Genomic DNA, 1,040,308 nt, shown 5'->3' on the forward strand with positions numbered 1-1,040,308 from the left:
AAACATGCTCTTATTGATTCCCACTTCCATCATAAACTTACCATGGTATCATCAAAACTTCTTTTTAGCGCATTTGACAGTAATTTTAATGTCGTCATCATCTCTGCAGCCCCCAGAAAGCCCATAGGGAACTAGCTCTACCGATACCGGGCATTTCGGCACCTAACTGATCTCCCCCCACCCCCAGAAAGTGATAGAAGGGAATAGTCCATATCTTTAAAGGCACACCAGTGGCCACCAAACACACCCACAAACTTGTGGCTGGCATTATTTGCCAGCCTTTTACAAACCCCAGCAAAATTTATCAATAATTTTTCACTTATTCGAACAGCCTCGCTAATGCGATCTGTAACAGAATGGTCGTCAGCGCGGGTAGCAGAGTGGTATCATCACTGCCCTCTCCATACTGGTGGGAAAGGCCTGGGTTCGAATTCCATCGATGACGGGAGGAACTTTAATCGGTTTTTTTCACTTCGTGGCTGAGTTACTCGGTCTCAGTCATAGATAGCAAAGTTTTTTCCCTAGAAAAACTGGGGTTTTTCGTCCAGCAAACAGACAAATCTATCATAGAACATATGCAATTTTTGCCGATGACAGCTTGAACTTCTCGAAAATCTGCTACCAATTCCTTATTCTTCAGGTAATTCTTCAGTGGGGCAAAGACAACTTAGTTGATTTCAATCTTTCTAAAACTCGGTCTTCTCTTATATCACGCAAAAAGGATACTTCTGCTCCTATGCTTATCTTTGGTAACACTCATATTTGGTAACTACATATCTAGGCAAAATGATATATCTCTTTTGGGGATTGCCCTGACTTCTAATCTCTCTTGGCACAAGCACATTACAAATATTGCTTCCTGTGCATCTAAAAAAACTTGGTTTTCTCTTTCGGTCTCGGCGTTACTTTTCTTCCAAACAGCTGCTCACTCTGTATAAATCGCAAATCCTCTCTGCCATGGAATATTGTTCCCACATCTGGGGTGGTGCCTCCAAAACCTCTCTCGCTGTCTCATAGACGTACTGTTTGTACTGCATGCGCCTCTTCTACAGATATTTCCATGGGCACTGTTCTTCAATTGGCTTCTATAATTCCTGCTCTCTCTTTCAAAACAGTCCGAACACGTGCAGTCACCAGCCAACGTCCATTTACTGTCCAACTTCAAACTCACAGAACCAACGAGGAAGTTGAAAAATCTTCCTCGTTTATTCATTCAACTGGCGTTTTCTGGAACAATCTTCCTTCATACATATTTCCTGAAAATTACAGTCTACAGAAGTTCAAGTCCAATATCAACAAATATCTCTTTCGTCTTCTCAACCACCACACCAAGCACGGTACTGAGTACTATAGGTTCTAACACCTCTCATGTTTGGGGTTTATAAAAAAAAAATAATAATAACAGACATAAGACAGCACAGCAGATAATATAATAGTTTGGTTTTTTATTTTGGAATGGAATGGGACCGTCCTACCCACACCTGGTGCAAATGGCCCGGGTTCGAATCCCGTATGACGCAAGGAACTTTTTGGGGTTTTTTCACTCCGTGGCTAAGTTAGTTGGTCTCAGGTGTAGATAGCAAGGTTTCCCCCCCAGAAACTGGGGTTTTTTCAGCAAAACAGGGAAATCAACCAGAGAACACGCAATTTACAGAAATATTACATAAACGTGTATATGTAAGAAATTATGGGTGACCCTAATATAATAATTTGAATTTAATTTGAATTGTACCGGAATGGAGAGGAAAATGGAAAATAACAATGGTTCCCAGCAATCAAAACAAACCAACGCCATTCAGATTTTAATGGACCAACTGGATGACCTGGAAGACAGCTGTTCTGGGGCCTGGTGTCTTCCTGATAAGAAAACCTGATTACACAGTCACTAAGCTTCCAAACTACTGTCTCCCTTGGGGCGCATGTGCCCACATAATTACACTGTTAGGAGAATATTATGCAGTCTCTCTACAGTCGAACGGGAGCTGACATCCTTCTGACCATGACCTACCTACATACCATTCGTACAGAGTTTCCAAATACAAGAATCATCATAGGTGCTGATGTTAACTGTCACTCACTGGTATGGTATAGTGAAACCCCGGAACGACGCGGTGCGGGGAACAGACAGCGCCTTGAGGAGTATCTTGCAAATAGCTCTATTCAAAACTAAACAAGCCAAAAAATCTCCCGACATTCTTTAGTACGATGGGGAGGCCACGATAGACATCACTCTGGCCACCAGATCTATCGCGGACGGCATCACCTCTTGGACTGTCACTGAAAACAACTACATCAGACCACAGAATAATTACTTTCCAGTAAATCGATCAATCGATCAATAGTCAGAAACAGAATACCCAAACAACTGGAGCACAGGTGTACTATTGAAAAGGTCAACTGACCCTTATTTACAGGAAAACTTACGGACGACTGCACATACACTGAAAAATCGAAGAATCAAGCCCAGACCAACACCAAGTTGAACTGGTGAAGCTCATCACAAAGGCTGCAGACAAATCCATAAAAAAGAAGAAACCATCTCCAGGAGTTGTACTCTGTTTGGTGTAGTCCCGAGCTGCAACAGCTAAGACAGACAGACAGCAAACGCCTGCTGTAAAAATTTCCAAGGCGCCAGACGTAGCTGGCCAGCTACAGAAGTCGAAGCGCTACGAGAGCAATATCGTACAGCAAGGAATCGATACACAGTCAAAATTCGAGAAAGAAATAAATGCACGTGGGAGCATCTAGTCTCCATGGCAGGAAATGAAGACCCCTGGGGAGTGGTCTATCGGGTGACCACTAACAAACTCCCAAGAGGAGAAGTCATCCCCACAACCAGGATACCACAAGGATAATATACAAAGACATGGCAAGGATCAATTAACAATATCCTAGACGCCATGTTTCCAGAACATCTGGATCCATCCAGCCCGGAGCAAACACAGCTTTGCCAACAAAATATCTCCTACATAACAACACGGAAGAGGAACCCTTCACAAGGAATGAGCTGCAGATTGCTGCTGCCAAGCTGGGCAAAAAGAAGTCCTCAAGAGATCTCTTAGAACCAGAGATTATTAAGAAGACAATTGAGACCATTCCAGAGGAAATATTAAACTATACAACAAATGCCTAAAAGAAGGATACTTCCCCCGCACTTGGAGGGTGGCAATGCTCTGAGTAATCTAAAAATATCCAACCAAGTGGAAGGACCTCCGGGGGTCCTACCGACCCATAGCACTCCTGACAGTACTTTGCCTGTTCAGCTTCCAGAGAGGACAAAAAAAAACAAAAACAAAAAAAAACACACCAAACTATTATATTTAGGTCACCCGAATAATTAAATTCATCTGCTGTGCTGTGTCTTATGTCTGTTAATTGCGTGTGCTGTATGGTCGATTTGTCTGTTTGCTGGACAAAAAAACCTCAGTTTCTGGGGGGAAAACCTTGCTATCTATGCCTGAAACCGACACCCCGGAAAGGACATTATTATAGGCCACCCGAATAATTAAATTCACCTGTCGTGCTCTGTGTGTGTGTGTGTGTGTGTGTGTGTTTATGTCTGTTAATTGCGTGTGTTCTATGGTCGCTTTTGTCGGTTTGTCTGTTTTGCTGGGCAAAACAGACAAACCGACCATAGAACACAGTTTTTCGCTCAGTTTCTGGGGAAAATCCTTGCTATCTACGCCTAAGACCGACTAACTCAACCACGGAGTGAAAAAAGCACATTAGTTCCTCGCGTGATCGACGGGATGCGAACTCAGGCCTTTTCCTCCCGGTGTGGGGAGAACGGTGACGATACCATTGTGCTATGCGCGCAGACACCCGGAAAGGACAAATCAAATTATTATATTAGGGCCACCCATTATTTCTAATATATATATCCATATTTGTATTTTGTCTGTAAATTGCGTGTGTTCTCTAGTCGATTTGCCTGTTTTGCTGCACGAAAAAAACTGCAGTTTCTGGGGGGAGGGAACCTTGCTATCTACGCCTGAGACCGATTAACTCAGCCATGGAGTGAAAAAAGCTCATTAAAATTCCTCGCGTCATCGACGGGATTCGAACTCGGGCCTTTTCCACTCAGTGTGGGGAGGACGGTGACGATACCACTGTGCTACCGCGCGAACACCTTGAGGTAAATAAAGTTTCAGTCAACCCCTTCCAACTTTAATCTGTAGATATCATTAATGAATATTGCATTTCATGCTTGTCTTTTTCATGCAGAAAACAACAGTATTAGATCTTCAAAAACAACTGTGTGAGACTAGATATTTACATAACTAGTGGGAGAAGTAAAGAAGGTAACCTTGAACTACAGTATAAACAAATTTTGAAAACTGTAGCATGAACGAAAAATTTTTCACTGTGAACAAAAAAAATTTGGGCAGGTTTCTTTTTTGTGGTTGGAGCGCGAGCACTGTTGAATTTTAATCGTGAATGGATAATTGTTCAATGTATGAAGTTCTGTATTTATATTAAGTTTCTCAAGCTCAGCTATCTTCACTTTTGGAAGTTAGAGCCCAGCTGTTCTTAGTAAATCGCAGTTTAAAAAATTTCAGCCCAACCAAATGCTACAGAGAAGTATGTTACTACTCTGTGGAAATGCGGTTAGATTTGTGAGAAGCGTATCTCTTAGTTCATCGTGTTTGATTTAGATATTGGTTGCTATGTGTTCTATTGACATTATTCCGTTAAGCATGTAATATAAGGATACTTAATTGTGCAGTAGAAGCATAGATTGAAGAGCACCGTAAAAATTCAAATTTACAAATGAATGATAACGGCTAATTCTGTTTTCATTTCTGAGTTCAAAATATGGCTTCTGAGAAAACCACAGCTGATGCGGGTGGCTGTGCGGAACAGACAACACAAGTTTCTTCCAAGAAGAATATTTTCAAAGAAGGTAATTTTTTTTTAATGTAACCAGTCCCTCGCATTTAATTAATTACAATTCGAAATTAATCGCATTAACCTCATTTCGCCTAAGATACCACACACGCAAGGAGACCGAGTTTGCCTGCTCTTTTGATAAAACCGCGGAAATCTGTTAGCTCATTCTCAGTGTTGTGTTGTTTTTCTGAGTTATAGAGGGATAGAGAATCAAGAATTTCCATTCGGTTTTGAGGCAAATGTGATATTAGGCTGAACTGCACGTTATTAGTACACCTTGTCACTAGTTGCGGGCATGGGAAAAATGTGGGATGGATTCAAGCAAAAGAAGTGTTTTTTTTTTTTTTTTTTTTGATTAGTCAAAAATGAGTCTGAAAAACCCAAGTGTGGGTTTTTCAAATAGACTCATTTTTGGCTAGTGAAAAAAGGTTAATTAGTTTATGCCAGTAATTCGGGACGAATTCAAGCTAAAGAAGCCACTTCCTCTTTATGTAATAGTAATAGAGGCATGTGATACAAGAAAGCAAGCATATGAGCTTATATGGCATCAGCCAAAAAAAAAAAAAATTCACACAACCATTCCCTCTAAAAGTTTGTCCAGTTGCTCCTTGAATTTCTTTAAGCTATCAACTTTCACAACAAAAAATGGAAGTTTGTTCCAGCAATTAACCATCTGCTGGCTAAAGGCAAATTTCCACACATCTATTCTACAGCTGTCCTTCCTCAATTTTAATTTATGCCCCCTTAGGTTCGTAATCTGAGCAAGCTGAACAATCCCATCAGAATTCAGCGTGCTCAACCCATTGAAGGCCTTATACATCTCAATCAGATCACCTTGCAGGTAATGTGATTGAGATTGTCTACCCATAATCTGGAGTATAATCCCACAATATTTTGAGCTATGGTTATGATAAATTCCTAAATTGGAAATTAGCGATCTGTATAAGTAAATCATATTCACAAAAAAAAATTCATAGCAACTTTTTTCTTAATGAAAAACATTTAACAGATTAATTTTTTCGTTACAAAGTAATCAAAGAATATGTATTTTACGTGAAAAAATTTCAGGATTGCCTTCACCATCTTTTCGTCTTCCTTCCTCCCTACTGATCTCTAGGCCAGAGATTTTCAAGTGGAGACAAAGGATAGTTGTTAAGTCAGTATGCGGAAATTTGTCTTTAGTAGTAATAATCACAAATGATGCAAGAAAGCAAGCTTATATAGCATTGGGGCAAATATCCATTTAATTTGTGTGGAATTGGGGAGTTTGAATAAATTTAAGGAAGATGATTGGACCAATTACTATTAACAAAATAAGCAAGTGTAGTGGGTAAAAGTTTTTTTTTTTATGCTGTTGAAGCTTTGCTTTCTTGAATCATTTTACCAATACTAATCTGCCCTGGTACTTCCAGTAGCAATCAGCCTGTGGTTCTTGTACTTCTGGGGGATATGCACAGTTATAGTGCTGTGTTATCCTATGGTACAGCTACACAAGGGCCATGATCTTATGGGGAGCCCAAAAGGAAAAAGTTGCTCAAGGACCCACATTTGTATTAATGCATCACTGACTACAATCATGATGTGCCAGTGGCATATCTTCAGGGGGATGGATTTTACATGAAAATTTCAGGATTTCTGTCACTACCTTTTAATGTCTTCCTCATCCCCTTCTTCCCTACTGATCCCCCCCCCAAGAGCTTGAGTAAATTGAATTAGAATGTGTTTTATGATATGAAGAATGGTAAGTATTATGTATGTAAGTTAACCCCAGTGATTCACACCTGGTGAGTATGGGCTTGGCACACCCAGGGTCCTGAGCTGGATATCATCATTCTTCTCTTTCTTGGTGATTCCCTTTTACTTGTATCTCTCTCTCACTTTTTTTTTTGGCTGGTGCAGCATAAGCCACAGGCTTCCTAGCACCATATAGCCAATAATAAAAATAATAACATAAAAAGCTTGTCAAACAAAAAAAAAAAACCAGCATAAATTCTAAGTTAAAGTTTAATTTTAATTTACTGTCAGTCGCATAAAATCATTTATCCTCTTCTACCACAGATTTAATTTCTTTTAAATTATATATATATGTGTGTATATAAAATACAGCAAAACTTCAATATTCTTAATGCAGTTATCAAAAATTTCAATTAAGTGAATATTTTATTCATGTTTATATTTTCCCCTAATTTCACTCAAAGAAATTAACACAGTTAATATTTATAAGAAACAAAATAAATTTTCACATGAATTTAATAAAATCATAATACCACTCAGTATAAAGCATTATGAATGAAATAAAGAGCAAATTTCGTCCATGTTACCATATGTTCTGATATTGACCGGGCTAGCCAGATGGGTAAAGTGCCTGCCTTTAAATCCCGCCTTGGGCTTGGATCAGAGTAAAATGCAAAAACTTTGGGAAGTGCATTATGGCCACAGAAGCCGATGAGCCAACAACTAACAAAAAAAAAAAAGATATTGACCACACTGCCATAGTGCATAAAAACTATTTATAAAATTCACTATTACATAAATTACTGCAAATAAAAAATTATGCAATAGTAGGGTTGTTGTTGTTATTTGGTTTTTAGGAGCATTAGCAACTAAGGCCATATTGCTCCGGGGATATGCGTTGGTCATTCCCTGACCTTTCCGCATCCTCCATATTTGGTGGTCACGGGCTCGAACCCCAGTCTAATCAAGAAGCGTGTGCTACACACTGCTGCTCCTGCCCACCTGGCTACAGAGATGCCCAATAGTAGGGTAGAATTTTTCTTAGCATGCTGTGTGCTTGTTAGTAGGAGAGACTACGACGGGGATGGGATACAAATAAATAGAAAAGGTGCAAGAATATTCACTGATGCTATTGAGGCAGTGTTAGTTGGGTTGGAAAATTGCTAGCTTTGACAGATACACAGACTAATAGATTAATAATAGCCACAGGCAGAGGTGAAAGTGATTCTTGCATTGCTTCTATTAGAATGAGCAGCAGCCTGCAAATCAAGGTGCTGGGGATTTCAAGGACTGCTGGGAGTCATGGAACAAGTAAATTCATGGTCTATGTTAGGGTAACTAAAATTAAGAACAGGTGAATGTATACTTGCATGTGCAGTAATGCTACGAGCATAGTAAATCAATTTGATGAATTTCAAGACATCAAATACAAACATTGTTGGAATATCAGAGACGTGGTGTCACTCAGATATAAGGAATGTAGAATTTGAATGTGGCTAGTATAATTGTCCCCAGGGGCTCACATCTGGTGAGTATGGGCTTGGCACACCCAGGGTCCTGAGCTGGATATCATCATTCTTCTCTTTCTTTGTGATTCCCTTTCTCTCTCTCTCTCTCTCTCTCTCTCTCTTGGGGTAACTCGGAAATTTCTTTTGGCTGGTGCAGCATAAGTCAGGCTTCCTTGCACTATGTGGCTAGTAATAATAATAATAATGTCTATAGAAAGCACAGACAGGTTAGGAGGGGAGTTCTGTCCTTAGTTAAAAAGCACAAAATCTAAGGTAGTGCATCCAGTTGACATGGGTGGCCAGTGCAATGTCGAGGCAGTTTGATGCAACATAAGTGCTAGGAAATCAAAACTGAGAGTGGCAACCCTAACGACTCTGATAAGTACAAGGAACAGCTGTACAGAGAAAGAGTGGGCCGGTAAATCTGAATATCTTAATCTGAATATCTTATAATGGAGGATTTTAACTCTCTCTAGATATTGACTGAATTTGTGGGTTAACATTAGCATTAGTAGTGGCATATGATGCAAGAAAGCAAGCTTATATGGCATCGGCCAAAAAAAAAACAATTTCACTTATCCATTCCCTCTAAAAGTTTGTCTAGTTCTTACTCAAATTTATTTAAGCTATCAACTTCCACAATGACAGACGTAAGTTGGTTCCAGAAATCAACCTGGCTAAAGACCAATTTCTCCACATCTATTCTGCATCCATCTTTCCTTAATTTGAATTTATGCCCCCCCCCCCCAAGTGTGTAATCTGAGCAAGGGGAAGAATCCCGTCACCATTGAACAAGTTCAGTGCTGATGGGATTCTGTTTTGAGATTTGTTTGAGCCTTCACAAATTTCATTAAAATATATATCATTTTAATGTAGTAGTAGTAGTGGCATGTGATGCAAGAAAGCAAATGTATGAGCTTATGCAGCATCAGCCAAAAAAAAAAAAAAAAGTGATTGAATTATTACTATATATTTATTAATATATAAGTTTGTGCAATGGCATCATATCTATACATAGCCAACTACTAAGTAGTTACCAAGTGGCATCATTTAAGTATATCTTATATTGTGAATACCTTCACGAGTTACCATGATATTGCACTACCTCAAATAAGTAATGCTTCACCAATGGAGAAGACTACTGTTACTTATTCTTGGCGGGTAACACCATCCAGACAGCACTGTTTCAGAGCTTATTGGCTCTTTGCCAGTGGGTTGGCACGTACCCTGGTTGCAATGATGACAACCCAGTTGCGAAGTATAACTCCACAGTATGAGAGATGCCTGAAGGCCACTTTGTAACTGCTTAGTAGTTGGCTGCATATAGACATTATGCTATTTCACAAACTTATACGTTAGTTAACTTCTTTGTAACCTGAGGCAATTGCCCTAAATGAATTATGTATATATTTATTATTATAGTCACAGCAGAATAATGAAAATACACGATATATTTCAATTGTTATTAAAATCCAGAAGAAATAAGAAAATGCATAAGAAAAGCATTGACAAAATGGTACAAAGTAAAAATTTATTAAATCATAGCCTGAAGTATGTGTTGCATTTCATGTGCTGTTGATTACTTAAGTACTACAAAATATGGAGATTACGTTGGTGAATATAAGGGGTGAAGTGAAAAACAATAATCTTATTTATATTATTAATTAATGGTAACAAGATAATTGATTATTTACCCTTTACTTCTATTTATCATAGAAAACAAAAAAATCCAATTATTTTCAGAAATAAAAATGTAACGTGACTGAAATGTGCACATCAACTAACTTATTTCAAAATAAAATAGACTGTTCTATTTCATCAAAACAAATTTTAATCAATTCTTTATTTTCCCTCCCTTATTCTTATTAGCAAAGGCACATGATGCAACAAAGCAAGCTTATATAGCATCAGCCAAAAAAAAAAAAAAAAAAAAATCCTTATTTCACCCATCCACTCACTCCAAATGTTTGTCAAGTTATGCCTTGAATCTATTTAAGCTATCAACTTCTACAACGACAGATGGAAGTTTGTTCCAGCAATCAACCACCGCTGGCTAAAGACAAACTTCCCCACATCTATCCTACAACTGTCTTTCCTCAATTTGATTTTATGCCCTCCCAGGTGATTATTCTGAGCAAGAGGAAGAATCCCATCCACATTGAGCATGCTCAAACAATTCAAGGCTTTATACACCTCAATCAGATCACCTCACAGATGCCTAGTCTCCAGACACTGTAATTTGCAAACTTAAGTCTTTCTTTGTACGAGCAACCCTTTGTTCCATTCACTAGTTTTGTTGCCCTTCTCTGTACTTGTTCCAACACTCTACATCCTTGTTAAAATGAGGCATCCAGACCTGTATACAGTACTCAAGGTGTGGCCTGACCAATGCCTTATACAAGGGGATAATCACCTCCTTATTCCTTCTAGAAAAATTCCTGTATATCATTTGACAAGACACCATGAGCTACTCTTGCAGACTGTCTGCGCTGCTCAGAAAACTTCATATCTGCCTGCACAATTGCCCCCAGGTCCTTTTCATTCTCTACCACTATCAGTGTGGTACCACAGAGTTGATATGTTACTCTGGGATTACTGCTTCCCAAATGTAGTACTTTACATTTGTCAATGTTAAACTTCATTTGCCACCTCTCAGCCCATCTGCTCAACTTTTCTAGATCCTGTTGCAGCAGTCTACTGTCATTAGTGTCATTATCAACCCTGCCAACCTTCATACCATCTGCAAACTTTGACATTAAGCCTGATATACCATCATCAATATCATTTAAAAATACAGAAAACAACAATGGACCCTACACAGAACCCTGAAGGACTCCACTAATAACATTAGTCCATGAAGAGCAGTGTCCATTGATAACCACTCTTTGTCTTCTTCCACTCAACCATCCCTTTATCCATAGCAGCCATTTGCCTCCAATGCCACACTGCTCCAATTTGTTTAGCAGTCTTTCATGTGCAACAGTTTCAAGGCTTCTCTAAGATCCAAATATATGATATCAAAGTTATTCTTTGCATCCAGTTCCTTTGTGACTACATTATAATATTCAATCAAATTAGTCAAACAATACTTCCCCTTAACAAACCCATGCCGTGTCCAAGCTATAACTGAAGTCTTGTCTAGATGATCCTGCAATGCTTCTTTAACTAGTGCTTCCATTAATTTTCCTGGAACAGAATTTAAACTAACAGGTCTGTAATTACCTGTTTCCCCCTTTGATCCTAATTTGTGGATTAAGGTCACATTTGCACATCTCCAGTCCATGGGTAACTCCCCTGAGTCCAGGGAAGCTCTCATAATTATGGCTAAGGGTTTGCTTACTTCCTTTGCCGCCTCCTTTAATATAACTGGATTTCATCCACCCCAGGTGTCTTTCTTGTGTTTACCTTCAACAATTTCTCCTCCACTTTACTGTCAGTTATTACAAGATTATCTAGCTTACTGCCAGAGTTGAATACACCTCTGGTATTCCCCTCCCTGAATAACTCCTCATGTGTGAATGTCAATGCAAATTATTCATTTAGTTTGTTAGCTACCTGAGCAGGATCATCAACAGTTTAACCATCGATATCAAGTGGACTGATCTGATTCATCCCCTTCCTTCTAGAGCTTACATAAGTAAAGAACTCTTTGCTGTTTTATTTTGCATCCTTTGCCAAAGATTTCTCGTAATCTGCCTTTGCCAGCCTAGCCTCCTTTGTAACTTGTTTACAGACTAGCTTATATTTATCATAGGCTTCTGTGTCACATGTTAATTTATATGTATCCCATGCATTTTTCTTCTCTGTCACATATCTAATTAGTTCATCTGACATCCATTTAGGCTTAAATCTTGAACAATATTTCTTTGTTGGTATGAAAAGCCTAGTAGCTTCCAAGATTAATTCTTTGAATGCTTCCCATTTTGAATTTGCTGTTTGTAACATCATCAGTTGGTTCCACCATATAGAATTTAAATACTGTCTCAGACCACTGTAGTCACCTTTACGAAAACAAAAACCCTTCCCTTTACCCTTGATGGTAGTTACCTCTTTGAGTAAATCCCACTTCAGCACACTGTGATCACTGCCACCTAGTGGTTCCTTTATCTGCAGATTCTTGATGCATGAAGAATCACTACTGATAATCAGATCAAGAGTATTACTCCTTCTAGTTGCTTCCTGAATATGTTGCTGTAGAAAACAATCATCCAATAAATTCACAAAAGCCTTGCTAGTGTGTGAGTGACCAACTCACAAATTCCAGTCAATATCCGAGAAATTAAAATTCCCCATTATATAAGACACTAATTTACTGGTCCACTCTATTTCTCTGCACAATTGCTCATTATAGTCATCAGATTAATTAGGCCTATCATACACACCTACCTAATTTTTCCTTTCCCAGTGCTTATGTTACACCAAACAGACTCAAACTTGCATTGTCCACCCACATCAATTGGAAGCACTTCCTTAGATTCTGTGTTTCTTAACTAACAGCATAACCCCTCCTCCTTTCCTGTCTTCTCTATCCTTTCTGTACACGTTGTACTCCTGAAATTCCAGTTCTGCACCGCTTATGTCTGTGTGACACAATGTCTCTGATATCCCAACAATATCTGCCTTTGATGTCTTGTCGAGCACTTCAAGCTCATCAAATTTATTAACTATACTCCTAGCATTGGTGAACATGCAAACATACATGTACCTGTTTCTACTCTTAGTTACCCTAACACAGCCCATGTATTTACTTGTTCCACAATGACTCCCAGCAGTCCTTGAAATTCACATTGCCTTGCTTTCCAGGCTGCTGCTCAATTGCATTTCAATAGAAGTAGTGCAAGAATCACTTTTACCTCTTCCAGCGGCTACTGTTAATCTATTAGTCCTTGTATTCCACCAAGCTAGCAGTTTTCTGACTCGCCTAACTCTGCCTTGATAGCATCAGCAAATATTCTTGCACCCTCTCTATTTAAGTGTATCCCATCCCTGTAGAAGCAGTTTCTCCTGTTAACAAGCACAGACCAGGCTGAGAAAAATTCTACCCCTTGACCCTTGCACAGTCTGTCCAGGGCCAAATTGATCAACAAGGCTCTCATCATATACTCCCTCCTATCGTGTCTGGGCAGAATTGCAGACACTTTCAAATTCAACCCTAACTCACGCCTTTTTTTCAGCATTGTCTTGTATTTGTTAAGTAATTCTGCTGGTCTTTTGATCTCTTGTCAACATTTAACAAGATTTGAAATTCTCCATTTTTGAAATTCTTTTGGTTTTAGAGTAAATGAAGATGGAACAATATAATGAAAGAGGCCTACGTGCTCTGGATTCATACTACGAAAATTTTTTTTTTATTTCTCAGAGCAAACTAAACTAAAATTACAATTAATTAGCTTTCGGCTGAGTGGACAGCCTTCTTCAGATGGAAAAATACTTTGAATTTCCAAGTATTTTTCTATAGATAGAAAATAGAAAAATCTTCTTCAGATAGAAAAATACTTTGAATTTCAAAGTATTTTTCTATCTGAAGAAGGCTGTCCACTCAGCCGAAAGCTAATTAATTGTAATTTTAGTTTAGTTTGCTCTGAGAAATAAAAAATAAAAATTTTCGTAGTATGGAACAATATGGCCTTAGTTGCTAATGCTCCTAAAAACCAAGTAACAAACAAACAGTAAATGAAGATGTAGAATTCAGTTCTGACTTCCTTGAAACCTGCAATGTTTTTGCCATCAAAACAGTGTTGTAAACTCTGGAATAAATGGTATTCCAATGGTGTAAGGCTGTCATTGTTGTTAGATTTTAGATGCATTAGCAACTAAAATCTAACAATAGGTAGGACTGGACTACCAGCGATCATAGATGTATCAGTTTCGAGATAAGAGATGAGAGGGTAGAATTTAATACAGGGTTTGAAAAGAGGTTTGCAGTGAGTTCTGCAAACTGGCAGTGTTTTGATGTAGAGATTACAAAAAAACAGAGATAATAGACAAGAAATAGATAGCTGCCTGCCTGGAGAAAGGGCTGAGAAAATAGTTAGTATTATATATGAAAGTTGCTGTAGCTAACCCTGGGGGGGCTCACATCTGGTGAGTATGTGCTTGGCACACCCAAGGTCCTGAGCGGGATATCATCATTCTTCCCTCTCTTGGTGATTCCTTTCTACTGCTGACACTTGTTTTCTCTCTCTCTCTCTCTCTCTCTCTCTCTCTCTCTCTCTCTCTCTCTCCCTCCCTCTCTCTCTCTCTAGTCAGGGTAAGTCAGAAATTTTTTTTTTTTTTTGGATGGTACAGCATAAGCCTCAGGCTTCCTTGCGCCATATGGCTAGTAATAATAATAATAATAAGAGGAGCACAAAATTAAAAAGGGTTGTTCCTTGGTGGAATGGGATATTAGCAGAAATGAGGAGGAGGAGAGCGAACAGGGCTAGGAGGAATTTTCAGAGGGTACAGAGAAGAGGAATAAGTGAACAAATGGAGGATTTAAAGAGGCGATACCAACAAATAAGACGGGAATATGTTGGTAGAATTCAAAAAGAGAAGAAAGAAGCATGGGAAAACTATGTAAAAGAGGAAATGAATAAGAATGTATGGGGGATTACCATACAAATTATTATTTGATAGAATGAAAGTTGATCAAGTTTATAGTACTATTAAAATAGAAAATCAGAGTACGAGGGACTGGGAGTCCTCCATGCGTGGTTTGCTCTCCTCATTGTTTCCTATAGATCAAATAAGTTTGGATAGTAAAGAACAAAGACAAATCAGGAAATTAAATGATGAATATGTGGGGGAGCAGGAAATTGAAAGTTTAATTACGGAGGAAGAATTGAAGATAGTATTGGAGAGACATAAGACAAAGAAAGTACCAGGCAGAGATGGCGCCTCCATAGCCAGGTGGGAAGGAGCAGCAGTGCGTAGCACACGCTTCTTGATTAGATCAGGGTTTGAGCCCGTCGCCACCAAATACGGAGGATGCGGAAAGGTCAGGGAATGACCACCGCATATCTTGGAGCAATATGGCCTTAGTTGCTAATGCTCCTAAAAACCAAATAACAAACAACAAACAAGGCAGAGATGGATTGCTACCCGATGTGATAAAAAAGTTTGGTTTGAAATTTGGAAAGGAACTGGGAGAGTTATACAGGGTGTCTCAAAAATAATGGTACAAATGTTTAGGGGAGGTAGGTAACATCTAAAGGAATGTGAATCGCATAGGAACCCACAACCGGAAACGTCACCGTAAGTCGGTACACTGCGCTGTTCATCAGTTCGCGAAAGGGAAAATTTCTGGTTTACTAAACCAAGCAGCAGTCGCCGCACGAAGAGCAGGCATTGATATACGAACTGTGAGCTGGCAGACATGCACCTAGTGTATGGATTAGCAGAGGGCCCACACGGTGTGCATCCCTATGTGGCACAACATTGCTTCACAATAAATGTGTGGGCAGGTATGGTCGGTGACTGCTTAGTCGGCCCATACCTGTTACCATCCTGCATGAACTCTGCTAAATACAGTCAGTCCTCGTATAACACGTGTTTACACTACACAAATTCGATCATACACGATTTATAAATAGGGCAACGATATCTTATATAACACGAACCGAATTCGCTTATGCACGATTCGCCTTTGTATTTACAAGAAATGGCAGTCGGACCGGAATCACTCCAACTGAACGCAACAAGATAGGAATGAAGAGAAGATTCTGATAATGTATTTGTTTTTTATATCAGTGAAGGGGAAACACATTTCACCATAATAACGTAAAAACCAACACAATTCCAGCTATCGGTATAATCGCAAATGCAATTAGATCGAGTTTACTACCAGATTCCACTAGCAGAAATGCAACTGGAAATTGTTTTTATTGTTTCATGTTAGTAACCCCTAGAAATTTACGTTAGTAAAATGTGAGGTGTTAATAGTGTATCTCTGCCTTTACGGTGTTGTTTATTCAGTTGCTACACGCGTGCAGCTTTGTTTATGTGTATCAAGTGTGCCTCCTCGTACAAGTTTATCAAGTTTGTTTATCAAGTGTGTAATTGTGCTTTTTTCCCTAAAAATGAGTAAAATACTTAAAAGGTGGGAAAAGGAAGCGTCCTGGTGAAGACACTGCAGATTCAGAGAGAAAAAGAAAAGCAATATCGATAAACAGAGGCGGACTGGATCAAAAATTCTTATCCGGGAAAATTTCTAGTGGCCTCATACTATGGTTTATGGCCAAAATCACAGCGGTCTCCGGCCCACCGTGGTTTCCCCAGTAAGGCTTATTGCCAGTCCGCTTCTGTCAATAGAGAAAAAATATGAAATTATGAAACGCTTTGAGCGAAATGAAAGACCATGTGGTATTGCATGTGCTACAGACCTAAATGAGGCAATGTCGAGAATTACAAAGAATGCAGAGAAAATAAAAACAACTATCATAGCAGGAACAACTCAAAGTGTAATTAAAATCCATTAGATTAAGACACAAAGAACTAGAAGAGATGGAACGGCTGTCGTCTGTTTGGATAGAAAATCAAACAAAAAACAAGTTTGCTTACGATAGAAGCAAAAGCATTAGCAATATTTTATTACGTAATAGTCATAATAAAATACTTATGTATTTTATTACGATTATTTATTGTGTTTGGTAATGTTTTGGTTACAAATGTGTGTTAAATCTTGGGTGGGCGGCACCTAACACTATTTTTCCCATAGGCCCTGTTGTTTATATTGCACGATTTTGCATTGCACGAGGGTTTCTAGGAACACAACTATCGTGCTATACGAGGACTGACTGTATCGGATCTTTCTTGAACAAGTTCTACCAGGGTTACTCGACGATGTTTCAGCAAATGTGAGATGCAACATTTGGTTTCAACATGACGGGGCGCCTGCCCATTATGGAAGGTGTATTTGTGACCATTTGAACAGGCGGTTTAGGCGTCGATGGATTGGCTGTGGTAGACCTATTGCCTGGTCCTCACGCTCACCTGGTTTATCGAGCCTTGATTTCTTTCTGTGGGGGGCCCTCAAATCTATTGTGTATGAATCGCCTGTGGAGATGGAAATGGATCTCGTGGCGAGCCTCGTCTGCGCTGCTGCTACTGTCAAAGAAACTCCAGGTGTGTTCGACTGTGTCCACCAATCCATGCTGTGTCAGTGTCATGCATGCATCACGTCTCATGGTGGAACTTTCGAGCATCTGTTGTAACATCATGAAATGTATCCATCTCGTACTCCATTGTTAATATTATGTCAAATAAATGTTTGCCACTAATTACTGTCTTGTGTCATTTTTGCTTCTTGTGCCTCTGCTACTACTTTTCTGTGACGTTTCCTGTTATGGGTTCCTATGCGATTCACATTCCATTAGATGTTGCCTACCTCCCCTAAACGTTTGTACCAATATTTTTGAGACACCCTGTATAATGTGTGCTTAAATGAGAAAATCTTTCCTAGTTGTTGGAAGGAGGCATACATTAAAATATTATTAAAGAATAGAGAAAAAGAGAGGACGGATCCTGGATCATATAGACCAGTGGCATTATTGCCAGTTATCACAAAAGTTTTTGAAAGAGTGTTGATGAATAGATTGGAGGGATATTACGAGAGTAGCGGAATGAGCAGCCCTAGGCAGTTTGGCTTTCGGAGGGGCAGATCTACTGAAGATGCTGTGATTAAAATGGCGTCATACGTACAAGAGACTTCAGAAAATTATGGCCTGGATATATTTCTTGACTTTAAGGGGGCATGTGATCATATGTGGTGGCCGAGCTTTCTAGCAAGAATGAGAAAAATGTAGCGTACTGGGCAGTTCTATGTAGTTTTAAAAGATTATTTTAAAGATAGGAAAGTTACAATTGTAACAAAATATGGGAAAGTTACTCAGGAAGTAACAAGAGGTGCTCCACAAGGTTCAATCATAGGTCCCTATAGTTGGAATATTGTATTGGATGAGCTACTGGTTCAGGAGTGGGTAGGATGTGAACTGGTAGCATATGCTGATTGTTTGTTAATAATGGTGGTGGGAAAGTCTAGAAAAGAATTGGAGGAGAGAATTAAGAGGGCTATGGGACAAGTGGAGAAATGGGCTGAGGCCCATAAAATGGAGATATCACTGAAAAAAACTCACATGGTTCTGCTCAAAGGGAAGCTCAGTGAAAGAAGGCCAACTGCAAAAATATTTGGTACGACGAGAGCATATGCCCCCTTGGTCAAGTACCTAGGAGTTTATGTGGATGAAAGGATGTCCTTTTTGCCTCACATGCAGAAATTAAGAGATAAAGTGAGGATGATTTATTTAAAAATTAGGAAAGTCACAAGGGTAGAATGGGGAGTGAAAAGTAAGCCCTTGGACTTCCTCTATAAATGTATATTTCTTCCGATTGTGACATATGCATGTGGGGCTTGGGGTCATAGAGTGATTAATAGCCACATTAAAAGAAGTCATATTTCAGCACAGAGATTTGCACTTCTGGCGGTGACACGGTCCTGCAGTACCGTTTCAAATGATGCTCTGCAAGTTATTGCAGGGAAGGACCCAGTGGATCTGATTATACTTAAAAGGACAATGGAATATGCAATTAAGAATAATAAGAGAATAGAACTTATGAGAATAAAATCTTGTAGAGAAGAGGGAAGAGAGTATGGAAGACACAATTTGAAAGTAGAAAAGAAAAGGTTGCAGCAAGATATAGATTGTATATGGCAGGAAAGATGGAACGGTTCTGCTAAGGGGCGTGTCACCTTTGCCTTTCTGCCTGGGGTGAAAACTATGAAAGAGATTTCATTTTGGTCTGGTCTAGGAATGTTCCAAACAGTGTTAATAACTGGACATAGGTTAAAGAAAAGACTGGTAGAGCTTGGTGTAGGAAAAAATCCAATGTGTATTTGTGGGATGGTAGAGGATACAGAGCATATTTTAGGGCAGTGTGTAAGATATGATATTATTATTATTATTATTATTATTAATAATAGCCATATGGTGCAAGGAAGCCTGAGGCTTTTGCTGCACCAGGAAAAAAAAAAAGTTCCCGAGTTACCCTGAGAGAGAGAGAGAGAGAGAGAGAGAGAGAGAGAGAGTCAAAAGTAGAAGGGAATCACCAAGAAAGAGAAGAATGATGATATCCAGCTCAGGACCCTGGGTTTGCCAAGCCCATACTTACCAGATGTGAGCCCCCGGAGTGATACCAAAGGATATGTTAATTAGGCAGATTGGCTCCGACTCATACACCTGGAGTGACTTGTTTAAGAATAGAGAATGGAATAAAACTTTTGCTGTGTTCACTAGAGAAGTAAACAGGATTTGATAATTGTAAAAATTTGTATATATGTAGATAGTTTTTTTTATGGAGTTGAGATTTAATTGGAATTTATTGATCTTATAGTTTATAGTTGTATAAAAAGGAATTGTTTAAAAAAAAAAGTATAAAATACAAAAATATATTGATGAATTTTAAATGTTTAGAGTTTTAATTTGGCTGGAACAAGAATCACAATTTATAGAAGTTTGCCTCTGAAGTTTAAAGTTTAATTGAGTTCTAGATAGTTGATATCTGCCTCTTCGGGGCAGGGGTGGTAACATCCTCAATGTTTGATTTATCATACGGAGGATATGATTAATGATCAAAAGACTAAAATTGATAGGATAGAGGAATATAGTGCAGATGAGCTTATTGCTCAGGAAGCGCAGGTACAAGTAGGTGTTAGGACAGTGATGATGATGTCTCCTGTGACCAAGTATATTTATGGCTATCCTTGTGTTGGAAAAATGTGTTGTTTATTCTCAAGTCGAATTGTTCACAAAGATTGCATAGTCTATTTCCGTTGTCGTTTCTCTCCAAATCTTCCAATAACTTTGCTATTTTGTTCAGTTCCTACTCTTGCATTGAAATCTCCCATTAGAAATATCTCTTTGTTCTTAGGGATTATTTCTATTAGTTCTCTCAGTCCTCCCAAAATTCATCCTTCAAGGTATCGGCGGTGTCATTAGTCAGGGCATATATTCCCAAAATACATATTTCTCTCCCATACACTGTCAGTTCCAATGAGATCAGTCTTTCATTAATAAATTGCCAGTTTTTGATGTTGTGTCTCAATTTCTTTTTAACATTAGCAATAGTTTACTTTAACTTTCTTCATTAAAGGTCTTATATCCTCATTCACCACTGCTTCAACTTGTTCACTCGTAGTATAGGCGCCTCCGTAGCCAGGTGGGAAGGAGCAGCAGTGCGTAGCACACACTTCTTGATTAGACCGGGGTTCGAGCCCGTCACCACCAAATACGGGGGATGCGGAAAGGTCAGGGACTGACCACCGCATATCCCGGAGCAATATGGCCTTAGTTTCTAATGCTCCTAAAAACCAAACAACAACAACAACTCGTAGTATATTTATCTGTATTCGCCTTAATGACGGGGCGCCTCCATAGCCAGGTGGGCAGGAGTGGCAGTGCGTAGCACACACTTCTTGATTAGACCGGGGTTCGAGCCTGTGACCACCAAATACGGAGGGTGCTGAAAGGTCAAGTGATGACCACCGCATATTCTCGGAGCAATATGACCTTAGTTGCTAATGCTCCTAAAAAAAAACCAAATAACAATAACCTTAATGAAGGCCACTATAGTTTCACCTCCCTTTTTAACTTCCTTCACTTTTTCTCTTCCCTTTTCTAATACAGAAGCATAACTTTCAAATTGTTGTTCTTGATCCTGAATTAACTGTCTCAGTCTTTTACTCTAGATACCATTACTTGATTTTCCACAAACAATCTAATTGCTCTATCTTCCAGTGTATCCCACATTGAAAGAATCTTGTTCATGGCAGCTCTAGTTACTTTATTTGCATTACAAAATAAATTTTTGGAGCCTAGTCCATACTTGTCTTATTTCCAAAAACTCCTCCCAAATATCTTTTCCTGTACCCATATGTTCACTATCTCCATTATCTATCTCTTCATCTTCTATTCTTACCTTTTCTGTGCCCTTCTTTCCTTATTCTCTTCTCCACCTTCCCCTTTTTCTTCACTTTCTATTCTCTCTAAACTACCAACTGCCATCTTTAACTGTTCTTGAAACCTCATCTCCTCCAACTCTTTGTCATCCATCGCCAGCAAATCCTCCTCAGATGAGGACTCCTCACTCCTTCTATGAGCCATAATAACTCAAACAATAAGATTTTAATACTAAGCAATCAAAAGTGCTGCATATGGGAAACAGTAACCCCAGAGCAACGTATCAACTCTGCGGTACTACACTGACAGTGGTGGAGAATGAAAAGGACCTGGGGGTAATTGTGCAGGCAGATATGAAGTTCTCTGAGCAGTGCAGACGAGCTGCAAGAGTAGCTCATGGTGTCTTGTCAATGATATACAGGAATTTTTCTAGCAGGGATAAGGAGGTGATTATTCCCTTGTATAAGGCAATGGTAAGGCCACATCTTGAGTACTGTATACAGGTCTGGAGGCCTCATTTCAAGAAGGATGTAGAGCTGCTGGAACGGGTACAGAGAAGGGCAACAAGATTAGTAAATGGAACAAAGGGTTGCTCTTACGAAGAAAGGCTTAAGTTTTGCAAATTACAGTCTGGAGACTAGGCACCGGCGAGGTGATCTGATAGAGGTGTATAAGGCTTTGAATGGTTTGAGCATGCTCACTGCCAATGGGATTCTTCATCTTTCTCAGAATAATCACCTCAGAGGGCATAAATTCAAATTGAGGAAGGACGGATGTCGGATAGATGTGCGGAAATTTGCCTTTGGCCAGCGGGTGGTTGGTTGGTGGAACCGACTTCCATCACAGGTTGTTGAAGTTGATAGCCTAAACAAATTTAAAGCTCAACTGGACAGGTATTTCGAACGAACGGAGGGGTGAAATGGGAGTGGGTTTTTTTTTTTTTTTTTGTTTTTTTTGGCTGATGCTGAATAAGCTTGCTTTCTTGCATCATATGCCTCTGCTAATGATAATGATAATGATAATGAAACTTAGCAATCTAAATATTTAGCTAGCTGGATTCGCTCCAGGACCGGAAATGCTCCTGTCCCAAAAAACAAACACTGATTACTAAATTCCTAAGCACTCGGGTGCGTGTATAGTAATTATTACTAGACCACACCTACAAAAATAATACAGTAAAACTTTTAAAATTCTACCAAAACACTGAAATTCACAACAGTCCAGACAATTGCAACTTGTCTACTATACTCAAAATGTTTATTCATACACACTTATAGTGTCCACTTATCCTTTTAATTCTCACTGTCCAAATCTAGTTCTGACTCCACTTCGCCGGCCAGGACTTGCCTGGCCACCCACCCCAGGCCATGTGGAGGCGGGAGTCTTGGCAATTGTATCTTACTGCTTCCTTGTAATTTTCTGCACTAAAAACAGTAAAAATATACAATAGTCCGTGCATATCTCTCACTAATAGCACTTTATAGCTCACAAGAATCACAATCCAATATACGCTTGCCCTGAGGCGATCACAGGAGACAAGACAAATTAAATCAGTTATAGATTACATTATTTCAAAACATTCAGGAGTTTATAGAGGAGCCGAATGTGGATCTGACCATTTTCTTGTTAAAACAATAAGGTGGAACTGGATTAAGAAAATGTGTGGACAACCAACAATGCCGGGAAGGAGAAATGCTACAAGTGGATCAATTAAACGTTGATCTACTCCAGGACGACAGCATTAGAAACACCCAGAGACTGGATGCTGCAATTAACAGAGAGATAAAAGGTAATACTAAAGAAAAAAACTGACTCGAGTAAATAATACAAGGGTCTTTGAGATAACAGAAGAGGAGAAAAAGCAGTATGTACAGGAACTTAAGAACAAGTTTGAGCTTCTGCAGACTGTTCAGGACAGAGATATTGACGAGGAATATTACAAAATCCTGAAAGTGATAAAGCCCAAGAAACCTACAGGGAAAAAGAAATCCAAAGAAGAACAAATTAGTCAGGAAACACTCGTTACGATGAACCGAAGGCGAAAAATGAAGAGCAAGTTAAACACTGACAAGGAAAAAATTAAGTATACTGAGTTATGCAAAGCCATTAGAAAGATACTCAGAGAGGACATAAGAAGATTTAACACAAGAAAAGTAGAACAAGCATTAAGGGAAAACAAAGGATTTAAATCAGCAGCCATGAGCAGTAATACAGAAAGACAAATGATACTGAAACTGAAGAATAGCTAGGGTGTACTTATAAACAGCAGAAGACTACTATAGAGAATTATACAAGGAGTGAGGGAATGATACCAGCAGTGGGGAAGATGGATTGCAAAGTAGCAACACATACGACATATCCGATATTCTTCCTGATGAGATAGAACATGCGTTGAAGAAAATTAAATCAGAAAACCCCAGGGGAAGATGAAGTTACTGTAGAGTTGTTAAAATTGGGAGGAAGAGACATAACACAAAAACTGGCAAGGCTCTTCACAAAGTGCATTAGAAAAGGTGTGACGCTTAAGCAGTGGAATAATGCAATCATAGTTTTGCTGCATAAGAAAGGAGATAAATCAGAAATTGGAAATTATAGACCAATTAGCTTGTTATCCCACATCTACAAGTTATTCACAAGGGTCATTACTAACAGATTAGAAAGAATACTTGATGAGAATCAACCGAAAGAGCAAGCTGGCTTTAGGACAGGATTCTCAACTATGGATCACCTTCACATAATATCACAACTAATGGAGAAAGCAAATGAATATAAAACACCATTATCCTGGCATTTGTGGATTGTGAAAAGGCATTTGACTCCATACAGCATAAGGCAATGTTTCGGGCACTGGAAAGATAAGGCATAGATACCCCACATATTATGATTTTGAAGAAAATATATGAGAGTGCTACTTCCTTTGTTAGACTAGACATAGACAGTAGAAAATTTAAAATCGAGAAAGGAGTTCGACAAGGAGACACAATATCTCCGAAGCTGTTTACTGCTGCCCTTGAGGAAGCTTTCAGAAGATTAGACTGATTGCAGAAGGGAGTCAATGTGAACGGAGAGTACCTAAACCATTTACGATTTGCAGATGACATTGTGGTCATAAGCCACGATCCTAAAGAATTAGAGGAAAATCTTAATCAGTTATGCACAGTTAGTAAGGATGTTGGACTAGAGATGAATATGACTAAAACAATAGTAATGATGAACAAGTATGCCACAGAAAGGGAAATAATGATTGAAGGAGCAGTAATTGAAAAGGTGGAGTCGTATACTTATCTAGGACAAGTTATTAGCTGTAATAATGATAAATGGCTGGAAGTCAAGAGAAGAATAAATTTTGGATGGATAGCATTCAGGAAATATAGTCACATACCGAAGAGCAATATCCCAGTTTGTCTGAAACATAAAATAATGAACCAATGTATACTCCACACTATGACTTATGGAAGTTCAACTTTGGCACTCACCAAAAGAATGGAAGAGAAGCTGAGAACTACACAGCAAAGAATGGAACAAATTATATTGGGAATTAGACTGTTAGATAAGAAGAGAAACACATGGATTAGGCAGCAAACTCAAGTAAAGGACATTCTTATCAAAACTAAAGAACTAAAATAGTCTTGGGGACACATAGCTCAAATACATGATGACCGATGGACTAAGAAAATAACAGAATGGTACCCAAGAGGAGCTAGAAGAAAACCTGGAAGACAACAGCAGAGATGGATAGATGAAATTCATGAGTTTGTGGGTAGTAAATGGATGGCCAGTGCTCAAAACAGAAGGAACTGGAAAGTTGCCGGAGAGGCCTTCATTCTGCAGTGGATTGAAAATGGATGATGATGATGACTAAAGAAATCTCCGAATATTTAAAAAATACTGTAAAAAAAAATAGCTCATGAAATCCTAGGCAAAAAGAAGAGCCAAGGACCAAAAAAGACCTGGATTACAAAGAAAGTAGATTGCTGTAGAGGAAAAGAAACTTGCATATCAGAATTGGCTGGGTTATAGGAATGATGCATATAGGAACATTTATGTTGAAAAGAAGAAAATAGCCAATCGGTTGGTAGTAGAAGCGAAGAATGGGAAAGGAAATGCGCAACTATTAATAGCAAATTGGGCTTCAAGCAATCAGCGGAATCGTGGAAGGTCCTTAAAGACTTGAGAAAACAGAATAAACACAACGCTAGTTTGCAATTAATACCTTTGAAAGACTGGACGGAGTACTATGAAGGACTTTTAAAAGAAGACCTTGAAGAGTTCAAGACAATGGAGAAAGTGGTGTTGAAGACTCGGGCTTAAAAGTTTCCGTTAGGGAAGTGGAACTTCTGCTAAAGGAAGGAAGGAATGGCAAATCACATGGACCTGGAGGAGTTTACATAGAACTTCTGAAATATGGAGGAAGAGGAGTGGCTGTTCTGATACAAAAACTGTTAAATAGTATACTGAGAGGAGAAGAAATACCGAAAGAAATGATAACAGGATATATTACATCAATTTATAAGAAGGGCGATTGGAAAAGCTGTTCAAATTATAGAGAGATATGCATCCTGAACCTGCTGTTAAAGATCCTTGGAAAATGGATCAGGAACCATTTAGAAGCCTGAATAGAGGTGTCAGAAGAACAGATCAACAGTACAACAGATCCTTGAAAAATGCCAATCAAAAAGAAAAAAAAATCTTTGATTTTCATTGACCTTGAAAAGGCATATGACAGTGTTCCAAGAAAACTTATGGGAAGCACTGAAAGAGGCAAATATTGATGGACAATTGATTAACATTATTAAGGCAATTTACAAGAATTAACTAGATGCAGAATTAAAGTGTGATCAGCTTTGTCACCTGAATTCCACACTTCAAAAGGTTTATTACAAGGTTGTTGCATGTCACCAACACTTTTCAGAATTTATATCGACATCTGCCTAAGATACTGGTCAAAAAAATTCAATAAAATGGGATTGCCAATTAATAAGAACACCTATATTCACAATTTGCTTTTTGCAGATGATCAGGTGGTGATAGCACAAGACTTAGAAGATGCAAAGTATGCATGTCGTCAATTGTTTGAGGAATATAAACAATGGGGTCTAAAAATCAATTTTAGCAAGACTGAAATGTTGTCTTCAGGGCCAGGAAACGTTCTAAATATTGCAGGTTTTAAAATCAAACAAGTCGATAAATTCAAATATTTGGGATCAATCTTACAAAGTGATGGATCATCCCAAGCAGAGATCAATAAGAGAATTGCAGACAGCAGAAAGGCTATCGGACATGTTAAACTCTGTTCTGTGGAGCAAAAATATCCTAAATAAAATAAAGAAACTTATATTTCAAACGATTGTACAAAGTCTTCTATTGTATGGAGCAGAAACCTGGACATTGAATAGATGAGCGGAAAACAAATTGCTCTCCACAGAAATGGATTTTTGGTGACGCTCAGCAGGAACTTCTAGAAGAGACAGAAAACGGAATGAAGACATAAGGTAAAAAATGGAAGTGAAAAAGACTATTATTGACACCATCAGAGAAAAGCATCTAACATGGTATGGACATGTAAAATGGATTCAAGAAAACAGATATCCAAAGGCTGTCCTGGAATGGATACCTCCTGGAAGAAGGAGAAGAGGATGACCTAGGAGGACATGGATGGATGGAGTATGGGAGTGCATGACAGCCTGAGGCGTAACTGACCAAGACACCCTGAACCACACTTTTTGGCGGGAAAAAATTCCTACTAAGAAATAACTTGTAGGCTGAGGAAACCTATTGTAAATGGAAATGCTCCTCTTGAAGAAGAAGATCTTGTTAGTGCAAGAAACAGACATTACTTATGGACAACTTGATAGCATGATTTCAATTTTAACACATTCCTCCTTATTCAACCACTCCCTTCCCCTTCCCTCTAAAGAAAGGTTCACTTTCACGTCAGTAATAAAATGCACAGAAAGATCACTGGGCCACCAAAAATATGGCACCAGACTGCCTTACTGGTAACTAGGGTTGTTATCTCTCATGGAATTAATGCACAATACGGCCTCCGTAGCCAAGTGGTCAGGAGCGGGAGTACAGTAGTACACGCTCCTTGAGTAGACCGGGGTTCAAGCCCCTGACTGCTGAATACGGTCGATCTGCCAACCCGCACTGGACCAGCGTGGCAGATTATGGTCCATTTCCCTCAGCGTGAATTGTTGAGGAGGCTTCCATCCTGCAGTGGGTTGATAATGGCTGCACTTTACTTTTTTACTTTTTTATGTATATCTCTTCTGGTAATAAATGAAAGCAGTGCAGAAATATATATACTTTTATTGGTTGTGGAAGTAAATTTGAGCTTTTCAATAGAGCTAGCTTATCACCTTGTAACATCTAATATACACTTCCCTACAGCTTATAAAGTAACCGCTCATGTGGGACTGAGTCAAATGGTTTGCTGAAATCCAAATAAACAATGTTGAAATTATTCCCTAGGTCCAGGCTCTTGAGTGTCCCTGTCAAAATAGCTAACCAGATTAGTTAAACATGATTTTTCCCTTTACAAAACCTTGCTTAGTATTCCTCAGAATTCCATTTCTATCTAAATGATCCTAAATTCCACCCTTGATCATTGTCTCCATGATTTTCCCTACTACTGAAGTTAGGCTAACCGGCCGTTAATTTCCCACTTTACTCTTAGAACCGCCTTTATGTATTGGAGATACATTGGCACTTTTCCAATCCAACGGAATCACTCCCGAGTACAGTGATGCTCTCATAATTAGCATCAGTGGTTCAATGCACTCACTTGCTGCCCCCTTTAAGATTATAGGGTTTATGCCATCAACCCCAGGAGCCTTACTGGCCTGTAGGCTTGAAAGTTTTTTCATTAAATAAACACTTGAAATTTCAGCATCATTAATTACATTGTTTTCAACTTTGCTCCCATAATTTCTCATTGACGTAAAGGGTTTTTCTTCTGTAAATTTTGATGCAAAGTAACTGTTGAGTTCATCTGCAACTTTAGATGGGGTATCTAATACTATCCCACGTCCATTACATAAGGGTCGAATCTGCTTTTTCCTTCTCTTCTTTGAATTTATATGTGAAGAATTCCTTATCCTCCTTCTTTGCTCTCTTTGCCAGCGATTTCTCATAATCTGCCTTTGCCAGCCTAATCTTTTCTTTCTGTGGCACTATTACAGATCAATTTGTAGCTATAGCTTTTTCCCTGCCATCTTTTTCTGCTCAAATAATCCAGCAGCTTTGTTATTCATCCATCTTGGAATCCTCCTCATGGAGTATTTTTTTAATGGTATATAAGCATTCAAGGCTTCTGTGATTAATGTTTTAAAGGTATACCATAATTCAATTGTATTTGCTCTTTGTGAGATGTCTACCCAGTTAGTAGAGGCCAGATAGCATCTTAAGCTGTCGTAATTTCCTTTCCTGAAATTATAACACATTTCTTTGCCTTTAACTACTGCTACCTCTCTCTTCATCGTCCACCATAGAACTCCATGATCACTTCCTAGTACTGGTTTCTGTCCGTTACCAGTAGCAGGAAGTGATCTGTCCAGGATCACTTCCTGCTACTGGTTTCTATTATGTCATCTGGTTCGTGGGTGATGATGAGGTCTAGAGCATTGATCTCCAAAGTTGGGTGCGTGCACCCCTAGGCGTATGCGAGATGATCCATGGGATGCGCGAGATAATCCGCAATAAATCAATATTTATTAATTATGAAAACTTTAGTTTATCAAAACTTAATTGAAAATAAAAATTATAAATAAATGTTTTTTTAATACTTCCATATGTGACTTTGTTTGATCATGCCGTCGGTTTTTTCCATGTCTGAAACGAAGCAGCCATGTGCTCACTTTGGTCTCGGAGTATATCCTCCATCCTTGTTTAACTTACTGAACAAATGTAGATCAAGAAAGGATGGAATGTGCTTGCGGCTGTGGCTGAGCTGTACCGCCACCATGAAATTTGTAGCTGTATTTGTCCGTAGGCAATCGTTACTTGCAGAACTGTGTTTATATTTTAAAAACACACCACAGTAAGAATCATGATGTACTTATTGCCAGAGCTGGGAAGCATTAAAATAATATTAAAAACTTTTTAGTAACTTAAATACTTTTTATTCTCAGTATCTTGTATTTAAAATGAAAGGTAATTTTGAAAAATATCTGATATCTCAAAAAAAAAGTATTTAAGGTACTTAAAAATTATTTTAAATACTTTGTATTTTAATTACTTTGAGAGTACTTATCTTATCTTAAATATTTAAAAAGTATCTAAACTACTTTAAATTATTTAGATACTTTCAAGTATTTAAATACTTTTTAAGTATTTAAAACACTTAAGTTTTTAAAATACCCGTGGAAAAAAGTTTTTGTATTTAGTATTTTAAAATATATTTGAAAAAAAAAAGTATCTTGTATTTAAAATACTTTTAATAAGTATCTTTCCCAGATCTGCTTATAACACGTTAATTCACTAATTAAATTTATTTCTTATTAGACACCACCACAAAATGGACAGCTGGCGTATTAAAATAGGTGCAAAGAAACCTCGAATTGATACTTCTGCAAACAACCAACAAGAACATAGGGAAACTGATATTTCTCCTAGTACGAGCACATCATCAACCACATTGCAAACTAAGAATGATGACAACCTAATTTTGAGTAAGAACCTTTCTAAGAAAATTTGAAATTATCCAGAAGACTTTTTAAATTTGGTTTTACATTTATCATCATCAACGATGAACGATGTCCCAAATGTGTATTCTGCCTTGAGATATTAGCTAATGATAGCATGAAACCATCACGATTGACAAGACATTTAAAAACTTAACACCCGGAGCATGAAGCCAAACCTGTAAAATTTTTTCAACGACATTTAAAGTCATACAATAATCAGACCATTTGCAAAACTTTACGAAAATTAATGACAAACGTTTGCAAGCATCTGTTGAGATTTCCGTTGAAAAGAAGTCAAACACCATTGGTGAAACCCTAATTCTGCCTGCTGCAGTAGGAATGATGGAAGTCATACACAGTAAAGAGTACGCTGACAAACTTAAGTCAATTTCGTTGTCGACAAATACTGTTGGAAAATGAATAGAAACCATTGCAGAAGATTTAAAGATGCAGATAATAGAACAAATAACTCTGTGTGGAAAATTTGCTCTGCAGTTGGATGAAAGTACAGAAGTAGCTAACATGTCTCAGCTTTTGGTATTTGTTAGATTCTATTTAGATAATGAAATACAAGAAGAACTGCTCTTTTGTGAGCCCCTCAAAGAAAGGCGTACTGGAGAAGATATATTTTCAACAGTGGACGATTTCTTCAATAAAAACAAAATTTTGTGGTAAAACTGTTTTTGAGTATTACTACCGATGGAGCAGCTGCTTTGACTGGAACAAAAAAAGGATTTAAGGGCAATGTTCTTGAAATAGCACCACACGTGAAATTCATTCATTGTCTCATCCATAGGCAAGCTATTGCAGCAAAGAAGTTGGAACCCAAAATACATAAAGTGCTGCAAGATGTGATTAATGTGGTTAATTTTATTAATAAAAGCCCTTGGAGTAATAGTTTTCAAAATACTTGGTAATGAGATGGGGAGTGACCATGAAAATCTTTTATATCACACAGAGGTGCATTGGTTATCATGCAGTAAAGTTCTCAAAAGAGTTGAACTCAAAGATGAGTTATGGATTTTTCTTTTAGAAAAAGGGAACGATTGCAAATTGGCAGATTTTTTTTTGTCACTTGAAGTGGTTTTCAGTAGTGTGTTACCTCATAGACATTTTCGTAAAAGTGAACACCTGTAATCTGTCTCTCCAAGGTAAAGGCGATGTTTTAAGGATGTGCGAGCAGGTAACTGCTTTTAGGAAAAAACTCGCATTCTGGAGAGAGCAGTTTGAAAAAGGTTGTTTGGAAATTTTTCCATCGTTAAGTGATTTTTCTGTTGAAAACAATTTGAATATATCACTAATAAAAACAACTATACTTGGGCACTTACAAAAATTGGAAACAGAATTCTTAAATTTGTTTGGAAATATGTCAAATGAAGAATATCAATGGGTTTTGAGTCCATTTTTTTAAACCGTAAAGATTCAACACCTGCCGATCACTGCCCAAGAATAGCTGAATGACAATAGGGAAGATTAATTTCATGAAAAATCATTGCATAATTTCTGGATGGGTTTGAAAAATGAGTATCCTGATTTGGTATTCAGAGTGAGTGATGCAGTCTTTCTATTTGGATCACCGTACCTATGTGAGGTGACTTTCTCTGTAATGACTATTATTAAAACTACATTTAGAAATGAACTTAACTTGGAACCAGATCTTCGAGTAGCTGTGTCCCAAAATATGAAATCAAGATATACAGCAATAATGAAAAATATTCAAGCATATTGTTCCCACTAAAAGTGCTGTTGATTTGATTTATACACTTGGTACTTTAATTTCAATTTCTGTTTTGTTTTGTATTTTTGAATCAAATTAGATTGTGATCTTTTCAAATTATATGTGATTCTAGATATAATGCATACCATGTAAATTATTTATAAATAAAACAAATTGTATTACATTACATTTACTACACTTGTTACATTAATGATTTCATATCATTTTCTACTTGAACTTCAATTTAATTTTGTTTTGTATTTTTTTCTTTGTGATCTTTTAAAAAAGTTTGGAAATCACTGGTCTAGAGTATTCTTTTCCCTAGTACTTTCCCTGACATGTTGATACAAATAGCAATCCTCTAGTTGATTTAAAAATTTTGTCCCCTATATGGAGTTTCCTTCCATTTGCCCAATCAATTAGAAGCAAATTAAAATCACCCATAATAAGACATTCATGCTTGCTTGCCCATTCCATTGCATGTAGAGGCTCTCATCATAATCTTCAGTTTGGTGTAACATAAGCACTGTGAAAGTAAAAATAAGAGTAGGAGAGTGTTATAAGCCTAATGAATTGAATGAGTACGATGAACAGTTGTACAGAGAAATAGTGAGCTAGTAAATCAGAATGCCTTATAATGGGGGATTTTTAACTTCCCAGGTATTGACTGGAACTTGTGGCTTGGTCACTCGCACGCTAGTAAGACTTTTGTGGATTTATTGGATGATTGTTTTCTGCAGCACCATGTTCAAGAGGCAACCAGAGAGGTTAATACTCTTGATCTGGTTATCAGCAGTGATCATTAATGTATTAAGAATTTGCAGATAAAGGAACCACTAGGTGGCAGTGATCACAGTGTACTGATGTGGAATTTACTTAAAGATATAATTACCATCAGGGGTAAAGGAAAGGGTTTTTGCTTCCGTGACTACAGTGGTCTCAAACAGTTTTCAAATGCTGTACAGTGGGATCAACTGATGATGTTACCAACAGCAAATTCTAAATGGGAAGCATTCAGGGAATTAATCGTGGAAGCTACAAAAAGGTTTCATACCTATTAACAAATATTGTTCAAGGTTTAGGCCTAAATGGTTGTCAAATGAACTAATGAGACTCGTGGCAGAGAAGAAAAATGCATGGGATGCATTTAAATTATCAGGCGACACAGAAGCCTCTGGCAGATATAAGCTAGTCTGTAATATCAAGTCACAAAGGAAGTTAGGCAGGTGAAGGCAAATTACGAGAAATCTTGGGCAAGGGATGCTAAGAAAAACAGCAAGGATTTCTTTACTTATATAAACTGTAAAAGGCAGGGGATGAATCTGATTGGTCCACTTGATATCGATGGCTCGACTGTTGATGATCTTGCTCAGATAGCAAACAAACTGAATGAGTATTTTGAATCTACATTCACACATGAGGAGTTATTAAGGATTGAAAATGACAGAAGGTTATCAAATTATAGCAGGGTGCTTAATGATTCTGAAATAACTGAGAGCAAAGTGGAGGAGAAATTATTGAAGTTAAACATAAGAAAGGCACCTGGGGTGGATGGGATCCCTCCAGTTATATTAAAGGAGGTAGCAAAGTAACTAAGTAAACCCTTAGCCATAATTATGAGAGCATCCTTGGACTCAGGGGAGGTCTCCATGGACTGGAGATGTGCAAATGTATCCCCAATTCACAAAATGGGATCGATGGGTGACACGAGTAATTACAGACCAGTTAGTTTAACTTCTGTTCCGGGTAAAATAATGGCGTCACTGGTTTAAGATGCATTGCCGGATCATCTAGACAAGACTGCAGCAATAATTCAGGCCCAGAATGGGTTTGTTAAGGGAAAGTCTTGTCTGACAAATTTGATTGGATATTATGATGTGGTTACAAAGGAACTGGATGTAAAAAATAATTTTGATATCATATACTTGGATTTCAGGAAAGCTTTTGACACTGTTGTGCATGGAAGACTACTGCACAAATTGGAGCTGAATGGTATCAAGGGTAAGTTGCTACAATGGATAAAAGGATGGTTGAGTGGGAGAAGACAGAGGGTGGTAATCAATGGGTGCTGCTCTTCTTGGACTAATGTTATTAGTGGAGTCCCACAGGGTTCGGTGTTAGGTCCACTGTTGTTTTGTATATTTATCAATGATATTGATGAAGGTATATCAGGCTTAATGTCGAAGTTTGCAGATGATACAAAGGTTGGCAGGGTTGTTAATGACAGTAATGGCAGTCTGCTACTGCAACAGGATCTAGATAATTTGGGCAGATGGGCTAAGAAGTGGCAACTGAAGTTTAATCTTGACAAATGCAAAGTACTGCATACGGGTAGAAATAACCCCAGAGAAACGTACCAACTGTGTGGTACTACACTTAAGGTGGTAGAAAATGAAAAAGACCTGGGAGTAATTGTGCAGTCAGATATGAAGTTTTCTAAGCAATGCAGACAGGCTGCCAGTGCAGGTCATGGGGTTTTGTCAATGATATATAGGAATTTTGCTAGCAGGGAGAAGGAGGTGATTGTCCCTCGGTATAAGGCAATGGTCAGGCCGCGCCTTGAGTACTGCGTACAGGTCTGGAGGCCTCATTTTAGGAAGGATGTAGATTTACTTGAGCGTGTACAGAGAAGGGCAACAAGAATCGTGAGGGGAATGAAGGGATACTCTTACCAAGAGAGAGGCTTAAGTTCTGCAAATTGCAGTGGTTGGAGACTAGACACCTGTGCAGTGATCTGATTGAGGTGTATAAGGGCTTGAATGGGTTGAGCACGCTGAATTCTGATGGGATCCTTCCACTTGTTCAGTTTACGAACCTAAGGGGGCACAAATTCAAATTAAGAAAAGACAGATGTAGAATAGATGTGCGGAAATTTGCCTTTAGCCAGCGGGTGGTTAATTGCTGGAACAAACGTCCATCTGTCGTGGAAGTTGACAGGTTAAATAAATTTAAGGAGGAACTGGACAGGCATTTGGAGGGAATGATGTGATTTTTTTTTTTTTTTTTGGCTGATGCTGCGTAAGCTCATACACTTGCTTTCTTGCATCACATGCCACTACTACTACTTCTACTACTATTGCTACTTGGGAAAAGGAGGTGATTGTCCCTTTCTATAAGGCAATGGTCAGGCCACGCTTTGAGTACTGCTTACAGGTCTGGAGGCCTCATTTTAGGAAGGATGTAGATTTGCTTGAGCATGTACAGAGAAGGGCAACAAGATTGTTGAGGAGAATGAAGGGATCCTCTTACCAAGAGAGCATTAGCATTAGTAGAGGCACATGATGCAAGAAAGCAAGCTTATTTAGCATCAGCCAAAAAAAAAAAAACAAACATCACTCCCATTTCACCCCTCCGTTTGTTCGAAATACCTGTCCAGCTGAGTCTTAAATTTGTTTAGGCTATCAAATTCTTCCAAAACATGGGATGGAATTCTGTTCCACCAACCAACTACCTGCTGGCTAAAGGCAAATTTCCGCACATCTGTCTTTCCTCGATTTGAATTTATGCCCTCTCAGGTGATTATTCTGAGCAAGAGGAAGATTGTCATCGGCATTGAGCATGCTGAAACCATTCAAGGCCTTATACACCTCTATCAGATCACCTCGCCGGTGCCTGGTCTCCAGACACTGTAATTTGCAAAACTTAAGCCTTTCTTCATAAGAGCAACCATTTGTTCCATTCACTAATCTTGTTGCCCTTCTCTGTACTCGTTCCAGCAGCTCTACATCCTTCTTGAAATGAGGCCTCCAGACCCATATACATTCTCAAGGTGTGGCCTTATACAAGGGAATAATCACTTCCTTATCCCTGCTAGAAAAATTCCTATATATCATTGACAAGACACCATGAGCTACTTTTGTAGCTTGTCTGCACTGCTCAGAGAACTTCATATCTGCCTGCACAATTACCCCCAGTTACTTTTCATTCTCTACCACTGTCAGTGTAGTACCACAGAGTTGATATGTTGCTCTGGGGGTTACTGTTTCCCATATGTAAAGTAGTACTTTACATTTGTCAATGTTAAACTTCATTTGCCACCTCTAAGCCTATCTACTCAACCTTTCCAGATGTAGATGACTTTCATCAACCTGTGAAATACCACCACTTTGCTTATTAGAGTCTTGAAGTGGTGAAACCCATGTTTAGTCTCTAGAGCAAAGTTTCCGGCATTTCCCTCTCCCCATACTTCTCCTTCAACCCATGCATGGTACTAAGTACTATAGGTTTTGATACCTTTCATGTTTGGAGTTTTCATAAAAAAAAAAAAAAAAGATACTGTTGCAGCAGCATAGCGTCAGTAGTGTTCTTAACAACCCTGCCAACCTTTGTATCGTCTGCAAACTTGGACATTAAGCTTGATATACCATCATCAATATCATTTATAAATACAGAAAACAACAATGGACCCAACACTGAACCGTGAGGAACTCCACTAATAACATTAGTCCACGTTGAGCAGTGTCCATTGATTACCACTCTCTGTCTTCTGCCACTCAACCATCCCTTTATCCATTAGCAGCAATTTGCCTCCAATGCCACACTGATCCAATTTGTGCAGCAATCTTCCATGTGCAACAGTATCAAAAGCCTTTCTAAGATCCAAATATATTATATCAAAGTTATTCCCTGCATCCAATTCTTTTGTGACTGCATCATAATATCCAATCAAATTGGTCAGGCAAGACTTTCCTTTAACAAAACCATGCTGTGTCTGAGTTATAACGGAAGCCTTGTCTAGATGGCCTTGTAGTGCTTCTTTAACCAGTGCCTCTATTAATTTTCCTGGAACAGAAATTAAACTCACAGGTCTATAATTAATTGTGTCATCCTTTGATCCTCCTTTGTGAATTGGGGTTACATTTGCACATCTCCAGTCTATGGGTACCTCCCCTGAGTCCAAAGAAGCTCTCTTAATTATGGCTAAGAGCTTACTCACTTTCTTTGCTGCCTCCTTTAATATAACTGGATAGATCCCATCCACCCCGGGTGCCTTTTTTATGTTTATCCTCAACAATTTCTCCTCCACTTTCCTCTCAATTATTACAAAATCTGTTTACTTCACCTACGGCATTCCCCTTTCTGAATAACTCCTCATGTGTGAATGTAGATACAAAATACTCGTTTAGTTTGTTAGCCACCTGAGCAGGATCCTCAACTGTTGAACCATCAGTATCCAGTGGACCAATCTGATCCATCCCTTTCCTTCTAGAGTTTTAATAGGTAAAGAACTCTTTTCTGTTTTTCTTTGCATCCTTTGCCAAGGATTTCTCATAATCTGCTTTTGCTTGCCTAATCTCCTTTGTGACTTGGTTAACGACAAGCTTATATCTATCATAAGTTTCCATATCACCCATTAATTTGTATGTATCCCATGCATTTTTGCCATATGTCTCATTAGTTTATCTGACATCCATTTGCTGAACGGCCTGGCAACCCAAAGGTCGCGGGTTCGATTCCCGCCTCGGGCTTGGATCAAAGTACTGCAAAAAAAACCTTGGGAGGTGCATTATGGCCACAGAAGCCTATGCGCCAACAACTACCAAAAAAAAAAAAAAAAAAAAAGACATCCATTTAGGCCTAAACCTTGAACAATATTTCTTAGTTGGTATGTAAAGCCTGGTAGCTTCCAAGATAAGTTCTTTGAATGCTTCCCATTTTGAATTTGCTGTTTGTAACATCAGTTGGTTGCACTGTATAGAATTTAAGTACTGTCTCAGACCATCGTAGTCGCCTTTACGAAAGCAAAAACCCTTCTCTTTACCCCCAATGGTAGTTACCTCTTTGAGTAAATCCCACTTCAGCACACTGTGATCACTGCCACCTAGTGGTTCCTTTATCTGCAGATTCTTAATGCATGAAGAATCACTACTGATAATCAGATCAAGAAAAAACTCCCTCTAGTTTCCTCCCGAACATGCTGATGTAGAAAACAATCATCCAATAAATCCACAAAAGCCTTGCTAGTGTGTGAGTGACCAACCCACAAATTCCAGTGAATATCTGGGAAATTTAAATCCCCCATTATAAGACTCTCTGATTTACTGGCCCACTCTATTTCCCTGTACAGTATCTTATTATACTCATCGGAGTCATTAGGCCTATAGCACACTCCTACTCTCAATTTTGATGTCCACATGCTTATGTCACACCAAACTGACTCGAGACTGATTGTTCCAGCAATTAACCACCCGCTGGCTAAAGGCAAACTTCCGCACATCTATTCTAAATCACTTTCCTCAATTTGAATTTATGTCCCCTTAAAAAAATGTTAACAACCTGGGGTGTAATTGCGCAGACAGATATGAAGTTCTGTGTGCAGTGCAGACATGCTGCCTGGACAGGTTATGGGTTTTTGTTAGTGATATACAGGAATTTTTTTAGCTGAGATATGGTGATCATTCCATTGTATAAGGCAGTAGTCAGACCACATGTTGAGTACTGTATACAGGTCTGAAAGCCTCATTTTAGGAAGGATGTAAAGCTGCTGAAATGAGTACAAAGAAGGGCAGCGAGATTTCAGAGGGAGGGAAAAAGGGGTGCTCTTGCCAAGAAAGGCTTCAGTTCTGGAAATTGCAGCATCTGGACACAGCGATGTGATCTGATAGAAGTGTTTAAGGTTTTGAATGGATTGAGCAAGCTTATTGCTAATGGGATTCTTCCTCTAGCTGAGACTACACAGATGAGAGGGCAGGAATTCAAATCGAGGAAGGACGGTTGCAGAATAGAAGGGCAGAAGTTTGTCTTTAGCCTTTGTCTTTAGTTGATGGTTGTTTGCTGGAACAAACATTCATCTGTTGTGGGGTGTTTATAGCTAAAATAAATCAGAGGAAGAACTAGAGAGGAGGAAAGAAATGAAAAGTTGAAATGGGAAGTGACTTTTTTTTTTTTTTTGTTGATGTTCTATAAGCTTTTTTTCTTGTATTACTTGCCAGTACTAGTGCTAATGTTACTCATGTACTTCCTCTTATTGTGTCTAGTTAGAATTGCTGACACTTTCGAATTTAACCCTAACTTGTGACTTTTTCTCAACATTGCTCTTTACTTTTTAAGTAAGTCCTCAGATCTACTCTTCATTAGCATCAGTAGAGGCAAATTTATGCAGCATCAGCCAAAAAAAAAAAAATAAAAAAATTACACATCCATTTCCTTTAAATGTTTGTCCAATTCCTATTTGGATTTATTTCAGTTATCAACTTCCACAACAACAGATGGAAGTTGGTTCTAGCAATCAAGCACCCACTGGTCAAAGGCAAACTTCCACACATCTATTCTACAACAATCTCTCCTCAATTTGAACTTATGCTGCTTCAGGTTCGTAATTTGAGCAAAAGGAAGAATCTCATCAGAATTGAGTCAGAAGCTTTCCTGAAATCCAAGTATAGGATATCAAAATTATTTTTGACATTCAGTTCCTTTGTGACCACATCTAGTATCCAATCAAATTGGTCAGACAAGACCTCCCTTTAACAAACCCATGCTGTGTTGTAACTATTACTGTAGTCTTGTCTAGATAATCCTGCAATGCTTCTTTAGCCAGTGACTCCATTATTTTCCCCGGAACACAAGTTAAACTAACAAGTCTATAATTACTTGTGTCACCTTTTAACCCCTTTTGTGAATTGGTGATACATTTGCACACCTCCAGTCAATGGGGACCTCCCATGAGTCCAATTAAACTCTCATAATTATGGCTAAGGGTTTGCTTACTTCCTTTGCTGCCTCTTTTAGTACAACTGGATAGATCCCGTCAACCCCAGGTGCCTTCCTAATGTTTAACTTCAACAATCTCTCCTCCACTTTGCTCTCAGTTATTACAAAATCGCTTAGCTCCCTGTTAGTATATTTGATAAATTTCTGGCATTCCTCTCATTGAATAACTCCTCATGTGAATGTAGATACAAAATACTCATTCAGTTTATCAACTATCTGAGCATGATCATCAATAGTCAACCCATCTATGTTAAGTGGCCCAATCTGATTCATCCTTTTCCTTCTAGAGTTTACATAAGTAAAGAACTCTTTGCTGTTTTTCTTTGCATCCTTTGCCAAGGATTTCTTGTAATCTGTCTTTGCTTGCCTAACCTCCTTTATGACTTTTTTTTTTTTTTTTTTTTTTTTTTGTTAGTTGTTGGTGCATCGGCTTCTGTGGCAATGCACTTCCCAAGGTTTTTGCACTACTCTGATCCAAGCCTGAGGAGGGATGCAAACCCGCAACTTTTGGGTTGCCAGGCAGGCACTTTACCCACCTGGCTAGCCCGGTCAGCACCCTTTATAACTTGTTTACAGACAAGCTTATATCTGCAATAGGCTTCTGTGTCATCCGATAATTTATATGCATCGATACATTTTTCTTCTCTGCCACGAACCTCATTAATTCATTTGACATCTATTTAGGCCTGAACCTTGAACAGTATTTGTTAGTTGGAATGAAAAGCCTAGTAGCCTCCAAGATTAAGTCCCTAAAGGTTTTCCATTTAGAATTCAATGTTGGTAACTTCGTCAGTTGATCCCACTGTACAGAATTTAAAAACTGTCTGATATTCTTGTAGTCACCTCTACGAAAGCAAAAGCACTTCCCTTTAGCCTTGATTGTAGTTACATTTTTAAGTAATTCCTATATCAGTACATTGTGATCACTCTCACCCAGTGGTTCCTTTTCTGAAATTTCTTAATGCATGAATAATCACTGCTGATAATCAGATCAAGAGTATTACTTCCTCTGGCTGGAGTGTCTCCATAGCCAGGTGGACGGAAGCAGCAGTGCATAGCACACGCGTTTTGATTAGACTGGAGTTCGAGCCCGTGACCACCAAATATGGAGGATGCGGAAAGGTCAGGGAATGACCACTGCATATCCCTGGAGCAATATGGCCTTAGTTGCTAATGCTCCTAAAAAACCAAATAACAACATCCTCTGGTTGCTGCTGTAGAAAAAAGTCATCCAATAAATCCAAAAAAATGTTGCTAGTGTGCGAGTGACCAATCCAAACGTTCCAGTCAATATCAGGAAAGTTAAAATCCCCCATTATAAGACATTCTAATTTACTGGCCCACTCTATATCTCTGAACAATTGCTGATTATACTCATCAGATTCATTACACCTATAACCCCCCTACTCTCATTTTTCCTTTCCCAGTGCTTATGTCACACCAAACAAACTCAACATTGCATTGTCCACTAACATTAATTGGATGCTCTTCCCTAGATTTTATGTGTTTCTTAACTAACAGCATAACCCCTCCTCCCTTCCTGTCCTATCTATCCTTTCTGTACATATTGTACTCCCCAAATTCGAATTCTGCAATGCTTATATCTGTGTGATACCACGTCTGTGATATCCAAACAGTACCGGGCTTTGATGTCTTGACTATCATTTCGAACTCATCAAATTTATTAACTATACTCCTAGCATTGGAGTACATGCAAGTATACATGCACCTGTTTCTACTCTTAGTTACCCTAACACCGTCCATATATTTATTTGTTCCACTATGACTCCCAGCAGTCCTGGAAATCTCCATTGCCTTGCTTTTCATGCTGCTGGTCATTCCAATAGAAGCATTGCAAGAATCACTTTTGCCTCTGCTTGCGGCCACTGTTAACCTTTTAGTCTGTGTATTTCCCCCACGCCCCGAAGCTAGCAGTTTTCCAACCCACCTAACACTGCCTCGATAGCATCAGCAAATATTCTTGCATCCTTTCTATTTAAGTGTACCCAGTGGTGAGTTGTAGTGGGCTCGCGAGAGTCCATTGTCATTTTTTTTTTGAGAATTTGCAAGCCCATTGTTGAAACGATTATTTATTTTACAAATGAAATTCTGAATTTAATTATTGAGTATCCAGAGCCAGAACTACGGTGGGTCGAGCAAGGTCCTATCCCCAGCATTTTAATGGCACAATCACTGTTATGTATTTTAAAATTGCTTCTTTGATTTAATTACAGTCACACCTCTGTTTAATGAACTTCTCTATAGCGAATTTTTTTTTGAATTCCCCTTGGTTTCTACAGAAGCATTTAAAATAATTTCCGTAGAATGACGGATTACGAGAGAAAACTTTGTATGCATTGTTCTCACCTCTGGCCTTTAGAATTAGAAAGAGGCGAATTAAGAGTGAAAGGGATTACATTTCCCAACGTTAATGGTGTCCGTAAAACCAATGGAGCCACATTCCGAGAAATCACACTAGTTAATGTGCTTTCCGTATCCAGTCAGAGGATTAAAACTATTCCCGACACGGATGATAGCCTTTAATCAACCAGTGTTGTGGTTTCCCCTTTACTCCGACAAGAAGTCATATGTTTTTCGGGGAAGTGAGTGATCCATGCCTTCCAGTATATTTCTCCAGTCTATGTTTACATGGTCACAGTAGCTGAATATCCGAGTGATTCCAATATTTTGCACAGTATTCAAAGAACTAGTGACAGTAGCGACGTCGAGGGGAGGGGGGGAAATGAGGCAACTTTGAGGTAAACTTTCCGAAGATAAAATGTTGGCAGATTTGGAAACCACGTCCGAAGCTTTCACTGTGAAGAAAATGTTCCAAAATATAATGGCATACAGGCAATAATAAAAAAAATAAAAAATACTGTATGCATTATATCATTAATCTCCAAAAAACCAATGCGAATTAAGGATCATATAAAGATCGGTCGTGTGTTCGGGCAACGATGGGCAGCTTGTAGCTTGCTGACGGCAATATGAGAAAACAAAAGAAAATATTTATTTTTTAATGCTAAATTCATGACAGAATACAGTTATTTCACAAACACTACATTACTGAAAGCAGTCACAGTTTAATTATATCAAAAACACATTAAAATTTGCAACAAATCATACAAATTATAATTAAACGTTTAAGTATTATAATAATCCTAATATACTTAAATAATTGTATCCAAAATTATTAAATAATCTTAATAATAATACTTAAGTAATAATATAAGGCTAAATCCATTATTTGGGTAACACTTTGTCCGTGCAGTGTGTGCTGTAGTAGAATGGATTGATTATACGGTTAAATATTGTGATTCGGTGAAGGCGATTATTGTGGAGGCGTTTTCTTTCTGATTGATTTGTGTCGTCGAAGGGGAGTCTTAGCTGAGGTAGAGTGTTCCCCCCCATCCAGCTGTTTTTAAATCGGTAAACGAGTTTGCGATTTAAAAACATCGTCAAGTGGGGGAAAACACCCTAGGCATATCAACTGAGCGGGGAAAGCAGTGAGTGGCACCTGTCAATCACTGATCTGGAGTTTTACCTACTTAAATAATCATATTATAATAATAACAAGGAAATGGGACATTTTTACCGGGGATATTTTTTCATTAAATCGTTCGGGGCACGATGGGCAGCTTGTAGCTTGCGGACGGCAATTGAGAGTTGGAGGGATTATTCCGCTTTGTGCAAACATTTTGAATCAGAAAGTTAAATATTCTAGATTATTTAACTTTGGATAAAAGTTATCGCAAATTTTCATAATTTCTGGAAGACAAGATACAATGGATTTATGATAAATAAAGTAAGAGATGTATACTTGCGATTGCAACGTATCTAAATGTCTGGAAAACAGCGTCGATTGAAATGCCGATCTTGTAGTTGAAACAACATACGTAGCTGCTTGGGGCACCTAACAATGGAATGTTACGAAAATGCGAGACGAAAAAATAATTTGTTCACAAATATTTGTATTGTTGCAGTCATATGACAAATACTTGTATTGTTGCAATCATACTTACTTCAGGAAGTATGATTGCATTAGTAGAGGCATATAATGCAAGAAAGCAAGCTTATTCAGCATATGATGTCATACTATTAAAAAATTCTAAAAAGTTAGAACTCGAGATACTATTGTATCCAGGTATTACGTAAAGGGAGGGCGCATGATGACCAGGCTCACTCGAGATATCATACTGGTCACGAAAAATGCACCACATGCTCTAATCATACTACTAGTGAGTGCTAGGTGCAGACTGCTAGTTTGAACGTGAGAAGCGCCTCTGTTGGAAGCCTGCCGCAGATGATGTCGCTTCTGGACGGCATCATGTCCCATTTTAGAAAGTTTAGCAAACATTTCACATTTTGCACATTTTTTGAGACTGTGATGCATTGGAGAATCGCCCCCTTCGTTTCTCCACCAAGTCACAGCATTCTCGCTAGTCTGTGATCGTTGCTTTGCAGCTCTAGTCTGTGTCATGATTTCCGTTTAAATACAGCTTAATTAACAATGGAATTTAATAAAATTAATAAATATTTTCGATTAAATGATAATGCTATACTAATCTAATAGATTCCTAATACAATGCTTCGTATTATGTTATCTAGTTTTACATTATAGTTTATGCTGTAAGTTCGAGATAAATACGTTGTGCTATTTCTTATTGATTACAATATGGCGGTCAAGGAATGACCACAGCATATCCCTGAGCAATATGGCTTTAGTTGCTAATGCTCCTAAAAACCAAATAACAAACAAACATAACACTATGGCAGCTAGTTCAACCATATTGGCGCCAACACTAGGAATCATAACTTCCAAAAATCAGTAGTTAAATTAATAAATAAGAAGCTAACGAACGCTACTAAACCGTAGCAATCCAGGGCCGAATTGATTGACAAGGCTCTCATCATATACTCCCTCCTATCGTGTCTGGGCAGAATTGCAGACACTTTCAAATTCAACCCTAATTCACGGCTTTTTTTCAATAGTGACCTGTACTTCTTAAATTATTCTGCCGGTCTCCTACTCTTAATAACATTAGTGTCAACGTGTACAACTATAACACCTTTTGTACCCTTAAAAGATGATATCTGCTCTACAACGTCATCAACCTTTACCCCTGGCAGACATATCCCGGTCGTGTTCCACCTATCCTTTTTACAAAGCATGTTCCCCGTTTCCCTGACAATAGAATCACCAACAACTACTAGTTCCTGTGGGACCAGCGCATTCTGCCTTGGGAGTTGCCGCTGTGTTGCATGATGACCAAGTGCAAGCTCTGGCATTGATGTGGGCAGCTGAGATCTTGATGGGCCCCTCAATTTAGATCCTTCGAGGGCATCCACCCTGTCCTTCCAGCTCTCATATAGGCCCATAGCAACACTGAATTGTCACCTGATTTCCTTACACTCCTTGCATTGCGCGCACACACACACACAAAGACATCCCCCATGGCAATATCATGTCCCGTACCCGATTGCTCCAGAAACATCATGCAAGCAGTGCATTTTAAAAGGCTGTGATTCAGAGGGGCAACTGCCCCCCTCAGTTCTCCTCTGAGCCACAGCACTCCCATTAACTTGAGCCTTTTGCTTTGCTGCTCTGGTCTGAGTCATGATTTCTATTTTATTTCAATAAAATTTCAATTTCAGTACAAAATTATAACCCTAAACTTGTATCCCAACACAGTTATAACGCTATATATATTTTTCAGTATCAAGTATTATCTACGAGTTCCATTTATATAACTTCAGTATCAAGTTATGTATTAATTAATTATGTTACGTTTGTAATCCAAGTCGTTATATGTATTTAGTTAAAAGTACAATTTAATTGACAACGAAGTTTAACAAAATTAATAGATTTTACTGATTAATTGACAATATTATATTATATACTATACTATACTAATGCTATCTAGTTTGGGATATAATGTATCGTATGACAAAGGTGGCAAGTTGCGAACGGCAAATCTACGGACACTTAAGTATTAATTAACTTCCAAATCTCGCTGTCTGAATTCAGAATAAACTAACGATCCTGACTAGGTCTATAAGCTACTAAGAAATAATTTGATGTAACAGTTGGTCAATAAAGCAGCTAAAAAACTTCTCATTCTGCGGAGCTGCAACTTGTAACACGTGGATTTGATACCCTTACCAATACTTTTATGCAATTACAAGGCCGAGTAAAGAATAAATAGACCAGATTAATCAGAAAATCACAAAATAATGCTATGCTACTAAATTTAAATCAAAAAGTTTTAGAAAAACAATTTCAAATCAATAAATAAGAAAATCCATTTAGCGGCTTTGAACACGTCTAGCTCCCTCTAGCCTTGTCAGCAGACTCTGTCATTACCTTTATCATCTGCAAACTTTGACATCAAGCTTGCTTGGAGCACGAGAGTTTCCTGTGCGGACGTGCCTTTCTGCCGCTACTGGAACAGAGAAGTTTTTTCTGATTTATATTCTGCTTTATTAGTTTAAATTGACATATTAACTTATTCTAGAGTAGCTTTATATTCCTATTTACGGTACTTAAAGTTAAAGTAACTTAGATAGAGATTTGTAGGTATTACTTAGTATCGGAAAGGGTATCAAATACACGAGTTTACCGTTCATAGACAGCCGCCATAGTTACGTGAAAATTAATCAGTAAATCTATTAATCTTGTCGAACTTCATTGGCAATTAAATTGTACTTTTAACTATACATATAACCACATAGGTTACGGAACATAAATAATTAGTAAAAATAAATAATTAATACATAACTTGATACGGAAGTTATATAAAGGGACTTCGTAGATAACACTCGTTACTGAAACGCGACACAGCATATCCGGAATTCGATAGCATTAGCTTTGTCTGGTATAGTGCATAATATAATATTGTCAATTAATCAGTAGATCTATTAATCTTGTTAAACTTCATTGTCAATTAAATTGTTCTTTTAACTATATATATATATAACGACTTAGAGTACAAACGTAACAAATAATTAATACATACTTGATACTCGTTCGTGAATTCCCGCCATTTTTACACAATAGCATAAGCTTAGTGTAGTATAGTGCATAATATAATATTGTCAATTATTCAGTAAATCTATTAATCTAGATAAACTTTATTGTCAATTAAATTGTATTTTTAACTCTATAAATATATATAACGACTTAATCGTAACAAATAATTAATACATAACTATAGTGGTACACGTGATACGGAAGTTGTATAAAGGGAACACTAGATACCGAAAAAAAAAAAAAAAAAAAAACAATATATATATCCATATATATATATATATATATATAATATAACTTAAGGATTTAATTTTTGTTTTAAATTTTATTGAATTACATTGGAATCATGACTCTAACCAGAGCAGCAAAGCAAAAGGCTCAAGCTAATGGGAGTGCTGTGGTTCAGGGGAGAACTGAGGGGGCCAGTTGCCCTCTGAATCACAGTCTATTAAAATGCACTGTTTGCTTGATGTTTGCGGAGCAGTTGGGTACGGGACATGATACTGCCAAGGGGGATGTCTTTGTGTGTGCACGATGTAAGGAGTGCAAGGAAATCAGGCGACAACTCAGCGTTGTTATGGGCCTTTATGAGAGCTTGAAGGACAGGGTGGATGCCCTCGAAGGAAATAAATTGAGGGGCCCATCAAGCTCTCAGCTGCCCACATCAACGCCAGAGCTTGCACTTGGTCATCAGGCAACACAGAAGCAGCCCCCTAGGCAGAATGCGCTGGTCCCACAGGAACTAGTAGTTGTTGGTGACTCTATTGTCAGGGAAACGGGGAACATGCTTTGTAAAAAGGATAGGTGGAATAGGACCAGGGTATGTCTGCCAGGGGCAAAGGTTGATGACATTGTAGAGCGGATATCATCTTTTAAGGGCACAAAAGGTGATATAGTTGTACACGTTGGCACGAATGATATTAAGAGTAGGAGACCGGCGGAATTACTTAGCAAGTACAGGTCACTGCTGAAAAAAAGCCGTGAATTAGGGTTGAACTTGAAAGTGTCTGCAATTCTGCCCAGACACGATAGGAGGGAGTATATGATGAGAGCCTTGTCGATCAATTCGGCCCTGGAGGGATTGTGCAAGGCTCAAGGGGTAGAATTTTTTTCAGCCTGGACTGTACTTGTTAACAGGAGAGATTGCTTCTACAGGGATGGGATACACTTAAATAGAAAGGGTGCAAGAATTTTTGCTGATGCTGTCGAGGCAGTGTTAGGTGGGTCGGAAAACTGCTAGTTGGGGGGGATACAAGGACTAATAGATTAACAGTAGCCACTGGCAGAGGTGGAAGTGATTCTTGCACTGCTTCTATTGAAATGAGCAGAAGTCTGAAAAACAAGATGCAGGATATTTCAGAGACTGCTGGTAGTCATTGCGTTACAAGTAAACACATGGGTTGTGTTAGGGTAGCTAAGAATAGACACAGGTGCATGTATACCTGCGTGTACACCAATGCTAGGAGTTTGGTAAATAAATTTGATGAATTTGAGGTATTGCTCAAAACATCAAAGGCAGATATTGTTGGGATATCAGAGACGTGGTGTCACACAGATATAAGTAATGCGGAACTGGAATTTGGGGAATACAATGTGTATAGAAAGGATAGACAGGACAGGAGGGGAGGAGGGGTTATGCTATTAATTAAGAAACACATAAAGTCCAAGGAAGTGAAGCCAGTCGACATCGATGGACAGGGCAGTGCCGAATCAGTTTGGTGTGACATAAGCATAGGGAAATCAAAATTGAGAGTAGGAGTGTGCTATAGGCCTAATGACTCTGATGAGTATAATAAGATATTGTACAGGGAAATAGAGTGGGCCAGTAAATCAGAGAGTCTTATAATGGGGGATTTTAATTTCCCAGATATTGACTGGAATTTGTGGGTTGGTCACTCGCACACTAGCAAGGCTTTTGTGGATTTATTGGATGATTGTTTTCTACACCAGCATGTTCGTGAGGCAACAAGAGGGAGCAATACTCTTGATCTGATTATCAGTAGTGACTCTTCATGCATTAAGAACCTGCAGATAAATGAACCACTAGGTGGCAGTGATCACAGTGTGTTGAAGTGGGATTTACTCAAGGAGGTAACTACCATCAGAGGTAAAGGGAAGGGTTTTTGTTTTCGTAAAGGCGACTATGATGGTCTGAGACAGTATTTAAATTCTATACAGTGGGACCAACTGATGATGTTACCAACAGCAAACTCAAAATGGGAAGCATTCAAGGAACTAATCTTGGAGGCTACCAGGCTTTACATACCAACTAAGAAATATTGTTCAAGGTTTAGGCCTAAATGGTTGTCAGATGAACTAATGAGACATGTGGCAGAGAAGAAAAATGCATGGGATACATATAAATTAATGGGTGACATGGAAGCCTATGATAGATATAAGTTGGTCTGTAACCAAGTCACAAAGGAGATTAGGCAGGCAAAGGCAGACTACGAAAAATCCTTGGCAAAGGATGCAAAGAAAAACAGAAAAGAGTTCTTTACATACTTGAACTCGAGAAGGAAAGGGATGAATCAGATTGGTCCACTGGATATTGATGGTTCAACAGTTGAGGATCCTGCTCAGGTGGCTAACAATCTAAACGAGTATTTTGCATCTACATTCACGCATGAGGAGTTATTCAGGAAGGAGAATGATGTAGGTAAAGTAAACATTGGCAGTGAGCTGGATGATTTTGTAATAACTGAGAGGAAAGTGGAGGAGAGATTGTTGAGGATAAACATAAAAAAGGCACCTGGGGTGGATGGGATCTATCCAGTTATATTAAAGGAGGCAGCAAAGGAAGTATGCAAACCCCTAGCCATAATTATGAGAGCTTCTTTGGACTCAGGGGAGGTACCCATAGACTGGAGATGTGCAAATGTAACCCCAATTCACAAAGGAGGATCAAAGGCTGACACAAGTAATTATAGACCTGTTAGTTTAACTTCTGTTCCAGGTAAATTAATGGAGGCACTGGTTAAAGAAGCACTGCAGGATCATCTAGACAAGAATTCAGTTATAGCTCAGACGCAGCATGGTTTTGTTAAGGGCAGGTCTTGCCTGACCAATTTGATTGGATACTATGATGTAGTCACAAAAGAACTGGATGCAGGGAATAACTTTGATATTATATATTTGGATCTTAGAAAGGCTTTTGATACTGTTGCACATGGAAGACTGCTGCACAAATTGGAGCAGTGTGGCATTGGAGGCAAATTGCTGCTATGGATAAGGGGATGGTTGAGTGGCAGAAGACAGAGAGTGGTAATCAATGGACACTGCTCAACGTGGACTAATGTTATTAGTGGAGTTCCTCAAGGTTCAGTGTTGGGTCCGTTGTTGTTTTCGGTGTTTATGAATGATATTGATGATGGGATATCAAGTTTAATGTCCAAGTTTGCAGATGATACAAAGGTTGGCAGGGTCGTCAAGGACACTACTGACGCTATGCTGCTGCAACAGGATCTGGAAAGGTTGAACAGATGGGCTGAGAGGTGGCAAATGAAGTTTAACATTGACAAATGTAAAGTACTGCATATGGGAAACAGTAACCCCAGAGCAACGTATCAACTCTGCGGTACCACACTGACAGTGGTGGAGAATGAAAAGGACCTGGGGGTAATTGTGCAGGGAGATATGAAGTTCTCTGAGCAGTGCAGACGAGCTGCAGGAGTAGCTCATGGTGTCTTGTCAATGATATACAGGAATTTTTCTAGCAGGGATAAGGAGGTGATTATTCCCTTGTATAAGGCAATGGTTAGGCCACACCTTGAGTACTGTATACAGGTCTGGAGGCCTCATTTCAAGAAGGATGTAGAGCTGCTGGAACGGGTACAGAGAAGGGCAACAAGATTAGTAAATGGAACAAAGGGTTGCTCTTACGAAGAAAGGCTTAAGTTTTGCAAATTACAGAGTCTGGAGACTAGGCACCGGCGAGGTGATCTGATAGAGGTGTATAAGGCTTTGAATGGTTTGAGCATGCTCAATGCCAATGGGATTCTTCATCTTTCTCAGAATAATCACCTCAGAGGGCATAAATTGAAATTGAGGAAGGACGGATGTCGGATAGATGTGCGGAAATTTGCCTTTGGCCAGCGGGTGGTTGGTTGGTGGAACCGACTTCCATCACTTGTTGTTGAAGTTGATAGCCTAAACAAATTTAAAGCTCAACTGGACAGGTATTTCGAACGAACGGAGGGGTGAAATGGGAGAGGGTTTTTTTTTTTTTTTTTTTGGCTGATGCTGAATAAGCTTGCTTTCTTGCATCGTATGCCTCTACTAATGCTAATGCTAATATTCATCAATATCATTGATAAATATATAAAACAAGAGTGGGCCCAATACCAAACCTCGAGGGACACCACTAATAACATTAGTCCACGTAGAGCAGTACCCATTTATTACCACTCTGTCTTTTCCTACTGAATCATCCTTTTATCCATTGTAGCAACTTGCTACAATGGATTAAAGTACAAATTGGAGCAGTATGGAATTAATGCTATATTGCTCCAATTTGTACAGTAGTCCTCCATGTGTAACTCCGTAGCCAGGTGGGCAGGAGCAGGAGTGCGTAGCACACGCTTCTTGATTAGACCGGGGTTCGAACCCGTGAGCCACCAAATATGGAGGATGCGGAAAGGTCAGGGAATGACTGTAGCCGGAGCAATATGGCCTTAGTTGCTAATGCTCCTAAAAACCAAATAACAACCATGTGCAACAGAATCAAAGGCTTTCCTGAAATCCAAGTATATGATATCAAAATTGTTTTTTGCATCCAGTTTCTTTGTGACCACATCATGGTATCCAATCAAATTGGTCAGACAAGCCAAACCAATGCTGTGTCTGAATTATTATTGCTTTCTTGTCTAGATGATCACAGTGCTTCTTTAACCTGTGACTTCATTATTTTCCTCTGGAACAGAAGTCTAGCTAACATGTCTGTAATTACTCAAGTCACCCTTTGTTCTCCCCTTTGTGAATTGGAGATACATTTGCATATCTACAGTCCATAGGGATTCCCCCCTCCCCCGGGTCCAAAGATGCTCTCATAATTATGGTTAAGGGTTTGCTTACTTCCTTTGCCACCTCCTTTAATATAACTGGATAGAAACCCATCTACCCCAGGTGCCTTTCTTATGTTTAACTTCAACAATTTCTCCTCCACATTGACAATTTCTCCTTAACATTGACAAATGTAAAGTACGGCATATGGGAAGCAGTAACGTGTCAACTGTGTGGTACTACTACACTGACAGTGGTAGAGAGTGAAAAGGACCGGGGGGTAATTGTGCAGGCAGATATAAAATTTTCTGAGCAGTGCAGACGGCCTGCAAGAGTAGCTCATTGTGTGTTGTCAGTGATATACAGGAATTTTTCTAGCAAGAATAAGGAGGTGACTCTCCCCTTGTATAAGGCAATGGTCAGGTCACACCTTGAGTACTGTATACAGATCTGGAGGCCTCATTTTAAGAAGGATGTAGAGCTGTTGGAGCGAGTACGGAGAAGGGCAATAAGATTAGTGAATGGAACAAAGGGTTGCTCTTATGAAGAAAGGCTTAAGTTTTGCAAATTACAGTGTCTGGAGACTAGGCACCTGCGGGGTGATCTGATTGAGGTGTATAAAGCCTTGAATGGTTTGAGCATTCTGAATGCTGATGGGATTCTTCCTCTTGCTCAGAATAATCGCCTGAGAGGACATAAATTCAAATTGAGGCAGGACAGTTTGTAGGATAGATATGTGGAAGTTTGCCTTTAGCCATTGGGTGGTTGATTGCCGGAACAAGTTTCCATCTGTCTTTGTAGAAGTTGATAGCTTAAACAGATTCAAGACTGAACTAGACAAACATTTGGAGCGAGGATGGGTGAAATGAGAAGTGTGTGTGTGTGTGTGTGTGTGTGTGTGTGTGTGTGTGTGTGTTTTGGCTGATGCTGTATAAGCTTGCTTTCCATGTGCCATTGCTAATGCTAAATTTATGCATCCCCGCCCTCCCCAGGTGCATAAGTTGAGAAGACGAAGAATTCCATCAGCATTGAGCTTGCTCAAACCATTCGAGGCCTTATGCAACTCAATCAGATCGCCTCGCGAGTGCCTAGTCTCCAGAAGCTGCAATTTGCAGAACTTGAGCCTTTCTTGTAACACTATGTTCCATTTGCCAATCTCCTTGCCCTTTTCTGCAATCCAGCAGCTCTACATCTTTCCTAAAATGAAGCCTCCAGACCTGTACACAAGGTGTGGCCTGAGAATTGCCTTAATCAAGGGGACAATCACCCCTTATCCCTGCTAGCAAAATTCCTGTATATCATTGACAAGACACCATGAGCTACTCTTACAGCCTCTCTGCATTGCTCTGAAATCTTCATATTTGACTGCACAATTACCCCCAGATACTTTTCATTCTCCACTAATCTGAGTGTAGTACTGCATTGTTGGTACATTACTCATTCATGCATTAAGAATCTGCAGATAAATGAACCACTAGGTGGCAGTGATCACAGTGTGCTGAAGTGGGATTTACTCAAAGAGGTAACTACCATTAGGGGTAAAGGGAAGGGTTATTGCTTCCGTAAAGGCGACTACGATGGACTGAGACAGTATTTAAATTCTATACAGTGGGACCAACTGATGATGTTACCAACAGCAGATTCAAAATGGGAAGCATTCAAAGAACTTATCTTGGAAGCTACTAGGCTTTACATACCAACTAAGAAATATTGTTCAAGGTTTAGGCCAAAATGGATATCAGATGAACTAATGAGTCATATGGCAGAGAAGAAAAATGCATGGGATACTTACAAATTAACACATGACACAGAAGCCTATGATAGATAAAAGTTGATATGCAACCAAGTTACAAAGGAGGTTAAGCAGGCGAAGGCAGATTACGAGAAATCCTTGGCAAGGTATGCAAAGAGTTCTTTACTTATGTAAACTCTAGAAGGAAGGGGATGAATCAGATTGGTCCACTTGATATTGATGGGTCAACTGTTGATGATCCTGCTCAGGTAGCTAACAAACTAAATGAATATTTTGCATCGACATTCACACATGAGGAGTTATTCAGCAAGGGGAATGCCAGAGGTGTATTCAACTCTAGCAGTAAGCTACAGAATCTTGAAATAACTGGGAGTAAAGTGGAGGAGAAACTGTTGAAGATAAACACAAGAAAGGCACCCGGGGTGGATAGGATCTATCCAGTTATATTAAAGGAGGCAGCAAAGGAAGTAAGCAAACCCTTAGCCATAATTATGAGTGCTTCCTTGGACTCAGGGGAGGTACCCATAGACTGGAAATGTGCAAATGTGACCCCAATTCACAAAGGAGGATCAAAGGCTGACACAAGTAATTATAGACCTGTGAGCTTAACTTCTGTTCCAGGAAAATTAATGGAGGCACTGGTTAAAGAAGCACTGCAGGATCATTTATACAAGACTTCTGTTATAGCTCAGACACAGCATGGTTTTGTTAAGGGGAAGTCTTGCCTGACCAACTTGATTGGATACTATGATGCAGTCACAAAAGAACTGGATGCAGGGAATAACTTTGATATTATATACTTGGATCTTAGAAAATCTTAGCACTTTACTCTTGATATTATATACTTGGATCTTAGAAAGGCTTTTGATACTGTTGCACATGAAAGACTGCTACACAAATTGGAGCAGTGTGACATTGGAGGCAAATTGCTGCTATGGATAAAGGGGTGGTTGAGGGGGAGAAGACAGAGAGTGGTAATCAATGGACACTGCTCATCGTGGACTAATGTTATTAGTGGAGTCCCTCAGGGCTCAGTGTTGGGTCCATTATTGTTTTCTGTATTTATAAATGATATTGATGATGGTATATCAAGCTTAATGTCCAAGTTTGCAGACGACACAAAGGTTGGCAGGGTTGTCAAGGACACTACTGACACTATGATGCTGCAACAGGATCTGGAAAGGTTGAGCAGATGGGCTGAGAGGTGGCAAATGAAGTTTAACATTGACAAATGTAAAGTACTACACATGGGAAACAGCAACCCCAGAGCAACGTATCAACTCTGTGGTACTACACTGACAGTGGTAGAGAATGAAAGGGACTTGGGGGTGGTTGTGCAGGCAGATATGAAGTTCTCTGAGCAGTGCAGACGGGCTGCAAGAGTAGCTCATGGAGTATTGTCAATGATATACAGGAATTTTTCCAGCAGGGATAAGGAGGTGATTATTCCATTGTATAAGGCGATGGTCAGGCCACACCTAGAGTACTGTATACAGGTCTGGAGGCCTCATTTCAAGAAGGATGTAGAGCTGCTTGAACGAGTACAGAGAAGGGCAACAAGATTAGTGAATGGAACAAAGGGGTGCTCTTACGAAGAAAGGCTTAAATTTTGCAAATTACAGTGTCTGGAGACTAGGCACCAGCGAGGTGATCTGATAGAGGTGTATAAAGCCTTGAATGGTTTAAGCATGCTGAATGCTGATGGGATTCTTCCTCTAGCTCAGAAAAATCACCTGAGAGGGCATAAATTCAAATTGAGGAAAGACAGATGTAGGATAGACGTGCGAAAATTTGCCTTTAGCCAGCGGGTGGTTGGTTGGTGGAACAGACTTCCATCCCTTGTCGTGGAAGTTGATAGCCTAAATAAGTTTAAGGCTCAGCTGGACAGGTATTTTGAACGAACAGAGGGGTGAAGTGGAAGTGGTTTTTTTTTTTTTTTTTTGGCTGATGCTGCATAAGCTTGCTTTCTTGCATCAAATGCCTCTACTAATGTGAATGCTAATACTCTGGGGTTACTGCTACCCATATGCAGCACTTTACTCTTGTCAATGCTAAACTTCAGTTGCCACATTTCAGCCCTTATGCTCAACTTTTCTAGATCCTGTTGCAGTAATGTACTGTCATTAGCAACTCTGCCAACCTTTGTATCATCTGCAAACTTCAACTTTAAGCCTGATATTCCTTCATCAACATCATTGATAAATATACAAAACAACAATGGGCTTAACACTGAACCTTGGCGGGATTCCATTATTAACATTAGGCCTCGAAGAGCAGTGTCCATTGATTACCACTGTGTTCTCCCCCCCCCCCCCCAACTATCCTTTTATCCATTGTAGCAGATTGCCCTCAATGCATACTTCTCCAATTTGTATAGTAGTCTTCCATGTGCAACAGTATCGAAAGCTTTCTTGTCATCCAACTAAGTGATATCAAAATTATTTTTTGCATCCAGTTTGTTTGTGAGCATGTCATAGTATACAATCAAATTTGTCAGTTAAGATTTCCCCTCAACAAATCCATGCTGTGTCTGAATTATTACTGCAGTCTTGTCTAGATGATCCTGCAGTGCTACCTTAACTGTGACTCCATTATTTTCCTGGAACAGGAGGTAAACTAACAGCTGTGTAATTACTCATGTCACCCTTTGATCCACTTTGCGAATTGGAAATACATTTGCACATCTCCAGCCCATGGGACTTGCCCTGAGTCCAAGGATGCTCTCATAATTATGGATAAGGGTTTGTTTACTTCCTTAGGAAGTGCATAATGCAGGTTGGTAACGTGTATAATAATCTGCATAATGCAGGTTATTGAGGTGTATAAAGCCTTGAATGGATTGAGCATGCTCAGTGCTGATGGGATTTTTCCTTTTGCTCAGAATAATCATCAGAATAATTCCTCTTGCTCAGAATAATCATAATCACCTGAGAGGGCATAAATTCAAATTGAGGAAAGACAGTTGTAGGATAGATGTGTGGAAATTTGCTTTTAGCCAGCAGGTATTGGTTGGTGGAACAGACTTCCATCCCTTGTTGTGGAAGTTGATAGCCTAAATAAATTTAAGGCTCAGCTGGATAGGTATTTCGAATGAACGGAGGGGTGAAATGGGAGTTTTTTTTTTGGGCTGATGCTGCATAATCTTGCTTTCTTGCATCGTATGCCTGTACTAATGCTATTTGATGTGCTCAAATTGTAATTTTTAATTCCGAAGAAAAATACCTATACCTAAAAAAGCTTATCTAAAAAAAAAAAATACTAATTCCTATACCTAAAAAAGCTTACTTATACCTAATCCTTAGAATGCAGAGCATATTCAATAGAAAGATATTACAAATTGAAGGAAGAATAAAAAATGTTAATGAGGTTTTAAGTGCATTGAGAGAAACTATGGAATTTAAAAAAGAAAGAATGCCAGCTAAATTTTTGTCATTGAATGTCAAATTAATTCTTGATCGGGATTGAATTTCTCAAAATATGAAAGCAAAATTTCTATTGTACTTGTTGCATTTATTTAAAAAACTGGACATTCTCTCTTGGCCATTTTGATACATTTAGCATTAGTAGAGGCATATGATGCAAGCTTATATAGCATCGGCCAAAAAAAAAAAAAAAATCCTTTCCGATTTCTCCTATCCATTCCCTCCAAATGTTTGTCTAGTTCTGCCTTTCTTTTATTTAAGTTGTTGACCTCCACTACAATAAATGGAAGTTTGTTCCAACTATCAACCACAGGCTGGCTAAAGGTAAATTTGAGCACATGTATTCTACAATTGTCTTTACTCAGTTTGAAATTATGTCCCCTCAGATGAGTAATCTGAACAAGAGGAAGAATCCCATCAGCATTGAGCTTGCTCAAAACAGTCAAGGCTTTATACACCTCAATTAGATCACCTTGCAGGTGCCTAGTTTACAGAAATTAAGTCTTTCTTGGGAGCCCAATCCCATTGCCGTACTCCGTACGTGTTCCAGAAGCTCAATATCTTTCCTTAAATGAGGCATCCAGACCTGTATGCAGTACTCAAGGTGTGGCCTAACCATTGCCTTATACAAGGCAATGGTTAGGCCACACCTAACAAAATTTCTGTATATTATTGACCCCACACCATTAGTAACTCTTGCAGCCTGTCCCACTGCTTAGAAAACTTCATATCTGACTGCGCAATTACCCCTAGCTCCGTTTCATTCTCCACTATCCTGAGTGTAGTGTCACCCAGTAGGTACGTTACTCCAGGGTTATTGCTACCCATATGCAGTAATTTACATTTGTCAATGTTAAACTTCAGTTGCGACCTTTCAGCCCAACTGTTCAACTTTTCCAGATCCTGTTGCAATAGTTTACTATTATTACTGTCATTAACAACCATGCCAACTAATTATCGTCTGCAAACTTAGACAATAATGTTGATAAATACAGAAATCGGCAATGGGTCCAACACTGAAACCTGTGGGACTCCACTAATATCAACTGTCCACGAAGTATACTGTTCACTGATTACCACTCTCTGTCTTCTCCCACTTAACCATCCTTTTATCCATTGTAGCAGCTTGCCCTTAATGCCATTCCACTCCAATTTGTATAGTAGTCTTGTGCTTCAGTAGCAAAAGCTTTCCTGAAATCCAAGTATATGGTATCAGAATTATTTTTTGCATCCAATTCCTTTGTGACCACACCATAGTATCCAATCAAATTTGACAGACAGGACTTCCCCTTAACAAAGACATGCTGTGTTTGAACTATAACTGCAGTCTTGTCTAGAAGATTCTGCATTGCTTCTTTAACCAGTGACTCCATTATTTTCCCTGAAACAGAAGTTAAACTAGCAGTTCTGTAATTACTCATTTCACTCTTTGATCCCGCTTTATGAACTGGAGACAATTGCACATCCCCAGTCCATGGGGACCTTCCCTGAGTTTAGGGAAACTTTCATAATTATGGATAAGGGTTTGCTGACTTCCTTTGCTGCTTCCTTTAATATAACTGGATAGTTCCCATCCACCCCAGGTGCCTTTCTTATGTTCAATTTCATCAATTTCTCTTGCATTTTGCTCTCAGTTATTTCAAAATCGTTTAGCTCCTTGCAGAGGTTGCTGAGTGTCTGGCTTCAACTTCTTACAGACTTCCTCATCTGTAAATGTAGTTGCGAAATACTCATTCAGTTTGTCAGCTACCTCAGCAGGTTCATCAACAATTGATCCATTGATGTCAAGTGGACCAATCTTATTCACCCTTTTCCTCCTAGAGTTTACATAAGTAAAGAAGTCTTTACTGTTTTTCTTTGCATCTTTTGCCAAAGATTTCTCGTAGTCTGCCTTTGCTTGCCTAATGCCTTTTATCTATATATCTATCATAGGCAGCTGTGTTTCCTGACAATTTATATACGTCCCATGCATTTTTCTTCTCTGCCACAAGTCTCATTACTTCATCTGATCTCCATTTAGGCCTAAACCTTGGTCAGCATTTCTTATTTGGTATAAAAAGCTTGGTAGCTTCCAGGATTACTTCCTTGAATACTTCCCATTTAGAATTTGCTGTTGGTAATGTCATCAGTTGGTCCCATTGTATAGAAATTAAAAACTGTCTCAGACCACTGTAGTCACCTTTACGAAAGCAAAAACCCTTCCCTTTAACCCTGATGGTAGTTTCATCTTTAAGTAAATCCAACATCAGAACACTGTGATCACTGGGAAGTTAAAGTTCCCCATTATAAGACAATCCGATTTACTAACCTACTATTTCTCAATAATTCTTTGTACTCATGACAGTCATTAGGCCTATAACACACTCCTACTCTCAACTTGGTTTTCCCAGTTCTTATGTCACACCAAAGTGGCTCAACACTGCTCTGTCCACCCACGTCAAATTGACACATGCAAAGTACTGCATATAGGTAGCAATAACTGAAGAGAAAAGTACCAACTGTGTGATACTACACTTAGGGAAGTGGAATGTGAAACGACCGGGGGTTACTTGTGCAATCGAAAATAAAGTCCGCTTAGTAGTGCAGAGGGGCTGCCAGGGCAGGTCATAGAGCCTTGTTAATGATATATAGGAATTTCTCTAGCAGGGACAAGGAGGTGATTATCCCATTATACCAGGCAATGGTCAGCCACACCTAATGTATCGTGTACAGGTCTCGAGGCCTCATTTTAGGAAGGATATAGAGTTGCTAGAATGAGTACAAAGCAGGGCAACAAGATTGGTGAAGAGAACAAAGGGGTGCTCTTACCAAGAAAAGCTTAAGTTCTGCAAATTTTAGCGCCTGTAGAGTAGGCACCTGCGAGGTGATCTGATCAAGGTGTATAAGGCCTTGAATGGCTTGAGCAAGCTGAATGCTGATGGAATTCTTTCTTTTGCTCAAATTAAGAACATGAGGGGGCATTGATTCTAATTGAGGAAAGACAGTTGTAGAATAGATGTGCGGAAATTTGCCTTTAGCTAGCGGGTATTTGTTGGTGGACAGTCTTCCATCTTTTGTTCTGGATGTCGATAGCCTAAATAAATTTAAGGCTGTTCTGGACAGGCATTTGGAATGAATGGAGGAGTGAAATGGGAGGGGTTTTATTTGGTTGATGCTGCATAAGCTTGCTTTCTTCCATCGTATGCCTCTACTAATGATAATGTCAACTGGATACACTTCCTTAGATTTTTTTATTGACTAACAGCATCACTCCTCCCTTCTATCCTGTATATTCTTCCTGTACACATTGTACTCCTCAAATTCCAATTCTGCATTCCTTATCTCTGTGTGACACCATGTCTTTGATATCCGAACAACATCAGCCTTTGATGTCTTCACTAGCAGCCCAAAATTTATCAAATTTATTTACTATACTGCTAGCATTGGTTACATGCAAATATACACACACCTGTTCTTACTTTTAGTTTCCCTAAACAACCCATGTATTTACTTGTTCTGTAATGACTCCCAGCGGTCCTTGAAATCCCCAGTTGCTTTCCAGGCTGCTACTCATTCCAATAGAAGCAGTGCAAGAATCTCTTTCACCTCTGTCTGTGGCTACTGTTAATTCACAGACTAATCTATTAGTCTGTGAATCCCCCAATATAGCAGATTTCTGACCAACCTAACACCGCCTTGATAGCATCAGCAAATATTCTTGTACCCTTTTTATTTAAGTGTATCCTATCCCTGTAGGGACAATCTCTCCTGTTAACAAGCACAGACCACACTGAGAAAAATTCTACTTTTAATATCATTTGCAAGAGTGGCAAATCTTGAAAGAACTTGCTTTTATTTAAAAGAAAAAAATCTGGATATAAATGATAATGAGTTTTTTAATCACTGGATCTCTCTAAAAAAATGATTGAAATAGAGCTCCAGTGCATTCTAGACAATTGGATGAAGAAGCCATGTCATCAAAAATGCTCAATGTTGCTTAAAAAATTGAATTTAAGGAGCAGTACACCAAATTACTGATGTTACTGTCCGGAACAAGGTAAATGTTGAATGTGATCACAGAATGGTAAGATGCACACGATATAGAGGTAAGAAAAGAAAGGAAAAAACTGACTCGAGTAAATAATACAAAGGTCTGTGAGATAACAGAAGAGGAGAAAAAGCAGTATGTACTGGAACTTAAGAACAAATTTGAGCTTCTGCAGACTGTTCAGGACCAAGATATCGACGAGGAATATTATAACTCTCTGAAAGTGATAAAGCCCAAGAAACCTATAGAAAAAAAGAAATCCAAAGAAAAAAAATTAGTCAAGAAACACTTGTCATGATGAACTGAAGATGACAAATGAAGAGGAAGAAAAACACTGATAAGGAGAAAATTGAGTATATTGAGTTATGCAAAGCCATTAGAAAGAGACTCAGAGAGGACATAAGAAAATTTAACACAAAAAAAATAGAACAAGCATTAATGGAAAGCAAAGTACTTAAATCAGCAGCCATTGGCAGTAACACAGAAAGACAAATCATACTGAAACTGAAGAATAGCAATGGTTTACTTATAAATAGCAGAGAAGGCATAATTCAAATAGCAGAAGACTACTATAGAGAACTATATAAGGAGCGAGGGAATGATGCCAGCAGTGGGGAAGATGGATTGCAAATTAGTTAGACATACGACATACCCGATATCCTTCCTGATGAGGTAGAATATAAGGCGCCTCCGTAGCCAGGTGGGAAGGAGCAGCAGTGCATAGCACACGCTTCTTGATTAGACTGGGGTTCGAGCCTGTCACCACCAAATATGGAGGATGCGGAAAGGTCAGGGAATGACCACCGCATATCCCGGAGCAATATGGCCTTAGTTGCTAATGCTCCTAAAAACCAAACAACAAAACAAATGAGGTAGAATAAGTGTTGAAGAAAATGAAGAATGCCCCAGGGGAAGATGAAGTTACTGTAGAGGTGTTAAAATTGGGAGGAAGAGACATAGCAAAAAAACTGGCGAGACTCTTCACAAAATGCAATAGAAAAGGTGTAATGCCTAAGGAGTGAAATAATGCAATCATAGTTTTGCTGCATAAGAAAGGAGATAAATCAGAAATTGGAAATTATAAGACCAATTAGCTTGTTATCCCACATCTACAAGTTGTTCACAAGGGTCATTACTAACAGATTAGAAAGAATACTTGATGAGAATCAACCAAAAGAGCAAGCTGGCTTTAGGACTGGATTCTCAACTATGTATCACCTTCACATAATATCACAGCTAATGGAGAAAGCAAATCAATATAAAATACCATTATGCCTGGCATTTGTGGATTATGAAAAGGCATTTGACTCCATACAGCATAAGGTAATGTTTCGGGCACTGGAAAGATAAGGCATAGATACCCCATATAATATGATTTTGAAGAAAATATATGAGAATGAACGCTACTTCCTTTATTATACTAGACAAAGACAATAGCAAATTTAAAATTGAGAAAGGAGTTCGACAAGGAGACACAATATCTCTGAAGTTGTTTACTGCTGCCCTTGAGGAAGCTTTCAGAAGATTAGACTAGTCGCTGAAAGGAGTCAATGTGAATGGAAAGTACCTAAACCATTTACGATTTGCAGATGACATTGTGGTCATAAACCACGATACCAAAGAATTAGAGGAAAATCTGAATCAGTTATGCTGAGTTAGTAAGAATTTTGGACTAAAGATGAATATGGCTAAAACAAAAGTAATGATGAACATGTATGCCACAGAAAGGGATATAATGATTGAAGGAGCAGTAATTGAAAAGGTGGAGTCATATACTTATCTGGGACAAGTCATTAGGTGTAATGATGATAAATGGTTGGAAATCAAGAGAAGAATAAATTTTGGATGGATAGCATTCAGGAAATATCCCAATTTGTCTGAAACATAAAATAATGAACCAATGTGTACTACTCACCATGACTTATGGAAGTGAAACTTGAGCACTCACCAAAAGAATGGAAGAGAAGCTGAGAACTACACAGCGAAGAATGGAACGAATTATATTGGGAATCAGACTGTTAGATAAGAAGAGAAACACATGGATTAGGCAGCAAACTCAAGTAAAAGACATTCTTATTAAAACTAAAGAACTGAAATGGTTTTGGGCAGGACACATAGCTCAAAGACATGATGACAGATGGACTAAGAGAATAACAGAATGGTACCCAAGAGGAGCTAGAAGAACATATATTTTTAATAATACACATATATATGTATATATACACACATATTATATATATATATATATATATATAAACACAGTAATACCCCAAAGTTACGCGATAGGTGGGTCCGACGAAAATTGCTTAAGTCGAATTCGCGTAAGTCGGGGTACAACTTTGCATATAAATACATATAAATTTTGTTTAATTGGGACCAAGGACTAACAAAAACACTAGTTTAGAAGAAAAATATTTAATAAAATTGCAGTTCTTTATGCACATTAATACAAAATATGTATTAAAAAAATAAATGAGTTACGTAGAAAAGTTATTTCGATGTCGATGGCTTCATAAAATCTAACAAATTGGTCTGACGACACAGCGCCTTCTTTTTTTCATGCAGAATTTCTTCGTAGCAAGCTAATAATTTTTTTATTCCTTGCTTTGTAGCTATAACACGTTCTTCGTTGGAGTCTGTTTTCTAAAATTTTTAAGTTCTTTTCAATTGAGCTGAGACCTTCTGTCAAGCTTGCAATTGTCATTTGCTTTTCTGGTGGAACTGGATCTGAAGTGTTGGATACTTCAGTGACGTTTTGCTCACGCATTTCTATGAGCTCATTCATTGTCACCTCCTGACTATGTGAATCCAACAGCTCATTGACATCATCACCATTGACTTCCAAATCTAATTGCCTGGCAAGATTAACAACTTCTATCACATGAGAGACATGATCAGTTTCTGGCGTTGTTTTCGTCTCGTTTTTGAAAAAAAAATGGACAAAGTTTCTTCCAGACACCATTCAATGTTTTTTTGTGAATTTCATCCCAAGATTCTTCAATGATATGGCATCTAAAACATTGAATTGTTACAGATATCTGATTATTTTGTCTCATAGCTTCATTCAGACGTGCAAACAAACGCCTTGTGTAGTAAGCCTTTAATGTTTCGATGACTCCCTGGTCCATCGGTTGAAGCAAGCTAGTTGTGTTTGGAGGCAAAAACACAACTTTCACACGTGGGTCGAAATTAATTAGGGTTGCAGGAGGGTGACCGGGTGCATTGTCAGTAAGAAGCATCACTTTAAATGGAATCTGTTTAGACTTGCAATAACATTTGACTTTGGGTATGAAGTGGTGATCAAACCAGTCCCCAAAAACCGAAGCTGTCACCCAAGCTTTATGATTTGACTTCCAAATCACTGGTAAGCTAATTTTAGATATATACCAAACGAAAAAAATCAAGAACCGCGTAACTCCGAGTTCACGTAAGTCGGGGTATTACTGTGTGTATATATATATATTATGTTTATAGAGGAACTCCTCGACTTACGTAAGGGTTACCTTCCATGGAACGCTGTGTAAGTCGGAATTTTCCTAATGCTTGTGCAGCACTCATGACTGTGCTCGCTGAATTGATTGAATCAAAAAATAAATTTTCAACGAACATGTAAATAGAATTATTTATTGTATTTATTAAATTTTTTATCTCATGTGCAGGGAAAATTACAAAAACATGCAATTTAAAAAATTTGAAAATTATAAAAGTTACAAAAAAGAAAGGAGACAGGCATAACATCAGGAAGTTTTACCTCTCGAGCATCGTTGCCAGAATCAACGTCTTCAGCTGATAAGTACGCTGCTGCGGAGGTTGAGGGTTTTAGAGATTTAGAAGGGGCCGGCTGCTCAACCTTACAAAAGAACATATTAATGGATGACTGGATGGTGTCTTTTTTCTTTTAATCGTAGATTTCTTTGCAGCAAGCATATCATTCACTCCTCTGTTAACTTTTAAGAATCGTTTCCTGTCAGGATCTATCTTCTCAAACCTTGCCATTGCTGATGCATTTTCACGAAATGCCATTGCTGTTTTTCAGGTGATGAAGCATCTCGGTTCCTCATTTGGTTCATCTTGATCTTCATCAGCATTTTCTTCTTTCCCTATTGCTGTCTGCAAGTCAATAAGTTCTTTGTTAGGCTTTACAGTCCTAACCTTTTCAATCTTATCTGTTACCTCTTCATATGATTTCTCCTTTTCAAATTCTTCAAAGCCTTTTATTTGTCATGGGCATATTTTCTTTCATGTGCCATACAAACAACTTTTAGTAATTTCCACCCAGGCCTTATTAATGTTTAAGATGGCGTTGTAAATATTGTAATATTTCCAAGTCTCTTAATGTAAAATTTTTCTCATTGTCTACTGGAGACAATGCCTGAGCAAATGTTGTGCATAAATAGTATGCTTTTAAATTTGAAATAACAACCTGATCCATAGGTTGGATGAGTGGGGTGAAGTCATGTTTGACAGTAGAAATATGAATCTCATGGTCAAATTGAAATCATCTAGATGCTTAGGATGTCCAGGAGCATTATCTAATAGAAGCAAAGTCTTGAAAGGAACATCATTGTCTTTACAATATTTTTCAACCTCTGGAATGAAGCAGCATTTAAACAAATCCTCAAAGAGAGAGATATTGTTATCCATGCTCTCTGGTTTGATTGGAAATGCATGGGTAGGGTGGCACGAGGATATCCAGAATGGTACAAAAGCAGTGGTTTTAATCTGTAATCTCCCATTACATTAGCACCAATCAAGAGCGTGGCCCTATCTTTTGATGACTTGAAACCTGGAATTATCTTTTCCAGTTTGGCAACGGATGTTCGATCTGGCATTTTTTTCCTATACAGAGCAGTCTCGTCAACGTTAAAAATTTCTGCTTGAAAAGCTAGCTGCCTTCATCAATAATTTTTTCCAACACATCACAAAATTTCTCTGCAGCTGCAGAATCGACACTGGTTACTTCACCACATACTTTAATGTTTTGGAAACCAGCGTGATGCTTGAGCCTATTAAACCACCTGTTACTTGCCAAAAACTTGGGTTGGGATTCGCCGTACTTATCCTTAATATATTTATAAATACTTGTTGCTTTTGCTTGAATGGTCATAAGACTCAGGGGCACTCGCTTCTGAATCTAATTTTCCATCCATATTATTAATAGCTGTTCCATCTTTGATATAGCATCTAAAGACTTTTGTGATCACTGTTGATCCTTTGACATGTTCTTTTATACGCGCACTGTCCTTTAAAATAGTATTTACTGTTGAAGCAGCAAGACCTAATTCTCTTGCAACGGATGACAAACTTTGTCCTGCTTCATACTTAATCATTTTCATCTTCATTTCTAAATCAATTTTGTTTTGTTTCCTGGCATTGCCACCACTTGCACTTTTCCTTTGTCGCCTTTTCTATTTAATACGTAAATAGGAATGAATAGAAGTTTCTGAAAATTTGTTTTTTATATTATCGAAGATTTCAGTGAAGGGGAACACATTTCCCTAATAGCGGTAACTGAAAAACGCGTTTTTCAGTTACCGCTATTAGGGTTAGTACTTGTTAGTAGGTGTGTCACAAAATTAAATAAATTACTTAAGGGTGCCGTTATTAAAAAAAGGTTGCAAACCACTGCATTAGATACTATCTTTCAGTTTCATTTGCATATTTTTTCAAAATTCATTTCAAATCTGGCACATTTTTGCAGCATATGAAAATGTACATATCTTTCCCACAGAGTGGCATCCTTCTTGACTGAATATCAATCACCTTTCATGTGGATATTTTTTCATTTTCCTTGTCTTTATTCTTTATTTGAATTCTTTTGTTTTTCCCATCTTTATTTATGCAAAGGCAATAACAAATCTTTCACAAACTGGTTGTGTTAGACTGTAGATATTAATTTAATATTATAAGAGAAAAGAAAGTAAACCTGATCTATATGCAGACACAGTTCGAAACTTCATAGCAATGTTGGCAGTATCATTTCCCATAGTCGTAACACAAATAGTTACAAAGATGGTTCCATAGCACCTGATATTTGCTGATGTTTAATTGTTCTGAGAAAAAGATAAAAAAAAAAAAACCCAAAAAACTGACAATTATTGCAGTAAAAGTTTGATTATATTTAGGAAGCTAGAAAAAATTTCAGATTTTTAATAATTAATGAAAGGGTAATGTGGGATCATTATTTTGGAGTGGCATCTGTCAGGGTCTGTGAGACTCGTGATTGGCTAATATTCAGTTACTTAATCTATTTAATTTTTATACTTAATATTCCTGAAAAATGGTTATTTTTATTTCTTTATTTCTTTGAAGGTGAAGCTACAACCAAATCAGAACCACCTCCTTTTGAGGTAAGTGGGATGCTATTCTAATATTAGGATAAAATACATAGGACAAATATGTTAAACCATTTAAAAATAATTCTTTTGCAAATAATTGTATAGTTGCCACTTGTTTTTTGGTGCCTGTGTGGTAAGGTGTTTCAATGTCTTAAATTTATTTATTATTTTTATTTTTTTTTTGTAGTTTGAAGTAAATTCTTCTGTTGTGACAATAGTGGTGTTGTTGAGCATTGAGCCACTGCTGATATGGTTCAAAAAGAAGATCAAGTATGATAATCCTTTAAGTTTTACATTTTTGCCAGTTATGGATGACAAAAATGGGTTCAGCCCAGTCTCCTTAAACAAAAGAACATGACACCTATTTCTCTGCCTTCTGTAAATCATGGGACAGATCTAGTGGGTAGTGTAGAGTGAGTGGATATGCTTACACTTTATCTTATTAATGCACTCATTAGTACCACACAGTAGACTCAATTATATATGAGTGGATACTGTGTGAGACTAAGTTTAGTTCAGCAGTACTACCTTATTCTCAGAAACCTCATCCTCCCCATCTTTGCTTTCTAATGACTGGTTTTAGTCATAATTCAGAAGTAGTCCTTCATGTTTATTGCTGTATGATTAATTTTAACTTTTTTTCTCTGAGTTCTTTTTTTCATTTCTTTTTTTTAATTTGCACCCATGTGCATCCACATGTTAAAATGGAAAACAGTTGTTTTTTTTTCTATTGAACAGAAACTTCAGCTGATCAATAAACATGAGAAAGATACTCAATTACATGGAACAAAAACAAAAGACTGCTTTGGCTGACAAGATCCTTCAAAATTTACATAGTACCATTTTCATGGAGGTAAACCAAGGAAAAAGTGAACCGTACATTTTATTTTTAAAAAAAATTATGTTTGTATTAAATTTCATGTCAAATATTCTCAGTCTGTAGTGTATTTTTATAGATTTGAACACTGTGTGTGTGTGTGTGTGTGTGTGTGTGTGTGTGTGTGTGTGTAAATAAATTTACATTTTGTCATATTTGTGAGCTGTAATTTTTTAGATTATTGAGTTTCACTTATCTGAAAAAAGTTATTTCCCAAGCATCAGATACTTGGGAGTCTACTGTGTATGTGTCCTGTATTACCTGTGGATGTTTAACTCTTTAATGAGCGCGTTCCCATCCAAAAAGTGCTACGGATGTCATTAATTTTAAATGAAAAATTATCTGCCAGAGTGACGCATGTCAATTTTGATATTTTTCAGTAATTGTATTTCTTAATGAAGTTTCGCCATAAAAAATAAAATAACACATTTTCTTTAACCTTAATTAATGCAATGAGTGTTTAAAGTTGATGTCTTTCAGTCCATCTTAGTTTGAAGAATACATTTTCACAAGGGACATTCTCCACAATTCTAGCAGAGTGAGCCTTAGTGGCATGTTCTTCTTCTTCCCATAGTAACAGTTGCGCCATTTACTAAGACAAAGAAGGGATATATGTTTCAATATATATATATATATATATATATATAAAAAAATAAAAAAAAAGGATTGTTTACAGTTGTGTTCATAATAGACTGAAAGTGTAGGCTAGTATCACAAAGTGAAAATTCTGAATTATTTTCTTGCTGATTTTAAGGTTTTAAAAAGGCAACAATTGATGTTTGCAGGTGAGAGAGCAATATTATGGGTACCTGCTAAAGAGTTCAAATTAATTTTGACTAATATTTACTTATTTCAGACAGTTTTTTTTTTCTTGTTTTTATATTGCTTTAAAGCATACTGTGTTTATTTATTTTTTTTATTGTTATGTACCGTGCTTGGGTTGGATGTTGAGAAGACGAAATAAGATATTTGTTGACATTGGACTTGAATTTCTGTAGACTGTAATTTTCAGGAAATACATATGAAGGAAGGTTGTTCCAGAAAACGGCAGTTGAATGAATAAATGAGGAAGATGAAAAGTTGGTTCTGTGGGTTTGAAGTTGGACAGTAAATGGATATTGGCTGGTGGCGGCACGTGTTCGGACTGTTTTGAAAGAGAGAGCAGGAATTATAGAAGCCAATTCAGAAGAACAATGCCCATGGAAGTATCTGTAGAAGAGGCATGCAGCAGAAACAGTACGTCTATGAGAAAGCGAGTGGAGAGACTCTGTTAGAGATGAATCATTAATTAACCTAACAGCCCTCTTCTGAATGGAATCAAGAAGCTTGAGAGAGATTTTGGGGGCACCACCCCAGATGTGGGAACAATATTCCATGGCAGGGCGGATTTCCGATTTATACAGAGTGAGCAGTTGTTTGAAAGAAAAGTAACGCCGAGAGCGAAAGAGAAAACCAAGTTTTTTAGATGCAGAGGAAGCAATATTTGTAATGTGCTTGTGCCAAGAGAGATTAGAAGTCAGGGTAATCCCCAAAAGAGATATATTATTTTGCCTAGAAATCGGAGTGTCACTAAAGATGAGCATATGAGCAGAAGAATCTTTTTGCGAGATATACGACAAGACTAAGTTTCAGAAGGGTTGAAATCAACTAAGTTGTCTCTGCCCTACTGGAGAATTACCTGAAGATCGGCATTTAAGGAATTGGTAGCAGATTTTCGAGAAGTTGAAGGTGATTGAGCAGGACAAGGTTTCTCAAAATGGAAAGCGGAATGCAATGTGCTATCATCGGCAAAGCTATGGATAGGATTGCCAGTCAATGGAAGAAGGTCATTAATATACAAGAGGAAAAGAGTGGGGGGAAAGAACTGAACCTTGGGGGACACCGGAATTAGTGGAGAAGTTAGAAGACAGAGAGCCATCTACCATTACCCTCAGTGAGCGATCAGAGAGAAAACTGGATAACCAATTACTAAAAACAGTTGGCAAACCATAAGATGGAAGCTTGTTTAGAAGACGTTTATGCCAAACACGATCAAAAGCCTTTGAGATGTCAAGAGCAACTACATGTGTTTCACCGAATCTTTCCATTGAATTAGTCCCTAACTGGATAACATAAGCCAGAATATCACCAGTGGATGTCCATCCACTGGTGATATTCTGACGGAATCCATACTGGCGATCGTTGATCAGACGGAAGGTTTCTAGGTAGTTTAAGAGTTGGCGGTTAATTGATTTCTCCATTACTTTAGAAAGAGTAGAAGTAATTGCAATGGGACGATAATTGGATTGGTGGGGATTTGTCACCCTTTTTAGGAACTGGCTGGATATGAGCAAATTTTCAAGCAGAAGGAAAAACACCTTTGGAATAAGAAAGTGAAAAAAGGCAGCAAAAAATAGGAGTAAGTTCAGGAGCACAGGTTTTGAGAACAAATGGAGAAATACCATCAGGACCTGGAGCTTTCTTAGAATCAAGATTCATCAATATCCTTCTGATATCCTTTTGACGGAAGACCACAGGAGGCATTGAATGGAGCGTGTTGGGAATGGTGGGAGGTGTTTTTACCAAGATCATTAATACATGAGTTGAAAGAAAAATGGGATGCTAGCAGGTCAGCTTTATCCTTGGCTGAAGTGACAGCAGAACCATCTGGTTTGGACAGAGGTGGGAGCAGAAATGGGCAAAAATTGCAGCCAGTAGCTTTGGCAAGAGACCAGAATGCTCGGCTACCATTAGGGCAAAAAGCAAGTTTTCTACTCCTAGCTTGTTCAAACTCTAGTTTGGACTGGTTAATAACTGCTTTACAATTGTTGCGAGCTTTGGTGTAGGCAGAAAATGAAACTGAAGAATTAGAAACAAGCCAATTATGATTTGCAACATTCTTCTCGTGAACAGCCTTAGCACATTTATTGGAAAACCAAGGTTTAGATAAAGGACGAGATTTTAAAGTGGAGTGTGAGATAAAGCATTCCATTCCTGCAAGAATAATTTCACTGACACGATCTGAGCAAACGTTGACATCAGAACTTTTGAAACAGTAATCCGACCAAGGAAAAGAAGAAAAGAAGTCTCGCAGGTCATCCCATTTTGCATTCTTGTAATGCTAAACAACACGAGGTTGGGAATAGCCATGAGATAAAGGTTCCATTGGAGAAGAGACAATCACCAAGTTGTGATCCGAAGTGCCTAAAGGATCTCTCACTTCGACCGTGTACTTAGAAGGGGTGTTTGTGAGAAAAAGATCAAGCGTATTGGCTGTATGATTAGGATTGTCCGGTATTCTTGTAGGTAAATGAACAATCTGTGCAATATTACAAATTAACATTTATTTTATGCTTTATGTTCAATAAATGCTTAGTAAGTTCATTAATAAATTAATTAATCTTTTGCTAAAGCCAAGGGATTACTGTGGTATAAGTCAATTACATTGTAACAGGTAGGTCAGTATACATTTTTGTCTTGATTGTGTTAATGCTAATTTTGGAAGAAAGCCAATATGTAAAATAATGCTTTTATAATCATGTTCAATTCTACGAAAATAATAATATCAAGGTTACCCATAATTAGCCAAGATGCTGGTAGACAGCAAATTCTGTTTTATTATAGTGACATGGAGAATTATTGGAACAACCCCTTATTCCCAATAAATTGTAACTATAAATGGCAAAATCATTTCATGGGATATATTCATAATAGTTTTATTTGTAAATTATAATAGGTTTTGACACAATAGTTACAAAGAAATTCTAAATACACTGCTTACTGGTACATGGTATAATGCCATTGCATACTGGGCCGTTTTAACGCATGGGTGCAGACGCCAGGGGCCTCGGCCTACTGGGAGCCTTACTTCATCATCATCATCAGCCATTTTCAATCCACTGCAGGATGAAGGCCTCTCCAGCAACTTTCCAGTTCCTTCTGTTTTGAGCACTGGCCATCCATTTACTACTCAAAAACTCATGAATTTCATCTATCCATCTAAGCCTTTGTCTTCCAGGTTTTCTTCTAGCTCCTCTTGGGTACCATTCTGTTATTTTCTTAGTCCATCTGTCATCATATCTTCGAGCTATGTGTCCTGCCCAAGACCATTTTAGTTCTTTAGTTTTGATAAGAATGTCCTTTACTGAGTTTGCTGCCTAATCCATGTGTTTCTCTTCTTATTTAACAGTCTGATTCCCAATATAATTCGTTCCATTCTTCGCTGTGTAGTTCTTAGCTTCTCTTCCATTCTTTTGGTGAGTGCCCAAGTTTCACTTCCATAAGTCATGGTGGGGAGTATACATTGGTTCATTATTTTACGTTTCAGACAAACTGGGATATTGCTCTTCAGTATGTGACTATATTTCCTGAATGCTATCCATCCAAAATTTATTATTTTCTTGACTTCCAGCCATTTATCATTATTACAGCTAATAACTTGTCCCAGATAAGTATATGACTCCACCATTTCAATTACTGCTCCTTCAATCATTATTTCCCTTTCCGTGGCATACTTGTTCATCATTACTTTTGTTTTAGCCATATTCATCTTTACTCCAAAATCCTTACTAACTGTGCATAACTAATTAAGATTTTCCTCTAATTCTTTGGGATCGTGGCTTATGACCACAATGTCATCTGCAAATCGTAAATGGTTTAGGTACTCTCTGTTCACACTGACTCCTTGCGACCAGTCTAATCTTCTGAAAGCTTCTTCAAGGGCAGCAGTAAACAGCTTCGGAGATATTGTGTCTCCTTGTTGAACTCCTTTCTCGATTTTAAATTTGCTTCTGTCTTTGTCTAGTCTAATAAAGGATGTAGCACTCTCATATATTTTCTTCAAAATCATATATATGAGTATCTATGCCTTGTCTTTCCAGTGCCCGAAACATTGCCTTATGCTGTATGGAGTCAAATGCCTTTTCATAATCCACAAATGCCAGGCATAATGGTGTTTTATATTCATTTGCTTTCTCCATTAGCTGTGATATTATGTGAAGGTGATCCATAGTTGAGAATCCTGTCCTACAGCCAGCTTGCTCTTTCGGTTGATTCTCATCAAGTATTCTTTCTAATCTGTTAGTAATGACCCTTGTGAACAACTTGTAGATGTAGGATAACAAGCTAATTGGTCTATAATTTCCAATTTCTGATTTATCTCCTTTCTTATGCAGCAAAACTATGATTGCATTATTCCACTGCTTAGGCATCACACCTTTTCTAATGCACTTTGTGAAGAGCCTCGCCAGTTTTTGTGTTATGTCTCTTCCTCCCAATTTTAACAACTCTACAGTAACTTCATCTTCCCCCGGGGCTTTCCGATTCTTCATTTTCTTCAATGCATGTTCTACCTCATCAGGAAGAATATCGGGTATGTCTTATGTGTTGCTACTTTGCAATCCATGTTCCCCACTGCTGGTATCATTCCCTCGCTCCTTGTATAATTCTCTATAGTAGTCTTCTGCTATTTGAATTATGCCTTCTCTGCTGTTTATAAGTACACCATCGCTATTCTTCAGTTTCAGTATCATTTGTCTTTCTGTATTACTGCTCATGGCTGCTGATTTAAATCCTTTCTTTTCCCTTAATGCTTGTTCTACTTTTCTTGTGTTAAATCTTCTTATGTCCTCTCTGAGTCTCTTTCTAATGGCTTTGCATAACTCAGTATACTCAATTTTCTCCCTGTCAGTGTTTTTCTTGCTCTTCATTTGTCGTCTTTGGTTCATCATGACAAGTGTTTCTTGACTAATTTTTTCTTCTTTGGATTTCTGTTTCCCTATAGGTTTCTTGGGCTTTATCACTTTCAGAAAGTTATAATATTCCTCGTCGATATCTTGGTCCTGAGCAGTCTGCAGAAGCTCAAACTTGTTCTTAAGTTCCAGTACATACTGCTTTTTCTCCTCCTCTGTTATTTCAAAGACCTTTGTATTATTTACTCGAGTCAGTTTTTTCCTTTCCTACATCTATATCAAGTGTACATCTTACCATTCTGTGATCACTTCCAACATTTACCTTATTCAGGACCGTAACATCATTCACAATATATATTCTGTTAGTGAGGATGAAGTCGATTTCATTAGTTGTTAATCCATTTGGACTCTTCCATGTCCACTTTCTGTTCACCCTTTTCTTGAAAAAAGTGTTCATTACTGACAGTCCTTGAGATTCTGCAAATTCCACAAGTCTTTCACCAATTCCAAAATTTTCTATAGTTCCTCTTTCTGCGCTGTTTTGCCTTTTTCCGACCTTAGCATTGAAGTCCCCCATAATAATAGTGTAGTGGGTTTTCTGCTCATCTAGAAGACTCAATTTCAGTGTACATTTCTTCAACCTCTTCATCATCATGGCTCGATGTTGGTGCATAAATCATTATAATCTTTAGCTTGTACCTCTTAGAAATCTTGAATATTAGTCTTGACACCCTTGGTGATGTACTTTTGAATTCCAAAATGTTGTTTTTTAAATTTTTATGGACCAGAAACCCAACTCCACCTTCACTCCTTTCACTGTTTCCATTGGTGTACAGCAGATTTCCACTTGATAAACTTATAAGCGATTCATTTCTTCTTCTTGTTTCAGCCAAACCAATGATATTCCAATTCACATTTTCTAATTCCTTTTCCAGCTCTAATATCCTGTCTTCACCGATGAGTGATCGTACGTTATAACAGGCCAAGTTCAATTTCCGTGCATGGCAGCCTGGTCGTACCCAGAGATTCTTAGCACCCTCTGCTTCCACTCTGATCCTCTCGCTGCCGTAAGAGGGAGAGTGAAGGCTGCTGGGGACTGAGGGCCATTTGTATTGTTGTGCTTTCATTGCTGGAGGGTTTGGTCTTTTCCTCTTCACGCTGACCAGGCGTCTTGAAGAGAACCACTCTACACGTTCGTTGCCACCTAAGTGACGTAACAGGGCTTACCATCGAGAAGGTGTGCATGAGTGGATTTTAGGGAGGCAGGCCAACCGGACTTCTCCTAAATCTTCTGTAATAGAGAGATATTGGATCCATCAGTGTTTTAGGCTGAGTGTCTGATAACACACAGGATACCTGTTCTCCTCTAAGCCCCCTTACTTGTTGATCTTAAATAATTTTTTAAAAGACCCTCTGTTCCATATGTTATGTTGTGATCGAAAGCACCGCAAACACGGAACAGAATGATATTCGAATGTTTTTGCCTTTCTTTAAATAGTTTAAAGTGCCGAAAATATTAATATTTAGTAAAAAAAATTAGCAAATTTAATTCTCGCTTATGATTATAAATTAATAATATGTATATAATTATATATTATATATATTATTAATATATATAAATATATTTAAATTTAAATAATGGCTTACAAGTTTTTGCCAAACTACTGGCTTATGTTTTATGTTGTTTTATTTTGAATTATCGGATATATATATATATATGTGTAATTATAATTATATAATATAATTATAATTTTTAAGTGTCCGCTATGCTCCGTGCAAAGCTTCTCGCATGGTGATGAAGCATAGTTTCCAGTAGCTCTTTTAATACATAGGTTTAGGAATGCGAATTTTCTTTAAATTTTAAAAACATAAGGATTCTTCCTTATGTTTTTAAAATTTACACTGTGCTATATTTTATATCATATGCATGTCATGATGTTACTGTAATAATGTTCAGTACTCTTATTTGTATTTGATTTATATGGAACATAAATTTGAATAGGTAAATTTCACATATTTTATATTCAAAATATTTGCATATATTTATATATTCAAAATATTTGTATATATTCATATATTTAAAGTATTTGCATATTAATTTATCATTTGATTTATTTTATTATATTTTATTGAGGTATTTTATTTACATATATATATAGTATGGTATATATATATAGTATATAATAATAAATAAAAGTAAAAAAATGAAGAATAAGAATGTAACAATGAAAATAGTTTTGCGGACTAGGGCCACTGATGGTTTGAAAGAATCTAATGACCATGATAAAAAAAAAAAAAAAAAAAAAAATATATATATATAGATATACTGTATATATAATCAAGAATAATGATATAGAGAAGCTATATGATATGGGAGGGGAAACTGAGTTTGAAATTAGATAAATCTGAATTACAATAACATAACTTATGGATCAGGGACACTGCTATAGCAGAATGTACCCTACAGCCATAATGTGTATATGTATATATAAAATATTTTAAGTATAAAATATTGTAGAACATGTTAAAGAGCTTTATGTATAGAATTAAATGTTTCTGCTGACTAATGAATATACCAGTATACACTGGGAGCAATATATGTTGTGAAAGAAGGGGGGGGGGAATGAACCGGAAAATAAAACTATAAGAATTGCACAAATTGAAAAATACCAAAAAAATTTTTTGAAAAAATGACCAAGGTGGAAATAACACATGACCTCTGATGATGACACAAAAATCATGAAAGACACGGCAATGTTATTTCCACCTTGGTCGTCTTTTCAAAAAACATTTTTTTTTTTTTTTTCAATTTGTGCAATTTATCGTTTTATTTCCTGGTTCATTCCCCCCCCCCTTCTTTCACAACATATATCGCTCCCAGTGTATACCGTATATTCATTAGTTTTAATTCTACATAAAGCTCTTTAACATGTTCTACCTACAATATTTTATACTTAAAATATTTTATATATACATACTGTATATATATATATATATATATATATATATATATATATATTAAATGTTATTTAAAGTCAAAGTAACAGTTGATGGAAAAATAACAATAAAAAACAAAAATGAATAAACAAAGTATGACAAATGCACCAAAATGTGCAAAGCAGCAGTAAAGGATGCAAAAGTATATAAGCATGTAAGTATAAATAAATCTGAAAAAAGTTTGTATAGATGGAGATGAGAATTACACAAATGTCATCAGATATGGGTGAGCAAATTTAGTTATAGGTCGAATAGAGAGATGGCAAAAATGCAAAGTCTAATGTCAGCAGAAGTAAATATTGATACATGGTTAGGTAATTCATCAGGGAACTACACCCAACTATGAATCAGGAACTGCGTAACTATACTTGTCCATAACAGTAGAAGAAATGTGAAATAAAGCCAAAAAGGAAAAAGAAAAAGATTAGCATATTTTTTACAGTATGAACAAGGAATATGCAGTTCCTGATACATTGTTGGGTGTAGTTCCCTGATGAATTACCTAACCATATATCAATATTTACTTCTGCTGACATTAGACTCAGCATTTTTGTCTTCCCTCTTCGACCTATAACTAAAGTTGCCCACCCATATCTGATGTCAGCTCCACCACATTTTATTTTTTTTTATTTTACTTTATTTTGTTTAACCATTTGTATTAATAATTTTACTTTACAGTTACTTTACCTCCAAATTGGCTTTGCAAATTCAACCCATAATTTTCTTAATTCATCGTAACTTTTAGGATATTAACATTCTTTTGCTTTTTTCATATCTACATTACTTCTTTTTTCTACTGTCCTTATCCTACCAGTCCTTGGCACTTTATGTAATTCTCACCTCCATCTATACAAACTTTTTTTTTTTCAGATTTATTTATACTTACATGCTTATTTATTTATATATATATATATATATATATATATTTATATGAGTAATATGGAAAGAAAGTTAATAAATTGTAACAAGCTGTAACTAATACTTATGGGCCAATGCAGTTGCTAGAGCAATTATGCATTATGACCATAATGTGTATAAAATATTTTGTATAATATTGAAGATAATAATATAGAAGGAAATTAAAGCAGACAATACCAAGCTGGATTTAAAGAAACGCAAGGGATATAAATATATATAAAAAAAATAAATAAAAAAAAATATATATATATATATATATTTTTGATTGCTTAAATGAATTAAATTTGATTGTTTTATTGATTGTTCTAATATTTTATCCCTTGCTACGTTAATGCCATTGCCGTTGGCAATTCGACAATTATACGTGCTTGATATATTTTAGTTTGATTGCTTAGATGAATTAAACTTTAGTGTCTATTTTCCATTGGGTATTAGGGTGTATCCTGAACAGGAGATTTTGTTAGCATTTCAAGTCTAACATATTCCTAGGGGTCTGTGGTGGCGTTCAAATTATATAATAAACAATAATAAAAAGTTAGTTCTAATACTAATTATCTAATTTTAATTAATGTTATTAATCAATACTAAACAATACTAAATAACATTCCCTTATCTGGTCATCTATCCGCTACTTCTTCAGGGGCTTTGAGCAGATCGATAGCCAGTTTTAAAGGAATGTCTCATAATTACCCGTTTCTGTTAACTCCTTATCAGTTTTGCCTTATTAGTGAGATTTTTTATCTCCTTTAGATTATTTAATTTATTAAATTTATTAAATAATGATATTTTTATGCTAATTTGTCTTTAAATTTTTGAATATTTTTAATACTTAATTTAGGAATTCAGCAAACTGGTATAGGAGAAACAAAGCCCAACGGGTAATTATCGGAATAAGAGAGTGGAGCTATACTTATCTGTCCGGTGGTGGTGGTGGTCCTTCAGTAAAAGAGGGGTTAGCTCTTGTTCACTGTTTGTTTCATTCTTGGTTTGGTTTTTATTGCGCAGTCACGTCTATTGTTGCTTGATATTGTTGTAAGGTGATATTTTAGTAAGTCTTCCGATAAGTGGGTTGGTTCCTACGTCAGCCGGGGTGCGGCCTGGGTGGGGGGTTTTTGTTTCCGTTTTTAAACTCCGTGGTGAACATTAATTTGAATAAAATGTGATATGTTTGTATTATATTTACAAGCGTTATTTATTGTTATTTACATAAGTTGGTTTGCTATCCCTTTGGACTGGGCCGGTATAGCTTTTCTAAGGCATAACAGCCCGTTTTGTCCTCGGGGATAGCTATTTACATATTTACAGCCTCCTGTAAAGTGAATTTTACCTTGCGAATGGTTACCCATAGATTAATTTTTTATTCTGACTTTGAAGGGTGGGTTAATATAGGAAACCGGATTATAGTGCGGTCAGAGGACGAGCCTCCTCTGAGCGTAAGAAATCCGGACCTTAATTTAGGTTTTGGTATTGCTTTGTGATTTAGATATTAGATTTTTGTTATTAATAAGTGTGGCCGCTTTTATGTGGTGTTTGCTGTAATTGTAGGGTATATTGTTTTTTGTGAGTGTTTTTATCAGTTTGTTAATTGCTTTTGTTGTGTTTTCTGCATTACTGCATACTTTTATTATTCTGGTCGTTTGGTTCCTAATTGTGTTTCCGTATATGTGTTTTGCAATGTTGCTATCCCAGTGGATGAGTTTTATAGCTGGGAATTTGAAGTGGTCTCTTTTGTCATAATGTTTAGTTTCGATTTTGTTATTTTTGATAGTAATCTGGCTGTCTAGGTAATATGCTTGTAATTTGCTGTTTTGGTTGGTACGTTCTATGCTGAGGTCGGTAGGGTATATTGCTTGGGCTAGTGTTTCAAAACCGTCGTGGTTGATGATTAGGACATCATCAATATATCTGAACATGTTAATTTCTTCTGTTATGTTATTTTCGAAGTGATGTAAATATAGGTTGGCAATCGCACTGGAGCAGCAAGATCCCATGGCTATTCCTCTGGTCTGTAAATAGATTCTGTTTCCCATCATTACATAGTTATTTTTGACGTTGAGATTGACTAAATCGTTCCAGTATTGTTTTTTACAGTTTAAACTAATTTGGTGGTTTTGACTATAATATATATATATATATATATATATATATATATATATATATATATATATATACACAAAACTTATCATTGTCTACCCACAATCTAGATGATTTCAACTGGGGCCAACCACCCAGACTGGAGGCAAAAAACAACAAGGAATTCTCTGTTTCTGTAATGATCGGGGGATGCTGGACACCCCTTATGGGAAGTCCAGCCTCCTGCATAATTGCAAACCTCTATCTATATTCTGCAGAAAGAACATTCCAAGATAACCTATTTATGTTCAGATGCATAGATGATCTATGTGCATTTAATTGTCTGCATTTCGTTCAGGATTACAGCAAATTATATCCAGAAGAACTTGTATTGGAAAAAACTAATAGTTCTGATACCATAGCAAATTACCTGGATCTTCATATAGAAATATTCCATAATAATATAGATGTAAATGTATATAATAAAAGAGATGCATTTAATTGCAATGTAGTCGGCTTTATAAACTGGAGATCTAATACAGTCCATTCCGGTAATTTGGGACACATCGGGACTAGTGCATTTTGGCCCGATTAAGCTGCTGCCCCAATTATCCGAAGTTTCACGTAAATAGTTAAAAATACAATGTACTCCCCCTTTTTTAAGATTGGTTCACTGTGCCTATATGAGAGCTTGAAGGACAGGGTGGATGCCCTCGAAGGATTAAAAGTGAGGGGCCCATCAAGCTCTCAGCTGCCCACACCAATGCCAGAGCTTGCACTTGGTCATCATGCAACACAGCGGCAGCCCCCAAGGCAGAATGCGCTGGTCCCAAAGGAACTAGTAGTTGTTGGTGACTCTATTGTCAGGGAAACGGGAAACATGCTTTGTAAAAAGGATAGGTGGAACAGGACCAGGGTATGTCTGCCAGGGGCAAAGGTTGATGACAATGTAGAGCGGATATTATCTTTTAAGGGCACAAAAGGTGATATAGTTGTACACGTTGGCACTAATGATATTAAGAGTAGGAGACCGGCGGAATTACTTAAGAAGTACAGGTCACTGTTGAAAAAAAGCCGTGAATTAGTCTTGAATTTGAAAGTGTCTGCAGTTCTGCCCAGACACGATAGGAGGGAGTATGTGACGAGAGCCCTGTCGATCAATTCGGCCCTGGGCCCTGGAAGGATTGTGCAAGGCTCAAGGGATAGAATTTTTTTCAGCCTGGTCTGTACTTGTTAACAGGAGAGATTGCTTCTACAGGGATGGGATATACTTAAATAGAAAGGGTGCAAGAATGTTTGCTGATGCTATCGAGGCAGTGTTAGGTGGGTCGGAAAACTGCTACATTGGGGGGATACAAGGACTAATAGATTAACAGTAGCCACTGGCAGAGGTGAAAGTGATTCTTGCACTGCTTCTATTGGAATGAGCCGCAGCCTGGAAAATAAGATGCAGGATATTTCAGAGACTGCTGGGAATCATTGGGGTACAAATAAACACATAGGTTGTGTTAGGGTAGCTAAGAAAAAGAACAGGTGCATGTATACTTGCGTGTACACCAATGCTAGGAGTTTAGTAAATAAATTTGATGAATTTGAGGTATTGCTCAAAACATCAAAGGCAGATATTGATGCAGAACTGGAATTTGGGGAGTACAATGTCTACAGAAAGGATAGACAGGGTAGGAAGGGAGGAGGGGTTGTGCTATTAGTTATGAAATACATAAAATCCAAGGAAGCGAAGCCGGTCGACATTGCTGGACAGTGCAGTGTCGAGTCAGTTTGGTATGACATAAGCATTGGGAGATCAAAATTGAGAGTAGGAGTGTGCTATAGGCCTAATGACTCTGATGAGTATAATAAGAAACTGTACAGGGATATAGTGGGCCAGTAAATCAGAGAGTCTTATAATTGGGGATTTTAATTTCCCAGATATTGACTGGAATTTGCGGGCTGGTCACTCACACACTAGCAAGGCTTTTGTGGATTTATTGGATGATTGTTTTTTCATCAGCATGTTCGGGAGGCAACTAGAGGGAGTAATACTCTTGATTTGATTATCAGTAGTGATTCTTCATGCATTAAGAATCTGCAGGTAAATGAACCACTAGGGGGCAGTGATCACAGTGTGCTGAAGTGGGATTTACTCAAAGAGGTAACTACCATTAGGGGTAAAGGGAAGGGTTATTGCTTTCGTAAAGGTCACTACGATGGACTGAGACAGTATTTAAATTCTATACAGTGGGACAAACTGATGATGCTACCAACAGCAAATTCAAAATGGGAAGCATTGAAATAACTTACCTTGGAAGCTACTAGGCTTTACATACCAACTAAGAAATGTTGTTCAAGGTTTAGGCCTAAGTGGATGTCAGATGAACTAATGAGACATATGGCAGAGAAGAAAAATGCATGGGGTACATACAAATTAACACGTGACACAGAAGCCTATGATAGATACAAGTTGATCTGTAACCAAGTTACAAAGGAGGTTAGGCAGATTACGAGAAATCTTCGGCAAGGGATGCAAAGAAAAAGAGCAAAGAGTTCTTTACTTATGTAAACTCTAGAAGGAAGGGGATCAATCAGATTGGTCCACTTGATATCGATGGGTCAACTGTTGATGATCCTGCTCAGGTAGCTAACAAACTGAATGAATATTTTGCATCGACATTCAAAAATAAGGAGTTATTCAGTGAGGGGAATGCTAGAGGTGTATTCAACTCTGGCAGTAAGCTAGAGAATCTTGTAATAACTGAGAGTAAAGTGGAGGAGAAATTGTTGAAGATAAACACAAGAAAGGCACCCGGGGTGGATGGGATCTATCCAGTTATATTAAAGGAGGCAGCAAAGGAAGTAAGCAAACCCTTAGCCATGATTATGAGAGCTTCCTTGGACAATGGGGAAGTACCCATGGACTGGAGATGTGCAAATGTGGCCACAATTCACAAAGGAGGATCAAAGGGTGACACATGTAATTATAGACCTGTTAGTTTAACTTCTGTTCCTGGAAAATTAATGGAGGCACTGGTTAAAGAAGCCCTGCAGGATCATCTAGACAAGACTTCTGTTATAGCTCAGACACAGCATGGTTTTTTTAAGGGGAAGTCTTGCCTGACCAACTTGATTGGATACTATGATGCAGTCACAAAAGAACTGGATGCAGGGAATAACTTTGATATTATATACTTGGATCTTAGAAAGGCTTTTGATACTGTTGCACATGGAAGACTGCTACACAAATTGGAGCAGTGTGACATTGGAGGCAAATTGCTGCTATGGATAAAGGGGTGGTTGAGGGGGAGAAGACAGAGAGTGGTAATCAATGGACACTGCTCATCGTGGACTAATGTTATTAGTGGAGTCCCTCAGGGCTCAGTGTTGGGTCCATTATTGTTTTCTGTATTTATAAATAATATTGATGATGGTATATCAAGCTTAATGTCCAAGTTTGCAGACGATACAAAGGTTGGCAGGGTTGTCAAGGACACTACTGACACTATGATGCTGCAACAGGATCTGGAAAGGTTGAGCAGATGGGCTGAGAGGTGGCAAATGAAGTTTAACATTGACAAATGTAAAGTACTACACATGGGAAACAGCAACCCCAGAGCAACGTATCAACTCTGTGGTACTACACTGACAGTGGTAGAGAATGAAAGGGACTTGGGGGTGGTTGTGCAGGCAGATATGAAGTTCTCTGAGCAGTGCAGACGGGCTGCAAGAGTAGCTCATGGAGTATTGTCAATGATATACAGGAATTTTTCCAGCAGGGATAAGGAGGTGATTATTCCATTGTATAAGGCAATGGTCAGGCCACACCTAGAGTACTGTATACAGGTCTGGAGGCCTCATTTCAAGAAGGATGTAGAGATGCTGGAATGAGTACAGAGAAGGGCAACAAGATTAGTGAATGGAACAAAGGGGCGCTCTTACGAAGAAAGGCTTAAGTTTTGCAAATTACAGTGTCTGGAGACTAGGCACCGGCGAAGGGATCTGATAGAGGTGTATAAAGCCTTGAATGGTTTCAGCATGCTCAATGCTGATGGGATTCTTCCTCTTGCTGAGAATTCAAATTGAGAAAAGACAGATGTAGGATAGACGTGAGGAAATTTGCCTTTAGCCAGTGGGTGGTTTGTTGGTGGAATAGACTTCCATCCCTTGTCGTGGAAGTTGATAGCCTAAACAAGTTTAAGGCTCAGCTGGACAAGTATTTCGAACGAACAGAGGGGTGAAGTGGAAGTGGTTATTTATTTATTTATTTGGTTTTTTTTTTTTTTTTTGGCTGATGCTTCATAAGCTTGCTTTCTTGCATCAAATGCCTCTACTAATGCTAATGCTAGTTGCAAATGCTCCTAAAAACCAAAAAAAAAAAAAAACAACAGCTAGCGTGTGAGTGACCAACCCAAAAATTCCAGTCAATATCCGGGAAATTAAAATCCCCCATTATAAGACTCTCTAATTTACTGGCCCACTCTATTTTCCTAAACAGTTTCTTATTATACTCATCAGAGTCATTAGGCCTATAACATAATCCCAATTTTGATCTCCCAGTGCTTATGTCACACCAAACTGACTCGACACTGCACTGTCCAGCGATGTCAACTGAATGCACTTTCTTGGATTTTGTGTTTCTTAACTAATAGCAGAACCACTGCTCCCTTCCTATTCTAATCTGTCCTTCCTGTACACATTGTACTCTCCAAATTCCAATTCTCCAAGGTCCTTATATCTGTGTGTCACCACGTCACCGATATCCCAACAATATCTGCCTTTGATGTTTTGACCAACACCTCAAATTCATCAAATTTATTTACCAAAGTCCTAGCATTCGTGTATGCGTAAGTATTCATGCACCTGTTCCTATTCTTTTACTGCAATGACTCCCAGCAGTCTCTGAAATACCCTGCATCTTGTTTTCCAGTCTACTGCTCATTCCAATAGAAGCAGTGCAAGAATCATTTTCACCTCTGCCAGTGGCTACTGTTAATCTGTTAGTCCTTGTATCTCCCAAGCTAGCAGTTTTCCAACCACCTAACACTGCCTCGATAGCATCAGCAAACATTCTTGCACCCTTTCTATTTAAGTGTATCCCATCCCTGTAGAAGCAGTCTCTCCTGTTAAGAAGTACAGACCAGGCTGAAAAAAATTCTACCCCTTGAGACTTGCACAATCTTTCCAGGGCCGAATTGATCGACAAGGCTCTCATAATATACTCCCTCCTATCGTGTAAGTAAGTGTATTTAGGGTCAAGCGGCACCACGGGTTCCCGCCCAACACCACATTGTTTACTTTGTGGTGTGTTACAGTACGCTGTAAATGCCAGAGATTTAAGTGTGCGGGTCTTGGATCGTTTAGTGTTGTGTACCATTGTTCTTCTGGTCATTTAGCTGCTGGACCCCTGTTGAGCCCCAACGTTGCCACATATGCCTTGTGGAGGCAGACTAGGAACCCAGTAGCTTATATATATATATTCTGGAAGGTCTTCCACCTAATTTCCTGAAATTTCAATGGCTAGGAACTAAAAAAAAAAACTGCTAGATTGGAGGCCAAAAGTCAATGGGCAAGGGTTAATTTGCACCGTTAAGGTTTGACATGTAGGGCGTATGCTAGGGTATAGGCAGAATGGGGGAGGGAGACTGAAGGCTGGAAGGAGGCATCAGAAGAATGGGTGTGATTGAGAAGATGCTCCCAGTTAGTGAGAGTGGGGCAGGTCCATGCTCCACCAGAAATAAAAGAGGGCGGCAAGGAGAGGGGAAGGAGTCTGGCTTCTCCCCCCCTGCCAGGAAAGGGGAATAAAGGTACCTAGCAAGGGAGCAGGGTACTGATCACCAAATAGCACATTTTTTTTTTTTTTTTTTAATTAAACCCTAAACACGAGAGGTATTAGAACCTATAGTACTTATCACCGTGCTTGGGTTGGAGGTTGAGAAGATATTTGTTGACATTGGACTTGAACTTCTGTAGACTGTAATTTTCAGGAAATACGTATGAAGGAATGGTGTTCCAGAAAATGGCAGTTGAATGAATAAACGATGAAGATGAAAAGTTGGTTCTGTGAGTTTGAAGTTGGACAGTAAATGGATGTTGGCTGGTGGCTGCACGTGTTCAGACTGTTTTGAAAGAGAGTGCGAAAATTATAAAGCCAATTCAGAAGAACAGTGCCCATGGAAGTATCTGTAGAAAAGGCATGCAGCAGAAACAGTACGTCGATGAGACAGCAAATGGAGAGAGAGACTCTGTTAGAGATGAATCATTAATTAACCTAACTGCCCTCTTCTGAATGGAATGAAGAAGCCTGAGAGAGGATTTGGGGGTACCACCCCAGATTTGGTAACAATATTCCACGGTAGGGCGAATTTGCGATTTATACATAGTGAGCAGATGTTTGGAAGAAAAGTAACGCCGGAATGAAATAGAAAACCCAAGTTTTTTAGATGCGGAGGAAGCAATATTTGTAATGTGCATGTGCCAAGAGAGATTAGAAGTCAGGGTTATCCCCAAAAGAGATATATCATTTTGCCTAGAAATCGGAGTGTCACCAAAGATAAGCATAGCAGCAGAAGAATCCTTTTTGTGCGATATAAGACAAGACTGAGTTTTAGAAGGATTGAAATCAACTAAGTTGTCTTTACCCCACTGGAGAATTACCTGAAGATTGGCATTTAAGGAATTGGTAGCAGATTTTCGAGAAGTTGAAGCTGATTGAGCAGGGCAAGGTTTCTCAAAATGGAAAGCAGAATGCAATGTGCTGTCATCAGCAAAACTATGGATAGGATTTCCAGTCAATGGAAGAAGGTCAATAATGTACAAGAAAAAAAGAGTGGGGGAAGAAACTGAACCTTGGGGGACACCGGCATTAGTGGAGAAGTTTGAAGACAGAGAGCCATCTACCATCACCCTGAGTGAGCGATCAGAGAGAAAACTGGATAACCAATTACAACAAACAGTTGGCAAACCATAAGATGGAAGCTTGTTTAGAAGACTTTTATGCCAAACACAATCGAAAGCCTTTGAAATGTCGAGAGCAACTACTTGTGTTTTGCTGAACCTTTCCATTGAATTGGTCCATAAATGGGTAACATAAGCCAGAATATCACCAGTGGATCGACACTGACGGAATCTATTCTTGCGATCGTTGATCAGACGGAAGGTTTCTAGGTAGTTTAAAAGTTGGCGGTTAATTGATTTCTCCATTACTTTAGAAGCCGACCGGGCTAGCCGAGTGGGTAAATGTACCTGCCCGGCAACCCAAAGGTCGCGGGTTCGATTCCCGCCTCGGGCTTGGATCAAAGTACTGCAAAAACCTTGGGAGGTGCAATATGGCCACAGAAGCCGATGCGCCAACAACTACCAAATCAAAAAAAAAAAAAAAAAAAAAAAATTACTTTAGAAAGAGTAGTAGTAATTGCAATGGGACGATAATTGGATGGGAGGGATTTGTCACCCTTTTTAGGATGAGCAAATTTCCAAGCAGAAGGTAAAACACCTTTGGAATAAGAAAGTGAAAAAAGGCGGCAAAGAATAGGAGTAAGTTCAGGAGCACAGGTTTTGAGAACAAGTGGAGAAATACCATCAGGATCTGGAACTTTCTTAGCATCAAGATTCGTCAAAACCCTTCTGACATACTTTTGACGGAAGACCACAGGAGGCATTGAATGGAGCGTGTTGGGAATGGTGGGAGGATCTTTACCAAGATCATGATCATTAATACATGAGTTGGAAGAAAAATGGGATGCTAGCAGGTCAGCTTTATCCTTGGCTGAAGTGACAACAGAACCATCTGGTTTGGACAGAGGTGGGAGCAGAGATGGGCAAAGGTTGCGGCCACTAGCTTTGGCAAGAGATCAGAATGCACTGCTACCATTAGGGCAAGAAGCAAGTTTTCTACTCTTAGCCTGTTCAAACTCGAGTTTGGACTGATTAATAACTGCTTTACAATTGTTGCGAGCTTTGGTGTAGGCAGAAAATGAAACTGAAGAATTAGAAACAAGCCAATTACAATATGCAGGATTCTTCTCTTGAACAGCCTTAACACATTTATTGGAAAATCAAGGTTAAGATAAAGGATGAGATTTTAAAGTGGAGTGTGGGATAAAGGTTTCCATTCCTGCAAGAATAATTTCACTGACATGATCTGAGCAGACATTGACATCAGAAATTTTGAAACAGTAATCCGACCAAGGAAAAGAAGGAAAGAGAAATTTTGGAGAAGAGAATCACCAAGTTGTGGTCTGAAATGCCTAAAGGACCTCTCACTTCGACCGTATACTTGGAAGAGTTGTTTGTGAGAAAAAGATCCAGCGTGCATTGGCTGTATTCTTGTAGGTAAATGAACAATATGTGCAAGGTCATTAGTAATTGCAAAAGCCCCAGCATCTCCCACCAGCTGGGTCGGTGTGACTAGAAAATGGAAGCCCGCTGGAGTTGTGAACATTAAAATCACCAAGGAAAATTACCTCACTGTTAGGAAAGTTTGATTGGACAAAGTCAAGTTGCAAAGAGAGGAAGTCAAAAAGCTCCAAGTGATTAGTTGAGTTTGGAGAATGGTAGAGACAACAGATGAATCTGACATAATGAGGTAGAGAGATTTTAAGCCAGCGAAGATCAAAGAGAGGAGATTCGAAATTGCCAAGTCTCTGACAAGGAATATCAGAATGGACATATGGACAACTACCACCTTTGAGGCGAAAGGAATCATACAGCGAATAATTTGGGCATCTGAGATGAGCAGTAGTTGAGGCAACTGATAATTGAGATTCTGTCAGAAAAAGTACATGGGGTTTGGCAGACTGCAAGTGGAAATGGACATCTTTGAGATTAGATTTGAGACCAATTATATTTGTGAAATGAATTAGGAAGTGTTTGGGAGGTTTAGATCTTTTTGCAGGTAAGTCTGCTCTATTAGTTTGACAATTCATGGTGTATTCAATATTAAGACAAATTTCATTGCTATATGAAGCAATGAAATTTTTGGATATGGCGTACACATGGTAAGAATATACCCAGATCCTTGACATAACGTGGCTTCGACAATACTCCCCGCTTACACACTACTCGGACTCCTTCCAGTCACTATCTGGCAGAGTAGAGGTAGCAAGATTATACACTAGCTGATTCGGAAGCCTCCTAGAGAGTTACCAATAGGTTACCAACAGTACTAACTAGCGGCTGGCCTGTGAAAACCGTTTTAGAGCTGTACCCTCGAAATGTAAGGAATAGTGGATCTTGCCTTGATGTTCATCATGACCTCAAAAGTCGTCAATCATACTGCATGATGGAAGAGATGGGGAAGGGTTGACTGGAACTTAGCTGTAGCGACTAAATATTGGTTCCACCATTTCAAGCCTCCAATAAGGAAAATGGTGGTATTGCACCGGTTGATGAGAGTCATATACCACCTAGTACTGCCTGGTAACACAGAGGGGCGGCATTCCTCCATGTGGTGCGGGTGCCACACCTCGACCCCTGCTTACGTTAGTTCACACCTGGGTAGTCACCCACCATGTACTTGTGCGTGGAGGTTATACCCGGGATTACTAACAGTCCCACCATTGTGAAGGTGCAAGCAGAGGATTTGGTTGCCACAGTCCATCCGGACTTCACCGAAATTGGGTCCACTTGACTTGAGTGTCACCCGCATATCAGTTCCATCAGCATTTTAGACTCCCAGGTAGCAAGTACAACTTGTCTGGCATATCTGAGAGAATGTCTGTGACAGCCTCAAGGACCAATATGTCGTGTGTTGGCAGCAAGGCTGCAGTTGGTCAAATCCGATCGTTTCTTTTAAGTCCGGTGACATCAATATCATGGTCTGGCCAAAGGTAGGATAGTGTCCTCTCCAGAAGGTCAGTCTGATCCCTTTCCACAGGTCAATCCCAGATAGTGGCCGGTATGATGGATCTCCAGTGATGCACGTGCAGCTGAGCTGCTATCAGAGTCATGTAGGAATCCAGTAGTTGGGTCAAGTTCAGTAAAGTTTTCCTTTTTAGGAGTTCAGCGTCCATTCCAAGTTGTAGTCTTGTCAAGGTTTTCAGTCTTTCTTTTCAGAGAGTATCCCATCCAGGTTGTTGATTGGGTTAAGTTTGGATTTCTTTGACGGTTTTGGGGTTTGAGGTTCAATATGGGTTGTAGGTATTGTCCAGAGCTGTAATCAGTCTTCGAAGAATGTCACATTCTGGTTAATGGTAATTTTCTGTTAGAGGAACAGTGGCATGGAGAGTTCAACTGGTTCCAGTCCCTTGCTAGTTTGTCAGCACGTATCGGGTTCCTCTTCTTTACCAAAGAGATCCTGGGCGTATTTTGTGAGCATTTTGTATTCATCTTGTGAGTCCAAAAGGTGATGCTCCTGGCCCTGTGGGATGTATGTTAATCTCGTGTAGAATAATCCCCACAGATCTTCGTACCTTGTACACTGATACATAAGATGTGACCAGCTCTCAAGATCTCCGCAGGTGCAGCGTGGGTCACCTAGGAGCCCTAGCATGGTGAACTTGTCATTGAAAGGCCCATGGCCCATTAGTAGAAAGGTGAGTGCCCGTCTGGGCTGAAGCCAAGCCGGTGATTTTTGGTAGACCTTGTCAACGTATGGTAAAAATTTCCTTGTGACCTCAACCTTGCTGGAGGCCATCCACCTGTTCTGCCATTCTTGTTGGAAGTGTTTTTGTAGTCACAGTTTCCATTTTGAGAAACCTTGCCCTGTTCAATCAGCTTCAACTTCTCGATAATCTGCTACCAATTCCTTAAATGCCAATATTCAGGTAATTCTCCAGTGGGGAAAAGACAACTTAGTTGATTTAAACCCTTCTAAAACTCAGTCTTCTCTTATATCTCGCTAAAAGGATCCTTCTGTTCCTATGCTTATCTTTAGTGACACTCCAATTTCTAGGCAAAATGATATCTCTTTTCGGGATTACCCTGACATCTAATCTCTCTCTTGGCACAAGAGAGATTAGAAGTCAGGGTAATCCCCAAAAGCACATTACAAATCAGGGTAATCCCCAAAGCACATTATAAATATTGCTTCCTCTGCATCTAAAAACTTGGTTTTCTCTTTCGCTCTAGGCGTTACTTTTCTTCCAAACAGCTGCTCACTCTGTATAAATCGCAAATCCGCTTTGCCATGGAATATTGTTCCCACAACTGGGGTGGTGTTCCCAAAACCTCTCTCAGGCTTCTTGATTCTATTCAGAAGAGGGCAGTTAGGTTAATTAATGATTCATCTCTAACAGAATCTCTCCACTCTCTGTCTCATAGACGTACTGTTTCTGCTGCATGCTTCTTCTACAGATACTTCCATGGGCACTGTTCTTCTGAATTGGCTTCTATAATTCTAGCTTTCTCTTTCAAAACAGTCCGAACATGTGCCCCCACCAGCCATCATCCATTTACTGTCCAACTTCAAACTCATAGAACCAACTTTTTATCTTTCTCATTTATTCATTCAACTGCTGTTTTCTGGAACAACCTTCCTTCATACATATTTCCTGAAATTACAGTCTACAGAAGTTCAAGTCCAATGTCAACAAATATCTTCTTTCGTCTTCTCAACCTCCAACCCAAACATAGTACTAAGTACTATAGGTTCTAATACCTCTCGTATTTGGGGTTTACATAAAAAAAATAAAGAAATTGCTCTTTCCGTTTGTCGATTTGATTGTATATCCTTGGAATGTGATAGGGATCCCTTTGGAGTAATAGTAAGAGTAGGCCAGTCGGGCTGCCTCCATGTCCAGTGGGAGGACACTGACTAGCACCTGGAGGGCCTCCATGCTGACTGTGTTGCAGGCTTGAGTCACTGTGAGTAAGATTGACCAATGGGATGATTCCAATGATCACCTACGCAGTGATCATTGGAATAAAAGTGGTCTTGTAATACAACGTCAGGTGAGCGCTGGAGTCTGCAGTCACTGTAAGGATTAAATCATCAGTGAAGGCCTGTGAGTGCACTTCCCCAAGATTAATGTGCAGGAACTCGTCGAAGACTATTTTCCAGAGCAGGGGGCCTAGGACAGATTCCTGCTGCATCCTTGGTGTACTGTTCTGGTGATTCAGTGGTATGGCATCACCACTTTCATAGCTCATTGTGGGAGGTAGGTTTTAATGCTGTTGTATAAGTTGACTGGGATTTTTGCTTGTCAGAGTCTGCCCAGGGCGATAGGCCACCAAAGGGAATTGTCGAACGCCCTGGCAATGTCCACTGCTATCACTAGGAAGTATTTTTTCTGACATTCCTCAACAGCAACCAGAAGGTTCCTCGTGGCATCCACAGTTGATAGTCCAGGCCTAAAGACAAACTGATTAGGTGATTCCAGGTTGGCAGCAGAGTAGTAGTAGCATTGAATCTGCTTGTGTAGTAGTCGCTCCAGTAGTTTGCTCATGACTGTGAGGAGGGCGATAGGCTGATATGAGTTTGGTAGTGTGGGTCCTTGCTGGGGGTTCTTGAGGATAAGTTTTACAGTCGCCATTTTTGGGGAAGTATCCCTCTTACAAGCATTGATTGTACAGCTTTAGTAGTAGGTTTGGAGCCAATTGGACAACTCGCTCAATAATCTCCAGCTCTAGTAGATCTTTGCCTGGGCATTTTTTGGACCGGATTTGTGCTGCAGCTTCTTGTAGTTCCTCTAATGTGAATGGTTTCTCCACAGCTTCCGTCTCATAGTTTTAATTTTGCTTGCATAGGGTTTGTTGCTTTTCTGTGTTTGGGGTAACTGCCTCCTTGAAGATGTTGTCCAAAATAATGTTAATGGTCTGCACCCGTGTAGTTGTAAATAGTCCTTGTGGGGTTCTGGTGGTTGTGAGAACTTCCTCCCTACGGAGTTTGCTGCTTTCCTGGCTTCCCTATACCTTTGTCTCAAGACTTCAACCTCATTCTTTGGCCGGTTCCTGTGTGCCTGCTGGAAATTCTTTCTTCGTTTTGTAACTTCCTCTCGGAGTGTCCGGATCTTCTGGATTCCACCAGGACACCACGCCACGGGTGGGATTTTTCTTCCTAATTGCCATCTGAGCTACATTGGTGATGAGTTCTATACCTGTTGTTTGGTGGTGATCTGGGTCTGATTCAGTCTCCTGTTCCTGTGGACCACCATATGTAGCTGCTTTCGATTGTTGTGCAAAGAGGTCCCAGTTTGCTTTAGCAGTTGCGAATCAATGTTGCAATTGTCTGATGATCGGTACTGTTGATAGCAGTTTTGTAATCCTGTAGGTGATTACCCAGTGGTCAGAGGTCATCCACGCATTTTCCACCTTCCAGCCAGTGCAGTTTTTGGGAGTGCATCCAGCACGTGCTGAAGGTAGTTAATTGCATATGTTATTTCCAAGTCTGGTCTGCAGTACAGGGAAACAACAAAGAAGGTGCCAATAGGAGATATTATGTGGGCATAAGCCACCCAGGGAGTGCAGAATTGAGTCACTTTAGAAGCTGTTAGATAAGGATTTTGGAGGAGTAGCGCTGCCCGAGGGATATCTTAATCTGCTTGTATGAGCTTGTAGGTTAGCGGGTAACCCCTGACAATTTTTGAATGTGCATATGGTTCTTGTAGGAGGAGGATGTCGGCTCCCTCCTCATCGGCCTTTACCTGGAGTTGGTCAGCCACTGCTCTGGCCTGCTGTGCATTATGTTGAAAGATTTTAATCTCAGTGGTGTTGTACTTTTTAGTTAATGTCGCCATAATCTGTTCTTTCTTGGTATATTCCTTTTACCCTTAGGTATGATTGAGTGATTGCTTTCCATTCTTGCTGACTTATAGTTTGCACAGATGGGTTCTTCATTTTTATTTGGGCAGTCTTTGTACTCATGCCCTCTCTCAGAGCAGTGGCCACAGGTTGCTGCCTGTTGTGCACAGGTATGGGTGATGTGGCCAAACCTACAACACCTAAAACACTTAGGAATGACCACGTATTCCCTGAATTGAATGCAGGTCCACTCAAAGTAGATTCTCGATTGAGTCTTCAGGCACTTTCCAGGCACTGGGGCAAATTCCACCACCCAGTTGGAGACATTTGCTTTCCTAAACTTTGTTATGTATCTAGGCTTAATGAGGTTTCGAGGTTCTTGATTTGGTAGGGTTTCTCTGAGATTCTTTTGATAGCTCTCTTCCATCAACTCCTGCGGATTTGCATCCTTGTTCAGATCGAAAATAATAGCCGTTGGCCCTCTTCTCCTGGGTGACTCATCAGTTAGGCCTAAGGTCGCGAATTTCGGGGTTTTTCATTATTCCTTGTATTTCCTCTTGTATTTCAGTTTGAATGGCAATTCCTGCTCTTCGCATTTTCCATATGGATTTAATTCTTGTTGTTCTAAAGTCATCTCTCATAGTGTCCATGACCTTATTCTTGAAATTCTTGTTAGTTGCTGCTTCCCCTTCCTTGGGGCTAAGAATGATCAGGTTTAGCGGTTTGAAGAGTGTTTTCTTCTTTGCTTGTGCTGGAATTTGTGCAGCAGGTGCATTTGCAGGTGTCCTGAGTGTGGCAGAGAAAGAGAGAGCGCTGTGACCATTGTTTCTCTCCCTCTCTCTTCCAAGTAGGCTTCTAATTTGGCCATTGCTTTTTCCGTTGCATGGTGCTCGGCCATTAATATAGCTTCGAGTTTAGACGATATGGACACAACGTCCCTTCTTACTGACATGGTGATTCTATTGTTATTATCCTTCATGATGTCTCCTAGTTTGGTGCGTGAAGGATCCAGGGTGGGAGAAAACCTCGCCTTTCTGGGTGAAATGTCAGCATCTGTTTGCTTACTGAGACTAACGACTTGCTTCCTGCGAGTCGTTAGGCTCAGTCTGGTTTCTCATTCAGATTTGGGGACGACCATCCACTTATATTTTTTCTTGGTGATTGGACTTGACCTCTGGTCCTCTCGGTCTTGTGTTATAGTGATGTCGGCTTTTCTGGGGACTGAGACAGGTTACACTGCTGTTGTGCAGTTTGTGTCTTATTGGTATGCATTTCACTCAGAGTTGCATCACCAAGATTATTCAGATGATCGGGCATTTTGCTATTTCCCTTTTTAAATCCGTTCAGAATACTACTTTGCGGTGAAAACTGCAGGTCTGAATAGTCCGTCGGCGAATATTTGAGCTGACTGCCACAGGTCACGTGGGGGGAGGGACTCCCAAGTGCAAAATGCCCCTAGAGAGAGAGAGAGAGAGAGAGAGAGATGAGGAAACTTTCCTCAAAGGTTTTCGAGGTCCGGGAATAAGATGGTGGTATTTACTTTCCAAACAGATTTGCAGGAGGAAAGTTGGCTCAACCCCATGGAAAGTCTATGAAGGAAGGGGAGGGGGCACCAAAAGCATGATCCAGGTATTGATATCAAGTTGGTCTTATTTGATGGAGAGGACTCCCTCTTTAAAGCAGTATAATTAGAATTCCTTTCCCCTACCTGGATCGGAATTTACAGAAGCCCATAAATTGCTCAATTTTCCCAGAGCATAATGCAAGTTCCGACCACGTAGTGCACAGTACCAAGGTAAAACATATTAAAAATATATAAAGGAGCCATATTATTGTTTTCTAGTTCCTAAGTGAGAAGTGTAATTGCCATACAATATCAATTCAGTTCTTATATAAGTCATAAGAGTACAGTTAAGCAAGTATTTCCTGTTGCGACGAGGTAAAAACCAATATGGCACGTAAAATGGTGTCGCTATTGTTGTGGCAGCGGAAGAAGAAGAAGGAATAGATGATTAGAATAGTACAAAAATACATGGTCATTATTATGGTAATTGCTATAAATAAACACTGCAAGGTTTCTAGTCTTTTCATCAGTTGTGCTTTGCCCTGCGAAGTCAACAGGGGACAAAACTATTTCTCAGGACGCTAAAGTCCAAGATTTTATATGAACATCATATACTTATGATGACTATTACATACAAAATTTTTAAAACACTTATATTCTTTAAAACAGGTATTTTTAGCTAAGAAGTCACCTGAATGTCCAGTGTCCTAAGGAGTTTCATCTAACATCGTTGGCAGGTGAAATTTCAATTCTACATACTTTATAACACTGATTTTCACAGAACTCACAAATGCGTGGCCGCACACTCATTATCCCACTATCTCCTCTCCTCTGAAATGCCATAGTGTGCTCCGACATATTCAGAAGCGCTGAGGACCCCAACAGCAAGGGAAACGCAACAGACAACAACAATGCACCAGAAGAGGAAGATGCTCCTACCAGCACCAAACCCTGGTGATACACCAAAGGAAATAAACAAGAAAAATTCCCACAAGCAAAGACCTCAAAGCAAAATTAATAAATATCATGAAGGAGGACCTGAAGCTAACACGAATAAAAGGGATGGGAAAGATGAGAGATGTAGGACTGGTAATAGAAACAGAGATCAGGCAAGAAATCCAGAGCATCATTGAAAGCCCCAAGATTGATGCCCTTGAATTAATGGCCCAGCTGCCCAAAAGGAAGGGACCAAACATATTAATTTATGACATTAGCCCAGAAATTAAGGCCACCAAGCTAGCCGAAGAACTTTACCACAGAAACCTCCAACATGAAATCCCGAACAAGGAGCCGCAAGAAGTGATAACACCAAAGTACAACATAAAGGCGAGAGGAGGCTTAAAAAACTGACTGGAGGGTGGAGGAAGCCTGGACCACCTCGGATCACAGAGTTATAACTTGCACAATGACAAGAGCAACAACAATCAACCAACTATGCCATAGATACGCAGTTGCCAAAGGGGACTGGCCACTATTCAAAGAACTATTGACCATAGCGATCAGCAGTAACCCACTAACCCTGAACCCACTGAATAGCCAAGACGAGTGTGGAACTTATCCCGGAGGCGTGGCAAGTCCTAAAGGACCAGAAAAGGGTCTACATAGAATAGGGAAGCTATCGTTTTCAAGAGTGGGTGGCAGTACCGAAATGCTTTAGATGCTGTAAGCTCGACCACTACAGCCACGTCTGTTACTGTCTGCGGACATTGCACTGAAAAGGGCCACGAATATAAAGAATGCCCAAACAAAGACAAGGAAGCCACATGTGCAAATTGTAAAACAATGAAACTCGAATATACACACACTCAGTCAGGGATCCTAACTGCCCAATCTATATAAAAGCGAAGAGCACCTACCAGAACAGAATTGATTATGGGTACAAAAATTAAGCAATATAACACAACCGTGATCAAAATAATACAAAAAAATGCTCAGCGAGCAAAAGCGGTGGCTAACCAGATTCGGATCAAGAGCCGTACGTCCATGCAAGGTGAGTGGTGGGCTACCCACTACAATATAAAGTGATCCACACAGAGGAAGACATCCTGTGGGCTGTGGTATTGGTCAGAAACAAGAATATTACTGCAACAAGGATAACACAACTATGCACTGCCTTGGGCACCTTGTGCCTAACTCATCACAGCACTGGGTTCTCTCTACTTGGTGGCTCTGTACAGTAGAGCAGGACAAGAAATAGAGATCGCCATCAACTACCTATGCTACCTACAGAACATCCTGCCAAACGAAAGAATCGTAATAGGAGCGGATGTAAACTGCCACTCCCCGCTATGGTACAGCGCTACAGATGATAGAAAAGGGACAACAACTTAAGAATTACCTGACAGAATCACAGGTAGCAGTCCTAAACCAGCCACACCAGCTACTGACATTCTGTAACACCCTCTGGGAGGCCACCATCAACATATCCTTAGCCACTAGGAACCTGGTGAACCACGTTGCTGACTGGAGGGTAGAGGAAGCCTGGACTACCTCGTATCACAGAGTTATAACTTGCAGAATAACAAGAACAATGACAAGAGCAACAACAATCAACCAACGATGCCATAGATACGCAGTTGCCAAAGCGGACTGGCCGCCATTCAAAGAACTACTGACCACAGCGATCAGCATTAACAACTAACCCTGAACCCACTGAACAGCCCGGACGAACTGCAAAAAGGTACTACGGAACTGATAACAACTATCATTAACCAAGCAATAAGAAAGAAACACCCCCCAACTGGGGGCAGTATCCTGGTGGACTCGAGAAATTGCCATGCTCCGGCGGCAAATGATAAAAGCAAGGAAGGACTTTCAGAAGGCCCGCAGATCATGGCCTTCAAATGAAGTCAAAGCCCTGAGACAGCGATATAGAGAGATAAGAAACCACTATACTAATGCCATTAAAAAGAGCAAAAGACATTCTTGTGAGCTCTTAGTATCCACAGAAGGAAATACCTCTGGGGCCTAGTCTATAAGGTAACCACCAACAAAATGCTCAGAGGAGAGGAGAGGTGAATGCCACCACTAAGACCCAGCAGGGAAACCTTACCACGACCTGGGAGCAGTTGATGGACAACATACTGGACACAATCTAGCAGAAACCAGCGATGCCAATACTACCAGCACAGAGCCAAATATGCGAGAGCAATGCTAGTTACACCAATCAGTGAATGGAGGCCCCCCCTTTATCATGGATGAGTTAAGTGCGGCGGCTAGTTGAGCAAAAAGCAAGAAATGCCCAGGTATCAACATGATTGAGCCTGAAATCTTAAAGAAAACTGTTGAATACGCACCGTACCTATTGCTCACAATATACAACAGATGCTTGGAAGGGGGCTACTTTTCAAAGGTATGGAAAATGGAAAACTTAAAACTAATTCCAGAAAGCCCAGATGCATATCGACCCATTGCACTGCTCTCAGTGGTAAGTATAGTATTTGAAAGATTACTTCACAGAAGAATAATTGCCTACTATGAAAAAGCTGGACTCCATGCCGCAAATCAGTATGGCTTCAAGCCAGGGACCTCGACAGTGGACGCACTGGGAAACCTACTCAGGATGGTACAATAATGTAGAAACAAGTACCTGCTTCTCATCTTGGTTGACTGCTGGGGTGCCAACAAACTATTCAAGGTCATGAAAAACTATTTATCACATTGAAGAGCAGAGATCAATGTAGAGTATCAAAAGATCACAAGAGAAGTGCACAGAGGCTCTCTGCAGGGGTCAGTGCTGGGACCACTCCTGTGGAACATGGTCTTAGATAAGTTCTTGGTGATGGATCTGGGACCCGTCGGGGCACAAGCATTTGCTGATGACCTGATATTGACCGTGGGAGCAGATTCCTGGCCCTAGTTGGAAACCCAAGCAAACCAGGTGCTGCAGCAAGCAACTCCAGCGATGGGTTGCAAAACACCACCTCAAAATTTATTTCACCCATAAAGACCTCTTCAATTCTGCTTAAAGGAACCCTGCAATTGCAACGATCGCTGCAAATCAAAATTGACAATGTCACCATCAAATTTGTAAACCAACTTAAGTACCTAGGCATAGTCCTGGACAACAACCTCTCATTCGAGCCGCACCTAAAATACATAAGGAAAAAAATCAGGAGCTATTTAGCATTGGTAGCCAGAGTTACTAGGAAAGATTGGTGACTCGAAAAAAGAACCTTAATGCTCCCAGCAATTATATACGCCTCAGCAATTTGGGTCCAAAAAACTGCATTGGCAGCGAATAGAAGAATCCTGGACATGATCCAAAGGACCATACTGTTAATTATGATTCTTGTATGCAGCACAGTTAGTGCCCCAGCACTGTAGGTACTCGCTGGAACGCTTCCTTTGGGCCTGGAGGTCGTTCGCATAGGTCTGCTATACTTGCTGTCCAGGGGAGTGGTGGCCACACATCTGGACTACACAACTGACCCAGCGAACAACCTAAAAACAGAGAAAACTAGACTACAGACCCACCTGCTAAACTTATGGATGGAGACCACCATGGGCGAAATAACCAGAAGATATCTACCAGACTTCCAGAAAATCTACCCAAAACAGCTGGCCTGGTACTTCCCAGGATACCACATGACATCTTTAATAACAGGACATGGACCCTACAATGAGAAGCTTCACAGATTCGAACTCACGGAGGACCCCAACTGTATGTGCGAGGAGACAGAAAGCTGCAATCACATAGTCTACGAGCGCCCACAATATGAAGACCTCAGAGGGGTACTTATAACAAAAATAAGATACCTACCAAAAGGATTGGAATCCTATTTCATAGATGCTGAGGATGAATGTAAAGCATTATCCTAGTTTGCACAAGACTTCTTCGTGAGAAGAAGGACATTAATCACCATCTACAATGACTGACATCACAGTACCACTGTTGAGACACCAGCCAGGACAATATAAGGCCTGAAACTAAAGATGAGGGACACAAGGACGGGCTTGCCTATGAGTGAAGAAACTTGAAAACAGAAATGCAGCAGTAGCTGCCAATAGCCATATGGCAATCTGAAGAGGGCACTCTAGCCCCCTTCACCTTTATACCTACATCCATGGAGAGGAGGGGGTTGCACATTTTCATCTTCTACCCTCCTCACCAACACTTATCTTCTACTTTGGTGGGACAAGGGCAAGGGCATGCCCCACTGAAAACTGGGGCTACCTACTCTATTGGCCCCTTATTTCTGTCTTTCTCCCCCAGTCTTATGCCTCTCCTCTCTCTATCTACCTACACGTTAGCGAAAGACCTACACACCAAAAACTTAACATGTCTAAATTACCTTACGCCCATAACTTGGCCTAGCAAAACCAAGCGATTCTACCCCTATGTCAACGCACATGTTTTTAATTTTATTATTATTATTTTTTTTTTTTAGCCGCCGAAATCTAATAATAATATTATTTTTTTTTTTTGTTCCTAGCAGCCGAAATCTCAGGAAATTAAGTGGCAGCAGGACCTGCCAGAGTGAAACTAAGACTACTGAGTTCCTGGTCTTCCTCCATGTGACGTAAGTGGGGCAATGTTGGGCCTCAGCAGGGTTGTTGTTGATATTTGGTTTTTAGGAGCATTAGCAACGAAGGCCATATTGCTCCGGGGATATGTGGTGATCATTCCCTGACATTTCCGCATCCTCCGTATTTGGTGGTCACGGGCTCGAACCCCAGTCTAATCAAGAAGCATGTGCTACTCACTGCTGCTCCTTCTCGCCTGGCTTTGGAGGCACCCCCCTCAGCAGAGGCCCAGTGGCTAAATGACCAGATAACAACGGTACACGACACCACACATGAACAACTCCCACACACTTTTAAATTTCTGGAAATTCCCAGCGAACTGGCTCACTCACAATGAAAGCAATGCTGAGATGGGGAAACCCCTGGTGCCGTATTAATCAACAAACTTTACACTTTATCTCCTCTCCTCCTATCATGTCTGGGCAGAATTGCAGACACTTTCAAATTTAACCCTAATTCACAGCTTTTTTTTTTTCAACAGTGACTTGTACTTATTAAGTAATTCTGCCGGTCTCCTACTCTTAATATCATTAGTGCCAACGTAGTAGTAGCAGCAGCAGTAGTAGTGGCATGCGATGATGATGCAAGAAAGCAAGTGTATGAGCTTATGCAGCATCAGCCAAAAAAAAAAAAAAAAAATCACACCACTCTGTCCAAATGCCTCTCCAGTTCCTCTTTAAGTTTATTTAACCTGTCAACTTCCACAACAACAGGTGGAAGTTTGTTCCAGTAATTAATCACCCGCTGGCTAATGGCAAATTTCTGCACATCTATTCTACCTCTGTCTTTTCTTAATTTGAATTTATGCCACCTTAGGTTCGTAATCTGAACAAGTGGAAGGATCCCATCCGAATTCAGCGTGCTCAACCCATTCAAGGCCTTATACACCTCAATCAGATCACCGCACAGGTGCCTAGTCTCCAGCCACTGCAATTTGCAGAACTTAAGCCTCCATTCCCCTCACCAATTTTGTTGCCCTTCTCTGTACTCACTCAAGGAAATCTACATCCTTCCTAAAATGAGGTCTCCAGACTTGATCAAATTTGTCAGACAAGACTTTCCTTTAACAAACCCATGCTGTGTCTGAATTATTGCTACAGTCTTGTCTAGATGATCCTGCAGTGCATCTTTAACCAGTGACTCCATTATTTTACCTGGAACGGAAGTTAAACTGTCACCCTTCACTCCCCCTTTGTGAATTGGGGATATATTTGGACATCTGCAGTCCGTGGGACCTCCCCTCAGTCCAAGGATGCTCTCATAATTATGGCTAAGGGTTTGCTTAGTTGCTTTGCTGCCTCCTTTAATATCTGGATAGATCCCATCCACCCCAGGTGCCTTTCTTATGTTTAACTTCAACAATTTCTCCTCCACTTTGTTCTCAGTTATTACAAAATCATTAAGCACCCTGCTACAATTTGATAACCTTCTGCCATTTTCATACCTTAATAACTTCTCATGTGTGAATGTAGATGCAAAATACTTATTCAGTTTTTTTGCTATCAGAGCAGGAACATCAACAGTCGAACCATCGATATCAAGTCGACCAATCAGATTCATCCACTTCCTTTTTGAGTTTATATAAGTAAAGAAATCCTTGCTGTTTTTCTTAGCATCCTTTGCCAAAAATTTCTCGTAATCTGCTTTCGCCTGCCTAATCTTCTTTGTGACCTGATTACAGACTAGCTTATATCTGCCATAGACTTCTGAGTCGCTTGATAATTTATATCCATGGCATGCACTTTTTTTTTCTGTCACGAGTCTCATTAGTTCATTTGATAACCATTTAGGCCTAAACCTTAAACAATATTTCTTAATAGGTATGAAACCTTTAGTAGCTTCCATGATTAATTCCTTGAATGCTTCCCACTTAGAATTTACTTTTGGTAACATCGTCAGTTGATCCCACTGTACAGAATTTAAAAACTGTCTGAGACCACTGTACTCACCTTTATGGAAGCAAAAACCCTTTCCTTTACCCCTGATGGTAATTATATCTTCAAGTAAATCCCACATCAGTACATTGTGATCACTGCCACCTAGTGGTTCCTTTATCTGCAAATTCTTAATATACGAATGATCACTGCTGATAAGCAGATCAAGAATTGCTTGATAAGCCTCTCGAACATGCTGCTGCAGAAAACAATCATCCAATAAATCCACAAAAATCTTACTAGTGTGTGAGTGACCAATCCACAAGTTCCAGTCAATATCTGGGAAGTTAAAATCCCCCATTATAAGACATTCTGATTTACTAGCGCACTCTATTTCTCTGTATAATTGTTCATTGTATTCATTCGAGTCATTAGGGCTACATACTCCTACTCTTATTTTTGCTTTCGCATGTCGTACCAAACTGACTCAACAGTGCACTGTTCATCTATATCAACAGGATGCACTTATTTTGATTTTATGTTTTTCTTAACACATGACACCTCCTCCCTTCCTATCCTGTCTATCTTTTCTGTACACATTGTACTCCCCAAATTCCAATTCTGCATTCATAATATTAGTGTGACACCACGTCTCTGATATCCCAACAATATCCGCCTTTCATGTCTTGACCAACACTTCAAATTCATCAAATTTATTTACTATACTTCTGGCATTGGTATACATGGAAGCATACATGCACCTATTCCTAGTTACCCTGACACATCCCATATACCCACCTGTTTCACAATGACTGCCATCAGTCCCCGAAACCCCAGCACCCCTCGTGGGGTTTGCCTGCGGCACTTTTAGCCTTTTAGTCTGTGAATCCCCCCCCCCCAAGCTAGCAGTTTTCTGACCCACCTAACACTGCCTCGATAGCATCAGCAAATATTCTTGCACCCTTTATATAAGTGTATCCCATCCCTGTAGAAGCAGTCTCTCCTGTTAACAAGCACAGACCACGCCGAAAAAAATTCTACCCCTTGAGCCTTGCACATTCCCTCCAGTGCCGAATTGATTGACAAGGCTCTCATCATGTACTCTCTCCTATCGTGTCTGCGCAGAATTGCAGACACTTTCAAATTTAACCCTAACTCACGACTTTTTTGCAACATTGACCTGTACTTGTTAAGTAAATCTGCATATCTCCTACTCTTAATGTCATTGGTGCCAACGTGTACAACAATATCACCTTTTGTGCCCTTAAAAGATGATATATGCTTTACAACGTCATCAACTTTTTTCCCTGGCAGACATACCCTGGTCCTGTTTCATCTAACCTAAAAAAAAATACTATATAATCCAGTGAACGTATTTAATAACACAATTAATACACAGCAGTAGCTTTCGAGCCTGACGAGCTTCTTTATCAACTAATAGATTGAAATTTGAATACAACTGATATAGTTATGTGTGCAGTGAGCTGAGAGTGAAGTCACGTTATTCAAGCTGGTTTCCTATTGTTGTCGCACGGACATGTGCTGTTTTACTCCAGCTTTTGTCGAGGTGTAGGATGGGGTGCATTCTCATGCCTTTTCAGCGGTTTATGGCTTTCCTTTTGTACTATGGACTCCAGTACACAAGGCCCTTTCGTGATAATACGTTCCCTTTACGGCCGCAATGTCTACAATGATTGTGTGCAGTTACAGAAGTCCTTTTCCATAGCTCACAACAGACAGCATCTACGCTTTGCACTTAGGTGCAAAAGCAAGCAGATAATCCCTAAAGGGTTCCGCTACCAAGCCCCATTCCACAACTCTCGTATGGAACATGCCTGTTTCAACTTCAGTCTACAAACATTAAAATTCTGGATAACCCATCTCCATAGTGAAATCAAGAGCGCTGACTACAACAAGTCCAGACTCTTACAACAACTGCAAGGTAAGATCTCGCCTATCATATTTACGATCCTCATACATACCATCTGTCATCGAGCTAATCAGATCTCTGATACCTACTGTTTACGCCAACAGCGCAAATTCATAAACTTAAGCAGGGAAGCTAACTGCTCAGGCGCCTCCGTAGCCAGGTGGGAAGGAGCAGCAGTGCGTAGCACCCGCTTCTTGATTAGACCAGGGTTCGAACCCGTCACCACCAAATACGGAAGATGTGGAAAGGTTAAGGAATGACCACCGCATATCCAGGAGTAATATGGCCTTAGTTGCTAATGCTCCTAAAAACCAAAATAACAACAACTAACTCCTCAAAGACGAGCATATGTTCAAATGACGCAACTTCCTTCGTCTTGAACCTAAGCAGCAAACAATCCACTGTTGTATCCACTGTTCAGTGGATACAACTATCCACTGAACAGTGGATAGTTGTTTGCTGCTTAGTTCTCCCCTGAGCCACAGCACTCCCATTAGCTTGGGCCTTTTGCTTTGTTGCTCTGGTCTGAGTTATGATTTCAATAAAATTTAAATTTCAGTACAAAATTATAACCCTAAACTTATATCTCAATGCACTTATAACACTGTATATGTATATATATATTTTTTTTTTTCAGTGTTGAGTATTATCTCCGAGTTTCGTTATATAACTTCCGTATCACGTTATTATTAATTAATAATGTTATGTTTGTAAAATCTAAGTCATTATATGTATTTAGTTAAAAAAGTACAATTTAATTGACAATGAAGTTTAACAAGATTATTAAATTTTACTTATTAATTGATAATATTATATACTATACTATACTGTACTAAGCTAATGCTATTTAGTACGGGATATAACGTATCGTATAACATTTCTTACTGTAATGTAAGATTTTTTAATTGTTTTCGTTTTAATTTTTGGAGAGTATCATATGGAAATGTTCTACGTATCATATTGAGGTAAACTTCTCTTATTCGTTTATAAATTCTGTACTAACTAAACGTAACACTGTAATCTGTTATTCAACACACTTTGTAATCTGATATTTTCGTTCACTGACATTTTTTGGGGGTTGTAAAGGGTAAAACAGTAAAAAAAAAAAGATAAGCGTCAATCAATAAACAAAGAACATGGCACACAGAAATTGCAACTAACATGATACACGATATGGAGTAAAAGGATTCTGAACAGAGTTTTATTTTACTGCTGTAGTTCATGTTTTAAAAGGAAACAGAAATTTTTAACAATTGAATTCGAAGATTGAGATTTTAAACAGACTTTGAAAGGGAGAAAATGGGTCTTCGTTAGCAAAATTTTGTGAGGCTGGGAAGTCAACAATAGCATACATTAAAAGCAACAAGGAAAAAATGTTCAAGTTTGCATCGAAACTTGATTCAGATCTTGCGAAACAAGAAAAAGAAACTATGAGAACGACTAATACGGAAGTTTGTTTCAAGCCCATTGTTGAAGATACCATTTATTTGTGGTTCACTCAGAGACAAAGTTTAGGAGAACCCATATCTGGACATTTGTTGTGTGAAAAGGCACTTGAATTTAACAACAAATTAGGTGGCCCCTCAGATTTTAAAGCCAGTGTTTTTATTTCTAAACTTACCAAACTTTTTTTTTTAGTCTCCAGAACAGTATTTTTGATAAGTTCAAAAATCCAAACAAATCAGAAGTCTGAACTATCCCCGGTCCCAGTTAGTTTGGATTATTGACACTCTACTGTAATGAATTACCCCTGAATACTTAAGCTATATGCATAACCTTCAAAAATCTAGAATTGTTGTGTTCCTGATTTATGAGGTTGTACTGTATTCTCATTATTTTCTTGAAGGCTTATAATTATGGCCCCGGATGCCAAGCTTTTTCCGTGGCCAAGCGACTTTCTGAGCTCTATAAAGCGATTCAAAGTGTTCTCCTTTAAAGGAATCACTCTTCTTTTAAGTTCCCTGTTAGTTTCTCTTAAGTTCTTAAAAAAAGCACTGTAGACTTCATCTTACAAGTTGTAAGTTAAGTCAGGAAAGAAAAGACAACTTTCCTTTTAATTTTATTAGAGTTACTAACCCAACTAACCTAACAACCGCTTGGCCACTCGTGGCATTACTCCTGCCTCCCCGTGGCGGGGCCGGTAACCTGAGTGGGAAAGCCAACCCTCAGGGCCAAAAGGAGTACAAAATGGACAAAGAAACCTTTCCCTCACTTGATCAGTTGAGATCACCTACTGATCAAGACCAACCCGATCATGACTCTTATCAAAATCAAAATAAAAGACAAAAAACAGATCTATGTCAACAAGATCACCCAGCCTTTCTCCTTATTCATTCTGTTTCAGATTCTCCTGTTAGCAAATTATCCCCATTTCTAATCCAGAAATGCTTGGAAAATGCTGCAGGATCACCGAAGATGGTAAAGCGATTACAGTCTGGAGATCTGCTGGTAGAGACAATGAAGCCAAAACACTCAGAATTTTTATTGAAACTGACTACTTTTGGAGGAATTCCCGTGAAAATAACGCCTCATGCCACTCTGAATACATCAAAAGGAGTTATAGCAGAGTGGGATCTGATTAACATCTCAGAGGATGAAATTGTACAAGAATTGACAGATCAAAAAGTAATACATGCAAAAAGAATATTAATCCGGAAAGATGGAGAATTAAAGCCAACAAGGAACATAATACTGACCTTTAGTACCCCAAACTTACCAACAATGGTTAAAGCAGGGTATCTGAATTGTCGTATACGTCCATATATACCGAATCTCATCAGGTGTTACAAATGCCAGAAATATGGACACTCCCAGGTAGCTTGCCGTGGCACTATGATTTGCCCAAACTGTGGTTCAACAGAACACACTCAAGCTGATTGTACCGTAACCTCCTTCACCTGTCCCAACTGCAAAGGTAACCATCCGGCATATTCAAAAAATTGTGAAATGTGGAAAGAAATACAAAAATACAAAACAGAAAACAAAGTAACGTATCAGGAAGCCAAAAAGCACATCATGCAGTTTATGCCAAAACGCACGTATGCACAAGCAACCAAACACAATCATTCTATTGCTACTCAAACTGACATTGCAGTCCCTCCAAACATTTCTTTTGCAGATTGGGCCAGGTCCGTGCTTAATGCTAAGCCACAACCTGCCAAACACAAGCAACTGGAACAAGCAATTAATACACCAATTTCAGTTCCTCCTAACGTGCCTGAAACTACAAAAAAAGCAGAAAAAATAGTACCTACAGATCATGCTCAGACCAAGAAACAGTTTCCTATACATATGGATGTTGACAACAAAACTGACCAAGAAGAAACTATATTAGAACTTCATGCAGAAGAACACATGGTTACAGAGAGACCGGTTTTCCCCAAAAAAGACAGAAATAAATCAGATCGTTATAAACAAACTGCTTCAAAAAAACAGACAGATCAAAACACAACTCCTAAAAGCAAGTAATGCAGCACATACTTCAATGGAATTGCAGAGGCATACGAGCCAATATTGATGATATATATGACCTGATTAATAAGTACAATCCAGTGAGTGTTTGTCTGCAAGAAACAAATTTAACACCACAGGTAACCCTCTCAATTAGAAACTTCACAATGTACAGAAAAGACAGGAATACTGCAAAATCCGCACATGGAGGAGTAGCAATACTAGCTAACTCTAAAATCCCAGTTCGACATATCTCTCTACAGACTGACTTAGAAGCTGTTGCTGTGCGTATTGCGCTTGGAATAACACTAACTCTTGTTTCAATATACCTCCCACCAAACAGACTTTTCATGCTTAAAGAACTAGAAAATCTTATAGCACAATTGCCAAAACCTTTCTGTCTTTTTGGAGATTTCAATGGGCATCACCCGTTGTGGGGATCTTCAAGCATGGATAAAAGAGGACATATGATAGAGACATTACTGAATCAACATCAGTTAAACTTGCTAAATACTGGCCATCACACTTATGTCCATCTACCCACAGGCTCCTCTTCAGCAATTGATCTGTCAATCTGTTCTCCCATACTGTTCCCCAGTATGGAGTGGTCAACCTTATATGATCCACACAACAGCGATCATTTTCCAATTATATGTAAAATTCAAACAAAACAATCCCACTCTCCAGATTACAGAGTAAAATGGAAATTCACAAAAGCGAACTGGACAAAATATTCATTCTGTATTAATTTTGATGATCAATTTATTAAAACCCAACCAATAGATAAAGTCACAGAGCACATCACCGCACAAATTTTGGCAGCAGCTTCTGAGGCAATTCCTCAATCCTCTGCAAACCAAAAAAGACATGCAAAACACTGGTGGAATGAGGCCTGTAAGAGTGCAAAACGAGAAAAAAATAAAGCTTGGAACCTATTTCGTAGATTTCCTACAACAGCCAACCTCATTTTATATAAAAAACAAAAGGCAAGGGCATGACAAATCAGGAAACAAGCCAAAAAAGAAGCGTGGATAACATTTGCCAGTACCATTACAAAGGACACCAGCAGTCGGCTAATATGGAAGAAAATCCAACAATTAAATAATAAGTACATTCCCTTCTCTGCTCCAATCTTGATTAAGAATGGACGAGAACTGTCCTCTCCAAAGGAAATAGGCAATTTCCTTGGGAGAGGACAGTCAGTCAAATATCATCAGCTTCTGCGTACGACAAATCTTTTCTGAAAATCAAAACTTGTGCAGAAAAATATAAATTAAATTTCAACACCAACCAATCCCTTCCTTATAATCAACCATTCATCCTAGCTGAACTTCAAGAAGCTCTAAACAGATCAGCAAACAGCTCAGCAGGACCGGACGGAATCTATTATATAATGCTTAAACACCTAAATAATGCAGCTTTAAGATTATTACTAGTATTCTACAACCGGATATTTCTTGAATGTGTTTATCCTTCCTCATGGCATCATTCTGTAATTCTTGCCTTTCCAAAACCAGGAAAGGATCAATCACTTCCACAAAACTACCGACCAATTTCCCTAACCAGCTGTTTGAGTAAAACACTAGAAAAAATGATACATAGGAGATTAAAATGGATACTAGAAAGCAAAATGCTACTAAATATCAACCAATATGGTTTCAGACAAAACAGATCCTGTTTGGACCTTATGGTAAGAGCCGAAACTAACATTCGGAATGCATATGTTAAAAATGAACATCTGGTAATGGTGAGTCTAGATATTGAAAAGGCATTCGATACCACATGGAGGTATGGCATTCTTCGAGAGCTATATACCCTAGGGTTGAGAGGACACATACCTCAATTCATCCAGAACTTTCTCAAGTGCAGAACCTTTCAAGTTCGTCACCAGAATGTACTTTCACAATATTTTATTCAAGAAGAAGGGGTGCCTCAAGGGTCCATACTTAGTCCTACCCTCTTCGCAATTAGACTAAATACCATGACGCAGAATATCCCCAAAACCGTAGAAATATATATGTATGCCGACGATCTTGCTATATCATGCCATTCACCAACCATTAACAGCATAGAGAGGCAGTTACAACTTACCATAAATAAGTTAGAGACATGGACTGTAGAAAATGGTTATCGCCTGTCAAAACAAAAGACAATTGCAGTTCATTTCTGTAAAAAGCGCAGATTACATCCAGAGCCTGAACTTAAGTTAAAAAACCAACCAATCCCTCTTGCCAGCAATATCCGCTTTTTAGGTTTAATATTAGATACTAAACTTAATTTTTCCATGCACATAACTTATCTCAGAACTCTCTGCTTGAAAAAACTCAATATACTCAGAGCCATCTCCGCCATGGCATGGGGTGCAGATAGATGCACTCTCCTGCATTTGTATCGTTCGCTCATCAGGTCTCGTCTAGATTATGGTTCAATAGTATATGACTCAGCTAGGAAAACTGTACTTACAAGACTGAATACAATACAGCACAGTGCTCTTCGCACTGCTCTTGGAGCTTTTCGAACATCTCCGGTCCAAAGTCTCTATATAGAGGCATACGAACCACCACTCCACCTCAGAAGGAAAATGTTACTCCTCACCTATGCAGCCAGGATTAAAAGTCTTCCAGATCATCCGAATCAACCGCTGCTTTTCAATCCTGAAAGGGTAACATTCTATAACAATAAACCCACTGAAAATAGACCAACTGGTATTAGACTACAAGATTTGATGCATTGCTGGAATGTTCATTTTGAAAACACGCTCAAAGAAACCAAAATATCTGATCCGTCTTGGTCCTCAAACCCACCTTACTGTGATACCTATTTCCAACAATGGGGAAAAAAGTCCATGGAAAGCTGTTACATCAAGAAATTGCACGAAGCACATGCCGCTAGCAATGCGCAGAGCTGCTTAATATATACTGATGGCTCAAAATCAGATGATGCCGTAGGTGCTGCAGCAGTCTTTCCCACATTTACAGTATCTGTATCTCTCCCGACTGAATGTAGCAGTTATACTGCAGAACTTTATGCAATCCACCTAGCTATATACAATATCAATATCTGTCTCAACACTAATAGTTTAATTTATACAGACTCTATGAGTGCGCTTTCCGCAATAAGTAACAATTTCTCAACCCCACATCCCATAATAAAAGAAATCCAGTCTCGTCTAAATCATTTGAGGAATGTGAATCATACCGTAAGTTTCTGTTGGATTCCAGGGCATGCTGGAATCACAGGTAACGAAACAGCAGACCAGGCAGCTAAGCACCCAAAGAGCAACGCACCTCCATCTTACCAAGTACCATATATAGATTTATTAAAACATATCAGACGTATCTATAGGGAACAATGGTTAAACATTTGGAAGACACAGACAAACAATAAATTATTTGAAATTAAACAAGAACCACAAATATGGAGCTCGAGCTTGAGGAAAAATAGGCATGAAGAAGTAATACTGGCAAGATTGCGCATAGGGCACACACACCTGACCCACTTGTTCCTGCTCATGGGCGATGACCCTCCTGTATGCATGCATTGTTCATCACAACTTACAGTTCGACATATTCTGTTAGATTGTTCGTATTACTCCCATATCAGAAATACTACCTTCCTTTCCCTGACACAAATGCAAGAACCTCTATCACTAACCCACCTATTGGGAAACAATGCCAATCTGAATGAGCTTTTCGCTTATCTCAAGCAAACTAGACTTTATGAATGTATCTAATAACAAATAAGGCAAACTCCGGTACCATTCCAAATATTTGAATAGGCACATTTTGGCCACAGTTGCCCTTGTGCCGAAAAACATCTACACCAACAACAACAACAGCTTATAATTATTTTAAGATGAATGTCCAGTAATATAGATTATCTAATAATTTGGCACAGCTGTGGTCCAGTGGATGGACTGCATCAGTGCCAAAACTTCTGTTGTATATATGCATATACTCACACATGTGCACAGACACGTGCCATTATAAAGTAGTGTTTTAAAAGTTGTGTCCCTATACTTTTCTCATATCCCAAAGGGTACATAGCCCCTTCATGGGCTTCAATACCTATTTAAGAAGAAAATGTATCCCTCAAATGTCATACTTGACTTCAGAATTTTGGACATTAGGAGCACAAAAAAGAGTAGGGTACATGGCTTGAAAATGTTCAGAAATTGTTATCAACTATACCTTTCATATTGTTTTTAGGAGGCTTCTATGACCTACTTTTCTTTTTCTAGGAATCTTCAGTGGAAGAGTTTTGCCAAAATAATGATTCTAAAACTTCAGCTACTACTTCTGATACACTTGGAATGTTAGGAGAAAAACGGAGAATGGATAAAGGACGTAAAATTGGACATAGGCGTGTTGACGATGAAGGCCAAATAACTTATAAAAAGGCAAGGATTATTGAAAACAGCTTGTTATTTCATTTTATTTATATGCATAATATTTCATGTACATTTTATATTGAAACTATAAATGTATTTAAATATACAGGTTGACCATCACTAATCCATCAACGTTGGGACCTGTGCGGTGCCAGATTAGTGAGTTTGCCGATTCACCGGTGGTTATTTTAGCACATACATTTTACCCAACAGCTAACCACCTCCTTCTACCTTTAACACATTGACTGCCAGGCAAGAAAAAATTCCCCAGGGTCCAAAAAATATGTAGGAAATAATTTGATTAGCAATTCTAAAATAAATATTGTAATGTCAATGTTGTCGTTTTTCGCTTAAAATATATAAAAAAAGTATTTTTTTATGTTACATGTATGTGGCCAACGTGGCCACATATGTTGGTTACTTTATTTCTTGAGAAGCCGTGTCGGCCACATACGTGTGATGCTATTATGGCATACATATGAAGGTCGTTTGTGATTAGTTTATTGCACGCGCGGTGAGTGCTGCAATAAAACTAATTACGATAAAATAAACTCTCAAACACCGCAATACATTTGTCAGTATTGTTAGAGATTTTGTGAAAACAAGTTTGTTAGCACGCTGTGTTATCCATCATATTGTGTTGTGTTTTTCCACAAGTTTGTATAAGTGTGTTGTAAAAAAAAATCTGAAAAGGCTAAGAGAAAATTACTAAGATAAGAGAAATTTCTGGAATTTACAATTAAGCAGAGTTAAACTTCTCACAGACACACCGCTATCGAGTTTTTTTCAGAAGTTCAACTTTATCTCTTACGGACAATGTATGATGCTCGCGTTTTACACCACGAGAGGCACTTCCTTTATGCATTGGAACCATGGCTGGGGCTAAATGTGAGCAGGTTATAATAATAAATGCAGAAAAACAAGTGGGAATGGCTTGCCAGTGTTTACGAGTTCGCACCAACAGTTGATGCTGCAACCAACCACCAAAACAGTAGCGGCAGGTCGGTGCACCAACCCGGGAAATTTGAAATTACGTTCGCGGAAATTATGTCCGAATTAGTGGTGGAACTGGATTACCAGCGGCCGGATTAGTGATGGTCGACCTGTACATGTATTTTTAATAATTATGTATTACATGTCTTTATAATGTAATTATTATTACATATAATAATATAATATATAATAATATTCAATAAATGATACATTTATGTATTTAAATAATACAGTGTATTAATTAAAATAATGTAGAAAGAAATTTTATTTTTTGGATTGTATAACTATTCCATTGACGTTTTTGAGAAGTTTAGGAAGAATTATTTTTACAATTTTTCTCATTCATGGTTAAAGTTATATGTTATGAATTCATTATTCAGACCAAGAAATAAAGGAACAAAATCATATCAAAGAGTTATATTAGGCTCAGGCTTAATTTATTATTTCTGATTGATTTCATTCCTAACTATACTGATAAAGATCTTTAATGGTGATACATTTTTGTAATTAGTTTGCCTTTTTATTAGCATAAGACCTGTGCATTAGGAGCAGGCCATTTTGCATGTTTTTGCACATATCACTTTTCATATACAGTCGATTCTGGTTATGTGGGACACATCAGGACTAGTGCATTTTGGCCGGATTAAGTAGCTGCCCCAATTATCTGAAGTTTTACGTAAAAAAAAGTTAAAAATACAGTGGATCCCCCCCTTTACAATTGGTTCACTGTACAATCAAATCACGTTACAATGGACTCACCATAGTAAAGTACCATTCACTATACGATGTGTAGTAAGCGCCGGTCATTGTGATCACGTTTGTGAATTGAATTTTAATTCTATTAAACAGCGATTCTAATTAGCAAAAATAGGAGGAATATTATCCACAGGCTATAAAAGTAAAGATATATTAATCACAAATTTACCCATTATTACCCCAATTAAAAAATTAAATGATACGTGAAAATTGGAAGAATATACGTGATAATCGGAATAATTAATACGTACTGTAATATGTACATACAAACTACTGTAGTTTACATTTCTGTTCAGTGACATTTGTGGGTGGGGGTTAAAATTTAAAACAGTAAAAAGATATGCAATCAATAACAAAGAACATGGCACACACACGAATTGCAAGTAACACGATACGCACAAGTGAGAACAGAGTAACAAGTTACGAAGCTTTAAAAATAGGAATGAAGAGAGAAGATTCTGAAAATTAATTTTTTTTATATGATTGAAGATTCCATGGAAGTGTAAACACATTTCACCATAATAACCCACATAATTCCAGCTGTCGGTATTATCGCAAATTCAATAAGATGGAGTTTATTATCCATTTATGATAGAGTGCACTAACAGAAAAGCCCAATAAACGGGTGACTGCTAATTGTTTTATTGTTTTATGGTTGTGACCTTCAGAAATCCGACCGAACCACGTGTTTTGGTCGGAGACATTCGATCGTAGTGTAATCTCTAGTGATGCTGTCTCCTGTCCCGATTAAACTGCATGTTGTCCCAATTAAGCGAAGTAAACCCTGTCTATTTTCTCGATTGGGTTCTGTTTTTTAAGATTTTTCCAATAAATGGCTGCCCCGATTAACCAGTGGCCCAAATAACAGGAATCCACTGCATTTGATATGTGTTTTAAATTTGATGCTGAAGCCTTTGCAGTTAATAATGACCGTGCATAACTTGTTCTTGTACTTACATGGCTTTTACTATCTTTACACCGATGCCTAGGACACATGGATACATATGTTGGAGATCTTTCATTTTTCAATTCATTTTCTTCTTTTTTGGTTTGATCTATTACTTTGCACATGGAGCGGGTAACTGCTGTTGAGCACAATTTTGGGTTATGGTTGAGAGTTTGTTTGCAGAAGTTGGTGGTCAGCTATATATCTTGAGGACCTGAAGTACATATCATTTCATTATTCCTATTTTTGTGCAGTGGAGGATGGGTCGAGCCATACTGGATGATGAGACTTATATCAGTAGGCTTTTGTGTACGGATACACAAAATATGTAGTACATTCAAAAAGTTCCTGGAATTCAACACTGATATTTAAATGGTTCTATGGCTGTAAAGTTTTGTGGGACATTGACCTTGGTGTGCACTCGTACCAAATGAGAACTGGCTCATGTGTCATAGCTAATTGATTACGGAATGTTGCAGTTTGATCAGCATCAAGTTCTTTAAACTTAGGAAAAGTACTACAGTGGTGCTGCAAGCATTATGGAGATGATGCTTTGAAGAAAACAGCAGTTTGAGTGGTTTAATAAGTTTAAAAATGGACAGGAAACACTAGAAGATGAACCTTGCAGTGGACACCCTTTGATGTCATGAAAATGTCATGAAAGTGAAGAAACTCATGCAAAATGATAGGTTAATGACTGTTGTTGAGATTGCTTATTTAGGGATGAAATTCATCCCTAAATAAGCAATTTGTTCCATGCTTGCTGTCAGATGGTCAGACAATTTTTTCCATGCTTGCTGTCAGATGATCAGATGGACTGTAGGAAAGCCATTGCAGGTGATTTGTTAAAAAAATCTATGCAGGTTCAAAGCTTCCTAGAAAAAGTGTCCAGTGGGGATGAGAGTTGAGTGTTCGCCTACGACCTTAGAGACTAAGGTGGACTCATCCAAAGGGCACACAAAAATGTTCCCATGGCTCAAGAAGTCTCATGCAATAAATTTCAATGGCAAAGTCATTCTGATAATTTTTTTTTTTGACAATGAAGGCATGGCGCACCGTGGATTTGTGACTGGGGGAGAAGAATTACCACTGCTTTCTCTGGTGTTGACATGTTGATGTGAGGTGAAGTTAACTTCGAAAATGGAAGAATAGCTGGATCCTGTACCATGATAATGCACCCATAATGGTGATTGCATTTCAGCAGTTTTTGGCTGTGAAAAGTATCACAGTCATTCAACATCCTCCGTGACCTTGCACCGTCTGACTTCTGGTTGTTCTTTAAACTGAAAATGGGGTTTTGGGGTTGTCATTTTGTTATATTGGATAACGTAAAAGAAAATGCTGAAGCAGCACCATGTATACTAAAAAACATGAACCCAGGTGTGTGCAGAAGAAGTTACTTTGAAGATGATTAGGTTAATAAGTCCATATGTTCACTTAATAAACTTTTATAGTAAATTTCCAGTAAATTTTATAGTAAACTTTTTGAATGTACCTAGTGCATGTATTTACATATAGTATTAATATTTTTATTAGCCATATGGTGCATGGAAGCCCAAAGGAGGCAGAAAAGGAAGTAAGCAAACCCTTAGCCATAATTATGAGAGCATCCTTGGACTCAGGGAAGGTCCCCACGGACTGCAGATGTACAAATGTATCCCCAATTCACAAAGGAGGATCGAAGGGTGACACAAGTAATTACAGACCAGTTAGTTAACTTCTGTTCCAGGTAAAATAATGGAGTCACTGATTAAAGATGCCTTGCAGGATCATCTAGACAAGACTGCAGCAATAATTCAGACACAGCATGATTTGTTAAGGGAAAGTCTTGTCTGACAAATCTGAGTGGATATTATGATGTGGATACAAAGGAACTGGATGCAAAAAATAATTTTGATATCTTATACTTGGATTTCAGGAAAGCTTTTGACACTGTTGTGCATGGAAGACTACTGTACAAATTGGAGTAGAATAGCATTAAGGGTAAGTTGCTACAATGGATAAAAGGATGGTTGAGTGAAAGAAGACAAGAGGGTGCTGCTTTTCGTGGACTAATGTTATTAGTGGAGTTCCACAGGGTTCAGTGTTGTTTTATGTATTTATCAATGATATTGATGAAGGTATATCAGGCTTAGTGCCGAAGTTTGCAGATGATACAAAGGTTGGCAGGTTTGTTAATAACAGTAATGGCAGTGTGCTACTGCAACAGGATTTAGAAAATTTTTTGGGCAGATGGGCTGAGAAGTGGCAACTGAAATTTAACATCGACAAATACAAAAATTAGCATTAGCATTAGTAGAGGCATATGATACAAGAAAGCAAGCTTATGCAGCATCAGCCAAAAAAAAAATAAAAATAAAAATAAAACCCACTTCCATTTCACCCCTCCGTTCGTTCGAAATAGCCGTCCAGCTGAGCCTTATATTTATTTAGGCTATCAACTTCCACAACAAAGGATGGAAGTCTGTTCCACCAACCAACTACCTGCTGGCTAAAGGCAAATTTCTGCACATTTTTCCTACATCTGTCTTTCCTCAACTGAATTTATGCCCTCTCAGGTGATTATTCTGAGTAAGAGGAAGAAAGAATCCCATCGGCATCAAGCATGCTTAAACCCATTCAAGGATTTATACACCTCTATCAGATCACCTCGCCGGTGCCTGATCTCCAGACACTGTAATTTGCAAAACTTAAGCCTTTCTTTGTAAGAGCAATCCTTTGTTCCACTCACTAATCTTGTTACCCTTCTCTGTACTCGTTCCAGCAGCTCTACATCCTTCTTGAAATGAGGCCTCCAGACCTGTATACAGTACTCAAGGTGTGGCTTGACCATTGCCTTATTCAAGGGAATAATCACCTTATCCCTGCTAGAAAAATTCCTGTAAATCATTGACAAGACTACTTGAGCTACTCTTGAGCTACTCTTGCACCCGTCTGCACTGCTCAGAGAACTTGATATCTGCCTGCACAATTACCCCCAGGTTTTTTTCATTCTCTACCACTGTCAGTGTAGTACCACAGAGTTGATACGTTGCTCTGGGTTTGCTGTTTCCCATATGTAGTACTTTACATTTGTCAATGTTAAACTTCATTTGCCACCTCTCAGCCCATCTGCTCAACCTTTCCAGATCCTCACAGCAGCAGCATAGCGTCAGTAGTGTTCTTAACAACCCTGCCAACCTTTGTATTGTCTGCAGACTTGGACATTAAGCTTGATATACCATGATCAGTATCATTTATAAATACTGAAAACAATAATGGACCCAACACTGAAACCTGAGGGACTCCACTAATAACATTATTCCACGATGAGCAGTGTCCATTGATTACCACTCTCTGTCTTCTCCCCCTCAACCATTCCTTTATCCATAGCAGCAATTTGCCTCCAATGCCACACTGCTCCAATTTGTGCAGCATTCTTCCATGTGCAACAGTATCAAAAGCCTTTCTAAGATCCAAATATATAATATCAAAGTTATTCCCTGTATCCAGTTCTTTGTGACTGCATCCTATTATTGTATCAAATTGGTCAGGCAAGACTTTCCCTTAACGAAACCATGCTGTGTCCGAGCTGTAACTGAACTCTTGTCTAGATGATCCTGTAGTGCTTCTTTAACCAGTGCCTCCATTAATTTTCCTGTAACAGAAGTTAAACTCACAGGGCTATAATTACTTGTGTCAGCCTTTGATCCTCCTTTGAGAATTGGGGTCACATTTGTACATCTGCAGTCTATGGGTACCTCCCCTGAGTGCAAAGAAGCTCTAATAATTATGGCTAAGGGTTTGCGTACTTTCTTTGCTGCCTCCTTCAATATAACTGGATAGATCCCATCCACCCCAGGTGCCTTTTTTATGTTTATCCTCAACAATTTCTCCTCCACTTTCCTCTCAGTTATTACAAAATCATCTAGCTCACTGCCAGAGTTTAATTCACTCCTGGCATTCCCTTTCCTGAATAACTCCTCATGTGTGAATGTAGATGCAAAATACTCGTTTAGTTTGTTAGCCACCTGAGCAGGATCCTCAACTATTGAACCATCAATATCCAGTGGACCAATCTGATTCATCCATTTCTTTCTAGAGTTTACATAGATAAAGAACGTTTTTCTGTTTTTCTTTGCGTCCTTTGTCAAGGATTTCTCATAATCTGCCTTTACCTGCCTAATCTCCTTTGTGACTTGTTTACAGAACAGCTTATATCTATCATAGGCTTCCATGTGACCCATTAATTTTTATATATCCCATGCATTTTTCTTCTCTGCCATATGTCTCATTAGTTCATCTGACACCCATTTAGGCCTAAACCTTGAACAATATTTCTTAGTTGGTATGTAAAGCCTGGTAGCCTCCAAGATTAGTTCCTTGAATGCTTCCCATTTTGAGTTTGCTGTTGGTAACATCATCAGTTGGTCCCACTGTATAGAATTTAAATACTATCTCAGACCATCATAGTCGCCTTTACGAAAACAAAAACCCTTCCCTTTACCCCTGATGGTAGTTAACTCTTTGAGTAAATCCCACTTCAGCACACTGTGATCACTGCCACCTAGTGGTTCCTTTATCTGGAGATTCTAAATTCATGAAGAATCACTACTGATAATCAGATCAAGAGTATTACTCCCTCTAGTTGCCTCCCGAACATACTGATGTAGAAAAAAATCATCCAATAAATCCACAAAAGCCTTTCTAGTGTGTGAGTGACCAACCACAAATTCCAGTTAATATCTGAGAAATTAAAATCCTACATTATAAGACTCTCTGATTTACTGGCCCACTCTATTTCCCTGTACTGTTTCTTATTATAATCATCAGAGTCATTAGGTCTATAGCACACTCCTACTCTCAATTTTGATCTCCCAATGCTTATGTCACACCAAACTGACTCGGCACTGCACTGTCCAGCGATGTTGACTATCTTCACTTCTTTGGATTTCGTGTGTTTCTTAACTAATAGCATAACCCCCTCCTCCCTTCCTATCCTGTCTATCCTTTCTGTACACATTGTACTCCCCAAATTCCAGTTCTGCATTCTTTATATCTGTGTGACACCACGTCTCTGATATCCCAACAATATCTGCCTTTGATGTTTTGAGCAATACCTCAAATTCATCAATTTTAGGCGCCTCCGTAGCCAGGTGGGCAGGAGCAACAGTGCGTAGCACACCCTTCTTGATCAGACCGGGGTTAGAGCCCGTAACCACCAAATACGGAGGATGTGGAAAGGCCAGGAAATGACCACCGCATATCCCCGGAGCAATATGGCCTTAGTTGCTAATGCTCTAAATAACAATAACAGCCATAACAACCATCATCAATTTTATTTACCAAACTCCTAGAATTGGTGTATACGCAAGTATTACATGCACCTGTTCCTGTTCTTAGCTACCCTAACACAACCCATGTGTTTACTTGTTCTGCAATGACTTCCAGCAGTCTCTGAAATATCCTGCATCTTGTTTTCCATGCTGCTGTTCATTCCAATAGAAGAAGCGCAAGAATCATTTTCACCTCTGCCAGTGGCTACTGTTAATCTGTTAGTCCTTGTATCCCCCCAAGGTGGCAGTTTTCGACCCACCTAACACTGCCTCGATAGCATCAGCAAATATTCTTGCACCCTTTCTATTTATGTGTATCCCATCCCTGTAGATGCAGTCTCTCCTGTTAATAAGTACAGACCAGGCTGAAAAAAATTCTACCCCTTGAGCCGTGCACAATCTTTCCACGGCCGAATTGATCGACAAGGCTCTCATCATATACTCCCTCCTATCGTGTCTGGGCTGAATTGCAGATACTTTCGAATTCAACCCTAATTCACGGCTTTTTTTCAACAGCTTTTCTACCCATACTGCATATGGGTAAAAGTAATCCGAGAGAAACGTACCAACTGTGTGGTACTACACTTAAGGTGGTTGGAAATGAAAAAGACCTGGGAGTAATTGTGCAGTCAAATATGAAGTTTTCTGAGCAATGCAGACAGGCTGCCAGGGAGGGTCTTGTCGTTTTGTCAATGATATATAGGAATTTTGCTAGCAGGGAAAAGGAGGTGATTGTCTCTCTGTATTGAGTACGCAGTACTCAAGGCGCCAGGTGACGCCTTGAGTACTGCGTACAGGTATGGAGGCCTCATTTAAGGAAGGATGTAGATTTATTTGAGCATGTAGAGAGAAGGGTAACAAGATTGGTGAGGGGAATGAAGGGATCCTCTTACCAAGAGAGGCTTAAGTTCTGCAAATTGCAGTGGCTGGAGACTAGACACCTACGAGGTGATCTGATTGAGGCATATAAGGTCTTGAATGGGTTGAGCATGCCGAATTCTGATGTGATTCTTCCACTTATTCAGATTACGAAACCTGAGGGTGCATAAATTGAAATTGAGGATAGACAGATGTAGAATAGATGTGCAGAAATTTGCCTTTAGCCAGTGGGTGGTTAATTGCTGGAAAAAACTTCCATCTGTCATTGTGGAAGTTGATAGGTTAAATAAATTTAAGGAGGAACTGGACAAACATTTAGAGGGAATTGTTTTATAAAAATTTTTTTTTTTTTTTTTTTGGCTGATGCTGCATAATCTCATACGCTTGCTTTCTTGCATCACATGCCACTATTACTACTACTAGCCAAAAATTTAATTAAAAAATAATAAATAAGTGAATAATAAAATAAAGTACACTGTCTGTTTGACTTCCTCCTCATGTTAGCATTATAAAAGACATATGATGTAAGAAAGCCAGCTTATACAGCATCAGCCAAAAAAAAAATAACAATAATAAAATAAAAAATTTCCATTTCATACAATTATTCATTCCAATAGATTTTTTAGTTCTTCCTTGATATTATTAAAGCTATCAACTTCCACAATGACTGATGAAAGTTTCTTTCAGTAATCAACTACCCTCTGGCCCAAGGTAAATTTCTGCACATATATTCTACAACTGTCTTTACTCAATTTATGTTTATGCCCCCTCAGGTTTGTAATCTGAGCAAGAGGAAGAATCCCATCGGCATTGAGCCTGCTTAATCCATTCAAGGCCTTATACACCTCAATCAGATCACCTCTCAGGTACCTGTCTCCAGATGCTGCAATTTACAGAACCCTAAGCCTTTCTTCGTAAGAGAACTCCCTTTGTTCCCTTCTCTGTACTCATTTTAGGGTGCCTCCGTAGCCAGGTGGGAAGGAGCAGCAGTGCGTAGCACACGCTTCTTGATTATACCGGGGTTCGAGCCTGTCACCACCAAATACGGAGGATGCGGAAAGGTCAGGGAATGACCACCGCATATCCCGGAGCAATATGGCCTTAGTTGCTAATGCTCCTAAAAACCAAATAACTAACTAACTAACTCATTTTAGAAGCTCTACATCCTTCCTAAAATGAGGCCTCCAGACCTGTAAGCAGTACTCAAGGTGTGGCCTGACCATTGTGTTAAACAAAGGGATTAAAAAAAAAAAGAAAAGGTAAACTGCAGCCATTATCAACCCACTGCAGGATGAAAGCCTCCTCAACAAGCCACGATGAGAAAAATGGACCAAAATCTGCCACGCTGGTAGAGTGCAGATTGGCAGATCGACCGTAATTAGCAGACAGCGTGTGCTACTGCACTCCCACTCCTGACCACTTGGCTACTGAGGCCGTTATACAAAGGAATAATCACCTCCTTGTCTCTGCCAGCAAAATTCCTGTAATATCATTGATAAGCTCTCATGACTTGCTCTGGCACCCTATGTGCTCTGCTCAGAAAACTTCGTATCTGACTGCTCAATAATCCCCAGGTCTTTTTCATTCTCCACTACTCTGAGTAGTGGAGAATGAAACATTTGGTACATTTCTGTGGAATTACTTCTACCTATATGCAGTACTTTGCATTTGTCAATGTTAAATGACAATTGTCACTTCTCAGCCCATCTGCCCAACTTTTCTAGATCCTGTTATAGCAACATGCAGTCCTTACTGCCATTAAGAACAACCCTGCCAACCTTTGTATCATCGGCAAATTTTGATAATAAGCATGATATACCTTCATCAATATCATTGATAAATATATAAACAGCGAGCCCAACACTGAACCCCGGGGGACTTCACTTATAACATTAGTATACAATGAGCAGTGTCCATTGATGAAGGACTTCTCCTACTCAACTATCCTTTTATCCATTCTAGCAACTTCCCTTAATGCCATTCTGCTCCAATTTTTACAGCAATCTTCCATGTTCAACAGTGTCAAGAGCTTTCCTAGAATCCAAGTGTGTGATATCAAAGTTATTTATTGCACCTATTCCCATGTAACCACGTCATAGTATTCATTCAGATTGGTCAGACAAGACTTCCCTTTAACAAACCTAAGCTGTGTCTGAATTGTTACTGCAGTCTTGTATAGATGATCCTGGAATGCTTTTTTCACCAGTGAATCCAATATTTTCCCTGGAACAGAAGTTAAACTAACAGGTCCTAATTACTCATGTCACCCTTTGATTCCCCTTTGTGAATTGAGGTTACATTTGCACAACTCAAGTCAGTGGGGATCTCACCTGAGTCCAAGGACATCCTCATAATTATGATTTTGGGTTTGCTAACTACTTTGCTGCCACCTGTAATATTACTGGATAGATCCCATCCACCCCAGGTGCCATTCTTATATTGATAAATTTTTATATACAGGGTGATTCAGGAGGAATAGTAAATATTTTGGGTGGTTATAGTATTGATTATTCTGAGTAAAAAAGTTCATATAAACATGTGTCCAATTCTCAATGGATATAGAGATACAGCTGTTTGAAACTGCTCCCTGAATCAGATGTTGCCAAGAAGCAATTACTGTATTTCCCCATGTATAAGACGCACCTTAATTTTTTGGCCCGAAATTTGAAAAAAAATGTATTACATAAAGTTATTGAACTCAAGTTTTATTCATCATAAAATTCATACAACTCATCACTGTCAAAACTCCCATCCATTAACTTGTCCTCATCTGTGTCTGATGACGAATCACTGTTTTCATATATTGCCTCGTTCTCAGTTCCATCTATGGCATTTGAAATGCCACACTTCTTAAATGACTTCACAATGATCTCAATCTTGATATTATCCCAGGATCTTTTCACCCAGGTACAAACTTCTCCCATAGTTGGTTTCTTTACTCTTCCTGCTGGTGTCAGATTGTCCCTAGAAGACTTCATCCATTGGTTCCATTCGTCTCTCCTGGCAGCTTTGAAGGGTTTGTTAATGCTGACATCAAGTGGTTGGAGCTGGGATGTCAAGCCTCCAGGTAGTTTGTTTTTTGCTCTGCAGCAATCTTCTTTGTATTTTATGTTATGTGTGCCCTGAACTGATCAAGCACCCATAGGGCAGGTGTGCGTAAGAGCCCACCTGGTCTCCTGCTCCAAACTTTCTCAAACCAGATCTTCATCCCATCCTGATCCATCCAATCCTTGTCATGAACGTGGGCAATCACTCCTCGAGGAATGTCTTCTTTTGGCATTGTTTTGCATTTGAAAATCAGCATAGGAGGCAGTTTGGTTCGGTCGGCACAACAAGCTAGAACAACTGTATAATGACTCTTTTCCATGTCCACTTGTCTTCACAGTTTCAGTTTTCACCCCCTTCTTATCAACAGTTCTGTTACTTGGGACATCAAATTGAAAGGGGACTTCATCCATATTTGCAATCTGTCCCAACTCAAACTGAAATGTCTTCCGACATTGAATGACAAAACGATGAAATTCAAGGACCTTCTCAAAATTCAAGGGAAATTCAAATTCATTCAAAGGAAATTCAAGGACAAGGCTAGTCTGGTGCGTGTACACATGCTTAGTCCATTCCGTTTCATGAACCTGAAGCACCAATTGGGTCCTCCTTTGAAATCAGTAACATCTTTTTCATCAGCAATTCTTCTTGCCTCATGCTGAACCATCTTTGTGGACACAGGAATTCCAGTTGCCCTTTGCTCCTCAGTCCATATGTTCAATTCCCTCTCTAAATCAGGCCATTTTGCTGACTTGCCTCTAATGGCCTTCTTCTGCCGTGGCGTTTTCAGTAGGGTTTCTTCTTCCTGTAGCCAGTCTCGGATTGTTTTCTCAGTTGGAGGAGGACCAAACTTATGTTCAGCAGCACGATTTCCATTCACTTTTGCAAACTGGATCACTTTTAACTTGAATTCAGCACTGTACGAAAATATTTTTTGAGCCATTTCTGGGTAGAACGTGGCAAAACATAACCTAATATACTGATAACAAGTGCAAAACAATGAGCGCAAAGACAACAAGCGTGAAAAAGCGGGAAATGCAAGTAAAAAAAATCTACAACCACTGTATAAGACGCACCCAGTTTTTAGACCCCAAATTTTTCGAAAAAAGGTGCGTCTTATACATGGGGAAATACAGTATATCATGACAGGTAGAAGTGTTGTTAAAAATGTCGCATGTCTTCAGACATGCTAAATATGCTGATATGGTGTTTGTCTACATTTTTTTTTGTGGTGGAATTGCTACAGCTGCTTGTAGAGAATACCATGGTTTCCTAACTGCAGAATACCGGATTCAGGAGCGTATACTAGTGTTTACACCAAACTGCACGAGACTGGTACAGATCCCAGCACTCATATTTCTTCTGAACATACAAATGAACAGAATGTGGATGAAATAAAACACATTCTTCAGTCAGTAGAATATAGTCCTACTTTTAACACACAAAGAATTTCTACGTGTATCGGTGTTCCACAGACAAGGGTATGGCGAACATTATGTGAGCACGTCTTGTATCCATTTTGCATACAGCACATGCAACACCTTCAACCAGGAGATGACACCAAGCGATTGGAATTTTGTCGGTGGGTAAATGCTAATCAGCGATTAATTCCATTAATAGTGTTTAGTGATGAAGCTACGTTCACCCATGATGGTATCAGCAATACCCATAACTCTCATAGGTGGTCAGGCGAAAATCCACATGCCACTGTAGCAACAAATTTTCAACATCACTTCTCTGTAAACGTGTGGTATGGTATCATCGACAATCATTTGATTGGGCCTGTTGTGTTTCAAAATCATCGTACAGGGCTCATTTACCTAGAATTTCTGCAAAATGAACTGACACTACTATTGGAGGATGTTCCCTTGGCTACAAGGATTGGTGTACTTTCAGCTTGATGGAATTTCAGTACATTATACCCATCTGGTGATACAATACCTAATTTGAACTTTCCCTGAATGATAGATTGGCTGCGGTGGTCCTGTTCAGTGGCTACCAAGGTCTCTAGACCTCATTCTGTTAGATTTTTGTTTGCGGGGATGGATGAAAAGTGCAGTATACAAATTTGCTTGCATTTTGGATACTGTTGCCCTAGTAGTAGTAGTAGTAGTAGTAGTAGTGGCACTTGATGCAAGAAAGCAAGTGTAGGAGCTTATGCAGCATCAGCCAAAAAAAAAAAAAAAAAAAATCACACCATACCCTCCAATTGCCTGTCCAGTTCCTCCTTAAATTTATTTAACCTATCAACTTCCACAACGACAGATGGAAGTTTGTTCCAGCAATTAACCACCCGCTGGCTAAAGGCAAATTTCCGCACATCTATTCTACATCTATCCTTTCTTAATTTGAACTTATGTCCCCGTAGGTTCGTATTCTGAACAAGTGGGAGGATCCCATCAGAATTCAGCGTGCTCAACCCATTCAAGGCCTTATAGACCTCAATCAGATCACCGCGCAGGTGCCTAGTCTCCAGCCACTGCAATTTGCAGAACTTAAGCCTCTCTTGGTAAGAGGATCCCTTCATTCCCCTCACCAATCGTGTTGCTCTTCTCTGTACACGCTCAAGCAAATCTACATCCTTCCTAAAATGAGGCCTCCAGACCTGTACACAGTACTCAAGGCGTGGCCTGACCATTGCCTTATACAGAGGGACAATCACCTCCTTTTCCCTGCTAGCAAAATTCCTATATATCATTGACAAAACCCCATGACCTGCCCTAGCAGCCTGTCTACATTGCTCAGAAAACTTCATATCTGACTGCACAATTACTCCCAGGTCTTTTTCATTTTCTACCACCTTAAGTGTAGTACCACACAGTTGGTACGTTTCTCTGGGGTTACTTCTACCCATATGCAATACTTTGCATTTGTCAAGGTTAAACTTCAGTTGCCACTTCTTAGCCCATCTGCCCAAATTATCTAGATCCTGTTGCAGTAGCACACTGCCATTACTGTCATTAACAACCCTGCCAACCTTCGTGTCATCTGCAAACTTCGACATTAAGCCTGATATACCTTCGTCAATATCATTGATAAATATACAAAACAACAGTGGACCCAACACCGAACCCTGTGGGACTCCACTAATAACATTAGTCCACGAAGAGCAGCACCCATTGATTACCACCCTCTGTCTTCTCCCACTTAACCATCCTTTTATCCATTGTAGCAACTTACCCTTAATACCATTCTGCTCCAATTTGTACAGTAGTCTTCCATGCGCAACAGTGTCAAAAGCTTTCCTGAAATCCAAGTATATGATATCAAAATTATTTTTTGCATCCAGTTCCTTTGTGACCACATCATAATAACCAATCAAATTTGTCAGACAAGACTTTCCCTTAACAAACCCATGCTGTGTCTGAATTATTGCTGCAGTCTTGTCTAGATGATCCTGCAATGCATCTTTAACCAGTGACTCCATTATTTTACCCGGAACAGAAGTTAAACTAACTGGTCTGTAATTATTCGTGTCACCCTTCGAACCTCCTTTGTGAATTGGGGATACATTTTCACATCTCCAGTCCGTGGGAACCTCCCCTGAATCCAAGGATGCTCTCATAATTATGGCTAAGGGTTTGCTTAGTTGCTTTGCCGCCTCCTTTAATATAACTGGATAGATCCCATCCGCCCCAGGTGCCTTTCTTATGTTTAACTTCAACAATTTCTCCTCCACTTTGCTCTCAGTTATTACAAAATCATTAAGCACACTGCTACAATTTGATAACCTTCTTCCATTTTCAAACTGTAATGATTCCTCACGTGTGAATGTAGATGCAAAATACTCATTCAGTTTGTTTGCTATCTGAGCAGGATCATCAACAGTCGAACCATCGATGTCAAGTGGACCAATCATATTCAGCCCCTTCCTTTTAGAGTTTATATAAGTAAAGAAATCCTTGCTGTTTTTCTTAGCATCTTTTGCCAAAGATTTCTCGTAATCCGCCTTTGCCTGCCGAACCTCCTTTGTGACCTGATTACAGACTAGCTTATATCTGCTACAGGCTTCTGCGTCGCCTGATAATTTATATGCATCCCATGCATTTTTCTTCTCTGTCACGAGTCTCATTAGTTCATTTGATAACCATTTAGGCCTAAACCTTGAACAATATTTCTTCATCGGTATGAAAAGTCTAGTAGCTTCCACGATTAATTCCTTGAATGCTTCCCACTTAGAATTTACTGTTTGTAACATCGTCAGTCGATCCCACTGTACAGAATTTAAAAACTGTCTGAGACCACTGTACTCCCCTTTACGGAAGCAAAAACCCTTTCCTTTACCCCTGACGGTAGTTACCTCTTTGAGTAAATCCCACTTCAGCACACTGTGATCACTGCCACCTAGTGGTTCCTTTATCTGCATAAAGGAACCACTTTATGCAGATAAAGGAATGCCAAGAGAACCTCAGAAGAACAAAACATTACATTACCACAGGAGTTGTAAAGTGCATTGAGGTTGGGCAGTGGGATTTTCCAACATTTATTGTGAACTATAAAAAATTTGTAAATTATTTGTCTTGTATCATTCAAAAAGTCACTAAATACAAACAATAAGTCATTTATCATTCTTTAATACCTCTCATAATGGCTTTGTGCACACCAGTTTGAAATGGCTGTATCTCCCCATCCATTGTTTGGAATTGGACACATGTTTACATGAACTTTTTTACTCGGAATAATCGCTACTATAACATTCCAAAATATTTATTATTCTCCTGAATCACCCTGTATTTATATATACAAAGGGTACTAGGAAAGTTTTGCAATACAGCTTTGTTTATTTAATTTTTTCAAAGTAATTTCCTCTACATTCAATACACCTCTCCATCCTCCGAAACCAATCTTTAAACCAGTTCTGCCAAGTTTCACTAGGGAGTAAAGCACACTCGTTGTCCCAAGCCCGTAGAAGGTCCTCATCACTGGAAAACCGCCTCCCTTTTAGCTTCATTTTCACATGCGGGAACAGTGCAAAGTCGCAGGGAGCAAGGTCTGACTGTAGGGAGGGTGCTCGAGAAGTTTCAGTCCTGTCGTGGTCAAATATTCGGTGCAGGCTTTGGCGCGGTGAGCTGGAGCATTTTCGTGATGGAGGTACCAGGTGTCCATTCTTGACTTTGGCCGCAGGTTCTTCATAGATCCAATGACTTTAGGCAGGCATTGTTCAGTATACCACTTAGCTGTGACTGTCTTCTGCGTGTCCAAAACGACACGTTCCACAATTCCACTCGATTTGAAAAATACAGCTATCATTTTCTTCTTTACAGATCGGGATTTTCTGACAATTACGGGTGTGTCGTCATCATCAAAGACCCAAACTTTGTTTTGAGCCTTGGTCGGCAGATCGTAATAGTACAGCCAAGTCTCGTCACCTGTCACGATGTTGTTCACATACCGAGATTGTCCCTTATCAAACTTTTTTAACATCTCCCGGCACCAAGTCACACGTCGTGTCATCTGCTCTTCAGTCAGTTGATGCGGCACCCAGAGAGAACAAAGTTTCTTCACGTGCAAATGATCTTGCAGAATCGAACGAATTGCTGGTGCATTTAGGCCCAAAGTATCCTCTATCTGTTGGTAGGTCACTCGCCTGTTTTCGTCAAGCATTTTCCTCACAGCAGTAACGTTTTCCTCCGTAACTGACGTTCGTGGCCTTCCCGGCCTCTCAGAATCCTCCAGAGTGAAATTTCCCCTTTGGAATTCTCTATACCACCTGAATATCGTTGTACGATGTGGACAATCATCATCTAGTGCAAGAGTCATTTCTTCTAAGCACTGGTCTATGGTTAAACCAAGCACGAAATTATACCGCAAAACTGTCCTTATCTCATTTCGTGACCACGATGCCATCGCAAGCACTTTACACTCTCACTACTAATGAATAACTGAGCCCATCGACTTGGCGCGGCGGCTACTATGCACGTATGAACATGTCTCAACATGAAGCAACAAGCAGCTTCCTGTGATTCATTGTTGCGTCATATTGCAAAACTTTCCTAGTACCCTTTGTACAAAGGGTACTAGGAAAGTACCCTTGCAAAACTTTCCTAGTACCCTTTGTACAAAGGGTACTAGGAAAGTTTTGCAATATGATGCAACAATGAATCACAGGAAGCTGGTTGTTGCTGCATGTTGAGACATGTTCATACGTGCATAGTAGCCGCCGCGCCAAGTCGATGGGCTCAGTTATTCATTAGTAGTGAGAGTGTAAAGTGCTTGCGATGGCATCGTGGTCACGAAATGAGATAAGGACAGTTTTGCGGTATAATTTCGTGCGTGGTTTAACCATAGACCAGTGCTTAGAAGAAATGACTCTTGCACTAGATGATGATTGTCCACATCGTACAACGATATTCAGGTGGTATAGAGAATTCCAAAGGGGAAATTTCACTCTGGAGGATTCTGAGAGGCCGGGAAGGCCACGAACGTCAGTTACGGAGGAAAACGTTACTGCTGTGAGGAAAATGCTTGACGAAAACAGGCGAGTGACCTACCAACAGATAGAGGATACTTTGGGCCTAAATGCACCAGCAATTCGTTCGATTCTGCAAGATCATTTGCACGTGAAGAAACTTTGTTCTCTCTGGGTGCCGCATCAACTGACTGAAGAGCAGATGACACGACGTGTGACTTGGTGCCGGGAGATGTTAAAAAAGTTTGATAAGGGACAATCTCGGTATGTGAACAACATCGTGACAGGTGACGAGACTTGGCTGTACTATTACGATCTGCCTACCAAGGCTCAAAACAAAAAGTTTGGGTCTTTGATGATGACGACACACCGGTAATTGTCAGAAAATCCCGATCTGTAAAGAAGAAAATGATAGCTGTATTTTTCAAATCGAGTGGAATTGTGGAACGTGTCGTTTTGGACACGCAGAAGACAGTCACAGCTAAGTGGTATACTGAACAATGCCTGCCTAAAGTCATTGGATCTATGAAGAACCTGCGGCCAAAGTCAAGAATGGACACCTGGTACCTCCATCACGAAAATGCTCCAGCTCACCGCGCCAAAGCCTGCACCGAATATTTGACCACGACAGGACTGAAACTTCTCGAGCACCCTCCCTACAGGCCAGACCTTGCTCCCTGCGACTTTGCACTGTTCCCGCATGTGAAAATGAAGCTAAAAGGGAGGCGGTTTTCCAGTGATGAGGACCTTCTACGGGCTTGGGACAACGAGTGTGCTTTACTCCCTAGTGAAACTTGGCAGAACTGGTTTAAAGATTGGTTTCGGAGGATGGAGAGGTGTATTGAATGTAGAGGAAATTACTTTGAAAAAATTAAATAAACAAAGCTGTATTGCAAAACTTTCCTAGTACCCTTTGTATAGCGTTATAACTGCATTGGGATATAGGTTTAGGGTTATATTTTGTATTGGAATTTTATTGAACTTGAATAGAAATCATGACTCAGACCAGCAAAGCAAAGCAAAAGGCTCAAACTAGGGGAAGTATTGCAAAACCTTCCTAGTACCCTTTGTATATATATATTTAAGGAAGCCATTTTTCATGATATGAATTAGACTTCATTGGGATCCTCCTTTATAACCAGTTTTTTCCTTCTCTCTCTGAGTGCATGGTTTAACTAGATTGATAAAAGACTGGCTCATTTACGTAAGGACCATGCAGTACTGTTGGGTTCCAGTATAGGAACTGTTATGTTCTCAGGTATTATTATTTCTTATCTTTTATAAATCAGAATATTCAGTTCTCCCTCAGCTCTGTCTGAAGTTTTATTTATTTTTGCTATACTCTGAATTTGCTTATTTGCATATACTTTAATTTTGCTTATTTTATTTATTTTCATCATATATATTTGGATTAAAAGGGATTTGGCAGAAGGCTTATTCCTGATGACTTAAAAGTTATGATGTTCACGTAGTTCATGTAGTACTTGTATATCGAATTTAATTAGTACATGAAATTTATTCTCACATTCACATCAAAATTGCTGTAATGTTTTCTTTTTACTTGTTTTCTAGACCTGATAAAAGGATTCCAATGTAGATCCAAAATTATATCTGTAAATAACAATGTTTAATACAGTAGGATTTCATATTTTCCTGAACACAGAGTACATGACCCTACTCATGCATGACTTATCCCTGATTGATACTTGTGTCTAACTTGTAGTTATAGTTTGGCTTTGTCTTATGATGTCAGTCTGCAGTGTGCGGAAGTGGAAGGACAGGAATAGAAAGCTTGATTTCATAGTGGATGCATAGTTGGCTTTTCATTCATACAAGTAAGGATTTTATACTAGATGATAATATCTGATTTTAGCCTTACCAGAGTCTTCCCTAGAGGTGCACACTTTATGACACAGACTTATCCTGATTATACTTTATTTATCATTTATGTTCATTCAGTTTGCACAAATTCTATGTGCATATACATGCATATATGGTTTACAGGAGTTTGCCCTCAGCACTTTTTAACTGACTGCCAGATCCATCAAGCCCAAGTAATGGCTGAATTCCTACAGTGGAGTTATCGTGGATTCTGAAAAATGCATAGTTTTACCTTAGAACAATAATTTTCTGTCAGCTGACCTAACTCACACATGCTTTGAGACCCTACTCTGTATTTAATGTTCTGGACATAGGGTTTCTGAACGTTATAAAGCCAATAAACAGATTGTTGCATGGAGTTAAATGAAATCATTAATTAAATAATTAATCTAATTTTAATGCTATTCTTATTACTTAGATAAATTTTGATTTTTATATATTCAAATATGAGCTATGTTCAAATTGTCTTTTTTGTTTTTTGTTAGCTGCAATTGGATTACATTCAAGATTTACAATAAAACTCCAAAAAAATCCTGTGCCCCCCACCCCAATAGTTAAAGCTCCTGCAACACCATGAATTCAATATATAGCACCTTTTACAAAATCAGGTGGCAGAACTGAATTAAAATGAGAGAAATGCTTTTATACTTGTAATTAAAAATTTTATAACTTTTTTTTTTTTTTTGAATATTGATATTTGTGTAGACACCATGCAAACTAGCTTTTACACAATATGTGTAAGAGCTAGTTTTCTAATTGAAATTTAATTTGGTTTTAATTAGATCCAAACCACACAGATTATGGGTTCTATACAACTAGGTATTGGATATGCTGTTGGTAGCCTGGCATCAAAACCAGAAAGAGATCTTCTTATGCAGGACTTTGCTATGGTAGAAACAACAGCATTTATCCGGTAAGAATCAGTATAATGCATAATATATATATTGAACTACATAAAATAACTATGCAACTAGGTGACTACATAAAATAACACGTGAAAATAACAGATTAATTAGTTTATTTGATCTCTAGAAACAGTTTCTTACACCCATTTGAAGGTGGTCATTCTTATCTCAACTTAACTCATCACACTTGGCATCAAAATCCCAATGCAAGTTCATTTGCATCATCAGAAAATTAAGTAATTTATCAGTTAAGTTTTAACTCTAAACCATATAATGATTTTTTTTCTCCAAACAAAATGGTTTATTCTTTTACAAGAAACAGTTTCTCATACTGAATTAAATCAACATGATTCATTCAATATGAGAATCATTCAATTTGAGAAACTTTGTTTCTTGTAAAAGAATAAAGAATAAATAAAATAATTATGTGTTGAAAACAAAATCTTTAAATCTTTAGACTTCAGACTATTTTGTTAATTATGCTTTGGGGCACATTATTTTCATAAAATTTTAAAAACTAATTCTTAAATTAAGGATTTCAAACTAATTTTAAATTTTAGTTAAAAGTACCCTTTAATTTAAATTAATTAAAGGTGCCTCTTCAGGATTTCATTCTAGTTTGCACGTGAGATGTATTTCTAAAGTAAACCCCTTGACGTGGGCACCTGTATGTGATGAGGGGACCTTCGAATGATGCTACTGGTTCTGCAGATTAGCATCACTGGGATCCAGTGACCACTGCCTAGGTTCCAGGCTAATATCCCAGGAATCCAGCATGTTTGCTCTGTGCTGCAACCTGTGGAAACTCAGAAAGGGGATCCTGGTAGTTGAAGGGCCCAGCTTCAACACACCACTTTGATCACTGCTTCGACAAGATGGGTGGTGCTGGATGGCTCAGCCAGGATCAATTGGCTATTGGGTTCGCCTGCAAGTGTCAATGCCATGCCCCTACTCTCTAGGTCCGAGGGACAGCATTCAGGGTGGTGGTGGTGGCAGCGTGGGTATTGTGTCTGAGTAGCTTTACCATCCCACTCCTGAGTGCATTTATTGATTGTTGGTTTGTTGGTTAGTGGGCATCACATTTGGGCTCTGTGGTGGGGGGGGGTCGCACGGGCACTGAACCAAGCTAAAAAATCTCATGAATCCTGATACTCTAAACTTTTCTTCTGGGACCCCCAACACTGTCCCTACCAGAAGCTAAAGGCAGTAAGGCAGACACCATCACTTCACCAAAGATACCCAGGACTGAAGCTATATCAGATCCAACACCTAGATATCTGATATTCCATTCCACCAGAGAGAAATCTATAGGGAAAATGTCTACCTTCTTCATTCATAAGTGCTTGGAAGAGTTGGCAAGCTCCCAAAATCTGTAAAACAGCTGCATTGTGGGAATATCCTTATAAGAAACTAAATGTGATTAGTACTCTGAACAGCTCCTCTGAGGTCTTTTTGGGGGAATGCCAATTATGGTAACAACCCATAAGATGCATAATTCTATGCAACTTGACTTTCTCCAGTTCAACTTTCCTAACAGTGAGGTAATTTTCCTTGGTGATTTTAATGTTCACAACTCCAGCTGGCTTCCATTTTCTAGCCACACCGACCCAGCAGGTCGAGAAACTGAGGCTTTTGCAATTACTAATGACCTAGCACAGATTGTTCATTTACCTACAAGAGTACCGGACAATCCTAATCATACAGCCAATACGCTTGATCTTTTTCTCACAAACAACCCTTCTAAGTACATGGTCGAAATGAGAGGTCCTTTAGGCACTTCAGATCACAACTTAGTGATTGTCTCTTCTCCAATGGAACCTTTATCTCATGGCTATTCCCAAACTCGTGTTGTTTGGCATTACAAGAATGCAAAATGGGATGACCTGCGAGACTTCTTTTCTTCTTTTCCTTGGTCGGATTACTGTTTCAAAACTTCTGATGTCAACGTTTGCTCAGATTGTGTCAGTGAAATTATTCTTGCAGGAATGGAATCCTTTATCCCACACTCCACTTTAAAATCTCGTCCTTTATCTAAACCTTGGTTTTCCAATAAATGTGCTAAGGCTGTTCAAGAGAAGAATGTTTCATATCGTAATTGGCTTGTTTCTAATTCTTCAGTCTCATTTTCTGCCTACACCAAGGCTCGCAACAATTGTAAAGCAGTTATTAATCAGTCCAAACTAGAGTTTGAACAGGCTAAGAGTAGAAAACTTGCTTCTTGCCCTAATGGTAGCCGAGCATTCTGTTCTCTTGCCAAAGCTATTGGCCGCAACTTTTGCCCATTTCTGCTCCCACCTCTGTCCAAACCAGATGGTTCTGTTGTCACTTCAGCCAAGGATAAAGCTGACCTGCTAGCATCCCATTTTTCTTCCAGCTCATGTATTAATGATCTTGGTAAAACACTTCCCACCATTCCCAACACGCTCCATTCAATGCCTCCTGTGGTCTTCCGTCCAAAGGATATCAGAAGGATTTTGATGCATCTTGATGCTAAGAAAGCTCTAGGTCCTGATGGTATTTCTCCACTTGTTCTCAAAAGCTGTGCTCCTGAACTTACTCCTATTCTTTGCCGCCTTTTTTTCACTTTCTTATTGCAAAGGTGTTTTTCCTTCTGCTTGGAAATTTGCTCATATCCAGCCAGTTCCTAAAAAGGATGACAAATCCCTCCCATCCAATTATCGTCCGATTGCAATTACTTCTACTCTTTCTAAAGTAATGGAGAAATCAATTAACCGCCAACTCTTAAACTACCTAGAAACCTTCCGTCTGATCAATGATCGCCAGTATGGATTCCCTCAGTATTGATCCACTGGTGATATTCTGGCTTATGTTACCCATTTATGGACTAATTCAATGGAAAAGTTCGGTGAAACGCAAGTAGTTGCTCTTGACATCTCAAAGGCTTTTGATCGTGTTTGGCATAAAGGTCTTCTAAGCAAGCTTCCATCTTATGGTTTGCCAACTGTTTTTAGTAATTGGTTATCCAGTTTTCTCTCTGATCGCTCACTGAGGGTGATGGTAGATGGCTCTCTGTCTTCTAACTTCTCCACTAATGCTGGTGTCACCAAAGGTTCAGTTCTTTCCCCCCACTCTTTTCCTCTTGTATATTAATGACCATCTTCCATTGACTGGCAATCCTATCCATAGTTTTGCCGATGATAGCACGTTGCATTCCGCTTTCCATTTTGAGAAACCTTGTCCTGCTCAATCAACTTCAACTTCTCGAAAATCTGCTACCAATTCCTTAAATGCCGATCTTCAGGTAATTCTCCAGTGGGGGACGAAGACAACTTAGTTGATTTCAACCCTTCTGAAACTTAGTCTTGTCTTATATCTCGCAAAAAGATTCTTCTGCTCATATGCTCATCTTTAGTGACACTCCGATTTCTAGGCAAAATGGTATATCTCTTTTGGGGATTACCCTGACTTCTAATCTCTCTTGGCACAAGCACATTACAAATATTGCTTCCTCTGCATCTAAAAAAACTTGGTTTTCTCTTTCGCTCTCGGCGTTACTTTTCTTCCAAACAGCTGCTCACTCTGTATAAATCCGCCCTGCCATGGAATATTGTTCCCATATCTGGGGTGGTGCCCCCAAAATCTCTCTCAGGCTTCTTGATTCCATTCAGAAGAGGGCAGTTAGGTTAATTAATGATTCATCTCTAACAGAGTCTCTCCACTCGCTTTCTCATAGGCGTACTGTTTCTGCTGCATGCCTCTTCTACAGATATTTCAATGGGCACTGTTCTTCTGAATTGGCTTCTATAATTCCCACTCTCTCTTTCAAAACAGTCTGAACACGTGCCGCCACCAGCCAACATCCATTTACTGTCCAACTTCAAACCCACAGAACCAACTTTTCATCTTCCTCATATATTCATTCAACTGCCGTTTTCTGGAACAACCTTTCTTCATACGTATTTCCTGAAAATTACAATCTACAGAAGTTCAAGTCCAATGCCAACAAATATCTTCTTTCGTCTTCTCAGCCTCCAACCCAAGCATGTTACTAAGTACTATAGGTTCTAATACCTCTCTTGTTTGGGGTTCACATAAAAAAAAAATGATAATAATTCATCCCGAGGTGTGATCTCTGAATGGGATCTATTTGAATTGTCTGAAGAGAAGATCTATTTAGAGCTGAAACCACATGGAGTGACTTCTATACGTAAGGATGGGAATCTAGTGCCAACTAGAAACCTCATCCTTATTTTTAATATGCCAATATCACCTAGTGAGATTAAACTGGTTATCTACACTGCACATTATATCTATATGTTCCAAATCTGTTAAGGTGCTTTAAGTGTCAGAAATATGGACATTCACAAATGGTCTGCCCTGGTGCACTTGCTGTGGTTCTAAGGACCATAAAATTACATCTTGCGAAGCCACAAAATCTGACTGCATTAATTGCCAAGACGGGCACCCTGCATACTCTTGAGCATGTCAGAGGTGGAAGGAAGAAAAAGAAATGCAAAGACTAAAGGCAGAGCTGGATATCTCATATCAGGAGGCTAGAAATGCAGTTAAGTCAGTAAATAGTAATAAGGCAACATATGCTGAAAAGGTTGCCAAGAAATAGTAGTAGTAGTGGCATGTGATGCAAGAAAGCAAGTGAATGAGCTTATGCAGAATCAGCCAAAAAAAATACACAACCATTCCCTCTAAATGTTTGTCCAGTTCCTCCTTAAATTTATTTAACTTATCAACTTCCACAACGACAGATGGAAATTTTTTCCAGCAATCGACCACCCGCTGGCTAAAGACAAATTTCCGCACATCTATTCTACATCTGTCTTTCCTTAATTTGAATTTATGCCCTCTTAGGTTCGTAATCTGAACAAGTGGAAGAATCTCATCAGAATTCAGTGTGCTCAACCCATTCAAGGCCTTTTTCAAAGTGTATACACCTCACCTTTTTCAAGGTGTATACACCTCACCTTTTTCAAGGTGTATTCAAGGTGTATACACCTCAATCAGATCACCGCACAGGTGCCTAGTCTCCAGCCATTGAAATTTGCAGAACTTAAGCCTCTTTTGGTAAGAGGATCCCTTCATTCCCCTCTCACAAATCTTGTTGCTCTTCTCTGTACATGCTCAAGCAAATCTACACCCTTCCTAAAATGAGGCCTCCAGACCTGTACGTAGTACTCAAGGCGTGGCCTGATCATTGCCTTATACAGAGGGACAATCACCACCTTTTCCCTGCTAGCAAAATTCCTATATATCATTGACAAAACCCCATGACCTGCTCTTGCAGCCTGTCTACATTGCTCAGGAAACCTCATATCTGACTGCACAATTACTTCCAGGTCTTTTTCATTTTCTACTGCCATTACTGTCATCAACATCCCTGCCAACCTTTGTATCATCTGCAAACTTCGACACTAAGCCTGATATACCTTCATCAATATCATTGATAAATATACAAAACAACAGTGGACCCAACACTGAACCCTGTGGGACTCCACTAATAACATTAGTCCATGAAGAGCAGCACCCATTGATTACCACCCTCTGTCTTCTCCCACTCAACCATCCTTTTATCCATTGTGGCAGTTTATCCTTAATACCATTTTGCTCCAATTTGTACTGTAGTCTTCCATGCGCAACGATGTCAAAAGTTTTCCTGAAATCCAAGTATATATCAAAATTATTTTTTACATCCAGTTCCTTTGTAACCACATTATAATAACCAATCAGATTTGTCAGACAAGACTTTCTCATAACAAACCCATGCTGTGTCTGAATTATTGCTGCAGTCTTGTCTAGATGATCCTGCAATGCATCTTTAACCAGTGACTCCAATATTTTACCCGGAACAGAAGTTAAACTAACTGGTCTGTAATTACTCGTGTCACCCTTCGATTCCCCCTTTGTGAATTGGGGATACATTTGCACATCTCCAGTCCGTGGGGACCTTCCCTGAGTCCAAGGATGCTCTCATAATTGTGGCTAAGGTTTGCTTATGTTTTATTGAGACTCAAACTGAAATGACTACTACTGAAAGAGTCATTTACGCCTATAGCCTGCTCAGAAAAACCAGCACAGAAAACTCAGTCAGCTGACACTGCATTATTGATACTTCCTTGTGTCCCAGGAGTACAAAAATTGAGTGGTAAGTAATGGAGCAGAAACCCCAACTGTCAACATCAGTACAAGAAAAAAAAATGGATGTTGAAACCAGGAGGTACCTGACGAAATAGTCTTGGAACTCTTTGCAGAGGAAGAAATGGACACAGGACACCGTCCGTACCACCTAGAAAAGATAAATCCAAGACTGAATAAAGTAAGCCCTCAGCACTTTTTAACTGACTGCCAGATCCATCAAGCCCAAGTAATGGCTGAATTCCTACAGTGGAGCCGACCGGGCTAGCCGAGTGGGTAAAGTACCTGCCCGGCAACCCAAAGGTCGCGGGTTCGATTCCCGCTTCGGGCTTGGATCAAAGTACTGCAAAAACCTTGGGAGGTGCAATATGGCCACAGAAGCCGATGCGCCAACAACTACCAAATCAAAAAAAAAAAAAAAAAAAAACCTACAGTGGAGTTATCATGGATTCCAAAAAAATGCAGAAGACATCAATGTACTTCTGCAAAAGCATGAACCAGCATGCTTTTGTTTACAGGAGACTTATCTAAAGGACTTATCTGATGACCCTCGCCATGCGTAATATTACCATTATTTGTAAGGAAAGAATTGCTGATATCCCAGTCACTATCCTCGTGAGCAACCAAACCCCGTTTCAGCCTTTGCAACTTACATCCAGCATAGAGGTTGTTGCAATTCACTGTATAATGGAGTTTTTATTGTTATGTTTGTTGTTGTTGTTGTTTGTTATTTGGTTTTTAGGAGCGTTAGCAACTAAGGCCATATTGCTCTGGGAATATGTGGTGGTCATTCCCTGACCTTTCCGCATCCTCCGTATTTGGTGGTGATGGGCTCGAACCCCGGTCTAATCAAGAAGTGTGTGCTACGCACTGCTGCTCCTTCCCACCTGGCTACAGAGCTGCCCTCCTGAGTTTTTATTAACAATATCTCTATTTATTTGCCAACTGGGACTGACACCCCCAGAAAGACCTTTGTGATCTTGTCATGCAGTTGCCTACCCCATTCTTGTGGGAGGCAATACTATCCCACAGCATGTTATGTCCATTAAAATCCCCAAAGGGATTTTAATGGACATAACATGCTGTGGGGTAGTGTTGGCATCAATGGAAGGGGACGAGTCATAGAGCATATACTCTCTGACAATGTCCTGTCCATTCTAAATCTGTGAACAAACACCATTTTCCACATGCCTACCTGTACATTTTCTGTCACTGATCTTTCTGTCGGCTCCCCTTCTCTTACCTGGGAATTGGAGGGAAAACCCCATATGGAAGTGTCCACTTCCCCACGATAACCTGTTTACATATTGGGAAACAACATCTTCCTTTTAGGTTATTGCAGTGGAAGGTTGATCAGCCATACTGGAATGCCTTTCAAGATCTGACAAATTTTGATATCACTGAAGTCAGTCATGAGCCTATGAATTATGCAGTCACGGACATCACAGAGAGCATGGTCCATGCAGCTGCAATTTCAACTCCGAAAACATCCACTTGATTTCCACCTTTTCCCAAACGCTTGTGGAATTCAGAATGCACAGCAGCATGAAAGGCACAAAATAAAGTTTGGAGGATATTCCGATGATATCCTACTATTGTCAACCTAATAGCCTTTAAATGTGCATGAACCAAAGCATGCTATATTTGCCATCAGAGTTACAAGGAATTGTTGATTCGTTTCATCATCTATTACCCTCATGACTAGCACAAAGGTGGTCTGGGTCAAAATCCGGAAAATGAAAAGAAAATACACAGCACAGGTCTCTCATCTGTCCTGGAATATAATGGATACACTATTGTAGACTCAACTGCAGTAGTTAAAGCGCTTGGGGAAACATTTTTCTGACATCTCAGCAACATCTTCTCCCCAGAGTTTCTGGTCCTTAAACACAAAGCTGAAAAATAGGCTCTCAATTTTACATCAAAAAGTATTCATCTATTTAATAAGCCATTTACCATCTATGAGCTAAAAACAGCTCTGATGCTTACCAAGGCTAGTGCTGTTCGGCTAGATGACATCCATTATGAAATGATTAAACACTTACCCCGAAATCCATGGACCGCTTGCTCTTCCTATACAACAGAATCTTCCTTGAAGAGCAATTTCTGGCCACCTGGCTAGAAATTGCTCTTCAAGGGATGTCACAACTGCGGTTACTTTGCTAAGCGAGGAAGGGATCCGAAATTTCTAAAAAAATTGTCCTATTGCTCTGACTAGCAGTTTGCACAAAATATTAAAGAGGATGGTCAATGCTTATTTTTTATGGTACTTAGAATCAAATGACCATCTCTCCCATCTTCAGTGCAGCTTCTGAAGGAACAGGTCCACTTTGGACCACTAATTAGACATCTATTCAAGATGGTTTCCTGAAAAGAGAGCACCTGGTGTCCATCTTCTTTGACATGGAAAAGCATATGACACAACTTGGAGATTTGGGATTTAAAAAAATCTTTATGGATTCTCGCTCTCTCTCTCTCTCTCTCTCTCTCTCTGTGTGTGTGTGTGTGTGTGTGCGTCCTTTAGCCAAGAAGAAGGAGTACCTCAAGGAGCTTAGTTAAGAAACACATAAAATCTAAGGAAGTGCATCCAGTTCACATGGGTGGACAGTGCAGTGTTGAGTCAGTTTGGTGTGACATACTTTGGGAACATCAAGTTGAGAGTAGGAATGTGTTATAGGCCTAATGACACTGATGACTACAATGAACAACTGTACAGAAAAATAGAGTGGGCCAGTAAATCAGATTATCTTATAATGGAGGATTTTAACTTTCAAGATATAGACTGGAACTTGTGTGTTGGACACTCCCCCATTACAAGGCATTCTGATATATTGGCCCACTGTATTTCTCTTTACACTTACTCATTATATTCATCAAATTCATTAGGTCTATAACACACATCTACTCTAATTTTTCCTTTTCCAGTGCTTATGTCACACCACATTGACGGCACCTCCGTAGCCAGGTGGGCAGGAGCAGCCAGTGTGTAGCACATGCTTCTTGATTAGACCCGGGTTCGAGCCTGTGACCACCAAATACGGAGGATGCGGAAAGGTCAGGTAATGACCACCGCATATCCCCGGAGCAATATGGCCTTAGTTGCTAATGCTCCTAAAAAAAAAAAAAAACAAATAACAACCACACTGACTCAATATTGCATTGTCCACCAATGTCAGTAGGATGCACTTCCTTAGATTTTGTGTTTCTTAACTAACAGCATAACACCTCCTCCCTTCCTGTCCTGTCTATCCTTCTGTATACATATTGTACTACCCATATTCCAGTTCTGCTTTGCTTATATCCCTGTGGCACCACGGATATCCCAAAAATATCCACTTTTGATATCTTGACTAGCACTTCAAATTCATCAAATTTAGTTACTATACTCCTAGCATTGTTGTAGATGCAAGTATATATATATACACAGTGCAACTTCTCTTAACGGACACCTCTCTTTAACGGACATCTCTCTTCAACGGACATTTTCAAATTCCCCAACTCACCTCCATTGGTTTTAACGTGTTTTCAGCTTCTGTCTAGTGGGCATTCTCTGTAACGGACGCTGACAGGCAATCTGCACTGTTTCGTTTAGATTAGCACTTAATTTGATCTCCCCATAACGGACTGCGGTAGAGCTCATGGCCCTTTTTCTAGGAACTTTTCTTCCACGTATTGCCTCAATTGTGTGTTTATTTTCTATTTCCGATTCTCTAAATTTTATCAAGGTTTACGTTGCGGTTCTAAACCCTTTTTCAAGAATTTTAAGGCACGTGTAAAACTTCTGATGAATTCGAATAAGTCTTCAACAACAGTAACAACAGTTTTCTCCTTTTGGTGAAGCATTACTTATTTGAAGTAGTGTAATATCATGGCAACTTGTTGCAGAAATATTCACAATATGAGTTATAACTTCAATGATACTGCCTTTGCAAAAATTTGCTAATTCGGAGCTTAGCTGTGTACTAATATGATGCATTTGCACTAACTTGTACGTAGTCTAATTCTCTTGCAGCCTGTGGCATAAGCCGTTAATGCATTTTAGTCTTAATTGATCTTATACATCACAGGCATCTCTCATATTGTGGAGTTATACTTAGTAACAGTTTTGCCCTCATTACCCACCTACCCACTCACCGAAGAAGGGTCAAATAGCCCTGAAACAGTGCCGTCTGGGTGGTGATATCTGCTGAGAATAAGCAACAACAGTCCTCTCCTTTTGGTGAAGCGTTACTTATTCGAAGTAGTGCAATATCATGCCAACTCGTTGTGAAGGTATTCACAATATGAGATATAACTTAAACGATACCACCTTTGCAAAAATTTGCTAATTCAGAGTTGAGCTGTGTACTAATATGATGCATTTGCACAAACTTGTATATAGTCTAATTCTCTTGTAGCCTGAGGCATAAGCCCTTAATTCAATTTAGTTTCAACAATGAAAATTAATAAGGTTAATAAATTTAATTGATTAATTTACTATACTATCCAGTACTATCCGATCAAACTAGACTATACAATACTATACATATACATATAAGTTGACAGTGGATAAGAAAGTCATATAACGTAACTCGGAGAAAACATTTGATACCGAAATACATATATATACAATACATATATATTTGTATAGCATTATAACTGCATTGGGATATAGGTTTAGGGTTATATTTTGTATTGGAATTTTATTGAACTTGAATAGAAATCATGACTCAGACCAGCAAAGCAAAGCAAAAGGCTCAAACTAGGGGAAGTGCTGTGGCTCAGGGGAGAACAGAACAAAGGGTTGCTCTTACGAAGAAAGGCTTAAATTTTGCAAATTAGTGTCTGGAGACTAGGCACCTGCGAGGTGATCTGATTGAGGTGCATAAAGCCTTGAATGGTTTGAGAATGCTCAATGCTGATGGGATTCTTCCTCTTGCTCATAACAGTCGCCTGAGAGGGCATAAATTCAAATTGAGGAAAGACGGTTGTAGGATAGATGTGCGAAGTTTGCCTTTAGCCAGCAGGTGGTTGATTGCTGGATCAAACTTCCATCTGTCGTTGTAGAAGTTGATAGCTTAAATAGATTCAAGGCAGAACTTGACAAACAATTTGGAGCGAGTGGATGGCTGAAATAAGGGTTTTTTTTTTTTTTTTTGCTGCTGATGCTATACTTGCTTTCTTGCATCATGTGCCTTGCTAATGCAGTGATAGGTATTCTGCTATACAGTTTGATGGCATACCAAAACTATCAAATTCGAGATATATGTTATCAAGTTATGCTATACTATAATGATCACAATGCTAAATTAGTTATATCCTTAGCCAAATACAAAAGATATATGTGCAAAAAGTGATTAAAAACCTTCAAACCTTCAAAGTATTTTTTTTGCTACAATTAAAACCATACAACTACGCTAATGAATACGCTATGATATTCCAGCCAAAACACCAATACGATAGCAGTAAGAGCAGTGAGTTGTAACTTACAAAGTCACTAGTTAAATTTTAAAAAAATGCTAACGAAAACTACTAAGACTATTTAATGAATTTATAGAACAGAAATTAATACGTTAACTGAACCCTTCAAATTAATACGTTTTATTAAACCCTTCAAAATACTTATTTATTGTAATTTAATAAATAAGTATTTTGAAGGGTTTACTGGTTATGCTACAATATTCCTGCCAAAAACATTGCTACGATAGCAGTAGGAGTAGCGAGTTTTAACTTACAAAATCAGGAAAGATTAATAATTTTAAAATAAATTTAAAAAATAAGCTAATGAATGTCAGAAGCCCATTTAATCTATTTGTGAAACACAAATTAATATGCTAATTAATCAAAAATATGATAAAATTTCAATGAAAACTTATTGGTTTTCAGCAGCTACAGAAGTACAAAAGTCTTCACCATGCGACACCTGCCAGCCAACTCAAACAGACACCAAACAATTTTATCCGACAATGACCGTGTGTCAGCAGGTTTTAAATTTTTACAAGCTATTAATATATACACACATATCTGAAATAGATAATTTACTTTTAAACTTATACTCCATTTTAGGATCGTTAGTCTAATGAAAGACCCTTATAATATTACTTGGTTGTCTGTCTGTCTGTCCATCCGTCTGTCAAAGCATTATATCTCTGGAATCACCCAACCTATTGACTTGAAATTTTTCATGGGTTTGTACATCATGTGGCCCAACATAATGCCATATTGATTGTTGTTGACAAAATTTTTTCTGAGAAATGGGGGAATAAAATGTGGGGGGGGAGAGGTGGACAAAAAATGGTTGATAATTTATGGATAAAATGTGGGGAATGGACAAAAAATGTTTGATAAAGGGGGAGATATGAAAAAAAATTGTGTCCCCCCTTTGTTTCCATCGCTAATGGAACTAAAAATTTAAAAATCACATTAGCTATGCCTTATTTGATACTTATCAAGGGAAAACTATTCCAATTTAAATCTATAATTTACTTTGTGTTAAAATTAAAAAAACAATTTTTTATTGCACTTTGATAGCTCGTTTCTTTGTATTAAGTAACTCTCCTTTTGGTGACAAAAAGGTTGTTAAATAGTTAGTTAATAATTCTATAAAGGTCATTTATAAATTTTGCAACAAGGAGTATTTTTTAAGAGTTTTCAAAGCTGGAGTTGTCCCGTTAAGGAGGTACTCAAAGAGCCAATGTTGTGGTGGGGAGGTGCCTGAACGGAGTCTTGCATGGCCCTCACCTCCCAGTCACTTCTCCCCCAAGACTTTAATCGCTTCTCCAGGAAAAAGTCGGAGCCGCTTCTCCCAGCCTTGTCATTCACAACAACCGGAAAGACTCAAATAGACAGATTTTGGTAACCTTTTTAAAGGTTACCAAAATCTGTCTTCATTGGAATTTTAATTTTTTCCTGGCATAGTAATTGTCAAAATCCCAGTCATTTTTGCACCAGTAAAAACCAAATCAAATTAAATCTAAAGTATTATGAATCATTAGTAAAGGCACATGATGCAAGAAAGAAAGCTTATATAGCATCAGCCAAAAAAAAAAACAAATCTTCTAATTTCACCCATCCACTTGCATCAAATGTTTGTCTAGTTCTGCTTTGAATCTATTTAAGCTATCAACTTCTACAATGTGACAGATGGAAGTTTGTTACAGCAATCAACCACAAACTTCCATACATCTATCTTACAACTGACTTTCCTCAATTTGAATTTATGCCCTCTCAGGCAAGAGGGCATAAATTCAAATTGAAGAAAGCTTCTGAGCAAGAGGAAGAATCCCATCAGCATTGAGCATTCTCAAACCATTCAAGGCTTTACATACCTCAATCAGATCACCTCGCAGGTGCCTAGTCTCCAGACACTGTAATTTACAAAACTTAAGCCTTTCTTTGTAAGTGCAACCCTTTGTTCCATTCACTAATCTTGTTTCCCTTCTCTGCACTCACTCCAGCAGTTCTACATCCTTCCTAAAATGAGTCCTCCAGACCTGTATACAGTACTCAAGGTGTGGCCCAACCATTGCCTTATCATCATCATGGGTTCCTTCAGTCTCTACGACTAATTGGTAGCACTGATGACTTTTCCCACATCTCTGTGTTTAGTGCCAGCTTCTTCAAGTCCGGTATGATCTTGTTGTTGTATCCCTTTGCAGTTGCTTTATGAAATTGTCTCTGGGTCTAGTTCCATTAATCTTTCCTTCTATAATCAGGCTTAACATTTCACTGTGTCTTAGGTTATGTCCGAACTACCTTCCTCTTCGCACCTTGATTAGGTTTTTCATTTTTCTTCTAGCTATTCTAAGACTTCTTCATTGGTCTTTTTTTCGGTCCAACTTATTTTATTGAATTCTCTCCAGCGTGGTGCTGGAGAGAATTCAATAAAATAAGTTGTGGTATCTCAAATGTTTCGATTTGAGATGTGGTATCTCAAATGTTTCAATTCTCTGTCCGTCTCGTTTGTTTATTGTCCAGGTTTCAGATGCATATAGGGCTGTGTTCCAAACATAGGATTTTAGAATTCTTTTCCTTATATGCTCATTCAAATACTTTGTTGTCAGAATTTTTTGTTTTTCCTTGAAAGCTTGTTTTGCTTGCCCAATTCTTGCTTTTATTTCATTGGCGCATCTTACATCTTGGCTCAGCATTTGTCCTAAATATTTAAATTTTGCTACTTGTTCAATGTTATTGTTTCCTATTTTGATGTTCATAGCTTTGGGATCCTTTGAGAATGTCATGCACTTCGTTTTATTCATTTTAATTTTCATATCAGAAGCCTCTGCTGTGTGGTTGATCAGCTTTAACATCTCGATCAGGTCACTCCTGGTTGCTACAATTGCTTGATCATCTGCAAATTTTATTGCTTTTATTTGTTCGCCATTTATGGCCACTCCTAAATTGCTGTTTCCAAGGGCGTCTGCCATCATTTCCTCCGCATAGAGGTTAAAAAAAGTAGGCAGCCTTGTCGTACTCCTTTTTCTATTTTTGTTTGGTCTGTTTCCAAGTTATCAATGTATACTATGGCTTTCTGGTCTTTGTACAATTTTTTTATTAAGTTTAGTATGTTTTTGTCCATTCCTATTTTTTCCAGGATTGAGAAGAGTTTTGGCCATTGTATTCTATCGAAGGCTTTCTCGTAATCAATGAAGCAGATGTAAAGATTTTTTCCTAGGTCAATAAATCTCTCTCCCATGAGCGTTAGGGCTGCGATGGCATCTCTTGTGCCCCTATCTTTCCTGAAACCAAATTGGTTGGGTGCTAAATATCTGTTAATTTTGTCACTGATTCTCTGTTTTATTATTTTTAGTAGTATTTTGGATACATGCGGGATAAGGCTGATAGTCCGGTGTTGGCTGCATTCCTTGGTATTGAGCTTTTTGAGGAATGGGATTATGACTGCTGTGCAATGATCTTCAGGCCATGAACCTTTTTTGTACATCTGGTTTGTTAAGGTGAAAATACATTCGTGTAGCTCATCACCACCCTCTTTAATGAGCTCAATGGGCAAGGAGTCAATTCCTGCTGCTTTTCCATTAGGCACTGCTTTTAGTGCCGCTTCAAATTCTTCTTTAGTTATTGGCAGGTCTTCCGTGTTGTCTTCTGAGGCACTCCTTTTGATTTCTATTTCTTGTTGGTGATCTTTTTGGTAGAGTTCGGTGATATATCCTCTCCATCTTGTTTTTATTTCTTCAGGTTCTGTCAAAAGTTGACCTTGTTTGTTGTTTATTGTGCTGGATCTTATTCCCTTCTTCCTTGTGAAGTGTCTAATTTCGTTGAAAGCTAGATCTGATCTGCCTTTTTTATCTACCTCTTGCTCCACCATGTTTCCCTTGCTTGCCTACACTCTCTTTGTAATTCATTCCTTAATTTTTTATATTTTGCAACACCTTCAGTATTGTTGGTTTTTCCATTTCCTTTTTTCCTCTACTTTTGCCCATATTTCTTGTGAGATCCAGGATTTCCTCGCTTCTGTTCCTTTGAAGCCTACAATTCTTGTTGTTGCTCTGGTGATAGTTTCTTTAATAAACTTCCATTTTTCTTCTACTGTTTTGTTTTCATTAATGTTTTTTTGTACCGCTTCACCTATTGTGTCTTTGAATTTTTGCTTTGCTTCTTCTTGTCTTAATAATTCTAAATTCCACTTCTTCCTGTTGCTCCTTTTCTGTAATGTTTTAAATTTTAGTCTGCTCTTTAACATTACAAGATTGTGATCACTATCTGCATCTGCACCTGGGTAAGCTATGGACTTTCTGACTTGATTTTGATATTTTTCTTTTACTAGAATATAATCGATCCAGGATTTCCTCGCTTCTCTTCCTTTGAAGCCTACAATTCCTGTTGTTGCTCTGGTGATGGTTTTTTTAATAAACTTCCATTTTTCTTCTACTGTTTTGTTTTCATTAAGGTTTTTTTGTACCGCTTCGCCTATTGTGTCTTTGAATTTTTGCTTTGCTTCTTCTTGTCTTAATAATTCTAAATTCCACTTTTTCCTGTTGCTCCTTTTCTGTAATGTTTTAAATTTTAGTCTGCTCTTTAACATTACAAGATTGTGATCACTATCTGCATATGCACCTGGGTAAGCTATGGACTTTCTGACTTGATTTCAATATTTTTCTTTTACTAGGATATAATCTAGCTGATATCTATTTGAGTCTCCTGGGCTCTTCCATGTATACCTTCTTCTTTTGGGAACTTGGTACCATGTATTTGTGATGATGAATTTCTCTTGTCTGCAGAAATCTACAAGGCGCTGCCCTCATTCATTTCCGTTTCCCAGTCCGTAATTTCTAGTGATCTTGTCTTCTCTTTCTTCTCCTACCGTCGCATTCCAATCTCCCATGATTACTACATTGAGGTTTGATGGTGTGTCTTTGAGTACTTCCTGCAGTTGTTCGTAGATGTCTTCTACTTCCTGTTCCTAATGGTTTGACGTTGGCATGTAGACTTGAACGATCAGCATCTCTGTTGGTACTGCTGCTATTCTTGCTGTTATTATTCTCGTATCTATGACTTGTATGTCTGTTATTTCTTTTCCGATTTTTCTTTCCATAATTAGTGCTACACCTCCTTGTCCGTTTGTGGTGCCAGAGTGAATTACTCTGAATCCATCACTCCAGAAGGCTCCTTCTTTCCATCTGACCTCGCTTAATCCTAAAATCTTTAGTTGGTAATGTCTCATTTCTTTTTTAATGCATTCCAGCTTTCCTGTCTGGAGCAGAGCTCTGATGTTGCATGTTCCAAGGTTCGTGTAAGAATTTCGTTGGTTGACAGCCTGAGAAGCCTTACATCTCCTAATGCCAGACACGACACCTGGTGCTTGGCTGACCAAGATCTCGTTGGAGTCACCCGCTGAAGAAATGTGTGGAAAATTCATGAGTGCTAAAATACAAGTCTTATACAAGGAGTTAATCACCTCTTTATCCCTGCTAGAAAAATTCCTGTATGTTCCCAACAAGACACCATGAGCTACTCTTTGCAGACCGTCTGCACTGCTCAGAAAACTTCATATCCTCCACCATTAACCCCAAGTCAGTCCTTTTCATTCTCTACCACTGTCAGTGTAGTATCACACAGTTGATATGTTACTCTAGGATTACTGCTTCCCATATGCAGTACTTTACATTTGTCAATGTTAAACTTCAGTCGCCACCTCTCAGCCCATCTGCTCAACTTTTCTAGATCCAGTTGCAGCAGCGTACTGTCATTAGTGTCATTAACAACCCTGCCAAACTTCGTATTATCTGCAAACTTGTACATTAAGCCTAATATACCATCATCAGTATCATTAATAAATACAGAACACAACAATGGACCCAACACTGAACCCTGGTGGATTCCCCTAATAACATTAGTCCAAGGAGCAGTATCTATTGATTACCACTCTCTGTCTTCTCCCACTCAACCATCCCTTTATGCATAGCAGCAATTTGCCTTCAATGCCACACTGCTTCAGTTTGAGCAGCAGTCTTCCATGAGTAACAGTATCAAAAGCCTTTCTAAGATCCTAATATATGATATCAAAATTATTCTTTGCATCCACTTCCTTTGTGACCACATCGTATTATCTAGTGAAATTGGTCAGACAAGACTTCCCCTTAACAAACCCATACTGTGTCCGAGCTATAACTGAAGTCTTGTCTAGATGATCCTGCAGTGCTTCTTTGACAATTGCCTCCATTAATTTCCTTGGAACATAAGTTAAACTAGCAGGTCTGTAATTACCTGTGTCTCCATTTGATCCTCCTTTGTGAATTGGGGTCACATTTGCAAATCTCCATTTCATGGGTACCTCCCCTGAGTCCAAGGAAGCTCTCATAATTATGGGTTTGCTTACTTCCTTTGCTGCCTCCTTTAATATAACTGGATAGATCCCATCAACCCCAGCTGCTTTTTGTTGTGTTTATCCTCAACTATTTCTCCTCCACTTTTCTCTCAGTTATTACAAAATCATCTAGCTTACTGACAGAGTTTAATTCATCTATGGCCTTTCCCTCTCTGAATAACTCTTCATGTGTGAATGTAGATGAAAAATACTCATTTAGTTTGTTAGTTACCTGAGCAGGATCATCAACATTTGAACCATTGATATCCAGTGGACCAATCTGATTCATCGCCTTCCTTCTAGAGTTTACATAAGTAAAGAACCCTTTTCTGTTTTTCTTTGCATTCTTTGCCAAAGATTTCTCACAATCTGCCTTTCGCTGCCTAACCTCCTTTGTGACTTGGTTACAAATACAAATACATGGAGACCTATGATAGATATAAGCTTATATCTATCATAGGTCTCCATGTCACCCATTAATTTTTATGTATCCCATGCATTTTTCTTCACTGCCACATGTCTCATTAGTTCATCTGACATCCATTTAGGCCTAAACCTTGAACAATATTTCCTAGTAGTTCCCAAGATAAATTCTTTGAATGCTTCCCATTTTGAATTTGCTGTTGGTAACTTCATCAGTTATTACCACCGTATAGAATTTAAATACTGTGTCAGACCTCTGTATTCACCTTTATGAAAGCAAAAATTTGAGTGTTGGCATTCGAGGTGAGCGGACGTGCTTCGTCAGGGCTCCTCAGTTAAGTGGATTGGATTACTGTTGATTAGTGCTTTTAAATACTTGATTTATTTAGATATTGTTATAATATTTTGTTATATGTTATCCTGTAACAGTTTGATTTTAATAATATTATAGATATAATTTTTTAAGGTTAATTTTCATTGATATTTAGCTAATTTTATAATGGTAGTTACGAGATCTGCTTTAAACACGTCACAAGGTGTCGTGAGTCTCATGGAAATAGCTGATGGCGATTTACGTGTGAATTATGATTTAATCCATTGCGGAACCTGTGGAATGTTTTCCAAGGTCGACCTGGTGACTAATCATAGCTCACCTGGGGATTCTTTTCTTTGTGATCGATGTAAGGAGTGCACCGATCTTAAATTACAATTTGGTGCACTGATGGAACAATTTGAGTCACTGAAAAAACTGGTGCTTGCCCTCGAGAATAATGCATCTGGGAGCTCGTCAGGGACTCAAGACTCCTGCAATCTACCAAGTGATGCACACCCGATTCGGGCCTCAAAACAGAAAAACCAAGTGCAAACTACTCTGGTTAAAAAGACATTGTTTTGTTAGGAGACTCCATTGTCAGGGAAACGGGGAATATTTTTTGTAATAAGGATAGGTGGAGTAGAACCAGGGTATGTCTGCTGGGAGCAACTATTAATGATGTCACCAACAGAATGTCAGATTTTAAGGGGGGAATAAAGAGAATATTATTATTCACGTGGGGACTAATGGCATTAAACGTACACAATCTGACGATTTGTTGGAAAAATACAGGACAATGCTGAGGAATTGCTGTGAGCTAGGCCACAATGTCTATGTGTCTGCAATTCTGCCCAGACACGATAGGAGGGATTGTATGTTAAAAGCCTTGTGGATTAACTCAAAACTAGAAGGACTCTGCAAAGCTTTAGGGGGAAATTTCTATCAGCATGGCCCACACTTGTAGGTAGAAGGAATTTGTTTTGTTGAGATGGGATACACTTAAACAAAGGTGGTGCAAAAGTTTTTGCCAGTATTATTGAGGTTACCTTAAAGGTTCAGGGAAACTGCATGTTGGGGGGGGGATGTGGGTAATACTGACACGCGTTTATCTGATAATATTGGTCAAAGTAACTCTTGCACATACCTCAAGAGTTGTTATCTGTTACCCCAACTGGACATATTATCTAGATGTTCTGGGGGCAGAAACGTTTCAAGTGAGCAGGTAGCTAATGCCAGGGAAGAGAGCCTAAAAAACTTCAAGGGTTGTGTTAGGGTTGTTAAATATACAAGAACAGTAAGTCTTAATTGTTTATATAGTAATGTTAGAAGTGTCGTCAATAAAATGAGCGAATTTGAACTGCTGGTTAAAACAAGTAACGCGGACATAATAGGGCTTACGGAGACGTGGTGCCACCCAGAAATTGGGGATGATGAGTTTCAGTACGGCTTGTATAATGTATTTAGGAAGGATAGGGTAGATAGAAGGGGTGGTGGGGTAACGCTTCTTATCAGCAGCAGCCTGAGGGCGACGATAGCTTTCCTGGATTCAGACGTTTCACATGCTAGTATAGACTCTGTATGGTGTGAGATAGTTGGAAACAAAGGTATAATGCGAGTAGGAGTAATCTACAGACCAAGTGATTGTGAAGATTATGACGAAAGCCTCTACATGCAAATGGAATGGGCAAGTAAGTGTCAATGTCTTATTATGGGTGATTTCAATTTACCTCTAATTGATTGGAGTAAATGGGAGGGAAATTCGACAAGGGGAACAAAATTTTTAAATCAACTAGATGACTGTTATTTGTATCAACATGTCAGGGAAAGTACTAAAGAAAAGAATATCCTAGACCTCATCATCACCCATGAATCAGATGACATAACAGGGCTGACAGTAGAGGAACCAGTAGCAGGAAGTGATCACGGAGTTCTACGGTGGATGATGATGAGAGAGGTAACAGTAGCAAAAGGCAAAGGAATGGGTTTTAATTTCAGAAAAGGAAATAACGATGCCTTAAGGTACACATGGCCTCTATTAACTGGGTAGATATCGCACAGAGAATGAATACATTTGATGTTGTATGCTTTTAAAACATTAATCACAGATGCCTTGAATGCGTATTTATCATTTAAAAAATACTCCACGAGGAGGGTTCCAAGTTGCCACATTACTTGAACAGAAAAAGGTGGCACGGAAAGGTTACAGAGCAATAAAAAGTACTGAAGCCTATAACAGCTACAAGATGATCTGTAATAGAGCCACAGAAAAGGTTCGACAGGCAAAGGCAGTTTATGAGAAATCACTAGCAAACAGAGCAAAAGGGGGGATAAGGAATTCTTCACATATATAAATGCCAAGAAGAGCAGGACAAACCAGATCAAACCTTTACTTAAGGGAAAGGGGATAGTATTAAATACATCAGCTGCCGTTGCAGATGAACTCAACAGTTATTTTGCATCAATATTTACAAATGAAAAACCTTTTGTGGCAATGGGAAATTGTTGGAGCGAAGTTGAAAAATATGTAATTAATGATATTGAAATTTCGCAAGATTATTTAATGAAAAAACTTTTGAGCCTACAGGCCAGTAAGGCTCCTGGAGTTGATGGAATATACCCTTTTAATCTTAAGGGAGGCGGCAAGTGAGTGCATTGAACCATTGAGGCTAATTATGCAAGCATCACTAGACTCTGGGGAGACTCTCTTGGATTGGAAAAGTGCCACTGTATCTCCCATACATAAGGGCGGCTCTAAGAGTGAAGTGGGAAATTATCGACCTGTCAGTCTGACTTCAGTTGTAGGGAAAATCATGAAGAATACTCAGCATGGTTTTGTGAAGGGAAAATCATGTTTAACAAATCTGGTTCGCTATTTTGAAAGTGTCACTCACGAGCTGGATTTAGGGAATAATTTCGACTTTGTTTATTTAGATTTCAGCAAAGCTTTTGACTCAGTCCCACATGAGCGGTTGCTTTATAAGCTGGAACAGGTTGAAATCACCAGGAAAATTCTTAGATGGATAGCAGGATGGCTTCAGGACAGGAGGCAGAGGGTTGTGATAAATGGCTATTCCTCAGATTGTGTTGACCCCCAGGGGCTCACATCTGGTGAGTATGGGCTTGGCACACCCAGGGTCCTGAGCTGGATATCATCATTCTTCTCTTTCTTGGTGATTCCTTTCTACTCTCTCTCTCTCTCTCTCTCTCTCTCTCTCTCTCTCTCTCTCTCTCTCTCTCTCTCTCTCTCTCTCAGGGTAACTCGGGAATTTTTTTTTTTTTTTTTGGCTGGTGCAGCATAAGCCTCAGGCTTCCTTGCACCCTATGGCTAATAATAATAATAATAATAATAATAATAATAATAATAAAAAGTGGGGTTCCCCAGGGATCAGTATTAGGACCACTGTTGTCTTTAATTTTCATAAACAATATCAATGAAGGGATAGAGGGTGTGATGTCTAAATTTGCAGATGATGTTAAAATTGGTAGAGTAGTTAATGATCACTGTCAAGCTGAGCTTCTTCAGAGAGACCTAGATAGACTTCAGGAATGGTCAGAAAAATGGCAGCTATGCTTTAATCCAACAAAGTGGATTAAACCTGGGTTTAATCCACTTTGTTGCATTACACCTGGGAAACAGTAATCCCAAAATAACTTATTCACTTGGTGGAGTTCAACTAAACCCAGTACTGGAGGAAAGGAACTTGGGTGTTATGATACAGTCAGACATGAAATTCTCTGAGCATTGTAAACAGGTTGCAAGGAAGGCCCATGGTTTTCTATTGATGATCTATCGAACTTTTGAAAGTAGAGATAGGGACATGATAATCCCATTATATAAGGTTTTTGTTAGACCACACTTGGAATACTGTGTTCAAGTATGGAGACCGCACCTAAAGAAAGACATTGAGCTTCTTGAAAGGGTGCAAAGACGGGTAACTCGCCTGGTGATATCGGCAAAAGGGCGTCCTTATGAAAAAAGACTTCGAATATGTGGGGTTGCAGAGTTAGGAAACTAGACACCTTAGAGGAGATTTGATTGAGGTGTTTAAGGCTATGAGAGGTGTGCCTCCGTAGCCAGGTGGGAAGGAGCAGCAGTGCGTAGCACACGCTTCTTGATTAGACCGGGGTTCGAGCCCATCACCACCAAATACGGAGGATGTGGAAAGGTCAGGGAATGACCACCGCATATCCTGGAGCAATATGGCCTTAGTTGCTAATGCTCCAAATAACAAACAAACAACAACAAACAACAACAGCTGTGAGAGGCATCAGTAAAATGGATGAGGATGAAATTTTCAAGATTATAAATGATGCTAGAACTAGGGGACATAAATTAAAGTTATGGGGGGGGGGGAAATGTTTAGATTATACTGCAGGAAGTTTTATTTTAGCCAGCGAGTTTTAAATTACTGGAATAAGTTGCCTACATGGGTGCTAGAGGCTGGTTTGGGGAAATTCAAAGGTCATCTGGATAGTACCTTCGGGTCAGGGAAGTGCATAGGATGATAGGTTTAATTTCCTTTTCTTTCATTTTTTATTATTTATTTATTTATTTATTATTGTTATTTTTTTTATCATTGTTTTATTCGGTTTTTTTTTTTTTTTTCTGGTGCAGCATAAGCCATAGGCTTTCTTGCACCATGTGGCCATTACTAATAGTAATACTAAAAACCCTTCCCTTTACTCCTGATGGCTGTTACCTCTTTGAGTAAATCCCACTAGTGGTTTTTATTTGAAGTACAGTGAATCAGGTCCCAAGACCTCCTGGACAGCCATGCCAGAAAATGTTTGAGCAGTTGAAATCTCGAGAAGGGTCTCCATACACTATGCGCCTCCGTAGCCAGGTGGGAAGGAGCAGCAGTGCGTAGCACACGCTTCTTGATTAGACCGGGGTTCGAGCCCGTCACCACCAAATACGGAGGATGCGGAAAGGTCAAGGGAATGCTACCGCATATTCCTGGAGCAATATGGCCTTAGTTGCTAATGCTCCTAAAAACCAAATAACAAACAAACAAACAATCCATACACTACTAATAGCAGTGAAAGCACGGTGACAACTAGATAGCTGGCAAGTTACTTGTACATGCACACATGCTTTGTGTGTTTAGTTGCTTGAACGTTTTCAGTAATATGATTTCATGCACTATAAAATATGATTTGTATGAAATTTTTGCAGAAATTTGGCGACACTCCACCCACAGAACTTTTCAAAACCCTAAAGGGTCTACATATGTGGTTAAGGAATGCTGACATAGCTCAAGATTTTTGCCTAGGATTCCTCTTTTAATGGTACCATTTTTTTTTTATTTACATTACTTCTAATGACAAATTTGTCATTTATAGTCAATTTTAACACTTTTGACCAGTACAAACTTGCTTCTGTACAAAATTATTATTTCTATGAGTAAGTGACCAGCGCAGTGCAGTACATACATTTTTTTAACTTCAACATTGATTACGTCATCTCATCACCGTTTATCAGATTATATATATACAGTAGAATCCGGATAAGAAGTTTTCCAAGGGACTGGAGGTTTAGAACATTTTACGTGGGAAAACTTCTTAGAAGGGAAATGACCTAAGGGTATGAAATATTAAATATACAAATGAAAATGGAAAGATACACATATATAAGTTCAAGATCATTTTTAAGTACTATTTAGGATTTTAAAAGCATTTTACTTTGCCCATGGGAAACATTTTTTAAACTGAGGATTTATAATCACTTAACATTCTGTTCATTAAACTCATTACCAAGTCGGAAGAATGAGCTCCTTTGGAGTTCCAACATACCTTAAAAAAAAGATCACAATAAGACAGAGCAACAATCCATTTCATTGATATCCAATTATGGATATCAATGAAATAAATTGCAATATGTCACTCCCATTATTTCAAAATGTTTCTACTAAAAAGGATTTAGTGCTGAAAGCCTCAGACTACAGAAAATTCGCTAATTGAACAAGTTAGTGCTAAGCATCATTTTATTTCTTAGTATATCACCGAAGTAGCTGAAATGGAATCATTTTTGTGATCTCTCATATTGTGAATGCCTTCAAAACAAGTTGCCCTCATATTGCATTACCTTGAATAAGCAGTCCTTCGAGAGTGGATTCTTGAATAGGCAACATTTTACCAGTGGATTCTCGGTGGATACCACCACCCCTGGGTGGTGGTATCCACCGAGGGGTGGTGTTATCTGCTGAGATTAAGTAACATTAGTCTTCTCCATTGCAAAGTGTTGATTATTAGAGGTAGTGCAATATCAGGGTAACTCCTTGTGAAGGCATTCACAATATGAGATACATGTACACTCAGAAAGGACAGAATTCATGGGATACTGATTCCTGGGCAACATGAAGCTGTCACCCCTCTCGCTAGTGGACAAACCCACCACTTGGCAGGTATCGGTACACTTCATTCACATAGATTGTAATTCAATGGGAATATGGATAAACGTCGTGAATTAACAGACTTTGAAAGAGGGATGATAGTGGGTACCAGACACATGGGTCACTCTATCAAGGAGGTGGTACAGAAATTCCACTATCCCCCATTCGACAGTATCAAGAATATGCCATTTCCAGAATAACATCTCATTGTGGACAGAGAAAGGTGGTGGATGAACTTGGCCGTTGATGTCTGTCTCACATTGTTTGAGCCAACTGGAGAGTGACAATGGCACAAATCACAGCCAGTTTCAATGAGGGAGGTGCCAGAAACGTCTCCACCATAACCTATTGCAGCTAATGATCGCCATCAGGCAATCATTAGCAGCAGTAGATTATGGGAGCCGCCGACCCACCAGAGTCTCATTGTTAATACCACAACACAACACTCTATACCTCAACTGGGTGAAAGAGCATCGGCACTGGACCTTGGATGATTTGAAACGGGTCTCCTGGTCCAATGAGTCCTGTTTCTAGTTATTTCGAGAGGACTGGACGGTGCCTATCTGGTGGAAACCGCACAAAGCTATGCACCAATCATGTCAACAAGGAACTGTTCGGGCAGGTGGATGGTCGGTAATGACACATGTTGGGACCTCTAGTACGTCTAGATGCATCTCTGAACTGTTCATGTTATGTGTCCATGCTTTCAGACCATCTGCATCCCTTCATGGTCATAGTGCATCCACAGGGCAATGGACTCTTCCAGCAGGACAATGCGCCTTCCCACAGAGCTGTGGTGACTAGAACATGGTTCAGAGAGCATCCTGCAGGTTTTACCACCATGGAATGGCCACCCCATTCACTGGACATTCAACTCTATGGAACATCTTTGGGATGCTGTGGAAAGATCAATTTGAGCTTTGGATCCTTCACCCTTGAATGCGACGGAATTATGGATAATGGTGCAGCAAGCATGGGTGGAAATACATGTGGAATGCCTTCATGAATTAGTGGATTCAATGCCTATCTGGGCAAAAGGGGGGGGCCTAACTGTTACTAAGTAGGTATTCCATGATTTCTGTCCACTCAGTGTATATCAAAAATGATGCCATTTCATCTACTTCGGTGATTTACTACAAACTAAAATTATGCTATGCAATAACTTGTTTAATTGCCAAAATGTTCATATTGTTTAATATTTTTCAATATTAAAAATAAAGAATTTGTATTTTTAAAAAAACATATTAAGTGGGAAAACGTCATTATAATAATACACTGTGTATTCCTTATCACAAGCTTTTTATGCTGGAAAACATTTTTACCTGGGAAACTTCTTATGCGAGAAAATAATACATTACAACATATAGATTTGAAATTGGGACTTAAGAAACCAAACCTAGTATAGGGGAAAACTTCTTGTGCGGGAAATTCTTCTCCGGGTTCTGCTGTATTTTTTATTTTTTCCATTTCAGGAATTATTCAGGCATTACCTTTATTGTTTCCATATATTGGAAAGAAGTAGTGATGGTAACCCTCGTATAACACAGTTATTTGGTTCCTACAAAATCTTGTGTAATACGAAACCGTTTTATACGGGTCTAAGAAGGGGGGTTACGTTCTGAAAGCTAACAAAAATACACCATGTTTTTTTTTATAACTATCGGAAAGTAAATTTTTATAATAGTAATAACTTAATATTTTAACTTTATTTTTTTATAGTAGGAACTTAAATAGTAATAACTGAACAAACATCTTTCCTTACAAACTGTGAAACATATGTCAGATAATGTACTTTCATTTAATTTTCTTCCTCTTCATCGCTGCTAAACACAGCCAAACAAGATTGTTTTCTCTGTTGCTGAATATCTTCACCTTCTGAATTTTCTTTCTTCTAGAAAGCATCTAGATTTCACGTACCTTCTGGTCTCTTCAAAAAATCAGTAATCTCGGTTTGTTTGCTTTTTCTTAATAGATCTTTGTAAATTTCATGGTATGGAGCTAAACATTTTTGAAGCTCCCTTTTGAACTTTGTGCTCCTTTCAGTCGAAGGATCTGCATTCAAAAAATATGATTCTAATTTCTCCGCTAACTTTATGCCTTCTCATATGCTTTTTAGTGTAAAATTTGGAACTTCAGAATTTTCTTCTGTGCTATCATCCTCTGAATTGAATTGGTTTACCTCCGATGTCATTTCCATCAAATCCGCTTTGCCAGCCTCTTTTTCTACCGTGAAAGTCTTCAGTAGTCATACCATCAAAACCTTCCCCTCCTACTGACTTAGCAAGTTCTACTATCACAGCAATTCTATTTTCCGCCAGTTCAACCATATTTCCCTAATGAACTGACTCTTGCCATGCATTTAATGTTGACGGTTTTACTTCTTTGAGCGATAAAGCTATGATTCCGATACAGTCCACAATTGAAAAATGTTTCAGTACCTCCATCACTTCAATAGATTCGGAATCAATTTTTTCCAAAATCCATTGTAACGATTTTCTGATCTAATGAGCTTTAAAGGTATATTATAATGCCTTGATCCAATGGTTGAATTAAAGAAGTTGTATTAGATGGTACGAACAACGTTTGGATGACTTAAACCTTTTGGATGGCCTGGCGTGTTATCCAATAGTAATAAAACTTTGAAATCTAGATTTTTCAGCTTTAAATACTTTTCCACATTTGGCACAAAACAATTTGGAAACCATTCTTTAAACAAATCGATGGTTACTCAAGATTTTTTATACTGGTAATGCATTTTTATTTACACCTTTCATTACACAAGGATTAGATCTATAAACCATCATAGGTTTTATTGTAATCTCCTAATGTTACTGCACAAATGTAATGTTACTGCACATAAGTAACGTTACACGATCTTTTGATGTCTTAAAACCTGGTACAGTTTTCTCTTTTTTTGAAATAAACGTTCTGTTGGGGAATTTTTTCCCACCAAAGGCCTGTCTCATCGGCATAGAAAACTTGTTGTGGTGTGTATCTGTGTTTTTCAATAATTTTTTGAAATTCCTCTGCATACTTCTTGGCAGTTTCATTATCAGCCGATGCACTTTCCCCTTGAATTCTTATGTTACATAACGAGAAGCAGTTTTTAAATCACTCAAACCAACCTTTACTGGCAACAAACTGTGGGTTAACAAAAGATTCTCCATTTTCTTTTAAATGGTTATAAGTTTTTAGTGCCTTTTGTTTAATTACATTTCCATCTAATGGGATCTCTGTTTTTTACTGCTATCGTCAATTCAAATGCTGAGTGCTTTTTCCATTTTCTCAATTATTGGTGTTTGGGGACAAGCTATCATATTTGCGGAAATGAAAGATCCTGTATCAACAGCAGTTCTGATTTTCTCTTCATTTTTCTTTATGGTCTGGATTGTTGCTTCATTTAAATTGCAACGTATGATACCTTCCCCCTTTTTTAAGACAATCCAAAATTTGTATCTTTGATTCTAAAGAAATAAAGTTTCTTTTGAGCGGTGCTTTTTTTGATTTCCATTGGACATAATTTAGGGCTAGAATTTAATTCACAACAAAGAACAAAGTTTAGTAATACATACTCAGAAAAATGAATAAACGATCAAATAAACATCAAAATAACCTTACAAAAACCTTAAAAGTCACAAACTGCACTCTTCAAAGTCACAAACTGCACTCTTCAAAGTCACAAACTGCACTCTTCAAAGTCACAATTTTTTATGCTCTCAAACAAGCACAGATCCTGACCTAGGGATCTCCTAAATAATACAGTGGACCCTCACTTTATGATTGGTTCACTGTAATCAAATCACTTTATGATGGACTATTCATAATAAAATACTGTTTTAAACGGTGTTTCTAATAAGTGAAAATAGGAGAAATATTATCCAGGCTATAAAAGTAAAGATATAAAGCACAAATTTAACTTTATTCCTTACCAATTAACAAAGTTAAAAGATACATGAAAATCGGAAGAATATTTTCCAGTTACCAAAATAAAAATAAATTTACGCTTACGTACATAGCTTAATTAATATGTTCTGTAATATGTATATACTAATTGATATTTCTGTTCACTGACTTTTTTTTTTTTTTTGGTTGTAAAATTTAAAACACTAAAAACGATAAGCAGTTAATAACAAAGAACAGGGCACACACAAGTTTCAAGTATGAGTAATGAGTTTCTGAAAATTATTTATGATTTTATATGATTGAATATTTGATGGAAGGGGAAATGCATTTCACCATAACAATGCGAAAACCCACAGAATTCCAGCTGTCGGTACTATAGCAAATGCAAGAAGATCGAGTTTACCACGTTTTTTATAATTGATTACACTAACAGAAAAGACTAATAAAATGGAAAGTGCAAATTGTTTTTATTGTTTTATGGTAGTGACTCCAGAAATGTGCTTTGGAAAAATATCACGAAGGCAATAACGACTAGCGAGTCAACAGTGAGGATTCACAAAATGGAATGGAAACGTTGAAATATTACATCCAACATAACAGAAGGGTTTTCCCACCACAAAAACGAAAAAATACCATGTTATGCGAGATTTCCCGCAATTCTTAAACTGTGTTAGAGCAAAACTTTGTTCTGTAAGTACCGTGTTGTGCGAGGATTGTCGCAATTCTCAAACCGTGTTGTAGAAGTACCATGTTATATGGGGGTTACCTGTATTTTAAAGGATGCAAGAAAGCAAACTTATTCTGCATCAGCTAGGAAAAAACAATTTTTTAAAAAAAATAAACAATGAAATTTTCCTTAATCATGGACTTATGTCTTCAACAATAATATTGCAGAAATATTCAGATGCTCAATGAAAAAGTTGTTGATATATGAAGAAAAACATCTGATGACAGATGTTTTTCTTTATTAAATTTATTAAAATAGCATGGATGACTAGAGAAGGAATGGATCATTGCATTTGGCAGTGATATGGCAGAGAAGAAAGCCATCTTGATAATGAATAATTGCTTTTCACAGCACTTAATTTTTTTGAAGGCAAACTATTTTTTATTTTTTTTTTGCTTAGTAACCCAACTTCCAATCTTTGGACACTGAATTAGGGTATCAGTTTTCAGTTTAATGCAATTATTACCATCTTACTGATCAGTTTCATTTGATTATACAGACTAGTAATGACCATATGACTGCCAAAAATTTGACTATTCAAGTGATGTCTAGGGATTATAGTCAGTTAAATCTGTGACTAGGACTGGAAATGGGCTGATACATGGATATATGCCATATACGAGGGTAATTCAAAAAATAAATTACACTTGACCATTGTAGCTCAAGAGACATTTATTGAGGTATCTAACATTATGCAATAGAAAGCATATACCTTGCCCTACTTTTCTGCATGGTCATTGAGTTGGTGTAAACACTTCTCAGAACATGTGACTAAACGTTCAGTTCCCTGATGATCGAAATCCACTCCTCGCAGCCACCATCGAACTGCTATTTGCACCTGCTTATCATTTGCAAATCATTTTTTCTCCTCCCTAGATGTTCTCTCAGCTTGCTGAGAGAACATCTAGGGAGGAGAAGATGTGATAGTCACAAGGCAGAAGATCGGGACTGTACGGGCAGAAGATCGGGAATGCCACACACCACAAAATGCATGCATTATGTGGTGTGTGGCATTGCCCTGAATGAGAATAACACCTTTGCTTAACTTTCCAGGCCTCTTGTTTATCATGGCTGTTCGCAAGACTGTAATGTTTGGCAATATGAGGCACCATTGATCGTTGGTGCAATTCCTTCACAGTCGAAAAACACAGTGGTCATGACCTTTCCTGCTGATGGTGCAACTTTGAATTTCTTCCGCACAGACGATGTTGTGTATCTCCATTTCATAGATTCTCTCTCTCTCTCTCTCTCTCTCTCTCTCTCTCTCTCTCTCTCTCTTTGCCGAAAGGGCTAGACGGGTGGGTAAAGTGCCTGCCTAGCAACGCAAAGGTCACGGGTTTGAATCCCGCCTTGGGCTTGGATAGAGTAGTGCAAAAAAAATCTTGGGAGGTGCATTATGGCCACAGAAGCCAATGCGCCAACAAAAAAAAAAAATAAATAAAATAAAAAATAGACGCTCTCTTCATTTCTGCGGTGAAATGGTGCACCCATGTTTCATCACCAGTGATGATGCAGCGTAAGAAGTCATGGTCTTCCACAGAATAGTGTTGAAGGAAGGCTAGAGAAGACAAAAAACCTTTGTGTTTGTCTGTTGGTGAACGAGGAACCCATCGTGCACACAATTTGCGATAGTCAAGATGTTCACGGATGATGGAATGAACACTGCCTATCGAAATATCCAACTCCTTTGCCATTTCTGTGACTGTCAGTCTTTGATTATTGTGAATTATTTCATCAACCTGCATCACATTGTCTGCTGCGGTCGACTTCGATGGCCTTCCTTTCGATCAGCATCCATCAGTTCTGTGCGACCACTTTCAAACTGCTGGCACCACTTCACTATGGCTGGATGCGACATAGCATTTTTCCCATACACCACTGTTATTTCATGATGAATTTCAGAACAATTCAGATGCTTTGCCCACAAAAATCTTACTGTTCCGCATACCTCGAACTTGGAGTAATATTTTAGCTGATGTCTGTTATGAATGCTTTCTCCTACACAACTGTTACTGCTACGTCAATGAAACATGCCTACCAGGGGGGGCGCACAATATGAACTCCATTCCATGCATGCACCACATGTGCATGCATGTGCATGCACACACACACACACACAAACCTAACTATCTGTAGTATGTACTAATACATTACTAAACATATATATTAGGACTTCTGTGGCTCTGTGAAAAACATGTATGTTACTCCAGGACCACAAAATGCTGCTACCACAAAAAGTGCACAAACCATTGTTGACTATTGTTTTGATAAATTTACTGCAATAAAGCATTTTCAGTGATGTTGTAAACCCTTCTGGTCTTGACCATTTCCAGAGAATAAGTGGAAGTTTACTTTTTATTGTTTTAAACAAGAACTCTAGTGGCAGCCGATTCCCTGATAGTTATTGACGGGAAACAAGTAATAATAGGTATACAGCAGTACTATTAATGATTCACAAATAAAGTGAACCTTTATATTTTTTTATGGGAGGTGGAGGAGATTATTATTATGGTAAAATAGCTAATGATTTTTCCTTCATTTTTGGTCTCATCTTTTCTAAAACTACAGAGACAGCTTCATTATTGTTAGAACAAAGCCAAGTGAAACCTGGAATCACTCTGGAAGCTGATGACTTCCACTTGTTTGGGTTAAAAGTAGAATAGTTCCTGAGGGGATATTGTAAAGCTCAGTTATCGTTGGTTGGCTATAGTCCAGATATGTGTGCTGTTTTTTAGCTGTGGGAATGTAATCAGAAATTATTTCATATAACACTTGTGAAAATGAGAATTTTGAAACTCATTACAAAGGAGTTTTAAAACAATCTTGAAAAACAGGCACTAAGTAGGAAGATGACGAAGTAAATGGAAATGGAATCATCCAGGCAGATTAATTATGATTGAATGCAACCGTCCTTCCACTTTTGCAGATAATTTTGTATCTAAAATGTGAAGACAGTCCCTGGAAAAGGAGACATGCTAAAACATTGGTTTCTCAAAATGTTTTTGCAAAAGAGGGAAATGTATCTGTTGGTATATAAAATATATATATATAGACAGGTGTATTTTATCAGTGTATTGGTAAATTACATTGTAATTACATTGTAATTACACTTGACCTGTCAAGTGTAATTACAATGGAAAAAATTGCGAATGCCAGTAAGATAAAAGCAGATTACCTGAAATTAAATGAAATTAAGATTAACATAAAAATAATAATGATAACAAAAATGCTGCCGAATGCAGTGGGTCCTAGGACTTTAACTACTTCTTCATAGGGTTGGTAGCCAAAACAGTAGGAGCCACCGTAATAAGCAGGGTCTCTGTTTCTGCTATGATGTATATGTTTCGTACATATACATCACAACATACCTAGGGTACTGCGTACAGGTCTGAAGACTTCATTTTAGGAAGAATGTAGAGTTGCTTGAGTGTGTACAGAGAAGGGAAACAAGATTGGTGGGGGGGAGGAATGAAAGGGTCCTCTTCTTACCAAAAAATGCTTAAGTTCTGCAAATTGCAGCGGCTGGGGACTACGCACCTGTGAGATGATCTGATTGACATGTATAAGCTCAGATTACGAACTTAAGGGTGCATAAATTCAAACTGAGGAAAGACAGCTGTAGAATAGATGTGTGGAAATTTGCCTTTAGCCAGTGGTTGGTTGATTGCTGGAACACACTTCCATCTGTCGTTGTAGAAGTTGATAGCTTAAATAAATTCAAGGACGAACTTTTAGAGGGAATAGATGTGTGAAATTTTTTTTTTTTTTTTTTTGGCTGATGCTATATAAGCTCATATGCTTGCATCACATGCTTGCATCAATATTACTATATTCTGTATGTTTAGGGTCAAATGGCACCAGGGGATCCCCCCGTCCCTGGGCCTCCGTAGCCAGGTGGGAAGGAGCAACAGTGCGTAACACACGCTTCTTGATTAGACCGGGGTTCGAGCCCGTCACCACCAAATACGGAGGATGCGGAAAGGTCAAGGAATGACCACCGCATATTCCCGGAGCAATATGGCCTTAGTTGCTAATGCTCCTAAAAACCAAATAACAAACATAACAATCCCCCATCTCCACATAAATACCATATGTATAAGTATTAATATTAGTTTATACAGCATCAGCCAAAAAAAAAAACCTTTCCCATCTGGTTACTCCAAATGTTTCTCTAGTTTAATCTAGACAAACATTTGGAGAAACAAACATTCATACTCATGTATGAATTGGGCATACATTTGCACATATCCCATCCATGGGACCTCTGGTGGCTCTAAGGATGCTCCCATAATTATGGTTAAGGGTTTGCTTACTTCTGCCTCCTTCAATATAACTAGATAGATTCCTTCTGCCCCAGGTACCTTTTTTATGTTTAACTTCAAAAATTTCTCCTCCACTTTGCTCTTAGTCATTACAAAATCACTTAGCTCCCTGTTAGAGTTTGATATACTTCTGGCATTCTGCTCCTTGAATAACTCCTCGTGTGTGAATGTAGATGCAAAATACTCATTTAGTTTATCAGCTACTTGAGGAGGATCTTCAATAATCGAACCAAAGTGGACCAATCTGATTCATCCCCTTCCTTCTCGAGTTTCATAAGAAAAGGACTCTTTGCTGTTTTTCTTTGCATCCTTTGCCAAGGATTTCTCTTAATTTGCCTTCGCTTGCCTAACCTCCTTTATGACTTGATTACAGACTACCTAATATCTGCTGTAGGCAGATATTAGGTAGTCTGTAGTCTATATTCTGTGTTGCCTGATAATTTATATGCATTCCATGCACTTCTCTTCTCTGTCCCAAGCTTCATTAATTGATGTGACATCCATTTAGGCTTGAACCTTAAACACTATTTCTTAGTTGGTATGAAAAGTGAAGTAGCTCCATGATCAAGTCCCTGAAGGCTTCCCATTTAGAATTCACCATTGGTAACATCATCAGTTGATCCCACTGTATAGAATTTAAGAAATCTCTGAGACCAAGGCGCCTCCGTAGCCAGGTGGGAAGGAGCTGCAGTGCGTAGCACACACTTCTTGATTAGACTGGGGTTCGAGCCCGTCACCACCAAATACGGAGGATGCGGAAAGGTCACGGAATGACCACCGCATATCCCGGAGCAATATGGCCTTGGTTGCTAATGCTCCTAAAAAACCAAATAACAAACAACAAACTCTGAGACCACTGTAGCCACTTTTATGAAAACAGAAACCCCTCCCTTAACCCCTGATGGTAGTTACATCTTTAAATAAATCCCACATTAGTACACCGTGAACACTGTCACCTAGTGGAACCTTATCTGAAAATTCTTAATGCACGAATAATCACTGCTGATTCCCCTGCACACTCAGCACTTCCCATTCAAGTATTTATTGTGAAGCATTCCATCACTGTGATCACTCACTGGATTACAAGTACTCCCTGTGATTCTATTTTTTTTTCTAAGCTTAACAAGCCCCCAACAGGCCACATAAATTTGCAGTGACTGAGGAAATTATTCTGAACACTGAAACACACTAATATCATTTCAAAAGGAAGCCTATCAAGAATGCTTCCAGAAGTTGTAGAAGAATTGGAATTAATAAGTTTATACAGTGTCAAGGCAACTGCTTCAAAGGAAATAAACTGAATAGCTGTTAAGCTTCTGCATTTATGAAATATTAATTCATCCCCTGAACTTTTTTATTACACCTTGTACTATGATGAAGTTCAGGCAGTTCCCACTTTATAGGTTCCCGGGTTTACGAGTTTTTTTTTTTTTTCAAGTATCAAATATCAACAAAATCGAAAATATGAACATTAATTGCAAAAAAATGAATGTTAAACATTCATAAATACCACATTTCTGACCACGCTTGTAGCTATACGATACAGTGTATCCCTGCTTTACGATATTAATCCATTCCATTCCACCCTGGCATGCACAAACACCAGCATGTGACTTCTCACTCAAGATTGCGACGAAGTCTAATACTCTATCTTCTGTCTACCTTCAGCTTTATTCACAACACCGTAAGAACATTCTGACTTCTTGCCAGTTTATACAGATGGCTCGAAGTCAGAATCATATGTGGGATCTGCTGCTGTTTTTCCAAATAATACCATATCAGAGCAAATACCCCTTGATTGCAGCATTTACACTGCAGAGCTGCATGCTGTAGAATTAGCTCTAGATCACATAAGAAAACACCGATACCAACGGTGTATTATACAAAGGGTACTAGGAAAGTTTTGCAATATGACGCAACAATGAATCACAGGAAGCTGCTTGTTGCTGCATGTTGAGACATGTTCATACGTGCATAGTAGCCGCCGCACCAAGTCGATGGGCTCAGTTATTCATTAGTAGTGAGAGTGTAAAGTGCTTGCGATGGCATCGTGGTCACGAAATGAGATAAGGACAGTTTTGCGGTATAATTTCGTGCGTGGTTTAACCATAGACCAGTGCTTAGAAGAAATGCCTCTTGCAGTAGATGATGATTGTCCACATCGTACAACGATATTCAGGTGGTATAGAGAATTCCAAAAGGGAAATTTCACTCTGGAGGATTCTGAGAGGCCGGGAAGGCCACGAATGTCAGTTACGGAGGAAAACGTTACTGCTGCGAGGAAAATGCTTGACGAAAACAGGCGAGTGACCTACCAACAGATAGAGGATACTTTGGGCCTAAATGCACCAGCAATTCGTTCGATTCTGCAAGATCATTTGCACGTGAAGAAACTTTGTTCTCTCTGGGTGCCGCATCAACTGACTGAAGAGCAGATGACACGACGTGTGACTTGGTGCCGGGAGATATTAAAAAAGTTTGATAAGGGACAATCTCGGTATGTGAACAACATCGTGACAGGTGACGAGACTTGGCTGTACTATTACGATCTGCCGACCAAGGCTCAAAACAAAGTTTGGGTCTTTGATGATGACGACACACCCGTAATTGTCAGAAAATCCCGATCTGTAAAGAAGAAAATGATAGCTGTATTTTTCAAATCGAGTGGAATTGTGGAACGTGTCGTTTTGTACACGCAGAAGACAGTCACAGCTAAGTGGTATACTGAACAATGCCTGCCTAAAGTCATTGGATCTATGAAGAACCTGTGGCCAAAGTCAAGAATGGACACCTGGTACCTCCATCACGATAATGCTGCAGCTCACCGCGCCAAAGCCTGCACCGAATATTTGACCACAACAGGACTGAAACTTCTCGAGCACCCTCCCTACAGGCCAGACCTTGCTCCCTGCGACTTTGCACTGTTCCCGCATGTGAAAATGAAGCTAAAAGGGAGGCGGTTTTCCAGTGATGAGGACCTTCTGCGGGCTTGGGACAACGAGTGTGCTTTACTCCCTAGTGAAACTTGGCAGAACTGGTTTAAAGATTGGTTTCGGAGGATGGAGAGGTGCATTGAATGTAGAGGAAATTACTTTGAAAAAATTAAATAAACAAAGCTGTATTGCAAAACTTTCCTAGTACCCTTTGTATATGCCGCTTCAGTGAGTGCACTAATCATCCAATCCTGTCCCAAATTCAGCAGATAATATACAGCCTCTATGCAAATGGATTCGATATCCGCTTCTGCTGAATCCCCAGTCACATCGGGATTAGAGGAAATGATTTGGCTGACATTGCAGCCAAATCGGCAGCTCTGACGGATAATCTTGACCTGTTAGTCCCCTATACAGACTACAGGCAAGTGATCTGTAATAACTTACAATCTCAGTGGCAAGATTCGTGGCATCACCTGATTACTACAAACAAACTATGTCGAATTAAGCCTGTGATCCATCCTTGGCGGTCCAGCTTACGCAGGGATCGCAAATAGGAAGTTGTTCTTGCTCGGCTCCGCATAGGTGTGCCTCCTATGTGCGAGCAATGCGATACCGTTTTATTCGTCCAACACATTTTATGCGATTGTACCAGTTTTAATAAATGCTCTTACCGCTTTTACCCATCTGACTGAGCCATATACACTCAGTCAGATTTTAAATGACAATGACAAAGTGTCAGCAGTTTTTAAATTTTTAAAATTGATCAATATGTATACACTCATATGAAATATACAATTTGCCTTTATCACTGTACTGATTTTATGTATTGATATGTCTGTATATATATATATGCTCCTTTAGACGAAGTAACCTTTTTAAAAGTAACCAGTCTTATCTATTTTGAATTTTAATCTTTCCATGGTGCACTGTGTTATAACCTTGCTGTTTTTGTGCCACAAAAAATCAAAAATCAAATCAAATCAAACTGTTCCATTCCATTATAACATGAAAATATCATAATGTGAACCCAATAACACATTGTTTTAGTAATTCGTTCCAAGACCTCGAAAGTTGAAATTTTTGCTATATAATTTTCTGAAAGGTCGTTTTTATAGTGTAAATTGTATTAGTTACCAATTGAAATCATTAAAATGCACTACACTTTCATTGTTATCATATGTTCTGTTATAAGAATCAATTTTGAATGCCTCTGTGAGTTTGTTTTTTGATTTTCTAAAACACATTTATGGTGGTGAACACCATAAAATTTGCACTTTCCGGTTTATTGGGCTTTTCTGTTAGTGCATCTAATTATAAATCGGTAGTAAACTCGATCTTATTGCATTTGCAATAATACCTATAACTGGAATTCTGTGGGTTTTTACGTTATTATGATGAAATGTATTTCCCCTTTACTGAAATCTTCAATCGTATAAAAAAAAAATTTTTTTTTTTAGAACCTTCTCTTCATTCGTTTTTTTTTTTTTTTAAGCTTTGTAAACTTGTTACTCCGTGCAAATCGTGTTAGTTGCAATATGTGCATTCCATTAAAAAATGCTTATGCATGCTATTGAAATTTATAAAGAAAAGAGAAGATTATCTTGGAAACAAATGCCTCTTGAAGCATTTCTGAAGAAGTCAACTCCTTGTGCAACAAACCAACGAGTGCCGAGCCAATAATGAGTGATCAATGAGCATGCATTTAGTCGATGATGATGAAGAATAAACATTCTTTAACATTTGTAAGTCGTAAATAATTTACTTATTATTATAATTTGCTTGATTTTACAGGCATGGTTTTCATTTCTTTGGATAAATCAATCATTATTTAAACAAACTAATTAGCTAACTAATTTCGTTGTTGAGAATGTAACCCCTGTTTTTAACATTAGCATTAGAAGAGGCATATGATGCAAGAAAGCAAGCTTATGCAGAATCAGCAAAAAAAAAAAAAAAAACCCTCCCATTTCACACCTCCATTCATTCCAAATGCCTGTCCAGCTCAGCCTTAAATTTATTTAGCCTATTAGCCTCCACAACAAAAGATGGAAGCCTGTTCCACCAATCAACTACTTGCTGGCTAAAGGCAAATTTCCGCACATCTATTCTATAACTATCTTTTTTTCTCAGTTTGAAACTGTGCCCCCTCAGGTTCTTAGAGGAAGAATCCCATCAGCATTCAGCTTGCTCAACCCATTCAAGGTCTTATACACCTCAATCAGATCTCCTCACAAGTGCCTACTCTCCAGCCGCTCTAATTTGCACAACTTAAGCCTGTCTTGGTAAGAACACCCCTTTGTTCCCCTCACCAATCTTGTTGCCCTTCTTTGTACTTGTTCTAGCAACTCTACATCCTTCCTAAAATGAGGCCTCCAGACCTTTCTTGGTGTGGCCTGACCATTGTATAACGGGATAATCACCTCCCTGTCCCTGCTAGCAAAATTCCTATATATCATTGACAAGACTCTATGACCTGCCCTAGCAGCTCGTCTGCACTGCTCAGCGAACTTCATATTTTACTGCACAGTTACCCCAGGTCTTATTCATTTTCCACTTCCCTGAGTGTTGTACCACAGAGTTGGTACATTTCTCTTCGGATATTGCTACCCATATGCAGTACTTTGCATTTGTCAATGTTAAACTTCAGTTGCCACTTCTCAGCCCATATTCCCAACTTATCTAAATCCAGTTGGAGTAGCATACTGTCTTTACTGTCATTAACAACCCTGCCAACCCTGCTTTGTATCATCTGCAAACTTGGACATTAAACCCAATATACCTTTATCAGTATCATTGATAAATATAAAAAACAACAATGGGCCCAACACTAAACCCTGGGGAACTCCACTAATAACATTTGTCCACTGATTACCACTCTCTGTCGTCTCCCACTCAGCCATCCCTTTATCCATTGTAGCAACTTACCCTTAATGCCATACCTTTCTAATTTGTACAGTAGTCTTTCATGTGCAACAGTATCAAAAGCTTTTCTGAAATCCAAGTATATGATATCAAAATTATTTTTGGCATTCAGTTCCTTTGTGACCACATCATAGTATCCATTCAAATTGGTCAGAGAAGACCTCCCTTTAACAAACACATCTGCTGTCTTAACTATTACTGTAGTCTTGTCTAGATGATCCTGCAATGCTTCTTTAACCAGCAATTCCATTATTTTCCCTGGAACACAAGTTAAACTAACAGGTCTATAGTTACTTGTGTCATCTTTTGATGAACCCCCTTTGTGAATTGGTGATACATTTGCACACCTCCAGTCCATGGGGATCTCACCTGAGTCTAAGGAAGCTCTCACAATTATGGCTAAGGGTTTGCTTACTGCCTTTGCTACCTCCTTTAATATAACCAGAGAGATCCCGTCCACCCCAGGTGCCTTCCTTATGTTTAACTTCAACAATTTCTCCTCCACTTTGCTCTCAGTTATTACAAAATCACTTAGCACCCTGTTAGCATTTGATAAACTTCTAGCACTCCCCTCATTGAATAACTCCTCATGTGTGAATGTAGATGCAAAATACTCATTCAGTTTATCAGCTACCTGAGCATGATCATCAATAGTCAACCCATCTATGTTAAGTGGTCCAATCTGATTCATTCCTTTAATTTTAGAGTTTACATAAGTAAAGAACTCTTTGCTGTTTTTCTTTGCATCCTTTGCCAAAGATTTCTCGTAATCTGAATTCACCTGCGTAACCTCCTTTGTGACTTGATTACAAGCTTATATCTGCCATAAGCTTCTGTGTCACTTGATAATTTATATGCATCCCATACATTTTTCTTCTCTGCCACAAGTCTCATTAATTCATCTGACATCCATTTAGGCCTAAATCTTGAACAGTATTGCATTGTCCACCAACATCATTTGGATGCACTTCCTTAGATTTTATGTGTTTCTTAACTAACAGCCCCTCCTCCCTTCCTGTACTGTCTGTACATATTGTACTCACCAGATTCCAATTCTGCAGTGCTTATATCATTGTGACACCGTATCTCTGATATCTCAACAATATCTGCCTTAACAATATCTGCCTTTGATGTCTTGACTAAAGCTTCAAGCTCATCAAATTTATTAACTTTACTCCTATCATTGGTGTACATGCAAGTATACATTCACCTGTTCCTACTCTTGGTAACCCATGTATTTACTTGTTTCACTATGACTCCCAACAGGCCTGAAAGTCTCCATTACCTTGCTTTCCAGGCTCATTCTAATAGAAGTAGAGCAAGAATCACTTTTGCCTCTGCCTGCTTCCACTGTTAACCTTTTAGTTTGTGTATCCCTCCAAGCTAGCAGTTCTCCTACCCACGTAACACTGCCTCTATAGCATCAGCAAATATTCTTGCACCCTTTATATTTAAGTGTACCCCATCTCTGTAGAAGCAGTCTCTCCTGTCAATAAGCACAGAATAGTCTGAAAAAAAGTTCTACACCCTTGAGCCTTGCACAATCTTGCACATTATGTATATGGGAAATAAATTTTCGAGCTTTGAGTGCACACTAAGAACAAATTAACTCGTAAAGTCGGGAACTACCTGTATTTGATTTAGTGGATCTTGTAGCAACCACTATTAAGATAAGAATCTTACAGTATTACCTAATAACTTTAAAAAATATTACATTAAATAAATTAACAAAATATTAGAGTAAATAAATTAACAAAATGTTATAGTAAATAAATTAACAAAATATTACCGCAATTAAGCAGATAACAAAAACTAACTACCACACTGTTCATTAAGAATTTAGCCATTATTGGAATTAAGCCTATATAATATTAATGAAAATATCAAAATTTTGGAAATTAAATTTACAAAATAATAGAAATTAAATTTACAAAATAATAGAAATTAAATATTTCAGCAATTAAAGAGATTAAGCCACTACCTAAATGCTAGATTATGGCAGGTAATGATCTGCCATAATCTAGAAGAATAGTGGGCTTGCACATTCACATCTGCTCACTTCTACTAGTGCCTCTGAATCTTAAATTTTTTTTAATAATTAATGTAAACATCAATATAAATTTACATAATGTTTTTGTAAACCATTGTTATTAAATTTTTTTTTTCTTTCAGTGATTTGCAGTATTTAAAATTGTCTTATAATCACTGCAGTTTTTTTTTTTAGATATTTATTTTTGATTTTTAGCGATGGTACTAATATGACTCCAGCTCATCATTATAGTGATTTCAAGTTCAAGGCTTATGCACCAGTTGCTTTTCGATATTTTAGAGATCTCTTTGGAATACAGCCTGATGATTTTCTTGTAAGTATGTGTTTTGTTAGAAACAATTCGTGTTTTTGAATATTAGAAATTTGAATTTTGTTAGAAACCATTTGTTATTTGAATAATGGTTTTAGCACTGCAGATATCAGTATTTTATTATTATCAGCCGTATGGTGCAAGGAAACCTGAAGCTTATGCTGCACCAGTCAAAAAAAAAACATTCCCAAGTTACTCTGAGAGAGAGAGAGAGAGAGAGAGAGAGAGAATTAGAAAGGAATCACCAAGGAAGAGAAGAATGATGATATCCAGCTCAGGCCCCTGGGTGTGCCAAGCCCATACTCACCAGATGAGAGCCCCTGTGGATTAATTATAATATTATGCTATGTGAATCATGGTTCAACACTCCATCTCAGTAGTAATGAACAGTTGGCACTCTTACAGAAATTGAAGTTTCTTTGAAACATATAAGTTACTTGCGCAAAACTGTATCCAGGTTTTCTATGTGAAGTTTGTCACATACTAATTAATAGTAGTAGAATTAGTGATAAAAATGGCAAGTGATGCAATAAAGCAAGCTTATATAGCATCAGCCGAAATAAAACAAAAAAAAAAAAAAAAACACAGTTTACCCATCCATACCCTCTAAGAATTTGTCTAGTGCTCCCTTGAAATTATTTAATCCATCCACTTCCACAATGACCGATGGAAGCCTGTTCCAACAATCAACCACCCGCAGGCTGAAGCCAAACCTTCGCACATCTATCCTGCAACAATCTTTCCTCAACTAGAATTTATGCCCCCTCGTGTAGTCTCAGCAAGATGAAGAATACCATCAACATTCAGCTTACTCGTCCACTCACGGCTTTAAATACCTCAGTCAGATATCCCTGCAAGTGTCTGGTCTTTAGATGCTGTGCTTTTTCTTTCAAAACTGAAGCCTTTCTAGGTAAGAGCACCCTTTTGTTCCCTTTGCTGATCTGGTTGCCCTTGTCTGCACCATTCCAGTGGATCTACATTCTTCCTAACGTGAGGACTCCAGAACCAGTGTTCTTCCCAGGACCTATCGAATGGGCGCACTGCTTGGTGAATTTAAATGACCGCCTTGCTAAAATTTAAGCGGTTCTAATGGTACTGTATGGTACTGCTCACTGATCTCGATCAATATTAATTTGAACATACTATGCGATTGAGATAAATGTGACAGGAGCATATAATGTTAAATTATGCAATTAATTTTTTTCTCTGGATCGCTTAAGTCACATTTATAAATAACAGAAAATTTTATAATATTGTGGAGTATTACACTTCCCTATCCGACTACTTCATACTGCCACCCATCTGGCAAAATTTTCTGGGGAGAACACTGCAGACCTGTAAACAGTATTCAAGATGTGGCCTGACCATGACTTTATAGCAAAGTTTCTGTATATCATTGACAAAACCCCATGAGCCGTCCTGCACTGCTCAGAGAATTTTACAGTATTACCTGTCTTACTGCACAATTACCCCCTGGTCTTTTTCATTCTCTACTGCCTTGAGTGTAGTAGAACACAGTTGATAAGTTACTCTGGGGTTATTGCTACCCATGTGCAGTACCTTGCATTTGTCAATGTTAAACTTCAACTGCCATTCCTCAGATCATCCAACCAATTTTTATAGATCTTGTAGCAGTAACTCACACTGATGACTGTTGTTAACTACTTTGTTAACCTTAGTATCATCTGCAAATTTAGACATTAAGCCTTATATACCTTCATGAATATCATTGATAAATATTGAAAACAACAATAGACCCAGCACTGAACACTGGGTAACTTCACTAATAACATTAGTGAAGAATGTTGAAGAGCAGTGCCCATTGATAACCACTCTCTGTCTTCTTCTGCTTAACCAGTCCTATATTCATAGGAGTAGCTTTCCCTTAATGTCGCATTGCTCCAGTTTATATATGCGTAACAGTATCAAAAGCCTTTCTGAAATCCAAGCATATGATATCAAAATTATTTTTTGCATCCAGTGACATGATGGTCACTGCATCATGGTAACCTATCAGTTTTGTTACATAAGACCATCCCTTCCCTTGAAAAATCTATGCTGTGATTGCAGTATAATTGTACGCCTGTCCAGATGGTCCTGCATTACTTCTTTAACCAGTGATTCCAAAATTCTCTAATGTACAAATTAGAGAATTTTCATCATTTGTGTACATAGCCAACTACATAAGTAGTTATAAATTGGTATCATTAAGTATATCTCATATTGTGAATATGAGATATACTTAATATACTCAAACGACTTGCCATGAATTGCTATTTACGTAACTTGAGGCTTTAGCACTAAACTGCATAGTGTAATCTAAATTACTCCACGCCATCAGGCATCTCTCATATTGTGGATTTGCAAGTGGGTTGTCATCATTGTAACACCAGGGTACCTGCCCATCCACTAATGAGGAGCCATTAAGCTCCGAAACGATGCCGTATGGGTGTTGGTATCCACTGAGAATAAGTAACAATAGTCTTCTCCTATGGTGAAGCGTTACTCATTCAAGGTAGTGCAATATCATGGCAACTCGTTGTGAGGGTATTCACAATATGAGATATACTTAATGATGCCAATTTATAACTACTTATGTAGTACAGAAATGATGCAAATGCGCGAACTTGTACATTAGTTAAACTATTTATGTAACCTGATGCTTTAGCCCTAAACTACATACCATTACAGTTCTGTAACTAGTCATGATGCCTTTTGATCCCCCTTTATGAATTGGGGATACATTTGCATTTCTCCAGCCCATAGGGACCTCTCTTGAATCCAAGAATGCTTTCATAATTATGGCTAAGGCTTTGCTTACCTCCTTTGTTGACTCCCTTAATATAATTGGATATATTCCATCCACCCCAGGTGCTGTTTTTATGTATATCCTCAACAATTTCTCCTACACTTCCCTTTCAGTTATCACAATGTCATTTAGCTGCTCGTTAGAATTTGATAAACTTCTGCCATCCCCTTTCCTAAAGAATTCAAAATACCTATTCAATTTGCATGTAACCTGAGCAGGGTCATCAACAGTTAAACTCACATACATCAAGTGGAACAATGTAATTCAACCCCTTCCTTCTACTCTTAATGTAAGCATAAATACCTTGGCTGTTTTTCTTTGCATTCTTTGCCAGAGACTTCTCATAATCAGCCCAAGCTTACCCAACCTCCTTTGTTACTTATATATATGTATTCCATGCACTTTTCTTCTCTGGCACGTCTCATTTCTTAGTCTGGCATTTCTTTAGCTCTAATAAGCCTTGAACAGTACTTCTTTGTTGGTATGAAAAAATTACTAGCTTCTTTGATTACTTCCTTGATTTTCTTCCCATTTTAAGTTTGCTGTTATTAACATGGTCCCACTGGACACAATTTAAAAATTGTCTGAGATCTATGTAGTCACCCTTACGAAAGCAAATGCCTTTAGCATTAGTAGAGGTATATGATGTAAGAAAGCAAGCTTATGCAGCATCAGCCAAAAAAAAAAAAAAAACTCTCTCATTTCACTTATCCACTTGCCCCAAATGTTTGTCTCGTTCTGCCTTGAATCTATTTAAGCTATCAACTTCTACAACGACAGATGGAAGCCTGTTCCAGCATTCAACCACCCTCTGCCAAATTTCCGCACACACATCTATCCTACAACAGTCTTTTCTCAATTTGAATTTATGTCCTCTCAGGTGATTATTCTGAGCAAGAGGAAGAAGCGCCTCCGTAGCCAGGTGGGCAGGAGCAGCAGTGCGTAGCACAGGCTTCTTGATTAGACCGGGGTTTGGTGGTCACGGGATTAGCCCGTGACCACCAAATACGGAGGATGCAGAAGGAACTGTCAGGAAATGACCACTGCATATCCCCGGAGCAATATAGCCTTAGTTGCTAATGCTCCTAAAAACCAAAAAACAACAACAAGAGGAAAACTCCCATCAGTATTGAGCATGCTCAAACCATTCATGGCCTTATACACCTCAATCAGATCACCTCGAAGGTGCCTAGACTCCAGAAACTGTAATTTGCAAAACTTAATCCTTTATTTGTAAGAGCACCCATTTGTTCCAGCAGCTCTACATCCTTCTTAAAATGAGGCCTCCAGAACTGTATACAGTACTCAAGGTATATCATTAACAAGACTGAATGAGCTATATTTGCAGACGGTCTGCACTGCTTAGAAAACTTCATATCTGACTGCACAATTCCCCACAGGTCCTTTTTGTTCTTTACCACCATCAGTGTAGTACCACATAGTTGATACCTTAATCTGCAGTTACTGTTTCCCATATGCAGTACTTTACGTTTGTCAATTTTAAACTTCAGTTGCCACCTCTCAGCCCATCTTCTCACCCTTTCTAGTTCCTGTTGCAGTAGAGTACTGTCATTAGTGTCATTCACAAACCTGCCAACCTTTGTATCGCTTGTAAACTTAGACATTAAGCCTGATATACCATCATCAATATCATTAATAAATACAAAAAACAACAGTGGACCCAACACTGAACCCTGGGGGACTCCACTAATAACATTAGTCCACAAAGAGTAGTGTCCATTGATTACCACTCTCTGTCTTCTCCCACTCAACCATCCCTGTATCCATAGCAGCAATTTGCCTTCAGTACAAATTGCTGGTCTACTTGATATCGATGGTTTGACTGTTGATGATCCTGTTCAGATAGCTAACAAACTGAATGATTATTTTACATCTAAATTCACACACGAGGAGTTATTAAGGGAGGAAAATGCCAGAAGTTTTATCAAACTGTAACAGGGTGCTTAATGATTTTGTAATAACTGAGAGCAAAGTGGAGGAGAAATTGTTGAAGTTAAACATAAGAAAGACTCCTGGGGTGGATGCGATCTATCCAGTTATATTAAAGAAGGCAACAAAGGAACTAAGTAGCCATAATTATGAGAGCATCCTTGGACTCAAGGAAAGTCCCCACGGACTGGAGATGTGCAAATATCCCCAATTCACAAAGGGGATCGAAGGGTGATGCGAGTAATTACAGACCAGTTAGTTTAACTTCTTTTCCAGGTAAAATAATGGAGTTACTAGTTAAAGATGCATCGCAGGATAATCTAGACAAGACTTCAGCAATAATTGACACAGCAGGGTTTGTTAAGGGAAGTGTTAGCTGACAAATTTGATTGGATACTATAGTGGTTTTCAGCCAGGGTGCCGCCACAACATTCCAGGGGTGCCATGTAATTTGAGTTTTAATTACTTATACTTTTTTTTTTATTATTTATATTTTTATTTCTTTATAAAAAGGTGTACAGTATATTTTTAATTTTGTGGTTATCTATAATTGATGTTTACTGAGTACCTCTATATAAAGAATAAAATTATATACTGTATATATATAATTTGTATTACGAAATGTAAATTTTATAATTATATTATTGTAATAACTATCATATAACATATTTTTTAATATATATATATATATATATATATATATATATATATATATTAGTCAATTTTATTTTTATTTAATGGTATCTATCTTTAAGGAGTTAGGTGTATAAGAACCAAACTAACAAGTTAGTAAAAGTAAACTAGCTTTAACCTGGAAGTCCTATATAAAATTATATTAATGAAAATGAAAATGAACTGAATTCAGACCCAACTCCCAAGCCAACCTGAAAAACACTTGCAAATCTATTTACATGGATCTTCTACAATTTGCCTTCAAAACCACCTATAAATTCAACACACCAGTAGAAGCCTTTCAAAATTGGAAAAATACTTCCACAGACATGTTTAAGCTTGTGAACTTAGGGTTATCATTTTGTACTGAAATTGAAATTTTATTGAAATTAAATCGAAATCATGACTCAAACCAGAGCAGCAAAGCAAAAGGCTCAAGCTAATGGGAGTGCTGTGGCTCAGGGAAGAACTGAGGGGGGCAATTGCCCTCTGAATCACAGCCTTTTAAAATACACTGCTTGCTTGATGTTTATGGAGTAATCGGATACGGGACATGACATTGCTATGGGGGATGTCTTTGTGTGTGTGCGCGATGTAAGGAGTGTAAGGAAATCAGGCGACAACTCAGCGTTGTTATGGGCCTATATGAGAGCTTGAAGGACAGGGTGGATGTCCTTGAAGGATCTAAATTAAAGGGACGCATCAAACTCTCAGCTGACCACATCAACGCCAGAGCTTGCACTTGGTCATCACGCAATACAGTGGCAACTCCAAGGCAGAATGCGCTAGTCCCGCAGGAACTAGTAGTTGTTGTTGACTCTATTGTCAGAGAAACGGGGAACATGGTATGTAAAAAGAATAGGTGGAACAGGACCAGGGTATGTCTGCCAGAGGCAAAGGTTGATGACGTTGTAGAGCGGATATCATCTTTTAAGGGCACAAAAGGTGATATAGTTGTGCACGTTGGCACTAATGATATTAAGAGTAGGAGACCGGCGAAATTACTTAACAAGTACAGGTCACTGTTGAACAAAAGCCGAGAATTAGGGTTGAATTTGAAAGTGTCTGCAATTCTGCTCAGACATGATAGGAGGGAGTATATGATGAGAGCCTTGTCGATCAATTCGGCCCTGGAAAGATTGTGCAAGGCTCAAGGGGTAGAATTTTTTTCAGCCTGATCTGTACTTTTTAACAGGAGAGACTACTTCTCCAGGGACAGGATACACTTAAATAGAAAGGATGCAAGAATATTTGCTGATGCTATCGAGGCAGTGTTAGGTGGGTCGGAAAACTGCTAGCTTGGGGGGAATAATAGATTAACAGTAGCCACTGCCAGAGGTGAAAGTGATTCTTGCACTGCTGCTATTGGAATGAGCAGAAGCCTGGAAAACAAGATGCAGGATATTTCAGAGACTGCTGGGAGTCATTGCGGTACAAGTAAACACAAGGGTTGTGTTAGGGTAGCTAAGAATAGGAACAGGTGCATGTATACTTGTGTGTACACCAATGCTAGGAGTTTTCTAAATAAATTTGATGAATTTGAGGTATTGCTCAAAGCATCAAAGGCAGATATTGTTGGGATATCAGAGACGTGGTGTCACACAGATATAAGGAATGCAGAACTGGAATTTGGGGAGTACAACATCTACAGAAAGGGTAGACAGGATAGGAAAGGAAGAGGAGTTATGCTATTAGTTAAGAAACATAAAATCCAAGGAAGTGAAGCCAGTTGACATCGCTGGACAGTGCAGTGTCGAGTCAGTTTGGTGTGACATAAGCATTGGGAGATCAAAATTGAGAGTAGGAGTGTGCTATAGGCTTAATGACTCTGATCAGTATAATAAGAAACTGTACAGGGAAATAGAGTGGGCCAGTAAATCAGAGAGTCTTATAATGGGGGATTTTAATTTCCCAGATATTGACTGGAATTTGTGGGTTGGTCACTCACACACTAGCAAGGCTTTTGTGGATTTATTGAATGATTGTTTTCTACATCAGCATGTTCGGGAGGCAACTAGAGGGAGTAATACTCTTGATCTGATTATCAGTAGCGATTCTTCATGCATTAAGAATCTGCAGATAAAGGAACGACTAGGTGGCAGTAATCACAGTGTGCTAAAGTGGGATTTACTCAAAGAGGTAATTACCATCAGGGGTAAAGGGAAGGGTTTTTGCTTTCGTAAAGGAAACTACGATGGTCTGAGACAGTATTTAAATTCTGTACAATGGGACCAACTGATGATGTTGCCAACAGCAAATTCAAAATGGGAAGCATTCAAAGAATTTATCCTGGAAGCTACTAGGCTTACATACCAACTAAGAAATATTGTTTGAGATTTAGGCTTAAATGGATGTCAGATGAACTAATGAGACATATGGCAGACATGAAAAATGCATGGGATACATATAAATTAATGGGTGACATGGAAGCCTGTGATAGATATAAGCTGGTCTGTAACTAAGTCAAAAAGTAGATTAGGCAGGCAAAGGCAGATTATGAGAAATCCTTGGCAAAGGATGCAAAGAAAAACAGAAAAGAGTTCTTTACCTATTTAAACTCAAGAAGGAAAGGGATGAATCAGATTGGTCCACTGGATATTGATGGTTCAACAGTTGAGTATGCTGCTCTGGCGGTTAAACGAGTATTTTGCATCTACATTCACACATGAGGGGTTATTCGGGAAGAGGAATGCCAGAGGTGAAGGCTCTGGCAGTGAGCTAGATGATTTTGTAATAACTGAGTGGAAAGTGGAGGAGAAATTGTTGAGGATAAACATAAAAAAGGCACCCGGGGTGGATGGGATCTGTCCAGTTATATTAAAGGAGGCAGCAACGGAAGTAAGCAAACCCTTAGCCAATATTATGAGAGCTTCTTTGGATTCAGGGAGGTACCCGTAGACTGGAGATGTGAATGTGAGCGCAATTCATAAAGGAGGATCAAAGGCTGAAACAAGTAATTATAGACCTGTAAGTTTAACTTCTGTTCCAGGAAAATTAATGGAGGAACTGCAGGATCATCTAGACAAGACTTCAGTTATAGCTCGGACTCAGCTTGGTTTTGTTAAGGGAAAGTCTTGCCTGACCAATTTGATTGGATACTATGATGCAGTCACAAAAGAGCTGGATGGGGAATAACTTTGATATTATAAATTTGGATCTTAGACAGGCTTTTGATACTGTTGCACATAGAAGACTGCTGCAAAAATTGGAGCAGTGTGGCATTGGAGGCAAATTGCTGCTATGGATAAAGGGATGGTTGAGTGGGAGAAGACAGAGAGTGGTAATCAATGGACACTGCTCGTCGTGGATTAATGTTATTAGTGGAGTTCCTCAGGGTTCAGTGTTGGGTCCATTGTTGTTTTCTGTATTTATAAATGATATTGATGATGGTACATCAAGCTTAGTGTCCAAGTTTGCAGATGATACAAAGGTTGGCAGGGTTGTTAAGGACGCTACTGATGCTATTCTGCTGTAACAGGATCTTGAAAGGTTGAGCAGATGGTCTGAGAGGTGGCAAATGAAATTTAACATTGACAAATGTAAAGTACTACGTATGCGAAACAGTAACCCCAGAGCAACATATCAACTCTGTGGTACTACACTGACAGTGATAGAGAATGAAAAGGACCTGTGGGTAATTGTGCAGGCAGATATGAAGTTCTCTGAGCAGTGCAGACGGGCTGCAATAGTAGCTCATGGTGTCTTGTCAAGGATATACAGGAATTTTTCTAGCAGGGCTAAGGAGGTGATTATTCCCTTGTATAAGGCAATGGTCAGGCCACACCTTGAGTACTGTATACAGGTCTGGAGTTCTCATTTCAAGAAGGATGTAGAGCTGCTGGAACGAGTACAGAAAAGGGCCACGAGATTAGTGAATGATACGAAGAAAGGCTTAAGTTTTGCAAATTTCAGTGTCTGGAGATTAGGTACCGGCGAGGTAATCTGATAGAGGTGTATAAAACCTTGAATGGTTTGAGCATGCTCAATGCCGACGGGATCCTTCCTCTTGCTCAGAATAATCACCTGAGAGGTCATAAATTCAGATTGTGGAAAGACAGATGTAGGATAGATGTGCAGAAATTTGTCATTAGCCAGCAGGTAGTTTGTTGGTGGAACAGATGTCCATCCCTTGTTGTGGAAGTTGATAGTCTAAATAAATTTAAGGCTCAGCTTTACAGGTATTCCAAACGGAGGGGTGAAATGGGAGTGGTTTTTTTTTTTTTTTTTTGCTGATGCCTAAGCTTGCTTTCTTGCATCATATGCCTCTACTAATGCTAATGCTAACTCCTCACCTAGCTGCATTACCAAAAAACTTATAGCCTTTCACAAAAAAATAAAATTAAAAATAGATAATAGAAGATATTCTTTTGTATATTGGATCCCCAAATTTCATAAAGTCCCAGTTGGAAAAAGGTTCATCACTTCTGGCAGAAACAGCTATATAAAACCATCCAGTAATTTAATGGAGGACAAACTAAATATTATAGCCAACCAACTCACTAATACTGAATTTATCTCTAATAACAGAAAATATTTATACTACATCAAAAACAAAAACTATAGAATCAGAAGTCAATGCTCTTACCATTTTGAAAACCTTTTCACCAGTATATCACACGACAATTTAAAAAAAGTTCTTTTACATTACTACGAAACTTATCAGAATATAATGGGATGTAATAAAAAGTATTGGAATGACATTATTAATCTTAGTGTCAAAAACAATTATGTACTTATGGGAGACAGCAACTACGTGCAGAGTAGGGGAGTGGCTATGGGGGCTAGTAGTTCTTGCTCCATAGCCAACCTTTACCTGCATTATTTCGAAAACAATATCAAAGAAGAAATTATATTCTACAGATATATTGATGATGTTCTGGTTATCAATTTGAACAATTTCGATATTATAGCCCCGGAAATTTATCTTGCAGATTTAACCATAGAACGCACTAACTCGGATAGCAACCTACAAGCTTGCTATCTCGACCGCCAAATCACCATCACCAGTGACAATGTTTACACTCGACATTATGATAAGAGAGATCATTTTAGCTTCCCAGCTATAAAACTTACCAACTGGGAGAGCCATTTGGCTAAACATATCCATGGCAACACTATTAGAAAATAGACAAACAGGTTAATACACATCTGCAATAATCTAGATAACATGATGGAAGCAATAAAAAACTGATAGATATTCTCATCAAGAATAATATACCTGCCAATTACAGCAGACATCATATTAAAGCGGCCATACTTGTGAACCTCAACCTACACCAATCCCAATACATTTATTGAAAATACACCGAACCAGTTTATAACTATAACATCAATAAATAGCCCATGTTTGCCTGGTTGTCTAAAAACCAGTGTCCTTCATCAAAGTAAGATAAAGATTATTGCTGAGAGTAATTTTGATTCCCGGGTTTATTGCGCTCAGAAGAGGCTCGTCATCTGTCCGCACTGTAATCCAGCTGACCAAAAATCCCCCCCCACAAAACTGACAATCTAATAACTGGTAATGTATCAATTTGTATCAAACTCCCAACAACAGAATAATCGCACCTAAGGTATTATTTTAAACACATAACGTTCATATCCCTTCATTTAATTACAAGCACAGTATAAAACCTAGAGACACAGGGTGAAAATTCACATTGAAACATTGAAGGAGGCTGTAAATATGTATATAGCTATCCCCTCGGACATACACGGGTCGATATGCCTTAGAAAAGCTATACCGGCCCTTGTCCAGGAGATAGCATTTCCTATATATTTACATTAACACACTTTTTCATTAACATACGTCTTGTATTTAATCATACTAACACTTATTGTACTTGTATAAACACATCATTTGATTTATGTAGGTTCCTTCCGCTATCAGAGGCAACCCCCCCCCCACTAACTCAAAGAAAAACCCTCTCAAGGCTATCAGAACATTTGCATTGACATAGGGCATATTGTCTACAGCAATTTCACCATCACGCCATAGTCAATGAAAAGCACGGCTGCGTAGTATCATTTAATCAGCACACATAAAACAACCAGAAGGCGGGAATTGGTTCCTTTTCAGTCTGAACAAGAAGGAAGTAAGAACCCATTCTCATTTAATTTGATACATATCCATTGGGCTTTGTGTCGCCTATCCCAGTTTGCTGATTCTGACACTATTTTTACAAAATTTAAATTTAACATGTATTTTACAAAATTTAAATTTAACACATATTATCTTTTCTCATTTATTAGCACTTCCCATTTAATTTCTATTAATTTCTATACAATCACCTAAAAATTAAAATCAGGCAAAACTGGAATGGGGACAACAGAAACAGGCAGGTATGAGACATTCTTTTAGTCTGGCTATCGGTCTGCTCAAAGCCCCCGAAGAAGTAGCATATTTTTTTATTTCCATTTAATTTTATATAGGCCTTTCAGGCTAAAGCTAGTTTACTTTTACTAACTTGTTGTTTGGTCCTTGTACACCTAATTCCCTACAGATAGATACCACTAAATAAAAATAAAATTGACTAATATAATTTCATGCACACATAATGCCTAATTGCCCTATGAGGCATAGCATTAACATTGCACACCTGACAGGTACCTATTATGGTGAACTTTACCAAATATCATTTTTATAGTCTTCAGTAAGAACACAATACACACACACACACACACACACACACACACACACACACACACACACACACACACACACACACACACACACACACACACACACACAGAATTGGATCTAACAGGCAGAAAACTGAGTAGGGGTGCCACAAAGTAAAATAAATTACTTAGGAGTGCGTTATTAAAAAAAAAGGTTGAAAACCTCTGGGATACTATGATGTAGTTACAAAGGAACTGGATGCAAAAAATAATTCTGATATCATATACTTGGATTTCAGGATAGCTTTTGACACTATTGTGCATGGAAGACTACTGTACAAATTGGAGCAGAATGGTATTAAGGGTAAGTTGCTACAAAGGATAAAAGGGTGGTTGAGTGGAAGACAAAGAGTTGCAATCAATGGATGCTGCTCTTCGTGGACTAATGTTATTAGTGGAGTCCCACAGGATTCAGTGTTGGACCCACTGTTGTTTTGTATATTTATCAATGATATTGATGAAGGTATATATCAGGCTTAGTGTCGAAGTTTGGAGATGATGCAAAGGTTGGCAGGGTCGTTAATGACAGTGTGCTGTTGCAACGGGATCTAGAAAATTTGGACAAATGAGCTGAGAAATGGCAACTGAAGTTTAACATTGACAAATGCAAAGTACTGCATATGGGTTGAAATAACCCCAGAGAAATGTACCAGTTGCATGCTACTAAGCTTAGGGTGGTAGAAAATGAAAAAATCCTGGGAGTAATTGTGCAGTCAGATATCAAGTTTTCCAATCAGTGCAGAAAGGCTGCCAGAGCAGGTCATGGGGTTTTCTCAATGATATACAGGAATTTTGCTAGCGGGGGAAAAGGAGGTGATTATCCCTTTGTAAAAGGCAATGGTCAGGCTAAGCCTTGAGTACTGTGTACAGGTCTGGAGTCCTCACTTTAGGAAGGATGTAGATTTGCTTGAGTATATACAGAGAAGTGCAACAAGATTGGTGAGGGGAATGAAGGGGTCCTCTCACCAAGAGAGGCTTAAGTTCTGCAAAATGCAGTGGCTGGAGACTAGGCACCTGCGAGGTGATCTGATTAAGGTGTATAAATCCTTGAATGGGTTGAGCATGCTGAATTCTAATGGGACTTCTTCTGCTTGCTCAGATTACAAACCTAAGGGGACATAAATTCAAATTGAGGAAAGGCAGCTATAGAATAGATGTGTGGAAATTTGAGGAACTGGACAAACTTTTAGAGGGAATGGTTGTGTGAATTTTTTTTTTTTTCCTTGCATTACATGCCTCTTACTATTATTACAGTCTGATTTACTGGCCCACTCTATTTCTTTGTACAGTTGTTTATTATACTCATCAGAGTCATTAGGCCTATAACACACTTCTACTCTCAATTTTGCTTTCCCACTGCTATGTCACACCAAGGGAAAGCCAAACTGACTCGACACTTCTCTGTCCACCCAAGTTGACCAAGTGTACTTATTTGGATTTTGTGTTTCTTAATTAATAGCATAACCCCCTCCTCCCTTCCTTTCCTGTCTATCCTTTCTGTACACATTATACTACCCAAATTCCATTTCTCCATTCCTTATATCTGTGTGACACCACGTCTCTGATATCCCAACAATTTCTGCCTTTGATGTTTTGACAAACACCTGAAATTCATCAATTTTATTTTCCAAACTCCTAGCATTGGTGTACACACAATTACACATGCACCTGTTCTTATTTCTAGCCACTTTTGGCATACGCTTCCAAAATAAGCTGGTCTCATCAGCATTAACCTCAGTCGCAGTAACATCCTTTAAAAGTTTTCAGATACAAAGAAGCAGCTTCCTTATCTGCACCCATTAATTTTAGATTGTGAAGACTGACATTTTTAAAAACCAACCCTTACTGGCCTGAAAGATGTCTGCATTGTATGGACCCACTTCTTTTTGTAAGTGATTAAAAATTTGCAGAGATTTGGCGTGAATAATATCTGAACTAAGAGGCTTTATCTTTTGATTAAGATCTTCTATGCAGAAAGAAAGTAATTTTTCAGTTTTTTCTATTAAGAGATTTCCTACTGTTGTAGTGTTTTTTTTTTTTGGAGCTAATGATGCAGAACAGATAACTGAACTTCTAATTTTCTCAGCATTTTCCCTAATTTGTCTAATGCTAGATTCATTATACTGTATTTCTTGCCGATTGTCACAACCTTTTTGCCATTTTCAATTTTCCCTCTAAATTTAAAAATTTTTTTGTTGTAGCTTTCTTCATTTTAAGCACTAATTAAACACACACACTTTATATAGACAAGACATTAAATCAGCAAAAGCAATGCTTACCATTAAAACACTTTACATTTCGTGAACCAGAAAAAGATTCTGTCTGAACAGCTAATGTAGGATAACTGATGAAGGGGGCTCCCGAATTAGGAATTTGTTTCAAAAATAACTGGACAAACACACCACCGTTTATTGCTATGTTTGGTTATAAGAATCAGTTTTGAATGCCTTTGTGATATTTTTTAAAGCACATTTTTGGAGGTCACGACCATGAAATTATAAAAACAATTTGCACTTTTCTGTTAGTGCAATCTAATTATAAATGGGTAGTAAACTTGATCTTAATACATTTGAAATAATACCAACAGCTGGAATTCTGTGGGATTTTACATTATTATGGTGAAAATGTGTTTCTCTTTCAGTGAAATCTTCAATTCTTCAATCATGTAAAAAAAAAAAAACATAAATAAATTTTCAAAATCTGCTCTTCATCCATATTTTTGAAACTTTGTAAACAAAAATCACGCAGGTAGCAAAACTCTCTGTGCAGTCTAAAATTTTGGTAGTAAATACCTGACTGCATACAGATTTAAAAAACAACATTTTGGAATTCAAAAGTACATCACCAAGAGTGTCAAGAATAATATCCAAGATTTCTAAGAAATACAAGCTAAAGGTTATAATGATTTATGCATCAACGTCGAGCCATGATGATGAAGAGGTTGAAGAAATGTACACCTAAATTGAGAGTCTTCTAGATGAGCAGAAAACCCACAACACTATTATTATGGGGGACTTCAGTGCTAAGGTTGGAAAAAGACAAAACAGCACAGAAAGGGGAACTATAGGAAATTTTGGAATTGGTGAAAGAAATGAAAGAGGTGAAAGACTTGTGGAATTTGCAGAATCTCAAAAATTGTCAGTAATGAACACTTTTTTCAAGAAAAGGATAAACAGAAAGTGGACATGGAAGAGTCCAAATGGATTAACAACTAATGAAATTTACTTCATCTTCACTAACAGAAGATATATTGTGAATGATGTTACTGTCCTGAATAAGGTAAATGTTGGAAGTGATCATAGAATGGTAAGATGCACACTTGATATAGATGTAGGAAAGGAAAGGAAAAAAATGACTCTAGTAAATAATACAAAGGTCTTTGAGATAACAGAAGAGGAGAAAAAGCAGTATGTACTGGAACTTAAGAACAAGTTTGAGCTTCTGCAGACTGCTGAGGACCAAGATATCGACGAGGAATATTACAACTTTCTGAAAGTGATAAAGCCCAAGAAACTTATAGGGAAAAAGAAATCCAAAGAAGAAAAAATTAGTCAAGAAACACTTGTTATGATGAACCGAAGGCGACAAATAAGGAGCAAGATAAACACTGACAAGGAGAAAATTGAGTATACTGAGTTATGCAAAGCCATTAGAAAGAGACTCAGAGAGGACATAAGAAGATTTAACACAAGAAAAGTAGAACAAGTATTAAGGGAAAACAAAGGACTTCAATCAGCAACCATGAGTAGTAATACAGAAAGACAAATGATACTGAAACTGAAGAATAGTGATGGTGTACTTATAAATAGCAGAGAAGGTATAATTCAAATAGCAGAAGACTACTATAGAGAATTATACAAGGAGCAGTGGGGAAGATGGATCGCAAATTAGCAACACATACGACATACCCGATATTCTTCCTGATAAGGTAGAACATGCATTGAAGAAAATGAAGAATCAGAAAGCCCCGGGGAAGATGAAGTTACTGTAGAGTTGTTAAAATTGGAAGATAGAGACATAACATAAAAACTGGCAAGGCTCTTCACAATGTGCATTAGAAAAGGAGTGATGCCTAAGCAGTGGAATAATGCAATCATAGTTTTGCTGCATAAGAAAGGAGATAAATCAGAAATTGGAAATTATAGGCCAATTAGCTTGTTATCCCACATGTATAAGTTGTTCACAAGGGTCATTACTAACAGATTAGAAAGAATACTTGATGAGAATCAACCGAAAGAGCAAGCTGGCTTTAGGACAGGATTCTCAACTATGGATTACCTTCACATAATATCACAGCTAATGGAGAAAGCAAATGAATATGAAACACCATTATAACTGGCATTTGTGGATTATGAAAAGGCATTTGACTCCATACAGCATAAGGCAATGTTTCAGGCACTGGAAAGACAAGGCATAGATACCCATATATTATGATTTTGAAGAAAATATATGAGAACGCCACCTCCTTTATTAGACTAGACAAAGATAGTAGGAAATTTAAAATCGAGAATGGAGTTCGACAAGGAGACACAATATCTCCATAGCTGTTTACTGCTACCTTTGAGGAAGTTTTCAGAAGATTAGACTGGTCACAGAAAGGAGTCAATGTGAATGGAGAGTACCTAAACCATTTACGCAGATGACATTGTGGTCATAAGCCACGATCCCAAAGATTCAGAGGAAAATCGTAATCAATTATGCACAATTTGTAAGGATTTTGGACTAAAGATGAATCTGGCTAAAACAAAAGTAATGATGAACAAGTATGCCACAGAAAGGGACATAATGATTGAAGGAGCAGTAATTAAAAAGGTGGAGTCATATACTTATCTGGGACAAGTTATTAGATGTAATAATGATAAATGGCTGGAAGTCAAGAGAAGAATAAATTTTGGATGGATAGCATTCAGGAAATATTGTCACATATTGAAGAGCAATATCCCAGTTTGTCTGAAATGTAAAATAATAAACCAATGTATACTCCCCACGATGACTTATTGAAGTGAAACTTGGGCACTCACCAAAAGAATGGAAGAGAAGCTGAGTACTACACAGCAAAGAATGGAACAAATTATATTGGGAATCAGTCTGTTAGATAAGAAGAGAAACATGTGGATTAGACAGCAAACTCAAGTAAAGGACATTCTTATCAAAACTAAAGAACTAAAATGGTCTTGGGCAGGACACCTAGCTCAAAGACATGATGACAGATGGACTAAGAAAATAACAGAATGGTACTCAAGAGGAGCTAGAAGAAAAATCTGGAAGACAACGGCGGAGATGGATAGATGAAATTCATGAGTTTGTGGGTAGTAAATGGATGGCCATTGCACAAAACAGGAGGAACTGGAAAGTTGCTGGAGAGGGCTTCATCCTGCAGTGGATTGAAAATGGCTGATGATGATGATGATCTGACTGCAAAATAGCAAAACCGTACAAATCGAAGGATGACCATATTAGTTAAGCTAATGGTTAAAAGCATATTTTTTTATGAAAATCTGTTTTGCTCCTGCTTTTTGGATCCACTCCTGTTTTTTGTGTGTTTTGGCCCAGCAATCTCATGTTTTTGTCCTACTTACAAATTTATCTTTAATTTTTTGAAAGTGAAAAGATGGCAGCTATGTGGATGATTATCTATATCAACTTTTTAGGGAAGGTACTAAGGATAAGAATATATTTTGTGCCTGTTCACCAACATGAGTCGGATAATATTGTAGGGTTTATAGTATACAAATCCTTAGTAGGGAGTGAACACGAAGTGCTAAGGTGGATGATGGCCATTGGGTCTTAGTTATTAAATATAAGGGCTGAGATTTTAATTTCAGGAAGTAGTCTGAGGAGCCACATGAACTTTATCAACTGGGAAAACAATGGGGACACGTGGTTGTGTTTTTGTTAGGGGTGGCTCCTAGAATGTGAATTCATCTTTGCCTCGTATCTCTGTGAAGGACAGTACCACTGTAAGAGAGCTTGAAATGTGAGTAGTATAGGTTAGTGTGTATTATGTGTGTTCTGTTGTGTTCTGGCCACTTGTCTACCCAGAAGCATCAATCACCTGGACAGATGATTCTGGGTACTCGTCCACATCACGGGAAGGTGGGTCAGTCACACTGGAGCATGTACTGTCTTGATACGAGACTCTGACCCACCTGGTGTTGCCTTACGGTAGGCCAGGTTTCTCTGGAGGCTCATTACAGAAAGGGGGAAAAAAAAAAAAATCCTATGTGCAAAAAAAGAGAGAGAGAGAGAGAGCTGGCCAGCACCAGTGACAGCCCAAGTCCCAGGTGCTGGAACAGCGCATGAGTAAAAAATAAATATATATATATATAATAATAATAAATAAAATTAAAAAATTAAAATAAAAATAAAAAAAATTAATCTTGCACCCCGGCTACAGTGAAGAGGCCTGCATGGGACAGAGTGAAATAAACAGAAAGTGGGCTAAGACTGCTTCCAGTTCCAGGGCAAGCCCCAGAACCAATGCAGAATGCGGGTTAGAGGGAAAAAAAAAAAAAATTTGCACTGAAGTAACGGTTGGTAGAAGTAGTGACTTTCATTTGGCAGTGGAATTGTTAATGATAGGGATTTCCATGTCGGTGATTGGCGATCAGTGTCCTCCTCCAGGAAAATACTCAGCTGTGAAGGTCTGGAAGGCTTCAGTTGATGCAGATCTACTGGAGGTGGGGGGGGGTAGGCTAGTTGGAAACCATCGAGGAAACCATCTCCAGAACAAGGAAAAATCTTGTTCTGGAGATGGTTTCTGATGTGGTAATGTACACACTCCAAAAGCAAGTGTTTCCAACTTTCACTTTGTCTGCAAAAGCAGTAAAGAATGTCAATGAGTCCCAGCGTATGCATGCAGTTTCTCATTTAGAAAACTGTCTGGTAATGAGAAAGGAAGATTCGAGGCTGAGGGAGAAACATTGGGTGTTCTTTTTAGTGGTTGCAAAGGTTACCTCCGGAAGAAAACTCCTAGTTACTATCCCTACAATTGAAGTATCCCATCTGGTCTGTCGTATATTGAAGAGATCATTGAAACAACGAGATTTCTCCCGCTTTACATCCGTAGTTAGAGTTCCGTATCCAGGATTGTTGGAGGAATACCTTTTTTTGTCGATAGCAGAGCCCCTTCCTTGTAGATTGCATAAAGGTCGAGAAGGAGGGTGCCTGCTATAACTTGGAGAGCTGCTATAGAAACTGTACGGCAGATTCGATGGGTCGCCAGTAACATAGCTCTTTGTGTAGAGTTTAGCTTTTCTTTCATCTTAATGATGGGTACTGTGTGAAACCAGGCCCCAGCAGTATAGGTTACTGTTGGGAGAAAGACAGCTTTATAATAAAGAAGGAGGGTTTGTTTTGAGAGTCTCCACTCACTTATTGAGATCCTTATAATAGTGGCAGAGAACTTTTTGGTTCTTAGAACTCAGATGCTGTAGATGGGGGAAGAAAGACAGGTGGTTGTCTATTACTACTCCCAGGATTTTGTCTGTTCTACGAAGGTTAGCTGGGTTCTATTGATTTTGACTTGGGGAGCCTTCATAAGTCAATTTGGTTTTTAAACACCATCAACTTAGTTTTGGCAAGATTATATCTATTCTTCTGACTATGGGTAATATAATTGTAACAATATCTTTCTATAAGTTTATACTCACTGTATATTTTCTGAAAAATAATTTTTTTTCAATAGTTTTCTGGATGAAAGCTTTAATTTGAGGGCAGTAGAGATAATAAAAGATAGTGAAAAAAAAAAAAACCTAATGGGAGGGTGGGGGGTATATTAAATGTTGTGATGAAGTGAACCATTATGAATTGTAAGGATGAATTGTTAATTAGAACAAAATAACTAATTAACTAAGTTAGTTATTTTGTATTTTATATCTTATTGATACAGTCTAAAATTACCAAAAATCAGCATGATTGACTCTATTACTAACAGATGTAGATATAAGTGTTTTCTTTCGTCCATGAATTCGTTTTCTTACATATCTTTTTTTTAAGAAAACATTAGATCAAAGTTTTCATGTTTTTCTGTGTAGGCTAGGCTTAGTAAAGCTGTTTCAAGTTGTGCATCAGTTATTTGGAAAGGGTTAAGATGTGAACATGAATATACCGTATTTCCCCATGTATAAGACGCACCTTTTTTCGAAAAATTTGGGGTCTAAAGACTGGGTGCGTCTTATACAGTGATTGTAGATTTTTTTTACTTGCATTTCCGCTTTTTCGCGCGTGTTGTCTTTGTGCTCATTGTTTCGCACTTGTTACCGGTATATTAGGTTACGTTTTGCCATGCTCAGCCCAGAAGTGACTCAGAAAATATTTTCGTACAGTGCTGAATTCAAGTTAAAAGTGATCCAGTTTGCAAAAGTGAATGGAAATCGCGCTGCTGAATGTAAGTTTGGTCCTCCTCCAACTGAGAAAACAATCCGAGACTGGCTACGGGAAGAAGAAACCCTACTGAAAACACCACGGCAGAAGAAGGCCATGAGAGGCAAGTCAGCAACATGGTCTGATTTAGAGAGGGAATTGAAGATATGGCTTGAGAAGCAAAGGGCAATTGGAATTCCTGTGTCCACAAAGATGGTTCAGCATGAGGCAAGAAGAATTGCTGATGAAAAAGAAGTTACTGATTTCAAAGGAGGACACAATTGATGCTTCAAGTTCATGAAACGGAATGGACTAAGCATGCGTACATGCACCAGACTTGCTCAAAAGATGCCTGAAAGATGCATTTTACTGTGTTCCAAGCCCGAGGCGGGAATCAAACATTCGACCTTTGGGTTGTCGGGCAGGCACTTTACCTACCTGGCTAGCCCGGTCCGCTAGGAACAGGTGCATGTATACTTGTGTGTACACCAGTGCTAAGAGTTTGGATAATAAATTTGATGAATTTGAGGTATTGCTCAAAGCATCAAAGGCGGATATTGTTGGGATATCAGAGACGTGGTGTCACACAAATATAAGGAATGCAGAACTGGAATTTGGGGAGTACAATGTGTACAGAAAGGATAGACAGGATAGGAAGGGAGGAGGGGTTATGCTATTAGTTAAGAAACACATAAAATCCAAGGAAGTGCAGTGTCGAGTCAGTTTGGTGTGACATAACCATTGGGAGATCAAAATTGAGAGTTGGAGTGTGCTATAGGCCTAATGACTCTGATGAGTATAATAAAAAACTGTACAGGGAAATAGTGGGCCAGCAAATCAGAGAGTCTTATAATAGGGGATTTTAATTTCCCAGATATTGAATGGAATTTGTGGGTTGGTCACTCACACACTAGCAAGGCTTTTGTGGATTTATTGGATGATTGTTTTCTACATCAGAATGTTCGGGAGGCAACTAGAGGGAGTAATACTCTTGATTTGATTATCAGTAGTGATTCTTCATGCATTAAGAATCAGCAGATAAAGGAACCACTAGGTGGCAGTGATCACAGTGTGCTGAAGTTGGATTTACACAAAGAGGTAACTACCATCAGGGGTAAAGGGAAGTGCTTTTGCTTTCGTAAAGGCGACTACGATGGACTGAGACAGTATTTAAATTCTATACAGTGGGACCAACTAATCATGTTACCAACAGCAAATTCAAAATGAGAAGCATTCAAAGAAATTATCTTGGAAGCTACTAGGCTTTACCAACTAAGAAATATTGTTCAAGGTTTAGGCCTAATTGGATGTCAGATGAACTAATGAGACATATGGCAGAGAAGAAAAACGCTTAGAATACATATAAATTAACATGTGACACAGAAGCCTATGATAGATATAAGTTGATCTGTAACTAAGTTACAAAGGAGGTTATGTGAACCCCAAAGACGAGAGGTATTAGAACCTGTAGTACTTAGTACCGTGCTTGGGTTGGAGATTGAGAAGACGAAAGAAGATATTTGTTGACATTGGACTTGAACTTCTGTAGATTGTAATTTTCAGGAAATACGTATGAAGGAAGGTTGTTCCAGAAAACGGCAGTTGAATGAATAAATGAGGAAGATGAAAAGTTGGTTCTGTGGGTTTGAAGTTGGACAGTAAATGGCTGGTGGCGGCACGTATTCGGACTGTTTTGAAAGAGAGAGCGGGAATTATAGAAGCTAATTCAGAAGAACAGTGCACATGGAAGTATCTGTAGAAGAGGCATGCAGCAGAAACAGTGCGTCTATGAGACAGCGAGTGGAGAGTCTCTGTTAGAGATGAATCATTAGTTAACCTAACTGCCCTCTTCTGAATGGAATCAAGAAGCCTGAGAGAGGTTTTGGGGGCACCACCACAGATGTGGGAACAATATTCCATGGCAGGGCGGATTTGCGATTTATACAGAGTGAGCAGCTGTTTGGAAGAAAAGTAACTCCGAGAGCGAAAGAGAAAACCAAGTTTTTTTAGATGCAGAGGAAGCAATTTTTGTAATGTGCTTGTGCCAAGAGAGATTAGAAGTCAGGGTAATCCCCAAAAGAGATATATCTTTTTGCCTAGAAATTGGAGTGTCACTAAAGATAAGCATAGGAGCAGAAGAATCCTTTTTGCGAGATATAAGACAAGACTGAGTTTTAGAAGGGTTGAAATCAACTAAGTTGTCTTTGCCCCACTGGAGAATTACCTGAAGATCGGCATTTAAGGAATTGGTAGCAGATTCTCGAGAAGTTGAAACTGATTGAGCAGGACAAGGTTTCTCAAAATGGAAAGTTGAATGCAATGTGCTATGATCAGCAAAACTATGGATAGGATTTCCAGTCAATGGAAGAAGGTCATTGATATACAAGAGGAAAAGAGTGGGGGAAAGAACTGAACCTTGGGGAACACCGCCATTAGTGGAGAAGTTAGAAGACAGAGAGCCATCAACCATCACCCTCAGTGAGCGATCAGAGAGAAAACTGGATAACCAATTACTAAAAACAGTTGGCAAACCATAAGATGGAAGCTTGTTTAGAAGACCTTTATGCCAAACACGATCAAAAGCCTTTGAGATGTCAAGAGCAACTACTTGTGTTTCACCGAACCTTTCCATTGAATTAGTCCATAAATGGGTAACATAAGCCAGAATATCACCAGTGGATCGACACTGACGGAATCCATACTGGTGATCGTTGATCAGACGGAAGGTTTCTAGGTAGTTGAAGAGTTGGCGGTTAATTGATTTCTCCATTACTTTAGAAAGAGTAGAAGTAATTGCAATGGGACGATAATTGGATGGGAGGGATTTGTCACCCTTTTTAGGAACTGGCTGGATATGAGCAAATTTCCAAGCAGAAGGAAAAACACCTTTGGAATAAGAAAGTGAAAAAAGGCGGCAAAGAATAGGAGTAAGTTCAGGAGCACAAGTTTTGAGAACAAGTGGAGAAATACCATCAGGACCTGGAGCTTTCTTAGCATCAAGATTCATCAAAATCCTTCTGATATCCTTTTGACGGAAGACCACAGGAGGCATTGAATGGAGCGTGTTAGGAATGGTGGGAGGTGTTTTACCAAGATCATTAATACATGAACTGGAAGAAAAATGGGATGCTAGCAGGTCAGCTTTATCCTTGGCTGAAGTGACAACAGAACCATCTGGTTTGGACAGAGGTGAGAGCAGAGATAGGCAAAAGTTGCGGCCAATAGCTTTGGCAAGAGACCAGAATGCTCGGCTTCCATTAGGGCAAGAAGCAAGTTTTCTACTCTTAGCCTGTTCAAACTCTAGTTTGGACTGATTAATAACTGCTTTACAATTGTTGCGAGCTTTGGTGTAGGTAGAAAATGAAACTGAAGAATTAGAAACAAGCCAATTACGATATGCAACATTCTTCTCTTGGACAGCCTTAGCACATTTATTGGAAAACCAAGGTTTAGATAAAGGACGAGATTTTAAAGTGGAGTGTGGGATAAAGGATTCCATTCCTGCAAGAATAATTTCACTGACACGATCTGAGCAAACATTGACATCAGAACTTTTGAAACAGTAATCCGACCAAGGAAAAGAAGAAAAGAAGTCTCGCAGGTCATCCCATTTTGCATTCTTGTAATGCCAAACAACACGAGTTTGGGAATAGCCATGAGATAAAGGTTCCATTGGAGAAGAGACAATCACCTAGTTGTGATCTGAAGTGCCTAAAGGAGCTCTCACTTCGACCGTGTACTTAGAAGGGTTGTTTTTGAGAAAAAGATCAAGCATATTGGCTGTATGATTAGGATTGTCTGGTATTCTTGTAGGTAAATGAACAATCTGTGCTAGGTCATTAGTAATTGCAAAAGCCTCAGTATCTCGAGCTGCTGGGTCGGTGTAACTAGAAAACGGAAGCCAGCTGGGGTTGTGAACATTAAAATCACCAAGGAAAATTACCTCACTGTTAGGAGAGTTGGACTGGAGAAAGTCAAGTTGCAACGAGAGGAAGTCAAAGAGCTCCAAGTGATTAGTCGAGTTGGGAGAACGGTAGAGACAACAGAAGAATTTGACACAATGAGGTAGAGAGATTTTAAGCCAGAGAAGATCAAAGAGAGGAGATTCCAAATTGCCAAGTCTCTGACAGGGAATATCAGAACGGACATATGCACAAGTACCACCTTTGAGGCGAAAGGAATCATACAGCGAATAATTTGGGCATCTGAGATAAGCAATAGTTGAATCAACCGATAACTGAAATTCTGTCAGAAAAAGTACATGAGGTTTGGCAGACTGCAAGTGTAAATGGACATCGTTGAGATTAAAATTGAGACCACGTATATTTGTGAAATGAATTAGGAAGTCCTTGGGAGGTTTAGATCTTTTCGCAGATAAGCTTGCTCTATTAGTTTGACAATTCATGGTGTATTCAATAGTAAGAAAAAGTGGGTGGGACATGCTGTATGAAGTAATGAAAATTTTGGATATGGCATGCATGTGGTAAGAATATACCCAGATCCTTGACATAACGTGGCCTCGACAATGCTCCCCGCATACACACTACTCGGACTCCCTCCAGTCACTATCTGGCAGAGTAGAGGTAGCAAGATTATACACTAGCTGATCCGGAAGCCTCCTAGAGAGTTACCAATAGGTCCGGTCTGGTGTGCTAACTAGCGGCCGGCCTGCGAAAACCGTTTTAGAGCTGTACCCTCAAAATGTAAGGAATATGGGATCTCGCCACGACGTTCATCATAACCTCAAAAGTCATCAATCATACTGCATGATGGAAGAGATAGTGAAGGGTTTACCGGAACTTAGCTCTAGAGACTAAACATGGGTTCCACCACTTCAAGCCTCCAATAAGCAGAGGTTAGGCAGGTGAAGGTAGATTACGGAAATCTTTGGCAAAGGATGCAAAGAAAAACAGCAAAGAGTTCTTTACTTATGTAAACTCTAGAAGGAAGGGGATGAATCACATTGGTTCGCTTGATATCGGTGGTTCGACTGTTGATGGTCCTGCTCAGGTAGCTGGCGGGCTGGGTGAATGTTTTGCATTGGCATTCACACGTAGGGAGTTGTTTGGCGAGGGGAATGCCAGAGGTGTATTCAACTCTGGCGGTAAGCTGGATGATCTTGTGGTGGCTGAGAGTAGGGTGGGGGAGGGGCTGGTGAGGGTAAGCACGGGGGGGCGCCTGGGGTAGATGGGATCTATTCAGTTGTGATGAGGGAGGCGGCGGAGGGCCCTTGGCCATAGTTGTTGGAGCTTCCTTGGACTTGGGGGGGGGTACCTGTGGACTGGGGGTGTGCGGGTGTGGCCCCAATTCGCAGAGGGGGATCGGGGGGCTGACGCAGGTAGTTGTAGACCTTTGGGTTTGGCCTCTGTTCCGGGAGGATTAGTGGAGGCACTGGTTGGGGAGGCACTGCGGGATCATCTGGATGGGACTTCAGTTGTGGCTCGGACACGGCATGTTTTTGTCGGGGGGGGGGAAGTCTTGCCTGACCAGATTGATTTGATATTGTGGTGCAGTCGGGGGGAGCTGGATGCAGGGAATAACTTTGATGTTGTATGCTTGGATCTTCCTTGCACTCGGGGGGGGGGGGGTACCCGTGGGCCCTTGGCCATAGTTGTGGGAGCTTCCTTGGACTCGGGGGGGTACCAGTGGACTGGGGGTGTGGCCCCAATTCGCAGAGGGGGATCGGGGGCTGACGCAGGTAGTTGTTGACCTTTGGGTTTGGCCTCTGTTCTGGGAGGATTAGTGGAGGCACTGGTTGGGGAGGCACTGCGGGATCATCTGGACGGGACTTCAGTTGTGGCTCGGACACGGCATGGTTTTGTCGGGGGGAAGTCTTGCCTGACCAGATTGATTTGATATTGTGGTGCGGTCGCGGGCGAGCTGGATGCAGGGAATAACTTTGATGTTGTATGCTTGGATCTTGGAGAGGCTTTTGATACTGTTGCGCGTGGGGGACTGCTGCACAAATTGGCGTGGTGTGACGTTGGAGGCGGGTTGCTGCTGTGGATGGGGGGGTGAAAGGGCAGGGAGTTGTAGCGGGTGGATGCTGCTCGTCGTGGACTGGTGTTGTTGGTGGAGTCCCTCAGGGTTCGGTTTTGGGTCCGTTGTTGTTTTTTGTATTTATGAATGATGTTGATGATGGTGTATCGGGCTTGATGTCCAGGTTTGCGGATGGTGCAGGGGTTGGCGGGGTTGTTGAGGGCACTACTGATGCTGTGCTGCTGCGGCAGAGTCTGGAAAGGTTGACCAGATGGGCTGAGGTGTGGCGGGTGAAGTTTAACATTGACAAATGTGGGGTGCTGCGTATGGGAAACAGCAGCACGGGAGCAACGTGTCGGCTGTGTGGTGCTGCACTGACAGTTGTGGAGAATGAAAGTGACCTGTGGATGGTTGTGCTGGCGGATGTGAAGTTCTCTGGGCAGTGCAGACGGGCTGCGGGAGTGGCTCATGGTTTCTTGTCGGTGATGTGCGGGAGTTTTTCTGGCGGGGATAAGGAGGTGATTGTTCCCTTGTGTGGGGCAATGGTGGGGCCACGCCTTGAGTGCTGTGTGCAGGTCTGGAGGCCTCATTTCGGGAGGGATGTTGAGCTGCTGGAATAAGTACGGAGAGGGGCGGCAGGATTGGTGGGTGGAGCGGGGGGATTTCTCTTGCGGGGAGGGGCTTATGTTTTGCGAGTTGCAGTGTCTGGAGGCTGGGCGCTGGCAGGGTTATCTGGTGGAGGTGTATAGGGCCTTGAATGGTTTGAGCATGCTCAGTGCTGATGGGATTCTTCCTCTTGCTCAGAATAATCGCCTGAGACGGCATGGATTGGGGTTGAGGAAGGGCGGATGTGGGATGGGTGTGTGGAGGGTTACTTTTGGCCGGCGGGTGGATGGTTTGTGGAGCGGACTTCCGTCCCTTGTTGTGGAGGTTGATAGCCTGAATGAATTTGGGCCTCAGCTGGACAGGTATTTCGAACGAACGGAGGGGTGAAGTGGAAGTGTATTTTTTTTTTTTTTTGGCTGATGCTGCGTAAGCTTGCTTTCTTGCATCATATACCTCTACTGATGCTAATGATGATGCTAATGAAAGATATGAGCAGAAGGTCCTTTAATTTCATTGTTTTGTCATTCAATGTCGGAAGACATTTCAGTTTGAGTTGGGACAGATTGCAAATATGGACAAAGTTCCCCTTCAATTTGATGTCCCAAGTAACAGAACTGTTGATAAGAAGGGGGGGGAAAACTGTAGACTCTGAAGACAAGTGGACATGAAAAAAGCCATTATACAGTTGTTCTAGCTTGTTCTACCGATGGAACCAAGCTGCCGCCTATGCTGATTTTCAAATGCAAAACAATGCCAAAAGAAGAAATTCCTCGAGGAGTGATTGTCCACGTTCATGACAAGGGTTGGATGGATCAGGATGGGTTGAAGATCTGGTTTAAGAAAGTTTGGAGCAGGAGACCAGGTGGGCTCTTACGCAAACCTGCCCTATTGGTGCTTGATCTGGTCAGGGCACACAACAAAAAATACAAAGAAGATTGCTGCAGAGCAAAAAACAAAACTTGCCGTCATACCTTGACATCCCAGCTCCAACCACTTGATGTCAGCATTAACAAACCCTTCAAAGCTGACATGAGAGATGAATGGAACCAATGGATGAAGTCTTCTGGGTACAATTTGACACCAGCAGGAAGAGTGAAGAAACCGACTATAGGAGAAGTTTGTACCTGGGTGAAAAGATCCTGGGATAATATCAAGATTGAGAGCATTGTCAAGTCATTTAAGAAGTGCGGCATTCCAAATGCCATAGATGGAACTGAGGACGAGGCAATATATGAAGACAGTGATTCTAACCAGACACAGATGAGGACAAGCTAATGGATGGGAGTTTTGACAGTGATGAGTTGTATGAATTTTATGATAATAAAACTTGAGTTCAATAACTTTATGTAATACATTTTTTTTTCAAATTTCGGGCCCCAAAATTAAGGTGTGTCTTATATGTGAGGAAATACGGTAATTGATAATTGGAGAATAACTGTTGAATAAAATTGTGAAGAAATTAATAATTTATTTTTATTTCAAGGAAATTACTTTACGTTCTATAACCACGTACAAGAAAGAGATGCAAATTAAGTGTTTCTGTTGTGCAGCACATTTATTCATGGGGTGTGCAGTATATATTTTTCAACATAATTTGTTTTTGTATGCAGAACAACCATTGGTACAGTTTAGCATTATTACTAATAGCATTTGTAAATTTCAGTGCTAATTGTAAGGATTTTAAAAATTATTCATGTTTTCTATTATTTTGATAGTTATCAATTTGCAATGAACCGTTGCGAGAATTAACAAATCCTGGAGCCAGTGGAAGTATATTTTATCTTTCAAATGATGATGAGTTCATAATAAAGACAGTCCAATATAAAGAGGCAGAATTTTTACAGAAGCTCCTTCCAGGTTATTATATGGTAAGAAATTTTTTTTACGAGCTAGCTTGTTCTTTGCTACAAGTTCATATTTCTTAAATAGAGCTTGGACTTGTTTATTATACTTTTAACTCTATTTTAAATGAATATTTACAGTATAAAAATTGTAAGTACATTTTGTATTGTCAGTATATCATCTGTCAGTTTATTCCTGTTTGACCTTGTATACTTCATTGCAGAGAAATTGCTTTCATAATTGTGTATTAAAATGATTGAAGCAAATTGACAGGCATAATGGATATACAGCAGAATGCTGGTTCCAATATGATTGGAACCAGCATTTGTTGGCGCTCATTGGGCAGGAGCAGCACTGTTTAGCACACGCTTCTTGATTAGACTGGGGTTCGAGCCTGTGACCATCAAATATGAAGGATGAGGAAAGGTCAGGGATTGACCACCGCATATCCCCGGAGCAATATAACCTTAGTTGCTAATGCTTCTAAAAACCAAATAACAACAACAACAACAACCAGCATTTGGTTTGTTAATCAAAAAAGGTAGTATTAATGTTGGTAAATGATGTAAGAAAGCAAGCTTATACAGCATCGGCCAAAAAAAAAAAAAAAAAAAAAAACCATTTCAACTATCCATCAGGTACAATAGTTTGTTCAGTTCTTCCTTGAATATTTTAAAGCTATCCATTTACACATCAGGCAGAAGATTGTTACAGCAGTCAACCACCCATTGGCTAAAAGCAAACTTCTGCACAAATTTCTGTGTGTGTGTGTGTGTGTGTGTGCGCGCGCGTGTGTGTGTGTGCGCGCGCGTGTGTGTGTGTGCGCGCGTGTGTGTGTGTAGTTTGAGCATGAGGAAGAATCCCATCAGAACTGAGTTTGCTTAATCCATTCAAAGCCTTTTTCAGCCTGGTCTGTGCTTGTTGACAGGAGAGACTGCTTGCACATGGATGGGCATACACTTAAATAGAAAGGGTGTAAGAATATTTGCTGATGCTATTGAGGCAGTGTTAGGTGTGTCGGAAAACTGCTAGCTTGTTTGGGGGGGATACACAGACTAAAAGGTTAAAAGTGGCTGCAGGCAGAGGCAAAAGTGATTCTTGCACTGCTTCTATTAGAATGAGCAGCAGCCTGGAAAGCAAGGCAATAGAGATTTCCAGGACTGCTGGTAGTCATAGTGGGACAAATAAATACATGGGCTGTGTTAGGGTAACTAAGAGTAGAAATAGGTGCATGTATACTTGCATGTACACCAATGCTAGGAGTATAGTTAATAAATTTGATGAGCTTGAAGTGCTTAGTCAAGACATCAAAGGCAGATATTGTTGGGATATCAGAGACTTTGTGTCACACAGACATAAGCAGTGCAGAATTGAAATGTGTGGAGTACAATGTGTACAGAAAGGATAGACAGGACAGGAAGGGAGGAGGGGTTATGCTGTTAGTTAAGAAACACATAAAATCTAAGGAAGTGCATCCAATCGATGGTGGTGGACAATGCAATGTCGAGTCTCTTTGGTGTGACATAAGTACAGAGAAAGGAAAAACGAGAGTAGGTGTGTGTTATAGGCCTAATGAATCTGATGAGTACAATGAACAATTGTGTAGAGAAAAATCTGAGAAAATGTTGACATCAGAAGTTTTGAAACAGTAATCCAACCAAGGAACAGAAGAAAAGAAATCATGCAGATTATCCCATTTTGAATTCTTGTGAAGCCAAACAACACAAGGTTGAGAAAATTGGAGAAGAGACTATCACCAAGTTGTGATCTGAGGTGCCTAGAGGAAACCTTGACCGTGTACTTAGAGGGGTTGTTTGTGAGAAAAAGATCAAGTGTGTTGGCTGAATTGTTAGGATTGTCCGGTGTTCTGGTAGGTAAATGAACAATCTTTAATTGTAAAAATCAGCATCTCGACAAGCTGGGTCTGTACGACTATAAAACAGAAGCCATCTGGAGTTGTGAACATTAAAATCTGTGGCAAATTACCGCACTGTTAGGAAAGTTGGACTGGAGAAAGTAAAGTTTCAAAGAGAGAGGAAGTCAAAGAGTTCCAAGTGATTAGTGTAGTTGGAGTTAGGAAAACAATAGAGGGAACAAATGAATTTGTTCATCTGGTGGAGAGATTATAAGCCAGAGAAATTCGAAAAGAGGAGATTCCAAATTACTAATTCTCTGAGAGGGAATATTAGATTTGACATATGCACAAGTACCACCTTTGACCTGACTTTGCCGAAATTAGGTCCACTTGACTTGGGTGTCACCCAAATATCAGTTTCATCAGCATTTTAGACATCCAAGTAGCAAGCACATCTTGGCATATCTGAGAGAATGACTGTGACACCCTCAAGGACCGCAAGGACTAGACAAACTATTGGAGGGAATGAGTTGGTAAAATGGGAGAATTTTGCAATAAGCTACTAAGGAAGTTAGGCAAGCTAAGGCAGATTACGAGAAGTTTTTCTCTAAGAATATGACATTGAGTAGAATTCTTTGCTTGCACTAGAAGGAAAGGTATGAACCATATTGGCCACTAGATATAAATGGCATAACTATACATGATGTTGTTCTGGTTGCTGACAAAATAAATGTTTTGCATCTACATTCATGCTTCCAAGTTTTTATGGATGTGGGTAACAGTAGTACAGCAAGTTGCAGTTGATAATAGCTGAAGGAATTTTGTGTTAACAGAGAATAAATTCTTGAATCCAAAAGTAAGTAAGGCATATATGGCTGATGGAATTGATCTGATTACATTAAATGAAGCAGAAAAAATGGTAAACACACCTGTGACCATAATTATGAGAGAATAATTGGGTTACCATAGCTAAGACAAGGATTCTTGGGTTGAGGCATACGGTGCAAGAAAGCAAGCTTATACAGCATTAGCCAAAAAAAAAAAAAAAAAAACCCTTTCCATTTCACCCATCTGGTCACTCCAAATGTTTATTTAGTTCAGTCTTAAATTTATTTAAGCTATTAACTTGCACAACAACAGGGAAAGTCTTGTCTGACAAATTTGATAGATATTATAATGTGGTTACAAAGGAACTGGATGCAAAAAATAATTTTGATATTTGGATTTCAGGAAAGCTTTTGACACTGTTGCTCATGGAAGACTATTGTACAAATTGGAGCAGAATGGTATTAAGGATAAGTTGCTACAATGGATAAAAGGATGGTTGAGTAGGAGAAGACAGAGGGTGGTAATTAATGGGTGCTCCTCTTCGTGGAATAATGTTATTAGTGGACTCCCACAGGGTTCAGTGTTGGGTCCACTGTTGTTTTGTATATTTATCAATGATATTGATGAAGGTATATCAGGCTTAGTGTCGAAGTTTGCAGATGATACAAAGGTTGGCAGGTTTGTTAATCAGTAATGGCAGTGAGCTACTGCAACAGGATCTAGATAATTTGGGCAGATGGGCTAAGAAATGGCAACTGAAGTTTAACCTTGACAAATGCAAAGTACTGCATATGGATAGAAGTAACCCCAGAGAAACGTACCAACTGTGTGGTACTATACTTAAGGTGGTAGAAAACGAAAAAGACCTGGGAGTAATTGTGCAGTCAGATATGCAGTTTTCTGAGCAATGCAGATAGGCTGCCAGGGCAGGTCATGGGGTTTTGTCAATGATATATAGGAATTTTGCTAGCAGGGAGAAGGAGGTGATTGTCCCTCTGTATAAGGCAAAGTCAGGTCGCACCTTGAGTACTGCGTACAGGTCTGGAAGCCTCATATTAGGAAGGAGTAGATTTACTTGAGCGTGTACAGAGAAGGGCAACAAGAATTGTGAGGGGAATGAAGGGATACTCTTATCAAGAGAGAGGCTGAAGTTCTGCAAATTGCAGTGGCTGGAGACTAGGCACCTGCGCGGTGATCTGATTGAGGTGTATAAGGCCTTGAATGGGTTGAGCACGCTGAATTCTGATGGGATCCTTCCACTTGTTCAGATTACGAACCTAAGGGGGCATAAATTCAAATTAAGAAAAGACAGATGTAGAATAGATGTGCGGAAATTTGCCTTTTGCCAGCGGGTGGTTAATTGCTGGAACAAACTTCCATCTGTCGTTGTGGAAGTTGATAGGTTAAATAAATTTAAGGAGGAACTGGACAGGCATTTGGAGGGAATGGTGTGACTTTTTTTTTTTTTTTTTTTTTTTTGGCTGATGCTGCATAAGCTCATACACTTGCTTTCTTGCATCACATGCCAATACTACTTTTCCAGCAATCAACTATGTGCTGGCTAAAGGAAACTTCCTCACATCTATTCTACAACTGTCTTTCCTCAATTTGAACCTATGCCCCCTCAGGTTCTTAATCTGAGCAAGCAGAAGTATCCTGTCAGCATTGAGCTTGCTCAAACCATTCAAGGCCCTATACACCTCAATCAGATCACCTTGCAGGTGCCTAGTCTCCAGATGCTGCAACTTGCGGAATATTTAAGCCTTTCTTCATAAGTGCACCCCTTTGTTCCTCTCACCAATCTTCTTGCTCTTCACTGTACTTGTTCTTGCAGCTCTACATCCTTCCTAAAATGATGCCTCCAGACCTGTATGCAGGACTCAAGGTGTGACTTCACCATTGCCTTATATAAGGGGATAATCACCTCCTTGTCTCTACTAGCAAAATTCTTATATATCATTGACAAAACTCCATGCCCTGCTATGGCAGCTCATCTGTATTGCTCAGAGAACTTCATATCTGAGTGCACAATTACCCCCATGTCTTTTTCATTCTCCACCTCCCTGAGTGTACTACACACAGTTATGTTTCTCTTGGATTACTGCTACCCATATGCAGTACTTTGCATTTTTGCTTTCCATTATTACAAAATTATTAAGCTCCCTGTTAGAGTTTAATAAGCTTCTGTCATCCACTTACCTATAGACGTCCACATATTTGAACGTAGATGCAAAATACTGATGTAGTTTGTCAGCTGAGGATCATCAGTTGAACCACCAACATGAAGTGGGCCAATCTGATTCATCCCCTTCCTTCTAGAGTTTATATAAGTAAAGAACTCTTTACCATTTTTCTTTGCATCCTTTGCCAAGGATTTTTTGTAATCAGCCTACACTTGCCTAACCTCCTTTGGGACTTGATTACAAACTAGCTTATGTCTACCATAGGCTTCTGTGGCTCCTGATAATTTATATGCATCCCAAGCCTGTTTCTGTTCCGAGATGATCCTCATTAGTTCATCTGACATCCATTTAGGTCTAAATCTTGAATGGCATTTCTTAGTTGATATGAAAAGCCTAGTAGCTTCCAAGATTAATTTCTTGAAGGCTTTCCATTTAGAATTTGCTGTGTTTAATTAGTTGATCCCAATGTATGGAATTTAAAAACTGGCTAAGACCACCAGGGGCATATTCTGGGGTGGGCAGAGAAGGCATATGTTCCCCTTAACCAAAAATTTGATATTAAAGAAACAGAATGGAGTGCAGAAGACGTTCTAAAAAAAAACTCAAAAGCCTGGTTGCCAGTCCCCCCCCCTTACGATGTTACCTGGACCTGGTTGCCATATTCCCCCCTTACAATGAAAGCTGGATACACCACTGGAGACCACTGTAGTCATCTTTATGAAAGCAAAAACCTTTCCCTTTACTCTTCATGGTAGTTACATCTCTAAGTATTTCCCACATTAGTACACTGTGATCACTGCCACTTAGTGGTTCCTTTATCTGCAAATTTTTAAAGCATGAATAATCTAATCACTGCTGATAATCAGATCAAGAGTATTACTCCCTCTGGTTGCCCCACAAATTTGGTGCTGTAGAAAACAATCTTCAAATAAATACACAGAAGTTTTTCTAGCATGCGAGTGACCAATCCACAAGTACCAGTCAATATCTGGTAAGTTAAAATCCCCCACTGCAAACATTCTGATTTACTTGCCTACTCTATTTCTCTGCACAGTTGTAGTACTCATTGGAGTCATTAGGCCTATAACAGGCTCCTACTTTCATTATCCCTTTCTAGGATTTATAAATAAATAAATTTTCTGTTTATACTCCGGCACGACAACCAAGTCAGTAGAGTTTACAATAAATCGTCAATACAAATATTTATCGTATTTAGTAGTCACGGGCTTGAACCCCGGTCCACTCAAGGAATGCGTGCTATGCACCCTCGCTCCTGACCACTGGGCTATGTCAGGCCTTACCACCAAACTGACTCAACATTGCACTGTCCACTCATGTCAACTGGATGCACTTCCTTAGATTTTATGTGTTTCTTATCTAACAGCATAACCCCTCCTCTCTTCCTGTCCTGTGTATCTTTTCTGTACAAATTGTACTCCCCAAATTCAAATTATGCACTGCTTATATTTGTGTGACACTGTCTCTGATATCCCAACAATATATGCCGTTGATGTCTTGAATATCATTTCAAATTCATCAAATTTATTTACTATACTTGCAGAATTGGTGTGCATGTATGTATACATTCACCTGTTCTTACTCTTAGTTACCTTAACCCAGCTACTTGCTGGGTTAGGGTAACTAAGCTGCAGCTACTATGCTGCTGCTCATTACAATGGAAACAGTTCAAGAATCACTTTTGCCTCTGCTTGCTACTGTTAATCTTTTTGTCCATGAATTCCTCCAAGCTAGCAGGATTCCAACCCTCCTAATGCTGCCTCAATAGCACTGCAAATATTTTTGCACCTCTTTCTGTTTAAGAGTTTCTCATCCCTGTAGAAGCAGCCTCCTGTTATCAATCACAGACCACGCTGAAAAAAATTCTACCCCATGAGCCTTGCACAATCTCTCCAGGGCTGAATTGATTGACAAGGCTGTCATCATATACTCCCTCCTATCATGTCTGGGCAGAACTGCAGACACTTTCAAATTTAACCCTAATTCACAACATTTTTTCAATATTGATATCCCAACAATATCTACCTTTGATGTTTAGACCAGCACCTCAAATTCATCAAATTTATTTACTCAACTCCTAGCAGCAGTATACAGCCACTCCCCGACTTACATAATACTCGACATTAGCATTATGCTAATGTCGAATATTAGTCGGGGAATTGCTGTGACATACGGAAATTCGACTTTATGTAAGTTTTTGCCGGCTGTGCAAAATTAAAGAATCATTGAAACGTATTTTGCGTCCCGTAGGAATAAATGGAGGTATCATGAAAATATTGTAATGTGAACCCAATAACACAGTTTTTTTTTGGTAATTTGTTCCAAGACCTTGGAAGTCAAAATTTTCACTATATAACTAAACTATTTATCTCTGTAAAAAAAGTCGTCTTTATAATGGAAATTGCAGTACATTTTCATCATTATCATATGTTCTGTTATAAGAATCAATTTTTGAACACCTTTGTGATATTTTCCTAAAACACATTTCTGGTGGTCACTACTATAAAATAATAAAAGCAATTTGCACTTGTGCGACTTTGCACTGTTCCCGCATGTGAAAATGAAGCTAAAAGGGAGGCGGTTTTCCAGTGATGAGGACCTTCTACGGGCTTGGGACAAGGAGTGTGCTTTACTCCCTAGTGAAACTTGGCAGAACTGGTTTAAAGATTGGTTTCGGAGGATGGAGAGGTGTATTGAATGTAGAGGAAATTACTTTGAAAAAATTAAATAAACAAAGCTGTATTGCAAAACTTTCCTAGTACCCTTTGTATATGTAGTCTCAATTATAATCTCAATGATGTCCATTTCCACTTGCAGTCTGCCAAACCTCATGTACTTTTTCCTGACAGAATCTCAGTTATTGGTTAATTCAACTACTGCTCATCTCAGTTGCCCAAATTATTCACTGTATGATTCCTTTTGCCTCAAAGGTGGTACTTGTGCATATGTCCTTTCCGATATTCCCTGCCAGAGAATTGGTAATTTGGAATTTCCTCTCTTTGATCTTCTCTAGCTTAAAATCTCTGTACCTCACTGTGCCAAATTCATACATTGTCTCTACCATTCTCCTAACTCCACTAATCACTTGGAGCTCTTTGACTTCCTCTCTTTGCAATTTGACTTTTTCCAGTCCAACTCTCCTAACAGTGAGGTAATTTTCCTTGGTGATTTTAATGTTCACAATTCCACCTGGCTTCTGTTTTCTAGTCACACTGACCCAACTGGTCGAGATGCTGAGGCTTTTGCAATTACTAATGACCTTGCACAGATTGTTCATTTACCTGTTCATTGTTCATTCATCTTAACCATACAGCCAATACGCGTGATCTTTTTCTCACAACCCTTCTAACTACACGGTTGTAGTGAGAGGTCCTTTAGGCACTTCAGATCACAACTTGGAGATTGTCTCTTCTCCAATGGAGCCTTTATCTCATGGCTATTCCCAACCTCATATTGTTTTGCCTTACAAGAATGCAAAATGGGATGACATTCAAGATTTCTTTTCTTCTTTTCCTTGGTCGGACTACTGTTTCAAAACTTCTGATGTCAACGTTTGCTCAGATCGTGTCAGTGAAATTATTCTGGTAGGAATGGAACCTTTATTCCACACTCCACTGTAAAATCTCATCCTTTATCTAAACTTTGGTTTTCCAATAAATGTATTAAGGCTGTTCAAGAGAAGAATGTTGCATATCGTAATTGGCTTGTTTCTAATTCTTCAGTTTCATTTTCTGCCTACACTAAATTGTAAAGCAGTAAAGCTCGCAACAATTGTAAAGCAGTCATTAATCAGTCCAAACTAGATTTTGAACAGGCTAAGAGTAGAAAACTTGCTTCTTGCCATAATGGTAGCCGTGCATTCTGGTCTCTTGCCAAAGCTATAGGCCGCAACTTTTGCCCATCTCTGCTACTACCTCTGTCAAAACCAACAGATGGTTCTGTCGTCACTTCAGTCAAGGATAAAGCTCACCCGCTAGCTTCCCATTTCTTTTCCAACTGATGTATTAATGATCTTGGTAAAACATCTTCCACCACTCCTAACACACTCCATTCAATGCCTCCTGTGGTCTTCCGCCAAAACGATGTCAGAAGGATTTTTACAAATCACGATGCTAAGAAAGCTCAAGGTCCCGATGGTATTTCTTCACTTGTTCTCAAAACCTCTGCTCCTGAACTTACTCGTGTTCTGTGCCGCCTTTTTTCACTTTCTTATTCCAAAGGTGTTTTTCCTTCTGCTTGGAAATTTGCTCAAATCCAGTCAGTTCCTAAAAAGAGTGACAAGTCCCTCCCATTGAATTATCATCCCATTGCAATTACTTCTACTCTTTCTAAAGTAATGGAGAAATCAATTAACCGCCAACTCTTAAACTACGTAGAAACCTTTCATCTGATCAAGATTGCCTTGATCAGATGAAAGATTGCCTTGATCAGATCACGATAGGAGGGAGTATATGATGAGAGCCTTGTCAATCAATTCGGCCCTGGAAAGATTGTGCAAGACTCAAGGGGTAGAATTTTTTTCAGCCATGACTGTACTTGTTAACAGGAGAGATTGCTTCTACAGGGATGGGATACACTTAAATAGAAAGGGTGCAAGAATATTTGCTGATGCTATCGAGGCAGTGTTAGGTGGGTCGGAAAACTGCTAGCTTGGGGAGAGACAAAGACCAATAGATTGACAGTAGCCACTGGCAGAGGTGAAAGAGATTCTTGCACTGCTTCTATTAGAATGAGCAGAAGCCTGAAAAACAAGATGCATGGTATTTCAGAGACTGCTGGGAGCCATTGCGGTACAAGTAAACACATGGGTTGTGTTAGGGTAGCTAAGAATAGAAACAGGTGCAGGTATACTTGCGTGTACACCAATGCTAGGAGTTTAGTAAATAAATTTGATGAATTTGAGGTATTGCTCAAAACATCAAAGGCAGATATTGTTGGGATATCAGAGACGTGGTGTCACACAGATATAAGGGATGCAGAAATGCAATTTGGGGAGTACAACGTCTACAGAAAGGATAGACAGGATAGGAAGGGGGGAGGGGTTATGCTATTAGTTAAGAAACACATAAAAACCAAGGAAGTGAAGCCAGTCGACATCGCTGGACAGTGCAGTGTTGAGTCAGTTTGGTGTGACATAAGCATTGGGAGATCAAAATTGAGAGTAGGAGTGTGCTATAGGCCTAATGACTCTGATGAGTATAATAAGGAACTGGACAGGGAAATAGAGTGGGCCAGTAAATCAGAGAGTCTTATAATGGGAGATTTTAATTTCCCAGATATTGACTGGAATTTGGGGGCTGGTTACTCACACACTAGCAGGGCTTTTGTGGATTTATTGGATGATTGTTTTCTACATCAGCATGTTAGGGAGGCAACTAGAGGGAGTAATACTCTTGATTTGATTATCAGCAGTGATTCTTCATGCATTAAGAATCTGCAGATAAATGAACCACTAGGTGGCAGTGATCACAGTGTGCTGAAGTGGGATTTACTGAAAGAGGTAACTACCATTAGGGGTAAAGGGAAGGGTTATTGCTTCCGTAAAGGCGACTACGATGGACTGAGACAGTATTTAAATTCTATACAGTGGGACCAACTGATGATGTTACCAACAGCAAATTCAAAATGGGAAGCATTCAAAGAACTTATCTTGGAAGCTACTAGGCTTTACATACCAACTAAGAAATATTGTTCAAGGTTTAGGCCAAAATGGATGTCAGATGAACTAATGAGGCATATGGCAGAGAAGAAAAATGCATGGGATACTTACAAATTGACACAGAAGCCTATGATAGATACAAGTTGATATGCAACCAAGTTACAAAGGAGGTTAGGCAGGCGAAGGCAGATTACGAGAAATCCTTGGCAAGGGATGCAAAGAAAAACAGCAAAGAGTTCTTTACTTATGTAAACTCTAGAAGGAAGGGGATGAATCAGATTGGTCCACTTGATATTGATGGGTCAACTGTTGATGATCCTGCTCAGGTAGCTAACAAACTAAATGAATATTTTGCATCGACATTCACACATGAGGAGTTATTCAGCAAGGGGAATGCCAGAGGTGTATTCAACTCTAGCAGTAAGCTACAGAATCTTGAAATAACTGGGAGTAAAGTGGAGGAGAAACTGTTGAAGATAAACACAAGAAAGGCACCCGGGGTGGATGGGATCTATCCAGTTATATTAAAGGAGGCAGCAAAGGAAGTAAGCAAACCGTTAGCCATAATTATGAGAGCTTCCTTGGACTCAGGGGAGGTACCCATAGACTGGAAATGTGCAAATGTGACCCCAATTCACAAAGGAGGATCAAAGGCTGACACAAGTAATTATAGACCTGTGAGCTTAACTTCTGTTCCAGGAAAATTAATGGAGGCACTGGTTAAAGAAGCACTGCAGGATCATTTAGACAAGACTTCAGTTATAGCTCAGACACAGCATGGTTTTGTTAAGGGGAAGTCTTGCCTGACCAACTTGATTGGATACTATGATGCAGTCACAAAAGAACTGGATGCAGGGAATAACTTTGATATTATATACTTGGATCTTAGAAAGGCTTTTGATACTGTTGCACATGGAAGACTGCTACACAAATTGGAGCAGTGTGACATTGGAGGCAAATTGCTGCTATGGATAAAGGGGTGGTTGAGGGGGAGAAGACAGAGAGTGGTAATCAATGGACACTGCTCATCGTGGACTAATGTTATTAGTGGAGTCCCTCAGGGCTCAGTGTTGGGTCCATTATTGTTTTCTGTATTTATAAATGATATTGATGATGGTATATCAAGCTTAATGTCCAAGTTTGCAGATGATACAAAGGTTGGCAGGGTTGTCAAGGACACTACTGACACTATGCTGCTGCAAAAGGATCTGGAAAGGTTGAGCAGATGGGCTGAGAGGTGGCAAATGAAGTTTAACATTGACAAATGTAAAGTACTACACATGGGAAAAAGCAACCCCAGAGCAACGTATCAACTCTGTGGTACTACACTGACAGTGGTAGAGAATGAAAGGGACTTGGGGGTGATTGTGCAGGCAGATATGAAGTTCTCTGAGCAGTGCAGACTGGCTGCAAGAGTAGCTCATGGAGTATTGTCAATGATATACAGGAATTTTTCCAGCAGGGATAAGGAGGTGATTATTCCATTGTATAAGGCAATGGTCAGACCACACCTAGAGTACTGTATACAGGTCTGGAGGCCTCATTTCAAGAAGGATGTAGAGCTGCTGGAACGAGTACAGAGAAGGGCAACAAGATTAGTGAATGGAACAAAGGGGTGCTCTTACGAAGAAAGGCTTAAGTTTTGCAAATTACAGTGTCTGGAGACTAGGCACCAGCGAGGTGATCTGATAGAGGTGTATAAAGCCTTGAATGGTTTAAGCATGCTCAATGCTGATGGGATTCTTCCTCTAGCTCAGAAAAATCACCTGAGAGGGCATAAATTCAAATTGAGGAAAGACAGATGTAGGATAGACGTGCGGAAATTTGCCTTTAGCCAGCGGGTGGTTGGTTGGTGAAACAGACTGCCATCCCTTGTGGTGGAGGTTGATAGCCTAAATAAGTTTAAGGCTCAGCTGGACAGGTATTTTGAACGAACAGAGGGGTGAAGTGGAAGGGGTTTTTTTTTTTTTTTTTTTTTTGGCTGATGCTGCATAAGCTTGCTTTCTTGCATCAAATGCCTCTACTAATGCTAATGCCTTTATGGAAGGTGGGCAGGAGCAGCAGTGCATAGCACACGCGTCTTGATTAGACGGGGGTTCAAGCTCCTGACCACCAAATACGGAGGATGTGGAAAGGTCAGGGAATGATCACCACATATCCCCGAAGCAATATGGCCCTAGTTGCTAATGCTCCTAAAAACCAAATAACAATAACAACAGCCAGTATGGATTCTGTCAGTGTCGATCCACTGGTGATATTCTGGCTTATGTTACCCATTTATGGACAAATTCAATGGAAAAGTTCGTTGAAACACAAGCAGTTGCTCTTGACACCTCAAAGGCTTTCAATCATGTTTGGTATAAAGGTCTTCTAAACAAGCTTCCATCTTATGGTTTGCCAACTGTTTTTTTTAATTGGTTATCCAGTGTTCTCTCTGATCACTCACCGAGGAGATGGCTCTCTGTCTTCTAACTTCTCCACTAATGCTGGTGTCCCCCAAGGTTCATTTCTGTCCCCCACTCTTTTCCTCTTGTATATTAAGGACCTTGTTCCATTGACTGGAAATCCTATCCATAGTTTTTCCGATGATAGCACATTGCATTCCACTTTCCATTTTGAGAAACTTTGCACTGCCCAATCAGCTTCAAGTCTACTGTCAAGTCAACTTTATGAAACCAAAAACCTTAATGATAGTTATATCTTTATGTAATTTCCACATCAGTACGTTGTGATCACTGTCATTCAGTGGTTCCTTTATCTGCAAATTCTTAATGCATGAATAATCACTGCTGATAATCAGATCAAGAGTATTACTCCCTCTGGTTGCCTCTTGAACATGTTGCTGTAGAAAACAGTTCATCCAATAAATTGACAAAAGTCTTGCTAGTGTGCGAGTGACCAACCCACAATAGTTCTAGTCAATATCTGGAAAGTTAAAATCCCCGATTATAAGACATTCTGATTTACTAGCCCACTCTATTTCTCTGCACAATTGCTCATTATACTCATCAGATTCATTAGGCCTAATGCACACCTACTCTCATTTTTCCTTTCTCTGTGCTTATTTCACACCAAACAGGCTGAACACTGTATTGTCCACCAACATCAGTTGGAGGCATTTCCTGAGATTTTGTGTTTCTTAACTAACAGGCTAACCCCTCCTCCCTTCCTGTCCTGTCTATTCTTTCTGTATACATTGTACTCTCCAAATTCCAATTCTGCATTGCTTCTATTGAAATGAGCAGCAGCCTGGAAAACAAGATACAGGATATTTCAGAGACTGCTGGGAGTAATCGCGGAACAAGTAAACACATGGGTTGTGTTAGGGCAGCTAAGAATAAGAACTGGTGCATGTATACTTGCATGTACACCAATGCTAGGAGTTTGGTAAATAAATTTTATGAATTTGAGGTATTGCTCAAAACATCAAAGGCAGATATTGTTGGGATATCAGAGATGTGTTGTCACACAGATATAAGGAATGCAGAACTGGAATTTGGGGAATACAATGTGTATAGAAGGGATAGACAGGACAGGAGAGGAGGAGGGGTTATGCTATTAGTTAAGAAACACAAAAAATCCAAGGAAGCGAAGCGAGTAGACATTGATGGACAGGGCAGTGTCGACTCAGTTTGGTGTGACATAAGCATAGGGAAATCAGAATTGAGAATAGGAGTGTGCTATAGGCCTAATGACTCTGATGAGTATAATAAGATACTGTACAGGGAAATAGAGTGGGACAGTAAATCAGAGAGTCTTATAATAGGCGATTTTAATTTCCCAGATATTGACTGGAATTTGTGGGTTGGTCACTCACACACACACTAGTCAGACTTTTGTGGATTTATTGGATGATTGTTTTCTACATCAGCATGGTCGGGAGGCAACTAGAGTATTGCTCCCTCTTGATCTGATTATCAGTAGTGATTCTACATGCATTAAGAATCTGCAGATACAGGAACCACTAGGTGGCAGTGATCACAGTGTGCTGAAGTGGGATTTACTCAAGGAGGTAACTACCATCAGAGGTAAAGGGAAGGGTTTTTGCTTTCGTAAAGGCGACTGTGATGGTCTGAGACAGTATTTAAATTCCATAAAGTGGGACCAACTGATGATGTGACCAACAGCAAATTCAAAATGGGAAGCATTCAAAGAACTAAACTTGGAAGCTACCAGGCTTTACGTAACAACTAAGAAATATTGTTCAAGATTCAGGCCTAAATGGACGTCAGATGAACTAATGAGACAGATGGCAGAGAAGAAAAATGCATGGGATACATACAATTTAATGGGTGACATGGAAGCCTGTGATAGATATAACCTGGTCTCGTAACCAAGTCTCAAAGGAGATTAGGCAGGCAAAGGCAGATTATGAGAAATCCTTGGCAAAGCATGCAAAAAAAAAACAAAACAGAAAAGAGTTCTTTACCTATTTAAACTCAAGAAGGAAAGGGATAAATCAGATTGGTCCTCTGGATATTGATGGTTCAACAGTTGAGGATTCTGCTCAGGTGGCTAACAAACTAAACGTGTGTTTTGCATCTACATTCACACATGAGGAGTTATTCAGGAAGAGGAATGTCATAGGTGAAGTAAACATTGGCAGTGAGCTAGATGATTTTGTAATAACTGAGAGGAAAGTGGAGGAGAAATTGTTGAGGATAAACATAAAAAAGGCACCTGTGGTGGATGGGATCAATCCAGTTATATTAAAGGAGGTAGCAAAGGAATGAAGCAAACCCCTAGTCATAATTATGAGAGCTTCTTTGGACTCAGGGGAGGTACCCATAGACTGGAGATATGCAAATGTAACCCCAATTCACAAAGGAGGATCAAAGGCTGACACAAGTAATTATAGACCTGTTAGTTTAACTTCTGTTCCAGGAAAATTAGTGGAGGCACTGGTTAAAGAAGCACTGGAGGATCATCTAGACAAGAATTCAGTTATAGCTCAGACACAGAATGGTTTTGTTAAGGGAAGGTCTTGCCTGACCAATTTGATTGGATACTATGATGTAGTCACAAAAGAACTGGATGCAGGGAATAACTTTGATATTATATATGTTGATCTTAGAAAGGCTTTTGATACTGTTGCACATGGAAGACTGCTGCACAAATTGGAGCAGTGTGACATTGGAGGCAAATTGATGCTATGGATAAAGGGATGGTTGAGTGGCAGAAGACAGAGAGTGGTAATCAGTGGACACTGCTCAACATGGACTAATGTTATTAGTGGAGTTCCTCAGGGTTCAGTGTTGGGTCCATTATTGTTTTCTGTATTTATAAATGATATTGATGATGGTATATCAAGCTTAATGTCTAAGTTTGCAAACTATACAAAAGTTGGCATTGTTGTCAAGGACACTACTGATGCTATGCTGCTTCTGCTACAACAGGATCTGGAAAGGCTGAGCAGATGGACTGAGAGGTGGCAAATGAAGTTTAACATTGACAAATGTAAAGTACTACTACACATGGGAAACAGTAACCCCAAAGCAACGTATCAACTCTGCGGTACTACACTGACAGTGGTAGAGAATGAAAAGTACCTGGAGGTAATTGTGCAGGGAGATATGAAGTTCTGTGAGCAGTGCAGATGAGCTGCAAGAGTAGCTCATGGTGTCTTGTCAATGATATACAGGAATTTTTCTAGCAGGGATAGGGAGGTGATTATTTCCTTGTATAAGGCAATCGTCAGGCTACACCTTGAGTACTGTATACAGGTCTGGAGGCCTCATTTCAAGAAGGATGTAGAGCTGCTGGAACGAGTACAGAGACGGGCAACAAGATTAGTGAATGGAACAAAGGGTTGCTCTTACGAAGAAAGGCTTAAGGTTTGCAAATTACAGTCTGGAGACTAGGCACCGGCGAGGTGATCCGATAGAGGTGTATAAGGCCTTGAATGGTTTGAGCATGCTCAATGCCGATGGGATTCTTCCTCTTTCACAGAATAATCACCTGAGAGGGCATAAATTCAAATTGAGGAAAGTCAGATGTAGGATAGATGTGGGAAATTTGTCTTTAGCCAGCGGGTAGTTGGTTGGTGGAACAGACTTCCATCACTTGTTGTTGAAGTCGATAGCCTAAACAAATTTAAGACTCTGCTGGACAGGTATTTTGAACGAATGGAGGGGTGAAATGGGAGTGGTGTGTTTTTTTTTTTTTTTTTGGCTAATGCTGAATAAGCTTGCTTTCTTGCATTATATGCCTCTACTAATGGTAATGCTATATCTGTGTGACACCACGTCTCTGATATCCCAACAATATCTGCCTTTGATGTCTTGGCTAGCATTTCAATCTCATCAAATTTGTTAACTATACTCCTAGCATTGGTGTACATGCTTGTATACCAATGCTAGGAGTATAGTTAGCTACCGTAACACAGCCCATGTATTTACTTGTTCCACTATGACTCCCAGCAGTCCTGAAAATCTCGATTACCTTGCTTTACAGGCTGCTGCTCATTCCAATAATAGATTTTTATATTAATATGCTTGTATAAACTACAGTACACTTAATATTAAACACAATTTATTTGTCTGTAATTTTAAAACCATACACTTTAAAATATTACTTGATCTCTGTAATTAAAAACATTACTATTTAATAATAAATGCAATTTCAATAGTCTTTATTTATGAATCTTAAAATTGATGTTTGTTTTAAAAATTGCACTTTGATATTTCTTAAGTTTCCCCTTAAAATACTCAGTGCATTAAAAGTCTGATTACTTGTCTCAGTTTCTTCAAAAAAAATTGACTTATGTGTCCATTGCTCCTTGAGTTTGTGAGATTATGGGCACTGATTTTGATTTCCTTTCACTTGTCATCATATCGTCATCATCTTTGTTGAACACGGCATCTACAATGTCACTCTCTGTAGGAAGACAACTAGTTAACAAGTTTTCATCGACTCGTACAGATTCATCGATGTTATCTGTATTAAAACCTACAATGTTGTTACATAGCAACCATTTGGATAATGGTAAGTTGTTTTCTTCATTTCCATTATCTTCATCTACAATTGAAATTTCATTTGAATTTAATTTTGATTTCTTGAAGCAATTCGATATGGTTGTCGAAGTAATGTTGTTCCATGCATTATTCAATAAATTTATAGCATCCAATATCGATATATAGGCTCGGCAAGTTTCTGTTCTCTTTGACTGATCAGATGTAAAACTAGAAATCTTTTTTAAAATCGTTTCAAACCCTTGATTACACCTACGTCCATTGGTTGTAAAATTGATGTCACATTGGGAAACAGAAATACCATGTTGGACAAATTTTGAATCTGGGGATGTGCAGGACAGTTAATAACTAACAATAAAATATTTTTCTTCTTTTTGAATAGCTCCTTATTCTAATATTTATGTATTGCTGAAAAATATCTGAAGTCATCCAAGCTTTCTTGTTTGCAGTGTGATCCACAGGAAGTTTCCTTACATTTTTGAAACACTGAGGTTTTAATGATTTTCTGATAACAATCTTTTTTTTTTATCAGTTCCTGTGATATTTGCACATACACACACTGTCAAGCGAGCTTTTGAATTTTTCCACCAACAAATTTTTCCCCTTTGAATTTAAATGTATTGTTAGGTGTCAAATTATAAAACAGTCCTGTTTCATTGGCATTGTAGATGTCTTCGTCATTGAAATCTTTCCTGATTTCTGCCCAAACATGGTCAATTCATTCATTTGCCATTCTTGGATCTGCAGATCAAGATTCAGCACTAATTTTTGCCTAAACAATATTACGTTGGTTTTTAAATCGATCCAGCCAACTGTTGTTACATACAAAATTGTCACGTACAAATTGTTTAGCAAAATTTTCGCTTGAGCCGTCAAGGTCGGACCATCTATTGAAAATCCAGCACTTTTTTGTGTAGTGAACCTTTGAAGTAACGCTTCATAAACATCTGTAAACTCTCACTTTCTAAATTTTTTTTTTTTTTCGGTTATGTTGTTTTCCAGTGCCGATATGTAAACATTTTTATTTTTCCGCAATGTCGATACACTTGAAGAGGACAAAGAAAACTTTTTACACACTTCAACATTTTTTGCACCACCTTCTAAGTCACGAATAATTTCCACTTTTTCCCGAATCGAGAGATACTTTCTTTTGTTAGTAGACATGTTTCTGAAAGAAGGGTTCGTTTCTAACTGATTTTATTTTAAGAATGATAAAGTTATCTGCATAGATCACTTTATCAGTTCTTAGATGTCCTGCAATGCATACAACGTTCTTAAAAGTCCTGAAATCCATTCAGCATTCTTAGAAGCCCCGAAATGCATACAAAGTTCTTAGAAGTCCCGTTTCCAAAATTCTTAGACGTGCCAAAATAAATTTATGGTTCAGTGAATAAAGACAATCTGTAAATATGGTAATGAGACAAGCGGAACGGCAATGCCCTATTGTATAGCCCTCATCCCCTGATGGACAAGGTCATAAACCCGCCGCTAATGCGATGCAGGTGGTCATAAAGCAAAGTCTCCCTTTTCATTTTCATCTATTCCAAGAATTGAGTTTTTTCAATTACCTGAGCAATTGAGAATGTTTTCATAGTTACCAAATTTGTTCGGTATATCTGTGTAGTATGCTTGTTATAACAGTGAGCAATTGTATGGGAATACGTGTAAATTAAAATCATTATGGCTTTTTGCTCGTTACAGCTGTGATCTCATTATTTCCGTGCTCGTTATAACCAAGTTCAACTGTAGATGCTTATTATGTAATGCGATGGTTAGGCCAAGTTGTGAGCAGCATACAGGTTTGGAATTATAATTTTTTAGATTTCATTTACAGTTTTCAAGTGAAACCTGAAGAACTTTTACCTGACCAAACTGAGATAAATGCTTTGGCCAGGTAATATAGAGGAACAAGTGATAAATATATACAACTTCAGTGATCGCACATACAACAAGGAATGTATGTTTGTTCTCTTGACTGTAACTCCTAATGAATAAGCATTTCCACTTTAGCAGAAAGGTTAAAAATTAACCTTTTTTTTTTTTTTTTTCAATAAAATGAAAAACTGTGTTTAATAGGTGCCATTCCTTTTAGAAGCACGAGTAAGATAAACTTATCTTGTTTGTCAGATAAAAGGTTTATTAATGTAGCCTAATTGTTAATATCATCAGCAGAATGATTGCAAAGTTCAAAGAAACAGTTGCTCAGTATGGATGGAAGCAATTCCAAATGTGAGATGAATTTACAATAGTGATGGAGCATGCATTCACAAATGTACTTTTGGCATTGCCTTTGATTTTGAGTGTTGGCATCATCATCATCAGCCGTTTCAATCCACTGAAAGGATGAAGGTCTCTCCAGCAACTTTCCAGTCCCTTCTGTTTTGTGCAATGGCCATCCATTTACTACTTATGAACTCTTGAATTTCATCTCTGTTATTGCCTTCCAGGTTTTCTTTTAACTTTTTCTGGATACCATTCACTTAGTGTATTTTGTGAAGTGTCTTGTAAGTTCTGTGTCCTGTTAGTTTAACTTCTGTTCCAGAGAAAAGCCTTCCAGGTTTTCTTTTAACTTTTTCTGGATACCATTCAGTTAGTGTATTTTGTGAAGTGTCTTGTAAGTTCCGTGTCCTGTTAGTTTAACTTCTGTTCCAGAGAAAACAACGGCTTCACCGGTTAAAGAAGCATTGCAGGATCATCTAGACAAGACTGCAGTAATAATTCAGACACAGCATGGGTTTGTTGGGGGAAAGTCTTGTCTGATTTGATTAGATACCATGATGTGGTCACAAAAGAACTGGATGCGATGAATAATTTTGATATCAGTCCTTGTATAACCCATGTTTACACAACATGAATTTGATCATACATAATTTATAAATAGGAGAACGATGTCACATATAACACAAACTGAATATGCTTATGCACATTTTGGCGTTGCGTTTACAAGAGATGGCAGCAGAATGCGGCGGAATCACAACAGCTGAATGCAACACTTACTGCATTGTTTACTCAGTTGTTACACGTACTCTGCTTTGTTATCAAACGTGCCTCCTAATTTTTGTTCTTTTTTTACTGTAATTATGTTTTATTTCCTAAAAATGAGTAAAGTACTTGAAACGGTGTGAAAAGGATGCATGCTGATGAAGATACTGGTTCAGAGAAAAAAAGAAAAGCGGCTAAGGTAAAGAAAACCAACACGAAAACCACGTCAAACCACAGGGAAACTTGCCAGACAAACTAGTTTACTGCTACCGCAGTTTCTTCCTGCATTCTCGTAAACAGATGGTGCGTGCTATCGGTAGTGGCAGTAGAAGTCAATAATGATATATTGATCAACATGTCGGCGTGAGATGAAATTAGCAAACCTTATTTCCTAACTTAACCTTTAAGGTTAAATTAGAAATAACGTAACCTAACTGCTGAGAACAATCAGAAAGAATGCAGAGAAAATAAAAACAACTGTTATAGTAGGAACAACTCAAAGTGTAACAAAATACATTAGATCAAGACACAAAGAATTGGAAGAGATGGAACTTCTGTTACCTGTTTGGATAGAAGATCAAACAAAGAAGAGATCAGGAACAAGTTTGCTTACGATAAAAGCAAAAAGCATTAGAAATATTTTATTACATAAAGATCGTAATAAAATACGTACGTACAGGTAGTTCCCGACTTTATGAGTTAATTTGTTCCTAGCAAGCATTGCATAAAGCGGGAATTTATTTTCCATAGATATAATGTTAAAAATAGGGGTACGTTCTGAACAAGGAAATTAGTTAGCTGATTAGTTTATGTTTAAACAATGATTGATTTATCCAAAGAATTGAAAACGTAGCCTGTAAAATCGAGCAAATTATAATAATAAAGACATTATTTATGAGTTAGGTGGGCAGGAGCAGCAGTGTGTAGCACATGCTTCTTGATTAGACCTGGGTTCAAGCCCTTGACCACCATATATGGAGGGTGTGGAAAGGTCATGGAATGACAACCGCAATATGGCCTTAGTTGCTAATGCTCCTAAAAACCAAATAACAAACAAACAAACATTTATGAGTTACAAATGTTAAAGTATGTTTATTCTTCGTCATCATCATCATCGTATAAATGCACACTCGTTGATCACTCTTTATTTGCTCGGCACTCATTGGTTTATTGGATTGTTGTCCAAGGAGTCGTCTTCCTCAGAAATGCTTTAAGAGGCATTTGTTTTCAAAGTAATCTTCTCTTTTCTTTATAAATATCATGATAGCATGCATAAGCATTTTTTAATGGCATGCACAAACTGCAACTAACACGATTTGCACGGAGTAACAAGTTTACGAAGCTTAAAAAAAAGGAATGAAGAGAAGATTCTGAAAATTTATTTATGTTTTTTTATACAATTGAGGATTTCAGTAAAGGGCAAACACATTTCACAATAATAACCTAAAAAACCACACATTTCCAGTTATCAGTATTTTTACAAATATAATAACTCGAGTTAACCGGAGGGTCATTATATGTTTATAATTGCTTGCAGTAACAGAAATGCCCAATAAACCGGAATGTGCAAATTGTTTTATTGTCTTATAGTTGTGACCTCCAGAATTGTGCTTTAGAAAAATAGCACATAGCCATTCAAAATTGGTTCTTATAACAGAACATATGATAACAATGAAAGTGTAATGCATTTTAATAATTTGAATTGGTAACTAATACAATTTACACTATAAAACAACCTTTTAGAGAGATAAATAGCTTAGTTATATGGCAAAAATTTCAATTTCCGAGATTGTTGAAGGAATTACCATATACAATGTGTATTGGGTTGATATTTTCATGATGTGATGGTGTCTCTAGAACAGATTAATATCGTCAACTGGGGTACGCTATATTGTATTGCTACGTGTGTGGTTTGAAATGCAGTATTTATGAATGTTCATCATTCATTGTTTTGCAATTAAGGTTCATATTTTTGATTTTATTGATACTTGATATTTGAAAAAAAAAAAAAAAAAAAAAAAAAACATACCTCATAAACCGTTAACAGCACAGATGCTTCTACAATGATGGGATACACTTAAATAGAAAGGATGCAAGACTATTTGCTGATACTATTGAGACAGTGTTAGGTGGGTCAGGGACCTGCTAGCTTGGGGGGAATACATGGACTAATAGATTAACAGTAGCTGCTGGCAGAGGTGAAAGATATTCTTACACTGCTTCTATTGGAATGAGCAGCAGCCTGGAAAACAAGATGCAGGGTATTTCAGAGACTGCTGGGAGTCATTGCAGTACAAGTAAACACATGGGTTGTGCTAGGGTAGTTAAGAATAGGAACAGGTGCATATATACTTGCATATTCACCAGTGCTAGGAGTTTGATAAATTTGAGGTGTTGGTCAAAACATCAAAGGCAGATATTGTTGGGATATCAGAGACGTGGTGTCACACAGATATAAGGATTGCAGAACGGGAATTTGGGGAGTACAATGTGTACAGGAAGGATGCACAGGATAGGAAGGGAGTAAGGATTATGTATTAGTTAAGAAACATAAAATCCCAAGAAAGTGCAGCCAGTTGACATTGCTGCACAGTGCAGTGTCGAGTGAGTTTGTTGTGACATAAGCACTGGGATATCAAAATTGAGAGTAGGGAATGTATTATAGGCGTAATGACTCTGATGAGTATAATAAAAAACTGTACAGGGAAATAGAGTGGGCCAGTAAATCAGTGAGCCTTATAATGGGGGATATTAATTTTCCGGATATTTGGAATTTGTGGGTTGGTCACTCACACACTAGCAAGGCTTTTGTGGATTTATTGGATGATTGTTTTCTACATCAGCATGTCCGGGAGGCAACTAGAGGGAGTAATACTCTTGATCTGATTATCAGTAGTGATTCTTCATGCATTAAGAATCTGCAGATAAAGGAACCACTAGGTGGCAGTGATCACAGTGTGCTGAAGTGGGATTTACTCAAAGAGGTAACTACCATCATTGGTAAAACGAAGGGTTTTTGCTTTTGTAAAGGCGACTACGGTGGTCTGAGACCGTATTTAAATTATATACGGTAGGACCAACTGATGATGTTACCAACAGAAAATTCAAAATCGGAAGCATTCAAAGAACTTATCTTGGAAGCTACTAGGCTTTACATACCAACTAAGAAATACTGTTCAAGCTTTAGGCTTAAATGGATGTCAGACGAACTAAGGAGACATGTTGCAGAGAAGAAAAATGCATGGGATACATATAAATTAATGAGTGACATGGAAGCCTATGATAGATATAAGCTGGTCTGTAACCAAGTCGCAAAGGAGATTAGGCACGTAAAGGCAGATTATGAGAAATCTTTGGCAAAGGATGCAAAGAAAAACAGCAAAGAGTTCTTTACCTATGTAAACTCTAGAGGGAAAGGGATGATTCAGATTGGCCCACTGGATATTGATGGTTCAACTTTTGGTGATCCTACTAAGTTGGCTAACAAATTAAATGAGTATTTTGAATCTACATTCACACATGAGGAGTTATTTAGTGAGGGGAATTGCAGAGGTCAATTAAACTGGCAGTAAGCTACATGATTTTGTAATAACTGAGAGTAAAATGGAGGAGAAATTGTTGAAGATAAACATAAAAAAAGGCACCCAGGGTGAATGGGATCTATCCAGTTTTATTAAAGGAGGCAGCAAAGGAAGTAAGCAAACCCTTACCATAATTTTTATTATTATTAATAGCCACATGGTGCAAGGAAGCCTGAGGCTTATGCTGCACCAGAAAAAAAAAAAGTTCCTGAGTTAACCTGAGAGAGAGAGAGAGAGAGAGAGAGAGAGAGAGAGAGAGAGAGAGAGAGAGAGAGTGTCAAAAGTAGAAGGGAATCACCAAAAAAAGAGAAAAATGATGATTTCCACCTCAAGACCCTGGGTGTTCCAAACCCATACTCACCAGATGTGAGCCCCTGTGGTTAATAGGAGGTGCACATGGACTGGAGATGTGCACATGGACCTGATCAATTTGATTGGATACTATGATGTGGTCACAAAGGAACTGGATTCAGGGAATAACTTTGATATCATATATTTGGATCTTAGAAAGGCTTTTGATACTGTTGCACATGGAAGACTGCTGAACTAATTGGAGCAGTGTGGCATTGGAGGCAAATTGCTGCTATGGATAAAGGGATGGTTGAGGGGGAGAAGACAGAAAGTGGTAATCAGTGGTCACTGCTCATCATGAATTAATGTTTTATTAGTGGAGTCCCTCAGGGTTCTGTGGCGCCTCCGTAGCCAGGTGAGCAGGAGCAGCAGTGCATAGCACACGCTTGTGCACCATGATCAGATCACTTCAATCAGATCACCTTGCTGGTGCCTAGTCTCCAGACACTGTAATTTGCAAAACTTAAGCCTTTCTTCGTAAGAGCACCCCTTTGTTCCATTCACCAATCTTGTTGCCCTTCTCTGTACTCGTTCCAGCTGCTCTACATCCTTCATGAAATGAGGCCTCCAGACCTGTATACAGTACTCTAGGTGTGGTCTGACCATTGCCTTATACAAGGGAATAATCACCTCCTTATCCCTGCTGGAAAAATTCCTGTATATCATTGACGATACTCCATGAGTTACTCTTGCAGCCCATCTGCACTGCTCAGAGAACTTCATATCTGCCTGCACAACCACCCCCAAGTCCCTTTCATTCTCTACCACTGTCAGTGTAGTACCACAGAGTTGATACGTTGCTCTGGGGTTGCTGTTTCCCATGTGTAGTAATTTACATTTGTCAATGTTAAACTTCATTTGCCACCTCTCAGCCCATCTGCTCAACCTTTCCAGATCCTGTTGCAGCAGCATAGTGTCAGTAGTGTCCTTGACAACCCTGCCAACCTTTGTATCGTCTGCAAACTTGGACATTAAGCTTGATATACCATCATCAATATCATTTATAAATACAGAAAACAATAATTGACCCAACAGTGAGCCCTGAGGGACTCCACTAATAACATTAGTCCACGATGAGCAGTCCATTGATTACCACTCTCTGTCTTCTCCCCCTCAACCACCCCTTTATCCATAGCAGCAATTTGCCTCCAATGTCACACTGCTCCAATTTGTGTAGCAGTCTTCCATGTGCAACAGTATCACAAGCCTTTCTAAGATCCAAGTATATAATATCAAAGTTATTCCCTGCATCCAGTTCTTTTGTGACTGCATCATAGTATCCAATCAAGTTGGTCAGGCAAGACTTCCCCTTAACAAAACCATGCTGTGTCTGAGCTATAACTGAAGTCTTGTCTAAATGATCCTGCAGTGCTTCTTTAACCAGTGCCTCCATTAATTTTCCTGGAACAGAAGTTAAGCTCACAGGTCTATAATTACTTGTGTCAGCCTTTGATCCTCCTTTGTGAATTGGGGTCACATTTGCACATTTCCAGTCTATGGGTACCACCCCTGAGTCCAAGGAAGCTCTCATAATTATGGCTAATGGTTTGCTTACTTCCTTTGCTGCCTCCTTCAATATAACTGGATAGATCCCATCCACCCCGGGTGCCTTTCTTGTGTTTATCTTCAACAATTTCTCCTCCACTTTACTCCCAGTTATTTCAAGATTCTGTAGCTTACTGCTAGAGTTAAATACACCTCTGGCATTCCCCTCGCTGAATAACTCCTCATGTGTGAATGTCGATGCAAAATATTCATTTAGTTTGTTAGCTACCTGAGCAGGATCATCAACAGTTGACCCATCGATATCAAGTGGACCAATCTGATTCATCCCCTTCCTTCTAGAGTTTACATAAGTAAAGAACTCTTCGCTGTTTTTCTTTGCATCCCTTGCCAAGGATTTCTCGTAATCTGCCTTCGCCTGCCTAACCTCCTTTGTAACTTGGTTGCATATCAACTTGTATCTATCATAGGCTTCTGTGTCAATTTGTAAGTATCCCATGCATTTTTCTTCTCTGCCATATGCCTCATTAGTTCATCTGACATCCATTTTGGCCTAAACCTTGAACAATATTTCTTAGTTGGTATGTAAAGCCTAGTAGCTTCCAAGATAAGTTCTTTGAATGCGTCCCATTTTGAATTTGCTGTTGGTAACATCATCAGTTGGTCCCACTGTATAGAATTTAAATACTGTCTCAGTCCATCGTAGTCGCCTTTACGGAAGCAATAACCCTTCCCTTTACCCCTAATGGTAGTTACCTCTTTCAGTAAATCCCACTTCAGCACACTGTGATCACTGCCACCTAGTGGTTCATTTATCTGCAGATTCTTAATGCATGAAGAATCACTGCTGATAATCAAATCAAGAGTATTACTCCCTCTAGTTGCCTCCCGAACATGCTGATGTAGAAAACAATCATCCAATAAATCCACAAAAGCCCTGCTAGTGTGTGAGTAACCAGCCCCCAAATTCCAGTCAATATCTGGGAAATTAAAATCTCCCATTATAAGACTCTCTGATTTACTGGCCCACTCTATTTCCCTGTCCAGTTCCTTATTATACTCATCAGAGTCATTAGGCCTATAGCACACTCCTACTCTCAATTTTGATCTCCCAATGCTTATGTCACACCAAACTGACTCAACAAACTCATAGGTGGAATAGGACCAGGGTATGTCTGCCAGGAGCAAAGGTTGATGACGTTGTAGAGCGGATATCATCTTTTAAGGGCACAAAAGGTGATATAGTTGTACACGTTGGCACTAATGATATTAAGAGTAGGAGACAGGCAGAATTACTTAACAAGTACATGTCACTGTTGAAAAAAAGCCGTGAATTAGGGTTGAATTGGAAAGAGTCTGCAATTCTGCCCAGACACGATAGGAGGGAGTATATGATGAGAGCCTTGTCGATCAATTCGGCCCTGGAGGGATTGTGCAAGGCTCAAGGGGTAGAATTTTTTTCAGCCTGGACTGTAATTGTTAACAGGAGAGATTGCTTCTACAGGGTTGGGATACACTTAAATAGAAAGGGTGCAAGAATTTTTGCTGATGCTGTCGAGGCAGAGTTAGGTGGGTCGGAAAACTGCTAGTTGGGGGGATACAAGGACTAATAGATTAACAGTAGCCACTGGCGGAGGTGGAAGTGATTCTTGCACTGCTTCTATTGAAATGAGCAGAAGCCTGAAAAACAAGATGCAGGATATTTCAGAGACTGCTGGGAGGCATTGCGGTACAAGTAAACACATGGGTTGTGTTAGGGTAGCCAAGAATAGAAACAGTTGCATGTATACCTGCATGTACACCAATGGTAGGAGTTTGGTAAATAAATTTGATGAATTTGAGGTATTGCTCAAAACATCAAAGGCAGATATTGTTTGGATATCAGAGACGTGGTGTAACACAGATATAAGGAATGCGGAACTGGAATTTGGGGAATACAATGTGTATAGAAATGATAGACAGGACAGGAGGGTATGAGGGGTTATGCTATTAGTTAAGAAACACATAAAGTCCAAGGAAGTGAAGCCAGTCGACATGGATGGACAGGGCAGTGTCGAGTCAGTTTGGTGTGACATAAGCATAGGGAAATCAAAATTGAGAGTAGGAGTGTGCTATAGGCCTAATGACTCTGATGAGTATAATAAGATATTGTACAGGGAAATAGAGTGGGCCAGTAAATCAGAGAGTCTTATAATGGGGGATTTTAATTTCCCAGATATTGACTGGAATTTGTAGGTTGGTCACTCGCACACTAGCAAGGCTTTTGTGGATTTATTGGATGATTGTCTTCTACATCAGCATGTTCGTGAGGCAACAAGAGGGAGCAATACTCTTGATCTGATTATCAGTAGTGATTCTTCATGCATTAAGAATCTGCAGATAAATGAACCACTAGGTGGCAGTGATCACAGTGTGTTGAAGTGGGATTTACTCAAGGAGGTATCTACCATCAGAGGAAAAGGGAAGGGTTTTTGTTTTCGTAAAGGCGACTATGATGGTCTGAGACAGTATTTAAATTCTATACAGTGGGACCAACTGATGATGTGACCAACAGCAAACTCAAAATGGGAAGCATTCAAGGAACTAATCTTGGAGGCTACCAGGCTTTACGTACCAACTAAGAAATATTGTTCAAGGTTTAGGCCTAAATGATTGTCAGATGAACTAATGAGACATGTGGCAGAGAAGAAAAATGCATGGGATACATACAAATTAATGGGTGACATGGAAGCCTATGATAGATATAAGTTGGTCTGTAACCAAGTCACAAAGGAGATTAGGCAGGCAAAGGCAGACTACGAAAAATCCTTGGCAAAGGATGCAAAGAAAAACAGAAAAGAGTTCTTTACCTATTTAAACTCAAGAAGGAAAGGGATGAATCAGATTGGTCCACTGGATATTGATGGTTTAACAGTTGAGGATCCTGCTCAGGTGGCTAACAATCTAAACGAGTATTTTGCATCTACATTCACGCATGAGGAGTTATTCAGGAAGGAGAATGATGTAGGCAAAGTAAACATTGGCAGGAGCTGGATGATTTTGTAATAACTGAGAGGAAAGTGGAGGAGAGATTGTTGAGGACAAACATAAAAAAGGCACCTGGGGTGGATGGGATCTATCCAGTTATATTAAAGGAGGCAGCAAAGGAAGTAAGCAAACCCCAAGCCATAATTATGAGAGCTTCTTTGGACTCAGGGGAGGTACCCATAGACTGGAGATGTGCAAATGTAACCCCAATTCACAAAGGAGGATCAAAGGCTGACACAAGTAATTATAGACCTGTTAGTTTAACTTCTGTTCCAGGTAAATTAATGGAGGCACTGGTTAAAGAAGCACTGCAGGATCATCTAGACAAGAATTCAGTTATAGCTCAGACACAGCATGGTTTTGTTAAGGGCAGGTCTTGCCTGACCAATTTGATTGGATACTATGATGTAGTCACAAAAGAACTGGATGCAGGGAATAACTTTGATATTATATATTTGGATCTTAGAAAGGCTTTTGATACTGTTGCACATGGAAGACTGCTGCACAAATTGGAGCAGTGTGGCATTGGAGGCAAATTGCTGCTATGGATAAGGGGATGGTTGAGTGGCAGAAGACAGAGAGTGGTAATCAATGGACACTGCTCAACGTGGACTAATGTTATTAGTGGAGTTCCTCAGGGTTCAGTGTTGGGTGCGTTGTTGTTTTCAGTGTTTATGAATGATATTGATGATGGGATATCAAGTTTAATGTCCAAGTTTGCAGATGATACAAAGGTTGGCAGGGTTGTTAAGGACACCACTGACGCTATGCTGCTGCAACAGGATCTGGAAAGGCTGAACAGATGGGCTGAGAGGTGGCAAATGAAGTTTAACATTGACAAATGTAAAGTATGGGAAACAGTAACTCCAGAGCAACGTATCAACTCTGCGGTACTACACTGACAGTGGTGGAGAATGAAAAGGACCTGGGGGTAATTGTGCAGGCAGATATGAAGTTCTCTGAGCAGTGCAGACGAGCTGCAAGAGTAGCTCATGGTATCTTGTCAATGATATACAGGAATTTTTCTAGCAGGGATAAGGAGGTGATTATTCCCTTGTATAAGGCAATGGTTAGGCCACATCTTGAGTACTGTATACAGGTCTGGAGGCCTCATTTCAAGAAGGATGTAGAGCTGCTGGAACGGGTACAGAGAAGGGCAACAAGATTAGTGAATGGAACAAAGGGTTGCTCTTACGAAGAAAGGCTTAAGTTTTGCAAATTACAGAGTCTGGAGACTAGGCACCAGCGAGGTGATCTGATAGAGGTGTATAATAAAACCTTGAATGGTTTGAGCATGCTCAATGCCAATGGGATTCTTACTCTTGCTCAGAATAAGCACCTGAGAGGGCATAAATTCAAATTGAGGAAAGACAGATGTGCGGAAATTTGCCTTTAGCCAGCGGGTAGTTGGTTGGTGGAACAGACTTCCATCCCTTGTTGTGGAAGTTGATAGCCTAAATAAATCTAAGGGTCAGCTGGACAGGTAATTTGAACAAACGGAGGCGTGAAATGGAAATGTGTTGGTTTTTTTTTTTTTTTTTTTTTTTGGCTCGTGCTGCATAAGCTTGCTTTCTTGCATCATATGCCTCTACTAATGCTATTGCTAATGCTAATTTTGCTAGTATTGACGAGGAGGTTATTATTCCTTTGTATAAGGCAGTGTTCATTCCATGCCTTGTGTGCTGCGTGCAGGTCTGGAGGCCTCATTTTAGGAAGGATATAGAGTTTCTAGAAGAAATACAGAGAAGTGCAACAAGATTGTTGAGGGAAACAAAGGGTTTACTTTATGAAGAAAGGCTTAAGTTCTGCAAATTTCAGCTTCTGGAAGTTAGACACCTGCGAGGCGATCTGATTGAGTTGTATAAGGCTTTGAATGGCGTGATCAATCGCAATGCTGATGGGATTTCTACTTTTGCTCAGAGTACACAATTGAAGAGCATAAATTAAAATTGAGAAGAGACAGTTGGAGAATAGGTATGTGTGGAAATTTGCCCTTAGCCAGCAGGTGGTTGACTGTTCGAAAAAATTATCCCCTCTCTTTTTGAAAGTTAGCTTAAATAAATTCAAGCAAGAACTGGACAAACCTTTGAGCAAATGGTTGCGTGACATGGTAATTTTTTTTTTTTTTGCTGATGCTGTATAAGTTTGCTTTCTTGAATCATGTGCTAATGTTTCTTTCACCTAGTTTTAAGAACTGTACAGTAACTTCAGCTTCATCTGGCATTTTGTTTCTTCATTTTCTTCAATGCATATTCTGCCTCCTCAGGAAGGATATCAGGTATGTTATATGTGTTGCTAATTTGTGATCCATCTTCTCCATTGCTGGCATCATTCCCTTCCTCCTTATATAATACTTTATAGTAGTCTTCTGCTATATGAATTATGACTTCTCTGCTATTTATAAGTATACCATCCCTATTCTTCAGATTTAGTATCACTTGTCTTTCTGTATTACTGCTCATGACTATTTAAATAAATAGTCATGAGCAGTAATAATGCTTGTTCTCCTTTTCTTGTGTTAAATCTTCTTATGTCTTCTCTGAGTCTCTTTCTAATTGCTTTGCATGACTCAGAATACTGAATTTTGTCCTTGTTATTGTTTATCTTTGAGGGGAGCAGGCATTCTGTGTGTTATCAGACACTCAGTCTAAAACACTGATGGACCCTGTATCTTTCTATTTCCGAAGATTTAGGAGAAGTCCGGTTGGCCTGCCTCCCTAAAATCACTCATGCACACCTTCTCGATAGTAAGTCATGTTACGTCACCTAGGTGGCAACGAATGTGTAGAGTGGTTACCTTCAAAACGCCTGGTCAGCATGAAGAGAAAAAGACCAAACCCTCTAGTACATGACAGCACGATGAAACAAATGGTCCTCAGTCCCGAGCAGCTTTCACTTCCCCTCTTATGGCAGCGAGACGATCAAAATGGAAGCAGAGGTGCTAAGAATCTCTGGGTACGACCAGGCTGCCATGCACTGAAACTGAACTTGGCCTGTTACAATGTAAGATCACTCATCGGTGAAGACAGGATATTAGAGCTGGAAATGGAATTAGAAAATGTGAATTGGAATATCATTGGTTTGTTTGAAACAAGCAACTATGTTTGCTAGCTAATTAGTATATTGATCTCACATTGTGGATGCAATTTGCTATGAGTTGCATTGGTATCATACTACTCTAAATAAAAAGCCCTGCTCCAATGGAGAAGTATATTGGTTTTTTATTTAAAGTGTATTAAATAAAGTACAATAAATTCTTTAAATAAAAAGCAATATATACACAGGAAAAGCTATGCCCATCTTGTTTTTTAGCTTTTGTAATAGTGAGGCTTTTGCTCTGAACTTAATTATAACTGATTTTTTGCAAAATCATATATGGTGATCACTGGCATGCAAATGCTTTGAACTAATTTCCCTAATGAGAGGAGTATTAATTATAACTTTCATGCAATGCATGACTCCTCAGTTACTTGAATTGACTCATAGTAATTCTGGATTTTAGGACTTACTGTAGAAAAGTGTTCCTTTGTTCCAAGTAACTCCTCAGTTACTTGAATTGACCCATAGTAATTCTGGATTTTAGGACTTACTGTAGAAAAGTGTTCCTTTGTTACACTGACATCTCATCATATTTGCAAGCTGGCAACACACCATAATGCCAACATCCATCCTGCCTTGTATGCTACTGTTGAAATTTTTAGTTATATTATGGACCAAGGGCAACACATTGAACAATTTCTTCTTCAATTCTGGAATTTTTTTAGCCTAATTATTATCTGCATTTTCATTTTATGTAGTTGAGATTGGAATGTCTCCCAAATTCAAATTCTTTCCATCACTTAGCTTTCTTCATGATGTGTCAGAGTAGGTGATTTTTGAAGCTAGTGTGTATATTTGTAGATTTCTTCAGATATCTTAGTGAAATCTAAAACTAAACACTTTTTTCATGTAATATCACACTGTTGTTTACCACACTAGATGAGGTAATATGGTTTTATTTATGATTTTGTTTTAGGATATAATTCTTATATATACTATTTTAACTTAAAATTTTTAATATAATTGTTTTTTTGCAGAATTTAAATCAGAACCCAAGGACACTCCTTCCAAAGTTCTTTGGTTTGTACTGTTATCAGGTATGAATTTTTGCTTTCATTGAAATTCTTTGCTTATGTAACAATTTTGTGATAGTTGTCTTTTATAGAAATTTTTTTTTCTTCCTCTTGCTGGTAGTGAAGTCCTCAGAAATCAGCATGGAAGGAAAAATGGTGATAATTTGTTAAGTGGAAATAGCCAAGTTCAAATCAGGATTTTTTGGGTTTATATAAATGTACTCATAGCTTCTAACTCCCTGGATTTATGGAGACTACGTTTTTGACTCGATTTAACAACTTTTCTGTTTTGCTGTCATAGTTTGTGACATAATTGTATCTCTGAAAAATAGCCTTTTCTTTTCACAAAAATAATTAAGTTAAAAAATCCTAGAAAAATAGTAAGTAATGAAAATTTTTAGAAATTGCATGCTTTTAAGTTTATAAGTCTGTGAAAAGTAATAGTAAAGATTTATTTTCAAAGAAAATAAATCTTTAGGATCACAATGCCTAACACACACATTGCCAATGGAATCTAGAAATAAAAGCCAAAATTATGTCAGTAGATTAGTCATCTTTGTTGTCAATCACAATATAAAAGACCATTGAGAGACAAGTACAATAGATGTCATGATGTAAAAACAGGTTGATAGATGACTGATCTGTAGTATGCCAAAACAGTTACTGCAATTTTTTAAGTGTTTTTTTACATATGGTAAAGAAAAAAAAAAAATGTTACTGCAGTGTTGTCAACATCATGCCAAGGTGTTTGTGCACTCATACAGTCTATTGAAGTGTTTAAAACTTCAAATATTTAATATGCTCATAGCAGAAGCTGTATCACTATGAATAAATTTGATAAAATTATAGATTCGATTTGATGGCAATAGTTGAAAGTCTGCTGCTTCCAAATAGAATTTGTATAGAGCAAGTAGCCAACTGAATTTTCAAAGTGTTAAGTTAAATATAACCTTATATAGAGAAACAGTTCATCATTCGATAGCACTATTCAGTGAACAAGTTTTTTGAAGAAAATTGAAATGAATTGATTGTACCAAAAAAAAAAATGTGTCTAGTACTTCTCAATATCATTGAAAACAAAGAAATAGATATTTTGCAATATCAATTCTGCCAATTTCATTGTGAGAATCTACCAGATGGTGTTATGGAAGAAAAAGGATTGGTTGGCACTACTTGGGGAAACTGACAAGTGCAGAATGGAGCTTGAAATGAAACAAATTATCTCAAATTATTCTTGGCATTTTCACAATTCCTTATAAGCAGTGCTGTACATGAGAGAGAGAGAGAGAGAGAGAGAGAGAGAGAGAGAGAGAGAGAGAGAGAGAGAGAGAATATACAGATCTTTTTCCCCTGCGGCTATTGACAGCCAAGTCTAAACAGCAATGCCATTGTTATAAACTGAACTTTGACATGGCATATCTGAAGAGAGTAAGATCTAGGGTAGCCTCTTTCTTGTAACAATCATAATCAGTCGATGTCTAACAGAAAAGCCGGAGATCCATAAAATAAAAATCCTAGGTAAACTAATCTTTGAAAGCATGCTGTTTTATATTAAAATAAATTAAATTTTATGGTTATATTTTAATATAAAATGTCTATGTTGTCAGTGAATTTTAATTTCTAGTGTAATGTGGACTTTAAAAAACCTCCTGCTTTTACGAAAAAAATTCATGTTTTCCCTCCTGTTTTTTCTGCTGCTGGCAGTTACTTGATCTCCAACTTTTCAAGATTTAAAAGTGGGCAGCTGTGTGTACTGAACTTAAATATTCTTTCAGAAGCATAGTGTGCAAGTATACGAAGAATTGAAAATTGGTGAAATAGGTGGTGCTCCTGGCTGCCAAATGCATTATTATGTTCTCCTGAATTTTATGTTGAAAGTGTGGCATTTAATAGAGTTATTTGATTTTCTTGGTAATCATCTTGTTGATGGAGTTGAATTGTGGTGGGGTTCAGTGTATTTTAACTCCCTATAGACATTAGCTTATTTTGAACGTTCTTTTTCGAATGTGCAGTTGATTGTTTGCCTATGCTACTGCATAACGTAAATACTTAAAATTTTATCTGGCTATAATTTAAAATCCTGATGCTTAGAGACTGGGGAACATTAATTAATGAGAGCAACCTTACTGTTCTGTGTGTCAGGGTTTGAATCTGAGGAAATATAATTAAACTTAAACGCTTAAAAAAAGTCATTTTTGGAGATTGCAGTGGCACTGCGTATCATGATTGAATTTTGATTAATAAGCATAAATGAATAAAGTGAGTGCTAACAAAGATATTGTGTCAGGGGAATATAACAAAACAAATAGGAAACCTACTGTTAAAATTCAAGAGCTCCCCAAGATCGAGCCTTTTGTAAGTAATGATGAGTTAAATACAGTGAATGGGCTTTTTAATGAACCTGTGGAAGACAGTGACGAGTTTTCAAATTCTGATAGTAACTATATGATATTTATGAAAGTATTAAAGCAAGGTAATAAGCTGAAGACTGAGGGGCCAAATTTGACAGTATTAAGCATCATGACCCTCCTTCTGTCGAACAATGCAGTGTTGATTGGGCTATGGCTGTTTCTGGCAGGGCCTTGGAATGTGACTTGGATGTCGACAGCTCTGCCTCCTCAAGAAGCAGAACCCCTGAGAATTATATTATGACAAGAAGTGATAAATGTGTTTTATTGTGATGGAGAGTTCTGTGGGCACTCCTCCTAGAAGTAGAGGTATTTAAGGATAATGGTGAAGAAATGAGACAAGTGAACAGGAATATCGAAACGGACTTAAACATTGACAGTAAATATATGAAAACAGTTGAGAATATTGACAATTTTAATAATTCTTTCAACATTGACACCAACAAACAGTATGCTTCACACACTTCTGGATATCAGTCGCAAGATTTACTGGAAAACGAAGTAGATTATGGACCAGATTTAATAGATTCACAGTTGTTTGATAGAGATAGACTGAGTAAGCAAAATAAGCAGAAACAAGTGCTTAACAATTTCCATAATGAAACAATCAATATTGTCATGACGTGTATGAGAAAAAAGTTAGAGGAATTTTTATTTGCTAAAGAACATGGAATCAATAATGATGCTATCTCTCAAATATTGGCTAGAAGGGGTTATCTGGAAAGTTTGGCCTTGAAATTGGGAATAGATAATGAACGTTTGAAAGAGAGAAATAGACGTTTAGAAGGGACACTAACTAAATACATTACGATAATTACAGGTTTGAGGTGTACTGGCAAGAAATACAGTGAGGTTGTTAAAAATGGTATTAAGGAAAATTGGAAGGATAACATAACTAATTATGACAGCTATGCAAAACAGAAAAATGGGCTTAGAAATAATGTTAGCACTAATAATGTACTTTTGATGAGGCCTAAGCATGATTCTAAACTTAAATCTAGCATGGATGTAGAAAAGGCAGTCTCTGAAATCATGGAAATCATTGCTTAAAAGGTACAAATTAGGAGAATGCGAAGACTACCTGACCAGGGTATTACGATTGAGACGGAGTCTAACAAGGAGCTTGAGGTTATTAGAACAAATGACCTCAGAAAGAAATTGAGATTAAATATCACTAAGCTTAAGAAACCTGGTTTAAAAATAATATTATATGATGTAATTAAGGGCATAAATAAAAAAAATCTACTTAATGAGTTATATGAAAGAAGCCTAATACATATGGGTCTATGCAGAGATGATGTCAGTGATGAGGCAAAAATATATTTTTCTAATGAAAACAAAAACAAAAATGGAATTAACTGAACCTTGAAAATATCCTGTAGAGTTAAAAAGTTTCTTGATAAACAAACATGGATCTTTATTTCATTGATGTCCTACAGGTTTTAGGAATTTCATTTGGTTACCATTTGTTATAATTGTCAGAGGGACAGGCACACTACTAAGACATGTAGAAGTGATAGGTCGGTGTGCCATCATTGTTTTGTGATGGGTTATAATTTTAAATTCTGTAAAAATAAAAACAAACCTCAGTGTTGTTCCAACTGTAGTGCAAAAAATAAGTCTGCTGCTCATTCAGTTAGAGATAAGAAGTGTCCAGAATACATATTTACACTGAAAGTTACTAAGGAAAGAACGTATTCTATGCTATAGAGTAATGAGCAATAGTACTCTTACCCATAGAAATAATATGTATGGTGAACTCAAGGTGCTCCAAATTAATGCACAGTGTGCAAGATCTGTAGCAGATGAACTGAGATTAGTTTTGAACGTGAAAGGATTGACATTGTGTTCAAGAACCTTATGTTTATAGGGGTCAGCTAACTGGGTATCCCAACTCTGTTAGAGTTGTCTTAAAGAAGTGTGACAAATTTCACAGTTATAATAAGTGCTGCTATACTAATTTTCAGCTCTGACCTGGTTGTGACCAGAATTGATTTCTTATGTACATCGCGTGCAGTCTGTGTTGGCATTGAAGCTAGTTGGGGACAATTGTTCATTTTATCTATGTACTGTCAGCCTGATGCAGACCTTCATTGCTCTCTTAGCTATTTGGTAGAGGCGTTATTCAGATTGAAAGGCAGAAAAGTGATTATCTGTCTGGATTCAAATGCTAAAAATCTTTTATGGCATTCTAGATTTATGGATGCTAGAGGCAGGTTATTGGAAGAGCTGATATCCTCATCTAAACTTGAGATCATTGATAAGCCTGGTAATGAACCGACATTTTGGACTACTAATGGTGAGTAACATAGATGTAGCGTTAGCTAATAGTACGGCCTTCAATTTCATATCTGATTGGCAAGTAAAACCACATTGGATTAACAGTGATCACAGAGTGATTGCTTTAAACTTAGGCTGTGCTAGTAGTAGATTTATTGAGCCTCATTTGTTACAACTTCGAAAATTTGCGATTAAGCACACTGACTGGGATAAGTTTGGCAGATTTGTTAGGGCAATTTTTGGTAAAATATCATTAGCTGAGTTGGATAGGATTAATGCATTTGATTTGGTTCAATTATTATAACAGAAGTTATTTGATGCCTCAAGGGACTCAATGAAAATAAAGCAAAGTAAATGTGCTCCAGTGCAATGGTGGTCTACTGATCTCGGGAGGGAGGTCAACATGTAAGAAGCACCAACGTCAGAAATTGTGGGATAATAAAGAATCTACAGCTAGGTTGAAACTGGGTATCAATTGATCAAAAGAAAATATACTTGTTTAATAGCTAAAAGGAAATTTGATGCATGGAAAAACTTAGTGCAAACAGCTGGTATTGAGGATCCATGGGGTATTGTGTATAAATTGTGTTTGCACAAATTAAGGCCATCTGAGGATGTGAAAAGTTCTATACATTGTGGAGACTCTGAAACTGTAGATTGGCTCAGCTGTATTAATGTTATACTTGATCACCTAGTCAGTGGATCTCATCATCATATGGATGAGGTGGAACATTCTGATAGTACTGATCGGTTAGATTGTATCCCAGAGCAACGTATCAACTCTGTAGTACTACACTGACAGTGGTATAGAATGAAAAGGACCTGGGGGTTATTTGTTATTTGGTTTTTAGGAGCATTAGCAACTAAGTCCATATTGCTCCGGGATATGCGGTGGTCATTCTCTGACCTATCCGCGTCCTCCGTATTTGATGGTGACGGGTTTGAACGCCGGTCTAATCAAGGAGCGTGTGCTACGCACTGCTGCTCCTTCCCACCTGGCTACAGAGGCGCCTGACCTGAGGGTAATTGTGCAGGCAGATATGAAGTTCTCTGAGCAGTGCAGACGGGCGGCAAGAGTAGCTAACGGTGTCTTGTCAATGATATACAGCAAATTTTCTAGCAGGGATAAGGAGGTGATTATTCCCTTGTATAAGGCAATGGTCAGGCCACAACTTGAGTACTGTATACAGGTCTGGAGGCCTCATTTCAAGAAGGATGTAGAGCTGCTGGAACGAGTACAGAGAAGGGCAACAAGATTAGTGAATGGAACAAAGGGGTGCTCTTACGAAGAAAGGCTTAAGATTTGCAAATTACAGTGTCTGGAGACTAGGCACCAGCGAGGTGATCTGATAGAGGTGTATAAAGCATTGAATGGTTTGAGCATGCTCAATGCTGATGGGATTCTTCCTCTTGCTCAGAATAATCACCTGAGAGGGCATAAATTCAAATTGAGGAAAGACAGATGTAGGATAGACGTGCGGAAATTTGCCTTTAGCCAACGGGTAGTTGGTTGGGGGAACAGACTTCCATCCCTTGTCGTGGAAGTTGATAGCCTAAATAAATTTAAGGCTCAGCTGGACAGGTATTTCGAATGAACGGAGGGTTGAAGTGGGGTTTTTTTTTTTTTTTTTTTGCCTGATGCTGCATAAGCTTGCTTTCTTGCATCATATGCCTCTACTAATGCTAATGCTATAGAATAGACTGCAAACCTATATATTTGAAATAATCTGCTCAATTTGTTCATCTACATTTTCAACGGAAAAACGGTTTACCAACAAACCATAGGTACCCCTATGCGCAGCCCAGCGAGCTGTATCATTGCCAATCTATACTTATACAGGAAATATCACTACCTCTGGATATCTGCATACTCAGATATATTGATAGCAAATTGTCCCAACTTCATACAAAACTTTGCCAATGTATACCTGATTAAGCTCATACTAGAAAAAAACAATGATAATAACAAGGCTGCTAACTGCTTGGATTTAAATATAGACCCTAACAACCCCTACCCCACTATCAATATATATAATAAGCATGATGCCTTTAACTTTAATATATTCAGCTTCACTGACATTTGCATATTTCCAAAAAAGCACATGCCAACATTATCTTATCACAAATCATCAGAATAGCCACGATATGCAATAACAAACAACTGATAGTGAGCAACATCATAAACCTTACAGCAAGCTTCTAAACAACCAGTTTCCCGAAGCGTACTTGTATTACTGCATCAAAAAAGCTCTCGTTATAATCAAATCATATAATATAATCAATTATAAAAAATTGATTAACTGTACTATTGATATCAATAATATCATGGCTAACTGATATTCTATAACTAGGCTTATACATGCATATGTATAGTCAATACTCCCAGCCTCTTTGGAATCTTATAAGCGTGGAAAACCTTTAACCCCAGATTGGCTATCAATGGGAGTATTCTTTTACCATTTATATATTATTTTACCATATATATATTGTTATTTTATTTTTTATCTTCATATACCATACATAAACACCTGAACTGTGTTCAGGGTCCTACTATAGGAACGGGTATAGCAACCTCGAACTGCCCTAGCACTCTCTTTTTGTCTACTTCAGTACTCTTTATGCTTTATTACTCCCTATATTTTTATTTCTCCTGAGCCATTAGTTTACCAAACACAATACACGAGCTGCTCCTTTTCTGCTTTAAAACACTTTCCTTGCCTATACAAGGTTCAGCGACTATTTACCGCTACTATGCTAGCCTATTATTCCTTTCTATCCTGGGACGCATTCCATCAAACGTTTAACCTTAAAAGGGTAACCCTACCACTAACCCTCTTTACAATCGTAACAAAATTGGTTTAATTAATTTACTAATTTGCGAGAAGTTGAAGCTGCTCAATCAGCTTCAACTTCTCGAATATCCGCTACCAGTTCCTTAAATGCCGATCTCCAGGTAATTTTCCAGTGGGGCAAAGACCACTTAATTGTTTTCAATCCTTCTAAAACTCAGTCTTGTCTTATATCTCACAAAAAGGATTCTTCCGCTCCTATGCTTATCTTTGGTGACACTTCAATTTCTAGGCAAAATGATATATCTCTTTTGAGGATTGCCCTGACTTCTAATCTCTCTTGGCACAAGCACATTACAAATACCGCTTCCTCTGCATCTAAAAAACTTGGTTTTCTCTTTCGCTCTCGGTATTACTTTTCTTCCAAACAGCTGTTCACTCTGTATAAATCGCAAATCCGCACTACCATGGAATGTTGTTCCCGCATCTGGGGCGTTGCTTGCAAACCTCTCTCACTTCTAGATTCCATTCAGAAGAGGGCAGTTAGGTTAATTAATGACTCCTCTCTAACAAAGTCTCTCCATCCGTTGTCTCCTAGACATACTGTTTCTGCTGTATGCCTTTTCTACAGATACTTCCATGGGCACTGTTCTTCTAAATTGGCTTCTGTAATTCCCACTCTCTCTTTCAAAACAGTCCGATCACATGCCGCCACCAGCCAGCATCCATTTACTGTCCAACTTCAAACTCACAGAACCATCTTTTCATCTTCCTTGTTTATTCATTCAACTGCTGTTTTCTGGAACAGCCTTCCTTCGTACGTATTTCCTGAAAATTACAGTCTACAGAAGTTCAAGTGTAATGTCAACAAATATCTTCCTTCATCTTCTGAACCTTCAACCCAAGCACGGTACTAAGTACTATAGGTTCTAATACCTCTTGTGTTTGGGGTTTTTATATATAAAAAAAAACCTTCACTAATTTAATTTTATTTTAATTAATTTATTTGAATACATCTCCAAACTGCAACCCAACCTAATTAATTAATGTGTGCAAATTTAAAATTTTGCTGATTTCTTACATCAGGGGTCGCCAGCTTATACCATATACCTTGCACACATTCAGTCTGAACATTTTATTTCTCCACAGCAGTACAGAATGCCATGACCCCAGTAAGGTATCCTATTTCTTGCTTACCATTCTTTTTATTCTTGTTATTCTTTTAATCTTTACTTCCAGCCTCTGTCGGGTCAGCCATGAAATATACGCGCACTTCATGATTAAAGTTAAAATTAAAATTAAATTTAAAAAATTATTTTAACTGACTTTACCTACCTTAAACAAACTTTGCCTACTTTTCACATGTACCACGTGCGGCATGTATTTCACGTCAGTAACAGAGGCTATACCCACTTATTGTCGTTTCCTCCTTTGATTTCGGCTGCTGGCCCTTGAAAAAGGCGCTGGGGTCACAGGATGAACAGCACTAAGTTATTCTTATTATTCCTTATTACTTCTCCTTTATCTTAGCTTCCTTCTTTGTTCAATGTGATAGCGATTTCTGTTCTGTTCACCCTTTATTCTCTGTAATTAGCGTTACTGTAACGTTAGCACATTGCCCTTCACAACTATTAACTTAATTATATATATATATATATATATATCTGATAATTAAAATAAATATGATATTTAAAATAAAAAACATCAGCCAGTAGTACGGCAAAAATACAGAGCGAAACGAAACGCAAAAAAATATAAAATAAACAAACAAACAAGGAAGGGAAAGTAGAGATAAGACAAAAAGGTAGTCGTAATCCCCTGTATAATTTAGTAATTAAACCCAATTAATAAAAACGATGTAAATTTAAAATAATGCCAATTATATATAATTTAGCGGTACCCCCCTCGAAGGTACCAGTTCCAAAAGACGTGAAATATCACCAAAAAGGTGGTTAAAGAAACTACAAAAACTAAAATATCAAAATAATAGACTGTCCATTATGCCCCATATCGACAGAGGACCACGAGGCCAATAATGGTCATGGAATCGCTGCATTTCAATCGTCATACAAATCATCGCAAAGGCGGAAATATCGAAGAACCGAACCACCCTTCCATTCTCCGATAGATCAACCAATGCAGAGGATTTGCATGCCGGTGGTCCTTATGCAGCGAGAAATAATCTATAGAACAGACAGCACTCTTGATCAGAGCCACACCACTGACATAATGCAAGCTTAACCAGCTTATATAATCTGGTTAAGTCTAAAAACAGTCTAAATACATCATACACCATCAGGCATCTCTCATATTGTGGAGTTATACTTCATAACTGTTTTTGCCATCATTGCATCACTTGGGTACCTACCCACTCACTGACGAAGGGCCAAATAGCCCTGAAACAGTGCTGTCTGGGTGGTGGTACCTATCTGAGAATAAGTAACACTAGTCTTCTCCTTAGGTGAAGCGTTACTTATTCGAAGTGGTGCAATATCATGGCAACTCGTTGTGAAGGTATTCACAATATGAGATATAACCTAAAACGATGCCACCTTAAAAATTTTCTGTTTATTCAGAAATGGCTGTGCATTATGATGCTAAGCACTTTATATACATAGTCTAAATTTATTCGCAGCTTGAGGCTCTAGCCCTAAATGCGCCTTAGTCTTATTATATATTACACCATACAATTACATTTGTAATGTTATTAACTTAGTTTTATAGGCTTAGTAAAATCACTTCTAATAGCAATTACCCTCCGGTGCAACTACAAATAGAAATATGAAACAGCGACCTGAAAACTGATACGAGATATTAATGCAGAAACTAATATGAAATATCAATGTGATTAACACTGGCAGTTGCAGCTAAATTGATTTAACTTTGACTTTGGTTTTAAGCAAATTTTGAAGCCAATTAAGAAATAATTTCACCTACTTTATCACATAAACAAAATGATAACTGCTCTGTTGTCTTTAAACCAAAAGATAAAAAAACCAATAAGTTTTAATTAATAAAATGTCTACTTAGCAGAGTTCAGATAATGGCACCTAAAACTTAGTACTCTGTTTATCCATTCCTGTCTAATAATTTGTCCAATCCTTATTTAACTTAATTCAAATTTAAAGAAGAATTTCTCGTTGAATTCAAAAGAATACAATGAGAAAGGTGCTGCAAAAAATTCTTTTGAATTGATTTAAATTCAAAAGAATTGAATACAGTGATTAAATTCTCTAGCTATAGTTTATGTTTCTATTGTACTCACCTCAATACGAAGGTGAGTACCGTAGAAACATAAGCTATGGCTAAAGAATTTAGTTGAAGAAATAACGATACTATGTCTTTAATAAAATTAATACAAGTGAATATGGCGTCTCCGTAGCCAGGTGGGAAGGAGCAGCAGTGCGTAGCACACGCTTTTTGATTAGACCGGGGTTCGAGCCCGTCACCACCAAATACCGAGGATGCAGAAAGGTCAGGGAATGACCACTGCATATCCCGGAGCAATATGGCCTTAGTTGCTAATGCTCCTAAAAACCAAATAACAAACATAACAAACAAACAAACAAGTGAATACAGTGCGTAATTCAGAAGAATAATTATTCATTCTATTCAAATATTGCATTCCCAATGTCCATGCATCATGTTTCTTGTTTATACGTATAATACCTGTATTTGATGAATTAATGCAGTACTTAAAATTGTTAAATTCATTTGCTGTGCATTAGTGATTAGTGCATAAGCAAGTATAATGGTAACTGTTTGTACTAATATATCCAATATATACAGGAACTCCCCAACTTACGTAATACTTGACTTTATGGAAATTTGACTTTACGTAAGTTTTAGTCGGCCGGTGCAAACTTAAAAAATCATGGAAATATTGTATTCTGAACCCAGTAACACTTTTTTTTTTTTTTTTTTGTAATTCGTTCCAAGTCTTGGAAGTTCAAAATTTCACTGTATTACTAAGCTATTTGTTTTCTTAAAGGTCATATTTATAATGGAAATCGCACTACCCTTTCATTGTTATCATATGTTCCCGTTATAAGAATCAATTTTGAATGCCTTTGTGATATTTTTCTAAATCACGTTTCTGGAGGTCACGATTTAAGCCACTTAAAAACAAAAATAATTTGCCCTATCCAGTGTATTGGGCTTTTTTGTTAATGCATCTAATTATAAACAGGTAGTAAACTTGAACTTATTGCATTTGCAATAATACCGATAACTGCAGTTGTGTGGGTTTTTATTCTATTATGGTGAAATGTGTTCAACTCCACTGAAATCTTCAATAAAAAAAAAAAAATTCAGAAACTTCTCTTAATTCCTATTTACATATTACAATGATGAAGGGAAAGTGCCCAACAAAAACTGCAAGTGGTGGTAGTGCCAGGAAACGAAAGAAAATTGATTTAGAGATGAAGATGAAAATGATTAAGTACGAAGCAGGACAAAGTTTGTCATCTATTGCAAGGGAATCAACAGTGATCACAAAACAGCGTTCAAGTGCTATATCGAAGATGAAACAGCTGTTAATAATATGGAATGGAAAATCAGATTCAGAAGTGAGTGCCCTTGAGTCTAATGAGCATTCAAGCAAAAGCAACTAGTATTTATAAAGATATTAAGGATAGGTACGGTGAACCCCAACCCAAGTTCGTGGCAAGCAACGAGTGGTTTAAAAGGTTCAAGTATCGCGCTGGTTTCCACAACATTAAAGTATGCGGTGAAGTCGCCAGTGTCGATTCTGCAGCTGCAGAGAACTTTTGTGATGCGTTGAAAAATTTATTGATGAAGGTGGCTATTCAATGCAGCAAATTTTTAACGTTGAGAGACTGGTCTGTATTGGAAAAAAAGGCTGGATCGAATATAATTGCCAAAGAAGAAAATACAATGTCAGGTTTCAAGGTGTCAAAAGATTGGGTCATGCTCTTGCTTGGGGCTAATGCTAATGCAGTGGGAGATTACAGATTAAAACCACTGCTGGAGTACCATTCTGGAAATCCTCATGCATTTAAGGGCATCAATAAAGCCACCGTACCAATGCTTCTCTGTTTGAGCCAGAGAACATGGATAATAATATATCTCTCTTTCTCTCTCTCTCTCTCTCTCTGAGGATTGGTTTTAATGCTGTTTCATTCCCGAGATTGAAAAGTGAAAAGTATTGTAAAGACAATGACGTTCCTTTCAAGATTTTGCTCCTATTTGATAATGCTCCTGGACATCCTACGCATCTAGATGATTTCAATTCGAACATGAGTAATATTTCTACCGCCAAACATGACTTCACTCATCCAACCTATGGATCAGGGTGTTATTTCGAATTTAAAAGCATACTATTTACGTACAACATGTGCTCAGGCATTGTCTGCAGTAGATGACGAGAAAAATTTTACGTTAAGAGACTTTTGGAAATCTTACAATATTTACCACACCACCTTAAATATTAATAAGGCAGAAATTACTGAAAGTTGTTTAAATGGCGTATGGAAGAAAATGTGCCCACGTCACGTAAAAGGCTTCAAAGCATTTGAAAAAGAAGAATTATATGAAGAGGTTACAGATAAGATTGTAAAGGTTACAGAGCTACTCCAGTTGGAGGTTGATGCCAAAGACATGGAGGAGTTAATAGAGGATGAAGAGAAGGAATTATCTAATGAAGAACTTATTGACTTGCAGGCAGTGATAGTGAAAGAAGAAAATGCTGAAGATGAACCAAATGTATCATCACCAGAGAGAGATGGCTATCGCGAGGTTTGAGTAAAACTTACTGACGTTATGCCTGTCTCCTCTCTCTCTCTCTTTTTTTGTAATTTTATAATTTTGAAATTATTTTAAATTGTACACTTTTGTAATTTTTCCTGCACATGAGATAAATAATCGAATAAATACAATAAATAATTCTGTTTACATATTCGTCGAACATTTCTTTTTTGATTCAATCAATTCAGCGAGCTGCAATTGCGAGTGCTGCACAAGCATGGAGGAAATTCCCTGACTTACGTAAAATCCAACTTAAGTAGCATTCCGTGGAATGCAACCCTTAAGTAAGTCGGGGAGTTCTTGTAATTAGTTGTCCCATAAGTATCTCCTCTCCCTCAGAAGACTGTAATCTATCCTTCATCTTGCTTTCTTGCTTCATCTTTGTACTGCGTATGGGAAGCAGTAACTCCAGACTAGCTTATCAACTGTGTGGTACTACACTGACAGTGGTAGAGAGTGAAAAGGATCTGGGGATAATTGTGCAGGCAGATATGAAGTTTTCTGAGCAGTGCAGACGGTCTGCAAGAGGAGCTCCTGGTGTCTTGTCAATGATATACAGGAATTTTTCTAGCAGGGATAAGGAGGTGATTATCCCCTTGTATAAGGCAATGGTCAGGCCACACCTTGTGTACTGTATACAGGTCTGGAGGCCTCATTTTAAGAAGGATATAGAGCTGTTGGAAACGAGTACAGAGAAGGGCAACAAGATTAGTGAATGGAATAAAGGGTTCATAAGTTTTGCAAATTACAGTGTCTGGAGACTAGGCACCTGCGAGGTGATCTGATTGATGTGTATGGTTTGAATGGTTTGACCATGCTCAATGCTGATGGGATTCTTCCTCTTGCTCAGAATAATTGCCTGAGAGGGCATAAATTCAAATTGAGGAAAGACAGTAGGATAGATGTGCGGAAGTTTGCCTTTAGCTAGCGGGAGGTTGATTGCTGGAACAAACTTCCATCTGTCGTAGAAGTTGATAGCTTAAACAGATTCAAGGCAGAACTAGACAAACATTTGGAGTGAGTGGATGGATGAAATGAGAAGGGGAGGATGTTTTTTTTTTTTTTTGACTGATGCTATATAAGCTTACTTTCTTGCATCATATGCTCTTGCTAATGCTTTCCAGGCTACTGCTTGTCTGAACAAAAGCACTGCAAGCATCAGATTTTCTTCTAATGACAGCTACCATTAAACTAACAATCTGTGTATCACCTTCTCCTCCCAAACTATCAATTTTCACACACTCCTAACACGACCTCAATAGCATCAACTTTTCTTGCACCTCTTCTGTTTAAGTGCATCCCATTCCTATGAAAAGAGCTCCTCTTGTTAACAAGTATGGGCCATGCTGACAAAATTTCTAATTCACGAGCTTATATATACTGTGTGTAGTTATAAATCAGTAATAAATATTACTATAATTACAGTAATATTACTGTATATACTATTAATTAATGAAATGCCTGATAAGTATTTTTTTTTTAAAGAACTTGTTATATTTTTAATTTTTCTATTTAGTGTGGCGGAAAGAATGTAAGGTTGGTTGTGATGAATAATTTGCTACCTTCTTCGATTAAAATACATCAGAAATATGATTTAAAAGGCTCAACATTCAAGCGGAAAGCTAGTAAATATGAAAGAACAAAAGAATGTCCAACTTTCAAAGATTTGGATTTTATGGATCATAATCCTGATGGAATTCTTTTGGAAGCAGAGACATACACTGCACTTGTGAAAACAATTCAGAGGGATTGCAGGGTAAGTGCTGGGAAGTAGGAGGTAGGTAATATTTATTAAAAAAGCAACTTCTGAGTGATATATTTCAAGAAAAAAACAAACAAAATAAATTGTTAAATGATAATCATCAAACTTGTAATAAAGAAGACTTCAGTTCTTTTTTTGGTTTTTTTTTGAATAAGGGTTATCAGCCTTCTAGTACAAGGAACCCCCTAACATGTTGCTCTCAAAGCTGTTCTGAGCAACTCACAAATTCATCTCACTCATTTATTGCTTAGGGTTTCTCCTAAAGGTACAGGTACTGTGTGTCTTCTAAACAGGGAGAGGTAAAAATCTGTAGCTTTCAGTAGAAAGAAATTAGTAAAATAATAAGAGGAGTCTACCTCAATATAGTGCGTAGAACCCTTCCGTATGATACCCTCCAGAAATTAAAACGGAAAAAACGAAAAAATCGGCAAACTTACCGGTACATTAGAGTAAAAAATAAATAATTAAATAATCAATTTAACACAATACAAATCAATTTAAAACAATTAAAATTAAATTAACGCAATTAAAAGAATCAAACGAAAATATTCAAAACGATTTTCCTTCCTGAAGCTGACAACGCTTTTCGACCGTATGTCATGATCACAGGAATGAAAATTACCGAATTGGGTTAAACCTGTTACTTAAATAGAGATTATTTGTCTTCGCGCATGCGCGTAAAGGTCCACGAATCGGAGATCAAATATGGCCGCCGAACATTAACAGAATTCTCGTGTAATTTAATTTCAACGGTTTCTGCAATTAATAGTCGCGTATAATTACGTTGAACGTTAAGTATTTTGGCTTCGTTAAATAAAAAAGTATGTTTTTCGTTAATGGCATGAAAGGCTAATTCTGACGCTGCTGAACGAGAAGCACGAACTGAGGCTTCATGTTGATTTACACGAATATTAAGAGAAAATCGGGTCGAACCCTGATAAGATGAGTCGCAATCACCGCAAGAAATGTTGTATACCAGATCATTAATTTGTGTTGCGAACGCTGAAAGAACCGAGCGATTGTTCAATATAGTGTGTAACTTACGTATTGGCCTAGCTACAATTTTAAATTCGGTATCTTTAAAGAATCTGTTAAGCTGTTTGTGCCACTGTTCAACATATGGGACAGAAATAAAGTATTTTTTGATGTTGTAATAAAGTATTTTTTCTAGAAATAAAGTATTTTTTGTTAATGTCAGAGATCTATCTCTCAACGATTGAGCAGATACATTTGACACCTTTTCGAACCCGCATCACATACTATGGGAGGTATTTAGATGATGTTCTAGTTATTACCGATAGTAATACTATCCAAGACATTTTACATTCGTTTAATAATATTCATTCTAGACTCAAATTTACATTGGAAAGGGAGGATACGGATACTAAGTCATTAAACTTTCTAAATTTCACGCTTACCCGGGACTCGAATAGAATACAATTTAGCATCTATCGAAAACCTACAAACACCGGTATGCTTCTACATTATAATAGCTATCACCCGTTCACCTACAAAAGATCGATTATCTTTAATCAATTTCTTAATGCCTATAAATATTCAACGACGGAATCTGCTTTGGACTCAGAAATACAAATATTAACTAGCAGATTCTTAAACAGGGGTTATTCCATTACCACAATAAACTGAATTAGGGTACAAGCTAAGGATAGGATACAAAATACTACACCAATCAACAATAGTAACATCAAAAAATACTTTATTTCTGTCCCATATGTTGAACAGTGGCACAAACAGCTTAACAGATTCTTTAAAGATACCGAATTTAAAATTGTAGCTAGGCCAATACGTAAGTTACACACTATATTGAACAATCGCTCGGTTCTTTCAGCGTTCGCAACACAAATTAATGATCTGGTATACAACATTTCTTGCGGTGATTGCGACTCGTCTTATCAGGGTTCGACCCGATTTTCTCTTAATATTCGTGTAAATCAACATGAAGCCTCAGTTCGTGCTTCTCGTTCAGCAGCGTCAGAATTAGCCTTTCATGCCATTAACGAAAAAACATACTTTTTTATTTAACGAAGCCAAAATACTTAACGTTCAACGTAATTATACGCGACTATTAATTGCAGAAACCGTTGAAATTAAATTACACGAGAATTCTGTTAATGTTCGGCGGCCATATTTGATCTCCGATTCGTGGACCTTTACGCGCATGCGCGAAGACAAATAATCTCTATTTAAGTAACAGGTTTAACCCGATTCGGTAATTTTCATTCCTGTGATCACGACATACGGTCGAAAAGCGTTGTCAGCTTCAGGAAGGAAAATTGTTTTGAATATTTTCGTTTGATTCTTTTAATTGCGTTAATTTAATTTTAATTGTTTTAAATTGATTTGTATTGTGTTAAATTGATTATTTAATTATTTATTTTTTACTCTAATGTACCGGTAAGTTTGCCGATTTTTTCGTTTTTTCCGTTTTAATTTCTGGAGGGTATCATACGGAAGGGTTCTACGCACTATATTGAGGTAGACTCCTCTTATTATTTTACTAATATTATTATCAACGTAGAACATATTGAGTAGCACAGCTCTGATTCATACTATCTAAGTAGAAAGAAATAGAGGTTTAAGTTGATGGGTCAAGTGTTGATGATCCTGCTCAGGTGGCTAACAAACTAAATGAATATTTTGCATCGACATTCATACATGAGGAGTTATTCAGCGAGGGGAATGCCAGAGGTGTATTCAACTCTAGCAGTAAGTTACAGAATCTTGAAATAACTGGGAGTAAAGTGGAGGAGAAACTGTTGAAGATAAACACAAGAAAGGCACCCGGGGTGGATGGGATCTATCCAGTTATATTAAAGGAGGCAGCAAAGGAAGTAAGCAAACCCTTAGCCATAATTATGAGAGCTTCCTTGGACTCAGGGGAGGTACCCATAGACTGGAAATGTGCAAATGTGACCCCAATTCACAAAGGAGGATCAAAGGCTGACACAAGTAATTATAGACCTGTGAGCTTGACTTCTGTTCCAGGAAAATTAATGGAGGCACTGGTTAAAGACGCACTGCAGGATCATTTAGACAAGACTTCAGTTATAGCTCAGACACAGCATGGTTTTGTTAAGGGGAAGTCTTGCCTGACCAACTTGATTGGATACTATGATGCAGTCACAAAAGAACTGGATGCAGGGAATAACTTTGATATTATATACTTGGATCTTAGAAAGGCTTTTGATACTGTTGCACATGGAAGACTGCTACACAAATTGGAGCAGTGTGACATTGGAGGCAAATTGCTGCTATGGATAAAGGGGTGGTTGAGGGGGAGAAGACAGAGAGTGGTAATCAATGGACACTGCTCATCGTGGACTGATGTTATTAGTGGAGTCCCTCAGGGCTCAGTGTTGGGTCCATTATTGTTTTCTGTATTTATAAATGATATTGATGATGGTATATCGGGATTAATGTCCAAGTTTGCAGACGATACAAAGGTTGGCAGGGTTGTCAAGGACACTACTGACACTATGCTTCTGCAACAGGATCTGGAAAGGTTGAGCAGATGGGCTGAGAGGTGGCAAATGAAGTTTAACATTGACAAATGTAAAGTACTACACATGGGAAACAGCAACCCCAGAGCAACGTATCAACTCTATGGTACAACACTGACAGTGGTAGAGAATGAAAGGGACTTGGGGGTGGTTGTGCAGGCAGATATGAAGTTCTCTGAGCAGTGCAGACGGGCTGCAAGAGTAGCTCATGGAGTATTGTCAATGATATACAGGAATTTTTCCAGCAGGGATAAGGAGGTGATTATTCCATTGTATAAGGCGATGGTCAGGCCACACCTAGAGTACTGTATACAGGTCTGGAGGCCTCATTTCAAGAAGGATGTAGAGCTGCTTGAACGAGTACAGAGAAGGGCAACAAGATTAGTGAATGGAACAAAGGGGTGCTCTTACGAAGAAAGGCTTAAGTTTTGCAAATTACAGTGTCTGGAGACTAGGCACCAGCGAGGTGATCTGATAGAGGTGTATAAAGCCTTGAATGGTTTAAGCATGCTCAATGCTGATGGGATTCTTCCTCTAGCTCAGAATAATCACCTGAGAGGGCATAAATTCAAATTGAGGAAAGACAGATGTAGGATAGACGTGCGGAAATTTGCCTTTAGCCAGCGGGTGGTTGGTTGGTGGAACAGACTTCCATCCCTTGTGGTGGAGGTTGATAGCCTAAATAAGTTTAAGGCTCAGCTGGACAGGTATTTTGAACGAACAGAGGGGTGAAGTGGAAGTGGTTTTTTTTTTTTTTTTTTTGGCTGATGCTGCATAAGCTTGCTTTCTTGCATCAAATGCCTCTACTAATACTAATGCTAATGCTAAGTTTAGGATACCGAGGAGAGGTTTAAGTTGAGGATAGTGTGCAGGCACTACTGGATAGAAATTTTGAGAGAGAGAGACCGAACTTTTAAAAAGTTCTAGAATGTTAAAGTTTTAGTATTTTCATAATCCATCTATGTGATTTGCTAGATGTTTTTAATTTTAAATTTGGTTCACAGTTGAAAATCTTATTGCCAACTGTGAACCAAAGTGAATCATTAGTGGTCCTTCCAGTCTTAATGGGGGACCACAAACCACTGGGTATCTCATATAAGTCACACAAGCGGGCATGCTGTAGCATCATTTTGTGTGGTATTCAATAATTGGAGAAATATGCGAGAATTAGCTTAAAATAGTCCTTATCATTCTGTTCTTTATTCTTCCAGTTTTGGGCAATAAATAATAATATTTAATAATGCCTGATAAATAATATCTTAACTAGTGATTGTAGTGACAAACCTCTAAAATAACAAGCTTGGTTAGCAGTTAATTAATGTTTAAAAATCTGAAAAAAATTCTACTTCCTAAGTATAGACAAATGTTTACCTTTGGAATTTTTGAAGTGTTTTTTTACAGTTTTTGCAATGTAATTGTGTGTGAGAACCTAGGGTAGCATAGGTTTCTACTTTTGTTGCAGTTATTTATCTAGCATTGGTGTGTGGATGATGCACTGTAATATTTCTTGCATGTTTCTTGCTAGCTTGTTTTGTTATCTTCCATCTAGCTTCATATATACAAGGATGGTTCAATAAAGAATCACCCTGACCTAGCAGCAGAGGTGCTAACCTGTTGATTCTTGGCACAGGTTTTAGTCCTTCTCTACATAGCCACCATGCAAATTTACACATTTCTCCCATCGATGGATGAGGCTATGGATACCGTTTTTATAGAAGTGGTGAGGTTAGTCTTTGAACTGTTGACTCTGTTGAACATGACTCTGTTGCAGAAATGAGTGTCTCGTTGTCTGGGAAGTGGGTCCCCCGAAGAAATGATTTGAGGGAAGGAAACAAGAAGAAGTCCGATGGTGCAAGATCGGGTGAGTAGGCTGGATGGTGCAGTATTTCATTCATATCCACAAGGTGGCCGTTTTGTTGTTGCAATTTCAAAAGTGTGAACTGGGGCATTGTCTTGAAGCATTCTCACACCTTTGGACATCATGCCACGCCTACATGCTTTGATTTTCTCCCGTAATTTTGTGAGTAAGTTGGCATAATAGGCACCTGTAATCAGTGATTATTACACCTTTCTCATCCAAAACACTGTCAGCAAGTCCTTTCCTGCTGACGCTTGGATCCTTGCCTTCTTGGGGGAATGGAGAACCACGATGTTGCCATTCCATGGACTGCTTTTTACTTTCAGGGTGGAAATGGTGTATCCAACTTTCATCCTGAGTGATTAGACAAGCAAAAAAAAAAGTCTTCCTCATTTTTTTTTGACACAGGGCTAACAACTCTTGTGATTTCTGTTGTTGATCAGCCTTCTGGAAACCAGTCAATAATCGGAGAATCCATCTTGCACTCAATTTCCGTAAATGGATTGGTCATTAAGGACTGTTTCAACAGAGCCCACACCAATCTTCACCTCTTGGGACATTCACCTCTTGGGACCTCTTGCTCAGATTACAAACCTGAAGGGGCATAGATTCAAACTGAGGATAGACAGTTGTAGAATAGATGTGCAGAAGTTTGCCTTTAGCCAGCGGGTAGTTGATTGCCGTTACAAACTTCCATCTGTTGTTTTGGAAGTTGATAGCTTAAATAAATTCAGTGCACAGCTTGTCAAACATTTGGAATGAATGGATCAGTGAAATGGGAAGGGTTTTTCTGGCTGATGCTGTATAATCTTGCTTTCTTGCATCATGTGCCTCTACTAATGCTAATTTGCTAGTAGAGATAAGGACATCATAATCCCATTATATAAGGCTATTGTTGGACCACACTTAGAATACTATGTTCAGATTTGGAGACCACACTGAAAGAAAGACATTGAGCTTTTTGAAATGGTCCAAAGACGGTAACTCGACTGATAAGATCAGCAAAAAGTGTCCATATGTTCAAAGCTTTTTATCATATATGCTCTATGTGGGTTGTAGAGGTTGGAAACTAATTACTTTAGTGTAAACTTGAATGAGTTGTTTAAAGTTGTGAGAGGCGTAAGTAAAATTAAAGAGAACGAAATTTTCATGGTTATAAATGATACTAGAACTAGGGGCCATAAATTAAAGTTGTGTGGGTGGATGTTTAGACTGGATTGCAGGAAGTTTTATTTTAGCCAGCGAGTTATAAATTACTGGAATAAGTTACTACTGGGTGACACTTTGGTCACCAAGAAATTCAAAGTTCAGCTGGATAGTTGCCTATGGTAGGAGGGAAATGCATAGGATGTCTATTTCCTTTTCTTTTATTAATTTTTTGTTTTTTAAAATTTTTACTTCTTCTCGTTTTTGCTGGTGAACCCTAAGCCATATGCTTCCTTGCACCATGTGGCCAATACTAAAACTATAACCATTGGTTTTTTTGGACAAAATCGCAAATGCTGAGGATTATCTAGACATCCTGGACCATCATCAGCCATTTTCAATCCACTGCAGGATGAAGGCGTCTCCAGCAACTTTCCAGTTCCTTCTGTTTTGAGCACTGGCCATCCATTTACTACTCACAAACACATGAATTTCATCTATCCATCTCCGCCTTTGTCTTCCAGGTTTTCTTCTAGCTCCTCTTGGATACCATTCTGTTATTTTCTTAGTCCATCTGTCATCATGTCTTCAAGCTATGTGTCCTGCCCAAGACCATTTTAGTTCTTTAGTTTTGATAAGAATGTCCTTTACTTGAGTTTGCTGCCTAATCCATGTGTTTCTCTTCTTATCTAACAGTCTGATTCCCAATATGATTCATTCCATTTTTTGCTGTGTAGTTCTCAGCTTCTCTTCCATTCTTTTGGTGAGTGCCCAAGTTTCACTTCCATAAGTCATGGTGGGGAGTATACATTGGTTCATTATTTTACGTTTCAGACAAATTGGGATATTGCTCTTCAGTATGTGACTATATTTCCTGAATGCTACCCATCCAAAATTTATTCTTCTCTTGACTTCCAGCCATTTATCATTATTACAGCTAATAACTTGTCCCAGATAAGTATATGACTCCACCTTTTCAATTACTGTTCCTTCAATCATTATTTCCGTTTCTGTGGCATACATGTTCATCATTACTTTTGTTTTAGCCATATTCATCTTTAGTCCAAAATCCTTACTAGCTGTGCATAACTGATTAAGATTTTCCTCCAATTCTTTGGGATTGTGGCTTATGACTACAATGTCACCTGCAAATTGTAAATAGTTTAGGTACTCTCCGTTCACATTGACTCCTTTCTGCGACCAGTCTAATCTTCTGAAAGCTTCCTCAAGGGCAGCAGTAAACAGCTTCAGAGATATTGTCTCCCCTTGTTGAACTCCTTTCTCAGTTTTAAATTTCCTACTGTCTTTGTCTAGTCTAATAAAGGAGGTAGCACTCTCATATATTTTCTTCAAAATCATAATATATGGGGTATCTATGCCTTGTCTTTGCAGTGCCCGAAACGTTGCCTTTTGCTGTATGGAGTCAAATGCCTTTTCATAATCCACAAATGCCAGGCATAATGGTGTTTTATATTCATTTGCTTTCTCCATTAGCTGTGATATTACGTGAAGGTGATCCATAGTTGAGAATCCTGTCCTAAAGCCAGCTTGCTCTTTCGGTTGATTCTCATCAAGTATTCTTTCTAATCTGTTAGTAATGACCCTTGTGAACAACTTGTAGATGTGGGATAACAAGCTAGTTGGTCTATAATTTCCAATTTCTGATTTATCTCCTTTCTTATGCAGCAAAACTATGATTGCATTATTCCACTGCTTAGGCGTCACACCTTTTCTAATGCACTTTGTGAAGAGCCTTGCCAGTTTTTGTGTTATGCCTCTTCCTCCCGATTTTAACAACTCTACAGTAACTTCATCTTCCCCCGGGGCTTTCTGATTCTTCATTTTCTTCAATGCATGTTCTAACTCATCAGGAAGAATATTGGCTATGTCGTATGTGTTGCTACTTTGCAATCCATCTTCCCCACTTCTGGCATCATTCCCGTGCTCCTTGTATAATTCTCTATAGTAGTCTTCTGCTATTTGAATTATGCCTTCTCTGCTGTTTATAAGTACACCATCGCTATTCTTCAGTGGTATCATTTGTCTTTCTGTATTACTGCTTATGGCTGCTGATTTAAATCCTTTGTTTTCCCTTAATGCTTGTTCTACTTTTCTTGTGTTAAATCTTCTTATGTCCTCTCTGAGTCTCTTTCTAATGGCTTTGCATAACTCAGTATACTCAATTTTCTCCCTGTCAGTGTTTTTCTTGCTTTTCATTTGTCATCTTCGGTTCATCATGACAGGTGTTTCTCGACTAATTTTTTCTTCTCTGGATTCCTTTTTCCCTATAGGTTTCTTGGGCTTTATCACTTTCAAAAAGTTGTAATATTCCTCATCGATATCTTGGTCCTGAGCAGTCTGCAGAAGCTCAAACTTGTTCTTAAGTTCCAGTACATACTGCTTTTTCTCCTCTTCTGTTATCTCAAAGACCTTTTTATTATTTACTCGAGTCAGTTTTTTCCTTTCCTTTTCTACATCTATATCAAGTGTACATCTTACCATTCTGTGATCACTTCCAACATTTATCTTATTCACGACGGTAACATCATTCACAATATATCTTCTGTTAGTGAGGATGAAGTCGATTTCATTAGTAGTTAATCCATTTGGACTCTTCCATGTCCACTTTCTGTTCACCCTTTTCTTGAAAAAATTGTTCATTACTGACAGTCCTTGAGATTCTGCAAATTCCACAAATCTTTCACCTCTTTCATTTCTTTCGCCAATTCCAAAATTTCCTATAGTTCCCCTTTCTGTGCTGTTTTGTCTTTTTCCAACCTTAGCATTGAAGTCTCCCATAATAATAGTATAGTGGGTTTTCTGCTCATCTAGAAGACTCTCAATTTCGGTGTACATTTTTTCAACCTCTTCATCATCATCATCATGGCTCGATGTTGGTGCATAAATCATTATAATTTTTAGCTTAAACCTCTTAGAAATCTTGAGTATTAGTCTTGACACCCTTGGTGATGTACTTTTGAATTCGAAAATGTGGTTTTTAAAATCTTTATGGACGAGAAACCCAACTCCACCTTCACTCCTTTTACTGTTTCCATTGGTGTACAGCAAATTTCCACTTGATAAACTTATAAGTGTTTAATTTCTTCTTCTTGTTTCAGCCAAACCAATGATATTCCAATTCACATTTTCTAATTTCTTTTCCAGCTCTAATATCCTGTCTTCACTGATGAGTGATCTTACGTTATAACAGGCCAAGTTCAGTTTCCGTGTATGGCAGCCTGGTCATACCCGGAGATTCTTAGCACCCTCTGCTTCCACTCTGATCCTCTCGCTGCCGTAAGAGGGAGAGTGAAAGCTGCTGGGGACTGAGGGCCATTTGTTTTGTCGTGCTGTCATATGCTGGAGGGTTTGGTCTTTTCCTCTTCACGCTGACCAGGCGTCTTGAACAGAACCACTCTACACATTCGTTGCCACCTAAGTGACGTAACAGGGCTTACCATCGAGAAGGTGTGCATGAGTGGATTTTAGGGAGGCAGGCCAACCGGACTTCTCCTAAATCTTCTGTAATAGAGAGATATTGGATCCATCAGTGTTTTAGGCTGAGTGTCTGATAACACACTGGATACCTGTTCCCCCTCTAAGCCCCTGGACCCTAGTGTGTTATCTACATTGTGGCAGCATATTGAGGAATGACTATACCTGTATCAGTAGAAGAACACTCCATACTGTTCCCTCTGTGATGTACTGGTTTCAGAACATAATTATTGAAAAGTTGGACTCACTAACCCGAAGCTCTGACTTCAATCTTATGGAGAACTTTTGGGATGAATTGGATCGTCAGGTACATGTGAGGAGAGGCTGCCCAAAGAAATAGAGCTGAATTGGTCACTGCTCTGAAGGCCAAATGTTAGAAAATATTAGAGTGCATTTACAGAGAACTGATGGAGAGTGCTCTTTGGAAGGTAGAGGCTATCATAAAGGCTAAAGATTTTAAAGCACATGTTATTAGTGCTCCTGCAAATAAGTTATTTTTAGATATGCAGGTATCTGGATATTAATGTGTGTGTGTGTGTGTGTGCGTGCGTGCGTGCACGCACGTGTGTGCCCGCGCGCGTGTGTGTGCGTGCACGTGTGTGTGTGTGTAGAGACAAATAGGTATGTAAGTGTATAGGTAATGGTGCTGACCACTACCTATACACTTAGTGGTCAGCACCACTACCATTTTTCTGCTATCGCTCCTTTTTTCTTCTACAACAAAGTTTAGAGTCTTTTCAGAACTACTTTGTTAGATCTTTGAAGAAAAAATGAAATGCTAAATTATACTAAAATTAAACCAAGTAATTCCAGTTAGAGAAAAATGGTGTCAACCCTCTTAAAAGTGCCACTCAGTGTATCCAATTATCAATAATTAGCTGCATAATTATTATTTTATTTTATATTTTTATTTTATTTCTAATTATATGTTTATTTCTAGGGTATAGCAAAGTAAACCAACACAGGTTATCTTAGTCTTTATAGGTTCTTTTGGCCTTATGGCCCGCTTAGTAATTTTATGTTAATGTTTTAACATACTTTGAGTACCTATATGGTACCAATTACACACTTACAGTAGTAATTACACTCTTAATTACAATAGTAATTAAGAGTATAATTACACTAATGTATACTCTTACAGTAATATACACTGATGAGCCAAAACATTATGACCAGCAAGTCGTTATGCAAATCGAAGCAGTTGCAGGTGAACTACGGCACGGGTCGGGACAAGGTATAAAAAACACCTGATACTGAGCTCCGTTAATGAGGTCTTGTTCTTCAGATGGGAAAGGCAGTGGACTTAAGCGAGTTTGACAAAGGCCAAATTGTAATCGCCAGATGACTGGGTCAGAGCATATCCGAAACGGCACAGCCGGTGGAGTGCTCACAGTCAGCCCTGGTTAGTACCTACCGAAAGTGATCCAAGGAGGGGGAACCCAGGAACCGCCGGCAAGGTGTTGGACAACCACGGCTCATCGTTGCTCAAAGTGAGCAAAGGCTCTTCCGGATGGTACGTTGCAACAGAAGGGCTACTGTGGTGCAGTTAGCCGGTAATTGGAATGCAGGGGACGGGAGTTATGTGTCACAACACAGTACTTTGAACCCTGCTGAAAATGGGGCTGCTTAGCTGCAGGCCGCTCAGAGTGTCCGTGCTGGCCATGGTTCACCAGCGACAGCACTTACAATGGGCATGCGAGCATCAAAACTGGACATTGAGTGATTGGAAGAAAGTCGTCTGGTCCGATGAATCACGTTTCCTGTTGCACCACGTGGACCCCCAGGTACGTATGCTTTGTTTACCTGGGAAAGTGATGCCGTCTGGATGCACCGTGGGACGAAAACAAGCCGGTGGCAGTGGTGTTATGCTTTGGGCAATGTTCTCCTGGAATACCCTGGGTCTATTTATCACTATGCTGGCCCCCTCTGTCATCTACCACCTACTTAAACATCAGACCCTCTAGCGGTGACCATTGGTCAGACGGCTGTAGTTCAAAGTGCTCTGTATTTGTTTAATCAAAGAAGTAGTTCAAAGTGTTACAACTGAACTTAAATTGTGTTCTTCGGATTCCTTAGGTGATGGTGAGTCCCCAGATATCTTAATATTGGTCTGGGTGCGAGGGTAGCCTGTGCAGACGTTGCTCCTTAAAGCTCTTCAGACAGAGAAGTTTTTCCTGATTTATTTTCTGCTTTATTAGTTTAAATTGTCATATTAACTTATTTTCTAGAGTAGCTTTATATTCCTAGTTACGATACTTAGTTTAAAGTTTAACTTAGCCAGAGATTTTGTAGATATTACTTAGTATCGGTAACGGTATCAAATCCACGTGTCACAAATTGAACGAGAAGTCTTTTTTTTTTTTAACCAAATTTAGTCGATTTATTAACCAATTGTTATATCAAATTATCTTCTATAAGTAGATTATAGACCTAGTCAGGATCCTTAGTTTATTCTAAATTGAGATAGCGAGATTTGGAAGCTAATCAATACTTACGAGTCCGTAGAAATACCGTTCGTGAATTCCCGCCATTTTTACACGATAGCATAAGCTTAGTGTAGTATAGTGCATAATATAATATTGTCAATTAATCAGTAAATCTATTAATCTTGATAAACTTTATTGTCAATTAAATTGTATTTTTAACTCTATATATATATAACGACTTAATCGTAACAAATAATTAATACATTACTATAGTGGTACACGTGATACGGAAGTTGTATAAAGGGAACTCGTAGAAAACACTAGATACCGAAAAAAATATATATATAACATAACTGTTTTGGGATATAACTTAAGGATTTAATTTTTGTTTTGAATTTTATTGAATTAAATCGGAATCATGACTCTGACCAGAGCAGCAAAGCAAAAGGCTCAAGCTAATGGGAGTGCTGTGGTTCAGGGGAGAACTGAGGGGGGCAGTTGCCCTCTGAATCACAGTCTATTAAAATGCACTGTTTGCTTGATGTTTGCGGAGCAGTCGGGTACGGGACATGATACTGCCAAGGGGGATGTCTTTGTGTGTGTACGATGTAAGGAGTGCAAGGAAATCAGGCGACAACTCAGCGTTGTTATGGGCCTTTATGAGAGCTTGAAGGACAGGGTGGATGCCCTCGAAGGAAATAAATTGAGGGGCCCATCAAGCTCTCAGCTGCCCACATCAACGCCAGAGCTTGCACTTGGTCATCAGGCCACACAGAAGCAGCCCCCTAGGCAGAATGCGCTGGTCCCACAGGAACTAGTAGTTGTTGGTGACTCTATTGTCAGGGAAACGGGGAACATACTTTGTAAAAAGGATAGGTGGAATAGGACCAGGGTATGTCTGCCAGGGGCAAAGGTTGATGACGTTGTAGAGCGGATATCATCTTTTAAGGGCACAAAAGGCGATATAGTTGTACACGTTGGCACCAATGATATTAAGAGTAGGAGACCGGCGGAATTACTTAGCAAGTACAGATCACTGTTGAAAAAAAGCCGTGAATTAGGGTTGAACTTGAAAGTGTCTGCAATTCTGCCCAGACACGATAGGAGGGAGTATATGATGAGAGCCTTGTCGATCAATTCGGCCCTGGAGGGATTGTGCAAGGCTCAAGGGGTAGAATTTTTTTCAGCCTGGTCTGTACTTGTTAACAGGAGAGATTGCTTCTACAGGGATGGGATACACTTAAATAGAAAGGGTGCAAGAATTTTTGCTGATGCTGTCGAGGCAGTGTTAGGTGGGTCGGAAAACTGCTAGTTGGGGGGGGATACAAGGACTAATAGATTAACAGTAGCCACTGGCAGAGGTGGAAGTGATTCTTGCACTGCTTCTATTGAAATGAGCAGAAGTCTGAAAAACAAGATGCAGGATATTTCAGAGACTGCTGGTAGTCATTGCGGTACAAGTAAACACATGGGTTGTGTTAGGGTAGCTAAGAATAGAAACAGGTGCATGTATACCTGCGTGTACACCAATGCTAGGAGTTTGGTAAATAAATTTGATGAATTTGAGGTATTGCTCAAAACATCAAAGGCAGATATTGTTGGGATATCAGAGACGTGGTGTCACACAGATATAAGTAATGCGGAACTGGAATTTGGGGAATACAATGTGTATAGAAAGGATAGACAGGACAGGAGGGGAGGAGGGGTTATGCTATTAATTAAGAAACACATAAAGTCCAAGGAAGTGAAGCCAGTCGACATGGATGGACAGGGCAGTGTCGAGTCAGTTTGGTGTGACATAAGCATAGGGAAATCAAATTTGAGAGTAGGAGTGTGTTATAGGCCTAATGACTCTGATGAGTATAATAATATATTGTACAGGGAAATAGAGTGGGCCAGTAAATCAGAGAGTCTTATAATGGGGGATTTTAATTTCCCAGATATTGACTGGAATTTGTGGGTTGGTCACTCGCACACTAGCAAGGCTTTTGTGGATTTATCGGATGATTGTTTTCTACATCAGCATGTTCGTGAGGCAACAAGAGGGAGCAATACTCTTGATCTGATTATCAGTAGTGATTCTTCATGCATTAAGAACCTGCAGATAAATGAACCACTAGGTGGCAGTGATCACAGTGTGTTGAAGTGGGATTTACTCAAGGAGGTAACTACCATCAGAGGTAAAGGGAAGGGTTTTTGTTTTCGTAAAGGCGACTATGATGGTCTGAGACAGTATTTAAATTCTGTGCAGTGGGACCAACTGATGATGTTACCAACAGCAAACTCAAAATGGGAACCATTCAAGGAACTAATCTTGGAGGCTACCAGGCTTTACATACCAACTAAGAAATATTGTTCAAGGTTTAGGCCTAAATGGTTGTCAGATGAACTAATGAGACATGTGGCAGAGAAATAAAATGCATGGGATACATACAAATTAATGGGTGACATGGAAGCCTATGATAGATATAAGTTGGTCTGTAACCAAGTCACAAAGGAGATTAGGCAGGCAAAGGCAGACTACGAAAAATCATTGGCAAAGGATGCAAAGAAAAACAGAAAAGAGTTCTTTACATACTTGAACTTGAGAAAGAAAGGGATGAATCAGATTGGTCCACTGGATATTGATGGTTCAACAGTTGAGGATCCTGCTCAGGTGGCTAACAATCTAAACGAGTATTTTGCATCTACATTCACGCATGAGGAGTTATTCAGGAAGGAGAATGATGTAGGTAAAGTAAACATTGGCAGTGAGCTGGATGATTTTGTAATAACTGAGAGGAAAGTGGAGGAGAGATTGTTGAGTATAAACATAAAAAAGGCACCTGGGGTGGATGGGATCTATCCAGTTATATTAAAGGAGGCAGCAAAGGAAGTATGCAAAGCCCTAGCCATAATTATGAGAGCTTCTTTGGACTCAGGGGAGGTACCCATAGACTGGAGATGTGCAAATGTAACCCCAATTCACAAAGGAGGATCAAAGGCTGACACAAGTAATTATAGACCTGTTAGTTTAACTTCTGTTCCAGGTAAATTAATGGAGGCACTGGTTAAAGAAGCACTGCAGGATCATCTAGACAAGAATTCCGTTATAGCTCAGACGCAGCATGGTTTTGTTAAGGGCAGGTCTTGCTTGACCAATTTGATTGGATACTATGATGTAGTCACAAAAGAACTGGATGCAGGGAATAACTTTGATATTATATATTTGGATCTTAGAAAGGCTTTCGATACTGTTGCACATGGAAGACTGCTGCACAAATTGGAGCAGTGTGGCATTGGAGGCAAATTGCTGCTATGGATAAGGGGATGGTTGAGTGGCAGAAGACAGAGAGTGGTAATCAATGGACACTGCTCAACGTGGACTAATGTTATTAGTGGAGTTCCTCAAGGTTCAGTGTTGGGTCCGTTGTTGTTTTCGGTGTTTATGAATGATATTGATGATGGGATATCAAGTTTAATGTCCAAGTTTGCAGATGATACAAAGGTTGGCAGGGTCGTTAAGGACACTACTGACGCTATGCTGCTGCAACAGGATCTGGAAAGGTTGAACAGATGGGCTGAGAGGTGGCAAATGAAGTTTAACATTGACAAATGTAAAGTACTACATATGGGATACAGTAACCCCAGAGCAACGTATCAACTCTGCGGTACTACACTGACAGTGGTGGAGAATGAAAAGGACCTGGGGGTAATTGTGCAGGCAGATATGAAGTTCTCTGAGCAGTGCAGACGAGCTGCAAGAGTAGCTCATGGTGTCTTGTCAATGATATACAGGAATTTTTCTAGCAGGGATAAGGAGGTGATTTTTCCCTTGTATAAGGCAATGGTTAGGCCACATCTTGAGTACTGTATACAGGTCTGGAGGCCTCATTTCAAGAAGGATGTAGAGCTGCTGGAACGGGTACAGAGAAGGGCAACAAGATTAGTGAATGGAACAAAGGGGTGCTCTTACGAAGAAAGGCTTAAGTTTTGCAAATTACAGAGTCTGGAGACTAGGCACCGGCGAGGTGATCTGATAGAGGTGTATAAAGCCTTGAATGGTTTAAGCATGCTCAATGCCAATGGGATTCTTCATCTTGCTCAGAATAATCACCTCAGAGGGCATAAATTGAAATTGAGGAAGGACGGATGTCGGATAGATGTGCGGAAATTTGCCTTTGGCCAGCGGGTGGTTGGTTGGTGGAACAGACTTCCATCACTTGTTGTTGAAGTTGATAGCCTAAACAAATTTAAAGCTCAACTGGACAGGTATTTCGAACGAACGGAGGGGTGAAATGGGAGTGGGTTTTTTTTTTTTTTTTTTTGGCTGATGCTGAATAAGCTTGCTTTCTTGCATCATATGCCTCTACTAATGCTAATGCTAATGCTAATTGCCAAACTTCTAAGGTGTTTTGAAATTATGACTATTTTTCAAATCCTTGCTGTTGTCGTGGTCACTCACGAACGCCAGCGTTGTAACACCATATAGGTTTGGCCATTGTGTATTACAGGATTCTTTTACTTTCGTCTATTGGTGATATATTCCTTGTAGTTGAATTTAGGTAATGAACATTGTTCCCTGAACTTTCAACTTGATGTCCGATTTTAAAATATATAATTTTTGAAATGTATAACTTAGCTATTTTGGAGTTATGATTCACTATGTTTTTGTTTACAAAAAATTCAGTTACCTGGTGGCAGCCATGCCCTCTTCCTTGAGTGTTGAGAACAAAGGCGTTTGTTTCCAGAGTGTGATCACGTGGCCAGTCACATGATCAGCCTGATTGGCTGGGGAAGACTCCTGCTTACTAACGGAACTCAGTGACGTTGCTCAAGTGAATAAAGTGTCTTTATATCTATAATATGCAAATGAGGAATGAATTATTAATGAGGATTATTAATTAATGATAGTATTAGGAAATTATGACGCAATAGCTACTCCATCCTTAATAACTTTTAGCTATAATCTGATTAATATGTCTAAAGTGTGTTGTGCATATTGCCTACTGTGACGTCACTCTGTACGTGGCATACGTTTACTAGTACGTGTGGACAAATAGTGCTCCCTAACTGATTTCCTTAGAACTACAAAATTCAGGAGCTTTGTTCCTCCTCCTGTAGACCTTTCAGAAGAAATCAAATTTACTCAGGAGCAACCCCTTACAGTTGCTTTATTATAACTTTATTGGTCTTTCACCCGAACCATACAACTCTTAGACATGGGCTGACGAGAATGCTGTAGCAGAAGATTCAGACCAAGTTGGCCTCCAGCCTCCCAAAGTCAACAAGTCCAAAAAAAAGAAACAGAAGTAAGAGGAGAGCAAAAACCAGGGCACTCCGGTCTCCTCAAACCATACTAGAATTTCTCAACAAAGTGCCTCTTGATGAATCTGACCCTGTGATCTCATCTAAGTTTCAATTTAACACCTCAACGCCAGTAGCAGATCGCCTAGCCCCTGTCCCTCCTACTCCTATTCTGCAACCTTCGCAGGCATGCTCTCACTACACTGGGAAATTACAAACCACTCTCTCTCCAACAACTATAAGTGCTTCTGCCTCCCAGGCAGCTTCAGGGCCCTCCCCCAATCTAGCCGAGAGTCCTAGCACAGTATCTGCAGCCAAACTATCAACTAATCTTCCTACCCCATCAGGGGCCCCTAAGACCTCTGCCAAACAACCAGAGGGACCACACACAGCATTAGATCAGACTGAGGCAGAAGGCCTCCCCAATGCAGAAAACTGTCACAGCAACTACACCTTCTGCATACCCTACAACTCACAAACCTATAGATGAAGACTCTCCAACCCATCAAATAATATCTGCTTTACATAGGAATCTTGTGACCTTTCTTAATCAAGATAGTAGTCGATTCACCAGACAAGTGGCAAGTTATGTCCAGCAACTGTGGGCTACCCTTGAATCTATTACCACTGCCCTCCTCATCGACAGCGAGAAACTAAAAACCTCCCATACATGCACTCAAATCACACCAACTTGCAGACACTGCTCTAGCAAAGGGCATGAATACAACAGCTGTCCAAAAAAGGAGCAAGAACCGGTTTGTGTGAATTGTAAATCCTCAAAGCTCGAACACACCCATTCCATCAGCGATCCAAAATGCCCAACGTACAACAAGATAAAGAGTTTATACCAAATAAGGACTGATTATGGCAATACAATTTAAGAAGTTCAATACAACCAAGCTGTTAATACTGCAACAAAACACAGACCATGCCAGAGCAGTGCCTGAACAACTCAGAAAAATAGCGGACGAGGAAAATGCCGACATCCTCTTGTCGCAGGAACCTTACACCCACTCCAAAAAAGTAAGGGGCTATCCAATAGCATATAAAATCATACAGGCTGAGAATGAGACCCCAAAAGCAGCCACCATCATCATCATCAGCCATTTTTAATCCACTGCAGGATGAAGGCCTCTCCAGCAACTTTCCAGTTCATTCTGTTTTGAGCACTGGCCATCCATTTACTTTTTTTTTTTTTTTTTATAAAAATCCCAAACACGAAAGGTATCAAAACCTATAGTACTTAGTACCGTGCATGGGTTGAAGGAGAAGTATGGGGAGAGGAGGATGCCGGAAACTTTGCTCTAGAGACTAAACATGGGTTTCACCACTTCAGGCCTCCAATAAGCAAAGTGGTGGTACCCACAAACTCATGAATTTCATCTATCCATCTCCGCCTTTGCCTTTGTCTTTCAGGATTTCTTCTAGCTCCTCTTGGGTACCATTCTGTTATTTTTTTTTAGTCCATCTGTCTTCATGTCTTCGAGCTATGTGTCCTGCCCAAGACCATTTTAGCTCTTTAGTTTTGATAAGAATGTCCTTTACTTGAGTTTGCTGCCTAATCCATGTGTTTCTCTTATCTAACAAGAGAGATTCCCAATATAATTCATTCCATTCTTCGCTGTGTAGTTCTCAGCTTCTCTCCATTCTTTTGGTGAGTGCCCAAGTTCACTTCCTTAAGTCATGGTGAGGATACATTGGTTCATTATTTTACGTTTCAGATAAACTGGGATATTGCTTTTCAGTATGTGACTATATTTCCTGAATGCTATCCATCCAAAATGTATTCTTCTCTTGACTTCCAGCCATTTATCATTATTACAGCTAATAGCTTGTCCCAAATAAGTATATGACTCCACCATTTCAATTACTGCTGCTTCAATCATTATTTTCCTTTCTGTGGCATACTTGTTCATCATTACTTTTGTTTTAGCCATATTCATCTTTAGTTGTAAATCCTTATTAACTGTGCATAACCGATTAAGATTTTCCTCTAATTCTTTGGGATCGTGGCTTATGACCACAATGTCATCTGCAAATCGTAAATGGTTTAGGTACTCTCCGTTCACATTGACTCCTGTCTGCGACCAGTCTAATCTTCTGAAAGCTTCCTCTAGGGCAGCAGTAAACAGCTTCGGAGATATTGTGTCTCCTTGTGTCTTTGTCTAGTCTAATAAAGGAGGTAGCACTCTCATATATTTTCTACAAAATCATAATATGTGGGGTATCTATGCCTTGTCTTTGCAGTGCCCGAAACATTGCCTTTTGCTGTATGGAGTCAAATGCCTTTTCATAATCCACAAATGCCAGGCATAATGGTGTTTTATATTCATTTGCTTTCTCCATTAGCTGTGATATTACGTGAAGGTGATCCATAGTTGAGAATCCTGTCCTAAAGCCAGCTTGCTCTTTCGGTTGATTCTCATCAAGTATTCTTTCTAATCTGTTAGTAATGACCCTTGTGAACAACTTGTAGATGTGGGATAACAAGCTAATTGGTCTATAATTTCCAATTTCTGATTTATCTCCTTTCTTATGCAGCAAAACTATGATTGCATTATTCCACTGCTTAGGCGTCACACCTTTTCTAATGCACTTTGTGAAGAGCCTTGCTAGTTTTTGTGTTATGCCTCTTCCTCCCAATTTTAACAACTCTACAGTAACTTCATCTTCACCCCCGAGGCTTTCTGATTCTTCATTTTCTTCAATGCATGTTCTACCTCATCAGGAAGAATATTGGGTATGTCGTATGTGTTGCTACTTTGCAATCCATCTTCCTCACTGCTGGCATCATTCCCCTGCTCCTTGTATAATTCTCTATAGTAGTCTTCTGCTATTTGAATTATGCCCTCTCTGCTGTTTATAAGATTGCTATTCTTTAGTTTCAGTATCATTTGTCTTTCTGTATTACTGCTCATGGCTGCTGATTGAAGTCCTTTGTTTTCCCTTAATGCTTGTTCTACTTTTCTTGTGTTAAATCTTCTGAGTCTCTTTCTGATGGCTTTGCATAACTCAGTATACTCAATTTTCTCCCTGCCAGTGTTTTTCTTGCTCTTCATTTGTCGTGTTCGGTTCATCATGACAAGTGTTTCTGGACTAATTTTTTCTTCTTTGGATTTCTTTTTCCATATAGGTTTCTTGGGCTTTATCAAGTTCAAAAAGTTGTAATATTCCTCGTTGATATCTTGGTCCTGAGCAGTCTGCAGAAGCTCAAACTTGTTCTTAAGTTCCAGTACATACTGCTTTTTCTCCTCTTCTGTAATTTCAAACACCTTTGTATTATTTACTTGAGTCAGTTTTTTTCTTTCCTACATCTATATCAAGTGTACATCTTACCATTCTGTGATCACTTCCAACATTTACCTTATTCATGACGGTAACATCATTCACAATATATCTTCTGTTAGTGAGGATGAAGTTGATTTCATTAGTTGTTAATCTATTTGGACTCTTCCATGTCCACTTTCTGTTCACCCTTTTCTTGAAAAAAAGTGTTCATTACTGACAATCCTTGAGATTCTGCAAATTCCACAAGTCTTTCACCTCTTTCATTTCTTTCACCAATTCCAAAATTTCCTATAGTTCTTCTTTCTGCGCTGTTTTGTCTTTTTCCAACCTTAGCATTGAAGACCTCCATAATAATAGTGTAGGGTTTTCTGCTCATCTAGAAGACCCAATTTTGGTGTACATTTCTTCAACCTCTTCATCATCATGGCTCGATGTTGATGCATAAATCATTATAACCTTTAGCTTGTATCTCTTAGAAATCTTGAGTATTAGTCTTGACACCCTGGGTGATGTGCTTTTGAATTCGAAAATGTTGTTTTTAAAATATTTATGGACGAGAAACCCAACTCCACCTTCACTCCTTTCACTGTTTCCATTGGTGTACAGCAGATTTCCACTTGATAAACTTATAAGTGATTCATTTCTTCTTCTTCTTTCAGCCAAACCAATGATATTCCAATTGACATTTTCTAATTCCTTTTCCAGCTCTAATATCCTGTCTTCACTGATGAGCGATCTTACGTTATAACAGGCCAAGTTCAGTTTCTGTGTATGGCAGCCTGGTCATGCCCAGAGACTCTTAGCACCCTCTGCTTCCACTCTGTTCCTCTCGCTGCCGTAAGAGGGAGAGTGAAAGCTGCTTGGGACTGAGGTCCATTTGTTTTGTCGTGCTGTCATATGCTGGAGGGTTTGGTCTTTTCCTCTTCACGCTGACCAGGCGTCTTGAAGAGAACCACTCTACACGTTCTTTGCCACCTAAGTGACGTAACAGGGCTTACCATCGAGAAGGTGTGTGTGAGTGGGTTTTAAGGAGGCAGGCCAACCGGACTTCTCCTAAATCTTCTGTAATAGAGAGATATTGGATCCATCAGTGTTTTAGGCTGAGTGTCTGATAACACACAGGATACCTGTTCCCCTCTAAGCTCCATAGTGATCCGCAATCCAGCCATTACTGCCACCCGTATCACACAACTCTGAGTAGGTTGGGCTGCTTGTGCCCATATAATATCACCCCTGGGATCCTTCTATGCAATTGCCTTGTATTGTAGGCTGGGGGAAGAAATAACATTTGCCACGAGAAGGTTGTGTTGGACACTCTCCCAGGCCAACGGATCTTGGTAGGGGCAGATGTAAACTGCCGCTCCCCGGCTTGGCACAGCCAAACACCTGACAGAAGGGGCACTGGAAATGGGCAGCGTCTCGAGGAGTTCCTGGCGAATTCTCCCTTGACAGTCCTAAACAGGCCTCATCTACATTTTGGAACACTCTGTGGGAGCCAACAATTGACATCACCCTTGCCACCGGAAACCTTGCAGGACACATCACTGGCTAGACAGTCTAAGACTCCTGGACCACGTCTGACCACTGAGTGATTACCTTCCAAATCAACCGATCTCTCTATAAAATACCAATAGCCAAACAGATGCTTATCCGCTTTGCAGTAAACAAAGCTGACTGGAGACTCTTTGTGGAACTGCTGACTCGAACCTTATGCCAACACCACATTGAAGCGGATCGATAAGAAGACCCAGATGACATCCAGAGAAATATTACCAAGACCATAATAGCGGCCAGTGAGGCTGCGATGAAGCGAAAATTGCCCACACCTGGTGCAGTCCCTTTGTGGACTCGGGACATCCAGAACCTCAGAAGAGAAGTCATAAAGGCAAGAAAACAATTCCAAAGGGCAAGACGTACCTGGCCGGAAGTGGAAGTAACAGCACTCAGACAAAGATACGCAGCAGTGAGAAACAGATACACTGAGTTAATACAAAAAACGTAAGCAGAAGGCCTGGGAGCAATTAGTCAGCACGACTGGAAAGCCGACCCCTGGGGGGGTGAACAAATTCACTACGAATAAGCTCCCCAGGGGTGAGGTCATGACCTCCACCCCGCACCCTGCAGGGAACATTGGCCACCACCTGGGAACAGTCTATCATCAACATCCTCAATGTGATTTTCCAAAAACCAGCACACCCGCAACTACCAGAAGAACTGCAGGTCTGCGATGGAAATGAAGCATATCACATAGACCAAATGGAGCCACCTTTTACCCTAGAAGAACTACAACAGGCAACGCAACAAATAAGGAATAAAAAATGCCCAGGCCCAGATCTTCTGGAGCCGGAGATTATTAAAAAAGTAGTAGACATCTCTCCACAGACTTTACTAAACCTCTTCAACACATGCCTGAAGACTGGAGTTTTTCCAACTGACTGGAAAATGGCCAACGTCAAATTAATTCTAAAAAATCCTATGAAGCCATTCGAACAACCCGAATCATACTGGCCAATTGCCCCGCTCCCTGTTGCTAGTAACCTCCTTGAAAAGATGCTTCGCAAGCGACTCCTGCACCACAATGAAGCTGCAAATCTCGTGATGCCCACACAGTTTGGGTTCAAACCTGGAACCTCAACAGTGGATGCTTTCAACAGCCTCCTTAGTTTGGCTGCTGCCTGTGATAGGAAGTACTTCTTGGTTATTTCGGTTGATTTTGCTGGGGTGTTCGACACCATCGTGGCCGAGCGCTTGGCCATACTGCGGAAGGCAAAAACACCCATCAACCTTTACAAAATAATGAAGTCATATTTATCCAAGAGAAAAATACAAGTAATGACTCCATACAAGAAACTGACCTGGCCTGTTTACAGGGGCTGCCCCCAGGGCTTGGTACTGGACCGCCCCTCTGGACTATGGTATTGGATGTTTCTGTCCTTCGACCTGGGGGAAGTCCACTCACAGGCATTTGCAGATGACCTGATGCTGACTGTTGCCGCAGACAACTGACTTCGATTGGAAACCCAGGCAAATCGAGCAATTCAAATTCTACAAGACTGGATGAAGGTCCATTTTCTTAAGATCTCACCGGGAAAAACCTACTCAATGCTACTGAAAGGAACATTAAATCTCCGTAGACCACCGCAAATTAAAGTAGAAAATACAACTATCAAACTACTCAGTGAGATGAAATATCTAGGAATCATATTGGACAGGAACCAATCTTTCAACCCACATTTGAAACATATCCGAGAGAAAATCAGGAGATATTTTGCCCTTGTCGCAAGAATAGCTAAAAGGGATTGGGGACTCAAGAGGCACACCTTGGGACTGTATTACAAAACGACATTTATACCAGCCATAACTTATGCGTCACCCATCTGGTTCTAGAAAGCACTACTGCAGTTAACAGACAGACACTAGATTCCATCCAGCAGACAATACTCTTCTCTATTACATGGGCCTGCTACACTGTGAGTACACATGCTCTGCAGGTTCTGGCGGGAGCACTCCCCCTTGACCTTGAGGTTGTGCGTTATGCCATGGTGCAGCATCTCGCAAAAGGGCTTCCCTGCACCTTCCTGGGCCACTCCATTGACCCTACAGGAAACCTGAAAAGAGAAAAAACAAAACTCACCACCCACCTGCAGCAAGTCTGGCAGGATAGGTGGTCAGAATCCACAAAAGGGGAAATAACGAGCAAATTTCTGCCTGATGTCGGAAGATTATACCCAAAAGCACCATCATGGTTTCACCCTGGACTATACACTACGTATCTTTTAACAGGTCATGGGGCCCTGAATGCCAAACTAAACAGTTTTAAATTAGTAAACGATCCCCGCTGTGTCTGTGGGCAAGTGGAGACATGGTCTCACATAATGTACAACTGTGAAAACTATGAGGATCTCCGCTGCCTCCTGATGACAAAGCTGGCTTACTTTCCTCGCGACAGGGAATCAAACCTGTTAGACTCGCAAGAGGAGTATAAGGAGTTGACAAAATTCGCCCAGGGACTCTTCACCCGAAGGAGGACACTTATTGCTATCTACATGGATCAAGAACAGGCACCACGACTAAACTAACCATCCTTGGACTCACGAAACTGGCTCTCACCCAGATACAAGACCTTCCTTTGGGACTTTATAGTTTTTTTTTTTTTTTTTTTTAAGACGCTCCCTTGCGTGACCCTTTGCCTCCACTCCCTGGGCGGGAGGGGGAGGGGACTTCTGGGCTCCTCCCCTCACTGCCCTTCTCTTCCCTCTGGTGGGACATGGGCCTGCTCCACTGATTTGGGGGTCTTCTTCTCTATGGACCCCTTATTTCTGTCTTTTCCCCCCAGCCTTCAGTCTCTCCACCCCTCTCTCTCTTTCTTTTAATTATAATTACTAGTGTCTGAACCATTGATAACTTAATAACATTTATCTGCATAAATAGTACTTCTTTTTGGCTGACCCATAACTATACGTTTTTTTTATTTATTTATTTTTATTTTATTTTATTTATTTATTTTTTTAATTTTATTTTTATTTTATTTATTTTTTTTTAAATTTTATTTTTATTTTATTTATTTATTTTTTTATTATTTTTATATATTTTTTTATTATTTTTATTTATTTATTTTTTTATTATTTTTATTTTTATTTTATTTTATTTATTTATTTTATTTTTTTTTTAAGGTCCTAGCCAGTGAAATCTCAGGAAATTAGGTGGCAGGACCTGCCAGAGTAAATAACTATAATAGTGGTGTACCTGGTCTGCCTCCACGAGGAAGAGTGTGGATAACGTTGGGTCCCATTAGGGGCCCATCGGCTAAATGACCAGAGGAACAACGGTACACGACACTACACATGTACAAAATCCATACACTTTTAAACCTCTGGCATTGACAGTGTTCTGTTTCACACCCACAATGTATAGCACGCGGAGATGGGGGAAACCCCTGGTGCCGTTTGACACTAAACACTACACTTTTGACACTACACTCCACTCTACCTAAACATCAGGGCCTACGGCGCATGCACATCAGTGTGACTGCTGCCTAATCTTGAGCTCCTCAAGTTTTCAGTGTTTAATGTATTTTTTTTTTTTTTAGCGAGTCTCAGTAATATTTTCGTATAGTGACTTCCTGAGTTATCCTGCATCCTTGGTGAAAATGAATACCATGAAACTTTAGGTAATTATTGTTTCTTGCCTGTACCGTATTCATATTTGCCGCCTTTGCTTGTCTCAATGCCCGGATGTTAACACCTTGGTTACTAGCCTTCACTGCTCGCCAACTCTTGCCCACTACTGTATCACAAGCTCAAGCAGTTGTATTGTGTTGGGAGTTATTTGCCAGTCGACCCCCTGTATTGCAGGACGTTTACAACTCCGACCTATTTACGCTCCCGCTCTAATTATGAGACTGCCTTCGGCAACAAGTCGGAAGAAACTTGGCAATCAAGCGTTTGGTTATTTGTTTGCTATATGCCTGGCAACCAAGTTTTGGAAATTGTCAGCTTTTTGCCTGGACAACACTCTCAACAGACCACTTTTACTTTGACTACTAATTGTAAACTTTCTCGCAATTTATACTGCGCTTCAAGCTGCTAAGTTGGCGAATTGGCATCAAGACGGTTTCTTTTGCCCTGCCTTCTCACTTTCATGATTACTGCCCACCTAGCAATACCCTTCATCCCCTTTTAAGCTCTTTTCCATAAACATTCTATGATGGAAGACGAACTCCACAAATACTGCTCTTACGGAAAAACAAATATCATCTTCGTGCTCATTGCCCCTGAAAACCCCCAGGAGAAAGTTGTTATGGTCTTCTAGCGGTGTTTTTTCGAATAACTGTTTCCCCCCCCACCTGTTTGTGGGGGACAGGCAAAATTTTCTTTAGTGCACAGAAATTCACCAAATTGGACTACGAACTTGTAGCGGGTGTCTTCCTGCACTAAAAATCAAGCCCTACTGAAGCAACACCCTTCTGACTCGGAAATCCAGACCTACTTCGATTATTCAAAATTATCCCAACATGGAGGGAAAAACAAATAAAACCCAAACCTCGTTGCAGCATACCAACAAGGATGACATTACGTTCATCGGGCTTGACGAGGGACTGGTGGATCCGGAGCCTCCTCCGCTAAAAGGAAAACCCGCTCACAGACTGACATGAGAGAATCACGAGATTCATGCCTCCCAACGGGATTCTACCGAAGAGAAACAAGAGGAACCACCACTGGATTCAACCTTGCCCAAGTGCACCGTCCCTGAGCAGAAATTAATCCTGCGAACTGCCCTTGAAAACTTATTCAAGAAGCAGAGCAGCAGAGTGACTACAGGACTAAGAGATGAAATAGTTTCCCTGTGGACCAAACTAGAAACAATTTTGGACGAAACGCACCTGGAAAATGAAAAAATAACTGCCAGGCTTGATGCCTATCTTGAAAGTGGGGACGCTGAGGACACAGCAACCCACCAACCAAACAGCAACTAAGGAACCTACCACTAAACGCAAGACCCTCTTGCCAACCCCACACCTAGTCATTGTAAGACTGACCTCCAAAGATGAAACCCACACCAGCAAAGAGGTAAAGAGCATAGTAGTAAACAACCTTACCGAAGACTTGAGCGGCAAAAATCAAATCGGTTCGCAAAACCCGAAATGTGGGTGTAATCATTGAAACCCAGACAAAGGCGGATGCAAACCTGATACTAAACAATCAAAAAATCCACACACTTGGATTAGAGGCCCTACCACCAAAAAGAAAGGGACCTAATGTAATTATATATACGACTTGGACAAGGACATAACCCTGACTGAGATCCAAACAGAGCTGTACATGAGAAACCTACAGCAAGACCATCCAGGTCTTGCTGTAGGTTGATGGTCTTGCTGCACCATTAACCATCGTTACTCCGAGATTTCAGACTAAAGCTAGAGCAGGAAATGCCACCAACTGGGTGGTAGAGCTCTCACCAGTGGCCTGTAAGACTATATGCCAGCAAAACAGTCTTTATCAACTGGGGCAGCCACCGCTTCAAGCAGTGCGCACCCGTCCCAAAATGCTTCTGGTGTTGTGAATTCGGGCATACTACCCTCACCTGCCCTCAGACTCAGCCCACCTGCGGCCATTGTACAGAGCTGGGACACGAGTTTAAAAACTGTCCATATAAGGACAAAGACCCTATCTGTGCTAATTGCAAGTTGGTAAAAATTGATTGCAAACACTCGATAAGGGATCCCCAACTGTCCCTCATACATCAAAGCAAAGAGCATGCACCAAACTAGAACTGATTATGGCGACTACAACTAAGAAATTCAGCGCACAGAGATGAAAATATTCCAGCATGCTGGCTGACCAGCTACGCCTTAAGGCCGACCAAGAGAGCGCTGATATCCTGCTACTTCAGGAATTGTATGCACATTCCAAACAAGTAAGGGGCTTCTATATAAATTAATCCAATCTGATGAGGATACTCCCTGGGCTGCGGTCCTGGTCCGAAATCCAGACATCACGGCAACGAAGATCACACAGCTGTGCACACCCTGGGCAGCCTGCGCCCATGTCATCACACCAATAGGAGCCTACATCATATCCCTCTACTCTGGACCGGGACAGGATATCACAACTGCCATAAATTACTTGCAACAGCTACTTGACATCCTACCAAACGAGCGGATCATTGTGGGGGCAGATGTGAACTGTCGGTCGCCTGCATGGCACAGCAAAATGGAGGGCAGAAGAGCAACACACAATGGTCAGCTACTTGAAGACTTCCTAGCCACCTCGCTGTTCATAATCCTTAACCAACCACACCATCTGCCCACCTTCTGCAACCTGCTTTGGGAAGCAGACATAGACATTACAATAGCCACAACCAATATGGCTGCGCACATCGACGGATGGACAGTCGAAAATTCCTGGACAACATCCGATCACCGGGTGATCACGTACCGAATCTCAAGAACGCTAACCAGAACCCCAATCACCAGATATCTCACCAACAGATTTGCAATCCACAAAGCGGACTGGAATCAGTTTGCGGATCATCTAGCCACAGCTATCAAAGCTAGACAACAGCAAATAGAGAAGGAAACTGATCCAGACATCCTGCACAGAACAGTGACTAACATAATCACAGAGTCCAGCAGTGCAACTATAAAGAAGAAGAGACTCTCCCCAGGAATGTCCCATGGTGGACCTGGGAGCTGCAGACCCTTAGGAAGGAGGTTGCAAATAGAAGGAAACAATTTCAAAGAGCCTGGAGGCCTTAAGACAACGCTATAGGGAGGCAAGAAATCTATACACAGACAAAATCCAAAAGAGTAAAAGAAAATCCTGGGAGTTGCTTGTCTCCACAGCTGGAAACGCGGATCCCTGGGGGGTTATATATACAAAGTAACTATGAACAAACTCCCCAGGGGAGAAGTCCTCATGACGACTCAAACTCCACAAGGCACTCTAACAACAACGTGGGAGGAATCAGTCAACAGCCTCCTATATGCAATACTGAAGGAACCAGCACAACCATCCAGTGAACAACTCAAGCTGTGCAAAGAAAATGAAGAAAACCTCACGGAACAGAGGGAACAACCATTTACAATGGAGGAACTCCAAGAAGCGGCTGCCCGGATTAGGTCCAAAAGATTCCCCTGAAGAGATATGCTTGAACCTGAAATCATAAAGAAGGTTGCTGACCTAGAACCCCAACGTCTCTTAAGGTTGTAAAATTGCTGCCTGGAGGCTGGCTACTTCCCTATGGAGTGGAGAACAGCAAATGTCAAATTAATTCTCAAAGCCCCAAGCAAAAATCTGACACTCCCAGAATCATATCGACCCATAGCGCTCCTAACAGTTTTAAGTAAGCTATATGAATGGCTCCTTCATAGACGGATACAATACTACTACTCCACTGCCAACCTTGAGGCAAAAAACCAAAAACCAATTCGGATTCAAGCCAGGTCACTCGACTGTCGATGCGATGAGAAACCTACTGATATCAGTGAATGATTGCCAACAGAAGTACTTGCTATTGCAGTGGATTTTGCCAGGGCGTTTGACTCACTATGGTGGCCGAGCGTCCTGGGCTGGCTCAGAATGGCACAGCTCCCAAGCAACCTTTATAATAATATCAAAAGCTACCTCTCACACCGAAAAATAGAAGTGAAAGTACCATACCAACAGATCAGCAGGAACATCCACAGGGGATGCCCCCAGGGTTCCGTGCTCGGACCACTGCTGTGGAATATAGTATTTGATGATTTTCTGAACACCGGCCTTGGGGAGGTGGTAACCCAAGCATTTGTGGATGATTTAATTCTCACTTTGACGGCAGATAATAGGGCACAACTTGAGACTAGAGCAAATCAAGCTCTGTATACTCTACAGTGGTGGGCTACGGAGAACTTTCTACAGATCTCGCCTGCCAAAACGACTTCCATGCTTAAGGGAACATTGGACATAAGGAGGCCACTGCAAATTAAAATAAATCGCGCTACAATTAAATTCGCCCAACAAATGAAATACCTCGGGATCATTTTTGACAGCAAGCTCACATTCCAACTGCATCTCAGGTAACTCAGGACCAAGATTAGGAACTACTCGGTCTTGATTGCGCGAGTCTCATGCAGGGACTGGGGGCTGAGTAAACAAACCACGTTGCTATACTACATGACTACTTTTCTCCCGGTGAGCACATACGGTGCACCAATATGATACCATAAAACCAGACTGACCACCAACAAAAGAATACTGGACTCGACACAATGAACAATATTGCTCAAAACCACCCGAGCCTGCAATACTGTGCGCTTCAGGTTCTTACTGGTTCCTTTCCACTGGATCTCAAAGTGGCCAGATGCGGACTAACATACTACGTATCAAAAGGAATCTCTGTGACCTACTCAGGCTTTACGATTGAACCCACAAACAATATAAAAATGGAAAAGGCTCGGCTCTTGGCACACTTAAAACAAGAATGGCAAAACAGGTGGACAGACTCAACCAAAGAGGAGGTGACACGACGTTTCATACCTGATGTAGACAGGGTTTTCCCGAAACTACCTGTATGGTTCCACCCAGGCCTATATGCCATCTACTTATTGACAGGTCACGGCCCCTTCAACGAGAAACTAACATCTCTGGGCCTCCTCCAAGACCCCAACTGTTCATGTGGCGAACTGAAAAGCTGGACCCACCTCATGCACGAATGTACAAACTAAGAGGACCTACGTGGAAATCTAATAACAAGATTGACCTACATGCCGTGAGGCCAGGAGTATCATCTCTTGGACACAAGCAAAGAATATAAGAACCTCACCAGATTTGCACAGGAACTCTTTGCCAGAAGAAGAACCTGTTCTGCGATCAGGAACTAAGAGCACAGTATGCCTTGTAGCAGACATTAAACTTCGACAACACCGGACTATGAGCAAATACACCAGCACCGAAACCCAAATTATCTGACCCTACCAACCTACTTGAATAGGATGCACACCACAGAAACGATGGGCTCACTGGATGGAAACGGCGCTGGACTGCCCTCCCTGATGATGGAAACAGGATCAACGGACCAGACCCATCCGGGATGCAAAAGAGACACTCAACGAGAGACTACCCTGGTCGGGTATATAACCCATAAATGTGACTGACCTCAACCTACCTGGATGAATGACATCGGGGCATTGGTTCCGACTGCTTCGTTGGACCCATATCTTTTTCCCCACCTTGAACAGCAGATTTGCTGCCAGTGCGCCAATTGGCGACCAAGCTGGGAACTCTTTCCTGGCTTTCTTTCCATTCCACTTCCCTGGCAGGGGGGAGGCACCTGTCCTCTTGTCTCCTCCCTTCCTTACCACCCCTATTTTTCCTTCTGGTGGGGCATGGGCATGCCCCACTGACGCCTATTGGGGTCGCCTTCCCTATTGACTCCATATTTCTGTCTGTCCGCCCCAGTCTTTAGTCTCCCTCTCCTACTCTATCTCTACACAAGTGATTGCCCTACACGTCCAAATTTAATCATGTCCTAATTACTGTTTGTCAATAGTTTCGGCCTTTCAAATCCTAGGGCTCTTACCCCCCCCCCACGCGAAAGATCAAAAATTTTTTTTAGGTCCTAGCCACTGAAATCTCAGGAAATTAGGTGGCAGGACCTGCCAGAGTAAATAATTATAATGCTGGTATAGCTGGCCTGCCTCCACGGGGCTGAATGTGAACAGCGTTGGGCCTCAGCAGGGGTCCAGCGGCTAAATGGCCAGAAGAACAACGGTACATAACACTATACATATACAATATCCACACACTTTTAAATCTCTGGCCTTTCTAGTGAACTGGCACACCTACAATGAAAGCAACACGGAGATGGGGGAAACCCCTGGTGCCACTTGACACTAAATACACTCTACCTAAACATCAGTGCTGACCAGGTACAACCTTTCGTGGCAACGGTCTGTGCCTCTGGCGGTGCTGCCTTTCAGCAGGATAATGCGGCATACCACACCACCCGGATTGTTCGAGAACATGAGGAAGACTTCCTGGTATTGCCCTGGCCTCTAAATTCCCTAGACATCAATCCCATCGAGCATCTGTGGTTCATGTTAGAACAGCAACTCCGATCTGCGGCATCTCAATCACAGATCCTACAGGAGTTAAAGGATCTGCTGGTTACGTGTTGGTACTAGATACCACAAGACACATTTAGAAATCTTGTAGGGTACGAGCTGTTTTGGCTGCACGTGGAGGAAGAACTTTGCTTATATATATATATATATATATATATATATAGTGAATGGGCATGAACTAACAAAACCGGAAATCAAAACTACTGAAAACCCAGCAGGTACATGAAAAATAATAAAATGAAAGGAGAAAGATAAAGAAAAGAAAAGAAAATAACTTACTGGAATACCAAAACAGGGCCTTGCTGGTATACTCATAGTGGAGAGAGAGAGACTCTGCACTGCCGAGGTAAGATACAGTACAGTACAGTGTTGTTTTTTTAGGAGCATTAGCAACTAAGACCATATTGCACCGGGAATATGCGGTGGTCATTCCATGTCCTTTCCGCATCCTCCGTATTTGGTGGTGACGGGCTCGAATCCCGGTCTAATCAAGAAGCGTGTGCTTTGCACTGCTGCTCCTTCCCACCTGGCTACGGAGGCGCCCTCCGAGGTAAGAAGCCAAATGATTAATGGTAGTCAACTCAAAGTATCTATGGTATGTCACAGTGACCCCAAGTGTTAGAAAAAGGAGATAGTAAGTTGGACAAAATTAAAATTAAGAGATTATATTGGGAGATCGGCATTAAACAAATGAAGTAGTATGTTCCAGGATAGAAGGGAAATGATAAGCCTTCAGAGTAGCAGTAAATAGTTGCTAAACTTTGTGTAAGGCGAGAAAAATATGTTATAATAGAAAAATAGCATCTCGACATCACATTTGGTAAACTAATGGCTCACGAGAAATAAAAACGTAGGGTAGTAGGACAGTGAAAAGTGTTTGGAAAAAGAGGGAAAATTAGGCGGACTCGGACAGTCCGGGGTTGCAATTCCCATTCCTGTATTAGGAGAAGGTAGTTCCGGGTACTACTACTATTAATTCCAATTACTCAATATGTCTGACTTACTGTATCCTTTTCTAACACCTGGGGTCGCTACAACTTACCATAAATACATTGAACGGTCTCACAGGAATTCTTTTGGCCTCTCACTGCCGCAACACAGTATCTCTCTCTCTCTGCACAGTCATTATACTGACATGATTCGGTTTTTTTGTTATTCCAGTAAGTTATTTTCTTTTCTTTATCTTCTCTCCCCTTCTGTTTCTCTTTTTTCTGCTTCCGTTGGGTCAGCCATAAAATAAGAGTTAGCATTACCCTTGCCTACCGCTACTTTTTGACATTACTTCTGCTTAATTCAAAATTCAATGTGGCTTCAATGTTTCAACCACGTGTGACGTATGTTTCATGTCAGAGACTTATATTTCGTGTCAGAGACTTATATTTCGTGTTAGAGGCCTTACTTCTTGCTGTCTTTTCTGTAGTTTCAACAGTTGACCCTTGATGAAGACATTGAAATCATGGGATCTGCAGCATTAAGTACATATTTTTATTTTTTGGATACCTTCCAGTTTTTTCATAGTTTCGATTTCTGGTTTTGTTAGCTCGTTCCCTTCCTCTCCTTCACTTTCTACTTACCTATATTCCATTATGGTTGTTGGGTTCTTTCTGCTATATATAGCAGTGTCCCCGGTCCATAAACCATCTAAATATCATTGTAACTTTTCTACAAGTTCATATTATTAATACATTATACATATACACAGTGCTTTTTTTGTAAAAAAAAATAGGTGCCAGTACTGATTCTTTACTATCAGAAAAATTAAAAGGATATGAAAAGTACAGTCGGTCCTCGTATAACACGTGTTTACATTACACGAATTCGATCATACACGATTTATAAATAGGGGAACGTTATCTTATATAACATGAACCGAATTTGCTTATGCACGATTCGCCTTTGTGTTTACAAGAAATGGCAGTCGAACGCGGAATCACCCCAACCGAACGCAACATGATAGGAATGAAGAAGATTCTGAAAATGTATTTATGTGTTTTATATTAGTGAAGGGGAAACACATTTCACCATAATAACGTAAAAACCAACACAATTCCAGCTATCGATATAATCGCAACTGCAATTAGATGGAGTTTACTACCAGTTTATAACAGATTCCACTAGCAGAAACAAAACTGGAAATTGTTTTTATTGTTTTATGGCAGTAACCCCCAGAAATGTGCTTTAGTAAAATGTGGGGTGTTAATAGTGTATCTCGGCCTTTACGGTGTTGTTTATTCAGTTGCTATACGCGCGCAGCTTTGTTTATGTTTAAGCGTGCCTCCTCGTTTTGTAATTGCACTTTATTCCCTAAAAATTAGTAAAATACTTAAAAGCTGTGAAAAGGAAGCGTCCTGGCGAAGACACTGCAGATTCAGAGAGAGAAAAAAAAAAGCAATATCGATAAACAGAGGCGGACTGAGTCAAAAATTCTTACCCGGGAAAATTTATAGTGGCTTCATATTACGGTTTATGGCCAAAATCACACTAGCCTCCAGCCCACCGGGGTTTCCCCGGTAAGGCTTATGGCCAGTCCACTTCTGTCGATAGAGAAAAAATATGAAATTGTGAAACGCTTTAAGCGAAATGAAAGACCATGTGATATTGCACGTGATACAGACCTAAATGAGGCAACGCCGAGAATTAGAAAGAATGCGGAGAAAATAAAACAACTTTCATAGCGGGAACACTCAAAGTGTAATTAAAATTCATTAGATTAAGACACAAGAATTGGAAGAGATGGAACGGCTGTCATCTGTTTTGATAGAAAATCAAACAAAAAAACAAGTTTGCTTACGATAGGAGCAAAAGCGTTAGCAATATTTTATTACGTAATAGTCTTAATTAAATACGTAAGTATTTTATTACGACTATTTTATTTAATATAATAAATTTTTTACGAATAAAATACGTATTTTATTCATAAAAAATACTTTTTTAGTATTAAAAAATACTAAAAATACTTTATTATATTATAATAAAAAAATATATTATATTTTTTATTACGTATTTTAATCGTTATAAAATACGTAAGTATTTTATAACGATTAAAATTACCCGATTATTTATTGTGTTTGGTAACGTTTTGCTTCCAAATGTGTGTTCAATCTTGGGTGTTCGGCACCTAACCCCACTTTTCCCATAGGGCCTGTTGTTTATATTGCACAATTTTGCATTGCCGATTGTTTCTAGGAACACAACTATCGTGCTATACGAGGACAGACTGTACTCTAAAATTTTTTTTTTTCTGATATTGTTACTTTAGTAGTAATGTTTTTAGAATGAGAACAACAAATTAAGTATATTAACACAGTTTGTTAAGCATAAATTTATTATTCAAGTATATAAAAAAATAAGTAAAATGTGAGTGAAATAAGTAAAAAAAATAATAACATAATCAGTTGAAAAAGAGATTCGTTAGTCTTGAAAGCTACTGCTACTTATTATATATTTTATTATATTATTTTAAACTGGGTTATCATTGTATGTATATATTTTTCTTAACCATGGACCCCAGTACACCAGGCCCATTCGTTACAACATAAGTAAAAATAATTTCATAATGAAGTTTTTGTAGAATATTCCAAATTTTCATTAAGTTTTCATTGGACACCCTATGCTGACTTCTTTGCTTCCGCTTTGTGTGTAGGTTGGTTGTGTAGATTGACATTTCCAAAACAGCCATGAATCGATATATTTTGCTGGATCGAAGCAGGTTAGCGGTGGGCCTACAGTTTTAAGAAACAGTAGTGAAGAAACTGTATTTGTCACCAACGAAGCACTGGTTGGGCTGGCGATCAGATTCGTTTGTGAAAATCCTTGTTCACATTCACTCGATGAAATTTGTATCATACTCAGAGCATTCATCAAATGTTTCAATTCTTTCGAAACCTTCTTATCAATTAGGTATCCCCGAAATCCACCAATTGCATTTAACTGTAACCTAATTGACAATTTTATAACTTCATTTTCACCAAATGCAAACAATTCATGTTTAGAAGAATTAATACCTTCATTGTCCTCATCTCCCTTTTCTCGTCATTGGTATTGTCACGTCATCGGTATTCTTTTCTCGTCATCGGTATTCTTAAATTTGAATTTTTTCTTTCTTTTTTTTTTTTTTTTGAAACTGTCCAAAATTACAGTGTCATTCGGATATTCAGGTACTGTGACCATGTAAACAGAGATAGGGAAAACTTATTGAAAAATGTGGATAACACTTCCGCGAAACAACAGATGATTATTTGTCGGGGTAAAAGAAAATCACTTTTCTAATTCTTGAATGGGGCGCTTACAGTTGATTCACAGAGGTGTCCAAGCCCACGAGCAAAGTGAACTAAAACATTTTAAATTTTGTTGTTAATTATCAAAAAAATTTTCTCATTAAATGTTTTGCTAAGTAAATGTAATTGTACTTAATAAAAGTTTCGAATATTTTCAATTTTACTTTTACATGCAACAAGATATGGAAAATGTTACACACTAAAGAAATCTAACTTTGAATTTTTTTGAATAATGTCACTGTACGGGAAAAGGTTGGACACCACTGCAGTAGAAGGTGGGCCAGAACCCATTGGGAATACACCTTTAACTGCTCACTCTTGACCAGCACGACTTCTCTATATGTGGGACAGGTGGTCGGATAGGTTTTAGCTGGAACCACTAAGTTGTAGAATGGTAATCCCTTTAGCTCTCTTAATTCGTGCAGCAGCACTAATTGCCTAAATTGCCTGAAGGCCAGAAATGCGAACAGTGTGTACCGAGTTAATTCTCTCCTAATTGAAAATTTTCTTCGCTCAATGGAAACTATTATACAGGGTGTTCGGAAAGTCGCCGTGCACTTTTCTAATCATATTTTTTTTATATATCATATTTTGATCCAAATATGTTCGGAAAGTCACTGTGCACTTTTCTAATCATATTTTGTTTATATTTCAGAGATTTTGATCCCGATATGGTTTTAACAACTGAAGAATGTGTATGGCTCGTGGAACATGTATTCCGAGAAGGTGGTAGATACACAGATGTGGTGCGACAGTGATTTGTCGATAAGTTTCGGGAAACAGGAGCAGTGGATGATGTCAAACGTTGTGGAAGGCCAGAAAAGCTATCGGAGGAGAAACTGTTGGATATTTCTGACAGTATGCTGCAGAGTCCATCAAAATCATTACGAAAGTTAGCTCAGCAGCATGATATTGGTCTTGGAACTGCTCATAAATCCATCAGAAAGAAATTAAAGCTCTTCCCATATACAAAATAATGGTGGTACATGAACTGAAAGCAACTGATCATGAAAAATGAATACGCTATTGCAGATGGTTTAACCGATTTATCGAGGAGAATACAGCTAATGTGCTGGATGTGACCTTTTTCACCGACGAAGCATGGTTCCATCTCTCGGGTTATGTCAAGTTGCAAATTTCAAGATTGTGGTCATCCGATAATCCTCACACTTTGCATGAAACACCCCTACATGATTTCAAGGTTGGTGTGTGGGTTGCGATTTCCAGACATTGGCCCTATTTTCTTTGTTGTTGGCCAAATTGTTGGCCCTATTTTCTTTATGAACACAATAAACAGCGAGCACTATTGTTTGGAGATTCTTCACACCTTCATCGGTCAGATGACAAGTGATGAAATCAATTACTCATGGTTTCAACAGGATGGTGCTACTGCCCACACATCTCACAGATCTATGCAGTTATTAAAGGAATGTTTTGGAGACCGCATTATTTCGACAGACATGTGGCCCCCACGCTTACCAGATCTAAATCCACCAGACTTTTATCTATGGGGAGCAGCAAAATCAGTGTATCGAGCTTGTCCGTGCACGCTGGATGACTTGAAAGCAGCGATAACAGCATTCATTCAGTCTATTTCAAGCGAGCACTGATAGCAGTGTTTAGAAACAAAATAAGAAGGATCCAAGCCTGTTTTGATGCTAAGGGGGGGGTCACTTTCAACATTGTTTATAATTGTCATTCATATTTACCTCCTATATTCTATATTGAAACACATTTGTTAATAAATATATAAGTGCACAGTGACTTTCTGAACACCCTATATATGTAACTTCCAAGGGTAATTCAAAATAATTCGTTATAAAAGAACTTCGTTAAAGAGAGGTCCGACTGAGTAATTTAGAATTATAAAAATGGTTATACAGTTTTATCTAGTAAATATCTTAACAATAGACAGTAAATAATGGAAATTTAATTAAATAATTTTAAGCTTATTTGAATAGTAGGTAAATATGTGAAAAAAATTTACGGAATATTACAAATTTCGAAGTGCATTGCATCCAAATGTCACACATCACTGTTAATAAAGGTGTCGATATGCCGTACTGTTGCGTACCATCCCAAAAAAAGCACTGTGTGTGTATATATATATATATATATATATATATATATATATATTTTGTATATATATATATATATTTTGTATACATATTGTGTGTTATAGTTATGTCATTGTCAGCTAATGGGAGGTGAAATTAGGACAGAAATAAACACTCCTGCCCTCGTTATTACACTAGTAGCGGGAGTGTGGAAAATTTTAGTTATAGGAAAGTAACCAGTACATAATTGAAAAATATAAAGTTAGTTCTCTGGCTGTCCGGGAGCGCAATTTCTCATCTGTGTTAGTAACAGCCTTGGACATGGTAGATATATTCATCCAGAAGTGGTTGTCTTTATATCTATATGCAACAAAATAATAATAGTTAATATTTGTATATATTCAATGCGTGTATAATATTTGACTTTTATCTTCATTTAGTTCATTATTTATTATTATATATATTTTTTCTCATGCATTATTGCATGTTTTCCAAATTACATTGGGTTAATCCTGGCATGTAAGAGGTCGCCACTGAAGCCCACAACAAAGGCTGCAATCTCAAATTTTTAACGTAACAAAGTAACTCAATCATTTTTTGGTTCAGTTGGCAACATGCCGCATGGTAAGTCCTTGCTGTGGCTTTAGTTTTTTGCTTTTATTTAACTGTTTTGCTATTTCACATATTTTAATTGTTTAATTAACTTTTAATTTACGATCCATAAATATAACATTGTCAGTAAATCAATTTTTTTTTTTTTTTTTCAATTAAAGTTAAGGTAACATAATGTAGATGCCAGAGTTACCATTTTTAAATTAACCCATAAAAAAATTAATTTCGTTTAAATAATTTTTTGGCTACAACACTAGGGTATATGTATGGGAAACTGTTGGAAAGCATATTTTGCTGAAATAGTGAAATGGTGTTTCATCCTGAACAGATATACATATATCAGCCAGTTACCTACAAGTTTAAGTTTAAAATTCTAGCAGCATATGTTTAAGAATATACAGTAATGTTAAAGTTGAATTATAATTATAAGATTGTGTTGCATGTAGATATACAGACAACCAGGATACATATATTTACCATGTCCAGGGCCGATTGGAAATTGTGCTCCCGGATAACCCGAACACCAACTTTATATTCCTCGATCATATGTTGTTTACTTTCGGACAACTAAAATTTTCCACACTCTGGGCTATTACTGTAATACGAGGGCAGGAGTGTCTATTTCTATCCTAATTACTTTCTTATTTTGCCTCCTGTTAGCTAAACAGCCAGACAGTGACTTATAACTATAATTATAATACACAGTATGTATACAAAATATAAACACCCACACACACACACACACACACACACACACACTTACATGTTAAATATATAACATATATGTACTTAAGTGGCGAGTAGTTTGCGCAAATTACAAAAGCAGTTATACAGAAACCTCTCAAATAATGCAAATAACACATATATATATATTATTATATGAATTATATACTATATTGATAATCATTAATATACAGAATTTATGAGCTAGTGCCATTACAGTGGCAATAGGCACATTACGTCCATAATGAATATATATGCTGTATTATTTTGTTTAATATATGTATTAGCTTATAGCTTATGAGGAAGATTATTGTAAAAGAATATTGTAGAAAAAGATTATTGTAGAAAAATATAAGGAGAATGTAGGCGAAGAATGTTACATGTATATAAAGGATAATATACAAAAACCTATCTATCAGCAATACTCCTCATAGCACTGATAATTGGTTACTGTTCCGTGTTACGTGAAACCATGCTGATTGAGGTATAATTATAATTGGTTTTCATTGAATGCGTACAAGAGAAACAGTCTATATACAAATTATAATAAATCTATAAACAATTTGCACTTGATAGCCAATTAAAAGGATTTGAAATAAAAGAATATTGCAAAAATTTTATTAATTAAAAGGTAACATCATGAGAGATGAGAAAAAGCTTTATTGTCTTGGTAGCATCGAATCCCATCTTGTAAAATTTGGCGTATCTTGATGCTACGTTCAACGTTTGGAGATCCGAATGTTGATGCTACGTTCAACATTCGGATTTCCATTCATAATCACCTCGCAGGCCATGTCAACTCCCTGAAAAACTTTCTCCAATTCTTCTGTTGAAAATTATTTTGATGCAACTTCAGTGTTATCCATGTCAGAATTGTTTTCCTCTTCTTCATATGCAGTTTGCTCATCAATTTCAACGAGAGTTGAATCATCGAAGTCATGTGAGTCAATGCAGTTATGTACATTGGCAGTGTCCAAAGTGACGCCTCCGTAGCCAGGTGGGAAGGAGCAGCAGTGCGTAGCACACGCTTCTTGATTAGACCAGGGTTCGAGCCTCACCACCAAATACGGAGGATGTGGAAAGGTCAGGGAATGACCGCATATTCCTGGAGCAATATGGCCTTAGTTGCTAATGCTCCTAAAAACCAAACAACAATAACAATAACAGTGTCCAAAGTTTCGAACCCCAAGTTTTTTCCGATCTTCACAATGTCTTCGGCAGTTGTCTGAACTTGCAATGCTAAACCAGGGAAATCATTTGCCAAATGGGGCAAAACATTGATAGGTGGAAATAACTTTTAATTTACGATCCATAAATATAACATAGTCAGTAAATCAAAATTTTTTTTTGTTTTTTTTCAATTAAAGTTAAGGTAACATAATGTAGATGCCAGAGTTACCTGTACATTTTTAAATTAACCATAAAAAAACTAATTTCGTTCAAATAATTTTTTGGCTACAACACTAGAGTATATGTATAGGAAACTGTTGAAACGTTATAGACTGTATATATGGACTATTTCAGCATATTTTGCTGAAATAGTGAAATGGTGTTTCACTAAAAACGTGTAGTAGATATTGGTGCATTGATAGATGGAACAGCCAGGGTATGTCTGCCAGGGGCAAAAGGTGATGCTGTTGTACACGGTGGAACTAATGACATTAACAGGAAGTGACCTGCAGATTTACTCAACAAGTACAGGTTGAAAAAAAAGTCGCAAATTAGGGTTGAATTTAAAAGTGTCTGCAATTCTGCCCAGACACGATAGGAGGGAGTATATGATGACAGCCTTGTTGATCAATTCAGCCCTGGAGAGATTGTGCAAAGACCAAGGGGTAGAATTTTTTTCAGACTGGTCTGTGTTTGTTGACAGGAGCGAGTGCTTCTACAGGGATGGGGTACACTTAAATAGAAAGGGTGCAAGAATATTTGGTGATACTATCGAGGCAGTGTTAGGTGGGTTGGAAAACTGCTAGCTTGGGAGGGATACACAGAATAAAACGTTAAGTGGCTGCAAGCAGAGGCAAAAGTGATTCTTGCACTGCTTCGATTAGAATAAGCAACAGCCTGGAAAGCAAGGTGATGGAGATTTCCAGCACAGTTGGGAGTCATAGTGGAACAAGTAAATACATGGGCTGTGTTAGTGTAACCAAGAATAGGAACAAGTGCTTGTATACTTCCATGTACACCAATGCTATGAGTAGAGTTAATAAATTTGATGAACTTGAAGTGCTAGTCAAGACATCAAAGTCAGATATTGTTGGGATATCAGAGACGTGGTGTCACAGCAGTGCAGAATTGGAATTTGAGGAGTACAATATGTACCGGAAGGATAGAAAGGACAGGAAGGGAGAAGGGGTTATGAAGGGGGTTAGTAATGACACACATAAAATCTAAGGAATTGCATCCAATTGATGTTGGTGGACAATACAGTGTTGAGTCTGTTTGGTGTAAAAATAAGCACTGGGAAAGGAAAAATGAGAGTAGGTGTGTGTTATAGGCCTAATGAATCCAATGAGAAAAATTGTTCAGAGAAATAGAGTGGGCCAGTAAATCAGAATGTCTTATAATGGAGGATTTTAACTTTCCAGATATTGACTGGAACTTGTGGGTTGGTCACTCACACACTAGCAAGACTTTTGTGGATTTACTGGATGAGAGTTTTCTACAGCAACATGTTTGAGAGACAACCAGAGGGAATAATACTCTTGATCTGATTATCAGCAGTGATTATTCATGTATTAAGAATTTGCAGATAAGAACAACTGGGTGACAGTGATCACAATGTACTGATGTGGGAATTACTTAAAGATGTAACTACCATCAAGGCTAAAGGGAAGGGCTTTTGCTTTCGTAAAGATGACTAAAGAGGTCTCGGACAGTTTTTAAATTCTGTGCAGAGTGGGATCAACTAATGATGATGTTACCAACATTAAATTCTAAAGGGAAACCTTCAGGGGCTTAATTATGGAGGCTACTAGGCTTTTCATTCCGACTAAGAGCTACTCTTTAAGGTTTAGGCTTAAATGGATGTCAGATGAATTAATAAGGCTTGTGGCAGAGAAGAAAAATGTATGGGATGCATATTAATATCAGGTGACACAGAAGCCTATGGCAGTTATAAACCAGTCTGTAAGCAAGTCACAAAGGAGGTTAGGCAGGTGAAGGCAGATTATGAGAAATCTTTGGCAAAGGATCCAAAGAAAAACAGCAAAGGATTCTTTACTTATGTAAACTCTAGAAGGAAAGGGATGAATCAGATTGGACCACTTAACACAGATGGGTTGACTATTGATGATTCATGCTCAGGTAGCTGATAAACTGAATGAGTATTTTGTATCTACATTCACACATGAGGATTCATTCAATGAGAGCAGTGCCAGAAGTTTATCAAACTCTAACAGGGAGCTAAGTGATTTTGTAATAACTGAGAGCAAAGTGGAGGAGAAATTGTTGAAGTTAAATGTAAGGAAGGCACCTGGGGTGGACAGGATCTATCCATTTATATTAAAGGAGGCTGTAAAGGAAGGAAGCAAACCCTTAGCCATAATTATGAGAGCTTCCTTGGACTCAGGGGAGGTCCCCATGGACTGGAGGTGTGCAGATGTATCACCAATTCACAAAGGGGATTCAAAAGGTGACACAAGCAACTACAGACCTAGTTTAACTTGTGTTCCGGGGAAAATAATGGAATTACTGGTTAAAGAAGCATTGCAGGATCATCTAGACAAGACTGCAGTAATAGTTAAGTCACAGCATGGGTTTGTTAAAGGGAGGTCTTGTCTGACCAATTTGATTGGATACTATGATGTGGTCACAAAGGAACTGAATGCCAAAAATAATTTTGATATCATATACTTGTATTTCAGGAAAGCTTTTGATACTGTTGCACATGAAAGACTGCTGAACAGATTGGAGAGGTATGGCATTAACTGTAAATTGCTACAATGGATGAAGGGATGGTTGAGGGGGAGATGACAGAGAGTGGTAAACAATGGACACTGCTCTTCGTGGACAAATGTTATTACTGAGGTTCCCCAGGGTTCGGTTTGTTCTTGTTTGTTATTTGGTTTTTAGGAGCATTAGCAACTAAGGCCATATTGCTCCGGGATATGCGGTGGTCATTCCCTGACCTTCCCGCATCCTCCGTATTTGGTGGTGACGGGCTCGAACCCCGGTCTAATCAAGAAGCGTGTGCTACGCACTGTTGCTCCTTCCCACCTGGCCACGGAGACGCCCCAGGGTTCGGTGTTGGTCCCATTGTTGCTTTGTATGTTTATCAATGATATTGATGAAGGTATATCTGGTTTAATGTCCAAGTTTGCAGATGATACGAAGGTTGCAGGTTGTTAAAGACAGTAAAGACAGTATGCTACTCCAACTGAATCTAGATAAGTTGGGAAAATGGGCTGAGAAGAGGCAACTGAAGTTTAACATTAACAAATGCAAAATACTGCATATGGGTAACAATAACCAAAGAGAAATGTACCAACTGTGTGGTACTACACTCAGTGAAGTGAAAACGATCTGGGGCGGTAATTGTGCAGTCAAATATGAAGTTCGCTGAGCAGTGTAGATGGGCTGCCAGGGTAGATCATGGAGTCTTGTCAATGATATATAGGAATTTTGCTAGCAGGGACAGGGAGGTGATTATCCCATTATATGAGGCAATGGTCAGGCCACACCTAGATTACTGTGTACAGGTCTGAAGGCCTCTTTTTAGGAAGGATGTTGAGTTTCTGGAACAAGTACAAAGAAGGGCAACAAGATTGGTGAGGGGAACAAAGGGGTGCTCTTACCAAGAAAGGCTTAAGTTCTGCAAATTGCAGTGTCTGGAGAGTAGGCACTTGCGAGGTGATCTGATTGAGGTGTATAAGGCCTTGAATGGGTTGAGCAACTGGATGCTGATGGGATTTTTCCCCTTGCTTAGACTAAGAACTCGAGGGGGTACAGTTTCAAATTGAGGAAAGATAGTTGTAGAATAGATGTGCGGAAATTTGCCTTTAGCCAGCGGATAGTAGATTGGTGGAACAGGCTTCCATCTTTTGTTGTGGAAGCTAATAGTATAAATAAATTTAAGGCTGAGCTGGACAGGCATTTGGAACGAATGGAGGAGTGAAATGGGAGGCTTTTTTTAATTTTTTTTTTGCTGATGCTGCATAAGCTTGCTTTCTTGCATCGTATGCCTCTATTAATGCTAATGCTAATTATAGTAGTTACACATAAGTAGCAATCATTAATTCATTATTATTATGAATTCAAACATGCTGCCAAACAGAATGCATGTTGTTGGCAGTGATTTCTAGCCAAAATGCAGATATATTTTTGATCGCTTTCGTGATGTTATAATTTTTCCAAAATGTTTGTAAAGATAATGATCACATTGTTGAAGCTTGAATCACTTGGGAAAAAGTTTGCCGCAGATAATATGTTTTGAATGTAGCAATTACACCTTGATCCATGTGTTGTAAGAGAGTCGTTGTGTTAGTGGAAGAAAGTATATTTTCATTGAGATCAAAAATTTCAGGTGGATGGCTTGGTGTAATGTTTAAAAGCAACAAAATTTTGAACTCCATCCCTTCATCTTTGCAGTAATGTCCATCTGTCGGACAAAAATAATTTGTGGATCCTTCTGTAAACAATTCTCTTGTAATCCATGCTTTCCTATTGGATCACCAAATTATGGGCAATGTGCTTTTTACGCAACCCTTTAGAGCTCTTGGGTTTTCTGCTCTGAACATGAGTAGAGGCTTCAATTTAAAATCCCAAGATGAGTTTCCACCCAACAAAAGTGTTAAATGATCTTTTGATGGAGGTTGGGCCTTTTCATTTTAAGCTAAAAAAAGTTCATGGGGACATTATTTTCCAGGATAATCCAGTTTTGTCGACGTTGAAAATATGTTCATTCTTGTAGCCACCTTCCTCAATGATGTCTTTCAATTCACTGGGAAATCTTGCAGCAGCGACTTTGTTTGCACTTGCACTTTCACCTAAGATGCGAACATTGTGAAGCCCAACACGGTTTTTAAATCAGAAAAACCAACCATGACTGGCTGTAAATATTTCTTGAGTCTCCTCCTCTTCATTTTCTTCTTTTTCCTTCAGCGTGTTATGAAGGCTAATGGCTTTCTCTTGATTGATGTTTTGATTCAAAGGAATTCTCTTTTGATTTCCATCTTCTATCCATATCAATAAAAGACGTTCCATATTAATCAATAGGAAACTTCTTTGCTTAGTTATCACTTTTGTCATGTAAGATGCTGTAGAAATTCCCTGCTCTTTATACTAATCCTTCTTTCGAATGATACTTCATTCATTCCATTTTCACGCGCGATTTTAGAATACTGGTGATGAAGTGCCATGAAGATGCCCCATCTTCATGGCACTTGATAATATTTAGCCCCAAGGGCTCACATCTGGTGAGTATGGGCTTGGCACACCCAGGGTCCTGAGCTAGATATCATCATTCTTCTCTTTCTTGATGATTCCTTCTCTCTCTCTCTCAGGGTAACTCGGAAATTTTTTTTTTTTTGGCTGGTGCAGCATAAGCTTCAGGCTTCCTTGCACCATATGGCTAATAATAATAATAATAATATCAAGTTTTCTCTCTAATGTAAGCCACCACTTTCATTACTCTTCCTTTTTTGACTCATTGTTTCATATTTAAAGTGGGTAAAAAATAAATTGTGAAATAAAAAGTTTGAAAAGCTATTACCTTGTCTCGTCAGAATGGAACACTGAACACTGTTGCTGCTGACTTCCCGAGGAGAGATATTGGCACATGTGCATGTGAGACAATATAGTTGGCACCACAGCATATTATGTATGCGTTCCTAGGCTACGACAATGCAGCATATATGTGGAGTATATGTCTAGGCTATTAGTGTAAATTTTCGACTTAAACTTAGTCATAAAGTTTATTGTTTCCTCTGAAAACTAGTAAATTTATTATGAGTTAAGATACAAAAATATAAACAAATAGGATCTTTTGGGGCGATGGAACATTATAGCCATAAAACAATAAACTTTATGACTATTATGAAACCCGATACCAAAGGCCTTGTCACAGACTTAAACTTAATTGAAAACCGTGTATAGTTAAACCCGTGCTTTTGAAGCTGTGCTAAGTGAGGTATTGCTGTATATACAGATTGGGTGACTTCATCCAGGGTTAACCTCCCAAATTGAAAGGAAAAACAATGATAAGGGTTATCTACCTGTATACAGGAACTCCCGACGTACGTAAGGGTTGCATTCCATGGAATGCTATGTAATTCGGAATTTCGCCCATGCTTATGCAGCACTCGCAACTGTGCTCTCTTAATTGATTGAATCAAAAAAGAAATGTTTGACGAACATGTAAATAGAATTATTTATTGTATTTATTCAATGTTATCTTCATGCGCAGTAAAAATTACAAAAGTGTGTAATTTAAAAAACTTAAAAATTATAAAATTACGAAAAAAAAGAGGAGACAGGTGCAGGGAAAATTACAAAAACATGCAATTTAAAAAATTTGAAAATTATAAAAGTTACAAAAAAGAAAGGAGACAGGCATAACATCAGTAAGTTTTACCTCACGAGCATGATTGCCAGAATCGACGTCTTCAGCTAATAAGTACGTCTCTGCGGTGGTTGACGGCTATGGAGATTTAGAAGGGGTCGGCTGCTCAACTTTATGAAAGAACATATTAATGGATGACTGGATGGTCGCTCTTTTTATCATAGATTTCTTTGTAGCAAGCAAGCAAGCATATCATTCACCTCTCTGTTAACTTTTAAGAATCGTTTGCTGACAGCAAACGATTCTTAAAAGTTAATCCATCTTCTCAAACCTCGCCATTGCCGATGCAATTTCTTGAAATGCCATTGCCATCTCTCTGCTGATGAAACGTCTCGGCTCCTCATTTGGTTCATCCTTAAGCTTTGTCAGCATTTTCTTCTTTCACTATCGCTGCCTGCAAGTCAATAAGTTCTTTGTTAGATAATTCCTTCTTTTCTTCCTCTATTAACTCCTCCACGTCTTTGGCATCAACCTCCAACTGAAGTAGCTCTGCAACCGTTACAATCTTATCTGCAAACTCTTCATGTGATTTGTTTTTCAAATCTTTTGAAGCCTTTTACGTGCTGCAGGCATATTTTCTTCCATGTGCCATTTAAACAACCTTTAGTAATTTCTGCCCAGGCCTTTTAATGTTTCAGATGGTGTGGTAAATATTGTAAGATTTCCAAAAGTCTCTTAATGTAAAATTTTTCTCATCGTCTACTGCAGACAATGCCTGAGCAAATGTTGTGCATAAATAGTATGCTTTTAAATTTGAAATAACACCCTGATCCATAGGTTGGATGAGGGAAGTCGTGTTTGGCGGTAGAAATATGACTGTCACGTTCGAATTGAAATCTAGATGCGTAGGATGTCCAGGAGCATTATATAATAGAAGCAAAATCTTGAAAGGAACATCGTTGTCTTTACAATAGCAGCATTTAAATCAATCCTCAAAGAGAGATATTGTTATCCATGCTCTCTGGTTCGATTAGAAATGCACGGGTAAGGTGGCTTTATTGATGCCCTTAAATGCACAGGAATTTTAAGAATGCTACACCAGCAGTGGCTTTAATCTGTAATCTCCTGCTGCATTAGCCCCAAGCAAGAGTGTGGCCTTATCTTTTGATGCCTTTAAACCTCGCATTGTATTTTCCTCTTTGGAAATGTATGTTTCATCCAGCATTTTTTTCCAATACAGAGCAATCTGGTCAATGTTAAAAATTTGCTGCGTTGAATAGCCGCCTTCATCAATATTTTTTTCCAACACATCACAAAATTTCTCTGCAGCTGCAGAATTGGCACTGGCAGCTTCATCACATACTTCAGCATTGTGGAAACCAGCACGATGCTTGAACCTATTAAATCACCCGTTTCTTGCCACGAACTTGGGTTGGGTTTTGGTGTACATATCCTTAATATCTTTATAAATACTTGTTACTTTTGCTTGAATGGTCATTAGACTCAGGGGCACTCGCTTATGAATCTGATTTTCAATCCTTATTATTAACAGCTCTTCAATCTTCGATATAGCACCTGAATGTTGTTTTGTGATCTCTGTCGATCTTAAGTGTGCTAATCCTTTGATAGTGCACATGTAGCGCACTGCCCTTTCAAATAGTATTACCTATTGAAGCAGCGAGACCTAATTCCTTTGCAATAGATTTTGTCCTGCTTCTTAATTAATCATCTTCATTTCTAAATCAATTTTGTTTCATTTCCTGGCACTACCACCACTTACACTTTCCATTGGTCCCTTTTCCTTCATCATTGTAATATGTAAATAGGAATTAAGAGAAGTTTCTGAAAATATGCTTTTTATATGATGGAAGATTTCATTGAAGGGGAACTCCTTTCACCATAATAATGTAAAAACACACAGAATTGCAGATATCAGTATTATGGCAAATGCAATAAGATCAAGTTTACTACCCATTTATAATTAAATGCACTAACAGAAAAACTGAATAAATCAGAAACTGTAAATTGTTATTAATTTTTTTTTTTTTTGGTTGTGACTTCCAGAAACATGCTTTAGAAAATATCACAAAGGCTTTCAAAATTGATTGGTATAATGGGAACATTATGATAACGATGAAAGGGTAGTGCAATTTCCATCATAAAAATGACCTTTTAGAGAGATAAACAGCTTAGTAATACAGTAAACCCCTGCAATTCGCGGTTTCACGTATTCGCGATCGCCGATTTAATATAAAATTAAACCTAAAAAATGTGAATTTTAAACCGCCGTGAACATTTTCCGCCATAAAAAAACATGGGCGTGGCTAAAATTATCTTTCCCGGTCAAAACAGCGCTCAGTGGGTGTGGGGAGAGGGGTGACAAAATCGCGAGCTTGGATGTTTCTCGCTAATCCTTGTTCAGTATGTGTTATGCGCTTGTCATGGAAGGTTTCGTCGTTTGCTTTTAATTTATATGCTTATAAATTGAATAAATTTATCAATTTATAAATTTATAAATTGATATGCTTACAAAAATGATAAATCTACCGTTTTGCAGTGTAAAACAGACTTTTTCGAGTGTGTTAACAGAAGAAAGTGACTTTATTGTAGACAGGTTCTTTCTAACCCCTACAAAAATATGGCTACGAATAACAAGAGAAATGTTAAAATATCAAAGAAGGTGATGACATTATCGAATAAAATTGAGTTATTAGATAAAATTTCTAATGGTGAAAGTGTCTCCTCAGTGGCAAAACATTATAAAATCAAAAGAAAAAATCCGCCGTAGTGTCCGTGAAAACGCGCTAATTGCTTCAAAAATTTGCTCTGTAACTCGTGATGTTAAATTAGAAAAAATGGAAAAGACTTTAAATCTGTGGATAGAAGACCGAACTCAAAATAAAATTCTGTTAAGTTCACTCATCATTCGTGAAAAGGCAAAACTCCTTTATCAACACTTTAGCGAAACTGGTGATAGCACTGGCGGGATAAGTTTTTTTGCTAGCAAAGGCACTGGTTTGAAAGATTTGTTTGAATTTTCTAATAAGTATTACATTTAATATTAAATTGTTTCTTATTTTCATTTCGATGCCATATGCTTGCATTTAACTATGTACTGTCTATGTACATAGTCACATTATGAAGGTAGATATAATACATACATAGACAAAATTTTAGACTAGTTTTTCTTATATATTTCATACTTTGGAACGGAACCCCTTTATTACTCTGGGAGCCATAACTCAGTATTCGCGTTTTCGGTATTCGCAACATTTCTCAGGAACGTAACCCCGCGAATAGCGGGGGTTTACTGTATAGCGAAATTTTCAACTTCCAAGGACTTGGAACAAATTACAAAAAAAACACCAACAATGTGTTATTGGGTTTACATTACGATATTTTCACGATACTTCCATTTTTTCCTACCGAATGCAAAATACGTTTCCGTGATTTTTTTTAAGTTTGCACTGGCCGGAAAAAACTAACGTAAAGTCGCATTTCCATAAGTTGAGTAGTATGTAAGTCCGGAAGTTCCTGTATTATCTTTTGTGTATATGTAACATATTTCACCTATGCATTCTCTATAGATTTATCTAGGTATGTCTTTTACGATAATCTTTCCCATAAAATAATACCTTTCCTTTCTATCTTAAGTATTGCATGACTTTAACAGAATAATGCGGGGTTTATATATATATATATATATATATATATAATTTTTTTTTTTTTTTTTATCAGTTATAAATCCGAATAAAACCAGAATCAGTTATGCACAACTGATTCTGGTTTGATGTTTATATAATAATAATAATATTATTATTGCTTATTTTATTTCTCCCTGACTAGGGGGGGATCCACCCATTGATGGGTATTGCTACCAAGTACACAGGGTGATTGTTATGTCTTGTGTTATTGTTGGTTGAGTAACTCTCTGACTATCTTACAGGTGTTCAGGATTGTGGCCTTCTTGAGTTCCTTGTAGGTGTTCTCTGGGAGACGTATTGCTACTAGGCTGTTATGCTGGGTCTTTGGCACCATACTGGTGGTTGACACGATGGTTGGGATGGTTGCTATTTGTTGCATATGCCACATCTCTTTGATCTCATGGGTTTTCTGGAGGATTCCAGTGTTGAGCACCACTATGTCAGTCAGATAGCCTTTTCCATCTTGTCGACAAGTGTTATGTCTGGTCTGTTGTGTGGGATTGTCTTGTCTGTTGTTATGGCATGGTCCCAGTACAGCTTGTGGGTTGGGATCTTTAGTACTGCCTGGGGTTCATACTTGTAGTACGGTACACTTTCTTTGATCAACTGGTGTTTCCATGCTAGTTTCCGATATATTATTGTTGCTACCTGATCGTGTTTATGAGTGTACTCAGTTCGAGTACACTCATAAACACTCATAAACTCATGATCACCTTGCACTCAGTAAGGTGATCACCCTGCATTCCATGGTGTTGTGTTGGATCGTTTCTGAGGCCAGGTGGCATTGTTGACATGTATCATCTGACACTGCGGGCATCCTTGACGATGCATTTTATATATAGTTTCTGGTGTTGATAACCTAGCCTTGGATGGCGAGCATGAATCCTTCAGTCTCGGAGAAGAACGTCACACTCGTGAGCCATGCATTGGAAACAATTTTATCTATATGGTCTTGATGGAGGTCATTGTAGTGTCTGCCCTGGTGTGTCTTTTTTGACTGACAATAGCTCAGAAAGAGCCAGTCAAAAGTCAGTCTGTGGGGAGACTGACAGTAGCTCTTTCTTAGCTATTGTCAGTCTCCCCACAGCTGATTTTGGGTTGTGTGGCTGTTGGTCATCATTGGCCTTATATTTCTCATGCTGTCCTTGTGCTCAGTGTTAGTCCAATCCATGATCCCAAAGGAGTATGTGAGCACTGGGACTGTTTAAGTGTTTATGGCTTTAACTGTGTTCCCTCCGTTCAGCTTTGCTTTCAGGAGGCTTCTGAGGCGCTGGTAGTATTTTTTGGTCAGGCAGGCCTTGATTTCCTTGTGCTGTAGCTGCTGAGCCTGCGTCATTCCCAGGTATTTGCAAGTCTCTCCCTCTGTCATGGCTTTGATCTCTTTAACAGTCTGCAGTTCATAGTTTCGCCGACTGATTTCCCCTGTTGCAATCCTGCATTATTATTATTTTAATTTTTATTTATTTATTTTTTTGATAAAATGGATTACAAACAGTGGCAGTATGAGTACCTATTGGAGAACTGTAAGGTGATATGTATATATAGATGCATATATATATATGTGTGTGTGTGTGTGTATATACAGGGTGAGTCAAATTTATATATACAGATTACTCTCGTATAACACGGTAGTTAAGTTCCTATAAAATCTCATGTAGTGTTATATGGGACTAAGAACCAGTACAAAATGGAGGAGTTTACTTTCCAAAAGCTAACAAAAATACATCATATATTTATAACTATCAGAAACTTAATTTTTATTAAAAATAGTAATAACCGAACAAACATCTTATAAACTGTGATACATATGTCAAATAATGTACATTAATTTAATTTTCTTTCTCTTCATCGCTGCACAATCAAAAGAGAACATTTTCTCTGTTGCAGAATATCTTCACCGTCTGCAGCATCTAGATTTTGCCTATCATTTGTTCTCTTTAAAAAATCATTAATCTGGGTTTGTTTGCTTTTGTTTGATAGAACTTTGTAAATTTCATGGTATCGAGCTAAGCATTTTTGAAGCTCCCTTTTGAAGTTTGTCTCCTTTTAATTGAAGGATTTCCATTCAAAAAATAATATTCTAATTGCTCAGCTAAGTTTGTCTTCCCGTATGCTTTTTAACATAAAATTTGGAACTTCAGAATTTTCATCCTCTGCATTGATTTGGTTTACCTCCGATGCCATTTCCTTCAAATTTGCTTCGCCAGCCTCTTTTTCTCCCAGTAATTCATTAACGTCTTCAGTAATATCATCAAAACCTTCCCTCCTACTGACTTAGGAAGTCCTACTTATTGCACCGATTCTGTTTTCTGTCAGTTTGACCATATTTCCTGAATGAACTGTCTCTGGCCATACATTTGTCCGACATGCTATTAATTTTGTGATTTTACTTCTTTCAGCAATAAAGCTGTGATTCTGATACAGTCCACAATTGAAAAATGTTTCCACGCCTCCATCACTTCAATAGATTCAGAATCAATTTTTTTCCAAAATCCATTGTAATGATTTTCTGATGTAATGAGTTTTAAAGGTAGATATAATTGCCTTGATCGAATGGCTTTGGATTTAATTAAAGATTTGTATTAGGTGATAGGAATATTACTTCATTAGCTGGCCTGGCACATTATCCAATAGTGATAAAACTTTGAAATCTAGATTTTTCTGCTTTAAATAATTTTTCACAGCTGGCACAAAACAATTTAGAAACCATTCCTTAAATAAATTTGCAGTTACCCAAGCTTTTTTATTTGCTTTCCAACATACCAGTAATGGTTTTTATTTACACCTTTCATTGCACTAGGATTAGAAGATCTGTAAACTAGCATAGGTTTTATCATGTAATCTCCTGATGCATTACTGCCTATAAGTGACATTACATGATCTTTTGATGCCTTGAAACCTGGTGCAGTTTCCTCTTTTTTGAAATAAACATTCTGTTGGACATTTTATTCCCCCAAAGACTTGTCTCAGTGGTATTGAAATTTGATATGGTGTGTATTCGTGCTCTTCAGTAATTTTTTGAAATTCATCTACATACTTCTTGACAGCTTCATTATTGGCCGATGAACTTTCCCCTTCAATTCATATGTTATGCAATGAGAAGTGGTTTTTAAATCACTCAAACCAATATTTACTGGCAACAAACTCTGGGTTAACCAGATGCTCCATTTCCTTTTAAATGGTTATAAATTTTTAGTGCCTTTTGTTTAATTACATTGCCATCTGATGGGATCTGTTTTTTACTGGTATTGTCAATTCAAATACTGAGTGCTTTTTCCATTTTCTCAATTATTGGTGCTCGGGGACGAGCTGTCATATTTGTGGAAATATAAGATCCTACAGCAACAGCATTTCTAATTTTCTGTTCATTTTTCTTTATGGTTCGAATTGTTGCTTCATTTAAATTTAAACTTCTTGCAATGTCTGATACCATTTCCCCTTTTTTAAGACTATCCAAAATTTGCATCTTTTTTTTTCTGGAGAAATAAAGTTTCTTTTGAGCAGTGCTTTTTTATTTAACTTAGTCATAATTTAGGTCTGAATTTTAATTCACAACAAAGAAAATTAATTCAATGTGGTTCTTAAGAAAAGTTTAGGAATACATAGCCCCAAAAAATTTATAAATGATCAAATAAAAACCAAAATAATCTTACAAAAACTTTAAAAGTCACAAACTGCATGCTTCTAAGTCACAATTTTTTATGGTCTCAAACAAGCACAAGAATAGCACAAGGATTTCCCAACAAAATAAAATATAGAGATTTCCCAATATTCTTTGCATAACGAGTAGTGAGGATTCACAAAAAAGAAAAAAAAATGTTGAAAAATTACATCCAACATAATAGCATGGTTTTCCCCGAACAAAAGTTCAAAAATACCGTGTTATGAGAGGTTTGCCACAATTTTCTAACCATGTTAGAGGGAACCATGTTATGTAAGTACCATGTTGTGAAAATATTGCTGCAATTTATCAATCATGTTAGAGAGAAACCGTGTTATACGGGGAGTTGCCTGTACTTTTTACAGACTTTTTATGCAAGCAATCCATAATTCGTGAATTGGATGACCGATTTGTATTATTCTGTTTTTCAGACTGGTTTTTGTTTTTACAGACTCAAAACCCATGGAAATGATGGAGAAAGTGAAATTATGTTTTGATAGCAGAAAGGCAATTCTATGATACTAGAGATTTGAAAATATCATAGCAGTTCAACATGCATGGGAAAGACAGAAGAATAAGGGTCATTTAACATTACCTGCATTTGTGATAAATTTTAGGAATATGGATCAATAACTGTGGGAAGAAAAGGACGTCCCAAGTATCGAAAACGTTGAAGCTGTCATGAATATATTTGAGCATTCCCCATAGTAGTCAACAGGACAGCACTCGTGAGAATTGGAAATGAGTCAATCGAATGTTATATGAATCTTAAAGGACAAATTGGAAGCCTTTTAGAACTCAATTACTGCATGCAGTAGAGGAAGATGATCCAGATCGACGAACACAATTTTGTGAATGGTATTGTCTTAAAAATGGTGGAATAGACACTTTAGAGGATGAAATTGTATGCACAGATGAACATTCAAACTAAATGGATATCTGAATCATCACTGTGTTTACTGGTCAGTTGAAAATCCCACCTCACTTTGCAGAAAGATGTTAATCTGCCAGGGACAACCGTGTGGATGGGAATCTTCTCCTTCAGGATTATTGGACCATACAGATTCATTGGCACTGTTGCTGGAGAGAGTTATCTTGAAACATTATGGAATTATACTGTATCAAATATCAGAAGTGTGCTTTCAGGTACAATGGTGTTTTTTCAACAGAATGGCACACCTCCACATTTTCATACTACTTTCTGTGAATATCTAGACAGGGAATTTCATAACTGATGGATAGGTTACAGGGATGTGCTTTTGAATACCCTTCAAGATCTCTAGACCTCAGTCGCTTAAATTTTTTGGCAAGAGGATGCTTGAAACATTAGCATTAGTAGAGACATTTGATGCAAGAAAGCAAGCTTATGCAGCATCAGCCAAAAAAAAAAAAAAAACCCACTTCCACTTCACCCTTCTGTTCGTTCAAAATACCTGTCCAGCTGAGCCTTAAACTTATTTAGGCTATCAACCTCCACCATAGAGAATGGTGGATCCAGGTGTTAGTTAATCCCTGGTGGCGAAATGGCCTGACATAATGCTCTTTTTTTCAGGCCTGTCTTGCAGACGTTCTGAGCTTTCTCAGGAGTAAAAGGTGGAGATGGGCTTGTGTCTAGGAGCCACCCTTCATATCAGGACACACACAATCAATGTACAGAAAGACTACAGTATATATAAGAGCATGTATATAAATCTGTATATAAATATTGTATATAAATTGATTAATATTGTATGTAAATTGATTAAGATAACTTGAGAATGTATATACAGTTGTGTGTTAATAAATAAATAAATAATAAATAATATCAACCTCCACCACAAGGGATGGAAGTCTGTTCCACCAACCAACCACCCGCTGGCTAAAGGCAAATTTCCGCACGTCTATCCTACATCTGTCTTTCCTCAATTTGAATTTATGCCCTCTCAGGTGATTTTCCTGAGCTAGAGGAAGAATCCCATCAGCATTGAGCATGCTTAAACCATTCAAGGCTTTATATACACCTCTATCAGATCACCTCGCTGGTGCCTAGTCTCCAGACACTGTAATTTGCAAAACTTAAGCCTTTCTTCGTAAGAGCACCCCTTTGTTCCATTCACTAATCTTGTTGCCCTTCTCTGTACTCGTTCCAGCAGCTCTACATCCTTCTTGAAATGAGGCCTCCAGACCTGTATACAGTACTCTAGGTGTGGCCTGACCATCGCCTTATATAATGGAATAATCACCTCCTTATCCCTGCTGGAAAAATTCCTGTATATCATTGATAATACTCCATGAGCTACTCTTGCAGCCCGTCTGCACTGCTCAGAGAACTTCATATCTGCCTGCACAACCACCCCCAAGTCCCTTTCATTCTCTACCACTGTCAGTGTAGTACCACAGAGTTGATACGTTGCTCTGGGGTTGCTGTTTCCCATGTGTACTTCTTTACATTTGTCAATGTTAAACTTCATTTGCCACCTCTCAGCCCATCTGCTCAACCTTTCCAGATCCTGTTGCAGCAGCATAGTGTCAGTGGTGTCCTTGACAACCCTGCCAACCTTTGTATCGTCTCCAAACTTGGACATTAAGCCCGATATACCATCATCAATATCATTTATAAATACAGAAAACAATAATGGACCCAACACTGAGCCCTGAGGGACTCCACTAATAACATCAGTCCACGATGAGCAGTGTCCATTGATTACCACTCTCTGTCTTCTCACCCTCAACCACCCCTTTATCCATAGCAGCAATTTGCCTCCAATGTCACACTGCTCCAATTTGTGTAGCAGTCTTCCATGTGCAACAGTATCAAAAGCCTTTCTAAGATCCAAGTATATAATATCAAAGTTATTCCCTGCATCCAGTTCTTTTGTGACTGCATCATAGTATCCAATCAAGTTGGTCAGGCAAGACTTCCCCTTAACAAAACCATGCTGTGTCTGAGCTATAACTGAAGTCTTGTCTAAATGATCCTGCAGTGCTTCTTTAACCAGTGCCTCCATTAATTTTCCTGGAACAGAAGTTAAGCTCACAGGTCTATAATTACTTGTGTCAGCCTTTGATCCTCCTTTGTGAATTGGGGTCACATTTGCACATTTCCAGTCTATGGGTACCTCCCCTGAGTCCAAGGAAGCTCTCATAATTATGGCTAAGGGTTTGCTTACTTCCTTTGCTGCCTCCTTTAATATAACTGGATAGATCCCATCCACCCCGGGTGCCTTTCTTGTGTTTATCTTCAACAGTTTCTCCTCCACTTTACTCCCAGTTATTTCAAGATTCTGTAGCTTACTGCTAGAGTTGAATACACCTCTGGCATTCCCCTCGCTGAATAACTCCTCATGTGTGAATGTCGATGCAAAATATTCATTTAGTTTGTTAGCTACCTGAGCAGGATCATCAACACTTGACCCATCAATATCAAGTGGACCAATCTGATTCATCCCCTTCCTTCTAGAGTTTACATAAGTAAAGAACTCTTTGCTGTTTTTCTTTGCATCCCTTGCCAAGGATTTCTCGTAATCTGCCTTCGCCTGCCTAACCTCCTTTGTAACTTGGTTGCATATCAACTTGTATCTATCATAGGCTTCTGTTTCATGTGTTAATTTGTATGTATCTCATGCATTTTTCTTCTCTGCCATATGCCTCATTAGTTCATCTGACATCCATTTTGGCCTAAACCTTGAACAATATTTCTTAGTTGGTATGTAAAGCCTAGTAGCTTCCAAGATAAGTTCTTTGAATTTTGAATTTGCTGTTGGTAACATCATCAGTTGGTCCCACTGTATAGAATTTAAATACTGTCTCAGTCCGTCGTAGTCGCCTTTACGGAAGCAATAACCCTTCCCTTTACCCCTAATGGTAGTTACCTCTTTGAGTAAATCCCACTTCAGCACACTGTGATCACTGCCACCTAGTGGTTCATTTATCTGCAGATTCTTAATGCATGAAGAATCACTGCTGATAATCAAATCAAGAATATTACTCCCTCTAGTTGCCTCCCAAACATGCTGATGTAGAAAACAATCATCCAATAAATCCACAAAAGCCCTGCTAGTGTGTGAGTAACCAGCCCCCAAATTCCAGTCAATATCTGGGAAATTAAAATCTCCCATTATAAGACACTCTGATTTACTGGCCCACTCTATTACCCTGTACAGTTCCTTATTATACTCATCAGAGTCATTAGGCCTATAGCACACTCCTACTCTCAATTTTGATCTCCCAATGTTTATGTCACACCAAACTGACTCCACACTGCACTGTCCAGCGATGTCGACTGGCTTCACTTCCTTGGTTTTTATGTGTTTCTTAACTAATAGCATAACCCCTCCCCCCTTCCTATCCTATCTATCCTTTCTGTAGACGTTGTACTCCCCAAATTGCAGTTCTGCATCCCTTATATCTGTGTGACACCACGTCTCTGATATCCCAACAATATCTGCCTTCGATGTTTTGAGCAATATCTCAAATTCATCAAATTTATTTACTAAACTCCTAGCATTGGTGTACACGCAAGTATACCTGCACCTGTTTCTATTCTTAGCTACCCTAACACAACCCATGTGTTTACTTGTACCGCAATGGCTCCCAGCAGTCTCTGAAATACCATGCATCTTGTTTTTCAGGCTTCTGCTCATTCTAATAGAAGCAGTGCAAGAATCTCTTTCACCTCTGCCAGTGGCTACTATCAATCTATTGGTCTTTGTCTCCCCCCAAGCTAGCGGTTTTCCGACCCACCTAATACTGCCTCGATAGCATCAGCAAATATTCTTGCACCCTTTCTATTTAAGTGTATCCCATCCCTGTAGAAGAAATCTCTCCTGTTAACAAGTACAGTCCAGGCTGAAAAAAATTCTACCCCTTGAGCCTTGCACAATCTTTCCAGGGCCGAATTGATCGACAAGGCTCTCATCATATACTCCTTCCTATCTGGGCAGAATTGCAGACACTTTCAAATTCAACCCTAATTCTCGGCTTTTGGAACATAAGGAATAGGCTCGAAAGTCAAAAACATGGGAGGATCTGTAGATGGCAGAAAAGTGCTGAATTTCAACTGACTTTTGCATTATTGTACGTTAGAGTGCCAAAAAAAAAAAAAGGTGTTGTTTATGCATGCATGCCAGAGAAGGACATTTTAAATATCTTAAATGAGTTTTTTCTTTTAAATAAAAGCTAAACATGTAGTTCAGCTCTTAGATAAGAAAGTGTTTAAATTTATCACATTCACAAAGTTACGGATTATTGAAGTGTACATATATACATAATTCTGACTCACCGTGTATATATATTGGACCCTCGCTTTATGATTGACTCGTTGTATGATCAAATCACTTTACAGTGGACTCTCCATAATAAAATACCATTCACGATATGTCGTAAAAGCCAGTCTGTGATCCCTTTTGCAAATTGAATTTTAAATCTATTAAATGGTGATTCTGATAAGCAAAAATAGGAGGAATATTATCCACAGGCTATAAAAGTAAAGTTATAATGCACAGATTTTCACGTAGATGTAAAATAGATATTTTACACCTACATTCACACATTAGGAATTCTTTAGGAATGGTGATATTAGAAGTTTATCAAACTGTGACAGGGAGATAATGATTTAACGATAACTGAGAGGAAAGTGAAGAGAAATTTTGAAATTAAACATAAAAAATGCACCTGGAGTGGATGGGATTTCTCCAGTTATATTAAGGGAGGCAGCAAACTCTTAGCCATAATATGAGAGCATCTCTGGATTCAGGGGATATCCCCATAGACTGGAGATATGCAAATGTTTCCAATTCATAAAGGGGGAATCAAAGGGTAACATGAGTAATTACAGATCTGTTAGCTTAACTTCTGTTTCAGGGAAAATAATGAAATCACTGGTTGAAGAAGTAATGCAGGACCATCTAGACAGGAGTGCAGATATACTTCAGTTGCAGCATGGGTTTGTTATGTTGAGATCTTTTTATTGACCAATTTTAATGGATACTATGATTCAATGACAAAGATCTGGATGCAAAAAAAATAATTTTGATATAATATACTTGGATTTCAGTACAGCATTGATGCTGTTACACGTAAAAGACCTCTGCATTAAGTGAAAGTTACTGCAATGAATAAAGGGATTGTTGAGTGGAAGAAGACAGAGTGGTTATCAATAGGCACTGCTTTTTGTAGTCTAATATTATTAGTGGAGTCCCAAGATTTCGGTGTTGGGTACATTGTTGTTTTCTGTATATAGCATTAATAGAGGAAATGAACGGATGGGTGGAATGGGAGTTTTTTTTAGCTGATGCAGCATAAGTTTGCTTTCTTGATCGTATGCCTCCACTAATGCTAATGCTAATATGGTGCAAGATTGTTGTTATTTGGTTTTTAGGAGCATTAGCAACTAGGGTCATATTGCTCAGGGGATATGCGGTGGTCATTCCGTGACCTTTCTGCATCCTCCGTATTTGGTCGTCACGGGCTCGAACCTCGGTCTAATCAAGAAGCATGTGCTACGCACTGCTGCTCCTGCCCACCTGGCTACGGAGGCACCTATGGTGCAAGAAAGAAAGCTTATACAGCATCACCAAAAGAAAAAAAAAAATCCATTCTCCCCATTCACTCCAAATTTTGTCTGTTTCTACCTTGAATTTATTTAAGCAGTCAACTTCCACAGTTAAAGTTTGTTCAAACATCGAAGTTTTTTCCAGCAATCAACCACCTGCTGCTTAAGGGCAAATTTCCGTACATCTATCCTACAAATGTATTTCCTCAATATGGATTTATGTCATGTCAGGTGAGTAATCTGGGTAAGGGAAAGAATCCCATCATCATTGAGCTTGCTCAAACCATTCAAGTTCTTATACACCTCACTCAGATCACCTCACACGTGACTAGTCTCAAGACACTGCAGTTTGCAGAATTTAGCATTTCTTCGTAAGAGCAACCCATTGTTCCATTCACCAATCTATTTGCCCTTCTCTGTACTCCTTCCGGCGGCTCTAGATCTTTCCTAAAATGAGGTCTGCAGACATGTATGCAGTACTCAAGGTGTGGCCTGACCATTGCCTTATACAAGCGGATAGTCATCTCCTTAACCCTGCTAGAAAAATTCTTATATTTCATTGACAAGATACCATGAGCTACTCTTGTAGCCTGTGTGTACTGCTCAGAAAACGTCATATCTGAATGCACAATTTCTCCGAGGTCTTTTTCATTTCCACTGCCCTGAGTACAGTATCAATAGTTGGTATGTTACTCTGCGGTTACTCCTATCCATATGCGGTATTTTACATTTGTCAATGTTAAACTTCAGTTGCCCATCTGTTCAAATTTCTTAGCTCCTGTTGTAGTAGTGTTCTGTCATTAACAAGTGCCAGTCTTCATATCATCTGCAAACATGGACATTAAGCCTGATATACCTTCATCAATGTCATTAATGAATACAGAAAACAATAGTGGGCCCAACACCGAACCCTCGGGGACTCCAATAATAATGTCAGTCCACAATGAGCAGTGTCCATTGATTTCCACTCTCTGTCTTCTCTCAACCATCCCTTTATCCATAGCAGATTTGACTTTGATATCATACTGCTGCACTTTGTACCATAGTGTTTCATGTGCAACAGTATTGAAAGCTTTCTTAAAATTCAGTATATGATATCAAAATTATTTTTTGCATCCAGTTGCTTTGTGACGACATCATAGTATCCAAACAATTTGGTCAGACATGACTTCTCTCAACAAACCCATGCTGTGGTTGAACTATAACTGAAGTCTTCTCTAGATGATCTTGTAGTGCTTCTTTGATCAGTGCTTTCATTAATTTCCCTATAACAGAAGTTAAACTAACAAGTTCTGTAATTACTCATGTCACCCTTTGATCCTCCTTTGTTAACTGGGGACACGTTTGCACATCTCCAGTCCGTAGGGACCTCTCCTGAGTCCAAGTTAGCTCTCATAATTATGGCTAAGGGTTTGCTTCCTTATATTTCATAAAGAAATATAAGCCTTTGCTTCCTCCTTTAATATAACTGGATAGATCCCATCCACCCCAGGTGCCTTTCTTATGTTCAAATTCAACAATTTCTCTTCCACTTTACTCTCAGTTATTACAAAATCATTTAGCTCCCTGCCAGAGTTTGATAAACATCTGGAATACCCCTCGCTGAATAACTCCTCATGTGTGACTGTAGATGCAAAATACTCATTCAGTTTGTCAACTACCTGAGCATAATTATCAACAGTCGAACCATCGATATCAAGTGGACTGATCTGATTCATCCCCTTCCTGCTAGCGTGTACATAAGTAAAGAACTCTTTGGTGTTTTTCTTTGCATTCCTTGCAAAAGATTTCTCATAATCTGCCTTTGCCTGCCTAATCTCCTTTTTGACTTAGTTACAGACCAGCTTTTATCTATCACAAGCTTCCATGTCACCCATTAATTTATATGTATCCCATGCATTTTTCTTCTCTGCCATATGTCTCATTAATTCTTCTCTGCCATATGTCTCATTAATGAAGGAATGACCACCGCACAGTAGGGGCCAGACGTGTTCAAAGCCGCTAAGTGGATTTTTCTTATTTATTGATTTGAAATTATTGTTTTTCTAAAACTTTGATTTATATTTAGTAGTATAGCATTATTTTGTGATTTTCTGATTAATTTGGTGTATTTATTCTTTACTCGGCCTTGCAATTGCATAAAAGTATCGGTAAGGGTATCCACGTGTTATAAGTCGCAACTCCCATGAACGAGAAGTTTTTTAGCCATATTTAGCCGCTTATTGAATATTTTTTACATCAAATTATTTTTTGTAAGTAGCTTATAGACCTAGCAAGGATTTTTAGTTTATTCTGAATTGAGACAGCGAGATTTGAAAGTTAATTAATACTTAAGTGTCCATAGATTTAACGTTCGTAACTTCCCGCCTTTGTTTTTGTCATACGATCGTTATATATCGAACCTAGATAGTGTTAGTATAGTATAGGTTATAATATTTTCAGGGTTCGGTAAAATCTATTAAACTTGTTGAACTTCGTTGGCATTTAAATTGTACTTTTAACTAAATACATATACCGACTTAGATTACAAACATAACATAATTAATTAATACATAACTGATACGGAAGTTATATAAAGGGAACTCGGAGATAATTAATACTTGACACTAAAAAATATATATCCCATTATAACTGTGTTGGGAGATAAGTTAGGGTTATAAACTGAAATTGAAATTTTATTTAAATTAAAAGAAATCATGACTCAGACCAGAGTAGCAAAACAAAAGGCTCAAGCTAATGGAAGTGATGTGGCTCAGAGGAGAACTGAGGGGGGGCAGTTGCCTTCTGAATCACAGCCTTCTAAAATGCACAGCTTGCATGATGTTTGTGCAGCATTCAGGTACGGGACATGATATTGCCATGGGGGATGTCTTTGTGTGTGCGCGATGCAAGGAGTGTATCGAAATCAGGTAACAACTCAGCGTTCTTATGGGCCTATATGAGAGCTTGAAGGACAGGGTGGATGCCCTCGAAGGAACTAAATTGAGGAGCCCATCAAGCTCTCAGCTGCCCACATCAACGCCAGAGCTTGCACTTGGTCGTCGCGCAACACAGCGGCAACCCCCAAGGCAGAATGCGCTGGTCCCAAAGGAACTAGTAGTTGTTGGTGACTCTATTGTCAGGGAAACGGGGAACATGCTTTGTAAAAAGGATAGGTGGAACAGGACCAGGGTATGTCTGCCAGGGGCAAAGGTTGATGACGTTGTAGAGCAGATATCATCTTTTAAGGGCACAAAAGGTGATATAGTTGTACACGTTGGCACTAATGATATCAAGAGTAGGAGACCGGCAGAATTGCTTAACAAATACAGGTCACTGTTGAAAAAAAGCTGTGAAATAGGTTTGAATTTGAAAGTGTCTGCAATTCTGCCCAGACACGATAGGAGGGAGTATATGATGAGAGCCTTGTCGATCAATTCGGCCCTGGAAAGATTGTGCAAGGCTCAAAGGGTAGAATTTTTTTCAGCCTGGACTGTACTTGTTAACAGGAGAGATTGCTTCTACAGGGATGGGGTACACTTAAATAGAAAGGGTGCAAGAACATTTGCTGATGCTATCGAGGCAGTGTTAGGTGGGTCGGAAAACTGCTAGCTTGGGGGGAGACAAAGATGAATAGATTAACAGTAGCCACTGGCAGAGGTGAAAGAGATTCTTGCACTGCTTCTATTAGAATGAGCAGAAGCCTGAAAAACAAGATGCAGGATATTTCAGAGACTGCCGGGAGACATTGCGGTACAAGTAAACACATGGGTTGTGTAAGGGTAGCTAAGAATAGAAATAGGTGCATGTATACTTGCGTGTACAATAATGCTAGTAGTTTAGTAAATAAATTTAATGAATTTGAGGTATTGCTCAAAACATCAAAGGCAGATATTGTTGGGATATCAGAGACGTGGTGTCACACAGATATAAGGAATGCTGAACCGGAATTTGGTGAGTACAACGTCTACAGAAAGGATAGACTGGATAGGAAGGGAGGAGGGGTTATGCTATTAGTTAAGAAATACATAAAATCCAAGGAAGTGAAGCCAGTGGACATCGCTGGACAGTGCAGTGTCGAGTCAGTTTGGTGTGACATAGGCATTGGGAGACAAAATTGAGAGTAGGAGTGTGCTATAGGCCTGATGACTCTGATGAGTATAATAAGAAACTGTACAGGGAAATAGAGTGGGCCAGTAAATCAGAGAGTCTTATAATGGGAGATTTTAATTTCCCAGATATTGACTGGAATTTGGGGCCTGGTCACTCACACACTAGCAAGGCTTTTGTGGATTTATTGGATGATTGTTTTCTACATCAGCATGTTCGGGAGGCAACTAGAGGGAGGAATACTCTTGATTTGATTATCAGCAGTGATTCTTCATGCATTAAGAATCTGCAGATAAATGAACCACTAGGTGGCAGTGATCACAGTGTGCTGAAGTGGGATTTACTCAAAGAGGTAACTACCATTAGGGGTAAAGGGAAGGGTTATTGCTTTCGTAAAGGCGACTACGATGGACTGAGACAGTATTTAAATTCTATACAGTGGGACCAACTGATGATGTTACCAACAGCAAATGCAAAATGGGAAGCATTCAAAGAACTTATCTTGGAAGCTACTAGGCTTTACATACCAAATAAGAAATTTTGTTCAAGGTTTAGGCCTAAATGGATGTCAGATGAACTGATGAGGCATATGGTACAGAAGAAACATGCATGGGATACATACAAATTAACACATGACACAGAAGCCTATGATAGATACAAGCTGATCTGCAACCAAGTTACAAAGGAGGTTAGGCAGGCGAAGGCAGATTACGAGAAATCTTTGGCAAGGGATGCGAAGAAAAACAGCAAAGAGTTCTTTACTTATGTAAACTCTAGAAGGAAGGGGAAGAATCAGATTTGTCCACTTGATATCGATGGGTCAACTGTTGATGATCGATATCAGGCAACAACTCGGCGTTCTTGTGGGCCTATATGAGAGCTTGAAGGACAGGGTGGATGCCCTCGAAGAAACTAAATTGAGGGGCCCATCAAGCTCTCAGCTGCCCACATCAACGCCAGAGCTTTCACTTGGGCATCGCGTGACACAGAGACAACCCCCAAGGCAGAATGCGCTGGTCCCGAAGGAACTAGTAGTTGTTGGTGACTGTATTGTCAGGGAAACGGGGAACATGCTTTGTAAAAAAGATAGGTGGAACAGGACCAGGGTATGTCTGCTAGGGGCAAAGGTTGATGACGTTGTAAAGCGAATATCATCTTTTAAGGGCACAAAAGGTGATATAGTTGTACACGTTGGCACTAATAATATTAAGAGTAGGAGACCGGTAGAATTACTTAACAAGTACAGGTCACTGTTGAACAAAAGCCGAGAATTAGGGTTGAATTTGAAAGTGTCTGCAATTCTGCCCAGACACGATAGGAGGGAGTATATGATGAGAGCCTTGTCGATCAATTCGGCCCTGGAAAGATTGTGCAAGGCTCAAGGGGTAGAATTTTTTTCAGCCTGTACTGTACTTGTTAACAGGAGAGATTGCTTCTACAGGGATGGGATACACTTAAATAGAAAGGGTGCAAGAATACTTGCTGATGCTATCGAGGCAGTGTTAGTTGGGTCGGAAAACTGCTAGCTTGGGGGGAGACAAAGACCAATAGATTGACAGTAGCCACTGGCAGAGGTGAAAGAGATTCTTGCACTGCTTCTATTAGAATGAGCAGAAGCCTGAAAATCAAGATGCATGGTATTTCAGAGACTGCTGGGAGCCATTGTGGTACACGTAAACACATGGGTTGTGTTAGGGTAGCTAAGAATAGAAACAGGTGCAGGTATACTTGCGTGTACACCAATGCTAGGAGTTTAGTAAATAAATTTGATGAATTTGAGGTATTGCTCAAAACATCAAAGGCAGATATTGTTGGGATATCAGAGACGTGGTGTCACACAGATATAAGGGATGCGGAACTGGAATTTGAGGAGTACAACGTCTACAGAAAGGATAGACAGGATAGGAAGGGGGGAGGGGTTATGCTATTAGTTAAGAAACACATAAAAACCAAGGAAGTGAAGCCAGTCGACATCGCTGGACAGTGCAGTGTTGAGTCAGTTTGGTGTGACATAAGCATTGGGAGATCAAAATTGAGAGTAGGAGTGTGCTATAGGCCTAATGACTCTGATGAGTATAATAAGGAACTGTACAGGGAAATTGAGTGGGCCAGTAAATCAGAGAGTCTTATAATGGGAGATTTTAATTTCCCAGATATTGACTGGAATTTGGGGGCTGGTTACTCACACACTAGCAGGGCTTTTGTGGATTTATTGGATGATTGTTTTCTACATCAGCATGTTCGGGAGGCAACTAGAGGGAGTAATACTCTTGATTTGATTATCAGCAGTGATTCTTCATGCATTAAGATTCTGCAGATAAATAAACCACTAGGTGGCAGTGATCACAGTGTGCTGAAGTGGGATTTACTGAAAGAGGTAACTACCATTATGGGTAAAGGGAAGGGTTATTGCTTCTGTAAAGGCGACTACGATGGACTGAGACAGTATTTAAATTCTATACAGTGGGACCAACTGATGATGTTACCAACAGCAAATTCAAAATGGGAAGCATTCAAAGAACTTATCTTGGAAGCTACTAGGCTTTACATACCAACTAAGAAATATTGTTTAAGGTTTAGGCCAAAATGGATGTCAGATGAACTAATGAGGCATATGGCAGAGAAGAAAAATGCATGGGATACTTACAAATTGAAACAGAAGCCTATGATAGATACAAGTTGATATGCAACCAAGTTACAAAGGAGGTTAGGCAGGCGAAGGCAGATTACGAGAAATCCTTGGCAAGGGATGCAAAGAAAAACAGCAAAGAGTTCTTTACTTATGTAAACTCTAGAAGGAAGGGGATGAATCAGATTGGTCCACTTGATATTGATGGGTCAACTGTTGATGATCCTGCTCAGGTAGCTAACAAACTAAATGAATATTTTGCATCGACATTCACACATGAGGAGTTATTCAGCAAGGGGAATGCCAGAGGTGTATTCAACTCTAGCAGTAAGCTACAGAATCTTGAAATAACTGGGAGTAAAGTGGAGGAGAAACTGTTGAAGATAAACACAAGAAAGGCACCCGGGGTGGATGGGATCTATCCAGTTATATTAAAGGAGGCAGCAAAGGAAGTAAGCAAACCCTTAGCCATAATTATGAGAGCTTCCTTGGACTCAGGGGAGGTAACCATAGACTGGAAATGTGCAAATGTGACCCCAATTCACAAAGGAGGATCAAAGGCTGACACAAGTAATTATAGACCTGTGAGCTTAACTTCTGTTCCAGGAAAATTAATGGAGGCACTGGTTAAAGAAGCACTGCAGGATCATTTAGACAAGACTTCAGTTATAGCTCAGACACAGCATGGTTTTGTTAAGGGGAAGTCTTGCCTGACCAACTTGATTGGATACTATGATGCAGTCACAAAAGAGCTGGATGCAGGAAATAACTTTGATATTATATACTTGGATCTTAGAAAGGCTTTTGATACTTTTGCACATGGAAGACTGCTACACAAATTGGAGCAGTGTGACATTGGAGGCAAATTGCTGCTATGGATAAAGGGGTGGTTGAGGGGGAGAAGACAGAGAGTGGTAATCAATGGACACTGCTCATCGTGGACTGATGTTATTAGTGGAGTCCCTCAGGGCTCAGTGTTGGGTCCATTGTTGTTTTCTGTATTTATAAATGATATTGATGATGGTATATCAAGCTTAATGTCCAAGTTTGCAGATGATACAAAGGTTGGCAGGGTTGTCAAGGACACTACTGACACTATGCTGCTGCAACAGGATCTGGAAAGGTTGAGCAGATGGGCTGAGAGGTGGCAAATGAAGTTTAACATTGACAAATGTAAAGTACTACACATGGGAAACAGCAACCCCAGAGCAACGTATCAACTCTGTGGTACTACACTGACAGTGGTAGAGAATGAAAGGGACTTGGGGGTGATTGTGCAGGCAGATATGAAGTTCTCTGAGCAGTGAAGACGGGCTGCAAGAGTAGCTCATGGAGTATTGTCAATGATATACAGGAATTTTTCCAGCAGGGATAAGGAGGTGATTATTCCATTGTATAAGGCAATGGTCAGGCCACGCCTAGAGTACTGTATACAGGTCTGGAGGCTTCATTTCAAGAAGGATGTAGAGCTGCTGGAACGAGTACAGAGAAGGGCAACAAGATTAGTGAATGGAACAAAGGGGTGCTCTTACGAAGAAAGGCTAAAGTTTTGCAAATTACAGTGTCTGGAGACTAGGCACCATCGAGGTGATCTGATAGAGGTGTATAAGGCCTTGAATGGTTTGAGCATGCTCAATGCTGATGGGATTCTTCCTCTAGCTCAGAAAAATCACCTGAGAGGGCATAAATTCAAATTGAGGAAAGACAGATGTAGGATAGACGTGCGGAAATTTGCCTTTAGCCAGCGGGTGGTTGGTGGAACAGACTGCCATCCCTTGTGGTGGAGGTTGATAGCCTAAATAAGTTTAAGGCTCAGCTGGACAGGTATTTTGAATGAACAGAGGGGTGAAGTGGGAGTGGTTTTTTTTTTTTTTTGGCTGATGCTGCATAAGCTTGTTTTCTTGCATCAAATGCCTCTACTAATGCTAATGATCCTGCTCAGGTAGCTAACAAATTAAATGAATATTTTGCATCGACATTCACACATGAGGAGTTATTCAGCGAGGGGAAACCCAGAGGTGTATTCAACTCTAGCAGTAAGCTAGAGAATCTTGTAATAACTGAGAGTAAAGTGGAGGAGAAATTGTTGAAGATAAACACAAGAAAGGCACCCGGGGTGGATGGGATCTGTCCAGTTATATTAAAGTTTTCGCTTCCATTTTCTAGTCACAGCGACCCAGCAGGTCAAGATGCTGAGGCTTTTGCAATTACTAATGACCTAGCACAGATTGTTCATTTACCTACAAGAATACCGGACAATCCTAATCATACAGCCAATACGCTTGATGTTTTTCTCACAAACAACCCTTCTAAGTACAAGGTTGAAGTGAGAGGTCCTTTAGGCACTTCAGATCACAATTTGGTGATTGTCTCTTCTCCAATGGAACCTTTATCTCATGGCTATTCCCAACCTCGTATTGTTTGGCATTACAAGAATGCAAAATCGGATGTCCCGCGAGTCTTCTTTTCTTCTTTTCCTTGGTCTGATTACTGTTTCAAAACTTCTGATGTAAACGTTTGCTCAGATCGTGTCAGTGAAATTATTCTTGCAGGAATGGAATCCTTTATCCCACACTCCACTTTAAAATCTCGTCCTTTATCTAAACCTTGGTTTTCCAATAAATGTGCTAAGGCTGTCCAAGAGAAGAATGTTGCATATCGTAATTGGCTTGTTTCTAATTCTTCAGTTTTATTTTCTGCCTACACCAAAGCTCGCAACAATTGTAAAGCAGTTATTAATCAGTCCAAACTAGAGTTTGAACAGGCTAAGAGTAGAAAATTTGCTTCTTGCCCTAATGGTAGCCGAGCATTCTGGTCTCTTGCCAAAGCTATTGGCCGCAACTTTTGCCCATCTCTGCTCCCACCTCTGTCCAAACCAGATGGTTCTGTTGTCACTTCAGCCAAGGATAAAGCTGACCTGCTAGCATCCCATTTTTCTTCGAGCTCATGTATTAATGATCTTGGTAAAACACCTCCCACCATTCCTAACACGCTCCATTCAATGCCTCCTGTGGTCTTCCGTAAAAAGGATATCAGAAGGATTTTGATGAATCTTGATGCTAAGAAAGCTCCAGGTCCTGATGGTATTTCTCCACTTTTTCTCAAAACCTGTGCTGCTGAACTTACTCCTATTCTTTGCCGCCTTTTTTCACTTTCTTATTCCAAATGTGTTTTTCCTTCTGCTTGGAAATTTGCTCATATCCAGCCAGTTCCTAAAAAGGGTGACAGATCCCTCCCATCCAATTATCGTCCCATTGTAATTACTTCTACTCTTTCTAAAGTAATGGAGAAATCAATTAACCGCCAACTCTTAAACTACCTAGAAACCTTCCGTCTGATCAACGATCGCCAATATGGATTCCGTCAGTGTCGATCCACTGGTGATATTCTGGCTTACGTTACCCATTTATGGACTAATTCAATGGAAAGGTTCGGTGAAACCCAAGTAGTTGCTCTTGACATCTCAAAGGCTTTTGATCGTGTTTGGTATAAAGGTCTTCTAAACAGGCTTCCATCTTGTGGTTTGCCAACTGTTTTTAGTAATTGGTTATCGTTTTCTCTCTGATCGCTCACTGAGGGTGATGGTAGATGGCTCTCTGTCTTCTAACTTCTCCACTAATGCCGGTGTCCCCCAAGGTTCAGTTCTTTCCCCCACTCTTTTCCTCTTGAATATCAATGACCTTCTTCCATTGACTGGAAATCCTATCCATAGTTTTGCCGATGATAGCACATTGCATTCAACTTTCCATTTTGAGAAACCTTGTCCAGCTCAATCAGCTTCAAGTTCTTGAAAATCTGCTGCCAATTCCTTAAATGCCGATCTTCAGGTAATTCTTCAGTGGGGCAAGAGACAACTTAGTTGATTTCAACCCTTCTAAAACTCAATCTTGTCTTATATCTCGCAAAAAGGATTCTTCTGCTCCTATGCTTATATTTAGTGACACTCCGATTTCTAGGCAAAACGATATATCTCTTTTGATGATTACCCTGACTTCTAATCTCTCTTGGCACAAGCACATTACAAATATTGCTTCCTCTGCATCTAAAAAACTTGGTTTTCTCTTTCGCTCTCAGCGTTACTTTTCTTCCAAACAGCTGCTCACTCTGTATAAATCGCAAATCCGCCCTGCCATGGAATATTGTTCCCACATCTGGGGTGGTGCCCCCAAAACCTCTCTCAGGCTTCTTGATTCCATTCAGAAGAGGGCAGTTAGGTTAATTAATGATTCATCTCTAACAGAGTCTCTCCACTCGCTTTCTCATAGACGCACTGTTTCTGCTGCATGCCTCTTCTACAGATACTTCCATGGGCACTGTTCTTCTGATTTGGCTTCTATAATTCCCGCTCTCTCATTCAAAACAGTCCGAACACGTGCTGACACCAGCCAACATCCATTTACTGTCCAACTTCAAACCCACAGAACCAACTTTTCATCTTCCTCATTTATTCATTCAACTGCCGTTTTCTGGAAAAACCTTCCTTCATACGTATTTCCTGAAAATTACAATCTACAGAAGTTCAAGTCCAATATCAACAAATATCTTCTTTCGTCTTCTCAACCTCCAACCCAAGCACGGTACTAAGTACTATAGGTTCTAATACCTCTCGTGTTTGGAGTTCTCACAAAAAAAAAAAAAAAAAAAAAGAGGAGGCAACAAAGGAAGTAAGCAAACCCTTAGCCATAATTATGAGCGCTTCCCTGGACTCAGGGGAGGTACCCACAGACTGGAGATGTGCAAATGTGACCGCAATTCACAAAGGAGGATCAAAGGCTGACACAAGTAATTATAGACCTGTGAGTTTAACTTCTGTTCCAGGAAAATTAATGGAGGCACTAGTTAAAGAAGCACTGCAGGATCATTTAGGCAAGACTTCAGTTATAGCTCGGACACAGCATGGTTTTGTTAAGGGGAAGTCTTGCCTGACCAATTTGATTGGATACTATGATGCAGTCACAAAGGTACTGGATGCAGGGAATAACTTTGATATTATATACTTGGATCTTAGAAAGGCTTTTGATACCGTTGCACATGGAAGACTGCTGCACAAATTGGAGCAGTGTGACATTGGAGGCAAACTGCTGCTGTGGATAAAGGGGTGGCTGAGGGGGAGAAGTCAGAGAGTGGTAATCAATGGACACTGCTCGTCGTGGACTAATGTTATTAGTGGAGTCCCTCAGGGCTCAGTGTTGGGTCCATTATTGTTTGCTGTATTCATAAATGATATTGATGATGGTATATCGGGATTAATGTCCAAGTTTGCAGACGATACAAAGGTAGGCAGGGTTGTCAAGGACACTACTGACACTATGCTGCCGCAACTGGATCTGGAAAGGTTGAGCAGATGTGCTGAGAGGTGGCAAATGAAGTTTAACATTGACAAATGTAAAGTACTACACATGGGAAACAGCAACCCCAGAGCAACATATCAACTCTGTGGTACTACACTGACAGTGGTAGAGAATGAAAGGGACCTGGGGGTGGTTGTGCAGGCAGATATGAAGTTTTCTGATCAGTGCAGACAGGCTTCAAGAGTAGCTCATGGTGTATTGTCAATGATATATAGGAATTTTTCTAGCAGGGATAAGGAGGTGATTATTCCCTTGTATAAGGCAATGGTCAGGCTACACCTTGAGTACTGTATACAGGTCTGGAGGCCTCATTTCAAGAAGGATGTAGAGCTGCTGGAACGAGTACAGAGAAGGGCAACAAGATTAGAAGATTAGTGAATAGAACAAAGGGGTGCTCTTACGAAGAAAGGCTTAAGTTTTCCAAATTACAGTGTCTGGAGACTAGGCACCAGCGAGGTGATCTGATAGAGGTGTATAAAGCCTTGAATGGTTTGAGCATGCTCAACGCTGATGGGATTCTCCCTCTCGCTCAGGATAATCACCTGAGAGGGCATAAATTCAAATTGAGGAAAGACAGATGTAGGATAGATGTGCGGAAATTTGCTTTTAGCCAGCGGGTGGTTGGTTGGTGGAACAGACTTCCATCCCTTGTCGTGGAAGTTGATAGTCTAAATAAGTTTAAGGCTCAGCTGGACAGGTATTTTGAACGAACAGAGGGGTGAACTGGAAGTGGTTTTTTTTTTTTTTTTTTTGGCTGATGCTGCATAAGCTTGCTTTCTTGCATCAAATGCCTCTACTAATGCTAATGCATCTGACATCCATTTAGGCCTAAACCTTGAACAATATTTCTTAGTTTGTATGAAAAACAGTAGCTTCCAAGATTAATTCCTTCAATGCTTCCCGTTTAGAATTTGCTGTTGGTAACATCATCAGTTGGTCCCACTGTATAGAATTTAAAACTTTCAGACCAGTGAAGTCACTTTACGAAAGCAAAAACCCTTCCCTTTACTCCTTGTGGTAGTTACACCTTTGAGTAAATCCCACATTAGCACATTTCAATGACTGCCACCTATTGGTTTTTTTATTTGTAGACTCAATGTATGAAGAATCACTGCTAAATGATATTGATGATGTTTTATCAGGCTTAATGTCTAAGTTTGCAGATGATATCAAGGTTTACAGGGTGTTTAATGACAGTAATGAAGGAATGCTGCTGCAAAAAAATCTAGAAAAATTAGGCAAATCAGCTAAGAAATGGTACTTAAAGTTTAACATTGAAAATTGCAAGGTACTGAATATGAGTAGCAGTAATCTTAGAGTAACGCATCAACTGTAAGGTGCTACACTCAGGGTAGCAGAATATGAAAAAGACTTGACGATAATTATGCAGTGTGATATGAAGTGCTCTGAGCAATGCTGCTAGGACCTGCTGCTCATGGGGCTTTTAAATGATTTGCAGGAATTTTTCTAGAAGGTCCGTAAGGTGGTAATTATCCCATTGTATAAGGAATTGGTCAGGCTAGATCTTGAGTACTGCGTGTGCAAAAAGGCCTGGAGGCCTCATTTTAGGAAAGATGTAGTGCTCCTGGAATGAGTACAGAGAAGGGCCGTGAAATTGGTGAGGGGGAAGAGAGGGTGCTCTTTCCAAGAAAGGCTTCGGTTTTTCTAATTGTTACATCTGGAGACTAGGTGACCTGATCGAGGCATTTAAGGCTTTAAATGGCTTGAGTAAACTCAGTGCTGATGGGATTCGTCCTCTTGCTCAGTCTATACACATGAAGGGGCATAAATTCAAATTGAGGAATAATGGTTGCAGAATAGATGTGCAGAAGTTTGCTTTTAGCCAATGGGCAGTTGACTGCTCGAACAAGCTTCCATCCATTGTTGAAAAAGGGCACAGTTAGAATAAAATAAAGGGAGAACTAGACAAACTATTGTCTTGTTATTTCTTGAAACAGGTATTTTTTTTATATTATTTTGACTGATGTTGTATAAGCTTGCTTTCCTGGAACATTTGCCACTATTAATACTAACACTAAAAATGTTCTGTAAAAAAATATGAAGGTTAAACTTCCATTTTAATAGTTTTCCCTCGCATTACACAAAAAAATCCTGTTTTAGACAATCAGTTTATTAATATACTAAATTTTAATTTAACACAGGAAGACAGAAATTTAGACATTAATAACTTTGTACAGAAATTTCAATGACAAGACTATCCTTATTCACCCATAAAATCCATTAAAAATAACATATGGGATTAGTACCAGTCCCTCTCCATGGAAACAAAAATCAAATTCACCATTTTTGAAAAAATATACATTATGTCTAACTTTCATATCTACATGGTTCAATATGTTAAATTCATTGTAGTGTAACCCCAATATTGCTGCTACATATTGAAATTAGGAAAAGTATTATCATTACTTTCTGATTTATTACATAGTGATATCATTTTAACCAAACTCAGTGTAGTTTGCCATATTGATTAATCTGACTCCGACTTCACATATCGAGTCATCTTGCTCTACCCTTAGTGATCACATGTATAATGATGTAAAGTCAATAGAAACTGGCTCATTGGGGGAGGCTTCTGAGCTTAATCAACTTACGTTATCCTTTAGTCACAATATCAGATTTAATAACGTCTCTGTCTTAGATTATCAGTCAAATTTTTGTAAACCTCTTATTTTTGAAACCTTGCAAATGAAAATCTGCCAACTCTTTATTGTCTCAGGCACATGAGACTACATTAAATTACAGGAGAAAGATATCCACAATTCTCATTAATCCTGCCTTGTTTTTAACGTTAAGTCTCAGATTATATCATATCAGCATGTACTCTCGGTAATCATATCATTCATGCTGGCCCCTTAAAAACAAAAATTACTAGTCCCACTTCGGTGTACTGTTTTTAAAAATTTTTAATGTGTTTTAGTTTGGGTACGTATCAGTGAAGTTTTTCCACACATGTTGTTATTGTTGATATTAGTGTTGCTTTCCCACTGTCATGTGTGCTAGTATGGTAGACAACAAGTTTTTTGTTGGTACACCTCTTACTAATATCAAGAGTATTGGTTTTAGATTATTTGTAACTCAGACATTAGGAAAGCTCCTGAAATTCCTTGAAATAAATAACAGGTAATTAATAACAGGCCTTGAATGGATTGAGCACACTGAATTCTGATGGGATCCTTCCACTTGTTCAGATTATGAACCTACGTAGGCCTTTATGAACCTAAGGGGGCATAAATTCAAATTAAGGAAAGACAGATGTAGAATAGATGTGCGGAAATTTGCCTTTTGCCAGCACGTGGTTAATTGCTAGAACAAACTTCCAACTGTCGTTGTGGAAGTTGATAGGTTAAATAAATTTAAGGAGGAACTGGACAGGCATTTGGAGGGAATGGTGTGATTTTTTTTTTTCCCACTAATGCTGCATAAGCTCATACACTCTTTCTTGCATCACATGCCACTACTACTACTACTAATTTCTACAGAATTAATATAAATAAAGTTAATTTTTTTTGGAAAAAAAGCAAGTCAGTTTGCGGTTAATATGACCTTTTCCTTTTAAAACAAACCACTTTAAATTCTTGGTTGTCACAGACATTCGGTCCTTGAGGTTGTCACAGACATTCTCTTAGATATGTCAGACAAGCTGTACTTGCTACCTGGGAGTTTAAATCGCTGATGGAACTGATATTTGGGTGACACTCAAGTCAAGTGGACCCAATTTCGGTGAAGTCCGGACTTTCTGTGACAGCCAAATCCTCTGCTTACACCTTCACGATGGAGGGACTGTTAGTAATCCTGGGTATAACCTCCATGCACAAGTACATGATGGGTGACCAACCAGGTGTGAACTAAAGTAAACAGGGGTCGAGGTGTGGCACCCACACCACATGGAGGAATGCCGCCCTTCTATGTTACCAGGCAGTACTAGGTGGTAGATGACTCCACCACTTTGCTTATTGGAGGCTTGAAGTGGTGGAACCCATGTTTAGTCTCTAGAGCTAAGTTCTGGTCAACCCTTTCCTATCGCTTCCTTCATGCAGTATGATTGATGACTATGATAAACATCGTGGTGAGATCCGATATTCCTTACATTTCGAAGGTACAGCTCTAAAATGGTGTTCGCAGGCCGGCCGCTAGTTAGTACACCGGACTGAACCTATTGGTAACTCTCTAGGAGGCTTCCGGTTCAGCTAGTGTATAATCTTGCTACCTCTACTCTGCCAGATAGTGACTGGAGGGAGTCTGAGTAGTGGGTGTGCGGGGGGGGGGAGCATTGTTGAGACCACGTTATATCAAGGATCTGGGTATATTCATACCATGTGTACATGATATCCAAAAATTTCATTGCTTCATACAGCATGTCCCACCCACTTTTTCTAACCATTGAATACATCATGAATTGTCAAACTAATAGAGCAAGCTTATCTGCAAAAAGATCTAAACCTCCCAAGCACTTCCTAATTCATTTCACAAATATACGTGGTCTCAATTCTAATCTCAACGATGTCCATTTCCACTTGCAGTCTGCCAAGCCCCATTAAGTAAGTAAGCTAGAGAATCTTGTAATAACTGAGAGTAAAGTGGAGGAGAAATTGTTAAAGATAAACACAAGAAAGGCACCTGGGGTGGATGGGATCTATCCAGTTATATTAAAGGAGGCAGCAACGGAAGTAAGCAAACCCTTAGCCATAATTATGAGAGCTTCCTTGAACTCAGGGGAGAGGTACCCATGGACTGTAGATGTGCAAATGTGACCACAATTCACAAAGGAGGATCAAAGGCTGACACAAGTAATTATAGACCTGTGAGTTTAACTTCTGTTTTCGGAACATTAATGGAGGCACTGGTTAAAGAAGCACTGCAGGATCATCTAGACAAGACTTCACTTATAGCTCGGACACAGCATGGTTTTGTTAAGGGTAAGTCTTGCCTGACCAATTTGATTGGATACTATGATGCAGTCACAAAAGAAGTGGATGCAGGGAATAACTTTGATATTATATACTTGGATCTTAGAAAGGCTTTTGATACTGATACACATGGAAGACTGCTGCACAAATTATAGCAGTGTGGCATTGGAGGCAAATTGCTGCAATGGATAAAGGGGTGGTTGAGGGGGAGAAGGCAGAGAGTGGTAATCAATGGACACTGCTCATCGTTGACTAATGTTATTAGTGGAGTGCCTCAGGTTTCAGTATTGGGTCCATTATTGTTTTCTGTATTTATAAATGACATTGATGATGGTATATCAAGCTTAATGTCCAAGTTTGCAGACGATACGAAGGTTGGCAGGGTTGTCAAGGACACTAGTGACACTATGCTGCTGCAGCAGGATCTGGAAAGATTGAGCAGATGAGTTGAGAGGTGGCAAATGAAGTTTAACATTGACAAATGTAAAGTACTACATATGGGAAACAGCAACCCCAGAGCAAAGTATCAACTCTGTGGTACTACACTGACAGTGGTAGAGAATGAAAGGGACCTGGGGATGGTTGTGCAGGCAGATATGAAGTTCTTTGAGCAGTGCAGACGGGCTGCAAGAGTAGCTCATGGTGTATTGTCAATGATATATAGGAATTTTTCTTGCAGGGATAAGGAGGTGATTATTCCCTTGTATAAGGCAATCGTTGGGCCACATCTCGAGAACTGTATACAGGCCTGGAGGCCTCATTTCAAGAAGGATGTAGAGCTGCTGGAACGAGTACAGAGAAGGGCAACAAGATTAGTGAATGGAACAAAGGGGTGCTCTTACGAAGAAAGGCTAAAGTTTTGCAAATTACAGTGTCTGGAGACTAGGCACCATCGAGGTGATCTGATAGAGGTGTATAAGGCCTTGAATGGTTTGAGCATGCTCAATGCTGATGGGATTCTTCCTCTAGCTCAGAAAAATCACCTGAGAGGGCATAAATTCAAATTGAGGAAAGACAGATGTAGGATAGACGTGCGGAAATTTGCCTTTAGCCAGCGGGTGGTTGGTGGAACAGACTGCCATCCCTTGTGGTGGAGGTTGATAGCCTAAATAAGTTTAAGGCTCAGCTGGACAGGTATTTTGAATGAACAGAGGGGTGAAGTGGGAGTGGTTTTTTTTTTTTTTTGGCTGATGCTGCATAAGCTTGTTTTCTTGCATCAAATGCCTCTACTAATGCTAATGATCCTGCTCAGGTAGCTAACAAATTAAATGAATATTTTGCATCGACATTCACACATGAGGAGTTATTCAGCGAGGGGAAACCCAGAGGTGTATTCAACTCTAGCAGTAAGCTAGAGAATCTTGTAATAACTGAGAGTAAAGTGGAGGAGAAATTGTTGAAGATAAACACAAGAAAGGCACCCGGGGTGGATGGGATCTGTCCAGTTATATTAAAGTTTTCGCTTCCATTTTCTAGTCACAGCGACCCAGCAGGTCAAGATGCTGAGGCTTTTGCAATTACTAATGACCTAGCACAGATTGTTCATTTACCTACAAGAATACCGGACAATCCTAATCATACAGCCAATACGCTTGATGTTTTTCTCACAAACAACCCTTCTAAGTACAAGGTTGAAGTGAGAGGTCCTTTAGGCACTTCAGATCACAATTTGGTGATTGTCTCTTCTCCAATGGAACCTTTATCTCATGGCTATTCCCAACCTCGTATTGTTTGGCATTACAAGAATGCAAAATCGGATGTCCCGCGAGTCTTCTTTTCTTCTTTTCCTTGGTCTGATTACTGTTTCAAAACTTCTGATGTAAACGTTTGCTCAGATCGTGTCAGTGAAATTATTCTTGCAGGAATGGAATCCTTTATCCCACACTCCACTTTAAAATCTCGTCCTTTATCTAAACCTTGGTTTTCCAATAAATGTGCTAAGGCTGTCCAAGAGAAGAATGTTGCATATCGTAATTGGCTTGTTTCTAATTCTTCAGTTTTATTTTCTGCCTACACCAAAGCTCGCAACAATTGTAAAGCAGTTATTAATCAGTCCAAACTAGAGTTTGAACAGGCTAAGAGTAGAAAATTTGCTTCTTGCCCTAATGGTAGCCGAGCATTCTGGTCTCTTGCCAAAGCTATTGGCCGCAACTTTTGCCCATCTCTGCTCCCACCTCTGTCCAAACCAGATGGTTCTGTTGTCACTTCAGCCAAGGATAAAGCTGACCTGCTAGCATCCCATTTTTCTTCGAGCTCATGTATTAATGATCTTGGTAAAACACCTCCCACCATTCCTAACACGCTCCATTCAATGCCTCCTGTGGTCTTCCGTAAAAAGGATATCAGAAGGATTTTGATGAATCTTGATGCTAAGAAAGCTCCAGGTCCTGATGGTATTTCTCCACTTTTTCTCAAAACCTGTGTTGCTGAACTTACTCCTATTCTTTGTCGCCTTTTTTCACTTTCTTATTCCAAATGTGTTTTTCCTTCTGCTTGGAAATTTGCTCATATCCAGCCAGTTCCTAAAAAGGGTGACAGATCCCTCCCATCCAATTATCGTCCCATTGTAATTACTTCTACTCTTTCTAAAGTAATGGAGAAATCAATTAACCGCCAACTCTTAAACTACCTAGAAACCTTCCGTCTGATCAACGATCGCCAATATGGATTCCGTCAGTGTCGATCCACTGGTGATATTCTGGCTTACGTTACCCATTTATGGACTAATTCAATGGAAAGGTTCGGTGAAACCCAAGTAGTTGCTCTTGACATCTCAAAGGCTTTTGATCGTGTTTGGTATAAAGGTCTTCTAAACAGGCTTCCATCTTGTGGTTTGCCAACTGTTTTTAGTAATTGGTTATCGTTTTCTCTCTGATCGCTCACTGAGGGTGATGGTAGATGGCTCTCTGTCTTCTAACTTCTCCACTAATGCCGGTGTCCCCCAAGGTTCAGTTCTTTCCCCCACTCTTTTCCTCTTGAATATCAATGACCTTCTTCCATTGACTGGAAATCCTATCCATAGTTTTGCCGATGATAGCACATTGCATTCAACTTTCCATTTTGAGAAACCTTGTCCAGCTCAATCAGCTTCAAGTTCTTGAAAATCTGCTGCCAATTCCTTAAATGCCGATCTTCAGGTAATTCTTCAGTGGGGCAGAGACAACTTAGTTGATTTCAACCCTTCTAAAACTGAATCTTGTCTTATATCTCGCAAAAAGGATTCTTCTGCTCCTATGCTTATATTTAGTGACACTCCGATTTCTAGGCAAAACGATATATCTCTTTTGATGATTACCCTGACTTCTAATCTCTCTTGGCACAAGCACATTACAAATATTGCTTCCTCTGCATCTAAAAAACTTGGTTTTCTCTTTCGCTCTCAGCGTTACTTTTCTTCCAAACAGCTGCTCACTCTGTATAAATCGCAAATCCGCCCTGCCATGGAATATTGTTCCCACATCTGGGGTGGTGCCCCCAAAACCTCTCTCAGGCTTCTTGATTCCATTCAGAAGAGGGCAGTTAGGTTAATTAATGATTCATCTCTAACAGAGTCTCTCCACTCGCTTTCTCATAGACGCACTGTTTCTGCTGCATGCCTCTTCTACAGATACTTCCATGGGCACTGTTCTTCTGATTTGGCTTCTATAATTCCCGCTCTCTCATTCAAAACAGTCTGAACACGTGCTGACACCAGCCAACATCCATTTACTGTCCAACTTCAAACCCACAGAACCAACTTTTCATCTTCCTCATTTATTCATTCAACTGCCGTTTTCTGGAAAAACCTTCCTTCATACGTATTTCCTGAAAATTACAATCTACAGAAGTTCAAGTCCAATATCAACAAATATCTTCTTTCGTCTTCTCAACCTCCAACCCAAGCACGGTACTAAGTACTATAGGTTCTAATACCTCTCGTGTTTGGAGTTCTCACAAAAAAAAAAAAAAAAAAAAAGAGGAGGCAACAAAGGAAGTAAGCAAACCCTTAGCCATAATTATGAGCGCTTCCCTGGACTCAGGGGAGGTACCCACAGACTGGAGATGTGCAAATGTGACCGCAATTCACAAAGGAGGATCAAAGGCTGACACAAGTAATTATAGACCTGTGAGTTTAACTTCTGTTCCAGGAAAATTAATGGAGGCACTAGTTAAAGAAGCACTGCAGGATCATTTAGGCAAGACTTCAGTTATAGCTCGGACACAGCATGGTTTTGTTAAGGGGAAGTCTTGCCTGACCAATTTGATTGGATACTATGATGCAGTCACAAAGGTACTGGATGCAGGGAATAACTTTGATATTATATACTTGGATCTTAGAAAGGCTTTTGATACCGTTGCACATGGAAGACTGCTGCACAAATTGGAGCAGTGTGACATTGGAGGCAAACTGCTGCTGTGGATAAAGGGGTGGCTGAGGGGGAGAAGTCAGAGAGTGGTAATCAATGGACACTGCTCGTCGTGGACTAATGTTATTAGTGGAGTCCCTCAGGGCTCAGTGTTGGGTCCATTATTGTTTGCTGTATTCATAAATGATATTGATGATGGTATATCGGGATTAATGTCCAAGTTTGCAGACGATACAAAGGTAGGCAGGGTTGTCAAGGACACTACTGACACTATGCTGCCGCAACTGGATCTGGAAAGGTTGAGCAGATGTGCTGAGAGGTGGCAAATGAAGTTTAACATTGACAAATGTAAAGTACTACACATGGGAAACAGCAACCCCAGAGCAACATATCAACTCTGTGGTACTACACTGACAGTGGTAGAGAATGAAAGGGACCTGGGGGTGGTTGTGCAGGCAGATATGAAGTTTTCTGATCAGTGCAGACAGGCTTCAAGAGTAGCTCATGGTGTATTGTCAATGATATATAGGAATTTTTCTAGCAGGGATAAGGAGGTGATTATTCCCTTGTATAAGGCAATGGTCAGGCTACACCTTGAGTACTGTATACAGGTCTGGAGGCCTCATTTCAAGAAGGATGTAGAGCTGCTGGAACGAGTACAGAGAAGGGCAACAAGATTAGAAGATTAGTGAATAGAACAAAGGGGTGCTCTTACGAAGAAAGGCTAAAGTTTTGCAAATTACAGTGTCTGGAGACTAGGCACCATCGAGGTGATCTGATAGAGGTGTATAAGGCCTTGAATGGTTTGAGCATGCTCAATGCTGATGGGATTCTTCCTCTTGCTCGGAATGATTACCTGAGAGGACATAAATTCAAATTGAGGAAAGACAGATGTAGGATAAACGTGCGGAAATTTGCCTTTAGCCAGCCGGTGGTTGGTTGGTGGAACAGACTTCCATCCCTTGTTGTGGAAGTTGATAGCCAAAATAAGTTTAAGGGTCAGCTGGACAGGTATTTTGAACAAACAGAGGGGTGAAGTGGAAGTGGTTATTTTTTATTTATTTTTTTTTTTTTCTTTTTCTTTTTCTTTTTTTTTTTTTTTTTTGGCTGATGGTTCATAAGCTTGCTTTCTTGCATGAAATGCCTCTACTAATGGTAATATACTTTTTCTGACAGAATCTCAGTTATCGGTTGATTCAACTACTGCTCATCTCAGTTGCCTAAATTGTTTGCTGTATGATTCCTTTCGTCTCAAAGGTAGTACTTGTGCATATGTCCGTTCCGATATTCCCTGTCAGAGACTTGATAATTTGGAATCACCTCTTTTCAATCTTCACTGGCTTAAAATCTCTCTACCTCATTGTGTCAAATTCATCTGTTGTCTCGACCATTCTTCCAACTCCACTAATCTCTAGGAGCTCTTTGACTTCCTCTCTTTGCAACTGGACATTCTCCAATCAAACTTTCCTAACAGTGAGGTAATTTTCCTTGGTGATTTTAATGTTCACAGCTCCAACTGGCTTCCATTTTCTAGTCACACCGACCCAGCTGGTCGAGATGTTGAGGCTTTTGTAATTACTAATGACCTTGCACAGATTGTTCATTTACCTCCAAGAATACTGGAAAATCCTAATCATACAGTCAATACGCTTGATCTTTTTCTCACAAACAACCCTTCTAAGTACACGGCTGAAGCGAGAGGTCCTTTAGCCACTTCAGATCAGAACTTGGTGATTGTCTCTTCTCCAATGGAACCTTTATCTCATGGCTTCACCGAACCTCGTGTTGTTTGGCATTACAAGAATGCAAAATCGGATGGCCTGCGAGACTTCTTTTCCTTGGTCGGATTACTGTTTCAAAACTTCTAATGTCAACGTTTGCTCAGATCGTGTCAGTGAAATTATTCTTGCAGGAATTGAATCCTTTTTCCGATACTCCACTTTAAAATCTCGTCCTTTATCTAAACCTTGGTTTTCCAATAAATGTGCTAAGGCTGTTCAAAGAAGAATGTTGCATATCGTAATTGGCTTGTTTCTAATTCTTCAGTTCCATTTTCTGCCTACACCAAAGCTCGCAACAATTGTAAAGCAGTTATTAATCAGTCCAAACTAGAGTTTGAACTGGCTAAGAGTAGAAAACTTGTTTCTTGCCCTAATGGTAGCTGAGCATTCTAGCTTCTTGCCAATGCTATTGGCCGCAAATTTTACCGATCTCTGCTCCTACCCCTGTCCAAACCAGATGGTTCTGTTGTCACTTCAGCCAAGGATAAAGCTGACCTGGTAGCATCCCATTTTTTTTCCAACTCATGTAATAATGATCTTGGTAAAACATCTCCCACCATTCCCAAGACGCTCCATTCAATGCCTCCTGTGGTCTTCCGTGAAAAGGATGTCAGAAGGATTTTGACGAATCTTGTTGCTAAGAAAGCTCCAGGTCCTGATGGTATTTCTCCACTTGTTCTCAAAACCTGTGCTCCTGAACTTACTCCTATTCTTTGCCGCCTTTTTTCACTTTCTTATTCCAAATGTGTTTTTCCTTCTGCTTGGAAATTTGCTCATATCCAGCCAGTTCCTAAAAAGGGTGAACTCTTATACTACCTAGAAACCTTCCATCTGATCAACGATCGCCAGTATGGATTCTGTTAGTGTCGATCTACTGGTGATATTTTGGCTTATGTTACCCATTTATGGACTAATTCAATGGAAAGGTTCAGTGAAACACAAGTAGTTGCTCTTGACCTCTCAAAGGCTTTTGATCATGTTTGGAATAAAGGTCTTCTAAACAAGCTTCCATCTTATGGTTTGCCAACTGTTTTTTGTAATTGGTTATCCAGTTTTCTCTCTGATCGCTCACTGAGGGTGATGGTAGATGGCTCTCTTGTCTTCTAACTTCTCCACTAATGCCGTGTCCCCCCAAGGTTCAGTTCTTTCCCCCACTCTTTTCCTCTTGTATATTAATGACCTTGTTCCATTGACTGGAAACCCTATCCGTTGTTTTGCCGATGATAGCACATTGCATTCCACTTTCGATTTTGAGAAACCTTACCCTGCTCAATCACCTTCAACCTCTCGAAAATCTGCTACCAATTCCTTAAATGCCGATCTTCAGGTAATTCTCCAGTGGGGCAAAGACAACTTAATTGATTTCAACCCTTCTGAAACTCAGTCTTGTCTTATATCTTCGAAAAAGATTCTTCTGCTCCTATGCTTATCTTTGTTGACACTCCGATTTCTAGGCAAAATGATATATCTCTTTTGGGGATTGCCCTGACTTCTAATCTCTCTTGGTGCAAGCACATTACAAATATTGCTTCCTCTGCATCTAAAAAACTTGGTTTTCTCTTTCGCTGTCAGCTTTACTTTTCTTCCAAACAGCTGCTCACCCTGTATAAATCGCAAATCTGCCCTGCCATTGAATATTGTTCCCACATCTGGGGTTGTTCCCCCAAAACCTCTCTCAGGCTTCTTGATTCCATTCAGAAGGGGGCAGTTAGGTTAATTAATGATTCATCTCTAAAAGAGTCTCTCCATTTGCTGTCTCATAGACATACTGTTTCTGCTGCATGCCTCTTCTACAGATACTTCAATGGGCACTGTTCTTCTGAATTGGCTTCTATAATTTCTGCTCTCTCTCTTTCAAAACAGTCCAAACACATGCTGCCACCAGACAACATCCATTTTCAGTCCAACTTCAAACTCACAGAACCAACTTTTCATCTTCCTCGTTTATTCATTCAACTGCCATTTTCTGGAACAACCTTCCTTCATACCTATTTCCTGAAAATTACAGTCTACAGAAGTTCAAGTCCGATGTCAACAAATATCTTCTTTCGTCTTCTTAACCTCCAACCCAAGCACGGTACTAAGTACTATAGGTTCTAAAACCTCTTGTGTTTGGTGTTTACATAAAAAAAAAAAAAACCTTTAAATTCAGAATGAAGGCAGTAAACATTGATATTATTAGTTAAATTTTCCTGTTTTTTTTTAATGTCTAGAATTATTACCAGAGATGGACATTTTGAATTTTTGGGTTACCTGAACAGCCAGCACTACTTAATAGGCTAACTATTTGATTGCCTAGGATACTAACATCTGGGAGTACTGTTAATTACCCAATCTGAGTAAGAAAATGAAACTGTATTTACTGAAGGAAAAAATGGCTAGGAGTGATGCCAGTGTTGAGGAATAAAACAATCTTTGATGAGGAAGAGCTCCTACACCAAAACATATAAGCTTGTTTGCACATTGTTTGTTCTTTGGTCAGTTTGCCTGTTTTCTGGATTTAAAATAATAATAAAAAAAAAAAAGTTTCAAGAGAAAAAACCTTGCTACTCTCACCCTACACTGAAGAACCCTGCCATATTTTCAGCATTATGGCATTTGATGGACTCAGCCGAATTCCAACAAGAACTTTATTGCCATAAAGTTCTTTGAACTATTATCAGGTTTCAAACCCAGAACTTTTCCACTTGGTTTGGATTTTTGATTTAATTTTGGTTTTTATGGTGCAAGTGTGATTAAGGCCATGATGAAGCACATAGTTTGGAAGGATAGTTATTATTACCACTGTGTTTACCAGCAATAGCAATAACGTCATGGACAATTTATATTTTCAGTTTGTAAATTTTAACCACAAAAGAGTTTGTCACTCATATTTCTGTAATGTATTGTCACTGGCTAATTTATATGTTGTGTGAGCTGAAAAATCCAGAATAATTCATAGTGGAAAAATACTACTGCATGCTTGAATCACCTATCTTCATCTTCAGTTGAATCAGTTGATAGAAACTCTTCCAATTTTGGAATGGAATAAAACCCCAGACCCCACTAAATGAGTGGAAGATGGCAATGTATTGTGCTAAGGAGAATTGAGGTCATACATATTCATCTTATAGTATAGTGCTATTTGGGGAAAAAATCCATACACACAAACTATAAATTCAAGTTAATAGTGTACGAATAAACTTCTAAATAATAGAATTGTAAAGTAAAATAAAATGTTATCTGCTATATATGGACTCAGATGATACTATATAATTTATGTAGATTGCATAACTGGAAAAATTGCAGCTGTCATTCACAATGAGGGAATGCATTCCTCCTTATCTCTTTCAACTTCCACTCCAATTTCAAATTCTAGACACACATTTTCTTCATTATATAATTGTTTTTTTTTCTTAATAGTGTAGACTCTATCGTCATATACTTCATATCTTCTTTATATCTTTGGACTTGATGCATCATGATCTAAGTTGCCCATTCACTATAAAAATTCAAATGAAATGTAATCTTTGTAAAAATAATTTTAATAAACAGTAAAAAATAAAAATGCAGATGATTTTATATGAATGACAGTATACAATAATTTTTAATTTAATGATGAATGCAACCCCTAAGTTAGGGTTCTTTTAATCTACAGTTTTTGAAAATTTTAGTGGTGGTCTTTCAGTTTTATCCATTACCAGAACAGGATCAATAGTTATGTCATCTATATCTAATGAACCAATTTTATTCATTTCTGGCCTTCCTTACCATAAAGAACTCTTTGCCAGTTTTCTTTGTATTTATAGTCAAAGACTTCTCATAATCTTCCTTATCCTGTCTAACCTTCTTTGTACTTACTGTATGTTTCTATGTTCTCATAATTTGTTAACAGGAGAAACTGCTTCTACAGGGATGGGATACACTTAAATAGAAAGGATGCAAGAATATTTGCTGATGCTGTCGAGGCAGTGTTAGGTGGGTCAGAAAACCCACCTAACTAGTCTCATCAGCTTCATCTGTTTATTTATGTCAATGTTGAACAGTATCTCTTATTTGGTATTTAAGCTTAATAGCTTCTACTGTTGCTTCCCTGAATGTTTCCCACATAGAATTTTCACATGGTAACATTCATCAGTCGGCCCCACCATATAGAATTTAAAAACTGTCTGAGACCACTATAGTCACCTTTATGAAAGCAAAAGCCATTTCCTTTACCCTTGATGGTAATTACATCTTTTAGTAAATCAGTCAATATACTGTGATCACTACCATCTAGTTGTTCTTTTATCTGTAGATTTTAATGTATGAAGAGTCACTGCTGATAATCAGATAAACAGTATTCTTTTCCTGCATTGCCTCTCTAACATGGTGGGGTAGAAATAAGTCATTCAGCAAATCAAGATCAGTTCTGCTACTGTGTGAGTGACTAGCCCACATGTTCCAGTCAATATCTGGAATGTGAAAGTTTCCCATTATATGACATTCCTTATGGCCCACTCTGTTTGTTTGTATCGCTTCATTATAGTCATCACAGTCATATGGCCTATAATGTACTCCTACCTCCATTTTTCTTTTTACATGCTTATTCCATATCAAGCTGATGCAATATTACACTGCTTACTTATGTCAACTGTTTGCATTGTCTTTGACCATAATGTGGTTCTTAACCAATATCATAACTCCCATCCTATGTATCTTTCTGTAAATTTAATGCTCTCCATATTCAAATTCCATATCCCCTATACCTGAATGGCAGCATGTGTTTTCAATATCCCTATAACATATACAGCTAGGCCTCGCATAACGTGAGTTAGATTAATGCGATTTTCAGTTAACGCTATTTGAAAAATTATACCACTTTTCACTTTACACAATGCAAATTTCCAGTTAACGTGATCTTTTTTTTTTTTATGCGATAGTTGAAAAAGATTTGAATTGCGCGTTAAGCTTACCACGAGTCGTACGGTCAATTAACAAACGTTTGCCTGCTGCCCACCTTGGTATGTTCCATCAACCATCGGAAGAAGACGTGTTACTTGTTTGTCTCCTGCTAATAAAGTCAATGCGCACTTGCATAATGAGCCAGATGAAAATGTTACCACGAAGGACATAACGGTAAAAGAATTAGATGAAATCCCTCGTATCGCATAGAATCTCAAACAAAAGGTTTGAGATTCTCTGCGATATTTATTTTGCCAGGGTCCAGAGAAGATTGTTGTCGGCTATCAGAAATTGATTGATGAAAAGAGAAAGTCAACACTGTTCAAATATTTCCGCAACAGTCATTTCTTCATTGTGTATTTTACATCAGAGGTTCCCAAACTTTGTCGGTTCACGGCGCCCTTAGTGTCTCAGTAATTTTTTCAAGGTGCACCCAGACCAAAAGAAATACCTAACAGTTCCGTTTAGTAGTTAGGCCCAAACAACTTTATAAGAAATGTTGAAACTGTGAACTACCTCGAGCTAATAGTTCGCGCGGTGTCCGACAGATGTTGAGTATCGCTGTGTTTCCCTCGAAAATTTAAAATATTCTGCAGCACACAGTTTGGGAACCGCTGTTTTATGCAATAAACATTTAATTCCATAATTATTTTTATTATTTTTTACATTATAATGTAATTTTTAAGCATTTGCTATTTTATTATTATTGTATACAGTTAAAAAGTTATTTAAAAGGTATTTTTAAAATTCTTTATGGACATTCCCGAAGGTCAAGGACCAATTATAATTTTTCCTACTGATTATTATATTCGATTAACGTGTTTCTGTTTTGCACGATGCACTTGTAGTACGAATTATTCGCATTAATTGAGGCCAGCCTGTACATTTATTGTACTAACCAATACTTCAAGTTCCTGAAATTTATATATGGTACTCCTGGCATTACTGTACATGCAAGTACATGTACAACAGCAGTGCCGAATTAAGGGGTGGGCTAGCAGGGCTCTTGCCCAGAGCACCATTCTTTAGGTACACCAAAAACAGAAGAACAATGAGGCAAGAAATATATATACTCTTAGTAAAAGGGCGCCGAAAAATCTTTTTTACCCAGGTCGCGGAAATACTGTGCTGTGCAAAAAGTCTGGCACTGTACACCTGTTTTGTTCCTAGGAATCGTAATACATTCCATGTAATTGTTTACCTTGTGGGGGCTGCCAGCAGACCTTGTAATTCCCACTACTTGTTTTTTGTTTCCCCCCTCTCTTGTCTACTGTCTGTCTGAAAGAAGCAGTATAAGAATAAATTTCACCTCTGACTATGGCTGCTTATAAAACTATTACTTTGTGTATCCCCCAGTCCAGCAGGTTACTAATCCACCAACACTGCCTCTATAGCATGAGCAAATATGCTTACATCCCTTCTATTTAAGGCCCCGAGTGCCAAGCGATTTATAGTGCAATTTTCTAGTGTTTCTCTAGGCTGAGTACTAGCTTTTTTCATAAACCCTCCTCTGCTCACAACGTTACTGCTGACCACTCACAACATTACTGATTCCCTCGCTAGCAACTTCACTCCTCCTTCACTGCTTTCTTCTTTTTCTTATCACTTGGTCGCTAGTTGGCACCGTCTTGCCACCACATACTGGGCCAGTAACCTGGGAGAAGGAAGCCCCTCTCCCAGGGCTAAAAGGAGCAACAATGGATTGTGACGAATATCCACCAATAGAGTCAACAGACTCTCAACATACTGACACCTGTAGGAGGAAACATGATCCTGAAGAGAATGAGAGCAGATTCTAGCAAATCAGAACCGCCAGCTTTTCTGATAATGCATTCATTATCGACTCAACCGGTAAGCAAATTGTCGCTCTTTGTCATTCAAAGATGTCTTGAAAATTCGGCAGGAACACCAAAAGTGGAAAAACAACTCCAGTCAGGAGATCTATTAATTGAAACTATGCAAGCAAGACACTCTGAACTGTTATTGAAACTGTCATCTATAAGCGGAATCCCAATCAAAGTTGCCGCATAATACACTGAACTCCTCAAAAGGAGTGATAAGTGAGTGGGATTTATTGAACGTCATCAAAGAGGAGATAGTTACAGAATTATAAGAACAAAAAGTAACACAAGCAAGGCAAATTATGATCTGGAAGGACGATAAACTAGTTCCCACAAAATATCATATTGACTTCAGTACACCAAATTTACCAAACTCAGTGAAAGCAGGCTATATACACTGCTGTGTCTGTGCGTATACAGGTGACCCCACTTAACGCTGATGATTTGTTCCTGAAAAATAGTGCTAAGTGAGCACCATATTCCCATAATGTAACATATGTATTTGTGAGTCGTGGCCTATGCCATAGGATATTTCCTAATCAGTAATAAACGATAGCAAAAAGACGCACAAATGTTGGTCAAAATATTTAATATTAAAAATTTGTACATATAAAATATTCTCCATTACATACGTATATAATTATGTGGTAAGTAACTACATTACGTATCAAAATTAAACTTAAAATCATCAATTTATTAATCTGATGGCCCTGGGCTACTGAGTTTTCTTAACTTTGGTCAATTTTGGGTTGTACTTTGGCTGTCTTCCTAGTGAACTAAAAGGGGTTTTACTTTAAAATCCCTGCAGTGTTACCACCCAACAATAAAGTCAACCAATCCTTCGCCGCTTTGAAGCCTAACATGTTTTTTTTTTTTTTTTTTGATACGAAACTTCTTTTAGGCATTCATTTCCAAAAAAGTCCTGTTTCATCTATGTTAAAAACTTGTTGAGAAGTTTAACACCACTCTTCAATCATTTTTAAAAGTTCTTTTTTGAAAGTTTCGGCTCCTTCTTGATCTGCTCATTCTGCTTCTCCCTGGATTTTAAATATATCTTACCATCTCTTACAGCTTTAAATGGTTCCTCATTTTATTTTTATTTTAAAGGTGAGCTTTTTCTTTAATAATATTTAACTTAACAGAATTGTGTGTTGGATATTATCTTCAATAAAATTATTTACAAGTCTCTCCATTTCAATTATAATAGCCAGCCTAGTTGCTTGCAGTGGAACAGCTACCTTTCCCACTGCTAAAATTAAATCTTTATTTTTTTATAATTGTTCTTATAGTGGAATCTGCCAGTCCTAAATTATTGCACACACTGTGGAATCTGCCAGTCCTAAATTATTCCTTGTCATTGAATGGAATTGATTTGCTTCAAAACCTATAATTTAATTTTCAAATTCAGTATTTTTCTTACCTTAGTAGGCTTTGTACCACGTCCAGACATTGTTCCTTTTTAATTCTTATCTGCCATTATTAATCTTTGAAAATGTAACTGCATTGTATTAATTATGATAGAATGTTCAAGTAATGGACGATGTCTAACACTGTACCGAGTGATGACTAGACTTCAGATAAATTCATATTACGCAAATATTACAAGCAATATACTTGATCATTTTTTAAAATGTTGACCTCGGAACTTCTTAACAAGTCACCATAGTGCAATTAAATTAGCGTGGGAGAAAATTTCACTGAACGTGGGAAAATTTTGCAAGTCAACGTGGGGAAATTTTGCTATTCATTTTCAAGCTATTGACTACATCAGATGAAACGTTTTCATTAAACATGCCAAAAATTCAATCTGTATGCTGGTAAAAGAGCATTATAGTGAGTTGTGACAGCGTTAGCATGATATATGGGTTATAATATAAAAACAGTGTTATAGCGAATCAGCATATAGCGAACCACGTTATAACAAGGGCCTGCTGTATTCCAAATCCCTTAAGATGTTTCAAATGCCAAAAATTCGGTCATTCTCAAACAACATGCAGAGGTGAAATTACAGATCCTAATTGTAGGTTGAAAGATCATGCTCATGGAGATTGCAATGCCAAATTTCCAGTGTCCAAATTGTAAGAGGGAACACCCAGCTTATTTAAAATCATGTGATCTGTGGAAAATGGAAAAAAAAGATACAAAAGTATAAGATTGAAAATAAGGTGTCATATCAAGAAGCAAGAAGGCAAGTCAAGGTAACTATGCCAAAATGCAGCTGTGCTTCTGCTACCCAAAACTGTCAAGCTGTTTCAACCCAAACGGAGGTGTCAGTCCCACCTAACACATCCATTGTAGAATGGGCACGATCTGTACTTTTGACAAATCAGCCAGATAACAAACCTGTTTCAGTCGACGAAATGAACAATACCCCACTCTCAGTTCCATCTAAAATTACATCAATTGATAAAGTACGAAGGAAACCACAAAGGCAATGTGCCACTGAATTGCCACAACCAAATTCAAGCAGCATGGACAACAAAGATAGAGATATGTACAATACCTTGTACAAAGACTTATATGTACAAGAAGAAACAGTCCTTGATTTTCATGCAGAAGGCAACATGGAGATCTGATGTTCACTTACTGGAACAAATGATATAGAAGAGAGTACAGATTATGGATGCACTATTTTTCCAAGAAAGGATAAGATCAAATATGATCGTCAAAAGCAAATTGCTCCTTCTCACAAGAAACAGACTGACTCTAAAACCAAGTAATGAAGCACATTATACAATGGAATTGCAGAGCTTTATGTAATACTGATGATATCTATGATTTGATCTTACGATATAACCTTGTAGCCATTTGCTTGCAAGAGACTTACTTAAATCCACAGGTAACTTATTCGATTAAACATTATACAGCCTACAGAAAAGATAGAAATTCTTCAAGCTATGCACACGGAGGCATTGCAATTCTAGTGGATTGCAAAATATCAACTTGAAACATTCCACTTCAGATTCACTTAAAAGCTGTAGCAGTACGTTTAGCAATGGGGCAAACAATAACCCTCGTATCATTATACCTTCCGCCCAACAATATCTACACATTGATAGAATTAGAAGATCTTATAAAACAAATACCATCTCCTTTTTGTCTTATTGGTGACTTCAATGCACATCATCCGCTATGGGGATGATGTGCATGGATAATAGAGGACACTTGATAGAAAAGATCCTAGACCAACTGAACCTAACATTGCTGAACACTGGTCATAACACCTACACTCAACTCTCCATGGCATCTATGTCAGCAACTGACTTATCTGTATGTTCCCCTCAGTTATTTCCTATTATAGATTGGACAGTTTTAAATGATCTGCACAACAGTGGTCATTTTCCAATTATATGCAGAATTCGAACCATGCAGACACCTTGCCCTGATCATCGGGTATTATGGAAATCCTTCAAAGCAGATTGGGAAAAGTATTCTGTCCATCTCCTTTGATAGTCAATTGATATGACTAGGGCTCATTGATGATTGCTTTCAAACACAAAAACCTTAAACGCTGGAGGAATGATGCTTGTACCATAGCAAAAAATGTAAAAAATTAAGCCTGGAATCTGTTCTGTAAGTTTCCAACCATCAGCAACCTAATTCAATTTAAAAGGCCTAAGGCAAAAGAACAACAAATCAGAACAAAAGCCAAAAAAAAAAAATCATGGATACGGTTCGCCTCCTCTCTCACAAAGGACACTAGCAATAAAATTATTTGAAAAAAAATTCGACAACTAAATGACAAATATTTACTGGTTTCTGCTCCAATTTTAACCGACAAGAAATATCTTCACCACAAGAAATAGCTAACGTGCTTGCAGAGACATTTCTCTGAAATGGCCGCCACTACGGCTTATGATGCTTCCTTTCTACAAATCACAGCCATAGCAGAAAAATACAGGGTGTTTATAAATGGTGGGAACACTTTCAGTAATTTATTGCACAAAGACTAGGACAGATATGTGTCATATACCTTGTGAAAGAGAAAATGTCAAAGTTTTTTTTACATGGCACCACTTCACAACGATGCAATGTGGGAACCACATGTGACATGGCAAATGTCCACACGGTAATAGAACTCTCACCATACCCTGTCCAGCATATCCTGTGTGACCGTAGTGGTAGCTTTTTCAATTCTCTGCTTTAGTTCTTGGACATCACGTGGCAAAGGTGGTCCATAAACATGATCCTTTTATGTAGCCCCACAAGAAGAAATCATTCTTTCAACTTTGTTGAAACCATCTTTCAACACAGCTATTAATCTGGTAGAGGCATGACAGGTAACACCAACTGGCGGTGAATGATGGAACTACACACCTCTGCAGTAACAACTGGGAGACTCATGTTTTTTCTTTCACATGGTATAAATAAGTAAATGGTATCTCTCTTACTCCATGTGCAGTAAATTATTGAAAGTGTTCCCACCATTTATAGACATAAGATAAATTTCCAAACTACCCAGTTTCTAGCTTACAATCAACCTTTTCGTCTTTTTGAACTCCAAACAGCATTAAACAGATCACCTAATAGTGCTGCTGGAGCTGATGGAATCTTTTATGTAATGCTAAAACATCTAAACAATATAGCTTTGAATTTGCTAATAACATTCTTTAATCAGATCTTTCTTGAAGGTACATATCCCTCTACCTGGCATCACTCCGTTATTTTAGCCTTTCCCAAACCAGGAAAGGATCAGTCACTCCCTCAAAATTACCGACCAGTCTCCCTCACCAGTTGTCTAGGTAAAACTCTAGAAAGAATGATATACAGATTACTCACCTGGGTACTTGAAACTCAAAAGCTGCTAAACAACAATCAGTTTGGTTTCCGACAAAATAGAACCACTTTGGATCTCATGGTGAAAGCAGAGACTAATATCCGAAATGCCTATTTGAAAAATGAACATCTTGTAATGGTAAGTTTGGATATTGAAAAGGCTTTTGACACAACCTGGAAGTATAGCATATTGCAAGAATTTTATTCCCTTGGATTGTGAGGATATTTGCCGAAATTTATTCAAAACTTTCTCCAAAACAGAACTTTTCAGGTCCATTATCAAACAGTACTTTCTCGTATCTATACCCAAGAAGGTGTCCCGCAAGGGTCAATACTTAGCACTACTCTTTTTCACTTAGGCTGAACACTATAATCCACAACATTCCCAATACTGTAGAACTATATACAGCAGGCCCCCGTTATAACGCGGTTCGCTTTACGCTGATTCGCTATAACGCTGTTCTTATATTATAACCCGTATCTGACTATAACGCTGTCACAGATCACTATAACGCTCTTTTACAGATTACATTTTTGACATGTTTAACGAAATCGTTTCATTTGATGGAGTCGATAGCTTGAAAATGAATAGCAAAACAGCATTAAAATGTTTCCCACGCTGACTTGAGCAATTTTCCCATGCTCTGTGAAATTTTCTCTCACGCTAATTTAAGTACAGTCACTTGTTACGTAGTTCCGAGATCAACATTTTAAAAAATGATCAAATATATTGCTTGTAATATTTGCGTTATATGCATTTATCCGAAGTCTAGTCATCACTCAGTACAGTATTAGACATCGTGCGTAACGGACAGTTTACTTGAACATTGTGTCATAATTAATTCAACCAACGCAGTTATATTTTCGAAGAGCTAATAATGACCGACAGGAATGAAAATGCAACAACGTCTGGGCGCAGTACGAAGACTATAAATGTAAGAAAAAGACTGAATTTGACAATTAAATTAGACGTTTTGAAGCGAATCGATTCCGGTCAACGACAAGCGGATGTGTGCCATAATTTAGGACTCGCAAATTTAACTGTAAGAACAATTATGAAAAAATAAAGAATTAATTTTGGCAGCGGGAAAGATAGCTGTTCCACTGCAAGCAACTAGGACTAGACCGGCTATTAGGATTGAAATGGAAAGACTTTTTTGAAGATAATATTCCAATGCAGAATTCAGTTAAGTTAAATATTAAAAAAAGAGAGAGAGAGAAAGAGATTAGCCAATACGATGATCTGAAGAAAACTCGCCTAAAAAAAAAAATGTGGAACCATTTAAAACTGGTAGAATAGATTTAAAATCCCGGGAGAAGTCGCTAGTGCAGATTAAGGAGCCGAAACTTTCAAAAAAGAACTTGTTAAAATTATTGAAGAGGGGTATTATGTGTTATACTTCTCAACAAGTTTTTAACATAGATGAAGCAGGACTTTTGTGGAAACGAATGCCTAAAAGAAGTTTCATATTGAAAGAACAAAAAACATGCCAAGTTTCAAAGCGGCGAAGGATCGGTTGACTTTATTGTTGGGTGGTAACGCTGCGGGCCATTTAAAATTAATACCCCTTTTAGTTTATTTGGAAGAGGGCCAAAGTTCAACTCAAAATCCACACATTTTTCATGATTAAATTCATCCATTAAATTAAATCAATTAAATTCATTATTTTAATTGGAATTTTGTTTACTTTTGAGACGCAAGTAGTTACCACATAATTATACGTACGTAATGCAGAATATTTTATATGTGCAAATATTTGAATATTAAATATTTTGATCGACATTTTTGCATCTTTTCATTACCGTTTATTATTGATTAGGAAATATCCTATGGCACCGACCGCAGCTCACAAATACATATGTTACCTTATGGGAAAGCGGCGCTCGCTTAGCGTGGATTCACTTAGCGCTCTGTTTTTCCGGAACGAATGATCAGCGTTAAGCGGGGGTCACCTGTATGTACGCCGATGGCCTAACTATATCTTGCAGTTCAAAAGATATTCATACTATTGAAAGACAGCTACAACTCTCCATAAATAAGCTAGAATTATGGACACTGCAGAATGGATATCCTATCTCAGAACAAAAAACAATTGCAATTCACTTCTGCAAAAAATGCAAGCTGCATCCAGAACCAGAACTTTGGCTAAAGAACCACCTGATACCTCTCACCAGTAATCTTTGTTTCCTAGGTTTAATGTTGGACACCAAACTTAACTTTGTTTCTAGATATACTCTAGATAGATAGATATTTGATAGATATACTCTTTTACATTTGTATCGTGCTCTTATTAGGTCTCACTTAGATTATGGAGCTATTGACTAACCAGATTGAATACCATCCAACACAGTGCCTTTGTACCGTGTTTAGTAGCCTTTAGAATATCCCCTATCCAGAGTCTGTATGTAGGGCATATGAACCTCCACTTCACGTTAGAAGGAAAATGCTGCTCCTTAATTATGCAGCCAAAATTCAAAGCTTTCCAGCCCATCCTGTTTGACCATTGCTTCTCAATCCTGAATGGACCATGTTCTACAACAGCAATGCTAATGAAAATAGACCCACTGGTATTCGATTGAAAGAATTGATACAAGCCTGGGACATAAATTTCAACAATATGCTTCAAGAGAATGATGTATCCGATCCACCCTGGTCTGTAAATCTCCCTCACTGTGATACCTATTATCAGCAATGGGGAAAGAAATCCCTGGCAGATGAAAGTATTAAACAACTACATAAAGGCCATGCCCTCAACAATGCTCAATGTTGTATAATATTTCACACAGATGGTGTGAAAACAGACTCTGCCGTTGGCGTGGCAGCTTTCTTTTCCTCTTTTACACTTTCTATATCACTACCAGTTGAATGTAGCAGTTACATTGCAGAATTGTATGCAATAAAATTAGCCCTGGAAAATATAAACACTTTCTACAATACTAGCAGTATAATATACACAGATTCCATGAGTGCAGTGTCTGCATTAGACAATAAATTTTCAATATTGCATCCTAACAAAAAAACAAATTTTTTCCTGCTTAAACTACCTACGAAGTAAGAATCATCCAGTGATATTTTTCTGGATCCCAGGGCATTCTGGTATCACAGGTAATAAGAGAGCAGACCAGGCAGCCAAACATCCAAACAGTACAATACCATCACATTATCAAGTACCTATATAGATTATTTGAAGCGCATTAAAAAAATCTATACATTTCAGTGGTCGGAAATCTGGAGGTCACAAACAAACAACAAATTGCTCGAAATCAAAGAGGAACCAGCACTGGAAATCTAGCTTCAGGAAAAACAGACAGGAAGAAGTTGTTCTAGTAAGATTACACAGAGGGCATACACATCCAACCCATATATATCTACTCAAGGAGGATGACTCACCTTGATGCACGCATTGTACATTACAACTTACTGTCAAGTGTATATTAGATTCTAAGCATTATTTCCATTTCAGAAAAAATACTTTCCTTTAACTGTCACAACTGAAAGAGCCTCTATCACTCACCCATATTATTGGAACAATGCGAATTTAAATGAACTATTTACCTTTCTTAAGCAAATATGGATTTACTCTGACAAATTTGACTGATTTCATTTATAAAAATATAACATAGGAATAGGCACATTTTGGTCCCAGTTGCTCTTGTGCCCAAACCCACCGATACCTTCTATTTGTATCCTAACTCTGTACATATAGTCTCTTCTGTTAATAGAATAACCAACAATAGTGGTTTTCTGTGGGACCAACATTTTCTATCTTTTTTGGGAATCCCACTGTAGTGTGTGATGCTGAGCATAGGCTCCAGTGTTATGATGGCTCCCATGTTTAATTCCTTCCAGTCAATCCCTATTCTTCAGACTCTGATATTTGCCCACTAGAACACTAATTTTTGCTTAATCTTTTCATGCTGTTTGCATTGAAAACACACAAAGGCCTTTGTGTGGCTGTATCATATTCTACTTTAGATGGCTTCAAAAACATGATGCAAACAGTTCATATGATGAAGCACCGATTCATAGGAGAATTGTGTTTGGCAGTTCTCTACTGGTTAAATGCATGCTGACTATTTTTAGCTCTTTGTTTTGATATTCCAGTATGAGGGCATAATTTAATTTAAATTAAAAATATAACATTAAACTAAGAAATAACTAAGTATATTTAATAATGATGTACTATTCCCAAATTATGTTATGTTATGTATAATAACAGATTGTTAGTTTTACATATCTCTGAAAACTAAAAGAAAGATTAGGTTAATAATTTTTCATCAAAATTAGATAAAAATTAATATACAATAGACTCTCGATTTTCTGGGATAGATGGTAAAAAAGAATTCCCGGTTAATCCAAAAATACAGTAAGCCTCCGACATACTTAAGATACATTCCATATCTTACGTAAGCCGAGTTATACGTAACTCTGGAATGACTAACAAAATATTGCTACTATATCCCTGATATGCCAAAATTACAAAAACCACATAATATCCTCAGAAGAATGAAGAAAAATAGTTATATATTTTTAATTAGTTCAATTAAAAAATTTATCTGGGGACAGAGGTGAGTGGCCAGAGTGGCACATAAGGAAGAAAACACACATGTTATTGTACTGTAAAAACTGATATGTACTCCGTAGCCCTGGTTATTATAGTTGACTTCATTGGTGCCGATCCCTTCACCGCTTCTCGTATTCTGTCTTTCTTCTTTATTGTGTTCACCGTTGCTACTGACAAATCTGAATTCCGCGCGATATTTGTTGATGTTTGGCCATTTTCATACATCCTTATTATTTTAATTTTCTGATCCAACTCTATCGCTTTCCTTTTCTTGGTAGATTTACTAGTACCACTGTCACTTATTTTCTTAGTTGGCACCATAATAAAAGTCAAAATTAAATTTTCTGAAAAGAACTTCACAGGGCGAAAACTCACTTATAACCTCACGTGAGCTCGCATTTTACTAAAGCACATTTCTGGAGGTCACTACCATAAAATAATAAAAAAACAATTTGCAGTTTCTGGTTTCTTGGCCTTTTCTGTTAATGCAATCTATTATAAACTCGATCTTATTGCATTTGCGATAATACCGAGAGCTGGAATTCTGGGTTTTTATGTTATTATGGTGAAATGTGTGTCCCCGTCACTGAAATCTTTAGTCATATAAATAATGTAACTTAAGTCTGAAGCTACATAAGTCGGGTACTGTATCGAAAAATGTTCAGCAACCTACGTAAAAAGTATGGCAATAGATAAAAAACTTACCGCTCATGGGTCCAATACGATGCTTCCCTTTATTTTTTATGATGTCGATATTAAATCTAATAGCTTCCCTTCATTTTTTACAGTGCCGCATATGGTTTGGTCACCAACGTTATAATGGTTCATTAGAGATTTAACAGATGCACCGTTTTCAAACTTTTGAATAATTTCAAGTTTCACAACTCTTGCATTTGCCCATCATTTTTGTGATTTCTAAGCAAAAAAAAAAAAAAAAAGTTACTATAAAAAAAAATTCCGACATTCCTGACATAAATAACGAAACAAAATTTGTCCTTTTGCTGTGCGACGAAACAAAATAATCAATGCAACACCCTAAAACAAACTAAATATTTGTTTTTTTTTTTTGGAGCAGTGAGTATGAAGACAGCGGGGGATGCAAGATAATAGGCGCACTAATCTCCCAATGATGACTTATAATGCCTCTTCTTATCCCTTATTTAAAACTTACAAAATATCTGTTTATACCTATTCTAGTTATTACTTGAATTTTATGATTTCTGGTTGATTTTTTTTTTTTTTTTTTAAATTTGAAGTCTTGAAGTGTCCTGGTTAATTCGATCCTGGTAAATCGAGAGTCTGCTGTATATATATTTTCATGATTTCAATCTGTAGTGAAATTAATTTAATAAAAATGATATGTGCATTAAAGATGAAATGTGATTAGATTATTTCATTTTTTATAGGTTTTAGAAAGTTTTAAAATCATGGATTACAGTTTATTGTTGGGAATTCATAATCTTGATCATGCAGTGAAGGAAACATTGGTAAATACTTCTGCCCCATAATTTCTCATGTAATTAATGTATATTTGCTGATTCAGGTGATTAAATAAAATATATCTTATTTTTTTGAATACCCTTTGCCCTTGAATAAGCTATTATCCCTTTTTTTAAGATATGAAAAAAGAAAAAAAATAATAATGTGAATTTATTTCTTGCCAGTGGCACAAGTTTTGATTTTTTTTCTGCCTCTTGAATTATTTTTAGTTTTTCACTAGCCATGAAAGATTGTAACCACATGTATTTAGCTTTTGTTTAGCACATATACAGTAATTTGTGCAGATTACATTTACTGGTAGAGAGCGCCAGACTTGGAAATAATCTTTATTTGTTCAAAATGGGCTAGGTGATTTCTTTCCTTGGTAAGAGATGGTGTTAAATGAAGGTGCCCTATTATTTTTCATTTCTACTAAGAGTAAAACAATATTGGTATTGTTATATTTACAGAACATTAGCCATATTTGCAAGGAAGTCTGAGACTTTTTCTGCATCAGGCAAAAAAAAAAAAATTTCTGAGTTACCACCCTGAGAGAGAGAGAAGGGAATCACCAAGGAAGAGAAGAATTATGATATCTAGCTCGGGACCCTGGGTGTGCCAAGCCCATACTCACCAGATGGAGCCCCTGGGGTTATATTTCTTGTTCTGTAAAATATCTGGAAATAGAAAGAAGGTTCATTTCCACAAAGACAGAATCTAACTTTTTATACAGCCCAACAGTCCAAGTCATGTTTTAATAAATATATTGGTATTATATTTATTAAAACATGATAAAAAAGTATATACAAAATACTTTTTAGAGTGCAGTCATATATGTTTTTAACTTCTGAATAAAAATGGAGAAGTTAAAAACTGTTAGTAAAATTACTGACGTTAATAAAAATGTAGCATTTTATTTTCTTGTCTGGCCTTAGGAGAAATCTTCAACTTCAGATTCAATTTGCAAATTATCTATGTATCCCAATTTATTGGATCTCCATTTTTAGAAAAGAAAAGAAAAAAAAAAGAAAGTTTTTCAAGAAAATTGTTGTTATTGTATAAACATTTGAGCTGTCAATGCATACTTTAGTACGTGGCTATAATATGTGATAGAGTATAATGTTCTTGCTTATATTCCAGCAAAACTGCAAGGTCAGAAGAATTTACAATAAATCACTAATACAATCATTAGTCTTGTTTAGCAGTCATGTGGACTTGAACCACGGTTCATCCAAGAGCATGTACTGCTGCATTCTTGCTCCTGACGACTTCTCAGGCATGAGAGTGTAATGTCATACATCTGATACCACTAGAACTTAACCTTCACTGGTTTTTTTTTTTAACCTAATACATATGACTCTCCAGTTGTAAAATGTGTAGATGATAAACTACTGCTATAGAAAGTATGCCATAATCCATCAAAGCAGTGTTGAGACTGGCACATTTATAGCATTCCTCTCTCTGTCTCTCTCTTCCCCTCCCCCTCCCCGCCTTCCTGGGAAACTTTCCTGAGCATTGCTTTTTCTAAGCAGTGAGAATAATTATGTTGGATGTTTCCAAATACATATAAGCATGTTATTTATGCTTATTGTTTCTGCATAATCATTTTTCATATGCTGTTACTCCTCCTTCCAAGACTAGGTACTCTTCATTCTTTTTTCCCTCCCCCAAATTGCCATATTAGCACTTGGATTTATGCATTTAATGATATTAAATGTGGCCATATTATTAAATATGACAAAGAAAATTAAATATGACAAAAGAAACTCTTTTGTAACTTATTGAAGCAACATTATAAATGTTTGCTGATCACAGTGAAACCCTTGCTATGATATGGTCGGACAGTTTTTGATAGATTTTTCTGTGATGTACCTCTCATTACTTTCTAGTAATCATGACTGACAGCTGTTATTATTCAAACTTTATTATTCAAATAAATTGAATAGTATTTTATTAACATTCTATGATGGGCAAGTGAGTTGTTATGATCCATCTGTACATATTGAGCACTTTTATTTCCTCTTATTTTTTGGTTCTTTTCACAAAAAAAAAAAATAAAGAAATAAGAATAATAAGGAAAAAAAATAGAATAAAAGTGAATAATGATATAAAAAAGTTTTGTTACTGAGAATTGACGGTGAATATTTAAATATAAACTTTATTTTTGATATATTAAATAATTATAATTATTTTATTATTATTATTATTATTATTATTATTAGCCATATGATGCAAGGAATATTTTAACAATAAATCAGCTCATACACCAACCATAAGAATAAGTATTTTACTGTAACTAAAATATGCATTTACTCCTATGTATTTTAGTTACAGTAAAATACTTATTCTTATGGTTGGTGTATGAGCTGATGTATTGTAAAATATGAATTTGCCCAACCTCAGAGGCCTTTTTCAGGATGGTGCAAGGAAGCCTGAGGCTTATGCTGCACCAGCCAAAAAAAAAAAAAAAAAAAAATATTCCGCATTACCCTGAGAGAGAGAGAGAGAGAGAGAGAGAGAGAGAGAGAGAGAGAGAGAGAGAGAGAGAGAGAGAGAGAGAGAGAGTAGAAGGGAATCACCAAGAAAGCAAGAAAGAGAAAAATGATGATATCCAGCCCGGTTTGCCAAGCCCATACTCACCAGATGTGAGCCCCCTGGGGTTAATGCTAAGATACCATCCAGATTTAATTTACTCAATCCATTTAAGATCTAAACATGTCAATTAAGTCTCCTTTCAGGTGCATAGTTTCCAAATGCTGCAGTTTGCAGAGCTGTAGTCTCTCATGGTAAGAGGAAAATTGTGTCCTTCAATAATCTTGTTCCTCTTCTCTGCATCCAAACCAGCAGATCTACGTTCTTCCTAAAATGAGGCTTTCAGACCTGTATGCAGTACTTGAGATGTGGCATAATGATTGCCTTAAACAATTGTGTAATTACCTCTATTCCTGCTAGCAAAATTGACAGAGCCTTGTGAGCTGTCCTTTTCTTTCTTCGCTAGCTCAAATAAGGTACAACCCAACTAGTATGTTGGGTTGTACCTTATTATTTGAGCATTAAATGCTTCCCATGTGCAGTACTTTGCATTTTTCAATGTTAAACCTCAATAGCACTTCTCAGCACATTTGGAAAATTTTTCTATGACTTTGCTGCAGCATCATTCATACCCTGATTTCTATCATTAACCACCTTGCCAACCAAGCTTTGACATTAAACTTGATATGACTTCATCAATATTGTTAATAAATATTGAAAATATTTATTAATTTATTAATAAAGGGCCCAATACTGAACCCTTACAGATTCTGCTAGTGTTAATCCATGAAGAGTAGTGTCCATTAATAACTACTCTCTGCCTTCTGCCACTCAACCATCCCTCTATACACAACAATAATTTGCCCTTAATGCCACATGCCTCAATTTTTATAGCAGTTTTTCGTGAGGAATAGTATCAAAAGCTTTGCTGAAATCTAAAGATATGTAAAAATTACTTTTCGCCTCCAGCCCTTTGTTACTATTGCATAGTAGCCAATCAGATTGGTCAGACAAGATATTCCTTAATGTATCCATGCTGTGATTGCCACTTAACTATATTCCTATTAAGATGATCCTGCATTACCTCCCCAATCAATGACTCCACCACCCTCCCTGTAACAAAAGTCAAGCTTACAGGCCTATAGTTAGTTACTTCTCTATTTGATCCCCTTTATGAATAGGAAGCCATTTCCACATCTCTAATCCACAGAAAACTCCTCTGAATTATGGATGTTCTCATAATATGGTAAAGAGGTAAAGGCTTTATCTCTTATCCCACCTCCTTCAATAAAACCTGACAAGTCCCATCAAATCCAGGTACCTTTTTTTTTTTTCATTTAGTCTCGACAACCTCTTTTACACTCATCTCTCAGCCATCACAAAATCACTCAGCTCTGTGCCAGAAATTGATAAATGTCTGGCAATCCCATCCATAAAACATCATCATTAACAGTTATACCATATGTATCAATTACATTTTCTACCATATGTATCAATTACATTTTCTAACATATGTATCAATTACATTTTCTACCATATGTTAATGGTGGAAAATGTAATTGATTCGTCCCTTTCTTTTTGGTGTTAACATAAATAAACAAGTCATTGGTACCTTTCTCCGTATTCCCCGCCAGAGACTTCTCACAATCTGCCTTATCATCACAGGGTATCGTGACTCACACGGAAATAGCCGATGGCGATTTATGGGTGAGTCATGATTTAATCCATTGTGGAACCTGTGGAATGTTTTCCAAGGTCGACCTGGTGACTAATCATAGCTCACCTGGGGATTCTTTTCTTTGTGATTGATGTAAGGAGTGCACCGATCTTAAATTACAATTTGGTGCACTGATGGAACAATTTGAGTCCCTGAAAAAATGAGTGCTTGCCCTCGAGAATAATGCATCTGGGAGCTCGTCAGGGACTCAAGGCTCCAGCAATCTACCAAGTGATGATACCCGATTCAGGACTCAAAACAGAAAAACCAAGTGCAAACTACTCTGGTTAAAAAGGGACATTGTGTTTTATTAAGAGACTCCATTGTCAGGGAAACGAGAATATTTTTTGTAATAAGGATAGGTGGAGTAGAACCAGAGTATGTCTGCCGGGAACAACTATTAATGATGTTACCAACAGATTGTCAGATTTTATGGGGGATAAAGAGAATATTATTATTCATGTGGGGACTAATGGCATTAAACGTACACGATCTGACGATTTGTTGGAAAAATTCAGGACCATGTTGAGGAAATGCCGCAAACTAGGCCACAGTGTCTATGTGTCTGCAATTCTGCCCAGACACGATAGGAGGGATTATATGTTAAAAGCCTTGTGAATTAACTCAAGACTTGAAGGACTCTACAAGGCCTTAGGGGGAAAATTTCTATCAGCATGGCCCACACTTGTAGGAAGAAGGAATTTGTTTTGTAGAGACGGGATACACTTAAACAAGGGTGGTGCAAAAGTTTTTGCCAGTATTATTGAGGATACCTTAAAGGTTCAGGGAAACTGCTAGTTAGGGGAGATGTGGGTAATATTGACACGCGTTTATCTGATAATATTGGTCAAAGTAACTCTTGCACATACCTCAAGAGTTCTTATCTGTTACCCCAACTGGACATATTATCTATATGTTCTGGGGGCAGAAATGTTTCAAGTGAGTGCATAGCTCACTTGAAACATTCCAGGGAAGAGAGCCTAAAAAACTTCAAGGGTTGTTGTTAGGGTTGTTAAATATACAAGAACAGTAAGTCTTAATTGTTTATATAGTAATGTTAGAAGTGTCGTCAATAAATTGAGCGAATTCTAACTGCTGGTTAAAACAAGTAATGCGGACATAATAGGGCTTACGGAGATGTGGTGCCACCCAGAAATTGGGGATGATGAGTTTCAGTACGGCTTGTATAATGTATTTAGGAAGGATATGGTAGATAGAAGGGGTGGTGGGGTAATGCTTCTTATCAGAAGCAGCCTGAGTGCGACAATAGCTCTCCCGGATTCAGACGTTTCACATGCTAGTATAGACTCTGTATGGTGTGAGATAGTTGGAAACAAAGGTATAATGCGAGTAGGAGTAATCTATAGACCATGTGATTGTGAAGATAATGACGAAAGCCTCTACATGCAAATGGAATGGGCAAGTAAGTGTCAATGTCTTATTATGGGTGATTTCAATTTGCCTCTAATTGATTGGAGTAAATGGGAAGGAAACTCGACATGGGGAACAAAACTTTTAAATCAACTAGATGACTGTTATTTGTATCAACATGTCAGGGAAAGTACTAGAGAAAACAATATCCTAGACCTCATCATCACCCATGAATCAGATGACATAACAGGGCTGACAGTAGAGGAACCAGTAGCAGGAAGTGATCATGGTGTTCTACGGTGGCTGATGATGAGAGAGGTAGCAGTAGTAAAAGGCAAAGGAATGGGTTTTAATTTCAGAAAAGGAAATTATGATGCCTTAAAGTACTACATGGCCTCTATTAACTAGGTAGATATTGCACAGAAAATGAGTACAATTGAACTGTGGTATGCTTTTAAAACATTAATCACAGATGCCTTGAATGCATATTTACCATTAAAAAAATATTCCACGAGGAGGGTTCCAAGTTGGATGAATAGTGAAGTTGTCACATTACTTGAGCAGAAAAAGGTGGCATGGAAAGGTTACAGAGCAATAAAAAGTACTGAAGCCTATAACAGCTACAAGATGATCTGTAATAGAGCCACAGAGACAAAGGCAGTTTATGAGAAATCACTAGGAAACAGAGCAAAGAGGGGGGGGGTAAGGAATTCTTCACGTATATAAATGCCAAGAAGAGCAGGACAAACCAGATCGGACCTTTACGTAAGGGAAAGTGGATAGTATTAAATACACCAGCTGCCGTTGCAGATGAACTCAACAGTTATTTTGCCTCGATATTTACAAATGAAACACTTTTTGTGGCAATGGGAAATTGTGGGAGCGAAGTTGAAAAATATGTAATTAATGATATTGAAATTTTGCAAGATTATCTAATGAAAAAACGTTCGAGCCTACAGGCCATTAAGGCTCCTGAAGTTGATGGAATATACCCTATAATCTTAAGGGAGGCGGAAAGTGAGTGCATTGAACCATTGAGGCTAATTATGCGAGCATCACTAGACTCTGGGGAGATTCCCTTGGATTGGAAAAGTGCCAATGTATCTCCCATACATAAGGGTGGCTCTAAGAGTGAAGTGGGAAATTATCGACCTGTCAGTCTGACTTTAGTGGTAGGGAAAATCATGGAGGCAATGATCAAGGGTGAATTTCAGGATCATTTGGATCGAATTGAAATTCTCAAGGATTCTCAGCATGGTTTTGTAAAGGGAAAATCATGTTTAACAAATCTGGTTCACTATTTTGAAAGGGTCACTCACGAGCTGGATTTAGGGAATAATTTCGACATTGTTTATTTAGATTTCAGCAAAACTTTTGACTCAGTCCGACATGAGCGGTTGCTTTATAAGCTGGAACCGGTTGGAATCACTGGGAAAATCCTTAGATGGATAGCAGGATGGCTTCAGGGCAGGAGGCAGAGGGTTGTGATAAATGGCTATTCCTCGGATTGGGTTGATGTAAGAAGTGGGGATCCCTAAGGATCAGTATTAGGACCACTGTTGGTGTTTTTAATTTTCATAAACGACATCGATGAAGGGATAGAGGGCGTGATGTCTAAATTTGCAGATGATGTTAAAATTGGCAGAGTAGTTAATGATCACTGTCAAGCTGAGCTTCTTCAGAGAGACCTAGATAGACTTCAGGAATGGTCAGAAAAATGGCAGCTATGCTTTAATCCAACAAAGTTTAAGGTATTACACCTGGGAAACAGTAATCCCAAAATAACTTATTCACTTGGTGGAGTTCAACTAAACCCAGTACTGGAGGAAATACTTGGGGGTTACAATACAGTCAGACATGAAATTCTCTGAGCATTGTAAACAGGTTGCAAGGAAGGCCCATGGTGTCCTATCGATGATCTATCGAACTTTTGCAAGTAGAGATAGGGACGTGATAATCCCATTATATAAGGCTTTTGTTAGACCACACTTGGTTGTTGTTATTTGTTGTTTAGGAGCATTAGCAACTAAGGCCTATTGCTCCGGGAATATGCAGTGGTCATTCCCTTACCTTTCTGCATCCTCTGTATTTGGTGGCGACGGGCTCGAACTACCACACTTGGAATGCTCTGTTCAAGTATGGAGACCACACCTAAAGAAAGACATCGAGCTTCTTGAAAGAGTGCAAAGATGGGTCACTCGCCTGGTGAGATCGGCAAAAGGGTGTCCTTATTAAGAAAGACTTTGAATATGTGTGTTGCAAAGTTTGGAAACTAGACACCTTAGAGGAGATTTGATTGAGGTGTTTAAGGCTCTGAGAGGCATCAGTAAAATGAATGAGGACGAAATTTTCAAGATTATAAATGATGCTAGAACTAGGGGATATAAATTCAAGTTACGGGAGGAAATGTTTAGATTGGACTGCAGGAAGTTTTATTTTAGCCAGCGAGTTATAAATTACTGGAATAAGTTGCCTACATGGGTGGTAGAGGCTGACAATTTGGGGAAATTCAAAGGTCATCTGGATAGTACCTTCGGGTCAGGGAAGTGCATAGGATGATAGGTTTAATTTTTTTTTTTTATCATTGTTTTATTTGGTTTTTTTTTTTTTTTTTTTTGGTTAGTGCAGCATAAGCCATAGGCTTTCTTGCACCATGCAGCCATTACTAAATACTAATACTAATTATCTTGCCTAACCCCCCTTCACAACCTGATTAAAAGCTAGCTTATAATTGTTGTAGGTTTCTGTATCCTTTGATAATTTATACACATTCCATGTATATTTCTTCTCTGTCACAGGTTTCATCAGTTCATTTAACATCCATTTAGGTGTAAGCTTTGAACAATCTCTCTTAGCACAAAAAGCCTAGTAGCTTCTACAATTAATTTCCTAACTGCTTTCCACTTCGAATACGCAGTTGGCAACATTATCAGTTTGCCCTGCTGAAAAGAATTTAAAAACCCTAAGACTATTGTAATCACCTTTATGAAAGCAAAATCCCACCCCATTTATCCTCACAGTAGTTGTATCTTTAAATCCCACATCAATAAACTGCAGTCACTGCCAACTAGTAGTTCTTTTATAATCTGCAAATTCTTAACACAAAGAGTCACTGCTGATAATCTGATCAAGAGTGCTTCTGTACTTTGTTGCCTCTCTAACATATTAAAGAAAGCAGTCTTCTGAAAAATTCAGAGGTTCTGCTATTGTGTGAGTGACCAGCCAACAAGTTCTAATCGATAGCTGGAAAGTTAAAATCCCCTATTATAAGGCACTCTAATTTACTGGCCCACTCTGTTTGTCTGTATAGCTCTTCATATTACCCATCACATTCATCTATGACATACCTCTACCCTCATTTTTCTCTTTCCAATCTCACTCAACATTACACTATTCACCTGGGTGCACTTCCTTACATTCCAGATGCTTCTTAACTAAGAGCATAACTTTCTTGCCCTCATGTCCTCTGTCCTTCCTGAAAATGTATTCTCCATGCCTTATATATTAGTAGCACCATAATCCTGATATTCTTATTATGTACATATTTCGTGACTTAACCAATACTTCAGATTTTTCAATTTATTTAATATGCTTCTAGCATTAGTGTACAATCAAGTATACGTGTACCTGTTTTTTCTCCCAGTAACCCAACACATCCCATGTGATTGCTTGTTCCATGAGGATCATCAGCTGGCCTTGAATTCCCCACACCATGTTTTCCTGGCTGCAGCATATCCCAGTAGTAACAGTATGTTCCAGTGGAACCAGCACAAGAATTAATTTCAGATCTGTCTATGGCTGCTGCAAAATTATTAGTGTATCTTTAAGCTAGCAGTTTTGCAATCCATCTAACACTGCATCAACAGCATTAGCAAATATTCTTGCACTCCTCCTATTTAAGTGTATCCCACCCATGCAAAAACAGTCTCTCCCGTTAAAAAGCACAGACAAAGCTGAAAAAAAAATTCTACCCCATGACCTTTGCATAGTCTCTTAATGGCCAAATTGATTGACAAGGCTCTCACTGTATACTCCCAACTGTTGTATCTGTGCAATATTGCAAACACTTTCAAATTTAATCCTAACTTATTAATTTTTCACAACATTTCTTTATACCTATTAAGTAAACCCTCAGATCTCCTATTCTTAATATCATTAGTGCCAATGTATGCATCAATATCATGTTTTGTTCCTTCTAATGCATCAGTATCGTGTTTTGTGCTCTCTAATGCCTTCTCTATAACATCATTAATTTCAGACGTATCCTGATCCTATTCCACCTATTTTTTTTTGTAAAGTATGTTTTACTGAGAATAGATTCACCAACAAGAGCTACCATCTGTGGGACCAGTGTTTTATGCGTTTAGGATTGCTGGTATGTTGTTTGATGCACGAGTGTAAGCTCTGGTGTTGAGGTGGACAGTTAAGAGCTTGATGAGTCCCCTATTTTAATTCCTTCAAGCTCTCATAAACATTAACCAAAAGGCTGAGTTTTACTTAATTTCCTCACACACTTGGCACAAAATATACAGAAAGACATCCCCTTTGAACAAACAGCAGATTTTATAGCACTCAAGATGTGGCCTAATCTATGCCTCAAACAACAGTATGATCACAAATTGCCCCTGTTGGAATAATTCCTGATATACAGGAATTTTTCTGCTATACATAGAAGGCTATCTGCACTGCTAAGAGGATTTTATGTCATACTGTATAATTGCTCCTAGGTCTTTTCCTTCTCCAGTACCATACCAATTGTGGCACCACACAATTAGTATGGTACTCTAGGGACACTCTTTCCATAACTAGTACCTTGAATTTTTCAATGTTAAACCATCCTTTTTGGGCCACCCTTTTCTTTTAAAGCAGAATGTATTCTACAAGGAATAGATTCAAATAAATATTGACGTGTCTTAAGAATATTGGACCATTCTTGGACCTATCCAAACCATTATTGATCCTACCCCATATATCACACATCATATGGAAAAGTGACACAACCCAAAAATTGTCAAATTCAAGTTAATATAATAGGAGGATGCACAAGCTTGATCTCTACATCCCAGAAAAACAACACATTTATAACTCCAATTTTGAGCCAGTAGAGTGCAGCTGTGTCGCTTTTCTACTAAGCAGGTATCGTCACTGGTAACAGTAGAAGAGTGACACATCAGAGGTGTAACAGACAAGACTGTATTTGTTACGCTGGTAAAATGACACTTTTTTAATTGTGACTGTCTTCTCAGGCAAGGTAAGTTTTTGTATTTTTAATAGTCATAACTCAAGAAGTGCCACTTTTCTCTTTCTAGGGAAAGTAAAAACTCCTCTCATTGATATTTCTTAACCTTACTTGTATGAGTTGTGTCACTTTTCTTGAATGAAGTCAGTCCTCAAGTAAATTTCCCAACAATTTTATTTTTAATTGTGCCACTTTTCTTGAACAAAGTAAGCCAATGTTTTTTTTTTTTTTTTTTTAAGTTCTGTCACACTTTTCTTGAATGAAGTCAGCCCATAAGTAAATTATCAACAGTTTTATTTTGAATCATACCACTTTTCTTAAACAAGTCAGCCTATAAAGTAAATCCTCAGTGGTTTATTTTGAGTTAAATATAAACCTTTCTATTATTTTGCTATTTCAGATTTATGATGACCTCAAGAGGAATACTTATGCTGAAAGTGGCATTGAAGGGAAATGACTGTAAACGTGAGAATCAATCTAGGGAAAAAGAAAACTTGAGCGAGATAAAAAAGGAAAAAAAAAAAAAAAAAATGTCAAAGCGAGATGATTAAGAGAAGGAACTGGAACAAACGATCATCAAGATTTGACAACTGAAAAACCAAAGTAAAAGAGTTGTTGAAGAAAGCTGAATACAGTCAAAGCGAAAAAAAGGTGAAGAAGATTAAGGAACCAGAATGTTTGATCAACAAGATTTAACGGCTGGGAAAGAAACTGAAGAAAAAGAGGTGGATAAGGAAAGGTGCATTCGGTCAAATGGAAAAGGAGATAAAAAAAAGAAGGAATCGGAATGAAGAATCAACAAGATTTAATAACAGAAGAAGAAAGTGGGGAAACATTAAGTGGAAGGGAAAAGGAATATTTTAAATAAAATAAATTTTCTGTTTATACTCTGGGACAACCAAGAAAATAACAAAAAAAAAAAAAAAAGGGTAAAAGAAAGCATAATCACTTGTTATGACCTTCAAGCAGTCTTGCCTTATTCTATTACAAATCGAAATCAAACAGCTACAATTTTACGGTTTCAGAACTTAAAAGTGATAAAGTGCAGTGTTTCTTCTGGCACAAGGGTGAAAGTAACCAGGGGCCACAGAAATAGACACTTGCATTTACAAATAATTAGAAGATACTGCCAGATCTTTCAACAGTACTGACCTTAAGTTTACCTTCAACTCAGATAACTGAAGTGGACAACAAAAGAATAAAATCACTATTGCCATGTACATGCATGCTGTATCCACACTGAGTATTAAGCCCTGTAATTAGGAACTCACAAGTTCCTAATTACAGGATGTAAACAAAATGAAGAGGATAACATTCATTCCGTGATAGAAAAATCCATAAAGAAAGCATTAGGAACTATTGTCGGAGACTATTATCAAGGAAACGAGGAATATATTGGGCAAAAAGGATAAGTGGGACAGGACCAAAATATGTCTGCTAGGGATTGATGATGTTGTAGAGCAGATATCTTTTAAGGGCACAAAAGTTGATATTGTTGTATACATCAGCATTAATGATATTAAGAGGAGGAGGAGACCAGGGGAATTACTTAACAAGTAAAGGTTAATGTTGAAAAAAAAACCGTGAGTTAGGGTTGAATTTGAAATGTCTGCAATTCTGCCCAGACAAGATAGAAGGGAGTATATGATGAAAGCTATGTCGATCAATTTGGCCCTGGAAAGATTGTGCAAAGCTCAAGGGGTAGATTTTTTTTCAGCCTAGTCTGTGCTTGTTAACAGGAGAGACTGCTTCTAGGAATACACTTAAATAGAAAGGGTGCAAGAATATTTGCTGATACTATCGAGGCAGAGTTAGGTGGGTCGGAAAACTGCTAGCTTGGGGGAACCATGGATTAATAGATTAACAGTAGTCGCTGGCAGAGGTGAAAGTGATTCTTGCACAGCTTCTACTGAAATGAGCAGAGCAGCAGCCTGGAAAACAAGGTGCAGGGTATTTCAGAGATTGCTGTGTGTCATCGCAGAACAAGTAAATACATTGGCTGTGTTAGGTTAGCTAAGAATAGGAACATGTGCATGTATACTTGCATGTACACCAATGCTAGGAGTTTGGTAAATAAATTTGATGAATTTAAGGTGTTGGTCAACACATCAAAGGCAGATATTGTTGGAGTAACAGAGATGGTGTCGCACAGATATAAGAAATGCAGAATTGGAATTTGGGGAGCACAATGTGTACAGGTTAGTTTATTATTTGGTTTTTAGGAGCATTAGCAGCTATGGCCATATTGCCCCGGGATACGCATGTGGAAAGGTCATTCACTGACCTTTCCACATGCTCCGTATTTGGTGGTGACGGGCTTGAACCCCAGTCTAATCAAGAAGTGCGTGCTACGCACTGCTGCTCCTTCCTACCTGGTTACGGACGCGCCCACAATGTATAGACAGGACAGGGAGGGAGGGAGGGAGGGAGAAGAGCTTATGCTATTAGTTAAGAAACACAGTCAGTCGACATGGCCGGACAGTGCCGTGTCAAGTCAGTTTAGTGTGATATAAGCACTGGGAAATCAGAATTGAGAGTAGGAGTGTGTTATAGGCCTAATGACTCTGATGAGTATAATAAACAACTGTACAGGGAAATAGAGTGGGCCAGTAAATCAGATTGTCTTATAATGGGGGAATTTAATATCCCAGATACTGACTGGAACTTGTAGGTTGGTCACACACAATGTGTACACCAGCAAGGCTTTTGTGGATTTATTGGATGATTGTTTTATACAGCAGCATGTTTGGGAGGCAACTAGAGGGAGTAATATTCTTGATCTGGTTATCAGTGGTGATTCTTCATGCATTAAGAATCTGCAGATAAAGGAACCACTAGGTGGCAGTGATCACATTGTGCTGATGTGGGATTTATTCAGAGGTAACTACTATCAGGGGTAAAGGGAAGGGTTTTTGCTTTCGTAAAGGTGACTATGGTCATCTGAGACAGTTTTAAATTCTATACAGTGGGACCAACTGATGATGTTACCAACAGCAAATTCTAAATTGAAAGCATTTAAAGAATTAATCTTGGAAGCTACTAGGCTGTTCATACCAACTAAGAAATATTAGGCCTAAATGAATGTCAGATGAGCTAATGAGACATTTGGCAGAGAAGAAAAATGCATGGGATACATATAAATTAACAGGTGATAGTGAAGGCTGTGGTAGATATAAGCTGGTCTGTAATCAAGTCACAAATGAAGTTAGGTAGACAAAGGCAGATTACAAGAAATATCTGGCAAAGGATGCAAAGAAAAACAGCAAATAGTTCTTTATTTATGTAAACTGAAGAAGGAAGGGGATGAATCAAATTGGTCCACTGGATATCGATGGTTCAACTGTGGATGATCCTGCTCATGTAGCTAAACAAACTGAATGAGTATTTTGCATCTATATTTACACAAGAGGTGTATCAAACTCTGGCAGTGAGCCAAATGATTCTGTAATAACCCAGAGCAAAGTGGAGGAGAAATTGTTGAAGATAAATATAAGGAAGATACCTGGGATGGATGAGATCCGTCCAGTTATATTAAAGGAGGCAGCAAAGGAAGTAAGCAAACCCTTACCCGTTATTATGAGAGCTTCCTTGCTGGAGATGCGTAAATGTTACCCCGATTCACAAAGGAGGATCGACAGGTGACACAAGCAATTACAGACCTGTCAGTTTAACTTCTGATCCGGGGAAAACAATGGAGGCACTAGTTAAAGAAACACTGAAGGATCATCCAGACAAGACTTCAGTTATAGTTCAGATACAGCATGGGTTTGTTAAGGGGAAGTCTTGTCTGACCAATCTGACTAGATACTATGATGTGATCACAGAGGAACTGGATGCAAAAAATAATTTTGATATCATATACTTGGATTTATCCAGTTTTTTTTGTTCCTTGCGTCACTGCATCATCTTTTTAGCATTACCACTAGTAACAAGTGTCTTGTCAATAGCAGCTATGCTATAAATTTTAACTTTATGAAGTTCTCACTGAACTGTTTGGTTAGAAACTGGATTGCTGAGACTCGAAGCAGTAGTAATGTCAGCTTCGATTTTGTTTTTTCATACTTGTTGAATACAGACGTCACTTTCAACACAGTTGCTCTGGACATTAAACAAATCGGCAGTTTTAAATCACTAATTCCCCTGCTAAATTAGGCCAACAATTTGACCTCTTTGGAATTCAGTCAGGTTAGTCATTTTCTTCCCATACCTTTTTATATCACCTCTAAATAAACATCAGCTTTTATTGTCTTTCCTTCAGTACTACCAGATTCAACTGAATTGAATACATAAAATGTAAGCTGCCCATCAATATATTCATTCTTACGTATACTGTAATGTTCAAGAAGCATTGGTAGCAGGGCCAGATTTACACATAAGCTAAACAAGCTACAGCTTAGGGCCTCGTATTACAAGGGACCTCGGTCCACCTTAAAAATTATTTTTTAATATTGTCACAGTGAACCGGTAAGAGCCTCATACGTGTTATAGCAAGTTTAAATCCGGCTCCGATTGGCAGTACATATGTTCCAGTCATGGGGGGGGGGGGTGTAATATGTAAAATAAAAATATGTAACAATATTTGTGCATTTATGCATATACAGGGTGTTTCAAAAATGATGGTCAATAATTTAAAGGTGAAAAGTACAAACTAAAATAAGCAAAAAAAGTCCCAATGAATGTAAGGCTGCAATCAAACCGTTTTCGAGATAATGCACATTTTCCGTTAAGATCCGCCACTGACTATGGGAGCACTAGTTTAGCAGAAAGCTGTGAATCCTTTGCTAAGGGTGGTTTTTATTAAACATAAGATAATACATTTTTAATTTTTGGTTTCAACACCACAGGATTTTGTAGATGTTACAAAAGGTGTTCAAAATGCTGTCCTTGCATCCGTATGCAACTTTGTAGTCTTCTCTGCATTGAGTTATGAGGCGCCTCCGTAGCCAGGTGGGAAGGAGCAGCAATGCGTAGCACAAGTCTAATCAAAGAGCTTCTTGATTAGACCGGGGTTCAAGCCCGTGACCACCAAATATGGAGGATGCGGAAAGGTCACGGAATGACCACCGCATATCCCGGAGCAATATCGCCTTAGTTGCTAATGCTCCTAAAAACCAAATAACAATACAACAACAATTGAGTTATGAATCCTCTCAGACGTTCCTGGGTCATTTCTGATTTGCTGAAAGGCTCCAACCCGACCCTGCAATTCTCCAACTGTGTTAATGTCAGAAGTGTACACCAAGCTTTTTTCATGACCCCAGATACAAAAATCCATAGGATTTAACTACTTTTCATTGCTGCAATGTCTTTCCATGTTGACATTAACGCATCAGTGGTGGATCCGAACTCTGCAGTTCACCTAGTCAGTGGTGGATCCCAACTAGAAATGTGCAATATCTCGAAAACGATTCACTTAAGGACCCATGTTTACTAGGCTTTTTTTTTGCATATTGTAGTCTGCACAGTTCATCTTTAAATTATTGACCATCACTTTTGAAACACCCTGTATATAAATATTAAATTAATTTATAAAAAAATAATTAAATATTTATATATATATTAAACAAATCTATTTAATATAATAATGTAAAGACACGTGATGCAAGAAAGCAAGCTTATATAGAATCCGGCAAAAAAAAAAAAAAAAACTTCTCATTTCACCCATCCGCTCACTCCAAATGTTTGTCTAGTTCTGCCTTGAATCTATTTAAGCTATCAACTTCTACAACAACAGATGGAAGTTGTTCCAGCAATGGAAGTTTGTTCCACCTGCTGGCTAAAGGCATACTACCACACATCTATCCCACAACTGTCTTTCCTCACTTTGAATTTATGCCCTCTGAGGCAATTATTCTGAGCAAGAGGAGGAATCCCATTGCACAATCTTTCCAGGGCCGAATTGATCGACAGGGCTCTCATCATATACTCCCTCCTATCGTGTCTGGGCAGAATAAGCTTGCACCTCATGATTAAAGCCAAATCAAATTTCAACAAAATATGCCAAAATGTATAGAATGAAGCCTCTCAAAACCTCATACTGTTGCAGATCAAATTGACACATCAAATTCCATCAAACATTTCAATTTCTGAATGGGCTAGATCACTTCTCTCACCTATTCAGTAATCCAAGAATCAGACGGGTGACAGAATGGATTTATTAGAAATGACCATTTCATCCCATCTCAATACGTTGACATTGAGAAAGCCTTTGACATCCTAAAGAATCTACTTTCTCTTGACCCAAGAGAGACCGCTTACTTCATCCAAAACTTCTTTCAGCATAGATCCTTTCAAGTTTGCTACTGGAAGGTTCTCTCTAAAACCTTTCTCCAAGAAGAAGGAATCCCACAAGGCTCTGTGCTCAGTGCCATGTTATTTGCAATTTGAGTAAATCATCCCCCAAATCATTCTGAAAACTGTGGATGTGTTCTTTTATGCTGACAATCATACAATTTCCTGACATTCCCAGAATATGAACCGCAGTGAGAAGCAACTACAGATCTCAGTTAACAGTATTGAACTGTGGTTGACTCAAAATGGTTATAGACTATCCAGCCAGAAACCTGCTGCCATTCAGTTCTGTAACAAGTGCAAGATGCATCCTGAACCTGAGCTTCTTTTAATAAATCAGTTTTTTCTAATAGTGAATAGTATTTGCTTTCTAGTTTGAATTTTTGATAAAAAATTAAACTTTGTAGAACATATCAAATACCTATGGATCAGAAAAAAAAAAATGATCCTACTCAGGGCAATTTTAGCTCTGAAATCATTACATATTATATAGATTCCTAAACTTACATAAAAGAAAGTGGAAGAGAAATTGTCAAAGCTAAAATTAAATAAGCCACGTATGATGAATTTATTCAGTTATATTAAAAGTAGCAGAAAAGATGTAAGCAAACTTTTAATCATAATTATGAAAGTATTCTTGGATTCAGTAAAGGTTTCCGCAGACTGAGGGATCTCAATATGATTATAGACCATAGTGGTAGTAGAGAATTTAAAAGTCCATGGGGTTAATTATACAGTCCAATGTGAATTTTCTCAGCTGTGCAGACAGACAGCTAGAACAGTTCTTCATTCAATAATATTAATGAATTTTACTAGCAGGGTCAAGGAGGTGAATATCCTGTTATATAAGGCATTTATTAGGATGCCAAGTGAATACTGCATGGATCTGGGAGCCTCAGAGGAAAAATGTGATTTTTTGGAATGGGTGCTGAGAGGAGGAAGAAGATAAGTAAGTTGCACCTAAAATGGGTACTGTTATCAAAAAATACTTTAATTCTGTAAATTGCAGCATCTGGAAATTAGGCACTTATGAGGATCGATTGAATTGTTTAAAGCATTAATTTGATTCAGCAAACTAATATCTTGTTGTCATCGTACTCATTCTTGCATGACATAAATTTAAATTGGAAAGTCATCGTACTCATTCTTGCGTGACATAAATTTAAATTGGAAAAGGATGTGTAAAAATTTGCTTTCAACGCTAAACAGAAATTGACTGTTGCAACAAACTTCCATCTGGTTACAGAAGTGGTTAGTTTAAATAAATTTAAAAAAAGATTTGACAAATTATTCAAGGAAATGGACAAGTGCAACAGGTATTTGTTTTTGGCTGATGCTGTATAAGTATACTTCTTGAATGATATGGCAGCTACCAATATCTCATTTATTGTTTTACATCTTTCTTATCCTCTTTTGTTGTCTTTTTTTTCAGCAAGGTTATTAAATGTAATTATGTAAGGTAGGCCCAATGTTGCCAAGTAGTTTGAGTAGAATTCACTCAAACACATGAACATGTGTTTGTGTTTGAGTGAATCATGGTCCATGGTTAGTCTACCCGATTGCTACATATGGTTAGGGATTGTTTTCATTGTCAAAATGAGTAATTATAAACGTCTCTGATCTGGTGGTTGTGTCAGAGTATAAACAGAACTTTTTTTTCTCTTTTTTTTTTTTAAAGTTTCTTAAAAATAAACTCTAATATTTAATATCCCTTAATTCATACACCTCATGGGCAGTGCAGTGCAGTGGTTACAATCTCTGACCTTCCTCACTGTATGGAAAAATCCTGGGTTTGAATTCCATGCAAACAGTAGGAATTTTTATGGACACTCTTGAATGTGACCATGTTTGTCAGTCTCAGGTGAGGCTTGTATGGTTCTCCAGAAGCTTTGGTTTTCATTCTGCAGGATAGGCACATGAACCACAGAATGTACACAATTTATACACCATAAACTGTTTCTTTCCTTTCTTTTATTTATTCTCATAAAATTTTTCCTTATTTCCATTCTTTTCTTTCCCATACTTTATAGCTGGATTTCATATTCTGAAAGTAAGAACAGCAAATTTTCTTCCTGTATGCAAGAGCAGTTCTTGTGATTTTCAGTTATTTTTGGAGCTGTTGCATGGTTGACCACAACTGATCTTTACTGTATGATGATTGTCTTGCCCAATTTTATTTGATAATACAAAGTCAAACATTTACCATCAGCATTTTGCATGCTCTCATGATTTACTTTGTGAGCATTATCCTTATTTTTTGTAAAAATTAAATCCCATTCAATGTTTCACTGATGAAATACATCATAATATAATCAGTTTTATTGCACTGTTTAGGTGGAAAAATACTCTGATTAAAATCTCCCTGATTTTTAATATTTATTGTGTCTGAAACCAAAAATTTTGTACATTATATTTTCTAGAAATGTATTTTGTTCCTGTTATTTTTATTTATATATTGTTTGTTTTAGCTAGTAACAGCTGTATTAATTTACCTGTTCATGAACAACAATATATTGCAGAACCAGAAAACAAAATCTATCAGTGAAAAGAAACCCCATGCTGTTAGTGAAGGTGATATTGCCAGTAAAGGAAATGGTGAGTAAATAAAATTTCATGTAAAATGCCTGTATAACAAACATACAGTAAAATGTCTGTATAACAAACACCAGAGTAATAATATATTGAGTGTAATGAAATTATTTCCTACCCTCTGCAAATTTAATATGTATTTATACATAAAGATATTTAATTTTAGTGAATATCACTGTAACAAAAATATATGTTTAGTGAAGAAAAATTCATCCTTCTTCAAACAAATATAACCATTATAATGAATTTGTAAAAAGAAAATCCTTAAACAATATGATGTACACTTCTTGATCTTTGGTCTGGGGATCTGCCAATGCTGAAATGATTTACTAACTGGGCAGTTGATTATCTGTTTAATGTTTACCATCCTGAAATAATTCAGGATGATTTTGGAAGTGGCAGGGCTTGTGCTAGCATTTGTGGCACCTGAGGCCAAATCTTGTTATGGCACCTAATTCATATCTTATCTTAACCTGCATATACATGCAGTAGCGCATCTAGCGCTGCCCGTGGCAAGTGCCTCACCAGCACACCCTTAGTGCCAGGGCCTGGGAAGTAGCAAGGGTTGCTCAGAGTTACTTATTTTGTGAAATGTGCTGATAGATGAAGTACCTGTGTTATTTAAATTATGTTATTTTTAGCTTTGAAGCTTTGTGTGAAGAAGTATCATTATTTATATCATATCATCAGACATTGCCTATTATGGTTCGATATATTTGAAAATAGATGAGACTGTAATTTCATGATAATGTTTTTCTTTTATCCAATAGTTTTAAATGGTTAATTTTTTTTTTTTTTTTGGTTAAAACTAAAAAGCATAAAAAAACACATTTTAAAATTTTTAATTAAAATTTATAAAATTGCATAAGTAATTATTTTTTTCTTTCATTATACCGTATTTTTCGGCTTATAAGATGCACTTTTTTCCCAAATAAATAACATAAAAAATCACCCTGCTTCTTAGAAGTGGAAAGTGTCGATACAATATATGTACAGAACTGAGAATTAATATATAACAGTTAACGGATAGTTAACTACTATATGTTAGTACACTTTTCAGTAATTACCAGGCTGTTGTTGGAGTAACAAGTGAATTCCAGTTATAGATTTAAGCCCTGATCAATGGTAGGCACATCAAGAAGGCAAAATTATACTATTGGATTTAAGCTAAAAATAGTACAATATGCCAAAGAACAGAGCAGCAGCATGAGAAGATGATTCATCAGTGGAGGAAGCAGGAAGTTTAATTACAAGAAGCTGATAAAACAAAGCACAGCCTTCATAAAATTCCACCTAAATGGCCAAATTTGGAAGAAAACGTGTGTAGTTGGAGAATGGAACTTAGAGACATGGGTATTGCAGTGACTAAAATGATAATAGTAAAGCACGGAAACGAGCAGCTGTTATTGGGATACACAACTTTAAAGGAACTGAATCTTGGTGTTATCGCTTCATGAAAAGAAACAGGTTTGGTTTACGCACAAGAATTAGAATAGCCCAGAGAATACAAACAGAAAATATTAGATTTCCATAAATTTGACCTTAATGTTAGAAAACGAAGAACTACGAACCTAGCCGAATCGGAAATATGGATGAAATTCCATCGACTTTTGATATGCCATCCAATAAAACCATAAATCTGAGAGGGCAAAAATCTAAAACTGTTAAAACCACTGGACATGAAAAGACACACTACACCGCTGTTTTACTTTATTGTGCTGATGGGACAAAACTTCCTCCAATGATAATTTTTAAAAGAAAAACTTTATCAAAAGATAAACTGCCAAATAGAATTCATGTACTTGTACAAGCGAAGGGATGGATGGATGAATGAAGAATGTATCAAGGGTTGGTTTGTAAAAGTTAGTCCAAGCATCCTGGTGGACTACTTCATAAAAATGCACTACTAGTATGGGATCAGTTTAGAGCACATAGGACTGAAAACATCAAACAACTGGCCAAAATGATGAATACAGAATTGGCAGTAATTCCAGGTGGCTTAACTTCCCAGTTACAGTTGTTAGATGTCAGCATCACTAAGCCATTCAAGAATAACATGCAGGAGCAATGGAATAAATGGATGATAGAGGGGAACATGATACGATGCCTGTGGGAAGGATGCAACATCCATCAATAGCACAAGTGTGTGAATGGGTGCTGTAGTCATGGCATGATGTTAAGACTGAAATTATGGTCAAGTCCTTTAAAAAATGTGGTATCAGTAATGCAGTGATAGAGTAATAAGGCATGATGTCATTAATAGAGTCTGTAATAGAGTGACAGTTGATACTAGTGAAGAGGATGATAATTATGATGATGTTGAGGATAATGATGATCAAGTCTGTAATGAATCTGAAGTTGAATAATACAACAATAATAAGAGTAATAATCCTTTTGGGATTTATTTTTATTGAATTTTAAATTTCCATTGTATTAACAAAAAATTTTTTTCAAAATTTACCATTCCAAAATTACGGTGTCTTCCAGTGTCTTATTAGCCAACAAATACGGTAATTGTTTTGTAATATGAATTTTGAAAAATGAATTATGCTGACATTTGTTATTATATTAACTAAATGATAAGCAATAAATATTATTTAGTCAAATTCAGCTGGGATGTTCATATTTAATTTGAGAAAATTTCATCTTATAAATATTCTGCTTTTCTGTGTTAAATGAGGAGAGGGGATTATTATTGTAATCTTACCATCCTTGAGTTTTTAGCATCTTCATATAGAAGAATTATCTGTTGGAATTGTGAGTAAAACATTGCTCGAAAGCATGATAGCTAGAGATTATTGTAGTTAAGCATGTTTAAAACATAAAAGAATTATAAATTATTTGCTTTAAATATGATTTAAAAGCAAGTAATTAAATATAATATGAAATAATGCCAGTTTGCTATTGCCATGTTATTAGACAAAATTTTAAAAATTTAGATGACTGAAAAGTTATAGTAATATCCTAATGAAAGCAGCCTGTTGAAAGCTGAAAAGCTGATTTTTAAGGACTTTGACTAATTTGTCTTATAATGGGGGATTTTAACTTCCCAGATATAGACTGGAACTTGTGGGTTGGTCACTCACACACTAGCAAGACTTTTGTGGATTTATTGGATGATTGTTTCCTACAGCAGCACGTTCGAGAGGCAACCAGAGGGAGTAATACTGTTGATTATCAGCAGTGATTCTTCATGCATTAAGAATCTGCAGTTGAAGGAACCAACTAGGTGGCAGTGATCACAGTGATGTGGGATTTACTTAAAGATGAAAGTGCCATCAGGGGTAAAGGGAAGGGTTTTTGCTTTTGCAAAGGTGACTACAGTGGTCTCAGAGATTTTTTATACAGTGGGACTAGCAGGGGCACGTTATGCCCTCATGGGGCCCAAGGCAAAATGGAATTTGGGGGCCCCATATAAAGAAAAAACTAATAAAGAACATTTTCAATATCATTTTATTGTGACAACAAAACAATTTATATGACATAAGAAAAATATCTAATCCAGCAGAATAATTCAGAAATAATACATACACTTAAACTAATAAGTATTTTTGGACTTTTCATGCTTTTTGTGCTGAGAAATTGTATACCAGTTCATTGTAATCAATCCTGTTTGTAATGTCATTCTCAATACAGATTATTGCCAGATTACTTAATTTTTCTTGTCCAAGTGAATTTCTAATATAATTCTTAACTCTTTTAAGTACAGAGAACGATCGTTCTGCTGATGCAGTTGAAACAGGAATTGACAAAAATATTTTTAAAATTATGTCACATTAGGAAAAGTTGATATTAGTCCTCCTTGAATTGCTTCATACATTAAAAAAGGTGAAGATAAATTTTCATTCTTTGCAAAATGTATAAAATGCGATAATTATTCTTTAAAAACATTAGCGTCAATGTTTTTTGAATAAATATTTATTAAATTAATAATACAGTTGTCATATTCTCTCAGCGATGTTTCTCTTTAAATTTAAATTTGTAAATATAGCAAAATAATTTTAAATATTTTGGTATGCCTCAACATGTCTGTTAATTTCTACTAGCAATTTATCTCAAATAACATTTAAACAATTTACAACAAATGCTTGTTTGCTTGTCAGCTGTATACCCCGATCTCTTTTTTTTCATTAAAGTGTAACTGTGTAGTTAGAAGTCTATGTAGACTTCTAACTTTATCGGATTTATAATCTTTATTGCCAGTTAATGCATAAACTTCGGCTTCTATAGCATCAAAAAATTCATTGTTACCTCAAATGTCTGATATATATAATGACAATGATTTTAAAAGATTTACAGCATGTTGTAAATTCGAATCTTTATTTTGAAGATTTTTATTTATGGAATTCAATCGCTGTAGAATTGAGAGCCATATGAAAAGAAAAAGAGTTGTTTCAAAATCTTCAAAGAAATTATACAGCTTTTTTGCTTCTAATTTTGTCAAAGGTTTTTGAATCATTAGAGAATGTAAATAAAGCTTCTTTTATGGCAAAAAAATTCATCTTAATGGCTAGAATTGTATCTGCCCTTGCGGACCATCTGGTATCGTTAATTCTTTTTTAATGTTTTATTTCTTTCTGAGTTTGTCTTTATTAAAATATCCTATCTTTTTTGTTGATGAAGAAAAAAATACAAATAAATTTTGAATAAAATCAAAAAAATGACTTGCTTTTGAACAGTTTACTGATTCTGATTCTGCAGATGAATTTCCATCTAAATTTAAGGTATGAGCTGCACATGGAATAAAAAATGCATTTTTACCATGGTTTTAATCTTCATTTGTAATCCGCTGTATGTACCCGACATATTTGCCACATTGTCGTAAGATTGGCTGCGACAGTTTTGAATATCTAGACCGGTGTTTCCCAACCTTTTTTTTACCATGCCCCACCTAAGTCTTTCTAAAATTCTGATGCCCCCTATGTAATGTTGGGAAACACCGATGTATGTATTTTTTATATTCAAAAATTGAATTATTCCCTAAATGAAGCCTAATTACAACTTGTTCAGGACACGAGACTTAGGTTTTAGGAAGAAATCATTAGGAAAAATTAAGAAAAAAATAGGAAGTAAATTTTCAAAACATATAATAGACATTGTGATATCCAGTTGATTTCTTTTCTTTAGTAACAAATCATTTATGGCACTAAATCCACATTCAGCTAAATATGAAGATGGAAACGGTAACAATAGCTCTCTTGCAAAGTTGGTTCAATTTGGGTATTTAATTTCTGTTTCATCACAAAGCCATGCCATCGCTTCTTTTATATTGAATAAAGTTTTAACTGACTCATCATTTTGCATTTCTGAGAATTCTTCTTGGTACTGTATTGATACAGCAGACAAATCCACTAACATTGGTTGCATCATCCAGGTTGGAAAATCAATTTGTTTTAAATCAAAAAAACCTTTCTTTTAAATCATCGGACAGAATTTTCAGATGATCAACAATAACAAATACAGCAGTATCAGTCACTTCACATTTTTGCAGACAACGAAACTCTTCAAATTTTTTTTAAAAATATATTTTTGACATAATTTAATAAATGTAATGAAACCAAATGTCTTCGCTTTTGCATCGACGAGAGTTTTATTTGTTCCTTGAAGTTGTTTATTTAATATATTTAGTTTTTCAAAGATATCGGCTAAATAACTCACAAATGCTTTACCATCGACCGTTAACAGATGCTTCATTTTAGGTTTGTCACTTAAAAAGTCACTAATAGTATCAAATAGTTCCATAAATCTTTTCAAGCAGTTCCCTTTCGAGAGCCACCTTACTTCAGTGTGAAGTAAAAGTCTCACATGGTCTTCATTTTGTTCTTCACAAAAAAGCTTGAAGAGACACAAGTTTTCCCTATGAATAACACAATGCACAAGAAACATTTCTGGATTCTCATCTTTCATAAATTTTAAGCAGCCATTTTTCTTGCCCATATCATATTAGCATTAGCATTAGTAGAGGCATTTGATGCAAGAAAGCAAGCTTATGCAGCATCAGCCAAAAAAAAAAAAAAAAAACCACTTCCACTTCACCTCTCTGTTCGTTCAAAATACCTGTCCAGCTGAGCCTTAAACTTATTTAGGCTATCAACCTCTACTACAAGGGATGGAAGTCTGTTCCACCAACCAACCACCCGCTGGCTAAAGGCAAATTTCCGCACGTCTATCCTACATCTGTCTTTCCTCAATTTGAATTAATGCCCTCTCAGGTGATTTTTCTGAGCTAGAGGAAGAATCCCATCAGCATTGAGCATGGTCAAACCATTCAAGGCTTTATACACCTCTATCAGATCACCTCGCTGGTGCCTAGTCTCCAGACACTGTAATTTGCAAAACTTAAGCCTTTCTTCTTAAGAGCACCCCTTTGGTCCATTCACTAATCTTATTGCCTTATACTTATTGCTCTGTACTCGTTCCAGCAGCTCTACATCCTTCTTGAAATGAGGCCTCCAGACCTGTATACAGTACTCTAGGTGTGGCCTGACCATTGCCTTATACAAGGGAATAATCACCTCCTTATCCCTGCTGGAAAAATTCCTGTATATCATTGACAATACTCCATGAGCTACTCTAGCAGCCCGTCTGCACTGATCAGAGAACTTCATATCTGCCTGCACAACCACCCCCAAGTCCCTTTCATTCTCTACCACTGTCAGTGTAGTACCACAGAGTTGATACGTTGCTCTGGGGTTGCTGTTTCCCATGTGTAGTACTTTACATTTGTCAATGTTAAACTTCATTTGCCACCTCTCAGCCCATCTGCTCAACTTTTCCAGATCCTGTTACAGCAGCATAGTGTCAGTAGTGTCCTTGACAACCCTGCCAACCTTTGTATCGTCTGCAAACTTGGACATTAAGCTTGATATACCATCATCAATATCATTTATAAATACAGAAAACAATAATGGACCCAACACTGAGCCCTGAGGGACTCAACTAATAACATTAGTCCACGATGAGCAGTGTCCATTGATTACCACTCTCTGTCTTCTGCCACTCAACCATCCCTTTATCCATAGCAGCAATTTGCCTCCAATGCCACACTGCTCCAATTTGTGTAGCAGTCTTCCATGTGCAACAGTATCAAAAGCCTTTCTAAGATCCAAGTATATAATATCAAAGCTATTCCCTGCATCCAGTTCTTTTGTGACTGCATCATAGTATCCAATCAAATTGGTCAGGCAAGACTTCCCCTTAACAAAACCATGCTGTGTCCGAGCTATAACTGAAGTCTTGTCTAAATGATACTGCAGTGCTTCTTTAACCAGTGCCTCCATTAATTTTCCTGGAACAGAAGTTAAGCTCACAGGTCTATAATTACTTGTGTCAGCCTTTGATCCTCCTTTGTGAATTGGGGTCACATTTGCACATTTCCAGTCTATGGGTACCTCCCTTGAGTCCAAGGAAGCCCTCATAATTATGGCTAAGGGTGTGCTTACTTCCTTTGCTGCCTCCTTTGATATAATTGGATAGATCCCATCCACCCCGGGTGCCTTTCTTGTGTTTATCTTCAAAAATTTCTCCTCCACTTTACTCCCACTTATTTCAAGATTCTGTTGCTTACTGCTAGAGTTGAATACACCTCTGGCATTCCCCTTGCTGAATAACTCCTCATGTGTGAATGTCGATGCAAAATATTCATTTAGTTTGTTAGCTACCTAAGCAGGATCATCAACAGTTGACCCAGCAATATCAAGTGGACCAATCTGATTCATCCCCTTCCTTCTAGAGTTTACATAAGTAAAGAACTCTTTGCTGTTTTTCTTTGCATCCCTTGCAAAGGATTTCTCGTAATCTACCTTCGCCTGCCTAACCTCCTTTGTAACTTGGTTGCATATCAACTTGTATCTATCATAGGCTTCTGTGTCATGTGTTAATTTGTAAGTATCCCATGCATTTTTCTTCTCTGCCATATGCCTCACTAGTTCATCTGATTACAGATGAACTAGTGAGGCATATGTCATTTAGACCTAAATGAAAAGTCATTTAGGCCTAAACCTTGAACAATATTTCTTAGTTGGTATGTAAAGCCTAGTAGCTTCCAAGATAAGTTCTTTGAATGCTTCCCATTTTGCATTTGCTGTTGGTAACATCATCAGTTGGTCCCACTGTATAGAATTTAAATTATTAGGAGCACCATCTGCAGCGCAAGATGTTATATTTTTCATTGATATATTATTGTCATCTAGGTAATTTTTTAGTTTATTATATATATCTTTGGAGGTAATGGTGCTCTCTAATGATTTACAGAATAACATTTCTTCAGAAAAATTACCTTCATCAGTATATCTTACATAAGTTATCAGTACGGCTTCACTGTCTCTCAAAGTTGTGTCATCCATTTGCACTGAGAATTTTCTTGTTTTCAGCTTTCCAACAAGTTGTATTTCAATATCTTGAAATATCAATTTCAAAAATAGAAATTTCAATATCAATATCTTCACTCATTTCATCTATTCTTCCGCTAACAGTATTGTTATTGAGTGGCTTAGCTTTCACGTCTTTGTCATCTTTTTCCAGAACTGTTTTAAGAAATTCTGATATTGATGGTTTGATTAAATTTTCTCCTATAGTATGATATTTCCCAGATTTACCAATGAGTAAAGAAATTTCATAACTAGCCTCAAGAGCACGATTGACAGTTGCCGTATAAGCAATAAACAGAGACTTTACCAACAATTCTTCTTTTGTACAAGTCAAGTCATAGTAGGCGGTTGTTTTAAACTCTAGACGAGCAATTTTTGAATTGCCCCCCTGAACAATCAAATTTCCCCCATGTGGGGTGTAGGACCCACGTTGGGAAACACCGATCTAGACCATACTCCATTAAGGTTCATATTATAATATTTTCTAAATAACTAGCATCGTGTTTTTCAACATGAATGAAAGATAAGAAACGCTCCTGTATTTGTTTTTTTATCTATGTATCTTATGATAAAAGTAAACTGATCTGCATTACTTACATCGGGAGTTGAGTTAACAATAAGTAAAAAATATTTAGCTTGTTTGATATCATTAATAATTGTATTTCTTACGTTTGTGGCCATTAAACCAACGAATTCGTCGCACATAGTATTTGAGAGATAATTTACATGTCTTTTACCATATTTGCTATAAGTTTCTAAATGAGTTTTTAAAAAGATATCAAATTCTGCTAAGTACTCTAAGCAACTCATAAAATTTCCTGTACATGAACTATCATTCCCTTGAAATCCCAATCTTAATGTAGCTAAAAGTTTCACAGTAGCAACAACGTTTTTTAAAACCTCACACCAATAGTTTGTTTGTTTTTCATACGGGACGGGATGCTTTTATCGACGGGACGACGGGATGCTTTTATCAACTCAGAATCAATTCTTCCTACACTTTTCGACTGCTTTACGTATACACGCATACATTCCTTATGTTCTTTAGACGCATCATGCCTTTTTAAAATATCATCAATATTCTTCCAATCACTTATTTCCGAAATATTCAATCCAGTAACTAATGCATTTGATTTGGTTGAAAACAATTTGCAAATAATACAGTATACCGATTTTGTTGTTTCTGAAAATATTGAGGATTCTCTTTTTTCTTGAGTAACGTTAGCTCTAGTTAAATAGAATTGTGATTTGTTTAGTTTTCTTGTAACTATTTTTCCCCCCTTAATTAAAATCTATAATCTATTTTTGAATTTTTTATGTTGCCTACATTTTGCGATTTTTCATGAAGGCAAAATTCAAGGAAGTCATTTGTGATTGGTTTTGGCTATACAGCAATGTCTTTACTATTAACCCCGGGGGGGGGGGACTCGCATCTGGTGAGTATGGGCTTAGCACACCCATGGTCCTGAACTGGATATCATCATTTCTCTCTCTCTCTCTCTCTCTCTCTCTCTCTCTTGGGGTAATTTGGAAATTTTTATTAGCTGGTGCAGCATAAGCCTCAGGCTTCCTTGTACTATATGGCTAATAATAATAAGCAGGATGCTCTTCACCGAAACTGAAGGATTCATGCTCGCCATCCAAGACCAGGTAATCAACACCAGGAACTATAGAAAATACATCGCCAAGGAGCTCGGAGTGTCCGATACCACCCAGCCTCAGAAACGATCCAACACATCACACTAGGATGCAATGTGATCACCCAGACTGGGTACACTCATAGACACAACCAGGTATCCAGGATAATACATCAGAAACTAGCAAGGAAATACCAGTTGATCGAAGAATTACGTCGAACGTTAAGTATTTTGGCCTCGTTAAATAAAAAGGTATGTTTTTCGTTAATGGCATGAAAGGCTAATTCTGACGCTGCTGAACGAGAAGCACGAACTGAGGCTTCGTGTTGATTTACACGAATATTAAGAGAAAACCGCGTCGAACCCTGGTAAGACGAGTCGCAATCACCGCAAGAAATGTTGTATACTAGATCATTAATTTGTGTTGCGAACGCGGAAAGAACCGAGCGATTGTTCAGTATAGTGTGTAACTTCCGTATAGGCCTAGCTATAATTTTAAATTCGGTATCTTTAAAGAATCTGTTAAGCTGTTTGTGCCACTGTCCAACATATGGGACAGAAATAAAGTATTTTTTGATATTACTATTGTTGATTGGTGTAGTATTTTTTATCCTATCCTTAGCTTGTACCCTAATTCGATTTATTGTGTTAATGGGATAACCCCTGTTCAAGAATCTGCTAGTTAATATTTGTATTTCTGAGTCCAAAGCAGAATCCGTCGTTGAATATTTATAGGCATTTAGAAATTGATTAAAGATAATCGATCTTTTGTAGGTAAACGGGTGGTAGCTATTATAATGTAGAAGCATACCGGTGTTTGTGGGTTTTCGATAGATGCTAAATTGTATTTTGTTCGAGTCCCGGGTAAGCGTGAAATTTAGAAAGTTTAATGACTTAGTATCCGTATCTTCCCTTTCCAATGTAAATTTGAATCTAGAATGAATATTATTAAACGAATGTAAAATGTCTTGGATAGTACTACTATCGGTAATAACTAGAACATCGTCTAAATACCTCCCATAGTATGTGATACGGGGACAAAAAGGTGTCAAATGTATCTGCTCAATCGTTGAAAGATAGATCTCTGACATTAAGCCACTCAGGCTCAAACCCATTGGTAATCCAAAAATTTGTTTGTACACCTTGTCTCGAAAGGTGATGTAGTTAGCCTCAACTAATAGTTTAATTAAGTGAAAAATTTCCTTAATAGGCAGCTTCGTATAATTAATCGGTGTCGAGTTTTTATTTAACATATCCCAAATAATATCTAATGTGTATTCAACGTTTACATTCGTATATAATGAGGTAACATCTAATGAGAATAAATTGTCATTGTCGCCGAGTCTACAGTCTTTAAGATTATTAAATAATGTATCGTAATTCTTAATCCCAAATTGTATAACCTGTCTAAAAGGTTTTATAATATTATATACATGTGTGGCTAAGGCTGAAAATGCCGAGTTCCTGTAGGAAACAATAGGTCGAATCGGAAATCCAGGCTTGTGTAATTTTACCTGACCAAAAAGTGCAGGAATATTGTATGTTCTGGACTTCAATTCCCTTCAACTGAATCATAGTAATGTAGTCGTTTTTACGATATGTGGTTAACGTTTTATTGTATTGATTTGTCAAATTGGTAAACAGTGTCGGGTCCACTTCACGATAAGTGGAGGTATCAGACACAACTGAATCTAACTTATTAATATAATCATGTTTATCTAGTATTACCACTGTATCTCCTTTATCTGCCCTCTGTATAATAATGTCCATATTTTCTCGAAGTTCTCGTAAAGCTGAACTGTCATGTGTATTCAATTTAGGAAGTCGCGTTTCTTTTATGTTATTCACTACTTGGTTAACTTGTTGAATAAATACATCTTTGCGAGAACGTCGAGAAAATATGGACATTATTATACAGAGGGCAGATAAAGGAGATACAGTGGTAATACTAGATAAACATGATTATATTAATAAGTTAGATTCAGTTGTGTCTGATACCTCCACTTATCGTGAAGTGGACCCGACACTGTTTACCAATTTGGTAAATCAATACAATAAAACGTTAACCACATGTCGTAAAAACGACTACATTACTATGATTCGGTTGAAGGAATTGAAGTCCAGAACATACAATATTCCTGCACTTTTTGGTCAGGTAAAATTACACAAGCCTGGATTTCCGATTCGACCTATTGTTTCCTACAGGAACTCGGCATTTTCAGCCTTAGCCACACATGTATATAATATTATAAAACCTTTTAGACAGGTTATACAATTTGGGATTAAGAATTACGATACATTATTTAATAATCTTAAAGACTGTAGACTCGGCGACAATGACAATTTATTCTCATTAGATGTTACCTCATTATATACGAATGTAAACGTTGAATACACATTAGATATTATTTGGGATATGTTAAATAAAAACTCGACACCGATTAATTATACGAAGCTGCCTATTAAGGAAATTTTTCACTTAATTAAACTATTAGTTGAGGCTAACTACATCACCTTTCGAGACAAGGTGTACAAACAAATTTTTGGATTACCAATGGGTTTGAGCCTGAGTGGCTTAATGTCAGAGATCTATCTTTCAACGATTGAGCAGATACATTTGACACCTTTTCGTCCCCGTATCACATACTATGGGAGGTATTTAGACGATGTTCTAGTTATTACCGATAGTAGTACTATCCAAGACATTTTACATTCGTTTAATAATATTCATTCTAGACTCAAATTTACATTGGAAAGGGAAGATACGGATACTAAGTCATTAAACTTTCTAAATTTCACGCTTACCCGGGACTCGAACAAAATACAATTTAGCATCTATCGAAAACCCACGAACACCGGTATGCTTCTACATTATAATAGCTACCACCCGTTTACCTACAAAAGATCGATTATCTTTAATCAATTTCTAAATGCCTATAAATATTCAACGACGGATTCTGCTTTGGACTCAGAAATACAAATATTAACTAGCAGATTCCTGAACAGGGGTTATCCCATTAACACAATAAATCGAATTAGGGTACAAGCTAAGGATAGGATAAAAAATACTACACCAATCAACAATAGTAATATCAAAAAATACTTTATTTCTGTCCCATATGTTGAACAGTGGCACAAACAGCTTAACAGATTCTTTAAAGATACCGAATTTAAAATTATAGCTAGGCCTATACGGAAGTTACACACTATACTGAACAATCGCTCGGTTCTTTCCGCGTTCGCCACACAAATTAATGATCTAGTATACAACATTTCTTGCGGTGATTGCGACTCGTCTTACCAGGGTTCGACGCAGTTTTCTCTTAATATTCGTGTAAATCAACACGAAGCCTCAGTTCGTGCTTCTCGTTCAGCAGCGTCAAAATTAGCCTTTCATGCCATTAACGAAAAACATACCTTTTTATTTAACGAGGCCAAAATACTTAACGTTCAACGTAATTATACGCGACTATTAATTGCAGAAACCGTTGAAATTAAATTACACGAGAATTCTGTTAATGTTCGGCGGCCATATTTGATCTCCGATGCGTGGACCTTTACGCGCATGCGCGAAGACATATAATCACTATTTAAGTTGCAGGTTTAGCCTGATTCGGTAATTTTCATTCCTGTGATCACGACAGTCGGTCGAAAAGCATTGTCAGCTTCAGGAAGGAAAATCGTCTTGAATATTTTCGTTAGATTCTTTTAATTGCGTTAATTTGAATTTTTATTATTTTGAATTGATTTTGAATTGTGTTAAATTGATTATTTAATTATTTATATTTTACTTTAATTATTTATATTTTACTTTAATGTACCGGTAAGTTGTCGATTTTTTCGTTTTTTCCGTTTTAATTTCTGGAGGGTATCATATGGAAGTGTTCCACGTACTATATTGAGGTAAACTCCTCTTATTAATTTACTAATATTATTATCAACGTAGAACATATTGAGTATTACAGCTCTGATTCATACTGTCTAAGTTATTCACCTAGGTGCCTCCGTAGCCAGGTGGGAAGGAGCAGCAGTGCGTAGATGGGGGGTTCGAGCAGTGGTGGGATTCAGCCGGTTCGCACCGGTTCGGCAGAACCGATACTTAATTTTTTGTTGAGTTCGGCGAACCGGTTGTTAAAATGGCACTCGTGATCAGGGTTCTCTCTAAAGTAGGCGCCTAGTATTCTGTTTTATTTAATCTGCATAGCCTATGCCATTTATTAATTCAGCAAGAAATTTTCGTTTAATATCGATAAAATGAAGAAAATGTATGTTCTGACTGATGTTTATCAATGGTATAAGCACAGTGCTTTGTTTATAAAAGTTTATGATATGACCACACGTGGACAGAACCAGTAAAAATATTCAAATGTATAGTCACATATCCGCTCCTATTCTATAATATATTAAAATAAAACATTTTTAAATTTTTTTGCAGTAGCCCTTAAAAGGATGAAAAGGCAACAGAGTTTGACAGATTTTTTTCAATAAGAAACCAAAATCAGAATTTGTTGTATTAGAATTGGCCTTAGATTCAGTTACATCACCAACAATTTTCATTGAACTAGTTGAATTGGAAAAACAAGATGCAGAGACAATATGTTCTTCAGTTATGGAAAGTTTAAATAATGTTGGGCTTACTAAGAACTACCTAGAAAAAAATTAAATAGGATTTTGCTCTGATGGTGCCAGTGTTATGCTTGGGAGAAAATCTGGAGTGAGCACTAGGATTGCAAAAGAGTTTCCAAACATAATAATATGGCACTGTTTAAATCATCGCCTCCGTCTTGTTTTAGATGATTTGATAAAGGAAATAAAGCAAGTAAATCATTTTAAAATATTTATTGATAAGATATATACTATTTTTCATCAGTCCAATAAGAACCAAATTGAACTTTCCAAAATATCCGAACAACTTGGAATTGAAATTATAAAGATTGGTAGAGTTTTGGGACCAAGATGGGCTGCCTGTAGTTTAAGGTCAACCCTAGCTGTGTGCCGCGCTTATCCAGCGCTATATCACTATTTTTATTCAAATAAAAAGTACTTAGGTATGGCTGCCTGTCTTGAAAATATATATTTTATAATTTGACATTGATGATTGATATTTTAAACGAAATTTCTCTTCTTTCAAATGTACTGCAAGCAAGAGATATAGACATAATAAAGGGTGAAAAACTCGTGATAAGATCTATTAAAGCATTTCAAATGCTTGTAAAGGAAAAGGGTCCATAGGAAAAAAAAGTTGATGAATTAATTACTTCAGAAACCTTCAAAAATATAAAATTTGTAGAAAATCTTCGATTTGTCGGGCTTCCTCAGGAAAGACTTTTAGAAAACATCATAACGAATTTGGAAAAAGACTAACGGATTGTGAACATTAAAAAGCAAGTTGTAGCCAGTTTCAAGATAGGAATAAATTACAATTTCTCAATTTTTTGGAGCCAGATTACCAGAATATTGAAGAAGTACTAGTTCCATGGAAAGCAGCTGAAGAACAATTGCTCGTATTTAATGACATTTTTAATTACCAAATTGATATTAATGATTATCGAGATTTCGTGGAAAATGTTTTAAAAAATTCCCAGAATTATGCAATTCCTGAAAGTGTTCAAAGAGCTAAAAATATTGTCAGAACAATTGCTGTAAGTTCAGCAGAAGCGGAAAGGGGTTTTTCAAAGATGATCATAATGTTCAGAGAAGAGAAGTCGCCTAACTCTTTCTAATATATCAAACACAATGACTATTAGTCTAATCGACCTGCCTCTAAAGGAATGGGATCCTACTCCTACAGTGAAAGGATGGTTAAGGATAAATCACTCAGCCGACGATGCTCGGATAAAAGCGAAGAAAATTGCAAGTGAGGACGCCAATCAAGAAGCAATATTGAAATATCCTAAATTTTTATTTATTGTTTTATTGTTTTTTGTCAGGTATTAATTAATAATTTTTCATTAATATTTTAAAACTCTTTCTTATAACATAATCTAGTTTTGTGGACCTCTTTTATTGTTCTTATTTAAGTATTAACTGCATGAAATAATAAACTACCTTTCGGTATATAGTTTTTTTATACTTAGAACGGTCATTAGGACAGCGAACCGGTTGTTAAATTATTTGAATCCCACCACTGGGTTCGAGCCCTTCACCACCAAATACGGAGGATGCGGAAAGGTCAGGGAATGACCACTGCATATCCCGGAGCAATATGGCCTTAGTTGCTAATGCTTCTAAAAACCAAATAACTAACTAACAATGTTATTCACCTAGCGGTACCCAACACTAGCAACCTACAGAAAATCCTTGAGGAAAAAATCAGCAAGTACACGAACCTAAGACGGGAGATCAAAGAGATGTGGCATATGCAACAAGTAGCGACCATCCCAATCATCACATCAACCACAGGTGTGGTGCCAAAGACCCCCACATAACAGCCTAGCAGCAATAGTTCTCCCAGCGAACACCTACAAGAAACTCCAGAAAGTTGCAGTCCTGAACACCTGTTGGATAGTCAGAGAGTTCCTCGACCAACAGTAACACCAGGTATAACAACAACTGCCCTGTGTACTTGGTAGCAATACCCATCATGAGGTGGAACCCTCAATCAGGGAGAAATAATATAAGAGTGATAATAATAATAATAATAATAATGATAATAATAATAATAATAATAATAATACAGGTCGACCATCACTAATCCGGCCACCTGTAATCCGGTTCCACCACTAATTCGTACATAATTTCTGCAAACGTAATATCAAATTTCCCAGGTTGGCACACCAACCTGCCACTACTGATTTGGTGGCATTGGTTGCAGCGTCAGCTGTTGGCGCTAAAACAATGGCAAACCATTCCCACTTCTTTTTTTGCATTTATTATTATAACCTGCTCACATTTAGCCCTAGCCATGGTTCCAATGCATAAAGGAAGTGCCTCTCGTGGTGGAAAGCGCAAACACCATACATTGTCCATAATAGATAAAGTTGAGCTTCTGATGCAACGGTGTGTCTGTGAGAAGTTTAACCCTGCTTTATTGTGAATTACAGCAGTTTCTCTCAGTTCCTCTTATTTTAGTAATTTTCTTTTAGCCATTCCTTTTTAGATTTTTTTTTTTTACAACACACTTGTACAAACTAGCGGAAAAGCACAACACAATATGATGGATAATACAGCGCCCTAACGAACTTTTTTTCACAAAAAAACTCTAACAATACTGACAAACTTATTGCAATGTTTGAGAGTTTATTTTATCGTAATTAGTTTTATTGCAGCGTTCGCCACTCGTGCAATAAATTAATCACAAATGACCTTCATATGTATGCCATAAAAGCATCACACGTACATGGCCGACATGGCTTCTCAAGAAATAAAGTAACCAACATGTGACCACGTTGGCCACATATATGCGACATGAAAAATACTTTTTTTTTTATATATATTTTAAGCGAAAAAATGACAACACTGACATTACAATATCTATTTTAGAATTACTAATCAAATTATTTGCTGAAAATTTTTTGGCCCCTGGGGAATTTTTTTCTTAAACTAGCTTGGCGGTCAACGTTTTAAAAGGTAGGAGGAGCTGGTTAGCTGTTGGGTAAACTGCATGGCTAAAATAACCACCGGTGATCTGGCAAACTCACTAATCCGGCACCCCACAGGTCCCAATTCTGCCAGATTAGTGATGGTCGACCTGTAATAACCTACTACAAGGAACTCCAGAAATTCGCAATCCTGAACACCTGTAGGATACTCAGAGAGTTCCTCGACCAACAGTAACACCAGACGTAACAACAACCACCCTGTGTACTTGGTAGCAGCAATATTCATCACGAGGTGGAAACCCCAATCAGGGAGAAATAATATCTTCTTCTTCAAGAGGAGTATTTCCATTTACAATGAGTTTCCTCAGCCTACATGTTATTTCTTGTTAGGAATTTTTTCCCGCCATAAAGTGCGGTTCAAGGTGTCTTGGTCAGTTTAGCCTTGGGCTGTCATGCACTCCCGTACTCCATCCATCCATGTCCTCCTAGGTCTTCCTCTTCTCCTTCTTCCAGGAGGTATCCATTCCAGGATACCCTTTGGATATCTGTTTTCTTGCATCCGTTTTACATGTCCATACCATGTTAGATGCTTTTCTCTGATGGTGTCAATAATAGTCTTTTTCACTTCCATTTTTTCCCTTATGTCTTCATTCCGTTTTCTGTCTCTTCTAGAAGTTCCTGCTGAGCATCTCCATAAATCCATTTCTGTGGAGAGCAAATTTGTTTTCCTCTTGCCTATTCAATGTCCAGGTTTCCGCTCCATACAATAGAAGACTTTGTACAATCGTTTGAAATATAAGCTTCTTTGTTTTATTTAGGATATTTTTGCTCCACAGAACAGAGTTTAGCATGCCAATAGCCTTTCTGCCATCTGTAATTCTCTTATTGATCTCTGCTTGGGATGATCCATCACTTTGTAAGATTGATCCCAAATATTTGAATTTATCGACTTGTTTGATTTTAAAACCTGCAATATTTAGAACGTTTCCTGGCCCTGAAGACAACATTTCAGTCTTGCTAAAATTGATTTTTAGACCATATTGTTTATATTCCTCAAACAATTGATGACATGCATACTTTGCATCTTCTAAGTCTTGTGCTATCACCACCTGATCGTCTGCAAAAAGTAAATTGTGAATATAGGTGTTCCTATTAATCGGCAATCCCATTTTATTACATTTTTTTGACCAGGATCTTAGGCAGATGTCGATATAAATTTTGAGAAGTGTTGTTGACATGCAACAACCTTGTAATAAGCCTTTTGAAGTGTGGAATTCAGGTGACAAAGCTGATCCCACTTTAATTCTCCATCTATTATTCCTGTAAATTGCCTTAATAATGTTAATCAATTGTCCATCAATATTTGCCTCTTTCAGTGCTTCCCATAAGAGTTTTCTTGGAACACTGTCATATGCCTTTTCAAGGTCAACGAAAATCATAAAGATTTTTTTTCCTTTTGATTGGCATTTTTCAAGGATCTGTCATACTGTTGAGATATGATCCATACATAACCTCCCAGCTGAAAAACCACTTTGTTCTGGAGGGAGTATATGATGAGAGCCTTGTCGATCAATTCGGCCCTGGAAAGATTGTGCAAGGCTCAAGGGGTAGAATTTTTTTCAGCCTGGACTGTACTTGTTAACAGGAGAGATTGCTTCTACAGATGGGGATACACTTAAATAGAAAGGGTGCAAGAATATTTGCTGATGCTATTGAGGCAGTGTTAGGTGGGTTGGAAAACTGCTAGCTTGGGGGGAGACAAAGACCAATAGATTGACAGAAGCCACTGGCAGAGGTGAAAGAGATTCTTGCACTGCTTCTATTAGAATGAGCAGAAGCCTGAAAAACAAGATGCATGGTATTTCAGAGACTGCTGGGAGCCATTGCGGTACAAGTAAACACATGGGTTGTGTTAGGGTAGCTAAGAATAGAAACAGGTGCAGGTATACTTGCGTGTACACCAATGCTAGGAGTTTAGTAAATAAATTTGATGAACTTGAGGTATTGCTCAAAACATCAAAGGCAGATATTGTTGGGATATCAGAGACGTGGTGTCACACAGATATAAGGTATGCAGAACTGCAATTTGGGGAGTACAACGTCTACAGAAAGGATAGACAGGTTAGGAAGGGGGGAGGGGTTATGCTATTAGTTAAGAAACACATAAAAACCAAGGAAGTGAAGCCAGTCGACATCGCTGGACAGTGCAGTGTGGAGTCAGTTTGGTGTGACATAAACATTGGGAGATCAAAATTGAGAGTAGGAGTGTGCTATAGGCCTAATGACTCTGATGAGTATAATAAGGAACTGTACAGGGAAATAGAGTGGGCCAGTAAATCAGAGTGTCTTATAATGGGAGATTTTAATTTCCCAGATATTGACTGGAATTTGGGGGCTGGTTACTCACACACTAGCAGGGCTTTTGTGGATTTATTGGATGATTGTTTTCTACATCAGCATGTTCGGGAGGCAACTAGAGGGAGTAATACTTTTGATTTGATTATCAGCAGTGATTCTTCATGCATTAAGAATCTGCAGATAAATGAACCACTAGGTGGCAGTGATCACAGTGTGCTGAAGTGGGATTTACTCAAAGAGGTAACTACCATTAGGGGTAAAGGGAAGGGTTATTGCTTCCGTAAAGGCGACTACGATGGACTGAGACAGTATTTAAATTCTATACAGTGGGACCAACTGATGATGTTACCAACAGCAAATTCAAAATGGGAAGCATTCAAAGAACTTATCTTGGAAGCTACTAGGCTTTACATACCAACTAAGAAATATTGTTCAATATTTAGGCCAAAATGGATGTCAGATGAACTAATGAGGCATATGGCAGAGAAGAAAAATGCATGGGATACATACAAATTAACACATGACACAGAAGCCTATGATAGATACAAGTTGATATGCAACCAAGTTACAAAGGAGGTTAGGCAGGCGAAGGCAGATTACGAGAAATCCTTGGCAAGGGATGCAAAGAAAAACAGCAAAGAGTTCTTTACTTATGTAAACTCTAGAAGGAACGGGATGAATCAGATTGGTCCACTTGATATTGATGGGTCAAGTGTTGATGATCATGCTCAGGTAGCTAACAAACTAAATGAATATTTTGCATCGACATTCACACATGAGGAGTTATTCAGCGAGGGGAATGCCAGAGGTGTATTCAACTCTAGCAGTAAGCTACAGAATCTTGAAATAACTGGGAGTAAAGTGGAGGAGAAACTGTTGAAGATAAACACAAGAAAGGCACCCGGGGTGGATGGGATCTATCCAGTTATAATAAAGGAGGCAGCAAAGGAAGTAAGCAAACCCTTAGCCATAATTATGAGAGCTTCCTTGGACTCAGGGGAGGTACTCAGACTGGAAATGTGCAAATGTGACACCAATTCACAAAGGAGGATCAAAGGCTGACACAAGTAATTATAGACCTGTGAGCTTAATTTCTGTTCCAGGAAAATTAATGGAGGCACTGGTTAAAGAAGCACTGCAGGATCATTTAGACAAGACTTCAGTTATAGCTCAGACACAGCATGGTTTTGTTAAGCGGAAGTCTTGCCTGACCAACTTGATTGGATACTATGATGCAGTCACAAAAGAACTGGATGCAGGGAATAACTTTGATATTATATACTTGGATCTTAGAAAGGCTTTTGATACTGTTGCACATGGAAGACTGCTACACAAATTGGAGCAGTGTGACATTGGAGGCAAATTGCTGCTATGGATAAAGGGGTGGTTTAGGGCGAGAAGACAGAGAGTGGTAATCAATGGACACTGCTCATCGTGGACTGATGTTATTAGTGGAGTCCCTCAGGGCTCAGTGTTGGGTCCATTATTGTTTTCTGCATTTATAAATGATATTGATGATGGTATATCGGGCTTAATGTCCAAGTTTGCAGACGATACAAAGGTTGGCAGGGTTGTCAAGGACACTACTGACACTATGCTGCTGCAACAGGATCTGGAAAGGTTGAGCAGATGGGCTGAGAGGTGGCAAATGAAGTTTAACATTGACAAATGTAAAGTACTACACATGGGAAACAGCAACCCCAGAGCAACGTATCAACTCTGTGGTACTACACTGACAGTGGTAGAGAATGAAAGGGACTTGGGGGGTGGTTGTGCAGGCAGATATGAAGTTCTCTGAGCAGTGCAGACGGGCTGCAAGAGTAGCTCATGGAGTATTGTCAATGATATACAGGAATTTTTCCAGCAGGGATAAGGAGATGATTATTCCATTGTATAAGGCGATGGTCAGGCCACACCTAGAGGCGCCTCCGTAGCCAGGTGGGAAGGAGCAGCAGCAGTGCGTAGCACACGCTTCTTGATTAGACCGGGGTTCGAGCCCGTCACCACCAAATACGGAGAATGTGGAAAGGTCAGGGAATGACCACCGCATATCCCGGAGCAATATGGCCTTAGTTGCTAATGCTCCTAAAAACCAAATAACAAACAAACAGGCCACACCTAGAGTACTGTATACAGGTCTGGAGGCCTCATTTCAAGAAGGATGTAGAGCTGCTGGAACGAGAGCGGTGTCATTAGTCGGGGCATATATTCCCAAAATACATATTTCTCTCCCATACATTTTCAGTTCCAGTGAGATCATTCTTTCATTAATAAATTGCCAGGTTTTGATGTTGTGTCTCAATTTCTTTTTAACAGCAATAGAAACTCCTGCTCTTGCTCTTTCACTCTTATCAACTCCACTCCAAAAATGGAAGTATTCTCCTATTATTTCCTCTCCACATCCCTTTTTATTTGTCTCTGATAACACGACGATGTCTAACTTGAATTTTTGCAGTTCATCCGAAAGAAAGTTTCTTTTAGTTGAAAGGCCTTGAATATTCCAGCATCCCAAAATCATAGTCCTTTTCCGTTTGCCGAGTTGTTTCTGAAAGTGCAGTCCATTTTCATTTTCACTTGTAGATCGTTTAGCATTTGTGTATTTTTTGCACTGAACGAGGAGGTAGCATGTTGCAGCAACCCCCAACCTGGACGGCCGGGGTATCTCTCTTAGTCTGGCCCCTACCCTTTGACCTGTCCGGCTTGGGAGGCTCTACCAGTAGCTAAGCTACCGCCGACTTAGTTCTCCAGGTCATCGGGACACGCAAGCTCCTCCACCGCGACAAGGTGGAGTTACCATCTGGGGAGAGAAATAATATAAGAGTAATAATAATAATAATATGTTTGATGGTCGATCGAATTCGGAGTATCATTAATAGCATTGGAGCGTGCTGTGGTTTTTCCATTATTGGTATTATCTTCCTGTGTTGATGCTGAAAGAGTTATCATCAGTAATGTCGTCTGGGGATAATGAAGAAGTAGAAGCTATGCCTGCACTGTTTTCTTCTGTTGTAATGATGCGGGCGCCATTTTGAGACTCTTCTCGATTTTTTATTGAAACAACTTGTTGTAATTAGTTTTGATGTTTTTTTTTAATTTTGCATCTCTAAATTTTAATTGTTTCCTTTTCTGCACAACACATTTGGAGATTCTTTTCATGGCCTTAAAAAAGTATGATATTTTTAGATTTATTTTTGTACACAATCAGTTTTTTTTATAATTAATTAATTAAATTTTTTAATAAAGTAATAGACAATGGAAACCCAATATAGCGCAACAACTGCATTATAGGAAGAACTGAAGAGTCGATTGATCCTACAGAATAAATACTACACTATCATAAACAATTGTCGACTAACATAACTGACCGACACATTAATATATCAAGTTATGTAAGCAGAGTTGCCAGACATGCCGATTTGAACGGGGAATTCCCGAACTATAGCAAATAAAATTAAAGAAATACATCTATTAAGTTTGTTTTTTAAGAAACAAAACGGAAGCTATGAGTTTATTGCTGTATATTGGGTATCTACTGTATTTGTTAATATAAAACAAAATAAATATGAATGTTCTAAAACAAAAAAAAAATACCTACGATATTTAAGTTAAAATCTTCTTGTTGACAAAGTTCAGCTCTCAGTGTTCTTCTGTCACTCAATATTTAATGTTCTTACACTCATTTTTTAAGATTTTTAAGAATTACACATTAAAATCCAAAACTCTTGAACTGTTCCACTGCACCCTCAGTTCTGCGTGGACATTCATTAGCATTAGTAGAGGCATTTGATGCAAGAAAGCAAGCTTATGCAGCATCAGCCAAAAAAAAAAAAAATAAATAAATAAAAAAATAACCACTTCCACTTCATCCCTCTGTTCATTCAAAATACCTGTCCAGCTGAGCCTTAAACATATTTAGGCTATCAACTTCCACGACAAGGGATGGAAGTCTATTCCACCAACCAACCACCCGCTGGCTAAAGGCAAATTTCCTCACGTCTATCCTACATCTGTCTTTTCTCAATTTGAATTTATGCCCTCTCAGGTGATTATTCTGAGCAAGAGGAAGAATCCCATCAGCATTGAGCATGCTCAAACCATTCAAGGCTTTATACACCTCTATCAGATCACCTCGCTGGTGCCTAGTCCCCAGACACTGTAATTTGCAAAACTTAAGCCTTTCTTCATAAGAGCACCCCTTTGTTCCATTCACTAATCTTGTTGCCCTTCTCTGTACTCGTTCCAGCATCTCTACATCCTTCTTGAAATGAGGCTTCCAGACCTGTATACAGTACTCAAGGTGTGGCCTGACCATTGCTTTATACAAGGGAATAATCACCTCCTTATCCCTGCTAGAAAAATTCCTATATATCATCGACAATACACCATGAGCTACACTTGCAGCCCGTCTGCACTGCTCAGAAAACTTCATATTTGCCTGCACAACCAGCCCCCAGGTCTCTTTCATTCTCTACCACTGTCAGTGTAGTACCACAGAGTTGATACATTGCTCTGAGGTTGCTGTTTCCCATATGTAGTACTTTACATTTGTCAATGTTAAACTTCATTTGCCACCTCTCAGCCCATCTGCTCAACCTTTCCAGATCCTGTTGCAGCAGCATAGTGTCAGTAGTGTCCTTGACAACACTGCCAACCTTCATATCATCTGCAAACTTGGACATTAAGCTGGATATACCATCATCAGTATCATTTATAAATACAGAAAACAATAATGGACCCAATACTGAACCCTGAGCAACTCCACTAATAACATTAGTCCACGATGAGCAGTATCCATTGATTACCACTCTCTGTCTTCTCCCCCTCAACCACCCCTTTATCTATAGCAGCAATTTGCCTCCAATGCCACATTGCTCCAATTTGAGCAGCAGTCTTCCATGTGCAACAGTATCAAAAGCCTTTCTAAGATCCAAGTACAGTGAAACTTCTCCTAACGGACATCTCTCGTTAACGGACGTCTCTCTACAACGGACATTTTCAAATTCCCCAACTCACCTCCATTATTTTTAACGTGTTTGCAGCTTCTGTCTAGTGGACATTCTCTGTAACAGACACGGACAGGCAATATGCACTGTTTTGTTTAGATTAGCACTTAATTTGATCTCCCCATAACGGACAGCGGGCGAGCTCATGGCCCTTTTTCTAGGAACGTTTCTTCCATGTATTGCCTCAATCGTGTGTTTATTTTCTATTTCTGATTCTCTGAATTTTATCAAGGTTTACGTCGCGGTTCTAAACCCTTTTTCAAGAATTTTAAGGCACGTGTAAAACTTCTGATGATTCGGTGTGTGCCGGGGGGGGGGGGATATGGTCGGCTTTCGTCTTTTCAGTTTCAGTTTTCAGTTTTGTTCAGTGTCGTGTGAAGTGCACAATGTCTTCTCGTAAACATTTAACTTTAAATGATAAAGTCAAACTCATTAATGCGTATGATTGGCAAAAAAATAGCGTTTGCAATCTCGCTGCAAAATTCAAAATCGGGAAGATGCAGGTAAGCGATATCCTAAAGAAAAAAAATGAACTGCTCAAACAATTTTGGCAACACGGAAATGATCACGTTCAAAAATCATTCCCGAAAACTGTTGGACTTAAAATTTGTCGTGCACATGCTAAAAAAATTCCCATTAATGGGCCTATTATTAGGGAAAAGGCTTTGGAGGTTGCGAAATCTATGGAAGTAAATGAGTTCAAAGCTTCTGTGGGATGGCTAGACAAGGTTCAAAACTCGGCATAAAATTTCTTGGAAAACCGTAAGTGGTGAAGGTGGATCTGTTGATACTGGGGTTGTAACAGAGTGGACCGTCAAATTGGAAGATTTATGTCATGATTTTGAAGCTAAGGATATTTACAACTGTGACGAAACAGGGTTGTTTTTTTTAAAGCTCTTCCTGAAAAAACAATGAGTTTAAAAAACGAAAAGTGCCAGGGCGGAAAAATTTCTAAGGAACACTTGACTGTACTATTGTGTACAAATATGCTGGGAGACTTTGAACAACCTCTTGTTATAGTAAACCCACAAAATCCACATTGTTTCAAGGGCATAAAGTTGAATCTTTTTGATGTTGACTGGAAGTCTAATAAAAAAGCGTGGATGACACAAGATATCATGAGCGAATGGATAAGTCAATTTAACCAAAACATGATTCGTCAAAACAGAAAAATTATTCTTTTCATGGATAATGCTGGATCTCACCCGCACATTGAATTGTCCAACATTCAAATCGTTTTTCTGCCACCAAACACATCTGCAGAGTGTCAGCCCTTGGATCAAAGGATAATAAAAAATTTTAAACTTCACTACAGAAAACGTGTTTTAAGACATCTCATTGCAAAGATGAACAATGTAACATGTGCGAGTGACCTTGCAAAGAAAATCAGCATCCTAGATGCGATTCAATGGATTTCCTCTTCAGTAAACGCAATTAGAAAACAAACTGTTGTGAACTGTTTTGTAAAGTCTGGCTTCTCAAACGTAAAAATTGAAGTTGTGAACAGCAATGTGGAGCACCAAGAAGAACAAGAATTTCAACATCTATTGATAATGTACGATACTTCCGCTACAAGTGACCCTGGCTACAAAGATATAGACCCGAACCTCACTACAGAAGATGGTGCTCTAGATATCAACGACATTATCATCGATATTTTTCAAGAAGTTCCTCATGAGGATGAAGAAATGGAAGGAGATCATTCTGTCGAAGAACATATTAACGACGAACCACCGATAAAAATAGAAGAAGCGCTCATACAAATCAATCATTTAAAAATGTTTTTCACCGCTGAAGAAGATACTGAAGGACTTTTGATGGTTTCTTCACTCCAAACAAATGTTAAAAACAAAATTATCAGCCGGAAGAAGGTGCAAAAGAAAATAAGTGATTACTGTATGCATTTTTCTTAAGATAAAGTCATAATATGCATAGCACAGTTGTATGTATATTATTTACAAAAATATTGTGCAAAATCTGTATATAATTTAATTTAATTTTACATTAAACGTTTAACGATTTTTCTTTATCTCTTGTGTATGTAATTGTATATTATTTACAAAAATATTGTTCAAAATCTGTATATATTTTAATTTAATTTTACATTCAACGTTTAACGATTTTTCTTTCTTTTTTTTTTTCTCTCCCTCAGACTTCTTGTTAGCTGACACTTCTCTCTAACGGACACATTTTCGTTCCGCATGGGTGTCCGTTAAAGGGAAGTTTCACTGTATATAATATCAAAGTTATTCCCTGCATCCAGTTCTTTTCTGACAGCATAATAGTATCCAATCAAATTGGTCAGGCAAGACTTCCCCTTAACAGAACCATGCTGTGTCTGAGCTATAACTGAAGTCTTGTCTAGATGATCCTGCAGTGCTTCTTTAACCAGTGCCTCCATTAATTTTCCAGGAACAGAAGTTAAACTAAGAGGTCTATAATTACTTGTGTCGCCCTTTGATCCTCCTTTGTGAATTGGGGTCACATTTGCACATCTCTAGTCCATAGGTACTTTCCCTGAGTCCAAGGAAGCTCTCATAATTATGGCTAAGGGTTTGCTTACTTCCTTTGCTGCCTCCTTTAATATAACTGGATAGATCCCATCCACCCCAGGTGCCTTTCTTGTGTTGATCTTCAACAATTTCTCCTCCACTTTACTCTCAGTTATTACAAGATTATCTAGCTTACTGCCAGAGTTGAATACACCTCTGGCATTCCCTTCCCTGAATAACTCCTAATGTGTGAAAGTCGATGCAAAATATTCATTTAGTTTGTTAGCTACCTGAGCAGGAACATCAACTGTTGACCCATCGATATCAAGTGGATCAATCTGATTCATCCCCTTCCTTCTAGATTTTACATAAGTAAAGAACTCTTTGCTGTTTTTCTTTGCATCCCTTGCCAAAGATTTCTCGTAATCGCCTTCGCCTGCCTAACCTCCTTTGTAACTTGGTTACAGATCAATTTTTATCTATCATAGGCTTCTGTGTCACGTGTTAATTTGTATGTATCCCATGCATTTTTATTCTCTGCCATATGTCTCATTAGTTCATCTGACATCCACTTAGGCCTAAACCTTGAACAATATTTCTTAGTTGGTATGTATAGCCTAGTAGCTTCCAAGATAAGTTCTTTGAATGCTTCCCATTTTGAATTTGCTGTTGGTTTGTTTGTTTGGTTTTTAGGAGCATTAGCAACTAAGGCCATATTGCTCCGGTAAATGGTGGTCATTCCCTGACCTTTCCGCATCTTCCGTATTTGGTGGTGACGGGCTCGAACCTGTTTCTAATCAAGAAGCGTGCGCTACGCACTGCTGCTCCTTCCCACCTGGCTACGGAGGCGCCTTGCTGTTGGTAACATCATCAGTTGGTCCCACTGTATAGAATTTAAATTCTGTCTTAGTCCATCGTAGTCGCCTTTACGAAAGCAATAACCCTTCCTTTTACCCCTAATGGTAGTTACCTCTTTGAGTAAATCCCATTTCAGCACACTGTGATCACTGCCACCTAGTGGTTCATTTATCTGCAGATTCTTAATGCATGAAGAATCACTGCTGATAATCAAATCAAGAGTATTACTCCCTGTAGTTGCCTCCCGAACATGCTGATGTAGAAAACAATCATCCAATAAATCCACAAAAGCCTTGCTAGTGTGTGAGTGACCAGCCCACAAATTCCAGTCAATATCTGGGAAATTAAAATCCCCCATTATAAGACTCTCTGATTTACTGGCCCACTCTATTTCCCTGTACAGTTTCTTATTATACTCATCACAGTCATTAGGCCTATAGCACACTCCTACTCTCAATTTTGATCTCCCATTGCTTATGTCACACCAATCTGACTCGACACTGCACTGTCCAGCAATGTCGACTGGCTTCACTTCCTTGGATTTTATGTGTTTCTTAACTAATAGCATAACCCCTCCTCTCTTCCTATCCTGTGTATCCTTTCTGTAGACATTGTACTCCCCAAATTCCAGTTCTCCATTCCTTATATCTGTGTGACACCACGTCTCTGAAATCCCCACAATATCTGCCTTTGATGTTTTGAGCAATACCTCAAATTCATCAAATTTATTTACTGAACTCCTAGCATTGGTGTACATGCAAGTATACATGCACCTGTTCTTTTTTTTAGCTACCCTAACACAACCTATGTGTTTATTTGTACCCCAATGATTCCCAGTCTCTGAAATATCCTGCATCTTATTTTCCAGGCTGTGGCTCATTCCAATACAAGCAGTGCAAGAATCACTTTCACCTCTGCTAGTGGCTACTGTTAATCTATTAGTTCTTGTATCCCCCCAATCTAGCAGTTTTCCGACCCACCTAACACTGCCTCGATGGCATCAGCAAACATTCTTGCACCTTTTCTATTTAAGTGTATCCCATCCCTGTAGAAGCAGTCTCTCCTGTTAACAAGTACAAACCAGGCTGAAAAAAATTCTACCCCTTGAGCCTTGCACAATCTTTCCAGGGCCTAATTGATCGACAGGGCTCTCATCATATACTCCCTCCTATGATTAAAAAAACCCAACTCAATCTCCCAAGCAGAATGGAAGCAACACTATTCCAAACTATGATATAATCCGGGCACCAGGAAATTGGAAGATGAATCTTTGATAACCAAAGATGAAGAAAATATAACAATGGAAGAACTAGAATTAATATTACAAAAATCAAAAACCCAAAAAAGCCCAGGCATAGACAGTTTGAATGTAGAACTATTTAAATATGGGGACACCTTACTAAAAAACACACTACTAAAATTATTTAACATCATATGGCATAAGCAACAAATACCCAAAGATTGGGAAACAGGAATAGGAATCAGTTTACCCAAAAAATTCTCCAGAAATAACCCTAACAACTGCAGAGGGATAACACTGCTGTCAACTGCTACAAAGCTATACTCTAATATACTAAAGAATAAACTTAATAAATACAGTGAACAGTTCTTAGAAGAAGAACAATGTGGGTTCAGAAAAGGGAGAAGCACAATAGATGCCATTTTCTCACTACAACAAATTTTGGAGAAAAGAAGAGAATTCAGTCTACCAACATTTCTGTGCTCTTCATTGATTATGAAAAAGCATATGACAGTGTAAACTGGGAAAAACTTTGGCAGATTCTATGTGAAGAAAATATCCCAATCCAACTCCGGAAAGCGATTCAAAGCCTATATAAAAATTCAAAAGTCTGTATAAAATATATAAATATATAACCAATAAAGGAGTGAAACAAGGATGTGGACTATCACTAAATTTATTTAATATCTACATCAATAAAATTCTTACGGAATGGAAACAAACAATTAACAATGGAATACAGTTGAACAACAGGAATAAAAATCTAAACTATATTATATGCTGATGATCAAGTTATAATTGCAAAATCTGAAGATGAACTACAGATAGCAGCAAATGAACTTAATAAAATAGGTAAAAAGTACGAGATGGAAATCTCCACCTCAAAAACAAAATCAATGGGATTATGTGGAAAAAACATACAAAGAGTCAAAATTGTTATTGATGATAAAATAATAGAACAAACATTTGACTTCACATATTTGGGAAATTTAATATCAAATGAAGGGAAAGACATCTACACTTAACTACAAAAATATAATAAAATGAATGGAATGATTAAACGCCACTTCGGAAAACAAATGACAACTGAAACAAAATTACGACTGCACAACATCACTTCAAAACCAGCCCTCTTCTACAGCTGTGAGATTTGTGTCATAAATAAGAAATATGCACACAAACTGGAAGCAGCAGAAATGAGATTTTTAAGACCATTATTAGGCTTTACAAGGCTAGACCATCAAAGAAATTTAGATATCCGCGAGAAATTAAAAGTAGATAACATAGTGAATGACATAAAATGGTATCAGGAAAAATGGATCAGCCACATAGAAAGAATGAACCCAAACCGGATTCCAAAATTAGCCTTTAACTGCAAACCTACAGGCAAGAGAGATGTTGGTCGACCAAGACAACAATGGCGAGATCAAGACCACCTGCAAGGAACAGGTCGTAAAAGACCTAAGCCGGACCAAGTTCATGATGATGAACTTATCAGGGATAAATAATTATGGAGGGGGAGTTGGTGGTTTACTAATGCCCATTGTATGACATTACGATAGAATGTTCATTGGAATGCGCACTGAAATAATTGAAAAAGATTTTTGCAGGTGAACGATTTTAAATTTACTAAGTTTATTACTATATTTAAATACCACTCATATACCATGTGAAATTAATAATGTAGTTTAGTAAACAATTGCCTAAACCACTATACATTAACGTGACGTTTAAGGCATCTTGCCGATACCCATCATCAGACCATTTGACAAGATGCCGAAAATGTCACCTTTAGGCTTAATAAAATACAGTCAGTCCTCGTATGGCACGATAGTAATGTTCCTGGAAATCCTCGTGCAATGCAAAATCTTGCAATATAAACAACAGGCCCTATGGGAAAAATAGGGTTAAGTGCCGGCCACCCAAGATTGAATACACATTTGTAATCAAAACATTACCAAACACAATAAATAATCCTAATAAAATACGACTATTACGTAATAAAATATTGCTAATGCTTTTGCTTCTATCATAAGCAAACTTGTTTTTTGTTTGATTTTCTATCCAAACAGATGACAGCTGTTCCATCTCTTCCAATTCTTTGTGTCTTAATCTTACGGATTTTAATTACACTTTGAGTTGTTCCTGCTATGAAAATTGTTTTTATTTTCTCTTCATTCTTTCTAATTCTTGGCGTTGCCTCATTTAGGCCTATAGCACGTGCAGTATCACATGGTCTTTCATTTTTCTCAAAGCGTTTCACAATTTCATATTTTTTTCTCTATCGACAGAGGCGGGCTGCCCTTAAGCCTTACCAGGAAAACCCCGGTGGGCCGGAGGCTGGTGTGATTTTGGCCATAAACGCTAGTATGAGGCCACTACAAATTTTCCCGGGTAGGAATTTTTGATCCAGTCCGCCTCTGTTTATCGATATTTGCTTTTCTTTTTCTCTCTGAATCTGTAGTGTCTTCACCAACGCTTCCTTTTAAGTATTTTACTCATTTTTAGGGAATAAAGCACAATTACAAAATTGAGGAGGCACGCTTGATACACATAAACAAAGCTGTGAACATGTAGCAACTGAATAAACAACACCGTAAAGGCAGAGACAATTCTATTAACACCTCACTAGCTCACATTTTACTAAAGCACATTTCTGGGAGTTACTACCATAAAACAATAAAAACAATTTCCAGTTGCGTTCTTGCTAGTGGAATCTGTTATAAACTTGATCTAATTGTATTTGCGATAATACCGATAGCTGGAATTGTGTGGGTTTTTATGTTATTATGGTGAAATGTGTTTCCCCTTCACTAATATAAAAAACATAAATACATTTTCAGAATCTTCTCTTCATTCCTATTGTGTTGTGTTCAGTTAGGGTGATTCTGCATCCGAATGCCATTTCTTGTAAACACAAAGGCGAATCATGCATAAGAGAATTCGATTCGTGTTATATACGATATTGTTTCCCTATTTATAAATTGTGTATGATCGAATTAGTGTAGTGTAAACACGTGTTATACGAGGACTGACTGTATATTAATTTCATGTGGTATGAGTGGTATTAAATATAGTAATAATCTTAATAAATTTAAAATTTAAATTCGATCGCAAAAATATTTTTCTCTTCCACTTTCAATTATTGTCATAGCTTGTGAGAAGCTTTAGCTGCATTTTGCTGTAAGTTCCAGATAAGCAGTCACCTGCGTTCTACGTGAGGACACCCTTCAGCATAAAGCTATCAGCGGCACTGGTTCCATACAAGGCAGTCTTTACTCTTTAAATTAACTCATCTATTTAAACAAGAACTAAACATAAAATTTCATCAAAATCGGTAAAACCATTTTTGAAGAAAATGTAGTTTTCAAATTAATCTTCAAGTTCATTGATCTTCAGGTAGAAAGTCAGTTTCCGATAAAAATCACTTAAAAATATTAGTGAAAAACAGCAATAAGTTTTTCAAACAGTGATTTTGGGGCTCCCCTCTGATTGGGGGGCCCTAGGCAGATGTCTTTATTGCCTATTGGGTAACGTGCCCCTGGGAACCAACTGACTATGGTCCCCAAGGGCACGTTATCCAACAGCAAAGTCTAAATGGGAAGCATTCAAGGAATTAATCATAGAAGCTGCTAGAGTTTTCATACCAACTAAGAAAGACTGTTGAAGGTTTAGGCCTAAATGGAAGTCAGATGACCTAATGAGGCTTGTGGCAGAGAAGAAAAATCCATGGGATGTATATAAATTATCAGAAGACACAGATGTCTATGGTAGATATAAGATAGTCTGTAATTTGCCAAAGAAATACGAGAAATCTTTGGCAAACATTGCGAAATTAGTAAAGACTTCTTTACTTATGTAAACTCTAGAAGGAAAGAGATGAATCAGATTGGTCCACTTTACATCAACAGTTCGATTGTTGATGAACCTGCTGAGGTATCTGACAAACTGAATGAGTATTTTGCATCTACATTTACACATGAGGAAGTCTGTAGGGAACCGAAGGTCAGAACCTTATCAAACTCTTGCAGGGAGCTAAATGATTTTGTAATAACTGAGAGTAAAGTGGAGGAGAAATTGTTGAAATTGAACATAAGTAAGGCACTTGGATGGATGAGATCTATCCAGTTATATATTGAAGGAAGCAGCAAAGGAAGTAACCAAGCCCTCAGCCATAATTATGAATGCTTCCTTGGACTCAGGGGAGGTCCCCATGGACTGGAGATGTGCAAATGTGTCCCCAGTTCACAAAGGGGGATCAAAGGGTGACACGAGTAATTACAGACCTGTCACAGACATAGGTTTCTTATTAGTAGTAGTACAGTAAGCGCAGCTTATAGTGATCATGTTTGCAAATTGAATTTTGATTCTAGCAAGCAAAAGATCGAGTTTCCTACCCATTTATAACAGATTGTACAAACAAAATGCCCAATAAACAAAACTGCAAATTGTTTTATTGTTTTATAGTTGTGACTGCTAGAATTCTGAAATTATAGCAGTCCTTCATAAATGTGATTTAGAAAAATATCACGAGACTACTGGATTTTCTCGGAAACCACAAGTAAATTTCAGATTAGTTTAGCTCCAGATTCGGTAAGAATAATATCGGCCCGAATATGTGCGACTTATTATTTTTTTCAATATTTTACATTAAAATGTGAACAAAATGAAAACGTGCAGTTTTAACATTGTAACAAAACAAGGAAATTATTAATAGAATTAGAAAAGGTGAAAATTTAGGAAATCTCTCCAAAGAGTTTGATGTGGGGACTTCAAAAATTTACGATATCAAGAAAAATTCCAATGCTATAACAGAATTTGTCTTTTATAGATAGTGAAGGAGGATCTAGCAGGAAAAAGACTATGATATTTTAGTCATATGACTAAAATATAAGACTATGAAAATGCCACTTTAGAGAGTGCACTTTATTTGTGGTTTCTTTAGAAGCAAAGTTTAGGTGAACTAGTGTCTGGCTCAATGTTGTGTGAAAAATCATTGGATTTTTATCAAAAATTAAGAAGTAATGATGATTTTAAGGCAAGCACAGGTGGTTGAAAAACTTTAAACTATGACACAGTATATGTGAATTAGATATTCAAGGTCAGAAACTTTCTGTAGTCAAATCGGCAATGGTGTCCTTGTAAGTTTGCTTCAGTTTGAGCAAATTACAAGAAAGAAAGCATTTATAATGTTGATGAGACAGGCTTATTATGGAAAGCATTACCGAGAAAAAACCCTAGCCACTAAAAGAAAAATGCCTGCACCAGGTTTTAAGATAAGAAAAGAGCGAGCTAAAATTGTTATGTGTACAAATGGTACTTGGGATGCATAGATTGCCCATACTCGTTATCGGTAATTCGAAAAAAACCGAGAGGTTTTAAAAATCTTTCAGATTTCCCTGTTTTGTATAAAAATCATAAAAAATGCTTTGATGGATGTTTCTGTTTTCCGAGATTGGTTTATAATATTTTTTTTCTTTAATTAAGTTAATTGTTTAATTTAATCGTAAAATGAGATTAACTTTATTTAACCTTACCTTATGTTCGATTATCTGGAAAATTTGTCTATCCAGAAGAGGTCTGGCATCAATTATTCTGGATAACTGACATTCTACTGTATTTGGATTTTAGGAAAGCTTTTGATACTGTGGCACACGGTACAAATTGGAGCAGTATGGCATTAAGGGCAAGTTGCTACAATGGATAAAAGGATGGTTGAGTGGGAGAAGACAGAGTGGTTGTCAATGGACACTGCTCTTTGTGGACTAATGTTATTGTTATTTGGTTTTTTTTTTAGGAGCATTAGCAACTAAGGCCATATTGCTCCGGGGATATGCAGTGGTCACGGGCTCGAACCCCAGTCTAATCAAGAAGCATGTGCTACGCACTGCTGCTCCTGCCTACCTGGCTACAGAGGCGGCAACTAATGTTATTAGTGGATTCCCCCAACTACTGGGAGTCACGAAATAAGTAAATACATGGGCTGTGTTAGAGTAACTGAGAGTAAGAACAGGTGCATGTATACTTGCATGTACACCAATGTTAGGATTATAGTAAATAAATTTGATGAATTTGAAGAGCTGCTTAAGACATCCAAAGTGGGATATTGTTAGCATATCAGAGCCGTTGTGTCACTCAGATATAAGGGATACAGAATTGGAATTTGGTGAATACAATGTGTACTGAAAGGATAGGAAGGGAAGGGGGGTTATGCTGTTAGTTAAAAAACACAAAATCTAAGGAAGTGCATCCAGTTGGCATAGATGGACAGTGTAATGTTGAGTCAGTCTGGTGTGAAATAAGCACTGGAAAGCAAAAATGAGGATAGGAGTTCGTTATAGGCCTAATGACTCTGATGAGTACAATGAACAATTATATAGAGAATGAGAGCAGACCAGTAAATCAGAGTGCCTTATAACAGGGGATTTTAACTTCCCAGATATAGACAGGACCTTGTGTGTTGATCACTCGCACACTAGCAAAGCTTTTTGGATTTATTGGATAATTGTTTTCTACAGCAGCATTTTAGAGAGGCAACAAGAGGGAGTAACACATTTGATCTGATTATCAGCAGTGATTCTTCAAGTATTAAGAATTTACAGATAAAGGAACCACTAGGTGGCAGTGATTGATCACAGTGTACTAATGTGGGATTTACTTAAAGATGTAATTATCATCAGGGGTAAAAGAATGGGTTTTTGCTTTTGTAAAGGAGACTAGTGGTCTCAGAGATTTTTTAAATTGTACACAGTGGGACCAACTGATGATGTTACCAACAGAAAATCTAAATGGGGAAGCATTGAAAGATGTAATTTTGGAAGCTACTAGGCTTTTCTTCCAGCTGAGAAATACTGCTTTAGGTTTAGGCCAAAATGGATGTCAGATGAACTAATGGCAGAGAACTAATGACTCATGGCCGAGAAGAAAAATGCAAGGGATGCACATAAATTGTCAGGCGACACAGAAGCCTATGGGAGATACAAGCTAGTCTGTAATCAAGTCACAAGGTGGTTAGGAAAGCAAAGGCAGATTATGAAAAATCTTTGGCAAAGGATGCAAAGAAAAACAGCAAATACTTCTTTATTTACGTAAACTCTAAAAGGAAGGGGATGAATCAGATTGGTCCAATTTTTAGTTATACTCATTTAGTTCGGCAGCTATCATTCTCAGATAGCTGCCGAACTAAATGACTATTTTGCATCTACATTCACACCTGAGGAGTTATTCAAGGAGGAGGGGGCCAGATGTTTATCAAACTCTAACAGGGAGTTAAAAGAATTTGTAATAACTAAAAGCAAAGTGGAGGAGAAATTGTTGAAGTTAAACATAAGAAAGGCACCTGGGGTAGATGGGATCTATCCAGTTATGTTAAAAGAGGTGGCAAAGGAAGTAAGCAAACCCTTAGCCCTAATTATGAGAGCATCCTTGGACACGGGGGAAATCCCCACAGACTGGAGATGTGCAAATGTATTTCCAATTCACAAAGGGGGTTCGAAGGGTGACACGAGTAATTACAGATCTTTTAGTTTGACTTGCGTTCCAGGGAAAATAGGCGTCTCCGTAGCCAGGTGGGAAGGAGCAGCAGTGCGTAGCACACGCTTCTTGATTAGACCGGGGTTCGAGCCCGTCACCACCAAATACTGAGGATGCGGAAAGGTCAGGGAATGACCACCGCATATCCCCGAGCAATATGGCCTTAGTTGCTAATGCTCCTAAAAAACCAAATAACAAACAAACTAACAAACAGGGAAAATAATGGAGTCACCGGTTAAAGAAGCATTGCAGGATCATCTAGACAAGACAGCAGTAATAATTCAGGCACAGAATAGGTTTATCAAGGGGAAGTCTTGTCTGACGAATTTGATTGGTTACTATGATGTGTTATTCACAAAGAAACTGGATGCAAAATATAATTTTGATATCATATACTTGGATTTCAGAAAAGCTTTTGATTCTGTTGCACGTGGAAGACTACTGCACAAATTGGAGCAGTATTGCTTGAAGGCCAAGTCTACAGTGGATAAAAGGATGGTTGAGTGTAAGAAGACAATGGATACTGACTGCTCTATGTGGACTAAGGTTGTTTGTGGTATCACTCAGGGTTTGGTGTTGGGCCCATTGTGGTTTTATTTATATATCCCTGATATTGATGAAGGTATATCAGGTTTAATATCCAAGTTTGCAGATGATACAAAGGTTGGCAGGGTTGTTAATTACAAGAATGATAGTATGCTGATGCAACAGGATCTGCAAAAGTTGGGTAGATTAGCTGAGAAGTGGCAATTGAATTTTAACATTGACAAATGCAAAGTACTGCATATGAGTAGCAGTAACCCTAGAGAAATGTACCAACTGGGTGATGTTACACTCAGGGTAGTGAAGAATGAAAGAGACCTGGGAATAATTGTGCAGTCGGATATGAAGTTTTCTGACAGTGCAAACAATCTGTCAGAGTAGGTCATGGTGTCTTGTCAATGATATACAGGAATTTTGCGAGCAGGGATAAGGAGGTGATTATCCTCTTGTATAAGGCAATGGTCAGGCCACACCTTGAGTACTGTGTACTGGTCTGGAAGTCTCATTTTAGGAAGGATGTAGAGTTGCTAGAATGAGTACAGAGAAGGGCAACAATACTGGTGAAGGAAACAAAGGGGTGCTCTTATGAAGAAAGGTTTAAGTTCTGCAAATTTCAGTTTCTGGAGACTAGGTTAATACACGTCAAGCACATCTGCGAAGCGATGTGCTTGAGGTGTATATGGCCTTGAATGGATTGAGCTGGCTCAATGCTGATGGCATTCTTCCTCTTGCTCAGATTCAAACCTGAGGGGGCATAGATTCAAACTGAAGAAGGACAGTCTAGAATGGATGTGCAGAAGTTTGCGTTTAGCCAGCAGGTACCTGAATGCTGGATCAAACTTCCATCTGTTGTGAATCAACTACCCGCTGGCTAATGGCAAACTTCCACACATCCAATCTATAACTGTCCTTCCTCAGTTTGAATCTATGCCCCCTCAGATTTTTAATCTGAGCAAGAGGAAGAATCCCATCAGTGTTGAGCCTGCTCAAACCATTCAAGACATTATAAACTTCAATCAGATCACTTCGCAGATGCCTAGTCTTTAGAAGCTGCAATTTGTAGGACTTAAGCCTTAGGGCCTATTGTTGTTTTGTATTTTTATCAGTTACATTGATGAAGGTATATGAGGGTTAGCATCTAATTTTGCAGACAATGTGAAAGCTTGCAGGGTTGTTAATGTCAGTAATGATAGTACACTACTGCAACAGGATCTGGAAAAGTTGAGCAGATTGGCATGAGAGGTGGCAACTGAAGTTTAACATTGACAAATGTTAAATGTAACATACTGCATATGGGTAGCAGTAACCCCAGAGTAACGTTCCAACTGGGTGGTACTATATTCAGGGTAGTGGAGAATGAAAAGGACATGGGGGTATTTGTGCAGTCAGACATGAAGTTTTCTTAGCATTGCAGACAGGCTGCATGAGTGGCTCATGGTGTTTTGTCAATGATATACAGGAATTTTGCTAGTAGGGATAAGGGGGTGATTATTATTTTATTATTATTATCATTAGCCATATGGTGCAAGGAAGCTTGAGGATTTTGCTGCACCATCCAAAAGAAAAAAATTCTGAGTTACCCTGAGAAGGAGAGAGAGAGAGAGAGAGAGAGAGAGAGAGAGAGAGAGAGAGAGAGAGAGAGAGTCAGTCAGAAATAGAAAGGAATCACCAAGAAAGAGGAATGATGATATCCAGCTCAGGACCCTGGGTGTGGCAAGCCCCATACTCACCAGATGTGAACCCCCAGTGGTTATTGTCCACAGGCTACATCTTGAGTACTATGTACAGGTCCGGAGGCCTCATTTTTGGAAAGATGTAGAGCTGCTGGGATGAGTACAGAGAAGGGCAACGAGATTGGTGAGCAGAACAAAGGGTTAGTGCTACCAAGAAAGGCTTAATTTCTGGATATTGCAGCTTCTGGAGACTAGGCCCCTGCAAGGAGATCTAATTTAGGTGTAATAAGGCCTTGAATGGATTGAGCAAGCTCAATGCTGATGGGATTCTACCTCTTGCTCAGATTACTCACCTGAGTGGACATACATTCAAATTTAGGAAAGTCAATTGTAGAATAGATGTGCAGAAATTTGCCTTTAGCCAGTGGGTGGTTGATAGTTGGAACTTCCATCTGTTGTAGTGGATGTCAGCAACTTAAATAAGCTCAAGGCAAACATTTTCAGCAAATTAAAGGGTGTAATGAAGAGTTTTTTCTTGGCTGATGCTATATAAGCTTGCTTTCTAACATCATATGCCTCTTCTAATGCTGATGCTAATTCAAATGAACTGCCTAATTTAAATGACATCGACCAGTCAGATTGCCACGATGAGCACATTGCTAGTCATAATTAATCACAACTGGCTAATCTGCTGACAAGGCTATCTGAATGCACATCTTTTTCAGGTGCCACTAAGTGGAGCTCTCTTTATTTCTTAAAATTATTATTTTTTTATATTTTTTGATTCAATGTAGTTATTATTTATGATTCTCTGATTAAATTAGGGAATGTGTTCATTATCTGGCCTTTGTTATTGTTTAAGGAACCACAGTTGACTTCTGCTGCTGCTGTTGTTGTTGTTATTTGGTTTTTAGGAGCATTAGCAACTAAGGCCATATTGCTCCGGGGATATGCGGTGGTCATTCCCTGACCTTTCCGCATCCTCCGTATTTGGTGGTCACGGGCTCGAACCCCAGTCTAATCAAGAAGCGTGTGTTATGCACTGCTGCTCCTGGCCACCTGGCTACAGAGGCACCCCGTTGACTTCTGCCACCATTGTTGTAGCAGTGATATGGGCAATACTTGGAGAGTTTTATATCAGTGAAATCAGCATCAGAGGAGGCCTATAAACTATAATTTTATAGCAATAAAAATATATCTTAATTACACGACTTTAACAAGTGGTACGTAACATAATCTGAAAGAACATTGTTTGTACTTCTGTTAAATAAGCGGGATTAGAATAACATTTTTTCTTTTCGATCTCTTAGTTTAGTGTGTTGTATTTAAATTAAATTTAGGCTAAAATCATGCCTCAGACTAGAGCAGTAAAACAAAAGGCTCAAAGTAGCTGGAATGATTTTTAATTATACTTAGTGGAATATTGACTTAATTGTTAGATTAAATTATTTTCTATAAGTAGCTTATAGACCTAGTCAAGCTCCCTGGTTTATTTTGAATTTACATAGCACGATCTTGAAAGTAATTAATACCTTGTGTCCGTAGATTTACCATTCATAACTTTCCGCCATTGTTGTACGATACGTGTACCCCGAACTAGATAGCATAAGGTTTAACGGAAAACTAGATAGCGAGTATAGTAGTATCAATTAATCAGTAAAATTTACTAATCTTATTAAATTTCATTGTCGATTAAATTGTACTTTTTTAACTAAATACATGTAATGACCTAGTTTATACAAACGTAACATTATAAATTAATACATATAACTTGACAGTAGATAAGAAAGTCATATAACATAACTCAGAGATAATATTCAATACTGAAATACATACATATATATATATAGTGTTTTAACTGCATTGGGATATTAGTTTAGTGTTATATTTTATATTGGAATTTTATTTGAACTTGAATAGAAATCATGACTCAGACCAGAGCAGCAAAGCAAAAAGGCTCAATATAATGGGAGTGTTGTGGCTCAGGGGAGAATGGAGGGGAGAAAAAGGCTGTGATTCAGAGGAGGGTTGTCCTCTGAATCACAGCCTTTTCAAATGCACTGCTTGTTTGATGTTTGTGGAGCAATCAGGAATGGGACATGATATTGCCAAGGGGAATGTCTTTGTATGTGCGCGATGTAAGGAGTGTGAGGAAATCATGCGCCAACTCAGCATTGTTATGGGTCTATATGAAAGCTTTAAGGACAGGGTGGATGCCTTCGAAGGATTTAAATTTAGGGGGTCATCAAGCTCTCAGTGCCCCCATCAGTACCAGAGCTTGCACTTGAACATCATGCAACACAGTGGCAACACCCAAGGCAGAATGCACTGGTCCCAAAGGAACTAGTTGTTGTTGGTGAATTTATTGTCAGGGAAACGGGGAACATATTGTGCATAAAGGATAGGTGGAACAGGACCAGGGTATGTCTGCCAGGGGCAAAGTTTGATGACATTGCATCAACCATTGATGGCAAAGGTTGATGATATTGTAGAGCAGATATCTTCTTTTAAGGGCACAAAACATGACCTTGTTATACACGTTGGCACTAATGATATTAAGAGTAGAAGACTGGCAGAATTACTTAAAAAGTATAGGTTAGTGTTGAAAAATATCCGTGAGTTAGGGTTGAATTTGAAAATGTCTGCAATTCTGTCCAGACGCAATAGGAGGGAGTGTATGATGGGAGCCTTGTCGATCAATTCAACCTTGGAGATTTTGCAAGGCTCAAGGGGTAGAATTTTTTTCAGCCTGGTCTGTACTTGTTAACGGGAGAGACTGCTTCTACAGGGATGGGATTACACTTAAATAGAAAGGGTGCAAGAATGTTTGCTGATGCTATCGAGGCAGTGTTAGGTGGGTCGGAAAACTGCTAGATTGGGGTGATACAAGGACTAATAGATTAACAGTAGCCACTGGCAGAGGTGAAAGTGATTCTTGCACTGCTTCTATTCAAATGCAATTAAGCAGCAGCCTGGAAAGTAAGGCAATGGGAATTTCCAGGACTGCTGGGAGTCATTGCGGAACAATTAACTACATGGGCTGTGTTAGGGTAACTAAGAGTAGAAATACGTGCATGTATACTTGCATGTACACCAATGCTAGAAGTATAGTTAATAAATTTGTTAAGCTTGAGGTGCTAGTCAAGACATCAAAGGCAGATATTGTTGGGATATCAGAGACGTGGTGTCACACAGACATAAGCAGTGCAGAATTGGAATTTGGGGAGTACAATGTGACAGAAAGGATAGACAGGACAGGAAGGATGGAGGGGTTATGCTGTTAGTTAACAAACACATAAAATCTAAGGAAGTGCATCCAATTGATTTTGGGGTGGAAAATGCAATGTTGAGTGTTTGGTGTGACCTAAGCACTGGGAAAGAAAAAAAATGAGAGTAGGTGTGTGTTATAGGCCAGGAATCTGATGAGTATAATGAGCAATTGTGCAGAGAAATAGAGCGGGCCAGTAAATTAGTGTCTTACAACCAGGGATTTTAATTTCCCTGAGATTCACTGGAATTTGTGGGTTGGTCCCTCACACAATAGCAAGGCTTTCGTGGATTTATTGGATGATTGTTTTCTATAGCAGCATGTTCGGGAGGCATATAGAGGGAGTAATACTCTTGATCTGAGTATCAGTATTGATTCTTCATGCATTACGAATCTGCAGATGAAGGGAACCACTAGGTGGCAGTGATCACAGTGTGCTGAAGTGGGATTTACTCAAAGAGGTAATTACAATCAGGGATAAAGGGAAGGCTTTTTGCTTTCGTAAAGGAGACTATGGTGGTCTGAGACAGTTTGAATGCTATATGGTGGGACCAACTGATGATGTTACCAACAGCAAATTGAAAATGGGAACCATTCAACGAAATAATCTTGGAAGCTACTAGGCTTTTCATACCAACTAAGAAATATTGTTCAAGACTTAGGCCTAAATGGATATCAGATGAACTAATTAGACATGTGGTAGAAAAGAAAAAATGCATGGGATACATATAAATTAACACTTGCACAGAAGCCTATGATAGATATAAGCTGGTCTGTAACCAAGTCACAAAGGAGATTAGGCAGGCAAAGGCAGATTATGAGAAATCTTTGGCAAAGAGAAACAGCAAAGAGTTTTTTAGTTATGTAAATTCCAGAAGGACGAGGATGCATCTAATTGATCCACTTGATATCGATGGTGTAACTGTTGATGATCAGGTAGCTAACAAACTAAACGAATATTTTGCATCTACATTCACACATAAGGAGTTATTCAGGGAGGGGAATGCCAGAGGTGTATTAATCTCTAGCAGTAAGATACATAATCTGAGATTAAAGTGGAGGAGAAATTGTTGAAGATAAACATAAGAAAGGCACCTGCGGGGGGGGGAGATGGAATCTATCCAGTTATATTAAAGGACGCAGCTGTTGTTGTTATTTGGTTTTTAGGAGCATTAGCAACTAAGGCCATATTGCTCCGTGGTTATGTGGTGGTCATTCCCTGACCTTTCCCCATCCTCCGCATTAGGTGGGCACAGACTCGAACCCCAGTCTAATCAAGATGCGTGTGCTACGTACTGCTGCTCCTGCCCATCTAGCTACAGAGGCACCAAAAAGGAGGCAGCAAAGGAAGTAAGCAAACCCTTAGCCATAATTATGAGAGCTTTCTTGAACTCAGGGGAGGTACCCATGCACTAGAAATGTCCAAATGTGACCCCAATCCATAAAGGAGGATCAAAGGGAGACACGGATAATTACAGACCTGCTAGTTTAACTTCTACTCCAGGGAAATTATTGGAGGCACTGGTTAAAGAAGCATTGAAATCTCATCTAGAATCATCTAGATGAGACTTCAGTTATAACTCGGACACAGCATGGGTTTGTTAAGGGGAAGTCTTGTCTGACCAATTTGATTGGATACTATGCTGTAGTCACAAAGGAACTGTATGCAAAGTATAATTTTGATATCATATATTTGGATCTTAGAAATGCTCTTGATACTGTTTCATGTGGAAGACTGCTGCACATATTGGAGCAGTGTGGCATTGGAAGCAAATTGCTGCTATGGATAAAGGGATGGTTGAGTGTGAGAAGACAGAGAGTGGAAATCAGTGGACACTGCTCTTCGTGGACTAATGTTATTAGTGGAGTCCCTCAGGGTTCATTGGGCCCATTGTTGTGTTCTGTATTCATTAATGATATTGATGATGGTATATCAGGCTTAATATTCCAATTTGCAGACGATATGTAGGTTGGCAGGGTTGTTAATGACACTAATGACAGTACACTGCTGCAACAGGATCTAGAAAAGTTGAGCAAATGGATTGAGAGGTGGCAACTAAAGTTTAACATTGACAAATGTAAAGTACTGCATATGGGAAGTAGTATCCCCAGAGTAATGTATCAACTTTGTGGTACTACCCTGACACTGGTAGAGAGTGAAAAGGCGCTGGGGTTAATTGTGGAGGCAGATATGAAGTTTTCTGAGCAGTGCAGATGGTCTACAAGAGTATCTCGTGGTGTCTTGTCAATGATATACAGGAATTGATTATCCCCTTGTATAGGGCAATGGTCAGACTACTCCTTGAGTACTGTATACAGGTCTGGAGGCCTCATTTTAAGAAGGATGTAGGGCTGTTGGAACTAATACAGAGAATGTCAAGAAGATTAATGAATGGAACAAAGGGTTGCTGAAGAAAGGTTTAAGTTTTGCAAATTGCAGTGTCTGGAGACTAGTCACCTTTGAGGTGATCTGATTGAGGTGTATAAAGCCATGAATGATTTGAGCATGCTCAATGCTGATGGTGTTCTTCCTCGTGCTCAGAGTAATTGCCTGAGAGGGCATAAATTCAAATTGAGGAAAGATAGTTGTAGGATAGATGTGCTGAAGTTTGCCCTTAGCCAGACAGCAGCACAGGGGAGGAGATTGAAGGTTATGCTCTTAGTTAAGAAGCACATAAAATCTGAGGCAGAGCATTTAGTGGATATGTGTGGTTAGTACAATGTTGAGTTAGTTTGGTTTTCCCCATGCTTATGTCACAACAAACTGTATGTAATAGTAGTGTGTTATAGGCCCAATGATTCTCATGAGTACAGTGAACAGCTGTACAGTGTAATAGAGTGGACCTGTAAATCAGAATGTTTTATAATGGAAGATTTTAATTTTACAGATATTACTTGGAACTTGTGAGTTGGTCACTCAGATACTCGCATGACTTTTGTAGATTTCTTTGGATGGCTGTTTTTCTAGAGCAGCATGTTAGAGAGGCAACACAAGGGAGTAATACTCTTGATCTGATTATCAGCAGCAACTCTTCTTGATTTAAAAACTGCAGATAAAAGACATACTAGGTGGCAGTGAACACAATGTATCGATGTGGGATTTGTTTAAAGACGTAACCTCTGTTAAGGGCAAGGAAGGACTTTTGCTTTCATAAAGGAGACTACAGCAGTCTCAGACAGTTTATAAAATATGTGCAGTGGAACCAACCGATGAAGTTACCAACAGCAAATTCTAAATGGAAACCTTTCAGGTATGTTTTTACAGAAGTTGCTAGGCTTTTTATGCGGTCTAAGAGATACAGTTCGAGTCATAGACTTAAATATTTGTCAGCTGAACTGATGAGACTTGCACCACAGATGTATGGGATAAGTAAATTATGAAGTGATACAGATGGCTACCCTAGATATAAACTATGCAATCCATTGGTAAAGGTGGTCAGGCAAGCTAAGGCAGGTTCCAAGAAGTCATTAGAAAAGAATACAATGAAAGGGAGCAGAGATTTCTTTACTTTTGTAAACAGAAGGAAGGGATTGAGTCACATTGGTCTACTAGATATAGAAGAATTAAGTGTTGATTCTGCTCAGATTTCTGACAAAATGAATGGGTATTTTGCAACTACATTCATAGATGAGGAATTTGTTAGAGAATATGGATTCCATAAATGAGTAAACTTCTTTTGGGGTTCTGAGTGATGTTGTGATAACTGAGAGGAAAGTGGAGGAGAAATTATTGAAGCTAAATGTTAAAAAAAAAAAAAAAGAAAAGACACCTCAGGTGTATGGGATCTATCCAGTTATATTAAAGGAGGCAGCAAACAGGTATGCAAACCTTTATCATGATTATGAGAGCATCCCTGGATTTTGGGGAAAGTTGGAAATATTTTCCCAATTCTCAATGGGGAACCAAAGAGGAACAAAAGTAATTACACACATTAGTTTGACTTCAGGGAAAATAGTGGAGTCGTTGGTTAAAGACGTAATGCGGGACCATCTTAACTGGAATGCAGATATATTGAAGTCACAGCATGAATTTAAGGGGCGATTTTGTCTGACCAATCTGACTGGATACTATGACACTGTAACTAAGGAACTAGACACAAAAAATAATTTTGACCTCATATGCTTATATTTCTGAAAAGCTTTTGGTACTGTCACACCTAAAAGACTGCTATACAGATTGGAGCAATGTCACATTAATCAAAAGTTGGTGCTATGGATAAAAGGATGGTTGAGTGGTAGAAGACAGGGTGGCTTTCAATGGTCACTGCTCTTATTGGTCAATTTTATTAGTGGAATTCCTCAGGTTTCAGTGCTGGGCTCAGTCTTGTTTTCTGTATTTTTTAATGATATTAATGAAGACATAGGAATAGATTTGCAGATGATACAATGGTTGGCAGGGTAGTTAAATTTGTCTAGATCTTGTTGCTACTGCAACAAGATCTAGACAAATAAGACAGATGGGCTGAGAAATGGAAATCGAAGTTTATTATTGATAAATGTCAGCTACTTCATATGGGAGGAGCAATCCTAGATTAACTTACCAGTCATGTGGTACCATTCAGTGCAGAGGAGAATGCAAAAGACTTGGGGTAATTGGGTCAGATAAGAAGTTCTCCGAGTAATGCAGACAAACTGCCAGCAGGTTAATGGAATTTTGTGAGCAGGGAGATAGGGAGATGATCATTACTTTGTATTAGGGTAATGGTTAGCCACATCATGAATACGGCATACAAGTCTGCACACAAGAAAAGAGCACCTCCCCTCCCACCATCAACAATCTTTTTGCTCTTCTTTACGCCCATTACCCATTCTACACCCAAAGAAAAACTAGATAAAATTGTTAGATATAACCACCATGGCAAGTCCTCAAATATGGCATCTAGCACACTGTGGGTGACCACCCAGGTGCGAACCAATGTAAGCAGGGGTCAAGGTGTGTGCCACCTAGGGCACACACCTTGACCGAGATTCTGGAATCCTGAATACCGTGATTCCGGTGATTTTTTTTCCGGTATTGATACAAAAATAACAGTTTTTTGGTACTAATTTAAAAAATAATTATCCACGATTTATTCACATAAGGGTTATAAAATCGACAACAATAAATCATTAATACTGCTGAATTTGCAAATGAGGGATTGTTATGCACAGTACAAATGCAACGGAAACCTGAAAATGTCATGCAACTGTGAGACATAAAATCTTACAAATATATTTCTTTTACTGAGTATAGTGTGTGTGTGTGTGTGTGTGTGTGTGTGTGTGTGTGTGTGTGAGAGAGAGAGAGAGAGAGAGAAAGTAAAGCACTTAAGGAATAACGAAAACATTATTAAAGAAATATTTCCATTAGTGGAAGTAGGCCTGGTAGTGCAATTAAGGAATATGGTGAACAGTGGCATGGCAAGTGTGGAAGGGCTAAAATTAAAAGCTTATGAACAATAGTTTAATCCCTCGATTACACTGCTACTTGAGGATCTGACACTTAGTGCATTTTGGGAAAGGTGTCGTAATGGAATAGTTCAAAAGGTATTGTGAACAGATGATCTAGAAGTAAAAGATGAAAGTGTTTTATTGTGTGGGAAAAATATTCTGTTTTTCCCCCCAAACGAAGAAGAGTGAGTTTAAAGAATAACACTGTGATTGGGTTAGGTTTAAATCAGATAGGGGGAGATACATAAATATGTGTAAACCCGAATGGAGTTTGCACATAAGCTTGTGTATAAAATAGTACAAGGGGCAATTCTAACTTGCAATCAATTCAATAAATAAATAAATGAGAAGGAACTAAATAAGGTGCTCGCACCAAAAGAGTGGGTTTGTGGTTATTGTTCGGAGGGTATGACGACTTCCAGTGGTAGTCTTTTGTTCAGTTTGGGTCCAGTTTTGGGAGTGTCCAGCAGTGAAGGATTCCGCCGGACATGGTCCTGTGCTAGAAGTTAATCCGGAAGTTGAATAACAAGCCAGTAAGTGCCCTGGCGTCTACTATTGCTGTGGTAATTTTTTTTTTTTTTTTTTATGAAAACCCCAAACACGAGAGGTATTAGAACCTATAGTACTTAGTACTGTGCTTGGGTTGGAGGTTCAGAAGACGTTGTTCTAGAAAACGGCAGTTGAATAAATAAACGAGTAAGATGAAAAGTTGGTTTTTTGATTTTGAAGTTGGACAGTAAATGGATGTTGGCTGGTGGCGGCATGTGTTCAGACTGTTTTGAAAGAGAGAGCAGGAATTATAGAAGCCAATTCAGAAGAACAGTGCCCATGGAAGTATCTGTAGAAAAGGCATGCAGCAGAAACAGTATGTCTATGAGACATTGAGTGTAGAGACTCTGTTAGAGAGGAGTCATTAATTAACCTAACTGCCATTTTCTGAATAGAATCTAGAAGCCTGAGAGAGGTTTTGGGGGCACCGTCCCAGTTGTAGGAACAATATTCCACGGTAGGCCAGATTTGCAATTTGTACAGAGTGAACAGCTGTTTGGAAGAAAAGTAATGATGAGAGCGAAAGAGAAAACCAACTTTTTTGGATGCAGAGGAAGCAATATTTTTAATGTGCTTGTGCCAAGAGAGATTAGAAGTCAGTGTAATCCCCAAAAGAGATATATCATTTTGCTTAGAAATTGGAGTGTCACCAAAGATGAGCAGAAGAATCCTTTTTGCGAGATATAAGACAAGACTGAGTTTTAGAAGGATTGAAAATCAACCAAGTTGTCTTTGCTCCACTGGAGAATTACGTGGAGATCGGCATTTAAAGAATTGGTAGTGGATATTTGAGAAGTTGAAGTTGATTGAACAGGAAAAGGTTTCTCAAAATGGAAAGTGGAATGCAATGCGCTATCATCGGCAAAACTATAGATAGGATTTCCAGTCAATGGAAGAGGGTCATTAATATACGAGAGGAAAAGAGTGGGGGAAGGGGAAAGAACTGAACCTTGGGGGACACCAGCATTAGTGGAGAAGTTAGAAGACAGAGAGCCATCTACCATCACCCTCACTGAATGGTCAGAGAGAAAACTGAAGAAAACAATTACAAAAAAAAAAAAAAAAACAGTTGGCAAACCATATGATGGAAGCTTGTTTAGAAGACCTTTAGGCCAAACATGATTGAAAGCCTTTCAGATGTCAAGAGCAACTGCTTGTGTTTCCCCAAACTTTTCCAGTGAATTTGTCCATAAATGGGTAACATAAGCCAGAATATCACCAGTGGATCGACACTGGTGATATCCATACTGGCGATCATTGATCAGGCGGACGGTTTCTAAGAGTCGGCGGTTAATTGATTTCTCCATTACTTTAGAAAGAGTAGAAGTAATTGCAATGGGAAGATGATTGGTTGGGAGGGATTTATCACCCTTTTTAGGAACTGGCTGGATATGAGCAAATTTCCAAGCAGTATGAAAAACACCTTTGGAAAAAGAAAGTGAAAAAGGCGGCAAAGAACAGGAGTAAGTTCAGGAGCTCAGGTTTGAGAACAAGTGGAGAAATACCATCAGGACCTGGAACTTTCTTAGCATCAAGATTCGTCAAAATCCTTCTGACATCCTTTTGACTGAAGACCACAGGAGGCATTAAATGGAGTGTGTTGGGAATGGTGGGAGGTGTTTTACCAAGATCATTGATGTAGGAATTGGAAAAAAAATGGGATGCTAGAAAGTCAGCTTTATCCTTGGCTGAAGTCACAACAGAACCATCTGGTTTTGACAGAGATGGGAGCAGAGATGGGTAAAAGTTGCGGCCAATAGCTTTGGCAAGAGACCAGAATGCTCGGCTACCATTAGGGCAAAAAAGAAGTTTTATACTCTAAGCCTGTTCAAAATCTAGTTTGGACTGATTAATAACTGCTTTACAATTGTTACGAGCTTTGGTGTAGGCAGAAAATGAATCTGAAAATTTGGAAACAAGCCAATTATGATATGCAATGTTCTTCTCTTGAACAGCCTTAGCACATTTATTGGAAAACCAAGGTTTAGATAAAGGACGAGATTTTAAAGTGGAGTGTGAAATAAAGGATTCCATTCCTACAAGAATAATTTCACTGATGTGATCTGAGAAAACGTTGACATCAAAAGTTTTGAAACAGCAATCCGACCAAGGAAAAGAAGAAAAGAAATCTCGAAGGTCATCCCATTTTGCATTCTTGTGATGCCAAACAATACGAGGTTGGGAATAGCCAAGAGACACGGTAGAGTTGGGAGAATGGTAAAGGCAACAGATGAATTTGACACAGTGAGGTAAAGAGATTTTAAGCCAGAGAAGATCAAAGAAAGAAGATTCCAAGATCAAAGAAAGAAGATTCCAAGATCAAAGAAAGAAGATTCCAAATTACCAATTCTCTGACAGGGAATACCGGAATGGAACGGATATACACCTAATTCTGTTTTTGCACGAACTTTTTTTACACGAATTTGGTTTAACACGAATTCAAAATAAATATTTCATTCTCTTTTTACGCGAGTCATTTTGATTTAACACGATTTCTATGAATTTTTTTTTTGCCTAAATTCTAAGAAATTTTTTTTTATTTGTGGCATATTAGTATCATTTCTATATTACACGCACCAAAAGATTGGATAACAGCTAGTGTATGCGTTTTGAAACGCGTGCTTTTGCTTACCAATGTGTACGTCTAGGTATCTATGAATCATCAACGTTTTTATTGAATTTGGTGCACATCTACGGTATTCGTGCATTGTACCTTCGGAAGACATGTAGTAGTAAGCTCTATTTCAAAGTGAAAGAATCTTTAGTGAAATTTGTGCACATATAAATTTATTAATTTTGCCGATAGTCAATAAATTGTAAGTTTACAAAATTTTCATACCTTTTTTTATTAATTATAACTGAGATATTTTTCGGTAGCCCTTATATAATGTCGAATAATTCGCCTATTACCAAAATGAAAAGGAAAGCGATTTCTTTGGAACTTAAAATTCAAATTTTAGATCGTCTTGCAACTGGACAAGTGGCTACGTCTCTAGGAAAGCATTTTGGTGTACATGAAGCTACCGTAAGAACTATTAAGAAAAATGAAGCTGCAATTAGGAAGTCGGTATGTTCTGGAACAAAAGTAAGTGTTAATTCATCATCATATACAAGAGATATTGTCAAGGAAAAAATGGAAAAGGCCCTGGTAATATGGATAGAAGATCAGTCACAAAAAAGAGTACCAGTAGATGGAAATGCCATCAAGCAAACAGCACTAAGAATTTACAGACAGATTAAAGAAAAGGAGCCAAGCACTTCATCTCAGTTAAACAGAAAGTATGAATTTTCTGCGAGTACAGGTTGGATGACAGGGTTTCTTAAAAGGAATGCTCTTCATAATATAAAAATTAAAGGTGAAACTGCATCTGCAGATGAATCGGCTGCTAAAGTATTCCCGCAGGAACTTGCAAAAATTATTGAAGATGGAGGATACACTCCTGATCAAGTGTGGAATGCAGATGAAACTGGTTTCTTCTGGAAACGAATGCCGAACAGAACGTATGTAGCCAAATCGCAGAAAACTGCTGGTGGTTTTAAGGTAGCTAAGGATCGTGTGACCTTATTATTTTCCTCCAACGCTTCAGGAGATCGTATGTTGAAACCACTGCTGGTAAATCGAGCCCTAAACCCACGTTCAATGAAAGGTGTAGATATCAATAAACTGCCTGTTCACTGGATGGCAAACAAGAAGGCCTGGGTGACCACTACTATTTTTACAGAATGGTTCAACAAATGTTTCGTCCCAGAAGTCAGACGTTATATGAATTTGAAAGGTCTCGAATTTAAAGTTCTTCTGATTCTTGACAATGCACCCGGCCATCCTGCCTTGGAACACCCAAACGTACAAATTTTATTTCTGCCACCTAATACTACATCTTTGGTACAACCGCTAGACCAAGGTATAACTGCGACAATTAAAACATACTACGTAAAACGAACATTCCAACACGTTTTGGACAAACTGAATGATGAAACACTAACAGTCATTGATGTGTGGAAGAAATTCTCAATTATGGATTATATCAATCAAGTTGGATTAGCGTTAACTGAATTAAAACCAGCAACTTTAAATGCGTGTTGGAAAGCGGTTTGGCCACAATGTGTAAAAAGCAAAGATCCCATCATCCCTAATACGACCGAATTTCCCAACATCATTACAATGGCACACAAAATTGGTGGAGAAGGATTCGATGATCTATCGTTTGAAGATATTGATGAATTGTTAACCGACAAAGCCCTAAGCGAAGATGAAATATTAGAGGTTGTCCTTGGGACTCCTTATCCCACAGAACGTAGTGATAATGAAGAAAATGATCCTGTTCTAAATGCAGATTTAATAAAAGAAGGTCTGGAACTGGCCAGAAAATTAGGTAATAATTTTGTCAAACATGACCCTAATGAGGAACGCGCTGGGAAGTTTCAACGTGAACTGAAGTTGTTGACAGCCTCTTACAGAGAATTATATAACGGCCTAACCAAAACACGAACACAACGATTAATAACTGAATTCGTTCGTAAAACCGGTGAAACATCAGCACCAGAGGAGACTCGTGCTGATTTTGCTGAAGAGATCACAGAAAGAATTTCATTAATAGAGGAAGAAGACGATGTCCACAACATTTCTAGTGATGGCAGTGATATTCCAGTCGTACGCAAACGTATGCGCCGTTTATTATCAGAAAGTGAAAATGAATAAAATCTTATGTGTAAAACAGATTTTTTTTGTTCATGAAGAATTTTTTTTCATTTCATATGCATACAAATTTATTTTAGTACATTTTAATTACATATTATTACATGTGTATTTTGTTGAAATAAAATAATAAGCTTAAAACGAATATTTTATGTGTTTTTTTTAATTATTTTTACTGATTTTTTTTAGATCCGGAACCAATCTTCTTTTCTTCCATAAATACAATGTCTTTTTTTACACGAATTTTTTTTTACACGTATTTTTCAGGAACGTATCTATCGTGTAAAAACAGAATTAGGTGTATGCACAAGTACCACCCTTGAGTCGAAAGGAATCATACATTGAATAACTTGGGCAACTGAGATGAGCAGTAGTTGAATTAACCGATAACTGAGATTCTGTCAGAAAAAGTACATGAAGGTTGGCAGACTGCAAGTGGAAATGGACATCGTTGAGATTAGAATTGAGACCACGTATATTTGTGAAATGATATAGGAAGTGTTTGTGAGGTTTAGATCTTTTCGCAGATGAGCTTACTCTATTAGTTTGACAAATAATCCGAAGGGCTCATTTCTGGTGAGTATGAGCTTGACACACACAGGGTGTTCTCAGCTGGATATCATCATTCTTCTCTTTCTTGGTGATTCCCTCCTACTACTGACACACTCTCTCTCTCAGGGTAACTCAAACTTTTTTCGGCTGTTGCAGCCTAAGCCTCAGGCTTCCTTGCACCATATCGCTAATAATAATAATAATAATAATAATTCATGGTGTATTCAATAGTAAGAAAAAGTGTGTGGGGGGCGGGGGACATGCTGTATGAAGTAATTAAATTTTTGTATATGGCATACACTTGGCAAGAATATACCCAGATCCTTGACATAATGTGGCCTCGATAATGCCCCCCTCCCATACACACTACTCGGACTCCCTCCAGTCACCATCTGGCAGAGGAGAGGTAGCAAGATTATACACTAGCTGATCAGAAAGTCTCCTAAAGAGTTACCAATAGGTTCGGTCCTGTGTACTAACTGGCATCCGGCCTGCGAACACCATTTTAGACCTGTACCCTCGAAATGTAAGGAAGACTGGATCTCGCCATGATGTTCGTCATAACCTCAAAAGTCATCAGTCATACTGCATGATGGAAGAGATGAGGAAGGGTTGATCGGAACTTAGCTCTGGAGACTAAACGTTGGGTTCCACCACTTCAAGCCTCCAATAAGCAAAGTGGTGGTATTGCACCGGTTGATGAGAGTCATCTACCACCTAGTATTGCCTGGTAACACAGAGGGGTGGTATTCCTCCATGTGGTGTGGACGCCACACCTCGATCCCTGCTTACCTTGGTGGTCACCCACAGTGTGCCTGTGCATGGAGGTTATTCCCAGGATTACTAACAGTCCCACCATCGTGACGGTGCAAGCAGAGGATTTGGCTGTCACAGACCCTCCAGATTTCGCCGAAATTGGGTCTGCTTGACTTGAATGTCACCCGAATATCAGTTCCATCAGCGTTTTAGACTCCTAGGTAGCCAATACAGCTTGTCTGAGAGAATGTCTGTGACATGCTCAAGGATCAAATATACAGCATTGGTATAGACAATTTATTAACATATTTAAGAACACTGTATTTCAGATTGTTGCTCAACCCACGACTAAGTTTCATGCCATCTTGAAACATAGAGTGTATGTAGTTCTTACCTTGGAAGCTCACAGTATTGTTTACAATATTTCTTGTGGTGGGTGCAGTTCTACTTGAACCAAAATTCACTTTTGGTAAGGATACAGCGGCATGTGGTATCAGATATGGCAGGTAGGATTGGTGCCTCTGAGCTAGAGTTTCATGCAATCACTGATGGACACGTGTTCCTTTTTAATGAATTGAAAGTTCTTAATAAACAGCGGGAATATTTTAAATTATTAATTGCTGAAACATTAGAAATGAGATTAAATGTTGACTCTATTAATATACGCAGACCTTATAATATTTCGGACTTGTGGATGCTTACGCGCATATAAATATGATACGCGCGTATATAAATAATCTCATGTCAGCTGTCATTAATTTTATATAAAATGGCGGGGGGAGGGGCTATCATTCACGAAACACTTTTTACATTTCTTGTGAACACGGTAACAAACCAAATAAGGTGGTCTCTTAAAAGAAGTTATAAAATGGTTTTAAAGTTTAATGTGTGTGTGTGAAATAATGGATATTTATTTGTTTCGTGGTTTTTATGTTTTTGCGACAAAATTTTTTCAGTTCTCATGGTGGCAATAATGTTGGTTCGTTTTTTGGAGGTTGGTGGCCACCATCTTTCCGTAATTCTTTCCAATTCGCATGGTGATATGAGAGTTGAAGGCATGATGATTTTAATTAATGGCTATTTTAATTTGATTTATTTATGACTATGCCCAGGGGATAGGTACATATTATAATCATTCACTATTGAGCATTGAGAGATTAACAGTCCTACTAAAAAGGTATGAGGTTTTCTCCTATAATTTAAGAGTATTTATCAATGAGATTGATGAAGGTTTATCAGGATTAATGTCTAAGTTTGCAGATGATACGAAGATTGGTAGGGTTGTTAATGACAGTAATGAAAGTACACTATGGCAACAGGATCTGGAAAAGTTGAACGGATGGGCTGAGAGTTGCCAACGGAAGTTTATCATTGACAAATGTAAAATACTTTATATGGGTAGCAGTAACTGCAGATAACATACCAACTGGGTGGTACTACACTCAGGGTATTGGAGAGTTTTCTGAGCAGTGCAGACAGGCTGCAAGTGTAGCTCAGGGTGTCTTGTCAATGATATACAAGAATTTTGTTAGCAGGGATAAGGAGGTAATTGTATATTGCAATGGTCAGGCTACACCTTGAGTACTGCATACAGGTCTGGAGGCCTCATTTTAGTAAGGGTGTAGAGCTGCTGGAACAAGTATAGAGAAGGGCAGCGATATTGGTGAGTGGAACAAAGGGTTGGTGTTACCAAGAGGAAGGCTTAATTTTTGCAAATTGCAACGTATGGAAACTAGGCACCTGAGGTGATCTAATTGAGGTGTATAAGGCCTTGAATTGTTTGACCAAGCTTAATGCTGATGGGATTCTTCCTCTTGCTCAGATTCCGCACCTGAGTGGGCATAAATTCAAATTGAGGAGAGATAGTTATAGAATAGATGTGTGCAAATTTGCCTTTAGCCTGCCGGTGGTTGTTTGCGGGAACAATCTTCAATCTGTCGTTGTGGAAGTTGGCAACTTAAATAAATTCAAGGTTGAACTAGACAAACTTTTGCAGTGAATGGATGGGTGAAACGGGAAGTTTTTTTTTTTTTCGGCTCTATTAATGCTAATTGAATAATTTTCATCTGCTATAATGAGAATTTTATGTGATATTTTCAGCCTTCTCAGTAGCCATTTGACTAAATTTAATAGGAAAAAAAGTCTCTCTCTCTTTTTTTTTCTCTTCTACAGGGCAGAGCTAAGACAATGAACTCAGCACTTGTGTGATGATGACACATTTTGTTAGATTCATTTTTGTTTTCTTTTTACAGTAAATGCTCAATTTCTATGTATATAAAATTGTGCGTTTACCAATTTTATGTCTTTTGTTTTTTGTATATTGCTTGAAGTTCTTCCTTCTAATGGCACTATTGCTTGTCAGTACAGGCAGTCCTCTACTTACGTACAACTCGCAGATATCTACAAAGCTGTAGATATCTGCGAGTTGCTATGTTCGGTTATAAAAATCAATTTTGAAATTTCGTGATATTTTTTTAAAGCAGATTTTTGGAGGTCACTACCATAAAACAATAAAAACAGTTAGGAGTTTCCGGTTTATTGGGCTTTCCTCTTAGTGCAATGTAATTATAAACAGGTAGTAAACTCGATCTTATTGCATTTGTGATGATACCGATGGGAGGAATTCTGTGGAATTTTACGTTATTACGGTGAAATGTGAAATCATTGAAATCTTCAATCATATAAAAAACATAAATAAATCTTCAGAATTCTTAAACGATCAGTATCCCTTCAGACAACGACATATCAACCTACTAACCATAACTTATTTTCTTGTATTTCTCCTTTCCTTCCTTATTGCATCCTGCATAATGAGCTCTTTAGTCTTACATATATTGAAAATTTTTTTACCTGCAGTTTTATACCAGAAGTCCTTGTTGTTTGTTCTAAATGTTCCTAGAACTATAGTAAACAACAAAAATAATGAACAGTGATGATCAGCCTCTGTATGTATTTTACATGTATATTGACATGTAAGATTTTCTTGAAAGATAATAATCCAAAGGCAAAAAAATGTATATATTTATATATCTAGAAAGCGCAGATGTTCTTTATGATCACATTTATCACTTTCTCTCTCTCTCTCCCACATAATTCTTGTTCTTGGATCAACAGCTGTTTTTCTCCTTAATAACAAGCTATAAATAAACAAAAAAAAATGGTCACCAGTTTATTTCTGCAAGGACTTGGATTTCAGCCTCATTTTTCTTAAAGGAAGAAATGATTTTCAGTTATTTTATTTACTTTCTTTCTCTTTGTAAAGATCCTGTTAACAAAAATGCATTTCTGTCCATGAATAGCTGATGAGAGATTTGTCAATCAGTTTGACCATGGAGATATTCTGCAAGGCTCACGAGGTAGAATTTTTCTCAGCATAGTATGTGCTTGTTTACAGGAGAGATTACTTCTACAGGGACGAGATACACTTAAACAGAAAGGGCACCAGAATATTTGCTGATGCTATTGAGGCAGTGTTAGATGGCTCAGAAAACTGCTAGCTTGGTGGTGGGGGGGAGACTAATAAATTAACAAACAGTAGCTGCAGGCAGAGGTGAAAGTGGTTCTTGCACTGCTGGGGATTTCAAGAACTGCTGAGAGGTGCAATCAGAGGATTTACTTGCATGGAACAAGTAAATACATGGGCTGTGTTAGGATGACTAAGAACTAGGTGCATGTATACTTGCACTTACACCATAGCAGTATAATAAATAAATTTGATGAATTTGAAGTACTGTTCAATACATCAAAGGCAGATATTGTTGGGATATCAGAAACGTGGTGTCACACAGATATAAGGAATACAGAATTGTAATTTGGGAAGTACAATGTTTACAGACAGGATAGGAAGAGAGGAGGGGTTATCCTGTTAGTTAAGAAACACGTAAAATCTAAGGAAGTGCATCCGGTTGACATGGGTGGACAGTGCAATGTTGAGTCAGTTTGGTGTTACATAAGCACTGGGAAACAAAAATGAGATTAGGAGTATGTTATAGGCCTAATGCCTTTGATTACACCCAACTGTACAGAGAAATAGTGTGCCAGTAAATCAGAATGTCTTATAATGGGGGATTTTAACTTCCTGGATATTGACTGAAACTTGTGGATTGGTCACTCACACACAAGCAGCACATTTTCTAGTAATTCCTAGTGGTGTAAAAGTCTAGCCTTCAGTGTGAGATTTATTGCAACCATATATTCTAGATATCATTAATAACTTGCTATGTAAGCTTTGTGTAATTTCAGTGTAACTTTTTCATCATCTATATAATCTCTTTTGGCAATTAAATACAATTGGTATTTTTTGCAGCAAAGTTTTTTCCAGTTGACCGTAATTTTTTTCCTCCTGCATATAACATGGAATCCATTTACCTTTGCTCCATGAAAGGACTTGTATATAAATAACATTGCTAAGACAATACATAGTTGCAATATTGCCATAGAAACTTTGGTCCTTGAGGCTGGTCTTAAGTGCGACAAGCTAGGGGCTTGCTACTTGTGAGTCTAAAACGCTGATAGAACTGATATTTAGGTGAAACTTGTGAGTCAAGTGCACTGAGTTTTGGTGAAGTCTTGTCATTCTGAGACAACCATATCCTCTGCTTGCACCTTCACAATGACAGGACTGTTAGCAACCCTCGTTATACCCCGATATTGTCTAACTTCTAAAACACTGCATTAGCATACTAGAGGTGACAACCCGAGTGTGAACCAACATAAGCAGACATCGAGGTGTGGTGTCTATATCTATACCACACAAAGAAATGCTGTCCATCTACATTTCAAGCCTCCAATAATTAAAATGGTGATTGCACTGGTTGATGAGAGATATCTAGCCAATATTAGATGACTCTAATCAACAAGTGCAATGATCACTTTGCTTATTGGAGACTTGAAGATTTGGTACATACTCAGAAAGAATGTGCAGTATCCATCATGCAGTATTATTGAAGTGGCGAAATCAATGTTTAGTCTCTAGAGCAAAGCTCTGGCAACCACTGTCTCTTCCACCCTATAGTATTATTTATGTCTTTTGAGATTATAATAGGCATCATCGTGAGATTCAATCTTCCTTACATGTCATAGGTACAGCCCTAAAATGGTGTTCACAGGCTAGCCACTAGATAGTCCACCAGGTGGAATCTATTCATAATTCTTTAGGAGGCATCTGGATCAGCTAGTTTATAATGAAGTTGTCTCTATTCTGCCAGATAATAACTGGAGTAAGTCTGAGCAGTGTGTATGTGGGGGCATTATCGAGGCCACACTATGTCAGCTAGCTGGGTATATTCTTCCTGTGTTGTATGCCATATCCAAAAATTTCATTATTTCCTATGTCATTCTGCCCTCCCCCAACACACTTTATCTACTCAATGAACCATGAAAAGCCAGACTAACAGAACAAACTTGTCTGTGAAAAGATCTAAACCATTCCTCAAGAAGAGTACTGATGTGGGAATTACTTAATGATGTAACTACCATCAAGGCTAAAGGGAAGGGCTTTTGCTTTCGCAAAGGTGGTGATTTACAGGTGTCGCAGAAATACTTTTCAAGGTTTAGACCTAAATGGATGTCAGATGAACTAATGAGGCTCGTGGCAGAGAAGAAAAATGTATGGGATGCATATAAAGTATCAGGTGACACAAAAGCCTATGGCAGATATAAATTAGTCTGTAATCAAGTCACAAAGGAGGTTAGGCAGATTACGAGAAATCCTTGGCAAAGGATGTAAAGAAAAACAGCAAAGAGTTCTTTACTTATGTAAACTCTAGAAGGAAAAGGATGAATCAGATTGGACCATTTAACACACACGGGTTGACAGGTAGCTGATAAACTGAATGAGTATTTTGCATTTACATTCATACATGAGGAGTTGTTCAATGAGGAGAGTGCCAGAAGTTTATCAAACTCTAACAGGGAGCTAAGTGATTTTGTAATAACTGAGAGTAAAGTGGAGGAGTGTTGAAATTAAACATAAAAAAGGCATCTGGGGTGGACAGGATCTACCCAGTTATATTAAACGAGCAGCAAAGAAAGTAAGCAAACCCTTAGCCATAATTATGAGAGCTTCCTTGGACTCAAGGGAGGTCGCCATGAACTGGAGGTGTGCAAATATATCGCCAATTCACAAAGGGGGTTAGCAGAGGCATATGATGCAAGAAAGCAAGCTTATGCAGTATCAGCCAAAAAAAAAAAAAAAAAAACCCCTTCCACTTCACCCCTCCGTTCGTTCGAAATACCTGTCCAGCTGAGCCTTAAATTTATTTAGACTATCAACTTCCAAAACAAGGGATGGAAGTCTGTTCCACCAACCAACTACCCGCTGGTTAAAGGCAAATTTCCGCACATCTATCATACATCTGTCTTTCCTCGGTTTGAATTTATGCCCTCTCAGGTGATTATTTTGAGCAAGAGGCAGTATCCCATCAGCATTGAGCATGCTCAAACCATTCAAGGCTTTGTACACCTCTATCAGATCACCTCGCCGGTGCCTAGTCTCCAGACACTGTAATTTGCAAAACTTAAGCCTTTCTTCATAAGAGTAACCCTTCGTTCCATTCACTAACCTTGTTGCCCTTCTCTGTACTCGTTCCAGCAGCTCTACATCCTTCTTGAAATGAGGCCTCCAGACCTGTATACAGTACTCAAGGTGCGGCCTCACCATTGCCTTATACAAGGGAATAATCACCTCCCTATCCCTGCTAGAAAAATTCCTGTATATAATTGATAAGACACCATGAGCTACTCTTGCAGCCCGTCTGCACTGCTCAGATAACTTCATATCTGCCTGCACAATTACCCCCAGGTCCTTTTCATTTTCTACCACTATCAGTGTAGTACCACAGAGTTGATACGTTGCTCTGGGGTTGCTGTTTCCCATATGTAGTACTTTACATTTATCAATGTTAAACTTCATTTGCAACCTCTCAGCCCATCTGCTCAACCTTTCCAGATCCTGTTGCAGTAGCACAGTGTCAGTAGTGTCCTTGGCAACCCTGCCAACCTTCGTATCGTCTGCAAACTTGGACATTAAGCTTGATATACCATCATCAATATTATTTATAAATACAGAAAACAACAATGAACCCAACACGGAACCCTGAGGGACTCCACTAATAACATTAGTCCATGATGAGCAGTGTCCATTAATTACCACTTTGTCTTCTGCCACTCAATCATCCCTTTATCCATTTGCCACCAATGCCACACTGCTCCAATTTGTGCAGCAATCTTCCATATGCAACAGTATCAAAAGCCGTTCTAAGATCCAAATATATAATATCAAAGTTATTCCCTGCATCCAATTCTTTTGTGACTACATCATAGTATCCAACCAAATTGGTCAGGCAAGACATTCCCTTAACAAAACCATGCTGTGTCTGAATTCTTGTCAAGATGATCCTGCAGTGCTTCTTTAACCAGTGCTTCCATTAATTTTCCTGGAACAGAAGTTAAACTCACAGGTCTATAATTACTTGTGTCAACCTTTGATCCTGCTTTGTGAATTGGGGTTACATTTGCACATCTCCAGTCTGTGGGTGCCTCCCCCAAGTCCAAGGAAGCTCTCATAATTATGGCTAACAGATTGCTTACTTCCTTTGCTGCCTCCTTTAATATAACTGGATAGATCCCATTCACCCCAGGTGCCTTTCTTGTATTTATCTTCGACAATTTCTCCTCCACTTTACTCTCAATTATTACAAGATCATCTAGCTCACTGCCAGTGTTTACTTCATCTATGGCATTCCCCTTCCTGAATAACTCCTCATGCTACCTGAGCAGGATCATGAACAGTTGAACCATCGATATCAAGTGGACCAATCTGATTCATCCCCTTTCTTCTAGCGTTTACATAAGTAAAGAACTCCTTGCTGTTTTTTTTTGCATCCCTTGCCGAAGATTTCTCGTAACCTGCCTTCGCCTGCCTAACCTCCTTTGTAACTTGGTTACAGATCAACTTATATCTATCATAGACCTCTGTGTCACATGTTAATTTATATGTATCCCATCCATTTTTCTTCTTTGCCATATGTCTCATTAGTTCATCTGACATCCATTTAGGCCTGAACCTTGAACAAAATTTCTTAGTTGGTATGTAATGCCTAGTAGCTTCCAAGATATGTTCTTTGAATGCTTCCCATTTTGAGTTTGCTGTTGGTAACATCATCAGTTGGTCCCACTTTATAGAATTTAAATACTGTCTCAGACCATCGTAGTCGCCTTTACGAAAGCAATAACTCTTCCCTTTACCCCTGATGGTAGTTACTTCATAGAGTAAATCCCACTTCAGCACACTGTGATCACTGCCACCTAGTGGTTCCTGTATCTGCAGATTCTTATTGCATGAAGAATCACTACTGATAATCAAATCAAGAGTATTGCTCCCTCTAGTTGCCTCCCGAACATGCTGATTTAGATAACAATCATCCAATAAATCCACAAAAGCCTTGCTAGTGTGTGAGTGATCAACCCACAAATTCCAGTCAATATCTGGGAAATTAAAATCCCCCATTATAAGACTCTCTGATTTACTGGCCCACTCTATTTCCCTGTACAGTTTCTTATTATACTCATCAGATTCATTAGGCCTATAGCACACTCCTACTCTCAATTTTGATCTCCCAATGCTTATGTCACACAAAACTGATTCGACACTGCACTGTCCAGCGCTGTCGACTGGCTGCACTTCCTTGGATTTTATGTGTTTCTTAACTAATAGCATAATCCCTCCTCCCTTCCTATCCTGTCTATCCTTTCTGTAGACGTTGTACTTCCCAAATTCCAGTTCTGCATTACTTATATCAGTGTGACACCGCGTCTCTGATATTCCAACAATATCCGCCTTTGATGCTTTGAGCAATACCTCAAATTCAAACTATAGACCTGTTAGTTTAACTTGTGTTCCAGAGAAAATAATGGAATCACTAGTTAAAGAAGCATTGCAGGATCATCTAGACAAGACTGCAATAATAGTTAAGACACAGCATGGGTTTGTTAAAGGGAGGTCTTGTCTGACCAAATGGATTGGATCCTATGATGTGGTCACAAAGGAACTGAATGGCAAAAATAATTTTGATATCATATACTTAGATTCCATGAAAGCTTTTGATACTTGCACATGGAAGACTGTTGTACAAATTGGGGAGGTATTGCATTAAGGGTAAGATGCTACAATGGATAAAGGGATGGTTGAGTGGGAGACGACAGAGAGTGTTAATCAATGGACACTGCTCTTCGTGGACAGATGTTATTAGTGGAGTTCCCCAGGGTTCGGTTTTGGCCCATTGTTGTTTTGTTTATTTATTAGTGATATTGATGAAGTTATATCAGATTTAATGTCCACGTTTGCAGATGAATACAAAGGTTGGCAGGATAGTTAAAGACAGTATGCTACTCCATCTAGATCTAGATAATTTGAGAAATGGGCTGAAAAGGGGCAGCCCGAGTTTAACATTGATAAATGCAAAGTTACATGTGGGTAGCATTAACCGAAGAGAAATGTACCAACTGTGTGGTACTGCGCTCAGGGAAGTGGAAAGTGAAAAAGACCTGGGGGTAATTGTGCAGTCAAAATATGAAGTTCGCTGAGCAGTGCAGATGGGGTGCAGGGCAGGTCATGGAGTCTTGTCAATGATATATAGGAATTTGGCTAGCAGGGACAGGGAGGTGATTATTCCATTATACAAGGCAGTGGTCAGGTCACACCTAGAGTACTGTGTACAGGTCTGGAGGCCTCATTTTAGGAAGGATGTAGAGTTGCTGGAATGAGTACAAAGAAGGGCAACAAGATTGGTGAGGGAAGAAAGGGGTGGTCTTACCAAGAAAGGCTTAAGTTTTGCAAATTACAGTGTCTGGAGACTAGGCACCTGCGAGGTGATCTGATTGAGGTGTATAAGGCCTTGAATCTGTTGAGCAAGCTGAATGCTGATGGGATTCTTCCTCTTGTTCAGATTAAGAACTTGAGGGGGGCATGGATTCAAATTGAGGAAAAACAGTTGTAGAATAGATATGTGGAAACTTGCCTTTAGCCAGCAGGTAGTTGATTAGTGGAAAAGACTTCAATCTTTTATTGTGGAAGTTGATAGCCTAAATAAATTTAAGGCTGAGCTGGACAGGATTTGGAACCACTGGAGAGGTGAAATGGAGAGGGTTTTTTTTTTTGGCTGATGCAGCATAAGCTTGCTTTCTTGCATTGTATGCTTCTGCTAATGCCAATGTTAAGATCTAAACACTTCCTCATTCATTTCACAAATATACATGGTCTCAGTTCCATACTCAATAATGTACATTTTCACTTATAGTCTGCCAAGCCCTACTTTATTTTTCTGATTGAATCCAGTAAACAACTGTAAAGATACTGATAGATTATCAGTTACTTAACTGTTGTTTACTGGATATCACAGTGAGCAGTTAAAGAGAAATCTGGATACCCCAATTAATTATGCACTGGGTGTTTCGCTTCGCTTCAAAGGTGGTACTTTTCAATATGCTCACTCTTATATTCTCTGTCTGAGACTTAGTCTGAAGGACAAAAAAAGGAATTTTTTTGTCCTTCTGTCTGAAGGACAAAAAAAGGAATCTCCTTTTTTTGACCTTCTATGTCTTAAGCTCTCTGTACCCATCTTATCAGATTCAATTCCTGCCTCTATCAATCTTCATATCTTCCAATTCCACTAATCACTTGGAAAAAAGGAAATCAAAGAGTTTCTTCCTTTCTTTGAAGCTCAGCTTTCTCCAATTGAACTTTCCTAACATTGAGGTAACTTTGATGATTTTAATATTCACAGTTCCAGCTGGCTTCAGTTTTCTAGTCACACAAAGCCAGCTCTTTGACATGTTGAGGCTCTTGCAATTATTGATCACTTCACACCAATTATTCTTTACCTACCAGAATACCAGGCAGTCTTAAATATGTGCAAAATTTATGATCTTTTGCTCTTAAACAATCCATCAAAGTACATAGTCAAGGTGAGCAGTCCTCTAGTAGTGCTCTTCAAGTGGCAACTTGGTGATAGTCTCTTCTCCAATAGAATAGTTATTAATCATTCTGAACTAGATTTTAAATGGGCTATAATCTACAAATTACTTCTTTCCAAATGGTAGTCGATGATCCTGGTCTCTTACCGAAGCTATTGGCCACAACTTTTTACCTATCTTTACTCCCACCTCTGTTAAAACTTGATAGTTCTGTTGCCTCCTCAGCTAAAGATAAAGCTGTCTTACTAGCATCATAGTTTTCTTTTAATCCTTGTATTGACAGCCTTGGTAAACTACATCCTGTTATTTTTCTCTACACACCACTCTATCCCTCCTGTGTCTTCCATTGAAAGGATAGAAGAATTTTGGACAATCTTGATGCCATGTCTTCATTTGTTCTCAAAAAACCTGAGCTCCTGTTCTGTGTTTGTCTTTTTACCCTTTTGTTTGCTGCTGATGTTTTTCCTTGTACTTGAGAGGGTGCTCGTATTCAGCCAGCTTTTAAAAAGGCAACATCTCTTCCCATCAAATTATTGTCCCTTTGCACTTGCTTCTATTCTTTTCGAAGTACTGGAGAAGTCCATTAACCACCAACTTTATGAAGTACCTCAACTTTTTGTCTAATCATGATCACCAGTATGGCTTCTTCAGTGTCAATCCACTGGTGATATAATGGCTTATGTTACCCATCTATGGACGTATTTAATGGAAACGTTTGGTGAAAATTAAAAAGTTTCTCTTGACATTTCTAAAGCTTTTGATCATGTTTGACATAAAGATCTTTTAAATAAGTTTCTACCTTATGGTTTGCTGACTGATTTTTGCAATTGGGTATCCAGTTTTTTCTCTGACCTCATTCTGCAGGCAATAGGTGTTGGCTCTCTGACTTCACGCCTTTACACTAATGCAGGTGTTGCATGATGTTTAGTACTTTCTCCCTCTGTTATTCCTCTTGTATTAATGACCTTCTGTTGACTAAAATTCTAACCATTGTTTTGCTGATGATAGTGTATCGCATTCCGACTTCCACTTTGAGAAACCTTGCCCTGCACAAAGTTTCATATTCTTGAATATTTCCCACCTCATTAAATTCTGATCTCCAGGTAATTCTGCAATGAGTAAAAGATAACCTAGTTCTTGTCAATCCATTTAAAACTCACTTCTGTCTTATACCTTGTAAAACGGTATAATAATGAAGTGTCTTATAGCGTTATCTGTCTTATACCTTGCAAAAAGAGGCTGCTCCTGTGCTTATCTTTGATGATGCTCACATTTCTAGACAAGATCACATATCTCTGTTACCCTGAGTTCTAATTTCTTCTGATATAAGCACATCCCACACATTGCTTCATGTGCATTCAAAAATCTGGGATTTTCTCTTTTGCTTTGTGCATTACTTTTCTTCTAAACAGCTGTTCACTCTGTACAAAACTCACATCTGCCATACCACAGAATGTCTCCCATATCTGATTTATGCCTCCAAAGCCTCTCTCAGGCTTCTTAGACTCCATTCAAAAGAAGGCAGTCAACTCAATTAAGAAGAAGAACTCTTTCTTGTGTATATAATTAGTGACCCATCTCCTAGGCCTAAATGGATGTCAGTGAACTAAGACTTCTGGCATAAGATAGGCTGTAATCAAGTCACAAAGGAAGTTAAGCAAGCAAAGGCAGATTACGAGAAATTTTTGGCAAAGGATTCAAAGAAAAACATCAAAGTCTACTTATGTAAACGTATAAGTAAGGGGATGAATCAGATTGGTCCACTTGATATCTATGGTTCAATGTTAATGATTCTGCTCAGGTAGCTGACGAACTGAATGAGTACTTTGCATCTACATTCACGCACGAGGAATTCTGTAGGGAAGTGGAGGCAGGAAGTTAAATTATTTTGTAATAACTAAGAGCAAAGTGGAGGAGAATTTGTTGAAATTGAACATAAGAAAGACAGTAGCAAAGAAAGTAAGCAAACCCTTAGCCATAATTATGAAAGCTTCCTTGGTCTCAGGGGAGGTCCCCATGGACTGGATATGTGCAAATGTGTCTCCAATTGATAAAGGGAGATCAAAAAGTGACATGAGTAGTTACAGACATGCTAGTTTAGCTTCTGTTCCAGGGAAAATAATGGAGTCACTGGTTAAAGAAGCGCTACAGGATCATCTAGACAAGACTGCAGTTATAGTTCAGACTCATTCTGTGTCTGAACTATAACTGCAGTCTCTTAAGAGGAAGTCTTGTCTGACAAATTTGATTGGATACTATGATGTGGTCACAAAGGAACTGGATGCAAAGGATAATTTTTATATCATATACTTAGATCTTAGGAAGGATTTTGTTGCACATGGAAGACAGCTGCACAAATTGGAGCAGTGTAGCATTGGAAGCAAATTGCTGCTATGGATAAAGGAATGGTTGAGTGGGAGAAGACAGAGTGGTAATCAATGGTTGCTGCTTTTCGTGGACTAATGTTATTAGTGGAATCCCCCAGGGTTCAGTGTTGGGTCCATTGTTGTTTTCTGTATTTATTAATGATATTACTTATGGAATCTCAGGCTTAATGTCTAAGGTTGCAGATCACATGTAGGTTGGCAGGGTTGTTAATGACACTAATGACAGTACACTACTGCAACAGGATCTAGAAAAGTTGAGCAGATGGGCTAAGAGCAACTGAAGTTTAACATTAACAAATGCAAAGTGCTGCCTATGGGTAGCAGTAACCCAAGAGTAACATACCAACTGTGCAGTACTACATTCAGGGTAGTGGAGAATGAAAAAGACCTGGGGATAATTGTGCAGTCAGGTATGAAGTTTTCTGACAGTGCAGACAGGCTGCAACAGTAGCTCATGGGGTCTTGTCAGTGATATATATGAATTTTGCTAGCAAGGATAAGGGGGGGGCACTTATCCTCTTGTACTAGGCAATGGTCAGGCCACACTTGAGTACTGCATACAGGTTTGGAGACACTATTTTAGGAAAGATGTAGAGCTGCTGGAACAAGTACAGAGAAGGGAAACATGATTAGCAAGTGGAACAAAAGGTTACTGTTACCAAGAAAAGGTTTAGGTTCTGCAAATTGCAGCATCTGGAGATTAGGCACTTGCAAGGTGATTTGATTTAGGTGTATAAGGCTTAAATGGTTTGAGCAAGCTCATTGCTGATGGGATGCTTCTTCCTCTTGCTCAGATTCTGCACCTGAAGGAGGGTATAAATTCAAATTGAGGAAAGACAGTTGTGGAATAGATGTGTGGAAATTTGCCTTTAGCCAGCGGGTGGTTGATTGCTGGAAGAATGTTCCATCTGTAGAACTTGTGAAGTTGACAGCTTAAATAAATTCAAGGCTGAACTAGAAAAAATTTAGAGTGAGTTGATGAAACGTGTGTTTTTTTTTTTTTGCTGATGCTATATAAGCTTGCTTTCTTGTACCATGTGTCTCTACTAATGCTAAATGCTGTCTCTCCACTCTCTGTTTCTATAGATACTTCCACTGACACCATTCTTCTGAATTGGCTTCTGTAATTCTCACTTTCTCTCTTTCTCTTCCTGACCAGTCCAAACACATACCACAACCCTGTCAGCATTCATGTATTGTCCAATTGCAAATTGACAAAATCAGTTCTTCTTCCTCATTTATCTCCTCAGCTTCTGTTTTCTGGAACAACCTTCCTTCACATGTATATTTTGAAAATGCTATCTATAGAGATTCAAGTCTAGTGTCAACAATCTTTCTCCTTCTGAACCATGACACTTCAACCCACACTCATCCAATGCTAAATCCTATAGGTATAATGTTTTACTTCTGATAATATTTAGTCTGTCTATCGGAATTCTGCATTTATTAATTATATAATCTCATTTTCTCTTACTAAATATGTTTTGTATTACAGTAAACTCTTGATTTAACGGACCCCGATATAATGGATTTCGGATTTAATGGACCGGACAAATAATAATACAGTAATGTATATATTAATCTTGACCATATTATTTTTTTTAGTTTAGGCAAAACTTCAGTGTTATTAAAAATTAATAATAATTACCTATTTCAATTATTGTTTTGATAATTACCTACTTTTATTTTTATAATCGAATTCAGGAAATTGTTTTTTGTTCATTCTGAAAATGTGTTCAAATAGGTGTTTTCCCAGATTACAGATCAGAGCAGGCAGTGACTTGCAAGCTGAACGTGAATCGGGACACTAAACTGCAGGTCTACGGACTCGCTTTGTTTCGGTCTCAGTTGCTTCAGGCTGTCGTGCGGTCAGGTTGTATACAGAGTGTTCTGTGATTTCTGAATTGACTTGATTTATTAAATAATTTTGCAATCCTTACAATTTAAAATGGCATCAAGTGATAGAGGAGTTTAAAGAAAGTGTATGAACTTAAATGTGGCTCAGAAATTAGAACTGAACTCTGTAAATCAAAGGCCAAATTGCAACATTTTATATTTACAACAGAATATTACATATTCTTTATTATAATTTAATAATTTTATATTGTACAGTACAGTACTGTATATTGTATTAAAGCTTTTTTTTTTTTTTTTTTTACATTAAAAATAATAAAAAAATGCCCCCTCCCCCAGATTACATTCGATTTAATGGACTTTCAGCATTAACGGACACCCCTTCTCCCCTATTAGTCCATTGAATCAAGGGTTTACTGTATATGAAAAAAATTACAAAATATCATTTTTCAATAAAATCATACTTTTTTTCTTAATTTATATTTATTTATTATATTTATTAAATTATTTATATTTATTAGATTATTATTTATATATTTATATTCATATATTTATTAGATTATTATTTATATATTTATATTCATATATATATATTAGATTATTATTTATATATTCATATATTTATTAGATTATTATTTATATATTTATTATTTTTAATTCTAGGTTCTCATTCACAAAATTCTGGAACATCATTTACAAATTTAACTCGAAGTAAATCTATTAACAGACAAAGGCTGGCAGCATTTTCAACAGCCATGGAATCAATACAGGCAGATGTAGAGCCAATTGACCAAGATGAAGATGTTCCGTTAGTTTGAACAATCTCTGTTACTTTAATCCTCTAACATATCATGTTTAATGTATGAAGTAGTGATATTAATGTATAACAAAGTGAATCAGGTCTTGAAACATAAAGGGTCTCATGAACTCAGGATGTCCCAAAATTTAATTAGTTATAGGGCAGCCATATCTGAATAGTTTTAATGTTTTTTTCAAACCTTTTAATAATGATTTTGTTGTTCTCCCTCAAACATAAAATATCCAAGTTGAAATATTAACAGTTGTTTTTTTCACAAAGTTTTTCATAACCAAAATGATCATGCCATATAATTTTCTTACCCAAATTTTATGCATTTGCATTTCAGCTTAATTAGAGATTGCTGCTTTAAATTTGGTATTCTGTTCATCATCTTACAGAATATAAAGTATTCATATATCTTTTTAAAAGTTTGTAACGTGAGTTAGTAATAGTAGTAGTAATGTCAGCATATGATGCAAGAAAGTAAACCCATAAGCTTATGTAGCATCAGCCAAAAAAAAAAAAAAAAAAAAAAATCATACATCCATTCCCTCGAATTTATTTAAGCTATCTTTTTCCACAACGACAGATGGAAGTTTGTCTCAACAATTAACCACCTGTTGGCCAAAGACAAATTTCTGCACATCTGTTCTACAACTGCCTTTCCTCAGGTTTCAATTTATGCCCCCTCAAGTTTATAATCTGAGAAAGGTGAAGAATCCCATCAGAATTCAGCATTCTTAACCCATTCAAGGCCATATACACCTCAATCAGATCACCTTGTAGGTGCCTAGTCTCCAGCTGCTGCAATATGCAGAACTTAAGCATTTCTTTGTAAGAAGAATACCCCTTCATTCCCCTCACCAATCTTGTTGCTCTTCTCTGTACATGCTCAAGCAACTCCATTGCATCCTTCCTAAAATGAGGCCTCCAGACCTATACACAGTACTCAAGACCAGACCATTGCCGTGCCTTATACAAAGGGATCATCACCTCCTTTTCTCTGATAGTAAAATTCCTGTATATCATTGACAATACCACATGACATGCTCTGGTAGCCTGTCTGCATTGCTCAGAAAACTTCATTCTGACTGCACAATTACTCCCGGATCTTTTTCATTTTCTACCACACAGTTGATATGTTTCTCTGGGGTTCCTTCTACATATATGCAGTACTTTGCATTTGTCAATGTTAAACTTCATTTGCCACTTCTCAGCCCATCTGCCCAAATTTTCTAGATCCTGTTGCAGTAGCACACTGCCATTGCTGTCATTAACAGCCCTATCAACCTTTGTATCATCTGCAGTCTTTGACATTAAGCCTCATATACCTTCATCACTATCATTGATAAATATACAAAACAACAGTGGGCCCAACACTGAAGCCTGGGGGACTCCACTAATAACATTAATCCATGAAGAGCAGGATTCATTGATTACCACTCTGTCTTCTCCCACTCAACCACCCTTTTATCCATTGTAGAAACTTTCCTTTAATACCACACTGCTCCAATTTGTACAGTAGTTGTCCATGCAGAACAGTGACAAAAGCTTTCGTGAAATCCAAGCATATGATATCAAAATTATTTTTTGCAACCAGTTCGTTTTTAATGACATCATAGTAGAGTTGATTTATGTTATTAACCAGAATTAGCTGTTTCACAAATAGGTTTTTGAACTTGATGCACACAACCAGAATGAATTTTTGTGAGGATTTGGAAGTATGCAAAAATTTAAAAGGTGTATACAAAGATTACTATAAAAAAAAATAATACATTTTTAAAAAATATTTTATAATCATAAACAAATTAAAAACTTTTTGTTTTTAACTTGCAGTAATGCCTTTTATATGTGTAAAGAATGCTACTGCAAAGAAGAAAAAAAAAATAATAAAAAAAACACTTATCCGTTAGGTGATGAAAGTGAACCATATACAGGTAACCCCCACTTAACGCTGATAATTTGTTCCAGAAAAACAGAGCGCTAAGTGAATCCACACTAAGCGAACGCCGCATTCCCATAAGGTAACATATGTATTTGTAAGTTGCAGTCGGTGCCATAGGATATTTTCTAATTAATAATAAACGGTAGTGAAAAGATGCACAAATGTCGGTCAAAATATTTTATATTCAAATATTTGTAAATATAAAATATTCTGCATTACATACATATATAATTATGTGGTAACTACGGGCGCCTCCGTAGCCAGGTGGGAAGGGGCAGCAGTGCGTAGCACACGCTTCTTGATTAGACCGGGGTTCGAGCCTGTCACCACCAAATACGGAGGATGCAGAAAGGTCAGGGAATGACCACTGCATATTCCCCGAGCAATATGGCCTTAGTTGCTAATGCTCCTAAAAACCAAACAAACAAACAACAAGTGGTAACTACTTACGTATCAAAATTAAACTTAAAATTCCAATTAAAATCATGAATTTAATTGATCTAAATAGATTTAATTTAATTGATGAATTTAATCATGATAAATGTGTCGATTTTGGGTTGAACTTTGGCCCTCTTCCAAATAAATGAAAAGGAGTATTAATTTTGAATCCCCCGCAGCATTACCACCCAACAATAAAGTCAACTGATCCTTCCTTGCTTTGAAACTTGGCATATTTTTTTCTTTCAGTATGAAACTTCTTTTAGGCATTTGTTTCCACAAAAGTCCTGCTCCATCTATGTTAAAAACTTGTTGAGAAGTATAACACATAATACCCCTCTTCAATAATTTTAACAAGTTATTTTTTGAAAGTTTCGGCTCCCTCATCTGCACTTGCAGTTTCTCCCTGGATTTTAAATGTATTCAACCAGCCCTTACCAGTTTTAAACGGTTCCACATTTTTTTTTTTTTTTTAGGTGAGTTTTCTTCAGATCATCATATTGGATGATCTCTCTCTCTTTTATAATATTTAATTTAACTGAATTCTGCATTGCGTATTATCTTCAATAAAATTAGTTAAAGTCTTTTCATTTCAATCCTAATAGTCGGCCTAGTCCTAGTTGCTTGCAGTGGAACAGCTATCTTTCCTGCTACTAAAATTAATTGTTTAGTTTTTTTATAATTGTTCTTACAGTTAAACTTGCAAGACCTAAATTATGGCACACATCCGCTTGTCATTGACCGGAATCGATTCTCTTAAAAACGTCAAATTTAATTTTCAAATTCAGTCTTTTTCTTGCATTTATAGTCTTTATACTGTGTCCAGACGTTGTTGCTTTTTCATTCTTATCGGCCATTATTAACTCTTCGAAAATGCATCTGCATTGGTTGCATTAATTACGATACAATGTTCAAGTAAACTGTCTGTTACGCACGATGTCTAATACTGTACTGAGTGATGACTAGACTTCGGATAAATGCATATAATGCAAATATTACAAGCAATATACTTGATAATTTTTTTAAAATGTTGATCTCGGAACTACGTAACAAGTCACTGTACTGCAATTAACTTAGCGTGCAAGAAAATTTCACTGCACGTGGGAAAATTTCTCAAGTTGGCATGGGAAACGTTTTAATGCTGTTTTGGTATTTATTTTCAAGCTGTCGACTCCATCAAATGAAACGATTTCCTTAAATATGCCAAAGATGCAATCTCTGAAAGAGCGTTATAGTGATCTGTGACAGCGGGTTATAATATAAGAACAGTGTTATAGCGAATCAGTGTAAAGCGAACCGCATTATAATGGGGGCCTGCTGTAGTATGTAATTCACTTTCCTCACCTTTTGTATATGAATTTAAATTTTTTTTAAATTTCGGCTTATGTAGACCACATTATATGACATGCTATTTTAAGGGTATGCCCTATTATGTTGATTTTTAAACAAAATGTTTATAAAAATGGCTACTTTTACTTGTAAACATAGTTGATACATGGCAGCACATTTATGTTGAGTTAGAAGAGAATTTGTAAAATAGACATAATCTATTAACTGCATTGAAGAAGTTATCTGGAATTTTTTTTTTAATGTATACAGGGTGATTCATAAAGATATGGCATAACTTCAGAAGCTGAAACATTTTTCAGTAAAAAAGGTCATATGAATATAGGATCAATTCTGATTAATTTGTGGAGTTATGTAATGTTCGTAGATTCTTAGCAGTGCACTGTAGTGAATCACACTGGTAACTCGTGCCTATGACCCTGATCAAATGTAGCCTGATGAAACACATGTAGTGTGCAGAGCAGTGTGTGCATAGTGTTGTTCCTTTGTGTTACATTGATACTATTTACATTTAATAGTGTTGCATATGCAATATAGTTTACGTTTATGGATTTTGTGGTGGAAATGCTGTTTCTGTTTTTTGCTGAATATGAGCAAGGTTTTCTGAATTGAAAAGTTGCTATCCAGATTTTCCAAACATTGCGAGACACCAGCTCACTTACCAGTGTTTCACATCTTGTGAGCTTGCAGTTCAGCAAGTTGTGGCTAAGCAAGAGAACATGATTTTGGTAATACAGCATAGTCCTTGCACTGAAGCCGGGGGGGGGGGGGGGATACAGGAATGTCTATGATGCAGCCACATATTTTAGTGCTCCGTGATATTTAGGATTTGTTTTGGATTAATTCTACAAAACTTCTCCAGAATGGTAAGTGTTGAAGAGAATCCCTTTGATTAATGAGGTAAGTGTGCTTTTGTTAGTTTTTGGGTTTTAACCTTTATGAAGAGTGTGTTTTAACCCTGTTTTATTTCTGGATCAGTACTTAATGGATCAGTACTTAGCATTCACCATAGCACTGATTTAGAGGATTGCAATCTTGTCCCCGATTGGCTCTTCAGCGGTGTAGTAATGCCACAGTGATGACATAATTTTAAGAATACTCAATAACCTGTTCTATTCCCTAATCAACCTATATGGGGGCTTTCTATCCCCAATTTTCTCCTAGTTTACTGAAAAACAGTGCAGTCTGGGAACCGGAAGTACTAAGAAACAAATAACATTCAATTCGTTTCGATGTCACCAATCCAAATATATTGAAAGAAAAGAAAAAAAAAAGTGATATTTAGAATTAGGACTAAAAAAATGTCAGACCCAGAGTTTGATAACACTGACCTCCAACCAGTGGTTGCAATTTAGAGAACCACTAGAAACAAAAACATAATTTAAATAAACAAAGAATCCCAGGAATATAACCCTGTCCTGGCTAGCAAAGAAAGGCCCAAGAAATCTATGAGGGTAGATACAGAGTCAATGGACCCCAAGGAAGAAGGAGAGGACAACACTACTAATTTAGACACCACTATAGACCAAGCCAAACAACTGACCAGACAACTCCAACAAAGTCCACAGCTATTCCTCTGGTCCAAGTTGTAGCAACTAGACTCCAGCTTGAAGAACTAATGGCTTCACATGAAAACAGTGGAAGCCTCCTCAACAATTCAGGTTGAGGGAAATGGATCATAATCTGCCAAGCTGGTCCAATGCGGGTTGGCAGATCAACCATATTTAGCAGTCAGGGGCTTGAACTCTGGTCTACTCAAAGACCGTGTCCTACTGCACTCCTGCTCTTGATCACTCTGCTTCAGAGGCCTTCTTTATATCAAGAATGATATTTTAAATGCAAAACTCAATGTTATGATAGAGGAGAACAGAGACAGAGAATCCCAGCAGACTGACTTATGCACAGGCACTTAAGGCATGGCCTGTTGAACTAAATCTGCCAAAGGGAAGAACCTAGAGTAAGTACGCCTCCACAAAGACAGGAACAAAACCTTATCATCCTTAGGCTAACCCATGAGACCAACTTGGACTCAAGTTAGGTGGTGAAAAATACCATCGTAACCAACTTACAACTTCATTTCAAAAATGTAGAAGTCAGAGCCTTGAGAAAAATCCAGAACACCAGAGTTGTTATTGGAACTGCAACAACCGACAGACACAAATGTTATTAGAAATCATCCTGAAGTAGTGAATCTTGGACTTCGTGTGGCAACCCCAAAAGTTAAAGGCTCCCCCTCCATAATTATTTATATCGAAAAAAAACCCATGTAAATGGACAAATTACTAGAACACGTACCTCAAAAATTTGTAGGAACCCCTCACCAGAGCGGAAACAGAAAATGAATTTGTACTAAAGCATTCGACTAAGGCCAGATCCCCGGTCCTTTGTAATATGATAGCAGACCTTTCTCCTAGTGTTTAGTAAATTTTAAGCAGCCATGATCATATATATATATGCAGGGTGGACTAGCCACTGCTTTAGGAAGCATTTCCCAATTACTAAATGCATCCACTGCCACAAGTTTGGACACACATTACTTCACATGTCTGTGTTGATAAAGACAGCACATGTGGGCACTGTGCTGTAAAAGGACAGTGCCCACATGTTAAATGCTAAATGTTAAAACTGAAATACCCAACTGAAATGCACTAACTGTAAATCCATGCACCTTGATATAAAATATTCAATTACGGACCTAAATGTCCTACACACTATCAAACAACATAGGCTCAAAATAAATTATGAACCAGTCCCATATTAGGACTAAAGAGTTTATGATATTGTTTATCGTTTACCACATTACAATGAAAAATGCCAACAGGGGAAATAATTAACACTACCATCACTGCTGACGGTGCTCTTGTCCATACTTGGGAAGACTCCATTAGTAATATTCTCAATGCCCTATTTCCTGAGGGTGATCAGTAGATGCTGTAGAAACATAATCCGTAGACACTGTAGAAAATAAGTAACTGTACAGGCTTAATCACCAGAATCATGCACTCTATGACTTAAGAATTAAAATGAAAAACATTAGCTCTGAAAAACATATATAAAGCAGTCTTTATTCTGGTTGCAACTTATAGGGCTTCAACCTGGTTCCATAGAACAGCAATAGCCAGAAACAAAAATAAAATAGACTCTTTGTAGAGAATAAGCCTGCTAGCCATCACTAGAGCCTGCCATACCATTGAGTACCCATTTGCAGGTTTGGTTGGTACTTTACCACTTGACTTGGAAATTTGTTACCTTGGATTATATTACCAGCTAAATAGAAGTGTTGCCACAGAACATCTAGGAACAACTTTAGACCTTTACACCTCTAGGAACATCACAGAACAACTTTAGACCTCACACAAGATGTAAAGAAAGGAAGGAAACAGGCACCACAGAACTACAATAAAAATGGCAGACAAGTTTCGGTGTAAAGAACTAAAGGGGCGATCACTAGGAAATTCCTCCCCTATGTGGACTTAACTTATCCTAAACCCCCACCCTGGTATTCCCAGTGATGAACTGGAACAGGTTTGCATTAACTGGTTTTAAAAAAAAAAATTGTAATCCATGAACCAGTTCTTTAGTAGAAATTTTTGTAATCCATGAAACGGTTCTTTAGAAATTTTTGTTTTTTTATGAAAATTAAGAAATTTTCATAAAAAGGCTGCAATACTCATTCAATTTTGTCCTTATGTGGGAATTGAGATGAACGTCTAGTTTATTATATTATCAGCAGGAGTCAGTTGTACATGTTTCATTCTTTGTGTTGATATGCACATGCGAGTCAATTGTCATTGCTGTTGAAATCCATACTTTTCTGAGAGAGAACATCTTTTTTCTTATATTAATTTGTCGAAGTTGTACTAGATTAACTGTTTTGCTGTACAATTCAATATGACCAGTAATAGTTGGTCTGTTTCTAGTAAAATTTGCATATGATATTTCAGAGTGTAATACTAACTTGACAGTTTTTGTAAGATTGAAGTTTTCAATTTAATATTATTTTCTTTATCATCACTAATCCTTTATCATCAGCATATAATATAGTTTGGATTTTATTCCTGTTGTTCAACTGTATTCCGTTGTAAATTGTTTGTTTCCATTCTTTAAGAATTTTATTGATGTAGATATTAAATAAATTTAGTGATAGTCCACATCCTTGTTTCACTCCTTTATTGGTTATATATTTATATATTTTATACAGACTTGAGTTTTTATATAGGATTTGAATCGCTTTCCGGAGTTGGATTGGGATATTTTCTTCACATAGAATCTGCCAAAGTTTTTCCTGGTTTACATTGTCATATGCTTTTTCATATTCAATGAAGAGCAGAAATGTTGGTAGATTGAATTCTCTTCTTTTCTCCAAAATTTGTTGTAGTGAGAAAATGGCATCTATTGTGCTTCTCCCTTTTCTGAACCCACATTGTTCTTCTTCTAAGAATTGTTCACTGTATTTATTAAGTTTATTCTTTAGTATATTAGAGTATAGCTTTGCAGCAGTTGACATCAGTGTTATCCCTCTGTAGTTGTTAGGGTTATTTCTGGAGCTTTTTTTGTGTAAATTGATTACCATTCCTGTTTCCCAATCTTTGGGTATTTGTTGCTTATGCCATATGATGTTAAATTATTTTAGTAGTGCGTTTTTTAGTAAGGTGTCCCCATATTTAAATAGTTCTACATTCAAATTGTCTATGCCTGGGCTTTTTTGGTTTTTTATTTTTGTAATATTAACTCTAGTTCTTCCATTGTTATATTTTTTTCATCTTTGGTTATCATAGATTCATCTTTCAATTTCCTGGTGCCTGGGTTATACCATAGTTTGGAATAGTGTTGCTTCCATTCTGCTTGGGAGATTGAGTTGGTTTTTATTTGATCATTTGTGTCTAGTTGTAATTTCTTAAAAATTTTAAAATCTCTTCTGTGTGGGCCTGTGATATCACGTTCTAAAGATTTAACAAATTTATCCCAGTCATCTCGTCGGATTCTTCTGGTTAGCTTTCTGACTTCTGCTCTAAGCTTTTTATATTTTATGTGTAGATGTAGGTCTTTAGTTTATAGGAACAGTTTATAGGGCTTTTTTTTCTCATTGATTGTTTGTTTCAATTCTTCATTCCAAGTTCTTAGCCAGTTTTTATTTTTTATAGGTTTATATCCAAGACTTTCTTCTGCAGCTCCCAGAATTGATTTTTTCATGTTTGATCAGATTTCCTCAACATTATCACTTTCATCTGATTTGAGTTGATCTTTCAATCGACTTTCATACAGAAATTTAGTGCTTTCGTCTTCCAACAAATGTATTTTTAATTTTTTAGTAGTTTTTGTTGGTATTTTCTTCTTTTTTTATTAAGATAATTTCTTTTTATTTTGAAATTGCTTTCTACTAGGTAGTGATCACTGTCAATTTCACTGCCTCTGAATACTCTAGTGTCTCTAATTTTGTCATTTAAATTTTCATTAATGATAATATAATCTATTATAGACTTTGTGTTTCTTGCTTCCCATGTGAATTTATGGATATTCTTTTGTCTGAAAAAAGTATTTGTAATTTTAAGTTTATTAAAAATGCAGAAGTCTATCAGGTATCTTTCATTATTGTTGACCATGGGTTTGCCTTCTGATCCTATACATTTGTCTACTGATTGAGCACCAATCAGTAGACAAATTAATTTAATACAACCCTTGCATTAAAATCTCCTGCTAGTATGAGATACTCATTTTTGTTAGTTTGGTCTATGATCTGTTGTAATTTGTCATAAAATTCTGTGGTTTCATCAGTGTTGCCTTCTACTGGTGTGTAGATGCCAATGATTGTTATTGTATAAGATAGAATTTTTAGTCTTAATTTCAATATTCTGGATGATATCCAAGAGTAGTCTAATATTTTGTTTTCCCATTCTTTCTTTATTATGACAGCAACTCCCGATGATGCCCACATTTCACTTGGGCATCACTTGATGCCCAAATTTCATTTCACTAACAATGCAACAGTTAGATTTAAATATAAATATTTCAATCAGAATTATCAGTATTTTATTGTATTGTATATAATACTTCAAAAAAAAAAAAAAAAAAAAAAAATAGTCTCTCCCGACTTATGTAAGAGTTGCGTTCCGTGGAACTCTACGTAAGTCGGAATTTCCCTAATGCTTTTGCATCACTTGGAAATTTGATTGAAGCAAAAAAAGAAGTAGAATTATAAAACATGTAAATAGAATTATTTATTCAATTTTTTTATCTTGTGCGCAGAAAAAATTACAAAAATTTCAAAATTATAAAATGACAAAAAGAGAGAGGAGACAGACATAAAATCAGCAAGTTTTACCTTTCGTGCATCATTGCCAGGATTAACTCTCCAGCTGATAAGCATACTGCTGCGGACATTGAGGGCTGTGGAGATTTAGAAGGTTTTTTCCCCAACACATCACAAAATTTCTCTGCAGCTACAGAATCAGCACTGGCAACTTCACTGCGTACTTTAATGTTTTGGAAACCAGCACGATGCTTGAACCTATTAAACCACCTGTTGCTTGCCATGAAATTAGCTTCTGGTTCGCCATACTTAATATCTTCATAAATACTTCTTGCTTTTGCTTGAATGGCCATTGGACACAGGGGCACTTGCTTCTGAATCTGATTTTCCATCCATATTATTAATAGCTTTTCCATCTTCGATATAGCATTTTTTGATTACTGTTGATCCTTTAATATATTATTTTATACACGCATTGTCCCTTAAAATAGTATTCACTATTGAAGCAGCAAGACCTAATTCCGTGCAATAGTGACAAACTTTCTCCTGCTTCTTACTTTTTATCATTTTCATCATCATTTCTAAATCAATTTTGTTTTGTTTCCTAGCACTGCCACCACTTGCACTTTCCATTGGTCCCTTTCCCTTCGTCATTGTAATAAATAAATAAATAGGAATGGAGAGAAGATTCTGAAAAATTGTTTGTTTTTTATAATTATTGAAGATATTAGTGGAGGGGAAAACAAGAATTCCAGTTATCAGAATTATCGCAAATGCAATAAGATCGAGTTTACTACCCGTTTATAATAGATTATGCTAACAGAAAAGCCCAATAAACCAGAAAGTGCAAATTGTTTTTATTGTTTTATGGTAAGTAACCTCCAGAAATGTGTTTTTGAAAAATATCACAAAGGCATTCAAAATTGATTCTTATAATGGAACATATGATAACGATGAAAGTGTAGCGCAATTTCCATTATAAAAATGACCTCTTAAAGAGATAAATAACTTAGTTATATAGCGAAAATTTCAATTTCTGAGGTCTTGGAACGAATTACCAAAAAAAACAATGTGTTAAATGGGTTCACAATACGATATTTTCACAATACCTCCATTTATTCCTATGGGATGCAAAATGTGTTTCCACAATTTTTTAAGTTTGCACTAGCCAGAAAAAACTTATGTAAAGTCGAATTGCCGTAAGTCAAGTATTATGTATGCTGCAGAAGCTGTATATAAAAAAAAAAAAAAAAAATTATACATATTCATAATATAATTTATAGATTTTTATTAAGTTTCTGTGCAGAAACAGGAAATTAGCAGTTTCTGGGTTCAGTAATCTTCTTCCTTGGATGAGAAATGCAGATGCAGAAAACTCTTTCACTTACTGCACTTGCACCGTTTGGCAGAGATGACAAGAATTAAATCCAGACAGTAAAAAAATGAAAATGCAGAGGATTTTGAATCCATATTTATAAGCTACTTAAATTAGACAGTAATTTTGAATTTACAATGATGAATGCAGTCCTAAGTTCCCACATCAACGCCAGAGCTTGCACTTGGTCATCAGGCAACACAGGGGCAGCCCCCTAGGCAGAATGCGCTGGTCCCGCAGGAACTAGTAGTTGTTGGTGACTCTATTGTCAGGGAAACGGGGAACATGCTTTGTAAAAAGGATAGGTGGAATAGGACCAGGGTATGTCTGCCAGGGGCAAAGGTTGATGACGTTGTAGAGCGGATATCATCTTTTAAGGGCACAAAAGGCGATATAGTTGTATTAAGATATTAAGAGTAGGAGACCGGCGGAATTACTTAGCAAGTACAGATCACTGTTGAAAAAAAGCCGTGAATTAGGGTTGAACTTGAAAGTGTCTGCAATTCTGCCCAGACACGATAGGAGGGAGTATATGATGAGAGCCTTGTCGATCAATTCGGCCCTGGAGGGATTGTGCAAGGCTCAAGGGGTAGAATTTTTTTCAGCCTGGACTGTACTTGTTAACAGGAGAGATTGCTTCTACAGGGATGGGATACACTTAAATAGAAAGGGTGCAAGAATTTTTGCTGATGCTGTCGAGGCAGTGTTAGGTGGGTCGGAAAACTGCTAGTTGGGGGGGATACAAGGACTAATAGATTAACAGTAGCCACTGGCAGAGGTGGAAGTGATTCTTGCACTGCTTCTATTCAAATGAGCAGAAGTCTGAAAAACAAGATGCAGGATATTTCAGAGACTGCTGGTAGTCATTGCGTTACAAGTAAACACATGGGTTGTGTTAGGGTAGCTAAGAATAGAAACAGGTGCATGTATACCTGCGTGTACACCAATGCTAGGAGTTTGGTAAATAAATTGGATGAATTTGAGGTATTGCTCAAAACATCAAAGGCAGATATTGTTGGGATATCAGAGACGTGGTGTCACACAGATATAAGTAATGCGGAACTGGAATTTGGGGAATACAATGTATATAGAAAGGATAGACAGGACAGGAGGGGAGGAGGGGTTATGCTATTAATTAAGAAACACATAAAGTCAAAGGAAGTGAAGCCAGTTGACATCGATGGACAGGGCAGTGTCGAGTCAGTTTGGTGTGACATAAGCATAGGGAAATCAAAATTGAGAGTAGGAGTGTGCTATAGGCCTAATGACTCTGATGAGTATAATAAGGAACTGTACAGGGAAATAGAGTGGGCCAGTAAATCAGAGAGTCTTATAATGGGGGATTTTAATTTCCCAGATATTGACTGGAATTTGTGGGTTGGTCACTCACACACTAGCAAGGCTTTTGTGGATTTATTGGATGATTGTTTTCTACATCAGCATGTTCGTGAGGCAACAAGAGGGAGCAATACTCTTGATCTGATTATCAGTAGTGATTCTTCATGCATTAAGAACCTGCAGATAAATGAACCACTAGGTGGCAGTGATCACAGTGTGTTGAAGTGGGATTTACTCAAGGAGGTATCTACCATCAGAGGTAAAGGGAAGGGTTTTTGTTTTCGTAAAGGCGACTATGAGGGTCTGAGACAGTATTTAAATTCTATACAGTGGGACCAACTGATGATGTTACCAACAGCAAACTCAAAATGGGAAGCATTCAAGGAACTAATCTTGGTGGCTACCAGGCTTTACATACCAACTAAGAAATATTGTTCAAGGTTTAGGCCTAAATGGTTGTCAGATGGACTAATGAGACATGTGGCAGAGAAGAAAAATGCATGGGATACATACAAATTAATGGGTGACATGGAAGCCTATGATAGATATAAGTTGGTCTGTAACCAAGTCACAAAGGAGATTAGGCAGGCAAAGGCAGACTACGAAAAATCCTTGGCAAAGGATGCAAAGAAAAACAGAAAGGAGTTCTTTACATACTTGAACTCGAGAAGGAAAGGGATGAATCAGATTGGTCCACTGGATATTGATGGTTCAACAGTTGAGGATCCTACTCAGGTGGCTAACAATCTAAACGAGTATTTTGCATCTACATTCACGCATGAGGAGTTATTCAGGAAGGAGAATGATGTAGGTAAAGTAAACATTGGCAGTGAGCTGGATGATTTTGTAATAACTGAGAGGAAAGTGGAGGAGAGATTGTTGAGGATAAACATAAAAAAGGCACCTGGGGTGGATGGGATCTATCCAGTTATATTAAAGGAGGCAGCAAAGGAAGTATGCAAACCCCTAGCCATAATTATGAGAGCTTCTTTGGACTCAGGGGAGGTACCCATAGACTGGAGATGTGCAAATGTAACCCCAATTCACAAAGGAGGATCAAAGGCTGACAGAAGTAATTATAGACCTGTTAGTTTAACTTCTGTTCCAGGTAAATTAATGGAGGCACTGGTTAAAGAAGCACTGCAGGATCATCTAGACAAGAATTCAGTTATAGCTCAGACGCAGCATGGTTTTGTTAAGGGCAGGTCTTGCCTGACCAATTTGATTGGATACTATGATGTAGTCACAAAAGAACTGGATGCAGGGAATAACTTTGATATTATATATTTGGATCTTAGAAAGGCTTTTGATACTGTTGCACATGGAAGACTGCTGCACAAATTGGAGCAGTGTGGCATTGGAGGCAAATTGCTGCTATGGATAAGGGGATGGTTGAGTGGCAGAAGACAGAGAGTGGTAATCAATGGACACTGCTCAACGTGGACTAATGTTATTAGTGGAGTTCCTCAAGGTTCAGTGTTGGGTCCATTGTTGTTTTCGGTGTTTATGAATGATATTGATGATGGGATATCAAGTTTAATGTCTAAGTTTGCAGATGATACAAAGGTTGGCAGGGTCGTTAAGGACACTACTGACGCTATGCTGCTGCAACAGGATCTGGAAAGGTTGAACAGATGGGCTGAGAGGTGGCAAATGAAGTTTAACATTGACAAATGTAAAGTACTACATATGGGTAACAGTAACCCCAGAGCAACGTATCAACTCTGCGGTACTACACTGACAGTGGTGGAGAATGAAAAGGACCTGGGGGTAATTGTGCAGGCAGATATGAAGTTCTCTGAGCAGTGCAGACGAGCTGCAAGAGTAGCTCATGGTGTCTTGTCAATGATATACAGGAATTTTTCTAGCAGGGATAAGGAGGTGATTATTCCCTTGTATAAGGCAATGGTTAGGCCACATCTTGAGTACTGTATACAGGTCTGGAGGCCTCATTTCAAGAAGGATGTAGAGCTGCTGGAACGGGTACAGAGAAGGGCAACGAGATTAGTAAATGGAACAAAGGGTTGCTCTTACGAAGAAAGGCTTAAGTTTTGCAAATTACAGAGTCTGGAGACTAGGCACCGGCGAGGTGATCTGATAGAGGTGTATAAGGCTTTGAATGGTTTGAGCATGCTCAATGTCAATGGGATTCTTCATCTTTCTCAGAATAATCGCCTCAGAGGGCATAAATTCAAATTGAGGAAGGACGGATGTCGGATAGATGTGTGGAAATTTGCCTTTGGCCAGCGGGTGGGTGGTTGGTTGGTGGAACCGACTTCCATTACTTGTTGTTGAAGTTGATAGCCTAAACAAATTTAAAGCTCAACTGGACAGGTATTTCGAACGAACGGAGGGATAAAATGGGAGAGGGTTTTTTTTTTTTTTTTTTTGGCTGATGCTGAATAAGCTTGCTTTCTTGCATCATATGCCTCTACTAATGCTAATGCTAAGTTAGTATTCTTTAAATCTGCAATTTTTGGGAAAATTTAGTTTTGTGCTGATGGATTTCATTTTTATTGTCCATTTTATTTCTAATTCCTCAAGCACCAAGTTCATAAAAAAAACAATATAATATAGCAACATAATAACAACAACAGTAACATCATATTAGTAGCCTTCCTGGGTAGCATAGTTGGTGTAATTGCCATCCCCCCCCCCCCCAAAACTTGGTAGAAAAGACCAGAGTTCAAAATCTGTCAATAATGAGAGGAATTTCTGTGGGTCTTTTTCACAATGTGGCTGAGTTAGTCAGTCTCAGGTTAGGGTAGCATGGTTTTTAGTCCAGCAAGTAGCAAATCGACTACAGAATATACAGTGTAATATGGCCTAAGTTTGCTGATGCAACTCTAAAACCCTACACCCACAAGTACATAATTAGAGATAATTCAGAAATCGAAAAAGGACATCTTGTGAGTCTCGTGTTTTGATCTTATTTTCACATCTGGCAAAGTGATATTAAGGTTGAGGATTAAAAAAATAATTTTAAATCTAGAAAGTTAATCATAGCATTATGAACATATACAATTTATGAAGATATTAGTAGTGGAGTATCTAGCTAATAAAACAGTTACTTTATAAGTTGATATATTAAATTATTTATATCCAAAAACTGGAACCACACACGACCTGTGAACTGCAGAATTTCTGAAGACCTAACCTGCACTGTAGGTAACCCATGGGTACCTGACCCGGTGCAGGATTTTGTGACTTGCTTACCTGAATTTGGCTAAACGATTATGACCACAATGGCTAGCCCCAGAGCTGAATCAGACCACGAATGGTGGGCCTCAGTTGTAGCTGATATGAGACTTCTGTATACTGCCCACCAAATTATGACTACACTCAGTAAGGGTACCTTCACCTTATTGGGAGGTGCCTCCGTAGCCAGGTGGGAAGGAGCAGCAGTGCGTAGCACATGCTTCTTGATTAGACTGGGGTTCGAGCCCGTCACCACCAAATACGGAGGATGCGGAAAGGTCAGGGAATGACCACTGCATATCCCGGAGCAATATGGCCTTAGTTGCTAATGCTCCTAAAAATCAAATAACAACAACAACAACCTTATTGGGTGTAGTCCCTTTATGAGACTAGGGCAACTTCTTCCCTGGCTTATGGTGAGGCACCAATCTAAATATGCACAACTGGGGCTACCTCTGATGCCAGGGAGTTGGAAGTATCCAGCACACTTGTTACGTGTTAAGTCCTTAATCAGTAATAAAGCACGTCCTCTGGTGATAGATTGGGAAGTTTGCCTGTAAGTAGCCCTTTCCCATATAGGATGTTTGTTTTTGATGCCATCCTTGGCATGGGATAGAGGTTTTGACCACAATGGCTAGCCCCAGAGCTAGCCCCAATTACCTTTGGGCCTTTGTTGCTGACATTGGCCAGCCATTCATGTGTTACCCCCAGTGCAGGATTGGCCACTATGATGACCTCACTATGCAGGCTACCTTACCCTGTATTCTTTTCTCTCTCTCCCTGTTGTGGGTGGACTGCCCTCACACAGGGAACTTCCGTCTTCATTTTCCTCCCACTTTCTTGTTCTTCTTCTTCCTCCACAGGGGGACACCTTCTTTCTCTGCCCCCCTCTCTTTACCTGCATTCTACTGCTCCCTTGCTCTATACTCCACTCACTCATTCCTTGAAATTATTATTATTTATTTATTTATTTTATTTTTTTCCATGGGCCACATCAGAAAGCTCAGCCAGAGATCATTCCTTACTGCCTGGCTCATTGCTATATGGTGAAGGATGGACAACAGGGAGACCTTGGTTCTCTAATGGCCCATGGCTAAGTTGCCAGAGGAACAACACACTAACTCACACAGACTCCCCTTAACACACCCACACTCTGGTATTTACAGAGACTGTACCCTCAATACAAGAGACACATACATGGAGTTGGGGGAGACTCCTGGAGCCACTGTATCAAATACACGTATTTGGTACAGCGTATACACGTATACATAATAAATATAGCTTTTTGGTTACTGTATATACTGTACTTTGTTCTTTTAGTGGCATATTGCATAGGTAAATTAAAATGGAGAAAAGTGAAAATTGAATAAAATCTGTCTTTAACTTCTTAAAGGAATTGCACATAATCTCAGGTGTTTTGTAGTATTTTCTGTACTACTGCTCCTTCAGTAACTGAATTGTTGTTTTTGTGACAACAATAGAAAAATACCATGAAATGTCTGAGAATTATCACTCATGTCAGTGAAATGTCTAAAATTTTTTTGAGAAATTAAAGACAAATATTACTCCATGCAGATTGAAGTGCTTAAATTTTCACCTTTATCCATATTGAAGTATCATTGCATTTGCACATTGCTAACAGTATTTATTTGTTACTTGAATGTTATGCTGCTATGCTGAAACAAATAAATCATAACATTTTCTAACAGTAAAATTTGCATTTTATATGATTTTTGTTTTCCTGATGAAAATGTTTCTTTGTTAAATTAGGAGTAGTTTCTGTAGAATTCATTTTATATTGTCAGGTAAATTTTTTTTTTCCTTCATTGTTCTGATGAATTTTTTTCTATTAGACCAGGTGGTATACCAGCTCGAAATTGTAAAGGAGAACGTCTACTCTTATTTATGGGAATAATTGATATTCTTCAAAGTTATCGATTAAAGAAAAAGTTGGAACATACATGGAAATCTGTGTTGCATGATGGAGTAAGTTCATCTTTTTCTTTTTATTAAAGATGTTAAATATTCTCCTGAATCCTTTTTTTTTTTTAATTTCTAAGCAGTAAAATTTTTTAATTAAATGAAAATATTTCAGTATAGTTTCAGAAAATATTTCTGGTTTTAACGTGTTTTCAGCTTCTGTCTAGCGGAATTTCTCTGTAACGGATGCAGACAGGCAATCTGCACTGTTTCATTTAGATTAGCACTTAATTTGATCTCCCCATAACGGACTGCGGGAGAGCTCATGGCCCTTTTTCTAGGAACTTTCTTCCACGTATTGCCTCAATCGTGTGTTTATTTTCTATTTCCGATTCTCTGAATTTTATCAAAGTTTACGTTGTGGTTGTAAACCCTTTTTCAAGAATTTTAAGGCACGTGTAAAACTTCTGATGAATTCGGTGTGTGCAGGGGGGGTGAATTTGGTCGGCCTTTCGTCTTTTGAGTTTTGTTCAGTGTCGTGTGAAGTGCACAATGTCTTCTCGTAAACATTTAACTTTAAAAGATAAAGTCAAACTCATTAATGCGTATGATCGGCAAAAAAATAGTGTTTGCAATCTCGCTGCAAAATTCAAAATCGGGAAGACGCAGGTAAGCGACATCCTGAAGGAAAAAAATTAACTGCTCAAGCAATTTTGGCAACACGGAAATGATCACGTTCAAAAATCATTCCCGAAAACTGTTGGACTTCAAATTGACAATGTTACCTATGAGTGGTTTTGTCACGCACGTGCTAAAAAAATTCCCATTAATGGGCCTATTATTAGGGAAAAGGCTTTGGAGGTTGCAAAATCTATGGGAGTAAATGAGTTCAAAGCTTCTGTGGGATGGCTAGACAAGTTCAAAACTCGGCATAAAATTTCTTGGAAAACCGTAAGTGGTGAAGGTGGATCTGTTGATACTGGGGTTGTAAACAGAGTGGACCGTCAAATTGGAAGAGTTATGTCGTGATTTTGAAGCTAAGGATATTTACAACTGTGATGAAACAGGGTTGTTTTTTAAAGCTCTTCCTGAAAAAACAATGAGTCTAAAAAACGAAAAGTGCCAGGGCGGAAAAATTTCTAAGGAACGCTTGACTATTGTGTACAAATATGCTGGGAGACTTTGAACAACCTCTTGTTATAGGAAAACCACAAAATCCTCGTTGTTTCAAGGGCATAAAGTTGAATCTTTTGAATGTTGACTGGAAGTCTAATAAAAAAGCGTGGATGACACGAGATATCATGAGCGAATGGATAAGTCACTTTAACCAAAACATGATTCGTCAAAACAGAAAAATTATTCTTTTCATGGATAATGCTGCATCTCACCCGCACATTGAATTGTCCAACATTCAAATCATTTTTCTGCCACCAAACACATCTGCAAAGTGTCAGCCCTTGGATCAAGGGATAATAAAAAATTTTAAACTTCACTACAGAAAATGTGTTTTAAGACATCTCATTGCAAACATGAACGATGTAATATGTGCGAGTGACCTTGCAAAGAAAATCAGCATCCTAGATGCGATTCAATGGATTTCCTCTTCAGTAAACGCAATTAGAAAACAAACTGTCGTGAACTGTTTTGTAAAGTCTGGCTTCTCAAACGCAAAAATTGAAGTTGTGAACAGCAATGTGGAGCACCAAGAAGAACAAGAATTTCAACATCTATTGATAATGTACGATACTTCAGCTCCAAGTGACCCTGGCTACAAAGATATAGACCCGAACCTCACTACAGAAGATGGTGCTCTAGATATCAACGACATTATCATCGATATTTTTCAAGAAGTTCCTCATGAGGATGAAGAAATGGAAGGAGATCATTCTGTCGAAGAACATATTAACGACGAACCACCGATGAAAATAGAAGAAGCTCTCATACAAATCAATCATTTAAAAATATTTTTCGCCGCTGAAGAAGATACTGAAGGACTTTCGATGGTTTCTTCACTCCAAACAAATGTTGAAAACAAAATTATCAGCCAGAAGAAGGTGCAGAAGAAAATAAGTGATTACTGTATGTATTTTTCTTAGGATAAAGTCATAATATGCATAGCACAATTGTATGTATAATATTGTGCAAAATCTGTATATAATTTAATTTAATTTTACATTAAACGTGTAACGATTTTTCTTTATCTCTTGTGTATGTAATTGTATATTATTTACAAAAATATTGTTCAAAATCTGTATATATTTTAATTTAATTTTACATTAAACGTTTAACGATTTTTCTTTCTTTCTTTTTTTTTTTCTCCCTCAGACTTCTTGTTAGCGGACACTTCTCTCTAACGGACAAATTTTCGTTCCCCATGGCTGTCCGTTAAAGGGAAGTTTCACTGTATATAGATATATTTTACTGCTACATGTTTAAATTCCAATTATTTTAGTTCTTAATCATTAAACTGAGCTCAAACTTAATTTTTTAATCTTTCAGAAATAAATATAACAGTTTCCATATATGTAAATATCTGAACACTGTGGAAACCTTGGGTCTCGTAGATAGCAAGTTTTTGGATTTTTCCATATTTTGGACAGTAAATGTAACCAAGCATCAGCTATCAAAATGTGTCAAAATCTGAGTACAGGTAAATAGAAAATGTGTCAGCAGCTTGACCACCTACTTTCTGCCAATTCCTCCATCTGATTAACTTCTGCTTAACTGATTTAACTTTCTTTTTTTTTATTTAGTATATTATTTTGTTGTTATGCATTTTGTTATCTCGTTGGGCCATTGGTAAACATTTGGGCATTATGGAGATACAAAGAGGTTACCTGCAAAATTACTTTAGTGATCTTTCATTTTAAAATACAATAAAATAACATGAGTTAAAAATAAACAGGATTGCAAATGCAGTAGACTCTCAATTTTCTGGGATAGATGGTAAAAAACAAATCCCGGATAATCGATTTCTCGGTTAATCCAAAAATACAGAACTCCTCAACATACGTAAATGTAAGATGTAACTTCTTACTTCGTCGAGTTTTACTTAACTTGGGAATGACTAATAACATATTGCAACTATATTATGATTGACAAATCTGAATTCAGCGCGATACTTGTTAATCTTTTGACCATTTTCATATATCCTTATTAGTTTAATTTTCTGATCCAAATCGATTGCTCTCCTTTTCTTGGTAGATTTACTAGTACCACAATCATGCTCTTAGTCGGGTGCCTCCGTAGCCAGGTGGGAAGGAGCAGCAGTGTGTAGCACACGCTTCTTGATTAGACTGGGATTCAAGCCCGTCACCACCAAATACGGAGGATGTGGAAAGGTCAGGGAATAACCACCGCATATTCCCGGAGCAATATGGCCTTAGTTGCTAATGCTCCTAAAAACCAAATAACAACAACAGTGCTCTTAGTCGGCATCATGATAACGGTCAAAATGAAATTTTCTGTAAAGAACTTCACAGGGTTAAGGTGAAAACTCACTGTTATCACTCTGTGCAAGCTCATATTTTACTAAAGCTCATTTCCTGAGGTCACTGCCATAAAACAATAAAAACAATTTGCACTTTCCGGGTTATTGGGCTTTACTGTTTGTGCATTTAATTATAAACGGGTAGTTTGTTTGTTTGTTATTTGGTTTTTAGGAGCATTAGCAACTAAGGCCATATTGCTCCGGGATATGCAGTGGTCATTCCCTAACCTTTCCGCATCCTCCGTATTTGGTGGTGACGGGCTCGAACCCCGGTCTAATCAAAATGGGTAGTTAACTCGATCTTATTGCATTTGCAAAAATACATATAGCTGGAATTCTGTGGGGTTTTACGTTATTATGGTGAAATGTGTGTCCCCTTCACTGAAATCTTCAGTCATATAAAAAAAAAAAAAAAAAAACATAAATTGTAAGAACCTTCTCTTCTTTCCTATTTTTTTGTTTGTGCAATTTGTGCATGCTGTGATCATCGTTATTGATTGCTTATTATTATTATTTATTTTATTTTTATTTTTTTTAAATTTTATAATCCTAAAAAAAAAATAGAGTGAAAAAAAATGTACGTAAATCTGTAGTTGCATAAGTCAGGGATTTACTGTATCAAAAAATATTCAGCAACCTACATAAAAAATTTGGCAATAGATAAAAAACGAAAAAACTTATTACCTACTACTCACATGTCAAATACACGCGAGTAGTAGGTATTTTTTGCAATGTCGATTTTAAATCTAATAGCTTCCTTTCCTTTTATTTTTAACGATGTTGCGTATGATTTGGTCACCAACATTATAATGGTTAATCAAAGCTTTAACGGATGCACCGTTTTCAAACCTTTGAATAATTTCAAGTGTTTCTTTAACTGAAGCGCAACTCTTTTGCGTTTAGCGATAATTTTCACGATTTTGAAACAAAAAAAAAATATTTACTGAAAAAAAAATTTCAACATCCTATTACGGCATACATATGAAGGTCGTTTGTGATTAGTTTATTGCACGCGCTGCAATAAAACTAATTATGATAAAATAAACTCTCAAACATCGCAATAAGTCTGTCAGTATTGTTAGAGATTTTGTGAAAACAAGTTCGTTAGAACGCTGTATTATCCATCATATTGTGTTATGTTTTTCCGCAAGTTTGTATCAGTGTGTTGTAAAAAAAAAAAAAATTAAATAATAAATAAATCTAAAAAGGAATGGCTAAAAGAAATTACTAAGATAAGAGGAACTGAGAGAAATTGCTGGAATTTACAATTAAGCGGAGTTAAACTTCTCACAGACACACCGCTGTAGAGTTTTTTCAGAAGTTCAACTTTATCTGTTATGGACAATGTACGGTGTTTGCGCTTTACACCACGAGAGGCACTTCCTTTATGCATTGGAACCATGGCTGGGGCTAAATGTCAGTAGGTTATAATAATAAATGCAGAAAAACAAGTGGGAATGGCGCCTCTGTAGCCAGGTGGGAAGGAGCAGCAGTGCGCAACACATGCTTCTTGATTAGACCGGGGTTCGAGCCCGTCACTACCAAATACGGAGGATGCGGAAAGGTCAAGGAATGACCACCGCATATCTCGGAGCAATATGGCCTTAGTTGCTAATGCTCCTAAAAACCAGCCAAACAACAAACAAGTGGGAATGGCTTGCCAGTGCTTACTAGTTCACGTCAACAGCTGATGCTGCAACCAAAACAGTAGCGGCAGGTCGGTGCGCTGACCTGGGAAATTTGAAATTACTTTCGCTGAAATTATGTCCGAATTAGCAGTGGAACCGGATTATTGATGGTTGACCTTTTTTTTTTTTTTTTTTTGGTAGTTGTTGGCACATCGGCTTCTGTGGCCACAATGCACCTCCCAAGGTTTTTGCAGTGCTTTGTTCCAAGCCCGAAGCAGAATTCAAACCCGTGGCCTTTGGGTTCCCAGGCAGGCACTTTACCCACCTGGCTAGCCCAGTCGGCTGGTCGACGAGTATTTGAATTTTATGATTTTTCGTTGATTTTTTTTTTTTTCTGGAGTCTTGAAGTGTCTCGCCAAATCGAGAGTCTGCTGTACTATAAATGATGTTTTTATCAAAGTCAAAAAAAGAATAAGCGTTCATATAGAAATGCTTTTAAATCTCCTCCCCAGTGATTAATGCACAATACTTTCCTTTAGTGGCACTGGAAAATTGTTCTTGATCACTGGAAACACCTTCAATTGCTTTAAAATGAATGCAAAAAAAAAAGAAAAAAAAGAAAACCCTACCCCACAGAAGAAAAACACATTATGGTACATTATATTTTTATTCACAGTATGCAACTTTATTCATAATCTCTTGACATATAATGTAGGTACCAAACCATTTTATATATTTTTAGCCAAGCCATTATATATTTGATCTGAAGATAGCCAATAAAACTTAAGATATGGGATAAGACAGTTGTTGGAGCTTTCCTATGTTTTGAATAATATGCATGCCTTGTAACATACTTCAGCCACCTGTGGTCTTGAATGTCGCTTAGACAGTTCAGGAATCAGGAATATTCTCCATAGTTGTGTTCAGACACTTTTAGTATAGCTGCATATTTACATGTTTTCTAGCCAAAATATTTAATGTCTGTACATTACATAATTAAGATAGGTAAAGGTAGCGAATGTGGCATCTAAACAGTTATAAAAAAAATTTGCTATGATTCCTGTGAGTTAGTCGCAATCATCATCATCAGCCATTTTCAATCCACTGCAGGATGAAGGCCTCTCCAGCAACTTTCCAGTTCCTTTTGTTTTCCATCCATTTACTACCCACAAACTCATGAATTTCATCTATCCATCTCCGCCTTTGTCTTCCAGGTTTTCTTCTAGCTCCTCTTGGGTACCATTCTGTTATTTTCTTAGTCCATCTGTCAACATGTCTTCGAGCTATGTGTACTGCCCAAAATCATTTTAGTTCTTTAATTTTGATACGAATGTCCTTTACTTGAGTTTGCTACCTAATCCATATGTTTCTCTTCTTATCTAACAGTCTGATTCCCAATATAATTCGTTCTATTCTTCGCTGTGTAATTATCAGCTTCTCTTCCATTCTTTTGGTGAGTGCCCAAGTTGAACTTCCATGTCATGGTGGGGAGTATACATTGGTTCATTATTTTACGTTTCAGACAAACTGGGATATTGCTCTTCAGTATGTGACTATATTTCCTGAATGCTATCCATCCAAAATTTATTCTTCTCTTGACTTCCAGCCATTTATCATTATTACATCTAATAACTTGTCCCAGATAAGTATATGACTCCACCTTTTCAATTACTGCTCCATCAATCATTATTTCCCTTTCCGTGGCATACTTGTTCATCATTACTTTTGTTTTAGCCATATTCATCTTTAGTCCAAAATCCTTACTAACTGTACAGAACTGATTAAGATTTTCCTCTAATTCTTTGTGATCGTGGCTTATGACCACAGTGTCATCTGCAAATCGTAAATGGTTTAGGTATTCACATTGACTCCCTTCTGCGACCAGTTTAATCTTCTGAAAGCTTCCTTAATGGCAGCAGTAAACAACTTTGGAGATATTGTGTCTCCTTGTCGAACTCCTTTCTCAATTTTAAATTTCCTACTGTCTTTGTCTAGTCTAATAAAAGAGGTAGCGTTCTCATATATTTTCTTCAAAATCATAATATATGGGTATCTATGCCTTGTCTTTCCAGTGCCTGAAACATTGCCTTATGCTGTATGGAGTCAAATGCCTTTTCATAATCCACAAATGCCAGTTATAATGGTGTTTTATATTCATTTGCTTTCTCCATTAGTTCTGATATTACGTGAAGGTGATCCATAGTTGAGAATCCTGTCCTAAAGCCATCTTGCTCTTTTGGTTGATTCTCATCAAGTATTCTTACTAATCTGTTAGTAATGACCCTTGTGAACAACTTGAAGATGTGGGATAACAAGCTAATTGGTCTATAATTTCCAATTTATGATTTATCTCCTTTCTTATGCAGCAAAACTATGATTGCATTATTCCACTGCTTAGGCATCACACCTTTTCTAATGCACTCTGTGAAGAGCCTTGCCAGTTTTTGTGTTATGTCTCTTTCTCCCAATTTTAACAACTCTACAGTAACTTCATCTTCCCCCAGGGTTTTCTGATTTCATTTTCTTCAAAGCATGTTCTATCTCATCAGGAAGAATATCGGATATGTCGTATGTGTTGCTACTTTGCAATCCATCTTCCCCACTGCTGGCATCATTCCCTCTCTCCTTGTATAATTCTCTATAGTAGTTTTCTGCTATTTGAATTATGCCTTCTCTGCTGTTTATAAGTACACACTCGCTATTCTTCAGTTTCAGTATCATTTGTCTTTCTGTATTACTGCTCATGGCTGCTGATTTAAATCCTTTGTTTTCCCTTAATTCTTGTTCTACTTTTCTTGTGTTAAATCTTCTTATGTCCTCTCTGAGTCTCTTTCTAATGGGCTTTACATAACTCAGTATACTCAAATTTTTTCCTTGTCAGTGTTTAACTTGCTCTTCATTTTTCACCTTCGCTTCATCATAACAAGTGTTTCTTGACTAATTTTTTCTTCTTTGGATTTCTGTTTCCCTATAGGTTTCTTGGCCTTTATCACTTTCAGAAAGTTGTAATATTCCTCGTCGATATCTTGGTCCTGAGCAGTCTGCAGAAGCTCAAACTTGTTCTTAAGTTTCAGTACATACTGCTTTTTCTCCTCCTCTGTTATCTCAAAGACCTTTGTATTATTTACTCGAGTCAGTTTTTTCCTTTCCTTTCCTACATCTATATCAAGTGTACATCTTACCATTCTGTGATCACTTCCAACATTTACCTCATTTAGGATGGTAACATCATTTACAATATATCTTCTGTTAGTGAGGATGAAGTCGATTTCATTAGTTGTTAATCCATTTGGACTCTTCCATGTCCACTTTCTGTTCATCCTTTTCTTGAAAAATGTGTTCATTATTGACAATCCTTCAGATTCTGCAAATTTCACAAGTCTTTCACCTCTTTCATTTCTTTCACCAATTCCAAAATTTCCTATAGTTCCCCTTTCTGTGCTATTTTCTCTTTTTCCAACCTTAGCATTGAAGTCCCACATAATAATAGCGTAGTGGGTTTTCTGCTCATCTAGAAGACTCTCAATTTCAGTATACATTTCTTCAACCTCTTCATCATCATGGCTCGATGTTGGTGCATAAATCATTTAACCTTTAGCTTGTACCTCTTAGAAATCTTGAGTATTAGTCTTGACACCCTTGGTGATGTACTTTTGAATTCCAAAATGTTGTTTTTTAAATTTTTATGGACCAGAAACCCAACTCCACCTTCACTCCTTTCACTGTTTCCATTGGTGTACAGCAGATTTCCACTTGATAAACTTATAAGTGATTCATTTCTTCTTCTTGTTTCAGCCAAACTGATGATGTTCCAGTTCTCATTTTCTAATTCCTTTTCCAGCTCTAATATCCTGTCTTCACCGATGAGTGATCTTACGTTATAACAGGCCAAGTTCAGTTTCCATGCATGGCAGCCTAGTCGTACCCAGAGATTCTTAGCACCCTCTGCTTCCACTTTGATCCTATCGCTGCCGTAAGAGGGGGAGTGAAAGCTGCTGGGGACTGAAGGCCATTTGTTTTGTTGTGCTGTTATATGCTGGAGGGTTTGGTCTTTTCCTCTTCACGCTGACCAGGCGTCCTGAAGAGAACCACTCTACACGTTCGTTGCCACCTAAGTGACATAACAGGGCTTACCATCGAGAAGGTGTGCATGAGTGGATTTTAGGGAGGCAGGCCAACCGGACTTCTCCTAAATCTTGTGTAATAGAGAGATGTTGGATCCGTTAGTGTTTTAGGCTGAGTGTCTGATAACACACAGGATACCTGTTCCCCTCTACAATCATAGCAACTAGTAAACTTTTTTCTTTGGTGTTTCTAGTTTTCTTATACATTGCAAATGATATGGGTAGTATAGATAATGTTTTATCTTTGAGACGCTTTCAGCAACTGTGAAGTCGCTAGCTGGTTCTGTATTGCTAACAAATATGTTCAATGCTAAAGCATTTGAGATGTCAGAATACTGAAACATATTTGTAGCACTAGGTCTTGGGTAATCATCCAAAAAATTTCCCAGATTTTTTAAGGTTACAATATCTTTTAAGGGCACAAAAGGTGATATAGTTGTACACGTTGGCACTAATAATATTAAGAGTAGGAGACCGGCAGAATTACTTAACAAGTACAGGTCACTGTTGAACAAAAGCCGAGAATTAGGGTTGAATTTGAAAGTGTCTGCAATTCTGCCCAGACACGATAGGAGGGAGTATATGATGAGAGCCTTGTCGATCAATTCGGCCCTGGAAAGATTGTGCAAGGCTCAAGGGGTAGAATTTTTTTCAGCCTGGACTGTACTTGTTAACAGGAGAGATTGCTTCTACAGGGATGGGATACACTTAAATAGAAAGGGTGCAAGAATATTTGCTGATGCTATCGAGTCAGTGTTAGGTGGGTCGGAAAACTGCTAGCTTTGGGGGAGACAAAGACCAATAGATTGACAGTAGCCACTGGCAGAGGTGAAAGAGATTCTTGCACTGCTTCTATTAGAATGAGCAGAAGCCTGAAAAACAAGATGCATGGTATTTCAGAGACTGCTGGGAGCCATTGCGGTACAAGTAAACACATGGGTTGTGTTAGGGTAGCCAAGAATAGAAACAGGTGCAGATATACTTGCGTGTACACCAATGCTAGGAGTTTAGTAAATAAATTTGATGAATTTGAGGTATTGCTCAAAACATCAAAGGCAGATATTGTTGGGATATCAGAGACGTGGTGTCACACAGATATAAGGAATGCAGAACTGAAATTTGGAGAGTACAACGTCTACAGAAAGGATAGACAGGATAGGAAGGGGGGAGGGGTTATGCTATTAGTTAAGAAACACATAAAAAAACCAAGGAAGTGAAGCCAGTCGACATCGCTGGACAGTGCAGTGTTGAGTCAGTTTGGTGTGACATAAGCATTGGGAGATCAAAATTGAGAGTAGGAGTGTGCTATAGGCCTAATGACTCTGATGAGTATAATAAGGAACTGTACAGGGAAATAGAGTGGGCCAGTAAATCAGAGAGTCTTATAATGGGAGATTTTAATTTCCCAGATATTGACTGGAATTTGGGGGCTGGTTACTCACACACTAGCAGAGCTTTTGTGGATTTATTGGATGATTGTTTTCTACATCAGCATGTTCGGGAGGCAACTAGAGGGAGTAATACTCTTGATTTGATTATCAGCAGTGATTCTTCATGCATTAAGAATCTGCAGATAAATGAACCACTAGGTGGCAGTGATCACAGTGTGCTGAAGTGGGATTTACTCAAAGAGGTAACTACCATTAGGGGTAAAGGGAAGGGTTATTGCTTCCGTAAAGGCGACTACGATGGACTGAGACAGTATTTAAATTCTATACAGTGGGACCAACTGATGATGTTACCAACAGCAAATTCAAAATGGGAAGCATTCAAAGAACTTATCTTGGAAGCTACTAGGCTTTACATACCAACGAAGAAATATTGTTCAAGGTTTAGGCCAAAATGGATGTCAGATGAACTAATGAGGCATATGGCAGAGAAGAAAAATGCATGGGATACTTACAAATTAACACATGACACAGAAGTCTATGATAGATACAAGTTGATATGCAACCAAGTTACAAAGGAGGTTAGGCAGGCGAAGGCAGATTACGAGAAATCCTTGGCAAGGGATGCAAAGAAAAACAGCAAAGAGTTCTTTACTTATGTAAACTCTAGAAGGAAGGGGATGAATCAGATTGGTCCACTTGATATTGATGGATCAACTGTTGATGATCCTGCTCAGGTAGCTAACAAACTAAATGAATATTTTGCATCGGCATTCACACGTGAGGAGTTATTCAGCGAGGGGAATGCCAGAGGTGTATTCAACTCTAGCAGTAAGCTACAGAATCTTGAAATAACTGGGAGTAAAGTGGAGGAGAAACTGTTGAAGATAAACACAAGGCACCCGGGGTGGATGGGATCTATCCAGTTATATTAAAGGAGGCAGCAAAGGAAGTAAGCAAACCCTTAGCCATAATTATGAGAGCTTCCTTGGACTCAGGGGAGGTACCCATAGACTGGAGATGTGCAAATGTGACCCCAATTCACAAAGGAGGATCAAAGGCTGACACAAGTAATTATAGACCTGTGAGCTTAACTTCTGTTCCAGGAAAATTAATGGAGGCACTGGTTAAAGAAGCACTGCAGAATCATTTAGACAAGACTTCAGTTATTGCTCGGACACAGCATGGTTTTGTTAAGGAGAAGTCTTGCCTGACCAATTTTATTGGGTACTATGATGCAGTCACAAAAGAACTGGATGCAGGAATAGCTTTGATATTATATACTTGGATCTTAGAAAGGCTTTTGATACTGTTGCACATGGAAGACTGCTACACAAATTGGAGCAGTGTGACATTGGAGGCAAGTTGCTGCTATGGATAAAGGGGTGGTTGAGGGGGAGAAGACAGAGAGTGGTAATCAATGGACACTGCTCAACGTGGACTAATGTTATTAGTGGAGTCCCTCAGGGCTCAGTGTTGGGTCCATTATTGTTTTCTGTATTTATAAATGATATTGATGATGGTATATCAAGCTTAATGTCCAAGTTTGCAGACGGTACAAAGGTTGGCAGGGTTGTCAAGGACACTACTGACTCTATGCTGCTGCAACAGGATCTGGAAAGGTTGAGCAGATGGGCTGAGAGGTGGCAAATGAAGTTTAACATTGACAAATGTAAAGTACTACACATGGGAAACAGCAACCCCAGAGCAACGTATCAACTCTGTGGTACTACACTGACAGTGGTAGAGAATGAAAGGGACTTGGGGGTGTTTGTGCAGGCAGATATGAAGTTCTCTGAGCAGTGCAGACGGGCTGCAAGAGTAGCTCATGGAGTATTGTCAATGATATACAGGAATTTTTCCAGCAGGGATAAGGAGGTGATTATTCCCTTGTATAAGGCAATGGTCAGGCCACACCTAGAGTACTGTATACAGGTCTGGAGGCCTCATTTCAAGAAGGATGTAGAGCTGCTGGAACGAGTACAGAGAAGGGCAACAAGATTAGTGAATGGAACAAAGGGGTGCTCTTACGAAGAAAGGCTTAAGTTTTGCAAATTACAGTGTCTGGAGACTAGGCACCAGCGAGGTGATCTGATAGAGGTGTATAAAGCCTTGAATGGTTTGAGCATGCTCAATGCTGATGGGATTCTTTCTCTAGCTCAGAGTAATCACCTGAGAGGGCATAAATTCAAATTGAGGAAAGACAGATGTAGGATAGACGTGCGGAAATTTGCCTTTAGCCAGTGGGTGGTTGGTTGGTGGAACAGACTTCCATCCCTTGTAGTGGAAGTTGATAGCCTAAATAAGTTTAAGGCTCAGCTGGACAGGTATTTTGAACGAACAGAGGGGGGAAGTGGGTTTTTTTTTTTTTTTTTGGCTGATGCTGCATAAGCTTGCTTTCTTGCATCAAATGCCTCTACTAATGCTAATTCAGAGCAGTAACTTGCCTCTATTTTCATATCGAAAACATCAAAACATTAAAATATAAGTAAATTGTATCAGAATTATTGTTTGGATCCAATTTCTTTGTGACAACCTGATGGTACTTAATCAGATGATTTTTACCTTATTTTAATATAATCAGCCCCAGCTGCCTTGTTTATCTTGAACTTCAACGATTTCTCTCTTATTGTCATTCAGAGACAACTGTTGTCATAAATTAGCCTTATCTTCATTCCCATTCAAATTATCTTGCATTATTCTTTAAATTTTGATTCCATATTTTTTTTGGCACATAACTTAAAATTACATGTGCTGCCTACTCAATTACCTTTTGAACTACCAATGTGATTACAAGAGTCATTTGTACCCCAATCTGTAATGATTTCTCCCTTAATCCACGGATACTCTCATTATTATAGATAAAAATTACCTCTTTGCTGCTTATTTTAACATAATCAGCTCCAGTTTGTTTATTTTTATCTTCAACAATTTTTATCTTAACTGTCTTTCAATGATCTTAAATTTATATTACTCCCTGTCAGTAATACATGGACTTCTGATGTCCTCATCTCTAATTGTTGCTTCACATGTAAACATAAATGCAAAACAATTTCTTTCGATATATTTATATCACTAGTACTTAATATCAATTGGATGTGAATAACATAAGTACTGGTTCTTTGCTTATTATGCACTCTCGTAGTGTTCACATAGGAAAAGAATTTTTTACTATTTTCTTTTGCACTATTGACCCAAGGATTCTAGTATTATTTCTCTCCGAGTAAGCAGATGACTACATGATGAATTCTGTGACTACAAACTAAGTTATAGATCTAGGATTCTCTCTCCTCTGGCAACTTACTATCATCCCATATATTTTTCTCTCAGTCACTAAGCTTATCTGTTCATATGACATCCATTTTGGTGTATACGTTGAATTTCTTACTTCTACCCGATGTTGTAAAAGTAGGAGGTTGAATAAATTTAACCCAGCAGAGTTATTACTATTTCTATTACTATTACTAATTATTACTAATTCTTATTACTAAGAATCATGACAGTAATGGTGCTGTGGGTCTAACAGACCCCAAATTTACTTTATTTCATCCAAAAGGTTTTTTTTTTGTATTATGCTTGGTATTGTGTATTGTGCAGCATGTATGCCAGTGCTGTTGATCTTTTATTAATGGATTGCAAACTTATTAAATGTAATTTTTTTTAAATAAAAAAAAAAATAAGTGTTAATTAAGTTTAAAAATTTTTTCACCTTTCATTTTCAATGTAGTGACTCTAATATTGAGTATTGCAGTTGTAATTATTTTAATATATTATATTATAATATAATTCTCTACATATTATAATATAATTATAATTGCTATTATCTTATTATAATTCTGTACAGTGGGACCAACTGATAATGTTACCAACAGAATATATTGGTAACATTATCAGTTAGTTTTATATCAGTATTGGTATAAAAGCCTAATGGAAGCTACTAGGCTTTTATACTGATTAAGAAATACCGTTCAAGATTTAGGCATGAATGGATATCAGATGAACTAATGAGACTCGTGGCAGGGATGCATATAAATTATCAGGTGACAGAGAAACCTATGATAGATATAAGCTAATCTGTAATCAAGTCACAAATGAGATTACGAGGAATTTTTGGCAAAGAATGCTAAGAAAAACAGCAATTACTTCTTTACTTATATAAACTCTAGAAAGAAGGGGATGAATAAGATTGGCCCATTTGATATCAATGGTTCGACTGTTGATCATCATGCCCAGATAGCTGACAAACTGAATGAGTATTTTGCATCTACATTCACACATGAGGAATTCCTTAGGGAATTGAAGGACAGAAGCTTATTAAACTCTAACAGGGAGTTTAATGATTTTTTAATAACTGAGAGCAAAATGGAGGAGAAATTGTTGAAGTTAAACATAAGAAAGGCACCTGGGGTGGATGGGATTTATCCAGTTATATTAAAGGAGGCGGCAAAGGAAGTAAGCAAACCCTTAGCCACTATCAGAGTCACAATTATAATTCTAACACTATGGTTACGGATTTCTTCACACTGGGAAATGTAATGTTTTGTGTGAGACTAGGTACATTGAGTGGACAGAAATCATGGGATACCTACCTTGTAATGCGAAGGCCCACCTTTTGCCCAGATAAGGACAGTCATACGGTGAGGCATTGAGTCAGCTAGTTCACAAAAGCGTTCCACAAGTATTTCCACCATGCTTGCTGCACCACTGTCCATAATCCCGTCGCATTCCTAGGTGAGGATCCAAAGCTTGAACGGGTCTTTCCACAGCATCCCAAAGATGCTCCACAGAGTTCATGTCTGGTGAACGGGGGGAGGCCATTCCATGGTGGTAAAATCTGTGGAATGCTCTTCAAACTATGTTCTAATCACCATGACTCTGTGGGGAAGCACATTGTCCTGCTGGAAGAGTCCATTTCTTGTGGTTGCTATGAACGGATGCAGATCGTCTGCAACGATGGACATGTAACTTGGATCATTCAGGGATGCATCTAGACGTACCTGAGGTCCCAACATGTGCCAGTTGAACACGCCCCAGACCATCACCAACCATTCGTCTTTATAGAGCTCTCATCAGGTCTCTCTTGCACTATGGCTCTCCAGTGTATGACTCTGCAAGGAAAAGTACTTTAGAGTGATTGAACACGATCCAGCACAGTGCTCTGAGAGTTTCTCTAGGGGCTTTCAGAACCTCCCCAGTTCACAGCCTTTACATTGATGCCCATGAACCTCCCTTATATCTTCGGAGAAAAACATTACTTTTGATGTATGCTGCAAAACTCTACAGTCTTTCCTCTCACCCTAGTTGGAGATGCCTGTACAATACCAAATGGGAGTCATTTTACAACAGTAAACCAAATGAAAATGGTCCTGCTGCACTTAGACTTAAAGAACTGACTCAAACATGGAATATACACCGAAGAGCCGAAACATTGTGACCACTACCTAATATAATGTTGGTCCTCCACATGCAGCCAAAACAGCTCGTACCCAGCGAGGCATGGACGCTACAAGATTTCTAAATGTGTCTTGTAATATCTGGTACCAACACATAACCAGCAGATCCTTTAACTCCTGTAAGGTCCGTGGTTGAGACGCTGTAGATTGGAGTTGCTGTTCCAACACAAACCACATATGCTTGATGGGATTGATGTCTGGGGAATTTGGAGGCCAGGGCAATACCTGGAAGTCTTCCTCATATACTGCGAACCAGTCTCGAATAGTCCAGGAAGTGTGGCATGGCGCATTATCCTGCTGAAAGACAGCCCCACCAGAGGGAAAGACTGTTGCCATGAAAGGGTGTACCTGGTCAGCAATGATGTTTAGGCAGGTGGTAGATGTCAGAGTGCCTGCCACATGGATGATTGGATCCAGAGTATCCCAGCAGAACATCGCCCAAAGCATGACACTGCCGCCACCGGCTTGTTTTCGTCCCACAGGAGAGGGGGATGCCGGAAACTTTGCTCTAGAGACTAAACATGGGTTTCACCACTTCAAGCCTCCAATAAGCAAAGTGGTGGTATTTCACATGTTGATGAAAGTCATCTACGACCTTTTTACCCATTTATGGACAAATTCAATGGAAAAGTTTGGACAAATACAAGCAGTTGCTCTTAACATCTCAAAGGCTTTCGATCGTGTTTGGCATAAAGGTCATAAAAGCTTCCATCTTATGGTTTTTCCACTGTTTTTTTTTAATTGGTTATCCAGTTTTCTCTCTGATCACTTGGTGATAGTAGATGGCTCTCTGTCTTCTAACTTCTCCACTAATGCTGGTGTCCCTCAAGTTTCAGATCTTTCCTCCACTCTTTTCCTCTTGTTTATTTATGACCCTCTTCCATTGACTGGAAATCCTATCCATAGTTTTGCTGATGATAGCACATTGCATTCCACTTTCCATTTTGAAAAACCTTGCCCTGCTCAATCAGCTTCAACTCCTCGAATATCCTCTACCAATTCCTTAAATGCCAATCTCCATGTAATTCTCCAGTGGGGTAAAGACAACTTAGTAGACTTCAATCCTTCTAAAACTCAGTCTTGTCTTATATCTCGCAAAAAAGGATTCTTCTGCTCCTATGCTTATCTTTGGTGACACTCCGATTTCTAGGCAAAATGATATATCTGTTTTGGGGATTACTCTGACTTCTAATCTCTCTCTTGGTGCAAGCATATTACAAATATTGCTTCCTTTGCATCTAAAAAACTTGGTTTTCTCTTTCGCTGTCGGCGTTGCTTTTCTTCCAAACAGCTGTTCACTCTGTACAAATCGCAAATCTGTCCAACCATGGAATATTGTTCCCACATCTGGGGCGGTGCCCCCAAAACCTCTCTCAGGCTGCTAGATTCCATTCAGAAGAGTGCAGTTAGGTTAATTAATGACTCCTCTCTAACAGAATCTCTCCACTCTGTCTCACAGACGTTCTGTTTCTGCTGCATGCCTTTTCTATAGATACTTCCATGGACACTGTTCTTCTGAATTGGCTTTTATAATTCCCGCTCTCTCTCTCTCTCTCTCTCTCTCTCTCTCAAAACAGTCTGAACACATGCTGCCACCAGTCAACATCCATTTAGTGTCCAACTTCAAACTCACAGAACCAACTTTTCATCTTCCTTGATTATTCATTCAACTGCTGCTTTCTGGAAAACCTTCCTTTATATGTATTTCCTGAAAATTACAGTCTACAGAAGTTCAAGTCTGATATCAACAAATATCTTCTTTCATCTTCTCAACCTCCAACCCAAGCACGGTACTAAGTACAGTCAGTCCTCGTATAACACGTGTTTACACTACGTGAATTCGATCATACACGATTTATAAATAGGGGAACGATATCTTATATAACACGAACCGAATTCGGTTATGCACGATTCGCCTTTGTGTTTACAAGAAATGGCAGTCGAACGCAGAATCACCCCAACTGAACGCAAGATGATAGGAATAAGGAGAAGATTCTGAAAATGTATTTGTTTTTTATATCAGTGAAGGGGAAACACATTTCATCATAATAACGTAAAAACCAACACAATTCCAGCTATCCGTATAATCGCAAATGCAATTAGATCGAGTTACTACCAGTTTATAACAGATTCCACTAGCAGAAACGCAACTGGAAATTGTTTTTATTGTTTTATGGTAGTAACCCCTAGAAATGTGCTTTAGTAAAATGTGAGATGTTAATCTCTGCCTTTACCGTGTTGTTACACGCGCTACAGTTGCTACACGCACGCAGCTTTGTTTATGCGTATCAAGTGTGACTCCTCGTTTTGTAATTGTACTTTATTCCCTAAAAACGAGTAAAATAGGTTTTTTTTATGGAAACCCCATACACGAAACGTATCAAAACCTATAGTACTTAGTACCGTGCATGGGTTGAAGGAGAAGTATGGGAGGGATGGGGTGCCGGAAACTTTGCTCTAGAGACTAAACATGGGTTTCACCACTTCAAGCCTCCAATAAGCAAAGTGGTGGTATTTCACCGGTTGATGAAAGTCATCTATTAAAAGGTGTGAAAAGGAAGCGTCCTGGTGCACATTCAGAGAGAAAAAGAAAAACAATACTGTATCGATAAACAGAGGCGGACTGGGTCAAAAATTCTTACCCGGGAAAATTTATAGTGGCCTCATACTATGGTTTATGGCCAAAATCACACCGGCCACCGGGGTTTCCCTGGTAAGGCTTACGGCCAGTGCGCCTCTGTCGATAGAGAAAAAATATGAAATTGTGAAACGCTTTGAGCGAAATGAAAGACCGTGTGATATTGCACGTGCTACAGGCCTAAATGAGGCAATGCCGAGAATTAGAAAGAATGCAGAGAAAATAAAAACAACTTTCATAGCAGGAACAACTCAAAGTGTAATTAAAATCCATTAGATTAAGACACAAAGAATTGGAAGAGATGGAATGGTTGTCATCTGTGTGGATAGAAAATCAAACAAAAAACAAGTTTGCTTACGATAGAAGCAAAAGCATTAGCAATATTTTATTACGTAATAGTCGTAATAAAATACATAAGTATTTTATTACGACTATTATGTACACATTTGTATATACGTAAGTATTTTATTACGATTATTTATTGTATTTGATAATGTTTTGGTTACAAATGTGTGTTCAGTCTTGGGTGGTCTGCACCTAACCATATTTATCCCACAGGGCCTGTTGTTTATATTGCACGATTTTGCATTGCACGAGGGTTTCTAGGAACACAACTATTGTGCTATACGAGGACTGACTGTACTATAGGTTCTAATTCCTCTGGTTTTTGGGGTGTTCATAAAAAAAAATAAATAAATCAGCAGATTTCCAAGCCAGTTATCTTACTGAGTTTACATATTGGAGACACTTGCTTTGCTAGTGCAACACAGGTCTGCCATTGCACATTTTTAACATCATGTATGTGGAGCAGTCAGACATAAGTTTACAAGATGTATAATTTTGAAATGATAGGACCCACACTTACAGTTGTTATGTTAGATGGATTTGTTAAGCATTGCTGGTAATGCTGTAAGTCAGCTAATCCACTATCTACCACTACCACTCAGTTGGATATGGCATCTCTGCTTGAACAATATTCCAAGAACAGTTTCTTTGCTCCAGTTTGTTCTTTGAATACAAGAAATGTGTTGACTGTAGAAAACTACTGGATGCCCATGGAAGTTTGCAGCAAAGATATTATTATTGGCAGAGCATAGTCAAAAGGTGTGCAGAATCATGATGAAAGAGTTAATATAGAGAACTGAGAAAGGAGCAGTTGTTCCATGACAGCAAGAGTTTAGATGGTATTTCACTTGTTGAAAATGCAGTTTGCTACAGAATATTAGTCTGAGTTGATTGCATCATCATCAGTCAAAAATTAATGTTTAACAAAATGTGTACACTTTGGTGCCTCAAGAATTATCAAAATACCAGAAGAAACTTCATCAGGCTTATGTGCTGTAATTTTTGAAAGGATGTTCTGTAGGTGGTCAAGGATTTCTCAAGCGCATCCCATTTCTTATCCCACAGGTGATAAGGAATGGGTTCATTACCATTCCAAAACAAAATATACCAGAATGGAATGTCAGCTCCCTGGTAACCACGATAAATAAATAATCAAGATTGTAAAGTCAGTTGTTAAAGTGATTGATATAGTGTTTTAGCACCACAGTGTAAATTTTCTACAAACAGGCATAGCCATCCATGGGTATGACTTGTTTAATACTGAAAAGTTCATGTGGCCTTTGTTTCTCCAGAAAGGTATTCTGCTACTACTTGACTGCATACAGCCACACTCAGTGGTGGGAACCGACACCTTTTGCAATGAAGCAAGAGATGGAGAATTGTCTGATCTGGTGCTTGGCAATTTTGTCTTTTTTTCTAGTGACAAAGCAGCATTTGGAGGCTATAAGTTTCTAAGTGATAATGATGTGAAAACAGCCACAAGACGATGGCTGGGTGAAAAGAACACAGACTTCTCTACACAGGTAATAGAAAAACTCAATCCATGGTATGGAATGAGTTTTTTTCTATTGGTGGTAATGGCCTTTACAGGGCATGTGTCAAAAATTAGTGGGACGACACTATAATTACCCTGCTGCTGTTGTTGTTGTTATTTGGTTTTTAGGAGCATTAGCAACTAAGGCCATATTGCTCCAGGGATATGCGGTGGTCATTCCCTGACCTTTCCGCATCCTCCATATTTGGTGGTCACGGGCTCGAACCCTGGTCTAATCAGGAAGCGTGTGCTAGGCACTGCTGCTCCTGCCCACCTGGCTACAGAGGTGCCAATTACCCTGCATTTCACATACTTGTAATAGATAACCTCAAACTATAGGTTTTGTAAAATTACTTTAGGACTGCCCTTCTATTTAAGTGTGTCAAATTGGGGTTTATAAGTATGCCCTTATGACATAATAGTGACAACTGAAAGAAAGAGTTCAAACACAGAGTTCCTACTGTTGCATTTTTTATTGGATTTACAAACTCATATTGTAGCCTTTCGCAAATTTATAAAGCTTTACCATTTTTAAAATAAAATATGGAATAATGAAATTTTTTGAGCTGTTATGTACTTTACTTAACATGTACTGCACATTACTTAACACATTTGCTGCCACCTATATTTGAGGGGCCCATGCAATGTGTCATAATTTTCTGAATGTTGAGAAATAACAACATTCTGAAAATTTGTAAATAATAGTTGAAAAATAGAAGTCTAAATTTATAGCTAAATGCTTACTTTTAGGGCAAGTGCTGTAAATCAGAACAAAACTCAATTATTGTATATACACTAATTGAGTATATACACTAACCTCAACACAAGCAAAAAACAAATAAAAAATATGTACCAAACTAATAAACAAAAACGAATTCTTAGAGCTAACAGCTCAGAGTTTAGTTTTTGTGCTGACAGAATCAAGTAGTTCATTTCATGTGCCTTTACTTTTTTTTCACTCATATTGACCTTAAGAGTGACCACATATGGCATGTTGGGTGATACTTATATGCCTCGATGCAGCAAATGTGTTAACATATGTTTTTGGCAAAATACATAAATGACAAAATCTGTTAGATAAAAGTTATTAATGTTTAGATTAGTTTGATTAATTTATTGTCCATGGGAATCTGTTTGCTGTTCTTTTCAGTCATTTCCAATTTTGAACGACCTTGCATCTATGTAGATGCAAAGAGTGTTAGTCATACAATTTGATGTGTAAAATGGAGTTGGGTTCCAGTTATAAGCATGAGCTAAAAAATACTATTACTACTTGTGTGAATGTTTATTTCTGTTTTAATTATATTGTATAAACCATTCTTTGTACATAACTCCAAAGCTGTTGGTGATTTTTTATAAGCAAAAATGTTCTTGTTTACTCATATACTTTAACTCATAATTATGGCTTCTCAGATGCAGTTCATCTCTATTATATTTTGTAATTATATTTCCTGCTCTGGTCACCATAGCAGGAAACACTTACCCTTGGGGTGTTGTATATCAGATCACTACAAATAAATTCCCCAGAGGAGAAGTCATTAACTCTACTATGACCTCACAAGGAACTATGACAACCACCTTGAACCAATCTATAATCAATATATCAGACGCTCTCTTTCCTAATGAGAACCAACCACTGACCTCATCCCAATTTGCAATAATCTAACAGAACAAGGAGTATAATACTGCACAAGTAGAGCAGTCCTTTACTGCTGACGAACTGTAGCAGGTCCTTGCCATAATGAAGGAGAGAAAATGTCCTGGTCCAGATCTCCTGGAACCTGAAATTGTCAAAAAAACTGTACAAACAAATTCGCCCATTTTCCTGGATTTATTTAATGTCTTAGCACAGGATCCTTTTCCACAGATTGGAAACTGGCAAATGTGAAACTTTTCTTCAAATAGGCCTCTGGGGTTGGGTATATTCATACTATGATTTTTTAGTGTTTCTCACCAACCATTGAAGTAAAAATGAAAGACGAAAACCAAATTCTTAAAATTTTTAATATTTACAATAAATTTATTTACAAACAAAACAAAATACCATATTACTGATGATAGTAATTTTAAAATAAGACAACTGTGATATACAGTAAATATACAAATACCGAATTTAAAATACTAACTGAAGCTTTCAAAGGCTTCTGCCTTCTTTCTCAACAGTGTACTTCTATTCTGCGGTGCATGATTAAATACCAGCAGGTTCACGGTGCGTCTCACGTAAACGTATACTGTTCCCGTTGGAACCGGAAGTGGCTCGGGAGCGTTTCAGGCAAACGTTCATCCCCTCCAGGGATTACTGCCTCAAAGAGGGAATGAATGCGTGTGCCCCCATCTCTATTTATATTATTCTCTATAGAACTAATTCGTAAGCTCTCAAGCCACTTGCGGTCCCAAAATCTATGCGCCCAATCGGTGATGACAGCTTCGTCTGGGGAGATTTGATGTTGCTTCTCCCAAAAATGTTCAGCTACAGCGGATTTACCATAGTCTGCATTTCTTATCGCATTTGTGTGCTCCCCCAGATGATCTTTGAGACGCCGTTTTGTTTCTCCCACATAACACTCCCCACACTCCGGGCATTTAATACTATATACGACCCCACTCATATTTTCATTTAAGACAGGGTCCTTCACCTGTGACACAATTGTGTGCAGCTTCCTGCCTGGGAGCTACACACAACGTGTCTGGTAATTCCTTAATATACGAGCTAAACGCTCGGATAGTAGGGAATGTATGCGGTGGCTATTGGCGTGAAGGACTCACTTCTACTCTGCCCTCCACTAATGTATTTCTCTATGATCCTCCGGGGGTAGCCACACTTCAAAAGATCCGCCATAACAAGTTCACACTCCATTTTTCTATCCTCTGAGGTACTACAATGGGATTTTGCCCTATCCACTAATGCTCTTACCACATTGTTCCTGTGATGATTAGTCTGAGCTGAGTTGTAGTGTGAGTATTGGCCTTTGCACATAGATTTTCTAAATACTTTTGTTTTCAAATGCTGGCCTTCCCTACAAATCAGCACATCCAGGAAAGGCAAAACCCCTCCTTCCTCTACCTCAGAGGTGAATTGTATGAACGGGGATTGTTTCCGCCCAAAGTGCCCATTGCAGAAATAGCTATGGGCATTGAGAGAGCGGCTAATAAGTTACCTGTGTGCATGGCCAATGAAATCCGTGTAAAAACAGCAGCTATTTTAAGTCAAGCCAAGAAAGTCCCCCCGAATCTTAATGCAAAGCAAAGATTAGCACTAGAAAGTCTTAAGCAGGACGATAATGTTGTGATCCTTCCAGCTGACAAAGGTAGAGCAACGGTGGTTTTGGATAAAGAGGCATATGTAAGTAAAGCATTAAATTTATTAAATGATCGTACAACCTATATGATTATCCATAAGAATCCATTGTCGAATCTGGAATGACAAGTTAATAAAATAGTGCAGGGTTGGATGAAATCCAATAAGATTTCAAAGGAGCGGTATTGGGCATTACATGCCACAGGAAGCCAGATACTGAGATTTTATGGTTTGCCAAAAATACATAAAGTGGGTGTGCCACTCAGACCAATAGTCTCGTTTATAGGTAGCCCCACGTATGCATTATCTGGTTTCCTAGCCAAACTACTGTCAACATTAGTTGGACTCTCTGAACATAGTATCAGAGATAGCAAAGAATTTGTACAATTCATAAGAGGACAATGTATAGAAGAAAACGAGGTTATGATATCCTTTGATGTGACATCGTTGTTTACCTGCATCCCAATTGACCATGGAATACATTGTGTGTACATGGCCTTAGAAAGAGACACCACCTTGAACAATAGGACGCAACTAAACTTAGAGGACATATGTAAAGGCATAGAGCTATGCCTTTCGAGCACTACTATGGTATTTAATAACACCACGTACAAGCAGGTTAACGGTGCAGCTATGGGCTCCCCCATCAGTGCCATCATAGCTAATTTAGCGATGGAGGAGCTCGAGTCTAGACTATTTAATACTACAGTTCTCCCTATGCGTCCGAGGAAAAGATATGTCGATGATACGTTTTCAGTTATTCGGAAAGGGAGTGAGGATGATAGGTTGAATTTTCTTAATAGCTTCTCCCCGTTCATACAATTCACCTCTGAGGTAGAGGAAGGAGGGGTTCTGCCGTTCCTGGATGTGGCTGATTTGTAGGGAAGGCCAGCATTTGAAAACAAAAGTATTTAGAAAATCTATGTGCAAAGGCCAATACTCACACTACAGCTCAGCTCAGACTAATCATCACAGGAACAGTGTGGTAAGAGCATTAGTGGATAGGGCAAAATCCCATTGTAGTACCTCAGAGGATAGAAAAATGGAGTATGAACGTGTTACGGCGGATCTTTTGAAGTGTGGCTACCACCAGAGGATCATAGAGAAATACATTAGTGGAGGGCAGAGTAGAAGTGAGTCCTTCACGCCAATAGCCACATGGTGCCTCCGTAGCCAGGTGGGAAGGAGCAGCCGTGCGTAGCACACGCTTCTTGATTAGACCGGGGTTCGAGCCCGTCACCACCAAATACGGAGGATGCGGAAAGGTCAGGGAATGACCACTGCATATCCCGGAGCAATATGGCCTTAGTTGCTAATGCTCCTAAAAACCAAATAAACAACAAACAACAGCCAATAGCCACCGCATACATTCCCTACTATCCGGGTTTATCCGAGCGTTTAGCTCGTATATTAAGGAATTAACAGACACGTTGTGTGCAGCTCCCAGGCAGGAAGCTGCACACAATTGTGTCACGGGTGAAGGACCCTGTCTTAAAAGAAAATATGAGTGGGGTTGTATATAGTATTAAATGCCCGGAGTGTGGGGAGTGTTATGTGGGAGAAACAAAACGGCGTCTCAAAGATCGTCTGGGGGAGCACACAAATGCGATAAGAAATGCAGACTATGGTAAATCCGCCGTAGCTGAACATTTTTGGGAGAAGCAACATCAAATCTTCCCAGACGAAGCTGTCATCACCGATTGGGCGCATAGATTTTGGGACCGCAAGTGGCTCGAGAGCTTACGAATTAGTTCTATAGAGAATAATATAAATAGAGATGGGGGCACACGCATTCATCCCCTCTTTGAGGCAGTAATCCTTGGAGGGGATGAACGTTTTTGCCTGAAACGCTCCCGAGCCACTTCCGGTTCCGATGGGAACAGTATACGTTTACATGAGACACACCGTGAACCTGCTGGTATTTAATCATGCACCGCAGAATAGAAGTACACTGTTGAGAAAGAAGGCAGAAGCCTTTGAAAGCTTCAGTTAGTATTTTAAATTCGGTATTTGTATATTTACTGTATATCACAGTTGTCTTATTTTAAAATTACTATCATCAGTAATATGGTATTTTGTTTTGTTTGTAAATAAATTTATTGTAAATATTAAAAATTTTAAGAATTTGGTTTTCGTCTTTCATTTTTACTTCAATGGTTGGTGAGAAACACTAAAAAATCATAAAATGTGAAACTTATTATCAAGAACCATAAAAAACCTCCGGAACAACCTAATTCATATTGCCCAATCACATTACTTACAACCTTAAGCTCTTGGAGCGACTCTTGTTAGTGAGAATCAGACAACACTATGAAAATGTGAACCTTCACTCTGACTACCAATTTGGATTCTGCCCTGGATGGTGCACTGAAGATGTCCTACATAGAATCACTACAGCAGCCACAACTACCATTGAAAAATACTATCTGGCAATCTCAGTCGACTTTGCTGGAGTCCTTGATATGCTCTGGTGGCCAAGTATCCTCTGACAAGCTCAAATACCAGGAAATTTTTACAACTGCACTAAGGCGTGCCTTACCAACAGGGAAATCTGCATAACCACCACCTACAGTATCATCACATGTCCTATTCACAGAGAATGTACACAGGGCTCTGTCTTAGGCCCCGTCCTGTGGAACATTGTCCTGGATGAACTCCTTATGATGAACTTAGGCGACGTCACCGTTTATGCTTTCGCTGATGATCTTATCCTCACGCTAACTGAAAACTCCAGAGCATCTCTCGAGACCAAGGCAAACTATACCCTAAGGATGCTCCAGGATTGGGCCACTCTCCACAAGTTGTAGCTCTCTCCTGCTAAAACCAAATTGATTCTACTTAAGGGAACCCTACAGACCACTCAACCACCACAGATCAAGCTAACAGGATGAACAATTCCTCTGGTCACGGAACTCAAATACTTGGGAATTACGTTAGACAGTAAACTGTCCTTTTATCCACACCTAGCATATCTACATACAAAAATCCGCAACTACACTGTAATTATTGCATGTGTGAGTAGGAGCGACTGGGGGCTAAAAAGACGCACCCTCTCTCTTCTCTATAAGTCTGTGTTCCTGCCCATAATTACTTATGGTGCCGGAACATGGTTTACCAGAGTCACCACTGTTAGAAACATACAGAAACTCGGAACCATCTAGCGCTGCATGTTATTCATGATGACAAGGGCCTGCCGCATAGTCAGCACTCCTGCTCTTCAGGTTTTGGCTGGTGTCCTGCCTTTGGACCTGAAGGTGATTCACCGTTGAATACACTATCGCCTATCAAAGGAATTCCAGCCACCATCCTTAACCACATGATCAATCTCACAAATGACACTCATATGGGAAAGCGAACCCTCTTCTCTATACTCACTCAAACTTGGCAGCAGAGATGGTCAGACACAAACAAAGGACCAATCACGAAGAAATTTATTCCCCAGTTCACTAGTTTCCCCAGAGCTCCCTTTTGGTTCTCTCCTGGTCTCCATGCTACATATCTTATTACCGGCATGGATCTATCAAACAGAAGCTGATCCTGATGGGTATTGAGCAGGACCCCTACTGCTCCTGTGGCCCTGAAGAGAACTGGGATCATATGGTTTATATGTGTCCTCACTACGAAGACTTAAGATGCCATTTAATTTCCAAAATACATGATCACCCACGAGACAGAGAATATCTGTACGTCACTGAGCAGGAATATTACCTAGCTTTTATCAAGTTTGCCCAGGACCTGTTTGCTGTAAGAAGATCACACCTTGCACATCCAACTGTCTTCTGACTTTCATCTTATCCTTCATCTCTAAAGGACACTCTCTTCTCTCTGTAAGTGGACAAGAACAGGACTGGATCGGCACCCCCTAACTGAACACAACCTTCATGGACATGGTACCCACGGTCTTGCCGCAACTCAACCAGACATGACTCCCTGCTAACCCTAATGTAGGGTTGGATTTGCTAACCCAGCTTTTTTAAAATTTTTTTTTATTATTATTATTTATTTTTTTTATTTTATTTTTTTAAATTTATTATTATTTTAATTATTTAATTATTATTATTTTTTTAAATAATAAAATTAATTATTATTAATTAATTTAACAGACATTCTTACAGATCCTTATAAATATTCAAGGTGCCAGCCATTACAACTCTGGATAAACTAGAATGAGTATACTAGAATAAGTGTAGTGAGTTTTTGAAGATGAATAAAATGTAAAATAACTGAAAGGCCAAATCTTTCAGTTAATATAGATTTGAAAGACCAAATTTTTTTGGTCTTTCAGTTATTTTGCATTTGATTTGTCTTCAGATTTTCTGCTTATTCTTCATATGTTTTTAAACACAAGATAAATGAAAAAAAAAAACAAATAAATTTGTATGTCAAACAAACAAAACTAGTTATCAACTTAAAGAAAAGAAAAATAAATATAAAAACTTTGTTAACTATGGAAACGTAAATAATCATTTATGTAAATTAAACATACTGGAAATGTATTGGATTCTTTGAAAAGTAGTTAATAAAAAATGCACAGCACAGCTTGCTGTTGTTGTAAACTTTATCTAACAAAATATAAATGAAGAACATGGCACGTGTTCTTCATTACTGATTGCTGCACAAGTGATACAAGTGCAATACAGAGTAACAAGTTTATGAAGATTAAAAAAATAGGATTGAAGAGAAGGTTCTGAAAATTTATTTTCAGAACCTTCTCTTCAATCCTATTCTCTTCAATTTTTATATGATTGAAGATTTCAGTGAAGGGCAAACACATTTCACCATACTGGCCCACAGAATTCCAGCTGTCGGTATTATAGCAAATGAAATAAGGCCCCAAGTTTACTACACATTTATAATAGATTGCACTGACAGAAAAGCCCAATAAACCAGAAACTGCAAATTGTTTTTGTTTTTTGGTAGTGACCTCTAGAAATGTGGTTTAGAAAATTATCATCTATTCCCTCAACCACCTCTCGATGAAGAGTTAATGGCTCACTATCAGTCATTGGTTTCAGCCACTCTCCTCAACACTCCTAGATTAGACTCATTTTTTTAAAGGACAATTTGGTTGTTTGGAACCAGAGTATATCTGCACTACATGAGTTTGATCATTTGTTTTAAATTATGTACTGTGCTTTAAAAATAATGATGAGAAGAATTGATTCTATTCCTTTCCAGATTTCCAGAACAAAAATATATGCACTACTTGAATTGCATTTACTATAAACTTACAGACACCTGTACTACCCTTAATTTCAATTCATTCATATAAAAACATCATCTTAAATTCCAAAATGACCTTAACCTTCTGATATCGCCTTTCCCTACCATCCAGGTGTAGGAAAGAAATAGGAAAGAATTAGCTGGAAACATCACATGAAGGTGTTTTATAGGGTAATACTAAATTTAAGCAAATTCTCATATGCTTTATTTCTCACCTGTACCCTGTTTGATAGCTAGCTAGAGATATTTTTTATTCAGTATCAGTTTAACAAGACTTATACTAGTCATTGTACAGAAAACCAGAATCCAAATTATAGGACCACACCAGAGATACTAGACTGGGAACATATATTGAGTCACCAGCAACAGTAGAGCCCTCAGAAGTCAACTTGTTTGATATTATATCAGCCAAGTTGACTTCTGAGCCATCCAGTCAGTTCAGTCCTCTGTGCAGACCTATGGGCAGTGTGGGGTATATTCTGTGTTCTGCCCTTTGAACTGAACAATGCTTCATTTAGTTGAACCTTGGATGTATTTAAAAGAAAAAAAAAAAACTTTGTACAGAAATAAACGATGGTCATCAGTCTAATTGTACCTTTTATTTAACTCTTTCTGTACCACTGAAGGAGGTCCTAGGAGAGAGAGAGGGGGGGGGGGGAGGAAGGAGGGAGCGAGGGTTTGTTTTTGTATGTTTCTTGTTTTTTTGCTTTTGGTTTCTAGTGAGAAAATTCATGCAGAGAAGTATTCTCTCATAGTTATCATAACCTGCATAGGAATGTCATTTGAATCCCATATTAAAAATAGTTTTTTTACTATCATATTGTTTAATATGATTGTGTCATTACTACATAGTTGAATTTTTTAGACAAACCAAAGTTTTGTACATTAGGCATTATTATAACATCTCATATTGTAAAATCCTTTACAATGAGTTGCTTTCCTCTTATACTTCACGCAATTAATCAGAGGATCAGAGGATCGTTAAACAAAGATCCAACTTGTATATGTCAAAAATGTTTGGCACCCTCCTGAACTGCTATCCATAAGTGACGCTTACCTCGCTAACAGAAGATCCCCATCAGAGTAGATAAGTAACAGAAGATCCCCATCAGAGGATCTTCTGTTACTTATTCTCAGCTGGGTACTATCACCACCACCCATATAACACTATTTCAAAACTATTTGACTTCTCATCAATCAGCAGGTAGGTGCCCAGAGGTATAAGAGCCAATGATTCAGTTATGACTTATTTACACAATATGAGAGAAGTTTTTGGACTAATAAAATTTTAAGGTTTAATGCAATTTGCATTTTTACTACATAGTTGAATTTTAAGACAAAACCAAAGTTTAAAGGTTAGGCATCTTTATTCTAACTTTCTTATAAATATAATTGAGAAGGCCTACACTCTCTGGATTCATTATTATTCATATATTTTACTGTGATGCAAAGCGGAATGGAGATAAAAGTAACAGGATGCAGTTAAAATAGGTTTAATCTCAAAATACACTTACAGTAATACAAAAGAGCTTTTGGGCAGTATGCTGCCCTTCATCGGTTTTTAACAGTTAATCTAAAAGTCTAGAAATTCAGAACCTATGTGCTTGCAATGGCAAGAAGATCACACCTTGCACATCCAACTGTCTTCTGACTTTCATCTTATCCTTCATCTCTAAAGGACACTCTCTTCTCTCTGTAAGTGGACAAGAACAGGACTGAATCGACACCCCCTAACTGAACACAACCTTCATGGACATGGTACCCACGGTCTTGCCGCAACTCAACCAGACATGACTCCCTGCTAACCCTCATGTAGGGTAGGATTTGCTAACCCAGCTTTTTTTAAAATTTTTTTATTATTATTATTTATTTTTTTTATTTTATTTTTTTTTAATTTATTATTATTTTAATTATTTAATTATTATTAATTTTTATTTTTTATCTCTATTTATTTTTTTACTTGGCCTCTGCCTAGGTAGCTCAGGCGACCCAGAGAATTATGGGCAGCCTGGCTACCTCCTAGTGGTGTGTGTGTGTGTGTGTGTGTGGGCAATGTAGAGTCCCCAGGGGCCCTGTGGTCAAATGCCAGGACACACAACAGAACATAACGCAATATGTCATATACAACACACAACACTTTTCTGGCATTTACAGTAGTACTGTATTTCTTCACAGCGTACATGCGGCACAGAAGTGGGTAACCACAGGTGGCACCTGACCCTAACACTATGCACTATAACCGTTTTGGCACTAGGGTCTTCTGAATAGGGAAATTTATTTTATAACCACCCGGTATATTTTACATAAATGTTATGGTTATCCATTTTTTGGATCACATCCTTTCATTATACTACATCTATGGGGAAATCACTCCCAATTTATGAACTTTTGCTTCGTGAAATTTCAGGACAAACGATGTTTATAAATTAGTGGGTTAGTGTACTGTGTTTGTAACTTAAGCTCATCCAGTAAAAATATTATTTCAGGATACAGTATCGGTACATAGACCCGGATTTTATGCCCAAAGATTTCAAGATTTTATGGGGAAAATTGTCTTCAGAAAGATTCCATCATGTAAGAAATGTTTCATTATTAAATTTTGAAGATTTCTTCGAAATGAGCTAATTTTTAATTATATAGCAGATTTAATAAATATCTAGGACAAAAGCCTGAAAAACACTGAGATTGATGCATTTGTAACAAACCTAGTTTTTGCTCACAGCTGCATACAAACCTGAAACTTTTGCTTGAATAACGTGTACTATAATGTTTATATAATAGATATAATCTCTCTCTTTTTCTCTCCCCACCCTACAAAATATGTGATGTATACAGACAAGTACACACATATGATGTTTGTGTTTTTTATTGCAGAACCATGAAATACTGACATACACACACAGATCTAATAGCATCTTCTTTTGTTTCAATATCTGCTTTTATTGTATAAATAAGTAAATTATTTTACTTATTATTATTATTTATTTTCAAGTAAATAGGTTATGATTCTTTATCTTTTGCAATTACTTGGAATGGCAAAAAAAATTTTCTTATGAAGACTGTTCCATGCTCTGCATATTCACCTTTGTTGATAAATATTTCATAATTAAAGGCCCGCCCCAGAATTATGAAATAATTCTGGGGCGGGCCTCAGCCACCAGACGGATTGCAGGTGGCGGATAGCGAATGGACCATAGTATGTGGGTTAGCTGTGAATAACCAAAAAGCATCCTGAACTGAGGCAGCAGAGATGAGAGTGTGCCAACTTCTACCTTGCAGGATGAGCTGTTGGATCAGCAAAGGCTGGGGGAAAGGTAATCACGATATCAAATCTCTGGTCCCTCAGGTTGAGGGTTGAGGCATCGGGCCAGCACCCCGGCACTTGGAAAAACAGTTTTACTGCTAAAAATACCATTATTGCAAGAAGCCGGATGGACTAAAAGGAAAATGACTTAAGCATGGAAAAAAGGATTATTTGTATTGGTATATGGAACATTCATGGAAGTTGACACAAGAGATAGTTACAGAAGCAAAAGAGATGCACCTTGATATTCTTGTCATGACCAAAACAAAGAAAAAGAGAAACAGGTTGGAAAATATTATTATTATTATTATTAGCCATATGGTGCAAAGAGGTCTGAGGCTTATGCTACACTAGCCAAAAATATAATTTCTGAGTTACCCAGAGAGAGAGAGAGAGAGAGAGAGAGAGAGAGAGAGAGAGAGAGAGAGAGAGGAGAAAACAAGAGTCAGAAGTAGAAGGGAATCACCAAGAAAGAGAAGAATGATGATATCCAGTTCAGAACCCTGTGTGTGCCAAGCCCATACTCACCAGATGTGAGTTCCTGGGGTTATATGCTCATTACTGGAGTGGGATTGAAAAATCAGATAGAGAGAGCTAAAGCAGGTGATGGTATTCTAGTGGGTAAGAGACGAGAAGGATTTTTTAAGGGCTATGATCAAATTAAAATAAGATGCATTAAAGTTATTTTCAACAGACATGGCCAGGAAATTGTTATGTTGGGTGTATATGCACCTGTAGATGATGCGCCTGATGCCGATAAGTTCTACCATATGCTTTATGAACAAATGGATTTGGTTAAGAAGAACGAACAAATAGTTTTGACAGAAGATCTAAATGAATGGGTTGGATCAAAAAGGAATGACAATGTAGTGGGTTGCTTTAGAGAAGAAACTGTGAATGACAACGGTGAGAGACTTATTGGTTTTTGTAAACAGTACCACCTGAAAATTCTTAACACCTTTTTTTCAAAACAAAAACATCCATAGATGTACATGGGAGTGACCATCACTCCAGCAGAAATCAATTATAGACTTTATAATTACTCACCAGAAGTCGGTATGGACAACAAAAGACTGCAGGGTAATGAGAGGTGCCAACTGTGGGTTGGAACTTACCTGCTGATTGCAGATATATTATTCAAATACTAGAATAAAGGACAAATGAGACCTAATACGGTCAGTAAAGACAATAGGATAGTTCAAGAAAATATTGCCAGTGTTTTTGAGGCACAATAGTTTTCGTAATAAGTTCAGACATCGTATCTGATTCCTGAGGACCTTGCCAGCTTAACATTTTTAAAGATTGACTTCTGACTTACGTTTTTAATCTTTTGCAGACTTATAAACAAGAAAAAATTTTTTTTAGAAAAGTTAATGAACCTGCATAAACGTTTTCTAGTTTTTACACATAGCTACATCAAATAATTCAAATTACATGTAATGTTAGGAATAAATAAAACCGATTTCAAAATGTGAAGAAAAGTGTATTTTATTTCAGAAGTACAAAAAAACTGAAAAAAAAAAAAAAAAAGACTAATTTTTATTTTTATTTTCAAAACATTTAGCATTAGCATTAGTAGAGGCATATGATGCAAGAAAGCAAGCTTATGCAGCATCAGCCAGAAAAACAAAAAAAAAAAAAACTTCCACTTCACCCTTCCGTTTGTTCGAAATACCTGTTCAGCTGAGCCTTAAATTTATTTAGGCTATCAACTTTCACAACAATGGATGGAAGTCTGTTCCACCAACCAACTACCCGCTGGCTAAAGGCAAATATCTGGACATCTATCCTACATCTGTCTTTCCTCAATTTGTGCCCTCTCAGGTGATTATTCTGAGGAAGAGGCAGAATCCCATTGGCATTGAGCATGCTCAAACCATTCAAGGCTTTATACACCTCTATCAGATCACCTCGCCGGTGCCTAGTCTCAAGACACTGTAATCTGCAAAACTGAAGCCTTTCTTTGTAAGAGCAACCCTTTGTTCCATTCACTAACCTTGTTGCCTATCTCTGTACTCGTTCCAGCAGCTCTACATCCTTTATGAAATGAGGCCTCCAGACCTGTATACAGTATTCAAGGTGTGGCCTGACCATTGCCTTCATCATCATCAGCCATTTTCAATCCACTGCAGGATGAAGGCCTCTCCAGCAACTTTCCAGTTCCTTCTGTTTTGAGCACTGGCCATCCATTTACTACTCAAAAACTCATGAATTTCATCTATCCATCTCCCCCTTTGTCTTCCAGGTTTTCTTCTAGCTCCTCTTGGGTACCATTCTGTTATTTTCTTAGTCCATCTGTCATCATGTCTTTGAGCTATGTGTCCTGCCCAAGACCATTTTAGTTCTTTAGTTTTGATAAGAATGTCCTTTACTTGAGTTTGCTGCCTAATCCATGTGTTTCTCTTCTTATCTAACAGTCTGATTCCCAATATAATTCGTTCCATTCTTCGCTGTGTAATTCTTAGCTTCTCTTCCATACTTTTGGTGAGTGCCCGAGTTTCACTTCCATAAGTCATGATGGGGAGTATACATTGATTCATTATTTTACGTTTCAGACAAACTGGGATATTGCTCTTCAGTATGTGACTATATTTCCTGAATGCTATCCATACAAAATTTACTTCCAGCCATTTATCATTATTACAGCTAATAACTTGTCCCAGATAAGTATGACTCCACCTTTTCAATTACTGCTCCTTCAATCATTATTTCCCTTTCCGTGGCATACTTGTTCATCATTACTTTTGTTTTAGCCATATTCATCTTTAGTCCAAAATTCTTACTAACTGTGCATAACTGATTAAGATTTTCCTCTAATTCTTTGGGATCATGGCTTATGACCACAATGTCATCTGCAAATCGTAAATGGTTTAGGTACTCTCCGTTCACATTGACTCCTTTCTGCGACCAGTCTAATCTTCTGAAAGCTTCCTCAAGGGCAGCAGTAAACAGCTTCGACGATATTGTGTCTCCTTGTCGAACTCCTTTCTCAATTTTAAATTTGCTACTGTCTTTGTCTAGTCTAATAAAGGATGTAGCACTCTCATATATTTTCTTCAAAATCATAATATATGGAGTATCTATGCCTTGTCTTTCCAGTGCCCGAAACATTGCCTTATGCTGTATGGAGTCAAATGCCTTTTCATAATCCACAAATGCCAGGCATAATGGTGTTTTATATTCATTTGCTTTCTCCATTAGCTGTGATATTACGTGAAGGTGATCCATAGTTGAGAATCCTGTCCTAAAGCCAGCTTGCTCTTTCGGTTGATTCTCATCAAGTATTCTTTCTAATCTGTTAGTAATGACCCTTGTGAACAACTTGTAGATATGGGATAACAAGCTAATTGGTCTATAATTTCCAATTTCTGATTTATCTCCTTTCTTATGCAGCAAAACTATGATTGCATTATTCCACTGCTTAGGCATCACACCTTTTCTAATGCACTTTGTGAAGAGCCTTGCCAGTTTTTGTGTTATATCTCTTCCTCCCAATTTTAACAACTCTACAGTAACTTCATCTTCCCCTGGGGCTTTCCGATTCTTCATTTTCTTCAATGCATGTTCTACCTCATCAGGAAGAATATCGGGTATGTCGTATGTGTTGCTACTTTGCAATCCATGTTCCCCACTGCTGGTATCATTCCCTCGCTCCTTGTATAATTCTCTATAGTAGTCTTCTGCTATTTGAATTATGCCTTCTCTGCTGTTTATAAGTACACCATTGCTATTCTTCAGTTTCAGTATCATTTGTCTTTCTGTATTACTGCTCATGGCTGCTAATTTAAATCCTTTGTTTTCCCTTAATGCTTGTTCTACTTTTCTTGTGTTAAATCTTCTTATGTCCCCTCTGAGTCTCTTTCTAATGGCTTTGCATAATTCAGTATACTCAATTTTCTCCCTGTCAGTGTTTTTCTTGCTGTTCATTTGTCGTCTTTGGTTCATCATGACAAGTGTTTCTTGACTAATTTTTTCTTCTTTGGATTTCTGTTTCCCTATAGGTTTCTTGGGCTTTATCACTTTCAGAAAGTTGTAATATTCCTCGTCGATATCTTGGTCCTGAGCAGTCTGCAGAAGCTCAAACTTGTTCTTAAGTTCCAGTACATACTGCTTTTTCTCCTCCTCTGTTATTTCAAAGACCTTTGTATTATTTACTCGAGTCAGTTTTTTCCTTTCCTTTCCTACATCTATATCAAGTGTACATCTTACCATTCTGTGATCACTTCCAACATTTACCTTATTCAGGACGGTAACATCATTCACAATATATCTTCTGTTAGTGAGGATGAAGTCGATTTCATTAGTTGTTAATCCATTTGGACTCTTCCATGTCCACTTTCTGTTCGCCCTTTTCTTGAAAAAAGTGTTCATTACTGACCACCATTGCCTTATACAAGGGAATAATCACCTCCTTATCCCTGCTAGAAAAATTCCTGTTTATCATTGATAAGACACCATGAGCTACTCTTGCAGCCCATCTGCACTGCTCAGAGAACTTCATATCTGCCTGCATAATTACCCCCAGGTCCTTTTCATTCTCTACCACTGTCAGTGTAGTACCACAGAGTTGATATGTTGCTCTGCCAATCTGCTCGACCTTTCCAGATCCTGTTGCAGCAGCATAGCGTCAGTAGTGTCCTTAACAACCCCTGCCAACTTTTGTATCGTCTGCAAACTTGGACATTAAGCTTGATATACCATCATCAGTATTATTTATAAATACAGAAAACAATAATGGACCCAACCTGAACCCTGAGGGACTCTACTGATAACATTAGTCCACAATGAGCAGTGTCCCTTGATTACCACCCTCTGGCTTCTTCCCCTCAACCACCCCTTTATCCATAGCAGCAATTTGCCTCCAATGCCACACTGCTCCAATTTGTGCAGCAGTCTTCCCTGTGCAACAGTATCAAAAGCCTTTCTAAGATCCAAGTATATAATGTCAAAGTTATTCCCTGCATCCAGTTCTTTTGTGACTGCATCATAGTATCCAGTCAGGTTGTTCAGGCAAGACTTTCCCTTAACAAAACCACGCTGTGTCCGAGCTATAACTGAAGTCTTGTCTAGATGATCCTGCAGTGCTTCTTTAACCAGTGTCTCCATTAATTTTCCTGGAACAGAAATTAAACTAACAGGTCTATAATTACTTGTCAGCCTTTGATCCTCCTTTGTGAATTGGGGTCACATTTGCACATCTCCAGTCTTTGGGTACCTCCCCTGAGTCCAAGGGGAGGTACTCATAATTATGGCTAAGGGTTTGCTTACTTCCTTTGCTGCCTCCTTTAATATAACTGGATAGATCCCATCCACCCCAGGTGCCTTTCTTGTGTTTACCTTCAACAATTTCTCCTCCACTTTACTCTCAGTTATTACAAGATTATCTAGCTTACTGCCAGAGTTGAATACACCTCTGGCATTCCCTTCGCTGAATAACTCCTAATGTGTGAATGTCGAAGCAAAATATTCATTTAGTTTGTTAGCTACCTGAGCAGGAACATCAACTGTTGAACCATCCATATCAAGTGGACCAATCTGATTCATCCCCTTCCTTCTAGAGTTTACATAAGTAAAGAACTCTTTGCTGTTTTTCTTTGCATCCCTTGCCAAAGATTTCTCGTAATCTGCCTTCGCCTGCCTAACTTCTTTTGTAACTTGGTTACAGATCAACTTGTGTCTATCATAGTCTTCTGTGTCACGTGTTGATCTGGAACCAAGTAAATCCCACTTCAGCATACTGTGAATACTGCCACCTAGTAGTTCCTCTATCTGCAGATTCTTAATGCATGAAGAATCACTATTGATAATCAAATCAAGAGTATTACTCCCTCTAGTTGCCTCCCGAACATGCTGATGTAGAAAACAATCATCCAGTAAATCCACAAAAGGCTTGCTAGTGTGTGAGTGACCAACCCACAAATTCTAGTCAATATCTGGAGGCTCGAAGTGGTGAAACCCATGTTTAGTCTCTAGAGCAAAGTTTCCAGCACCCCCCTCCCCCCATACTTCTCCTTCAACCCATGCAGAGTACTAAGTACAATAGGTTTTGATACCTTTCCTGTTTGGGGTTTTCATAAAAAAAAAAAAAAAAAAAAAAAAAATTAAAAATCCTCCATTATAAGACTCTCTCATATACTGGCCCACTCTATTTCCCTGTACAGTTTCTTATTATACTCATCAGAGTAATTAGGCCTATAGCACACCCCTACTCTCAATTTTGATCTCCCAGTGCTTATGTCACACCAAACGTACTCGACACTGCACTGTCTGGCGATGTCGACTGGCTTCACTTCTTGGGATTTTATGTGTTTCTTAACTAATAGCATAAACCCTCCTCCCTTCCTATCCTGTCTATCCTTTCTGTAGACATTGTACTCTCCAAATTCTAGTTCTGCATTCCTGTGTGACATCTGTGTCTGTGTGACACAGATGATTATATCTGTGTGACACCACGTCTCTGATATCCCAACAATATCTGCCTTTGATGCTTTGAGAAATACCTCAAATTTATTTACCAAACACCTAGCATTGGTGCACATGCAAGTATACATGCACCTGTTCTTTTTCTTAGCTACCCTAACACAACCCATGTGTTTACTTGTACCGCAATGATTCCCAGCAGTCTCTGAAATATCCTGCACCTTGTGTTCCAGGCTTCTGCTCATTCCAATTGAAGCAGTGCAAGAATCACTTTCACCTCTGCCAGTGGCTACTGTTAATCTATTAGTCCTTGTATCCCCCCCCAAGCTAGCAGTTTTCCCACCCATCTAACACTGGCTCGATAGCATCAGCAAATATTCTTGCACTCTTTATATTTAAGTGTATCCCATCCCTGTAGAAGCAATCCCTTCTGTTAATAAATAACAAAATTCCATACAGTATGGCTTCTCACACGATTTACATTCAGTATGAACTTTCTTGGCAGACAATTTTGGATTTTTTCCAACAATTTTTGGTTCTTCATAACATCTGTGACACCTTTTTCTGTGAATTTACCATGGGAAAGCCTCAAAATTTCTGACAGAAAATGCTGAAATGAGAATTGACTAGTGGATGTACTAGGGATTGTTTCCTTTTTGATTCCCATCAGCTCTTTATTGACTGCCTCTCTCACTTCTAAAAGAGACATTTTATTCTCTTGCTGCAATTCATTGAAAATTAGGAATGTATTCACAATTGCAGTCTGAAAACTAATTATATTGCAATATTTTTATACCATATCAGTGATTTTCTCATTGGTGACTAGTAACTTGAAAGTTGGTCTGATACATTAATCCCCTTTTTCGCCTTATTGTGTTCAGATATCATTTCTGGTTTTACTTGTTCATTTGTTCTTCCACACTCCTTCATTTCATCACCAAAACATGTTGTTAACATCAAAACATCTCTCTTATCATGCCACTTAGTGATCACAATATTATCTTTTTGCATCGTTATTTTTTCATCCCTACATAATTTCTTCTGGATTATTTCCTTAGGAACTCCCGATCTATTATTACGAGGTGTACCACACAACTCTGTATTATTTGATTTCAGGTAATTTGTAAGAGGTATGCTAATATAATAATTATCTGCAACTAGAAGTTGTGCTTCGTTTATTAGTCTGTCTAATAGCTTTATAACCACACATCTAGGTTTATCGATGCCTGGCAGGGTTACAGGGTTTGACCATTGTAAACATTGAAAGACCAAACATAACCATCTTTTGTACACAACTTGTATACTTTCAATCCATATTTGTTACTTTTTGTTATATTGCCTGAATAGAAGCCGACCTCTGAACAGCATCATAGATTCGTCGATAACAACAACATCCTTGGGAAAGTATAAATTACGTAAATTTGTAATTACTAGATCAATCAGGGGTTGAATTTTATACAATCGATTAGAATGTTTTGCTGTGTTATCTGCAAAATGCCAGCATCTTAGTAGTCTAGTAAAATTATTGTAAGTAATTCCAAAATTATGTAACAATGGATGATAGTACATAGGGTCTGTTTTCCAATAATTCTCCCACCTTGGATATGAAACAATACCTGAGAATAGAGTGAATCCCAAAAACTTGGGATTCACTCTATTCTCAGAAATCCTTGGCAAGGAATGCAAAGAAAAACAGCAAAGAGTTCTTTACTTATGTAAACTCTAGAAGGAAAGGGATGAATCAGATTGGTCCTCTTGATATTGATGGGTCAAGTGTTGATGATCCTGCTCAGGTAGCTAACAAACTAAATTAATATTTTGCATCGACATTCACACATGAGGAGTTATTCAGCGAGGGGAATGCCAGAGGTGTATTCAACTCTAGCAGTAAGTTACAGAATCTTGAAATAACTGGGAGTAAAGTGGAGGAGAAACTGTTGAAGATAAACACAAGAAAGGCACCCGGGGTGGATGGGATCTATCCAGTTATATTAAAGGAGGCAGCAAAGGAAGTAAGCAAACCCTTAGCCATAATTATGAGAGCTTCCTTGGACTCAGGGGAGGTACCCATAGACTGGAAATGTGCAAATGTGACCCCAATTCACAAAGGAGGATCAAAGGCTGACACAAGTAATTATAGACCTGTGAGCTTAACTTCTGTTCCAGGAAAATTAATGGAGGCACTGGTTAAAGAAGCACTGCAGGATCATTTAGACAAGACTTCAGTTATAGCTCAGACACAGCATGGTTTTGTTAAGGGGAAGTCTTGCCTGACCAACTTGATTGGATACTATGATGCAGTCACAAAAGAACTGGATGCAGGGAATAACTTTGATATTATATACTTGGATCTTAGAAAGGCTTTTGATACTGTTGCACATGGAAGACTGCTACACAAATTGGAGCAGTGTGACATTGGAGGCAAATTACTGCTATGGATAAAGGGGTGGTTGAGGGGGAGAAGACAGAGAGTGGTAATCAATGGACACTGCTCATCGTGGACTGATGTTATTAGTGGAGTCCCTCAGGGCTCAGTGTTGGGTCCATTATTGTTTTCTGTATTTATAAATGATATTGATGATGGTATATCAAGCTTAATGTCCAAGTTTGCAGACGATACAAAGGTTGGCAGGGTTGTCAAGGACACTACTGACACTATGCTGCTGCAACAGGATCTGGAAAGGTTGAGCAGATGGGCTGAGAGGTGGCAAATGAAGTTTAACATTGACAAATGTAAAGTACTACACATGGGAAACAGCAACCCCAGAGCAACGTATCAACTCTGTGGTACAACACTGACAGTGGTAGAGAATGAAAGGGACTTGGGGGTGGTTGTGCAGGCAGATATGAAGTTCTCTGAGCAGTGCAGACGGGCTGCAAGAGTAGCTCATGGAGTATTGTCAATGATATACAGGAATTTTTCCAGCAGGGATAAGGAGGTGATTATTCCATTGTATAAGGCGATGGTCAGGCCACACCTAGAGTACTGTATACAGGTCTGGAGGCCTCATTTCAAGAAGGATGTAGAGCTGCTGGAACGAGTACAGAGAAGGGCAACAAGATTAGTGAATGGAACAAAGGGGTGCTCTTACGAAGAACGGCTTAAGTTTTGCAAATTACAGTGTCTGGAGACTAGGCACCAGCGAGGTGATCTGATAGAGGTGTATAAAGCCTTGAATGGTTTAAGCATGCTCAATGCTGATGGGATTCTTCCTCTAGCTCAGAATAATCACCTGAGAGGGCATAAATTCAAATTGAGGAAAGACAGATGTAGGATAGACGTGCGGAAATTTGCCTTTAGCCAGCGGGTGATTGGTTGGTGGAACAGACTTCCATCCCTTGTGGTGGAGGTTGATAGCCTAAATAAGTTTAAGGCTCAGCTGGATAGGTATTTTGAACGAACGGAGGGGTGAAGTGGAAGTGTTTTTTTTTTTATTTGGCTGATGCTGCATAAGCTTGCTTTCTTGCATCAAATGCCTCTACTAATGCTAATGCTAACTTCTTAATTTCACTTTCATTAGTATCTTTCCATTATTTAATTCTTCCTTTTACTGTTTCTTGACTGTTCATAACCTGATGAGCATATAAATTTGTATGGTTCACCATACAAATGACATCTTCATTTATAAATTTATAATAAATGCAGGTTAGAGAAGCTTTACCATTTTCCATTATACTGTCAATATTTTGGATACTGGATGAACCTATGAAAGTTTCCTTCTGAGGTGGAGAAATGTTGCAAGTCCAATGACTTTTATTAACACTGGAGGAACCTTCTTCATGTTGCTCTGATGCATCACCTGCTGCATCCGTCAATTGTGTCAATATTTGTTGCATTTCATTTCCACTGTAAATATCAGACTCTGAAACAGTGTCTGGTATGTAATTGTCATTGCTATTGCTAGAAAATGGCTCATAGTCACTTTCCTCCAACATTCTTCGCAACTCCTCATCGCTAAATCCATGACCACCTATTTTCACACTAGAAAATAACTAATAACTTGAGATCGTGACTGAAACATTTCATTGTCAACAGTATAACCTGAAAAGTAATAAAATTGGCGGGTAGTTGTAAATGAATCATACGTGATTCATGGACGTGGAGGAGTAAATTTGTATTCACAAGTCCGGGCATCACATTTTTTACTATGATGCATAGTAAAAAAAAAAAAAAAAAAAAAAAACACATAAAATAACACTACATACAATATACAAAATAGCTATATGTGCATGCTTATGTTCACAGCTTAATTAATCTGATGGTTTCATATCTGGAATTCTGAGGTTACATAAATGTAATGTATGAGGACAGTGAATGTTAGCATTAGCATTAGTAGAGGCATTTGATGCAAGAAAGCAAGCTTATGCAGCATCAGCCAAAAAAAAAAAAAAAAAAAAAAAAACCACTCCCACTTCACCCCTCTGTTCATTCAAAATACCTGTCCAGCTGAGCCTTAAACTTATTTAGGCTATCAACTTCCACGACAAGGGATGGAAGTCTGTTCCACCAACCAACCACCCGCTGGCTAAAGGCAAATTTCCGCCTTTAGATGTGTTAAAGATCTTTATCAGAAAAGACTCCAGAACTACCTATCTCACATTGGAGAGATAGAAGAGGTGAATATCTTATATAATAGCATTAAAACCACCATACACAAGGCTGCTAATGAAGCACTAGGCCTAATTGATCATAAATATAAGCAACAGTATCCATGGAATGAGGAGGTAGCGAGTTTGGTGAAAGAAAAGAAAAGAGCCTAAATCAGGAAAATAGAGAAGAATACAAAAGGTGCAATAGAGCAATTAAAAGGAAAATTGCTGAATCCAAGGATGCAGCATGGAAGAAAAAAATGCCAAGAAATTGACAGTTCGTTAGGAGGAACACAGTCATCCAAAGCCTAGCGAAGCTTGAGAGCACTGAAACGAATGAATCTCGATTGAATAAGAACTTTACAGATATGCCAACGTGGGAAAATCATTATAATAACCTCCTAGGCAAAAGACGATCACAGTATCAGAGCATAATTACCCCTCCACCAGTAGATAATAGGGAGATAGAAATTACAAAACATCAAGTTCTTGACTGTGCAAAATTAATGAAGAACAAAAAATCTCCAGGCCCTGGGATCATAGCGATGGAACTAATTAAATATGGACCACCAAGTCTTTTCGATCTGATAACACAGCTGATTAACAGATGTATACAGCTAAGGAAAACTCCAAATGAATGGAAAGTAAGTTATATTTCATCCATATATAAAGAAGGAAATAAGCTGGATCCAAGGAACTACAGAGGCTTAAATGTTAATTGCACTATGTCCAGACTATACTCTAAAGTGCTTCAGTTAAAATTACGAGAGGAGGTAAAGGATAAGATAAGTGAAGAACAAAGTGGATTTAGGTCAGGTCACTCTTGTGTGGACAATCTGTTTGTTCTACAACAGCTGATGGAGAAAAGAAAAGCAAAGAATAAAGATACCTTCTTTGCCTTCATTGATTTAGAAAGGGCTTATGACTCCGTTCCGAGAAAGGAATTATGGAAAGCCCTTCAAAATATGTCAGTTTATCCAGAGCTTGTGGAACTGATTGGGGAATTGTACGATAACAATTTGGCATATATTGAAGTTGGGAATACTTTATCTAACCCAATCTATCCAACAAAGGGGTTGAGACATGGATGTAGCCTATCACCTTTATTATTTAATGTTTTCTTGGAATGTGCTTTACAAGAATGGAAAAGAAGCTGTTATGAAAAGGGATTACCAATTAATGAGAGATATCTTGGAAGTCTAAATTTTGCTGATGATCAGATTATCATTGCACAAGAAGCTTATGATTTAGAATACATGTTGAGAAAATTGCATCTTACATATGACCAATGGGGCCTCAATGTCAATTTTACTAAGACAGAATATCTAAGCACAGCGGAACATCCTGATGAATTGAAAGTTACACAGTCTATATATCTAAAACCTGTTGACTTTTTCAAATATCTTGGATGTAGATTAACTAAGGAAGGATTGGGAAAAGCGGAGGTTTATATGCAAATTCATCAAAGTAGGAAGATTCTTAGTGCCCTAATCTATATATGGTGGTCAACAATATCTCCCATAGAACTAAAAAACATATCGGACAGTCGTTAGTGGAATTGGTACTTTGCTATAGATGTGAGGTCTGGACACTGAAAGAGGGTGACAAAAAGAAGCTTAGAGCCCTAGAATGGACTACCTACATTGGAGTGCTAGGGTTTCTAGGCTAGACAGGATAACAAATGAGGAAATAAAAAGATGTATGCACGCAGATGAAGATATTATAGAATGAATAGAAAATAGGAGGTTGAGGTGGTTTGAACATCTGCTGTGCATTAACGAAGTGAGATGGCCTAAAATTATATATGAGTGGATACCACGAGGGAAGTGAAGGTGAGGACACCCTAGAAAAACATGGAAGGAAGGTGCACTCTCAGCCATGAGAAAGAGAAATTTGAAAGCTGAAGATGCCCATGTCTGGCAACTTTGGAAAATGGGAATGACAAGGTGGCGATCTGCTGCATCTGCTGCAAAGTCGAACATAGATATATAGAAAAAAATATATTATTTCAATAACAGTGCATATGCAAATGCACTGAAAAATATGCAGAAATGTACAAAAGGTCTCCATGGGAAGCCTCAGGAAGCTCTGTTGTTGAGCGAATGTGATTAATCATCACTGTAAAACTATTAAATTAAATATACTTTGGACAAGCCTAAAGATCATGACATGCAAAATCAATTACAACAAGTAACCAGGTTATGAATTGGCCAAAAACATGGAAACCAACTGTCACTCTTCATATGGCTGTTTCAATTAGGTTCTAATCAGTGAAGAGGTAGGTGAAACAGGAAAAAATAAGTGAACAGACATTCTTACAGATCCTCAAGGTGCCAGCCATTACAACTCTGGATAAACTAGAATGAGTATACTAGAATAAGTGTAGTGAGTTTTTGAAGATGAATAAAATGTAAAATAACTAAAAGGCCAAATCTTTCAGTTAATATAGATTTGAAAGACCAAATTTTTTTGGTCTTTCAGTTATTTTGCATTTGATTTGTCTTCAGATTTTCTGCTTATTCTTCATATGTTTTTAAACACAAGATAAATGAAAAAAAAAACAAATAAATTTGTATATCAAACAAACAAAACTAGTTATCAACTTAAAGAAAAGAAAAATAAATATAAAAACTTTGTTAACTATGGAAACGTAAATAATCATTTATGTAAATTAAACATACTGGAAATGTATTGGATTCTTTGAAAAGTAGTTAATAAAAAATGCACAGCACAGCTTGCTGTTGTTGTAAACTTTATCTAACAAAATATAAATGAAGAACATGGCACGTGTTCTTCATTACTGATTGCTGCACAAGTGATACAAGTGCAATACAGAGTAACAAGTTTATGAAGATTAAAAAAATAGGATTGAAGAGAAGGTTCTGAAAATTTATTTTCAGAACCTTCTCTTCAATCCTATTCTCTTCAATTTTTATATGATTGAAGATTTCAGTGAAGGGCAAACACATTTCACCATACTGGCCCACAGAATTCCAGCTGTCGGTATTATAGCAAATGAAATAAGGCCCCAAGTTTACTACACATTTATAATAGATTGCACTGACAGAAAAGCCCAATAAACCAGAAACTGCAAATTGTTTTTGTTTTTTGGTAGTGACCTCTAGAAATGTGGTTTAGAAAATTATCATCTATTCCCTCAACCACCTCTCGATAAAGAGTTAATGGCTCACTATCAGTCATTGGTTTCAGCCACTCTCCTCAACACTCCTAGATTAGACTCATTTTTTTAAAGGACAATTTGGTTGTTTGGAACCAGAGTATATCTGCACTACATGAGTTTGATCATTTGTTTTAAATTATGTGCTGTGCTTTAAAAATAATGATGAGAAGAATTGGTTCTATTCCTTTCCAGATTTCCAGAACAAAAATATATGCACTACTTGAATTGCATTTACTATAAACTTAGACACCTGTACTACCCTTAATTTCAATTCATTCATATAAAAACATCATCTTAAATTCCAAAATGACCTTAACCTTCTGATATCGCCTTTCCCTACCATCCAGGTGTAGGAAAGAAATAGGAAAGAATTAGCTGGAAACATCACATGAAGGTGTTTTATAGGGTAATACTAAATTTAAGCAAATTCTCATATGCTTTATTTCTCACCTGTACCCTGTTTGGTAGCTAGCTAGAGATATTTTTTATTCAGTATCAGTTTAACAAGACTTATACTAGTCATTGTACAGAAAACCAGAATCCAAATTATAGGACCACACCAGAGATACTAGACTGGGAACATATATTGAGTCACCAGCAACAGTAGAGCCCTCAGAAGTCAACTTGTTTGATATTATATCAGCCAAGTTGACTTCTGAGCCATCCAGTCAGTTCAGTCCTCTGTGCAGACCTATGGGCAGTGTGGGGTATATTCTGTGTTCTGCCCTTTGAACTGAACAATGCTTCATTTAGTTGAACCTTGGATGTATTTAAAAGAAAAAAAAAAAAACTTTGTACAGAAATAAACGATGGTCATCAGTCTAATTGTACCTTTTATTTAACTCTTTCTGTACCACTGAAGGAGGTCCTAGGAGAGAGAGGGGTGGGGGGGAGGAAGGAGGGAGCGAGGGTTTGTTTTTGTATGTTTCATGTTTTTTTGCTTTTGGTTTCTAGTGAGAAAATTCATGCAGAGAAGTATTCTCTCATAGTTATCATAACCTGCATAGGAATGTCATTTGAATCCCATATTAAAAATAGTTTTTTTACTATCATATTGTTTAATATGATTGTGTCATTACTACATAGTTGAATTTTTTAGACAAACCAAAGTTTTGTACATTAGGCATTATTATAACATCTCATATTGTAAAATCCTTTACAATTAGTTGCTTTCCTCTTATACTTCACGCAATTAATCAGAGGATCAGAGGATCGTTAAACAAAGATCCAACTTGTATATGTCAAAAATGTTTGGCACCCTCCTGAACTGCTATCCATAAGTGACGCTTACCTCGCTAACAGAAGATCCCCATCAGAGGAGATAAGTAACAGAAGATCCCCATCAGAGGATCTTCTGTTACTTATTCTCAGCTGGGTACTATCACCACCACCCATATAACACTATTTCAAAACTATTTGACTTCTCATCAATCGGCAGGTAGGTGCCCAGAGGTATAAGAGCCAATGATTCAGTTATGACTTATTTACACAATATGAGAGAAGTTTTTGGACTAATAAAATTTTAAGGTTTAATGCAATTTGCATTTTTACTACATAGTTGAATTTTAAGACAAAACCAAAGTTTAAAGGTTAGTTATCTTTATTCTAACTTTCTTATAAATATAATTGAAAAGGCCTACACTCTCTGGATTCATTATTATTCATATATTTTACTGTGATGCAAAGCGGAATGGAGATAAAAGTAACAGGATGCAGTTAAAATAGGTTTAATCTCAAAATACACTTACAGTAATACAAAAGAGCTTTTGGGCAGTATGCTGCCCTTCATCGGTTTTTAACAGTTAATCTAAAAGTCTAGAAATTCAGAACCTATGTGCTTGCAATGGCAGTCATGTATGGTGAACTGCGTGTAGCAACAATGTTAGAAGGCAAAGCTTGTGGCTGTGATGTATGGCAACATTGTGATTGCCAACGTTTGTCAGCCATAAGGATGGCTGCTTAAGTCAGAGCTGCCGCTAGTGGGTAGGCGAGGTAAGCATCGCTTATGGGTGGCAGTTCAGGAGGGCGCCAAACATTTTTGACATATACAAGTTGGATCTTTGTTTAACGAACTTCTTTATAGAGAAGTTTTATCCTCTTAGTCTGTTCAAAATCTAGTTTGGACTGATTAATAACTGCTTTACAATTGTTGCAAGCTTTGGTGTAGGCAGAAAATGAACCTGGAGATTTAGATACAAGCCAATTATGATATGCAACATTTTTCTCTTGAACGGTTACTTAGCACATTTATTGGAAAATCAAGGTTTAGATAAAGGATGAGATTTTAAGGTGGAGTGTGGAATAAAGGATTCCATCGCTAAAAGAATAATTTCTCTGACACGATCTGAGCAAATGTTGAAATCAAAAGAGTTTAAACAGTAATCCAACCAAGGAAATTACAAAAAAGAGATATATCACAGATCATCCCATTTTGCATTCTTGTAATGCCAAACAACACAAGGTTGAGAATGGCCATGGGAGAAAGGCTCCATTGGAAAAGTGTCCATCGCCAAGTTGTGATCTTCGGTGCCTTGAGGACAGCTCACTTCAAATATGTATTTGGAGGTTTATTTGTGAGAAAAAGATCAAGCACGTTGGCTGCATGGTTAGGATTGTTTGGTATTCTGGTAAGTAAATGAACAATCTGTGTGAGGTCATTAGTAATTGCAAAAGCATCAGCATCTCAATAACCTGGGTCTTTGTGACTAGAAATACAGAAGCCAGCTGGCTTCCATATTTGTGAACATTAAAATCACCAAGGAAAATTACCTCACTATTAGGAAGGTTTGACTGGAGAAAGTTTCAAAGAGAGGAAGTCGAAGAGTTTGAAGTGATCAGTGGAGTTTGGAGAATGATGGAGGGAACAGATGAGTTTGACAGAATGTGGTAGAGAGATTTTAAGTCAGAGAAGGTTGATAAGTGGAGATTCCAAATTGTCTTCGACAGGGAATAACAGAAAACACATATGCACAAGTACCATCTTTGAAGCGAAAGGAATCATACAGCAAATAATTCGGACAACTGAGATGAACAGTGGTTGAATCATCCGATAACTAGGATTCTATTAGGAAAAGTACATGGTATTTGGCAGACTGTAAGTGGAAAGGATGCTATTGAGATTATAACTGAGACCACGTATATTTGTGAAATGAACAAGGAAGTATTTGAGAGTTTAGATCTTTTCACAGATTGGTTTGACAATTCATGGTGTTTTCAGTAGTAAGTAAAGGTGGGGTGGAACATTCTGTATGAAGTAATGAAATTTTTGGCTGTGACATACACATGCTAAGAATATACCAAGTATCTGTAATAATACCGGCAATCAATACTACATGTAATCAATATTATATAATTATTATTATGTATGATATATTGTATTAATCAAATCATTGGTATTTTTATATTCTTTCAGCCTTTTATACCTTCCAATCTTACATCAACACTTTTCTCTTCTTTCTTCATTTTTAAAGTTTTGCATCTTGTAGATTGGATATTTCAAATTACTACTTAGCAAAACTTTTTTTTGTTACTGACCCTAGCAACAACCTTGAAGCTGTTTGTGCACAATCCAAAGTTTATGTATTAGAAGATGAAGTGCACAAGGAATAATTTCTTATGGGTTTAGGTAATTAACTATATAATATCGGCATAGATACACCATAGCTTACCCATAAATTTAAACTACATATGTAGTTCAAATTTATGGGTAAACTATGGTATATCTATCTACACCGATATTATATAGTTAATCCTACATTTCTGTATATTAAATAAAGTTACTTTCATCATCATCACCATTATTACTAATGGTGATGCAAATGTATATATACCTATATAAATATATACTATCATATACAGGGTGCAGAGAAACTCTATCAACAAACTTGAACAGGTGATAGATGGTACCAAATGAAACATTTTTTGTCAAGTAAACATATGTTGTAAATGAGTCGTAATAGCAGCATAAGCTATTAAAGGGTTGTAAAAATCAAAACAACACATTCATTAATTTAATGTTGTTTAATGCATACAAATCATTTGCTGTTGCACACAAAATGGAAAAAACAATTCATAAGAAGTGCTCAAACTGTTGACCATGATGTTCAATGCATAACTCACACCGATGCATCATTGAATGTTGTAGGCATTGGAAGTTCCTAGGATTGTCTTGTATCTCTGTGCTTGCTGCTACAATACATGTATCCCCAAAAGAAAAAGTCAAAACAAGTCAGATCAGGCGACCTTGCTGGCCAGGCTACAGGTCCACCTTGACCAATCCATCTGCCTGGAAAGGTTGTATGTAAGTGTGCACATACACAACTGTGAAAATGTGGTGGTGCGCCATCATGTTGGAACAACATTTGTGCTTGGACCATCAGAGGAACATCCTCCAACAACTCTGGAAGTGTTTGCTCTAGAAAACACAGAGTCATCCACCTAAAAGTTCAGGTAATATGTATGGTCCAACTAAAACGTTTCCCACAATGCCAGCCCATACATTGATGCTAAACCTGTGTTGGTAGCCATTTCAACCATTGCATGGGGATTATTCTCTGCCCACACATGACTGTTGAACAATCCCTCTTGGATGAAACATGGCTGATCAGTGTAAAGCACATTATTGGCAAAATCAGGCTGCAAGTTGATTTTCTGTAAAAATCAGTGGGAGAATTCGACGTGGTGGGCAAAGTCTGCAAGTTCTAGTGCATGTACTTTCTGGCATCGGAAAGGATGCAGTCTGGCTTTGTGCACCACATCCCACACCAAACAAGGCTGCACACTCAATCGGCGTGCAATGGCACTTGTGCTGGTAGAAGGAGTATTAGCGAAGATTGCAAAACTTGTTCCTCAAACCAGGGTGTCCTAGCAATGTATCGATGTCCAGTATTATGCATATTCATACCGAAAGAGCCACTATCCTGCAATCTTTGGTGTATTGCAGCAAATGTTGTGTGGTGAGGCAACCTTCTGTCTAGGAAGCGGTCTTGATAAATCCTGCAAGCCTCTCTTCCATTTCCATGTCTGTACCTGTACTGAACATAAAATGACATTACACGTTTATGCTATTAGCGGCAGATACACGCCACTCCGGGACCTCTCAACGCATGCATACATTAATGTTGATGGTAGTCGTACATTCGAGCACTGTGTTATGGATTGTTTTTTCTATTTTGTGTGCAACAGCAAATGATTTGTATGCATTCATCATCATCAGCCATTTTCAATCCACTGCAGGATGAACTTTCCAGTTCCTTTTGTTTTGAGCACTGGCCATCCATTTACTACCCACAAACTCATGAATTTCATCTATCCGTCTCCGCCTTTGTCTTCCAGGTTTTCTTCTAGCTCCTCTTGGGTACCATTCTGTTATTTTCTTAGTCCATTTGTCATCATGTCTTCGAGCTATGTGTCCTGCCCAAGACCATTTTAGTTCTTTAGTTTTGTTTACTTGAGTTTGCTGCCTAATCCATGTGTTTCTCTTCTTATCTAACAGTCTGATTCCCAATATAATTCGTTCCATTCTTCGCTGTATAGTTCTCAGCTTCTCTTCCATTCTTTTGGTGAGTGCCCAAGTTTTGCTTTCATAAGTCATGGTGGTGAGTATACATTGGTTCGTTATTTTACATTTCAGACAAACTGGGATATTGCTCTTCAGTATGTGACTATATTTCCTAAATGCCATCCATCCAAAATTTATTCTTCTCTTGACTTCCAGCCATTTATCATTATTACATCTAATAACTTGTCCCAGATAAGTATATGACTCCACCTTTTCAATTACTGCTCCTTCAATCATTATTTCCCTTTCTGTGGCATACTTGTTCATCATTACTTTTGTTTTAGCCATATTCATCTTTAGTCCAAAGTCCTTACTAACTGTACATAACTGATTAAGATTTTCCTCTAATTCTTTGGGATCGTGGCTTATGACCACAATGTCATCTGCAAATCGTAAATGGTTTAGGTACTCTCCATTCATATTGACTCCTTTCTGCAACCAGTCTTGGCGCATTATAGCCTTAGTCGCTAATGCGCCAATAAAACCCAACAACAAACAAACAAAGCGACCAGTCTAATCTTCTGAAAGCTTCCTCAAGGGCAGCAGTAAACAGCTTCGGAGATATTGTGTCTCCTTGTCGAACTCTTTTCTTGATTTTAAATTCTCTGCTGTCTTTGTCTAGTCTAATAAAGGAGGTAGCATTCTCATATATTTTCTTCAAAATCATAATATGTGGGGTATCTATGCCTTGTCTTTCCAGGCCTGAAACATTGCCTTATGCTGTGCGGAGTCAAATGCCTTTTCATAATCCCCAAATGCCAGACATAATGGTGTTTTATATTCATTTGCTTTCTCCATTAGCTGTGATATTACATGCACGTGATCCATACTTGAGAATCCTGTCCTAAAGCCAGCCTGCTCTTTTGGTTGAATCTCATTAAATATTCTTTCTAATCTGTTAGTAATGACCCTTGTGAACAATGTAGATGTGGGATAACAAGCTAATTGGTCTATAATTTCCAATTTCTGATTTATCTCCTTTCTTATGCAGCAAAACTATGATTGCATTATTCCACTGCTTAGGCGTCACACCTTTTCTAATGCACTTTGTGAAGAGCCTTGCCAGTTTTTGTGTTATGTATCTTCCTCCCAATTTTAACAATTCTACAGTAACTTCATCTTCTCCTGGGGCTTTCTGATTTCATTTTCTTCAATGCACGTTCTACCTCATTAGGAAAAATATTGGGTATGTCATATGTGTTGCTAATTTGCAATCTATCTTCCCCACTGCAGGCATCATTCCCTCGTTCCTTGTATAATTCTCTATAGTAGTCTTCTGCTATTTGAATTATACCTTCTTTGCTGTTTATAAGTACACCATCACTATTCTTCAGTTTCAGTATCATTTGTCGATCTGTATTACTGCTCATGGCTGCTGATTTAAATCCTTTGTTTTCCCTTAATGCTTGTTCTACTTTTCTTGTGTTAAATCTTCTTATGTCCTCTCTGAGTCTCTTTCTAATGGCTTTGCATAACTCAGTATACTCAATTTTTTCATTGTCAGTGTTTATCTTGCTCTTCATTTTTCGCCTTCGGTTCATCATAACAAGTGTTTCTTGACTAATTTCTTTTGGCGCCTCCGTAGCCAGGTGAGAAGGAGCAGCAGTGCGAAGCACACGCTTCTTGATTAGACTGGGGTTCGTGCTCGTCACCACCAAATACGGAGGATGCGGGAAGGTCAGGGAATGACCACCCAATATCCCGGAGCAATATGGCCTTAGTTGCTAATGCTCCTAAAAACCAAATAACAAACAAACAACTAATTTCTTTTTCCCTATAGGTTTCTTGGGCTTTATCACTTTCAGAAAGTTGTAATATTCCTTGTCGATATCTTGGTCCTGAGCAGTCTACAGAAGCTCAAACTTGTTCTTAAGTTCCAGAGAATAGAAAGACTTTTGTATTATTTACTCGAGTCAGTTTTTTCCTTTCCTATATCTATATCAAGATATAGGAAAGGAAATATATATCATCTATATCAAGTGTACATCTTACCATTCTGTGATCACTTCCAACATTTACCTTATTCAGGACGGTAACATTATTCACAATATATCTTCTGTTAGTGAGGATGAAGTCGATTTCATTAGTTGTTAATCCATTTGGACTCTTCCATGTCCACTTTCTGTTCACCCTTTTCTTTAAAAATGTGTTCATTACTGACAATCCTTGAGATTCTGCAAATTCCACAAGTCTTTCGCCTCTTTCATTTCTTTCACCAATTCCAAAATTTCCTATAGCTCTCCTTTCTGCGCTGTTTTGTCTTTTTCCAACCTTAGCATTGAAGTTCCCCCATAATAATAGTGTAATGGGTTTTCTGCTCATCTAGAAGACTCTCAATTTCGATGTATGCATTAAACGACATTAAATTACTGAATGAGTTGTTTGATTTTGAACCCTTTAATAGCTTCTGCTGCTATAACGACTCATTTACGACCTATGTTTACTTGACAAAAAATGTTTCATTTGGTACCCGCTATCACCTGTTCAAGTTTGTCAGTAGAGTTTCTCTGCATCCTGTATATATAGATGCATTTTTTAAATTCTTATGATATATAAAATTATTATTTACTGGGTTTTAGTGCTATTTTCTATCCTTTTTTCTTTTATATACATTGAAAGTACAGAATTCATGGGATACCTGGTTTATGGGCAACTCAATACTATCACCCCTCTTGCTTGGTGACGAACCCACAAGCAAGAGGGGCTTGGTTGGTATATAGGATTACTTCATTCACGTAGATGGTAATTCGATGTCAATATGAATGAATTCGATGGATGAATTCAATATGAATTTGATGTCATGTATTAACCAACTTTGAAAGAGGAATGATAGTGGGTGCCCAACACATGGTTCATTCTATTGTGGAGGTGGTACAGAAATTGCACTATCCCCATTCGACAGTATCAAGAGTGTATTTTGAATATTCCATTTCTGGAACAACATCTTATCGTGGAAAGCACTGTGGGCAGAGAAAGGTGGTGGATGAATGTGGCCATTGACGTCTTTCTCACATTTTGTCAGCCAACTTGAGAGCAACATGGCACAAATCACTGCCAACTTTAACGAGGGAGGAGCCAGAAACGTCTCCACCAAGACCATAAGGCGATCATTAGCCACAGTAGGTTACAGGAGCCGCCAACCCACCAGAGTCCTATTGCTAACATTGCCACGATACACGATTGTGTGCCTCAACTGAGCAAAAGAACATCAGCACTGGACCTTGAATGATTGGAGATGGGTCTCCTGGTCCGATGATTCCCAGTTATGCATTATAGCCATAGAAGCTGATGCGCCAGTAAAATATCCAATCCAAAGATTCCCAGTTATTTTGAGTTGATGGCAGGGTGCCTATCTGGCGGAAACCGCACAAAGCTATGCACCCATCATCAACAAGGAACTTGTTTGTTATTTGGTTTTTAGGAGCATTAGCAACTAAGGCCATATTGCTCCGGGAATATGCGGTGGTCATTCCCTGACCTTTCCGCATTCTCCGTATTTGGTGGTGACGGGCTCGAACCCCGGTCTAATCAAGAAGCATGCGCTACGCACTGCTGCTCCTTCCCACCTGGCTACAGAGGCGCAAGGAACTGTTGGTGGATGGTCGGTAATGGTCTGGTGCATGTTCAAATGGCACACAGAACCTCTGTTATGTCTAGATGCATCTCTGAATGGTCCAGGTTACATGTCCATCCTTGCAGACCATCTGCATTACTTCATGGTCATCATGCACCCATAGGACAATGGACTCTCCCAGCAGGATAATGCTAGAAGAGTTCATTAAATCTGGAGATTTATTATGTCAATACCAAAATCTAGTTTTTATGTAAAGATTCGGTATAACACAAGCAAATTACATTTTTATGTGATATGAAAATTAAGATATTTTCCATATTATATAAAAATTAGTACAACATTATATAAACTGCTCAATTAATGTACTGCCCTGGAGAAATGTATCATTTGTATTTTTTGAAGAGGACCTATGCAGTTTCGTAATAGTCATGGCATTGTTCTATTTTTTGATATTTACTAATATTTTTGATATTTTTTGATCACTTTATTATGTATTTGGCCTGTTATCTTATGTTGTTCTGTTTCCATTGTGCAAGTATAACTGATTTATTTTTTCATTAAACTTCTTTTCCATACTTTTGATATATCTGTGTCCCCGACATGTAGTGGACCTGCCCGAAATCAAAGGTCCCCATCGCAAGTTTCGAACCTTGGTGTCTAGTGTTATAGGTATGTATTTGTTTTTCTTTTTTAACTAAAATTTGCTAGTATACAGGATGGTTCACAAAGATATGGCATAACTTCGTGAGCTGATTTCTGAAGCAGTTTTAAGTAAAAAAGTTCATACAAACATAGGTTGGATTCTGAATAATAATGGAGTTAGTATTGTTTGTAGATTCTCATCAAAGCACCTTTGCAAATTGCACTCATAACTTGTGTGTCCTGACAATAAACACTGATTCAGTGGTAATGAGTGGTGTAGAATCCTCTGTGATCAGTTTATTAGTCTATTTATTTTTTACAGTCATCACCTTACTAGACAGGTCTACCTGCAATTTCTGCAGATTGAATTGTAACAAATGTTAGAAGATTTCTTTTGCTACTCAATGTAAAATGTACTTCTAAACATTGGGCAATGGATTGGTCACAGTGGTCCACAATATTGGTCACCTAGATCCTTTAGACTTTCGGCTTGGGGAGGGCAGATGAATGATCTTGTATACCACACAAAAGTGCAAACAAGAAATGCATTTACTCGATTCCATATTGAATGCTGTGACCCATATAGAAACCATGATGCATTTAGGTGAGAAAAGCACAATTCATGCACAAGCAGTGAAATGTATTGAAGTCAGAAGATTGTGTTTTTGAGAATTTACTCAAACCATAGATGCATCAGTATCTCTATAAATACAGACTGTAAACTTCTTAAATAAATAAATCAGCATTTTTACCAATTATGTTTATGTGTATGCTGTTATTTTCGTTTTATATATTCATATTTTTATCCATTTTATGATGCTCATAATTACTTTGTTTTTTTTTTAAGATTCAAATAGCCACAGCTCTCTAATCATTCAGAATCAGACCCCTGTTTATAAGCACTTTTTTAACTCAAAATTTTCTCAGAAATTAGCTTCTGAAATTATGCTATGTCTTCGTGAATTATTACGTATAATGACCTTCTGTACAACTATCTTTATGATTTGTATGAAAGAAAGAAATAGGGTAATCATTCTTTTAGTGAAGTGATGCACAGGTTGCATCACTTCACTAATAATGGGGAATAGTGAAAATCTGAACATTTCATCCAGTATAGATGTAGAGTGTAATCTGCCTTTAATTCTTAAAAGGACCACTAATTATTCTCAGATAGTTTGCAGTACTTCTTATAGTTATTCTAGTTATACAGAGTTTTTTCTTTAAATTAATTCTGCGCTTAGTTAACACTCTTACTTATTTATGCTCAACATCACTAAGTGATCAAGCATGAGAATGAAATTATGCATGTCGTTTTGACTGGTTTAAGGCTTCATGACTGATAAATATTTGGGATATTATTTTTATTATCAGATTAGTATAAGACAGAGCTACGATGCTCAATACGTTCTATGTTGTATTTCAATATTTGTAAAAGAATAAGAGGAATTTACCTCAATATGATACGTAGAACACTTCCTAATGACACTCTTCAGCAAATAAACAAAAATAAAATCAGTGCAAATTAATAGAATAATAAAATTAATTAAAAAAACAATTAAAAATAAGTTCAACGCAAATTTTGAAAAAAGACTTCCCTTCCTGAAGATGACAGGGCTTTTCGACTATGAATTGGCCTTTCATGCCGTTAACGAAAACCATACATTTTTATTCAATGGGTCCAAAATAATTAGTGTCCAACATAATTGTACTAGCCTATTAACTGCAGAAACCATTGAAATTAAATTACATGAGAATTCTATTAACATTCATCGGCCATATCTAATCTCTGATTTGGACATGCTTGTCTTTTGCAAGCATGTCCAAAAGACCACAATTTTTTTACGTGCATGCATGAAGACAAATAATCCCTCTATTTTAGATTCCAACTCATGCATACCATTTCCATTCCTGTGATCAAGACATATGGTCGAAAAGCTCTATCAGCTTCGGGAAGGGAAGTATTTTTTCAAAATTTGCCTTGAACTTGTTTTAATTGGTTAATTGTTTTTTAATTAATTTACATTAATTTTATTTTCGTTTATTTGCTGGAGAGTGTCATTAGGAAGTGCTACGTATCATACTGAGGTAAAATTTCTCTTATTCTTCTACAAATATTTCATTATCAGAATAATTAATTGTGAACTCCTCTCACTTAGTGGTGCTGGAGTATAAACAAGAACTTTTTTTTTTTATTTATTTATTTTTTTGTCTTTGTTATTAACATTTGCCTATGAATGTTAGACAATTAAACTGTAAAAATTTTTCTATTAAGTAAGCTTATTCTTACTTAATTAGGAAATAGATATTCTTTAATTTAGTCCTAATATAGTTGATTATGATGTAGCCGAGTGGTCAGGATAATGAGTGGCAGCATGTGCTCTTTGAATGGATGGGGTTCAAGCCCGTGACTGCTAAATGCAATTAATGTTTATATTGATATTTATTGTCAACTCCACTGACCTGGTGATCATGCCCGGAGTATAAACGAGAAAATTTTTTTATTATTATTTAACGTCATAATTTTTCTGAAACTTTTGAAAATTAAATCATGGATGCCTTTACTTTCATTATACTACAGTACTTTCAGTTTTTATAATTCACTTTTCAGCGGTTTCTTTGTATTGTATTCTAAACATGGAGATTTGGTAATGCAATATAGCAATCCCATTTAAAATGCTTTACCATTTAAATCACTTTTTTAAGATCCCAAAAAGGGGAAAAACCCAATTATAATCCTCATTCTTCTTGACTTTGGCTTAATGATGTATTCTAGGAATTATTTTGTTTATGGAGTGCAGTTTGCTTATATCACAGAAATCTTTTCTATTTTGAAATTTATTTATATTACATATAATTCAAGGCTTCGAATGTGGAAAGGCTGCTCTACAACTCGGGATCTATTTATCTTTGCATTTTTGCACTCTCTGCTCACTTTTTTTTTTTTAATTCAGTCACTTTCCTGCTAATTAGTGCACCAGCCTTTTTGCTTATGCACTAATTATAATCCTTGTTCCTCTTTTTTTTGTGTGTTTGCACATTCAACTAGTGCAACTTAAATCATTAGAGCCTAAAAAAAAGAAAAGAAAAAGCAAAAGTGAGAGTTATATTTGTTAAATTTAAATAAACTTCTTTTATTCTCCTTAGAAGTTGTAACAGACAATATAAACAAAGTTAAAAGTTTTACTACCTGGTTGTAACACTTTTTCTTTGTTAAATTTGACAGTTTTTCAATGTCTGAAGTTTTAATTTATGTGTTGCTACATTTAATACTTAATAAATAATTTTTTTTCACAGTAGTTGTTGAGAAAATATTAATAATAGTATTAATTAGTGAATTTAAAATTATTTCTCAAAAATGACAGTTTTTGCAAACATCATCAAGGAATATTCAGTAGATTAAAAAATGAAATTGATATACTTAATGGTAGGAAATCTTTCTGATTAGGTAACTTCAAAAACTCATTCTCTGGAGCAAAGGTTCTTCCGCTGTGGGGCACAAATCCCTGTGGGTTGGTGCACTTGGTTTTTTTTGGGGGGGGGATGCGTTTTGTGTGAGGCACTTTTTTGACAAACATGGGCAAACTTTTTTTTTTTTAAATCCTTTGCTTGGTTGACATAGTTTAACTAAATGTATTGAAATGTATATTAATGTACGTTTATTGTGTAGACAAGTAATAGTTACAGTGAAAAGAAAAGAAAGGTAGAATAATTATAAAAAAAAATACACCACATTTAAATAAATAAATACTTATATAAAAAATAATATTGTTGTATATCACACAATCCTGGTGTCTCCTCAAGTGTCAACCACCAGAATTGCACGACAAGACAACAGTATAGTGTTCTCACTTTCTAACTGTTTCAATATATATGTTTTTATATGTAAACATATTGCTTACTGGCTGTAATAGTGGCATAACTCAAAAATTGTAATTCTGAGATAATCAACGAGAAAATAGTAATTGATGAAATTTGGCTTTTAAAATTAGTTTCTTTAGAATTGAAGAAATTATGTGATTGTTGAAATATATTGTGATTCATCTCATCATATCCAGTGATATTCAAAATTAGGCTGACATGATCAACATTCCCTTATAGGTACCAAAAATTTTGAAAATTTAACCCTCCTTTTAAGTTGTACCACTATTGCATCAACAAACATGATTATGAAAAACCTTGAAAATTTCATATATTCGCACAACTAGCACAGTAAGGGAATAACATGCATACACTGCCTGATTGTTGGTAAGTTATTTCAAAGCAAAACTGCATTATGTATTTATATTTAATATTTTAGCCAGCAAATATTAATGCTATAATACTTTCTTTCTTTAATTATTACTTCTTTTTTCATTATTTCTGTATATTGTTATGTGTCATTTCAAAATACCTTGTACCCCCTTAAAATATTTCATAAATTTCATGTCCTCCTTCCAGAACAAGTGCAAATAAACAGAGCAGACAAAACTTAAGATTATTACTATATTAATTGCCACTCTTATACCACGCAAAATTAATAATATAGTTTATTAAGCTATTCACCTAAATTACTATACATTAGGGTATCTTACCGATACCCATCATCAGACCATGCTGTTTCAGAAACAAAAATAGAAAGGGTTACAAATTCGAATATAATTACCAATATCACCATTATAATTTCCATTACAATTACTAATATTATGATTTTTACAATTACAATTATGATTTGCAAATAGACAATTCGAAGTTTGGATTGTGTTATAATAGAACCAGATATTAAATTAGGTAAATACAAAGAGATTAAATTCTTACCTGCTGACAGATTCCTCTTGCCAGTGCTCCCAACCCTGGTGTCCAGAGTAGGAGAGCAAAGATCACCTCAGGAGTCCACTACACAAGAAACCCCGGAACTAGAATAGAAAACCTGGCACAATTCTATTGGCTATTGGAATTAATCCCTCACCTATAAATTAACTGCTGGCAGTGCCTGTTTGCCTGTATACACCTCAGGTGTCTGGGAGCATTGGCAAGGGGAGTCTATCAGTAGGTAAGAACACAATTTGTTTCTCGTGCACGATTAGGCTGGCCAAAAGCAATATTGAGATGCTATCCTTCTGCTATTGCTTTTTTTTTTTTTTTCTTAAGCAAAGATGAGTGTCTTTTCAACACTACTTTGATAGTCATTTATTCTCCCTTTGCTGGTACATCTGCCTCATTTGTTTAATTGCTTACTATCCTGTCACACAGGCATGGTTCACTTTGACAATTTCACATTCCGCTCCCCACACACACACACACACAAATTGGGATTACTTCAACCAATATAAATATACATATAACTATCAGCTTATTTCTTTGGTCTCCCATACAGCCTTACATTTGCTACACCCTGCTAATTTTACTGTATCTGGTCTGATCCTACAGTAAGCTGTCAAAATAACCTGACTTTATTCTTTCATCTTAAGTTTACTTTGTTTAAATTTCAAACTGGGCATTTGGCCTTCTTTCATACTTTCACTCTTGTTTTTTCCTTTGACAGAATTTATCAGTTTTATTTTGGCATTTTATTTTTATTTATATTTTTATTTTTGAATTATATTTTTTTTATTCCTTCCTTTTTGGTCTCTGTCAGGTTGGCTATGATGTATACGTTTCATACGTATACATCATTACAGAGACAGAGATCTTGCTTATTGCTGTGGCTCCTATGGTTTTGGCTGCTGATCCTTGGAAGATGTAGTTAAAGTCCTAGGACCCACAGCATTCGGTACCATTTTTATTATTTTTATGTTTTTTTTAAGGTAAGCTTAATTTCATTTAATTTCAGATAATTTCGCCTTGCAGACATTCTCAATTTATTCCTTTGTAATTACACTTGACAGGTCATCAACCCTACTCAATACACTGATCAAATACATTTGTCTATATTTCATTATTGTTGCTGAGTATTTCTGCTATAACTAGTAGTCTCCCGGATCCATAATCCGATTAAATAAATTAATAACTTTTTTGTTCTTTTTTAGACGTTCAGTTTTATCAACACATCCTTATTATTTTTATTTATATGTATGCACATATATATATAAAATATTTTGTATAATATATAATATTGAAGATAATAATATAGAAGTTAATTCAAGCTGACAATACCAAGCTGGATTTAAATAAACGCAAGGGATATAAATATATATATTAAAAAATAATAATAATAAATAAATATATATATATTATTTATCGGTCAAATATAGTACGTATTATATATTTAATCTTATTTTAATCATTAAATTACGTTCTCTGTCAGGTCAACGATGATTATTATATGCTTACATTTATATTTTATTTATATTTCTTACCTTTGATTCTAATATTTCTAAAGTTTTCTTAACTTTTATCATCGTTCGATTTATTTATATTCGATTTATATTTGACCTATACTGGTTTATATTTGGTTTAGATTTAAATTACCTAGCATATATTGATCATCACAGAAACAGAGAACCTCTTGTTGTTTTTTGCCTTCATTCTGGGGTGGTTGGCCCCAGTTGAAGTCATCTAGATTGTCGGTAAAAAAAAGCGATAATAATATATTTTTTTTTTTTTTTTGCATTTTCTTAGGTCCCTGATGGTATTATTATTGGATTGATTTACTTTTTCTAATAATTTTCTATTATCCTTAATATTCTATAGACATTATGGGTGTATTGCATGATTACTTGCAACTGCAGTGACCCATAAATATTAGTTATTGTCTTTTTAACTTTCTTTCTTTCCTTTTTTATCACTAATATAATTATATATATATATATATATATATATATACACACACACAAACACACACACACACATAAAACTTATCGTTGTCAACCAACAATCTAGATGACTTCAACTGGGGCCAACCACCCAGACTGAAGGTAAAAAAAAACAACAAGGAGTTTTCTGTTTCTGTAATGATCAATATCTGCTAAGATATATAAAAATTCCAAGATTAAGTAAATTAAGTAATTTGAATCTAAACCAATTAAAGATAGTTAATTTTTTTTAGAATCAAAAGAAAGATATTATAAATGTAAGCATATATTGATCATCGTTGACTCGACAGAGAGCGCAATTTAATAATGAAAATAAGAACAAATGCAAAGTATAAGGCATATCTATCCAGGACATAATGTAACAACTAGTCGTTATGAAATAATAATCCCTCTAGTGAGTTAATATATATATATATGTGGTGACCCCTATGTGATGGATATGGTAAAAATAAAAATTATTTATTTTTTATTTTTTTTAAAATAAAAATTAAAATTATAAAAAAATTAAAAATTTAACTATCTTTAATTGGTTTAGATTCAAATTACTTAATTTACTTAATCTCAGAATTTTTATATATCTTAGCAGATATTGATCATTACAGAAACAGAGAACTCCTTGCCATTTTTTGCCTTCAGTCTGGGTGGTTGGCCCCAGTTGAAGTCATCTAGATTGTGGGTAGACAACGATAAGTTTTATGTGTGTATATATATATATATATATATATATATATATATATTTTTTTTTTTTTTTTTTTTAATATATATTTATATCCCTTGCATTTCTTTAAATCCAAACAGCTCACTCCGTATAAATCGCAAATCCGCCCTGCCATGGAATATTGTTCCCACATCTGGGGTGGTGCCCTCAAAACCTCTCTCAGGCTTCTTGATTCCATTCAGAAGAGGGCAGTTAGGTTAATTAACGATTCATCTCTAACAGAGTCTCTCCACTCGCTTTCTCATAGATGTACTGTTTCTGCTGCATGCCTCTTCTACAGATACTTCCATGGGCACTGTTCTTCTGAATTGGCTTCTATAATTCCCGCTCTCTCTTTCAAAACAGTCCAAACATGTGCCGCCACCAGCCAACATCTATTTACTGTCCAACTTCAAACCCACAGAACCAACTTTTCATCTTCCTCATTTATTCATTCAACTGCCGTTTTCTGGAACAACCTTCCTTCATACGTATTTCCTGAAAATTACAATCTACAGAAGTTCAAGTCCAATGTCAACAAATATCTTCTTTCGTCTTCTCAACCTCCAACCCAAGCATAGTACTAAGTACTATAGGTTCTAATACCTCTCATGTTTGGGGTTCACATAAAAAAAAAATATATATATATATATATATATATATATATTTTGTTCATTGGCTGTAATAGTAGCACAACTAAAAATTCTTAATTGTTGAGTTACTACAACTAATGAAGTTTGGACAGTGGACTCTACATTTATGTAATAACAGTAATATTCAGTATTTCCTTGCAAGGTGGCACAAGTATCGTTATTCCATCTGAGTTTCTACTGCATCGAGAAGCATTAACAGTGGCACTTCTTCAGTGTGTCCCAAACTTTGGACTGAATGGAGTGCGGTCTGTGTGCAACGCTGATCTTTTTTAGCTGTGCCACTACTGGAGTGTAATGCAACCTTCTTGCTTATAACATCAGTTGGCATTATTTTAGTTGTACACAAATTGTACACAAAACTTATTAAAACCTTTGTATGCCTGGTGAACTTTCGAATCAAAACCATTATACACAAATTTTTTGTTGTATGTCATATGCAAAACGAAGGTGACTGTGCACACTCATTAACATAGACAAATATTAAAAGATCGCTAATGTCTAGTCCTGTATTCATCCCATCACAATATGTTACATTAAGTAGAACTGCCAGAAAGACAGAAAACCGTTTGAAGGTGATAGAGATGAGTCATTACAATTATTACAACCTCAAAGATTTGCCCAACAAACTTCTATGAAATTTAATGAAAATACTCATGAACTGTAGTTCATCTTTAAATATGTTGCTATCTTTAAAGTAGAAAAGCAGCATTTAGACTCTTTCTTTTTTAAAACATTATGCAAATAGGACAATTATAAATCAGTTAATAGTAAAGCTAGTAAAACAAGAAAATCTTTGGAGTCATTTGTAGATTTCGAATTAAAAAAAACCTACAATAGTTCTATTCCGATTTCTTAAAAAAAAGCAGTGACCTCCGCTGTTTACTGAACAATAATACAATTCCCAGATGTCATGCAGTTTTTATAAGTCTAAAATTTAATCCACAGAGCGATTAAATTTTAGCATTAGTAGAGGCATTTGATGCAAGAAAGCAAGCTTATGTAGCATCAGCCAAAAAAAAACCCCGTCCCATTTCGCCCATCCATTCACTCCAAATGTTTATCTAGTTCTGCCTTGAACTTATTTAAGTTGTTGACTTCTACTACAACAGATGGAAGTTTGTTCCAACTATCAACCACCTGCTGATAAGTTTCTGATAGCTGATAAATTTCTGCACAGCTGTTCTACAATTGTCTTTCCTCAATTTGAATTTATGTCCCCTCAGATGAGTAATCTGAGCAGGAGGAAGAATCTCATCATATTGAGCTTGTTCAAACAATTCAAGGCCTTATGCACCTCAATTAGATCACCATGCAGGAGCGAAGTCTCCATATGCTGCTATTTGCAGAACTCAACTCTTTCTAATAAGAGCAACCCTTTGTTCCCCGTCACCAATCTCATTGCTCTTCCCTGTACTCATTTCAGCTGTTCCTCATTCTTCCCAAAATGAGGTTTCAAGACCAGTATGCAGTACTAAAGGTGTGGCCTGATCATTTCCTTATACAAGGGGACGATCACCTCCTTATCTCTGCTAGCAAAATTCCTGTATATCATTCACAAGAAACCACGAGCTACTCTTGCAGCCTGTCTGCACTGCTCAGAAAACTTCATATCTGACTGCACAATTACCCCAGGTCCTTTTTGTTCTCCACTACCCTGAGTGTAGTACCACCGAGTTGCTTTGATACTCTGGGGTTACTACTACCCACATGTAGTACTTTACATTTGTCAATGTTAAACTTTAGTTGCCACCTCTCAGCCCATCTTTTTTTTTTTTTTTTTTTTCAAAACCCCATTGAGGAGAGGTATTAGAACCTATAATACTTAGTACCATGCTTTGGTTGGATGTTAAGAAGACGAAAGACAATATTTGTTGACATTAGACTTGAAATTCTGAAGACTGTAATTTTCAGGAAATACGAATTGAGGAAGGTTTTCCTCAATTTTACACATATCAACAATGCCACCTGGCCTCAGAAACAATCCAACTCATCACCGCAGGATGCAAGATGATCACCCAGGCAGAGTGATCATCTTGCATCCTGCTCTTAGACATGACCAGGTAGCTGGGATAATACACCAGAAGCTAGCAAGGAAATACCAGTTGATAAAAGAAATTGTACCATACTACAAGTACGAACTGGCCTCGGGTGCTAAGTGATTGTGACTGAGTGATTTCTGTGTGGTTTCACTGTGATTTTTTTTAGAAATTTTCTAAATTCCTTAATAGCAGCTCTTATATCAAAAGTACTGGTAGAGAGCAAAGAAGGAAAGTAACCTTTCTTTATTTTTCATATTTTATAAACTAATCCCTGCTAATTTTGCTTGGTCACACCAGGCACTGCTCCTGCCAGCCAACCCCCACCCATGGCGGGGTCGGTAACCTTGTCAGAAAAGTTCATTTGCCAAGGGGTAAAAGGAGCAAATATGGAACACAGTATCTTCAAATAGGCCTCTGGGGTTGGGTATATTCATACTAGGATTTTTAGCATTTCTCACCAACCATTGAAGTAAAAACGAAAACCAAAATCTTAAAAAGCTTTATATTTAAATTTACAATAAATTTTACAGTAGATCAAACAAAACAAAATAAGTGTGATTATACAAATAAAATGTTACTGATAATGAAATACTGAATTAAAATAAAACAAATGTAGTTTACAGTGAATGCACAAATAAAATTATAATAAAATACTGAATTAAAATACAATAAAATATACTAGATTAAAAGTGCAAAAATAACTGAAGCTTTCAAAGGCTTCTTTGAAATTCCTTCTTCCTCAACAGTGCACTTCTATTCTGTGGTGCCTCATTAAATACCAGCAGGTTCACAGTGCGTCTCACGCAAACGTGTACTGCTCCTGTACATGTTGGAACCGGAAGCGGCTCGGGAGCATTCCAGGCGAAAATTCATCCCCTCCAAGGATTACCACCTCAAAGAGGGGATGAATGCATGTACCCCTGTCTCTATTTATATTATTCTCAATAGAACTAATTCGCAGGCTCTCGAGCCAATTGCGGTCCCAAAAACTATCCGCCCGATCAGTGATGACTGCTTCGTCTGGGGAGATATGATGTTGCTTCTCCCAAAAATGTTCAGCTACGGCAGATTTACCATAATCCGCATTTCTTATCACGTTTTTGTGCTCCCCCTCTTGAGTATTATTTTTAAATAGATTTATCCAAATACTATAACCTAGGAAAGAAAATCACCTTTCTTTAATTCCTTTTTTATTTTTAGTTTATACTAACCTTTATTTCATCGTTTGGGTCACTAGGTGGCACTGCTCTTGCCTCCACGTGGCAGAGCTGGTAACCTGGGAGAAAAAGACAATCTCCTGAGGCCAAAAGGGAATCTCCTGAGGCCGTCATGAGAAAATCAATATCTGACTTATCAGGGCTGCCAGACACACACCAGACATCCAAAATGAAAGACAGTTCCAATGCAGGAACTGCCAAACATCAAAAAACTGAGACAGAAAATTATCCTATTCCTACTTTCTTAATTATCCACTCAACTGGTGCAAATGCAATTGGAAAACTCTCACCATTTAGAGTCCAAAAGGGATTAGAAAGTAGAGCTGGACCTCCCTAGTCTGTAAAAAGACTGAGGTTAGGAGACATCCTCATAGAGACTTCTAACGCTAAACATTCAGAGCGACTTTTGAGCATTAAACTCTTTGCAGAACTACCATTAACTATGACACTCCACAGATCACTGAATTCCTCCAAAGGAGTGATCTCAGACTGGGATTTACTAGATGTGTCTGATGAGGAAATGCTAGAGGAACTTAAAGAACAAGATGTTATTCAAGTGAAGAGAATCTCCACCAGTAAAGATGGCAATCTGACCCCTACACAAAATCTGATATTGACATTTAACACACCGCATCGTCCAACATCCATTAAGGCCGGATATCTGGTATGCAATGTCAGACCATATATTCCAAACCCGCTACAGTGTTTCCAATGTCAGAAGTACAGACATTCCCAGACAGCTTGTCAGGGAACCCCTACTTGTGCAAAGTGCGGTTCAGTACAGCATGACTGCGAAGCCTGTACCTCTCCTCACCAATATGTCCAAACTGTAAAAAGGACCACCCTGCCTATGCTAAAACATGTGAATGCTCGAAAAATGAAAAACTTATTCAGAAATATAAAACAAACAATAGTGTTTCCTATCAAGAGGCAAAGCGGATCATCTCACCACCAACCCATCTAAACAGACCTACGTATGCCAAAATTATAAAAAAATATCAGTCAACAGCAACGCAAACTGAATTATCAGTATGTCTAAAAGAGTCTTTCTCAAATTACATCAAAACCTTGTACAGTGCAACCCAAACTCAAGGAGTCAATACAGCAATATCCATACCACGTGAAAAACTACATTCCCCGGACCAAGAATGCAAAGAGAGACCAATCAAAACTCTCAAACATCAAGAAGAAATGGATATTAATGAAAAATGTGCAGAAGATGGTGTCCTAGAAATTTTTGTTGAAGAAGACATGGACACATGTAAGCCTTACTTTCCAAAAAAAGATAAAAACAAGTGCAACAATCAGAGAACTTCAACAACACAAAAATGTTCTCAAAGCCTAACAAGAATCAAATAATGAACAAAATAATTCAGTGGAATTGTTGTGGTTTCCGTGCCAATATTTATGATGTTTATGATTTTACTTCTAAATATATGCCAATATGTCTGAGCCTTCAAGAGATATATTTAAAACCTCAAGATACACCAAAACTGGCTCAGTATAATATCTTTAGAAAAAAAACAGAACCCATCAAAATACTGCACATGGTGGTGCAGCTGTTTTAGTCAACCCACACATTCCTTCCAAGCATATTTTTCTAAACTCTCCCCTTGAGGCAGCAGCAGTCTGTGTAGCTACTGATATACACATTACAATTTGCTCTTTGTACATTCCACCTAATTATAACTTTCGTAAAAATGATCTAGATAATCTCATAGCTCAACTCCCCACACTTTTCCTCATTCTGGGAGATTTAAATGGTCATCACACACTGTGGGACAACAACAACATTGACCAAAGAGGAAAACAAATTGAAAAATGTTTAAACAATAACAACCTTCTCCTTCTAAGTGATGGGTCATCTACAGGGCTTTCCAATAGTAACGCTCGATTTTTGTAACGCAATAAAACAAATTGTGAGAGTGATAGTGATCTATTTTTATTTTTATTATGAAGTATATGTGTTAACATTATGTTTTAAAAATTATATCAGATAAATGTCCGCCGCGGCTTTGTCTGGTTTGGTTAATCGTGAATACCCAATTGGTGATGACGTTATCGCATAAAAGTGGCTCAATTTCAGCAATAACGCGCCTAATGTTGGCCTTTAAGGCGGCAACCGTCCGTGGTTTGTTAGCATAGACTTTGGATTTTAGAAAGCCCCAGAGAAAAAAATCCAGTGGCGTTAGGTCACAGGATCTGGGCGGCCAATTAATGTCACCATTTCGCGATATAACGGAACCTTCAAATTTCTCATGCAATAGTGTTACTGTATCACGTGCCGTATGGCACGTAGCACCGTCTTGCTGAAACCAAATGTTTGTTAGATCGATTCCATCCACTGCAGGCCAAAAAAATCTCTTATCATAGCCCTGTATCGCTCACCGTTGACCGTAAGTGCGACTTCGTCTTCGTTTTCGAAAAAATACGGACCGATTATTCCGCCGGACCAAAGTGTACACCATACCGTAACTTTTTCGGAATGTAGTGGGACCTCATGAATCTCCCGTGGGTTTTCGTCGCTCCAAATTCGGCAATTTTGCTTGTTAACAAAGCCACTTAACCAGAAATGAGCCTCGTCACTAAACATTATTTTTCGCCCAAAATCAGGATCGACCTCCAACTGCTCTAGCGCCCAATCAGCGAATGCACGCCGCTGCGCATGATCGTTGGGCTTTAGTTGTTGGGTTAATTGCACTTTATAAGGGTGAAGCCCTAAGTCCTTATGCAGGATTCGCCAAGTTGTCGTCGAAGACAGGCCAAGTTCTTGAGCCCGACGCGGAATGGACTGTTGCGGATTCTCACGCACACTTTCCCGGACTGCAGCAATATTTTCAATGGATCTTGCATTTCGCTGACGTACAGGCACTTTCAGATTTGCCACAGACCCAGTTGCTTCGAATTTGTTTATTAAACGGCGAATTGTGGATTCTGAAGGACGTTCGTCGACACCATAAACTGCACGGAGTGCACGAAACGTTTGACGAATAGAACATTGGTTTTGATAATAATTTTTTACAATTTCGACTCGTTGCTCAGTCGTGTAACGCTCCATAATAAAATGCAGAGACTAACTGAATACGGCTACCAAAGATACCACCTGTGTGACTGTCGACTTCGTCATGCGCTGTTGCCAAACATCGAGCGTTACTATTGGAAAACCCTTTACATATGTTCACTTTCCTTCTGGAACTAATACTGCAATAGATTTGTCTATCTGTTCAGCAGCCCTATATCCTTCTCTAAAGTGGTCAATAAATAATGATCCACTTCATAGTAACCATTTTCCCATACTAATTGAATTACTGAATAAGCCTTCTTATTATCCTACTAAAATTCTGCAGTGGCTCACTGATAAAACAAATTGGCAGATGTATAAAAAACTAGCTAAATTTGACACGAAAATAATCAAAGAATCCCCACCTGATGAAGCAGTTGAATATGTCACAAAAAAAATATTACATGCAGCAGAAAAAACAATACCAAAATCCTCTTCAAAATTGCCGATACACCCAAAAATCTGGTGGAGTAATGAATATATAGTATAGTATATTGTGTTCGTGTCTAACGGCACCAGGGGTTTCCCCCATCTCTGCGTTGCTTTCATTGTAGGTGTACCAGCTCACTGGGAAGGCCAGAGATTTAAAAGTGTATGGATTTTGTAAGTGTAGTGTTGTGTATCGTTGTTCTTCTGGCCATTTAGCTGCTAGACCCCTGCTAGGGTCCAATGTTGTCCACTAGGTACCCAGCAATTTTAGGTTTTTCCCTCTGGCAGGTCCTGCCACCTAATTTCCTGAGATTTCAGTGGCAAGGAGTAGTTTAACTTCTGTTCCAGGTAAATTAATGGAGGCACTGGTTAAAGAAGCACTGCAGGATCATCTAGACAAGAATTCAGTTATAGCTCAGATGCAGCATGGTTTTGTTAAGGGCAGGTCTTGCCTGACCAATTTGATTGGATACTATGATGTAGTCACAAAAGAACTGGATGCGGGGAATAACTTTGATATTATATATTTGGATCTTAGAAAGGCTTTTGATACTGTTGCACATGGAAGACTGCTGCACAAATTGGAGCAGTGTGGCATTGGAGGCAAATTGCTGCTATGGATAAGGGGATGGTTGAGTGGCAGAAGACAGAGAGTGGTAATCAATGGACACTGCTCAACGTGGACTAATGTTATTAGTGGAGTTCCTCAAGGTTCAGTGTTGGGTCCATTGTTGTTTTCGGTGTTTATGAATGATATTGATGATGGGATATCAAGTTTAATGTCCAAGTTTGCGGATGATACAAAGGTTGGCAGGGTTGTTAAGGACACTACTGACGCTATGCTGCTGCAACAGGATCTGGAAAGATTGAACAGATAGGCTGAGAGGTGGCAAATGAAGTTTAACATTGACAAATGTAAAGTACTACATATGGGAAACAGTAACCCCAGAGCAACGTATCAACTCTGCGGTACTACACTGACAGTGGTGGAGAATGAAAAGGACCTGGGGGTAATTGTGCAGGCAGATATGAAGTTCTCTGAGCAGTGCAGACAAGCTGCAAGAGTAGCTCATGGTGTCTTGTCAATGATATACAGGAATTTTTCTACCAGGGATAAGGAGGTGATTATTCCCTTGTATAAAGCAATGGTTAGGCCACATCTTGAGTACTGTATACAGGTGTGGAGGCCTCATTTCAAGAAGGATGTAGAGCTGCTGAAACGGGTACAGAGAAGGGCAACAAGGTTAGTGAATGGAACAAAGGGTTGCTCTTACGAAGAAAGGCTTAAGTTTTGCAAATTACAGGAGACTAGGCACCGGCGAGGTGATCTGATAGAGGTGTATAAGGCTTTGAATGGTTTGAGCATGCTCAATGCCAATGGGATTCTTCATCTTGCTCAGAATAATCAGCTCAGAGGGCATAAATTCAAATTGAGGAAGGACGGATGTCGGATAGATGTGCAGAAATTTGCCTTTGGCCAGTGGGTGGTTGGTTGGTGGAACCGACTTCCATCACTTGTTGTTGAAGTTGATAGCCGAAACAAATTTAAAGCTCAACTGGACAGGTATTTCGAACGAACGGAGGGGTGAAATGGGAGTGGTGTGTGTTTTTTTTTTTTTTTTTTTTTGGCTGATGCGGAATAAGCTTGCTTTCTTGCATCATACGCCCCTACTAATGCTAAGGACCTATATAAAAAAAAAAAATAATAATAAAAAATAAATAAAAATAGTAATAATTTAATAGTATTGGGAAGTAGACACTGTAAGGTTAGGCCGAAAGGGGTTTTCGTATGCAGTTGGAATTTTGACAATTTTTAAAAATTTTGACATTGTATGGGGTGTTTTCTGGTGTTTAGGCAGAGTAGAGGGGAGACTTAAGACGGGGGGGGGAAAAGTCAGAAATATGGAGCCAATAGGGAAGGCGACCCCAGGTCAAATTTTTAAATTTAAATTTAGACTGTGTGGGGTTATGCTGTGAAAGTGAACAGATTAGGGGAGAGACTGAAGGCTGGGGGAGGAAATAGGAAGTAAGGGGTCACTAGAGGAGGTGACTCCTGTGGTCAGTGGGGCAGGCCCATGTCCCACCAGGAGGAAAAAGAGGGCGAGGAGAGGAAGAGACAGTGAAACCATCTCCTCCCCTTCCCAGGGAAGTGGAAAGAAAGTACTGTGCAAGAGAGCACATAGGATCTCCTGTGGCATTGGCAGCAGAGCTGCAATGAGGTCAAGTTCTTGGTAGTTCTTCTATTTAAGTTCTACTTCTTCTTAAGAGATGTCAACTTCTTGGGTTGTAGGTCATTCCTGGGACCTTTCCTGGGGCATTCCTGGGACAAGTCCCGTACTTGCAGTTCAGGTTGTTGAGGTTGCGCTTGCAGTCTGTCATCAAGTTTTTCGATTTTAATCTTCTTCCGTTTAAAGAGGAGAAATGCTGGTTGGTGATATGTTTTGTCTTTGCGTTGTCATGGTCAAGTGGCATTTCCTCTTTTCCTCAATGTATGGCAATTTGCACCCTTCTTCTCACGAAGAGGCCCTGGGAAAATCGTGACAATGCTTTATAATCTTCTTCCATTTCAAGGAGGAGAAATTCTTGTCCTCTTGGAAGATATCTCACTTTTGTAATTAGAATACATCTTAGGTCTTCGTAGATGGGACAGTCAAACATAAGATGGTTCCAGTCTTCTATTTCTCCACAAGTGCAATGTGGGTTGTCTGTGAGTCTGAAGCCAGCGAGCTTCGCATTGAAGGGGCCATGCCCTGTTATTAAGTACATTGTATGAAGTCCTGGGAAGAACCATGATGGTGATTTCGGGTATATTCTATTTGTCTATGGAAAAAACTTGCAGGTTATCTCTCCTTTGGTGGTACCAGCCCATCTGTTTTGCCACTCCTGTAGCAGGTGGTTCTGTAGCCGTCCGTTTTCTGCCTTCCTATTATTAGTGGGATCAGTTGTAAAATTCAGGAAGGTAACTGGGACTCCTTTGGAAAGGTAATAGAGCATACCAGTTCTAACGATTTCTAGGTCTAGTGGGAGTGTTCTTGCTGTTACTTGTAAGGCTGGAGTACTCACTGTACTGCAGGCGTGGGTTATGGTGCGGAGGATGGATCGCTGGGTAGAATCCAGTGTTCTTCTATTTACTACTAGCGTGGTCTTATTGTACCATATGGCCGAGGCATATGAGATTGCTGGGATGAAAACTGTCTTATAATAGAGTGCCAGTGTTCTCTTGTTGAGGCCCCAGTCTCTTTGTGAGACCCTGACCACCAGGGCCGAGTAGTTCCCGATCTTTGTTCTGATGTATTTAAGATGTGGCTGAAAGGATAGTTTGCTGTCTAGGAAAATACCTAAATATTTGAGCTGTGGCGCCAATTTTATTGTGCTCTCAGTTTTAATTTGGGGTGGTCTATGCAGGTTGAGAGAGAGAGAGCCTTTAAGGAGAATGGATGAGGTTTACACAGGTGATATCGTGAGAAAGTTCTTTGCTGACCAGGTTTGAAGCAGTCGAAGGGCATGGTTGGCCAGGGTCTCAAGCTGAGCTCTTGAGTTTGCCTCCACTGTAAATATGAGCTCGTCCGCAAAAGCCTGTGATTTGACCTCATGGACCATTGCAGTCCATCCTCAAGAACTCATCGAAGACAACGTTCCAGAGCAATGGGCCCAGCACAGACCCCTGCGGACAGCCTCTGTAGATCTGTTTTACTATCTTCTTGTATGAGGTATTGATCTCGACCTTTCTCTGTGATAGGTAATCTTTTATGGTGTTGAATAGATTTATTGGCATCCTGGCCTCCCTCAGCCTGCCGAGGACACTCGGCCACCAGAGTGAGTCAAACACCCTGGTGAAGTCGATGGAGATCAGAAGGAAGTATTTCCTGCTGCATTCCCTCGCTGCAATGAGCAGGTTTTTCAATGCATCTGACCTGGTTTGAACCCATATTGGTACACCACTGGTAGTCCTACTGCATCGTAGTGCTGGCAAATTCTTTTATTCAGTAATCTTTCGTATAGTTTATTCACCACTGATAGAAGTGCAATGGGTCTATACGAGTCTGGATTCTCTGGCTGTTTGGTTGGGTTCTTCAAAATTAACTTAATATTTTCTGTCTTCCATTCAGTTGGGTATTTTCCTGCTTTCATACAGCAGTTAAACAGATCCAGCAGAAGGTTTGGTGCATATTCAGCTACCTTTTTAACAATTTCCGGCTCGATTAGATCTAAGCCTGGACATTTCTTGGTTTTGATCTCTGAGACGGTTACCAGGAGCTTCTCCCGTGAGAAAGGGGGGACTCCTGTTGTGATGTGTCATAATTCTGGTTTTCCTGGCATAATTGGTGCTGTTCTTGTTGGATCGGTATAGCTGGGTCCTTGAAAATAACGCCGAGAATATTTTCCATTGATTGCTCCCAAGTTGTGGTGAGCACACCCTGTGCTGTCCGAGTGGATGTTAAAACTTCGCCTCTGGGGAGTTTGTTGATGGTGACTTTGTAAACCACCCCCCAGGGGTTAGCATTTCCTGCTGTGGAGACCAAGCCCTCCCATGATCTCTTTTTACTTTTCTTGATAGTTTCTGTATAACAATTCCTGACATCTCTGTAGTGCTGCCTAAGCACTTCAACTTCTGCAGCTGGCCAGGTCCTCCGTGCTCTTTGGAAGTCTTTCCTTCTTTTAATTACTTCTTTCCTTAGTTGCTGAATCTCAGGTGTCTACCAGGCAGTGGGTTTTTTTCTTTTTATAGCTGTTGCACTGGCGCTTGTAATAATTTCTTTTACCTTGCGTTGGCATGAGTCAGGATCACTGCATTGATTGAGGTGTATAAGGCCTTGAATGGGTTGAGCCCACTGAATTCTGAAGGGATCCTTCCACTTGTTCAGATTACGAACCTAAGGGGACACAATTTCAAATTAAGAAAGGACAGATGTAGATTAGATGTGCGGAAATTTGCCTTTAGCCAGCGGGTGGTTAATTGCTGGAACAAACTTCTATCTGTCGTAGAGGTTGATAGGTTGAATAAATTTAAGGAGGAACTGGACAGGCATTTGGAGGGAATGGTGTGATTTTTTTTTTTTTTTTGGCTGATTCTGCATAAGCTCATACACTTTCTTTCTTGCATCACATGCTACTACTACTACTATTGGTCCAACATCTGTTGGTTATTTTCTACCACTGCAGTCAAAGAGTTCCTGAAGAGCTCCCAGTCAGGCGCCTCCATAGCCAGGTGGGCAGGAGCAGCAGTGCGCAGCACACGCTTCTTGATTAGACCGGGGTTCGAGCCTGTAACCACCAAATATGGAGGATGGAAAGGTTAGAGAATGACCACCACACATCCCCGGAGCAATATGGCCTTAGTTGCTAATGCTCCTAAAAACCAAACAACAACAGCTCCTAGTCTGCTTTACTTATGGCAAATCTGTTATGGATTTGCTTGATTGGCAGTGTTCTTGTTAGAGTTCTGGTAATTTGAAAGGTTATTACACGGTCGGTCTGACGTTGTCCATGAGTCTTGCACCCTCCAGTTGGTTACGAACGGTGCAATATTTCCTGTAGCAAGAGAGACGTCAATCGTGGACTCCCAAAGGGTGTTGCAAAAGGTCGGGAGCTGGTATGCCTGATTAAGGACTGAGATCTGGAGCCAACAAGGAACTCTTCAAGAAGTTGACTGTTCCTGGTACCCCGTCTGTCCGGTGTTGTGCTAAACCAGGCTGGCGAGCGACAGTTTGCGTCTGCACCAATTATTATCTTTTGATTTGGTAGTACATCAAGGAGGTGTTGTAAGTAATTAATTGCAAAAGTGATTTCTTCTCCGAGCCTACAATATAGTGCAACAATGTAAAAGGTGCCCAAGGCTGTAATAATGTGGGCACAGGCAGCCCAAGCCATACAAAGTAGGCGCCTCCGTAGCCAGGTGGGAAGGAGCAGCAGTGCGTAGCACACGCTTCTTGATTAGACCGGGGTTCGAGCCCGTCACCACCAAATACGGAGGATGCGGAAAGGTCAGGGAATGACCACCGCATATTCCCGGAGCAATATGGCCTTAGTTGCTAATGCTCCTAAAAACCAAATAACAACATAACAACAGCCATACAAAGTTGTGTAATTCTGGTAGCAGTAATATGTTGGTTCTTGATTAGGATAGCTGCCCAGGGGATATCCACATCTGTCTGAATTATCTTGTAGGTCAGGGAATAACTCCTAACACTTTTTTGCGTTCACATATGGCTCTTGGAGTATGACAATATCAGAATTTTCCTCATCCGCTTTGGCACAGATTTGGTCGGCCACTGCTCTGGCCCTCTGCGCATTTAGTTGAAAGATCTTAATCATAGTAGTGTCAAACTTTTTAATACGTGTCCCCATAATTGATTCGTCCTTGGTATAAACTTCTGGCTTTTATGTAGGTTGGACACTTGGGATCCCTGATTGAATGGTTGTGGTCTATTCTCAGCGACTTGCAGTTTATGCAAACTGGCTCCTTGGCTTTGTTGGGGCAAGCATTGTAATCATGCTCTTTCTCAGAGCAGTGTCTGCAGGTGGGGGGTGGTTTGCATGCATGTGTGGGAGGTATGGCCGTATTTGCAGCACCTAAAGCATTTGGGCATGGCCACATGCTCCCGGAAGCAGTGGCTTCCCCATTCTATGTAGATCCTGACTTGATTCTTTATCACTTGCCGCCGGAGAGATCTCCACAATCCAGTTTGTACTTGTGCCATCCCTGGATTTAGTAGAGTATCTTGGCATTACTAGATTGCACGATTCTGTCTCAGGGAGTGTGTTTCACAAATTCCTCTGATATATTTCTTCTGCTAGGTATTGTGGTGAGATTTCTTTACTGACGTCAAAAATGGCTACGGACGGTCTCTTTCTTTTGGGTGGCCCAGCTTTGAGTCCAAGGGTTGCAATCTTGGGATTCTCAATGATGCTTTGCACTTCTTTTTCACTCTCTGTTTCTATTACCACTTCTCATCTTTCTAATTCCCTTAATTCTTGTTTGCTTTAAGTCCTCTTTCATGTTGGCTATTATCTTGTTTTTTTATGTCCTCACCAGTACAGGTTTCTTCTGTATCCTTTGGCGGAATATCACTATGTTTGGTGTTGGTAGAAGCAATTTCTTTGTGATTGGTGGAGTAACGAATGCCGGGCAGCCAAAAAAGAACAAAATAAAGCGTGGAATTCCTTTCGTTGCAGTCCAACCACAGAAAATCTTATCTCGTATAAACGTGCCAGAGCAAGAGCAAGGTATGTTAGACACTGTAATAAAAAGGCAACTTGGATCTGCTTTACTTCAACCATCAACCAAGACACCCCTACAAATAAAATTTGGAAAATAATCAGAAAAATGAATGGTAAACACCAGACGATTCCCGTTCCTATCATGGAATGGTGGGAACAGAATATTTCTGACGCTGCCCAAATTGGCAACATCTTAGGGGAAACTTTTGTCAAAGCATCAGCAACAGAAAGTTACACACTAGCTTTAAAACAAATATAGAAAAACAAAAATTAAACTTTTCGTCTAAAGCAAATGAACAATACAACCTATCTTTTGCTCTCCATGAACTGCACAGAGCTCTGTCAACATGAAGGTGCATTGCTGTAGGACCAGATAATATTCACTACTTGATGATACAGGAACTAAGTACTGAATCGTTGCTGTCACTTGTTGATCTGTTCAATAGACTTTACCTATAAGATACATTCCCTAAACAATGGCACCATGCTACAGTCCTTGCCTTCCTTAAACCAAGAAAAGACCCAACAAATCCTACTAGCTGTAGACCCATTGCCTTGACCAGTTGCCTCTGCAAAATTCTTGAAAAGATGATAAACCGTCGACTGATATAGTACCTAGAAAACTTTAATCTCCTACATTCTGCACAATATGGTATCCGAAAAAACAGATAAACACTAGATATACTAGTAAGACTTGAGAACTCCATCCGAAATGAATTCCTTAGAGCGGAACATCATGTCATGGTGTGTTTTGATATAAGTAAAGCTTATGATTCCACGTGGAAGTATGGAATACTCCACGAATTATACCACCACGGACTTCGGGGTCATCTCCCAATTTTCATTTAGAACTTCCTGTACAAACGCACATTTCAGGTTCGTTTTAAAACTTCATTATTCCAGATTTTCTTACAAGAAGAAGGAGTCCCCTAAGGCTCTGTACTCAGTGCTACACTTTTCATAATTGCAATAAACACCATTGCCGAACAGATTCCAAACACTATTGATACAGCACTATTTGTAGATGACCTTAGCATTTCGTGTCATGCGAAAAACATGAATACTGTTGAGAGACAATTGCAAGTGGCAATAAATAAGATCAGTTCATGGACACAAACTAATGGATTTCAACTCTGTCCACATAAAACGTGCATCCACTTTTGCCGCCAACGTAAACTTCACCCACATTCGGAACTACAACTGAATGGCCAACCAATAGCAGTTCATCCCAGCATATGGTTCTTAGGAATCACATTAGATCATAAACTTACCTTTTTAGTGCATATTAAAAAAATAAGAACATCCTCTCAACAAAAGCTAAATATCATCCGGGTTCTCTCAGCAACTAAATGGGGAGCTGATCAAGTTACTATGTTGCGATTATACAGAGCCTTAATAAGATCAAAGATTGACTATGGAGCACCAATGTATAGCTCTGCAAGACCTAGTGTCCTTTGCTGGCTTGACCCTACCCATCATAGTGCAATACGCATTGCCATAGGAGCATTTTGCAACTCTCCAATACACAGCCTGTATGCTGAAGCACATGAACCCCCATCTATCAATCAGACAACTTATATTACTCTATGCATATAAAATTAGATCTATGCCTGAACACCCAAACGGTGAGATACTTTTCATTCACCTGCACACCATGTTCTACTGAAACCGCCCTTCTGCTAACCGACCATTAGGTATGCAAATAAAATACCTTTCAGATGAACTTAATCTGTCTTTTAATAATATTGCAAATACACTTCCAATTTCCTGTGCTCCTTCGGACTTTACTTCATCTTCATGTGATTTATCCCTCCATCAATGGAATAAATCTACATTGCATAAAGAAAATTTATTACAGCTGTCTCATGCCATAGTGGATCAGTTCCCCAACTTCGTCGTAGTGCATACGGACAGATCAAAGAATGAAGCCCATGTTGGAATTGCCGCAGTTTTTCCAAACATCACAACCTAATAAATTATCATATGAGTTTAGTATATTTTTCTGCCGAACTAATGGCTATTCAGATTGCACTGAAGCATATAGAGTCCTCTGATATTGAAAATAGTATCATTTTTACAGATTCTTTAAGTGCACTTTAAGCCCTGAAAAACCCCATGAATATCACCTTAAAGGAAGTAACCTCTTCTTTGCATACTTTATTCAAACTCGGGAAAAACATACACCTGTGCTGGATCCCGGACATATGGGGATTCCAGAAACGAATTAGCTGACAGTGCTGCAAAATCGGCCATCTTACCACCCAACGACAATTGGAAAGTACCATATCAGGACTACAAAACAATAATCCAGAGAAAATACATGTACCAGTGGCAATTATCATGGAAAAATCAATATAGCAATAAACTTTGGAGTATCAAGCCAAAACTTGAGCGATGGCTTTCAAGCTTCAACTCAATTCAACAACAGGAGATAATATTAGCATGCCTACGAATAGGTCACACAAATATCACCCATAGTTATCTATTAAGAGGGGTTAACCCCCCCCCCCCCATGTCATCACTGCAATGCAGTACTTTCAGTAAAACATATCCTTGTTGAATGTCTAAAATATACAAGAGAACACCAAAATCTTTTTACTCCAGCCACAACACAAGACCCCCTTACACTTATTTCACTTTTAGGCAATAAAGCAAATGTCTCAAGCATTTTTACCTTTCTAAAAATGATTAATGTGTACCACCTCCTTTAACTAGTTAAAAACTAATTTGATGGTACTATTTTTTGTGATTATCACTGTCTAACAGGAAATAAAATTAATACTTACCATATGTATGGCGCACTATGGCCATAGGTGCCAATGCACCTAATAAATCTCTAAAACAACAACAACCAAGCAAGTAATATGCCTTTTATTATACCAGTGAAATCTCCTCCAGCAGTGATTGCTACTACTTCAAATAATCCTAGTTCGACTTCAAAAAAGGTTATTCAGGACACATCGATGGATGCAGAGTACTCATCGAAACAGGAAGATCTGATTCAGGAAATATTTGTAGAAGAAGAAGATATGGACTCTGGTCACCCTACCTTTCCAAAAAGAGACAAACCAAAGCCTGAACACCATAAGACAGCCACATCAAGTACAGCTTCTTCTAAATTCAAGTAATGCCTTATATTTTACAGTCGAATTGTAGAGGCTTTTGTGACAACATTGCCATTTGGTACTTAATTAGACGCTACTCTCCAGTTGGTTTCTGTCTGCAGGAAACCTATTTAGCTCCTCAAATGTCCGTTTCCGTAAAAAAACTACTCAATCTATTGAAGAAATCGGAATACATCAGATTCTTCTTGTGCTGGTGTAGCTATTTTGATTAACTCAAAGATCCCTGCTAGCAAAATCATTCTTCAAACCCAGATTGAAGCCGTTGCTATGAGTCTAATTACTCAGATTGCGTTTACACTAGTCTCAGTCTGTCTCCCACAAAATCATGCCCACTCTTATAATGATCTTGAAGAACTTTTAATATAGCTACCTTCCCTGTCTGCTTGCTAGGGGATTTCAATGACCACTACCCTTTATGGGGATCCTCTAAATTAGATAGACATGGCCGACTGATTGAAACTCTACTAGATAAACAAAACCCAACCATTCTTAATAGTGGTGTGCGCACACCCATATACAGTTACGTACTGGACAGACTTCTGCAATTGACCTCTTAATTTGTTCCCCAATACTGTTTGCAGTTATTCAGTGGACTCTGGTCCACTGAATAACTGGAAACAGTATCCTGCCCACGGGATCATCCATAGCAGACCACAGTGGTCTGCTATGGATGATCCCGTGGGCAGTGACCATTTTCCAATTGTTTGTAACCTGCTCACTACACAGCCACCATTAGACCAACCGTTCAGGAAATGGAAATTCTCTAAAACCATTTGTTCCAAATTTCAGTCAGCAGTCACTCTGGATAAAAAAATTATTCAACTACAGTCTATAGATAAAGTTACTGATTATATCACATTCTGTCTTTTTGTTGCAGCTAAATACTCAATTCCATTATGAAATCCCCCAGCCCGATGGCACTTCAACTACTGGTGGAACAAAGAGTGCACAAAAGCAAAGAAGGGAAAAAATAAAGCATTCAATTTATTCCGTCGATCTCCAACTACAGCTAATCTAATTACCTACAAGAAGCTAATGGTAAAAGCATGTTTCATTCAAAGTACAGTTGTGCCTCCGTATCTGCTGATTCGGTATCCGCTGATTCAGTTACCTGCGGTTAACCACAGAAAAAAAAAAAAAAAACTTAATATGTACTACTTGAGTGTCCAATACGATGCTTCCCTTTATTTTTTATGATGTCGATTTTAAATCGAATAGCTTCCCTTTGTCGCATATGATTTGGTGACCAACATTATAATGGTTCTTTAGAGATTTAATTAATGGATGCACTGTTTTCAAACTTTTGAATAATTTAAAGTTGAAATTACAAAATTTGAAAGCACAACTCTTGCGTTTGCTCATCATTTTCATGATTTTTAAACAAAAAAAATAGTTACTATGTATAAAAAAAAAATTCCGATATCCTTGACATAAATAACAAAACAAAATTTGTCCTTTTGCGGTGCGACGGAACACAATCGACACGAAGCACTAAAACAAACTAAACATTTGTTCTCTTTTTTTTTTTTTTTGTGTTTTGAGTGTCAGCGTGAAGACAGCAGGAGTTAGCATTAGTAGAGGCTTATGATGCAAGAAAGCAAGCTTATACAGCATCAGCCAAAGAAAGAAAAAGAAAAAAAAAAACACTTACATTTCACCCCTCCGTTCGTTCGAAATACCTGTCCAGCTGAGCCTTAAATTTATTTAGGCTATCAACTTCCACAACAAGGAATGGAAGTCTGTTCCACCAACCAACTACCTGCTGGCTAAAGGCAAATTTTCACACATCTATCCTACATCTGTCTTTCCTCAATTTGAATTTATTCCCTCTCATTCTGAGAAAGAGGAAGAATCCCATCGGATCACCTCGCCTGTGCCTAGTCTCCAGACACTGTAATTTGCAAAACTTAAGAGTTGCAAGATAATAGGTACACTAATCTCACAATGACGACTTGTAACGCCGGTTCTTGTCGTTTATTTACAACTTGAAATATCTGTTTATATCTATTCTAGTTATTACTTGAATTTTATGACTTCTGGTTGATTTTTTTTTTTCTTCTTCTTCAATTTGGAGTCTTGAAGTCTCCCAGTAAGTCGAGTCTGCTGTACTTTATTATTATTGTATTTAATGTTGGTAATGTCCTACTTTGTGTTTAATTTATCAATTAAACTTTATTATACATATGTATGTACAAGAAAATCATGTTATATATGGGATCAGCAGGTGTTCGCTTATATCCACGGTTTCAGTCATCCGCGGTAGGTCTTGTAACGTGTATCCTCCATGGATACGGGAGTCTTATCGTATTACATTATATTAAGGGAGGCGGCAAAGCAACTAAGCAAACCCTTAGTCATAATTATGAGAGCATCCTTGGACTCAGGGGAGGTCCCCACAGACTGGAGATGTGCAAATGTATCCCCAATTCACAAAGTGGGATCGAAGGGTGACACGAGTAATTACAGGCCAGTTAGTTTAACTTCTCTTCTGGTTAAAATAATGGAGTCACTGGTTAAAGATGCATTAAAGATGATGAAAGACTATTGTACAAATTGGAGCAGAATGGTATTAAGGGTAAGTTGCTACAATGGATAAAAGGATGGTTAAGTGGGAGAAGAAAGAGGGTGGTAATCAATGGGTGCTGCTCTTCGTGGACTAATGTTATTAGTGGAGTCCCACAGGGTTCGGTGTTGGTTACAACAGTTTTGTAAATATACAAAACTGTTGTTTTATATATTTATCAATGATATTGATGAAAGCATATCAGGCTTAATGTTGAAGTTTGCAGATGATACAAAGGTTGGCAGGGTTGTTAATGACAATAATGGCAGTGTGCTACTGCAACAGGATCTAGATAATTTGGGCAGATGGGCTAAGAAGTGGCAACTGAAGTTTAACCTTGACAAATGCAAAGTACTGCATATGGGTAGAAGTAACCCCAGAGAAACGTACCAACTGTGTGGTACTACACTTAAGGTGGTAGAAAATCAAAAAGACCTGGGAGTAATTGTACAGTCAGATATGAAGTTTTCTGAGCAATGCAGACAGGCTGCCAGGGCAGGTCATGGGGTATTGTCAATGATATATAGGAATTTTGCTAACAGGGAGAAGGAGGTGATTGTCCCTCTGTATAAGGCAATGGTCAGGCCACACCTTGAGTACTGTGTACAGGTCTGGAGGCCTCATTTTAGGAAGGATGTCGATTTACTTGAGCGTGTACAGAGAAGGGCAACAAGATTGGTGAGAGGAATGAAGGGATCATCTTACCAAGAGAGGCTTAAATTCTGCAAATTGCAGTGGCTGGAGACTAGGCACCTGCGCGGTGATCTGATTGAGATATATAAGGCCTTGAATGGGTTGAGCACGCCGAATTCTGATGGGATCCTTCCACTTGTTCAGATTACGAACCTAAGGGGGCATAAATTCAAATTAAGAAAAGACAGATGTAGAATAGATGTGCGGAAATTTGCCTTTAGCCAGTGGGTGGTTAATTCCTCTAACAAACTTCCATCTGTTGTTGTGGAAGTTGATAGGTTGAATAAATTTAAGGAGGAACTGGACAGTCATTTGGAGGGAATGGTGTGTTTTTTTTTTTTGTTTTTTTTTGGCTGATGCTGCATAAGCTCATACACTTGCTTTCTTGCATCAAATGCCGCTACTACTACATTCAATAATACAACTCATGACATCAACTTAAGTGAGTTGAGATAAACAGTACATAATAGGAAAAAAACATTTCTGAAATCAGAATTAAAAAAACAGCTATTAGTTTGTAAACATTGAAAATCATGCAGAGTGTATTATAAGCCAAAAAACAAATAAACTGTAACTTCTAACAAAATCTTATTAATCAGGTCTTGATTAATTGTACTCTTTGATTATCTGGTGATGTCATATCCCACAAAATAACTGTGCATGTATCTACCAAGAAATTTTGTTCATATTCTTGCCCTGGAAAGATTGTGCAAGGCTCAAGGGGTAGAATTTTTTTCAGCCTGGACTGTACTTGTTAACAGGAGAGATTGCTTCTACAGGGATGGGATACACTTAAATAGAAAGGGTGCAAGAATATTTGCTGATGCTATCGAGGCAGTGTTAGGTGGGTCGGAAAACTGCTAGCACGGGGGGAGACAAAGACCAATAGATTGACAGTAGCCACTGGCAGAGGTGAAAGAGATTCTTGCACTGCTTCTATTAGAATGAGCAGAAGCTTGAAAAACAAAATGCATGATATTTCAGAGACTGCTGGGAGCCATTGCGGTACAAGTAAACACATGGGTTGTGTTAGGGTAGCTAAGAATAGAAACAGGTGCAGGTATACTTGCGTGTACACCAGTGCTAGGAGTTTAGTAAATAAATTTGATGAATTTGAGGTATTGCTCAAAACATCAAAGGCAGATATTGTTGGGATATCAGAGGCGTGGTGTCACACAGATATAAGGGATGCAGAAATGCAATTTGGGGAGTACAACGTCTACAGAAAGGATAGACAGGATAGGAAGGGGGGAGGGCTTATGCTATTAGTTAAGAAACACATAAAAACCAAGGAAGTGGCCAGTCGACATCGCTGGACAGTGCAGTGTTGAGTCAGTTTGGTGTGACATAAGCATTGGGAGATCAAAATTGAGAGTAGGAGTGTGCTATAGGCCTAATGACTCTGATGAGTATAATAAGAAACTGTACAGGGAAATAGAGTGGGCCAGTAAATCAGAGAGTCTTATAATGGGAGATTTTAATTTCCCAGATATTGACTGGAATTTGGGGGCTGGTCACTCACACACTAGCAGGGCTTTTGTGGATTTATTGGATGATTGTTTTCTACATCAGCATGTTCGGGAGGCAACTAGAGGGAGTAATACTCTTGATTTGATTATCAGCAGTGATTCTTCATGCATTAAGAATCTGCAGATAAATGAACCACTAGGTGGCAGCGATCACAGTGTGCTGAAGTGGGATTTACTCAAAGAGGTAACTACCATTAGGGGTAAATGGAAGGGATATTGCTTCCGTAAAGGCGACTACGATGGACTGAGACAGTATTTAAATTCTATACAGTGGGACCAACTGATGATGTTACCAACAGCAAATTCAAAATGGGAAGCATTCAAAGAATTAATCTTGGAAGCTACTAGGCCTTACATACCAACTAAGAAATATTGTTCAAGGTTTAGGCCAAAATGGATGTCAGATGAACTAATGAGGCATATGGCAGAGAAGAAAAATGCATGGGATACTTACAAATTAACACATGACACAGAAGCCTATGAGAGATACAACTTGATATGCAACCAAGTTACAAAGGAGGTTAGGCAGGCGAAGGCAGATTACGAGAAATCCTTGGCAAGGGATGCAAAGAAAAACAGCTTAGAGTTCTTTACTTATGTAAACTCTAGAAGGAAGGGGATGAATCAGATTGGTCCACTTGATATTGATGAGTCAACTGTTGATGACCCTGCTCAGGTAGCTAACAAACTAAATGAATATTTTGCATTGACATTCACACATGAGGAGTTATTCAGCGAGGGGAATGCCAGAGGTGTATTCAACTCTAGCAGTAAGCTACAGAATCTTGAAATAACTGGGAGTAAAGTGGAGGAGAAACTGTTGAAGATAAACACAAGAAAGGCACCTGAGGTGGATGGGATCTATCCAGTTATATTAAAGGAGGCAGCAAAGGAAGTAAGCAGACCCTTAGCCATAATTATGAGGGCTTCCTTGGACTCAGGGGAGGTACCCATAGACTGGAAATGTGCAAATGTGACCCCAGTTCACAAAGGAGGATCAAAGGCTGACACAAGTAATTATAGATCTGTGAGCTTAACTTCTCTTCCAGGAAAATTAATGGAGGCACTGGTTAAAGAAGCACTGCAGGATCATTTAGACAAGACTTCAGTTATAGCTCGGACACAGCATGGTTTTGTGAAGGGGAATTCTTGCCTGACCAATTTGATTGGATATTATGATGCAGTCGCAAAAGAACTGGATGCAGGGAATAGCTTTGATATTATATACTTGGATCTTAGAAAGGCTTTTGATACTGTTGCACATGGAAGACTACTACACAAATTGGAGCAGTGTGACATTGGAGGCAAGTTGCTGCTATGGATAAAGGGGTGGTTGAGGGGGAGAAGACAGAGAGTGGTAATCAATGGGCACTGCTCATCGTGGACTAATGTTATTAGTGGAGTCCCTCAGGGCTCAGTGTTGGGTCCATTATTGTTTTCTGTATTTATAAATGATATTGATGATGGTATATCAAGCTTAATGTCCAAGTTTGCAGACGATACAAAGGTTGGCAGGGTTGTCAAGGACACTACTGACACTATGCTGCTGCAACAGGATCTGGAAAGGTTGAGCAGATGGGCTGAGAGGTGGCAAATGAAGTTTAACATTGACAAATGTAAAGTACTACACATGGGAAACAGCAACCCCAGAGCAACATATCAACTCTGTGGTACTACACTGACAGTGGTAGAGAATGAAAGGGACTTGGGGGTGGTTGTGCAGGCAGATATGAAGTTCTCTGAGCAGTGCAGATGGGCTGCAAGAGTAGCTCATGGAGTATTGTGAATGATATACAGGAATTTTTCCAGCAGGGATAAGGAGGTGATTATTCCCTTGTATAAGGCAATGGTCGGGCCACACCTAGAGTACTGTATACAGGTCTGGAGGCCTCATTTCAAGAAGGATGTAGAGCTGCTGGAACGAGTACAGAGAAGGGCAACAAGATTAGTGAATGGAACAAAGGGGTGCTCTTACGAAGAAAGGCTTAAGTTTTGAAAATTACAGTGTCTGGAGACTAGGCACCAGCGAGGTGATCTGATAGAGGTGTATAAAGCCTTGAATGGTTTAAGCATGCTCATTGCTGATGGGATTCTTCCTCTAGCTCAGAATAATCACCTGAGAGGGCATAAATTCAAATTGAGGAAAGACAGATGTAGGATAGACGTGCGGAAATTTGCCTTTAGCCAGCGGGTGGTTGGTTGGTGGAACAGACTTCCATCCCTTGTAGTGGAGGTTGATAGCCTAAATAAGTTTAAGGCTCAGCTGGACAGGTATTTTATAACGGGTATTTATAACGAACAGAGGGGTGAAGTGGAAGTGGGTTTTTTTTTTTTTTTTTTTTGGCTGATGCTGCATATGCTTGCTTTCCTGCATCAAATGCCTCTACTAATGCTAATGCTAATGTAAAATGACCTCTTGTGTACTGATATGACATTCATTTCATCTAAAGGAATAATCAAATGTCATTTGATATAGCTCTTTGCCAGTCTGTTTTCAAAAAAAAAAATTGTTTCCTACAAAATCAAACTGGAATTTTCTACAACCAAATCCCAGATTGTACAGAACTGGTTGTTCATTGCATAATGAACAACCTCTTATCTTATAATTGTGTTATCTGTCAGTGGTTAAAAATGATCTATTAAATATTGATTGCTGGAACAAACTTCCATCTGGAAGTTTGTTCCAGTTGTGGAAGTTGATAGCTTAAATAAATTCAAGGCAGAACTAGACAAACATTTGGAATGAATGGATCAGTGAAATGGGAAGAGTTTTTTTTTTTTTTTTTTTTTTAGCTGATCCTGTATAAGCTTGCTTTCTTGCATCATGTGCCTCTACTAATGCTAATGCTAAAAAATGCTAAAAGGCAAGCCAAGAAAGATTCTTGGACTCGGTTCACATCTACTGTCAATAGGAATACTGACTCCAGATTAATATGGAAGAATTAGGCAGCTTTCCTGGAAGTTTCCAATCATCCCTTCCCCAATTCTTTCCTGCAATGGGCAAAAACTCTCTGCTCCTCTAGATATAGCAAATGCCTGCATCAAACTACACTCCGAATTTCCAGAAAATTAAGATCGTCAATGAACAGAGACCCATCAACTTTCGAACCTCACTATCACTTCCGTATAATCAGCCTCTTCAATATTATGAACTTTTGCAGGCCGTCCGAACAACACAAAACAGTTCCGCTGGGCCAGATGGCATATATTATGTCATGCTGCAGCATCTCGATGACAAAAACTTACAACTGCTGCTAGTCTTCTTTAACCGGATCTTACTGGAAAATATTTATCCAACCTCTTGGCACCATGCCATAGGTTTGGCCTTTTTGAAACCTGGAAAAGATCTCTCCAGTCCTAATATTTACAGGCCAATCTCTCTGTCAAGTTGCCTTGGTAAAATTCATGAAATAATGATCCACAGTTGACTCGTTTGAATCATTGAAACTCAACATCTACTGAGTAATTGTCAACATGGCTTTTTGCAAAAACAGGTCCTCCTTAGATCTGATGATCAAAGCTGAATCTGAAATTTGCAATGCCTTTGTGAAAAATGGACACCTTGTTATGGTCTCCACAGATATAGAGAAGGCATTTTGGATATTAGAGAAGGCAAATTGGATATTACCTGGTAGTATGGCATTCTCAGTGACCTTCTTGATCTTAGTTTATGAGGCAACCTGCCTATATTTATTAGAAACTTTCTCCAGAGCCACTCTTTCCAGGTTCGATACCAAAACTCCTTTTCCTCTACATTCTTGCAGGAAGAAGGAGTACCACAGGTGTCAGCATTGAGTGCAACCTTATTTGCCCTTAGAATTGATTCCATTACAAAAGAACTCCCAAATACTGTGTGGGCATATCATTATGCTGATGACCTTTCTATTTCTTGCCATTCTCAGAACATGAGATCTGTTGAGCGGCAATTGCAGATGTCCCTCAGTAAAGTACAAAAGTGGGCTGAGCTCAATGGATATCGTCTTTCCCTTCAGAAAACAGTTGCGATCCACTTTTTCAATCAACGTAAACTGCATATAGACCCTGTACTTCGGATATCAAACTCCACCATTCCAATTGCCAAAAATATCAGATTCTTGGGATTGATCCTTGACAGCAAGTTAAACTTCTTTGCACACATTAAATTAATACATACTACCTGTCTGAAAAAGCTGAACATGCTAACGTTCTTTATTTGCCCTGTCTTGGGGAGCAGGTTGTACAACTTTGTTGCTCTTGTATAGAGCACTGATTAGATCCCGTTTGGATTATGCTGCCCCAGTTTATGATTCTACCTGAAAGAGTGTATTATGCTGGCCCGATCCTGTACAACACAATGCGCTGTGGGTTGCTCTTGGTGCTTATAGGACATCTCCAACCTATAGACCGGAGCAATATGACCTTAGTTGCTAATGCTCCTAAAAACCAAATAACAACAACCAACCTATAGTCTATATATTGATGCCCATGAGCCCCCTCTGTACCTCTGCAGAAAAATGTTACTACTAAAATATGCAGCCAAAATACAAAATTGTTCTGTGCACCCCATTCAGCCATACCTCTTTAATCTACCATTTTGCAGTCTCTATAGAAATAAACCAAGTAAAGTATGACCAGCAGGCCTACGGCCCCTTGAAATATCACAAAATTGGAATGTTCCTCTCTGCAATAGGCAGCAGATAAAGGATTATTTTCACTCACCCACCATGGACTCCCTTTCCTCAACCAACCTGTGATACTTATTTTCTCCAATGGCAAAAGAATCGTCTACCGACTCGGAATGTGCGACAACTCCTTGCTAGCCATGTTCAAAACTATTTCAACTTCTTACCAATATATATGGATGGTTCCAAATCTCATTTAATTGTTGGAACAGCAGTGGTGTTTTCCTCTGCTATCATGTATAAAGCCTTGAATGGTTTGAGCATGCTCAATGCTGATGGGATTCTTCCTCTTGCTCAGAATAATCACCTGAGAGGGCATAAATTCAAATTGAGGAAAGACAGTTGTAGGATAGATGTGCAAAAGTTCTTTTGTTGTGGATGTTGATAGCCTAAATAAATTTAAGGCTGAGCTGGACAGGTATTTAGAATGAACGGAGGGGTGAAACTGGAGTGTTTTTTTTTTTTTTGGCTGATGCTGCATAAGCATGCTTTCTTGCATTGTATGCCTCTACTAATGCTAATATCAACTTCTCTTCCACCTGAGTATAGCAACTTTTCAGCTGAACTATTTGTAATACATTTTTATCTCTAGAAATTTTGACTCTTCACCCATCTGCAAAATATTTAATTTATACCAACTCTCTCAGCTGAGTTAGAGCAATGCACAATCCCTCTCATAAGGATCACCCTGTTTTAAATCAAATCAGGAATTTGCTGTTGAAAATTGAAGACCTTCAGCAACTACCAAGTTTTGCTGGATTCCAGCGCATTCAGGCATTAAAGGAAATGAACTGGCTGATATTTCTGCTAAAAATCCATCAACCTCTGTCTTTATTCCAGCCTCTGATTATAATATCATAATTCAAACAGCATACCCTGCACAGTGTACAGAGCTATGGTATAACCAAACAAATAATAAACTTTTCCAGTTGAAACAGGACCCAAAATTTTTGCACTCAAGCATTGAGACAGTTTGGCGAGAAGAAGTGGTACTTGCACGGATTAGAATAGGGCATACTCATCTGATTCACTTCCATTTATTCACAGGCATTGATCCTCCTCAGTGTCCACACTGCTCTGAACATCTAACAGTCAAGCATATTTTGATTGACTGTTCACATTATGAACAAAATCAGATTGCAATATTTCATTCTCTGGCTAATCTCCGAGAACTGAGAATAGGAATGTATGAACAACTATGATTAGTTTCTGAGCTGAAATGAAATTGAACTGGCTTCATATTAATTATTTTTTAACATTCCTATGAATTGGTACACTATAGCCACAGCAGCTTGTGTGCCATTAAGCACCCACCCACCCACCCACACACACATGAATATGAACCAAAGGCAGTACTAGAGACCCCACCCACAAGATATATTTTGCATCTACATTCACACATGAGGAGTTATTCAGGTAGAGGAATGCCATAGATGAAGTAAACACTGGCAGTGAGCTAGATGATCTTGTAATAATTGAGAGTAAAGTGGAGGAGAAATTGTTGAAGATAAATACAAGAAAGGCACCTGGGGTGGATGGTATCTATCCAGCTGTATTAAAGGAGGCAGCAAAGGAAGTAAGCAAACCGTTAGCCATAATTATGAGAGCTTCTTTGGACTCGGGGGAGGTACCCACAGACTGGAGATGTGCAAATGTAACCCCAATTCTCAAAGGAGGATCAAAGGCTGACACAAGTAATTATAGACCTGTGAGTTTAACTTCTGTTCCAGAAAAATTAATGGAAGCACTGGTTAAAGAGGCACTGCAGGGATCATCTTGACAAGAATTCAGTTATAGCTCAGACACAGCATGGTTTTGTTAAGGGAAGGTCTTGCAAGACCAATTTGATTGGATACTATGGTGTAGTCACAAAAGAACTGGATGCAGGGAATAACTTTGATATTATATATTTGGATCTTAGAAAGGCTTTTGATACTGTTGCGCATGGAAGACTGCTGCACAAATTGGAGAAGTGTGGCATTGGAGGCAAATTGCTGCTATGGATAAAGGGATGGTTGAGTGGCAGAAGACAGAGAGTGGTAATCAATGGACACTGCTCAACGTGGACTAATGTTATTAGTGGAGTTCCTCAGGGTTCAGTGTTGGGTCCATTGTTGTTTTCTGTATTTATAAATGATATTGATGATGGTGTATCAGGCTTAATGTCCAAGTTTGCAGACGATACCAAGGTTGGCAGGGTGTTAAGGACACTACTGATACTATGCTGCTGCAACAGGATCTGGAAAGGTTGAGCAGATGGGCTGAGAGCTGGCAAATGAAGTTTAACATTGACAAATGTACTACATATGGGAAACAGCAACCCCAGAGCAACGTATCAACTCTGTGCTACTACACTGACAGTGGTAGAGAATGAAAAGGACTGGAGGTAATTGTGCAGGTAGATATGAAGTTCTCTGAGCAGTGCAGATGGGCTGCAAGAGTAGCTCATGGTGTCTTATCAATGATAAACAGGAATTTTTCTAGCAGGGATAGGGAGGTGATTATTCCCTTGTATAAGGCAATGGTCAGGCCACACCTTGAGTACTGTATACAGGTCTGGAGGCCTCATTTCAAGAAGGATGTAGAGCTGCTGGAATGAGTACAGAGAAGGGCAACAAGGTTAGTGAACGGAACGAAGGGTTGCTCTTACGAAGAAAGGCTTAAATTTTGCAAATTACAGTGTCTGGAGACTAGGCACCGGCGAGGTGATCTGATAGAGGTGTTGAATGGTTTGAGATGCTCAATGCTGATGGGATACTGCCTCTTGCTCAGAATAATCACCTGAGAGGGCATATATTCAAATTGAAGAAAGACAGATGTAGGATAGATGTGCGGAAATTTGCCTTTAGCCAGCGGGTAGTTGGTTGGTGGAACAGACTTCCATCCCTTGTTGTGGAAGTTGATAGCCTAAATAAATTTAAGGCTCAGCTGGACAGGTATTTTGAACGAACGGAGGGGTGAAGTGGAAGGTTTTTTTTTTGGCTGATGCTGCATAAGCTTGCTTTCTTGCATCATATGCCTCTGCTAATGCTAATATCCAGCACAACAAATCGGATTTAACCCTTGTCGACAGTCAGGAAAAGGCTACCTGTTTGATTGGCATAGCTGTACCGAACAGTAGCAAACTCTAGAAAAATCACGAGGAAAAGATCAGAAGGTACACAAACCTAAGACAGGAGTTTTTTTTTTTTTTTTTTTATTACTCCAAAACAGCCTAAGACTTACAGAGGAGGAAAATAACAATAATAGTACAGATACATTTACAATCAATATTTAAAGACTAAATGCACTTGGCGTAATTCCATATGGGTTTAAATTAACTATATAATATTGGTATAAGTACACCATAGTTAACGCATAAAATTAAATTACGTATGTAGTGTAATAGCATTTAAAGATTAAATGCACAAGGCATTTGGCATCTCTCATATTGTGGAATTAACTTTGGAACTGTGATGGCATGTTTGCATTACCAGGATACCTGCCCACCCACTGATGAAAGGCCAACAAGCTTTGAAACGGTGCAGTCTGTGTGGCTGTCCCACTGAGAATAAGTAACAGTAGTCTTCTCTACTAGAGAAGCATTACTCTAAGTAGTGCAATACCTGGTATCTCATTGTGAAGGTAGCCGCAATATGAGATATGACTAAAACGATGTCTTTACATTACATGCGTAGTTTAATTTTATGGGTTAGCTATGGTGTATCTACACCGATATTATATATTTACAATCAATAAATAAGTGGAATATAATGCAGCATATACAACAGAATATAATATATTACAAGAAGAGATTTCCATTTAGACAGACTGAATGATGAAAGAGATGTGTATTTCTAACAACACCTTTGTCTTTTAATTTTATTGTTTGATCATAATTTATAGTTAACTATAAAAGATTAGCATATTTTTAAAATTATTATTTTATTTATTATTTTTATTAATGTTTTTTTATATGTTAATTTATTAAATTATTTATTATTATTATTATTTTTTTTTCTATTCAAGAAAAAGAAATCCACATTAGATATCTACATTTTGATTTCAAAGTTAATACATAGAGCATACACAACAGAATATAATACATATTACAAGAAGAGATTTGCATTTAGACAGACTCAATGATGAAAGAGATTTGTATTTCTAACAACACCTTTGTGTTGTTAGAAATAACTTTAGACCAGGATATGAGTTAGGGATTATTTTTTTAGTTTTGATTATAGAACCTTGTTATTTCTCTTTTGATATTGATATCTTCAGCTAGAATATCAGTGTTAAATTCAGATCAAAGAGATGTGCCATATGCAACAAGTAACAACTATCCCGATAACTGTGTCAACTGCTGGTATGGTGCCAAAGACCCTACATAACAGTCTAGCAACAATAGGTCTCCCAAAGAACACCTGCAAAGAACTCCAGAAATTTACAGTCGTGAATACTTGTAGGATAGTCAGAGAGTTCCTCGACCAACAATAACACCAGACGTAACAACCACCCTGTGCACTTGGTAGCAAGTGCACAGGGTGGTTGATTTCCACCCTGTTTTGGTGGATCCACCAAATCAGGGAGGAATAATATAAGAACAACAAAAATAATAATAATTGTTTGTACTCCAGCATGAGCAGATGTCAGGTTTTACAGTTAATAATCATGACAGTAAATACAATTATTACTGCATTTAGTACAAAATGTATTTATTATCAAAAGGCCAGAAGAGTTTGTAACTAATCATCATGATAGTGAATACAATTGTTATTGTATTTAGTAGTTACATGAACTGAATTATGGTCGAGTGTAACTTCATATGCTATTGTACTTCCGCAGTAACCACTCATTTATGTCAGGCCTAAATAAATAAACTTTCTTGTTATACTGCAGAAATAAGTTTTGAGTTTATATTTTGTGTTTTTGATGTTTTCTTTTTTATTTATTTATTTTTTCTTTTTTATCATTGAAAACAAAATATAAAATATCACAACATTTTTAAATATTCAGATTTTTCATTAAAAAGTATTTCAATTCATTAATAAAAGGTCGAATATTGGTATACTCCAAACTGGATAAAAAAAAAAAAAAAATAGGCCTATCATCTTTAGGGCAGCATGAACATTTTTGTTACAGTTGGCAGTCCAAGTGCTGCTGAATTAATTTTTAAACCCACTGCTATTGTTTACAAAAACAAAAATAGCTAGTTAATTGATAAATCTTCAAGATAGAGATATCAATTAAATATATGTTATTCTGATGTTACACCCCCCCCCCCCCCTTGCAAAAATAATAAGTGGTTGAGGTGGGATATTAAGTTATAAGTTACATATGAAATTTAAATTTATTTATACCATGGACATCTTATATAATATTCTATTTCTCTGTTTGACCAGCTTTGAAGCACTCCCCTTCGAAGCGTAAAGGAGCCTCTGTACGCCACAAAACTTGTTTATCTAATGAAGCAGAAATGCAGAAACGGGATGTTTCGATTGTAAAATATCAAGCTGCTGAATGTGAACAATTTGAAGTCAAAACAGGTAATATTTTACTTTCAGTTTCTCTCATATAATATAGTGATTCTCAGCTGAAAATTCTGTAGTACTTCCAGCTGAGAATGGCATCCCTTTTCAAGTTTAATGGGTTTTAAGTTTAAAGTTTTCATTGTCAGTGTTGCAAATTGACAAAAGTTAAAATCACTAAGAGAATATTATCTATTATACATAAAAATAAGCATAATAAACCCATGAGTGCTGTCCCTTGTATCCTGCTTTAAATTGAAAAACTTGATATTCATTCAAGAATCATATAAAAACTTTATTTTTGTAATTACAGAGAGGGAGCTGTAAAATCTGTCATTTTACAATTTCGAATTCTAAAAAATTTGCCATATTTTCACTAATTCATTAAACTTTATAACTTACTGTGAATGCTCTTCCAAATTACAGCTATTTGACTGGTCATTTAGAACAGCTTTAGAAGAGCTGAAAGCAAAGAAAACATAGAAAATTCCCAGGACAGTTAAAAAAATGATTTCTCTTTTCCATAAACAGCTACTTGCTGATATGACAGATGACAGAATAAATCTGTCATCTGTCATGTCAGACAGATTTATAACAAGTGACAGATTTATTCTGTGATTTGTTATAAATGACAACCAAGGTGTTAGCAATATCAGTGGCAAATGATGCAAGAAAGCAAGCTTATACAGTATTTCACCAATTTCAGCTATTCATTCTCTCCAATAGTTTCTCTAGTTCTTTCTTTATTTAAGCCATCAACTTCCAGCAATCAACCACCCACCAGCTATGGGAAACCTTCTGCATATCTGTTTTGCAACTGTCCTTCCTCAATTTGAATTTGAATTTCAATTTGTGCACCCTCATGTGTGGTCTCAAGAAGAGGAAGAATTCCATCAAAATTGAGCTTGCTCAGTCCATTCAAAGCTTTAAACATATCAATCAGATGATCACTTTTCAGGTGCCTAGTCTCTAAATTCTGAGTTTGCCAAACTGAAGCCTTTCTTGGTAAGAGTACCGCCTTGTTTCTCTCACCAATCTCGTTGTCCTTCTCGGTACTCATTCTAGCAGCTCCACATCCTTCCTAAAATGAGGCCTCCAGACCTTTATCCAAGATGTGGCCTGACCATTGCCTTATACAATGGGTTAATCACCTCCTTATCCATGCTAGCAAAATTCCTGAATATCATTTAAAAAACCCCATGATCTTTTCTGGCAGCCTGTCTGCATTGCTCAGATAACTTAATATCAACTGCACAATTATCCCCAGGTCTTTTTCATTTTTGACTATCCTGAGTGTAGTACCACACATTTGGTACATTATCTGGGGTTACTGTTAGTGAGCAGTAACCCCAGAGTAATGAACCAAATGTGTGGTACTACTACCCATATGCAGTATTTTGTATTTATCAATGTTAAACTGGTATTGGAGCTAAGCATTTTTGAACTTTCTGCTCCTTTCAGTTGAAGGATCTGCATTAAAAAAAAAGAGCAATTAAGATTCTAATTGTTTGGCTAAGTTTATGCTTTTCAGTATAAATTTTAATATAAATTTTTGATATAAATTTTTTTTATGCTGTAAACACCTTGTTTTTAATTTTATTTATACTTAATTTATTTTATATAACATACACTGCATTGGGACTACCACGTCCATACTTTGTGTGAAGTTATACTGCTTTCACTTTTTGATCCCACTTGATTTATTCTTAAATTTCTTCTCTTCCACAGTTATGGACAAGCTTAGAAACACAGTCCTTGATGCACGATCAGGTGTAGTCCCCTGATGAAATACCTGATCATGTATCAATATTTATTTAGGCTAACAAAGGACCACAAAGCCAATCACCGAATTTCAATCATTAGACAAATCGCTGCAAAGGTGACCCGATCAAAAGATCAGTCAGCCATCTAATCCACAGATCGAACGGCCAATGCACAGGATTGATAACAGTGGTCCTTATGCAGTGAAATATCCTTTCTATACACATTGTACTCCCCATGTGTATAGAAAGGATAGACAGGACAGGAGGGGAGGAGGGGTTATGCTATTAGTTAAAAAACACATAAAATCCAAGGAAGTGAAGCCAGTCGACATTGATGGACAGGGCAGTGTCGAGTCAGTTTGGTGTGACATAAGCATAGGTAAATCAAAATTGAGAGTAGGAGTGTGCTATAGGCCTAATGACTCTGATGAGTATAATAAGATACTGTACAGGGAAATAGAATGGGCCAGTAAATCAGAGAGTCTTATAATGGGGGATTTTAATTTCCCAGATATTGACTGGAATTTGTGGGTTGGTCACTCACACACTAGCAAGGCTTTTGTGGATTTATTGGATGATTGTTTTCTACACCAGCATGTTCGGGAGGCAACTAGAGGGAGTAATACTCTTGATCTGATTATCAGTAGTGATTCTTCATGCATTAGGAATCTGCAGATAAGGGAACCACTGGGTGGCAGTGATCACAGTGTGCTGAAGTGGGATTTACTCAAGGAGGTAACTACCATCAGAGGTAAAGGGAAGGGTTTTTGCTTTCGTAAAGGCGACTATGATGGTCTGAGACAGTATTTAAATTCTATACAGTGGGACCAACTGATGATGTTACCAACAGCAAATTCAAAATGGGAAGCATTCAAGGAACTAATCTTGGAAGCTACCAGGCTTTACATACCAACCAAGAAATATTGTTCAAGGTTCAGGCATAAATGGTTGTCAGATGAACTAATGAGACATATGGCAGAGAAGAAAAATGCATGGGATACATACAAATTAATGGGTGACATGGAAGCCTATGATAGATATAAGTTGGTCTGTAACCAAGTCACAAAGGAGATTAGGCAGGCAAAGGCAGATTATGAGAAATCCTTGGCAAAGGATGCAAAGAAAAACAGAAAAGAGTTCTTTACCTATTTAAACTCAAGAAGGAAAGGGATGAATCAGATTGGTCCACTTGATGTTGATGGTTCAACAGTTGAGGATCCAGCTCAGGTGGCTAACAATCTAAATGAGTATTTTGCATCTACATTCACACATGAGGAGTTATTCAGGAAGGGGAATGTCGTAGGTAAAGTAAACGTTGGCAGTGAGCTAGATTATTTTCTAATAACTGAGAGGAAAGTGGAGGAGAAATTGTTGAGGATAAACATAAAAAAAAAAGGCACCCGGGGTGGATGGGATCTATCCAGTTATATTAAAGGAGGCAGCAAAGGAAGTAAGCAAACCCCTAGCCATAATTATGAGAGCTTCTTTGGACTCAGGGGAGGTACCCATGCACTGGAGATGTGCAAATGTAACCCCAATTCACAAAGGAGGATCAAAGGCTGACACAAGTAATTATAGACCTGTTAGTTTAACTTCGGTTCCAGGAAAATTAATGGAAGGACTGGTTAAAGAAGCACTGCAGGATCATCTGGACAAGAATTCAGTTATAGCTCAGACACAGCATAGTTTTGTTAAGGGCAGGTCTTGTCTGACCAATTTGATTGGATACTATGATGTAGTCACAAAAGAACTGGATGCAGGGAATAACTTTGATATTATATATTTGGATCTTAGAAAGGCTTTTGATACTGTTGCGTATGGAAGACTGCTGCACAAATTGGAGAAGTGTGGCATTGGAGGCAAATTGCTGCTATGGATAAAGGGATGGTTGAGTGGCAGAAGACAGAGAGTGGTAATCAATGGGCACTGCTCAACGTGGACTAATGTTATTAGTGGAGTTCCTCAGGGTTCAGTGTTGGGTCCATTGTTGTTTTCTGTATTTATAAATGATATTGATGATGGTGTATCAGGCTTAATGTCCAAGTTTGCAGACGATACCAAGGTTGGCAGGGTTGTTAAGGACACTACTGATACTATGCTGCTGCAACAGGATCTGGAAAGGTTGAGCAGATGGGCTGAGAGGTGGCAAATGAAGTTTAACATTGACAAATGTAAAGTACTACATATGGGAAACAGTAACCCCAGATCAACGTATCAACTCTGTGGTACTACGCTGACAGTGGTAGAGAATGAAAAGGACCTGGGGGTAATTGTGCAGGCAGATATGAAGTTCTCTGAGCAGTGCAGACGAGCTGCAAGAGTAGCTCATGGTGTCTTGTCAATGATATACAGGAATTTTTCTAGCAGGGACAGGGATGTGATTATTCCCTTGTATAAGGCATTGGTCAGGCCACGCCTTGAGTACTGTATACAGGTCTGGAGGCCTCATTTCAAGAAGGATGTAGAGCTGCTGGAACGGGTACAGAGAAGGGCAACAAGATTAGTGAATGGAACAAAGGGTTGCTCTTACGAAGAAAGGCTTAAGTTTTGCAAATTACAGTGTCTGGTGACTAGGCATCGGCGAGGTGATCTGATAGAGGTGTATAAGGCTTTGAATGGCTTGAGCATGCTCAATGCCGATGGGATTCTTCCTCTTGCTCAGAATAATCACCTGAGAGGGCATAAATTCAAATTGAGGAAGGACGGATGTCGGATAGATGTGCGGGCAGTTGGTTTGTGGAATAGACTCCCATCGCTTGTTGCTGAAGTTGATAGCCTAAACAAATTTAAGGCTCAGCTGGACAGGTATTTCGAACGATCGGAGGGGTGAAATGGGAGTAATGGTTGTTTTTTTTTTTTTTTTTTTGGCTGATGCTGAATAAGCTTGCTTTCTTGCATCATATGCCTCTACTAATGCTAATGCTAATATAAAAAATAGAACAGATACAGGCACTCCAAAGTAAGGCCACACCACTGACAAAATTTAAGCTTAACCAGATTTATCGCCAAATAATAAACTATAGAGGGTGGCACGACTGCAGCATTAGCAAATCAGCCTAATACTGCTATATGATATACATACATTTGAATAATGAACAGTAGTTGAAAACAAAATTATTAATAAAAAAATAAATTAAAATACAAATAATAATACAAATAAAAAAGGTAAAGCAAACATCAGAGGCTGCAAAATGCATATTCCTCACATGATACTTGAAATATAACTAAAATAAAATAAAACTAAAAAATAATAAAATTAAAATAAAACTCATGCCAGTAGCATGTCAAAAAAGTAGAGCAAAAATAGTCAAATTAAACATAATAATCAAAACAACAAGGAAAGAAGAGAAAAAAAGGTACCAAAACTAAAAATATTGTAGCAAAAACTCTAAGATAATTTACAAAATCTAAATAGAGAATAATCAATTAAATTTGGATATCAATTACATAGAAATATAACAGCGCCTTCCTCGATGGTGCCAAGTCCAAATTACGCGAAATATCACAATTAAAGATGTAAACTAACTATAGTAAAATAAAACCAAATTACCAAAAATAGACTTGCCATTATGCCGTATATCGATGGAGGACCACAAGGCCAATAATGGTCAGGAAATCACTGCTAAGGCAAATCAATCAAAAGATTAGTCGGCCATCCAATCCACAGATCCAACCGCCAATGCACCTGTTGAGGAGGGCGCCATTAAATTTCTATGTAATTGGCATCTAAATTTAATTGATTATTGTTATTTATTTAGTTGTTATTCTCCATTTAGATTTTCTAAATTTTCTTAGAGTTTCTGCTACAATATTTTTAGTCTTGATACCTTTTTTCTCTTCCCTCCCTGTTGTTTTGATTATTACATTTAATTTTACTATTTTCACTCTACTGTTTTGCCATGCTACTGGTATAAGGTATGTTCGTGTCAGACGGCACCTGGGATTTCTTCCATTGCCGTGTGTGTGCGCTGTATCAAGAATAGTATACTGTCAAGCCAGAGACTTGAAAGTGTGTGGGCCGTGTCAGGGCATTGTGATGTGTTGTGCCCATGTGATGTGATGTGTTGTGCCTGGTAGCTTATTGGCTGCCAGGTCCCTAGAGGGGCCCAATGTTGCCCATACCTCACCACATGGAGGCTAGCCGGGTGTGTCCAGTATCATAACAAATTGCTCTGGCAGGTCCTGCCACCTAGTTTCCTGGGATTTCAGTGGCTAAGACCTAAAAAAAAAATCGTGCATTTGACGTTAATGCTTAATGAGATTGCTGTTGGGAAATCTCTGGTTGGGGTTGAACACTAGAGAGACGTGTTAAAGGCCTAATAGGTGGGGCAAAATTTTGATGTTGTTAAATTTAGACGTGTGAGGCTATATGGTAGATGAATGATAATAGTGGTAGGGGGAGGCTGAAGACTGGGGAGTAGAAGTAAAAGTAAGGGGTCGATAGAAGAGATGACCCCCTGATAGGCAGTGTGGCATGCCCATGCTACACCAGTGGGAAGTTTGGATTGCAGGTGGGGGAATTGCCCAAAACTTACCTCCACCTGCCAGGGATAGGGGTTGGAAGCATGCTACTGGTATGAGTTTTATTTTAGTTTTATTATTTTTTAATTTTATTTCATTTTAGTTATATTTCAAGCATCATGTAAAGGAATATGCATTTTGCTGCACCTTGTTATTTGTATTATTATTTGTATTTTTATTATTTTTTTTATTAATGATTTCATTTTCAACTATTGTTCATTATTCAAATATATGTGTATCACATGGCAGTATTGGGTTCATTTGTTAATGCTGTGCCCATGCCACCCTCTATAGTTTCTTATTTGGCTATATAATCTGGTTAAGCTTACATTTTGTCAGTGATGTAGCCTTGCTTTGGAGTGCCTGTATCTGTTCTATTTTTTTTATTTTTTCACTGCATAATGCTTACCCAGTGTACTTTAACCCTAATCTCTGGACCACACTCACCTGATGAATTCATCATTCATCTTTGAGGATGCCTTTATCTACATCACCAAAACCTCTGTTAGTACAACTAATAGAGGTTTTGGGGAACCTTTGCGGGACGATTCTCCAACGCGTCACAGTCTAAAAAAATATGCAAAATGTAGCACGTTTATGTATCTCTTGAACAGGAAATGATATAACCATGGAGGATGTCTTTGTGTGTGTGTGTGTGTGTGTGTGTGTGTGCCAGGTGCAGGAAAGGTGAAGAAATTAGGTGCCAACTCAATGATCTGATGGGTGTCTATGTGAGCTTGAAGAGTCAGGTGGATGCCCTCAAAGGAATTAAAATGGAGGGCCCATCAAGTTCTCGGCTGCCCAACTCAATGCCAGAGCACACTCCTATGCACCAGGCAACACAGCGGCAACCTTCAGGGCAGAATGTGCTGGTCCCAAGGGAGCTAGTTATTGTTGGTGACTCAATTGTCAAGTCAACGGGAAATATATTGTGCCAAAAGGATAGGTGGAATAGGACTAGGGTATGTCTGCCAGGGGCAAAAGTTGATGATGTTGTAGAGAAGATATCATCTTTTAAGGACACCAAAGGTGATATCATTGTACGCGTTGGTACTAGTGACCTTAAGTGTAGGAGATCTGCGGATTTACTAAGCAAGTACAGGTCAATGCTGAAAAAAAGTCGCGAGTTAGGGTTAAATTTGAAAGTGTCTGCAATCTTGCCCAGACACGATAGGAAGTAGTATATGATGAGAGCCTTGTCAATCAATTCGGCCTGGGAGAGATTGTGTAGGGCTCATGGGATAGAATTTTTCTCAGCCTGGTCTGTGCTTGTTAACAGGAGAGACTGCTTCTACAGGGATGGGATACCCTTCAGTAGAAAGGGTGCCAAAATATTTGCTGATGCTATCGAGGCAGTGTTAGGTAGTTTGGAAAACTTAACTTGGGGGGAGGGGGGAATCGCACACTAATAGGTTAACAGTATCCACATACAGAGGTGGAAATGATTCTTGCACTGCTTCTATTGGAATGAGGAGCAGCCCTGAAAACCAGCTGCTGGGGATTTCAGGAACTGCTCGGGGTCATGAAACAAGTAAATACATGGGCTGTGTTCGAGTATTTGTTATTTGGTTTTTTTTTTTAGGAGCATTAGCAACTAAGGCCATATTGCTCCGGGAATATGTGGTGGTCATTCCCTGATCTTTTCGCATCCTCCGTATTTGGTGATTATGGGTTCGAACCCCGGTCTAATCAAGAAGCGTGTGCTACGCACTGCTGCTCCTTCCCACCTAGCTATGGAGGTGCCCGTGTTAGAGTAAGAACGATTGCACGTATACTTGCATGTACACCAATGCTAGGAGTATAGTAAACAAATTTGATAAATTTGAAGTACTGGTTAAGATATCCAAGGCAGATATTGTTGAGATATCAGACTTGGTGCTTCTCAGATATAAGGGATGCAGAATTGGAATTTGGGGAGTACAATGTGTACAGAAAGCATAGACAGGATAGGAAGGGAGGAGGGATTATGCTGTTAGTTAAAAAACATAAAATCTAAGGATCTGCATCCAGTTGACATAAATGGATAGTGCAATATTGAGTCAATTTGATGTGACATAAGCACTGGGAAAGCAAATATGAGGGTAGGAGTTGTTCTAGGTCTAATGACTCTAATGAACAATTATACAGAGAAATAGAGTGGACCAGTAAATCAGTGTCTTATAATGGGGGATTTTAACTTCCCAGATATAGACTGGAACTTGTGGGTTGGTCACATGCATACTAGCAAAGTTTTTGTGGATTTATTCGATGATTGTTTTCTACAGCAGCATGTTAGAGAGCAGCAAGAGACGGTAACACTCTTGATCTGATTATTAGCAGTGATTATTCATGAATTAAGAATTTACACATAAAGGAACCACTAGATAGCAGCAATCACAGTGTACTGATGTGGGATTTACTTAAAGATGTAACTACCATCAGGGGTAAATGGAAGGGTTTTTGCTTTCGAAAAGGCGACTACAGTGGTCTCAGAGATTTTTTAGGTTCTATACAGTGGGACCACCTGGTGATGTTACTAACAGCAAATTCTAAATGGGAAGCATTCAAGGAATTAATCATGGAAGCTACTAGGCTTTTTGTTCCAACTAAGAAATACTGCTCTAGGTTCAGGCCCAAATGGATGTCAGGTGAACTAATAAGACTTGTGGCACAGAAGAAAAATGCATGGGATGCACATAAATTGTAAGGCACAGAAGCCTATGGTAGATACAAGCTAGACTCTAATCAAGTTACAAATGAGGTTAGGCAAGCGAAGACTTCTTTACTTATATAAACTCATTATCATTAGCCATTTGGTGCAAGGAAGCCTGAGGCTTATGTTGCACCAGCCAAAAAAAATTCCCAAGTTACCCTGAGAGAGAGAGAGAGAGAGAGAGAGAGAGAGAGGAGTAGAAAGGAATCACCAAGAAAGAGAAGAATGATGATATCCAGCTCAGGACCCTGGGTGTGCCAAGCCCATACTCACCAGATGCGAGTCCCTGAGGTCTAAAAGGAAGGGGATGAGATTGGTCCACTTGATATTCTCAGATAGCTGCCGAACTAAATGAGTATTTTGCATTTATATTCACACATGAGGAGTTATTCAAGGAGGAAAGGGCAAGACACCCTACACAATTTACCAATTAATAACATCTGAATTTAAGCCGTGCTTACATAAACCTCTTTTGGCTTTTTATATTCTAGCGTTTACCCCCCCCCCCCCTTTTTTTCCTCCCACATGCCCTTGCCACTGAAATCTTCGGAAACTGGGCAGGGTCTGCCAAAGTACAAAAATCTGGGTACCTGACCTGCCTCCCTGGGGACAAGTGCGGTAACAGTGGGTCCCAACAGGGGCTCAACGGCTAAATGGTCAGAAGAACAATGGTATACAACACTACATATCCTTCCACTCCCCACACACTTTTTAAATCTCTGGCCTATACAGAGTTCTGTGCTACTTAAATAGAGTACACAATGCGGAGATGGGAGAAACCCCTATTGCTCTCAGACAACTAACACACTTTGCACAAGGGCCACCATTATTCAAATCCTCTGCATTGGCCATTCGATCTCTGGATCGATGGCTGACTGATCTTTCGATCACTGCAAAGGCAAACTTTGCAGCGATTTGTCTAATGATTGAAATGCAGTAATTCTCTGACTATTATTGGCCTTGTGACCTCCGTTGATATGGGGCATAATGGTCAGTCAATTTTTGTTAATTTGTTTTTATTTTATTATAGTCAGTTTACATCTTTAATTGTGATATTTCATATAATTTGGACTTGGCACTCATCGAGGAAGGCACTCTCCACTTAGATTTTCTAAATTATCTTAGAGAGTTTCTGCTACAATATTTTTAGTCTTGGTACCTTTTTTCTCTTCCCTCCCTGTTGTTTTGATTATTACTTTTAATTTGACTATTTTCACTCTACAGTTTTGCCATGCTACTGGCATGAATTTTATTTTAATTTTATTATTTTTTGGTTTTATTTCATTTTAGTTATATTTCAAGCATCATGTAGAGGAATATGCATTTTGCTGCTTCTGATATTTGCTTTACCTTTTTATTTGTATTATTATTTATAATATATTTTTTATTAATTTCATTTTTAACTATTGTTTGTTATTCAAATATATATATATATATATATATATATATATACAGGGTGTCTCAAAAATATTGGTACAAACGTTTAGTGGAGGTAGGTAACATCTAAAGGAATGCGAATCGCATAGGAACCCATAACTGGAAACGTCACGAGAAAGTAGTAGCAGAGGCACAAGAAGCAGAAATGACACAAGACAGTAATTAGTGGCAAACATTTATTTGACATAATATTAACAATGGAGTACGAGATGGATGCATTTCATGATGTTACAACAGATGCTCTAAGGTTCCACCATGAGATGCAATGCATGCGTGACACCGACGCAGCATGGATTGGCAGATACGGTAGAACACACCTGGAGTTTCTTTGACAGTAGCAGCAGCATAGACGAGTGTCGCCACGAGATCCATTTCCGTCTGCACAGGCGATTCATACACGGTAGATTTGAGGGCCCCCCCACAGATAGAAATCAAGGCTCGATAAATCAGGTGAGCGTGGGGGGGCAGGCAAACAGGTCCACCACAGCCAATCCATCGACGCCCAAAATGCCTGTTCAAATGATCACGAACACACCTTCCATAATGTGCAGGCGCCCCGTCATGTTGAAACCAAATGTTGTGTTCACATTTGCTGGAACATCATCAAGTAACTCTGGCAGAACTTGTTCAAGAAAGATCCAATATTCAGCGGAGTACATGTGGGATGGTAACAGGTATGGGCCGATTAAGCAGTCACCGACCATACCTGCCCACATATTTATTGCGAAGCGATGTTGTGCCGCATGGGGGCACACCGTGTGGGCCCTCTGCTAATCCATACACTAGATGCATGTTTGCCAGCTCACAGTTCGTATATCGATGCATGCTCTTCGTGCAGCGACTACTGCTTGAATGGGTAAACCAGAAATTTTCCATCTCGCGAACTGATGAACAGCAACGTGTACCGACTTACGGTGACGTTTCCAATTATGGGTTCCTATGCGATTCACATTCCTTTAGATGTTGCCTACCTCCCCTAAATGTTTATACCAATATTTTTGAGACACCCTGTATATTTATATAACGTGGGCCACTTGTCCACAAAGGTGATAATTACTCTGGCCACGTGTGTGCAATTCGAATATAAAAAAAGAATGTGCTAGTCATATGGCACGCCAAGTAAATGGTAAGAGAGAGTAAGCCAGTACAACATAAGTATAGTATGACAGGGATAAATAAAGATAAATGGTGTTGCAGAAGGAATTCTCTCCAAAAATAATTTAGAAAGAATGCCAAATAATATAAATTTACACAAATGTCAGTAAATTTAGTGGCTCCTCCTTAGTAGCTCCAGGTCCAATTGCATGAAAAATCAGTATAATGGAGATAAAAATTAGCCACAACAGTGTACCAACATTGGGAAACAAAAATAAATAAAATAGATCAACCATTGTGCTCTATCTCATCACAAGGCCAACAATGATGGCTCACTGCCTTTCAAGCATTAAGCAAATCAGTTCATTGCTAGCTAACAGTTACACTAATCAACTCACTGATGCAGCAGACTTGATTCTCTGATTTCGGGTAGCATAGGTTTAAAATTTCTTTCTATTCCTATTCTCATCATCAATGATATCATTATTTTCTTTATTTAATTTAAAATTACAATGCTCCATTTATAACTGGCCCTTAATGCAGTGAAAAATAATACTATAACAGATCAGAACACTTGCAAATTAACACCAAAACGACAGATACTATTAATTAACAAATAACGACAGCTCTATTAATACAGCATTTAGTAAATTCACTGACTACAAACTCAATATACTCCATGCATAAAGAAAATAATATTTGGCAGCAGACATGGCAGGATCAAACCAATAATAATCTTCTTATTATTGGTTTAATCCTAATCATAGTGACATAGTGTTTTTTTTTTTTTTTTTTTTTGTCTGGTGACACCAGGGGTTTCACCAGACAAAACTCCTCGTTTTTACTTTGCAGAATAACAGTTAAATAAGAGTACATTGAAAAAAATTGAATTGTAGATGGCAGTATTAGTGATATATTTGCATCTCACGTCACCTAACTATTAACATTAAAAAAAAAAAAAAAAAAAATTAAAAAAAGTAATAAATAAAATAATAAAGGAAAAATATAAAAATGAAGAATTATGATTTTCTTCAGTTTTTCTTTCCTTTATTATTTTCTGTATTTATTTAGTTAAGCTTGTTTTGTGTGTGTGTGTGTGTGTGTGTGTGTGTGTGTGTTTCACAGTTCTGAAATTGCATTTTGAGCCCTTCAGTCAAAATATACTGCCTCAACCCTTTAAAAAAAATGCCAAGTTGTCAAAACAAACTGGATTTGGGCATGTCGGAATGTGGTAATCAAGCTGCAAGAAAAGTTATAAGCTCTATTAATACAGCATTTAGTAAATTCACTGACTACAAACTCAATATACTCCATGCATAAAGAAAATAATATTTGGCAGCAGACATGGCAGGATCAAACCAATAATAATCTTCTTATTATTGGTTTAATCCTAATCATAGTGACATAGTGTTTTTTTTTTTTTTTTGTCTGGTGACACCAGGGGTTTCCCTCAACTCCTTGTTTTTACTTTGCAGAATACAACACTCTGTAGAAACCCAGGGTGTGTGTTTTGTAAGGTATTAGTGTGGATTGCATTGTCTTTTGACCACTTAGGCTGGTGGCCTGTGGAGAACCTCCAACACCCCCATTTCTGTCATTGCCCCAGGGAGGCGGACTAGGACACGTTATGAGAGGAATAGCTCTGACAGGGTGAGCCCAAGTGTAACCTAGGTGTCCAAGGAGAGCCCAGAGGGGGGGGGGAATTATTGGAAAGGAAATAAGGGGGAGATAGATAGAAGTGTGTTTGAAAGGAGATAATGGCAAGATTAGCATTAGTAGAGGCACACGATACAAGAAAGCAAGCTTATACAGCATCGGCCAAAAAAGAAAAAAAAAAAAAACCCATTCCCATTTCACTGATCCATTCATTCCAAATATTTGTCTAGTTCTGCCTTGAATTTATTTAAGCTATCAACTTCCACAACAACACATGGAAGTTTGTTCCAGCAATCAACTACCTGCTGGGTAAAGGCAAACTTCCGCACATCTGTTCTGCAACTGTCTTTCCTCGGTTTGAATCTATGCCATCTCAGGTTTGTAATCTGAGCAAGAGAAAGAATCCCATCAGCATTAAGCCTGCTCAATCCATTTAAGACCTTATACACCTCAATCAGATTGCCTCACAGGTGCCTGGTCTCCAGAAGCTGCAATTTGCAGAACTTAAGCCTTTCTTCATAATTGCATCCCTTTGTTCTCTTCACCAGTCCTGTTGCCCTTCTCTGTACTTGTTCTAGCAACTCTACATCCTTCCTAAAATGCGGCTTCAGGACCTGTATGTGGTACTCAAGGTGTGGCCTGACCATTGCCTTATGCAAGGGGATAATCACCTCCTTATCCCCGCTTGCAAAATTACTGTATATCATTGACAAGATCCCATAACCCACTCTGGCAGCCTGTCTGCACTGCTCAGAAAACTTCATATCTGACTGCACAGTTACCCCACTATGTGGTGTTACTACCCTGAGTGTAACACCACATAGTTGGTACATTTAAACTTCACTTGCCACTTCTCAGCCCATCCACCCAACTTTTCCAGATCATGTTGTAGCAGAATACTGTCATTACTGTTATTAGCAACCCTGCCAACCTTTGTATCATCTGCAAACTTTGACATTAAACTTGATATATCTTCATCAATATCATTGATAAATATACAAAACAAAAATGGACCCAACACTGACCCCTGAGAGACACCACTAATAATGTTAGTCCACGTAGAGCAGTATGTAGAGCTTGTAATTTGGTACAGATGTTCACCAAGATTAATACTAATCAATGAAACTTCAAATTAACAAACAGACAAGAGGTAGTAACGCTTGCCAGATTTCAAATGGTGTGTATGCACATGCACTCACCCTGCTCATGTGCATTTACTTCCTTGGTACAACGCTCCACTGTGTTCAGGCTGGTATATTTTGCTTACAGTCAACCATTTTACTCTTGACCACACTCATCATAAACAGAATGTCAATCAGAATTTCTTCTATTGTGGATAAGTAGATGCATGAGGGCAAGCAGGATATGTATGTGCACAATATGCATAGCTTCAGTTTGCACACAGTTGTAGCAATTTAAAGTAAACTGAAATTTGCAAGAGGATATAATATTTCTTCAATATTATGGATTACTTCACAATGAACTGACTTGTGCTAAAACTTTGAATAAACAACATATCTCTTGGAAGAAGTAAACATTTCCATTGCCCACCAGGCAGCATCTTTTTGGCAATAGTTAGTATTTAATACTGGCAAATGATGCAAGAAAACAAACAAAAAATAAATAAATAAACACTTCTAGCATCACACCATTCACTTTTGCCTCTGCCTGTAACTATTGTTAATCTGCAGAACAGCAGGTTAACAGTAATCTGTAGAACAGCATTCTATTAACTTTCAAACTGCCCTCCTACCATATAACAAATCTCTGCAATATTCACAACTCTTGCATTCCATTGGAACATCCCATAAGGGTGCTACCAGACCAGATGGGATCTATTATGTCATGCTGCATTGTTGAAGTTAAACATAAGAAAAGCACCTGGTGTGGATGGGATCTATCCAGTTATATTAAAAGAGACAACAAAGGAACTAGGCAAACCCTTAGCCATAATTATGAGAGCATCTTTGGCCTCAGGGAAAGTCCCCACATAATGAAGTTGTCCAAATATATTCCCAGTTCACAAAGGGGTATCGAAGGGTGACACAAGTAATTACAGACCAGTTGGTTTAACTTCTGTTCCGGGTAAAATAATGGAGTCACTGGTTAAAGATGCATAGTAGGATCATCTAGACAAGACTCCAGTAATAATTCAGACATAGCATGGGTTTGTTAAGGAAAGTCTTGTCTGACAAATTTGATTGGATACTATGATGTGGTTACAAAGGAACTGGATGCAAAATATAATTTTGATATCATATACTTGGATTTCAGGAAAGCTTTTGACACTGTTACACATGGAAGACTATTGTACAAATTGGAGCAGAATGGTATTAAGGGTAAGTTGCTACAATGGATAAAAGGATGGTTGAGTGGGAGAAGACAGAGGGTGGTAATCAATGGGTGCTGCTCTTTGTGGACTAATGTTATTAGTGGAGTTCCACAGGGTTCGGTGTTGGGTGCACTGTTATTTTGTATATTTATCAATGATATTGATGAAGGTATATCAGGCTTAATGTCGAAGTTTGCAGATGATACAAAGGTTGGCAGGGTTGTTAATGACAGTAATGGCAGTGTGCTACTGCAACAGGATCTAAATAATTTGGGCAGATGGGCTAAGTGGCAACTGAAGTTTAACCTTGACAAATACAAAGTACTGCATATGGGTAGAAGTAACCCCAGAGAAATGTACCAACTGTGTGGTACTACACTTAAGGTGGTAGAAAATGAAAAAGACCTGGGAGTAATTGTGCAGTCAGATATGAAGTTTTCTGAGCAATGCAGACAGGCTGCCAGGGCAGGTCATGGGGTTTTGTCAATGATATATAGGAATTTTGCTAGCAGGGAAAAGGAGGTGATTATCCCTCTGTATAAGGCAGTGGTCAGGAGTACTGCATACAGGTCTGGAGGCCTCATTTAAGAAGGATGTAGATTTGCTTGAGAGTGTACAGAGAAGGGCAACAAGTTTGGTAGGGGAATGGAGGGCTCCTCTTACCAAGAGAGGCTTAAGTTCTGCAAATTGCAGTGGCTGGAGACTAGACACCTGCGAGGTGATCTGATTGAGGTGTATAAATCCTCGAATGGATTGAGCACGCTGAATTCTGATGGTATTCTTCCGCTTGCTCAGTTTACGAACCTAAGGGGGCATAAATTCAAATTGAGGAAAGACAGTTATAGAATAGATGTTTGTTTGTTGTTTGGTTTTTAGGAGCATTAGCAACTAAGGCCATATTGCCCCAGGATATGCGGTGGTGATGGGCTCGAACCCCGGTCTAATCAAGAAGCGCGTGCTACGCATTGCTGCTCCTTCCCACCTGGCTACGGAGGCGCCTAGAATAGATGTGCGGAAATTCTTAATGACAAAGTTTTGTGCCTTCGTATTTTTCTAGAATATGTTTATCCTGGTTCTTGTCATCATTCTACTCTTTTGACGTTCCTAAAGCCTGGAAAAGATGCAACGAATCCCCATAGCTGTAGACTAATAATGTAATGGTTTTTTAATAGATATAGAGAAGGCTTTTGTAATGGTTTTTTAATAGATATTAGTAATGGTTTTTTAATAGATTTAGTAATGGTTTTTTAATAGATATAGAGAAGGCTTTTGAAACCACCTGGTGGCACAGCATACTTCGAGATTGAGACTTACCTTTATGCAGATGACCTTTCGATTATTGAACAACAGCTTCAGATATCACTTAATAAAATACAGCAGTGGGCCAACCTCAACACCTATCGACTCTCACAACAGAAAACAGTTGCAATCCATTTTTGTAGACAATGAAAACTTCATCCATATCCTGAACTTCAAATTTCCAATGTCTCCATCCCAGTCACTACTAACATCAGATATATAGGATTAATCCTTGACAATAAATTAAATTTCTTAGACTATATTAAAAATGTATGTACTTCCAGTATAAAAAAGTTAAAAATATACTCACAGCTTTATCTGCCCTTACATGGAGTGCAGAATACCCCTCCCTACTTCAGTTATACAGGGCATTAATCAGATCCCATCTTTATTATGGAGCTCCCATCTATGTTTCTGCCAAAAGAGTGCATTATGCTGTCTTGATCCACGTCAGCACAGTGCACTGAGGATTGCACTTGGTGCATTCAGAACACCGCCAGCACAGCCTTTATATTGATGCTCGTGAGCCCCACTATCTTTACGTAAGAAACCACTATTGCTGAAGCATGCTGTCAAGATACAAAGTTGTGCCTTGCATCCCATTTGGTCATACCTTTTCAATCCACCATTAGAAAATCTGTACAGAAATAAACCTAGCATAATAAAACCAGCTGGTCTTTGCCTTCTTGAAATAATGCTACCCGCATTATTTCAAGAAGAGGTAGCAACTTGTACTCAGCCACCATGGGTTCCACCTCCTATACCAACCTGCGACACTTACCTCTGTCAATGAGGAAAGAATATTTTGCAGGTATCAAAAATTAGACAACTTCATGCAGTTCATACTCAAAGGTATATTGATTTTTTGCAAATATACACAGATGTCTCTAAATCCAATTCAAACATTGGAGCAGCTGCAATGTTTTCGAATACAAATGTATCAGCATCCCTTCCATCGAATTCAGTATGTTTTCAGCTGAATTATTTGCAATTAAACTAGCTTTACAAAATCTCTATTCTGACCGTTCTTTAAAATCTGTAATTTACACTAATTCCCTCAGCTCATTCAAGGCTTTATGTAATTCCTCAGATAAAGTTCACCCTGTTATAAATGAAATTAGAAGAGTATTACTGCAGCTCGAAGAATGCCACCAACTGGTTACCTTCTGTTGGATTCCAGCACACTCTTGTATTTCAGGCAATGAACTGGCCAATAAAGTTGCAAAAAATCCAAGCACCTTAGATTTAACCAATATCCCTGTTCCAGCATTAGACTATGCACTAATCATTCATGCTGCATGAATGATTAGTGCATAGTCTAATGCTGGAATTGCCAGCACTCTGGCATTCTCAGACTAATAATAATAAACTCTCTCAGATTAAACAGGAATTGAAAATCTGGCACTCCAGTGTCCATACATCAAGGTGAGAAAAAGTAATCCTTTCAAGAACAAGAATAGGTCATACTCACCTGACCCACATTTATTTACTCACAGGAGAAGATCGACCACAGTGTCCACATTGTTGTATAAATCTGACTGTTAAGCATATTTGAGCCATGAAAGACCCTACAACAACAACAACAACGACAAAAGCAAATGTGATCCAGTAACGAGTTGCAGTACTTCACTGAATCCACTAATGGAAATTAATAGATTCATTGAAGGTTTTTCTTCCACCTGTGCATGTTAAATTTGTTCTAATGAAGAGTTTTGTGAAAGTAATGGGTAAAATGAATTCAAGAGGATTTAATTACTTATGAGAGAACTTTCCAAAGATCAGTGGCATGAACTTAAAAGTGGGAATATTTCTAGGGCCTGAAATCAAAGAGCTTCTGGGATGAAAGCTTTGAAAAATGCCACAATGTATCAGAACTTTCTCACTGTGGCATTGGTACTGGGTGCTTCTTTGTGATGAGTCACGTCTGATGGTAGCACTTGTGGTAGAATGACTTTCTCACAAAAATAGAAAACAATATTTTGTGAAACTTCCTCTGTTAACATACCAGTGAATGACTTTGAGGTCAGAATTTCTGATATATTGTGACATTTTAATAGAAAGGGTGCAAGAATATTTGCTGATGCTATCGAGGCAGAGTTAGGTGGGTCGGAAAGCTGCTAGCTTGGGGAGAATACATGGACTAATAGATTAACAGTAGCCGCCGGCAAAGGTGAAAGTGATTCTTGCACTGCTTCTATTGGAAAGAGCAGCAGCCTGGAAAACAAGATGCAGGAGATTTCAGACACTACTGATAGTCATTGTGGTACAAGTAAACACATGGGTTGAGATGGAGTAGCTAAGAATAGAAACAGGTGCATGTATACTTTCGTGTACACTGATGCTCGGATTTTGGTAAATAAATTTGATCGATTTGAGGTTTTGGTCAAAACATCAAATGCAGATATCGTTGGGATATCAGAGACGTGGTATCACACAGACATAAGCAGTGCAGAATTGGAATTTGGAGAGTACAATGTGTACAGAAAGGATAAACAGGACAGGGAGGGACGGGGGTTATGCTGGTAGTTAAGAAACACGTAAAATCTAAGGAAGTGCATCCAATTGATGTTGGTGGACAATGCAATGTTGAGTCTGTTTGATGTGACATAAGCACTGGGAAAGGAAAAATGAGAGTAGGTGTGTATTATAGGCCTAATGAATCTGATGAGTATACTGAGCAGTTGTGCAGAGAAATAGTGGGCCAGTAAATCAGAATGTCTTATAATGGTGGATTTTAACTTTCCAGATATTGATTGGAACTTGTGGGTTGGTCACTTGGACACTAGCAAATCTTTTATGGATTTATTGGATGATTGTTTTCTGCAGCAGCATGTTTGGGAGGCAACTAAAGGGAGTAATACTCTTGATCTGATTATCAGTAGTGATTCTTCATGCATTAAGAATCTGCAGATAAAGGAACTACTAGGTGGCAGTGATCACAGTCTGCTGAAGTGGGATTTACTCCAAGAGGTAACTACCATCGGGTAAAGAGAAGGGTTTTTGCTTTTGTAAAGGTGGCTACAGTGGTCTGAGACAGTATTTACTGATAATGTTACTAACAGCAAATTCAAAATGGGAAGCATTCAAAGAAATAATCTCGGAATCTACTAAGCTTTACATACCAACTAAGAAATATTGTTCAAGATTTAGGCGTAAATGGATTTCAGAAGAACTAATTAGACATGTGGCAGAGAAGAAAAATGCATGGGATATATATAAATTAACAGGTGACAGAAGTCTATGATAGATATAAGTTGGTCTGTAACCAAGTCACACCGGAGGTTAGGCAGGTAAAGGCAAATTACAAGAAATCTTTTAGCATTAGCATTAGTAGAGGCATTTGATGCAAGAAAGCAAGCTTATGCAGCATCAGCCAAAAAAAATAAAAATAAAATAAAATAAATAAATAAAAAATAATCACTTCCACTTCACCCCTCTGTTCGTTCGAAATACCTGTCCAGCTGAGCCTTAAACTTATTTAGGCTATCAACTTCCACGACAAGGGATGGAAGTCTATTCCACCAACCAACCACCCGCTGGCTAAAGGCAAATTTCCTCACATCTATCCTACATCTGTCTTTTCTCAATTTGAATTTATGCCCTCTCAGGTGATTATTCTGAGCAAGAGGAAGAATTCATTAGGCAAATTTAATATGCACAGTTGGAAGAAAAACCTTCACTGAATCCACTAATGGGAAATAATGCATGCAACTAGTTACTGGATCATATATACTTCTTTGAGATTAGTCATGTCTGATTTAGCAATCTGTGGTAGAATGATTTTCTCATAAGAATAGAAAAGAATGTTTAGTGAAACCTCCTGGTATTATTACTGTTAACATACCAATGACTTTGAGGTCACTCACAACTTTCTGCTACATTGTGGAATTTTTTTGGCAGAACGTTTTGTGGCAGGCTTTCAGATGTTTTTGTGGAAACTTCTTGCACAACCAGCTGTCTTCCCCATATAAAAAGATGGAATCTAAAACTGTCCGATGCATGTAAAGCAATGCTATGTTGTACGTCGCAGAAACCTAAATTCTCGCATTTGCATTTTGATCTACTTATTTTCCAAAACCTTGTCATGGTGAGTGTCATCAAGACATTAAGTCAGTGGAAAATCGGTACCAAGGTTTCTGGAAAATCTACTGTTGTTGTACAACATTTTAGACAAATTGTTCCAAAGGAAGCAATCCACGCAACATTTTTTAACACTATATATCTTTTTTTACAATAATGTACAACATTGTTTTAATTGTGTATAAAGCACATTGGTTTAAACTGTAAAAGTGATAAAAATGCTGATGTAACTACTCATTTTGTAGCAAAGTCATCTTAATTAATTTGTGCTAACATTATTAGCAGTTGTATTATGAAATTACACATGAAAAGAAAAAAAAAAAAAAAAAAGAATTTTTTTTTTAAATTTCAGTATTTAATTCAGTATTTAGCTTCTGTCCACATATTATTTTGGTTGTTTTTATATGGTATTACTTTATCCTTTTATGGTTTATATTTATCACAGGAACCCATCAAACAAAACATAACATTTGCCTATTGTCAGCTTGCATTTGAAGCTATGACTGGCCATTGGTTGTTTCAAGTAAGGTATCGGGGTGGGGGAGCACTGAAATATTATTTTACACTATAATTAGATTTTATTCCATTCCACTATGCAACTTCAGAAATACATATCAATTTGGAAAACATGTTCATGGCCAGAAGTGACTTTTTTTATAGTTATGGAAGGATAGGAAATAATGATAACGTATATATCCAGTAAAATCTAACTTTTATTATAAATACTTTAGAGCTTTCAAGGCTGAACTTGCCTCTTTATATAGGTGCCTCCGTAGCCAGGTGAGAAGGAGCAGCAGTGCGTAGCACACGCTTCTTGATTAGACCGGGGTTCGAGCCCATCACCACTAAATGCAGAGGATGTGGAAAGGTCAAGGAATGACCACCGCATATTCCCGGAGCAATATGGCCTTAGTTGCTAATGCTCCAAATAACAAACAAACAAACACCCTCTTTATATAGAGGCACGTTCAGCCTTGAAAGCTCCAAAGTATTTATAATTAAAGTTAGATTTTACTAGATATATATGTTATCATTATTTTCTATACTCTATAGATTCCAGTACACCAGGCCCATTTACTCTTATGGAAGGATGTTATGTGGTTGTTTTCCATTAAGATTATTACTATATTTAGTACCACTCACATGTTGTTCTTCGTCTTCTTCTTCTTCTTCTGTTAGCCTGTAGAATTCAACTGCTGAGCAAAAGCCTCCTCTCCAACTTTCTACATTCTTCTCAGTTCAGTGCCAGTCTTCCACGTGAGACCCATAAAGGATGTTAACCTGGTTTTCTGTCTTCACCTATATACCACATGAAATTAATAATATAGTTTATTAAGCAATCACCTAAACCACTATATATTAAGGTGACATTTCAGGCATCTTGCTGATACCCATCATCAGACCATGCTGTTGGGGGACAGAACAATAGAAAGAGTTGCAAATTTGACTATTGGGCCCATTATTTTCTATAACTATCAATGATATTGATGAAGGCATATCAAACTTAATGTCCAAGTTTGCAGATGATACAAAGGTTGGCATGGTAGTTAATGACAGTATACTACTGCAACAGGATCTAGAAAAGTTGCAGATAAGCTGAGAAATGGCAATTGAAGTTTAACATTGGTAAATGCAAAGTACTGCGTATGGGTAGCAGTAATCCCAGAGTAATGTACCAGCTGTGTAGTACTACACTTAGGGTAGTGGAAAATGAAAAAGACCTTGGGGTAATTGTGTAGTGAGATATGGAGTTTGCTGATCAGTATGAACAGGCTGCCAGGACAGCTCATGGGTTTTTGTCAATGATATATAGGAATTTTGCTAGCAGGGATAAGGAGGTGATTATCCCTTTGTATAAGCCAATGGTTAGGCCATATCTTGAGTACTGCATACAGGTCTGGAGGCCTCATTTTAGAAGAGATGTAGAGCTGCTGGAATGATTAAAGAGAATGGCAATGAGATTGATGAGGGGAACAAAGATGTGCTCTTACCAAGAAAGACTTCAGCTCTGCAAATTGCAACATCTTGAGACTTGGCAGCTGTGAGGTGATCTGCTTTTTAAGGCTTTTAAGTGTTTAAGGCTTTGAATGGATTGAGCAAGCTCAATACTGATGGGATTCTTCTTTTTCTTTGCTCAGACTACACACATGAGGGAGCACAAATTCAGATTGAGGAAGGACAGTTGCAAAATAAATTTGCTGCAGTTCACCTTTAGCCAGCAGATGGTTGATTGCTGGAATAAATTGCATATGTCATTGTGGAAGTGGTTAAATTCAACAAAGAACTAGACAAACTATTGGAGAGGATGAATAGGTGAAATGTTGTTGTTATTTTATTTATTTATTTTTTTTTTCTGATGCTGTATAAGCTTGCTTTCTTGCATAATTTGGCACTACTAATGTTAATGCTAAATAACCTTAAACCTCTTGGCCATTCTCACTGTAATAGTCCTGTTTTTCCAGGGCAGGCCTAACTTGAGTGTAAAAATCAAACCTTGGGGCTAAAAGAGTATAAAATGGACTTCACAACATTTCCACTAGTAGAGCCAACATGTGCTTATCTAGAAACCAAACAGAAATGTGAGGCAGTTGCTGGTTCTCCAATATGGTTAAAGTTCTTCAATCTGTGGATATTTTAAGATATTCAGAATAGTTATAAAAACAGATGATTTTTACTGGACTTCCTGTTATTGTTACTCCTCACTTTGCCCTAAACACTTCCATGAGAGTTATAATGGAGCGAGATTTATTAACTATCTCAGTCAAAGAAATATTATAAGAGCTTAGAGACCAAAATGCATTACGACCAGAAAAGATGGCAACCTTATTCCTAAATGGAGTACCGTGCCTGCACACTTGTATATAGCTTCTCTTAAAAAACTACAGAAAAGCTGCTAGTCAAACATGTCTTAGTTTCTCTGAAAGTTTTTATTGTTACATGGGCCATTTCAACATACTCTTCCACCAAGCCAGTTATTTCCTTAAACACATTTGACGAGAAAACATACCCTGATAACAAAACTGATATCAAGGAACTGACAAAACATAGCATGCAGTCACTAGAGGCAAAAAACAATCAGATTCCACCAGTTTGGAAACAGATGATCAAACAGATCAAAATGATACAATATTGATGCTCTGTGCAGTTGATTCAGATGATGGCTGCCCTGTCTTCCCAAAGAAAAACAAACAGAAACACTTACAGTTACTTCCTCTAAAATGCAGTCATATTAAACAACTAAAACCAAGTAATGCAGACATTTACAGTGGAATTGCTGAGAACATTATGTAGCAATCGAGACTAGCCAGAAGATTTAATTTAATGAAACAATTTTACCCTGTAAGGTTTTACCCTGTTAAGGCCTTCAAGAAAGTTACTCAGGTATCTCTAAAGTTTCTAAACTGCACCATTTATATATATATTACAGAAATACAGAACTACCTTCTTGTGGAGGAGTTGCTGTTCTGATTAGATGTAATAGCCATTCCAGACTTATGCCTCTTCAGACTACCTTAGAGGCAGGAGCAGTAAGTATTGTTATTGGAATCACTTTATATGCATTCCACCTCACTTTTATGTACAGGGTGTTTATAAATGGTGGGAACACTTTCAGTAATTTATTGCACAAAGACTAGGAGAGATATCAGTGTCATATACATACCTTGTGAAAGAGAAAATGTCAAAGTTTTTTTTACCTCACATCACTTCACAACGATTCAATGTGGGAATCACGTGTGACACATGCAAATGTCCACATGGTAATTGAACTCTTGACATTACCCTGTCCAGAAGAAAAATATATCCTGTGTGACTGTGGTGATAGCTTCTTCAGTTCTCTGCTTTAGTTCCTGGATGTCATGTGGCAAAGGTGGTACATGAACACTATCCTTTATGTAGCCCCACAAGAAGAAATCACACAGAGGTATGATTACTAACAGCACCACCCCTCCTCCCCTTCAATAGAAGGGGAGGAGGGGTGGTGCTGTTAGTTAAGAAACACATAAAATCTAAAGAAGTGCATCCAGTTTACATGGGCGGATAGTGCAGTGTAGAGTCAGTTTGGTGTGACATAAGAGGTAAGTCCGGTGATCTTAGCGGCCATTCCAAGAAACATTTGTCCCTTTCTCCAGCACATCCGATCCAGCGCTTGTGTATCTCGGTGTTAAGGTAGGCCCGAACGTCATTATGGAAGTGGGGAGAGGCCTTGTCTTGCTGGTAAATAAAGTCATCACAATCTTCCTGAACTTGAGGCATCAACCATTGCTGCAGCATATCGAGGTAAGATTGCCCAGTTACAGCGGTAGAAGTACGACAGGTAACGCCCAACTGGCAGTGAATGATGGAACTACATGCCTCTGCAGTAACAACTGGGAAACTTTCATGTTTTCTCTTTCACATGGTATAAATAAGTAAATGGTATCTCTCTCTTACTCCCTGTGCAATAAATTATTGAAAGTGTTCCCACCATTTATAGACACCCTGTGCATTCCACCTTGATCATACAATAGCTCAAATTAGACCTCCATTTTGTTGGGAGATCTGAATGGCTATCATTCATTAATGGAGATCCTCTTATATGGATATCATGGGTTGTTGCTCAATGATCAACTTATGCTGCTAAACACAAGATCACATACCCATATCCGTTTCCCAATAGGTATTACCTCTTCTCTGGACCTCTTAATATGCTTTCACTCTGTCTATCCGAGTATGGATTGGTCAATGCTCAGTGATCCACACAGCATTGATCATCACGTCCCTATTACTTATAAAATCCAAATGTGATTAATCTCTCACTTTGCATGGTGCATTACCTGGAACTTTTCTAAAGAAGATTGGAATAATTTCAAAACACTTATCCAATGTGATAATCAGATAATTTTGACAATGTCCATTGAAGATGTTACTGTGCAGTTGCACAGTAACATCTTCAATGGACATTCAATAGAAGGGGAGGAGGGGTGGTGCTGTTAGTTAAGAAACACATAAAATCTGAAGAAGTGCATCCAGTTTACATGGGCGGATAGTGCAGTGTTGAGTCAGTTTGGTGTGACATAAGCAGTGGGAAAGCGAAATTGAGAGTAGGAGTATGTTATAGGCCTAATGACCCTGATGAGTACAACAAACAGCTGTACAGAGAAATAGAGTGGGCCAGTAAATCAGATTGTTTTATAATGGGAGATTTTAAGTTCCCAAATATAGACTGGAACTTGTGGGTTGGTCACTCTCACACCACCAAGAACTTTGTGGATTTATTGCATAATTATTTTCTACAGCAGCATGTTCGAGAGGCAACCTGAGGGAGGAATACTCTTGATCTGATTACCAGCAGTGATTCTTCATGCATTAAGAATCTGCAGATAAAGGAACCACTAGGTGGCAGCTATCACATGTACTGATGTAGGATTTACTTACCATCAAGAGTAAAGGAAAGGGTGACTACAGTGGTCTCAGACAGTTTTTAAATTCTATGCAGTGGGGCCAATTGATGATGTTACCAACAGCGAATTCTAAATGGGGAGCATTTAAGGAAGTGATCTAGAAAGCAACTGAGCTTTTTGTTCCAATTAAGAAATACTGTTCAAGGTTTAGGCCCATATGGATGTCTGATGTACTAATGAGACTCATTGTAGAGAAGAAAATGCATGGTATACATATAAATTATCACATGACACAGAAGACTGTGGTAGATATAACTAGTCTGTAATCATTATGCAAGCGAAGGCAGATTATGAGAAATCTTTGGCAAAGGATGTAAAATGGAATAGTAAAGACGTCTTTACTTATGAAAATTCTAAAAGGAAGGGGTTGAATCACATTGGTCCACTTAATATTGATGGTTCCACTGTTGATGATCCTACTCAAGTAGCTGGCAAACTGAATGGGTAATTTGCATCTACATTCGCACATGAGGAGATATTTAGGAACAAGAATGAAAGAAGTTGATCAAACAATAATAGGATGGTAAATGATTTGGTAATAACTTAGAGGAAAGTGGGAGAGAAATTGTTAAACACTGTTAATTGTAGCATGTGCTACTGCACTCCCGCTTCTGACTACTCAGCTATGGAGGCTGGTTGGGTTAGGTGTATAAGGCCTTAATTGTTTAGAGCCTGCTCAGGGCTGATGGGATTCTTCTTCTTGCTCAGATTACGCACGAGGGGGCATAAATTCAAATTGAGGAAAGACATTTGCAGAATAGGTGTGTGGAAATTTGCATTTTGCCAGCTTGTAGTTGATTGCTGGAACAAACTTCCATCTGTCGTTGTGAAAGTTGATAGCTTAAATAAATTGAAGGAAGAACTAGAAAAACCTTATTTTTTATTTAGCTGATGTGTAAGCGTGCTTTCTTTCATCATGTGCTACTACTAATGCTAATGATGCAGTTGGAAAGGAACTGGATGCAAAAAATAATTTTGGTATCATATACTTGCATTTCAAGAACCCTTTCAATAGTATTGCACATAAGACTGCTGTACAGAATGGAGCAGTGTGGCATTAAGGCCAAGTTACTGCTATGTATAAAGGGATGGTTGAGTGGGAGAAGACAGAAAGTGGATATCATTGGACACTGCTCTTTGTGGACTAATTCTATTATTGAAGTACCCCAGGGTCTAGCATTGGGCTAATTGTTGTTTTCTGTATTTATTACTGATATTGATGGTGTCTGAGGTTTAATGTGTAAGTGTGCAGAAGATACAGGGGTTGGTAGGGTGGATAATGACAGTGAGCTACTCCAACAAGATCTAAAAAAATTTGGCACATGGGTTGAGAAATGGCAATTGAGGTTTAACATTAATGGATGCAAAATACTGCATATGGATAGCAGTAATCCCAGTGTTATGTACCAACTGTCTGGTACTACCCTCAGGTTAGTGGAAAATAAAAATGACTTCAGCTAATTGTGCAGTCAGATATGAAGTTTTCTAAGCACAGTGAATAGGCTTGGGCTGCAAGGACAAATCATGAGGTTTTGCCAATGATATATAGAAATTTTGCCAACTGGGTAAGGAAGTGATTATCCCATTGTAATAAAGCAGTGGTTAGGCCACATTTTGAATATTTCATCCTGGTTTGGGGGCCTCATTTTAGGAAGGATATAGAGCTGCTGGAATGAGTACAGAGAAGAGTTAAAAAATGTGCCCTTACCAAGAAAGACTTCAGTTCTGCAAATAGCAGTGACTGAAAACTAGGCACCTGCTGGGTGTTCTGATTGAGGTTTTTAAGGGGCTTTCAGGGAATTAATAGAGGAGGAATGATTGCAGAAGTTTGCCTTCAGCCATTAATTTCTAGAATTGCTGGAATAAGCTTCCATTGGTTGTGGAAATGGGTAGCTTGAATGGGGAGGGTTTTTTTTTTTTTTTTGGCTGATGCTGTAACTTTTTTTTTTTTTCATTGCATTATTTGCCACTACTAATACTAATTGTTATCAATCACTGTATATCAATACAGTCTTATTAATTATTGCAGAAACTGAAAGAAAATGCATTAACTGCCTCTTTATATGATAGAATGGTGCCTCTCTCTGCTGGATTAAGTGTCCTAAATGGGAAAGAAGCAGGGCTTGAGTACATCTCCATCTGCTCTATCTTTTAGTTGGATGAGAGCTGCTATTTCTTTTTCTGAAGCATCACATATAACAAAAAATGGACTGGCTGGTCTGGAATGGGTGTTGTAAATAATGCTTTTTTTAAGTCTCTTGAGTGCATCATCTTGTTCCCTGGACTAAAGGAAATTTTCTCCTTTTTGCATTAATCGAGTAATGGGTGAGAGGATCTCAGAATACTGTAATATGAAACGAACTTTATGTAATAATTTATCATTACATAAACTTGATGTTACAAGATGACCTAAATACATAATCTCAATCTTAAATAAACTGCATTTTGAGTTTGTTATGCTTACTCTTCTAAACACTTCTTTCTGACACATCTTAAGAATAAACAAAACCAAGTCACCTTGGAAACAAAAGACACGTTGACCAAGGAGTTTGCCCATTGCTCTTTTCATTAAAAATTGGAAGGATTGGGCATATTTCTTTGTTCCTTGAGCATACAAAAAGATGGAATTTTTGCCAATCCATGCTGAACATGAAAAACCATCCAGTTTGGGGGTAAAGGAGATCTGGTGGTACTCCAATTTAGATCATCTTTTAAAAAACTCTTAGCATCTCGAAGTATCATCATGCCTTCTGAAGAACTAAGAGGAAAGTTAATAGATAACGTGACTTTGTTGACTGTGCTTGATCCATGTGAATGTTGATGATGGCTCTGTTGCCGCCTTCTTAGTACTGGTTTAAGAGTTTAAAGAGCCTATCCTTATATTTTAAAGGAATGTTATACTGACATAATTACAAATAAACCTACATATACAGGTTTATTTGTAGTTACCTGTACTGAATGCTCAATGCTCACCTCCAAACTTCAAAGCTTCAAATTTCGAGAAAACTTCAGGAACGCCTTCATAGCCATGTATTTCTACCAAACACTCCAAAACCTAGTTTGTTGTGTTTTGGCAATAAATTGTCAAGTGTTTTCTTCAAGAGCCCCTGGAAATAGTTTTGTTCTTCTTGTTTTTTCTCACCCATTAGCGAGTAGTCATTCATCTAAAGGGTAAAGAGAGAAAGTGTTTTTCTTACTACTAACATCTTGTGTTATTTCCCACATTGAGTTCCAACAATAGTGTTAAAATCATAAATGGCTTTGGTGTTCACATGGAAGCTTATGATCTGAAATCAGTTGGGAAGATGTACTCGGAGAACTTCTCACTACAAGAATATTTTGTGTTTATATCAACTCCTAAAAGTGTATTATCCAACTTAACCATATTAAAAACATATACAGTGGATTCCGGTTATTTGGGCCACCGGTTAATCGGGGCAGCCGTTTATTTGGGGCAAATCTTAAAAAACAAAAACCAATCGAGAAAATAGCCAGGGTTTACTTCGCTTAATTGGGACAAAATGCCGTTTAATTGGGGCAGGAGACTTCAGCACTGGAGATTACCCTACGATTGTCTCCGACCGTACCAGGTAGTTCGGTCGGATTTTTGGAGGTCAGAACCATAAAACAATAAAAACAATTAGCAGTCACCTGTTTATTGGGCTTTTCTGTTAGTGAAAGTTATCATAAACGGACAGTAAACTCGATCTTATTGAATTTGCGATAATACCGGCAGCTGGAATTCTGTGGGTTATTATGGTAAAATGTGTTTACACTTCCATGAAATCTTCAATCATATAAAAAAAATAATTTTCAGAATCTTCTCTTCATTCCTATTTTTAAAGCTTCCTAATTTGTTACTCCGTTCTCACTTGCGCGTGTTGTGTTACGTGCAATTTGTGTGTGCCCTCTTCTTTGTTATTGATTGCTTATCTTTTTACTGTTTTAAATTTCAGCCCCCACCAACAAATGTCAGTGAAGAGAAATGTCAACTAGTTTAGTTAGTATGTACATTTTACAGTACGTATTAATTATCCCGATTATCACGTATATTCTTCCGATTTTCACGTATCATTTAATTTTTTAATTGGTAAGGTAATAAAGGGTAAATTTGTGCTTAATATATCTTTACTTTTATAGCCTGTGGATAATATTCCTCCTATTTTCGCTAATTAGAATCGCTGTTTAATAGAATTAAAATTCAATTCACAAACGTGATCATAATCACCGGCGCTTATTGCACATCGTATAGTGAACGGTACTTTACTATTTTGAGTTCGTCGTAACGTGATTTGATTGTACAGTGAACTAATTGTAAAAGGGGGGGGGGGTAAATTGTATTTTTAACTATTTAAGTGAAACTTCGGATAATTGGGGCAGCCGCTTAATCGGGCCAAAATGCACTAGTCCCGATGTGTCCCAAATAACCGGAATCGACTGTATTTAATTCCCAAATACAGATTTCAGCTTTATGAATGGAAAGTGTAATTTCTAACATACCCATCTTCAAAACCTGTAATTGATTCCTGAATACCGACTTCAGCTGTATGAGTGGAAACATGACATTCATTCTCTGCAGCAACACCAAAAGTCTGTAAATATAGATAAGAAAAGTATATCTCTGCTCCTATATTGATATGTATCCACATAATCGTTTAGTGACAAAAGTTGCAGTAGTAAGAGGGATATGTTGTGGTTCACTCACAGGCAAAATTACTTCCACTATTGTAACAGTTTGTTAAATCTCACTTGAATCAGTTAATTTAAGCTGTTGTCTACTTAGGACTGTGACTTTGGCCAGGTAAGGCTGGTCTTCCCTTGAAATAAATTCAGTTTAAATTACTTCCTCTCTCACTTCCATGCTAAATTAACTTCAGATACCAGTTATTAGATTATCCTTATAAGTTTAATTAACGTTTATATTTGTAGAAATAATTAGTTCACTCGATAATCAAATAAATAATTTATATTAAATGAGAAATACAGGTAAATATTCCATACAGTTATTAACAATATATTTAAGTTCAGATATTTGAATTTATTATTTTTTTTTTGTATCTCAGTACAAAAAAAAAAAAAAAAAAAAAAAAATGCTAAGAGTTCAGTTTTCAAGGACAATAGATAAGGGTGACAAGCACAGTCATTACACCTGTTTGCATTCAGTATGACTCAAAGACCATGAAAATTCTCAGTGCACAACATCTATAACAAAGTATCCAAACTCTAAAAAAGAATATGCTGCTTATTCAAGAGCATATCAAAAAAATGAAATCAAAGAAAGCAATACTAAAATATGAAGTTGAATATAACTCCTCCTGCCAAGAAGCAAAGAAAGCAGTATTATCAGTATCTCTGGTAAAATTATCCTACACACACCATTTTTGTCACAATCTGACCTTATAATTCCACAAAATAAATCCTTTTCTATGTATGCTGGCCTATGAGTGCTAGGTGAGTGACTATGTGATTCAAAATTAGTTACATGCACCTTCTTTTATAAATCAATTGATTTTATTGTTATAATCAGTTGTACTGAAGTTCATTAATTTGCAGTAATTTCATTTTGCTCTTTTAAGGCAAGGAAGTCAGGCATTCTGAATATGAGTTTTAAAAATGTTAAATAAAACTACTTTAATAATTTTCATAATATGTTTTTCAAAGAAAATTTAGTCTGATCTGGAATGCTGTAAACTCTTATACTTATTTCAGTTATTAATTTTAAGGAACTACAACAAAAGAAAGTGCTACACCAAGTGCTGAAATTCAAATAGAATCATCTGCTATAAGTACAGTACATATTCCGAAAAGAGAGCCCTCTGTAACAATTCAGACCTCTCAAGACATCTGGAAACCTTTTTTAAATGCTGAATGTGGTGTTAATCTTCGAAATGTTACAATGCAGTCTACAAGTTGTTTGGCCAAAACTTCTGCTGCAGCTTTAGATAAATCTGAAATAATCAGGTTACTATTTTTATTATTATTTTGCTAGTGTAATCAATATAATATTGTAAAACTTCCTGATTTAAGGAGTGTTTATTTAAATTTGATACCGCACTGTAAAGACTAAATTTTTAGGAGAAAAGCAAATTTACTGCATGTAGTGACTCTATCTCGGTGTTCACTTTATGGCAGGTACCCAAAAATGTAGATCAAATAAGATATTTTCTAGAACAAAGTTAAAATAAAAAAATATATATATATATTTTGTTAGTCATTATTTTGTTTAAAACCCACCAAATTTTAATCCCACCCCAAGCAATATACCAAAGCAGTCTCTCCTGTTAACAGGAGAGACTGCTTTTACAGGGATGGGATACACTTAAATAGAAAGGGTGCAAGAATATTTGCTGATGCTATCGAGGCAGTGTTAGGTGGGTCAGAAAACTGATAGCTTGGGGGGATACAAGGAATAATAGTTTAACAGTAGCCGTAGGCAGAGGTGAAGGTGATTCTTGCACAACTTCTATTAGAATAAGTAGCGACCTGGAGCGAGGGGTGTTGGGGGTTTCAGGGACAGATGGCAGTCATCCTGAAATAGGTGGGTATATGGGATGTGTTAGGGTAACTAGGAATAGGAGCATGTATGCTTGCATGTATACCAATGCTAGAAATATAGTAAATAAATTTGATGAATTTGAAGTGTTGGTCAAGACATCAAAGGTGAATATAGTTGGGATAACAGAGACCTGGTGTCACACAGATATAAGGAATGCAGAACTGGAATTTGGGGAGTACAGTGTGTACAGAAAGGATAGACAGGATTGGAAGGGAGGAGGTGTCATGCTGTTAATTAAGAAGAGCATAAAATCAAAAGAAGTGCATCCAGTTGATATAGATGAACAGTGCACTGTTGAGTCAGTTTGGTGTGACATAAGCACTGTGAAAGCAAAAATAAGACTAGGAGTGTGTTGTAGGCCTAATGACTCGAATGAGTACAATGAACAATTGTACAGAGAAATACAGTGGGCCAGTAAATCAGAATGTCTTATAATGAGGGATTTTAACTTCCCAGATATTGACTGGTACTTGTGGGTTGGTCACTCACCCACTAGTAAGACATTTGTGGATTTATTGGATGATTGTTTTCTGCAGCAGCATGTTTGAGAGGCAACCAGAGAGAGTAATACTCTTGATCTGGTTATCAGCAGTGATCATTCGTGCATTAAGAATTTGCAGATAAAGGAACCACTAGGTGGCAGTGATCACAGTGTACTGATGTGGGAATTACTTAAAGATTTAATTGCCATCAGGGATAAAGGAAAGGGTTTTTGCTTCCGTAAAGGTGAGTACAGTGGTCTCAGAAAGTTTTTAAATTCTGTACAGTGGGATCAACTGACGATGTTACCAACAGTACATTCTAAGTGGGAAGCATTCAAGGAATTAATCGTGGATGCTACTAAAAGTTTCATACCTATTAAGAAATATTGTTCAAGTTTTAGGCCTAAATGGTTATCTAATGAACTAATGAGAATCGTAACAGGGAAGAAAAATGCATGGGATGCATATAAATTATCAAGTGACTCAGAAGCCTATGGCAGATATAAGCTAGTCTGTAATCAGGTCACAAAGGAGGTTAGGCAGGCGAAGGCAGATTACGAGAAATCCTTGGCAAAAGATGCTAAGAAAAACAGCAAGGATTTCTTTACTTATATAAACTCTAAAAGGAACGGGATGAATCTGATTGGTCCACTTGACATCGATGGTTCGATTGTTGATGATCCCGCTCAGATAGCAAACAAACTGAATGAGTATTTTGCATCTACATTCACACATGAGGAATTATTAAGGTTTGAAAATGGCAGAAGCTTATCAAATTGTAGCAGGATACTTAATGATTTTGTAATAACTGAGGGCCAAGTGGAGGAGAAATTGTTGAAGTTAAACATAAGAAAAGCACCTGGGGTCGATGGGATTTATCCAGTTTTATTAAAGGAGGCGGCAAAGCAACTAAGCAAATCCTTAGCCATAATTATGAGAGCATCCTTGGACTCAGGGGAGGTTCCCACGGACTGGAGATGTGCAAATGTATCGCCAATTCACAAAGGGGGATCGAAGGGTGACAGACCAGTTAGTTTAACTTCTGTTCCGGGTAAAATAATGGAGTCACTGGTTAAAGATGCATTGCAGGATCATCTAGACAAGACTGCAGCAATAATTCAAATACAGCATGGGTTTGTTAAGGGAAAGTCTTGTCTGACAAATTTGATTGGTTATTATGATGTGGTTACAAAGGAACTGGATGCAAAAAATAACTTTGATATCATTTGGGTAGATGGGCTGAGAAGTGGCAACTGAAGTTTAACATTGGCAAATGCAAAGTACTGCATATGGGTAGAAGTAACCCCAGAGGAAGGTACCGTGTGCTACCTACACTTATGATGGTAGAAAATGAAAAAGACCTGGAAGTTATTGTGCAGTCAGATATGAAGTTTTCTGAGCAATGCAGACAGGCTGCAAGAGCAGGTGATGGGGTTTTGTCAATGATATACAGAAATTTTGCTAACAGGGAAAAGGAGGTGATTATCCTTTTGTAAGGCAGTGGTTAGGCCATGCCTTGAGTACTGCGTACAGGTCTGGATGCCTCATATTAGGAAGGAGTAGATTTATTTGAGCGTGTACAGAGAAGGGCAACAAGATTGGTGAGGGGAATGAAGGGATCCTCTTACCAAGAGAGGCTTAAGTTCTGTAAATTTCAGTGGTTGGAGACTAGGCACCTGCGCGGTGATCTGATTGAGGTGTATAAGGCCTTGAATGGGTTGAGCACGCTGAATTCTGATGGGATCCTTCCACTTGTTCAGATTATGAACCTAAGGGGGTATAAATTCAAATTAAGGAAAGACAGATGTAGAATAGATGTGCGGAAATTTACCTTTATAGCCAGCGGGTGGTTAATTGCTGAAACAAACTTCCATCTGCCGTTGTGGAAGTTGATAGATTGAATAAATTTAAGGAGGAACTGGACAGGCATTTGGAGGGAATGGTGTGATTTTTTTTTTTTTTTTTTTGGCTGATGCTGCATAAGCTCATACACTTGCTTTCTTTCATCACATGCCACTACTACTAATGAATGCACTCTAAAAAATGAACCATGCCACCTGAATGTCATTAGAAACTACAAGGTATAATTTAGAAGCCTGAACCAAACCCTGCCTTTAGCATTAGCATTAGTAGAGGCATTTGATGCAAGAAAGCAAGCTTATGCAGCATCAGCCCAAAAAAAAAAAAAAAAAAAAAAAAGTAACATAAATAAATAAAAATAACCACTTCCACTTCACCCCTCTGTTCGTTCGAAATACCTGTCCAGCTGAGCCTTAAACTTATTTAGGCTATCAACTTCCACGACAAGGGATGGAAGTCTGTTCCACCCACCAACCACCCGCTGGCTAAAGGCAAATTTCCGCACATCTATCCTACATCTGTCTTTCCTCAATTTGAATTTATGCCCTCTCAGGTGATTTTTCTGAGCTAGAGGAAGAATCCCATCAGCATTGAGCATGCTCAAACCATTCAAGGCTTTGTACACCTCTATCAGATCACCCCGCTGGTGCCTAGTTTCCAGACACTGTAATTTGCAAAACTTAAGCCTTTCTTCGTAAGAGAACCCCTTTGTCCCATTCACCAATCTAGTTGCCCTTCTCTGTACTCGTTCCAGCAGCTCTACATCCTTCCTGAAATGAGGCCTCCAGGCCTGTATACAGTACTCTAGGTGTGGCCTGACCATTGCCTTATACAAGGGAATAATCACCTCCTTATCCCTGCTAGAAAAATTCCTATATATCATTGACAATACACCATGAGCTACTCTTGCAGCTCGTCTGCACTGCTCAGAGAACTTCATATCTGCCGGCACCACCACCCCCAGGTCCCTTTCATTCTCTACCACTGTCAGTGTAGTACCACAGAGTTGATACGCTGCTCTGGGGTTGCTGTTTCCCATATGTAGTACTTTACATTTGTCAATGTTAAACTTCATTTGCCACCTCGAAGCCCATCTGCTCAACCTTTCCAAATCCTGTTGCAGCAGCATAGTGTCAGTAGTGTCCTTGACAACCCTGCCAACCTTCGTATCGTCTGCAAACTTGGACATTAAGCCTGATATACCATCATCAATATCATTTATAAATACAGAAAACAATAAAGGCCCCAATACTGAACCCTGAGGGACTCCACTAATAACATTAGTCCACGATGAGCAGTGTCCATTGATTACCACTCTCTGTCTTCTCCCCCTCAACCACCCCTTTATCCATAGCAGCAACTTGCCTCCAATGCCACACTGCTCCAATTTGTGCAGCAGTCTTCCATGTGCAACAGTATCAAAAGCCTTTCTAAGATCCAAGTATATAATATCAAAGTTATTCCCTGCATCCAGTTCTTTTGTGACTGCATCATAGTATCCAATCAAATTGGTCAGGCAAGACTTCCCCTTAACAAAACCATGCTGTGTCCTAGCTATAACTGAAGTCTTGTCTAGATGATCCTGCAGTGCTTCTTTCACCAGTGCCTCCATTAATTTTCCGGGAACAGAAGTTAAACTCACAGGTCTATAATTACTTGTGTCAGCCTTTGATCCCCCTTTGTGAATTGGGGTCACATTTGCACATCTCCAGTCAATGGGTACCTCCCCTGAGTCCAAGGAAGCTCTCATAATTATGGCTAAGGGTTTGCTTACCTCCTTTGCTGCCTCCTTTAATATAACTGGATAGATCCCATCCACCCCAGGTGCCTTTCTTGTGTTTATCTTCAACAATTTCTCCTCCACTTTGCTCTCAGTTATTACAAGATTCTCTAGCTTACTGCTAGAATTGAATACACCTCTGGCATTCCCCTCGCTGAATAACTCCTCATGTGTGAATGTCGATGCAAAATATTCATTTAGTTTGTTAGCTACCCGAGCAGGGTCATCAACAGTTGACCCATCGATCTCAAGTGGACCAATCTGATTCATCCCCTTCCTTCTAGAGTTTACATAAGTGAAGAACTCTTTGCTGTTTTTCTTCGCATCCCTTGCCAAGGATCTCTCGTAATCTGCCTTCGCCTGCTTAACCTCCTTTGTAACTTGGTTACAGATCAACTTGTATCTATCATAGGCGTCCGTGTCACGTGTTAATTTGTATGTATCCCATGCATTTTTCTTCTCTGCCATATGCCTCATTAGTTCATCTGACAACCATTTAGGCCTAAACCTTGAACAATATTTCTTAGTTGGTATGTAAAGCCTAGTAGCTTCCACGATAAGTTCTTTGAATGCTTCCCATTTTGAATTTGCTGTTGGCAATATCATCAGTTGATCCCACTGTATAGAATTTAAATACTGTCTCAGTCCATTGTAGTCGCCTTTACGAAAGCAATACCCCTTCCCTTTACCCCTAATGGTAGTTACCTCTTTGAGTAACTCCCACTTCAGCACACTGTGATCACTGCCACCAAGTGGTTCATTTATCTGCAGATTCTTAATGCATGAAGAATCACTACTGATAATCAAATCAAGAGTATTACTCCCTCTAGTTGCCTCCCGAACATGCTGATGTAGAAAACAATCATCCAATAAATCCACAAAAGCCTTGCTACTGTGTGAGTGACCAGCCCCCAAATTCCAGTCAATATCTGGGAAATTAAAATCCCCCATTATAAGACTCTCTGATTTACTGGCCCACTCTATTTCTCCGAACAGTTTCTTATTATACTCATCAGAGTCATTAGGCCTATAGCACACTCCTACTCTCAATTTTGATCTCCCAATGCTTATGTCACACCAAACTGACTCGACACTGCACTGTCCAGCGATGTCGACTGGCTTCACTTCCTTGGATTTTATGTGTTTTTTAACTAATAGCATAACCCCTCCTCCCTTCCTATCCTGTCTATCCTTTCTGTAGACATTGTACTCCCCAAATTCCAGTTCTGCATTTCTTATATCTGTGTGACACCACGTCTCTGAAATCCCCACAATATCTGCCTTTGATGTTTTGAGCAATACCTCAAATTCATCAAATTTATTTACTAAACTCCTAGCATTGGTGTACACACAAGTATACATGCACCTGTTTTTTTTCTTAGCTACCCTAACACAACCCATGTGTTTACTTGTACCCCAATGATTCCCAGCAGTCTCTGAAATATCCTGCATCTTATTTTCCAGGCTGCGGCTCATTCCAATAGAAGCAGTGCAAGAATCACTTTCACCTCTGCCAGTGGCTACTGTTAATCTATTAGTCCTTGTATCCCCCCAATCTAGCAGTTTTCCGACCCACCTAACATTGCCTCGATAGCGTCAGCAAACATTCTTGCACCCTTTCTATTTAAGTGTATCCCATCCCTGTAGAAGCAGTCTCTCCTGTTAACAAGTACAGACCAGGCTGAAAAAAATTCTACCCCTTGAGCCCTGCACAATCTTTCCAGGGCCGAATTGATTGACAGGGCTCTCATCATATACTCCCTCCTATCGCTCCTCCTGCCTTGTTTAAAATACATTGTTACTGACTAAACTGCAATTCATGATCCTGGCCGGGAGATCTATGTGAATTGCTCAGTATATTTCATATACTGAACAAAAACTAAAATATGAAAAAAGCCTTGTTTGTATACCATTTTAAAATAAAAAAATAAATGAAGAAAAGAAAATAAAGTGGAATAAAAAGAAAAATTCAACTTAAGAAGAATTTAGTCATTGTTTGAAACAAAATAAATCACTTAAAGCAATCATCGCCCTTGTGAAACTTAAGAAAATATCAAAATTACTGAAGTATGAGTTTAGAGGATATGATGGACAGTCATATCCTTTTTTTAGAAAGCCTCAGTTCTTGCTCTTACAACAAATATTAGCTGACAAACTAGTGGTAGCAGAAATTTTTACTTAATTAAAACAGATATCTATTATACATTATCAGAACTGTTCTTTAATGTATGTTTGTTCATGATATTGAGTTCAAGTTTTGCATCTGAAATTTTTTACATCATATTTACTGGATTTTGTTTTTTGTGCTGGAATGCCCCAGAACACTGTTCTGGAAGTTGCAAACATGTAAAAATAAAAATTTATATATTTAAGATGAATTTTTTATTTTTTTTTCATTATAAAATAAAAATTATTATTATTGATGTGTAAATGATACAGATATTTGGACCAACTGGACTGGCTTCTGTGCATGTGATATGGAAGAACATTGTAGTGATGCCACAATAAAATGAATTTCATGCATATAAATTATGCACCTACTCACAGTGGGTAACTATTTGTCCAATAGGAAGCTTCTCATTGGCCAGCTTCTACGATGTTTCAATGTCATGCATATTCATACAACCTGTACATGGAGAGTTTAAGAGCCAAACTGTATAGTCAGTAGGGAGGCATATCTTTGATACTGGTTAGTTCATTTATTCATTGTCACACTTTGCATTACGTGCAGTTGAAAATAAAATAGCCATTAAGTGTTATTTTATATTTGAATTTTGAATGCACTAGTGGATTTATTTAAATAAAGCTCTTAAGTTTCAGTTTTATTTAAATGTACTTTTGTAATATGAAAATAGCCAAAATTCCCTGGGGAGGGCCACCCTACTGTATGTGGAGGTATTGTAAATATTGTATTTAAATCCTAATGACTGCCACAGCATTTATTCTTAAAATTTATGTTTACAGAGGAAAACCTGCATGTATCATTCAGAAAGTCCTAACCAGGAATGAAGTTTATGATATTAGCTAAAATTTAATGAGTTAATTTTTATATGTGAAATTCTGTAATTGATGTGCTTATGCATCTCTCTGCCATCATCAACCTGGATGTTATATGCAAAATAACAGTTGGTTAATTAACATTTGTGTGTCTTCAGATACACATGATCAAAGGGTTCAGATATACATGATCAAATCCAGAAATAGGTGTTCTCTCTCTCTCTCTCTCTCTCTCTCTCTCTCTCCAACCAAAAAGGGCTTTGCTGATTAAAAAAAACTAACCACTGTGTGCAAAATTGAAACTTCATTTTTCACTTTTACATTATTCCTCTTTAATTTGATAACTAAATATCTTTGACAGTTTGACTTCATTAAAAAATATTTCAGAACATGTATTGATAAATTTTAGGATTTAATACTAATTTTAATATTTAAAAATTTAGTTCTGATTTTAATATTTAAAAAAGGTTCATATGTCACAACGTACTTTAAATCATACATGGCAGTAGGTTATGTTAAGTCAGCATGCAGTGGAATAAAATATAAGCACAGTAACTTGGCAGTTATTAATAACACTGCCAACCATAGTGAATGTATATCAGAAGAATTGTGTTTTCGGTGACCAGTAGATGTCACGTGGCTTTCACCTAGTGTGATGAGACCCTGCTAACAATCTTTTCTTCCTTTTAGGTATTAGCATTAATTGAGGCATATGATGCAAGAAAGCAAGCTTATACAGCATCAGCCAGGGGGAAAAAAAAATAATAATAACCTTCCCATTTCACATATCCGGATCCGGTCACTCCAAATGTTTGTCTAGTTTAGCCTTAAATTTATTTAAGTTATCAACTTCCACAACAACAGATGGAAGTCTGTTCCAGCAATCCACTACCCGCTGGCTAAAGGCAAACGCTGCACATCTATTCTACAACTGTCTTTCCTCAGTTTGAATCTATGCTCCCTCAGGTACTTAATCTGAGCAAGTGAAAGATCCCGTCAGCACTGAGCCTGCTCAAACCATTCAAGGCCTTATACACCTCGATCAGATCACCTCGCAGGTGCCTAGTCTCCAGATGCTGCAACTTGCAGAATTTAATGGCACCTCCATAGCCAAGTGGGCGGGAGCAGCAGTGTGTAGCACACGCTTCTTGATTAGACTAGGGTTCGAGCCCGTGACCACCAAATACAGAGGATGCGGAAAGATCAAGGAATGACCACCACATATCCCCGGAGTAATATGGCCTTAGTTGCTAATGCTCCTAAAAACCAAATAACAAACAAGCAGAACTTAAGCCTTTCTTCTTAAGCGCACCCCTTTGTTCCTGTCACCAATTGTTGCCTTTCTCTGTACTCGTTCTAGCAACTCTACATCCTTCCTAAAATGAGGCCTCCAGACATATACTCAAGGTGTGGCCTGACCATTATTTTATTCAAAGAAATAATCACCTCCTTGTCTCTGCTAGCAAAATTCCTATATATCATTGACAAAACTGAATGACCTGCTCTGGCAGCCCATCTACACTGCTCGGAGAACTTCATATCTGATTACACAATTATCCCCACATATTTTTCATTCTCCACCTCCCTGAGTGTAGTACCACACAGTTGGTATATTGCATATGGGTTACTGCTACCCATATGCAGTACTTTGCATTTGTCAATATTAAACTTCAGTTGCCACTACTCAGTCCATCTACCTAACTTTTCTAGATCCTGTTGCAGTAGCATACTGTTTTTACTATCATTAACAACCCTGCCAACCTTTGTATCATCTGCAGACTTGGACATTAAGCCTGATATACTTTCATCGACATTAGCATTAGTAGAGGCATATGATGCAAGAAAGCAAGCTTATGCAGAGCATCAGCCAAAAAAAAAAAAAAAAAACACACTTCCATTTCACCCCACCATTCGTTAGAAATACCTGTCCAGCTGAGTCTTAAATTTATTTAGGCTATCAACTTCCACGACAAGGGATGGAAGTCTGTTCCACCAACCAACTACCCGCTGGGTAAAGGCAAATTTCCGCACATCTATCCTACATCTGTCTTTCCTCAATCTAAATTTATGCCCTGTCGGGTGATTATTCTGAGCAAGAGGAAGAATCCCGTCAGCATTGAGCATGCTCAGACCATTCAAGGCTTTATACACCTCTATCAGATCACCTCGCCGGTGCCTAGTCTCCAGACACTGTAATTTGCAAAACTTAAGCCTTTCTTCGTAAGAGCAACCCTTTGTTCCATTCACTAATCTTGTTGCCCTTCTATGTACTCGTTCCAGCAGCTCTACATCTTTCTTGAAATGAGGCCTCCAGACCTGTATACAGTACTCAAGGTGTGGCCTGACCATTGCCTTATACAAGGGAATAATCACCTTCTTATCCCTGCTAGAAAAATTCCTGTATATCATTGACAAGACACCATGAGCTACTCTTGCAGCCCGTCTGCACTGTTCAGAGAACTTCATATCTCCCTGCACAATAAACCCCAGGTCCTTTTCATTCTCTACCACTGTCAATGTAGTACCACAGAGTTGATACTTTGCTCTGGGGTTGCTGTTTCCCATATGTAGTACTTTACATTTTTCAATGTTAAACTTCATTTGCCACCTCTCAGCCCATCTGTCAACCTTTCCAGATCCTGTTGCAGCAGCATAGCGTCAGTAGTGTCCTTAACAACCCTGCCAACCTTTGTATCATCTGCAAACTTGGACATTAAGCTTGATATACTGTCATCAATATCATTTATAAATACAGAAAACAATAATGGACCCAACACTGAACCCTGAGGGACTCCACTGGGGTGGATAGTTACCCATCCACCCCAGGTGCCTTTCTAAATAACATTAGTCCATGATGAGCAGTGTCCATTGATTACCACTCTCTGTCTTCTCCCACTCAACCATCCCTTAATCCATAGCAGCAATGTGCCTCCAATGCCACACTGCTCCAATTTGTGCAGCTGTATTCCATGTGCAACAGTATCAAAAGCCTTTCTAAGATCCAAATATATAATATCAAAGTATTCCCTGTATCCAGTTCTTTTGTGACTGCATCATAGTATCCAATCAAATTGATCAGGCAAGACTTTCCCTTAACAAAACCATGCTGTGTCCGAGCTATAACTGAAGTCTTGTCTAGGTGATCCTGCAGTGCTTCTTTAACCAGGTCCTCCATTAATTTTCCTGGAACAGAATTTAAACTCACAGCTCTATAATTACTTGTGTCAGCCTTTGATCCTCCTTTGTGAATTGGGGTCACATTTGCACATCTCCAGTCCATGGGTTACCTCCCCTGAGTCCAAGGAAGCTCTCATAATTCTGGCTAAGGGTGTGCTTACTTCCTTTGCTGTCTCCTTTAATATACCTGGATAGATCCCATCCACCCCAGGTGCCTTTCTTGTGTTTATCTTCAACAATTTCTCCTCCACTTTCCTCTCAGTTATTACAAGATTATCTAGCTTACTGCCAGAGTTGAATATGCCTTTGGCATTCCCCTTGCTGAATAACTCCTCATGTGTGAATGTTGATGCAAAATATTCATTTAGTTTGTTAGCTACCTGAGCAGGATCATCAACAGTTGAACCATCGATATCAAGTGGACCAATCTGATTCATCCCCTTCCTTCTAGAGTTTACATAAGTAAAGAACTTCTTGCATCATTAATAAATACACATCATAAATAGACATCATTAATAAATACACATCATAAATAGACATCATTAATAAATACACAAAACAACAATGGGCCCAGCACAAAACCCTGGGAGACTCCACTAATAACATTAGTCTACATAGAGCAGTGTCCATTTATTACCACTCTCTGCTGTCTCCCACTCAGCCATCGCTTTATCCATTGCAGCAACTTGCCCTTAATACCCATTGTACCGCTCCAATATGTACAGCAGTCTTTCTGGGGGCGGACTCCACTAATAACATTAGTCCACATAGAGCAATGTCCATTTATTACCCACTCTCTGCCGTCTCCCACTCAACCATCCCTTTATCCATTGCAGCAACTTGCCCTTAATGCTATACTGCTCCAATTTGTATAGCAGTCTTCCATGTGCAACAATATCAAAAGCTTTCCTGAAATCCAATTGCAAAGTGTATTTGGAAAGGCATGAAGTCCCCGTTGTTTTTTTCCATCACTTTGTATCATGTAACAGTTTGACTCCTACGAGATTTGAAATTTTCTGTTCGGGTCTTTTACAATTTGTTTGGTCAGACTAAATTTCATTGAAGTTGTATTCAACAGAAATCATGCATTTTTTTCTTTAATTTAATTTTATTTAGCCCTATATATAAATGGAAATATGTTTCAAATGTTGTATGTGTGCATTACTCAATAGGAAAGGTTGGATTGATGTACCATATTTTCTAGTTTCATAAGACTGCATCCCCAATTGCATTTCATAGTTCCCCCCAACCCACTGAATCAGTATATACAAGGTGTTTCATAACATGTGGGCTGGATACTTTAAATCATTGTTTTCAGGACCTGAAAACAATGAGAAAAGTTTATATAAACATTTTTCTGATTCTGAATGTCGAGGAGCTATGCCGTTTGAATTTTAAAAAATGGCTGTGACATTTTCAATGGTAGAAATTAATAAAGATATACAGTGCAGCTTCAATATAATGTGGGCATTGGGGAACAATTTTAACACATGTTGTGAGTGAAATATGTTACAGTTGAAAATAAAATTTACCCATTTTTGTTTTTTTTTAAATTTGTTCTAAGAAACACAAGCGGAATTTAGATTTACCACTATGTAATTACAGAGGTCAAAAGCAGCAACTTGCAAAAAATTATAATTATGAGAGCATCCTTAGATTCAGGAAAGGCCTCTATAAGATTGAAGATTTGAAAATCTCTCCTATTAAACAAATAGAAATCACAGGGAAAATGAGTAATAATAGACCTGAGTGGTCTGTTAAGCTTGACCTGAATGGTCAAGCTAATCTGGCAGTGGTAGTGTGGCACCTCACAGATGCCCCTTGAAAGTAACATTCCCAGATTAACTGTTACTCAATGATTAAATTTCTGAAAATTTTGCTGCCTTCCAAATTGGAGTCAAACTTTTACTGAAATAGTTTCTGAAGTTATTTTCTTATGATTTTCTTGAAGAATGCCATGGTACCACTACTGCATTTATGTTTGTTTCAGGCTGCTTGTTTACCTTTTCCACTAAACCAATAAACATCTACTGCCTTATCCTAGTTGTTTTGAAGGATTTGTTATTGTTTTCACAACATAAAGATGAGAATACAAGACCTTATTTTCTCTCAAACTGGCTAGTACTCTAATTTTTCTCATTTTAAAATGCACCAGATTTGAAATAAATTTTGAAATATGTGTGAAAATGGCAGTAATTAATTGCAACAAATGTACATAATATTTTTAAAAAATTCTTAATAATGTTTATATGAATATATAATTATAATATAAGTAGAAATAAATGCATATGCCATGGGCAGTTCAAAATTTCATACATTTAAGTCTTTTAAATTGCAAAATAGAAGAGTTTAAGAGAATAATATTTCTATTTTATGTCTAATATGATATTAGGAATTTTTCAACTTTTATATGCAAAATTTTTAAAAAAATACCAATATACTTTTCATAAATTAAAAAAAAAAAAATGGGTACCTCTCATTTCCCCCGGCCGCCTCCGTAGCCAGGTGGGAAGGAGCAGCAGCAGTGCGTAGCACACGCTTCTTGATTAGACCGGGGTTGGAGCCCGTCACCACCAAATAGGAAGGATGCGGAAAGGTCAGGGAATGACCACCGCATATCCCGGAGCAATATGGCCTTAGCTGCTAATGCTCCTAAATAACAAACAACATCATTTCCCCCACCACCACTTTTGCTACAAATTGGAGTACCACTGGATTAAAGAAATATGCAGGAAATATTGTTCAAGGTTTAGGCCTAAATGGATATCCGATGAACTAATGAGACATAGGGCGGAAAAGAAAAATTCATTGAATACATATAAATTAATCGGTAATAAGCTGGTCTGTAACCAAGTCACAAATTAGATTAGGCAGGCAAAGGCAGATTATGAGAAATCTTTGGCAAGGGACGCAAAGAAAAACAGCAAAGAGTTCTTTGCCTATGTAAACTCTAGAAGGAAAGGAATGAATCAGATTGGTCCACTGGATATTGATGGTTCAGCTGTTGATGATCCTGCTCAGGTGGCTAACAAACTAAATGAGTACTTTGAATCTACATTCACACATGAGAAGTTATTCAGGGAGGGGAATGCCAGAGGTGAATTAAACTCTGGCAGTGAGCTAGATGATTTTGTAATAACTGAGAAGAAAGTGGAGGAGAAATTGTTGAAGATAAACATAAAAAAGGCACCCCGGGTGGATGGGATCTATCCAGTTATATTAAAGGAGGCAGCAAAGGAAGTAAGCAAACCCTTAGCCATAATTATGAGAGCTTCTTTGGCATTAGTGATGTTTGGACTCAGGGGAGATACCCATGGACTGGAGATGTGCAAATGTGACCCCAATTCACAAAGGAAGATCAAAGGACACAAGTAATTATAGATCTGTTAGTTTAACTTCCGTTCCAGGAAAATTAATGGAGGCACTGGTTAAAGAAGCACTGCAGATCATCTAGACAAGACTTCATTTATAGCTCGGACACAGCATGGTTTTGTTAAGGGAAAGTCTTGCCTGACCAATTTGATTGGATACTATGATGTGGTCACAAAGCAACTGGATGCAGGGAATAACTTTGATTAGAAAACAGGCCTTGTGCATCGGTTGCATTATATCATCAAAGTTTCTTGCGACGACCGACTAACTGGTTAAAATAACTTTATTAAAATAAAAATATAATATATACATAAGATAAAAGAGTTAAAATATATATAATAAAAGCATTAAAATATATAGTAGCTTTCAAAGCGGAGTGCCTCTTCATCAGCTAGTCTGTGACTGGTGTACTTCAATATATATTAATGATTACAATAGCACAAGTCAACTAGACATGATCATATATCACGAGTCTGTTGTCGGTAAAGCAGAATTACGTACACGTGATGATCAGCAGTGCTCATCGCACTGCAATACAGTATATTCTATAATAGGGTGTAAATGTACTCCCCTTGTCCGATTCATAGTACTATTATTGGTGGCTATGTGTAGTGCTTCAAGCCATGAGCGCTGGTGGTAATCACATGAATAGTCGACGATTTCAATATCCCATTAGGGATCAAGATTGTGCTGCTCAACCCAATAATGGGTTGTTGTCACTTTTTGTTGGATTCAGGCACATTCTGGGATTTTTGGTAATGAACTGTCTGACAAAGCTGGAAAAAATCCAGCTACCTTAGATTTAACAAATATCCCAGTTCCAGCATCAGACTATCCACAATTCATTCGTGCTGCATGCCTAACAGAATGTACAGTATTCTGGCACTCTCAAACAAATAATAAACTCTTTCAATTTAAAAAGGATCCTAAAATTTGGCTTTCTAGTGTCCATATATCAAGACGAGAGGAAGTTGTCCTTTCCACAGCAAGAATAGTCATACTCATTTGACCCACTTTTATTTACTCAGTCAGGAGATGATCCACCACATTGTTCTTTAAATCTGACTGTTAAAAACATTCTCATTGAATGCCCATACTATAAACAAGACAGAAATTCCACCCTGCTATCATTGGTTAACTTCCAGAAACCAATAAATTTAGAGAATCTTATTGGTGACAATGCAGATGTTTCCAAAATTTTCAATTTTCTGAAGGAAATTGGAGTTTTTAATAATTACTGATCTCAGCCTTTTCTGACATTAGGAGAATTTCTCATATATTTATACAATAAATGAATAGGCACATTATAACCAATGCAGCTTATGCACCCCCCCCCCCCACAACAACAATAATCAAGTCATGAATTGTTCCTGAAAGTGCAGCCAACATGTTATGATGCACTCTGTATATATAAATGATAGTAAGTTTGGGATGTTTAGGAATGAAAAATCAAATCAATAAATAGACTATTGCCATCTGTTTTGTTAATTCCTAGAGAGGCTTTAGCTCTGGTTCCATAGTCCTGTAGCTGTAGATTCATCCTATAACAGCAAAATTTTCACCCTCGTTTATTTTCTCTTCAAAGGGCCTTATACACCTCAGTCAGTTCTCTAAGGTGCCTAGTTCCCAAGTTCTGCAGGACACAGATGATCCAGTTCTTTGTTCTTATAGTCACCATGTTGTTGACTGGCTAGCTAAGGATTGGATGGAACCGAACACCGAGCATCTCTTCAGAGCTGCCAGAGACTGAGAGACATTTGCTGTGGTGGTCGCCAACCTCCACTAGGAGATGAAGAAGATATAAATGCTTTTAAATATTAATTTGTTCTTACTTTTGGCTTGCTTACCCATTATTAGAGTGCAGTTATTTCAAAAATCAAATCAAGATTTCAAAAAAATAAAATAAAATTTGCAGAATAATTGTAAAAGAATTAAAAAAACAAACAAACAAACAAACTTGTACTAATGTTTTTTATTTTCGTTTTTTTATCACTTGATTTAATTTCATAACCTGTATCTGAATCCAGGGAATTATAGCTTTTGTAAACTAATATTGGAATAACAGTAGTTGAGAGGTGCAAGAAAATAGATTTAAATGTCTTGATGATAAATAAGCTCATACACCAACCATTAATTAAAATAGCTCTTTACTGTGACTAGAATTTACAAATTAAAATAACATATTTACAATAAAAATTAATATATAAAATAAAACTGCTATGATACACTATATAAGAATTAAAACTGTGATAAAATCATTATAATAAAATTACCTAAAATAAACTGGATTAAAAGAGATAAAACCTGTAGCTTTCGGAAGCATCAGCTTCCTTCCTCAACAGTATTAAATCTTCTAGCAACACTTCCTTATATATAACAGGCCCACGGTATTTCACCATGTGGTTCCATCGGCGCATGGTCAGAACTGGAAGCGGAAATAGCTCGGGAGCGTGAAAAGCAAAACCGTTCATCCGTACTTAGAACAATAGTTTCAAATAAGAGATGCAAACGCATACCCCTGTCCCTATTCCTGGTATTGTTGTCAGATGAACAGATTCGCAGGCTCCCGAGCCATTTACGGTCCCAGAATCCATGCGCTCGATCTACAATAACCGCATCCCCTGGGGAGATTTGATGCTGCCCCTCCCAATAATGTTCGGCCACAGCAGACTTATTATAGTCAGCAGTTTTTATAGCATCTAAATGCTCCCCCAGATGATCCTTTAACCGCCGTTTTGTTTCGCCCACATAGCATTCCCCACAATCTGGGCATTTTATCCTGTAAATAACTCCACTACTAAGGTCTTTTGCGATTGAATCTTTTACCTGGGACACAACTATGTGTAACCTCTGCCCGGAAAGCTGCACACAATGTGTTTTGAAACCCCGTAAAATTCTGGTTAACCGCTCAGTAAGGCCCAGATAGTAAGGAATGTATGCGGTAGCCACAGGAACAAACAGGTTCCCTACAGTTGGACACTATTCCTTTGCTGTATCTGTCCACAATCCTCTGGGGGTATCCACATTTTCTAAAGTCTGCTGTGACCAGTTTGATTTCACATTCTTTATCCTCAGAAGTAGTACAGTGTGACATTGCTCTATCTACTAGGGCTTTTACCACACTATTCCTATGTTGTCCAGCTTGTGCTGAACTGTAGTGGGTGTATTGACCTCTACACATAGGTTTTTTAAAAACCAAAATATTTAGTCTAGGGCCTATCCTAGAGATCAATACATCCAAAAATGTAAGAGCATTTTTGGATGTATTGATCACCTGTCTCCACCTCTGAAGTAAACTGTATAAATTGGGAGAAGTTTTTGAGCCAATGAAGTGCATCCTTCTCTCTCTCCCCTTTTGGACCACGGTGAAAGTATCGTCAACATACCTCTTCCATTTCTTCATGGAAATCATCAAAAACTCTACTTTCTGTAGAAGCTGCACACAGTGTGTTTTGAAACCCCGTAAAATTCTGGTTAACCTCTCAGTAAGGCCCGGATAGTAAGGAATGTATGCGGTAGCCACAGGAACAAACGGTTCCCCTACAGTTGGACACAATTCCTTTGCTGTATCTTAGTTACCCTGGAGCGACGTGTTAATAAATTGGTGCAGATTTGGTTAAAGGCAGATAAGATTTCCAAGGAGACGTATTGGTCTTTGCACACCACTGGATGCCAACTCCCCAGGTTCTATGGATTGCCAAAAACTCAAGACGGAAGTCCCTCTTAGACCCATTGTCTCATTTATAGGCAGCCCCACATATGCCTTTTCAGGGTATTTGGCAAAATTGATGTTTTATTGATTTCGTCATTAAAGAAAGTAAAGAGTTTGTGGGATTTGTGAAGGATCTGATCATAGATGAAAATGAGACTATGATTTCTTTTGATGTTGTGTCATTATTTACATGCGTTCCTATTAAGCATGGAATTTATTGTGTGAGAATGGCATTGAGTAACGATGTCTCTTTGGCATTTAAGTATAGAGGACATTTGCTCAGTTGTTGAACTTTGTCTGGCCAGCACCACTATGGTGTTTAAAGGAATCATGTACAAACAGGTTCACGTTACAGCCATGGGTTCTCCCATTAGTGCCATCGTGGCCAATGTGGCCATGGAAGAGTTAGAAAGTAGAGTTTTTGATGATTTCCATGAAGAAATGGAAGAGGTATGTTGACGATACTTTCACCGTGGTCCAAAAGGGGAGAGAGAGAGAGAGAGAAGGATTCACTTCATTGGCTCAACAACTTCTCCCAATTTATACAGTTTACTTCAGAGGTGGAGACAGGTGGCACTCTTGCATTTTTGGATGTATTGATCTCAAGGATAGGCCCTAGGCTAAATATTTCGGTTTTTAAAAAACCTATGTGTAGAGGTCAATACACCCACTACAGTTCAGCACAAGCTGGACAACATAGGAATAGTGTGGTAAAAGCCCTAGTAGATAGAGCAATGTCACACTGTACTACTTCTGAGGATAAAGAATGTGAAATCAAACTGGTCACAGCAGACTTTAGAAAATGTGGATACCCCCAGAGGATCGTGGACAGATACAGCAAAGGAATAGTGTCCAACTGTAGGGAACCTGTTTGTTCCTGTGGCTACCGCATACATTCCTTACTATCTGGGCCTTACTGAGCGGTTAACCAGAATTTTACGGGGTTTCAAAACACATTGTGTGCAGCTTCCCGGGCAGAGGTTACACATAGTTGTCCCAGGTAAAAGATTCAATCGCAAAAGAACTTAGTAGTGGAGTTATTTACAGGATAAAATGCCCGGATTGTGGGGAATGCTATGTGGGCAAAACAAAACAGTGGTTAAAGGATCATCTGGGGGAGCATTTAGATGCTATAAAAACCGCTGACTATAATAAGTCTGCTGTGGCCGAACATTATTGGGAGGGGCAGCATCAAATCTCCCCAGGGGATGTGGTTATTGTATATCGAACGCATGGATTCTGGGACTGTAAATGGCTCGGGAGCCTGCGAATCTGTTCATCTGACAACAATACCATGAATAGGGACAATGGGGTATGTATTTGCATCTTCTATTTGAAACTATTGTTCTAAGTACGGATGAACGGTTTTGCTTTTCACGCTCCAGAGCTATTTCCGCTTCCAGTTTTGACCATGCGCCAATGGAACCACATGGTGAAATACCGTGAGCCTGTTATATATAAGGAAGTGTTGCTAGAAGATTTATTACTGTTGAGGAAGGAAGCTGATGCTTCCGAAAGCTACAGGTTTTATTGCTTTTAATCCAGTTTATTTTAGGTAATTTTATTATAATGATTTTATCACAGTTTTAATTCTTATATAGTGTATCATAGCAGTTTTATTTTATATATTAAATTTTATTGTAAATATGTTATTTTAATTTGTAAATTCTAGTCACAGTAAAGAGCTATTTCAATTAATGGATACAGCAAAGGAATAGTGTCCAACTGTAGGGAACCTGTTTGTTCCTGTGGCTACCGCATACATTCCTTACTATCTGGGCCTTACTGAGCGGTTAACCAGAATTTTACGGGGTTTCAAAACACATTGTGTGCAGCTTCCCGGGCAGAGGTTACACATAGTTGTCCCAGGTAAAAGATTCAATCGCAAAAGAACTTAGTAGTGGAGTTATTTACAGGATAAAATGCCCGGATTGTGGGGAATGCTATGTGGGCAAAACAAAACAGCGGTTAAAGGATCATCTGGGGGAGCATTTAGATGCTATAAAAACCGCTGACTATAATAAGTCTGCTGTGGCCGAACATTATTGGGAGGGGCAGCATCAAATCTCCCCAGGGGATGTGGTTATTGTATATCGAACGCATGGATTCTGGGACTGTAAATGGCTCGGGAGCCTGCGAATCTGTTCATCTGACAACAATACCATGAATAGGGACAATGGGGTATGTATTTGCATCTTCTATTTGAAACTATTGTTCTAAGTACGGATGAACGGTTTTGCTTTTCACGCTCCAGAGCTATTTCCGCTTCCAGTTCTGACCATGCGCCAATGGAACCACATGGTGAAATACCGTGAGCCTGTTATATATAAGGAAGTTTTGCTAGAAGATTTATTACTGTTGAGGAAGGAAGCTGATGCTTCCGAAAGCTACAGGTTTTATTGCTTTTAATCCAATTTATTTTAGGTAATTTTATTATAATGATTTTATCACAGTTTTAATTCTTATATAGTGTATCATAGCAGTTTTATTTTATATATTAAATTTTATTGTAAATATGTTATTTTAATTTGTAAATTCTAGTCACAGTAAAGAGCTATTTCAATTAATGGTTGGTGTTATGAGCTTATTTATCGTCAAGACATGAATTTATCCAACCTCAGAGGCCTTTTTCAGGATATAAATAGATTTAAAATTCATCAGAATTTAAAATCTAATTTCTCATTGCCACCTGTTATCAGTTGTGTCTACAGTTGCATTTCTTTTTTTTTTTTTTTTTTTTAATTTATTATTATATTTTTTGAAGAATACGAGAAATTTACGGTTGAGGTACATGCACATAAGAACGCAATTAAGAAATTGTAGAGTTTTATTTCTAATTTAAACATAATTCACGATTTACACTAAAGCACACAACACTTGTTTACAAAAACTAATTCACTAAAACATTTGTTCACTTTGTTTCACCACATGCTCTCCGAAACACATACACTTTTTGAAATAAGAAAATGCTTGTCTGATGCAGAACCCATTCATATATATATACTGGTAGAGAAGTTTCTAAAAGGTACACAGTGTTTCTAGAGAACTCTGTCAAAAGTTCTAGAATCTTCCATTAACATCCCAACTTTTTTTCCACACATAACAATATTCTAGAATGTTGTAGAAAGCTCAAGAATTCTCTAGATGATGTCTTTCAAATGTTGTAGGAAAAAAAAAAAATAATAATAATAATACATAAATGGATGGAAAAGATGATTAAACCAACTAATGGGCTTGATTTTCAGCTATTAACCTTGATTTTTGGCTATTAAAATGTTCGGCTATGGTTGTTTGAAATCTGAAGGCGATGCTAACTTTTTAAGTGCATATCTGACTTTTCGAACTGTTTCCTATGAGAATCTGTCCAAATTAATTCAGAGAGGAAATTGATGCTGATCGTGTAATCATATCAAAAGTAGTACTTTCTTCCATTGCCTTTCTTACATACTGACATAGAAAACATTCATCTAGTAAATTTGCATACATCTTCCTACTGTGTGAATGACCAATCTGCAAGTTCCAATCAATATCTGGAGAATTAAAATCATCCATTATAAGACATTCTGATTTATTCCCTACTCTGTTTGTGTTTACAATTGTTTATTATATTCTTCACAGTCATTAGGCCTGTTATACAGTCATATTCTCATTCTTGTTTTACCAATGCTCATGTCACACAGAACTTACTCAGCATTGCATTAGCCACCCATGTCCACTAGATCCACTGTCTTAGAATTTTTGATTCTTCTTAAATAAGCACTTAAACCCACCCCCACTTCTGTCTTGTGAGTCCTTTATGTATGCCATTGTACTTCCCATATTCAATCTCTGAATCCTTATGTCTTAGTGACACACACAGTGTTGCTAAGACAAAATTCAGTGGTATCACCCACAATATCTGCATTTGATGGCCAATACCAGTACAGTAAACCCCCGCTATTTGCGGGGGTTACGTTCCTGAGAAATGTCGCGAATACAGAAAACGCGAATACTGAGTTATGGCTCCCATAGTAATAAAGCAGTTCCGTTCCAAACTATGAAATATGTAAGAAAAACTAGTCTAAAATTTTGTCTATGTATGTATTATATGTACTTTCATAATATGACTATGTACATAGACAGTACATAGTTAAATGCAAGCATATGGCATTGAAATGAAAATAAGAAACAATTTAATATTAAATGTAATATTTATTAGAAATTTTAAATAAATCTTTCAAACCAGTGCCTTTGCTAGCAAAAAAACTTATTCCACCAGTGCTATCACCAGTTTCGCTAAAGTGTTGATAAAGGAGTTTTGCCTTTTCACGAATGATGAGTGAACTTAACTGAATTTTATTTTGAGTTCGGCCTTCTATCCACAGATTTAAAGCTTTTTCCATTTTTTCTAATTTCACATCACGAGTTACAGAGCAAATTTTTGAAGCAATTAGCGCGTTTTCACGAACACTATGGTGGATTTTTTCTTCCGATTTTTTGATTGATCGTACCGTTGACTCATTGATTTTATAATGTTTTGCCACTGAGGAGACACTTTCACCATTAGAAATTTTGTCTAATAACTCAATTTTCTTCAAACAGGCCTCTGAGGTTGGGTATATTCATATTGTAGTTTTAAATGTTTTTTTAATAATAAATTATATTTGCCTGTATTTACAATAAATTATATTTAACTTTACAACTAAAATATATGAAATATACATTAAAATATACTGGGTTAAGAACAATAAAATACATTAAAATATACTAAATTAAAAGCAATAAAACCATAGCCAATCGGGCGCATAAGTTCTGGGACCACAAGTGGCTCGAGAGTTTGCGGATCCATCCCCTCTTTGAGGCTACTATCCTCAGAAGGGATGAACGGTTCTACTTGACCCACTCTCGAGCCGATTCCATAACACAAGAGAACGGAACACGTGGGAATGAAACACGTGATGAGTACTGTGAACCTGCTAGTATTTAAAGACGCACCGCAGAATAAAGAAAATACCGCTGAAGAAGAAGAAGGCAGGAGCCTTCGAAAGCTATGGTTTTATCACTTTTAATTTAGTATATTTTAATGTATTTTATTGTTCTTAACCCAGTATATTTTAATGTATATTTCATATATTTTAGTTGTAAAGTTAAATATAATTTATTGTAAATACAGGCAAATATAATTTATTATAAATACATAGTTATCAAGATTCCTGTTTTCGTTGTGTTTTATTTCTACATAAGGTTGGTGAAAAACATTTAAAACTACAATAACTCAATTTTATTCGCTAATGTCATCACCTTCTCTGATATTTTCACATTTCTCTTGTTATTCGTAGCCATATTTTTGTATGGGTTAGAAACAACTTGTCCACAATGAAGTCACTTTCTTCCATTAACACACTCGAAAAAGTCTGTTTTACACTGCAAAACGGTAGATTTATCACTTTTGTAAGCATATCAATTTATAAATTGATAAATTTATTCAATTTATAAGCATATAAATTAAAAGCAAACGACGAAACCTTCCATGACAAGCGCATAACACATACTAAACAAGGATTAGCGAGAAACATCCACGCTCGCGATTTTGTCACCTCTCTCCCCCACCTACTGAGCGCTGTTTTGACCAGGAAAGATAATTTTAGCCACACCCCTGTTTTTTTATGGCGAAAAATATTCACAGCGCTTTAAAATTCACATTTTTTTAGGTTTCATTTTATATTAAATCAGCGATCGCGAATACAGATACCGCGAATAGCGGGGGTTTACTGTATTTCAAATTCATCAAATTTGTTTACTTTTATCTATTAGTGGATATGCAATATGCTTCTGCTCATCCACTTTATGCACTACAAATTTTGCAAAGACCTTCCTTTCCCCAAAATCTTCAAGCAGAATTTGATGAATTATCTCCTTATTCATATCCAAATCATCAAACATAATGACGAACTCTTGGCACAGTTTCCCAAACTTTTTTTATGCAACTGTGGCCTCATTTCTAGAGGCTGGCATTAGCATTAGTAGTGGCATATGATGCAAAAAAGCAAGCTTATACAGCATCAGTCAAAAAAAAAAATATATATATATATACAATTCCCATATCACCTGCCCATTCCCTCCAAATGTTTTCAAGTTCTTCCTTGAATTTATGTATACTTTTAACTTCCACAATGAACATATGAAAGTTTATTCCAACAATTAACCAGCTGGTGGCCAAATAACTGCACACCAACTTAGCAACTTTCCTTCCTCAATTCGAATATTTGCCTCAAGTGTGTAATCTGAGCAACAGGAAGAATCCCATCAGCATTGAGCTTGCTGAAACCATTCAAAGCCTTAATCCCCTCAATCAGATCACCTCGCAGGTGCATAGTCTTCAGACATTGCAATTTCTGGAGACGTAATTTCACCAACAATGCGAGTCACTGGTTAGGGAAGAAATGCAGGATCATCTAGACAAGACTGCAGTTATAGTTCAGACACAGCATGGGTTTGTTAAGGGAAAGTTTTGTTTGACAAATTTCATTGGATACTATGATATGGTCACAAAAGAACTGGATGCAAGAAATAACTTTGATATCATATACTTGGATTTTAGGAAAGCTTTTGATACTGTGGCATACGGAATACTGCTGTACAAATTGGAGTAGTATGGCATTAAGGGCAACATGCTATAATGGATAAAAGGATGGTTGAGTGAGAGAAGACAGGAAGTGATTAGCAATGGACACTGCTCTTCATGGACTAATGTTATTAGTGGAGGCCCCCAGGGTTTGGTGTTGGGTCCATTGTTGTTTTCTATATTTATTGATGATGGTATATCAGGGTTAATGTCTAAGTTTGGATATGATACAAAGGTTGACAGGGCTATTAATGACAGTAATGATACTATGCTACTGCAACAGGATCTGTAAAAGTTTAGCAGAAGGGCAAAGAGGTGCCAGCTGAAGTTTAACACTGACAAATGTAAAGTACTGCATATAGGTAGCAGTATCCCCAGAGTAACTTACCAATTTGAGGTACTGCTCAAAGCATCAACGGCGGATGTTGGGATATCAGAGACATGGTGTCACACAGGTATAAGGAATGCAGAACTGGAATTTCAGGAGTACAACATCTACAGAAAGGATAGACAGGATAGGAAGGGAGGAGGGGTTATGCTATTAGTTAAGAAACATAAAATCCAAGGAAGTGAAGCCAGTCGACATCGCTGGACAGTGCAGTGTCGAGTCATTCGGTGTGACATAAGCATTGGGAGATCAAAATTGAGAGTAGGAGTGTGCTATAGGCCTAATGACTGATGAGTATAATAAGAAACTGTACAGGGAAATAGAGTGGGCCAGTAAATCAGAGAGTCTTATAATGGGGGATTTTAATTTCCCAGGTATTGACTAGAATGGGTCGGTTCGGAAAACTGCTAGATTGGGGGGATACAAGGACTAATAGATTAACAGTAGCCACTGGCAGAGGTGAAAGTGATTCTTGCACTGCTTCTATTGGAATGAGCCGCAGCCTGGAAAATAAGATGCAGGATATTTCAGAGACTGCTGGGAATCATTGGGGTACAAGTAAACACATGGGTTGTGTTAGGGTAGCTAAGAAAAAGAACAGGTGCATGTATACTTGTGTGTACACCAATGCTAGGAGTTTAGTAAATAAATTTGATGAATTTGAGGTATTGCTCAAAACATCAAAGGCAGATATTGTGGGGATTTCAGAGACGTGGTGTCACACAGATATAAGAAATGCAGAACTGGAATTTGGGGAGTACAATGTCTACAGAAAGAATAGACAGGATAGGAAGGGAGGAGGGGTTATGCTATTAGTTAAAAAACACATAAAATCCAAGGAAGTGAAGCCAGTCGACATCGCTGGACAGTGCAGTGTCGAGTCAGTTTGGTGTGACATAAGCATTGGGAGATCAAAATTGAGAGTAGGAGTGTGCTATAGGCCTAATGACTCTGATGAGTATAATAAGAAACTGTTCGGAGAAATAGAGTGGGCCAGTAAATCAGAGAGTCTTATAATGGGGGATTTTAATTTCCCAGATATTGACTGGAATTTGGGGGCTGGTCACTCACACAGTAGCAAGGCTTTTGTGGATTTATTGGATGATTGTTTTCTACACCAGCATGTTCGGGAGGCAACTAGAGGGAGTAATACTCTTGATTTGATTATCAGTAGTGATTCTTCATGCATTAAGAATCTGCAGATAAATGAACCACTTGGTGGCAGTGATCACAGTGTGCTGAAGTGGGAGTTACTCAAAGAGGTAACTACCATTAGGGGTAAAGGGAAGGGGTATTGCTTTCGTAAAGGCGACTACAATGGACTGAGACAGTATTTAAATTCTATACAGTGGGATCAACTGATGATATTGCCAACAGCAAATTCAAAATGGGAAGCATTCAAAGAACTTATCGTGGAAGCTACTAGGCTTTACATACCAACTAAGAAATATTGTTCAAGGTTTAGGCCTAAATGGTTGTCAGATGAACTAATGAGGCATATGGCAGAGAAGAAAAATGCATGGGATACATACAAATTAACACGTGACACGGACGCCTATGATAGATACAAGTTGATCTGTAACCAAGTTACAAAGGAGGTTAGGCAGGCGAAGGCAGATTACGAGAGATCCTTGGCAAGGGATGCGAAGAAAAACAGCAAAGAGTTCTTTACTTATGTAAACTCTAGAAGGAAGGGGATGAATCAGATTGGTCCACTTGAGATCGATGGGTCAACTGTTGATGACCCTGCCCGGGTAGCTAACAAACTAAATGAATATTTTGCATCGACATTCACACATGAGGAGTTATTCAGCGAGGGGAATGCCAGAGGTGTATTCAACTCTAGCAGTAAGCTAGAGAATCTTGTAATAACTGAGAGCAAAGTGGAGGAGAAATTGTTGAAGATAAACACAAGAAAGCCACCTGGGGTGGATGGGATCTATCCAGTTATATTAAAGGAGGCAGCAAAGGAAGTAAGCAAACCCTTAGCCATAATTATGAGAGCTTCCTTGGACTCAGGGGAGGTACCCATTGACTGGAGATGTGCAAATGTGACCCCAATTCACAAAGGGGGATCAAAGGCTGACACAAGTAATTATAGACCTGTGAGTTTAACTTCTGTTCCCGGAAAATTAATGGAGGCACTGGTGAAAGAAGCACTGCAGGATCATCTAGACAAGACTTCAGTTATAGCTAGGACACAGCATGGTTTTGTTAAGGGGAAGTCTTGCCTGACCAATTTGATTGGATACTATGATGCAGTCACAAAAGAACTGGATGCAGGGAATAACTTTGATATTATATACTTGGATCTTAGAAAGGCTTTTGATACTGTTGCACATGGAAGACTGCTGCACAAATTGGAGCAGTGTGGCATTGGAGGCAAATTGCTGCTATGGATAAAGGGGTGGTTGAGGGGGAGAAGACAGAGAGTCGTAATCAATGGACAATGCTCATCGAGGACTAATGTTATTAGTGAAGTCCCTCAGGGTTCAGTGTTTGGTCCATTATTGTTTTCTGTATTTATAAATGATATTGATGATGGTGTATCAAACTTAATGTCGAAGTTTGCAGATGATACAAAGGTTGGCAGGGTTGTCAAGGACACTACTGACTCTATGCTGCTGCAACAGGATCTGGAAAGGTTGAGCAGATGGGCTGAGAGGTGGCAAATGAAGTTTAACATTGACAAATGTAAAGTACTACATATGGGAAACAGCAACCCCAGAGCAACGTATCAACTCTGTGGTACTACACTGACAGTGGTAGAGAATGAAAGGGACCTGGGGGTGGTGGTGCAGGCAGATATGAAGTTCTCTGAGCAGTGCAGACGAGCTGCAAGAGTAGCTCATGGTGTATTGTCAATGATATATAGGAATTTTTCTAGCAGGGATAAGGAGGTGATTATTCCCTTGTATAAGGCAATGGTCAGGCCACACCTAGAGTACTGTATACAGGCCTGGAGGCCTCATTTCAGGAAGGATGTAGAGCTGCTGGAACGAGTACAGAGAAGGGCAACTAGATTGGTGAATGGGACAAAGGGGTTCTCTTACGAAGAAAGGCTTAAGTTTTGCAAATTACAGTGTCTGGAAACTAGGCACCAGCGGGGTGATCTGATAGAGGTGTACAAAGCCTTGAATGGTTTGAGCATGCTCAATGCTGATGGGATTCTTCCTCTAGCTCAGAAAAATCACCTGAGAGGGCATAAATTCAAATTGAGGAAAGACAGATGTAGGATAGATGTGCGGAAATTTGCTTTTAGCCAGCGGGTGGTTGGTGGGTGGAACAGACTTCCATCCCTTGTCGTGGAAGTTGATAGCCTAAATAAGTTTAAGGCTCAGCTGGACAGGTATTTCGAATGAACAGGGGGTGAAGTGGAAGTGGTTATTTTTATTTATTTATGTTACTTTTTTTTTTTTTTTTTTTTTTTTTGGCTGATGCTGCATAAGCTTGCTTTCTTGCATCAAATGCCTCTACTAATGCTAATGCTAATGCTAATGTTAAAAGAATTTGTGGGTTGGTCACTCACACACTAGCAAGGCTTTTGTGGATTTATTGGATGATTGTTTTCTACATCAGCATATTCGGGAGGCAACTAGAGGGAGTAATACTCTTGATTTGATTATCATTAGTGATTCTTCATGCATTAAGAATCTGCAGATAGAGGAGCCACTAGGTGGCAGTGATCACAGTGGAGTGGGATTTTCTCAAAATGGGATTTCTGAATGTGAATTCACTGAATTCTGAATTTACTCAAAGTGGGATTTCATGATCACTGAAGTGGGATTTACTCAAAGAGGTAACTACCATCATTGGTAAAGGGAACAATGGTCTGAGACAGTATTTAAATTCTATACAGTGGGACCAACTGATGATGTACCAACAGCAAATTCAAAATGGGAAGCATTCAAAGAACTTATCTTGGAAGCTACTAGGCTTTACATACCAACTAAGAAATATTGTTCAATGTGACACAGAAGCCTGTGATAGATATAAGTTGATCTCTAACCAAGTTACAAAGGAGGTTAGGCAGGCGAAGGCAGATTACAAGAAATCTTTGGCAGGGGATGCAAAGAAAAACAGCAAAGAGTTCTTTACTTATGTAAACTCTAGAAGGAAGGGGATGAATCAGATTGGTCCACTTGATATCGATGGTTCAACTGTTGATGATTCTGCTCAGGTAGCTAACAAACTAAATGAATATTTTGCATCAACATTGACACATGACGAGTTATTCAGCGAGGGGATGCCAGGGGTGTATTGAACTCTGGCAGTAAGCTAGATAATTTTGTAATAACTGAGAGGAAAGTGGAGGAGAAATTGTTGAGGATAAACATAAAAAAGGCACCCGGGGTGGATGGGATCTATCCAGTTATATTAAAGGAGGCAGCAAAGGAAGTAACCAAACCATTAGCCATAATTATGAGAGCTTCCTTGGACTCTGGGGAGGTACCCATAGACTGGAGAAGTGCAAATGTGACCCCAATTCACAAAGGAGGATCAAAGGCTGACACAAGTAATTATAGACTTCTGTTCCAGGAAAATTAATGGAGGCCCTGGTTAAAGAAGCACTGCAGGATCATCTAGACAAGACTTCAGTTAAAACTCGGACACAACACGGCATGGCTTTGTTAAGGGGAAGTCTTGCCTGACCAATTTGATTGGATACTATGATGCAGTCACAAAAGAACTGGATGCAGGGAATAACTTTGATATTATATACTTGGATCTAAGAAAGACTTTTGATACTCTTGCAAATGGAAGACTGCTGCACAAATTGGAGCAGTGTGGCATTGGAGGCAAATTGCTGCTCTGGATAAAGGGGTGGTTGAAGGGGAGAAGACAGAGAGTGGTAATCAATGGACACTGCTCATCATGGACTAATGTCATTAGTGGAGTCCCTCAGGGTTCAGTGTTGAGTCCATTATTGTTTTCTGTATTTATAAATAATATTGATGATGGTATATTAAACTTAATGTCCAAGTTTGCAGACTATACAAAGGTTGGCAGGATTGTTAAGGACACTACTGATGTTATGCTGCTGCAACAGGATGTGGAAAGGTTGAGCAGATGCGTTTAACATTGACAAAATGTAAAGTACTACATATGGGAAACAGCAACCCCAGAGCAACGTATCAACTCTGTGGTACTACACTGGCAGTGATATTGAATGAAAAGGACCTGGGGGTGCAGGTCAGACGGCAGTGCAGACGGGCTGCAAGAGTAGCTCATGGTGTCTTATCAATGATATACAGGAATTTTTCTAGCAGGGATAAGGAGGTGATTATTCCCTTGTATAAGGCAATGGTCAGGCCACACCTTGAGTACTGTATACAGGTCTGGAGGCCTCATTTCAAGGAGGATATAGAGCTGCTGGAACGAGTACAGAGAAGGGCAACAAGATTAGCGGATCGAACAAAGGGTTGCTCTTAAGAAGAAAGGCTTAAGTTTTGCAAATTACAGTGTCTGGAGACTAGGCACCAGCGAGGTGATCTGATAGAGGTGTATAAAGCCTTGAATGGTTTGAGCATACTCAATGCTGATGGGATTCTGCCTCTTGCTTAGAATAATCACCTGAGAGGGCATAAATTCAAATTGAAGAAAGACAGATGTGCTGAAATTTACCTTTAACCAGCGGGTAGTTGGTTGGTGGAACAGACTTCCATCCCTTGTTGTGGTAGTTGATAGCCTGGACAAGTATTTCGAACGAACGGAGGGGTGAAGTGGAAGGTTTCTTTTGTTTTTTTTTTTTGCTGATGCTGCATAAGCTTGCTTTCTTGCATCATATGCCTATGCTAATGCTATCGCTAACTGGGTGGTACTACACTCAGGGTAGTGGAGAATGAAAAGGACTTGGGGATAATTGTGCAGTCAGGTATGAAGCTTTCTGAGCAGTGCAGACAAGTGCAAGAGTAGCTGATGGTGTCTTGTCAATGATATACAGGAATTTTTTCTAGCAGGGATAAGGGAGTGATTGTCCCATTATATTAGGTATTGGTCAGTCCACACCTTATACATGTTTGTAGGCCCCATTTTAGGAAAGATGTAAAGCTGCTGGAACAACTCCAGAGAAAGGCAACAAGATTAGTGAGTGGAACAAAGGGTTGGTATTACCAAGAAGGCTTATGTTCTGGAAATTGCAGTTTCAGGAAGCTAGGCACCTACGAAGTTATCTAATTTAAGGCCTTGAATGTACTGAGCAAGCTCAATGCTAGTGAGATTCTTCCTCTTGCTGTGATTACTCACCTGCATAAATTCAAATTAAGGAAAGACAATTGTAGAATAGATTTGTGGAAATTTGTCTTTATCCAATGGGTGGGTGCTAGTTGGAATAAACTTTCATCTGTTATAATGGAGGTCAAATACTTAAATAATTTCAAGACAGAACTAGACTAACATTTGGAGTTAATGGATGGTGAAATAGGCATATGATCCTTGCTTGCATCATATGCCTCTTCTAGCGCTAATGCTATCTTGAAGTAAAATAAAGTGACGCAGCAGGTAAACCAGACAGAATAAAAGTCATTTTGGTAAAACATAGTGAACGAAGGTATGAATGAGGTTGAGATCATGAAAAACACATTAGTTTATTTTAGATGATTAGACAATAACAGTAACATGGTAAGTTAACTTTTAACATCAACACACCTACTGCACGTGTCCCAGGAATACAAGATATATAGCTGGGATTGCATGCCAATCGAAAAATAATAATAAGTTGTCTGGTCTGAGGTAGCAGTGCAGTGAGAATGAAATAGAATAAGTGAAAACAATTCTAGTAAGAATGATTGGAAGTATAAGTAAGTGAGAAAGAACATATCATTAAAATCTTTTATAGGTTACATAAATACTAACCCTTGTTTTACTTGGCTTTAGTCTTTAATTACCTTAGCATTAGTTGAGGCATATGATGCAAGAAAGCAAGCTTATAGAGCATCCGCAAAAAAAAAAAAAAAAAAAACTTTACATTTCACCCATCCGGTCAATACAAATGTTTGTCTAGTTCAGCCTTAAATTTATTTTTTATTTACCCCCATCAACTTCCACAACAACAGATGGAATAGTCTGTTCCAGCAGTCAACTACCCGCTGTCTAAAGGCAAACTTCCCCACATCTATTCTATAACTGTGTTTCCTCAATTTGAATCTATTCCCCCTCAGGTTCTTAATCTCAGCAAGTGAAAAATATGCCATCAGCATTGAGCCTGCTCAAATCATTCAAAGCCTTGTACACCTCAATCAGATCACCTCGCAAGTCTACTCTCCAGATGCTGCAACTGCAACTCTTGTTGCCCTTCTGTGTACTCATCTAGCAATCTACATCCTTCCTAAAATGAAGCCTCCAGACCTGTATGCAGTACTTAAGGTGTGGCCTGACCATTGTCTTATAGAAAGGTATAATCACCTCCTTGTCTCTACTAGCAAAATTCCTATATATCATTGACAAAACTCCATGACCTACTCTGGCAGCCCATCTGCACTGCTCAGAGAACTCCATATCTGACTGCACAATTACCCCCCAGGTCTTTTTCATTCTCTGCCTCCCTGAGTGTAGTACCACACAGTTGGTACATTTCTCTTGGGTTACTGCTACCCATATGCAGTACCTTGCATTTATCAATATTAAACTTCAGTTGCTACTTCTCAGCCCACAGTGTAGTATGCACTGGCATACTACACTGTCTTCACTATCATTAACAAACCTGCCAACCTTTGTATCATTTGTAAACTTGGACATTAAGCCTGACATGCCTGCAGTAATATCATTAATATATACACAAAACAAAAATGGGCCAAGCATTGAATCCTGGAGGACTCCACTAATAATAACATTAGTTCACGTACAGCAGTGTCCGTTTATTGCCACTCTCTGCCATCTCCCAATCAACCATCCCTTTATTCATTGCAGCAACTTGCCCTTAATGCCACACTGCTCCAATTTGTACAGTACTCTTCCATGTGCAGCAGTATCAAAAGCTTTCCTGAAATTCAAGTATTTGATATAATTATTTTTTGCATCCAGTTTCTTTGTGACCACATTGTAGTATCCAATCAAATTGGTCAGACAAAACATTCCCTTAACAAACCCATGCCATGTCTGAACTATTACTGCAGTCTTGCTAGGTGATCCTGCATCACTTCTTTAATCAGTGACTCCATTTTTTTCCACAGAACAGAAGTTGAACTAACAGGTCTATAATTATTTGCATCACCCTTTGACCGCCTTTGTGAATTGGGGATACATTTGACATCATCAGTCGTGGCGACCTCCCCTGAACCTAAGAATACTTTCATAATTATGGCTAAGGGTTTATTTACTTCCCTCACTGCCTCTTTCAATATAGCTGGATAGATTTCTTCTGACCCAGATAGCTTTTTTATGTTTAATTTCAACAATTTCTCCTCCGCTTTGCTCTCCATTATTGCAAAATCATTTAGCCCCCTGTAGAGTTTAGTAAACTTCTGTCCTCCCCTTCCTTACAGAACTCCTCATGTGTGAATGTCGATGCAAAATACTCATTCAATTTATCAGCTATCTGAGTAGGATCATCAGCAGGAACCACCAACATGAAGTGGACCAATCTGATTCATCCTCTTCCTTCTAGAGTTTGCATAAGTAAAGAATTTTGTTGTTTTTCTTTGCATCCTTTGCCAAGGATTTTTTGTAATCATCTTTCACTTGCCTAATCTCCTTTGTGACTTGATTACAGACTAGCTTATATCTGCCCATAGGCTTCTGCGTTGCCTGATAATTTATGTGAATCCCATGTATTTTTCTTCTCTGCCACAAGTCTCATTAGTTAATCTGACATGCATTTGGGCCTGAACCTAGAGCAATATTTCTTAGTTGGAACAAAAAACCTAGTAGCTTCCAAAATTACTTCCTTGAATGCTTTCCATTTAGAATTTGCTTTGGTAACATCATCAGTTGATCCCACTGTATAGGACCTAAAAAATCTATGAGACCACTGTAGTCACCTCTATGAAAGGAAAAACCCTTCCCTTTACCCCTGATGGTAGTAACATCTTTTAGTAAATGCCACATCAGTACACTGGGATCACTGCTTCCTAGTGGTTCCTTTATCTGTAAATTCTTAACACATGAATAATCACTACTGGTAATCAGATCAAGACTGTTACTCCCTCTTGTTGCCTCTCTAACATGCTGCTGAAGGAAACAATCCTCCAATAAATCCACAAAAGTCTTGCTAGCGTGCAAGTGACCAATCCACAAGTTCCAGTATCTGGATTGTTAAAATCCCCCATTATAAGACATTCTAATTTACTGACCCACTCCATTTCTCTGCAGAACTGTTCGTTGTACTCATCAGAGTCAATTGGCCTATAACACTCCTCCTCTCATTTTCCCTTTCCTGGTGTTTATGTCTCACCAAAGTGATTCAACGTTGCACTGTCCACCCATGTCAACTGGATGTGCTTCCTTATATTTTGTGTTTCTTACCTAACAGCATAACCCTGCTCCCTTCCTATCCTTTCTGTACAAATTGTACTCCCCAAATTCCAATTTTGCACTGCTTATACCTGTGGGCCACCATGTCTCTGATATCCCAACAGTGCTTTTGATACCTTGATCACCACTTCAAATTCATCTACTATACTTTTAGAATTGGTATATGTGCACCTGTTCTTACTCTTAGATACTCTAACACAGCCCATGTATTTACTTTCCATTATGACTCCCAGCAGCTCTTGAAATCCCCAGCAATTCGCTCTCTAGGCCGCTTCTCATTACAACCTTATTTAACTAACATTAATTTCATTATGTTAAATTTCACTATGCCCCATTGCATCCATCCCCTGGTGTGAGATAGAAGATGAGGCATGTGTGAAAAAAAAAAAATTAAATCATAACAATGTAAGAAAAAATACAAAATTCTATAAAATGTAAGAAAAAAGTATAAAATTTAGAATGGAAACTGAGTGTGAATGTAGATTGTGAGTGTAGTAAATTGTGTCTCTCCCCCATTCCTTCCTTCCATCCTCCCTGTGTAGGATGATGGGCAGATGGCTCATTATGGGCCCCCCTGCCCATCCAAACAGGCACCATACTGATGCTACTCAGCCTGCATGGTGAGGATGCTGACACTAGTTAAAAGGACTAAATCCTGACCAGTGTGGGGCAGAGCACCACATAAGCATTCCAATGTAAGGATCCCTTTCCCTATGATATTTCATTCCTACCACCTGGGTTAGTTGTCACTACCCTTTTCCCCTCCAAAACTGGGTGGCACCCTTGCCCCTCTTGCCTTGTGGGTAAGCCCACTGAAACCTGTCAACTCCCACCCTCAGGGCAGGATGGGCATTGTGTCCTGCTGGTCTCTGCCACTTTAACCCCCTCCCACTACTACCAACACAACCCCACACTAATATTACACCACAAACACTCACTAACCTACATAAATCTGGCCTTTACAGAGTTATTCATCACATTGCCTGATGCGGAGTTACAGGAAACCCCCTGGAGCCTCATTGCAACTAATGCCATTCACTATACACTATCCCATCATATTGGTCAGTAAAGAAATTCCCCTTAATAAACCCATGCTGTGTCTGATCTATAACTGCAGTCTTGCTTTGATAATTCTGCATAACCAGTGACTCCATTATTTTCCCTGTAACAGAAGATAAACTAACAGGTCTGTCACTCTTTGATCCCCCTTGTGAATTGGGGATACAGTAATACCCCGACTTATGCAAACTCAGAGTTACGCGGTTCTTGATTTTTTCTTGCTGTGATACGCATTGGACGTGTTTCGCATGAACTCTACGTGCACAATTACGATTCTACGATCGACGAAAGTTAAGATTGTTTTGTTATACGTTTTCTAAACCCTTAAAAAAACTGTCGTTCAAACAAAGTAAATCTGATTAACCTGCACCTAGTAAGAAAAGGAATACAATATCTTTGGAATGTAAACTTAACATTATCAAGGATTTTGATAGCAGAATGAAAATTTGTGAATTGGCAAAGAAGTTTGAGCTACCAGAATCCACAGTAAGAACAATCATAAAGATAAAGAAAGAATTCTTGAAGCTGTGAAAAATGCTCAATCCTTGAACTCAAGCATAATTCGTAAAGAAGCTGCGCCTCATGTAGTAAGCCTTGAAAAAAACTCTCCAGGCTTTAAGGTTTCCAAAGACCGATTGAGAGTGATGGTTGGCGGGAATGCAGCTGGTGACTGCAAGTTAAAACCTCTCTTAATTTATTGCTCCGAAAACCCAAGAGTTTTAAAAAATATATCTAAAATTAGCTTACCAGTGATTTGGAAGTCAAATCATAAAGCTTGGGTGACAGCTTCCATTTTTGAGGACTGGTTTGGTCACCACTTCATACCCGAAGTCGAACGTTATTGCAAGTCTAAACAGATTCCATTTAAAGTGATGCTTCTAACTGACAATGCACCCAGTCACCATCATGCCACCCTAATTAATTTCGACCCACATGTGAAAGTTGTGTTTTTGCCTCCAAACACAACCAGCTTGCTTCGACCGATGGACCAGGGAGTCATATAAACATTCAAGGCTTACTACACGAGGCATTCCTTTGCATGTCTGAATGAAGCTATGAGACAAAATAGTGAGATATCTGGTAAAGACTTGTGGAAACAATTCAATGTTTTAGATGCCGTAAGAATCATTTAAGAATCTTGAGATGAAATTCACAAAAAAAACATTGAATGGTGTCTGGAAGAAACTTTTTCCATTTTTTTTCAAAAACGAGACAAAAACAATGCCAGAAACTGATCATGTCGCTCATGTGATAGAAGAAGTTGTTAATCTTGCCAGGCAATTAGATTTGGAAGTCAATGGTGATGATGTCAATGAGCTGTTGGATTCACATAGTCAGGAGCTGACAATGAATGAGTATGCATGAGCAAAACGTCACTGCAGCATCCGACACTTCAGACCCAGTTCCACCAGAAAAGCACATTACAATTGCAAGCTTGACAGAAGGGCTCAGCTCAATTGAAAAGGGCTTAAAAATTTTAGAAAACATAGACTCCAATGAAGAACGTGTTATAGCTACAAAGCAAAGAATAAAAAAATTATTAGCTTGCTACGAAGAAATTCTGCATGAAAAAAAGAAGGCGCTGTGTCATCAGATGAATTTGTTAGATTTTATGAAGCCATCTACATCGAAATAACTTTTTTATGAACTCATTTATTTTTTTAATACATATTTTGTATTAATATGTATAAAGAACTCCAATTTTATTAAATATTTTTCTTCTAAACTAGTGTTTTTGTTAGTCCTTGGTCCCAATTAAACAAAATTTATATGCAAAGTTGTGCCCTGACTTATGCGAATTCGACTTAAGCGATTTTCGTCGGACCCACCTATCGCGTAACTTCGAGTATTACTGTACAGTCATACTTCTCCAGTCCGCAGAGCACTCCTCTGAATCCAAGTTTGCTCTCATAATTATGGCTGGGGATTTGCTTACTTCCTTTGCTTACCATTTGTATAATGTAGATGCATACTCCTTCATGTGAATGTAGATGTATACTCCTTCAGTTTGTCATCTTCCCGAGCACTACCATCAAGTGTCAAACCATTGATGTCAAGAGGACCAATCTGATTCATCCCCTTCCTTCTAGAATTTATATAATTAAAGTAGTCATTGCTATTATCTTTGCATCCTTTGCCAAAATATTTCTAATAATCTGCCTTTGCATGCATAACCACCTTTGTGACTTGATTACAGACTAGCTTATATGTACCATAGGCTTCTGTGTTGCTTGATAATTTATATGCACCTGATGCATTTTTCTCTTCTGTCATGAGTCTCATTATTTTCTCTGACATCCATTTAGGCCAAATAACAGTATTTCTTATTTGCCATGATTAATTCCTTGAATGCTGTTGAATTTGCTGTTGGTAGCATCATCAGTTGGTTTCATTGTATACAATTAATAATTGTCTGAGACCACTGGAGTCACCTTTACGAAAGCAAAAACGCTTCCCTTACCCTGATCGTAGTTACATCTTTAAGTAAACACGTCATCACTACACTGTGATCACTGCCACTTAGTGGTTCCTTTATTTGCAGATTCTTAATGCATAAATGATCGCTGCTAATAATCAGATAAAGAGTATTACTCCCTATGCTTAACTCTCAAACATGCTGCTGTAGAAAATAGTCATCCAGTAAATCCACAAAAGTGTTGCTAGTATGCAAGTGATCCACAAGTTTCAGTCAATAACTGGAAAGTTAAAATCTTGTATAATAAGACATTTTAATTACTGGCCCACTCTATTTCTCTGTGACTCCTACCCTCATTTTTGCTTTCCCAACACTTTTGTCACACCAAACTATACATCAATGCTAGAAGTATAGTAAATAAATTTGATGAATTTTAACTGCTGATCAAAGCATCAAAGGCAGATATTCTTGGGGTATCAGAGACATGGTGTCACACAGATATAAGAAGTGCAGAATTGGAATTTGGGGAGGGTTGGAAAGGAAGAGGGATTATGTTGTTAGTTAAGAAGCACATAAAATCTAAGGAAGTGCATCCAGTTGACATGGGTGCAAAGTTGAGTTGGTTGGTGTGACATAAACACTGGGAATGGGAAAATGAGAGTTGGAGTGTGTTATAGGCCTAATAACTCTGATGAGTACAAAGAATAGTTGTGCAGAGAAATAGAGTGGGCCAGTAAATCAGAATGTCCTGTAAGGGTAGATTTTTACTTTCCAGATATTGACTGGAACTTGTGGTTTGGTCACTAGCAAGACGTTTGTGGATTTATTGGAGGATTGTTTAATACAGAAACATGTTCGAGGGGCGACCAGAGGTAGTAATACTTTTGATCTGTTTATCAGCAGTGATTATTTATTCATTCAGAATTAGCATTAGCATTAGAAGAGGCATATGATGCAAGAAAGCAAGCTTATGCAGCATCAGCCAAAAAAAAAAAAAAAAAACACTTCCACTTCACCCCTCCCGTTCATTCGAAATACCTGTCCAGCTGAGTCTTAAATTTATTAAGACTATCAACTTCCACAACAGGGGATGGAAGTCTGTTCCACCAACAAACTACCCGCTGGCTAAAGGCAGATTTCCGCACATCTATCCTACATCTGTTTTTCCTCAATTTGAATTTATGCCCTCTCAGGTGATTATTCTGAGCAAGAGGAAGAATCCCACCGCATTGAGTATGCTCAAACCATTCAAGGCTTTATACACCTCTATCAGATCACCTCACCGGTGCCTAGTCTCCAGACACTGTAATTTGCAAAACTTAAGTCTTTCTTCGTAAGAACAACCCTTTGTATTCACTAATCTTGTTGCCCTTCTCTGTACTCGTTCAAGCAGCTCTACATCCTTCTTGAAATGAGGCCTTCAAATCTGTAGTAGCATTATCATTAGTAGAGGCATATGATGCAAGAAAGCAAGCTTATTCAGCATCAGCCAAAAAAAAAAAAAAAAAACACACCACTCCCATTTCACCCCTCCGTTCGTTCGAAATACCCGTCCAGTTGAGCCTTAAATTTGTTTAGGCTATCAACTTCAACAACAAGTGACGGAAGTCGGTTCCACCAACCAAATGGTGACACAAATAATTATAGACCTGTTAGTTTAACTTTTGTTCCAGGGAAAATAATGGAGCTACTGATTAAAGAAGTGATGCAAGATCACCTAGACAAGACTTCAGTAATAGTTCAGACACAGCAATGGTTTGTTAAGTTGAAGTCTTGTCTGACCAATTTGTTTGGATACTACGATATGGTCCCTAGGGAACTAGATGCAAAAAATATCATATACTTGGATATCAGGAAAGCTTTTGATACTGTTGCACATGGAAGACTGCTGTACAAATTGGAGCGGTATGGCATTAATGAGAAGTTGCTGCAATGGACAAACGGATGTTATTTATGGTATGTCACTGTGATTTGAAGTGTTGGAAAAAAGGAGACGGTAAGTCGATCAAAATTAATATTAAAAGGAAGAAGATATATTGGGAGATTGGCATTAAACAAGTGAAGTATGATGTCCCAGGATAGAAGGGAAATGATAAGCTTAAAAGTAGTAGTAAAAAGTTGCTGAACTTTGTGTAAGGTGAAAAAAATATAGAGATAATCAATGGTTCAATACTGAAATACACCTCAATGGTTCAATAAACTCTCTGGCCATCTCCCTCAAAACTACTGGTAAAAAAAACAAAAGTAAATTGCAGCCATTATCAATCCACTGCAGGATGGAAGCCTCCTCAATGATTCATGTTGAGGGAAATGGTCCATAATCTGCCACGCTGGTCCAGTGCAGGTATCAGTAGTGGAGGCATGTGATGCAAAAAAGCAAGCTTCTATAGCATCAGCCGGAAAAAGAAAGAAAGAAAAAAAAAAAAAAAAACATTTCACACAACCATTTCCTCAAAACGTTTGTCCAGTTCCTCTTTGAATTAATTTAAGCTATCAGTTTCCACAATGACAGATGGAAGTTTATTCCAGCAATCAATTAACAGCTGGCTAAAGGCAAATTTCTGCACATCTATTCTAGCCTCAATTTGAATTTATGCCCCCTCAATTTTGTAATCTGAGCAAGTGGAATTGAGCTCGCTCATCCTATTCAAGGCCATATACACCTCAATCAGATCACCTTGCAGGAGCCTAGTCTCCAGATGCTGCAATTTGCAGAATTTAAGCCTTTCTTGGTAAGAATCTACCTTCGTTCCCCTCACCAATCTTGCAACCCTTCTATGTACTCACTCAAGCAACTCTACATCCTTCCTAAAATGAGGCCAGGCCTGTACACACACAGTACTTAAGGTGTGGCCTGACCATTGCCTTAAACAAAGGGATAATCACGTCTTTTTCTCTACAAGCAAAATCTCAGTATATCATTGACAACACCCCATGACTTGCTCTGGCTGGCTTCCTGTCTGCACTGCTCAGAAAACTTCATATCTGACTGCACAATTACTCTCAGGTCTTTTTCATTTTCTACTAATATGCAGTACTTTGAATTTGTCAAAGTTAAACTTCAGTTGTCACTCCTCAGATCATCTTCCAAACTTTTATAGATCCTGTTGCAATAGTACACTGCCATTACTGTCATTAAAAACCTGCCAACCTTTATATCATCTGCATACTTGGACATTAAGCCCGATAAACATTCATCAAAATCATTGATAAATATGCAAAACAACAGCGGGCCCAACACCGAAGCCTCAGGGACTCCACTAATAACGTTGGACCACGAAGGGCAGCATCCACTGATTAGCACTTTCTGTAGTCTCCCACTCAACCACCCTTTTATCCATTGTAGCAACTTGCCCTTAATACTGTTCCAATTTCTACAGTAGTATTCATACCTTAATACCATACTGCTCAAATTTATACAATAGTCTTCCATGTGCAACAGTATCAAAAGCTTTCCTGAAATACAAATATATGATATCAAAATCATTTTTTGTATCTAGTTCCTTTGTAACCACATCATATCGAATCAAATTTTTCAGACAAGACTTTCGATTAACAAACCCATGCTGTGTCAGAATTATTACTGGCACCTCCGTAGCCAGGTGGGCAGAAGCAGCACACGCTTCTTGATAAGACCGGGGTTCGATCCCGTGACCACCAAATACGGAGGATGTGGAAAGGTCAGGGAATGACCACCGGATATCTTCGGAGCAATATGGTCTTTGTTGCTAATGCTCCTAAAAACCAAATAACAAACAAACAAACAGAATTATTACTGCAGTCTTGTCTAGATGATCCTGCAATCAGTGGCATAGCTACCATGTAGGCAGGCAAGGCAATTGCCTCTGGGCCCTTTAAGGGCCCAGCGTCTTTGGCTTTCTCCTCTTTTTGCAATTTTCATTAAGTAGGGGCCATTACAGTGTATTAACATGGTTAATACACTGTAATTGGCCTATCCTACATTTCGATATCATTATTTCAGTTTTTCAATCCATTTCGCTTGCTTCTGTAAGGTCATCCATGATCTGTATGTCCTACTTAGGGTTGCCATACATCCTTTATTTCAAAGGACAATCCTTTATTTTAGCCAAACTGTCCTTGTCCTTTATTGAAACGAGAAAGGAAGCAATTTGACCTTTTTTTTTCATTTTTCAATGCCTGTGCCTCATAATGGCAGTGGCAGATTTCCGCACAGGCTTACGCTTCGGACCCCACATGTGCAGGGCACCCAAACCAACAAAAAACTACAATTTCATTTCAAAGATTTAGCTGAAAGCTTTAACAGGGAATATGTTAAAAACCTCCTCAAACAAAATCCGCCATACCATAAAGAGATAATCTAAAACTCAGTCTTGTCTTATATCTCGCAAAAAGGATTCTTCTGCTCCTATCCTTATCTTTTCTTCCAAACAGCTGTTCACTATGTACAAATCACAAATCTGCCCTACCGTGGAATATTGTTCCCACATCTGGGGCAGTGCTCCCAACACCTCTCTCAGGCTTCTAAATTCCATCCAGAAGAGGGCAGTTAGGTTAATTAATGACTTATCTCTAACAGAGTCTCTCCACTCTGTCTCATAGACGTACTGTTTCTGCTGCATGCCTTTTCTACAGATACTTCCCTTGTCACTATTCTGAATTGGCTTCTATAATTCCCTCCCTCGCCCTCTCTCTCTCTCTCAAAAAGTCCAAATACCAAGTGCCACCACCAGCCAACATCTATTTACTGTCCATCTTCAAACTCATAGAACCAACTTTTTATCTTCCTTGTTTATTCTTTCAACTGCTGTTTTCTGGAACAATCTTCCTTCATATATATTTCCTGAAAATTATAGTCTACAGAAGTTTAAGTTTAATGTGAACAAATATCTTCTTCCATGTTCTCAACCTCCAACCCATGCACGGTACTAGATACTATTGGTTTTTCTACCTCTCGAGTTTGTGGTTTTCATGGGAAAAAAAAGAAACCAAAAAGATTATTATATAATTTCAATTTCACTTCATTTGGCTGTCTGCATACATTTACAATATTTTCAACAACATTTTAAATAATTGCCATCTAATTTGCAGAGTCAGTTCTTATGTTTAGCTTCTTTGAGCCATTGATCACGAAAGCTTCAAATAAAGGAGTTGAAGAGTTCTGATTGATTAGTGCAAATTCATATTATGTCTCTCTGATCTGTAAATGATCCAGTAACAAATTTTCAATAAAAAAAAAATTACTGATATCAGAATAATAAAATTACAAATTGTTCTTCAAATTGTAACAAAATGCAAATAGTAAAAAAAAAAATAATAATAAAATAAAATAAAATAAATGTATATCAACGAGTAACATATATTTTTAATACAAACTATACAATGTTTGACGATCCCTGACATCATGGACAATTCATAATTTGTGAATGGTCCATCATGTAAACTTATGAAATCTGGAATAATAAATTTTTATTACTTATTTTTATAAATTTTTATTACTTATTACAGAATCACTAAAAGTTGGCATTGCATTGTGCACAAAGCAAGTCAACACATACTCTCTATTCAGAGGCATGTATTTGTTGTTCACTGAGCACAAAGGGGAAAAGAAATAGGTGCTGGCAAGAAAAATACTTTTTTAAATTCATATTATATCTTTCTCTGATCTGTAAATGATCCTTCAACAAATATTCAATAAAAAAATATTTACTAACATCAGAGTAATAAAATTACAAATTATTCTGTCAAATTGTAACAAAATGCAAAGAATGGTAAATAAATAAATCTATAGCAATGAGTAACATATATTAGTATCAAAACTGGACAAAGTTTAACAATTGTCAACGTCATGGTCATTCATAATTTGTGAATGGTCCGCCTTCACAAATTATGAATTCACAATTTCTGAATGAAAACTGGAATAATAAATTTACTTATACATTCAGCCTTTACTCATTACCACCATCACAAGTTAGAAAAAAAATGGTGGTAAGGAGTTAATTTTTTCGTCTTCTGAGAAACTAAAAAATTCATAATCACTGCACTTGAAAATGTAGAATCACCGTATGGTACATGATGCTTGATAAGAGCTGCAGAACTTTTTCTCTGCCAATAAAGCAAATGAAAATCTCTGTGATTGGCTGAATTTTTTTGTTTCATTTCCCACTCTCGTTTACCAAGTTACTTCTTCAAGTAACTTTGCAATAAATTTTCCCACAACAAACTAAAACAAAACAGGTACATATAAAAGCATTATAAAATGTATTATTCGTGGCTAGCAACAAAGTGCAGGGGCTTTTGTCTGTATAGAAACACATTAATAGACAAGTGTAGAAGTTGTTGTCAAAATGGAAAATGAACCTCAAAATCATAAATTGAATGAAACTGCATGCTTTGGAGTAACCAAAGTAGATGCTTTACTCTGCCTGTCATTGCTTATTCCACTCTTTGATGGGCCACTTTTCTAGATCCTGTTGCAGCAGTATACTGTCAACTCATATCGTCTACAAACTTGGACATTAAGCCTGATATACCATCATCAATATCATTTATAAATACTGAACAACAATGGACCCAACACTGAACCCTGAGGGAATCCACTAATAACATTAGTCCATGAAGAGCAGTGTTCATTGATTACCACTCTCTGTCTTCTCTCACTCAACTATCCCTTTATCAGTAGCAGCAATTTGCCTCCAATGCCACACTGCTCCAATTTGTGCAGACGTTTTCCATGTGCAACAGTACCAAAACCTTTCTAAGATCCAAATATAGGATATTAAAGTTATTCACTGCATCCAGTTCCTTTGTGACCCATAGTATCCAATCAAATTGGTCAGACAAGACTTCTCCTTAACAAAACCATGCTGTGTCCGAGCTAAAACGAAAGTCTTGTCTAGATGACCCTGTAGTGCTTCTTTAACCAGTGCCTCCCTTAATTTCCCTGGAACAGAAGTTAAACTAGCAGGTCTATGATTACTTTTGTCAGCCTTTTATCCTCCTTTGTGAATTTGGTTCACATTTGCACATCTCCAGTGCATGGGTACCTCCCCTGAGTCCACGGAAGCTCTCATAATTATGGCTAAGGGTTTGCTTACTTCCTTTGCTGCCTCTTTTAATATAACTGGATAGATCCCATCCACTCAGGGTGCCTTTTTTATGTTTATCTTCAACAATTTCTCCTTCACTTTCCTCTCAGTTATTACAAAATTATCTAGCTCATTGCCAGAGTTCTATTCACCTCTGGCATTCCCCTCCCTAAATAACTCCTCGTGTGTGAATGGAGATGCAAAATGCTCATTTAGTTTGTTAGCCACCTGAGCATCCTGCTCAACTGTTGATGATCCTTGAACAGTTGAACCATCAATATCCAGTAGACCAAACTGATTCATCTCTTTCCTTCTAGAGTTTACATAAGTAAAGAACTCTTTGCTGTTTTTCTTTGCATTCTTTGCCAAAGATTTCTCATAATCTACCTTTGCCTGCCTAATTTCCTTTGTGACTTGATTACAGACTGCTTATATCTATCATAGGCTTCCATGTCACCCATTAATTTATATGTATCCCATGCATTTTTCTTCTCTGCCATATGTCTCGTTAGTTCATCTGACATCCATTTAGGCCTAAACCTTGAACAATATTTCTTAGTTGGTATGTAAAGCCTAGCAACTTCCAAGATTAATTCTTTGAAGGCTTCCCATTTTGAATTTGCTGTTGATAACATCATCAGTTGGTCCCACCGTATAGAATTTAAATACTGGCTCAGACCACCGTAGTTGCCTTTACGAAAGCAAAAACCCTTCCCTTTACCCCTGATGGTAGTTATCCTTTGAGTAAATCCCACTTCAGCACACTGTGATCATTGCCACCTGGTGGTTCCTTTATTTGCAGTGTCTTAATGCATGAAGAATCACTACCGATAATCAGATCAAGAGTATTACTCCCTCTAGTTGCCTCCCAAACATGTTGATGTAGAAAAAAAACAATCCAATAAATCCACAAAAGGCTTGCTAGTGTGTGAGTGACCAACCCACAAATTCTAGTCAATATCTGGGAAATTAAAATTCCCCATTATAAGGCTCTCTGATTTACTGGCCCACTATTTCCCTGTACAGTTTCTTATTATACTCATCAGAGTCATTAGGCCTTTGTCACACTCCTACTCTCAATTTTTATCATCCAATGCTTATGTCACACCAAACTGACTCCACACTGCACTGTCCGGCGATGTTGACTTCCTTGAATTTTATGTGTTTCTTAACTATTAACATAACCTCTCCTCCTTTGCTATCCTGTCTATCCTTCCTGTAGACATTGTACTCCCCAAATTCCAGTTCTGGATTCCTTATATCTGTGTGACACCATGTCTCTGATATCCCAACAATATCTGCCTTTGATATTTTGAGCAAAACCTCAAATTTACCAAATTCCTAGCATTGGTCTACATGCAAGTATACATGCACCTGTTCCTATTCTTAGCTACCCTTAAACAACCCATGTGTTTACTTGTACCGCAATGACTCCCAGCAGTCTCTGAAATACTCTGCATCTTGTTTTCCAGGCTGCTGCTCATTCCAGTAGAAGCAGTGCAAGAATCACTTTCACCCCTGCCAGTAGCTACCATTAGTCCTTGTATCCCCCCAAGCTAGTAGTTTTCCGACCCACCTAACACTGCCTCGATAGCATCAGCAAATAATCTTGCACCCTTTCTATTTATGTGTATCCTATCCATGTAGAGGCAGTCTCTCCTATTAACAAGTACAGACCAGGCTGAAAAAAATTCTACCCCTTGAGTCTTGCACAATCTTTCCAGTGCCGAATTGATTGACAAGGCTTTCTTCGTATACTCCCTCCTATTGTGTCTGGGCAGAATTGCCGACACTTTCAAATTCAACCCTAATTCAATGTTTTTTTAATATCATTAGTGCCAACGTGTACAACAATACCACCTTTTGTGCCCTTAAAAGATGATATCCGCTCTTCAGTGTCATCAATCTTTGCCTCTGGCAGACATACCCTGGTCCTTTTCCGGGATCTGGAAAAGTTGCCCTCCGTGTTTCGCCCCCAGCACATTTCGCCCCCCACATTTCGTTTTCCACATTTCGCCCCCGACACATTTTGCCCCCAGTAAATAATGAATAGGCTATAGAAATGTAAATAATACACTTATTTTTTTATTAATTCTAATTTATTTTGTTTTAATAGAATGAATCAATCAAAGGTATAGGTAATCAAATCAAAGGTAATCAGTCATGGAATAAATGCACATTATTATTGTTTAAAACTCGAAGTTGTATGCAATGCCTCTAAGGTAATCAATCACATTATGATTTTAAAAATCTTGGACTATTCTTTTGATTCTAGCAGAAATTGCAGCATACTTCTTGTTCCATCAGAAAACCACTCCTGGCTACGTGCCAATAACTGAAGATTGTTGCTAGTGGAAAAAATAAGCATGCAACCCGGGAGCAGTTCGTCCTGAGAATCATACATTAAAAACTGTTTAATAGATTTGATAATTGAGAGCTATTAAATGCTTGATAATTCCTATATTCTATTATATTATAAATCAACAGGGATTACCTTTATTTTAGATATAGGAAGCTTCTTTTCCAACTCTCCTAGTCCAACTCGCTAATAATTGTTGAGAATGGCGATATCAATTTTGCAAAACAGGTGGGACATCTTCCCCACTCTCAGAACCATAGTGTTCAGACTGTGCGGTCTCAACAATGAGTGCTCAAGACTTCTGTCTGCAAACAACATACCTCTGGCAGCAAGGAAACCATTACGTGGATTGGCATAAAATTAGATTTTTGAAGGTCTAAACTGTTTAATAAATATGGACCGATTATTTCTTTTGGTCCTGTAGCTGGACTTTAGAGTCAAATTTAGGGGTCTAATAAAATTGGATATGGAGGGGGGGATTATTCTCTATATTCCTTAAGTCGGACTAGAACTTTTCTGGCATCATGTTTACAGGAATGGAGCAACTCACAATTAATCATTGATATCGCCATCCTCAAGAATTGTTAGTGAGTTGGAAAAGAAGCTTCCTATATCTAAAATAAAGGTAATCCCTGTTGATTTATAATATAATTAAAAACTGTTGTACATTGCCATCTATAATAATTTCTTGATAATTTTGTGGAATTACTAGGTCCTGGAGATTGCTCGGTAAAGCAAGAGTACCATTGTTACATCGAACATGATGAATGGTTCGTCTAAGTGAATACTTTTTAGGAAGTAATGCTGTGACATTGGCATGAGCCTCTGCAATAACTGATGCAACAATTTGCAGTGGCCGTTCGTTCGTGGTTGTTGCATGTGTTGCCGTATTTGACCAATCAATTGAAATGCTTCCGACCTTGCAGCTTGAGCTGCATGGTTATGTTTAGTTACAACTTTCACAACTGGGCCTTTCAAACCCTTTCTCTAAACACGCCCTTTGCAGGTGGAACGTTTTTGAATTGAGCAAGAGTCCACTCTGTATCTTACTTCTCTGTGGAGGCGGGGAAAACAGCAAACGCGCGCTGTCGACTGCACCACAAAATGTGAGGAGAGCCAGATGCAGGAACTTTTATTGTTTGAATTTGGACATATCAGAACAAGATTCACTTGTTACTGAAAGGACTCCTATAAGATTAGTCACTGTTCTCTCCCCCATGTCCGTCACTAACCACGTGACTGTCGCCCTCGTGGTCGAGTATGTATTCTTTCCATTGTGAAAGGATTAACAGTTCCAGTTAATCCTTTCACAATGGAAACAGAACCCTGAAGACATACAAAAGGGGAGAAATTAGTTTAAAAGCTACGTGAAAATTTGTACACAAATGTAATTTTGAAAATTTGTTCGGAAAAGTTAGAGTTATCAGAAATTCAGTTTGAGTAAACAAGAGAGTTTAAAATGGAATCTCCACTAAAGGGGTTGGGACTTCAATAAAAATTTGAGTTATCGACAGTTGACTGTACAGTATTTACATTTCTGTAGCCTACTCATTATCTACTGGGGACAAAATATGCCGGGGGCGAAATGTGCGAGGCGAAATGCGGGGGCGGCCACTTTTCTGTAAACCTCCTTTTCCACATATCCTTTTTACATAGCATGTTCCCCATGTCCCTGACAATAGAGTCACCACCAACAACTACTACTGTTAATCTATTAGTCTGTGAATTCCCTCAATATAGCAATATATTGATCCACCTAAGACTGCCTCGTTAGCATCAGCAAATATTCTTGCACCCTTTCTATTTAAGAGTATGCCATCTCTGTAGAAGAAATCTCTCCTGTTAACAAGCACAGACCATGCTGTGAAAAATTCTGCTCCATGAGGCCTTTAGAACCTCTCCAGGACTGAATTGATTGACAAGGCTGTCATCATATATTCTCTTCTATTGTTTCTGGGCAGCATTACAGTCACTTTCAAATTTAACCCTAACTCGTGACTTTTTTTCAACATTGACCTGTACTTGCTAAGTAAATCCACAGATCTCGTATACTTCATGTCATTAATGCCTACGTGTACAACGATATAAGCTTATGTGCCCTTAAAAGATATCTGCTATCCAACGTCATCAACTTTTGCCCCTAGCAGTGCAACTTCAGAGGACTAAGCAACCATTCTGATGACTTAAGGGATTTAATCTCTCAATTCAATTCCATAGGCCTATGCCTACAGGAAACATTCTTGTCACCCCAAGTTTCGCCGAAATTCTCAAATTATATGATATACAGATGAGATAGGAGCCCAGTGTCTCCTGCCCATGGAAGATTAGCCATTCTTTCAAATTCTAACATACCATCCAGACTGATACAATTAAGAACCACCCTAGAAGCTGTGGCAGCTCGGATTGCAGTTGGAATTTCAGTTACCATTGTTTCCATTTATATTCCACCATCTCTACCACTTCCCCATTCAGAACTTGACAACTTCATTACACAACTCCAAACTCCAATTTGTCTTTTCGGTCACTTTAATGGACACCATCCATTTTGGGGATCAGCTACAATGGACAGAAGAGGCAATTTATAAATTGAGGAATTTGTAAATAATAATGATATGAATTTATTAAACTCTGGATCTCCCACCTATATCCACCTACCTACAGGATCTACTTCTGAAATTGACTTGTCAATTTGCTCACCATCCATCTTTCCAACCATGAAATGGCAGAATCATTTGCTATCAGTCTGTATTAACCGATCCTTTTAACAGTGATCACTTTCTGATTATTTGCTCCTTACAAACAGGGGTAACTCCAAATCATGATCATAGATCCACTTGGAAGTTTAAAAAGCTATACAGACTTTATGTTCAAAAATAATGTATTGATGATGTAAATACTTACATCACCAATCAGATTCTGACTGCCATTAATACCTACATTCCAAAATCCAAGACAAATTTCAGTCACTGAAATCACTGGTGGAATCAGATTGCTTCATTGCCAAACAGGAAAAAACTGAGCTTGAAATAATTTCCATAAGAATCCCACCTCTAGTAACCCCATTGCTTATAAAAGGCTTAAAGCTAAAGCAAGGCAAATTAGACAGAAAACGAAACGAGGCTCGTGGATTGCATTTGCCTCAACAATCACAAAAGACGCCAACACACACCTCATCTGGAAAAGAATACAATACTAAATGGGAAATTTGCTCATCTGCCCTCTCCAGTACTTCATTGGAGAGGGAAAGACCTATCTACAGCTGAAGAAGTTGCTAATGCACTTGTAGAATCATTTGCTGCAATCTCTTCTTTTGCCTCCTATGCATCCACATTTCAGAACATCAAAGCTGGTGTAGAACAATATAAAATCAACTTTTTCACGCACCGTTCATTCCCGTACAACCAACCATTTACATTAATAGAATTTCAAGAATCATTAAACAGATCTTCAAATAGTGCTGCAGGTCCAGGTGGAGTTCATTACGTTATGCTGAAGCATTTACTTGAAGAGGATTTGAGTACCATGTTAATCTTTTATAATCAGATATTCTCCGAAAATGCCTATCCTTCCTGGCATTATTCTTTCATTATTGCCTTACAAAAACCAGGAAAAGAACATTCCTGTGTTGAAAATTACAGGCCAATATCTGTAACGAGCTGCTTGGGTAAAATTTTTGAAAGAATAGTTCATACTAGGCTTGCTTACATCCTGGAGTCACAGAATCTCCTTCCAGATCATCAGTATGGCTTTCAGAAGAATAGATCAGTGCTGGATGTGCTTATCAAAGCCGAATCTCGTATCCACAATGCCTTTGTCATGAAACAACATCTAGTCATGGTATTATTATTGACCTTTACCATCTGGAGTTTAGGGGCCATTTGCCAAAAATAATTCAGAATTTTCTGCAATTGCATCTCACATTCAGGAAGAAGGAGTCCCTCAGGGATCAATACTTAATCCAACACTATTTTCAATCCGAGTTAGCAGCACAACATGAGATATGTTGTGCTGCTAACTCGGATTGAAAATGTAAACCCCTGGCTTTTTGGCCGTGAAGGGCATTAAAGATTATCTCTCTCTCTCTCTCTCTCTATATATATCCCAAAAACTGTTGAAAGTTACATGTATGCAGATGATCTTACCATTTCCTGTTACCATTGTTTCCAAAGTATGAATATATAAGCAGCTTCAACTTGCCATTACGAAAATACAATCCTGGATTTCACAGAATGGCTACCGACTATCAGAAAAGAAATGCACTGTCACTCACTTTTGCAAGAAACGAGCCCTCCATCCCAATCCGAAACTACAAATAAACAATATTCCAATCCTGCTTGTTAGTACCGTTAAATTTCTTGGACTGATATTAGACAGCAAGCTGAACTTCGAAGCTCACATTTCTCATTTAAGAAATTCATGTCTAAAGCATCTGAATATACTGCAGTCAGTCTCGGCTTTGTCATGGGGCACCGATCAGTATACTCTACTGCATCTCTATAGAACTTTAATTCATTCATGGCCAAATCATTGTTGTCCAATCTGTGACTTTGCCAGGACCACTACTTTACAACATCTAAATGTTATCCAGCACAGTGCTCTCAGGACTGCATTGGGTGCTTTCAGGACTTCTCCAATCCAAACTCTTTATATCGAAGCACATGATCCTCCATTACATCTTCATAGGAAATCATTACTGCTTTGCTACGCTGCTAAGGTCCAGAGTCTTCCATCGCACCCCAGTTGGGAGTATCTTTATAATACTCAGTGGGATTTGTTCTATGAGAGCAAGCCAAATGAAAATAGACCTGCTTCACTCAGAATTAAAGAGCTTTCTCAGAGTAGGATGCAACTGCACCTATTCCACCTTGGACATACGTTTCTGCCTCTCATGATACACACTTTCTGGGTGGGGGAAGAATACTGTAATACCTTTAATATCAGGCAGTTGCACTTAGCCCACACTACTCTGAACTCCCATGCCTGTAAAATCTATACTGATGGATCCAAAACAACCAGTACAATTAGTGCTGCTGCAGTTTTTCTTTCTCTTATGGTTACAGCCTCACTACCATTAGCCTGAAGCGTCTTCACTGCTGAATTATATGCCATCAAATTAGCACTTAGTAAAATTATTGAACTTTTTTTTTTTTTTTTTATGAAAACCCCAAACACGAAAGGTATCAAAACCTATAGTACTTAGTACCGTGCATGGGTTGGAGGAGAAGTATGGGGGGAGGGGGATGCCGGAAACTTTGCTCTAGAGACTAAACATGGGTTTCACCACTTCAAGCCTCCAATAAGCAAAGTGGTGGTATTTCACCGGTTGATGAAAGTCATCTACCACCTAATCTCACCTGCCATAATTTATACCGACTCACTCAGTGCCATAAGGAAGAATTTCTCATCTCATCCTACATTGAAATACATTCATTCTCAGCTATTTTCCTGCAGCTTGTCCAATCAGTCAATCAGTTTTTGCTGGATCCCTGGCCATTCTGTCATTCCAGGAAATGAAAGTGTGGACCTTGCAGCTAAACATCCTCAACCCACTCTCCCACAATATCCTCAGCCTGCTATTCTCAAATCAAGTTATGGCAACTGGTCACAGATCTGGAAAAGCAATATTAACAGCAAACTTTACCAGATAAAACAAGAACCAAAGCTGTGGCTCTCAGGCTTTCGACAAAACAGACGAGAGGAAGTGGTACTGGCAAGACTCAGAATTCGACACACTCATCATACACATCTGTTCCTGCTACTGGGAGAAGATCCACTCCAGTGTTCATCCTGCGACAGTCAACTTATGGTTAGGTATTTTCTGTTTGATTGTCCTTTATATTCAACCATACGGTCAAACACTTTTCAGTCGGTCTCTAGGCTGAACGTCTCACATGATTTAACTCATATTCTGGGAAATGATGCAAACATAGAAAAACTTATAATTTATTTAAAATGTATTGGCCTATACAGGAGTATTTAATTTAACATCTACAGTGGAATATTTCAACTAAATAAACTGAGCAGACACAATTTGGCCTCAGTATCCCTTGTGTTGTTAAACCAAATACTAAAAACAACAACAACTGGATGGCTCTCTCGTGTTCTGAGATGCAGTCCTGAAGTCTCTTGGAAGTTTCCCCCCCACATAGTAGCTGCCACAAACCTGGCACATGATGTGGCATATTGAGCCGCTTTGTAAAAAGGAGGGGATGGGTATTTTCACCCTCAAGATGAGAGAATGTAATTTTCTAGCGGGAAGCTGCAAGTGCTTTATCCAGTACCCACGTAGGATCTTAGAAAGGCATTCTGATTGGAGATGGCTGTACAATACTGAATGGGGGTCATTTTACAACAGTAAACCAAATGAAAACCGACTTGCTCCACTTAGACTTAAAAAATTGACTCAATCATGGAATATAGAAATCGGTAATATATTTCAGGGTATGACACCATCAGATCCACCTTGGACAAATATCTGTGCAATTTATGACTTTTCAATAGTAGGGAAAGAACACATTGTCTCCTTCCAATATTGCACAGCTGCTTGCTTTCTATCGCTTTCTAACTCATAGGCATGTGAAATCTATACAGATGGATCAAAAACAGACCCAAGTAGGTGCTGCGGTAATCTTTCCATTACTCACCACTTCTGTCTCATAGCCAGTAGAATGCAGTATCTGCACTGCTGAGCTTTTTGCTGTAAACTTAGTCCTGGATCATATTACGGAACTTCCAATTACATCTGCTTTGATATACACTCAGTGTATATCAAAGACAGTACTGAGTGAAACAGTACTCACTCAGTACTGTCTCTGCTATAAGTAGTAATATCAACTCCTCGCACCCTGTAATAAAACAAAACATTCTTGCTTCTAATGAATTGAACCAAACTGTGACATTCTGCTGGATCCCGGGGAATTTTGAGATAGCAGGAAATGAAAGAGCAGATCTTGCAGCCAAACATCCAGATATTGCTATTTCGCAGACTTTCCAAATTCCATATACCGATTACGAACACATTATCCATAAAGCATTTTACAATAGCTGGTTGCTAATCTGGAGAGGTTATCGAGGAAACAAACTCTACCAAATAAAACCAGAACCAAAGCTGTGGTTCTCCAGTTTCCAGAAAAGCAGACAAGAAGAAACAATTTTAGGAAGGCTAAGAATTGGGCATACTCGCCTCATACACCTATATCTTTTAATGAACGAGAGCACTCCTCAATGCACATCATGTACAACTGACTGTTCATCATTTATTAGTGGACTGTCCTCGCCTTTTCAATATTCACTCAAACGTGCTAATGTGTCACTAACATTATTGCAGATTCTTGGAGATGATCCTAATAAGAACTGTTTACCTTCCAAAATCATATAGGAATATACCATACAATATAACAGTTATTACAACGAAGTTAGTATTTCCTATTAACTGAAAGACACAATATGACCCTGGCAGCCAATGTGTTGTTAAATTCCAACACAACAACAACAACGACAACATGTCTTATCTCAGAACCTTTCCAACAGATCTATACCCTTTGATTTGATTAATGCTTATATTTTTATAGCAGTATAGATTATAGATTTTTTGTTTTATGTGGTGACCTAATTGATGTAAATTAAATGCTGATGGCATCTTTACTTTTTCTCAGCTTACACACATTTCAATTGAAAAGGATGGTTGCAAAATAAATGTGCAGAAATTTGCTTTTGGCCCGAGAGAAATTGAATAAATTACTCTTTGGCCAAATCGAATGGGACCATTCATGTCAATCAGTCAGCTAGGAAATTTTTTATCAAGGAAATCATGCACATGCAAACTCTAGTATGGTGGTGGTGCTCACAAATTTTTAAAAGGAATGGGCAAATGAAGGTTTTTTTTTTTTTTTTTATTCTGATGTATAGTTTTTGCATTTTACTTACTTTTCCAATACTAATACTGATTAAGCCTAATTAAATTAATTTTATTATTTACCTTCTTTGATTAATGCAGATATTTTTATAGCAGTATAGATTTTTATTTCTATGTATTATAGTTTATCTCAGACAACCATTAAAAGAGAAACTAGGGGAAGTGTGTTATCTGAAATTAGCAGTTCCACTACAACTGGCTTAGGTTCTGTCATGCGCACTGTTACTTGGACACCACCCCGCAGTACAGAAGATTCCACTCCTACTCATACAGAGGGCACGCCTTCTTTTACAGAGTCAAGCTCTAGTGGGGATATAGGTATTTTAATTTTAATTTTTTTTTTAAAATCTTATACAATATCATTCTCTTTCTCTTACACTCTAGTAATTGAAAGGCACATGGATAAATTTGTAGGTATAGACAAAATGTACCATAGAGGGCACCTGGGTTAAAATTTCAAATTAGGATGCTACAACAGATACTAATTTGAGGCATTTCTTACTTTTTTTTTAAAATGATAACTTTAATATTCCCTTTGTTCTAATTTTTTTTTTTTCCTCGCCTTTTTCCCATTATATATGCGGTCAGCGTTTTTACTGTTTTGGCATGAAATTTTTACGGCCGGATGCCCTTCCTGACACCAACCCTCACCCTTTATCCGGGCTGGGGATAAGAGGTGGTCATTCCCTGACCTTCTGCGTCCTCCATACTTGGTGGTCACGGGCTCGAACCCCGGTCTGATCAGGAAGCATGTGCTACGCACTGCTGCTCCTGCCGTAGGGGCCTCCCTTTGTTCTAATGTGATCCCTAATATATGCCTAATTCAAAAAGATAATATAATTAATATAACAGATCTGAACTGGATTTAATTGGCATAAAGGTATAAATTTGGCCCAGCAGTATTCTCATCAGCAGTGCCATAGCCAGCATTTTTTGTCAGCAGGTATATTCACAAAAAATGGCACAAATTGCCTAATGCTAACCAACCTGTTATTTTTGGTTTTAAATAAGAGGTGCCAGAATATCTGTATATGCCTGTATTACAAAAAATTATACTAAATACGTAAATAATAACAAACTATTTTATAAATGTTTATTTTATTAATATATTTAGTAAGTAATTTTAAGTTTTTTATTCATTACATGCATATATCATATACGGTATGTATAAAATATAAGCAATGCATATATAATTACGAAAATATACATGTGAAACAAAATGAACTACAAAAATGATACATAAATAAAATATTACAAGGGAAAAAAATTAAATATACAAAAGGCAGGAAATTTAAAATTAAAAAAATATGTATATTTAAAATTTTTTGTCTTTTTTTCATACTTGAGAACTTTTCCAGAACTTTATCGTAATTTAACTCTAATGATAAATCATGCTCAGTACTTAAAAGAGCTAAGAAAGATAGCTTCTCTTCTCCCATTGTTCTTCAAAGATAATTGTTAATCAGTTTCAGTCTGCTGAAACTTCTTTCAGCTGAAGCACTCATAACAGGGATTGTTAGAAAAATTTTATATAATATTAATAAATTATTATACACTACATCCAAATTATTTGCCATCATAAATGCAATTATATCATCTAATTTTATTTCTTCCATTTTGGAATATTTTAAAATAAATTAATTAAAATATTTAAATACAGCGAGAACATTGTCGTCATTTCTGTATCATCAAGAACACTGTCGTCATTTATTGTGTCATTTCTGTAAAAATCAAAGCACTGAAAGACAATTTATTTCATTATTCAAAACACGTCTTTCAGCAGAAACATTTTTGTTAAAAATCTTCAAATCTATCGGTAAAATCTTGTATTACTAAGTTCAAATTGACATTTTATGTTTCATATTTCAATTTTTCAGTGAGATCCTGTATTGACTCATCTTTAGTTTTATCATCAAAAAACTCTTTTTTGTTCTTACTCTAAATTGCCAAAACTCAGGAGTTATATTGTATAATGCTGCAAGTTGTTTTGATTCCTCCAAATTATTTGTGAATTTTTTCATCCGATCTAAGATTCTCACTGATTTTCAGCAGGAAGATATAAGAGCTTCAGCAACGTTTAAATTTATTGATAGAGACTGTGAAAATTTTGATAAAGCATTGGTTGTGTTTAAAACTAATATCCATATTGATGATAATATGTAAAATTCAAATGTATCTATATGTGATAGTATTCTGCATCCCAAAGCCATTGCTTTTACTGGTAAGTCAATTTCTCCATTTACACAACTTGTAACTGTTGTAAATTGCCTGTAAGTTTTCTTTTTCTGCGATCAAGCTAGATATCCTACTAGACCACTGTGTTTCTGAATGTCTTTTCAGTGTAGCATGCCTCAACAGCGAGACATGCTATTGCAAAGCTCTTTTTCCTCCTCCAGTATTTTCAAATGAGGCAAGCCACTGTTTATAAAAGTATAAATGGCTTCGACTATGCCAAAAAAATTTTTGGCTTCAATGCAACTTTGCACCGATTCAATAACAATTAAATTTAAGTTAATGTACACAACAATGAATATATACAGCCGGCAGCGCTAGGTTTTTTTTATCCTTTTTTTGAAGACTGATTCCCTTGCCTGACATTACTTTTGTTCCATCATATCCTTGGCCTCTACAGTCTTTTAAATCTAAGCCTAAATCATTTAACAATTTCAGTATCAAATTGTAAAATCCTCAGTGTGTGAACTAGGAAGAACATCAAATTTTGGAAATCCCTCCATAAGTGAACCTGTAATATCAATATATCTTAATGAAAAAGAAAATTGGTCCAATCTAGATATATCTACAATTAAACTGTAATATTTCGCGTTTTTAATTTCAGCGATAATCAACGTTAAAGTTTCTTGTCCTAATGAGTAAATGAAATCGTTTTGGATTTGGGGGCTTACTTATGTTTTGTTGTGTTTACACTGTTGCAAACGATTTGCAAGATTGTAATCCTTATTGTAATAGTGAGAAACAAATTTTACTAGTTCTAAGAAATGTCCTCCATTTTCATGATGTCCCCTTAACAGCAGACATTGACATGTCAAAAAAAATCACTCTATTTTAAAGAGAGTGTACTATACCCTATTAGTTGCAATTTGATTTCTTTTTTCCCATTGTACTAAATTTATAACAGAACTTTGCTTTTTCATCGGCCGACCGGGCTAGCCGAGTGGGTAAAGTACCTGCCCGGCAACCCAAAGGTTGCGGATTCGATTCCCGCCTCGGGCTTGGATAAAAGTACTGCAAAAACCTTGGGAGGTGCAATATGACCACAGAAGCCGATGCGCCAACAACTACCAAAAAACAAAAAAAAAAAAAAACAAGCTTTTTCATCCTTAATTTCACCATACACGTTTTTTAAATGCTTCTTTCTGAATCTCTGATTTCTCATGTTGTTTTAGTTTAGCTGTCATTTTTCTAAAATTTGTAAATCCGCCGTTATTTATGTCTGACCACATTTTAATGTAGTGTTTATTATTTTTATCAGCATGTAACCAGCAACAAAAGCAATAACATTTTTTTGCTTTTGGTGAATAAATTAGCCAAGATTGCATAACACTTTTTTTTTGTAATGTCATCATAGTAAAAATAATGTCTTCTTGAAAAATTATCATCAAATTTAAAATACTGATCTTCTTTGATTCCCAGCAGGGTTCATAATCCAAAATGTTTTTTATTAAAGTTGTGGTGAAATTATTAGCTTTAAAAAGATATGGATCAGTAGGCCACACCAAATCTTTTCTGGATGTATTATCAGCAAAATCCAATATGTTTTCATCAGTATTAATATGAATTCTTACTGTTTAAGTACCATCACTGCCTTTTTCTGGCTTGAATTCATTTTTTTGATCGCTTTCAACTGATATTTCTGTTTCACTCCTGGTATGGAGTTTTTTAGATTTTGGTCATCTTTATTGTCATTGTCATCTTTTTCCTGTTTTTCGCATTCTGTTTCCCTTGATCGTTTTCTTCCTGTATTCTTATTTCACTTTTCATATGCCTTTTTAGAATACTTCTGTCATTATGATTCCAGGAACTGCTGAGGGTCATGAAACAGTAAATATATGGGCTGTTTTAGAGTAACTAAGAGTAAGAAAAGGGGCATGTATACTTGGATGTACACCAATGCTAGGAGTATAGTAAATAGATTTGATGAATTTGAAGTGCTGGTTAAGACATCCAAGGCAGATATTGTTGGGATATCAGAGAAGTGGTGCCACTTAGATATAAAGGATGCAGAATTGGAATTTGTGGAGTACAATGTGTACAGAAACGACAGATGGGATAGGAAGGGAAGACAAGTTATGCTGTTAATTAAGAAACAAATAAAATCTAAGGAAGTGCATCCAGTTTACATAGATGGACAGTGCAATGTTGAGTCAGTTTGGTGTGACATAAGCACTGGAAAGCAAAAATGAGAGTAGGAGTTTGTTATAGAGAAATAGAGTGGGCCAGTAAATCAGTGTCTTATAATGGAAGATTTTAACTTCCCAGATATAGATTGGAACTTGTGGGTTGGTCTCTTACACAGTACATCCCATAGTATGTGATACAGGGTAGAAAAGACATTTTACATTTGTTTAATAATATTCATCCTAGACTCAATTTTACATTGGAAAGGGAAAATACAGATACTAAGTCATTAAATTTTCTAAATTTCATGCTTACTCCGGATTTGAATAAAATCCAATTTAACATCTATCGTAAACCAACAAACACCAGTATGCTTCTGCATTATAACAGCTATCACACATTCTCCTACAAAAGGTCTATCATTTTTAATCAATTTCTCAGTGCCTATAAATATTCAACAAATCTTTCAGAATCTGCTTTGAGCTCAGAAATACAGATATTAACCAGCAGATTCTTAAACAGGGTTTATCCCCCCCCCCTACAATAAACCAAATCAGGATACAAGCTAAGATAGGATACAAAGAACTACTCCAACCAACAATAGTAGCATCAAAAAATACTTTATTTCTGTCCCCATATGTTGAACAGTGGCACAAACAACTTAACAGATTCTTTAAAGACACTGAATTTAAAATTGTGTCCAGACCAATATGGAAATTACACACTATACAAAACAATCACTCAGTCCTTTCCTCGTTCACAACACAAATAAATGACTTGGTATACATTTCTTGCGATGACTGCAACTCATCTTATCAAAGATCCGCACGGTCCCCTCTGAATTTTCATTTTAAACAACACATGGCCTCAGTTCATACTTCTCATTCAGCAGCATCAGAATTAGCCTTTTATGCCGTTAATGAAAAACATATATTTTCATTTAACGAGGCCAAAATACTTTAAGCGTCCAATGTAATTATATGAAACTATTAATTGCAGAAACTGTTGAAATTCAATTACATGAGAATTCTGTTCACTGCCCATATCTAATCTCCAATCCGTGGTCTTTTATACGCATGTGCGAAGACTGATAATCTTTATTTAAGATTCATCCCCACGCATATCCTGTAATTTTTATTCCTGTTGTCACAACATAGGGCCGAAAAGCATTGTTAGCTTCAGAAGGAAAATCCTTTTGTAATTATTGAAGTAAAATTCTTTTAATTAATTTTTAATTTGTTTCAATTTATTTTTTAATGTTATGTTATATTCGTTTTAATTTCTGGAGAGTATCATATGGAAATGTTCTACGTATCATATTGAGGTAAACTTCTCTTATTCTTTTAAAAATATTGAAATCAACATAGAATGTATTGAGCATCACAGCTCTGGTTTATATTATCAAATTATATACTTGATTATTAAGTACAGGAACTGCCTGACTTATGCAATGGTTACGCAAGTCGGAATTTCCCTAAATAAATATTTAGGGAAATTCCGCACTCGCAACTATGCATGCTGAATTTGATAGAAGCAAAAAAGGAATATTTGACGAACATGTAAATGGAATTATTCAATTTTTTTACCTCATGCACAGGAAAAATTACAAAAGTGTACAAATGTATAAAAATTTCAAAATTATAAAATTACAAAAAAAGAGAAGAGACAGGCATAACGTCAGCAAGTTTTACCTTTCGAGCATCGTTGCCAGAATTAACTCTCCAGCTGATAAGGACACCGCTGCAGAAGTTGAGAACTGTTGAGCTTTAGAAGGGGTTTTTTCCAACACATCACAAAATTTCTCTGCAAATGCAGCATCGGCAGTGGTGACTTCACCATATACTTTAACGTTTTGGAAACCAGCGCAATGCTTGAACCTATTAAACCACCCGTTGCTTGCCACGAACTTGGCTTTGGGTTTGCCGTACTTATCCTTAATATCTTCATAAATACTTCTTGGTTAGACAGGCAAAGGCAGATTATGAGAAATCCTTGGCAAAGAATGCAAAGAACAACAGCAAACAGTTCTTTACTTATGTAAACTCTAGAAGGAAAGGAATGAATCAGATTGAACCACTTAACATAGATGGGTTCACTATTGATGATCATGCTCAGGGAGCTGATAAACTGAATGAGTATTTTGCACCTGCATTCACACATGAGGAGTTATTCTATGAGGGGAGTGCCAGATGTTTATCAAACTCTAACAGAGAGCTAATTGATTTTGTAATAACTGAGAGCAAAGTGGAGGAGAAATTGTTGAAGTTAAACATAAAAAACGTGCTTGGGGTGGATGGGATCTATCTAGTTATATTAAAGGAGTCAGCAAACGAAGTAAGCAAACCCTTAGCCATAATTATGAGAGCTACCTTGGACTCCAGGGAGGTCCCCAAGGACTGCAGGTGTGCAAATGTATCACCAAATTACAAAGGGGGTTCAAAAGGTGATACAGGTAACTATATAACTGTTGATTTATAATATAACAGAACATAGGAATTATCGAGCACTTAATAGCTCTCAATTATCAAATAGAGAATTATACAAGGAGCAGGGGAATGATGCCAGCAGTGGGGAAGATGGATTGCAAAGTAGCAACACATACAACATACCCGATATTCTTCCTGGTGAGGTAGAACATGCAGTAGTAGTATTAGTAGTAGTAGTAGTAGTGGCATGTGATGCAAGAAAGCAAATGTATGAGCTTATGCAGCATCAGCCAAAAAAAAAAAAATCACACCATTCCCTCCAAATGCCTGTCCAGTTCCTCCTTAAATTTATTCAACCTATCAACTTCCACAACGACAGATGGAAGTTTGTTCCAGCAATTAACCACCCGCTGGCTAAAGGCAAATTTCCGCACATCCAATCTACATCTGTCTTTTCTTAATTTGAATTTATGCCCCCTTAGGTTCGTAATCTGAACAAGTGGAAGGATCCCATCAGAATTCAGCGTGCTGAACCCATTCAAGGCCTTATACACCTCAATCAGATCACCGCACAGGTGCCTAGTCTCCAGCCACTGCAATTTGCAGAACTTAAGCCTCTCTTGATAAGAGGATCCCTTCATTGCCCTCACCAATCTTGTTGCCCTTCTCTGTACACGCTCAAGGAAAAAAAGCCGTGAAGTAGGGTTGAATTTGAAAGTGTCTGCAATTCTGCCCAGACACGATAGGAGGGAGTATATGATGAGAGCCTTGTCGATCAATTCGGCCCTGGAAAGATTGTGCAAGGCTCAAGGGGTAGAATTTTTTTCAGCCTGGAATGTACTTGTTAACAGGAGAGATTGCTTCTACAGGGATGGGATACACTTAAATAGAAAGGGTGCAAGAATATTTGCTGATGCTATCGAGGCAGTGTTAGGTGGGTCGGAAAACTGCTAGCTTGGGGGGAGACAAAGACTAATGGATTAACAGAAGCCACTGGCAGAGGTGAAAGAGATTCTTGCACTGCTTCTATTGGAATGAGCAGAAGCCTGAAAAACAAGATGCAGGATATTTCAGAGACCGCTGGAAGTCATTGCGGCACAAGTAAACACATGGGTTGTGTTAGGGTAGCTAAGAATAGAAACAGGTGCATGTATACTTGCGTGTACACCAATGCTAGGAGTTTAGTAAATAAATTTGATGAATTTGAGGTATTGCTCAAAACATCAAAGGCAGATATTGTTGGGATATCAGAGACGTGGTGTCACACAGATATAAGGAATGCAGAACTGGAATTTGGGGAGTACAATGTGTATAGAAAGGATAGACAGGACAGGAGGGGAGGAGGGGTTATGCTATTAGTTAAAAAACACATAAAATCCAAGGAAGTAATGCCAGTCGACATTGATGGACAGGGCAGTGTCGAGTCAGTTTGGTGTGACATAAGCATAGGTAAATCAAAATTGAGAGTAGGAGTGTGCTGTAGGCCTAATGACTCTGATGAGTATAATAAGATACTGTACAGGGAAATAGAATGGGCCAGTAAATCAGAGAGTCTTATAAGGGGGGATTTTAATTTCCCAGATATTAACTGGAATTTGTGGGTTGGTCACTCACACACTAGCAAGGCTTTTGTGGATTTATTGGATGATTGTTTTCTACATCAGCATGTTCGGGAGGCAACTAGAGGGAGTAATACTGTTGATCTGATTATCAGTAGTGATTCTTCATGCATTAGGAATCTGCAGATAAAGGAACCACTGGGTGGCAGTGATCACAGTGTGCTGAAGTGGGATTTACTCAAGGAGGTAACTACCATCAGAGGTAAAGGGAAGGGTTTTTGCTTTCTTAAAGGCGACTATGATGGTCTGAGACAGTATTTAAATTCTATACAGTGGGACCAACTGATGATGTTACCAACAGCAAATTCAAAATGGGAAGCATTCAAGGAACTAATCTTGGAAACTACCAGGCTTTACATACCAACCAAGAAATATTATTCAAGTTTCAGGCCTAAATGGTTGTCAGATGAACTAATGAGACATATGGCAGAGAAGAAAAATGCATGGGATACATACAAATTAATGGGTGACATGGAAGCCTATGATAGATATGTTTTTCTGTAACCAAGTCACAAAGGAGATTAGGCAGGCAAAGGCAGATTATGAAAAATCCTTGGCAAAGGATGCAAAGAAAAACAGAAAAGAGTTCTTTAAAAAGTTCTTTGAAAAGAAGGAAAGGGATGAGTCAGATTGGTCCACTGGATGTTGATGGTTCAACAGTTGAGGATCCAGCTCAGGTGGTTAACAATCTAAACGAGTATTTTGCATCTACATTCACACATGAGGAGTTATTCAGGAAGGGGAATGTCGTAGGTGAAGTTAACATTGGCAGTGAGCTAGATTATTTTCTAATAACTGAGAGGAAAGTGGAGGAGAAATTGTTGAGGATAAACATAAAAAAGGCACCCGGGGTGGATGGGATCTATCCAGTTATATTAAAGGAGGCAGCAAAGGAAGTAAGCAAACCCCTAGCCATAATTATGAGAGCTTCTTTCGACTCAGGGGAGGTACCAATGGACTGGAGATGTGCAAATGTAACCCCAATTCACAAAGGAGGATCAAAGGCTGACATAAGTAATTATAGACCTGTTAGTTTAACTTCGGTTCCAGGAAAATTAATGGAGGCACTGGTTAAAGAAGCACTGCAGGATCATCTGGACAAGAATTCAGTTATAGCTCAGACACAGCATGGTTTTGTTAAGGGCAGGTCTTGTCTGACCAATTTGATTGGATACTATGATGTAGTCACAAAAGAACTGGATGCAGGGAATAACTTTGATATTATATATTTGGATCTTAGAAAGGCTTTTGATACTGTTGCGCATGGAAGACTGCTGCACAAATTGGAGAAGTGTGGCATTGGAGGCAAATTGCTGCTATGGATAAAGGGATGGTTGAGTGGCAGAAGACAGAGAGTGGTAATCAATGGACACTGCTCAACGTGGACTAATGTTATTAGTGGAGTTCCTCAGGGTTCAGTGTTGGGTCCATTGTTGTTTTCTGTATTTATAAATGATATTGATGATGGTGTATCAGGCTTAATGTCCAAGTTTGCAGACGATACCAAGGTTGGCAGGGTGTTAAGGACACTACTGATACTATGCTGCTGCAACAGGATCTGGAACGGTTGAGCAGATGGGCTGAGAGGTGGCAAATGAAGTTTAACATTGACAAATGTAAAGTACTACATATGGGAAACAGTAACTCCAGATCAACGTATCAACTCTGTGGTACTACACTGGCAGTGGTAGAGAATGAAAAGGACCTGGGGGTAATTGTGCAGGCAGATATGAAGTTCTCTGTGCAGTGCAGACGAGCTTCAAGAGTAGCTCATGGTGTCTTGTCAATGATATACAGGAATTTTTTTAGCAGGGACAGGGATGTGATTATTCCCTTGTATAAGGCATTGGTCATTCCACACCTTGAGTACTGTATACAGGTCTGGAGGCTTCATTTCAAGAAGGATGTAGAGCTGCTGGAACGAGTACAGAGAAGGGCAACAAGATTCGTGATTGGAACAAAGGGTTGCTCTTACGAAGAAAGGCTTAAGTTTTGCAAATTACAGAGCCTGGAGACTAGGCATCGGCGAGGTGATCTGATAGAGGTGTATAAGGCTTTGAATGGCTTGAGCATGCTCAATGCCGATGGGATTCTTCCTCTTGCTCAGAATAATCACCTGAGAGGGCATAAATTCAAATTGAGGAAGGACGGATGTCGGATAGATGTGCGGAAATTTGCCTTTAGCCAGCGGGCAGTTGGTTTGTGGAATAGACTCCCATCGCTTGTTGTTGAAGTTGATAGCCTAAACAAATTTAAGGCTCAGCTGTTCAGGTATTTCGAACGAACGGAGGGGTGAAATGGGAGTAGTAGTTGTTTTTTTTTTTTTTTTTTTTTTTGGCTGATTCTGAATAAGCTTGCTTTTTTGCATCATATGCCTCTACTAATGCTAATGCTAAAGTAATTCTACTTCCTTCTAAAATGAGGCCTCCAGACCTGTACGCAGTACTCAAGGCGTGGCCTGACCATTGCCTTATACAGAGAGATAATCACCTCCTTTTCCCTGCTATCAAAATTCCTATATATCATTGACAAAACCCCATGACCTGCCCTGGCAGCCTGTCTGCATTGCTCAGAAAACTTCATATCTGCCTGCACAATTACTCCCAGGTCTTTTTCATTTTCTACCACCTTAAGTGTAGTACCACACAGTTGGTACGTTTCTCTTGGGTTACTTCTACCCATATGCAGTACTTTGCATTTGTCAAGGTTAAACTTCAGTTGGCACTTCTTAGCCCATCTGCCCAAATTATCTAGATCCTGTTGCAGTAGCACACTGCCATTACTGTCATTAACAACCCTGCCAACATTTGTATCATCTGCAAACTTCGACACTAAGCCTGATATACCTTCATCAATATCATTGATAAATATACAAAACAACAGAGGCGCATTATAGCCATAGTAGCTTATGCACCATTAAACTCCCATAACAACAAAACAACAGTGGACCCAACACCGAACCCTGTGGGACTCCACTAATAACATTAGTCCAAGAAGAGCAGCACCCATTGATTACTACCCTCTGTCTTCTCCCACTTAACCATCCTTTTATCCATTGTAGAAACTTACCCTTAATTCCATTCTGCTCCAATTTGTACAATAGTCTTCCATGCTCAGCAGTGTCAAAAGCTTTCCTGAAATCCAAATATATGATATCAAAATTATTTTTTGCATCCAGTTCCTTTGTAACCACATCATAATATCCTATCAAATTTGTCAGACAAGACTTTCCCTTAACAAACCCATGCTGTGTCTGAATTATGAAAAATGAAGAATCAGAAAGCCCTGGAGGAAGATGAAGTTACTGTAGAGTTTGTTAAAATTGGGAGGAAGAGACATAACGCAAAAACTGCCAAGGCTCTTCACAAAATGCATTAGAAAAGGTGTGATGCCTAAGCAGTGGAATAATGCAATCATAGTTTTGCTGCATAAGAAAGGAGATAAATCAGAAATTGGAAATTATAGACCAATTAGCTTGTTATCCCACATCTACAAGTTGTTGACAAGGGTCATTACTAACAGATTAGAAAGAATACTTGATGAGAATCAACCGAAAAGCAAAGCTGGCTTTAGGACAGGATTCTCAACTATGGATCGCCTTCATGTAATATCACAGCTAATGGAGAAAGCAAATGAATCTAAAACACCATTATGCCTGGCATTTGTGGATTATGAAAAGGCATTTGACTCCATACAGCATAAGGCAATGTTTTGGGCACTGGAAAGACAAGGCATAGATACCCCATATATTATGATTTTGAAGAAAATATATGAGAAAGCTACCTCCTTTATTTGACTAGACAAAGACAGTAGGAAATTTAAAATCGAGAAAGGAGTTCGACAAGGAGACACAGTATCTCCGAAGCTCTACTACTGCCTTTGAGGAAGCTTTCAGAAGATTAGACTGGTCCCAGAAAGGAGTCAATGTGAACGGAAAGTACCTAAACTATTTACGATTTGCAGATGACATTGTGGTCATAAGCCATGATCCCAAAGAATTAGAGGAAAATCTTAATCAGTTATGCAGAGTTAGTAAGGATTTTGGACTAAAGATGAATATGGCTAAAACAAAAGTAATGATGAACAAGTATGCCACAGAAAGGGACATAATGATTGAAGGAGCAGTAATTGAAAAGTTGGAGTCATATACTGATCTGGGACAAGTTATTAGCTGTAATAATAATAAATGACTGGAATTCAAGAGAAGAATAAATTTTGGATGGATAGCACTCAGTAAATATAGTCACATACTGAAGAGCAATATCCCAGTTTGTCTGAAACGTAAAATAATGAACCAATGTATACTCCCCACCATGACTTATTGAGGTGAAACTTAGGCACTCATCAAAAGAATGGAAGAGAAGCTGAGAACTACACAGTGAAGAATGGAACGAATTATATTGGGAATCAGACTGTTAGATAAGAAGAGAAACAGATGGATTAGGCAGCAAACTCAAGTAAAGGACATTCTTATCAAAACTAAAGAACAAAAATGGTCTTGGGCAGGACACATAGCTGGAAGACATCATGACAGATGGACTAAGAAAATAACAGAATGGTACCCAAGAGGAGCTAGAAGAAAACCTGGAAGACAACAGTGGAGATGCATAGATGAAATTCATGAGTTTGTGGGTAGTAAATGGATGGCCATTGCTCAAAACAGAAGGAACTGGAAAGGTGCTGGAGAGGCCTTCATCCTGCAGTGGATTGAAAATGGATGATGATGATGATTTTGAAGTGATTCACATTTATTGCTTTCCATTATTATTTTAATTTGCATTTTATTTGAATTTTTCATTATTATTCTCATTTTTGTGGATAATCAACAATTGGATAACATACTACATGGACAGAGTAGTATAAATTTGACCATGGTGGCTTATGCTCTGCATAGCTCTTTGATACATACTTTAAATACTGAACATTCACAATTTGCACACACTACATAGAGAAAAACAGCATCATATGCTTCCAGCCTGGACAGCTTTGGGGTAACAGCCTCTCACTCCAATAATTTTCGGTCCTACCTAAAATTCAATAAGTGCAACAATAGACTATCTCACTTGCCCCTATATGTACCCTAAGCATATTACTGACAATACTACTGAACCCCTCTTTTGCAAATGTAGGAATGTGGTTTACCTGATAACAAGCCTTACCAGTAATATGAAATATGTTGGCCAAACAAGTAATAAGTTACATCTAAGGCTTAATCTCCATAGATCAGACATTAATAACTAGAATAGCCACAATAAACGTAGCAACTACAAACAGAAAATTTAATACAAGCATTTCCAGATTCATTGCTTTACTAATATCCACAACTCTATCCTAGCACATATACCTGATCTATGCATAAGAACTAGAAGGGAGGAATTATTTATGCTAAAATTGAATTCCCTTTATCAGCATGTCCTCAACATCACGTTTAATCATAAAATTATCACTAACAGTACAGCAGATATACCATTAGCATTAGTAGAGGCATATGATGCAAGAAAGCAAGCTTATTCAGCATCAGCCAAAAAAAAAAAAAAAAACACAACCACGAAGGTTGTGTTTTTACAACCGAAGGTTGGCAGGGTTGTAAAGGACACTAATGACAGTACACTGCTACAACAGGATCTAGAAAAGTTGAGCAGATGGGCTCAGAGGTGGCAAATGAAGTTTAACATTGACAAATGTAAAGTACTACATATGGGAAGCAGTAACCGCAGAGTAACGTATGAACTCTGTGGTACTACGCTGACAATTGTAGGGAATGAAAAGGACTTGGGGGTAATTAGCATTAGCATTAGCATTAGTAGAGGCATATGATGCAAGAAAGCAAGCTTATTCAGCATCAGCCAAAAAAAAAAAAAAAAAAAAAAAAAAAACACACCACTCCCATTTCACCCCTCCGTTCGTTTGAAATACCTGTCCAGTTGAGCTTTAAATTTGTTTAGGCTATCAACTTCAACAACAAGTGATGGAAGTCGGTTCCACCAACCAACCACCCGCTGGCCAAAGGCAAATTTCCACACATCTATCCGACATCCGTCATTCCTCAATTTGAATTTATGCCCTCTGAGGTGATTATTCTGAGCAAGATGAAGGATCCCATTGGCATTGAGCATGCTCAAACCATTCAAAGCCTTATACACCTCTATCAGATCACCTCGCCGGTGCCTAGTCTCCAGACTCTGTAATTTGCAAAACTTAAGCCTTTCTTCGTAAGAGCAACCCTTTGTTCCATTCACTAATCTTGTTGCCCTTCTCTGTACCCATTCCAGCAGCTCTACATCCTTCTTGAAATGAGGCCTCCTGACCTGTATACAGTACTCAAGATGTGGCCTTATACAAGGGAATAATCACCTCCTTATCCCTGCTAGAAAAATTCCTGTATATCATTGACAAGACACCATGAGCTACTCTTGCTGCTCGTCTGCACTGCTCAGAGAACTTCATATCTGCCTGCACAATTACCCCCAGGTCCTTTTCATTCTCCACCACCGTCAGTGTAGTACCGCAGAGTTGATACGTTGCTCTGGGGTTACTGTTTCCCATATGTAGTACTTTACATTTGTCAATGTTAAACTTCATTTGCCACCTCTCAGCCCATCTGTTCAACCTTTCCAGATCCTGTTGCAGCAGCGTAGCGTCAGTAGTGTCCTTAACAACCCTGCCAACCTTTGTATCATCTGCAAACTTGGACATTAAACTTGATATCCCATCATCAATATCATTCATAAACACCGAAAACAACAACGGACCCAACACTGAACCCTGAGGAACTCCACTAATAACATTAGTCCACGTTGAGCAGTGTCCATTGATTACCACTCTCTGTCTTCTGCCACTCAACCACCCCCTTAACCATAGCAGCAATTTGCCTCCAATGCCACACTGCTCCAATTTGTGCAGCAGTCTTCCATGTGCAACAGTATCAAAAGACTTTCTAAGATCCAAATATATAATATCAAAGTTATTCCCTGCATCCAGTTCTTTTGTGACTACATCATAGTATCCAATTAAATTGGTCAGGCAAGACCTGCCCTTAACAAAACCATGCTGCGTCTGAGCTATAACTGAATTCTTGTCTAGATGATCCTGCAGTGCTTCTTTAACCAGTGCCTCCATTAATTTACCTGGAACAGAAGTTAAACTAACAGGTCTATAATTACTTGTGTCAGCCTTTGATCCTCCTTTGTGAATTGGGGTTACATTTGCACATCTCCACTCTATGGGTACCTCCCCTGAGTCCAAAGAAGCTCTCATAATTATGGCTAGGGGTTTGCTTACTTACTTTGCTGCCTCCTTTAATATAACTGGATAGATCCCATCCACCCCAGGTGCCTTTTTTATGTTTATCCTCAACAATCTCTCCTCCACTTTCCTCTCAGTTATTACAAAATCATCCAGCTCACTGCCAATGTTTACTTTACCTACATCATTCTCCTTCCTGAATAACTCCTCGTGCGTGAATGTAGATGCAAAATACTCGTTTAGATTGTTAGCCACCTGAGCAGGTTCCTCAACTGTTGAACCATCAATATCCAGTGGACCAATCTGATTCATCCCTTTCCTTCTTGAGTTTAAATATGTAAAGAACTCTTTTCTGTTTTTCTTTGCATCCTTTGCCAAGGATTTTTCGTAGTCTGCCTTTGCCTGTCTAATCTCCTTTGTAACTTGGTTACAGACCAACTTATATCTATCATAGGCTTCCATGTCACCCATTAATTTGTATGTATCCCATGCATTTTTCTTCTCTGCCACATGTCTCATTAGTTCATCTGACAACCATTTAAGCCTAAACCTTGAACAATATTTCTTAGTTGGTATGTAAAGCCTGATAGCCTCCAAGATTAGTTCCTTGAATGCTTCCCATTTTGAGTTTGCTGTTGGTAACATCATCAGTTGGTCCCACTGTATAGAATTTAAATACTCTCTCAGACCATCATAGTCGCCTTTACGAAAACAAAAACCCTTCCCTTTACCTCTGATGGTAGTTACCTCCTTGAGTAAATCCCACTTCAACACACTGTGATCACTGCCACCTAGTGGTTCATTTATCTGCAGATTCTTAATGCACGAAGAATCACTACTGGTAATCAGATCAAGAGTATTGCTCCCTCTTGTTGCCTCACGAACATGCTGATGTAGAAAACAATCATCCAATAAATCGACAAAAGCCTTGCTAGTGTGCGAGTGACCAACCCACAAATTCTAGTCAATATCTGGGAAATTAAAATCCCCCATTATAAGACTCTGATTTACTGGCCCACTCTGTTTCCCTGTACAATATCTTATTATACTCATCAGAGTCATTAGGCCTATAGCACACTCCTACTCTCAATTTTGATTTCCCTATGCTTATGTCACACCAAACTGACTCGACACTGCCCTGTCCATCGATGTCGACTGGCTTCACTTCCTTGGACTTTATGTGTTTCTTAACTAATAGCATAACCCCTCCTCCCCTCCTGTCCTGTCTATCCTTTCTATACACATTGTATTCCCCAAATTCCAGTTCCGCATTACTTATATCTGTGTGACACCACGTCTCTGATATCCCAACAATATCTGCCTTTGATGTTTTGAGCAATACCTCAAATTCATCAAATTTATTTACCAAACTCCTAGCATTGGTGTACACGCAGGTATACATGCACCTGTTTCTATTCTTAGCTACCCTAACACAACCCATGTGTTTACTTGTACTGCAATGACTCCCAGCAGTCTCTGAAATATCCTGAATCTTGTTTTTCAGGCTTCTGCTCATTTCAATAGAAGCAGTGCAAGAATCACTTCCACCTCTGCCAGTGGCTACTGTTAATCCATTAGTCTTTGTCCCCCCCCAACTAGCAGTTTTCCGACCCACCTAACACTGCCTCGACAGCATCAGCAAAAATTCTTCCACCCTTTCTATTTAAGTGTATCCCATCCCTGTAGAAGCAATCTCTCCTGTTAACAAGTACAGTCCAGGTTGAAAAAAATTCTACCCCTTGAGCCTTGCACAATATCCCCAGGGCCGAATTGATCGACAAGGCTCTCATCATATACTCCCTCCTATCGTGTCTGGGCAGAATTGCAGACACTTTCAAATTCAACCCTAATTCACGGCTTTTTTTCAACAGTGACCTGTACTTGTTAAGTAATTCTGCCGGTCTCCTACTCTTAATATCATTAGTGCCAACGTGTACAACTATATCACCTTTTGTGCCCTTAAAAGATGATATCCGCTCTACAACGTCATCAACCTTTGCCCCTGGCAGACATACCCTGGTCCTATTCCACCTATCCTTTTTACAAAGCATGTTCCCCGTTTCCCTGACAATAGAGTCACCAACAACTACTAGTTCCTCTGGGACCAGCGCATTCTGCCTAGGGGGCTGCCTCTGTGTTGCCTGATGACCAAGTGCCCCTCAATTTATTTCCTTCGAGGGCATCCACCCTGTCCTTCAAGACAGTTGTCGCCTGATTTCCTTGCACTCCTTACGTCATGCACACACAAAGACATCCCCCCCTTGGCAGCATCATGTCCCGTACCCGACTGCTCCGCAAACATCAAGCAAATAGTGCATTTTAAAAGACTGTGATTCAGAGGGCAACTGCCCCCCTCAGTGCTCCCCTGAACCACAGCACTCCCATTAGCTTGAGCCTTTTGCTTTGCTGCTCTGGTCAGAGTCATGATTCCGATTTAATTCAATAAAATTTCAAAACAAAAATTAAATCCTTAAGTTATATCCCAAAACAGTTATGTTATATATTTTTTTTCAGTATCTAGTATTTTCTACGAGTTCCCTTTATACAACTTCCGTATCACATGTTAAAAATACAATTTAATTGACAATAAAGTTTATCAAGATTAATAGATTTACTGATTAATTGACAATATTATATTATGCACTATACTACGCTAAGCTTATGCTATCGTGTAAAAATGGTGGGAATTCTCGAACGGTACTTCTACGGACTCGTAAATATTGATTAGCTTCCAAATCTCGCTATCTCAATTTAGAATAAACTAAGGATCCTGACGAGGTCTATAATCTACTTATAGAAGATAATTTGATATAACAATTGGTTAATAAATCGACTAAATTTGGTTAAAAAAAAAAGACCTCTCGTTCAATTTGTAACACGTGGATTTGATACCGTTACCGATACTAAGTAATACCTACGAAATCTCTGTCTAAGTTAAACTTTAAACTAAGTATCGTAACTAGGAATATAAAGCTACTCTAGAAAATAAGTTAATATGACAATTGAAGCTAATAAATCAGAAAACAAATCAGGAAAAACTTCTCTGTTCCAAGAGCTTCAAGGAGCTCGTCTGCACAGGCTAACCTCGCATCCAGACCTCAATTGTATAGGCAAACATGAAATTTTCTGAACAGTGCAGACGGTCTGCAAGAGTAGCTCATGGTGCCTTGTAAATGAGATACAGGAAAGGAATTTTTCTAGCAGAGATAAGGAGGTGATTATCCCCTTGTATAAGGCAATGGTCAGGCCACACCTTGAGTACTGTATACAGGTCTGGAGGCCTCCTTTTAAGAGCGATGTAGAGCTGCTGGAACGAGTACAGAGAAGGGCAACAAGATTAGTGAATGGAACAAAGGGTTGCTCTTACAAAGAAAGGCTTAAGTTTTGCAGATTGCAGTGTCTGGAGACTAGCCACCTGCGAGGTGATCTGATTGAGGTGTATAAAGCCTTGAATGGTGTGAGCATGCTCAGTGCTGATGGGATTCTTCCTCTTACTCAGAATAATCACCTGAGAGGGTATAAATTAAAACTGAGGAACGAAAGTTGTAGGATAGATGTGCAGAAGTTTGCTTTTAGCCAGCGGATATTGATTGGTGGAACAGACTTCCATCTTTTATTGTGGAAGTTGACAGTTTCAAAAAATTTAACGTTGAGCTGGACAGGTATTTGGAATGAACAGAGGGGTGAAATGGGAAAGGGTTTTTTTTTTGGCTGATGCTGCATAAGCTTGCTTTCTTGCATCATATGCCTATACTAATGCTAAACACATAAGGAAAAGCATGAATCACATTGGTACACTAGATATGAATGATTTAACCATTGATGGTCCTGTTCAGGTTGCCAACTTAATAGGTATTTTGTATCTACATTCACACATAAAGAATTGTTTATGGTTGGGGATGCTGAAAGTCTTTAAAATTCTAATGGGACTGAATGATTTTGTTTTGTGATAACAACAGGAAAGTGGAGGAGAAATTGTTGAAGCTGAATGTAAAAAAGACACCTGGAGTGGATGGAATCTATCCAATTATATTAAGGAAGGCAGCAAAAGAGGCAAGGAAGCCATTAGCCATAATTATGAGAGCATCTTTGGATTCAGGGTAGGTCTCTATGGTCTGGTGATATGTGAATATATCCCCAATTTACAAAGGGGGGGGGGGTTCAAAAGGCGACATGAATAATTAGACCTATTAACTTAACTTCTGTTCCAGTGAAAATAATAGAGTCACTTGTTAAAGAGGTAATGCAGGAACATCTAGCCAGGAATGCATTTATACTGCAGTCACAGAATGTAAAAAAAAAAAAAAAAAAAGATAAGGTGCAGCCATTATCAACCCACTGCAGGATGGAAGCCTCCTCAACAATTCATGCTGAGGGAAATGGACCATAATCTGCCACACTAGTCCATTGCGGGTTGGCAGATCAACCGTATTCAGCAGTCAGGGGCTTGAACCCCGGTCTACTCAAAGAGCATGTGCTACTGCACTCCCGCTCCTGACCACTTAGCTACGGAGGCCTTTTTTCACAGAATGTGTTAAGGGGCAATCTTGTCTGACCAGATATTATGACAGTGTGCCGTGAATATGCATTTTTTAACCTTGAGTGTAATTTGAGTGACAAAAGATTAGGAACCTTTCAAAGATTCCTAATCTTTTGTTACTAATCAAATCAGTGAAATGCTTAAAGTAGATTTGGATATTGTGTATGCAGTAATATAACACATGTAAATCCAGTGTATTGTTTCTAGATTCATGCAACACCACAGGTATGCCTAAATGCAATGGATTTTCATCTTCCATTAACTGACTGTCTCACATTTTTCAACACAAGGGTTGAAATTACAACCTAGAGCCCATTATTTGTCTTGTACATCAATTCTACCGTAAAAATAAGAATTATGTGCTTTCGTTTTATAATTATTGATTCTTTGTTTTCATTATGTAAAATTTCCACAGATGAAATAAAAGGAACCATGACTGCTGACACATTCAAAATGCAGTGTTATCAAAAAAAAAAAAAAAAAGATATGTTACTTTAAAAATATATATAATAATAAATACATATATTAATGATCATCTGACAGTTAAATAATTGTAACACTCATTAAAATGAAATTAGATCCACTGGAGAAAATTCTGCAATGCATTTTTTTGAAAACTGACATGTTTAAAAAATATGATAATGGTATTTAGTAATTCCACCTAGTAGGAAATATAACTTTTCTCATAGTTTTTAGTCAGAAAAATTCACCTATGCTAGTGTTGTTATCAAATTCGTTACAGAATAATAACACAGAATTTAGAGTGCATTTTGAAGGCTTCAAAGTGGGAGCAATCGTGGCATTCTGTTCTAAAATAAATACAGCTCATAATCAGAAAGGTATAGGATAAATCTGCAAACTGTCAGATTATGCTGGCTTCCCAGTAATGTTGGAATTGCAAGAAATGAATGTGCAGATTTATCTGATAAATTACATCAGAAATCCAGTTTATGCCACCTTCAAAATACCATATTCTAACTCTAAACTCAAACTTAAAGTCACATCCAAGGAAAATTGGGAAAATATGGCAGGATCAGACTAATATTTGGCCCCTTGGAATTAAACTGGAGCGCTAGAATTCGAAGTCAAGTTTTCATCCAAATTGACTGGAACAAATGATATCTGCCAGAATTCAAACTGGATATACATATGTCACATACGTACTTATATATACTCAAGATGACCCATTCCCCCCCCCCCCAACACACACTGCTCTGGCTGCCAAATGCCAGAGCAAGGTGTGCCAATTACAAGCAAACATATTTTTCTTGATTGTCTCTACTATCATCAGGAAAGGCAGTTCTTTCCTCAAATGCATATACAACATCTACTTTAAATCCTGGCGCCTCCGTAGCCAGGTGGGAAAGGAGCAGTGCGTAGCACACGCTTCTTGATTAGACCGGGGTTCGAGCCCATCACCACCAAATACGGAGGATGCGGAAAGGTCAGGGAATGACCACCGCATATCCCGGAGCAATATGGCCTTAGTTGCTAATGCTCCTAAAAAAAAAAAAAAAAAAAAACCAAACTTTAAATCCAATTCTAGAAGTTACAGGACATTACATAAGTCTTCCATTTCCTGAAAGTTTACCTAAAAGTTTATCATAATAAAATTTAATAATTTCATTGGAAGGATATGTATATCTTAAAATGCTATATTGAAGGTTAAATATGGCTTAAATTGATAGTGTGAAATCCTCCAACATCAAGCAACACTATGATAACAAATGTAAAGAATCCATGACAAACCAGCAGAGAATTCTTCCAAAATAGATTCAAAGATATCCAAGGGAACTAAATATAAATTGAACAAAATCTTTAATTCTTGACCTGCTGACAAATCCAAATTAAGGAACGCCAGATAAACCAAGCTGTCATTTGCTGACTATTGACTTCGATGGCCATTTTGGACCTTATTAGGTCCTCCTCAGTGAAGAATGAAGAAATACGTGAAACAGAAAGACCAAATGAACAGATATTCTAGCATATCCTCTGTATAAATACACTAATTCCAAGTCTGGGTGAACTGTAAGTCACAATATAGACAGATGCAGAAGAGAGGAATCCTAATGAATCCAACTAAATTGATTAAAGAAACCAAAGAAATTCTGCATATTTAATAAGACACCACTGACTGTTAATTAAAGAAGTGGAGGGAAAACTGTTTTTTTGCATTTTCATTGTGCTCTTAAAAGATATCCAAGGGTTGAAGCAAACAGCACACAGTGTGTGGGAGAAAGTGTTGGATGCCTCTTATTTCATACTCAGTATCAAAGTCTGGAGCTGAAGTGAGCAGCATAACACTGATAAAATCTACAGCCAAAGTATTTGCAGAAATGATGGCTAGAGATGAAATTAGCAAAGTGATTGATAGTCCTTATCAAATGACACTTTTATATAGAATAAATATGTGGCTGAAAACATAAAGTATCACTTATTGTTACTAGTAAATTAGAATTGCTTTTGCATTGAAAGGCAATGAATCGTGAATAATATAAAATAGTAATAATAAAAGTATTTGCCATATGGTGCAAGGAAGTCGCAGGCTTTTTCTGCACTGGCAAAAAAAAAAAAAAAAGTAGATAAGAAAATACAAATTATATGCTTCTCTCCTCACAGAGGTACTATCCAGTTGACCTTTGAATTTATTCAAACCGTCGGCCTTCAACAATCAACAACTTGCTGGCTAAAATAAAACTTCTTACTGATCTTCCTCTAATCTAAACCTCAGCCCCTGTAATTTGAATTTATGATCCCTAGTTCTGGAATTCTTTATAACAGTGAAAATTTTTCCACCTTCATTCATTTTGCTAATGGCTCCCAGTGCCTTATAAAACTCAATCAAGTCACCTCTGAGGAGCCTGTCCTCATATGGTCGTCCTTCTGTTGCTCTCACCATTCAATTTGCCCATCTTTGGACCCTTTCAAGGGTCCAAAGATGGGCAAGAAGCTCAATATGTTTTTTAAGATAAGGTTTCCATACTTGAACAGTATTCCAAATGTGGTCTTACAATTGCCTTATACAGTGGGATTATGATATCCGTTATACAGTGGGATTATTATCCTCTATCTTTAGAGGATAATGGTTGATAAATTATTGATAGGATACCATGGACTTTCCTGGCTTCCTGTTTACACCTTTCAAAAAACTTCATATCTGCCCATATTGTAACTGCTAGATCCCTTTCCTCCTCCACTCTTTTTAATTCAACCAGACAAAGTGTATAATTTATTTGTACTTTGCTATTCGCCAAGTGTTTGCATTTAGCATTATTAAAACATAGCGGGCAGTTCTCTGCCCGCTATGTTTTAATCTGACCATCTTTGAAGTCTGTTCAACTCTTCCTGAAGGAGCACTGCGTGGCACTGATCATTAATGACTCTTCCAATCTTTATATCATCTGCAAATTTTGACACCATACCTTCTAATCCCTTCATCAATGTCATTTTTGAAAATGAGAAACAACAGCAGTCCAAGAACTGATCCTTGACAGACTCCACTCCTGACATTACACCAGTTGGAAGAATATCCGTTAATCACAACCTTCTGCCTCCTTGCCTGCAGCAATCCACCTTAGAATATTAATAGTAATCCCAACTGTTCCAGCTTATATAGTACTTTCTCATGAGGGGACTGAGGCAAATGCTTGGCTCAGTCCCCTTATGAGAAAATGCTTGGCTCAGTACCCTCAGTCCCCCCCCCCCTTTGCTAAATTGAATTTAGCTAATGTCTTGTTGTTTGTGAGATAGGAGTGAAATGGAAAAAAAAACATTGTGATAATTTCTTCTGTCATCTATGCTAATTTCTTTTGATTCCAATACTAATTTGTTTTGCCTTCCACATTTCTTCTATTGGAATGAGCAGCAGCCTGGAAAGCAAGTTGCTGGGGATGTCAAGAACTGCTGGGTATACTTGCATGAACACCATTGCCACGAGTATAGTAAATAAATTAGATCAAATGAGAATATTGTTGGGATATCAGAGACATGGTGTCACACAGATATAAGAAATGTAGAATTGGAATTTGGAGAGTATAATATGGACAGAAAGGATAGGAAAGGAAGAGGGGTTATGCTGTTAGTTAAGAAACATAAAATCTAAGGAGGGGCATCCAATTTGACATGGGTGGGCAGTGCAATGTTGATTCTGTTTGGTGTAACATAAGCATTGAGAAAGCAAAAATGAGAGTGGGAGTGTGTTACAAGCATAATGACTCTGAAGAGTACAATGAACAACTGTACAGAGAAATAGAGTGGGCCAGAAAATCAGAATGTCTTCTAATGGGGGATTTTAACTTCCCATATATTGAATGGAACTTGTTGGTTGGTCTCTTGCACATTAGATTATCTGCGAAAAGATCTAAACCTCCCAAACACTTCCTAGTTCATTTCACATATATACGTGGTCTCAATTCTAATCTCAACAATGTCCATTTCCACTTGCAGTCTGCCAAACCCCATGCATGTTTTCTGACAGAATTTGTTATCGGTTGATTCAATTACTTCTCATGTAAGTTGCCCAAATTATTCGCTGTATGATTCCTTTCGCCTCAAAGGTGGTAATTGTGCATATGACCGTTCCGATATTCCTCGTCACAGAATCGGAAATTTGGATTCTAATCTTTTCGATCTTCTCTGACTTAAAATCTCTCTACCTCATTGTGTGAAATTCATCTGTTGTCTCTACTGTTCTCCCAATTCCACTAATCAATTGGAGATCTTTCACTTCCTCTCTTTGCAACTTGACTTTCTCCAGTCCAACTTTCCTAACAGTGCGGTAATTTTCCTTGGTGAAATTAATGTTCACAACTCTAGCTGGCTTCCATTTTCTAGTCACTCCGACCCAGCTGGTTGAGATGCTAAGACTTTTGCAATTACTAATGACCTTGCACAGATTGTTTATTTACTTACAAGAATCCCGCACAATCCTAACCATACAGTCAACACTCTTGATCTTTTCTAAAAAACAACCGCTCTAAGTACACAGTTGAAATGAGTGGTCCTTTAGGCATCTCAGATCACAACTTGGTGATTGTCTTTTCTCCAATGGAGCATTTATCTCATGGCTATTCCCAACCTTGTATTGTTGGCATTACAAGAATGCAAAATGGGATAACCTGCGAGATTGCTTTTCTTCTTTTCCTTGGTCGGATTACTGTTTCAAAACTTCTAATGTCAACATTTGCAAAGATCATGTCAGTGAAATTATTCTTGTAGGAATCGAATCCTTTATTCCACACTCCACTTTAAAATCTTGTCCTTTATCTAAATCTTGGTTTTTCAATAAATGTGCTAAGGCTGTTCAAGAAAAGAATGTTGCATATCATAATTGGCTTGTTTCCAATTCTTTTGTTTCATTTTCTGCCTACACCAAAGCTTGCAACGATTATAACACAGTTAATTAATCAGTTCAAACTAGATTTTGAACTGGCTAAGAGTAGAAAACTTGTTTCTTGCCCTAATGGTAGCTGAGCATTCTGGCCTCTTGCCAAAGCTATTGGCCACAACTTTTGCCCATCTCTGCTCCCAGCTCTCTCAAAACCAGATAGTTCTGTTGTCACTTCAGCCAAGGAGAAAGCTGACCTGCTATCATCCCATTTTTCTTCCAACTGTATTAATGATCTTCGTAAAACACCTCCCACCATTCCCAACAAGCTCCATTCAATGCCTCCTGTATTCTTCCATCAAAATAATGTCAGAAGGATTTTGACAAATCTTGATGCTAAGAAAGGTCCAGTTCATGATGGTATTTCTCCACTTGTTCTCAAAACCTGTGCTCCTGAACTTACTCTTGTTCTTTGCCACCTTTTTTCTCTTTCTTATTCCTTCTGCCTGGAAATTTGCTCATATCCAGCCAGTTCCTAAAAAGGGTGAGAAATCCCTCCGATCCAGTTATCGTCCCATTGCAATTACTTCTACTTTTTCCTAAGTAATGGAGAAATCAATTAACCCAACTCTTAAACTACCTAGAAACCTTCTATCTGATCAACTATCGCCAGTATGGATTCCGTCAGTGTCAATCCACTGGTGATATTCTGGCTTATGTTACTCATTTATGGACAAATTCAATGGAAAAGTTCGGTGAAACACAAGCAGTTGCTCTTGACATCTCAAAGGCTTTCGATCGTGTTTGGCATAAAGATCTTTAAACAAGTTTCCATCTTATGGTTTGCCAACTTTTTTTTTTGTAATTGGTTATCCAGTTTTCTCTCTGATCTCTCACCGAGTTTGATGGTAGGTGGCTCTCTGTCTTCTAACTTCTTCACTAATGCTGGTGTCCCCCAAGGTTCAGTTCTTTCCCCCACTCTTTTCCTCGTCTATATTAATGACTTTCTTCCATTTACAGGAAATCCTATCCATAGTTTTGCCGATAGCACATTGCATTCCACTTTCCATTTTGAGAAACCTTGCCCTGCTTTATCAGCTTCAACTTCTCGAATATCCACTACCAATTCCTTAAATGCCGATCTCCTGGTAATTCTCCAGTGGGACAAAGACAACTTAGTTGATTTCAATCCTTCTAAAACTCAGTCTTGTCTTATATCTCGCAAAAAAGGATTCTTCTGCTCCAATGCTTATCTTTGGTGACACTCCGATTTCTAGGCAAAATGATATATCTCTTTTGCAGATTACCCTCATTCTGATCTCCCTTGGCACAAGCACATTACAAATATTGCTTCCTCTGCATCCAAAAAACTTGGTTTTCTCTTTCGCTCTCGGCATTAATTTTCTTCCAAACAGGTGTTCACTCTGTACAAATCATAAATCCTCCCTAGTATGGAATATTGTTTCCACATCTGGGGCGGTGCCCCCAAAACTTCTCTCAGGCTTCTAGATTCCATTCAGAAGAAGGCAGTTAGGTTAATTAATGAGTCTTTCCACTCGCTGTCTCATAGATGTACTGTTTCTGCTGCATGCCTTTTCTACAGATGCTTCCATGGGCACTTTTCTTCTTAATTGGCTTCTATAACTCCCCCCCCTTCTCTCTCTCTGTTTCAAAACAGTCCGAACACGTGCCACCACCAACTAACATCCATTTACTGTCCAACTTCAAACTCACAGAACCAACTTTTCATCTTCCTCATTTATTCATTCAACTGCCGTTTTTTGGAACAACCTTCCTTCATATGTATTTCCTGAAAATTACAGTCTACAGAAGTTCAAATATCTTCTCTCATCTTCTGAATCTCCAACTCAAGCAAGGTACTAAGTAGTATAGGTTCTAGTAGTTCTTGTGTTTGCAATTTTCAGATTAAAAAAAAAAAAAAAAAAAAGAAAGACTTGTGAATTTATTGGATGACTGTTTTCTACAGCAGCATGTTCAAGAGGCAACGAAAGGTAGTGATATATTGTGGATCTGATTATCAGCAGTGATTATTCATGTATTAAGAATATGCAGATAAAGGAACCACTAGGTGGCAGTGATTGCATTGTAATGATGTGGGATTTACGTAAATATGGATCTACCCTCAGAGGTCAAGGGAAGGGTTTTTGCTTTCATAAAGGTGATTACAGTGGTCTGAGACAATTTTTCAATTCTATACATTGGGATCAACTGATAGGTCAACAGCAAATTCAAAAGTATTAGGCTTTTCATACCAAATAAGAAATACTGTTCAAGCTTTAGGCCTAAACGGATATTAAATGAACTAATGGACTTGTGGCAGAGAAGAAAAATGCCTGGTATGCATATAAATTATCAGGCAACACAGAAGTCTATGGTAGATATAAGCTAGTGTGTAATCAAGTCACAAAGGAGATTAGGCAAGCGAGGGCAGATTACGAGAAATCTTTGGCAAAGGATACAAAGAAAAACATCAAGGGTTTCTTTACTTATGTAAACTTGATATTGATAGTTCGGCGGTTGATGATTCTGCTCAGAGAGCTCTCAAACTGAATGAGTATTTTGCATCTACATTTGCACATGAGGAATTCTGTAGGAAAGTGGAGGACAGAAGTTTATTAAACTCTAACAGGGTAGCGAATTTATTTTGTAATAATGGAGGGCAAAATGGCAGAAAAATTGTTGAATTTAAGAAATCGTTGAAGATAAGAAAGCACCTGAGGTGAATGGGATCTATCCAGTTATATTAAAGGTGGCAACAAAGGAAGTAAGCACACCCTTAGCCATTATTATGAGAACATCCTTGGACATAGGGGAGGTCCTGCAGACTGGATATGTGCATTTATGTATCACCAATTCACAAAGGGAGATTGAATGGGGACAGGAGTAATTACAGACCTGCTAGTTTAACTTCTCTTCTGGGGAAATAATGGAGTCACTAGTTTTGCAGGATCATCTAGACAAGACTGCAGTTATAGTTCAAACCAGCATAAATTTGTTAAGAGGAAGTCTTACCTCACCAGTTTGATTGTATTCTATGATGTGGTCACAGAGGAACTGGATGCCAAAAATTATTTTGATATCATATACTTGGAATTCAGGAAAGCTTTTGATACTGTTGCATATGCAAGACTACTGTACAGATTGGAGCAGTATGTCATTAAGGGCAAGTTGCTGCTATGGATAAAGGAATAGTTTAGTGGGAGAAGGCAGAGAATAATTTTGATATCATATATTTGGATCATAGAAAGGCTTTTGATACTGTTACACATGGAAGACTGCTGCACAAATTGAGCAGTGTGGCATTGGAAGAAAATTGCTGCTATGGATAAAGGGATGATTGAGTGGGAGAAGACAGAGAGCAGTAATCAATGGACACTTCTCTTGGTGGACTAATGTTACTAGTGGAGTCCCCCATGGTTCGGTGTTGGGCCCATTGTTGTTTTCTATATTTATCAATGATATTGATGAATGTATATCAGTCTTAATGTCCAAGTTTGTAGCAATATTATGGTTGGCAGGGTTGTTAATTGATAGTAATGATGGAATGCTACTGCTACAGGATCTAGAAAAGTATGGCAGAGTGGAGTTAACTGAAGTTTAACATTGACAAATACAAATTACTCTGTAATGGTAGCAGTAACCTCAGAGAAATTTACAACTGTGTGGTAATACACTCAGGATAGTGGAGAATGAAAAAGACCTGGATTAATTGTGAAGTCAGATAGTTTGCTGAGACAGTGCACACAGGCTGCCAGAGCAGGTCATGGAGCCTTGTCAAAGGTATACAAGAATTTTTCTAACAGGGATAAGGAGGTGATTATTTCTTTATATAAGCAGTGTTCAGGCCACACCTTCTTTATTTAGGCAATGTGCAGGCCTCATTTTAGCCAGGATGGATAGTTACTAGAACTAGTGCATAGAAGAGCAGAAAGATTGGTGAAGGGAACAAAGGGATTCTCCTATCAAGAAATGCTTTTAAGTTCTGCAGATTGCAGTGTCTGGAGACTAGGCACCTGCGAGGTGATCTGATTGAGGTGTATAAGGCCTTGAATGGTTTGAGCAGGCTAAACACTAATGGGATTCTTCTTGCTCAGATTACGAACCTGGGAGGGCATAATTCAAATTGAGAAAAGACAGTTATAGAATAGATGTGCGGAATTTTTGCTTTTAACCAGCGGGTGGTTGACTGCATTAGCATTGGTAGAGACATATGATGCAAGAAAGCAAGCTATTCATTCCAAATGTTTGTCTAGTTCTTCCTTGAACTTAATTTAACTTGCTGAACTCCTCTACAATAGATGGAAGTTTGTTCCAACTATCAACCACCTGCTGGCTAAAGGAAAATTCCTGCCCATCTATTCTACAATTGTTTTTCCTAAATTTGAATTTATACCCCCTCAGGTAAGTAATCTGAGCAAGAGGAAGAAAGAATCCCATTAGCATTGAGCTTGCTCAATCCATTCAAGGCTTTATACACCTCAATCAGATCACCATGCAGGTGCCTAGTCTCCAGACACTGTAATTTACAAAACTTAAGCCTTTCTTCATAAGAGCAACCCTTTCTTCCATTCACTTATCTTGTTTCCCTTCTCTGTACTCGTTCCAACAGCTCTTCATCTTTCCTAAAATAAGGCCTCCAAACCTGTATACAGTACTGAAGGAGTAGCCTGAACATTGCATTATACGAGACAATCACCCCCATATCCCTGCTAGCAAAATGCCTATATATCATTGACAAGACATCAGCACTACTCTTGGCCTTTTTGCACTGCTCAGAAAACTTCATATCTGACTACTCAGTTACCCCCATTTCCTTTTCATTCTCCACTGGCTTGTGTGTAATACCACTGAGTTGATTACCCCAGGGAATTGTTGCTACGCATCATTGAGCCATGGATGCTAACGCCTTGGACCAACTTGCACAAGACTTGACCAGCAGTGCAATAAAAGACAGGGTCCGCACATACCTTGACAAATTCCTCATCATTGATTTCTGGACAAACTTCTCTCGACCAGATGTGACACATTTCATCAAGAAGAGGCCTAGCATCGATCCCTGGACTTGACCATCAATCTTGGACTCCCGGTTTTGACCACCCCCACTGTTCGTTCTGATGGACTACTGGACCAGCCTTCAGTCTGGATGCGACACAGACTCACCAAATGGAGCCCCAATGTAGGCACCTGAACTAGACCTTACTGAACATGACCCATCCACCATAGCAGCACTCACACTGCTGGATTTCCAGCAAGTTGTCGGCTCCAACTGACTGGCCGTGCTAGCTGTACCTACCCTGAACTTGCGGAGTATATCTCTCTCTCATTTTTTATTTATTTTTTTTTTTATTTTTTTTTTTTTTATTTTTTTTTTTTCGGCTTCTTTCTTCTGTTTCCTGCCATCCGTTCTTTTACTCCCCCCCCTATTTTTCTCTTACAGAATGATTTTTTTTTTTTTTTTTTTTTTGTGGGGTGGTGGTTTTCGTCCACTCGCCACCCCACTCCTCTCTCTGGTGAGGCACTGGGCATGCCACACTGTCATCAGGGTCCATCTTTCCTTTTGGCCCCTTTCTTCTGTTTCCTACCCTCCAGTCTTCTGCCTTCCTCCCTTACTTTTCTCTTGCACAACGTTTTTTCTTTTTTTTTTTTTATTTAGTTTATATATATATATATATGTGTGCGTGTGTGTGTATATACATATATTTATATATACACACACACGCATTCCCCACAGGTCTAAATCTAAAAACATCAAAATTACTGCCCGACCTATTTGGCCCTAGAACAAGTTATCAGCGAACAACCCTACGCTCTGTTAAAATTACAACCGTTGCTCAAGAAACAGCGATCATCTCATTCTCAAATCTGGTCCTAGCCACTGAAATCGGCGTCTCCGTGGCCAGGTGGGAAGGAGCAACAGTGCGTAGCACACGCTTCTTGATTAGACCGGGGTTCGAGCCCGTCACCACCAAATACGGAGGATGCGGGAAGGTCAGGGAATGACCACCGCATATCCCGGAGCAATATGGCCTTAGTTGCTAATGCTCCTAAAAAAAAAACCAAAAACCAAAACCAAGCCACTGAAATCCCAGGAAAGTAGGTGGCAGGACCCGCCAGAGTACTCTAGCTACAGTGGTACACCCGGTCAGCCTCCCCGTGGCATGGTGTGGTAACGTCGGGTCCCACTAGGGGCTCGGCGGCTAATAGACCGGAGGAACAAAGGGCACAACACAATATACAGCACATGACCCCCACACACTTCAAATCTCTGGCCCCGATACAATGTACACCCGCGGAGATGGGAGAAATCCCAGGAGCCGTTAGACACTAACATACCTTATACCTTATATACCCCAGGGACTCACATCTGGTCAATTTGGGCTTAGTACACCCAGGATCCTGAGCTGGATATCATCATCCTTCTCTTTCTTGGTGATTCCCTTCTACTTCTCTCTCTCTCTCTCTCTCTCTCTCTCTCTCTCTCTCTCTCTCTCTCTCTCTCTCTCTCTCTCAGGGTAACTCAGGAATTTTTTTTTTGGCTGGTGCAGCATAAGCCTCAGACTTCCTTGCACCATATAGCTAATAATAATAATAAGTTATTCTGGTGTTACTGCTACCCATATACAGTACTTTCCATTTGTCAATGTTAAACTTCAGTTGTCACCTCTCAGCCCATCTTCTCAACTTTTCCAGATCCCATTGCAGTAGCGTACTATCATTGCTGTCATCAATAACCCTGCCAACCTTCATATCTTCTGCAAACTTTGACATGACCCTGATATACCTTCATCAGTATCATTGATAAATGCCAAAAACAACAGTGGGCCCAACACCGAACCCTGGGGGGCTCCACTGTTAATATTAGTCCATGAAGAGCAGTGTCCATTGATAACCACTTTCTGTCATTTCCCACTCAACCATCCTTTTATCCATTGCAGCAACTTTCCCTTAATGCCATACTGCTCCAATTTGTACAGTAGTCTTCCATGTGCCAGAGTATCAAAATTATTATTTGCATCCATGATGTTGTGACCACATCATAACAAACCCATTCTGTGTCTGAACTATAACTGCAGTCTTTTCTAGATGATCTTGCATCACTTCCTTAACCAGTGACTACATTATTTTTCCTGGTTAGACTAATTGGAACAAAAGTTTGACTAATTGGTCTGTAATTACCTGTGTCACCCTTTGATCCCCCTCATATTTGCACATATGCAGTCCATGGGGAACTCCCCTGAGTCCATGGAAGCTTACATAATTTTGACTAAGGGTTTGCTTACTTCCTTTGCTGCCTCCTTTAATATAACAGTGTAGATCCCACTCCCCCAGGTGCCTTCCTTATTCTTTGCCTAACTTCAACAATTTCTTCTCCACTTTGCTCTCAGTTATTGTAAAATCATTAAGCTCCCAGTTAAAGTTTGATAAACTTCTGGCATTCCCCTCCTTGAATAACTCCTCATGTGTGAATGAGATGCAGAATACTCATTCAGTTTATCAGCTACCTGAGCATGATCATCAATATTGAAAGGCCCCGGGTGCCAAGCGTTCCGTGGCCAAGCGATCTCAGTGCGTTTTTCCAAAGCGAGCTATCTAAAGAGCTTTTGCCATTGTATATATTCTGTTTATTTCTGAATACCGTTTTTTCTCATTTTATATTTAAGTAGCTCTTTTGTTCTACAAGAAGTAGGCAAAGGCCCAGAAAGGAAAGAAACCTTTCTGTTTCGTTTTCTTTATTACTAACACAACTAATAGCCGCTTGGTCACCTCGTGGCACTGCTCCTGCCTCCCCGTGGCGGGGCCGGTAACCTGGGTGGTAAAGACAAACCCCCAGGGCCAAAAGGAGCCGACATGGATATAAGTTACTATCCACTGTTAGAGCCCTCGAGCTCAAGGTCAGAAATTCCTGACATTGACCATGACTCCAATCGTCCAAAGAGACTAAGGACGGAAAATCAGAATAATGACGTGCCAGCATTTCTTATAATGCACTCATTATCCACGCAACCTGTTGGCAAACTATCGCCTTTTCTTATACAGAAATGTTTAGAATCGGTTTGTGGATCTCCTAAAATGGTTAAGCGTCTCCAATCTGGAGACCTTCTAATTGAAACTTCTAAGACAACTCACTCAGAGAAGCTGTTAAAATTAACATCATTTAACAGTATTCCAGTGTCAGTTACGCCCCATAACACTCTTAGCACCTCTAGAGGCGTTATCAGCGAATGGGACTTACTATCAGTGTCAGAAGAAGAGATAATACAAGAACTCAGGGAACAAAAAGTGACTCATGCGCGGAGAATAATGACCAAAAAAGATGGGAACCTACTACCAACCAGGTCCGTCATTTTGACATTTAGTACTCCGACTCTTCCATCTTCTGTTAAAGCAGGTTATTTAAACTGCAAGATTCGGCCCTACATCCCAAATCCCATTCGCTGCTTTAAGTGCCAGAAGTATGGCCATTCTCAGACGGCATGCCGAGGCGATGCTGTGTGTCCTATTTGTGGCTCTAAGGAGCATTCCCAAGGAGACTGTACAGCTGCCACTCCTAGTTGCCCTAACTGTAAAGGAAGCCATCCTGCCTTTTCTAAAGCATGTGACCTTTGGAAAACAGGCAAACAAATCCAGAAATATAAGGTAGAGCATAAAGTCACATACCCTGAAGCAAGGAAGCAAATACTGTTAACCATGCCTAGCCGATCATACGCATCGGTCTCCAAAAACAGCCGGTCAATTTCAACTCAAACAGATGTCTCCATAGAACCAAACATTTCATTTGCCACCTGGGCCAAAACCATGCTAACGTGCAATAAAAAATCTACAGTTAATGAAACCAGCAACACGCCAATCAGTATCCCAACTGATGCCATCTCAACCTTGCCCGAAAGAACAAAATCTGTTAGTGTTGAAAATCAAAAGACAATGAAATCATGCTATAGCAACATTCAAATGGAAGTTCAGTCAGAGGACGAAGACACAGTCCTAGAATTACATACCAATGATACCATGGATACAGGACGCCCAACCTTTCCCAAAAATGAAAAATCAAAACTAAGCAGGCAGAAACCTCAGAAAAAACAGTCAGATCAATCTTCGTCAAATAAACCCAAGCAATGAACAAATTCCTACAATGGAACTGCAGAGGATTACGCAGTAATATAGATGACCTGAATGATTTACTCACACAAACTAACGCATTAGGAGTATGCTTACAGGAAACATTTTTATCACCAAAAGTTTCACTCAAATTCAAAAACTATACTATGTTTAGGCGAGACAGGGATTCTGACTCTTCTCGTGGAGGGGTAGGTATTCTTGTCAAAACTACCATACCATCAAGACATCTCCAACTAGAAACCTCCCTAGAAGTTGTAGCAGTTCGGATAGCAATGGGAATATCATTAACCCTTGCATCTGTTTATATACCACCTAATTATCCTTGTACCCAGACTGAACTTGACAACCTTTTAACACAACTGCCACCTCCTGTCTGTTTACTCGGTGATTTTAACGGTCACCATCCATTGTGGGGATCCTCCACTATGGATAAGAGAGGCCAATTAATTGAAACATTCCTAGATAACCATAATCTGACTGTATTAAACACTGGCTCTCCAACGTATGTTCAATTACCTGCAGGCACAACATCTGCCATAGATTTATCTATCTGTTCAGCATCTCTTTTTCCAAGTATGGAATGGTTGGTGTTGAACGATCCATTCCACAGTGACCATTTTCCAATCATCAGCTCACTTCAAACACAGGTCGTATCATGCCCCAAAGCCCGTATATCTTGGAATTTCCACAAAGCAGACTGGAAAAACTACTGTACTTGTGTCCTATTAAACAAACAGTATGTACAGCAACAACATATTGATGAAGTAACCGAACACATTACCAGCCATATATTATCAGCAGCTGAAATGTCTATTCCAAAATCCAACCAGAGCAAGCGGGTACACCAAAACCATTGGTGGAATCAAGATTGCACCATAGCGAAAGTAGAAAAAAACCGTGCTTGGAACCAATTTCGCAAATTCCCCACTACTGCCAACCTTATAGCTTTCAAAAAACTGAGAGCCAAAGCAAGACAAATTAGGAAAAAAGCAAAACGTGACTCCTGGATTAACTTCGCCTCAACTATTAACAAAAATACTGACACTCGGATTATCTGGAAAAAAATACAAGCTCTCAATGGAAAAATTCTACCTCTACAGTCTCCAATAATTCAGTGGAATGGGCAGGACCTATCTTCTCCTACTGACATCGCAAATGCTTTAGCAGAATATTTCTATAATACTTCCACCTCAACCACTTATGTGACTGCTTTTCAGAGAATTAAAACTAATGAAGAACGAAAAAAATTGAATTTTTCAACTAATCACCCACTTCCATATAACCAGCCCTTTACTATAGCTGAACTCAAAGAATCCTTGAGTAAATCTCCAAATAGTGCAGCAGGACCAGACGGCATTCACTACAGAATGCTTAAACATCTGTGTGAAGCTGATCTGTACATACTATTGCTATTTTATAATAGGATCTTCTCAGAAAACACATATCCTCTCTCATGGCGTCATTCCTATATTTGTGCAATACCAAAACCGGGAAAAGATACATCTCTAGTTCAAAATTACAGACCAATATCATTGACAAGCTGTTTGGGCAAGACCTTCGAAAGGATGGTGCATAAGAGGCTCACCTGGATTCTTGAGTCCCAAAATCTGCTTTCTGATCACCAATATGGCTTCCACAAAAACAGGTCCACCCTAGATTTACTTGTCAAAATTGAATCCAACATACGTAACGCCTTCATCAGGAGACAACATTTAGTTATGGTCAACCTGGATATTCAGAAAGCATTCGACACCACATGGCGTCATGGTATTATCACAGATATGCATCAGTTAGGGTTGAGAGGCTATCTCCCTCAAATTATTCAGAACTTTTTAAAGTTACGTACCTTTCAAGACAGATATCAAAACTTCCTATCAGCATCTCATATTCAAGAAGAGGGTGTCCCACAGGGTTCTATACTGAGTCCAACCCTATTCGCAATTAGGGTCAACAATATATTGGAAGATCTTCCAAAAACTATTGAAGTATATATGTATGCAGATGACCTCACCATATCGTGCCAATCACAAAATATGAATACTATCGAAAGACAGTTACAAATTACTCTAAACAGAATAGAATCGTGGACTTTACGCAATGGATACCATCTTGCTGAACAGAAATCCACTACCACTCATTTCTGCAAACTCCGGTCATTTCATCCTGATCCTGAGTTAAAGATAAAAAATGTGTCGGTTCCTCTGGTTAACACTGTCCGCTTTCTTGGCCTGATTCTAGATAGAAAACTGAACTTTCAAGCACATGTGGCCTATCTTCGTACCATCTGCTTGAAGAAATTGAATATCCTTCGGTGTGTGTCATCCATGTCTTGGGGCGCTGATCGGCATACGCTTATCCATATTTATAGAGCTCTCATCAGATCCCGTTTGGACTACGGTTCTCCAGTGTATGACTCTGCGAGGAAGAGTACATTAGAACGATTAAATACCATCCAGCACAGTGCCCTTCGAGTTTCTCTAGGGGCTTTCAGAACATCCCCAGTCCAGAGCCTTTACATTGAAGCCCACGAACCTCCCTTACATCTTCGGAGGAAAACATTGCTTTTAATGTATGCCGCAAAAATCCGCAGTCTTCCCTACCACCCGAATTGGAGATGTCTGTACAACACCGAATGGGACTCATTTTACAACAGTAAACCAAATGAAAACAGACCTGCTGCACTTAGACTTAAAGAACTAACTCAAACGTGGAATATTGCAATCGACAATATATATCAGGACATAACACCTCCTGATCCACCGTGGACAAATATCCCTGCAATTTACGATGACTGTTTCCAACAGTGGGGAAAGAACACCTTGTGTCCCTTCAATATCGCACAGTTACATGAAGCTCACTCTGCTTTTAATTCACAGGCCTGTAAGATCTATACAGATGGATCGAAAACTGAGACCCAAGTAGGCGCTGCTGCGATCTTTCCATCTTTCAGCACTTCTGTCTCATTACCTGTAGAATGCAGTATCTTCACTGCTGAGCTTTATGCTATTAACTTGGCTCTAGGGCATATTACTCAACTTCTAATTTCGTCTGTCATAATATACACTGACTCGCTCAGTGCTGTCTCTGCCATAAATAGTAATACCAACTCCTCTCACCCTGTAATAAAACAAATCCATTCTAAATTACTTGTGTGTAATGAGTCAAACCAAACTGTAACATTCTGTTGGATTCCAGGTCATTCTGGGATAGCAGGAAACGAAAGAGCAGATCTAGCAGCCAAACAACCAGATACTACTCTTTTGCAGACTTTTCGATCCCCATATACTGATTATAAACATATCATCCATAAAGCATGTTACAATAGCTGGTCATTAATCTGGAGAAGTTATCCAGAAAACAAATTATTCCAAATAAAACCAGAACCAAAGCTGTGGCCCTCCAGCTTCCAGAAAAGCAGACGAGAAGAAACAATTTTAGGAAGGCTCAGGATTGGGCATACTTATCTCACTCACCTCTATCTATTAACTAATGACAGCGCTCCACAATGTACATCATGTCAAGTACAACTGACCATTCGCCATTTGTTAGTGGACTGTCCCCACCTTCAGAACATCCGCTTAGATACTTTTAAATCAATTGCTAAAACACAGTCATCAATAAATTTATTGCAGATTCTGGGAGATGATTCTAATAAAAAGGAACTATATACTTTCCTAAACCGGATACAAATATATCATAAAATATAGATATTATTTCATATTCACTATTAGAAGACACAATATGGCCCAAGTAGCCTTTGTGTCGTTAAACCCAGCAACAACAACAACAACAACAATCAATATTGAAACCATCTATGTTAAGTGGACCAATCTGATTCATCATTTTTCTTATAGAATTTACATAAGTAAATAATTGTTTGCTGATTTTCTTTGTATTCTTTGCCAAAGATTTCACATAATCTACCTTCGCCTGCCTAACCTCCTTTGTGACTTGATTACAGATTAGCTTATATCTGCCATAGGCTTCTGTGTCGCCTGATAATTTATATACATCCCCTACATTTTTCTTCTTTGCCAAGAGCCTCATTAATTCATCTGACTTAGGTGGTTTGACTGTTAAAAACTCACCATTTCTTAGTTGGTATGAAAAGCCTAGTACCCTCAAAGATTAAATCCCTGAAGGCTTCCCATTTAGAATTCACCTTTTGTAACATCATCAGTTGATCCCACAGTATACAGAATTTAAAAACTCACCGAGACCACTGTATTCACATTTTCGAAACAAAAACCCTTCCCCTTACCCCTGTTAAGAGTTACCTCTCTAAGTAAATTCCACATCAGTACACTGTAATCACTGTCACCCGGTGGTTCCTTTATCTACAAATTCTTAACTCATGAAAAGTCACTGCTGATAATCAGATCAAGAGTATTACTCCCCCTGTTTGCCTCTCGAACATGTTGCTGTAGAAAATGGTTATCTGATTAATCCGCGATATCTTGCTTGTGTGTGAGTGTCTTATCCACAAGTTCCAGTCAATATCTGGAAAGTTAAAATCCCCCATTATAACACATTCTGATTTACTGGCCCACTCTATTTCTCTGCACAATTGGTCATTATACTCATCTGATTCATTAGGCCTATAACACACACAGCTATTCTCATTTTCCCTTTCCCAGTGCTTATGTCGCACCTCACTGACTTAACATTATATTGTCCACCAATGCCAATTGGATGCATTTCCTTAGATTTTATGTGCTTCTTCACTTACAGCATAACCTTTCCTTCTTTCCTGTTCTGTCTACCCTTTCTGTACACATTGTACTCCCCAAATTCCAATTCTGCACTACTTATATCCGTGTGCCACCATGCCTCTGGTATCCCAACAAAATCCGCTTTTGATGTCTTGAATAGCACTTCAAATTCATCAAATTTATTTACTATACTCCTAGCATTGGTGTACATGCAAGTATATATATATACCTATTCTTACTCTTAGCTACCCTTTCACAACCCATGTATTTACTTGCATGATGACTCCCAGCAGCCCTTGAAATCCTCAGTACCTTGGTTTCCAGGCTGCTTCTGATTCCAATAGAAGCAGTGCAAAAATCACTTTCACCTCTGCTTATGGCTACAGTTAATCTATTAGTCTGTGAATCCCCCAAACCAGCAGTTTGCCGACCCACCTAACACTGCCTCAATATCATCAGCAAATATTCTTGCAACCTTTCCAGGCGACTCTGTAGCCAGGTGGGAAGGAGCAGCAGTGCGTAGCACACGCTTCTTGATTAGACCAGGGTTCGAGCCCATCACAACCAAATACGGAGGATGCGGAAAGGTCAGGGAATGACCACCACATATCCTGGAGCAATATGGCCTTAGCTAATGCTCCTAAAAACCAAATAACCAACAAACAAACAAGCAACCTTTCTATTTAAGTTTATCCCATCCCTGTTGAAAAAATCTCTCCTGTTAACAAGCACAGACCACTCATGAAAAATTCCACCCTATGAACCTTGTATAATCTCTTCAGAGTCGAATGGAATGAAAAGGCTCTCATATACTCCCTCCTTTTGTGCCTGTGCAGAACTTTGAAATTTAACCCTACCTCGTGACTTTTTTTCAACATTGACCTGTACTTGTTAAATAAGTCCGCAGATCTCCTACTCTTAATGTCATTAGTGCCAACGTGTACGACAATATCACCCTTTGTTCCCTTAAAAGATATCTACTCTACAGTGTTCAACTTTTGCCACTGGTCCTATTCCACCTCTCCTTTTTGCACAATATATTTCCTTTCTCCCTGACAATACAGTCACCAACAGTAAATAACTAGCTCCTGTCGGACTAGTGCACTCTGTCTTGAAAGTTGCTGCTGTGTTGCCTGATGATCAAGTGCAAGCTCTGTTATTGATGTAGTCAGCTGAGAGCTTGATGGGTCCCCCAATTTAAGTCATTTGAAGGCATCTACCCTGTCCTTCAAGCTCTCATAAAGGCTCATATTAACACTAATGTCTTCACACTGCTTACGTCGATCACACACAAAATACATCCTTCTTGGCAACAAGGAGGATGTATTTTGTATTCTCATGTCCCATCTCAGAAAGGTCTGCAAACATTTCACAAGTTGCACATTTCTTTAGGCTGTGATGCATTGGAGGAACACCCACTTCGGTTCTCCCCCAAACTACAGCACTTTCGCTACCTTGTGCACATTGCTTTGCTGCTCAAGTCTGGGGAATGATTTCCATTTAAATAAGATTTAATTAATTAACAATGAAAATTAATAAGGTTAATAAATTAATCGATTAATTCACTGTACTATACAATACTATACTAAGCTAATGCAGTAATATTTATTCCGCTATACAGTTTTACCTTATATCTTAGCTATCAAATTTGAGATATACATTATCAAGTTACACTATACTGTAACAATCACAATGCTAAATTAGTTATATCCTTAGCTAAATACAAACGATATATGCCCAAAAAGTGAAAAAGTTTTAGAATAGATGTGCAGTAATCAGTAATTTGCTTTTAGCCAGAGGGTATTTGATTTCTGGAACAAACTTTCATCTGTCGTCGTGGATATTGAAAAGCTTAAATAAATTCAAGGGAGAACTGTGCAAACTGTTGGAGTGAATGGATGGATAACAATAGAGGTGGAAAGCAAAAAGGAAGAAAATTAAAAGTTATTTAACTTTTCATTTTTGCTTATGTATTTATATATATATATATATATATTGAATTATTGGATCTTTTATTTGATTAGTTTTTTTGTTTGTTTGCTTTTCTCGTTGTTATTAAAAATTCACATGAAATATTGTTCAGTGATTTAATGCTCTTTCTGGTAATTTTATATAGCTTTTCCCATTACTCCAATTAAAAGTGTTCAACTATCTAAAGATAATCAGCCTTTAGTGAAAGATATTCAGCAGTATTATGAAACACAAATGGTATGTTTTTATCTCTTATTTTGTACAATTTAAAATATTGACTTTTAAGTTTTGTTAATCTCTATAAATTAAAATATTATTTTTGGTGAAACCTCAAGCTTCATTTAAATTCACTACTCTTACATGTGGTAAAAATATTGATTCATATGCACAGTTTACAAAGTATGAACAAATAAAGCTCTGAACCTGGCTCTAAGTAATACAGTAATAGCCATATTGGAATCTACCTTACTGTTTTATTGCCCAGATATAAAAAAAACAAAAGGTCTTATGAAACAACATTAGTCTTTTAAAGATCAGTGTAAGAATGCCATAACGAGTTGCATTTGTCTTATGCTATGCAACTAATAATTCCCTAAAAAGTGAAGAAAAATATTATTTTATTAGTGCGCTTGCATCTCCCTCCCCCAAGATGGATGTTTTGGTACTTATTGGTACCTCATCTAACAGACCATTGAGGGTGTAAATTTATAAGCAAAGACATGCCAAAAGGTGTAAATAATAACTATAAAATATGAGCAAATAAAACTGTAAATCTGGCTTAAGTAATCTTTGCATCTATTTATACTTGGCTGATATAAAAAAAGCACAAAGCGTTAAAAAGCATAAGGCAGGTTGCCTTATGCTGCACTATCAATAAATGACACTATCCTAAAAAGAGAAGTAAGATATTACTTATCTTACTTCTCGGTGTCATTCTCCCCCTCTCCCCACCTCATGTCACTGTTTTGGTACCTCATCATCATCATCCATTTTCAATCCACTGCAGGATGAAGGCCTCTCCAGCAACTTTCCAGTTCCTTCTTTTTTGTGCAATGGCCATCCATTTACTCCCCACGAACTCGTGAATTTTGTCTGTCCATCTCCATTGTTGTCTTCCAGGTTTTCTTCTAGCTTCTCTTGGGTACCATTCTGTTATTTTCTTAGTCTCTCTGTCATCATGTCTTTGAGCTATGTCCTGCATGACCGTTTTAGTTCTTTAGTGTTGATAAGAATGTCCTTTACTTGAGTTTGCTGCATAATCTGTGTGTTTCTCTTCTTATCTAACAGTCTGATTCCTAATAACCGTGAATAGAGTTAGCAAAAACTTAAAAATGGCGAAGTTCATGACAAGGAATATGTACTTAGTAAAAGCTTAATAAAAAGACGGCACTCACCTCAATAACAGATTGTTGGGGTGAGTGCCATCTTTTTATTAAACTTTGACTATGTACATATTCTTCTGATTCCTAATATAATTCTTTCCATTCTTCGCTGTGTAGTTCTCAGCTTTTGTCTTCCATTGTTTTGGTGAGTGCCCAAGTTTCAATTCCATAAATCATAGTGGGAAGTATACATTGGTTCAATATTTTACATTTCAGACAAATTGGGATATTGCTCCTCTGTATGTGACTATATTTCTCGAATGCTATACATCCAAAATTTATTCTTTGCTTGACTTCCAGCCATTTATTATTATTACAGCTAATGACTTGTCAATATAAGTATATGAATCCACCTTTACAATTTCTGCCCCTTCAATGATTATATCCCTTTCTGTGGCATACTTGTTCATTGTTACTTTTGTTTTAGCCATATTCATCTTTAGTCCGAAATCCTTACTAACTGCATAACTGATTGAGATTTTCCTCTAATTCTTTGGGATCGTGGCTTATGATCACAATGTCATCTGCAAATCATAAATAGTTTAGGTACTCTCCATTAACATTGACTCCTTTCTGTGACCAGTCTAATCTTCTGAAAGGTTCCTCAAAGGGAGCAGTACACAACTTTGGAGATATGTATGTCCCCTTGTCAAACTCTTTCTCAATTTTAAATTTGCTACTGTCTTTGTCTAGTATAATAAAGGAAGTAACGTTCTCAGATATTTTATTATTATTATTTGCTCTCTTATATTATTTCTCATTGATTGGGGGTTCCACCTCGTGAGGGGTATTGCTACCAAGTACACAGGATGGTTGTTGTTATGTGTGGTGTTACTGGAGTTTGGTCGAGGAACTCTCTGACTATCCTACAGGTGTTCAGTATTGCAACTTTCTGCAGTCGCTTGTAGGTGTTCGCTGGGAGACCTATTGCTGCTAGGCTGTTATGTAGGGTCTTTGGCACCATACCTGTGGTTGACACGATGATCGCGATGGTCGTTATTTGTTGCATATACTACATCTCTCTGATCTCCTGTCTCAGATTGCGTACTTCTGATTTTTTCCCCATAGGTTTTCTGTAGGTTGCCAGTGTTGGGTACTGTTTATTATTATTATTAGCCATATAATGGTCCTTTAGGTTGTCACAAACATTCTCTCAGATATGCCAGACAAGCTGTACTTGCTACCTGGGAGTCTAAAACGCTGTTGGAACTGATATTCGGTAACACTCAAGTCAAGTGGACCCAATTTCGGCAATGTGCGGACGGTCTGTGAAAGCCAAATCCTCTGCTTGCACCTTCACGATGGTGGGACTGTTGGTAATCCTGGGTGTAACCTCCATGCACAATTACATGGTGGGTGACCACCCAGGTGTGAACAAACGTAAGCAGGGGTCAAGGTGTGGCGCTCACACCACATGGAGGAATGCCGCCCGTCTATGTTACCATGCAGTACTAGGTGGTAGATGACTCTCATCAACTGGTGCAATACCACCACTTTGCTTGGAGGCTTGAAGTGGTGGAACCCACGTTTAGTCTCTAGAGTTAAGTTCCAGTCAACCCTTCCCTATCTCTTCCATCATGCAGTATGATTGATGACTTTTGAGGTTATGATGAACATCATGGTGAGATCCAATATTCCTTACATTTCGAGGGTACAGCTCTAAAACAGTGTTCGCAGGCCGGCTGCTAGTTAGTAAACCGGACCGAACCTATTGGTAACTCTCTAGGAGGCTTCCGGATCAGCTAGTGTATAATCTTGCTACCTCTACTCTACCAAATGTTGACTGGAGGGAATCCGAGTAGTGTGTATGCGGGGAGCATTGTCAAGGCCATGTTATGTCAAGGATCTGGATATGGCATACCGTGTGTATACCATATCCAAAAATTTCATTACTTCATACAGCAAGTCCCACTCACTTTTTCTTACTATTGAATACACCATGAATTGTCAAACTAATAGAGCAAGTTTATCTGCAAAAAGATCTAAACCTCCCAAGCACTTCCTAATTCATTTCACAAATATAAATGGTCTCGATTCTAATCTCAACGATATTCATTTCCACTTGCAGTCTGCCAAACCCCATGTACTTTTTCTGACAGAATCTCAGTTATCGATTGATTCAACTACTGCTCATCTCAGATGCCCAAATTATTCGCTGTATGATTCCTTTCGCCTCAAAGGTGGTACTTGTGCATATGTCAGAGACTTGGTAATTTGGAATCTCCTCTCTTCGATCTTCTGTGGCTTAATATCTCTCTATCACATTGTGTCAAATTCTTCTGTTGTCTCTACCATTCTCCCAACTCCACTAATCACTTGGAGCTCTTTGACTTCCTCTCTTTACAACTTGACTTTCTCCAGTACAACTTTCCTAACAGTGAGGTAATTTTCCTTGGTGATTTTAATGTTCACAGCTCCAGCTGGCTTCCGTTTTCTAGTCACACCAACCCAGCTGGTTGAGATGCTGTGGATTTTGCAATTACTAATGACCTTACACAGATTGTTCATTTACCTACTAGAATAGACAATCCTAATCATACAGCCAATACGCTTGATCTTTTTCTCACAAACAACCCTTCTAAGTACACAGTTGATGTGAGAGGTCCTTTAGGTACTTCAGATCACAGCTTGGTGATTGTCTGTTCTCCAACGGAACCTTTATCTCGTGGCTATTCACAACCTCGTGTTGTTTGGCATTACGAGAATGCAAAATTGGATGGCCTGCAAGACTTCTTTTCTTCTTTTCCTTGTTCGGATTACTGATTCAAAACTTCTGATGTCAACGATTGCTCAGATCGTGTCAGTGAAATTATTCTTGCAGGAATGGAATCCTTTATCCCACACTCTACTTTAAAATCTCGTCCTTTAAATAAACCTTGGTTTTCCAATAAATGTGCTAAGGCTGTTCAAGAGAAGAATGTTGCATATCGTAATTGGCTTGTTTCTAATTCTCCAGTTTCATTTTCTGCATACACCAAAGCTCGCAACAATTGTAAAGCAGTTATTAATCAGTCCAAACTAGAGTTTGAACAGGCTAAGAGTCGAAAAGTTGCTTCTTGCCCTAATGGTAGCCGAGCATTCTGATCTCTTGCCAAAGCTATTGGCCTCAACTTTTGCCCATCTCTGCTCTCACCCCTGTCCAAACCAGATGGTTCTGTTGTCACTTCAGCCAAGGATAAAGCTGACCTGCTAGCATCCCATTTTTCTTCCTGCTGCCTTTTTTCACTTTCTTATTCCAAAGGTGTTTTTCCTTCTGCTTGGAAATTTGCTCATATCCAGCCAGTTCCTAAAAAGGGTGACAAATCCCTCCCATCCAATTATTGTCCCATTGCAATTACTTCTACTCTTTCTAAAGTAATGGAGAAATCAATTAACTGCCAACTCTTAAACTACCTAGAAACCTTCCATCTGATCAACGATCGCCAATAAGGATTCCATCAGTGTCGATCCACTGGTGATATTCTGGCTTATGTTACCCATTTATGGACTAATTCAATGGAAAGGTTCAGTGAAACACAAGTAGTTGCTCTTGACATCCCAAAGGCATTCGATCATGTTTGGCGTAAAGGTCTTCTAAACACGCTTCCATCTTATGGTTTACCAACTGTGTTTAGTAATTGATTATCCAATTTTCTCTCTGATCCCTCACTGAGGGTGATGGTAGATGGCTCTCTGTCTTCTAACTTCTCCACTAATGCAGATGTCCCCCAAGGTTCAGTTCTTTCTCCCACTCTTTTCCTCTTGTATATTAATGACCTTCTTCCATTGACTGGAAATCCTATCCACAGTTTTGCCGATTTTAGCACATTGCATTCCACTTTCCATTTTGAGAAACCTTGTCCTGCTCAATCAGCTTCACCTTCTCGAAAATCTGGTACCAATTCTTTAAATGCCGATCTTTGGGTAATTCTCCAGTGGGGCAAAGACAGTTGATTTCAACCCTTCTAAAACTCAGTCTTGTCTTATATCTCGCAAAAAGGATTCTTCTGCTCCTATACTTATCTTTAGTGACAGTCCGATTTCTAGGCAAAATGATATTTTTTTTTTTATGTAAACCCCAAACACGAGAGGTATTAGAACCTATAGTACATGGTACCGTGCTTGGGTTGGAGGTTGAGAGGACGAAAGAAGATGTTTGTTGACATTGGACTTGAACTTCTGTAGACTATAATTTTCAGGAAATAAGTATGAAGGAAGGTTATTTCAGAAAACGGCAGTTGAATGAATAATCGAGGAAGATGAAAAGTTGGTTCTGTGAGTTTGAAGTTGGACAGTAAATGGATGTTGGCTGGTAGCGGCACGTGTTCGGACTGTTTTGAAAGAGAGAGCGGGAATTATAGAAGCCAATTCAGAAGAACAGTGCCCATGGAAGTATCTGTAAAAGAGGCATGCAGCAGAAACAGTACGTCTATGAGACAGCGAGTGGAGAGACTCTGATAGAGATGGATCATTAATTAACCTAACTGCCCTCTTCTGAATGGAATCAAGAAGCCTGAGAGAGGTTTTGGGGTCACCACCCCAGATGTGGGAACAATATTCCATCGCAAGGCAGATTTGCGATTTATACAGAGTGAGAAGCTGTATGGAAGAAAAGTGACGTCAAGAGCGAAAGAGAAAACCAAGTTTTTTAGATGCAGAGGAACCAATATTTGTAATGTGCTTGTGCCAAGAGAGATTAGAGGTCAGGGTAATCCCCAAAAGAGATATATCATTTTGCCTAGAAATCGGAGTGTCACCAAAGATAAGCATAGGAGCAGAAGAATCCTTTTTGCGAGATATAAGATGAGACTGAGTTTTCGAAGGGTTGAAATCAACTAAGTTGTCTTTGCCCCACTGGAGAATTACCTGAAGATCGGCATTTAAGGAATTGGTAGCAGATTTTCGAGAAGTTGAAGCTGATTGAGCAGGACAAGGTTTCTCAAAATGGAAAGTGGAATGCAATGTGCTATCATCGGCAAAACTATGGATAGGATTTCCTGTCAATGGAAGAAGGTCATTAATATACAAGAGGAAAAGAGTGGGGGAAAGAAATTAACCTTTGGGAACACCGGCATTGGTGGAGAAGTTAGAAGATAGAGATAGATCTACCATCACTCTCAGTGAGCGATTAGAGAGAAAACAGGATAAACAATTACTAAAAACAGTTGGCAAACCATAAGATGGAAGCGTGTTTAGAAGGCCTTTAAGCCAAACACGATTGAAAGCCTTTGAGATGTCGAGAGGAACTACTTGTGTTTCACCAAACCTTTTCACCGAACATAGGCCAGAATATCACCAGTGGATCGACACTGATGGAATCCATATTGGGGATCGTTGATCAGACGGAAGATTTCTAGGTAGTTTAAGAGTTGGCGGTAAATTGATTTCTACATTACTTTAGAAAGAGTAGAAGTAATTGCAATAGGATGATAATTGGATGGGAGGGATTTGTCATCCTTTTTAGGAACTGGCTGGATATGTGCAAATTTCCAAGCAGAAGGAAAAACACCTTTGGAATAAGAAAGTGAAAAAAGGTGGCAAAGAATACGAGTAAGTTCAGGAACACAGGTTTTGAGAACAAGTGGACCTGGAGCTTTCTTAGCATCAAGATTCGTCAAAATCCTTCTGACATACTTTTGATGGAAGACCACAGGAGGCATTGAATGGAGCGTGTCGGGAATGGTGGGAGGTGTTTTACCAAGATCATTAATACATGAGTTGGAAGAAAAATGGGATGCTAGCAGGTCAGCTTTATCCTTTGCTGAAGTGACAACAGAGCCGGGAGCAGAGTTGCGGCCAATAGCTTTGGCAAGAGACCAAAATGCTCGGCTACCATTATGGCAAAAAGCAAGTTTTCTACTCTTAGCCTGTTCAAAATCTAGTTTGGACTGATTAATAACTGCTTTACATTTGTTGCGAGCTTTGGTGTAGGCAGAAAATGAAACTGAAGAATTAGAAACAAGCCAATTAAAATATGCAACATTCTTTTCCTGAACGGCCTTAGCACATTTATTGGAAAACCAAGGTTTAGATAAATAACAAGTTTTTAAAGTGGAGTGTGGGATAAAGGATTCCATTCCTACAAGAATAATTTCACTGACACGATCTGAGCAAACATTGACATCAGAAGTTTTGAAACAGTAGTCCGACCAAGGAAAAGAAGAAAAGAAATCTCGCAGGTTATCCCATTTTGCATTCTTGTAATGCCAAACAACACAAGGTTGGGAATAGCCATGAGATAAAGGTTGGAGAAGAGACAATCACCAAGTTGTGATCTGAAGTGCCTAAAGGACTTCTCACTTCGACCGTGTACTTAGAAGGGTTGTTTGTGAGAAAAAGATCAAGCATGTTGGCTGTATGATTAGGATTGTCCAGTATTCTTGTAGGTAAATGAACAATCTATGCAAGGTCATTAGTAATTGCAAAAGCCTCAGCATCTCGACCAGCTGAGTCAGTGTGGCTAGAAAACGGAAGCCAGCTGGAGTTGTGAATATTAAAATCACCAAGGAAAATTACCTCACTGTTAGGAAAGTTGGACTGGAGAAAGTCAAGTTGCAAAGAGTGGAAGTCAAAGAGCTCCAAGTGATTAGTGGAGTTGGGAGAACGGTAGAGACAACAGACGTATTTGATACAATGGGGGTAGAGAGATGCATTAGCATTAGTAGAGGCATATGATGTAAGAAAGCAAGCTTATGTAACATCAACCAAAAAAAACAAAAAAACAACAACCCTCTCATTTCATCCCTCCATTCATTCCAAATGCCTGTGCAGCTCAGCCTTAAATTTATTTAGGCTATTAGCTTCCACAGCAAAAGATGGAAGCCTGTTCCACCGATCAACTACCCGCTGGCTAAAGGCAAATTTCCGCACATCTATTCTACAACTATCTTTCCTCAATTTGAAACTGTGCCCCCTCAGGTTCTTAGTCTGAGCAAGACGAAGAATCCCATCAGCATTCAGCTTGCTCAACTAATTCAAGGCCTTATACACCTCAATCCACCTCGCAGGTGCCTACTCTCCAAGTATTGCAATTTGCAGAACTTAAGCCTTTCTTGATAAGAGCACCCCTTTGTTCCCCTCACCAATTTTGTTGCCCTTCTTTGTACTCGTTCTAGCAACTCTACATCCTTCCTAAAATGAGGCCTCCAGACCTGTACACTTTACTCTAGGTGTGGCCTGATCATTGCCTTGTATAACGGAATTATCACCTCCCTGTCCCTGCTAACAAAATTCTTATATATCATTGATGAGGCTCCATGGCCAGCGAACTTCATATTTGGCTGCACAATTACCCCCAGGTCTTTTTCACTTTCCACTTCCCTGAGTGTAGTACCACCCAGTTGGTACGTTTCTCTTCGGTTATTGCTACCCATATGCAGTTCTTTGCATTTGTCAATGTTAAACTTCAGCTGACATTTCTCAGCCCATTTTCCCAACTTATCTAGATCCAGTTGGAGTAGCATACTGTTATTACTGTCGCTAACATCCCTGCCAACCTTTGTATCATCTGCAAACTTGGACATTAAACCTGATATACCTTCATCAATATCACTGATAAATATGCAAAACAACAATGGGCCCAATACCGAACCTTGGGGAACTCCACTAATAACATTTGTCCACGAGGAGCAGTGTCCATTGATTACCACTCTCTGTCATCTCCCACTCAACCATCCCTTTATCCATTGTAGCAGCTTACCCTTGATGCCACACCTCTCCAATTTGTACAGCAGTCTTCCATGTGCAACGGTATCAAAAGCTTTCCTGAAATCCAAGTATATGATATCAAAATTTTCTTTGGCATTCAGTTCCTTTGTGACCACATCATAGTAACCAATCAAATTGGTCAGACAAGACCTCCCTTTGACAAACCCATGCTGTGTCTTAACTATTACTGCAGTCTTGTCTAGATGATCTTGCAATGCTTCTTTAACCAGATTCCATTGTTTTCCCTGGAACACAAGTTAAACAAACAGGTCTGTAGTTACTTGTGTCACCTTTTGAACCTCCATTGTGAATTGGTGATACATTTGCACACCTCCAGTTGATGGGGACCTCCCCTGAGCCCAAGGAAGCTCTCATAATTATGGCCAAGGGCTTGCTTACTTCCTTTGCTGTCTCCTTTAATATAACTACATAGATCCCATCCAACCCAGGTGCCTTTCTTATGTTTAACTTCAACAATTTCTCCTCCACGTTTGATAAACTTCTGGCACTCCCCCTCATTGAGTAACTCCTCATGTGTGAATGTAGACGCAAAATACACATTCAGTTTATCAGCTACCTGAGCATGATCATCAATAATCAACCCATCTATGTTACGTGGCCCAATCTGATTCATCTCTTTCCTTCTAGAGTTTACATAAGTAAAGAACTGCTTGCTGTTTTTCTTTGCATCCTTTGCCAGAGATTTCTCATAATCTGCCCTCGCCTGCCTAACCTCCTTTGCAACTTGATTACAAACCAACTTATACCTGCCATAGGCTTCTGTGTCGCCTGATACTTTATATGCATCCCATACATTCTTCTTCTCTGCCACTAGCCTCATTAATTCATCTGACATCCACTTAGACCTAAACCTTAAACAGTATTTCTTAGTTGGAATGAAAAGCCTAGTTGCCTCCAAAATTAAGTCCCTGAAGGTTTCCCATTTAGAATTCACTGTTGGTAACAATCATCAGTTGATCCCACTGTACAGAATTTAAAAACTGTCTTGAGACCTCTGTAGCCACCTTTACAAAAGCCCTTCCCTTTAGCCTTGATGGTAGTTGCATTTTTAAATAATTCCCACATCAATATATTGTGATCATTGTCGCCCAGTGGTTCCTTTATCTGCAGATTCTTAATGCATGAAGAATCACTACTGATAATCAGATCAAGAGTATTACTCCCTCTGGTTGCTTCTCGAACATATTGTTGTAGAAAACAGTCATCGAATAAATCCACAAGTCTTGTTAGTGTGCGAGTGACCAATCGCCAGTTCCAGTCAATATCTGGAAAGTTAAAATCTCCCATTATAAGACATTCTGATTTACTGGCCCACTATTTCTCTGCAAAACTGCTCATTATACTCATCACATTCATTAGGCTTATAACACACACCTACTCTCGTTTTTCCTTTCCCAGTGCTTATTTCACACCAAACAGACTCAACACTGCATTATCCACCAGCATCAATTGGATGCACTTTCTTAGATTTTATGTTTCTTAACTAACAGCATAACCCCTCCTCCCTTCCTATCCTGTCTATCCTTCCTATACACATTATACTCCTCAAATTCCAACTGTGCACTGCCTATATCTGTGTGACACCACATCTCTGATATCCCAACAATATCTGCCTTTGATGTCTTGACTAGCACTTCAAGCTCATCAAATTTATTAACTGTACTCCTACCATTAGTGTACATGCACCTCTTCCTGCTACTAGCCATCCTAACACAGCCCATGTATTTACTTATTCCCCTATGACTCCCAGCACTCCTGGAAATCTCCATTACCTTGCTTTCCAGTCTGCTGCCCATTCTAATAGAAGCAGTGCAAGAATCACTTTTGCCTCTGCCTGCGGCCACTGTTAACCTTTTAGTCTGTGTATCCCCCATGCTAACAGTTTTCCAATCCACCTAACACTGCCTCGATAGCATCAGCAAATATTCTTGCACCCTTTCTATTTAAGTGTATCCCATCCCTGTAGAAGGAGTCTCTCCTGTCAACAAGCACAGACCAGGCTGAAAAAAATTCTACCCCTTGAGCCTTGCACAATCTCTCCAGGGCTGAATTGATTGACAAGGCTATCATATACTTCCTCCTATCGTGTCTGGGCAGAATTGCAGGCACTTTCACATTCAACCCTAACTTGTGACTTTTTTTCGACATTGACCTGTACTTGTTGAGTAATTCTGCAGATCTCTTACTCTTAATGTCATTAGTTCCGTGTACAACAATATCACCTTTTGTGCCCTGAAAAGATGATATCTGCTCTACGTCATCAACATTTGCCTCTGGCAGACACACCCTGGTTCCATCTATCCTTCTTACATACCGTAGTATATTCCCCATCTCCCTGACAATAGTCACCAACAATAACTAGTTCCTTTGGGACCAGCGCATTCTGCCTTGGAGATTGCCTCTGTGTTGCCTGATGCACAGGAATGAGTTCTATCATTGAGCTGGCAGCTGAGAGCCTGATGGGCCCCTTGTATTAATTTCTTCGAGGGCATTTACCGTACATCTCAAGCTCTCATATACACCCATCAGAACGCTGAGTTGGTGCCTAATTTCTTGACACTCCAGACACCTAGCACACACAAAGACATCTTCCTTGGCCAGATCATGTCCTGTTTTAGAAAGGTCGGCACACATTTCACATATTTTTTGAGACTGTGATACGTTGGAGAATCGCCCCCTTCGTTTCTCCCCCGAGCCACAGCACTCTCGCTAGTCAGTGATCTTTACTTCGCAGCTCTAGTCTGGGTCATGATTTCCATTTAAATACAATTTAATTAAGAATGAAATTTAATAAGATTAATAACATTTTTTATTAATTGATAATACTATAATAAGCTAACAAATACAGTGTTTCGTATTACGCTATCTAGTTTTATTTTATACCTTCGCTATCAGTTCAAGATATATATACGTTAAGCTATTTCTTATAGATGCAATACACATTGAAGAAATGAAGTATTAGCATTAGCATTTAGCATTAGTAGAGGCATTTGATGCAAGAAAGCAAGCTTATGCAGCATCAGCCAAAAAAAAAAAAAAAAAAAAAAACCCACTTCCACTTCACCCCTCTGTTCGTTCAAAATACCTGTCCAGCTGAGCCTTAAACTTATTTAGGCTATCAATCTCCACCACAAGGGATGGAAGTCTGTTCCACCAACCAACCACCCGCTGGCTAAAGGCAAATTTCCGCACGTCTATCCTACATCTGTCTTTCCTCAATTTGAATTTATGCCCTCTCAGGTGATTTTTCTGAGCTAGAGGAAGAATCCCATCAGCATTGAGCATGCTTAAACCATTCAAGGCTTTATACACCTCTATCAGATCACCTCGCTGGTGCCTAGTCTCCAGACACTGTAATTTGCAAAACTTAAGCCTTTCTTCGTAAGAGCACCCCTTTGTTCCATTCACTAATCTTGTTGCCCTTCTCTGTACTCGTTCCAGCAGCTCTACATCCTTCTTGAAATGAGGCCTCCAGACCTGTATACAGTACTCAAGGTGTGGAATGACCAATGCCTTATACAAGGGAATAATCACATCCCTGTCCCTGCTAAAAAAATTCCTGTATATCATTGACAAGACACCATGAGCTACTCTTGCAGCCCGTCTGCACTGCTCAGAGAACTTCATATCTGCCTGCACAACCACCCCCAAGTCCCTTTCATTCTCTACCACTGTCAGTGTAGTACCACAGAGTTGATACGTTGCTCTGGGGTTGCTGTTTCCCATGTGTAGTACTTTACATTTATCAATGTTAAACTTCATTTGCCACCTCTCAGCCCATCTGCTCAACCTTTCCAGATCCTGTTGTAGCAGCATAGTGTCAGTAGTGTCCTTGACAACCCTGCCAACCTTTGTATCGTCTGCAAACTTGGACATTAAGCCCAATATACCATCATCAATATCATTTATAAATACAGAAAACAATAATGGACCCAACACTGAGCCCTGAGGGACTCCACTAATAACATCAGTCCATGATGAGCAGTGTCCATTGATTACCACTCTCTGTCTTCTCCCCCTCAACCACCCCTTTATCCATAGCAGCAATTTGCCTCCAATGTCACACTGCTCCAATTTGTGTAGCAGTCTTCCATGTGCAACAGTATCAAAAGCCTTTCTAAGATCCAAGTATATAATATCAAAGTTATTCCCTGCATCCAGTTCTTTTGTGACTGCATCATAGTATCCAATCAAGTTGGTCAGGCAAGACTTCCCCTTAACAAAACCATGCTGTGTCTGAGCTATAACTGAAGTCTTGTCTAAATGATCCTGCAGTGCTTCTTTAACCAGTGCCTCCATTAATTTTCCTGGAACAGAAGTTAAGCTCACAGGTCTATAATTACTTGTGTCAGCCTTTGATCCTCCTTTGTGAATTGGGGTCACATTTGCACATTTCCAGTCTATGGGTACCTCCCCTGAGTCCAAGGAAGCTCTCATAATTGAGGAAAGACAGATGTAGGATAGACGTGCGGAAATTTGCCTTTAGCCAGCGGGTGGTTGGTTGGTGGACAGACTTTCATCCCTTGTAGTGGAGGTTGATAGCCTAAATAAGTTTAAGGCTCAGCTGGACAGGTATTTTGAACGAACAGAGGGGTGAAGTGGAAGTGGGTTTTTTTTTTTTTATTTTTGGCTGATGCTGCATAAGCTTGCTTTCTTGCATCAAATGCCTCTACTAATGCTAATGCTAATGCTAATTTGACAATTCATGGTGTATTTAATAGTAATGAAAAGTGGGTGGGACATGCTGTATGAAGTAATGAAATTTTTGGATATGGCATGCACATGGAAAAATATACCCAGATCTTTGACATAATGTGGCCTCGACAATGCTCTCCACATACACACTACTCGGACTCCCTCCAGTCACTATCTGGCAGAGTAGAGGTAGCAAGATTATACACTAACTGATCCGGAAACCTCCTAAAGAGTTACCAATAGGTTCAGTCTGGTGTACTAAATATCGTCCAGCCTGCGAACACTGTTTTAGAACTGTACCCTCGAAATGTAAGGAATATTGGATCTCGGCACGATGTTCATTATAACATCAAAAGTCATCAATCATACTGCATGATGGAAGAGATGGGGAAGGGTTGACCGGAAATTAGCTCTAGAGACTAAACATGGGTTCCACCACTTCAAGCCTCTAATAAGCAAAGTGGTGGTTTTGCACTGGTTTATGAGAGTCATCTAGCACCTAGTGCTGCCTGGTAACATAGAGGGCGGCATTCCTGCATGTGGTTTGGGTGCCACATCTCAACCCCTGCTTACGTTGGTTCACACCTGGGTGGTCACCCACCATGTAATTGTGCATGGAGGTTATACCCAGGATTACTAACAATCCCACCATCGTGAAGGTGCAAACAGAGGATTTTGCTGTCACAGACCGTCCGGACTTCGCCGAAATTGGGTCCACTTGGCTTGAGTTTCATCCGAATATCAGTTCCATCAGCGTTTTAGACTCCTAGGTAGCAACAACAGCTTGTCTGGCATATCTGAGAGAATGTCTGTGACAACCTCTCTGTCCAGAGTGGTGCTATACCAGACTGGCAACCTGCAATTGATATCAGCACCAGCGATAATCTGCTCGTTTGGAAGAGTTTGCAAAACATTCTCAAAGTACCTAGCGGCAAAGGTAATGTCCTACTCTGGCCTGCAGTACAAAGTTATAAGACAGAAGATTCCCATTGAGGTGATAACATGGGCACACACTGCATGTATGCCCACTTATGTATGGCTCTGCCCATGCCATACATAAGTGGGAGATTTTGGTAACAGTGATTTTTAGGTTTTGTACCGCGATTGCAGCCCATGGTGTATCCTCCTCTGACTGAATTATTTTATAATTCAGTGGGTATCCTCTGACCTGTCTCATGTGAGTATATGGTTCTTAGAGGATTATTATATCTGAATTTTCTTCATCAGCTTTAATTCAGATTTGGTCGGCAGCTGCTTTTGCCCACTGTGCATTAATTTGGAAGAATTTGGTCTTTGAAGAATTATATCTTTTAGAGTGTGCTGCCATAGTCAAGCTTTTATTGGTGATAACTCTTGGCCTTTTGGTACACAGGGCATTTATTATCCCGGATGAAGTCGGCATGATTCATTTTTAGGGATTTACAGTTTGCACAGACGGTATCCTGTGTGTTGTTTGGGCATGACTTAAAATTGTGTCCCTTTTCTGAGCAGTGACCACAGGTCACAACAGCCTGGGAACAGGTGTGCGACGTGTGGCAAAATTTACACTTCTTGTAGCACCTAGGTATAGCCACATGCCTGCCAAAGCATGTGGCTATACCTAGCTAGATCTGCGTGAATTGGCTGCCCCAATTCATGTAGATCCTAATTTGTGAACGTAGTACTTGCCATGCAGTTGCCATCAACTCAACAAATCCAATTTGTGCTGTTGCCAGTTTTGTACTTTAGGTAGACTAACTTTTGTTTATCCTGATCTTGGAGATAACGCTAATATTTTTCATCTACAAGTTGGTCAGGGGTAGAATTCTTATCAAAATCAAATATAATTATTGAGGATCCCTTCTTTTTAGAGTACTCTGCAGACAGGCCAAGAATGGAGATTTTTGGATTCGTCTTGATGTTGTCAGCTTCTTCCTTTGTCTCGGTTTCTATTACTATACGTACATTATGCATCTAGCGAATGGCTTTAATCCTTGTTGTTTAAAGTCTTCTTGCAGTTTTGTCTCTTGATTGTTTGCTGGTCATTGTACTCTGTTTGGTTATCCTTGGTGCATTAACATAGGAACAGATGCACTGTGGCATGTGATTTTCCCATTTCTCATGAATTACTTCCAACTTTGCCATTGTTATTTTGTTATCAACATAAGTTTTAGTCATGCTCCATATTTGCATTATATCTCCCCGAAGGATGGTGGTAATGCAGTTGCTCAATTCTGCCATCACCTGCTCCCACTGCAGGGACTGAACCTGCACCATTACAAAGCCCTCGGGCAGCATTGTTTGGTCCAGAATAGTTGCTGGTTCAGGTGGCTGTGTAGCTTGGGGCATTGTTTCATTGCTTTGGGTTGTTGGATCACTAGACTGTGGTGACACTTCATTTACACAGATGCCGACCGGGCTAGCCGAGTGGGTAAAGTACCTGCCCGGCAACCCAAAGGTCGCGGGTTCGATTCCCGCCTCGGGCTTGGATCAAAGTACTGCAAAAACCTTGGGAGGTGCAATATGGCCACAGAAGCCGATGCGCCAACAACTACCAAATCAAAAAAAAAAAAAAAAAAATTTACACAGATTGTCATGTCATGTTTGTGGACATTAGGATTAAATTTCATGTTTTTGCTCCTAATTCCCTTTGAAGATGACGACAAAATACTCCCTTCGGTTTAATTTACTGTCTCAATTTTAACTGAATAAATTTTATTTTCCTCAGCTAAATCCATATCACTGAACATTTCTCTTAACTTTACTTAATTCCTTATCCATTCTCAGGAGTATTGATCTTAACTTTTCTTTTATTGTTTCTCCTTAACACAAGAGATGTTAAGCTGCATGATGAACACAGTGATCCAGTTCAGCTGTCTTCCCCACCATAGCATTTCCGCCTTTAATGGCATGTTTTGATGGGATGTTCAGATGATCTACATGGTGTCGAAAGTGCAGTGCTCTCATCATCCCTATCATTCTCACTATAGAAGTCTGCCAACATGACAGCATTACCCGAGAGAACTCCTCCCATCCCATCATTTTCTCACCCATACCTCCCAAGACAGAAGCCTCAAGAAGATCCTCTGCTTACACCCTTTGACAAGTTTACTTGTGATATATTTTTATCCTGAAATTCCAGCTTAAATTACGCGAAGAAGAATTCCAATTCTTGCTTAATTTATGTGTGAAATTTGCTGACTTAGTGGTCTCTCTACCTGTATTAGACTCCTTTTTTCCAAATTCGTAAAATCTGCAACATCCTCCAGTTCCACACTACAATTTTCACCACATGTGAGACCATCCCTGTGTGAACTTGACTCCATTTGACATTTGGCTGTATAAACCTTTACTAATTAAAACTCAATCTTTAAAAATCTATATCCTTAAGTTCCATGCATCCATAACTTATAGAATTTAAAACACAGCTCTTCAAACTTTCAAATACTAAACTAACTATACTATACTAAAGCACAGACAGCTGGAATTGACAGGTAGAACAAAGAATGCTCTAACTGCCAAAACAGACTTATTGTAAATTTAGCATAAGTATTACCTTTTCTTGATTATAAATAGTCAAACCTAATGAACAGTTTTGAGCAGAAAACAGAATAGTTCCCCTAGTAGCACGTAGCATCAACAGAATCCAGCAAAGCATGAACAAAAAAACATTCACAAGTATTTGCTAGCCACCTCTTCTCCAAGAGCCACAACAGAAGCCAAGGTTCACACAAAGCTACTAAAATGATATCAGGTAGTCAGAACATATCGCTAAATGATTGGTAGCTATCCAGAATAGGGCTTTGACACATATAACCTACAGATTTCAACCTTGTATCTTTCTGTCTGTCTCGTTATTAATTGTACAATGAGCATGCAAATTATGTTTAATGTTCCTAGTTTATAATTTAATATAAGATTTAGGATTTAAATGTCTTTGTTATATTTTGGAATAAAAGTTTCTTCTTTAATCCTGAATCTTCCGAATAAGATCCATAAAGAGGAATCAAAATGTATGATATCTGAAAAAGTTTAAATTTTTTAAATTTGTTCATCTATAATCCAATTTAATAAACATTTTTTAACCAATTAATGTGAAGTGTGTGCTTTACCAGTTACCTTGATCATGTTTAAGAACAATGCTTTTCAAAATGCTTACATTAAATTTGGATTTCAGAAAAGCTTTTGAAACTGTTGCACATGAAAGATTTTGGTACAAATTGGAGCAGTGTGGCATTAAGAGCAAGTTACCGCTCTGGATAAAGTGATGGTTGAGTGGGAGAAGACAGAGAGTGGTTATTAATGGAGAATGACCTTCATAGACTAATATCATTAGCGGAATCCCACAGAGTTCACTGCTCGACCCAATGTTGTTTTCTGTATTTATTAATGATATTGACAAAGTTATATCAGGCTTCATATCTAAGTTTGCAGATACAGTACAGCGTCAGTTATCTGGAATAACTGATGTCAGACCTCTTCCGGATAGCCAAATTTTCTGGATAATTTTTCTGATAAGATTAAATAAATTTAATTATTTATTTAATCATAAGGTAAGATCTTACCTTACGATTAAATTAAATAAGATTAATTAAATAAAAAAAGTATATAAACCAATCTCAGAAAATAGAAACATCTATCCAGGCATTTTTATGATTTTTATACAAACCCGGAAAATTAGAAAGAAAGATTTTTAAATGCTCTTGGTTTTTTCGACTTACCAATAATGAGCACGGACAATCTGTGCATCCCAGTGGCATTTGCCCACATAGCAATTGTAAATCGCTCTTTTCTCATCTTAAAACTTGGTGCAGTCATTCCTCTTTTAGTGGCTAGGGTTTTTCTCGGTAATGCTTTCCATAATAAGCCCATCTCATCAACATTATAAAAGTTTTTTATAAGGTTTTGTTAAATTTGCTATAACTGAAGAAACTTTACTTTTCAAAGGACACTGCTGCCGATTCATCTGCAGAAAGTTTCTTGCCCTGAATATCTGGTTCACGTATACCATGTCTCAGTTTAAAGTTTTTCAGCCAACCTGTGCTTGCCTTAAAATCTATTTTAAGGCAAGCACAGGCAATTTTTACCTATTCATTTTCGATTAAAATCCAATGAAAACTAAAATCACACAACATTGGGCCAGACTAAACTTTGCTTCTGAAGAAACCACACGATAAAGTGCACTCTCTAAAGCAGCATTTTCAGCATCGCATTTTTCCTGCTAGATCCTCCTTCACTATCCATATTCAACACAAATTCTGCTATAGCATTGGAATTTTTCTTGATGTCATAAATTGTTGAAGTCCCCACATTAAACTCTTTGGAAAGATTTCCTAAATTTTCACCTTTTCTAATTCTGTTAATAATTTCCGTTTTTCGTTGCAATGTTAAAACTATGCATTTTCTTTTTGTTCACATTTTACCATTAAAAGTTGACAAAAATAATAAATCGCACAGTTTCAGGCCGATATTATTCTTACCGAATCTGGAGCTAAACTAATCTGAAATTCACTCATGGTTTTCGAGAAAACCCAGTAGTCTCTGTGATATTTTTCTAAAGCATATTTCTGATGGTTGGTTACATAGAATTCTAGTGGTCACAACCATAAAGCAGTTTGCAATTTTAGGTTTATTGGGTTTTTTGTTTGTACAATCTGTTATGAACAAGTAGTAAACTCGATCTTTCATTTATTATAATCAAAATTCAATTTGCAAATGTGACTACTATGACTGGAGCTTATTGTACTACCGTTAATAAAAAAAAAAGAAGAAAGATCAGCCTTTCAAATTATTCTGGATAACCGACATTCTACTGCAATACAAAGACTGGCAGAGTGGTTAATGACAGAGTAGGCTATTGTAAAAGGGATCTAAAAAAGACAAATGGTCTGAGAAATATTAATTGAAATTTAACAAATCCATTAACAAATACAAGATACATATGGGTAGCAATAATCCCAAATTAACATATTAGCATTAGCATTAGCATTAGTAGAGGCATTTGATGCAAGAAAGCAAGCTTATGCAGCATCAGCCAAAAAAAAAAAAAAAAAAAAAAAAAAAAAAAAGTAACATAAATAAATAAAAATAACCACTTCCACTTCACCCCTCTGTTCGTTCGAAATACCTGTCCAGCTGAGCCTTAAACTTATTTAGGCTATCAACTTCCACGACAAGGGATGGAAGTCTGTTCCACCCACCAACCACCCGCTGGCTAAAGGCAAATTTCCGCACATCTATCCTACATCTGTCTTTCCTCAATTTGAATTTATGCCCTCTCAGGTGATTTTTCTGAGCTAGAGGAAGAATCCCATCAGCATTGAGCATGCTCAAACCATTCAAGGCTTTGTACACCTCTATCAGATCACCCCGCTGGTGCCTAGTTTCCAGACACTGTAATTTGCAAAACTTAAGCCTTTCTTCGTAAGAGAACCCCTTTGTCCCATTCACCAATCTAGTTGCCCTTCTCTGTACTCGTTCCAGCAGCTCTACATCCTTCCTGAAATGAGGCCTCCAGGCCTGTATACAGTACTCTAGGTGTGGCCTGACCATTGCCTTATACAAGGGAATAATCACCTCCTTATCCCTGCTAGAAAAATTCCTATATATCATTGACAATACACCATGAGCTACTCTTGCAGCTCGTCTGCACTGCTCAGAGAACTTCATATCTGCCTGCACCACCACCCCCAGGTCCCTTTCATTCTCTACCACTGTCAGTGTAGTACCACAGAGTTGATACGTTGCTCTGGGGTTGCTGTTTCCCATATGTAGTACTTTACATTTGTCAATGTTAAACTTCATTTGCCACCTCGAAGCCCATCTGCTCAACCTTTCCAAATCCTGTTGCAGCAGCATAGTGTCAGTAGTGTCCTTGACAACCCTGCCAACCTTCGTATCGTCTGCAAACTTGGACATTAAGCCTGATATACCATCATCAATATCATTTATAAATACAGAAAACAATAAAGGCCCCAATACTGAACCCTGAGGGACTCCACTAATAACATTAGTCCACGATGAGCAGTGTCCATTGATTACCACTCTCTGTCTTCTCCCCCTCAACCACCCCTTTATCCATAGCAGCAACTTGCCTCCAATGCCACACTGCTCCAATTTGTGCAGCAGTCTTCCATGTGCAACAGTATCAAAAGCCTTTCTAAGATCCAAGTATATAATATCAAAGTTATTCCCTGCATACAGTTCTTTTGTGACTGCATCATAGTATCCAATCAAATTGGTCAGGCAAGACTTCCCCTTAACAAAACCATGCTGTGTCCTAGCTATAACTGAAGTCTTGTCTAGATGATCCTGCAGTGCTTCTTTCACCAGTGCCTCCATTAATTTTCCGGGAACAGAAGTTAAACTCACAGGTCTATAATTACTTGTGTCAGCCTTTGATCCCCCTTTGTGAATTGGGGTCACATTTGCACATCTCCAGTCAATGGGTACCTCCCCTGAGTCCAAGGAAGCTCTCATAATTATGGCTAAGGGTTTGCTTACCTCCTTTGCTGCCTCCTTTAATATAACTGGATAGATCCCATCCACCCCAGGTGCCTTTCTTGTGTTTATCTTCAACAATTTCTCCTCCACTTTGCTCTCAGTTATTACAAGATTCTCTAGCTTACTGCTAGAGTTGAATACACCTCTGGCATTCCCCTCGCTGAATAACTCCTCATGTGTGAATGTCGATGCAAAATATTCATTTAGTTTGTTAGCTACCCGAGCAGGGTCATCAACAGTTGACCCATCGATCTCAAGTGGACCAATCTGATTCATCCCCTTCCTTCTAGAGTTTACATAAGTAAAGAACTCTTTGCTGTTTTTCTTCGCATCCCTTGCCAAGGATCTCTCGTAATCTGCCTTCGCCTGCCTAACCTCCTTTGTAACTTGGTTACAGATCAACTTGTATCTATCATAGGCGTCCGTGTCACGTGTTAATTTGTATGTATCCCATGCATTTTTCTTCTCTGCCATATGCCTCATTAGTTCATCTGACAACCATTTAGGCCTAAACCTTGAACAATATTTCTTAGTTGGTATGTAAAGCCTAGTAGCTTCCACGATAAGTTCTTTGAATGCTTCCCATTTTGAATTTGCTGTTGGCAATATCATCAGTTGATGCCACTGTATAGAATTTAAATACTGTCTCAGTCCATTGTAGTCGCCTTTACGAAAGCAATACCCCTTCCCTTTACCCCTAATGGTAGTTACCTCTTTGAGTAACTCCCACTTCAGCACACTGTGATCACTGCCACCAAGTGGTTCATTTATCTGCAGATTCTTAATGCATGAAGAATCACTACTGATAATCAAATCAAGAGTATTACTCCCTCTAGTTGCCTCCCGAACATGCTGATGTAGAAAACAATCATCCAATAAATCCACAAAAGCCTTGCTACTGTGTGAGTGACCAGCCCCCAAATTCCAGTCAATATCTGGGAAATTAAAATCCCCCATTATAAGACTCTCTCATTTACTGGCCCACTCTATTTCTCCGAACAGTTTCTTATTATACTCATCAGAGTCATTAGGCCTATAGCACACTCCTACTCTCAATTTTGATCTCCCAATGCTTATGTCACACCAAACTGACTCGACACTGCACTGTCCAGCGATGTCGACTGGCTTCACTTCCTTGGATATCAGCTCTGTGATACTACATTCAGGGTGATGGAAAATGAAAAAGATCTAGGAGCAGTTGTGCAGTCTGATATGAAGTTCTCTTAGCAGTGCAGACAGGCTGCCAGGACAGCTCATTGAGTTTAGTCCATGATATACAGAAACTTTGCTAGCAGGGACAAGGAAGTGATTATTCCATTGTACATGGTTAATGGTTAGGTCACATCTTGAGTACTGCATACAGGTCTGGAAGCCTCATTTTGGGAAGGATGTAGATCTGCTGCAGTGAGTGTAGAGAAAGGTGAAGGGGTTGAAAAGAGCAGACAGGTTTCAGCTCTGCAAATTGCAGCATCATGAGACCCATCACCTGTGTGGTGATCTGAACAAGGTTCAGACTGCACACAATCAGGAGACATAAATTCAAATTGAGGAAGGATGGCTGTAGGAGAGATGTGAGGAGGTTTGTAATTGATTCACAGCTGGTTGGCTGTTAGAACAAACTTCCATCAGGTGTTATGGAAGTGGGCAGTTTGAATAAATTCAAGAAAGAACTAGATAAATTATTGGGGGATGCAGTGATGTGGGAGGGTGGAGTTTTTTTTTTTTTTTTTGGCTGATGCTTTATAAGCTTGCATCATATATAAATATTAATGTAAACTAATGTATAGGTTTGTGCTATAGCATCATGTTTATATATAGGCATCTTCTAAGTAGTTACAATTAGGCATCATTTAAGTATATCTCATATTGTGAATGTCTTCACAACAAGTTTCCACGATATTGCACTACCTCGAATAAGTAACTCTTCTCTAATAGAGGAGACTACTGTTACTTATTTTCGATGGATAACCACCACCCAGATGGCACCATTTCAGAGCTTATTGGCTCTTCATCAATGGGCGGGCAGGTACCCTGGTGTTATAATGATGACAGCCAAATTGCAAAGTATAACTCCATAATATGAGAGATGCCTGATGGTGTACAGTAATTGAAAATTTCATAATTTGTTTAGAGCAAATAGCCTCAGGTTATAAAGAAGTTAACTAACTTATAGGTTTGTGCTATAGCATTATATAGTTTATACGTAGCCAACCACTTAGTAGTTACAAAATTGGCAGTGATGGGTTGTCATCATTGCAACACCAGGGTACCTGTCCACCCACCAATGAAGAGTCAATAAGCTCTGAAACGGTGCCTCCTGGGTGGTGGTATCCAATGAGAATAAGTAACAGTAGTCTTCTCTATTAGAGAAATGTTACTTATTTGAAGTAGTGTAATACCATGGCAACTCATTGTGAAGTCATTCACAATATGAGATATACTTAAAGGAAGACAATTTTGTAACTACTTAGTAGTTGGCTACGTACAAACATGATGCTATAGCAAAAACCTATACATTAACTTCTTTATAACCTGAGGCTATTGCCCTGAACAAATTATGTAACATTAATATAACAAACTTTTTAATATAACTTTTAACATATTAATATAACAAACTTTTTAATATAATTTTTAACATATTAATAAAACAAACTTTTTATGTGAGCATCAATAAACATTTTCCCATGCTATAAATAAAGTACTTATAGCATAATAGCAAATATTATTTTTAAAATATTTATCTCACTTTTCTCTGAAAATAAATCACTTTGCATTTTGGTTGTGCTACATGATGTTACTAAACATAACTTCTCATTAGCTTTAAGTTAAATTTGTTTTTTTGGTAAAGTATGTGAACTGATGTAAATTGAAGTGTGTACATACAGTCCATGTGCACTTTATGACTGCCTAGTTCCTGATATGTATGAATAATCAACATACCACCATATTATTAACTAACCATATAGTATTAAATTCTCGTAATAGCTCTTATAATCTGTGAGATTATCTTTATAATTTAGTTTTATAGGGATTGTATTTATCATAGTTTGTGTGGGTAGTAACTTATTATTGCATTAAAACAGTTAAATTAATTTCCGCTCCTGATTTGAAAGATTTTATTTCAAATTAAGAGTTTAAATTAATTTCAACTTTCAATTGTTCTTACATTATTTTGTGTAGGAACCTGAAGTTAAGTAACACTCCATTACTCGACTGTTTTTTACTGAATGCTTTCACTAAGCTACGTGTAAAACCTGTCTCGGTAAGTAATTCTCTGTCTGCAACTTAAGGATTTTAATTTTCTTTTTTGAACTGCTTTCAGTGTGTGTGTGTGTGTTCTTTACCAAAACACATTGCAAATTATTGATGCATATATTCAAAAAATACACAGTAGCATAAACAATCTTGTCTTACGAGGGTAGTTCAATAAACAATCATCCTGACCTAGCTGCAGAGGTGCTAGGCTGTTGATCCTTCACACAGATTTTAGTCCTTCTTTACATAGCCACTGTGCAGATTTACACATTTTTCCCATTGATGGATGAGGCTATGGATACTGTTTTTGTAGAAGTGGTGAGGTTGGTCTTTGAACCATGATTCTGTTGCAGAAATGAGTGTCTCGTTGTCAGAGACGCCTCCGTAGCCAGCTGGGCAGGAGCAGCAGTGCATAGCATATGCTTCTTGATTAGACCGAGGTTCGAGCCCATGCCCACCAAATACGGAGGATGCGGAAAGGTCAGGGAATGACCACTGCATATCCTTGGAGCAATACAGCCTTAGTTGCTAATGCTCCTAAAAACCAGATAACAAAAAAGCAACAAACATCCTCATCGTCAGGGAAGTGGGTCTCCCAAAGAAATGATTTGAGGGAAGGAAACAAGAAGTCCGGTGGTGCAAGATCAGGTGAGTAGGCTGGATGGGACAGTATTTCTTATCCACAAGTGGCTGCTTGTGTTGTTGCAGTTTCAGAAGTGTGAACTGGGGCATTGTCTCGAAGCATTCTCACACCTTTGGACAGCATGCCATGCCTACATGTTTTGATTTCTCCTGTAATTTTGTGAGTAAGTTGGCATAATATTCACCTGTAGTTGTTCTACCTTTCGGCAGGTAATCAGTCATTATTACGCCTTTCTCATCCCAAAACACTGTCAGCAAGACCTTTCCTACTGACTCTTGGACCCTTGCCTTCTTGGTGAGTGGGGAACCATGATGTTGCCATTCCATGGACTACTTTTTACTTTCAGGGTCGAAATGGTGTATCCAACTTTCATCCTGAGTGATTAGACGAGAGAAAAAGTCTTCCTCATTTTTTTGGCACAGGGCTAACAACTCTAGTGATTTCTGTTGTCGATCAGCCTTCTGGAAACCAATCAATAATCAAGGAATCCATCTTGCACTCAATTTCCGTAAATGGAGTTGGTCATGAAGGACTGTTTCAACAGAGCCCACACTAATCTTCACCTCCTGGGACAATTCACACACAGATATCCGGCAATCTTCCATGATTAACGACTCCACTTTTCTGATCATGCTGTCATCAATGGCTGAATGGGGACAACCTGGAATGGGCTCAGATTCTACCGATGTCCGACCACACCTAAACTGTCTATGCCAGTGCTTCACAATGCCATAGGATGGGGCTTCATCCTTATATACAGCAGTCATCTCCTCATGGATTTCTTTAGGAGATTTCCCCTTCAAGAACGGATACCGGATTACAACTCTGGCTTCAACTTTGTCCATGATGCTACTTCGTCACACGTTCAGCTTTATAAGAGAAAAACAAATTAAGACCCAGGGCTGAAATTTTACACCTTTAGTACAGAGATATGTATGATGCTACACACAAAATATTATGACTCTGCGATATGTGGAAGGAGGTAAAGGCGATTTTTTTTATTGAATCACCCTCGTATCTTAGGCAAAATGGAAAGATGTGCACTTGGTACTGGGGGTGGGTGCTTACTCTGTCTACATGAGAATGACAAACAATCCTAAATGAAGAGGCTTTTGAGAATTTCGACAGGATTCAAACCACAACCTGTCCAAAGATATGAGAAATGGCAAAACCCAATACACAGAAAATAGTAGGCCTTGGTTGACTGTGAAACAATTTTGGGTGAACATCAAAGCATTACATCAAGTTACAGAAATGGATAAATAGGTCCTCAAGATTTGTCACAGGTATTTTTCCATGGCCTGCTGCCTGGAAGTCTGAAACACATGTTTTGGTCTCATTTGTGAGTCAAGTGGGTAGAATTATAATAATTCTACTATAATAATTCTAGAATAAAAAATAATGCTAATGCTAATGCTAATTTTGGCCGAGTCCCGTCATTCTGTCATAACCAGTTCATTTGCTTTATCCTATATGATGGTGGGACTTTTGATAAGTATAGTTATATTGCCATGTGCAAGGTCAAAAATATTGCACATAGTATTTTGGAGGTGACTACCTAGTGTGAACAAACATAAGTAGGAGTCATGTAACATCCGCTTTGCACAAAGGCATGGTCACCATGTGTCACCAGGTAATACTAGATTGTAAGTATATCTCATCAATGTACTTCAGATTATATGCAATTGCATATGATGCAAGAAAGCGAGCTTATATAACATCAGCCAAAAAAAAAAAAAAAAACTTCCCATTTCACACATCCATTAACTCCAAACGTTTGTCTAGTTCTGCCTTGAATTTATTTAAGCTATCAACTTCTACAACGACAGATGGAAGTTTGTTCCAGCAATCAACCACCCGCTGGCTAAAGGCAAATTTCCACACATCTATTCTAGAACTGTCTTTCCTCAATTTGAATTTATTTCTCCTCAGGCAACTAATCAACTAATCTGGGCAAGAGGAAGAATCCCATCAGCATTGAGCTTGCTCAAAACCATTCAAGGCCTTGAATGGTCAACGCCTCAATCTGTCTGTAGATTAGGCACCTTGCAGGTGCCTAGTCTACAGACATTGTCATTGTGGCCATTGTAGTTGTTAGTGCATATAAATGCATATACCACAAATATTATAAGCAATACTGCATGTTCCTTTAACTTGAGATCATATTTCAAATTTTGATCTCGTGACAGGTCATGTGTGACAAGTCATTATATGTCTTGTCATGTGTGACAACTAGGTGACAAGTCATTCTATTGAATTAAATTAGCATGGGATAATATTTCACTGAGTATGGGAAAATTTCTCAAATCAGCATGGGAATTTGATACTGATTTGAGAAATCAGCATCAAATGATTTAATGCTATTTTGCTATTTGTTTTCATGCTATTGACTACATGAAATGAAACGTTTTCAATAAACGTGCCAAAAATTAAATCTGTTACAAAACTACATATGGAACCGTGAATTGCCAATCATGGAAAAGATTTTACTATGGCTGACATTATTGTGTTCTCTTGGTTTGTGAAAAGAAAGTTCCATGCCAGGAAAGATTTCAAAATCAACCAACATGTGAAAACAGCATTGCACATTATCACCAAGCAAAGGAAAAAGCAAGGAAAAATTTTCAGAGCAGTCATTTTTAATCAAGTCATGTACAGCCACTCCTCAATTAATGTAAAGGTTGTGTTCTGTGGAACTCTATGTAAGTCTGAATTTCCCCCATGCTTGTGCAGCCCTCACAACTGTGCTCGCTGAATTGATTGAATCAAAAAAAAAATGTTTGATGAACATGTGAATAGAATTATTTATTGTATTTATTCAATTTTTTTTTTCTGAGGCGCAGGAAAAATTACAAAAGCTTACAATTTAAAAAATTTAAAAATTATAAAATTGCAAAAAAAGAGAGGAGACGCATAACGTCAGTAAGTTTTACCTCTCAAGCATCGTTGCCAGAATTGACGTCTTCAGCTGATAAGTACACTGCTGCGGAGGTTGAGAGCTGTGGAGATTTAGAAGGGGTCATCCACTGAACCTTACGAAAGAACATATTAATGGATGACTGGACGGTGGCTTTTTTCTTTTCATTGCAGATTCCATTGTAGTAAGCATGCATATCATTCACCCCTCTGTTAACTTTTAAGAATTCAGGATCCATCTTCTCAAATCTCCCCATTACCGATACAATTTCAAAGTCATATAGCGAAATGCCATTGCCATCTCTCTGGTGATGAAGCATCTTGGCTCTTCATTTGGTTCATCTTGAGCTCCGTCAGCATTTTCTTCTTTCACTTTTGCTGCCTGCAAGTCAATAAGTTCTTTGTTAAATAATTCCTTCTCTTCTTCCTCTATTAACTCCTCCACATCTATGGCAACAACCTTAAACTGAAGTAGCTCTGCAACCTTTACAATCTTAGCTGTAACTTCTTCATATCATTCGTCTTTTTTCAAACCCTCCAAAGCCTTTTACTTACCGTGGGCATATTTTCTTCCATGCGCCATTTAAACAACTTTTAGTAATTTCCACCCAGGCCTTATTAATGTTTAAGATGGCGTGGTAAATATTGTGAGATTTCCAAAAGTCTCTTAACGTAAAATTTTTCTCAGCATCTACTGCAGACAATGCCTGAGCAAATGTTGTGCATAAATAGTATGCTTTTAAATTCGAAATAACACCCTGATCCATAAGTTGGATAAGTGAAGTCGTGTTTGGCGGTAGAAATATGACTCTCGTGTTCAAATTGAAATCATCTAGATGCGTAGGATGTCCAGGAGCATTATCTAATAGAAGAAAACTCTTGAAAGGAACGTCGTTGTCTTTACAATATTTTTCAACCTCAGGAATGAAGCAGCATTTAAACCAATCCTCAAAGAGAGATATTGTTATCCATGCTCTCTGGTTCGATCGGAAATGCACGGGTAGGGTGGCTTTATTGATGTCCTTAAATACACGAGGATTTCCAGAATGGTACACAAGCAGTGGTATTAATCTGTAATCTCCCGCTGCATTAACCCCAAGCAAGAGCATGGCCCTCTCTTTTGAAGCCTTGAAACCCAGCATTTTTTTCCAAAACAGAGCAGTCTTGTCAACGTTAAAAATTTGCTGCGGTGAATAGCCGCCTTCATCAATAATTTTTTCCAACACATCACAAAATTTCTCTAAATCGGTACTGGAGACTTTACCACATATCACAAAATTTCTCTAAATTTCTTTAACACATCACAAAATTTCTCTAAATCGGTACTGGAGACTTTACCACATACTTTAATGTTTTGGAAACCAGCATGATGCTTGAACCTATTAAACCACCCATTGCTTGCCACAAACTTGGCTTGGAGTTCGCCGTACTTATTCTTAATATCTTCATAAATACTTCTTCTTTTGCTTGAATGGCCATTGGACTCAGGGGCACTTGTTTGTGAATCTGATCTTCCATCCATATTAATAGCTTTTCCATTTTCAATATAGTACTTGAACACTGTTTTGTGATCACTGTTGATCTTAAATGTGTTGATCCTTTAACATGTTCTTTTATACGTGCACTGTCCCTTAAAATAGTATTCACTGTTGAAGCAGCAAGACCTACTTCCCTTGCAATAGATGACAAACTTTGTCCTGCTTCTTACTTCTTAATCAATTTCATCTTCATTTCTAAATCAATTTTGTTTCATTTCCTAGCACTGCCAGCACTTGCACTTTTCACTGGTCCCTTTCCCTTCATCATTGTAATACATAAATAGGAATGAAGAGAAGTTTCTGAAAATTTGTTTTTTATATGATTGGAGATTTCAGTGAAGGGGAACTCATTTGACCATAATACTGTAACATAAAACCCACACAATTTCAGTTATCAGAATTATCACAAATGCAATAAGATCGAGTTTACTATACATTTATAATAGATTGCACTAACAGAAAAGCCCAATAAACCGGAAAGTGCAAATTGTTTTTATTGTTTTATGGTAATGACCTCTAGAAATGTGTTTTAGAAAAAATCACAAAGGCATTCAAAATTGATTCTTATAACAGAACATATGATAATGATGAAAGTGTAGTGCAATTTCCATTATAAAAATGACCTTTTAGAGAGATAAATAGCTTAGTCATATAGCGAAATTTTCAACTTCCAAGGACTTGAAACGAATTACAAAAAAAAAAAAAAAACCCAATATATTACTGGGGTCACATTACGATATTTTCACAATATCTCTATTTATCCCTATAGATGCAAAATACTTTTCCATATTTTTTTCAGTTTGCACCGGCCAGCTAAAACTTACGTAAAGTCGAAATTACGTAAGTCGGGGAGTTCAAAAGAAGGGATATTGCACTGGTAAGCAGCAATATCCCATTCAATAAGTTAAATAATTGCATCTTCAAGCAATTTTTGAAAAAATATTGTAATTAGTAAAAGACAGAGATACGAGGCTCAATAAGTTCTACGTTATATATCAATTTATAGAAGAATAAGAGAAATTTTCCTCAATATTGTCCATAAAACACTTCGATTCAACACTCCCCAAAATTTAAATGAGTATAAAACTACATCAAATGAATTCGCACACTCATAGAAACATTAATGATTTAACGCACCCAGAGTCGATGGCCAAGGTGCCCCAACCCAACCCCAAAATAAATCAAACCACAGATAAGCAACTGTGAGTGAAAGAAGACATTATGTCCATTAATAAAAAGCAAGCAAAAAAATAAAAAATTACAGAGAAAGGAAGGTAAAAGTTTAAATTATTTTATATCATTGCCGTGACCATTTTTTTTTTGCTTGATTTTATTAATACATAATGTCTTCATTTACTCATAGTTGCTTATCAGTAGTTTGATGTACATATTTTGGGGTCAGGTTGGGGCGCCTTGGCCATCGATTCTGGGTGTGTCGAATCATTAATGTTTGTATGGGTGTGAGAATTCATTTTATGTAGTTTTATATTTGTTTAAATTTTGGAGAGTGTTGAATCAAAGTGTTTTGTGGACAATATTGAGGTAAATTTCCCTTATTCTTCTGTAAAAAGAAAAAATATTGTATAAATCAAAATATTCCAGACGAGTCTACCTTGAGAAAGAATTGCATTAGGACTATTTATGATGACATTATTCATGCAATTCATCAAGATATTAGCAAAAAATGCATTTGGATGTCTGTTGATGAAACGACAGATGTTGCTGGCAGCTATGTTGTGCATTTTATAAGTGGAAAATTAGACACAGAACCATCGCATTCATATTTACTCGCTTGAAAAGGTGAATTACTCTACAATAGCATGAGTTTGTAATAATTCTTTACAGTTATTGTGGCCAGAATCAAACCATAGCGAAAGAGTGCATTTTTGTTAGTGACACTGTTACAATAAAATAAATGGCTAAGGTAAAGAAAACCCACACGAGAAATATGCAAAAGTTCGATGAAATTTACCGGTAAAAGTACTTTGCCGTAATGGCATTTGTATTGTTGCTTGCTCGGTAAACAGGCGGTGGGTGTTATTGGACTGGAATAGCAGTTGAATCCCATGGGAGTTTGAAACCCTCCCAAAGTGGGGGGGGGGTTGCCTGACCTTTTTTCTTTAGAATCACGAATTGAATCATGAACAGAGTCATATTGGAAGTTCTGGTGTTGTAAAAGGTGTTTGTAGTGTAGTTTCACCAGTAAACTTTTTCAGAGTTTGCCGCGCTTCTCATGTGGGCTTTCTTTACCTTTGCCTTTTTTTTTCTTAATAAACAATTTATCCATCAGTCGAACAGTAATTCTAAAGAAGAAAAAAAAAGGTCAGGTTACCCCCTCCAGTTCGGGAGGGTTTCAATCTCCCATGGGATTCAATTTCTACTCCTGACCGATGACACCCACTGTATGTTTACTGAGTGAGCAACAATACAAATGCCGTTACGGCAAAGTACTTTTACCGGTAAATTTATCGAATGTTTGCGTGCTTCTTGTGTGGGCTTTCTTTACCTTCGCCAAGGTTATGTTTTACCTGTGTTACAACACAGGTACAAGTTTTTTTGTCCAAATCTGATTCATGTTACTTTCTTAGCCCATGGCTTACATAGTTTGGCAGAGGCAATTCAGGAGAATTTTAGTGAAATTAAACTTATTTCTAGTATAAAAAAGATTTTGTCAAAAGTGCTTTCAAGATTTGGAACTTAGAGAAATATGCTACCTACTCTTCCTGTTTTACCTGATCCTCTTCTCTCAAGATGGGGAACATGGGTACAAGAATCATTGTTCTCTGCTGAAAATTTTGATTCTGTAAAAGAATTTGTTGATTCCTTGGATAGTATGCATTCAGCAATGCTTTCTGATTTTTTAACCAGAAAACATTTATTGTTCATCCAGACCCATTTCAGCTAGTTGTATGACTGAACCTGAAATGTGGGAACTTTCTTTGAGCAGTGCAAATTGTAGAGATGGAAAAAGTGAAATTGCAAATTTCAACCGTGCCTGGAGGCATAGGAGAATAAATAAGATGAAAATGCAATAATGTTTTAGAAAAGTACTCAAGATTTCACGCTTTAAGGAAAATAGATGAATTTATAATTGGGAAAAGAAATAAATTTCAAGTAGAGACTTCAGAGGCTCACATTTTTAAAAACTACTTTAAAAATTGTAAAATTAAACTGTATTAAATACGGTCCATACGGTCTATTCTGTAGAAGGAGGAAGATCATTCTCTGCATATAAAATGATCTTCAACGATAAATTTACAATGGACCACTTTGAGAATTTTTGTGTATAGTAACAAAATTATTCCAGGTGCGAGTTTGAAAGCTTTGAAAACTTTTAAAAAAGATGTTATAAATAGTAGTGAATGGTTTTATTACTTTAATATGTTGAATATGAATAAATTTCATATTGAATACAAAGAAATTTGTTCAATTAATTGTAATAAATGTAAAAATTGTGGTGCATATATTAGCATTTTTGTGCATAATTTAGTGTATGTCAGTGTGTATTTGCATGCATATTCGATCTGTTTTTTAGCACATATAATCCAATGTCCACTCATCATGTAGAGCAGTATACCACTACTTTGGAGATTGGAAGTGGTGAAACTATGTTTGGACTCCAGGGAAAAGTCTAAATCTCATCTCTTCAATTGGGCGGTCATGTCTTTTGAGGTTATAACTAGCATCGTGGTGTGATCTAATATTCCCCACATTTCAAGGGTACATTAGCTTGATACACTAATTTGTTTTGCAGGCTGGCTACTAGATAGTCTACTAGGCTGAACCTGGTGATAACTCTCTAGGCGACATCCAGATCAATCTCACTGCTTCGGCTCTCCCTGCTCATGAGTCGGAGTGGTAGGAGTTTGAATTTTGTGTGTGTGGGAAGCACTGTTGTACATTCAATCTGATATTGCCAGAGATGTCATACTTTAGAAACTCCTCTGACTTGAAATTTCTCTTCCCCAGAATTTCTCAAATTGTCCATAGAGATGCTTCATGGGGTTTGCAAATAATGTCCAAATTTTGTTATTAATATTTAAAAATGGAAAAAATTTAGACAATAGAAAGAATATTGCTTAAGAATAGGGATGCATGAAAAGTTTTTCAAGTTAAAAGGTGGTCCCCTTATGTCACTAAAGTTTAGTAAACATAAGGAAGCATCCCAACAGTCTGAACATATGCCTCTATATGCAAAATGATATAGTCAGAATCAATTCATTGTCCAACCAAACTCACAGAAGAGAGACATGTTTCATTCTTGCTATCAGAGATGGCTTTTTTCCCACACGTTTTTGCCATATTTCGCAAATTTTTACAGACCATGTTTATTACAAATTTTTGCACTCAATGATTGGGGCAAAATGATATGTCGAGTTTTTCCAACAGCATGAGAGGATAACTAGCTTTCAGCTCTTGTAAAAATGAAAAATTAAAAGATTTTCAAGCAGTATGTGACCTTTTTATTTCAATCAGAGCTGTTTTACATGAGAAAGTCAGGCTGGATTTCCTTCCTTGTATACTATTTTCACTTTTTGTGGTGAATGTTTACAGCCCACTATGCTTATCAGCTATAGAAAAGTGCTTAAGATTAACAGTGTTAATTTTTTCCCCAATGGCATAAGAGGAAACCCAACATTTAACTTTTATTCCTTTGTGTATAGGATACTTCCCTTAGCCATTGTGGGAAAAAAAAAAGGTAGGTATCCTGCTATGCCATTGGTAAGAATTTGACACATCAGTTTGCCACTACCATTCAGCACAACAGCTGCAAAAATTTGCTGTGACATGGATGGAGAGAAAGCCAGCTCTAATAGCAAAAATGAAGCATGTCTGATTTTCACTGATATAACAGCTCCAGTCAAATAAAAAGAGTCATGGATTGTTTGTAATTTTTTTTTTAACATTGAGCCAGCACACAGAAACAGATGTTAAAAGCTGGGTATCCTCTTATGACAATGGGGAAAACATTACTCAGATTGCTAAAATGAAGTGAATGGCAATAATAAAGCTCTGACTGATAAAAATGATGGACATGTAGGTGTAACAATGAAAATCCTTGTGATCAACAGGTAGGCTAAGCAATGCTAACTAACTTGTTAATACATTTAATGACATCACTTATTCAAATTTTGCCACATTTTTTCATGCCTCATACAGACTTGAACCCACAAACTGCTTGTAGCTAGTCTTCCTACCCACAGAACCAAGGCCAGCCTGATAATGTTGATTAAAGGACAAATGAAGAAGGAAAAATTTAAGTTGACACATGCATATATTTGACTGAAGAACTTAAATTATTAGACCAAAATTATTCATTTCTGAGTAATATATATGATATATAAAACACAAGAGGTTTTGGGGGCAGGGGGAAAGAGACTAAATATTGAAACAGTTAACTTTACATGGCATGTTTAAAAAAATTATGGATTATTTATTTTACACAATCTAATTTTTCTTCTTAAGGACCTGAAAGCAGAAACTTGCTGAATCTAGATCACCTTTACTCCCAGATTAGATTCTTTCTGGACAATGAGTCTGGTACTGTATGGGAATTACTGTGAATAACAGTACAAAATTCAAAGGACCTAATTTTTCAAGTTTATAATACTGAAGTTTGTAATAATGAGGTCCCCCAAAAGTTTCAGAACTTTACTTTTTTTGATGGTACAATGGTTGGCAAAAAAAAAAAAAAAAAAAAATTTTTTTTTTTTTCACTCTCTGTTAAAATTCAGGGTGATTCTTATAGATTTTATGTTGCTGAATTCAAATATGGCAACCATATTGTGATAACACCCACCAATTTTATGATAGAAGGAAGTAAAGTCAAAAACTAATGCTGATGGGATTCTTCCTTTTGTTCAGATTACAAACCTGAAGGAGTTTGTAATCTGAGCGAGAGGAAGAATCTCATCAGCATTGAGCCTGCTCAATCCATTCAACGCCTTATACACCTCAATCAGATTACCTTGCAGATGCCTAGTCTCCAGATGCTGCAATTTGCAGAACTTAAAACCTTTCTTCTTAAGAGCACCCTTTTGTTTCCCTTACCAGTCTTGTTGCCCTTCTGTCATTCTAGCAACCCTACATCCTTCCTAAAATGAGGCTTCCAGACCTGTACGCAGTACTCAAGGTGTGGCCTGACCATTGCCTTATTCAAGAGGATAATCACCTCCTTATCCCTGCTCACAAAATTCCTGTATATCATTGGCAAGACCCCATGACCTACTCTGGCAGCCTGTCTGCACTACTCAGAAAACTTCATAACTGCCTGCACAATTACCCATTTGCAGTACTTTGCATTTGTAAAGGTTAAACTCAGTTGCCACTTCTCAGCCCATCTGACTAACATTTCCAGATCCTGTTGCAGCAGAATACTGTCATTACTGTTATTAACCCTCCTAACCTTTGTATAATCTGCAAACTTTGACATTAAGCTTGATATACCTTCATCAATATCATTTATAAATATACAAAACAACAATGGACCCAACTGCAAACCCTGGGGGACACCAAAAATAACATTAGTCCAAGAAGAGCAATATCCATTGATTACAACTCTCTGTTTCTCCCACTCAACCATCCTTTTATCCATTGTAGCAACTTTCCCTTAATGCCAAAGTGCTCCAATTTGTTTTCCATGTGCAACAGTATCAAAAGCTTTCCAGAAATTCAAGTATATGATATCAAAATTATTTTTTGCATCCAGTTCCATTGTGACCACGTCATAATATTCTTCATCACATTGGTCAGACAAGACTTCTCCTTAAAAAAACCATGCTGTGTCTGAATTATTACTGCTGTCTTGTCTTTATAAGACCTGCAATGCTTCTTTAACCGATGACTCCATTATTTTCCCTCGAACAGAAGTCAAACTAAGAAGTCTGAAAATAGATGTCACCCCTTTGATCCTCCCCGCTTGTGAATTAGAGTTACATTTCCACATCTCCAGGCCCTTGGTACTTCCCTTCAGTCCAAGAATGCTCTCATAATTATTGCTAAGGGTTTGCTTACTTCCTTTGCCACTTTCTTTAATATAACTGGATAGATCCTATCCACCCCAGGTGCCGTTCTTATGTTTAATTTCAACAATGTCTCCTCCACTTTGCTCTCAGTTATTACAAAATCATTTAAACCCTTGTTAGAGTTTGATAAACATCTGGCCCTCTCCTCCTTGAATAACTCCTCATTCTCAGATAGTTTGTCAGCTATCTGAGAATGATCATCTACAGTCAAACCATTGATATTAAGTGGGCCACTCTGATTCTTCTTTACCTATAAACTCTACAATCCTTGTAAAGTTTATATAAGTAAAGAAGTCTTTACTATTTTTCTTTGCATCTGTTGCCAAAAATTTCTCATAATCTGCCTTCGTTTGCCTAGCCTCCTTGGCACCTCCATAGCCAGGTGGGCAGGAGCAGCAGTGCATAGCACACGTTTCTTGATTAGACCGGGGTTCGAGCCCGTGACCACCAAATACGGAGGATGCGGAAAGGTCAGGGATTAACCACCGCGTATCCCTGGAGCAATATGGCCTTAGTTGCTAATACTCTTAAAAACCAAATAACAAACAAACAAACAAACAAACAATAACAACCTAACCTCCTTTGTGACTTGATTACAGACTAGTTTATATATACCATAGGCTTCTGTCGCCTGATAATTGATATGTATTTTTCTTCACTGCCACGAGTCTCATTAGTTCATCTGAAATCCATTTGGATCTAAACCTAGAACAGTATTTCTTTGTTGGAACTAAAAGCCTAGGAGCTTCCAAGATTATTTCCTTGAATGCTTCCCATTTAGAATTTGCTGTTGGTAACATCATCAGTTGGTCCCACTGTATAGAACTTAAAAAATCTCTGAGACCACTGTAGTCACCTTTTACAAAAGCAAAAACCATTCCCTTTTCCTCTGATGGTAGTTACATCTTTAAGTAAATCCCACATCAGTACACTGTGATCACTGTCACCTAGTGGTTCTTTTATCTGTAAATTCTTACTTAATGCACGAATAATCACTGCTGATAATCGGATCAAGAGTGTTACTCCCTCTGGTTGTGTTTTGTAAAAAACAATCATTTAATAAATCCAAAAAAGTGTTGCTAGTGTGCGAATGACTAATCCACAAATTCCAATTAATATCTGGAAAGTTAAAATCCCCTATTATAAGACACTCTGATTTCCTGGCCCACTGTATTTCTCTGTATAATTGTTCATTGTACTCATCAGCATCATTAGGCCTATAACACACTCCTGCTCTCAACTTGGTTTTCCGAGTGCTGTCACACCAAACTGACTCAAAACTGCACTGTCCACCCATGTTAACTGAATGCACTTCCTTAGATTTTGTGTTTCTTAACTAACAGCATAACGCCTCCTCCCTTCATATCTTTTCTGTACACATTATACTCCCCAAATTCCAGTTCTTCATTCCTTACATCTGTGTGACACCACATCTTTGATATCCCAACAATATCCACCATTGATGTCTTGACCAGCACTTCAAATTCAAATTTATTTACTATACTCCTAGCATTGGTGTACATGCACCTGCTCTTACTCTTAGATACTTTAACCCAGCCCATGTATTTACTTCTTTCATGACTTAAGCAGTTTTTTTTTTTTTTTTTATGTGAACCCCAAACACGAGAGGTATTAGAACCTATAATACTTAGTACCGTGCTTGGGTTGGAGATTGAGAAGACGAAAGAAGATATTTGTTGACATTGGACTTGAACTTCTGTAGATTGTAATTTTCAGGAAATATGTATGAAGGAAGGTTGTTCCAGAAAACGGCAGTTGAATGAATAAATGAGGAAGATGAAAAGTTGGTTCTGTGGGTTTGACGTTGGACAGTAAATGGATGTTGGCTGGTGGCGGCACGTGTTCGGACTGTTTTGAAAGAGAGAGCGGGAATTATAGAAGCTAATTCAGAAGAACAGTGCCCATGGAAGTATCTGTAGAAGAGGCATACAGCAGAAACAGTGCGTCTATGAGACAGCGAGTGGAGAGACTCTGTTAGAGATGAATCATTAATTAACCTAACTGCCCTCTTCTGAATGGAATCAAGAAGCCTGAGAGAGGATTTAGGGGCACCACCCCAGATGTGGGAACAATATTCCATGGCAGGGCGGATTTGCGATTTATACAGAGTGAGCAGCTGTTTGGAAGAAAAGTAACGCCGAGAGCGAAAGAGAAAACCAAGTTTTTTAGATGCAGAGGAAGCAATATTTGTAATGTGTTTGTGCCAAGAGAGATTAGAAGTCAGGGTAATCCCCAAAAGAGATATATCCTTTTGCCTAGAAATTGGAGTGTCACTAAAGATAAGCATAGGAGCAGAAGAATCCTTTTTGCGAGATATAAGACAAGACTGAGTTTTAGAAGGGTTGAAATCAACTAGGTTGTCTTTGCCCCACTGGAGAATTACCTGAAGATCGGCATTTAAGGAATTGGTAGCAGATTTTCGAGAAGTTGAAGCTGATTGAGCAGGACAAGGTTTCTCAAAATGGAAAGTTGAATGCAATGTGCTATCATCGGCAAAACTATGGATAGGATTTCCAGTCAATGGAAGAAGGTCATTGATATACAAGAGGAAAAGAGTGGGGGAAAGAACTGAACCTTGGGGACACCGGCATTAGTGGAGAAGTTAGAAGACAGAGAGCCATCAACCATCACTCTCAGTGAGCGATCAGAGAGAAAACTGGATAACCAATTAATAAAAACTGTTGGCAAACCATAAGATGGAAGCTTGTTTAGAAGACCTTTATGCCAAACACGATCAAAAGCCTTTGAGATGTCAAGAGCAACTACTTGTGTTTCACCGAACCTTTCCATTGAATTAGTCCATAAATGGGTAACATAAGCCAGAATATCACCAGTGGATCGACACTGACGGAATCCATACTGGTGATCGTTGATCAGACGGAAGGTTTCTAGGTAGTTTAAGAGTTGGCGGTTAATTGATTTCTCCATTACTTTAGAAAGAGTAGAAGTAATTGCAATGGGACGATAATTGGATGGGAGGGATTTGTCACCCTTTTTAGGAACTGGCTGGATATGAGCAAATTTCCAAGCAGAAGGAAAAACACCTTTAGAATAAGAAAGTGAAAAAAGGCGGCAAAGAATAGGAGTAAGTTCAGGAGCACAGGTTTTGAGAACAAGTGGAGAAATACCATCAGGACCTGGAGCTTTCTTAGCATCGAGATTCATCAAAATCCTTCTGATATCCTTTTGACGGAAGACCACAGGAGACATTGAATGGAGTGTGTTGGGAATGGTGGGAGGTGTTTTACCAAGATCATTAATACATGAGCTGGAAGAAAAATGGAATGCTAGCAGGTCAGCTTTATCCTTGGCTGAAGTGACAACAGAACCATCTGGTTTGGACAGAGGTGGGAGCAGAGATGAGCAAAAGTTGCGGCCAATAGCTTTGGCAAGAGACCAGAATGCTTGGCTACCATTAGGGCAAGAAGCAAGTTTTCTACTCTTAGCCTGTTCAAACTCTAGTTTGGACTGATTAATAACTGCTTTACAATTGTTGCGAGCTTTGCTGTAGGCAGAAAATGAAACTGAAGAATTAGAAACAAGCCAATTACGATATGCAACATTCTTCTCTTGGACAGCCGTAGCACATTTATTGGAAAACCAAGGTTTAGATAAAGGACGAGATTTAAAGTGGAGTGTGGGATAAAGGATTCCATTCCTACAAGAATAATTTCACTGACACGATCTGAGCAAACGGTGACATCAGAACTTTTGAAACAGTAATCTGACCAAGGAAAAGAAGAAAAGAAGTCTCGCAGGTCATCCCATTTTGCATTCTTGTATTGCCAAACAACACGAGGTTGGGAATAGCCATGAGATAAAGGTTCCATTGGAGAAGAGACAATCACCAAGTTGTGATCTGAAGTGCTTAAAGGAGCTCTCACTTCGACCGTGTACTTAGAAGGGTTGTTTGTGAGAAAAAGATCAAGCGTATTGGCTGTATGATTAGGATTGTCCGGTATTCTTGTAGGTAAATGAACAATCTGTGCTAGGTCATTAGTAATTGCAAAAGCCTCAGCATCTCGACCTGCTGGGTCGGTATGACTAGAAAATGGAAGCCAGCTGGGGTTGTGAACATTAAAATCGCCAAGGAAAATTACCTCACTGTTAGGAGAGTTGGACTGGAGAAAGTCAAGTTGCAACGAGAGGAAGTCAAAAAGCTCCAAGTGATTAGTCGAGTTGGGAGAACGGTAGAGACAACAGATGAATTTAACACAATGAGGTAGAGAGATTTTAAGCCAGAGAAGATCAAAGAGACGAGATTCCAAATTGCCAAGTCTCTGACAGGGAATATCAGAACGGACATATGCACAAGTACCACCTTTGAGGCGAAAGTAATCATACAGCGAATAATTTGGGCATCTGAGATGAGCAGTAGTTGAATCAACCGATAACTGAGATTCTGTCAGAAAAAGTACATGAGGTTTGGCAGACTGCAAGTGGAAATGGACATCGTTGAGATTAGAATTGAGACCACGTATATTTGTGAAATGAATTAGGAAGTCCTTCGGAGGTTTAGATCTTTTCGCAGATAAGCTTGCTCTATTAGTTTGACAATTCATGGTGTATTCAATAATAAGAAAAAGTGGTTGGGACATGCTGTATGAAGTAATGAAATTTTTGGATATGGCGTACATGTGGTAAGAATATACCCAGATCCTTGACATAACGTGGCCTCGACAATGCTCCCCGCATACACACTACTCGGACTCCCTCCATTCACTATCTGGCAGAGTAGAGGTAGCAAGATTATACACTAGCTGATCCGGAAGCTTCCTAGAGAGTTACCAATAGGTCCGGTCCGGTGTACTAACTAGCGGCCGGCCTGCGGAAACCGTTTTAGAGCTGTACCCTCGAAATGTAAGGAATATTGGATCTCGCCACGACGTTCATCATAACCTCAAAAGTCATCAATCATACTGCATGATGGAAGAGATAGGGAAGGGTTGACCGGAACTTAGTTCTAGAGACTAAACATGGGTTCCACCACTTCAAGCCTCCAATAAGCAAAGTGGTGGTATTTCACCGGTTGATGAGAGTCATCTTCCACCTAGTACTGCCTGGTAACATAGAGGGGCGGCGTTCCTCCATGTGGTGTGGGCGCCACACCTCGACCCCTGCTTACGTTGGTTCACACCTGGGTGGTCACCCACCATGTACTTGTGCATGGGGGTTTTACCCAGGATTACTAACAGTCCCACCATCGTGAAGGTGCAAGCAGAGGATTTGGCTGTCACAGACCGTCCGGACTTCGCCGAAATTGGGTCCACTTGACTTGAGTGTCACCTGAATATCAGTTCCATCAGCGTTTTAGACTCCCAGGTAGCAAGTACAGCTTGGCTGGCATATCTGAGAGAATGTCTGTGACAACCTCAAAGACCTCAGTTCCTGAAATCCCCAGCAACTTGAGGCGCCTCCATAGCCAGGTGGGCAGGAGCAGCAGTACGTAGCACACGCTTCTTGATTAGGCCAGGGTTCGAGCCCGTAACCACCAAATACGATGGATGCGGAAAGGTCAGGGATTGACCACTGCATATCCCTAAAAACCAAATAACAACAACAACAACCCAGCAACTTGCTTTCTGGGCTGCTGCTCATTCCAGTAGAAGCAGTGCAAGAATCATTTCTTTCTACCTCTACCTGCGGCTACTGTTAATATATTAGTGTGTGAATTCCAGCCAAGCTAGCAGTGTTTTTACCCACCAACATTGCCTTCATATCCTCAGCAAATATTCTTGCACCCTTTCTATTTAAGTGTATCTCGTCCCTGTAGACGCAATCTCTCCTGTTAACAAGCACAGACCACACTGAAAGAAATTCTACCCCATATCCCCAGGTGCTCATCTGATGAGTATGGGCTTGGCACACCCAGGGTCCTGAGCTGGATATTATCATTCTTCTCTTTCTTGATGATTCCCTTTTTGGCTGGTGCAGCATAAGCCTTAGGCTTCCTTGCACCATATAGCTAATAATAATAATGAGTCTTGCACAATCTCTCTAGGGCTTAATTAATTGACAAGGCTCTCATCGTATACTCCCTCTTATCGTGTCTGGGCAGGATTGCAGACACTTTCAAATTTAACCCTAACTCGCAACTTTTTTTCAACATTGACCTGTACTTGTTAAGTAAATCCGCAGATCTCCTACACTTAATGTCATTAGTGCCGATGTATACAATGATATCATCTTTTGTGCCCTTAAAATATTATATATGCTCTTCAATGTCATCATCTTTTGCCCATGGTAGACATACCCTGGTCCTGTTCCACCTATCCCCTGACAATTGAGTCACCAATTGTGGAACCAGCACATTCTGCCCTGAAAATTGTCGCTGTATTGCCTGGTGCACAGGAGTGAGCCCTGGCATTCAGTTGGGCAGCCGGGAGTTTGATGGGCCCCCCATTTTTAATACTTTAAGGGCTTTTCAAGGGTTTTTTATTCCATCTACCGACTCTTGAAACTTTCATAGATACCCATCAGAACGCTGAGTTGGTGTCTAATTTCTTCACATTTTCTGCACCTAGCATACACAAAGACATCTTCCATGGCTAGATCATGTCCTGTTCGAGAGAGATTTGTTGCCTTTTGCACATTTTTTTAGACTGTGATGTGTTGGAAAATCATCCCCTTTGGTTCTCTCCCCGAACCGCAGCACTTTCCCTGATTTGTGCATGTTGCTTTGCTGCTCTAGTCTAGTGCATGATTTCCATTTAAATATGATTTAATTAACAATAGAAATTAATAAATTTATAAATTTAATTGATTAATTGTCAATACTATACTAAGCTAACAGATTCCTAATACAGTGCTACGTAATGCGCTATCTAGTGTTACAAAAATTTTCCTTACACTATCAAGTTCAAGATATACGTAATGCTATTCTGTATCAAGCAACAATGGCGGCAATTTTCGAATGGTACAAGTTTTACCAATATTAAGTAATAACCCACAAAATCTCTATCTAAATTCAAAATAAACTAAGAACATAACTAGGAACATAATTTTATATTCGTAACTAGGAATTAACCTATGATATTTGAAAACAGTGTGATGAGAACTTTTTAAGCACATATCTGAGTTGGTGCCTCCGTAGCCAGGTGGGCAGGAGCAGCAGTGCATAGCACACACTTCTTGATTAGACCGGGATTTAAGCCTGTGAGCCACCAAATATGGAGGATGCGGAAAGGTCAGGGAATGACCACCGCATATCCCCGGAGCAATATGACCTTAGTTGCTAATGCTCCTAAAAAACCAAATAACAACAACATATTGAGAACGTTTTTGAGAACGAGCGTAGCCTGTGCCTGTGTCTCTGTGTGAACAGAGAGGTTTTTTCTGATTTATTTTCTGTTTTATTAGCTTAAATTGGCATATTAACTTATTTTCTAGAGTAGTTTTATATTCCTATTTACGATACTTACATTAAAGTAACTTAGATAGAGATTTTGTAGGTATTACTTAGTATCGGAAAGAGTATCAAATCCACGTTTTTACCATTCGTAACTGCCGCCATTGTTACGCGATACAAAATATCTCGAAATAGATAGCATAAGCTTAATATAGTATAGTATAGTTCATAATATTGTCAATTAATCAGATAATTAATCTTGTTGAACTTCATTGTCAGTTAAATTGTACTTTTAACTATATATATAACGACTTGGGTTACGTAACATAAATAATTAGTAAAAAATAAATAATTAATACTTAACTTGATACGAAAGTTATATAAAGGGATTTCGTAGATAACACTCGATACTGAAACATAAATATAGCGTTATAACTGTGTTGGGATATAAGTTTAGGCTTTTAATTTTGTACTGAAATTGAAATTTTATTGAAATTAAATAAAAATCATGACTCAGACCAGAGCAGCAAAGCAAAAGGCTCAAGCTAATGGGAGTGCTGTGGCTCAGGGGAGAACTGAGGGGGGGGCAGTTGCCCTCTGAATCACAGCCTATTAAAATGCACTACTTGCTTGATGTTTGTGGAACAGTCGGGTACGGGACATGATACTGCCATGGGGGATGTCTTTGTGTGTGTGCGATGCAAGGAGTGTAAGGAAATCAGGCGACAACTCAGCGTTGTTATGGGCCTATATGAGAGCTTGAAGGACAGGGTGGATGCCCTCAGAGGGTTAAAAGTGAGGGGCCCATCAAGCTCTCAGCTGCCCACACCAATGCCAGAGCTTGCACTTGGTCGTCGCGCAACACAGCGGCAACCCCCAAGGCAGAATGCGCTGGTCCCAAAGGAACTAGTAGTTGTCGGTGACTCTATTGTCAGGGAAACGGGGAACATGCTTTGTAAAAAGGATAGGTGGAACAGGACCAGGGTATGTCTGCCAGGGGCAAAGGTTGATGACGTTGTAGAGCGGATATCATCTTTTAAGGGCATAAAAGGTGATATAGTTGTACACGTTGGCACTAATGATATTAAGAGTAGGAGACCGGCGGAATTACTTAACAAGTACAGGTCACTGTTGAAAAAAAGCCGTAAATTAGGGTTGAATTTGATAGTGTCTGCAATTCTGCCCAGACACGATAGGAGGGAGTATATGATGAGAGCCCTGTCGATCAGTTCGGCCCTGGAAAGATTGTGCAAGGCTCAAGGGGTAGAATTTTTTTCAGCCTGGTCTGTACTTGTTAACAGGAGAGACTGCTTCTACAGGGATGGGATACACTTAATAGAAAGGGTGCAAGAATGTTTGCTGATGCTATCAAGGCAGTGTTAGGTGGGTCGGAAAACTGCTAGATTGGGGTGATACAAGGACTAATAGATTAACAGTAGCCACTGGCAGAGGTGAAAGTGATTCTTGCACTTCTTCTGTTGGAATGAGCCGCAGCCTGGAAAATAAGATGCAGGATATTTCAGAGACTTCTGGGAATCATTGGGGTACAAGTAAACACATGGGTTTTGTTAGAGTAGCTAAGAAAAAGAACAGGTGCATGTATACTTCCGTGTACACCAATGCTAGGAGTATAGTAAATAAATTTGATGAATTTGAGGTATTGCTCAATACATCAAAGGCAGATATTGCGGGGATTTCAGAGACGTGATGTCACACAGATATAAGGAATGCAGAACTGGAATTTGGGGAGTACAATGTCTACAGAAAGGATTGACAGGATAGGAAGGGAGGAGGGGGTTATGCTATTAGTTAAGAAATACATAAAATCCAAGGAAGTGAAGCCAGTCGACATTGCTGGACAGTGCAGTGTCGAGTCAGTTTGGTGTGACATAAGCATAGGGAGATCAAAATTGAGAGTAGGAGTTTGCTATAGGCCTAATGACTGATGAGTATAATAAGAAACTGTACAGGGAAATAGAGTGGGCCAGTAAATCAGAGAGTCTTATAATGGGGGATTTTAATTTCCCACATATTGACTGGAATTTGGGGGCTGGTCACTCACACACTAGCAAGGCTTTTGTGGATTTATTGGATGATTGTTTTCTAAATCAGCATGTTCGAGAGTCAACTAGAGGGAGTAATACTCTTGATTCGATTATCAGTAGTGATTCTTCATGCATTAAGAATCTGCAGGTAAATGAACCACTAGGTGGCAGTGATCACAGTGTGCTGAAGTGGGATTTACTCAAAGAGGTAACTACCATTACGGGTAAAGGGAAGGGTTATTGTTTTCGTAAAGGCGACTACAATGGACTGAGACAGTATTTAAATTCTATACAGTGGGACAAACTGATGATGTTACCAACAGCAATATTGTTCAAGGTTTAGGCCTACTGTCAGATGAACTAATGAGACATATGGCAGAGAAGAAAAATGCATGGGATACATACAAATTAACACGTGACACAGAAGCCTATGATAGATACAAGTTGATCTGTAACCAAGTTACAAAGGAGGTTAGGCAGGCGAAGGCAGATTACGAGAAATCTTTGGCAAGGGATGCAAAGAAAAACAGCAAAGAGTTCTTTACTTATGTAAACTCTAGAAGGAAGGGGGTGACCAATCTGATTCATCCCCTTCCTTCTAGAGTTTACATAAGTAAAGAACTCTTTGCTGTTTTTCTTTGCATCCCTTGCCAAGGATTTCTCGTAATCTGCCTTCGCCTGCCTAACCTCCTTTGTAACTTGGTTGCATATCAACTTGTATCTATCATAGATTGGTCCACTTGATATCGATGGGTCAACTGCTGATGATCCTGCTCAGGTAGCTAACAAACTAAATGAATATTTTGCATCGACATTCACACATGAGGAGTTATTCAGCGAGGGGAATGCCAGACGTGTATTTAACTCTGGCAGTAAGCTAGAGAATCTTGTAATGACTGAGAGTAAAGTGGAGATGAAATTGTTGAAGATAAATACCAGAAAGGCACCTGGGGTGGATGGGATTCATCCAGTTATATTAAAGGAGGCAGCAAAGGAAGTAAGCAAACCCTTAGCCATAATTATGAGAGCTTCCTTGGACTCAGGGGAAGTACCCGTGGACTGGAGATGTGCGAATGTGACCCCAATTCACAAAGGAGGATCAAAGGGCGACACAAGTAATTATAGACCTGTTAGTTTAACTTCTGTTCCAGGAAAATTAATGGAGGCACTGGTTAAAGAAGCACTGCAGGATCATTTAGACAAGACTTCAGTTATAGCTCAGACACAGCATGGTTTTGTTAAGGGGAAGTCTTGCCTGACCAATTTGATTGGATACTATGATGCAGTCACAAAAGAACTGGATGCAGGGAATAACTTTGATATTATATATTTGGATCTTAGAAAGGCTTTTGATACTGTTGCACATGGAAGACTGCTGCATAAATTGGAGCAGTGTGGCGTTGGAGGCAAATTGCTGCTATGGATAAAGGGGTGGTTGAGGGGGAGAAGACAGAGAGTGGTAATCAATGGACACTGCTCATCGTGGACTAATGTTATTAGTGGAGTCCCTCAGGGTTCAGTATGGGGTCCATTATTGTTTTCTGTATTTATAAATGATATTGATGATGGTATATCAAGCTTAATGTCCAAGTTTGCAGACGATACGATGGTTGGCAGGGTTGTCAAGGACACTACTGACACTATGCTACTGCAGCAGGATCTGGAAAGGTTGAGCAGATGGGCTGAGAGGTGGCAAATGAAGTTTAACATTGACAAATGTAAAGTACTGCATATGGGAAACAGCAACCCCAGAGCAACGTATCAACTCTGTGGTACTACTGACAGTGGTAGAGAATGAGAGGGACCTGGGGGTGGTTGTGCAGGCAGATATGAAGTTTTCTGAGCAGTGCAGATGGGCTGCAAAAGTTGCTCATGGTGTATTGTCGACGATATATAGGAATTTTTCTAGCAGGGATAAGGAGGTGATTATTCCCTTGTATAAGGCAATGGTCAGGCCACACCTAGAGTATTGTATACAGGTTTGGAGGCCTCATTTCAAGAAGTATGTAGAGATGCTGGAACGAGTACAGAGAAGGAAAACAAGATTAGTGAATGGAACAAAGGGGTGCTCTTACGAAGAAAGGCTTAAGTTTTGCAAATTACAGTGTCTGGAGACTAGGCACCAGCGAGGTGATCTGATAGAGGTGTATAAAGCCTTGAATGGTTTGAGCATGCTCAGTGCTGATGGGATTCTTCCTCTTGCTCAGAATAATCACCTGAGAGGGCATAAATTCAAACTGAGGAAAGACGGATGTAGGATAGACGTGAGGAAATTTGCCTTTAGCCAGCGGGGGTTGGTTGGTTGGTGGAACAGACTTCCATCCCTTGTCGTGGAAGTTGATAGCCTAAATAAGTTTAAGGCTCAGCTGGACAGGTATTTCGAACGAACAGAGGGGTGAAGTGGAAGTGGTTATTTTTATTTATTTATTTATTATTATTTTTTTTTTTTTTTTTTTTTTTTGGCTGATGCTGCATAAGCTTGCTTTCTTGCATCAAATGCCTCTACTAATGCTAAAGCTAATGCTAAAATCTGTGTTTTTGAACATATTTTCTACAAGAATCTGTCAAAATTATTTTAGGGAGGAAATTGATACTAACCAGTGTAATAATAAGAAATAATAAAGACAAAAGCCTTGTCTTTTACATGTGGACTGACTTCATTGCAGAAGCAAAATTACCCCGGGGCTCACATCTGGTACACCCAGGGTCCTGAGTTGGATATCATCATTTTTGTTTTTCTTGGTGATTCCCTTCTACTTCTCTCTCTCTCTCTCTCTCTCTCTCTCTCTCTCTCAGGGTAATTCAGAATTTTTTTTATTTTGGCTGGTCCGCCATATGGCTAATAATAATAATAACTAGGAGAAAAGAAGCAACATAATTTAAATGAAAATTTAGTATATATGTAAACAGTGTAGTGAACTAGTAAAAGAATTACAGTTTTAATTAAATATTAATGGAAACATACCAAACCTAGATTAAAAAAATAATCCAATTTATTTTGCACATATGTTTCTCTTTGATAACAGACATTATCAAATGCAATAGTTAATTTAATTATCACCACTATTATAGTCAAGCAGATTCTGTGATAGAAACTTTATCAACCACCTTAAATTCCTCAAATTCACTTAAAAATCCATATGTTCCTTCAAATTCTCCCATTACTCAAATTGAAATCACATCGTTTATTACACTTGATGTCCCAAGCAACAACAAAATTACAGATGGCATCCAAGATGTTCCAGTTTTGCTACAAATTGTGCACTGCTATGTTGCAGATCAACTATGTCAAGCTCTATATGCTCTGTTGAGTTTATAAATTATGCCTTGATCCAGTGGCTGGATCAAGTTGATAAAATTGGTGGTATTGGGAGGTAAAAACAACAGCCATTCATCAACTGAAGTGTCTCAACAGAATGTGCTATCATACTGCCATCTATAGCTTAATTTATTCCATTTATATTCTAATTTAACAGTGACTTTGTCAGTGGTATGGTGTTGCCACCTGAGTGCTAGGATCTATTCTATTATAATTTTTCACTGCATAAGGGCTATCATTATTCAAATCCTTTGCATCTGCAGTCCAATCTGTGTATCGGTTCGATGCATGACTTTGTATAATGTTTGAAATGCAACGATTCCCTGACCATTATTGGCCTTGTGGTCCTTTGTGAAAATGGGGTATAATGGTCAGTCTATTTTTTTATTTATTTATTTTTGTTTATTGGTCTCCATTTCAAGTCAAGTTGGTCTCCGCTTCTAGTGTATTTTAAATAATTTGGAACTGGTGCTATCTTTAGGGTGCCATTAAATTTTAACTAATTGGCATATTCTAAAATTTCAGTAATTTGGTATCGTATTTTTTGCCTTCTCTAAATTATTTTAGGAGCATTCTTTCTGCAATACCCTTTGTCTTGCTCCATCCACTTTTTTTTTCCTAAAAAAAAACGGGTTTATTTTTATTATTTTTTGCTCTACAGGTTTGCCATGTTACTGATAATTGTTTTATTTATTTTCCTATTAATTAATTTATTTTGAGCAGCATGTGGTGGGTAGTGCGTATTAAATGCTGCTGCTGTTTGTGGTATTAATTTTCTTTTTCTTTTATTATTTTTGGTACATTTATTCATAGTTTTCAGCCTATGTTACCTGGTTAGTATTGAGACAATAAACTAATGCTGTACTCATACTGCAATATATATCCTAATTTTTTCCATATATCCTATTAATTTATATACATACGTAGATATAATGTATTAATAATAAGAGGTAGAGAGAGGTTACAGTGATATTTAGAATGATATTATAGTGGATTATGGAGCTAAATATGGAATGTAGATAAGTATAATGTAGTAAAGAGAGAGGGGAGACAAGCTGACGAAACCGGAAGTTGAAATTATGGAAAAAATATCCATAGATATGAAAAATAAAAATAATACATTAAAAGAAGTACTTAATGTTGCAAATTTGATGATTTTAATGTCTTCTTCAAGGGTAAACTGTCAAAACCAAAGGAAAGACAGCAAGAAGTAAGACCTTTGTTTTTGACATGAAATATATGTAGCACGTATATTTCATGTCAAATATACCATGTGTTTAAATATACGCTGCTTGACAAAATTAACAGAACACAAAACGTGGTGTAACTCATACAGCTTGCAATGAATCAGGACAAATTTTGATATGGTGGTGTAGCATAGAATAACCATGAAATGAGGAAACAGTGAGAAACTTCAGACAGATATAAAGGACATTTATAGGGGTTGTATAAGAATTACCAAAAAAGGTTACATTACAGAAGTTGATACAAGATGCTCAAAAATATGGTCACTGATATCAGTATGGCCTTTAATCCTCTCCAATGGCTAAACAGGTCTGACAGCAGTGAACCATGCTTGATATAAGGGTTTCTGTAAGACTCAAAACAAATCTTATTCTTCCACCAGTGCAGACCTTAGCTCACCAAGCTACTAAGGAGTTTGCTGTCAGCATGCAATGGGTTGTCCAAGGGCATCCCACAAACATGTTCGATCGGATTTAAGTCTGGTGATTGTGCTAGACACGGCAATCATTGGATATCTTCAATTTCAAGATATTTTTCCACCACTTGAGCTCTATGTGCAGTGGTGTTGTTGTTGTGCATGTTAAGAAAATCTGGGCCAACCGCAACCCTAAAAAGTTGCACATAGGGTTTTGAGGTTCTTGGTACCTCTGCACAGTTACAGTACCCCTATCAAAAACATGAAGAGAGAAGTGTGGCCATTTCTCATTATTCCGCCCCGCATGAGAACAGCACCTCCACGTAAGTGCCCCTTCCTCTGATGTTGGAGGGGTGGTACCTCATTCCTCATTGTCTCCAGATGAAATAATGTTTGTTTGCTGACTAAAATGGGACTCATCAGAGAACAAAAGTGTAGCCCCATATGTCAGGGCTCAAAGTCACATATTCATGGCACCAGTTTCAACAAGCTTTGTGGTAGTTTTGGGTTAATTGGATACAAACCACTGGCTTCCTTGCATAGAGTCCATTGAATTGGGCCTTCTTAACACAGTCTGTTTTGAAATGTTTTCAGCTATGGCCACAACCACTTCAAGAGACAGTTGATGACAGGGCATTGTAGGGTTCCATCTTATTGTTAGAGCTAGATAGCAGTCTGTTCTGGTTGATGTAGCCTTCAGGCAACTATGGCCACCTCTTCTTGTAATGGTTCCTGTTTCTTGAAACTGCTTCCATAGTTCCAGGACAATACTGCATGACACATTAAGCCAACATGTAACCTCTACCTGGCTTCAAGTCATTTAACGGCCAGCTATCTCAAAGAATCATCTAAACAATGATGACTCGCCATCCTGAGTACTAGAGATGTGGCAAGCCCACTGAGCAAGCCAAAAAACAGGAATGAAGTGATATGGTCACAACCAGTGTTTTTATAGGTATGAATAATTTGCATAATGTAAGACTCTGAAGGTGGTAGATCAATTTCTATTGGGTACTTGGAATTTGCATGCCAGGTCCAAGGACCATACACAAACAGATTATACTGCAGAAGCATCACATTGTCCAAATTGTAAAGGGCAACATCATCATTTTCTGAATTGTGCAAACTTTGGAAAACAGGAATAAAACACAAGTATAAATAGAGCAAAAAATAAGTCAGAGAACCATGTAATGCTTAATATACCAAAACAAACCTATGCAGCAGCAATACAGAAATATAAGTCACCAGCAACACAGACAGAAGTCTCAGTACCTCTAACTATTTCAAGTGTAGATTGGGTCAGAGCCATGCTCTTATCAGCAGTCATGTAAGGAGCACCTTGTCATGGATCATGCGAACAATATTCCAGTTACAGTTACACTAGTTACATCTCATGCTACACCAGATGAGAAACAAAATCAAAAGCATTAGCCTCAATGAAGAAAGTTCAGCTTTGTACAGCGACTATGGATGTAGATGCTGACATCAATCAGGATGAACAAATCTTATATTTCTATGCAAAGGATGACATGTACACTGGGCACCCAGCCTTCCCCAAGAAAGAAAAGATGGAACTAGATGATCATAAAAAGACATCCATCCAAAAAACAGATGGAGTCATATTCACTCTCTAAAATCAAATAATTGAGTACATTATTCAGCAGAATTGTAGAAGCTTACATGCCAATATTGACAACATATATGATCTGATCAAATGGTATAGTCTCGTAATTATCTGTTTACTGAAAATCATCTTAATGCCACAGGTTACCCTGACAATTTAAAATTGTACAGTTTGTGAATTGTGCAATTTATCAACAAGGCAGAAATAGCATGACTAATGCTCATGGTGGTGGTGTGATTCTTATGAATTCCAGAATTCTTACCAAACATATCCCACTACACACATCACCAGAAGTTGTAGCTGTACATGTTACTTTAGGAATCATGTTTACCCTAGATCTTTTACAAAACAAAAAAAAAAACATCTAGATTACCTAATTATGCAGCTTCCTGGCTCCTTTTTGTTTACTGATTGATTTTAACGCATGCCATCTTATGTGAGGCTTTCCACAAATAGACAGAGATGGAAAAGTAATTAAATCTCTTCTTGAAGAGAAGCATGTAATGCTTCTCGTCAAGAAGAGATTTAATTACTTTTTATTTAACTAACTTCATCATGCGCTAATAAGGTCTAGACTGGATTATGGTGCCCCTGTTTGCAGCTCAATTGTGTATGGGTTCTAGCCACTGCAAAAACTGGTAGAACTGGTTTTTGCAGTGACTAGACCCCGTATACAATAGTGCACTGCCTTAGAAGCATATAGAACATCACTTGTGCAAAACTTATATGCAGAAGCATATGAACCTCCCATCACCTTTGGAGACAAATGCTTTTAGTGACCTATGCTGCAAAAATGAAGTCTTCCTGATCACCCTGCCTGGCAAAATCTTTTCAGTCCACAATGAAATAATCTATATAGAAATAAACCAGTCAGCATAAGGTTACAAATTATTATCTCAGAATGGGGATTGAATGTTGATAGCATATTCCAAGAAACCACTGTGATAAGGCAAACATGGCAAATATATTCACTGTACTGTGATAACTACTTCCAGCAGTGGACATAAAAACAATCTACCTAACATAAACTTCCAACAGACACATGAGTCCATTTGTTACAATACTTCCATTACCCACAGATATACACAGATGGCTTGAAAACCAATACTGAGGTAGGTACTACAGTAATTCTTCTTAATATCCTTCAATCTCTGAAGCTACTGGTTGAATGCAGTTGTTACACTGCTAAATTAATGGCTATACTTACTGCACTGAACCACATTGAGAAGCTACCTCTCCCAAACTGTATCTTATCGCATGCTGACTTACTAATTTGCTGTAAATGCTCTTCAATGTAAACTTTCAGTTACTCATCCAATAGTATATTAAATTCAAACACAGCCAATATGACTTACAGAAAGAAAACAAAATTATTTTTTGCTGGATTCCTGGGCATATGGGTAACAAGGGTGCTGGCAAAAGTGCAAAAACTCAACAAATGCAATTTCTTAATCAGAGCAGGTTCTGCATATTTATTATAAAACTGTAATAAAACAAACATGTAAAAAATCACTGCTACACATTTAGCAGAGTCAACTAAACATGAGCTGTGCCTGAACAGTTCATGGTATGAAGGGTTTTTTTTGTTTGAGGAGCCTGGTAACAACGTTACTTTTCAACATAGTCCCTTTTGAAGTCAATAAACCTTTGCTACTGATGCTGCATTGTGTTTATTCCAGCTGCAAAGAAAGTTTTCTCTTGGGGCTACAGGAATCCATCCACTGCAGCAGTAGTGATGTCAGTGGAAAAATGGATGCCAGCCAGGAATTTTTTCAAATTAGGAAATAAATGAAAGTCCAATGGTGCTATATTTGGTAAATGTATGGGATGGTTCAAGATTTCAAAGCTGCACTCATGCAATGCAGCCATGGAAATGACAGACCTGTGAGCAGACATGTTGTCCTGGTGGGAAAAGATTCTTTTGCTCAGTTTTCCTTGGTGTCTGTCTTTGATGTTTTATGCAAATGCCTCACAAGGTCTCCATACTCCTGTGATTGTCTGGCCTTTCTGAAAGTAATCTACCATCAACACTCCATCAGCATACCAAACAAACTGATGCTATCACCTTGCCAGCAGAAGGAATTGACCTGGCTTTCTTTGGAGAGGGAGGAGAACAGCTGTGTTTCCACTGTTCGGCTTCTTCCTTTGTTTCTGGCTGAAAATAATGGGCCCACACCTCATCCATGGTCACAAATCTTGAAAGGAAATTTTACTTGATCTGCTTGAAAACAATGTAAATATTCATTTGACTTGACAACTCTTGTGTGTTTTGACCTGATGTCAACAACTTTGAGATCCATCATACTGGCACCTTTTTCATAGTGAGAACCTCTGTTATTATGTGGCGTACACATCTGAATGTGTATGCCATATCAAAAAAGTTCATTACTTAGCATTAGCATTAGTAGAGGCATTTGATGCAAAAAAGCAAGCTTATGCAGCATCAGCCAAAAAAAAAAATAATAATAATAAATAAATAAATAAAAAAAACACACTTCCATTTCACCCCACCGTTCGTTAGAAATACCTGTCCAGCTGAGTCTTAAATTTATTTAGGCTATCAACTTCCACGACAAGGGATGGAAGTCTGTTCCACCAACCAACCAACCACCTGTTGGCTAAAGGCAAATTTCCTCACGTCTATCCTACATCCGTCTTTCCTCAGTTTGAATTTATGCCCTCTCAGGTGATTATTCTGAGCAAGAGGAAGAATCCCATCAGCACTGAGCATGCTCAAACCATTCAAGGCTTTATACACCTCTATCAGATCACCTCGCTGGTGCCTAGTCTCCAGACACTGTAATTTGCAAAACTTAAGCCTTTCTTAAGAGCACCCCTTTGTTCCATTCACTAATCTTGTTGCCCTTTTCTGTACTCGTTCCAGCATCTCTACATCCTTCTTGAAATGAGGCCTCCAGACCTGTATACAGTACTCTAGGTGTGGCCTGACCATTGCCTTATACAAGGGAATAATCACCTCCTTATTCCTGCTAGAAAAATTCCTATATATCATTGACAATACACCATGAGCTACTCTAGCAGCCTGTCTGCACTGCTCAGAAAACTTCATATTTGCCTGCACAACCACCCCCAGGTCCCTTTCATTCTCTACCACTGTCAGTGTAGTACCACAGAGTTGATACGTTGCTCTGGGGTTGCTGTTTCCCATATGTAGTACTTTACATTTGTCAATGTTAAACTTCATTTGCCACCTCTCAGCCCATCTGCTCAACCTTTCCAGATCCTGTTGCAGTAGCATAGTGTCAGTAGTGTCCTTGACAACCCTGCCAACCTTCGTATCGTCTCCATTAATAACACTTGTCCACGATGAGCAGTGTCCATTGATTACCCCTCTCTGTCTTTTCCCCCTCAACCACCCCTTTATCCATAGCAGCAATTTGCCTCCAATGCCACACTGCTCCAATTTGTGCAGCAGTCTTCCATGTGCAACAGTATCAAAAGCCTTTCTAAGATCCAAGTATATAATATCAAAGTTATTCCCTGCATCCAGTTCTTTTGTGACTGCATCATAGTATCCAATCAAATTGGTCAAGCAAGATGTCCCCTCCCCACCTTTTTTTACTACTGAATACACCATGAATTGTCAAACTAATAGAGAAAACTTATCTGCGAAAAGATCTAAGCCTCCCAAACATTTCCTTGTTCATTTCAAAAATATACGTAGTCTCAGTAATGCTGTAATAATCTTAATAATAATCTTAATCATAGTAATGATCTCAGTAATAATCTTAATGCTGTCCATTTCCACTTACAGTCTGTGAAACCCCATATGCTTTTTCTGATCTGACAGAATCTCAGTTGTCTGAATTTTTCACTTTATAATTCCTTTTTCCTTCAAAGGTGCTACTTGTGCTTATGTCCATTCTGATATTCCCTGTCAGGGATTTAGTAACTTGGAATCACCTGTGGCTTAAAATCTCTCTACCACATTCTGTCAAATTCATCTGTTACCACTATCATTATCCCAAATCAACTAATCACTTGGAGTTCTTTGTTCCTCTCTTTGAAATTTGACTTTCTCCAGTCTAACTTTCCTAACAGTAAGGTAATTTTACTTGGTGATTTTAATATTCACAACTCCAGCTGGTCAAGAAACTGGGGCTTTTGCAATTATGTACCTGGCACAGATTATTCATTTACCTACCAGAATACCAGACAATCCTAACCACACAGCCAACATGCTTGATCTTTTTCTCACAAACAACCCTTCTAAGTACATGATCAAGGTGAGTGGTCCTCTAGGCACCTCAGATCACAACTTGGTGATGGTTTCTTCTCCAATGGAGCCATTCTCTCATGTCCATTCCCAACCTCGTGTTGTTTGGCATTACAAGAACGCCAAATGGAATGATTTGCGACATTTATTTTCTTTTTTACCTTGTCAGATTACTGTTTCAAAACTTCTAATGTCAATGTTTACTTACATCATGTTGGTGAAATTATTCTTGTAGGGATGGAATCCTTTATTCACACTACACCTTAAAATCTCATCTTTTATCTAAACCTTGGTTTTCCAATAAATGTGCTAAGGCTGCACAAGAGAAGATTGTAGCATATTGTAATTGGCTGGTTTCCAAATCTTCAGTTTCATTTTCTGCCTACACCAAAGCTTGCAACATCTGTAAAGCAGTTGTTAAGGCACCTCCGTAGCCTGGTGGGCAGGAGCAGCAGTGCATAGCACATGCTTCTTGATCAGACCAGGGTTCATGCCCGTGACCGCCAAATACGGAGGATGCGGAAAGGTCAATGAATGACCCGCATATCCTTGGAGCAATATGGCCTTAGTTGCTAATGCTCCTAAAAACCAAATAACAAACAACAAGAAGTTGTTAATCAGTCCAAACTAGATTTCGAACAGGCTAAGAGTAGAAAATTTGCTTCTTGTCCAAATGGTAGCTGAGCATTCTGGTCTCTTGCCAAAGCTATTGGTTTCAACTTTTGCCCATCTCTGTTCTCACCTCTGTCAAAACCAGATGGTTCTATTACCACTTCCACCAAGGATAAAGCTGGCCTATTAGCATCCTATTTTTCATTCAACTCATGTATTAATGATCTTGGCAAACAACCTCCCATCATTCCCAGTGCACTCCATTCAATGCCTCATGTAGTCTTCCATCAAAAGGATGTCAGAAGGATTTTTATGAATCTTCATGTTAAGAAAGCTCCAGGTATTTCCTGGTGGTATTTCTCCACTTGTTCTCAAAACCTGTGCTCCTGAACTTAAAGTTCAGGTTCAGGTGACATAGAAATTCAACGGAAAGGTTTGGTGAAACTCAAGCAGTTGCTCTTGACATTTCAAAGGCTGTTGATCATGTTTGGCATAATGGTCTTCTAAATAAGCTTCCATCTTATGATTTGCAAACAAAATTTAAAAAAAAATTTTTTTTATTAGGTATCTCCCCGTTTTTCTTTCTGACTGCTCATTGCAGGTGTTGGTAGATTGTTCTCTATCTTCTAACTTCTCCATTAATACTGCTGTTCCCCAAGGTTCAGTTCTTTCTCCCACTCTTTTCCTCTTGTATATTAAATACCTTCCTTCATTGATCTTAAATCCTATCCATAGTTTTGCTTGATGATAGCATATTGGATTCTACCTTCCAGTTCGAGAAACCTTTGCCCTGCACAAACAGCTTCAACTTCCCGAATATCAACTACCAATTCCTTAAATGCTGATCTTCAGGTAATTCTCCAGTGGGACAAAGATAACTTAGTTGATTTCAATCTTTCTAAAAGTCGGTCTTGTCTTATATCTTGCAGAAAAGCTTCTTCTGCTGTAATGCTTATCTTCAATGACATGGATTTCTAGTCAAGATCATATATCTCTATTGGGGATTACCCTGATTTCTAATCTCTCCTGGCATAAGCACATTACAAATATTGCTTCATCTGCATCTGAAAAACTGGATTTTCTCTTTCGCTGTTGGCATTACTTTTCGTCCAAACAGTTGTTCACGCTGTACAAATCTCAAATCCATCCTACCATGGAATATTGTTTCCACATCTGGGACAGTGCCCCCTAAAACCTCCCTCAGGCTTCTAGATTCCATTCAAAAGGTGGCAGTTAGGTTAATTAATGACCCATCTCTAACAAAGTCTCTCCAGTCTCCGCCTTATAGATGTTCTATTTTTGCTGAATGCTTTTTTATAGATACTTCCATGGATACTGTTCTGCTGAGTTGTCTTCTATAATTTTCACTTTCTCTTTCAAAGCAGTCTAAACATGTGCCCAAACCAATCAACATCCTTTTACTGTTCAACTTCAAAGTCACAGAACCAACTTTTCTTCTTCCTCATTTATTCATTCAACTTCCATTTTCTGGAACAACCGTCCTTCATATGTATTTCCTGAAAATTACAATCTACAGAAGTTCAAGTCTAATGTCAATAAATATCTTCTTTCATCTTCTCAACTTCCAACACATGCATGGTACTAAATAATGTAGGTTCTGAAATCCTCTTGTGTTTGGAGTTTCATAAAAAAAAAAAAAAAAAAAAAAAGATGAGGTGAGGTGCACAATTTCTGGAGTGATGAACATTGCAGGTTGCAGGTCTTCCATGGTGTGGGTCATCTTCCAGGCTCTCCCATCTTCATTTAAATTCTGCTGCTCACTTCTTAACATGGTATAAGAAGGAGCATGCTCCCCCAATGTTGTAACCATATCCTCATGAATTACCTTTGACATTAGTGCTATTTTTTCCCAAGTATTAGAATGGCTGCAAAGTGACTCTTATTTTTGCCCATCTTTCCTCATTCACACAACAGTGTTGATTTCAGGCCTTTTTCTTAAAAACAGATGTTATTGAAACTGCATGAAACTTGGTGGGGGACTATTTGAAGTGTTATATATTAAGCACAAAAATTTTAAACACTGCATCACTATCTTTCATACTTAAGCTGTTAACTTTTCAAATGTCCCACATATATATCCTCCCAGTGCAACATGACCACTAAATAAATATAGTTGCAAGAATGGCTCAAAAACTACTCTAGTAATGCTCTCTTATATTTAACTAAACAAAAAAAGTTTTAATCATTAACTCTGAATCAAAATTTTATGTGAAAATTCTTTTTCTGCTACACCCTGTCTGGTGCATTTATCTGTATGAGCAACAGAAGCTTTTAGTCGTGGAGGACACTATCTAATAAGTGAATTAATTGTTTTTTTGTAATATTATGAGATTAACTCCTTTTAACCATATGGTGTGATACATTTGAACACTTCTGTAATTGATAATATTTTTTCTTTAAGTAGCATTAAGAATAAAGACAATAACTATAAAGGAATAGAAACAATAGGCATTCTGCAACACCTGGTACTGATACTCTGTCTCAGCTTACATCATGTGACTTGCTTTCAATTATAGGCTAAGTTTATACATGACATGTGCAACAATGTATAGAGACTGTGACTAGTTAACTTCTCTACAAATTAGAAATATGATTTAGGCTTCTAGCCAAAGGTAAGTATAACTTCAATTAATATTCAACTGCCTCAATTGTGTTATGTAATTTTCAAATGTTTCTTCTGAAGCTTCATGAATTACAACTAAACAATGACATCTTTACAGCAAAGGTTAGGTCTTTGCTGTAACATATACAAATGTATATGTTACAGCATATATGTTACAGTGGGACATACAAATGTAATGTATGAATACATATATAAAGACAGAAACTTACTAATAGAAGAAAACTTAGCAAAACTTACTTAATGTAAATTTTAGATGCTTAATAATGTTCCCATATGAAAATGAGAAGTATTAGTCAGTATGCTAAAAAAACAAATAACTCATAGCCCCACCAGTATTATATAATAGTTATTTTTCTTATTCAAGCAAAGCATATCAGATTCAGTTCAGACATGTATATACAGGACTTTATATAATATCATTGATGTTAGGAATTCACCTGCCCACTCAGCTCCATTGCCAAGTAATTTCTAGTGATTGAGAGATTTCCAGCCCAGTCGTAAAAACAATCTCTGTAGAATAGTATTATTTATCCTTTTTGAATATCATGTAAAATCAAATCTCTTTAACACAAGCCTAAAGTAGTGGTAACCATGGGTATAAGAAAGAAACTCTCATTATTATTTAACAGACTAACCACTAACATACACTAATATCCAGCTGCTTAGTCACCTGGTAATACTGCTCCTGCCTCCACCTGGTCAGAAAAATAGGAGGAATAGTTTTCTCTCCCCAGTCTAAAAGGAGCAACCATGGACAACCAAACATCCCAGTCCCTATTGAACTAAAAACCCAACCCAATAAATAACATGATAAGGACCTAACTCAGTCTTCTGTCAAGCATTAGAAGACAGACACTGCACCCCACTCTTTCTCATATTACACTCCATCATTGATCAACCTATAAGCAAGTTGTCTCCATTTGTCATTGAGAAATGCTTTGTAAATGTGGGATTCGCCTAAAATGGCAAGTCAAACTGAAATCAGGTGATCTTCTAGGAGTAATGGCCACCCACATTGCAACACTAAACACCTCTAAAGGAATAATAGCAGAATGGGATTTACTTAATATATATATCAGATGAAGAAATAAAACTAGAATTGAATAACCAAGGTGTAACAGGCAAAGACAATTATCACAAAACAAGATAGGTTGCTTGGCTCCATTCATAATAATCACCTTTAACTTACCTAGTCCACCACAGACTTTAAAAACAGGTTATATAAACTGTAAGATCAGACCATGCATTTTGAAACCCAATGAAGTATTAGCATTAGTAGAGGCATATGATGCAAGAAAGCAAGCTTATATAGCATCAGCCAAAAAAAAAAAAAAAAAAAAAAAAAAGCCCTTCCCATTTTACCCATTCATTCATTCCAAATGTTTGTCCAGTTCTGCCTTGAATTTATTTAAGCTATCAACTTCCACAACGGCAGATGGAAGTTTGTTCCAGCAATCAACGACCCGCTGGCTAAAGGAAAATTTCTGCACATCTATTCGACAACTGTCTTTCCAAGTTTATTTTTTTTCAGCGGTACCACCACCCAGACGATCGTTTTGATCGTCTGGGTGGTGGTACCGCTGGTGGTGGTATGGTGTATTTACACCGATATTATATAGTTAATTTTCAAAACCAATAAGGATTATGCCTAGTGCATTTAATTTTCCAAATACATTACCACCACACCCTTTTGGCATCTCTCATAATATGGATATAACTTCGCAACTGAGATGGCTTGTTGTATTACCTGGGTACCTGCCCGCCCACTGATGACGAAGCCAAATAGCTTCGAAACGATCGTCTGGGTGGTGGTACCGCTGAAAATAAATAACAGTAGCCTTCTCTACTAGAGAAGCATTATTTATTTGAAGTAATTCAATAGTAGCTATCTTGTTGTGAAGGCAACCACATTATGAGATAAAATTAAAACGATGCCTTCTACGCTACAAATGTAGCTCAAATATATGGGTTAACTATGGTGTATTTACACCGATATTATATAGTTATTTTCAAAACCCATAAGGATTATGCCTAGTGCATTTAATTTTCCAAATTGAAGAACAATGTACCATCCTCAGTACAATAAGTGGAATGTATTGGGAATTGTAGGATATGGTTTATCAAGATTATCAATACAAGAGTTAGAAGAAAAGAGTAGGATGTTGGTAAATCAGCTTTTTCTTTAGCTGAGGTGTCAATCAAACCATCAGGTTTTAACAGAAGTGAGAGTATAGATGGACAAAAGTTGTGGCCAGTAGACCAGAATGTTTGACTATTGCCATGTGGAAATTTATTGATGCAAATTGGGCCAAATACAGACATATGTATTATACAAATACAGAGAATATGTACTTGCTGCCACAGTAAATACTGCAGAATTTGCCATTCTGAAAATATCAAACAGATTCTACTTTTGACCAAAATACTGGGCAATAACTGTTAACACTGCCAGATATGAAAAGAACAAAGCCCGGAACCTATTTTGTAAATTTCCACAACAGCTAACTTAATTCAGTACAATAAAGCTTGAGCAATGCTAGTCATGTAAGAAGGGAGAGTAAAAAAAAGAATCATGGGAAAGATTTGTTTCCACAATTACTAGAACTATGGTTAATCAAGTAGTATGGAATACAATATACACAATGTGTATGGTAAATATTCCACTCATATTAATCCAATATTGAACTGGAATGGATATTATTAATACAAAATACATTGCTGATGCATTTCAAAAAATATTTTGTGATGTAAGAACAATATTTTCATGTGCCAGAATTTCAGAGATAAGGCACAAGAAGAAAGACATATTCTAACTTTTAACACCACTTGCCAGGCAGCTTATAATTAAACACTCATGACAAATGAACTGTGCCGAGCTTTATTTAAAATGAAGAACAATGCAGCAGGTTGTGATGGGATCCTTGCTTCTTTAAACTAAATAAAGACCCTACAAATCCAAATATTTATCGCCCTATTTCCCCTACCAATTGGTAGGCAAAATATTGTTAAAAAATGACAAATACTAGACTATTGTGGCTTCTTAATACTCGAGATATTTTTGTTGAAACCAATATGACTTTCAGGAAAACAGATCAAATTAGACTAGATCCAATCGTCAAAGCAGAAGCAAATATCAGTAGTGACCTCTTGAGAAAAACAGTCCAACAGAGGAAAGAAATATTTATTAATGCTATTAATATGGGAGGTTCAAATTTGATGTCTTTGTTTGCTGATCATACAAAGATAATCAGGGTGGTTGAAGGTGTAATTGGGGTATGTCAACAAGGTTTATTAAGGGAGATGAGGAAAGCAAACTCTTAGCCGTAATTATTAGAGCATCTTTGGATCCAGGAGATGTCTATATGGACTGGAGATGAATAAATGTATCCCTAATTCACAAAGGGAGATCAAAGGGTGATATGAATAATTACAGGCCTGTTTAGCTTAACTTCTGTTCCAGGGATAATAGTGGAATCACTAATTAAAGAAATAATGCAGGACCATCTAGATTGGAATGCAGTTTTACTGCAGTCACAGCATGGTTTTTTAAGGGGCAGTCTTGTCTGACCAGTCTGATTGGATACTCTGATGCAGTAATAAAGGACTTGGATGCAAAAAAATAATTTGGATATCATATACTTGGATTTCAAGAAAATTTTGATACTGTTGCACATTGCTGTACAAATTGGAGCAGTGTGTCATTAAGGATAAATTACTGCTATGGATAAAGGGATGGTGGAGTGGGAGAAGACAGAGTAGTTGTAAAAATTATTAGTGGAATTCTCCAGGGTTCAATATTAGGCCCATTGTTATTTTCTATATTTATGAATGATATCAATAAATATATGCAAGACATAATGTCTTAAGTTTGCAGATAATACTAAGGTTGGCTGGGTGGTTAATGGTAATAACTGGTAAGGCTATCCAATCCACATCTTTTACAAGTTTTTGCAGCTCCAGCAAACACTGTTTTTATTTATATTTAACTGTTTTATTGACTAAATTGTTACATTAAATTATTTTCTGTAAGTAGTTTATATACCTAGTCAAGCTTCTTGGTTTATTTTGAATTAATACTTAATTTCATTAATTAATACTTAATGTCCATTAACTGTTCGTAACTTGCTGCCATTATTATACAATACAACATATATCCCGAACTAGATAGCTTAAGGTTTAAGGTAAAACTAGACAGCGAAACACGTAGTATTAATGGCCAAATGGTGCAAGGAAACCTAAGGCTTATAATGCACCAGCCAAAAAAAAAAAAAAAAAAAAGTAAAATAGTATATAAAAATAAATAATTAATATATTAGCATTAGTAGAGGCATGTGATGCAAGAAAGCAAGCTTATGCAGCATGAGCAAAAAAAAAAAACTGCTCCCATTTCACCCCTCCGTTTTCATTTCAAAACCTGTCCAGCTCAGCCTTAAATTTATTTAGGCTATCAACTTCCACAAAAAAAGATGAAAGTCTGTTCCACCAATCAACTACCCGCTGGCTAAAGGCAAACTTCCACACATGTATCCTACAACTGTCTTTCCTCAATTTGAATTTATGCCCTCTCAGGTGATTATTCTGAGCAAGAGGAAGAATCCCATCGGCATTGAGCATGCTCAAACCATTCAAATCTTTATACACCTCAGTCAGATCACCTCGCAGGTGCCTAGTCTCCAGACACTGTAATTTGCAAAACTTAAGCCTTTCTTTGTAAGAGCAACCCTTCTTTCCATTCACTAATCTTGTTGCCCTTCTCTGTACTCGTTCCAGCAGCTCTACATCCTTCTTGAAATGAGGCCTCCAGACCTGTATACAGTACTCAAGGTGTGTCCTGACCATTGCCATATACAAGGGAATAATCAGATCCTTATCCCTGCTAGAAAAATTCCTGTATATCTTTGACAAGACACCATGAGCTACTCTTGCAGACTGTGTGCACTGCCCAGAAAACTTCATAAACTTCATATCTGCCTGCACAATTATCCCCAGGTCCTTTTCATTCTCTACCACTATCAGTGTAGAACCACAGAGTTGATACGTTACTCTGGGGTTACTGCTTCCCGTATGTAGTACTTTGCACTGTCAATTTTAAACTTCATTTGCCACCTCTCAGCCCATCTGCTCAACTTTTCTTGATCCTGTTGCAGCAGCATACTGTCATTAGTGTCCTTAACAACCCTGCCAACCTTCGTATCGTCTGCAAAATAATAAAAGAAAAAAAAAATAAACAACCTATACACTTCCCTCCTCCTATAGGTAACTATCCAGCTGACCTTTGAATTTCCCCAAACTGTCAACCACCCATGTAGGTAACTTATTCCAGTAATTTATAACTCGCTGACTAAAATTAAACTTCGTGCAATTCTGTCCAAATTTCTGCCCACTGTGACTTGAATTTATGACTCCTAGTTCTAGAATCATTTATAACCGTGAAAATTTTGTCCTCATTTTACTTTTGCCACTCAGAGCCTTAAACATCTCAGTCAAGTCTCCCTAAGGTGCCTAGTTTTCAAGCTGTGCAACCCACATATTGAAAGTCATATGGACGCCGATTTGCCAATCTCACCAGGCGAGTTATGCATCTTTGGACCCTTTTAAGAAGCTTGATGTCTTTTTTTAGGTGCGGTCTTCACATTGAATTCAGTATTCCAAGTGTTTTCTTACTGTTGCCTTATACAGTGGAATTATGACATCCTTATCGCTACTAGCAAATGTTCAATAAATCATTGATAGGACACCATGGGGCTTTCTTACAAACCTGTCTACAATACTTCGAGAACTTCATGTCTGACCACATCGTAACTTCCAAGTCCCTTTCTTCCACTATTGACTTTAGTTCAACTCCACCAAGTATAAGTTATTTTGGGGTTGCTATTCCCCAGGAGTAAGACCTTGCATTTTGCTGAATTAAAGCATAGTTGTCACTTTTTCTGACCATCCCTGAAGTCTGTCTAGGTAACTCTGAAGAAGCTTTGCTTGGTGGTGATCATTAACTACTCTACCAATCTTTACATCATCTGCAAATTTAAACATTACACCCCTCTAACCCTGCATCAATGTCATTTAAGAAAATCAAAAACAATAGTGATTCCAATACTGATTTTTGGGGGATCCCACTTCTTTCATTAACCCAATCTGAAAAATAACCATTTATCACAACTCTCTGCTTCCTGCCCTGAAGCCATCCTGCTCTCCATCTAAGTATTTTCTCTGTGATTCCAACCTGTTCCAGCTTATAAAGTAACCTCTCATGTGGGACAGAGTCAAATGCTTTACTGAAATCTAAATAAACAATGTGGAAATTATATTACCTATATCCAGTTCATGAGTGATCCTGTCAAAATAGCTAACCAGATTTGTTAAATGTGATTTTCACTTTACAAAACCATGCTGTGTATATTTCAGAATTCCATTTCTATTTAAATGATCCTAAATTTCACCCTTTATCATTGGCCTCCATGATTTTTCCTATTACTGAAGTTACACACATGGTCCTTGAGGTTGTCACAGACATTCTCTCAGATAGGCCAGACAAACTGTACTTGCTACTGGGAGTCTAAAAACGCTGAGGGAACTGATATTCAGGTGACATTCAAGTCAAGTGGACCCAATTTCGGCGAAGTCCGGACGGTCTGTGGCAGCCAAATCCTCTGCTTGAACCTTCACAATGGTGGGACTGTTAGTAATCCTGGGTATAACCTCCATGCACAAGCACACAGTGGGTGACCACCAGAATGTGAACCAATGTAAGCAGAGGTCAAGGTGTGGCGCCCAAACCACATTGATAAATTCCACCACTCTGTGTTACCAGGCAGTACTAGGTGGTAGATCTCTCATGAACCAGTGCAATACCACCACTTTGCTTATTGGAGGCTTGAAGTAGTGGAACCCATATTTAGTCTCCAGGGCTAAGTTCTGGTCAACCTTTCCTCATCTCTTCCTACATGCAGTATGATTGATGTCTTTTGGTGTTAGGATGAACATTGTGACGAGATCCATTATTCCTTACATTTCGAGGGTACAGCTCTAAAACTGTGTTCGCAGGCCAGCCACTAGTTAGTACACCAGACCGAACCTATTGGTAACTCTCTATGAGGCTTCCAGATAAGCTAGTGTATAATCTTGCTCACTCTGCCACATAGTGACTGGAGGGAGTCCTAGTAGTGTGTATGCGGGTGCATTGTTGAGGCCACGTTATGTCAAGGATCTGGGTATATTCTTACCATGTGTACGCCATATCCAAAAATTTCATTACTTCATACAGCATGTCCTACCCACTTTTTCTTACCATTGAATACACCATGAATTGTCAAACTAATAGAGTAAGCTTATCTGCAAAAAGATCTAAACCTCCCAAACACTTCCGATTTCATTTCAAAAATATTAGCATTAGCATTAGTAGAGGCATATGATGCAAGAAAGCAAGCTTATGCAGCATCAGCCAAAAAAAAACCCTTCCACTTCACCCCTCCTTTCGTTCGAAATACCTGTCCAGCTGAGCCTTAAATTTATTTAGGCTATCAACTTCCACAACAAGGGATGGAAGTCTGTTCCACAAACCAACTAACCGCTGGCTAAAGGCAAATATCCACACATCTATCCTACATCTGTCTTTCCTCAATTTGAATTTATGCCCTCTCAGGTGATTATTCTGAGCAAGAGGCAGTATCCCATCAGCATTGAGCATGCTCAAACCATTCAAAGCTTTATACACCTCTATCAGTTCACTTCACAGGTGCCTAGTCTCCAGACAGTGTAATTTGCAAAACTTAAGCCTTTCTTCGTAAGAGCAACCCTTCGTTCTGTTCACTAACCTTGTTGCCCTTCTCTGTACTCGTTCCAGCAGCTCTACATCCTTCTTGAAATGAGTCCTGTATACAGTACTCAATGTGCAGCCTGACCATTGCCTTATACAAGGGAATAATCACCTCCCTATCCCTGCTAGAAAAATTCCTGGATATCATTGATAAGACACCATGAGCTACTCTTGCAGCCCATCTGCACTGCTCAGAGAACTTCATATCTGTCTGCGCAATTACCCCCAGCTCCTTTTCATTCTCTACCACTGTCAGTGTAGTACCACAGGGTTGATACGTTGCTCTGGTGTTGCTGTTTCCCATATGTAGTACTTTACATTTGTCAATATTAAACTTCATTTGCCACCTCTCAGCCCATCTGCTCAACCTTTCCAGATCCTGTTGCGGCAGCAGCATAGCATCAGTAGTGTCCTTAAGAACCCTGCCAACCTTTGTATCGTCTGCAAACGTGGACATTAAGCTTGATATACCATCATCAGTATTATTTTTAAATACAGAAAACAACAATGGACCCAACACTGAACCCTGAAGGACTCCACTAATAACATTAGTCCACGATGAGCAGTGTCCATAAATTACCACTCTCTGTCTTCTGCCACTCAACTATCCCTTTATCCATAGCAACAGTTTGCCACCAAGACGTTTGCCATCAATTCTAATCTCAACGATGTCCATTTCCACTTGCAGTCTGACAAACCCCATGTACTTTTTCTGACAGAATCTCGGTTATCGGTTGATTCAACTACTGCTCATCTCAGTTGCCCAAATTATTTGCTGTATGATTCCTTTCATCTCAAAGGTGGTACTTCTGCATATGTCCGTTCCGATATTCCCTGTCAGAGACTTGGTAATTTGGAATCCCCTCTTTTCAATCTTCTCTGGCTTAAAATCTCTCTACCTCATTGTGTCAAATTCATCTGTTGTCTCTACCGTTCTCCCAACTCCACTAATCACTTGGAGCTCTTTGACTTCCTCTCTTTGCATCTTGACTTTCTCCAGTCCAACTTTCCTAACAGTGAGGTAATTTTCCTTGGTGATTTTAATATTCACAACTCAAGCTGGCTTCTGTTTTCTAGTCACACTGACCCAGCTGGCCGAGATGCTGAGGCTTTTGCAATTACTAATGACCTTGCACAGATAGTTCATTTACCTTCAAAATTACCGGACAATCCTAACCATACAGCCAACACACTTGATCTTTTTCTCACAAACAACCCTTCTAAGTACACGGTCAAAGTGAGAGGTCCTTTAGGCACCTCAGATCACAACTTGGTGATTATCTCTTCTCCAATGGAGCCTTTATCTCATGGCTATTGCCAAACTCGTATTGTTTAACATTACAAGAATGCAAAATGTGATGACCTGCGAGATTTCTTTTCTTCTTTTCCTTGGTCAAATTACTCTTTCAAAACTTCTGATGACACTGTTTGCTCAGAACATGTCAGTGAAATTATTCTTGCAGAAATGGAATCCTTTCACTGGCACGATCTGAGCAAACAGTAACATCAGAGGTTTTGACACTCTAATTGGCTTGTTTCTAGTTCTTCAGTTTCATTTTCTGCTTATACCAAAGCTCGCAACAATTGTAAAGCAGTTATCAATCAGTCCAACTAGAGTTTGAACAGGCTAAGAGTAGAAAACTTGCTTCTTGCCTTAATGGTAGCTGAGCATTCTGGTCCCTTGCCAAAGCTATTGACCGCAACTTTTTCCCATTTCTGCTCCCACCTCTGTCCAAACCAAATGGTTCTGTTGTCACTTCGGCCAATGATAAAGCTGACCTGCTAGCATCCCATTTTCCTTCCAACTCGTGTTGGAAGGAAAATGGGATGCCTCCTGTGGTCTTCCATAAAAAGGATGTCAGAAGGATTTTGACGAATCTTGATGCTAAGAAAGCTCCAGGTCCCGATGGTATTAGCATTAGTAAAGGCATATGATGCAAGAAAGCAAGCTTATTATCAGCATCAGCCAAAAAAAACTCCCATTTCACCCCTTTGTTTGTTCAAAATACCTGTCCAGCTGAGCCTTAAATTTATTTAGGTTATCAACTTCCACAAGGGATGGAAGTCTGTTCCACCAACCAACTACCCACTGGCTAAACGCAAATTTCCGTACATCTATCCCACATCTGTCTTACCTCAATTTGAATTTATGCCCTCTCAGGTGATTATTCTGAGCAAGAGGAAGAATCCCATCAGCATTGAGCCAAGGGGCCTGGTCTCCAGACACTGTAATTAGCAAAACTTAAGCCTTTCTTTGTAAGAGCAACCTTTGTTCCATTCACTTATCTTGTTGCCCTTCTCTGTACTCTTTCCAACAGCTCTACATCCTTCTTGAAATGAGGCCTCCAGACCTGTATACAGTACTCAAGGTGTGGCCTGACCATTGCTTTATACAAGGGAATAATCACCTCCTTATCCCTGCTAGAAATATTCGTATATATCATTGACAAGACACCATGAGCTTCTCTTGCAGCTCGTCTGTACTGCTCAGAGAATTTCATATCTGCCTGCATAATTCCCCCCAGGTCCTTTTCATTCTCTACCACTGTCAGTGTAGTTGCACAGAGTTGATACGTTCCTCTGGGGTTACTGTTTCCCATATGTAGTATTTTACATTTGTCAATGTTAGACTTCATTTGCCACCTTTCATCCCATCTGATCAACCTTTCCAGATCCTGTTGCAGCAACATAGCATCATCAGTGTCCGTAACAACCCTGCCAAAGTTTGCATCGTCTGCAAACTTGGACATTAAGCTTGATATACCTTCATCAATATCATTTAAAAATACAGTAAACAACAATGGACCCAACACTAAAACCTGGGGGACTCCACTAATAACATTAGTCCACGATGAGCAGTGTCCATTGATTACCACTCTCTGTCTTCTCCCCCTCAACCACCCCTTTATCCATAGCAGCAATTTCCCTGCAATATCACACTGCTCCAATTTGTTCAGCAGTTTTCCATGTGCAACAGTATCAAAAGCCTTTCTAAGGTCCAAATATATAATATCCAAGTTTACCTGCATCGAGTTCTTTTGTGACTATTTCATAGTATCCAATCAAATTGGTCGGGCAAGACTTTCCATTATCAAAACCATGCTGTGTCCGAGCTGGACCAGAAATCTTGTCTAGATGATCCTCTAGTGATTCTTTAACCAGTACTTCCATTAATTTTCCTGGAACAGAATTTGAACTCGCAGGTCTATAATTACTTGTGTCAGCCTTTGATCCTACTTTGTGAATTGAGGTCACATTTGCACATCTCCAATCTATGGGTACCTCCCCTGAGTCCAAAGAAGCTGTCATAATTATGTCTAAGGGTTTGCTTACTTCCTTTGCTGCCTCCTTTAATATAACTGGATAGATCCCATCCCCCCAGGGTGCCTTTTTTATGTTTATCCTCAACAATTTCTCCCCCACTTTCCTCTTAGTTATTACAAAATCATCTAGCTCACTGCCAGAGTTTACTTCACCTCTGGCATTCCCCTTCCTGAATAACTCCTCATGTGTGAATATAGATGCAAATTACTTGTTTAGTTTGTTAGCTACTTGAGCAGGATCCTCAACTGTTGAACCATCAATAACCAGTGGACCAATCTGATTCATCCCTTTCCTTCTAGAGTTTACATAGGTAAAGAACTCTTTTCTGTTTTTCTTTGCATCCTTTGCCAAGAATTTCTCATAATCTGCATTTGATGCGTAATCTCTTTTGTGACTTGGTTACAGGCCAGCTTATATCTATCATAGGCTTCCATGTCACCCATTAATTTATATGTATCCCATGCATTTTCCTTCTCTGCCATATGTCTCATTAGTTCATCTTACATCCATTTAGGCTTAAACCTTGAACAATATTTCTTAGTTGCTATATAAAGCCTAGAAGCTTCCAAGTTCTTTGAATGCTTCCCATTTTGAAATTGCTGTTGGTAACATCATCAGTTGGTCCCACTGTATAGAATTTAAATGTTGATTTTACATGTTGGCACTAATGATATTAAGAGTAGGAGACCGGCAGAATTACTTAACAAGTACATGTCGTTGTTGAAAAAAAGACGTGAATTAGGGTTGAATTTGAAAGTGTCTGCAATTCTGTCCACACACAACAGGAGGGAGTATATGAGGAGAGCCTTTTCGATGAATTCGGCCCTGGAAAGATTGTGCAAGGCTCAAGGGTAGAATTTTTTTCAGCCTGGTCTGTAATTGTTCACAGGAAAGACTGCTTCTACAGGGATGGGATACACTTAAATAGAAAGGGTGCAATATTATTTGATGATGCTATTGAGGCAGTGTTAGGTGGCTCGGAAAACTGCTAGCTTCGGCGGATACAAGGACTAATAGATTAACAGTAGCCACTGGCAGAGTTGAAAGTGATTCTTGCACTGCTTCTATTGGAATGAGCAGCAGCCTGGGAAACAAGACGCAGGGTATATAGAGACTGCTGGGAGTCATTGCGGTACTAGTAAACACATGGATTGTGTTAGGACAGCTAAGAATAGGAACAGGTGTATGTTTTCTTGCATGTACACCAATGCTAGGAGTTTGGTAAATAAATTTGATGAATTTGAGGTATTGCTCAAAACATCACAGCTAGATATTGTTGGGATACCAGACACATGGTGTCACACAGATATAAAGAATGCAGAACTGGAATTTGGGAAGTACAATGTGTACAGGAACGATAGACAGGATAGGAATTGAGGAGTTATGCTATTAGTTAAGAAACACATAAAATCCAAGGAAGTGAAGCCAGTCGACATCGCTGGACAGTGCTGTGTCGAGTCAGTTTGGTGTGACCTAAGCATTGCGAGATCAAAATTGAGAGTAGGAGTGCGTTAAAGGTTTAATGCCTCTGATGAGAATAATAAGAAACTGTACAGGGAAATAGAGTGTGCCAGTAAATCAGAGAGTCTTATAATGGGTGATTTTAATTTCCCAGATATTGACTGGAATTTGTGGGCTGGTCACTCACACACTAGCAAGGCTTTTGGGGATTTATTGGATGATTGTTTTCTACATCAGCCTGTTCAGGAAGCAACTAGAGGGAGTAATAGTCTTAATTTGATTATCAGTAGTGATTCTTCATGCATTAAGAATCTGCAGATAAAGGAACCACTAGGTGGCAGTGATCACAGTGTGCTGAAGTGGGATTTACTGAAAGAGGTAACTACATCAGGGTTATAGAGAATGGGTTTTGCTGTCGTAAAGGCGACTACGGTGGTCTGAGATAGTATTTAAATTATATACGGTGGGACCATCTGATGATGTTATCAACAGCAAATTCAAAATGGGAAGCATTCAAAAAATTTATCTTGGAAGCTACTGGGCTTTATATACCAACTAAGAAATATTGTTCAAGGTTGAAGCCTAAATGGATGTCAGATGAACTAATGAGACTTATGGCAGAGAAGAAAAATGCATGGGATCATGTAAATTAATGAGTGACATTGGAAGCCTATGATAGATATGGCTCCTCCATAGCCAGGTGGGCAGGAGCAGCAGGGCGTAGCATATGCTTCTTAATTAGACCAGGGTTCGAGTCCGTGGTCGAAAATTAAAAGGAGGATGCAGAAAGGTCAGGGAATGACTACCGCATATCCTTGGAGCAATGTGGCCTTAGTTATTAATGCTCCTGAAAACGAAATAACAACAACAACATGAAAGTTATAATCTGGTCTGTAACCAAGCCTGATTAGGCAGGCAAAGGCAGATTATGAGAAATCTATGGCAAAGAATGCAAAGAAAAACAACAAAGAGTTCTTTACCTATGTAAACTCTAGTAGGAAAGCGATGAATCAGATTGGTCCACTGGATATTGTTGGTTCAACTGTTGATGATCCTGCTCAGGTGGCTAACAAACTAAATGAGTATTTTGCATCTACATTCACCCATGAGGAGTTAATCAAGTAGAGGAATGTCAGAGGTGAATTAAACTCTGGCATTGAGCTAGATGATTCTGTAATAACTGAGAGGAAATTGGAGGAGAAATTGTTGAAGTTAATCATAAAAAAATCACCCTGGTGTGGATGGGATCCATCCAGTTATATTAAAGGAGGCAGCAAAGGAAGTAAGGAAATCCTTGGCCATAATCATGAGAGCTTCTTTGGACTCAGGAGAGGTACCCATGGACTGGAGATGTGCAAATGTGACCACAATTCACAAAGGAGGATCAAAGGGTGACACAAGTAATTATAGACCTGTTAGTTTAACTTCTGTTCCAGTCAAATTAATCGAGGCTCTGGTTAAGGAAGCCCTGCAGGATCATCTAGATAAGACTTCAGTTATAGCTGAGACACAGCATGATTTTGTTAAGGGAAAGTCTTGCCTGACTAATTTGATTGGATACTATGATACAGTCACAAAAGAACTGGATGCAGGGAATAACTTTGATATCATATACAGGTCGATCATCACCAATCCAGCAGCGTTGGGACCTGTGGGTTGCCGGATTAGTGAGTTTACCGGATTGCTGGTGGTTATTTTAGAACATAAATTTTACCCAACAGCTAACCACCTCCTTCTACCTTTGACACATTGACTGCCAAGTTAGTTTAAGAAAAAAATTCCCCACGGGCCAAAAAAATAATTTGATTAGTAATTCTAAAATAAATATTCTAATGTGTGTGTTGTTCTTTTTTCACTTAAAATATAAAAAAAAAAAAAAAAAAGTATTCTTTTGGGTCGCATATATGTGGCCAACGAGGCCACATATGTTGTTTACTTTATTTCTTGAGAGGCCGTGTCAGCCACATACGTCCGATGCTATTACGGCATACATATGAAGGTCGTTTGCGATTAGTTTATTGCACATGTGGCGAGCGCTGCAATAAAACTAATTGATTGATTGATTGATTTGATAGTTGTTGGCGCATCGGCTTCTGTGGCCATATTGCACCTCCCAAGGTTTTTGCAGTACTTTGATCCAAGCCCGAGGCGGGAATCGAACCCGCGACCTTTGGGTTGCCGGGCAGGTACTTTACCCACTCGGCTAGCCCGGTCGGCTAATAATAAAATAAAACTAATTATGATAAAATAAACTCTTAAACATCGCAATCGGTTTGCAATGTTTAAGAGTTTATTGAAGCAGTGTGGCATTGGAGGCAAATTGCTGCTATGGATAAAGGAATGGTTGAGTGGGAGAAGACAGAGAGTTGTAATCAATGGACACTGCTCATCGTGGACTAATGTTATTAGTGGAGTCCCTCGGGATTCATGTTGGATCCATTGTTGTTTTCTGTATTTATAAATGATATTGATGATGATATATCAAGCTTAATGTCCAGGTTTGCAGACGATACGAAGGTTGGCAGTGTTGTTAAGGACACTAATGACAGTACGCTTCTGCAACAGGATTTAGAAAAGTTGAGCAGATGGGCTGAGAGGTGGCAACTCAAGTTTAACATTGACAAATATAAACTACTACTTATGGGAAGTAGCAACCCCAGAGTGACGTATGTGGTACTACACTGACAGTGGTAGAAAATGAAAAGGACCTGGGGGTAATTGTGAAAGCAGATATGAATTTTTCTGAGCAGTGCAGTGTGTCAAAAGTAGCTCATGGTGTCTTGTCAATGATATACAGGAATTTTTCTAGCAGGGATAAGGAGGTGATTATCCCCTTGTACAAAGGGTACTAGGAAAGTTTTGCAATACAGCTTTGTTTATTTAATTTTTTCAAAGTAAATTCCTCTACATTCAATACACCTCTCCATCCTCCGAAACCAATCTTTAAACCAGTTCTGCCAAGTTTCACTAGGGAGTAAAGCACACTCGTTGTCCCAAGCCCGTAGAAGGTCCTCATCACTGGAAAACCGCCTCCCTTTTAGCTTCATTTTCACATGCGGGAACAGTGCAAAGTTGCAGGGAGCAAGGTCTGTACTGTAGGGAGGGTGCTCGAGAAGTTTCAGTCCTGTCGTGGTCAAATATTCGGTGCAGGCTTTGGCGCGGTGAGCTGGAGCATTTTCGTGATGGAGGTACCAGGTGTCCATTCTTGACTTTGGCCGCAGGTTCTTCGTAGATCCAATGACTTTAGGCAGGCATTGTTCAGTATACCACTTAGCTGTGACTGTCTTCTGCATGTCCAAAACGACACGTTCCACAATTCCACTCGATTTGAAAAATACAGCTATCATTTTCTTCTTTACAGATCGGGATTTTCTGACAATTACGGGTGTGTCGTCATCATCAAAGACCCAAACTTTGTTTTGAGCCTTGGTCGGCAGATCATAATAGTACAGCCAAGTCTTGTCACCTGTCACGATGTTGTTCACATACCGAGATTGTCCCTTATCAAACTTTTTTAACATCTCCCGGCAACAAGTCACACGTCGTGTCATCTGCTCTTCAGTCAGTTGATGCGGCACCCAGAGAGAACAAAGTTTCTTCACGTGCAAATGATCTTGCAGAATCGAACGAATTGCTGGTGCATTTAGGCCCAAAGTATCCTCTATCTGTTGGTAGGTCACTCGCCTGTTTTCGTCAAGCATTTTCCTCACAGCAGTAACGTTTTCCTCCGTAACTGACGTTCGTGGCCTTCCAGGCCTCTCAGAATCCTCCACAGTGAAATTTCCCCTTTGGAATTCTCTATACCACCTGAATATCGTTGTACAATGTGGACAATCATCATCTAGTGCAAGAGTCATTTCTTCTAAGCACTGGTCTATGGTTAAACCACACACGAAATTATACCGCAAAACTGTCCTTATCTCATTTCGTGACCACGATGCCATTGCAAGCACTTTACACTCTCACTACTAACGAATAACTGAGCCCATCGACTTGGCACGGCGGCTACTATGCACGTATGAACATGTCTCAACATGCAGCAACAAGCAGCTTCCTGTGATTCATTGTTGCGTCATATTGCAAAACTTTCCTAGTATCCTTTGTATAAGGCAATGGTCAGGCCACACCTTGGGTACTGTATACAGGTCTGGAGGCCTCATTTTAAGAAGGATATACAGCTGTTGGAACGAGTTCCGAGAAGGGCAACAAGTTTAGTGAATGGAACAAAGGGTTGCTCTTACGAAGAAAGACTTAAATTTTGCAAATTACAGTTTCTGGCGACTAGGTACCTGTGAGGTGATCTGATTGAGGTGTATAAAGCATTGAATGGTTTGAGCATGCTCAATGCTGATGGGATTCTTCCTCACGCTCAGAATAATCACCTGAGAGGGCATAAATTCAAATTGAGGAAAGACAGATGTAGGACAGATGTGCAGAAATTTGCCTTAATGCAATTCCGATTTGTACAGTAGTCTTCCATGTGCAACAGTATAAAAAGCTTTCCTTAAATCCAAATATATGATATCAAAATTATTTTTGCCATTCAATTCCTTTGTGACCATATCATAGTATCCAATCATATTTGTCAGACAAGACCTCCATTTAACAAACCCATGCTGTCTCTTAACTGTTACTTCAATCTTAGCATTAGCATTAGCATTAGTAGAGGCATATGATGCAAGAAAGCAAGCTTATTCAGCATCAGCCAAAAAAAAAAAAAAAAAAAACCCTCTCCCATTTCACCCCTCCGTTCGTTCGAAATACCTGTCCAGTTGAGCTTTAAATTTGTTTAGGCTATCAACTTCAACAACAAGTGATGGAAGTCGGTTCCACCAACCAACCACCCGCTGGCCAAAGGCAAATTTCCGCACATCTATCCGACATCCATCCTTCCTCAATTTGAATTTATGCCCTCTGAGGTGATTATTCTGAGAAAGATGAAGAATCCCATTGGCATTGAGCATGCTCAAACCATTCAAAGCCTTATACACCTCTATCAGATCACCTCGCCGGTGCCTAGTCTCCAGACTCTGTAATTTGCAAAACTTAAGCCTTTCTTCGTAAGAGCAACCCTTTGTTCCATTTACTAATCTTGTTGCCCTTCTCTGTACCCGTTCCAGCAGCTCTACATCCTTCTTGAAATGAGGCCTCCAGACCTGTATACAGTACTCAAGATGTGGCCTAACCATTGCCTTATACAATGGAATAATCACCTCCTTATCCCTGCTAGAAAAATTCCTGTATATCATTGACAAGACACCATGAGCTACTCTTGCAGCTCGTCTGCACTGCTCAGAGAACTTCATATCTGCCTGCACAATTACCCCCAGGTCCTTTTCATTCTCCACCACTGTCAGTGTAGTACCGCAGAGTTGATACATTGCTCTGGGGTTACTGTTACCCATATGTAGTACTTTACATTTGTCAATGTTAAACTTCATTTGCCACCTCTCAGCCCATCTGTTCAACCTTTCCAGATCCTGTTGCAGCAGCATAGCGTCAGTAGTGTCCTGAACGACCCTGCCAACCTTTGTATCATCTGCAAACTTAGACATTAAACTTGATATCCCATCATCAGTATCATTCATAAACACCGAAAACAACAATGGACCCAACACTGAACCTTGAGGAACTCCACTAATAACATTAGTCCACGTTGAGCAGTGTCCATTGATTACCACTCTCTGTCTTCTGCCACTCAACCATCCCCTTATCCATAGCAGCAATTTGCCTCCATTGCCACACTGCTCCAATTTGTGCAGCAGTCTACCATGTGCAACAGTATCAAAAGCCTTTCTAAGATCCAAATATATAATATCAAAGTTATTCCCTGCATCCAGTTCTTTTGTGACTACATCATAGTATCCAATCAAATTGGTCAGGCAAGACCTGCCCTTAACAAAACCATGCTGCGTCTGAGCTATAACTGAATTCTTGTCTAGATGATCCTGCAGTGGCTTCTTTAACCAGTGCCTCCATTAATTTACCTGGAACAGAAGTTAAACTAACAGGTCTATAATTACTTGTGTCAGCCTTTGATCCTCCTTTGTGAATTGGGGTTACATTTGCACATCTCCAGTCTATGGGTACCTCCCCTGAGTCCAAAGAAGCTCTCATAATTATGGCTAGGGGTTTGCATACTTCCTTTGCTGCCTCCTTTAATATAACTGGATAGATCCCATCCACCCCAGGTGCCTTTTTTATGTTTATCCTCAACAATCTCTCCTCCACTTTCCTCTCAGTTATTACGAAATCATCTAGCTCACTGCCAATGTTTACTTCACCTATGACATTCCCCTTCCTGAATAACTCCTCATGCGTGAATGTAGATGCAAAATACTCGTTTAGATTGTTAGCCACCTGAGCAGGATCCTCAACTGTTGAACCATCAATATCCAGTGGACCAATCTGATTCATCCATTTCCTTCTCGAGTTCAAGTATGTAAAGAACTCCTTTCTGTTTTTCTTTGCATCCTTTGCCAAGGATTTTTCGTAGTCTGCCTTTGCCTGCCTAATCTCCTTTGTGACTTGGTTACAGACCAACTTATATCTATCATAGGCTTCCATGTCACCCATTAATTTGTATGTATCCCATGCATTTTTCTTCTCTGCCACATGTCTCATTAGTCCATCTGACAACCATTTAGGCCTAAACCTTGAACAATATTTCTTAGTTGGTATGTAAAGCCTGGTAGCCACCATGATTAGTTCCTTGAATGCTTCCCATTTCGAGTTTGCTGTTGGTAACATCATCAGTTGGTCCCACTGTATAGAATTTAAATACTGTCTCAGACCATCATAGTCGCCTTTACGAAAACGAAAACCCTTCCCTTTACCTCTGATGGTAGTTACCTCCTTGAGTAAATCCCACTTCAACACACTGTGATCACTGCCACCTAGTGGTTCATTTATCTGCAGATTCTTCATGCATGAAGAATCACTGCTGATAATCAGATCAAGAGTATTGCTCCCTCTTGTTGCCTCACGAACATGCTGATGTAGAAAACAATCATCCAATAAATCCACAAAAGCCTTGCTAGTGTGCGAGTGACCAACCCACAAATTCCAGTCAATATCTGGGAAATTAAAATCCCCCATTATAAGACTCTCTGATTTACTGGCCCACTCTATTTCCCTGTACAATATATTATTATACTCATCAGAGTCATTAGGCCTATAGCACACTCCTACTCTCAATTTTGATTTCTCTATGCTTATGTCACACCAAACTGACTCGACACTGCCCTGTCCATCGATGTCAACTGGCTTCACTTCCTTTGACTTTATGTGTTTCTTAATTAATAGCATAACCCCTCCTCCCCTCCTGTCCTGTCTATCCTTTCTATATACATTGTATTCCCCAAATTCCAGTTCCGCATTACTTATATCTGTGTGACACCACGTCTCTGATATCCCAACAATATCTGCCTTTGATGTTTTGAGCAATACCTCAAATTCATCAAATTTATTTACCAAACTCCTAGCATTGGTGTACACGCAGGTATACATGCACCTGTTTCTATTCTTAGCTACCCTAACACAACCCATGTGTTTACTTTTAACGCGATGACCACCAGCAGTCTCTGAAATATCCTGCATCTTGTTTTTCAGACTTCTGCTCATTTGAATAGAAGCAGTGCAAGAATCACTTCCACCTCTGCCATTGGCTACTGTTAATCTATTAGTCCTTGTATCCCCCCCCAACTAGCAGTTTTCTGACCCACCTAACACTGCCTCGACAGCATCAGCAAAAATTCTTGCACCCTTTCTATTTAAGTGTATCCCATCCCTGATACAATCTTGTTTAGATGATCCTGCAATGGTTCTTTAACCAGTGATTCCATTATTTTCCTTGGAACATAAGTTAAACTAACAGGTCTATAGTTACTTGTGTTACCTTTTGTGAACCAGCCTTTGTAAATCGGTGATAAATTTGCACACCTCCAGTCCATGGGGACTTCCCCTAATCCAAGGAAGCTCTAATAATTATGGCTAAGGGTTTTTCTTACTTCCTTTTCTGCCTCCTTTAATATAACTGGATAGATCCCGTCCACCCCAGGTTCCTTTTTTATGTTTAACTTCAACAATTTCTACTCCACCTTGCTCTCAGTTATTATAAAAGCATTTAGCTCACTGTTCGAGTTTCATAAACTTCTGCACTCCCCTCATTGAATAACTCCTCGTGTGAATGTAGATGCAAAACACTCATTCAGTTTTTCAGCTAATTGAGCATGATCATGAATAGTCAACCCATCTATGTTAAGTGACCCAATCTGATTCATCCCTTTCCTTCTAGAGTTTACACAGGTAAAGAACTCTTTGCAGTTTTTCTTTCCATCATTTGAAAAAATTTCTCGTAACCTGCCTTCGCCTGCCTAACCTCCTTTGTTACTTTATTACAGACTAGTTTATATCTGCCATAGGCTTCTGAATCACCTGATACTTTATATGAATTCAGACATTTTTCTTCTCAGCCCCAAGTCTCATTAATTCGTCTGACATCCATTTTTTTTTTTTTTTTTTTATGTTATCCCCAAACACGAGAGGTATTAGAACCTATAGTACTTAGTACCGTGCTTGGGTTGGAAGTTGAGAAGACGAAAGAAGATATTTGTCGACATTGCACTTAACTTGTCGATCCTTGTCGATCAATTCGGCCCTGGAAAGATTGTGCAAGGCTCAAGGGGTAGAATTTTTTTCAGCCTGGACTGTACTTGTTAACAGGAGAGATTGCTTCTACAGGGATGGGATACACTTAAATAGAAAGGGTGCAAGAATATTTGCTGATGCTATTGAGGCAGTGTTAGGTGGGTCAGAAAACTGCTAGCTTGGGGGGAGACAAAGACCAATAGATTGACAGTAGCCACTGGCAGAGGTGAAAGAGATTCTTGCACTGCTTCTATTAGAATGAGCCAGAAGCCTGAAAAACAAGATGCATGGTATTTCAGAGACTGCTGGGAGCCATTGCGGTACAAGTAAACACATGGGTTGTGTTAGGGTAGCTAAGAATAGAAACAGGTGCAGGTATACTTGTGTGTACACCAATGCTAGGAGTTTAGTAAATAAATTTGATGAATTTGAGGTATTGCTGAAAACATCAAAGGCAGATATTGTTGGGACATCAGAGACGTGGTGTCACACAGATATAAGGGATGCAGAACTGCAATTTGGGGAGTACAACGTCTACAGAAAGGATAGACAGGATAGGAAGAGGGGAGGGGTTATGCTATTAGTTAAGAAACACATAAAAACCAAGGAAGTGAAGCCAGTCGACATCGCTGGACAGTGCAGTGTTGAGTCAGTTTGGTGTGACATAAGCATTGGGAGATCAAAATTGAGAGTAGGAGTGTGCTATAGGCCTAATGACTCTGATGAGTATAATAAGGAACTGTACAGGGAAATAGAGTGGGCCAGTAAATCAGAGAGTCTTATAATGGGAGATTTTAATTTCCCAGATATTGACTGGAATTTGGGGGCTGGTTACTCACACACTAGCAGGGCTTTTGTGGATTTATTGGATGATTGTTTTCTACATCAGCATGTTCGGGAGGCAACTAGAGGGAGTAATACTCTTGATTTGATTATCATTAGTGATTCTTCATGCATGAAGAATCTGCAGATAAATGAACCACTAGGTGGCAGTGATCACAGTGTGCTGAAGTGGGATTTACTCAAAGAGGTAACTACCATTAGGGGTAAAGGGAAGGGTTATTGCTTCCGTAAAGGCGACTACGATGGACTGAGACAGTATTTAAATTCTATACAGTGGGACCAACTGATGATGTTACCAACAGCATATTCAAAATGGGAAGCATTCAAAGAACTTATCTTGGAAGCTACTAGGCTTTACATACCAACTAAGAAATATTGTTCAAGGTTTAGGCCAAAATGGATGTCAGATGAACTAATGAGGCATATGGCAGAGAAGAAAAATGCATGGGATACTTAAAAATTAACACATGACACAGACGCCTATGATAGATACAAGTTGATATGCAACCAAGTTACAAAGGAGGTTAGGCAGGCGAAGGCAGATTACGAGAAATCTTTGGCAAGGGATGCAAAGAAAAACAGCAAAGAGTTCTTTACTTATGTAAACATTAGCATTAGCATTAGTAGAGGCATTTGATGCAAGAAAGCAAGCTTATGCAGCATCAGCCAAAAAAAAAAAAAAAAAAAACCCACTTCCACTTCACCCCTCTGTTCGTTCAAAATACCTGTCCAGCTGAGCCTTAAACTTATTTTGGCTATCAACCTCCACCACAAGGGATGGAAGTCTTTTCCACCAACCAACCACCCGCTGGCTAAGGGCAAATTTCCGCACATCTATCCTACATCTGTCTTTCCTCAATTTGAATTTATGCCCTCTCAAGTGATTTTTCTGAGCTAGAGGAAGAATCCCATCAGCATTAGGCATGCTCAAACCATTCAAGGCTTTATACACCTCTATCAGATCACCTCGCTGGTGCCTAGTCTCCAGACCCTGTCATTTGCAAAACTTAAGCCTTTCTTCGTAAGAGCACCCCTTTGTTCCATTCACTAATCGTGTTGCCCTTCTCTGTACTCGTTCCAGCAGCTCTACATCCTTCTTGAAATGAGGCCTCCAGACCTGTATACAGTACTCTAGGTGTGGCCTGACCATTGCCTTATACAATGGAATAATCACCTCCTTATCCCTGCTGGAAAAATTCCTGTATATCATTGATAATACTCCATGAGCTACTCTTGCAGCCCGTCTGCACTGCTCAGAGAACTTCATATCTGCCTACACAACCACCCCCAAGTCCCTTTCATTCTCTACCACTGTCAGTGTAGTACCACAGAGTTGATACGTTGCTCTGGGGTTGCTGTTTCCCATGTGTAGTACTTTACATTTGTCAATGTTAAACTTCATTTGCCACCTCTCAGCCCATCTGCTCAACCTTTCCAGATCCTGTTGCAGCAGCATAGTGTCAGTAGTGTCCTTGACAACCCTGCCAACCTTTGTATCATCTGCAAACTTGGACATTAAGCTTGATATACCATCATCAATATCATTTATAAATACAGAAAACAATAATGGACCCAACACTGAGCCCTGAGGGACTCCACTAATAACATTAGTCCACGATGAGCAGTGTCCATTGATTACCACTCTCTGTCTTCTCCCACTCAACCACCCCTTTATCCATAGCAGCAATTTGCCTCCAATGTCACTCTGCTGCAATTTGTGTAGCAGTCTTCCATGTGCAACAGTATCAAAAGCCTTTCTAAGATCCAAGTATATAATATCAAAGTTATTCCCTGCATCCAGTTCTTTTGTGGCTGCATCATAGTATCCAATCAAGTTGGTCAGGCAAGACTTCCCCTTAACAAAACCATGTTGTGTCTGAGCTATAACTGAAGTCTTGTCTAAATGATCCTGCAGTGCTTCTTTAACCAGTGCCTCCATTAATTTTCCTGGAACAGAAGTTAAGCTCACAGGTCTATAGTTACCTGTGTCAGCCTTTGATCCTCCTTTGTGAATTCGGGTCACATTTGCAGATTTCCAGTCAATGGGTACCTCCCCTGAGTCCAAGGAAGCTCTCATAATTATGGCTAAGGGTTTGCTTACTTCCTTTGCTGCCTCCTTTAATATAACTGGATAGATCCCATCCACCCCGGGTGCCTTTCTTGTGTTTATCTTCAACAGTTTCTCCTCCACTTTACCCTCAGTTATTTCAAGATTCTGTAGCTTACTGCTAGAGTTGAATACACCTCTGGCATTCCCCTTGCTGAATAACTCCTTATGTGTGAATGTCGATGCAAAATATTCATTTAGTTTGTTAGCTACCTGAGCAGGATCATCAACAGTTGACCCATCAATATCAAGTGGACCAATCTGATTCATCCCCTTCCTTCTAGAGTTTACATAAGTAAAGAACTCTTTGCTGTTTTTCTTTACATCCCTTGCCAAGGATTTCTCGTAATCTGCCTTCGCCTGCCTAACCTGCTTTGTAACTTGGTTGCATATCAACTTGTATCTATCATAGGCTTCTGTGTCGTGTTAATTTGTAAGTATCCCATGCATTTTTCTTCTCTGCCATATGCCTCATTAGTTCATATGACATCGATTTTGGCCTAAACCTTGAACAATATCTCTTAGTTGGTATGTAAGCCTAGTAGCTTCCAAGATAAGTTCTTTGAATGCTTCCCATTTTGAATTTGCTGTTGGTAACATCATCAGTTGGTCCCACTGTATAGAATTTAAATACTGTCTCAGTCCATCGTAGTCGCCTTTACGGAAGCAATAACCCTTCCCTTTACCCCTAATGGTAGTTACCTCTTTGAGTAAATCCCACTTCAGCACACTGTGATCACTGCCACCTAGTGGTTCATTTATCTGCAGATTCTTAATACATGAAGAATCACTGCTGATAATCAAATTAAGAGTATTACTCCCTCTAGTTGCCTCCTGAACATGCTGATGTAGAAAACAATCATCCAATAAATCCACAAAAGCCCTGCTAGTGTGTGTGAGTAACCAGCCCCCAAATTCCAGTCAATATCTGGGAAATTAAAATCTCCCATTATAAGACTCTCTGATTTACTGGCCCACTATTTCCCTGTACAGTTCCTTATTATACTCATCAGAGTCATTAGGCCTGTAGCACACTACTACTCTCAATTTTGATCTCCCAATGCTTATGTCACACCAAACTGACTCAACACTGCACTGTCCAGCGATGTCGACTGGCTTCACTTCCTTGGTTTTTATGTGTTTCTTAACTAATAGCATAACCCCTCCCCCCTTCCTATCCTGTCTATCCTTTCTGTAGACGTTGTACTCCCCAAATTGCAGTTCTGCATCCCTTATATCTGTGTGACACCACGTCTCTGATATCCCAACAATATCTGCCTTTGATGTTTTGAGCAATACCTCAAATTCATCAAATTTATTTACTAAACTCCTAGCATTGGTGTACACGCAAGTATACCTGCACCTGTTTCTATTCTTAGCTATCCTAACACAACCCATGTATTTACTTGTACCGCAATGGCTCTCAGCAGTCTCTGAATTACCATGCATCTTGTTTTTCAGGCTTCTGCTCATTCTAATAGAAGCAGTGCAAGAATCTCTTTCACCTCTGCCAGTGGCTACTGTCAATCTATTGGTCTTTGTCTCCCCCCAAGCTAGCAGTTTTCCGACCCACCTAACACTGCCTCGATAGCATCAGCAAATATTCTTGCACCCTTTCTATTTAAGTGTATCCCATCCCTGTAGAAGCAATCTCTCCTGTTAACAAGTACAGTCCAGGCTGAAAAAAAATTCTACCCCTTGAGCCTTGCACAATCTTTCCAGGGCCGAATTGATCGACAAGGCTCTCATCATATACTCCCTCCTATCGTGTCTGGGCAGAATTGCAGACACTTTCAAATTCAACCCTAATCCTCGGATTTTGTTCAACAGTGACCTGTACTTGTTAAATGGAAATAAATACTGAAGTTAAATAAAAGAGAAAAGTGATAAAAGTATTCCTTAATAATAATTACAGATATTGTGAAATTACAGGGGTCATTAGAACTTGGAGTGGGGGGGAACTAACTTTATTTGAACTGAAAGCCACTGAATAAGCAAAATTCCAAATACTAAAATGTTAACATAAAAAAAGGCAAATTTTGATTAGCATTAACAGATGAACTAATGAGGATCATGGAAGAGAAGAAAAATGTGAGATGCATATAAATTATCATTAGTAATGCTATATGATGCAAGAAAGTAAGCTTATACATCATCAGCCAAAAACTTCCTAATACCATCCCCTCCAACAATTTGTATAGTTCTTCCTTGAAATTATTCAGGCTATCCACTTTTTGACATTAGCATTAGTTGAGGCATATGATGCAAGAAAGCAAGCTTATACAGAATCAGCCAAAAAAAAAAAAAAAATTCCCATTTCACCTATCCAGTCACTAAAAATTTTTGTCTAGTTCAGCCTTAAATTTATTTAGGCTGTGGACTTACACAACAACAGATGAAAGTCTGTTCCTGGAATCAACTACCCACTGGCTAACTTCTGCATATCTATTCTACAACTGTCTTTCCTCAATTTGAATCTATGTTAGCAGAAGAATCCCATCAGCATTGAGCCTGCTCAAATCATTAAAGGCCTTATACACCTCAATCACACACCTCACAGGTGCCTAGTCTCCAGACGCTGCAACTTGCAGCACTTAACCTTTTTTCGTAAGGGCACCCGTCTGTTCCTCTCACCAATCTTGTTGCCCTTCTTTGTACTCATTCTAACAACTCTACATCCTCCCTAAAATGAAGCCTCCAGCCCTGTATGCCGTACTCAAGGTATGCTCTGACCATTGCCTTATACAAAGGGATAATCACTTTCTTGTCCCTGCTAGCAAAATTCCTGTATTTCATTGATAAGACTCCATAACCTGCTCTGGCAGACAGTCTGCACTGCTCAGAAAACTTCATTATCTGACTGCACAATTACCCCAAGGTCTTTTTCATTCTCCATTTCCCCGAGCATAGTACCACAGTTGATACGTTTCTCTTGGGTTACTGCTACCCATATGCAGTACTTTGCATTTGTCAATGTTAAACTTTAGCTTAACATTGGCAAATTCTCAGCCCATCTGCCTAACTTTTCTAGATCCTGTTGCAGTAGCATACTGTCTCTACTGTCATTAACAGCCCTGCCAACCTACATATCATCTGGAAACTTGGACATTATCACTGATATACCTTCATCAATATCATTTATAAATACATAAAACAACAACAGGCCCAACACCGAACCCTGGGGACTCCACTTAAAACATTAGTCCACAAAGAGCAGTGTCCACTGATTATCGCTCTCTGCCGTCTCCCATTCAACCATCCCTTTATCCATTGTTGCAACTTGCCTTTAATGCCATACTGCTCCAATTTTACAGTAGTCTTTCATGTGCCACAGTATCAAAAGCTTTCCTAAAATCCACATACATGTATATGATAACAAAATTATTTTTTGCATCCAGTTGCTTTGTGACCACATCGTAGTATCCAGTAAAATCGGTCTGCGTCTGAACTATTACTGCAGTCTTGTCTGGATGATCTTGCAATGCTTCTTTAAACAGTGACTCCATTATTTTCCCCGAAACAGAAGTTAAACTAACATGTTGATAATTATTTGTCACCCTTCAAACCCCCTTTGTGAATTGGGGAAACATTTTCACATCTCCGGTACATGGGAACCTCACCTGAAACTAAGGATGCTCTCATAATTAAGGCTAGAGTTTGCTTACTTCCCTTGCTGCCTCCTTAATTATAACTGGATAGATTCCATCCACCGAGATGCCTTTTTTATATTTAACTTCAACAATTCCTCCTCTACTTTGCACTCCGTTATTATAAAATCAGTTAGCTCCCTGTTAGAGTTTAGTAAACTTCTGTCCTTCCCTTCCTTACAGAATTCTTCATGTGTGAATGTAGATGCAAAATACTCATTCAGTTTATCAGCTATCTGAGCAGGATCAGCAACAATCGAACCACTGATATCAAGTGGACCAATCTGATTCATCCCCTTCCTTCTAGAGTTTACATAAGTAAAGAAGTGTTAGTTGTTTTTCTTTGCATTCTTTGCCAAAGATTTCTCATAATCAGCCTTCACTTGCCTTCCTTGTGACTTGATTACAGAATAGCTTATATCGACCATAGGCTTCTGTGTCGCCTGATAATTTATATGCATCTCACACTCTTCTTCTCTGTCATGAGCCTCATTAGTTCATCTGACATCCATTTAGGTCTAAATCTTGAACAGTATTTCTTAGTTGGATGAAAAAGCCTGGTAGCTTCCAAGATTAATTCCTTGAAGGACTCCCATTTAGAATTCGCTGTTGTTAGCATTAGCATTAGCATTAGTAGAGGCATTTGATGCAAGAAAGCAAGCTTATGCAGCATCAGCCAAAAAAAAAAAAAAAAAAAAAAAAAAAAAGTAACATAAATAAATAAAAATAACCACTTCCACTTCACCCCTCTGTTCGTTCGAAATACCTGTCCAGCTGAGCCTTAAACTTATTTAGGCTATCAACTTCCACGACAAGGGATGGAAGTCTGTTCCACCCACCAACCACCCGCTGGCTAAAGGCAAATTTCCGCACATCTATCCTACATCTGTCTTTCCTCAATTTGAATTTATGCCCTCTCAGGTGATTTTTCTGAGCTAGAGGAAGAATCCCATCAGCATTGAGCATGCTCAAACCATTCAAGGCTTTGTACACCTCTATCAGATCACCCCGCTGGTGCCTAGTTTCCAGACACTGTAATTTGCAAAACTTAAGCCTTTCTTCGTAAGAGAACCCCTTTGTCCCATTCACCAATCTAGTTGCCCTTCTCTGTACTCGTTCCAGCAGCTCTACATCCTTCCTGAAATGAGGCCTCCAGGCCTGTATACAGTACTCTAGGTGTGGCCTGACCATTGCCTTATACAAGGGAATAATCACCTCCTTATCCCTGCTAGAAAAATTCTTATATATCATTGACAATACACCATGAGCTACTCTTGCAGCTCGTCTGCACTGCTCAGAGAACTTCATATCTGCCTGCACCACCACCCCCAGGTCCCTTTCATTCTCTACCACTGTCAGTGTAGTACCACAGAGTTGATACGTTGCTCTGGGGTTGCTGTTTCCCATATGTAGTACTTTACATTTGTCAATGTTAAACTTCATTTGCCACCTCGAAGCCCATCTGCTCAACCTTTCCAAATCCTGTTGCAGCAGCATAGTGTCAGTAGTGTCCTTGACAACCCTGCCAACCTTCGTATCGTCTGCAAACTTGGACATTAAGCCTGATATACCATCATCAATATCATTTATAAATACAGAAAACAATAAAGGCCCCAATACTGAACCCTGAGGGACACCACTAATAACATTAGTCCACGATGAGCAGTGTCCATTGATTACCACTCTCTGTCTTCTCCCCCTCAACCACCCCTTTATCCATAGCAGCAACTTGCCTCCAATGCCACACTGCTCCAATTTGTGCAGCAGTCTTCCATGTGCAACAGTATCAAAAGCCTTTCTAAGATCCAAGTATATAATATCAAAGTTATTCCCTGCATCCAGTTCTTTTGTGACTGCATCATAGTATCCAATCAAATTGGTCAGGCAAGACTTCCCCTTAACAAAACCATGCTGTGTCCTAGCTATAACTGAAGTCTTGTCTAGATGATCCTGCAGTGCTTCTTTCACCAGTGCCTCCATTAATTTTCCGGGAACAGAAGTTAAACTCACAGGTCTATAATTACTTGTGTCAGCCTTTGATCCCCCTTTGTGAATTGGGGTCACATTTGCACATCTCCAGTCAATGGGTACCTCCCCTGAGTCCAAGGAAGCTCTCATAATTATGGCTAAGGGTTTGCTTACCTCCTTTGCTGCCTCCTTTAATATAACTGGATAGATCCCATCCACCCCAGGTGCCTTTCTTGTGTTTATCTTCAACAATTTCTCCTCCACTTTGCTCTCAGTTATTACAAGATTCTCTAGCTTACTGCTAGAGTTGAATACACCTCTGACATTCCCCTCGCTGAATAACTCCTCATGTGTGAATGTCGATGCAAAATATTCATTTAGTTTGTTAGCTACCCGAGCAGGGTCATCAACAGTTGACCCATCGATCTCAAGTGGACCAATCTGATTCATCCCCTTCCTTCTAGAGTTTACATAAGTAAAGAACTCTTTGCTGTTTTTCTTCGCATCCCTTGCCAAGGATCTCTCGTAATCTGCCTTCGCCTGCCTAACCTCCTTTGTAACTTGGTTACAGATCAACTTGTATCTATCATAGGCGTCCGTGTCACGTGTTAATTTGTATGTATCCCATGCATTTTTCTTCTCTGCCATATGCCTCATTAGTTCATCTGACAACCATTTAGGCCTAAACCTTGAACAATATTTCTTAGTTGGTATGTAAAGCCTAGTAGCTTCCACGATAAGTTCTTTGAATGCTTCCCATTTTGAATTTGCTGTTGGCAATATCATCAGTTGATGCCACTGTATAGAATTTAAATACTGTCTCAGTCCATTGTAGTCGCCTTTACGAAAGCAATACCCCTTCCCTTTACCCCTAATGGTAGTTACCTCTTTGAATAACTCCCACTTCAGCACACTGTGATCACTGCCACCAAGTGGTTCATTTATCTGCAGATTCTTAATGCATGAAGAATCACTACTGATAATCAAATCAAGAGTATTACTCCCTCTAGTTGCCTCCCGAACATGCTGATGTAGAAAACAATCATCCAATAAATCCACAAAAGCCTTGCTACTGTGTGAGTGACCAGCCCCCAAATTCCAGTCAATATCTGGGAAATTAAAATCCCCCATTATAAGACTCTCTGATTTACTGGCCCACTCTATTTCTCCGAACAGTTTCTTATTATACTCATCAGAGTCATTAGGCCTATAGCACACTCCTACTCTCAATTTTGATCTCCCAATGCTTATGTCACACCAAACTGACTCGACACTGCACTGTCCAGCGATGTCGACTGGCTTCACTTCCTTGGATTTTATGTGTTTTTTAACTAATAGCATAACCCCTCCTCCCTTCCTATCCTGTCTATCCTTTCTGTAGATATTGTACTCCCCAAATTCCAGTTCTGCATTTCTTATATCTGTGTGACACCACGTCTCTGAAATCCCCACAATATCTGCCTTTGATGTTTTGAGCAATACCTCAAATTCATCAAATTTATTTACTAAACTCCTAGCATTGGTGTACACACAAGTATACATGCACCTGTTCTTTTTCTTAGCTACCCTAACACAACCCATGTGTTTACTTGTACCCCAATGATTCCCAGCAGTCTCTGAAATAACCTGCATCTTATTTTCCAGGCTGTGGCTCATTCTAATAGAAGCAGTGCAAGAATCACTTTCACCTCTGCCAGTGGCTACTGTTAATCTATTAGTCCTTGTATCCCCCCAATCTAGCAGTTTTCCGACCCACCTAACATTGCCTCGATAGCATCAGCAAACATTCTTGCACCCTTTCTATTTAAGTGTATCCCATCCCTGTAGAAGCAGTCTCTCCTGTTAACAAGTACAGACCAGGCTGAAAAAAATTCTACCCCTTGAGCCCTGCACAATCTTTCCAGGGCCGAATTGATTGACAGGGCTCTCATCATATACTCCCTCCTATCGTGTCTGGGCAGAATTGCAGACACTTTCAATTTCAACCCTAATTCACGGCTTTTTTTCATCAGTGACCTGTACTTGTCAAGTAATTCCGCCGGTCTCCTACTCTTAATGTCATTAGTGCCAACGTGTACAACTATATCACCTTTTGTGCCCTTAAAAGATGATATCCGCTCTACAACGTCATCAACTTTTGCCCCTGGCAGACATACCCTGGTCCTATTCCACCTATCCTTTTTACAAAGCATGTTTCCCGTTTCCCTGACAATAGAGTCACCAACAACTACTAGTTCCTTCGGGACCAGCGCATTCTGCCTTGGGGGTTGCCGCTGTGTTCCGCGATGACCAAGTGCAAGCTCTGGCATTGGTGTGGGCAGCTGAGAGCTTGATGGGCCCTCACTTGTAATCCTTCGAGGGCATCCACCCTATCCTTCAAGCTCTCATATAGGCCCATAACAACGCTGAGTTGTCGCCTTATCTCCTTACACTCCTTGCATCGCACACACACAAAGACATCCCCCATGGCAGTATCATGTCCCATACTTGACTGCTCCGCAAACATCAAGCAAATAGTGCATCTTACAAGGCTGTGATTCAGAGGACAACTGCCCCCCTCAGTTCTCCCCTGGGCCACAGCATTCCCATTAGCTTGAGCCCTTTGCTTTGCTGCTCTGGTTTGAGTCATGATTTAGATTTACTTTAAATAAAATTTCAATTTCTGTACAAAATTAAATCCTAAACTTGTATCCAAACACAGTTATAACGCTATATTTATGTTTCAGTAACGAGTGTTATCTACGAAATATTTACGTTTCAGTAACGAGTGTTATCTACGAAATATTTACGTTTCAGTAACGAGTGTTATCTGCGAAATCCCTTTATATAACTTTCGTATCAAGTTATGTATTAATTATTTGTTTTTACTAATTATTTATGTTACGTAACCTAAGTGGTTATATGTATAATTAATTATGTTAAATAAAATTAATTATATTACGTTTGTAATCTAAGTCGTTATATGTATTTATTTAAACGTACAATTTAACTGCTAACGAAGTTCAACTAACGCTATCTAGTACGGTATATCGTATCACAAAGGCGGGAAAATTACGAACGGTTATCGGAGTTGAAACACGTGGAAACCTTTACCGATACTTTTATGCAATTACAAGGCCGAGTAAAGAATAAATACACCAACTTGTTAACTGATGTTGTGGCTCTTCCACAACATAAGACATTTACAACAACAGACAGAAGTTTGTTAAGGCAATCAACCACTTGCTGGCTAAAGGCAAACTTCTGCAACCATCCTTTCTCAATTTGAATTTATGCCCCTGGCCCCTCATCTGCATTGTATAGTCTGAACAAGAGGAAAAATCCCATTGAGCTTGCTCAATCCATTCAAAGCCTTAAACACCTCAATTAGATCAACTTGTAGATGCCTAGTCCCCAAATGTTGCAATCTGCAGAACTGAAGCCTTTCTTGGTAAAAGCACCCCTTTGTTACCCTCACCAATCTCCTTGCATTTCCCTGTCCTCTAGAAGGAAGGGGATGATTCAGATTGGTCCACTTGATATTGATGGGTCAACTGTTGATGATCCTGCTCAGGTAGCTATCAAACTAAATGAATATTTCGCATCGACATTCACACATGAGGAGTTATTCAGCAAGGGGAATGCCAGAGGTGTATTCAACTCTAGCAGTAAGCTACAGAATCTTGAAATAACTGGGAGTAAAGTGGAGGAGAAACTGTTGAAGATAAACACAAGAAAGGCACCCGGGGTGGATGGGATCTATCCAGTTATATTAAAGGAGGCAGCAAAGGAAGTAAGCAAACCCTTATTAGCCATAATTATGAGAGCTTCCTTGGACTCAGGGGAGGTACCCATAGACTGGAAATGTGCAAATGTGACCCCATTTCACAAAGGAGGATCAAAGGCTGACACAAGTAATTATAGACCTGTGAGGTTAACTTCTGTTCCAGGAAAATTAATGGAGGCACTGGTTAAAGAAGCACTGCAGGATCATTTAGACAAGACTTCAGTTATAGCTCAGACACAGCATGGTTTTGTTAAGGGGAAGTCTTGCCTGACCAACTTGATTGAATACTATGATGCAGTCACAAAAGAACTGGATGCAGGGAATAACTTTGATATTATATACTTGGATCTTAGAAAGGCTTTTGATACTGTTGCACATGGAAGACTGCTACACAAATTGGAGCAGTGTGACATTGGAGGCAAATTGCTGCTATGGATAAAGGGGTGGTTGAGGGGGAGAAGACAGAGAGTGGTAATCAATGGACACTGCTCATCGTGGACTAATGTTATTAGTGGAGTCCCTCGGGGCTCAGTGTTGGGTCCATTATTGTTTTCTGTATTTATAAATGATATTGATGATGGTATATCAAGCTTAATGTCCAAGTTTGCAGATGATACAAAGGTTGGCAGGGTTGTCAAGGACACTACTGACACTATGCTGCTGCAACAGGATCTGGAAAGGTTGAGCAGATGGGCTGAGAGGTGGCAAATGAAGTTTAACATTGACAAATGTAACGTACTACACATGGGAAACAGCAACCCCAGAGCAACGTATCAACTCTGTGGTACTACACTGACAGTGGTAGAGAATGAAAGGGACTTGGGGGTGATTGTGCAGGCAGATATGAAGTTCTCTGAGCAGTGCAGACGGGCTGCAAGAGTAGCTCATGGAGTATTGTCAATGATATACAGGAATTTTTCCAGCAGGGATAAGGAGGTGATTATTCCATTGTATAAGGCAATGGTCAGGCCACACCTAGAGTACTGTATACAGGTCTGGAGGCCTCATTTCAAGAAGGATGTAGAGCTGCTGGAACGAGTACAGAGAAGGGCAACAAGATTAGTGAATGGAACAAAGGGGTGCTCTTACGAAGAAAGGCTTAAGTTTTGCAAATTACAGTGTCTGGAGACTAGGCACCAGCGAGGTGATCTGATAGAGGTGTATAAAGCCTTGAATGGTTTAAGCATGCTCAATGCTGATGGGATTCTTCCTCTAGCTCAGAAAAATCACCTGAGAGGGCATAAATTCAAATTGAGGAAAGACAGATGTAGGATAGACGTGCGGAAATTTGCCTTTAGCCAGCGGGTGGTTGGTTGGTGGAACAGACTTCCATCCCTTGTGATGGAGGTTGATAGCCTAAATAAGTTTAAGGCTCAGCTGGACAGGTATTTTGAATGAACAGAGGGGTGAAGTGGAAGTGGGTTTTTTTTTTTTTTTTTTTTGGCTGATGCTGCATAAGCTTGCTTTCTTGCATCAAATGCCTCTACTAATGCTAATTCTAACTTCTGCAGACTGTAATTTTCAGTAAATACGTATGAAGGATGGTTGTTCCAGAAAACTGCAGTTGAATGAATAAATGAGGAAGATGAAAAGTTTGTTCTGTGAATAAAATTGGACAGTAAATGGACGTTGGCTGGTGTCGGCACGTGTTCGGATTGTTTCGAAAGAGAGCGGGAATTATAGAAGCCAATTCAGAAGAACAGTGCCCATGGAAATATCTGTAGAAGAGGCATGCAGCAGAAACAGTATGTCTATGAGACAGCGAGTGGAGAGGCTCTGTTAGAGATGGATCATTAATTAACCTAACTGCCCTCTACTGAATGGAATCAAGCAGGCTGAGAGAGGTTTTTGGGGCACCAACCCAGATGTGGGAACAATATTCCATGGTAGGGTAGATTTGTGATTTGGAAAGAGTGAACAGCTATTTGGAAGAAAAGTAATGCCAAGAGGGAAAAAAAAAACCAAGTTTTTTAGATGGACAGGAAGCAATATTTGTATTGTGCTTGTACCAAGAGAGATTACAAGTCAGGGTAATCCCCAAAAGAGATATATCATTTTGCCTAGAAGTCGGAGTGTCACCAAAGTTAAGTATGGGAGCAAAATCCTTTTTGCGAAATATAAGACAAGGCTGAGTTTTAGAAGGATTGAAATCAACTAAGTTGTCTTTGCCCCACTGGAGATTGGCATTTAAGGAATTGGTAGCAGATTTTCGAGAAGTTGAAGCTGATTGGGCAGGACAAAGTTTCTCAAAATGAAAATGAAAAGTTGAATGCAATGTGCTATCATTGGCAAAACTATGGAGAGGATATCCAGTCAATGGAAGAAGGTCATTAATATACAAGAGGGAAAGAATGAGGGGAAAGAAAGTCAAGTTGCAAAGAGAGGAAGTCAAAGAGCTCCAAGTGATTAGCTGAGTTGGTTAAATAGTAGAGACAACAGATGAATTTGACCCAATGAGGTAGAGATATTTTCAGCCAGAGAAGATTGAAAACAGGAGATTCCAAATTACCAAGTCTCTGACAGGGAATGTCGGAATGGACATAAGCATGAGTGTACCACCTTTGAGGCAAAAGGAATCATACAGCGAATAATTTGGGCAACTGAGGGGAGCAGTACTTGTATCATCCGATTACTGAGATTCTGTAAGAAAACGTACATGGGGTTTGGCAGACTGCAAGTGGAAATGGACATCGTTGAGATTAGAACTCAGACCATGTATATTTGTGAAATAAATTAGGAAGTGTTTGGGAGATTTAGATCTTTTTGCAGATAAGCTTACTCTATTGGTTTGACAATTCATGGTTTATTCAATAGTGAGAAAAAGTGGGTGTGACATTCTGTATGAAGTAATGAAATTTTTAGATATGGCACACACATTGTAAGGATATACCCAGATCCTTGACATAACGTGGCCTCGACAATGCCCCACCACATGCACACTACTCAACTCTCTCCAGTCACTATCTGGCAGAGTAGAGGTAGCAAGAATATATCTTGCTGATCCAGAAACCACCTAGAGAGTTACCAATAGGTTCGGTTCGTTGTACTAACTACAAACGTTGTACTAATGCTGCCCTGTGAATACCGCTCTACAGCTGTACTCTCGAAATGTATGGAAGATTGGATCTTGCCACTATGTTCATCATAACCTCAAAAGTCTTCAATCATACTGCATGATGGAAGAGATGAGGAAGGGTTGACCGGAACGTAGCTCTGGAGACTAAACATGGGTTCCACCACTTCAAGCCTCAAATTAACAAAGTAGTGGTATTGCACTGGTTGATAAGAGTCATCTACCACCTAGTACTGCCTGGTAACACAGAGGGGCGGCATTCCTCCGTGTGGTGTGGCGCCACACCTTGACCCCTGCTTACGTTGGTTCACACCTGGATGGTCACCCACCGTGTGCTCATGCATGGAGGTTGTAACCAGGGTTACTAACAGTCCCACCATCGTTAAGGTGCAAGCAGAGGATTTTGCTATCACAGACCATCCGGACTTCACCGAAATTGAGTCCACTTGACTTGAGTGTCACTCAAATATCAGTTCCATCAGCATTTTAGACTCCCAGGTAGCAAGTACAGCTTGTCTGGCCTATCTGAGAGAATGTCTGTGACAACCTCAAGCACCAAGATTTAGGTCTTGTTTAGGCCTAAACCTCGAACAGTATTTCTTCCATGTAATGAAAAGCCTAGTAGCCTCCAAAATTAAATCCTTGAAGTCTTCACATTTGGCCCCGAGTGACAAGCAGTTGAAAGTGCCCAAGCAATATTTTGTGCAATATGTTGTAATCTTTCTCAGCAGATTAGTTATATTTATTTTTAATGTCTTTATTCTTCCTGTTTTTCGTGATTCTTTACTGAAAAATCTTTTTCAGTAAAAATTTTTCAGTAGGAATCTAGAAAGGAAATACACCTTTCTTTCCTTGTATATATAATTATATAATCTGTACTAACCTAACGAACTTTCTAAACTGCTTGGTCACTGGTGGCACCGCTCTTACCTCCATGTGGCGGGACCAGTAACCTGGGAGAATAAAATCACTCTCCCAGGGCTAAAAGGAGCAAAGGTGGACATAAATAAACATGTCACTTATCGATCTCAAGATCCAGATCTCTCAAACAGAGATAACTTAAATGCATGTAATGCAAAACAGCCGAAGAAAGAAGGAACAGAAACCCCCCACTCCTCTTTTTCTGATTGCATTCTTTAACTGATAGTCCTTTGAATAAGCTCTCCCCATTCTTAATACAGAAATGTCTTGAAAATTTGGTGGGCCCTTCAAAAATGGTTCATAGATTAAAATCTGGAAAGTAGAGATGAGCGAGAACAAGCACTCGGAAAGACTATTAAAAACATCGACTTTTGGTGGAATTCTCACAAAGGTTACCCTGCATGCCACCCTAAACTCCTCTAAAGGAATAGATAATTCAGGAATTAAGTGATCAAAATGTAATAAATGCCAAAAGTATAGTCAATAAGAAAGGTGGTATTCTTACTCCTACCCGAACAGTCATTCTTACATTTAAAACACCAATTCTACCAACAACTGTTAAAGCTGGATAGTTAAGGTGCAAAATTTGACCTTACATTTAAAACCCAGTCCGGTGTTTTAAATGCCAAAAATTTGGAACCTCGCAAGCAGTCTGCAGGGATGTAACCACCTGTGCCTCCTGTGATTCAAAAGAGCATGTTCACCAGACTGCCCCACTGAAATACAATGCTGCCCTTTAAACTGTAAGGGAAATCATACAGCAGTTTTCAGAGGAGTGCATCCAGTGGCAGACTGTTAAGAATATACAAAAGTACAAAGTAGAACACAAGGTGGCATGCCAAGAAACAAAAAGACATATTTCAATTTCTAATAAATTGCCATCCTGTTCTTCAGTTGTAAAAAAGTAACGATCTATAACAGTGAAAACAGATTGTTCAGTTCTGCCAAGCATCTAAATTTCTGATTGGGCAAGGTCGGTCCTCTCTGCACTAAAAGCACAGCCTACCCAACAGCAATCAACTCATTCGATAAATTCACCATTGACAATACCGCGGCCCCGAGTGCCAAGGGATCTTTTTAGTGCGATTTTCTAGCGTTTTTCCTAGGGCGAGTACTAGTGCTTTCATAAACCCTCCAACGCTAGCAACGTTACTGCTAATCCCGCTTGCAACGTTACTGCTATCGCTAGCAACATACTGCTCTCCTCTTGTACTGATCGCTTGGTCACTGGTTGGTACTGCTCCTGCCTCCACATGGCGGGGCCGGTAATCTGGGAGAAGGAATTCCCTCTTCCAGGGCTGAAAGGAGCAACGATGGATTGCAATGAATATCCATCTCTGGAGCCCACAGGCGGCAAAGTTGTTAACTCTGTCTCAGAACATGAGTCGAATCGTCCTTTGATTCAAATCAAAAGATTCAAAAATTACACCATGTTTAAACGAGAATGGAAAAACAGATTTCAGAAATGCCAGCATTCCTTATAATGCACTCATTGTCCACACAACCTGTCGGCAAGCTATCGCCTTTTCTGATACAGAAATGTTTAGAAACGGTTGTTGGATCCCCTAAAATGGTGAAGTGTCTCCAATCTGGAGATCTTTTAATTGAAACTTCAAAAATATCTCATTCAGAAAAATTGTTAAATTTAACAACATTCAACAATATTCCAGTGTCAGTTACTCCCCATAGCACACTGAACGCGTCTAAAGGCATTATCAGTGAATGAGAATTACTAACCATCTCTGAAGAAGAAATAGTACAAGAGTTTAGCGAACAAAAAGTGACACATGCACGGAGAATAATGACCAAAAAAGATGGCAACCTACTACCAACTAGGTCCATTATTTTGACGTTCAGCACTCCGAATCTTCCATCTTCTGTCAAAGCAGGTTATTTAAACTGCAAGATTCGACCTTACATCCCGAATCCCATTCGCTGTTTTAACTGCCAGAAGTACGGCCATGCACAGACTGCATGCAGAGGCGATGCTGTGTGTCCTATTTGTGGCTCCAAGGAGAGTGTACAGCTTCCTCTCCTACTTGCCCAAACTGTAAAGGAAGCCATCCTGCTTTTCTAAAGCATGTGACCTCTGGAAAACAGGAAAACAAATCCAGAAATATAAAGTGGAGCATAAAGTCACATATCCTGAAGCAAGAAAGCAAGTGCTGTTAACCATACCTAGCAGATCATACGCATCAGTAACCAGAAGTAGCCGCTCAGTAGCAACACAAACAGATGTCTCCATAGAACCAAACAGTTCTTTTTCTACCTGGGCCAAAACTGCGCTAACATCCAAAAAAGAAACTTACAGTCACCGAGACCAGCAATATGCCAATTAGTATCCCAACGAATGCTATCTCAACCTTGGCAGAAACAGCAAAATCAGCAATGTTGAAGACCACAAAAAGGTGAAACAATGCAATAGGAAAATGGAAATTGATATTCAACCAGAGGATGAAGAATCAGTTTTAAAATTATATGCTAATAATACCATAGAAACAAGACCCCCAACCTTTTCAAGGAATGAAAAATCAAAACAAAGCAGACTGAAGCCTTCTCCGAAAACACAGTCAGATCAATCTTCCTTAATCAAATCCAAACAATGAATAAATTCATACAATGGAACTGTAGAGGATTACGCAGTAATTTTGATGACCTGAGTGATTTACTTTTTCAAACAAATGCAGTAGGTGTATGCTTACAGGAAACATTTCTATCACCAAAAGTCTCTCTCAGATTCAAAAATTACACCATGTTTAAACGAGACAGATTCTGATGGCCCTTCTCGTGGAGGGGTAGCTGTTCTTGTAAAATCTACTATACCGTCAAAACATGGATAAGGGGATGGTTGAGTGGCAGAAGACAGAGAGTGGTAATCAATGGACACTGCTCAACGTGGACTAATGTTATTAGTGGAGTTGCTCAAGGTTCAGTGTTGGGTCCATTGTTGTTTTCGGTGTTTATGAATGATATTGATGATGGGATATCAAGTTTAATGTCTAAGTTTGCAGATGATACAAAGGTTGGCAGGGTCGTTAAGGACACTACTGACGCTATGCTGCTGCAACAGGATCTGGAAAGGTTGAACAGATGGGCTGAGAGGTGGCAAATGAAGTTTAACATTGACAAATGTAAAGTACTACATATGGGTAACAGTAACCCCAGAGCAATGTATCAACTCTGCGGTACTACACTGACAGTGGTGGAGAATGAAAAGGACCTGGGGGTAATTGTGCAGGCAGATATGAAGTTCTCTGAGCAGTGCAGACGAGCTGCAAGAGTAGCTCATGGTGTCTTGTCAATGATATACAGGAATTTTTCTAGCAGGGATAAGGAGGTGATTATTCCCTTGTATAAGGCAATGGTTAGGCCACATCTTGAGTACTGTATACAGGTCTGGAGGCCTCATTTCAAGAAGGATGTAGAGCTGCTGGAACGGGTACAGAGAAGGGCAACAAGATTAGTAAATGGAACAAAGGGTTGCTCTTACGAAGAAAGGCTTAAGTTTTGCAAATTACAGAGTCTGGAGACTAGTCACCGGCGAGGTGATCTGATAGAGGTGTATAAGGCTTTGAATGGTTTGAGCATGCTCAATGCCAATGGGATTCTTCATCTTTCTCAGAATAATCACCTCAGAGGGCATAAATTCAAATTGAGGAAGGATGGATGTCGGATAGATGTGCGGAAATTTGCCTTTGGCCAGCGGGTGGTTGGTTGGTGGAACCGACTTCCATCACTTGTTGTTGAAGTTGATAGCCTAAACAAATTTAAAGCTCAACTGGACAGGTATTTCGAACGAACGGAGGGGTGAAATGGGAGAGGGTTTTTTTTTTTTTTTTTTGGCTGATGCTGAATAAGCTTGCTTTCTTGCATCATATGCCTCTGCTAATGCTAATGCTAACATCTCCAGCTACAAACCTCCTTAGAAGTTTTAGCAGTTCGGATGGCAGTGGGAATATCATTAACGCTTGCATCCATTTATATGTCGCCCAATTATCCTTGCTCCCAGACTGAACTTGACAATCTAATCGCACAACTGCCGCCTCCTTATGCTCTGCTTATTCGGTGATTTCAACGGCCACCATCCATTGTGGGGATCTTCCACCATGGATAGGAGAGGCCAATTAATTGAAATATTCCTGGATAACCATAACCTGACTCTGCTGAATTCTGGCTCTCCAACTCATATACAACTACCTACAGGTACTACCTCAGCCATAGACTTATCCATCTGTTCAGCATCTCTTTTTTCAAGAATGGAATGGTTAGTGCTGAATGATCCATTCCACAGTGACCATTTTCCTATTATCAGTTCAATTGAAACCCAGGTCGTGTCATGTCCTGAAAGCCGTACTTCTTGGAATTTTAATAAAGCAGACTGGGTAAACTACTCAACTTGTGTCCTACTCAACACTCAATATGTTCAACATCAACATATTGATGACGTAACTGACCACATTACCAGCCAAATCTTATCTGCAGCAGAAATTTCCATCCCAAAATCAGACCAATGTGTACACAAAAACCAGTGGTGGAATGCGGATTGCTCTAAAGCGAAAGTAGAAAAAAACCGTGCTTGGAACCAGTTCCACAAATGCCCAACTACTGCCAATCTAATTTTATACAAAAAACTCAGAGCAAAAGCAAGGCAAATTAGGAAGAAAGCAAAATGTGATTCCTGGATCAACTTCGCATCAACTATTAACAAAAATACTGACTCTCGAATTATATGGAAAAAAAATACAAGCTCTCAATGGGAAATTTCCTCCGCAGCAATCCCCGATAGTACAATGGAATGGGCAGGACCTATCCTCTTCTACAGACATTGCAAATGCTTTAGCAGAATCTTTCTATAACATTTCCGCCTCCTCTTCTTATGTCACCTCCTTTCAACACATTAAAACTGTTGAGGAACGTCATAAATTTAATTTTTCGAATTGACTCTCACTTCCGTACAACCAACCATTTTCTATAGCTGAACTCAAAGAATCCTTAAGCAAATCTCCAAATAGTGCAGCAATACCAGACGGCATTCACTACAGTATGTGAAGCATCTATGTGAAGCCGATCTCTACATGCTATTACTCTTTTATAACTGGATCTTCTCAGAAAATGCATATCCTCTCTCTCTCATAGCGTCATTCCTATATTTGTGCTATTCTAAAACCAGGTAAAGATCCTTCCATAATGGAGAATTACAGACCAATATCGTTGACAAGCTGTTTGGGCAAAATCTTCGAAAGGATGGTGCATAAGAGGCTCGTCTGGGTTCTGGACTCCCAAAACGTTCTTTCCGATCACCAATATGGCTTCCGTAAAAACAGATCTGCCCCAGATTTACTACTCAAAATTGAACCTAACATACGTAACACTTTTGCCATGAGACAACATCTGGTGATGGTGAACCTAGATATTCAGAAAGCATTTGATACCACTTGGCATCATAGTATTATCAAAGATATACATCAGTTGGGGCTGAGAGGCTACCTTCCACAATTCATCTAGAACTTTTTAAGGTTACGCACCTTTCAAGTCCGATATCAAAACGTCACATTTAATAAGAGGGTGTTCCACAGGGTTCCATACTGAGTGCGACCCTATTTGCGATTCGGGTCAACAACGTATTGGAAGAACTTCCAAAAACCATTCAAATATACATGTATGCAGATGACCTCACCATATCCTGCCAGTCACAAAGTATGAATACTGTTGAAAGAGTTACAAATTGCTCTTGCCAGAATAGAATCATGGACCTTACATAATGGCCACTGCCTAGCTGAGCAAAAATCCACCGTTACTCATTTTTGCAAATTACGCTCACTACATCCCGATCCTGAACTAAAGATTAATAACATTTCAATTCCTCTTGTTCACACTGTCCGTGTTCTTGGCCTCGTACTGGATAAGAAACTGAACTTTCAAGCACATGTGGCTTATCTTAGAACTATCTGTTTGAAAAAGTTGAATATTCTCTGGTGTGTGTCATCTATGTCATGGGATGCTGATCGACATACCCTGATCCATCTTTATCGAACTCTCATCAGATTCCACTTAGACTATGGCTCTCCAGTGTATGACTCTTCAAGAAGAACTACTTTAGAGCAATTGAATACGATCCAGCACAGTGCGCTGAGAGTTTCTCTAGGGGCTTTCAGAGCCTTTATATCGAAGCTCATGAACCACCTTTACATCTTCGGAGAAGAACATTACTTTTGATGTATGCCACAAAAATTCGCAGTCTTCCCTCCCACCCTAGTTAGAAATGTCTGTATAATACCGAATTGGAGTCATTTTACAACATTAAGCCAAATGAAAACCGACCTGCTGCACTTAGACTTAAAGAACTCACTCAAACATGGAATATAGACATCAGCAATATATTTCAGGACATGACACCTCCTGATCCGCCTTGGACGGACAAATATTTCTGTTAATTACGACAACTATTTTCAACAGTGGCGTAAGAACACCTTGTCCCCCTCCAATATCGCACAATTACATGAAACTCACTCTTCTAACTCAGAGGCCTGTAAAATCTATACAGATGGATCAAAAACTGAGACCCAAGTAGGTGCTGCAGCAGTCTTCCCTTCATTCACCATTTCTGTTTCATTACCAACAGAATGCAGTATCTTTACTGCTGAGCTTTATGCTATTAATTTAGCTCTTGATCGAATAACTGAATTTTTAATTACGACTACTTTAATATACACCGACTCACTCAGTGCTGTCACTGCTGTAATTAGCATTAGCATTAGTAGAGGCATTTGATGCAAGAAAGCAAGCTTATGCAGCATCAGCCAAAAAAAAAAAAAAAAAAGTAACATAAATAAATAAAAATAACCACTTCCACTTCACCCCTCTGTTCGTTCGAAATACCTGTCCAGCTGAGCCTTAAACTTATTTAGGCTATCAACTTCCACGACAAGGGATGGAAGTCTGTTCCACCCACCAACCACCCGCTGGCTAAAGGCAAATTTCCGCACATCTATCCTACATCTGTCTTTCCTCAATTTGAATTTATGCCCTCTCAGGTGATTTTTCTGAGCTAGAGGAAGAATCCCATCAGCATTGAGCATGCTCAAACCATTCAAGGCTTTGTACACCTCTATCAGATCACCCCGCTGGTGCCTAGTTTCCAGACACTGTAATTTGCAAAACTTAAGCCTTTCTTCGTAAGAGAACCCCTTTGTCCCATTCACCAATCTAGTTGCCCTTCTCTGTACTCGTTCCAGCCAGTGTTGCCATTTTAGCGGTTTTCCCGCTAGATTTAGCGGAATTGCTTCAGGTTTAGCGGATTAAAATATGAAATAGCGGATAGCGGATTTTTTAGCGGGAAGAGTATAAATGTTTAGCATTTTATATATTTTGGCAATGTAACATTTAAATTAAGAAATATTTATTTAACAAATATTAAATTAATTGTTCAATTAATTATTTAATTAACAATAAAATATTTCATAATTGAAATGTTTTATTGATATACATCGTAAACATAGTAGGGATATCATATTTCATAGGTTTTTTTTGTTTTTTTTTTATAAAGCGAAGAATCGGTTTTATATTATTCTGGAATTTCCCTGAGGTGAACCACAACAATTTTATGTAGTTACGCCCGCGGTCAAACGACCTGGCCGTTGGGTCATAGCTTTAATTGTTGAATCAAATCTAAAAATGTGGGAAAAATTCTAATGACGCCTTATTTTGAAACCGCGAAGAAATGGCATTGAATAATTTTTATTCTTCGTATTTGATTGCCTTCCAAGAAATGCGATCCGAATTACCGACATAACATTAAAAGTCATTTAAAAACTTTCAAACATATTAAGTCAGTAGAAGAACCATTTTCACCTAATAGATCAGGCAACCAATCTAAATTAAATTTTCCCACCAAGAATTTACAAACAGTGGAAGCTGAAGCAAAGTTAAGTTTGTTTGTTTGTGCTCACTCGTCAATACTGGCAATAGACCACCTTGGTGAATTATGTAAGAATGCATTCCAAGATCAAACAGCCAAAACTTTAAAAATTCATCGAACAAAATGCAACGGCGTTATAAAATATATCCTACACCCCCACTTTCAGAAAGATTTATTATAGTCAGTGCCCAATGGCTTTTCAAATTATAGTTTGTTACTAGATGAATCAAACGATATTAGTGTAACGAAACTATTAGGTATTGCAATTGTGTATTATGATGAGCAATTCGATAAAAGAGTTTCTACATTCTTAGCTCTTGTAGAATTAGTATGTAACGCTGAAATGATCAATGTAACGCTGAAAATATTTCAAATTCAATTAAAATAACGCTGGAAAATTTTAAACTTACTTTAAATAAATAAATGAATTTTCTGTTTATACTCCGGGACGACCAAACGGTCAGAGGAGTTAACAAGATACACAGAATACAAGAAACAGTACCGTATTCAGCAGTCACGGGCTTGAACCCCGGTCACTCAAGGCACGTGTACTTATGCACCCGCGCGCCTGACCACTAGGCTACGGCATCAGAGCCAGTCTGTTTTCAGTATCATTTAGTCTACCTTCCATAATTACAATATACCAAAAATAATATGAAGAATTAGCTGAAACGATTTAAACCAGAATTTAAATAATTTGTGGGCATTGGGACAGATAATGCTAGCGTTATGATTGGAGTTAATAACAGCGTTTATACACATTCGAAGTCCGATGTACCGAAATTGATATTAATTAAATGCGTATGTCATTCTTTGCAATTAGCAGTATCTCATGCAACCTGCGAAACATTCCCTAGAAGTCGAGAATTCATGATCGCTGAAACTTATAATTGGTTTAGTAAATCCACTAGCTGACAAAATCAATTCAAATATTTATACAGTGCCATAAACGATGGTGCAGATCCGAAAAAGATAGTTCATTCGTGTCAAACAAGGTGATTATCCATTGAAGTTGCTATAACAAGAATTTTAGAACAGTATATTGAAATAAAAGCCCATTTTGAAATAACTCGTTTGACTGACAAACGTTATACTGCACAACTTCTTTATTCGATGTTCAAAGATGAAAGTAATTTGGCGTATATTTTATTTTTAAAAACTATCTTATCTGAAGTACAAAGAGTAAACAAATCTTTTGAATCAAATTGAAAAAAATGAGCAACAGTATATAAACATTACTCTTGTTAAATGGGAAAACATCAACAATACAATGAAGTTTTGGTCAGAAGTTTAGAAATATCCAGATGCAAGCGGTGAAAATCCATTTAAAGAAATTAGCCAATTTGCATTGGGTATTTTAATTTTGCCATTATCCAATGCAGATGTGGAAAGAATATTCAGCAACTTAAATCTAGTAAAAAAACAAAACACGCAACAGAATCAGTGTTGGCATGGTTAATGCAATCTTATCAGTACGATACGGGCTCAAAAGAGTTGAAAAGTGTTGTAAAAATTGTTTTGCCTGAAGAAGTACTTCGCAAAATAGGTACACAAGAAGCATATGATGAGGAGATATTGAATTTCGAAATTAATTTAGATTTTTAGATATTGATTTTATATTAAAAACAGAAAATAAATAACTATTTATATATACTATTTGTTTGTTTGTACAAAGTACAAACAAATGAAAATTTTAAAAATTTGGCGGGTTAAGTGTTAAAAATAGCGGATTTTGAGTATGCGGCTAGCGGGAAATATTATTAAGAGTTGACAACACTGGTTCCAGCAGCTCTACATCCTTCCTGAAATGAGGCCTCCAGGCCTGTATACAGTACTCTAGGTGTGGCCTGACCATTGCCTTATACAAGGGAATAATCACCTCCTTATCCCTGCTAGAAAAATTCCTATATATCATTGACAATACACCATGAGCTACTCTTGCAGCTCGTCTGCACTGCTCAGAGAACTTCATATCTGCCTGCACCACCACCCCCAGGTCCCTTTCATTCTCTACCACTGTCAGTGTAGTACCACAGAGTTGATACGTTGCTCTGGGGTTGCTGTTTCCCATATGTAGTACTTTACATTTGTCAATGTTAAACTTCATTTGCCACCTCGAAGCCCATCTGCTCAACCTTTCCAAATCCTGTTGCAGCAGCATAGTGTCAGTAGTGTCCTTGACAACCCTGCCAACCTTCGTATCGTCTGCAAACTTGGACATTAAGCCTGATATACCATCATCAATATCATTTATAAATACTGAAAACAATAAAGGCCCCAATACTGAACCCTGAGGGACTCCACTAATAACATTAGTCCACGATGAGCAGTGTCCATTGATTACCACTCTCTGTCTTCTCCCCCTCAACCACCCCTTTATCCATAGCAGCAACTTGCCTCCAATGCCACACTGCTCCAATTTGTGCAGCAGTCTTCCATGTGCAACAGTATCAAAAGCCTTTCTAAGATCCAAGTATATAATATCAAAGTTATTCCCTGCATCCAGTTCTTTTGTGACTGCATCATAGTATCCAATCAAATTGGTCAGGCAAGACTTCCCCTTAACAAAACCATGCTGTGTCCTAGCTATAACTGAAGTCTTGTCTAGATGATCCTGCAGTGCTTCTTTCACCAGTGCCTCCATTAATTTTCCAGGAACAGAAGTTAAACTCACAGGTCTATAATTACTTGTGTCAGCCTTTGATCCCCCTTTGTGAATTGGGGTCACATTTGCACATCTCCAGTCAATGGGTACCTCCCCTGAGTCCAAGGAAGCTCTCATAATTATGGCTAAGGGTTTGCTTACCTCCTTTGCTGCCTCCTTTAATATAACTGGATAGATCCCATCCACCCCAGGTGCCTTTCTTGTGTTTATCTTCAACAATTTCTCCTCCACTTTGCTCTCAGTTATTACAAGATTCTCTAGCTTACTGCTAGAGTTGAATACACCTCTGGCATTCCCCTCGCTGAATAACTCCTCATGTGTGAATGTCGATGCAAAATATTCATTTAGTTTGTTAGCTACCCGAGCAGGGTCATCAACAGTTGACCCATCGATCTCAAGTGGACCAATCTGATTCATCCCCTTCCTTCTAGAGTTTACATAAGTAAAGAACTCTTTGCTGTTTTTCTTCGCATCCCTTGCCAAGGATCTCTCGTAATCTGCCTTCGCCTGCCTAACCTCCTTTGTAACTTGGTTACAGATCAACTTGTATCTATCATAGGCGTCCGTGTCACGTGTTAATTTGTATGTATCCCATGCATTTTTCTTCTCTGCCATATGCCTCATTAGTTCATCTGACAACCATTTAGGCCTAAACCTTGAACAATATTTCTTAGTTGGTATGTAAAGCCTAGTAGCTTCCACGATAAGTTCTTTGAATGCTTCCCATTTTGAATTTGCTGTTGGCAATATCATCAGTTGATGCCACTGTATAGAATTTAAATACTGTCTCAGTCCATTGTAGTCGCCTTTACGAAAGCAATACCCCTTCCCTTTACCCCTAATGGTAGTTACCTCTTTGAGTAACTCCCACTTCAGCACACTGTGATCACTGCCACCAAGTGGTTCATTTATCTGCAGATTCTTAATGCATGAAGAATCACTACTGATAATCAATTCAAGAGTATTACTCCCTCTAGTTGCCTCCCGAACATGCTGATGTAGAAAACAATCATCCAATAAATCCACAAAAGCCTTGCTACTGTGTGAGTGACCAGCCCCCAAATTCCAGTCAATATCTGGGAAATTAAAATCCCCCATTATAAGACTCTCTGATTTACTGGCCCACTCTATTTCTCCGAACAGTTTCTTATTATACTCATCAGAGTCATTAGGCCTATAGCACACTCCTACTCTCAATTTTGATCTCCCAATGCTTATGTCACACCAAACTGACTCGACACTGCACTGTCCAGCGATGTCGACTGGCTTCACTTCCTTGGATTTTATGTGTTTTTTAACTAATAGCATAACCCCTCCTCCCTTCCTATCCTGTCTATCCTTTCTGTAGACATTGTACTCCCCAAATTCCAGTTCTGCATTTCTTATATCTGTGTGACACCACGTCTCTGAAATCCCCACAATATCTGCCTTTGATGTTTTGAGCAATACCTCAAATTCATCAAATTTATTTACTAAACTCCTAGCATTGGTGTACACACAAGTATACATGCACCTGTTCTTTTTCTTAGCTACCCTAACACAACCCATGTGTTTACTTGTACCCCAATGATTCCCAGCAGTCTCTGAAATATCCTGCATCTTATTTTCCAGGCTGCGGCTCATTCCAATAGAAGCAGTGCAAGAATCACTTTCACCTCTGCCAGTGGCTACTGTTAATCTATTAGTCCTTGTATCCCCCCAATCTAGCAGTTTTCCGACCCACCTAACATTGCCTCGATAGCATCAGCAAACATTCTTGCACCCTTTCTATTTAAGTGTATCCCATCCCTGTAGAAGCAGTCTCTCCTGTTAACAAGTACAGACCAGGCTGAAAAAAATTCTACCCCTTGAGCCCTGCACAATCTTTCCAGGGCCGAATTGATTGACAGGGCTCTCATCATATACTCCCTCCTATCGTGTACTCATATACTCCCTCCTATCGTAATAAGTGGTAACAACTCCTCTCACCCTGTAATAAAACAGATTCATTCTAAGTTACTTGCCTGTAAGGAATTGAACCAAACTGTGACATTCTGCTGGATCCCAGGACATTCTGGAATAGCTGGCAATGAAAGAACAGATCATGCAGCCAAACAACCAGAAACCACTTTTTCGCAAACTATTCAAGTTCCATATGCAGATTACAAACACATTATCCGTAAAGCATGTTATAATAGCTGGTCATTAATCTGGAAAGGTTATCCAGGAAATAAACTCATAAAAAAAATAATAAAATAAAAGAAATAAACAAATAAAACAGGAACCAAAGCTATGGCCCTCCAGCTTCCAGAAAAGCAGACGAGAAGAAACAATTTTAGGAAAGCTCAGGATTGGGCATACTCATCTCACTCACCTGTATCTATTAACTAATGACAGTGCTCCCCAATGTACATCATGTCAAGTACAAAACATCCGCTTAGATACTTTTAAATCGATTACTAATATGCAGAAATCAATAAATCTAATGCAAATTCTGGGAGATGATCCTAATAAAAAGGAACTATTTACTTTCCTAAACCGGATAGGAATATACCATAAAATATAGTTATTATTTCATATTCGCCATTAGAAAGACACAATATGGCCCAAGTAGCCTAAGTGTCGTTAAACCCAACAACAGTGACAATACCACCAGATAAAAACATTGTACAACAGCCAGTTAAGCAAACAAGCTCTGAAAGAGATAATCAAAAATCAAGTACTGATACTATGGACATAGATAGAAATTCACACCAAGATGAACCACTTCTTGAAATTCATGCAGAAGAGGAGGAAATGGACATCACCAGGCCAACTTTCCCAAAAAGGGAAAAAACAAGACTAGACAGGCGCAAACAAACCATATGCCATAAGCAAGTGAACACACCCGATAATCCCCAATAATATATAGATTCGTTCAATGGAATTGTTGCGGACTCAGAGCTAACTTAGACGATGTTTGTGACTTAATTACCAAATATAAGCCTGCTGTTCTTTGTCTACAAGAAACAAACCTGGCCCCTAAAATATCTATGAGCATAAAACATCATATAATGATGCTTGAAAAGGATAGAAAAGACTCTAATACAGCACATGGAGGCGTAGTATTGCTAGTAAACTCTCGAACTTCTCGAACTTTACAACTGTAGAAGCAATCGCTGCTAGAGTTATGGTTGGGATAGCAGTAACAGCTGTTTCCTTATACCTTTCGCCTAGTAATTCATACACTTTAGCAGATTTGGATGATTTAGTTAATCAACTGCCACCACCTTTCTGTATCTTGGGTGACTGGAATGGGTAATCACCCTTTATGGGATTCCTCGCACCTTGATAAAAGAGATCAGTTAATTGAAAAATTTCTTGAAAGGCACAACTTAACATTATTAAACAATGGGACTCACACATTATGTGCATCTTTCCTCAACTTCTGCGATTGATCTCTCAATATGCTCGCCAAACCTCTTTCCGCTTATTGATTGGACAGTCACTGATAACCTTCATAATAGTGATCACTTTCCAGTAATATGCACACTATCGACTAACTCTCCTCCTCAAACTGAAATAAAAACTGTTTGGAAATATCAAAAACTGGCACATCTAGATATTCAGACCATTGAGACTCTCACCATTGACTCTGCGGTACCTTACATAACTCAGCAAATAATAACAGCTGCAGAAACCGGCATATTCATATCATCCATAAAAGCCCATTGACCAAAAATATGGTGGAATGAAGCCTGTAGCAATGCGAAGAAAGAGAAGAATAGATATTGGAACTTATTTCATAAATACCCAACCACAGCTAATCTCATACAGTTCAAGAATGCTAGAGCTAAAGTTCATCACATACAATGAATAAGCAAAAAAGAGACATGGTCCAGATATGCCTCCACTATAATCAGAACCGTTTGGACTAAAGTTCAAAGAATTAATTGAAAATATCCTCCCATTACCACTCCAATAATACTTCTAAAAGGGAAAGAAATCTGCAATTCTCTTGAAATTGCAAATACATTAGGTGAAACATTTGAAACTCTCTCAGCTGTAACTGCATTTGAGCCAAGCTTTCAGTCACATAAAGTACAAGCAGAAAAATATAATCTCAATTTCAATACCTCACGACAGCTTCCATATAATGTACCCCTTACCATGACAGAGTTACGAAGCTCACTTGCAAGATCCACTTATACTGCTGCTGGTTCTGATGGGGTTTACTATGCCATGATATATCATTTGTGTGAAGAATCCCATTCTGCTCTTCTAAAACTGTATAATAGAATCTTTGATGAAGATTACACCCTACCAGCTGGTGTCATTCTATTCTATTAGCTTTCCCAAAACCAGGAAAGGACCATTCAGATCCAGCAAATTACTGACTGATAGCGTTAACCAGCTGTATAGGAAAAATATTAGAAGAAATAATTAATGCCAAGTTGACATGATTCCTAGAGAACGAAAACATTCTAAGTCACAATCAATATGGATTTCAAAGAACCAGATCAATACTTGACCTTATGGTGAAAGCTGAAGGAAACATTCAAACTGCATTTCTCAGCAATGAGCACCTAGTGATGGTATGTCTTGATATCGAAAAAGCTTTCAGTACAACCTGGCGATATGGGATTCTTCATGATCTTTACGAATCCGGCCTTTGTGGTCATCTTCTGAAATTTATCTGCAACTTTTTGAGCAATAGGTCCTTTCAGGTAACGATTTCACTCTGCTCTCTCCCAAACATTTGTGCAAGAAGAAGGGGTCCCCAGGGTTCTGTGCTTAGTGCCACGCTCTTCTCCATTAGGATTAATTCAATTACCAAATGTATTCCTGACACAGTTGAAATATATCTGTATGCCGATGATCTGGCAATCTCATGCCACTCACAAAACATGTGTTTCATTGAAAGACAGCTTCAAGGTCTTGACACCAGCTGGTAGGGTGTAATCTTCATCAAAGATTCTATTATACAGTTTTAGAAGAGCAGAAATGATATATCATGGCATAGTAAACTCCATCAGAACCAGCAGCAGTATTAGTGGATCTTGCAAGTGCGCTGCGTAACTCTGTCATGGTAAGGGGTACATTATATGGAAGCTGTCGTGAGGTATTGAAATTGAGATTATATTTTTCTGCTTGTACTTTATGTGACTGAAAGCTTGGCTCAAATGCAGTTACAGCTGAGAGAGTTTCAAATGTTTCACCTAATGTATTTGCAATTTCAAGAGAATTGCAGATTTCTTTCCCTTTTAGAAGTATTATTGGAGTGGTAATAGGAGGATATTTTCAATTAATTCTTCGAACTTTAGTCCAAACGGTTCTGATTATAGTGGAGGCATATCTGGACCATGTCTCTTTTTTGCTTATTCATTGTATGTGATGAACTTTAGCTCTAGCATTCTTGAACTGTATGAGATTAGCTGTGGTTGGGTATTTATGAAATAAGTTCCAATATCTATTCTTCTCTTTCTTCACATTGCTACAGGCTTCATTCCACCATATTTTTGGTCAATGGGCTTTCATGGATGATTTGAATATGCCAGTTTCTGCAGCTGTTATTATTTGCTGAGTTATGTAACGTACCGCAGTGTCAATGGTGAGTCTCAATGGTCTGAATATCTAGATGTGCCAGTTTTTGATATTTCCAAACATTTTTTATTTCAGTTTGAGGAGGAGAGTTAGTTGACAGTGTGCATATTACTGGAAAGTGATCACTATTATGAAGGTTATCAGTGACTGTCCAATCAATAAGCGGAAAGAGGTCTGGTGACCATATTGAGAGATCAATTGCAGAAGTTAACAAGCTTTTTCAGTGGACAAAAAATAACATACATAGACTTTCAAAACAAAAAAACAACAGCAATTAATTTTTGCCGTAAACGGAATTTACATCCTGATCCAGATTTGCATCTTGAGTCTCATCCAATTACTTTTCAACAGAGTATTAGCTTTCTTGGACTAATTCTGGATAATAAACTAAGTTTCTTATAACATATTAAGCAGATTCGTGCAGCCTGTCTAAAGAAGCTGAATCGCCTCAGGGCAATTTCTGCTATGTCATGGGGTGCAGATCAGTACATGCTACTGCACTTATACCAGTTGCTAATAAGATCCAGACTAGATTATGGATCTCCTGCATGTGCCTCAGCTAGAGAAAGTGCATCAAAATGGCTCGACCCATTACATCACAATGCTGTCTGTATTGCACTGGGAGATTTTCGTACATCGCCAGTTCAGAATCTCTATACGGAAGCACACGAACCACCTCTATTCCTTTGTTGGCATGCTCTGCTATTAAGCTATGCAGCTAAAATCAGAAGTGTCCCCCATCATTCTATATGGCAGTATCTATTCACCCCAAAATGGCATAATTTGTACCAAAATAAACCATGTGGCATTAGATTACAAAACGTTCATCTTGTTCTCAAATCTTGAGAACGAGAGTAGCCTTGTGCAGGCGAAGTTTTTTACTGCTCCTGGAACAGAGAAGTTTTTTCTGGTTTATTAGCTTAAATTGGCATATTAACTTATTTTCTAGAGTAGCTTTATATTCCTAGTTACAATACTTAGCTTAAAGTTTAACTTAGATAGAGATTTTGTAGGTATTACTTAGTATCGGTAAGGGTATCAAATCCACATGTTAACGTTGCAGCTCTGCTGAACGAGAAGTTTTTTAGCCATGTTTAGCCGCTTTGTTGACCAATTGTTACATCAAATTATTTCTATAAGTAGCTTATAGACCTAGTCAGGATCCTTAGTTTATTCTAAATTGAGACAGCGAGATTTGGAAGTTAATTAATACTTAAGTGTCCGTAGATTTACCGTTCGTAACTTGCCACCATTGTTATACGACACAACGTTATATCCCGAACTAGATAACGTAAGCTTAGTATAGTACAGTATATAATATAATGTTGTCAGTTAATCAGTAAAATCTATTAATTTTGTTAAATTTTGTTGAAAATTAAATTGTACTTTTGACTAAATACATATAACGACTTAGATTACAAATGTAACATAATTAATTAATACATAACTTGATACGGAAGTTATATAAACGGAACTCGTAGATAATACTCGATACTGAAAAATATATGTAGCATTATAACTGTGTTGGGATACAAGTTTAGGGTTATAATTTTGTACTGAAATTGAAATTTTATTGAAATAAAATCGAGATCATGACTCAGACCAGAGCAGCAAAGCAAAAGGCTCGAGCTAATGGGAGTACTGTGGCTCAGGGGAGAACTGAGGGCGGCAGTTGCCCTCTGAATCACAGCCTTTTAAAATGCACTGCTTGCATGATGTTTGTGGAGCAATTAGGTACGGGACATGATATTGCCATGAGGGATATCTTTGTGTGTGCGCGATGTAAGGAGTGTAAGGAAATCAGGCGACAACTCAGTATTGTTATGGGCCTATATGAGAGCTTGAAGGACAGGGTGGATGCCCTCGAAGGATCTAAATTGAGGGGCCTATCAAGCTCTCAGCTACCCACATCAACACCAGAGATTGCACTTGGTCATCACGCAACACAGCGGCAACCCCCAAGGCAGAATGCACTGGTCCGACAGAAACTAGTAGTTGTTGGTGACTCTATTGTCAGGGAAACGGGGAACATGCTTTTTAAAAAGGATAGGTCAACCAGGTCCAGGGTATGTCTGCCAGGGGCAAAGGTTGATGATATTGTAGAACGGATATCATCTTTTAAGGGCACAAAAGGTGATATAGTTGTACACGTTGGCACTAATGATATTAAGAGTAGGAGACAGGCAGAATTACTTAACAAGTACAGATCACTGTTGAAAAAAAGCCGTGAACTAGGGTTGAATTTGAAGGGGTCTGCAATTCTGTCCAGACACGATAGGAGGGAGTATATGATGAGAGACTTGTCGATCAATTCGGCCCTGGAAAGATTTTGCAAGGCTCAAGGGGTAGAATTTTTTTCAACCTGATCTGTACATGTTCACAGGACAGACTGCTTCTGCAGGGATGGGATACACTTAAATAGAAAGGGTGAAAGAATATTTGTTGACGCTATTGAGGCAGTGTTAGGTAGGTCGGAAAACTGCTAGCTTGGTGGGATACAAGGACTAATAGATTAATAGTAGCCACTGTCAGAGGTGAAAGTGATTCTTGCACTGCTTCCATTGGAATGAGCAGCAGCATGGAAAACAAGATGCAGGATATTTCAGAGACTGCTGGGAGTCATTGCAGTACAAATAAACACATGGGTTGTGTTAGGGTAGCTAAGAATAGGAACAGGTGCATGTATACTTCCATGTACACCAATGCTAGGAGTTTGGTAAATAAATTTGATGAATTTGAGGTATTGCTCAAAACATCAAAGGCAGATATTGTTGGGATATCAGAGACGTGGTGTCACACAGATATAAGGAATGCAGAACTGGAATTTGAGTAGTAAAATGTGTGCAGAAAGGATAGACAGGATAGGAAGGGAGGAGGGGTTATGCTATTAGTTAAGAAACACATAAAATCCAAGGAAGTGAAGCCAGTCAACATCGCTGGACAGTGCAGTGTCGAGCCAGTTTGGTGTGACATAAGCATTGGGAAATCAGAATTGAGAGGAGGAGTGTACTATAGGCCTAATGACTCTGATGAGTATAATAAAAAACTGTACACGGAAATAGAGTAGGCCAGTAAATCAGAGAGTCTTTTAATGGGGAATTTTAATTTCCCAGATATTAACTGGAATTGTGGGTTGGTCACTCACACACTAGCAAGGCTTTTGTGGATTTATTGGATGATTGTTTTCTACATCAGCATGTTCGGGAGGCAACTAGAGGGAGTAATACTCTTGATCTGATTATCAGTAGTGATTCTTCATACATTAAGAATCTGCAGATAAAGGAACTAATAGGTGACAGTGATCACAGTTTACTGAAGTGGGATTTACTCAAAGAGGTAACTACCATCAGGGGTAAAGGGAAGGATTTTTGCTTTCGTAAAGGCGACTAGGTTGGTCTGAGACAGTATTTAAATTCTATACAGTAGGACCAACTGATGATGTTACCAACAGCAAATTCAAAATGGGAAGCATTCAAAGAACTTATCTTGGAAGCTACTAGGCTTTACATACCAACTAAGAAATATTGTTCAAGGTTTAAGCCTAAATGTTTGTCGGATGAACTAATGACACATATGGCAGAGAAGAAAAATGCATGAGATACATATAAATTAATGGGTGACATGAAAGCCTATGATAGATATAAGCTGGTCTGTAACCAAGTTACAAAGGAGATTATGTAGGTTAAGGCAGATTATGAGAAATCATTGGCAAAGGATGCAGAGAAAAACAGAAAAGAGTTCTTTACCTATGTAAACTCTAGAAGGAAAGGGATGAATCAGATTAGTCCACTGGATATTGATGGTTCAGCAATTGAGGATCCTGCTCAGGTAGCTAACAAACTAAACAAGTATTTTGCATCTACATTCACACATGAGGAGTTATTCAGGAAGGGGAATGCCAGCGGTGAAGTAAACTCTGGCAGTGAGCTAGATGATTTTGTAATAACTGAGAGGAAAGTGGAGGAGAAATTGTTGAGGATAAACATAAGAAAGGCACCTGGGGTGGATGGGATCTATCCGGCTATATTAAAGGAGGCAGCAAAGGAAGTAAGCAAACCCTTAACCATAATTATGAGAGCTTCCTTGGACTCAGGGTAGGTACCCATAGACTGGAGATGTGCAAATGTGACTCCAATTCACAAAGTAGGATCAAAGGCTGTCACAAGTAATTATAGACCTGTGAGTTTACCTTTCGTAAACCTTTTGTTTTCATAAAAAAAAAAAAAAATTCTCACAAAGAACACTGACACTAGATTAACCTGGAGGAAAATCCAACATCTCAATGGCAAATATCCATTGTCATCCTCTCCTATATTGATCCGTAATGGACAGGAACTGTCTTCCCCAAAAACATAGCAAATGCTTTTGTGGAACTTTTGCAAAAATATCAGCAGCAAATTCATGTGATGCTCCATTCCAACGAATTAAAGAGGCAGCAGAAAGGCAGAAGTTTAATTTCAACACTGGTCTTTGTCTTCCATATATTCAGCCTTTTACAATATCTGCATTAAAGGAATCTCTTAATAGAGCACCCAATAGTGTAACTGGCCCTGATGGTGTATTTTATATTATGTTAAAACACTTGAATGATACTGCTTTAAAAACTCTTCTAATATTTTTTAACAGAATTTTTCAAGAACATGTTTATCCTTGCTCTTGGAGACATTCATTTTTATTAGCCATCCCTAAAGGTCCCAAGTGCCAAGCTAGTGATCTAGCAATTTCCAAAGCCTTTTTACTTTCAAAGTTATTTATTTTCTGGCTCTTTTTAAATAAAGAAGGAAACCTCCTACAAGAAAGGTAAAACACCTTTCTTTTGTATATATAACTAACTTCTGTAACACACTAACCACTAACTTCTTATCGTTTGGTCGCTGGTGGCACCGCTTCTGCCTCCATGTGGCGGGGCCTGTACCCTGGGGGATAAACCAACCCTCAGGGCTAAAAGGAGCCAAAATGGAAACCAATGAATTTCCTTGTCTAGAGCCCAAGAGCGCTCAATGTGAAAACCATGAAACAGACCATGACTTCTCTATCTCGAAGGGAATGAAAAAGGACACTGGCAGACAGGAATCACCAGCCTTCCTGATTATCCATTCTCTGTCGGCGCAACCTGTTAGTAAGCTCTCTCCTTTCATCATACAATGATGCCTGGAAAATGCAGCAGCATCACCAAAAAATGGTGAAACATCTCCAATCCGGAGACTTCTCATCCAAGACACTCTGAACTATTATTAAGACTCACTACTTTTTAAGTGGAATTCCAATTCAAACCACTCCACATAACACGCTGAATTCGTCCAAGGAACTGAAATTGTCACAAAAACTCACTTATAAAAAGCAGCCAGATTCATCTCCCTCTTACAAATCCAAATAATGGAACATATCATCCAATGGAACTGTAGAGGCCTTCGCAGTAACATTGATGATATCCATGAATTAATTCACTACTACAGACCTCTTGCAATGTGCTTGCAGGAAACGAATTTGACACCTCAGGTCTCAATTACAATAAAAATTATACTATGTTCAGGCAAGACAGAGCTGGCTCTAACAGTGCTCATTGAGGAGTAGCAATACTCTTTGATTCAAGCATCGCCTCCAGACACATCCCTTTATAAACCACCTTAGAAGCCGTTGCCACACGCATTGTAAATGGTATCACTCTGACACTGGTTTCCATCTGTCCCCCAATCCTCTTTCAAAGTATAGATTGGGTAACTATGAGTGATCCTTATAGCAGCGACCATTATCCGATAATCTGCAAAATTCAAACATCTTATTCCTTCCCAACGGAAAATCCAATTAAATGGAAATTTTCAAGGGCTGACTGGACAAAATACAGAACGGACATATCATTTGACAGCTATATCATTCAGTCCTGTTCCATCAACAGTGTTACCAAACACATCACAAATCAAATTCTGACAGCCACAACCACTGCCATTCCTCAATATCAAGTAAGAAATAGACGAAAAATAAATTACTGGTGGAATGAAGACTGCAACAATGCAAAAAAAGAGAAAAACAAAGCATGGAACCTTTTCCGCAAACATCCAACCACCTGCAATCTTATTAATTATAAATGTCTTAGAGCAAAAGCTCATTATATCAGACGTAACGCAAAAAAAGAAAATTGGATTGAATTCGCCTCATCAGTAAATAAATATACCGATATCAGATTAAACTGGAGAAAAACAAAATGTTTAAACAATAAATTTCCTCCTTTATCCACCCAACTACTGAACTGGAATGGTAGGAGCTTTCTACCCCTACAGAAATATCAAATGTACTGGGGATCGTATCTTAGCATTAGCATTAGCAGAGGCATATGATGCAAGAAAGCAAGTTTATGCAGCATCAGCCAAAAAAAAAAAAAAACTGCTCCCATTTCACCCCTCCATTCATTCCAAATACCTGTCCAGCTCAGTCTTAAATTTATTTAGACTATCAACTTCCACAACAAAGGATGGAAGTCTGTTCCACCAACCAACTACCCGCTGGCTAAAGGCAAACTTCCACACATCTATTCTACATCTGTTTTTCCTCAATTTGAAATAATGCCCTCTCAGGTGATTATTCTGAGCAAGAGGAAGAATCTCATCAGCATTAAGCATGCTCAAACCATTCAAGGCTTTATACACCTCAGTCAGATCACCTCACAGGTGTCTAGTCTCCAGACACTGTAATTTGCAAAATTTAAGCCTTTCTTCGTAAGAGCAACCCTTCGTTCCATTCACTAATCTTGTTGCCCTTTTCTGTACTGGTTCCAACAGCCCTACATCCTTCTTAAAATGAGGCCTCCAGACCTGTATACAGTACTCAAGGTGTGGCCCGACCATTATTGCCTTATACAAGGGGATAATCATCTCCTTATCCCTGCTAGAAAAATTCCTGTATATCATTGACAAGACACTATGAGCTATTCTTGCAGACCATCTGCACTGCTCTGAAAACTTCATATCTGCCTGCACAGTTACCCCAGGTCCTTTTTGTTCTCTACCTACCACTGTCAGTGTAGTTCCACAGAGTTGATACGTCACTCTGGAGTTACTGCTTCCCATATGTACTACTTTACATTTGTCAATGTTAAACTTCATTTGCCACCTCTCAGCCCATCTGCTCAACTTTTCTAGATCCTGTTGCAGCAGCGTACTGTCATTAGTGTCTTTAACAACCCTGCCAACCTTCGTATCGTCTGCAAACTTGAACATTAAACGTGATATACCACCATCAGTATCATTTATAAATACAGAAAACAACAATGGGCCCAACACTGAACCCTGAGAGACTCCACTAATAATAACATTAGTCCACGATGAGCAGTGTCCATTGATTACCACTCTCTGTCTACTCCCACTCAACCATCCCTTTATCCATAGCGGCAATTTGCCTCCCATGCCACACTGCTCCAATTTGTTGCACCTGGAAGACTGCAGTCTTCCATGTGCAGAAGTATCAAAAGCCTTTCTAAGATCCAAATATATGATATCAAAGTTATTCCCTAAATCTAGTTCCTTTATGACCACATCATAGTATCCAATCATATTGGTCAGGCAAGACCAATAACAAAAACACCTTGACAAAATCATGCTATGTCCGATCTGTAACTGAAGTCTTGTCTAGATGATCCTGCAGTGTTTCTTTAACCAGTGCCCTTTAACCTTTAACCAGAAGTCTGCCGCCATCCTGAGTCAAGCGAAGACGGCACCTGCTAACCTTAACTTTAGTCAGAGGAGAGCCTTAAAAGAGTTGAAACAGGACGATGGAATTGTGTTATTACCTGCGGACAAGGGGATCATAGAAAAGCTTTGGATCTTTTGCAGAACAGTAATACCTATCAGGTTACTCAGAGAAACCCGTTGGTTGGTCTGGAAAGACGTGTTAATAAAATGGGACAGCTTTGGTTAAAGGCGGAGAAATTTTCTAAAGAGACATTTTGGTCCCTACATGCTAAAGGATGTCAACTTCCCAGATTTTATGGGCTTCCGAAGACACATAAGGAGGGGATTCCTCTTAGATCCATTGAATCATTTATAGGAAGCCCTACATACACTTTATCTGGGTTTTTGGCTAAGTTGATCTCCCCTATAGTAGGTCGTTCCAGCTATGTCATCAAGGATAGTAAAGAATTTGTGAACTTTGTGAAAGACCAAACTATTGATGAGAATGAGATCATGATTTCCTTTGATGTTGTGTCCCTCTTTATGTGCATTCCTATTATGCATGGAGTACATTGTGTAAGAATGGTGTTGAATAATGATGTCTCTTTGGGTAGCAGGTCGCTTTTAAATGTAGAAGTTTGTATGTTCTGGTATGGAACTTTGTCTGGCCAGCACCACTATGGTGTTCCAAGGAACTATGTATAAGCAGGTTCTTGGTGCAGCCATGGGTTCACCCATTAGTGCTATCGTGGCGAATTTGGCCATGGAAGAATTAGAAAATAAAGTTTTTGAGGGGTGTCAGTTTCCCATGAGGAAATCGAAGAAATATGTAGATGATACTTTTACCGTTATTCCGAAGGGGAGAGAGGAGGATACACTAAATTGGCTTAATAGCTTCTTCCAATTCATTCAGTTTACCTCAGAGGTGGAAGCAGGTGGTTCCCTCCCATTTTTGGATGTATTGGTCCCTAGGATTGGCCTTAGGCTTAAAACTTCAGTGTTTAAAAAACCTATGTGTAGAGGCCAATACACCCATTATAGCTCAGCACAAGCTAGACAACATATGAATAGTGTGGTTAAGGCACTAATGGACAGAGCAGGGTTGCACTGTGCCAGCTCTGGGGATAGAGAATGTGAAATTAGACGAGTCACAGCAGACCTTAAGAAATGCAGCTACCCCCAGAGGATCTTGGACAGATATAGTAGAGGACAGATATGTCCAACCGTAGGGAACCATTTGTACCTGTGGCCACTGCATACATCCGGGCCTTACTGAACGTCTAACTAGAATATTACGTGACTATAAGACACGCTGTATGCAGTTTCCAGTACGGAGGTTGCACAAAGTCGTGTCCCAGGTAAAAGATCCAATAACAAAGGATCTTAGCAGCGGAGTCGTATATATGATAAAATGCCCGGATTGTTAAGAGTCTTATATAGGTGAAACAAGGCAGCGGTTCAAGAATCGTCTGGGGGAGCACCTAAATGCTATAAAAGTTGCAGATTATGGTAAGTCTGCTGTGGCCGAGCATTTTTGGGAGAAGCAGCATCGGATCTCCCCAGAGGATGCAGTTATTGATGACCGGGCACATGGGTTCTGAGACCGTAAATGGCTCGAGAGTTTGCGAATCTGCTCATCCGACAACAATACTATTAATAGGGACAGAGGCATGCATGTGTATGCATCCCCTCTTTGAAATTGTTGTCCTGAGTACGGATGAGTGGTTCCATTTGACATGCTCCCGAGCTATTTCCGGTTCAGACCATGCGTGGGTTGAACCACGTGTGGAAGCACTGTGAGCCTGCTATTTAAGGAGGTGTTGCAAGAAGCTTTGATACTGTTGAGGAAGGAAGCCGACGCTTCCGAAAGCTACAGATTTTATCGCCTTTAATTAGCGTATGTTTTATAGTATTTTATTGTAAATACAGTTATCATATTTTATTATTTTCTGGTAGATCACATCAGTTTTATTTATTTCATTGTAAATATAATTTTCACATTTTATATATATTTTTTATTTTGTATCAACATTTTGTTTACAGTAATAATTGAACTTAATGGTTAGTGTATGAATTGCTTATTTCATTGACATGCTATCCCACTTGGTTCCTTGAGTTCCAAAACTTGATTAGCAACAACCAATTTGGATTCCAAAAAAAACTGATTCTCATTGATCTCATGCTCAAAGCTGAGACAAACATTAGAAATGCTTTCATTAAGAAGGAACATCTCGTCATGGTCTGTCTTAACATTGAGAAAGCCTTTGACACTACTTGGCATTTCGGCATCTTAAAAGATCTATATTGTCTTGGCCTGAGAGGTAATTTACCATATATTATCCAAAATTTTCTTCAACAGAGATCCTTTCAAGTTCATTACTGGGGAACCCTCTCTAAGAACTTTATCCAAGAAGAAGGAATTCAGCAATGGTCTGTTCTCAGTGCCGCCTTGTTTGCAGTGAGAATGTACCATATAATTTAACTCATTCTGAAAACTGTGGATTCGTACCTTTTCGCAGACGATCTCTTAATTTCCTGTCATTCTCAAAACATGCATTACATTGAACGCCAACTACAAATATCAATCAATTGCATCCTGACATGGATGATACAAAATGGTTATAGACTATCCAGCCAGAAATCTACTGCCCCATTCACTTCTGCACCAGATGCAATATGCATCCTGAACCCGAGCTCCACTTGAATAACCATTCTCTTCCCTATGGCTAATAGTATTCGTCTACTAGGATTATTTTTCGACAGTAAGTTAAACTTCCAAAAGCACATTGAACATATCGGGACTACTTGTCAAAAAAAACTAAACATATAACATGGGGACAAATTGTTACAGCCTGCTGCACTTATACAGAACCATAATTAGATCACGCCTGGACTACGGTGTGCCTGTTTTTGATTCTCCTAGGGAGAGTGTTTTATCTCGCTTCAACCCTATTCGGGCGCCTCCGTAGCCAGGTGGGAAGGAGCAGCAGTGCGTAGCACACGCTTCTTGATTAGACCGGGGTTCGAGCCCGTCACCACCAAATACGGAGGATGCGGAAAGGTCAGGGAATGACTACCGCATATTCCCGGAGCAATATGGCCTTAGTTGCTAATGCTCCTAAAAACCAAATAACAAGCTTCAACCCTATTCAACGTTCAGCTCTTAGAACAGCACTAGGTGCATTCAGAACATCTCCAGTGCAAAGTTTGTATGTTGAAGCTCATGAACCTCCTCTAAATATCAGGAGAAAGATGTTGCTCTTCAACTATACAACTAATATCCAAACCCAGGTGACCCATCGTAATTGGTCAGTACTTTATGATCTGCAGTATATGACCTTCTATAGAAACAAATCACAGATAGTTAGGCCTGCTGGTATTAGACTAACGTAACTAGCAGAAGATTGGGATATACACTTCAATAAAACCTTGCAAGATCCTATAGATCCCAACCTTCCATGGTCTGTCAACATGCCATCTTGTGACAATTATTTCCACCAGTGTGGAAAACACTCTCTATCAGAAAAGTATCTCTATTTAACACACTGACTGCCAAGCTAGTTTAAGAAAAAAAAATTCCCCTGGGCCAAAAAATATTTAGTAAATAATTTGATTAGTAATTCTAAAATAAATATTGAAATGTCAGTGTTATGCAGTTTTTCGCTTAAAATATCAAAAAAGTATTTTTTTGTGTTGCATATATGTGGCCCAGTAGGTTACTTTATTTCTTGAGATGCCATGTCTGCCGCATAGTGTGACAATATTACGGCATACATATGAAGGTCGTTTGTGATTAGTTTGTTGCACATGCAGCGCATGCTGCAACAAAACTAATCACGATACAATAAGTTTGTCAGTATTGTTAGAGATTTTGTGAAAACAAGTTCATTAGCACACTGTATTATCCCCATTATTATTGTGTTGTGTTTCTCCGCAAGTTTGTACAAGCGTGTTGTAAAAAAAAAAAAAAAAAATATATATATATATATATAAACAGCAATGGCTAAAGAAAATTACTAAAAGAAGAGGAACTAAGAGAAATTGCTGAAAATCTTAGTAGTAGTTCTGAAGATGAAAAAGATTTCGACTCTGCTGATTCAGTAAAAGATCATGACTGGAATATTTCTTCAAATGAAGGAGATACCAAAATACCGGAAAAGATTGAAGAAGTGCTTCAAGACTGGATGGAAGAAGAAGAAGAAAACACGGATGAGCAATTTGAAAATACCGAAGAATCTGAGATTGAAGTGACTGAAACAAATAACGCTATTGAATGGACTGAATACGAAGGACACCAAAAAAGATTTGATTTTACAGGCAAATCGGATAACAGGCAAATAGACTTATCAAGAAACATTACTCATCTTGAGGCGTTTTCATTATTTTTTGATGAAGAAGTAATAAATCTTATTGTAACAGAAACAAATAGATATGCCGAACAGAAAATTCAGAGTACCCAAGCTTCGCGGGAGAGTCGTCTAAAAAAAGTGGATTTCAACAACTGCTGATTAGATGAGAAAGTTTTTTGGGCTTCTTATGTGGATAGGACTAGTAAGATTGGGCAGTATTGCATCTTACTGGTCAACCAAACCTAACTATAAAAATAATTTAGTAACAAAAATTATGTCTCACAACAGATTTGAATTGCTGTTGCGCCTCATTCACTTTTCAGACAATGAAACCACTGTTCCAGGGGACAGGCTCAGTAAGATATAACATCTGAGAGATGTTTTGCAGCTGAAATATCAGAAAATATTTTTCCCTGGCGAAGATTTCCTCATTGACAAAACTCTTATTCCTTGGAGGGGCAGACTGATATTCCAACAGTATATTCCAAATAAAGCACACAGGTATGGAATCAAACTGTTCAAGTTATGTTCCACTGAAGGATATACCGGGTCAAGCAAGATCTATTCAGGTAAATCTGAAAATTACATAAAACCCGTAGTTAGCTGCAAAGTGCTCTGAAGAGTTATCGCAAGGACTTCTAAATGAAGGTTGCACCTTGTATATCGACAACTTTTATACCAACTACCATCTAGCGTTATCGTTTCTTCATAAAAAAACTCACGTTGTTGGTACATTACTAGCGAATAAAAAATTTATGCCCAAAGAAGCCATGTACTCAAAGTTAAATAAAGAGGAGAAGATCGTCAAGGAAGGAAAACAATGGAATTATTGTTCTAAAGTGGCGAGATGCTCTAGATGTGAGACTACTAACAACAAAGCATGCACCAGAAATGGTTGATGGACCCTCCACCAGTAAAGGAAGATGGAAAGAAGCAAAAAAAAAAACCACTTCCCATTCTAACTTATAATAAGAGAAAGGCAGGCATTGATCTGTCGGATCAAATGGGTTCGTATGCCACAACACTAAGAAAGGGGGTAAAGTGGTACCGGAAATTAGTGAGAGAATATATACTCGGAATAGTACTTTGATCCAAGCCCGAGGCGGGAATCGAACCCATGACCTTTGGGTTGCCGGGCAGGTACTTTACCCACTCGGCTAGCCCGGTCGGCTTTATATACTCGGAATATCAGTTGTCAATTTGTATGTGGTATACAAGAACGCTACGCATTAGCATTAGTAGAGGCATATGATGCAAGCTTATGCAGCTTCAGCCAAAAAAGAGAATTAAAAAGAATCCCATCAGCATTGAGCCTGCTCAAACCATTCAAGGCTTTAAACACCTCAATCAGATCACCTCGCAGGTGCCTAGTCTCCAGACACTGTAATTTGCAAAACTTAAGCCTTTCTTCATAAGGGCAACCCTTTATTCCATTCACTAATCTTTTTGCCGTTCTCTGTACTCGTTCCAACAGCTCTACATCCTTCTTAAAATGGGGCCTCCAGACCTGTATACAGTACACAAGGTGTGGCCTGACCATTGCCTTATACAAGGGGATAATCACCTCCTTATCCCTGCTAGAAAAATTCCTGTATATCATTTACAAGACACCATGAGCTACTCTTGCTGACCGTCTGCACTGCTCAGAAAACTTCATATCTGCCTAAACAATTACCCCCAGGTCTTTTCGTTCTTTACCACTGTCAATGTAGTACCACAGAGTTGATACGTTACTCTGGGGTTACTGCTTCCCATATGTAGTACTTTACAATTGTCAATGTTAGACTTCATTTGCCACCTCTCAGCCCATCTGCTCAACTTTTCTAGATCATGTGGCAGCAGCGTACTCTCATTAGTGTCCTTAAACCCAGCCAACCTTCGTATCATCTGCAAACGTGGACATTAAACTTGATATACCATCATTAATATCATTTATAAATACAGAAAACAACAATGGACCCAACACTGAACCCTGAGGGACTCCACTAATAACATTAGTCCACGATGAGCAGTGTCCATTGATCGCCACACTCTGTCTTCTCCCACTCAGCCATCCTTTTATCTAGCAGAAATTTGCCTCCAATACCACACTGCTCCAATTTGTTCAGCAGTCTTCCATGCACAAAAGCATAAAAAGCCTTTCTAAGATCCAAATATATGATATCAAAGTTATTCCCTGCATCCAGTTCCTTTGTGACCACATCATAGTATCCAGTCAAATTTGGCAGACAAGACTTCCCCTTAACAAAACCATGCTGTGTCCGAGCTATAACTGAAGTCTTTAGCATTAGCATTAGCATTAGTAGAGGCATTTGATGCAAGAAAGCAAGCTTATGCAGCATCAGCCAAAAAAAAAAAAAAAAACCCACTTCCACTTCACCCCTCTGTTCGTTCAAAATACCTGTCCAGCTGAGCCTTAAACTTATTTAGGCTATCAACCTCCACCACAAGGGATGGCAGTCTGTTCCACCAACCAACCACCCGCTGGCTAAAGGCAAATTTCCGCACGTCTATCCTACATCTGTCTTTCCTCAATTTGAATTTATGCCCTCTCAGGTGATTTTTCTGAGCTAGAGGAAGAATCCCATCAGCATTGAGCATGCTTAAACCATTCAAGGCTTTATACACCTCTATCAGATCACCTCGCTGGTGCCTAGTCTCCAGACACTGTAATTTGCAAAACTTAAGCCTTTCTTCGTAAGAGCACCCCTTTGTTCCATTCACTAATCTTGTTGCCCTTCTCTGTACTCGTTCCAGTAGCTCTACATCCTTCTTGAAATTAGGCCTCCAGACCTGTATACAGTACTCTAGGTGTGGCCTGACCATTGCCTTGTACAATGGAATAATCACCTCCTTATCCCTGCTGGAAAAATTCCTGTATATCATTGACAATACTCCATGAGCTACTCTTGCAGCCCGTCTGCACTGCTCAGAGAACTTCATATCTGCCTGCACAATCACCCCCAAGTCCCTTTCATTCTCTACCACTGTCAGTGTAGTACCACAGAGTTGATACGTTGCTCTGGGGTTGCTGTTTCCCATGTGTAGTACTTTACATTTGTCAATGTTAAACTTCATTTGCCACCTCTCAGCCCATCTGCTCAACCTTTCCAGATCCTGTTGCAGCAGTGTAGTGTCAGTAGTGGCCTTGACAACCCTGCCAACCTTTGTATCATCTGCAAACTTGGACATTAAGCTTGATATACCATCATCAATATCATTTATAAATACAGAAAACAATAATGGACCCAACACTGAGCCCTGAGGGACTCCACTAATAACATTAGTCCACGATGAGCAGTGTCCATTGATTACCACTCTCTGTCTTCTCCCACTCAACCGCCCCTTTATCCATAGCAGCAATTTGCCTCCAATGTCACTCTGCTGCAATTTGTGTAGCAGTCTTCCATGTGCAACAGTATCAAAAGCCTTTCTAAGATCCAAGTATATAATATCAAAGTTATTCCCTGCATCCAGTTCTTTTGTGGCTGCATCATAGTATCCAATCAAGTTGGTCAGGCAAGACTTCCCCTTAACAAAACCATGTTGTGTCTGAGCTATAACTGAAGTCTTGTCTAAATGATCCTGCAGTGCTTCTTTAACCAGTGCCTCCATTAATTTTCCTGGAACAGAAGTTAAGCTCACAGGTCTATAGTTACCTGTGTCAGCCTTTGATCCTCCTTTGTGAATTGGGGTCACATTTGCACATTTCCAGTCAATGGGTACCTCCCCTGAGTCCAAGGAAGCTCTCATAATTATGGCTAAGGGTTTGCTTACTTCCTTTGCTGCCTCCTTTAATATAACTGGATAGATCCCATCCACCCCGGGTGCCTTTCTTGTGTTTATCTTCAACAGTTTCTCCTCCACTTTACTCCCAGTTATTTCAAGATTCTGTAGCTTACTGCTAGAGTTGAATACACCTCTGGCATTCTCCTTGCTGAATAACTCCTCATGTGTGAATGTCGATGCAAAATATTCATTTAGTTTGTTAGCTACCTGAGCAGGATCATCAACAGTTGACCCATCAATATCAAGTGGACCAATCTCATTCATCCTCTTCCTTCTAGAGTTTACATAAGTAAAGAACTCTTTGCTGTTTTTCTTTGCATCCCTTGCCAAGGATTTCTCGTAATCTGCCTTCGCCTGCCTAACCTCCTTTGTAACTTGGTTGCATATCAACTTGTATCTATCATAGGCTTCTGTGTCATGTGTTAATTTGTAAGTATCCCATGCATTTTTCTTCTCTGCCATATGCCTCATTAGTTCATCTGACATCCATTTTGGCCTAAACCTTGAACAATATTTCTTAGTTGGTATGTAAAGCCTAGTAGCTTCCAAGATACGTTCTTTGAATGCTTCCCATTTTGAATTTGCTGTTGGTAACATCATCAGTTGGTCCCACTGTAGAGAATTTAAATACTGTCTCAGTCCATCGTAGTCGCCTTTACGGAAGCAATAACCCTTCCCTTTACCCCTAATGGTAGTTACCTCTTTCAGTAAATCCCACTTCAGCACACTGTGATCACTGCCACCTAGTGGTTCATTTATCTGCAGATTCTTAATGCATGAAGAATCACTGCTGATAATCAAATCAAGAGTATTACTCCCTCTTGTTGCCTCCTGAACATGCTGATGTAGAAAACAATCATCCAATAAATCCACAAAAGCCCTGCTAGTGTGTGAGTAACCAGCCCCCAAATTCCAGTCAATATCTGGGAAATTAAAATCTCCCATTATAAGACTCTCTGATTTACTAGCCCACTCTATTTCCCTGTACAGTTCCTTATTATTTATACTCATCAGAGTCATTAGGCCTATAGCACACTCCTACTCTCAATTTTGATCTCCCAATGCTTATGTCACACCAAACTGACTCAACACTGCGCTGTCCAGCGATGTCAACTGGCTTCACTTGCTTGGTTTTTATGTGTTTCTTAACTAATAGCATAACCCCTCCCCCCTTCCTATCCTGTCTATCCTTTCTGTAGACGTTGTACTCCCCAAATTGCAGTTCTGCATCCCTTATATCTGTGTGACACCACGTCTCTGATATCCCAACAATATCTGCCTTTGATGTTTTGAGCAATACCTCAAATTCATCAAATTTATTTACTAAACTCCTAGCATTGGTGTACATGCAAGTATACCTGCACCTGTTTCTATTCTTAGCTACCCTAACACAACCCATGTGTTTATTTGTACCGCAATGGCTCCCAGCAGTCTCTGAAATACCATGCATCTTGTTTTTCAGGCTTCTGCTCATTCTAATAGAAGCAGTGCAAGAATCTCTTTCACCTCTGCCAGTGGCTACTGTCAATCTATTGGTCTTTGTCTCCCCCCCAAGCTAGCAGTTTTCCGACCCACCTAACACTGCCTCGATAGCATCAGCAAATATTCTTGCACCCTTTCTATTTAAGTGTATCCCATCCCTGTAGAAGCAATCTCTCCTGTTAACAAGTACAGTCCAGGCTGAAAAAAATTCTACCCCTTGAGGCTTGCACAATCTTTCCAGGGCCGAATTGATCGACAAGGCTCTCATCATATACTCCCTCCTATCGTGTCTGGGCAGAATTGCAGACACTTTCAAATTCAACCCTAATTCTCGGCTTTTGTTCAACAGTGACCTGTACTTGTTAAGTAATTCTGCCGGTCTCCTACTCTTAATATTATTAGTGCCAACGTGTACAACTATATCACCTTTTGTGCCCTTAAAAGGTGATATTCGCTCTACAACGTCATCAACCTTTGCCCCTGGCAGGCATACCCTGGTCCTGTTCCACCTATCTTTTTTACAAAGCATGTTCCCCGTTTCCTTGACAATAGAGTCACCAACAACTACTAGTTCCTTCGGGACCAGCGCATTCTGCCTTGGGGGTTGTCTCTGTGTCACGCGATGCCCAAGTGCAAGCTCTGGCGTTGATGTGGGCAGCTGAGAGCTTGATGGGCCCCTCAATTTAGTTTCTTCGAGGGCATCCACCCTGTCCTTCAAGCTCTCATATAGGCCCACAAGAACGCCGAGTTGTTGCCTGATATCGATACACTCCTTGCATCGCGCACACACAAAGACATCCCCCTTGGCAGTATCATGTCCCGTACCCGATTGCTCTGCAAACATCAAGCAATCAGTGCATTTTATAAGGCTGTGAGTCAGAGGACAACTGCCCCCCTCAGTTCTGCTCTGAGCCACAGCGCTTCCATTAGCTTGAGCCTTTTGCTTTGCTGCTCTGGTCTGAGTCATGATTCTATTAATTTATTAATTAATTATAATTAATTATGTTATGTTATTAATTATATTACGTTTGTAATCTAAGTCATTATATGTATTTATTTAAACGTACAATTTAACTGCTAACGAAGTTCAACTAACGCTATCTAGTACGGCATACAACTATCGTGTCACAATGGCGGGAAAATTACGAACGCTAGCGGAGTTGAAACACGTGGAAACCTTTACCGATACTTTTATGCAATTACAAGGCCGAGTAAAGAATAAATACACCAAGTTTATCAGAAAATCACAAAATAATGTTATACTACTAAATTTAAATCAAAAGTTTTAGAAAAACAATAATTTCAAATCAATAAATAAGAAAAATCCACTTAGCGGCTTGGAACACGACTGTCTCTAGTAGCCTCGTCAGCAGACTGCCTGTCTTGTCTAGATGATCCTGTAGTGCTTCTTTAACCAGTGCTTCCATTAATTTCCCTGGAACAGAAGTTAAACTCACAGGTCTATAATTACTTGTGTCAGCCTTTGATCCTCCTCTGTGAATTGGGGTCACATTTGCACATCTCCAGTCTATGGGTACCTCCCCTGAGTCCAAAGAAGCTCTCATAATTATGACTAAGGGTTTGCTTACTTCATTTGTTGCATCCTTTAATATAACTGGATAGATCCCATTCATCCCGGATGCCTTTTTTATGTTTATCTTCAACAATTTCTCCTTCACTTTCCTCTCAGTTATTACAAAATCATCCAGTTCACTGCCAGAGTTCAATTCACCTCTAGCATTCCCCTCCCTGAATAAAATTTCTCCTGTGTGAATGTAGATGCAAAATACTCATTTAGTTTGTTAGCCACCTGAGCAGGATCATCATCAACTGAACCATCAATATCCAATGGACCAATCTCATTCATCCCTTTCCTTCTAGAGTTTACATAGGTAAAGAACTCTTTGCTGTTTTTCTTTGCATCCTTTGCCAAAGATTTCTCATAATCTGCCTTTACCTGCCTAATCTCCTTTGTGACTTGGTTACATACCAGCTTTTATCTATTATTGGCTTCCGTGTCACCCATTAATTTATATGTATCCTATTCATTTTTCTTCTCTACCACATGTCTCATTAGTTCATCTGACATCCATTTAGGCCTAAACCTTCACGAATATTTATTAGTTGGTATGTAAAGCCTAGTAGCTTCCAAGATTAATTCTTGGAGTGCCTCCCATTTTGAATATACTGTTAGTAACATCATCAGTTGGTTCCATCGTGTAGAATTTAAATACTGTCTCAGACCACCGTAGTTGCCTTTACGGAAACAAAAACCCTCTCTGTACTCTTGATGGTAAATCCCACTTCAGCACACTGTGATCACTGCCACTTAGTGGTTCCTTTATCTGCAGATTCTTAATGCATGAAGAATCACTGCTGATAATCAAATCAACAATATTACTCCCTCTAATTGCCTCCCGAACATGATGATGTAGAAAACAATCATCCAATAAATCCACAAAAGCCTTGCTAGTGTGTGAGTGACCAACCCACAAATTCCAATCAATATCTGGGAAATTAAAATCCCCATTATAAGACTCTCTGATTTACTGGCCCACTCAGTGGCAGATTTAGCATTTCAGAGGCCTCAGCCACAGTTCAATTTTGAGGCCCCCCCTCTAAATATTTTCGGTACCACTACAGTGTGCATTCTACATGCACGTGTTTACTATTGCACACGCTCTAGATTTGGTGTTGCGATTTTAATTATTTTGGTTGCACAATTCTTTCATATATATTTTATTAATTGGGAATTAAAAAATTAATTCCCAATTATCACTTGCTATAAATGTCACGCCTCATCAAACAATTCAGTTTTGATAAATACATAAACAATACATAAGATATTACAGATACTTACTTGATAACAAAACAAAAATACTCCTACACTAAAACACCAACCACACCAAAATCTAGTAATTTGTAACAGATTCGTGAGTGAAATGTTAGTTCTGAAAGCTATTAAAAAAGACGATGCTCCGTTACATTGAGCCAGCGCAGTAGTGATTTCAGAGGCTTTAAAAGACTAATGGCTTCAGAGGCTTTAAAAGACTTTAAACTGACTCAACACTGCACTGTCAACTGGCTGCACTTCCTTGGATTTTATGTGTTTCTTAACTAATAACATAACCTCTCCTTCCTTCCTGTACACGTTGTACTCCCCAAATTACAGTTCTGCATTCCTTATATCTGTGTGACACCACGTTTGTGATATCCGAACAGTAACTGCCTTTGATGTTTTGACCAACACCTCAAATTCATCAAATTTATTTACCAAACTCCCAGCATTGGTGTACATGCACCTGTTCCTATTCTTAGCTACCCTGATTCCAACAGAAGCAGTGCAAGAATCACTTTCACTTCTGCCAGTGGCTACTGTTAATCCATTAATCCTTGTATCCCCCCATACTAGCAGTTTTCTGACCCACCTAACACTGCCTCGATAGCATCAGCAAATATTATTATTATTATTATTAGCCATATGGTGCAAGGAAGCCTGAGGCTTATGCTGCACCAGCCAAAAAAAAAAATTGATTTACCCTAGGACCCAGGGAGAGAGAGAAAGAAAGAAGTAGAAGGAAATCACCAAGAAAGAGAAGAATGATGATATCCAGCTCGGGACCCTGGTGTGCCAAGTTGCATACTCTCCAGATGTGAGCCCCTGCACCCTTTCTGTTTAAGTGTATCCCATTCCTGTTTCTACAGGGATGGGATACACTTAATCAGTCTCTCCAGTTAACAAGTACAGCCCAGGCTGAAAAAAATTCTACCCCTTGAGCCTTGTACAATCTTTCCAGGCTGAATTGATCGACAAGTCTCTCATTATATTTTCCCTCCTATCGTGTCTGGGCAGAATTACAGACACTTCCAAATTCAACCCTAATTCACGGCTTTTTTTTCATCAGTGACCTTGTTAAGCAATTCTGGTGGTCTCTTACTCTTAATATCATTAGCACAAACATGTACAAGAATATCACCTTTTTGTGCCCTTAAAAGATGATATCTGCTATACGTCATCAACCTTTGCCCCTGACAGACATACCCTTGTCCTGTTCCACCTACCCTTTTTACATACCATGTTCCCTGTTTCCCTGAAAATAGAGTCACCGACAACTATTAGTTCATGTGGGAACAGTGCATTCTTCCTTGGGGGTTGCCGCCGTGTTGCATGATGATCAAGTGCAAGCTCTAGCATTGATGCGGGCAGCTGAGAGCTTGATGGGTCCCTCAATTTAGATCCTTTGAGGGCATCCACCTTGTCCTTCAAGCTCTCATATAGGCCCATAACAACGCTGAGTTGTCTCCTGGTTTCCTCACATTCCTTACATCACGCACACACAAAGATATTCCCTTTGGCAATATCATGTCCTGTACCTGATTGCTCCACAAACATCAAACAAGCAGTGCATTCTAAAAAGCTGTGATTCAGAGGGCAACTGCTCCAATGAGCCAAAGCACTCCCATTAGCTTGAACCTTTTGCTTTGCACTGTTTGCTTGATGTTTGCGGAGCAGTCGGGTACGGGACATGATACTGCCAAGGGGGATGTCTTTGTGTGTGCACGATGTAAGGAGTGCAAGGAAATCAGGCGACAACTCAGCGTTGTTATGGGCCTTTATGAGAGCTTGAAGGACAGGGTGGATGCCCTCGAAGGAAATAAATTGAGGGGCCCATCAAGCTCTCAATTGCCCACAAACGCCAGAGCTTGCACTTGGTCATCATGCAACACAGAGGCAGCCCCCTAGGCAGAATGCACTGGTCCCACAGGAACTAGTAGTTGTTGGTGACTCGATTGTCGGGGAAACGGGGAACATGCTTTTTAAAAAGGATAGGTGGAATAGGACTAGGGTATGTCTGCCAGAGGCAAAGGTTGATGACGTTGTAGAGCGGATATCATCTTTTAAGGGGACAAAAGGTGATATAGTTGTACACGTTGGCACTAATGATATTAAGAGTAGGAGACCGGCGGAATTACTTAGCAAGTACAGGTCACTGTTGAAAAAAAGCCGGGAATTAGGGTTGAATTTGAAAGTGTCTGCAATACTGCCCAGACACAATAGGAGGGAGTATATGATGAGAGCCTTGTCGATCAATTCAGCCCTGGAGGGATTGTGCAAGGCTCAAGGGGTAGAATTTTTTTCAGCCTGGTCTGTACTTGTTAACAGGAGAGACGGCTTCTACAGGGATGGGATACACTTAAATAGAAAGGGTGCAAGAATTTTTGCTGATGCTGTCGAGGCAGTGTTAGGTGTGTCGGAAAACTGCTAGTTGGGGGGGATACAAGGACTAATAGATTAACAGTAGCCACTGGCAGAGGTGGAAGTGATTCTTGCACTGCTTCTATTGAAATGAGCAGAAGCCTGAAAAACAAGATGCAGGATATTTCAGAGACTGCTGGGAGTCATTGCGGGACAAGTAAACACATGGGTTGTGTTAGGGTAGCTAAGAATAGAAACAGGTGCATGCATACTTGCGTGTACACCAATGCTAGGAGTTTGGTAAATAAATTTGATGAATTTGAGGTTTTTCTCAAAACATCAAAGGCAGATATTGGTGGGATATCAGAGACGTGGTGTCACACAGATATAAGGAATGCGGAACTGGAATTTGGGGAATACAATGTGTATAGAAAGGATAGACAGGACAGGAGGGGAGGAGGGGTTATGCTATTAGTTAAGAAACACATAAAATCCAAGGAAGTGAAGCCAGTCGACATCGATGGACAGGGCAGTGTCGAGTCAGTTTGGTGTGACATAAGCATAGGGAAATCAAAATTGAGAAGTAGGAGTGTGCTATAGGCCTAATGACTCTGATGAGTATAATAAGATATTGTACAGGGAAATGGAGTGGGCCAGTAAATCAGAGAGTCTTATAATGGGGGATTTTAATTTCCCAGATATTGACGGGAATTTGTGGGTTGGTCACTCACACACTAGCCAGGCTTTTGTGGATTTATTGGATGATTGTTTTCTACATCAGCATGTTCGTGAGGCAACAAGAGGGAGCAATACTCTTGATCTGATTATCAGTAGTGATTCTTCATGCATTAAGAATCTACAGATAAATGAACCACTAGGTGGCAGTGATCACAGTGTGTTGAAGTGGGATTTACTCAAGGAGGTAACTACCATCAGAGGTAAAGGGAAGAGTTTTTGTTTTCGTAAAGGCGACTATGATGGTCTGAGACAGTATTTAAATTCTATACAGTGGGACCAACTGATGATGTTACCAACAGGCAAACTCAAAATGGGAAGCATTCAAGGAACTAATCTTGGAAGCTACCAGGCTTTACATACCAACTAAGAAATATTGTTCAAGGTTTAGGCCTAAATAGTTGTCAGATGAACTAATGAGACATGTGGCAGAGAAGAAAAATGCATGGAATACATACAAATTAATGGGCGACATGGAAGCCTATGATAGATATAAGTTGGTCTGTAACCAAGTCACAAAGGAGATTAGGCAGGGAAAGGCAGACTACGAAAAATCCTTGGCAAAGGATGCAAAGAAAAACAGAAAAGAGTTCTTTACCTATTTAAACTCAAGAAGGAAAGGGATGAATCAGATTGGTCCACTGGATATTGATGGTTCAACAGTTGAGGATCCTGCTCAAGTGGCTAACAATCTAAACGAGTATTTTGCATCTATATTCACGCATTCAATTTACAAAATTGAAACTCTCAATATACATAAAAGAATTTTTTTCTTTGATTTCCTACCTTTAGCGCTGAGCAAAAACTATTAATTCACTCTAAAACAGCATGAGGAGTTATTCAGGAAGGAGAATGACGTAGGTAAAGTAGACATTGGCAGTGAGCTAGTTGATTTTGTAATAACTGAGAGGAAAGTGGAGGAGAGAGATTGTTGAGGATAAACATAAAAAAGGCACCTGGGGTGGATGGGATCTATCCAGTTATATTAAAGGAGGCAGCAAAGGAAGTAAGCAACCCCCTAGCCATAATTATGAGAGCTTCTTTGGACTCAGGGGAGGTACCCATAGACTGGAGATGTGCAAATGTAACCCCAATTCACAAAGGAGGATCAAAGGCTGACACAAGTAAATATAGACCTGTTAGTTTAACTTCTGTTCCAGGAAAATTAATGGAGGCTGGTTAAAGAAGCACTGCAGGATCATCTAGACAACAATTCAGTTATAGTTCAGACGCAGCATGGTTTTGTTAACCCCGAATCGATCCACTTTTTTTTAAACCTACTTTTAACCTAACTTGAAAGTTGCCCCTCCTGAAAAAAACAAGTAATTTCCATAATTTCTACTCAATTTACAAAATTGAAACTCTCAGTATACATAAACAGAATTTTTTTCTTTGATTTCCTACCTTTAGCGCTGAGCAAAAACTATTAATTCACTCTAAAACAGCAAAAATGTACGATCACATTTCAATTTATTAAATTTTGATGTCGGCAAAATAAGATCCAAGCTTTGAAAACAAAACGCGTTACTTCATTAGTTCAAAAATTCGCGCATCATCTGGACGCCTCTGGCTAAAACGAATCAACACAAGCGGAGAGATAATTGACTGATCGAGCTTACGTCATTAGTGTTACCAAGGTGATCCAAGGGGAAAATAAAAATGTAAACGACTTTTGTGGGAAACAAACAGTTGAGCATCATTACACTAATTTGCATGGCTCTCTCACACGCAGTGAGAGCACTCTCTCACAAGCAGTGAGACGCCTAAGCAGTTTGCTTAACGTAATTGTTGTACGAAAGAATTGCAACGAATTTTTGAAAAACAAAAATATCTTCTTTCTTTTCTTCAGTATGTATTGTATCTACTAACAAAAAATCAAGGAAATTCATCTATTGGAAGCCATACTGGAAACGGAAGAAAAACAAAAGAGAAAAAAAAGTTCGCTTTATTGTTATTGTTTTTAGAGGACTAAATCGGAACAGCAGTTTCACGGATGTATATCTGATCTTACGAAATTTCAAGAAAATATTTCTATTCATAGCTGCGTTATAAATTTCGAAAAGTGATGTCCAAGGAACTTCGCCTGTATCTCACCTGGTGTGCAAACGAAAAAAAAAAAAAAAAAAAATGGGCTACGAGTAACGGATTGCGAGAATAATCCGTTACTCGTATTGTAAGTAATTGTTACTGAATACTTCGATATTTCCTCGATACCGTCAAATTTTTTTCATTATCACACACACACGCCCGAAAAATTCAGCGCAAAGTGTCATATGTTTCGATGCTTGAATTCCATTCTGAGCTGCAAATGTAATTTCACTTCTCTTGCACTGACAGAGAAAATGTTCACCGAATGAAGGAAAACAGGGTTCATCTTCCTGAAATTTCCAGTTTCCTTCATTCAATTGGAGAAGAAAACTCCTTATGGGAGGGAATTCACTCTTTCAGTCAAACAAGAGAGAGTGAGTAAAAGTAATTTTTTTGGTGAGGAGAAGGCCAGGAGATTGTCAAAGGTTCAGAGCTGTAACTTTCATCTCAGATGCTGAAGTTTTAATTAAGTCAGTTTCATCGCGGATATGGAAGTTCTAATAAATCTATTTCTTTATTGCATTCAGTTTCACAACAGATGCTAATAAGTCAGCTTCACCCTAGAACACCTAAGTCTCAGGTGTCCTAGGGTGAATAATCCGTTACTCGTATTGTAAGTAGGACTTCCATATCCGCGTCCTTCACCGTAGGACGCCTAATTCCTACAGTATAGCTGAGACTTAGGTGTCCTACGGTGAAGCCGATTTTCGTTTTTTGTAATTGTTTTCAGGAACAATATTTTGCAAAAATCCATGTGGATATGTGGACATGTGTATATGTAAGGGCGGCACCTAGAACTTTTGTTCAACTCCGCCTCGTATCTCTGTGAAGAACGGTATCACTACAAATGGGCCAGATATGTGTGTGACATACGTTTGTGTGTTTTATGTGTGTGTTCTCTTGTTATGTTCTGGCCACTTGGCTACCCAGAAGCATCAGTCACCTGGACAGATGGTTCTGGGTACTCGTCCACACCACGGGAAGGTGGGTCAGTCCCAGAAAAACACGTACTGTCTCAAGAGAGAGACTCTGACCCACCTAGTGTTGCCAGAAGGTGGATCAGATTCCTCTGGGGGGCCCATTCCAGAGGGAGGAGATAAAGACAGAAGAATCCAAAAAAAAAAAAAAAAAAACCACCCGTGGTGCAGTTAGGGAAGAAAAAAAAGTAAAATAATAAATAAATTAATAAAATATATATATATATTAAATAATAATGATAAAAAATAATAAGAAGAAAAAAAAGAGGAAAAAGAACAAACAATGTGAATAAATTGGCTGCACTAGAGTGGGAACTCAAGGCAGAACGCGTGAAAAAAAAAAAAGGAATAAAAATAATAAAATAAACAAATAAATTGGCTGCACTAGAGTGGGAACTCGAAGCAGAGCGCGTGAAAAAAAAAAGGAATAAAATAAAATAAAAATAGAAATAAAAATAAAATAATAAAATAAGTAAATAAATTGGCTGCGCTAGAGTGGAAACTCAAGGCAGAACGCGTGAAGAACAAATTAAATAAATAAGAAAAATAATAATTTAATAAAAATAAAGAAAAGAATAATTTGATTTAGAAAATAAAGAAAAGAAAAATAAATAAATCCCTCTGGAAATATTAGTGAGTGAATTGCATTATGCATTTCAAAAATCGCTGTATACCTCGTCCTTGAATGCAAATAGCTACTTTTGAGTGACCGCCCTTGTACAGATGTTTTATTGCGGACACTTCCTTCCAGTCAGTAAAAATCATCAGAAGTCGTCCTTTATTATACCTATAAAGTAATTCGTTATGTTGGGGCAAACGGTTTGTGCTCCTAATTGATGTAGCAATTTCGAATTTTGGCAAAGTGTATTATTTGAACACAACCTACATTAGGTCACTAAAAGAGTTGATAATTGGTGGGCAGCATTCCGACAAACAAATTCCATTTATATTCCGGATGACCTCTCTCTCTCTCTATTTCGGCCTCTCTGACCACTAGGAGAAAGAGAGACTGCTTAATGCGGTCGGTGACCGCATTTAGCAGTCACCGACCCATCTGCCAAAAACCACAGAAAAACAAGAGAAGTGATGGGGAGAAAATCTATTTTTTCAGCAGGATTATCTGTTTATTGCAGCTCAGAACAGCTTTATGACCGTGGATAGTGAATTTATTCGGCTTCTGTACTAAAACTGAATTTCTCCCTTTGCGATGACATCAAAACGTAACAAGCAAATATCTTCTAACAATACTTTTTGAGCAGCCGTTAGTCATAATCTGTTAGCTTTGTATTGTTAAAAATATTGCAGTTTTGTGAACAATACACATTTCAAGAAAGAAACGTTATTCATAGCGGATGCTTTTTGTTTTCTTTCCTTTGATGCACCAGTTTTCGAAGTTTATAACGCAACTATAAATAGAAATACTTTCTCGAAATTTTATTACAAGATCAAACCCAGGAAACTGCTGTTCCGATAGGCGCCTCCGTAGCCAGGTGGGAAGGAGCAGCAGTGCGTAGCACACGCTTCTTGATTAGACCGGGGTTCGAGCCCGTCACCACCAAATATGGAGAATGCGGAAAGGTCATGGAATGACCACCGTATATCCCGGAGCAATATGGCCTTAGTTGCTAATGCTCCTAAAAAAAACCAAACAACAACAACAACAACAACAGCTGTTCCGATATTGTTTACTAAAAATAATTACAATAAAGCAAACTCTTTTTTTTTTTTTTTATCAAATTCGCATTGCAGTGTTATCAGTTTTTTTCCGTTTACAACAGATGAATTTCCTTGATCTTCTGTTCGTAGGAGCAATACACATTGAAGAAAGGAAATATGATCTGTTCTCCTTCCGAAAACGTCGTTGCTACCGTTTCGTTTATTGCTCCTATGTCAACTAACAGTAGCTTGCCGTGTCTTGTTTATTTACCTTCCTCCCCTTCCATTCTCATGTGTGACGTAGCCTCCGCCACAAAAACAATTTTGCTCTGTAAAGTGAAACTCCCCCTCCAAAACAAACAAACGAATCAGGTGTCGTGTTTCATAAGCCATAGGTTAATTACAGTGGATTTAGAAAAAAGGCCTAAAAAAATGCACACTTGATGTCACATTTTTGTCATTTGCGTTAAATTCAATAGAAGATTTTGAAAATTGAAGTGAGAAAATTTAAGAAAACAGTTCTGGCTCCAACTATATTGAGTTTCAGCTATGTAAGTAGAGTAAAAATTATAGAATTTATTAGTTGTAATTTGATCTGGGTAGATATTTACCCAGGGGACCGGATCAATTTGATTGGATACTATGATGTAGTCACAAAAGAACTGGATGCAGGGAATAACTTTGATATTATATATTTCGATCTTAGAAAGGCTTTTGATACTGTTGCACATGGAAGACTGCTGCACAAATTGGAGCAGTGTGGCATTGGAGGCAAATTGCTGCTATGGATAAGGGGATGGTTGAGTGGCAGAAGACAGAGAGTGGTAATCAACGGACACTGCTCAACGTGGACTAATGTTATTAGTGGAGTTCCTCAGGGTTCAGTGTTGGGTCCGTTGTTGTTTTCGGTGTTTATGAATGATATTGATGATGGTATATCAAGTTTAATGTCCAAGTTTGCAGATGATACAAAGGTTGGCAGGGTTGTTAAGGACACTATTGACGCTATGCTGCTGCAACAGGATCTGGAAAGGTTGAACAGATGGGCTGAGAGGTGGCAAATGAAGTTTAACATTGACAAATGTAAAGTACTACATATGGGAAACAGTAACCCCAGAGCAACGTATCAACTCTGCGCTACTACACTGACAGTGGTGGAGAATGAAAAGGACCTGGGGGTAATTGTGCAGGCAGATATGAAGTTCTCTGAGCAGTGCAGATGAGCTGCAAGAGTAGCTCATGGTGTCTTGTCAATGATATACAGGAATTTTTCTAGCAGGGATAAGGAGGTGATTATTCCCTTGTATAAGGCAATGGTTAGGTCACATCTTGAGTACTGTATACAGGTCTGGAAGCCTCATTTCAAGAAGGATGTAGAGCTGCTGGAACGGGTACAGAGAAGGGCAACAAGATTAGTGAATGGAACAAAGGGTTGCTCTTACGAAGAAAGGCTTAAGTTTTGCAAATTAGCATTAGCATTAGTAGAGGCATGTGATGCAAGAAAGCAAGTTTATGCAGCATCAGCCAAAAAAAAAAAACCCACTTCCACCTCACCCCTCTGTTCGTTCAAAATACCTGTCCAGCTGAGCCTTAAACTTATTTAGGCTATCAACCTCCACCACAAGGGATGGCAGTCTGTTCCACCAACCAACCACCCGCTGGCTAAAGGCAAATTTCCGCACGTCTATCCTACATCTGTCTTTCCTCAATTTGAATTTATGCCCTCTCAGGTGATTTTTCTGAGCTAGAGGAAGAATCCCATCAGCATTGAGCATGCTTAAACCATTCAAGGCTTTATACACCTCTATCAGATCACCTCGCTGGTGCCTAGTCTCCAGACACTGTAATTTGCAAAACTTAAGCCTTTCTTCGTAAGAGCACTCCTTTGTTCCATTCACTAATCTTGTTGCCCTTCTCTGTACTCGTTCCAGCAGCTCTACATCCTTCTTGAAATGAGGCCTCCAGACCTGTATACAGTACTCTAGGTGTGGCCTGACCATTGCCTTGTACAATGGAATAATCACCTCCTTACCCCTGCTGGAAAAATTCCTGTATATCATTGACAATACTCCATGAGCTACTCTTGCAGCCCGTCTGCACTGCTCAGAGAACTTCATATCTGCCTGCACAATCACCCCCAAGTCCCTTTCATTCTCTACCACTGTCAGTGTAGTACCACAGAGTTGATACGTTGCTCTGGGGTTGCTGTTTCCCATGTGTAGTACTTTACATTTGTCAATGTTAAACTTCATTTGCCACCTCTCAGCCCATCTGCTCAACCTTTCCAGATCCTGTTGCAGCAGTGTAGTGTCAGTAGTGTCCTTGAAAACCCTGCCAACCTTTGTATCATCTGCAAACTTGGACATTAAGCTTGATATACCATCATCAATATCACTTATAAATACTGAAAACAATAATGGACCCAACACTGAGCCCTGAGGGACTCCACTAATAACATTAGTCCACGATGAGCAGTGTCCATTGATTACCACTCTCTGTCTTCTCCCACTCAACCACCCCTTTATCCATAGCAGCAATTTGCCTCCAATGTCACACTGCAGAGTCTGGAGACTAGGCACCGGCGAGGTGATCTGATAGAGGTGTATAAGGCTTTGAATGGTTTGAGCATGCTCAATGCCAATGGGATTCTTCCTCTTGCTCAGAATAATCACCTCAGAGGGCATAAATTCAAATTGAGGAAGGACGGATGTCGGATAGATGTGCGGGAATTTGCCTTTGGCCAGCGGGTGGTTGGTTGGTGGAACCGACTTCCATCATTTGTTGTTGAAGTTGATAGCCTAAACAAATTTAAGGCTCAACTGGACAGGTATTTCGAACGAACGGAGGGGTGAAATGGGAGTGGTGTGTTTTTTTTTTTTTTTTTTTGCTGATGCTGAATAAGCTTGCTTTCTTGCATCATATTCCTCTACTAATACTAATGCTAATGCTTTGCTGCTTGGTCTGAGTCATGATTTCGATTCAATTTCAGTACAAAATTATAACCCTAAATTTATATCCCAATGCAGTTATAACACTATATATCTATATATATGTTTTTCAATATCTATCTATATATATATATATTGAGTATTATTGAGAGTACTATATTATTGAGTATTATCTCCAAGTTTTGTTATATTATATAACTTCAGTATCAAGTTATGTATTAATTAATAATGTTACATTTGTAAAATCTAAGTCATTATATGTATTTAGTTAAAAAAGTACAATTTAATTGACAATGAAGTTTAACAAGATTAAGCTTTAATAAAGGTGAAGCTAGCAAAGGCTGAATATGAGAAATCATTGGCCAACTTACTGAGTGACTTGACTTAAAAATCTAATGCTGAGCTCTTGACATCTCATTTAAACTATTGGAATCTCAGGAATAAGGTGATCTTCATGTATGTTAATACAAAGAAGAATAAAATTAATCTGATTAGACCTTTGTGCAATGGGTGTGGAAAAGTCCTAGATAATCCAGCTGATGTTGCTAGGAATTGATGTTGCTAGGTACTCCTTGCATTGTTTATTAGAAAAGCTTTCAAGCCTAAAGGCAACTAAAGCTCCTTGAGCTAATAGCATATATCCAGTAATTTTGAAGGAGGCAGCAAGAGAGTGCATTGACCCATTAAAGCTAATTATGAGATCTTCATTAAACTTGGGAGAGATTCCTCTGGATTAGAGAATAACCAATGTGTCGCCAGTACGTAAGGGCAGTTTTGACAGTGAAACGTGTAACTGCAGATCAGTAAGTCTGACTTCAGTGGTAGGGAAAATAATAGAGGTAATGATAAAGAGTGCAATACAGGGACATTCAGATAGAAATGGAATTCTGAAGGCTATGCAAATGGTTTTTTTTTTTTTTTTAGGCAAAATCATATTTAATTATTCTGGTTAGCTATTTTGACATGCCCACTTATCTGGATGTAGGAAATAATTTCAACATTGTTTATTTGATTTTAGCAAAGAATTTGACTCAGTCCCTCCTTAGAGCCAAATTAGTATAAGACTGAAACATATTGGAATCACAGGAAAGATTCTAAGATGGATTGCAAGGTTGCCACAGGACAGGAGGCAGGGTTGTGATTGATGGTTTCTCTTTATATTGGTCTACCATTAGAAGTGGGATCACTGTTGTTTCTGAATATCTGATTTCTGTTTTTTTCTGTCCTTTCATTGATGAAGAGGTAGAATGTGTGATAATTTGCAGATGATGTAAAGATCTGGAGAGTGGTTAATGATCAGTGCCAAGCAGCACTCCTTCAGGATGACTTGCAAGAGTTTTGTGGATGGTCAGAAAAGTGGCGGCTATATTTTAATGCACAAACCTGCAAGGTCTTATACTTATGGAATAGCAATGCCGAAATAACTTATGCACTTGGTGGGATAGAATTGTGGAAGAAGAAAGTGATTTGGGAATTATGATATGGTCAGACATGAAGTTCTCTGAGCCATTTAGGCTGGTGGCATGGAAGGCCCACAGTGTCCTATTAATGATTTATAGAACACTTGCTTGTAGAGATAGAGTGGTTGTAATCCCACTGTTTAAAGCTATTGTAAGACTGCACTTGGAATACTGTGTCCAAGTATGGAGACCACACTTAAAAAAATAGACATCACTTCTTGAACAGGTCCAAAGATAGTCATCTCACTTGATAAGATTTGCAAAAGTGCAACTGTTCAAGGAAAGACTTCAAATGTGGGCTACAGAGCTTGGCAATTAGATATCTTAGAGGGGATCTGATTGAGTCTGTAAAGCTCTAAGAGAGGGTAGTAAAATAAATGATGAAATTTTTACTGTTCTAAATTATTTCAGAACTACAGGCCAAAAATTCAAACTATAGGGAAAGTGATTTATGGCCTCTATTAATAACATGCCAGCTAAGAGAAAATTTTTCAGTACGTGATATCTAGCTGACATTTAAAGTTTCCCAAGTTTTCAGCCTCAATTAATTGCAGAGATACATTATTAATTACTAGAATAACATATCTCTGGGGTTCATTGGAGCTGACAACTTGGAAAAATTTCAGTTTCAGCTGGATATCACTTACATGAGGAGGGAAACATATAGATTGTTTATTTTAAATGTTTATCTATTTTATTTTTATTTGTTTTTACTACAAACCTGCCAGTGTATATACACAATATTTTGTTCGTAGTAGTGAACTACAACAGTAGTGTAAACAGCATCGATTTAATTGTATTTCATATTGTGATTACCTTCACAACAAGTTACCGATATTGCACTACCTCAAATAACTAATTAGCATTAGCATTAGTAGAGGCATTTGATGCAAGAAAGCAAGCTTATGCAGCATCAGCCAAAAAAAAAAAAAAAAAAAAAAAAAAAAAAATCCACTTCCACTTCACCCCTCTGTTCGTTCAAAATACCTGTCCAGCTGAGCCTTAAACTTATTTAGGCTATCAACCTCCACCACAAGGGATGGAAGTCTGTTCCACCAACCAACCACCCGCTGGCTAAAGGCAAATTTCCGCACGTCTATCCTACATCTGTCTTTCCTCAATTTGAATTTATGCCCTCTCAGGTGATTTTTCTGAGCTAGAGGAAGAATCCCATCAGCATTGAGCATGCTTAAACCATTCAAGGCTTTATACACCTCTATCAGATCACCTCACTGGTGCCTAGTCTCCAGACACTGTAATTTGCAAAACTTAAGCCTTTCTTCGTAAGAGCACTCCTTTGTTCCATTCACTAATCTTGTTGCCCTTCTCTGTACTCGTTCCAGCAGCTCTACATCCTTCTTGAAATGAGGCCTCCAGACCTGTATACAGTACTCTAGGTGTGGCCTGACCATTGCCTTATACAAGGGAATAATCACCTCCTTATCCCTGCTGGAAAAATTCCTGTATATCATTGACAATACTCCATGAGCTACTCTTGCAGCCCGTCTGCACTGCTCAGAGAACTTCATATCTGCCTGCACAGCCACCTCCAAGTCCCTTTCATTCTCTACCACTGTCAGTGTAGTACCACAGAGTTGATACGTTGCTCTGGGGTTGCTGTTTCCCATGTGTAGTACTTTACATTTGTCAATGTTAAACTTCATTTGCCACCTCTCAGCCCATCTGCTCAACCTTTCCAGATCCTGTTGCAGCAGCATAGTGTCAGTAGTGTCCTTGACAACCCTGCCAACCTTTGTATCGTCTGCAAACTTGGACATTAAGGTTGATATACCATCATCAGTATCATTTATAAATACAGAAAACAATAATGGACCCAACACTGAGCCCTGAGGGACTCCACTAATAACATTAGTGTACCCAATGAGCAGTGTCCATTGATTACCACTCTCTGTCTTCTCCCCCTCAACCACCCCTTTATCCATAGCAGCAATTTGCCTCCAATGTCACACTGCTCCAATTTGTGTAGCAGTCTTCCATGTGCAACATTATCAAAAGCCTTTCTAAGATCCAAGTATATAATATCAAAGTTATTCCCTGCATCCAGTTCTTTTGTGACTGCATCATAGTATCCAATCAAGTTGGTCAGGCAAGACTTCCCCTTAACAAAACCATGCTGTGTCTGAGCTATAACTGAAGTCTTGTCTAAATGATCCTGCAGTGCTTCTTTAACCAGTGCCTCCATTAATTTTCCTGGAACAGAAGTTAAGCTCACAGGTCTATAATTACTTGTGTCAGCCTTTGATCCTCCTTTGTGAATTGGGGTCACATTTGCACATTTCCAGTCTATGGGTACCTCCCCTGAGTCCAAGGAGGCTCTCATAATTATGGCTAATGGTTTGCTTACTTCCTTTGCTGCCTCCTTTAATATAACTGGATAGATCCCATCCACCCCAGGTGCCTTTCTTGTGTTTATCTTCAACAGTTTCTCCTCCACTTTACTCCCAGTTATTTCAAGATTCTGTAGCTTACTGCTAGAGTTGAATACACCTCTGGCATTCCCCTTGCTGAATAACTCCTCATGTGTGAATGTTGATGCAAAATATTCATTTAGTTTGTTAGCTACCTGAGCAGGATCATCAACAGTTGACCCATCAATATCAAGTGGACCAATCTGATTCATCCCCTTCCTTCTAGAGTTTACATAAGTAAAGAACTCTTTGCTGTTTTTCTTTGCATCCCTTGCCAAGGATTTCTCGTAATCTGCCTTCGCCTGCCTAACCTCCTTTGTAACTTGGTTGCATATCAACTTGTATCTATCATAGGCTTCTGTGTCATGTGTTAATTTGTAAGTATCCCATGCATTTTTCTTCTCTGCCATATGCCTCATTAGTTCATCTGACATCCATTTTGGCCTAAACCTTGAACAATATTTCTTAGTTGGTATGTAAAGCCTAGTAGCTTCCAAGATAAGTTCTTTGAATGCTTCCCATTTTGAATTTGCTGTTGGCAACATCATCAGTTGGTCCCACTGTATAGAATTTAAATACTGTCTCAGTCCATCGTAGTCGCCTTTACGGAAGCAATAACCCTTCCCTTTACCCCTAATGGTAGTTACCTCTTTGAGTAAATCCCACTTCAGCACACTGTGATCACTGCCACCTAGTGGTTCATTTATCTGCAGATTCTTAATGCATGAAGAATCACTGCTGACAATCAAATCAAGAGTATTACTCCCTCTAGTTGCCTCCCGAACATGCTGATGTAGAAAACAATCATCCAATAAATCCACAAAAGCCCTGCTAGTGCGTGAGTAACCAGCCCCCAAATTCCAGTCAATATCTGGGAAATTAAAATCTCCCATTATAAGACTCTCTGATTTACTGACCCACTCTATTTCCCTGTACAGTTCCTTATTATACTCATCAGAGTCATTAGGCCTATAGCACACTCCTACTCTCAATTTTGATCTCCCAATGCTTATGTCACACCAAACTGACTCAACACTGCACTGTCCAGTGATGTCGACTGGCTTCACTTCCTTGGTTTTTATGTGTTTCTTAACTAATAGCATAACCCCTCACCCCTTCCTATCCTGTCTATCCTTTCTGTAGACGTTGTACTCCCCAAATTGCAGTTCTGCATCCCTTATATCTGTGTGACACCACGTCTCTGATATCCCAACAATATCTGCCTTTGATGTTTTGAGCAATACCTCAAATTCAAATTTATTTACTAAACTCCTAGCATTGGTGTACACACAAGTATACCTGCACCTGTTTCTATTCTTAGCTACCCTAACACAACCCATGTGTTTACTTGTACCGCAATGGCTCCCAGCAGTCTCTGAAATACCATGCATCTTGTTTTTCAGGCTTCTGCTCATTCTAATAGAAGCAGTGCAAGAATCTCTTTCACCTCTGCCAGTGGCTACTGTCAATCTATTGGTCTTTGTCTCCCCCCAAGCTAGCAGTTTTCTGACCCACCTAACACTGCCTCCCTAGCATCAGCAAATATTCTTGCACCCTTTCTATTTAAGTGTATCCCATCCCTGTAGAAGCAATCTCTCCTGTTAACAAGTACAGTCCAGGCTGAAAAAAATTCTACCCCTTGAGCCTTGCACAATCTTTCCAGGGCCAAATTGATCGACAAGGCTCTCATCATATACTCCCTCCTATCGTGTCTGGGCAGAATTGCAGACACTTTCAAATTCAACCCTAATTCTCGGCTTTTGTTCAGCAGTGACCTGTACTTGTTAAGTAATTCTTCCGGTCTCCTACTCTTAATATTATTAGTGCCAATGTGTACAACTATATCACCTTTTGTGCCCTTAAAAGATGATATTCGCTCTACAACGTCATCAACCTTTGCCCCTGGCAGACATACCCTGGTCCTGTTCCACCTATCTTTTTTACAAAGCATGTTCCCCGTTTCCCTGACAATAGAGTCACCAACAACTACTAGTTCCTTCGGGACCAGCGCATTCTGCCTTGGGGGTTGCCTCTGTGTCACGCGATGCCCAAGTGCAAGCTCTGGCGTTGATGTGGGCAGCTGAGAGCTTGATGGGCCCCTCAATTTAGTTTCTTCGAGGGCATCCACCCTGTCCTTCAAGCTCTCATATAGGCCCACAAGAACGCCGAGTTGTTGCCTGATATCGATACACTCCTTGCATCGCGCACACACAAAGACATCCCCCATGGCAGTATCATGTCCCGTACCCGATTGCTCTGCAAACATCAAGCAAACAGTGCATTTTATAAGGCTGTGAGTCAGAGGACAACTGCCCCCCTCAGTTCTGCTCTGAGCCACAGCACTTCCATTAGCTTGAGCCTTTTGCTTTGCTTCGTAATGCTTTGCATTGTAATGCTTCGCCAATCGAGAAGGCTATTGTTGCTTATTTGGCTTTAGTGGGTGGGTGGGTACCCCGGTGTTGCAATCATGCTAACCCAGTTGTGAAGTATAATTCAACAATATGAAAGATGCAGATCTCATATTGTGGAATTATACTTATGACCGAGGATTGGCCAATAAGTATTGAAATGGTGCCTTCTGTGTGGTGGTATCCTCTGAGAATAAGTAACAATAGTCTTCTCAGTTGGTGAAGCATTACTTATTCAAGGTAATGCAATATTGTTAACTCGTTGTGAAGGTAGTCACAATAGGAGATACAATTAAATCGATGCTGTTTACACTACTGTTGTAGTTTTATACTACGAACAAAATATTGTGTATATACACTGGCAGTTCTGTAGTGAATTTCAAATTCGTAGAGTTTATTATGCCTTGTGCATTTATTTTTCTATTATTATTTGTTTTATATATTTTTATTGTTATTTTATTATTACTTTTTATTTTATTGTAGTGTGTGTGTGTGTGTGTGTGTCGGCTGGTTCAGCAAAAGCTGACACTTTCCTTGCATTATTAGTTAGTACAGTAGACTATCGAAATAATAGCACATTGAGATCGGATATATACATACAGCACAGATGTCTTACAGTGCCAAAAAAAGAAAACGGTGTCACATGATTACTGTATTTCTTTGTGTTTGCCATTTTGAAAGTGAATTCTGTACTGTTATCATGGAACAATTATTTTAAATTTCAGCTGTATATCACCTACATGTTTATTTATTTTATTTTATTTTATTTTTATTTCATTTATTTCATTTTATTTTTATTTTATTTATTTATTTTATTTTTTTATTTTTTTTTAATACAGAAATTCTGTATTTAATGAGAAATTCTGGGAGTGAAGTTGAAAAAAAATGTAATTAATGATGCTGAAATTTCACACGTTTATTTAATAAAAAAACTTTTGAGGCTACAGGCCAGTAACGCTCCTGAGGTTGATAGCATTTACCCTATAATCTTAAGGGAGGTGGCAAGTGAGTGCATTGAACCATTGAGGCTAATTATGAGAGCATCACTCGACTCGGGAGTGATTCTGTTGAATTGGAAAAGTGCCAATGTATTGGAATACATAAGGGCAGTTCTAAGAGTGAAGTGGGAAATTTCCGGCTGGTTAGTCTAACTTCAGTAGTAAAGAAAATCATGGAGACTATGATCAAGGGTGGAATTCAGGATCACTTAGATAGAAATGGAATTCTGAAGGATACTCAAGCATGGCTTTGTAAATGGAAAATCATGTTTAACTAATCTGGTTAGCTATTTTGACAGGGCCACTCAAGAGCTGGACTTAGGGAATAATTTCAACATTGTTTATTTGGATTTCAGCAAAGCATTTGACTCAGTTGCACACGAGCAGTTACTTTATAAGCTGGAACTGATTGGAATCACAGGAAAAATCCTTAGATGGATAGCAGAGTGGCTTCAGGGCAGGAGACAGAGGGTTGTGATAAATGGTTATTCCTCATATTGGGTTGATGTGATGTAAGAAGTGGGGTTCCACTAGGATCAGTATTAGGACCATTGTTGTTTTTGATTTTCATAAATGACATCGATGAAGGGATAGAGGGCGTGATGTCTAAATTTGCAGACATTGTAAACATTGGTAGAGTAGTTAATAATTGACACCAAGCAGAGCTTCTTCAGAATGACCTAGATAGACTTCAGAAATGGTCAGAAAAATGGCAACTATGCTTTAATCCAGCAAAGTGTAAGGTATTGCACCTGGGGAACAGTAACCCCAAAATAACTTATACACTTGGCAGAGTTGAACTAAAGCCAGTAGTGGAGGAAAGGGACTTGGGTATTACAATACAGTCAGATATGAAGTTCTCCGATCATTGCAGACTGGTTGCAATGAGGGCACGTGGTGTCCTATCGATGATTTATCAAACAGTCACTAGTAGAGATAAGGACATCATAATCCCATTATATAAGGCTATTAGACCACACTTGGAATACTGTGGTCAAATATGGAGGCTGCACCTAAAGAAAGATATTGTTATTCTTGAAAGGGTCCAAAGACGGTTAACTCACCTGATGAGATCAGCAAAAGGGCATCCGTATGAGGAAACACTTCGAATATGTGGGTTGCAGAGCTTGGAAACTAGGCACCTTAGAGGAGACGTGATTGAGGTGTTTAGGCTCTGAGAGGAATGAGAAGAAAAACGAATAAGGGCGAAATTTTCACAGTTATAAATGATTCTAGAACTAGGGGCCATAATTTTAAGTTATGGCCAGTGGCGGATTTAGCACTTGAGAGGCCCCAGGTGCAATTCAATTTTGAGGCCCCCCCCCTCTACAGTACCACTTCGGTACCACTGAATAGAATACAGTGCGTATTCTATTCTGCGCGTAGAATACAGTGTGCATTCTACGCGCACATTTTTACTATAGCATGCGCTCTAGATTTGATGTTGCGGTTTTAATCATTTTGGTTGCGCAATTCTTTCATACATATTTTAACTAATATTTAAATGAAAAAATGGCACACCTAAGCATTAATGATAATACGTATTCTACTTCAGATTCACTTAGTTCGCATAGATATTTCATCTAATATGTAGGGATATTCGCATAAGAGTTTACTAACTTCTCATATTAAATTATAGTTTTATTCAGTAACGGTAATAATGATGAGTGTAAAAATTAAAAATGAAACAATTTTATTTTTTTTTGAGACCTCAGATTTGAGGCCCCAGGCGCACGCCTTGTGCACCTGTGCGGAAATCCGCCACTGGTTATGGCGGCAGTTGTTTAGACTTGATTGCAGGAAGTTTTATTTTAGCCAGCGAGTTATAAATTACTGGAATAAGTTACCTACATGGGTGGTAGAGGCTGACTATCCATGTAGGTCTGGGGAAATTCAAAGGTCAGCTGGATAATTACCTAAGGGAGGAGAGAAATGCATAGGTTGTCCATTTCCTTTTCTCTTATTAATTTTTATTATTATTATTATTAATTTGTTTTTATTCTTTATTTTATGTATTTTTTGTTAATTTATTTTATTATTATTATTATTTATTTATTTTTATTATTTTTATTTTTATTTTTTTGGCTGGTGCAGCATAAGCCATAGGCTTCCTTGCACCATGTGGCTATTACTAATACTAATAACCTCATACAGAGAATAAAAGAAGAACAGCATTAAAGCTTAGTGACAAACTTGATATAAACCAAACTGTTACATTAGGATTACCTGGAATGTTAATTCATATACCCATGTGTATTGTGTCTGTAAATTGTGTGTGTGTTCTCTACTCAGTTTTCCTGTTTTGGTGAATGAAAATCCTTGCTATCTACACCTGAGACCCACTAACTCAGCTGCGGAGTGAAAAAAGCCTATAAAAGTTCCTTGCGTCTTCGGCAAGATTCAAACCTGGGCCTTTTCCACCCAGTGTGGTGAGGACGGTGACAATACCACTGTGCTACCTGCTCAGGCAAAACTTGATATAATAAAGAAAATAGAACAGGGCATAAGCAGAAGTGTATTAATGGCAGCATATAACATTGGATTGTCTACATGTTTATGATTTTTCATGTGCAGTTAATAAAATTGCATTCTTAATCTCTCTATTTCTTATTTGGCATCATTATTTCTGCATTAAATACATTAAAAATAAAACTTTCTAGATAATGGAACAATTGAAATAATGATGCACCTTGAATCCCGTAAGGTGCCTTTATTTCAAAAGTCTACTGTTTTTGAAGAGAAAATGAAACTAATAAGATCTGAGTCATGGCTTCTCTTTCTCTTGGCCGTAAGTTAGGGTTAGCACTGACAACGGTAAATACAATAGTAGAGGATAAAGAATGAATTGTGAAATGTGTGAAAATGAGTTTCAGCAGTTTATTTCAACTCATTTGCACAGCAGGTAGCATAATGGAAGAAATGTAAATACTTTTGAAAATTTGGATTTAGTAATGGTAAAGGTAGTCATTTTTATTAATTTAATCCAAGTATCAAAGATACATGATCCATGTATCACTGCGTAATATAAAAGTGATGAAGTAAAAGATGAAGCTGCAAGTGCAGATTCAGAAACAGCTACGTTCCACTACCTTTCCTCTGAAATTATTGAGGCAGGAAGATCAGTGGCATAGCCAGAATTTTTTGTCAGCAGTTGCATTCACAAAATAAGGCACCAGTTGCCTAATGCCAAAAAACGCTACAATACCATATATACCTGCTGACCCTACCCTGGCTATGCCACTGAGGAGGATACATTAGGAATTGGTGAATGAAACAGGTTTATTCTGGAAGAAGATGCCCTCTTCTACATACATGTAATTGAGGAGAAGAAATTGCCTGGAGTTAAAACTTTAAAAGATTGTCTAACGTTGTTAGCAGGTAGCAATGCAACTTATGACTTCAAATTAAAGCCACTTTTATTATTACTTACTATTAGCCATATGGTGCAAGGAAGCCTGAGGCTTATGCTGCACCAGCCAAAAAAAAAATTTCCCACGTTACCCTGAGAGAGTCAGAAATAGAAGGGAATCACCAAGGAAGCAAGAAGGAGAAGAATGATGGTATTCAGTTCAGGACCCTGGGTTTGCCAAGCCCATACTCACTAAATGTGAGTCCCTGGGGTTTTTTAGTGTATCATGGTGAAAATTCCACAGGCTTTCAAAAATGTTTCAGTCTTCACTGCATGTTTTATAAATTGAATAATATTTTGAAGACTATACACACAAAGCATAATATGTTATGGGTTGAAATTAACTATATAATATTGGTGTAATTAAACCATAGTTTACCCATAAGTTTAAGTACTGTAAAGGCATCATTTGATTTTATCTCATATTGTGGCTACCTTCACAACAAAAAACCAGATATTGCACTACTTCGAATAAATAACGCTTTTCTAATAGTAGGAGACTACTGTTATTTATTCTCAGTGGGCACCACCACCACCCAGATGGCACCATTTTGGAGCTTGTGACCTCTATTAGAGAAGCGTTGTTTATTCAAAGTAGTGCAATACCTGTTATCTCGTTGTGATAACATATTGTGTTATCTCATATTGTGGAAAGTAGCCACAATATGAGATAAAATCAAACGATGCCTTTACACTACATATATAGTTAAACTTATGGGTAAACTATGGTGTAATTACACCAATATTTTATAGTGAATTGAATAAGAAATCATGGGTTACTGAAATCCTTTACCAGGAATGGGGCGCCTCCGCAGCCAGGTGGGAAGGAGCAGCAGTGCGTAGCACACGCTTCTTGATTATACCGGGGTTCGAGCCCGTCACCACCAAATACGGAAGATGCGGAAAGGTCAGGGAATGACCACCGCATATCCCGGAGCAATATGGCCTTAGTTGCTAATGATCCTAAAAACCAAATAACTAACATAACATAACCAGGAATGGTTTCTGCTCTATTTTGTATCAGAAATGGGAAAAATACTTGCTGGAAAAGAGAATGTGATTTAAGTATTTTGTAATCCTTGACAGTGCCCCTGGTGTCGTGGATTCTCACCCTCAACTTCAAGTAGTGTTCCTTCCTCCAAACATCATTTCCCTACTCCAGCCTATGGATATGGGGTTATTGTCACCTTCAAGTGGTATTATATTTGCAAAGAACCATTGTGAAGGCTATGGTTCTTCGCAATCTAGTAACGAGACTCAGACCTTATAATTACAATATAATAATAAGACTTGGATCTTATTATTTTCATTTTCTCTTCAAAAATAATTACATCTTTTCTTTTCCATCCCACCAGTTCCATGCATATTCTCACTTTGTTGTTGTCATTCTTACTGATGGGCAAGGGAACAACTGTCAGGCAGTTTTAAACGGGATGTAACATCCTTATGGCAGTAAGAAACATTTCTGCAAGCTGGAAAGATATCAAGCAATCCTCTGTGATGGGTTTTTTATAGAAAGAACTGCCTGAAGTTTGTCTCTGATATGGAGATTTCCAAGAAACACAAGAAAATATCACAGAGGAAATTTTAGACATGGCTAAATGCCTTAACCTGGAAATGCATACTGAAGATATGATTGAGTTACTGGAGTCTCGTGCAGAGGCTCTCACAATAATTTGATTGAGTTGCAGCCACAATATTGAAGAAAGGGTGGTAGTTGTGAAAGAAGCAGTAGTGTTGTCAGATTCCTTCATAGTGTCACTGTCATAGCGTCAAGAGAGAGAGAGAAGGCATTCATCGGCTTTCTTTGAATAAATTTTTCAAGTAGATTACTTTATCAGATATATACATTACTTTTATTTATTCATATCTCATTTTTAAAAAAAAACAAAAAGTCAAATAATTTGAAAATGTTTGGAAATGTATCTCAGAAAGTTTGGTGAGTTTTTATGGGAAATTAATATTTGGTTAGTGTACATTTGGTTATACAGTTTTCCAAGAACACACTGAGTACTTTAACAAGCATTAGGTGTATTTGTTTACAGTATTAGCTTCTAAGAAAATCAAACGAACTAAAATTGATTTTTATGTAATGTTAACACTGATATTTTGTATTTTCATCTGTTTTCAGTATGTGGGTAAGTTAAGTATTATAATGCAGTTTATTGATTCAGCATCATGTAAATTTGTATTTCTAAGTGTATTGATTAAATTCACTTGTTATCAAGCATGCTTTTCTCTAAAGAATGTGTTTTTTGTTTTTTTTTTTTTTTTCTTTCAGTGAATCCAAAGGAGATGATGGTGATAATTCCTCTACTTTATTTATTATTTTTGTTTATCTCTCTGGTTGTTTAATGAATTGAGTGTAAGTGCATGCACATAATGACTTTGTTTGCCTGTGATTTTTTTTTTCACATGTGTAGTTTTAAAACTTTAACATTTTAATAAAGTTGCATAGTTCATTTTATGCTTAACTTGTTATACTTGTGCTGTTCCACAAACAGTAGGTACTATTCCACACGGCCGAGTTAGTTCGTCTCAGGCGTAGATAGCAAGATTTTTTTTCCCCCGGAAACACGTTTTTTTCTTCCAGTAAAACAGGTAAATCGACCAGAGGTCTTTCCCAAGCATATCTCTCTTGATCCCTTTCCTTTTCTACTTTTCATCATGATAATATAATAATATAATAATTTGATTTTTTTTTTTTTTTTTTTTTGTGACCTCTTTCGGGAAGAGCGCACCTTCAACATCCCTGCAGAACTGGACGTCTACCACGGTCCAACTGATGGTTGAAACTGGGGTCAGGATAGGCCCACATCTGAGAGATGGAAGAACGAATAAGGGCCGGTTGAAAGGGGTGCTCCACAACACAGAGGTGACTTGGGGAAACACGAATCTCATATCTATTGTTCAGGAAGTTGCCTGATCCTGGTGTCTGGTTTCTTGCCTGGGGTAAGCTTGATGTCGACTGTGTTCTGGGCGAAAGGGTCTTGGTCTGTGGCTTTCTGCTTCTGAGGAGGAGGAGTGTAGTATGCTGGTTCTAGGTACATAGGTGTGTGGCTCGGGAAGGACTGGTCATATCTGGTGAGTAAACTTTGATGCCACTGCCAGCATTTACACAGTTGCTGGGGGTGTTGTACCAGTTTTGCTCCACTAAGATGGGTGTTGGTCGGGCGGCGGCTGCATTTTCCATATCTTCTCCTGCCGCATTGCCTGTCTCGTCTTTTCTGATCTTCCCTCTTCTGCGGGGTCTTCTCTGGCTTCTGCCTCCCACCACCACCTCAAAGGGGCAAGGAAGATGGCCCAGATTATCCTAATCATCTGTAGGAACATACTGCAAATCTTTTGTGGTGAGGTGGTCTATGAAGAATCAGTATAAGGAAAGATAGTAAGGAAAATGGAGAAAAATAAAAATTCTCATTTACTCCCTCGTTTGCTCTCCATTCTCTCCTTTCAGGCAAAAGATTCACTTTATTTGCACGTTTAAATATATACTGCATATATATATATATATATATATATATATATATATATATATATATATATATATATATATATATATATATTTTTTTTTTTTTTTTTTTAAAAAGGAGAGGATATCTTATCTTATTTTCACTTCTTGCTCTCTCTTTCCCAAGCATATCTCTCTTGATCCCTTTCCTTTTCTACTTTTCATCATGAAAGCAATAAAAATTTATTTACGGAAACATGCCATACAAATAATGGCACGACAAATAATCCTAATAAAGTTACTAATAGCATTAGCATTGGCATATGATGCAAGAAAGCAAGCTTACACAGCATCAGCCAAAAAAAAAAAAAAGAAAACCCCACTCCCATTTCACCCCTCCGTTCAAAATACCTGTCCAAAAAAAGTAAAAAAGTAAACTGCAGCCATTATCAACCCACTGCAGGATGGAAGCCTCCTCAACAACTCATGTTGAGGGAAATGGACCATAATCTGCCACGCTGGTCCAGTGCAGGTTGGCAGATCGACCGCATTTAGCAGTCAGGGGCTTGAACCCCAGTCTACTCAAAGAGTGTGTGCTTCTGCACTCCCGCTCCTGACCACTCAGCTACAGCGGCCTTTTTGTCCAGCTGAGCCTTAAATTTATTTAGGCTGTCAACTTCCACAACAAGGGATGGAAGTCTGTTCCGCCAACCAACTACCTGCTGGCTAAAGGCAAATTTCCGCACATCTATCCTACATCTGTCTTTCCTCAATTTGAATTTATACCCTCTCAGGCGATTATTCTGAGCAAAAGGAAGAATCCCATCGGCACTGAGCATGCTCAAACCATTCAAAGCTTTATACACCTCTATCAGATCACCTCGCAGGTGCCTAGTCTCCAGACAGTGTAATTTGCAAAACTTAAGCCTTTCTTCGAAACAGCAACCCTTTGTATAGAAGTATAATAGGTATTTTAATCCACGAGGTGAGTCCTTCACCAATTAGTTGATAGAACCATGCTATCCAAGGTGTTTGTCCTGATGCAAAACTTGATATGTGGGAGACCTGTGAAAAGTTTGGGTGGTTAACTTGTAATGCTGGGTCTTCTAAACAAAACTGTCTTTATAGGCTGTAATAGTTCTGCCAACTAGACAGTTTCTCGTGACATTTAGTATCTGTCTTGAATTGGATAGTGAAGGTCGTTGGCTCCTGTGTTAGTTTAATTGACCTAGTGGCCACCAATATACCTTGGAAGTTTACAGAAATAGTTCCAGCAAGGCATGTTGACAACTTTTGAAAGATGAGGATAGCTAGTGTACTGCACGCAAAACATCCTATGGGTGTGGTATTGTCCTCAATAAATTTAGGGCATACAGTATGAGTTTTCAGGTAAAAGTCAAATCCAGTAAATGATAAGTCCAATGTTAACGGTGCTGATTGTAACATTTTAGATGTGAGTCTGCCGGTTCAATTTGTAGCTGGTGAGAAATTTGAGTTTTTGGGAGTTTATTAATTTTGCTGACTACCATCTGCTTTAAATATGGCTCGCTTTTCTGACATCTAACTTTATCTTCATAGAACTGACATTGTATCATTCGGTCGTCAAAGGTAAACTATTTGGAAACACTGTAATTTGCTTGTGTGTTATCAATTTCACCATATTTTGGGCGGGATACAAAAGCTGCCTTGTCAAGGTAAGCTTCGTCGTTTTTACCGACTCAAGATTGGGTTGATCGATGTTATGTTCAATGTTATTCTGTGTGATAGCAAAGTTCTTTAATGATATAGTATGTATTATTTCACTAGCATGAGTTTGCACTTCCACTATGTACTAGCAAGAAACTCCTTCAATTTTCCAGACTTCATACACTCTAGAAAAGTCTGGAACTAACCAAACCCAATAATGTAAACATGGTTGGCTATCGATGATGTGGCACTTTGAACCACTATCTCCTCCTGCAATACAATTGTAATTCCTGGCCAGCTTAGGGATTCCTTAGTTAAGGCTTCAAACTTGTATCCTGGACTACAGTGTAAACCCCAAGCATAATAAGTGTTCTGTGGGCATGTAACCTGACTTGTCAGATGCAGTTCTGTGGGAAAGGTATAGTAAATCCGCTTTGTTTTTTCATTTGTCTTGTCCTTGCATTTATTTGCATTTGTCTCTACCTGTCAAGTATATCGTTCCTTGTATTACCTTCCCTTGTGATATAAAAAGGAACCTCAATGGTCCTGGGATTAGTACAAACTCATAAGGCACCTCCGTTTGCAGTGGTTCTTCAGTTATCACATAAGTTTTTTCATTACCATATTTCCTTATTATCAATGTACCCCTCTCTAATGTAGTGAAAACTGGATCTGTGAACATAATTTCTAACCCTTGATCTTCAAAATTAGCTTGCTCATCAGACATCAAATACCTCACAAGTCTATTCTGGTGCAAATTATCCTTTGACACTGTTAGCGGGAATGTCAACAAACATCCTGTGCGAAATGATTGGCAGATTCCTGACAGTCTGGGATCTAAACTCTGCAAGCCAATGTGTCTTGGCTGGTTGTCTCTGACATATACATGAAGCCTGTTGATCACAATCAGATTCATAAAAATATTCAAGACTTCCCTTAGAACAATCTTTACTACATTCACAAATCTCTCTTACACTGGTATATGACTGAAGTACCATTTTATTTTAAGGACTGTTTCAGTATAAAATGCTCTGGGGGAACCAAAGTGCCATCAGAAGAATTCAGGATACCCATTGTTTGAGGCAATTTCCACAATTCACTATAATCTATTATGACTTATGAAAAGCCACAGAGGGCTTGCACATTTCACAAAAATAGGCACCATGTTTCACTTGACAAAGTTCAATATTAGTTTGGCTAGACTAAATATATCACTAAATATATCTCGAGTGTCCAAATCTTTCAGACTGAACTTCATGACCAGATCAGATTACTGCAATCAGTCTACAAAAACAAAAAAAAAAAATTGTCACTTTGGGTAGAGGCTAAAAGTCATGTATTTTTCTGGTTTTTTTTTACATAAAGAACTTTCTCCTCGTGTATTGATTTCATTCTCAAGACAATCGATGTTGGAGACAACCTGCTCTCTCATGTGATTAAGACAAGGTGAAACCTGTTTTCTGTCACCACCAAGCATCTCTGAGTAAGCCCTCCAAATCCAATCTCGATGCAAGTGGACCCATCGGGCTGTTCTGCATTATCTGCATCCCTTTGTACCCTATCATTTTGATCTGAAGGTACATCTTTCTCCATCTCTCTCACCAATGGGAATACCACATTCTGCTTCTTCTCCTACAACAGAAGCTGTAGGAGACATTAATACTTCATTCTGTGACAGATATTACAGTCACCTGTGGGATATGAGTCATACGGTCGCAACTATGCAAATTATATCTATGGCACTGGGTAGGTGCTTGGGCGGTTCTTTCTGAATTCATAGACTGTTCTACCTTTGACTGGTTTTTCTGATTCCTAGATGGGAGAGACGACAAAGGAACGGACACTGGAATGCTTACAGTTCTAGTAGGTTGTGTTACTATTGGTCTGGGGTCTATAGGGGGTTTTTTTTGGCTGCTATATAAGCTTGCTTTCTTGCATCATGTGCCTTTGCTAATGCTAAGCACAGACACACATACACGGGTTTAATGTTTCAGCTTTTCAAGAACAGGTGGAACTTTGGTCAAGGAAAAACTTTTAAGAATACAGAAAATTTAATTACTGTGGAAAGAAATATGAATAAAACTAAACTGTTGATGATAGAAATATCTATTCTGTATATCTTTTTCAAGGGGAAAATATCCATTTTAATTCCAAAGAAGTGCAATATAACCAGAATAAAATCGAACTGTCTAGTTCTCGATATTCACAAGTTACAGTTTTTGAGAAAATAACAATCATTGCACATAAAGTTGACAAGATGTCAAGCGCACAGGTTTAATTTTCAGATTTTCAAGACCAGGTAACCTTTTATCAACTGTTAAATTGACCTTGGAATAGATTTTACAAACCACAATTGCAGATAAAACTGCAATGGTGGTTTCTACAAAACTTCAAGGAAACACAGGTTTAATTTTCAGCTTTTCAAGAATAAGTGGAACTTTGGAAGGAAAAAAACTTTAAGAATACAGATTTTATTTTCAGGTCTCAGCCACAGATGGAAACAGCAAGGAATTTATTTTCACATCTCAACATCAGATGGAAATAGCATGGAATTTTTTATCTTTCGGGGAAAAAAATAAACGAAAATTTTTCATCCTGCACACAAGGTGCCGTAGGCATGGGGTGGGTGGCCCTCCCACTCACACAACATAAACGCTCCAAAATAAACCCTCCCAACATACAACTTTCCTATTAAGAGTCTGCCTGGATAGCACAGTGGTATCGTCACCTCCTCCCCAGACCAGCTGGAAAAGGTCCGGGTTCGAATCCCGTCGACGCGAGGAACTTTAATGGGTTTTTTTTCACTCCATGACAGTGTTAGTCAGTCTCAGGCGTAGATAGCAAGGTTTCACACCCAGAAACGGGTTTTTCATCCAGCAAAACAGACAAGTCGATCATAGAACACACGCAATTAAGAAAACAGACATAAGACACAGCACGGCAGATGAATTTAATTATTCGGGTGGGCTAAATATAATAGTTCCCTATTAAGACCCTGAATGCATTGCTACATAACGTCAAAATTATTCACAAAAATTCACTATGACGTCACAACCGATACTTCGGTTCGTGAGTCATATGTCCACCTGTTATCACCAACCTCTAGGTGGGGGGGGACAGAAATATGTGTACCTCTCATTCAGAAAGGATTCCGGGTCAATTTAGTTCAAACCTACATCCGATACTACTAGAGCATAAAGATTCTTACGAATTTCTTGTTTATGAGCCGTGAAATTCGTGAATTACGTAACTGCTGGACTATTTCCAATAATGTTTGCCACACCAAATTTCAGAAAAATGTGTCCCTCTACATAAATTGAATTTTACCTACTTTACCTTCCCATATGTAATCTAACATTATTCTGGATTTTCCCCAGCCGCTGCTCCCACTCTGTTAACTTTTCATTTAAAGTTTCCAGTCCTACTGGAAACTTTAAATGAAAAGTTAAATGAGCATCTAAAGAAGTATATAACTACTGGTATATACTTCTTTAGATGATCAACTCCTAATAACTTATCCCTATCTTCCCCTAATGCCCCTTCTAATTCAGAGTCATTCGAGCTTAACTCATTCATATATGGTATGATACTTTTTCCCCTCTTTCACAATTTGTCTTTTTCTTTTTCCTTCTTCCCCAAAAGTTTCATTGGCTATATTTCCCCCTCTTTTCTGACCTTTCTCTGACTCCTCTGTTTCCATTACATCGGAAGTAACCCCTGCTGAGTTTGGAAGCCCCTTTGCCTCCCCTATTTCAGTTATTGAATTCCCTTGCTCTTCTGTAATTACCTTTTTATTCATGCCCTGGGCTTTTAAGACGACCATACTGTTTGGCTCCATCAATCTTCCCTCATTCTCCCTTACCTCCCCACCTTTCATTACATCTGCATAAGAACGTATAGAACAGCTACCCAACTTGTGGCCAGCCTCCCCGCATTTGCTGCATGTTCTCGGACATTCGTTGCTAATGTGCCCAACCTATTTACAATTAAAACACTGCCTATTTGGGCAGGTATGCCTAAACGGTCTATGCTACCGCATTTTAGGCACTTTTTCACTACCCCTCTATAATTCAAGAGTAATTGTTCTCCATCAAATAGATAATGCTGGGGACTGGTTCCTCATCTCCATTTGCACTGTAACTTTACCCGTATACAGCTCCGGAAAACCCTCCCACATATGTATATCAACTTCTGTTACTCTGCGGTATTCTTCTAATGAATTTTTCAGATGTATATTCAACATTTCAATCGGATAATGCTCAATAGTAATGTATTTTCTAATGCTTCATGCCAGATGGGGATGGCCCAGCAATCTGCCAATGGTGGACCCGGGAACTTACCATCCTTCGTAAGGCAGTCCACTCTGCACGCAGGAACTGCCAGCGGCACCGTGATTGGCCAGCTCCTGATGTCGAACGCCTTCATAGGGATTATATCACCAAAAAGAATGAGTATACCAAGGCAATTGCAGCCAGAAAGAGAGAAACTTGGGCAAATTTCGTAAAAGAAACCAACCGTACAAATCCATGGGGCCTGGCATATAAGATTTTGAGAGAGAAAACCTTCTCCCCAGAAATATTCAACACTGTTTCAGTAGATGCTCAGGAAACTAAGTGTTGGCAAGATTCTGCCAACCTTATTCTAGACAAACTGTTTCCACCTGATGACATCTCTGAGGATCATCCAGAACACTCAGCAATTAGAGCTGCCAACAGCAATTACATAGCAAAAGAGCAAGCCAACCCATTCACACTAGAAGAACTGGGAGCAGTCCTTAAAAACATTAATGCCAAAAGGTGTCCAGGCCTTGACCTAATAGAATACATCTTCATCATCCGCTTTCACACACTGCGGCCGCACCATCTACTCCTCTTCAATAAATGCTTGGAAGAAGGATGCTTCCCAAAAGAATGGAAGTTTGCCCTCATTCGCCTCATCAAGAAGCCTCACAAACCACCAACAGACCCCCGCAGCTTCCGGCCTATTGCCCTGCTGGCTAACCTTGGTAAGGTCCTTGAGCGACGCATGGCTCTCAGGGTTGTCTCCATGCTACAAATGCACGATTTGGTCTCGCCATGCCAGTATGGCTTCACCCGTGGAAGGTCGTGTGAAGAAGCTCTGTTCGATTTGGTTTTACATATTGAAAGTTCTGAAGAAAAATTCGAATTGGCCATCTTCATAGACTTCGAGGGAGCCTTCAATACCGTCTGGTGGGATAGTGCCTTGGCATGCCTTCGAACTGCCGCTTGCCCCCAGCAATTATACAGCCTCTTCCAGAACTATTTTTCCGACCGAGCAGTTATTCTCAAGTCAAAATTCCAGCAAGTCACAAGATCAGTAAATCGAGGTTGTCCCCAAGGGTCAGTCCTGGGATCCCTCATTTGGAACATAGTCCTCCAAGACTGGCTCTCCCGCACCTTCAGGAATACAAAAATTGTGGCCTTTGCCGATGATCTCACAGTTGTGGTGTCAGGGCATTCACGGAAGGCCATTGAAGAAAATGCAAACCAGGTCCTCGACGATCTCTCAACTTGGGCCGCACTTAATAAGTTGCATATCAACCCAACAAAAACCAAAATGATGCTATTCAAGAATAGACTGGATCTCAGGCGCCCACCGCAGGTAAAGATATGTAATGCTCAACTGCCAATCGTCACCGAAACCAAAGTACTTGGAGTGATTATTGACCACAAACTCAGCTTTCTTCCACATCTTGTTAATTTAAGAAACAAAGTTAAGAGATTCTCAGGAACCATCATACGCATCTCTAAGAATGATTGGGGACTCTCCAAAAGGTCCCTGCGGTTGTATTACAACGCAGTATTTTTACCAATTGTGACCTATGCAGCTGGAGCCTGGTCCCATCGGGTAACTCTTGTAAAGATGCAAGACAAGCTTGGAACCATCCAGAGGTCAATGTTAATGGCAATCTGCCGAGTGTGTAGAACGGTCTCCACTCCTGCCATTCAGGTCATTGCGGGAGCACTTCCGCTCGATCTACATGTCACCTTCCGAGGGTTGTGCTTCCAAATTAAGAAAAATATCCCAACAAGGATCCTTGACATTGAGGTTAATCTGGATGCTGACCCCAAGGCTGAGATGACATTGCTACAACGAGCTCTTCAACATTTGGCAAACTCGATGGCATAATTCAACAAAGGGCATTGTCACAAAAAGATTCCTACCTGATGTAACCTACACTGCTACTAAATCTGTACAGTCTTGGTTCACCCCTTCACTAGAAACATCATACCTAATTACCGGACACGGATCCATGAATGAAAAATTACACCATCTGGGTCTCCACCCAACAGATCTCTGCCATTGTGGAGCCAAAGAGAACTGGTGGCATGTACTATTCGAGTGCATTGTGTATGCTGATCTGAATCACAACCTTGTCAGCTGTACACAGATCTCTGGCGAGCATCTAGAGCTCTTCCTACAGAACCCTAACAACCTCCCTGCACTGCAAACCTACTCAGCTGAAGTCTTTAGGCGCAGAAGAAGGATTAACAGACCACCAGTGGCAAACATCGATGACCCAGCAGTGGACTGAAACCGACCATGTATTTCCCCCCTCCCCCCCATCCTGCTGCATGGGCTGTGGAGCTTGTTTCTGCGGCCTGTGTTCAGGAAGGAGAAGGAAAACATCTCTCTCTTTCTCTTCCCCCCCCTTTTTTATTTTTTATTTTTATTTATTTAATTTATTTTATTTCTTTAATTATTTTATTTATTTTTTTTTCCTTTCTCTTCGCGTTCTACAATCAGTCACATGGTTGTTTTTTTTTTTTTTTTTGCGTTTTCAGGGTTGCTGTCACTTTTTTTTTTTTTTTTTTTGCGTTCTACAGTGATATTATTATTTTATTATTTTATTTATTTTTTTTTCTTTTGCACCACGGGAAAATCTAAATAAATATATATGTTTTTTTTTTTTTTTTTTTTTTCTCTCCTCTGGAGTGGGCCCCTAGAGGAATCTGGCCCACCTTTTGGCAACATCAGGTGGATCAGAGTCTCGTATTGAGACAGTACGTGATTAGCTGAGACTGGCCCACCTTCCCGTGGTGTGGACGAGTACCCAGAATCATCTGTCCAGGTGACTGATGCTTCTGGGTAGCCAAGTGGCCAGAACAGAACAACAGAACACACACATAATACACACAAACCGACGTCACACACATATCTGGCCCATTTGTAGTGATACTGTTCTTCACAGAGATACGAGGCGGAGTTGAACTAACGTTCTAGGAGCCACCCATTACAAAAACACATGTCCACACACACACACACATGCCAGATGGGGAGGGGGATCGCCAAAATGGCCGTCTTCATACTCACACGTGCTGTTCATCGCTCCGTGAAAATGTGTCTGGATTATGCGTTTTGAGTTTAGTATGGTAATTAAATTGTGTACTGAAGGATTTACCTACATCAGTGGATCACAGTGGTGAGATTTGTTTTCAGTTTTATTGGGTGAGATAGTGTATTTCAACTCGTTTTTGATTCAATGCTGGCAACAATGTGTCAGCTCACCATGGTGGCATTGTTCTAGCGTTGGAGAGAGTGGCATTCCACTTATTTCCTTGTCACCGCGGTTGAACTACACTCTTGACTGGGCAGGGTGACCCCCTGTGTTATATATTGAATCACAATTTAACAGAAAGCTTATGAGAACTAGAACCTGTAGTGTTTGCTAAGGAAAATATGTTTAATTTTAAGCATTCATATATTCCAGTTAATTAAGAGTTGAAACCAACAGCAAGCTTAATGTTCATTCAACGCAGCCGAACCCAGTGATATTCTGCTTAAGGCAACACGTCACTAAGCTCCTGGCAAGGTCAAGTGGCGACAGGGTTAGTGATTGTTTCTCCCCCACTCCCACCCACTGCTGCATACTTTCTCCTCTAGTCATCGAACAGAAGAAGTTCACTGCAGGCACGATGGGATGTCTCCATCAAAGGTCGGATAACAAATAAATTCTTTCCAAATATAGATAAATACCAACCTGGTACGCACCTGGTCTGTTTGTGACGTACCTACTCACAGGAAATGGTGCCTTAAACGCCAAACTAACAACTCTGGGAATAATTAAAAATCCAAATTGCACTTGTGGTGTTCCAGAAACTTGGTCGCACCTAATGTATGACTGCCACCAATACGACGACATCCGCTGCCAGCTGGTGACAAGACTACAACATTCACCGAAGGACCAGGAGCAATACATTCTGGACGATAAAGGACCATATATGGCATTCACCGAATTTGCACAGAAACTGTTTAACAGACGCCGAGCCACACTAGCCCAACAAGCAAATAACAACACAACTGGAAACTAAATGGGACAAGCTACTATTCCCACAACAAATTCCATACCTCCAACAAGAATAAAAGATCATGGTCTACAACTCTGCGACTGACTGAACTGCAAAAGGGCCACACGGACCTGAACCATGCAGCTTTGCTGCCATCAAGACTCGTTGGCGACCAGAATCGAACACCTGACTCGATTCCTTTCCAACCCTACCATGGCGGGGCGGAGACTCCTTGTCTCCCCTCGCCGAACACCCCCCCTTTCCTTTCCTCTCTGGTGAGGCATGGGCATGCCTCACTGACCAACTGAGGGCATCTCCTCTATCGCTCCCATATTTCTATCTTTACCCCCCAGTCTTCTGTCTCCTCTCCTACTCTATCTATATACAACGCGAACGCCCCACACACACTAAATTTAACAAACTCAAAATAATCTTCGCCCAGTCTCGGCCTATCCATCTATGTAAACTCCTCTGACCGTTTGGTCGTCCCGGAGTATAAACAGAAAATTTATTTATTATTTATTTAATATCAAACCCCCCCAGCGGTGTGTATAGGCATACAACGTATGGTGTGTGCAGACAAGTGAAATGAGTATATACATGTGTATATGCACATACATATTATGATTTTTTTTTTTTTTTAGGTCCTAGCCGCCGAAATCTCAGGAAACTAAGCAGCAGGACCTGCCAGAGTAACTAAGTCTACTGGGTTCCTGGTCTGCCTCCACGGGGCGAAGGTGGGGCAGTGTTGGGCTCCAGCAGGGGTCCAGCGGCTAAATGACCAGATGAACAACGGTAAATGACATTACATATGTACAATACCCACACACTTTTAAATCTCTGGCATTCCCAGCAAACTGGTACACCCACAATGAAAGCAACGCGGAGATGGGGGAAACCCCTGGTGCCGCATGACATCAATATACCTTACACCACTAGAGTTACTGAACAATGATTTATAAATTTTTAATGTGCTTCCCCCACCACCCACCCCACGTGGAAACTAAAATGTTAAAGACACGATTGATAACCATGCACCATATACAGAAATAACATCTCCGTCGTATTTGTTGACCCAAAACCTACTAAAGGTAGTCCCAGCTCCCTAGTGTTCTCCCCCCCCTCAGTGACCTGTGGGGGTGAGCTAAAACTTTGACACGCCATATCTCGGCTTGGACTTGTGCTACGAACTTGTAGTCAACACCATTTGCAATCTTGTGAATCACTTTCCACAACGGTACGCATTACATTCGTTTATCTGGAATAGCTCGGTAATCCAAATTTTGGTGCACGATGCCACAAGATACTGATAGCAACACTGCCCAAATAAACACTGCTCTGCAGGAAATAGTAGGCAGTACTCTATTGGAAACTGTGCAGCTTGAGTATACAGAGGAAATGAACTCCGCACCCAATAGGAAAAATAATAAAAAACAGGTCGTCGAACAGAGCGACAGAGACAAGAAGCCAGCAAGGAACAAGAGGAAGTTAGAACATCCTCTGCTCTCAAGCAGAAAATACCGACAATGTAAAGCAGGACGAAAACAGAGTCGCTAGATCCGACTCTCCCACAGGGGACGGTACTGGAAAAGACCCTCTTCCTCAGAACAATGTTAAAGAACCTCCTGAAAGATACCAGCAACAATAACTACTGGACTTCGAGGAAAAATAGTGTCCATCTGGACAAAGATGGAGACAGTCCTACTACAAACTAACCTAGAGTGCAAAACAGCTAAAGCGAAACTGGAGGCCTTCCAATCTGTGGGAGCAGACCAAATGCCACAGCATGCTCCCTCGTATGCGCAAGCGCTGAGGACCCGACCGATTGCTGACCCAACTGCAACTGTGACTACAGCGATGAAACGCAGGACCCTCCTGCCAACACCACATTTGGTAATACTGCGCCCGACCTCCACAGACGAAAACAGTAGCAGCGAGCAGGTCAAAAATCTCGTGGTCACAAAGTTGGCAGACGACTTCAGAGATACCAAAATAAAATCGGTAAGGAAGACCCGAAATGTAGGGATTATCATCGAGACTCAAACAAAAGAGGACGCAACAAAAATCCTACAAAATGAGAAGATTCAAACACTCGGACTTGAAGCCTTACCCCCTAGACGCAAAGGACCTAGCATCAGAATATATAACCTCGACAATGATCTGACACCAACTGCTCTCCAGGAGGAACTGTATTACAGAAACCTCCAGCACGCATATCCGGAAGAAGAACCCGCTAACTTGATTATTCCCAAGTTCAAGACGAAAGCCAGAACAGGAAATACCACTGGGTCGTCGAGTTGTCACCAGCGGCCTGGGTCATGCTTAGCCAGACCGACAGAATGTTTATAAACTGGGGCAGTCACCGCTTTAGGGAACACGTTGCTGTCCCTAATTGTTTCAGATGTTGCCGGTTTGGGCATACCACTCATACCTGTGCCCAAGCCACTTGTGGCCACTGTGCAGAACGTGGCCACGACTTCAACACGTGTCCGAATAAAGAAAAGCCGCCGACCTGTGTAAATTGCAAATTCCATAAACTACCAGCAGAGCACTCAGGGACAGCGAATGTCCAGTGTACTGCAAAGCAAAGAGCACTTTCCAAATGCGACTTGTTTATGGCCACACGCCCTAAATCCTATAACATCAACAGGGTAAAATTCATACAACTGAATGCACAACGGTCCAAAATAGTAGCGGCGCAGGTCACAGAGAAGGCGAACGAGGCAAATCTCGACATATTCCTCATCCAGGAGCCATATGCATATCGCAAGGAGGTCAGGTGTTACCCCCTGGCCTATAAGATAGTGCAGGATAACAGAGAAACACCCTGGGCCTGCATATTGATTCGGAATCCAAATATAACAGCAATAAAACTAACCAACTAGTGCACGTCCTGGGCTGCATGTGCCCATATTATCACGCCCCTGGGTGAATTTTATGCGGTATCGCTATACTGTCACCCAGGTGAAGATATACTACCAGTAACCAGATATCTGAGGAGCCTCCAGACAGACTTCCCAAACAGTAAAATTGTCGTGGGAGCAGATGTGAATTGCAGGTCACCAGCGTGGTTCAGCGAGACCACGGATAGATGGGGAGTACAGAACGGGCAACTTGAAGACTACTTAGCGAATAGTCAGTACACAGTCCTCAACCGGCCAAACAATCTGGCAACATTCTCTAGTTCGATGGGGGAGGCCACAATCGATGTCTCTCTGGCTACCAGATCCCTCGCTGGCCACCGAACATCGTGGACCGTCCAAGAAAGCTGGACCACATCGGACCACAGGGCCATCACGTTTGAGCTCCAGCGCTCCCTTAGTCGACACCTAGCAGTGAAGCAGGCACAGCCAAGATATGCCATAGAGAAGGCAGATTGGCCACACTGACCACAGCAGCCCAATCGCTGAACATCATTGGACTCAGCCCGGATCAGCACCAGATGACGGTCGCTGGTCTCATCACTGAAGCTGCCAACACCTCTATTAAAAAGAAAAACCCAACCCCAGGGGCTGTACTCTGGTGGTCTCCAGAGCTACAGAGGCTTAGGCAGGAGGTGCACAGGAGAAGGAAACTCTTCCAGTGGGCAAGGTGCTCCCAGCTGGAAGCAGAAGTGGAGGCACTAAGACAGAACTTCCGAGATGCAAGGAACCTGTACACGGCAACCATACACCAGCGTAAGATGCGCAGTTGGGAACACCTTGTTTCTACCACTGGGAATGATAACCCCTGGGGCGTGGTATACAGAGTAACCACAAACAAACTCCCCAGGGGTGAGACCATACCAGCGACGAGGATACAGCAGGGTACTTATACCCGGACCTGGCAGGAAATAATTATTAACATCATGGATACCATGTTTCAAGACCATCTTGCCCCCTCTACCCCAGAGCAGATAACCCTCTGTGCGGACAATGAAACCTACTGCACGACTGCAACAGAAGACCCTTCACCAAACTTGAACTGGAAACAGCTGCCATGAGGATTAGAAACAAGAAGTCTCCTGGTTCTGATCTTTTGGAGCCAGAGATTGTCAAGAAAGCCGTCGAAACCATTATAGAGGTGCTTCTTAACCTATACAACCACTGCCTCAAAGAAGGCCTGTTCCCCCAGGCCTGGAAAACTGCAAACTTGTGCCTCGTTCCCAAAAGTCCCAACAAACAATTGGACCTTCCGGGATCATACAGACCCATAGCACTGTTATCAGTCCTGAGCAAGCTCTTTGAGTACTTATTAAGAAACAGAATAGGGATCCATTACACTGCAGCTGGTCTGCAGTCACCCCAACAATATGGATTTAGGAAGGGATGCTCAACCTTGGATGTCCTGGAAAATATTACTAATGCTGCAACTACCTCAGATCAGAAATACTTTCTGGTCATAGCAATAGGCTTTGCTGGGACTTTTGACATTTTATGGTGGCCAAGCGTCCTGGCCCAACTCCAGAAGGCCAACTTACTATCAAAACTGTATCAAGTCATCAAATCCTACCTGTCGAATAGGTTCGTGACATTCAGAGCACCATATTGTTCAGTAACAAGAGAAGTATTCAGAGGATGCCCACAGGGCTCAATCCTGGGTCCACTCCTATGGAACTTGGTTCTAGATGGCTTTTTGAACCTGGAACTCGGCGACGTCGTTCCCCTAGCCTATGCGGATGATGTGGTTCTGATGCTGCCTGGAGGATCTAGGACGCAACTGGAGAACACCACCACCAGAGAAACTCTAGAGGACTGGGCTAACAACAATAACTTGAAGATCTCATCCTCAAAGACAAGATCTATATTATTAAAAGGAGCCCTAGACACCAGACGACCCCCTCAAATCAAGATACAAGGTAACACAATTAAGCTAACCACCGAATTAAAGCACCTTGGAGTCGTACTAGACAAGAACCTGAGCTTTGCACCACATATAGTGCACTTACGGAAGAAAATTAGAGGATACTCCGCACTTTTTGCACGAATCACACTCAAGGAATGGGGTTTGAGGAGGAAAACCCTCAGCCTCTACTATAAAGCTATTTTCCTGCCAGCGATTACATATGCTGCTGGAATATGGTATCGCAAGGCTACCACTGCAGTGAACCGGAAAAAATTGGCGACACATACTCATAACCATCTCGAGAGCATGTAACACTGTAAGTACCCACGCACTCCAGGCCCTAACGGGATCCCTCCCTCTGGACATGGAGATTGTTAAGCATGGGCTACTCTATCAACTGACCAAAGGCAGAACGGCAACATGCCTCGACTACACCACAGATCTGTCAAATGATCCCAAAGTAGAAAGGAACCATCTCTCCGCTTACCTCCAACAAACTTGGCAGGCCCGCTGGGAGACCTCCAGCAAAGGTGCAATAACTAGAAAATTTCTACCCAACATACAGCTGGTATATCCGGTTTATCCAGCGTGGCTCTCACCAGGACTCTACACAACCTACCTGCTGACGGGACACGCGGCCATTAGAGACAAACTACAAGGATTTGGACTGAGTGATACACCGTTTTGCCTCTGTGGTGAACGTGAAACGTGGGAGCACCTAATGTACAGTTGCCCACTATATGAGGACCTCTATTGCAGGTTCATTACTAGAACGCAGCTTAACCTCCGTAATCAAGAAGACCTCGCCATAAATGAAGTTGACACATACAAGGCATTCACGCAGCTGGCCCAGGACCTCTTCACAAAGAGAAGGACGCTCCCACAGCCTCAACCACTGCAGTAAACAACCATGCCGTGCAGACCAGCAGAATGTCTACACAACCACGGAAACCTTCCCAGATGATGAACTGACACCAGGGTGAAACAACCAAGGAATTAAACCTCACAACTGAGTCTACCTGAAGTTACAATCTCTATGACTACCGACAGATGTATCCACCTGACGTGACAATCTCATTCAATACATGAACATGACATGAATAAGGTAACTGGACCTGACCTGACCTGATCTGGAAGTGACTAACTAAAAAAAAATAATAATAATAATAAATAAAATAAACAAATAAATAAATAAAAATAATAAAAAAAAAGAAATCACAGTGACAACCCGATTGGACAACAACCTCATCCAGCACAGGCATTTGACAACCTGATCAAGACAACAAGACTACCATGCAAGGGCTCAGAGAAATGACTGCAGCACATTGCTGCCACCTAGCCATATGGCGATCTGAGCTGGTAGCCTTGACCAGCCTGCTTTCACTCCTATTCCTTGGCGGGTGGGGGGAGATGGCACGCTGTCTTCTCCTCCTCCTGCCATCCCTCTTTCCCTCTGGTGTGGCATGGGCATGCCCCACTGACTGCAGAAGCCATCTACCCTATTGGCCCCTTACTTCTCTTACTTGCCCCAGCCTTCAGTCTTCCTACCCTTCTCTTTGACTATACACCCCGAAAGCCCCACGCATCCAAATTTAAATTAGCACCAAAATTATTGCCCGCCCCATTAGGCCTCTAGAGTCATTTTAGCGTACAACCCCATGATAATTTCGGGGAACAAACCCCACATACTATCTGGTAATAGCGATTTTGCAACTATACCACCGCGATTATTATTTTTATTTTTTTATTTATTTATTTATTTTTTTCTATAGGACCCAGCCGCTGAAATCCCAGGAAATTAGGCGGCGGGACTTGCCAGAGTATAATAAATTTCAAGGTACACCTGGCCAGCCTCCTCACTGGCATAGTACGGACAACGTCGGGTCCCATCAGGGGCTCGACGGCTAATAGGCCAGAAGAACAATGGGCACAACATACTACACAACACATGATTCACACACTTTTAAATCTCTGGTCTTGACAGAGTACTGTCCCTCGATACAGCGAACACTCACGGAGATGGGAGAAATTCCTGGTGCCGTTTGACCCGCAACATACTTTGTACCAGATGGGGGTGCACCATCTGGTTCTCAAAGGGGGGAAACTCTCAGCAGAAATCTCTGGTTATACAATCCTTACAAACTATATGAAATTTCCTCATCAGCAGAAGAACCCCTGCAATCTTGATAGATTCACACACTTTCCGAAACCTTGAATAACCTCTAGGTTCGTAATTAGCATCTATACTGAACTCCAAAGTTTTCTCACGAATGAATAAACTCATTATGAAAAAAGAAAAGCAGAAAAAATTGTGCCCTAAGGCAATTAATTCCACTCCGGCAACTATGCCCGAGTCAGCAAAACTAAAAATACCAACAAAGAACTTGAAACTTACTCTCCACCAGATATCTCCTCAGGCTATAGAAAGTAACTAATCTTCAACACCATGCCAAAACTGTTGGCTTTGGAACGGTGCTAATGTTTAAGTTATATCTCATATAACTCACATGTTTAAGTTATATCTCACGATATTTTGTTTAAGTTATATCTCACAATATTGTGAGATATAACTTAAACATTAGCACTGTTTATCTTTTCCATTTAAGTTATATCTTGTATTGTGAATACCTTCAGAATGAGTTTCCATGATAGTCCACTACTTCGAATAAGTAGTGCTTCACCAGAGGAGAAGACTATGGTTACTTATTCTCAGCGGATTTATTAATCATGTGTTGCAGGAAATATGAAGTGCCCAGGATTTGTCTTCATCCCCTATCTTACAGACAAAATAACGGTAGTAGGCTGTCTTCACAAGTGGAGTCAATTGGCATTTCTGACTGGAAAATGTCACATCACCACACACACACACACACACACACACACACACACACAAAAGAAATTGTCAACACGTAACACAATTTTGTGGCACCCTGGCTTTTTACATAATTTTTCCCATAAACCTGAAAAAAAGGAAATGAACATCACTTGGAGGCTAGAGAACATCTGTTCTCTAGACCCCAAAATTTCCTAGTATTCACCAATAGTCCCCTAAATCATAAGAGGTGCAATTTCATGGAACCGAGAGCTAACTAAGAGTTTTAAATGTTATCTTCATTTTTCTCATGCTTAAATTAAGAATAATTTACTATTTTCCAGCAAGAAACGTTTTTGGTGTTGACCACCTATCCTACAGGTATTTAGGATTGCAATTTTCTCGAGTTCCTTGTAGGTTGCTAGGAGACCTATTGCTGCTAGGCTGTTATGTAGGATTCTTTGGCACCATACTTGTGGGTGACACGATCGGGATGGTCGTAACTTGTTAAATATGCCATATCTCTTTTATCTCCTGTTTTAGGTTTGTATGCTTCCTGCAGGTTGCCAGTGTTGGGTACCACTATGTCAATCAGATGGGTATCTTTTTCGTTATTTTCCATAAGGGTTCTCTGGTATGTTGTGCGGGATTGTCTTATCCATTGTTATGGTGCAGTCCCAGTAGAGCTTATGGGGTCTCATAAGCTCTATGGAGTACTGCCTGGGGTTTGTACTTGTAGTACAGTACACTTTCTTCTGTGACGTGATCTGAGCTGTCTGGTGAACCGGGGAGTTGAAGTGGGATGGGAATGACTCACTCCAAGGGGTCAATGTCATTGGAGATGGTGTTGAGAGTGAAAAATGTAGTTTTGTTGTTATTTTAGTCCCTAGATAGTGTTGCATGTATTTTCGTATATTTTCCATTTACTTCTTTTCTGTTGGGGCTTGAACCCCGGTCTGGTGTGTTAGCCGGCCAGCACTTATCCACTGGGCTACACGTTTAGTTGAGTGAAAGTGTGTAAATGGTGATTATTCATAGCAGTGTGTGACATCAAGAGTGCGAATTGTGTTCTGCAATGAATTTTAGGATCGGAACTGTGCTTTGCAGGACACGGAGCTGAGATCAAAGATTTTGGGTATCTTTTTGGCCATGTTAAACATAGTCTTCTAGGATTCGTATTAACTTTTAGCAGTTCCGCTTTGAAAACAACCATTGATGTCTCAGCTGCCTCACCCGTAAGGGATTCTTTCCTCGTGAATTTAAAATGATTGGCACTTTAGATTATGAGGGTGCATTGCCGAATCCAAAATATTTTAATCCAGATTTCATGACAAGAGAAATCCAGACGGAAATTTGAGTTATGGTACCAAACGAAGTCACGCGAGACCTACAAGCTGATGCCCTAGATGACGTCAGGGTGTTGGAGATTCATGCAATAAGTTTCACTCTCTCTTTATAGCCATCTCGCAAGTTAACCCTTTCTGCAAAGACATTACTATCGCTGGTGCATATAGCAGGATCTTTGCCAGAAACTTTTTAGAACCAAACATAATCGTTGTCCTGCTACATTGGGAGTAACACACAGAGTAGGAAAGCGTTGGCTTGGATTTTCTGGCTCGAACAACCTAACAACATTAAAATTCAACATGCTCATTTGCAGGGTGGGGAAATTAGAGTAGGACCTTTTTTAATAGATGGAGTTCATGGCAGCACAACTTACAAGTTTTACGGCTGCTACTATCATGGGTGCAAGAAGTGTTTTCTCAAGGTTCAAAGATCATGTATTCAGCCTTTGATTTTAAAGATGATGGGGTTCCTGTATGCTAAACCCATGCCTTCTTTAAAGATCAAGGGTATGAAGTGGAGTCTGTATGGGAATGCCATTTTGACAGCCAACAGGATCCAGCCATGAAAGAGTTTGGTGCAGCTTTCACAATGCACAAACCGATTATGCTACATGGTGCTCTCAGAGGTGATAGAGTTGATATTTTTAAACTTTACCACCAGGTGGCGGATAACGAGGAGATTCATTATGTAGATTTCTGTTCATTGTTCATTGTATCCATGGGTTTGCAAATACAGCATATTTCCTTGCAGTCACCCTAAAGTCATTCTTATTACTTTGACTAAAGTCATTATGCATACTTTGGTATCATCCATGCAAGGGTGACTGCACCTGAGAAGCAGTTTTTGCCGATCCTCCATTTAAGCTCCAATGGGCAAGCTAGTGTTTCCACTATGTGGTGCTTGTGCAAAGCAGATGTTACCCACATGTAACCATGAGGACTATAGCTTTTCTGGGCTCTGGTGCACATCTGAGTTTTCCCTGGCAGTCAAGAGCAGTTATAAAATTAATGAAATTTATGAAGTTTGGCATTTCGAAGAAAGTCATAAGTCTTTATGTGGTGGCTATATAGACACCGTCTTGAAAATCAAGCAGGAGGCATTGGGATGGCCCAAGGCAGTCGACCGTGATGTCGACTGGCTTTTAAACTCATCTCCAAGTTTAAAAGTAAAGAAGGCATCACTATGCACAGGCCCGAAGTAGAGGTGAAGCCAGCAAAGCGTTCACTTGCTAAAATTTGTTTGAATTCTCTTTGAGGAAGAATCACAATGAGAACCAATAGGGTGAGTACAGAAGTATGTAACACAAAAGCATTGTAGAGCTTTTCTTGGATGATACCAAAACATACACGAAGCCGTGTTAGTATCAGAGGAAAGAATGCTAGTTGCATTCACTCTGATCGAGGGAACGGAGAAACCATACCACCGGGGGAATGCAGTCATTGGCTCCTTCATTTCTTCCTATGGCTGGAAGAAGCTCTTCAAGGCTATGACCCTTCTACGCCATTGCATTCTTTATTGCGAAACTGATAGTATAATCTACACCCATGAACCTGACGATGAAAGTCCACCCATTGCTCACTCGCTTGGGGAGCTCACAGACAAACTAGGTGGATATCACATCATCAAGTTTGCTTCCACAGGTCCCAAGTCTTACTCCTTCTGGACCCAAGGAGGGAGAAAGGTGACTAAATGCAAGAGTGGACCCTTAATGCCCAAGAATGTGAAGCTAGTCAACTTCTGATATTATGAGAGCTGCAGTAAAGGGCCGACATGTCGATGTTTCCATCGAAGTACTGTTTTCTGTACAGAGAGACAAATGCAGTTCCCATCTCCTTGAGTCCTCTATAACTAAAAGGTCTGGCTTTACTTTCATTAAACGTGTAGTTGGAGATGGCACATGCACCTACCCTTATGGATATTTCCAAGACACCCAATGAAAGCTAACCACTTAAACATAAACCTGTCAACATTAGAAAATTCACATGAAATCTAAATGTTTTGACACAAAGCAGTCTTCAGTGGCTTCTCTGGTGACGTATCCTTTTTTCTGGATGTTGGTGAGGGCACCCAGGCACATACCTCCCCAGCCATCACGTTCGTGATGACCCACGGGCACACAGGGGGAAACGCAGCATCCTTCCCACGCATTAGAATTAGCATTAGTAGAGGCATATGATGCGAGAAAGCAATCTTATGCAGCATCAGCCAAGAAACAAAAAAAAACCACTTCCACTTCACCCCTCTGTTCATTCGAAATAACTGTCCAGTTGAGCCTTAAATTTGTTTAGATTATCAACTTCCACGATAAGGGATGGAAGTCTGTTCCACAAACCAACTGCACGCTGGCTAAAGGCAAATTTCCGTACGGCTATCCTACATCTGTCTTTCCTCAATTTGAATTTATGCCCTCTCAGGTCACTATTCTGAGCAAGAGGAAAAATCCCATCAGCGGTGAGCATGCTCAAACCATTCAAGGCTTTATACACCTCTATCAGATCACCTCGCTGGTGCCTAGTCTCCAGACACTGTAATTTGCAAAACTTAAGCCTTTCTTCGTAAGAGCGCCCCTTTGTTCGATTCACTAATTTTGTTGCCCTTCTCTGTACTCGTTCCAGCAGCTCTACATCCTTCTTGAAATGAGGCCTCCAGACCTGTATACAGTACTCTAGGTGTGGCCTGACCATTGCCTTATAGAAGGGAATAATCACCTCCTTATCCCTACTAGAAAAATACCTGTATATCGTTGACAATACACAATGAGCTACTCTTGTAGCCCGTCTGCACTGCTCAGAGTACTTCATATCTGCCTGCACAATTACCCCCAGGTCCTTTCCATTCTCTAACACTGTCAGTGTAGTACCACAGAGTTGATACGTTGCTCCAGGGTTGCTGTTTCCCATATGTAGTACTTTACATTTGTCAATGTTAAACTATATTTGCCACCTCTCAGCCCATCTGCTCAACCTTTCCAGATCCTGTTGCAGCAGCATAGTGTCAGTAGTGTCCTTGACAACCCTGCCTACCTTTGTATCATCTGCAAACTTCGACATTAAGCTTGATACACCATCATCAATATCATTTATAAATACAGAAAACAATAATGGACCCAACACTGAACCCTGAGGGACTTCACTAATAACATTAGTCCTCGATGAGCATTGTCCATTGATTACGACTCTCTGTCTTCTCCCCCTCAACCATCCCTTTATCCATAGCAGCAATTTTCCTCCAATGTCACATTGCTCCAATTTGTGCAGCAGTCTTCCACGTGTATCAGTATCAAAAGCCTTTCTAAGATCCAAGTATATAATATCAAAGTTATTCCCTGCATCCAGTTCTTTTGTGGCTGCATCATAGTATCCAATCAAATTGGTCAGGCAAGACTTCCCCTTACACAAAACCAGTGCTGTGTCTGAGCTATAACTGAAGTCTTGTCTAGATGATCCTGCATTGCTTCTTTAACCAGTGCCTCCATTAATTTTCCTGGAACAGAAGTTAAACTCACAGGTCTATAATTACTTGTATCAACCTTTGATCCCCCTTTGTGAATTGGGGTCACATTTGCACATCTCCAGTCTATGGGTACCTTCCCTGAGTCCAAGGAAGCCCTCATAATTATGGCTAAGGGTTTGCTTACTTCCTTTGTTGCCTCCTTTAATATAACTGGATGGATCCCATCCACCCCAGGTGCCTTTCTTGTGTTTATTTTCAACAATTTTTCCTCCACTTTACTCTCAGTTATTACAAGATTCTCTAGCTTACTGCCAGAGTTGAATACACCTCTGGCATTCCCCTCGCTGAATAACTCCTCATGTGTGAATGTTGATGCAAATTATTCATTTAGTTTGTTAGCTACCTGAGCAGGATCATCAACAGTTGACCCATCGATATCAAGTGGACAAATCTGATTCATCCCCTTCATTCTACATGTTACATAAGTAAAGAACTCTTTGCTGTTTTTCTTTGCATACCTTGCCAAAGATTTCTCGTAATCTGCCCTCACCTGCCTAACCTCCTTTGTAACTTGGTTACAGATCAACTTGTATCTCTCATAGGCTTCTGTGTCATATGTTAATTTGTATGTATCCCACACATTTTTCTTCTCTGCCATATGTCTAATTAGTTCATCTGACATCCATTTAGGCCTAAATCCTGAACAATATTTCTTAGTTGGTATGAAAAGCCCAGTAGCTTTCAAGATTAATTCTATGAATGCTTCCCATTTTGAATTTGCTGTTGGTAACATCATCATTTGGTCCCATCGTATAGAATTTAAATAATGACTCAGACCACCGTAGTCATCTTTACGAAAGAAAAAACCCTTTCCTTTACCCATAATTGTAGTTACCTCTTTGATTAAATCCCACTTCAGCACACTGTAATCACTGCCACCTAGTGGTTCCTTTATCTGCAGATCCTTAATGCATGAAGAATCACTACTGATAATCAAATCAAGAGTTTTACTCCCTCTAGTTGCCTCTTGAACATGCTGATGTAGAAAGCAATCATCCAATAAATCCACAAACGCCTTGCTAGTGTGTCAACGCCAGCCTACAAATTGCAGTCAATATCTAGGAAATTAAAATCCCCCATTATAAGACTCTCTGATTTACTGGCCCACTCTATTTCCCTGTACAGTTTCTTATTAAACTCCTCAGAGTCATTTGGCCTATGGCACACTCCTACTCTCAATATTGATCTCCCAATGCTTCTGTCACACCAAACTGACTCGACACTGCACTGTCCAGCGATGTCGACTGCCTTCACTTCCTTGGATTTTATGTGTTTCTTAACTAATAGCATAACCCCTCCTCCCTTCCTATCCTGTCTATCCTTTCTGCACATATTGTACTCCCCAAATTCCAGTTCTGCATTTATTATATCTGTGAGACATCTGTGTGTCTCTGATATCCCAACAATATCTGCCTTTGATGCTTTGAGCAATACCTAAAATTCATCAAATTTATTTACCAAACCGCTAGCATTGGTGTACACGCAAGTATACATGCACCTTTTTCTATTCTTAGCAACCCTAATACAACCCATGTGTTTATTAGAGTTTTTTTAGGGTTTTATTAGGGTTAGCAACCCTAATACAACCCATGTACTGCAATGACTCCCAGCAGTCTCTGAAGTATCCTGCATCTTGTTTTTCAGGCTTCTGCTCATTCCAATAAAAGCAGTGCAAGAATCACTTTCACCTCTGCCAGTGGCTACTGTTAATCTATTAGTCTTTGTATCCCCCCCCCCCAAGCTAGCAGTTTTCCGACCCACGTAACACCGTCTCGATAGCATCATCAAATATTCTTGCACCCTTTCTATTTATGTGTATCCCATCCCTGTAGAAGCAGTCTCTCCTGTTAACAAGTACAGTCCAGGCTGAAAAACGTCTATCCCTTGAGCCTTGCACAATCTTTCCAGGGCCGAACTGATTGACAAAGCTCACATTATATACTCTCTCCTATCGCGTCTGGACAGAATTGCAGACACTTTCAATTTCAACCCTAATTCACGGCTTTTTTATCAACAGTAACCTGTACTTGTTAAGTAATTCTGCCTGTCTCCTACTCTTGATCGCTCTATCCACTCTACAACGTCATCTACTTTAGCCCCTGGTCTTGTTTCACCTATCCTTTTTATAAAGCATATTCCCCTTTCCCTGACAGTAGAGTCACCAACAACTACTAGTTCCTGTGGTACCAGCGCATTCTGCCTTGGGGGTTGCCGCTGTGTTGCGTGATGACCAAGTGCAAGGTCTGACGTTGATGTGGGCAGCTGAGAGCTTGATGGGCCCCTCAATTTAGTTCCTTCGAGGGCATCCACCCTGTCCTTCAAGCTCTCGTATAGGCCTATAACAACGCTGAGTTGTTGCCTGATTTCGATACACTCCTTGCATCGCGCACACACAAAGACATCCCCCATGGCAATATCATGTCCCGAACCTGATTGTCCACTAACATCGTGCAAGCAGTGCATTTTAAAAGACTGTGATTCAGAAGGCAACTGCCCCCCCCCCCCCTCAGTTCTCCTCTGAGCCACAGCACTTCCATTAGCTTGAACCTTTTGCTTTGCTGCTCTGGCCCGAGTCATGATTTCGATTTAATTTCAATAAAATTTCAATGTCAGTACAAAATAATACGGTATATATTTTTTTTCAGTGTCAAAAGTATTAATTATCTTCGAGTTCTCTTTATATATCTTCCGTATCAAGTTATGTATTACTTAATTATGTTACGGCTTATAATCTAAGTTGTTATTTGTATTTAGTTAAAAGTACAATTTAATTCACAACGAAGTTTGAGAAGTTTAATATATTTTACTTATTAATTGACAATATTATACTATACTATACTAACGCTAGCTAGTTCGGTATATAACGTATCGTATGACAAAGGCGGCAAGTTAAGAACGGTAAATCTAAATCTACGGACACTTAAGTATTAATTAACTTTCAAATCTCGCTGTCTCAATTCAGAATAAACTAACGATCCTGATTAGGTCCATAAGATACTTATGGAAAATAATTTGATGTGAAAAATGGTCAATAAAGCGGCTAAATATGGCTAAAAAACTTCTCGGTCAGTGGAGCTGCAACTTGTAACAGTGGATTTGATATCCTTACCGATACTTTTATGCAATTACAAGGTCAAGTAAAGAATAAATACACCAGATTAATCAGAAAATCATAAAATAATGCTATACTACTAAATTTAAATCAAAAGTTTTAGAAAAACAATAATTTCAATCAATAAATAAATAAGAAAAATTCACTTAGCGTCTTTGAACACGTCTGGCTCTCACTAGCCTCGTTAGCAGACCTCCATCACCAAGTGAAAGGCACACTTAGAAGTGAGGAACGTGAATCCACTCCCCTTTCATTGTCACGAAGGGTTGTTTTCATTTTAAAAAAAGCAGCAACAAACGATATTTCCAAATCATCATTTCTGAGGGAAAATCTCACAACCTTTTTCAAAAGGGGACAACACACGTTTTTTGTCCAGAGACATCACCTTCTGCCTTTATCATTGGTAGCCCAGCCTCTTTCACTTGCACAGTCGCACCAGCATACACATAAATACAGAGTCCAGACTCGCGCATTAACAATTACACAATGATGATGAAACATCCATTTACAGCCCTAGTAAGCAGAGCAACAGAGTGGGAAGACAACATTTGTTCTGTCTCTGCTGGAAAACAGCCAAAATTTAATTTCCCCTCCAGCTTAAAAAATCGTCTATTGCAATTCAGAGCCCCAAGAAAAGTTTTTACGATACCCACAAATTGAATTTGTAGAGGGTTTAAACATTCCGAATACGACCCTAGAGTAAACAATTTACTCTTCTTAGATGATCTCATAACCAAGTAAAAGTAGTACTCCGAAATATTTATAAAGGCACCACAGAAATTTGAGAATGATTTTATTAACACAAAACTTATTCTCTCAAGGCACTCAGTTCCACACTATAAGCTTGAATTCCCAATACTTGGTTGTTTTTAAAAATCCGGAGACTGCCAGCAAATCTCACATCTAGCTACCCAAGTGTTTCCTGGCAAGTCATGTATTCTTGTTGACATATATAAAGATACTACATGTGATCTGCATTCATATTTGCAGTTTGATTTTTGTCAGAATACTGAAGATAGGTTACGGCTGCACGCACACACACACGTGTTGCCAAACGAAGGGGCACCGTCATTTATATGCCTCCATGGCTGGAGGCACATAAATGACGTTTGCGTTGCGTTTGAAACGCACCGCAAACTTCATGAAATGTCTATAAGAAGCTCGCCCAAAACAGGCAACTGCTATTTAGAAGGCCTGAAATCCTGCTCAGATTAATTCTCTTTGTGAGATTTGTAAAAACTTGATGAAAGGTAACGTTCCTTTGACTAACAGAGAGAAATGCAGGTTACGGTGCAAGAAGTAGTTGCTTAGAACGCTTGCAAATAAAAGAGCTGCCATTAAAAAAAAAGCAGAAATTAATACATCAGCAAGGTGGGACTCTATTCCCCCTTATAGCCGGTCTCATCGCGCCACTCATTAGTAGTTTGATAAGAAGATGAACGTATCTTTCTGCAAATTCCTACTTATAACTGCACTACCAGAACAAAACCAGCTCGTATCGTTAGACGAGCAGATGTCAGCTATCTTAAAAAGACAAGGCTCAGCTGGCGGGTATAGAAGAGAAGCAATGCAAACTGGTCAAGCGGAAATACACAGCGCTAATCTCGCTAATCTCTCCTTCGCACTTGAGGAGCAATCACAACTGGATATCATTATAGTGAGTTTTTTTTTTTTTTTTCAATAAAGAGACTTATTTTTTTAAAAAAAATTTTATTTAGGAAGTAAATGTTGAATTACATCTAATGTCGTAATTACATCATATGCACACAAATCTTTACAATAATATTTGTTTACAATCTTTTACATAGAAACACCTCTACCTCTATGAGTTAGGGAAAAAATACAGTGGAGTTCACATGCAATCGATTCGGGATGCTGAATTAACACTTGGTTGTAAGTTCATTTCTTGCTCTCCTTGCTAAGAAACTTGGCAATATCTGATGGCAGTGGTCTTGCGAAGCTATCGAAATATTGGCTTCAATTTTTTCCTAGGTAACTACAGACCTAGTGTGTGCCAAGCAGTGCGAAAAGTTTGTATTCATGACGAGTAAGGTTGGCTTTCACTGTATTCTTAATGGCAATTCGTCTCGCACATATAAGCCGATTAGAAGTGTCCCCGATTCACTATTGGCTTATAAAACTCTCAGGATCTGTTCAGTGTTCATAGTTTATGAGAACTGCTCGTTCTTTACTAACTGAAAGAATGGTTTCGAATTCAGCATACAAGATCACTGTTATGTTTTCGGGAAGATGCTCAGCCAATTTCATTTCAAGGTAGACACTTCCTCAACGGGATGAACTGATGTTTTCGACAACTCCATTTTGATCGGGAGTTAAATCGAAGAATAAAGCACGTTGCCTTCTGTATACTCCAATGGGAGACATCATTTCCAAAGTCTAAATTCCACTGGTTTAGGGCTGTAAAAAAGTGATAGGTAGGATCTAATATAATGTCCGTTCTTATAATCGGGTGTAAGCAGTATGGATGGATGCTAAACGCTGTCAGCAGTCAGAAGCAAATAGCACAGGTTGTAGTGAGCAGAATTAAATGGGTTGTTTTGAAGGAGACGTTGAAACTGGACACAATATCCGCGATCAGATGGACTGATCTACGTTCTGACTGTGGACGTTTTGTTTTATAGCTTATCCCACTTCAGAAGCTCGATTTATAAATGATCGTCTCACAGGCACTCCCAAAATAACATCATTGAACATATTACCGCCAGTTGACAGCACTTGATGACCAATGAATTTAATTGCTGGTTTTAGAAGAGGAGAAAGAAAAGTGAAAGATGAAAGGAATAAACTGTGTAGTCACTGGCCTCGATATAAATTGTCTCTGATAGCTGATAGAATCAGACATACTTTGGGAACTGAGAAGTAAGTAACGTTAACCCTATTAATGGAGTGAACAAGTGGATGCTTTTCAAGAACGTTCGTATGGAGAGCTGTATGTTGGGATTAAGTTTAACTTTACGGACCAAAAGGCAACTTTGTCGTATCTGTATCTCTGCTGTAGCGTCAAGAGATACCAAGCAGAACTCGGGAGGGCTACGAACCATTCTCAGTTGGAGTGATAGGTTGTTAATAATATATTTAGCCTGGTGGCTTATAAAACTCTCAGGATCTGTTCAGCGTTCATAATCTAGTTTGAGACGACCTAGTAGTTCCACCGTCTTTGTTTTCGAAAAGTATTTCATTCACTGGTGCATACCGCTATCAGTTCTAGAAAACATGTCTACCAGGGGCAAAGGTCGATGACGTAGAGCGGATATCATCTTTTAAGGGCACAAAAGGTGATATAGTTGTACACGTTGGCACTAATGATATTAAGAGTAGGAGACCGGCGGAATTACTTAACAGGTACAGGTCACTGTTGAAAAAAAGACGTGAATTTGGGTTGAATTTGAAAGTGTCTGCAATTCTGCCCAGACACGATAGGAGGGAGTATATGATGAGAGCCCTGTCGATCAATTCGGCCCTGGAAAGATTGTGCAAGGCTCAAGGGGTAGAATTTTTTTCAGCCTGGTTTGTACTTGTTAACAGAAGAGACTGCTTCTACAGGGATGGGATACACTTAAATAGAAAGGGTGCAAGAATGTTTGCTGATGCTATCGAGGCAGTGTTAGATGGGTCGGAAAACTGCTAGATTGGGGGGATACAAGGACTAATAGATTAACATGAGCCACTGGCAGAGGTGAAAGTGATTCTTGCACTGCTTCTGTTGGAATGAGCCGCAGCCTGCAAAATAAGATGCAGGATATTTCAGAGACTGCTGGGAATCATTGGGGTACAAATAAATACATAGGTTGTGTTAGGGTAGCTAAGAAAAAGAACAGGTGCATGTACACTTGCGTGTACACCAATGCTAGGAGTTTAGTAAATAAATTTGATGAATTTGAAGTATTGCTCAAAACATCAAAGGCAGATATTGTGGGGATTTCAGAGACGTGGTGTCAGACAGAAATAAGGAATGCAGAACTGGAATTTGGGGAGATAGGATAGACAGAAAGGATAGACAGGATAGGAAGGCAGGAGGGATTATGCTATTAGTTAAGAAATACATAAAATCCAAGGAAGTGAAGCCAGTCGACATTGCTGGACAGTGCAGTGTCGAGTCAGTTTGGTGTGACAAGCATTGGGAGATCAAAATTGAGAGTAGGAGAGTGCTATAGGCCTAATGACTCTGATGAGTATAATAAGAAACTGTACGGGGAAAGAGTGGGCCAGTAAATCAGAGAGTCTTATAATGGGGGATTTTAATTTCCCAAATATTGACTGGAATTTGTGGGTTGGTCACTCACACACTAGCAAGGCTTTTGTGGATTTATTGGATGATTGTTTACTACATCAGCATGATCTGGAGGCAACTAGAGGGAGTAATACTCTTGATTTGATTATCAGTAGTGATTCTTCGTGCATTAAGAATCCGCAGGTAAATGAACCACTAGGTGGCGGTGAAGTGTGCTGAAGTGGGATTTACTCAAAGAGGTAACTACCATTAGGGGTAAAGGGAAGGGTTATTGCTTTCGTAAAGGCGACTACGATGGACTGAGACAGTATTTAAATTCTATACAGTGGGACCAACTGATGATGTTACCAACAGCAAATTCAAAATGGGAAGCATTCAAAGAACTTATCTTGGAAGCTACTAGGCTTTACATACCAACTAAGAAATATTGTTCAAGGTTTAGGCCTAAGTGGATGTCAGATGAACTAATGAGACATATGGCAGAGAAGAAAAATGCATGGGATACATACAAATTAACACATGACACAGAAGCCTATGATAGATACAAGTTGATCTGTAACCAAGGTACAAAGGAGGTTAGGCAGGCGAAGGCAGATTACGAGAAATCTTTGGCAAGGGATGCAAAGAAAAACAGCAAAGAGTTCTTTACTTATGTAACATCTAGAAGGAAGGGGATGAATCACATTGGTCCACTTGATATCGATGGGTCAACTGTTGAAGATCCTGCTCAGGTAGCTAACAAAACTGAATGAATATTTTGCATCGAGATTTACACATGAGTAGTTATTCAGCGAGGGGAATGCCAGAGGTGTATTCAACTCTGGCAGCTAGAGAATCTTGTAATAACTGAGAGTAAAGTGGAGGAGAAATTGTTGAAGATAAATACAAGAAAGCGACCTGGGGTGGATGGGATCTATCCAGTTATATTAAAGGAGGCAGCAAAGGAAGTAAGCAAACCCTTAGCCATAATTATGAGAGCTTCCTTGGACTCAGGGGAAGTACCCATGGACTGGAGATGTGCAAATGTGACCCCAATTCACAAAGGAGGATCAAAGGGCAACACAAGTAATTATAGATCTGTTAGTTTAACTTCTGTTCCTGGAAAATTAATGGAGGCACTGGTTAAAGAAGCACTGCAGGATCATCTAGACAAGACTTCAGTTATAGCTCAGACACAGCATGGTTTTGTTAAGGGGAAGTCTTGCCTGACCAATTTGATTGGATACTATGATGCAGTCACAAAAGAACTGGATGCAGGGAATAACTTTGATATTATATACTTGGATCTTAGAAAGGCTTTTGATATTGTTGCACATTGAAGACTGCTGCACAAATTGGAGCAGGTGGCATTGGAGGCAAATTGCTGCTATGGATAAAGGGGTGGTTGAGGGGGAGAAGACAGAGAGTGGTAATCAATGGACACTGCTCATCGTGGACTAATGTTTTTAGTGGAGTCCCTTAGGGTTCAGTATTGGGTCCATTATTGTTTTCTGTATTTATAAATGATATTGATGATGGTATATCAAGCTTAATGTCCAAGTTTGCAGACGATACGAAGGTTGGCAGGGTTGTTAAGGACACTACTGACACTGCGCTACTTCAACAGGATCTGGAAAGGTTGAGCAGATGGGCTGAGAGGTGGCAAATGAAGTTTAACATTGACAAATGTAAAGGTCTACGTATGGGAAACAGCAACCCCAGAGCAACGTATCAACTCAGTGGTACTACACTGACAGTGGTAGAGAATGAAAGGGACCTGGGGGTGGTTGTGCAGGCAGATATGAAGTTTTCTGAGCAGTGCAGATGGGCTGCAAGAGTAGCTCATGGTGTCTTGTCAATGATATACAGGAACTTTTCTAGCAGGGATAGGGATGTGATTATTCCCTTGTATAAGGCATTGGTCAGGCCACACCTTGAGTACTGTATGCAGGTCTGGAGGCCTCATTTCAAGAAGGATGTAGAGCTGCTGGAACGAGTACAGAGAAGGGCAACAAGATTAGTGAATGGCACAAAGGGTTGCTCTACGAAGAAAGGCTTAAGTTTTGCAAATTACAGAGTCTGGAGACTAGGCATCGGCGAGGTGATCTGATAGAGGTGTATAAGGCTTTGAATAGCTTGAACATGCTCAATGCCGATGGGATTCTTCCTCTTGCTCAGAATAAGCACCTGAGAGGGCATAAATTCAAATTGAGGAAGGACGGATGTCGGATAGATGTGCGGAAATTTGCCTTTAGCCAGCGGGCAGTTGGTTTGTGGAATAGACTTCCATCACTTGTTGTTGAAGTTGATAGCCTAAATAAATTTAAGGCTCAGCTGGGCAGGTATTTCGAACAAATGGAGGGGTGAAATGGGAGTAGTGGTTGTGTTTTTTTTTTTTTTTTTGGCTGATGCTGAATAAGCTTGCTTTCTTGCATCATATGCCTCTACTAATGCTAATGCTAATTCTAACATCTGCACTGCCTTGCAAGCATTGTCTTTTACGCACAGTTCTGTACTGAGCTGAAAGTTTTTAGTTCCTTGGTCGAAGTTCAAAAGCATTTATAAATTAGCTCTGTAGACATAGGTGTCGCTGCTGGGACTGATGAGTTTATCCTGAATGACAAGATTGACTTGACTAAATGAGTGAAAAAAGTTATTGACGATGCCCACATTCTACTACAGTTCTTTTCCGTCACTTTGGGTGTACTCTGAGGTGCAACTCAGTTTTTCCTAGGTCTAGATATTCTTCTGACGTTCCCGAGACAAAAAACTCAATCAGCCCTGGCATGTCCACTGAAGCTAAAGGCAGGAAGGTGACGTAGGAAGAACGCTCGACCCACAGATTAGTAGCTGGCTGGGCAAACAGATCAAGTTCTGACATAATGAGTTCAATCATTGAAAAATATTCTAATATTTTCGACGTCTGCCTCCATTCTGACTGTGGACGTTTTGTTTTATGGCTTGTCCCACTTCAGAAGCTCGATTTAAAAATGATCGTTTCACAGGCCTCCCAAAATAACATCATTGAACATATTACCGCCAGTTCACAGCACTTGGTGACCAATGAACTTAACTGCGGGCTTTAGAAGAGTAGAAAGAAACGTGAAAGACAAACGGAATTTACTGTCTAGACGCTCGCCTCTCTGGACCAGCGCTCCCACAAAGTAAGGACCTCTTCCCGCCTGCACAGAGTAGTGTTCCACGTAAGCATACTTTGTCAGAAATGCAGCTGAATTAGGGTTTCCCTCCTCTGAACGGAAAAATCTAGCCGCTGTCTGTGCGTGTTTCAATAGATTAGCATTAGCGTTAGCATTAGCATTAGTAGAGGCATTTGATGCAAGAAAGCAAGCTTATGCAGCATCAGCCAAAAAAAAAAAAAACCACTCCCACTTCACCCCTCTGTTCGTTCAAAATACCTGTCCAGCTGAGCCTTAAACTTATTTAGGCTATCAAATTTGAATTTATGCCCTCTCAGGTGATTATTCTGAGCTAGAGGAAGAATCCCATCAGCATTGAGCATGCTCAAACCATTCAATGCTTTATACACCTCTATCAGATCACCTCGCTGGTGCCTAGTCTCCAGACACTGTAATTTGCAAATCTTAAGCCTTTCTTCGTAAGCGCACCCCTTTGTTCCATTCACTAATCTTGTTGCCCTTCTCTGTACTCGTTCCAGCAGCTCTACATCCTTCTTGAAATGAGGCCTCCAGACCTGCATACAGTACTCAAGGTGTGGCCCTACCATTGCCTTATACAAGGGAATAATCACCTCCTTATCCCTGCTAGAAAAATTCCTATGTATCATTGACAATACACCATGAGCTACTCTTGCAGCCCGTCTGCACTGCTCAGAGAACTTCATATCTGCCTGCACAACCACCCCCAGGTCCCTTTCATTCTCTACCACTGTCAGTGTAGTACCACAGAGTTGATACGTTGCTCTAGGGTTGCTGTTTCCCATGAGTAGTACTTTACATTTGTCAATGTTAAACTTCATTTGCCACCTCTCAGTCCATCTGCTCAACCTTTCCAGATCCTGTTGCAGCAGCATAGTGTCAGTAGTGCCCTTGACAACCCTGCCTACCTTTGTATCGTCTGCAAACTTCGACATTAAGCTTGATACACCACCATCAATATCATTTATGAATACAGAAAACAATAATGGACCCAACACTGAGCCCTGAGGGACTCCCCTAATAACATTAGTCCACGACGAGCAGTGTCCATTGATTACCACTCTCTGTCTTCTCCCCCTCAGCCACCCCTTTACCCACAGCAGCAATTTGCCTCCAATGTTACACTGCTCCAGTTTGTGCAGCAGTCTACCATGTGCAACTGTATCAAAAGCCTTTCTAAGATCCAAGTATATAATATCAAAGTTATTCCCTGCATCCAGTTCCTTTGTGACTGCATCATAGTATCCAATCAAATTGGTCAGGCAAGACTTCCCCTTAACAAAACCATGCTGTGTCCCAGCTATAACTGAAGTCTTGTCTAAATGATCCTGCAGTGCTTCTTTAACTAGTGCCTCCATTAATTTTCCTGGAACAGAAGTTAAACTCACAGGTCTATAATTGCTTGTGTCAGCTTTTGATCCTCCTTTGTGAATTGGGGTCACATTTGCACATCTCCAGTCTATGGGTACCTCCCCTGAGTCCAAGGAAGCTCTCATAATTATGGCTAATGGTTTGCTTACTTCCTTTGCTGCCTCCTTTAATATAACTGGATAGATCCCATCCACCCCAGGTGCCTTTCTTGTGTTTATCTTCAACAATTTCTCCTCCACTTTACTCTCTGTTATTACAAGATTCTCTAGCTTACTGCTAGAGTTGAATACACTTCTGGCTTACCCCTCGCTAAATAACTCCTCATGTGTGAATGTCGATGCAAAATATTCATTTAGTTTGTTAGCTACCTGAGCAGGATCATTAACAGTTGACCCATCGATATCAAGTGGACCAATCTGATTCATTCCCTTCCTTCTAGAGTTTACATAAGTAAAGAACTCTTTGCTGTTTTTCTTTGCATCCCTTGAGAAAGATTTCTCGTAATCTGCCTTCGCCTGCCTAACCTCCTTTGTAACCTGGTTACAGATCAACTTGTATCTATCATAGGCCTCTGTGTCATGTGTTAATTTGTATGTATCCCATGCATGTTTCTTCTCTGCCATATGCCTCATTAGTTCATCTGACATCCATTTAGGCCTAAATCCTGAACAATATTTCTTAGTTGGTATGTAAAGTCTAGTAGCTTCCAAGATAAGTTCTTTGAATGCTTCCCATTTTGCATTTACTGTTGGTAACATCATCAGTTGGTCCCACTGTATAGAATTTAAATACTGTCTCAGTCCATCGTAGTCGCCTTTACGAAAGCAATAACCCTTCCCTTTACCCCTAATGGTAGTTATCTCTTTGAGTAAATCCCACTTCAGCACACTGTGATCACTGCCACCTAGCGGTTCATTTATCTGCAGATTCTTAATGCATGAAGAATCACTGCTGATAATCAAATCAAGAGTATTCCTCCCTCTAGTTGCCTCCCGAACATGCTGATGTAGAAAACAATCATCCAATAAATCCACAAAAGCCTTGCTAGTGTGTGAGTGACCAGCCCACGAATTCCAGTCAATATCTGGGAAATTAAAATCTCCCATTATAAGACTCTCTGATTTACTGGCCCACTCTATTTCCCTGTACAGTTTCTTATTATACTCATCAGAGTCATTAGGCATATAGCACACTCCTACTCTCAATTTTGATCTCCCAATGCTTATGTCACACCAAACTGACTCGACACTGCACTGTCCAGCGATGTCCACTGGCTTCACTTCCTTGGATTTTATGTATTTCTTAACTAATAGCATAACCCCTCCTCCCTTCCTCTCCAGTCTATCTTTTCTGTAGACGTTGTACTCCCCAAATTCCAATTCTGCATTCCTTATTCTGTGTGACACCACGTCTCTGATATTCCAACAATATCTGCCTTTGATGTTTTGAGCAATACTTCATATTCATCAAATTTATTTACTAAACTCCTAGCATTGGTGTACATGCAAGTATACATGCACCTATTTCTATTCTTAGGTACCCTAACACAACCCATGTGTTTACTTGTATCGCAGTGACTCCCAGCAGTCTCAGAAATATCCTGAATCTTGTTTTTCAGGCTTCTGCTCATTCCAATAGAAGCAGTGCAAGAATCTCTTTCACATCTGCCAGTGGCTACTGTTAATCTATTTGTCTTTGTATCCCTCCAAGCTAGCAGTTTTCCGACCCACCTAACACTGCCTCGATAGCATCAGCAAATATTCTTGCACCCTTTCTATTTAAGTGTATCCCATCCCTGTAGAAGCAATCCCTCCTGTTAAAAAGTACAGTCCAGGCTGAAAAAAAATTCTACCCCTTGAGCCTTGCACAATCTTTCCAGGGCCGAATTGATCGACAAGGCTCTGATCATATACTCCCTCCTATCGTGTCTGGGCAGAATTGCAGACACTTTCAAATTCAACCCTATTTCACGGCTTTTTTTCAACGAAAGAATGTACGAAAGAACGAAAGATATCGAAAGAATGTCTGAAAGTAGCACAGGGTAATCATCCGAATGCGAGATTTTGCTTTTGTTTCCGAATGGCACTATCACAAAAGAGGCGCTTTGGTTTGCTTACTCTCTGGTCTTCCATCACGTTACTATAAACGAAGTAAGAGTTGACACCTCTATTTTTATCAAACCGAAATCTCCCTCTCACAGTTCCTTCGAAGTCACCAAGTTCACCTAGTCAGGAAAACGAAGGCACACACCACTTTCAATTTTGAAAGAAACAAAGCCATTGGTATTTACAGTTCCCTTATTTCGGGAGTAATTTTCGTCGTAGCTTGTAGGATTTTGGAAACACTACTATAATTACCATGAGGAATTTTATACTCATTTATATCACAACTCGAAATCCCTATAAGCACAAGCCTCCTATCGTCGCTGTTGGGAGTGAGTGGGGGAAACACAATTTTACTTTTATGTAACCATTTTCCAACGTGTAAACCTTTGAAAGTTATGTATTTGTCACAACTATCACTCTTCGTTTTAGATTTAGGGATCAGACCTAGAATTTCAACCATTCCGAAAGCCATATGTATGTTCCGCAGGCTTTCCCGTTATAGTGTGCTTGCCGGATAGCCTTTTTTCACTTAACGATTAAGACAATCAACTCATACAATTACTCAACATTGTATGAGTAAAATAAAGCTATCGGGCAGGACATGAGTATTCCAGGAAACCTGGGTTATATATGATCGACTAGAGGTTTATTTAGAACTGAATCCTGTGTTCTTAAATTTACTCTGAGAAGTAAAGAGTAAACTGCAACATCAAGATGCGCTGTGATTTCCACTCTGGCCCCTTTTCAGATGATTAGACTCCAGAGCGGCCACAAATGGTGGTTCTTTTATTTATAAAACTAGTGCTATGGATAGGATGTGACAAGAGAATGACTAGGAGGCAGAAGTGAACAAACATAACATAGCTTAATGGGCATAAACATCTATGATACAAATGAATCAGAGCAGTGGCTGGTTGCTTCTCATCATTAAAGAATATGACTATGTACCTTATTCGCGATATACTGAAGATTGCATAATATACCAAAAGTTAAGACATATTTGGCAAATGTATATTAGTGGTTTGTGTTCTTCGTGAGGCCTTTATGGTGGTTCTTTTATTTATAAAACTAGTGCTATGGATAGATATTCATTGCTCGTACTCAAATGCGTCAATAGGCATCTCGCTGTCCGAATATCTAGGCAACTGTGTAGAGTTGACTTGCATATTTACCAATAATTGACAGCATTCCATTTAATAGTATTAACAATAGGTAAAATGTTGACATGTACATCTGACTGATAATCTGAGAGGAGGAATGTAAGTAATCGTTGACAGTCTGAAGGGAGGGGTATGTCTTATTGTTGGGTCGTTCCGTTTAATTTGCTATTAAAGTACAAGCAAACTTACCAGAAAATGTCTGCATCCTTCCAGAGTTTGAAGGCTTTTCAGAGCGTTCCATGGTGTATAATTCTTTTCTCCAGACACTGCTTCGACTACAATCATTCACCACAACCGACCAGAACGAAAAACAATTCTCTCTAACCAACCAACCTCTTTTTTCTGCCCTCTCCAAATATATATATCGCTCGCGCCCTCTCCTGACCTCCTATTGGTCAAGAGGCTCATTTTGTGGGGGAAAGAAAAAACGATTGTCTTGGAAACCTGACCCAATTAAAAATAGAATCTTATGGATAGAAAGAGGAACTTCGCATCTGCATGAGGAGGCATATCCAGATTGTTCAGCATTAGTCACTAAATCTACAGTCTCTTATTTGTACCAATCTCCAGATGACAATCGCTTCGTAATTAGGAAGTTCAGGTTTCACCTCAAAGGTATGTTCCTTACTTAGCAATACTCCAATTTCTCCGCCGAGAATTAGATTTTCTCATTGTTTTAATGAAATCTGCGACATTTGTCCGAACCGATCGAGTGACGATCTCTTGATGTGATTTAGCCGGACTCACAATAGCGTCTCTATTGCTGCCTCCCAAGTTCGAAGTCAAGGTGTGTATATATCAGAACAGACAAAAATAGCTCACTGCATGTAATGGTTATTATTCTCTGAGTATAGCAGTGGCAAAAATATAGGGAAACTTGCTGATGGGTATTAAGTAAGAAATAAAAAAATGCACGCATTTTGTTATATGTAATTCGCTGTCATTCTTGACGTTAAGCTTGTACTCACTCTGAATTCTGTTTTTAGTATTTTAAGCTCTAAATTGGTATTAAGACTGCACATATGGTCGATCAATTTAGAAGAATTTTCGTACTCTGCTTCCAGCATGTAAAGCTCTGTGTTCCGAGATGAAAGGCCATTCTGTAAAATTGCAAACTCAGCCCAGCCTTCGGAAATATTGTTCCCAGATTCAGGAACGTGGATTTCTGCTAACGCAACTTCCCACTTGCCATTGAGAGCTATAGCGTTGGGCAAAACAACAGTAAAATTAGACTGCGTGTTCTCGGAGTGGAAATCCATGCTCACATTAATGGTAGTGTTAAAAAGAACATCTTTGGCAGTAACAAAACAGTTATAGGAAGAAGGATATCCTAACCACTTAACCAGTAGTTGATATTGACCCCCCCCTCTCCGTTTGTCTTTAAGTAACTTTTCAATAAAAAAGACATCAGCAGGCAAGTCGTGTTGGAGATTAACACGTTATAGTTGTTTGCTCATAAAATGGGCCTTGGATCGTTTCGCCGGCCCTGTTTTTGACTCTGCACACAACCGTTTGCCTTTGTTTCAAAACTTGGAATATAGTGATCCTTTGTGAAAAGGATGACAGCGACTGCTTAGATTTTTTTTTTTTTTTTTTTTTTGAAAACTCCAAACACGAGAGGTATTAGAACCTATAGTACTTAGTACCGGATTTGGGTCGGAGGTTGAGAAGCCGAAAGAAGATATTTGTTGACATTAGACTTGATCTTCTGTAGATTGTAAATTTCAGGAAATACGTATGAAGGAAGGTTGTTCCAGAAAGTGGCAGTTGAATGAATAAACGAGGAAGATGAAAAATTGGTTCTGTAAGTTTGGAGTTGGACAGTAAATGGATGTTGGCTGGTGGCGGCACGTGCTCGGACTGTTTTGAAAGAGAGAGCGGCAATTATAGAAGCCAATACAGAAGAACAGTGCCAATGGAAGTATCTGTAGAAAAGGCATGCAGCAGAAATAGAGAGTGGAGAGACTCTATTAGAGAGGAGTCATTAATTAATCTAACTGCCCTCTTCTGAATGGAAGCTTGAGAGAGAGAGAGAGGTTTTGTGGACACCGCCCCCAGATGTTGGAACAATATTCTATGGTACGGCGGATTTGCGATTTGTACAGAGTGAACAGCTGTTTGGAAGAAAAGTAAAGCCGAGATCGAAAAAGAAAACCAAGTTTTTTAGATGCAGAGGAAGCGATATTCGTAATGTGCTTGTGCCAAGAGAGATTAGGAGTCAGGGTAATCCCCAAAACAGATATACCATTTTGCTTAGAAATTGGAGTATCACCAAAGATAAGCATAGGAGCAGAAGAATCTTTTTTGCGGGATATAAGACAAAGACTGAGTTTTAGAAAGATTGAAATCAACTAAATTGTTTTTGCCCCACTGAAGAATTACCAGGAGATCGGCATTTAAGGAGTTGGTAGAGGATATTCGAGAAGTTTGAAGCTGATTGAGCAGGGCAAGGTTTTTCAAAATGGAAAGTGGAATGCAATGTGCTATGGCACAACTATGGATGGGATTTCCAGTCAATGGAAGAAGGTCATTAATATACAAGAGGAAAAGAGTGGGGGAAAGAATTGAACCTTTGGGGACACCAGCATTAGTGGAGAAGTAATAAGACAAAGAGCCAGCTACCATCACCCTCAATGAGCAATCAGAGAGAAAACTGGATAACCAATTAGAAAAAACAGTTGGCAAACCATAAGATGGAATCTTGTTTAGAAGACCTTTATGCCAAACACGATCGAAAGCATTTCAGGTGTCAAGAGCAACTGCTTGTGTTTCACCGAACTTTTCCATTGAATTTGTCCATAAATGGATAACATAAGCCAGAATATCACCAATCGATCTACACTGACGGAATGCATACTGGCGATCGTGGATCAGACGGAAGGTTTCTAGTTGGTTAAGAGTTGGCAGTTAATTGATTTCTCCATTACTTTAGAAAGAGTAGAAGTAATTGCAATGGGACGATAATTGGATGGGAGGGACGTCGCCCTTTTTAGGGTGACAAGTCCCTCCCATCTGGCGGGATTAGACCAAATTTCCAAGCAGAAGGAATAAGAAAGTGAAAAAAGGTGGCAAAGAACAGGATAGGTTCAGGAGCACAGGTTTTGAGAACAAGTGGAGAAATACCATCAGGACCTGGAGCTTTCTTAGCATCTAGATTCATCAAAATCCTTCTGACATCCTTTTGTCGGAAAACCTCAGGAGGCATTGAATGGAGCGTGTTGGGAGATGTTTTACGAAAATCATTAATACAAATAATTAATACATGATTTGGAAGAAAAATGGGATGCTAGCAAGTCAGCTTTATCCTTGGCTGAAGCGATAACAGAACCATCTTGTTTTGACTAAGGTAGGAGCAGAGATGGGAAACAGTTGCGGCCAAAAGACCTGGCAATAGATCAGAATACTCAGCTAATATTAGGGAAAGAAACAAGTTTTCTTTTCTTAGCCTGTTCGAAATCTAGTTTGGACTGATTAATGACTGTTTTACAATTGTTGCGAGCTTTGATGAAGGCCTAAAATGAAACTGCAGAACTGGAAATACGCCAATTACGATATGAAACATTCTTCTCTTGAACAGCCTTAGCACATTTATTGGTAAACCAAGGTTTAAATAAAGGACGAGATTTTAAAGTGGAGTGTGTAGAAAACGATTCCAGACCTACAATAATAATTTCACTGACACGATCTGAGCAAACGTTAACATCAGAAGTTTTGAAACAGTAGTCCGACTAAGGAAAATAAATCTCGCAGCTCATCCCATTTTGCATTCTTGTAATGCCAAACAATTCGAGATTTGGAATAGCAATCAGATACAGGCACCATTGGAGAACAGACAGTCATGAAGTTGTGATCTGAGGTTCCTAAAGGACCACTCACTTCGACCGTGTACTTAGAAGGGTTGTTTGTGAGAAAAAGATCAAGCATGTTGGCTGTATGGTTAGGATTGTCCGGTATTCTTGTAGGTAAATGAACAATCTGCGAAAGGTCATTAGAAACTGCAAAAGCCTCAGCATCTTGACCAGTTTCGTCGGTGTGACTAGAAAACTGAAGCCAGCTGGAGTTGTGAACATTAAAATCACCAAGGGAAATTACCTCACTGTTATGAAAGTTGGACAGGAGAAATTTAAGTTGCAAAGAGAGGAAGTCAAAGAGTTCCAACTGATCAGTGGAGTTGGGAGAACAGTAGAGGCAACAGATGAATTTGACACAATGAGGTAGAGAGATTTTAAGCCAGAGAAGATCGAAGAGAGGAGATTCTAAATTACCAGTTCTCTGAGAGGAAATATAGGAACGGATATATGCACAAGTACCACCTTTGAGGTGAAATGAATCATACAGTGAATTACTTTGGGCAACTGAGATGAGCAGTAGTTGAATTAACCGATAACTGAGATTCTGTTAGAAAAAGTACATTGGGATTGGTAGACGCAAGTGGAAATGGACATCGTTGAGATTAGAATTGAGACCACGTGTATTTGTGAAATGAACCAGGAAGTGTTTGGGAGGTTTAGATCTTTTTGCAGATAAGCTTACTGTATTATTTGGACAAGTCATGGTGTATAGTAAGAAGAAGGGGGGGGGGGGGACATGCTGTATGAAGTGATGAAATTTTGTATATGGCATACATATGGTAAGAACATTCCCAGATCCTTGACATAACGGGACCTCGACAATGTTCCCCGCATACACACTACTGGGACTCCCTCCAAGGCCGCCGTAGCCTAGTGGTTAGGCGCGCGAGTGCATAAGTACACGTGCCTTGAGTGACCGGGGTTCAAGCCCGTGACCACTGAATACGGTGCTGTTTCTTGTATTCTGTCTATCTTGTGAACTCCTCTGACCGTTTGGTTGTCCCGGAGTATAAACAGAAAATTTATTTATTTATTTATTTTACTGTCTGGCAGAGTAGAGTAGAGGTTGAAAGATTTTACCCTAGTTGATCCGGAAGCTTCCTAGAAAGTTCCTAGAAATTCCTAGAAAGTTACCTTCCTAGAAAGAGCAAATCAGCGGTATTGGGAAACGCAAAGCTAGGTGGCGAAGGTCAGTGAATTACTGAATTATGTGCTCCTAAAAATACTCAAATACCTAAGTTAACCTGAAAGGATCAGAAATGAACTGCATATTGACAGAGAGCTTATGAGAAGTGGAATCTGGATATAGTGTCTACTAATGGAATCCTGAACAGGTAATATGTCTAATCGTGATTTTAAGCATTCATACTTCGCGTAATAGTTGAAAGGAACGGTTGGTTTATAGCGATTCAGTGCAGCGGAACATAGCAATATTCTGCTTAAGGCAATACGGCACTTAAGCTCTGAACAAGGTCAAGCGGTGACAAAGTTAGGGAATATCCCCCTCCCCCCCACCTGCATACTTCATCTCCTAGTCATCGAACGATAGAAGTGCTCTATCTTGTTGTACTAAAGACTACCTGCTTCGAAATTACTGAAATTCCGGCTCTCATTTGCATTTCAGAATGACAGATTTCAGCGCATCAGCCGTGCTGCTTACTTGCTGCATATGTCTGACCAATGATGACTTCATAATTAAATGCGTTACTTGTCACAAAAACTATTGCAATAAGCCTGATTGTACTTCTGTAGATATTAAGAGATTAAACAAAACTAGAAAACGCAAGTTTGAATGTAACGCTTGTAGGCAACAAACAGGGAAAAATAATGAAGAATTACCTAATGAAGTCATTTGTGAAGATTCTTGCACAGAACAGATTAATGACCTTGAACAAGCAACAAGGGAAATCCTCTCGCAGACGGACCTTGGAAATGGCATCTTGGGCCATCCTGAAGGATAAATTTTTGAAACCTTGGGATGCGATATTTGCCCGGAAGACTGCGAGCACTCTGAAGGGGGTTTCGCTAGACAGAGGAGCAATCATAGCCCGAATGAAAGGCAGGAAGAGAACCGAAAAGAATATGTCTCGCGTACGGAATTAAAGGATATCCTTGCAGACTGCATCAGCCCCTTTTCGATGCAGGCTGTGGAATACGCTGAAAACCTCGCGAGCAATTTCATCCCTGTACATAAAATGCTACAGGAACTGCAGGAAGAGAATTTTCTTCTCAAAGAACAAAACAGTAAAATATTGCACACCCTTAAACGACTGGAGGAAAAGCTAGGATGCTTTGAATCCGTCCTCGTTGCACAAGGTGGTTCAGCGGCCCCCGTAACCGACGAAACTTGCTATGCGAGGCAGAGCTACCCAAAGAAAAGTAGAAGTGATATGCATGGATTGTACAGGAGGACAGAAAACATTGAAAATCACAAAGAGAAGACAAGAAAAGAATTGAATTCGGGGGAAAACACATCAGAACGAATTGCAAAACTACAAGACAGCCAAATAATATGTGAATTTCAAGCCCAGCCGGGAACTGTCTGTTTGCAGCAGGACCTCGCAAGCAATAGCACCAAATCCAGTGAAACTTTAGGGGCAGCACAAGGAAATGGCGCCACACATTCCACTAGGAAAAGTCGAAACCAAAATAAAGAAGTCTCAGAAATATTAGGACAACAGGAATCAACTGAAATGATTGGGGCATGCATGTATTCCAAGAGTACGAACGCCAGAGTTACATCTTCCCCCTCAAATCATGTTCCTGCAAACCCACTCACTTATGCGCACATCACTATGCTACCTAAAAAGCATAACACTTTTGAGGGTAGAAAAACCCGCCCATCCCAAAATTTCATGCCTACTCTCGCCGAGGACAGCCAACGACGTAATCCAGTTCACAGAGAAAGTATTAACGTGTCTTCCTGTAACACACCTGAAACAAACAAACGGTTTTCTGAAATGTACAACATTACTTCCGTTGCAACTAGAGAGCAAATTTTTGTATCAAGGCTGGGACCCACAACACAGCCCAGAAACATTAAAGCCATGTGTGAGGGCGAAAATGGGACAACTGTGGAAGTAAAGCAAGTGAAAACACGACACCCAGCTTACTCCTCCTTTATAATCTCTTGTCCACCAGATAAAGCAACTCGCCTACAAGACGTAAGCGCCTGGCCAGTAGGTACCTTAGTCAAGCCCTACAAAGACAGATGGGTCAGACCACTGGTTTAAAATGATTCAAGGAATCGGGCTCAAAAGCAATCAAAAAAACTACCCCCAGCTGGGGATGCAGAACATCACATCCACCTGTTTGTACAAAACGTGAGGAGCATCTCAAATAAGCTCCACACTCTACAAACGATGATGATGTACGAGGACCTGGATTTCATTTGCCTAATCGAAACCTGGTTGGGAAATGGAAAACAGTTAGATCGGCTAACTGCGGCAGCAAACTGCAAATGTGTGGGAACCGGAAGAACAGATAGGCGAGGAGGGGGAGTTATAATTTGCTATCAAAATAAATACCAGCCTATAAGAGAACGAAAAACCAATTCAAATAATTTTGAAGGGATTTGCGTTACCTTTTCAAAAGAGCACGTGAAAATACAGTTATGCATCATATACCTCCCACCTGAGCACACAAAGGAGACAAGAAACGAACTCTATGCTTGGCTTGCTGCAAATCTAAAGCCATCAGTCGACACAATAATAGCGGGAGATTTTAATTTGCCTCTTCCGAAACACAGGGAGGCCAAGAAAGAGCTGGATGCGACATTGGGTGCATTGCACTTAACGCAGCTTCCGACACCAGTGACAAGGGGAATGCAGCAACTTGACCTGTTGTATCATAGTTCCTTAGACATAAGGCTAGCGCAAAACTTCATAAAATTTAAGTCGGACCACAATCCCATTGAAATAGAAGCAGCACTGAAGCAGCACACGAAATGGGAAAAGCAAAGTAAGTATCTTTTCTCCGTGAAGTATATTAATGCAGAGGTCATTCTCAGTCACCTGACTAGTTACAACTGGAATGACCTGCAAGAAAAGCCAGTAGACGAAGCTTTAGAAATGATAACTAAAAAGCTATACCAAACAGCATTGGAAGGAGCAGCAAAAGAAATCAAAATATCTGAGAGAACAAAAGAATGGTTTAACCCACAACTGAAAGCAAGTTTCCTCAGGAAGCAAAAACTGTATAGAAAATGGCAAAGAACGGGTCACCCTGCCGATCACATTCGTTATAAGAAAGAAAGAGCACATTTCATCAAAGCAAAACGACAGGCACACTGCAGTGTTGTTCATAATAAACTAAAAAGAGCAAAAAGAATTACTAGCAATATAAATAGCACAGAGAATATGACCGAATGCATTTTCAAGGAATGGGCTAATAACACTTTTAGTAACCTGCATGGACTGAATCAAATTGAGAACACTGATAATGGTAACAAAATTTTTGAATTCCTGAAAGATTTAAACAAGCGAAACTATTCGGCAATAGAGGAACCAACAAGACCTCCTTTGAGTGAAATACAAATCACCAAAGAGAGCGTAATGAAAGCAATCAACGATCTGCCCAATAAGGCCACTGTTGGACCAGACAAATTTCCAATGTTCATCCTTAAGATAAGTAGCCCATTTATAATAGATCTATTACTGCACATCTATCAGGAAATCATTAGGTCAGGAGCTTTCCCGCAAGCCTGGAAAAATTACATTGTAACCCCAATACCGAAGATTAAACACCCAAAATTGGCTAAGGATTACAGACCAATTTCTGTTAGTTGCACCCTACAGAAGGTATTCGAAAAAGCACTGCTTCCCACCATCAATCAACACTGCTTCAGCCATAGACCACCACATTTGTACTCAGTTATTTCGGGTAGATCAACAATAACAAACTTACTGGAAACCCTTTTTCGCGTGCAGAAAGCACTAAATGAGAAAAAGCAAATTGATATTATTTTTTTGGATATCTCCGCAGCCTACGACAACGTCTCAATTCCAGCGCTCATTGCGATTTTAAGGAATTATTTTAATGTAAGAGGAAATTTGTTATATAATAACCAGCTGCTAGAACATAGAAAACTTATTGTTAAGCACCAAAAGCTACAATCTTGCTTTACCATCTCGCAAGGAGTGCCACAAGGGGGAGTTCTTTCGGCTACTCTCTTCGCGGCCGCCCTGGAGCCGTTTCTTGCACGGTACTACAATTTTATAACATATGCTGACGATGTAAAATTCTTCATCACTTCCAAAGACCATGAATCAGCAGAAGGTATTTGTCAGATGGCAAATAGCACAATCCGAGAATTTGAGAGCTACCTGGATTGCATCGGGCTCCGTATTAATGCACAGAAGTCTGCCCAAATGACCATAACTTACAAGCAGAATAAAAATGACATCTCGATCTCTGTGAACGGGTCTAGTGTTGAAAAAGTGCACTCTCACCTGGACCTGGGTCTTAAGTGGGATGACAAACTCACCTTTGCTCAACACTTCGCCCATATGAAGACAAAAATATTCGCCGCTTTATGGGCTACTAGACAGGAGCTGGTAGGAATTAGGGATCCTCAGCTAGCGACCAAGTACATTTTAATGTGTGTCCTGCCAATTGCAATGTATGCCTCGCAAATCTGGTCTTCAGCTCCAGATTCACATTATAAGTCCGTCCTTGGGATCGAGTACTGGTTCTTGCGATGGCTTAACAGAGTTGCTGGCCACCCTTTTACTATCTCAAGGGCCATTCTCTACTCAAACCTTAACATCACACCCTGGATGCAGCGGACAATTAACAGGAACATACACACTCTCGCACAAATGCTCACAGGCAGAGTGGATGCTCCAGTCCTGGATAATATTCTAGTTAAACCGCGTGCCACTGCTAGACGTTGCGGAGAAGTAAATAATCCCCTGCGTTCAGTCCTGAACAATCTTAGTAGCCTGCAAAGATTCTTCCCATCAAATGCAGCGAAAATATTTAACTCACTACACATAGATGCCGAAAAACTGTGTGAGGATGCAGCATACCGGAAAGAGATCTTCCAGGATTCGTACAGACTTACCGAAATATGAATCGGCTGCAAAGTACCAAAGAATTGTGAATAAAAGTGAAACTTTCTGCGTTAAGAACAATAATAATTTGTGAAAATATACCTTCTGTAACAGTTATGTTAATATGTAAGTTATAGATGGAATTATTAGTGAATTGTAAATATATGAGTTGTATAATGTATGTACAGAATCATTAATGTGTAAATACTGTATATATTAAACATAAAATGTGTATATAATATTTCGGGACGAGACTACGTGTTCAGTATATGTAACCCACTGCACGTAGTATCTCGTACCCTGATACGTACTTAGCACCCTCCTGGCACTTTGCCGTCCCGGGGTGGTTTCCTTATGGAAATAAACAGATAATAATAATAATAATAATAATAATAATAATAATAATATGTTCAGTCCAGTGTACTAACTAGCGGCTGGCCTGCGAACACCGTTTTATAACTGAACCCTCGAAATGTAAGGAAGAATGGATCTCGCCATGATGTTTGATCGCCTAGTTCGACACGATAAGTAGGATTTCCTATAGATGTCTTCTTCATTATCAAGGTGATATTGGCAGGTGGCATTCCGATGGTTCGATACGATGTTCGATTATAAGTAGCTACAATGTTAGGAAGAATGTCAACATATTTCTTACATTTAGAATAAGTTATCCATTAAATATTTTTTCTTTAAGAGTCTGGATGAAACGCAAAGCTTTGGCTGCCTTTTTTCTGACATAGTAGTATTGAAATGAATGCTGAGAGACTTAAATAATGCTCTCCCATCTTTATTTGTAAATTCTTTACCCTGATCACCGTTTACATTGAAATGTGTTTCTTCCTTGAAAATTGATTTGAATGCCTTTCATTGCTTTGACGTTTTATTTGTAAGATTTCTCACCCAGACGTATCTTGAAAATGCATTTAGACAAATGAACATATAGCATATTCCTCCCTTCTCTTTAGAGAGTTTGGAAACTTCTGCAAAGTTGCACTGAAATTTATGGTGGAGTCCCGGAACTATTATCTGGTTCCTAGGAAAATTAACTCTTTGCGTCTTGTGGCTCACATAAACAGGTTGAGATGCCAAATACTCTTTCACGACAAGCCTGGGCAACTTTATGTGATTTTGTAATCCATTAACACCACTGAAACTGCCCACTACACTTGGGTCGTTGTAATCTTGTAACATATTGTGATTTTCCAGATGGCGAGATTTTAAAAACAAGATGCACAGGAGTATTGGTGGCGGTTATAAGGCTAGTTCTTGGAGGGCTTTATGAGGTGGTGAGGCTGGAACTGGAGAAAATGAGAGAAATTAAATAATCGCTAGGGGAGTAAATGTGTCCATGACCCCCCTCATTGTAATTTTTTTGTTTATATATATATATATATATATATATGTTTCTTGAGTAGACTGGGGTTTGATCCCGTAACCACCGGATGCGGAAAGATCAGGGAATGACCACCGCATATCCCAGGAGCAATATGGCCTTAGTTACTAATGCATTTTTTCTTTTTGTATCAATAAAAAAAACTATTTTTGTAAATATTGTGCCTGTCATTTTTTAGTTACTAGAGAAAGTAACATTTTAAAAATTTAAAACTAATCAATAGCGTTTTAAAATTTTGAAACAACTTTGGGAAATTACTTTTTAAGAATGTAAAACTTTATATTTCAATATAAAGGAAAAACAAATTAAAAAAATAAACTTAAGATTTTAGAATAAGAAAGAAAAATCATTTTCAGCTTGCAGAAAGGACCGATAAATAGAGCCGCCACCATGATTAATTTAATGGGAAAAAATATTTTAGTCACTAAACAATACAAAAAAAAATCTTTACTTTCAGGTTTTCGTCAACAAAGTAGACTAATAATAACATATTATATACTCCCAATAGTACTAACATAGGAAATTTAAAAAAAATATACGTTTTTTACAGGTACCTCCTATCAGAAAAAATAGCAACGCAATTGATCTCGGCGCCAGTCCCTGCATAGCAGAACTCCGATCCCACTATTCATTGCAGAACACAATTCAAAATCTTGATGTCACACACACACACACACACACACTGCTATCAATAATAACCACATTTACACACTTTCATGTAACTAAACGTGTCATTCAATGGATAAGTGCCAGCCAGCTAATACACAAAACTGTGGTTCAAACTCCAGCTTTAAAAGAAATAAATGGAAAATAGAAAAAATACACGCGACGCCATCTAGGGACTAAAATAACAACTAAACTACGTTTTTTCCCTCTGAACACAACCTTCAATGATGTCACACCCCTAGGTGCAAGTCACTCCCAACCCATTTCAACTCCCTGGATCACCAGACAGCACATATGACGTCACAACGGCCGCCATTACACTTGTTATTATCACCTCCCTAACTATTTGTACTCAGTATGGGTGATCACCTTACATCCTGCGGGGATCTGAGGCACGGTGGCATCATTGACATTTTCTATAGTTTCTGTTATTAATTACCTTGTCTTGGATGGCGAGTATAAATCCTTCAGTATCGGGGAAGAGCGTCCCATTCGTGAGCATTGGAAACAATTTTATCTATGTGATCTTGAGGGAGATTGTTGTGTGTCTGCCGGGGTGGCGCTACTGTTCATTCCCTGTGTTGCAACGATGCTTAAAGTGTTCCCATAAAATACGGATTCTACTTTGGATTATCAATTCCCTGGACTGTGACAACCATTTCAGTAGATGCAGCATCGCTTCCTCTACCTGCAGGTAAAATTTTATCATTTTATTTGATGTGGGAAGGCCATTTTACAAGCAAGTGAATATATCGTTGTATGTTCCCTATGGAAACCCACGTGGTCGCGGTAGCGATAGTGTCGCTGAGGCAGTGAAACCTGTAAACTGTGAAACTGACTGGGAGCGGAGTTCTCCCAGGAAACTTTTAAACTGGTCACCTCACATACAACGTCTTTATTTTAGATCCGAGCAGTTTATTTTACCTTTTACCATGTTTATCGCCAGTCTCCTTTGTTAGCCACCATATTGTTTCACTTAGCGAACCTGCCACAGCTACTGTCACCACCACTAATCTGGCACCCAGGAAGACACTGCTCCCTACCCCACACTTCGTGGTTCTCAAACCTACAACCACGGACACTCTTAAAACTAGTGAAGAGGTCAAGAAAAAGGTCATTGACTCCCTAACTCAAAAGTTTAGAACGGCTAAAATCAGAGCCATTAGGAAGACACGAAACACAGGGGTCATAATTGAGACCGAAAACAAACGTGATGCAGTTCTCATCATCAATAAGTCCAAGATTCCGACGCTTGGACTCTCTGCTGAGCTGCCCAGAGAAAAAGACCCCTCCATTGTCATATTTGATATCGACAAAGACCTGTCTCCTACTGCCATATGTGAGGAGATATATATATATATATACGCAACCTCCAGCAAGACTTACCCGACAGAGATCATACTACCCTACTAATGCCCAAGCACCAAACCAAGAGTAGGAATGACAACCTGACAAACTGGGTGGTCGGATTGGCCCCCGATGCATGGAAACTCATAACAAAACAAGAGAGAATATACATAAATTGGAGCTCACATCGCTTCAGGGAGCACATTGCCATGCCAAAGTGCTTCCGGTGTTGCCGATTTGGCCATACTACCCACACATGTGCTGACCGGGAGGCAAACAGCGGACACTGTGCTGAGAAAGGGCACAACTTTGGAAACTGCTCTAACAGAGAAAATGATCCAGTCTGTCCAAATTGCAAGTGGCAAAAGCTTCCCCACACACATTAAACCAGAGATAACAAATGCCCTGTTTATATTAAAGCAAGAAGTGCCCAACAACTAAGAATCCATTATGGCGACTCTGCCTAAAAGACATAACACTAATTGCATTACATTCCTACAACTTAACGCACAGCGAGCAATTGCTGTAGCTGGACAGATCAGACAGAAGGCTGAGGAAGAAAACCTCGACATCCTCCTGCTACAGGAACCCTACACCTGTGCGGGTGCTGTCCGGGGATATACGCCTAACTACAAGATCGTCCAGGTGGATGGCGCAACCCCTTGGGCTGCGGTGGTGGTCAGGAATCCGGATAAAGCGGTCACTAGAATCTCGCAACTGTGCTTCGAGTGGGCCCCCCTGTTCACACATCGTCTCCTCCTTAGGGGAACTCTATGCGATTTCACTATACTGCCATCCAGGGGAGGACATCCTTCCAGCAATTCAGTACTTACAACAAGTCCAAACAGAACTTTCGGGAGCAAACATTCTTGTCTCTGCTGACCTCAACTGCCGCTCACCCCTGCGGCATAGCGAGACGCCGGAGCGTAGAGGTTCTAGAAACGGCCAGCATATGGAGGAGTTCCTGGCAAACAGCAGCTTTGTTGTTATTAATCATCCTAACAACCTTCCCACATTCAGCTCAACCCTATGGGAGGCTACTCTCGATGCCACCATGACTACCAGAACCCTTGCCGGCCACTTGACAGACTGGATGGTGCAGGAGGACTGGACCAGCTCTGACCATAGGGCCATCACCTTTGCCATGCAAAGATCACTCTATCGAGCTCCAATAAACAGCCTCAAACAGAACAGATATGCAGTTAAAAAAGCAAACTGGGATGCGTTCAAAGTCGCCATCATGAACAATGCACACAATCTAATAGCCGACCAGCTACAGAACCAAACCCTGGATCAACACCAACGTGTAGTCACAAATGCCATTGTAAGTGCAGCCAATCAAACAATCAAGAAGAGGATTCCGATGCCAGGTGCTGTCCCATGGTGGTCACGAGAACTCGACCTGCTCAGAAGAACCATGAATCAGAAGAGGCGTGCCTTCCAAAGAGCCAGACGGATTTGGCCTCCCATGAGGTAGAGTTCCTCAGACATCAGTACAGGGAGGCTAGAAACACATGCACTGCAATGATCAGGCAGCCAAAAAAGCTGTCCTGGGAGCATTTGGTCTCCACTGTGGGCAACTCTGGCCCATGGAGCATCATTTACCGAATAACTACAAATAAGCTGCCCAGGGGAGAGGTGGTACCCTCCACCATCAACCCCCAAGGTGCCATGACCAACAACTGGCAGGACACCATCAATAATACTTTAAATGCCAATTTCAAACCTGTAGAAGGAGACAACACCCACGAACAACAACAGATATGCCAGGACAATGACGCCTACCAGTCCCCACAGGTACAGGATCCATTTACTCACCTACTCACCAAACTGCCATAAACAAAATTAGAAACAAAAGAATCCCTGGACTCGACATGCTTGAGCCAGAACTGGTCTAGAAGGTGGCCGAATTTACCCCGGACCTGATCTTGGAACTGTACAATCACTCTCTCCACTCTGCACATTCCCCTCGGATTGGAAAGTTGCTAGCCTAAAATTAATCCTCAAAAATCCAACTAAACAGCCACACATACCAGAATCCTACAGACCAATTGCACTCCTCTCTGTGCTGAGTAAAGCGCTAGAACAACTGCTCAAACAGAGAATCGAAATACACTACTCTGCAGCAAATCTTTCTGCAAACGGCCTCAAGTCAGGAAAATTCGCTCTGGACCCACTGGAGCGCATCCTGAACATGGCAGAAAACTGTCCACAGAAATATCTACTTCCCATCTCTATCGACTTTGCGGGGGCGTTCGATGCCCTTTTGTGGCCGAGTGTCCTCGCAAGACTCAGGGCAGCTCACCTGCCGATAAATCTCTACAGCTGCATAAAAAGCTACCTAAGCGGAAGAAGGGTCTTGATTCAGGTCCCTTACTGCAAGGTCGAGCGCCAAGTATACCGGGGATGGCCGCAGGGCTCTGTATTGGATCCCCTCCTGTGGAACTATGTGTTGGACGAGTTACTCCACCTCGACCTAGGGGATGTACAAGCACTGGCGTACGCTGACGACCTTTCCCTGGTCCTAACCGCAGACTCAAGAGCTCAATTGGAAATTCGTGCAAACACAGCGCTAACCAAACTCCGAGAATGGACAGAAAGGCATCGTCTCACAATTTCACCCACCAAAACTCAATCCATCCTACTGAAGGGTTATCTAACCCCAACTAGACCACTATAGATTAGAATCCAAGACAGAACCATCAAACTAGTTACTGAATTGAAAAACTGAATTGAAGTTATCTTGGATCGGAACCGATCGTTCACTCCACACCTAAAGTACATGCAGAATAAGATTAAAAATTATGCAGCCATGCTCGCCTTAGTTACACGCCGAGACTGGGGGCTGAAAAGGCGCACCCTGGCGATCTATAAAGCAGCTATCATCCCAGTAATCACATATGCGTCTGGTGCATGGTTCCACAAGGCCTCAACCGTGGTAAATCGCCGACGGCTCGAAATTATACATAGACCCATCTTATTGACCCTCACCCGAGCATGCAAAACAGTGTCGACCCACGCACTGCAAGTGATTACAAGGGCTCTCCCCCCCTCGACCTTGAGGTCACCCGTACAGGCATGCTGCAGCAGCTTGGACGGGGAAAGGTCACAACATATCTGGACCACACAACAAATCCGATAAGCAATTGGAAAGCCGAGAAGAACGAGCTTCAAATCTACCTGCGATCAATCTGGCAACAACGCTGGACAAACTCTGACAAAGGGGAAGTCACGCGAAAGTTCCTTCCAAATCTGGAGCAAGTGTAGCCTATATTTCCGACATGGTTTTGCCCAGGACTGCATGTCACCTGCCTCCTTACAGGACATGGAGCGATCCGTCACAAGCTTCATCTCCTTGGAATCACAGACAACCCTGCATGTGCTTGTGGCTCCCCCGGGACCTGGGATCACCAGATGCATGAGTGTGAACTATATCTTCAAATAGGCCTATCTGGCTGGGAATTTCCATACTATAATAATTAATGATAAACACCAGCCAAGAAATTGAATTGAAAATTTACTATAAAATAAAATAACATACAGTGAAATGTGATGAAAATAAAAACACTGATTAAATTATATTGTAACTATAATTTAATCAGTGTTTTTATTTTCATCACATTTCACTGTATATTATTTTATTTTATAGTAAATTTTCAGTTCAATTTCTTGGCTGGTGTTTATCATTAATTATTATAGTATGACTGTGAACTGTATGATGATCTAAATGTTCAGCTGATCGCAAGAGTGCATTGCAACCCTAAAGACCAGGAGCACCACCTGCTGGAGGATGGGACAACCTACAAAACCTTAACTGAATTTGCTCAGAGCCTATACGCTAGACGACTAGCCCTTCCACTGCCTACAACCACGAACAACAAGGACAAATTTAGTACTACCATTAAATATCCCAACTCATCACCAATTATAATCAAACGGAACACGTATCACAGGTAGAGTATTGGGGAGAACCTCTCAGTTACTCCTGTTGATTACGCTGGATATCATGGCAGAACTGGAACTCACCTCAACTATACTCAATTACTTTCCACCGCAAATTGACTCATGGACGAGACATGGCTCCCAAGGGCAACCTCCAAAGGAAAGAGCAAGCACAGCCTCAGTGCACAATATACCATCCGGACTTGCATTCTGCTTGCCAGCTCCATTCTCCCAAACGACAAAGGAATCCACCCTAATGGCGAATAAATCCTACTCTTCCAAATATCCATGGACGGGACATGGTTCCCATGATCGACTACTCAACAAATTGCTGCATTAACTGCACTGTATTGACTTGGACTTATTGATCCTACATTTCCAGCATGAAATGGACCTGGACACTTGCTTCTAGAATACTCAATCCTGACCTTCAGACGGAGTATGCACCAAAAACGGCAAGCAGCCCTCTATACATTATTCTATGGATGCTAATATATGATTTAACTGCACGGGTCCCAGTTCCAATGAGCGACCGCCAAATTGGCGGCAAAACTTGGGCCACACAGACATCAGAGAAGAGGAGTTAAATCCTAAAAGAGACTCAATCCTAATATAAGAGACTCAATCCTCTATACCAAATGCCACATGGACAAATCCCAGTCTCTGTACGCAGCGCCGTATTGGCGACCTGAGCCAGCTCTCTTGTCTGGCTCACCTTTTCCACCCTCCCCGGCGGTGGGGGAGTGTGACGGTTCCACCGTCCCCCCAACGCGCCACCCGCATTCTTACTCTCTGGTGGGGCATGGGCATGCCCCACTGAAAATTGGAGCTGTCTTCTCTATCGGCTCCATGTCTCTGCCTTCCCTCCCCAGTCTTCAATCTACTCCCCCACTCTACCTGCACGCAAGTGAATGCCCCACACAGTCTAAATTAAACTATCTAAAATCACCTTCGCCCACTACTTTCGGCCTCTCATTCCTAGCGCCTCCCTTCCACGCGAGCGCATAAAGGGTAGATACATATATATTTAATAAATTAATAATCTCCTCTTATTAATTTACTAATATTATTTTATCAACGTAGAACATATTGAGTATTACAGCTCTGCTTCATACTATCTAATATATATTTAAATAATGGCTTAAAAGTTTAACATAAAATAAGAAAATAAATAAATAAATATTAAGCTATCATTAGAAGCAGCAAAATGCAACTCCTCCACATGAAGCCCAGATATATCCAATAATTCAAAATAAAACAACATAAAACATAAGCTAGTAGTATGGCAAAAAATGTAGAGCGAAAAATTAACATAAAAATAACGTAAAAATAAACAAACAGGGAGGGGGGGGAAGTAAAGGTAAGAAGTAAACAGTAGCCGATAGTCCCCTATATAATTTAGCACTTTAATTCCAATTAATAAGACCGATATAAAATTTAAAATAATGCCAATTGTAATATGATTTAGCGGTTCCCACCTCGAAGGCACCAGTTCCGCAAAACGTGAAATATCACCAAAAAGGGGTTAAAAGAACTACTGAAAGAAAAACAAAATATCACGTTTATTTCATGTTTTTCGGAACTGGTACCTTTTAGGAGGGTATCGCTAAGTCATATTACAATTGGCATTATTTTGAGCTCCTCCGTAGCCAGGTGGGAAGGAACAGCAGTGTATAGCACACGCTTCTTGATTAGACCGGCGTTCGAGCCCGTCACCACCGGATGCGGAAAGGTCATGGAATGACCACCGCATATCCCGGAGCAATATGGCCTTAGTTGCTAATGCTCCTAAAAACCAAACAAACAAACAAGCATTATTTTAAAATTTATATCGGTCATATTAATTGGAATTAAAGTGCTAAATTATATAGGGGACTATCGGCTACTGTTTACTTCCCCCTCCCTGTTTGTTTATTTTTATGTTAATTTTTCGCTCTACATTTTTTGCTATACTACTGGCTTATGTTGTTTTATTTTGAATTATCGGATATATATATATATATATATATATATATTTTTTTTTTTTTTTTTTTTTTTAAGGTCCTAGCGACTGAAATCTTAGGAAATTAGGTGGCAGGACCTGCCAGAGTAAATCTTTGCCTTCACGGGGCGAAAGTGGGGCAACGTTGGGCCTCAGTAGGGGGTCCAGCGGCTAAATGACCAGATGAACAACGGTACACGACACTACACATGTACAATATCCATACACTTTTGAATCTCTGGCATTTCCAGTAAACTGGCACACCCATCACAATGCAAGCAACGAGGAGATGGGGGAAACCCCTGGTGCCGCTTGACACTAAACACACTTTAACCTCGCACACCAACGGTACACGAGACTACACATATATAAAATCCATACACTTTTAAACCTCTGGCATTGACAGTGTTCTTTTTCAAATTCACAATGTATAGTATGCGGAGATGGGGGAAACCCCTGGTGCTATTTGACACTAAACACTCTACTCTACAACCTCGTGCACGTGCTTGACTGTGCAATACATGACCACGCACGGCATCGTTTGTTGTTCCATTGTAATGTCAGCTGATGAAGGGACCGATATAGTTTGTATATTTGTAAATAGTTTAGTATTTTGTAAATAGTTTAGTATTTTGTAAATATTCGAGTATTTTGTAAATATTTTAGTATTTTGTAAATATTTTAAGTATTGTATAATTTGTAAATATTTCAGTTAAATGTTTTACTGATGCTCATTCCGACGCATCTATATTCCTCATGCATTACGGAACACGAAGCAAATGGCCTTTTCCTAAGTGACCTATGTAAACGCAGGTAAATAATTACATAGTGATATTTATTCCATTGAGAATGCCGCGTGGTGGGGTAGCCAACGCATCCGTCTTCTCTCGTTGGGGTAGCCAACGAGAGAAGAGGGATGCGGGTCACGTGTTGCAATTGGGCGGGGCAGTTAAGTCACTACAAATGCACAGGTAAATAATGACACAGGTCATTTCCTGATTCGAAATCGATCATAGTGGCATTGTGTTCAGTACGCTTGTGATGAATAGAGAATCTCTGTAAAAGCCAGAAAAGTGCATGTGTTTGCATGTATAATTTAGCTTTGGATTCTGTTGTTTGTGCTGCCTTCTTGGCTTCAGAGCCCCTAGTAGAACTTCACGTTGATCACCACAGGGAGGTGATCCAGGCTGTCCACAGTACTCTGGCTGCTTTCCATCAGGGGCCGCCTGAGCTTCCTGACGGCGAAAAAGAGAAAAAAAAAAAACATGCGTGAGGGAGATAGCTGAAGGATGGGAATAAAAAAATGGGGAAAAACATCAGTGCGTTTCGACAGGTGTATCTTTTACGTAAAAAAGATTTGACTTACTCCATCATACCTCTACATTTGATATAGAAAAACGTGCACGGGGGTTGGCGAGCAGGGGCGAAGCCCTCTAGTTATTATTAGTATTAATGATTTTTTGCAGTTCCTAGGATTTCCCCATTTGCCGCTTTCGCATCTTATAGCGAGGTAAGTGCCTTGGCCGGCCGTTTGTGTGTAGTTTTGGAATATGTGAAGGCAGGATTGGACGCATAATCCAGAGGGTATACGCTGTATACTCTCTGTTTTTTTTTTTTTTTTTAGGTGAATAGCGTATGCCTTCTATTTTTTGAAGGACTTGAAAAAACAAATACTGTATTATTAATATATTTACTGAAAATTAAAAAATGAATTTATTAGAATTTGATTCTTAGGCAATATTTGTAGTTTTATGCGACTTCTATGTGACATAAGCGAATTCGATTAATAAGCCTGATATACGCAGTATACGCTCTGCTTTTCCAAACATTCATAGAGTACACTGAGTGGACAGAAATTATGGGATACCTAACTAGTAACGGGTATGCCTACCTTTCGCCCGGATAAGGGCAGTCACACGACGAGGCACTGAGTCCACTAGTTCACGAAATGATCTACAGGTATTTTCATCCAGGCTTGCTGCACCGCTGTCCATAATTCCATCGCATTACTGGGTGGAGCATCCAAAGCTCGAATGGACTTTTCCACAGCATCCCAAAGATGCTCCACAGCGTTTATATCCGGTGATCGAGGAGGCCATTCCACGGTGGTAAAATCTGCGGAATGCTCTTCGAACCATGTCTTGTCACCACGGCTCTGTGGGGAGGCGCATTGTCTTGCTGGAAGAGTCGATTGCCCCGTGGGTGCACGATTACCATGAAGGGATGCAAATGTTCTGCAAAGATGGACACATAACCTGGACCGTTCAGAGCTGCGTCTAGACGTACAAGAGTTCCCAACGTGTGCCAGATGAACACGCCTTAGACCATTACCGACCGTCCACCTGCCTAAACAGTTCTTTGTTAACATGACGGGTGCATACCTTCGTGCAGTTTTCGCCAGATACTCACCCTCCCGTCCGTTCGAAATAACTGGAAATGGGACTCATCGGACCAGGAGACCCGTCTGCAATCATCCAAGGTCCAGTGGCGATGTTCTTTCGCCCAGTTGAGGCGTGGAGTCCTGTGTCGTGATGATCGCAATCGGACTCTGGTGGGTCAACGGCTCCCATAACCTATTGCGGCTAATGATCGCCTGTTGGTCTTGGGGGAGATGTTTCTGGCACCTCCCTCGTTAAAGTCAGCGGTGATTTGTGCCACTGTCGCTCTCCATTGTCAATGCGAGACAGACGTCGACAGCCACGTTCCTCCACCACCTTTCTCCGCCCACAGCGCTTTCCACGATGAGATGTTATTCCGGAAATGGAGTATTCCCGAAACACGCTTGATACTGTCGAACGGGGATAGTGAAATTTCTGTACAATCTCCGGGATAGAGTGATCCATACGTCGGGCATCCACTATCATCCCTCTTTAAAAGTCGGTTAACTCAGGACGTTTATCCATACTGACTTCGAATTACCGTCTACGCGAATGCAGTGTACCTATATACCTGCGAAGCGGTGGGTTCGTCCACTAGAGAGAGGGGTGACAGCATTGCATTGCCCAGGAACCAGGTATCCCATGAATTCTGCTCTTTCAGTGCATACCTTCTTCTAATTTACGATAACAACACTGTGTGAGGGTATGGTGTTTTGTTGTGTTGAATGGTCGGCATCAGGCGATTTAGCAACCAGGGTGCGACAAACACGAGTTTGATTGTGCCCCTGTCTCTCGACTCCAGCTGTGCAGAGGTAAGCGAGATTCATCTATTAGCTCCTGTTGGGCGGTCCCAGAACCGAGGGTGTGGAGAAGCCGTTATACGTTATGTAAAATGGCATTAGGTTAATGAGAAATTAGCTGGGACTAACCACATAGGACGTTATAAATTGTTGGGACGTTAAAAAGAGAGTCGCCATAAAGAGCTTCGACTGTATTTATTTTGCTTGCTAGTATAATAATAATTATTATTATTATTAACAGCTATAAAACAGCAAACAACGTGCTGAGGGTGCAGCTACAAAGAATTATTACATAGCTTCAAAGCAGAAGCTTGGAGTATACATTTCCCAAAGTAAAGAAAAAAGTAAATGTACAGATAAAATAAAACTAAATAAATAAAAGTAGGACTCATCCGTCCTATTTAAGTGAACAGGCAGAGCACTGGTATTTCTTCACACACATTACACAATCAGAGTCTTAGAACTTAAAAGAAGAGTCCATTTTAAGTCAGGTACCGGATGAGGTTAGCAATTTCAGTTGCCTCTTGAAGTGTCCGGGGGTATCAAATATCTCAATATTTGCATTGTTCATTGATCTTGCAGTCCTGTTGTAGAAGTTGTAGTATCCATAATTTGTTCTCGCATAGGATTGTTTCAGCAGTGGATGGTTTCTTAACGCTCTTGTCGGAGCGTTGAAATTTATTTGTGAGACGAGATGAGGGCAATTCAGGGTACCATTTAACAGCTGGTTAAGAAGGAGTAAGTCAGCTTTATCTCTTCTTTTTTCCAGCGTTTCGAGTCCAAAGAATACACACCACTCTTGGTAGGATTTCTCATAGTATTCAAGGCCACTTTTAAAGCAAACGTACTGGATTGCTCTCTTTTGAATATTTTCAATTTCTAATTTTTGGTAAGCAACATGCGGGGACCAGACCTGTGAGGCAAATTCTAGGGCTGGCCTAACATAGATTTTGTAAAGAAAGATGAAAAGTGCCAACTGATTGAAGTCTCGGTTAATTCTTTTCAGGAAACCTAGTTTTTTGCTAGCTGCCTTCACCATGTTAGAGACATGGACATCAAAGGAAAATGATTCTTTAATAAAGATACCTAAATTTTTGGCTGTACTAACTTTTTTTTATTGCCTTGTTGTTGATACAATAAGAAAAATTAAGTTTGTTTTTCTTGTGTGCATTAGCAAAGCTCATCAGCTCACACTTGTTTTCATTGACTGCCATTTTGTTCTCCTTCAGCCACTGAATAACTCGTTGAAGAGCTTCGTTTAGGATGATGCAGTCATTGGTACTGCGAATTGCTTTATAGATATAAAATACAGATATAAATATAGATATAAAAGCATTAATATTAAATTTATTAAAATCTAAAAATATATTATAATTTTTTAAATTATATAATATAATTTATATGTATAAACATCATACTTTTGTATGAATAACCTCTACTTTATTGTTTCTTTTCTAATTAATTTTTAATTTATACTTTTTATTAGTTGGGATTATGTAGATTTCGTTGTCAATAACTATGATAGTATTACTTGTGTGATTAATTATCATCATATGACAAAAAGCACAACAAAATATATAAATATTTTTGAGGAGGGGGAACGCCAAATTTCTATTGGCACCCAAGCGCCACATTTCCTAGATGCGCCCCTGGGCCAGAAACAAGTAAACAACACTGCACCAACATAACAATACACTTCTGGTCGTTTTACAGAGTTCTTTGTCAACACAAATTTCCTGGACGGAGTGGAACTAACGTTTCGGAGCCATCGTACATAAAATCCTATACGTGTGTATAATACCGGCAGTATTAGCAAGGTGATCTAAGTAAAACGAAAAAAAAGTTACCCATTTCATTCACCTGTCCCTTTTAAGTTTATTCAAACTTCTACAACACTTGGTGGATATTTCTCCCGACATTCAGTTACTCCACCTGAAGCCAAACTAGTCGGCAATCTGTAAATCGAAGCTGTGCTGCTATACAGATTGTGCTGCTATGCTGCTCAATAAGCACGTCGAGTACTCGAAAATGAGAAACAGCAAAGAATGTAGCGACTGAAAGCAAAATTTCACTAAATTGCTAACGAGATGTTCAATTTGACAAGCTTCTCGGAAACTTTTCTAAAACAACACACACACACACACACACATAGGATTATTTTACATGGGGTTACCGAAAACACAAAACTCATCGAAAGAATGATAGATATATAATTTTGTCTTAACCTGTGTTCATGTAAAGAGAAACGTTAAGTACACGGTGTGTTATGAAACAACTGAGTAAACAAGCACAACCTTAACGAAGTAAATGTTATATTTCTCCTCGCAAATTGTTGAAATTGTCAAGGAAAAAAAAAAAAAAGGAAAAAGAAAAAGGTTTTAAATTATATACTGCAATTCAATGTCTTTTTTAGGCATTTCAAACTGGTTAAACATAATGCAATATGATTATAGATATGGATATTTATAGGATTATCAGAATAATAATAATTATTACCATGATGTATGAATATTAATTTCTTTAAAATTAAGAAACAGACTTTTAAGAATTTCGTATGATTCGCTTTCTGTATACTAACGCTTTAATGGGTGACTGTACAGGGTAATAAATGCGTAGTGTCGTTTCGATTTACGTTAAAACGAGAGAAGTCGAAAATACTTCCTCCTTCTTGGGATGTATTTTCGTCCCAAGTATTGCAACAACAGGGTACCTGCCGACCCACCGATAACTAAGTCAACAAGCTACGAAACGGTGCCGTCTGGGTGGTGATATCCGCCCAGAATAAGTAACATTAGGCTTCTCCAATGGCGAAGGGTTACTTATTCAAAACAGTGCAATACCTCTGCAACTCGTTGTGAAGGGGATTACAATATGAGATACAAATAAACGATGCATTCACACTACCTGGGTTGTTTTTTTTTTTTTTTTTTTTTTAGGAGCATTAGCAACTAAGACCATATTGCTTCGGGATATGCGGTGGTCATTCCCTTACCTTTCCGCATCCTCCGTATTTGGTGGTGACGGGCTCGAACCCCGGTCTACCTGGGTTGTAGAAACGATGGAAGTGCAGTACCCATGCATAATCCAACTCTTTCAATATTTGCCCTTAACCCGGAGAAGACTGCTCAAATGTCCTAGAGGAAAGAACTGAAAAGACTGAAGGTAGGCATTAATGTAAAGTGACCAGACGTCCCGGATTTCAGTCGTTTGCCCCGCATTGTAAACTGTCCCGGAAAATGTCCCGGATTGGACATGTAGCCTCCATACTTAATGGCAAATATAATGCAAATCATTTGCATTGTGTTTGCTGGGAACGAATGGTACAACGGAAAGAGTTTTTTCGGTACTAAATAAGTTGTTTGTTTGTTATTTGGTTTTTAGGAGCATTAGCAACTAAGGCCATATTGTTCCCTGACCTTTCCGCATCCTCCATGTTTGGTCGTCACGGGATCGAACCCTGGTCTAATTAAGAAGCGTGTGCAACACACTGCTGCTCCTGCCCACCTGGTTACGGAGGCGCCTAAATAAGTTGTGGACGTCAACAAAAACACAATTGACCGCTGCAAGCAGTACAGTGTTAAGCGAAATTTTGCTAATTCTTGTGAAGAATTTTACGAAGAAATAGCAAATAATGAAGAATTATTAAGAAAAATTCACTCAGCAGAAAAATATATTTAATTATATTATTTAATTTCTCTTGTTTTTATTGTTAAAAGAAGTATGCATTATTATTATTATTATTATTACTATTATTTCACAGAAAACACATAACCTTTTTTCACTAAACAAAAATGAAAATCGATTAAAAACATGACCCCTCTAATAAGAAATACTGCTATAGGTTTAGGCCCAAATGGATGTCAGATGAACCAATGAGACTCGTGGCGGAGAAGAAAAATGCATGGGTTGCACATAAATTGTCAGGCGACACAGAAGGCTATGGTAGATACAAACAAGTCTGTAATCAAGTCACAAAGGAAGTTAGGCAAGCGAAGGCAGATTATGAAAAATCTTTCGTAAAGGATGCAAAGAAAAACAGCAAAGACTTCTTTACCTATATAAACTCTAAAAGGAAGGGGATGAATCGATTTGTCCACTTGATATCAATGGTTTGACTGTAGAGGATCATTCTCAGATAGCTGCCGAACAAAATAGGTATTTTGCATTTCCATTCACACCCGAGGAGTTATTCAAGGAGGAGAGGGACAGATGTTTATCAAATTATAACAGGGATTAAACGATTTTTAATAACCGAGAGCAAAGTGGAGGAGAAATTGTTGAAGTTAAACATAAGAAAGGTACCTTGGGTGGATGAGATCTATCCAGTTTTATTAAAGGAGGTGGAAAAAGGAAGTAAGCAAACCCTTAGCCATAATTATGAGAGCATCCTTGGACTCGGGGGAAGTCCCCACGGACTGAAGATGTGCAAATGTATCTCCAATTCACAAAGGAGTATCAAAGGGTGACATAACTAATTACAGACCTGTTAGTTTTACTTCTGTTCCAGTGAAAATAATGGAGACACTGGTTAAAGAAACATTGCAGGATCATCTAAACAAGACTGCAGTAATAAGTCAGACACAGGTTTGTCAAGGGGAAGTCTTGTCTGACCAATTTGATCAGATACTATGATGTAGTCACAAAGGAACTAGATGCAAAAAATAATTTTGATATCATATACAGTAATTTTGATATCATATACAGTACTTGGATTTCAGGAAAGCTTTTGATACTGTTGCACATGGAAGATTACTGTACAAATTGGAGCAGTATGGCATTAAAGGTGCTCTCTCTCTCTCTCTCTCTCTCTCTCTCTCAAATATTGGCTAGATGGGGTTATCTGGAAAGTTTGGCCTTGAAATTTGGAATAGATAATGAAAGCTTGAAAGAGAGAAATAGAGGTTTAGGGGGGTCACTAACTGAATATATTGCAATAATTACAGGTTTTAGGCGCACTGGTAAACTATACAGTGAGGTCGTTAAAAATGGTGTTAAGGAAAATAACATAACTATTTATGACAGCTATGCAAAGAAGAATATTAAGCTTAGAAATAATGTACTTCTGATGAGGCCTGAGCATGATTTTAACTTAAGTCTAGCATGGATGTAGAAAACGCGGTCTCTAAAATAATGGAAATTTCGCTTAAAAGGGTACGAATTAGGAGAATACGAAGACTACCTGGCTAGGGTATGGCGATGAGACTGAGTCAAACAAGAGGCTTGTAGATATTAGGCCAAATGACCTCATAAAGGAATTGAGATTAAATATCACTAAACCGAAGAAACCTGCTTTAAAAATAATATTTAAATATTTAAAAATAATATAATATTTAATTAAATTATATTAAAAAATAATATTTAATATTTAAAAATTATATTAAAAATAATATTTAATATTAAAAATAATATTTAATATTAAAAAATAATATTTAATATTAAAAAATAATATTTAATATTTTAAAATAATATTATATGATGTAATTAAGGGCATAAATAAAGATGAATGAAACGTAATACATATAGGTCTATGCAGAGATGATGTCAATGATGAGGTGAAAATACGTTTTTCTAATGAAATCAAAAATAAAAACCGAATTAACTGGAGCTTGGAAATATCATGTTGATTTAAAAAGTCTATTGATAAAGAAATACGAATCCTACAAGTAAAAGGAATTTCATTTAGTTGCTATTTGTTATAATTGTCAGAGGTACTGACACATGTATAAGTGCCAGTACCTCTGACAATTATAACCCGCCATTAAAAATAAAAACAAACCTCAGTGTTCCAATTGTAGTGCGAAAAATAGGTCTTCTGCTCATTCGGTTAAAGATAAGGAGAGTGCTGAATACAGTACATATTTACACTGAAAGTTACTGAGGAAAGAAAGTATTCTGCGTTTTATGGTAACGAGCAGTAGCACCCTTACCCATATGTACGGTGAACTTAAGGGTCTCTAAGCGTGCAAGATCTGTAGCAGTTGAACTAAGATTAGGTTGTGAACGTGAAAGGATTGACATTGTTTGTGTTCAAGAACCTTATATTTATAGAGGGCGGCTAACTGAATATCCCGACTCTATTAGAATTGTCTCAAAGAAGTGTGACAAACTAAGGGCTGCTATACTAATTTTCAGAACTGATCTGGTTGTGACCAGGATTGATTCCTTATGTACATCACATGCAGTCTTGTTGGTTGGGGACAATTTTTCATTATATCTATGTACTGTCAGTCTGATGCGGATCTTCACTGCTCTCTTAGCTATTGGGAAGAGGCGTTATTCAGATTGAAAGGCAGAAAAGTGATTATCTATCTGGATTCAAATGTTAAAAACATTTTATGGCATTCTAGATTTACGGATGCCAGACGCAGATTATTGGAAGAGATCATATCCTCATCTAAACTTGAGATCATTAATAAGCCTGGTAATGAGCCAACGTCTTGGACTATTAATGGTGAGTCTAACATAGACGTAACATTAGCCAATAGTACGGCCTTCAATTTCATATCTAATTGGCAAGTTAAACCAGATTGGATTAACAGCGATTACTTTCAACTTAGGCTGTGCTAGAAGTAGATTTATTGAGCTTCATTCGTTAACTTGGAAGATTTGTGATTAAGCACGCTGAATGGGGTTAGTTTGGCAGATTTGTTAGGACAATTTTTAGTGAAATGTCGTTAGCTGAGGTGGATAGGATTAATGCATTTGATTTGGTTCAACTATTAAAACATAGGTTATTTGATGCCTCGAGAGAGTCAATGAAATTAAAGCAAAGTAAACGTTTTCCAGAGCAATGATTGCTCTTTGATTTTAGCGATCTTCGGATTGAGGTCAATAGGGCGTGTAAGAAGTTCCAACGTCAGAAATTGTGGGATAATAAAGCTAGGTTGAAAACTGAGTATCAATTGATCAAAAGAAAATATACCGGTTTAATAGCTAAAAGAAAATTTTATATATGGAAAAACTTAGTACAAACAGCTGGTAATGAGGATCACTGGGTTATTGTTTATTAGTTGTTTTGCACAAATCAAGGCCATCTGGAGATTTGATAAGTTCTATGAGTTGTGTAGACTTTGAAACTGTAGATTGTCTCGGCATTATTAATGTTATACTTGATCACCTAGTCAATGGATCTCATCATCATATGAATGAGGCGGAGCATTCTGATAGTACTGATTGGTTAGATTGTGGTTGTGTTTGCGATATTCCAGAGGAATCATTTTCAATGGAAGATTTTAATTCAGCTGTTAACAAAATTCGGAATCTAGTATGGACCTAATTGAAGTGGGTGTTATTCAGCCTTTCTTCAAATTGTTTCCTGAACATCTTCTTGTTTTCAACAAATGCCAGCTTGAAGGAATTTTTCCCTCGCCTTTGAAGGATGCTCTTCTTAAGATCATTTTGAAGTCACCTGACACACCTAAAACTGAACCCGCTTCTTATCGTCCAATTGCACTTCTTCCGGATTTGGGCAATGTCTATTAACGCATGCTTTCACATTGACTGTTGCAATATTCGCAAGAAAATTTGGGGATTCTCAAATAAAGAATATGCCTTTACTCATGGTCGTGGTACAGAGGATGCTTTAAAATCTTTGGTTAAATTGATTAGAGATTCATTTGCAAAATATGTTTTTGGCATTTTCGTTGATTTTGAAGGGGCTTTTGATAATATCTCTTGGGAGAGTGTGTTATTGATGCTTCGCCACGCAAAATGTTCCCATCAGCTTTCTAGCATCATAGTGAATTAATTTAAAGAACGATCTTATACAGTTAAGTCTAGTTGGAATTCTGTAGGAATTCGAGGATGTCCTCAGGGATCTGTTTTTGGGCCACTAATGTGGAAATTGGTATTAGAGGATTGGTTACTGTAGTAATATCGTCATGTTCATATGATTGCATATGAGGATGACCTGTTGAATGCTCTTCACGGCTACAAATTTAACGACGATCTAGTGAAATAATAAATGATTTGAATACTTGGTGTGACTTCCATAAATTAACAATATCCAGGTCAAAAACTAAAATATTATTGATAAACCTATCTGTTTGTAGAGATTTCATTGACAGAAATCTTAGATTTGACACCCATATCAAATTTCTATCTGAAAATGTTGAAAAATTTGTTAAGACGATATCAAGAATTACTCGGAAAGATTGGGGTATTAGAGGTAGGGCACTATCCCTTTTTTATTACTGTGTTTTCCTTCCTATTGTTTCTTATCGTGTCTCAGCTTGGATAGACTATGTTAATTAAAAAAAAAATATATATAAGAAATCTGTATTCAATTCAGCTCCTGAATATGGCTCTAGTTTATAGAACTATCTCCAGTGATGCACTACAGATTGTCATAAGGAAAATGCCAATTGACCTCTTTCTGATTTACAGAGCAACGACTTTCAACATTCGGCGTGGAACTCCTTTTATTATTCGTGATCTTGAGTTGGATTTGGCTAATGATCCTAAGAATGAGGCCAATCGAATCTTATATATCTTAATGACTCTTTGGAATCATAGATGTGCTAATTCAATATAAAGGTGAAATAACTCGTAGGTTCTTTCCTTCTGCTGTTGATGTGAACAGAAAAATGGTTTGTGCCTGATCTACAAACTATGTTTTTATTAACCTGTCTTAACTCATTTTTCGCAAAACCGAAGCTCCATATTTCGGAAAGGTCGCAGTGTCACTTTACAGCTCTGGAGACATGGAGTCATGTTTTATATTATTGCCATGAGTACTTGGATCTCAGAAATGAATTTTTATTTGCTAGTCCTAATCTTACTGACTTGACTGAGGGCGATGAGGCTCAATTAATTAACACCGAGGAAGATTTTCAGGCTTTTCAAAAATTTTCCAAGAAATTATTCCAGAGAAGATTAGTGCTGTTTGACCTTGAGGAAAGAACAGTAGAAGGCTTTAGAATATTGGCATGAATTTTGTGTAACGTTTAAAGATGCTGAAAGAAATAGTGTAATTGATCTGGTAGTTAATAATCATCGTGTTCCTTTCTAAACAGGCTATTCTTCTTATTGGACAATTTTTGTAGTTACTTGTGACCATATTGTTATTTGCCTTCATCTCATATTGGCTTCTTAAGGTCAGTGGCTCTTTGCGTCACGTTTGGTCATATTCATGTCATATGGCTCATTGTGCCATGTGCTTGTTCTGTGGTTCCTTTTGCCGCAATATATACTTCTGTATATCATATGAATTTTGTATATATCTGTATATTATATGAATTTTGTATATATCTGTATATCATATGAATTTGTATATATCTGTATATCATATAAACCTGATATTATCTGTATATCATATGAATCTATATATTATCTGTATATCATATGTATCTGTATATTTTTTGTTCCCAAAGATAAAGGATGCTCTTCTTGGCAGAAGGTTTCCTAGAGAACAAGCAGCTGCTTCTGCCATTTACCAGTGGGCCGGACGTACCTCCAAAGAAAGCTTTGCCACAGCCTTCACAACTTTGAAGAACAGGTGAAAAATTTGTGCAACATAGGAGGATATGTTTAATAGTGAGGCTAGTGTCACTTCTGTATCTTGTCTACTTTATGAGAAATAAATTTAGAGACCTGAAGGAACCTGGAGACTTGAACGAACCTGGTACATATCTCGTGAGCAGTGATGCAATTTTTGCGGGAAGAGAGTAACTGTGTCGTACAGGGGGAACTGCTCCATACGTGCCTCGGCCTTCAATGTAAATGAACATTTAAACTGCATTAGATAGCAATTTTCGAGGATTCCTAATTCTGGCTATTTACTCAGCTTACTCGAAAATCTTCTACTGGGTAGAGAAAGTGCATCTAACGCAGTTAATTCGTCGTAACATTTCGTTTAGCTCTCCTTGCTTTATGTAATTTGTTCATGGTTGCTTTCAGCTTTCGGTTTTGAATTGTAACTCTCAGTGAAGAAGAAAGTTCAAAGCTGCTGTATAGATATTTCAATGTTAATCAAGAGAATACAGAGAAAGTAAGACAAAGAGAAAGTGGAGAAAAAAGAATGATGATATTTCTAAGTAGGAATAAATTAAGGTTGATTAAGATGAAGTAACCGTTTCGCAAATGTGGCGGTTTTAAAGAATATGTATCGCTCATGGTCATGAAAACTGAGACCGATGATAAAGTCTTCGACAACCGTCAGTAACTTTTAACTCATCATTTAGAAAGTAAGACTGGAAATCAATAACAAGAAAAATGTTAACAGAAATGTCTGAAAAGTTAGTCATCTTTCTTTTTGGAAAATATTAAGTCTGAATTATACATCCATGTTTTTTCATTCTTTCATAAGAATAAATTATTAAACTATAAAGGCAGTGTGATAATTTATATCAGAAATAACAGTTTCACAAAAAATTATTTTTATGATTGTTCGTAATAACTATACTGAATGTGTTAAATTTATTTATTTGTCTTTTCTTATGAAGATATAGGTGAAAAGAAAAATTACCATAAATATATTTTATGTAAATATCCATTCATATGGAAAGTAAATAAAAAGTTACCGTAATTTATCATCATGTCATTTAATAGCATAAGAAAGCATAATAAATAACAATAAAATAAATAAATAATGTTCACAAAAGAAATGCAGATATGCTCGGTAATACATATAATCATGACGACACATTTTCATTTAATTTAATAGCATACCTTCAAGTCTTTATTTGACAGTTCACTGAAATTCCCTTTCGCTGCACGCCCCCTGGGAGTTCTGATCGTGTGTTGCATGTACAATGCGTTTTTATTGTTTAACCACTCTATTCTGACCTCTGTAAAAGCGCTGATTAACTTTTCTAACGTTCATTATTCTGTCCAAGTGATTATTAAATGGATATCCATTAATCACTAAATTGGGCTGTTGTCAAGCACGCCTTTAGATCAGCTGAGAACTCCCAACTAAGATTGATAGTTAAACAGGAGTGGCTAACCTTTTCCTGTAGCGGATAACGTATTACGTTTAAAATGTGTCATAGGTCCGGAAGCTGCCTGAATAAATATTAATAATATAAATTAATAAGCAAAACGTGGCCTACTAGATGTGGAATAACGGTTTCTAATTTTTTAGCCAGTGAATGCAGAAACCGTTACTTTTTATCTAATCCAGCTACCTTTCGCTCGAATTACAGCCCATACACGCGGCATGGAATCCATTGGGTGTCTGTGGAAGTCTCGTTGTTGATTTGACCATTCTTCCATCAAGTGATTTGTTTACTGTTGTATTGTGGTCGATAGAGCTACGAAACCGACTGCCATTCCCAACACACTCAGATATTACAGTTGATTCATATCTGGAGAATTCGGCAGTCAGATATTGGAAATATTTGGAAAGTTTCTCGAACCATTTAGATATAATTTATTCATGGTGAATAGTTACGTTGTTGTCTTTCTTAAGATGATTGAAGTACAGAACAATTTCAGGTCTCCTTCTTGTTGTAGTTACGTCCCTTACTTTGTGAAAATATGTAATAATAGTTGACCTGCCCCCATTACTTTTCCTCCTCCCCTCGAAAAAATCGAGGTTAGGCTCATCTGTAAGCCTGTTAAACAGTAGATTAAAGTTCACATAAGATTGTTTCCCAGCCCATCACTACAGTTAATAAATTAAACGAAAATGATATGAAGTACAAGACAGAAATTATACAAAAAGTTTTTAGAGGACAAACCTCTCGTTATAGCGGGCATGGAGAAGTATATCCGATAACTCTTCTTTTTTGCTTTAAAAATCAGGATCAGGAGGTGAATACATTTTATCTCCCTGGATCGGTACGGAATATCCTTGTTCTGGTGTCTATTTTGTTGTTTTTTATTATTCTGTAAAGGTGATTTCGGCCGACTGCTACCGTACTTAATAAAGTAAATCAGCGTAGTGGTGTCCATGTCTAGTGTAATGTAGTTAGTGTCTTCATATATTGTTCACGTTGAATGATTGGCCTTTTATTCCAAATGACAGCAGAAACTGCCATCATCTCGCTTCCGTTCCTGCCCAGTGAAGACGGGTCATTACTAGCATTATCTACTTCCTAGCATTTCTAAATTCAACGAACTCATACTTCATTAGGATGACACCCACCCGAATCCCAGAATACAAGGTACAACCCATGAATACAAGGTAAATTATATGCGAAAAAAAGACATAGAAAGGAAAGCTAAAAAAAGAGAAAATACAGAGAAGCAACAGAGTGGGAATTTTTATTTTTAAAAAATTGAACAACATAATGCCGATTGCTGAGATGAATTCAATCACCATAGCAAACCCTAAGACTCATTCAGATGAAATAAATTCTGTTCGAACAGCACATGAACTGTGTATCAAGTCACGTCCAGTCAATAACATAATGAGTCCGATAAATAAACTCAATAAACCAAAGAAGTCCAAATCCGACCTGCAGTAATAAACACACAGAAAAAATTACATGTCTGTAATGCAATATCGAAAACCTGTAGGCTTTAGTATGAAGAAAGATCCGAAATATGTACAAACACAAAGTATATAGTCGACAAAGCCGACTTAAACTAGTTGTCTCATTACAGCGTTTGTAACAATAAAACGTGCGCAATATAGTCCGAGCCAGATAATCAAGAAGTTCCGTCACTAAGTGAGGAGGCACAATCTGAAACCTGGTACGTACTGTCCTACTCATAGAGATTTATTTGCAAGTAATATGAATCCAAAGTCGAAGAAAAAGAAAAGCACTATCACTTCTCAATAATGATTGCGCAGGTAAAGTCCATGAGTAGGTCCATTACAGATCCATTAACATTCAAGATGGGCGAACGCAGTAATATACTTTAAATTTCATCAAAAGTCATCTCTTTCATAACATCGCGTGTTACGAAACCATCCAATTTTACACATGAAATATTATTCATTTTATTCAAGGAAGGTCAATAAAATGATCTTAGATCCGTTACTGCAAGCAAGAAATCCGTTCCGGCAATGCTCATCAAATTACCTACTCTTTAGTAAATAAAATAGATAAAATAATATAATACACAACTCGATTCTCTAGTTTGTAATACACACGAAAATCTCAAGTTAGAGAAAAGAAAAAACTCCCTCTAGTAAGCATAAAAGACAGTGTACATAGTGTAGTGTTTGGGGTAAGGGGTAACCAGTGGTTTCCCATAATTGTGCCATTTGGTAGTCTTATAAAGAAAACAGTATTCTGTAAATGTCAGAAATGTGTGTGTGTTTGTTATTTGGTTTTTAGGAGCATTAGCAACTAAGGCCATATTGCTCCGGGGGATATGCGGTGCTCATTCCCTGATCTTTCCGCATCCTCCGTATTTGGTGGTCACGGGCTTGAACCCCGATCTAATCAAGAAGCGTGTGCAACGCGCTGCTGCTCCTGCCCACCTGCCCACGGAGGCGCCGTATGTGTGTGTGTGAGAGAGAGGGAGAGAGAGATTAAATAGTAACAGTAGTAATAATGGAGAACGATGCAAGCAAGCTTATTTAGCATCAGCAAAAAAAAAAAAAATGCAGTTCACCCATCCGTACCCTCTTCACCCATCCATCTCCACCACAGATGTAAGCAAGTTCCAACAATCAATCACCCTCTGGCCGAAGGTAAACTTCCGCACATCTATCCTGCAACCATCGTTCCTCAACTTGAATTTATGTGTGTGTGTGTGTGTGTGTGTGTGTGTGTGTGTGTGTGTGTGTGTGTGTGTGTGTGTGGTCTCAGCAAGTGAAAGAATACCATAAACATCAGCTTACTCAATCTATTCAAAGTTTTAAACGTCTCTCCAGATCTCCCCGCAGGCGTATTTTCTCGAGACGCTTCAATTTGCAGAACTGAAGCCTTTCTAGAGGAAGAGCGCTGTTTTGTCCCCATTCACCAATCGGGTTACCCTTCTCTGCACGCGTTCCAGCAGATCTGCATCCTTCCTAAAGTGAGGTCACCAGAACTGTGTACAGTGTGGACATGTATTTTTGTAAAGGGCGGCTCCTAGAACGTCAGTTCAACTCATATCTTTATGAAGAACAGTTCTACTGCAAAAGGACCTGATATGTGAGTAATGTAGGTTGATATTTATTATGTGCGTGTTCTGTTGTTGTTGTGTCTGGCCATGGGAGCCCACGGGGAGCCCACTCCAGAGGAATCTGGCCCGAAAAAAAAGAAGTTCCTGTGGTGTGTTTATAAAAAAGAAAGAAATAAAGAAAGAAGAGGCTTCTGGTGGCAAAACCAGGAGGAGAGAAAAAAAAAAACAAAACCCGCGTGTACCCTGTAAGGTGGTAGATGACTTTCATCAACCGCTGAAATACCACCACTTTGCTTATTGGAGGCTTGAAGTGGTGAAACCCATGTTTAGTCTCTAGAGCAAAGTTTCTGGCATCCCCCTCCCCCATACTTCTCCTTCAACCCATGCACTGTACTAAGTACTATAGGTTTTGATACTTTTCGTGTTTGGGGGTTTTCATAAAAAAAAAAAAAACTCTCTAACGAGAGTTTCTAACGAGAGTTTGAAAGGATATTTAAGAAAAATTATTTCTGTTCTGTATGATGCATTTGCGATCGTCTGTGGTTCGACTACACAAAGAAACCAGCTGCTAAAGATACACCATTAATATGCACTGCATGTTGACGTCGACGGCATAGCTGTAGAGGATCACTTGAAAACAAGGATCTTAAGTTTTATCCGACGGCCAGTGATACTTACGACGGTGGTCTATATTTCTCCTAACAGTGACATACAAGATATAGAAGAAGAAGAAGAAGTCTTTATTATATACAGAAAGCACATTGCTGTTTATAACTCCCTTCACGGCTACAAGTCAGGGGTTTACTTAAAAGAAATCACACAACAAAATAAACACAAAAGAAAAAAAAAAGTGCATTATGATTCCTGAAAGGTTTGAACACTGGGACGATGGATTCAAGGCAGTGATGAATAGGTCCCCGGGAGCAGGTTCTAATGTTCTCTGACGTGGTCCTGGGAAGGAAGTCGACCGAGTACTTTCTGCCTATATTCCTTGTCGACTGCGAATTTGTAGAGGTCGCCGTCCAAGGACTGTATGTCTTGCAGCATTTGCACGGGTAGGAACCGATCAGTTAGCTTCAACCGGTTTGGAATGGCCTGTAGGATTGGATTAGCCCTAAGGCTTGGGACCGGGATCCTCCATCCGCAGTTAGCCCAGAAATCTGGCACTGAAATAATGCCGACCATCATTTTGATGGCAAAGACGAGTCTTCTTCCGTGAATGATGGCAGGAAGACGTCTGATGTTGAGAGCTGCCGCCATCTGGGTTGTCCTTGGTGTAGGGGGGAAGCCGAAATTTCCATACGGCCCACTTCAGTAGCCAGAATTCCCCCGCGAAAATCCGTCTAAGATGGGCCGTAGTAGTTGAAGTCCAGACTTCGGCGACATAGAGTATGACCGGATAAACACATGTCTTAATGTATATCTGCACCCAACAGCCTGGTCATGGACGTGCATTAGTTGTTGTTTAATCATCCACCGGAATTGACAGAACTTTATTTGCAAGTGGTCTATGTGCGGTAGAAAAATAACGCCCAGATCTGTATGTTGTTGGACGGCAGAAATCACGCATCCTCTTAAAATGGGTTGTACTATTGCTGTGCTCCGTTTGAAAGAGAAAGTCAACTGTTTTGACTTCTCGCGATTGATTTGAAGTCCGAAACCGGAGAGGAAGGCCTCAAGGTTCCGGATTTTCTGAAGGATTAAGGTATTGATGTATTCAGCAGTGTCTCCAGGGTGTTGATGGGAGTAAACAGTTTTATGTCATCGTCAAAGGTGAGGATGTCAGTTCGGCCTGTCAAAAATGGCACGAGAACAGCTGAGAACAAGATTCCGGACAGGACCCCGCCTTGTGGGACTCCAGCTGTAATAGTCCTGGTATAGCGCAGATTGCCATCGCGAACAATAATGGTCCTGTTCTCCAACACTGTGTGAATAACCAGAACACGTCTCCACCAATGAGGTAATACTCGCGTAGTAGCCTTGCCAATGCGTGAACGGATATGGAATCAAATGCTGCCTGGACGTCAATATACGTAACGGCGATTTCCGATCGGTGCTCAAATGCCTCGAGGATCTTGGTAGTGGTGGTGACTAGATTTGTAGCGGTGGATCTTGACCGGGTCGCATAGTGGATCTGCGGTAGCTGTTGTGGCATAATTTGGATGGTTAATGTTCTTAGAAGAGATTTCTCAAAGAGAAATCTCTTCTAAAAACATTAGGCTTGATGCAGAGGAAATTGGACGAAAGTGATTGGGCTGAGAAGCAGAGCGTGTTTTCGGCAGCGATCTTACTAGATAGACGTGCCACATAGGAGGAAAAAAAATTTTGATTAAGGATCTTGTTAAATAACGACAGGATAGGAGCAACAACAAATGGATTAGCAGAGGGCAATGGACGAGCCGCTCAACAAATTTATGGAGAACGCTTCCCAGACAGACACGTACCGAACCACCGTATGTTTGCGCGTGTGCATCAAAATTTGTGCGATTATGGGTCATTTTGAGGTAACACGAGTAGTGCGAGCAGACCACGTTCGACGCGACATCCCGCCATGGAAGAAAGTGTGTTGAATGCCGTCCAGAATAATCCTACTACCAGCACACGCGCCGTTGCCTCTGCCTTAGGAGTGTCTCGTTTCGGTGTACAGCGTGTATAGCACGACGATTCCTTGCACCCCTTTCATCTCCAAAGGGTTCAGTTACTGCTCCCCCAAGATCATCCTGCACGTGTGGCTTTTGCGCTGTGGTTTCTCCAAGAAAGTGTTCAAGACTTGAATTTTCCAGCCGATGTTTTGTTCACGGATGAGGCTTATTTCACTCGGCACAATCAGCACAATGCTCATGTGTGGTCTCACGACAACCAACACAGTGTGCGTTCTCATGCGGCACAACATCGCTTCGCAATAAATGTGTGGGCAGGTATAGTCGGTGACTGCTTAGTCGGCCCATACTTGTTACCATTCCGCATGAACTCCGCTAAATATCGGATCTTTCTTGAACAAGTTCTACCAGGGTTACTTGACGATGTTCCAGCAAATGTGAGACGCAATATTGGTTTCAATATAACGGGGCGCCTGCCCATTATGGAAGGTGTGTTCGTGACCATTTGAACAGGCGTGTTGGGCGTCGATGGATTGGCCGTGGTGGACCTCGAATCTATCGTATATGAATCGCCTGTGGAGATGGAAATGGATCTCGTGGCGAGACTCGTCTGCGCTGCTGCTACTGTCAAAGAAACTCCAGGTGTGTTCGACAGTGTGTCCACCAATCCATGCTGCGTCTCATGGTGGAACCTTCGAGCATCTGTTGTAACATCATGAAATGCATCCATCTCGTACTGCATTGTTAATATTATGTCAAATAAATGTTTGCCACTAATTACCGTCTTGTGTCATTTCTGCTTCTTGTGCCACTGCTACTACTTTCCCATGATTTCCGGTTAAGGGTTCCTATGCGATTCACATTCCTTTAGATGTTACCTACCTCCCCTAAACGTTTGTACCAATATTTTTGAGACACCCTGTATATATATATATATATATATATATATATATATATATATATATATATATATATACAGTATATATATATATATATTTTTTTTTTTTTTTTTTTTGAGAACCCATGTTCAAAAATTAACAGTGGTTGTTACTTCTTAGTCCAGCTTGACGCAGAAACATCACTATCCTTTTCATGTTATTATTTGAAGATATTTGGACTCATTGACGTAAAAATAACAACAAAATGGACTCTTACTGCTGCCTTTATATTTTCTTTCATTTGGTTCCAAAGAAATCTTGTTTCATACTCATTATACTTATACTAAGAATATAAAAGAAACCGACGTGCCATATCTAGTAATGTTAATTGATCATGGTTTTTTGCCCTTTCACAGACGCATTTTAGGTTTTATGCGCCTCACTCGCAGTAAGAAGCTGGTGTTACTTAAGTTATTACAAAACATCAGAAAATGCGTTACCAAAAGAACTTGAAGAACTGCTTGGATTTTAGAAGAAAAACAAAACAAACAAAAAAACTTTTCTGAAGGATTTCAAAATAGAAAAACTGTTATCCTTAACGATTTTTTATTTTTATTATTTCCAGGAGTGGTCATGAAAATAAGATTACGTTATCAATAAAGTAATCTTATTTTCATGAACAATGTTGCAGTTGTTGATTCCTTAAAGTATGGAAGAAGATAAAAATACTACCTGCTTATGTTTTTTTTTTTAGCTGTATGTGTTCACACTCCTGTAAGGTGCCGATTACCTTCACCATACCCGTAGTAATAATTGCATTTCCAAGATAAAAAAGAAATTTTACAATTAAAAAGGTTTATCGAGCCACCTAAATTTCTAAATTATCGGATATATAGAAATCTGGCAACTGCTATTCCTTTCCCCCCATATATATCTTTCCTTTCTGCTATTCCTTTCCCCCCATATAAAATTAAATAGAGAGGTAAAAAGTAAAAGTAGTAAAAATAGTAGAAAAGCTAACAACAGCGGCAGCAGAAAAGCACAATCCACTACATGTTGCTTATGATAAGCTAAAATAGGATATTTGCCAGTAGCATGGCAACTAAATAATAAAAGTAAAATGTGGGGTTGGGGGAGAATAAAGAAGAAGAGGGTACTGTTGAAGCAACGTTCCTAAAATAATTTAGAAAATACCAGCCAATTCAAAGGAAATTTAGTGGCGCCCCCCCGACCCGTTTCCGAATGCGAAACGCGGCTCTGTATATATGGAATATGAGGAATTGAAATAGAAAAAGAGTATCAGAACAAATTAATGCCATCAAAATATGCAATAAAGAGTTCTTCTTCTAAAATAATGATTGAATCAGTCTGTATATAACCTTATTTTTTTATTTTTTAAACTTAATACCAACTGGATAAATTGGAGAATTTGCATACAACTGGAGAAATTTAATAAGAATTTAGAATATAAGTATTAGGGGTGAAACTATACCCATGATGAGATCAAAGGGCCAAGTATTTAGGTAACCTAAGTTGGACTTCTTTGTTGTACCCTATAAATAAACGCCTAGATTATAATAGAATAGTAAAATTAAAATGATGATGATGCAGCTAATTATTGATAACTGGATACATTGAATGGAACATTAAGTAGGGCTAGCTCCACTCAATATATCCCATCAATCATTGGCTGAGGTTATCTGTTTCTGTTTGCCATCTGCCAGTTTCTGTTTTCCACTGGCAAATGACAAACAGAAACAGATAGCCTCAGCTAATTATTGATGGGATATATTGAGTGGAACTAGTTCTAGTAGGTAACGTTCCGTTCAATGTATCCAAATACAACAGACTCTCGATTAACCTGGATCGGTTAATCGGGAAGCGGATTAACCGGGACACTTAAAAACTCCAAATTAAAAAAAAAAAAAAAAAACGACCAGAAATCGTAAACTTCAAGTAATAACCAGAATAGATATAAACAGATGTTTTGCAAGTCGTAATGTGGACATGCGTGCGTAAGACACAACATATGTTGTGTCTTACGCACGAGATTAGTGTGCCTATTATTTTGCAATCCCCGCTGTCTTCACATCCGCCGCTCAAAAAAAAAAAAAAAAAAGAGACCAAATATTTAGTGTGTATTAGTGCGTCGTATCGATTGTGTTCCATCTCACCACAAAAAGATAAATCTTGTTCCGTTATTTATGTCAGGGATGTCTGATTTATTTATTATTTATTTTTTTTTATTTAGAAATTGCGAAAATGATGGGCAAACGCAAGAGTTGTCTTGCGTTTGCAAGTGCTTTCAATTAAACAAAAACTTAAAATTATTCAAAAGTTTGAAAACTGTGCATCTGCTAAATCTCTAAGGAACCATTATAATGTTGGTGACCAAACCATACGCGACATTGTAAAAATAAAGGAAAGCATCGTATTGGACACGCGGATAGTGCGTGGTAAGTTTCAGCATTTTTTTTTTTTTTTATCACCGTACTGTTTATGTAGGTTCCTGAACATTTTTCGATACAGTAAGTCCCCGACTTACGTAACTTCGGACTTACGATGGTTATTTATTTATTTTTTTTCTATGACTGAAGATTTCAGTGAAGGGGACACACACTTCACCATAATAACGTAAAAACCCACAGAATTCCAGCTATCGGTATTATCGGAAATGCAATAAAATCGAGTTTACTACCCGTTCATAATAGATTGCATTAACAGAAAAGCCCAGTAACCCAGAAAGTACAAATTGTTTTATGGTAGTGACCTCCAGAAATGAGTTTTAGTAAAATGTGAGTTTTCGGCTTAAGAGTTAACCCTGTGAAAATCATAATTTCTCTCCTCTTTTTTTGGTGATTCCCTCGTACTTCTCTCTCTCTCTCTCTCTCTCTCTCTCTCTCTCTCTCTCTCTCTCTCTCTCTCTCTCTCTCTCTCAGGGTACTCAAATTGTTTTTTGGCTGGTGCAGCATAAGCCTCAGGCTTCCTTGCACCATAAGGTTAATAATAACAATAATAATAATAATAACACGAACCTGAGACATGAGATCAAGGAGATGTGGCATATGCAAGAAGTATCAACCATCCCAATCATTGTGTCAACTGGTATGGTACCAAAGACTCTACATAGCAGCCTAACAGCAATAGGTCTCCCAGAGAACACCTACAAGGAACTCCAGAAAGTCGCAATCCTGAACACCTATAGGATAGTCAGAGATTTCCTCGACCGACAGTAACACCAGACATTACAACCACCCTGTGTACTTGGTAGCAGTACCTGTCATGGAGTGGAATCCCCCAATCAGGAATAATAATAATAATGGGGCGCGATGGCCCAGTGGTTAAGACACTAGACTACCAGCCTGATGTACCCAGGCTCGAATCCCGCATTGCTGGAAGCGAACGCGGCTCTATTATGCTGGGAGAGCGATATAATAATATTAAAAGATAAAAAAAAAAAAAAAAAATACCGCAAAAGTTAACCCCATTGGACTTACCTTCCCCAAGGTCGGAGTGGCGGCTGAGGCAGGTAGTGGCGTCATCTGGTGTCACTCGCGAGAACTAAATAAAATAAATAAACCACTGGGCATAAGCCGAAGCTAAACAAATCCGCTTCCATAGATGGAAGATGTCGCAGATAAATATTATTCATACTGCATCGAGTGTGGAGCAGGATAAAGTCACTCGCGTTCAGGCCTTAGGCAGAGGGATCGGTTTGAAAAGTTGGAGACAGTCTCCCGAGCAAGACAGTGGAGCAAGTGGCGCTGTCCCCATAAGGCTACCACAAGAGAAGGGTAAGACCATCCAGCCCCATCAACTGGAAGTGTTTCCTGCACAACTCCAATGCATGAAGTGCAGCATTGAAATGAATACGTACATCATGCGAGCATATTATGAAATAACCAGGCTAGAAACCGATATGACAATGTACAGGTCGCGACTACATACCAAGTAGCTGGAACGATACCCGGATATTCAGGTCACCGAACAGCGATTAGCAGACCAAAGAAGGACCATCGTCACGAAGAACCTAATAGCGCTTGCCATCTTGGAAAAAATCAAACAGGATGTCAGCGATCTGCTACAAAGCACAAAGAATATGGTCAATATGGAACCAGAGGAGGAACGGCAAGAAGAAATGCAACGCAGAGTAGCTGAAGTGGAAAGAGACGAAGTCGTGCTATCCAGAATAGAATATGAGTGGAAGAAGGCCTAATAGAATTCGAAGGAATGGATCCCACAAGAACCCACGTGATACCTAAGCAGATGCCAAATAAAATCCTGGGGAGAGTAACAGATCACCACAATCGGCAAATAATGACACATTACTTTGACAAAAATGGTGCAACGCTGGAGGCTATCCACACAGCCGTATACTGTGCTGCCATAGCAGCCACTAGGATAATGGAAAAGAAACGATAGACCAGCAGCAAAAGAACCGAAAACAGAAGGAACCGCCAACTTGGGAAAGAAGACTTCAGCAGAAGATAGAGGAATTAAGAGTCAAGATAGGTCAGTTGACCCAGTACCAACAGAGTAATAGAAATAAGAAATTTATTGGAAAGGTGAAGAGCATCCTCAACAGAGACAGCACACACAGCAAACATGAGACCAGAAATCAGAGAATAGGAAAATACTCGGACACACTGAACCAGAACCTCCTCGCACTCAGCAAGAGACTACACCGATACAAAGAGAGCTCCCAGAGGAAAATAAACAATCGAATCTTCGATGAGGACCAAAGAGCCTTCTACAGGAAACTGGTTGAAGATGAGAAAGCAGGAAATGGACCACCCGAGAAGAAGACGATCGAGGAGTTCTGGGGAAATATCTGGAGCAGTGAAGTAAGACATAACAGCAGAGCACCCTGGATAGAAGTAGAATGGAAGAAAATCAAGAACATACAAGAGATAAGACAGTGGGAGATTCGAGAAGAAGAAGTAAAGCAGTAAATCAGGAACACCCAGAACTGGCGAATCCCGGGAATTGATAACATCGACAACTACTGGTACAAGAAGCTCACCTGCACACACACAAGCACCTAGCAGAGCAGTTCGCTCGAATGATAAGGCACCCGGAGACAATGCTGAAGTTTCTTTCTGAAGGAGTCACATATCTGAAGCCTAAAAATGAAGATACAAGAAACCCGGCGAAATGCAGGCCAATCACATGCCTCCCAACTATGTACAAGATCCTGACCAGCTGCATAACCAAGAAGATATCAGACCACTTAGAGAGTCAGAACATAATGGCCGAACAGCGGAAAGGATGCAAGTGGAGGAGCAAAGGATGCAAGGAGCAATCAACCATAGATGCCGCAGTTATGGAGCGTGCCTTCAAGAAGCACTGCAACCTATACACGGCCTACATCGATTACCCCGAGGCCTTCGACTCCGTACCTCATTTCTGACTAATAGAGACCCTGAAGATCTACAAAGTCAATCCGATAGTGACAAACTTCCTAGGAGCAACAATGGCGAAAAGGAGTACGACCCTTAAGTTCGAGAACATCACAACCAGGACGATCCCCATTACAGGAGGAATCTTTCAGGAAGATGCTCTGAGCCCACTATGGTTCTGTCTAGCACTCAACCTGCTATCCACCATACTCAACGGCAGCAACTATGGATATAACCTCAAAGAAGGAAGAAAGAAGCTGGACATCCTCACCCACCTGATGTGCATGGATGACATCAAGCTCTAGGCGGCAACCGATAACTCCGGTAACTCTGGAGCAACAGCCAGGTCCATCGAATTCGATTTACTCTAGCTTTACTACTGTTGATGAAGGAACTGAAAAACGTGAATTATCACATGTCCAAGATGTTGATCTTCCAATTCCATTAGAAACACTAGGTGCAAATGAAGCAAATTCGGATGAAGAGGAAAGTGAAGATCACAATAGTGGTATTCAACTAATGCTCATCTCAGATGCCCAAATTATTCGTTGTATGATTCCTTTCGCCTCAAATGTGGTACTTTTGCATATGTCCGTTCCGATATTCCCTGTCAGTGACCTCGCAATTTGGAATCTCCTCTCTTCGATCTTCTCTGGCTTGAAATCTCTCTGCCTCATTGTGTCAAATTCATCTGTTGCCTCTACCGTGCTCGCAACTCCACTAATCACTTGGAGCTCTTTGACTTCCTCTCTTTGCAGCTTGACTTTCTCCAGTCCAACTTTCCTAACAGTGAGGTAATTTTCCTTGGTGATTTTAATGTTCACAACTCCAGATGGCTTCGTTTTCTAGTCACACCAACCCAGATGGTCGAGATTCTGAGGCTTTTGCAATTATTAATGACCTTGTACAGATTCTTCATTTACATACAAGAATACCGGACAATCTTAATCATACAGCCAATACGCTTGATTTTTTTTTTCACAAACAACCCTTCTAAGTACACAATCGAAGTGAGAGGTCCTTTAGGCACTTCAGATCACAACATGGAGATTGTCTCTCTTCTCCAATGGAACTTTTATCTCATGACTATTCCTAATCTCGTGTTGTTTGGTATTACAAGAATGCAAAATGGGATGACCTGCGAGACTTCTTTTCTTATTTTCCTTGGTCGGATTACTGTTTCAAAAATTCTGATGTCGACGTTTGCTCAGATCGTGTCAGTGAAATTATTCTTGCAGGAATGAAATCCTTTATCGCACACTCCACTTTAAAATCTCGTCCTTTATGTAAACCTTGGTTTGCCAATAAATGTGCTAAGGCTGTTAAAGAGAAGAACATTGCATATCGTAATTGGCTTGTTTATAATTCTTCAGTTTCACTTTCTGCCTATACCAAAGCTCGCAACAATTATAAAGCAGTTGTTAATCAGTCTAAACTAGAGTTTCAACAGGCTAAGAGTAGAAAACTTGCTTCTTGCCCTAATGGTAGCCGAGAATTCTGGTCTCTTGCCAAAGCTATTGGCTGCAACTTTTGCCCATCTCTGTTCCCACCTCTGTCCAAATCAGATAGTTCTGTTGTCACTTCAGCCAAGGATAAAGCTGACCTGCGAGCATCCCATTTTTCTTCCAACTGATGCATTAATGATCTTCGTAAAACATTCTCAACACGCTCCATTCAATGCCTCCTGTGGTCTTCCGTCAAAATGATGTCAGAAGGATTTTGACGAATCTTGATGCTAAGAAAGCTCCAGGTCCGGTTGGTATTTCTCCACTTGTTTTCAAAATCTGTGCTCTTCAACTTACTCCTATTCTTTGCCGCCTTTTTTCACTCTCTTATTCCAAAGGTGTTTTTACTTCTGCTTGGAAATTTGCTCATATCCAGCCAGTTCCTAAAAAGGGTGACAAATCTCTCCCATCCAATTATCGTCCCATTGCAATTACTTCTACTCTTTCTAAAGTAATAGAAAAATCAATTAACCGCCAACTCTTAAACTACCTAGAAACCTTCCGTCTGATCAACTATCCCCAGTATGGATTCCATCAGTGTCGATCCACTGGTGATATTCTGGCTTATGTTACCCATGTATGGACTAATTCAATGGAAAGGTTCGGTGAAACACAAGTAGTTGCTCTGGACATCTCAAAGACTCGATCGTGTTTGGCATAAAGGTCTTCTAAACAAGCTATCATCTTATGGTTTGCCAACTGTTTTTAGTAATTGGTTATCCAGTTTTCTCTCTGATCGCTCACTGAGGGTGATGGTAGATGGCTCTCTGTCTTCTAACTTCTCCACTAATGCCGGTGTCCTCCAAGGTTCAGTTCTTTCCCCCACTATTTTCCTCTTGTATATTAATGACCTTCTTCCATTGACCGGAAATCTTATCCATAGTTTTGCCGATGATAGCACATTGTATTCCACTTTCCATTTTGAGTAACCTTCCCTGCTCAATCAGCTTCAACTTCTCGAAAATCTGCTACCAATTCCTAAAATGCCGATCTTCTGGTAATTCTCGTGGGGCAAAGACAACTTAATTGATTTCAACCTTTCTAAAATTCAGTCTTGTCTTATATCTCGCAAAAATAATTCTTCTACTCCTATGCTTATCTTTGGTGACACTCCGATTTCTAGGCAAAATGATATATCTCTTTTGGGGATTATTCTGACTTCTAATCTCTCTTGGCACAAGCACATTACAAATATTGCTTCGTCTCCATCTAAAAAACTTGGTTTTCTCTTTCGCTCTCTGCGTTACTTTTCTTTCAAACAGCTGCTCACTCTGTATAAATCGCAAATTCGCCTTACCATGGAATATTTTTCCCACATCTGGGGGTGGTGCCCCGAAAACCTCTCTCAGGCTTCTTGATTCCATTCAGAAGAGGGCAGTTATGTTAATTAATGATTCATCTCTAACAGAGTCTCTCCACTCGCTTTCTCATAGACGCACTGTTTCTGCTACATGCCTCTTCTACAGACACTTCCATGGGCACTGTTCTTCTGAATTGGCGTCTATAATTCCCGCTCTCTCTTTCAAAACAGTCCGAACACGTGCCGCCACCAGCCAACATCCATTTACTGTCCAACTTCAAACCCACAGAACCAACTTTTCATCTTCCTCATTTATTCATTCAACTGCCGTTTTCTGGAACAACCTTCCTTCATACGTATATCCTGAAAATTACAATCTACAGAAGTTCAAGTCCAATATCAACAAATATCTTCTTTCGTCTTCTCAACCTCCAACCCAAGCACAATACTAAGTACTATAGGTTCTAATACCTCTCGTGTTTGGGGTTTACATAAAAAAAAAAAAAAAATACAAGAAAACTAATTTCACTTAGTGATCCCGGTAAATTGCCACAAATTTTAAATAATAAAATAAGAATGATGTTAATTGAAAACAAAACAAGAACAGTTAAAAAGTTTTGATTTTCCAAAAGAAAAAGATAATAATAAAAGAAACTTTTCTGTTGAATATTACACTAAAAATTACAAAACGGTGAATCATTTTCGCCTAGTTGGTTATTGCATTCGATTTCGCAAAATGCTGTCTTTTGTTATAATTGTAAATTATTTTTAAATTTTTCTGTTTCAGTTCCACTTGTAAACGGCGGATTCAAAGATTGGCAACATTTAACAAGGCAGTTGAATATTCACTAAAAAAAAAAAAAAAAAAAAAAGAAAGCAATATGCATGTGAATGCACTAACAAATTAATTAATTTGGGTAAAAACTTAGAATTACAAAATACAATAGATACACATCATCAAAGTCTGATAAATCAAGAAAAAATAAGATGGTAATCAGTCTTAAAGAGAATTATTCTTTGCATTCAATATTTGGAAAACAAAATTTGGCCTTAAGGGGTACTAATTCAAAATTATTCGATAACAATAATGGAAACTTTTTGCAATTAATACAAATGATTGCCAAAATTTGATTCCATTTTATCGGAACACATCCAACGTATTCATATTGATAAATTTCACTTGCCACATTATTTAGGAGACAAAATTAAAAATGATATTTTAAATATAATAGGAAATAGCATAAGGACAAAAATTTTAGATCAGTTACAGGAGCCTAAATATTATTCTTTGATTTTAGATTGTACACCTGATGCCAGTCATCAGGAACAATTAACAATTATTTTAATATTTGTAATTTGACAATACGAAATTTTTAGAAATCTTCAAGTACCGTGTTAATAGACTAGAAAAGAATAGCGAAAGCTTAAAAAGCGGTACTCACCTTGAAATTAATCTGCGATGGTTTACTTAGGTAGCGTGGTTAGTGTTTACGTTGAATTGTTAAATCGAAAAATTAAAAGGGAGGGAAGTAAGTAAAAGTTGACTGAGTTAAATGGGCGCAAGGAAACAGAAGTGTACACATCCAATCCTTGGTTGTCATCGAAATAAAAAAAAGAAGAATAATTAAAAACTATGTAAGTGAATCCGGTGAAGCCAATAGTCTTTACGAGGACTTTCGTTAGTTAAAGAACGTCTTCAGTTGGCAATGTGTGGGGAGAGAACGCGTATGGTATTTTAAGAATAAAAAATTATACTCTCGTGATGCCTTTTTTGACATGTGGGAACTTTAATCTCGAGAGGTTCCAAATTGGGGAAAGATTGAAGGGGAGTTTAGAATTTAGAATTTGGAGGTTAGAGTGGTGCTTGTACCATTCAATAACTAGAGCTTCATATTGAAGTATTCTGTAGCTGGATTTTAGTTTAATGATGGAAATGGCAGAATCGATGAGCGGGTTGTGGTTGTGAGTCTGGGCATGAGTTGTAAGTTCTGTGACAGATTGGTTAGACGTGAGACTATGGAAATGGTAGTATGCACGGGTGTTGGATGTTTTTGATGAGCCAAATTTGGTAGTGGTACTTCCGATATAACATGTGTTGCAGTTTGGTTGACAATTAATGAGGTATATAATATTATTAAGGTCGTTTGTAGAATATTTGTATGTGTCTTTATAGGTGCTGAAGAAGGATCCTAATTTGTTGTAGGTGGAAAAAACAAGGGAGATATCAGTGTTGTTAAATAGGCTTTGGAACTGTCCTGCTAGTTCATTGTGGTAAGGGAGGACTATGCGGATGTTAGTTTTATTTTTGTCTTTGGTTGGGATGTTAGATTTAATTTTATTTTTAGCGTTAAGGATTGTATTTAAAATGAGTTGGTGGGGGTAACCTCTGGATATAAATTTGTCGGTAATATACTGTATTTCATTGTGAAGGTCGGTGGGTGAGGAACTGTACTTTAGTGCATTGTGAATTTGGTTATATAAAACTGCCTTTTTAGAGTTTAGAGGGTGATGAGAAGCAAAATGTAAGTATTTACCGGTGTTTGTATTTTTCCTGAAAATTTTCGTATTTAATTTTGTGCCTGTTATATAGATGGTGAGATTAAGGAAATTTATCTGATTGTTCTGTCCAATTTCAAGGGTAAATTTAAGTCTATCATGTACAGAGTTAAGTTTTACGAAGAGGTTATTAATAATGGATCTGTTGCCTACTACAAGAATGTCATCGGCATAGCGCATGTATAATTTTAGTTCAGGGGGAAAGGGGTGTAGGATTTGGCTTTCAATGGCGGCTAGGTAGATTTCGGACAATGGGGCCGAAATCCCCAGTCCCATTGGTAAGCCATATATTTGTTGGAAGATTTTTTCGTTGAATCTAAAAAATCTTGCTTCTAATAGAAGGGTGGTGAGTTCAAGGATATGGTCTATAGAAAGGGGGGTACGTTTTGTTAAGGTATCGTCTGTTTCTAAGAACTTGCGTAAGGCTTGTAAAGTAAATGGAATATGGACATTTGTGTAAAGAGAAGTAACGTCATAGGAAGCTAGGATGTTTATATCGGATATTGTGATGTTATTAATTTTTTGAAAAGCTTGATTGGTGTTATTGATCTTGAATGTGGAAAATTTTGTAAGGGGGGTTATAATTTTTCATCATTATTAATATTTGTAATTTATAATGATGAAACAAAAAAATTTAAATTAGGGAACATTTTTTAGGTTTCTGTAAAATTGAAAATATCACTGGTATGGGCTAACTACATTCATTTTAGAACTTTTGGAAAAATATAACATATAACATGTACCTTGCGCTGCACATACTTTGAATTTAGTGGTGAATGATGCGGCAAAAATTTCTTTTGAGACTTTTTTTTTTTTTTTTTTTGGAATTATACATGAGCTGTGTGCATAGTGTGCATAGTATTAGGGTCAGGCGCCACCTGTGGTTTCCCACATCTGCGCCATATGTTCGCTGTGAAGGAATACAGTACTACTGTAAATGCCAGAAAAGTGTTGAGTGTTGTATATGACATATTGCGTTAGGTTCTGTTGTGTGTCCTGGCATTTGGCCGCAGGGCCCCTAGTGGGACTCCACGTTGCCCGCACACACCACTAGGAGGTAGCCAGTCTGCCCATTATTCTCTGGCTTGTCTCCGCCAGGGTCGCCAGAGCTTCCTGGACGGAGACAAAAAAAAAAAAAAAAAGGTAGAGTTGGGGAAGTACAGAGTGTACGCAAGAAAGGAGGGTATAGCTAGAAATATGGAGGATGTAGGCGAAGGTATCCTCCAGGTTATCAATGGAGCAATAAGCGCCATCAGTTGAAAGGGGAACCCGGGAAGGACAATAAATAAGGCAGCAAGAGAGCCGTGTGCAATTTGCCACTGAGGAATGAGATGGTCCATACGTCAGTTGATCCTATCCAGGTTAAGATCGGTTGGCCAGTTAGGTTAGGATCAGATGTTTGGGTTGTTCCTATTTTGTGTTGGCAATAGGGTGCTCCGTCTTGTGAAGAGGGCTTGTGCAAACTTGGTAAACTCATAGTAGTAGTTTTCTTCTGTGATGAATAAGTGTTCGTTTCCTTGAGGGTTATCTTGTATACGAGTAAACAGGATGCTGCGGAGGTCCTCATAGTGTTGGCAGGTATATACTAGATGGTTCCAGTCTTCTATTTCACCACATGCACAGTAGGGGTTGTCAATGATTCCCATGGATGTTAATTTATGGTTTATTGATCCGTGTCCAGTGATGAGGTAGGTGGTATGAAGACCAGGAGAAAACCAAGTTGGAGATTTAGGAAATACGGCATTCACATAAGGTATAAATTTCTTGGTGATTGGGCCCTTGTCGGTAGCAGTCCATCTGTCCTGCCAGGTCTGAAGTAGTAGGATGGCAATTTTTTTCTTTTCCTGCCTGATTTCATTCAGGTTATTGATGGAGTGTCCAAGGATAGTTGCTGGTATACCCCTGGATAGACAGTAGTGGAGGCCCCTTCGAATAACCTCCAGATCAAGCGGAAGGACGCCCGCAAGAACCTGAAGGGCTGGGTTGCTAACTGTGCAGCATGCCCTTGTAATAGTAAGAAGGATGGTGCGCTGGATGGTTCCCAGTTTACGTTTGTTGTTGTAAAGAGTTGCCCTGCGAAACCAGACCCCTGATCCATACGTTATGAAGGGAAGGAAGATTGATTTGTACAGAATCTTAAGGGTGCGTCGGTTCAATCCCCAATCGCGACGACTCACCCGTGCGATGAGAGCAGTGTAGTTTCTCACTTTCGCGTGGAGGTGTGCAAGATGCGGAGAGAAAGTGAGCTTAGAGTCAAGTACTATTCCCAGTAGTTTTAACGTAGAAACTAGCTTGACGGTTTGGCCTAGAAGTTTGATAGTGGGGTTTCTAGTAGGCTGCAGTGATCCCTTCAGGAGAATGGATTGTGTCTTTTGGGGTGAGAGTCTTAGTTTGTGTAGGGCTGCCCAGTTCTGAAGGATTTGAAGTGCCTGGTTTCCTCTGGCTTCCAGAGAAGCTCTGCTGTCAGCCTCAATCGAAATGGTCACATCATCAGCAAAGGCTTGTATACCTACAGGACCTAGGTCCAGTCCAAGGAGCTCATCCAGGACAATGTTCCACAAAAAAGGACCAAGGACTGAACCCTGGGGGCAACCTCTGTAGATTGACCTGGTAATTCTTCGGTACGTTGAGGAGATTGTAATTTTCCTATTTGATAAGTAGTTTTCGATGCATTTGTATAAATTTAATGGTATATTTGCTTGCCTAAGTCTGCGAAGGATACTTGCCCACCAGAGCCTGTCAAATGCTCCTGCGAAATCTATTGCTATTAGTAGGTAGTATTTGGAGGTAGAAGTTGAGACTGCAGAGATGATCCTTTGCAGTGCGTCTTCTGTGCAACGCCCCGGTCGAAATCCAAACTGGAAGTTGGACTGGAGCCCAGCTTTGGTGTAATGGTCTTGGAGCCGTACTAGGAGTAGTCGTTCAAACAGTTTACTGACCATGGATAAAAGGGCAATGGGTCGGTATGACTCTGGTTGTTGGAGTGGTTTAGACGGATTTTTTATGATCAGTTTTACATTGGCGTTTTTCCATTCTTCTGGGAAAGATCCATGGGACAAGCACTTATTGAAGAGGTCGAGTAGAAACTGGATGTTAATTTGGGCGGTCTTTTTAAGGACTTCGGGTTCAATGAGATCTGGTCCGGGACATTTCCTCTCTTTCATTTTGGTAAGAGCCTGCTGCAGTTCATCTGTGGTAAATTGGTCTTCTACAGCATTGTTGAAGTACATGTTGTTTGCCTGGCATATTTCTTGCTGTTGTACTGTCAGAGGATCAGTATCTGTACCAAAAAGTGTGTCCAGAATATTGGCCATAGACTGCTCCCACGATGTAGTCATAGTGCCGTTTGGTGTGAGAGTGGATTGGATAACTTCGCCCCTCGGGAGCTTGTTGGTGGTGATGCGGTACACCACCCCCCAGGGTTCAGTATTGCCAGTCGTTTTGACGAGTCGTTCCCAAGATGATCTTTTACACTGCCTTATAAGGGAGGTGTAGTCGTTTCTGACTCTTCGATATTCTTCACGGAGGGTGTTGACCTCATTTGGGGGCCAAGAGGTACGAGCTCTCTGAAAGGCTTTTCTTTTGGAGTGTACAATTCGGCGAAGGTGCTCCAGCTCTGGGGACCACCATGGGACGGCATTAGGCATTGGTCTTTTCTTTCTAATTGATTGATTGCAGGCCTGGATGATGATTTCTGTTGTGAGCTTTTGATGTTGGTTGTGGTCCAGTGCTGGAAGATCAGAAGAGTTGTGGTTCTGGATCATGGTCTGCAGCGTGGAGCAAAAGATTTCCCAATTGGCCTTGTTAATGGCATAGCGACTAATATTGTAGTGAGGTGGTGGAGTTGGATCAATGGATCTTGTAAGTTGAAATGTAATAGCTCTGTGATCTGAGGTGGTCCAGGCCTCATTGACCTGCCACCCAGAAATTTTGCTGGAAATGGATCGTGTAGCTATGGAGATATCTATTGTGGATTCCCACAGAGTGCTGGAATAGGTAGGCAGGTTATTGGGCTTGTTCAGAACCAGGAAGGGAGAAGTGGCCAGGAAATCTTCAAGAAGCTGCCCATTGTGGCACCCAGAGCGATCAGTGGTCAGGCTGTACCAGGTAGGAGAGCGGCAATTTACATCTGCCCCAAGGATAATCTTGCTGTTGGGAAGTGTAGCAAGGACTGTACGTAGATAATTTATATACATGAGCTATAATTTTATTTTTAGTAGTACTAAAAGGAAGCAATATTAGAAAACAAAGTTTCAAATAATCCTCTGATACTTTTATTGTCTGCAGCCAAAGCAGTTTAATGTATTTTCCTTATTTTATTTTATTTTATTTTAACATACTTACTTCATGTACCATAATACAAATATGTTATTTTGTGTTTAAAAAAATAAAATTATATATAATTTTTGAATTTTTAAATTAAAAAAAATTCATATAAGAAAAACGACCGTGTGGGGGGGGATAGGGGCATCAATAAGAAGTTTGCACCAGGGCGGCTATATATCCAGGCGCGGCCCTGTACATATATATAATTTCTTTCATTGGGTTTTCTTTTCCCTTGAGACAACTGATTTTTAACCTAGAAGTATATTTCTCACTCACTCAGTTGAGTGAGTGAGTGAGAAATTTTGATAAAAGGAAGATACTGGGCGTGATTTAATTCATGCACCTTTGCGTTTCATAGGCGTTAAGTGCCTAAGTGCTTTCAGAGGTAATGTCTCCGAAATCCTTGCCGTTTGCGCCTTTCCGACAGCTGCTACCCTGACGGCGGAATAGTGTTTATTTATTTATTCTTTTGTTTGATTGGTCAATATATGAGGCATGGAAGGGATGAGGAAATGTTTCAGTCTATTGTTTCTACTTTCTAAGCGACAATTAGTATTGATTTATTGTTTCCTCGTGGAAGATGTTTATTTTTGATCCACAGTGCTTTTTTGAGTGTCATTTGAGAGTTAAATAAAAATAGTTTATATTTTATTATTTAATTCTTTGTAGTTATTCAACCCATCACAATTATGTCAAGTGCTGGAATGAAAAAGTATCAACAATATCTGGATGAATATCTAGTTTATGATCTTATTGAAAGCCCATTCGACTCAAGACGACCAATGCATCTTATGTGTAATAGTGCTTTTTCAAATGAGGCTATGAAAGCATCAAGACTTTTAGATCACTTAAAAAGGAACCATCCTAATAAAGTTGGTAAACATAACGAATATTTTAAAAATTTAAAACAGAATTTTGAGCAACGTAACGCTGTTACTTCCTTATTTAAGAAGAACATGCGAACAAATGACGATGGAATGATGGAACAGTCCCTGTCAATCAATTCGGCCCTGGAAAGATTGTGCAGGGCTCAAGGGGTAGAATTTTTTTCAGCCTGGTCTGTACTTGTTAACAGGAGAGACTGCTTCTACAGGGATGGGATACACTTAAATAGAAAGGGTGCAAGAATGTTTGCTGATGCTATCGAGGCAATGTTAGGTGGGTCGGAAAACTGCTAGATTGGGGGGATACAAGGACTAATAGATTAACAGTAGCCACTGGCAGAGGTGAAAGTGATTCTTGCACTGCTTCTATTGGAATGAGCCGCAGCCTGGAAAATAAGATGCAGGATATTTCAGAGACTGCTGGGAATCATTGGGGTACAAGTAAACACATGGGTTGTGTTAGGGTAGCTAAGAAAAAGAACAGGTGCATGTATACTTGTGTGTACACCAATGCTAGGAGTTTAGTAAATAAATTTGATGAATTTGAGGTATTGCTCAAAACATCAAAGGCAGATATTGTGGGGATTTCAGAGACGTGGTGTCACACAGATATAAGAAATGCAGAACTGGAATTTGGGGAGTACAATGTCTACAGAAAGGATAGACAGGATAGGAAGGGAGGAGGGGTTATGCTATTAGTTAAAAAACACATAAAATCCAAGGAAGTGAAGCCAGTCGACATCGCTGGACAGTGCAGTGTCGAGTCAGTTTGGTGTGACATAAGCATTGGGAGATCAAAATTGAGAGTAGGAGTGTGCTATAGGCCTAATGACTCTGATGAGTATAATAAGAAACTGTTCGGAGAAATAGAGTGGGCCAGTAAATCAGAGAGTCTTATAATGGGGGATTTTAATTTCCCAGATATTGACTGGAATTTGGGGGCTGGTCACTCACACAGTAGCAAGGCTTTTGTGGATTTATTGGATGATTGTTTTCTACATCAGCATGTTCGGGAGGCAACTAGAGGGAGTAATACTCTTGATTTGATTATCAGTAGTGATTCTTCATGCATTAAGAATCTGCAGATAAATGAACCACTTGGTGGCAGTGATCACAGTGTGCTGAAGTGGGAGTTACTCAAAGAGGTAACTACCATTAGGGGTAAAGGGAAGGGGTATTGCTTTCGTAAAGGCGACTACAATGGACTGAGACAGTATTTAAATTCTATACAGTGGGATCAACTGATGATATTGCCAACAGCAAATTCAAAATGGGAAGCATTCAAAGAACTTATTGTGGAAGCTACTAGGCTTTACATACCAACTAAGAAATATTGTTCAAGGTTTAGGCCTAAATGGTTGTCAGATGAACTAATGAGGCATATGGCAGAGAAGAAAAATGCATGGGATACATACAAATTAACACGTGACACGGATGCCTATGATAGATACAAGTTGATCTGTAACCAAGTTACAAAGGAGGTTAGGCAGGCGAAGGCAGATTACGAGAGATCCTTGGCAAGGGATGCGAAGAAAAACAGCAAAGAGTTCTTTACTTATGTAAACTCTAGAAGGAAGGGGATGAATCAGATTGGTCCACTTGAGATCGATGGGTCAACTGTTGATGACCCTGCTCGGGTAGCTAACAAACTAAATGAATATTTTGCATCGACATTCACACATGAGGAGTTATTCAGCGAGGGGAATGCCAGAGGTGTATTCAACTCTAGCAGTAAGCTAGAGAATCTTGTAATAACTGAGAGCAAAGTGGAGGAGAAATTGTTGAAGATAAACACAAGAAAGGCACCTGGGGTGGATGGGATCTATCCAGTTATATTAAAGGAGGCAGCAAAGGAGGTAAGCAAACCCTTAGCCATAATTATGAGAGCTTCCTTGGACTCAGGGGAGGTACCCATTGACTGGAGATGTGCAAATGTGACCCCAATTCACAAAGGGGGATCAAAGGCTGACACAAGTAATTATAGACCTGTGAGTTTAACTTCTGTTCCCGGAAAATTAATGGAGGCACTGGTGAAAGAAGCACTGCAGGATCATCTAGACAAGACTTCAGTTATAGCTAGGACACAGCATGGTTTTGTTAAGGGGAAGTCTTGCCTGACCAATTTGATTGGATACTATGATGCAGTCACAAAAGAACTGGATGCAGGGAATAACTTTGATATTATATACTTGGATCTTAGAAAGGCTTTTGATACTGTTGCACATGGAAGACTGCTGCACAAATTGGAGCAGTGTGGCATTGGAGGCAAGTTGCTGCTATGGATAAAGGGGTGGTTGAGGGGGAGAAGACAGAGAGTGGTAATCAATGGACACTGCTCATCGTGGACTAATGTTATTAGTGGAGTCCCTCAGGGTTCAGTATTGGGGCCTTTATTGTTTTCTGTATTTATAAATGATATTGATGATGGTATATCAGGCTTAATGTCCAAGTTTGCAGACGATACGAAGGTTGGCAGGGTTGTCAAGGACACTACTGACACTATGCTGCTGCAACAGGATTTGGAAAGGTTGAGCAGATGGGCTTCGAGGTGGCAAATGAAGTTTAACATTGACAAATGTAAAGTACTACATATGGGAAACAGCAACCCCAGAGCAACGTATCAACTCTGTGGTACTACACTGACAGTGGTAGAGAATGAAAGGGACCTGGGGGTGGTGGTGCAGGCAGATATGAAGTTCTCTGAGCAGTGCAGACGAGCTGCAAGAGTAGCTCATGGTGTATTGTCAATGATATATAGGAATTTTTCTAGCAGGGATAAGGAGGTGATTATTCCCTTGTATAAGGCAATGGTCAGGCCACACCTAGAGTACTGTATACAGGCCTGGAGGCCTCATTTCAGGAAGGATGTAGAGCTGCTGGAACGAGTACAGAGAAGGGCAACTAGATTGGTGAATGGGACAAAGGGGTTCTCTTACGAAGAAAGGCTTAAGTTTTGCAAATTACAGTGTCTGGAAACTAGGCACCAGCGGGGTGATCTGATAGAGGTGTACAAAGCCTTGAATGGTTTGAGCATGCTCAATGCTGATGGGATTCTTCCTCTAGCTCAGAAAAATCACCTGAGAGGGCATAAATTCAAATTGAGGAAAGACAGATGTAGGATAGATGTGCGGAAATTTGCCTTTAGCCAGCGGGTGGTTGGTGGGTGGAACAGACTTCCATCCCTTGTCGTGGAAGTTGATAGCCTAAATAAGTTTAAGGCTCAGCTGGACAGGTATTTCGAACGAACAGAGGGGTGAAGTGGAAGTGGTTATTTTTATTTATTTATGTTACTTTTTTTTTTTTTTTTTTTTTTTTGGCTGATGCTGCATAAGCTTGCTTTCTTGCATCAAATGCCTCTACTAATGCTAATGCTAATGCTAATGCTAACAGTGATGCATCAAAATCCTTCCACTATTTTAAAAGCATTGCCATTGAGCAACGATTCAATTTGAAAACGAATCGATGAGATTGACACACTAAAAACGAGAAAAATTTCTATTCACATTGATGAATCCACAGTTACTGACAATAAAGCCCTTCTAATTATATATGTTCGTTATTTCGATGATGATTGTAAATTGAAAGAAGAGATGTTATTTGTAAAATCTATAGAAACTGACTGTATTGGAGCATCCATTTTTGCTGCTGTAAAAACATGGTTTAACGAAAAATAAGAACCATTGAAAAATTTGGTATCCTGTTACACTGATGGTGCTACCTCCGTGTTTTTTTTTTTTTTTTTTTTTTTTTATGTAAACCCCAAACACGAGAGGTATAAGAACCTATAATACTTAGTGCCGTGCTTGGGTTGGAGGTTGAGAAGACGAAAGAAGATATTTGTTGACATTGGACTTGAACTTGTGGGGGGGGGTTTAATGTTTGTGTTTATATTTATAGATTATTTATATTATTTCCCTATTAAGATTAATCCCCTTTATAATATCTCCCCACTTGCGCATCTGACTTTACTTCTCAGAAAATTCTAAGTTCATAGGGGAGAAACTCTTATATATGTTTAATTCCCATTGGTTAGGCTTGTGTCCAGTACAACAAATAATTACACAAATGTTATACAAAAAAATAAGTTTATTATGCATATTTACAGTTAAATCACAACACATCTCATTAAGGATAGAATTTCACTGTTTCTACACCAAGGTACTTACAACATATCCAGTCTCTTCCTGTCTAACAGGCTCCTTTACAGACTTGACCCTTTTTTTTTATCTCACCTTTCTCATTACGCATACACAGGTTAAATAGTTACACTCTTTATATGCTCACCTTATTTCTGCTCCTATTACAACACAATCAAATCATACATCATAGGTGTCAATAACATTTTTTTTATCATTAAAGTTAAATATATCATTGATCATATTACTTTTATGCATCATCATAACTACCAATTTATTCTTTAATTCCCTATTCCTCTTTCTTATATATTTCTTTAACCATTGTCAGTTACAGAACTTGATCACCAAAATACAATATTACATTCAAACACACCTTTAAGGGTTGGCAATATACATAAATTTTATCTCCACACATTTAATATTTCTATTTTTACTACAATTCCTTCCGTTCACTTTCTCATCTACATTACTATCCTCCTTATTCCAAATTATTGCCTAAACCAACCATAATTGCCTTAGAGTAGAATTTACTCCTATTTGGTTCACCCATCTAATCTTATCTTTATCATTAAAATCCCCAAATATCGCACTACAGTCCTTTCTCTAGCAGTTAACTTACAGTATTCTCAATTTAACTTTCACTTACTTAATTTCTGTGATCCGGTGTCTTCATAAGGGCCTTCTATCCTATCCTTATCCAGAGCTGCTATCTTCTGCTATCCAGGGCTATATCTTACAGCTTCCAGGGCATTATCATACGGCATTCACAACTGCTACTCCGCTTTCAGGATCTGCTACTTTTCCTGTCAGGACGGCTACCTTTGCCTTTCAAAACTATATCAGGATATTATCGGCTTCCTCGGTGGACTGGGTGTTCTAAGGGAACCTTCTTCTCTCATTCTCACTGTTTGCAGAACTTCCTTTTACTACCCTTTTCCAGTTCGTCTCCTAATTTCTCACTCACTACATTACTGATAACCCCACTTCGACTTTTTTCGTCGGCTATTTCTTCATCATCTTTCAAGCAACTCTACCCGACTCACCCTTTCACTAGCACCGCTCAAAAAATTCTCCCCTCTCCTTCTCTTCCTTTTTCACTCTCCCTCTTGTGTCCATATCCATCCACAATTTTTTTTCCAGGACTTTTCCACGCCTCCCCACAGTGTTTTCTTCCAATCACTCTTTCTTTTTCATTTTGTTTCTTTTCATTTGTTGGAAGGCCTAATTCAGCCTGCCCCGTAGCACGTGATTTCTCTATTCCACTTTCTTTACAACCTGTTGACATCCGTTGAGTTCTTTGATGTCGGCCGAATACTTCAAAACAACTCTTTCTGTCTCATAACAGCTTGTCTCTATTGCACTCAAAAAAACCCCACAAATTGTGACACTGGAGACATAGCGTCTATTTTTAGAAACTAGTGTGTGTTGTTCAGAATACGTTTCCGGTGTGTGACCCCTCATAAACCTTAAGTTGTTTTTGTAGCGCCGGACCCCCTGCTGGGTTTGTCATAGTGTCAGTTCCCTGTCTTAACGGAAGTAAAGCTAATGGCTCTGTTTTCGTTCCTACTACTCTTTTAATTTTTATACCTCTTTCCAGAATAATTCTTATTTCTGAAACTGCATATATTACACATTTATCCTATTAATGGCAAGAATCAAAGGAAAACTAACTTTCAAAGTCTTAATAAAAAATATTTTATTTTTGTAAGATTTTCAAATCTTACAAACTTCTGTAGACTGTAATTTTCAGAAAATACGTATGAAGGAAGGTTGTTCCAGAAAACGGCAGTTGAATGAATAAACGAGGAAGATGAAAAGTTGGTTCTGTGGGTTTGAAGTTGGACAGTAAATGGATGTTGGCTGGTGGCTGCACGTGTTCGGACTGTTTTGAAAGAGAGAGAGAGCGGCAATTATAGAAGCCAATTCAGAAGAACAGTGCCCATGGAGGTATCTGTAGAAGAGGCATGCAGCAGAAACAGTACATCTATGAGACAGCTAGTGGAGAGACTCTGTTAAAGATGAATCATTAATTAGCCTAACTGACCTCTTCTGAATGGAACCAAGAAGCCTGAGAGAGGTTTTGGGGGCACCACCCCACATGTGGGAAAATATTCAATGGCAGGACGGATTTGCGATTTATACAGAGTGAGCAGCTGTTTGGAAGAAGAGTAACGCCCAGAGCGAAAGAGAAAACCAAGTTTTTAGATGCAGAGGAAGCAATTTTTGTAATGTGCTTGTGCCAAGAGAGATTAGAAGTCAGGGTAATCCCCAAAGGAGATATATCATTTTGCCTAGAAATCGGAGTGTCACCAAAGATAAGAATAGGAGCAGAAGAATCCTTTTTGCGAGATATAAGACAAGGCTGAGTTTTAGAAGGGTTGAAATCAACTAAGTTGTCTTTGCCCCACTGGAGAATTACCTAAGGATCGGCATTTAAGGAATTGGTAACAAATTTTCGAGAAGTTGAAGCTGATTGAGCAGGACAAGATTTCTCAAAATGGAAAGTGGAATGCAATGTGCTATCATCGGCAAAACTATGGATAAGATTTCCAGTCAATGGAAGAAGGTCATTAATATACAAGAGGAAAAGAGTGGGGGAAAGAACTGAACCTTGGGAGACACCGGCATTAGTGAAGAAGTTAGAAGACAGAGAGCCATCTACCATCACCCTCAGTGAGCGATCAGAGAGAAAACTGGATAACCAATTACTAAAAACAGTTGGCAAACCATAAGATGATAGCTTGTTTAGAAGACCTTTATGCCAAACACGATCGAGTCTTTGAGATGTCCAGAGCAACTACTTGTGTTTCACCGAACCTTTCCATTGAATTAGTCCATAAATGGGTAACATAAGCCAGAATATCACCAGTGGATCGACACTGACGGAATCCATACTGGCGATCGTTGATCAGACGGAAGGTTTCTAGGTAGTTTAAGAGTTGGCGGTTTATTGATTTTTCCATTACTTTAGAAAGAGTAGAAGTAATTGCAATGGGACGATAATTAGATGGGAGAGATTTTTCACCCTTTTTAGGAACTGGCTGGATATGAGCAAATTTCCAAGCAGAAGGAAAAACACCTTTGGAATAAGAAAGTGATAAAAGGCGGCAAAGAACAGGAGTAAGTTCAGTAGCACAGGTTTTGAGAACAAGTGGAGAAATACCATCAGGACCTGGAGCTTTCTTAGCATCAAGATTCGTCAAAATCCTTCTGACATCCTTTTCATGGAAGATCACAGGAGGCATTGAATGGAGCGTGTTGGGAATGGTAGGAAATGTTTTACCAAGATCATTAATACATGATCATTAATACAAACAGAACCATCTGGTTTGGAGAAAGGTGGGAGCAGAGATGGGCAAAAGTTGCGGCCAATAACTTTGGAAAGAGACCAGAATGCTCGGCTACCATTAGGGCAAGAAGCAAGTTTTGTACTCTTAGCCTGCTCAAACTCTAGTTTGGACTGATTAATAACTGCTTTACAATTGTTGCGAGCTTTGGTGTAGGCAGAAAATAAACTGAAGAATTATAAACAAGCCAATTACGATATGCAACATTCTTCTCTTGAAGAGCCTTAGCACATTTATTGGAAAACCAAGGTTTAGATAAAGGACGAGATTTTAAAGTGGAGTGTGGGATAAAGGATTTCATTCATGCGAGAATAGTTTTACTGACACGATCTGAGCAAACGTTGACATCAGAAGTTTTGAAACAGTAATCCGACCAAGGAAAAGAAGAAAAAATATATCGGAGGTCATCCCATTTTGCATTCTTGTAATGCCAAACAACACGAGGTTGGGAATAGTCATGAGATAAAAGTTCCATTGGAGAAGAGACAATCACCAAGTTGTGATCTGAAGTGCCTAAAGGACGTTTCTCTTCGACCGTGTACTTAGAAGGGTTGTTTGTGAGAAAAAGATCAAGCGTATTGGCTGTATGATTAAGATTGTCCGGTATTCTTTTATGTAAATGAACAATCTGTGCAAGGTCATTAGTAATTGCAAAAGCCTCGGCATCTCGACCAGCTGGGTCAGTGTGACTAGAAAACGGAAGCTAGCTGGAGTTGTGAACATTAAAATCACAAAGGAAAATTACCTCATTGTTAGGAAAGTTGGACTGCAGAAATTCAATTTGCAAAGAGAGGAAGTCAAAGAGCTCCAAGTGATTGGTGGAGTTGGGAGAACGGTAGAGACAACATATGAATGTGACACAATGAGGTAGAGAGATTTTAAGCCAGAGAACATCAAAAAGAGGAGATTCAAAATTGTCAAGACTCTGACACGGAATATCAGAATGGACATATGCACAAGTATCACCTTTGAGGCGAAAGGAATCGTACAGTGAATAATTTGGGCATTGAGATGAGCAGTAGTTGAATCAACCGATAACTGAGATTCTGTCAGAAAAAGTATATGGGGTTTGGCAGACTGCAAGTGGAAATGGACATCGTTGAGATTAGAATTGAGACTACGTATATTTGTGAAATGAATTAGGAAGTCCTTCGGAGGTTTAGATCTTTTCGCAGATAAGCTTGCTCTATTAGTTTGACAATTCATGGTGTATTCAATAATAAGAAAAAGTGGTTGGGACATGCTGTATGAAGTAATGAAATTTTTGGATATGGCGTACATGTGGTAAGAATATACCCAGATCCTTGACATAACGTGGCCTCGACAATGCTCCCCGCATACACACTACTCGGACTCCCTCCAGTCACTATCTGGCAGAGTAGAGGCAGCAAGATTATACACTAGCTGATCCAGAAGCCTCCTAGAGAGTTACCAATAGGTTCGGTCCGGTGTACTAACTAGCGGCCGGCCTGCGAACATCGTTTTAGAGTTGTCCTCGAAATGTAAGGAATATTGGATCTCTCCACGATGTTCATCATAACCTCAAAAGTCATCAATCATACTGCATGATGGAAGAGATAGGGAAGGGTTGACCGGAACTTATCTCTAGAGACTAAACATGGGTTCCACCACTTCAAGCCTCCAATAAGCAAAGTGGTGGTATTACACCGGTTGATGAGAGTCATCTACCACCTAGTACTGCCTGGTAACATAGAGGGGCGGCGTTCCTCCATGTGGTATGGGCGCCATACCTCGACCCCTGCTTACGTTGATTCACACCTGAGTGGTCACCCACCACTTGTACATGGAGGTTATACCCAGGATTACTAACAGTCCCACCATCGTGAAGGTGCAAGCAGAGGATTTGGCTGTCACAGACCGTCCGGACTTCGGCGAATTTGGGTCCACTTGACTTGAGTGTCACCCGAATATCAGTTCTATCAGCGTTTTAGACTCCCAGGTAGCAAGTGCAGCTTGTCTGGCATATCTGAGAGAATGTCTGTGACATTCTCTCAGATATACCATTCTCTCAGACATTCTATCAGATACTCCTCAACTTTGGAAGACATAAAGGTTTTATAGCCCACCTAAAGGAAAAAAAAATGTTCTTGTTTATTCTCCGACACAACCACCAGGTCAGTGAAGTTCACAATAAATCGAACAATACAAATTTTAATCGTATTTAGTAGTCACGAGCTTGAACCCCGATCCACTCAAACAGCGTGTGCTATTGCACTCGCGGGTCATACGTAGCCGAGTGGTCATAGCGTGTGCTATGACCACTCGGCTACGTATAACCCGAAGTGAAGCTTGCAATGCGCTGCATGATGCACCGACATCGTCCGGTTGCAAAAATATTAGTCCAGTTCTTTATCAGTAAAGTAAAGTTATTAAAACCATTAATAAAATAAAGTCACACAGCAAATCTGATCGCCTTTTCAGAAAATTTTGTGTTGATAATGAAAGATAGTATGTGAGGCTTCTTTTACATACAGAAGTCAGAGGACTTTCTAAAGGAAATTGTCTAACAAGATTTGTAAACCGTTTTGATACGATATTAGTTTTTTAGAAAGTGAAGGAGACAGATTTAGCAAAAGAGATCAGCAAACACAAAAACAACTTATACAATGTGGCTTGGATTTTTCGAAAACTTAATGAAGTATCACTTCAACTTCTAGGGAAATTAATTGCGGTGATGACAACAAACGCGATTAAAAGCCTTCACTGAAAAACTGGAAATATTTGAAAACAATTTCATGGTATGTAAGAGTTAGCTGAAATCAATGAATCTCTCACCGAGAATGATCTTAAGAATTATTCAGATCATTTGTATTCTTTAAAACGTGACATGAAAAATAGATTTTCAGATTTATTTTCTTTTTAAGTGAATCCATGGATGTTAATTCCAATTGGATGTGATTTGGGTCTGCTAGTGAAGAAATTCATTAAATGAAAATTTAACGAAGAATGCAAATATATATTCGAAAAACGTGGAATGACTGAATTGTGGGGATCAAAAACAACTAAACTTCTTTATCCAACAATGTGGTCTGAAATGACCGAAATACTTTTTGTTTTCCAACGTCTTATATCGTTGAAAGTGGTTTTAGTTCAGTAAATAAAATATTAACAAAGGAAAGAAACAGAATTTATATATGTTCAAGAGGAGACTGAATTAAACTTTCTAACATCATACCAAACATTGAACTTTCAGCTAAGAACCGTCAGGCTCAAGGATCCTATTGAATAAAAGGAGAAAGTTTTAAGTAAGTTTTTAAGGTATAAATATGTTCTTGTTTAAATTTTCATGTGGGGGGTATGGGGGCATCAATAAGAAATTTGCACCAGGGCGGCTATATATCCTGGCGCGGCCCTGTATATATATATAATTTCTTTCATTGGGTTTTCTTTTCCCTTGAGACAACTGATTTTTAACCTAGAAGTATATTTCTCACTCACTCAGTTGAGTGAGTGACTGTGAAATTTTGATAAAAGGAAGATACTGGGCGTGATTTAATTCATGCACCTTTGCGTTTCATAGGCGTTAAGTGCCTAAGTGCTTTCAGAGGAAATGTCTCCGAAATCCTTGCGATTAGGAAAAAAAATTGTCTAAAAAAAGCCCTTTAGGAGGCGATAGTTTAAAAAAATAGGGTTAAGAAACACTTCTCTTATGAGTACAACGAACAATTGTACAGAGAAATAGAATGGGCCAGTAAATCAAATTGTGTTATAATGGAGTATTTTTACTTTCCAGATATTGACTGGAATTTGTGGGTTGGTCACCAGCCCACTAGCAAGACTTTTGTGCATTTATTGATAATGTTTTGCTGCAGCAGCAGCAGCATGTTCGAGAGGCTACCAGAGAGTGTAATACTCTTGATCTGGTTATTAGGAGTGATTATTCGTGCATTAAGAATTTACAGATAAAGGAACCACTAGGTAGCAGTGATTATAGCGTACTGATGTGGGATTTACTTAAAGATATAATTACCATCAGGGGTAAAGGGAAGGGTTTTAATTCCGCAAAGGTGACTACAGTGGTCTCAGACAGTTTTTAAATTCTGTACAGTAGGACCAACTGACGATGTTACCAACAGCAAATTCTAAGTGCGAAGCATTCAAGAAAGTAATCGTGGAAGCTACTAGCTTTTCATACCGATTAAGAAATATTGTTTAAGGATGAGACCTAAATGGATGTCAGATGAGCTAATGAGACTCGTGGCAGAGAAGAAATATGCATATAAATTATCAGGCGACACAGAAGCCTATGGTAGATACAAGCAAGTACAAATCAAGTCACAAAGGAGATTAGGCAAGCGAAGGCAGATTACGAGAAATCTTTGGTAAAGGATGCTAAGAAAAGCAGCAAGGACTTATTTACATATAAACTCTAGAAGGAAGGGAGTGAATCAGATTGGTCCACTTGTATCGATGGAACGACTGTTGATGATCCTGCACAGATAGCTGATAATCTGAATGAGTATTTTGCATCTACATTCACAAATGAGGAGTTATTAAGGGAGGAAAATGACGGAAGTTTATCAAACTGTAACATGGTGCTTAATGATTTTGAAATAACTAAGAGCAAAGTGGAGGAGAAGTTAAACATAAAAATGGCACCTGGGGTAGATGAAATCTATCTAATTATATTGGAGGCGACAAAGGAAGTAAGCAAACCCTCAGCCATAATTATGAGAGCATCCTTGGACTCAGGGGAAGTCCCCACGGACTGGAGATGTGCAAATGTATCCCTAATTCACCAAGGGAGATCTAGAGTGACACGAATAATTGCACGCCAGTTAGTTTAACTTCCGTTCAGGGGAAAATAATGGAGTATCTGGTTAAAAATGCATCGCAGGATCATCTAGACAAGACTGCAGTAATAATTCAGACACAGCATGGGTTTGTTAAGAGAAAGTCTTGTCTGACAAATTTGATTGGATACTATGATGTGGTTACAAAGGAACTGGATGCAAAAAATAATTTTGATATCATATACTTCCATTTCAGGAAAGCTTTTGACACTGTTGCGCATGGAAGAATACTGTACAAATTGAAGCAGTATGGTATTAATGGTAAGTTGCTATAATGGATAAAAGGGTTGTTGAGTGGAAGAAGACAGATAGTAGTAATCAATGGACGCTGCTCTTCGTGGACTAATGTTATTAGTGGAGTCCCCCAGGGTTCGGTGTTGGGCCTACTGTTTTTTTGTATATTTATCAATGATATTGATGAAGGTATATATTTTGGCTTAATGCCGAAGTTTGCAGATGATACAAAGGTTGGCAGGGTTATTAATGACAATAATGGCAGTGTGCTACTGCAACAGGATCTAGAAAATTTCGGCAGATGGGCTGAGAAGTGTCAACTGAAATTTAACATTGACAAATGCAAAGTACTGCATGTGGGTAGAAATAACCCCAGAGTGTGGTACTATACTTAGGGTGGTAGAAAATGAAAAAGATCTGGGATTAATTGTGCAGTTAGTTATGAAGTTTTCTGAGCAATGCAGACAGGCTGCCACAGAAGATCATGGAGTACTGTCAATGATATACAGAAATTTTGCTAGTAGGGATAACGAGGTGATTGTCCCCTTGTATAAAGGATGTAGAGCTGCTGGAACGAGTACAGAGAAGGACAACAAGATTATTGAATGGAACAAACGGTTTCTCTTATGAAGAAAGGCTTAAGTTTTTTGTTGTTGGATTTATGGTGCAAGGGTTACTAAGGCCATAATGCACCTATTACAATCTTATTTCGTACATGATACTTAAGTTTTGCAAACTACAGTGTCTGGAGACTAGGCACCTGCGAGGTGATCTAATTCAGGTGTATAAAGCCTTGAATGGTTTGAGCATGCTCAATGCTGATGGGATTCTTCCTCTTGCTCAGAATAATCACCTGAGAGGTCATAAATTCAAATTTAGGAAACACAGTTGTGCAGACGTTTGCCTTTAGTAGCCAGCGGGTGGTTGATAATTGGAACAAACTTCCATCTGTCATAATGGAGGACGACAATCTAAATAAGTTCAAAGCAGAACTAGACAAGCATTTGGAGTGAATGTGCGATAGTAGACAAGGATGGGTGAAATGGGAAGGGTTTTTTTTTTTTTTTTTCCCTTGGATGATGCTATATATAAGCTTGCTGTGTTGCATAATATTCCTCTACTAATGCTAATAACAGTTTCTGCCAACTTTTTCAGGCAATGAAATATAGATTGGTGGCCACTTACTGTAAATGCATGTTTTTTAAATTTTTTCCCAAAACAAGCATTACAATTGAAATAATTGCTTTTCTAACCTCAATTATTTTGCACTGGTTCAAAAGGATTCTGCATTTTATTGATAAGAAATGAGATTAAAGAAAATTGTGCAAATATGATAGCTCGTCTCCGAGTAACAATAATTGAGAAAATGGAAAAAGCACTCAGTATTTGGATTGACGATAGCAGTAAAAAACGGATCCCATTAGACGGCAATGTAATTAAACAAAAAGTACTAAAATTTATAACCATTTAAAAAAGTGGATAATCTTCTGTTACCCCGAGTTTTTTGACAGTAAAGTTTGGTTTGAGCGATTTAAAAACCGCTTCTCATTACATAACATAAGAATTCAAGGAAAGTGCATCGGCTGATAATGAAGCTACAAAGAATCATGCAGAGGAATTTCAAAAAATTATTGAAGAGCACGGATAAACACCACATCAAGTTTGCAATGCCGATGACACAGGTCTTTGGTGGAAAAAAGAATGCCTAACAGAACGTTAATTTCAAAGAAAGAGAAAACTGCACCAGGTTTTAAGGCATCAAAACATCGGGTAACGTTACTTATGCGCAGTAACGCATCAGGAGGTTACATGATGAAACCTATACTGGTTTATAAATCCTTTAATCATCGTGCAATTTATTTATTTCGAATGAATTTCTTGTCAGGAAATGCATTCGAAATAAATAAATTGGATTTGACTTGCTAATAGCAGCTAGCCTTGAGGCTGACTAACTCAAGTTACTGATGAGGAAATCCACGACTACCGACAGCCGGTCTCGAGCTCCGCACACTCTACGCAGTACAGCCTGGCGCTTTTACTAACTAGGCTTCCCGGGTCTCAATCCTCGTACACTGAAAAATTGTAAACAACGCGTTACCGGTATATTGGAAAGCGAATAAATAAGCTTGGGTAACTGCCGATTTATTTAATTAAAGAATGGTTTCTAAATTGTTTTATACCAGCCGTGGAAAACTGTTTAAAGCGGAAAAATCTAGGTTTCAAAGTTTTATTAGGATTGGATAACGAGCCAGGCCATCCAAAATATTTAAGTCATCTAAACATTCTTAACGTTCCTATCACCTAATACAACTGCTTTAATTCAGCCATTAGATCAAGGCATTATATCTACCTTTAAAATTCACTGCATCAGAAAATTGTTACAATGGATTTCGGAAAAAATTGATTCCGAATTATTGCATAGAAATATTTTTCAGTCGTGGACTGTATCGGACTTTAGCGCTCAAAAGAATTTAACACATAAAACGTCAATGCGTTTTATGTGTTAAATGCGTTTTAAGCGTTAAATCAATGCGTTAAATCAATGCGTTTCATGGTTCATTCAGTAAATATGGTCGGTTCGACCATATTTCTGAATGAACCATGGATGCGATAGCAGAACTTGCTAATTCGGTAGTAGGGGGTGATTTTGATGATATGACTAGGAAGACATTCAAGAATTACTGGTAGAAAAAAAGCTGGCGAAGCGGATTTGGTGGAAATGGCATCGGAGGTAAACCAAATCAATTCGGAGGATGATAGCGCAAATGAAAATTCTGACTTTCTAAATTTTACACTATAAAGCATGCGGAAAGGCATAAACTTAGCCGAGAAATTAGGATCTTATTTTTTTAATGCAGATCTTTCGACTAAAAGGAGCAAAAAGTTCAAAAGGGAGCCTCAAAAATGATTGGCTCCATTCCATGAAATTTACAAAGATCTATCAATCAAAAGCGAACAAACCCAGATTACCGATGTTTTAAAGAAAGCAGAGGATACTCGAAATCTAGATGTTGCAGAAGAAAGTTCAGAAAGTGAAGATATTTTGAAAACGAAAAGACGTTCTCGTTTGATTGTACTTGGTAATGAGTTTAATGAACAGAATGTTAAGCAATTAGGAATCCTCAGTTTAAAAATGTTTCCCATAGACAGAGAGTAAAATATTTATAAATTCTGAAATAGTACTTAAAAATGATCTTTAACTTATGTACCTTTTCATTTTTATTTGTGTAGTTAATATTTCATACCCTTAAAGTCATTTTCCCTTCTAAGGAGTTTTCTCTCGTAAGAAGTTCTTGGAAAATTTCTTATTCGGGTTCTACTGTACTTTATAATATTTAAATACCAAACGGCCAACACTAGCAAGTTTGTATTTTATCGGTTATATCTGATCTGGCTATATAATTTAAAATCGAAGCTGATAATATTATTCTTCGTAACATATTTGTGCCCACATTGTTTTCTGCATAATTTTATGCAAAATTAATTATAGTTTTTATTTTTTTTTCCTGTAATCTGCAACCTCATATTTGCATTCATTCCGTAATTTTTTTATTCATAACTGGCATATGTATTAATTTTCCCTCTTTAAATTATTGAAATAAGAAATGAATCCATTCTGGGTAACAGAAATAAAAATTAACCACGTTTATAAACAGAGAGAAAATATAACAAAAAACTTTATCTGACTACTTCTATATAATTTTTGTAGCAAAAAATGTATTTCTATATCACTAATCGATATTGAAGGGCGCAATTGAAACTTTTGGCGCCATGAAAGCTTGTGCCAGTACTGATTACTATTAGTATTAGTAGTCAGTAATTATTATTAGTATAGTGGTAAATAATGCAAGAAAGCGGGCTTATAGAACATCAGCCAAAACAAAAAAGAAAAAAAAAAAAATACCCACATCACCCTCCATCTCCTCTAAGAATTTATTTAATTCTTTCTTGAATTTATTCAAATTACTCACTTACGAAACAACAGATGGAAGTTTATTCCAACAATCAACAGCCCATTGGCTGAAAGCAAACTTCCGCACATCTATCCTGCAATCATTCTTCCTCAATTTGAATTTCTGCTCCCTCATTGTGTGTATTCTCAACAAGAGGAAGAATGCCATCAACGTTGAGCTTGCCATGAAAGGCTTTAAAAACCGCAATCAGATCTCCTCGCAGGTGCCTAGTCTCCAGACACTGCAATTTGCAGAACTGAAGCCTTTCTTGGTAAAAGTATTCTTCTATTCCCCTCACCAATCTCGGTGCTCTTCTCTGCAACCATAGACCATATCTATTTTTTTTACATTAGGTCTTATTGTTTTCTGGTTGCCCCCATTTGTACTGATTGATAATGGTTAAAAAAGGTTATACTAGTGAAAAGTACAAAAATAATAATAATAAGAAGAAGAATAGTTTATTCCTTTTCATCTAAATTTAAGTAGCCTCTCGCTGTTGACGTCATTTGGGCGGCTCAACGATCAGAAATTCTGGCCAATAGCGAGAGACTTATTCTTTAACAGTTGCATACATTTGGCGTCCGAACGCATGAGTGATGCGTCTTCCCCTATTTAACTACCTGCCATTAAATATTTGTTACATGAACTCAGTCGCCCACACTAAATAATCTTCCCTGAAAGAGGAGAAAAATTTATAAAAGGAAGGGAAAAAATCTGCGTAATAAAACAGAAGAGGCTTTGACTGAAGGATACTTATCTACCGAGAGGTAAAACGCTTCGATCTCGGAATGCAGTCAGTCAATGGAGCGATATTGCTTTTAACTGCTTATTTCACAGTAACAGCTGTGGTAAGTACAGGTGAGTAACGTTGCTTCTTTCTTAAGTACATAGGTTCCTCACTTACACTATTTTTCTTCCACTGATAAAATACATTTATTTAATTTTGTATTCTGTGTGCAGTCGGAGAGCGAAATTTTACATTTTTGTTTGGATTAGTTCTCTTTTTAAATTTATTAAAGCGTTCAGAATTATTGTCGTTATTCGACATGTAGGGGCCATTTTTTGAAACTTTTAACTTTAGTAATAAATGCAATAATATTTATTTTTGTTATTTTGCAGTGTCCTATGCTTTACGATTTATTTTGTTATGAGAGAGAGAGAGAGAGAGTATTAGATTTTATGATTGTGTAAGGCTATGCGTGTTGTGGATTCTTGAGCCTAGCAAATGTTAAACTTCCGAAGGAGCAAAAGAAATAGACTGGTTGCAAGGGGAAAAAGTAAGGGTGCTCTAATCTAAATGCGAAGAGAAAGCATAGAAAAAAAATTATATTTATTGAAGTTAATAAAATTAATAAACTTCTTCTTCAAGAGGAGTGTTTCCATTTACAATGGGTTTCTTCAGCCTACAAGTTATTTTTTGGTAGGAATTTTTTCCCGCCATAAAGTGCGGTTCAAGGTGTCTTTGTCAGTTAAACCTCGGGCACTACCGTACTCCATCCATCCATGTCCTCCTAGGTCTTCCTCTTCTCCTTCTTCCAGAAGGTATCCATTCCAGGATAGCCTTTGGATATTTGGTTTCTTGCATTCGTTTTACATGTCCATACCACGTTAAACACTTTTCTTTGATAGTGTCAATAATATTCTTTTTCACTTCCATTTTCTTTCTTATGTCTTCATTCCTTTTTCTGTCTCTTCTAGAAGTTCTTGCTGTACATAACATAAAATCCATTTCTGTGGAGAGCAATTTGATTTTCCTTCGCTTATTCAACGTCAAGGTTTCCGCTCCATACAATAAAAGACTTTGTACAATCGTTTGAAATATAAGTTTCTTTGTTTTATTTAGAATATTTCTGCGTCATAGAACAGAATTTAACATGCCGATAGCCTTTCTGCCGTCTGCAATTCTCTTATTGATCTCTGCTTGGTATGATCCCTCACTTTGTAAGATTGATCCCAAATATTCGAATTAATCGAATTGTTTGATTTTAAAACCTTCAATATTTAGAATGTGTCCTGATCCTGAAGAAAACATTTCAGTCTTGCTAAAATTGATTTTTAGACCCCTTCGTTTATATTCCTCAAACAATTTACGACATGCATAGTCTAGTCTGCATCTTTTAAGTCTTGTACTGTCACCACCTGATCATCTGCAAAAAGTAAATTGTGAATATAGACGATCTTATTGATCGGCAATCCCATCATTTTATTGCATTTTTTTGACCAGGATCTTAGGCAGATTTCGATATAAATTTTGAAAAATGTTGGTGGCATGCAACAGCCTTGTAATGAGCCTTTTGAAGTGTGGAATTCGGGGGATATAGCTGATCCCACTTCTGCAGCTATTATTCCTGTAAATTGTCTTAATAATGTTAATAAATTGTCCACCAATATTTGGCTCTTTCGGTGCTTCCCATAAGAGTTTTCTTGGAACACTTTCATATGCGTTTTCAAGATTAATGAAAATCATAAAGATTTCTTTTCATTTCGATTGGCGTTTTTCAAGGATCTGTCGTACTGTTGAGATATGGTCTATACCTACCGGCTGACAAACCACTTTGTTCTTCTGACACCTCGATTCGGGTTTTCTAAATGGTTCCTTATCCATTTCCAAGAACCTTTAACAGCGGGTTCACTAATATTCCTCTGTAATTTGAACAGCTTTTCCGATCGTCCTTCTTATAAATTGATATAATATTACCCTGTTGTTATTTCTTTCGGTATTTCTTCTCCTCTCAGTATACACCATTTAACAATTTTTTTATCAAAGCGTCCACATTTCAGAAGTTCCATATAAACTCCTCCAGTTCCAGGTGATTTGCCATTCCTCCTTACCTCCTTTATTAAGAGTTCCACTTCCCTAACAGAAACATTTAAACCCGAGTCTTCGCACCGAAATACTCCACCGTCTTGAACTTTTCACGATCTTCTTTTAAAAGTCCTTCATAGTACTTCGTCCAGTCTTTCAAAGCTGTTTTCTCGAGTCTCTAAAGACCTTCCACGATTCAGCTGATCGCTTGAAGCCCACTTTTTTTTTTTTTTTATGAAAACCCGAAAAACGAAAGGAATTAGAACCTATAGTACTAAGTACCGTGCTTGGGTTGGAGGTTAAGAAGACAAAAGAAGATATTTGTTGACATTAGGCTTGAACTTCTGTAGACTAATTTTCAGGAAATATGTATGAAGGAAGGTTGTTCCAGAAAACGGAACAGCTGAATGAATAAACGAGGAAGATAAAAAGTTGGTTCTGTGTGTATGAAGTTGGACAGTAAATGGATGTTGGCTGGCTGCGGAACGTGTTCGGACTGTTTTGAAAGAGAGAGCGGGAATTATAGAAGACAATTCAGAAGAACAGTGCCCATGGAAGTATCTGTAGAAAAGGCATGCAACAGAAACAGTACAACTATGACACAGCGAGTGGAGGGACTCTGTTAGAGAGGAGTCATTAATTAACCTAACTGCCATCATCTGAATGGAATCAAGAAGCCTGAGAGAGAGGTTTTGGGGGACCACCCCAGATGTGGGAACAATATTCCATGGTAGGGGGACGGATTTGCGATTTCTACAGAGTGAACAGCTGTTTGGAAGAAAAGTAACGTCGAGAGCGAAAGAGAAAACCAAGTTTTTTAGATGCAGAGGAAGAAATATTTGTAATGTGCTTATGCCAAGAGAGATTAGAAGTCAGGGTAATCCCCAAAAGAGATATATCATTTTGCCTAGAAATCGGAGTGTCACCAAAGGTAAGCATAGGAGCAAAAGAATCCTTTCTGCGAGATATAAGACAAGACTGAGTTTTAACAGATTTAGAAGGATTTAAATCAACTAAATTGTCTTTGCCCCACTGGAGAATTACCTGGAGATCGGCATTTAACGAATTGGTAGCAGATATTCGAGAAGTTTAAGCTCATTGAGCAGGGCGAGTTTTCTCAAAATGGAAAGTGGAATGCAATGTGCTTTCATCGGCAAAACTATGGATAGGATTTACAGTCAATGGAAGAAGATCATTAATATACAAGAGGAAAAGAGTGGGGGAAAGAATTAAACCTTGGGGACACCAGCATTAGTGGAGAAGTTAGAAGACAGAGCCATTTACCATCACCGGCAGTGAGCGATCAGAGAGAAAAATGGATAGCCAATTACAAAAAAAAAAACAGTTGGCAAACCATAAGATGGAAGTTTGTTTAGAAGGCCATTATGCCAAACACGATCGAAAACCTTTGAGATGCCAAGAGCAACTGCTTTGGTTTTACCGAACTCTTCCATTGAATTTTTCCATAAATGGGATGCTAGTAGGTCATAAGCCAGAATATCATCAGTGAATCGACACTGACGGAATCCAAAACTGGCGATTGTTGATCAGAAGGAAGGTTTCGAGGTAGTTTAAGAGTTGGTGGTTAATTGATTTCTCCATTACTTTAGAAAGATTAGAAGTAATTGCAATGGGACGATAACTGGATGGGAGGGATTTCTCACTCTGTTTAGGAACTGGCTGGATATGAGCAAATTCCCAGGCAGAAGGAAAAACACCTTTGGAATAAGAAAGTGAAAAAAGGCGGCAAAGAACAGGAGTAAGTTCAGGAGCACATGTTTTGAGGACAAATGGAGAAATACCATCAGTATTAGAGCTTTTTTTTTTTTTTTTTTTCTTATGGAAACCCCAAACACGAAAGGTGTCAAAACCTATAGTACTTAGTACCGTGCATGGGTTGAAAGAGAAGTATGGGGGGAATGCCGGAAACTTTGCTCTAGAGACTAAACATGGGTTTCACCACTTCAAGCCTCCAATAAGCAAAGTGGTGGTATTGCACCGGTCGATGAGAGTCATCTACCACCTCTTTCTTAGCATCAAGATTCGTCAAAATCCTTCTGACATCCTTTTGACCGAAGAGCACAGGAGGTATTGAATGGAGCGTGTTGGGAATGGTGGAAGGTGTTTTACCAAGATAATTAGACCTGACGTAGTTGATTAGTCAGGAGCGAGAGTGAATAGCACGCGTTCCTTGAGTGGGCCATCGTTCAAGCCCGTGACTACTAAATACGATAAATATTTAAATTGACGTTTTATTGTAAACTATACTGATCTGGTTGTCGTGCCGGAGTATAAACAGAAAATTTATTTTAACCCCTGGCTTGTAGCCGTGAAGGGTATTGTGTACGGCATCTGCCTCTTGTATGCAATAAAGAATTCTTCTAATACGTGAGTTGGAAGAAAAATGGGATGCTAGTAGGTCAGCTTTATCGTAGGCTGAAGTGACAACAGAACCATTTGGTTTTGACAGAGGTAGGAGCAGAGATGGGTTAATAGCTTTGAAAAATGACCAGAATGCCCGGCTACCATTAGGTCAAGAAGCAAATTTTCTACTCTTAGCCTGTTCAAAATCTAGTTCAGTCTGATTAATAACTGCTTTACAGTTGTTACGAGCTCTGGTGTAGGCAGAAAATAAAATTGAAGAATTGGAAACAAGCCATTTAAGATACGCAACGTTCTTCTCTTGAACAACCTTAGCACATTTATTGAAAAACCAAGATAAAGTTTAGATAAAGGACGAGATTTTAAATTGGAGTGGGGAATAAAGGATTCCATTCTTACAAGAATAATTTCGCTGACACAATCTGAGCAATGTTTGACATCAGAAGTTTTGAAACAGTAATCCGACCAAGGAAAAGAAGAAGAGAAATCTCGCAGGTCATCCCAGTTTGCATTCTTGTAATGCCCAACAACACGAGGTTTGGAATAGTCATGAGATAAAGGCTCCATTGGAGAAGAAACAATTACCAAGTTGTGATCTGAGATGCCTAATTGACCACTCACTTCGACCGTGTACTTAGAAGGGTTGTTTGTGAGAAAAAGATCAAGCGTGTTGGTTGTATGGTTAGGACTGTCCGGTATTCTTGTAGGTAAATGAACAATCTGTGCAAGATCATTAGTAATTGCAAAAGCCTCAGCATCTCGACCAGCTGGATCGGTGTGACTAGTAAACGGAAGTCAGCTGGAGTTGTGAACCTTAAAATCACCAAGAAAAATTAACTCTCTGTTTGGAAAGTTGGACTGGAGAAAGTCAAATTGCAAAGAGAGGAAGTCAAAGAGTTCCAAGTGATTGATGGAGGTGGGAGAACGGTAGAGACAACAGATGAATTTGACACAATGAGGTATAGAGATTTTAAGCCAGAGAAGATCGAAAAGAGGAGACTCTAAATACTTAGTATCTTACAGGGAATATCGGAACGGACATATGCACAAGTACCACCTTTGAGGCGAAAGGAATCATACAGCGAATAATGTGGGCAACTGAGATGAGCAGTAGTTGAATCAACCGATAATTGAGATTCTGTCAGAAAAAGTACATGGGGTTTGGCAGTCTGCAAGTGGAAATGGACATCGTTGAGATTAGAATTGAGACCACGTATATTTGTGAAATGAACTAGGAAGTGTTTGGGAGGTTTACATCTTTTCGCAGATATGCTTACTCTATTAGCTTGAAAATTCATTGTGTATTCAATAGTAAGAAAAAGTGGGGAGTCCCCCACTGTATGAATTAATGAAATTTTTGGATAGGGCGTACACATGGTAAGAATATACCCAGTTCCATGACATAAATTGGCCTCGACAATGCCCTTCGCAAACACTCTACTTGAACTCCCTTCAATCACTATCTGGCAGATTAGAGGTAGTAAGATTATGCACTAGCTGACCCGGAAGCCTCCTAAAGAGTTAACAATAGTTTCGGTCCGGTGTACTAATTAGCGGCCGGCCTGCGAACACCGTTTTAGAGCTGAACCCTCGAAATGTAAGGAAGATTGGATCTCTCCATGATATTCATCATAACGTCAAAAGTCATCAGTCATACTGCAATTTGCTATTAATAGTCGCGCACTTCTTTTCCCATTCTTCATATATTGCTTCTAATTACGAAATTCATAAACTTACTGCCAATTAATTACTAAAAGGATATGCTGAATAGTACTTTACTTTACTGTTCAGTGCATTCTAATAATAATTAGCAGAAGCTGTCCATTTGTGATTACTCTCTGCCAGTATACGCAGGATATGATTGTAGCTCATACTTAGAAATACACTGTTCTACCACTTTATTAGGTACACCTCTGCTGTGCACACAAATGGTTTGTCTCACAACGTTGGAAGTTACATGACCACAGTTGGGGATATAAATGCAGCAGAACAACCTTTCTAGTATCAGTTAAGCGTACAAACCATAGCAAGAATGGGGAAAAGGATTGATCTAACGAACTTCGAACGTGGCATGGTAGTAGGTGCAAGACGTGCTGGACAAAGCATCTCTTAAACATGCAGTTCTCCTGAACTTTTCATGCATCACAGGTTCAAGGGTGTATTATCGAGAATGGTTCAACGAACAGAAAACATCCTCTCAACGGCACTCCTGTAGAAGAAAATCGCTTGTTGATGAGAAAGGTCAGAGGAGGATGGCTAGAATTGTGCAAGCAAACAAACACGATGTCACACATCACGTCAGAATACAACCGTGATTCGCAGAACAAAATATCGTAACGGACCACTAGTCGCACTTTGTCGCGAATGGGCTACAAATGCCGACAGCCACATCGCGTACCTTTGTTATCAATGAAGAACCAGCACTGGACTATCGAGGATTGGAAAACGGTTGCTTGGTCTGACGAGTCGAAGTTCCTGGTGCATCATGTTGATGGAAGGCTCAGAATTTGGCGAAAACAATATGAATCCCTGGATCCCCGTCATGTCTGACGACTACTGTGCAAGGTGGTACGGGCAGTGTTATGGTGTGGGGAATGTTTCCTTGGTACACGTTGGGTCCATTGATACCCATAGATTCACGTATGAATGCCACATCTTACCTATACATCATTGCTGACCAAGTGCATCCGTTCATGTTGACAGTTTACCCTCAGTCAGACGGTTACTTCCAGCAGAATAATGCGCAGTTGCACAAAGCCCGAATCAATATGGAATGGTTCTAGGAACATGACAATGAATTTTATTTGCTGTAGTGGCCCGCTACGTCTGCGGATCTCAATCATATTAAACATCTTTGGGATGAGCTGGAAAGGGCTATTCGCTGCAGGCCTGCACCTCCGTCAAATCTCAAGGAACTGCGTGACATACTCATGTCTTCATGGTACTCCATTCCTGCACAACGTGTTCAGCATCTTGTTCAATCCATGCCTAGACGAGTTCCGGCTATTTTGAAGGCTAAAGGAGGCTCAACACATTCTTAATAATTTCTTACTGGCAGAATAATCTCTAGTCCTAAGGGCTACCGGTTATTATTCTGCCCGTAAATACGAAATTATTGAATCTACAACACACACACATAGCTTCACACAATAATAAAATCTAATCCTTCATATACAGTATTACTATATTACAACCTGATGTATTGTTAGTTAGTTATATCATTAGTTCGATGGCATGAATCAGTTCTGTTAAATGCACTTAACATAACTTTATTATAATTTAAGTATGTTAACTTGTCCCGTTACTCTAGTTAGGTTCATTTTTGTTTTTTATTATATTGACATACTGCACTGAGAAGGAATGTTTAGCATAATAATGAAATAACGTTTACTATGAAAATCGTGAAGAGCACAAAGTTATCATAAGATTAAACTGTTCAAAAAAACTGCTCATAATATTGAACTAAATTAGAAATAGTATTGGCTATGCACCGCAAGGGTGTATGTGCGTTAAGCACCGCAAGGGTGTATGTGCGTTTAGCACCGCACGACTAAGGCTATTGTGTCTGTAAATTGCGTCTTTCTGTATTCTGTGATGGAATTGCTGATTTCTGGATGAAAAATCAAGTTTCCGGGAGAAAAAACATGCCCTCGCATGAAACTAAAGGCCGATCGTACTATAGGTAAATGTCACGGTCATATCAAAGTATACACTAGTGTTCAAAGAAAGTGCATCACCTAGGAATTAATTTCTAACATCACATTTCTAACCCTTTTTCGCGATGGTATGTTACATGAATGACTAGCATCACAAATAAAAAATATAAATAAAAGATATTTATTAATAGTTAAGGCAAAACTAAATAATATTTGACAGGTGCTCTCAAAATATTCCAAAATGAGCATTTGCTACCTTTATACAACAGTTTTGGTAAACACGACAATTACGACTGAAATGTTATCAAAACCCCTCAATTTGCTTCAGTTTATCATTTTAAATGGAAAACTAAATGAAAAAGTTCACCAGGTACAAACTAATATTTAGCTGAACAGCCCTGATGACAGCATTGTCCTTGTCAATGTCGAGACATTGACAAGATCAATTTCTGAAGATAATCAACTGATATTTCGTTGTTCCAAACATGAATTATGGCTTCCCGAAGTTCAAGAACGGTCTTTGGTTCTTTCTGGCAACTGCAGATACCACACGATGCTAACAGTTCTCTATAGGATTCAGGTTCGGGCTGTTTCCTGGTCTGCTAAGAGTTGTAATGGACCGTTCTTCCAACCATTTTTTCACCTGTAACAAATGTAAACACATTACTGTCGAACCTCTAATGCAGAAATGACGCTAAAGTAACTACAGAAGTGCCTACTTACACTTTTTTCCCGATGACAAGGAGCAATGTCGTCCTGAAAGATGAAGTTACTTGGCATGTATTGGAAGGAATGCAAATTGCTGCCAACCATTAGAGACCATTTCAACCTGCCAAGTAACTGCATCTTTCAGGACGACACTGCTCCTTGGCAGGTTGAAATGGTCTCTAATGGTTGGCAGCAATTTGCCTTCCAATATATCCATTGACATTTACGGAATCTTTTATAAACTGCAGGTGACCTACTCAGCGATACGAAATGCACCCCCATATCATTTGGCTGGTAGGGAATTTCACTGTAGACACCATACAATCTGGATGATATTCTTCACCACGTCTATGGTGAATCGTTTGTCTCCCATCAGAGGTTGAATTTCTTCTCATCCGAGAAACTGACTTTCACTGCTCGGGGGTTCCATTTGACAGACAACTTGGGTAGTCGAGACCCGCTAATTTGGATCCATTTGACGTGCTCCTTACGGTCCGCTAGGTGGCGATGAACAGTGAGTTATGGAATTCTGTGCTCCGCTAAAATATTCAAATGTCAAAGTAAACCTGGAATGATTATACACGAATTACATATTGCCAGAGAGCTTATGGTGGCCGGAATCTGGATATAAGAGTCTGCTAAAGGTCCGCTAATTTTTAGGCATGCATACTTCGGTTTTTTGTTGTAATGAACACTCAGTGGACTCAGCAGCGGAACGCAACGTTGGGCCTCAGTAGGGGGTCCAGCGGCTAAATGGCCAGATAAACAACGGTACACGACACTAAATCCAACAATATCCATACACTTAAATCTCTGGCCTTTACAGTGTTCTGTAACACAGACAATGTAGACTACACGGAGATGGGGGGGAACACCTGGTGCCGTTAGACCCTAAACACACTTTACACACCCTCCCCACCCCAACTGCACTTTTCTTCTATTATGCTCAAAGTAAGTTACTGTGCTGTGAGATACAATCGGGCTTTCAGGCATAATAGTTTTTATGTTGGAACCATTACAAGCAATCTCTGTTCCGTTTTCATTAATAACAACACAGTCAGGAGGTTCGGCAGGCGGTAATGACGTGATAAGGGAGCCAGAGCTGCCATATGTTCGGAACCTAATCATTCTGAGGCACTGCCTGCTTCTCCTTTTCCCTAGATCACATGCAGACACTGTTCGAATCTCGGTACAAAACACTGGACAACCGACAATTAAAACTGATAATATTCTTATTCTTCGGGCTTCAGACACCAGTGGGTGCAAAACAAGTGGCGAAGTTAAAAATCTTGTTACTAAGACCTCAAGTCTGACCTTAAGACTGTTAAAATTAAGTCCTTACGCATGATACGAAATAAAGGATTTATTATAGAAACTGCTACCAAGAAAGACTTAGAAAATTTATCTGCTTCTGAGTCTCTTACTTCGGCTGGCGTCTCTCTCGGACACCCACGCATGGGAAACCCATCTTTGCTTCTTTACGACGTTCCAAAGGATTTAACTAAAGAAGAATAATCGAAAAATCTTCATGTGAAAAACTTGAGTGACAATGGATTTTTCTTAGAGGAATGTAAACAGAAAATTGCTCTCAGATTTACTACCCGTGCAAGATCGTCGTCACTTGTGAATTGGGTAATAAACTTCTCGCCAAGAATGTACAAACGCCTTCTGTCACAAGAAACGATTTTCTTATCTTGGAGTTCTCACAAACTTCGTCGGTTTACAATTATAACGAAGGTTATCTATGCTTAGGATATGGGTACACCACACAATTTTGTTCCCACGAATCCCCTTGGTGCGGCCACAGTGCTCGCAGTGGTCACGTTTTCTCTGAGTGCCCTCATAAGGAAGAGGCGGCTTGCTGCGTACACTGCAAGTGACGTAAACGGGAATACAGCCATTCTGTAAGGGGCAGTGAATGTCCTGAATATAAAAGAGCATTAGAAGCCGCAAGAATAAGGACCGCTTATGAGTAATTTGGCTCATCACTCTGTACATGATGTAAACAACTTCTCTACGGTTCTACGCCGGGTTCGTCTGTGAGGGAGACTGGTCGTCTGAGGATTATGCAGATAAACGGGCAGCGATGACTGCCTGTGATCGCTGCCCGCTTAGGCTTTCTGCCGAGACAAATTTTATTGACATTATCACTATACAGGAGCCTTATTTTGCACGCATCCAGTCTGGACCACAGTTTAAAATCCTTGGTTTCACTGTTTAAAATCCTGAGTTACACAGTTTAAAATCCTAGGTTATTATTCTCGTTAAAAACGAGAATAATACGACCAGAATCCTAAATCTTGTATATTAATTCTTAATGACTCTTTAGACGACACGGTTCTTCATGGATTTTGCACTCAGTTCTCTACCTGCGTTCTTGTCACTCACTCCTTAATGAATTTTTACTTAATTTCTCTCTACTGCCCTCCATCGAAGGAGTTGATCACGCTCTCTCTTGCTTACCTTGAGACTGTGATAAATACTTTGGGACCGAATAGTAATATATTGATCTCATCGGACGACAACGCAAAATCAAACTTTTGGAACAGCTCTTCTACAGATACACGTGGCCTTATCTTGGAGGAATTCATAATTAATCGTTGTTTTTCAATTCACCACAAGCCTAATCACCCTCATACTCTTTCAACTTATGCAGGAGAATATAGTGTAGATATAACGATGACAAACTCTCACTTCGATTTGCGGCTTGCTAACTGGACTGTGTATATGGACTGGTGCACCAGTGACCATAGAGTCATCTCTTATGTGCTTTCCCCTGATTCTGCCATTCCATCTTCATACAATTTCTCACAGCCAGAATTAATAAGATTTTCCATCAGAAATATTAACTGGAATGCTTTCGACTCTTCCATTCTTGTGGACCTTGACGAACAGAAACTTACTTCTTTTGAAACCTCACCTATTTCTCATCATGTGAACTATATTCAAAATGCTATAATAAAAGCGTCATATAAGTCTTCTAGGAAAAAGGGAGTTAATCAGAAGACGTGTTCATGGTGGACGGAGGAATTATCCCAGTTAAGAAAGCAAGTTCATCGACCCCGTAGGTATAACCAAAGGCATAGAGACTTTGGTTCAGGAAAAGCTACATGAAGGACATTGCCTCTCAAAAGCGTGAAGCGTGGATGAATTTCGTTCACACCTCTGGAAATGCTAACCCTTGGGGTCTTCTCTACAACGTTGTTAGAGGAAAGGCCTTCGATTTTAACATATTTGGCTCAATTGAGGCGGACTCCGTGTAAACACTAAACTGGCATGATTCTGCAAATGCAATCTTAGATGCCCTTTTTCCGTTGGATAACCGTACCTCAGACTTAGCTGTTCATTCTAAAATCCGATCAGACAATGAACCGAACCTTTTACGTTGGATGAACTGCACGCTTTCTCGCATAAAGTTAATGTTCAGAAGTGCCCAGGACTAGATCTTTTAGAAAATATTTTTATTATCAGAGTGGTGAAATTAAAACCTTATGTTCTTCTAAACTTATTCAACAGATGCCTTCAGAAAGAAGCTTTACCGGAAATTTGGAAGGTCGCTGTAGTTAAGTTGATCAGAAAGCCGGATAAGTCTTCTGCAGAGGTTAGATCGTACAGGCCGATCATTCTGCTGGCAAATTTGGGTAAATTTCTAGGGCGACTAATGGTCATCAGATTGAATAACCTACTTGTAGAACAGGATTTGCTTTCAAGGAGTCAATACGTTGGATTCTTACCAGACGTTCCTGCAAGAATGCTCTTGTGCACTTTGTCTCTTCAGTTCAAAACTAGGTACATAAATATACTGGCCGTTTTCAACGACTTCGAGGGCGCTTTCGACTCCATTTTGTGGGAGAGCGTCTGCGATCGGCTAGGTGCTCCAACCACCGTTACTTTTTAATCTGCAATTACTTTGCCAATAGAACCATAATAGTCAAGGCTAAACATAGCCAAGTATCAAGATCAGTATCTAGAGGGTACCCACAGGGCTCTATTTCGGTCCTTTTACGTGGAACATGGTGCTGCAGCAGTGGCTCACCCGGTCTTTCGATAACGTCAAAATAATAGCGTACGCAGACGATCTCACCATCTTGATAAATGGTAACTCTAGGGCCGATCTTGAAACTACCGCAAATTTTGTTCTCCTGGATCTCTACGATTGGACTGTGACCAATAAACTATAAAATCAGCTTGTCAAAAACAAAGATGATGATTCTTGGCTCAAAGTTGGATATCTCTCGTCCTCCGTTGGTCAAGATGAGCAATATTCGTCTCCCCATAGTTAAAAGAGAACAAGGTTCTAAGAGTAATAATTGATTCCCGTCTCAATTTTATTCCTCACATTATTATTATTATTATTCTTATTATTAGCTATATAGTGCAAGGAAGCCTGAGGCTTATGCTTTACCAGCCAAAAAAAAAAAAAAAAAAAAAATTCCCGAGTTACCCTAAGAGAGAGAGAGAGAGAGAGAGAGAGACGAAAAGTAGTAGGGGAATCACCAAGAAAAAGAAGAATGATGATATCCGCCTCAGGACCCTGGGTGTGCCAAGCCCATACTCACCAGATGTGAGCCCCTGGGGTTAACTTTGACAAAGTTATCATCTAAAATACGTACATTTACTGGTGTAATTGTTAGGCTGTTCTGTGTTGAATGGGGTCCCTCTAGAAAAACTGTAAGGATCTATTACAATGCAGTTTTTCTCCGTCTGGTCACGTATGCTGCCGGTGCGTGGTTTCACAGGGCATATGCAATCACTTCAATGCAAAACTCGCCTCCTTGCAGAGAACCATCTTGCGATGTATAGTTAAGGCATGCAAGACAGTCTCAACGCAGGGTGTGCAGGTACTGGCCGGAACATTACCTTTAGACTTGCACGTTACTTATAAAGGATTTTTATACAGACTGAAAACCAGTTTGAGACCGAATTTCTGGGAATCACCATCAACTTTCAAGATGATACTAAACGAGAAAGAAGGAGACTATGGAACGAGTTAGTTAATGTCTGGCAGTCTCGATGGGATACAGCTCCCGCTGGTCAAACAACGAGAAAATTTATACCAAAGGTTTCATTTCTCCTGGATAAAGGTGTTCGATTGTGGTTCTTGCATTCACATTTTACCTGTTGACAGGACATGGATCGATGAATCAGAGTCTTTTTTGGTTCAATTTATCACAAACAGATCTCTGTTCGTGTGGATCACCAGAAAGTTGGGATCACATCTTGTATCATTGCTCTCTGTATGATGATCTCAGACCTCGTCTTCATGCACTTACTAATTTTCAAATAGGACCGGAGTCGTCTCTGCTTCAAAGCCCAGAGTCCTATCTGATTCTTCAGGCTTTTGCTCAAGGTGTATTTCTTCGAAAGCGTTCAGTGTCGACAGATCTCAACAGGATGCCGCACAATTGCCCTGTTGATGCATAGCTGGTTAGATTTCCTTTAATAATGAATATGTAAATTTAAATCCACAAGAAGTGTAATTTTTCCTCTGGATTAGGTCTGCAGACAAAATTAAGTGCTTTCTTTCTTTTTTTTTTAGCAGCACCACTACTTTCTTTCTTTTATGTATTTATTTATTATTATTTTTTTAGCAGCACCACTACCTTCTTTCTTTTTATTTTACTTATTTATTTTTATTTTATTTATTGTTATTATTATTATTATTTATTTTTTATTGTTATTATTATTATTTATTGTTATTATTGTTTATTTTTATATTGTTATTATTATTATTAATTTTTTATTGTTATCATTATTATTTATTTTTTTATTTTTATTTTATTTATTTATTATTTATTTTTTTATTATTTTATTTTTTATTTATTTTTTTATTATTTTATTTTTTATATATATTTTTATTTATATATATATTTTTTATCTTATTTTTATTCTACATATTTTATTTTATTTCCTTCTACTTTATTTATTATTTCATTTTAATTTCATTTCTTTTCCATATACAGCACTATGGGTGGTCGTCTTTTCTTTTTTCCTTTTTCCTCAAATGAGTCCCCCAGAGGATCCTGGCCTACCTTCTGGCAACACCAGGTGGGTCAGAGTTTCTTTTGAGACAGTACATGCATTACATCGACTAATCCACCTTATTTTTGGACGAGTACCCAGACTCATCTGTTCAGGTGACTGATGCTTCTGGGTAGCCAAGCAGCCAGAACAGAACAACAGAACACACGCATAATACACACAAACCTATGTCATTCACTTTTCTGTCCCTTTTATAGTGTGGTACTATTCTTCACAGAGATATGAGGCGGATTTGAACTGACGCTCTAGGAGCCGCCCTTTACATATACACATGTCCACATGGTCCTTACACCAAATTAATCGGGCCTTTTTAATTTTTTGTATTTACATATTTGTTCTGCATTGTGACAGTTTTATCGCACAGTATTAGGGAGTAAAACTGTAACATGTGATGCCAATTAAGCAAACTAATAATGTAAATATACAGGGCATTTCAAAAGTGATGGTCAATAATTTAAAGGTGAACTGTACAGACTACAATATGCAAAAAAAGCCTAGTAAATATGGGTCCTTAAGTGAATTGTTTTCGAGATATTGCACATTTCTAGTTGGGATCCACCACTGACAAAGTGGACTGAACAGAGTTGGGATCGACCAATGACCTGTTTGTTTAGGTTATATTATGCTCATTCTCTCCCTTTCCCCTCTCTCAACTACGAGACGTAGCAGGCATACTAGTACTTGTCAAAGGATAGTCAACATGGAGAGAGAGATTACAACAACGAAGAGTATGCGGACATGCAGTTTATGTATGGTAAAGCCAACTGCAGTGCACTCGAGGCTGCACGTTTGTACCAAGAAGCATTTCCCCGCCGAAGGCAGTCCAACAGACGCACATTCATCAGGGTACATCAACGCCTTAAAGAACGTGGGCGCTTCGCAAATGGAGTACGAGCAAAAGTGCCCAGAAGCATAACACCTAATGCTGAGGAAAGGGTATTAGAAAGAATAAAAAAAATTCATCTGCCGTGCTGTGTCTTATGTTTGTTAATTGCATGTGTTCTATGGTCGATTTGTCTGTTTTGCTGAACGAAAAACCTTGCTATCTACACCTGAGACCGACTAACTCAGCCACGGAGTGAAAAAATCCCATTAAAGTTCCTCGCGTCATCGACGGGATTCGAACCCGGGCCTTTTCCACCCGTATTGGGAGGACGGTGGCGATACCACTGTGCTACCAGCGCAGACATGTTAGAAAGAATAGAATAAAATCCAGGAATTTCGACAAGGAGGGTTGCTCTGCAAGAGCGTGTAATGCGTCATAGCAGTGTGCGGCGAATTTTACAGCGCTAATTACTGTATCCCTACCATATACAGCTTGTACAAGGGCGCAGCAATACAGACTACCCTCCCAGAGTGCTCCCATAGTCAGTGGCGGAACTTCACAGAAAATGTGCATTATCTCGAAAACAGTTCATTTGCGGCTCGATGTTCACTTTTTTGCTGATGCCTGTTTTGCTTATTTTAGTTTGTACTTTTCACTTTTAAATTATTGACCATCATTTTTGAAACCCCCTGTATGTTAAAAACAAATATATATGCTAAATATCTAATATCTATCTATATAAATTTTTATATGAATAGCATAAGGCAAATGTGATCTTGTTAACCCCCAATATGTATATCAGTTCGTATTTAATATCTTTGATATTTCTTATTCTTGAGAATGTATAAAATTGTATGTTTAAATAAATAATGAATGAACGTTGTTGTAGGATTTTAGGCGCGACTTGGCCGTATTGCAATATGTGTGTAAATTGTGTGTGTTTTGTGGTGGAGTTGCTGTTTGCTAGATGAAAAATCCGAGTTTCTGGCAGTAAAGACCTTGCTTGCCCTCGCTACAGACCCATTAGCTCAGCCACGTTGTGAAAAAGGCAAATAAGAGTTTCTCTCGTCGTTGACGGGATTCGAACTCTGGTTTCTTCCACAAGTGGAGGACGGTGATTATATCAACTATTCTTTTCACCATGGCCAGAGTAGGCTATGCCGCGTGAAACTTTTCGTAGATAGAAAAAAAGAAAAATAGAAAAAACTCCAGCTTTTTATGGAAAAAGATAGAAAGAGAGAAGTTTCCAGTACAGTTTGATAAACATAATACAAGACATAACTTGGGTATTGCAGAATAGCCATTTTAGCTATTTGGTATGTTTTCTATATTGGTGCTAATTACAGCGAAAGAGAAAACAAGAAACATTTCAGAAACTCTTGTTTCCTTATTTACATTACAAAAAACTAGTAAGTTTGCAACGATTATGAGTTGTAGCACGGGCAGAACTTGAAATGTTTGTTTGTACTTTCACACTTTTCCTATTGAAAAATATAAATATACTTATTTATAGACTCACTTTCATTTATAAATAAAAATACACCCATTGCGAGTCAGCAATATTACCATTATGACTATTTTTCCTGTGCTTGCAGTAAAGAATTATTGAAATTTAATTAACTTTAACAGTAAAGAATTAATTAATCAATGAACTTTAATGAAATACTTACATCTGTATTTCTGACCAGGTACTTTCTTTAGTGTGAACAGTAGGACGATTGTGGAAAACGCAAACAAACAGATATCTTCTTCAAAAATGTGGTTTCTATGTATGCTCATGAGTCAGAAAGTTCCTCAATGCAGAAAAGGTATTTTAGGTGTGAAAGTTAAATTATTTTATTTATTATAAATTTATTAATTAATAAACCATCTATAGAAATAAAATAATAAATTATTCTGTCCCTGAGCCATTTTCTGTGTGTTGTGCGTGTGAAACGCCAAAACAATTAAGGCTATGAGGCATCGGACTTTGTAAAATGCGTTAAGTTTAACTAACGAAAAATCCGACTTTTGGAGGAGCCGCTTTGTTTTTACAAAATAATTCTTACTTGTCATTACCAGACAGATTCTAGAAACATTGTTGTCTTGTCTATAATAGGATACATGATAGTAGAGTAGTTATGCTATGCTATGCATAGCATAGCTACTTTAATTAATGAAGTGCGACGTCTTTAATCAAGACGTCACACTTGATTCAAGTGTGACGTCTATTGCTTGCCACAGAGACTGGAGGAACCTTCTATAAAAGTTTTTATCATTCAAGACTGAATTCAGTTTGCCTCCAGAAAACTGTATCCTTCTAGTAATTAGCCATCTTGAGTAATTTGGGAATCTTGTCTTCTCCCTCATATATCATGTATTCTAAAGATTCCTTCGGATATAACTGCAATCTCAGCATGACCCATTTGTTTCTTTGTTTAGTTTGTTCCTGTTAACAAAGGAATTAAGGCTATGAGATGTAAATATATTATCTGTAAATTGGGTGTATTTTATGACAAAGTTGCCTGTTTTTTTTGGATGAAAAAACTCGGTTTCCAGGAGAAGAAATCGAGGAACTCTCACCAGAGAGGAGACTAACTCAACACAGCGAATAAACATTTCACCCAACTTGATAGTATTCAAACTCAGGCCTTTTCTGGATGGTATAGAAGTAGACCAATCATAACCACCGAGCTATCTGCGAGGAAGACGCGTTTTTAGCTCGTTGAAACTCTGCACCATACGAGAGGTGTAGAGCTGCAACGTACCTGTCTCCACTTGGACTGAAAAATCAGCAGTGGTTGCCTTGAACTGTTTGATGAAAAAATTACCTGCTTCAGATGTCCTTGTTGTTTATATCACGAAGAATATTTATCAGACGTGTCAGTGAGTCCTTGGTTGATATCATGATGAAACAAATCGGTGCATGGTGAACGTTAGTGACTTTTTCCATTGGTGCAATAAATCGAAAACATTTAGAAAAATTATGACATCGGATATGGCCCCTATTATGGGTTTTCCCACCTCGGCAAGAATTGTTAATTCGCTTGACAGACCTCCAAAATGTGCCATAGTTGTTTTTAATAATGATCTCGTTGTTACCAACATTACGGGTTTATGCACAGACACTGTGACCTGTTTAATGATTTCCACACCCGTCATAAGTTTTTATGTTGCGTCTGTCTACTGTCTGCCAACTGAAGACAGACACTGACTTTCCATCGTTTGGACAATATATTTACTAAATTTGCTTCTAAAATCTTATAATAACAGTGGATCTAAATGCCAAATCCAACTTCTGGCACAGAGGTTTTACCGACCCTAGAGCCGCAAGATCTTAGACGTTTTTCAATGAATAACACTAAATGGAATAAATTCAAAGATTACCTTTCCACTATTTTCATTCCAGATGTTATAAACAGCTTAAACGCTATGATGGCACTGAAATTTACAAATTTTGTCCAGACCCACCTGTTTTTGGAAATTAGCGTTAGTAAAGGCACATGATGCAAGAAAGCAAGCTCATACACTGAGTGATCACTGAATTATGACCACCCCCTATGAAAACTGAATGCGACCAGTTGACCACGTGAGTTACAAGAGTGCGGAGTTAGCCGACCTACGTAGCATAGATAAGGTGTCAGTGGTTCAGTAGGTAGTAAGATTCTCAATTCCGAGCGTGATGGATAAAAGGAAGGATTTATCGGACTTTGATAAAGGACAGATTGTGGGTGCTCGATGATATGGTGCCTTGATTTCCCAAATGGCTGAACTGGTCCGAGAGCCGCCGTAGTTAAAGTGTACTAGGACTGGCGTCGAAATGGTCAAACAACGACCCAACGGCAAAACTGCAAATGTCAGCGAAAGGTTGATGTGAGGTGAGGTGAGGACCGGGTTCGACGACTCGTACAGGCGAGCAGGCGCAATACCGTTGAAGAGTTGACTACCAAATACAACATGGGACAACTCGGAACAATATCTGGCATGACCATGCGTCGCACTCTCACACGTATGGGCTATACCAGCAGACGACCGCTACGGCATCCTCTCCTAACCAAGGTTCATCGGCAAAAAACACTCGCCTGGTTCAAAGAGCATGCAAGTTTGACGTTAGAAGACTGGAAGAAGGTATGCCTTTCGGATGTCGCGTTATTTACTACACATCGTAGATGGTCGTGTACGGATTTGGCGTCAACAACATGAGGCTCTTGATCCATCATGTATGGTATCAAAAGTGCAGGCCGGTGGAGGAACTTAGACTTGCACCAGGGGTCTAAGTTCCTGCCATGTTTCACTGGCAGGAACTTAGACCCCTGGTGCATGTGGAACAACGTATCACTAGTCTCCGCTACCGTCAACTGCTTGCTGACTGTGTACACCCCGCTATGTTACACCTTTTCCCGAATGGCAATGGTGTCCTTCCAAGATGACAATGCGCCGAGCCATCGTGCACTTGTTGTGCAGGAATGGTATGAGGAACACAGTTCTGACTTCCAGTATATCGATTGGCCTCCGAACTCCACCGATATCAATCCCATAGAGCACTTGTGGGACACTATGGAAAGGCATATCAGGCGTCTGGATACACCAGTCATCTCCATACCTGCATTGCTGACCGCATTACACGCAGCTTGGTTGGCCATACCTCCCGAACGCTTCCGACATCTTGATGAATCAATGCCACGTCGGATAGCTGCTGTATTGAGGGCAAAAGGAGGACCTACGAAGTATTAGGTAGGTGGTCATGATTCAGTTATCACTCAGCGTATAGCATTAGCCAAAAAAAAAAAAAAAAAACCTCATTTCACCCATCCACTCGCTCCAAATGTTTGTTTAGTTTTGCCTTGAATCTATTTAAGCTATCAACTTCTACAACGACAGATGGAAGTTTGTTCCAGCATTCAACCACCCGCTGGCTAAAGGCAAACTTCCGCACATCTATCCTACAACTGGCTTTCCTCAGTTTGAATTTATGCTCTCTCAGGCGATTATTCTGAGGAGGAGGAAGAATCCCATCAGCATTGAGCATGCTCAAACCATTCAGGCTTTATATACCTCAATAAGATCACCTCGTAGTGGCGTACTCAACTGAGTACGCAATGGGGTACTCAGCCAAAAGAAATCAGACCAGACGAACTTCTGTTCCTTGGTGGCCTTTAGACTTAAGGAACCTGCGAAAGCAAGTACAATAGGCTAGAAAAGAATTCCAGTGACATAGGCACCTTTCGGCCGATGATATCAGAGCTTATAAGGAAGCTTATAGCAACCTCAAGAAAAACTATCAGAAATCAATAGTCAACTGCAAAGAAACATGTTGGCAAAATTTCTTTACGGAAATTGAATACACAGAACGTGGGGTTTGATTTACCGGATCTCCAGGAACAAATTGGTTTGCTGGGATGTTTATAACACAGTTAAAGTAAATGGACATGAGACTTAAGACTGGATGTGTACGGCGGAGTCCATAATTAACAACCTATTCCCCAAAGATATATCGGATCTAGATTCACCTGAACAAATGCAAACACATCGAGACAATGAAACTTATGTAGAACATCGGACATCGAACCATTTAAGTAGATATGTTGGGGGTTCAAACACATTTACATAAAGTCTAAATGGTTTTAAACTCAATTGCATAATACCTGGAGTGATTTAAACTCAATTGCATACTATACTCCAAGTACAGGTGTGAAAGTGATAGTTAGTTCTCATTTCTCTCCCTAGATGGCGCCACTTGCTTACCGAGTTTTTTTTTTTTTTTTTTATTATCATACCTGAGTCTTTTCTTGTGTGCATGTAAACTTTTTTGAAAATACATTTTATTACAGTATATCTTCTTAAGTTGTGTGTAAACCTTTTTATTGACACATTTCCTAATATCCCAAACTCAAAACACCAAAGAAAATTTCAGCCTTTGATAAAAAGAAAATACATTTTCAATTAGACATACATGTATTTATTCTATCAACAAATGAAAAAAACAATTTCCGACGTACATGTACACTTCAATCAACAAATTAAAAAAGTTCCACCTTTTAACTCGGACGAAACCTCGTCCCCGTCGATTTTATGTAGCTGTCCCGAATTTCAATCTCCACCTGGCAGTTGAGGAATGGTCTACTTCCGATTCCCCACCTATGACGGGGAAAACGCACGTTGTCTCGCTACTTCTTTCTTTTCGCTGTTGTAGGTAGCTGTCCGGAATTTCAATCTCCACCTGGCAGTTGAGGAATGGTCTACTTCCGATTCCCCGCCAATGACGGGGAAAACGCATGTTTTCACAGCGTGGCTCCATGGTACAGACTAGTGGAATTGTAGTTGAGCTGAGACCCGAAAAACGGTGAATGTCACGACAGACTGTACCCAGCTTTTATATAAAACGGTCTACACGTCCTGTGTTGCTAATTTTTTTTTTCTAGGCCACCACACGCATTCTTGTAGGAATATTTGTGTTAATTGTGTAATGTCCCAGCATGATGACTTCCTCCATCACTTTTTATTGATGACTTCCTCCATCACTTTTTATTTACTGAAGCGATAAACATATCAAATAATGTCATCGGAATATTTGTGTTAATTGTGTAATGTCGCAGTAAGAGCCACTTTTTATTTTTAAAAGTGACAAAAAATATTTTCTTTCGCAGTGTCTTCTCATAGATTTAAACCTTTATTGATCCTTTGATAAAAAGAAAACTCATTGTCTTGTCATAGTGTTTATTAACTAAGCCACCTGAGTCTTTTTTTCTTGTGTGTGAGTAAAACTTTTATAGGTTCGTTTCCTTAGAGATTCAATATGAAGATACTTTTTTTAATTAGAGCCTTTTTATTATTATTGTCTTAACTTATGTGTGTTAACCATTTTATTGACTCGTTTCCTTAAATCAAAAACTCAAACACCAAAGAAAACTTCTGCTTTTTAATGAACAATTTTTAAAAAGGTACATCTATGAACAAACAGTAACATTTTCAGATGTGTGGAAGCAGTCCATCCTCCAATCTTCAAGCTGCTGTTCCGAGATAATAATAATCACTATCAGGATGATGACAAATATAAGTAGTGCGATGTCTTCGACACTGTCCATTCCTACCTGTGGAGATAGAGAAATGTTAGCAGACTATTATAATCCTAAAGTAATAGGTAGTTTCAGTTCTATTGATGCTCTTCAAAAACATACTAAATTACCCAGACGTGTTGTTCGCGAATTCCTAGCTAGTCAACCTACTTACGTGAGACATCGACAGCAAAGAATTAATTTTCGGAGAAACCAAATTAAAGTTCCCGGACTTAATCACACTTTTCAATGTGACCTAGGTGACCTGTCGGCTCTCGCCGACTCAAACGATGGATATCGTTACCTTCTGGTTTGTGTGGACTGCTTCTCGCGATATTCTTGGGTCAGAAAACTGAAAAGCAAAAAAGCCAACGAGGTGGTGCAGGCATTCAAATCTATTTTCGAAGAAGAAACACCATTTTGCGTTAACACCGACCAAGGAAAAGAATTCACTAATGCTCCTCTTCGTCGGTTATTCCTTTCCCTTGGTATCAATTTCTATACAACAAGATCAGAAAAGAAGGCAGCTATTGCCGAACGGTTCATACGTACACTCAAAGAAAAAATTTATAAGTGGATTTCTTATTCCAAAAGTCAGAAATATATTCACGTACTCGACGATATTGTGGCTACGTATAATCGTACTACCCATCGTTCTATTGGTATGGCCCCTGTAAAAGTCACACTTGCTAACGAAGAAGAAGTGTATAATAGACTCTACTACAACCGTACCAAAACCCTGAAACCGAAATTTAAAATCGGAGATAGAGTTGTTTTGAGCAGCGGGTCTCACCCTTTTCGCAAAGGTTACTGGGGGAATTGGACGAGAGAAGTGTTTACTATTACACGTGTTTTGAAGCGTAACCCTGTTGTGTACAGTGTGACAGGCCGTGATGGTGATCAGATAGAAGGAACGTTTTACGAAACACAGTTACAGAAAGTTAACTTTGACGATAATGTACCCCCTGACGTCTACCCCATCGAAAAGGTACTTAAACAAAAGACAGTCAGAGGACAACGTCAGTTATTAGTCAAATGGTTAGGCTACCCACAAAGCTTCAATAGCTGGGTCAGCTCACAAGATGTTTTTCCTTACACTTCCCAGTAACGCTAGTATGGATCTACATCCCAGAAATTCTCAGTCACAATTCACAGTGGAACTGCCTAATGCTGTTTCTCTCTCTGGCAAGTGGGAAGTAGCACTTGCCGAAGTACACTTCCCTCTTTCATGGGATAATATCTCCGATGGATGGAACATATTCACTCTGTACCCCAAAAAGAAAAAAGAAGTCAGAGCGATGACAGTATTAAAAGAAATGTATACCAATTCCTCAAAACTTATCGATGATATTAATTCTGTCGACAGTGACATTCAACTGAAAGTGAAAACTGACGGAACGAAAGAACAGTTCACGTTAAGGGTGAAGAACGAGAGTACTGTGAAAATCTCTAAAGCTTTTACACAGGTTATAGGTCTCGATAGGGCATTTAGCGAGGATCAAGGAGGGTTCTATATTTTCCGAAATTATCACGTCGGCGAGTGGCTTTCCAAGAAGGAAATCACATTGCCTAAAGAAGCATCCAATAGAACGATCACATATCGGGGTGTGAAAGCAGAAGCTGTTCAGGTCTGTAAACTGCCACGAGGGAGCTACAAAAGTATACCACAGGTGCTTAACGCCATGATGAAGCTGGCACCCCAACTCGACGCAAAAGTGAACTCCATAGGTATAGTGTCTATCGAAATCGATCCATCGGTTTACCTTCGCTTCCCAAAAACAGGGCTCGGTCAGATGCTAGGTTTCGAAAAACTAGGCAGAGACTTAGAAGGTAGAGTTTACGCTAAGTACCAGGCAGATATATATAGGGGTGTCAGTTCCTATTTCGTCTATTGTAACCTAATTGAGGATCAGGTTGTAGGCGATACGAAAGCGCCACTGTTACGTGTCGTTTCGTTTTCCAATAACGGAGAGTTCTCGCATTTAGATTATTACCCACTCCAGTTAAACACGTTCCATACAGTAACCATCCAAGTGCGTACAGATAGCGGTGAATTCGTACCGTTCAGTGAGGGAAAGACTACAATTAAACTCCATTTCCGTGAACGATGAATGCGTACGTCCATTACTACACAATGCAAGCAGGGGGGAACCCCTACTTCGCTGGGCCCTCCATCCAGAGAGGTCACGGATTAGGAAGCATTTTCCGAACTGCATTCCGCTTTCTCACACCTATACTCAAACCTGCAGCAGCTTTCATCGGTCGACAAGTACTCTCGGCAGGACGAAATATCGTTGATGATGTTATATCAGGTGTTCCACCTAAACGTTCGTTTTTAAATCGTGTATCAGAAGTCGGGCAAGCCATTAAAGACAAGGTGCGTAATCAGAGAGGTGGTAAACGTAGACGTCGCGATATTTTCGATGGAAATTATGATGTCTGAGCTGGATCTTTTCAGTAAACCTGCCACTAATATGTGTGTCGAACGGTCGTCGTATATTACTTTCCTTCCTCTGGCATCTGTAGATAGTGTAGGCCCGATCGAATTCTATATTCCGGGGACTTCGGAAGAGTATCTAGACCTCGGGAAAAGTTATTTGCGGTTGAAGGTGCGAATCACCAGAAGCGATGGAAAAGATCTGGAAGAAAATGATAAAGTAGGAGTCGTTAACAATTTCTTTCACTCTCTATTCAGTCAAGTCGATCTCTTTGTACAAGACAAACTGATTAACCCATCATCGAATACGTACCCTTATCGTGCATACCTGGAAACACTTCTTAACTATGGACGGGAAGCCAAGAATTCGCAACTGACAACTGAGATGTACGTCAAAGATCAGTACACCGATGTTAAACAGATGTTCGAGAAGGACGACAGTGGTATGTACCAACGATTGAAATTCTTCTCAAAATCGAAAACTGCAGAGATGTTAGGAAGACTTCGACTCGATCTGTGTCACCAATCTAAATACATAGTGAATAACGTCTCCCTCCGTTTACGACTGGTAAGAAGTTCCCCCGAATTTTGTTTGCTTTCCAACGATTCGTCGACTGCCAAGTTGAACATTATGGAAGCAACGTTATTCGTACGTAAAGTGAAATTGAATCCTCAGATTCAACTAGCACACATCAATGTTTTAGAGAAGAACCCGATCGTGTACCCTATTAATCGCGTGAACGTGACATACTTTTCTATTCCCAAAGGAATGGTAGATTCCACACGTGATAATATATTCCTAGGACAAATTCCATCGCGCGTGATTGTGGGTTTGGTGTCGAGTGAAGGTTTCAATGGATCGTACTCTCGTAATCCTTTTAACTTCTCTCACTTCAACCTGTGTTACTTACAAGTGACTGCCGATGGCATTCAGTACCCGTCAATACCTCTGACTCCCGACTTCAAGACAGGACAGTATACGAGATCGTATCTGTCACTCTTCTCTTCATTAAATAAATGGACGGAAGACACCGGAAACGATTTGTCATATTCCGAGTATCCACTCGGTAATGTATTGTACGGTTTTGATTTATCGCCAGACGAAAACGCGATTGGTGCACACATTAGTGCTCTGAAACGGGGGAGCGTACGTCTCGAACTGAAATTTTCATCACCATTGCCTGAAAACGTCACGTGCGTCTTGTACAGTGAATTCGAGAACGTGGTTTCGCTGACAAAAGACAGGTCGGTTCTTCTGGATTATGAACACTGAAGAAATAGCACGTTTGTTGGAAAGTGTTGTTAAAGATTACCCCATAAGTGTATGTGCTCGCGACGAACTGGCTACGAACATTCTTAGTAAACCGTTTCTTCTAGTCGTCAACACCGATCCATCCGACAGACCAGGAACCCATTGGATAGCTATTTACCTCGGAGAAGAAGAAGAAGCCGATTACTTCGACACGTTTGCCCGCCCCCCGCCCGAAGATTTTGTGGCGTTTCTGAAAAGGCAAAGTCGCAAGTGGACTCATAACAAGACTGTAATACAACATCGGGAATCTATAGCTTGTGGACTGCATTGTGTTTTCTTTTTAACCCATAGATGTCGCGGTATTACTATGAGACAGATTGTTAACGAATGTTATTGTAAAAATTTGTGGGGCAATGATATCATTGCTACTTTAGATGTAATCGATCACTTAAATAAACAAATTTAAAAAAAAAAAAAATTGTGTACTCACATACTTATCCACTGTATTTTCTTTCCTCTCAAGCGACGGGGAGACGTCAGAATCGACGGCTTCTTCCTTGCACGTTTGGGCGCGCGCTTTTCCCTGGCCGCCGCGGGAGGGAGCACGAGGGCCTCCTCCGGAGGCCCGCTTTTCTTCTTCAGTCCCAGAAAAGCCTGCAATGTTTGAAGGTAGGCCTTCACCTTGGATTCGATCGACATGTCCTGTCTCTTCAGAATCTCGGACATCTCTTCGTCCAGAGAAATCATCCGTTGGTGTTCTGGTGGTGCCAGTAGTAAATATTTTTTGAACGAGTCGTTCATTTTCTTATTAGCGATGTTATCAGTGGAATTATCAGACTGCCCAGTAAGGGAAACAGTGCACCTCCCTGTTGGGTAATAAGTCTCCGTCGCCTTGTGAAGGGAACTGTTTTATCCGCTAGAACACGTAACAGCTTCTTTTTGCGCTGCAGTCTACGAAGTTCTTGTGGAGTGATTGGTATGTTACCTCTTAGTAAATTCTTACACAGTTCGCACAAAACAGTGACCTGAGAGTGCGATGTCTGTCTCAAAATTGTATTTGCTTGCTTGGGGCTGGCACCAGACAAAAACCTGATGAAGTCACTATGTTTTCGGAGTCTTTTAGCCATGAAGGTACATAAGTAATTGACGGGCCGTCCTCCGGTAATATGCACGAGCGCAGACGTAATTGTTCTGGTGTATCTTGTCGAAAGTCCAGTAATAAATATGAGAACGGTTTTTCTGTGGCCTCCTTATAAATATCGACTAGAACACTCGAACGCCCTGGAAATACTTGCGAGGCTAAGTGAGATATTTGTCGGGAATCTCTGGGATTTTTAAAAACGATTAAATAGTGTGAGTTAAGACTGATGGTCCGATATTGACTACCCTGACAGAAAAAATTTTGGGAGAGAAGACAGATACTTGTATTCCTGTGATGGCTTCCTTTAATGAATATTTCAGCGATTTCGGAACTGTCTTTTGCAGCGTGTAGGAGATCGTCGATTATGATTAGATTTCTGACATGTCTATCGACTTCGGGCAGTTTCAAGCCTTTTACGAATTCAACCTGCGGAAACTGTAAGAACCGATCCTGCTCTTCAGAGTAGCAGTAAATTATTCTCTCCGGAGGGGGTGAAATTAACTGTTTGCTGTTTTTAATAAGGGACAGAATGAAGGTTGTTTTACCGCTTTGAGTACCACCGGCCGCGACACATGTGAAGGGGTGGATAAACGAACACATAGTGACAGTGTTATAACCGACGAATCATTTTTGATTGTGTTTTTCACGGAAGTATCCATATGGGAATGTACGGCTGTCCTCTCCAACTATGCGCTTCTTAAATGTGAAACCATACCGCCTAGTTAACGATGTATGGAGTAGCTTACACTGCCATTTGTCACGTTTCACGTTGAACGGTACAGGAAAGAGGCCCAGCACCACCTTTATTTGATATGTTTATAAGAACCAGATCGATTGTGAGAGAGTCTGTTATCAGAAAGTCACTTCGCGACTGATCTACACTGAAAAACGCATCCATAATTCTATCTATTGTCAGTTCTGATATCTTCATAAATGGAAGATTAATCGGTGTTTTTAGGGAGTCGGCGTTTACACATAAACGAACATGGCTAAATTCTCCTCCCTTGTTTACTTGTCCTATAATTAGTTTAAACATTTGTTTGAACAAAAGAAAAAATTGTTCCCCTGCAAGCAAATGTAAGTCTCGGTATTTGCACTTGTACGTTTTATACATAGTTTTATATTTAGAGGAATACTTCTCTGGCTCTTCACTGATTTCGTAGAATCGTTCGTATGTTTCGTCACCACCACCAATTTGAATCTGAAAAGAAATGAAAAAAAAAAAAAATACTTAACGTTTTTGGAATTCGGATTGTAATTCTGCATATGAGATTCTGAATAAGACTTACAGGTCCTTCGTTTGATCCTCCTGCCCTCCCCTCGACACGAGGAGACAATGAAAAGAATTCTGCATTCTGAAAATGAATATTAAGCATTGTTATAAAACTGCATTTTTATCCCGTTTAAAAATAAAGAGGGATAATATAGGAAGAAAGTCACTCACCTCAGTATACAGTACAGTATTCGTATACAATATTTCAGCTTCAATAACTTCTGCAAGACGGACAGCTTCACACTCCAGTGAACTATCATCACACATGTCCATTTTTTTTTTTTCGGTAACGATTCTGTGACTGTGGTCGCTTTTAAAGGCTCTCCAGTAGCTTTATGACATTCTCAGTCATTGATCCTACTATTTCGTCAAAACGAAACTTGTTCGGAAATACTACAGACATCCTGTAAGTGGGTTTTAAGGTCAAAAGGAAAATAGTTTGTCATTCTGTAAGAGCTCCTAATTAGATAATTTCCAATGACACACTTCTTCTTGAGTAATATTCTTAGTCCATATCTGGGTTGAAGGTTGTTTTATTGGGCAATTTCCGATGACACACTTCTTCTTGAGTAATATTATTAGTCACATATCTGGGTTGGGACTGCTTTATATATGACTGTTATACGTTACATTTGCCATTTTTCAGCAACTGCTAAGATGAGTACCGCTCCAAAGAAGAACTATGTGTTTTTTCGTCGCCTCAGTTCACGCACTATTCTACGAGTTCTCCTGCTTGATTTCGAAGTATCGATCGTTTTGGAATGCGCTTCGAGTTATCTAAAACTAACGGTAGATCAGTGGAGTAAGATAGCGTTAAAATGGCCTGAAGTATTACTATTAGTTCGGGGTCGTGCACATGAAACTATTACATTTACAGATGGCTTGGAGATTGAGACAGATGCTGGTCGTGCTACGATTACCAATGGTGAGCTGTGTGATTTTAATCTCGACTTGGATGAATGTGAGTCTCTTTCACAAAAAATACTCTATGTTGACGATTTTGTATCTGTGCTTGGGAACGAAGCTAAACTATTCACGCTGATGCAAGAATCAGTGATGGAAGTACTACACACAGCTCGCGAATGTTTACGACTGCGTCGACAGTTCACCACCACCAGTGATATCACATTTCAAGAAGCCTACGAGTATATGGTTCGACATCTGATTCCGTATAACGTTGTAACAGACTTTACGGCTAGATGTACTTTGCAGCAGAAAGAACCAGAAATTAATCCTTATAATATTCTGCAGGCAGTAGTTGGAATGATATCAGAGTTAAGGAAGCGTTATATTGAACGTTATGCTCATTTATTCCCATTTCATTGAACTGTGTCTTTTGATTGCTTGTGTTCTCGAAATGTTACTGTTTTGTTCATAGATGTACCTTTTTAAAAATGGTCATTAAAAAGCAGAAATTTTCTTTGATGTTTGAGTTTTTTGATTTTAGGAAAAGTGTCAATTAAATGGTTTGTCATCATCCTGATAGTGATTATTATTATCTCGGAGCCGCAGCGTGAAGATAGGAGTATGGACTGTTTCCACACATCTGAAAATGTTACTGTTTGTTCATAGATGTACCTTTTTAAAAATTGTTCATTAAAAAGCAGAAGTTTTCTTTGGTGTTTGAGTTTTTGATTTTAGGAAACGAGTCAATAAAACGGTTAACACACATAAGTTAAGACAATAATAAAGAGTTACAATAATAATAAAAAGGCTCAAATTAAAAAAAATGTATCTTCATATTGAATCTCTAAGGAAACGAACCTATAAAAGTTTTACTCACACACAAGAAAAAAAGACTCAGGTGGCTTAGTTAATAAACACTATGACAAGACAATGAGTTTTCTTTTTATCAAAGGATCAATAAAGGTTTAAATCTATGAGAAGACACTGCGAAAGAAAATATTTTTTGTCACTTTTAAAAATAAAGTGTCTCATACTGCGACATTACACAATTAACACAAATATTCCGATGACATTATTTGATATGTTTATCGCTTCAGTAAATAAAAAGTGATGGAGGAAGTCATCATGCTGGGACATTACACAATTAACACAAATATTCCTACAAGAATGCGTGTTATTCTTCTGGAATTATACAGTTGGGTGGAATTGAAAATGTATTTTCTTTTTATCAAAGGCTGAAATTTTCTTTGGTGTTTGAGTTTTGGATATTAGGAAATGTGTCAATAAAAAGGTTTACGCACAACTTAAGAAGATATACTGTAATAAAATGTATTTTCAAAAAGGTTTACATACACACAAGAAAAGACTCAGGTATGATAAAAAATTAAAAGAGAGAAATATACGTGGTGCCATCTAGGGACAAAAATACGAACTACAAAAAACCCGGTAAGCAGGTGGCGCCATCTAGGGAGAGAAATGAGAACTAAATATCATTTTCACACCTGTACTTGGAGTATAGTATGCAATTGAGTTTAAATTCCTCCAGGTATTATGCAATTGAGTTTAAAACCATTTAGACTTTATGTAAATGTGTTTGAACCCCCAACATATCTACTCATTTACACTCCAGGACTTGGGTTCCCCAGTGGCAAAGCTCAATGGTAAGGAATGTCCAGGTATTGACATGATGGAGATTACAGTCATAGTTAAATGTTTTGAAGTTTTTCCACAAATTCTTTTAAATTTGATGAATAAGTGGTTACTCGAAGGGATATTCCCATCTTTAGGAGAGCTATTTTCCAATGGAAAATAGCTCTCCTAAAGATGCTGCATAAACCTGGGAAATCAACATCAGACCCTTAGGCCTACAGACCTATTTCGCTTTTAGCCAACCTGGGAAAGTTGTTTGAAGGAATGTTAGACCCCAGAATCCAGAAAATGTTAGGAAAACAGTTATTACGTTCAGAAGCATAATACGACTTCAAGAAAGGGCGGCCAATTGAAGACGCTATAAATCTTCTGAACAACTGTCTCCAACTCACCTGATGAATATGTACTTGCTGTGTTTGTGGACTTTTAAGGCGCGTTTGACACTTTATGGTGGGAAAGCGCTCTCAGGTCCTTGAGATATGCAAACTGCGTTGCATACAGTGGAGTCCAACCTACGACCCAGGCGGAAAATGAACTAAAGCATCATTTCAGAGAGTCGCGCCACTGCTTGTATAGGCATGCAAGCGTCGACCTCGACTGTGTCAAACGTGTGCATGTTGTTCGGTGCAGTCATATGTACGCTAAATACAGGTATATACGTATCAATCTTTTCATATTGTGAAATTCTACTGTTTTGATATAATTTGTTCATTGTATTGAATTATTCTTAATTTGTATTGAATAAAAAATCATCCTTAAAAATTTTCCAAAAGGGGAAAGTCGATTTGGAGTGTCGTGTTTTTTATCAAAGGTGGACTGAAGACTATTTCTTCACTGAGTACGACGAAAAAGCGGTGTGTTTGGTGTGTAAGGAGACTGTGTGAGTTTTTAAAGAATATAATTTAAAACGCCACTATGATACCAAGCAGAAATCTTATGATCAACATAAAGTGTTGCGAAAAGAAGTGTTCAGAGTCACAAAACGAGTTAACAAAAAACAAACACACTGAAAACATAATTTATCTGTCATAAGTGCCAGTTGCACATTTGACCGCTTTTGAAAGTAAATCGTTCAGTGATGGTGAACTTGTTAAACATTGTTTGTTAAAAGTTGTGGAAGAAGAAATTTGTCCGGAGAAACGAACAATGGCACAAAACATTAGTTTGTCTGGACAAACATTATGCTAAAAGTAGAAGATATTGGAAAGAATTTGTTCAAACAAATTTTGGAAAAAAAAAAAAATTAAATATCTTAGTGTGGCAGTGGATGAAAGTAGTGATGTAAATCACAAAGTCCAACTCTTTATCTTCATACGTGGAATTAATGATAATTTTGTACCAGTTGAAGATTTAGCTGATCTACGGAGTATGTACAGAACAACTACAGATGAAAATCTTTTTGAAAAATTTTGCCAATCTATTGAAAAGTTAGGATTAAATATTAAAAATCTAGCATAGAGTCACAACTGACGGTTTAAAAAATATGATTTGTAAAAACATTGGGCTTATGGGTAGAATAACCAAGGAAATAATATCGGAGCTGAAACTCCAATTGGAATTCACTCCATGTGCATCAAGAAACTCTCTGTGCAATGTGCCCCGGCAGCATGGTGCAGCAAGTGGATTTCTCTACTATCCACTTGTCCATATTAGACTTAGAAAAGCAAAAAAGTAGAGGGAAAGTAATAGTAGGAGTGGAAGAAGAAAAGAAACGGTGTAGAAGAATGAAAGAAACAGTAACTCCTTCAACTCACACCACTCAAAAGCTCATCGAATAGGCAACGCTTCTTCAGTGGGGAAGACTGTTGTTACCTATTCTTGGAAACTCCGGACATCATCAGGCTTCCCCTGGTGACCGTTTCAGGGCTGTTTGGCCCTTCTTCGGTGGGTGGGTACCCTAGAGTGGAGTTATACTTCATAACTGTGTGGAGTTATATTTCCTATTGTGGAGTTATACTTCATAACTGTTTTGTCATCATTGCATCATTAGGGTACCTGCCCACCCACCCACCGAAGAAAGGCCAAACAGCCCTGAAACAGCACTAGAGGGAGCCAGATGATGATGTCCGGAGTTTCCAAGTATAGGTAACAACAGTCTTCCCCATTGGGGAAGCGTTGCCTATTCGAGGAGTTTATGAGTTTTTGAGTGTTGTGAGTTGAAGGAGTTATTGTCCCTTTCATTCTTCTACACCGTTTCTTTTCCTCTTCCACTCCTACTATTACTTTCCCTCTACTTTTTTTGCTTTTCTAAGTCTAATAGGGACAAATGGATAGTAGAGTTATTATCCCACACATATACAAAATAGCCCTGAAATGGTGCCATCTGGGTGGTGGTATAAGTAACTGTTGTTACTTATTCTCAGTGGATACCGCTGAGAATAAGTAACAACAGTCTTCTCCTTTGGTGAAGCGTTACTTATTCGAAGTAGTGCAATATCATGGCAACTCGTTGTGAAGGTATTCGCAATATGAGACATAACTTAAACTTTGCCGCCTTTGCATATTTTTGCTAATTCAGAGTTTAGCTGCGTACTAATATGATGCGTTTGCACTAACTTGTAGGTTGTCTAAATCTCTCACGGCCTTAACGTATATCAGTGTTTTCATTAATTTATTTTGATGAAATTTGCTGAACAAAAAATTTATTCCCGCATGCACCAACACGATCTCCAATGGATCTCCAACACATTATGAATGTGGTTATTTCAATTGTAAATTTTATACGATCACATGGTCTTAATCACCGTATGTTTCAAAAGTTTCTTTCAGAAATTGAAGCTGAATACGAAGATGCAATTTTACATAATTCAGTGAGATGGCTTAGTCGCGGCAAACTGTTATATCGTTTCTTTAAAACTGAGTCATGAAATCGATATTTTTATGACAGAAAAAGGAAAACCAACGAAACTATCAAATATGGAGTGAGTGGCTGTTGGATCTGAGTGGCTGTTGGATCTTACAATTCTTACAGCTATTTTTTTTAGTCATATAAATGCTCTTAATTTAAAACTACAAGGGAAAGGATTTGAATGGTGACATCAAATTATTTCAGAATAAGTTGTTATGCATCTGTATCATGGCAGCCAGTGCTATGTTGCATTTTTGAATAAAGACCCTCTGTACCGTTCTGTTTCCGTTATTGTGGTGGTGTTGTTTCCTTCATCAGTTCTGTACCTCACGAGTTCCTTTGGTATGCTTTTCCCATATCCAGGCCACTCTTATGAGAAGCTACAGGTGAAAACCTGACTGGTCCTTAAATTTTGCACACCAGTATAGTTGCAGGGTGCAGCTCTTCAAAATTTAATGTTGAAGGTAGCTCTTGATGTTCTGGATTATATGTACTGTTGTCTTCGCAGAGTTGCTGTTGTTTGAATTGTAATAGGGTCCATTGCTGATTGGGTAATTGTATCCAGGATGTTATTGACAGATCTGTCCCGTAAGGTTGTTATGCCTTGAGGGGGTTATTGTTGCTGTCTTTACCTCCTCTCTGGGGAGTTTATTGGTTGTGATTTTGTAGACCACTCCTCAAGGGTCAGTGTTTCTGGTGGTGGCTACTAGACTTTCCCATGATGTTTGCTTGCTTTTCCTGATGGTAGCTGTGTATATATTTCTGGCCTCTCTGTATTGCTGGCGGAGGGCGTCCACCTCCGTGGCAGGCCAGGACCGGCACGCTCGTTGGTAGGCTTTTCTTCGGGAATTGATCTCCTGCCGAATGCGCTGGAATTCTGCGCACCACCACGGAAGAGCATTGAAGTGGTTCAAAACGTTTCCTCCTAGGAATGGCGCAGTTGCTTGCTTCTGTAATTATATTTGTGACTTTTCGCTGGTAGGCATTAGAAACAGTGGAATGGTAGTTATTATCATGAAATCACAGTCAATAGTTATCATATGAAATCACAGTCAGTGAGTAGGTGGCAAGGAACTGAGGAGGCGGCCTCCAGGCAGCGCTCTGGGTTGAGGTATTTCGGGACTGTTAGATTTTTCATGGCCATAGTGATTGGGATGGGAAAGTCGAGAATCCGTGGAAACAGAGAAAGACGGGAGAATGGTCAGATTGGTGGACTCAATTAGTTTGTTAGCTATCTGAGCAGGATCATCAAAAGTTGAACTATCGATATCAAGTGGACCAATTTGATTCCTTCCTGTTGTTCTGGGAGATATGAGAAAGTTTCAGATACTACAATTAAATTAGTGAATCTCGAAAACTAAGCATTTGGAAAGGGTATTTATTAGACATTTAATATACACCGACGAGCCAAAACATTATGACCAGCGAGTCATTATGCAAATCGAAGCAACTGCAGATGAACTACGGCTCATGCTCGTAGTTCATGGCGCAACTCGCCGGTAATTGGGATGCTGGTGAGGGGAGTAATATGTCAAAACACACAGTACATCGAACTCTGCTGAAAATGGGGCTGCGCAGCCGCAGGCCGCTCTGAGTGCCATTGCTAACCACGGTTCATCGGCGACAGCGCCTACAATGGGCCCGCGAGCATTGAAACTGGACCTTGAGTGATTGAAATAAGGTTGTCTGGTCCGATGAATCACGTTTCCTGTTGCATCATGTGGACGGCCAGGTACGTGTGCGTCGTTTATGTGGGTAAGTGATGGCGCCTGGATGCACCGTGGCAAGAAAACAAGCTAGTCCAGTCATCCATGTGCTGGGAACTCTGAAGTGTACCACCTACATAAACATCATTGAATGGTGCATTATCCTGCTGTCTTTCAACAGGATAATGCGCCATGCCACCCTACACTGATTGTTCGAGACTGGTTCGCGGAACATGAGTAAGACTTCCAGGTATTGCCCTGGCATCCAAATTCCCCAGACACCAATCCCATCGAGCATCTGTGGTTTATGTTGGAACAGCAACTCCAATCTGCGGCATCACAACCACGGACCTTACAAGAGTTAAAAGATCTGCTGGTTACGTGTTGGTACCAGATACCACAAGACACATTTAGAAATCTTGTAGCGTCCATGTCTAGCCGGGTACGAGCTGTTTTGGCTGCACGTGGAGGACCAACATCATATTAGTTAGGTGGTCATAATGTTTTGGCTCATCGGTAATATATATATATATGCAATATATATATATATATATATATGCAATATATATATATATATATATATATATGCAATATATATATATATATATATATCCAGTTAATCCAGTTATCCGGTGCATCCAGTTAAACGTTTCAGAACTTCTAAGAGGGGTAGGGTACATCCTGACAACTCGAAATCATATAGCAATGTGGGGTCGGAAATGCTTTCCTGAAGCGGTGTTGTACACAGAAGCACCATAAAGAAAAGAGACCGTAAGTGAGAAATCGTTTTAATAATACATGAAAAGAAGCAAAAGGTACATGGATTAAAGTAAGTGTTCGAAGTTTCTTCCACGGGCTACAATGCACGCCTCACATCTCCGACGCATGGACATCCGAACATTCTGGAATACTCCAGGCAGCGTGTCCAGACACAGCAACCGGAGGATTATGCACCTCGTATTGCTTTCGCACAGTGGTACCTTGGAAAATGTGCTACAAATCCCCTTTTTCCTGCTGAAGTGTTGTTTTCCGATGAGGCATCCTTCACAAGGGAAGGAATTTTCAACACGCATAACGACCATATCTGGGCGGTCGAGAACCCGCATGCAATACGACGTCGTGCAGCACAGATTCGATTTTCGGTCAATGTATGGGCCGGTATTATGGGAGATCACCTCATCGGACCTTACCTGTTACCGTGTCGTCTAACCGGACCTATCTACTTGATCTTTCTGCAGCAAGTATTGCCACAACTTTTGAGAGATGAACAGATTTCTGCATCGACGCAACAGACAATGTGGTCCCAACACGATGGAGCCCCTGCCCATTATAGCGGAGATGTTCGTAACTACCTGGATGTCACATTTGGTCAACAGTGGATCGGACGTGGTGGTCCCGTGCGTTGGCCTGCTCGGTCACCCGACCTATCATGTCTTGATTTTTATTTCTGGGGTCATATGAAATCGCTAGTTTATGACACCCCTGTTGACAATGCTGAGGAGCTGGTTGCAAGAATCGCAGTAGCTGCCGAAGAAATTCGAAATTCGCCTGGAGTATTCCAGAATGTTCGGATGTCCATGCGTCGGAGATGTGAGGCGTGCATTGTAGCCCGTGGAAGAAACTTCGAACACTTACTTTAATCCATGTACCTTTTGCTTCTTTTCATGTATTATTAAAACGATTTCTCACTTACGATCTCTTTTCTTTATGGTGCTTCTGTGTACAACACCGCTTCAGGAAAGCATTTCCGACCCCACATTGCTATATGATTTCGAGTTGTCAGGATGTACCCTACCCCTCGTAGAAGTTCTGAAACGTTTAACTGAAACACCCTGTATATACATATATATATATATTTTTTTTTTTTTTTTGAAAATAAAGGTATTCTATTAAATACTTATAAATTCATAAAGATCTCTAAGAATTCATATATTTCTAGAGTGCTTTATGTGTTTGTAATGAATCATCCAGTTTTGTTTTCTGGTGTTTATTTACTTAGAAATCTCGGATTTGAATGAAAGAGGAACCTTTCAATTCCAGAACTGGTCAGAGAATTCACACAGCCAAGAGGAACACAGATGTACAAAGTCATTATGCAATCAGTAAGTATTCCGTATGTATAATATAGTAAGGTATTCCAAATCAGTTCCTTAATCATGACTTAAAAACATAGGGTCATTCTTTTTGTCAGTTGTTTCTATATGTGTCCTGTTTATATCATGACTACATTGGCCCAAGGAGTTTGCAATTAATTATTTTGCGAATAATATTATCATTAAACCTTATTTAACGATCACGTATCAGTCAACTGAATGACGTGTAGACCATCAATTCACAGATCTATACTGGAATAAAACATACATTTTATTCCAGTATAGATCTGTTTTGCTGGACGATATATTCACAATATAAACAGGTGGCACTTTGGTTCTTCTGTCACAGACATTCCTTAGACACTCGAGTCAAGTGGACCTAATTTCGGTAAAGTCTGGTCGGTCTCTGATACCCGAAAATCCTCTGTTTGTACCTTCAGGAGGGGTGGGATTGTTAGTAAGCCTGGGTATAACACCTAAACTATTATATTAGGGTCACTCGGTAATTTCTAACATACACCCATGTGTATCGTGACTGTAACTTGCGTGTGTTCTCTGGTCGATTTGCCTGTTTTGCTGGACGATAAAACCTCAGTATCTGGGGGGGGGGAGGAACCTTGCTATGTATGCTTGAGACCGACTAACTTAGCCACAGATTGAAAAAAGCTGATTAAAGTGCTTCGCGTCATCGACGGATTCGAACCCGAGCGTTTTCCACCCGGTGTGGGGAAAACACTGTGCTACCTGCGCAGACTGGGTATAATCCCCCATTTCCATTCATTCAGTTATTTATGTACATTTTCAAGATTTATACATCAATTTGTATATATGCAATTTTAAATATACATTCTCGTGTAAGAACATGTGTGTGTGTGTGTGTGTGTGTGTGTGTGTGTGTGTGTGTGTGTGTGTGTGTGTGTGTGTGTGTGTGTGTGTGTGTGTGTGTGTATTTGCGTTTCTGGGCGGCTCCTAGGCTAAAAACCCATCTCCAACTTGTCCTGTACTCTGTGTTGGTACAGGAACTCTGTTTAAAGTGTAAAGTGTGTTTAGGGCCAAACGGCACCTGGGGTTTCCCTTCCCCATCTCCACGTAGTTTACATTGCGGGTGAACCAGTTGACTGGAAAAGCCAGAGATTTAAAAGTATGGACTTTGTATATGTGTGATGCCTTGTACCGTTGTTCTTTTGGTCGTTTACCCGCCAGACCTCTACTGAGGTCCGACGTTGCTCCACTTTCGCCCCGTGGAGGCAGACCAGGTACTATATAGTTCACTCTGGCAGGTCCTGCACCTAATTTCCTGAGTTTCACCTAAAAAAAAAAAAAAAATTATGATCGCGTACGCATCCCGGCAAGCACAAGAAGTCCAAAATGTTTGGCGAAATTAATTTCGATTTGTTACTTTAGATTGTGTGGGGCGTGTTCACGTTGCTGTCAGGTAGAGTGGGGAGAAGGCTAAAGACTGGGGGTAGATAGATAGAAATATATTGAGCCGCAAGGGAAGGCAACTCCAGTTTAGAGTGGGGCATGCCCCCACCAGAGGGAAAAGAGGGATGGCAGCAGGGGGAGGAGACAGCGAAAGCGTCTCCTCCCCCCCGCCGGGAGAGGGAAAAATAGTAGGCCAGAGAAGTGGACTGGCCCAGATCGCCAATAGGGCGTGGATGCAAAGAGGCTGCAGGCTGGGGCAACAGGGTTGTGCCATCCGGGAACCCAGAAGGTCCAGCGAGGGTGTTTCCATTGAAGGTTTTGGTCTAGGTTTGGTAATGAGGAACTCTGTATAAGTGTAAATTGTGCAGTGTGTTATTGTCATAAGGCACCAGGGGTGCCTTTTCCGCGTTGCTTTCATTGTAGGTGAACCAGTTCGCTGGGGAATGCCAGAGATTTAAAAGTGTGAGGGACTTGTTCATGTGTAGTGTCGGGTACCATTGTTCATCTGGTCATTTAGCCACTAGACCCCTGCTGACTTGCCCCACTTACACCCCGTGGAGGCAGACCAGGAACCCAGTAGACTCAGTTTTACTCTGGCAGGTCCTGCCGCTTACTTTCCTGAGATTTCGGCGGCTAGGACCTTAAAATATATATATATATATATATATATATATATATATATATATATTTAAAAAAAAAAATAATAATAATAAAAAAAAATCCGTTAGGTTAGGTTAGTGACGATACACACATATATACACATGTACAATTACATACACATATGCGTTGGCGTAGGGGTATGATCGCTAAGGTTGTTATGCCGAATTATGGGCTCAAAGAATTTTTGGCACGCTAATATTGTTGTGTGGGGCTTTCGTTAGCGTAAAGATAGAGGTGGGGAGACAAAAGACTGGGGGGTGAGACACAGAAATATGGGACCAATAGGGTAGGTAGCCCCAGTTTTTGGTGAGGCATGCCCATGCCCCACCAGAGTAGAAGATGTAGGGTGGCGAGGAGGGGAGGGAACGAGGGTCGTCCCCGCCATCAGTCTGTTGGCAGTTATGCTGCTTTTTGTCTCTTCTCTGTTTTCAATGTCACTCATGGGGTAATTCCCGTCCTAACGCCTCTTCCAGTTGTCAGCGTTCCATTTGGTCGAGTCTGGTGTCCCGCGAATTTCCATTTTCTGTTTCATCTGGTAGTGTTTCTTGTCAGTCTCTGTGTTGATTGTTGTAGATTGCCATTTTCCTCCTGGCGAATAGATCCTGCACGAAGAGGGAGAGCGCCCTGTATTCTTCCTCTGAGTCCAGGAAGTAGGACCGCAATCCCTTCGGAAGGTATCTGATTCTTGTTATGAGAATCCTTCTGAGGTCCTCATATTGTGGACATTCATATGCTATGTACAGCTAGGATCGTCGGTGAGACTCAGCCAAAAAAGTTTTTCATTGTAGGGGCCATGTCCTGTTAACAGTGTTGTCATGTGTTATCCTGGGAAGTACCACACCGGTTGTTTTGGATATATCTTGCGGATGTCCGGTAGGAATTTTTTTGTCACTTCACCCTTGGTGGTCTCAGTCCACCTTCTCTGCCAAAGGTTTAGGAGGTGGGTCTGTAACCTGACTTTTTCATTCTTTAGGCTGTTCGCCGGATCAGTCGTGTAGCCCTGGTGGGTGGCAGCCACTCCCCTGGACAGCAGGAACAGCAACCCTGCCTGGATAACCTCCATATCCTAGGTGAGTACTCCGACAAACACCTGCAGTGCTGGGGTGCTTACTGTACTGCAAGCTCGCGTTATTGTGAGTAATATGGTGCTTTCGATCGTCTCAAGTGTTCTTCTGTTCACAACCAGTGCCGCTTTGGGAAACCACACCGCTGCTGCATAGGTGATTGCTGTTAGGAAAGTTGTTTTGTAGTATATTGACAGGGTTCTCTTTTTGAGAAGTCCTTCTTTGTGATCCTAGCTGCATCCCAGAGTATCCCCTGATTTTTCTCCGGATGTATTCCAGGTGCTGCTGGAAAGACAAGTTATTAACCAGGATTACGCCTAAGTACTTTAGCTCGCTCGCGAATTTTATGGTGACATTTTCAATTTTTATTTGCGGGGGCCGCCGCAATTGTAGTTTCCCTTTGAGGAGGATTGATGAGGTCTTTTCTGGTAAAATTCTTAATTGGTTTTTGAAAGCCCACTGTTATAGCCACTGTAGTACCCGGTTTTTCAACGCCTCCAGTTGGGCCCTGGAACCCGCCTCCACTGTCAAAGTAAGGTCATCTGCGAACCCATGCGCCCTCACGGGTCCGAGGTCTATTTCCAGGAACTCATCGAAGACCATGTTCCACAGGAGTGGCCCCAGAACAGACCATGCGGACATCCTCTGTGCACCTCTCTCGTAAGTTTCTGGTATTGCACGTTTATCTCCACTCTTCTTTGGGCTAGATAACTTTCGATGACTTTATACAAGTTTATCGGCACTCGAGCCTCCCTCAGCCTCGCCAGGACGCTTGGCCACCAAAGTGAGTCAAACGCCCCGGCAAAATCAACGGAGATGAGCAGCAAGTACTTTTGTCTGCAGTCCTGCATTATCTAGAGCAGGTTCCCCAGTGCATCCACAGTTGAGGTCCTCGGTCTGAAGCCATACTGGTTTGTGGTTTGGAGGCCTGCTGTTTCATAGTGATTTGTTATTCTTTTATGGAGCAATCTTTCAAACAGCTTGCTGGCCACTGGGAGCAGTGCAATCGGTCGATAGGCCTCGGGGTTTTCTGGATTATTTGTAGGATTTTTTAGTATTAATTTTAGGTTAGCTATTTTCCATGTAGTTGGGAATATGCCTGTTTCTAAGCATCTATTGTATAATGTGAGGAGTAATTGTGGCTGAAATTCCACTGTTTTCTTCAATATTTCGGGCTCGATGAGATCAAGGCCTGGGTATTTCTTGTTTTTGATTCGACATGCAGCCTCCCCGAGTTCATCCGGGGTAAAAGGGGGGGGGGGTTCTATCTCTAGACTGTTGTAGTTGTTGTTGTGTTTCACATATGTGTTGCTGTGCTGGTAAGATTGACATTTATAGTTTTAGGAATATTGCATCTAGGATGTTATTTATCGACTGCTCCCAAGTGGTGGTATGATTTCCATGCTAGGTTCTGGTGGTAGCAGTCACCTCTCCCCCTGGGAAGTTTATTGGTAGTTACCTTATAGACTACTCCCAAGGGGTCAGTGTTTCCGGTTGTGGAGACTAGGAGCTCCCAAGCTTGTCTTTTGCTTTTCTTGATGGCTTCTGTAAATTGGTTTCTGGCTTGTTTATATCTCAATTATACTGCGGTTGCCACGCAAATACCCTGCACTTGACTTGGGGGGCTTGTGTGACAACGAAATCTATACCCCTTTGTGTGACAACGAAATGTATACCCCCTTGTGTGACAACGGAATGTGTAGTATTCCCCTCCGGCGCAGGGATTAATGAGTTGACATCTACTCCTTCAGCTGTGACTTTGACTGCTGCATTTCACTAATTCCATCTGAAGGCACTATACAGAGTTATTCGGCGTCCCCCCCCACCTGCCAGTGGGGAAGAGCCCAAAACTTCGCCCGTTGATTATAGGGGAACTAATATACCCACGGACTTGTGGTTTGAATCCTTTAGCAGCTCTTGGAGCCTCCAATAAAGTTATACAACTAGGAACTGCTAATTCGGACAACCTCGTTAATCCGGAAACCTTACAAAATGGAAAATGAAATTGTGGAAATAACCCCAAATGACTCACAAAGCCAATCTGAGGAAGTCATGATGGAACAAACTCCAATTAAAAGAGTTGATGACCCTGAAGAACAAAGACAGGAGACAACAAAATGGAAGAATAGAAGAAGAGTGGGCCTAAAATTGGACCGAGAAACGGACAGCACTAGCAAGGCCAAGGAACCGCCAGAGCTGCACAAAGGCATCGAAGACCAAAGGCAGGGGGACAAAAAAACCTCCATTGGACTACCCTTCCCCAGGGGACAGTCCTGGAACAGGCCTTAATCTTACGAACAGAGTTAGAGACCATTATGAAAGACAATAGCAGTAGAATATCCTCCATGCTAAGAGCAGAGATTGTCCTAGGATGGACAAAACTGGAAATAATACTGCTTAAAACAAATGAGGAGCACCAGAAAGCGATTGCAGTTCTGGAGGTCCTCCGCGCAGATAGTGGAAACCAAATGCCACAGCGCGCCCCATCCTACTCACAGGCGCTGAAGACACCGGGCACAGCTATAGCTACAAATGAAGCTGACCAGGCATAGTCAAAGAGGAAAACCCTCTTAAAAACTCCAAACCTAGTAATTGTATGACCAAAGAACGGGAAGCAAGAAACAATAAGCGAGGTTATCAAAGCTAAAATCATGGAAATCATGAAAGAAGACCTTAAAAGAACACGGATAAAGGCAATTAGAAAGATGAGGAGCACCGGAATCGCCACTGAGACGGAGACTAAAGGAGAAATACAAGCGATCATGCAAAACCCCAAGCTGGCAACTCTGGGACTGCAGGCGGAACCCCCTACAAGGAGGGGCCCAACGGCGATCATATTTGGTCTACCCAAGGACATTGGCCCGTAAGACCTAGTAGAGGAAATCTATGAGAGAAACCTACAGGAGATTATGCCAGACCGGGAGTGTAAGGAACCTATAACCCCGAGGTACTCGACTATGTCCAGAGATAATAATGCTCGAAATTGGGTTGTGGAATTCACACCAGATGCATGGCGGACTGTGAGGGACCTGACCCGACTTATGTGCAATGGAGCTCACATAGATTCAAGGACATGTGGTGGCATGTGTGCATGTGTGCATGTGTGCCGAAATGTTTCAGGTGTCTGAATTTTGGCCACACCACCACACGTGTGTGTGTGCAGAAGGCTCTGACCTGCGGACACTGTACGGAAAAGGGGCACGAGTTCAGAAACTGCCCAAATAAGAGCAACATCCCTACATGCGCGAACTGCAAAAGACAAAAAATGGATGCAAACCACTCAGTAAGAGATTCAAAGTGCCCATGTTATATTAAAGCTAAAGGAATATACCAAATCAGAACCGATTATGGGGACAAGCTGTAAAAAAAATTATAACTGCACAGAGGTTAAGGTTTTCCAGCACAATGCGCAGAGGGCTAAAGCGGTTGCCGACCAGCTGAGACTGAAGGCCGATGAGGAGGGGGCTGATATCCTTCTAATTCAGGAGCCATACACTCATGGTAAAAAAAAGTAAGAGGCTACCCTTTATCCTACAAGCTCATCCAAAATGATGGAGACACCCCATGGGCAGCAATAATAGTGCGAAACCCTAACATAACGGTGACAAAGGTCGGACAGCTCTATTCGTCGTGGGCAGTCTGTGCCCACGTGATCTCGCCAATTGGGGACTTCTTTATGGTCTCTTTGTACTGCCGACCGGGACAGGATATCACTCCGGCTACGAACTACCTGCAGCACCTCCTAGAGATATTACCAGAACAAAAAATAAACATTGGATCGGACGTCAACTGCAGATCATCTACATGGCACAGCACCACAGAGGATAGAAGAGGGACCCACAACGGGGAGCTCCTGGAAGACTTCCTCTCTGGATCACGGCTGACTGTCTTAAACAAATCGAATCAGCTCTTAAACTTTAGCAACCTACAGTGAGTAGAAGGCGACGATTGATATCTCACTCGCCACAACCAATTTGGCCTCACATGTCGCAGACTGGAGGGTATAGAACTCCTGGACCACTTGGTAATCACTTTCCGTATCAAAATAAACCTTGCCAGAATTTCATTAACTAAGCATCAGCTCAATAGGTTCGCCATCAACAAAGCTGATTGGAACCTCTTTGAAGAAACGCTCACTGAAGCAATCCACTCTAGATATCAAGAAATCCAAGTGGAGACTGAGCCGGATGCCCAGCAACAAAAGACTACGGATCTCATAACAAATGCCACTCAAATTGCAATAAAAAGAAAAAAATCCTATGCCCGGAGCGGTCCCATGGTTGTCCCTGGAGCTACAGGAATCGAGGATGGAGGTAGCAAGAGGAAGAAGAAAGGACTTCCAGCGAGCCTGCAGAACGTGGCCGGCGCATGAGGTTGAAGCACTAAAACAACTATATAGGACAGCAAGAAACCAGTATACAGACAAGATTCAGAGAAGTAAAAGAAACGCATGCGAACAAATAGTGAAAACAATGGGAAACAACGACCCCTGGGGAGTGGTGTACAAGGTCACTACAAACAAACTCCCTAGAGGCGAGGTACTCACAACAACAAGAACTCCCCAAGGCCAGTTAACCACTACATGGGAACAATCGATAAACAATATTCTGGGTACTATCTACAGGGAGCAAGTGGCGCCAAGAACTGAACAACAGCGAGAAGTGTGCAAACAGAATGATAACTATGATCCAGAAGCACAGGAAACCCCCCCCCTTCACCTTGGAAGAGCTGCAGCAGGTGGCAGCAAGGATTAGAAACAGAAAGTGCCCTGGCACAGACCAGATGGAACCTGAGATCGTCATGTGAGTGGTTGAATTGGCACCCAACCTACTGCTGCACCTATATAACTGCTTTCTGAAAGCGGTATACTTCCCAAAACAGTGGAGGACAACTAGCCTAAAATTAATCCTCAAAACTTCTGGCAAGAACCCTGAACAACCAGAATCATACAGGTCAATAGCGCACCTAACCGTGGCAAGTAAACTCTAGGAAAGACTTCTACACAAGCGACTACAGCAACACTATACAGCAGCGGACTTAAATGCAACAAACAAATATGGCTTGAAGCCTGGATCCTCCACAACAGACGCCGTGAGGAATCTCCTCATTGCAGTGGAAGAATGCCAAAGCAAATACTTCCTGGCCATTTCGGTGGACTTTGCCGGGGCGTTCGACTCCCTCTGGTAGCCTAGCGTCCTTGGGAGACTCCGACAGGCGCAAACTCCAACAAACCTCTTTCATGCCATCAGCTCCTACCTCTCACAGCAAAAGATAGGTCATAACCCCTTACCAAAGATTAGTCAGAGAAGTACACAGAGGATGCCCGCAAGGGTCAGTTTTGGGCCCACTGTTGTGGAATTTTGTCTTTGATGAGTTCCTGCGTATCGACATGGGAGACGTCAAGTCACAGGCATTCGCCGACGACCTAATATTGACAGTGGCGGCTAACTCCAGCGCCCAGTTGGAAATAGCAGCAAACAGAGCCCTCATCACTCTACAGGAACAGACAGAAGCGAAATACCTGGTAATATCGCCCACCAAAACAACATCTATACTCCTCAGGGGCACCCTTGATCCAAGAAGACCCCCACAGATAAAAATAAACGGAGCCACAATCAGGTTCGCCACCGAAATGAGATATCTTGGCATAATCCTCTACACAAAGCTCACGTTCAGGCCACACCTCATACAACTCTGAAAGAAAATTAGAAACTATGCTGCCATGGTAGCCGGAGTCACGCGACGAGACTGGGGACTAATCAAAAGAACACTGGCTCTTTATTACAAAGCCACTTTTATCCCCATAGTCACATACGCAGCTGCCACATTCTACCACAAAATGACTACTGTAGCCAACAAAAGGATCCTGAACTCAATACAACGGTCAAGATTGTTGAAAATAGCGCGAGCTTGTAATACAGTCAGCACAGAGGCGCTCCAGATTCTGGCAGCAGTCTTGCCGCTGGATCTGGAAATCCTTAGAAGTGGCCTGACATATTACATAATGAAAGGGATTACCATTACCTTCTTGGGGCATACAATAGAACAGGAAAACGGAGAAAAACAAGAGAAAGCAAGAACGCAGGCACACCTGAAACAAACGTGGCAGACCAGATGGTCCACCTCGCACAAGGGCGAGGTAACGAGGAAATTCATCCGCCTTGTAGAAAAAACCTACCCGAAGTCATCTGCGTGGCTCCACCCGGGCCTCTACACAACTTTCATGCTGACTGGCCACGGGCCCTTTAATGATAAACTCGCCGCTCTGGGTATACTCCAAGATCCAAACTGTCCTTGTGGAGAAAGAGAAAGCTGGAAACATCTGATGTACCAGTGTCCCATATATGAGGACCTGCGGGTATCTTCATAACGAGACTAAGATTCATACCCCAACAGCAAGAACATCACCTATTTTATTCAAGGGATGAATACCAAATCCTGTCCAGATTTGCCTGGGACCTCTTCACAAGAAGAAGAACTCGAAATGCGATCAGGAACTGACGAGAAGATCCACTGAAGAGAATGTCGTAAGCAAACCCACACAAGGACAAGACATCCCAAGAGACATTGAGTATGACTCTCAACTACAATGATCAATCCTCCTGAGCACTCAAAGACAAATTGAGATAACCCGACCTAGCCAAACAACGATGGTGGACGCAGCACCTGGCTGACAGTGATTTGCCATCAGCTGAGATAAAAAAAGAACCAATCTCCCCAAAGAAAACACCTAAAGCAGGAATAAGAAAACACAAGTACGGGGCTGGCCCCATAAATGATGCAATTAGAAACGACAAAACAAAGTGCAGCTTAATTGCCAAATGCCATATGGCGACCTGAAGAGGGCATCCTAGACCCCTTCATCTTTAAATTACATTTCCCTGGGGGGAAGGGAGGGGACGGGTTTTTCCCCTCGTCTCCTCGCCACCCCCACTTTTCCTCTCTAGTGGTGCATGGGCCTGCCCCACTGAAACCTGGGGCCACCTTCTCTATTGGCCCCACACTTCTGCCTTTCTCTCCCCATTATTCACTCTCCCTCCCCTCTCCATCTGCACGCTAGCGAAAACCCCACACACTTAAATTTAAGCATTTTAAATCACCTTTCGCCCATATTTTGGCCTTTTCAAATTCAAGCGACACCACCATTGCGCAATCGATTAGTTAATTTTTTTTATAGGTCCTAGCCGCCGAAATCTCAGGAAACTACGCGGCAGGACCTGCCAGAGTAAATGAGTCTACTGGGTTCCTGGTTTCGCAGTCATATCAAGTAGTTACGTCTGTGTTTTCATAGGTTAGTCATGATGTGGCAGGGAGCTTTGTCTTTCAAAGAATTCGCGGGCAAAGACGGTGAAAGACCAGTAATTATCTTCTTCTTGCAATATTATTTCTTCTCGGTTTCTTAGCAAGGAGTTGATGCATATATATAGCTGGCATCTGAGGTCCTCATAGTTGTCATAGTCATGGATAAGTCATTTCCTCCTGACTGCAGTTACAGCTTGGGTTGTCGGAGATTCCCAGCTCGTGGAGTTCCCCTCTGAAGAAGCCGTGTCCCATAAGAAGGAAGGTGGTGTGCAAGCCAGGGGAAAACCAGAATGGGGAGATAGGATATACCCTACTGACATCGGATATAAATTTTTTGGTGATTTGCCCTTTTGTGGTAAGATTCCATCTATTTTGCCAGATAGATTGCATATGTTCCATTAACCTCTCATTTTCTGAGGATTTGCTTTTCTGTGGAAATTTGCTTTTCTATTGTGTAGTCTAGATAAGTTGTTGTTCTTCCTTTCAAATGTTGGTGTAGTAGCCCACAGCGCACAATATCCAGGTCCAGGGAAAGGAAGCCCGCCAGGACCTGGAGCGCATGGGTGCTCACTATGCAGCACCCATTGTTGTCAATAGTATGGATCGGTGGATCGACTCCAGCTTTTTCTTGTTGACTGCTGTGTTCGCTTTCTGATACCAGGAGCCTGCAGCATAGGCAAGGATGGGGATGAAGAGAGCTTTGTATAGAAGGGAGAGGGTCCTCTTCTTTAGTCCCCAGTCCCTCCTGATGATTTTGGTTATCAGGGCCGAGAGCCTCCTTGTTTTCGTTCTGAGATAACAGAGATGAGATGTGAAGTTCAAGTTTCGGTCTAGTATTATTACTAAGTATTTTAGGTCCTGTTTGAGTTTGATGGTCGCTCCATTTATTTTGATTAGTGGAGGTCTACCAGGATCAAGAACACCCCTGAGGAGTATTGAGTTTGTTTTTTCTGTTGAGATCGTTAGAAGATTCCTCTTGGCCAATCCTGTAGCATGTGTGTGTGGCATGGTTGCCTATGGCCTCCAGTTAAGCCCTGCTGTCTGCTTGAAGCATCATAATCAGATCATCAGCGTATGCCTGCGTAATGACATTTGGAATATCCAGATTTAAAAACTCATCAAGCACCAGGTTCCACAGGAGCGGCCCCAGGACGGATCCCTGGGGGCAGCCCCTGTAAACCGGTGTGGATACAGAGGCAAAGGGAGTGCTGACAGTGATTCTTCGGTTTTCCAGGTAAGATTTCATGCAGCGAAATAGATTTGATGGGATTTGAGCCCGTTGGAGCCTGGCCAGAACACTGGGCCACCAGAGGGAGTCAAAGGCTTCAGCGAGGTCAATTGAGATGAGGAGGAAATATTTCCTGTTACGGATTCTGACTGCATCGATTATTCTCTCGAGGGCATCAATGGTGGAGCATCCCCTCCTGAAACCAAATTGGTTTCTTGACATCAATTGAGCATTCTGGTAACGGTTTTCAATTCTGTGGTAGATGAGTCGCTCAATGAGCTTGCTCAGCATCGACAGCAGAACGATAGGCCTGTATGAGCCTGGCATGTCCTGGGATTTAGTGGGGTTTTTCAGGATAAGTCTGACTCGGGCTGTCTTCCACGAAGTTGGAAAGAAACCCTCCGTGAGGCATTGATTTGCTAGGTTTAATATAGTATCCGGTATAATTTCCACTGCCTTTTTTAGTATTTCCGGCTCTATTTGATCTTCACCGGGAGTTTTCCGGTTTTGCATTTTGGCTGCAGCTATGTTGAGTTGCATTATCATGAAAGGGGGCTCCACTATATGGGTGGAGTATTTATCATTCCCCTCGCAGAGAGTTCTCTGTTCCTGCGTGTGTGGTATTATTGAAGGTAGGAGGATATGGTCCAATATATTATTAATGGAAGAGTGCCAGGATCTGGTGTATGTCCCTTGAGGTGTTAAGGTGGCAGCAATGACTTCTCCCCTGGGGAATTTACTGGTGGTGATTTTATATACCACTCCCCAGGGGTCTGCATGTCCCACTGTGGATACAAGGTCTTCCCAGGAGCGTCTTTTTCTTTTTTTTAATTTGAGCCGTATATTGGTTCCTGACCTCCCGGTATTGCTGTCCGACCCAGAGACATGTATAGTATCTTATGTAGGACGGCACCTGAACGAAACTCCGTCTTTGTACACTGTGATGGTTACAGAGCACTGTAACAGGCCAGAAATGTGTGTAACGTTATGTTCGTGCAGTGTGTGTGTTGTTGTGTTTATTTATTTATTAAATCTGTTTATTGCTCTGCCAAAGAGCCACCCCCTGGACAGCTAGAAGCTAGGGGGTTGTTTAGTTGTTTCTGGCCGTTTTGTCACCAGGCAGGCGATCACCTGGAAAGCCTGCCCAGTGTCCGTCTACACCACGGGGAGGTAGGCCACAACTGCGCAAGAACCATGGCCAACCTCAACAGTCACGTACTGAATGTCCAAAGAGGGTTTGGAGCCATTCAAAGAACCCCGTGCCAGCAAGCCGGCAACAGCGCACGCGCACACACACACACATACACACACACACACACACACACACATTCCCAGGAGACAGGACAGCAGAAGACGAAGAAATAAGGATGAGAATAGCATAAAGTAAAAAATATATATAATAAAATAAAATAAAAATAAATAATAATAATAATAATAATAATAAAAAAAAAAAATATATATATATATATATAAGAAGAAAAAATATATATATATAGAAAATATATGTATTAAAAAAATAAAAATAAAAAAAGTAAAATAAAATCTTTATCCATTTCTTGCCCACATCTTTATGCAGTGCTGCCCAAAGTGGTCCACAAAGAGAAAAGGTGTATTGTCAAACAGAAGTAGTAATGTCATTCAATCATGATCGGCAGGAACAAATTCTAGATATAATTCTGAATTCTGTTAAACTGGAGTGGTGTCAGAAGTCTCTGGTCGATGATAAAGGATATCACTGATAAAGGATGAGTCAGAGAAGTGCAGCATCTGTTAAAATCTTTGCGTGGTCTTGAAAGCCACAACGATTTTGTATGTGACGTCATCAGGACGACGAGGCAGCGCACAGTTGTATTATGATTTATGATGCATTTTCAGTTTCATTTCTTGAATTAACATTGAGGTTGAGAGACTTCCTGCGATTAAAAGCAGCATTGCAGAAGGTTTGAAGGGCCCGGAAATTGTTGACAGAAATGAGTATCTTCTCACCTCCGGGACACAAGTTTGGTACTGTTGCCTTAAGAGCCGATCTTAGATCCTCGTAAATGGAGCATTCAAAAAGTACGTGAGGAGAGTCTTCCGGTAGCCCACATCGACAGGAGACTGTATTGGAAAGTCTGAATTGGTAGAGTTTTGCGTTAAGCGAACCATGCCCAGTTAGTATGTAGGAGGTAAACAGTGAGGGTGAAAACCGTTTTCTGGTGGATGATGAGAGTAGTGCAGTTACGTCGGGAACGAAGTTTTTGGTGATAGCTCCTTTTTCGGTAGAATTCCATCTATTCTGCCAGGTGTTCACTAACAAATTCCAGCATCTGGTTCGTTCAGTTTTGGGATCAGTTTGAGGGTTAACAATGATTCCCTGAAATTCCGCAGAAATGCCTTTGCAGATGTAAAAGCAAAGCCCTCTAAACACAACATGCAATCAAGTGGTATGGTGCCTGCAAGAGTCTGTAAAGCTGGAGTTGATACTGTTCGGCAAACGTGAAGTAGGCTGAGGAGAAAGCAACGTTGAATAGTGGATAACTTGGTTTGTACTGTTTTGAGTGCAGTACGTCTAAACCAAAGGCTGGCAGCGTACGTTGTAATTGGGATTATGGCAGCATTATAAAATAGATGTAGGGTTTTAGTGTTCAGTCCCCAGTCTTGTCTGGTAATATGGAGCAGCATTGCGGTAAAACTCTTAACTTTGACGGACAGATGTTGAATATGCTCAGTAAAGGAAAAGCGGTCGTTGATGATGACTCCTAAAAATTTGGTGCTTCGGACAAGTGGAAGTGATTTCTTGTCAAGTTTTACAACTGGTGGTCTGCGATAGTCTAATTTGTGTTTAAAAATCATGATCTTCGATTTTGTTGGGGATAATTTTAATTTGTTCTTAGAGGACCAGGACGATAGTTCAAAGAGTACTTTATTGGCATAGAGTTCTAATTCAGATCTTGAGTTTCCATTCGCTAAAATGATAATGTCATCTGCATACACAAGTTGTTGCACATTTTGAAATTCAGTCGTCCTAAGCAGCCAATCATCGAGAACTAGGTTCCAAATCAAGGGACCCAAAATTGATCCTTGGGGGCAACCACGGGAGATAGATCTGTTAATCTTCGTGCTTTTAGTGATGACGGTGACGGTGCGATCAGCAAAGTAGTTTCTAACAAGTTTATAAAGCTGAAGAGAGCAGTGATTGGAACGGAGTCTGCTGAGGGCACTTTCCCACCATAAAGTATCAAAAGCGCCCTCAAAATCGATAAAGATTGCCATAACGTACTTGGAAGTGGAGCAGTCAATGATGTGGTGGAGTTCTAATAAGGCGTCTTCGCATCCAAGCCCTTGCCTAAATCCGTATTGAAGAGAGGATGTGGAGCTTGTGGCTCCCTGCAGTGTGGTTATTTTATTGGCAATTAATCTCTCTAACACTTTTCCCAGGTGAGAGAACAAGGCAATGGGGCGGTAGGATCTCGCATTATCTAGTGGCTTACCAGGTTTATGTAAAATCTTAAGAATGGCATGTTTCCATGGTTTGGAAAACGTTCCAGTATTTAAGCAGTTGTTGAATAATTTAAGTAGAACTTTGGGCCTTAGGTCATACCCAGAGAGGCAAATGACCTGCAAAGAAAAGAAACAGAAATCATCACAAAAGCTAGCGAACAGACAATGAAAAGGAAAATTCCAAAGCCAGGCGCCATGCCCTGGTGGACCCCCGACATTGAAAACCTGAGATATGAAGTAATAAGACGACGAAAGAACCTCTAACGGGCGCGGCGATCTTGGCCGGTAGCTGAGGTCGCGGCCATGAGGGACAGGTACAAATGTATAAAGACGCAAGGAATCGATACACAAAATTAATAAAGGACACCAAGCGCAAAACTTGGGAAAATCTTGTTTCCACAGCAGGGAACGCTAACCCCTGGGGAGTGGTTTATAAAGTAGCCACTAACAGACACCGCAGAGGAGAAGTCGCAGAAGCAACAATGACCCCGCTGGGTTCCCTGACCACTCCGTGGGATGACTCGGTGACCAATATCCTAAACACCATCTTCCTGGAACAGGTAACTAGGAGGCCGCCGTAGCCTAGTGGTCAGGCGCGCGGGTGCCTAAGTACACGTGCCTTGAGTGACCGGGGTTCAAGCCTGTGACTACTGAATACGGTGCTGTTTCTTGTATTCAATCTATCATGCGAACTCCTCTGACCGTTTGGTCGTCCCGGAGTATAAGCAGAAAATTTATTTATTTTTAACTCTTACCCTCCCTGAACAACTGCGGATCTGTCAATAAAATGACTCATACTTCACTGACCAACAAGAAACACATTTCACTGTGGATGAGCTGCATTCGGCCGCCATGCAAATCAGAAGCAAAAAAATGCTCTGGCCCAGACCTAATTGAACCGGAAATTGTGAATGTGGAATACACCTCGGATCTGTTACTCACGCAATATAACACCTGCCTCCCAGAAGGAACCTTTCCTAATGACTGGAAAATTTCCAACATCAAACTTAAATTGAAAAATCCATCAAAGCAGCCAGAAAAACTATAGTCTTACCGTCGGATCGCCTTACTCCCAGTTGTAAGCAAATTATTCGAGAGAATGCTGCACAAGAGGCTACTCCACTATTACGAAGAGGCAAACTTAACAAACACAATGCAATTTGGATTCAAACCTGGCCTATCCACGATCAAAGCTCTTAAGGCATTGCTGGATAAAGTAGAAGCCTGTACTACCAAATATTTTCTTGTTATCAATATTAACTTCACGCGGGCGTTTGACGCCATCTGGTGACCGAGGTCCTCGCGAGACTTAGGCAGGCTGGAGTGCCTCTAAACCTGTATAACACAATCATGAGTTACCTAACACAGAGAACGATCGACGTATATGCACCGTATAGGAGGCTAACCAGACAAATCCACAGGGGGTGCCCGCAGGGCTCTGTCCTAGGACCCATGTAATGGAATATGATTTTAGGTGAATTTCTGGCCCTTGATATTGGCGAAGTCGGCGCACAGGCCTTCGCCGATGATTTGATACTAACTATTGCTGCTGACTCACGAGCGCAGTTCGAAGAAAAAGCCAACCACGCGATAGGAATTTGGCAAAACTGGGCTACAGTCCATTGCCTGCGGATTTCGCCAAGTAAGACCTGCTCGGTACTCTTGAAGCACAGACTCGACCTTGCCAGACCACCGCCAGTGAAAATCCAAAGCACCACAATAAAACTTGCTACAGAAATCAAATATCTTGGAATCATTATTGACAAAAATCTGTCTTTCCAGCCCCATCTAAAGTACATTAAACAAAAGATACGGAAATATTCTGCATTGGTCGCAAGAGTAACCAGAAAGGACTAGGGGCTAAACAAGCGGACCCTGTCCCTCTACTATAAATCTACCTTTATTCCGGTCATCATGTATGCTTCACCAGTTTGGTACAAAAAGGTAACCACAGTGGTTAATAGAAGAACCTTGGACAGTATCCAGCGGTCAATAATTCTGACAGTCACACGAGCTGTTTCCACAGTCAGCACGCACACACTCCAGGTTAAGGCCGGAGTCCTCTCGCTGGATTTGGAAATCATTAAATGCGCCCTGACATATAATATGGCAAAAGAAATACCATGTACTGTCCCGAACTTCACGTTGGATCTCGTCAACAACAGGAAGCTTGAAAAAACCAGACTGCTCGACCATCTCCGACAGGCATGGCGGGATCGGTGGACAGAATCCACTTAAGGGGAAATCACCAAGAAGTTCCTCCCGAGCGTAAACAGAGTCTTTCCAAAATCCTCCAGTTGGTTCCAACCAGGGGTCCACGTCACCTTTCTGCTTACAGGGCACGGGCCATTTAATGCAAAACTATCTAGCTTCCGAATCACTGAGGATCCCCGTTGCCTCTGTGGCCGCGAGGAGAGATGGCAACATCTCACGTATGACTGTGACCACTATGAGGACCTGCGATGCATGCTCACCACTGCTATCACCTACTTCCCGCAGAACATGGAACAGCATCTGCTCGACTCGGAACATAAATACAAAGCCCTTACCATCTTTGCACAGAAACTCTTGGCTAGAAGGCGAGCACTTATAGCAAACCACCACGCACAGCACCTGGAAGCTGATGATGAATCTCAAAACTAGGACTGGAGAAAACTGGAATGCACAAGAAAACTGTACCAAATAACCTACAACCATGAACATGATCATCATTTAGCCTTCTTCACGAGGGAACTGACAACCAGGAAGACCTACGTCTGAACCAGAGACAAACTGACAACCAGGAAGGCTTAAGTCTGAACCTGAGACAAACTGACACAGGACTTGACATGTACTGGATACAAATTACTCGCACTGGACCACTAGCTGGCTGACCAAACCAAATGACCAACGCAGGAACTAAGAAAATGATATCACCAGGACCCAAAGCTGCGTCCTCATAACATGCACAATAGGCGACCTGAACAGGTTACATGACCAACCATAGGACGAGACTGCCTCATGTATGACCTTGCGACTGGGATTTGAAAGCTAAATTGAAAAAGATCACCAAAGAAGAAGATCCGATTCAGATCGCTTGGACTCTCACGTGCTCTCAACTGTCAATGCCTGGTGGCGATCTGTACCGGGCTCCCTTGCCTGGTACCCTTACTCCCTTTCCCCTGGCGAGGAAGAGAAGACAGTCTTGTCTCCTCACCTCCCATGCCAACCCTTATTCTTCTCCTGGTGGGACACGGGCCTGCCTCACTGAAAATCCTGGGGTCGCCTTCTTTATCGTCCCCATACTTCTGTCTTTCCCCCAGCCCTCAGTCTCCCCCCCTACTCTGCCTAATACGCCAGCGTATAACCCCACACAAACTGCAAAAACTTAACTTCGTCCAAATTAAACCGCATAAACCTCAATTGGTTTTTCTCCCCTACCGAGGTTTTTTTTTTTTTTTTAGGTCCTAGTCACTGAAATCTCAGGAAACTAGGTGGCAGAGCATGCCAGAGTTAAATTTCATTCTGTGTACCTGGTCTGCCTTCACGAAGCCAAGTGTGGGCAACGTTGGGCCTCAGTAAGGATCCAGCGGCTAAACGGCAGATGAACAACGATACACAACACTACACATATACAAAATCCACACACTTTTAAATCTCTGGCCTTCCCAGTGAACTGGTACACCTACAACGAAAGCAACGCGGAGATGGAGGAACCCCTGGTGCCGTTAGACATCAATACACTTTACACTTTACACTTCACTCAACCTAAGCGACGAGTCCCTTCCCAACCAGGAGGCACAAACGAAGCAAGAAAGATGGGCAAAGAAGACACTCCATGGCAGACACTACAATGATCTCCAGCAAGATCACATAGATAAAATTGCTTCCAATGCATGGCTCACGAACGGGACGCTCTACCCCGAGAATGAAAGATGCGTACTCGCCATCCAAGACCTGGTAATCAACACCAGAAACGATAGAAAATACATCGCCAAGGAGCCCGTAGTGTCCGATGACACATTTCGACGATGCCACCTGGCCTCAAAAATCATACAACACATCACCGCAGGATGCAAGGTGATCACCCAGACTGAGTACACTCATAGACACGACCAGGTAACCAGAATAATATATCAAAAGCTAGCAAGGAAATACCAGTTGATTGTAGAAAGTGTACGGTAGTACAAGTCCGGATCCTAGGCAGTACTAGAGACCCCAATCCACAAGGTGTACTGGGACCACGCCATAATAACGGATAAGACAATGCCGCACAACAAGATGGGTATAACCCTTGTGGACAAGTAGGAAAAGGCTACCTGTCTCATTGACATAACGGTACCCAACACTGGCAAACTGCAGAAAATCCATGTGGAAAAAATTAGGAAGTACACGGACCTAAGACAGGAGATCAAAGAGATGTGGCATATGCAACAAGCAACGACCATCCTGATCATCGTGTAAACCACCGGTATGGTGCCAAAGACCCAATATAACAGCCTAGCAGCGATAGGTCTCCCAGTGAACACCTAGAAGGAACTCCAAAAAGTCGCGATCTTGAACATAAATAATAATAAATAAATAAATTTTCTGTTTATACTCCTGGACGACCAAATGGTCAGAGGAGTTTACAAGATATACAGAATACAAGAAACAGTGCCGTATTCAGCAGTCACGGGTTTGAACCCTGGTCACTCAAGGCACGTGTACTTATGCACCCTCGCGCCTGACCACTAGGCTACGGCGGCCGTCTGTAGGGTAGTCAGAGAGTTCCTCGACCATCAGTAACACCAGACATAACAACCACCACCCTGTGTACTTAGTAGCAATATCCGTCACGAGGTGGAACACCTAAACAGGGAGAAATAATATAAAAGCAAAATAATAATAATAATGTTATTATTAACATAAATATTATACATTAGTGATTCCTTACACAGAAAGCCGGAGGAATCTTACAATACTACATTGTTTTACACAAGTGAACAAATAAAAACATACAGAATTAATCAACATTGAGAAGTTACGTAACATAACGAATAAAGATAAAAAAAAATAGCAATTAAAACAAAAAAAGAACTGCAAGTTGAGCGGAATATTAAATGACATCGGCTAACTAGAACCGGCACATACATAATTGTCCTTTACGAACAGAAAGGCAAGATGTCATCGCGATATTCCTTGTCAATAGACCACAGGTCGATGTGGATGTTCAGCGAGTTGAAAGTGTCCAGAGTCAAATTTGGGAAATGTCTCTTGAAATTCTGTAACCTCTGGAGCCCTGAGCACAAGGAGTGGATACTGCGGAAATGTCTTCCTGGCAAAGCAAACCAACCATGTTCCAAATGTTGATGTGATCATGCCTTTATTTTTAGCACATGGGTTCTGTGGATTGTGGACGTGTATTGCAGATTGAAGCAGAGTGCAGATTTAGATGTCGTGTAAATCTGGTGAGATCACAGGTTAGCCCACTTCAGCACACCCAGAATTCGAGGCCCATAGCTACTTGAGGCTGGTGAGTGGTGCAGCAGACCAAACTTCCATGACATAAGAGAGCACACCACTGAAGTAAGTTGCGAGGTGTTTCCTGATTATTTGTTTATTGTGAGTTTTGAAGACATCTATTTCAATCCCTAGAAGGCTCTCAAGGCTTTAGAATACTGAACTTGGATTTGCTGTTTACAGGTGAGGTTCGCATCAAGGATTACTCCGAGGAATTTGATACTGTCTGTGGGAGTCAGAACATTTCCTGCCAGTTCCGGAAGAAGAGAAGATGCAGTATCAGATAAATCATCCGACTTGGAGTACAGATGAGAAAGCTTGACTTCTGTGGATTAACTGACAGGCCAAAAAATGCAAGCAGAATATTCCACAGCAGAGGACTCAAGCGACTCCCTCTTCTCACCGCTCATCATCGTTGAGAGCGAATGTTGCGGTGTCAACAACAAGCTGATTTTGGACACTAGACGACTGGAAACTGGTGTGCTGGTCAGATGAATCGAAATACCGAGTGCAACAAGTCGACGGTCGTCTTGTGTGTGTGTGTGTGTGTGTGTGTGTGTGTGTGTGTGTGTGTGTGTGTGTGTGTGTGTGTGTGTGTGTGTGTGTGTGTGTGTGTGTGTGTGGTGCACGCAACACCAGTCCATGAACCGATCGTGCATGGTGCCCACTATTCAGGCAAGTGGCCGGTGGTTGCTTAATAGTCTCCATGCACACGAGCGGCAATGGACGCGGCTTCCTTTGGTGATCGATTTGAAAGTATCGAAGTTTAAATGGAGTGCACACGGGTGGGCTGTGACGTTGCTTTACCACCTCATTGCTGGTGGTGACGCAGCAGCAAAAATGTGATTAGCGGGAACTGCCTAAGCGCCCGGCTTGAGCGGTGAGCCAGTACATTAGGGAGCAGTGGTAATCACACAAGGTCTGCACAGGACCACAATGGTATCGTCACCTTCCTCCCTACACCGAGTGGAAAAGGCAAGGGTACGAATCCCATCGATGACGCGAGGAACTTTAATGGGCTTTTTTCACTCCTTGGCTGAGTTAGTCGGTCTCAGGCGTAGACAGCAAGGTATTTTCCCCAAGGTTTTAATTGGTTTTAATTGGAATACTTTAATTGTTTTAATTGGAATGTTTTAATTGGTTTTAATTGGAATTCTTTAATTGGAATGTTTTAATTGGAATTCTTTAATTGGAATGTTTTAATTGGTTTTAATTGGAATTCTTTAATTGGAATGTTTTAATTGGAATTCTTTAATTGGAATGTTTTAATTGGAATTCTTTAATTGGAATGTTTTAATTGGTTTTAATTGGAATTCTTTAATTGGAATGTTTTAATTGGTTTTAATTGGAATGCTTTAATTGTTTTTAATTGTTTTATTGCAAGGTTTTAATTGTAATGCTGGTGATGGGAGTATTGTGTCACAACACACATACATCGAACCCTACTAAAAATAGGGCTGCGTAGCCGCAGGCCGCTCCAAGAGTACATGCTGACCACAATTCAACAACGCCTACAATGGGTACGCGAGCATTGAAACTGGACCTTGAATGATTGGAAGAAGGTCGTCTGGTCCGATGAATCACCTTTCCTGTTGCACCATGTGGATGGCAAGGTACGTGTGCATCGTTTTCTTGGGGAAGTGATGGCGCCTGGATGCACCGTGCAACGAAAACAAGCCGGTGGCGGCGGTGTCATGCTTTGAGCAATGTTCTGCTGGAATACCCTGGGTCCGGTCATTCATGCGCCGAGCACTGTGATGTCTACCACCTACAAGTGCCTCTTGGAAGGTATTTCCCAATTTATGGGAGCAGCACTGCTTAAAATTATTCAAAAACCAGGAAAACCTAATACCGACCCAAGAGCGTACCGCCCAATCTCTCTGTTAGCCAACCTGGGAAAGCTGTTTGAAAGAATGATTTATCCCAGAATCCAAACTATTCCAAACTCACAAAAACTTTCATCCAACTCGCAGTATGGCTTCAAGAAAGGCTCCCATAGCAGCCCTTGTAAAACACTGTACACATTCCACACCAGTCTATGAGATGGTCATCTTTGTGGAGTTTGAGCGTGCCTTTGATATCCTTTGGTGGGAGAGTTCCCTCGGGTCCCTTAGACTGGCAAACTGCAATCAATATCTTTACAAAGTCATAAGATCCTACTTCAGTACCAGATCAATTCAGGTCACTTCCCAACACCTGTCATATTCAAAATTTATAAACAGAGGTTGCCCACAGGGGTCAATGCTAGGACCACTCCTTTGGAACTCCGTACTTGACAAGTGGCTCACCAGAAGCTTTGACAACTGCGTCAATTTCGCCTGTGCAGACGACTTGGTTATTTGCATTGCAGGAAAATCCAGGAGAACCCTTGAAGACCGTGCAAAGATTGTCCTGGATGTCCTGGTAAACTGGACCCTCACAAATAAATTAAAAATATCAAACACAAAAACAAAGCTAATCACCTTCAAAAACAGGTTTGATTACCGCAGACCCCCCCTAAAGTGCTTATTCACGGGAAGCAAATTCCATATGTTGCACAAACTAAACACCTTGGCATAGTATAGCAAACAAAACCAAAGCCTTCATTGCAGCCGTCATCAGGGTCTCCTGTTCGGACTGGGGACTCACCAAAAGAACCCTGTCTCTCTACTATAAAGCTGTGTTCTTCCCAATTGCCTCCTATGCTGCTGGGGTCTGGTTCCATAGGGTCACTAACAGTAAAATCCGGGCCAAACTCCATGCAAAGAACTACGCTGCTCGCGACACACCGAGTAAAAAGAACAACATAAACTAATGTACTGCAGGTTCTATCCGGGGCCCTTCCCCTGGATCTGTATATAACTTATAGAGGTTTCATCTACAAACACAAAAAAGGCCTACCAACCTCACTCCTTGGAATAAACTGCAATCCTGCTACAAATATCAAACAGGAAAAAATAAACCTATGGAATAAACTCCTCTTCCTTTGGCAGGTTAGATGGGATGAAAGTCCCACTGGAGCGGTCACCAGACTTTTTATCCCGGATGTCACCTTTGCCATGAATAAGCCACATTGTAATTGGTTCTACCCATCCATGAGCACATCCTACATCCTAACAGGACATGACGCTCTTAAAGCGAAACTGTTCCAATTCGGACTGGCGACAAATCCTCATTGCTCCTGTGGGGAAGAGGAATCCTGGAACCACATCCTATTGTCCTGTCCCAATTATGAAGAACAATGGACAACACTTAAAAATAAGGTTCAAAACATCTCAGAAGTCAATCTTAAAGCCTTAATTGAAAGACTAACTTTCAAGCCCTTCAAACCTTCACCAACGACGTCTTCAGCAGAAGAATGCAGATGCTTAACCCACTGGATAATTCAACAAATTCTTGCTGAGCTGTTCCCTGTGTCACCTACCAGTCATTCTAGGCTTGAATTCTTTTAATCTATGAGGTTGTTCAGAGATGTCTACCACTGGTGTTTTTTTTTTTTTATATTTATTTATTATTACTAATTGATATATTTTATTTATTATTTTATTTTTATTATTATCTTTATTTATTTATTTATTTATTATTATTTTTATTTATTTTTTTTTTCTCCCTGCTGGTACTGAGGACTAGGCTAGTACGGGATTGCTAGCATCCACTGGTATTGCACTACCTCGAATGGATGCGGGATTTTAGCGCACTACCGAACCGCAGATAGTAGATTTTGTCCGGCTCCACGTGCATTGGGACGGGCATCAGGCAGCAGTTGCTCAGGTGTTGGCTGCTCACATTTAAAGCCCTGATTACACAGATTGTGTAGTCAAGATAGAGACAATTTTCGGAGATGGACCCAGGTCCTGGAGCCGCTACAAACAAGCCACATACATATACGAATACATGAATGTCATTGAGTGTGCATACATGCATTTCTTTTACTTGTCTTGAGAGTTTTGTTGTGTTTTACAATTTTGTAAGAGAAGCTCCACTTTCCGCTGAAGTTTCTTACACAGGTTCAAAGATTGTAAATAGAGAGTGTTATGTATTTTTGTATTTATGTAAATAAATAAAAAAAGAAAAAAAATACCTAAACATGCAAAAAAATACTTCCTCATGATCACTGTGAACTTCTCCGGGGCATTCGACTCCCTTTGGTGGCCGAGCGTCCTGGCGAGGTTCGGGGCCGCTAGAACCTCTACAATCTCATCCAAAGCTACCACTCAGACAGAGAAATCACAGTAAAAGCCCCCTTCTAACTAGGAACATTTACAGAGGCTGTCCGCAGGGCTGCTCGGTTCTGGGTCCCCTACTGTGGAACATCGTACTGGACGGCTTCCTTACCCAAAGTCATGACGAAGTCAAAACTCAGGCTTTCGCCGATGACCTCATCATTACCGTTACGGCAAATTCACGAGCAGAACTGGAAAGCAGTGTCAACACCTCCCTGGACAAACTGTATCAATGGGCTCGACACAATCAGCTGCACATCTCCCCAGCAAAGACAAACTCAATGTTGTTCAAAGACACCTTACAAATCAGACGGCCCCACAAATAAAGATAAATAATACAACCATTAAATTCTCTGCACACATCAAATATTTGGGTGTGCTCCTAGACACCAAACTAAGCTTCAGGGAGCATATAAAATACAACCGCAAAAAAATCAGATCATACTCAGCCATGATCGCGAGAGTCACTCGAAAGGATTGGGGCCTCAACCTGCGCACGCTCCATCTTTTCTACAAGGCTGTGTACATCCCCATCATAACGTATGCCGCAGGAGTGTGGTTCCAAAAGGCCACACTCGCTTCCAACAAGCGACTAATAGACTCCACCCAAAGAACCATACTACTGTCCATCACCCATGCGTGCGGTACTGTCAGTACCCACGCTCTCCAAGTCATTGCAGGAGTACTCCCGCTGGACCAGGAAATAGTCAGACGAGGTCTTCTAAACCACCATACCAAGGGCATCACAAAAACCTGCCTGGACTTCACAATAGACCCGGACGCTAATCAGAAAACAGAGAAGAAGAGACTGAACGCGCACCTAATACAGGTGTGACAGGAGAGGGGACATCACGAGAAAATTCATACCTAATGTGACTGGGTTATACCCCACGTTACTCAACTGGATCTCCTCTGGCTTTTAATGAACCCATCTATTCACAGGCCATGGGGCTATTAATGCAAAGTTATCATTCCTTGGGATCCAAGACGATACCACCTATGTTTGCGGAGGATTAGAGAGCTGGCAGCACCTCGTGTATGCCTGTCAGCTCTATTACGACCTACACAATCACCAAGATCAGATACCTACCAAGAGGCCTTGAACAGCACCTTGTTGACAGCAAAGATGAGTACCTAGTGTTCACTGATTTTGACACCAAGGGTCCCGAGCATCATCATTCTTTTCTTTCTTGGTGATTCCTTTCTACTTCTGACTCTCTCTTTCTTTCAAAGTGCCCGATGGCTCTGCACATTGTCATCTAGGAAGACACCATCGCCATTAGTGAAAAAGTGTAACATAGCAGTTGACGTTGATACGTTGTCCCACATGCACAAGGGGTCCAAGTTCCTGCCAGTGAAACATGCCCCACACCATACAACAGCCTCCACTGGCCTGCACTTTTTGATACTATGCATGATGATCAAGAGCCTCAGGTTGTTGACGCCATGAGGCGTACGACCATACATTGTTAGGAGACAGATTCTATTCACACTACGGCATCCTCTCTTAACCATTCGTACGTGGTTAGGAGAGAATGCCGTAGGGGTCGTCTGGTGGTAAAGCCCATACGTGCGAGCGTGTGACGCATGGTCATGCCAGAGTAAAGGAGTCGGTACACTGTGTTCTTAGGTATCACGTACAGGAATTTCAGTTACTTTTAGTCAAGATTCTCGGAATAAAATAAATTTCATTTTTTTTTTTAAATTTCTGTGTCTTGCATCACTAATTTGCCTATAATTTCAACAAATATCAATATTTTTTAATTCTGTTTTTTTATTGTTACTCCTGAATAGGTGCACTATCGTAAACAAATACATTCGACTAATTTAAAGTCAAAGGTTTTTAAAGAAATTCATTTTTTTTCCTATTTCGATACTCATCTCAAAAAGTCATGTGACTTTAGGTGCATATTGTCTAAAAAAAAATGTACTACACTGTCAGTGCCCATTAATTTAAAAAAATCATTATTAAATCAAGATTCTAAAATGGTACAACATTAATTGCTAACAGTTCAGAAAAAAAAGTTATTGGCATTTAAAACAAAAAGCAGCTTAATTGCCTAAGATATTTTGGATTCAAACTTTTTTATTTTAAGTTCTTTGATTGGGTTTTTTGAAATAAAACATTCTTTTCAAATTAACTATTTATTTCAACTAAATGAAATGCTCAAAATGGCCACCATTAGCGGTGATGCATGCTCTGCATCGCCGAATAAAAGATCGTTTGAGTCTGCGAGCAAATCCGTTTGCATTAATTTCTTCAGCCGCTGTTTGAATCCTTTGACGCAATTGTTCGACAGAAGTGATTTCCTCTTTGTAGACCTTTTCTTTCAGATACCCCCAGTAGAAAAAATCTAGGGGGTTGAGGATGAACGTGGTGGCCATAAAATTGGGCCTAACCGCCCAATCCATCTTTGTGGAAAAGTTTGATTTAAATGTTCTCGTACAATAACAGCGAAGTGAGCGGGACAGCCATCATTCTGCAGCCACATTGTGTCTCGTATTTCTTGGTCGACATCTCTCAATAACTCAGGGAGGTCGTTTCGCAAAAAATTTAATCTTTGCGAATCTTGACTAAAAGTAACTGAAATTCCTGTACGTGATACCTAAGAACACAGTGTACCGACTCCTTTACTCTGGACCACTATTTACGATACACCCTGTATATATGTATATATATATATATATATTTTTTTTTTAGGAGCATTAGCAACTAAGGCTCCGGGATATGCGGTGGTCATTCCCTGACCTTTCCGCATCCTCCGTATTTGGTAGTGACGGGCTCGAACCCCGGTCTAATCAAGAAGCAAGCGTGTGCTACGCACACTGCTGCTCCTTCCCACCTGGCTACGGAGGCGCCTATGGCAGATATTGCTACGGATTGGCCCATGTTGTATTGGGTAGTCGACTCTTCAACAGTGCTGCGCCTGTTCGCCTGTACGAATCGTCGGACCCGGTTCTCACTTCTAACGTAAACCGTTCGCTGTGACCTTTGCAGTTTTGCTGTCGACTCGTTATTTGATCATTTTGACGCCAGTCCTAGTACACTTTAACTACGGCGGCTCTCGAACACCCCCACCAGTTCAGCCGTTTGGGAAATCGAGGCACCAGCTCGTCCAGCTCTCACAATCTGTCCTTTATCAAAGTCCAATAAATCGGACTTTGATAAAGGACAGATTGTGACAAAGGACCTTTATTGTGATAAAAGCCCTTTATCAAAGTCTGATAAATGCTTTTATCGGACTTTGATAAAGTGTCACGCTCGGAATTTTACTACTTACCGAACCACTGACACCTTATCTATGCTACTTAGGTCGAATAACTCCGCACTCTCGTACCTCACGTGGTCAACGGGTAGCATTCAGTTTTAATAGAGGTGGTCATAATTCAATGATCCCTCAGTGTATGTTGCAATTCTTTTCTTTTTCAAGAAATTAATAATAATTATTTACGCCTTATTTTATGTTTTTTAATCCACATATTTTGGGGCGGCAAATTTTGTTTCCCTTACTGGCGGCACATAGGGTCACAGCGGCCCAGTGTGTGTGTGTGTGTTGATATTATATACCGTAAAATATATTATACCAAAATACAGTATTACAATGAAATTTTAACTTTATGAGTAGAGCAAACGTTGCCGTATTCGCAATGATTAAAATCACTAATTCATACTGAAATTAACAGAGCGTAAATTAGCACGTGCACACTGAACGGCAGCCATATTGGCGATTGATCAATGAAATTTTAACTTTATGAGTAGAGCAAATGTTGCTGTATATTATGAACTCACGAAGTTTTTTTCTTTTTTTTTTCAGGAAAAAAGCGAACAACGATAACAGAGAAAATACAATGGAAAAGGCGGACTTCCTTTTGAAGCGAGCACGATTAGATAACGAAGCATTTTATAGCGGATGGTAATGAAAGGACAATTATGACGCTGCTGCCTTGAAAAGAAATGAAAAAAAAAAGAGAAACAAGAGAATTATTTGTTGAATTACTGTTTGTTCATTAAAAAAAAATCACATGGTTACAGATATATCCTATATATGATCAATGCATGCACATTTTCCAATTTCAGGATAGCCTGTAAAAATAATACAATGTCTTACCAAAAATTATGAGACACTTGTAAATATACAGGAACAAAACATGTATTTATACAAAAAAAAAAAAAAAAAAAAAAAAAATATATATATATGTATATATATACGAATGGTGTTCTGGCTCATCACTGGCAATAAATGACCGTTTCAATACGTCCTAAGTACTTTCTACTAATTTAGTAGAAAGGTGGCGACACTCTGTTCCACTTCTCTTTTGACGCATTCGTGAGCTTCACTAATGACTATTCTCTTCAAACCATTCTCCATCTATGCTTTGTGACATGGAGCATCATCATGTTGAAAAGTTCATCTTGACATAGTGTAGAGTCAGAGAATTGTCCAGAACATGAATTTAGAATGCAACATTCATGGTTGCATGAATTGCGAACTATGGACCTAGTTCAGACCATGAGAAACATTCCTTGACACTTACTGACCACTTCACAGCTGATGGGATGGTTTCATCAAGAAATCAGTCCAGTGCTATGAAAATATCAGAAAAGGTTCACGGCTTTAATTTAATTTCATATCATGAAAAAATCATAAGAAACATCACTTATAAAGAAGACATAAAAACGCTTTCTTGTCTAAAAAAAAATCAAAGCAATGCTGGCTTATAACTGCCATAGTTCTTTTAAAGAATATGTTCTAGGATATCTTTAATCTCGATCTACTAACATGGAAGGTAATCTTCTGCCAGTAGCTGCCGCAGGTGCATGAAAGTTAAGAGAGAAAACTAGATCCAGATCTACTTTGGCATCTTAACTTTCATTCGCCTGCGGCATCTTGTCTTGATCCAGCAAAATATGATGAAACAGCCTAAGATCTAGGACAGTTCGCCGTTCTTCTAAAGATTGCAGTTTGAAGTAGGAGCACAAATTCGGACAGAAAATTCAGTGATGGAACACAAGATTGTCTAGAAAAATATCGGGTGAATTCAATTGTAATGATTCTATGAGCTGTATTGAAGTTAAGTAAAGTGAAGCGTAAAGTTTGTTAAGTGTCTAACGGCACCAGGGGTTTCCCTCATCTCCGCGTTGCTTTCATTGTGAGTATACCAGTTCACTGGGAAGGCCAGAGATTTAAAAGTGTGTGGATCATGTGAATGTGTTATGTTATGTACCGCTGTTTCCTGGCCATTTAGCCGCTGGACCCCAGCTGAGGCCCAACGTTGCCCGCACTTCGCCCTGTGGAGGCAGACCAGGTAAGCACTAGTTTAAATTTTCACTCTGGCAGGTCTTGCCACCTAGTTTCCTGAGATTTCAGTGGCTAGGACTTAAAAAAAAAAAATGTATGGGGATATTGCGCTAGAATTGGAAAACCAAAATGGTGGGCGAACAGCGTAATTTAGATACGGTTATTTTTGGCGTGTGGGGCATTCGCTTGCATACAGATAGAGTACTCCTCCTCCCCCAGTACAAGGTGTTCCTGATCCTTCGGCTTGAAACATATTTTTGTTATAAAGTGACATCTTATATCCTCAAAGAGGGGACATTCATGCATCAGATGTGTCCATGTCTGATTTTCACCGCAGTGGCATAGTGGTGATTCTTTTATTTCGAAGGTCGAAAGTTTGGCATTAAAGGAACCGGGCCCTGTTAGAAGGAAGGTGGTGTAGAGGCACCGGTGAGAACCAGGCCGGCTGGTGTGGGTAGACTTGGGTAACGTCCAGGATTAATTTCCGGGTTATGGCGCCTTTAGTTGATTCTGCCCATCGGGACTGCGAGGTTTTTGCCGGAGATGGTTGATAAGATGTTTTTTCTCTATGTTGCTGTTGTTGGCTGGATCGGTAGTGAAGCCGATGCAGGATACACTTCTACCTCTGAACAGTTGAAAGAGCATGTTGCAGCGGACAACTTCCAGGTCCAGGGAGAGTGATCCCACCAGGACCTGCAGCGCATGAGAGCTGACAGTGCAGCACGCTCTTGTGATGGTGAGCAAGATGCTACGCTGTATTGATTCTAATTTCCTTTTTGTTGACAGCCATGGTTGCTTTGTTGTACCAAATACCTGCAGCGTAAGAGACGGCAGGGATGAAAAAAGCCTTGTAAAAGAGAGACAGGCCTTTTCCTTAGTCCCCAATCTTTTCGTGTGACTCTTGCTATGAGGGCTGAGTAGTTCCTGATCTTTCTCTAGAGATAGACGAGATGTGGGGTAAAGGATAAGTTTTTATCCAATACGATTCCGAGCTATTTTAGTTCTGTAGTTAGTTTAATCGTGGTTCCTACTATTTTGATTTGTGGTGGCCTTCTCGTGTCAAGAGAACCCTTGAGGAGTATTGAGGATGTCTTGGTTGGTGATATCGTTAGGTGGTTCTGTTTTGCCCACGTTTGCAGGGAGTCAATTGCCCGATTTGCAGTGGCTTCCAGTTGTGCCCGGCTGTCCACCTCCAGCATCAGGACGAGGTCGTCTGCAAAAGCTTGTGCATCTGCCCCATTGAGATTCTGATTGAGGAAGCCGTCCATCACCAGATTCCAAAGTAGTGACCCCAGGATTGAACCTTGTGGGCACCCCTGGAAGATAGGCCTAGTAAGTTGAGAGTAGGGAGCACATACTGAGATCCTTCTATCAGATAGGTAGGTTTTGATACAGTAGTACAGGTTATTGGGGATATTTGCTTCCCGGAGTCTGCCGAGGACACTTGGCCACCAGAGTGAGTCAAATGCCCTGGCAAAATCGACAGAGATCGTCAGGAAGTATTTGCGGTTACAGTTGGTAGCTGCGGTTATTATACGCTCCAAGGCGTCTACAGTGGAGCAGCCTCTACGAAAGCCAAATAGTTTGGAGGATCATAGCCCTGTTTCTAGGTAGTGGGTTTCTATTCTGTTGTGGAGTAAGTGTTTAAATAGTTTGCTCAGTACCGGTAATAGTGCTATAGGTCTGTACGACTCCGGAAGTTCCCGTGATTTTGTCGGGTTCTTCAAGATCAGTCGGATCCGTGCAGATCTCCAGTCATGAGGGAAGTAGCCTGCAGAGAGAGACAGTGGTTGAACAAATTTAGGATAGTTGTTGGGATGTATTCTACGGCTTCTTTCACGATCTCTGGTTCCAGATATTCTTCACCAGGCATCTTCTTGTTTCGTATTTTGGCGGTCGCCAAGTAGAGGTCTTCAAGTGTGAATGGGTCTTCGCGTTGTACTGGGTTGTAGTTTGCGTTTTCTTTGCAGAATGGAGCTGCTCCAGGGAGCAGCTCCATCTCCACATTCGGCAACTCCCCACAGCTGCAGCAGCTGTGGGGAGTTGCCGAAAGATGGTATTGAGGATATTGTCTATTGATTGGTGCCATGATTTTGTATAGAAGCCAGCAGGTGTTTTAGTCGAGGGAACTACCTCTCCTTTGGGTAGTTTGTTCATTGCGACTTTATATACAACCCCCCAGGGGTAAGGTAAGGTAAGGTGTAAGGTATATTGATGTCATGTGGCACCAGGGGTTCCCCCCCATCTCCGCGTTGCTTTCATTGTGAGTGTACCAGTTTCCTGGGAATGCCAGGGATTTAAAAGTGTCTGGGTATTGTACATGTGTAATGTTGTGTACCGTTGTTCATCTGGTCATTTAGCCGCTGGGCCCCTGCTGGAGCCCAACGTTGCCCCACCTTCACCCCGTGGAGGCAGACCAGGAACCCAGTAGACTTAGTTACTCTGGCATGTCCTGTCGCATAGTTTCCTGAGATTTCGGCGGCTAGGACCTAAAAAAAAAAAAAAAAAAAATCATAATATGTATGTGTATATACACATGTATATACTCATTTCACTTGTCTGCATACACCATACGTTGTATGCCTATACACACCGTTGGGGGGTTTGATATTACATAGATGGATAGACCGAGACTGGGCAAAGTTTATTTTGAGTGTTGTTAAATTTAGTGTGTGGAGTGTGTGTGGAGCGATTAAATTTAGTGTGTGGAGCGATGTTGTTAAATTTAGTGTGTGGAGCGTTGTATATAGATAGAGTAGGAGGGGAGACAGAAGACTGGGAGTAAGATAGAAATATGGGAGCGATAGAGGAGATGCCCTCAGTTGGTCAGTGAGGCATTCCCATGCCTCACCAGAGAGGAAAGGGAGGGGGGGTTCGGCGAGGGGAGACAATGAGTCTCTGCCCCGCCGTGATAGGGTTGGAAAGGAATCGAGTCAGGTGCTCGATTCTGGTCCCCAACGAGTCTTGATGGCAGCGAAGCTGCATGGTTCAGGTCCGTGTGGCCCTTTTTCAGATTCAGGGTTCAGTCAGTCGCAGAGTTGTAGACCATGTCCTTTTAGTCTCGTTGGAGGTATGGAATTTGTTGTGGGAATAGTAGCTTGTCCCATTTAGTTTCCAGTTGTGTTGTTATTTGCTTGTTGGGCTAGTGTGGCTCGGCGTCTGTTAAACAGTTTCTGTGCAAATTCGGTGAATGTCATATATGGTCCTTTATCGTCCAGAATGAATTGCTCCTGGTTCTTGGGTGAATGTTGTAGTCTTGTCACCAGCTGGCAGCGGATGTCGTCGTATTGGTGGCAGTCATACATTAGGTGCGACCAAGTTTCTGGAACGCCACAAGTGCAATTTGGATTTTCAATTATTCCCAGAGTTGTTAGTTTGGCGTTTAAGGCACCATGTCCTGTGAGTAGGTACGTCACAAACAGACCAGGTGCATACCAGGTTGGTAATTTAGGTTGGAATCTATCTATATATGGAAAGAATTTATTTGTTATCCGACCTTTGATGGAGACATCCCATTGTGCCTGCCACGCCTGCAGCAAGTGAGTCTGGAGTCTTCTTTTTTTCCGCAATGCAGTTATTTCCTGGATCTCCGTTGAAGTCAAGGTCTGTACAAGCATTGCCTTTAGTGAGCTCATGGAGGATACCTCTCCTCACCACCTCTAGTTCTAAGGGGAGTGTTCCTGCGATGACTTGCAGAGCGTGTGTGCTCACTGTGCTGGAGGCGCGAGTAGCAGTGAGTAGCATGACTATGCATGGAGTCAAGTATTCTTAGGTTTGCAGCTGTGCTGGCCTTTTTGTACCAGGCACCAGCTGCGTATGTTGCGATTGGTAAGAAGGCTGCTTTATAATAAAACATCATCGTTCTCTGTTTCAATCCCCAGTCTTTTCGGGCAATTCTGTTTATTAAGGCAGTGCAGTTTCTTATTTTTCTTCTTACGTAGTTTAGGTGCGGTTTGAAGGATAAGTGGGTATCCAAGATGACACCCAGGTATTTGAGCTCTGTGCTGAGCCTTATTGTTCTAGTGCCAATTTTAATTTGGGATGGTCTGTGGATGTTCAGTGTTCCCTTTAAGAGTATGAAGTTGGTCTTCGTCGGTGAGATTCGTAGTAAATGGTGTGTGGCCGAGTCTTGGAGAATTTACACAGCGCGGTTTGCCAGTATTTCCAGTTGTGCCCTGGAATTAGCTTCTATTGTTAAGATGAGGTCGCCCGCGAAGGCTTGTGAGCCGACCCCTTCCAGATCCTTGTTTAGAAACTGGTCCATCAGGAGGTTCCACATTGTTGACCAAGTACTGAACCCTGTGGGCACCCTCTATATATTTTTCTTTCTATTTCTTTGTAGGGAGCGTTTATCTTGATTGCTCTGTCGGTGAGATAACTTTTAAGCACATTGAAGAGGTTTCCAGGAACCTCTGCCTCCCGGTGTACTCATTTCCGGTAGTTGAAACTAGCATTTCCAGGATCGTTTCTTCCGTGTTATGATCAAGGCACTGTATTCATTCCTGACCTTGCGGTATTGCTGCCTGAGGACCTGCACCTCTGCTGACGGCCAGGATCTTCTTGCTCAGTTGAAAATTTTTCCTGCGTGTATTTACCATGTGTCGGAGTCTCTGAAGCTCCGGGCACCACCAGGGGGCCGCACCTGAGGATGGTTTCTTCCTTTTGATGGTTGCGTTTGCAGCCTCTGTAATTATGTTTACAATAGCGCGTTGGTGTTGGTCCGGAGTAAGAGTTGCGTAGTCAAGAGTTTGGACAGAGCCAGTCAGTGCTTCTTGAAATTGTTCCCAGTTGGCCTTGTCAACGGCGAATCTGTTGACGGTTATTTTAGGTGTGGGTTGTCTGTTAAAGGCATGGTGCATCTGGAATGTAATAACTCTGTGGTCAGAGGTTGTCCAATCCTCTCTGACCTTCCATGAAGATATATGTCCAGCAATGGAGCAGGGAGCAAAGCTTTCATCTATTGTTGCTTCCCATAATGAGCTTGAGAAGGTAGGCGGATTGTTCGGCTGGTTTAGTATTGCCAGGCTGTTGTTGGTGAGGAATTCGTTGAGCCGCTGGCCGTTAGCAGTACCACGTCGGTCAGGGGTTGCACTATGCCAAGCCGGCGACCTGCAGTTAACATCTGCACAGACTATTTTACTTTGGCGTTGGGGAGCTCATTGGAGGACGTTTTGCAGGTAATGTATTGCAGGGAGAATGTCTTCGCCAGGTCGACAGTATAATGATATTGCATAGAATTCTCCTAATGAAGAGGTGATTTGGGCACAGTTGGCCCAGTTATTACAGAGATGTGTTATCTTTGTTACCGTGAGGTCAGGATTGCGAACTATCAAGGCTGCCCAGGAGTATCTCCATCTATTTTATACGTGAGGGGATAACTCAATCACCCAGTTTGTGGCGTTACCACTTCTGGGCTTTGTCTGGTATTTTGGTGTGATTAGCACCGATGGGTCAGTATCTGGAATGTCGTGCTGCAGGTTTCTTCTGTAGATTTCGTCCTGTAGTTGGGTTGGGGAGAGGTCACTTCCAGTGTCATAAATTACAATGCTCGGTCCCTTTCTCTTGCGGATCTCTGCACTGGAGACCCAGGGAGGGCACTTTCGGGTTTTCAATGATTTTATTCGCCTCTTCCTGTCTCAGTTTCAATAATGACGCCGACATTGCGAGTCTTCCTCATCGATTTTATTCTGGTTTTAAAATCTTCACCAAGGTTAGTAATTACCAAGTTTTTCACCTCTTTGCTTGTGTGGTGAGTCTCTGGTGTGGCTGGCTTTAAGATGACCAGATGTGGGCATTGTGATAGGGGCCCCTTTTTCCTGCTGGGGGACAGCAGGAATCGGCTGTTGCTCTATTGTTGTTGTGGTCTTCAGCGCTTGGGCGTATGTGGGGACACGCTGTGGCATTTTGTTCGCCCCACAATCAATATAAGCCTGGAGCTTTGCTGTTGCTCTTTCGCTCTCTAGCAAAGTTTCTATCAGGAGTGTATCCAGCTTATTCCACAAGTTGATGTTTTTGGCTCTAAACCCTGTGGTCACCCTGTTGGTTTCCAGAGCAGCCTTGAGCTGTATTGAAGTTATAGTGACAAAGTGTTTTTTCACAGGCGGCACCGGTGCTTTCGCACAACTCCGCATTTGAATTTCTTGTGAAGTAAGACAGTACTGTCAAGGCTCTATATAGCATATGTTAGTGCATGTTCATGTTTGCTTAGTGCAGGTTATGTTGTTGATCTGGTCGCTTAGCCTAGGGTCTGTGGAACACCACAGACCGCTAGTTACCGTCACTGGCACTGGGAGCCGGACCAGGTAAGTGGGAAGAGAACTCTGGCTGGCCGACCCTGGGGTTAGCCTGAGCTTCCCAGGGAGGGGCAAAAAAAAAAAATAATAATAATAATAAATAAATAAAATAAAAAAAAAATTTTAAAAAAATTTTAAAAAAAATAATAAATAAATTTAAAAAAATAATAATGTCGACCAATATGCGACCGATAAAATGGCTGAATTTTGTGTCACGTTAAATGGCTAGATTTGTGTCCTCTAAGATTAAAATTGTTAGAGGTAAAACTAAAATTCCGGTTTATTTACAGTAGTTTTCTATATCTTATTTCCTCTAAAAGGACGAATTAAAGGGTGATGTTGCAAACTTTGAATTTATTTTTTAAAAAAAGGAAGAAGTATTAGAATCACTTGTAAGATTCTTAGATGTATCAGAGTTAAAGGACAGAAGACAGAGAATTGTGATTAAGGACCTATTCCAGAGTCAAAAAACCATACCCAGAACGTAAGAGATCTGGTAATTGGAATGTATTCTGCCATTGGAATCGACTGGCAGCCACCACCCACTCGAAGATCGTTAACCTATCTCAGACGGAACCTCTGTACCATGAATGGCACCAAATCGGGCCAGATACCGAAATTGGACTCTTTACCAACAGCAACAGCATGCTCTCTATTGCCAATTCCTGATGGCGATCTATACTGGGCTCCCTTACCTGGTACCTTTTTCTCCCTTTTCCTATCTTCTTCCCTCTCTTGGCAACCCTTATCCTTCTCCTGGTGGGGCACAGGCTTGCCTCACTGAGCATCCTGGGGTCGCCTCCTCTACCATTCCCCATACTTCTGTCTTTTCTTCCCAGTCTTCAGTCTCCCCACCCGATTCTGCCTAATACGCTGTGAGAGTTACAAATCGGGGCAGCAAACTCTAATATGGGAAGGACAGTTGCTTTAAACAAAAGAACAGAGGACAGAGTATAAGTCGCTGATACACCTAAAACTCCAGCAACAATTACTACTACTACTTTTTGTTGGATCGGTTTTGACTCCATAATAGTAGTTGCTTTGTATAAAAAAGGGTAAATGATGCGAATCTGGTAACACTAATTGTATTTCTGCTGCTGATGGCATGCTACTCGAATGCGACAGATTTTAAATTCCTATGGGAATGATTGTGATCTGTTGTGCTAGTTGGGTGCTCAGTCGCGTAGCCAGTACGATAGTAGTGATTGAGGCAGAATTCAACAAAATGTAATTGTTTTCTCAGAATTTTATAATTCACTCCCTTAAGATCTTATTTGTATTTGTCTAAATATAGGATGAACTGAAGGTTTATAGTAAAAAGCAATCAGAGCCAGTGTTACACATATACAAGCACACTAGGTCTCATTCAATCAAATTTATTTGTCGTGTAGTAGAAATATGGATACTCCTTGAGTAACGGTACATACAATTTCAGGGTAGTAGATGACTCCCATCAACCCATGCAATATCACCACTTTGCTTGGAGGTCCAAAGTGGTGAAACCAGCGTTTAGTCCCCAGAGCAAAGTTCTAGCAATCCCTATCATGCAATATGATCAATGTCTTTTGAGGTTATGATTGGTGTCATGGCAAAATCCAATCTCTCTTACACTTCGAGGGTACAGCTCTCAAACAGTGTACATAGGCAGGTCTACAGAGGAGAGACCACCAGAACAAACCTATTGGTAGTCTTCCTCTAGGCGGCATTAGCATTAGTAGAGGCATATGATGCAACAAAGCAAGCTTATACAGCATCAGCAAAAAAAAAAAAAAAATCCCATTTTCCCCTCAACTATTTCACCTTCCGTTCCTCATTGATTTCCTCTTCCTCATCTATTTCACCCATCCATTCGCTCCAAATGTTTGTCCTGTTCTTCCTTGAATTTATTTAAGCATTTAAGCTATCAACTTCCACAACGATGGTGGAAGTTTTTTCCAGCAATCAACCACCGGCTGGCTAAAGGCAATTTCCATGCATCTATTTTAACTACTGTCTTTCCTCAAATCAAATTTATGCTAGTTTACCTGAGCAGAAAAAGAGAGCATGGAAAAGTTAGAGAAATAAAAAGTACTGAAGCCTATAACAGCAACAAATTGATCTGTAATAGTGCCACAGAAAAGGTTAAGACTGGCAAAATCTTAACAGATGAGAAATTGCTGGCAAAGAGTGGGGATAAGGAATTCTTCACATATACAAATGTAAAGAGGCCAAACCAGATTGGACACTTATGTAATGGATATGAGATGGTATTGGATACCCCAGCTGATATTGCAGATGAACTCAAGTTACTTTGCCTCTATATTTACGGAATAAAATACCTTTATGTCAGTGAGAAATCATGGGAGTGAAGTTGAAAAATGTGTAATTAATATTGAAATTTCACGATTATTTCATGAAAATACTTTCAAGTCTACATGCAAGTAAAGCTCCTGGGGTTGATGACATATACCCTATAATTTTAAGGGAGGTGGCAAGTGAGTGCATTGGAACATCGAGGCTAATTATGAGACCACCACTGGACAGGTGATTCCGTTGGATTGGAAACGTGCCAATGTATCTCCAATACATAAGGGTGGTTCCAAGAGTGTAGTGGGAAATTACTGATATGTCAGTCTAACTTCAGTAGTAGGGAAAACCATGGAGGCAATGATCAGGGGTGGAATTCAGGATCACTTAGATAGAAATGGAATTCTGAAGGATATGCAGCATGGTTTTGTAAAGGGAAAATCATGTTTAACAAATCTGGTTAGCTATTTTGTCAGGGTCACTTGTAAGCTGGATTTAGGGAATAATTTCAACATTGTTTATAGTTTATTTAGATTTGGAATCACAGGAAAAATCCTTATATGGATAGCAGGATGGCTTCAAGGCAGGAATAAATGCTTATTCCTCAGATTTGGTTAATGTAAGGGTTCCCCAGAGATCAGTATTGGGACCACAGTTGTTTTGGATTTTCTTAAATGACAACGATGAAAGGATAGAGGGCGTGATGTCTAAATTTACAGATGATGTAAAGATTGGTAGAATAATTAATGATCACTACCAAACAGATCTTCAGGGACCTAGATAAATTCAGGGATGATCAGAAAAGCGGCAGCTTTGCTTTAAGCCAGTAAAGTGTAAGGTCTTACACCTGGAGAATAGTAATCCTAAAATAATTTATACACTTGGTGGAGTTGAACTAAAGTCAGTAGTGGAAGAAAGGGACTTGGGAGTTATGATAGTCAGATATGAAGTTTTCCGAGCATTGTAGACAGGTTGCAAGGCCCATGGTGTCCTACCAATAATTCATCAACATTTGCCAGTAGAGATAAGGATGTCATAATCCCATTGTACAAGGCTATTGTTAGGCCACACTTAGAATACTGTACTCAAGTATGGAGACTGCACTTAAAAAAAATACAGCTCCTTGAAAGGCTCCAAAGATGGGTAACTGGCCTGGTAAAAGCAGCAAAAGGGTATCCATATGAGGAAAGAGTTCGAATATGTGGGTTGCATGGCTTAGAAACTAGGCACCTTAGAGGAGACTTGATGCTCTGAGAAGCAAAGTTAAATCAATGATGACAAAATTTTCATGGTTATAAATGATTCTAGAACTAGGGGTGACATATTCAAGTTACCGGGGAGAAGTTTAGACTCGATTGCAGGAAGTTTTAATTTAGCCCGCGAGTTATAAATTACTGAGATAAGTTACCTACATGGGTGGTAGAGGCTGACAGTTTGGGTAAATTCAAAGGTCAGCTGGATAGTTACCTATGGGAGGAAGGAAATGCATAGATTGTCTGTTTTCTTTTATCATTTGTTTTAATTTTTTACTATTTCTTTTCTTGACTGGTGCATATAAGCCTTAAGCTTCCTTACACCATATGGCCATTACTAATACTAACAAAAAATACTAATAACAACAAATATCACACTATAGTTTGGTCTGGCTTAGTGATATTCACCCAGACGTGTACAAATATGTCTGGTTAAGCATCACCCCTCTATCTACACGTGAAAACCCACGTTGTGCAGCTTCCTAAGGAAGATTCTGGATGCACTTATGGATATTCTCAAAATATCCATAAGTTCATCCACACATGGCGCTCCAGACATTCATATTATGCATATGAATGTCTGGAGCACCAACATAATATTTTCTAAGGCTAAGGCATTATTCAGTATTTTTTTAACTATAGAAATGTTTGGTTTCTTCCAAAGTTAAGGCAAGTGTTGTTGAAAACACTAAGGGCAGAACAGATTGGCAAAAGGAAATAATGCATATTTCTTCAAAAAACATCTAATCTCTTGTTTTACAAACATGCATAATTTCAGCAGAGTAAAGATGATTACAAGTTAACAACTTTAAGACAATTCTAACAGTGGTGACCATGGTAATTAACTTACAACTAAACCAAATAAAATAAATTTGTTTCTTTCCAACCCTTTATTGTACCAAAAATAATTGGTTATGGTTGCATGGTGGTGGAGAATGTTTTATGCTTCTATACCTGGTAAGTACCAGCCAGTATTCCCAAAAGGAATCATCCGAAAACAGTGCAGCTAAGAAGACACTAAAAGTTCATAAGCAGAGTACATATGGACCATCTGCACAGCATTTATTGTGTGAAACAGCAATCTTTCAAGGGAAAAATCTATTTTTCAGTAGCATATCTTTTCCAGCACCTCAGAACAAAAATGTAATAGTATTTGATCACAAATATTTATGGCTTGTGATAAATAAAAAAATGCATTTTTCCATTCAAAATTATAAAATTTCAAGAAAAACACTTTTTGTTATATCATATGTTATATCAAGGAAATATTGAAATATTTTGCAACATAAATTTCAAAAAACCAATTCATTATGAGTATTAACATCGGGTTTATTATTATTTTTTTTCCCTTGTGCACAAAGCAATGTTGATGAAAAGTATGTTCAATACTAGTTATCAGAAGTTTATAACATGGCTACCAACAGAAACGGGTTTTCTCAAAATTTCGTTAAATAAAATATACATCCAGAACAGGGGTTGTAATGATGCTGTCTGCAAAAAACAATTACAGTAATGCAAACTAATTTTTGCATACAGTGTGCGATGTGGTGTTATTAATTTGATGGCAGTTTTTGAAGTTTCCAATGTGGCTTACAATAGATGAAGAATGTTTAATGAATTTCTTTGAATTTTTGCTAGCAGATGCAATACACATTAAAGGAAGTGTGGTGTTTTTTTTGTTTTTCAAAAGCAATGGCTGGCCTGCATTGCCTGTAATGTGATTCACTGCAGAACACGCCCGTGAAAATCAAAAAAAATGTGGTAGCTCTTTCATTAGCAAAGCAATTAGCCGATTTTCCTAAAGAATAATTAAAAAGGCTTATTAGAATTTCATACTCAATCCTATACTTTTGCTGTTTGCACAATAGTTAGCATATATATTTCAATTTCTGACTTTAAATTTAATTAAAATTAAAGAAATTTGAAAAAAAATTTTCAAATATTTTGCTTTAAACTTCTTTTGTTTGAACTTCTAACTTGGTTCACTGTACCATGGACTCTCCATAATAAAATACCATTTACTATACAATTTGTGGTAAATGCCGGCCATTGTGATCATATTTTCAAATTGAATTATTTTAATTCTATTAAATGGCAATTCTAATAAGCAAAAATAGGAGGAATATTGTCCACAGGCTATAAAAGTAAAGCTATAAAGCACAAATTTACACTTTTTTACCTTACCAATTAACAAAATTAAATGACACGTGAAAATCAGAAGAATATTTTCTGCAGGTTAGCAAAATAAAAATAAATTTATGCTTACATATAACTTAATTATTACTGTAATATGTGGATACTAACTAAATGATATTTCTGTTCACTGACTTTTTTTTTTTTGGGTTGTAAAATTTAAAACAATAAAAAAGATAAGCAATCACAAGCAAATTGCAACTAACACGATGCACGCATGTGAGATACAGAGTCACAAGTTCATGAAGCTTAAAAAGCAGGAATGCAGAGAAGATTCTGAAAATTTGTTTTTTATATTTTTGAAGATTTCATGAAGGGGAAACACATTTCACCATAATAACATAAAAACCCATAGAATTCCAGCTATTGGTATTAACGCAAATGCAATAAGATCGAGTTTACTACCCATTTATAATAGACTGAGCTAACAGAAAAGCCCAATAAACTTGAAACTGCAAATTGTTTTTATTGTTTTATGGCAGTGACCTCCAGAAATTTGCTTTAGAAAACTATCAAAAAGGCATTCATAAATGATTCTTATAACCGAACATATGATCCGGCACCTACTATTTTTTACTTTACGTTGGCTTACGATTGTCTCTGACCAGACCAAGCAGTCCTACTCTCAGTCAATATCAGCATTTGTAAATGTGTTGGCCGTATGTTTTGTTTTTGCATCCTTTAGTTGAAGTGAATGCAATTTCTATTATAAAAATTACCTTTTAGAGAGATAAATAGCTTAGTTATCTAGCGAAAATTTCAACTTCTGAGGTCTTAAAACGAATTATCAATAATGTGTTATTGGGTTCACATTATAATTTCACGATACGATGTTTCTAGAACGGATTAATATCATAAAACGGGGATCCACGTATTTGCTGAAATTTCTAAGATTAGCTGAAACAAACACATTACAAACAGATTACATATTTTTTATTTGCTGTCAATTTACACTCCTTGTGGCATACCTATTTCTGAGTAACAGTTTTGCCTATAGCTGATGCACATGTATGCAATGCCACATTCCAATGTATTTTGAAACAAGCTGTACCTTGTTCAATTTTCTTGTTCTCTTCTCTTATATATTATGCAGTGTATTCTTCATCTTTGTGGTTAACTCGTTGGCTGTTTTCTTCTTAATCATGTCCAGATACTTCTTGTGTATGTTCAAACAGATTCTTCTATTTGTAGTGAACTTTGAGAATGCTGCCAACTCTAAAATGATGATGTGCATAAATCTGTTGGGTAGTTAACAAACAGTGCCTCCAATTTCTTCATAGGAAGTCAATGGCAGTCCCCCCTCCTGGCATTGCTACCATCCATCACATGGTAACCTGGCCTCAAAGCAGCTGGTCATTTTGTCATTGTAGTCTATATTTATAAATTATAAATACCTTTAGCAGCGAGTTTTTAAAATTTATGTTATAGCCTCACAAGGAACTAAGGGCAACAATAGGCTAAAAACCAGAGATTGAGCAAGCCTGGAGATGAAGTTAGCTATGGAAAATGCATTTGAAGTCAAAGTTACATTTAAGATTTTGCTAAAAACAGGACAGCATCATTGTCTGAATGAGTTTATGACAATTCTGCCATTGTTGGAATTACCACACACCCAACATCAGGGAAAAACTCTGCCTAGAGTGTTAAATGCTTATGCTATGTTTTAATGCTAATCATTATAACAATCATTACAAGAATAACACCTGTATTGCATATTTTGTAAATAAAATATCACTTTAAACATGTTTTACTTAATACACCAGGGACTCACATCTGGTGAGTATGGGCTTGGCACACCCAGGGTCCTCAGCTGGATATCATCATTCTTCTCTTTCTTGGTGATTCCTTTCTACTTCTGACTCTTTTTTTGCTCTCTCTCTCTCTCTCTCTCTCTCTCTCAGGGTAACTTGGAAATTTTGTTTTGGCTGGTGCAGCATAAGCCTCAGGCTTCCTTGTACCATATGGCTAATAATAATAATAATATTAATATATGTATCATATCATGCTAATAAACACCAGTATGGTAACTAACTGTTACCATTCTAGGGCTAAATATTTGTGGTCTTTTGATATTGTTTTTTGTGGATTTTTACTACTTTATGTGGAGCAAGATTCTAATTAATTTTTTATGCATGTTTGAAGATCATCAACTTTTCCAACTTCATGAGGGGTTCTTTTAGAATGATACCTTTTGGTATGCATACATTTTCTGGTTCTTTCATTATTTTCACACTATTCTTATATTTCATTATAATCATTGTGGTGATAAAAAGATTGTTTTTCTGCAATATTTCAATCATCTGGATTTTTCTGTTCAGATATATAAAAATGTCTGTTCTACTAACTGGTTATATTATTTACAGCATTTAGATCTGAACCAGTTCAAAGATGAGAACTATCTGGTTTATTATAGATATGACTACTTTACTAGTTGGTAAGCTATGATTGATCTATTTCCACATATAAATTTTTCTTGACTTTCTAAAAATATTATAAAGGTAAGGGATGAAAATGGCAATTCCAGATATAAAATAAATACTGCCCATAAATAATAAAATTACAAA

General features: G+C 38.9%; 2 protein-coding genes across 5 annotated transcripts; both read left to right on the forward strand.

Annotated features, from left to right (window-relative positions):
* The first annotated feature begins 4,606 nt into the window (after positions 1 to 4,606).
* Positions 4,607 to 747,898, forward strand: LOC150088291 (phosphatidylinositol 4-phosphate 5-kinase type-1 alpha-like). 4 transcript variants are annotated; one of them, XM_090370676.1, is made up of 21 exons: positions 4,810 to 4,903; positions 29,573 to 29,739; positions 66,727 to 66,764; positions 111,542 to 111,700; positions 132,698 to 132,828; positions 174,915 to 175,032; positions 203,803 to 203,955; positions 236,964 to 237,023; positions 251,759 to 251,998; positions 354,332 to 354,412; positions 374,074 to 374,149; positions 444,520 to 444,664; positions 462,400 to 462,532; positions 494,074 to 494,161; positions 518,823 to 518,885; positions 558,919 to 559,062; positions 591,084 to 591,321; positions 646,700 to 646,893; positions 688,054 to 688,145; positions 712,355 to 712,436; positions 747,843 to 747,898. In XM_090370676.1, the coding sequence occupies exons 2-20, from the start codon at positions 29,586 to 29,588 to the stop codon at positions 712,370 to 712,372; spliced, it is 2,325 nt and encodes a 774-aa protein (XP_090226802.1). In that variant the 5' UTR covers positions 4,810 to 4,903; positions 29,573 to 29,585; the 3' UTR covers positions 712,373 to 712,436; positions 747,843 to 747,898. The 4 variants fall into 4 exon arrangements, with proteins under 4 accessions (XP_090226803.1, XP_090226802.1, XP_090226805.1 ...); XM_090370677.1 differs by lacking the exon at positions 29,573 to 29,739 and having other exon boundaries at positions 4,607 to 4,903; XM_090370678.1 differs by lacking the exons at positions 4,810 to 4,903; positions 29,573 to 29,739 and adding an exon at positions 31,427 to 31,521.
* A 209,505-nt stretch (positions 747,899 to 957,403) lies between these two features.
* Positions 957,404 to 1,024,378, forward strand: LOC150088292 (uncharacterized). The gene is made up of 4 exons (XM_090370684.1): positions 957,404 to 957,672; positions 974,923 to 975,051; positions 995,481 to 995,583; positions 1,024,235 to 1,024,378. Exons 1-4 carry the CDS (start codon positions 957,603 to 957,605, stop codon positions 1,024,335 to 1,024,337), a joined length of 405 nt encoding a protein of 134 aa, XP_090226810.1. The 5' UTR covers positions 957,404 to 957,602; the 3' UTR covers positions 1,024,338 to 1,024,378.
* Positions 1,024,379 to 1,040,308: the final 15,930 nt, after the last annotated feature.

This window comes from Mastigoproctus giganteus, chromosome 3 (genome assembly GCF_048544385.1).
Source record: "Mastigoproctus giganteus isolate SK-2022 chromosome 3, ASM4854438v1, whole genome shotgun sequence".
In the NCBI taxonomy this organism is placed as follows: domain Eukaryota; kingdom Metazoa; phylum Arthropoda; class Arachnida; order Uropygi; family Thelyphonidae; genus Mastigoproctus; species Mastigoproctus giganteus.

Excerpts from the sequence above, each read along its gene's own strand:
- LOC150088292 (XM_090370684.1), top strand. The coding sequence starts at position 957,603 with ATGCAGTCAGTCAATGGAGCGATATTGCTTTTAACTGCTTATTTCACA. Across the intron at positions 957,673-974,922 it reads AACAGCTGTGGTAAGTACAG|GTACTTTCTTTAGTGTGAAC; the intron begins GTGAGTAACGTT and ends ATTTCTGACCAG. Across the intron at positions 995,584-1,024,234 it reads ACAAAGTCATTATGCAATCA|GAAAAAAGCGAACAACGATA; the intron begins GTAAGTATTCCG and ends TTTTTTTTTCAG.
- LOC150088291 (XM_090370676.1), top strand. The coding sequence starts at position 29,586 with ATGGACAGCTGGCGTATTAAAATAGGTGCAAAGAAACCTCGAATTGAT. Across the intron at positions 251,999-354,331 it reads CAATTCAGAGGGATTGCAGG|GTTTTAGAAAGTTTTAAAAT; the intron begins GTAAGTGCTGGG and ends CATTTTTTATAG. Across the intron at positions 462,533-494,073 it reads AATCTGTGTTGCATGATGGA|GATACAGTATCGGTACATAG; the intron begins GTAAGTTCATCT and ends ATATTATTTCAG.